Source organism: Pinus tabuliformis, chromosome 4_2, assembly GCF_031772625.1.
Source record: "Pinus tabuliformis cultivar Carrire ecotype Pingquan chromosome 4_2, CPIR1, whole genome shotgun sequence".
Classification (NCBI taxonomy): domain Eukaryota; kingdom Viridiplantae; phylum Streptophyta; class Pinopsida; order Pinales; family Pinaceae; genus Pinus; species Pinus tabuliformis.
The window spans coordinates 108904558-110057990 of record NC_142304.1 but is presented as its reverse complement, the minus strand read 5'-3'; the positions used below and the strand labels follow the sequence as shown (position 1 = coordinate 110057990).

The following is a 1153433-nucleotide window of genomic DNA, read 5'->3' as shown; positions in this document are numbered from 1 at the left end:
CTCAAGCTCTATAAGGGAGTCCTAATTTCAACAGCATCTACCCTTAGGAATGTTCAGCTTTCAACCTCTCCTCCCTCTGGCCCAATGCCTATATTTATAATGCTTTGGAGGAAGTTAATCAGGTCCACCATCAATGGGATAATCTCCTCTTTCAAAGGGATAGCTCCCCTCTTCATGGGATAAGTTCCTCTTTCATTGGGATGCATGAACCATCTGGAGGCGCTCAATCCACGTCAAACCATCTTCTAGAATGCTCTAGAATCGACCACAAGTAAGTTTTTTGAAGTAAAACTTGCGCCTTTTGACCTTTACAGGAGTACGCACCCACCCCTTTACAGACAGAGCGTACAAGTACACAAGTATTATGTACTTGAGGTGCGTACACGCAGGTAAGAGTAAGAGAAACTGCGTAACCAAAGTTGTATTGATTTTTAAAGACTTTCTCTCTTTTTTGGAGTTTGACATGAGGAGCAGAGGTATAAGACTTGCCAAGGAGGACAGTATGGTTATTGATGGAGCCATACTGACTGCAAATAGTCATGGTGAAAATTTTAATGTAACAGCGGTGTTGAAACTCTATGATGATACTCGTTGATTCTCCGTTGAAATACGCTCCAACCGTTGCTTCACTACAAGAAGTTAATTCCTTAATAAAGAATTTTCACTCAAAAAATATTCAAATTTATTCAGTGTTGTTGTGGTAAAATAAAAACTTTTATGCCATGATTTCCCTAGCATTCCATCTAGTGTTGGCGGTAATCACCTTCTTTGTAGAGACTAAGACTAGATTCTAAGGATCCTTTGGGAATTATCTATGTCTCTTATGCACAATCCTCTTCTTAAGTTGATCAAATGAGACATCCATGAATCCATCTACTAGTGGAGGTGTGATCCCTATTTCACCAAATGGAAGATGATGACTTGTGAGAGGATGTTCTTCTAGAGTATCCATTTCATCGTCCATTGGATGGATGGTATCATTTTCCTCTTCTGGATCTTGAGTCAATTGTTCTTCTTCTAACATATGTGTTTCTTCTTCCTCCCGACACTGCCTTTCCTATTCTTCTTCAATCCTTCTCCTCTATTCTTCTTCTACTTGTTACTTCGCTAGCACTCATCCTACTTCCTCTTCCTCTTCTTCTTCCTCTTCTCTCCTCTCCTATTTTTCTTGAATATATACTATGCTCAATGGATCAAATTTCTACTTTCTACTGATCTCAATTTCCGAATCATATTTGATCCTCTTATTATGAGCTACTTTCCTTTCTTAATTTGTTCTTCCTCATGTACTTTCATATCTTGAGTTGGTGGATCCTGCGGTGAACTAGTCCCCATTGCTGATGTGTCTTTATAAATACATTATGCTAGTTTTTCACCTTTTCATGTTCTACTTTGGACATTGAAGAATACCCTATACTGTGATCGATCCTTTCATAATGTTTCCTACACACTCTCATAGGGTCATATCCATGAAATTATTTATTGTTGAAGTGAAAGTGGTCCAACTCTTGTATTTTTGTTGTTGTCACCTTGTGGCTCTTTAAATAATATAATCCAATCCTCAATGAGAAGGTGGGCCAAGGGGCTATATTCCTCCTACGAAGAATTCCTGATAACCCCTTGTCCAACTGATTTTCTACCTCTTTCATGACCACTTTATGGTCACATATCATGACATGAGATGAGGGGATATATGACAACCAAAAAATTCGGTGTATGTACCCTAGAGAGGTGAAAACCAATCCGTGATATCATGTAGTGAATTCTTTACTTGATCATGCATATAAGGAGTATCGATCTCTAATATCATATGAAAGATAAATGCAAAGAAATGCTCAACCAGTTTGTCATATGTGCATATGAAGCTTGATTCTGATAGCAATTTGCAGTGGAATTAAACTGGGAACTTGTTCTTGGGATTCCAATTCTAGTACAATCTCAGGAAAACATATAATGCACATATTGCATCTATAATAAATGAATACCTGTAGAATCCAGGTGTTTGGTTCGCCCTCAAAGATGCTTTTTCCCACTTGACATGACACTACAACTAAAATGGTAATACATCTACCCAATTGAAAGCTTTACCATGGGTGACCACCACATTGAGCATATATATTTAATTCTCCTCAAACACCTCAACGTTTTTTCACCCTTGCAACTGACAACACATGGCTATCAGATAGTGATATAGATATCTAAGGATCTTAGTTGGATAGACTACAGATGGGCAATGGGAAAACTTGGAAGGCTCTTAACACCATGATTTGATAATTTTTCTTGTGTTGAGGTGTTCCCATATCATGTAGAAATCATAATTTTCATATTATTTGGGTGTAAGAATATTATAATACATTTGTATGTATTCTCCATAATAAGTGGTGAGATGATTGCCACCTCACTACGAAGCACAAGATGGAGTAATTCATATGTGTAATGATCCACTCAATTACTTTAGCAGAGGGGATGATCAGGAATCTGCATGCAGTCCTATGCATCCCAGACCTATTGATATTGATGTACATTGGTAAGTCTTCCAAGTCTTCAAGACACTGTTTCTGCAAGAATTTGTCATATATGCTACTTCATATGACCTCAGTAGAATTATCAATGTAGCACTAGTGTCTACATAAATGGGAATGGTTGGATTGGTAGCTTCAACAGGTTCCTCAGTGCTTGCTTTTGAGACTTCTTTGGAGGTCACTTTATGGGGATGCATCGCTCTAACAAGTGATGAAAGGGCGACAATACTTGTAGCATGAGCACCTATTTGTGGAAGCACATTCATAATTACAATATTAACTTAATGCAACTAACTATCCAGTAGTACCTCATAAATCATGTATAAAGAGCCATAAAATGTAACTGAACATGTAAATGTATTAACAGAAACACAAAATCACTTTCATGAAAAATAAAATTATCATGCAAATAAGGAGGGTGCACTTCCAAATCATGAAGGCATGTTAAGGGTCATTTAGGCATTCACAGTGTGCTCATGTTCTCAAGCAAGAGGAAGGGAACCTCAAGAATAAACTAGCACACTCTGAGGGATCGAAAGGGAGAGTGGTTGGCCTTTAGGCCTTCACAGTGTGCTCATGGGGATAGAGAGGCTGCACTAGTGCACTCCAAAGCGACAAAGGAACATATGACCAAGCCTTTAGTCTGTTAAGGTGCACTCATGTACTCAAAGGGAAGGAGGGAACACTGGCACATGGTAAAGGGATGAAGATAAATCATTCATGTCTTTGAAGTTCACTCATGTGCTCAATGGAGGCACAATTCTTCATCACAAAGGAGTGCACTAAAGAGGGAAACTTGGTCATTTTGGGTGCAGTTTTCAAGGTTGATCGGGCTTCAAGGTCTAGAAGTGCACTCTGCCTAAGTAAAGCTCTAGAAAATTTCAACAACAAGGATTTGTGATAATAATGGGAAGAAGAATGACCTACAAGTTTATATGGACCCTATCACAATCATGGTAATGTGAAAGGTGGAGGAATGTGTAGAATTTCTACATGCAACAACAAATTAACACTTTCAGAATCAAAATTGAATAGAAGCACCAATAAATAAACTGAAAAACAAAGAAACTCTAGCAAGAAAACCAAGGTTGACAGTGAAATCATGAAAGGAAATGAAAATATTCGACATGAAAAACTTGTGATATAGGTTGATGAATAATTTATTGATCAACAACTTTGTGCCCAACCCAGATGAGAATGATTATGCGAATGAATGATTATTTGGGTCAATTTAAAAGATTTTGCATTCAAAAATGATTCATGCATGATGACCACTTATCGTCAAATGAGAGGGTTAGTTAAGGGAAGTTAAGTGGTCTCCTCTTTTGTAGGAGTGTTCCCACATGCAACAAAGAGGCACATGCACGCATCGAGGAAGAGCACATATCTTCATCACAAAGGAATGCACTCAAGGAGGATGCACTTCCTCAGCATGAAGGAGTGCACTAGACGAGGGCACACTTCTTCAACCCTATGGAGTGTGCTGAATCAAGTGCATGTCTTCATCAACCTAGAGTTTGCTTTTACCTTAAAGAGAGTTTTTCTTACTTTTGTTTTCTATTTGGTGCTTTTGTGTGATTTTATGACTGTGTATGACATAAAGGAAATTTTCTAAGATAGGATAAGTCATGATTTCACCTAACCATGGAATAGATAACCTAAGTTATTATAAGGGTTAAGAAACATTGACTTAGGAGGATGCGACACTAGGTGAAAACATACAAATAAAAAATAAAACGATGTGTTGACATTAAGGGGCTTCAAATGATAGCTTATGTAGGCTCCAAAATTGACTTAGGAAATTTTTTTGGAGGGTTGTTGTTGTAGTGAAAACACTTGGCGACATACTGGGAGAATCCCAGCTTCTCTAAAATGGTTTCATTTAAACACAAAGTCTCAATTCTCTAGGAAGTATTGATTCAATCAGTGAGTTACCTTAGATCCCCACTCTTACCCAGTTAAGGATACAATTTTCTCCATTTCACCACTCGATGTAACACAAACATAAAGCAAGCCATATCATTATCCTATCAATGTAAGTAAGGGTAATATAATACGATGAGTTAAGACAATCAAAGTATGTGTTTTACATCTCTAGCATTAGTCTGCTACCATTAGGCCTGGATAGTACCCCAATAGAGTTGCCTTAGGAGAAAAACGTTGATTCACTGCTAGTGAGCCTAGTCAGTACCCTGACGAAGTCACTTGCTTCACCTCCCTACACAAGAAGCCTTTCTCTTCTTTCACCCTTTTATATTTTCTTTCTTTTTCAATAGGATTGTGCATAGGAACTTATTACTTTCTTCAACAGGTAGAAGAGGGATTTGACTTATTGAGAGCATAAGAGGTTGTTCCTTTAGAAACATGTTTTAGACCCATGATGTTTTGATCACTAAAAAAATCCCCTTATATTACTCTACTAAGATAGATAATCAAGAACACACCATTCATAACACATTCAAGTATAGGAAAGAGAATCTTAAATAGATACATGAATTATGATTTGCGTAAAACTTTCCAGCTGAAGGATCATATTTTCCATTGGAAATGGTTGACTTGGAATATTTAAACCATAACAAAGTAGAGGGTAATAAATAATCCAAGGGTTGTATGTTACCACAACTTTCCTTTCACAAAATTTTAGCCACATCATGCTGAAGCTCAAAGCTAGCTTTATTCAAGAACCAACAAAACAAAGGAAAGATGAAACACCAAACATGAATTCAATGCATCTAATTGAATGAAACCTATCCAATCCTAAACTAAACAATACATGGTCAGGTCATGTGAAATGGAGATTCCAATTCAACAATATAAGATGCTCTTGACCTTTGGGTGGAAGGATGTGATTGTGTGAAACCAAAATAAAGTGTAGTGTAGTGAAAAGGATAAACAATGAAATCATGCACACTCACACATAGAAATAGGAAGTGCACTTAAAATGGTGTATCACACTCAACTACTTTATCAAATAGAATAATCCACAACAAAAATAACTACCAGACTTATGGTCATACAAGACTTGATGAAGCACATACAAGTACAGGGTACGCGACATGGCTCCAGAATGATAAGATTCTTCCAAGGAATAGACAATTAGATAATGGAATCAACCTTTGGGGAAACTATGATAGGAAAAATTGATCAAAGGAAAATCCAAATCATAATCAACATTAGCAGGTTGACCATAATCTGTGTTGTTATGCGAGTAAAATTGTTTGATGGATGATAAAGAATATCCATTAAAACCCTTCTCTATTTCCACGTCCAATATTAAATATTTTCTTGAGGCAAGATGTAGTGGTGGAATTTCAATAGTCAAACTAAACTTTATTCCTTGAGGGTTCAAAAATTTTATGTGAATAAAATGAGCATCCCTCAAGATAGAGCTAACATCCCATGTGATGGCATGAGTTATAAAATTGTACAAATTTGTAATGCCCTCCTCCCACATCTACCCAAGTAACCAGCCAACCAAGGTAAACATGTGAAGAGAGGCTATTTCTATTGGATTCAACCTCATATGTGACCTTAAGGAAATGGAATCAACATAAAAACAACATACAAAAATTCCACATCGGCTGCAGGACCCCTGAGAACCATGCCAATACTTCAAGAAGCTTGTCCCTAGCTCCCACAGAAGTTTTGGATCAATTTACCTCTGGACACTCTCATGCTATGGGCATACCAATGTCCAGGGACCTTTGGACACTCTCATAGGCCTACAAACCAACATCTAAGGAACGTTGTGTCTAGTTCTGTGCCAGCATCCCCAGGATTTGAGCCATATTTTTAGGCCCAAATCCCAGGTCACTAACCAGAATGGAATGTCATCTTCAAAGAAGTAAAATAACAGGGGAAAAATGATGCAACAACAATTAGTTGAACAATTCCTTAACCATACCCCTACTAGCAATGAAAAAATTTCATCAAACATATCATAAACATGTAATCTACAGGTGTAAAAAACATATTTAAGCATAGGGATCTTGTACGTATCCGAGGATTGGAAAGAACAATTTTTCCCTCATGTAATTTGCCACATCATCATCTATTGAGTCATCGATACGTTGTTCATTCATTTAGAAGTAAAATCATGATGAGAGCCATACATAGTTTCTATCATAAAACATATAAATAACCAACATCGTAACAAAAAAAATACCATAAATACATTAGCCATATAATTCACATATGAACCAATACATTTTCACACCAAAACCAAAGGGATTAATTTCTCATGAAACCAGCCGGGGATGGGACTACTACGTTCCAAGTGACCATAGATCGGCTAAACCAAATCTCTCTTCAGGAAATCACCTCTGTGTCATATTCCAAGCATGAATGTCAGGCTCATAACCAACCGAAAAAAACCAAACTAGCATGGATGCTACTAGAGTTCTCCAGCTACACCAGGAGAAATTTGAGTGCCTCCTAGTCTCTGGATTTACCAAAATCCATAGTTTTACCCAGGGATCACCAGACCCTTCTCCGAGACCCACTCTCCAAGATTTACCGTACATCCCATCTCGGGACTTGTTGAAGCCCCGAAAATCGGGTCTACAACAAGGGGGATACCCACTCGGTCTAGACCTTGGTTAGCAGCTCCTTTTCCGTTTGGTATAGTGGGTCCGACTGGGGATATGGGACCAATTTCCCAATATATGTGTGTGTGTGTTGAGAATTGATATTTCTTTCCTAATGATTCCTATGTAAAATGCTTGATATTCTAAATCTAATCTAACAACATGCAATTGTACTCTAATAAATAGAAATATCTAATTCTAAACTAACCCGGGATGTAATCTTTCCGTTATGCGATCTAAAATGATTTCAAATAACAATTGGTGATAAATATCATTCAACTGCTATGAGAAAATAATTCAATAAAGATAAACCATTTCATATAAAAAGTTAGACGAAAAAGTTGTGAAAAACATATCGCATAATAAGCTACTCATATATTAAGCATAAACAAATAGCTATCACCGTACAAAAGTGCCAAATGATAACTCAAGCATTTAAGCATTCATATATAAATAACTGAACATGAATATCACCATAACACATAAGAAGAAACAGTTAAGAGATAAAAGTACCATTTATAACTACTTCTACTCATGAGCTCCAGTAATAATGATCTATCTCTTCTTAATCCAACATCCACTAAGAGTACAAAAGTGCAACATCAGTAGTAGATATTAAACGCAGATATCAATAAATCCTATTCCATTCATTCATCAAAAACTCGTCGGAGGGTGCAAAAGTGCATGTTCTGAGGACAAGTTTTTGATAGATTTCAGGACCCTTCTTTAAATGCATGAGAAGGGTTTAAATACTACTAACTAATTCTAAAATTAATTTATTACAAAAATGTAGGATGCGGTTTAAATGACCATCCTCATTTCAGGAAAAAATAAAGAAAAATTAAAAATAAAACTGAATCTAAAACTAAAACTAATAACTAACTATCCATGTATCTGTTCTTTGAAGTCGCAAGCGTTCATCATTTGCTTGAGGAGATTTGGCTGGCTAACTTTCAACTTTAGCTGTCCTGCGAAAACGGAATCGGTAAGAGCTGGCGCCATCTTCTCGGCAAAATTGATGATACATTTAAGAGTCATGCACTGGCTGTGTGGTTTTACCAAGTACACCCAGTAAGAATCCCAATTCAACTTGGTTAACCTTTGGATTGACTCTACCCTTTCTTGAGCCTTCTGTCTCCAACGTGTTTGTAGATGTTGTACATTTGGTAGCTATCCTGGAGTGGTCTCTGAGATCAGATTTGCCCTGTGTAAATTTTCATTGATGCAGTCAATGACATTATTTGCTGTTGTGGTTGCTTCTTATGCCGCTTGTTCTGCTTTCCAATTTCATTTTATTTCTTTGTCTTCTAACCACAACCTTATGCTGTGGGTTGTAAAATACATCAAGAGGGGAAATTTCCTCTATTTTTAGCATAAGTTCAGAGGATGGGTTAATGGGAATATGTTCCATTTCTGGGGCATTGCTGATTGTTCCTGTGACTATATCATTCACTGTCTGTACATTACTCTCAAGTGTTTTTGTGCTTTATCCCTCAATATTGATTAAGTCATTGAATGTCTCCCATTCTTTATATGACTCAGTTCTGACTGATGGTGGTTATACAATGAGAGGGGGAGGATATACCTATGGAGAGGTCAAAACTTGTTGTCCTGGGAGCTTCTTAGACTGGGCAGTATCCCTTACTGACCCTTCGCTTTTATTATGGTAGCTCTCAGACCTCTTGGAGTGTTCTAACATTTCTATCCCGAACTTAGATTTAGACCTATTTGTTCCTAAACTTCCACTGAGACTGCTACTGGGAGTTGGTTCCTTCACGAGTTCCAAGCGTAATTTATCCAAAGGGATATTAGCTAACCTCCTCTCTCTGTATATTTTGAATTCTTGAAATTCTGCTAGAGGGAATCGTATTTGGGCTGAATGCAGAACTTCTTTAAGTGTACTTTTCTATTGGAACATATCATCAAAAAGATCATCTTCTTAGAAAACACCTTTATTTTGACTACAGTAGTGAAATTCTTAACAATATCAGAAGGGTCGAACGGTCTTCCTGGAAATTTGAACAATCGTAGACATAACATGTTGTTTACTTCTTTGAATGCATGGCCTACATCAAATAATGAAAAGGCCCCATAGGCCACAGGAAATTGTGGCCAAATGGCCTTCTTCTTTTCATTCAACTCTTTACTCATACCTCCTTCTCTGCAGGTCTGATAAGCAATCTCTCGTGCCAGTAGTTTATTAGGAACATCTAAAGGTAAGACATGAGGGGAAGCGAGACTTCCGAATACCCCGACATATGTGAAAAGTTCTTCTCCGAATCATCTCGCGACAGGGAGCATATCGACCTCCGCTTCGGGAGAAAATCTTGGATGGTGTTTATCATACAACATTTTGTACAGAGGCAACATGATTCGATAACAAATCTTGTAGAAATACGAAGTGAACTTGGAGTCCCAAAATTCTTTGTGATAAATATGAATGGGTCAGGGATCTTGACTATTCCATTTCCAACCCATTAGAGGAAACTTGGAAATATAACAGATTGCATGCATCACATATGTAGATAAGTAGAAAGGGGGATAAATTCTCTGAGAAATAGTCCTTTTAGACCGGTAACTCAAAATAGTTGTGGCTAAATTGTTAGAAAATATCTTAGCCCAATCCACAATAGTAGCATTAATGGCGGCATCCAATAATGGTTTCCATTCAGATGAAAATTTGTTAATGTCCGGCTTTCCAAAAATTCTATAGAGCATAGCAACAGAAAAGAAATATGGGGAGGTGAGAGAACCAGTACTATACATACCGTGCTTATCCTTTTTTAGTGGCTCATCCTTTCTTGACCAGTCCTTGGTGCATTCTGCTAAATCTTCATTTTCTTTAACGAACTTCTCCATGAACTGTTTGCTATAAGTCGCCTGTGGCTCTGGTAGATGATACATGAGCGTCAAATCTTGTGGAGTGAATGAGCCAATGAGTTCTTGACCCTGAGTCTTCAAATGTTTGTTTGTGATATCAGCACTATCTAGTATCCATTTAACTATGTCTATGTACAGGAAAATTTTGGGCCTCGCCACTATCCTGTGCAAGAATGAACATGCTAGATCTGTAATAGATGCCTCAGAAGACCCGTGTGAGCTTGTAGTAGCCGTAACCTCCATTACCTTGGGATCTTCTTCCTCAAGTAAACTATACATGCCTCACCAAGTAGTAATACCGGCATCTTTGTTACAGGTGGTGTCTGTGTATAAGGGAGTCATCTCTTTATCCTCAGAACTGGGAGCTTTACCCTTATTTCCCATATTATCTTGAACTCTGCTATGTATACTTCTCTGCTCTTCGCTCCTACAGTTTACAAATGAGGTGAGAACAATGATAAGAAAAAGGTGACGGGAAAGCTTTAAATGCAGAAAACACATAAAATATACCACCTTACGTGAAATGGCTCCTTGATAAGATCAAAAACCATATTTTATTAATGATTGCCAACTAACTCATTAATTAACATTAATGCGCATAGTTGGGCCTTAGTTTTATGAAAAAAACTTTCTCGAACAATGGGCCCTGCAGATCTGCGATAAGGTGATTTTGCGATTTGTTTCACAATATCGCAGATCACAGTATTGCAGATCACAATATCGCAGATCGCAATATCGAAATTCCGTCGCGTGTGGTAATCATCTGTCAATGTGTTTTCTGCCAAATACGATTCGCGAGATGCACCATCTCATATCGGTGATTTAAGGCATTTCAACGTAAGTGATGTTTGAGGCATGCGATGCGATGAGGGTCTTTTGATGCGTGATTTCACATCACAATTTCACACTTTTAGAATTCTGCTTGTAGGAAGCATACATTACCCTTTTTGCCATGCGACGCATTTTAAGGAGTGATTTTATTCTAACTTATCATAAAACTTAAGTCTTTTAGATTTCTTGAGGGTATTCTCCTAATTTTATGATAGTAAGTTTTATTGAAAAAGGGAATACAAGCATTAATCGATTTTTAAATTTTTGAATACGGGTCTCCACTTATTTAGTATTAGTGATAAAACTAAATACGAAGGGGGGTTGTTGCTGGCCACAACAATTGGCAATTCACTTGGAAGAACCAGTTATCTCTGCTTTTCTTTTGAATTTCCTAAACTTCCAAAACAGAAATTTTTTTAGAAAATAAAACTTTATTATAGAAATATAAAATACATTATGCTTTTCAGCCGTCAATGATAGTTTGTTTCTTCTATGTCAACTTTGTTTATTTACTTCCTAGAGCTAGTCATTGTATCTATATCAGTCACTACTTAGTTTATAGAGAAAAAAAAACAAAGGATTCTCTGTAAATCAGTTTTAAATATGCTCATTTGTCGTAGGTAGAGCCTCTGCTGCCAGTAGGCATTTATAGCCTCGACAGGGTTACCTATTACCCAACAATGATCTTGTATCCCACTTGGATAATTATACAATTTTCAAAGAGAAATTCATATCTACACTTATTGTTTTCTTTTTCTTTTAATCATTAAAGAACAATGCCTTGGTTTGATAGCCTAATTATGACAGTGCCACTCACTTGATTTATAGCTTTGCTGAACAAGCTGGCTTGTGATGAGACCCCTTGTCTTTTGATTGCAACAATCTTGAGTCATTGCCCTGTTGTGGTATGCAGTTTTGGCAAAGTCAACAAGCTATAATATCTATGATCATGATAAGTCGGCTCGTGATGAGACCTCTTATTCTTTAAGTTTAAAGTGTATCACTGGATTATTCCTTGAAGCTTGTGATTCCTTAGGTGGGGAGGAAGTCATTGTTTCCTTAAGAATAGCTCTGGATGACAATGGTAGAGTTTTTGGAAAGAGCTTTTCTACAGAGAATCTTTGTTTTGTTATTGATACCTTTCATTTGACTGATATAAAACAAATTCCCACTAAAGGTCGCTTTTTATCAAAATTTACAAGGTTGAAACTAGTATCATATTCAGGCTTATAGCTCTTTGACTGTATCTTTCAATAATAATGACCAATTTTCTAAATTATTTCTATTTATACAAGCAAAAAAACAAAATCTAAAAGAAATACTTGTCCTTTTCGTGAATTCCAAATGTAACCATTTACAACTGGTTTTATTATGAAAATAAAGGAAAAACTAATCTACAAAAATAGAAGAATGATCTCCTAGGGAGAGTATTTTTTGAGGATCTGCCCGTTAACAGGTAAATGTTCTCTTTTTCCTGTTAAATCTTGTAACATAAAGGTAGATGGGCCTATGATTTCTGCAATTTGGAAAGGACCAAGCCACATTCATTGAAACTTTGTATGTTTTCCCTTTTCCTCATGAGCCTTGTCCCATTTTAAAACTAGATCCCCTATCTGAAAGTCTTTTCTAGACATCATGTTTGAGTCAAAAGAAGCTTTTACTAATGCTTGGTGATGAGCATGAGTTATTTTAGCATGTTCTCTTTGCTCTTCTAGCTTAAGGATTTGTAGCTGCCTTAGTTGTAAGGAAGAAGTTGGTGTTTCATCAATATATTGAACTGAGGCCAAAGAGAGAATTTCTAGATGAGTTGGAAGAACCACTTCTTTCCCATAAACTAAATTAAAGGGAGAAGTGTCAATAGAGGCCTTTTGCGTTATTTGGTCTACCCATAAAGCATATATTAGAGACATGTGACAATTCTTATGATTCTGGTCAATGGTTCACTTAATGATTCTAATTAAGTTTTTATTCATAGATTCAGCTAACCCATTCCCCTGTGGGTAATAATTGGCAGAGTATTTAAGCTTAAAACCTCTTTTGAGTGAAAATTCAGTCATAGCATCGCCAGAAAAATACGATGCATTATCAAACATTAAAGCAGAGGGTAAACCAAACTTGGTGATTATGAACTGATCTATGAAATCAATGATGTGTTCGGCATTAGCTATCTTGAGAGGAACTACTTCTACTCATTTAGTAAAATAATCTGTAGGTGTAAGGATATACCTAATTGTCTAGAAGAGTGAGGAACGATCTCACCTATTATATCAAATCCCCATTGATCAAAAGGTTGTTCAATGTTGACTAGCTGCAAAGGTAATGATGGCTTCTTTTGTCTCCCAGCAGCAGTTTGACAAACTTGAAATTTCCTTGCGTAGTTATGCATGTCTTTGAACAGTGTGGGCCAGTAATAGCCTGCATGAAGGATTTTATTTGCAATAGCATCTCCAGCATAATGTCCACTTGCTGGTCCATCGTGGAGTTCCTACAACACCTTTTCAGCTTCAGATTTCTTAAGACATCTAAGGAGAACAGAATCATAATTCATTCTAAAAATTACATCATTCATGAGCTAATATTGCTTAGCCTTCAACCTTAGAGCTCTTTTCTTTGTATAATTGAGGTTTGAAGGGGCATATCCGTTCTTTAGATAAAATATGATATTAGCATATAATGAATCAACATCGTTTAGGCTTACCTCGTACATTTGTATCTCTGTAGATGGTATTTTAGAAATAAGCGATGCTCCAGCCAGCATTTTGCAAAAGCCTTGACCTTTAACAATATTTGCTGGTTTAATTTCAATGTCATATTCTTGTAATGCGGTAACCCAATTGTCTCTTTTCTCACCCACATCTTTCTGTACTAAAAGATTTCTTACCGATGAAAATGGTACTGTGATCTTTGTATGGGTTTTAAGCAGAAAGGGTCTAAAATATTTTATTTCTTTGAAAACAACATATGCTTGTTTCTCTACGTCTCAATAATTTAACTCAACCCCTTGTAAATTTGAACTGAAAAAATCAATTGGGGCTTCTGCCTTGTCTTTATTTGCTTGAGTGAGTATCGCAGCATATGATCTATTAGAGGCAAATGCATATAAAATGAAAGGATCGGAAAAATTTGGAGTTGCTAAAGATGGAGTGTTAACAATCGCTTGTTTGATCAAACTGAATGCTTCATATTTGTCTTGGCCCCATTTGAAGATTGAGTTCTTTTTAATCATTGCTTGTAAAGGAGCTATAATTCTTGAAAAATCTGGAAAAAATCTCTTTACAAAGTTAATCTAGCCAAGGAAATATTGCATAGCTTTCTTATTGTGAGGCAAAGGTATTTCAGAAATCTCCTTGATTCTGTTAGGATCAATATGGATTCCAGATTTTGACACTATGAATCCAAGAATTTTTCCTTCGCTTAATGCAAAAAAAGACCTTTTGGGTTAAGTGAAATTCCATACCTTTGACACCGTTGGAAGATCTGTTTTAAATCTCTGAGATGATTGCCTCGCTTCTTGGAATATACAGTTATATCGTCCATATAGATTACTACTGATTTGTTTACTAATCCCTTAAATGCGATGTCCATGGCCCTTTGGAATGTGGCACTAGAATTGATCAGACCAAAAGGCATCTTTTGATAGGCATAAGTACCCCATTTGGTTCTGAATGTGGTCTTTAATTGATCATCGGGATGGACCAAAACTTGGTTATAGCCAGAGAAACCATCCAAGAAGGACATTAATTTTGATCCTGCAACTGCCTGCAATATTTGCTCCGTAGGAGGCAAAGGAAAATTATCCTTTTGGCAAGCTTTGTTAAGATTTCAAAAGTCAATGCAAATTCTAATGTCTCCGTTCTTTTTTCTAATGGGAACCATATTGGAAACCCCTTGAGAATGTCGTACGGGAAAAATGATTTTAGCTTTCAATAACTTATTGAGCTTAGATTTGATCTAGTTTTCTAGATTAGGATGGATCTTTCTTAGCTTCTATTGGAAAGGTTTTCCAAGGTTTATCATTGGGATAGTATGTTGGATGATAGAAGTGTCGTAAGTCTTAAGTTCATCGTAGTTCCAAGAAAAGATACTTTTGTATTGTTTCAAGAGACGAACATACGCTAATTTTTCTTCAAGAGCTAGGCCAAGGCCTAGGTTGATATTCTATGGCTTGGTATCAGTTCCTAGATTTACTAATTCATAGTTCAGAGTTGAACTTTGAAGTTTTGAATTGGTAGATATTTTGAATCGATCTTTCAAATCATAGAGATCTTCTAATTTGACTATTGATTTTGGCATAGCATTATTAGTGCTATCTTGTTGCAATTGTCTGTCATGTTGGTCCTCATCAATTATCTGATTGGTGTAAGATCCCTCAGAGGTGAGGAAGCTTACAATATCAGGATCATCATTGAAAATTCTCCAATTTGTAATGTTATCAAGAATCGAGGGTCTAAAGATTAATTCAATTGAAAATCTATCGGGGCTAAAGTCTTTTGAGGGAATAAGCTTGGAAGCTACATTTGCCAAGAGATCGGCACTAGCATTTTGGAGTCTAGGAATTGACGAAATATTAAATGCTATAAAATGTTCAGTCAGATCTTGTACTAAAGATTGGTAATGCTTTAAATGACCTGATAGACAATGTATAGTATTCCACACCTCTCTGATAACAATTTCATAATCTCTGAAGACTTGTAGATATTTGATGTCTAATTCGATTGCTTTGTATAATCCTTGGACTAAAGCCTCATATTCTATAGTATTATTAGTGCAATCGAACTCGAGTCTACAAGTTAGCATAGTTTTGTTTCCCTCTGGAATAACTAATACACATCCTGCTCCTACTCCTTCATTAGACTTAGAACCATCAAAAAATAACTTCCAAAATAAAGATTTATTTACAAGATTATCTATAAAATTAATACATTTAAAACTATCTGTTTGAGAAAAAAATTCTACTTGAGATAAAATAGAATGTTTTAAGTAAGGTGAAGTGTGAGCAGTAAACTTTCCTAGGAAAGAATCAACAGAATAGTTGCCAATTATATTATTGTTGTATGCTATCGATTCATTTTCTTCTTCCAATTCTGTTACTATGTATTTCTGATGTCTTTCTCACTCAACCTTTATCTGATTTGGTTTAAGGGAGCCACATGTGCGACCAATCAGTTGCAAAGTATACATGAAGTTTTTATGACCAATCCCTGCTAAGAATTAAGCCATAGAATTCTAGAATGTCTACAAATAAAATATCGATAACTTGACATACCTTTGGATTAGATGACAACCTTACGGTAACCTGATTTAATTCGTCGATCACTTCAACTTGTGACTGATCCAGCTTCACTATGCGCACAACAGATTTTTGAGGTTGAACGTTCAACTTTTCACATATCGATTTAGGTAAGATATTGGATGAAGCTCCTGAATCCACTAAACAATTATGCAAATTTTTATTGAAAATTTCATAAGTAAGAAGAAATGGTGGAGTATGAGATCTTGACCTTCCTCCAATTAGAGCGATGTTGTTTGGATCAACTTTGTTAATCATATTATTTGGAGGTCTTCCCATCTCATGGGAAGCTTGCGAGATTATAGCGGCGGGCAGAGGTGCAACTGGTACTACATGTAATTCTTTCAAAAGGAGCTTTTGTTGATGTTTTAACTTGCTCAATTCATAAAAAGTGATGTTAGCCCTAGTCTTCTTCATGTCTTATATGATATTATACTCCATTTCATCTGAAACAATCAATGTTTTAGATGGAGTTGGTGAATCTGTTTGGACTGGGCTTGTTTGAGTCGCTTTGGATGTCGTTTTCTTGGCTACGACTTTATCCTTAGGCGTTGAGCTTGCACTCTTTAGCTTAGGAGTAGGTTGAGGGGGGTCGAGTTGATTTCTACTTCGAGTACTAACTGGCGATGCCTCTTGATCGTCTTCATTAGGGAGGATGAAATCCCACATACCTTGTACCTCTACAACTTCTTCTTCATCGGTGGGTTCTTCAGTAGCAATTTCCTCTTCCTCTTCCTCTGATTCAACATTTGTAATAGCGTTAGGAGGCTTTGAATCAGTCGAAGGATTTCTTCTATAAGGCTTGTAAAGCTTTTTAGAAGAAGTCTCTGCTACTTGTTTATTTATGTCAACCATTTTGTTAGACATGGTTTTCAAAACTTTCTGCAATCCCTCTAAATCAAATGGGTCTTTGGGCTATTTTTTCTTTGGATCTTCTTTGAAAGAAACCTTTTTAGATTTACGTTCTTCAATGGTGTTTTTTATTTTCTAGAGCTATGATGTGTTTCTCTACTGCTATTTATTCCTTCACATTGTCAGTTAAAGTTGTTTTGTTAGCTCTATCAATGAAGATTGCTATGTTTGATGGTAAAGTAGAGATGTACCATTCACTTCGCACTTCTTCACTAGGTTTAGAAGTAGTAGGAATTTTGTTCAACAGTTTATTAAAACGCGAATTAAAATATTTGATAAGTTCCTTTGACTCAGCCCTAAAGTTAGATAGGTCATTGATTAATGTCGTAGTGGACCTGTCATCACCAAACTTAGTCAAGAATTGTTCTTGGAAGATATCCCAACTAGTAATAGACCCGGATGGTAATGAGAAATACCATGATCCGGCTGCTCCTTGCAAAGTGTAAGGAAAAAGCCGAACGACAGCGTCTTCATTAGTAACTCCATTGATATTTATGGATAACATAAAGTTATTTATGTGTTCTTCTGCTAGCATGCCTGCTTTAGGATTAAACTTAGGCAGCCATTTTTCAGGATGGGCCGGTAATTGACTCAAGGGCGCAGGCATTAAGACTGCCCCTGGGTTATTCCATGGCATTTGGGCCATCGTTGAACTGCTAACAGAGGAAAGTGCAGAAGATGATCCTTACGGTTGGGAAGATGAGGATATTATAGTTCCAGATGTTTAAGAAGGAGATGTTGAAGTTCCAGTAGTCTGGTGGACGATGATTTGAAGTGGAGGAGTGGATGGTTGACTTTGCGGTGGAGAGGTTGAGATGGATGATGATGACAAAAGAGTTTCACTATCAGACCGTTTATGTGATTTCCTTGCTCTCTTCCTTGTAGGTAGAGGTAACTCGGTTGGCTCAATACCAAACTTTTCGCTCTTTAATCTGGTGAGAGGATGAGTAGGTTATATTGTGAAGTTACATTGCCTTGAGATTTATCATATCTTTGAGGAGATATTGAAAATCGCTGAAGTTTATGAATCAAAGATTCAACTTTAGGAGGTTCAATAGTGGATTTGTCTGAAATGTCAGGATTTGTGGTAGTGGTTGTTGTTCTTTCGACTTCTTGCTCAATATTTAAAGATTCTAAATGTGATGGAGAAGTCAGGGGAGTTGGTGAGGGTGATTTACTCTTAGAATGGTATTTAGATTTAGAATTACTTTCCATTCAGAGGTTCAAGCCCTCCTTCTAGCGCTAAATATGTTGAAGCCCAAAAAATCGGGTCTACAACAAGGGGGATACCCACCCGGTCTGGACCTTGGTTAGCAGCACCTTTTCCGTTTGGTATAGTGGGTCCGACTGGGGATATGGGACCAGTTTTCCAATCTATGTGTGTGTGTGTTGAGAATTGATATTTATTTCCTAATGATTCCTAAGTAAAATGCTTTATTTTCTAAATCTAATCTAACATGCATTTGTATTCTAATAAACAGAAATATCTAATTCTAAACTAACCCAGGATGTAATCTTTCCGTTATGCGATCTAAAATGATTTCAAATAACAGTTGGTAATAAAGATCATTCAACTGCTATGAGAAAAGAATTCAATAAAGATAAACCATTTCATATAAAAACTTAGAGGAAACAGTTGTGAAAAACATATCGCATAATAAGCTAATCATATATTAAGCATAAATAAATAGCTATCACCGTACAAAAGTGCCAAATGATAACTCAAACATTTAAGCATTCATATATAAATAACTAAACATGAATATCACCATAACACATAAGCAAAAACAGTTAAGAGATAAAAGTACCATTTATAACTAGTTCTACTCATGAGCTCCAGTAATAATGATCTATCTCTTCTTAATCCAACATCCACTAAGAGTACAAACGTGCAACATCAGTAGTAGATATTAAACGTAGATATTAATAAATCGTGTTCCATTCATTCATCAAAACCTCCTCGGAGGGTGCAAAAGTGCATGTTCTGTGGACAAGTTTTTGATAAATTTCTGGACCCTTCTCTAAATGCATGAGAAGGGTTTAAATACTACTAACTAATTCGAAAAATAATTTATTACAAAAATGTAGGATGCGGTTTAAATGACCGTCCTCATTTCAGGCAAAAATAAAGCAAAATTAAAACTAAAACTGAATCTAAAACTAAAACTAATAACTAACTATCTATGTATCCGTTCTTTGAAGTCGCAAGCATTCAACATTTGCTTGAGGAGAGTTGGCTGGCTGACTTCCGACTTTAGCTCTCCTGCGAAAACGGAATCGGTAAGAGCTGGCACCATCTTCTCAATATAATTGATGATACATTTGAGAGTCATGCACTGGTTGTGTGTTTTTACCAAGTACGCCCAGTAAGAATCCCAATTCAACTTGGTTAACCTTTGGATTGACTCTACCCTTTCTTGAGCCTTTTGTCTCCAGCTTGTTTGTAGATGTTGTACATTTGGTAGATATCCTGGAGTGGTCTCTGAGATTAGATTTGCCCTGTGTAAATTTTCATTGATGCAGTCAATGACATTATTTGCTACTGTGGCTGTTTCTTCTGCCGCTTGTTCTGCTTTCCAATTTCCTTTTCTTTCTTTGTCTTCTCACCACAGCCTTATGCTACGGGCTGTAAAATACATCAAGAGGGGGAATTTCCTCTATTTTGAGCATAAGTTTAGAGGATGGGATAATGGGAATATGTTCCATTTCTGGTACATTGCTGATTGTTCCTGTGACTATATCATTCACCATTTGTATGTTACTCTCAAGTGTTTTTTTGATCTGTCCCTCAATATTGATTAAGTCATTGAATGTCTCCCATTCTTTATCCAACTTAGTTCTAACTAATGGTGGCTGGATGATTAGAGGGTGAGGATATACCTGTGGAGAGGTCAAAACCTGTTGTTTGGGACGAATGCAGAACTTCTTTAAGTGTACTTTTTTGTTGGAACATATTATCAAAAAGATCATATTCTTAGAAAACACCTTTATTTTGACTACATTAGTGAAATTCTTAACAATATCAGAAGGGACAAACAGTCTTCTTGGAAATCTGAACAATCGTAGATGTAACACGTTGTTTACTTCTTTGAATGCATGGCCTACATCAAATAGTGAAAAGGCCCCACAGGCCACAGGAAATTGTGGCCAAATGGCCTTCTTCTTGTCCTTCAAATCTTTACTCATACCTCCTTCTCTGCAGGTCTAATAAGCAATCTCTCATGCCAATAGTTTATCAGGAACATATAAAGGTAAGACATGAGGGGAAGCGAGACATTAGAATACCCTGACATATGTGAAAAGTTCTTCTCCAAACCATCTCGTGAAAGGGAGCATATCGACCTCCGCTTCGGGAGAAAATCTTGGAGGGTCTTTATCATACAACATTTTGTATAGAGGCAGCATGATTCCATGACAAATCTTGTAGAAATACGGAGTGAACTTGGAATCCCACAATTCTTTGTGATAAATATGAATGGGTAAGGGATCTTGAGTAGTCCATTTCCAACCCATTAGAGGAAACTTGGAAATATAACAGATTGCATCCATCACATATGCAGATAAGTAGAAAGGGGGATAAATTCTCTGAGAAATAGTCCTTTTAGACTGGTAACTCAAAATGGTTGTGGCTAAATTGTCAGACAAGATCTTAGCCCAATCCACAATAGTAGCATTAATGGCGGCATCCAATAATGGTAGCCATTCAGATGAAAATTTGTTAATGTCTGGCTTTCCAAAAAGTCTACAGAGCATAGCAGCAGAAAAGCAATATGGGGAGGTGAGAGAACCAGTACTATACATACCGTGCTTATCATTTTTTAGTGGTTCATCCCTTCTTGACCAGCCCTTGGTTCATTATGTTAAATCTTCATTTTCTTTAACGAACTTCTCCATAAACTATTTGTTATAATTTGCCTGTGGCTCTGGTAGATGATACATGAGCCTCAAATCTTGTGGAGTGAATGATCCAATGAGTCCTTGACCCTGAGTCTTGAATTTTCTGTTTGTGATATTAGCACTATCTAGTATCCATTTAACCATGTCCGTGTAAGCCGCTATCCTATGCAAGAATGAACATGCTAGATCTGTAATAGATGCCTCAGAAGACCCGTGTGAGCCTGCAGTAGCCATAACCTCCATTACCTTGGGATCTTCTTCCTCAAGTAAACTATACATGCCTTCCCAAGTAGTAATATCGACATCTTTGTTACAGGTGGTGTTTGTGTATAAGGGAGTCATCTCTTTATCTTCAGAACTGGGAGCTTTACCCTTCTTTCCCATAATATCTTGAACTCTGCTATGTATACTTCTCTACTCTTTACTCCTGCAGTTCACAAATGAGGTGAGAACAATGATAAGAAAAAGGTGACGGGAAAGCTTTAAATGTGGAAAACACATAAAATATACCACCTTACGTGGAATGGCTCCTTGATAAGCTCAAAAACCATATTTATTAATGATTGCCGACTAACTCATTAATTAACATTAATGCACATAACTAGGCCTCGGTTTTATGAAAAAAAAATTCTTGAACAATGGGCCTTGTAGATCTGCGATAAGGCGATTTTGTGATTTGCTTCGCAATATCGCAGATCGCAGTATCGCAGATCACAATATCAAAATTCCATTGCATGTGGTAATCACCCGTCAATGTGTTTTCTACGAAATGCAATTCGCGAGATGCACCATCTCATAGCGTAAGTGATGTTTGAGGCATGTGATACGATGAGGGTCTTTTGATGCATGATTTTGCATCGCAATTTCACACTTTTATAATTCCGCTTATAGGAAGGCATCCATTACCCTTTTTGCGATGCGACGCGTTTTAAGGAGTGATTTTATTCTAACTTATCATAAAACTTAAGTCTTTTTCGATTTTTTGAGGGTATTCTCCTAAGTTTATGATAGTAAGTTTCATTGAAAAAGGGAATACAAGCATTAATCGATTTTTTAAATTTTTGAATAAGGGTCTCCACTTATTTAGTATTAGTGATAAAACTAAATAAGAAGGGGGTTGTTGCTGGCCACAACAGGACTACTAGGCCCAACATAGAGAAATCCACTTATTGGATTTACCGTATATCCCATCATTCACCGGCAAGGATTCCTAGGCTCACCAAGGCATGCAATCCTAGATTTACCACAACCTACCATCTAGCTAATGGGTTATTAGGCCAATGGCTTTACCTTGATCCACATTCTGGTTCAGGGACCACTTGGATATGTGTTTTTCATTTCGGAGATCCACCCCACTCAGCTTCGAATCTATCCGACAATCCTCTCAACCAAAGACTGAGAACACATTTCATCAAGGCTATTAGGAAATGGAAAGGCTAGGCTGAAGAACATTATCACACCTGGAAAAACCCATGCCATAACAACAAATAACCACATGCAATACCATGCATTCCATATCTAGCAAGGAAATCACACATGCAAATTAATACTTGCAAAGAATCCTGATGTCGTTGCTTGATCCTTATTTTCCTCGCTTGTCCTTCGCTTCCTCTTGCCTTCTTTTCCTTTCTTGATTTAATGCCCAAGTGTTCCAAGAAAACTCTGTGTCCAAGAGTGAGTGAGAGAGAGGGAGAGAATAATAGGAGAGCTCCAAAACTAAACTGACAAAAGGTTACCCATTGATCCTCATAAGCCTTTTTATTAATGAGGCCTCTATTTTCTTCATTTTCCATTATTTTCCTTCAATTCCCCCCTCACATGCAACCTGTGACCTTTAACCTCCAGATTCTCATAATTTCCATTATTTTCATAAATAAATGTTCCAAAAATGTCATTTTTCCTTTCCAAATCCTTAGCCATTTCCTTTGCCAATTTCCTTAGCAATAATAAACCAAATGAAAAACCCCTAAGATGCCTTGCCCAACATTCAACTTAGAATAAGTGACCCATCAACCGTGGTTATTATTTTTAACTTTTATTACATGGAATTTTCAATAGGGTTGTTACAAAACCCTTCCCCTTGGGGGATACCATCCTCGGTGTTGAATCACACATATACCTTAGCGAAACCATTGGAAAGAAGACATATTGCTCTTGGAGCTCTATAACATAGCTCAACGGAGTATCTACAATGATCACCCTACTGAATTCCAACCCACATGACAACATAACAACATGATATCATAATAACATGAAAACATAATAACATGACAACATAATAGCATGACAACATGAAAACATGACACCTCTACCACTTATTTAAGCTTTATAACATAGCGAATCACTGTATTTATACATCCATATACATATGTACACATACCACAACATCATCAAAACATGTACCAGAATATATACCAAAGACATGTACCAAAAAACCATACCCAAAACACCAAAACACTGTTCATATACTAAAGACATGTACCAAAACACCATACCAAAACTGCTTTGTCTCAATCAAAAAACAATGAAGGATACATAGCCTCCATTTGATCCACCATCAACCATGTGGTTTCATCGGGCCCAAAGTGCTTCCACTGCACTTTAATTGCTCGATTGCTTGGTTCTGGAGCATGAACACCTTTTTCTACAATATACACTGAGTCTTTGACTGGAATTATCCATTTGGTTCCACTTGCAATACAGAAAAACCAATCACATGATCAACAGCTTTAACATACTTCTTAAGTAATGACACCTGGAAAACATCATGGAATTTCACTTTCGGAGGCAGTGCAAGTCGATAGGCTACTAGCCCAAACCTATCAACAACACTGAAGGGTCCACAAAACTATGGTGCTAGCTTGGCACATGATCCAATTCATAAGGAGATCTTCCTCAGTTTTATGCGAAAGTACATCGGTTCCCCAACCTGGAACTCCTTGAACAACCTATTATGATCTGCATAGCTCTTCTTCATATCTTGTGCTACCTTTAAATTCATCTTTATAAACTACATCTCATGTTCCATGTCTGCCAACATATCCAATCAATACCCTGTTAAGTGGATCGCTCCAACTGATGGGAGTATTGCAACTTCTCCCATATAATGCCTCAAAATGACTCATCCTCAATGAATTCTGATAACCATTATTGTATGCAAACTCAAACAAGGGAAGATACTCCTCCCACTTCCGTTGTTGATGCATCACATACATCCTCAACATGTCCTCCAATATTCTGTTGACCCTCTTTGTCTATCCATTAGTATGCGGATGATAAGTTGTACTGAAACCTAAATCTCTGCCCAAACCTGCAATAACTCCTTCCAAAACTTGGAAATGGACTTCACATCCCAATCCAACACAATATTCTTTGGAACACCATGCAATATGACCACATCTTTAATGAATACCTTTTCTACATCATTAGCTTCGAATGGAGACTTCACTGGGATGAATTGTTCAACCTTTGTCAACCTTTCCATGACAACCAGGATGGATTCTCGCTGTCTCACTATCCTTAACAACCCTATGATGAAGTCCATGTAAATGACCTCCCATTTCCATTCTGGAATCACAATCAGTTGTAGTAGTCCACTGGGATGTTTACACTCTACCTTCACATGTTGACAATCAAAACACATAACCACAAAATCTACTACATCCCTCTTCAGGTTCAACCAATAATAAAATATCTTCATTTCTATCAGTGTCTTTTGATAACCTGGGTGACCCGAATATGGTTTCACATGAAACTCCCTCAAGATCACCTTGTTGAGCTCACAGTTGTTTGGCACATATATCCTATCTCTGAATCTAACCAGTCCATCTTCTCTAAGGAATTAGTCCATGTCCCATGCACCTACACCTGTACCTATACCAATTCCTGTACCTGTATCTGTACCTATACTATCACCTGTACCTGTACCAATACCCTACTGCAACCTGTGCATATATATATATATATATATATATATATATATATATATATATATATATCATCCCATTGACCTACCTGCAATATCTTATCCTATAATTCTATCCCATAGGAGTTCATAAATGCTAAGCTATTTACCTATATCCACTTGCTAAGAGAATCTGCCACCATGTTCTCTTTTCCTTTGATGTACCTGATCTCAAAATCATACTCATTGATCATGGCCAACCATCTAACCTACCTGGCATTCAAATTTGATTGTTTAAACAAATACCTCAACCCAATATGATCACTCATCAGTACAAACCTCCTTCTTAGAAGATAGTTCCTCCACATATTCAAGGCGTGTGTGATTGCTGCTAACTCCAAATCATGTGTTGGGTAGTTCTACTTGTGCTCATTCAATTTTTGTGACTCGTATCACACCACCAACCCATCCTACATAAGGAACCTACCAAGTCCTCTCTTGCAAGCATATGTGCATACTAAAAACTCCTTATCTAGATCTGGAATCTTCAACATTGGATCATGTGTCAATAAATATTTAAGCTGCTCAAAACTTGCTTCACACTCCTCTTTCCATTCAAACTTCTTACCTTTCCTTTGAAATGATGTAATATGATAAGAAATCTATGAGAAGTTCCCGATGAACATCTTGTAATAGCCTGCAAATCCCACTAAATATCTCACCCCATCCACATTCTTGGGAGATACCCACTTCATGATGGCCCTTATATTTTCTGGATCTATTGCAATGCCTCCTTGGAGACAACATGTCCCAAGTAATGTACCTTAGTCTGAAAGAAACTACACTTGCTGAGATTAGCATACAATTGATGCTCTCTCAATAACCTCAGCACGCTGCTAAATGCTCAGCATGCTCTTCCTCATTTTTAGAATACACTGATATATCATCAATGAACACAATAACAAAATTATCCAAATACGGATGGAACACACTATTCATCAAGCACATAAATGTAGTTGGAGCATTAGCCAAACCAAATGGAACTACAACAAACTCATAATTCCCATACCTGGTCCAGAAAGTTGTCTTGTAAATATCCTCCTCTTTGATGTGTACCTGGTGATATATGGATCTCACATCAATCTTCGAGAACACTATTGTTCCCTTCAAATGATCAAATAAGTTATCAATCCTCAGCAACAAATACCTGTTCTTGATGGTCACTTTGTTCAACTACCTATAATTAATGCACAATCCGAGACAACATCTTTATTCTTCAAAACAATACTGGTGCGACCCAAGGTGATACACTTGGCCTAATGTATCCCTTGTCTAACATTTCCTTTAACTACAACTTCAACTCAACCAACATTGGCATGCTCATCCTTTAAGGTGTCTTTGATGCTAGAGCTACCCTTGGCACTAACTTAATAGAAAAGTCTACCTCCCTGTGAGGTGGAGACTTTGAGATGTTTTCAATAAATAAATCCTTGAACTGTTGTAGAACTAGGTACATGCTCAACACATTTGCATCCTCAACTTCCTTACCTTTGTAACTAGAAATGTGCATTGCAAATAACATACACCCTTTCCTGCGACTATGCTTTGCCTACATAGCTGTCACTATCCTAACTAATGTGGCTTTCTTCTTACCTTGTAAGACTCTTGGTTCCCCATTGTCATCAACAAATTCAATGGCTTTTGTCACAACAGTATATTATGGTCCTATGAAAATACAACCAATCTATGCCCAACAACATACTGTCTGATCCCAATGGTAATACATTCAGATGTGCTATGGTAGGCATACCATTCAAATAAAACACACAAGATTTGACCCAATGAAGAACTCACTTCTTTGTACCTATAGCCAACTGCACTAACCAGGATTCTGCATGCAATTCCTTACTCAAACCACACTTATCCATCAAGTCAGGACTAACATAACTATAATTCGATCCAAGGTAAATCCAAATAGAAATAACTTGATCACAAAGCTTTCCGTCAATATCAATGATAGATACTTGGTGCTCTACCTATCTGTTGTCCATGGCTACAAAAATACAAGGAATAATCTACCCCACATTCCCAACAGCATGCACCTCCTGTGCACCATATATCTTAGGCCTATCACCTTGGTTCTAGGGATAATGTCTCGTAAGTTGTTCCTCAACACATGTCCAATACTCCAACCGTCCAGTACCATTACCTCTATGTTGTTGTTGTGATCCATGTCCCTGTCTAGATGCATTAAACTTCTTTTGAGGTGCCAGATATTATTTCTCCTTCGCATTTTGAGGCCTTTCTCTCTTAGGCTTCCATTTTCCTTTAACTTTGTCTTTTCCTTTCCATCCTTTTTGAGATTCATTCTTACGATTTTAATGTTCATATAAATTCTTCAATTTCCCAATAACTTCCACAAGTGACGAGGCTCATCATACTCAATCTGATCTCTAAATGCTAATGGAAAACCACTGACAAATTGCTGAACTTTATCCTTCTCATCTATAAGATATGATACATACCTCAATAGCTCTAGGAACTTGGTTGTGTACTATTCATTTTTCATTGACCCCATCTTTATCTCATATAATTCTTTGGCCTTACTGTCATAGTACCTTTCTAACAAGTATTTCTTCCTGAAAAGCCTCTTGAACTCATCACAACTCAAGTCAGTCATCTTGGTTTCTCTGACTCGTTTCACTTTTTCCCATAAAATGTCTTCTTTACCTTTCAAGTTGAAGATAAAAATTAAGGCCTTCATGTTATCTATGTACTCATGAAACTCAAATAATTTGTTTGTCCCAAGTATCCAAGCCTCTACATATTCCAACTTCTTCACATCTCCATCAAAAGTAGGTGGCTTTTCTTTCTTAAACTCATCTAGAAAGTATCCCCTATCACTCCTCTTGTAAGGATGATAATGATGACGACCATGATGCCTGTCAAAACTAGAACTAGAATAGTATCTGTGTCCATCACCTCTCCTATCTGGAGTATCCATTAACATACCATCTCTAATAGTGTCATCTCTATCTGAAATGTGACCACCATGATACCTATTGCCATATGCCCCATTAGTTCTGTCCTCCTGTCCATGGCTGATCCAAAGTGGCCCTTTTCACTGCAATTATGAAAAAAGATGAAGAAGTATATCATTTACCTCTACTTGTTCATCTTGTGCTTGTATGATCCTATCATTATCTGCTTTACAACTCCTTATTTATTCCTTAAAGCTTCTCAATGTGTTTGCCAAATCAGAAGAGTTCCCACCACACTTCTCATTCAATTCATAAGGAGAATCTCACTGCAAAAAAAAAGGTCATTGGTGAGGGTCATTCCTATGATGGACCTTTAAGGTCTATCACCAATGTCGCATATGGTGACGGTTCTTTAAAAAGCATTGTTGTAAGTGCATATAGTAATGGTCCTTTAAGGGTTGTCACCAAAGCCATTTTCAATGACACTTTTGGTGAGGGTTATTAAAGTATCATCACTAATTCTCTCTTTGGTGACACTTCTAGTGACGATATTTTATTGATCCTCACCAATGCTATTTTTTCTTACTTTTGGTGACGATAAAAAAATGTTTGTAATCATTGATAATTCTAATGAGTTTTTGATGACATTATGTGCATGTTACTATATTTTTTGTCAAAAGATAATGATTTAAGACCATTGTTGTGGAGTTTTTTTCATTATGTGTCCAAGGCCATAGTGGTTAGAGTCATTCAACTTGTTAAGAAGTAATTAGTATGTATTATTTCTCTCAAGGAATGAGAAAATATTTTTCCTATGCACCAACACATGATTCATCTCTATTAGGTTTATTATCTAACAAATTCCGTGTAGATAAAGTTCCATTAGTGTGTGTAGGAACTATATTATTTAATACATAATCAAGCTCTGTCAATTCTATTAATGAGAGAGACCTAGCACTCCTCAACACTCTTGGCTCACTTTAACATGCTTTGACACACACTAACACCCAAGCACATGTTGACAGGCCCTAGCATAGCATAGCACTCTCCTAGCATGTGTTGGCATGCATTAACATAAATTATCGCTTGGCATGTATTGAAACCTATTATTAGTGTTCCTAACACGCCCCTTTTGAAAAAGATAAAGTCTTGACTTATTAACCCTCTTATGTGTGCATTTCCTTTCATTTTAGCTTGGTTCTTCCTTTTGTTTCCTTGACACTCTTTGACACATATTGGCATACCTTGACACCCTACACATCAGACTAGAATGCCTTAGCATATAACATGTCTTAGCATTCCTTGGCACTATTTGGCACATGTTAACACACACTGGAACTCCCTAGCACACTCTGGCACTTATTTACATGCCCTAATATTCCCTAGCATGCCTTACCAATGCTTAGCATACTTTGTCACTCCCTCCTTGACATGTAAGCTAGAACTCGTTGACGCTGCCTAACACACCCTCATATTCATTCACTTCCATGTATTTTTACCTAGTTCTCCATTGTGTTTCTATAGTACTCCTTAACACTTCTCAGCATGCATTAGCACTCTTTGCCACACCTTAGCACTCTTTGACATGCCCTTCCACTTCATAACATGTGTGTCACTCCCTAACACACATTGACACTTGGCATGTGTTAGCGCTTGGCAAGTCTTAGAATGTATAACATTCATTGAGATGCCTTGATATGCTTTGGCATGGTTTAATATTAAAGTTATTTGAGATCAATTATTGGAATGTAGATGAGAAGTAACAAAGGAAGATTTTGCACTTAGAATACACTAACACTTGGCAATTGGAACCTGTTGGCACTTAGTGTTGGTGTGCCTAGCATGCCCCTCTTGGAAAATGTAAATTGAAGACTTATTATCCCTATTATGTGTTCATTTCCTTGTAGTTTAACTTGTTTCTCCTTTTTGTTTCCTTGACAGTCCCTGACATGTATTTTCACACCTTTTCAAATCTTGGCATTCCTTAGAACTTGGCACATCTCAGCATATTTGACATGCCTTCGCACTATCTGGAACATGTTAGCATTCCCTAGCACACCTTGGCACTCATGGCCTCACAACTAGCCTTATATTTTTTCACAACTTGGGAACCCAATCAAGTCCTTAACTACTTCAATTCATCTAATATTGGCCTACTTCAGCTGCAACAACTTGACCAATTTCACATACTACAAGTAGATTATGCCTCGTTCACCTAAGAAATACTTATAACTCATCTCAGGCCACTCATGTCCAAGATCAATTGTTCCACTTAAGAAATCACCAAGAAAAGGATCACATCTAGCCATGGCCATAAAACAACTAATCAAAATAGCTTACATAGGTAATATTTCACATATATGTCCATTTCATATAAACAATAAAGAATTAATTGAGAGTTTGCAAGAGACACAAGATGCATAAGACACGCAAGATATAAGAACAAGCCAAGTGCCCCAAAACATATACACAACAATGTACAATATGAAATTGTCTAAAAAAATCTAAAACATGAGCATTCAGCCAAAGTGTGCCACATGTCATATAAAAATAATAGCTAAAGGTAAAATAGTGTTGTGCCCAACACATAGTATCCCTTTTTCTAAAATTTCTTTGTCAGACCCCTTATCACAATCACAATCTTACCTCCTACAAATCCTATTATGAACTTATCTTAGCACACTTCATCCTTGGCACACTTGAATTCATTGAAAATCCCTGACGCACAATCTTATTTGTTCATTTCCATGCATTTTGACCTAGTTCTCCCGTGTGATGCCTCAACACTCCCTAACACTCCTAAGCATGCATTAGCATTGTTTGGCATGTGTTAGCACACCTTTTCATTCATTGGCATGCCCTAACCCTCCCTAGATATCATTCCCTCACAATTACCCTTACTTAATTTTCAACTTGGGAACCCAACCAAGTCCTCACTTGACTACAAGAGCTTGAACAAGTTATGGTTACTACAACTAGACTATGTTGTTGAATTTTGTAGCTTGGGAGGTACTCCACAATCCTAGTGATATCAGTTTGTGTGAGTTTGGTCACAGAAGGATTTGTGGGCAAAGAACCCAAGTGAATGGGTTTTGGACCTAAGATGGGGTTTAAAAAGCTAAAAGAAAATTAAAAAGGAAAATTAATATTTCTTAAAGTCTAAGTGGATAAAACCTGTAAGTTATAGAGCGTTCCTAAGAGGTCTAGCTAGGAAAATATATTTAAGGAGGCCTTAGTATGAACGCAAGAACATCAAGTGAGAAGGAGCTCATTTGATCAAGGAGGCCAGGAGAGATGTAGTCCTAAAGTAGGATGAGTTATAGGATTGAGTAAGGGTTGCTAAAGGGAGGCCATGATCATCCACCAAGAGCAAGATCATCATGTGAGGGTTCACAAGAATGTCACATCCCTCAATGGGTTCAATCTAGGAAGTATGATGGAATATTGTTAGTTTTATTTTGGAATATTGAGCTCAAGAGAGGCTTCTCATGAGAATTTGGGCATGTGATTTCAGTGGTGTTTTTTGTAGGAATTTACAGGGTAAGTTCCTCAGAAAGAACACCAAAAGGACACCGCTCACAACCAGATCACAGATCAATACACCAGTATTTTTGACGTGGTTAAAACCCTCAAAGAGGGAAACAGTCCACGGCCTGCGCCAACGTGGCTACTACAGGCAATTTATTAATCAAAGAATGAAAATTTACATAAGCTTCTCTCATGCACGGATTACCCGAACAATGACCCTCCATGCGCTTTAAATAGAACTCATGGACCAATCGGGTGTCAAGCCACGGATCAAGTGTCGGTAATACCGAGGAGAGAATGAACCATCGGATCACTACATATCGTGACCGTTGGATTTAAAGTTACAAAATGTACAACGGTAAAGAAACACACTTTACCTAACTCTATACCTAACTCTACACTAGACCAAGTTGAACTTAACTATATCCTATGTGTCGGAATATCCTAACATCCCCCCTTAAGAACAACTTGGGATAGGATTGAAGGATTTACAAATATGACACAATAGGAGAAGGAAGGAGGCACTAGAGCCTATCCCCCCTTAGTGACAACTTCCTGAACTCCAAGCATATATCGAAGTTTAGTGAACTTCGCCTCTGTGAGAGCCTTTGTGAAGATGTCTGCAACCTGATCATCTGTTGGACAATATTGCACTTCAAGAACATGGTCATGAATGAGCTTTCTGATGAAGTGCATGTGTAGTTCAATGTGTTTGATGCGCTGATGCTGGACTGGATCTTTGCATAGCTGAATGGCACTTTGATTATCACACCAAAGTGTGGTTGGATGCTGCTACTCAAAGCCAAACTCTGATAGGATCTGACGAAGCCACAAGGCTTCCTTACTAGCTTCCACGGCACCACGATACTCTGCTTCTGCTGACGAAAGAGAAATGGCAGCCTGTTTCTCACAAGCCCATGTAATAGGTCCTTAACCAAGAGTGAAGACATAACCGGCAGTAGACTTCCGATCATCAGGGTCACCAGCCCAATCAGAATCAGTGAAACCAACTAATAGAGGAGCTGCTTTGGCACTGTAATGAATCCCAAACTGTACTGTACCTCGAACATAACGAAGTATTCTTTTAGCTGCTTTCCAATGACTTTCACGGGGGTTTTGCATAAAACGAGCAACAAGGCCAACAGCAAAGGAAAGGTCAGGACGAGTATGGGTTAAATACAAGAGTTTTCCTACAAGTTGACGGTATAAGGTAGCATCAACATCAGGAGAAGTACAAGAGACTGAAAGTTTGACTCCAGACTGAAAGGGAGAAGGGGCTGGCTTACAGTCTTCCATGTGAAAATGACGAAGAATATCACAAGCATACTTGGACTGGGAAAGGAAAATACCCTCCTTGGATTGCAAGACTTGAAGACCGAGAAAATAGTGTAAGTGTCCTAAGTCTGTCATTTCAAATTTCTTTTTAAGGCTGGACTTCACATGGTTTATAAGGTTGGGATCACTACCAGTAAGAATAAGATCATCAACATAAAGAACAAGGATGATAAGAGAGTTGCCCACTTTCTTGGTGTAGACAGTATTGTCAGAATAACACCTAGAAAAGCCAGATTCTAAAAGAAAGCTATCCATTTTGGCATACCAAGCCCGAGGAGCTTGCTTGAGACCATAAAGGGATTTCTTAAGTCGACAAACAAGGCTGGAGTCTGTTTGTATGAAGCCAATGGGTTGTTCCATATAGATTTCTTCCTGCAAGTCCCCATGCAAGAAGGCAGATTTAACATCCATCTGATGGACTTCCCATTTTAAAGAGGAAGCAAGGGAAAGAACAAGGCGGATAGAGTTCATTTTGGCAACAGGGGAGAAGGTTTCAGTGTAGTCAATGCCTTCAACCTGTGAAAAGCCCTTAGCAACGAGACGAGCTTTATGTTTATCAACTTTCCCATCTGGTCCATACTTGGTTCTGTAAACCCATTTATATCTAACAAGTTTGCGTCCCTTTGGTAGAGGAACAAGATCCCATGTATCATTTGCCAACAATGAATGATATTCTTCATTCATAGCTGCTTCCCAATGTGGATGGCCTGAAGCTTCTGCAAAAGTGTCAGGATCATGATTTACTGGAGCTTGAGCCAGTAAAGAAGAGGCTCTTTCAAACTGAGAACGTGTACGTCGCTGATCTGTAGGATCACCGGCAAGATCACCTGCTGCATCCCGAGTAGCACGGACCCATCTTGGAAGTTGAGGATCCTGAGAAGGTGGGGGAGGATTATCATCCTCACTTTCATCATCTAAAGAAGAAATGTTTTCAAAAATAGAAGAGATAGAAAGAGGTGGCACATCCACCGGACTAGGCTCGCAGGCCGATTTATTTTCATCAAATTTTACATCTCTTCTAATGATAACATTTTTGGACTTAAATGGAATAAGTCTATAACCTTTTACATCTTCAAAATATCCAACAAAAGTACATTTCTCACTCTTAGGTTCTAAATCTCTATGCTTTTCATCTGGAATATGGGCCCATGCTTCACTTCCAAAAACACGAAAGTGACTTACATCTGGTTTAATGGAACTCCAAGCTTCTTCTGGAGTGATATTCTCTAGAACCTTAGTAGGAGTGCGATTGATTATATAATTTGCACAATTAATTGCTTCGGCCCAAAAACTAAGACTGAGTCCTTTAGATTGCAGCATACAATTAGCCATTTCCTTTAAGGTGCGATTTTTCCTTTCAGCTACACCATTTTGTTGTGGAGTGTATGGAACAGTATGTTGCATTTGAATTCCATTTTCGGTGCAAAAGTTGATGAATGTGTTTTTAACATATTCTCCACCATTATCAGTTCTTAGCTTAAGAATTTGATGTCCAGATTGTTTTTCAACAAAGGCTTTGAAGGCCAAAAATGTGTTAAATACTTCGCTCTTGAGTTTTAAGAAGTATACCCAAGTGCGTCTGGAGAAATCATCAATGAAAGTTAAGAAATACTTGCAGCCAGAGAATGAAGCAACAGGAAGTGGACCACATAAATCACTGTGCACAAGTTGTAAAGGGGCTGAGGCGTGCCAAGAGGCACGTTTTTCAAAACTGTCCCGATGATGTTTTCCGAGTACACATCCGGAACAAACACCATCTCTGCAAGATACCATAGGAAGACCTGTCACCATATTTTCTTTACATAGATGCTGAAGGGAGCGATATTTTAAGTGACCAAATCGCTCATGCCAAAGTTTGCTCACTTCATCATTATGAGCAACAAATACTGAGGGAAGATTTGATGACCCAAAGTTGTGAAACTTATACAACATTGTGGAATCATCAGCAAGACCAGTAGCTAGAATCTGTTTAGGATCTTTTAGATCCTTGATTACAACATCATGAGGTGAAAATTCAACAATTTTACCTTCACCTGAATGAGTTATCTGATATACAGATAGAAGGTTGCAGGATAAGGTTGGAACACATAATACATCATTAAACTGACCATTGTCTAGATGAACAGTTCCAGTCCCTACAACATTAAGAGATCTATCATCACCAACATATATATTTTTGGTGTTACAATCATTTAAAGAAGAAAACATGGCTTGGTTTTTTTCCATGTGATAAGAGGCTCCAGAATCAATGAGCCACTCATGAGAATGAGAAGAAGAAGAAGATACATTTAATGCATAACCAGACTAAGATGATTGACAACGACATGCAGAAAGTGCCATTCCGGAAGTTGAAGTTGAAGTAGGCTCCACATGGATGTTATGTTTCTTCATTGCGGCTTCCAAGGCTTCCATATTCTTAAAGCATTTAGATTCTAAGTGGCCATCTCGATTACAAAAGTTACAATGTCTATCAGTCTTCTTCCATTTGTTTTTATTGGTCTTATCATTTTGCTGAAATGATCTTTCATTTTGAGGCTGAGTTGGTTTAGGACCATTCTTTTGAGGATATGACTTCTTAGGATTCTTTGAATTTGGTTGCTGCTGGGCGGCTAACGCTTTCGTGGAAGAGTTTCCAAGATTAAGAAGACCAAGGTGTAAGAGTTTTTCTTATTCTCTTATTAAGGAATCACAAAAGGAGTCAAAGGAAGGGGCCTTGTAGTCTTTTCCTTGACAAATGAAAGCTTCCCTTGTAGAATGGAAAGTGGAAACAAATACAGAGTAGGCTGGTCCCAACTTAGTAAGGATGGAATAAATAAGGTTACCATCTTCTTTCTTAACCTTAACACCTTCCAAGAGATATCTAAGGGTCTTGAATTTGGACAAGAAATCTTCAATGCAAGAAAAATTATTAGGATCCAAAGTAAGCAACTCATTTTCAAGTTGATGGGCTCTAATTTCATTTTTAATCCCAAAAACTTTAGCGATTTTTTCCAATGCTTCATGAGGAGTCTCAAGTTCTGCAATATGGAATCTAAGATCAGGAGAAATAGACATCCCTATCAAACCAGGTGCTTGATCTTGTCTATTTTCCCATTTTGCAGCCTTGTCTTCATCTTTTGGTTTCTTCTCTTGGTCTGTGGCTATTCTGTAGAGACCTTTACTTCTAAGTAAATCTTCCATGTAGGCTATCCATTGGAAGTAGTTAGTGCTGTCAAGAATGACTTGGCATGGACTTTCCATTTTTTTTTAAAATCTAAAGCTGAAGATGCTGAAAGTAAGTGTTCCAATGGATAGATCTCGAAAAATTAGGCTGTTTTAAAAAAAACGGCTCTGAAAAAGGCTTCCGGATGAAGAAGTTATGGCTTTTTGAAAAAAAATTGTTGAAGTTGCCGGCAAAGTGCGCGAATGTGCGGGAATGAAAAAAATCCGCCCCCACAAAATGGAGACTTGAACCCAAGACCTCTACTCTCTTAAAATAGCTTTGAACCAATTGATCTATACAAAAAATTTGAGAGAGAGAGAGAGAGAGAGAGAGAGGGGGGGGGGGGGCTCGGTTTGCGTGCTTGCCTTGAGAAAGCTCTTTTTCCCTACAAAACACAAAACCCAACACGAATATGCAAAGAAAAATGAACCTTGCGGCTCGAAGTTAGCTTTAGCCAAAAAACTAGATATTTTAAAAAAAAATCTCAAAGTTAGCTTTAGCCGAAAAACTAAATATTTTTCTCAATGTTTCTGATTTTCCGAGATCACACTAAGGTGCAGGGAAAAGAGCATACGCATGAGAAAAATCCTTCCTTTCTGTTTCTGATTTGCCCAGATCGCACAGAGTCGCAGGGCAAAGAGCATACGCAGAAATGAAAGGTATAGATCCGGTTAAAAAAAAGGGTAAATAAACCAAAACCGAAATAAGCAGAGAGAAAATAACAGTAAACTGCAAAAACACTGTATACCTCCCGATCTGAAAAATGACGCAGCTAGCGCTACCGGAAACCTTTTCGCGTGAAACGAAAGGGGTTCCTCACTGGAACAGATGCTCCGAACGCAACAGAGCAGTCCTCTCGGCCCGAAAGCAGTCAGAAACAGCAGATCTAGGAAACGACAGCCGCATGCAGTTCTACCGGCTTCAGATTTGGATCACCAACGGACGCGGCCCTCAAATAGCTCTGATACCATGTAGGAATTTACAGGGTAAGTTCCTCAGAAAGAACACCAAAAGGACACCGCTCACAACCAGATTACAGATCAATACACCAGTATTTTTGACGTGGTTAAAACCCTCAAAGAGGGAAACAGTCCACGGCCTGCGCCAACGTGGCTACTACAGGCAATTTATTAATCAAAGAATGAAAATTTACATAAGCTTCTCTCATGCACGGATTACCCGAACAATGACCCTCCATGCGCTTTAAATAGAACTCATGGACCAATCGGGTGTCAAGCCACAGATCAAGTGTCGGTAATACCGAGGAGAGAATGAACGGTCGGATCACTACATATCGTGACCGTCGGATTGTAAGTTACAAAATGTACAACGGTAAAGAAACACACTTTACCTAACTCTATACCTAACTCTACACTAGACCAAGTTGAACTTAACTATATCCTATGTGTCAGAATATCCTAACATCCCCCCTTAAGAACAACTTGGGATAGGATTGAAGGATTTACAAATATGACACAATAGAAGGAAGGAGGCACTAGAGCCTATTTTTTTGTGTGAAGGACATATCAAATTATGAAATAGCAGAGATGGTTGAGAGCCTATCTAGTGGTGGTTATTAGGCATCAAGTTTTGTGATAAAGACCAATACAAATGGAGGAGGGCTTGCAATGGAACTTAGGGCCAAAAGAGAAGTATCCACAAGTGTAATATTGAGTGAGGTAACCATAGTTTGAGGGTTGTACAGATCAGAATTTCAGGTCAATATTCAATCAAAGAAATGCCCAAAATCTATGGATCCATATGAGCTAGGCCGAGTCTCTTGTGGAGGTAAGAGTTGTTTTTTTTTCTATGGGTAGATAGGGTTTGTTCTAAAGCAATTAGAATAGAATTATAATTCCCTAGTTAGGGTGGTTTCCTAGCATGTTTAGTACATAAAGTATGCCCTTAAGACTGTGACAATTACACGTAGAAGAAGAAGGATCATGACCCGTAGAGTGAGGTTTATATTTATAATATGGACCATAGAGCTAGGAGATGGTTTGCAAAAGTATGTGTGGAGATAACATATCTAAAGGAGGGTGGAAACTAAGTATAATATTGAGCAAAAGAAACGTGCCATATGAGGATGGATTGACATGAAGAGGAGTTGATTTTTGTGGAATATCCATAGAGTTTTGGACAGAGATATGAAGCAACCTATAAAAAAATTTAGTCAACGGACTATTAGTGGATGATTTGTGACCCTAGTTCAGTCATCTAAAGATCGTTAGAAGGATGATAAGAGGAGTAGTTCAGATTTAACAATGTAACTTTGAAACAAGAACTATAAACTCAAAACGAGAACTCTGGTTAAAAAACCCCGAAAAAGCATGAAAAACAGTGCTAAAAACGAAAAGTGTGTATACTGGAACACCTGAAAATGAAAAGTGTTGATATTGGAAAGATGGATTTTTTTTTTAGGGTCAGTTTTCAAAATTTTAAAAAAATATTAGTAAAACTGAATTTTTATGTGCAAAAATTGTGAAAAAAACACCCTCAAAGCGAAAAGTGTTGATATTGGAATAACAATTTTTTTTTCTAGGGTAAATTTTCAACATTTTGATATAATGGTGTAAAATATTTTATCGCGAATCCGAAAAACATTAAAATTTCAAAAAAATAATGAAAACATAAAATTAAAAATAAAAACAATGAAAAAAAACACAAAAAATAGCAAAATGTAAATAAAAATATATATATTAAAAAAACACATTTAAAATTAATAAAAGCTAGATATATTTTTATATTTTTTAAAATAACATTTAAATATTTCAAAAATATATAGTTTACAAATATATATAACATTAAAAAAAACATTTAAATTATAAATATTTTATTTTAAAAATACAATTAACGTATTTAACAAAATTTATTTTTTTATTTAAAAAAAACAATATTATTGGCCACTGCCCCCACGGGCAGCCAAGAAGCGGTTATCCAATTTGTCAGAATCAGATAGTCATCGAGCGGTCGCCTATCCAATTCTCATAATCGAATACCCACCGCTCGGCCACTCGTGGGGGTGGACGGGCGGTGGCTATCCAATTTAGAGAATCGGATAGCCACTACTCGGCTGCCCGTGGGGGTGGTCGCGTGGTGGCTATTCGATTTCGAGAACTGAATAGCCATTACGCGATCGGCTGTGGGGGTGGTCGCGCGGTGGCTATCCGATTCTTGGAATCGTATAGCTACTGCCCGACTCCCCGTGGGGGTGGTCGAGCGATGGCTATCCGATTCCGAGAATCGGATAGCCACCCCCACCGGCAGTTGGACGGTGGTTATTCGATTCCAAGAATCGGATAGCCTCCCCCTAACCACTCGTGGCGCTGAGAATCGGATAGCCATCGCCTGACTGCCCATGGGGGCGTGGCCCTAGGCGACGGACCTGCATGCATATATGTTTTTTAAAGTTTTAATCACAAATATATGTTTTTTTAAATTTTTGATGGTTTCTTTTTCTAAATCCTATATATATATATATATATATATATATATATATATATGTAAACCTAAAAATTTTTTAGTTTATATTATGTTTTTAATTTTTGTTTTATAGGTTTTTTTTTATGTTTTTAATTTTGATTTTAATAGTTTTTTATATTTTTATTGGTTTTTTTTTAATCTAGTTTGTTTTATTATTTCTTTTTTGTAGTTTTTCTTAATTCTTTTAATTTATTTTTTCTAGTTTTAGTTACTTAATCTTATAGTTTTTGTTTTTATTTTTATATATATTTTTATATTTTCTTTTGTTATGTCAAAAAAAAATTGACATAAAAAATTTTAAAGTGTAAAAAATGTAACATTTAAAAAAAATATCCACATTTAATACATTAAAAAATGTAAAGTGTAAAAAACTTTTATATTTAGAAAATAATTATTTACATTTCATACATCAAAAAAATTAATGTCAAAAAAAGGTCTTTTAAAAAAATGGCTTGACACAGAATCACCACTTTTTAAATCAGCATGCAAATCGCTAACATTCTAAAACATAATGTACATAAAAAAAATTAAAATGCCAAAAACTATGCTCTAAAAAAAATATGTGTGTTCTGCATCGCCTCTTTTCAAAATCGAGTCACGTTTTTGCTATCTCTATGAAACGGGTAACACCATCAGTTCTTGTTTCAAAGTTTACATTGTCATTTGTTCATAGATTGGACAACAAAGAAATTGGTACACAAGAATAATGATTTTGAGAGGACTCAAATCAATATTAGGTGGTAGATTTGAAGATCCCTTCATGAGGGCAATGTTGTAGGCCCTATACCAGTAAAATAATTGACTATGGTTACACAAATTGATGGTAGTCTAAGTATAGTTGGAGGGTTTTTAGGTGACTGTCAAAGAATATCCCTAAGGTCTGTACTTGTGAAGGACAACAAGACTAATAGAAGGGCAGGTGTATTGGGCATAACGACATGCAAACTTTGAAGGAATAAAGTAGCAGTCAAGTGGGCTAACCAACTAGCCCTAGTTCACTATATTGTGGAGGAATGAGTTAGTGAGAAGAAGGGTAGCTGCCATAGCCCTAGAATTTTCATCTTGGAACACCAATAAGGAAAAATTGGATAGACCAAAGAGTTTTTCACAAACGGAGTTGTGAACAATTGATCGAAGATCCTAAGTGTTCCAGACATTGAAGGAAAAAGGAGGTAGCTAGAGGGAAAGAATTGTTGAGATGAGTTCAGTAACCTAAAGGATTTGACTACATTGATAAAGGTAGATGGAGGAGTTGGAGTTGGAGTAGATGTGTTGTGGGACTTGAGCGTGTTTTCATCAAATATTTAATACCAAACCCAAATTATCATGTGTCATGGAAATTCAACATATGCCTTGTTCACCTAAGAACTACATGTAACTCATCTTAGGGTACTCATGTCCAATCTCAACTCATCCCAAGTAACAAGCTACCAAGACAAGGCTCATCAAATCCAACCATGGTCGTAAAACAACTAAGTAATTTTTTTTATATCTTGACATACCATAAAACCTGGCATGTCTTAAACTGCCTTGTCACTATGTGGCATGTGTTATCATCCCCTACATTCCTTGGAATGCTTTGACACTCCCTAACACGCCCTAGCACTTCCTAACACACCTTGGTAGTTTAGCATACCTTGGCACTGCCTAGCATATAACCTTGTCACTTCCTCCTTAACACACCTAGAACTCATTGGAACTCCCCTACACACACTCTTATTCATTCATTTCCATGTATTTTGACCTAGTGTTTCCTTATGTTTCTCTGACACTCCCTAACACTTCCTAGCACACATTGGCACACCCAGGCACCTAGCACATCTTGGTATGTCACCCTAGCACTCTAACACTCCTTGGCACTACCTAGCATACCTTATCACTCCCTCCTTAGCACACCTAGAGCTCGCTAACACTCATGATCACAAACTCTTATTCACTCATTTCCATGCATTTTGACCTAATTCTCCTTTGTGTTTCTCTATCACTCCTTGGCACGTGTTAGTACACCCTAGCACCTAAGACATATTGGCATGTCGTCCTGGCCTCTAGCATTCCTTAACACTACCTAGCATAAAATGTTACTCCTTCCTTAACACACCTGGAACTTACTGACACTTCTAATCACAAACTCTTATTTGTTATTTCCATGCATTTTGACGTAGTGCTCCCTTGTGTTCCCTAACACTCCTAGCTAACACTTCCTTGCACACGTTGGCACATATTGGCCACATGCCACCCTAGCACTCTAACATTCCTTAACACTGCCAAGCGTGTCTTGTCACTCCTCCTTAGAACACATGGAACTCACTGACACACCCTGTCACACACTCTTATTCATTAATTTCCATGCATTATGACATAGTGCCCCCTTGTGTTTCCCTATCACTGCCTAACACTTCTTGGCACACATTGGCACACCCTGGCACTTGACACATCTTAGCATGCTTTCCTAACACTCTATCATGCCTTGGAACTTCCTAGCATACCTTGTCACTCCCTCCTTAGCACACTTAGAACTTGCTAACACTCCATACCACACACTCTTATTCATTCATTTACATGCAATTGAAACTAATCCTCTCTTGTGCTTCCCTAGAATTCCCTAGCATGCATGGCGCCACACCCTAGCACCTATCACATCTTGGTATGCCTTAGAACTTGGAATGACTTGACATGCCTAACATGCCTTGTAATTGTCTAGCATGTGTTATCACTTCTTGGCATTCCCTCTACACCTTGGCACTCCTTAGTTTTCATGTCCTCATAGATAACCTTACCTTGTTTGCGACTTGGTAACCCAACCAATTCATTGAAAAAACAGTGTTTGCCTAGCCTAAAGCCTCCCTTTGTATGAAACTACATTTTCCATCCCCTTATTGCAATCATAGGCTTGCCTCCTGCAAGTCCTATTATGAAATTCTCCTAACACACTTCATCTTTGGGACACCTAGAAGTCAGTGACACTCCCTAGCAGACACTCTTATTCATTTGTTTCCATGAGCTTTGACCTAGTTCTCCCTCGTGATGCCTTGACACTGCAAAACACTCCTCAGAATGCATTAACATTGTATGGCATGTGTTAACACACCTATTCATTCCTTGGAATGCCCTGGCACTCCTTAGCTATCATTCCCTCATAACTACCCTTATTTGCTTTAGACTTGGCAACCCAACCAAGTCTTGCCTCGACTACAACAAATTGACCAAGTTACAATTACTAAAACTATAATATGCCTTGCTCACATAAGAATGGCCTATAATGCATCTTAGGCTACTCATGTCCAATTTTAACTCATCCCACTTAACAAGTTTCCAAGTCAAGTCTCATGTCCAACCGTGGCCATAAAACAACTAAGAAACATAGTTTACGTATTAACATGCCATATCACCTAGAATGTCTAATTATCCCTTGGCACTATGTAGCATGGGTTTGCATCCCTTGCATTCCTTGACATGCTTTGGCACTCCTTAGCACACCCCGTCACTCCCTGACTGCCTTGGTACTTCCTAACATATAACTTTGAGACTCCCTCCTTAGCACACTTGGAAATCACTAACACTCCCTATCATACACTCTTATCCATTCATTTCCATGAATTTTGAACTAGTTCTCCATTGTGTTTTTGTGGCACTCCCGAACACTCCCTAGAATTCATTGGCACACCTTGGTACTTGGCACATCTTGACATGTCTCCCTGGAACTGTTGCATTCCTTGGAACTACCTAGCATAACTTGTCACTCCCTCCTTAGCACACCTAGAACTCACTAACAAACACTCTTATTCATTCATTTCCATGCATTTAAAACTAGTTCTCCCTTGTGTTTCCCTGTCATACATTGATACACCCTAGCACCTGGTAAATATTGGCATGTTTACCTGGCGTCTAGCATGCCTTAGCACTACCTAGCATAAATTTCCACTCCCTCTTTAGCACACCTAGAACTCACTGACACTTCCTAACACAAGCTCTTAATCGTTCATTTTCATGCATTATTTTCACCTAGTACTCCTTGTGTTTCCCTAGAGATCCCTAACATTTCCTAGCATGTGTTGACACACCCTGGAACCTGGCACATATTGGTCGCATGTTTCTCTGGCACGTTAGCAGGACATAGCTCTGCCTAGCATACCATGTCACTCCCTCCTTATCACACCTATAACTCATTGGCACTCCTTGTCATTGGCATGCCTTGGAACTATCTAGAACATGTTAGCACACCCTAACACTTCTTGACATGCCCTAGCATTCACTAGCATGCGTTATCACTCCCTCCATGGCACGCTTGGCACTCACTGACACTCCTCAACACACCCTCTTATCCATTCATTTCCATTGATTTTGACTCGATGATTTATGTTTGATGGGGTTCATGTCTAGAAAGAGTTCCTTTAAGAGAATAAAAAAATGATCACACCATTACTGACATAAGTAATTGTGAGATTCTACTTGAATGACATTAGGAAAATACATAATATATTTTAAGAATGAAAATTTTAGGGTTTGTTTTATGGTGTGAAAATGGTAAGAAGTGAGTGGTCAATATTGTGATTTTATGTCTCATTAAAATTCTTATCCTTATGAGAGACTTATCTTTAGAAAATGACACCCCCATCATTCTTACCCTCTAACTCCTAATCTTCTCAAAATAAAGGCCAAATTGCACAATTAGGGAAGACATGTTGGTCTATGGTGTGCTGAGTGACTGGGTGAGAGTGTTAATGTACTATTAGAGGTACTGAACCATTTACTTTATGTCCTCTATGGATGACATGTTGTAGGTGTGTGTCATCTAACGGCAAGGCCACCAGAAAGATTATTTAAGATATAACCCAACATAATTAATGCCCTAAGAGAAATATGTGGAGAGGGATCAAAATAAATTATATTGGTGAGTCCGCTAAAAAATATTTACTAGAGAGTGACACCATGGTGATCAATGCCACACATGGAGTCTTTTGAGCTAGGCATTTCTTTTTCTAAAAAATCTTTGGAGTGTCAATGAATTGGTGGGATTCTCACATTCATGACATTGTAAATGATGTAGGAACTTTGTTGCTTTTGTTATAGAGGCTAAGGTTTGCAAGGAGAATATAGGGTTTGTAGGGTATTAGGGGAAAAGAAGAATCAATTTCTAGCTCTTTGATATACCATGGGTTTTCGATAATAATATTTGGTCAAATCTTCCATGGCACTAACTAAGGATGACAAATAGTTCCCTTATTTGTACTACTCAATTCCTTGGTATGCAATACTTATCTCCTCAAATGTTTTTCTTGATGTATTATAGAAAGATGGTTGATAGGATTATGTTATGCTAGTTTCAAGTGTTCTTCAAGGTCTTCCACTATCCTTAAGGACATGCAGAAGACAACTCTATCTACACATGTTGTTTGATGGGTTATTTCTTGAAGGAACACTAATAAAGGTTAAAAGGGTGTCCAACCAAGTGATCCCAACAAGATGGATGATATGATTATGTTATATTGGTTTCAAGTGTTCCTAAGGAGCTTCCAATTTCCCTGAGGATATGTGGAAGAAAACTTCATATACAAGTCTTTTTTTTCTCTGAAATAAGAGTGCATGCTAGCATAACAAAGTGCTACGATACCACTTGTGGTGTTCCTTGTTTGTTGAAGTATAATAGTTATGTTAAAATAGACATAAATATAATTGCAAGAAGTAAGTAAACAAAACCAAAATTGCGAGCTAAAAATAGTAAGCAAACCTTTATTAATATTCAAAATTGAGTGCAATGTTCAATTTCCTCCTAGAAGGGGAAAAACCCAACATACGTAGAGCTCCAAATACAATAATATTCATATGATAATTGCTTACATATATTCTACTAATACATATACTTTATAATTGACCAAAACCCTGAAAACTTAGTGGAATTCTCTTAGTGAGGCCTCAACCAATAACTAGTGGACCTTCTTCAATGAGACCACTTACAATTATAGATTTGACACTCTACTATATCGTGCAAATTATTCAATAAATATTACCCTAATACTTTAAGTGATTGTCTATTATCCTAATTAGGGGAGTTAGTGTGGGACCCTAAACACATTCTTATGAACAAGTCAAAATTTCCCAATTCATAAACAATATATATTATTTATCTATTCAAAAACTATTGTGCATATGCTTCATGTTATTTAGTACTTTGGTTCATAATCAAAATACCAAGAAAAAAATAGATAGCCAAACATAAGAATATCCACACACCACATTACACAATATAATAAGGTTTTCACTGGAGAGCACTCATAGGTAGGAAAATCTAGGTCTTATTATGAGTTTGTCAATCCAATGATTGACAATCAATCAGAACGATTTCATTGATCTTTACATTTTTGTGGATATTATATTGGAATAATTTGTTACACTAGTTCTTACAATTTTTGAATTATTTTATTATGTAGTTTATTATATTAGATCTTAGATTAAATATTACTAATGTATCACTCCAAATTATGGATATATTTAAAATCAAAATGGAAGAAACAAGGAAACAAACAAACCATATGTTGGGTTGTGTTATATTCTTTCCACGACTAGCCTACATAGATGACCGGGGGGGTTAGTAGGGGTGGGGTGGGGGTGGGCGGGGGGGGATCACGGGGGGCGGGTAGGCCCCCTTTATGGGGTCTGGGGCAGTGCCATAGGAAATTTTTTTTTGGACCCTATATAAGGTTGGGTGGACCTACCTATGGTTTTGTGCATGGTTTTTGCACATGATTTTGGACGTGATGGTTTTCGGTCTATGGTTTTGGACGCAATGGTTTTCGGTCCACGGTATTGGATGCTTCGGCATGTATAAATATGTATTATAACATTGAAAGGAACATAATGAAAAATCAATCTGGTAGTCTCGGTTTTGGGATCCAAGAGAAAATCTCTATGTATATGTGTTATGCTCTCACATTGTTTATTTTCTATGTTTTAGAATTCTTATGCAGGTAATTATGTACGGGGTTAAAACCTACATTTGGTATTAGAGTTGTTTTGGCTTCAAGGGGATGCCTTTGTTGCTGAGGAGTTTCGCTCAGGCCTGTGGTAGACCTTGTTTAGTGGGAGATCTGTGGGATCGACTTTGGTGGTGAAAGAAGATGGCGAGTAGTGGAAAGATTGAGATCGATAAATTTAATGGTCATAGTTTTGAGTTGTGGAAACTCAAGATGGAGGATCTATTGGTGGATAAAGATTAGTGGATTGTGGTAGATCCTGGTACTAAACCAACGAGAGTGTCCGATGAAGAATGGAAGAAATTGGATCAGAAGGCAAAGAGCACAATACAATTGTGTGTCTCAGATTCAGTATTGTTGAATGTCTCAGGGGAAGCTACGGCTAAGTCTTTGTGGGACAAGTTAGGGACTTTGTACCAATCTAAGTCTCTGGTGAATAAACTATTCCTACGGAAAAGGTTATATATCATGAGGATGAAATATGGAGACTCGATGATAGAGCATCTGAACGCATTTAATATTGTGGTAAGTCAGTTATTATCTATTGATATTAAAATTTCAGATGAAGATAAGTGCATCAGTTTGTTGTTTTCTCTACTAGATTCGTGGGATAGTCTAGTTATTGAAATAGGTAGCAATGCAACTGCCTTGCAATTTGATGAAATATTCTCATCCTTACTGATGGAGGAGATGAGACAGAAAAATATGGAGAGCCAGAATGGTGATGCCTTGTCTGTACGAGGACGGTCCCAGAACAGAAACAAAAATAAGTCATCGAGTGGGATATCTAAATCTAGAGGGAGATCTAAATTTCCAGGAAAACCTGTAAAGGTAGTTTGTTGGAAATGCAGAAAGGAAGGGAACTACAAAAGGGACTGTAAATCTAAAGCTCCTGACAAAGGAAAGGGATCTGATGATGCTCTTTCTACAGAGGCAAAAACCACCTCAGATGAAGGTGGGGATGTGTACTTGGCTTCTTCAAGTACACATGTAGATCATGAGGCATGGTTGATTGACTCAAGTGCATCCTTTCACTTCACTCCCCATAGAGAGTGGTTCTGCAAGTATGAGAAATACGATGGTGGTGATGCCTTCTTAAAGGATGATAGGAAGGCTAGAATCATTGGTCGCGGAAAAGTATAGTTGAAGTTGCAAGGTGGAAGGGTTAGAACACTTCCAGGTGTTCTGCATATTCCTGCATTGGCCAAAAATCTGATTTCTGTAAGCAAGTTGGATGATGTAGGAGTAAAAACAATGTTCGAGAAGGATACCTGCAAGATGGTTCGGGGAGCACTGGTATTGATTCATGGAGTTCAGATTGGAACTCTGTACAAGCTGCAAGGTAGCACTGTTGTTGATGGGTGCAAAAGTTCTGTGGTTCCTGAAAGTGGAGTAGAAAATCTAGTGGGCTCTGGAGAGAAGACCATGATGTGGCATCAAAGGCTTGGACATATTGGAGAGAAGGGCCTTTGAATACTTCATGGTAAAGGTATGGTAGAAGGTATGAGTAATAGCTCTCTGGATTTTGATTTCTGTGAAAATTGTGTATATGGGAAGCAGAATAGGGTGAGTTTTTCCTCTGGTGGTAAGAGGGCGAAACAGATATTAGAGCTTGTGTACAGTGATGTGTTTGGACCTATGAAGGTTATGTCATTGGGTAAGTCTATGTAATATGTATCATTCATAGATAAGTTCTCAAGGAATACATGTATATATTTCCTTAAGAAGAAATCTGAAGTCTTTGACAGGTTTAAAGAATTTAAGGCTTTGGTGGAAAACTAGACAGGGAAGAAGATAAAGGTGTTGAGGTCAAATAACGGTGAAGAGTTTTGCAGCAAGGAATTTGAAGAACTCTATAAGAATTGTGGTATAGCATGACATAATACTACTCCATACACACTTGAGAAAAATGGAGTTGCAGAAAGAATGAACAAGACTTTAATGGAAAGGGCAAGAAGCATGCTTAGTGGTGCCAGGTTAGGATAGGAATTCTGGGCAGAGGTGGTGGAGACAACATGTTACCTAGTCAACAGATCACCTTCATCATCGTTGGAGGATAAGACTCCACAAGAGGTATGGACTGGTAAGAGATCATCTCTTTCACATTTAAGGGTATTTGGATGTGATGCATATGTACATGTTCCGAAGGATAAAAGAACCAAGTTGGATAGTAAATTTGAAAAGTGCATCTTTATTAGGTATAAGGATGGTTTAAAGGGTTATAAGCTTTGGAACCTAGTAACAAGGAAGGTTGCGTATAGCCGAGATGTTGTGTTCAGAGAGGTGAAAGATTTTATTAAACATGAAGTCCAACCAAAGGAACCTGAGAAGATAGAGTTTGAACTTAATGAGGAAGAATCATACTCTACAGTAGAGGAGGAATTAGAAGATGAAGAGCCACAAACTCTTGGTGTGAGAAGATCATTTCGAGAAAGAAGGCAACCAAAAAGGTATAGTCCATTTAATTTCTATTAAAATTTTGCTTTATCTGTTACTGATGATGATCCCAGAACTGTGAAGGAAGTAGTAGATTTAGAGGATGGCAAACTCTAGAAAGAGGCCATGGTTGATGAAATGACATCTTTGCACAAAAATGAACCTTGGGACCTGGTGGAGTTTCTGGCTAGAAGGAAACCCATTGGCAGAAAATGGGTGTTCAAGAAGAAGACAAATGCAGAAGGAAAGGTAGATAAATACAAAGCTCGGTTGGTAGGAAAGGTTATTCCCAGGTGCCGGGAATTGATTTTGGTGATTTTTTTTCTCCTGTTGCCAAGGTAGCTTCTATTAGATTAATTTTATCTGTTGTTGCTACTTTTTATTTTGAGGTAGAACAGATGGATGTGAAGACAACATTTCTTCACGAGGATATGGAAGAAGAGATCTACGTGAAGCAACCTGAAGGCTTTGCGGTGAAGGGTAAGAAAGAACTGGTATGCAAGTTAAAGAAGTCTCTGTATGGGTTAAAAAAATCACCAAGGATGTGGTATCAGAAATTTGATACATTTATACTGGGACTTCACTTCACCAGAAGCAAAGCAGATCACTTTGTGTATTTTAAATTAATTGGTGACCGTGTTATTTATCTGGTCTTATATGTGGATGATATGCTGTTGGTTGGAAATGAAAAAGAAATTATCTAGGATTTGAATACCCAATTGTCCTCCAAATTCGACATGAAAGATCTTGGTGCTGCAAACTATATTTTGGGCATGGAAATTAAAAGAGTTCAGGCAAAGAGGGAGCTCTGGTTAAACCAAATGAAGTATGTCGAGACAATATTGTAGAGGTTTAATATGTAGGATAGTAAACCAGTGAAGGTTCCTATTCCTATAGGTGTAAAGTTATTTGTTGAACAGTGTCCTAAGACACAAGAAGAGGAAGAGGACATGTCCCTTGTTCCATATGCAAGTGCAGTTGGTAGCCTGATGTATGCGATGGTATGTACTAGACCAAACATTGCACATGCAGTGGGAGTATTAACCAGGTTTATGTCAAAACCAGGGAAGGAGCACTGGACAACAGTGAAGCAGGTTTTCAAGTATTTGCGTGGCACTAGTGATTATCGCTTATGCTACCAAGGAAGACAAGAATTGGATAGAGTGTTGGATATTCGTGGCTTTGTTGATGCAGACTGGGCTAGAGATCAGGATCAGAGAAGATCTACAAGTGGGCATGTGTTTAACCTATTTGGAGGTGTAGCTAGTCGGATGAGTAAGAAATAATCTATAGTGGCATTATCAACTACAGAGGCAGAATACATGGCAACCACTCATGCAAGCAAGGAAGCAGTTTGTTTGCATAGATTGTGTTCAAGTATGGGGTTAGTATAGGGAGCTATAAGGATAGACTGTGACAACAGAAGTGTAATTTTTTTGGCAAAGAACCCTTATTATCATTCAAAGAAAAAGCACATTTATGTTCAATATCTTTTTGTGAGGGATGATAAAAGACAAAAAGGTGTTGCTAGTAAAGGTGGACACTTTGAAGAATACTGCAGATGCATTGGCAAAATCTGTGAGCTCTGAGAAGTTCTCTTGGTGTAGAGAAACAATGGGCATTGTAGGGCTAGATAAATGACTAAGCTCTCATGTGGCCCCCTATGGAAAGAAAACAATAAGTGGGAGAATGTTGGGTTGTGTTATATTATTTCCATGACTAGCCTACGTAGTTAACTGGGGGTTAGAGGGGGGGAAAACCCCCCCTTCATTACACTGATTGTGCAGTGGGGGGTCACAAGGGGTTTAAGGGGAGCAGGTAGCCCCCATCTACAGGGTACGGGGCAACGCTCCGAGAAAACATTTTTTGGACCCTATATTAGGTTGGGTGGACCTACCTATGGTTTTGTGCATGGTTTTCGCACATGGTTTTGGACGCGATGCTTTTCGGTCCATGGTTTTGGACATGATAGTTTTTGGTCCATGGTATTGGATGCTTTGGCATGAATAAATATGTATTGTAACATTGAAAGGAACATAATGAAAAATAAATCTGGTAGTCCTGGTTTTGGGATCTAGGGGAAAATCTACATGTATGTCTTTATGTGTTATGCTCTCGCATTGTTTATTTTCTATGTTTTAGAATTCGTATGCAGATAATTTTTGTATAGGGTTAAAACCTGCACCATCCACACAAATGAATAGAATATATGACTTGGGAAACCTAAAGAGAGAGAAAGCCTAGCTAGAAGGTGAGGCATATGCTCTAGTATCTCTTTTTCAATTATGAAATATAAGTACAAAGAAAGGGGCACTCACTATGGAGTGGGCATGGACATTGTGGCATGAAAGGTTATTGCAAAAATATTCTACCTCCTTTTTTATGTTCCATATCCCATTCTTTGATGCCATTCTCAACTATGGAAATATAATAATTCCAAAGGAATGAAGCCCCTTCCTTTCCTAGTAACCTAGTATAACACAACCTGTAGTCATTCAACATCAAGGTTAGGGTTTTCACATGCTTCAACCCTCAATTACTATTTCTATTTTGGAACACCCCACATGTGTGATTAATGGGGGTTGACATGGCATCCACTTAGTTCCATGGTGGTCAATAAGGTAGGTCAACTTGCGAGAGTCATAACTTTCACATACGAACTTCGTTTGAGATGATTTTCACACAGTTGGAAAGCTTCCAATGTCTAGAGTAACATCAAAGTGATGGAACTATGCAAGCAAAATGGGCTCCCAATTGAATACCCAAGACCCAAAATCACTAATATGGAACTTGAATCTAAAGTGGGCCCTACAAGCTAATTCCTCCAATTTTTCCACCTAGAAAGTACTAAGCTATATAACAAAATATATGATGATCCATTTTGGATTATGAGTTCCATGGTACATAAGAATAGTTTGCAATAATGCTCATATTTTCCAGATAAATCACACACAGAACAAAGGGTCGACGTGTTTCGAACCTAGATCGAGGTTCATCATCAAGACTAGGATGAGGATCAAAATCAATAGACCAAAATATATAAAAAGCTCAGAGATGAAATGGTAAATTCCCAACGGTTAAATATTTCCTTTCCTTTTATTTTTATTTTATTTTTATTTTTATGAATGTTAAAGGACCAAAGTCAAATTAGTTGATTTTGGATTTTAATTTAATTTAATTATATATAATATAGATATATATATATATATATATATATATATATATATATATATATATATATATATATATATATATATATATATATATATATATATATATATATATATATATATATATTATTTGAATTTTTTTAAGATTCTAATATTTTGTTATTAAGAAATTTTATATTATAATTTATTTATTATGTTTTTAGGAAAAAAAAAACTTCAAGACAGAAGAAGGAAACTAATGAGGGAAAGAACAAAAAGAAGGGATCCATGCACTACTTAACTTCCATCCATCATCTCTATTAAGAGTTTTACTTCTCTTTTCAATTTCAATGGCTTCTCTTAAGCTTCGGTGATGGAATTGATCAACCCTTCCAAGGACCTTAAAATCCTCTAAGAAAATATGGTGTTTCGTTAATTCAACATGTTCGGATAGAGCAGCCGAGCGGGTACTACAGAGCCTAAGGTCTGCTGCATGCTCCTGAATCCTTTGTGAAATGGAATAACCAGTCTCACCAATGTAGGGGGTTCCACAAGAACACGAAATTAAATAAACACCTTTCATGCATTTGGGATCAGTAAGGTCTTTGACAGATCTTAAAGAGATACGAATGGTTTTAAAAGGTCTAAAGGTGGCATCAATCTTTTGCTTCTTAATGATTCTAGAAATCTTGTTAATTATCCCTTGGATAAAGGGAAGCTGGACATTAGAGGCCACCCCAACCTCTTTTTTAGTTTTAGGTCCCTGACTAGCTTTTAAAAAGGCTTTGAAACCTTGCAACTTACTATAACCATTCTTCTTGAAGACATTAAAGAGATGGTTTTTCTCATCCATCAGATGGTCTTCATCTAAAACTCGAATAGCCCTAGTAGCTAGAGTATTGAGAACACCTAGTTTCTGGGCTGGAAAGTGATGAGATTTAGCATGGAGATACTGCTCACTATGGGTTTTCTTACAAAACACCTGGTGGGAGAACGAACCATCATCTTTCCTTGAGATGAGAACATCAAGAAAGGGTAAGCTTCCATTAACCTCACATTCCATGGTGAATTTAATGGAATCAGATTGATTATTAAGATGCTCAAAGAAAGAAGTTAACTTTTCCCTACCATGGGGCCATAGGTTGAAGGTATCATCAACGAATCTCTTCCACAATTTTGGTTTAAACCAAGCAGAAGCTAAAGCCTTGGATTCAAAGTCTTCCATAAAAAGGTTGGCAACCATAGGAGAGAGGGGAGAACCCATCACTACCCTGCACGTTTGCTCATAGAACTCACCTTCGAAACTGAAGAAGGTTGAGCTCACGCAAATCTCTACAATCTTAGCAGAATCCGGATCCATTATGCAATTGATAACTTCAATAGCCTCTTTAATTGAAATGTTAGTGTAAAGAGATCAATATCAAAACTAACCATAAAATCATCAGGATCAAACTCAATATCCTTCAACTCATTAACAAAGGAGAAAGAATCTTTAACAAAGGAACTAGACTTACCTACTAAGGGTTTAAGCTTTCAAGCTAAATACTTAGCTAGGAGATATGGTCTAAGCGAGGTCCCTTCCTTATGAATCTTAGGAAGCCCATAGATCCTAGGCATGAGAGGGTTACTTTCTATAAGCTTGTGACTAATTAAGCTTACAAATTTATTAGACTTAATAGCCTCTGCAACAGCCTTTGAAACTTTTTTAATGGGGTTCTTATTAAGCTTTCTATAGCTCTCACTGTTGCAAAGGTGATATAAAATTTTCTTCTTGTAATCATATTTTTCCAAGATCACCACCCCTCCTTTATCAGCTTTAAGGACAACAACCTCGGGGTTATTGTCTTTGAACTACGCCTTGCTAATATTCCTTTTAGGCGGCCTAGCATTCTGTAGAATCACAGAACAATATTGCCTAATGACATTCTTAATGTGATCAGGAAATTCCTTAATGCCAGATTCAATGGAGCAAATGATCTCCTCTAACGGAATCTTTTGAGGCACTAGAGCAAAATTAAACCCCTTTTCAAGAATACTATAAACTGGGGGATCAAAAGAGAACTAAGAAAGATTAAAAACCCTATTATTAATATATAAAGCTTGATTATTATTATTATTGTTATCATCAAAGTCTTGAAATCTTTAAACAATAACCCTGAGGTTGTTGTCCTTAAAGCTGATAAAGGAGGAGGGGTGGTGATCTTGGACAAAGATGATTACAAGAATAAAATGTTAGATCACCTTTGCAATAGTGGGAGCTATAGAAAGCTTAATAAGAACCCCATTAAAAAGGTTTCAAAGGCTGTTGCAGAGGCTATTAAGTCTAATAAATCTGTAAGCTCAATTAGTCACAAGCTTATAGAAAGTAACCCTCTCATACCTAGGATCTATGGGCTTCCTAAGATTCATAAGGAAGGGGCCCCCCTTAGACCTATTATCAATACCATAGGTGGGCCTACGTATCTCCTAGCTAAGTATTTAGCTCGGAAGCTTAAACCCTTAGTAGGTAAGTCTAGTTCCTTTGTTAAAGATTTTTTCTCCTTTGTTAATGAGTTGAAGGATATTGAGTTTGATCCTGATGATTTTATGGTTAGTTTTGATATTGTTTCTCTTTACACTAACATTCTAATTAAAGAGGCTATTGAAGTTATCAATCACATAACGGATCCGGATTCTGCTAAGCTTGTAGAGATTTTCCTGACCTCAACCTTCTTTAGTTTCGAAGGTGAATTCTATGAGAAAACGTGCGGGGTAGCGATGGGTTCTCCCCTCTTTCCTGTGGTTTCGAACCTTTTTATGAAAGAATTTGAAGCCAAGGCTTTAGCTTCTGCTTGGTTTAAACCAAAATTGTGGAAGAGATTCGTTGATGATACCTTCAACCTATGGCCCCATGGTAGGGAAAAGTTAACTTCTTTCTTTGAGCATCTTAATAATCAGTCTGATTCCATTAAATTCACCATGGAATGTGAGGTTAATGGAAGCTTACCCTTTCTTGATGTTCTCATCTCAAGGAAAGATGATGGTTCATTCTCCCACCAAGTTTTTTGTAAGAAAACCCATAGTGAGCAGTATCTCCATGTTAAATCTCATCACCTTCCAACCCAGAAACTAGGTGTTCTCAATACTCTAACTACTAGGGCTATTCAAGTTTCAGATGAAGACCATCTGATGGATGAGAAAAACCATCTCTTTAATGTCTTCAAGAAGAATGGTTATAGTAAGTTGCAAGGTTTCAGAGCCTTTTTAAAAGCTAGTCGGGGACCTAAAACTAAAAAAGAGGTTGGGGTGGCCTCTAATGTCCAACTTCCCTTTATCCAAGGGACAACTAACAAGATTGCTAGAATCCTTAAGAAGCAAAAGATTGGCTCCACCTTTAGACCTTTTAAAACCATTCGTAGCTCTTTAAGATCTGTCAAAGACCCTATTGATCCCAAATGCATGAAAGGTGTTTATTTAATTCCATGTTCTTGTGGAACCCCCTACATTGGTGAGATTGGTCGTTCCATTTCACAAAGGATTCAAGAGCATGCAGCGGACCTTAGGCACTGTAGGACCCGCTCCTCTACTCTAGCCGAACATGCTGAATTAACAAAACACCATATTTTCTTAGAGGATTCTAAGGTCCTCGCAAGGGTTGATCAATTCCATCACCGAAGATTAAGAGAAGCCATTGAAATTGAAAAGAGGAGTAAAACTCTTAATAGAGATGATGGATGGAAGTTAAGTAGTGCATGGGTCCCTTCTCTTTGTTCTTTCCCTCATTAGTTTCTAATATTTTTTTATATATATCCTAAAAACATAATAAGTAAATTATAATATAAAATTTATTAATAACAAAATATTAGAATCTTAAAAAATTCAAATTCAAATTATATATATATATATATATATTAAATTAAAATAAAATTCAAAATTAACTAATTTGACTTTGGTCCTTTAACGTTCATAAAAATAAAAATAAAATAAAAAGAAATATTTAACCGTTGGCAATTTATCATTGCATCTTTGATATTTTTATATATTTTGGTCTATTGATCTCGCTCCTCATCCTAGTCCTGATGATGAACCTAGATCTAGGTTCAAAACGCGTCGACCCTTTGTTCTCTATGTGGTTTCTCCAGAAAATATGAACATTATATCATGAATCCTAGAAGCATAAAATCTGAGAATAGTTTGCCATGTTTGACACTATCGAAAATGGAGTTAGAAGGATTTTAGGTAACGATCCTCTTATTCTCCTTCCTTATAAACTTCATTAATAATATATATATATATATATATATATATATATATATATATATATATATATATATATATATATATATATATATATATATATATATATATATATATATATATATATATATATATATATATATATATATATATATATATATATATATATATATATATATATAGATATATATATATATCAACCAATTTCTTATCGTTTAACAACTCTACCTTATATATTATTTGTCCAATAATAAGTGTTATAAATGTTAATAATTTTTTTCCTCATATAATTGGGGTTCCCAATAATTACTTGAATTATTCATAAAATAACTTACTTCACTAGTTGTTAGATGTATGTTTTACACTAACATGCCAACTCAATTCCATGCCTTACCCCTTCAATTAGAATCCAATAGTAACTAAAGGATCATGTCTTAGGAGTCTTGAATGCCTAAAAATTGCTTGACACAATACTCAAGAATTTTTTTTTATTCACCGAAGAAGGAGGGTAGTTGTGTTTGTGTCTCCTTCTTTAACAAATATGTCCACTGACCATGTGACATTACCAATTATCACCACATTAAGAATAGTTTGACTAGGTGGTGAAAGGACCAGGGGGCTCCTTATTCATGTTGTAAGGGGAAACACCTTATAATTATAGTATTTCCCATAAATACCCCACTTTATCTACATCCTTTGCACTTGCATTATAATCTGCAAGAGGGGTTCATACAAATCAATGTGCTATCATACCACAAGAAAGTTTATGAAGGTTGTTTATCATAAAATAAGTTTTCATTGCATTTCTTTCACAAAAAGAAAAACACTTCAACATGAACAACAATCCATGAAGAATGAAACTTTGAGGCCTAAGGAAGATGTTTTCCTAAGAATATGCCTTTCCCTCTAATATCGACGAGGGTCACTGGCAACACAAAGACTTTGCTCAAGCCCATGTAGATTTTGCCAAGGGACAAAACTAGAACACATGTTTTAGGGTTTAACTCATCTACAATGGAAAAACCATGAGTTATAAAATCTCAATTATATTAATATTCTATTTACAAGTATATCCCCCATCATTAATGATCATATAAAAATGACTCTCTATGGCCTTACCATCGACTTTCATAGGGCTCACCAAAAGGGAGACCTAGGTTTTTTCTTTGGATATAATATTCCATTTCAAATAATCCTCAAGGATGAGGTTAAAATTAATCCACATGCAATATATATTAGGTTCATGTTTCATGAACATTATTAAAAAACCCCATTTTCAATCTCACCACCAATATTTAGGTGATTGAATTATTAACATAAAAATGAGATCAGTTGAATCAATTAATAACATGTTCTAGGATAATATTATTAGGGTTAGCTAACATGTATGTAATATTAAACCACTTCCATGTAAGGCAAACACTTAGATGCTAATTTAGGTATACAATAACATTTTTTGAAATGAACAATAAACAATGATTGGTTTGTATAATATTTTAGTGGAAGTCAGTTGATATTGGTTTATCGAAGATTAGGTGAAAGGCATGGTGTTAATCGATTTCTTGAAAAATCTAGTGAAAGTCATAGCATTGGATATAGTTTTGCTATGATAAAGTTCCAATATTATTTTCACCAAAATTTCAATGGGGTTTTGAGAGTCTTTTACTTAAATAAAAAAAATAACCTTAAACCATACTAAGTAAATGAAAAGTATTTAATACATAATTCGAAGAGGTTAAGGTTTTCAATTTGTATGGGATAATATTTATTTCACACTATGATTTTTATAAATTGGATAAAAATCTAACGAGATGCATATTCTTTGATAATTTTTAATAAAACATAATTAAATTTAGTTGTACATTTTCGGATGAATTTTGTTTGTGTGTGTTTTTTAATATAGGATTCATTATTTGGGAAACATCATTTTAGCTAACCCAACCTAAAAGGCCAGGTAAATAATACCTTAGGGTCACATGAAAAACCCAAGTGATCGAGGACAAAGACAATTTGCTCAAACAAAAGCTTAATTATCATACTCAATTCCGTCATTCTAGGGTTCATCTTGTCTGTGTGTGTGTTTTAGTAGGGGATTCATAATTTGGTTAACATAGTTTCATATAACCTAACCTAAAAGGTTGAGTAAATAATACCTTAGGGTCACATGAAAAGCCCAAGTGATCGAGGGAAAAGACAATTTCCTAAGACAAAATTTTAAACCCTCATACTCAATTCCATCATTCTAATTTTCATCTCTGAGAAAAATCTTGTCCCCAGAAAAATGTGGACAAAGGTTCATACTAGAGTTTGGCATCATCAATCAAAGAATTAGCATCTTCATCTTCGATGGATCTCTTGATTCTCATCCTAAAGTTTCCTTATAGTGCTCTCAAAGTACCCTGCATACCCTTGAAGGTGCCCTCCTTTTCCCTCCACTCATCCATGACTGTCTTCCCTCGTCTTGGCCACCTATTTCTTTGTGGTCTCCAGCTTCATCTACGATATCATCGTCGAGCCACCGAGAATTGGGAGTGCACACGATCTTGTCACATGGAACGTAAAAAAGGTGGTCTTTCTCTCCACAAGAATTAATAGAAAATATATTATCGAAGGGCTCTTGTAGGAGTTTATTTTCTTTCTTGGTGGGGTGGGGATAATGTTTCTAGACATGGCCCTGGACAAACATAGAGCGAGGAATGTCAAGGTCTCTTTTGCAGCGGTGGGGGGTTCTTCTTTGACGATCATTTAGATTATGAGTATGTTATTCCCACCGTCAATTATCAAAGTATAAGCTCATTTGGTGTTGTAGAAAGAACCTAAATTTTAAAACATCCAATACAAATTTTTAAAAATTTCCCAAGTATTCCGGTGCATTATTTTTTAAAACCCATGATGCATGGTGTTATCAAAAGTAAAAATTCAATCTCTTGTTGCATAAAGAACCTAAATTTTAAAATTCCAACACTTTGATTTCCAAAAAAATTCTGAATATTTCAATGCATATGTTTTTAAAGCCAATATGCATGCGTTTTTTTATTCCTAGTCTTTTCTGAAAGAAATCCTATAAACTAAGTTCTATTAAATCATCCAGTTACCCTGATACTTGTTTCGTGAGACTTGAATTATGTTAGTGAAAATTAGAGAAATGTAAACCAAAAACACACCTTTGTAGCAGGGATCTCAACAATGTTTTTCACCCCTGGTTTGATAAATATCTCTGAAACTCCCCCATCTGCTGCAGAGAATTCTGTTTCATTTTCTTTTCTCAAACCTCCATATTGTACTGACACATACTATAGTGAAATTTACTTATATGAAAGAATAACTTATAATTTGTGATCGAGTGTGCGTGGCCAAGCCCTTGTACAAAACTCATGATATCAAGGTAAAATAATTTTTCCTACCCGTTGAACAACTGGAACTGAAAGAAAAGAACCAATGTATTACTTGAAAAATGTCTCTATCACTCTGGCAAGACGATCAACAACAAACTTTCTCTTAGTTCATTGTGTTACAAATGGAGACATCGTTGTGCTCATTACCGCATACCAGCAAGGTACATTAATAATTATCTATCCATAAAAAGACAACTGAGTTAAACAAATTACAAGAAAAAAACAATCATGAGTTATACTTAGAAATTGATTTCTTGAACCATATGGTAAATGAAAATTATTCAGCATAACAAAAAATTGTGAACACAAAAAGACATACAATACACATAAGATATGTTCACCATTAAGAAAATCCCTGACATGAATAGGGAGCATAAAGAGGTTGAAGATACATATTTTGAACAAAAACTTCTTCAAGGTTAACTATAAATTTGTTTGACTAGAAAACAGTACATGGTAAATGATAGAGTCCCCATTGTGATATGTATGTCATGCAAACTATACATCTAATAATTCAATCGGGGTTATGAATAACATATCAGTTTTGTTATTTCGATTTTTTTTTTCAACAAGAAGAAACCGACTATCTTTTATTGATATGAAAAAGGTAGTTACGTTTCCATAGATATGTGTCTCCTAACACTGATTTTACGTCATAATGAGATATTGTGAAGTATTGTTCTTTTGGATCCACATGTCATATTCATTGTAGATATATTTTGCCCAAAAAAAAAAACACTCCAAACAACTTCTAAAACTTTCTTCCCTAATTTGATTGCCAACATGAAAACAGAGTGTCAACAAACATTCACTGTGAATGAGCTACTTTGACCAAAAATAAAAAATAAATGTTACTGGGAAACTTTACTTGTTCATCCAAAAGAACCATGATGATAGTAAGGAAAATTCATCAAATCTTGTAGCTCCCAGGGCTATAAAAAGAGCCATTGACGAATGCAGTGAAACATATTTCTCCTGATTTGGATTTTTTGAGTAATTAGCTATCTTCAAAGTTGTTATCACTTACTTGACCTGAATTTCCTTTGTGAGATTGAAACATAACATAGAAATAACTGACACATATTCGATACTTAACATCTAGTGCTTTACAATGGCAGAACATCTAACATGCTGTAACTTTTTTGATAAATTCAACAACATAGAAAACATAACATGAGTTGGGAAATAAACTCTACACCAACTATGGTGCATCCCCCCTTCTTAAATGTAGGTCTGTGTTTCCCTAAATCATATGGAAGAATTAGGATGAAAGCCATCATGAACATATGTCATCACGAGCTTCTCATATCCATTTTTAGGATCAACAATCTTTAGCATAGAAACAAGAAACACATTAAGTACCATTACAGAAACTCTCCAACGATTCCATCTTTGGAAATTACAGAATTTGGATGTTTTGTACCTTTTCTTCAATTGCAATGATCTCATATTTGAACTTCCTTGCAGTTATTGATGTTGTTATGCATCTATGATATTCAACCTGAAAAACAATTCTAGTAGTTAATATTCAACTCCCATTCCTTACATTCACTAATTACATTAAGGAATTTGAGGTCTAAAATGGACCTCCTAAGAAAAATATGCAACCAAAATAAACTTTATAAGAACCAATAGGATTCAAGATGATGATTTCAACCATGGGGGATGATTCACCATTTTTGGAGTAAAAAAAAGTAAAAAGATTAAAAAATGATAAAATAATAAAACTGTATTTTCAACTCATATTTTCAACTTACCTCTCTAAGGTTTTACTCAAATTTTGAGCGGGGGTACTCATTGGATGCAAAAATTAATTCCTCATCCAAGGAGTACCCATGTTACATACTTTCGATGGACCCTACTACACAAAAAATGAGAAATACATGAAAAAATGTGATTGCAATCACGTTTTTCATGTAAAAATGAGAAATACATGAAAAAATGTGATCGCAATCACGTTTTTTAATGTATTTCTCATTTTTCATGTAGTAGGGTCCATCAAACTTATGTAACATGGGTACTCCTTGGATTCATAATCACCATTTTCATCCAACAAGTGTTTCCGCTCGAAATTTTAGTAAGCCCATAGGGAGATAAGTTGAAAATATGAGTTGAAAAAATAGTCTTTTCTTTTTTCTCTCTAAAATTTGATGATGTAATCTAATATTATTTTATTATTTCCAATATTATTTTATAATTTCCTTAAGAGGCCCATTTAGACCTCAAAATTCCCCTAATAATTCATATGAACTACACCAGCATTGACTTCACTCAAATCAAAAGATTAAAATAGCATCCATTTACCACTGCTTGATCCTGGTCTTGACGTGAAACTCCATAGTGCTTAGCTATATTTTCTGAAATGATACTTGTGGGAAAAAGAAAACCTTATGCTTTTTCTAAAAAATTCAACCTATTGCAAGGGGAAGCAAAAGGCATCCTTTCCTTTCACACAAACCTTTAATCAAGTACTTATATATCTATACCTAAATTCCTCAACAGATTCAACCATCGCAACAACTAGCAGATTCAAATGTCATTCTCCTATTTTTCCTCAACATACATAACCAGGATCTTATTAGCGAATCTGTTGTGCATAATTCCATAATAAATAATTAGAATTGCTTTTACAAATGGGAATTTCAATTTTTGGTAACCCATCGTTTCTCTTTCATTCATAGCAGTCCTACATGACTTCTCTTCACCATCTATTGTCATTATTACATTGGACATAATAAAAAATATTATAAATACTATTCATTTCCTGTGTGCAGTTCCACAATGTGTGTGTAATATGGCTTTTCTGAATTTGGAATAGTTTTTATTTATGGCGGGTATCCTGGTGTGACTGCATTTGGTATGATCTCGTCATTTCAAAAACAATCAAATCCAAATTTTCATCCATTTAACATAGGATATGTAAGTGATTTTTGAAGTGGGATACATTTATGCATGGTTTTTTGTTGCAAAAGAGTTCCTTGAATAGCCAGCTTTTATGGAAGGAAACTCGTGAAACTATTGAAAAGAACTTCTAGAGTGTGAAATAGAACCATGTTTGTTGATAAACTAAGAAATATATTTGTTACCAATTTCCAAGAGAAACAAACATATAGCTCTTAGAATAGTAATCACACACATTATTTTTTTATAAAATTTCTTTGGGATTATTCAATCTAGTCTTTGAAGATGCATCTTATCTTTACCCGTTTTCATTGCAAGGTACAAAATAATTAGACTTTTGGAATTGTTTCCATTGTAGATTGTATTCAATGTTATAGTCAAGGTCGATTTTAGATTCAACATTAACACTCAAATCTCCACTCTTCTATTTATTTTCAATTCAATGTTTTGTTAGTGTCGGTCTTGAAAGCCCTCCATCAGTGATCAAAGCTCTTTGCATTTGCATTAGTAGGTGTCTCATCAGTGTCAAAATTTGCATCCCGTTAGGCATGCCATAATCCTGATGGAGGAGCTGGTCTATTCATACCCCTCTTGGCTTTGCTGGATCAGGTCATATCAGTCATTGAGTTTGTCAAGCTGCTCTTGTTTGGTCTTAATGTCAAAATTCTAGGTCTAGGGTTTTGGTCAGTTGTCTTAGCAAGGTCATGTCTCTGAAAGTCCTTGAGTGACCAGCAAGCCAGAGGGAGGATGGTAAACATGTTCCTTTGAAATTTTCATCATGTACAGTTCATTTTTAACCTTGGATTTAAAAACCCTGTTTTTAAAGCCAAGGTCATGATAATTTTTGTAAAAAGAATAAATTTCCAAAATGTCTTCAAAAAGGCAGCAACAACCCTGGTCCCCTTGCCACAGTCCTTCAAATGATCTACCTGCAAAAAGAATCAGGTCAAAGCACTCAAAAAGTCAACTTCAGGATAAAGGAAACCAAGAAAATCAGTGTTTTAAAAAAGTGTCAAAATAGACTTTATAAAGTGGGTTTATGGATGAAATTTTTTCAAATGAGATTATAAAAGGTAATGTTCCCTCCTTTCACTCTCATTGTGCATTTCAAGCTTGCAAGAGAGATTGTGAGAGAGTGATAGGCGAAGGAGGTGAAATTGCAACGGTTTTGGGCAGTTTGCAGGTGCGCGACCCGTCCAGGCTTGTGCGCGACCTGTTGGGTGGTGCGCGACCCGTCCAGTGCACTCCGACAGTGTAAAATTATAACGGGCGCGACCCGTTGGGCTGTGCGCGACCCGTTGGGGAGCGTGCGTGACCCGTTCAACTGTCTGCCACCAAAACTTCAATCAAATTCCTTCATTCCACTTCAAATTTGCTCAATCGGTCGAGGTAGGCTCTTAATGCATGGTTGTTGATATTGGTGGTGAAAATAAGGATGTATGCTATGATTTCATCTTCTAAATTTGCAAATGAATGGATTAATATGGCTGCTTGCTAATGTTTGTAAAATGCTAGGGTTTTATGACTGTTTCAAGTGTTTTTGTCCCATTTGGTCCCTTCCCTCTTTTCCTCTTTCATTCATAGTCGTGCTTGCATCTCTGTCCCATATTATTTGTACATAAAATGTTGACTTTTTCCCCCATCCCTAAGCTATAAAACCTACCCCTCTCACAAGCACACAAAACCCTAATTCCCTCTACCATACACATGCAAAAAATAAAATAAAAAGAAAAGATACATTTGTAAATAAAGAAAGAGTCATGTGAAAATAAATGCTGCTGTATATCTAGAGGCATGTACATAACCCCTATATACCCTTGACATCCCCTTGTACATGAAAACCTTCCCTCTATGTGAAAACAATGTGCATGTACTCCTTAAGAACAAAAAGAGCAAAAATTTGCCTTATGACACACATGAACTCCTATAAGAAAATTTGGTGTATGGTGTCCCTATGTCCCTATTGATACATGTATGCCCTTTCCATGTTCATTATCATACATGTTTTTGTCCCATATGAGATGTTCTTTGCAAATGATTTCCCAATGTTAAAATGTGTTCCTATATGCATGACAATTTGTAAAGTTTCCCTTGAAAATTCCCTGTTATTTTCATATATTCTCATTCCTCGTTAATAAGTTCCCTCCCCTAACATTCCCCTCATGTTTTTTCCCCTTGAAACAGCATAGAGTTCAGTACTTTTGCAGGCAGAGGCAGCAGTTCAATTTGTCCTTTAGTTTGCCCACCTTGCTCCAAAACCATGTCAGATATCGAGACTTATGAGCAAGGTGATGACCATTCATCATCTACAGAGATTGAGGAACAGAGGAGGCCTCGTAGAGGAGGTAAGGGAGGCCATCATAAGAGGGAGGAGCCTACTTCTTTGGCAGAGTTACAGGCTTTTCCTTTGGCACTGAATTGTTTCCAGTATATGTCATGCTATCAGTTGTGTGAGAGGCTCTCTCAGATTCAGCATCATAGAGAGTTGGCCCGCTTGTTTGTCTTACACCTCCATGATGGACATGTCACTCTTGCAGGGGTGAATTTCATATTGACACCCGAGGTGATCTCAGAGGCTACAGGGATACCAAATGTGGGTGAGGTGTGGCCTAAGCACAGATTACTTGATTTTTTTCACTTTGAGCCTTATGTCCAGCCATCATTTGTGAGACTGTTGACGGGTGTTTTCCCATTCAGATTTCTTCGGAGTGAGTATGCCCCCCTCATGAGACTTATCATGCATTATTTTACATGTGAGGGCAGATTTTCACAGGTGTATTCATATCACATTCGCCTGTTGATGCATTTCACCCGGGTGAGGATGATGAATCTCCCGGTCTTCCTGTTTCAGAACATTCAGAGGATGGTGCCCATGTTGCAAAGGAAGACCCTGGCCCAGCAGTACAGGAGCCTTTGTCACTATGGTTTGATCCAGCTTATAGTCTCTCATCAGTTGACTCAGCAGGGTATCTCATGGGAGGAGTTCATCTCCCGTGAGTTTTTCACAGTGCCACCTCAGCCACATCAGGAGGCTATTCATGAGGAGGGAGGACCATCTCAGCAGCCTGATGCTCCCATCACCCGACATGTCAGCTCCACTCCTATGGTCACCTATCAGAAAGGCCCAAGGGCCTTATTTGCAGCAGCTAGGCGAGTATTATCTCCACAGCGGGTGGAAGGGGTCTCGCCTTCATCTTCAGAGCAGCGAGTGTTATCTCCACAGCAGGTGGAAGGGGCCTCGTTTTCTTCTCCAGCACAGGTATTGCAGAGGGGCAAAGAGCCCATGGTTCATGAGGATCCGGTGATTGATCTTGAGGTCAGTTCTCCTAGCCAAGAGGCAAAGGAGATCATTCAGCAGCTCAGGGCCGAGAATGATGTTTTGCAGCGGAGACTTGAGGGTGCCCAATGGACCATCACATATCTAGAGCAGCGGAACACACAGCTGGAGGAGGAGAAGGCACTTGATGAGATTTGGAGGATTCGTAGTGACCGAGTCCTAAACCGTAGGAGGCTCGGTGACCCATTGCCTGTTGACCGGGAGTCATTGCTTATTCAGGAGAATGCCCACTTGGAGAGGCTGTTGGCTAAGGCCAACTAATAGAAAAAGCTGCTAAGGAACATGAAAAACCACTATTGGGCTAGGATGCATGTTTGTAAAGCAAAGATGAAAATGTTCCAAAGAAGGTTGACCGAGGCTCTTAAGAGGAAGAAGAAGACCAACCCCCTCCGCATCTTGGCCGAGGCTTCTCTCACTCATCATGACACCCACTAGCCTCTTCACAGCACCAAGCACAAAAAATTTTGGAAGTTTTGGCTCATTTTTGACATTTTTGGGCAATTTACAGGTTTTGGCTTCTCAACGGGTCTCACCCCCGGTGAGACCCTTTGTCATCGTAGCTCTGTTTTGCGAAAACTCAGCATTTCTGTATTTGTCATGCAAAGTTACACATTTCTATGGATGGATTTGAGTTTTCATGAAGTTTTGGGCCTCCAAAAGGTCAAATTACAGCCAAATTTTGACTTTCTGCCCCTTTTTTGAGCTGCAGAAGTAGTCTTGGGAGAATTGACTTTTGACTGGGCAAATGACCTCCAAATCCAAAAATTCTAGTTGGGTTGGAAATTAGACTCAGTGACCTTTCCAACAAGCTATCCTGCACCTCATTCTGACACCAGGAAGGCCTCCAAACAGGGCTCCAAAGTGCACGACCCGTTGAGGAGGATGTGCGCGACCCGTTGAGAAATTTGTGCCAGATTTGACCAGTTCAGCCCAGAATTTGCAGTTTAGCTCCAGTTTTACTTTCTGAGGTCGATGGTGGTCCTTTTGACTATACTTGTGGCACTTTTTGGATACTTTTACCCTTGTTTTACTCTTCTAGAAGTTTCTCTCATGTAAAAGGGTAAAATTGACTGTATGAACTGGTTTCCAAGTTTTTAGAGGCAAGTTGTTTTGACTGCCTATTTTGTAGTGCTTAGTTTAGAAGTTGTTCAAACAGCTCCTAGGATAGTGAGCTCGACCCATGGAGGTAGGGAAAGAGGTTAGATCATCTATATTATGTACTTTCATGCTCATTTTCATGGTTGGACTCTTGAGGGAGAAACTATCACTGTATTATTCACTTGTATCTCTGCAATTTTTGGCTAAGGAAGACCAGGGTTTTTCAGTCATCTTTGGGATTCTTGTGGACTCATTTTGTTGATGGTGTGTCTCTTCATGTTATTGTAAGCTTTTTTATGTGATTCATTTCCTTTCTATACTGCTGCATATTAAACAAATGAAGTGATAAAGTTAGAATTCGTGCTTGCCATGCTCTGCTTTCAAATTTGTTTAATTTCTATGTTTTCTACTGTCTAAAGAGAATTCAAATCCATTGTTTTCTCTCTTTAGCCTTCTTATCTCTCTTCCCGATCATCCACTTCAGCTAAAGACATCTACACAAGCTCCTACCTTGCCCCAAAGACCCCCCCTGCAGAAACTGTGTCAAATCCCCGCACCCTAAATTGCAGCTCCTCAATTTGCCACCAAAAACCCCAAAAACCCCTAAATCAACCTTTTAATCAGTTTACTAGCCTAATATCAGTGTTACCTTTGATTGGTCATCTCATCTCATTGAATATTTGCCGAGATTGACCGGAGAGAGCCTTCTCCTGCCCCGTAGGGCTAGCTACGAGGCTGAATGGTTTGATGTAGCTTTGAGATTTGCCTTTCTCAGCCTGAGGTGAAATCTCAAGTGCTAACATGTTTAACAATGAAGTTGTAGAAGGATGTCCTTGAATAATTCAAGGAAGAATAATCATCATCCCCTAGAAAATGTGACGTCACTTGTTGTTGGTTTTAATAAATTTATTATACATACATTTATGAAGTAAGAACCTAGGCATGAAGTGATCCCTGAAGTATTTGTTCCAATATTTGGTATTTCTCTTATTTGGCTCTGCAACGTTTCCTAGGACATGGTCCATGACATCATTTTCTATGAGGATAAGATCTATCATGTTCTTCCATGCTTAGAAGTTGGATGTCCCATCAAGCTTACTACTTTCTTTGTAGAATGAAGACATACTATTATATGCTTGAGGCATAGAGAGAAATACAAAACTTACTTAAATTTGGTGATGCATTTAATGTTCACTTCAATTGTAGGCTTGGGTTATATGGTCCCAAGACTAAGATTCCAAGATGTTTCTCCTTTTGTCTTCTAGTTAGGGTACATTGTAGTTACCACTACAATCCTTCTAACTCAACCTTATTCTTTTCCAAATAATTATGGATGCCTTTTGATAAACAAATCTTTATTTCAATGCTTTAACAATAGTTTGGCACTTGTCTTAAGGCTATTGATCTGTGAAAATACTCTGCAACTTTGGCCCTATGGTTAGGGCTTACAGCAGTCATTGCAAAAACCTTAAGACTAGGCTTAAAATGCCACTCAAACCTGCAGTCACCTTTTAATTTCCATGTGACTTCTTCATTGGCTTAAATGATTGCTTCTAAGCCACTCTAAGCCTTCCAAACTTAAGGCTACATAACTCAACTTTCATGACAAGTGAGACAACTTCTAGGACCTAGGTTAGGAATCTTCTCAATGATAACCAAGAATTTCAAATTCAATCGAATCATAATTATTTTCATTTTCTCTATGACACAATTTATGCAACAGGTTTATTTGGGTGACCATAATATTTTTAACTTGATTGCAATGGATGGCTTGGTAATTTTGTTGGGTCTAGAGCCTAATTATCTTCTTTATTCAAAGGTATCACTACATTGGACCTGTTGTAGCCAGCAACAACCCCCCCTTATTCAATTAAGTATCAGCCATGATGCTGGATGAATGGGGACCCTTAGTTAATTTTTAGGAAAAGCAAGAGTTTCTTTTTGAAGTCACAATCATACGCTTGGAAAGAGCCTCTTAGATATTTTAAAACCTAAGTCTATGATAAAAGAGAAAACCTTAAGGTCGCATTGCAAAAGATATGAAACACCTTCATTTCCCTTTTTTATGCGCAAGATCCTCGTATTAATAATGACATCGCATCGCAAATTAGTAACGATCATAAAGAAAACTTAAAAATCCGTCGATCTGCGATAACGCCGATCGCTAGATCGCATATCGCAGAAATGAGTCAGGCTAGATTTTGTGAATATCAAATTCCTGCGATCTGCGATATTGTGATTAGCGATCGCGCGACATGCGAGGTTACGTCAGCAAATCAAAAATCACTTCTGTACGAATCCTCGGGCGCGTCATTCAAAGAAAAAGCCACTTACTATAATCTGACCCGAAATCATGCGCTTTTAATGATAGTAAATGAATTAGTTGTCAGTTATTAAATGGATTAAAGACACATGCCTTGGTAAAGATTTGCTTCACGTAAGGTGGCATATTTGATTTATCTCTTGCATTTAAAACTCTCCCATCACCTTTCTGGATCAGTCATTTCCATTTCACTCGTAACCTGCAGGAACAAAACGCGAAGACGACTCAGACAGAAACGCAAAGCGAAATGGGAAAGAAGAACAAAGCTCAAAGCTCTGAAGCAAGAGAGAAGACCAAGGAGATGGCACCCTTGTACATAGACACAGCCTGCAACAAAGACGCAGGGATATCAACACGGGACGGTATGTACAGGCTGCTAAAGGAAGAAAAGCCTAGAATAATGAAGGTGACTGTTGTCGCGAGCGCTCCACGCTCTTCTGAGTTGACCTTGGAGGACCTAGCATGTTCATTCCTCCACAGAATAGCTGCAAGACCCAAAATTATACCATACACAGATATGATCAAATGGATATTGGATGATGCAGAATTGAAGGGCAGACGATTCAAAGTTCATGGACATGGGCTTGTAGGATCGTTTGTTGCGCAAGATTTGAAACTTATGTATCATCTTCCTGAACCGCAAGCAACCTATAATGCAGAATTCATTAGGAAGTTCACGGCGGAGAATCCAGATCTATCGGACACCACTAAAGAATGGTCTAGAAGAGATGAGCCGCTAAAAAAGGATAAAAACAGTATGTACAGCACTGGTTCCCTCACCTCTCCATATTGTTTTGTTGCGGCTATGCTCTGTAGGTTATTTGGGATGCCAGATATCAACAAGTTTTCATCTGAATGGCTGCCATTAATTGATGCTGCCACTAACGCCGAAATCCTAGATTGGGCCAAAATCCTTTCTGATACTCTATACACGGTCGTTGTCCCGGTCTAAGAGATCCTTTTCTCAAAGGGTCTATCCTCCTTTTTATCTGTCTTCCTATATTATGGATTCTGTTTGTCTTGTATCTAATTTTCCTGTTATGGGTTGGAAATGGACTACCCAAGACCCATTGCCCATCCATGTTTATCACAAGATCTTATGGGATTCCCAGTTTGCCCCTCATTTTTACCAGATTTGCCATGGGGTTATTTTGCGCCTATATAGAATGATATATGATAAAGACCCCCCAAGGTGCTCCCCTGAGGCCCAAATTGACATCATCCCCGTCGCAAAATGGTTTGGGGAAGAATGGTTTACTTACATTAGAGTTTTTGGAAGCACTGTACCTCCACATGTCCTACCCCTATATATCCCTGATAAACTTTTGGCCCGGGAAATCGCTTATCAAACCTGTTCTGAAGGTGGCTTAACCAAGGACCTAAAGGACAAGAAGAAGGCCATTTGGCCTCAATTTCCCGTCACTTGTGGGGCCTTCTCTTTGTTCGATGTAGGACACGCTTTTGGCGAGGTGGAGAATGTGACGTGTCTTCAATTATTTAAGTTCCCAGCGAGGCCATTCGACCCAAATAGTGTGGCCCAAGAATTCACAACGAACGTCAAGATAAGAGTGTTCTCTGGAAAGAAATATTTGTTTGATGATCTGTTTCAGAGTAAGAGCTCGCTCAAAGAAATTTTGCAGGAAGCTCAGTCGAGGTTGTCTTCAGGTGACCTCCAGAAATTCACGCTATACAGAGAAAGAAGGCTAGCTAGTATTCCACTAGAGAGGTTGCGAATACCTACTAGAGAACCGACTCCGAGCATCAGCCTCAGTGAAAACACCAGCACTTCCAGGTCTAAGTCCAACGCCGCACAAGAAGTATCTGAGCATCCTGAAGAGTGTGGTCACGAACAAAGAAAAAACGAAGAAACGACCAAAGACACAGCTCAGTCGAGTGCAATGTCTCAGCAGCAAGTTATCGCCTCACCACCAAGAGATGTCCCCCCTCCCGTCATCGAAGCACCCCTTGTCACAACAGAGCTAGATAAAGAGTGGGAAACCTTCAATGAATTAATTAATCTTGAAGGGCAAGTCCCTAAGAAACCTGTGAGCAATACACAGGTGGTGCAAGAAGTCGTTTCGACCATGGTCAGTAACGCCACAGAAGTTGAACACCTTCCTATCGCTCCAGCCTCAGAACTTCTACTTAACGTAGAAGAAATTCCCCCACTGGATGTATTCTATAGTCCCCAGCACAAAGCAGTCGTAAGGAGACAGAGAAAGAAGAGAAATCTTGAGAATACACTGTCTCAAAGTGATGAACATCTGGACGTCTTATGGAAAGACCCAAATAATAATCCGACCGAAAATCTCACGAAGCTATCTCAGATTGCAGGAGCATATGCTTTTGCAACTATTGACAAGGCCTCTGAAGTTTAGCAACTCTTAAAGGAACAAGAAAATCATATACAACTGCTACAACAACAGTTGCAACAAGCCAACGCGAACACTGAAGCTTCCAGACAGCTAGAAAAGCTACAGGAAGACTTTCAACAGATGCAGATAGGCTATCAGAAAAGTCTTGAAGAAAAAGAAAAACAATTGCAGACGGTGCAAGAAATGCATAAAGATGAGCCTAAACTGGCAGAGTTTATTTCAGAGTCCATCGGCTTGAACGAGCAACTACTGCAACAACAGGAAGAGTTGGGACGTAAAATATCACAGTGGAGGCACTTTTGTTAGCTGAGCGACAAAATCACCAGTCAGGTGGTGGAATTGCGGAGCGACTATGATCAGAACGACAATAAGGTGACAGAATATCTAAATTGGCAAGATGATGAGGAAGGGAAAAGAGTAGGGGCACCCAGGATTAATGAAAATCATAAGGAGCTGCTCTTTAATAAATGGGACGAACAAATCACGCAGGCGGAGCAAGCAGCAGAGACAGCGACGACACAAGCGAGCATTCTTATCGACTGTGTAAATGAAAATTTACACAGGGCTAATTTAATTACAGAGACTACCCCGGGGTACCTACCAAGCAAGTTGCAACTGGAAACAGAATGGAGGCAGAAAGCACAGGCAAAAGGGAAAGCAATCTAAGCATTGGCTAGGCTGAATTGGGAAGGTTACTGGACGTACTTGGTCAAACCACACAGCCAATGGATGACAGTGAAGTGCATTACGAACGCAGCCGAGAAGGTAGCGCCAGCTCTCATAGATGTTGTTTTCGCAGCCCAGCTCAGCGCATAAATCAGCCAGCCGACTCTTCTCAAGCCTATGCTCGACACTTGCAACTTCAAAGACCAAGTTCACAAATGATTTCATTTAGAATGTTGTTTTTCTCTTTTAACTAGATTAGAAAAAGGACGGTCATTTGAAAACTGTATCCTAAGATTTTGTAATGATACTATTATTAGAGTTAGGAAGTAGTATTTTAACCCTTCTCATTACATTGGAGAAGGGTCCAGAAATTTGTCAAAAACTTATCCTCGGAACATGCACTTCTGCACCCTCAGAGGAGGTTTTGATGAATGGAAGGATCGAGATTTACTTATGTTTGCATTTTAATGTCTGCTACTAATATTGCACTTTTGTACTCTTATTAGATGTTAGAAGTAAGTAGAGATAAATCGTTATTACTTGAATTTTGTGAGTGGAAATCAGTCATAAATGGTACTTTTATCTCTTGACGAATTTCTGCTTATATTCTTAAAGTGATATGCAGTTTTAGTTGTTTATATGTTAATGTATGGATGTTTGGGTTACCATTTGGCACTTCTGTACGGTGGAATCATTTGTTTGTGCTTGATGTATAAATGACTTATTATGTGATATGCTGTTCACAACTGTTTTGCCTAACTTCTTATGCAGAATGGGTTATCTTAAATGGTTCATATTCTTACGATAGCTGAATGATATTTATTACCAGTTATTGTTCGAAATCTTTTAGATCGCATAATATAAGAGATATATCCCGGGTTAGCTTAGATTATATGTGTTATTTTCATTAGATTACATTAGTATAGAATCTGTTTACTAGCTAGATTTGAGTTAGCTCTAAAATACTTTCAGAATCAACATAATCAAAATCTATGCACACACACATAACCTTTAGATTGGGAAGCTGGTCCCATTACCCCCAGTCGGACCCGCTACACCAAACGGGCAAGGAGCCGCCAACCAGGTTCGGACCGAGTGGGTATCCCCCTTGTTGTTGACCCGATTTCGGGGCCCTCAATAGGACCCTAGTTCATAGTCAATTTGGGCCATTCATTAGGTTGGAATCTGATGGTAGAATTCATGTTTAATTTATGTTTTTTTTCCCTAGAAGGAAACCCCTCACTATATATGAGGGAATTGTATTGCGACTATGTAGATTTGTATTCTGAATAAGAAGAAGAGAGGATATTGTGTGAGAGTGAAGAAGGAATTACAATGGATCTGTTGTAGGTTGTATCTCTTCATTTTGTTGGATAATATAAAAGGAAGGACTGGATGTTTCTTCGTGGATGTAGCCCAAATTGTGTGAATGACGTATATTTATGTCTCTCTTGTTTTTTTCAATATATTTCTGCAATATTTTATGTGTTCCATTGCTCTGAAATATATAATTTTCTAACCACTGGTATCAGAGTTGAAGGCCTATTTGGCTGATAAAATCACAGGAGAGAAGGGTTCCTAGCTCGAGTGGGAGCAATGGCAGAAGATGGTAGGTTTAGGGTCGAAACATTTAACAGCCAAAAATACCAGTTGTGGAAGATGCAAATGGAAGATTACTTGTATCAGAAAGATATGTACATACCATTGAGTGAAAATACAAATAATTCAATGAGTATGACAGACGCAGAATGGGATATTCTTGATATAAATGCACTTGGAAAAATACGATTGTGCCTAGCGGCGTCAGTAACCTTTAATATTTTAAAGGAAACGACAACAGAGGGGTTAATGTCAGCATTGGCCAAACTATATGAAAAACTATCAGCCTCAAATATGATATTTATTATGAATCGTTCATTTAATATGAAGATGTCAGAAGGTGGATATTTTGCTGATCATTTAAATGAATTTAATACAGTTACCAGGCAGTTAAGTTCTGTAGCAGTAACTTTTGATGATGAAGTTAGGGCTCTGTTATTTCTATGCTCATTTCCAGAAAGTTGGAATGATTTAGTTATGGCCATTAGTAACTCTGTCTCTGGATCTAGTACTTTAAATTTTGATGATGTTTTCGGTTCAATCCTTAGCAAGGAAATGTGATGGAATAGCTCCGGTGAGACATCAGGTAATGCTTTGACTGCAGAGACTGGGGGAAGAAAAATGGAAAGAGGAAAGAGCCCAAGATATCACAGCAAGTCAAGGAAAGAAAAATCCAAGTCTAGATCAAGGATAGTGTGCTGGAAATGTGGGAAGAAAGGACATATAAAGAAAGATTGTGAGTCTCGAAAGGGAAAATAAGGAGACACACAACAAGAAAACAATCATGAAGTGAATGTGACAGGTGATGTGTTGCAAGATGCTTTGATTCTTTCATTAGAAAATATTATTGATGCTTGGGTGGTAGATTCAGGGACCTCTTTCCATGCCACACCTGATAGGAAACATTTTCATGATTATGTTCAAGGATATTTTTGACAGGTTCGATTGGGTGATGTTAAGCCTTGTAAAATCATTGGAATGGGTACAATTTTCATAAAAAAACAGAATGGAAATCATTGGTTTTTGAATGAGGTAAGTCATGTTACAGATCTGAAGAAAAATCTAATTTCAACAGGGCAGCTGGGAGGTGAAGGTTGTGTAAATATTTTTACAAATAAAACCTGGAAGGTCACTAAAGGAGCCCTAGTAATAGCAAAAGGAGAAAAGGTTGGTACATTGTATTTATGCAATGATATTTCTAATTCGGTTTGTTATTTAACATCTACATGCAAGAATATGGCATTGTGGCATCATAGGCTCGGGCACATGAGTGAGAAGGGGATGCATATTCTTCACTCAAGAAATTTTCTACCAGGTTTGAAGCATGTTGATTTGGAATACTATGAGAATTGTGTTTATGGAAAACAGAAGAGAGTCAGATTCCTCAGAGTTGGGAAAGAAAAGAAGAGCGAAAAATTAGAGCTTGTGCATACAGATATATGGGGACTTGCTTAGGTATCATTTCTCGATGACTCTCGTTATTATGTTACTTTTATTGATGATGCAAACATAAAAGTTTGGATTTATTGGATTCGAAATAAATCTAATCTATTTGATACTTCCAAGAAATGGAAAGATTTGGTTGAAAATGAGACAGGAAAAAGGTTGAAGTGTCTCAGATCAGGCAATGGAGGTGAATATTGCAGTAAAGAGTTTGATAGGTAATGTTCAAAGGATGGAATTTACAGAGAGAATAAAGTTCCAGGAATGCCACAAGAAAATTGTGTTTCAGAAAGGATGAACATGACAATCAGGGAGCATGCAAGCTGCAAGATATTGCATGTAGGAATACCTTTACAATTTTTGGTAGATGTTGTAGATATTCATGTTTATCTAATAAACAAAGGGCCTTTAAGTTTCTTGGATGGTGGTATTCCAGAGGAAGCATGGACAGGTAAAAAGGTAAACTACTCATTTTTAAAGACTTTTGGTTGTGAAGCCTTTGTCCACATTAATAAAGAAAATAGAACAAAACGTGAGGAAAAATCAAAGAAACGTACCTTTATTGGATATGGTGTTAATGATTTTGGTTATCGCTTTTATGATTATGAAAACACAAAATCATTAGAAACAGAGATTTCATATTCAATGAAAAGGTTTTGTATAAGGATCAGATGCAGGAAACGAAATAGGAAAAATAAAATAGAGAATACACAATGCTTGATGAGATCACAAAAAATTGGAGGTGCCTGAAAATCATAATGATCAACAGCTAGAACAACAACAGAAACCACAACAAAAACAAGATCCTCAAACACCTGAAAGTGGTGTTTGAATATCTACTAGGATAAGTAGACCCCCTGAATGATACTCTCCTTCATTATATTATGTATTGTTGACTGATTCTCGCGAACCAAAATGTTATGAAGAATAGGTGCAGGTAGAAACCGGGATGAAGTGGGAGAAAGTCATGAAAGAAGAGATGGACTCCTTAGTAGATAACTAGAGTTGGGACTTATTCAGGTTTCCTATAGGTAAAGAAACATTGCAGAATAAATGGGCTTACAGGTTGAAGGAAGAATATGGAGGTAGGAAAAGGTATAAAGCTAGACTTGTGGTGAAGGGGTTTGCATAGAAAAAGGGTATAGACTTTGATGAGATATTTTCTCCTTTTGTTAAAATGACTTCAATCATAACTATTTTAAGTCTAATAGAAACTGAAGATTTTCATCTTCAGCAGTTAGATGTAAATACAACATTTCTCCATGGGGATTTGGAGGAAGAGATATATATGCAAGAACCACAAGGGTATGAGGTAAAAGGGAAGGAGAAACTAGTGTGCAGGTTGAAGAAGATCTTGTATGGCTTAAAATAGGCTCCAAGGAAGTGGTATCTAAAATTTGACATGTTTATGTCTGAACAAGGTTATACTAGATGTCACTCTGATCATTGTGTTTATCTCAAAAGGAAAAATGATGGCAGCTATACTATATTGTTATTGTATGTAGATTACATGCTTGTTACAGGTTCTAGCATGCAGGAAATAAATGTGCTCAAAATAAAATTGGCAGACTCATTTGCAATGAAGGATTTGGGTGCTTCAAAACAAATACTTGGTATGAGAATAACTAGAGACAGGAGGAATCGAAAATTAACATTGTCTCAGAGTGAGTACATACAAAAGGTGTTGAAAATATTTAATATATAGAATGCAAAACCAGTTAGTATACCTCTGGCTATCCATTTCAAACTAAGTAAGGAGGTGTGTCCCAAGACTTAGGAAGAAATGTATTATATGTCTAAAATTCCATATGCATAAAAATTGGAAGCTTAATGTATGCAATGGTCTACAAAAGGCCTGATATTGCACATGCAATGGGAGTTGTAAGAAAGTACATGAACAATCTAGGAAAAGAACATTGGATGGCAGTGACATGGATTCTCAGGTATTAGAGAGGTACCAGAAATCAAGAATTATTCTTTGGTGGTTCAAACAATGGTCTACAGGGATATGTTGATGCAAATATGGCAGGTGATAGAGATAACAGGAGGAGAACTATAGGGTATGTATTTACTGTAGGTGGAACAACTGTTAGTTGTGTTTCAAAACTATTGATGGTTGTTGCACTCTCAACGACAAAAGCAGAGTATGTTGTTGCTACAGAGGCTAGTAAAGAAATGATTTGGTTACAAAGGTTTCTGGATGAATTGGGTAAGAAGTAGGAGTTAGGTAGGTTATACAATGACAACCAAAGTGCCATACATCTTGCAAAGAAATCTGCATTTCATTCCAACACTAAACATATATAGGTCAAGTACCACTTCGTACGGTCAATATTGGAAGATGGACAATTGAAGCTGGAAAAGATACACACTAGCCATAATCCTACAGATATGCTAACAAAAGTCGTAACCAGGGAGAAATTGAGATTCTGCTTGATTTCAATTGGTCTTCAATTATGATGGTGAAGATGAGAAAAAACCAAGTCCAAATTGGAGTCGTTGTCCAGCAAATGAATTAGCGGTGAAGTTTCTATACTCTGTCTCCAAGTTGGAGATTGTTGGGTGTGGAGCCTGATAATATTCTTTATTCAAATGTATCTCCTCATTGGACCCTCATTCATATTCAATTTGGGTCATTCATTAGGGAAAATATGATGGTAGAAGTTATGTTTAATTTATGCTTTTTTTCCCTAGAAGGAAACCCCTTGCTATATATGAGGGAATTGTATTGTGACTATGTATATGTGTATCCTGAACAAGAAAAAGAGAGGAGATTGTGTGAGAGCGAAGAGGGAATTACAAAAAATATGTTGTAGGTTGTATCTCTTAATTTTGTTGGATAATATAAAAGGAAGGAATCGTTGTTTCTCTACAGATGTAGCCTAAATTGGGTGAACCATGTATATATGTGTCTCTCTATTTTTATGTGTTTTTTTCTATGTTTATATTTCTAAAATATATTGTGTTCCATTGCTCTATAATCTATAATTTTCTAACAAAGTTTTAGCTAATAGAAACACCCCATTTCCGTGCTTTCACCGGATGGCTGACTTATCGTGTTGATATGGCTAAATGGCGCACTGATAACCTCCTACCATGGAAGTCTCAGGGCACTCTCGAACACATTCTTGCAATTACTGCAATAGCCTGTGCTGAGGCTTTTTTTGGTGCTTCAACTTCTTCATCCTGCTCATATTCAACCCATTTGTTCCTTGACATTTAAAAAACTCATCCTCACTCATTAATCCTAGACCATTCATGGACAGGTTTGGAAACAACTTGAACAACTTCTTCTTCATTTTTTGAAGGATGGGCCCACCAACCAACAATGTCTGTAACTTATAATGTGGCATTGCTTGCAGGTTTGTCTGGTTGCTAGATGACAAAGGAGATGAAACCCCATTTTGTGTAATGTAAAGCTTCAAAATCTCAGCAAAAAGATTTTGTGGGTAGCCAAAATCCATGATCTCTAGGGTTGCTACCAACATTATCACCAACTTTGTAGAGTCAAATTTTTATTTAATTGCTTGGCCATCTACTTATCTCCTTTCATCATAAAACCTATCCATAAAAAGCATAGTAAGAACTGTTGTGTGACATTCCTTCACAACATCACTAGCTTGCCCTGCCTTCTCTTCATTCAACCAACCAAGAATCTCAAATTCAATTGAATCATAATTATTTTCATTTTCTCTATGACACAGGTTATGAAAGAGGGTTATTTGGGTGACCATAATATATTTAACATGATTGCAATGACTGACTTGGTAAGTTTCAAGTAATAGAAACACCCCACTTCTATGCTTTCACTAGATGGCTGGCTTATCATGCTGGTATGGCTCAATGACCCAATGATAACCTCCCACCATGGAAGTATCAGGGCACTCTCGAACACATTCTTGAAATTACTACAATAGCTCGTGTTGAAGCTTTTTTGGGTGCTCCAAATTATTCATCCTGCTCATCTTAACCCATTTGTTCCCTGACAATTAAAAAATGCATCCTCACTCATTAATCCTGGACCATTCATGAATAAGTTTCGAAACAACTTGAACAATTTCTTCTTCATTTTTTGTAGGATAGGCCCACCAACCAAAAGTGCTTGTATCTTGTAATGTGGCATTGGCTGCGGGTTTGTCTGGTTTCTTGAGAAAGGATACCGAACCCCATTTTGTGTAATTCAAAGCTTCAAAATCTCAGTAGAAATATTTTGTGGGTAGCCAAAATCCATGATCTCTAAGGTTTATGGCAGTATTATCACCACCTTTGTAGAGTCAAAGTTTTATTTAATTGTCTCGCCATCTACTTATCTCCTTTCATCATCAAACCTGGCCATAAAAACCACATGAAGAACTATGGTTCGATATTCATTCACAACATCAATAGCCTACCCTACCTTCTCTTAATTCAACCAACCAAGAGTCTCAAATTCAATCGAACCATAATTATTTGTATTTTATCTAAGACACAGGTTATGAAACAAGATTATTTGGGTGACCATAATATTTTTATCTTGATTGCAATGTTTGGATTGGTATGTTTCAGCTGATAGAAACACCCCACTATTGTTCTTTCATTGGGTGGTTGAACTATCATGCTGAGATGGATAAATGACCCACTAGTAACCTCCCACCATGGAAGTCTTGGGGAACTCTCGAATAAATTCTTGCAATTACTGTAATAGCTTGTGTTGAAGCGTTTTTCGGTGGTTTGACTTCTTCATCCTTCTCATATTCAACCCATTTGTTCCTTAACATTTAAAAAACTCATCCTCATGTGTTAATCCTGGATCATTCATGGACATGTTGGAAAGAACTTGAACAACTTCTTCATTTTTCGTAGGATGGGCCTACCAACCAAAAATGCTTGTAACTTGTAATGTGGTATTGGCTACGAGTTTCTCTAGTTTCTTGGATGAGAAAGGAGACCAAATCCCATTTTGTGTAATTCAAAGCTTCAAAATTGCAACATAAATATTTTGTGGGTAGCTAAAATCCATGATCTCTAAGTTTTATGCCAGCATTATCACCACCTTTGTAGAGTCAAAGTTTTATTTAATTTCCTAGCCATCTACTTATCTCCTTTCATCATCAAACTTGGCCCTAAAAATTACAAGAAGAACTATGGTGTGACCTTCCTTCACAACATCAACAACATGTCCTGCCTTCTCTTCATTCGATATCATAACAATGATAGTTGCACTAAGATCCTATATGAAATTGTTGCTTTATCTCTACAGGTTCAATAATTTAACTCTTCAAAGATTTTGGAATTGTTCAACCTTTCGACTTCCTGCTTCCTTGAGGTATTTCACATCTTTGTTCATAATTTTGACACATATGCAATCCTAAACCCTCCTGAGACATATTTTGGTTATGAAAAAACAAATCCTTTATCAATTATTTAGGAAACCATTTCTCCAAGATGAGTAATCCTAACTTCATATGCTTTAAATTCACACCACTTCCCATATATCTTTCAGTAGGGAGAACCTTAATTCCAAACCATCCATATGATGGAGCAACCATAGTGCTTTAAAATCTGAGAGAATTTTCCAAACTCTCAATTGATCACCATAGAGGCATATTATTGTAATTTATTCTGGTGAATCACATATCAACTGCAAACCCTTATTTGACCTGTTGTTTTGTCAATTGGAAATTGGTGATACACTTCTAGGTGGCCATGTAAAGACATTCAATTTTGAGATAAGGATAAAAACTTGATGTCATGTTTGGGAATTCATGAAAACCCTAACTTATCATGAGGCCTACCTCTTCTCCATTTTTTCCAAGGATAAAGATTTCAAATATATATAATCTAATGAATTTGAGAGAAACGTGATTGAAATTTAGAACTGTTGGGCATGGGATCCCCCCAAGGCAAGTTTTGGGGCTTAAAGCCCAAGTTTTGACTAAGTCTATTGTAAAGACTCCGCGAATTGTGGGTGCGGAGCGCGAAGCTGTAATAGAGTCATAGGGTTGTCAACCCTTACTTTTGTAAATGTAGTGTCGATTTGAGAGATCTACCCATGGTATGAGGACCATGGGATTGTATAAATAGAGTGAGGCTCTAAGTGTAAAGAAGATAAGAATATAAGGATAGAAAGAGATCGATGAAGTAGTAAGTTGAAGTGTAGAGTTGTGTCTTTGGGTCATAGAGTAGGAGAAGGCTCTACAGTTGAGTGCGTAGAGGCCTAGTATTCCGCAGCTAAGTGCACGGACCCCTGCAGCTGAGTGCGCAAGGCAGGTCAAGTCTGTAACCATTGGAAGCATTAATAAAGAAAAGTTTTACCATATTTCTATGTATATTTTTCTGTTTTATGCATTATTGGTATGAATTGCAAGTTTACTATATTTACGCGTGAACTTATATAAATGAGCTAAGTTAGTGAATATATTATAATTTATCTGTTTATGCGAAGATAACTAATTTTTATAAGAAGATAAGTATGATCCATGGTGTGACTAAGGGAAATAGTGCAGATCGCTGCTCCAACAGTGCAAAAGCCCCACACCCCCTGGTTAGGACTGCACAAAGGTGAATATATCAGGGTGCGAAGGCCTCCTAGTCCAGGAAAGTGCGCGAAGTAACATGCGTGAAGGTATTCACAGTTGGACCAAATCAACCCTCAAACATGTCAAGGGTGCAGAAACCTGGTTCCAGCATCCCCCCATACTACTTTGAGTGAGACCTCAGTCCATGCTTTGTGGACTGTTGCTGAAAGGGCCGATAGCACAGGGATTTGTTTGGCTAATTAACTCTGATCCTAGGGCAAGCCCAAACAAGCCAACAAATGGTTTCGTTGCCAGTATCAAAATATTCATAGAGATGTCTGATGTCGTATCATTAGAATCCAACTAAGAAATAAATTGAAGGCTGGTTGGACAAGAGAATTCATGAGTTCACGGCACAGGAGAACAAGAATCCGCGGCTATCAAAATAAGACTGCTACCTATACATAGAGATCCATGAAATTTTCTTCGCATCTTTCCCTACTGAGTTGTACGAGTGGATCACGAAGCTAATAGATAGCCAAGGAAGGTGCAAGCTCAACAGTCCTATTATGTGGACCCCAGAGTTAGTGCGTAGATTGGAAGCATCAGATGATAAGATCACACTCACTGTTAATCATTGGCTTGATCAAATTATTGGAGGATTCATTACTGAGTTTGTGGTAGATACTTCAGTCAACTATAGCGAGGCAGAGTAATGCTTCCTCAAAGGACATTGAGGTGAGTAAATTAAGTCTCTGAAAACTTGGATTAAAATTCTACTATGTGAAAAGTGGATTATGCAAATACATTGATGTTTGGGGCTATGCGAAGTGGGAGAATTTACAAAAACGAAGTTATTGCATAACTAGAAACTAGCCCCTTGATTTCACCTCTGTGAGGGGACGTGGAAGAGCTTGCGAAGGTCTCACCAAGAAGTGCGATCAATTTGATAAGGCAGAGGATTCTGTGCATACCAACCCTAGCGACACCACCACTAGCTTCACTACTTTCGCCTCCATCCTCACCTGTACCACCTCCACCGCGAGTCAATATGGCAAGCGTGATAAAGTTGACGGTGTTCAAGGGAGTAGGAAATGAAGATCCAGATCATTTTTGGTTCATGATAAAAGCTGTATGGGAAGCACAAGGAGTTATGGACGACAATATAAAGAAGGCGATGTTGTTCAGTGCTCTATAGGATCATATGTTGACCTGATATATTAAACATTCTAATGACAATCTGAATGCAGGGATCGCGGATATCCAAACTGCGCTGAACAAAGAATTTAGCTGGCCAAAGTTAGAGGCGTAGTCGATCATTGGATTCAAGGAGATCATGATGCTACCAGGTGAGACCCCCTGGGAATTAGATCAAAGATTGAAGTGCATGATTCATGAAGCTAACATGACTTTGACGGATGGACAACACCGCGAATGGTTTGTAGCATCACTAACGCTGCATTTTACTAACGTGTTGTCACAACAAAGGTTAACAACTCAGGCAAAGTCCTTGGAGATCATGGCTGCATGAGACCTCGATACAGGATCCTAACCTACGAGTTTAGCAGATCCACACATAGTTTAAAAAATTGTGCCTCGAGATGCAGAGCCTGAAACAAGACAGGACAGCTTGCCTAGAAGTGCGCAATGAGGTATGGTGTGTTAAATGTAAAGGTTAGGGTCATGACAAGGACCACTGCCCAGTTTTTGTGAATTACCTTGCAGGAGGAGGACCGATTCTGTTAAGACCGGAAGCCCAAGTAGGACCTAGCACGGCGCCTTTGTTGTGGTGCATGATTTGCCAAATAGGAGGAAAGCATGCTACAAACAACTGCATTTGTTGCAAAAGCACACGTAGAATTCACAACAATTGTTCTCTAATTTCTGTATATTAGTGGGACATGATGAGAGCACCTGTAGAAGCTATGAGATGATGATGGATAGGACTCCCACCTACATAGTTCAGGCTTAAACGCGGCCCCTTGACTAGAATGCAAGAGTGGTGCGAATCAGTTTTCAGGGGTGCGGACGAGGACGAGGTGGAGGGGGACCTGGAAGAGGTCGCGGACAGCTGATATGTTACAATTGTGGGGGGCCAAGATATTATGCTCGTGATTGTACGAATCCAATGTGCCCATCATGATTATATTGTACATTGATCATGAGACAGAGGATTGTCCCAAATTGATAGCGAGGCTGCGCGACAAGGGAGCGCTCCAACCTCCCCTGACTCAGAACCTACAAATGATGAGGTTTGAGCCACACGAGGAAGACCCTAATGTAAAAATTGTGCTCCGAAGTGGGATGACGATGGGGGATGATAAAGGCAAGCAGCTCGAAGATAGTACTTGGGTTCATAAGGCTCCGACGAAAGAACCAGAGTTTGATTTGGAGCGTGCTAAGGAAACCTTCATGGAAGCTAGGAAGAGCTTCGTTGATGCCTCCATTTCTGGAAGCAAAGACATACCGGAACCAGAAATTGACCCATCAATGCTCTTGATATTCCTAGAAATGTGTATGAAGTTACTGCGCGATAGCGAGGTTGTAAAGGGATTGTAGGAACTCATAAATAGATGTGTTGGGACTACACCAGGAGAATCGCGCGTAGTCCACAAGATTGGAAAGCATGCGACAAGGATGGGAAGAGAAATGAGATTGACCATGCAAATTGGAGAATATGAGATGGATCAAGTGATTTTGGATTTAGGATCAGACGTGAATGTTCTGCCAAAGCAGACATGGGAGTGCATGGAAGACCTGTGTTGCAATGGTCTCCTATCCAACTGTGAATGGAGAACTAACAAAATATCAGAACTATGGGAAGATTGCAGGGAATCACCATGGATATTGAAGGAGCAAGCGTGCTGGTAGATTTTGAAGTGATAGAGATTGCTGATGACAATAATCCCTACCCTACACTATTAGGAATATATTGGGCCATTGACATGAACGGGGTGATAAATATGAAGAAGTGCAAGATGATTTTTGAGAAAAATTCTATGTGCATAGTCGTACCTTTGGACCCTACAAAAGGATCATGCTACACAGAGTGTAACAGCCCCAAAATAAAAACATGTAATTTATTACATTAATCATGCAATTTATAATCAACACACAATTTATCAACTAATTAACATCAAATTTAAAAAATATGAGTAGAGACAACTTACTTATGGCGATGATGTTTCTCACTTGTGATTTCGGGGTTGAACACTAGTTGAATTCTGCTAATTGCAACAAAGTCTTGGGGACGACTCTCCACCCAACTGTAGGATCAATTGCACAAAATATTGCTACACTTGCCACCCCTGAGCCCTCAATCAACGTACTACTACCAGGGAATCCTTTGTCTCACAACACTATTCTCCCAAGAGAATGGATGATGGAATGATGGAATGATGGAATGCCTCTCATCTTCCTCACCATTTCTTAAATAGAGAACGTTAGGAAAATATTATATATGACAAAGAAATGCAAGACATATAATATGCGGAAAAACACAAACACATAAAACCAGAGAGACACAGATATATGTGGTTCACCCAGTTTGGGCTACGTCCACCCCGAACGTCCAGTCCTTCCTTTCTATTATCTAGCAAAATGAAGAGACACAACCTACAACAGATTCACTGTAATATCGTCTGTTTTATCTCACAGTCTCACCTCTCTGTTTCTCGCTATGAGAATACACATCTATTACATAGCCTCAATACAATACCCTCATACAAAGAGAGGGGTTGCCTTCTAGGGAAAAAATCCCTAAACTAAACATAAGTTCTACCGTTAGATCATCCGCCTAATGTACGACCCATATTGACTAGAAATTACTATACTTTTATAAGGAAACTTTACATATGTTTTTAGCTTCAGGGGCGCTGCCCCTGAAATCCCTGCGGGGGGACCACTGGCCCCTAGACCCCCCAACCAGGGGGGATTGGCCCTCCTGAATCCCCGCAAGGGGGACAAGTCCCCCTGCACCCCCCTGCATGGAGGGGTGTACAATCTTCCTGGGGTATACATCCAGTTGAAACAAAGACTTGTAAATAATCATGCTCCACGTCTAACAGAGCAAACATTGGAAGGGGAACAACATGCACACACTCCATGTGTCAACATGCAACTTTACTGCTTTCTTGTTTTATGTTTTGTTTTTACTTTTTGATAGCTTTAATGATTTTTACTGCTTTCTTGTTTTATTTCTTTTGTTTTTACATTTTGATAGATTTAATGTTTTATACTATTTTTCTGTTTATTTTTATTTATATTTATTTATAGCTTTAGTATTGTTATTTATTAGTTTATTATTATTTATTATTTATTTACTATTACTATTTTTTATTTATTATTTATTATTTATTTTACTGTATTTTAATATTATATTATATTATTTATTATTTATTATTTTTATTATTTATTATTTATTATTAAGGGACATTACATACTCCCCCACTTTAAGGGACTTTGTCCTCAAGTTAAGTTGAATTATTTAACACTTTATTTTGTTATTTATTATTTCATGTTCGCCAACACCCTCTCCTGAACTAGCATAACCAGCATGCATCGAAAGTTTCACAACACCCGGGAAATCCCAAGGAATCTCTATCCTTTTTCCCACTTTCAGAACAAGGCATAAGCCTCCTCGGTCTGTATCCTAGTCCAAGGTTGGCCCCAAGGCTCGCACCTGACTCAGACCTCATCTGCCCCAAGGCAGGCATTCGATACAGTGCTCAATGTCTCCGGGCATCTCGTAAGGTTGGCCCACTCCCTCCACAACTCACTAAGGTGCACAACCCCAGGCATCGAATTCCTTACACCCCTACCAGACTTCGGCATCCCAATACAATACTAGGCACCTAGCCTTCAATATTAGGCACTTGGCCTCCTCAAGATGGTCCCATATCCCTCAAGAGTTATCCATCAAGAGCTATACAGGACAAAGGAACCACTGGCATATGTAGTGTTGATTGAGTTTGTCCCCAACCCATATGGTGTTACTTATTCTCCCTCGTGTGTATGGGCTCGCACGAGATCATCAAATAAACCAGCCCTCTCGCCCCATTTGTGGAGTCCTGTCAATCATCACACCTCAACATGCAACCAATGCATTAGCTATACCATCATAGTATCATAGAAAATAATCTAGATGCCAAGTCTTGTATGTCATCATGAGAACATTCATCATTGTTAATCGCAACATTATGAATAATAACGAACTGCATGCTCATGCATGTCATAAATTTGTACGCAAATATGACATGCTTCACCTCATGAAATACCATCATAAGTTATAACATCAACATATTTGCATCAAAGACATATCATGACTTCACATAATAAATGAACCACATGTCAGTAAACCTCATATTATAGCATCATAATTCCTATGCCACGTTATGCATATCATATCCATCATGAGTATTCAACATTATTATCATAAAAAATAATTAAATAAGCACCACATATACATCATTAACCTCTCATCAAAACTATATACATTTACCACATACCATCATATCATGAAACATCATTAATATGAGAATCATCTCAATACTTATCAAATATAGAACAATAATACACTATAAATATTCTTATCATGAATTAATTTCATTTACTTATAGAAATAATGAATGCTAACTATGAATTAAGATTATTCAACATTGGGAAATTAATAAGTTGCAAATTGAGAATTTGGTACTTGATTTAACCATGAACAGAGTTTTAGAGGCAAAAGAGAAAGTTTGTGGACATCATTTTCACTTGCATATACAAAGAATTTAATGTTTGAGTTTATCATATTTTAAAGAAGATTTATCTTTGCAAGAGGCGAACTTCTTAAACAAAAATTTAGGAGAAGCTAAACCCTTTTTATAATTTATTTGGCCTTAATGTTGATTTCTGAAAATAATAATAAATGCCACTGGCTACAATAGATTAAATGTGTCAAGGTTTTGGAAGGTTGAAACTAGGCCTGAAATGGTATTTTATGTATGTTTTTATGTTATGAAACACAACAAAAGTCTTAATAAGGTCTTGGATGACAAATAAGTAATCCAAGGTCATGTCTAAAACTCTTTCAAGTTCCTTTTAGGCCAAAAAGGCTAGACAATGTATACAATGGTTTCATCTTTGAAATGTCAAAGAGAGATAGTGAATCTATGGGGAAAAAAACACTCAGGCCTTCATTGCTAAAGAGAAATATATTTTACCAAAATACCAATATTGGGAACATACTTGTTAGTATGACTGATAGATTGCATTTGCCCAAAAGCCATTTTTTCATGAATAGTCATGCAAAAATGCATTTTTTCATGAATGGTTATCTCAAGCTATAGTGTTTTAGTATAAATTTATATCCTTTTACAAAAACATACTCTAGTATCCTAAATTTAAAAAATATCAAAATGAAAAGCAATCTTATAATTGTTTACATGACTAACTTTAAAATATAAAGTATGGTAACTACAGGAGTAGGTGCACTAGCTCCAAAATTATTCACTGAAAAATAAAACAAAACAAAATGTTCCATGGTGCACTTATGTAGCTGAAAATCCCATCATAAACTGAGAAATATTATACATATACTATTTCCTACAAATTTAGTTGTACTAAAAATGAACACACTCATTTCCTGGAAAAGGAAATTCCAAATCTTACTCATCATTAACAATTCCAGATTTAACTTGTTTGGACACATCAACATTCAAACAACTTTCATTTCCCATAAGCATTGAGAGGACAAAACTTGTCAAGGTTGCCCAATTATTTTTTTGGCAAACTTCCATTTTCAGAGGTATTTAAGTTAGAGCAACTGCCTAAATCTTTTGATTCCCTGATAGCAAGAGAGATTTAAAAGTTGGAAAATGTTTGGATACAAGAACTTGTCAAGGTTACCTGAAGTTTAACCTATTGGAATAAAAGCATTTGGTAAAACTCTCTAAAGGTTTTGGTTAAGTCTAAATGTTTGGAAGAGTGAGATCTATTTGGATGCTCTCAACAAGATGAAATCTCTGGTGCATTCCATTGTTTGAAATAAAAAGAATATTGAATGTGTTCCACTGTGAAAGGTTGAAGAATATATGGATGGAGTTTATGGGGAATATTCAGAATGAATGATTTGACATTGTAGGAAGTGGCAAAAGTATTCAAAATCTCACAGAAATGCAAAGTGATAAAGAACCCAAGGAATAGCCTTTTCACTTAAGAGATTCATAGGTAAAAGTTGCCATGTAGTTTTGTGATTCATTTAACATGGTTTCATCCACCCAAAGAAACTTGTAAGCTTGCATGTTGATAATGACCTGCACATTTTGACCTCTTACAAGCCTGCAAAGCACACAGATCAACACAAGGATACTTGAATAATCTTATAACTGTAATACATTGTGAATTAATTGATTTCAAGACTACATATTTGACTATCTTCTCATATTTATCAAAAGAGGCATCTACAAAGATGAAAAGAAATTATTGATGATCAAAAACATTGTTCTCCATCCAAAATGCATATATGGATAAGAAGACTGAAATTTCACATTAAACAAATGAATTAGACATAGGATACTACAACTAAACTACTTATTAAAACAATGTGCAAAATCTCATAACATTTTAAGAATAAATTATTCACAAAATTATTCATTCATTGAGTTGAGAAACTCATTCTACAGCCCAGTATGATGCATAGTAAATTTGTACGTGAAGAAATTGGATCCCACTAGGCTCATATTAGATTTCTATTTAAGATGAATCTATGCTAGTGAGTTATCCAAATTTAGTTGTGTCAAAAAGATGTTGCCTTTGTTAACACTAATAAGTATGCTTTTAGAGGTGGCCCAGAGTCTATATGAATGTAAAGTTCATGGTAGACAATAACATAAGGCATTTACAAAACAATTTGTTGTTCAACATTTTGCTAACATAAAAAATCTAATCACATAGAAAACAGGATGAATTGCATCCATGAATTGAAAATAATGAAGAAATTATATTAAATTGTGTCCGTTTTTAAATCTGTTTTTTTCAAAAAAGTTAACTGGCAGTTTTATGACTTTGACATTACAAAAATTGCTTTTAGACTTTTCTTATGCCAAGGAAACTACATGAGTGCCACAAGGTGGAGCCTGAATGTTTTGTGCCACAAAGTGGAGACTTAATGTTCTCTGGCTAAAGAAAATAACATTAAACCAAAAAAATGAGTGAAAAGGAAAATTCATGTTAAAAAGTCCCGACAAAACCTCAGAACTTCCGTTAATCTCTTTGATTGAGACACTCACGGTGTGTCTCCGCCTTTCCCACCGTGGTAAATATCCAGCAGAAATGAGGATTCAGGATGATTATTCACATATTTCTCCAAGAAATCTTTTTCTGTCAAATGAAAAATAGTTGGTAAATAAATCTCTTTTTTGAACTCTTGCATTTGCATAGACTTCAATGCCTCCATTACTTTATACCGAGGAATTATCCTCCTCTCCAAGTTGTACGCAAATAGATTTGGATACTTCACCAAATCATCCAATGCAAGTCCCACAGAATTAACCATAAAATCTACATTATGTTTCATTTTCTCCACTGAAAGCCTTAGAAACCACAGTACCTGACTAGTTAATACAAAAATTTATTTTTCCGAGAAACCTAAACATCTCAAACACTGGAATTTTCATTCTATTTTTTCTTTCCTGAGTCCCAAAACAATACACAGGGTAGCACCAAACGACTTTGATCCCTTCTTAAACCCTAGATTCTCGACCTGTTTAAATGAGTCCATAAGTTTTTCCTCTGAAATTTTTAGCAAACGGGATTGGCTCACCACAAAATATGATAATGTTTTACCATCAAATCCTGATCTTAGAAGAAGTGAAGCTTTCGATTTAAGATTATCCTCTCTCATATTAAATATACTTGCATCTCTAATAATTAGTTTGGAGATATCTTCTTCTTTCATGAAAGTCCTAAGGAAGTTGAGCTTAGGCTTTAAATTTCTTTCGGAGCTAAGAAAAAGAAACTTAGGGTTACGAAGGACCACCTTTCGAACCTGGGCAGGGGTGGTCAAACCACAACCATTTAACAACTCCATAATTTCTTCCAAATTTCGAGTCAATTTTACACAAAGTAGTTTATCGTTGTGTCTAAAAGATTTCATGATTTCTTCCTCAGTTAGACCACATTTGCTGATGAGAAAATCACGTACAACGCCGCGCTCTAGTGGAGTCGTGGACGGTATTGCGATTTGGTTACAGAAATTGGCGAATTTTATGGGGGACTTTGTATAAAATGGAAGAGAAGGAAGCAGAGAAATCGCGATCGAGGGGTAGTGGCCTAATAAAGGGAAATGGCTGGTGATCAATCGTTTCCATATTTTCAACTGAGTAGACATCATCCTCTGTAAAATGAATACAGTGAAATATACTTAATTTACCTAGAGGGGACGAGTGGAATTGATGACTTCACACCCGTAAGCTCAAACCTGATCACTGGTTGGCAGGGGACAATATTGGGTGAGAGAATGACTGAGTAGGGTTTAATGAGGTAGTAGGGAGTTGAGCACCGATGCAATGTCATAGGGTTAGGGTTTTGGGGGTTAGAAGTTGGAAGTTTTGAAATCAATTGTTAGTGTTTGGTACTTTGGCCCTGGCATGGATTTGTTGCTCAAATTCCCCTCGACTGACGATTTTCCCATCAAATACCACTAAAATTATAGTCAAGTTGTCGAGTTTTTATCGATTTTTCATTGAACTGTTGAAACCGCCAAAGCCAAAGAGGGACAATGAGAAAATTTGTAGCCGCAACTTGTAGAGCCACATTATGTGAGTGATAAGTCAAACTAGAGTCAAAAGCTTCAATTCATAGACACACTCAAAATTTTTCTTTGTCACAACTCAACAATAAAACAATCGAATTTTTTTATTTTTTTTAAGTGGATAGAATCATTAGGTTGTGACTGTAATTTTCTTTTCGTTAAATCATTTAGATCAAAGTTTTCTACATTAAAATGTCTATAGGCCCTAAGAGTTGAACCTAGCTTTGATACCATATGTAACAGCCCCGAAATAAAAACATATAATTAATTAGATTGATCATGTGATTTATAATCAACACACAATTTATCAACTAATTAACATAAAATTTAAAAAATATGAGTAGAGACAACTTACCTGTGGCGATGATGTTTCTCACTTGTGATTTCGGGGTTGAACACTAGTTGAATTCTGCTAACTGCAACAAAGTCTTGGGGATGACTCTCCACCCAACCATAGGCTCAATTGCACAAAATCTTGCTACACTGGCCACACCTAATCCCTCAATCAACGTACTATTGCCAAGGAATCCTTTGTCTCACAACACTATTCTCCCAAGAGAATGGATGATGGAATCATGGAATGATGGAATGCCTCTCATCTTCCTCACCCTCTATTAAATAGAGCAACCATTGGAAGGGGAACCACATGCACACACTCCATGTGTCAACATGCAACTTTACTACTTTCTTGTTTTATTATTTTGTTTTTACTTTTTGATAGCTTTATTTATTTTTACTGCTTTCTTGTTTTATTTCTTTTGTTTTTACTTTTTGATAGCTTTACTGATTTTTTCTATTTTTTTGTTTATTTATATTTATATTTATTTAGAGCTATAGTATTTTTATTTATTATTTATTTAATATTACTATTTTTTATATATTGTTTATTATTTATTTTCTTGTATTTTAATATTATATTATATTATTTATTATTTATTATTAAGGGACATTACAGAGAGCTAGTGCACGACTATGAAAGTGACGACAACTTAGACTACATCTACAAGATAACCACATGAGAGCAATATTGGGTAAATTCCACTGCGGATGGATGAATCTCATGGGAGTGTGAAAGCTCCTGCACATTGGATTCGGATGAAGAGATAGAGTGATGGTAGAACTGGTTACACGAGGTAACCACATTGAATTGCAACATGATGACAAGATTGTTGCACTGCGTATCAACGGAAGTATGGGATCTACCTACTTATGATGGGATAAGTGAGGTGGATGATTTCATGAATAGATTTGAAAGAGAAGTGTCAGAACAGCAATTTTTTTAGGCTTTGAAATGGGTGCTACGCGTTATGCCCACGAGGTGGTGGGGTACGCACCAAGGAAGCTTTGAAGATTGGTGTGAATGCAGGATAATGATGCGCATGTGTTTTGGGAAGCCTCGGATGCATCTAACAAACAAGTATGATGGATGGAATGATCTACACGCACATCTGTCTAGATGGGTACAGGCATATACTAAACAACTTGCGGGGATGCACATGGACTTCATGTTCGGGAACATGGTCAATAAGCAGGTGTTGGCAAGGTAATTCTGTGAACAGTCCCTCCAGTTGGGATGACAAAGTCTAGAAATAATGCGTGTGCAGAAGGTTACCCATGCAGAAGCCTTTAACGAATTGTCTGAAGCACTGAACAGGATATATAATACGCAAAGGAGTATTTGGGACCAGTGCATACCAGCAGTTCTATTGGCTTATAGGACAACGTGCAAAAAAACTAACGAGGAAGTCGCCTTCTAGGTTGTCCTATGAAGCAAATGTTGTAGTTCTAATAGCGTGCAGTAAGCCTAATCCGCGCATAGTAGCACTAGTAGATATGATGGTTCGCGAAGCCTTAGAAGAAGGGATTGCACAATAAGCCTAGTCCGCGCAGAGCAGCACCAGTAGATATGATAGTTCGTGGAGCCTTAGAAGAAGGGATCATGCAGCTGAACAAAGCAAAACGCTTGGGACATGAGGAAGAAATCCAAAAGGGTGATCTTAGGCTCTAAGAACTTATGAAAGAAAGGGTGCAATTAAGGGATAAAAGCACTATGGTGGAAGCGGATGTCAAGAAGCTTCAGGAAGAAATAAAGAAGGATTTTCTCGATAAGAAAACTAGGGTGATAAAATAGGGTGCACATGATTATGTTGACGAATTTGGGGACTACATCCGAGAGTTGATCAGCTTTATGCCTTGGATTGGACTGCATATTACTAAAGGGATCAACCATGGTAGCACAATGTCGATGGTAAAGTACGCAACGCAAACAGTAAAAATAAAAGGTGTATTTTCTCCAGGAAAAGTGACAAATGACTGGTTGGAACCCTATACAGGTGGCGCAGCCACCTGACTAGCCATGGGAAGTACCATCTTAGTGCTCCCGATAGTTGAAAGGAGGCACATGACTATAAACTACTATGCCTGAGAGCTGTGTGATGTCATGGGTGCGTGTAGAAGCAAAGTGTCACAAGGTCCATGACCGCGCAAGGAGGGTTGCGCTGCTGTGCTCATTGGCTGGAAAGTGACCATTGTAGTCACTATATACAATGTGATGCTTGACTTGAGACCAAATGGAGCAGGCGGCAGGCATTTAAGACGAGCTTTATGGGAAATATTTGGGAAAATTTGCCACCAAGGGAGCATTAATGGACTGGATTTGGGGGGAACAGTCAAATTCAAATTCAAAAGGCGCTATAAAATACAAAGGTCTACCCAACAAAAAATGCTTGGTCATTTGCGAATTGAGCTATTGAGTGCCCCAAGTATTCTGAACTGAGATCCATTTGTCCTGTGCAGAGCGTTGTTTGAGCCCCTAAGTGATAAGTTGAGAGATTTCGAGATGAAAAAGATGGTAGTGCCTGAAGAAGCCAGGTAAATCACATATATGACTGTCGAAGAAGCCAATAGAAGATGCCCCTGAGAGCACTAGGATTGTAACGGAAATCCCTAAATCACCATGCACACTGAGACCAAAGAAAGATAAACAGCCAATGATTCTGGTGCATGTGTCCCCCCAAAACCCACTGCGAACTAGATTAACAATGGAGGAAAAAGGGAAATTAGTTAACCTAAAGACTGATGAGGAGGAAGAAGACCTTGAGGACCTCCTAATTGAAGAAGATGAGGAAACGAAAATTAGTTAACCTGGAGACTGATGAGGAGGAAGAAAACCTTGAGGACCTCCTAAATGAAGAAGATGAGGATGAGGGTATGGAGGAAGAAACCGAGGGTGCGGTCCTTGTAACTAAGCTGCCCGCGTATGTTCCTATATGAAAGGGAAAGGTGAAGGTGCCCAAGGACCTCAATGAGAGTAAGAGATCTCTGCAGACCTCGCTCCTCCTGGACAATATCATCTTTGAAGGAACGCACTTGGGAAGGGTGCCGAACTTAAAGTTCAAATACTAGGATCTCGCTGACCACAAGAAATTCCCGCACTTGGCAACCACGAACCTCATGAAGCTAGAGAAACACACTGCAGCAGGAGTTATAGAGTTGGATCTGTGTAAGTGGTTACGTGGAGTCGAAAAGGTGGGGTTGTTGAACCTACTCTAGGTGCCGCATTACCATCACGCCCTAGTGACTATCTTTGTCATCAAGTAGCTACTTTGTCTAGTGCATGGTGGGTGTTTGTGGCTAGAGGAGCCCATCCCTATCACAGACCACTTAATCTGCCGAGTTACTCGACTCCCGTGAAAAGGCGAATACCCAGTAGACATTTTGGAGGGGAAGAGTAGTGATTTGGTCATTACGAAGGCCATGAAAAAGAAATAAAATCTGGAAAAGAAGAAGAGGGGCAGGTAAGGTCATGCGGAAGTGTCACGCGGATAAGGCACCCGCACTAGTGGTGGAACTTTCCGAACAATGCGCAGAAGGGGTCCAGTTTAACTGGTCCAAATTCTTGTGCAAGGAGTTCCTGGAAAAATTGCCGCGAGGTATAGGAACAAGGAAAATCTTTCCACTATGCATGGCTTCTGCTGTCCATGGTGCTGGTGGCTGGGGAATTGGCAGAGGACAGCCAGTTCCCCACAATTGCAAGGGATCTCCCGGAGGCTGTGAAGTACGCCTTGTTGTGTGCCACTAAGGATGCGAACCGGATCCACAAGAGCAAAATATTTTGGGTGTTCATGGAGATCAACATCAAAATGGGGATTAACCGCAAGCCATGGTTATCACCCACTGTCTACAACAGATGCAAATTTTTGCAGAATTTAAAGTGGACTTTCATCACATCTACCTCAGGGCACGTAAGGACCTTGCAAAGAAGTGAAACGAATTGCCTTATATCGCCACAAATTATGTGATCTTCAACGTGCTTGAGACGTGGCTATAGGAGTGGCGTGCTCCAGGCATCTCTGCACTGGACAAATCTGCTACATAGAAGAAGAAGGAGGAGGAAAAACTACACGTGGCATAGGTGGCGAAAAAGAGAAGGAAAGAGACAGCAGCAGCAAAAGCGCAAGAAGCACAGGATGCTGCATAAACAACAATAGAATAGAAAAAGGCCAGAGTAGTAGCAGCAGAGAAGGCAGTAGAGAAGGTGTGCAAGAGCCAGAAGTCGCCTCACCAGAGCTAGAGAAAGAGATGGAAATAGAGGAAGAAGAGGGCGATGCAGACCCACAAAAAATGTCAACACAATTGAAGCGCCAATGCCCGAGCAAGTGGATGGGGCCACGCAAGAAGGTAAAAGCGTCCAAGTTGTCTATCGACTCGATCACCCTTACTAAGGGGGATTTGCATGATATAGGAGAGATGGTGCGCGATGTTACCACAGAGGCCCTCTAGAACTTTGCGGAGGAGAAGCAAGTTGAGTTGGGGGCCCTCTGGGCATAGATTCAAGAGTTGCAATTACGTGCTCCTTAGGCTGGTACCCTCTCGACCAACCTTGTAGTAGGAACAGCCACAGCCAAAGGAAATGTTGCGCGCTCCTACAACCAACAAAATAGTGTTGCCAGAAGGGGCACTGGTTACTGCAAATGAGGCCGACAAGCCTACGATTAGTACACTAAAGGGGATAGGGATCAACATGGCTGTGCTCCCATGGGAGACACTCTATGTTCTATAGGACGAGCTTACTGCAGAACTGCGGGCTAGGTAGTGTCACGCGTTGCAGGTGCTAAGCGAGCAGAAGATCAACATGGAGAAGTTGAACTTGCAGCATGATGAGGTCGTGTCTCAGAATAGGGAGATGATGCAAGTACTGGAGGAAGCTTGCTAGATGGTCCCTCAGTTGGCCATCCGAGCAGAAGCACCGGTAGAGGAGCACATCCAAAGATTAGTAGCAGGGGTGCGCAAGGTGCGAGAAGGATGACTAAGGTCCAACTGGAGCTGAACCTTCATATCGCAGAGCTACGGTTGAAGGCACAACCTTCAAATCCTCCAAAGGTAAGGGAACAACGCGCCAACACCATTACATCAAGGCTAGAGGAGATCAGCAGTGCAGTAAGAGACTGCACCAGAATGTTAGAAGAATCATTCGAGGTCCTCACAAATCTATAAGAGGACCCGAACATACAACGCTTGGAAACAGAGGCACATGAGATACAACAATAGTACAACAAAGTCAAAGGGACCGCATAGACGGTGGCCCTCACTCAGTGGCTCGCGCAAATGCAACAGGCCAAAGCGCTGAAAGAGCAAGTAGACGAAGCACGACACAAAGAAGTAGTTTTGAAGGCACGTGTCAGCCTTGGATTGATGAGGGCTTTGTAATCACAACAACAATCGAAGGCAAGCTCATACAAATGCAAGGGATGCATGAATAGATGCAGGGGAGTAGTTCTGACACAGCAGTCTCGGAACAATGAGTCCAGGAGATTCAACAGGTAGCCACTGAGTGCATTGTCGACCTTGCAGTCATCCGAGCAAAGTTGGGAGGTCTCTGTGCAAATATCTCCGCACCAATAGAGTGACTCAAGGGTGAGTCATGATGTTTATGTTGGGGGCTTGTCGGGCATGGGATCCACCCAAGGCAAGTTTTAGGGCTTAAAGCCTAAGTTTTGACTAAGTCTATTGTAAAGAATCCACAAATTGTGGGTGTGGAGTGTGGATCGTGAAGTTGTAATAGAGTCATAGTGTTGCCCGCCCTTACTTTTGTAAATGTAGTGTCAGTTTGAGAGATCTACCCATGGTCTCCAGACCATGGGATTGTATAAATAGAACGAGGCTCTAAGTGTAAAGAAGATAATAATATAAGGATAGAAAGAGATCGATGAAGCAGTAAGTTGAAGTGTAGAGTTGTGTATTTGGGTCATAGAGTAGGAGAAGGCTCTACAGCTGAGTGCGTAGAGGCCCAGTAGTCCGCAGCTGAGTGCACAGACCCCTTTAGTTGAGTGCGTAGGGCAAGTCGAGTCTGTAACCACTGGAAGCATTAATAAAGAGAAGTTTTACTATATTTATGTGTATAGGTTTCTGTTTTATGCATTATTGGGTATGAATTGCAAGATTATTGTTTATTTACTGCGCGAACTTATATAAATGAGTTGAGTAAGTGAATATATTACAAGGTATCTGTTTATGCGAAGATAACTAACTGTTATAAGAAGATAAGTAAGATCCATGGTGTGACTCTGGGAAATAGTGCAAGTCGTTTCTCCAGAAGCGCGAAAGCCCCACAACCCCTGCTTAGGGCTGCGTGCAGGTGAATATATCAGGGCGTGAAGGCCTTGCAGTCCAGTGAAGTGCGCGAAGTAACCTATGCGAAGGTATTCACAGTTGGACCAAATCAACCCCTCAGACATTTCAAGGGTGCAGAAACTTGATTCTAGCATCCCCCCATACTACTTCGGGTGTGTTAGTGCCTAAATCTACCTCAGGCTGAAGGAAGGTAGGTCTAGGGTAACATCAAACCACGCTTAACCTGGTAGCTAGCCCTACTAGGTCAGGAGAGGGCTCTCTCCATGTCAATCTCAGGAAAATGTGGTCAATAAAGCTTGAGATGACTGATATAAAGACTAATTTTAGGCTAGGTATATGCTCAGAGGAGTTTGATTGAATTTAATGTTGGTTTTCTGGACCAGATGTGAAAGGCAGATTTGGGTTCGGGGAATGGACTCAGTCTTGCAGAGGTTTCTATGGGGTGAGGTAGGAAAATTCTTTAGTACTTTGAATTAGGTGAAATGGAGAGTCTTAAGACTAGTGAGGAGTTGGAGAGGGCATGAAAGTATCAGGAATCCTCTTCAAATAGTTGAAAACATGTATAGCTAAACAAACCCTAGGTAGAGCACTGCAACATCAATTATTTCTACCTTTATCCTTGATTCATTTAGTTAAGCTAGAAAGAGAGAGATGATGGCATACATAAACACATGTAAACTTGAATCATAGAAGAAAAAACAATACTAAATCACCTTGCCACAAGAATCCCACAAAATGCTACAAACCCTGGTCTATTTCCTTGCCAAACTGTAGAGATGAATGTACAATAATGCTCAAAGAATTCACAAGAGTCCAACCTTTACAAATGACTGAAAAAGTACTATATATAGGCAAAAAACAACCCATGCTAGCCTTTAGGGGTAGAATTCATGAGTTTAGGAGTTGTTTCAACAAGATTTAAACTAAGAACTGAAAAATAGGCAATGGAACAGCTTGCCTCTAAAACTAGGAAACTGATTCATTCAGTTCAAAACCACTTATACATGATGTATCTACCTCCTTGAGTGAATTTTCATCATTTTTACATCAATTTACATCATAAGTTTGACCATGAGAGAGAAAAAGTCCGACTGAAAAAAAAAAAAAAAAAAAAAACAAAACAAAAAAAACAAAACAAACAAAACAAAACAAAACAAAACAAAGTTTTTTGGCAAAAATGGCACTTTTTCATCCTGTGCGTAGCGCTTTTTCCCGGCTGATTTTGGAGGCCTTCCCGTTCACCAAATTTTCTCTAGGTGGGCTTTTTGGAAAGGTCTATCTGTCTACATTTTAGAACAAGTAGAATTGTTGAATTTGGTGTCCATTTTCCCCTCCAAAAATCAGTTCTCAAAACACTGCTTCCTATGTGTCCAAAAAGGGGCAAAGAGGGCATTTTTGAGGCATTTTTTTACCCTTTTAGAGGCCCAAAACTTGTCAAAACTTTCTAGTAATTTCTGGGTATGCATGATTTTTCACAAGGAATCCAAAAATATATAGTTTTCCTCCATAGGAGGTCCCCATCAAAAGCGAGCGCTGGGTGGCGCTACGCACTAGGCAGAAAAACCTGGTTTTTCTTCAAAATTTAAAATTTTCCAAAAGGTGTGCCAAATTTCTTGAAATTTGGGATGAGTGACCTGCATCAAGTACTATGTTTGGCCAAGGAAGCTTTAGCCAAGATCTTGAGCTTATCTTTCTCTTTCTTGCTCCTCAAATTTTTCCTCAACTTAGCTTTTAAGCTAATTATCCTTGCTTTGCCAATCTTGTTTCTTGCCAAATAATGAAAAGCCATGTGCCTCAACATATTTTTCTCCTTGTTGGCTTTCTCAAGCAGCTTCTCCAAGTGCATATTTTCCCTCTCTAGCCAAGATTCCTGGTCAGCATCAACCTCTTGCTCAAGCAGTGTCAACTTGACTTTCCTCCTCTTTGTTGCTTGCTTGTTTTCCCTTATGTTTTGCAGCTCCATGATTGTCTGCTTGTCCTCCAACTGATTGTTCCATTGCTTGAGATAATTTATGATCCACTTAACTCTTTCAAGTTTAAGAGATAAATCATGAATGTCAGCTTCTTGTTCTTTGATGATTTCCTTGAGTTTTGAGCTTTGGGAGCCCAAATCAGTATCCTCATCCTGAATCCAAATGAAATATTTCTCCTGACCTTCAGAAGGCCCTTCATCATGCAATGGTTGTTTCCCTTTGTCTTATACCTACTTTTTTGAAGAAGAAGGCAAAGCCCCTTTCACCCTGGGTAAAGATAGCATTTGCCTATGGCCTGATGAAGGAAACGAGACCCCTTCCACCCCATGTGGAGAGAGTACTCATTTGGCAGCTGCAAATAATCTCCTTGTGCCTTTTTGATAAGTGATAAATACTGGCACACTAGTGGTTTGAGTCTCATGAACTTCTTGCTATTTTGAAGGCCCTCCTGCCTCTTGAAATATTGATGGGGTCACTTGAGGGCTTTTGAAAACCTCATGTGAAATGAAATCATTCCATGAAATATTTAGCAAACTCAGCTGATGCAAAACAACAATCTTGATCAATACAAAGTGATAAATGTTGTTGTACTATTGATGAGGAGGTTTTCTTTGCACCAATGTGATCATTTTCTCAATGTTTTTGCATATGAAATAGGGGAGGTTCATCATCCTCACTCTAGTGAAATGCATCAATAATCTGACATGATAAGTGTACAAGCGAGAAAATCTCCCTTCATAGCTGATGTATTTGATAATGAGCTTCATGAGTGGAGCATATGTGTCCTATAGGTATCTGAAAGGAAAGACCCTACTGATTTTCTTTTGATAACTAGCCTTGATATAAGGCTCATAATTCTCTTTGTCCACAAGTTGTCATTTGTTCCACTGTTCACCCACATTAGGAATACATGTTGCTTCAGCTATAGTTTCAGGTGTCAAAGTGAAGGTAACACCTGCTAAATTGACCTGGCCATTGTGAAGATGAAGGAAAAATAGTCTAGCAAGCTCATGGTGGTATTTCACCCTTTCCACCATCTCAAAAAATTGGTAGCAAGACTTATGTTTGAAACATGCTACTGCAAGAGGACAAGCCAATAGCTCTGTGAGTGTAGTGGGCTCCTCCCAGATGTGTTTTCCTCCCTTATGTGGTTTTCTTGGTGCATGAATTTCTTGGGAGGAATCACTCATAGTTTCCTCATCCCTTTCATAAGTTGAATCTGTTTCCATATTTGCCACTATATGGTGTGAAATGATGAGTATGAAGAGATTTTAAGTCAAGAATAGGTGTTTGTTGTTTGATGAATGGGATTGACGATGAGGACTAATGAATGAAGGATTTGATGTTGGCTGTATGGTTTTTAGGGAGTGATAAGGTTTGGGGATTCAAATTAGGGTTTGGGAATAGTGGGAATTATGTATTAGGGTTTTAGGGTTTTCGGGATAGGGGGGTAGGATGAGTGGAAATGAGAGAGGGAAAGGGAAATGAAATTTGGGAAATGTAGTAGAGGGGAATGTGAAAATGATATAGGGGAGAAAAATAGCAACAATGACAACTTTCAAAAGCCTAGACAGTTTTTTGCAATATGACTGTGCAGCAAACTAGGGTTTGGTTTTTCACTTTTTAAAATACCATCAAAGCTGATCAAATCTCTTGTAATGGAACAATGGGAGTTTCCACTTACTTTAGGAATGATGATTGTAAGTTTTTTAAGCTTTGGCAAGTTGATTGGATGAAATTTAGGCTTTGGAGGGCAGGTGTGTCGCGCCAACACCCAGGTGCGCCGCTCCCATTCAATTTTCATTGCAATTTCTGCACTTTGTGCACCACGCCGATCAAGTGCACCATGCCACTACCCAAGTGCACCGTGCCCAGAGAAATTCCAAAACTTTGCTGCAAATTGCCTCTCTTCGCCTCAAATCATGATTTTGCTTTGTTCTCTCTCGCTCTTTAGAACACAAATGATGTCTTCAATACAATGAGCAACTTTATATACAAGTGACTTTAATTTTTCATTTAAAAACCCCACTTTTTAATGTTCACTTTTCACTTTGAAGTTTGTTCTTTAAAACTCTGATTTGCAGTTTGACTCTCTTTTTGACCTTTGATGGACTAATGCTTTGAATTTCTTGTCTCTTTTGCAGGAGTTGGAGTGCAGGAGTTTGGAAAGGTGACCAAGGGCTGTATTTTCAGACTTATTACATATAGGAAAATTAAAATTACATGAAATTTTATACATAAAACCTAAAAACTTTGTTTTTCCTCAAAACAGGGTTTTGAGGAAAATCAATCATTGAGCATGTCATTATTGAAATTTTTGATGCTGAGACCTTATTAGACCTCCTCATGTGCCTGCTAACCATTATTGAGCTTTTACAGGACTATGATGACAAACCCTAAACCTAATGAGACCTAAAACTCTAAAAATGGTTTTTGCAAGTGTAAAGACAGAAAATGACTCTAAATGACCTAAATTTGTGAAAATAGGCCAGCAGGTAAAGACCATGAGGGAAATTTGATAATAAGCCACTACCATCAGATGATCCATGACCAAATGGAATGTAGATGATCAGATGAGACACCTAAAGTGCAATGCAACAAGAGAATTTTGATCACTGATGGAGGGATGAAGATACCGACACTAACAGGGTGAGACCTCAGTTCGCGCTCCGCAGATTGTTGCCGAAAGGTCCAATAGTACAGGGATTTGTTTGGATAATTAACTCCGAACTTGGGTCAAGCCCCAACTAGACAACAAGAACTTGATCTCTATTTTTCTTCTTTAGTTAAATATTTCACTGTTTCACAACACCAAAATTTATAGCATTTGTATCTTCAAGATAGTATTTCTCTTATGAGTTTCGTAAATTATAGTTGCATATTTTTATAAATTTATTTCTTTTCTCTTAGTTAAACAGTTAAGCATATGCCAATCCTTATCCTTTGCTATTCTTTACATAATTTTCATGAGCCATGGAAATTTTGATGCTTTTGTAGATAAGCATGTTAGTGGGTCTCTTGCATTAGCAATGGATCCATGATCATCCAATTGGAATGAAGCAATTGGTGGTACTAGCTACGGATCACCAGATCTGGTTGTTTGTGAGATTGCATGATATCCCAATATTGTTTTCTCACTCATAGAGCATATATACTAAAGCTTAGATACAAATACCTTTCCTTATGGGGCCTTCTTCTGATAACTAATCCTATTCATATAATGTGTTATTCTTGCTCCATTAAATATATACCATCTCCTCATGATTCACATTCTAATGGACCTTATGATGGAGAGGAAATGGGATTTTTGTTTAAGACACTTCTCTTAGTTTGGTGTTTCTATCATCACGTAGGTTGTTGAAGGCATGAAGCATGTTTGCTATTAGTTGAGTCAAGCTAATAATGATCATGAAAGAAAATCCATGGATAATCTTGTAGATGATGCAGACCATCTTGTGTCATTCTTGACAATGAAGGTTTGTGGATTTATAAAATTGTGTGTGGTAGATTAAGTATTTTCACTGCTCATAATTTCTGGATGTTGTTGGTCACATCAAAATAAACATACTAACATACTGTGGTAATTGATTCATTATTGTACTATATATTCAGGTAGATAAAACATTCAACTTGGTCCTGTCTAGTGCACCTTCAAGGTCATTTAAATATGTTCTAAACACATTGATGCAGGTAAATTTATTTTCCATTAGATTCTTTCCACCAATAATTTGTTTTGTTTATTTTTTTGGTTGGCTTGGCTATTTGCTCTATTTTTCAACACCCTACTTTACATATGCATACATTCTGGATAAATAAGGTTTCCCACAGGGTGAAGAATGTTGGAAATAATACTAAGAGGGGGGGTGAATCAGTATTATCAAATCAGATAAAACTTTTCAATTTCATACTCAGATTCATACACGCAGCTTCAGTTAAGGATATCAGCGTATATACGCGACTTCGTTAAGGGCAACTAGCGTACATGCAGTAATCTTATGATTCAGTTAGCTTATCTTCAGTAAATGCATTAGAACATTATTAACCATATTAACAGTAAACAGGTGCAGTATAACAGAACAGATCATCACACATAAGGCACACACATGAACACCATGATATAAGGTGGAAACCCAATGTGGGTGAAAACCACCTGCTGCAATTTGTTTCTATCTTCCTTTAATAAGAAACTTCTTTTACAATGTACTGGTGCAGTCCTTTACCAGCACGCAGGCTACAACCTGCAGAGGGCTACAACCCTCTTAGCTCTTGTACTATCCGATCCATTTACTAGTACGTAGGTGCCTACCTACAGAATGCTCCAACCTTTACTCGTTCTCCAGCTGCTCCTGGAAGGGAGATACAACCCCCTGGCTCTTGTACTAGCTGATATGTTTACCAGTACGTAGGTGCCAGCCTACTGAATCTACGATCTTCCCGGGACCACGTTTCATACATTTTCATACTGGATCCATAAAACAACCTGCATCATCAATCTCTGAATCACCCAATACTGAATCACTGAAACCTTGTCAACAACATAGACAACATAACAATAACCAGATCCAACTTCATCTTCAAATATCATACATCACATTGTAAACACTACTTGGACAAACCCAACTTGTGTGTATACGCTCTTTTGCCAAAGACAACCTGCGTACAGATCTGCAAATCCTAACTTATAATTCCGCAGCTATATCAGACATCAAAACATACCCAGATCATAACAATAAACATGCATCAATAGATCTAGTCTATCCACAGTCAAACCATATGAAGATAATCATTCCAAGCCTTGAGATCCCGTTCCATAGTTCATCATCCTCCACATGAGTGAAACCATCATTCAGATCACCAACCCATAACTAGCATTTGGATCTCACACTTCATCAGATATTCATTACTCACTCACACCCTTTGGCCTGATGATCTTCTCCTTATATAGGTTTAGGCCTTTCATAATACCACGGTCCAAAACCATAGTAAAACAATACCATCAACTCAATACTAGGGATCAACACGTTTGTCGAGATACTTTGGTCCAAAAACATAGGCTCAAGTACCGAGGACTAACTACCACGGACCAAAAGTAAGATTTCCGACACGTACGCTCTTTTCCATTCATGAACCTGCGTGTATACTCCACTTGGTATATAGCGAACCTGCGTATACGCGACTTGGTATATAGCGAACCTGCATGTATACGCGACTTGGGCTTAATGAACCTGCGTATATGAATTTTCTCTTCTTCTTATAGCCTGATCATCAATTCCTTGCTGCTATCCTTCTGCACTATGATTTGTCATCAGTGTGATTTTCCATCAAGGACAACACTTGTCTCATAATGCCAACAATCTCCCCCTTTGGACTTGATGGCAAACCTAACTTGTCACACTTAGAACTTGATCTTCTTGTTCCTTTGAGTTGTCCTGCATCCCATGCATTTAGTCACATCTGTAGATTGATCTAGTTATATGTAATTGAGATGTTCTTCTATGAGAGGGTTGCCATCAAGTACAACACTTGTCTCATAATGCCAACAATCTCCCGCTTTGGACTTGATGGCAACAGCACCAAATCACTCTCCCCCTTTGACATCAAGGGCAAAGGGTGGACCAAGATAATCTCTTTCCTTGATAAACATTCTGTTGTCCATACTCCCCCTGAGTACCTGCTGAAATCTCCAAATGTGCTCCCCCTTTGTATATGCCAAAGTGTACCAATCTGTCCATGCCAAGTCTCTGTACTGCTGAAGTGTGTTGTTCATGCTCTTCCTGACTGAAGGCAAGATCTGCAAAAAGATGTTCTACAAGAAAGAACACAACTCTATACATCATAAGTGACCTTCCTAACACCAAAGACTCATACATACATCCTTCACCCAACCAAGTGGGGATCAACCTCCCAACTAAGTGGGGATACATCAGAAGTTTACATATGACAACCAATTACATTACATCTTCATCCCAGACATAGTGGGGAAACCAATATAGGCCGTTACATGACCTTGACACCATGAAAGAGATACCACATAAAAGAGATATATGACATAGAGATTAAATATCAAGACTATGCAAATCATCAATAACTACTATCAGCAGCATCTGTCAATCACTGTATATATCAGCAATCATGTTCTCCTTTTGTTCTCCATCTACCTCTGTTCCACCTGAAACCAGCAACAGCTGTGAACTAGAACCAAAAGCCAACAATGCATTATTAGATGTTAATCTGCTCCCCCTGAACCTGTGCTATATGGTCTCTGTTAGACCCATATCAGAATCTTCTCATTCTGAGTTTGACCCACTGATTTCCTTCAAATTATCATATACGCGACTGTATCTACATAAACAATCATATATACGCGGATAGTCCTTATACAACTCGCGTACACAAATTTCCATATCGCAACCTGTAAATGTCCAGTAGAGAATAAGTCATCAACCTATAACAAGGTATGTCTGCATCAATTCATCCCTTTGACTAGAATTCAGAGTCATTATATCATGTGTGAAACCACCATAGCCATTTCATCAAGCTCTACATGATCCAAGTATCATTACTTGGGAACATCTGCGTCAACCAACATGTGTAAGTATCAACCTATCATCATATAGATATGAACTCATCATCATGTCTCCAACAAAGTGACTTTGAGGAGTCATCCATGTATCAGCACTATGTATCTTGAGCTCAAACTCTTTTGACAAAACTTCTTGATATCATCAACAACAACAATCCTTATCCCCATGAGTGCCTGCATCATAACTGTATGATCTTTATGCATATGACGACAGCAGCATATGAGTGACTCATCATCAGGTGAGGAAGATGTGTATTCAAGCTTTGTACTTCTCCTTATCCTTATGAAGATCACCATGTAAGCACCATATATGCATCATCAATGAGTCAACCATAAATCTGATCTGAACATCAACTATGAAACCCCAAGAATCATATGAGATTTTATCATGGACTACTCACAACCACATCATAGCAAGATATGTCATTTAGCCATATAAGTAACATCACCAAGGACTATTAATCCATAATTCCAACAATGCAATATTAAAGGCATATTCTCCCCCTCAACCTGTGCCATCTGTTTGCTGTTAGATCTGAACATGCATACATCAGTAGTAAGCATCAAGACATCATCATCATCAAGTTAGGATTAAAAAACTTCTAGCATCTTACAAGTATCAAGTCATTTCTAGACATTCTCCGCAGATTGTAACTGTTAACCAATAGAGCAGATACTGGATTGAATCATATCAGACCCCTTTTCTGAGCTTGTCCCCACTGCTTTTCCACAGACTGACATATACGCGACTTTGCAGTGTATAACTCGCGTATATACGCAACTTCAATTTATGAAACTTGCGTATGAGTTTCAGGACACTGAAGTTTTACACCTTCAGCTCCCTCTGAGTTTATTATGTCTGTGTTGTGCTGAACCTGAGTATTTTGTGTTGTGCCACATCTTTCTGGCTGAACTTCCTTCTTCTTCCATATCTTCAAGTGTGATGATGTTTTCTCCTTTTGGTGTGATGTCCGTCCTTTGTTCCTGCATTCCTTTGCTATATGTCCAAGTTTGTTACATGCATAACATCTTACATGTTTCATATTCCTCCTGTAGCAATCAGCAGCTTTGTGACCAAACTTATTGCAAGCAAAGCAATATCCATTAAAGTACCTTGAATGTGATGATCTTTCTGCATGATGGTCTTGAACTCTTCTTCTTCCACATCTGCCTGCAACATGTCCAAGATTATGACATACATAACATTCAACATTATTCATAGGAGAAGTAAAAGATTTTATTTGAAGAATCTCTTTCCTTGGTTGATGATGAGATGGATCTTTCATTTCTTCATTGATCACTTTAGATTTCTCTTTAGAGTTCCTTGCCTCACCTTGTGAACTAGATTCACCTTCAATAGATTCATGGAAACCAAGACCAGTCTTTATAGCAGGAGATCTTTGACTACTAAGAATATCATCCAAGACTTTAGAGCTATCTTGAAATCGTAAAAGCTTATCCTTTTCTTCTATTTTACCTTTCAAGATATTTACCTCATCCTGAAGTTGTTCTTCCTTTTCAAGAGATTGCTTTTTCAAATCTTCTTTAGCTTTTCTTCCTTCTTCCATTTGTTCCCTTAGTTTGAGAATCTCCTTTTCTTGTTCTTCATTCAGATCCTACTGCATTTGACGAACTTGGAAGGCACATTCCAGCTGTGATTTTAAGCTGATGACTTCTTTGTCTTGTTTTTCAATTGCTTGATGTAGATCTTCATTCTGCTTCCTTGATTCTTCAAGATCTCCCTTTAGTGAGAGGATTGTAGCTTCAAGATTTTCATAGTAGCTGGATCTATCTTTGAGTTTCTTGATGGTTGTGCTTCTTTCGTTGACTTCTTTTCTTAATGATGTCACTTCATGCTGCAATTTTTGACATTGGGCTTCCTTGTCCTTGAGTAGTTTTCTTACCTTGTTTCCTTCTTCAAGTTGGGCCTTTATTTTGGTAGCTTCTTCTTTGAAGTCACATTCCCTTTTGTTCAATAGATCTTGTTGATCTCTAATTTTGTCTGTCATCCTTTTAAATTCTGCCTCTATTTGATATCTTTCTTGTTCACCCATAAGAGCAAGTTCAGTAGTTTCACTATCACTTCCATCTCTTTCACAAGGAAATATAGCTGGAACATCAGAGGATAACACATTCATACCTGATAATGATTCTGAATCTGAAGAGCTTCTTATACCTAATCCCCAATCGATTCTCCCACTGTCATAGTCCTTCTGAGATGTTTTCTTCTTCTTATGAGCTTTCTTCTTAAGAGTCTTTCCCATTGTTCCACGGATCTCCTTCAAGCGATCAAGCTTCTATCAAAGGACTTGCTATGATACCAATTGTTGGAAATAATACTGAGAGGGGGGTGAATCAGTATTATCAGATCAGATAAAACTTTTCAATTTCATACTCAGATTCATACACGCAGCTTTAGTTAAGGATATCAACGTATATACGCGACTTCGTTAAGGGCAACTAGCGTACATGCAGTAATCTTATGATTCAGTTAGCTTATCTTCAGTAAATGCATCAGAACATTATTAACCATATTAACAGTAAACAGGTGCAGTATAACAGAACAGATCATCACACATAAGGCACACACATGAACACCATGATATAAGGTGGAAACCCAATGTGGGTGAAAACCACCTGTTGCAATTTATTTCTATCTTCCTTTAATAAGAAACTTCTTTTACAATGTACTGGTGCAGTCCTTTACCAGCACGTAGGCTACAACCTACAGAGGGCTACAACCCTCTTAGCTCTTGTACTAGCCAATCCATTTACTAGTATGTAGGTGCCTGCCTACAGAATGCTCCAACCTTTACTCGTTCTCCAACTGCTCCTGGAAGGGAGATACAACCCCCTGGCTCTTGTACTGGCTGATATGTTTACCAGTACGTAGGTGCCAGCCTACTGAACTCTACGATCTTCCCGGGACCACGTTTCATACATTTTCATACTGGATCCATAAAACAACCTGCATCATCAATCTCTGAATCACCCAATACTGAATCACTGAAACCCTGTCAACAACATAGACAACATAACAATAACCAGATCCAACTTCATCTTCAAATATCATACATAACATTGTATACGCTACTTGGACAAACCCAACCTGCGTGTATACGCTCTTTTGCCAAAGACAACCTGCGTACAGATCTGCAAATCCTAACTTATAATTCCGCAGCTATATCAGACATCAAAACATACCCAGATCATAACAATAAACATGCGTCAATAGATCTAGTCTATCCACAGTCAAACCATATGAAGATAATCATTCCAAGCCTTGAGATCCCGTTCCATAGTTCATCATCCTCCACATGAGTGAAACCATGGTTCAAATCACCAACCCATAACCAGCATTTGGATCTCACACTTCATCAGATATTCATTACTCACTCACACCCTTTGGCCTAATGATCTTCTCCTTATATAGGTTTAGGCCTTTCATAATACCACGGTCCAAAACCATAGTAAAACAATACCATCAACTCAATACTAGGGATCAACACGTCTGTCGAGATACTTTGGTCCAAAAACATAGGCTCAAGTACCGAGGACTAACTACCACGGACCAAAAGTAAGCTTTCTGACACGTACGCTCTTTTCCATTCATGAACCTGCGTGTATACTCCACTTGGTATATAGCGAACCTGCGTATACGCGACTTGGTATATAGCGAACCTGTGTGTATACGCGACTTGGGCTTAATGAACCTGCGTATATGAATTTTCTCTTCTTCTTATAGCCTGATCATCAATTCCTTGCTGCTATCCTTCTGCACTATGATTTGTCATCAGTGTGATTTGCCATCAAGGACAACACTTGTCTCATAATCCCAACAATCTCCCCCTTTGGACTTGATGGCAAAGCTAACTTGTCACACTTAGAACTTGATCTTCTTGTTCCTTTGAGCTGTCCTGCATCCCATGCATTTAGTCACATCTGTAGATTGATCTAGTTATATGTAATTAAGATGTTCTTCTATGAGAGGGTTGCCATCAAGTACAACACTTGTCTCATAATGCCAACAAAGAAGACACTTTGAATAATCTTATCATTGAGCTTCTTTTATGGCTCCTGTATAGCCTAGCCAATACATTTAATTGTCATTAAACACATATAAAACATGTCAGATTTCCCACACAATTAAAAGAGTCAAAAGATTCAGAAACATAAACTAAACTAATGTGGAATCATGCCTGCATTGGGATACAAGTTGTCATGCTTAGTGGCCCCTAACCTAGTAAGCTATGTTATGCCGTCATTTAATCTTGTAATAACTGCTGGAGTTTGGTGACACAGGAAGTAAAAGATAAATGTTTAGAGGCCTAGATCGATTTTACCCCTACATGCATCATTCTACCATGTATTGACCTTAGATCGTTATATAATTTTAATAATGTTTGAAAATTTGTATTGGATTCTCATTGGATTTGTGATTGGAAAGAGGGTCCTTTTACTACAACATTAGCTTACTCAGGTTATGTGTCTGGTTACTATTAGGAAGATTATATAAATGTGAATGAAAGGAAGGTTATGTGTCTGGTTATTATTAGGAATATTGCATAAATGTGAATGGAAGGAAGGGCCTGATCTTTTTCCCAATATCTTCCTTGAGGAAAAACGTGATTCACACTTAAAGATAGCAATTTATTTCTTATGACTAAGACATGACAATCAATCTAGTCTGCCTTGTCAGGCTACACTTAAGAAAGTTTTGAAGCATGTATTGGCATTGATCATTCTATTGATTATTTCATACAGAAATTCATCATTTCATATTGGGAAGTAATAGACAAGATTACCTCACCACCAAAGGTAAACTACAATTACAACATTTCTACTTCAGTCAATGCAGGAATTGACATGGTAGATAATTCTATTTTATATTATCTTCTTTAATAGGTCTTTAAATTCTCCCTTTTTTACTCTATTTTTCCATATTTGTTTTTTTCAACCAATTAGGTTCTAATCTTCTATGTTATTTAGTATTTATTGATAAATATGTTGTTTTAACATTACAGGTGATGGTCCCTTTTAATTTCCAAATTTATGTTGATGAGCTCACATGTCTGGTGAACTCAAGTGTGATCTCTACAAGTTGAATATACGATGTAGTTAGGAGGATTCAAAAGTCAAATTCGTTACTAGTTTGTTTGAGCACCCCAAAACAGACCGCTCCTTGTTGGGCATGGTTGGAAATCTTGTAAGCATAACATTTTTCTTCTTTCCATCTTTTCTATTTTTCCACTCTCTAACATTATAATCACATGACTTCCTTCCTGTAAAAAGTACAAGAAGTTTTGATTCTTTCATGATCCATTTGATTCATAAATTTCATTGTCTTTCTTTATGATTTAAGCACATAGAGAGCTGGCTAGAGAAGTTGTACACAAGTCTCTCATTCTCTGGAAGAATGGGAAAATTCCTGGAAAATCATTACCACCTCTTGACAAGAATGCTCCAATGATACTTGTAGTAGGCAGTCATATAGACCTTTTGGGGTACTGGTTTGGAGGGTGGACCTATGATCTTGGAAGGTGGCAGTGGTGCAACAACTGCAGGTAAACTCGATGAATTTAAAAGGGTTAGCTCCCACAAATAGTTACTCTAGCGACACAAACCCCTCTAAACTAGGGTCTGAAATGCATCTCTTTTAGCTCCAATATTTTAGTTATCAACGATCCGTTTGCACAAAATGTGAAGGTCAAATATATATAGTGGAACTTCATAATTTCAATCACAAACATGTGAAGTTGAAATATATACAGTGGAACTTCATAATTTCAGGCACCAACATGTGAAGTTTAAATATATATAGTGTAACTTCATAATTTCAGGTGCACATCAAATATCCATTTAAATGTTTCTACATTGGGATGTGATCTATACTCAATGCACCAAATGTGTTAATTAGATATATATATATATGTTGATAGATTGCCTCCAACCCCATATGGAATAGATAGATGTGTTTGTGCTGATCTATAAATTCAAAGCACCCAATACTTACAACAGTGGCATATCCTATGTCGAGTTTGGTTTGATCTCCAATATTTTACCTATTAGGCTTCAACTAGCCATTTATGTGAACTTTGAAGTTGTGATATGTACACCCTGAAAGTTCACAATTTTAGATGTACACATCAGATGCCTATTTAGATGGACATATACTAGGATGGGCTTGGGATCTAGCAATGCATCCATTGTGTCACACCCACTCCCATAGGGAAGGCATAGATAGGTCTATGTTGTAATCTAGATTCAATGCAGTAGAATAACTGTATTTTTGGATTTTATTTCATATTAACAATCTCCCTCTCCTCTTTCCAATGTGTGTAGATAGGTCTGTGGTGTGATTTATATTCAATGCACCTAATACTTCTAACACCATTGGTATATCCCTATGTTCGTATTTTGTTTCATATTAATATTAAATGCTTTCCTCTTCCAACGTATATGGGCGGTTCATCTCCCTCCCTATTGAGACTAGATATGTATTTTCTAGATTTATATTCAATGCGCCCAATGCATTATCTATAATATATATAGGTTGAAGTAGAAATCCCACCCTTAGGAACTAGATGGGTCTCTGTTGGATCTATAACCATTGCCTTCAATACATCATGTAGATATGTATGTTGAACCATATACTTATGAGGTGTATACCAGTGGTTTTATGTGGGGTTGAGTCCCATCAATTCTCGGGTTCAAATTTCATGGGCAGGGGTTGAGGATGGTAACCAATTGTGGGGAATAAAAACTTTCCCAAGGGGTGTCTAAGCTTGACTAAGTCTCACAAAATATTGTGACAATATCCTATAGTTATACAAACCATTCTTCCATCCAATATTAGGGATACCCTTGGCCTAGTCTCAAGTTAGACTGAAAAAAAAAATGTTAAACAACATAAGACTCTGTTGGATCTATATTCAATACATCCAATGCATTATGTAAATATATATAAATAATCACTACCATCCCAATGATTTCTAGATGGATTTTGGCACCCAATATATTTTCTGGATATTTTTGTTTGATGAATCACACGTACCCACTAGTATTACATGGGTTTGTGCATGGTAGCAATATCTAATCCACTAATGTATCATTTAGGTTCAATATATATTTACACTAAGAATGGATGGAATCCAATGGATCATATGTTGAAGGATCACCCCTACACCCACGAGGACTTGATGGGTTTGTGCTCGTATCTATATTCAATGGACCATACACATCACTTTGGATATAATTGTCGATGGATAACCCCATCCCACCCAATTGGCTTACATGACTCTTGTGATTCTATATCCAATGAACCCAAATTATTTTCTACATTCAATATATTTTTAGATTTATCCTAAGTGTGAATGGAGTACCCTAGCACCCCTATTGTAGAATGTACATTTCTGCTTCTCTCCGTGCAACTATTGTCTTTCAAAATTTCACCTAAATAAAAATGATCTAAATTCACAAATTCTATGTAATCAATAACGAGAAGCACTCCCAATTAGTTTTCTAGACCCCATTGCTAGTCACATTCATTTAGCTCATTATTAATAATTGCATCATATATATTCACTGTTTTTTTCCTTTTGGGCATGAAAATCAGTCTTTTAGATGCAGATTTTTGTGCTATCACAATAGACTTACATGGTTCACAGGGTGAAAAATCAATCTTTTGTGTAACTTCATATTTTAGGTCTGATAATTATAAGTCATTTATATGCATATTGAGTATTCAACTAGACATATTGAGTATCTTATACATAACTATTTTTCCCTCCACCCACTTTTTATAACTTCCATAACCATTAGGTAGGGACCTGCAACTTTGATGCTATTTTTCTTCTTTAGTAAAAGTTTTTCCAAGACTTTACAATGTTTTATAATTTATTGAAAGTTGTAGAATTTACAATTTTTAAAGTTTCAAGGTCTAATTTTTTAAAGGGTGCTAGCTCAATGGAAGAGAATCTGCTTTACAAGCAGGAGGTTGGTGGTTCGATTCCATTGTGCCTTGATATTCATATGGAATGATGATGACTATTTTTTGGTGACAAAGTCTCTTTTGACTATCACCGATGAGCTTATGGTGACATTTTTTGACCCTCACCAAAGTATGAAATGGTGACGGTCAATGAATGTTTCCATTTCCATATATATATGTGTGTGTGTGTGTGTGTGTGTGTGTGTGTGTGTGTCAATAGTGACGACCATGAAAGGTCGATCATAATAAATCATTGTTGTCCATATGCAATGGTGACGATCACTATCCGTCATTATAATCATTATTTGTGATGGACCTTGAATGTCACCACAACACTTATAGTTTTGGCAATGCCACCTTTAGTGAGGTTTATTTTTTGGTGATGGAGGCTAAGGTCCATCACCATTTCTCATATGAAAATCATGATGGTCACTATACATCATTATAAATTATTACTGGTGATGAAACTTGAATGTCGCCATAACACTTATACTTTTGGTGATACCACCTTTGGTGACATTCAACTTTTTATGATGAAGGCTCTTTTGACCATCACCAATTAGATTATGGTGACATTCTTCGACCGTCACCAATGTCATTTTTTTCTTGAAGTGTCTTTGTAGTCTACCATCTTTCTATCCATTTTATCTCTTTCCTACAAGGCATAATATGTCAAACAAACCAAATCATAATAAACTAATGTACCTTAGTATAATTTGGGAGGTTACCTCATCTACAAGATCATCGAAATCAACGTGATACATGTATAACATAATCATAACAACATACAAACATATACAAATAAGTGCATAAACACATAAATATCATTCTAGTTAGAGTCCAATCATCAATGCATGACCATATCGACTACACATACCATGACCTTATGCATGATAGCAACCACCATTACACCATTGTACACATGACCACATACAAACATGAACATGCATAAGCAATGCATAATTAACCACACATACGTATGAGCACATGTAATCAAGCATAAGCAAATAATACTTGTAACCAAACCTATAGGAATGGTACATGTAATCAAACACACAAAAATGCAACCTAAGGTACAAGAATGTAACCAAGCGACGTATAACAACATGTAAGTGACATATACCAACATATAACTAGTCATACACTCATGACGATGCACTCCACAATAACAACATCAAGTTACTCATAACGACATCACTACAATAATGATCAACATTATGCAATGCAACAAGCACATGGAATGCAAGTGTAAGATACACATGAAATTGACATGCATGCATGACCAACACATAGCCCATCCATTCCAAGGGGCGAACCATGCCATGATACCGCTCTATAACACCCTCCTCCCACATCTACCCAAGCAAACAACCAACCGGGGTAAACATGTGACGAGAGGATATTGTGATTGGATTCAACCTCCTATGTGATGTTAAGGAAATGGAATCGATGGAACCACATCTTACATAACTTTCACATCAGCTACAGGGCCCCTAAGAACCATGCCAACACTTCAGGCAACTTGCCCCTAGGTCCCACTAAATTTTTTGATCACTTTACCTCTGGACACTCTCATGCTATGGGCATGCCAGTGTCCAACAACCTATAGGCACTCTCACAGGCCTGCACGCTAGTGTCCAAGGACTATTTTGTCCAGTTTTGTCCTATAATCCCCATGAGCCACTTTTTCAGCTCGAGAGCCTAGGTCACTACCCAGAATGGAATTTAATCTTCAAAGAAGAAAAATATTAGGGAAACAATGATGCAAAATAAATTAGTCGAACAAGTCCTTAACCAGACCCCTACTAGCCATGGCAAGCATTTCATCAAACATATCCCAAACATGTAATCTATAGGTGTAAACAACAAATTTAAGCATAGGGATCTCGTACTTATCTGATAATCGCTAAGAAACCATTGTTCCTCATGTCATTTGCTACATTGTCATCTATTAGGTCATAGATACATTGTCCATTCATTTAAAACTAAAAAAATAATGAGAGCCATACATAGTTGTTGTCATAAAACATATACATAACCAACATAGTAACAACAAAAATACCATAAATACATTAGCCATAGAATCCACATATGAACTAGTACATTTTCACATGAAAACCAAAGGGATGAATTTCTCATTAATGAATGTAGTAACCAATCGAGGATAGGACTACCACATTCCACCTGACCATAGATTGGCTGAGACAAATATCTCTTCAGCCAATCACCCCACCATATTCCAAGCATGAATGTGGGACTCATAACCAATCGAAAAGAACCAAACAAGCATGGATTCTACCAGAGTTCTCTACCTACAACATGAGGAATTTTGATGCCTCCAGTCTCTTACGATTACCGTAATCCGTAGTCTGATCTAAGGATCACTAGGCCCTACACCAAGACCCACTCTCCAGGCTTTACCATCCATCCCATCCTAGGACTACTATGCCCAACGAAGAGTAATACAAATATTGAATTTACCATATATCCATCCATTCACTGAAAATGATTCCTAGGCCCACCAAGGCATGCAATCCTGCCATTACCATGATCCACAGTTTGATTCAAGGGCCACTAGGCCATGTGTTTTTCATTTGGAGATACACCATACTCATCTTCTAATCCATCTGAAAATCTAACTCAATCGAAGTATGAGAACCCATCTCATCAAGGCTATCAGAAAATGGGAAGGCTAGGCTGAAGAACAATGCCACACTTGGAAAAACCCATGCCATAACAACAAATATTCACATGCAATACCATGCATGCCAAATATAGCAAGGAAATCACACATGCATATAAATACTTGCAAGGAACCCTGTTGTAGTCGCATGGTCCTGTTTTTCCTCGCTATATCTTCATTTCCTCTTGCCTTCTTTTCCTTTCTTGATTTAATTCCCAAGTGATCGAAGAAAAATCTAAGTTTCCAAGAGTGTGAGAGAGATAGAGAATAATGAGAGAGCTCCAAAAATGAACTAACAAAAGGTTAGCAACTGATCCTTAGAAGCCTTTTTATTAGTGAGGCTTATATTTTCTTCATTTTTCATTATTTTCCTTCACTTTCCTCACATGTAACATGTGACCTTTCACCTCACTTTTCTCCTAATTCCATTTTTTTCATAATTAAATGTGCCAAAAATGTAATTTTTCCTTTCCAAATCCTTAGCCATTTCCTTTGCCAATTTCCTTACCCATAATAAACCAATTGAACACCCCCTAAGATGTATAGCCCAACATTTACCTTGGAATAAGTGTCCCATCAATCGTGGTTATTATTTATAAATTTTGTTACATGGAATTTTCACCAGGTCTATTACAAAAAGAATCATGAACTGACCAAAATCACAAATACCATAAATTTGACATGAACCTGACTTAACCATCAGCATGGGTTGAAGTGTCCTACACACCACACTTGAATTTGAACTTTGTGGAAACATGATTAGCCACTTATCAAAACAAGAGTCGTTGTTCTGGTTATGAGATTCAAAAGTCTGAGGTCGATCAGATATATTTTCAAGATTACCACAAAAATCCTAAATGATAATTCTTGCAAATCTAAATATTCTTGTAAAAACAAATATTCATCCTTGTTACTTGAATGATCACTCTTGTATACTTCAAATAAAAGGAAATGATGAGGGTCATGGTTGTCTAAGGGTTGAACTTGATTAATGGGTGAAAGATCAAATGGGGGGATATCAAGATTTTAAAATGATTGATTGATATAATTAGACAAATCACCATTAGGGACAAGATGTGAAAGAAAAATCAATTCTTCATCAGCAAATTGATCTTATGGTTTAATTATTGGTTTAGGTCCAACATACGGAACATCAAAACGAGGAGGACATGGGACAAAAATAATATCGGGTTCTTTCTCACGATGCTGAAATCCTTCTTTATAAGGAGCACGAAGAGTTTGATTCAAAATATTTCCTTGACATCTTGACTAAGAATTTAACTTCTCATCCAAGAACTTCCAGTCCACATCCTCATCTGGGAAATTGTAAAAATGATGAAGGAATCGATCAGTAAAATTTTTAAGAGATTCATTCAATTCCATTCTAAGTTGATAAATTTCATTAAGGAAATCTTGTTATTCATTTTTTTCAAAAGAAAGATGAATCTTGTTAACCAAATTTCTGAAAGATGTGATAGCAGCAGTGGGTAAATAATAGCACCATTGCTTCACATGACCATCCAATGTAAGGGTAAACAACCACGCAAGAATTTATTTAAAATAAACACGACTTGAAAAATAGAATTGAAAAAAATCAACTACGTAATCAAGTCCAGTTACTAAATTCAAAATGTGACAAGTTATGAAAAAAATTCCATGGGGATCGAAAGATATAAATATTAGGATAAACACCTTGGGATTATGATATGGGATGAAGCCATTAAAGGTAAGAGACTCAAACAAACTTCATAGGCTCAACTTGTCTTTTGGACCTCCTTCTAGTGCCAAAAAATGTTGAGGGTGTTGGATGCTACCAACATTGTAAGGGGATCTTCCCAATGTGAAGTCCTAATTAGAAGTCACATTGTTTGGTGTAGGAGTCCCATCTGGTCATAAAGTCCAGCCACCATTCGAAAGGTTTCATAGATATGCCTTGATTATGATCATGCACAAGAGAGCACAACACCTCTTTAGAGAAACAAGTATGTGAGCTTTGTGATACACTTGATGTAAGTTGCACACTGGAACATCCATGACTGGTAAAGTATCCTAAAGGGGGACCCAAGAAGGATGAGAAAGACTTGTTGAATACCTGTGATTAGTCCGCATAATAAACAAGAATCATTAAATCATAACAAATTTGATTCAATAAAAACTAAATCTAAAAAACAAAATAGTTGATTCACTTATTATGTAATTAAAGTGACATATATCATAAACATAACAAGAATATTCCTACTATATCTATGCTACATGTATGAAGAAGTGCCAACTCATAAATCTTATGATAAAGAGTGAAAGATCCCAAGTACATTGTTACATGAACAAAACACTATATCCAGTAGTGGAACATGAAGTCAAAACTTGCTTCTCCAAAGAATGATCTATCTCCTATGCACTACAAGAGAAGACAAGGTAAGACTCCAAGAATCCAAGACTTTTCTTTGAGATGAGGAGATATTTATAACAAATGGAAATGGCCATTGAGGTTCCTCGTGTCTCTTTGACTTCTATGACTATTCATGTTCTATTCATAACTCATTACATTCCATATGTGACAATTCATATTCCACATGTGTCCCTTGGACTTCATTACATATCATTTATTACATAAGACAAATTACAAATGAGACGGTGGCCTAATAAGACAAAATAGATAATGGGACAAATTCTCATCAAGTGGATAAATCATTTTCTTCCTCATTGAGTTCACTTGTAATGTAAGTGTGCCATGCCATGAACTTCATTGAGATGGATTTGATTTGAACTCGAAAGTCCCCTATATACTGCATCTTCACCTCCAATGCTTTTGCCAGTATGGTCTTTGATATTGAATATACATTATTCCACAACCATGAAAGCTTCATATAAGCTTTGACTGGTGTGTTGGCCTACTGTATGATATCTCAGCCTCTAATCACTTCATGTTTTCCTATTTCATGCATCCCATGCTTCTTTGTTAGAGACTCAAAGCCATTGTGTAGTCGATTATAGGCAACAATAGTACTAATCAAATGTGCTCCAAGATGCGAGTAGTTCTGTAGTTGGAGTCTCAAGTGAACTATGTCCATCTTTGTGATAATCCTATATTTCTTATATGAATGTTGCGGAGCATCCATATACTTGGAAACCCACTCTTTTGTTTTGGTTGAAAGAGTTTTTTGCTACTTTTAGGATTTTTACCACTTCCTATGCTTTCTTCTGGACACCAATTAGGGGAACCGCCACCTATTTTATAAGTATCATCTCATCATATAGCCGCACCATGGAGTCATCCATTGGCCCCAATTCTTCCTACATGGATGAATACCATATTGCAGTGTTGAAACTCTGTGATGATAACTGTTGATTCTCTGTTGCAAGATGCTTTTCCTATATCTTCACTGCAGTAAGTTCTTTCCTCAATCTAGCATTCTAAATCAGAAATTATTCAGTTATGATTTCCCTAGGATCCCTTCTGGTGTTGGTAGTAATCACCTTCTATGTAGAAACTAAGACTATATTATAAGGATCCTTTGGGAAATGTCTATGCCTATGTTGCATGATCCTCTTCTTAAGTTGATCAAATGAGACAATGCATACATCCATGACTCTATCTGCTGGTGGAGGTGTGATCCCCACCTCCCCAAATGGAAGATGATGACCTATGAGAGGATTTTCTTCTGGAGTATCTTGTTCATCCTCCATTGGCTAGATGGTATCCTCTTTCTCCAACTATTCCTCTTCTAGCTCTTGAGTCGACTATTCTTATTCCAGCCTTTTTGTTGCTTCTTCCTCCTAAGACTGCCTTTTTTTTTCTTCTTCTATCCTTCTCCTCTCTTATTCTTCTGCTTGTTACTTTTCTATCAACTCATCCTACTTCCTATTCTCTTCTTCTTGTGCTTCTATCCTCTCCTGTTCTCCTTGAATAACTCCTATGTTCAAAGGATCAAATTTCCACATACTACTTATCTTTCCTGTTGAATCATATATAACCCTATTCTTAGGAGCTAATTTCCTTGCTTAAGGGGTTATATTTTCTTCCTCTTGTACTTGCATATCTTGAGCTAGTGGATATTGAGGTGAATTGGTATCCGCTACAATTTATGTCTTTCTAACTTCATTATACTATTTTTTCACGTTTTCATCTTTTGCTATGGACATCAATGAATACCCCATACATTGACTGATCCTTTCACAATGTTTCCTGCACACTCTCTTGGGATCATACCCATGAAATTATTTGGTGGCGAAGTGCAAGAAATCCAGCTCTTGTTTTCTATTGTTGTTGCCTTGTGGCTCTTTAGATCATATAATCTGATCCTCAATGGGAAGGTGGGCCAAGGGGATTTCTTCCTCCTATGAACAATTCTTGATAAACCCTTGTCAACCTGGTTTTCTACCTCTTTCAGGACCACCTTATTAGTCACATATCACAACATGAGATGAAAGGATATTTGACAATGAAAATATCTGATGTATGTACCCTTGAGAGCTGCAAACCAGTCCATGATATCTCATAGTGACTCCTTCACCTCATTAGTCATGCAAGGAGGATCAATCTCGAATATCACATGAAAGATAACTACAAAGAAGTGCTCGAAAAATTTGTCATATGCACCTCTAAAACTTGATTCTGATAACACTCTATAGTGGAAGTAAACTAGGATCTTTGTCTTAGGAGTCCAATTCTAGTACAATGCTAGGAAAGTATATAATGCACAAATTCCATCCAAAAGAAATGTATACATGTAGAATTCATGTCCCTAGTTCATCCTCAAATATTTTTCCCACCCGACATGACATTGAAACTCAAATGGGAATATATCTTCCCAATTGAGAGCTTTACCTCAGGTGACCACCACATGTAGCATATATATCCAATTCTCCTCAAAAACCTCAACATTATTGTGCTCATGCAACTAAAAACACATGACTATCAAATACTGATATACGTCTCTAAGAATATTAGTCGAATAGAATCCAAATGGGTGATGGAAAAACTTGGCAGGCTCTCGACACCAAGATTCGATAATGTCGTTTGTGTCGAGGTTGGCCCATCTCATGTAGAAATTATCATTTGAATATTATTTTGGTGTAAGCATCTTATAATACATCTGCATCTCTTCTCCATAATAAGTGGTGAGATGATTTCCACTCTCATTGCGAAGAAAAATATGGGAGTCATCCATATGTGTAATGATCCACTCAATTACTTCCACATAGGGGATGATCGAGAATCTGCATGTGATCCTATGCATCTTAGACCTCTTGATATTGATGTACACTAGTATGTCCTCCAATTCCTTATGAAACTATTTCTGCATGAATGTGTCATATATGTTGCTCCATGTTACCTAAATAGACTTATTAATGAAGCACTGGGTGTCTGCAATAATGGGAATGGTTTGTTTGATAACTTCAACAGGTTCCATAGTGCTTGCTTTTGAGACTTCTTTGGAAGTCACTTTACAGGGAGGCATGGCTCCAACACATGATGAAAGGGTGACAATACTTGTATCATGAACACCTGTTTCTGGAAGCACACTCATAACGACAAGATTAACTTAATGCAACTAACTATGTAACAATAGCTCATAAATCATGTATAAATAGCCACCAAAGGTAATTTAACATGTAAATCTATCAACAATAGCAAAAAATCACTCACATGCAAAAGAAAATGAGCATGAAAATAAGTAGGGAACACTTTAAATGCATGAAGGCAGGTCAAGGGGCATTCAAGCCTTTGAAATGCACTCACGCACTCAAGCAAGAGAAAGGGAACCTCAAGGGTGAAATGTTGCACTCCGAAGGGTCAAAGGGGTGAGTGTTTTGGACTTCAAGGCTTCAAAATGTGCTCATGTGCTCAAGGAGACAGAGATGGAACACTTGCACACTCTGAAGGGATGAAGGAACATAATCAAGCCTTTAGTCCTTCAAGGTGCAATCATGCACTCAAAGGGAAAGAGGGCGCACTAGCGCATGCGAAAGGAATGTAGATAAATCATTCATCTCTTCAAAGTTTTCTCATGTGATCAAGGAAGGGAAAAATTCTTCGTGACCAAGTTGTAGGTTTTAACCTCGTACAAAAATTACCTACATACGAATTCTAAAGATAGAAAATAAACAATGGCAAGAAAATAAAACATAAAACAGATATACGCAGATATTTTTCCATAGATCCCAAAATCGGGACTACCAGATTGATTTTTCATTATTATGTTCCTTTAAATCTCATAATACATATATATATACATGTCAGAGCATCCATAAAACCCAATCTAGGGTTAATGGATTGGGGTTTATGGATGCTCTGAAAAATACAAATCAAATGATGCGTCGACAATAAGGGGCTTGAAATGATGGTTTATGTAGGCTCCAAAATTAACTTAGGAATAAAATTTGGATGGTCATTATCACAGCGAAAATAGGTATTTAATGGGTTTATCGTTAGTGGTTTATGGGCTTGAGGTTTTGGTAACCAATGGTTTTCCCATGGTATTTCATGTAATGTAGCCTATTTAAGGGCATGACAACTGCATTGTAATATTCCTTTTGGCCAAAGTATAATAAATGTATTATTGGGACCCAATTTTCCCACAAGGGTTTCTAGGCTAATTTATGGTGTCCATGTGTTGTTACCATTATTATTTATATTGTTTTTATTAACTCTCTTTTATAATAATCGCATAGAAGTTGAGGGAAGAGAACTTTATATTGTAGAATTTGTGTGGATGTACATGGCCCGAGGAAATATGGGTGTAAGAGATCCATGCTACATTGAGGATAATCAAGCTACATTAAGGAGGTCACATAGTTGCATGGATAAAGATCCCCAAGGTAGGCATCAAATATATTGTAAGGTGTATTGTCAAAAGTGGAAGAAACTTACATCCATTAGCATGGAAGACATCACTGAGGCTAACTAGGATCTTCTAATAGAGTGCAGAGTATGATCAATTTGTCAATGGGTGCCTAGAATACCAAGCCAAGGATAGTACAGGATGAGTGGCACAATGAGGCATGAAGAGAACACGTGTGTTGTGTATATTATACCTATTGAAGCACATGATTTGAATTGATCTTTAGAGTGAGTTTCTCATCTAAATTTATCTAACTAGATGTACATGGAAAACAAAGTAAATGGTTTATTAATGGAGGTTAAGGAGCATAAACAAATTATGGGTTAGCATGGGTTGGAGATATATTGAGGGAAAGGTAACATAGCTACATGGATGAGAGGATGTAGATGTAATTGATGATGTCAAGGCATCATGAAGGAGCCAAAATGGCATGAAGAGCTACAATAGGGCATGAACACCTTAGAGTGTTTGTGTTGTGGCTAATATAAACACCCTCTAAAAAATTTCCTACACTTAAATTTTGGAGCCTCCTTGTGATCTTATGATATGTCATTCCAGGTAGATCATAATTGATTCATGGTTGGTTGATGTATTTCTAAGTGTTAAATTCTTCTTACAAGATTCAAACTATTAAAACCACTTTCTTACATATGCTTAGCTTTTGATGCATTCATAAGCACACCTCATTCTAGAAAGCTTAGCAATCCATGTTTATCCTTCGAAGGCAGACATTGTGCAGTATTGGAAGAAAATGCCTGCAAAGTCCTTGGTAACAGCGATTGCATAGTCTTTAGTGGTAGACATTGCATAACTCTCAGCAATTTCAAAGTTCTTGATGATAGTGTTGTTGTTTTTGATAGGTATAGTGACTGCACAATCCATATGTGGACAATCAATGCACAAACTTAGTTGACAATCTCCCTCACTCTTGGTTGCAAATGCACCATCATATGGGTTATTTTATCAACTGTCAATTTTATATGTTTTTTCTTTCATAAGTTTCGCTTTCACTTTCACAACTGTCGGTTTTGCTTGATTTCACTTTTAGAAGTGTCACATATTATTTCTTTCATTTTTGCATGTGTTCCTTTGACTTTCTTCAGATTTTGCAAGTGTCATTGTCACTTGTTCTTATTGTCATAAGTGTCGCTTTTGATTGTTTTCACTCCTATATTTGTCAAACTTTGGTGCATCACTAGAGGAAGCTCTAACATGCTCTTATACATTAGTTGATCTTGTTTATCATAATAATATGTGCTAGATACTCTCCCACAAGTTAACACACTTTCTGGTTGTAGTCAACACTTTTGTCGTAACTTGTATTCCAAGTGTCACAAATATATGTTTCAACTATTCCACTTAGAAATAAGTGTTGCTTTGATATTGTTTCAAGGTATGCATATGGATCTTGAGTACTTTTCATTATATAGGCTTATGTGTGATGGTATACATGTGTGATTCTATTTTGGAACTTGCTTTTATCATGTTTTCTCTCTTGTTCCATTTTCCCAACAACTTAGCCATTTTTTGGATTTCCCTTGTCTTCACACTTTGCATACCTAAAATCCCAGCTACTAGATGAGTGCATTGCACATTCTTAGCCATAAAGGATGCATCTATTACCTCTTACAACATTGCATTGTGCCATCCTAAGGGAAACTTCTTGCACAAACATTGTGAAATCTTGAAGTACAATCCCTCAATCTCTTCTTGCTTGCCCTTGAAAATTGTGCCCAATAATGAGCCCTCCTTGCCTCTATTGTGCATGCCATGTTGCTAGTGGATAATGAAGCCTCCTCCTACTCACTGTTGTAGATAAATGCATAATGAAAATTCTCTCTCTCCTTCATGGTGAAGTGATCATTCACAAGGTATAGTGATTCAACCTTTTACTGCTTACACCAATCAACTAAAATTAAGTGGGAAGTAGGTAAACTCTAGGTCATTGCAACCCTCAACTATGAAATCCTTGGAGTATTCTCCTCAATCATTATGCATTACATCATTACAGTGGCTAGTCCTATCTATCCTACTGACTGAAACCCCTCACTTGACAATACCTTGTCCTATATTGCCTCCTATTGCATATTTGGAAGTTCCAGCGGATAGTGGGGTCATACCTTAGTCCTTTTGAATCTCAATTGCATAATACCTACATCCTCTTCTAAATCCATGTAGAAGCTCAAAGGTCACATAGGAATTTTAAAATTCATAATAGGATCTCACGAGTCATGAGGGAGGTCAAGAGTCACATGGGAGGTGGACAGTCACCTATATTGTTATATATGCACCCTCATAGCTCAATAGAGAGCGAATTGGGGAATTTTCACCTTGGATTATCTAGTTTGGAATAGGAGAGAATATCTTTCTTTGGAGGAGAAAGTGGTGACTTAATGTTCCACTATTGGGGCTAGTGTGGCAGCATTGTAATTGTATATCTTAGGACTTTCACTTAATACATGAAACTCTTAGAACTGGCACACTTTCATGCATATATCATGAAATATTGTTATACTATTATTTCATTATTTACAATGTATGTTTATGTTAACACATACTAATGAAAATGAAATATTTTGTTGGCTTTGGTTTGCATCATATTGAATGTGCATTGTTACTTATTTTTATGATCATTGTTATCTTGTGAAATACTTTGCAGGATAACTGATGATTCTTGTCATGCTCTTGTGTTTCTCTTTTAATATACTACTATTACTTTTCTTTTAGAGGCCCACTCTCTCTTTCCCTACTGTGAAAGTACCTTATATACATTGAAATTACATTTCTCTCAATGTCAAATTACTTGCTTGTTTCAAAAATTGTTTGTATAATCTCTTATATCAATAATTGTAGCCAAGGAAAATTCCTAGGAATAATGGAAACTAGCCTTATTTCCCAATTGGGGATCCTACTCCAAACAATGTGAGGTCTAGTTGGGACTTCATACTAGGGTGTTGTGTTGTAAAACAACCCCCCATTTCATAAAATTTTTATTTTCAAAACTATAATATGAAATGGGTCCCTTTTAGATTACATTGGTATCAACTTATCATTATTCAAAAGGTCCGGAAATAAATAAAACATTATAAACCTTTTTGATAAATCACATAATCAGTCTTATAATAAAAAATGAATAATCCTTTATTATTACGATAAAGCGATCGCAAGATCGCATATCGCAATAACAAAGGATGCATGACAAAAGACCCATTGGTTTTCTCCGATGCGACAATGCACAAATGACTATCGGATATCAGGAAGGCAAGCGATCATAACAAAAGGCCCCTCTCTTTGCTCCGATGTGATATCGCTATCAGCGATCGGGGAATGTAGCATGCATGCATCTAAAAGCCCTCGTTTAAAAACTCTCGATGCGAATTGGAAATATCGCTATCAGCGATCGGGGATTCCGAAAGGACACCAATATAATAACTTAAGCATTCCCCTGATCGCCGATTGCGATAAAGCTAGGCGCAGATTTCAAAAAGGATTGATAAGGCCGGGATTTATTATGGTTAATTAGTATTAAAGGCCTTTCTCTTCCCGATAGTGATTCACTTATGCTCAACTACCAAAACATCAAAGCCACGCTTAAATGAATTATTCAGACAATAAATGATATGATGAGCATTTAAAGGATTGATAGGTTTAAACAGCCATTTAATGGAACATTAAGGCCAAAATCTCTTCAGAGATTGTATTCGCGGCCACCTTAAGTTAATCCTCCATTATTCATTGATTAATATATATCGTTCATATTTGGTTTGCGCCACCAATTCTCCGCATTACGTTCATTTTCTCTCCTGTGCAGAGCTCCTCTGAAGCAGCAAATTCAAGCCAAATGGGGAAGAAATCTAAGAAAACTGGAACAGCTTCAACTTCCGCAGTAACAGGACAACACATTGCCGATCTAGGACCAAGCAAAAAGGGACTGATCTCGGACACCACATGTCTAGGACTCGGTAAAACTACTTGGCTGAGCATCTATAATCTGATTGAGGCCGAAGAGCCTCAGGTAGCAACAGTGCAAGCCATAGCAGACCCGACCCGGAAGTCTGATGCTACTCTAAAGGATTTAGCCGACTCTTACCTTCATCGGATAGCAACCCGAGAGCAAATTCTCCCATATACAGATGTGGTAAGATGGGCAATTGAAGAAATCCCAATTACAAACAGAACATTTTGCACCATCGACGGGAGAGTGTTCAGCTCATTTCAACCCGATGATTTGAGGCAAATGTACCATTTGCTTGCACCGGATAAGAAGTACAACAAAGCATTTCTGGAGAAGTTCATAAATGAAAATGACATTGAATCAGAACCTATACGGGATTGGAGGCAAAACCCAGTGAAACACAAGGATGAGTCTTCGGGTAAGTACTCTGTCGATTCCTTGTGTTCTCCTTATTGTTATGCCGGAGTAATGATGTGTAGGATTTGGGGGTTACATGATTCCTCAAACTTCACTATAGAGATGGTACCTTTAATGGAAGAAGCATGCAATAGTGAAATAATGGATTGGGGGAATATACTGTCTGATAAGTTAGCAACAGTTGTTCTTGAATTCAGAAACAAATCCCGCGTTACTGAAAGGTTCATTCCCCCATTTTACTATAGTGCCTACATCTTGGATACCCTCTGTTTTAATTCCGAATTTCCTGTGTTGGGGTGGAGATGGACTCCACAAGACCCCATGCCCATTCATATATACCACCAGAAGTTGTGGAAAGCCCACTATAAACACCACCTATATCAAGTTTGCAATGGATTTATGTTACCTATTCACTATGCCATTTTTGACAAACCTGCTCCTAAGATTTCCTCACAAGCAAAGATTGACTTGACAGCCATAGGTAGATGGTTCGGAGAAGAAAAATTCACATATGTAATAGTTTTCGGTAGTCATGCCAAGCCTCATGTCCTCCCCTTGTATACACCCGACAAACTGTTGGCTCGAGAGGTAGCATATCAGCTTACATCCGAAGGAGTTACACAGACTCTAAGGAATAAAAAGAAGTAGGTTTGGCCTCCTTTTCCTCTAAGGTGTGGCGTTTACGCTCTGCATGACTATAAACATGCAGAGAAAGAAGTAGAAAAGATTAATACACTGAATCTCGCCACTCTTCCTAATAGGCGATTTGACCCAAACAAAGTCGCCTATAATGCACTTGAATAGGAAAAACTCACTAAATTTGAACATAAAGATGATGAGTTTGATGACCTGTTATCCTCAGCCGAGTCGTTATTTCAGGTTCAGGCACTAGCCAGAATGAGATATCACGACGACGGGTTAGTCGAATTTAACAGACTTAGAGAGCAGAGGTTGCAAACTTTGCCTCTAGATCTATTAGCAATGGCCCTGATGACACAGTCAAGCGAGCCTAAACAACAACTTACCAATGAACCTCCTGCTACATCAGAAATTGTTGGAGAAATCCAAACAAAAGAGCAGGAGGAACTCCAGAGGAAAGAACGGGAGGAAGTGCAGAGGAAAGAGCAGGAGGAAGTGCAGAGGAAAGAGCAGGAGGAAGTACAGAGGAAAGAGTAGGAGCAGAGCAGCACAGATGTGAATGTCGATGCCCAGATTGACCCGAAGTTGCTCCAGGAATGGCAGCAATTCAATTCAATCATAAGCAATCTTGAAAGCTCAAAGGAAGCTGATACATCCAAAGCGGCTGATACACAAGATACAGCATCAAAAGAGGTTCCAAGTGGAACCAGCGGCCTACCCCCTTCTACAGAAATAGAGATAATTCCCAAAGATCCTTCGGATCAGATCATTTTTCAAGTGGAGTATATACCTCCATTGGATGTCTTTTACAGCCCAAAGCACAGGGCTGTAGTAAAGCGACAACGGAAAAGGAGAAGGATTGATCAACCTTCCTTATTCCCTGAACAAACAGTGACAGCCAATGTAGTTTGGAAAAAGGAGTTTGATCCTTCTGATGACCTAACAAAATTGTCCCAATATGTTGGAGCCTATTCGGCAGCCACCATGGACAAGGCTTCAGAAGTGAGTAATCTGTTAAGAGAAAAGGACTAAGCAATCGCTTCGCTACAAGCACAGTTATCAGAGGCACAGCAGAACGTAGAACAACTCGAACAGCAGTTGTCTACGCAGCAAAAAATAAATAATCAATTGAATAAACAGTTGCAGGAAGAGAAACAAAGGATTGATTCAAGTGCAATTCAAAAGTAGAAAGAGTTGTCGGAAGCATTGGCAAAATTGAAAGCAGTGAATGAACAGATGGTGAAGTCGAAAGATGATAAAATTGCTCAATTATCAGGCCAAATAGAAAAGTCCAAGAATCTTCCGCAGCTTGCCGAATTCAGAGCAGAAGCACTATAGATTAACAAGGCATTGGTAACACAAATAAGACTATTATGTCATAAAATTGCTCAAGCAGAACCCCTATGTGACATAACAGCATCAATAATCGATAAATCAGTTGATGCTAGAACAAACTTGGAGCAAGCCGATGAGACCTTGACAAATTTTCTTGATTGGCAGGACACTGATGAGGGACAGGCAGCTAATTTTCCAAAAATCTTAGAATCCCATAAAGAGATCCTATTTATGGAATGGCAGTCCCAGTTAATGAAGGCAGAGAGAGCAGTTTCTAGATGCAAATTAACCACAAGTAATTTGGTTGAATTAATTAATGATACTCTCTATTTATCTAATATGATCTCTCAATGTACACCAGGTAAATTACTATCAGCTAAAACATTGGAGCAGTCATGTTATCAAGAGCTGGAAAAGAATGGGAGATTGATCGCAGGTATTAACAGTTTAACTTGGGACACCTATTGGTTGTTCCTAGTAAAACCATACAGCCAGAGAGTCGCCCTCAAGTGCCTAACAGATGCAATCGGGTGTATCATTCCTGATATACAAGATGCCACCTATGCTGCTCAACTCAATTCTCGTCTCATCCGCCCTCCAGAAGTGGAACCAATGCTAGAAATATGCCAACTCAGGTCGAAAGGCAAACAGCTAGAGTGATGAATCATGTTGCCGACTGCCAGATTGCTATGAGGAAGATACTCCAAATCAAGTTGTACCAATTAAGTAGCATTTTAATTTTATAGTTAGTTAGTTTTAATCAAGTATTTATAGACCCTTTCAATGCATTGGAAAGGGTCGTAAGTTTTTGTACATGACTTAAACCTGAAGTTGCACTACTGTACTTCAGGCATATGTTTTTATAAAGACTGGACCAATTATTCCAATTTTGATAATGGAGCTTTTATGTGGATGTGCACTACTGCCTTTATTTAAAATTATTTCTGAGTCGGAAGAAGGAATTCAAATAGCGATTGATGTTGGGAATGATTTGCAACTCATATGGTACTACTATCTATGTCTGAGTTCATTCTTTTTATGTGAATTTTTGTTTGATCGCTCTTGCTATTATCGGATATATGCGTGTGTTTTTAACAACATTCTTTATACTTTCCACTACCTGATGTTTACAGCATACTTTTCTTTTATCATACATGTATCGGTAATATAAAAGGATAAGTGTAACAATGTTTTGTTAATCTCTTTGTTAAACTATTTGAACAAAGCAATCATTAAGTGAATGAATGTCTATGTTTATTGTGTAGAGTCATCTATATGCCTATTGATGAACAGAGATCATCAAGCATTGCACTTAAAAGAATAGAAGCATCCCGGGATAGAATAGTCATTTGTATTTTTGTTGTTAGATTAAGTCATCCAATCATTATCATTTATTAGAAAATCAATCACTCATCCATCCCATTTTTATTCATTATTGGGAAACTGGTCCCATTATATTCAGTCAGAGCCACCATCCCAAACGGAAAAGGAGTTGTATTAAGGTCCGAACCGGGTGGTTATCCCCCAATATTGATACAACAATTTTCGAGGCATCAACATTTTTGGCGCTAGAAGGAGGGCCTAACTATGAATGGTGATCAAATCCAAATATACAAACCATTCTAAGAGTAAATCTCCCTCCACATCACCTCGTACTTCCCAATTGCATGCTGGTTCTCTAGTATCCAAGCGAGAAGAAGAGGAATCAACTACCACTGCTCAAACCCACAACACTCTAGAACGATTAAGTCCTGAGTCCCCTGAAGTTCAGTTACTCATCCATAAACTTCAAGGCTTCTTGATATCACCACAAAAATCTGAAGTATCTCAAAGCAGTGAGACTTCGCAATTCAATCTACCTCATCCTCTCACTAGACTTCAGAGCGGAAAGCTCAGTATTGAACCTACTGAGCTGCCCTTACCTAAAAGGAAAAGGACAAAGAAGAACACTGAAGGATCTGACAGTGAAGGATTTTCATCCACATCCTCCATCTCATCTTCCCCAGTGCGAAGTCAACCATCCACTCCCTCATTACACATTGTTGTTCATCAGGGATTAGGAACTTCAACATCCCAACCGGCTCAATCCTCAATATCAATTCCTTCCCAAACATCTGGAATTTCATCAGCCATCTCATCCACTACTGGTGTTTCAATGGCAAATCCATGGAATAGACCTGGTGTGGTCAATATGGCTGCACCATTACATGCATTACCTGATGCTCCTGAAAAATGGCTACCCAAGTTTAACCCAGATGATGGAATACAAGCTGAGGAACATATTAATAACTTCATGTTATCAGTTAATTTGAAAGGAGTAACAAAGGAAGATGTTGTCGTTAGGCTTTTCCCTTATACTTTGCAAGGATCAGCGGGATCCTGGTATTTTTCCTTGCCTTCTGGATCCATTACCAGTTGGACCACTTGCCAAGAACAGTTTCTCACTAAGTATGGTGCTGATAGATCTTTAGCCACATTAATCAATAATCTCTCCAATCTTAGGATAGAGCATAGGGAACCGATTAAAGAATTCAATGCGCAATTCAATAAACTTTTGAATAAAATCCCAACAGCCTCCAAACCAAGTGAGAAAATCAAAAGTGAATGGTACATAACTGCCCTACCTGCCAATATAGTTGTCTTCGTAGACAGGGCCGGAAAACCAAATTTAGCTGAAAACATGAAAGAAGCACTTGCTGTGGAGAAACATATTAATGCTCTAGAAAAGAAGTTTCTCTTGAAGATAGAAAATCCAAAAAAGTTTCTTTTAAAGATGATTCAAAGAAGAGAACCCCTAAAGATCCATATGATATGGAGGGTCTGCAAAAAGTCCTCAAGACCCTGTCAAACGAAATGGTTGAAATCAAAAAACAAGTAGCAGAAACCTCAACAAAAAGGCCCTTTAGAAATTTCAAGAAAATCGAATCAAAACCACTAAATGATATATCTAATGCAAATTCAGATCCTGAAGAAGAAGAAGAAGAGGAAACAATTTCACCAACTGATGAGGAAGAGGAAGTTGTTGAATTCCATGGAATGTGGGACTTCATATTGCCTAACTCCGATACAGAAAATGAACAAGAAGTTTTTCCTGTCACCACTAGGAGTAAAGGTGCCCCTGAACCCGTCCAAGCAGGTTCAAAGAAAAGAAGTGCAGGTGCTAGTACTACAAAGGAAAAGGTATCCACAAAGAAGCCAGCTGCAACAGTTCATCAAAACCAACCTTCATCCTCAAATATACCTTCAACAACTAAAATGTTGGTAGTATCCGATTCAATGGATTACAATATTGTTGATGTTATGAAGAAGACTAAGGCAAAAATTACCATGTTTGAACTTAGCAAACTAAAACATCAGCAGAAATTGTTTCTCAAGGAATTGAATGTTGTTCCTTCTTCACCTCTTCCCAGTGCTAAAGCTGCAAATGATTCAGGTCAACCACCTTCTAGCAGGATTGAAGCAACTGATACAATTCTGATTGGAGATAAATCAAATTCCCATACTCCTCCTTTCCTCTTAACCTATGAGATTTATAATCGAAATCTACACAATTGTTTTATTGACTTAGGGGCATCCCCAAATATAATGTCAGCTTCGGTTTGTTCCAAACTAAACATTGAGCCCCAAAAGTCCGCAATTCACATTCTGTAGTTAGATAGAACCAAGGTCCAGGTTTTAGGAGAAATTAACTCTGTAACTATCAGGTTATCGGCTGATCCACGAGTAGTTCAAAGAATTGATATCGTAATCACCGATATACCTGAATTTTATGGTTTAATCTTGAGTAGGGATTGGTTTGAGAATCTCCATGGGTATATTTCTATCGATTGGTCCCATATGTGGCTACTCTACAAGGGAAAGCCAAATCAAATAAAAATCAATCGGGAGAAACACATGACCCATACTATTACGGAATTTGAACAAGAAAATCAACCAATAGCATTTAATAACAATATCTTGGGGAATTATTCATCTAAATCATTCTTTGGAAACTTCACAACCCAACCATCTCCTTTCTCACTAAACAATTTTACATCTCAGATCGAAAATTATTCACAAACAGATAGGTCAAGATGTTTTAACAATACTGAGGAAACTGTAAATAAAATTGTTGATAATTCTTTATTTTGGTCACTATATTTTGATGGGTCTAAGTCTAGTGAAGGCTCGGGAGTAGGATGTATTTTGGTTAGCCCTCAGGGAGAAAAACGATTCTATCCTGTAGGTTGGAGTTTGAATGCATGAATAATACAGTTGAATACGAAGCCTTAGTCCAAGGACTATACAAAGCGATTGGCCTCAAGGTTCAATATTTGAAAGTGTTTGGTGATTTAGAAATTATTATTAAACAGGTGAGAAATACGATTCATTGTCTTTCTAGCCACCTCAAACATTATTAGTCGCTGGTACAAGAACTCACCTCTCAATTTTTAGCATTCAATATTTCTTCCATCCCTAGGTCTCAAAATTCAGCAGCTGACTTGCTAGCTAATGTTGCTTCCAAACTCCTACCTTCCGAAGATTATAGCCCAGATAGATTTTCATTAGAGTTACTTTTTATACCATTAATTCCTGACAATGTCACTAATTGGAGAGTTTTCAATCACGATGAAGACATCTTACAATTTTTGACTTCCGAAAAGTCCTATGATGATCAGATCATTGAGGAAAGCGAGCATGATCTTCAGATGAAAGAAAAGCACGAGGAAAACTCAATACCAAAGCTTGTGGTTAAGCTTGAGGATCTTTACGATATTAAAGATAGGTTTAAACCAGTGACCAATACAAAGCTCCAAAGTTCCACCTTAAGATTTGAATTGATAAATCTTGGCACTGAGCAGAATCCTCAAAACATTAATTTGGGATTAGGACTTTCTGTGGAAGAAAAGATAGCATTCATTAGATTATTAAGAAAAAATAAACATGCCTTCGCTTGGAAATATGACGATTTAAAAACATATGATGCATCTATCATCCAGCATACCATCCCAGTGCTTTCTGAACAAAAACCAGTTCAACAAAAGTTGAGGAAAATACATCCGAACTTAGAGAGTCAAATAAAATCAAAACTCAATAAACTCTTGAAAGCTAAGATTATTTTTCCCGTTCGGCACTCAAATTGGGTCTCCAATATGGTGCCTGTTAGGAATAAAAATGGCGACATCAGGATTTGTATAGATTTCAGAAATCTGAATAAGGCAAGCCAAAAAGATAATTTCCCATTACCTACTATGGAGCAGATACTCCATTCAGTTTCAGGTTCTGAGTTAATGTCCTTTTTAGATGGTTTTTCAGGATATAACCAAGTTTTGGTCCATCCTGATGACAGACTCAAAACTACCTTCAGAACGAAATGGGGAACTTATGCTTATCAGAAAATGCCTTTGGGACTTATTAATGCAGGAGCCACATTCCAAAGAGCGATGGATATAGCTTTCAAAGGATTGATCAACAAAACAGTAGTTGTCTACTTAGATGATATTACTGTATTTTCTAAGAAGAGATCCAATCATTTGCATGATTTAAATCAAATCTTTGAACACTGCAGAAGGTATGGTATTTCACTCAATCCCAAAGTATCCTTCTTCACGCTTAATCAAGGAAAGCTCTTGGGCTTTATTGTTTCCAAAGATGGAATTTATATTGATCCGGATAGGATTAAAGAAATCTCTGAAATTCCTTTTCCTCATAATAAAAAATCCATGCAGTTATTTTTAGGCCAAATAAATTTTGTCAAGAGATTTGTTCCTGACTTTTCTCACATCATTTTACCATTACAAACTATGATTAAGAAAAATTCAGTGTTTAGATGGGGATCTGCAGAAAAGGAAGCATTTGATTCAATCAAACAATCAATAATCAATGCCCCCGCTTTGAACACTCCTAATTTTTCTAATCATTTCACATTGTACTCTATCACATCTGATTCATCTTATGCAGCAGTACTCACTCAGATTAATGATCACAACTTGGAAGCATCGATTTCATCTTATAGTTCAAACCTGTAGGGTGCTGAACTAAATTATCCCGAAGTTGAAAAACAAGCCTTTGCTATGTATAAAGCTGTCAAACATTACAGACCCTTCCTTTTAAAAGCCCATACAAAAGTTATAGTTCCTTTTCCTGAAGTAAGGCAATTACTAATCCAAATGGAATTAGGTGAAAAAAGGGAAAACTGGGTTACATCACTTCAAGAATATGACTTGGAAACCAAGCCAGCAAAGATTGTTAGAGGCCAAGTTTTTTGCAGGTTATTAGCAGGAGCATCTAACATTCAGCAACCAGGTGATACAGAACATATTGAAGAAATCAACCAAATAAGTATTACTGATTCTGAATCACAATATGCAGACTTGATCTTTTATTTGAAAAATGGATATGCAACTCCTAACCTGTCTTATAAAAACAAACGGGCCATTAGATTAAAGGCAAAAAAACTTCACAATCATTGATGATGTACTTTTTAGGAAAAATTATGATTCAATTTTATTAAGATGCCTAGAAAAACCTGAAGCACAAAAGGTTTTGCAGGAACTACATGATGGACCAGTAGGAGGACATTTTGGAGCTGACACAACAGCCCACAAAATCATTCATGTTGGATACTATTGGCCCACCTTGTTTAGAGATGCTCATGAATATGTAAGGAAATGCCAAAGTTGTCAAGCTTCTAGTGGAAGACAAAGAAAGCCAGCTATCCCTTTGCAACCAGTCAACATTGAACAACCATTTGAGCAATGGGGATTGGACATCATTGTAGAAATCACTCCACATTCGTCCAAACAACATAAGTATATCCTTACTGCCACTGATTATTTTACTAAGTGGGTTGAAGCGATTCCTTTAAAGATAGCAAATTCTGAGGCAATTATGGAATTCATAGATCAATTCATCATTACCAGGTTTGGTGTCCCAAATTCTCTTGTTTTCGATAATGCATCTTATTTTTCTGGAAATGCCATGTTCGAGTTCGCAATTAAAAGAGGGTTTAAATTGAAATATTCTGCAAATTACTATCCCCAGGGTAATGGTTTCGCAGAATCTACCAATAAAAATCTAGTTAAAATTATTAAGTGAACTATCGAACAGAATCATAAAAACTGGCACAAATCGTTAATATTCGCACTATGGGCTGATAGGATAACACAGAAGGCTTCCATAGGTTCTTCTCCATTCAATCTTGTAAATGGGAAAGAAGCAGTGCTATCAACGAATCTTGTCCTTCTTTCTCTAGCCCTAGTTCAGTTTATTGAAGAAAGCCCCTCTTCTTCTATTCAACTTAGACATGATCAAATCTTAAAATTAGAGGAAGAAAGAGAAAAGGCCAAAATTACTCATGCAAAACATCAGCAAATTATCAAGTCATCTTTTGATTCAGCTTCATCCAGTTCAAAACAGTTGCAAGTTGATGATCTAGTTCTGAAATGGGACAAAGCCCATGAGGATAAAGGAAAACACACAAAGTTCCAGAAAATGTGGCTTGGACCATTTCAGATCTGCGAGAAGATAGGCCATTCGAAATTCATATTACAAAATTTATCAGGTAAGAGAGATTCTCTTCCTGTTAATGGCCTCATCTTAAAGAAATTCTTCAAGTGAGGAGGTAACCCCTTCTCCCTTTTTAGTTCAGTAGAATTTGTAGTTTGTAGGACCATTACGAAATAAAGTTGTAAGGTATCTTCCATTGACCTTTGCTGTATTGAAAAGTTGCTCAAAGAAGTAGTTTTGATATTTACTTTTAAATAATAGAAGCCTTAAGCAAAAGGGAAAATTTCTAGGAAATTAGGTATATTCACATTCTGAAACCCCATTTCAATTTTTGTGAAATCTTCTCAAGATTTAGAAGTATTGTAAATCATTTTATGGTTTTCAAATTGGTCACAAAAAGGTTATCAATATCAAAATAGAAACTAATTCAACTTCAGCATCTTCAACTCTTACCTGTCATCCATTCACTCTTAAGGAGAAAATTATCCATCCCATTCATCAAAGTTTATGATTACTCAGAGTGCAATTCTAAAATATTTAATATAAAAGATAAGGGGTCTTACTACAAGCCTGCTTACCATGATCATTGGGAAATAATTAAACCGACATTACCAACACTACATACCAAAACAGGGTAATGGCTTAGAATCATAAGACAAGGGGTCTCATCACGAGCCAGCTTGTTCGGTTAGATTACTACCAATGAATGGCATTGTCAAACAGCTGGCCACCAAACCAGGACAATGGCTTTTTATCTTACAAAATAATTGAAAAGCAAAAAGAGATACAAAATATGAAAGCATGTTTTGAATTCATTCTTTTAATCATACTCTGAAATGGATGGGATAATGGGCAGTAAAATGGTTAAAAGGTATCCCTGTCGAAACTATGAACGTTTGCTGGCAGCAGAGGCTCTACCTATGACAAAGGAGTCAATTAAAAAGGCTGAGTTGGAAAGGTTTTCTGTTTTATCATTATCAACCAATAGAGGCCAATTTAAAACTTAGAATGTATCTAATTTTAACAAGAGAAGAAATTAGCAAAAATAGCTTTTATTTTATTCGGAATGTATATATACCTAGTTATATTAGAATTTTCCTCTTTGATAAGATTCCTATTTAAAGAAAGTCTAAGTATTTCAATATTTCTCAGAGATAACTTTTTCTCCCAACGAATCGCCAATTGTTGTGATGTACAACAACCCCCCATTTCATAAAATTTTTGTTTTCAAAACTATAATATGAAATGGGTCCCTTTTAGATTAAATTGGTATCAACTTATCATTATTCAAAAGGTCTGAAAAGAAATAAAACATTATAAACCTTTTTGATAAATCACATAATCGGTCTTATAATAAAAAATGAATAATCCTTTATTATTGCGATAAAGTGATCGCAAGATCGCATATCGCAATAACAAAGGATGCATGACAAAAGACCCATTGGTTTTCCCTGATGCGACAATGCACAAATGACTATCGGATATCGGAAAGGCAAGTGATCATAACAAAAGGCCCCTCTCTTTGCTCCGATGCGATATCGCTATCGACGATCGAGGAATGTAGCATGCATGCATCTAAAAGCCCTCGTTTAAAAACTCCAGATTCGAATTGGCAATATCGCTATCGGCGATCGGGGATTCCGAAAGGACACCAATATAATAACTTAAGCATTCCCCCGACCGCCAATTGCGATAAAGCTAGGCGCAGATTTCAAAAAGGATTGATAAGGCCGGGATTTATTATGGTTAATTAGTATTAAAGGCCTTTCTCTTCCCGATAGTGATTCACTTACGCTCAACCGCCAAAACATCAAAGCCACGCTTAAATGAATTATTTGGCCAATAAACGATATGATGAGCATTTAAAGGATTGATAGGTTTAAACGGCCATTTAATGGAACAGTAAGGCCAAAATCTCTTCAGAGATTGTATCCGCGGCCACCTTAAGTTAATCCTCCATTATTCATTGATTAATATATCTCATTCATATTTGGTTTGCGCCACCAATTCTCCGCATTACGTTCATTTTCTCTCCTGTGCAGAGCTCCTCCGAAGCAGCAAATTCAAGCCAAATGGGGAAGAAATCTAAGAAAACTGGAACAGCTTCAGCTTCCGCAGTAACAGGAAAACACATTACCGATCCGGGACCAAGCAAAAAGGGACTGATCTTGAACACCACATGTCTAGGACTTGGTAAAACTACTTGGTTGAGCATCTATAATCTGATTGAGGCCGAAGAGCCTCAGGTAACAACAGTGCAAGCCACAGCAGACCCGACCCAGAAGTCTGATGCTACTCTAAAGTATTTAGCTGACTCTTACCTTCATCGGATAGCAGCCCGAGAGCAAATTCTCCCATATATAGATGTGGTAAGATGGGCAATTGAAGAAATCCCAATTACAAACAGAACATTTTGCACCATCGACGGGAGAGTGTTCGGCTCGTTTCAACCCGATGATTTGAGGCAAATGTACCATTTGCCTGCACCAGAGAAGAAGTACAACAAAGCATTTCTGGAGAAGTTCATAAATGAAAATGACATTGAATCAGAACCTATATGGGATTGGAGGCAAAACCCGGCGAAACACAAGCATGAGTCTTCGGGTAAGTACTCTATCGATTCCTTGTGTTCTCCTTATTGTTATGCCGGAGTAATGATGTGTAGGATTTTTGGGTTACATGATTCCTGAAACTTCACTATAGAGATGGTACCTTTAATGGAAGCAGCATGCAATAGTGAAATAATGGATTGGGGGAATATATTGTCTGATAAGTTAGCAACAACTGTTCTTGAATTCAGAAACAAATCCCACGTTACTGAAAGGTTCATTCCCCCATTTTACTATAGTGCCTACATCTTGGATACCCTTTGTTTTAATTCCAAATTTCCTGTGCTGGGGTGGAGATGGACTCCACAAGACCCCATGCCCATTCATATATACCACCAGAAGTTGTGGAAATCCCACTATAAACACCACCTATATCAAGTTTGCAATGGATTTATGTTACCTATTCACTATGCCATTTTTGACAAACTTGCTCCTATGATTTCCTCACAAGCAGAGATTGACTTGACAGCCATAGGGAGATGGTTCGGAGAAGAAAAATTCACATATGTAAGAGTTTTCGGCAGTCATGCCAAGCCTCATGTCCTCCCCTTGTATACACCCGACAAACTGTTGGCTCGAGAGGTAGCATATCAGCTTACATCCGAAGGAGTTACACAGACTCTAAGGAATAAAAAGAACCAGGTTTGGCCTCTTTTTCCTCTAATCTGTGGCGTTTACGCTCTACATGACTATAAACATGCAGAGAAAGAAGCAGAAAATATTAATACACTGAATCTCGCCACTCTTCCTAATAGGTGATTTGACCCAAACAAAGTCGCCTATAATGCACTTGAATAGGCAAAACTCACTAAATTTGAACATAAAGATGATGAGTTTGATGACCTGTTCTCCTCAGCCGAGTCATTATTTCAGGTTCAAGCACTAGCCAGAATGAGATATCACGACGACGGGTTAGTCGAATTTAACAGACTTAGAGAGCAGAGGTTGCAAACTCTGCCTCTAGATTTGTTAGCAACGGCCCCGATGACACAGTCAAGCGAGCCTGAACAACGACTTACCAATGAACCTCCTGCTACATCAGAAATTGCTGGAGAAATCCAAACAAAAGAGCGGGAGGAACTCCAGAGGAAAGAACAGGAGGAAGTGTAGAGGAAAGAGCAGGAGGAAGTGCAGAGGAAAGAGCAGGAGGAAGTACAGAGGAAAGAGCAGGAGCAAAGCAGCACGGACGTGAATGTCGATGCCCAGATTGACCCGAAGTTGCTCCAGGAATGGCAGCAATTCGATTCAATCATAAGCAATCTTGAAAGCTCAAAGGAAGCCGATACATCCAAAGCGGTTGATACACAGGATACAGCATCAAAAGAGGTTCCAAGTGGAACCAGTGGCCTACCCCATTCTACAGAAATAGAGATAATTCCCAAAGATCCTTCGGATCAGATCATTTTGCAAGTGGAGGATATACCTCCATTGGATGTCTTTTACAGCCCAAAGCACAGGGTTGTAGTAAAGCGACAGCGGAAAAGGAGAAGGATTGATCAACCTTCCCTATTCCCTGAACAAACAGTGACAGCCAATGTGGTTTGGAAAGAGGAGTTTGATCCTTCTGATGACCTAACAAAATTGTCCCAATATGTTGGAGCCTATTCGGCGGCCACCATGGACAAGGCTTCAGAAGTGAGTAATCTGTTAAGAGAAAAGGACCAAGCAATCGCTTCGCTACAAGCACAGTTATCGGAGGCACAGCAGAAAGCAGAACAACTCGAACAACAGTTGTCTACGCAACAACAAATAAATAATCAATTGAATAAACAATTGCAGGAAGAGAAACAAAGGATTGATTCAAGTGCAATTCAAAAGCAGAAAGAGTTGTCAGAAGCATTGGCAAAATTGAAAGCAGTGAATGAACAGATGGTGAAGTCGAAAGATGAGAAAATTGCTCAATTATCAAGCCAAATAGAAAAGTCCAAGAATCTTCCGCAACCTATTGAATTCAGAGCAGAAGCACTACATATTAACAAGGCATTGGTAACACAAATAAGACTATTATGTTAGAAAATTGCTCAAGCAGAACCCCTATGTGACATAACAGCATCAATAATCGATAAATCAGTTGATGCTAGAACAGACTTGGAGGAGGCCGATGAGACCTTGACAAATTTTTTTGATTGGCAGGACACTGATGAGGGACAGGCAGCTAATTTTCCAAAAATCTTAGAATCCCATAAAGAGATCCTATTTATGGAATGGCAGTCCCAGTTAATGAAGGCAAAGAGAGAAATTTCTAGATGCAAATTAACCACAAGTAAATTGGTTGAATTAATTAATGATACTCTCTATTTATCTAATATGGTCTCTCAATGTACACCAGATAAATTACTATCGGCTAAAACATTGGAGCAGTCATGTTATCAAGAGCTGGAAAAGAATGGGAGATTGATCGCAGGTATTAACAGTTTAACTTGGGACACCTATTGGTTGTTCCTAGTAAAATCATACAGCCATAGAGCCACCCTCAAGTGCCTAACAGATGCAATCGGGTGTATCATTCCCGATATACAAGATGCCACCTATGCTACTCAACTCAATTCTCGTCTCAGTCGCCCTCTAGAAGTGGAACCAATGCTAGCAATATGCCAACTCAGGTCGAAAGGCAAACAGCCAGAGTGATGAATCATGCTGCCGACTGCCAGATTGCTATGAGGAAGATACTCCAAATCAAGTTGTACCAATTAAGTAGCATTTTAATTTTATAGTTAGTTAGTTTTAATCAAGTATTTATAGACCCTTTCAATGCATTGGAAAGGGTCGTAAGTTTTTGTACATGACTTAAACCTGAAGTTGCACTACTGTACTTCAGGCATATTTTTTTATAAAGACTGGGCCAATTATTCCAATTTTGATAACGAAGCTTTTATGTGGATGTGCACTACTGCCTTTATTTAAAAGTATTTCTGAGTCGGAAGAAGGAATTCAAATAGCGATTGATGTTGGGAATGATTTGCAGCTCATATGGTACTACTATCTATGTCTGAGTTCATTCTTTTTATGTGAATTGTTGTTTGATCGCTCTTGCTATTATCGGATATATGCATGTGTTTTTAACAACATTCTTTATACTTTCCACTACTGGATGTTTACAGCATGCTTTTCTTTTATCATACATGTATCGGTAATATAAAAGGATAAGTGTAACAATGTTTTGTTAATCACTTTGTTCAACTATTTGAACAAAGCAATCATTAAGTGAATTAATATATATGTTTATTGTGTAGAGTCATCTATATGGCTATTGATGAACAAAGATCATCAAGCGTTGCACTTAAAAGAATAGAAGCCTCCCGGGATAGAATATTCATTTGTATTTTCGTTGTTAGATTAAGTCATCCACTCATTATCATTTATTAGAAAACCAATCACTCATCCATCCCATTTTTACTCATTATTGGGAAACTGGTCCCATTATATCCAGTCAGAGCCACCATCCCAAATGGAAAAGGAGTTGTACTAAGGTCCGGAACGGATGGTTATCCCCCAATGTTGATACAACGATTTTCGGGGCATCAACATAGGGAAACCCCTTTTTGTTGGTAATGTTAGAGTCAGTCTAGTAGCCCTCCATTAGCGATCAAAGCTCTTTGCATTTGCATAAAGTAGGTGTCTCATCAGTGTCATCTTATTGCATTCCATTAGGCATGCCATAACCCTGATGGAGGAGCTGGTGTCTTTATTCCCCTCTTGGCACTGCTGGATCAAGTTGTTTCAGTCAATAAACTCTTTCAAGGTTACTTGTCTTGTCTTGAGGTCAAAGTCCTAGGTCTAGGGTTTAGGTCCAATTTGTCTTTGAGGTCATGTCTTTAAAAGTCAATAAATGCCCAGCAGGCTAGAGGGATGACTATCAAAGTTTTTCTTCAAAAGATTTCATCTTGTACAACTAATTTTTACCTTGGATTTAAAAACCCTGTTTTTAAAGACAAGGTAATTTTTTCATTTTTGTAAAAGTTGTAAAAATTCAAAATTCTTCGAAAGTCAGCATGCAGCCCTGGTCCCCTTTGCCAAGATTCCTCAGAAGCTATCCCTGCAAAAATTTTCAAGGAAAAGCATCAGTTCAAACCAATTTCAGGACAAAAGGAAACCATAAAGTCAGCAGCATTTAAATTTTGAAAAAGTGTCAAGTTAAAAACATTAGAAGGAGGGTTTGAGCGGAAATTAATTTGAATCAAGCCTATAAAGCCCCTCTCTCCCTCCATTTGATCATCATTTTCCTCAAAGCAATAGTGAAAAGCGATTTGGAGAGAAATTGGGTGAAATTGTAGACAGAGCCCGCCCGCGACCTATCAAGACCTGCGCGCGACGTGTTGGGCAGACGCGACGTGTCAGGGGGGTCATAGAAGTTGGGAAAAAACACTGGCGCAACGTGTTGGGTGTGCGCGACCCGTCCATACCAGCCCGCGATGTGTTGGGAATTCATCCACAAAAAATCGCTTGTAAACTGCCAAACGACCCCAAAATTCTTCAAGAGTGCAGCATTTCAAACAGGGAAAAACAGCAAGGTCATTTGAGCAGAAGCAGCAGTACATTTCAGCCACTTTGCTCTTGAAACCATGTCAGAAACCGAAACCGACTATGAGCAAAGTGATGACCGCGAGTCAACACTAGAAGTTGAGGTACAAAGGAGGCCTCACAGGGGTGGTAAGAGTGGTCACCATGTGAGAGAGGAGCCCACCTCTTTGACCTATTTGCAGGCTTGTCCACTTGCAGTCACATGTTTCCGCCACCTCTCATGTTATGAATTTTGCAAGAGGATTTCTCAAATTCAACACCATAGGGAATTGGTCCGCTTGTTTGTTTTGCATCTGCATGATGGGCATGTAAATCTTGCAGGGGTGGATTTTATATTGTCATCTGAAATTATTGCTCAAGCAACAGGGATACCCAATGTGGGAGAAGAGTGGAACAAGCACAAACTATTGGACAGATTTCAGTATGAGCCCTACATTAAACCTGCCTACATGAGGTACATGACTGGTGTATTTCCTTTCAGATTTTTGAGGGATGAGTATGCTCCCTTGATGAGGCTCATCATGCGCTATTTCACCTGTGAGGGCAGATTTTCATGTTTGTATTCGTACCATATTCGCTTGTTGATGCATTTCACACGGGTACGGATGATGAACATACCATTTTTCATGTGCCAGAATATTGAGAAGATGGTGCCCTTGGTGCAGAGAAAGAGTCCAGCACAGCAACACAGGAGCATCTATCATTATGGTTTGATCCAGCTTGTGGTCATACATCAGTTGGCTCAGCAGGGTATCCCATGGGAGGATTTTATCTCTCGAGATTTTTTCACAGCACCAGCATCATCACCCCCTCAGTTTGTTCATGAGGAGGGAGGGCCTTCACAGCAGCATGATATTCCTGAGACCAGACATGTCAGCTCCCCTCCATTGGTCACATATCAGAGAGGCCACAGGGCCTTATTTGCATCAGCTAGGCGAGTATTATCTCCACACCAGGTGGAAGGGGTCTCGCCTTCTTCATCAGCACCACGAGTGTTATCTCCACACCAGGTGGAAGGGGCCTCGTCTCCGACAGCAGCACAGGTACTAGAGAGAGGCAAGCAGCCCAAGATTGATGAGGGTCCATCAGGTGATCCAGGCATAGATGTTGTTGACCTTGATATCAGTTCTCCTAGCCTAGAGTCAAAGGAGATCATTCAGCACCTAAGGGCTGAAAATGACTCATTGCAGCAAAGATTGGAAATGGAAAATTGGAATATTACCTACTTAGAGCAGCGCAACAAGAAACTTGAAGAGGAGCACACTCTTGATGAGTTGCGGAGGATCCATGAAGACCGCAACTTGGCTCGTAAGAGACCTGGTGATTTGGTACCCGTTGAGCGAGAGGCTATGCTTCTCCAGGTCAATGCTCATTTGGAGAGGTTGCTGGCCAAGGCAAACAAAGATAAGGACCTGCTCCGGAACATGAAGAACCACTATTGGGCCCGAATGCATGTATGCAAAGCAAGAATGAAGGTGCTCCAAAGACGGTTGGCTAAAGCACTAAAACGAAGGAAAAGGCTCGATCCCCTCCACATCTTGGCTGAGGCTTCCTTGAAGGAGCATGATGCTAAATGACTTAACTCCAGCACAAATTTCAAAAAAAATTGAGCATTTTTGGGTCACTTGTGAATTTTTGGGCAAAAAATAGGTTTTCTCCACCAACACGTCGCGCGCCGCGCGCGACCTTTTCGATGGGCAACTCCATTTCGGGAAAACTTAGCATTTTTGGATTTTTCATGCAAAGATACACCTGCTCAGCAATTACCAAGAGATTTCATCATATTTTGAGCCTCCAGAAGGCCAAAAAACAAGCAAAAAATGACTTTCTGCCACCTTTTTGACACACAGGAAGCAGTCTTGGGAGATTGCAATTTTGGAGGGGCAAATGGCCACCAAATTCAGAAATTTCACTTGGGTTGGAAAGTATACATCCATACCTTTCCAACAAGCCCACTTTTGCCTCATTTGGACACCTGGAAGTGCCTCAAAAGCAGCTCCAAAGGCGCGCGACGTGTTGGGCAGTTTTCACAGAAATTCATCTACAGCTCAGCAAAACGCAGTTTTGACTGGATTTGACTTTTTGGAGTAGATTTTGATCCTCTTGTTGTAAATGATGTAATTTTATGATATTTTGACACTTATTTATCTCTTCTAGAAGATTCATTCATGAAATAGGCAAAAATTTAATGAATGAATTGGTTTCCTAGCTTATAGAGGCAAGTTGTTTTGACTGCCTACATTTTAGTGCTCAGTTTAGAATTGGTTGAAACAGCTCCTAGGATAGTGAGCTCGACCCCTAGAGGCAAGGAAAGATGTTAGATTGCCTATATTATGTACTTTCTTGGTCATTTTCATGGTTGGACTCTTGAGGGAGAAAGCTTCTATTGTATTAATCATTATATCTCTGCAATTTTGGCAAAGGAAGAAAGACCAGGGTTTTGCAGTCCTTTTTGGGATTCCTGTGGTTACATGTATTGATGGTGTGTTTCTCTTTGTACTTTTAAGTTTGTTATGTGATTCATCTTCTTACTTTTCCTTCTGCAAATTAGGCAAATGAAGTGTTAAAGTAGAATTCATGATCGCCATGCTCTGCTTTTAAGTTTGCTTAATATTTATGTTTTCATCTGTCTAAAGAGAACTCTTGAAGGTTTCTTGCTCTCTTTAGCTCCTCACCGGTCATTTCTATCCATTCACTTAATTCAAAGGCATCAGTACAGTCTCCTACCTTGCCCCAAAGAACCCCCTACAAAAACTGTGTCCAATCCCCGCACCCAAAATTGCATTTCCCCGATTTTCCACCAAAATCTTAAAACTTCCCAATTCAAACCTTTTTATCAGTTTACTAGCCTAAAATCAGTGTTTCCTTATTGGTTATCTCGCCCATTGAAGATCTTTACTGAGATAGACCGGAGAGAGCCCTCTCCTGCCCCGTAGGGCTAGCTACAAGGCTAAGTGGTTTGATGTTGACTTGAAGTTTACCTTTCTCAGCCTGAGGTGAAATTTCAAGCGCTAACATATTAGCGACCATACTGGGGAGAACAAATTGTTTGTTGATTGATGTGTTTGTTTCATAAGTCTTAGACGGAGCCTAAAGTTAATGCCACGTAGCCTTCGAAATGCTTTTGCTTTGCATTAGCGGAAGTAGATAAACGATGCTTCAGCCAATCTCCGTGAGCTTGTGAATACAGCCACCTCGATTGTATTTCACCCCAGTATATTTGTAAACTCTAAACTTTTGGATGATTGGTTAAGAGTTTTCATAGGCTGATTGGCTATTTGTTCCTTCATATCCAAACTGGCTTCAGATTCTGGTCATATATTCAAATCTCATTCATGTCCAGCTGTTTTTGAGTATCTTGAAGACATTGATCTTGACGAGAGTTTTGAGTTGTCCTTGTTCAAAACTAAATCTGAAAGTGCACTTGATTCTCTAGTTCCCAACCCTGATTTTGCAGCTGCCCTTGAAATTGAGAGACACAATAAATTGGTTGAAAATTTCATCCTAAGATCTCTTCAGTCAGATATTCACGCTACAAATCTTGCTGAGTTCGTTGAAACTATATCTGTTCATATCGGATCCACTATCACGGTGCATGAGCAGTCCAATCCTCCTTTTATTTTTGTTTCTCCTATAATCACTTATCCGGAATCTACAGTTTGTTCGCCCTCTACATCCCATACCACTTCTCCTCCTCATACTCCTCATACTACAGCTACACTTACTCCACCTGCTACTCCTAGACCCAATCTACCTAAAGCAATGGCTGCCCGATTTGCTCCTCTTGCTCTTCCCCAAAATCTGCATGATATGCCAGCTGATTATCAAAGTAAAATTCCCATGTTTGATGGCACTCCACAGAGTATTTCTGCTCAGCAACAGATATACAAAATCACGACTTTCTTTGATCTATATGAGATAGATGAAGAGGATGTAACTATGCATTTATTTGTACAAACATTTGATGGCGAAGTAAGAAAGTGGTTCAGAGGTTTGACAGCCGAGAGCATTGCTACCTTAGAGGCACTTCAGAGGCAGTTTCTAGATCGATGGGAAATCAAAAAGGATCCGCTGAATACAACAACCTTAAGCGTAATCATGGTGAGTCCGTTCAAGACTACATAATCATATTTAATACAGTGTACAACGCTATTCCTGATGATTTGAGACCGTCAAGAAAATCAGCGCTCCTCAAATTCCCGGATGGCTTTGATCCGGAGATGGCTTATTCATTGCGAAATAGAGATCCGCCTACCTTGGAGGATATGCAGAAAATTGCTGTTAGTGTTGAAGCGAATTTTAATGATAAAAGAGCAAGGATGAAGGCGGAAAAGCGAGTCGCAATCAAAGAAGAAGCTTCTACATCAGATCAGCTCCTTCGTAAAGTTGAAAAGATCGAAAGGGCACTTGAACATACTCATCTTAGCAAGCTGTAACCCCAGATCCATAATCCTAATTTCCGAGGTCCGCAGCAGCCGCAATATAGAATCAAACAGCGTGAAACAAGAGCACAAGAGGCAGCAGTTCAGCAGCAAATTAAACCTCCTTTTCAGCAGAATTTTTTTAGCCAAGAATCTGAGGATGAAGGTGATACAGTGGGAGAGGAAAATCACTTTTTCACTCCTGATGATTTGCCTACCTATATTACAGAAGAAGAAGAATTTGTGAGAAATTCAGTCATACATCAGGATGAGCATTATATCTTATCAAATGAGGCAGTACTTGAGGAAGAATTGGAGGAATACCAAAGAGGATATCTCAATGCTTTGTCCGCTCAGCAGAGGCAATTAAGAAACCGAGTTGTTCCCATAAATCCCAGTCAGAAAAGGAAAGATGCTTCAGCAAAACATGATTTAGCTTCCCCACCGACAAAAGGAAAAGACATAATTAATCCTTCAGCAAGTCAATCATCATCAGCAAGCAAGATAGATCAGCCATCAAGCACACCGAGAGATAAAGTTGAAAAAAGAGAAGTTCCGGCTAAAGAAGGTGAGAAGGTTTCAGCTTTCAGTTTGGAGAATGAAATTTCGAAGTTGAAAGTGTCCATTCCTTTGACGGAAATCATGAAGAACAGCACTTACCAAGGCCAAATCTCCAAGATGTTGAATTTTGATCCAATGCTAGACACGGTGAATGTAGAAGATGATCAACCGGAATTGATTTTTGGGCCTGCTTTAAATGGTGAGTCTCCCGAAAGTGATGTTCCTCCATTCTATATCAGTTTACGATTGCATGAGTATGTTTTACATAATGCCATGTTTGACTCGGGAGCTTCGCATAATTTGATGCCGAAAGCAATTATGGAAAAGTTGGATCTAGACATCACAAGGAAATATCATGATTTGTATTCATTTGATTCCAGTCAGGTAAAATGTATTGGTTTGATCAAGGACTTGGTGGTGAGCCTAGATCAAATCCCAGCAAAGAATGTTTTGATGGATGTGGTGGTGGCGGATATTCCTCCGCGGTTCGGCATGTTGCTTTCGAGATCTTGGGGAGCAAAGCTCAAAGGTACACTTCAGCTTGATTTTTCTTATGCTACAATCCCGGTCTTTGGTCAGATGAGGAAGTTATATAGGAAGCAAAAGATGAAATACATGATCACTAGTAAGGAAAAGCTAGTGAATCATCCTGTAAATTATGTACATACAGATTTGGAATCATTTGTTTTGTTTGCTGATAATTTTAATGAGATAGATAATCAGTTGGTTCAAGCAGAAGATATACCAGACATTACAGAAAATTTTAGAGAAATTTTGAGAAAAGAAAGTGAAGAAAGGTCCGATGTCATGAAGCCAACAGCTGAAATGAACGGGCAGCAAACAGAAAATGCAGAGACATCATAATTTCAGCATTTAGAAGATGATGAGGATGGTCTTTGGACCATGGATTTTGATGGCGCTGTGGGCAGCGATGGTGCTGGTATAGGTGTGTGGATTCGAAGTCCATTTTCTGTCTGAAACAAAGTCCCAAGCAAGGTACGAGTATGCTCTTACAAATTGGCATTTGATTGTTCAAACAATGAGGCGGAATATGAGGCTCTCATTGTTGGCCTGAAAATCCTTCGGAAATTGAAGGCAAAGAAGATAGCAGTATATGGCGACTCCGAGCTGGTTATAAAGCAAGTGAAAGGTGAGTTTCAGGCCAAGCATCCTCGTATGCGAGCATATCGAAATGTTGTCCTAGATATCTTAAAGTTGTTTTCTGAACATACTTTGACATGTGTGCCCCGTATCCAAAATGGTGTTGCGGATGCATTGGCTAAGGCAGCAAGTAATCTAAAAATCCCCATGAATTCCAGCAATAAGTTTGATATTTATATGAAGCACCGTCCTACAGTCCCAGACAATCAAAGATGTTGGCAAGTTTTCCAAGACGACGAAGAAATCAAGGATTTTCTGCAGGTTGAAGGTGAGTTCAAAGACATTTCCATAGACACAGAACCTGAGGAAGTAAATCAAATGGATGTATTGCAGCTTAAGGAAAATTTCATTCCTAAAGGATTAATCCCTTTGGAAGAGTTGTTCGATCAAGATGATGTGGCTTGCAAACCAACCTTGAGGCCAACGGAAGAAGGTGTCGAAGAAGTGAATCTCGGAACAGCTGAAAATCCAAAGATGGTGAAATTATCGAAAGCATTGTCGCCAAAGGTAAAGAAAGAATATATCAGATTGTTGTCTTCGTTTTCTAATGTTTTTGCATGGGATTATTCAGATTTGAAGACTTATGACACAAGTATTATTCAGCATACCATTCCCATAAAGCCAAATCAAAAGCCTTTCCGACAAAAGTTGAGAAGAATTAATCCTAAGTTGCTGCCATTGATCGAGAAGGAAGTTAACAGGTTGTACAAGTCTGGAATTATAGTGCTAATCAGATTTTCCGATTGGATTTCCAACTTGGTGCCCATGAGAAAGAAGACCGGTGAGATCCGCTTGTGTATAGACTTTAGAAATCTGAATAAGGTGTCGCTAAAGGACAATTATCCGCTGCCCAAGATGGACCATATATTGCAGGGGGTAGTTGGGGCATCAAGGATGTCGCTACTTGATGGTTATTCCGGGTACAATCAGATTTTGGTGCATGAGGATGACCGCGACAAGACTGCATTCACTACTCCATGGGGAACATTTCATTATGTCAAGATGCCATTTGGATTGAAAAATGCAGGTACCACCTTTCAGCGGGCGATGGACATGGCCTTTGCTAATGAGAAGGATGTCTTTTTGGTCATTTATCTTGATGATTTAACTGTGTTTTCTAAATCTGATGAAGAACATTTGTATCATTTAACAATGGTGTTTCAAAAGTGCAGAAAATATGGTATCTCATTGAATCCAAAGAAGAGTCTTTTCACCATGAGTGAAGGCAAGTTGTTGGGCCACATCATTTCCAAAGATGGCATTCATATAGATCCTGCATGTGTGGAAGCCATTCAGCAGTTAGAGCAGCCCCGAAACAAGAAAGAGATTCAGTCCTTCAATGGCAAGTTGAATTTTCTGCGCCGCTTTATTCCGAATCTTGCCGAGCACCTTAGAGAAATCACTAACATGCTTAAAAAGGACAGCCAGCTCAAATGGACCGAAGAGGTGGTAAAGTCTTTCAATTTGGTAAAGTTAATTTTATCTTCAGCCCCAACTCTAATCAGCCCGGATTATACACAAGATTTTATTTTATTTTCATTTGCTTCTGAGCATACATTGGCAACTATGTTGATGCAAAAGAGAGATGGAGTTGAGAAGCCCATTGCTTTTTTCAGTCGTATTATAAGGGACGGAGCGCTGAAGTATAATATCATTGAAAAACAAGCATTGGCGCTGGTAAAAGCCTTGAAATATTTCCGTGTGTACATACTGAATTCTCACATTTTGGCATATGTTCCTCATGCGGCTGTTAAAGATGTTTTGGTACAAGCGGAACCGGAAGGAAAGCGGGGTAAGTGGATTGCTGCACTATTGGAGTATGATGTGGAAATTAAGCCTACCAAGCTGATCAAGGGCCAAGGTCTCGCTAAATTGATGGCTAAAACAAATCTCCATGTCCTAGACATTAATTTGATTGTTGCCTTTTCCGATGAAGATGAAGAAAATTCAGCGCTACAGGTATCTGATATCTTTATTTCCTCTCCTTGGTATGCTGATATTGTATATGTGCTTAAAAATTTGTCTTCACCTCCCGGGATGCCTCGAAACAAAGCTAGGACATTGAAGTTAAAGGCTGCCAAATTTTGCATCATCAAATCTGCACTATATTGGAAAGACCCCGGTGGCATATTGCTGAATTGTTTGGTCGAGGAGGAAGCTAAGAGAGTTGTAGAGGATTTTCACAAAGGTGACTGTGGGGGTCACTTGTTTTGGAATACCAAGGAAAACAAGATCCTAAGGGCAGGTTTTTATTGGCCTTCGTTGTTTTCAGATGTATATAAAGCAGTCAAGAGTTGTCATGAATGTCAATTTTTTCAAGGAAAGCAGAAATTACAGCCCTTGCCTCTCAAGCCCATTGAAGTCAGCGCACCGTTTCAGCAGTGGGGCTTAGATTTCATCGGCGAAATTCATCCAGCATCTTCCGGGTAGCATCGATGGATATTGACAGCCACCGATTACTTCACGAAATGGATTGAAGCCATTCCCACCCGGCAGGCCACGGACTTGGTAATCATTTCTTTCCTTGAAAATAATATATTGTCACGTTTCGGCTGTCCACATAAGTTGATTACAGATAATGCAGCAGCGTTTAAATCAAAGAAGATGGTTGACTTTTGCTACAAATATAACATCAGCTTGGGGCATTCAACCGCTTATCATCCGTAAGGAAATGGGCTGGTTGAATCTTCGAATAAATCTTTGGTAAACATCATAAAGAAACTGCTGGAAAACAATAAGAAGAGCTGGCACAAACAGTTAGTAAATGCATTATGGGCTGATCGTGTAAGTCAGAAAAAGTCAATTGGTATGTCACCTTTTGAACTAGTTTACGGGACAGATGCGTGTTTCCTACTTCACTTAGTATTTCGGTAGCAAAGTTGCTTCAAGAAACTAGTGGCGAGGAGGATCCAATGCAAAGGCGAATTAGTCAAATGATTCATTTACAGCAAACACGGGAGGAGGTTCTTCAAAATACTCTTAAGTTGCAAGAGCGCATAAAGAAAATCTATGACAGAAAAGCAAAGCCGGATGACTTCCAGATAGATGATGTTGTTTTGAGGTGGGATGCCCGAAATGAAGACAAAGGGAAACATGGAAAGTTTGATAACTTATGGAAAGGTCCTTACAAAATTGCAGCATACCGTGGTCCAAATGCCTTTCTTCTCAAGGAAATGAATGGTGATGATTGTCTCGGAGGGTCGGTCAATGGCCGGTTGATTAAAAGGTACCATGTCTGAGCATTTTCTGCTCTGGCCATTATCATTGTAATTACCATTTTACTTTTATTTCACTGCAAGTGTGCACTGATCTTTCATCTTTAGTCTGGGGCCCGTGGTGAAGGCTATAATTCTGAAGATGGAGATTAGTTGGTGTGAGTTTTTTAAGTTGTTTTTATCAGTCCATTTTCTGTCCAAAAGTTGAGTTAGTTTGGGTCAAAGTTAGTCTAATTTTTAATCAGTTGTTAAAGTCAATAAAGCTGTCCCAGTTTGGGTCACATATGTAAATAATGACTCCATTGCCCAATGATTGAAAAGCAGTGGTCTGCTCTCCCAGAGGTCTAAGGTTCTTGGTACCTCCAAGGAGCTACCATCCCCATTGGAGCCAATGTTAGAGTCGGTCTAGTAGCCCACCATCAGCAATCAAAGATTTTTGCATTTGCATAAAGTAGGTGTCTCATCAGTGTCATCTTATTGCATTCCATTAGGCATGCCATAACCCTGATGGAGGAGCTGGTGTCTTTATTCCCCTCTTGGCACTGCTGGATCAAGTTGTTTCAGTCAATAAACTCTTTCAAGGTTACTTGTCTTGTCTTGAGGTCAAAGTCCTAGGTCTAGGGTTTAGGTCCAATTTGTCTTTGAGGTCATGTCTTTAAAAGTCAATAAATGCCCAGCAGGCCAGAGGGATGACTATCAAAGTTTTTCTTCAAAAGATTTCATCTTGTACAGCTAATTTTTACCTTGGATTTAAAAACCCTGTTTTTAAAGACAAGGTAATTTTTTTCATTTTTGTAAAAGTTGTAAAAATTCAAAATTCTTCAAAAGTCAGCATGCAGCCCTGGTCCCCTTTGCCAAGATTCCTCAGAAGCTATCCCTGCAAAAATTTTCAAGGAAAAGCATCAGTTCAAACCAATTTCAGGACAAAAGGAAACCATAAAGTCAGCAGCATTTAAATTTTGAAAAAGTGTCAAGTTAAAAACATTAGAAAGAGGGTTTGAGGGGAAATTAATCTGAATCAAGCCTATAAAGCCCCTCTCTCCCTCCATTTGATCATCATTTGCCTCAAAGCAATAGTGAAAAGTGATTTGGAGAGAAATTGGGTGAAATTGTAGACAGAGCCCACGCGCGACCTGTCAAGACCTGCGCGCGACGTGTTGGGCAGGCGCGATGTGTCAGGGGGGTCATAGCAGTTGGGAAAAAACACTGGCGCGACGTGTTGGGTGCGCGCGACCCGTCCAGACCAGCGCACGACGTGTTGGGAATTCATCCACAAAAAATCGCCTGTAAACTGCCAAACGACCCCAAAATTCTTCAAGAGTGCAGCATTTCAAACAGGGAAAAACAGCAGGTCATTTGAGCAGAAGCAGCAGTACATTTCAGCCACTTTTCTCTTGAAACCATGTCAGAAACTGAAACTGACTATGAGCAAAGTGATGACCGTGATTCAACACCAAAAGTTGAGGTACAAAGGAGGCCTCACAGGGTTGGTAAGAGTGGTCACCATGTGAGAGAGGAGCCCACCTCTTTGACCTATTTGCAGGCTTGTCCACTTGCAGTCACATGTTTCCGCCACCTCTCATGTTATGAATTTTGCGAGAGGATTTCTCAAATTCAGCACCATAGGGAATTGGTCCGCTTGTTTGTTTTGCATCTGCATGATGGGCATGTAAATCTTGCAGGGGTGGATTTTATATTGTCATCTGAAATTATTGCTCAAGCAACAGGGATACCCAATGTGGGAGAAGAGTGGAACAAGCGGAAACTATTGGACAGATTTCAGTATGAGCCCTACATTAAACCTGCCTACATGAGGTACATGACTGATGTATTTCCTTTCATATTTTTGAGGGATGAGTATGCTCCCTTGATGAGGCTCATCATGCGCTATTTTACCTGTGAGGGCAAATTTTCATGTTTGTATTCGTACCATATTCGCTTGTTGATGCATTTCACACGGGTACGGATGATGAACATACCATTTTTCATGTGTCGGAATATTGAGAAGATGGTGCCCTTGGTGCAGAGAAAGAGTCCATCACAGCAACACAGGAGCATCTATCATTATGGTTTGATCCAACTTGTGGTCATACATCAGTTGGCTCAGCAGGGTATCCCATGGGAGGATTTTATCTCTCGAGATTTTTTCACAGCACCAGGATCATCACCCCCTCAAGTTGTTCATGAGGAGGGAGGGCCTTCACAGCAGCATGATATTCCTGAGACCAGACATGTCAGCTCCCCTCCATTGGTCACATATCAGAGAGGCCACAGGACCTTATTTGCATCAGCTAGGCGAGTATTATCTCCACACCAGGTGGAAGGGGTCTCGCCTTCTTCATCAGCACCATGAGTGTTATCTCCACACCACGTGGAAGGGGCCTCGTCTCCGACAGCAGCACAGGTACTAGAGAGAGCAAGCAGCCCAAGATTGATGAGGGGCCATCAGGTGATCCAGGCGTAGATGTTGTTGACCTTGATATCAGTTCTCCTAGCCTAGAGTCAAAGGATATCATTCAGCACCTAAGGGCTGAAAATGACTCATTGCAGCAAAGATTGGAAATGGAAAATTGGACAATCACCTACTTAGAGCAGCACAACAAGCAACTTGAAGAGGAGCACACTCTTGATGAGTTGCGGAGGATCCATGAAGACCGCAACTTGGCTCGTAAGAGACCCGGTGATTTGGTACCCGTTGAGCGAGAGGCTATGCTTCTCCAGGTCAATGCTCATTTGGAGAGGTTGTTGGCCAATGCCAACAAAGATAAGGACCTGCTATGGAACATGAAGAACCACTATTGGGCCCGAATGCACATATGCAAAGCAAGAATGAAGGTGCTCCAAAGACAGTTGGCTAAAGCACTAAAACGAAGGAAAAGGCCCGATCCCCTCCACATCTTGGCTGAGGCTTCCTTGAAGGAGCATGATGCTAAGTGACTTAACTCCAGCACAAATTTCAAAAAAATTTGAGCATTTTTGGGTCACTTGTGAATTTTTGGGCAAAAAACAGGTTTTCTCCACCAACACGTCGCGCACCGCGCGCGACCTTTTCGATGGGCAACTCCATTTCGGGAAAACTCAGCATTTTTGGATTTTTCATGCAAAGATACACCTGCTCAGCAATTACCAAGAGATTTCATCAAATTTTGAGCCTCCAGAAGGTCAAAAAACAAGCAAAAATGACTTTTTGCCACCTTTTTGACACACAGGAAGCAGTCTTGGGAGATTGCACTTTTGGAGGGGCAAATGGCCACCAAATTCAGAAATTTCACTTGGTTTGGAAAGTAGACATCCAGACCTTTCCAACAAGCCCACTTTTTCCTCATTTGGACACCGGGAAGTGCCTCAAAAGCAGCTCCAAAGGCGCGTGACGTGTTCAGAATCAGGGCGCGATGTGTTGGGCAGTTTTCACAGAAATTCATCTACAGCTCAGCAAAACGCAGTTTTGACTGGATTTGACTTTTTGGAGTAGATTTTGATCCTCCTTGTTGTAAATGATGTAATTTTATGATATTTTGACACTTATTTATCTCTTCTAGAAGATTCATTCATGAAATAGGCAAAAATTTAATGAATGAATTGGTTTCCTAGCTTATAGAGGCAAGTTGTTTTGACTGCCTACATTTTAGTGCTCAGTTTAGAATTGGTTGAAACAGCTCCTAGGATAGTGAGCTCGACCCCTAGAGGCAAGGAAAGATGTTAGATTGCCTATATTATGTACTTTCTTGGTCATTTTCATGGTTGGACTCTTGAGGGAGAAAGCTTCTATTGTATTAATCATTGTATCTCTGCAATTTTGGCAAAGGAAGAAAGACCAGGGTTTTGCAGTCCTTTTTGGGATTCCTGTGGTTACATGTATTGATGGTGTGTTTCTCTTTGTACTTGTAAGTTTGTTATGTGATTCATCTTCTTACTTTTCCTTCTGCAAATTAGGCAAATGAAGTGTTAAAGTAGAATTCATGATCGTCATGCTCTGCTTTTAAGTTTGCTTAATATTTATGTTTTCATCTATCTAAAGAGAACTCTTGAAGGTTTCTTGCTCTCTTTAGCTCCTCACCGGTCATTTCTATCCATTCACTTAATTCAAAGGCATCAGTACAGTCTCCTACCTTGCCCCAAAGAACCCCCTGCAAAAGTTGTGTCCAATCCCCGCACCCAAAATTGCCTTTCCCCGATTTTCCACCAAAATCTTAAAACTTCCCAATTCAAACCTTTTTATCAGTTTACTAGCCTAAAATCAGTGTTTCCTTATTGGTTATCTCGCCCGTTGAAGATCTTTACCGAGATAGACCGGAGAGAGCCCTCTCCTGCCCCATAGGGCTAGCTACGAGGCTAAGTGGTTTGATGTTGCCTTGAAGTTTACCTTTCTCAGCCTGAGGTGAAATTTCAAGTGCTAACAGGTAAGACCCGTTATTTAGGTATACATGTTCTAGTGCAGTGGTGCATAGAGTTATGTACGATCAAGTTGTGGAATGGACCACTTGAGTGGGTAAAAAGGTGGAAGGAATACTCGTAAGCTATCTTGAGGGGGGAGTGTTAGATATTAGGATTTGATATGGTTAATGAACCATGTATGAGAAAAAGTGGGCCTAGCAAACTGGTGGATACAACAGTTGGTTACCCATGTATTCCAATGGATGGTGATTATTTTATAAGGACTTAAAAAAAAAGATTAGGATCAATTTAATCTACCCAAGTCAATTTTAGGGGGTGGGGGGGATTGTTAGGGTAGTTAGGTTAAACTTGACTCAGTCATAGAGTCAATTCGGTATGGACCTTAATGGGTTTACCGTTCATGATTTATGGGATCAAGATTTTAGTAACCCATGGTTTTTCCCATGGAATTTTCAAGTAATGTAGCCTATTTAAGGGCATGATGATTCCATTGTAAGATGCCCTTGGGCCAAAAAATGATAGATCTATTATTAGGATGGTTTTCCCATAATGGTTTCTATGATAATTTATGGTGTCTATGTGTTTTTACCTTTACGTGTTTCTATTATGTTTTTATTTATCTTTCTTTTTATAATGTACAATACTATTAAAAACATTGTTTAATATATATAGGTAGTTGTAGCATGGAAAAACAACAAACAATGTGGATAGTAATCATTCCATGAAGGTAAAAATCCTATAAAATATCCAAAAGTGAGGGAAAATAACTACTGATACACGAAAGGGTTTATCAAGTACGAGGCACAAGAAAGAGATATCAACAAATTCTTCTAGTATAAATATGTATAGTTCTGAAGGGATATCTAGAAATGAAACTAGATTGGAATATTACAAAAGGAAGAATAAGAGGTGTTTACTAAGTTCCAAACCAAAGGAGTTGAGGAAGGTGAAGCCACCCACTTTGATGGAGAAATCATGAAGGGTGAAGAAGCTAAGGGATGGTTATTGGGCCTAAAAAATTATTTTCATGTGCATGATTATTTTGAAAATACAACAGCCATAACACAATTATTTAAATTAATATGAAGGGATTCCATTTGGGGGGAAGACCTTAAAATTTTCAAAGGAATTAATGAAAGAAAGTTGAGTTGGAGACACTTTGAGAAATACTAAGTATTTATCAGAAAAATATTATGAGAGGAAAATCAAAGAATTCCATGAAATCAAGTTGGAACAACCCACCATAGAAGAGTATGAAAATAAATTTACAGAATTGCTAAGGTATGCACCCTACATTAAGGATGAGAAAGTAAAAATACAATGCTTTCTCTGTAGATTTCCACAAGCAAATCAATAAAAAATTGAGTTTGGCAAGCCAAAAATGTCAAAGTATACCATTTGGAAGGTTAATTGTTGTTATGGGTATTCAAGGCATAAAATGGAGTCCCATAAGATCTAGAAAAAAAGGAAAAACCTGAGCTTAAAAGGAAGGGATTCAAGGTGTCCAAATATAGGCACTTAGGAAGAAGTGCTAAGTCTATTGCACTAACAAAGGTGTGCATCAACAAAACTGTCCCACCGAAAGTGAGAATAAACTAGCATAATCAACATAAGATTAGGTAGAGGATTATAAGAAAGGGCTAGTGAAGTATTGGGGTTGTGGACAAGAGAACCTATTGAGAGATTATCCACAGATATAGCATGACCATAACATGGAAAATTTTTGGAGTGAGATTTCGCAAATTGCCTATTTTTTGGACACTTTATGAAAAACATATTCACCTATTTTTTACATATTTATGATTAAATTGTTGATATTCACCAAAAAAATATCATTTTAATATTAAATTACATGTTTTTATATAATATTCGCCTACATTTTATATGTATGTTTTTTCAAACTAGAAGAGCTGCCTATAGTACTATACATAAGCATAATATTTGAATCCTTAAAAAGCATCCTAGACCATAGAAACGTTTAAAATGTTTAAGAGGCAACTACTATCAATGATGTGGCTAGAAGTTTATATTAGATCCACACAACAATCGAGACTTTCAAGGAATACAACTAAGCCTCCAAAGCGGAAATAAAAGGTAAAATTTCCAATAGACCCGTTTCAATTTTAATTGAGCCCATCTCTAACCTTAGCTATATTGCACCAAGAATTGTTGAAGCATGTGTCTCATAGAGAAAAATCACATAATATTGTGGCTAGTTCAATTGTCTATGGTCACTAAAAGGAAGGTAACCAAAGTTGTTAGAATATGCCAATTCAAGAAGAGTGGTTTATGTATTCAAACTACTTTAAACATGCTACCTTTGGGGTCGTATGATATGATGATTGACATGGAGTTGTTCGTAGTGCATAGAGCTAACTTGGACTACTAAAATAAAACATTAGAATGCATATATGATGAAGGAAAACAAAGGACCATTCAAGGAGTGTAAAATCCTATGTTTGCATGACAAATTTCATCCCTATAATTAAAGATATGTTGCAGAAAAGGGTGTTCATTATATGTTATACATGTGATATACTTGGTTGAATCTAATAAACTGAAAATTTAGGACCATCTAATACTATAAGAGTACAAAATGTGTTTCCAAAGGAAATATCATGATTTCCTTCGAAGAAGGATATCAATTTAGAAAAAAAAAAAAATCACATTCAAGAAGTTGTGCTAATGTCTAGAGAACCTTATATAATAAGCATGCCTAAGTTAGTGGAGTTGAAGATATAGTTAAAGAAAATGTTGGATAAGGGGTACATCAGTCCTAATATCTCCACATTGGGAGAGTCAAAGCTAATTTTTAAAAATAATAATTGTACTCTTATATTTTATATTGATTCTAGAAAACTAATCAAGAAGACCATTAAAAATATGTACCTATTGCCCATGATTTCTTATCTTTTTTTATCAGTCGAGAGGATCTACAATATTTCAAAATAGAGTTAAGTTTTGGGTATCACCAAGTTATGATCAAGGATTAAGACATCCATAAGACTGCTTTTAAGAAAAAATATTGGAATTATGAATTTGTAGTGGTACCATTTATGCTTACTAATTGGCCGGTTATATTTATGTACGTAGTGAATAATATTATTAGTAAGTATTTGGGAAAGTTTGTGTTGGTATTTATTGATGGAATCCTAGTGTATTCAAAGACCAAAGAGGAGCATGAAGAACGCCACAAGATGAAATTACAAATGCGTTGCTGGCCAAGACTGACCTCGTCAACATTTGGGAAACCAGTCTGTCAAAACCCCAATTATATTCTTTTCCATTTTGGCTGGTGGTTTCGATTGGTTTTAAATGGGCCCCATTAATCTTATAGAAATTTCTCCAATGAATGAATACTTTAGGATGTGGAATATTAATGAGAATATAGGAGGTGTAGAGATGTTTCTAACTAATTACAATAAAGAAAATTATATTCTAATCCACTCTAGAAAACCATGGAATTAATATGTATGTGAAAGTGTAAGATAACTTCAACAACCAGGAATCTAGATCTCAGGTTATCTTGTTGATTAAGATAAAACTGCAAACAAAATATTTAATTTAATTAATTAGTTAATTGAATTAAAATCCAAATTGTGATCACATATAAAATTATAAATTGTTGTGCTTATAAATGAAAGAAACAATAAGGCAGTAATGAATTATCAAATCATTCACTCATAAACATAAAAAACACTTGAATGATTCCAATTATAAATTTAAGAAAAATAAAATTGATAATAGTACAAATCTTCTCTATCTCAATGAAACATGGAATCAAAATGGTTCTATGCTTATATTGAAAAATAATAGAGTACAAAAGTGTAACTGGGCCTTTTCTTTTCAAAATTTAGAACCCTTTTCCCTGGGCTCAAGGGATGTTAAATTGTTTATAAACATGACAAGAAAGTAGTTTCATCTCTGAAATTGTCTCAACAAAATAGCAACAAACTTAAGAAAAATATAAATTTGTTACAACTTTTAAAACAAAAAAAAATTCTTAACTTAGAGGAGCAGATGTTGATGAAGAGCATGTGGGTGCTTGCCATCAATCATAGACTACTAGAATCTGAACCAACGTAGGGGGTGAGTCAGACCTAATGCTCTCTTGACAGCTATACACTTGAGTTTCGAGGATTGGAAGTAGCTAGGTAATTTTCTCATTAATGATCTTAGTTTCTTGAAGGTTAAAGTGAGGTTTAATGAGAAATTCCCATATTATCTCGATATTCACCTTTGACAGTTGCTCAATCATAAAATGAGACTCTGTTCTTTGACCTTGTAATTTTGATTTCAACGTCTTTTCTTCTGGGAAAGCCTCCTCTATATCACTTGGTAGAATTTTTCCTCTTTAATAATTTAAGTTATGAACTAGACCACAAAATTATAAAGTCTATTTTCATCTCTTACCAATTCTTTGATTAAGTGTATATGGGTATTCCAAGTGTGTAGAAATTTGGATTTTTTCATTTCACTAAATCCAGGCAGGTTTGGAAAGTACCTTTTTGGATCCTTCTACCATTGCAATAGCTCATTAATCTTACTTGGATTCATCATACTGAGTCTCTATATCAACTAAATAATCAAGGAAAGAGTTAACCAATTTCTCTTGAGCCTGCACTGTGCAAACCCTATCACAAAATAATTGTTGCTCATGTTGTAGTTGTTGATTTATGTCATGGGCTTCATGCTTAAAGTTGGAAAGGTATGTAATATTTTCCTTAGTTAGCTTTACCTTCTCTTGCAATTTATTCATCTGGATGTCTTTCTACTTGATCTCATATTCATATTGGATTTTAAACAAAGAAACATAAGCTTCAACTTATGAAGAATCATTTTCTAGTTGATGAATTCTTTTTTCTTTTTGCTTAACAAATTGCTTAATTTTAGTAGTTGTGTCAATGTTTTCATTTACATAAGCCCCTGCATATTGATCCATTCTCCAAATACTTCACCTGGATCTTTTGATGATCCTTCCAAAATCACCTCCAAAGGTGTTTCTAATATGTCGATGAATTTCTTTAAAGCCCGAGTTTCAGTAGCCTTTCTCTTATTTTACTCCTCAATATATCCTATTGTTTTGTGCTATAAAACACCTCAACAGGTGGCATCTCTAGTATCTCGAAATGAGGCTCAAGATTTGGATCTGGAACTTGTTCAAAAACTAGGAATACACTGATAGGTGTTTTGAATAACACTTCAAGATTTGAGAGACTTGCTTTTGGAGTATATAATGGAGGTGTTGTCAATTGTTGCTTGTTAGTATTTTTTCTAGGCTTATTGGTTTCGACTGGTGCTTTGTCTATCTTCTTAAAAGGTTGTGAGGTTATCTCTTGAAACACTTGCCACTATTTAATTATTTCACTGCCTAGTACCGTTTTTGAGATAATTTATTTGGGAGGATTAGCAGGGGTCACTTTAATTGATACAAAACTAATTTCTATGGCACACGAGCTATTTTTTTTGAAGATGAAGTTCTCTAAGTTGGAGTCTTTTGTGTCAACCCTTATTGAGATGAAGAGCTAGGAGCTTTGGCCACAACAAATACTCCTTTTTCTTGTTGTAATTTTAGTGTCAATGAAGATTTCCTAGTGTCTCTGTATACTATAAAATATTGATAATATTTAGGATATAACTCTTCAACGCTCATACATATATCTTGATATGAACCAACTTCTTTAAATATACCATCATATGTAGAAGTTTCATGAATATACTTTCTAATAACAACACTGTAGTTATATTATCAATAATCCTAAAGGGATCTTGCAATTCCAAAGGAATAATAGCCAACTTCAAAACATTAAAATGAGTTAACCCTTTTTTTACATGTATGAAATATTTAAGAGAATAAATACCAATTGGAACCTAAAATGTAGGCCACAATTTCTTTGATGACCTTTTTAATTCTATAGTAATTCTTGTACCCATTGTTTGATACACAATTTCTATGCAAAGGAGTTTATCTAGTATATAGATGGGAAGAATGTGGGGAGGAACATAGCAACAAATTACTATGACATATGTGAAATTATCATCAGTGTACCAATCTCCAACTATTTCTAAAGAATCCCTAGCAGGTTGGGACATCCTTGGGGATTTTGTATTGAATAATGTCCAATGAAGTAGAATCGTAACACACTGCAAAAATTGGTAAAAATGATCATAATAGTTTTCTTCCCATAGTTTATTGTGGTATACATGGATGGAAAAGGATTTACAAGGTGTCGAACTCTAAGTCATTGTTGGAAAGGAGACTGAAAGACAAATGACAGCCATAATATATGCATACATATAAAAAGGAAGATCATGGTTTTGGATAAGAGTAATTTCTTTTCAGAAATTGATAAAAGGTTGGGAAATTCCACTTCATAGGATATTAGCCCAATTGAAACTAAGACCCTCTACAACTATTTGAATAAGAGAGACCTAGTATAGGGCAAAGTGCAAAACATCTCTCATACCATTTATTCTACAAATCATGGGAGAAACGTAATTAAAAGGGGGAGATAAATAAGTAATGACGTATTTGTAATAGGTTTCCTTTTTTTGCTTGTTTGGGTCTCTCCTCCAATATTTTATTAAACTAGGGATATCTCTATCAACTAATGTGCATTCCTCATGAGTAAACTTTTTGAGAAAATCAGGGTCATATTTAAGTTCAGCTTCAAATAGTTTATACATACCCTAAATATCTTGAGGATGTAAGGAACCAACCACTGTGCCACACGAAGTGACAATTCACCTCCTGGTGGTATCGATATGGTTCAATTTTGACCATGTCATATCCATGTATGGTAAGATTCTTGGTTTGACGCCTACTTTGTGTAACCCTAACCTCACAAAAATTGCTAATGTGAGTCCTTGGATTTATAAGCCTCCTTATTCCTCTATCGCCACTTTTGTTGTTGTTTTGTCTTTACTGGCGTCTTCTAATTCATATTTAAGAGTCATGTACATATTTTCCCAAGTAGATATGCCTACGTTGTCTAAGTTATTACTATGTTGGAGAAAAGGAACTATCATCAATTTCCTCTAAAAGTGGTCCAAAAGGTTTTTGTATAGGTTGTTTTTTCTTGGATTTCCCCATGTTTTTAGGTTTCGAAGCACTTTCAAGGTTTTCCCATTATACACAAAGACGAATGTTTTAGATTTCACAACACAAGAATAGATATTAGAGAATTCAGTTCACAATAATGATGAATAATCGTCAATAGAGAAATTATCACATGCATAGTACATAGTGAATTAAAACAAAAAAGCCCTGAAATTAAACCAAAGGGCACACTTATCAAATTGCCAGATGGAATAAGGTTTGGTGAGATAGATAGATGTCATGTGTGGATTGGAGTGTTGGCTGACCTATAAGTTGATGTGGATTTTCACGTCATCCCACGAATAAAATCCCAAGAGAAATGATTGGAGTGCTTTGACATTATGTGTATATCAAAAATGTATGGGCACATTGTGGATGTATGGGAGAAGTTGCATGAAGCCAGGAACAACACATCGATAGAATGAATCACTTCGACATTAAAATATCGGGGAAAAACCAGAGGTATACTCACCTAAAATTCTAATATTAAAACTCCCAGGAGATGTGGAGGGCACGAATAACTCAGTGTGATGTGGACTAAAGGGAAAAATATGAGGTGTCCAAGGAATTACAATCTCATAATAAATCAAAAGGGGTACCATGCCAAAATATTTAATGAGAAACCTTTGAGATGATGTGTAAAGTAAAGGACACATGGGGCAGTGTGATAAATTCTATGTGGAACCTACATAACATGTGGTTGTAGGCTTTACCCTGTATATAAATTACTTGAACTTCTCAGAGCTCACAGATTTTGTCAATGCATCTGTAGTATTCTTTAAAATGTCCACCTTTACCAGCAACACCTTTTTGTCTTCTATCATATCCCTCACAAAGTGATATTAAACATCAATGTGCTTTGTCTTTGAATGGTAAGCAGGGTTCTTTGCTAAGAAAATTGCACTTTGGTTGTCATAGTCTATCCTTATATCTCCCTGTACTAACCCCATACTTGAACACAATCCCTACAACCAAACTGCTTCCTTGCTTACATGAGTGGCTGCCATGTATTCTGCCTTTGTAGTTGATAGTGCCACTACAGATTGTTTCTTACTCATCCAACTGACTGCACCTCCAAATAGGTTAAACACATACCCACTTGTAGATCTTCTCTAATCCAAATCTCTCCCCCAGTCCACATCAACAAAGCCATGGACATCCAAAAAATTATCCAATCCTCGTCTTCCTTGGTAGCACAAACCATAATCGCTAGTGCCACGCAAATACCTAAAAACCCACTTCACTATTATCCGATGCTCCTTCCATGGTTTTGACATAAACCTGCTCAATACTCCCACTACATGTGCAATGTCTAGTCTAGTATAGACCATCACATACATCAAGCTATCGACTGCACTTTCATATGGAACATGAGACATATCCTCTTCCTCTTCTTGTGCCTTGGGACACTGTTCAACAGATAATTTTACACCTACAGGAATAGGAACCTTCACCAGTTTACTATCTTACATATTAAACCTCTATAATATTGTCTCGACATACTTCCTCTGGTTTAACTAGAGCTTCCTCTTTTCCTAATCTCTTTTAATTTCCATGCCCAAAATATAGTTTGCAACACCAATATCTTTCATGTCGAATTTGGAGGACAATTGGGTCTTCAAATCCTGGATAATTTCTTTGTCGTTTCCAACCAGCAACATATCATCCACATACAAGACTAGATAAATAACACGGTCTACAATTAATTTAAAATTCACATAGCGATCTACTTTGCTTCTTGTGAACCCATGTCCCCGTGTAAATGTATCGAATTTCTAATACCACATCCTTGGTGATTTTTTTAACCCATACGAAGACTTCTTTAACTTGCATACCAGTTCTTTCTTATCCTTCACCGTAAATCCTTTAGGTTGCTTCATGTGGATCTCCTCTTCTAGATCCCCGTGAAGAAATGTTGTCTTCACATCCATATGTTCTACCTCAAAATCAAAAGTAGAAACAACATATAAAAGTAATCTAATAGAAGCTACCTTGGAAACAAGAGAAAAAATATCACCAAAATCAATTCCTAACACCTGGGAATAACCTTTTGCTACCAACCGAGCTTTGTATATCTCCACCTTTCCTTCTGGATTTGTCTTCTTCTTGAACACCCATTTGCTACCAATGGGTTTCCTTCCAGCTGGAAACTCTACCAGATCTGAAGCCTCATTTTTGTGCAAAGATGTCATTCCATCAACCATGGCCTCTTTCCAGGGTTTGCCATCCTTTGAATCTACTGATTCCTTCACAGTTCTGGGATCATCATCAGCAATAGATAAAATAAAATTTGAACAGAAAGTAGATGGACTATACCTTTCTGGCTTCCTTCTTTCTCGATCTGATCTTCTCACACCCAGAGTTTGTGGCTCTTCATCTTTTGATTCCTCCTCTGTTGTAGAGTCTGATTCTTCCTCCTTCAACTCAAACTCTATCTTCTCAGGTTCCTTTGGTTGGACTTCATGTTTAGTAACATCTTTCACCTCTCTGAACACCATATCTTGGTTGTACACAACCTTCCTTGTTACTTGGTTCCAAAGCTTGTAACCCTTTAAACCATCCTTATACCCAATAAAGATGCACTTTTCAGATTTACTATCCAACTTAGTTCTTTTCTCCTTTGGAACATGTACATATGCATCACATCCAAATATCCTCAGATGTGAAAGAGAGGGTTTCTTACCAGTCCATACCTCTTGTGGAGTCTTATCCCCAAAGCTGATGAAGGTGAAATGTTGACTAGGTAACATGTTGTCTCCACCGCCTCTGCCCAAAATTCTTGTCCTAACCCGACACCACTAAGCATGCTTCTTGCACATTCCATCAACGACTTATTCATTCTTTCTGCAACTCCATTTTGCTCAGGGATGTATGGATTAGTCTTCTACCGTGCTATACCACACTTCTTACAGAATTCTTCAAATTCCTTGTTGCAAAACTCTGCATTATTATCTCACCTCAACACCTTTATCTTTTTCTCTGTCTAGTTTTCCACCAGAGCCTCAAATCCTTTAAACCTGTCAAATACTTTAGATTTCTTCTTAAGCAAATATATCCATATATTCCTTGAGAAGTCATCTATAAATGATACATAGTACATAGGCTTACCTAGTAATGGAACCTTCATAGGTCCAAACACATCATTGTGCACAAGTTCTAATATCTGTTTCGCCCTCTTACCACCAAAGAGGAAACTCACTTGATCCTGCTTCCATATACACAATTTTCACAGAAATTAAAATCCAGAGAGCTATTACTCTTACCTTCTACCATATCTTTACCATGAAGTATTCGAAGGCCCTTCTCTCCAATATGTCCAAGCCTTTGATGCCACAACATGGCCTTCTCTCCAGAGACCACTAGATTTTCTGCTCCACTTTCAGGAACCACGGAACTGTTGCACCCATCAACAATAGTGCTACCTTGCAGCTTGTATAGAGTTCCATTCCAAACTCCACGCATCAATACCAGTGCTCCCCGAACCATCTTGCAGGTATCTTTCTCGAACACTATTTTTACACCTGCATCATCCATCTTGCTTACAGAAATCAGATTTTTGGCTAATGCAGGAATATGCAGAACACCCAGAAGTGTTCTAATCCTTCCACCTTGAAACTTCAACTTTAATTTTCCACGACCAACGATTCTATCCTTCCTGTCATCTCCCAAGAAGACATCACCACCATCATATTTCTCATACTCGCAGAACCACTCTCTATGGGGAATGAAGTGAAAGGATGCACTTGAGTCAATCAACCATGCCTCATGATCTACATGTGTACTTGAAGAAGCTAAGTACACATCCCCACCTTCTGATCTAGGTCCGTGTGTGACGAAGGACCCTTCTAAGACCTTTTACTTTCATGATGTGTTAAATTGCATTTTTTAAGAGAACATAAATGAATACATGTGCATTTTGTAAAGAAGAGGAACATGTCAATCATTAGCAACATAAAAACATAAGCCATTGATAATGGAGTTCATCCAGGAGGGACTATGTCTCCCGACTCTAGTGTCAAGATGGTGTAGGCCGCTGCATTAAGTGTTGAAAATAGTGATGATGTACATAAGATGTGATATCATTATCATACAAAGAAAATTCCCTAATGCAGGAGTGGCTCCAAGAGATGCTCCCTACAGGAACTCTTAGTCAAAAAGGATGACTATCAATAGACACAAGTTCATGCATGATGAGCATCCCGCCAACAAGGCATAAAAGGGATGTCAATGCAAACATGCATGGTGACACATGAGTATCCCATCAACATACAACAAAGAAATCTCAGAACATAACATGAAAAATCATGACAACAAGTACATCACGTCGACAAATCTGTGTCACATCAAGCAGGAATCATGAAAACAAGTAAGAAACAGGATCCCACATCAAACATCAAGCAAGGACATGTGCAGAACAATGTATAGCAAAAGAAGTCCATGAACACTGCATATACCTTACAACCAAGGGCCATCTGAAGATGCAAATGTCAAATTGCTAAAGTTGTTTGGACCATCGATCTCACAGCATCAATCGCATGCAAGGATAATTTTAGGGGCGAATGTTCGCCCTTTGGCGAAATTAAGGGGTTTTAAATTTTTAGTGGGCGAATATTTTGTATCATAGTACATTTTTACAAATCACCTCAAATAGCCCACCTTATTTTAAGGGAGAGGGTAAAAAAGGTAAATTTAGCCCTTGAAATTAGGACTTACAACCTTCCATTCGCCCATTTTCAAGAATAGGTTTTATTTAAGTGAATCCTTTCGCCCATTTTCAAGAATAGGTTTTATTTAAGTGAATCCTATGGGCCAAATACCATATTTATAAAAGAGGTATGGTAAATTAATAAAAATATAAATATATGAGAGGTATGGTAAATAAATAAAACATTTTTTATATTTACTCCATAAGTCACCTTATATACATGTAACGGTGTAAACAAATAAAAATATAAGTAAAGTGGAGGTATTGTAAATAAATAAAACGTCTTTTTATACTTACTCAAAGGGTATGGTAAATAAATAAAAATATAAATAAACTCGACGTATCGTAAATAAATAAAACCTCTTTTTATATTTAGTCCATAACCCTCGTTCTATTTATGAAGGCTCAAGAAAGAGGTTTTATTTAAGTGAATCCTATTGGCCAAATACCATATTTGTAAAAGAGGTATGGTAAATTAGTAAAAATATAAATAAACGAGAGGTATGGTAAACAAATAAAACATTTTTTTATATTTACTCCATAAGTCACCTTATATTTACGAACACTCAAAAAATGGGTTATATTTAGGTGAAACCTATGGCCAAAATACTATGGGACAAATACCATGGACTAGATTGTTATTAATACCATGCAAAAAACCATTATTAACCCTAATATTAGAATTAATAAAAATAAAAATGGCACATGGTATTCACCCATGGTATTCACCAAAATGGCACATGGTATTCACCCATGGTATTCACCTGGAATGTAGCCTATGGGGGAATTAAACCAGCATGTAACCTATGATAAGATTCACTAGGACTTTACAAAGTTATATTATTTAGTGAAATACACGCCAAGGTATTACAAGATTTTATAATTGAGTAAAATATTCGCCATGCCTCGTGAGAGATTCGCCAAAAAATTATATATACATATGATATTATTGATAAAATTGCCTTCCATTTTTCCTATATACGATGGAGATTCACCCATTTATTATATTTATAAATTTAGGGGGGGTTCTTAAAATTTTCCCTGATCGCATGAATATGACTGCTCGCACATGAATGTTGACACTTGCACTCCACTTAGAAAACTGGTTGGAAAATAAAATGATCAAATGAAAAATATGAATGCACCATTAGATTTGTGGCGTTGAATAGTACAAAATTGACTGTCAAATTTCTGAATTCTGAGAAATTGATAATATGGGGCTCAAGGAATCTTTTAGATTCCCCCTAGATTCCTCAAAGATTTTGCTCCATAGGTGGATTGAAAATATACAAGTCCAAAGGAAAATCTAACCTTGCCATTGCGATCCCTACGGAAAACCATGAAAAACAACTATAAACTTGACTACATTCCGACATGGAGAAAAATTACCTCCTCGGGAAAATTTCAAGGATCATGGTTCCGCTCGTTTCTACAGTGGTCATGGTTCCACCTGCATACTGAAAAATGGCCAAAAAATTCAGAACTCTGATGGAGAAATGGAAAATTCCATTGCATTCATGGCGTCAAGAAGTGCTTAAACCATATAAAATTTGTCAAAATCTGACATAGTGAAAATTTGGCCCTCCTGCAAAATGATGCCTTGAACTACGTGCACAACCTCCTCCTACCTTGAAATCTGTGCCCACTCTAGGTTCCTCCATCTGCCTCCTCCACTATGAAAAAATGAAATATCATTTTTCAGGTGGAGTTTCCAACAAATCCAATTGGGCGGATTGGTAAAAGGACCACATTATAAGGAGTAGGTCGGGTGGTCAAACCCCGACCCCTCCATTTTAATACACAAACTATTTTATAAAAACCAAAATCAATTTGAAATGGGGGGTCGGGTCTTCATTAGGCGGTTGGCCCTCATAACTCCCCGTAGCTCCTTGTATTTTTGTTTGGCATATCATAATTTGGGTTGATCTTTTGGTGTTTCGGTACATGTCACATCTCATGGGATTGGTGTGATACATGGTTGGCCATATTACATGGGGCCACCCAATGGGGGCCGGCTCATGTGGGCTGGGTGGGTTCGATCCCTACTGGCCTCACATAAATATGATGTGTTGTTTGGGGTGTGGGTTGGAGGGCTCGGCGGGGTGATGGCCGTCGAGCCACTTTTAATTATATTTTGTTAAGTGTCGTGGGGTTTGAGGGAGGGTGACGGGGGTTGTGGCCTGTCGGCCAATCAAAATTTTTGATTTTTGATTTATATATATGTGAAGTCCGATGGGGGGGGCGAGGTTGGTGACCTGCCACCCCAATATATATATATATATATATATATAAAGCTTGGGGGAGATTTCCAAATCCTTAGAAAATGAGGGATATCGAGAAAATTAACGAGGCTGCAATTTCGACTAATTTCGGGAGCTAGGTTTCATGCCTCGAGGTCAATCAAATTGTAGGACACTTAAACTTGGCCCATAGCCCAATTTTGACCAAAACTTTGATTGGCTCATTGTTTAGTCAATTTAGTGTTGTCTAAATTGCTAGTATTAATTGTCAACCCGGGGCTCGTAAGCTGATGAAGTGAAGGTGTACTATATGTACTTAAGTAACCTCTTAGAGTTTTTTTTTTATCGTTGGGGGTGTTGTTGCGGTTAATTATATTCCTAAGATGGAATGATGATTTATAAACAAGTGAGTGATGGTGTGTGTATAGTGTGAATCCTAAATGAGTGAGAGTGTGTGATTAGTGATTTCTAACTATTTGCTTGAAAGGAAATGCTTGAAAGAAATAAATGACTTGAAAGATCTTGAAATAACTTTGAAAGCAAATAACCACTTCCAATGGCACTAGACACCATTCATGCAGCTGCAAATAAAAGAAAAGAAAGTCACTTTTAAAACCAAAGATAAAGATTATCTCTCTCTAACTCGCTGCTTCAAACACATGTACTGTGTAAAGCATGGAAAGAAAGTAGCTTAAGTTGAATTAGAAAAGTGATTAAAAATGGGAAAAATCTGCTTTAAAGACTAGTGATAACGTTTTTCTCTTTCTAACTCTCTACTTCAGCCATATGTACTATGCAAAGTATGATTAGAAAGTAGTGAAAGAATAGTCTAGAAAGCTCTTAAAACCAAAAATCTACTTTAAAGACTAGTGATAACGTTTTGCTCTTTCTAACTCTCTACTTCAGCCATATGTACTATGCAAAGTATGATTAGAAAGTAGTGAAAGAATAGTCTAAAAAGCACTCAAAGCCAGCTGCAAGTTAGTGATATTCTGATCTTAAAAGATAACAATTTATGATAGAAGATCATTCATGTGTTAGCAGCTCCTTGAGAAATAAGATTAAAAATCAGCTATAAAAACAAAGGCAGCAGCTTGAATTTGTCAACTTCAAATACCATTAGTTTGTAAAGCAAACATACACACATAAAAATAAATCCCGGGCTAAAAGAAACCTGCAAAGAAGTAATACTGATCAGCGTGAAAGAAAAGAAATCAAATGAATGAAACTATACATGCTTAAAGGAATGTTGAATGAGAAAATAAATAAATACTGAACATAAAATACTTTACAGAGGCTAAGATGAATAGGGGCCCTCTATTCATTCAGCCACAAGAAAACTCAGAGATCTGGAAGCTTCAAAACAGTACTATGTCTATTCCTCCATTTGCAAAAGTGTACAAAACAGAGTGCTAGAATAGCACTAAAAAAAACAGAGTTCACAACGCTCTTAAAATTAACACAAGTTCAGAAATTACAACTGATAAAAAGTCTATTGAGCGTACACAGACGCAGCTATTTATAGACATTTCTAGGATAGCCTAACACGTACAGCTACTAACTGAAAAACAACTAACTGTAATGCGTAATTATGGTTCCTGGACACAAAATACGGCTGCGTGGATGAGCTGGTGCTTCTGTCGTCATGGGCAGTGAATCCCATGTTGGATCATGTCCCCTACCATCTGCAAAACGTGGACAAGTCACCGTTTAAGCTGACGTGACCTAGCAGCTCACAATCACCGTTAAACAGCCTTTAGTTGACCGTATCTTGACCAGCTTTGACCAAGGGTAAAGACGACGTGGATGGCTGGAAAAATGGGACAGGAACCTCGAGCACGTTGATACCTAAGTGCCCATGTGGCTCATCTGGCAAACTGACACGTGGAACATTGCGTTTAACAAAAAGGCTGCAGGATCATCAGATAGCTGCAGGATCATCAGATAGCTGCGGGATTCCTGCAAGTAAGTCAAAATCTAAACAAATAGTCATCCATTAGCAAAACTTGCTTGATCATGCTTAATGACACCTAATGTAATGATCTGGGTGGTTTTATAGTGAAAATGAGGCAAAAGTGAAGAAAAGATGAGGAAAAACTGAGGAAAATGGTAGACAAGTAGGTGTAGAGTAGAGGCTCTACATACCCCCACTCCGAGGGTATTGCATGTGCTCATGCAATGAAAACACAACTCAATCCACCTGCTGGGATGCCTCTGCTAAGACATCCAATCTCCTCTTCTTCCTTTGTGTGGAAACATTAACTTTTGGTCTCTTGAACATGCATCTGAATTTCAAATTGATTAAGGCTCTGTTTAGCCTTCTACATTTCTTCTTGAGTCTGCTGTTTTTCTTCTGCCACATGCCCATGTGAAGCAAGGTGTTATCTTGGATTGCTTTGGCAATATCAGCTTGTTGCTTCATTTCTTCATTTCTCTGCTTAATGTGGCGGTTTAGCACCTCAAGTTCATAGATCTCTTGTTTGAGTAAGTCTATTTGCTGCTCATGAGGTATGACATTACTTGGGCCAGCAGTGTTCTGCTCCAATGTTTCAAAATAGTTGTACACCTCTTGTTGAACTGGGTCAACAATTGGTGACTTCCTTGGACTGTATTCATGCTCAATTTCAGTTTCAAACTCCGGCTGAAATGGACTGTCCTCCCTTGGAGGAGTAGCTGCCTCACGTTGTGGACTATCCTCAAGGTCTGTTTTTATAGCACCCTTCTCAGGTGTGCTTAGATCAATGAAAAGTGTCCTTGTGGCTTTCCCTTTATTCTGCAATCTGCTACTCCTTCTTACAGTGGCAACACTCTGTGTTTCTTTTTGTGCCTTTTTCCTTGGTTTTTGTACTTTTACTTTCTTGGAGAGGGAAATTTTCTCATGGAGTTTAGCTAACCTTTGTGCTAAGGGCTGGCTATCTCTTTCTTCATCACTAGAATGCTCTGGAGTCTGATAAGTTTCTTGAATTATGGATTTTCCCTTGCCTTGCTTTTGTTTCTTTTTATCTTCTCTTCTCTTTTTGGCAGCTTCTTTGGCAAGTTCAGCGAGGGTTTCTGAGATAATCTCTTGAGCACTGTCCTCAGTAGGTTCAAGCTCAATCTCAGGTTCAGGATGATGTACTTCTATTTCCTCTACAGTTTGTCCTTGAACAGTTCCCTCTAAGATATCAGTCTCAGAGGTACTTTCTTTTCTTTTCCTTCTGCTTTTCCTAGGTATGGAAGTTTCTCCAGGTTCTTCAAAATGATTCCTTACAAGAAATTTCGCCCATGTGTCTTGTTTTGCTTTTAATTGTTCCTCCACTAACAACTTAACAAGACTATGATGACAGAGGTATGCTTCAATGTTTCGTGGATTCCGTTGGGCCATGGAACACATTTTCCTAAGGCTTTGGAATAGAAAGTAGGGAAGATTTATATCATGTTCTCCTTGAAATTGCAGCATAATTTTACCATGATAAACGTATAATACCCCAAATCTCCCTTCACACGTGAAAAATTTTTGCACTAACAACAGTAGAATTTTCCATTCTTCCTTAACATGAGAGATAGGAATTCCTTTTGTGAAAACACTTGTATCCATACCTGGGTTTTTAAAAATCCGCTTCCATTGTTGATCCTGGACTGCCCGGTTTTTGAACCAACGTTCCCCGGTTTGTGGAAGAGATGTAGCCTTTGCTATGCTTCCCTCACTGACTGCAAATGTTAAATCACCCACCTCTACTTGACTGTTTTTATCTTTGAATGACCTTGCAAAGGCTTTTGTTACTTCTTTGTGGTAGCCTTTAAACTTCTTGATGCACTGTAGCCAATTGGCTTTTTGCAATGCCTCCTCAACTTGTGGGTATGCCTCCAAGAATTTCGAACCTTCTGGTTCAGCCCTTAAAAGTTTTCCCATTGACTCCTCAGCTCTGTTTAAAACACGACTTTGATGGTGGCTTTACACAGTAAATCCTCGGTTCTTGTTCAGACTTTGTGGAACAGAGGATATATGGGTTTAGCAACAGCCTTAGACACAGAGAATTCACGGCTTGAACAGAGTTAAATGGTGGATAAACAGCGTTAACACAGTGAAACGGTGGCTAGCGGTCGTAATACAACCGTAACATACGTTTACTGGCTATACGTGTTCACTGTTTCTCAGAATGAGCAGAGAGGAAAAACAGAGTATGGTTTATGGAGGCAATCGTAGTGAGTGAAACGGAATGAGGGAGATGAGAGAATGGAACAGCGTGAAATGGAGTGTTATGAGCGTAGAGGGTTTCGAAATAATGAGTGAAACGGCTAGATTCTCAGACTTTGGTTGTAAGTTAACACATGGCTGTGGGATGAGGACTGAGAGAGTCGTAATACGGTAGGTTACGTCATTAGGGTACAAAAACCTTAATGACAAAAACAGCCATATGTGATTTCAAAAATCGTGGGTATCATGAACTGATAGACGTGGAGGATTCGTGGATATGTGGTCGCGTGGTAGAGAAAATGGGTAATCATTACAATTAGTGGCCAAAAAGACATAACCCAGAAAATTCTGCGTAATGAAATAACTATAGGTTTAAGATTTTAAAACATACCTCAGATCCGCTTTTGATTTGCCTTCTAATAATTTGCCACTAACCCTTTGTCAACTTTATTCATGACTCTTTCCTCCTTGTTATTGGTGATTTCTGAACTGTGAAAAATTTCTCAAACAGACTGTATTTCTTTGTGCAGGTGCAGAGGGGCTGCAGAAAGGCTAAACGGCTGCAGAATTGCCAAATAGCTGCGGGAACTGCAATAGTGTCCTCCAGCTGCATAGAATAACCTTAGTTGTCTGAAAAAAAACTTTTATTAATGAAATTAGATGGAATGAATGAATGGATGAATGGGTGGAAAACAGTGAGGTGAAGTGAGGATGGTGAGATGGAATGAGATGGTGAGATGGAATGGCGAAGTGAGATGAAAGAGAGAGAGAGAGAGAGAGCGATTTTTTTTTTTTTTTGGAAAACATGAGGTGTCAGGTGACCCTGATTTTCACCTCATGTTTTCTGCATGAGACTGCCAATCAGAGATTGGTTTTCAGGCTCATACATTTATTTTTTTTTTTCTTTTTTCTTTTTTTTTTTTTTTTTTTTTTTTTTTAATTTATTGAACTGAAATTGAAAGAAACAGAGATTAGGCTAATGGAGGAGAAGAATTCTTCTCCACCAGCCTCATTTCAGAATCGCCTTGGAACAACTTAACAAACTCCTCTTTTGAAAGTGGTTTGTGGTAAACTTTCAACCGGTGGCCATTCACAATAAAGGGAGTTTGAAGTTCGTCAATAGTCTTCACTCTAACTGCTCCATTATTGAAGATTTCATCAATCTCATATGGCCCAAGCCAATGAGTTTGAAATTTTCCTTTGAAGTCCTTAAATTTTGAATCAAACAAGAGTGCCCAATCACCCTTTTGAAACTTCTTTTCTTTGATATGTCGATCATGTCATTTGATTCTTTGGTGCTGAACTAGATTGGTCCTTAGAATTGCATCTTGTCTCATTTCATCTAGTTCATTTAACTGGTCCATTCTGTGCTTCTGGGCTTCTGATAAGCTCATCCCCAATTGGACTGTTGTCTTGAAGGTCTTGATTTGGAACTCAATGGGGAACAGGACTTCCTTCCCATAAACAAGTTCATAGGGAGAATGTCCTGTGGTGTTCCTCCACGTAGTTCTATAGGCCCATAAGGCTTCAGGAAGCCTTTCTGCCCAATCTCTTCTATGAAGATGAATAGTCTTTGTGATGATGCTTTCAAGAACTTTATTTGTAGATTCTACTTGACCATTCGCTTGCGGATGGTATGGAGTAGATGTTCTATGCTTGATCTTATACTCCTCCATCAGCTTCTCCATCATCCTTGATGTAAATTGGCTCCCCTCATCTGTTACAATTTCTCTTGGGACACCAAAACGAGTGAAAATATCCTTAAAAAGAAATTGAACAACTGAATTTTCAGTAGCAGAAGTCAATGCTATAGCTTCTACCCACTTAGTAACATAATCAGTACAAACCAATATATATCTGTTTTGCTTGGATGGTGGATTAATTGGTCCAACAAAATCTAGAGCCCATTTCTCGAAGGGTTCGATGCATACCTGTGGCTGTAGTGGCATTTCATTTGAAAGAGTTGGTCTCCCAACTCTCTGACAACTGTCACACCTTTTAACATATTGCTTCGCATCCTTAAAGAGAGAAGGCCAATAATATCCTAATGAAAGGATTTTATAAGCAGTCCTCTTATCAGCAAAGTGTCCGCCACAAGGTTCGTCATGACATGCCTTAGGATGTCAGGCATTTCATCCTCCCGTACACATCTTCTGATCATCAAATCTGGCCCTGTTCTGAACAATTCATTAGAAATCCAAGAATAATGTGAACTATCCTGAATGATTTTCCTTTTCTCATTAGGAAATAAATGTAAAGGTAACTTTCCAGTAACTAAATAATTAGCAATATCAGCATACCAAGGGTTTTGGTAGTTACTGCAAACAAATACTCATCTGGAAATTTATCCTCTACAGGAGAGTCCTCATTAGTGTTTTGGATTCTAGACAAGAAATCAGCTACTGTGTTCTGTTTACCTGGTCGATCTAACACAGTTATGTTGAATTCTTGTAAAAGCAAAAGCCATCTTGTAACTCTACCATTAGTGTCTGGTTTGTTCATGAGATATCTAATGGCAGAGTGATCAGTGTGGACAAAGGTTTCATAGCCGGTTATATAGTGTCTAAACTTGTTTATAGCATGAACAACGGCTAGAAATTCCTTTTCAGTAACAGTGTAATTTAACTCAGTAGGAGTCAAATTCTTACTTGTGTAATAAATGGCATAAGGGATCAAATCCTTTTGTCCCAAAACAGCTCCTAAAGCTGTATCTGAAGCATCAGTAGAAATGTGGAAAGGGAGTTTCCAATTTGGACCCCTTAGAATGGGTGCTTCAGATATTCTAGTCTTTAAAGCTTCAAAGGCAGATTGACATTCAGGATCCCACTTAAATTCACAATCTTTAGTAAGTAGTTTGAAAAGAGGGGATGCTATCTTAGTGAAGTTTTCAATAAATCTTCTGTAATAACCAGTAAACCCAAGAAAACTTCTAACATCTCTTTGGCAATTTGGAACAGGTAACTTAGAGATGACTTCTACTTTAGATCTATCAACTTTGATTCCATCTCCTGAAATATGATGTCCTAAAACAATCCCTTCAGTAAACATCATAAAACACTTTTCATGACTTAAAGAAAGATTTGTTTCCTTACATCTTACCAGTACTTTTTCCAAATTTGCCAAAGCTTCTTCAAATGTATTACCATAAACTGTGAAATCGTCCATGTATACCTCTACACAATCATGAATCAGATCTGAGAAGATTCCTAGTACATCCCTTTGAAATGTAGCGGGTGCATTGCACAATCCAAAAGGGAGTACTCGGTAGGCAAAAGTTCCCCAAGGACAAGTAAAGGTGGTTTTGTCTTGATCTTCAAGTGCTACCTGAATCTGATTGTAACCACTAAAACCATCCAAGAATGAGAAATACTTTTTACCTGCTAAAGTGTCTAGTACCTGATCAATAAAAGGTAGAGGAAAATGATCCTTTAAGGTTGCCTTGTTCAATTCTCGATAGTCAATGCAAACTCTCCATTTACCATTCTTTTTGGGCACTATAACCAAGGGAGAAACCCATTGGCTATCTGAAATGGGGTAAATGAAGTTTACCTTGAGCAATTTCTGAAGTTCTTCTTTCACAATTTCCCTAAGATTTGGATTCATCCGTCTTTGTGGCTGCCTAATAGGTCTGCTATTTTCTTCAATATAAATGTGATGAATACAAGTCTTAGGGTTGATTCCTTTCATGTCAGTATATTCCCATGCAAAGGCAGTGGAATGTTTTTGCAACAGTTTAGTTAATTCTTCTTGTTGTAGTCTTTCCAAGTTCTTGTTAATGTTTAATGTTTTTCCTGGAAAGATTTCAACTGTAGAACTACCAAACTCTTCCATTGAGAAGAGAGACATCTGTCTAGAGGAGAGATATTCAATGTCTGCATCTAACTGAAACTGTGAAGAGTCATATTCTAAAGGTATCTCAAAATTTTCTAATGTATTTAGAATTTGACTGTCCTCACTAATCTCAGAGATGGTTAGAACAGGTTGAAGAGTATCCTCATCATCAATCCACTCATCTTCTCCTATTTCTGTTATTGCCTTTGCGGGAGGATACAAGTTGAATTTCTTGGTAGAATTACCATCTGATATATACATGTCTCCAGACCTACAACTTATGAAAGCATCAGCTGTGGCCAGCCAAGGTCTTCCTAAAATAAGAGGATGTCCTCCTAGATTGTTCTTGGGAGTTAAAATCATAAAATCAACTGGATATTCCCAAGAGTCTATTGAGACTGGAATATCTTCCAATACACCATCAGGTTTAATGATTGATCTATCTGCAAGTTGCAACAAAGTAGGTGTAAAGAGAAGGTTAGGAAGTTTTAACTGATCCATGGTCTGTCTACTCATAATGTTGATAGCGGCTCCTAAGTCAATCAAGGTATTTGGGATTTCAACCCCATTAATATGAGTTTTAACAATAGGGCTACCGGGATCCACATATTTTTGCATGGTAATTTTACCCATCATAATGTCTGCAATTTTTCCAACTAGATGTATCCTTTTGGTATCTCTGGTTCTTTTTATTGTTTTTTTCATACTCAACTCCTTTATCGTCTTTGCTAGAATGGGAATCTCCTTAATGGCTGTTAACAAGGGAATCTTGATACAGACATTTTTCAATTCATCTAGAAAGCTATAGTCAGGCAACCAAATCTGCTTCTCCACTCCTTTGTCAATTTGCAATCTTTCAGGAAAAGGAGGAGTAGCTGAAGATGTGGGTTGCTCTACTAAGGGAGTTGATTCTTTTTCTTTTTCTTGAATGCTTGGGTTTTGAAGGGATGCTTCAGAACCCTTATTGACTTTGAGAGATTCTTCCTCGAAAATGCTTGGTTGTTGAGCACTTGTAGAAGGTTGGTCTAGGATTCTACCTGATCTGAGTTGTACCTCATTGAGAGGAACAACCATATAGGTAGGGAATGGTTGACCTTCCATGAGTGGTTGACCTTCCATCACATAAGCACTTTGAGGATTCCTATTATTGGGGTTTGGTTGAGGTTGAGAAGGAAGTTGATTTGGCCTCTGTTGAGATTGTAGCAAGAGTTGAGAATTTTGATTTTGTGGAGGAGGTTGTTGTTGTTGAAGGAATGGTAATGACAATTGTTGACCTTGATTTGGAAGTTGGGGAGCTTGCTGATTTTGAAAGGATTGAGGATATTGATAGAATTGGGCAAATCTCCCATAAGGATTTTGCATTTGCATGCTTTGCAACCATGCTTGGAAAGGATTTTGTGGTTGTGACCAAGGTTGTTGCCAAGGATTCCAATTTGGTGGGGGTTGGAAATTCATAGAGTTGTTAAACCCTTGATTTTGCTACCCCTGCCAAGGTCTTCTTGCAACAAAACAAAGAGATTCAAGCGTACTTGGATCTTCTTGAAAGACTGCTTTGAGGCCAGGGATTGAAGGACATTCCTTGGTCTCATGGATTTCTGAGCAAATTACACAGGTTTCCACAACTTGTGCTTCCAAGGGACATTCCCTTAAAACATGCTTCTTTCTACACTTCGGGCAAAAGATAGTCATAGCCTCGGCTTCTGCTTTTTGTTTATTTTGAATCTTAAGGGTATCAATTTGTTCACTAAGACTCCCTAAGATGTCAGTTTTAAATTTATCTAGCATATTACCGATTTCAGCCCTACTCACTGATCCTGTTGCAGATTTATTTGCCCTAAGGAGAGAAGGATCTCTAGGCCCTTTTTGAGTTTTTGATTTGCCCCTTGAGAGATGGATACAAAGTTCTGCTATATCATTGAGAGAAAGTTGAGAAATATCCCCCTTCCCCATCATGTTTAAGATATCTATCCATTCATCCCTAATGGCTTTTAATAAGAGGGCTTTTAAGGTCTCTTCATCCAAGGTACTCATTTTTTCTCTTTTTAAATTATATTGAAATCTCTCAAGTAAATCTTCTAAGCTCTCATCTTCTTTTTGCATCATTTTAAAAACCTCGTCCTTGTGATTAGTAGGCATACAATAGTCCAAATACCTATCCAAAAAGGTTTGTTTCATTTCATCCCAGGTCCTAATGGATTGAGTAAGTAACCCCATGAACCATTTCAAAGCTTGATCTTTTAATGTTGATGGGAACAGTTTGAGTTTCTGAGTATCATCCAGATAGTCATAGGTTCTACACACAACTTCAAATTCAAACAAGAATGTTTCAAGGTCCTCGGTTCTTAACCCATGAAAATTTGGGAGGACGGATGGTGATATGTTTTTCATGGTGGCTCGGGAATCCTCATTAACAATGGGAAACCCAAATGAGTTATCCCCATCTCTATTTCCTCCAATGGGACCTCTACCTCCTCCATTGTTATTGTTATTTCCTCCTCCTCCTCTACCTCTACCTCTACCACCTCCTTCTTCCTCTGCAATGATGATTCTCCTAGGGATTTCAAAATCTTCTGGTTCTTCTACAAAGGGTGAATGAGAAGAGATTTCTCCTTCCTCTTCAGGTGAGTCTATTTCCTCAATTACAATTGGTTTTCTTGTAGGAGAAAGAGAAGAGTCTCTTCCTAGTTCAAACTCAATAGAAGGTGTAGGAGAGTCAACTCTTGGCTCTTGAATTTCAGGAATTCTGGGACTAGGAGTTTCGGTTGGAGATAAGGGAGGTGTCTCTTGTCTATCTCTTGAAGCAGATGGACTTGTAAAAATTGAACTTCGAGCTCTAGCTAAAAACCTTCCCCTAGAATCTCTAGCTCTATGCATGTCATTTTTTATTTTATCTTCAAGTCAAGTTAAATAGTTCTTTTTCTGATCTTCCAGTTCACTCTAGGTGCAAGAAGAGAGCATACTCAAGAAACTATTACATCAATAACTTTCTCCTTTCTGATCCTCCAGATCACTTCAAAGTGCAAGAGGAGAGCATACTTAGATAGGCTATTAACTTCTTTTCTTGAAATTTTATGTTTTTTTTTTTTCTTCTAAGAATATGGCTACTTAATTTCACTTCCCCGGCAACGGCGCCAAAATGTTTAGTCAATTTAGTGTTGTCTAAATTGCTAGTATTAATTGTCAACCCGGGGCTCGTAAGCTGATGAAGTGAAGGTGTACTATATGTACTTAAGTAACCTCTTAGAGTTTTTTTTTTATCGTTGGGGGTGTTGTTGCGGTTAATTATATTCCTAAGATGGAATGATGATTTATAAACAAGTGAGTGATGGTGTGTGTGTAGTGTGAATCCTAAATGAGTGAGAGTGTGTGATTAGTGATTTCTAACTATTTGCTTGAAAGGAAATGCTTGAAAGAAATAAATGACTTGAAAGATCTTGAAATAACTTTGAAAGCAAATAACCACTTCCAATGGCACTAGACACCGTTCATGCAGCTGCAAATAAAAGAAAAGAAAGTCACTTTTAAAACCAAAGATAAAGATTATCTCTCTCTAACTCGCTGCTTCAAACACATGTACTGTGTAAAGCACGGAAAGAAAGTAGCTTAAGTTGAATTAGAAAAGTGATTAAAAATGGGAAAAATCTGCTTTAAAGACTAGTGATAACGTTTTGCTCTTTCTAACTCTCTACTTCAGCCATATGTACTATGCAAAGTATGATTAGAAAGTAGTGAAAGAATAGTCTAGAAAGCTCTTAAAACCAAAAATCTACTTTAAAGACTAGTGATAACGTTTTGCTCTTTCTAACTCTCTACTTCAGCCATATGTACTATGCAAAGTATGATTAGAAAGTAGTGAAAGAATAGTCTAAAAAGCACTCAAAGCCAGCTGCAAGTTAGTGATATTCTGATCTTAAAAGATAACAATTTATGATAGAAGATCATTCATGTGTTAGCAGCTCCTTGAGAAATAAGATTAAAAATCAGCTATAAAAACAAAGGCAGCAGCTTGAATTTGTCAACTTCAAATACCATTAGTTTGTAAAGCAAACATACACACATAAAAATAAATCCCGGGCTAAAAGAAACCTGCAAAGAAGTAATACTGATCAGCGTGAAAGAAAAGAAATCAAATGAATGAAACTATACATGCTTAAAGGAATGCTGAATGAGAAAATAAATAAATACTGAACATAAAATACTTTACAGAGGCTAAGATGAACAGGGGCCCTCTATTCATTCAGCCACAAGAAAACTCAGAGATCTGGAAGCTTCAAAACAGTACTATGTCTATTCCTCCATTTGCAAAAGTGTACAAAACAGAGTGCTAGAATAGCACTAAAAAAAACAGAGTTCACAACGCTCTTAAAATTAACACAAGTTCAAAAATTACAACTGATAAAAAGTCTATTGAGCGTACGCAGACGCAGCTATTTATAGACATTTCTAGGATAGCCTAACACGTACAGCTACTAACTGAAAAACAACTAACTGTAATGCGTAATTATGGTTCCTGGACACATCATACAGCTGCGTGGATGAGCTGGTGCTTCTGTCGTCATGGGCAGTGAATCCCATGTTGGATCATGTCCCCTACCATCTGCAAAACGTGGACAAGTCACCGTTTAAGCTGACGTGACCTAGCAGCTCACAATCACCGTTAAACAGCCTTTAGTTGACCGTATCTTGACCAGGTTTGACCAAGGGTAAAGACGACGTGGATGGCTGGAAAAATGGGACAGGAACCTCGAGCACGTTGATACCTAAGTGCCCATGTGGCTCATCTGGAAAACTGACACGTGGAACATTGCGTTTAACAAAAAGGCTGCAGGATCATCAGATAGCTGCAGGATCATCAGATAGCTGCGGGATTCCTGCAAGTAAGTCAAAATCTAAACAAATAGTCATCCATTAGCAAAACTTGCTTGATCATGCTTAATGACACCTAATGTAATGATCTGGGTGGTTTTATAGTGAAAATGAGGCAAAAGTGAAGAAAAGATGAGGAAAAACTGAGGAAAATGGTAGACAAGTAGGTGTAGAGTAGAGGCTCTACACTCATTCTCCCCCATATGAGCTTGGATTGACGAACTATTGGCACCTCTGTGATCAGGACGACAAGATCTATGCTCTGGTCCTAGTTTGAAATCATTTTGATTTTCGAGCTTCCATAAACCCTCTTTGTCCTATATGTGTCTTTGGAGCCACTTGGATCAATCCTCCCCATTGAGGAGCTTTTGGGCCTCCAAAAACATGAAAAATAATCTACAACTACTTTGTACCTTGTCTGCATCACAAGCATCCTGAAAGATCTCGCTTACATCTCCTTCACCTTTGTTCTTCGGAGCCTTAAGCGATGAGCTGACACCTGCTACTTTTGCAACTTGTAGTACATTTTTTCGCAAATTACATGCTTGACTTTCATGACCAACTAATTACCCAAGCATCCCACACTTGCCACAAGTTTATAACACATACTCGGTGGTCAAGTTTACATCAAGATGGACACAATACCCCAACTATGAAAACAAGGCCAACATATCATTGTTGCTTCAACAAGTGATGAAAAACACTTCATCACCGCAACACATGATTTACAAATAATGCCAAACAATATTATGCTTTTACAGGTGATGGAAACACAACATCACTTTTAGAGTGTAAAATGCAACACATAATAAGACCAGACATCATTGTTGCTGAACAAGTGATGGAAGACAAATCATCACTTTTACATTTTAAAATGCAACAAATGATTTACAAAAGCATGACCATCACAAGAAAAAATATCTAGAAACCATTTTTCACATATCAATGTGAATGGGTCACCTCCTTGTGGCGGGTTTTCTTGTCTAACAACCGTTTCATCTAGTTCCTACACCGACACTTTGCCTTTAAGGCACTGCTTTGGATGGTGCCTCCAACAAGTGGCTCTTTGATGGCCACTTCTGTCGTAATGACTACAATAGGTCTTCTTCCTCTAGATCTGTTTAAGAATTTTCTTTACATGCTATTGAGAGGGTCTTTCATGCCTCATCCTTTTGTGTGCTTTCATTCTTTTCCAACACTTAGAAAATGTATGGTTGTGTAATCCACAAAAGGTACATTCTTTTCGATGCCATGTTTTACGTTCATCATTAACAAGATGATTATAATCGAAATTAACATTCGAATGTTGAGAGTGGTTATACCTTCCCTTGTTGCCTCTGATGTCATTATGGTGATGAGAGATTGCCTTAGCTCTTTCCTTGCCATGGAAACCTCCATGGGATGATGGGTATGTGTTCCCATCATTCTCTTTCCTCGACAATTTTGACATTGTCTTGGAAGAATCTAACACCTTCGAGCATTCTCCTTTGGTGTATCTCGAGCCTACAAATTGAGGTCTCTGCATAACCTCCATTGTTTGAGTTATACCTTAGTTATTAACACCAAGTTCTTCTTCTTTCTCATGCTTCACCCTGGTAAGGAGCCTCATATTTGTCCCTATAATTGGGATCTCCAAATCTCCAATAGAAATCATACTATGTGAAGACAAAACTGAAAGGAAATCAACATCTTTTACCTCCTTTGTCGATTTGGAAAGAACAGATGAGAGCTTCTCATCATCTGTTGTTGGTGGTTCGCTAGCTGTCTCAGCACATTCCCCAACTTCCTTTCTGACATACCCAAGTCCTATTCAATAGGTTAATTCTTCTACTTTGATGGGGTTGACAGTGCCTTGGTCATTAATGCCCAATATTTTTCCTTCATACTCCATTTTCTTCAACAGTTTGGAGCCAATTCCTGTGGTATGATTTTCAAAAACAGTGAAATCATCATCAAGAAACATACATGAATTCAGAGAACTACCTTTTACCTCACATGGGTCACGTTGCAGCTTTTCCAAGGCCTCGTCCTTTGCTTGCAGCTATCGTAGAAAAATCGGTTTCTCTTCTTTCTCTTCATGTAGATGCATCTTCAATTCAGCGTTGTCTGTTTAAAGATTCTGGTTGTTATGCTTCAGTTCTTCCCAGGCCTCTTCTGTGGCTTGCAACTGAAGCTACAATCGCTCCTTTTCCTCTATCTCTTTTTGTATAGTTTCATACATGATTTCCACCCTTTTGGAAATTTTGAGCATGGTTTCATGCATTGCTTTCTCATCCTCTGTCACTGCACGTTCCATTGTTCATGCTTGCAATTCACATCCACGTAAAGACCGCCCTGATACCACTTGATCTAGGTCTGGGTGTGACGAAAGACCCTTCCAAGACCTTTTACTTTCATGATGTGTTAAATTTAATTTTTTAAGAGAACATAAATGAATACATGTGCATGTTGTAAAGAAGAGGAACATGTTTATCATCAACAACATAAAAACATAAGCCGTTGATAACGGAGTTCGTCCAGGAGGGACTATGTCTCTGGGCCTCGATGTCAAGATGGTGTAGGCAGATGCATTCAGTGTTTTCAATAGTGATGATGTACATAAGAGGTGATGTCATTATCATACAAGGAAAATTCCCTCACGCAGGAGTGGCTCTAAGAGATGTTCCCTATAGGAACTCTCAGTCAAAAAGGACTCCTCTCAGTATGACACAAACTCATGCATGACGAGCATCTCGCCAACAAGGCATAAAATGGATCTCAATGCAAACATGCATGGTGACACATGAGTATCCCATCAACATACAACAAGGGATCTCAAAACATGACATGTCAAATCATGACAACAAGTACATCACATAGACAATTCTACGTCACAACAAGCAGGAATCATGAAAACAAGTAAGAAATAGGATCCCACATCAAACATCAAGAAAGGACCTATGCAGTACAATGTATAGCAAAATAAGTAATGAAAACTGCATGTACCTTACAACGAAGGGCCATCTAAATAAGTGGATGTCAAACTGTTGAAGTTGTTCAGACCATCGATCTCACAACATCAATCACATGAATGACTGCTCGCACATGAATGTTGACACCTGCACTCCACTTAGAAAAGTGGTTGGAAAATAAAATGAGTGAATGAAAAATGTGAATGCACCATCAGATTTGAGGTGTCAAATAGTGCAAAATCGACTATCAAATTTATGAATTCTGAGAAATCGAGAATCTGGGGCTCAAGGAATCTTTTAGATTCCCCCTAGATTCCTCAAAGATTTTGCTCCATAGGTGGACTGGAAATCTGCAACTCCAAAGGCGAATTTGACCTCGCCATTGCGATCCCTATGGAAAACCATGAAAAATGACTATAAACTTGACTATATTCTGACATGGAGAAAAATTACCTCCTCGAGAAAATTTCAAGGATCATGGTTCCGCTCCCTGTTTCTACAACAGTCATGGTTCCACCTCCATACTGAAAAATGGCCGAAAAATGCAGAACTTTGATGGAGAAATGGATAGTGCCATTGCGTTCGTGGCGTCGAGAAGTGCTGAAACCATATAAAATTTGTCAAAATCTGACAAAGTGAAAATTTGGCCCTCCTGCAAAATGTTGCCTCGAACTACATGCACAACCTCCTCCTGTCTCGAAATTCGTGCCCGCTCCTGGTTCCTCCATCGGCCTCCTCCACTGTGCAAAAATGAAATCTTATACATTTTTCAGGCAGAGTTTCCAACAAATCTGTTTGGGCGGATTGGTAAAGGGACCACATTATAAGGAGGAGGTCAAGTGGTCAAACCACGACCCCTCCATTTTAATACACAAATTGTTTTACAAAAATTGAAATCAATTTGTAATGGGGGGTCGTGTCCACATTGGGCGGCCCACCCCCATAACTCCCTGCAGCTCCTTGTATTTTTGTTTGGCGTATCATAATTTGGGTTGATTGTTTGGTGTTTTGGTACATGTCACATCTCATGGGTTTGGTGTGATACATGGCTCGCTGTATTACATGGGGCCGCACAGTGGGTGCCAGCCCACGTGGGTCAAGCGGGTTCGATCCTCGTCGGCCTTACATAAATACAATATGTTGTTTGGAGTGTGGTTTGGAGGGCTCAGCGGGGTGATGGCCATCGAAACACTTTTAATTAGATTTTGTTAAGTGTTGTGGGGTTTGAGGGAGGCCGACGGGGGTCATGGCCCATCGGCCAATCAAACTTTTTGATTTTTTATTTATATATATGTGAAGTTTGATGGGGGGGTGGTGGGGTTGGTGGCTTGCCACCCCAATAAAATATTTTATTTTTATTTTTATTAAGATTGGGGAGATTTCCAAATCTTTAGAAAATAAGGTATATCGGGCAAATTAACGAGGCCACAATTTATATCGATTTCAGGAGCTAGGTTTCATGCCTTAAGGTCAATCAAATTGTAGGAAACTTAAACCTAGCCCACAACCCAACTTTAACCAAAACTTTGGTTGGCTCGTTCTCCCCCATACTAGCTTGGATTGATGAACCATTCACATCTCTGCGATCAGGACAACGAGATCTACGCTCTGGTCCTGGTTAGAAATCATTCTGGTCACTTTGATTTTTGAGCTTCCATAAACCCTCTTTGTCCTATGTGTGTCTCTGGAGCCACCTGGATCACCTTCATCTGAGGTGGTTTTCGCCTCTACAGAAGAAGCATCATCAGATCCCTTTCCTTTGTTAGGAGCTTTAGATTTATAGTCCCTTTTGTAGTGCCCTTCCTTTCTAAATTTCTAGCACACCACCTTTACAGGTTTTCCTAGAGATTTAGATCTCCCACTTGAAGACTTATTTTTGTTTCTGTTCTAGGACCATCCTCGTACAAACAAGGCATCACCATTCTGGCTCTCCATATTTTCCGTCTCATCTCCTCCGTCAGCAAGGATGTGTTACGAAACCAACTCACAAAAAGATAGAAAAGATAGATCACCTCCTTAGAAATAAGCCTCTTCTTGGGGGTAACCTCCTTTACATTACACAAATGAACAATTCTTGGATGATACAAATGACAAGACCTCCTTTCTATATATAGGACTCTAAGGGGTCATAAAATAATTAGAGCCGACCTAACAATAATAATGTAAGGGCACAATAATAACAATATGGAGACTACATGGGCACAATAATATAATAAGGGGGGTTGTACTAATAACAATAATGGGTTACACTAGTAGTATAGGGACCTAACATGCCCCTCTCCTTCAAAAAGTGTTGTCCTCAACGCTTTACTAGCTCTTGATGCTTCTGTATAAAATTCTTGTCCTCCCATGTGGAATCTTCAACATGTAAGTTCTTCCACTTGATGAGATACTCTGAAATTGATCGATTTCATAGCTTCCGGTTTCTTATTTCTGTGACTGCTACAGGTTCTAATATGAGTTTTTCTTCCTCATCAAGTTCTGACAATATTGCTTGAACAGGGATCTTTTGCAACTTTTTAATGAGTGGCCACACTTCTTCATCCTTCTTCCATTCATCCCTTGCTTCGTTTATCCAATCTGGTTGGATAATAGAAATAGCACAAAACAATGCTTCCACATCCTCATCCTTTCTTGAGATTGCATCTGCAACATCATTTTGCTTCCCTTTTTGGTAGATGATTTCAAAGTCATAACCCAACATATTTGTGATCCACTTTTTTGTCCTTCTAAAGATAATCTTTGTTTTAAAAAGTATTTAAGACTGTCATGATCCATTTTTACCTTGAAGTGTCTTTCCATTAGGTAAGGTCACCATTTCTTAAGTGCATGTAGTATTGCCAACATTTCCTTCTCATAAATAGCTTGCTTGAGATGTAGCCGTAAAAAAACCCAATCACCTACATCAATACTTCTTTCACTGCGATGGTGATCTGCCTATCGTTTCATTCGATTGTGCACCAAAGTGGCATTATCCTTTAAAAGTTGGAGAACTTCTTGTTCATGCTCGATGTGATCTTTAACTGCTTGAATCTTTTTCTTCTTGATATGTCCTTCTACCTTGAGAGTTTGAGGAGTGGTAATTTCTTCCAATGCATTACAAGATATGGTCAGATTCATTTCTTGATGCTCGATGTGATATTTCACTTCTTGAAAATTTTTCTTCTTGATATGTCCTTCTATCTTGATAGTTTGAGGAGTGGTAATTCCAGCCAATGCATTACAAGATACAATCAGATTCATTTCTTCTTTCTTCATGTGATCTTTCACTTCTTGAACCTTTTTCTTCTTGATATTTCCTTCTATATTTGAGAGTTTGAGGAGTGGTAATTTCTTCCAATGCATTACAAGATATGGTCGGATTCATTTCTTGATGTTCAATGTGATCATTCACTTCTTAAACATTTTTCTTCTTGATACATCCTTCTATATTGATAGTTTGAGGAGTGGTAATTTTGGGCATTGCATTACAAGATATGGTCGGATTCATTTCTTCTTTCTTGATGTGGTCTTTCACTTCTTGAACCTTTTTCTTCTTGATATGTCCTTCTATCTTAAGAGTTTGAGGAGTAGTAATTCTTTCCAATGCTTTACAAGATATGGTCGAATTCATTTCTTCTTTCTTTGGGGTTGGTTCTTGGTGTATATACTCTTCTTTTGACATTTCTTGATCATTTTCTTCCTCCTCTCCACAATCAATGTAAAATAGTTTCTTCTCAACACACTTATGACCTTTAATGTATTTGTTATCAAAATTGTAACAAAGCCCTTTTTCTCTTTTTTCTTCCAATTGTTGTGGTGTAACCCTTGTAGGTTGTGGAAGGCTAGGAGAAACAACACTTCCATATTTATAGTTGTGAGGGGTAGACTTCCTTGTTGCCATAATTTTTTTTTCCACTTTGTAACAAAATCCTTTTTCTCTTTTTTCTTCCAATTGTTGTGGTGTTGCTCTAAAGAAGGTGTTGCTCTTTGTATCTTCATAATGTGTTATCATTTCCTCCATGAAAATTGACCACGGAACAAGTTGTTTACGAGAACAAAGCCCTTTATACCATAAAAATTAATCTGGCTCTAAATATAAAGATGCAATACATACATTTTGTAATAGTGGTACACCATGTAGATCAAAATATTACTCCATCTATAGTGTCACGCGGAAAGAGTCGTTAGTGTGGACACAACCGACCTTCCTAGAAAGCCTAAGACTTTCTAATGACAAACAAGACAAATAAGAGCAATCCTTCCCTAAATATGCTTTTACAATATGAGAAATCAAGTGTTTAGATCCTACCTATAATCCAACGTTGTTGTAGTAGTCCAGCTTCGTTGATCCGGATGAGCTCCTCCTTCCCTTCGAAACCTGCATTCACCAACAATCAAACGATTAAATAGCACCTGAATATCACATAAAATAAAACATATTTAACAGATTGACCAAGGAGTATATGAAACAACTCGTTAATAACAAATTGTTGAGAAGAATGGACTAATTTGTATTAAAAGGTAACAAAAGGAACCATTACAACCTGAGCCTTGGTGTTGTGCAAGCTCCTCCCAGGGTCCACAAGAGTTCTCCCTTACTCTGATCAGCTCACCCACCTCCCAATGGAAACAAGTAAAGATGGTAATCTCTCCTCACAAGCTTCTACAAGGAAGTTCTAATTCCAGCAGTATCTACCCTTAGGAATGTTCAGCTTTCAACCTCCCCTCCCTTTGGCCCAATGCCTGTATTTATAGTGCTCTAGAGGAAGTTATTCAGGTCCACCATCAATGGGATAAGCCCCTCTTTGGATGGGATAGCTCCCCTATTGATGGGATAAGTTCCTCTTTGGTAGGGATACATGAACCATCTGGAGGCGCTTCATACACGTCAAACATGCTTCTAGAAGACTCTAGAAATGACCACAAGTAACTTTTTTGGAGTGAAACTTGCGCCTTTTGACCTTTACAGGAGTACGCACCCATCCCTTTACATACAGAGCATACAAGTACGCAGGTTTTGTGAACTTGGGTTGCGTACCCGCAGGTAAGGCTAAGAAAAACTGCGTACCAGAGATAATTGACTTTAAATGACTTTTCTCTCTTTCTTGAAGTTTGACATGGAGAGCAGAGGCATGAGACTTGCCAAGGAGGATAGTATGACAGTGGATGGAGCCATAATAACTGCAAATAGTCATGGTGACATTTTTTAGTGTAACAGATTGCCCCCTAAAGTGCGAAGCCTGTAGTAGATTAGGGTTTTTATGATCTAGGAAGGGTGAAGTACTTTATCATTTCAAGGAGTATCTTGCGGAGGACCCGGTCAGAACCTGGAAATATTCAACACAAAATACATATATAAGATGATATCATCACTGAGGTAGGCATTCCCATAATCAGATTGAAAACTTTAACTAATGATCTAACTACTGCTCTGATACAAGAATTATTTTGCACTACATCACAATCATAGACTTTTGTAGACACAGTATGGACGCAGCCATATGTTTATGATTAGTCTACTGTATAATGAATACAAAACTCCTCGCAACCTGGATGGTGGAAACTAGATCCAGGGTCTTCATTTCTACTTCCCGAATTGGTACGATTCTATCCATGCGAATAAATGAGTTGATGTCGAGCATGGTAGAAACCACTTGATTACCAGTCAATGATGTAAACTGTTAACAAGTGTGAGAGAGACCACCAGTGATGTCAATGGTTCTCAAAGTACCCAGTACAATCCATGAAATGTGAATGAATGAGTTGATGTCGAACACGTCACGGAATCCTTCGATCGAAAGTCAATGATGTAAACTGTCGTCAAAGGCGAGAAACCTGCCATTGATGCATGCAGACTTCAAGGTACTGTCGATTTCTAAGTCATCTTTCTAGATAATGTGTTGATGTCGATAGAAAGCGACTCGTTGCAGGCAAGCCCACAACACGAAATCATTGTTCAAGTTGAAGAAATGTTGCTGTAAGGACTGACTCAGGGATGGTCAAATGGATGACAAGTATTTTGCATATGAATGGTTTATTTGGAGAGACCTCTTGAACACATAACGACACAACAGATGGCTTGGTGACGATTGACCCAAAGTTAATACCCGAAAACGGTTGAAGACTTTCAAAGTGGTTTGATCAACTTTTTAAGGCAAAGGATTTCCCAACCCAGGTGAATGAAAAGTGTCGTGTTCAAGAGCGGTGATAAGGTTCTTCTGTAACAAAGGATAACAAATCGGTTCATTCTTCTCTCTTTTCCCCCACCATTTCTGGCAAGTACCTCTTTATTTTTTTTACAAGCTTGAGGAGGGTAACATATGCTTGATTATAAGCTCATCCTTCAGATGAGTCCAACTTAGTTTAGATTCAGACCCTAAGAAGGATTGGTCCGTTCTTGTTTGTAATTGAACAGGTCCTGTACTGTGAAATTTTAACGAGTCCAGTATAGGAGAAACTCAGTGTTTTTCATTTTTAGAGAGTCTGAAAAAACTAAAGAAGACTCCAAGGTGAACTTTTTCGTAAATTTGTGTCTCCCAAGCCCGAAAAAGTATAAAATAATACCTGAGAGAACCGCTTGATCTTGCGACCAAGGAGTACTTTCATGATTAGTGTCTCTGACCTGAAAAGTAAAAAGCGATCAAGGACACGTCATTTTATTTCCATATCGAATTTGAAACGACAAAAACCCGGCAATCTTTTCCTGTTTTTTCGGTCAGAAAAGAGCTATAAGGGGACCGTCTTTTAGTTCCATTTTAATGAGTGTAAAAGAAACGCTCGGCAATCTTTTCATGTTTTAGGAGTCAGAAAAGAGCTTAAAAGATGACTCTGATGTTTTGGTTCGTGAAAAATGATGATTTTACTCTAAAGTCCTTTTGTCCTACACAAAAATGACACATTACTCATACCTGTTTAATATGGGTAAAAATACATTGAAAAATTTCCTTTCATGGTGAAAAATAAACAAACTTAGCATTCATTCATCCAAAAAACCTATAAAAAGACTTTTTACCATTTTTAATTTTTACCATTTTACTATTGAGGTTGAGAAAAGGGCTTTTGACAAGAAAACTTCCCGTGGACTTTGCGAAGAATCCGACCGTCAGAATCGAGCGCCGTCTCTTTCAAGTATTTCACAACATCCTCCTCTTCAATTTCAACCGTTTAGAATTTCATTTCAAGTTTTAGTTTGATTTTTTGGAAGGTTTAGGGTTTTAAAATGCGTTTCTCGGGGGACGCAGGTGCCCCATGGGCGACCTGCGTACCCCGACTTTTTCGTATATGGGAAAAAGGTCGGGGTACGCAGCCCGCCTTCAGACCAACTGCGTACCGCCGCTCTGTCTTCTGAACGCGGGGTGCGTACCCCGTGAAACGCGGTTTTTGAAACCCCAAACTCCAATTTTAACCAATCAAAATTTGTTTAATAAATTCTAATCATTGTTTCTTGGTGTGTAGGTCACTCACCATGCTATATTGGTGTGAAAGAGAGCACGAAGACATTGATTTGGCCGCAATAGGTCATCAACCTTCTATTGATGCGTTAAAGGCATGTGGTCTCTATAAGTACTGGGCCATACCTGGCATGAGGGCCCAGGTGCCATTCTTAGAGTGGCTGGTTGAAAGGTGGAACATTCAGGATCAATGTTTTTACATCGGAGAACACCAGCTCGAGATAGAGTCCTCCGACATATACTTTCTCACTGGCTTGCCTAACAGGGGCGAGCAACTCTCTCTATTCGGGACTAGGCCGGGTGGCCAATCCCTTGCTAGTCTCCGGTTAGAGTGGTGCAACAATCAAAACCAGGAGAAGGGGATAGAAATCAAATATATATCCCAACCTGAACTTATGGTAATTGCCTTTACAGTTACCAGACTTTGCGGCGCTGCCGCTTTGCACATGGCCACTGGATCCCAAATGCGGATGGCTATAGATTGCTTCCAAGGCACCATTTTCAACTGGTGCGATGCTGTGTTGGCCAATATGAAGGGCCAACTAACCAGGGCAAAGAGAGGAAAACTGAAGACCTTTGGATACGGGCCTTTAGTTGTGAGCTTTGCCCTAGAGAGAGTTCCAATGCTGATCCCCCAACATCTTACAGTTCCAGTTGTGGCTCCTCGGGAGCCTAAGTTGACAAGATGGTTCGCGATAATGGCCCGGCATCCTGACGAGGGAGCAGCAGTTGTTCGATTTCCTGATGGTTACTTTCACTGGCTGGAGGGCCAGGTCTTTGCGATTCAGGACTTTCCGTATGCCGGAATGGATTTTCGCAATGATCCGGACATGGTTCTTCCACAGGGAGAACAATGGGACGACAGAGGTACTTCATTCTTCACAAGTTTTTAAATTATGTATTTTTTTGTTTTTTATGTATCGTCTCAAAACTGACAGCACAAATTTTCAAAATGCAGATGTAGGTCCATGGTGTCCGGCCAACCTCCGGGCTTTTGAGAGGAGAGTACCAGCTGTACCAGCACCAGCCCCACAGGATGCGGCCGCAGAGACCTTAGCCGAGCTGGAACAGGATCTAGAGCGTCTGACGATGGATATACCAGAGACCACTATAGATGACATTCCTATCCGACTTCAGCGCTACGTGGTCGCAGTCCCAGGACCTTTCAGGAGGTTCCTGTGTAGGGTAGCGCGGGCAGTGGTCTCGTATAGAGAGCACCACCAGTGATTGGCTAGTCACTTTTGTAGACACATAAGACATTTTTGATTTTTTGTACTTATCATTTTTGCCGATCATAAGGTGTTTTTCAACCTATGATCGAAGATGATGTATATTTTTGACACACTCCTATCTATATATATCATTATTATCGGCTTATTTTGTTAAACATGTGTGATGAAATGTTTATGAATTTACATTTATGATTGTTACAAATGTCTATTTAACATTCAAGACGCCATTGCATCTGCTAATGTATTTAAAGACCTTGGAATATGCTGATATTCAATGTAATCAAATTCACATTCCAAGAGACGCACCCTCAAAAACAATCTTAATAACACCGGATTTCTAATGGCATAGACTCTATTAAGCTGTAATACAACGAGTTCAGAATCTAACCTCACTATCAAACTCCGAATCCCAAATGAAATAGATTCAGATAATAATTCAATCACTACACTGTATTCTGCAATGTTGTTTGTTGTTTGACCGAGGCTCACCCCATGCATAGAAACTAACTCGTCAGAAGGCGAATAGATAACCCAAGCTGCGGAAGAGATATTCCGTGTACTACGACAAGCACCATCAGCAAATCCAATGTATGTTTGGAGAGGCGTCGACATCTGCAATATCAAGAGTAAAACCAAGATAAGCCAGAATAACGACAAAAACACACTCTCTAAACTAAGCACATAGCCTAAACTAAGCAAACATACCAGCTAGAAAGAAAACTAACCTAACTAGAACTAACTAAATCTCCATACCCACCATTTAAGCATAATACCTCTTAAGGTAAAGTCCATTTCTGGGCTTACCCAAAGAGTCCCCATCAAAATCTACCAGCTCCTAGGCCCCTTTTGCCAGCTTTCGCTTGACAATGTAGGGCCCATGCCACATGGGAACGAATTTTCCAGCACCTAATTTATCGTTAGCTTGATCATATAATAGCACTAGGTCTCCTTCCGAAAAATTACAAGGGGTTACATTACGGTCATACTGAGCTTTCATCCTTTTTGCGTGAGTCTCGATTGCCAAAGCAGCATCACGTCGAGTCTCATCTAATTTAGCTAAGTATAACAGATGCTTCTCCTCTTCGGAAGTAGCTGGGAGTAATTCGATAGCCATTTGAAGTGATGGGATTTCGCATTCAATGGGTAACACTGCTTCCAAACCATAAACTATTTGGAAAGGAGTGAACCTTGTTGATGTTTTTACTGAGGTTCGATACGCCCAAAGCGCTGAGAATAACATGTTGTGCCAATTCGACCGATGAATACCAATGATTCGTCGGATCATGATAACTAGAACTTTGTTGATGGATTCAACCAAACCGTTTGCTTGAGGATAATAAGGAGTAGAACTATCATGGTGTAAACCAAGCTGGCTTGTAAGTTCTGTCATCATGATGTTTCGAAAATGGCGCCCATGGTCAGTGATTATCGCTTGTGGGACACCAAACCTAGCAATAATATGATTGAATACGAAAATCGTTGTTGTTTTGCCGCTTGCCTCGAATGTAGGCATCGCCTCGGCCCATTTAGTAAAATAATCAACCGCAAGGATGATATACGCATGCCCCCGGCCGAGTGAGGGTTACAAGTAATAAAATCGATACCCCATTTAGCAAAAGGACCAACGACAATTATAGGGTGGAGAGGAGCAGGTGGTGCGTGCATCTTGCGATCAAACACTTGACAGTTGTGGCATTTTCGGACCGTAATGATACAATCTTTAAACATGGACGGCCAGAAATAGCCAGCACGCAACACCTTCTGAGCTGTGGCATACCCAGACATATGACCGCCACATGCTCCAGAATGACAGTCATTCAAAACCCTTTCTGCCTCTTCATGAGTTAAGCAATGACGAAAAACCAAATCCGCCCCACGACGATAAAGAGTATCTCCAATAATTCTGTATTGTTGGGACTGGAATCGAATTTTCCGGCGTTCTGACTTTGAAGCTTCGGGCCGAAAGGATTGGGTTTGGAGATAGACGATTATATCCCCATACCAAGGATCTAAAGTGCTGATAAGAAACAGAGATTCGTCTGCAATGGGTTCCTCTGCCACAGTTTCTGTGTCAGCACACGGGAAGTCACACATCAATTCCGCAAAAACTAAGGATTTCTTAGACTTGGACTTCTCAAACTCCAAATCGAACTCCTGCAGGATAACAATCCATTTGGAGTACTTGCCCCCTAGCAATTGTTTTGTCAAAATGTAGATCATAGGGTTGCAATCCAAAATCAGTGTAGTTTTATGGAGAAGAATGTAATGACGGAAACGTTGGACAGCCTGAACAGCTGCCAGGGCCAATTTCTCCACATGCGAATATTTTAGCTCAGTGGGATTTAACATCCTACTAAGATAATATATCACATGTTCCGTTCCGAATTCATCTTCCTGAACTAAGACCATTCCAATGGTGGAGTGGGAGGCGGCAAGATACAAAAAGTAATCCTGGTTGTAGTTGGGAGGATGCAGCAACAGTGCATGGGTGAACGCGTGCTTAAGTGCATCAAAAGATTTCTGTGCTATCTCATCCCAAGAAAATTGAGCGTTTTGCTTCAACAACCGGGTAAAACCCTTTGTAACCTCGGCGTAGTTAGGAATGAATCGACGTAAAAAATTTGCTTTCCCTTGCAAACTTTGGAGTTGGCGCAAACTCGAAGGAGGAGGCAATTTGATGATAGCTTCGACCTTCGAGGGATCGACGCGGATACCGGCTTTTGAAACAAAAAATCCTAGCAATCGTCCCACTTCTATGCAGAAGACACATTTGTGTGGGTTCAACCAAATTCGATAATGCCGACACCTCATAAAAATAGCGCGTAAGTGGACAAGGTGATCAGCTCGATGTAAAGAATGAGCAGGCAAATCATTGAGATACGGTTGCACAATGTGCTTGATGTCGTCAAACGCGTAAGACATTGCCCGTTGGAAAGTGGCTCCGGCATTCTTAAGTCCAAAAGGTAATTTGCAGTAAGCAAATGTCCCCCAAGGACAAATGAAATCCGTTTTTGGTTGATCGGCAGGTAGAATATTGATTTGGTTGTAACCGGAAAAACCGTCCATAAAGGAAAATATTTCACTGCCAGCACAATCATCAATTATTTGATCGATATAGGGTGTAGGATAGTTGTCTTTTGGACAAGCTCGATTTATATCCCTATAGTCGATACATATTCTTATTGTTCCTTGTTTCTTGTTAACCGGAACAATATTCGATACCCAATCCGTTAACGGGATCGGATAAATGAAACCTGCTTTCAACAGCTTCTCGACTTCTGCTTTAATCGCAGCTGCTTTCCTAGGGTGTATCTGACGCAGATGTTGCCGAACGGGTTTAGCGTCCGGGTAGGTCTTGATTTCATGAACAACAATGGAGGGATCAATTCCTGGCATTTCCTCATAGGACCAGGCAAACACGTTGCGGAATTATTGAAATAGGACCTTGTATGTTTGAATTTCGTTATCTGTACACGAGGCACCTATATGAATGTTTTCAATAACTCGGTTTTGACTGAAATGTCGATGGCAATAGTTTGGGAAATGTTTCCCAAATTCAACTCTGAATCAGGATGTTTCATGGGATTCTGAGCGTTCTTGACATATTCAACTGTAAAAATTGATGAAAAATCATTTTCAAAGTCATCAGCCACAGGTAAAAACGAAGATCTATGATGAAGATCTTCCCATGGTAGATCGTCTACACTTAGGATTTCGCGAAGTTGTTCGTCAGATGACACAACTTCGAGAAACGTTATCCATTCTGAGGTTGATGTGAAAAGTGATTCCTCACGGACCACATTCATTTGGTCGAATTGGGTTGAACTGGAGTCGGAAAAAGACTGCACGGCCTCATAAGCAATTTCATATGGACTCAAAGGCATTGCATTACCGAAGGAGTCTATTTCAGATTCAGATGGGACAATCCAAGGATCATCGTAAATAATAGTGTCTGAAGTAATCATATGAATGGATGCGAATGAAGGGTCTGCATTGATCGAAGGAAAGGGAAAAGTTCCCAGTAAACCGGAATCTTTAACCAATCCTACACCAACATCCTTGTAAGGGATAGTCGTTTTACCGACATGTTGGATACTCTCTGAAGAGGCTGGGTCGGATGAAAAATAAGCCAGCTGGTCTATCGTCACGATCTTACCATTATGTGGAAACTTTATAACTCTGAAGACCGATGACACGACCGCTGTCATAGCGTAAGACCAACTGCGACCCAAAAGAAGGTTGTAGTCTAGAGGGGCATCAACCACCTCCACATCCAGACTAACAGTTTTTCCTTCAACCCCTATAGGCAAATCTTGTAGAATGCCAAACGGATGGAACCCACAGCCATCAAAGGCCTTAAGAATCGTCGGGGATTGGTTCAGTGAAGGAGAACCAAGCGATCTCCAACACTGAATCGACATAATACATGTAGAAGCTCCTTCATCAATTACAGTCCAATGAATAGGTCTGTTTTTTACTATCACTGGAATCTGGAAAGCCATTTGATGAGGGAGACGCGGTGTACTATTTTCTAGATCAAAGATTATCAGGTTTGGGTCCTGAATATCAACAGCTCCTATAGCCGACAAGAGTAATTTTCGTTGTGTTGGGCATGATTGCAGCACTTCCAAAGCCGACATTGCTGAGGGTGAAACAGCTAAATCCTCAACAATGTTATAATTTTGAGCTGCTCTCGCATGTGGATTGAAAGCAGACTTTCGAAGTATACCCTTGGCGAGCGGTTTAATTACCAAGTCCGGGTTAGGTTTCTCGATCTGTAGTGGATCGGAACCGGGAGCTGAGGTTGATGGATTAGAATGAGAAGATTCTGCTTTTTTACCATCAACAGGATTCTTACTACCATAATCTTGCAATCGAGTCGCAATCCGTACATGAGACATCATCAATATGGGTTCTTCACTGGCACTCGAGGAAGAACCTATCATTTTACTCTCCTGCTTCGGAAATGGATCTTTCAAAACAGCAGGAGTTGGGGAACCTTTAACAATTTTTACAACCTCTGCCCGATGAGGGCAATCTCTGGTGAAATGATCTTCTTCACATATTAAACAAGGATAGCGAGGTTTGCGCTTTTCGTCGTTAGATTCTGACTTCTCTTTTTTCTCCTTTGGAGCCTTGTCTGCTTTATCCTTCTTCTTGCCTTTCTTCTTACCATCGTTTTTTGATTGAGCCGTAGATGACGCTACAGCGTGAATATCGGCAGTAATTTCAGGGGAAGACTCTCCTGTCGGGGAGTCTGGTAAGGTTATTATTGGAGAAGAATTCTTTGAGGATTTCTTCTTACTTTTAGTATTTACCGTACCAATCATGCCATCAGCAGCATGAGACCCCGAAGGAGCAGCAGCAATTTGATTCGACTTAGGAAGATCTGGGATCTTCTCGTGCAACGTACCCGACTGAGTGTAAACTAAGTCAAGATATTGGGCTTGAGCAATGACTTGCTCCTCAGTAACTACTCCGGCCTTAGCTACATCTTCAGTAATCTTCGGTAATAATGATTTTACAAACCATTCAGCTAAGATTTGGTCCGGGATAAAAACTTTCACTAAACGTCTTCGACGTCTCCATTCATGAATATGATCGGAAATATAAGTGGAGGTCGACTATTTTAATGAAGTTAATAGCTCCGTGTCGTTATCGTATCTGACCGGCAACTGAAAATGAGTTAGGAACGAGGTAGCTAACTGGCTAAAATTGTAAAAAGAGGCCCGTGGTAACTCAATGTACCACTTGGCCGCGAGACCAATGAGCGTACGCTGGAAAAGACGTAAGCGGATCGAATCATCCGAGATAGAATTGGAAGCACACCAGAGGTGGTAAGTCATCACGTGATTGGACGGATCCTCTCCAGACTTACCTTCGAACTTGGGTATATCACTGGGCAACTTATTTGGCATTGGCGTCCAGAACAGAAGATATTGAATTGGATCGTTCGTTAGGCGCGTCAAGTCTGGTAAATCCAAAGTTGCGATAAACGGTGACTGCCGATTAGGATCTCTAAAACTCTGGTTCACAAGACCAGTCCCAGGAGGAGGATATCCAGGATAACTAGGAACCGGAATCGCATTAGGGATATTATATCCTCCTGGAAAACCAGGATTAACCGGACCGTACTGGGGTTGTTGAGGTTGTTGATAAGTGTACCTAGGATACGGTTGATACTGGTAAACCGGTTTTTGGACAGCAGGACGAATTGGTACTGTCCCTGGTACTGTTGGTAAGTAAATTGAGGTTGAGTTGTTACAACAGTACTTAATCCAGGCTGCCCTACAGGCATCTGGACCATAGTTTGAATCGTAGATCCGGACAACGGTAAAGATGTCTGAGGAGTGGTTGCAGAGACGGTAGAAACCGGAGCTGTCGATACTCCAGAAGTAAGTGCGGTAGATGTCGCAGTAGTTGCAGCAGCCGTTTGAGATGGAGTACTAGGTGCAATTGGCGGCTGAGTAACTACCGAAGTTACAGAAGTTTGAACGTTTGACTGGATAGGTTGCGGTTGCTGGGGTGAACCAGAAACTACGGGTTGTCCAGTTTGAGGTAACAACTGTATACTTGGCTGCAACACCTGTTGACCCTGTGATGGATTCCACACTATCATCCCGGGGTATTGACCCGTAACAGGTTGAGGATACTGAGATCCATAACCGGATTGAGGATAGGATTGATAACTGAAAGGCATAGTTCCCATACCTTGAACATACGACTAACCTTGAGGTGGTTGATAACCTTGACTGGAGTATTGACCTTGAGGTTGATAACCTTGGGGTAAATACTAATACTGGGGTTGACCTTGACCTTGAGGTTGATACCCTTGAGGTAAATATTGATACTGAGGTTGACCCTGGGGTACATATTGAGGCTGGGGTTGACCTTGAGGCATGTATTGTACCATAGGTACATAGTGACCTTGAGGCTGCCCCCCAGACACAATTTGTGTACCTTGAGGTTGCCCCCCAGGCGTTAATTGAGGCTGCCCCCGAGGTGGTAATTGACCACCTTGAGTTTGAGAAACGGGAACTGAACCTGACATCATGTAAATGTCCCCTACACCCAACGGTTTATTACCATTGTTTCCAGCTAATGACCCATGATCAATGGGTTGAGGAGATGCCCCCGCAAAGGTACCAGAAAGTGACTGATACCCGGTGGGAACAGAAGGACCGTCGTGTAAAAAAGATTCAGGAGATTGAGTGAACACGGACGACTGACCAGACATATTTACAGGAGTATAAATACCTCCAGGTGGAAAAGGAGTACGAGGTGGAGAAAAACCTACCCCTGAGTTGTCTAAATAATTGGTTAGCGAAAGGTACCAAGTAGTACTTCTAGGAGGACTGTAAAAGATAGATTCACGCTCCCTTAGATCAATAGTAGGTTGATCTTCAAGGGTAGACACGCCTAATTCTTCCTCTGGAGCAAGTTCTTCAATAGCTATCAAACCAATAGGAAGATTTTCGGTGATGACTCTTTCTACCCTAGGTGAATCTGGTACACTAGAAGTTGGAGTAACAGGTTCAGATATTTCAGGTTCTTCGCCTATATCCCTAGTAGATGAAAAACTACCAGCAAGCTCAGAAACTTCAACTGCTTCAGGATTATAACCTGTTTCTAGACTTTGGTAATCTTGATGGACTACCAACGAAGACTCTCCTTCTTCTGCTGAACCTACTCTACTGCCGCTAGGAGGAGTTACAAGGACCTTCAAACCTTCGTAATGACTTGGGACCTCTTGAGGAGATTCACCCTGAAGTATACGGGATTTTCTCAACAATTCGGCCACAGAAACAACCTCAGGAGACTTGCCCCGAAGTCTATGGGACTGTCTCGGTAATTCCGCCACAGTTAAAAACTTTTAACTACTGCACACGCAAACAAAGTAAAATCTCAAAGCAAACCACCTAAAGTCTCTAAAGAACCAAACAAATTTGAAACATACGCCTAAAGAATCTAGGGCGTCAAACCAAGCACAAACAGTAGCCTTCCAGACCGAAAACGCTAGTTGGAGATGAAACCCAACATCGCCGGATTCAATACAGAATTGGCGGGTGGAACAGTTACCCCGGCAACCTGCTTAATGAATAGACCGGCACAAGTTCCTCCACTTTAACCGTCTCGAGTGAAGTGAACCCCCCGGAAAATCCAAGTGATTCTAGCCGACGTCTGCTCCAGGTACAGTGGGATCTTCCCTCCACCGTCACCTCGGTAGAATCCTAAAGATAATGGTCACTAAGGTTACCAACCGCAACAAATGCACCTGTGGGAACAGTCTACACTCCGACAGCACGCAAGGGCAGAGTATCAAGCTCAATCCCCTTGCCGGTTCCTTGACAATAATCCAAGGTTTACCGACAAGTGACCCCTGGCTCCTCGACAATGGTTAATTCGATGTTTACCATTTGTAATACGTGCGTGTCTGGCGTCATTCCCAACGAGGGAGGATTGATCCCCTCACTGGTTCGGACACGAGCTCGTGCTTCTCCTTTAAGAGGAGCTTTCCCAGAGTACAAATGATACAATTGGATTTATTCTATCACAAGATAAGCTACTTGTTTGGTTTTGTTGTCTTGGAGAGTTAATTACTCTCCTACTCCAAGACACTAGCCTGATCTAAATTGGTGTTTCAGAGCCCTAGTAAATAAAAGTTACTATGTTGATTTTACTTTAAGCGTTAATTTTATGGTTTTTCTTAAAGACAAAAAGGTAATGGAGATGAAACTGGTGGTGTGTAGACTCGACTCGCAACCACTACAAAGATGCACCTAAGATGATTTACACTACTTTTCCTTTTCAATGAATCTCCTAACTAAGAGAGTTGGAAAATGCAAATTTTATAGAAAACAACTTTCTTAGTAAAGACAATCAAAGAAACAATTCTCTTTATCTTTTCAAAACACACAACTCTTGACCACTAATTACTCTACGAAATTTCCTTTTTCTCCCAAAAGTCTACAAGTGCTACCAAAGCAAACTTTTTCCAAAAGAATTTTTGTGTTTTTTCTATGTTAATAAAGCATGTAAAACTATTTTATCAAATCAAATTTAACAAATCTAAGACAATCAAATCAAATTCACTCAAAAGCAAATTAAAAGGAAATTTACCTAAAAGCAAAAAATAATGAGGACAAAATCCTACAAGGATGATTCCCGGATTTTTTACTTAGTCAAAATGCAACTAAGGATCAGTTCATGCAGAATCATAAACTAACCAAAAAACAAAATCGAAATCTTTTTGTTCTTTTTTCTCAAGAATGGAATTCAAGGCTTTAACAAACAAACTTTTCGAGATTCGCAAAGAGAAGACACAAAGGTAGGTCTCTCACTAGGGTGACTTCTATGACAGGTCCGACTCCTAAGAGGACTGATCAAAACCAGGGAGATCCAAAGTTTGACAACCCCTAACGCCAAATTCACTACAGGACCAGTTAAAAATCAAACCCTAAGTCAAAATCCCTATGAATTCCACCAAAACCCTCGACACTAACGGGACAAGTTCAGGTGAAGATCTTTGACAGTAAACTGATGGATCTGGGCAGAAAAAACAAAGTAAAAGCAAAATCTAAAGAGAAAAAAGCAAAAATTGAAATTTTCTCAAAATTGACAGGGGTACGCAGGTCATCTGTTCACACAGGCGCGGGTACGCACTGTGCGCAAAGACGCAGTGCGTACAAGTACGCACTGTGTTAAACCCAGAGATTGCGTACTGCTGGCAAGGCTAAGAAAAATAAAAAACTAAATTGACTCTAAGCTAACGCACCCAAATACACAGCTAGACAACCAAAAATCAGAAAACAAGCAATTTTTCTCAAACCAAAATATCAAATCAAAAAGAACTCAAACACATTCATGGAGTCCCCAGTGGAGTCGCCATTTTGTCACGCGGAAAGAGTCGTTAGTGCGGACACAACCGACCTTCCTAGAAAGCCTAAGACTTTCTAATGACAAACAAGACAAATAAGAGCAATCCTTCCCTAAATATGCTTTTACAATATGAGAAATCAAGTGTTTAGATCCTACCTGTAATCCAACGATGTTGTAGTAGTCCAGCTTCGTTGATCCGGATGAGCTCCTCCTTCCCTTTGAAACCTGCATTCACCAACAATCAAACGATTAAATAGCACCTGAATATCACATAAAATAAAACATATTTAACATATAGACCAAGGAGTATATGAAACAACTCGTTAATAACAAATTGTTGAGAAGAATGGACTAATTTGTATTAAAAGGTAACAAAAGGAACCATTACAACCTGAGCCTTGGTGTTGTGCAAGCTCCTTCCAGGGTCCACCAGAGTTCTCCCTTACTCTGATCAGCTCACCCACCTCCCAATGGAAACAAGTAAAGATGGTAATCTCTCCTCACAAGCTTCTACAAGGAAGTCCTAATTCCAGCAGCATCTACCCTTAGGAATGTTCAGTTTTCAACCTTCCCTCCCTTTGGCCCAATGCCGGTATTTATAGTGCTCTAGAGGAAGTTATTCAGGTCCACCATCAATGGGATAAGCCCCTCTTTGGATGGGATAGCTCCCCTATTGATGGGATAAGTTCCTCTTTGGTAGGGATACATGAACCATCTGGAGGCGCTTCATACACGTCAAACATGCTTCTAGAAGACTCTAGAAATGACCACAAGTAACTTTTTTGGAGTGAAACTTGCGCCTTTTGACCTTTACAGGAGTACGCGCCCATCCCTTTACATACAGAGCGTACAAGTACGCAGGTTTTGTGAACTTGGGTTGCGTACCCGCAGGTAAGGCTAAGAGAAACTGCATACCAGAGATAATTGACTTTAAATGACTTTTCTCTCTTTCTTGAAGTTTGACATGGAGAGCAGAGGCATGAGACTTGCCAAGGAGGATAGTATGACAGTGGATGGAGCCATACTAACTGCAAATAGTCATGGTGACATTTTTTAGTGTAACATATAGTATCCAATTTACCAGATCCTTGCCATCGAACTTCCTCATACCACCTTTTCTTGATTTTTGGAGCTCGAACTTGAAACGACTGTAGCTCTATAATTTCAGATCTCCAAGTTCTGAAATTTCTTCCTACAGTAGCTCCCTATGTTCTCTTTCTAATCCCGCAAGTCTGATCAAGATTGGATTCTTTAAGGAAGTTTTATGTCAAATCTCCCACGATGGCCTGATTACAGATTGGTTCAGTAGAGAGAACTTGTACGAAGTTCCATGTCTCACTATTTCAACCTTAGTACTTGATACTGATATACAAAAAACTATAGGAAGTCCTCTATCTGGAATTTCTTATGAAATTTCAATGTGATGCTTAGAGAGAAAGTTATGACAATTTCCCAAGGTGAATGTTTGGAATTTAATTTGGTAGTCTGCAAAAACTCTAACTTCCTCAGATTATATCTCCAAAAGTATAGTGAGTCAGGATCTGAAATTTGGAATCGAGGTTCAAACTGATCGCTTTTGAAATGGGTTTTTCTTTTAGATTCTGGAACTCTGTAGTGAAAGAGTAATAGCGGAAATTCCACAATGACCTATTTTAGATGAAATTCTAGAGCTTTCCAAAACCCTAACTTCCTCAAAGCATATCTATAAAAATAGCATGAGACAAGATCTGAAATTTGAATTCGAGGTTCATAGATATTTCATCACAATTGGTTTTTTTTTTTTTAGCTTCTGAAACATCACAGAAAAAAATTTATAGTGAAACTTCCACGATGACCTATTTGGAGCAGCGAAACCCTAGAATCCAAAGCTCAGATACCAAATGTTATGAAAGCAACTCACAAAAAGATAGAAAAGATAGATCAAGGCCTTAGAAATAAGCCTCTTCAAGGGGGCAACCTCCTCTACATTACACAAATGAAAAATTCTTGGATGATACAAATGAGAAGACCTCCTTTCTATATATAGGAGTCTAAGGGGTCATAAAATAATCAAAGTTGACCTAAAAATAATAATGTAAGGGCACAATAATGACAATAGTGGGCTTCTATGGGGCACAATAATAACAATAAGGGGACTACATGGGCACAACAAATATAATAAGGGGGGTTGTACTAATAACAATAAGGGGTTACACTAGTAGTATAGGGACCTAACAAGGATGAGACTATTTCATCATATTGCAAGGCAGTTGCACTGCTACCTATTGCAATAAACAGACTATCCCACGAATATGGTAGATAACACAAAAAATTGACGCACTTATCTTCATCTTAAATTTTAATATCAATAGATAATAACTGACTTACCATAGTATTAAATGCATTCAGATGCTTTGTCACTGAGTCTCCATTTTTCATCCTCAGGTTATACAACATTTTCCATAGGAACAATTTCACCAGAGACTTAGATTGGTACAAAGTCCATAACTTGTCCCACAAATCCTTAGCTGTAGCTTCCCCTAATACATTTAGCAATACTGAATCCGAGACACACAATCGTATTGTGCTCTTTGTCTTCCAATTCAACTTCTTCCATTATTCATCGTACATTCCCATTGGTTTAGTATCCGGATCTACCATGATTCACTGATCTTTATCCACCAATAGATCCTCCATCTTGAGTTTCCACAACTCAAAACTTTGACCATTAAATTTCCCGGTCTCTATCTTTCCACTGCTCACCATCTTCTTTCACCACCAGAAGCGATCCCACAGATCTCCCATTGAACAGGGTCTATCACAGGCCCGATTGAAACCCCTCAGCAACAAAGGCGTCCCATTGAAGCCAAAACAGCTTTGATACCAAATGTAGGTTTTAACCCTATATAGAATTTACATGCATACGAATTCTAAAACACAAAAAATAAGCAATGCGAGAGCATAACACATAAAACACATATACACCGAGATTTTCCCCTGGATCCCAAAATAGGGACTACCATCTTGATTTTTGATTATGTTCCTTTCAATGTTACAATACATATTTATACATTCTGAAGCATCCAATACCATGGACCGAAAACCATTGCGTCCAAAACCATGGACCAAAAACCATCGCTTCCAAAACCATGTGTGAAAACCATGCACAAAACCATAGGTAGGTCCGCCCAACCTAATATAAGGCCCAAAATAATTTTCCTTGGGCCGCTGCCCCAAACCTCATAGAGGGGGACTACCCACCCCCCTAAAACCCCATAGACAGGGGGTGATGCTGCCCCCTGTTACCCCCCCGCTGCGCAATATGCGCAACGAAGGGGGGGTCCGCCCCCCCTCTAACCCTCCGGTTAACTACGTGGGCTAGTTATGGAAGAATATAACACAACCCAACAATGGAACATAAGTTTTTTTCTTTTGTATTGAGTAAATTTATCTCAATGATTTCAAATAGTTGATCAACAAGGAATCCTTGGGGAGAAACCTTTGATATGGGAATTATTGATAGAAAAGGTTGAAAAAGAATTCTTTGTTTTAATAGTCAAGAAAAGGTTCTCTCAGGAGTTAAGTCATAGTGTTTTCGAGTGGAATCTTCCGGGATCACGTAGGTAGCGAGGCCTAGTAAATGAGCGTAGATGAAAATGAAATTTTGTTTGTTATATAAACGAACTTTAAATTATATACATCATTTATATTTAAAAGGATCAACTGTGGTGATTCTTGGCTGTTAGGCCTTATGGATTTTATTAAGTTTTATTTTATCTATAACAAGGCATAAAAGGCCTAAAGTAACTTCTATTTTTTTTGGTTTTTTAAAGATTTTATAAAGGTTTAAATACATAAAGGCTTTAAAATGGTCACTTTAAAAGAAACAAATTTTTCAAAGGGTCCCCATTTATAATAAATGGGGGTTTTTGTTTTTCCCCAAGAATTGGCGACATGTTGGGAGAACCAATTATCATTGTGCTAAAAATTATAGGAAATATATATTGCAGTAGAAGAAAATAAAATTTATGAAAACTAAAGTATGAAAAATAACTTTTATGCCAAACTAGAAAATTATAGAAGAAATTATGATACTCATACTCATTCGCTTGGTCTTTTTAGAGGGAAAAGCGATTTAATTGATGTTCTTTGTATAAGATAGGAAAAATAAACTTCTAATTTGGATACTAAACACAAAATACTTACCATGATTATATGAAATTAATTTAGCTTAACTTTATTTAACCCAGTATTCATTCACTTCCAACATGCCTGTTTAGAACCTCTACAACTTTATATCATGTATGCATTGACACACTACTAGGGAGTTTGTTCAGTACCTCAATGGGTTTGCATACACTTCCCAAAAATTATAAATCACTTTTTGATACTATAATCTTGGAAATTTATTATTTTAGCAATGTCAAATAGGAAGCTAGGTGATATGAAAGTTCTTTTATTATATTGCATATCATGGGGTAGACTAATATTTTCACCTTGAAATTTTCTATTCCTTCATTGTATTTTTATATATAGGAAGGGTTAAACATTGAAGAAGCTTCATTGCAAAATACTTTCTAAGGAAACCTTCTTTAATAGATGAATTGATTATAGAAGGTAAGGTTATATTGACATATAATACTAGTCTTCCATACTTCTTGTAATTGATTAATGATAATCCTCTGATAGATATAACAAAAGAAAAAAGAAGAAGAAGAAGAAGAAGAAGATATTACATGTTGCCTATGCCATTGAAAAACAAACTTATCATAGGATCTAAGAAGGAATTAACAATGATATTTGCATATTTTAAAAGGGGATTGAATTTCTCAAGAGATTTTTTTTTTCTCAAGATTTTGCCATTCATAGGTAGAGTTTCCTCTACTCCTTCAAGAGTTTGTGGCATAACAGTGGATGGGCCAATCTTTTGGGAGATCTGAAAGAGAGCCAAAGTTTGAAATTTAGTATGTTTACCTTTGTCTTCATGGGATTTGTCTCATTTCAAAACCAAATCACTAACATTAAAGTGTTTATCACCTACTAAACTACTATCAAACTATTGTTTAATTATTTTTTGATGATTAGCATAAGTTTGTTTGGATTTAACTCCGGTTTCTTATAGCTTAAAAATTTGGGCTAAGCGATGTTGCAAGCTAGTATAGGGTTGCTTTTGGATGGATTTTACTAGGGCTAGAGAAGGTTAAACAAAATTTGGGGGTCAAATGAATTTATTTCCATATACAAGAAAGTATGGGGAGGTACTAATTTCTACTTTATAGTTTATTCTATTAGCCCATAGAGAATAAATCAAATCTTTATGCCAATTTCTTAGACTATTGTGAATGGTTTTCTTAATTATTCTTAAAAGTTTTTTATTTTTGGACTCCACTAATTCATTAGCCTGGGGATAATAACTAGAGGAATATTTTAATTTAATATCATTTTGAAGAGAAAATTCATTTGTGAAAAGAAATAAAAATAAGTTGCATTATCAAAAACTAACATGCTCGGAAGACCAAACCTAGTAATGAAAAATTGGTCTATGAAAGATATTACCTGATCAATAGTATTAGTTTTCAATGGAATGACCTCCACCAAGTTTGTAAAATTATCTGTTGTGGTGAGAATAAATTTATGTTTCTTGGAGCAGTTAGGAACAATCTCACCAATAATATTAAGACCCCATTGCTCAAAAGGTTTCTCTATGATCATAGATTGTAAAGATAGTGCTACTTTCTTTTGTTTTCCTATAGAAGTCTGGTAAACTTTGCATTTTGATATGTAGCATGTGCATTTATAAAAAGTGTTGGCTATTAGTAACCCGCATGCGTCACCACCAAAATGACCACTTTTTGGTACATCATGTAAATCATTCAAAACTTTATCAGCCTCATGTTTTTCTAAACACCTAAGCAACATGGAACCATATTTATTTCTAAATAAAACATTATATATAAGTTGGTACTAATTAGATTTCAACCTCAAAGAACACCTTTTATTTGGTTCCAAATGTAATGGTGTTGTGCCATGAGTGAGAAAATAGATCAAGTTTGCAAATTGTGAATTTTAAGAATGAGAGATGACACATACTTGTTGAGGATCTTGTGACTACTGATTTTCTGAACTATTTTCTAATAGTGGGCCAATACTTTGAGTAACTAACTTACATAGTCCTTGACCTCAAACAATTTTTGCAATATTTAATTTCATGTGATACTCTTTTAGTGCAATCACCTAGTGAGCTCTTTCCTTTCCAAGGTCTTTCTGAATTAGAAAATTTCTTACAATAGAGTAAGCATGTTTCTCAACATTTGTTTCAATTTAGCTCCTTGAAATCCAGAATTGTTAAAGGTTACTGGTACTTCCATCGCATGATCATCTTGTTGAGTAACAAAAGATGCACATGATTAATCAGAGGCAAATGTATGTAAAATAAATTCCTTATTATGCTTAAGGGAAAACAATGAGGGAGCTTGAGTGATTTCTTGTTTAATAGAGTTAAAAGCTTATCTTTCCAATGCATTCCATTTAAAAGTTTCATTTTTCTTGATTATATTTTTTAAAGGCAAAATTATTTGTGCAAAATTAGGAACAAAACACCTTATAACATTAATCCGACCAAAGAATTATTACATATCTTTTTGTTATGAGGAAGTGAAATTTCTAAGATAGATTTAACTTTATTAGGACCAACAACAATTCCTTATTTAGAAACATTGAATCCTAATATTTTACCTTAAATAGTGCAAAGAATGATTTTTTAGGATTCATAGATATCCCATATTTTCGACATCTTTCAAAATATGCTTAAGATGATGACTATTATCAGTGCATTTTTTAGAAAATATGGTGTTATCATCAAGATAAACAACAGTAGATTTATTGATCAAACCTCTAAAAGAAATGTCCATTGCCCTCTGAAATGTTGCACAAACATTTATTAGACCAAATGGCATTTTTGATAATCATAAATGCCCCATTTGGTTTTGAAATTTGTTTTAATACAATCATTGGGATGCACTAATATGTGATTGTAACCATATAATCCATCAAGAAATGGCAATAACTCAGATCCATCAATAGATTGAAGAACCTGTTCCATGTGTGGTAGTGGCAAATTATATTTTTCTGAAGCTTTATTTATATTTCTTAAATCAACACAAATTCTTATGTCTTCGTTTTTCTTCCTAATTAGAACAAGATTGGACACCAATTTATAATGTATTACTAGGAAAATAATCTTAGCCTCTAGAAACTTGTTTAATTTAGTTTTGATCTAAGGTTATAGATTTGGATCTATATTCCTCAATTTTCGTTGAATAATATTTTCATTAGGGAGCATGGGAACTGTGTGTTGGATAATTGATGTGTCATATGTAATAGATCTGACCTGCAAATATATAACAATGCAAAATATGCCCAAGAAATAACATGATAGATGATATAAATTTAGATCTTTATTAATAGCAAAACCCTTGAGGTAGGGTAGCACCATATGATTATTCTTTAAGGAAGGATATCACTACACAATCTAACAATTTTCAATATAAAAAATACTCGACATCCCTCAATGGAGAGTCTCTACCTCTATATAGGCTTCATATATAGAATACCATGGGTAATTACCATGGGTATATCAAGACCATACATCCATTACAATGGGCTTATCACATTATTCCCTAACTACTTTTGGTCCCTTACATAATATGGGTTAACCACTTTAATTATTAAATATGTCATGTCACATTATTACATTATTCCCTTGGGTACCTCCCTTGTACCCCATATTATCCTGTTATGAAACCAGCTCAAGAAAAGATAGAAAAGATAGATCAACGCCTTAGAATTTAGCCTCTTCGAGGGGGAAACCTCATTTACAATACATAAATGAACAATTCTTGGATGATTCAAATGAAAAAACCTCCTTTCTATATATAGGAGTCTAAGGAGTCACAATATAATCCAGGCAACCTAACAATAATAATATAAAGCCACAAAAATAACAATAGAAGGATTCTATGGGGCACAGTAATAACAATATGGGGGGCAATAGGGGCACAACAATATTAATAAGGGGTATAACTACAATAGTAATGGGGTAATCACTAGTATTATAGGGACCCAACATGCCCCTCTCCTTCAAAAAAATGTTGTTCTCAATGCTTGGACGACTTTCAAAAGCAATGGGTCTTTCATCTTGCATTAGAACAGCACCAATTCCATTTCCTGAAGCATCACATTCCACAATAAAGGTTTTTGTGAAGTCCGGTGTAGCTAAGACCAGTGCTTGGCACATTGCCTCTTTAAGATGTTCAAAGGCCTTTGTTGCTTCCGGAGTCCATGAAAATGCATCTTTCTTCAATAATGTTGTTAGAGGTGCTGCTATTCTCCCATAATTCTTAACAACCTTGCGATAATACCATGTCAAACCGAGAACTCCTCGCAGATGCTTTATAGACGTGGGGATTTTCCATTCCTTAATGGCTTTAATTTTGCTAGGGTCTACCTTAACTCCTTCATGAGATACAATATGACCCAGATATTCCACCTCCTAGACTCCAAAGAAACATTTGGATCTTTTTGCATACAATTGTTTCTCCTCCAATAGTTGTAGCACCCTGTCAACATGTTCAACATGATCCTTCCAAGACTTGCTGCAGATTAGTATATCATCAAAAAATACTAACACAAATTTTCTAAGGAATGGTTTGAAAATTGAATTCATCAAACCTTGAAATGTTGAAGGTGCATTGGTAAGGCCAAAAGGCATGACCAAAAATTCATAATGACCCTCATGAGTTCTAAATGTTGTTTTCAGAATGTCTTCAGTCTTCATTTTGATTTGATGATATCCTGAATGAAGATCCAACTTGGTGAAGTAAATTGATCCATGCAATTCATCAATTAATTCATCAATGACAGGAATGGGGAACTTATCTTTAATAATAAGCTTGTTGAGCTCCCTATAATCCGAACACATGCACCATGATCCATCCTTCTTGTGCACCAATACTACTAGAGCAGAGAAAGAACTTTGACTCGATTGAATTATACCAGCCTCTAGCATTTCTGCAACCATACGTTCAATTTCACTCTTTTGGACATAGGGATATCTGTACAGCCTGATGTTTGGAGGAACACTTCCTGGAATCAAATGAATAGCATGATCATGATCACGCATAGGTGGGAGATCTTTAGGAGTCTCAAATACCTTGGAATGATTGTCCGGGACTTTTTGGAGATCTGGAGAAATAGATGATTCCGATGTGGAAACATCTAGCGAACATAATTGTGCAATTACACCTCTTTACTCCTTTTTTAGAAGCTTTTTCATACCATTAGAGCTGATTATCTTTCCTGGTTTCCCTGCAATACCCCTTAATTCAACTTCCTTTCCTTCTGTAGAAAATTTGATGAAAAGTTCTTGAAAATTAAAAGCTATTGTACCAAAGGATTGTAGCCATTGGACTCCTAGTACAACATCAGCACCTCCCATTGGAATGGAAAGCATTGGGCTAGTCAATACATATTCTCCCATGGATAGCTTGATATTATGGCACTCTCCAGAGCAATTTATTGTTCCTCCATTTGCAATCATCACTTGACACTCTGGTGCTGGATATAGGAAGCAATTCAATTCTTTTGCTACCTTACAATGAATAAAATTGTGGGTGCTTCCTGAATCAATCAAAATTATTACCTTTTTCTTCTTGATTTGTCCTTCTATCTTGATAGTTTGAGGAGTGGTAATTCCTACCAATGCATTACAAGATATGGTCGGATTTATTTATTCTTCATCTAGGCTTTGTTCCTGGAGTATACCTTCTTCTTTTGACCTTTCTTGCTCCTTTTCTTCTTCCTCTTCACAATCTATGTAGAATAATTTCTTCTCAGCACACTTATGACCTTTAGTGTATTTTCTATCAAAATTGTAACAAAGCCCTAAATCTCTTGCTAACCTTATAGGTTGTGGAAGACTAGGGGAAACAACACTTCCGTCTTTATAGTTGTGAGTGGTATGCTTCCTGGTTGCCATAATTTTGCTTTCCATTTTTCTTGCTAACCTGAATGCCTTCTCTAATGAATTAGGTTCCCAAAGGAGAACATCATGTTGGATATTATCCTCTAAATACCCTATGAACACATCAATCCTATGCTCCTCTGGAATATATTTTACCCTTATGTTCAATTTTTGGAACTCCTCAATGTGCTCCATTACTGAACCCTTTTGTTTGAGACTTATCAATTGGCTAAAAAAGTGTTGCTTTTTGTATCCTCATAATGTGCTATCAATTCTTCCGTAAAAATTGCCCAAGTGATAAATTGTTTACGAGAGTAAAGCCATTGATACCATACGAACTGATTTGGTTCCAAATATAAAGTTGCCATATATACCTTTTGTGCTTTTTTCACATTATTGAGATCTAAGAATTGCTCCATCTGTAATATCCATGTGGCGAGATCCTTGCCATCAAACTTCCTCATATCGATTTTTGGAATATGGTGAGTCTTTGATCCAACATTAGAGTCTATGGAATCATGATTAACATTTATTTTGTTCTCATCATGAGTTTCCTTTAGTACCCTTTCACCCTTAGTGACCATTTCTTGTAGCAACTTATTCATATTTATCTTCAATTCTTCCATCTTATCATCCATGCCATCAATTTTAGCTTCTACGCCTTTCTTTAAAAAATCCATCTTAGCTTCTACACCTTTCTTTAAACCATCCATCTTAGCTTCTACATATTTCGTTAAACCATCCATATTAGATTCTGTTGCTTTTGTGCAAGTGACACGTGTTGCACTTGTTCTTGTAATTTTGATATATCATATATCATTTCTTCTTCTTCTTCATGAGTCATGCTAGAGCTTTCAGGTTCCTTACTAGGTGTTTGCAATTTCTTTCCTCGAGGCATCAGTTACCGATAATAATGCTCTATTCTTCCCTTTGAATTCCTTCAAAATAAATTTTCAAACCAATCTTAAGCAAAAATTTAAGAAAATCTACACACCTTTTTTCACTTTGTAGGAGCTCGATATTGCCTCTGATGTATCTCTATACTTTCCAATCATCTAGTTCTGAATGTGTGACCTGCAGTAGCCCTTTGTGTCCTCTTTCCAATGCCACAAGTCTGACCTGTTAGTGTCAGTCTTCCCAGCCTTCCTCCAGTGATCAAATATTCTCTTACAAAGTGGTCTCAAAGTTTCCAAGTCAAATTTTGTCATTTCAAAGAGTTTTCAAGCAAAATTTGGTCACTAGGCATTAGGTCCAGGGTTTGCCTTAACTCCTTCTAAAGTTGTCAAAATGTTGGTCCATGTCACCATTCAGCTGAGTCTATCATCATTCATAGGGTTTTCATTGTCATGTCAGTGTCTAATGAGTCATTTTACATCTTGTTCATGCTTCAGTTGTGCCTTGGCAAGGTCATTTCCCTCTCCTAGGGTTTTGAAAGCCAATTTCTCTTGGACGGTCAAATCATCGGAAAAACTTGTTTCCTGATGTTCATACACCTTCCCCTATCCTTAAAGTACCTTATCAAACACTTCCCATCCCTTAGATCCGCCAAATTCCTCATTTTTGCACAAACCCTAGTTTCTGGCTACAACCTGGCAATTTTCTAGGTTTGGCCTGTGTTTTGCACTTTTGGACCCCTTCCCCTCACTCAATCTCTGAGATTCCACTTTCCCCTGCTTCCTAACATCCCTCCCTACTTCCAAAAATTTCCCCAAGAATTTAGAAGCCCCCTATCCCCTTCATTTTTCTCCATTTCGACAAAATTCCTTGTTTCACACATCGGGACAAGTCGCACTCAAATGATGTTCCAGAGCAATAAAAGATGAATTTTGGAAACTTGAGAGAGGTTTTTGTCCATAACATGCCAAATAAGAAAAACCTCCTTCACTTTTTGCACAGGTGTCATGGTTTTAGAGAAATGTCAAAATTACAATCACCGGATCCAAGGCGGTTGGCCAAGGCACAAAAAAGGAGAAAGAGGCCCGATCCCCTCCATATCTTGGCTGAGGCCTCACTGAAGGATCAAGGAACTCAATAGCCTAGCCACAGCTCAAATCCCAAAAAAATTTGAGAATTTTGGGTAATTTTGGCATTTTTTGGAAATTTACAGGTTTTGGCTCCTCAACGGGTCTCACCCCCGGTGAGACCCTTTGTCATGGCAACTCCTTTTCACAAAAACTCAGCATTTCCTGATTTTTTATGCAAAGTTACATATGCCCATGGATGGACTTGAGTTTTTATGGAGTTTTGGCCCTTCAGAAGGTCAAAATACATGAAACATTTGACTTTCTGCCACTTTTTTGAACTGCAGAAAGCTGTCTTGGGAGAATTGATTTTTGACAAAGCAAATGAACTCCAAATTGAAAAAATCTAGTTGGGTTGGAAAGTAGACTCAACGACCTTTCCAACGAGCTATCCTGCACCTGATTCTGACACCAGGAAGTGCCTCAAACAGAGCTCCAAATGGGCGCAACCCGTTGAGCAGGGGGCGCGACCCGTTGAGCAGACTTTGCCAGATTTCACTGTACAGCTCGAAAAAGCACAGTTTGACTTGGTTTGACTTTTTGGGGTTGAAGATGATTATCTTTGATGTAATTTTTGTAACTCTAAGACACTTTTACTCTTGTTTAACACTTCTAGAAGATTCATTCATGTCAAGGGTAAATATTTAATGAATGGATTGGTTTCCTAGCTTATAGAGGCAAGTTGTTTTGACTGCCTAGATTTTAGTGCTCAGTTTAGAATTAGTTGAAACAGCTCCTAGAAGGATGAGCTCGACCCCTAGAGGAAAGGGAAGAGGTTGGCTTGCCTATATTGTGTATTTTCTTAATCATTTTTAGGGGTTGGAAGGTTGGACTCTTGAGGGAGAAGCTATCATTGTATTATCACTTGTATCTCTGCAATTTTTGGCTAAGGAAGTCCAGTGTTTTGCAGTCATCTTTGGGATTCTTGTGGACTCATGTGTTGATGGTGTGTTTCTTCATTTTCTTGTAAGCTTTGTTATGTGATTCATTTCCTTTCTTTACTGTTGCACATTATACAAATGAAGTGTTAAAGTATGAATTCATGCTAGCCATGCTCTGCTTTTAAATTTGTTTAATTTCAATGTTTTCTTCTGTCTAAAGAGAATTCAAAGTGATTGTTTTCTCTCTTTAACTCCTCATCTTTCATTCCTGACCATTCATTTCAGTTAAAGACATCAATACAGGCTCCTACCTCGCCCCAAAGACCCCCCTGCAGAAACTGTGTCAAATCCCCGCACCCTAAATTGCAGCTCCTCAATTTGCCACCAAAAACCCCCAAAACAACCTTATAATCAGTTTACTAGCCTAATATCAGTGTTACCTTGTTGGTCATCTCATCTCATTGAAGATTTACCGAGATTGACCGGAGAGAGCCTTCTCCTGCCCCGTAGGGCTAGCTACGAGGCTGAATGGTTTGATGTAGCTTTGAGATTTACCTTTCTCAGCCTGAGGTGAAATTTCAAGCACTAACATGACCCAAATTGGATTCTCCAAGGAAGAGTTATGTGAAATCTCCCACAGTGACTTGATTATAGACTAGTTCAGTAGAGCGAACTTGTACGACGTGCCACAAGTCACTATTTCGACCTTTGGATCTAAAAAATGCATACAAGAAACTACAGACCGTCTTATTTCTATACCTTCTTACGAAATTTCAATCTGATCCCCAGAGAGAAAGTTATGACAATTTTCCCAGGTCACCTGTTTGGAATGTAATTCAGGAGTCTGCAAAAAGACCAACTTCCTCGGATCATATCTCCGCAAATATAGCACGAAAAGCTCTGAAATTTGGATCCAAGGTTCAATACGATTTCTTCTCAAATGGGTTTCTTTTTCAACTTTTGAAACGTCGCAGAAAAAAATTTATAGCGAAAATTCCACGATGACCAGTTTGGAGCAGCGAAACCCTAGAATCCAAAGCTTTGATACCAAATGTTATGAAACCAGCTCAAGAAAAGATAGAAAAGATAGATCAATGCCTTAGGATCCAGCCTCTTCGAGGGGGCAACCTCCTTTACATTACATAAATGAACAATTCTTGGATGATTCAAATGACAAAACCTCCTTTCTATATATAGGAGTCTAAAGAGTCACAATATAATCCAGCCGACCTAACAATAATAATATAAAGCCACAAAAATAACAATAGAGGGATTCTATAGGGCACAGTAATAACAATATGGGGGCAATAGGGGCACAATGATATTAATAAGGGCTATAACTACAATAGTAATGGGGTAATCACTAGTATTATAGGGACTTAACATATCCCCTCTAGGTATACTACATTCCACCCCCATTAAACATGTTTCATCCCAGAAACATGAGAAGAACACAGATTAAGATCTACTCAAAAGAGTAGTCCACTGGTACCATGCACGTGCATCTAACCATCCAAGAGAAAGGTGAACACTCGATCTAGCTAGTGCCTCACTCACTTGAGATGGAATTTGTTTCTGGTGGTTCCTATACGTCTATGTGTTATGGGTCACTCGTCATACCTATCTGTGTGTTGTCTAGGGTTTGTTGACCTTGTTGCTAATTCATTGACCCCTTGTTGGTTGTTGTCTGACTAGGTGGTGCAGGTGGTGATATGTTGAAGTTTTAACTAATGGTGTATATTTATTCGATTCACCACCTGATGGAGCCTGAGTGGTATCTGGTACCTATTGTGGAGCCTGCAATTGTTGCTTGTCTTCCATTATTACTTCCACCATGGACTCCTCATATGATGTGTTAGTTCGTATTGTGTTTTCTTCTAGGGCCTCCTTGGACACTTCCTATTTACTAATGGAAATATCCTACAATGTAATTTTATTCTTTTTATACCAGAGGTTTAGGAATTTCTTTTGCACATTAATATTGATAGTACCAACGGATTCCATCCAAGGGTACCCCAAACACATTATCCATATCTAAATTATAAAAATTGGAATGCAACACATACTTATCCATAAAAATCTTCAACTATTTATAAATTTGAACATCCTCATTATCAACCTATGTGTTTTCAGTGTGTTTCGCTAGAACGTGCAATTTTTTTTCCAAATTAACATTGATAAATTATGTTGGAAACTAGGATTGATAGACACAATGATCTTATCTTTCTGAATATATCCATGAACCTGTAATAAGGAGATATCAACAGAAAATAACCCCTTATGTTTCTCATTATCTTATTTTCTAGCATGAGACCATTTGTCCAAAATGACTTTTTCAAATTCTTCATCTTGAAGTCTTACCAACTTCTTTCGATCAAGTGTGTCCCACCATATGGCTGCCTCATCTTTAAAATTAAGCCATGCTAGATTTTTCTAAACCCTTGACCATGCTGACTTGTGAATTTTTAGGAATTCTTCAATAGTAGGGCCATTACCTTTTCCAATAAAAAACATCTTGCTAGAACTGTAAGATAGAGTGAAGGTTTTTTTTTAAATCACTTACTTTGGAGAAAATTTAAAATGGGAATAACTTGGTCAATATAACTCAAAATACTTATTATAACATGTTTTCAGAAATGGAATGACCATTTTTCATCTTCCTACATGTTTGAAATCTTGATCTGGGTACTCTGAAAGCTCAAATTCTCACTGCAATTGTCTCACTATCACACAAATTTCTGTAAAAAGAGATGATTTTAAATCAGCGATATCTCCCTCATCTAGACTTCGACTCAACCAATTTGTTTTTTGAAATTGGGTGATTTTTCAAGAGGAACTCATAATTGCTATACAAACACTACAAAACATTACAGGAGATCTGACATCCATGAATTGTCATGAGAACAATTTCTGGAACATAACTGATTTTGAATTAAGGTTATCTCCCCTCTTTGTTTGAAAATGAAAATAAACAATTCTCCCCCTCTTTGTTTGAGAAAGTGCTCTCATACCACTTGTAATATATCTAACCTGAAAATATATTAAAAATTCAAAGTTTCCCAAGAAATATCAAGATCCATCCGAGAATATAAAATGAAAATGCTTCTTTGTTAATATCAAAAACACTTGATAAAGATTAATATTGAGGGATCGGAACAATGAAACGCAAGGCGATCAACTAGGGTTACAGATAAGTTTTAGGGGTTGATCTTCATGGAGAGAGGCAGAGGAGGGAGCCCCACTCCCTCCTACAAGGAGGACGTAGCAAGCAGAGGCAAGAAACCTCTAGAGAATGCCAGTGGCACTGCTGCGGAAGGGAAAAGGAATTTGGAAGAAGATATAAAAGGAACCAAAAATAAGGAAAATATCAGCACTAAAGACAAGGAGGAAGAAAACGAAAAATAGGGATCTCAAGATAAAAAACAAAAGGGACCCTGCAAACACAAAGCTGAGATCACACCCTAAGTAGTATTAAATGATCCAGCTCTGCAGGTGCACAGAGATCACATGCAGACTTATGCTATCATCTATAAATTCAAGGGAGTATGACCCACTAAAAAAGCTTTACAGACATGGATCAAGTACCACTAGAAACCTAAAGGGAGCATTGACCTACATCTTGGGTCAAAGGGTTTCTTCACGGTGGTGTTTACAAAAATTGAAGGCAAAGACAGAGTGTTTGAAGGAGGGCCTTACTTTTATGCAGCAACAAACCTCTATATGCAGCCTTGGATGATGAATTTTGTCCCAGAACAGGAGACTTTCACTTCGGTACGGGTATGCATAAGGCTCTACTCTCTACCTCTTGATTACTGGCATACTGAATCACTAGTTTCCATAGACAATAAATTAGGGCGTTTTCTCAAAGCTTCTGAAGCTACCAGAAGGGTAAAATATATGTCCTTTGCTAGGATTTGTGTGGAAATGGATCTATTAGGAGCTCTTTTGGATGAGGTGATCCTGGAAGTTTTTCATGAAGAATGGGTACAAACAATAGATTATGAGCATATTCTGTTCAGATTCCGTAGATGTCATGAACATGGGCACCTATTTAGAGACATCCCTCTTAGTAAAGTAGTAAATAAAAGAAAATCTAGCACAATGAAGGATACAGACAGCTTTCAAAAAGTGGTTAATAGAGGAAAAGGCGGCAAGAGAGGGACAATATTACATCAAAATGAAGGGAAACAGGTCAATAAAAAAAAAAAATCACGTACTTGAAGAAGAAGATGAGACCACTAAAGAAGATCAAGTAATGGGAGGAGTTCATGAGGAAAAGGAGGTAGAAGAAAATGGTGAACAAATGGAGGATATTGATTTCCAGGAAGTGACCATGATAAGTGATACAGAACTGGAGATGGATCAAGAAATGACCTAGAATGAAATGGAACAGGAGGATCACGAGCTACAGGAGATTCTTGATAAAGAACACCTGGATCTAGAAGGGTTCTTGATTCAAGGAACCACAGGAGGGGTAGACTCGTTGCCTCAAGAAGAGCTCAATAGAATACAACAACTATTCTTATGGAAAACTCAAGCCAAAGGTGTGGAGAAGGGGGAAATCATTGACAAGCAAGACAATAGAGATGTGAAAACAATGAAAACAACTCATAGATTAACTACCGAAAACCCAGGAAAGAAAATAGGTAGAAAAAAAGAAAAATAAACTCTTGATGGAGTGTGGAAAACTAATGATAGACTTAGGTAAGATGAAAGACCTAGCCAACTACTCCTTTACAAATATTTAATTATGAAGTTCACATCTTGGAATATTAGGGGTCTAGGAAGTAAAAGAAAGAAAAGAATTCTTAGTAATAGAATGAGGCAAACAATGTCGGATATTATCTTCATCCAAGAAACGAAGTGTTCCATTCAAAAATTAAGACAAATTCATAGCAAATGGCTCAGTAGATTTGAGTTTTTAGAAGTCAAAGCAGAGCACATAGTGGGGGGAATCCTCACCCTTTGGAATCCCCTGAAAATTTCCATAATACATGCGGAGGCATCAAGGAATTACTTATCAGTAGTTATTCAACCTATAGGAGAGAGGGATACCTATCTAGTCATGAATGTGTATTACCCTCAAAGAATGGAGGATAAACTCGGGTTCCTATATTCTCTTTTGGACCTCAGGATAGACACACAGGAATTCCCTGGATCATGGGAGGGGACTTCAACATGATCAAATTGCTTTCAGAAGAAAAATGGGGAACCAGAACTCTTAGTAAAGACTCTTTAGAGTTTCAAACCTTTATAGATAATATGAAACTGGTGGATACAGATATGAATAAGGGCCTCCTCACCTGGAACAATAAAAGAGGAGGAGAGGCTCACATACCCTCCAAGTTAGACAGATTTATTATCTCAGAGGATCTTATGTTAATAGATCAGGAAATATTAGCGAGAGTTCTTCCATTTGGAGGCTCAAATCACTAGCTGGTTCAATTGGAGATCAAGGGCATTGGTATTCCCAGGAACAGACCTTTCAAATTTGAAAACATTTCGTTGTCCCACCCAGAAATCATAAACAATATTGAAAAATTGTGGTCAAAATATTTACAGATCCAAGGGACAAGCATGTTCCTACTTCATAAAAGACTAAAGCACATCAAGCTCCGACTCAAAGATTGGAACAAGAAGGATTTTGGCAATATTTTTGAGGAAAAAAGTCCGTTGAAAACAAAATGCAGGATCTCAACCAAGCTCTAATCATGGATGGCTTTGATAAAGTCAAAAGTGATCAATTTGATAAGCATCATCAAGAATTGGAAAATCTATGTAAACAAGAGGAAATTTTTTGGAGACAAAAGTCTAGAGTTCAATGGCTAAAAGAAGGAGAGCATAATACAAAAAAATTTCACAGATCCACCATTGCCAATAGAGATCACAAAAGAATCTCTTTGAAAAAGAATGAGGAGGGAGAGCTTCAGAATTCCCACGAAGCCATAGAAGTGGTGTTAGTTCAGCACTTCCAAGGTATAACTCAGGAGAACAATTCAGACAGAGAGCATTTCATCAGGGAGGTAACTAGTCATATACCGAAGTTGGTTTCCAGAGAGGATAATTTCAATCTTAACAGGCAAGTAATGGAAGAGGAGATCAATGAAGTCCTCAAAGATATGCAGAATGGCAAAGCACCAGGCCCGGATGGTTTCAATGTTGATTTTTTAAAAGCTTGCTGGAATATTGTTAAACAAGATATTTTGCAGGTTATGGAGGATTCCAAGTTGAACATAACCATCCTGAGAGCACTCAATACCTCCTTCATCACCCTGATACCTAAACAAGATAACGCTCAAACACTGGAGAAGTATAGACCCATAGCTTTATGCAATGTGGTTTACATGTTAATATCCAAGCTAGTGGCCAATAGACTCAAACCTCTACTCCCTGTCCTGGTTTCAGGGGAACAAAAAGGTTATGTGGAAGGTGGACAAATTCTTGATAACATCATTCAAGCTTAAGAGGTGGTTCACTCTTTATCAAGCAAGAAGCAGGTGGGCATGATTATGCAATTGGATATAGCCAAATCTTATGATAAGGTGAACAGGCTCTATATCAAAAGAATTCTTATTGCTTTTGGATTTGATCATAACTAGGTCAGATGGGTAATGGCATTGGCGACTTCTCCCCGCTTTTCAATTTTAGTAAATGGATCTCCCTCTAAGATTTTTAATCATTCAAGAGGCCTCAGACAGGGAGACCCGCTCTCTCCCTTTCTTTTCATCCTCATGATGGAAGGACTGGGACAATCTATCCAGCATGCCAAAGTTACAGGAAAGATCAAGGGCCTGCAACTAACTGATAATGGTCAAGCCCTGACTCACCAACAATTTGTAGATAACACCGTGTTACAAGGAATTCCTATAGTCAAAGAAGCTTCAGCCTACAAAAAAATCCTGAATCTCTTTGCCTTGGCTTTAGGTATGGAAGTAAACCTCTCCAAATCAATTTTTTTTTCTTCAATACCAACATTGCTATTCAGAAAAATATCTCCAAAATTCTAGGCTTTCAAAGGAATTTTCTTCCCTCAAAATATTTGGGGGTCCCTCTTACTACTAAACCAATGCTCAAAAGAATTTGGGAACCATTGATCAATAAGTTGCAAGATAAGGTCAGTAAATGGACCAGTAGATCTTTAAATATTGATGGCAAGTTGGTGCTTACAAAAGCAGTTCTGCAAGTAATCCCTATATTTATGCTATCAACCCTCCCATCTCCAAAAGGAGTCTTATAGAAATTCAGAAATATTCAAAGAAACTTTCTTTGGGGTAAGGAGGAGACAAGGAATAAATGGGCCTTAGTGTCTTGGGATAAAATTTGTAAACACAAGAACCACGGAGGGCTAGGCTTGGATGATTAGGAAATTCTCGGCAACGTTTTAGGGGCCAAACTTTGGTGGCGTTGGGTTCAGAATCCTAAGGCCCAATGGGCAAATATATGGAAAGAAAAATATGCTAGCTCTTGGCAAACTAGTGATCTCATAAGAATGTCAGGAAACATAAAGGGTTCACACATCTGGAACAAAGCTTGGGAGAATAGAAGTCTAGTTCAAGAAAATAGTTTCTGGGAAATCAGAGAAGGAGATCTAGCTCTTTTCTGGGAAGACAAGTGGAAACAAGAACCAATTCTGTTAAAAGAGGGCTTCTTTGACCTTAAGCAGGAGACAGATACCCAAGAATTAATTAAGGTAAAGGACTTCTGGGATCATACTCATCATACAGAAAAATGGAGAATTTGGAGAAACATTGATTGCAGAAATAACAATCCCCTGAAAACAAAAGCAGGGGAACTCATGAAAATGGTGGAACAAAGGAAGATCTTAGTATCAGGGGGATAAGACCAACTAATATGGGGCAATAATAAAGAGGGCACCTTCAATCTTAAGGAAGCTAAAGGCATTCTCCAAGTGCGGGACCCCCACGTTCCGGACAAAAATTGGCAGAATCTATGGAGGCACCAAGGGTGGATGAAAATAAAACTCTTCATGTGGTTGGTGCATCACAAGAAAATCTTAACTTGGGATAATATCAGGAAGAGGGGTGTTCTAGGGCCTTCAAGATTCTAGCTCTATGAAGCTTAAGAGGAAACAATGGAGCATATACTTAATAGCTACATTTTCACCTCTTGGTTATGGGACATATTTGCCACTATCTTTCAACAAATCGACAAAGACAGAGGGAGTATCATTAATACCCTCAATAATTGGAGAAGAAAATTTTCGAATAAGGATTTTCTCAACTCAGCTTGGGCTCTAACACTAGGCTTCATCATATGGAACATTTGGAAAGAGAGTAACAAAAGGATATTTAAGGATGAAAGGAATCCTCCACAACAACTGTTGGAGCTGATCCTAAAACAGCTGAAGGAGACAATGGGTTCCTCTGTTCGTAACTACCCTAAAAATCCTCCCTCGGAAACAAATTTAAAAATTCTCAGGCAGCTAGGTATGTAGGGACTCACTCTTCAAGGCTTATACAGGAAGGTTATCTCAAAGGGCTCGGAGAAGGATTTCTGGCATTCTCCCCCTGGAAGGATATTTAAAATACAACATTGATGGGACTTCAAAAGGAAAACCGAGAACTGGTGGGTATGGAGGAGTCTTAAGGGATGAAGAGGGATGCATTTTTTGCATCTTCCACTATCACTTAGGAATAGCCACCAATAATATGGCTAAACTAATGGCTTTGGAGCATTGCTTATAATTGCTGGATCAAAACAACTGCTTGAATGTAATAATAGAAGCGGACTCTGAGTTAATCATCAACTCAGTGAAAAGAATTATTAGTGGAACAGCATCGGAGAAAGTCTCCAAACACTAGAAACTAATACGAGTTTTCCAAAGAATTTAGGGTCATCTCCAAGGTCTATGCACTGTCAGTTTCAACCATGTTCGTAGAAAGGCCAATAAACTGGCGGATCTTCTTGCTAACCAAGCTGTCATCTGCATTAAAGACAGGGTTTCGATTGAGTGGCAGGAGCTGTGCCAGAGAAAATTGAGAACTCTTTGTTTCGAGAAAGTGGAAGAATACAGGGTCATGTTTAGAAACAAAGCCACGGAGGTGAGCTCGAAATGATTATCCTCTGTATGTGTCTAAATTTTCCTACAATCTGGTTTTGCGTGGGGGGAAAACCATTGTTGGCCGCTGAAAACCCAGGGGTTAGTGAAACGGATATCACTGTTTATCGGATTGTCAATCAATGGGGATACTCTCTTATTTTCTAGGTTCTAGGTCTAGGCAAAGGAAAAACGAATGCGAAACATGACTCCAAACTTTTAGGCAGTCAGATTACACAGAATTTCGAGTTCTGTGAAGTAATACCACTTCCTTGGCGGTTTTCAGCTGATCGTACCGCTCTTGAGCGGAAAATGGTTTTTGCGAATTTGGAGTGATTCCATTCAACTTCCAACATGTGGCAGGGAGGTGGATTCGTATACCACCCTCCATTGCACACTATCATCTGGTCATCTTGTTCGATGCGAAATCCATCTCATTTGTTGAATTTCGTAGCGCGGATCAATGGTCAAGACCGTTCATGCTGTTTTGTGGGGCGGGAACATTATACACCGTGCACCTTTACTGGATGATCTACTCCTCAGTCGTCAAATTGGGAGCAGAGATGGATGGCTCAGATTCTAGGGGCTTTTCATGGGGCTGGGGTGCAAAAGATTCCGAGGGTTTTTTTCTTTTTCTTCCAAACTTAGGATATAAACATGGTTCGTATTCCTTGGGTTAGGAGGTTTTCTTTTTAAAGCCAGAAATTTTGACTTAGGTGGCTAGTTTTTTTATTTGTCCTGTTTCCTCGGCATCGAGTGGATGTTTGTATATATTGTAAACTAATTTTGGCTTAATGAAATAGAAGGATCAATACTTTCTTAAGCAAAAAAACAAAAAACAAAAAAAAAATATCAAAAACCCTTGAGGTGGGGTAACACCATACTATTACTCCTTAAGGAAGTAGATCACTCCACAAGCTAATGCCTATCAATACAAAACAATACTCGAAATCCCTCAATGGAGAGTCTCTAACCTCTATATAGGCTTCATACATATAATACCATGGGTAATTACCATGGGTCTCTCAATACCATACATCCATTACAATGGGCTTATCATATTATTCCCTAACTACTTGTGGTCCCTTACATAATGTGGGTTAACCAATTTGTTTATTAAATATGGCCCATCACATTATTAAATTATTCCCTTGGGTACCTCCCTTTGTACCCCATATTATCCCCCTAGGTATACTACATCTTTGGTCCATGCAAAAACATCCTTATATGTTCTAAGAAGATGAATGAATGCTAACCTTTCATTTGGTGAGAATCCTAGTCTTAGGTTGACATTATGAGGATTTTTCTATTGTTTTAACTTACTAACTTAATATAATGAGATGTTGGCCTTAGTCTTATTCTTATCTTCAATAATTTTATACTTTATATTGTCATAAATAACAAGAGTTTTAGAAGTAGACTTATTTGGAGTAGGATTTTTATCTATAGGACCAGGAGGACTGGATGGAGGAGGAGTAGAACTATATTTGAAGGATATGAAGAGGTACTTGGAGCAGTGACTTTATTAGTAGGATTGTTATTTAAAAATTCTTCAATTCTTGTTTTCATGGACAAAACCTCTTCCTCTTCATTTGGTAGATGACCAACAAAGTCCCAGGTGGCATTAGCATCAATTATTTATTCTTCTTCTTCCTCATATTCAATTTGATCTTGATCTTCTTCTTCATATTCTTCTTCTTCAATAGTTGAAATCTAACTGGAAGGATGAGTTTTTTGAGCTCTTCTTAATGGTCTTCCTGAAGATGACTCTTCTACAACTTGCTTCTTTAAATCAATTGCCTCATTTGATATGGTTTTTATAACCTTTTGGAGACCTTCCATATCAAACATGTCCTTAGTTCTCTTTTTCTTCTTCTCTTATTTAAATGTTTCATTTTTAGTCAGTTGAGAAGATGGTTTTTTATCTTCAATGAAAGATTTCTTAGCCAAGGCTAGCATTTGTTTCTCAACATCCATTTCTTCTTTCATATTATCGTCCAGAGTAATATTAGTTGCTCAGTTGACAAACATAACCATGGAAATAGGTATAGCTCCAACATACCATTTATAATAACCCCATGCATGTGGTTACCTTGCATTGCATATAGTGTAAACAATGTACATCCATGTATATTCGTATACTCATGTATGTAATGTAATTAATGCCATTGTCATTTGCATTATGAAGTTATGGTGAATATTTTATTAATATCCTTGTATACAGTATCCTTCTTATTAATAACTAAGGTATCATGGATCAAGGCTTTAACCAATGACTAAACACCCATTAGAGAGGCCTCAACTATCAACATGATGTTTCCTTAATGAGGATACCTATAAATCACAAAAGACCATGAATATTTAATTCTTGGAAAGTGGGATTTAAACATAGTCAACATAAGCCTTGGTAACCTAGCTAACAAAATGATAATGAAAAATTAATGCAGGAGTTATGGAAAGAAGGGACATGATAGAAGGAAAAAAGGGGAAGTGAAATTCAAGGGAGGATATGGATAGCGGAGATGAAGACACAGGGGATAAGAGCTCATGAATAATAAAGTAGAGAGGTAGGAAATGATTATTGTAGGGTTGGAGATATTTGCAGAATTTCAATACATGGAGGAGGAGATATTTTCTTGTCTCACCTCACCAGTTATAGAACAAGCCCAGGAAGAGGGAAAAAGGGAAGTGAGGATGAAATGAGAGGCTAACTAGCAGAAAATCTAGGGGAAAAGGAAAAACCAACTAGCCATTTCATGATGAAGCAAACTGTAGAAAAATGAGGGAAGGGGAATGAGGAAGAGGCAAGCAAGGATGAGAAGAGGCAAACAACAACATAGTGTGAGAATACAATGAGGAGAGAAGGAAGGAATAAAATAAAATAGTATCAAGCTAGAAAGGGTGAGGAGATCAATGGAAGAAAATCTAGGAGAAGTTAGTTGATTAGACAACACCTATAGAACCCCAGTGAGGAAAATTACAATGAGGAAGGAGCAACAAGGGTTTGGAGTAGCTTGGTCGGTGACTCAAGGGTAGGAGGGGGGCCTGCAACACAATAGGTTAGTCATATTGAACCTATAATGCCTTGTGTATTAGCTTCTTACTATTTTTATTCCTGTTAGTTTCCTTATGATCGAATTTAAGAGCTATTGCATTGTTATGGTGCATCATTCAAAAGGTATCATAGTGATATTAAGCTGACTAGGTTAATTTTGTCACAATACCAGCAAAGAACTGTCATAGACTTAGAGTTTAGAGATATATGTGAGGTTAAACGGTTTAGGGGAGACAAATTTAATTATTTCTAGCATGACTAGAAACAAGTGTGAACCATCCTTAACATCTAATGTCAAAACAATAGGATAAAACTCACGCTTAGGGCATTCATTGTAGTTAAGAGATTCAAACTCGTGATTTGTATTACATCTTTAGCACTATGCGAGGTATTCATGACCATAATGGTCAAGACACATAAATGTAGCATCCTTTATCACCATAGTATTGAGTAGTTAAAATTATGATTTTGTTTATTGTTTTTCTGAAATGGTTGACCATAATGACCAAAACAAGCAAATGTAGAACCCTTCATCACTGTAATATTGAGTAGTTAAAATTTTGGTTGTGTTTATCATTTTTTCTCAAATGATTGATCATAATGGTTAAATGAGCGTGTGTATAACCATTCATCACTGGTTTTTTTAGCTGAAACCTTTATTATACCTTGTACATTCAATAATCTCATTCTCAACTTTTCTTTCTCTTTTTGATAAGTTTGGTGGTTGAAATCTCACCACTTAAGTATTAGACAATAATTATCAAAACTTATATCTTAACGAATATCTCTTATCTATGTGTACACTATGGATATCTTGGTAGAAAAGCTCTCTTCGACATGTAATCTTGACTGAGAGGGTGACCATTACCTACATGAATATATTGCTAAAGAATGGGGACCATTTAACTATATACTTCTGCAAGCACTTTCCCATTGTAGTACTAAGTGTTTAATTTTAGGAATAAAATATAAATAATTTACTTGAACTTTGTGCTAACCTTGTGTAGGTAGCCAAATGGACTTAGAAGGGTGGAGACTTAGGGAAAAAGTTAATGGAACAAGTTTGTGGTGGAAAACCCTAAGAAAATTTAGGGTGGAGACTATATCTCTGGAATACATGATGTCTAAAGGGTGGAGATATTCATCTATGGAGCCCCTTTCTGATCAAAGGGTGGAGACATTGATCTCTGGAGTCCCTTTCTGATCAATGGGTGGGGATACACATCTCTGAAATCCATAACTAGTGGGTGGATATATACATCCCCGAAATACCTTACCAACTAGTGGGTGGAGATACATATCTCTAGAGTCCCACATAAACTGGAGGGTGGAGGAAAAGAAAAATAAATAATAAAAGCTTACCTCTAGAATCCTTGTATTGTCAACAAGGTGGAGGTGAGGCAACCTATGGAATCCTTGTCCTAAATATTGGGATCAGTTTCAAGCTACATGGTGACAGATACAAAATAATTAGTTGTCAATGGTTGTGAGGTAATTAGGAAACCTATCCTTGTGCCCTTTTTGAGGTATTTTAACAATTGCGATGCGCAAGAGATAGGAATCAAAATGGAAAGTGTTATCAAAATGGCATGACAAATCTTGTGCTATGTGTGGCCCCTACATCTTCACTACAACCATGAACAATGCATAATGTTGTACAATAGTTACAAACTCATCAAAACTAGGTTATGGGATTGTCCTCTTATCCACCTTTTGAGTTATTTAATGGTTATGGCCATTATGGTATGCCATGATAATCATTTGTGCAAGTAGGATGCATCAAAATCATAGGGACACCATTTCTATTCCTATATATACATGGATGTGCACTATGCATATGTGGCCATCATATTAAATATCCTTAAATATTCATGTATGGATACCAGGTGAGGTAGGGGTTGCAGTGTGCCCTGTTAGAACTCCTTTATCATTGCATAGATGAAGTTTTATCATTGTTTGAAGTACGCAATAGCATAATAACTTGAATTCCTATAGCATCACCTATGTTATTTTTCCATCACTGTTGGCAGGGGGTTGTGGCTTGCAATATGCTGCATTTCAAAGTTGTTGATTCTTTTTCTTTGCAACAACTATACTCATTTTAATGTTGAAAATGTCTCAAAACAAATTGATTCAAAGGATAGACTAATGATAATGTAAATTATGCTAATGACATGTTGAATTTGTCCTCTGTGTGTATGGTTTCCCTCCTTTCATGCATGATGCTACAAAGAAGAGTTTAAATAGGTCTAATTAAAGGTTGAATTGGGACTCATTAATCCATTGGTATTGCATCGATTTTACTCGTTGCTATTGTAAAATACATCCATAAGAGAAGTGATGAAATAAATGAAGGAATGTTGTTTTTTTAAGGTAGGACATCACACTGGTTACCAATCTGTCTTGTAGATTGAATGTTGGTACCATCGTAGAATTGATGACATTTATCATAACTTTAAAGGTGTTTCTTAATGCATGGTGAAAGCACCCAATAATACTACACCATTGGCATGATACTTAAGGATATGATACATTGTGACCATTTGATGAAGACCTTCAATCATACTTGCTAGTGATTGAGTATAATACAATACTTTCTGTGCTTCTATTCCATTCATTTACACAATCATATAAGCCTTGAATGCATGGTCACTTGCTGTCAGAACTTAGGGTATCACTGACATGGTTTAGATCAATACTATTTTACTATAGAATATCATAGTTTCACATTAATAACATTATTAACATGTTTCTAAGTACAATTTTCTTGCATTTGGCGATAGGGTCTATATTCATTTGAATATAGAATGTTGAAAATATTTGGAATTTCTCATTTCTTCTGATATGACTTTCCCCTTGAAGTATCCTTATACATAAATCTAGTTTTATTCATACAAATTTTATTCTATGTGGAATATTTGATGGTTATCTTTTCTCTAATATAGCAACATTCATTTAGATGTGGTTCATAGAGGTTGAAAGTATACTATGACAAATTAGGTGCATAAATGTGTTTCTAATACATGAACTCCAACATTGTTTGCCTTGCACCACAAATATTTTAAAGGCTTGGCCTGAGTTGATGATATGATTTGTTGTTAGGAATATTGCGTGACATGATTATTTTGATATTGGTCACTAATTACTCTTTGATTGATGATGCTTTTGTGGCTTTAGTACTAGAATGTTCAAGTTTTTCAAATGACATCGATTCTTTAAAATTAAAAATATGTTTTCATAAATAAATTAGATCCTCCATTGAATTGTATCATTTTATGATGTTTGACATATAATGTCCATAATGATGGATAAGGATATATGCTTATATATCTATGAATGACATGTTGAGTGCATGTGTTGATAAATATATAATATATATATATATATATATATATATATATATATATATATATATATATATATATATAAGAGGGTATGTTACAAGTGGTATTGGAGCCCAAGTTTCAACATTGGGCTGTAGGGTAAAAATATTAAACAAGTATATTAATGAATTTTAAAAAATCATGCATGTACTAGTTGCATCAACAACTTTGAGACATTGATATGAAACATTTCTAACTGATAGTTGCGTGCCTCAATGTCAATATCTATTTGGCATAAAAATGACAAGGAATGGACGACAAGGTGGTTCATTACAACTCTAAAAAATCTTAGAATGAGATAGGAGAAATATTCATCGGATGGGAAAAGTTAGCAGAGGATCATGGAGAAGGATATTCTCCCGATTGGGTAGACACCTTGAGGAGTCTCAAGGCTGAGCTAAGAAGTTACAAATTTGACAATGAGAAACTAGTCAAGGCCCAAAATAGACAAGTAGAGGTCAATTCTGCAATTTTATAGAGCCTTTCATAATTACATCAACAAGGACAATATGGACGAAGAACTATTCCATGAAATAAATAGAGGTATTGGGAAGTGGAAGAAGAAACAAATGGAGCATGTGGAAGTTGATCGGAAAAGAAACATAGGTTGGGAAGTGATGATAGGATAAAAGGAGGTACTCTCATAAGTACCCTTGAGTGGGGAACCAATACACATAAGCAATACTCTCAATCCCCTCCCATGAAGCAATATCATTACCAAAATAGAAAGGGGCCAGATTACATGCCTAAAGAGTTAAAGAAGGAAAAAACTCCTATATTTGATGGAGAGATGAGGAAGTATGAAGATGAAAAATCTTGGTTGATGGAAGTGAGGAAGTTCTTTAGGATTCACAATTGTTCTAAGAACATGAAGGTAAGAGTAGTCACGTTCAACTTGAGGGGAAAAGTTGATATATTGTGGGAAATGTGAAAAATATGAAAAACATAGAGGAAGAAGACCTAAATTGGGGAGAATTTGAAGAGATTTTAAGGAAGAAATATATGCCCGAAAGATATTTCGATAGTAATGAAAAAAAAATTATGAGCTCAGAATGGGACAAATGTCTGATGACAAATACATCACAAAATTTCTAGAGTTGTTACAATATCTTCTCTACCTGAAGGAGGAGAAGGAAAAGGTATAAAGGTTCATCAGTGGGCTACCCCAGTGTTTTAAGGATCACATTGAATTTGATGAACCTTATACATTAGAGGATTCCATTAGAAAATTGAATCATTTCTATGAGCAATCATGACACATGCCAGAAGCTAATGGTGGATGGAGGTTAAAAGGAAATAGGAAGGAAAAACAAAGATGGCATAAGAAAGGAATGAAAATTTAAACCATAGATAAAGAGGAAGGCACAACATCAACGAACACAATCTGACCTCAACCAAAGTTCAAACCAACTAAAAAAGGGCATGTGCATCAACCCATAGGGGGATATAAAAAACCAGATGATAAACAACCATTGCAATGTTGGATGTGTGTAGGAAGTCATCGTAATATAGATTTCCCACAATGAAAGGATTCTAGGCCAAAAATATATAACATACAAGAAGTTCACACCATGGGAGGAGTAGCCTAGAGTTTACCCATGGTATATGCCATAGTGGATAATAGACAGGTTGACCATGAAGCCTCCATTATGGAAATGGAAGGTAAAATTTGTAATCAAAGTGTCTCTATTCTAATTTAACCTGGCTCAAATCATAGATATATTAGTCCTGAATTGGTGGACCATTGCCAACTAACCAAAGAAACCCATATGGAATCATGGTTCATTTAGATAGCCACAATGACAAAAAGAAGAGTAAGACATTGGGTAAAATCATGTGCATTTGAAATCAATGGCATGACAACTAAAGCAAACCTTAATATACTTCCCCTATGTGCATATAATATGCTACTGGGTATGGATTGGTTGTATTCCCATCAAACAAAAATAAATTGTTACGAGGAGTATATTCGCTACCTAGATGAGACGAGGGAAAGGAGAATGCTGCAAGGCAAAAAGAAACCTACCTCACTAAGAATAATCATAGCTAAGTAAGCTAAGCGTAGCCATAGAAAAGGGTGTACCATATTTGTTGTACACATTTCTAATAACTTAGAAGATGTTTGTAATGCGGGAAAGGAAGATAATAAATTCTTGGATAAATATCTTGTGCTACAACAATACTATGATGTGTTTCCTCTAGACATCCCTAGATTTCCCCTCATAGGGAGGTGGAATTTCTATTGAGCTAATTCCAAGGACAGCATCGACATCCAAAGCACCCTACAAGATGAGTACTCCTGAACTGGTAGAGTTCAAATTGTACTTAAAGAAGATGCTTGATAAAGGCTACATAAGACCAAGCATGTTCCCATGGGGAGCACCGATATTGTTTGTAAAGAAAAAGGATGACACACTCAATTTATGCATTGATTATAGGCAATTAAATAAGGTGACCATAAAAAATAGATACCCCTTACAGTGGATTGACGATTTCTTCGATTAACTGAGAGGAGCAACATTCTTCCAATATTGATCTAAGATTGGGATATCATCAAGTGTGCATCAAGGAGGAAGACATTCATAAGACAACCTTCCAAACACGATAAAGGCACTATGAGTTTATGGTGGTGCACTTCAAGCTTACAAATTCCCCTACCACTTGTATGTGCCTAATGAACAACATATTGCATCCTTATCTGGATAAATTTGTGATTGTCTTTGTTGACAACATAGTGGTGTATTCAAAAACCAAGGAAGAGCATGAAGAACATTTAGCAGCATTACTATAGTTACTAAGGGAACATAAAATCTATCCAAATTTTAGCAAGTGTGAGTTCTTCCAATCCCAAATCCATTACTTGGGGCACATGCTCTCTAAGGAAGGAATAATAGTGGATCCAAAAAAGATAAAATCTAGAATGGAGTGGCTAGTACCCAAGAATGTAACGAAAGTAAGATCAATCATGGGATTGGCTGGTTACTATAAGTTATTTATTAAAACAAATTCCAAAATAAGTCATCCAATCATTTCCTTAGAGAAAAATGGAAAAAGGTTTGAGGCAACAACTGAATGTGAAAAAAATTTTGACCAGTTGAAACAATTGCTCACTAATGCTCCAATATTAAGGATTGTCGATCCAAATAAGGACATCATAATTTGCATCGATGCCTGTAAGGAAGAGCTTAAAAGAGTCTTAAAGCAGGAAAGATAAGTGGTGTCCTATGAGTCACAAAAGTTGAATGAGCATGAGCTCAATTATGTGACCCATGACCTGGATCTCACTGCCATTATTCATGCATTAAAAATGTGGAGGAAATACCTACTCAACATGATATTTACTTTAATGACAGATCATGGAGGGCTTAAATATTTGTTTGACTAGATGAAACTAAATGCAAGGAAAACTAGGTGACTATCAACACTTAGTGAATTTGACTTTGAAATCAATATATATAGAAGGCAAGCAAAATAGGGTTGCTAATACACCTAGCAAAAAAGTGTAAATAAACCACCTAGTTGTTGTTAGCTCTTATGGAATCAAGCTTGGAAAATGAATTCTGGATGCTAGAATCCATGATGAGTAATATCAACATATATGTGAAGAATTACAATGAGCAGATCAGGGAAGGAAGGGTGAGGAATATCACCTTACAAAAGAGGGCTTGATAAAATTCGCAAATAGAATCTATGTGCCAGACAATAGTGAATTGAAGAGGCTCATCCTAAGGGAGTTCCATGCCAAACCATACTCAGGCCATCCTGGATACTAGAAGACTCTCACAACCATCAAAAAGTTTGATTATTGGCCTAATCTAATGAAAGAGGTAGCATATGTTGTTGCTAGATGTATGGAATGTCATCAAGTGAAGGATGAATGCAAACACCCAACAAGATTATTACAGCCTATTCCCATTCCATAAATTAAATTAGAAGTAATATCGATAGATTTTATCACAGGATTTCCAAGAACATCTAGGAAACACAATGTAATTATGGTGGTAATTGAAAAAATGTGAAAGGTGGTGCACTTTGTAGTATTCAAATACACCAATACAACCAATTAAATTACTCAAATCTTCATTCAATAAACCATGAGATTTTCGAGGTCCCCAAGGAAATAATTTCTAATAGAGATGCCAAGTTTACCTGAAGGTTCTGAAAGGAACTATTTGCAGGCCTCGGGACAGAATTGGCCTTCAACACAACCTATCACCCCCAAACAAATGGAGAAATGGATAGAACCTATAGGATCCTAGAAGATATGTTGAGGATGTAGGTGATGCACAAGCTGAAGAAATGGGAAGAGTGCCTCCCATTGATAGAATTTTATTATAACAATAGGTACCATGAATCCTTGAAGATGAGCCCTTTCAAGGAATTATATGGGAGGTGTTGTAACACTCCCTATTAGTTGGAGTGATCTAGTAAATAGGGTCCTAATTGAACCTAAAATCTTTCTAGAAATGGAACAAGAAATGCAGACCATTAAGAAAAATTTGAAGGTGGCGCATTATAATTGGAAAATTTATGCGGATCAACTTAGAGAGCATAAGGAGTTCCAAGTTGGAGCGTAGGTGTATCTACACATTAAACCCAAGAAAATATCCCTAAAAATTGGGTCATGTGCTAAGTTGGCACCATGATTTTGTGAACATTTTAAACTACTGGAAATAATTGGACCAATGGCTTACAAGTTGAGCTTACCCCCTTTAGTAAAAATACGTGATGTTTTCCATGTTTCCTTGCTCAAGAAATATGTGCGAGATCCTAATCATGCCATTGATTGGATCCAGAGGGAGGATTACAACTAAAACCATTATGCATTATAGAGAAGATGAATATCACGCTTTGGAACTGAGAAATAGAGTAGGCTAAGGTACAGTGGAAACACTTTGGACCCAAAAAATATACATGGGAAATGGAGGATCAAATGTAGGAAACATATCCAGCTTTTTTTGTCTGATAAAGTAATTATGAAAACCAATGTAAATAATGTATAAAGTTATAAGCTCTATGATGTTGGATGTGTATATGTTCCTTTTATATATATATTAGAGAGGCCTCAACTATCAACATGATGTTTCCTTAAGGATGGAACTTATAGATCACATGAACTCATGAAGGTCTAATTCTAGGAAAGTGGACTTTAAACAGAGTCAACATAAGCCTTGGTAACCTAACTAAGAAAAGGATAATGAAAAATCAATGCAGGTGTTCTAGAAAGCAAGGACACGATAGAAGGAAAAAGGGGAATGAAATTTTAGGGGAGGAGATGACCAACAAACACGAAGAATAACGGGGTAAGGGATCGTGAATAAGCAAGAAGAGAGGTAGGAAATGACTATCACAGGGTTGGAGATATTTGGGTAATTTCAACGCATGGAGGAAGATATCTTTTCCTCTCTCACCTCCTTCATTATAGAGAAATCCTAGGAAGAGGGAAAATGGTAGGCAAGGAGGAAATGACAAGCCAACTTTCAGCAAATCGAGGGGCAAAGGAAAAACTATTTGGTCAGGTCACAAGGGTGTGAACTGTAGAAAAAGGAGGGAAGGGGAACTAGGAAGAGGAAAGAAAGGCTGATAAGAGTTGACTATCATCATATTGTGAGAACAAAGCGAGGAGAGAAGTAAGGAAGAAAAAAAAAATAGTATCGAGATGGAAAGAGTGAGGAGAAATATGGAAGGAAATATAGGAGAAGTCAATTGATTAAGAAACACCTATAGAACCCCAGTGAGGAAAATTGCAATGAGGAAGGAGTGACATGAGCTTGGAGTATCTTGGTCAATGACTCAAGGGAAGCAGGGGGGACTGCAACACAAGAGGTTAGTCATATTGAACCTACAATACCTTGTGTATTAGCTTCTTATTGCTATTGTGCTTGTTAGTATCCTTATGAGTGAATTTAAGAGCTATTGCATTGTTATGGAACACCATATAAAAGGAATCATAGTGATATTAAGCCAACTAGGTTAATTATGTCATGGAACCACCACAGAACTGTCATAGACTTAGAGTTGAGACAAAAATGTGAGGTTAAACGACTTAGGGTAGTTATATTTAATTATTTGTAGCATGACTAGAAACAAATGTGAACCATCCTTAACAAAGAATGTCAAAACAATAAGAGAAAAATCAAGCTCAAGGAATTTGTTGTAGGTAAGAGATTCAAACTCTTGAATTGTGTTACACCTTTAGCACTGTGCGAGGAAGCCATGACCATAATGGTCAAGACATGCAAATGTAGAATTATTCATCACTGTAACATTGAGTGGTTAAAATTATGATTTTGTTTATTGTTTTTCTCAAACCACTGACCATAATGAATGAAACAAGCAAATGTAGAACCCTTCATCACTGTAATATTGAGTAGTTAAAATTATGGTTCTATTTATCATTTGTTTTCTCAAATGGTTAATCATAATGGAAGTGAACATCTATATAACCCTTCATCACTAGTTATTTTTACTGAAAACTTTATTGGACCTTATGTTGTACATTCGATATTCTCATTCTAGACTTTATTTTCTCTATTTGATAAGTCTAGTGGTTGAACCCTCACCACTTAAGTATTAGACAATAATGATCATGACCTATATCTTAACTAATATCCATTATCTGTGTGTAGATTATGGATATCTTGGTGGACAAGCTCTCTTTGACATGTGATATTGATTGAGAGGGTGACCATTACTTGCATGCATATATTGCCAGAGAATGGGGACCTTGTAACTATATACTTCTAGAAGCATATTCCCATTGTAGTAATGAGGGTTTGATTTTAGGAATAAAATATAAACAATTTACTTGAACGATGGGCTAAGCTTGTGTGGGTAGTCACATGTACTTAAAATGGTGGAGACTTTGGGTAGAAGTTGATAGAACAAGTTTTGGGTGGAGATTGGTCTCTGGAAACCCTGGGTAAAGGTAGAGTGGAGGCTATATCTCTGGAATACTCGATGTCTAAAGGGTGGAGATATTTATCTTTGGAGCCCCTTTCTGATCAAAGAGTGGAGACATTGATCTCTGGAGTCCCTTGCTGATTGATGGGTGGGGATATATATATTTAGAATCCATAACTAGTGGGTGGAGATATACATCCTTAGAATCCCTAATTAGTGGGTGCAGATAGACATCCTTAGAATCCCTTACCGACTAGTGGGTGGAGATACATATTTTTGGAGCCCCACATTCAATTGAGGGTGGACAAAAAGAATAAAATATAATAAAAACATACCTATGGAATCCATGTATTTTATGTAGGGTGGAGGTGGGGAAACCCCTAGAATCCCTAGCCTCAATAATAGGATTGGTTTCAAGCTAGGGGGTGACAATTGCAAAATAAGAAATTTTCAATGGTTTGGAGGTAATAAGGAAACCTATCCCTATGCCCATTTTGAGATATTTTAACAACCACGATGTGCAAGAGTTAGGATCCAAAATGGAAAATGTTGTCAGAATGGCATGACATATCTTGTGATATATGTGGTCCCTACATATTGACTATAGCCATGAACAGTGAAAAATGTTATACAATTGCTATGAACTCCTCAAAACCATTTTGCAAGCTTGTCCCCCTTTCCACCTATTGAGTTGCTTCATGGTTATGGACACTATGGTATACCATGATAACGATTTGTGAAAGTAGGATGCATCAAAATCATAGGGACACCATGTTTATTCCTATATATACATGGATGTGCACTTATGCATATGTGTCCATCATATTAAATATCCTTAAATACTTATGTATGGGTACTAGGTGAGGTAGGGCCTGTAGTGTGCCATGTTACAACTCCTTTATCATTGTCTGAATGCAGTTTTATCATTATCTGAAGTGCTCAGTAGCATAATAACTTGAATGCCTGTAGCATCGCTTATTTCATTTTTCCAGCATTTTTGGAAGGGGTTTGTGGCTTGTAATATGGTGCATTTCAAAGTTTCTGATTCTTTTTCTTTGCAATAATTGTTCTCATTTATGATGTTTAAAATGTCTCAAAAGAAACCGATGCAAAAGATAGAATAATGATAATATAACTTATTTCAATGACATGTTGAATTTATTCTCTCTATGCATGGTTTCCCTCCTTTCATGCATGATGCTAATATTAAGAGTTTAAATAGGTCTTCTTAAAGTTTAAATTGGGACTCATTACTCCATCGGTATTGCTTTTATTTTACTCGTTGCTATTCTAAAATACATCCCTAGGAGAAATGATGAAATAAATGAAGGAATGTTGTGGTTTCGAGGTAGGAACTAACACTGGTTACCAATATGCCTTGTATATTGAATGTTGGTCCCATCATAGAATTAATGACATCTATCATAACTTTAAAGGTGTTTTTAATGCATGGTCAAAACACTTAAAAATACTTCACCATTGGACACATCAACAATTTGCAATACTATGTTGCAAGGCATTCCAACAGTCAAGGAAGCCAAAGCATTCAAGCAAATTCTGTATGATTTTGCAATGGCAACTGGTACTGAGGTAAGCCTCACAAAATAAAAGATCTTCTTTTTCAATACTGATATTTCTATTCAAAGAAATCTCTCCAGAATTCTAGGCTTTCAAAGAGATTCACTACCCTCAAAGTATCTGGGAGTTCCCCTCACTGACAAACTGTTGAACAAGGACATTTGGGAGTCTGTAACAAATAAATTGAAAGACAAGGTCAGAAAGTGGACAAGTAGAGCCTTGAACCTAGTATGGAGGCTGGTCCTCACTAAGGTGATACTTCAAACTATCCCAATCTACATGCTATCAGCCCTTCCGGCACCAAAAGGAGTCCTTCAGAAAATCAGAAATATTCAAAGAGACTTTCTCTGGGGAAAAGGGGAAGAGAAAAAGAAATGGGCTCTGGTAGCTTGGGACAAGATCTGCAAACCCAAATCCCATGGTGGTTTTGGTCTACATGACCTAGATATCCTAAACAAAGTTTTGGGAGAAAAGCTATGTTGGATATGGCTAAAGGAAACATGAAAACCCTAGGCGAAACTCTGGAAACAAAAATATGCAATGAACTGGCAAGAAATAGACCTCATAAGAATGACAGGACACATAAAAGGTTCCCATATTTGGAACAAGGCCTGGGAGAATAGAGCTTTAGTACAAAAACATAGTTTCTGGGAGATCAGAAATGGAAATATTGCCTGGTTCTGGGAGGACAACTGGCAGTAGGAAGGTAACCTTAGCAGAGAGGAATTAACAAGCATCCAAACTGATACCATTAACAAAGGATTAAAGAAAGTAAGTGACTATTAGGATCAGTCAAGGGACAATGGAAAATGGAGACTTTGGAAGCTACCAAACTACAGTGAGTTGACCCCGTTGAAAACTCAAGCTAAAGCTCTGGAAGCTATTCTGGAAAAGAGACAAATTTTGACCTCAACTTCAGATGACCTATTAAGATGGGGCGGAAATAATAAGGGTGTTTTCAACCTCAAAGAAGTCAAAAGAATAGCCACGGGTCTTAACTTTCCAAATGCTAACAAGACATGGAAAGACCTATGGAATAACCCACATTGGATGAGATCAAATTGTTCGGGTGGTTGGTTCAACAAGACAAGATTCTAACTTGGGAGAATCTCAGAAAGAGAGGTTTTGCTGACTCCTCAAGATATCACCTATGCGGACAACAGGAAGAAACCACAAATCATCTTCTCAACCTTTGCTCCTACACCTCAACCCTATGGAACTAGGTAGCAGATGTCTTCAAGCAAACAAACATGAATGAAAATAATATCACTGTTACGTTGAAAAATTGGAGAAGAGATTTCTCAGACAATGAGACAATAAACACAGCCTGGGCTCTGATTCCAAGATTCTTGATCTGGAATGTATGGAAAGAGCGCAACAACATGATCTTCAAAGACAAAAATGGCCCAGTTAGAAGCATCATAGCACTAATCCTAAAACATCTCAACGAGACAGTCAACACCCTCGGGGGTTGTTCTACAGGAAATCACACGGGCCATAGAGAGGCTCGCATTCTGGAAAGGTTGGAACTTTAGATACATATCCCTCAAATTCTAAATCATACCACAAAGCATACTTTAGAGGGAAAGGCTTTCTGGCAACCCCCTTCATAGGGTTTTTTAAAATTCAACATAGATGGAGCCTCAAAAGGTAACCCTGGAGACGCTGGTTATGGAGGAGTCATAAGAGATGAGGAGGGCAACATAAAAGTCATCTTTCACAGTCATCTGGGAAAAGCCACCAACAATATGGCTGAACTCATGGCTATGGAGCAATGCTTGTATATTCTAATAGAACATAATACACATAATGTTATTATCGAGGCTGACTCGAAATTAGTCATCAATTCAGTCAAGCGAATAGGCACAGGAACAACACCAGATAAAATCTCAAGCCACTGGAGGCTTCTTCAGGTCTATCATAGAATTCAATCACACCTAAGAATTCTAAGAACTCTCAGTTTCATGCATGTTCACAGGGAAGCCAATAGAGTAGCAGACTGGCTAGCCAATGAAGGGGTAAGATGCACACGAGATAACATGTGCTGCAGGTGGGAGGAGGTACCAGACAGCCAAATGCATGAAGGTTGTTCATCTCGGGCCCTCACAGACATGGAGCAATACCAGAACAGATAGGGCAACTAACTATCACCTTTCATCAATGAAGAATAGGAGTCTGTTAGAAAGATACACAGAGTTTAGGAACTTGTGGGTCTCAAAGGAGATCACCATAGTTTGCCTTTGCATAGGTGCTAATGGAAGCTGGGCCAAAGAATGGGTAACCAGGAACATGGTAACAATCAGTCCCAACAGATGGCTCAGAAGTATAGAGGGCAACAGACACAAAGTCTCTATGGCTTGGCGCCATAGTGGGTCAGAGCAGTTTCCAGGTCCTTAGGCACCCTCAAAACCTGAAATGGTCTTCAAGAAAAGAAAAAAATGCCACTCACTGTCCACCTCGTGGCTCTGTGAGGAGAGGAACACCACCCTTATCGGGCGGGTATCCTGTGGGATCATGGAGAGGCAGACCAAAGGCTACATGCCAATGAGCAAGTTGGTGGGTCTGGGAGATAGTCAGCAGGAGTCAAAACAACTTCCAGTATACCACCCTTTTCAAGTGCCCTCAAAACCAAAAATGGTTTCTATGAATTGCATGTGATCCCACTCAACTGTCAACATGTGGCTTGGGGTGGAGAGTGAATACCACCCTCATCGGGCAAGTATACCTCAGGCTTTTACTCCATGCGATATGGTCATTGGCTGTTTGACCATGAGGGAGCAGATCGATGGCTATAGGCTGTCGAGCAAGTTAGTGGGTCCCATTTCATGAAATCTCAGCGGACCCAAAATATCTTGGATACAATTTCTATTCCCATCTTTAAGTCCGCCAAATGTTTTATCAGGGCATCAAATTTTGTACGGGTACTAAGTGCTGATTTAAATCTTCCCTTTGTTGGAGGAATTGCTTCTTCTTAACGCTTGTTGTAACTTATGTAACATATTTTCAGTCTCAAGTTAATAGAAGGTCCGACTCTTGCTTTAGCAAAAAAAAAAAATACTTCACCATTAGCATGATACTTAAGGATATTCTACACTGTGACCATGTGATGAAGAACTTGAATAATACCTGCTAGTGGCCGAGTATAATACAATACTTTTTGAGCTTCAATTCCATTCCTTTAGACAATCATATAAGCCTTGAATTAATGGTCACTTGTTTCCAAAACTTAGGTTACCACTGACATGGTTTATATCAATACTCTTTTGCTATAAAATAACATATTTTCACAGTAATAACATTTTTAGCATGTTTCTGAGTACCGTTTTCTTGCATTTGGACATAGGGTCTATATTCTTTTGAATATAGAATGGTGAAAACCTTTGGAATTGTAAGTCATTGCTTATGATATGGATTTCCCCTTGAAGTATCATTATACATAAATCCAATGTTTTTCATACAAATTTTATTCTATGTAGCATATTTTATGGTCATATCTTCTCTAATATAGCGACATTCATTTAGATGTGGTTCATAGAGGTCGAAAGTATATTGTGATAAAGGTGCATAAATGTGTTGCTAATACGTGAACTCCAACATTGTTTGCTTTCCACCACAAATATTTTAAAGGCCTGGAAGAGTTGATGGTATGATTTTTTGTTAGGAATATTGTATGACATGATTTTTTTTTATATTGGTTACTGATTACTCTTTGATCTATGATGCTTCTGTGGCTTTAGTACTAGAATGTTCAAGTTTTTCAAGTGGCATCGCTTCTTTAAAATTACAAATATGTGTTCCTAAATATATTGGATCCTCCATTGAATTGTATCATCTTATGATGGTTGGCATATAATATCTATAATGATGGATAAGGATATATGATTCTATATCTATGAATGACATGTTAAGTGCATGAGTTGATTCGATTTTTTTTTAAATAATATATATATATATATATGTATAATTATAATGATGTAACAGGTTATGTTACATCATTCAACTTGAACATCCAGACCTTCCTTTGAGGTATTTGGTATCTTATTCAACACTTTATTAAACCTTATATTAAAATATTTAACTCTTTAATCGAGGCCCATCTTTATATTGGACAATTCACTTATTAGTGAAGCTGGTGACTTACTGTTGACGGTATTGGACCCGCCAACATTAGGGGATCTCCTCGGTATGAAGTCCCAACTAGAACTCACACCATTTGGTGTAGGAGTCCCATCTGGTATGATGGCCCAGTTGCCATTATATTAAAGATTTTCCTCAACTCTTACTTGTCAGCACAAGAGATTGGTTTGCTTTGTCTTCCGAGAAGTGAGGTTCGTGTGCCTAGTGATTTCTAGTGTTACTTGTGTCAATGATTCTTTCACTGTAGAGGGAGAGGGTGGGGGTGAGTCCCAAGTTGGATCGGATGAAGTCACAACTCGGCTAGGAACACACAACACAACAAGACATGCACAACTTCCAGAGGAGAAGTCCACATGGATGTGGCTTTCACAATACACAAGGTAAGATAGCATGTACAGCATTGAGCGGATGAGTCCGCACAAGTGCAACGGTTGTTACAACAAGTTTTATGTGAAAGGTTTGTCTGATGTCCAGGGGGTAGCCACCATGGGCGAGATAATGTTAACAACATATACAACACATTTTCATTAACAATTTATGTATTACAACAAGTGAAATAGTTCAAGTGTTCAACATAGGTTAAAGAAACATGCATTACAAGTGTTCAGGATTAGCCTTACAACAAGTAGAATAAATGTGTGAAAACGTGTTGGCCTATTAGGAGACTTCTAAATTAAGTGAAAATTCCAAGACACGTTGTTACACTATGCATCACTAACCTCGTGTGCGGGACATTGGAGCCACTACTTACTCCTCAAATAAAATATTACAAACTGTCTTAGCTATCTGGGAGGAGCTGAGGTGAAAATTCCTTTGCATGTGAAAATGAGGGGGTATTTATATCCAAGGGCAAAACTGACGCTTGTGGCCGATCGACTACCCTCATGAATATTTGACTTCCATGACTTTTCGACTTTACATGACTCTTTGTACAACAAGTGGGTCTCTTGGACTTCCAAGTTACATTACGTTGTTTGAAAACATGGCCCATGGTAGAGATGTGGGAGACATGACTCATGACATGACTCGATGTGATAGTGTTGGTACATTCGTGTTGTTGCTAGAGTGCATGTCGAGCTGTAGTGTTGTTGGGTGATGGATGTCTTCATGGTGTGTCACAGTTTCACATGGCAAGGTGCGTGAAGTCTTCGATAGTCATTGGTTCACTTGATGTTTCTTTGGCACATTACTCCTTGCTTGTATGTTGGAAGGCTTGATAGATCTGTCTGCTTGTGAAAGGTGCATGTTCGTCCATTCGTCATCCGTGAGCACATCTTGCATGTTTTCCCATCCGTCCGTCCATGAACACATATTTGCATGATCATCTGTTTGTGAGCACATCTCTTCACATGCATCATTAGTTCATCCATTGGTGGACCTGTCCTTTTGCATGTGCTCCCTTTGTTCATCTCATTCGTCATCGCACCATGTTTGTTAGTATACCTGTATCTACATTCACTCATGACATCAAATCTGAAAGCCTCCTAGTATACCATGGCACATGATCATTTCGAATGCAGGTGACTGGGAGAAGTAACAAGATTGCAAGGCAGGATGATGGCTCCGGGTACTGCTGATGAAAATTATGCAAAGTCACTGGGTGATGAAGATGGGTAATCTAAGTCGACAGTGGATGTCCGCAAGGTCTAGATCGGCTTGAAGGAAAACTTGCACAAATTTTGGGAGGGACAGTCTGAGATGTAGGAAGGCAAGGCAGAAAAAATCTATGCATTTTCTAGAACGAGTGGGTAGCTGGCACTTGTCAACAAAATTTGCACAATTTTCTGGAGGAATAGGCCAGGCTGCATAGAGGATCAACAGGCAGAAATTGTGAAGTTTTTTGGAGGAACTAGCTGGGAGCTTGGCAGAAGAAACTACACAATTCCCAAGGGGAATTCACAGTCAACTAGTCAGGTCATTGGAAGTAGAAGCTGTGTAATTCCCAAGGGAAGCTGGCAGTCAGCTGGTCAGGTGCTTGGAAGTAGAAATTGCGGAATCCCTCGAGGGAACTAGTAGTTTGCTGCTGGGAGGGGTTAGCGAGAGAAACTGCGCTGAAGCTGGGAGGTCGACCTACTGATCATCTCTGCGCAATTTCTGACCTGAGCGAATTGCTGGGCAGCAGAGGGCCTACTCATGAAAACTGCATAATTTTCTAAATGAGCAGCCAGTCGACTATCAGGGGGACTGGCAAGAAAAACTGCATAATTTTCTTAAGAAGTCAGGGACGGGAACTGGGTGTCTATCCAGCCTATTTGCGCAAATTTCCTAGCTAGCAGAGTGAGCGAGGTCTGCATATTTTGCGCAAATTTTTGGGGGGAATGAGTCCCGGGGTGGTTACCAGGTCAAATCCGCCGATCGACCATCTTGAAGGCTGATTAATATGCTTGTGGGTAATGCAGCTTGAAATGACTTGCTTAATGCTTCTGTGTTTTTTTGGGTAACAATCGATTGAGTCGATGGTGGAGTGATGGTCTGGATATCGGAGGGGAGTCCAGTCGTCGAAACTTCAAAAAAATGACTATGTGTGTGAATGAGTGAAATATGCACATGTGATCTTGCAAAAACACACCAACATGACTTGACAATGAGACAACCTAAACCATCTAGACACACATGCTCAACATGATCGACCGACGATGCGAGCAACAAGTGCGAAACTTGTGATTGATCATTGATCGACCAAGACAACGCTTGTGCGACAGTAAGTGTGACTTCATGTGTGAGTTTCATGGATGCTTTCATAGCGAACAAAAACATGTACACACGAAACAAAGACCTTGAGCATGACCAGAACATGGTTGCAAGCATGACTTCGATACCAACATGCAAAAACTTGGATGAAATGAAAAAGCAAGGCAAATACAAAGACTCACATGGGCTCATGGAGTGACCCTAAGTGTGTGCAGACATCAATTTAAACTCTCAAGGGAGGCTCTAAAATTTGGTGCATGCCAAAATTTTGGAGGGTGGTTTTAGTTGCTACAACACTTGGTGAAACGCAGGTAGAAATCTCGCTTCTCTATTTTGGTTTATTGATAGAACAGGGCCTTGGTCTCTCGAGGAGTATTGAATCATTGTGTGGGTTACTTCGGCTTCCCCACTTACCCCATGGACATACATGGTTTGCCTTTTTCCAACTCATCCAAACACGATCAAAAGTTCAGCTTGATCATAGTGTTTCGAATCTAGGAAGGGTAGTTTAGCTCGCGAGTTGAAAATTTTCATAGTATAATTTTTCATTGTTGGTGTTGCTCCGCTATGAGCAGGCCTAGACAGTACCCCGGCAGAGTCATGCAGGAACACACACATTTCTCCACTGCCAGCGAGCCTAGTCAGTACCCCGGTGGAGTTTCATGCTTCACCTCTCTCTATAGGGAGTGTTTCCCTTATTTTTCCTTTGTATTTTTCAATAGAACTGTGCATAGGCAATTATTTATTTTTGGGGTGGAAGGGGGACCTTGAATTATTAAGAGTAAAAAAGGTCGTTCCTTTAGAGAAGCATGTAAGACATCTAACATAGGTTTTATCATTTATATTTCCCCCCCTCAATTTCTACTAGTTGGATGATCTTAAACACACAGAGAAGAAGGTTGAATATAGGCATGGGGCTTCCAAAAACGGACATAGGTTCATGGTTGGACCAAAAATTCCTTTCAGATGGTTCGTATTTTCCGTCAAGACTTCGTCGGCTGAAGGTTACAACCAAGCACAGAGAAGACGGACACAAGACTGGCAAAGTATTGCAGTGTCACAAGTCTCTTCAACTTTCAGCCACATACTCTATTTGAAAGCCAAAACATAGAAGTTGGCAGCACTTATTTCTGGAAAAAAAATAGTAAGGTATTAGGAAAACCAAACAAATGAAAACAAAAGTAGGAAGCAAAGCAAACAAAGTGAAAACAACAACAAGAAAGCAAAGCAACCAAGTCAACAAGCAAAAAAAAATGCAAACCAGAAAGCAAAGACAAGTGAAAAAGCAAATTCTACTCCTACTCCTACGTTAAATGGTCGGGGTTACGTGAAATGAAATTTCCAATGAAATCACGTAGGTGTACCCAACCTGCAGCCACCAAGATACTAGTGAGTAAAATAGATAAAAAATAGTGTGCAACAAAAAATGAAAAAACTTGGAAAACTTGCACACAAGAGAGAAGGTCTCGCCTGTGGACAGAAGAATGTGTCACAACCACCCAACACAGACGCTTACCTCTTTCGTGACTACCATTTTTCAAAAAACCTCGGAGGCCTATTGTGAGTACGTGTTATTCTGCACCAAGTTTCTCAGCGAGTGCGAGGAAGGACTAAAGCTTGTTACCTGCAACATGACTCGCCAAGTAAGATTGTTCCATCCATTCAGCGATTAGAGAGAGGGGATCACGGTGGGAATCTGATACGGATAGATAGATCTAGCCATCCTCATCAGTCATGTCAAGACTATAAGGGTCTACCATATCTAGTGTAGGCCGAAGTGCCTCACTTGCTTTATAGAAGTCTAAGAAGAAAGGTGTTACAAGGTGAAGATCATAATGCGCGAAGTGACTATCATTGGATGTATTGTTGGAATAATGATAAATTGCATGAACTCCACCCATGATAGAAGAGAAATCATACTAGTTGATCGAGATGCCTGATTTGTAGTTTGACATGAACAAGGAAACCTTTTCAACAATCATGCAAATGCTCTGAATGAGGCAACCAAGTTCATTGTACGCTAGGCATGATAGAACACCCATCTGCAACTAGTGAAGAAGTGTGCAGGCATCATGGTCATCACAAAAACGTAGACAGAATGCTAGCACTATGAAGGTGTGAAACCAGTTGGGGTGTCATGAAATGAGAGTAACTTGTTCTTGTGATAGGTTGTGTGCTCATCATCACACAGGGAGATTGCTGGTGTGATGAGTGGGAAAATTTGGCATGAAATTTTTTGCAAAAAGACCAAGGAACTGATTATAAGAGAGAACATTTGATAAGTGTGATTCTGAATAGAGATGGTCTTTGAGATTATCAGCTTCACTATCCCATGATTGGATGAGGGACGGACACTCCCAACCCAAATTGGATGTAATAGTGGTGCATGAAGACGGACATGTTGTAATGGACTCATGGATTTGATCATTAGCGAAAATATGAAATTTTGAAATATCATACCCCGAATAGTAAATATTCTTTACACAGGGATCCACATCGAGTGAAACCATGTAGATAGATGGATTGTGCATGAGAAATGATATATGATTTGGTTTAATGGGCTTACCAGGGTCGGGAGGTCCTGACATAACCATCAATGGACGTTAAAGGGCCTTGACTCCCTAGCATGTCCCAGAACTTTCCAAAATTGAAAAATTACATTTGGGGATGTGAACCAGATCATGCATGGCTTGAGGATGGATGTTTTTACTTATTTCAAAACTTCTCTTAGGATGACATCCATCTCTATCACAGGCTTCATCAAATTTTTTTGAAGCTAACTTGACGAGATTTCTTCATGCAACACACAAGATGATGATGAGTGGGAAGAGTCTGATATATTGAGACTATTTTCATCATGGAAAACCTCATTTTCTTTTATTGACTGAGGATATAACTCAAAAGATGAAGAATAAAGAGAACGCGAAGTGTCACCGATGCATGTTGATGCACTATGAATGATAGAACACAACACATAGGCAACTGCGGTGCAAAGGAAGCTTCAATATAGATGTCTACTTTCACTTATGTGCATTCCAGATCTGATTTAGAATGTACATGAGATGAAAATAGATCATATGATGTGCTTGGGTTTTCAACAAGACATATGGAAGCGTGGGAGTGATGACAACCCAAGATTGGAGGATGATTGAAAAAATTGATTGTGCATGATTTTTCACCAAGATTTGCGGATCGAGGATCGATCAAGAATGGAAGCTCAATGTTTTGAGAGGAATTGATTATGTCTTCACCATCCTGCTCCTCCACTTGTATGATGAGACTAATTTGCATATGACTGCAACCTAAGCCAACAACTCAAGAATTAAGAGAGTGCACATAGCTAGCCTGTGAAATAGATCGCTCAAGCGAGTCATGGTGTGAGGAGTCATGGCATGTAGATGATGGAGGATGGTAGAGATGCATAATAAACTCAAGACTTAGGTTAGGAACAATGGTTTCCTCTTGCGGAATGGATAGATGAGTTTTAACCATAGGCTTTCCTAACCATTTTGGAATTTCCTCCCTTGGGGCCAGGGACAGCTAAGCAGATGGATTGGGAACATCCTAGTAGATTTCTCAACTTTGCAACCGCTACGAGGGAGGACCCTCTTCGAGACATGAGGTGGCTCATGATCCACAAGAGTTGAGGAAGAAGGGAAATCATGACGATCATCGTTTTGGGAGACATGAACCAAGCATTTCAGCTCATGGCTCATGAAGTCAAGGTCCACAAACTGCTCAGGAATTTCGTGGCATAGGTGAAGGAAGCAGGTAGCAAAGTCCTCAACTGATTCACCAGGATTCATTCTTAAATAAGAGATTCTTTCATAGACATCTTGGTGGTCACACTCATCGAAGGATTGATGGAGCTCCTTGAGGAAAGTTATAAGGGAATGGATGGAAGCAAGTGGCAAGGTATGACACCATCGATTAGCACGAACTTCAAGGGGGAGGAAGAAGAGTACGCAAACAAGCTCATCACTATCGATTTCATGAGGTTCGTAGAAATGAAGAAAATTAGAAATTTGCTCGGTTACAAATGTTCTATCCTCACCATCAAAATTTAACAAGGACAAGTGATCGAGAAGCTCATTGGGGATTAATAACTAATTAAGGGAGAAATGGGAGAAAGACCTAAAGAGCATGAATTATGTATTATTCATTGGTTAAGAGATTCAACCTAGATGTATAGCCTCATCTTATCATTTGGCCCTCCTTCTAGCCCCAAAATGTTGATGGTGCTAGTCCTACCAATATCAAGGGATCCCCCCGGTATGAAGTCCCAACTTGACCTCACATCATTTGGTGTAGGAGTCCCATTCGATACGATGGACCAGTTGCCATTATCTTAAAGATTTGCCTCAACTCTTACTTGTCAGCACATGAGAGTGGTCTGCTTTGTCTTTTGAGAAGTGAGGTTCCCATGCCTAGTGATTACTAGTGTTAATTGAGTTAATGTTTCTTTCATTGTAGAGGCAGAGGGTGGGAGTGAGTCCCAAGCTAGTTGGGATGAAGTCCCAACTCAGCTAGGAACACACAACACAACAAGACATGCACAACTTCCATAGGAGTAGTCCACACGGATGTAGCAGTCACAACACACAAGGTAAGATAACACGTACAACACTCAGCAGATGAGTCGACACAAGTGCAACAGTTATTACAACAAGTTTTATATGAAAGGATTGTCTGATCTCCGGGGGATAGCCACCATGGGAAAGAAAACGTTAACAGAAAATACAACACATTTTCATTAACATATTATGTATTACAACAAGTGAAATAGTTCAATTATTCAACACAGGTTAAAGCAACATGCAGTACAAGTTTTCAAGATTAGTATTACAACAGTTAGAATGCATGTGTGAATACATGTTGGCCTGTTAGCAGACTTTTGAATTAAGCAAAAATTCCAAGACACATCGTTAAACCATACATCACTAACCCTGTGCATGGGGCATTTGAGCCACTACTTACTCCTCAAAGAAAATATTACAGACTCTCTTGGCTATGTGGGAGGAGTTGTGGTGAAAAGTCATTTGCATGTACAAATGGGGGGGTATTTATAGCCAAGGGAGAAGCTGACCCTTGTGGTCGTTTGACTACCCTCGTGACTATTTGACTTCTATGAATTTTTTACTTTAAATGACTCTTTGTACAACAAGTGGGTCTCTTGGACTTCCATGTTACATTACGTTGTTTACAACATGGCCCATAATAGAGATGTGGGTGACATGACTCGACATGACAATGCTGGTACATTAGTGATGTTGTTGGAGTGCATGTCGAGGTGCAGTGTTGCTGGGTGATGGATGTCTTCATGGTGTGTCATAGTTTCACCTCTGCATGGCAAGGTGCACAGAGTATTCAATAGTCATTGGTTCGCTTGATGTTGCTTTGGCACATTGCTCCTTGCTTGTATGTTGGAAGGGTTGACAGGTTCATCTGCTCGCAAAAGGTGCATGTTCGTTCGTCCATTGATCCGTGAGCACATCTTGCATGTTTTCCATTCGTCCATCCGCAAACACATATTTGCATGATCATCTATTTGCGAGCACATCTCTTTGTATGCATCGTTCGTTCATCTGTTGGTGGACTTGTCCTTCTACATGTGCTCCCTTCGTTCATCCCATTCATCGTCACGCCATTTTTGTTAGTATACCTGTACCTATAGTCACTCATGATGAGATGATATCAAATACGAAAACCTCCTAGTATACCATGACACATGATCATTTTGAATGCAGGTTTCTGGGAGAAGCAACAAGGTTGCGAGGCAAGATGATGGCTCTGGGTACTTCTGATGAAAACTACTCAAAGTCATTGGGTGATGAAGATGGGTAATCTGAGTCAACATTGAATGTCCACAAGGTCTGGATTGACTAGAAGGAAAAATTGTAGAAATTTTGGGAGGGACAGTCTGAGCTACAGGAAAGCAAGGTAGAAGGAATTTGTGCATTTTCCAGAATGAGCAGGCATCTGGGGATTGACAACAAAAATTGTGAAATTTTCTAGAGGAACAGGCTGAGCTACATGGAGGATCAGCATGCAGAAATTGCACATTTTTTTAGAGGAATTGGCTGGGATCCTTGCAGTAGAAACTACACAATTCCAAAGGGGAACTGGTACCCAGCTGGTCAGGTCATTGGCAACATAAACTGTGTGATTCCCAAGTGGATATGGCAATTAGCTGGTCGGGTGCTTGGAAGCATAAACTACACAATTCCTAGAGGGAACTAGTAGTATGCTGCTAGGAGCGGTTGGCGAGAGAAACTGCACTAAAGCTGGGAGGCCGGACTGCTGATCATCTCTGTACAATTTTTGACCTGATAGGACTATTGGGTAGCAGAGGGCCTGCTCATGAAAATTGCATAATTTTATAGATGAGTAGCGAGTCGACTGTCGGGAGGACTGGCTGGAAAAACTGCGCAATCTTCTAAGGGAGACAGGGACGGGAACTAGGTGTCTATTCGGCCTGTCTATGCAATTTTCCCAACCAGTGAAGTGAGCGAGGTCTACATATTCTGCACAAGTTTTGAGGGGAATGAGTCCCAGGGTGGTTTTCGGGTCAAATCCTTCGATCGACCATCTTGAAGGCTGCTTGATATGCTTGTGGGAAGCGCAACTTGAAATGACTTACTTGATTCTTCTACACTGTTCTGGGTGACAGTTGATTGAGTTGAAGGCAGGGTGATGGTCCAGTTGTCAGAGGGGAGTCCGGTCATCGAAACTTCAGCAAAATGACTAAGTGTGTGAATGAGTGAAATATGCACATGTGATCTTGCAAACACACACCAACATGACTTGATGACGAGATGACCCAAACCATCTAGACACACATGCTCAACATCATTGACCTGTGGTGTGAGCGATAAGTGCGACACTTGTGATTGACCATTGATCGACCGTGACAATGCTTGTGCGACAGTGAGTGTGACTCTGTCTATGAGTGCCACAGATGTTTTCATAGCGAACACAACATGTACACACAAAGCGAAGACCTTGAGCATGACGATAACATGGTCGCAAGCATGACTTCGATACCAACATGCAAAAACGTTGATGAATTAAAAAATAAAGGCAGATGCAAAGATTCACATGGGATCACAGAGTGACCCCAAGTGTGTGCAGTCATCAAGTGAAACTCTCAAGGGAGGCTCCGAAATTGGGTGCAGGCCAAAATTTTGGAGGGTGGTTTTAGCTGCTACAACACTTGGCAACACATTGGTAGAAATCTCGCTTCTCTATTTTAGTTCATTGATAGAACAAGGCCTTGGTCTCTTAGGGAGTATTGAATCGATGTGCATGTTACTTCGGTTTCCCCACTTACCCCATGGACATACATGGTTCACCTTTTTCAACTCAGCTAAACACAACCAAAAGTTCAGTTTGATCATATTGTTTCGAATCTGGGAAGGGTAGTTTAGCTCGCAAGTTGAAAATTTTCAGAGTATAAGTTTTCATCTATGTTGTTGCTCCACTGTGAGTAGGCCTGGATAGCACCCCAGTAGAGTCACTCAACAACACACACATTTCTCCACTGCCAAGGAGCCTGGTCAGTACCCTGATGGAGTTGCATGTTTCACCTCTTTATGCAGGAAGTCTTTCTCTTCTTTTGCCTTTATATTTTTCAATAGCACTATGCATAGGCACTTATTTATTTTTGGGGTGGATGAAGGATCCCAACTTATTGAGAGTAAAAGAGGTTGTTCCTTTAGAGAAGCATGTAAGACCTCTGACATAGGATTTTTCATTTAGATTTCCCCTCCTTCGTTTCTACTAGTTGGATGAGCTTGAACACATAAGAAAGAAGGTTGAATATAGGATGGGGCTTCCTAATGTGGACATAGGTTCATGGTTGGACCAAAAATTCCTTTCAGACAGTTCGTATTTTCCATTAGGACTTCATTGGTTGAAGGTTACAACCAAGCATAGAGAAGATGGACACAAGACTGGCCAAGTGCTAGGTGTCACATGTCTCTTCAAATTTCAGCCACATACTCTATTCAAAAGCTAGAACGTAGTAGTTGGCAGCACTAATTTCCAGAAACACAAATAGTAAGGTATTAAGAAAACCAATCAAATGAAAACAAAAGTAGTAAGAAAAGTAAAAAAAGTGAAAACAACAATAAGTAAGCAAAGCAACCAAGTCAACAAGAAAACAGACATGCAAACCAGAAAGCAAGGACAAGTGAAAAAGCAAACACTACTCCTACTCCTACATTAAACAATCAGGGTTACGTGAAATGAAATTTCCAATGAAACCACTGTCGGTGTACCCGAACTGCAGCCACCAAGGTATGAGCGATCAAAATAGATAAAAAATAGTGTGCAACAAAAAATGAAAAAACATGGAAAACTTGCACACAAGAGAGAAGGTCTCGCCTGTGGGTGGAAGAATGTGTCACAACCACCCAACACGCACGCTTACCTCTTCCGTGACTATCATTTTTCAACAAACCTTGCAGGCCTCTTGCAAGTGTGTATTGTTCTACACCAAGTTTCTTAGCGAGTGCGAGGAAGGACCGAAGCTTGTTACCTACAACATGACTCGCCAAGTAAGATTGTTCCATCCATTCAGCGATTGGATCATAAAATTCGTGATGGATGTTTTGAAGGATTCATGATCTTTGAGAATATGGATTCATGATTCAAGAGAGGGGATCACGGTGGGAATATGTTACAGATAGATAGATTTGGTCATCCTCATCAGTTATGTCAAGACAGTAAGGGCTTGCCATATCCATTAGTGTAGGCCGAAGTGCCTCACTTGCTTGACAGAAGTCTAAGAAGAAATATTTTACAGGGTGAAGATCATAATGTGTGAAGTGACTGTCATTGGATGTATTGTTGGGACAATGATAAACTGCATGACATCCACCCAAGATAGAAGAGAAATCATACCAGTCGATTGAGATGCTTGATTCCCTGTTTGACATGAACAAAGAAAACTTTTGAACGATCATGCGAATGCTCTAAATGAGGAAACCAAGTTCGTTGTGTGCTAGGCATGATAGAACACCCACCTACAACTGGTGAAAAAGTGTGCAGGCATCATGGTCATCACAGAAACATAGACAGGATGATAGAACTGTGAATGTATGAAACCAATTGAGGTGTGGTGAAATGAGAGTAACTTGATTCGTGTGATAGGTTGTGCGCTCGTCATCACACAAGGAGATTGCTGGTGTGATGAGTGGGTAGATTTGACATGCAAAATTTGCAAAAATACCAAGGAGATGATTACGCGAGAGAACATCTGATAAGTGTGATTCTGGATAAAGATAGTCTTTGAGATGATCAACTTCACTATCCCATGATTAGATGAGGGACATACACTCCCAACGCGTATTGGATGTAAGAGAGGTGCATGAATACAAACATGTTGTAACGAACTCGTGGATTTGATCATTAGCGAAAATATGAAATTTTGAAATATCATACCCAAAATAGTAAATATTATTTACACAAGGATTCACGTCGAGTGCAACCATGCAGATAGATGGATTGTTTGTGAGAAACGAGATCTGATTTGGTTTGACAGGCTTACCAAGGTTGTGAGGTCCTAACATAACCATCAATGGACATTGAAGTGCCTTGACTCCCTGGCATTTCCCAGAACTTTCCAGAATTGAAAAATTACATTTGGGGATGTGAACCAGATCATGCATGGCTTGAGGATGACTATTGTTACTGATTTAAAAACTTCTCTTAGGATGACAACCATCTATGTCACAGGCTTCATCAAAATTTTCAGCAAGCTGACTTGACGAGATTTCTTCATGCAACACACAAGATGATGATCAGTGGGAAAGTCTGGTAAGTTGAGACTACTTTTATCATGGAAAACCTCATTGCCTTTTATCGACTAAGGAGATAAATCAGAAGATGAAGAAGCAAGATAATGCAGAGTGTCTCTGACGCATGTTGATGTGCTACGAATGATAGGACACACAATGAAGTGCAGTGAAGAGGAAGCTTCAATATGTATGTCTGCTTTGATCGATGTGCATTCCATATCTGATTTAGAGTGTACATGAGATGAAATAGATCATATGATGTGCTTGGGCATTCAACATGACATATGGAAGCGTGGGAGTGATGACAACCCAAGATTTGAGGCTAATTGAAAGAATTGATTGTGCATGATGTTTCACCAAGATTCATAGATCGAGGATCGATCAAGAATGGAAGCCCAATGTTTTGAGAGGAATTTATTGTATCTTCACCATCATGCTCCTTTGCTTGTATGATGAGATTGCCTTGCACATGACTGCAACTTGAGCCAGCAGCTCAAGAATTAAGAGAGTGTGTGCAGCAAACTTGTGAATTAGATTGCTCAAGAAAGTCATGGTGCAAGGAGTCAGGTCTTGAAGATGATGGAGGATGGAGAGATTAGTTTTCACCCTAGGCTTCCCTAACCATTCTGCAATTTCCTCCTTTGGGGTCGGAGACAACTGAGCAGATGTATTGGGAACATGTTGCACAAATTTCTCAGCTTTGCAACCACTACGAGGGGGGATCCTCTTCAAGAAATGAGGTGGCTCATGATCTGAAAGAGTTGAGGAAGAAGGGAAATCAGGATTTCATCGTTTCGGGAGACATGAACCAAGCGTTTCAACTCTTGGCTCATGAAGTCAAGGTCCATAAAATTCTTAGTAATTTCGTGACATAGGTGAAGGAAGTGGGTAGTAGAGTCCTCAACTAATTCACCAGGCTTCATTCTTAAACGAGAGATTATTTCATATACATCTTGGTGGTCACACTCATCGAAGGCTTGATGGAGCTCCTTGAGGAAAGTGATAAGGGAATGGATAGAAGCAATTGGCAGGGTATGACACGATCGATTAGCACAAAATTCAAGGGTGAGGAAGAAGAGTATAGAAACAAGCTCATCACTATCAATTTCATGAGATTCATAGAAATGAAGAAAATTAGAAATGTGCTCAGTTACAAACGTTCTGTCCTCACGACCAAAATTTAACAAGGACAACTGATCGAGAAGCTCATCGGGGATTAATTATCGATTAAGAGAGAAATGAGAGAAACACCCCAAGAGCATGAATTGTGTATTATTCATTAGGTAAGATATTCAACCCAGATGTGCGAGCTCATCTTGTCATCTAGCCCTCATTCTAGTGCCAAAATGTTGACGTTGTTAGACCCACCAATATCAGGGGATCTCCCCGATATGAAGTCCCAACTAGACCTCTCACCGTTTGGTGTAGGAGTCCCATCTAGTATGATGGCCTGGTTACCATTATCTTAAATATTTGCCTCAACTCTTACTTGTCATCACAGGAGAGTGGTTTGCTTTGTCTTCTGAGAAGTGAGGTTTGTGTTCCTAGTGATTGCTAGTGTTACTTGTGCCAATGTTTCTTTCACTATAGAGGGAGAGGGTGGGAGTGAGTCCCAAGTTGGTTGGGATGAAGTCCAAACTCAGTTAGGAACACAACACAACATGACGTGCATAGCTTCTGGAGGAGCATTCCACATGGATGCGGTAGTCACAACACACAAGGTAAGATAACACGTACAAAACTCAGCAGATGAGTCAGCACGCGTGCAACGATTGTTACAACAAGTTTTATGTGAAAGATTTGTTTAATGTCTAGGGAGTAGTCACCATGGGCAAGACAACGTTAACAGAAAATATAACACATTTTCGTTAACATATTATGTATTACAACAAGTGAAATAGTTCAAGTGTTCAACACAAGTTAAAGCAACATGCATTACAAGTGTTCAAGATTAGTATTACAATAGTTAGAATGCATGCGTGAAAACGTGATGGCCTATTAGCAAACTTCTGAATTAAGTGAAAGTTCCAAGACACATCGTTACAACATACATCACTAGCCCCGTGCGCGGGGCGTTGGAGCCACTACTTACTCCTCAAAGAAAATATTACAGACTCTCTTGGCTATGTGGGAAGAGTTGAGGTGAAAAATCCTTTGCATGTACAAATGAGGGGGTATTTATAGCCAAGGGCGAAACTGACCCTTGTGGCCATTTGACTACCCTCATGACTGTTTGACTTCCATGACTTTTCGACTTTACATGACTCTTTGTACAACAAGTGGGTCTCTTGGACTTCCACGTTACATTACGTTGTTTGACAACATGGTCCATAGTAGAGAAATGGGTGACATGACTCGACATGATAGTATTGGTAGATTCGTGTTGTTGCTAGAGTGCTTGTCGAGCTGCAGTGCTTCTGGGTGATGGATGTCTTCATGGTGTGTCACCGTTTCACCTCCGCATGGCAAGGTGCGTGGAGTTTTCAATGGTCATTGGTTCACTTGATGTTGCTTTTGCGCATTGCTCCTTGCTTGTATGTTGGAAGGCTTAACATGTTTGTCTCCTCGTGAAAGGTTCATGTTCGTCCGTTGTCCATCTGTGAGCACATCTTGCATGTTTGCCCATCCATCCATCCACAAACACATCTTTGCATGATCATCTGTTCATGAGCACATCTCTTCACATGCATCGTTCGTTCGTTCATTCGTTGGTGGACCTGTCCTTCTGTATGTGCTCCCTTAGTTCATCCCATTCATCATCACACTATGTTTGTTAGTATAATTTTAACTATATTCACTCATGCCGAGATGACCTCAAATCTAAAAACCTCCTAGTCTACCATGACACATGATTATTTCGTATGCAAGTGATTGGAAGAAGAAGCAAGGTTGCAAGGCGGGATGATGGTTCTGGGTACTACTGATGAAAATTAAGCAAAAGTAATTGGGTGATGAAGATGGGAAATTTGAGTTGACAGTGACTATTAGTGAGGTCTAGCTTGGCTGGAAGGAAAAACTGTGCAAAATTTGGGAGGGAAAGTCTAGGCTGCAGGAAGGCAAGTCAGACAAAATCTACACATTTTCTAGAATGAGCGTGCAGCCGGGGCTTGACAGCAAAATTTGCGCAGTTTATTGGAGGAACTAGCTGGGAGCTTGGAAGTAGAAATTGTGCAATTCTGAAGTTGAACTGCTAGTCATCTCGTTGGGTCACTAGCAGCAGAAACTGCACAATTCCCAAGGGGAATTAGCAGTCAACTGGTTGGGTGCTTGGCAATAGCAACTGCTCAATTCCTAGAGGGAATTGGCAGTCTGCTACTAGGATCTATTGGTGAGAGAAACTGCTCTGAGGTTGGGAGACTAGCCTACAGATCATCTCTGTGCAATTTTTGAGCTAAGCGGAATGCTGGGCAGCAAAGGGCATTCTCATGAAAACTACGCAATTTTCTGGATGAGCAGCCAGTCAACTGTCGGTAGGACTAGCTGGAAAAACTGCACAATTTTTGAGGGAGACAGGGATGGGCACTAGGTGTCTTTCTAGCCTATCTACGCAATTTTCCCAGCCAGTGGAGTGAGCAAGGTTCTGTAGCTTCTACACAAATTTTGAGAGGAATGATTCTCGGGTTGGTTGCCGGGTCAAATCCTCCAATTGACTAGCTTGAAGATTGATTGATATGCTTATGTCCAGCGCAACTTGAAATGACTTGCTTGATGCTTATACATTTTTTTGGGTGATGGTCCTGTTGTTAGAGGGGAGTCTGGTCATTGAAACTTCAGCAAAATGACTAAGTGTGTGAATGAGTGAAATATGCTCATGTGATCTTGCAAACACACACCAACATGACTTGGACAACCCAAACCATCCAAACACACATGCTTAACATGACTGACCGATGGTATGAGCGACAAGCACGACACTTGCGATTGATCGTTGATCGACCAGGAAAACACTTGTGCAATATTGAGTGTGACTCTATGTGTGAGTGCAATGGATGCTTTCATAGAGAACACAACATGTACACATGAAGTGAAGAGCTTAATCATGACCAGAACATGGTCACAAGCATGAATTTGATACCAACATGAAAAAACTTGGATGAAATGAACAAGCAAGGTGGATGTAAAGACTCACACGGGCTCACGGAGTGAACCTGAGTGTTTGCAGTTATCAAGTGAAACTCTCAAGGGAGGCTCCGAAATTGGGTGGAGGCCAAAATTTTGGAGGGTGGTTGTAGCCGCTACAACACTTACCATCACCAATTGTTTTCAAAAATAAGTTCTCAAAGTATCCCAGTTGGTTATAGAATTAGCAGGTAAAGTACCAGAAAGAAACCATGCCTTCAAAAGTATGGGGAAAATGTCTACAAAGTACATCTTCTTCTTGAACATCCTTTCATTTGATAGCTAGTATGAAATTATTGATATGTTCCTCGAGAGGTATATTATTGTCAAGATTAAATTTTCGCAGCCATAATTTTTTATGTTTAGGGAAATGATGTAGTTTTCCAGGAACATTAACAACACCAAGTGTTTCCAAACATAATTGTGCCATTCTAGTAATTTCAAGGATTATATCAGTTACAGTACCAATATAAGTGGTTTCAGTGGATGATGAGCGACCTGCTATGAAAATAACAATAAAAGATATTACAGGTTGAGTTGAAGAACAATTTGTGATGATTCTGAAGTTGAAGGGGTGATGGTCAGTGCAGGAGGAGGGAAACTAGGAAGTAGTTTTAGTAGATTTTGAATCATAACTTGACACAAATTTTTAATGATAGTGTGTGCCTAGTGGAAACTCAAATGGTTTTACTCCTAACTTTTCCCTTTAAGCTATGGTTAAGATACTAAAACTCTTCAGTGAATATGTGATACTTTCTTATAAAGCTTTAGATGCTTGAGGTTGATCTCTTGATATTGAGAACCCTTCAATATTTTATATAATACTTTGAATTTCAGTTGATACAATAGGATTTTGAGGTAGAGTTGTTTTAACTAATGGATCACTAGTAGATCTACATACAATACTAGGAAGTGGAATTATGACTTCAGATGGTTGTATTTGAAGGTTCAACAACTTCAAATCGTGGAGAAGGAGATATTGAAGCATATCCGAAAGTTGTGGGAGAAATCAAGAGAAAGATGAACTCTTTAAATAGATAATACTCTTTTAATGTGATCTTCATTTCATTCACAGTTAGATGGCCCTCCTTCTAGCACCAAAAATGTTGATGGCCAATACTGACCTCATCAACATTTGGGAAACCACCCAATTGGAGCCCTAATTAGACTCTTTTCTATTTGGGCAAGTATTTCTTACGAGTTTTAAATGGGCCCAATTACCCTTATATAAATGGCTCTAATGAATGAAGGATTTAGGATGTGGAAGATTAATGAGAATATACAAGATGGAAATGCGTTTCTAACTAATTACAATAAATAAAAAGATATTATAATCTATTCTCTCTCTCTCTCTCTCTCTCTCTATATTATATATATATATATATATATATATATATATATATATATATATATATATATATATATATATATATATATATATAACCCTAGAATTCACACGTATGTGAAAGTGTAAGATACTTCAACAACCAGAAATTTAGATGTCAGGTTATCTAGTTAATTAGAGCAGACTATAAATGAAATATTTAACTCAATTAAACAGTTAGTGAATTAAAATTCAAACAATGATCACATGTAAACTTATAAATTGTTATTCCTATAAATTAAATAAACAATAAGATGGTAATGAATTATCAAATCATTCACTCATAAACATAAACAACACTTGAATGATTTCAATTATAAATTTAAGAAAAAGGAATTTGATAATAGTATATATGCTCTATCTCGTTGAAACATGGAATCAAAATGGTTCTTTTCTTATATTGAAAAAGAACATAATATAGAAGTGTAATTAGGCCTTTTCTTTTCAAATTTTAGAACCCTTTTCCCTGGGCCTGAGGGTTTAAATAATTTACAATCATGACATGGGAGTAGTTTCATCTCTGAATTTCTATCAACAAAATATAAAAAACCTTAAGAAAAATAGAAATTTGTTACAAATTTTTAAACTGAAATGAAATTCTTAACTCGGAGGAGAAGTTATTGATGAAGATCCAGTGGGTGTTGGCCATCACTCATAGACTTCTAGAAGATGAGCCAACTTGGGGGGGTTGAGCGAGGCCTAATGCTCACTTGAAAACTATACACTTGAGTTTCTAGGACTGAAAGTAGTTGGGTAAGATTATAATTAATGATCTTAGTTACTTGAAGGTAACCATGAAGTTTAATGAGAAATTCCCAAATCAGCTTAAAATTCACCTTTGACAACTTCTCAATCATACCACGAGATTTTACTATGTCACCTTGTAATTTCAATTTCAACATTTTTGCTTCTGAGAGAGCCTCCTCTATATCACTTTGTAGAATTGTTTCCTCCTTACGAGACTGAGTTATGGAATGGAACAAAAAATTAGATAGTATCTATGCATATCTTACCAATTCTTTTATTAAGTGTGTATGGGTCTTCCAAGCATGTAGAACTTTGGATTTTTTCATTTCAATAATTCTACGAAAGTCTTGAAAGTACATATTTGGAGCCTTCTTCCATTTCAATAACTCATTAATATTATACTTGGCTTCATCATACTAAGTCTCTATATAAATTAAATCACCAAGGAGAGAGTTAACTAATTTCTCCTGAGCCTGCAATGTGCCCAAACTATCACAAAATTGCTTATGCTCATGTTGTAGTTGTTGATTTATGTCTTGGTATTCATGCTTATATTTGGAAAGGCTTATAATACTTGCATCAATAAACTTTAAGTTCTCCTGCAATTAATTCATTTGGATATCTTTCTACTTGATCTAAAATTCATATTTTCTTTTAACCAAAGAAATCTGAGTTTGAATTTGAGCTTCAAATTGTGAAGAATCCTTTTCTAGCTAATCAATTCGTTCTTCTTTTTCCTTACTGATTTGCTTGCTTTTAGCAGTTGTGTAAATGTTTTCATTTGCATAAGACCCTACATACTGAGCTAATTCTTCGAATACTTCATCTATATTATTTGATGATCCTTCCCAAATTACCTCTAAAGGTGTTGTTGATAGGTTAGTGAATGTTGTTAAAGCCCGAGTTTCAATAGTATTTCTCCTTTTTTTAGTCCTACTCAATATAACTTGTTGTTTCGAGCTATAAAATACCTCAACATGTGGCATATCTAGTATTTCAAAATGGGGCTAATGATTTGGATGAAGAACTTGTTCAGAAACAAGAAAAACATTGATAGGTGTTTTGACTAGCACTTCAAGATTTGAGAGAATTGTTTCTAGAGTATTTAATAGAGGTGTTGTCAACTGCTACTTATCAATGTTTTTGCTAGGCATATTGGTTTCAATTCGTTCTTTTCATGTCTTATTAAGAGGTTGTGAGGTTCTCTCTTGAAACATTTTCAATTATTTAATCATTTCATTGTCTAATACCCTTTTTAAGATTATTTCTTTGGAAGGATTGCAGGGTTCACTTCAATTGCTGACAAAACTAGTTTCTTTTGCACAAAAGTTGTTTGTTTTGAAGATGAAGTTACTGAGTTGGAGTCTTTTGAGTATACCTTTGTTGAGATAAAGAGCTAAGAGATTTGGCCACAACCATTTTTCCTTTTTTCTTGTTGTAACCTTAGTGGAAATGGAGCTGTCCTAGTGTATCTGTATTCTATAAAAGCTTGATAATATTTAGGAGATAACTCTTCAAATCTCCCACATACTTCTTGATATGAACCAAGTTATTTAAATATATCATCATATGCATAAGTTTCAAGAATATACTTCCTAATAACAACACTATTATTTATATTCTCAATAATCTTAAAGGGATCATGCAATTTCACAGGAATAGTAGCCAACTTTAAAGAATTAAAATGAATTAACTCTGTTTATGCATGTTTGAAATTTTAAAGAGAATAAATACCAATTGGAACTGAAAATTTAGGCCACAACTTCTTATATGACCTTTTTAATTCTAGAGTAATTCCTGTACTGCCACTATTTGATTTGCCACTTCTCTGCAAAGGAGCTTATCTAGTATATAGAGGGGAAGAATGTGAGGAGGACCATAAAAACCAATTACTCTCACATATGTTAAATTCTCCTTGGTGCACTGATCGTCAATTCTTTATAAACTATCCCTAGCAAGTTGGGACATCCTTGGGGGTTTTGTATTGAATAAGGCCTGATGAAATGGAATCAAACACAATGCCATATTTGGTAAAATTGGGCATAATAGTTTTCTTCCCACAATTTATTATGGTATAAATGGATGGGAATGGATTCAACAGGTATCCAAATCTAGCTCATTGGTAGAAAAGAGACCAAAAAACAAATGGAATCCATCATATATGTCGACATATAAAAAGGAGGATTATAGTTTTGGGTAAGAATCCTATCTTTTTTAAAGTTGATAACATGTTGTGTAATTCCACTAGAGAGGATAGGGGAAAGTCTAAAACATCTTTCATACCATGAATTCTACAAAGCATGGGAGCAATGTAATTAAAAGTGGGAGACAAAGAGTAGTGATTTATTTGTGAGAGATTTCCTCTTTGTGATTATCTGGGTCTGTCCTCTAGTATTTAATTAAACTATGCATAACTCTGTCAAGTAATGTGCATTCCTCATGAGTAAATTTTTGAGAAAATCAGGGTCATAATTGAGTTCAACTTTAGGCTGTTTATACATACCTAAATATCTTGAGGGTAGAAGGAACTTACAACTGTGCCACACAAAGTGACAATTTTCCACCTGGTGGTATCGATATGGTCCAATGCCCACCATAACATATCCATATATGTTAATATTCTTAGTCTAGCACATGCTCTGTGTAACCCTCACCTCGTGGTGGTTGTGAATGTGAGTTCTTAGATTTTTAAGCCTCCTTGGTCCTCTATCACCACTATTGCGATTGTTTCATCTTCACTTGCATCTGCTAATTAACCTTCTAAGGTCCTATACATATTGTCTCAAGTAGATATATCTGCGTTCTCTAAAGTTATTGTTGTGTTAGAGAAAAAGAATGCATTTGGTTTTTTATTAACAATTTCCTATAAAATTGGTCTAGAATGTTTTGGTCCCCATGACTACAAGTTTCGAAGAAATTGCAAGGTTTTCTCACTATAAACAAAGATGCAGGTATGCAAATTCACAACACAAGAATATATATTAGAGCATTCAGTTTGCAATAATGATGAATAATCGTCCATGGAAAAAATACCACATGTAGAGTACATAGTGAATTAAAATTAAAATACATGAAATTAATTTCCATATGGAATAACGTCTCATGAGATAGACAAATGTCATGCACAAATTGAAGTGTTGGGTGACCTGTGCAGTGAGGTGACTTATGACATCATCCTGGGAATAAAATCCTGAGATAAATGAATGGAGTGATTTAGAAAAATGGTGATGGTTTCTTTTGAGATGACGTGGAGATTACAGAAATATGGGCACGTCATGGACGTACGAGAGAAGTTGCATGATGCTAGGAATGACACGTCGATTGACTGAGTCACCCCGAAATTATAATCTGAGGAAAAATTAGAGGCAGAATCACTTAAAAAAAATCTGAGATTAAAACTTTTGGTAGATGTGGAGGGCATGAATAACAAAGTGTGATATGGACCAATGGGTGAAAGATGAGGTGTCTCAAGAATTAAATCTCATAATAAAATAAAACAAAATGGGTACCTCGCCAGAATCTTGAGGGGAAACCTCTGAGAGGACGTGTAAAATTAAGGACATGTAGGGAAATGTGATAACACTTATCTGTGACAAACATAACACATGTCACATAAGTTAAGTTATCCCAACGATTTCAACCAGGAGAAACCTTTGTGTCAATAGTTGAGAAAAAGGTCATCTCGGGCATTTTCAAGAAGATCCTTGGTATGTTGGGATCTCGTTTGACAATGTGCACTGATGTAATATTTGACTATCTCTCCACCACTCCTTGAACTAGATAAAGAGATTGTGGCACCTCATCTTGAAAGATTAGTAAAGAAATATATATCTTCTACCTGTATTTCCAACATATTTGCACCTAGTCTGAATGCATGTTCTTGAACATCCCATGCACATACAAGATACCTCAATAATTCCATATGTTGCCTCATACCAGGAAGCCAAAATAATTTTAAGAGTACACAATCTCTTAAAGCATGGACTGTGGAAGGATCATTAACTGCAGTTAAATCTTATTCCTCGTGATCTCTTTCCCTCCATATCAAGGCCATTTTGTTCCAATAGAGACCTAAAACATCACAAGAAGGATCATTAGGATAATTTTCATGCAAAAAAATAAAGAAATTTTGAGGAAAATAAGCAAAACAAAGTTGGGAATTCGCCCAACACACCCTCCTAAAGGAACAAAATGCATTGCAACGCTCTCCCTAGTGCATTTTTCTCCTATTCAACACACCTTCCGGCCTTTGGGGGGTGCGTTGAACCTAAGGCGAGGAATTAGAATCATATTGCCCTAAAAAACCTAAAAAATGTGCATGAAATCATAAAATGGAGCCATTAAAGGAAAGAGAAAGGTTATAGCTCCTACCTTGAAGTGACGACGCTTGAAATGATCCATTGGATTGGTCACAATCAACTGCAAAAGATTGGGGACAAAAAAACTTAGAACTCACTCTCTAAGAGGTAACATGTGAAATGGTAAAAATTAGTTACTTTTGCCTATTTTATGATCATTTTCATTATTATTTTATTCTCTTGGCCAAGATATGGCTCAATTTTATCATGAAACGAGTATTTTTAATATTTTGGTGGTGTTTTGATCAAGATGATAGTTTTTTTAATGGATTTTATGATGTCTAAATTGAAACAGGTAATTTTGACTAGGGAGCATACTTTTATCGCTTTTTCGGGCTCTGTAAACTTATGAAAAAGGAATCCCTTGGATTCCTCTTTCAACTCTTTTTAGACTCACAAAATATGAAAAGATTTTCGAGCAATTGTCTTTTCGAACTCGTTAAATTAAAGGAAAAGATGTCTACTCAGTATAAGTTTAACCCTTTTCCTGAATGAGATAAACTATGTACGAAAAAAGAATACCCTAGTCAAGCATGGCCAAGAGGTTCTCTTACTATCATTTTCTTCCTTTTCAGACTCAAGGGACTATTTACGGAAAAGAACCTTCGGAATTTTCTTTTTTCTCCTCTTTTTCAAACTCTTTCAACATGAAATAGGAGTCAAGTTAAACCTTCGCTGGACTCGTAAAAACATCCAACATCGATGGAATCGTCAAACATGATCGGACATAACCACTCTTTCTCAAGGTTCATTAAAGATACTCAGAGGGATTAATCTGAAGGATGAACTTATATATCAATCATATGTTATCCTCCTCAAGCTTGTTAAGAAAATAAAGAGGTAATGACCATAAATGGTTGGGGAAATTGGGAAAATGGGATACTCCACCTATCAATGGAAGTGATTCGCTCTTGAACAAGACACTCTTCCACTTCATCTTCGTGGTTTTTGGTGGTGAGCCCCAGTATTTCACTAGGAGCATTGCAACTCCCAAGGGCTCCTTAAATTAGAGGTGACAGTGTTGTATGCACGATAGGTTAGGTTCTACTCATGTTTCCCTTAGTCATGACATCAAATAAAGGTGTTTAGAGACCATTCCTCCAACTTAACTATAGTGAAAATGCCTGATGAAACTGATTTTAACTATGAAAGTGAAAATTCCATCCATTCAACTTGTAGATCCTAATTAACATTACATGAGAGGAAAAGGGCTAGTCTACTTGCAGAAGTGAAGCTACTCTATTTTTCACATTTAATAAAATTAGTAAGCTACTTGCATGTATCATTGATCTACTTTAAATTTGCTTAGAAATAAAAAAAATTCTAACTTGTAACATGCTTGTGAATAAAAACACTAATTTTAATTTGGTTTGCAGTGAGGAAAAGAGAAGGTTGGAGTCATCTAAGAGCTTCTATTAATAATCAAATCACATGTTGGGGGTCATTATTCATCTTAAACAATCTAAGGTTGAAGTGGGGAGGAAAATGGAGCTACAGGCCTGCTACAAGTGCTACTACAAGAAGCCCTGAATTTCTACAGGAGGCCTTGTATTGCTACAGGAGGGGTTCTGAGAGCCTTTTAAGGGTGGAGATGGTGTCTTGAGGGTAGGAGAAGATGGATGAAGGTAGGAGGGAGTGAATTAAGGTTGGGGAAGCCTCCTATCCAAGCCAAGACCTCTTGGAGGTCTGTATTGCACCAAGGTGGATGCCCACGGTGTCCTTAATTGCCTAAACATAATGACTATGGAAACAGAGTTTGAGAGCAATGTGAAGGGTAAAGGGAGAAGACGGAGAAGTCCAAGTGGATACGAAAATATGTGCCCACACTTGAAAATCAGAAAAACCTTGTAACTCGCCAAATGCATGCATCAAATGATCAATAAGAAAGTGAGATAAATTGTCATGGAAAAGATGAGTTGCATTTGTCTAACATCTATTCTATTTCACAACACTACTTTTATCACTAAACTAACTCCTAATTTGCAAAAAGTAATCATGCAAAAGGATAACTAACATCTATCTATTTCCAAGAAATCATAAACAATTTTTTTTGGACTGAGATTGTAAATCCTTCCAATCATTCTTCCCATAAGAGAGGTGATAGGGAAGCCTGCAATCACAAGTTTTATAGTTTAACATCTACTGCAACAAAATAAAGAAATGAAATGCTTAGAAACAAGAACAAGACAAAAATATAGAAGAGGGACTAAATCCTCTGGGTTGGGCCCAAACCCAAGGATGAGAAATTTGACATCAAGGATGTAGTTTGTTTGCCTTAAAGAACGATCATGTTTATTAATTCTAGATTGGCCAGAAATGTGACCCTTCATGTGGCGAAAAAGTCACTGATGTAGTATGCTCTAGAATTTCTGGAGCTAACAATATTCAACTAGAGTGAGGGAGTACTGATAAACATGAAAGAGCATCTAAATAAGGAAAAAGATATGCAGTTAAAGAACTTTGGCTATGGTTCTATCTTATTTTATTTTGCTTTAGAGCAGATTCCATTATTCGGGCCACAACATATCTCACTTCAGCCTACAGATTTGAGAGTCCCATATATGAGGAGATGGGTGAATCTCATGTCTAGACATGGAGGTCCATTGTCGATGAGTTTCACACATGTTTTCTTCAGATGGTTGCGCATGCAACTCATTATGATAGAAGACCATCGATACGCAGGGATGGATTTTTGTAGAGACCCAAAGCTCGTGCTTCTTGATGGTGAGCGATGGGGTGCCATAGGTAAAACATTTTGATTATTTTTTAATTTTTAAGTTTTACAATTTTTTTGTGATTTTTGATGTATTTGAGACTAAATTATTGATTTGCACACATGCAGCTATTGGACCCATTCAACCTTTGGGCTCTTCTTATCTTCATCATGCAGGAGATCAACAATAGACACCAACATCAATACAATTTCTTGTAGTGGGACGAGAGGTACTACAGGATCTCAATGTGGCCAAGACTCTTTGTTTTAGGAATAATTAGTGTTTCTAAGAAACGCTAACCATCTATGTTTGTTAGTTAACCTAGAAACAACAGTTAAAATGATTCACTACTTTTCCTATGAATGACAGATAAGAGAAATATTATAAGGAGCCAACCTGCAACTTTCGCTTGATCCCTCTCTCCCTTGACTGATCTCGCTGCTCTTTTCCGTACTTAACTCACTTGGAAAGTACTTGTGCAATTACAGAAACAAAGACCTTTAAAAGCATAATGATCCATAATTCATAAATAACATAGAATCGAAAGTATGATAAAAATATGAATGCATTGACAGTTTACACAAACATAGGGGAAAAAACTTGAAAAGCTTTATTGATAGAAAGAAGGATTACAACCCATGAGTTCGATCCAGCATCATCCTTCCAGCTTCAAACCTTCTTCACCTCATGAACAACAAGAAATTCCAACATTACCACAATACTTAGCCTCAATACTAAAACCATCAGCACCTCCTTACAACTCAGAACTATTCAGCCCCTAGATCTCTTGGATGAGTGATCTATTTATAGATGAGTGAAGGAGGTTGGGTCATCAATGATGATGATGAATGCCTTTCTATTTTTAGGAATTGGTTCCATGAAAGAGGGAGATAGGAGGTTGATGTTTCCTAATTCCTTTTGTCATCCTTGGGCGAACTCAGAGGGGCAGGTGGCACTTGAGAAGCTTCTAGAGGTTTCCCATGGATAGGGAATCTTCAAACCCTCCCAGAACTTTGCCCAAGTTCGCTCATCATAGGCTAAAGAGGGACTAAGTGTGATGCATAGCACTTAGTCAGTGTGGCACCTGCAATGCATTGCAGCCTGATAAAGGGCTTCCTGCAATGATCTCTTTAGAGACACTTTTTGGATGCTTTCTGTAATGGAACTTCTTTGGGAGTAAGGCATCTTGATGACTAAGTTCTTTAGGGTATGTAACAACTATATTAGGGGTTGATGAACCCTAATAACATCGACATGTAAGTTGGGGTCGATGTGCCCAAACAAATCTGTAACAGTTCCCCCCTAAAGTATGAGGTCATAAACATATATGTCAAGTGAAATGCTTTATCATGAGGATCGAAAGTTTCAAAACGGAAGGCGACCTGCATCAATTACAATACAATACATCATGAAATCTAATTTTTCTCATGAACTAGCTGAGGGAGGCATTCCCATGCTCAGCTTATAAACTTTCTTTACATGTACATAGATCAAATAGTCGTCTACAGATATAGACTTATGATTCTACAGATATAGATTTGTGATCCATGATTAGGATGATCATCTAGGTAAAGCCTTTGTACATTTGATTTGGTACTCCTGAATATATCGCAGCCCGAATGGATGAAACTAGATCCAAGATCTTCAATCTCGTTCAATCATCACTCAATGTACAAGTCTAACCATGTGAATAGATGTTCTGAGGTCGAACATGGAGAGACATTGCCTGATTACTAGCCAATGATGTAAGTTGTTAACAGATGCGAGAGGGATCATCGATGATAATGATGATCCTCAAGGTACTACAATACATTTCGCATGGTGTGAATAAATGATTTGATGTCGAACATCATGCAAAATCTTTCGGTCGAAGGCCATTGATGTCAACCTGTCGCCGGAAGCAAGAAACTTTCCATTGATGTTGTTGGCATTATGATACATGTGTTGTACTTAATGGCAACCCACTTATAGCAGAACAACTCACTTGTACATGGTAACTAGATGAATCTATAGAAGAGATATCAGAAGTGATAGAATGCATTGCTAGATGTGATGAAATGCAGGGTAGCTTCAAGGAATCAGTTGAGAAGGCAACACTCTCATATGAAAGATCACAATATAGCAAGAAAATAACAAGAATGAAGAAAGAAAGGTATACGCAGGTTCACTATATACCGTCACGTATACACGCAGGTTCACTTTATATAAAGACGCATATAACATACACATGCACTTTCACTGAAGGAAAGGTGCATACATGTCGGAAACTAAGTTTTGGTCCGTGGAATTTGGACCATGGTATTTCGGTATTGGTCCATGGTATTTGGTCTGAGGTATTGACCCCAGGTATTGGGTCCAAGGTATTGGTCCTACGTGGTTTTGGACCATGGTATTGAGAAAGGACTAAGACTATAAAAGGAGGAGAAGATCATTAGGCCAAGAGGCAAGTCTCGAATATCTAATGAAGTGTGAGATCCAGTATGCAGGTTATGGGTTTGTGATGCATTGCTTGATCTGAGGCAAGGAGTAATCTCAGCGGTAGATGGAGGACAAGATATAATGATGGATCAGGATCTTATGGCTTGTAATGAATCATCTCTATATGGTTTGATCATGCTTTTTATAGATCTATATACTAATGCTTGAGATGTTTTGTAAATATTATGATCTGGGGATAACTGAAGTCTGGAATAGCTGCAAAATTATGAATGAATATTTACAGATGTATACGCAGGTTGACTTTGATAAAAGCGCGTATACACACAGGTTAGACACATCTAAGTAGTGTATACCATATGAACTATGATGTTTGAAGTTACAGGTGGTTCTGGTTATTGATGCAAAGTTTTGAGTTCTGGTGACTGTTTACTGGTGACAGTATTATGCATATTCAGATTGGTTGATTGTGATTAGCTTCAGTGTTGATGGATGAGATCTAATAATGGATCAGGATCTTAATTATTTATCTTTATGTGATCTAATGGACTAGATCTGGTTGCTAACACATGTATTATCCTTTTGTACGTAATGATCTGGGTATGTCTGAAGTCAGGAAGTGCAGCAAAGTTATAAGTAAGTATTTGATGACATATACGTTGGTTCGCTTTGGTGAAGTTGTGTATACACGCTGGTTAGGATCTTCCAAGTAGTGTATGCACTCTGATGCATGGTTTTTGATGATACAGTTGGCTCTAAATATTGTTGCAGAGTTCTGGGTTCTGCTCTGTGTTCTGGTGACTGTGTTTTGATGACAGGGTTTCAGTGATTAAGTTGTTGGGTGATTTAGAGAGTAATGATTGAGTATTCAATGAATGGGTAATGCAATAGTTGTATTACAGTGGTGATTGATTTTGAGCTTCAATGTTGTTGATGGGTCCAGTATGAAAATTGGATGAAACGTGGCCTTCAGATTATGATGTTGTGTTCCAAGAGTATCCAGTCTGAAAATTTATGAAACGTGGTACCTGGAGGAAGAAAGAAGGTCATAGCCTTATATAGGACGACACCTACATACTAGTAAATATATTGGTTAGTACAAGACCTAGGGGGTTGTAGCTCCCTTCCAGTAGAAGCTGGAGAATGAAAGAAGGTTGTAGCCTTCTACAGATAGAAGCCTGCGTACTAGTATGAGTCTGCACTAGTACATTGTTGTAAAAAGATTTTCTTATTATTAAAAGAAGATAGAAATGAAAACAGCAGGTGGTTTTTACCCACATTGGGTTTCCACCTTACATCTTGGTGTTCATGTGTGATGCTTACGTGTGATGTTTCTTTCTGTTATTAACTGCACATGGTTATTGTTTAATGTTTACTAAAGTATTGATACTGTGATTAAAGATCAACATATGATGAATTAACAGAATCATTAGTTTGCTGGATATACGCTTGTTTCCTTAAACACAGTTGCATACACACGCGGGTTTGCCTTCATTGAAGTAGCATATATGAAATTTAGTAAGAAAATATAATATTATTGACTTGACTAACACTGATTCACCCCCCCCCCCCCAGTATTATTTCCAACAATTGGTATCAGAGCAGGTCCTTTGGTAGAAGCTTGATCACTTGAAGGAGATCCGTAGAACAATGGGAAAGAAGCTAAAGAAGAAAGCGCCTCAGAATAAGAAGACATCTCAGAGGAACTATGACAGTGGGAGAATTGATTGGGGAATATGTGAAAGCAACACTTCAAATTCAGAATCACCTCAGAATTAAGATGAACAAGCAAAAGAACTATCAAGTATGAATTTGTTATCCTCTAGTGATACATTTCTCCATCCATTTGAAGATGATGAAAGTGATAGCGAAACAACTGAATTTTCTCTTATGGGTGAGGAAGAAAGATATCAAATAGAGGCAGAATTTAAAAGGCTTACAGAAAAAATCAGAGATCAACAAGATCTATTGGACAAAAGAGAATGTGCCTCCAAAGAAGAAGCTACCAAACTAAAAGCTTAACTGGAGGAAGGAAACAAGGTAAGGAAGCAATTCAAGGAAAAGGAAGATCAATGTCAAAAGCTACAGGATGAAGTGGCATCATTAAGAAATGAAGTAAATGAAAGGATCACAACAATCAAGAAACTCAGAGATAGGTCCAGTTACTATGAAAGTATTGAAGCTAAGATCCCCTCGCTAAAAGAAGATCTTGAATAATCAAATAAGCAGACTAAAGAACTACTCCAGGCTCTTGAAAAAGAAGAAAACGAAGTTATTGAATTAAGACATCAATTGGAAGAAGGAAGAAAAGTTGAAGGGATCATGAAGAAGCAGTATCTTGAAAAGGAAGAGCAACATCAAGTTGAGGTAAATATTCTAAAAGATAAATTAGAAGAAAAGGATAAGCTCTTAGGATTTCAAGATAGTACTAAGATCTCAGATGATATTCTTAGTAGTCAAAGGTCTCCTGCCATCAAAACTAGTCTTGGCTTTCATGAATTTTTTGAAGGTGAATCTAGTTCACAAAGTAAGACAAGGAACTCTAATGCGAAATCTAAAATTCTCAACAAGGAGATGAGAGGTCAATCCCATCAACAACCAAGGAAAGAAATTCTTCAAAGAAAATCTTTTACTCCTAACTATGGAAGTGATAGTAGGTTATTTCCTCAAATGAATAATGTTGAATGTTATGTATGTCATAATTTTGGACATGTTGCAGCCAGATGCAAAAGTAGAATGGTTCAAGACCGTCACACAGAAAGATCATCACGTTCCAGGTACTTTAAGGGATATTGTTTTTCTTGTAATATATTTGGTCACAAAGCCATTGACTGCTATAGAAGGAATATGAGACATATGAGATGTTATGCATGTAACAAGCTTGGACATATAGCTAAGGAATTCAGGAACAAAGTACGGGCACCATACCGAAAGGAGAAAACATCATCACGCTCGAAGATATGGAAGAAGAAGGAAGTACATTCAGAAAGATGTGGCACAACACAATGTACAGACATTACAGCCTCAGAGGGAGCTGAAAGTATGAAACTTTAGTGTTCTAAATCTCACACGCAAGTTCCATGAAGAGAAGTCACATATATACACGAGTTAGAAACTACACAATCGTGTATATGTTAGTTTGAGGAAAAGCAGTGGGACAAACTCAGGAAAAGGATCTGATATAGTTCAGTCAATTATTTCTCTATTTGATGATGGTTACAATCTGCTGATAATGTGTGGAAATATATTGATACTCAGAATATGTTGTTTTTGATCCTCACAAGTTAACTTGATGTATATATGATTGTTGATGATGCCTTGATACTTCTTGCTGATATGTGCATGATCAGATCTGACAATGAACAGATGGAACAGGTTCAGGGGGAGAACATGCTATGCTTCTAATAAAGCATTGTTGGCATTATGTTTAGAAGTCTTTGGTACCTAATCAATGATGATGATGTTTATATGGCTAAATGATACATCTCGCTATGTTACGGTTATGAGTTTCCCATGATAAATTCTCATATGATACTTGGGGGTCACATAGTTGGTTTTCAGATCAAATTCATGGATTGTTGTGGATGATTCTTTGATGATGCATATAGTCATATATATTGCTTACATGATGATCTTCATAAGGACAAGGAGAAGTACAAAGCTTGAGTTCACAACTTCATTATTTAATGATGAGCCACTCATTTCTTTCATGCTGCTGTCATCATGCCTTCTGAAGATCATATAGTACAGTTATGATGCAGGATTCCTATGGTTCTTGGTTCTCACACGGTTGAGGATTGTTGTTGTTGATGATATCAAGAAATCTTGACAAATGACCATAAGATCATGGCTTGCTAGATACATATTGATATCTCTTTTATGGATATACAATATGATGGATACATGGATGATTACTTAAGTTGCATATTGTTGGTTGGCCAAGAGAATGATGTTATTGCAGGTTGCATGGAGACATAGCGATTTGAAGACATGGATATTTGAATACATGGCTTACTTAATCACTTTGAGTTCTTACCTTATGATGATAGGTTGATACTCACATATGTTGGTTATCATGGTTGATGCTTATCAGATGTTGGATGTTCCCTAGTGATGATACATGGTTGATATATTGAAGGTTCTTGTGGAAAGATCATATTGTTATTGATGACAATGTTATGATGATGACTATGGTGTTTTTCACATACAGATGATATGATGTGAATGATTGGAGATATGAAATATGATGAGGTTATGATAAGTCTCTTTCTACTAAGGAAATGAAGCAAGTTGATCTTGATGAAATCAAGAGGATGAGTTGATATCTATATGCAAACATACTTTCAATGTCACAGGTTGAAGAGATTTACACTGTCATATCTTGGGGATTAATGATGGACATATACAGGTTGCTAGTATGGATGTTGTTGACAGATGTTGCTGATGATAGTTGTTGATAACTATCATAATCTTGTTTTAGATATTTGATCTCTATGTCATATATATCATTCGATGTAAAGGTCATATCAAGACTCATGATGTAATAGTTTGTCTTTGTCTATTGTAGTCTTTTGATGAATCCCTCTTGGTCATATGATGTAATTTGTACCCCCACTATGCATGGGAAGGATGATGTAATATTTCAGTCATGTATAAACAATTGGTATCTGGTATATCCCCACTTGGTTGGGTGGATGAGTCAAGTTTATCCCCACTTGGTTGGGAGAATGAATGTATGTATGAGTCATTGATGATAGGAAGGTCAAACTCACATAGTTGAGTTATAGAGTCATGTTATTTTCTTGAAAATATTTGTAGACTTTGCATGTTCTCAGGGGGGAGCATGGATGATACAGTGCATCTCAGCATGAACAAAGGGGGATTTCAATCAAAGAATTCAGCAAGTGCCTAGGGGTATCATGATTAATATTCCACTTTTCAGATATGAAAGTCTTCTGCTCTTAGGGGGAGAAGATATTGGTCCGCCCTTTGCCCTTGATGTCAAAGGGGAGAGTGACTTGGTGTTGTTGTTGCCATCAAGTCCAAAGGGGGATATTGTTGGCATTATGATGCATGTGTTGTACTTGATGGCAACCCACTTGTAGCAGAACAACTCACTTGTACATGGTAAGTAGATGAATCTACAAAAGAGATATCAGATGTGACAGAATGCATTTATATATGTGATGAAATGTAGGGCAGCTTCAAGGAATCAGTTCAGAAGGCAACTCTCTCAGATGAAAGATCACAGTATAGCAAGAAAACAACAAGAATGAAGAAAGAAAGGTATACGCAGGTTCACTATATACCAAGTCATGTATACACGCAGGTTCACTTTATACAAAGACGCGTATAACGTACACACGCACTTTCACAAAAGGAAAGGCACGTACATGTCGGAAACTAAGTTTTGGTCTGTGGAATTTGGACCATGGTATTTTGGTATTGGTCCATGGTATTTGGTCTGATGTATTGACCCCAAGTATTGGGTCTAAGGTATTGGTCCCACATGGTTTTGGACCATAGTATTGAGAAAGGCCTAAGACTATAAAAGGAGGAGAAGATCATTAGGCCAAGAGGCAAGTCTCGAATATCTGATGAAGTGTGAGATCCAGTATGCAGGTTATGGGTTTATGATGCTTTGCTTGATCTGAACCAAGGAGGAATCTCAGCGGTAGATGGAGGACAATATTTAATTATGGATCAGGATATTATGGCTTGGAATGAATCATCTCTATATGGTTTGATCATGTTTTTTCTAGATTTGCATATTGATGATTGAGATGTTCTGTAAATATTATGATCTAGGGATAACTAAAGTCTGGAATAGCTGCAAAATTATGAATGAATATTTACAGATGTATACGCAGGTTGACTATGATAAAAGCACGTATACACGCAAGTTAGACACATCTAAGTAGCGTATACCATATGAAATATGATGTTTGAAGTTACAGGTGGTTCTGGTTGTTGATGCAAAGTTCTGAGTTCTGGTGACAGTATTCTGCATATTCAGATTGGTTGATTGTGATTAGCTTCAGTGTTGATGGATGAGATCTAATAATGTATTAGGATCATAATGATTTATCTTAATATGATCTGATGGACTAGATCTGGTTGCTAACACACGTATTATCCTTTTGTATGTAATGATCTGGGTATGTCTGAAGTCGGGAAGTGCAACAAAGTTATAAGTAAGTATTTGATGACATATACGCTAGTTCGCTTTGGTGAAGTTACGTATACACGTTGGTTAGGCTCTTCCAAGTAGCGTATGCAATCTAATGCATGGTTTTTGATGATATAGTTGGCTCTGAATATTGTTGCAGAGTTCTGGGTTCTGCTCTATGTTCTGGTGACTGTGTTTGTATGACAGGGTTTCAATGATTAAGTTGTTGGGTGATTCAGAGAGTAATGATTGAGTATTCAATGAATGGGTAATGCAATAGTTGTATTACAGTGGTGATTGATTTTGAGCTTCAATGTTGTTGATGGGTCTAGTATGAAAATTGGATGAAACGTGGCCTTCAGATTATGATGTTTTGTTCCAAGGGTATCCAGTCTGAAAATTTATGAAACGTGGTACCTGGAGGAAGAAAGAAGGACATAGCCTTCTGTAGGTCGGCACCTATGTACTAGTAAATATATCGGTTAGTACAAGAGATAAGGGGTTGTAGCTCCCTTCCAGTAGAAGCTGGAGAATGAAAGAAGGTTGTAGCCTTCTACAGGTAGAAGCCTGTGTACTGGTATGAGTCTGCACCAGTACATTGTTGTAAACAGATTTTCTTATTATTAAAAGAAGACAGAGATGACAGTAGCAGGTGGTTTTTACCCACATTGGGTTTCCACCTTACATCTTGGTGTTCATGTGTGATGGTTCTTTCTGTTATTAACTGCACATGGTTATTGTTTAATGTTTAATAAAGTACTGATAATCTGATTAAAGATCAACATATGATGAATTAACAAAATCATTAGTTCGTTGGATATACGCTTTTTTCCTTAAACACAGTTGCGTACACACGCAGGTTGCCTTCATTGAAGCAGTGTATATGAAATTGAGTAAGAAAAGAAAAGATTATTGACTTGACTAATACTGATTCACCCCCCCCCCCCCCCTCAGTATTATTTCCAACAGATGTATGCAAGCTTCAAATCACTGAAAGGGTGTTTCTAAGTCAACTTCTTGGATGATGAGTTGATGTTGACAAGAAGAGACTTGTCGTAGGAGGGCCTTGATGTATCCCACATCTATGACACAAAACAAAGTAAATGATTTTTGGAGATGAGAATCGACTGACGACAAAAAGTTTAGGAATGATGGTCATGAAAATGAAGGTTTACATTATTGCAACGGATGAAGTTTTAATTGAATGACTTCACTTGAACATATCGGCGACACTGAGATGAATTGGTAGCGTTGACCCAAAATGAAAGTGATGGATGGTATGATAGACCAACGGTATGATAACCATCAAACCGAATGACCCAACCCAACTTAGTCACAGAGATGAAGTGAAAGTGTCATGTTCAAGAGCGACTCACTACTATAAGTTTTTCAAGACTTTTCTCATTTTCCCCAGTCATTGTTGACCAGTACCTCTTTATTTTTATCAAGCTTGAGGAGGATAACATATGCTTGTTCTATAATTCACCCTTCGGGCAAACCCATTGTTATTTGATGTTTTAACGAGTCTAGCGAAGGTGAAACTCGGTCTTGTCTAGATGGACAAATTTGTCACTATTATGATATTTTAACGAGTTTAACAACAAAGATAACTCGGTCTTTTTCATGTTTAGAGAGTTTGAAAAGGGACGAAAAGAAAACTCTATAAGTTATTTTTCGTAAAATAATCCCTCAAGTCCAAAAAAGCATAAAATAATACAAGAGAGATGTCGTTTCCAATACTTTAACGAGCTGGAATGGACAAGCACTCAACAATATTTTCTTATTTAGAGAGTCTGAAAAGAGTTTAAAGAGGACTCTATGGTTTCTTTTCATTTTATATCAAAGCTCGAAAAGAAAACAAAAAGTTTGCTTTGTGGTCAAATATGCTTAATTCGTCATTTAGAATATCGGATTCTGCTTTTAGTCGTTCATCCTGCTCAAAACTCCACCAAAGATGATTAAAAATACATGTTCATGGATAAAAATGAATAAAAACCAACATTTACTTGATTTACATGTAAAAGTAAATATAAAAAACAAGTTTTGGTAATTCATTTTAACTATTTCATTTTTACCATTAGATTTGGAGCTCTGGAGCAGTTTTTTACACCAAAATTCACCAGCTAATTGCGAAGGATTCTGTGGATCATTTCTCGCGTCGTCAGAACTAGGTAGGATCTATCCCAGTGCTCTTTCATTCTATTCCATTCTTTTTTAGTTTTGAGAAAAAATTCTTAGTTTTTCAGGCCCCCAGGGTTTCATCTTGCGTTTTATGGATCATCACACCCATTTCCTATCGAAAAGTGTGATGCATTTCATGCACCTAAAAGGCAACATGTAATGCATAGACTATCTCTAAAGGGAAAGTACGATGGGCGCAAAAACTAAAATTAAACAGTTGCTTTTTCCAAAAATTTTAACTGATTTTTACACAAGTTGGATCCTAATTTATCTAATGATTGTGTTTTAGATATTCATCGGATCAAAATGGTCGTTACATGGCAAGAACGAGAACATGAGGAACTAGACATGATTGCTTTAAATGATCAGGGCATAATTGATCCCTTAAGGAACTTTGGGTTGCTAGAGTTCTTTCGCTTATCTAGCATGTGGCAACAAATTGAATTGCTATGGTATCATGTTCTTGCTTGGGACCCTATTGACCAGGTTTTTCACATTAGGGGTAAGTTGATCCCCTTTACCATCGAGGATTTTTACTTTCTGACGGGTTTATCGAGGCGGGGTGCCCCCATTTCACTATCAGGATTCACAAGAGGAGGTGAATCAGTGAGAGATTATATTCAGCAGTTTTGTCAGGAAGGATCTCAACCTAGCAGATATGGAAAGATGCATATATGAGATGTTAGTGATCAACCTTTGAGAACAATCCTTTTTACCCTTGCTAGACTGGCTGGCAGTGCGGCTTTACATTTAGCAAACAGATCTTATATGTAGTGTGCCTTAGAATGCCTGGAACCAAAGGTATTCAACTGATGCAAGGCAATTCTTCCATCTATGAGAGAATAGCTGACCAAGGTGAAGGCTGGAAAGACAAAAAAAATTGGTTATGGGTCTATCTTGATTTCCTTCGCCTTGGAAAGAATCCCGCTTATGCAGCCACAACACATTTCTCTGGGAGTGCCTGGACCTAGAGACCCACGGATGCAGAGGTGGGTAGTTCTTATGGTTAGGCATGCTGGCCAGTCACTGATCTCATTTTCCTCTGCTTTCTTCAAGTGGTTTGACCGTCAAGAGATGGCCTTCGCCGAATATCCATATGATGGGATGGACTTCTGTGGTGATCCAGATCTGGTATTGCCAGTTGGGGCGCAGTGGGACACTATTGGTAAATTGATTCGACCACACTTTTCTTTTTAAGTTTTCATTTTTTTTTGTGTTTTTTTATTGTTACCAAGACTAAATAAACTCGTATATGTATGCAGACGTTGGATCCGTTCGACCGGTGTTACACCCACGGGAGGTAGGTGTGCCAATGGAGAGAGATGTTGGGAGGTTAGTTCTCAGAGATTTGGACATAAAATAGACTTTGGCTCAGTTGCAGGATCACGTGGAGGGTTTAACCCTTCGTATTTCGGATGTCCGAATTGAGGAGTTATCCATGAGATTGCAACGCCATACCATTGGCGTGCCGAGTCATTGGATGAGACTCCTGCATATGATAGCACAGATCGTGACCTGTTATCATCAGTAGCACTAGTCTAGGATATTTTCTGCATTCATTTTTTTAGTTTTTGGGTCAGATGACCGATTTTGTCTTGGAAACAAACTATTTGTAAAAACTTATATACAGCTATCTATTTGACTTTCAGAGTTTTATTGTGTTTAAGTGATGAAATCCTGTTCAAATGATGATGTGATTTGAAAAACGTTTTCTTTACATATTTTGCAAATGTCTATTTAACACATAGTTTGCTAGAGAGTCAGTTAATCTGTTTAAATTTCTAGAAATATGTTGATATTGAATGAATTCAGAATGTCTTTCCAAAATTCGAACTCTAAGGAACATGCGATGAATAGTTGGGTTTCAAATGGAATAGACGCTAATAAGTTGTAGTATGACAAGTTGTGAATCTAGCCTAACAATGATTCAGCGTATGCCATGTGAAATGGCGTCAGAGAGGAGTTCAATCAATTTGCCATACTTAGCAATATTGTTTTTCAATCAACCAATACATATCCCTCTGAAACTCACTAACTTTCCGCTTGGAGCAAAAATGGCCCATGTTGCAGAAGATAAGTTTTGCGTACTACGACTAGCTCTATCAGCATACCCAACAAATGGTTCCGAAAAGTTCGACATCCACAACAAATGTGAAGTGGATTACCTAACCAAATCAAAACTCTAAAAGAAAACTAACACACAAAAATGCAATCAAATTATATGTACAGTGAGTTTTTAGTACACTTAATTAAGCATAGTAACGTTTAAGATACAACCCGTTTCAGGGCTGTGACAATGGAATCCCAAGATAATCGACTAACTCGTAGGCTCCTTTTGTCAACACAGGTTTAACAATATAAGGGCCCATCCATAATGGTTCAAACTTCCCTACTCCTAGTTTGTCAGAATCCTGATCGTAAAGCAAGACCAGGTCACCTTCTGAGAAGACACGAGGCTTAACATTCTTGTCATATTGTGCCTTGATGCATTTCTTATGTGCTTCGTTAGCCAATGCGGCATCACGACGGGTTTCATCCAGATGGATTAATTCCAAGAAACGTGCTTCTTCTTCAGAAGTATCGGGTAGCAAGTCAATTGCGACCTTGAGGGACGAGATTTCACATTGGATCGGTAAGACTGCTTCCAAACCATAGACCAACTAAAAATGTGTAAATCCGGTCACATTTTTCACCGAGGTCCGATATGCCCACAGAGTTGAGTACAGGATTAAATTCCAATTCCATTTATGGACTCCAATCATTCTTTGCAACATGCGCTTAAGAACTTCGGTGATTGCCTCAACTTGTCCGTTAGCCTGCGGATAGTATGGAGTGGAACTATCGTGAGACAGTCCTAATTTGGTAGTTAATTCAATCATCATGTGATTGTGAAAATGTGACCCATGATCTATAACTATAGCTTGTGGCACACCAAACCTAGAAACCACATGGTTAAAAAAAAAAAGAGCAATCGTTTCGCCACTGTTGTTCAATGTAGGCATCACCTCGACCCATTTGGTCAAATAGTCAACAGCAACTATAATATACCCATGCCCCCTAGCGGAGGTGGGGTTACATGTCATAAAATCAATGCCCCATTTTGCAAATGGGCCAACAACAACGACTGGATGCAGTGGTACAGGTGGTAATCTAGTTTTACGATCAAAAATCTAACAAGCGTGGCATCTTCTGACAGCAAGAATGCAATCTTTGAATATAGATGGCCAGAAGTAACCAGCTCGTAGAATTTTTTGTGCAGTTCCGTAAACAAATAAATGCCCCCCACAAGCCCCTGAATGACATTCATTCAAATCTTTCTCGGCCTCCTTATGAGTAAGGCACCTACGTAAGATCGTATCAACACCACAATGATAAAGTGTATCACCAATGATAAGATAATCTTTGGCTTAGTATTGAGTACGTCATTGTTCAGAGCGAGAGGTATTAGGCCGAAAAGCTTGGGTCTGGAGATAGACCAATATATCTCCATAGCATGGATCACTTGACGAAATCAGAAACAGAGACTCATCCAAGATTGATGCTCCTGATGTTAAATCAATGGAGGACGAGGGAAGATCACAAAGTAGCTCAGCAAAGACGAGAAATTTATTTGATTTGGATTTGATGAACTCCATATCAAACTCCTGCAAGATAACTATCCATTTAGAATATTCCCCCCCAGCAATTGATGTGACAAGATGTATTTCACAGGGTTGCAATATGATACAATGGTAGTTTTGCAAAGGAGGATGTAATGATGAAATCTCTGCACAGCTTGAACGACTGCCAAGGCTAAATTTTCAACATATGAATATTTACTTTCTGTATCATTAAGATTGCGACTCAAATAATATATAGGATGTTCGATTCCACTTTCCTCTTGCACTAAAACCATACCAATGGTTGTATCTACAGCGGCGAGATACAGGTAAAAGTCTTTTTGATAGTTTGGGGCATACATTAATGATGCTTTAATCAGGGAATCTTTGAGAGCATCAAAAGAAGCTTGCACAACTTGGTCCCAATGGAAGGGTACCCCTTTCTTCAATAGACGTGTATAACCTTTAGCTAATTCAGCATAGTTTGGAATGAACCTCCTCAGAAAGTTTGCCTTCCCTTGAAGTCTTTGTATCTGTAACAAATTTGAAGGTGGAGGCATGTCAAGAATTGCCTAAACCTTTATGGGATCGAGTCGAATTCCGTCTTTCGAAACTACTAATCTGATAAATTGACCAGAGCCAACACAAAACACACATTTGTGCGGTTTGAGACTTATTTTGTAGTGTCAACAACATAAAAATATTGCTCTCAAATGTTACGGATGATCAGTCCGTTTTTGCGAATGAGTAGGAAAATCATCAAGATAAAGTTGAACAATGTGTTTGATGTCATGGAAAGCATAATTCATCACCCTCTGAAATGTAGCCCCTACATTTTTCAAACCAAAGGGTAGCTTTCGATATGCGAATGTGCCCCACAAACATGTAAAGGCAGTTTTTGATTGGTCCTATGGGCGGATATTGATTTGATTATAACCAGAAAATCCATCCATGAATGAAAAAATTTCGCATCTGGCACATTCGTCAATAATCTGGTTGATAAAAGGTGTACGATAGTTGTCCTTTGGACATGCTTGGTTTACATCCATATAATCGATGCACACTCGAATTGTCCCTTGTTTTTTCATCACTAGAACAATATTAGATACCCAATCAGTAAGAGATACACGGAAAATGAAGCCAGCACGCAAAAGTTTTTCAACCTATGCTTTAATGGCAGTGCTTTTCTTAGGATGAACAGGTCGACGTTGTTGTCGTACTGGTTTAAAATCAGGGTACGTTTTAATCTCATGTTCAACAATGCTTGAGTCAATGCCTGGCATTTCCTCATAATACCATGCAAAGACATATCGAAATTCGCGGAAAAGAGCATAGTAATTATCTAGTTCCAATGGAGAACAAGATTTGTCGACATGAATATTTTCTACAATGTTAGGCTTGGTCGAAATTTTTATAGAAATTGTTTCTTCTATTTTAGACAGATTATGCTCGGACTCTACATTATTTATAAAATTCGACAAGAAATCAACGCTTGATGGATGATTGAGTTCATTTGAATAATCTTCATTGTCATCTCGAAGGTGGGAACGATGATGATAATCTTCCCACGACGTCTCTCCTATCATCATTGATTGGACGATTCCTTCATCCGTAGAATGTATATGCGAAAAAGGATCCGAAGAGGTGCCATATTCTAAATACATATCTACCCATGCAATTGTTGAGTGTGGATTAGGGTTTGTCGCACAAGCCCAATAGATTGATTGCTATAACAATTCAATGGGGCTTGGTGGCATTGCCTCGCCATAATCATCACTTTCAAATTAGTTTGAATTCTTCTTAAACTCAAATGATGTAGAAGAAATCATGTTGCAAGTATCCACTCTTGCCACTTCCGTGAAACCAGATGCTGATGGGAGGGTAAAAGTACCCATCAAGGAAGGATCTTTTAGGAGACCTACTCCAACATTTTGAAGCGATTGTGAGTTTCCGTGTATCAATGGAATGCTTCCCGTGGCCTATGAACTATTGGCAAAGAAGGCTAGTTGATCAATGACTGTGATTCCACCCTTGAAGGGAAATGCAATCGTTCGAAAGTATGTGGAAACAATGGCAGCCATAGCATATACCCAAGGCCTTCCTAGTAAAATGTTGTAATCAAGGAGTCCGTCAACGACCTCGACCTCAACATTTATTGTTTTTCCCCCCAGTTCAACTTGCAGGTTACTCAAAATCCCATACGGAGTGTATGTTCTTCCATCGAAAGCTTTTAATGTAGTTGGTGATCATGACAAGGGTGGTGAACCAAGATTTTTCCAACAGCTCATAGACATAATGCAAATAGATGCCCCCTCATCAATAATAGTTCAGTGAACATTTTTATTAAGAGCTTTTACTTGTATTAGGAAAACTAATTGCGCTAGTAACTGTGGTGTATATCCCGTATGGTTAAAAACCACAAGATTAGAATCCGTAGGATCTATTCCACCTATTGCTAACAATAAAGCTTGTTTCTGGGAGGGACAGTTTTGCAACACCTCAAGTGTCGACATAGCAGAAGGTGATTGAGCCAGATCTTCCACTATATTATAGTTTTGAGCTGCTCGAGCACGAGGATTGAATGTTGATTTGTGTACAACTCCCTTTGGTGGCTTTATTGTTAATTCAGGTATAACTAGTGGAACAACTTCTGGTGAAGTCGAGGTCGAAGTACTAGGTTGATCAGTAGCCTGGTTATTCGACGACAATGGATTTCCATAATCTTTATTCCTTGTTGACACCAAAACATCATTTTGCGTATTTGTGATAGACAACATGAGTACTTGGGATGTGGAAGCATTATCAGTTGCAACCAAATGTGTTTCTGGGGTTGGAAATAGATCTGTCAACACTGTTGAGGTATTCGAAGTCTTTAGAAGTTTAGAGACCTCAGATCAATGTGGACAATCTCTTGTATAATGCTCGTCATTACATATCAGACATGGATAACGAGGTTTCCTAGCCGCAGTAGGGGATTCAGATGATTTCTCAGGAGTGGAATTTTCCTGTTTCTTTTTGTTATTCTTTCCCTTTTTCTTACCTCCTGGTTGCTTTGGATTTTTGCCTTTGTCAGATGACACGGCATTAATCTTTGAGGCAAGAGTGTTTTCTGATGGATTTTCATTTTGATTGGAAATAGCAAGAGTTTGACCAGATGGTCCTCTTGTCATTTGTGTGCTTGAGGAACCGATCATGCCGTCGTCAGCATGAGAGTCCCTACTCAATTTTGGAGGTGGTGGAACAGTGAAGGCTAGTCTAGGTGCATCGGGAATTTTATCATAGAGCGTGCCTGATTGTGTGTAAATCAAATCCAAATATTGGGCACGAGCGATAACTTGCTCTTTTGTGACAACTCCTCCTTTTTCCACATCCTCTGTGATTGATGGCAGCAAGGACTTTATGAACCACTCAACTAAAATTTGATCGGGAACATACGTCTTAACCATTCAACTACGACATCACCACTCATGAATATGATATGATATATGGGTGGAGGTAGTGTGTCTAAAGTTGGTCAAGAGTTCTGTTCCAATCTCGTACCTGATAGGTAACTGGAAGTGGGTCAAAAAGGTAGTGGCTAGAATGGTGAAGTTATCGAAAGAAGCTCTTGGTAATTCAATATACCATTTAGCAGTTGGACTAGTAACCGTTCTTTGGAAAAGACGAAGTTTGATCGAATCATCATTCAAAGTATTGGATGAACACCATAAATGAAAGGTCATAACATGATTCGATGGTTCTTCTCTTAGATTTCCATTAAACTTTAGAATATCATATGGTAACTTATGGGGAATCACCGGCCACCAAGGTGCATATGCAATTGGATCATTAGTGAACCGGTTTAAATCTGGTAATTCTAAAGTTGCTACGAATTGAAACCGTCAATTCCAGTTAGGTGGAGCATACCCAGGATAGGATGGAACTACCTGTGCAATAGGTCTTTGCATACCAGCATAGGGCATCTGCATCTGGCAACCTTGGTAAGGTTGTTGGACAAAACCAGTATAAAATGGTTGTTGATAACCAGATTGGAATTGTGGTTGTCCATAACTTGCAAAGCCTTGTTGCCTAGGTCCTTGGTAGGCTTGATATTGACCAAAACTAGTTTGAGCTTGTGAACCAAGTATAAACTGGGGTTGGGACTATTGGAATTGAGGTTGTTGAAATTGCGACAACCACGGTTTTTGAACCTATTGTTGTTGCCCAGTAATTAAAGATTGACCAAGTTGTGGATCAACTATACCAGTGTACGCCTGGGTCATTCCAGATAAAGTTATACTAACCTGAGGTTGTTGTTGAGCTCCAGAAACAAGTGGCTATTGTATAAAAACTTGAAAATCTTGAACCTCTTGCCTTGAAACTTGTGGTTGCAAGGAAGAAGGATCAGTTTGTACCAGTTGAGATACAACAAATTGAGCTTGTGACTGTGGCATAGTAGTAACAACAGGTGTAGTAGGAATATTTGACACAGTTTGCATTGGTTGTGTTGGATACACAAGCCTTGGTTGATCTGGCAGTACTGGTTGCCATTGACAAACTCTAACTCTAGTTTGACTTGAATACTATGGGAAATTACAATATGTGTAGGTTTTAACCCCGTACAGAAATTACCTGCATACAAATTCTAAAACACAGAAAATAAACAATGCGAGAGAATAACACATATACACAGAGATTTTCCTCTGGATCCCGAAACTGGGACTACCAGCTTGATTTTCCATTGTGTTCCTTTCAATGTTACAATACATATTTATACAGGCTTAAGCATCCAATACCATGGACCGAAAGCTATCGCATCCAAAAAAATGGATCGAAAGCTATCGCATCCAAAAACATGGACCGAAAGCTATCGCATCCAAAAACATGGACCAAAAACCATCGGGTCCAAGAAACATGTGCAAAAATCATGCATAAAACCATAGGTGGGTTCGCCTAACCTAACATAGGGTCCAAAACCAAAATTTTCCAAGGCACTGCCCCGGACCCCATAAAGAGGGGTTACGCTTACACCTCAAACCCCATGTCACCCTCCCCCTCTAACCCCCGATTAGCTACGTGGGCTAGTCGTGGAAAGAATATAACACAACCCAACATTCTCCAACTTGTTGTTTTCTTTCCACAGGGGGCCACAAGAGAGCTTAGTCATTTTTCAGCCCTGAAACGCCCATTGTCTCTCTACACCAAGAGAACTTCTCAGAGCTCACATATTTTTTCAATGCATCTGCAGTATTCTTCAAATTGTCCACCTTTACTAGCAACACCTTTTTGTCTTCTATCATATCCCTCACAAAATGATACTGAACATTAATGTGCTTTGTCTTTGAATGATATGCAGGGTTCTTTGCCAAGAAAATTGCACTTTGGCTGTCACAGTCTATCCTTATAGCTTCCTGTACTAACCCCATACGTGAACACAATCTCTGTCGGAGTTTGTGGCTCTTAATCTTCTGATTCCTCCTCTGCTGTAGAGTTTGATTCTTCCTCCTTTAGCTCAAACTCTATCTTCTCAGGTTCCTTTGGTTGCACTTCATGTTTAATAACATCTTTCACCTCTCTGAACACCACATCTCGGTCGTACACAACCTTCCTTGTTATTGGGTTCCAAAGCTTATAACCCTTTAAACCATCCTTATACCTAATAAAGATGCACTTTTCATATTTACTATCCAACTTGGTTCTTTTCTCCTTTGGAACATGTACATATGCATCACATCCAAATACCCTAAGATGTGAAAGAGAGGGTTTCTTACCAATCCATACCTCTTGTGGATTATTATCCTCTAACGCTGATGAAAGTGATCTATTAACCAGGTAACATGTTGTCTCCACCACCTCTGCCCAGAATTCCTGTCCTAACCCGGCACCACTGAGCATGCTTCTTGCCCTTTCCATCAACGTCTTGTTCATTCTTTATGCAACTCCATTTTGCTGAGGTGTATATGGAGTAGTCTTCTGTCGTGCTATACCACACTTCTTGCAGAATTCTTCAAATTCCTTACTGCAAAACTCTCCACCATTATCTATCCTCAGCACCTTTATCTTCTTCTCTGTCTGGTTTTCCACCAAAGCCTTAAATTATTTAAACTTGTCAAAGACTTCAGATTTATTCTTAAGGAAATATATCCATGTATTCCTTGAAAAGTCATCTATAAATGACACACAGTACACAGACTTACCCAGTGATGAAACCTTCACAAGTCCAAACACATCACTGTGCACAAGATCTAATATCTGTTTCGCCCTCTTACCACCAGAGGGGAAATTCACCCAATTCTGCTTCCCATACACACAATTTTCACAGAAATCAAAATCCAGAGAGATATTACTCATACCTTATACCATACCTTTACCATGAAGTATTTGAAGGCCCTTCTCTCCAATATGTCCAAGCCTTTGATGCCACAACATGGTCTTCTCTCCAAAGACCACTAGATTTTTTGCTCCACTTTCAGGAACCACAGAATTATTGCACCCATCAATAACAATGTTACCTTGCAACTTGTACAGAGTTCTAATCCAAACTCCCCGCATCAATACCAGTGCTCCCTAAACCATCTTGCAGGTATCCTTCTCAAACACAGTTTTTACATCTACATCATCCAACTTGCTTACAGAAATCAGATTTCTGGCCAATGCAAGAATATGCAGAACACACGAAAGTGTTCTAACCTTTCCACCTTACAGCTTCAACTTTACTTTTCCATGACCAATGATTCTAGCCTTCCTGTCATCCTCCAAGAAGACATCACCACCATCATATTTCTCATACTCGCATAACCACTCTCTATGGGGAGTGAAGTGAAAGGATGCACCTGAGTCAATCAACCATGCCTCATGATCTACATGTGTACTTTAAGAAGCCAAGTACACATCTCCACCTTCATCTGAGGTGGTTTTCGCCTCTGCAGAAGGAGCATCATCAGATCCCTTTCCTTTATCAGGAGCTTTAGATTTACAGTCCCTTTTGTAGTGCCCTTCCTCTCTGCATTTCCAGCACACCACCTTTACAGGTTTTCCTGGAGATTTAGATCTCCCTCTAGATTTAGATCTCCCACTCGATGACTTATTTTTGTTTATGTTCTGGGACCGTCCTCATACAAACAAGGCATCACCATTCTGGCTCTCCATATTTTTCTGTCTCATCTCCTCCGTCAGCAAGGTTGAGACTATTTCATCAAACTGCAAGGCAGTTGCATTGCTACCTATTGCAATAACCAGACTATCCCACGAATCTAGTAGAGAACACAACAAACTGATGCACTTATCTTCATTTGAAATTTTAATATCAACAGATGCTAATTGACTTACCACAGTATTCAATGCATTAAGATGCTCTGTCACCGAGTCTCCATCTTTCATCCTCAGTTTATACAACTTTTTCCGCAGGAACAATTTATTCACCGGAGACTTAGATTGGTACAAAGTCCCTAACTTGTCCCACAAAGCCTTCGCCGTAGCTTCCCCTGATACATTCAGCAATACTGAATCTGAGACACACAATCGTATTGTGCTCTTTGCCTTTTGATCCAACTTCTTCCATTCTTCATCGGACACTCCTGTTGGTTTAGTACCTGGATCTACCGTGATCCACTAATCTTTATGTGATACAGGAAAGTGTTCCCTCTGCGGACAGAGGCAACCCCTCTAGCCCTGGAGTGGGTCTAGTCACAGCAAGGATAGACCAACAATAGATTTCCTTAAACAGTCATAGTTGGATGCCTACCTCAACCAATGGTCGATGAAGTTCCGTTGCATTGCTCCAGCTTCCGCTTCCTTCTCCTTAATGAGTGGTCAACCTGAAACAATGCAAAGGAAATATAACAAAGCACGTAACCGAAAACAACAATGATCTATTTACTCACAAAGTCAAGAAGTCATGAGCTATCAAGTAAATTACATACAAGACATAGGAAAACATCATTGATTGTATTAATAATGAAATGAGAGCAAGCTTACAACCAAAGTCTTGACGTCGCAAGCCTTCTCAGAGGGTCCAACTAGTGTATTTCTCAAGCATTCACTCTTTGAAGATGGATCTCCCAACATACAAAGTTTCTCCCACACTCATAAGTTTTAGCACAAAGTTAAGGGCACTTCACAACCCTCCACAAGCTATCAACAATCCCACACTTATCACGCCCACACCAGCGATCTATCAAACTCAAAAGCACTAACAGCACTGCTCAATCCAAGAATTTACCAACTAGCTGATCATAGCAATGGTGAGTGTTTAAATAGGAGAAGGAGTCTCCATGAAAGGTGGAAGAGAGAGCTTATCCCCAAGGAAGGTAGCACAAATGACAGAACTGCCATACCAGAGGAGGAAGGGCGACACAAACTATGCCAACAACCAGGTCTGGAGACATCCAGAAGGCCGACTGTTGGAACAAATTCGTCCAATCTAGATCATTGCGAGTTTATAACTAAGCTTCAGCACTGACATCCCTAGTAGGCAATGTAGCCAGTTAGAACATTGCTAAAGATAGCAAGTAGCCTCGTGTCGGAGCATGAAATCAGATTGTCACGGGAAATAGATGTACTTCTGCACTGGAAGCGCAACTAGACTACTTACAACCGCTGTTCATCGCGTATATCAAGTCCATTATCGCGATGAGGCAGAAAACATCACCTCAACACTTTCTGCGCTTTAAACCCCCACAGTTGATCTGCCTCGCCTGATCTGGCAACTATTGCGTCACTCGATTGCCAACTAGCTTGGTCGATCTCCACCATTGATCAGCCTCGCCTGATCCAACGGTTATTGTGCAATTTCGTGTGGATTGTTGCACTACCGTTATCCGCTCGAGAGCACGCGAGAAAAGTGGTTTTCTCGTGCTATGTGTCACATAGTAAGGCTAATCGCGTGAAATTTCAGAATTCCGCTTATGGCCTTGAGGGCACGCGAGAAACTACTTACCGCCTTAGAAACCCGCTCCATCATTTCCGCACATTTCTTTTTCCCGCGATACGATCTCCGTCGTCCATCCTCTGTTAATGTTGTCCATCCATATCTTGACTTAATTCATGTGATAAGATATCATTCGTTCATTGCTTCGTTACCCTGTCCGTCCATCTCTTGACTTAACCGCCGCAATAAGACTTCAGTCGTTCATCTTGTGCATTCACCCTGTTCATCTATCTAGTCACTTAAGCCTTCGCGATAAGATCTCCGATGTTCATCTGCTTCGTTACCTTGTTCATCCATTTATTCGCTTAAGCCCCCGCGATAAGATCTCTATCGTCCATCTTTTGCTCGTTGATCGATCCAACGGTCCCTATGTGTTACTGCGTCCTTAAGTCCTCCTTTCATTGATTTCAACCTCCGATTGCTCTTCCGCTTGAAAACCGATTTGGCTTAAGTTTCTTTGCTTACACCTTAGTATAGTTTGATGCTCTTTACCTCTGCAACTTACGTAGCAGCATTAGGTTAGTGTTGATTTAGCAATTCTGTTAGCATAGATGTTTAGATGGTTAGTTAGGTTATGGTGTAGTTTATCATTACATGTTGTTTTCTTCATTACTACAGTAGAGTAGCTCTCTCTTAGGATAGGTTTGCTCTTCTTCCATTAAAGAATTACGCTTCTTCTGACCTTGTAGAAGTCTGGCTTGGAACCTGTTGTGGTAAAACACAACTCCCCCATTTTTTATTTGTTTACTTCAAATAATGGGGACCCTTTCTATAAAGTTTTTGGCTAAACGCCTTTTAGGATTTTTATTAAGTTAATTATCCTACGATTTTGTTAATTTTTCATTTTCTTCAGATTTTCGTTTTGATTGTTGTGTTGAAATCAATTTTTGGCAAGCTTCCCATCGATATTTATTTCGCCTCCTTTGGTCCACTGGTTTGTAAATGGCACTCCTTTGAAGTCTAATCATTTATGTCGCCTGGGTTAAAAATGCGTAAAATGTACAATATTCCATTTTTGTAATTAAATTAGTTCAATAATGCATTTATTTTAAATATTAACCCCTAGTTAGTTATTACTAACATTTTTTCATTTTTATTTATACATAACCCAGCCAAATTATGAAGCATCGAGATTTCAGTAATTTATTCCAATTTTCTATTTTCAAATAAATTACTAATCTTGAAAACCCAAAATATCAAAGTGGCTGTAGTTTATTTTTTATTTTTGTCAAAGTAGTTGTAATTTAGATAAGTAAATTATGCTTTAGATAATTTCATAACTAAACCTCAATAAAATTAAACCAAAAAATAAAATAATATATAAAAATGTAAAATATAGCTACTAACAGCCAAAGATTATCAATACCAAATATTTCACATTCGGAACTTAATATGTTGTTTAAGATGACATACCTTGACTAACAGCGGAAGATGTAATGGCTGCCATCTTCTGTCTTCTGTCTTCTGTCTTCTTCTCAGAATTCGGTTTCTCTCCTCTTGCCCTCACTTCCTTTATGTGTTTCTTGATGAAGAAGAATACAACTCTTGTGTGGGAGAGAGAGGACCCAATCCTTTATATATTATTTAACTCTAATTTGGTACGTCCATCATATACCAATTCAACGCTTAAGATCTAATGCTTTAGATTAGAAACTGCTTTAAGATAAGATCTAAATGCTTTAAGATTAGATCGGGTCACATTAAGATTAGAAATTGCTTTAACGTTAAAAGCATTTGCTGTTTCCAATAGCAGATTTCTAACATTCTCCCACTTGACCCGACTATTCATAATATTAAGTGTTGAACATCATACTATGATAAATTGCTGAGAGTTATGGCGGTTGTGCACTATTAATTCAATGCATTCCCTTCCATATACTACAATACCAGCAATCCATCAATTCATACTCATAATTTATATAAAACAACATAATGGTCCACATAATGTCTTATATCATAATGATTAAACATAATATCTTTATAAGACTCTTTCTTGTTTAAAATTACATAAAATACGTACTACTACATTAAAACAAGAGACACATAATTGTATATCAGAAACACATAAAAGAGCTCAAAATGTCACACATCAATTATTATTAATACAACCAAGACCCATTCTTTGAACATGTTCCTTAAATTGTTTTGGTTGTAACCCTTTCGTCAAAGGGTCTGCAATCATAAGTTCTGTCCTGATGTGCATGATTGACACTCTTTGTTTCTGAACCTCATCTTTCACAACAAGATACTTCAGTTCTATGTGTTTGGCACCTTTAGAGTACTTGTCGTTCTTTGAGAAAAATACTGCTGCAGAGTTATCACAATAAATTTTCAGCGGCTTGCTAATGGTGTCGACAACCGCAAGTCCTGAAATAAAGTTCCGCAACCATAATGCATGAATTGTGGCTTCAAAACATGCCACAAATTCTGCCTCCATAGTGGATGAAGCAACGATAGTCTGTTTTGCAGTTTTCCATGATATGGCGCCTTGAGCAAACATAAACAGGTAACCAAAAGTCGATTTTCTAGTATCGATGCATCCAGCAAAATCTGAATCGCTATATCCAATCACCTCTGATTCATTGGATCTTCTATACATGAGCATGTAATCTTTCGTGCCTTGTAAGTACCTCAAAACTTTCTTTGCAGCTTGCCAATGTTCCCTTCCTGGATTACTTTGATACCTCCCTAACATACCGACCGCAAAGCTGATATCCGGTCTAGTACAGGTTTGAGCATACATTAGGCTACCAACAACAGATGCATATGGAATTGATTCCATTTCCTTTCGTTCAACATCATTCTTAGGACATTGCATGAGATTGAATTTATCACCTTTCTGTACAGGAACTGTTCCAGGTGAACACTTACTCATTCCAAATCTCTCTAGAATCCTTTCGACATATCCTTTCTGAGACAATCCCAATATTCCTTGTGATCGATCACAGAATATTTCTATTCCAATCACATAGGATGCCTCTCCCATATCTTTCATTTCAAAGTTCGTTGAGAGAAATTCCTTAGTCTCATGCAATATACTTAAATTATTTGCAGCAAGCAAGATGTCATCAACATAAAGGACCAGAAAAATAAACTTGCTCCCACTGATCTTTTGGTATATACAGTGATCAACCGTATTTTCCTTAAAACCAAAAGATGTAATAATGGTATTGAACTTAATATACCATTGTCGGGATGCTTGTTTAAGCCCATATATTGACTTCTTAAGTTTACACACCAATTGTTCTTTACCTTCTACAGAAAAACCCTCAGGTTGATCCATATAAACATCCTCATCAAGATCTCCATTCAGAAAGGCTGTTTTCACATCCATTTGATGTAACTCCAAATCATAATGAGCTACTAATGCCATTATTATTCTTAGTGAGTCCTTTTTCGAAACAAGAGAAAATGTCTCCTTGTAATCAACACCATCTTTCTGAGTGTAACCCTTAGCAACAAGTCTAGCTTTATACCGTTCGATATTACCACTAGAGTCGTGTTTGGTTTTAAAAACCCATTTGCATCCGACTCTTTTACAGCCATGTGGTAACTCAACGAGATCCCAAACTTCATTATGTTGCATGGATTTCATTTCTTCTTTCATGGCATTAATCCATTCCTTTGACTCTTTACTTTCTACAGCATGTGAAAACGAAACTGGATCCTTATTGATTCCAATATCATAATCTGATTCTTGCATATAAACCACATAATCATCAGAAATAGCTGACCTACGATTTCTTTGAGGTCTTCTTAGTGCTACTTGTTGTGGTTCATGCATATCAGTATTATGTAAGTCATTTCCTTCAGGAAGTACTTCTTCATTTATATGTTGTTCATTATCATCATGCTGTTCTACAACAGCTGGAACAACATTTGGAGTAATAGTAGATGGAGGAACTATTCTAGGCAATGTAACATTTACCCTTGTTTCCTTTATTTCTACTATTTCTCTTCTAGTACTCCCACTGACTTCACCATTCTCAATGAATCTTGCATTACCAGATTCTATAATTCTTGGACTATGATTAGGACAGTAAAACACATACCCTTTAGATTTCTCAGGGTAACCTAAAAAATACCCACTGATCGTTCGAGAATCTAATTTCTTTTCATGTGGATTATAAATTCTCGCTTCCGCTGGACAACCCCAAACATGCAGGTGTCTTAAGCTAGGTTTCCTGTTAGTCCATAACTCAAAAGGAGTCTTTTGAACAGCTTTACTAGGAACCCTATTCAATAAATAGTTAGCGGTTTTGAGAGCATATGACCACAAATTCTTAGGTAGTGTAGAATCTGACATCATACTCCTAATCATATCCATTAACGTCCTATTGCACCTTTCTGCTACACCATTTTGCTGTGGTGTACCTGGCATTGTGTATTGCGCACATATGCCATGACTTTCGAGGAATTTTGCAAATGGACCTGGACACTGGCCTGACTCATTATATTTACCATAATATTCACCACCTCTATCAGACCTTATGATTTTCACCTTTTTATCTAATTGCCTCTCAACTTCCTTTACAAACGTCTCAAGGACATTCACAGATTGAGATTTTTCATGAAGCAAATAGACATAACCATAACGGGAAAAATCGTCAATGAAAGTGATGAAATACTTTTCTCCATTAAAGGCTGGAGTGTCCATAGGTCCGCAAATATCAGTGTGTATTATTTCAAGAAGCTGGCTGCTTCTAGTGGCTCCTTTCTTATTATGTTTGGTTTGTTTACCTTTAATACAATCCACACATAATTCTAGATCACTAAAGTCCAAATTTGACAAAATTTCATTACTTACTAATCTCATCATTCTTTCTTTGGATATATGACCTAGTCGTTTATGCCACAAGAAAGCAGAATTTTCATTCAACCTGCTACGTTTATATCCAACATTATTTACTACATTCAACAAGGAATTCGCATAAGTGTCATTCAGTTTCAATTTATATAAACCATCAATTAGAATACCAGAACCAACATTATCAGTATTCTTATATAAATCAAAACAGCCAGATCCAATCATACATCTAAAACCAGAAATATCCAATTTACTTGCGGAAATAAGGTTTCTAGATAATGAAGGTACATAAAGGGTACTGTATAAGTCTAATACATATTCAATTTCTAGAATTAGACGATAAGTCCCAATGCCTTCAATTGAAGATTTCATTCCGTTTCCCATAAAGAGAAAACGATCTTCATTTGGATTTATGGTTCGGATCGTAAGAAATCCCTGCATATTGTTGGAAACATGAGTTGTAGCACCAGTATCAAGCCACCATGTATTAATAGGAACTTCAACTAAATTTGATTCAAAACATACGAAAGATAGATAACCTGCAAATCAAAAATGAAATAACTATAAGCTCATAACTAACGCGATTCAGATGTAGACATAATAGTATAATATAGCACTCCTTTGGGTAGATACTATCTTATACTTAACATAATTAAATACCAAAACATAAGTAGGTAATAAATATATTCAATTAAATAGAACTGACATCTTTGGATGATCAATATTTATTTAATCAAAATATCTATCAAACCTCATCATGTCAACTAGTTATAGAGCAAGACTTTCCTTTAGGTAAGTTCTCAGGTTCTATCATTAGTGACGCCAGTTTTTAATTGGTATTATTATAACTGGCAATTTCTATCAATAATCATTATGTCACTTATGCACTAAATGATTATTCTGATTTTGACCACTTTGGTGATTAACAAAATCATAAATCTCATGTGCATAAATAATTTATAAGACATACCTTATGCAAAACAACATTCTGATTTTGACCACTTTGGTGATTAACAAAATCATAAATCTCATGTGCATAAATAATTTATAACACATACCTTATGCAAAACAATCAGTCATAGAGCAATTACTTTTATGCCCAAATTTCAAACGTCAATCGAAACTGTAACTTTCCTACATGAGTTCTACTCAACTTTTGCAAGCGAGAAAATTTTAGTAATGAACAGGCCACGCCTCCCAGTCATACGACGTACACAGTTGCCCTGTGATCCCCTTTATCAAAATGTTTCTGACCAATCCCATATCTCAGGTCTAATCCCATATTGGAAAGCTTCTAAAAAGCGTGCAAGCGAGTGTCAATTTTGAAGCTTTACCGTATAGGCATCGTATACGATTCGGACGTTTCGTATTTGGGATTTTCGCCCTTTGTCCACGCAAAGATTCAGCGTTTCAATTTCAATTGGGCGTTACATTTTAAAATTGGAATCGACACGGTTTGTTTCAAAGCCATCACATTAATATTAATCATAAACCAAGAATAGCATCCATGACATGCGTGAAGAGTAGCATGTAAAGAAACCCAAAATTATTTTATTTAGGAGGGAAGATCCTAGGAGCTTATGACATAACTTTCGAAACAAGCATATACTGATCAGTCATTGTGGCTTTCGAGCATTCACCAAACAATAATGAAGGAAATGGAGTATGGGGTTTTATGTGCATGCAGCTTTAATGGAACCGGACAGGCTATACAGCGAAGTGAACCACAGAAACGGCTAGCCATCGGGATTCATAATTTTGTGGGATTTGGAGTCATATTTTAATACGCGCCCCTATTGTTCTTATAATAATTATAGCGATGACCTTGATTTGTATAAGTGCCAGTCGTAAGTCTCTTGGTCAAAAGAAAAATTCAACACGTTACAGCCACTAAATAGCGGCCTAATATCTTCGAGAAGTGAAATGGGTTCATTCGAAAACCTAGAGGTAAGCTCTTAACCCCTTTTGTGAAGCATGCACAGGACTTGGTTAACAACAAAAGGATGCAAACAGGGGTCAATAGGCGCATAGTCAAAGGACTCATGAATGCGTGATCATTTCATGAAACCCCCACAGTTTCCCGAAGGCTCAATCACATGAGTAAAGCACAGAACAGATCAATTGCAATCATAGGAAATATTCAGTTATTGATTGTGGCTCTGATACCAAATGTAAAATATAGCTACTAACAGCCAAAGATTATCAATACCAAATATTTCACATTCGGAACTTAATATGTTGTTTAAGATGACATACCTTGACTAACAGTGGAAGATGTAATGGCTGCCATCTTCTGTCTTCTGTCTTCTTCTCAGAATTCGGTTTCTCTCCTCTTGCCCTCACTTCCTTTATGTGTTTCTTGATGAAGAAGAATACAACTCTTGTGTGGGAGAGAGAGGACCCAATCCTTTATATATTATTTAACTCTAATCTGGTACGTCCATCATATACCAATTCAACGCTTAAGATCTAATGCTTTAGATTAGAAACTGCTTTAAGATAAGATCTAAATGCTTTAAGATTAGATCGGGTCACATTAAGATTAGAAACTGCTTTAACGTTAAAAGCATTTGTTGTTTCCAATAGCATATTTCTAACAAAAAAATCATTACGCGATTGGAAGATCGCATTGGAAACACCTCATGATCTCCGATCTCCCGATTTAATCAAAGGGGCATAAGACATCAAGGCATAATTCTCATAACAAACTTTGTGATTTGTTAATGTAATTAATATTAAAATAAAATTCATTATTGGGAGATCGCATCAGAGTTTTTAAAATGTAACAATTTTAGAATACCTTGACAACTCCCAATCATTAAAATAAGTCAAAGGCATGTCGCATTAACCAACTCTAGTTATAAGCTTTGACTTTTGTTTTTTAGATTCAAACTCATTCCTACGAATAAGTGAAGTATGGAGTGGTAGGTAGTTGTAATTTAATATTAGTTTAAATATTTAATATTTGAATATTAAATTAATTAATATATAAAATTAAATTAATTAAATTAAATCAAAATTAATTATTAATTAGTTTATAAATGGTTAATTATATATTTTAATTAATCACATTAATATTAATTAATAAATAGTTTATTAAATAATTATTTTAGTTTATGATTAACAGTTAAATCAGAATTAATTATTAGATAATTAGAGTCTAATTTACTATTAGATTTTTTAATTAAAATTCTGATTTTTAATGCAACAATAGAATTTCTAGAAATGTGTCAGATTTGACTCATCAACTTTGGAGGTTTATAGATTGAGTTTTACTTGGCCAAATAAGACACATGACGGCTCATTAGAAAAATAAAATCAAGAAAAACATTTCTTAGGTGGTTTCCCTAACCAATTTAGTCATTTATTAGGTCTAAAAACAGACAGAAGATCAAGCTCCGAATTTTTAAACAAAATCAATTTTCTGACTTTTATTTTCTTCATTTTCATTTGTCCAATTCATTTACAAAATCATATCATTTTCATTTGTCCAATTCATTTGTCAATTCTTCCATTTTTGGTAATTCGGTAATTGCCAAAGGTTGTTGCAACAACAAAATCAATTTTCTGACTTTTATTTTCTTCATTTTCATTTGTCCAATTCATTTACAACCTACAGAGACTTATTTTCCAAGGTAAACAGCTCGATGATCCTCTTCCTCTCTCTTTTTGCAGCATAACAAACAACAGCTCTTTAGTGTTTTCCTTTCGCTTGAGAGGTGGAGCTGCTGGTCAATCCTCTTCTGCTCCTCCATACTCCTACAACGCTGCAGTCCGCTCTGAGATACCCGCATCCCCTGAACCCCCCAAACCCAAGCCTTTTTTGGTTGAAAAATTGGAGGAGGTTCCCTCTGTTGAGATCTCCTACTTTGACCTTGTAGATGACACCCAAAAATTCGTTGAAAGGGCCATCATCTGCAAATTCAATGGGCTCTGGCCACGCTCAAAGGATCTTTATGACCGGATCAATGACAACTGGACTCACCGCTGCAAGGTTTATTTCTGTGCAAAGGGATATTTCATAGTGTTGTTCGATAATTCCGAGCACTACGAAAAGGCCTTAGAAGAAAGCCCTTGGTTCATGGGTTCAGCAGGCCTCTTCTTAACTCCATGGTTCCCAGACTTAGACCCAGCTTCTGCAGACATCACTAAAGCCCCTGTCTGGATCAGACTTCCAAATCTCCCAATGCACCTGTGGCGCACAAAAGTATACAGGCAAATTAGCAACACCTTAGGTTGCTTTTTAATGGGAAATTACGAGAGGGAACAACAAGGTCTCTATACATATGCCAGAATATGTGTGGAGCTTGATCTAAGCAAGGGACTGCCAGAGCAAATCAATCTCAATATCAATGACACTGTTTGGACCCAGTTTCTAGATTACGAAAACACTGCCTTCCGATGCCGCCATTGTCACCTAACAGGGCACCTGCAGAACTCCTGCCCATCGCTGACAGCAAGAACGAAAAAGGGCATCTTCGCAAAAACCAAACCCAAGCGTTGGGCTCCCTGTCCTCCGCCGCCAGCAGGGAGCTCTAGCTCCCCAAGTTCGGAGGATGAGGAAAGCGATTTAGAACCGTACCAGGCGCCTCAGCCGATGGATCCGCCCACAGATACTAAGGGGCTCTCCCATGTCTCAGCAATCTCCCAGAAACACGCCCATGAGACTTCCTCTTCTGAATCAGAAAAGGAGTTCCCGAAGATAGAGAATTCCAGTCTTCAAGTTGTTTTAGCTCATTCTCCCCATGATGGCTGGACAAAAGTCAACAAAAAGAAAGGGAAAAAACACTGTGTTGTAGTTTCTTCCCCTGTGGGGTAAAAGTCAGTTAGTCAGTCTATGCTCTCAAGTTATCTGATGTAGCTCTGAGATTGAATCTTTCCTCCGGGACCGAGGTTGATGGATGCATCATTTCCGGTCAGCCGGTCTCTTGCTTCTCTTGATTGTACTATATTTTACTTAATAGAATTAGTCCTTATCGAGAAAAAAAATATCTTTGGTCAATTAAAATCATCATATACATCAATAGAAAGGTCAAATTTCCTTTTCAATTAATTAATTTTATTTGATTGGATTTGTTTTAAATGCCAGAAATGACATCTTGATTTTATTTTTGCATTTTAATTTATTTTGATTTCCTTTTTGCAGTAAAACAACATAAAAGATATGGAGAAAAAGATCTCAATCAATGAGAATGCTCCAGTAATTAAAGATTGGAATTTTGAGCAAATAAAATTGGATTGGGCAGATTTTTCTTCAACAAACTTTCCTCTCAAAAATACCTTTGGAAATATTATAAATGACAAATTGCAGAATGTAATTAGGGGCTGCTCTCCTTTGCAATTTTGGACTTCTAAAAGCACTTTTGCAATAGGAATTTAGAGTTGTAGGAGAGAGGAGAGAAAATCTCAGATCTGAGGATTATTGAAGATTTTTCCTTTGTATCTTGAATTATGTATGATGGGCAGAGTTTGCACTATTGAAACTCTAGTTTTGAAAGTAGAAGTTCAAGCAATGTAAAGGACTGTTGGAGACCAGATTCAGAGAAATGGATGCAATAAATTGGTATTTATAATACTACTTTTTCAAATACTAATTTCATTTTTATGATAACAAGCATGTGCCATTTTATTCATGTTTGTGCACTTGTGTTGATATGGGTAATTTATCTCAATATTGTTATTATGTATCTTTGCTCTTATGGGTTAAATTCTAATTTCTGAATAACTATTTACTTAGAAATATGTCTTATAAAACTGATTTATTAAATAGGGATGTGTTGCCAACTATTTTCGCATATTATTGTTTAATTATTGGATTTGCTGATTTGACAATCAATATCAAGTTTGTGAACTACTCCCTGAATGTTGTTGGTTTATTATTTCAGTTAAGAGGTCTCAATCGGATGTGTTTCGATATCCACAAATATCAGTTAATTGAACTACTACGTTAGCTTGATATTAACTAAAAATCAGACATATTTAAATCCTCGTCATTTAATTATCTTGTTCTTAGTTGGGTTAAATCTATATCTACCTAATTGAGATAGGGTTAAGATTAGTTTCTTTTGCTTGCATTATAGAATAAGTTTGGATTTAGATTAAGTTCTACATTCTTTTAAGTCCTCTACTAAAAGAAGCAAAATTTTAGTTGTGGCTTGGTTGTACCCAAATCAGCTTAAGGGTCATTCTCTTGCTCGATCAACAAGAAGAAATGATCTGATATTCCTATCTATTGGTAGTTAAAGATACGTCGTAAACGAATAGAGATAGGGACAAGGTAACTGGACCTAGTCAAACCAGTTGGAGCCACTACTCCAAACGGAAAAGAGCTGCTTTAAGGTCCAGACCGGGTGGTTATCCCCCAATGTTGAGGCAGACATTTTTGGCCCTCAACATTTTTGGCGCTAGATGGAGGGCCTGAAACTTGTTGTCTATTGGAGTATTTTCAATTTTAAATTTTTATTTAATCATGATGGCTCCTCTTAAACTTCCAATTTGGAGTTGTATCCATGAACGTGCATCTTCCAATACTCCACCTGCAAATGGTTAGACTCTTGTCTCATGTAAAGTTTAATGGTAAGAGAAATTCTTCTGCTTTTAATCATGTCTTTCAATTTATTTAAAAAATTTCAAAATTTGATTTTCAAGGAATTGATGAAGGCATTTTATTCAGAATTTTTACTCTCACATTTGCGGCAAAAGCTAGAAACTAGTGTAGAACTCTTCCAGTTGCCTCAATTCACAGTTGGGATCAATTTGTTACAATTTTCATTTGTAAATTTGATGGCTATGATTATGAACAGGTATATGATGAATTAGAATATCTACGAAGATTTGAAAATGAGTATGTTAGAGATTTTAATATTTGATTTCATTTGAATTGTTTAAAATTTAAAGTCGAAGATAAACCTACGGAAGAAGAATCACTAGATTGGTTTGAACATATTTGCTCTCTTCCTCCCATTCCCAATTCATATGAAATTAGTTCAAGCTTTGTTCTATCCCCTTCCAACATAAATGAGAATTTCAATATCAATGTTCGAATAAATTATGATGAAGTGGTCTCACAAAGCTTAGAAAACATTTCTAACCAAATGCAAAAAGACAACAACAACAATTTTAGAGAAAGAGCTGCCTTGAAATTTGAAAGTTACTCTGCAGTGAATTCAAAAAACCAGAATCATCAAGTACAAGTAGCTATTAAAGTAAATAATAACACGCAAACTGTCGTACAAATTTTCTGAATTTTTTCATGATGAGCAAATGCCAAATTCAGATAACCAAAGCACATTTCTTCAAGAAAGCACGAGTAGACAAAGGAATGATCTACAATCTGAAATTTACAATGAGCATAATGTACAAGAGTTCTCAAATAGAAACATTTTAAATACATTGTTTCAGATTCACATTTTTCCTTTTATCCTGATATTTTTACTGATGGTAATTTTCCTCATCTTGTTAGTAATAATATTTCAAAAAATAAAGAGGTTGATCTAAATGAATTACCAATAAGTTTTTATCAAAATAAAGAAACAATTATTGATCATTCTTTTGCCATTAATGAACATGAAATTTTTATTCCTTTTTGTTTTGATATATTGGATGAGATCGAAGGGAATTGTAGAGAATATTGTGAAGTCGTTTATGATAATTACTCTGACATTGAGGATGTTGATCTCTATTCTTCTCAAGAGAATCCTCATGAGAAAATTCAAATAACATCTGAAAATGAGGAACGTTTCAAATTAGAAATTATTCCAACCAATCCTCATTCTAGAGCATCAAATTATCTTCATGATTTCACCATTCGAGAAAACATTTCAATTTATGATTCATATCATGATCAAGCTCCCATTCCTACTCATAATCATAATTCTCTTTCTAATTCACAAGTTGGAATTGACAATTATTCAAATTCCATTATTCTAGCCAATCCTTGTGAAAAAGAAATTATTTCAAAACAATCCCAATTGTGTTGTAACATTAGTTGTACCAATAGTGATTTCATTTTATTTTTTATTTTACACTTATTTTGTTTAAATTTAGATTTATTTTCTGATTTTATTTTTCAAAATTTTGACACTTTACGCTGGCATATTGAGCACTTTAATAGTGAACACTCAATTGATGCATTGCCCGATTGGGAAATCGAAGTTTCATATTATAACCATGAACATCAAAAGCTATTAATATTTCAATTTCAATCGATGTTCATCTCTTATCAATTGCGTCTTTCTTCTCAAAGGCAATGTCAACAAGAGAGTGCATTTTCACAACCTGACCAGCGATCTAATCTAATTAATAATTTTCCATTTTATTTGACAGACTTTCATCCATTTTTTAGCCTATTCGAAAACTATTTGGAAAGTTTTCCTTCAAGGAAGATTGTTAATAGTTTAACATTTGTAAATAACACTGACAATTTTTTTCAAACCTTTGAATCTAAAAGTGTAACTCCACAGTCTAGCATGCTATCTTCTCTTTTCAAACCTTTCCAATCATTAATAGAAATCCATCCAAATTTATATGATCCAATTGGTATACAATTGGAAAGGAAAATTCAAGAGAATGAAATTTTATTTAAATTGCTAACAATAACTGTAAATTCTACTTACAGATTTATTTTTCTTAATTTAATTAGATTTGTATTTTTATTACTAACGTTTGAACTGTATATATATGAAGGAATTAAAATGAGAGAATGATTACACTGGAAATATGACTATACCTAGTCATTTTCATGTATATGATTAGAATAGCAGTAGAATTAATTTAGTTAGTTTGTGTTATGTGGTTAATTTATTCTTAATAGTTCTGCAAATTAAAAAATAAAGTAGAGCAATCAACCATTCTCATACACATTCAGTGAAACATTTTCTCCTTATCGGAAACTTTTTTATTCTTGTTTCCCTTTTTTAAATCAAAATCTGTTGCAACAATACCTCTACTCATGACTATATCTTTACCTATTTTGAATAATGTCTTGACTAAATTCAATTGAGTTTGCACTTGGCACCGATTACCTCAAAGCCACTTTTCTTGAGACATTGATATAAACATTCTTGTTAGAGTTTATCTTTCAAAACTTGGATTTTCCTTTCCACTTTTAATTTCTTCATTTTTATTTTTGTTTGTTGATTTTTTTTCTCACTTTAGTTTAAGAATTCTTTTCCTTTTGTTTTCATTTTTAATTTTGGTGACTTTGTCATGATTTATATGGAAAGCCTTTTTGTTACCTAACAATGGTCAACATACATAGGGAAAAATTGTTAATAGTCTACTATTAGCTTTTTCTTAAAATCTTTTAATAAAATTTGTTTTTCTTATTATAAAGGTAGACATACTTAAGGAAGAGATTACAAAACAAGAGAAGTTGACAAAGTATCATAAAATCTGAGAAATTTCTTTTTTCATCAAAATTGTAATTATTTTGAGATTTCAATATTTTATTAAAATCTTTCAAAATTCTATTATCAATCAAGAAAAATTATTTTTAACTAAGTAAAGACACTTTACACCAAAGCACATTTAACTCTGAAATTGTCATTCTTAATTCTTATGGAGTTAATGATTCTCCCTGTCCCAAAAAGTCTTATTTTTCTAGAGTGTAATCCAAAAATATATTTATACTTAAAAATTAAGAGGTCTCATCATGACCTGCTTACCATGATCATAGGGGAAAAATAGGCTGACATTACCAACACTGCTAAACAAAGCAAGGTAATGGCTTATGATTGCAAACAATTATAAGACAAGGGATCTCATCACGAGCCAACTTGTTCAGTCCAATTATAACCAGTGAATGACATTGTCAACTATCTGGCTACCAAACCAAGACAATGGATTTTAAGAACTAAACTAAATAAAATCAATAAATAAATACAAAGAAAATAAGCATATATAAATGGATTTATCTCTAGGTCAATAATTCTTAAATAAATGGGATTTTGAATCATTCATGATTAAAATGTAACCCTGTCAATACTATAGAGGTTTGCTGGCAGCGGTGGCTTTACGTGTGACAAATGAGTATATTCTAAAAGCTAAGCTGTAAAGTGACCCCTGCTTTATCTCTACAATTAATTGAAGACTGATATAGAGTTTTGAAATATTTTAATTTATGATGAATTTTAAGAAAAATTACAGTAAGATGATTCTTGCTTTTATTCAGACTAATGAACCTAGTCAAACATTCCAAAAATAATTTTCTCTTCTTTAATTATTTTTACTTTAATTTTAGGAAAATCTCATTCATATCAAACAGAGATAACTGGTTCTTGTCCCGTGTGTCATCATTGTTGTGGTAAAACACAACCCCCCATTTTTCACTTGTTTACTTCAAATAATGGGGACCCTTTCTATAAAGTTTTTGGATAAACGCATTTTAGGATTTTTATTAAGTTAATTATCCTACGATTTTGTTAATTTTTAATTTTCTTCAAGTTTTCGTTTTGATTGCTTTGTTGAAATCATTTTTTGGCAAGCTTCCCATCGATACTTATTTCGCCTCATTTGGTCAACTGGTTTGTAAATGGCACTCCTTTGAAGTCTAATTATTTATGTTGCCTAGGTTAAAAATGTGTAAAATGTATAGTATTCCATTTTTGTAATTAAATTAGTTCAATAATGCATTTATTTTAAATATTAACCCCTAGTTAGTTCTTAGTAATATTTTTTCATTTTTTACTTATACATAACCCAGTGAAATCATGAAGCATCGAAATTTCAGTGATTTATTCCAATTTTCTATTTTCAAATAAATTACTAATCTTGAAAACCCAAAATATCAAAGTCACTGTAGTTTATTTTTTTATTTTTGTCAAAATAATTGTAGTTTAGATAAATAAATTATGCTTTAGATAATTTCATAACTTAACTAAACCTCAATAAATTTAAATCAAAAAATAAAATAATATACAGAAAAATTATTATACCATCGGAAAATCGTATCGGAAATTTCAATTGCAACAAATTAAAAAAAAAAACCTCGACACCTCCCAATCTCCAATCTCCCGATTTAATCAGAGGGGCATAAGACATTAAAGCATAAGTCTCATAACAAACTTTGTGATTTGTTAATGTAATTAATATTAGAATAAAATTCATTATCGAAAGATCGCATTGGAGCTTTTAAAATGTAACAATTTTAGAAGACCTTGACAACTCACGATCCCGATCATAAAAAGAAAAAAGTCAAAAGCATGTCGCATTAACCAACTCTAGTTATAAGCTTTGTTTTTTGTTTTTGAGATTCAAACTCGTTCATACGAATGAGTGAAGTATGGAGTGGTAGGGTAGTTGTAATTTAATATTAGTTTAAATATTTAATATTTAAATATTAAATATTAAATTAATTAATATAAAAAATATAATTAATTTAATTTAATTAAAATTAATTATTAATTAGATTAATATTAATTAGTTTATAAATAGTTAGTTATATATTTTAGTTAATTAAATTAATAAATAATTTATTAAATAATTAGTTTAGTTTATGATTAATGATTAAATTAGAATTAGTTATTAGATAATTAGAGTTTAATTTAGGATTAGATTTTTTAATTAAAATTCTGATTTTTAGTCCAATAACAGAGTTTTTAGAATTGTGCCAGATTTAACTTATTAACTTTGGAGGCTCATAGAGAGTTTTACTAGGTCAAATGAAGCATAGGATGGCTCATTGGAAAGATAAAATCAAGGAGAACATTTCTGAGGAGGTTTCACTAATAGATTTAGTCATTTATTGGGTCTAAAAACAGGCAGAGGATCAAGCTCTGAATTTTTAAACAAAATCAATTTTCTGTGTTTTATTTTCTTCATTTTTATTTGCCCAAGCCTCTTCTAATTGCATATTCATTCATCAATAATATCTTTGGTCACCCCGGATGCAAGGAATGTTATATTCAATGCATCCCGGCTCATCCCTCTCATGGTTAGTATTCAATCCTCCTGCTCTGAGTTTTGGCTTATGAAGGTTTGGGGTGGGGAGAAGATCTCCGTTTACAGAGGCGTGCTCTGCAGAACTCAAGTTCGTTTCAGGGGGGATGGAATTCTGAATAATACTAATCACCCCATGTTAATCCCAGAGGATGATAAGGCCAGCAATGACGATCTGTGTTTGGGTAGCGCATGTCCAGCAGAAGAGACGACTCCTGGTGGGGATACAGAAGCTTAAGGCCACCTGGGTCTGCTTTGTCTCTTTTTTGTTTTTTGGCTGTCAAGCAGATGAACGCATCCAGGTTTCTTTGATTACAGTCATGATGCATCTCCATCATCTTGACGCTTTTGGTCATTTCCAGGGCAGTGGCAATGTTTCTACAGTCAGACTCATTATGGATTTCAGCTCTCTTGTACTCATGCACAGTCTTCTGATCTACTGGTCCTTCTCTGAAATGTATTTCTGTCATGTAGTTTTTTGTAGCATACATGCCCAGAATCCTTCCATTCTGGGGCAAACGTGCTGTGTAAAGAGCCCTCATGAATTCTTTTCTGAGGCCTCAATTACTTGTAAAAATATTTTTACTTTAAGTTAATAGATCTTAGTCTTTGCAGAGAAAAAAAATATCTTTGGTCAATTAAAATCATCATATGCATTAATAGAAAGCTCAGATTTCCTTTTCAATTAATTAATTGTATTTGATTAGATTTGTTTTAAATGTCAGAAATGACATCTTAATTTTATTTTTGCATCTTAATTTATTTTGAATTCTTTTTGTAGGAAAATAGTAGAAAAGATATGGAGAAAAAGATCTCAATAAATGAGAATGCTCCAGTAATTAAATATTGAAATTTTGAGCAAATAAAATTGGATTGGGCAGATTTTTCTTCAACAAACTTTCCTCTCAAAAATAGGAATTTAGAGTTGTAGGAGAGAGGAGAGAAAATCTCAAATCCGAGGATTATTGAGGATTTTTCCTTTGTATCTTGAATTATGTATGATGGGCAGAGTTTTCACTATTGAAACTCTAGTTTTGAAAGCAGAAGTTCAAACAATGTAAAGCACTGATGGAGACCAGGGTCAGAGAAATGGATGCAATAAATTGGTACTTCTAATACTACTGTTTCAAATACTAGCTTCATTTTTATGATAACAAGAATGTGTCATTTTATTCATGTTTGTGCACTTGTGTTGATATGGGTAATTTGTCTCGATATTGTTATTATGTATCTCTGCTCTTATGGGTTAAATTCTGATTTCTGAGTAACTATTTACTCAGAAATCTGTCTTATAGAACTGATTTATTAAATAGTGATGTGTTGCGAACTATTTATGCATATTATTATTTAATTATTGGATTTGCTTATTTGACAATCAATATCAAGTTTGTGAACTACTCCCTGAATGTTGTTGGTTTATTATTTCAGTTAAGAGGTCTCAATAGGATGTGTTTCGGTGTCCACAAATGTCAGTTAATTGAACTACTTTGTTAGCTTGATATTAACTAAAAGCCAGACATATTTAAATCTTCATCATTTAATTATATTGCTCTTAGTTGGGTTAAATCTATATCTACCTAATTGAGATAGGATTATGATTAGTTTTTTTTGCATTCATTATAAAATAAGTTTGCATTTAGATTAAATTGTACATTCTTTTAAGTCCTCTTCTAAAAGAGGCAAAATTTTAGTTGTGGCTTGGCTGAACCCAAATCAACTTAAGGGTCATTCTCTTGCTCAATTAGCAAGAAGAAATGATCTAATATCCCTATATATTGGTAGTCAAAGATACATCGTAAACCAAAAGAGATAGGGAAAAGGTAATTGGACCTAGTCAAACCAATCGGAGCCACTACTCCAAACGGAAAAGGAGCTGCTTTAAGGTCTGGACCGGGTGGTTATCTTCCAATGTTGAGGCAGACATTTTTGGCCCTCAACAGAACCCTTGGGGTCACTTTCCATGATCAGGAGCTCAGGACCAAGTGTCATAAAATGGTCAAAAATGAAATTGCTCAGAAATGGTTTGAACCTAAACGACTGGATATAGCTCCTCTTCCTGATTTCGGCGCCGCAAACGGTTCGAAAAACGGTCTCCGTATGCAAAAGTTATGCCAAAAATAAAATCGCCAATGACTCTTAATTTTTGAATTTTTTCAAAAAAAATTAAAAAAGAATATTCCATAGAATATTCCTTGGAATGTTCCAGGGAATATTCCTTTTGGGCAGCGAATGGCAAGATGCCACGTGGCAGGCCCGGAGGCGACCACATGGCCTGGATGATGTCAGCATATGTATGGGCGTTGTTTTAAAATTTTGTGGCAACTGTGAGGTTCGATCCCACAACCTTCGGGTCACTAACTGACCGCCTTACCATTAAGCCACATGGAACTTCTTGTTGTTATGGCGGAACAAATTCAATATAAGGTTTGAGCTGGAACTAGGCGGGGGCCAGCCCCTAAGGGCCAACCCCCTTATCATGTGTCCTCACGCCCGGGACCGTGGGTTCCTCTCTTAACCGCCAGCACGAACTCCAACGCAAACCACCAGCTGAGTTTTCCGGTCACATGCGTGTTGAATGCGGAGTTAACTAACAGTCAAATTGGCGGAATTTTGGCAGAGCACCAAATTTGGGCGCTCCCGCCATAATTGGCGGACCTATCTGGACTCTAACTAAAGTTAGCTGGAGTCTTTTTAGGACCAATTGGCAGTTGGGAGTAAATGGCCATAACTTTGGCTAGGAAAGTCCATTTTGGACGAATTTTTTTTTATTTTGGGTCTCTTCGACCTTCTAAAGCCATTGGCACAAGTTTCACAGCCATCTAAGGTAATTTGCAGGTGTTTTTTCTTCGTGGAAGTTCCAGGAGCCACTAGGGCCAAATCAGTTTGGGAGTTGCATTGGGAATTGTGTAGCCAGTGAATGTGGAACGAAGGTCATTCCCGAAGTTTTTCAGCATTCTGAATCCAATTCTACAGCTTGTTTTGCCTGTTGAGGCATTCTTCTCACTGTTTAGCTTCAGGGAAGCTTTCAGGGCCACTAGGGCCATTTCAGTGCTTGAGCTGTTTGGGGGCTATGTTCATCCATTTTTGGTGATTCAAAAGCCTATGTCTGCTATTTTCGACCTTTTGAGTCTAATGGTAGAGGTTTCAGAACCAATTGAGGTCATATTCGCCTTGAAATTCTCCATGCAAGTTTAAAGGGCCACCAGGGCCAATTGGGGAAAGTACTGTAGAAGGTACAATTTCACTGTTTAGTGTTTGGGAAAGAGCATGTTTAGATAATTCCTATCTTATGATTCTGTATTTACAGTCAGATCTGTCTTTCGAGACACTCATATTCTTGTATTAGCCTTTATAGCATTTTTAATACAAGAGGACAAGTTTGGTTTGAGAGGCTTGGTCCAGCAGATGTAGCCCAGAAGGGGTGAACTGCTTTATCATTTTGATGTCTTTATTTGCTGAAGATGATATGCTAAACAAAATTGATATAAAGTGTTAAACAACAAATATACATAACTTGCATACACACATAATCACCTATTCAGCTGCAGAAAGTTATTTGTCTTATTCCACAAGACATCAAACTTCAAGTATGTGTATGTCAAAGACTTCTAAGTGTTTACTTCGTTATTTCTTTAGGCAGAGCCTGTAGAGGGCCAGGTAGCCTCTGGAACTCATCCTCTCTTTAGAGGTGACATGTCTGGTGAATGCCCCTACAGTCTATCTCTGTATAAGAAATAATAAGTTTTCACATTTTCAGAGGTCACTTGGGAGTGTATAGCTCACATTTGAAATTATGGGAAATGTATACCTTGCACCCTTAAACAAGTACATTCCATTTTCAGATCAGATGGTATCAGAGCACTAGGTTTGCTTGACTAACATCACTAGCTTGATTGTGTAGCTTGAAAGGTGTCTTAAGTAGTGTTGAAGATTGACTGCTTTATGATTCTGCAAACTACTTGTTGTTGGAGTTTGTTGAAGCTCTTTTGTTCATTTTTATAATGACAATGTCCATAAGTGAGTTCTCCAAATCGTCCTCCTTCACAAGATTCTTTGATGAAGGCTTGAAGCAAGAATTTTTCATCATGATGAATATGGTGAGAGAAATGTATGAGGATGAAAGGCAGAGCTCTATACTTCAAGAGCAGTTGAATTCCATAAGGGAAGAGAACCAGTTGCTTTCTGACCAATTGCAGGAAATGGAAAGCCAACTTCATATTACAAACATGAATCTAGAAAGGATGCATGAGTTGGAGACACAACTCATTGTTGCCAAAGAAGCCTTAGCCAAGTATCAGCTTGAAGAAGAGGTAAACAATTCTAGTTTGTCTTCAAAATCTTATAATAATGTTTATGTTGGTTCTTTTGGGAAACATACCAGAGGCATAGGGTCCAAGTTGATGTCCAAAATGGGATATGAAGGAAAAGGATTGGGTAAACATGCACAAGGTATAGTTGAGCCAATAATAGTTGATGTAAGGCCTAAGAATTTGGGTCTTGGTTATGGACAATCTTATGGAGGAAGTTTCAAAGCAGCCATGAAGGCAATTGAAACAGTTCCTAGAAGGAGTTTCATTTCAAGATCCCTACCTCAAGTTGGTAAAGATTGTATTCTTGGGGAATGAAATAGTTTGAAACATACCTTGCAAGAAGAAGGTATGCATAAGCATGCACTTGAACAAGAGAATTGTGAAAGCTCTAAAACCATTGAAGGGATTGATGGTGTTCCAAAAGGAGCTTCTTCTTCATTTGATTCACCTCCTCGTGAAGGTAATGAAGGTGAAAGAGAAAGGTATAAATATGATTTCCATCACACTTCCTTTGATCATGTAAAGCATGGAAAATTTCCACATAAGCATTGGAAAAGAATTGCATGTTCTTTTTGTGGTTTGGTTAACCATAGTGTTTCTAGATGTTGGAAAATAATGGCAACATACAGGAAAATTTTGAAGGAAAGGAGGCAAGAAGCCAAAGTTCCATTGAACAACGCAAATCATGTTGTCAAGAAGATGAACATGTGTTGCACTTATTGCCATAAGCAAGGACATACTGTTGAAAGGTGTTGGGCTCTGAATCCAACAATGCTTCCATGAAAGTTGAAGAAATTGGAGAAAGAGTATGGCAAGAATGGGAAGGAAGTTTCTATCATTGATATGTGTCAGGATGATATACATGTTGATATTGATGTGCAGTTAAGAAAGCGCCTTTGAAATGGATTGGTAAGAAATGGTTAAAATTCTTATCCAATTAAAGTTGCATGTCTTTTGATTGAATGCATTTCTTTGTTAAGGAAATGCAAGTGGCAGGATGGTAAAAGATGAGTATGATACTCACTAGTTTTGCAACAATGCTTTTCATTTCAGCTCTTGTCACCCATATGTGTTTTTATTGGGTTGATGTACCTGTTGGTCTTTACAAAAGAAGAGTTGAACTTACACCTGTACATAGATGTTGTAGGTGTGTTTATCGAACTGTATATAGTTCATTGTTTAGATACATACATGTGTTTGTAAATGTATCTTGTTGACAGTCGACTAGTGTCGCTTGTGAGCACACTTTTACATTGTCGATTGTGCCACTTATGTTGTCGACTTGTGTCGATTGTGGTGCACATGTTTTGTCAACTTGTGTCGGTTGTGTACACACTTGTTATTTTGATGGTTGAGTCCATTGTTCAGCATATTTCAAGACAAATTGTTGTCGATGATTGTCTTGTTGCACAAGGTACCTTTGGTGTCATTCGGTGTAGGGAAGGAAATTGGTGCAAAGCAGTGCACAATCGCATGAGCTGGAAAAGCATGCATGCAAAGAGGGCTCAAATTTCAGCATGGGTCTCTACTTCTTTTGAGAAGTTTTTGCAGCAAGTATCCCAAGAGTTTGGGATGAGCATTTGCAGTACATTCAACATGCTATAGCTGACAAAAGCCTTCTCATTTGGGAGGCAGCTCTTCTTGTGGAGTGGAGGTACCATGGATTGGCATCATGACAGTTGGCAAGACCACATGTTTAGAGGAATATTTCAGCTCATATATCAGCAAGTTTCATTGCTGGTTCCTGCAATATCAGATTTGTCTGGCGAAAGAACAAGCTTGGTCGGGATTCGATGAGTACTTGGCTTATGCAGCGAAAAGTTGTCATGACGACAGTTGGAAAGACATGACATTTTGGCATCAATATGCTCTTTTGGCTGCACGGAAGAGGATATTTCTGTTCCTCAAGTGTTGTACAGTTCAGTTCAGAGATTCAGTAAGCTTTTGGGGACCAAAATCCTTCTCATTTGGGAGGTGCGATCGGGAGCTCAGGACCAAGTGTCGTAAAATGGTCAAAAATCAAAGTTCTCAGAAATGGTTTGAAACTGAACAACCGGATAGAGCTCATCTTCCTGATTCCGACGCCGCAAACGGTTCGAAAAACGGTCTCCGTATGCAGAAGTTATGCCAAAAACAAAATCGCCAATGACTCTTAATTTTTGAATTTTTTCAAAAAAATTAAAAAAAGAATATTCCATAGAATATTCCTTGGAATGCTCCAGGGAATATTCCTTTTGGGCAGCAAATGGAAATATTCCACGTGGCAGGCCCAGAGGCGACCACGTGGCCTGGATGACGTCAGCATATGTATGGGTGTTGTTTTAAAATTTTGTGGCAACAGTGAGGTTCGATCCCGCAACCTCCGAGTCACTAACCGACTGCCTTACCGTTAAGCCACATGGAACTTCTTGTTGTTATGGCGGAACAAATTCAATATAAGGTTTGAGCTGGAACTGGGTGGGGCCCGAAGGGGCCAGCCCCTAAGGGCCAACCCCCTTATCATATGTCCTCACGCCCGGGACCGTGGGTTCCTCCCTTAACCGCCGGCACGAACTCCAACACAAACCACCAACCGAGTTTTCCGGTCACATGCGCGCTGGATGCGGAGTTAACTAACAGTCAAGTTGGCGGAATTTTGGCGGAGCGCCAAATTTGGGTGGTCCCGCCATAATTGGCGGACCTATCTGGACTCTAACTAAAGTTAGCTAGAGTCTTTTTAGGACCAATTGGCAATTGGGAGTAAATGGCCATAACTTTGGCTAGGAAAGTCCGTTTTGGATGATTTTTTTTTATTTTGGGTCTCTTCGATCTGATGAAGCCATTGGCATAGGCTTCACAGCCATCTGAGGTCATTTGCAGGTGTTTTTGCTTCATGGAAGTTGCAAGAGCCACTAGGGCCAAATCAGTTTGGGAGTTGCATTGGGAATTGTGCAGCCAGTGAATGTGGAACCAAGGTCATTCCCGTAGGTTTTCAGCATTCTGAATCCAATTCTACAACTCGTTTTTCCTGTTGAGGCATTCTTCTCACTGTTTAGCTTCAGGGAAGCTTTCAGGGCTGCCAGGGCCATTTCAGTGCTTGAGCTGTTTGGGGGCTATGTTCATCCATTTTTGGTGATTCAAAAGCCTATGTCTGCTATTTTCTACCTTTTGAGTCTAATGGCAGAGATTTAAGAACCAATTGAGGTCATCTTCGCCTCCAAATTCTCCATGCAAGTTTAAAGGGTCACTAGGGCCAATTGGGGAAAGTACTGTAGAAGGTACAATTTCACTGTTTAGTGTTTGGGAAAGAGCATGTTTAGATAATTCCTATCTTCTGATTCTGTATTTACAGTCAGATCTGTCTTTCAAGACACTCATATTCTTGTATTAGCCTTTGTAGCATTTTTAATACAAGAGGACAAGCCTAGTTTGAGAGGCTTGGTCCAACAGATGTAGCCCAGAAGGGGTGAACTGCTTTATCATTTTGATGTCTTTATTTGCTAAAGATGATATGCTAAACAAAACTGATATAAAGTGTTAAACAAAAAATATACATAACTTGCATACACACATAATCACCTATTCAGCTGCAGAAAGTTATTTGTCTTATTCCGCAAGACATCAAACTTCAAGTATGTGTATGTAAAAGACTTCTAAGTGTTTACTTCGTTATTTCTTTAGGCAGAGCCTGTAGAGGGCCAGGTAGCCTCTGGAACTCATCCTCTCTTTAGAGGTGACATGTCTGGTGAATGCCCCTACAGTCTATCTCTGTATAAGAAATAATAAGTTTTCACATTTTCAGAGGTCACTTGGGAGTGTATAGCTCACATTTGAAATTATGGGAAATGGATACCTTGCACCCTTAAACAAGTACATTCCATTTTCAGATTATTCCAGATAAATAGTGACAACAGACATGACCTTCACTTCTACTTGTGCATATAGCACTGTCACATCCAAGTTTGTACGAACCCCGGGCTGATAAGTAAAGCTGGTAGCCCTGGGATTTGCAACATTCTTGTTGCAATACCTAGGCTCATCAATCAACTAGATTAGTACATGAATATATCTTATTAATATAGGCAACCAAAGTAAATTTGTCGGGAAGTGGGCAGGAGGAAGCAAAAAGGTTCCCATGAGAGAGGAATCCTTAAGCAGTCCAACCCCAACATGCTGATATAGGTGAGGGGTTCCCCCACAAGAGGGACACTTCCAGTAACTGAAGAATCAGTGGAAAAGAAAGTGAGTTGATCGATGGCTACGATACCACATTTATGAGGAAAAGTGATCATTCTAAAATATGTCGAAAAAACCACAACCATGGCATTGACCAACGTATAACCCAATAGACCAATAAATTAAACTTCTATTGATATGGTTTTGTTGCTTAATTCTACCTATAGAGTATTCAAAATTCCACACTGTTTATAGCCTCTTCCATCAAAATACTTCAAAGTGGTCGGCGACTAACTTAATTGGGGAGAACCAATAACCTTCCAGCAAGACATGGACATAATACACATTAAGACTCCTTCATCCACAATGGAATAATGGATATTCTGACCACGAACAACTGCCTGGATCATGAAAGCTACTTGTTTCAGAAGTCAAGGTGTATAGTTCTCATGGTTAAAAAATACTAGGTTGGAATCTGAGGGATTAATACATCCAATTTGTGAAAGAAAAGCCTTCTTTTGGGCAGGGAAATTTTTCAACACCTCAAGGGTCGACATAGATGATGGAGCTTGAGCCAAATACTCAACTATGTTATAATTTTGAGCAACTCTTGCGTGAGGGTTGAATGTCGATTTATGGATAACACATTTGGGAGGCTTAATCATCAATTCAGTAGGTATGACATTTGGAGTAGTATTTGATGGAGATGCAGTGGAACTAGTACGTTGATCAGTAGCCTGACTATTCGAGGGAATCACATTACCATAGCCTTTACTTCCGGTGGCCACCATAACATCATTTTTGGGCTTACCAAAGGAAAACATCAAAACTGAGTTAGAGGAAGTTGGATCTTGGCAACCATATTGGTCTCCTAATTCATAAACAAGTCATCAACACAATGGGTGTAACAAATGATTTAAGGAATTGATTCAATTCCACCGGTATGGACAATCATGAGTGAAATGCTCCTCATTACATATCAAACATGGGTGACGAGGTTTCCACTTTTCTTCAGAAGACTGATTGTTTTGTTTATACTACAGAGGGTTGTCTTTCTTCTTCTTACCTTTTCCTTTCTTCTTACTTCCTGGTTGTGGAGATTTGCCTTTGGATGATTGAACGACATTGATCTTGGAAGTAGAAGCCATAAGAGTGGAAGCATGGATTTGAGTAGTCAAAACAAGAGTTGAACCAAATGGTTTACTCGTCAAATGTTGGCTGGTAGAACCAATCATGCCACTGGAATCATTTGAATCTTTACCAGGAATCTAAGAAACAATATCAGAAGGCTGCAGAGGATTCGGTATCTTATCATAAAGTGTATCAGATTAGGTATAGATGACATCCAAACATTGGGCATGAGCAATTACCTGCTCTTCGATTACGACTCTGCCTTTGCCGACGTCTTTTGTGATAGATGGAAACAAAGTCTTAATGAACCATTCAACTAACAATTGGTCAGGAACAAAAGTTTTAACCAAACGAAGACACCATTGCCACTCATGAATGTGATAAGAGATTCGAGTGGAATTAAACTGTTTGAAATTGGTTAAAAGTTCAGTTCTAGTTTCATATCGAATGGATGCTAAAATGTGTTAGGAATGTGGTAGCCAAGGCACTGAAGTTATCAAACGAAGCTCGAGTTAATTTAATATACCATTTTGTTGCTGTACCAGTGAGTGTACATTGGAAAAGACACAAATGAACATAATTATCATTGAGGGAGTTCGAAGAACACCACAAATGATAAGTGATCACATGCGTGGATGAGTCTTCTCTAGATTTTCCATTTAATTTAGGAATATCATTGGCAACTTCGTAGGAATAACTTTCCATTAAGGAGAATGGGAGATAAAATCATTGGTGAGCCTGGCCAAATCTTATAATTCAAGAGTTGCTACAAATGACAACTTCCTATTGAGGTCCGGTGGAAGATACCCTAGATAAGATGGGATAGTTTATGAGAGATTTTTCGGCGAAAATCACATGGAATACCATTTGTCGACGCGTTTCAAACCAACTAGTGTGGTTCAAAACGCGTCGACAAATGGTATTCCATGTGATTTTCGCCGAAAAATCTCTCATAAACTTGATATGGATCACAGAAGCCTGAACTCTATAAGATGGGATAGCCTGAGCAACAGGTATATGTGTCCTGAGATAGGGAGGATTTTGATAACCAATATACACATAACCCTACTATCCAACTCCAGGATAACCTTGTAAAGGTTGAAACAGTTGAGTTTGGACTTGCCGATCGTAAGGCATTTGAGGGATACCTTGATACGGTTGATATTGTTTCCCTATGGAATTTTGCATCATCCCAACATAAGTTGGGTTAGGTTTTGGTTGTGCATGTTCCATACCATACACATTTTGACCCATTTGAGTTTGAAGAATGGCTTGTCCAAACTATTGTGATTGTAAGTTATCTTGAAAAGGTTGGGTATACATGGCTTGGGATGTGAAAAATACCGATGAAATTGGTTGAGTTGAAGGTACAACCTGTAAAGGTTGGCTCACATTCATTTGAGCTTAAACAAGTTGAATATGACTCTGAGGTGTAGGTGGAACATGTTGAGAAACTAAAGATGAAGCCACAACTGATCCAGGTTGTATAGGCATAGTAGGTTGCCAAACATTCGAAACCATTCCTAAATGCATAGGACTCATTTGAGGTTGATCACTAACTTGAAGAGATGGAGATTTCCCTACAATAGGAGGTGAATTAGGTTGTTGTATGTGTCCATACCCACTAACATAAGAACCAATTTGTTTTTGAACTATAGGTGTAGATGGAGAAAGAGGAGCAGGTTGTGTAGCGCTCATTAAAGAAGTGTCAGACAAAATTTGAGATGTAGATGGCATGGGAGAGGTCCATGGACTGGATGTTGCACCAGAGAAGGTAACAGATAAAGATTGGTAACCAGGCGGGATGGACGAGCCACCATGCAAATGTGTCTTTGGTGACATTACAAACATGGATGAGGTTTCAACTTGGGATGTCTTAGTCATGGTAGTAGATACAATTTGAGAAACGATAGCAGATTCAGTCATGGTTAACTATCCCAAAGAAGATTTCCAAGGTAAACTAAAAGGGTGATTTGAAAGGAAAAGAACCAAACAAAGGGGGTTTAGATGGAGTATGAGGAGAAGGAAAAAAATGGGCCTGATAAAAATGATCCCCTACTCGAATAAGAGAGGAGGGTTGAGGCTCTTCCTGTGGAATCTCTTTGATAATCTCAAGACTAGGTGGAAGTGGTTCATCGTCGGGTCCAAGATATATAATTTTGGGTTGTGTTTGAGAAATAGGAAGAGAAGAGGAAGGTCCTAAAGTAATAGTTGTACATAATGGAGGTACATTAGGTTGAGTTGTCTCTGATTCAGTATAGTCAGGTTTGATAACCTCAGGTAATGAGTTTGCTAATGCTTCGGTTTCGACTATGTCTCATTCACCAGCCAATGGAGAGGCAATCTCAGATTCCATATTGACAAGAAAAGATGGCTCTAGTGGATCTATCTCAAATGGAGGACCATAAGTAATAGCTCCTGAAGTTTTAGATTCGGTAGTCACTATTTTCTTATGCTTCTGATGATAGCCAGGAGTTGCCTCAGGTGGAAGAGGAGGCTTATTTTGCATTCTACATGAACAATAGGGAATAGGGATTGTTCTTCCACGCTGCATTAATAAATTTTAACAATTAACACCAAACATAAATCAAAGAGGGTAAACTAGGCATAAAGGTTTACCAAGCAACTGTGAACTGCAATATACAACCTTGGAGAACCAAGATTTGCGTACAAGCAGATAATCTCCCCAAACGTTGTGTTCAGTGTATCACAGTGTATAAGGCAACCGACTTGGTTACATATGGTGAGCATATCAACCTATGGTGGACTTCCAAAATATACTTGACGGTGCATGGAAGTGCAGTTCGTGTTAGTATTGTCTAATGTGTAACCATGCGATGAGAGAATTCCCATATACTTTTCATGCATAGAGCATCTTCCAATATACCCAGAGGTAGGTTGAGAACGGTCTGATACACTTACATACTTGGAATGCGATATCACCCCCAGAATGCAACACTGGAAAAAAAAATGACAGCTCTTATGTTTATAGACATCGGAACACGTCTTTAGCCTAGACCTCTAGGTGTTTGCGATAATGTTACAAATGTTCCTTAGGTTGATTCAATAAATTTTAATCTTGAATTAAGTTTTAGTTTTATAGGCTCACCACGAATTTCACCTGAATATCCTAAAATACAAGCTAGCATGATGAAATGAAACTTTTCTTTTCAATGAAAATCTATATATGGGGTGGAAGAGAACAAATAATATGCAACCTAAAAGATGTAACAAACATGATTGTTAAGCAATTCCCCTAATGCAATTGTTCCTAATTACAATTTCACTCACAAAATCCTAGATGCAATGCATGATGAATAAGATTTTTCTTTTCAAATCCACTTAATTTTAGATGAAAACTAAGATATTCGCCTAATCACTGATAAAAGAAACTATTCAGAATGATGACTAAAATACCAATTCCTTCAAGCAACCTAATGACCAAGCAATCAGTTTGCTAATGACCTAATGACAAGAACAAAGCAAAGTCTAAACAAATTCTTGTCAAAGGAACTCAAAACCAAAAGAAAACAAGATGAAGGCTTCTCAGAGACCAAAACATACTAAGGGACACAATGAGGACCATCTGGAACCAAGTTAATCAAAGATAAAAGCATAAAAAGGCATTTTTTTTTGCATGAAATAGGGGTCAGTGCAAGTGCATAGAGGCTACCAGTGCTCTGAAATGCAGGTGCAAATAAGGCTAGGGTGCATTGCAACACTTTTTCAATAGACTAGGGAGAGTGTTGATAAAGGAAAAGCCAGTTTTTGACAAAAAAAATCAAATGCAGCTCAAGAAAGGTCTTCCTAGGGTCAATTCAACTGAGCGAGGCACTGGAGGTCTATTCAAGAGGTGTAACAAGGGATAAAGTCAAGGAAACCACTAAGGTAATGAATTGCTCCCCAATACGATCGACAATTTGTTATACGGAATTTACTACTGTGGACATAAGTATCTTCCCTAGGCCTAGTGTCCCGATCTAGAACAATAGAAAGTAAATAATATAAAGTTTCCCTTAGAGAAATTGAATAATGGAAATATGCTTACTTGTGATATGTCATAAGCTCTTCTCTCCTCCTGGCTTTTAAGATCTAATAGCAGCTCTGATCACTATGATTAGAACTTGCAAAAGCAATCAACATAAGCCAAATATCTGCGACATCTAAGTAGCATTATCCAATCACTCTATTCAGTGGATCAACATAACATTGAAGTATATGGATGTAAACATAACATACAACATATAGGAAAACAATATACTCTTTGTATTAATATGAAAGACAGAGAGTTTACAACCAAAAATGGAAGTCGATCTTGTAGAGATACCCCCAATTTGAATTTTCCTTCCTTGTCACAAAGCACACCTCAAGGTCACCCTAATGCATGGAAATGATAACTCTCTTAGGTTCAAAGTAGCAACATGAGGGTATGATTAGTCTCCAAAAGCTAACCCTGATGTTGTAGATGGTTGTAGATTTATAGGAGAGTGTGGTAGTTTAGTAATTCTTATCCATTTACCAATCTAGGCTTAAGATCCACTTAGGAAGGGAGGATGAGCTTAAGGGATAAGAGGTGAAATATCCAAGGTAGTATCAGATAGGATTCAATGTTCTTATCCAAGGTAAATGGTTGTAACAACTCCTGGAAGCTTCGAGATTCTTTTTGTTTTTTCGAAATTTCTAGAATTAGCGCACTCCCAATAAGGGACAACCTGTTGCTGATCAACATTGATGCAAAACTGGGCAACTTGCTGCTAAACGCAGGTAACTAAAGGGCCAAGGTGCGCTGGGCCTTAAAATAACTGAAATGAAGCAGTCAACCCGAAAACTCAAATATTTGGAAGAGTCATGCTTAGGGATTTGTGTAGGGATGATGAAAAAGTGTTCATGATGTTGATTGATCCAATTTGTAGGCCTATTGACCAGATGCGACAAAATGGCCTATAACAAGTTACATCTAGATATGATCTCCTACTTGGTCATTTTTCTTCTTCCTTTGCCATAGGAGGTTGATTGGGTTGATTAGGAAAGTATTCACCAATATTTTGTAGTCAACTCATACCCTAACCTTGGGACATGCATAAAAAACAACAAAGAACATACTGCTTTAATACCTTTGGTTTGGATAATATTGAGAATGAAATGGAAATAACATTAACAAGTAAAATAACAAAGACCTGTTGCAAAGAGCACAATAATATGTTGAAACCTAAACTCTATTAATGAATGAAATAGTGAAAATACTACAATATGCAAAGTAATAGAAACTAGGTAGAATGATGGTAGCTTATTAACATTAGCACCTACAAGAACATCTTTCTAGGCGAGTTCCTTCATTTTCATCTATTTATCTTCTTCAACAATTAGGTTGATTATCTCATCAAACGAGACCAATAAATTAACCCTAGTTAATTTGTTTTCTTTTGTTATTTTTGATGTTTAATCGTAAATGAATCAACCTAATCAATCCACAACCCTAGATAACATAATCAACCATAACATCTTATTTAAACTAGTGTTCTTTCCTTGTTTTATTTTCATCTCTTTCTCCCTCTCCTAGGGTTTCTAATTTTTACCCTAAAATTAAGTAGTGATTCCACTCTTTCCTTTCTCCCTGTGCTAGCGTAGTGTCTCACTCTACCCATCATGTTACCCATGAGGACACTAGGTTGATATCCAACTATGTCCATTAAAAGAACTTATCTTCTAAAAGTTGCAATGTATCTTATATAGTTTGACATAATCTCTAGTGCATGCATTGTCTCTTACTCTGTTGTTTTCTTTCATACTTGAGTTGGTAGAATTGTTTACTTAATAGTTGCTTAAGAGTGCCCTACTTTATAGCTAGTGTTTTAAGATGTTTATATGCTATCGAACAATAAGTTTCCAACTAAAGTATAACATGTCCAATTATCTTGAGCCCAACAACATAATTGTTTTTTATTTGACATTTAGGGCATAGCGAACAAATAAACGTCCAACAATTTCAGCCATTTATTGAACTTTCCAACATCCACTGTACCTTCATACTATGGAATATCTAGTTTGGTTCCCACCTTGAAAGGCCTAAAAGGGGTGGTTCATGGTTCATCTCAAACTAATGGGAATTTGAATATTTGACTTCTTTGTCTACAATCTCCTTACTTGATTATATCTTCATCATGTCAACCAATAATTGATTTACAAAGCTATGCATATTTTCAATCTGTCTCCATTAAAGAGAAACAAGCTTGAAACTATTGTTTATTAGTTTCACACTCCTTTTAACCTTTTGTTGGTTCCATCTTTGGGCAACTTGGTCTCGTATAAGTTTCCAAATTCCTTTGTTGTTCAAGATCTCAAAGATCTAATGTCAATTGATTTATTTAATTTCTTTATTGGGAATGTTAGAATGACACTTATAAAATGGCTGTATTAAAACAATGGGTTGCATACTATAATTTAAAAGAATGGGTGCAATGTAATAATTTAAATCATGCTTTTAATTAGTGTAAAACCTCCTACAATAAAACTCCAAGTTATGTAAAAAACAAGCTATTACATAAAATTCTCGAGTTTATGAAAGGGGTTGCTACCCTTTGTTTTACTTTAGGTGTAGATAGTAATGGGCAACTGAGAGAGAGGATTGTTATGCACCTTGACAAAACTTGGTTCTCCACCTACAACTTAATGCAATGTATGTGTTTTCGAGAAGTTTAGTATTCCCTCCTTGCTCACCTCTCCACTTATGTGAAGTTGCTAAGCAAACTCTTTTATCAATCTTATTGTAACTCATGATAACATGGGAGATGAGACCCTAGCTTGTATATGTTTATAAAGGTTGAATCCTGCATATCCATGATCCCTTCCCACACCATTCAATGATGAATTTATTCATCATGTCATGGGAAAAGAGGTCTACATAGATAGGTTTTTAAGTACCATAAGTTCCACAATGTTATTTCCTTTGGCCTCAAGAATGCCCTTGTCATATTTTTCAAGATGATATTTGCGACATTCTACAACTATCTCCATAAATTTTGATAATTCTATTTCGATTATTGGATAACCAACAAATTATATAAAGATTTGAAGCACTATTTTGTTCAAACTCTCACTTTTTAATGTTGTTCCTTTAGCTCAACAACTGTCTATTATTATGGTGTTGTGATGCCTCTTTGGATTCCTCAAGCTTTGACCCTCCTTTGCTACAATGGCTATAAGAGAGGGTGTATAAGGTTTTTGTTATTGTTAAGAAACATGACTTTGAGAAGGTATAATGCTATACTCATATTAATTCCTAAAACCTTGCCATGTGGCGGGCTTCTTGGTAGCTTCTATCAAATTAGTTGAGAAATAAGTTGCTCGCCTTGAACTCCTTCAGATTCAAAGAAAAAGGGTTTCAAAAACTCCTAATGTTCAAACTAATAGTATAGTGAGTTTCAAAAACTCCTACCGTTTGAACTATTAAATACTTCCACGTCAATGCAACCAACATCACAATAGGCCCGACAACTACATAGCCGAACAACTATTCCATTAGAGTTTACTCACATTTTCTGACTTCAAAGTTTAATATCACGAAAACATTCTCTGAACCCAAACTCTTATCACTTATTTATATTTGATTCCAAACTTTTCAATTAAAAAATTTACTTATATTGAATTTCCGAACTCTTCAACTTAAAGGTTGGCTTATATTTGATTTTGAAACTTTTCAATTAAAATTTTTAAAAACTTCATACTTACACAAATTAAAAAAAAAATCCTTTTAAAAGAAATTATATTATTAAATTAATTTAATAAGTTCTTATTCCTACTTATTTAAGAAAAATGTTCTAGCCCATGGAGTCTTTTCAAGTTTTTGTAGAAAATGCAAGTTTCTCGCTTAATAATAATTCAATTGGAGGATATTTATCAAAATTTGGGTAAGGAAATTTACCCGAGTTTGGCTAAGGAAATTTACCAGAGTTTGGCATATGGTTCCACCTTTATATAACACTAGTGTAATATGTAACTTTGCTCCTTAATACCTACCGATAATTTTAATTTTAAATTATATATATATATAACATATTTAATATCATTTTTAATTAATAAAATATTTTTTGGAAAAAATCATATGGAGAATATTTTTCATTAACAAGTTATGGATGACAAAAGCTTGAATTCGAATAGGAAAATATTAAAAACTAATATATAAATTTAACATAATAAGAATTTAATAAATTTCATAGAATCTATTTAAATTTTTTTCAACTAATTAAAAACCAAAGTTTTTGACCAAAAATAAAAAATAATATGCCTTACTTTATGTAAATATAGAAGTGTTATAAAATAAAATATTTTGATTTTGAAATGAGTTATGGTTTTTTTGTTCAAGTGGTAGTTTTTTTTGTAGTAGATGCCTATATTAGACCAATTTTTTTTCATGTATTGGTTTTTTAGGTTAAAGAAAATTATCAACTTTTTCTTTTTTTTTTTTTTTTTTTTAAAAAGGCCATGGAAACCCATGATATTGTAAGAAAACCTATTTATAAGTTAATAATATCTAAATATTTTAATTTTAAAATGAATTATATTATTTTAGACATATGGTATTGATAAGTTATTGCTAACAAAATCTAAATTATTATAATATTTTGCTAATAATTTTTTTAATATATTTTTTATATGAGATAATTTAATTTATAAGTACATGAAAATAGCCATTAACTAATTACACACAAAAACAAGATAAATTTTAAAAAAAAAATATTTTTTTTTCCGAAATATTTATTTTTCTCACAACTTTAATAAGTTTTATGAAAGTGAATAGTTATTATTTAATTATTTGTATTACAAACATTTTATTATTTTGAATATCCTTCATTCCTTAATAGCGTAAAATCTATCATATATAGTTAAGTTTGCACAAAACACAAGTGAGCTCTACCTCTTAAAAATATAATATAAAAATAAAAATATATCTCTCACATATCATTAATAAATCTTTTTAAATTACATATGTGGTTTTAAATACTCAATTTAAATTATATATGTAATTTTAAATAATATATTTTTTATTAGATTATTTTAATCATTAACCATTTTTATAAAAAAGAATATAAAATGATTATACTCATTAGCAATAATTTGATCACCTTCCCAAAATAAATTGTACGATAAATGCCTATCCTACACTTTGATGTGATCTATATGTTTCTGGTTTATTAATAATAGAGATAAATAACACATTAATAAAAGCAAAGGGTAATAAGCTGTTTAAATTTAATAGCCAATCAAATTAAACATAAATAAATTAAATTATTTTTAAAAAATCATATATATATATATATATATATATATATATATTTTTTTTTTTTTTTCAGAAGGTGGAGGTCAAACCAACAATGAGGACACCCATCTTTGGCTGAAATGTTGATTGACGCATCACTGTTATCAAGGAAAACCACGCCATCTGGAATAACCGACTGGTGGTCCATAAGGGAGTAGGCTTTTACTCGTGCCAGATGTCTCTGGGTCTTGGACCGTTAACCTATTTCCTTAAATCCGAAGAAAACAAGCACTTAGCGAGCAGCAGTTTTAGGGCAGCCATTAATATTATATTATACAAATTTTTTATTTTTTTATTAAACCCAAATTAATAATATGAGTTTGACCAAGCCATTGAAATATACATACTTTGTCAAAACTTTGCCTCGAATATAATAAATAGTTATTATTTAATTATCATTATTATAGGTATAATATAGTGTACTGCATCGCCGTTTTCAGGTTCTGATTTGTAGTAATGTACTCCTTATAGGCCGGCCCAATTTATGAGAGTTTACTTTCATTCCATTGCTACGCAGGGTGGCACCGAGAGATCCAGCTTCACAGGTACTTGGTTTTTCCATTTTTAAAGCTCTTCATCTTCTTATTCTGAGCGAAATTCGGCAACATGATCTTCCATTTTCAAACCCATAATCTTCCGTTAGGCGTAAGCCTGGGACAAATATTTTAGAAAGAATTTACGTTATTAGCAAGCCAAAGACTGATTTTTAGTAGTGGAATTAGTAATATATACTTATAGTCTGAAAGATGGCCCATTGTCTATATTTGGACACTGCAGTGACAACAAAATATGGACACCTGGTTCACAAGCTAACTCCAGTCAGATTTCAAGACAAAGCCTATTGCCTATGTTTCTTATTTTTAGTTTGCCAAGTGGATGGTATTGCACGGTGGTTCATGATAGAGAGAACCGAGATTAGTGGCTAAGATCGAGATGAATTTAGGCGCAAACGAACCCTACTCTTCCTTTGTGGACTTGGCAGCTGCTGCTTCAAAGTTTTCGCTGTTCAATTGCAGTTAGCGCAATTTCGCTGTCAATATATAGTTTATTAAATTGATAAACACATTACACAGTTTGCCTGTGGTGTACTTCCAGTGGTTGAGAGGAAAAGTTGTTACAAATCCCATTTTTGTGACAAGTTTTTCTTAATGAATAAGTGTTGATAGATTATATATAATTTATTCATGAGTGACTTATACTTATGTGAGCAAAATATGTTGGCATATCAACTCTCCAAGCGATGGGTTATCAGCTCTGCCTGGGCAGTTCCACAATGATTGCAGGGATCTGGGCTCCATCATTGAATCTGATTCCTTCTTTTTGTCTGAGGATGCCCAGTCTTTTCTTAGGGCTGCAGGATCGATACAGGTTTGTTTTGTCTTTTCTCTGTATGCTCTGCAGGGGAATTTTTTGCCCTCAATTCTGTTTGAAGCAGGGGTGTACTTTGTTACCCAGTTTTGCTGAAAGTCAATCTCGTTATCTGATGAGATCATTCTGCTGACCCTGTTGTCGGCCTTCCTTTTGGCTCTCGTGGGTTGCTATAGAATCATGATATATGTAATAGCTTTTTTTGTTAACCCTAGTAGATCGTCACTTTTCATTAATAAAAAGCAAATTAGCACCACATAGAATTGGCTAGGTGGCCTCAACTTGCCCAGTGGGAAACCAAGTCTGTTGGCCACCTATACGCATCATATGCCATCCAATAGCAAAAAATCTCAAGTCTCTCTATCCAAGCAATATAAGTTTCAGTTTCATGTCCACATCCATACTCTAAAGTCCTACATTCATATGTAATTGCATAAACAAATTTAAAAGCTAGCCGCATATATAAACAAAACTATTAGTAAGTAAGCATTCTATTCATGTTGTTCAGCTGACGCTGATTCAACCGGAGCTGGGTCTTTGGCATTCGATCTTGGCAGCTCTGTCTGAGCCAGTATGCAGGGCAGATGCTTCTCAATTCGGCCGAGGCGGATGTCTTGTTTATGCAGTTGGAACTACACCTTCTGAAATTCCTGTTTGTAATTTGGCAGTCCCTGAACCGTAATTGCCATGCCCATCGAGATTTGTTCCATTGCCTTTCCCAACAGGCTTTTCATCAACCAGTACAAGTAGAGGGTCTGTTTGTACTGGGTAATTCTCCCTCGCGTGTTCTCGGGGTCCGGTACGAGGACTCTCCAATCCTCTAGCTCCATTTCTGTCTCACTCTCCTGCCTTTTCAAGTCTGCTTCCCATTCTTCTAACAGTCGCCTAACCTCCTCATTGGTTCCCTCTCGGTAGGCAGTTGTCGCTTCATTGATTAGGCTCTTGACAGACTTTCTACCTCGTCGACTGCCCGAAGAGCTGGGTTCAGTGTCAGGTTTGGCCTCTTGTGGCCTCTTACTGCGACCTCGAGTCTTTGCTGGTCATGCCATGATCTCACCGACCCAGCCTCTTGTATTGCGTGGCGGTTTAGTTGATTTTCGAGCTTTTGCCTGGCCAGGCCTGAAGGTTCCGTATTTCGGGGTAGGCTTACCACTCGACGAACTTGTTTTGCAGACAAGACATCCAATTGAGCAGTTAATTGTCACTGTGTTATTGCATAATTCAAGATTTCGATTGGTATAACTGTGCCGCTCCATCCCCCCAACTTCAACTATCCCCTTGGCGCTTGCAGTTGCTGTTGAAATTTCTAGGTTTATCCGTTAGAAATTTTATTTGTATTCTTCTGGTTTATTTCTCCTACTTGTTAATTACAAACAAGTTATTTAAACATATAAACATCGAATAAACACAATACAGTCTCAACCGTCTACAGATCAACAACTGAAAGAAATAGCAAACACACAAGTGACACTGTTATTTTTGGACAAACGTCCCCAGAAAAACTCAATGCGGGAAAGCCGGTGCAGCTATTCTGAGGGTTTATTATTACGCAGTATTTCCTTGGGTACAACTGGGTGCCAAACTGGCTCACTCGATAGAGAAAAACAACTGGCAGTAATACCTCTCTATTCGAAAACAAGTATTCAGAAAACCTGTCCCACGAAACCCTCTCCAGCAACTCTGAAGCACTGCGTTAGCCTCCTGCTGCTCTGCGTCAACCTCAGAACCCTCTGCGTCAGCCCTCTGAGGCACTGCGCAGCCTTTGGGACCCTCTGCGTCACTCCTGCTGCCTTCTGTGTGGATGACGCAGGCCCTCTGGCCTATGCGCTATCTCTGCTGGGCTCTGCGTGGCCTGCTCTGGCTGTTGTGTCTCGCTCTTTGCCTTTGCATTGGTCTCTCGGCACTATCTTTGCTTCTTTGTCCAATACTCACTGCCCCTCGCTGCTAATCACTGATATGACTTTGCTTAACAACCTCGCTCTAACAAATCGAATGATTGATCACTCTGGTGTGTCTTCCAACTGACCCTCAAGCCTCCTCTTATACTTTTCCTATTGGTCCTTCAACGACCAAGATTAAATATCTAATCAATGGCTATGATTAGATTTGTCTTGATCCATGACTTTTGGAACCTTTTAACGCAGTTTTATATTAATACCCATTAATATTTTATTTTTCCTAAGTTTAGACTTATGAACTCCATTAAAAATATTATTTATTTTAATATCTCCCAAACCGGGTACAATTTGTCCAAACCATTTCTAGGTTTTGGAGATCTCATGTGCTTTAGCCTCTCCACCAATTCCCATGGCTAGAGCACATCCGATGCTACCCCAAATCAACACTCCTTAGCGAGGACTGTGCTCTAGTGATACTCCTCACTGAGCATCACTCTGATTATCTGGCACCGGTACCTCTGCTGATGCTAGGCCTCCCTGCCCAACATCCTCTGCATTACTGCAACCTGTACTGCTGCCCATGGCCTTGCCACTGCCACTGTTGCATCCGTACGACAACTCCATCAGCGTCTGTGCTGCTGTTGGTCCATCCTCCCAACATTGCATCTCCCTCTCATCATGCTGCATCGTGCTACTACATACTTCTACTGCACTGCAACTCAGTTACTGAGAAGTAAGTAACTGATCCTCCCAACTTCTGACATCCCTCTCAGGCTAGAAACTCTCCTAATGCTGAAGCTCCCTCTGTCGCTATTAAATGCTCCCTCTACTGACCTCTGCGTTGCTGCAACAACTCCTTGCATCTCACACCGTTGCAAACTTGTCTGTGCCATCTTGCACCGTTGCAACACTCTCCGTGCCTCTCGCGCTGCTGCAGCCTGTTAGCCTCGCATTGCCCGGGGACTCTTGCACTGTAGCACTCTCTGCCGCTTCATCCGCATCTGTTTCTACCGACATCTGCAAGTCCTGCTACTCTCTCTTCGGGGCTCCAGTAGCAAGGTATAATCCAAGAGGTTGGGTACCTCAAGGATCTTGCCCCTCATTGCCTGTAGTCTTCCTGACTACAACTCGATGTCTCCCCACCTCTTCTCTAGAGGTACATGAGCACTCATGGCACAATCGTCATCCTCCTCGACCTCCTTCTCTACCTTCATTGGCGCTGCCTTAGAGTCAGACGCCTCTCCCTTACTCTTCTTCTTCGGACACTGGTTCGCATAATGACCCAGTTCCCCACAGTTGAAGCATTTGACCTTGGAGAGGTCCTTTTTCTTCCTCTTCTCCTGCTTCCTCGCAAATGCCAGAGCTGCATCCTCTTCCTCTTCTTTCTTGATCTAGACTCCTTTGCTGCTACTTCCTGTCTTGCTCAATCGCCTGATCTCCTCGTGGCGAAGAGCCACCCACAATTCTTCCCGATCTGGAAGATCCGCCTTGCCCAGTATGCTCTGGACAAATGTCTCCCACTCCTCAGAGACTGCGTTAAGTGCGGTTCTCACCAACATCTCCTCATCTAGCGTGGCCCCTATGGAAGTCAGTTGGTCCTGGATCTCCTTCAACCGACCGAGGAAGTGATCTATCTGCTCCCCCTTCTGCATCTGGTATGACCGCAGTTGATTCTCAAGTAACATCTTCCTCTGCACAGAAGTATGCTAGTACAACTTCTTCAAGGCGTCCCACATTTCCTTTGTCGTCTCCTTCTCGGCAATATGTTGGACCACATGATCCTTGACCCCATCAAGGATGATGCATTTCGCCTTGGCCATTGCCTCCTCGTACTTCTCATTATTAGCTGGGTCAATTGGGATCGCCATTGTTCTCAAGGCGAAGGCCTTGATGCGATGTCTATCTAGAATGGACAGGATCCTGGCCTTCCAGACCACAAAGTTGGATGCCTCATCCAGCCTGTCCTGATCCCTCAGCCCATTCATGGCCATCTCTCTGCTCTTCTGTCGACTCCTCCATGTCTCTCTACTTCCTGCTTGGAAGTTCTTTGTCGGACTCCCTCTGAGTCCCGATTTCCCTTCTGGAAATCCTCCTGCCAATCGTCAAGTTGCACCTCTCCGATCTTCTGTGCACCTGCAACACTGATCTAGATTCCTTGGCTAGAAATCCGCTTCTGTAGCAACTTCCTCTACCTTGGTTTTGCCCTGTTAGGTACTGTTTTTCCCACAGTACCCCACCAACTTCGCTCCCACAAACTGCCCACAGCTTCCTATGCCCCAACAATTGAAGGACTGAGCCTCTAGGCTCTGCGCAATCCCGGCACTGGGAAAACAACTCCCTCATCCAAATGCGTCAACCCTCTTGGTCTTTGCGTGAGCCTTTTTCTGCCCTCCTCAGCCTCTGCGCTGACCTCTCTCTGGCCCGGATTGATGACGCAGTCCCTCTTTGTCAACCCTTCTTATGTCGCTTTCTGCAAGGATCAACTTCTGTCACTCGAGACAGTTGATTCTGTTGCAAATGCTCTGCTTAGCTGATGCCTTCAGCTCTCCAGTGATCTGCGACCACCCTCTGATACCATGTTGAAATTTCTAGGTCTATCTATTAGAAATTTTATCTGTATTCTTCTGGTTTATTTCTCCTACTTGTTAATTACAACAAGTTATTTAAACATAGAAACATCGAAATAAACACAATACAGTCTCGACCATCTACAGATCAACAACTAAAAGAAATAGCAAACACACAAGTGACACCGTTATTTTTGGACAAATGTCCCTGGAAAAACCCAATGCAGGAAAATCGATGCAGCTATTCTGATGGTTTATTATTATGTAGTATTTCCTTGAGTAGAACTGGGTGCCAAACTGGCTCACCTGACAGAGAAAAACGACCGACAGTAATACCTCTCTATTCGGAAACAAGTATTCAGAAAACCTGTCCCACGAAACCCTCTCCAGCAACTCTGAAGCACTGCATCATCCTCTTGCTACTCTGCGTCAGCCTCAGAACCCTATGCATCAACCCTCTGAGGCACTGCGCAGTCTCTGGGACCCTCTGCGTCACTCCTACTGCCTTTTGCGTGGATGACGCAGGCCCTCTGGCCTCTGCTTTGTCTCTGTTGGGCTCTGCGTGGCATGTTCTCTGCATGGCCTGCTTTGGTTGCTGCGTCTCACTCTCTGCTTCTGCGCTGGTCTCTTGGCACTATCTCTGCTTCTTTGTGCAATACTCACTGCCCCTTGCTGCTGATCACTGATTCGACTTTGCTTAGCAACCCCGCTCTAGCAAATCGAGTAACTACTCACTCTGGTGTGTCTTCCAATTGACCCTCAAGCCTCCTCTTATACTTTTCCTGTTGGTCCTTCAACGACCGAGATCAAATCTCTAATCAACAACTAAGATTAGATTTGGCTTGATCCATGACTTTTGGAACTTTCTAACCTAGTTTTATATCAATACCCATTAATATTTTATTTTTCCTAAGTTTAGACTTAGGAACTCCATTAAAAATATTAATTATTTTAATATCTCCCAAACTGGGTACAATCTGTCCAAATCATTTCTAGGTCTTGGATATCTTATGTGCTTTAGCCTCTCAACCAATTTTCATGGCTAGAGCACATCTGATGCCAGCCCAAATCAACAGTTGCATTCCCCCCTTGGCTCCAAGCAGGATACGCAGAAAGGCCCAGCCCTTGCCCGGCACATGAAGTTCTACACTCCAATTGAAGCCCCCCCTTACCTTCGCTCTTGGATGCATTATCCCCTAGGTCCCAGGTATAGTGGCCTGACCATAGTTTTAAAAACCGGCCACAAAAACCGGTAACCGGTCTAACCGGCCGGTTAGAGGCCTGGCCGGTCCGAACCGGCCTAAAAAACCGGGTTAGATACCTCATGTGCCCAAAAAACGGCCCTAACCGGTAAAAACCGGCCGGTTTAGGGCGGAACCGGCCGGTTTGTAGCAAACCGGCCGGTTCCGTCCTAAACCGGCCGGTTTATGGACAGCCCACCGAATTATGACAAAAAGTGCAGCGGTTTTGTGGTTTAGGGGTTTTGGGGGTGAGGGAAAGGTATTTTCCCTCCAAAAACACCCTCACACTTGCTATAAGAGACCCCTCTCACTCTCATTTGTCTCACACAACTGATTTGGAGTGTTTGTGAGTTTGTTTGTGAGCTTGGAGAGTGTGGAGTTTTTGCTGAAGTAGTCATCTTGGAGTTGGAGTTGGAGCTATTTTGGAGATAGTGTGTAGCTGTCAGTGGAGTTGCCATCTTCAAGAGGAGGCTAAGGGAGCTAGTTTGCATTTCCAGGTAAGGATTTGCACTTGATAATTCCTCATTTGAGTATGCTGTCCATGAATTTTTTTTTGTGTTATAAACTTCTCACTTCTATGATCTACCATCTAGGGAGTCATCATGCCTCCAAAAGCCGAAGATACTGCATGGGCTCATTGTGATATGATTGATGGCAAAATGATCTGCAAATATTGCCAAAAATCCATTCAAGGAGGGGTATTAACAGGTTCAAGCAACACTTGGCTGGGATAGGAGGCCATGTAAAGCCATGTGGAGCACCAAATGAAATAATAGGGCATATTAGGGCAGAATACCTTCAGAAGTTTGAGACTCAAGTCACTGAACCAATAGAGAAGTTTGTGGCTACACAGTTTGGGAGTCGAGACTCAACCAACTGAGTTTGATCATGATGACTGAGACTCATGAGAAGTTTCAACTTCAAGTGATAATGTTGATCACTATTATAGTATTACTATTATCATATATGTAGAGTCTAGACTGAAGTCTTGTAGTAGGCCACTGGCCCCATAGTTTGTAGGCTTTATTTTTGCACTCTAGTGGCCATTTAGAGCCTCATTGCTTATGTATTTTGTCGATGATATGTATTGCACTCGGTGCCATTTTGATATATTCACCTTTAAGGCTTTACATGGTATATCAATGAGCAATCTTTGCATATTTTGTCTCTATTGGCTTGGAATCATGGTTTTAAATCTTAAAAATAGTTTTTTTCATTAAAAAATAATTATTTAATGTATTTTTCTAAAACCGGTTCGTTTAGACCAAACCAGTCCCGGTTAGACCGGTTCCGGTCGGTAAACCGGTTCATTAGGTGGACCGGTCCGGTCACCGGTTCCGGTTTTAAAAACACTGGGCCTGACTGCCATCCGGCCACCAGCCATACCAGTTTGGGTTGCATTTTGCTGCCAGCATGGCAAGCATCGTGGGTGCCCAACCCAGGCGGTCAACCATCTCCAAGTCTCGTAACATAGCAGTCGTCCCCCCTCCTTCCTATTCTGACATAGCCAGTCTCTATTCCCTGCCAGGTCCCTGTCCGGCGGAAAGAGTCGATTGTGCGGACACAACCAACCTCCCTAGGAGCCTAAGACTCTCTAGTGACAAACAAGACAAACAAGAGCAATCCTTCTCTAAATATGCATTTACTATATAAGAAATCAAGTGTTTAGATCCTACCTGTAGTCCAGCGCTGTTGTAGCAGTCCAGCTCCGCTGATCCGGATGAGCTCCTCCTTCACTTCGAAACCTGCATCCACTAACAATCAAACGATTAAATAGCACTTGATAATCTCATAGAATAAAACATATTTAACACATAGACCAAGGAGTACATGAAACAACTCATAAATAACAAGTTATTGAGAAGAATGGACTCATTTGCATTAATAGGTAACAAAAGGAACAAATACAACCTGAGCCTTGGTGTTGTGCAAGTCCCTCCCAGGGTCCATCAAGAGTTCTCCTTTACTTTGACAAAGCTCACCCACTTCCAAATAGAACAAGCAAAGATGGTAATCTCTCCTCACAAGCTTCTAAATGGGAGTCCTAATTCCTGCAGCATCTACCCTTAGAAATGTATAGCTTCCAACTTCTCCTCCTTTTGGCCCAATGCCTGTATTTATAGTGCTCAAAAGGAAGTTAATCAGGTCCACCATCAATGGGATAATCCCCTCTTTGGATGGGATAGCTCCCTTATTGATGGGATAAGTTCCTCTTTGGTAGGGGTGCATGAACTATCTGGAGGCGCTCAATACACGTCGAACAACCTTCTAGAATGCTCTAGAAATGACCACAAGTAACTTTTTAAAGATGAAACTTGCGCATTTTAACCTTTACAGGGAGACACACCTGTCCCTTTACATACAGAGCGTCCAAAGACGCAATTTTTGTGAACATTGGGAGCGTACCCGCAGGTAAGGTTGAGAGAACCTGCGTACCCAGAGATAAATACATTTATAAAGACTTTCTCTCTTTTTGGAGTTTGACATGGAGAGCAGAGGCATAAGACTTGCCTAAGAGGATAGCATGACTGTTGATAGAGCCATACTAACTGTAAATAGCCATGGTGACATTTTTTAGTGTAACAGATTGCCCCCTAAAGTGCGAAGCCTGTAATAGATTAGGGTTTTGTATTATCTAGGAAGGGTGAAGCGCTTTATCATTTCAAGGATTATCTCGTGGAGAGCCTGGTCAGAACCTGCAATTTTCAACACAAAATACATGTATAAGATTATATCATCACTGAGGTAGGCATTCCCATACTCAGATCAAAACTTTAACTAACAGACTAACTATTCTGATACAGGAATGATCTTGCAGTACATCATAATCATAGACTTTTGTAGACACAGTATGGGCGCAGCCATCTGTTTATGATTAGTCTACTTAGATAATGAATACAAAACTCCTCGCAGCCTGGATGGTGGAAACTAGATCCAGGGTCTTCATTTCTACTTCCCGAATTGGTACAATTCTAGCCATGCGAATAAATGAGTTGATGTCGAACATGGTAGAAACCACTTGATTACCAGTCGATGATGAAAACTGTTAACAAGCGTGAGAGAGACCACCAGTAATGTCAATGGTTCTCAAAGTACCCAGTACAATCCATGAGATGTGAATAAATGAGTTGATGTCGAACATTTCACGGAATCCTTCGATCGAAAGTCGATGATGTAAACTGACGTCAAAGGCGAGAAACCTGCCATTGATGCATGCAGACTTCAAGGTACTGACGATTTCTAAGTCATCTCTCTAGATAATGTGCTGATGTCGATAGAAAGCGACCCGTTGCAGGCAAGCCTACAACACGAAATCATTGTTCAAGTTGAAGAAATGTTGCTGTAAGGACTGACTCAGGGATGGTCAAATGGATGATAAGTATTTTGCAGATGAAAGTTTTGCTTGCAGACCTCTTGAACACATAACGACACGACAGATGGCTTGGTGATAAACGACTCAAAGTTAATCCCCGGAACCCGGCTGAAGACTTTCAAAGTGGTTTGATCAACTGTGAGGTAAAGGATTTCCCAACCCAGGTAAATGAAAAGTGTCGTGTTCAAGAGAGGTAATAAAGTTTCTTCCGAGAGAAAAGATAACAAACAGGTTCATTCTTCTCTCTTTTCCCCCACCATTTCTGGCAAGTACCTCTTTATTTTTAACAAGCTTGAGGAGGATAACATATGCTTGATTATAAGCTCATCTTTCGGATGAGTCCAACCTAGTTTTGATTCGAACCCTAGGAAGGAGTGGTTCGTTCCTGTTTGTAATTGAACAGGTCCTTTACTGTGAAATGTTTAACGAGTCCAGTATAGGAGAAACTCGGCGTTTTTCAATTTTAGAGAGTCTGAAAAACTTAAGAAGACTCTAAGTTGAATTTTTTCGTAGATTTGTGTCCCTCAAGCCCGAAAAAGTATAAAATAATACCTGGGGGAACCGCTTGATCTTGCGACCAAGGAGTACTTTCATAATTAGTGTCACTGACTTGAAAAGTAAAAAGCGATCAAAGACACGTCGTTTTATTTCTGTATCGAGTTTGAAACGACAAAAACCCGGCAATCTTTTCCTGATTTTACGGTCAGAAAAGAGCTATAAGGGGACCGTCTTTTAATTCCGTTTTAACGAGTGTAAAAGAAACGCTCGGCAATCTTTTCATATTTTAGGAGTCAGAAAAGGGCTTAAAAGATGACTCTGATATTTTGGTTCGTGAAAAAATGACAATTTTCCCTCTAAATCCCTTTGTCCTGCACAAAAACGACCCATTACTCATACCTGTTTAAGATAGGCAAAAATACATCGAAAAATATCCTTCCTTGGTGAAAAATGAACAAACCTAGCATTCATTCATCCAAAAAACCTATAAAAAGACTTTTTACCATGTCATTTTTACCATTTTACTGTTGAGGTTGAAAAAAGGGCTTTTGGCAAGAAACTTCCCGTGGTCGCTGCGGAAAATCCGACCATCAGAATCGAACGCTGTCTCTTCCAGGTATTTCACAACATCCTCCCCTTCAATTTCATCCGATTAAAATTGTGTTTTAGGTTTTAGTTTTGATTTTTGGGGGGTTTTGGGTTTCAAAAAACGCTCCGCGGGGTACGCAGGTGCCCTTAGGGTGACCTGCGTCCCCCGACCGTTTTCCTGTACGCAGCCCACCTTCAGGCCAGCTGCGTCCCGACGCTTTGTGTTCTAAACGCGGGGTGCGTCCCCCGCGAAATGCGGAATTTGAAACCCCAAACTCCACAAACAACCATTTAAAATTTCCCAAATCAATTCTAATCTCTGTTTCTTGGTGTGTAGGGCACTCACCATGTTGGATTGGAGAGAAAGAGAGCACGAGGACGTTGATTTAGCTGCAATTGAACATCAACTTTCCATTGATGCCCTAAAAGCATGCGGGCTATATAAATACTGGGCCATACCTGGCATGAGGGCTCAGGTGAGATTCTTGGAGTGGCTGGTTGAGAGATGGAACATTCATGAGCAATGCTTTTACATCGGAGGGCACCAACTCGAGATAGAGCCCTCTGACATATACTTTCTCACTGGCTTGCCAAATAGAGGCGAGCAACTCAATCTAGCCGGGACTAGGCCGGGTGGCCAATCCCTTGCTAGTCTCTGGGCAGATTGGTGCACACCCAATGCACACCATGCGAAAGGCGTAGAAATCAAACACATCTCTCTGCGTGAACTCAAGGTTATAGCTTTCACGGTTACCAGAATTTGCGGTGCAGCCGCTTTACATATTGCCACCGGGTCCCAAATGCGGATGGCGATTGACTGTTACCAAGGCACCATTTTGAACTGGTGTGATGCTGTGTCGGGTAATATGAAGAGCCAGCTGACTAGGGCAAAGAACGGACAACTGAAGACCTTTGGATATGGGCCTCTAGTTGTGAGCTTTGCCTTAGAGAGAGTTCCGATGCTGATCCCTCAGCAACTCACTGTTGATATCTTGGGTCCTCGGGAGCCAAAGCTGATACGATGGGTTACGGTGATGGCCCGGCATCCTGACGAGGGCACGGCGATTGTTCGATTCTCTGATAGTTATTTTCACTGGTTAGAGGACCAGGTTTTTTCGATCCAGGACTTTCCGTATGCCGGAGTAGATTTTCGAGGTGATCCGGACATGGTTCTTCCACAGGGAGAACAATGGGATGACAGAGGTACTTTATTTTTCACAAGTTTTCAAATTATGTATATTTTTTTGTTTTTTATATATATCGTCTCAAAACTGACAGTAAAATTTTCAAAATGCAGATGTTGGTCCACAGCGCCCAGCCAACCTCCGGCCTTTTGAGAGGAGACATCCAGTTGCACTGGTACCGGCCCCACAGGACGCGGCTGCAGAGTCACTAGCTGAGTTGGAGCAGGATCTAGAGCGTCTGACGGTGGATATACCTGAGACTACCATAGATGATATTCCTATCAGACTTCAGCGCTATGTAGTCGCAGTCCCTGGGCCGTTTAGGAGATTTTTGTGTAAGGTAGCCCGTGCAGTGGTGTCGTATAGGGAGCACCACCAGTGATTGGCTAGTCACTTTGTAGACACATGTGACATTTTTGACTTTTTGTACTTATCATTTTGCCGATCATAAGGTGTTTTTCAACCTATGATCGAAGACGATGTATATTTTTTGACACACTCCTATCTATATATATATCACTATTACCGGCTTATCTTGTTTAACATATGTGATGAAATGTTTTTAAATTTACTTGCATGATTATCGTAAATGTCTGTCTAACATTCGAGAAGCAATTGCATCTGCTAATGTATTTAAAGACCTTGGAATATGCTGATATTCAATGTAATCAAATTCACGTTCCAAGAGACGCACTCTCAAAAATAACCTTAATAACACAGGATTTCTAATGGCATATACTCTATTAAGCTGTAATACGACAAGTTCAGAATCTAACCTCACTATCAAACGTCGAATTCCAAATGAAATAGATTCAGACAATAATTCAACCACTGCACTGTATTCTGCAATGTTGTTCGTTGTTTGACCGAGGCTTACCCCATGCATTGAAACTAACTCGTCAGAGGGCGAATAAATAACCCAAGCTGCGGAAGAGATATTCCGTGTACTACGACAAGCACCATCAGCAAATCCAATGTATGTTTGGAGAGGCGTCGACATCTGCAATATCAAGAGTAAAACCAAGATAAGCCAGAATAACGACGAAAAACACACTCTCTAAGCTAAGCACACTAACTGAGCTAACAAACACACTAGCTAGAAAGAAAACCTAACCTAACTAAAAATTCTCCATACCCACTATTTAAGCATAATACCTCTTTAGGTAAAGTCCATTTCTGGGTTTACCCAAAGAGTCCCCATCAAAATCTACCAGCTCATAAGCCCCTTTTGCTAGCTTTCGCTTTACAATGTAGGGTCCATGCCACATAGGAACGAATTTTCCAGCACCTAGCTTATCGTTAGCTTGATCATATAATAGCACTAGGTCTCCCTCCGAAAAACTTCGAGGGGTCACATTTCTATCATACTGAGCTTTCATTCGTTTCGCGTGAGTCTCGATTGCCAATGTAGCGTCACGTCGAGTCTCATCTAATTTAGCTAAGTATAATAAACGTTTCTCCTCTTCGGAAGTAGCTGGAAGTAATTCGACAGCCATTTGAAGTGATGGGATTTCGCATTCAATGGGTAACACAGCTTCCAAGCCATAAACTAGCTGGAAAGGAGTGAACCCTGTTGAAGTTTTCACTGAGGTTCGGTATGCCCATAGCGCTGAAAATAACATGTTGTGCCAATTCGACCGATGAATACCAATGGTTCGTCGGATCATGATAACCAGAACTTTGTTGATAGACTCAACCAAACCGTTGGCTTGCGGATAATAAGGAGTAGAGCTATCGTGGCGCAAACCAAGCTGGCTTGTAAGCTCAGTCATCATGATGTTTCGAAAATGGCTCCCATGGTCAGTAATGATTGCTTGTGGGACACCAAACCTAGTTATAATATGATTGAATACGAAAACTGCAGCTGTTTTGCCGCTTGCGTCGAATGTAGGCATCGCCTCGGCCCATTTAGTAAAATAATCAACCGCGAGGATGATATACGCATGCCCCCCAGCCGAGTGAGGGTTACAAGTAATAAAATCGATACCCCATTTGGCGAATGGACCAACGGCAACTATAGGGTGGAGAGGAGCAGGTGGTGCGCGCATCTTGCGATCAAACACTTGACAGTTGTGGCACTTCCGGACTGCAATGATGCAATCTTTAAACATAGACGGCCAGAAATAGCCAGCGCGCAACACCTTCTGAGCTGTGGCATACCCAGACATATGACCGCCACATGCTCCAGAGTGACAATCATTCAAAACCTTCTCAGCCTCTTCGTGAGTTAGACAACGTCGAAAAACTAAGTCTGCCCCCGGCGATAAAGTGTATCTCCAATAATTTTGTATTGCTGGGATTGAAACCGAATTTTTCGACGTTCCGCCTTTGAAGCTTTAGGCCGAAAGGTTTGGGTTCGGAGATAGATGATTATATCCCCGTACCACGGATCTAAAGTACTGATAAGAAACAAAGATTCGTCCGCAATGGACTCCTCTGCCACAGTCTCTGTGTCAGCACGCGGGAAATCACACATTAATTCCGCAAAAACTAAAGATTTCTTAGACTTGGACTTCTCGAACTCCAAGTCGAACTCTTGCAGGATAACGATCCATTTAGAGTACTTGCCCCCTAGCAGTTGTTTTGTCAAAATATAAATCATAGGGTTGCAATCCGAAATAACTGTAGTTTTACGGAGAAGAATGTAGTGACGAAAACGCTGGACAGCTTGAACGACTGCCAGGGCCAATTTCTCCACATGCGAATATTTTAGCTCAGTGGGATTTAAGGTCCTACTAAGATAATATATCACATGTTCCGCTCCGAATTCATCTTCTTGAACTAACACCATTCCAATGGTGGAATGCGAAGCTGCGAGGTATAAGAAGTAGTCTTGGTTGTAGTTGGGAGGATGCAACAACGGTGCATGGGTCAACGCGTGTTTAAGTGCATCAAAAGATTGTTGGGCAATCTCGTCCCAAAAGAATTGAGCGTTCTGTTTCAACAACCGTGTAAAACCTTTAGTGACCTCGGCGTAGTTTGGAATGAATCGGCGTAAAAAGTTCGCTTTCCCTTGCAAACTTTGGAGTTGGCGCAAACTCGAAGGAGGCAATTTGATGATAGCTTCGACCTTCGAGGGATCGACGCGAATGCCGGCTTTTGAAACAACAAATCCCAGCAATCGACCCGTCTCTATACAGAAAACACACTTGTGGGGATTCAACCGAATTCGATAATGCCTACACCTCATAAAGATTGCTCGTAAGTGGACAAGGTGATCAGCTCGATGTAAAGAATGAGCAGGCAAATCATCGAGGTACGGTTGCACAATGTGCTTGATGTCATGAAATGCATAAGACATCGCCCGTTGAAAAGTGGCCCCGGCATTCTTAAGCCCAAAAGGTAATTTGCAATAAGCAAATGTCCCCCATGGACAAATGAATGCCGTTTTTGGTTGGTCAGCAGGTAGAATATTGATTTGATTATAGCCTGAAAAACCATCCATAAAGGAAAACATTTCACTTCCGGCACAATCATCAATAATTTGATCGATATAAGGCGTAGGATAGTTGTCTTTTGGACAAGCTCGATTTATATCCCTATAGTCGATACAGATTCTTATTGTTCCTTGTTTCTTGTTGACCGGAACAATATTCGATACCCAATCCGTTAACGGGATCGGATAAATGAAACCTGCTTTCAACAGCTTTTCGACTTCTGCTTTAATGGCAGCCGCTTTCCGAGGGTGAATCTGACGCAACCGTTGCCGGACGGGTTTAGCATCCGGGTAGGTCTTTATTTCATGAACAACAATGGCAGGGTCGATTCCCGGCATTTCCTCGTAAGACCAGGCAAACACGTCGCGGAATTCTTGGAATAGGGCCTTGTAAGTTTGGATTTCATCTTCTGTACATGCGGCACCTATATGAATGTTCTCCTCAATTCCGGGCTTCACTGAAATATCAATGGGAATAGTACGAGAAATATTCCCTAAATTCAACTCTGAATCAGAATGTTTCGTTGGATCCTGAGCGTCTTTGACATATTCAGCGGTAAAGATAGATGAAAAATCATTTTCAAAAACATCATCCTTAGGTAAAAACGAAGATCTGTGATGGAGATCTTTCCATGGTAGATCGTCTACACTGAGGATTTCGCGAAGTTGTTCGTCAGATGACACGACTTCGGGAAACGCTATCCGTTCTAAGGTTGAGGTGAAAAGTGATTTTTCACTGACCACATTCATTTGGTCGATTGCGGTTGAACGCAAGTCGGTAAAAGACATGACAGCTTCATAAGCAATTTCATATGGACTCAAAGGCATAGCATCACCGAATGAGTCTATCTCAGATTCAGATGGGACAATCCAAGGATCATCATAAATAATGTTTTCTGATGTAATCATATGAATTGATGCAAATGAAGGATCTACGTTGATTGGAGGGAGAGGAAAAGTTCCCAGTAAACCGGAATCTTTAACTAAACCTACGCCAACGTCCCTATAAGGGATTGTCGTCTTACCGACATGCTGGATACTCTCTGAAGAGGCTGGGTCGGATGAAAAGTATGTCAGCTGATCAATAGTCACGATCTTGCCGTTATATGGAAACTTAATTACTCTGAAGACCGATGACACGACCGCTGTCATAGCATATGACCAACTTCGACCCAAAAGAAGGTTGTAGTCTAGAGGGGCATCAACCACCTCCACATCCAGACTAACGGTTTTGCCTTCTACCCCTATAGGTAATTCCTGTAGAATACCAAACGGACGGAACCCACGACCATCAAAGGCCTTAAGGATGGTCGGGGATTGGTTCAACGAAGGAGAACCAAGCGATCTCCAACATTGAATCGACATAATACACGTAGAAGCTCCCTCATCAATCACAGTCCGATGAATAGGCCTGTTTTTGACTATCACTGGAATTTGGAAAACCATTTGATGGGGTAGACGCGGTGTACTATTTTCTAGATCGAAGATTATTAGATTCGGGTCCTGAACATCAACAACTCCGATAGCCGACAAAAGTAATTTTCGCTGTGCTGGGCATGATTGCAGCACTTCTAACGCCGACATTGCTGAGGGTGAAACAGCTAAGTCCTCAACAATGTTGTAATTCTGGGCCGCTCTTGCATGTGGATTGAAAGCAGACCTTCGAAGTACACCCTTGGCGGGCGGTTTAATTACTAAGTCCGGGTTAGGTTTTTCGATCTGTAGTGGATCGGAACCAGGAGCTGAGGAGGTTGATGGGTTAGAGTGAGAAGATTCTGCTTCCTTACCATCAACATGATTCTTACTACCATAATCTTGCGATCGAGTCGCAATCCTCACATGAGACATCATCAAAATGGGTTCTTCACTGACATTCGAGGAAGAACCTATCATCTTATTCTCCTGCTCTGGAAATGGATTTTTTAACACAGCAGGAGTGGGAGAACCTTTGACTATTTTCACAACCTCGGCCCGATGAGGGCAGTCTCTCTTAAAATGATCCTCTTCACAAATAAGACAAGGATATCGAGGTTTGCGCTTTTCGTCATTGGTTTCCGACTTTTCCGTTTTCTCCTTCGGAGCCTTGTCTGCTTTAGCCTTCTTCTTTCCTTTCTTCTTTCCCCCGTTTTTTGATTTGGCCGTAGATGACTCTACAGCGTGAATATCGGCGGTAAGTTCAGGAGAAGACTCTCCTGTCGGGGAATCAGGCAAAGTGATAATAGGAGTTGTTGAAGCCTTGGAAGACTTCTTCTTGCTCTTTGTATTCACGATACCAATCATACCATCAGCGGCATGAGATCTCGAAGGAGCAGCAGCGATTTGATTTGACTTTGGAAGATCCAGAATCTTCTCGTGTAACGTACCCGACTGAGTGTAAACTAAGTCAAGGTATTGCGCCTGAGCAATGACTTGCTCCTCAGTAACTACTCTGGCCTTAGCTACATCTTCAGTAATCTTCGGTAATAATGATTTAACAAACCATTCAGCTAAGATTTGGTCCGGGATAAAAACTTTCACTAGCCTTCTTCGACGTCTCCACTCATGAATGTGATCAGAAATATACGTGGACGTCGATTGTTTTAGTGAAGTTAATAACTCCGTGCCGTTATCGTATCTGACCGGCAACTGAAAGTGAGTTAGGAACGAAGTAGCTAACTGGCTGAAATTGTAAAAAGAGGCTCGTGGTAACTCAATGTACCACTTGGCCGTGAGACCAATGAGTGTACGCTGGAAAAGACGTAAGCGGATCGAATCATCCGAGATAGAATTTGAAGCACACCAGAGGTGGTAAGTCATCACATGATTGGATGGATCCTCTCCAGACTTACCTTCGAACTTGGGTATATCACTGGGCAACTTATTTGGCATTGGCGGCCAGAATGGAAGATATTGAATTGGATCGTTCGTTAGGCGCGTCAAGTCTGGTAAATCCAAAGTTGCGATAAACGGTAACTGCCGGTTAGGATTTCTAAAACTCTGGGTCACAAGACCAGTCCCAGGAGGAGGATATCCAGGATAACTAGGAACAGGAGCCGCATTTGGGATATTATATCCTCCTGGAAAACCAGGATTAACCGGACCGTACTGGGGTTGTTGATAAGTGTACCCAGGATACGGTTGATACTGGTAAACCGGTTGTTGGACAGCTTGCCCAGGTTGGTACTGTCCCTGGTACGGTTGGTAAACAAATTGAGGTTGAGTAGTGACAACCGTACTTATACTGGGCTGACCTGTAGGCATCTGGACCGTGGTTTGGATCGTAGATCCAGACAACGGTAAAGATGTCTGAGGAGTGGTTACAGAGACAGTAGAAACCGGAGCCGTCGATACTCCAGAAGTAAGTATGGTAGATGTGGCGGTAGTTGCAGCAGCCGTTTGAGATGGAGTACTAGGTGCAATTGGCGGCTGAGTAACTACCGAAGTTACAAAAGTTTGAACATTTGACTGGACAGGCTGCGGTTGCTGGGGTGGACCAGAAACTACGGGTTGTCCAGTTGGAGGTGCCAACTGTAAACTTGGCTGCAACACCTGTTGACCTTGTGATGGATCCCACACTAACATTCCGGGGTATTGACCCGTAACAGGTTGAGGATACTGAGATCCATAACCGGATTGAGGATAGGATTGATAATTGTAAGGTGCAGTTCCCATACTTGGAACATATGACTGACCTTGAGGTGGTTGATAACTTTGACCCGAGTATTGACCTTGAGGTTGATAACCTTGAGGCAAATACGGATACTGGGGTTGACCTTGACCTTGAGGTTGATAGCCTTGAGGTTGATACCCTTGGGGTTGATACCCTTGAGGTTGCCATCCTTGAGGTTGATATTGATACTGAGGTTGACCCTGGGGTACATATTGAGGCTGGGGTTGACCTTGAGGCATGTATTGCACCATGGAGTCGCCAATTTGTCAGGCGGAAAGAGTCGATTGTGCGGACACAACCAACCTCCCTAGGATCCTAAGACTCTCTAGTGACAAATAAGACAAACAAGAGCAATCCTTCTCTAAATATGCATTTACTATATAAGAAATCAAGTGTTTAGATCCTACCTGTAGTCCAGCGCTGTTGTAGCAGTCCAGCTCCGCTGATTCGGATGAGCTCCTCCTTCACTTCGAAACCTGCATCCACTAACAATCAAACGATTAAATAGCACTTGATAATCTCATAGAATAAAACATATTTAACACATAGACCAAGGAGTACATGAAACAACTCATAAATAACAAGTTATTGAGAAGAATGGACTCATTTGCATTAATAGGTAACAAAAGGAACAAATACAACCTGAGCCTTGGTGTTGTGCAAGTCCCTCCCAGGGTCCATCAAGAGTTCTCCTTTACTTTGACAAAGCTCACCCACTTCCAAATAGAACAAGCAAAGATGGTAATCTCTCCTCACAAGCTTCTAAATGGGAGTCCTAATTCCTGCAACATCTACCCTTAGAAATGTATAGCTTCTAACCTCTCCTCCTTCTGGCCCAATGCCTGTATTTTAGTGCTCAAAAGGAAGTTAATCAGGTCCACCATCAATGGGATAATCCCCTCTTTGGATGGGATAGCTCCCTTATTGATGGGATAAGTTCCTCTTTGGTAGGGGTGCATGAACCATCTGGAGGCGCTCAATACACGTCGAACAACCTTCTAGAATGCTCTAGAAATGACCACAAGTAACTTTTTAAAGATGAAACTTGCGCATTTTAACCTTTACAGGGGGACACACCTGTCCCTTTACATACAGAGCGTCCAAAGACACAGTTTTTGTGAACATTGGGTGCGTACCCGCAGGTAAGGTTGAGAGAACCTGCGTACCCAGAGATAAATACATTTATAAAGACTTTCTCTCTTTTTGGAGTTTGACATGGAGAGCAGAGGCATAAGACTTGCCTAAGAGGATAGCATGACTGTTGATAGAGCCATACTAACTGTAAATAGCCATGGTGACATTTTTTAGTGTAACAATCCCATGCCCACGGCTTCTCTCATCCGTCTTCCCAATCCCCTGGTCCCTGCATTCCCAGCCCTGGCTGTCCATAGCTAAAAGACAAAAGCTTCCTACCATTATGCAGGTGTACAGGCAGACATTATCCCAATACCCAACCCCTGAGCTTCTTCAGCGAAGCGACTGCATGCTCCTACGCTATGCTCCCTGCCCATTAACAGAATAATTCCCATACAGGATAGGAGAATCTCGAAACAGAGCGAGATTGTTAAGGTTCCCATCGAATTCCAAATGCAATTGCAGGCTATCGCCACCAACCCATGCCCCCATCCCCAATTATCCCAACTCCCCATCCCCTTATTTCCCTGCATCTCCCGCAGACGAAACCAGAAACAGGGTAGCATAATGGGGGGAAAGAGGATGCAAAATACATACCTGGGTTCCTTCGCTTGCAGTCGGTGGGTTCTCTGTCGCTCGTGGAGCCACTGCACCAGCCCGTCACTCCAGTCCCCTTGCCTTACTTGGTCTTTCTGGTTATTGCTACGCTCCCCTCTGGGGTAACTGCAAACAGAATTTCTTGCCCTCCTCTCACTGTCACCTTTCCTTATTACTTTATCCATCTTCATGCAAAAGGCCACCGCACCCATCGCCTCGAGCGTGTGGGGGGCGGTGGTTCTGTACCTCATGGTACAACACATTAACATTGTCTTAATGAGGTGATCCGTTGTCTCGCACCTCGATCGGGGGGATATATGTAATAGCTTTTGATTTAATAAAAGTTTGTTGTTTTTCCTCGAGTAAAACAAAATTAAGGCACATAGTCCATGTGACCAGTATCTCTCTAGGCACAGGTATGGGTATGAGAGTATATCTCCTAAATTTGGTAAGTGCAGATATGGGTATGGTGACTTCTTTTACGATGCTTCCTTTTATCATGATGTGGCAAGCATAGCCTTCCGCAAGCTGGGATTTTTATAGTGAAACGTAGTTGGATTATGATTAAGTGTGACACCTAAAACTAAACAAATTTATTCCAGCTCAAAAGATGCTTCCTGTAATACATGCATGGCCATGCTTTTCCATGGCTAAGGATGCTATTTATTGTTTTCTTTGACCAGTAAGAAACAATGTTTTAAAACTCGGACTCGGCATCAATTTGAACTCGGACTCGGCATCAAAATCGTTTGAGGGTCAATTTGAACTCGGACTCGAATCGAATTGGGCCGATCTGATTTCCCCTATGGATTGATTGTCTAAAGAAGGACAGAATAGCCTATCCAACTCTGTGGGTTATGTTTTTTGATAAAGGGAAACCAATTATCCAATGTTTTGGAGCAATATTGAGTAAATTTTGGGTAGTGGGGTAAAAAACCCAAATTGGGTGTTGCATATGACTTCTCATATTTAATTAAGGAGGAGAAAAAGGCATGAGAGAATCTATAAATAAAAGAGAGTTAGAATCATTTTGGCATCATTGAATTGAATTGAATTATCTCTATTTTGTTTGAGCATGAGGTTGTGAAGGTTTTAAAAGCCCTTTTTAATAATTTCCTAATTCCCTGTCTAGTTTCGGTGAAGGTGACCCACCTTAGCGAGACAATCTTTTTTCTATGTCTAGTTTTCCTAATTCCTTGTCTAGTTTCGGTGAAAGTAATCCCACCTTAGCAAGACACCCTTTTTTCTTTGTCTAGTTTCGATGGAGGTGACCCCACCTTAGCGAGACACCCTTTTTTTCTCGTGTTGGACCCCTTCTTAATAATTCCCTAATTCAATGTCTAATTTCGGTGAAAGTGACCCCACCTTAGCGAGACACCCTTTTTTCTCTGTCTAGTTTCAGTGGAGGTGACCCCACCTTAGTGAGACACCCTTTTTTCTCTATCTGCTACAGCTTAGTATTCTTGGATATCTCTGGTCGGATTTGGCACATAAGGACTTGGTTCTTTGCATGGTTATTTCTTTGGTCAAACAAGTACAACAAAGGTCACTTCTAAGGTTCTTTTGGTCCTAGAGATTCAACTAAAGAGACAAAGGTCTGTGGAAGAATTTCCTGAGGCACCATGGTGATTCTGGGATAGCAAGATAAAATTTGTGGTAGCATAGACCCTTCTAGGGACTGTTTGGTGAGAGCATGGACAGAAGCTGCTAACTCAAGTAGCGACACCCATTTTTCAGACTTGTTTCGTGGTGACATTGTGGCCATGTTTGGTGGTGAAGGTTAGTTTGGACAGAGGCAACTATTGTAGTGAAGTTGAGGCAGTATTCCATGCAGCAGATTAGAGTAGTTATTTTTCTGCTGAACAAGGGCATACCCTGCGATGCCTAGATTTTTGGAAAATGACGCTTCTGCATCCCTGCTTCCAAAAAACGTCCCCATTTCATCCCTGCTTCGTGCAACATTGGTCTGAACTATACTGTGGAATCTACCGTTCATTGGTGATCAGCCCTAGCTTATTGAAACTTTGTTGAAGAATTATATTATTGATGAAGATCTTTATATTTGTGCATTACATAGATGGATGCCCACTGTTATATGTATGAATGAATGTTTATTGAAAGTCCTAGACAAAAGTAGAACCCTAAGGGTAAAATTTCCTTAGGGTACTATATTAGTTTACTAGAAATTATAGAAAAATATTTATATTTTAATAACGAAATATATTTTAAAGACTCCAAACCATTAGAGACAAAATATGCAAAGTCGATTCATGTATATACTATGTAAGGGTTAATATCTCAAAATGACATCGAGCACAATGCGTATCAATGGAAAAATGCATAATCAATGAGGCTTTGTCGCTCTAAATGGCCTCAAGAGTTCGAAAAACATGCGACAAGCTACTGGAGTCTGGCCTACTACATAGTACATAGCATTGATCAACATGATCAAATATCAAACTTATCACTACTAATACGAATGGGATCCTTTGCAGTAGCTACAAAATCATTTTCTGACTCAAAGTCTTTAGACTCCTCAGACTCCTTAGGGACATCTGCAACTAGAATGGCTGTAGTAGTACTAGTAGAGGCATGAGTAGACTGAGTTGAATAGCTAGTGCTTGCATGTGCCATCCCTAGTGCTACATTGGTTCCTACTAGTGTATTTGGATTGAAACCAATCCTCCCCAACTCCAAGTCTTCAATATCAAAATCAGGATCAAATTCAATGTGAGAGGTGTGGGGTCTCCTTATAGCTGTGGTATAGGGTTGAGGATGCATTGAATTAGGTTAGCAAATTTGAAAAGAAAAACCAAAGTTTTTTTCTCTACAGGCCACGATGGTGAGATCCAGCTAATGACTCGGCTGAATAATGACAGTCTTAGTTGAGTTGTACTGGTTTGGGACTGAACCGACCAAGTCAAGGGTCGAATCGGTTGGTTTGGGACCAAATTGGTCATCTAAGCTGAGTCAGCCATTGAGTTGTTACAACGGAAGTTTAACTTAGTTGAGTTGACTGATTACGAGTCAACTCTGACAACACTGGTAAGAAGACAGTACCATGTTGAGCTTCTTGTGATTATTACAATGAAATATAGTTGTATTGCAATGAAGTGGGGCACCATAAAAGAACTAATTGCAGCTACGAAGATGTTTCTAGTAATTCCATTAATACATGCACAAGCATGATCTAAGAATATTATTTCTTATCATCTCTTACCTGTAAGAAGACACTATCTTGTTGAGTTTCTTGCATGACTTTTTTGAAAAGAACCATTCTACTAAGAAGTCTCATCTCTCACACAATTTTTCAACATAACATTCAACTTTATTATGCAGAGGGATTTGCATCAACCGACTTTTGCAAAGTGCCCAAACAAATGACTAGGTGGGTAGGAGATTGCCTAGTCACATTCAAATAGAACTTGGGATGTGGGCAGGAATCAACACCACCTCTGGCTTTTTTCGAACACGCCCGAGCTTAAAATCCTTCCTCTTGCTTGAGTGTTTTACCTGCCAACCTTCCTCATCCCCCAACCTAATGGACTAACCTATGTTGGGGACAAATGGGAGTGTGGATGGAGTGTCCCCTGTTTTTGGATAAGAGCTTTATCTGCTGGTTTCTAAGTAGTAAGGTTGATATCCTGGCCTTCTGTAAGACTTCAATCTAGTATAGAATTTGGGGCTAAATCATTCGACTAGTGTTGCCATAGCATGGTGCAAAGGCTTTGTTTCTCAAAAAATCCTGGGTGCAGCTGTCTATTGACTGAGATGGGTGTAGGGTGAGGCTTTCTTTTGGGGTAGTCTCTTATCTGATGATCAGGTGCCTGACAAGCAAAGCATGTAAGATTAGATTCAAATATCTCATTTTTTGGAGGTGCAAACTGTCAACTTGAATAATTTCATTGCTGGGGTAACTCTTGTTCAAGTGCACTTCAACACAAACCCTAGGGCTAGACCAAAAGGAGTAACTATTGTCATCACTAATCAACAATTTGCCATATCTCTGAGTAAGCACATTCACAAGGGCTTCAATCCAGACAGGAAACTGCACTTGGTGAACGTCCTACAGATTGAAATTGTGGTCTAGGATTGTATGTGGGCCAATGGCCCAACAATGGTCCACATTCCAAACTATGGGACATATCTGGGTGCCGCTTCAGAATCAAATAGCATGTGGACATATGATGATCCAAGTCCCCAATATGAGTTCAACTAAATTCCTTTTACCTCCCAATTTATTGTATGGCAGTGAACAAACACAACTTCATTAGACATTTTTGGAGGAAATATAAGATAATCCCTCTTTACTCCAAATTTTTCTGCATACTCCATGCTGTCATCAAAGAAAAAATTGAAACCTTTATCCTCTTCCACTTCATCAACCTGCTTGGAGTCCATGCTGTTCAAGTCCAAGCTGATATCCTCCTCAGGCGAATAACCTCTTAAATAGGATCACTCTTGGCCTCTGATTCTTAGGAGAATTGTAGTGACTGCATGTTGGGATACACTGAACCAAAAGCTTGATGGTGGCTTTAGATTTTGCACATGTGATTTTAGGTGAGTTGGATACATCTGTTTTCTTTTCATCATTATTATTGTTGCCTAACTTCGCGTGGAGTATATCATTGAGTCAGCTGTTATCAGATCTAGCTGAAGGTTGTTGCCCAATTGATCTTGCATACTTCCCACTAAATTGAGAATTTTATTGGCTGTAGCCTTCTTCTCAGCAGACAATTGTGTACTCTGCTCGTAGAAGCAGATTCCCATCAGATGAGACATATTTTAAGGGCTGTAATGGATTGGAAATCCTGGCACAGACATACCACTGTGCAGGTTCCCAAAGACAGTCTTTGCTGAGAGCTGCAACATCTCTGAAGAAATCTGTATTAGAACAGGATCCATGTTTGCTGAGTACAGCATCGATACAACCACATGCAGACCAGAATCCTGCTCTTCACTCTGCCTATACTCAAAACAGCTAGGTCAATAGTAGGCGTAATGGTTGCTTGCTGAACGACATCTTTCTATGTGGACAGTGGAAGCATTTTCATTTGAAGTCATATTCTCATCATCAACTAATGAGTTCATGGAAACGAAAGAATCCAAGGTCTCCGGACTCACATGATTTTTCTCTTTTTGTATACATTTCCAAGTTCCCTTGCTGCTTCCTGGGCAGAAATTAACTGGTTGATGTTAAAAATCATGAGGTAGAGGATCTACAGTGAATTCTTTTAAAACCTAATCCAATAAACAAGCTGAAATAGAAATGCCACAAAAAGACTTCAAGAGAGTGCAAACTGCAACACAAATAGAGTGAATTAAATGAGGTGCCCTTAGGCAGAGAATGATTAAACACACTTAAATGTGATGATTGTACAAACAAGGGATGTTGTGTATTTATACTACAACTAGGGTTAAGGTGCTAGCCCCAAGGACCAGCCTAGGCCGACCTTACCTAAATTACAATGAAGTATAATAAAGTGCAATAATGGTGTAACTACCAACTACTATGTACAAGTTGGCTCATTGAGTCTCAACTACCCATGAAGTGAGCTGCAACATGACCACAAATGAAGCCAAAGTATCTCAACACCCCACCTTAAGGTGAATAAGAGCCACATAGATGGCATTACATCTATAGATTATCATAGAATATCGCCATATCACTCTCCCCCTGCCACCCATAATGTTGAACTGGGGTCATTAAAAGCCATACTAAAGAAAAAAGTGTACATGTTTGTGTTGGAAATAATACTGAGAGGGGGGGGGGGGTGAATCAGTATTATCAGATCAATAAAACTTTTCAAATTTCATGCTCAGAAACATATACGCTACTTCAGTTAAGTGAACCAGCGTGTACACGCTACTGTGTCTAAAGCAACTAGTGTATATCCAGAAATCTTATGATTCAGTTAGCTTATCTTCAGTAAATGCATCAGAACATTATTAACCACATTGACAGTAAACAGATGCAGTATAACAGAACAGATCATCACATAAAAGCCACACACATGAACACCATGATATAAGGTGGAAACCCAATGTGGGTGAAAACCACCTGCTGCAAGTCGTCTCTTTCTTTCTTTAATAAGAATCTTCAGTTTACAATCTTTTGTACTGGTGCAGCGTTATATCAGTACGCAGGCTACAACCTGCAGAGGGCTACAACCCTCTCTCGTTTTCCAACTACTTTTGGAAGGGAGCTACAACCCCCTCAGCTCTTGTACAAGCCGATCCATTTACTAGTACGTAGGTGCTGACCCTACAGAAGGCTACAAGCTTCTTTCCTACAGGGACCACGTTTCATCAATTTTCAGACTGGATCCATGAGTATAAAACAAACACTGTTGCAATACAATCATCAACTTATACTTGCATCACAATTCTCTAGATCACCCAATACTGAATCACTGAAACCCTGTCATCAAGAACACATAACACAAACCAGAGCCCAGAACTCTGCAACAACCACCAGAATCAACAGCAACCTGAAATATCAAATCTTATTATGCATACGCTACTTCGATATACCAAAACCGCGTATATAAGCACTTTCTCCAAAGGCAACCCGCGTGCAGATCTAGAAATAATTACTTATACCTTCGCTGTCAGATCCGACCCTTGCCAAGCGTCCCGAACAGATAACCAGCAATACCAGATCTTCTCACTTCATCAGACACATTTGCTTTTCAACCCTTTGCCTAATGATCTTCTCCTTATATAGCCTTAGGCACTTCACAATACCACGGACCAAAACCATAGTAACACAATACCATCAACTTCAAAACTAGGGATCGACACGCCCGTCGAGACACCATGGTCCAAAACCATAGGCACAACTTCCAAGGACTAACCGCCACGGACCAAAGTTACTTTTCACATGTACGCGCTTTTCCTGAAGCCAACCTGCGTGTACACGCTGGTTTTCCTTAATGAACCTGCGTATATCTCTTTCTTGTCCTGCTGTACTGAGATCTGTCCTCTGATCAAGTTGCCATCACTTGTACCTGTCTCTGAGTGAGTTGCCATCAAGGACAACACTTGTATCATAATGCCAACAATCTCCCCCTTTGGACTTGATGGCAACCACCACACCAAGTCACTCTCCCCCTTTGACATCAAGGGCAAAGGGTGGACCAAGATATTCTCTTCTTTGGTATACCTTTTGCTGTCCATACTCCCCCTGAGTACCTGCTGAAATCTCCAAATGTGCTCCCCCTTTGTGTATGCCAAAGTGTACCAATCTATCCATGCTCCCCCTGAGCAGATGCAGGTTCTAAGACCAGCAATAACTGACATTTATCATATATGATCTGTACCATACGCATAAGCCTGCAATACCATTCCTTTGATCAAACAACAAGATGTATCATTTAGTTTCATCAGCAACTTCCAACCATAATGCCAACAATGAATAATTTGAAGTATATGCTCCCCCTGAGCATGAGCCAACCATGACTGAACCATTTCCTGAATCTGTTCTGCTGCCCTTTATGCTCCCCCTGAGCCTGAGCCAACCATGATTGAACCATTTCCTGGGTCTGTTCTGCTGCCCTTTCTACATATACGCGACTTTGCAGCCTGTAACTCGCGTATATACGCGCCTTGTCTTCATTATATCAGCGTATGCAAGATGGAATATTGAAATTCATCACTTTCAGATTCCCCTGTGTCTGTTGTGTTAGCTGTCTGAATTATGCCACACCTTTCTGTCTCTGTCTTCTTCAATTCCTGGAACTGTGATGATGTATGGTCCTCTTGTTTTGAATTTTGAAATCTGCTCCTGTATTCCCTTGCTTTATGCCCATAGTTGTTGCATGTATAACATCTTACATATTTCATGTTCCTTCTATCGCAATCAATTGCTTTGTGTCCATATGCATTGCAGGCAAAGCAATATCCTCTGAAATACCTGGGATGCGATGATCTTTTGTAATGGTCTTGAACCATTCTACTTCTACATTTGGCTGCAACATGTCCAAGATTATGACATACATAACATTCAACATTATTCAGTGGAGGAAATAATCGTCTATCACGTTCATAGTTAGGAGTAAAGGATCTTCCTTGAGGAATTTCTTTCCTTGGTTGTTCCTTGTTGAGCATTTCAGATTTCTCATTAGAGTTTCTTGCCTCACCTTGTGAACTAGATTCACCTTCAACATATTCATGAAAACCAAGACCAGTTTTGATAGCAGAAGACCTTTGACTATTAAGAATATCGTCCAAGACTTTAGTACTATCTTGAAATCGTAAAAGCTTATCCTTTTCTTCTAATTTACCTTTCAAGATATTTACCTCAACTTGATGTTGTTCTTCCTTTTTTAGATATTGATTCCTTAGGTCTTCTTCAGCTTTTCTTCCTTCTTCCACTTGTTGCTTTAGTTTGATCACTTTATGTTCTTGATCTTCAAGAGCTTCTCTGTTCTGTTCTCTTGATTTTTTAAGATCTTCTTTTAGAGAGAGGATCTTTGATTCAAGTCTCTGAATAGTTATGCTCTGATCCTTTACTATATCCTGCAATTGCTCCCTTACCCTGGTTTCTGTCTCCAATCGTTCGTTTAATTTGGTAACTTCTTCAGTTTCTGCATTCTTCTGTTCATGTGCCATGAGACTTTTAATATCTTCACTATTATTGGATGAAGCATTCTTCTTTTCATGTGCCACGAGACTTCTAATATCTTCACTATCATTGGATGAACTTTTAATATGGGTATAATAGCTTCTACCATCTTCTTTAGATATCTTTCCTTTGTTATGAGGGCATCTAGCAGCATAGTGACCAACTCTACCACATAGAAAACATTTGAAAGGTAGCTTACCTTTGAACCGTCCAGTTCCCGTTCAAGATTCTTAACAAAATTTACCTCATCTTCTTCCTCTGACGCTTCGAATGCGGCTTCTGATGGTACCTCTTGTCGCATTTCAAAAGCAGTTAAGATCCCGTGAAGCTGTGACATGGTGATTTTCTGCACATTCTCCTTTTCTTCTATGGCAGATACTTTAGAATCAAATTTAGCAGACAGAGATCTCAAAACCTTTTCAACTAAGACAACTTCCTCAAATTCTTCACCCAGATCCCTCATACAATTTACAATCTCATCCATACGCAGGAAATAATTAGCTATGCTTTCATTACTATGCATCTTAAGAGTTTCATACCGGATTCTGAGAGTTTGAAGCTTTGCTCTTTTTACCTGATCATCTCCTTCGTAGCTTGTAACGATTTTGTCCCATATTTCCTTGGCTGATTTGAAATGCATGATCTTCATAAATTCTGATTGTGTCAAGCTACTCAATAGGACAGTAACAGCTTTGGCATTGAGCTCATATTGCTTTTTCTTTGCTGGATCTGTAGGAGTTGCTGATGGGAATTTGTATCCTCCTACGATTCCCCAAACTTCTGCGCCAAGAGATTGTAGATATGCAGTGGTTCTTATCTTCCAGTGGGTAAAATTGTTCCCGTCAAAGACTGGTGGCCTGATGTGTGCCTCTCTTTCTGGATTAGCCATTCTGATGGATCTTTTCCTTCAAGCGATCAAGCTTCCTCTGAAGGACCTGCTCTGATACCAATTGTTGGAAATAATACTGAGAGGGGGGGGTGAATCAGTATTATCAGATCAATAAACTTTTCAAATTTCATGCTCAGAAACATATACGCTACTTCAGTTAAGTGAACCAGCGTGTACACGCTACTGTGTCTAAAGCAACTAGCGTATATCCAGAAATCTTATGATTCAGTTAGCTTATCTTCAGTAAATGCATCAGAACATTATTAACCACATTGACAGTAAACAGATGCAGTATAACAGAACAGATCATCACATAAAAGCCACACACATGAACACCATGATATAAGGTGGAAACCCAATGTGGGTGAAAACCACCTGCTGCAAGTCGTCTCTTTCTTTCTTTAATAAGAATCTTCAGTTTACAATCTTTTGTACTGGTGCAACCTTATACCAGTACGCAGGCTACAACCTGCAGAGGGCTACAACCCTCTCTCGTTTTCCAACTACTTTTGGAAGGGAGCTACAACCCCCTCAGCTCTTGTACTAGCCGATCCATTTACTAGTACGTAGGTGCTGACCCTACAGAAGGCTACAAGCTTCTTTCCTACATGGACCACGTTTCATCAATTTTCAGACTGGATCCATGAGTATAAAACAAACACTGCTGCAATACAATCATCAACTTATACTTGCATCACAATTCTCTAGATCACCCAATACTGAATCACTGAAACCCTGTCATCAAGAACACAGAACACAAACCAGAGCCCAGAACTCTGCAACAACCACCAGAATCAACAGCAACCTGAAATATCAAATCTTATTATGCATACGCTACTTCGATATACCAAAACCGCGTGTATACGCACTTTCTCCAAAGGCAACCCGCGTGCAGATCTAGAAATAATTACTTATACCTTCGCTGTCAGATCCGACCCTTGCCAAGCGTCCCGAACAGATAACCAGCAATACCAGATCTTCTCACTTCATCAGACACACTTGCTTTTCAACCCTTTGCCTAATGATCTTCTCCTTATATAGCCTTAGGCACTTCACAATACCACGGACCAAAACCATAGTAACACAATACCATCAACTTCAAAACTAGGGATCGACACGCCCGTCGAGACACCATGGTCCAAAACCATAGGCACAACTTCCAAGGACTAACCGCCACGGACCAAAGGTACTTTTCACATGTACGCGCTTTTCCTGAAGCCAACCTGCGTGTACACGCTGGTTTTCCTTAATGAACCTGCGTATATCTCTTTCTTGTCCTTGCTGTACTGAGATCTGTCCTCTGATCAAGTTGCCATCACTTGTACCTGTCTCTGAGTGAGTTGCCATCAAGGACAACACTTGTATCATAATGCCAACAGTTTGATACTGGGACTGATTCTGCTAAAAAGGGTCTTTGTGGCACAAACTCATATTTGTCAAATAGAGGAGGGCTAGCTAGAATAAAGGTCATTGATGGGGTGACTCTGACTACTGAGAAGGTCTAGTAAGAAACTCAACTGCATTAATACGAGTGGAAATAACCCACTAGGACAAAGATGGCAACAATGGATTAGGATCGTCGTCATTGTCATAATTATCATCCAATACTAGCAACTCATAGGGCACAATTTGTCATCATTGAATTGGATATCACTATACTACATATCTAGAGAGGGCCCTGTTACCCACCATTTTGTGGGTGATATCCCGAGGAGAAATTTTTTCTCCAAGATGGTCCTCAGCGAACAACCAACAACGCTTTGTAGCCACCAACTAGCTCGTTGTGCCATTTCTCCGCCACCTGAGCTAGCCATGTGGCCCCTCACCCATCTATCATGATCGTATGTTTGAAGATGGGCCTCCTGAATCTAAAGGTATGCCCTATCATTTGGTAATTGAGTGTTATAGTTTTCCTATCATGGATATTTCTGGGCATGGATTAATGGGGGGATTTAGCGGAAAGAGTGGGCTAGGTCTGTGCTCTTGTCCTCTAGACCTCTTTTGGATGTTAACCTTGGACCCTAGTCATATGGGACCTTTTTCACTGACCTTTGGGCTTTAGGGATGGTACTACATGAGAAACCCTGATTTTGGTTGCGTGGTCCTGCTCCCTCATCCACATACATTGTTGATTTTTGGTAGCATCAGATGTGCTCTAGCCTCGAAATTTGGAGGAGAGGCTAAGGCACATTAGATCTCCAAGATCCGGAAATCATTTTGAGAAATTCCACCCGGATGAGGAGTTATTAAAATAATTAATATTTTTAATGAGTTCCTAAGTGTAAACTTAGGAAAATAAAAATATTAATGGGTATTAATAAAGATAAGGGTGAGAAGCTTCTAAGAGACGAAGATCAACTTTGTTTTAATCTTTAGCTGTTGATTAGGGACTTAATCTCGGCTGTTGATTCGTCAATAAGAAAAATATAAGAGAAGACTTAAGGATCATTTGGAGACACACTGAAAAATACTCAGTATCTCAAGGAAAATCGATTCTCAAGTAGAGGAGATCGATTTCAAAAGGAGAGTTGCAGGGTGGAGGACGAGGAGGGCATCAACAACAAGGAGTGACAGAGGAGGAGGTGACGCAGGGACAGTGGGAGACAGTGCAAAGAGAGACGTAGAGCCTACGCAGGTTGACAGAGAGGGACGCAGAGCCACTCAAAGCCACGCTGGGCCACGCAAAGTGACGCAGGGGTGACACAAAAGTGGGAGCAGGATCTCCAAAGTGTCAGAAGGTCTCAAAAGGAAAGTCTTAGGTGTTTTCTTTCAGTTTCTCTATAAAATTATTCCTTTAAAAGCAATTGTTGTTGAATATTAATAAAACCCTCATTTGCTGCACCAGTTTTCGGGTTTTTCCCGGGACAATTGTCCAAAAATAACTGTGTTGATGTGATTGGTCTTGTGTATGTATTTTTTCTCTGGGTAATTGTGTGATAACTGCAGTAGAATTTATTTTAATATTTACTGAAGGGATTTCGTAAATAACTTATTGTGAACAATAAGTAGGTGAAATAAATTAGTTGATGCAATAGTAGAATTTCAGTTTAGAAATTTTCACATATATCACCTCCCTTTCGCTCGTTATAACCCCATTCATCATTTCTCCCACCTGGGTCCACATTCCTCGACTAGGTCCACATAGGGTTAGCCTCTCCCTCTCCTTGCCCACACCTTGGGTCGGGGCTAGAATGATGCCCCAGAGGTTGATGCAGCTGAAAAGAAAAGTAAAAGCATATTTGGCCACATTCAACAGGAAGATGTACCACAAAATGCAAAAGATGGCTGGGACAAACATATTTAGCATGTGGGCAAAGGCTAATACTTGAGCTCTACCCCATCATCATGGCCATCACCCTGGTTCCTATAGGCCCTAGATGAACCTCCTTTGTCATTCAGGAACCCATGATTGTCCCAACCCGTGGTAGGCAATGAACCGCCCTACCTTAAAGGCGGTATCCACCACTATATCTTACACATCATGCTCTTATCCATTAAGCCGGGAGCAGTTACTTAAAGAAAAATCATAAAAGGAAAAAAACATAAAGAAGGGTGGAAAAATCAAGGTCGGGGCACCTCGTGCACCAGGTTTGCTCCCTCTTATGCATTACATACCCAAGTGTGGGCTTCCCTTTTATTAGCTACCCTTGTACCCCAACATGTGGCCCAGGGCTGCCCCTTTCATTCCCTACTCCATTCATCTCTTTATCACATGCTACCACCCTTTAAAGGATGTACCTTGGACATACTATCCCCTTTAAAAGTAGAAAACCACTTAATAAGATACTTGGTTAACACCATTTGGAGCTTAGAGACATTAGAACATGCCAAATCCCACTGTGGAAGGGCATGCCATTATGAAGTGAACACCTGTTGTCCATGGTTTGTAAGCTCTTTTACTCGATTTTCTTTGATGACTTGTTGTACTGGAAGGCTAAGGGACACATTGTATCTTATGTAAGATTGCAAATGGTCTCCTTATACGGGGTCCTAACCCTTCAGAGGGCTACATTGGCACATGTATGGTGTGTGTTGAGAGCCATGGGCCTCCACAATAGTAGAAAACACTCCATGGATCCCCAGAGATGTTCAGAGTTTGCTCGAGATTCATTTATTGGACAAGGAAGATGCATCTGGTTCACCATGCTCAGTCGACCCCACTGTTGTACCATGCACTTGGCATATGACCCGGGACTTGTATGCTAATGTGGTATCACTTACACCATCATCTGAGCCCTTATACATGATGTACAAGCATCTTCGACCTACTTGGAATGTTCCACCAAGGTTCCGGGACGAGGGGGTGAGGGAGCGAGGGGGCGCGGGAGCGGCCTATGTAAAAGCTCCCCACCATTTTTTAGGAAACGTGGGGGAGCGTCAGGGTCTTAAAAACTTATAAATATAAAATATAATTTATTAATTGAGTCCACTATGACAATCCGGTTTGAATTGAAAGAGTCAAAACATAATGATAAAAAAGGAAATGAAAAAAAGTACTTTGCTGCTAAAGTTAAAACTGTTTCTATAATCTATTCACTCAACTAATAGTCTAGACTCTAATACCTTCTGCGTTTAGGAAAGAAAAGGATATAATTTAAAATTTTAAACCTATGCTCAATTGTTCTGTAGTCTGCACATAAATGATAAATCTCTTAGCTTTGTCAACGTGCCCTGAATTAGTTACAAACTTTGCTTCAGATCTCTGAAGATGCCACTATTTTGCTCTAAAAGGGAGACCGAGAATCATGACAAGGTCTATTGATAGCAAGTGAATTCAGATGTATAGAAGACCTCGGCCATTACAAACTTCCTCTTGCACAGTTTTGTATTGAAGATCAAATCCTAAAGATGTAAGTGATATGCCCAAAATAATAAAATATCCAGACCTTCAACCTCCTTTAAGGCTTTAAAATTAAAACTAGTAACATAATGACTGGCTGGTAAGTTACGTCCCATTGAAATCTTGGTTTATAGAGCTGTGTTTTTAATACGAATGCATTTCATTTATGAAATTGAATAGCTTCCGACAAAAGGCTGTCATATCAAAAGTTTTAACTTAAATATATGCCCTTGGTACTAGTTTAGATAGGTTCTAAATAACAATATCGCGTAAGGATCTACAGGAGTCTGGAGATTATACAAACAAGCCAGCAAGTATACACAGGTCCCCATCTTTTGTATTGTTAAAACTTTAAGTTACTATAGCAAAGTTCTAGAGCGAGAGAATTTATTTTTCATGGATTCCACAATAGTACTTGCAAAGGGTCATTACAATATATACACATTGAGAAGCTGCATTCAACTCACACTCTTCAGCACAGTCAAGTTTGGTTGACACTGCTCTGAGACAGACGCTGTGATGATTGCCCAAACTTCATTCACATGCCCAATGATTCGGAAAGGGCTGTTGTACTGTGCAATGATAAAACCTGCAGAATATATTTAAAATTGAGACAAGGCTGTCATATGAAAACTAGTGTGGCCGTAGACAAGGCCGTCATATGAAAACCTGCAAAATATATTTAAAATTTTAAATTTATAAGTGAAACATGGAAACCTGGTTTCTTTCGAGAAAGTTGCATTCATACTGAAATTAAAATATTTTGACACAAGGTTAGTTGGCGTGACTTCTATGTTTCGGATCTCATCGCAAGAGTAAAATCAAAATGTCAAAGCAGACGTGCACCACGGAACCATGGTGACTCCACGGAAGAACTGATGGCTGGAAGAAAATATCAAAACGTGGAACCTCCATCTGTAGTTTAGTTATGATAGCATTGTCGCTTAAAAAAAAACAGCCGTCAAGACACACCAAACAATGCGCACTATTGATCTGTTGGAGACATATAAGTTATATCACATTTGAACCCCATAACATGGGCAAATTTGGAAGGGAAGTGTTTGCCATGCATTCAGAAGAATTTGGGCTTGGAAACACCAAAACAATGAACACGTCTTCAATGAACAGCAGTTCATATACACAAACATATCCAAACGCATTCTTTAGATGCACTCTAAACGCAGTTATGCAGTGGCAAATGCTCATGAAATGAACTGTTACTAACCTGTTAGGCTGTAGCAGTCCGCTCCTCGCACGCAGCGCTGCTCGCACGATGCTTGAAGGGAGGTGCTGCTCGCACGATGCTCGATGGGAGCTGCTGCTTGTAGGACGCTCGATGAGAGGGAGGGAGGAGTTCTGGAATGATGAATCTGAACAGTGAAATCGAACGTTGTGAGTGGAGCGCTCAGCAAACTTGCAAAGGCTGTGAGTGTGTTGTTCATGGTTCAGGCTGCCGTTTTTATAACATGAAACAACGATTTTCCAAAACCCTAAGCGTTAATTAACTGTTAATTAAAGATTAGGTTCAGCTTTTAGTTAATTAAAATGGTTTTTAATGCATTAAAGGTGTGCCACATCCCCCCTCGTCCCCCCTCACCCCCCCATGTCCCCTTAGGTTCAGCGTTTAGTTAATTAAAATGGTTTTTAATGCATTAAAGGTGTGCCACATCCCCCCTCGCCCCCCCACGTCCCCTCTCGTCCCCCCACGTCCCCCTTTTCGGAAACGCCCCCTCAGGAAAGGGAAACGTCCCCCTGGCACGTCCCCCTGAGTTTCCTCATTTTTGGGAGCGTGGGGAAACCTCCCCTACTCGTCCCCAAGTACCCGGAGCGCGGGGGAGCGAGGAAACTAGACCCCTAGGGGGTGGGCGAGTCCCCGTGGAACACTGCGTTGGAGGCCCATGAGGTTACTTGTGTGCCCTACCCATTGGGAGCACCACAGGTGTATTATTTGGAGAAAAAGGGCCAACCTTTTGTCCATTGCTTTTGGGAGTTCTATTCATCATTATGGCGCTTATGGACTTCATTAGTATTTTCAGAATGCCCAACGACATGTATTATTGATCATTCGACCTCTTGAGAGGCTTATTCTTTTGTTTATGAGCTAGTTTGGTGGGCTTGTCATCAAAAGTTAGTTGTTTTGCACATTATTTTATTTTAGGGTCTAATCTAGGCCCAAGTAGCTAAATCAAACTCATTAGAAGTGTATAAATAGAAGTGATGAGGATTCATTTTAGCATCATCACTTGGATTTGGAACTAGTATCTCTTTAGAAATTTTCGCTATCCTTCTTGGAGGACGAATGTTTGGAGCATGGAATGAATTTTGATGTTTGGATAATTTTCATATGTCTTGGAGCTTCTTGATGTTAAGTTTTTTGAATGGTTGGATATATTCTTATACATGTAAGTACATTTTAACAGTGATGCCAAAATCGCGATTTTATCGGATTATCGCGATTTTTATAAAACAACGATATTATCGCCTGATTTTTATGCGTTTTTTTTGGCCGATCTTTTCGGAAAAAATCTCGATAATTTAAAAAAATTGCGATAAAAACAAAATTATTGCTATTCGATGGCGTTTTTATCGTCGGGCCGGTGGACAATGGGTTTATAACACCAAAAAATGGAATTTTTTTGATTCATTTCTATAGACAACGGCAACGGTGGATTGGGAGTGACCTAGGAGAAAAACCTTGGTCGATTGGGCGCTGATTGGAGGAGAAAACAACTCAAAAACCCTGGTGGATTGAGTGCCGAGGAGGAGAGGATCAATTTTCTGCGGCAAACCGGTATGGGCACCAAATTTATGTGTTTTGTTTTGGTTTTTTTTTGTTTTTGGTTGGGTTTGGATAACCCATTGGTTTATCAAATATTTTTGAGTTGATTTGATGGTGTTTTTGTTTGTTAAATTGTCAAAAATTCAATGTGTTTTGTCATGTTACTCATGTATGTAAATTTTTTGAATTTTTGTAACTTGCAATCCTTATTTTGCCATAGGTTTACCATTCAACTTCAAAGTTCAAAGTTCAAACTTCATCTTACAAATTTAAAACTCAAGAGTCAAGAGTTCAACCAAGTTACAAACATGCCAAGGAAATTGGACCCTCTGTGGGAATTTGGTGAACTTGATGGAGGGTTTGATAGAATAAACCTGAGTTGCAAGTTGTGTGGGCATCATATGTCAGGGGGGTTTATAGATTGAAGTATCACCTTGCATAAATCCCTGAATTTGATGTAGGGCCTTGCACAAATACAAATCCGGAATTATCCGAAGAGCCATGAGATCATTGGAAAATTTAGAGCACGATAGAGAGGCCAAAGCAGAAATGAAGAAGCAACTAGCAAAAAGGGTGTTAGTCTCAGACTCTCAGGTGAACAAGGAAGTGGCACTAGTTCTACTTCAACATCAATATCTACAACCAACCCGGTAGCTGCCTCATCATTTTTTGTTCATAGAACCACGCCTGGTTCACAACCATCTATCACTTCAATGCTTAAAAAAACTGAGAAAGAACAAGCTGACAAGTTGTTGGCCAAATTTCTCCTTTGGAGTGATATTCCTTTCAGCGTTGCAAGGAATAATCCATTTTTCCAGTCTGCTGTTGATGCTATTGCAACTGTTGGCCCAGGGTACAAAATCCCTTCTTATGATGACTTTAGAGGTTGGATTCTTCAAAATGAAAAGGTTGACTGCACCAAAAGATTGGAGGAGTTTAAGGCATCATGGGCACAAACAGGATGCACTGTGATGTCAGATGGTTGGACCGACCAAAAGGGGAGAACCCTTATAAACTTCTTGGTTAGTTGTCCCAAGGGGACAATGTTTATGAAATCTATTGATGCATCTTCACATATCAAAGATGCAAAAACTTTATGTGATTTGTTAGATGTGTTTATTTTGGAGGTGGGTGCAGAACATGTTGTCCAAGTGATAATGAACAATGCTGCAAATTATGTTTTTGCTGGCAGGATGCTTATGGAGAGGCATCCTATTTTATTTTGGACACCTTGTGCTGTACATTGTATTGATTTGATGTTGGAGGACATAGGAAAAATTTCCTTTGTCAAAGATATTGTTAACTCATAAAAAAACATTACAAAATTTATATATAATCTTACATATGTGCTTAGCTTGATGAGAAAATTCACCAACAACAAAGAGTTGGTGTGCCCCGCCATTACACGGTTTGCCACCAGTTTCATATCTCTTCAATCCCTCTTGAATTCTATGTGGGATGTGAAGAGAATGTTTTTTTTAGAGGAGTGCGTGCTTTGACAATAAGCCACAAACAAGAGAGAGAGACCATATGCAGATTAGTTTCATACCAGGAAGACTTATGGGCCGGAGTGCAGGAGGTGTGCACCATTACTGAACCTTTGATAAAGGTTCTTCGATTAGTTGATGGTGAGAAGCCCGCAATGGGCTATTTATATGAGGCCATAGACAGGGCCAAAGAATCCATTCGGGCCTACTATGATGATAAGGGAGATGAGGGGTTTTAGAAACAACTCCTCCTATGGGAAGTGATTGATGAACGATGAAATAACACACTCCATCGTCCCATTCATGCTGCAGGGATCTACCTCAACCCCACATTTTCTTACCCATGTGGGTTCGTATTTGATGCTGAGATCATGGATGGATTCTTAACCTGTGTTCAGAGGATGGTGCGATCTCCAGCAGAATGTACAAAAATCTCCAAAGAAATTGAGACATACAGGATGGTAGGTGGCACATTTGGCTTTGACATCGCTGTGACTGATAGGATGACTAAAATGCCAGTAATTTTTCTTAGTTTGTTTTAAATTTCATTGTGTCTTCAAGTTCATAACTTCATACTTTGCTTCAACTTTCAAATTTTGTTTTTTTCTTATGTTTATTTAAAATTTTATTTGTAGTTTTGCTGTAGATGCATGGTGGAGAATATATGGTGCGAGGGTACCCCTTCTGCAAAAGCTTGCCATTCGAATCCTCAGCCAAACATGTAGCTCCTCAGGATGCGAGCGCAACTGGAGTTTATTTGAAAAAATACACAACAAGAAGCGCAATAGGTTAAACTTAAAACATAAAATATTGCAAATTTCCAAATAATTTTTTGAATTCATTAAACAATATTTTTTTATAATTATTATTTCATGATCTTTGTACAGGTTGGAGTCCCAATGACTTAATGACATGGTTTACGTCTACTACAATCTTCGATTGTGGGTGAGGCAACTTGAGAGGATACCTGATATGGAGGCCATCTCATTGGATGAGGTTGACACCACTGCTGCATGGAGGGTTGAGGCTGAGAGGCCTCTCATGGAGTCTGCCGATGATTGGTTAGTGTAGGAGGTAGTGGAAGGTGTAGAGGGGGAGGAGGAGGAGGAGGAGGAGCAACAGGAGGAGGAGGTGACACCACCTACCCGAGCTACCCTTGCCACCAGTAGAGGATGTGGTCTACCTCCTATAGCTCCTAGTTCTTCAGCTTCTAGAGCACAGTAGAGTCCACTGCCAACTCCACTGACATCTACATCTAGAGGGAAAGAGAAAGCTATTGCATTTTTTCGCAAGAGGGGTAGAGGAAATCAGTAGTATTAGACTTTAGTTATTTGGTTCATTTCATTGTATATGACATTATGACTCATGATATGAGATACATTATTATATTTTTTGTTGATATTTTGAGGCTGAGTTGGGACTCGAGTCAGGACTTACTATTCAGGACATGGTTCACTGTTATGTGTGATGTAGCACTAGAAATGATATTACACATCTTATATATTAGTTCTTTTATTATATTTATGTGTCAATGTATTTATTTTATGTTGTAGATCTTTTAGATATTAAGAAAATTGAAAAAAAATGAAATTTTTGTATTTTACGATTTTTTCCCTTGCTGATAATATCCCGATAATGATAACTGCAACATTGCATTTTAATGCTATTCTTTCTTTCTAATTTTGTCACATACATTGTCGTTGAGATTTCGCTAGACTAAAGCTTATTTGCTGCATCTCTTATGCGAAGTTGTGGAAATTTTGTTTTTGGATAGTGAACACTTCATGTATTGACCATGTATAATGAATGAATGTTCCTAGGGATGTTTCATTGCTGAAATTCACCTTGACAAGCCATTTAGCTTGCAAAATGAAGTCTAAAGTCTTTGAAGTTGCTTTTGCTGCTGCCCTAGTGCCAAGTGAAGTTGTCTTTGCGGCCTCCTTGACCTAGAAAATTCAAAGGTCCATAGTCATAATTCTACCTAACTCCAATCTCCCTAAAAGTATTAGGCACTGGTCCACCCAAAGGTGATGACCTTAAACCTATTTTCCTTCTCCCCTTTCCTCTTCTTTAGGTCAAGTCATATAGGTCACCTAGGGCATCAATTATCTCACTATCTAGCCATCCAAATACTTCAAGTTTTGGTCCACGACTGTGCTGGTGTGTCCTCAAGAAGCTCTCCAAATTTCATGAGATTTCGACGGTGGGATCTTGAGATATCGCAAGCCCTAGCTCGAAGACCAATTCTTGCCCTTAGTTTCCCTTAGGCTAGAAATCTCACTGGGATCCTTGCATTGCCTTTCATTGAAAATTTATTCCTTGATCCCTTTCCCCTCCCTAATTAGGTCAAGCATATCATTGGTTGCTAAATCCTATCCCCTTGACCGAACCTCGGGTCCACTGGGTCTTGTGTGGTCCCATGCATTATCAAGGTTAATTCTTCAAAGATCACTTGGAACCCAAGTTTCCACAAGAATTCTAGGGCTTAGAGATCTCCTTTATAAGACACATACACGAGAACTAACCCGAGAAATTTTCCCCAAGCCCTTCCTAGAGAGCCTTCCATCTTGTCTTCCAAGACAAGCAATTCACATATTTGAGCCTCTCTTGTGAATAGGCTTCCAGGATCAACCCTCGCCCTATCATTGGGTCCATCCATTCCGTGATCCTTATCATAACGGGTCTCCTACCATTAGTGAAAGTCTGTAAAGAGTAGGGAGCCTTAGCTGAGGTGACAGTGGTTTATCGCTCCATTGTTGCCCTTAGCCTAGTAGTAACCCTTCAAGGATCCCCTTTCAGGACCCCTACTAGTTTGAGCGGTAACATTTTGGCCCCGTTGTCGGGGCCACGAAACGTGTGTTTTGTTCCCCATACGACATATTGACATAACATTGTTGGCGACTCGATTGGAAGAACGAAGCCCTAGTTCTTCATTGAACTTTAAGGTCGATGCTTGTAGGGTGAAGCAAGCATTTTTCTATGTATCTTTGAATTCAGCATGTCGTCTCCTACATATTTTTCATGTATATCTCAAATAGGTTGTCTTTCTTTGATAAATTTCACGCTTTGGACATTTCTAGCATCCCTGGGCACCCTAATCATGTCAGGAGAAGGATGGTATGTGGGGTGCTCGTGTTTGATGGTGATCCACTCTCCTCAATTGACCACGTAGAAAGATTTAATGCACATGCTTCAAGAGAGGAGGTTGATCACCAAGATGTCCTTATGTTGTTGTTCATGGGATCTTTCGGTGGTCATAACTCATGGCTGCATGATCATGAACCTAAGAGCATCTCATCTATTGAGGAGTTCGTTTATGGCTTTCTTAGACATTTTCAAGTATGGCCCACATTAAGTATCCACGCGAAAGCCAAGACATGGAGAGTCTAAGTAATGAGCAAGAAGACGAGTCCTCCTTGGGTCCACATGATGAAAAGGATGATTTTGAGAACACGTGTTGGGAAGGATGAAGTTGAGACTAACCTTACCTTTCTCGAGGATATTGCTCCTGATGACTCTCCTTTTGAGAAACTTGAGGAAGGTTATCCCATTTGCCCCTTAGAAGATGATATCGAAGATTACTTTCATATTGAAAAGGATAAATGGGAAATTGTTGGTCGTTAATTTGATTGTCCTCCCATTTACGACATGGACAAGGAGGATGAGGCTAAAATTGGTCCTTCCTTTCTCTCGGGTATTATTTATGATGACATATCCATTGATGCCCTTGGGAAGGAGAAATTTTATTTTCCCTTGCATAAGGAGGGGCAGTTGGAAGTGATCAATTTTCCTGTTAAGGAAGGCCCAACCTATGATACTAAGGAAATCGATAAGGCTCCTCCTTAGGATTCTATATTCAAATCACCTGAGCCTTTAGATTATGATTTTGGGGAAGAGAAACCTATTGGATATAACACTCCACCCTCCCCTTTGCCGCCTTCTCTTGTTCATCATTTTGAGAATGATTCCCGCGCTTGTTCTCATATGATCTCAAGTGACCTTGATCCCTTTCCCCTTTCTGAGTATAGTGTCAAGAAAGAACCCCTCATTGAGTATTCTTTATGTGAAAATTTATGAATCTACACATCAGAAATCCTATTGCAATCATTGGATTATCATCTCCTACTTGTTTTTACATTCAACAAGTTATTTAATTATTTAAATAGCGATGAAAACACTATTGCAGACTACACATACATACAGATCATGAACTGAAATAGAACGAGACAAATACACAAGGGACACCGTTATTTTTGGACAATCGTCCCTGGAAAATCCCAATGCAGGAAAATTGGTGCAGCATATAGAGGGTTTGTATTATTAAGCAGATTTCTGAATACTACTAGGGTGCCAAATCTGGCTCCCCCAACAGAGAATAAACCCGGTCAGCACCTGGATGAACAAACCCCACAGGTGACTGTGTTGTTCCCAATGCTGGGCAGCGATGGTTGCTCCAAGCTCTGCGCTGCAACTGCATCAACTACTCTAGGAGTTGCTCACTGCAACACTGCATCACTGGGACCCCTTAGCCTCCACTGTGTCACTGCATCACTGCATCACTGTGTCATTGCGACAGTGTCAAAGCTCTCCCTCCGAGCTGTCTCTCCTGGTGTCGCTCTGTCTCTCTGCTATGTATTCTCGGCCTTGGACTGAAGTCCTTCTACTGAACTGCCCCTTTCACTGCAACTCAGATCACCTATTCGATTTTCTCAGCAAACCACGCCCTAGAAAAATCGAACTGACTGATCTCTCAAGTGTATCTCTAACTAACCCTCAAGCCTCTTCTTATACTTTTCCTGTTGATGAATCAACGACCAAGATTAAGTCCCTAATCAACGACTAAGATTAAAACAAACTTGATTCTCGTCACTTAGAAGTTTCTCACCCATATTCTTATTAATACCCATTAATATTTTATTTTCCTAAGTTGAGACTTAGGAGCCCATTAAAAATATTAATTATTTTAACAACTCCTCAATCAGGTGGAATTCTCCAAACGATTTCTGGGTTTTGGAGATCTCATGTATTCTAGCCCCTCCACAAAATTTCGGAGCTAGAGCACATCCGATGCTACCCAAAATCAACACTCCCTCTTAGCGAGGAATGTGCTCTAGTAACACTTCTCAACAGAAGTACTACATTGATCCATTGCATCGGTCCTCTGTGCTGCTGATGCTTGGCCTGATGCCCTTCATCCACTGCACTGCTGCTTCTTGTACTGCTGCCCATGACTCTGCCACTGTCACTGCTGCATCTGTATTGCAGTTCCCTCTCAAAATGCTGCCTCATGCTGGCCATAGCACTGCCACTGCTAACTGCTGCACCGCAACTCAGTCGTTGAGAAGTAAGCAACTAAAACTTCACCCAGAAACTGACATGCTGGTCAGTCTGGATGCCTCGTGATGCTGAAGCTACCTTTGCTGCTAATCTGTGTTGACCCTCTGTTGCTACTGCGCTGCTGCAAATTGCTCTGTGCCTCTTGCACTGCTACAACATCCACCGTGCTGCCTTAGATTTTGGCACTCTAGCTCTGCCATTGTCGCTCCACCACACCTCGCTCCAACTGACACCCGTCATTTTTATACTGTCAAGGGCTCCCATAGCCATATGTGATCCAAGAGTTTGGGCACCTCAAGGATCCTACCCATGTTCATGTTGTCCTCCCAGCTACAACTCCATGTGGCCCCACCTCTTCTCCAAAGGCGCATGAGCACTCATGGCACAATCGTCATCCTCGCCTTCCCTATCAGCTTTCGCTGGAGCAGCCTTCGATTCAGAAGCTTCCTCCTTGCCCTTCTTCTGGAGGTACTGAGTGGCATAATGTCCAATTTCCTCACACTTGAAGCATTTGACCTTAGAAATATCCTTCTTCTTCCGCTTCTGCTGTCCTTGCTGTCCCGATGATGCGAGAGCTGCATCCTCCTCCTCCTCCTTATTGACTTAGGCTCCTTTGCCACTACCCCCCGCCTTGGACAACCTCCTGATTTCTTCTTGTCGAAGAGCTGCCCACATCTCCTCCTAACTGGGGAGAGTCGCTCTGCCCAAGATACTTTGGACAAATGTCTCTCAGTCCTTGATGATTGCATTCAGGGCAGTCCTGACCATGAACTCAGGATCTGGTGTAGACCCCACGGAAGTCAAATGGTCTCTAAGCCCTTGCAACCTGAGGAGGAAGGGATTGATCTCTTCTCCCTTCTGCATCTGGTACTATCTCAGCTGATTTTCCAATAGCATCTTCCGTTGGACGAAAGTGACCTGGTACAAGGTGGTCAATGCCTCCCACATCTCCCTTGCTGTTTCCTTCTTAGCAATGTGTGGTACGACATGATCTTTGACCCCATCTAGGATCATTCGCTTGGCCTTTGCCTGGGTCTCCTCGTACTTATTTAATGGATCAACGTCGACCAGAACATCAACTACTTTCAAGGCATAGTCCTTGATGCGATGTTTGTCTAAGATTGCTAGGATCCTGGCCTTCCAGATGACAAAATTGGATGCTCCATCCAATTTGTCCTGATCCCTTAATCCATTGACTGCCATCTCTGCTAAAAAATAGGACTGGTTCTCTTCTCCCTCTCCTGCTGCTAATCCAACAAGACTTGGAACTGGATTTATTTGGCGCAAGAAACCCTCTAAGGAACAAGCTCCTCTAGACTCCCTTTGAATCCTGATTTCTTTCACAGAAATCCTCTAACCAAATGTCGAATCACTCCTCTCCAATCCTCCTTTGCTGCTGTAACCCGGATCTAGATTTCTTTGGCTAGAAATGTGTTAAGGCAGTGACTCCCTCTACCTTGGCTTTGTCTCCACAGACACTGTTCTGCACCAACAGCAACAACGTCCCACCAACTCCTTAGATCGAATCTGCTCTGCTCCCTCAACGCCGACCATTGAAGAATCTGAGCTCCTCTGGCTTTGCACAATCACTGCATGAGCTAGATCAGCTCCTCCTAGCCACTGCGTCACTCCTTCCTGGTTCGTAAAGTTAACGTGGCTCTGCGTGAGCCTGATCTGCCTCTCTTTGCTTCTGCGTTGGGCTAGACAGTTGACGCAATTACTACGTGGGCTCCTCCCAGCTACTGTGTCACCCTCACCTGGCTTAGAATGCTGACGCAAGGATTGCGTGAGCCTCTGCGTCACCTCTTCTACATTGTGTCACTCTCCCTCTGCGTCTCAGGCTTTGGAACAACGCTGTCACACGGGACCGCTGCCTCTTTGCAGCAAATTATCTGGATCCCCGGCTAGTGTCTTCAGTCTCCTATGATTTGCAATGCTCTGATACCATGTGAAAATTTATGAATCTACACATCAGAAATCCTACTGCAATCAATGGTTTATCATCTCCTACTTTTTTTTACATTCAACAAGTTATTTAATTGTTTAAATAGCGATGAAAACACTATTGTAGACTACACATACATACAGATCATGTACTAAAATAGAACGAGACAAATACACAAGGGACACCATTATTTTTGGACAATTGTCCCCGAAAAAACCCAATGCAGGAAAATCGGTGCAGCATATAGAGGGTTTGTATTATTAAGCATATTTCTGAATACAACTAGGGTGCCAAATCTGGCTCACCCAACAGAGAATAAACCCTGCCAACACTTGGATGAACAAACCCCACAGGTGACTGTGCTGTTCCCAGTGCTAGGTAGCGATGCCTGCACCAAGCTCTGCGCTGCAACTATGTCACCTCCTCTATGAGCTGTTCACTGCATCATTGCGACACTACGTCACTAAGACCCCTTGGCCTCCACTGCGTCACTACATCACTGCGTCTCTGCATCATTGTGACATTGCGTCACTACGACACTGCGTCAGAGCTCTCCCTCTACGCTGTCTCTCCTGGTGCTGCTCTACCTCTTTGCTATGTATTCTCGGCCTTGGACTGAAGTCCCTCTGCCGAACTGCCCCTCTCACAGCGACTCAGATCACCTATTCCATTTTCTCGACAAACCACACCCCAAAAAAATCGAACTGACTGATCTCTCAAGTGTATCTCTAATTGATGCTCAAGCCTCTTCTTATACTTTTCCTGTTGATGAATCAACGATCGAGATTAAGTCCCTAATCAACAACTAAGATTAAAACAGACTTGATCCTTGTCACTTAGAAGTTTTTCACCCATTCTCTTATTAATACCCATTAATATATTTATTTTCCTAAGTTTAAACTTAGGAACCCATAAAAAATATTAATTATTTTAATAACTCCTCATCCGGGTGGAATTTCTCCAAACGATTTATTTCGGAGCTAGAGCACATCCAATGCTACCTAAAATCAACACTTTATCTCCTTGGGCTCCCCCTCAGGATCATGATCAATCTATAACCTCCCCTTTCTAGTGTGATCATCATGGGAAACCTACTTGTGTTTCTCCATCTCATCAGTCTCCCGTTTCTACTAATCATAACCCTGTAGAGGCCATAAATTATGAGATAAATGATAAGGACCACCATATGCCCGAGGTTGCCACCCATCAAAATTTTATGGGCCTAATCATTGACATCTCTATATTTTGGTTAGAAGAGAGGATCTCATGGACTAGATTACATCCTTTTCTTACCTCTTCTCATATGATCATCCATGTGTGGGCATTCTATTTTGCTACCTCCCATCGAACTTATCATCCATATGATTTTGTCCACATTCGCTTTGGCATTTGCTGCATGGGTAATCATATAGGCTGGCATATTTACATTGATTTGATGATATGTTGGTTGCACTGACTTTATGATTACACTTAGTATTAGTTTTGTACCATATGCATGTTAGGGTAGGATGCATTGCATACCGATTTTTTTTTTGATTTATGGTAGCATCAGATGTGATCTAAGCCCCAAAATTGGCAGGGAGGCTAGGACACATGTATTCCAGAATACCCAGAAATCATTTTGGGAAATTCTAAATGGAGATAGTTTTATTAAAATAATTAACTATTTTTATTGGACGTCTAGAAGAAGATGAGGATCAAGTCAAAATTATCTGAACCATTGACTAGAATCTAATTTGGGCCATTGATTGATCAACAAGAGGATTATAAGAGGCTTGATGGGCATTTGGAAAATACATTGAGTGAGAGATTAGAGATCAATTTTCTCAAGGGAGCAACGCAACAGTTGTTGGAGAGGTCATCGAGGGGATTTCTTGCAATGAGGGGCAAAGATAATTTTTTGATTGGACAGTTTCCTGGTCTGGGGATACATAACAGAGGAGATAGAGAGAGATCTAGAAGAGGCAACGCAGAGCCACGTTGGACAACGTAGAGCCAGGCTGAGGCAACGCAAAGGCAATGTGGGGCTTGCTATTCAGTGGCTGGATCAATATCGGATCTCTAGTGATAGTGTGAGGTATTCCTCATGTGAGGTATTCCTCATTAATTTCTTTGCCAGTCAGATTCTTTGTATTGGATAGCCAATAAGGCTTCCAAAGATTGTATTAAAAAACTATTGCATAATAATACAAACCCTCAGCCGCTGCACCGATTTTCCCGCATTGGGTTTTTCTGGGGACATTTGTCCAAAAATAATGGTGTCACTTGTGTGTGCTATTTCTTTCTTGCTCAGTACTTACATCCGCATATAATTTAATTAGTGAAGACTGCAGTTGTATTTACTTCGAAATTTATAGTGTAACACAATAATTAACTTGCATGAATTAACAAACAGGAGAAGTAATATCAGTTTGCTGCAGTAGGGAATTTGGGTTTCCAAATTTTCACATGGTATCAGAGTGCAGGTGAAGCAAGAGAGCAAACTGGAAGAGCCCAACGTTGAAGAGGAGGAGGCAGATCGAAGTGCTGCGTAGGCAACAGATTGAATCCTCAGATGGATTGTGCAGTCCAAGCCAGGAGGGCAAGATTCCGAGGAAAATCTCTCTGAGTGAGTTGACAGAGGTAAGATTTCCAGTTTGTGATTTTTCAGTGGCAAAGGGAGCAGTGCTGCAGCAGATTCAACGCTGAGCAGTCTTCAGGTGAGACGCAGTTTCCTGCAGCAGTTGCTGGGGCAGAAAAACATTAGAAGAAGGAAGAAGAAACCTTTTGAGGGAATTTCTTCCTCAATGAATTCCGAGCCAAGGAATTCTATTTCTCTATTGCTGAGTAGTAGTAGCGAGGAGCAGATCTACTAACTCCAGCAGGGAGTGCGTAGGCCAGCGTAGTAGCTACGCAGAGGAGAGAGGGTTCAATTCAACTTTTTGTTGGCAGAGATGGCAACTAATAGGCTGAGAGATTAAGATCAATTGGATGAAGCATCCGACTATGTGATATGAAAGGCTAGGATCTGCTGCCTTCTAGATGAGCATGATCTCAAAGCCTATGTTGATAGTGTGGTAGCTGAATCTGCCAATGCAGATTCGCTCAAGAAGTACAAGTCTGAGATGGCGAAGGCCAAGCGGTTGATCCTCGCTGGAGTGAGGGATCATGTTGTATGTCACATTGCTGGCAAAGAGACAACCAAAGAGATGTGGGATGCCTTGGCTATGTTGTATCAAGGATCTTTGAGCAGCGGAAGATGTACTTGGACGAGAAAATGAGATCCACAAGGATGGAGAAGGTGGAATGCATTGATCCGTTCCTATTAAAGCTTCAGGAAGTTTGAGATCAGTTGGCAACTGTAGGATAATCACCTCAGTCTACAAAGATGGTGACGTTGGCCCTGAATTCAATCTCAGAAGAATGGCAAGTATTTTTCCAGAGTATCTTGGGCAAAGAGAAATTGTCGGATGGAGAAGGGATGTGGGCTGCTCTTCAACAGGAAGAGATGAGGCGAGACTTAGTCAAGTGCAAACTTGATGGCAGCAGCAGTAATGGGGCGAAGCCCAAGGAGGAGGAGGGGAATGCAGCCCTTGCATCAAAGGGGTAGCAGGAGTAGCGGAAGTGGAAGAAGGACGTCTCAAAGATCAAATGTTTTCGGTGTGGTGAATTTGGTCACTATGCTACATAGTGTCCTCTCGAGAAGAAGGACAAGGACGAGAAACATGATCTGCAGGCTGCAACCACAAAGATCGAAGAGGAGGAGTTTGCCATGATTGCCCAGATACCTCCAGGGGAGAGGTGGGGTGATCTAGTATTGTAGTTCGAAAGAACCACCGATGGGCAAGATCCTTAAGGAGTCCACCTCTTGGATCAAGACCTTGCTATGGGAGCCCATAGTCAGCAGTAGCAGGATGGACCAGTGTCAGGTGGTGTATTCAGGTGCTAGAGTGACAGATGCAGTGGATAGCAGTAGTCAGATACTAAGCAACGCAGACCTAGTGTTGGCATTAGTGCAGTTGGCACAGAGCAGAGTCAGCAACAACGTAGAGACTTTAGTGACAACGCAAAGGCTAGCAATAGTCAGAACTCGGACAACGGATGCGTCATATAGAACACAGTTGGTTCAGTATTTTAGATGTTTTTTCTGTTGTAGTTGTTACAGAAGTCAACAACAACAGTTGGAGCAGAGTTGTAGTGCAGATGCAATTGGCAGCAACATGCAAAGTCAACAACAACACAAATGCAACATTTGCGCAATAGTTGGTGGGCAGTGATGTTAGACATCAACAACACAGAGGGAGATGTTACAAAGTCGGGGTAATGCTTCAACAGGTTGCATTACTAGAGCACATTCCTTGAAGGGACTGCTGTTAAGGTTCAATAAGATGAACAAATTTCTTGTAAATTGTATGAAATTAAATGCAATTGCATACTTGATTCTCTTGTTCGGTGTCGATCTACGTTGTTCCGAGGTTTCTGTTTACGTTATCAAGCCAATCAATTCCTCCATGCCTATCTGGGATTAACCTCTGCTGTTACCAAATCTAGAGGTCTTAGAGATGGAAGTCCACTGGCCCCCATGCCCAAAACTCCAAGAACAACTCAAATTTCCCAATTTTTAGTTCAAAATCGAGCCTCAGGCTCATCCCTCAAACTAGATTCAATTTCTAGCATGATTCTCCATATTTCCTCCTTGCACTATATTCCAAAGGTCAAGGCAATCCTTTGTTTCCCCAAAACTAACTCCCCCCTCCTTTCGTGCTCCCCTTCTGTCTCCATATATCATTCCTCAGCGGTCATCTCTCTCTACTAGCGAACCCATCGCTCCCTTACATGGTGACACCTTCCCTCCTTTGTAACGTGTGGCTATATTTGTTCAAAGTTGCTGGTATATTGAGATTTGTATTAGGTTTACCTTTAGGATTTTTATTAGTTTTATACAGTGTTGCAGGGGAGGACCCCCCCCGATCCCCATTCCCAATCCGTGCTTCGGGTGGGAAGGACTCGGGAGCGCGTTCCCTAAAAAAATTTCGCTCCCTGCCTTTTCGGGAGCGTTTTGCCTTTTTTGCAATTTTTTTGAAAGAAACAAATAATTTTTTGGTGGGGCAGTTTAATGATCAAGTCTATGTCCCTAGTATTGATATGCTATTCATGGTAATGTTAAATTCTTAAAGTAAAAGTGACATTCTCCTTAATCTTCATTTTCATCCTTCTACTTAAATTTTTAACATTACCATGAAATGACTCAGGATGTTTGAGAGTGGTTCTAGCCTCATTGGATTTCATATGGAGAAAGTAGAATTTTAGATTTCATTCAAAATCCAGCAGAGTTATCAGTTTTTTAGGATTTCAGAATTGGGGGATTGCAATGTTTCCATTGAATTTTGTCATGTATTAGGGTATGGAACTCATATATAATCAAGAGCACCAATCCCTCTATGTACCTTGATGTTAGTGACATTGGTTGTCGAACTCCTCTATCATGACCCTCCTAAAAATGTACGCATCACTCAAACAAAATCTTGACTTGACATGCTATGCTTTTTCTATCTTATGTTAATGCTTAGAGGGTGATATTAATGACAAAGATCCCTATACAGATACAAAGGTAATGACAAAGATACCTCTGGATATTAATGCTTAAAGGGTGATATTAATGACAAAGATCCTGATTTTCCAACAAGACTAAAAATTAGACATTTCTCGTGGTGGCAAGAGGCCCAAGCATAAGAAATAGATAATAGATTTACTTCTCTTTTCTAGTTTCTAGTAGTTTTTATAACTATTGACTCTTTCATATTTATTATGATATTTTTTTAAACAATATATGACAATTTAAGTTTGAAATTGGCAATTATAACTCATTAGTAATGAATTATGAATATGATGTTTCATGAAAGTTGAAAGTTGTTTCATTTCATTTCTTTTTATAACATTTCATTTCATGTTAGATATTATTTGTTGTAATGGTTACACTTAGCTTACAAGTACAACTTTGGTGATCAATGATGATAAATGTTATATATTGAATTTTGAAAGCTTGAAACTTTAAGATTGATGAATCATGAGACTCAATATGTTGTATGTTACTATGTTACTAACTTGTGGACGTGGTTGATGAAGATTATAACTTCTAGATGATTGTTGTTATATGGTTCAATCTATGTTTTTTTATATCTAATTCATTATTCTACATGTTTTTGTTGACATATATGTATCAAAATATAAAAAATATATATATTATATAAAAAACGCTCTGGGATTCGCTCCCAAACTGGGAGCTTCTGAAAATGTCGCTCTCGCTCCTTGCTTTCGCTCCCGCTCCCAAGTAACACTAGTTTTATATAAATGCTCTTGGTTTATAATATGTACTTTATTTTGATTTATTTTATCATTTTCATAACTTATTAATATTCTGGGATATATAAATATATAATCATATTTATAATTAACTTAAAATTTACATTTATTTCTTTATAACCATATTTACTTTATACTTTTAAATTTATATCATTGAAATTATTTAGGGTATTTGCTCATTAATTATGATGCATTAAGCAATATGTGTGGTGATGGGTGAGGGTGTAACTTCTATTTGAAGGAGTGTTGTGATATTCAACATTTATTGTTAATTTAGAATATATATACTAGTGCAATGCATGTGATACATGCATATGTAGCTATCATGTGCGTGCATCGTCTGTATGCTTATATTCTTGTGCTTTCTATATTAAAGATGGGTTATTACATTCCTCGCTAAGAGGGAGTGTTGATTTCTGGTAGCATCAGATGTGCTATAATCCTCAAAATTTGCAGGGAGACTAGGACACATGTATTTCAGAATATCCAGAAATCGTTTTGGGAAATTCCACTGGGAGACAATTTTAAATTAAATAATTAAATAAATAATTAAAGGTATTAATTAAATTGGGGGTGAAACTTCTACAAGAAGACGAGGATCAAGTCAAAATGGTTTGAGCCATTGATTAGAATATAATCTGGGCAGTTGATTGATCAAGGAGAGGATTATAAGAAGATGCTTTATGGGCATTTGGAAAATACATCGAGTGAGAGATCAGAGATCGATTTTCTCAAGGGAGCAGCGCAGCAGTTGCCAGAGAGGTCATCGAGGAGATTTCGTGTATTGAGGGGCATCAATAGTTTTTCGGTTGGAGAGTTCCTGATCCGGGGATACATAGCAGAGGAGATAGAGAGAGATCCAAAAGAGGTAGCGCAGAGCAACGCTGAGGCAGCGTAGAGCCTGGGAGGAGATTCAAAATTTGCTGGAGAGTCGAGTTCTAGAGTTAGAAGCCGAGGTGTGAGACTAGAAGGGTAGAGAGTCGAAATTCTAGAGGCAAATCGACCAACAAGAAGGGTGACGCAGAACCTAGTAGCTATGACGCTGGACTGCGTTGGCTGATGCAGAGGCAGCACAAAGGCAGTGTGGGGCTTGCCATTCAGTGGCTGGATCAGTATCGGATTTGCAGTGATATTGTGGGGTATTTCTCACTAATTTATCTGCCAGTCAGATTCTTTGTATTAGATAGCCAATAAGGCTTCCAAAGATTGTATTTAGAAACTATTGCATAATAATACAAACCCTTAGCTGCTGCACCGATTTTCTGGCATTGGGTTTTTCGGGGACATTTATCCAAAAACAATGGTGTCACTTGTGTGTGCTATTTCTTTCTTGCTCAGTATTTGTTTCCGCATATAATTTAATTAGTTAAGGCTGCAGTTGTATTTACTTAGATATTTACAGTGTAACACAGTAAATAACTTGCACAAATTAACAAGGAGAAATAATATCAGTTTGCTACAGTAGGGAATTTGGGTCTCCAAAATTTCACAATTTTCGCATTAGAACTAATGTCATATGACATTTTTCATGATAGATTAGCTGCATTTAGATTTAAAACTACATTTGAAAGTTTATTTTTATAAGTCGATTTTATGGGTCTAATCCAAGCATGTGCAATAATGAGACGCTGCAAAAGCATGCTGCCCCGTGTGTTTCATCTATCGTATGTGCAGGTGCTGACCACTACGTGTCAACGACCCATAGCAGTACACCCCCTTTTTCGCAAAAGGGATAGCACCTGATCGATGTGTCCGCATCGTCCAGCTATCATCATCAGCTTGGTTGTCATGTTATGATTTAAATCCATTCTGCATGTATGTGATGTAAATAGTCTCAACAAATATGTGTCATGTATGTAATTGCCTAGGTAAATCTATTTTTCTGGTAACGATCTACATTCTGAGAGGTTTTTTGTCTCACCGATCTGTTCTCGGATGGTCGGCAAAGTTTTCCTTCAGCCTTACCCCAAAGCCGGAATGAATTTTGTCACCAGGGTCTTAGGCGAGACCCAATGTTATAGTTCGAGTTGTGTAAAAGTGATTTGAGAAAAATCCTAACTATTGGTTAGGTTATTTTATTACAAATTGCTTAGTCTGCTGGATTATATTTGTGTCACAAAAATGGGTAGTCTGTGAGAGTCTATTTCAGATGGGTTTCCCCCCTTGTGATGTAAAATAGATGAAAATAATGATGTAAAATGTCTTGAGGATTGGAAAATAATTTATCCCCTCATAGGTTAATTAATTAAATTTTGTAGCCAAAATTAATTAAAATTCTAAGCCAGAAATTTAATTAATTATAGATCCTAGGTAAATTTAAATTTTCCAAAGGCAAAATTCGTGGATCCTTAAAATTCAAATTTTAAAAGGCCCAGGGACTAAGGTAAATTGATTATTTTGCTAAATTTTAGGCCTTTGGTCCTTCGGGTTAAGTCAAAGTCAAAATTTTGAGGAAATTAATTCAAAAATTTAATTTTTGAATTAATTAAAATGCATTTAATAGAAAAATTCGAAATTTCCTCAATAATTAAAAATTCGACAGATGAAATTAAAATAAATTTTGATCCTCATCAATGGTCGAGATTGCTTTGACAAGGATCACTAGAAGTAGTCGTTGGAAGATTTATCTTTAAATAGGAGGTCAATTGTCAGTTGAGATCATCCGATCTTTGAGTCATGTGCTAAGTGAAAGCTCTTTTGTAATCTTTTTAATGAGCAATAAAGAAAGACTTTGGGGTTAATTTCTGTTGGTGTTATTCTGCGTGGAAATGCTGTAAGATGTGTTATTTTCATGCATAGATTTCCTTTTAGCCATTGATGATAGCTTTTTGAAGAGTGATTTGAGCACAAGTATCTTGCTCAATCGCTGGGGTTGGAATGGTAATTTAAGTTTTGAATATAATAACAAGTATCTCTATTAGATCTTAATTTTATTATTGTTTTCTCGCTCTATGTTGATGGTTGAACTGAGTTGTGTAAGAATTTCTTTATTTTTTAGATCATCGGGCGTTCGGGGAAGTTTTCAGTTGGACCAACCAACTCCCAACTAGTATTTGCTGAAGAGGCTAGCTTGATTTGATCCCGGGCTTATCCTAAGAAATTTTATTGGTGATGCATGAAGGGTTTTGGGCGAAGCATCTCCTTTTAAATTTAAAATTTCAAAAATTTTCTGTGCTAAATTGATAAATCTGGCTTCTAAGAGCCTTATATTATCAGATCTGGGAGCTGAGTTGGACTCGCACTCGCCAGATCTGGTAGATCTGCTATTCCTTGTGCATAGATCTGTAATTTTTTTGGTTCTTTCTGACTTGGGTTTCATTCATTTTGTATATCTAGGTTCTGGGTGTTTGTGTTTTCAGGAACAGGTTGCAGATCTGAAGGTGAGATTTGATTTTGAAGCCAGATCTAGGCCCTGGAGGGTAAGATTTGGCCTCAAAACCAACTTTTGCAGGGGCATTATTTGCAGTCCAAGGGTTTCTTAATTTTTTTTATAAAATCTGGAAGGGGCTTCAATTATAAATCTGAAATCAAAACATATCAAGTTAATCTGGAAATTTCTGGGTTTTATTGGGCTGTCTTCCTGAGGTTTTTTGAAATCGTTTTTGCTGCCTGGGATTTTCAATAGAAGATTTTCGGATTTGTTTGATTGCTGGGGTTTATTCCTCTCTTGCTGTGTGGTTTTCTCTTTAAGAGATTTTCGTTTTTTTTTCTTTACTGCCTTTTCTCCAGCGTGCTGCCATCCTCACGCAGTCCTCATCCTCCTGCACGTTTCCAGGTCCCTCCGTCGACCTCCTCATCCTATCTCGTCTACCAACCCACGCTTTTTTCTTCTCGCTCTCCTGTCCGTCGTCTCCATCGCTCCTCGTCCAGCTCCTTTTTGCGTATCTCCCTTCCTCTCCACGCAGCTTGCTAACCCCTCCTCGTTTCTATATCTGTGTTGCTCCTCAAATCGCTCCTCTAGAGCTGCGTCTTCCTTCATGCATCCCTCCTGTTGTCTGCTACTCTACTTCTCCAAGCAGCCTCCATTTATCTTGCGTCTCATTCCAGCACCCCTCGTCCATCCCTTCGTGTTGCCCATCTCGTCCATTCCGTCGTCTAATCTACGCATCGAACCCTGCCCTCAACTTTTCCTGTGTCCTCCAAATCGCATCCTCGCTGATCCATTTCTCTGCACTATCCATTTCTCTTGCTGTTCGCTGCCTTTCTTGCTGCTTGCATTCCCATTTTTCCTTACCAGCTACCCTAACCCGTGTCGTATCTTCTCGAATCCTGCACGTTTTTCTTCCATTCTTCCGCAACTCTCCCTCTGGCATCACATTCTATACACCATCGCTGCCTGATCTCCAACTCCCGCGTCCTATACCTCTCAAATCGCAGTCCTTCTATTTTATCATTGTTTGTCCGCAGCCATCGCCTGCTAGTCCACTGCTCTGATCCCATGTCCATTTCGAAAGGCTCCCATCACTCTTTCCCTCTCGTTGTCGAAGCCTACCCAAACTTGCAAAAACAAACTTCGACTTCATTTGTGTTTTATATTTTTCCTTTTGTATATTCGTTGGGTTAGTCTAGGGTTTAGTTAGCATTTTGATTTTTCATTTCATTTTGTTAAGTTAGGGCTTTATTTTCATGTTGGGTTTATGATCTTTGTTGTCTTTTTTTTTTTTAAATTGATTTAAAAAATCTAAAACATATAAAAGGGGTTTCGATTTTGGTTTCTCTTTTCCACTTTGATTTTATTTTACATTATATCAATTTAATTTTGATTTTTTGTTGTTGTTGTGTTATTCAAATCTAAAAAAAAGGAAAAAAAATCTAATTAAAAAACCCTTGAAAAAAAAATATAGTGGCCTAAAAAGTTTATGTGGCTAGGAAATAAATCAAAATTAATTTTCACGCTCAAAGATTTTAAATTTTTTTATGTGGCCTCTGGCCCATTTTTTTTTTCTCTGCAAATACTAACTTCTATTAACTGTAAGGCAAAATATTTTTACATAGTATCGAGGCTTGGAAGCACTCGACAGAACAAAACTGCCCCTTTACAGACATAAGCTGGGGAAACCAGTTACAAAGATCAAGAAACCAGATAACAGACATAAAGAGAGACATGTGTTGCCGAGAAGGAGAACTGAGCCAGCACAGAAACACAAAAACATTGCAACCCAGCACATAAAGTGTCACCAAATTCCCATCTGGGAGCCAAAAAACAGTAGGACATTAGCACTGAACCTTGACCGCGAGCCTGAAACAGTAGCCGAAACAAAAAGAGACAGTCCCAAGTGGCGCTACTTCTCCTTTGCCGGGCCATAGTTCTTCTTCTCAGCCAGACCTATATCATCAGTCTTCAGACCTTCATTGCCGCTCAAGTCGCTGCCAGGGATTGCCATGGCATGGCCTGCCTCGCCATGAGTCCCGTCCTCAGCCGCAGGTCCTGTATCTTCAAGGGGAGGAAGATTTTTGAGAAATTCCTCCTGTTCAGACTTCTCATTTTTCCAATTCTCCATGCTGTCTTTGTCCGAGGAATGCTCACTGCTTGGGGAAGGATCAGGGGCGATGCAGGCCAAAGGGGAGACTTGGTTTTCCTCTTCCGAAAGAATAATGGTGATGTGAGCAGTGACCAGGGGCCTATGCAAATTACTTTGAAATTTAAAGTGCGTGGTTTGGAAAGCACTGTTCGGGATAGGCTTACGACCAGAACTTATAGAAGGCCCAGCTTCATGGACGGGGGAGGGATTGAAGGGTTCCGGCGCAGTTTCCATGGCATGACCGACTGGAGGATGCAAGCGACTGTCACGACGCCCCCCTGAACGTTGCCTCTTGCCCGAGCGAACCATGATGACAGACAGGAGGTAGGGCGCAAATGGATTATGGACGGGAGAACCAACAGGACAGAGTCGATTGAGGCGAGAGGGATGCCCAACAGAGCTTGCAACCGACAATACAAAATAACAGAACTTACAGACGACCACAGAACTTGCAGACAACAACACAATGCATGAATCCAGAACAGGGGAGAAATTACCCTTGATAGAGTTGGCTTGGAGCTCGCGGCAGTGAACCAGAATTAGTCCATCACCAACAGCCTCCGCAAACCAGGTTCCGTTACCGCGCAACTGAGCACAAGGCATGGTGAAAGAACTGTGGAGCGGCATGATTATAACAATAGGAATGTTGCGTCGATCAACGCAGAACATAAATGCGAATCCGCCAACCGATCCAACATTAATAACCTTCCCTTGCTCGCATGAGTTTACGTCCTGGGAGGCCATGCTGCTCTGCAGCTGGCAGTACCGGACATTAACTCCTTGCATGGGAAACAGTAAGGTCGTTGGTGCCACCCGGATCCGGGAGCCTCTGGCCCATTAAAAATAAATAAATTATTAATTTTTATTTTTTATTTTTATTTTTTTCGATTTATTTTGGTCACATTTAGTCTTGCTTAACAAATCGAAAAGTTTTCCTAAAGACTAATCAAATTTATCAAGGATAAATTCAAGGAGAGTTTTGTGGTATCATCATTTCATTTTTTCTATAGTTAAATGTGCTTAGATTTTTTATATCCTAAGTTTAACTATAGGAAAATGGTTAATTTCCTAGATTTGGGTCACTAAGCATAACCATTTAAATTCTAGGATCAGAATTGGTTAGCATTTAAATTTTGTGGTTGTTCAACGTATTTGGATCTCTTGAAATTTAATTGCTAGAACATTGTGCATCTATTGAGATCTATCGTCATTGCTTGGATTATTTAATGCTCATTACATGCTAGACATTTTGCAAATGTTTTCGAGTGATTGTTAAGAATCTTGTTGTGGAATTACAATAGATTGTGTATCTTTGTTTCCTAAGCTAAGCATACTTTGAGCATTTGTTGGCATTGATATCGAATTGCAAAGTAGTTTTTGTTCTCTTTGAGCTAAATTGTATCAAGAAGATTTGAAATAAGCTGGTGTTTTAATTGTAATATCTTCAAGAGTTTATCATTTAAGTCTTCATCTAATAAAGCGAACATCTCATTTGGGTAATTGAAGGCTTTAACAATGCAAGTGTTTCACCATCCTCGAGTCTAACTTCATCTCATCTTCCGTTGCATTTGCATATAAGTTAACTTTGCATAGATAAAATTTACTTCTAGGCATAAGCTTTGTCGATTGACAGATAGATCTCCATCCGTCTTTCCTTGAGAAGCCTGTTTTAATAGTACTTAAAACGGTGACCTTGTAGTCGTTAGAGCCACAACTCTTTGCAGCGCCAGGGGCATTGGGTATGTTAGAAGTTCAGGAGAGGTATCGTTAATCACACCTTAGTGTGCTTCTCCTGACCTTCTCTCTGCCAATTACTAAGAAATCAGGCTCAACACAAAAAGGATTGAAGGATTCACAATGTAAGTAGGCATTTAACTAAAATCAACCAAGATTCCTGCTTCTCACATTAAGTTTTGGGGTATGCATTTCATATAAGATAGCTATTCATCTAAGCAACAGTCGCTATTTGATTACTTGGTCTTCATTTCCCTAGCAAGATCGTTGACTCCATAAGGCACTGGTATTAATCGTTTAAAATCCAATCAAATCATAAGTCTTGCTAAATCTTAATCAAGTACTTGATCGCCTCGCTGTGTCTCCCGAACTAACTGGTTCCCAACTAGTTCTTCCTTATTCCATTTTTCCACAGGGTCTACCCCCTAAGCCTGCTGTAGGAAGACAGCTTAAAAGGAGAGATTGGGGATCAAGGTGACAGCCACCGATCTGAGCGTTGTCGCGGTGCCTAGACATTCTGTGCGACAACATTTTTTTGGTGCCATTGCCGGGGATATAGTTTTTTTCTGTCCTTGGTTTCTTCGACATTCATCTCATTTCCCTTTTCTCATCCTTTCGTCTCTTGCCAAGGATAAAGTTTTTTCTGTCTTTGGTTTCTTTGACATTCATCTCATTTCCTTTTTCTCATCCTTTCGTCTCTTGCTGGGATAAGTTCCTTGTCCTTGGTTCTTTGCTTTCGGGTTAGAATGAGTTAGACTTTTTGTCTGGGTGGCGACTCCACTTCCTCTATCTTCTCCAAGAGTGTATACTAGAAGACATCCAAGCAGTTTGGTTAATGCTGCTCCTGATCCTGAAAGGTCTCTCAGAGTACGATTACACAAACTTTCTTCTCGTACCCTTTTTGTTAATCTCGGACAAGAAGCCCTCTCTGATATCCAGTTGCTTTTTACTAATCCGGTCGAGCACGACATCATGGACATATTCGCTCCTTGTAACTTTGCTAACAGTCAAGGTTATCTCAATGATATTCCAAATTATGGGATGGATAAATTGCCTATCTTTCAGGGCAATAATGCAGTTAGTGCTAACTCTCATCTAAAATCTTTTAGTTCATGGTTGGGTAAGTATGCAAGGGCTACTGATTTTAATCATGAAGATGTAAAAATGACCCTTTTTGTCTTATTTTGGAGGGGGATGCTTTAGATTGGTTTACGGAAAAGCCTCAAAATTCATTTGATTCTTTGCAATCGATTGTTAATGCCTTTTAAGGAAAAGTATGGAGATAAGAGAGAAGGAAGGCATCTCATAAAAGCTACCAATATCATTAAAAAGAGGGAAAATGAGACCGCAAAAGAATTTAACAAGAGGTTCAATGATATTATTAAAGAATTACCTCAAGATTATAAACCTACCGATAAATATCTTCGAGACTTTTATATTGATGCCTTTAGCCCTGAGCCCTCTTATGCGTTGAAACGTGCTAAACTTCCTGATTATAGGGATTTGTCAAGCTTTAGCAGTAGAGCTTGAAAAAGATAAGGCAACATATGGGAAGTCTGAAATCCAAGGTTTTTATAGGGCTTCAACGAAATTGAAAGAACCTAAAGGAAAAGAGGTTCAAGAATCTGATAACGACCTTGTTCAGAAATAACTGCAAAAAATTGAAAGCATGGAGATTAGCCAAGCAAAATTAACCTCTAACCATGCTAAGGAAATAACTACTTTGCAGAATAGGTTGGTCCAAATGGAAAGAGCTCAAATGCAAAATTTCTAGCCTAGAAATAATAATAATAATCGAAATGACAATTGGCAGAAGAAAGGTCAATCTAGTGAGCAGAGACCACCTAATCCGCTTGAACATACTAATTTGGTCGATGATGCCCCCGCCTTATTTTCGGGCTTGAGATGCTCTTCATGAGGAGGCTACTTGCCCCATAGTTAGAAGGATTTTGGATAATGGAATGTTTGGGGTAGGTAATCAAATAAATGTAGTGGGTAAAGAGTTTTCTTTGTCTATGAAAGACTGGATGGAAGTTAAGGAAAATAGTCGAGATGTTATGCCTCCCACATCAGCTTTTAGTATAAATAATTTTGAGAATGAAGTTGATATGATGGTTAAATCAATGTTGATAATATCGGCAATATATCGCCGAATATCGGAAATATCGCGATATTTTTGGCGAGCCGATATATCACCGAGAAAATATCGCGATATTTTCAGCTCTCGAAAATATAGCGAGATTTCCGAAATATCGGCGATATTTTCGAAAATATTGCGCGACGATATAAAATATCGCCGGGCGTGTTTTTCCGCGGCTACAAAAAACAAAAATTGGTTTTTTTTCTTCATTTCTATTTTTGAGTGTTGGAGAAGAAAGGGAAAGAGTCATGTGGTGCTTGTCAAGGAGGGTTTGAAGATCAAATGATGATTATCACCACCAATGAAGATTTTTTTGTGGATCAAAGATTGAAGAATAGTGAGACAAACTTCATTTCTTCCATTAGCAGGTATGTTCTTAAAAACCCCTATGTTAATGATTTTTCATAGATTTAGGGTTATGCTTGCTTGCCTCTTTGCCTACCAACATTTTGTTTCTTTGTTTTTTTCCATTTGCTATGATTTTCATGCCCATGAACCAATGTAAGGGTTTTCTCCATATTTGGACAGCAAGCTTCATTTTTTTTTTTCAACTTTCTTATGCACCCTCTTATTGCCATTTTTCATTCACATTGCAAAATGCAAATACTGTAGTAATTTTTTTTGAATGAGGTTGTTATTACTTATTATTTTTTCATTTTGTGTTGGGGGGTTTAATGCCAATTTTTTGTTTTTTTTGTGCCCTAGGTTTGAATTAGTTCACTACAAATGTCAAATATGCCAAAAGCCTTGGACCCATTATGGGAGTATGGGGAGGCTGTTGGTGGGGCAAATCAGGCATATATATCATGCAACTTGTGTGGGACCAAGATGTCAGGAGGGATTACACAATTGAAATACCATCTAGCTAAACTCTCTGCATATGATGCAGATGTGATGCCTTGTATGGTTTCTAGTGCAGAGGTTATACAAAAAGCTCGTGAAGCAATTGCTGAACAAGACAGAAAGAAAGATGCTAGGGAGAGGCCAATGGTCTCAGATAGATAGCTGCTAGTTTTATTTGTTTTGCAACTTTTGCTACATATAAGTTTATAACTCATGATGATGAAATATTTTTAAAGTTTTATATATGTGATGTTTTGTTTGAGTCCTTGATTGGACAATTATCACTATCAGGGATCAACAGGATGTGTGATGTTATTTTGTTTGAGTCCTTGATTGGACAATTATCAATTTATCACTATTAGGGATCAGCAGGATATGTGATGTTATTTTGTTTGAGTCCTTGATTGGACAATTATCAGGGATTAGCAGGATTTGGTATCGCCTTTGAAGTTTGATGTATCATTTCTATTTGACATCATATATATCAATGCCTTCTTCATATTTATGTGCCAATGTGTTTAGTTCATGTTGTTATTGCTTTATATGTTTAGAAATCTGAAAAAAATGAATATATTATGCATTTTTTATGCTTGTCGATATTTGCCGATAAGATATTTTCTGGACCCTCGCCGATATTTTCCCGATATCGATATTATCAACACTGGGTTAAATTATATGGTGAGAAGCCTTCTCCAGAGCGAATCATGGAAATTGTTAAAGATAAGGGTTTAACTTATCAAAGAAGGGATAAAGATCAAAGCGGGAATCAAATTCCCCCTCGAATTTTTAACCCAGGTTCAAACTCTGGATTAGATGTCGATTTGAGAAGTTGGTTTAATAATGCAAAAATCTGGGTTCCTGTCGCCGAGATTACGAAGATTCTTTCCTAAAGGGATAAGTTACTAAAAGCTATTGAAGCTCCTCAAGTGAATGTTTCTCAACAGAAGGCACCTAATGTTGATTACCAGGATGCTCCTATATATTTGCAAAGTTTAGATTTAGTAACAAGGATCATCAACCATTCTTTATTAATTTGATGGTTAATGGATATAAATTGAATAATTGCATGTTGGATTCTGGTGCATCAGCTTGTGTCATGACCAAGAGGGTCATGGAATAACTTAATTTAAGAGTTTCTAAGCCTTACTACAATATATGTGCCATGGATTCTAAGAAGATTGAAATTCATGGTTTGATCAAGGATTTACAAGTTCGTTTATCAGTTTACCCTGACATTATGATTGTTATGGACATTGTTGTTGTTGATGTGCCTAATGCTTGGGGTATGCTTTTATCTAGAAAATAGGCCTCTGATCTAGGAGGGAGTATTCAAATGAATTGGTCATATGCTATGATTCCTTCTCCTAGAGGTGATGGTTTTGTGAGACTTAATAGAGAGCCTGAGAGAAGATTCCATGTTGAAGATCCTAAGAGACCTCATAATGAGATAATTAAAGAACAATCTGACATTGGGAATTATGCTATCCTGTCTAATTCCATAGTTCTTCCTGATGATAAGGTTGATAAAAAGATTGGGGATCTCAAGGATAAAGTTTGGTACATGTATTTTGATGGTGCATCATCTAGGCATGGTAAAGGTGCAGGAATAGTATTAAAATCTCCCCTTGGTCATATTTTCAAGTTTGCCTATTGGTTGGAATTTGAAGCAACCAACAACGTTGCTGAATATGAAGCTTTGTTGTTGGGTCTTGAGTTGGCAAAGGCTTTAAGAGTTAAGTTGCTTAGCATCAAGGGGGATTCTGACTTAATTATCATGCAAATTAAAAATAAATTTACATGTAAAAATCAAAGGTTAAGGAATTATCAAAACGCTGTATGGGATACCATGGAATACTTTGATGCCCTTGACTTTGAGGCTATCCCAAGAGAGCAGAATAGTTCGGCAGATGAGCTTGCTGTAGTTGCTTCTACTTCGCTGTTATTCGATGGGCTGATTAAGGATAAGATAAAAATAGAAGTTCTATTTGTGCATTCTGTTCCAGATAACTCAGAGCATCGACAAGTCTTTGATGACGAGAAACAAGTGATTCATTTTCCTGATAATTTGGATGAGTTTGAAAATTTTTGGATAGATTCTAAGGAGGTTGGATCTGATGATCATGAAGATATCATAAATACTACTCCCAGGAATGTGGTTTCTTTAGAACAACACTTTGATCGACATGATGCCACAAGGATGAAAGAGGAAAATAAAATGGATCTAGGCGAATACATCGAGGTAAACATTGGTACTTCTAGGGATCCAACAATTATCAAAATTGGCAAGGGTACTAATGTTGAAGAAAGAAAAAAGTTAACCAATTTACTTCGTGAATATCAGGATGTTCTAGCATTTTCTTATGATGAATTGAAAGGTTATAGGGAAGATGTCATGGAGCATACTATCCCTTTGAAAGATGAAAATGCTAAACCCTTTCGTCAAAAGCTTAGGCAAATAAATCTTAAGTTAGCCCCTTTGGTTCAAAAGTAGCTTTCAAAGATGCTTGCAGCATGAATTATTGCTCAAACGAGACATTCAACATGGTGTTCCAACCTGGTGATTTTTAGCTAAAAGATTGGTACAATAAGACTTTGTGTCGATTTTCGAAACCTTAATCTAGCATGTAAGAAAGATAATTACCCTTTGCCAAACATGGAGACTATGTTGCAAAGAGTAACTAGTTTTGGAATGATGTCATTGCTAGATGGTTTTTCTGGACATAATCAGGTATGGGTTAAGGAGAATCGTCACAAAACTACATTCACCACGCCCAGGGTACTTTCGGATATATTAGAATGCCGTTTGGATTAACCAATGCCGGGGCTATGTTTCAAAGGGCTATGGATTATGCCTTCAAAGGTTTAATTGGGAAGTTTATCGAAATTTATCAGGATGATCTTACTGTTTTTCTAAGGATGATATTAGTCATATAAGTCATCTTAGGCAAGTTTTTGATAAATGTAGAGAGTACGGGATTTCTTTAAATCCGGCTAAGTTTGTTTTTGGAGTAACTGAAGGGAAATTACTTGGTCACATCATTTCTAAAGATGGAATCAAGATTGATCCTGAAAGAGTTGAAGCAATCCAAAAGATTCCTCTTCCCCATAATCTTAAATCCCTTCAGTCTTTTCTTGGAAAAACAAATTTTCTTAGAAGATTTATTCCAAATTACGCGGAAGTAGCTAAGCCTATTCAAAGTCTTCTGAAAAAAGATGTAAAATTTGTTTGAAAAGAAGATGGCAAAAGGGCTTTTCAGGAAATCAAAGGTGCTATTGCAAAAGCCCCTGTTTTAGTTAGTCCCGATTACTCTAAGGATTTCATGCTTTTCTCTTTCACTTCCGAAAATACCATTGCTGGTGTCTTATTGCAGAAAAATAAGGATGGTCACGAGCAGCCTATTGCTTTCATGAATAGAGCGCTTCAAAATTCTGAATTAAAATACAATACCATTGAAAAGTAAGCCTATGCCTTAGTCAAATCTCTTAAGCATTTCAAGACTTATGTGGGTTATTCCAAAATCATTTCTTTTGTCCCACATTCTGCGGTTAAAGATATATTAACTCAAACTGATTGCTTAGGGACTTGTGCTAGGTGGGTTACTAAAATACAAGAATATGATTTAGAGATTAGACCCACCAAGTTAGTTAAAGGCCAAGGCTTGGCTCAAATGATGACCGAAGGTAATGAAAAAGATCTTGGTTTGATTTGTCTTAACGATTCATCTTCACCTGAGCTGCAAAGATTAGGAGAGCATGAGTGGTACAAGGACATTATTTATTACTTGTTAAATCTTACATGTCCTAACCATTTAGTCGCTCATAAGAGAAGGGCTCTTAGATTAAAATCCACTAAGTATTGCCTCATGAAGGATGGTCTTGGATGGAGGAATTCTGAGGGCATAGTACTTAGGTGTGTTGACGAAATTGAGTCCAAGAAGTTAGTTTCTGAGTTTCATTCGGGGTTTTGTGGTGGTCATTATGCTGCTAGAATCACTGCCTACAAAATTTTGAGAGCTGGTTATTATTGGCCTTTGATTTTTTCTGATGTGCATAAGTTTGGTAGAAGTTGTCAAGCCTGCCAACTATTCACTGGGAAATAGAAGCTTGTTGCCCTGCCCTAAAACCTGTGGTTGTGGAGGCACCTTTTCAGCATTGGGGTCTGGACTTCATTGAGAAGTTTCATGAAAATTCTAACAATGGTTACTCATGGATTTTCACTGCTACCGATTATTTCACTAAATGGGTTGAAACCATCCCTGCTAAAAATGCCACTGAAAAGGTCATTATGGATTTCATTGAAAATAATATCATTACTAGATTTGGTGTCCCTGCCAAGATCACTACTGATAATGCCAAGGCTTTTAGTTCTTCATAATTTTCATTTTTTTGTTTCAATTATGGCATTGTTTTATCTCATTCATCAAATTACTATCCTTAGGGTAATGGACTTGCTGAATCAAGTAATAAAAATCTCATAACCATTATCATGAAGATATTAGGGGATAATAAAAGATCTTGGGATAACAAAATCAAGTATGCTTTATGGGCAGATAGGATTACTAAAAAGAAAGCTACCGGTAAAAGTCCCTTTGAATTAGTTTATGGCTTGGACGTAACTTTACCTGTGCACCTGAAATTGCCAGCCTATCAACTCCTTCAACATTTTTCCACTAATAAAGATGTTGTTCAAAATAGAATTGATCAGATTGTGGAGTTGGATGAAACTCGTAGGACATCTTTTGATAATATATGTAAAAGTCAATGTAACATTAAGAAAAGCTTTGATAAATCATCTCGATCTAGGTATTTGCAGGTTGGAGATATGGTACTACTTTGGGATCGCAAAAATGAAAAACCGGGATAACATAAGAAATTTGACAGTTTGTGGCTGGGACCATACATTATCCGAGACATTGTTGGGCCAAATTCATTCTACTTGAGCAGATTGGATGGCGAACCACTTGACTTAACTGCGAATGGCCAAATGCTCAAGCTATTCTTCAAAGATGACATCTGATGCCATGGGGCATCCTCTGTATTGTATTTCTAACTCTACACCTTGTCATTTCAACATTTCATTTCTGTTTTAGGATTAGATTTACTTTTCATGTTACTAGATAGTTAATAAATGAAGAGTTTATATCTTTCCTGTGTTTAATGTTATATGATGATTTTGAATGCATGCTACTTATGTTATATTGTGTGTTGTGTGGATGTAGATTCTGGATTCTCACATTCCTACAGTGCAACAACTTGTTCCCAAGTAGAATCAGATGTTGACCACTACGTGTCAATGACCCATAGCAGTACACCCCGTTTTTTCGCAAAAGGGATAGCACCTGATCGATGTGTCCGCGTCGTCCAGCTATCATCATCAGCTTGGTTGTCATGTTATAATGTAAACCCATTCTGCATGTATGTGATGTAAATAGTCTCAACAGATATGTGTCATGTATGTAATTACCTAGATAAACCTATTTTCCTGGTAACAATATACATTCCGGGAGGTTTTTTGTCTCACGATCCATTCTCGGATGGTCGACAGAATTTTCCTTCAGCCTTACCCCAAAGCCGGAATGAATTTTCTCACTAGGTTCTTAGGCGAGTCCTAGTGTTATAATTCGAGTTTGTGTAAAAGTGATTTGAGAATAATCCTAACTATTTGGTTAGGTTATTTTATTACAAATTGCTAAGTCTGCTAGATTATATTTGTGTTGCAAAAATGGGTAGTTTGTGAGGGTCTATTTCAGATGGATTTTCCCCCTTATGATGTAAAATATATGAAAATAATGATGTAAAATGTCTTGAGGGTTGGAAAAATAATTTATCCCCTCATAGGTTAATTAATTAAATTTTTTGGCCAAAATTAATTAAAATCCTAAGCCAAAAATTTAATTAATTATAGATCCTAGGTAAATTTAAATTTTCCAAAGGCAAAATTTGTGGGTCCTTAAAATTCAAATTTTAAAAGGCCCAGGGACTAAGGTAAATTGATTATTTTGCTAAATTTTAGGCCTTTGGTCCTTGGGGTTAAGTCAAAGTCAAAATTTTGAGGAAATTAATTCAAAAATTTAATTTTTGAATTAATTAAAATGCATTTAATTGAAAAATTCGAAATTTCCTCAGTAATTAAAATTTCGACGGATGAGATTCAACGCAATTCAACGCAAGGTTTGTGGCTAGAGGGTTCTCCCAGGTAGAGGGAGTTGATTATGAGGAGACCTTCGCTCTCGTGGCTCGATATACTTCGATCCGCTCCCTTATATCGATAGCAGCAGAGATGGGTTGGAAGATCCACCAGATGGATGTGAAGACTGCATTTCTCAATGGCTTCATACAGGATGAGGTGTACATTGAGCAGCCACAGGGCTTTGAGGTGCATGGGAAGGAGTCCCATGTGTGCAGACTGAAGAAGGCCCTTTATGGCCTGAAGCAAGCTCCAAGAGCTTGGTACTCCAGTATAGATACATATTTGCAGGGGATGGTTTTCACAAAGAGTGAGGCAGATCCGAACCTTTAATTTATTGTGATTGGTCAGGAGCCTCTCATTCTGGTGCTGTATGTGGATGACTTGGTCATTACAGGTGCAAAGAGATTCATAGAGCACTGCAAGAGAGATCTTGCGACGGAGTTTGAGATGAAGGACATCGGCTTGATGCATTACTTTTTGGGCTTGGAGGTGTGGCAGGAGGAGGGGCATTTCTTCCTGGGGCAGGGGAAGTATATTGTGGACATCCTTAGCAGATTCCACATGGAGGATTGTAGACCCATGTCGACATCGATGATCACCAACTGGAAGAAGCTTCATGCTTCGAATTCCGAGTTGGTGGATCCCACATTGTACAGGCAGCTGATTGGTTCCTTGATGTATTTGGTCAACACTAGACCAGATATCTGTTTTGCAGTCAACACGATGAGTCAGTTTATGTGTGAGCCTAGGAATGTTCACTGGGTGGCTGCAAAACACATTTTGCGGTACTTGCAGGGGACAGTGGATTATGGTCTAGACTACAGGCAGGGAGATGGAGTGAGATTGGCAGGATACATTGATTCTGATTGGGCAGGTTGTGCTTCTGATAGGAAGAGCACTTCAGGGTGCTGTTTTGGGTTGGGTTCAGCAATAATGTCATGGTTCAGCCGGAAGCAGCAGTCAGTAGCACTGAGTTCAGCGGAAGCAGAGTATATGGCAACCAGTCTAGCTAGTTGTGAGGCTATTTGGCTTCGCAAGATGTTGTTTGGCTTATTTGGTCAGCCGTTGAGACCTTCAGTGATTTACTGTGATAATCAGAGTTGCATTAAACTCACAGAGAATCTAGTATTTCATGACAGGTCAAAGCATATCGGGATCAGATATCATTTCATCAGAGACTATGTTCAGAAGGGAGCTATGAAGCTTGAGTATATTTCCACTGATGAGCAGGTTGCAAATATTCTTACCAAAGCTTTACTACGGGGCAAGCATGTCTACTTCAGAGACAAGATGGGTGTGGTGAGGAACACCTTCCTCGGTAAGAGGGAGTGTTGAAATTTGATACCAGAGGACAGGTGGTTCCCTTAGGCTTTGATCTTTGGCCTAGGGAAAAGTGTCCAAAAGAATTTAATTTTTCTCTTAAGTGACTTTAAGTGATAAAGTTACTAAGTCTAATTTTAAAGTGACTTTTATAAAGTCAATGAAAAATTAGAAAGGAAAAGTGACTTTGGAAATAAATGACTAAGTGGGTCTTTATTAAAGTGGGGTGAATTAAAAAATAAAAAGTGAGATTTAAATGAGCATTTAATCTCAGCCTTAGATCTCAATCTATTTCAGCCATTGGATTTAGGGATCACCCAAAAGTCACTTGGATCACCAAAAAGTCACTTGGGGTTAGATTAAAGGAGGAAAATGAGGAAAAGGTCATTCAATTATTTCATGAGCAGATTGAGAGAAGGAGAGCAAGAGAGCAAGGGAGATTTCTGGACAGTGAGCTGCAGAGTTTCAGTAGCGGAGTTTCAGCAGAGCGGAGTTTCAGCAGAGCAGAGTTTCAGCAGCGGAGTTTCAGCAGGGCGGAGTTTCAGCAAGTCTGTACAGCGGAGTTTCAGCAGGGCGGAGTTTCAGCAAGGATGAGTTTCAGCAAGGCTGAGATAAGTTGTAAAAGTTTGCTTGCTGATTTTTGCTAAATATTTCTCTTACTGTAAAAAGGCATTTTCCAGAAATAAAGAAGAGCTCTCAAACTGGTTTTCCTAAGAGTTGTAGGGGGTTTTTCCAAGGTCACATTGACCAAAAATCTCAGTGTTTAAATGGCTGTTTATTACTGCTGATTTTTATTTCTGCAATTTCCAGCATTCTGTAAAATTTCCAGAATTTGTGTTTTCAGCAAATTTATTTTTTCCAGCTTGTTAAATGTATGGTTATGGGAAAGGGCATTTAACTATATGGGAGAAATAAGGAGAAACTGAAAACCGGGGTGGGAAATGAGAAATTTCTACATTCTTTACAAGATATTGTTAATGCTTTTAAAGATAGATATGGTTATCAAGATAGCTCGCCTTGTGCCCCTAAAATTGTGCAACAGAATGAAAGTAATCTTATGAAAGGTCCAGTTGTTGATGAAAGATTTCAAGACAATTCTTCATATCAGAATGTGCCATCCATCTGTACCATTGCAGATCAAATCCATGATAGTGGAAAAGCAGGGACAAATTGTAAAATCAGTGTTGACAATGAAAGGGAAAATCAGAAGCAAATTATAGAACTAATGCGGCTGGTAAAAAATATGGAGATCAATCAAACTAATTACGCCAATGATATGAGAACTTTATGCACCCACCTGGAAAAACTTGATAAGGAGATGGAAATCATGAAAATAAAACACTCTGATCACGTAACCGACATGCAAAGTCAGCGTTAAGGAAATTGAGACCATGAAAGCTAATCATGATAGGGAAATTAATTTTATGCAAAGCAAGTTATCAGGCTTAGAGGAAAATATGACAATCATGGAACTCAATCATTCAAATCAAGTGACTGCCATGGAAGCAAGTTTTCAGGAAGAAATAAGTGCTATTCAGAACCAATTGTCAACTATGGATGAAGAAATGTCCATCATGAGATTCGATTATAATAATCAATTAGCTACCATGCAAGCAAATCATAAGAAAGAGAAACTTTATGCAACATTGCTTGATGACCATAAAGGCAAAGGACGATAAAGTAATAAAAGATATGGAAGCTAATCAGATATGTCTTCAGAATAAGTTATTGACCATGGAAGAAGACCATGCCAGGGAAATTAGTGCTATGAAGGTTGAACACTCTAGTCAGATGGACACTCTAGTCAGATGGATGCCATTACAATACAGGTTCAGAAATTTCAACAGCGATTGGAGGATGAAAGAAACCAGAGAACGCTAATAGATCAAAAGCCTCCTTATCTGCTGCAACAAGCTCCATCTTATTATGAGGTCCTTTGTTCCACTGAAAAGTGGCTAATTGAAGGTGACCTGGATAAAAGGGAAATTAATAATCAAGTTGATGCTCACACGGTTAATCCACGAGTCATAAAAGATCAAGTTATAACTCATGACACCTATGAGACTGATCCATCATCCTTGACAGGGCAGATGCAGAATGAAGAAAGACATGTCACGCATATCTTACATACTTCATCTGAGAGCTTTAAAGTAGAAAGCTCCACATCATCAGTGATACAGCCTGCCACAAAGAAAAAACGCAAAATAAAGAGAACGAGAAGAAGATTTGATGCATCAGATGGCCGTGAGCAACTTGATTTTCAGATAGGAAAAAGTCCTATCGTATGCAGAATTGGACATGGCACATCTGAGAAGCAACCAACAGATTTGCCTGAAAGAAGGCAAATGCTCAGTATACACTATATTGAACACATCTGATGCCATGGGGCATCCTTTGTATTTCTAACCCTACTCCTTGTTTTTTCAACATTTTAATTTCTGTTTTAGGATTCGATTTACTTTTCATGTTACTAGATAGTAAATAAATGAAGAGCTTATATCTTTCCTGTGCTTAATGTTATATGATGATTTTTGGTTGGATGCTACTTCTGTTTTGTTGTGTGTTGCGTAGATGCAGATTCTGGATTCTCACATTCCTACAATGTAGCTATGTGTTCCCAAGTAGAGCCAGATGTTGACTACTACGTGTCAACTACCCATAGGAGTACACCCTCGTTTTCGCAAAAGGGATAGCGCCTGATCGACTTGTCTGTGCCATTCGACTATCATCATCAGCCCGATCATGTTATGTTGTAAACCCAGTCTGCATGTGTAAATTGTAAATAATCTTAGCAGATTTGAGTCATGTATGTAAATTGCCTAGGAAAACCTAATTTTCTAGTTATAATCTACGTTCCGGAAGGTTTTTTGTCTCACCGATCCATGATCGGCAGAGTTTTCCTTCAGCCTAACCCCAAAGCCGGAATGGATTTTGTCATTAGAATCTTAGGGGAATCCTAGTCTGCTAGGTTGTGTTTATGTAAAAGTAATTTGGAGATAATTTTAACTATATGGTTAGGTTATTACAAATTGCTTGATCTGCTGATTATGTTTGTGTCGCAGAGCTGGGTGGCCTATGAGGGTCTATGTCAAATGGGTTTTCCCCCTTGAGATGTAAAATTTTAGAAGTCATGATGTAAAGTGTCTTGAGGGTTAGAAAATGTTTTATCCCCTCATAAGTCCTAGGTCCTAGGTGTTTTTTCCCAAAGGCTAAGTTCAAGGGTCCAGTAAAAATAATAAAAAATAAAAATAAAAATAAAATAAATTAAATTAAAAAATAAATTGAAAAATAAATAATAAATTGAAAAAAAAAAATAATAAAATAATAATAAGTCAAAGTTTTGAGAAAATTAATGCAAGATTTTAATTTTTTTATATATTAAAATGCATTTAAAATTTCGACGGATGAGATTAAAAGAGATTTGATCCTCATCGACGGTCGATATCATTTTGACATGGATCACTTGAACTAGCCGTTGGGGAAATTTTCTTTTAAATAAGGCGTCAGGGGTCATTTGAGATCATTTGATCTGAGAGTCGTGTGCTAAAGAAAGCTCTCTTGTAGTAATTTTTCATGTGCAATAAAGAAAGACTTTGGGGTTGAAATCTTGCTGGTGTTACTCTTTTGGAAACGTTGTAAGATGTTTTATTTTTCTGCATAAATTTATTTTCAGCCATTGATGATAGCTTGATGAAGAGTGATTTTAAACACAGGTATCTTGTTTAGTCGCTAGGGTTTGAATGGTAGTTAAATTTCTGAATATGATGGCAGGTATCTCCATTAAATCTGAATTCTAGTATCATTTTCTCCCTCTTTGTTAATGGTTGAATTAAGCTATGCAAGAAATCCTTTTTTTGAGATTACCGGGTGTTCAGGGAAGTTCTCCGCTGAACCAGCCAACTCCCGGATTGCATTTTCTGAAGGGCCCAACAAGTTTTGATCTCGGGCTTATCATTTGAAATTTTCTGATGAATGCATGAAGGGTTTTCTGAAGCACGTCATCTTATATTCAAAATCTTAAAAAATATATATATTTTGTGGCATACTGACAAATCTGGCTATTTAGAGCCTTTAAACTATGAATAGTGTAATTATTTAGCAGGTTTTAGGGTTTTTAGTTTTGTTTCTTGTGCATGTTGTTTCTGGGTATTCTGTTTTGCCATTGCAGGTTACAGGTCTGAGAAGAAATTTTTGTTTGAAGCCAGATCTAGGCCCTGGAGGGTAAGATCTGGCCTCAGGATCAGTTCTTGCAGGGTTTTTTCTGGAGAAATTCGAGGCTCTCCAAGCTATCTGTCTGCTGGGGTTTCATTTTCGCAGGAAAATTTTCGATTTTTTTTTTTTTAGGCAGGCTCCTGGATTGTTGCCAAGCCTCCGCGCTGCCATCTTTCAGCTCTCTCCTCCGTTTTCATCACCATTTCTCCCCCATGCTGTTGCCCATCATCCCAACAACATCTACCTCTTTTCAGGGCTTCATACACAGCGGCCATAATTTGCTGCAAACCTGTATCTTCTGCTGCCCATTTCACGCATATCTGCAGTTAGCCATCTCTGCAGCTATCAACATCTCCAATGCTGCCATCTCCATGCAGTCTTCAACGCTGCATAAAAACCGTCGATCCTTCTAATCTCCAAATCAACGTCCCAACTCCGTCCATTTCCTCTCTGCTCCCTCATCCCTGTCCGCAGCCCTATCTCCATGCTGCCAGCTCTCCTTCTATCGTTGCCAAAACTCCATCCGCTGCAACATTCTCATCACACTATTCCATCGAGCTTCTCCTTTTTGCCAAACCTGCAAACAAATCGTTGTTTTCTTCTCCACGCAGCTAAACCTTCCATTCAGGCTGCCAATTGCCTCACGCAGTCCTTATGCCATCGAGCCTCCGTCCTGCTTTTCCCTTCTCCTTCTGCGGACTTGCACATGCCCATGCACAACGCAAAAATAGTGAAACGATACGCCATGGGTAAGATTTGGGGTCACACATTATAAAATTCGATTTTTTTTATGACGGGTTAGGGTTTTCATGGTGATACGTATGGTAAGTTTAAGATTTTGGCAAGTTTAGATTATAGGTTCAATTTTATTTACAATTCGATTTTTATTTTCGATTTTGATTTAGTTTTTTTAGTTTTGTTTATTTAGAATTTAGATTGTTTCATTTTATGTATATAGATTAGGTGTTGATTTTTTTTTTAGGCTTTTAGTTTTAATTTAGTTTTGTTTTGATTCTGATTTCATAAATCAAAAGTTATAAAATAATAAAAATATAAATCATCCTAAAAAGAATAAAAAATTAATCCTTAGGCTTTTATTAGGAATTTTCTTTTTTATTGTATAGTTTAGATTTTTTTTTTGTTTTTTGTTTTTTGTTTTTTATTATCATTTAGATTTAGATTTTTGACAAAAATCTCATAAAATATATATATACACACACACACACACAGACATATATATATATTTAAATTTTAAAAATTAAAAAATTCTCAAAAAAAAGACTAATTAAAAAGTTGGAAATTCCTTTTAAAGTCTTTTTTCTGTTGTGGTATAGTTAAATGTGCTTAAATGTTTATATCTGGAGATTAACTATTTGAAACTGGTTAGCATTTAAATTTCGTGGTTGCTTAAAGTATTTGATTTTTTGAAATCTAATTGCTAGAACTTTGTGCATTTGTTGAATATTTTGAATCTGGTGAAATCAATCATTGCTTGGATTATATTATGCTCATTATATGTTGGATATTTTGTAAATATTTTCAAGCAATCATTAAATTACTTCATAAGCAGCAACAACTAATTAATTACCTGGTTTTCATTAACTCCATAAGGCACTGGTCTTAAGCATTTAAAGATCTAATCAAATTCTAAAATCGATCAAGCGCTTGTTTCCCCCTGTTGTGTCTCCCAAGCCAGCTGGTTCTCAGTTGGTCTTCCTTTTTCCCATAGGGTCTACCTCCCTTAGCCTGCTTCAGGGAGACGGCTTAAACGGAGAGATCAGGGATCAGGGTGACAGCCCCCGGTCTGAGCGTTGTCCCACTGCCTGTAAAGACCGAAAACAATTTCCTGATTTATATCATGAACCTGTAAACAAATTTCCTGAGATCTCACAAAATAAATTAACAACACTGCTGAGGTACCTGCCTATGCCGCTGCGGTTGAATACGTTGTGCCTCTGCGGTTGAAGATGCCTCCGGCTGCGCTGCTATAGTTTCCAAAAGACCGAATCCACCCAACCAAACTGAGCAGAACCTGGCTGCTCAATCCAGCAAGCTTCTTAACAGAAGCCGACTGTTCCCCCGTGCCCAGAACCTTAGAACACTCAAGCTCTTCCTGTGGATGATTTCCTTCTCCTTCAGAATTCTTCCCTCTGGTTCCCCCCCCCTCCCTTTTCAAAATCACTGCCCGTGGTTTTATTCGGTTGTTTGGTGGTGGCCGCTCTTCCATCTGCAGCCCATTGCTCGGTTTGCTAGTGACACACTCCCTATCACATATCAACCCCCTTATCTCTTTTAAAGTTCATGAATGTATAAGTTTTATGTTTTGAAATCATATTATATTTTTTAATTAAATATTCTTTAATATACACATTATATTGTATATATCACATTATATCATGATTTATATATCACATTAAACATTATAACCTCATGATTTAATATATCACATTAAACGTTATAAACATTATGATTTAATATAACATTATAATTTTATACTTAGAGCCCCTTTTAATTAATTACTTATATATATTTTAAAAATTTATTTTATTAATTTATTAATATAATTTTTATCAATAATCTGGAATATATAATTTATATAGTCCTATTTTAAGATCTACCCATACGTTAAGCAATATTGATGAATGAGTAGAATCTCTATTCAAAGAAGTGTCATGTTATTTAACACTTATAATCAATTTAGTATAAAATACTAGTGCGGTGTATGCGGCACATGCATATGTAGCTATCATATGCATGTACCGTATACCTGCTATTATTCTTTCGTTTTTTATATTTATAGATGGGTCGTTACACTGCCTAGACAATTTGTGCGACAACAAGGCCATTGGCCTACTACAAGTCTACAGTGTACACATGATCAATCATCAATTTCATCACCACTACTAGCCATAGGATCATCATCAGGAGCTACATAGACATCATCTAGTTCAGAGTCTGAGGATGCCTCAGCCTGATCTGCAACCTCAGTAGCAATGCTACCAATAACAATAGAAGTGGACCTAATGGAAGCACAAGTTTGTCAACCTGCACGACTAGTGCCTTCCGTTGGTTCGTTGCCTTTCCTTGATGCCACTACTGATCCTGGTTCTGATGCCGCCACATAATCTGCTTCATCCCCCGCTGAAGCCATGTCGATATCAAAATCAGTCTCAAACACAGGATCTTCAATCTCCTCCACCCATTCTGATATTGGATCAATATTATCCAACACAATGGGATCTAGATCAGGTGTTTTTTCATCATTTGGTTCCTCCTCAGTGGAAGGTTGTATTGCACGAAAACAAGATCATTTAACCGTTTTTGTCCCAAACGTTTTATCTTCTTCATGTGTATGCGCTCAAAAACAGACCAATTGCGCTCACAACTTGAAGCACTGCAAATTTCACCGAGGACCCTAATTGCAAACCTTTGCAATTGAGGACACTGGCCACCAAATGACTCCCACCAATGTGTTGCAAAGAAAAAGACATTAATTAGTAACTTAGTTTATAATTTGAACTGTAAACTAAGTAAACAATTTTAACTTGAAAAGAAAAACAAATTGGAAATTGGAATTGCTTACCTGGTTGATCCACATCTCTTGCCATCTTTGCCAAGTTTTTGCCAAAGGTACGACCAACCAGAGTGAAAACAGTAAGTTGTCTATGTATTTCCAACTGGTCTACATGGGTAGGGGCCATGCGCTCCAAGCAATCAATCAATCCAGCTCTAACCTCCCCATCATGCAGATCTCCTAGCCGATTTTTATAATGATACTTTGGGTTCAAAAAATACCCAGCTGCATGTATAGGACGATGGAGTTGATTGTTCCATCTGTTATCAATGATCTCTCATATACGGCTATATTTAGCTAACCTGTCCTTGTAAGCTACCCGTATCTGCTCGTTTTCCTGATCCATAGCCTCATAAATGTAGCCCATGGCCAATTTTTCCCCATCCACCATCCTTAGCACCTTAACAAGGGGCTCGGTAATTTTCACAAGCTCTACAGACCTTTTCCAAAAATAATTGTCTAACACTTTTTTTTTGGTGTCTTTTCCATCTTGTCTACGAGCCCATTGAGATTCATACCATTCTTCAGAGGAAAACATTTTCTGCAAGTTTTTATGTTAATCATTGAGACATTGCAATATGAGGAAGTGAGTTACAAATCTCGTAATTGCAGGCCTAACAAGCTCTTTGCCCCCAATGTTTTTCCTCATTAGGCTCAATACCCATGAGTGGTTGTAAATGTATTTTGTAATGCATTTGGCTTGCTATACAATGTTTTTTACCCACTCCACTTTGCTTATGTCATCAAGCATGAGGTCTATGCAATGTGCAACACATGGAGTCCAAAATATGGTCTTATATTTGGACTCGAGCATCTTTCCAGCAAGAACATAGTTTGAGGCATTATCGGTGATGACCTGCACAACATGCTGCCCCCAACTTCCTGAATAATGTCATCCAAAGGCTCAAATAGAAGGGCTGCATCCTTCACCTTATCAGATGCATCAACTGATCTCAAAAACATGGTTCCTTGAGGGAAAGAAACAAGGAAATTAATGATAGTGCGGTTCTTTCCATCGGTCCATCCATCTGACATGATGGAACAACCTATTTTGAGCCATGAATCTTTAAACTCAACCAAATACTCATCAATGGAAGATATCTCTTTTTGCAAAAGAGCTCCCCTCAAGTCATGCATACTAGGGCCTTTGAAGCCTTTTCCTGCAACTATAACAGAGTCCCACATAGATTGGTAATAAGGTGAGCGACCAACATTAAATGGGATATCTGAATCATACCACCATCTAGCAATGTATCGATGAGAAGTTTCTTTGCATTGTTTTTTCCAATGTTGATCCAAAGTGGGTTGACGACTTGGCTGGGAGGAAGTGGGATTAGAAGAGGCATTGTTGGCAGAAGATGAGAAATTTTTTTGGATGTTTGTTCTCTTTGTTCCTTTTGATGGTTGGCCACAAGAAGGATGAAGATAGTGAAAGGGGTCATTGGTGGAAGAGATAGAAGTTGAGTCTTGAATCTCATAATCATCATACACACTCTCTTTCATGGCTTCTAATAATTCCCTCTTCCTTGCAATGTCATCTTGGATGGCCTTCTCCCTAGCCTTATCCTCATAAAACTTTTCAAGCTTTGAAATGTATTTTGCCCTAATAGGACCTAACACTGCATTTGGTACATCACATGGCTTTACTTGGCCTCTTACCCCAGCCAAGTGTTGTTTCAATTTAAGAATACCCCCATCTCCAATAGATTTATGGCATAATTTGCATATCATTTTTCCATTAATTACATCAAATGAGCCCATGCATTGTCCTTTCCTTTTGGAGCCATGTTTACTTGAAATAATTACAATTTGCAAAGAAATATGCCATTTAAAAAAAAATTGCAGCTAAGCAACATGGAAAACCAAAGCTGAATTTAGGAAAACAAATGCATGTGCAAGCTACAAAATTTGATAGCATAGAACTAGAGATTTGATAGCATAGATGATAGAAGTGAGAAGTTTATAAATTTATAATATAAAAAAATTTAATTCATGGACAACAGTCAAATGAGGAATTTTCAAGTGAAAATCCTTACCTGGAAATGAAAACTAGCTTCCTTAGCCTCCTCTTGAAGATGCCAACTCCACTGACAGCTACAAACTATCTCCAAAATAGCTCCAAATCCAACTCCAAGATGACTATAGCAAAAACTCAACACTCTCCAAGCTCCCAAACAAACTCACAAACACTCATAAACACTCCAAATCAGATGTGTGAGACAAATGAGAGGGAGAGGGGCCTCTTAAAGGCTTGGAGAGGGTGTTTTTGGAGGGAAAGCACCCTTAGTTTCCCTCCAAAACCCCTAAACTTCATTGAGAAAGCCGCTGTGTGGGGCCTCAGTGGGCATGGCAGGTAACCGGCCGGTTTGCTACAAACCGGCCGATTCCGTCCTAAACCAGTCGGTTAGGACCAGTTAGGGCCCATTTCTCACCATCCTGCCTCCTTAACTGGGTTTTTGCTCCGGTTCCAATCGGTTGCCCTGTTGACTGGCTGGTTAGACCGATAACCGGTTAGCTAGGCCGGTTTTTAAAACTATGTTTAACACTCAATTATCTTTCTTGGCTACACTTGAGTTGCCGGATGTATCGCGTCTTACAAATGATCTGATTCTTCATTCGGCGTACTGGCCTCCGATGCCATCCAAGATACCAAGTGATTGCCCAAAGTTCGATGGAAAAGCTAAAGAAGATGCTCAAGCCCATGTGATGACATATCACCTTTGGTGTTCGTCGAACTCATACGTGGACGATTCCATTCATCTTCGTCTTTTCCAATGAATCCTCACAGGTGCCGCAGCAAAATGGTACATCGAGCTACCTCGAAGTACTTTTCATGACTTCAATTCGTTAGCCATGGCATTTCTCGCATTTTCAACGGCCGGTTCATTATGAAACAGGCACCTATCTGCTCACATCGCTTAAGCAAGACACTGCGACGCACATCTATGATCATATCCATGAATGGAGACGTGGACGTCGACAAATCAAGTTCAAAATAGCTGATCAGTTCCTCATTGAATGGTTTACCAAATCGTTCGTAGCCTTAATTGCTCGCAATATAGCCATGGGTGGATGCGTCACTGAAGAGCAAGCCATCGCTCGTGCCCAGTACTTGGACCTGGTCTACTCTCAGTCTGGCACCTTATACGAATTATTACCCAATGCTCCGCGGCCATCATCTGATCCCGCGACATCGAAGTCACCTGCTGTCCCTCCTGTTGATGGAGTTATTGGTTCAGTATCCTAGACCCCTGCAAAACTTCTTCCAAACAGAAGTCGGTCTCGAATATTGCTCCCAACAGTTCATCTCAAAACCCTCCAGGCCCTGGTAAAACCTCAGAGGTCCACGCTGTCCAATCTACCGCAGTGGACAAATCCTTGAAAGGAAAAAAGAAAGGCAAAGGCAAAGCTAAAGCCGATGCCCCGAAACAGGGTCCTCCCAAATTGTCTGCTGGCGAATCTTCGCAACGGAAACCTAAGTATCCTGCCTCATTTGCGAGGAGGATCACTATACTAAGGATTGTCCACGACGATCCGAAGTTAGTCGTTTGCTCAAAGGGACCCTTGCTGTCCTCAAAGAGCCTTTTTCGTCTCAGCAGACTCAGATGGTAGACCAACCCTGATTTGCTTCCTTTGGATCTCAAGTGTTCATGATGAGCACGCCCATTAATGTGGCTACCCGATCGAAGGATTATCAAACTCCAGCTCCCACAACAGGGAAAGAAAAAGAAGCTCCACCTTCTTCTTCTACCCGAGTTCTGGCCCTCTACAAATCGAGCGCCCTAACCTTGATTTTGCTACGCGGCCACCCTCTCGAGGTGTGCTACGGAAATCCTCGTATAATCCCAACGCCTGAGCCGCTCAACATTACAATATTGTTGAAGATTTGGCTCAGGCACTGTCAGCTATGTCGGTTCTCGAGGTACTCCAGAGCTGCCCATCACAGTGGAAATCTTTGCTGTCAGCTATCGGGGGCATTGATCCCATCGATTCTAATTTGATCTGTTTCGATCTAGAGAACCATGTTCCGAGACTCCCTCATCATATTGCCTTTCTTATTTAGGTAATCATTAATGAAAAGACCATCCACGCACTGTCATCGATGAAGGTGCTTCTACCTGCATCATGTCAACTGCGTGCCGGGAGGCTATTGGTTCCCCTGCACTGAACCAGTCTCTGAACACTTTGGAACCTTTCGATGGGCGCAATTCGCGACCCTTCAGTGTCTTACCCAACCTTGCTATCACCCTGGAAGGCGAGACAATGCAAGTCGAAGTAGAGATTGTTGACGCCAATCTCAATTATAATCTTTTACTCGGCCGAAGTTGGACTCATGCCATCCATGCTGTGGCCTCCTCTTTGTTTCGTGTGATCTGTTTTCCCCATTAAGATTATCACTGTTGATCAACTGTCTTTCTTTGCCTCTTCCTCGTCTGATGGCAACGTTTCGTATGTCAAGCACTCTGGTGCTCCCTTTGAGAGTGTGGGGGCAGGTCTCTTCAAAGATTCTGCCTTAATGGGGATTTTTCCACTCCCACCTCCTCATGTTGCCTCTGTCAACATGATCTCGGTCAAATCTGATCCTTGGGTCATACTTGTGCTAGATCTAGTTGATGCTTGGGGCGACGTCATGCCGCTTAGTCCCGCCGAAGTCAATTACGTGGAAATTGTTTCAGCTGCAAAATCTGCATCCTTTGATTCTCATATCTCAAAGACCTCTCTCGATATGTATTCTCAATCCCCCTGGCTTGGCGCTTTGGAATCATCTGATCCCTTAGCCGAAACCTTCCTCACCGATGAAGGTATCATGGAAATCATGTCTCTCGAGGAACCGCCATGGATTGATACCCATCATCGCTCCTCGTTCCTACCTCGCCCGACGGTCATGTCTACCTCTTTCGAAGAGTCCTCTTCTCTATTTCCACCACCGACTATTACTCATGAAGTATGGTCAGAAGGAAATTTGGGTAATATTACCCAAACGACGCTGATTGACATTTCTATCAAACCCGGTGTTGTTGAACACGTTCATATCGGTGTATCTTGTTCTCTAGATGAGATTAAGACATATACTTGTCCTTTTCAAGAATTCCCTGATGTGTTTGCGTGGTCTTACGAAGAAATTCCTGGCATTGATCCTAACATTGTGGTGCATGAAATACCAACCTATCCAAATGCGAAACCTGTTTGCCAACTGCTTCGTCCGGTGCACCCTAGGAAGGCCACTACCATTAAGGGTGAAGTCGAAAAGCTTCTCAAAGCTGGGTTTTTTTATCCCATTCCCCTTACAGATTGGGTGTTCAATATCGACCCGGTGAATAAAAAACAAGGCACGATCCGTGTTTGCGTGGATTATTGAGATCTTAATCGTGCCTGTCCTAAAGACAACTATCATACTCCCTTCATTGATCAAATCATTGATGAATGTGTCGGGAGCGAGATCTTTTCCTTTATGGATGGTTTTTCTGGTTACAACCAAATCAATATCGCACCAGCCGACCAAGAGAAGACAGCCTTTATCTACCCATGGGGTACGTTCGCATACAAGAAGCTCCCTTTTGGCCTCAAAAATGCCGGGGCCACATTTCAACGGGCAATGTCCTATGCGTTTCATGATATTCGCAACATTGTCCAACCTTACTTGGATGACCTTCCTGCCCATTCTCGTAAGCGACGAGATAACCCAAACTACCCTTAGCAGAATTTTCTACGCTGAAGACACTATAACATCCGGTTAAATCCACACAAATGTGTTTTCTGCGTGGATTTAGGACAACTCCTCGGCTTCATCGTTACCAAGGACGGGATTCGCCTGAATTCGCTTAAAGTCAAGGCCATTGTAAACTTACCCCCTCCATCTTCACTGCACCAACTCTAGAGCCTCCAGGGAAAGGCCAATTTTCTTCGTCGTTTTATACCTAACTATGCTGGGCTAGCGTCAGGATTTACCCGGTTGCTCAAACAAGGAACACCCTTTGCATGGGATGAGATAGCCCAAAAATATTTTGATGATCTTAAGGTTGTCCTCATAAATGCTCGTTTGTTGCATCCACCGGACTATTATCGAGACTACTTCCTTTACCTAGCCGTAGCCCCTAGCACCATAGCTATGGTATTGGTTAGGACGACAACGAAGGCGCTGAGCACGTGATCTACTACTTGAGTCAAAATCTCCTCGACACTGAAACGCGTTATGCACATGTCGAGAAGTTGGCTTTGGCCGCCGTCCAGGCTGTTCAACGTTTTCAGCATTATATTCTCTTACGAACAACTACAGTGATTTCTGAATGCAACCCTATGACCTACATCCTGACTCGTCAGTTGTTGGGGGGCAAGTATTCTAAATGGATCGTTATCTTGCAAGAATTCGATTTGGTCTTCACTACGGCCAAATCTAAGAAGTCACTTGTTTTCGCTGAATTGATCTGTTCCCTTCCCTCCAAAGCTCTCCCTGCTAGTGCAGATGAACAACTCCCAGATGAGACCCTTTTCCTAATTAGCACCCTTGATCCATGGTACGGTAATATCATCGTGTATCTCCAAACCTCCATGTTTTGGTCCGCGGTCAACCAAAGATGATCGTCGAAGGATTCGGCATCATTGTCAACCCTATTGTATTATTGGTGATACTTTATACCGTGTCGGTGTCGATTCTATTCTTCGCCGATGCCTCACGATTGAGGAAGCTGAAAGAGTTCTCAATGATTGCCACTCTGGGGCATGTGGTGGTCACATGTCTAGTTATGTTACAGCTCAGAAAATCCTTCGCAATGGTTATTTCTGGCCGTCCATCTTCAAAGACTGCATTCTTGTTGTCCGCAAGTGTCACGAATGCCAAATCTACCAACGCAAGATGCGCGCCCCACCCGCTCACCTACACCCTGTCATTACCGTTGGTCCCTTTGCCAAATGGGGCATCGATTATATGACATGTAACCCTCGTTCAACCGGGGGGCATGGCTACATTATCGTTGCTGTGGATTACTTCACCAAATGGGTGAAGTGATGCCTACATATTTGGCAGATGGTAAGACGACAACTCAATTCCTTTTTAACCATGTTATTTCCAGGTTCGGCGTACCCCAAGCCATTGTCACAGATCATGGTTCCCATTTCAGAGATTACATGATGGCAGAATTGACATCTGCATTGGGCTTGTGCCATGACGCTCAACCCCATATTACCCTCAGGCCAACGACCAAGTTGAAGCTGTGAACAAAGTTTTGGTCACCATGCTTCAGCGTACTATTGGGATGCACAAATCAAATTGGCATCTCATGCTTTTTTCAGCTCTGTGGGCCTACCGAACTTCAACCAAAGACGCCACTGGTTTCACACCGTTCCAGCTAGTCTATGGTCTGGAAGCAACATTACCAATCGAATGTGAGATTCCTTCACTTAAGTTAGCTGTTGAACTCCTCCCTGAAACATCACCTCAAGAGGAACGCCTCTTATATTTAGAACCACTGGACGAGACTTGCTGTCTCGTTGCCATGGTCATCGAAGCACGAAAGAAACTGGTCAAAACCCATTTCGACCAGTCGGTCTCCCCTCGCGCTTTTTTCGAGGGTGACCTGGTCCTGCTATACGACCAAGCTAACGATAAGCTGGGGGCAGGCAAGTTCGAATCTATGTGGCACGGGCCCTATATTATAAAACTTGTTTTGCAGAAAGGAGCCTATGAACTTATTGATTATGAAGGAAATCCTCTCAATAAGCCTCGCAACGGGCTTTATCTCAAAAAGTACTATGCTTAGGTCATCTTGCATGGTTACTTATGTACAATAGTGTGTGATTCATTTCTATACAGCATGGTTTTGTGTGAAAGTTTTCAAACAACCCTCCTGTTTACTATGCTTTTCTTGCTTTATAGATGTTTGCAACTCCTCACGTTGGTTTCGCCGATGGTGCTTGCCGAAGTACTCGGAACCTATCATCCGTGGCATGGGCTATCTACAACCCTAACGGTGAGTTGATTGACCTTCAAGGTATCTACCTGGGTCATACAACCAACAACATTGTTGAATACAGTGCAGTCATCGAACTGTTATTAGAAACCATCGCTCTGGGCATCAGAGAATTGGTTGTCAACCTCGATTCATATCTTGTCGTCCTTCAACTCAACAGGCAATATTTCGTCAGGAACCCTCAAATATTACAAATGTATCTCGTATTCGTCTGTTGGAAAGACATTTTGATTATATTACATATCATCATATTCCTAGACGCATGAATACATTAATAGATGCATTAGCTAATTACGTGTTGGATAGACATTTACGAAACATGTAAAAGATAAGACAAACGATTTGTACCATAATAAACAGGAAAATACAACATATATACATGTGGGAATGCTTGATACATCAAAACCCCAAAAAATAATATGTGTGTCTATAATAACATCAATGGCTCGCAGGCCTCGTACATCCGTGGCACACAGGCCTCAAAAAATATGTAAGTACTGGACCTAGGAACTACTCAGCATGGTGGTCATGATAGCACAAGACAGCTCGTACGACACGACTCAGCAATTGGCGGATCCGATTTGAGACTCCCACTGTGTGCCTCTGGTACTGCCAAGGCATGTCTCCTATCCGAGCATACTCAGAGATACCATGAGTCAACCCCTCGAGGTTCCTCGCAATCTCCTCCTCGTTATCGCTCCCTTCCTGATAAGGGGCGATAACATCAATAGGACGGGATAGCGCCTGGCTATCGGGGACATCTCGACTGGCTGCTCTGGTCCAACATCTACATACACGAGAAATGTTATAAGCATACAATTTAAAAACATCAAAATCAAAAATTTGATTTGATTTTTTACCTTCGTCATCAAAGTCCTCCCCATTTGGCAAGGGCATATCTGGGTCTCCACGGAAATCAGTGCCGTTGTACGGCCAGTCCTCCACGACGATTTTCTGTCATCGTAGCCATGAAAAGAATGCTGGTTGGTAGGATATCTGTTGAACCCAGTGATCCTGGGCATCAAGCGACTCCAGCGGGCCATCCATGGATCGCGTGGCGCAGGAGGATCAACCTCAGTCAACTGATACTGGAACAATGGCACTCGTTCCAAGAAAAAGGTCACAAGTACTGATCCGAAGCCAAATTGCTTTAGATTTCCTGCCTTGGCCTTGGACAACGAGCGCTTGATGTTCATCTTCATGGCCTTTGCCTAGTGGAAGATCGTAGGAGCTGTGCAGTCGATAGCGTAAAGGAACTTCGACTTGTTAGTCTCATGTTCCGCCTGGGACCCTAACACTCTGTTGATGGTCAACAGAAGCACCCTCAGTGTCAAATCCCGCACACTAGAAATCTCGATCTTCACTCTTTTGGATTTCAGGGCCTCATGACAATGCACGGGAAGCAGGGAAGATATGCTTGCCTTGATCGGACGTGATTCGTACAAGTTCAGTAGCTCACCTCTGTGAGACAACCCAGTGATGAAGTAGATATTTGAAGTTGTCAACTCTAGTTCCTGGTTCCCAATGACAAAAATCTCACGATTGATGTCCCAAAGGCTTATCAAGTATCGAAGAAATTTGGGTTGGGCTCGCATCCTTGGTGTAAGGAAAAATTTGAGGAGCCCGCAAGCCCTCAAAGCCTCCAGGCAACTTGGATCATTCATTGCCTGGGTGTCCACATCTTCGTGTTCTCTTTCCTTCCAATCCACCATTTTCGACAATTTCTCTCTTGCAAAAGTCATTTATTTAAGTTAGTGATCAATTTTGGCACATAAAATCCAAATTTCAATGGTCAGTTCTTGAGGAAAATTGATTTTGCCCCTTTCACGGCATCGGCGTGCCTGTTTTAGAAACAGTTGCACCAGTCGGCGCGGCCAGGTGTGCAAATCACGGGTGAATTTTTTTCTCAAAAACCTCCCTAAAAATCCAAAAAATGGCTAAAAACAGAAATGAATGGCATGAAAATGGAGCTTAGGGCTTCGGTTGTTACCTAGAACTGACGGCTCGTCGATTGACCTCCCGGATCTCCCGCAATCTGCTCCGGAAAAACTAGGGCAAAAGTGGGTAAAAAGTCTTCATTGCAAAGGTAAAATGGTAAATGGTAAAAATATATTTACTTTTCCCCTTTTTATTCATTTTTTCATGAAAATATCAGGTTTTGTAAATATTTTTGACCTATTTTACCTCAAGGACTTGATAATACACTTTGCCTTACTTGTGCAACAACAGGTGATGGATGTTCGACGATGACGATGAGTCGCATTTCAGCTCTTTTCTCGACTCGTTAAACTCATATGAAAATATTGCCGAGTATTTTTCCCTTTTTCGACTCGTTGAAGAGAATAAAAACGGGGGGTCCGCTTTCAGCTCTTTTTCGACCCTTTAAAAATGAAAAGATGGCCGAGCCCTTGTCGTTTCGAACTCGTTAATTGATGCGAAACGTCGTGCGCCCAGTATAAGTTTACCCCTTTTTAGTGCTGGGAGGCATTATTTATGAAAAAGGTACTCCTTGACTGAAATGGTCAAGCAGTGCTCTAAAGTATTGTTTTTTACCTTTTTGGGCTCGAGAGATACAAATGTATGAAAATGGACCATGTGGAGTTTTTTTTACGTGTCTTTTTCAAACTCTCTAAACATGAAAAAGATACCGAGTTACACCTTTGTCGGACTCGTTAAACTATTAAACGACATTGGATTCATCATTATGATGAACATGAGCTTCTCCTTCCTAGGGCTCATTAAACTTACTAGGTTGGATTTGTCCGAAGGATGAACTTACAGTGCAAGCATATGTTATCCCCTTCAAGCTTGCGATTAAAAAATAATTGGGGTACTCACCAGAAACGGTGGGGCAAAATTTGGAAATCTATTGAGTCATGTTGGCAACTCACTCTTGAACATGACACTCTTTGCTTCGTGTCGGGTTGGGGTATCCTACTTTATATCATTGACCTTCCTGGGTTTGGGCCGTTCATTTTTGCCTTCCATTTGATATCTACCACATCATAATGACCACCGATCCTATGGATCCAAAAGTTGCCAAACTTCTAGTTGTGTCGCCGATATGTTCAAGAGTTATCCTTCTGCAGTTACACTTACCTCTGTTTCTTCGTATCATCCAAAATCATTTTGCATCCTCTTGTCTCGCGTCAATGATGTGGGATTCATTATGGCCCTCCTTTGACACGGTTGCTTTCCGTCGACTTCAACTCATTATCCCAGAAGTTGGCCGAGAGACCCCCATCCAGTACCTTAGAGCTTGCATGCCTTAATGGCAAGTTCTTCACACTCGATGACAAGTTCACATCATTGGCTTTTGATCAAGTGATTTCACGGGTGTTCGACTTCAGTTCCTATATTCACATTCTGTGAATTGTGCTGATAGTACCTTGAGGGCCATTGTCATTATTGGTGGTTTCTCTCGTGTTTGTTAACAATTCACATCATTGACTAATAATCAAGCGACTTTCTAGCATGTTCGATGTCAACACATCTATTCGCATGTTAGAATCTGTACTTTGATCGTGTTGGAGCGCAAGACCCTGGACTCAAATTACAAAATATTCCAGGTTGCAAAGTGATGTGACATGGTTATGATGATATGCATGTCTCTTTCAGATGGCTGGCTGCGACCAAACCATGAGTTATCATATGTGATCCTTCTCATTATTGGATGGCTGCGACCATACCTTGGTTTCATTATGATCCTCTTTGACGGATGGCTGCGCCCATACCTAGATCCATTTACATGATCATTCTCTGGATGGCTGCATCCATGCCACGATTCATGTATCATTTGACAAAGATCTCAGTTTATGTATATGTATCTATACTTGCTTGCAGGTTTTCTGACGGCAGACCGGTTCCCCGCACTGATTTATAAAGCATTTCATCCCTCACTCCGGCTCGGCCTTCACACTTTAGGGGGCATCTGTTACACATCATTTTGTCACTATTCCTGTACTCTCCGTTCCTTGATCCTGGAGGACCTCTACAGTGAACCTCGCATGCTTTGCCTTCATGGAGAATCTCCCATTATGCCCCTCTTCATGAGCAGGTCATTTCCCTTTTGCACCATTTCCCCTGAAAATTCTGTTTTGCGCAATTTACAAGACCGTCGCTAATGACCTTTGTCTCCCCCGCGTCGATGTGCAGAGATTAGCACTATTCCCCGCACCGATCGGTGCGACTGAGCTGTGTTCCATTCGCACCGATCTTGCTATGGAAAGTTTTTTAAATTAGAGTTGAAGCTTCCATCTCTAGAAGCTCCGTAACGGAAGTCTGGTAAATGGTTTGGCCGGATGGGGTCAAGGATGACAGTTTGGGCTCCTTTCCCCTATAATGATGGAACTACCTCAAGGGATAAGTCCTTCTCCCATGAGAAGAGGATCCATCTCCCATCCATCTTTCCTATATAAACCTCCCTTCTTCCCAAGCACAAACTAGTGTGAAAATCAGAGTTAGAGTTTTGGCTGAGTGTGAATATACTATTTTAGACAAGCAAGCTATTACTAGTTGTAGCCATCTAGTTGTGTGAGGGAGAAGTGTGTTTGGTTTGGACTAAAGCCTAAAGGGAAGATTCTTTAAACTATTTCTGTTTGAAGCCATCATGAAGTGCTAGCAGAAGTGTGTGGGAACCTGGTTTTGTCAGAGGAAGACTGCGACATCAAGACAAATGGTTGTAATCTCTCTTTGAATAGTAATATATGCAACTATTGATTGATTTCCTACATGTTCTGTAATATTACATATTCGTGTCTTAATGCTTCTTGACTTGTTAAGTAGGTTGAATTGCGATTCGTCTATTATTATGTTTGTGTGTTGTTGTTGTTTACTTGTTTCAGGAGCTTAAAGAAGGAAACGAGAAATTGGTGAAGCGAGCAAGCGATGATATCATCAAGCAGGATAAGCAACGAAGAGGTAGACCCTCTTGATTGATTCTAACCTAAGGAAATCTTCCATAAAATGTATTTGTTGTGGCTAGACCCATTATCGAGCTAGAGGAATTCGTTCGTGTTCGCAATTATAATTTTACTTCACCACAGGCCATCACCCTGGTGCCTATGGGCTCTAGATGATCCTCCTTTATCATTCAGGAACCCATGATTGCCCCAACCCCTAGTAGGCAATGAACCATCCTACCTTAAAGGGGGTATCTACTGCTACATCTTACACATCATGCTCTTATCACTTGAGCCCCGAGTAGTTAATTAATGAAAAATCATAAAAGGCAAAAGGCATATAAAGAAGGGTGGAAAAATCAAGTCGGGGCACCTCATGCACCACATTTGCTCCCTCCTATACATTATATACCCAAGTGTGGACTTTCCTTTTATTAGCTACCCTTGTATCCCAACATGTGGCTTAGGGCCGCCCCTTTCATTCTGTATTGCATTCATCTCTTTATCACATGCCACCACCCTTTAAAGGATATACCTTAAACATACTATCCTCTTTAAAAGTAGAAAACCACTTAATAGGATATTTGGTTAACCCATTTGGAGCTTAGAGACATTAGCACATGCCAAAGCCCACTGTGGAAGGGCATGCCATTATGAAGTGACCACCTATTGTCCATGGTTTGTAAGCTCTTTTACTCAATTTCCTTTGATGACTTTTTGTACTAAAGTCTAAAAGGCTAGGGAACAAATTGGATCTTATGCAAGATTGTAGATTGTCTCCTTTTTGGGTTTGGTCTTCCTATACAGGGTCCTAACCCTTCAGAGGGATACATTGGCACATGTATGGTGTGTGTTGAGAGCCATGGACCTCCACAATAGTAGAAAACACTTCATGGATCCCCAGAGATGTTCAGAGTTTGCTCGAGATTCACCTATTGGACGAGGAGGATACACCTAGTTCACTATGCTCAACTGACCCCACAATTGTACCATGCACTTGGCAGATGACCCAGGACTTGTATGCTGATGTGGCATCACTTACACCATCATCTGAGCCCTTACAGATTGTGTACAGGCATCTTCGACCTACTTAGAGGCCCATGAGGTTACTTGTGTGCCCTCACACCCATTGGGAGCACCACATGTTTATTATTTGGAGAAAAAGGGGGCAACTCCCTTGTTCACTGCTTTTGGGAGTCCTTTTCATCATTATGGCGCTTATGGACTTCATCAGGCTTCTTAGAATGCCCAATGAGTTGTGTTCTAGTCGCGCCGATCTTGTTATGGAAAGTTTTTTAAATTAGAGTTGAAGCTTCCATCTCTAGAAGCTCCGTAACAGAAATCTGGTAAATGGTTTGGCCGGATGGGGTCAAGGATGACAGTTTGGGCTCCTTTCCCCTATAATAATGGAACTACCTCAAGGGATAAGTCCTTCTCCCATGAGAAGAGGATCCATCTCCCATCCATCTTTCCTATATAAACCTCCCTTCTTCCCAAGCACAAACTAGTGTGAAAATCAGAGTTAGAGTTTTGGTTGAGTGTGAATATACTATTTTAGACAAGCAAGCTATTACTAGTTGTAGCCATCTAGTTGTGTGAGGGAGAAGTGTGTTTGGTTTGGAGTGAAGCCTAAAGGGAAGAGTCTTTAAACTATTGTTGTTTGAAGCCATCATGAAGTGCTAGCAGAAGTGTGTGGGAACCTGGTCTTGTCAGAGGAAGACTGCGACGTCAAGACGAATGGTTGTAATCTCTCTTTGAATATTAATATATGCAACTATCGATTGATTTCCTACATGTTTTGTAATATTACATATTCGTGTCTTAATGCTTCTTGACTTGTTAAGTAGGTTGAATTGCAATTTGTCTATTATTATATTTGTGTGCTGTTGTTGTTTACTTGTTTTAGGAAGTTGAAGAAGGAAGTGAGAAATTGCTGAAGCGAGCAAGCGAGGATATCATCAAGCAGGATAAGCGACCAAGAGGTAGGCCCTCTTGATTTATTCTAACCTAAGGAAATCTTCCATAAAATGTATTTGTTGTGGCTAAACCCATTATCAGGCTAGAAGAATTCCTCCGTGTCCGCACTTATAATTTTACTTTACCACAGGCCATCACCCTAGTTCCTATAGGCTATAGATGAGCCTCCTTTATCATTCAGGAACCCATGATTGTCCCAACCCCTAGTAGGCAATGAACCACCCTACCTTAAAGGGGGTATCCACTGCTATATCTTACACATCATGCTCTTATCATATGAGCCCCGAGTAGTTAATTAAGGAAAAATCATAAAAGGGAAAAGGCATATAAAGAAGGGTGGAAAAATTCAAGGTCGGGACACCTCATGCACCACATTTTCTCCCTCCTATACATTATATACCCAAGTGTGGACTTCCCTTTTATTAGCTACCGTTGTACCCCAGCATGTGGCCTAGGGTTGCCCCTTTCATTCCGTATTAAATTCATCTCTTTATCACATGCCACCATCCTTTAAAGGATGTACTTTAGACATACTATCCCCTTTAAAAGTAGAAAACCACCTAATAGGATACTTGGTTAACCCCATTTGGAGCTTTAGAGACATTAGCACATGCCAAAGCCCACTATGGAAAGGCATGCCATTATGAAGTGACCACATATTGTCCATGGTTTGTAAGCTCTTTTACTCAATTTCCTTTGATGACTTTTTGTACTAAAGTCTAAAAGGCTAGGGGACACATTGGATCTTATGCAGGATTGTAGATTGTCTCCTTTTTGGGTTTGGTCCTAACCCTTCAGAGGGCTACATTGGCACATGTATGGTGTGTGTTGAGAGCCATGGACCTCCACAATAGGAGAAAGCACTCCATGGATCCCCAGAGATGTTCAGAGTTTGCTCGAGACTCACCTATTGGACAAGGAAGATGAACCTAGTTCACTATGTCCAACCGACCCCACAGTTGTACCATGCACTTGGCAGATGACCCAGGATTTGTATGCTGATGTGGCATCACCTACACTATCATCTGAGCCCTTAGAGATGGTGTACAGGGATCTTCGACCTACTTAGAGGCCCATGAGGTTACTTGTGTGCCCTCACACCCATTGGGTGCACCACATGTTTATTATTTGGAGAAAAAGGGGCCAACTCCCTTGTCCACGGCGTTTGGGAGTCCTTTTCATCATTATGGCACTTATGGACTTCATCAGGCTTCTTAGAATGCCCAACGACATGTATTATTGATCTTTGCTTTGTTTTCTATTTCATGAGATCAAATATTTAATTAGTGTAGGCTGCGAAAGTAATTTGCTTTAGTATTCAGAAGAATAACTTGACGAATGTAATTTAAAAATCAAGTAGGTGAAGTAGATTCAGATTTGCTGCAGTAGGGGTTCCTTCAGTGTAGGAATTTTCACATGGTATCAGAGCGTTGATTTTGAAACAGGAAGAGCAGATCCAATACTGAGTAGCGAGGCCAAAAAAATGCTGCACTTGGCAGTAATTTGAATCCTGTTGAAGGGATTGCGGAGTCGTTGATGGGAAGCAAAGATTCCGAGGAAATCTCTCTCTGAGAGAGTCAATAGAGAGGTACGATTTCCAGTTCGTGAGTTTGCAGAGGCAGAAGGAGTGACAAAGAGGCTCAGTACAGTGCTTTGCAATTTTTGTCGGGGCAGAATTCCACTGGAAACAAACGAAAACACATAGAAGGGGAATTTTCTTCTCAGAGAACTTTCTGCCAGAAAGTTCTAATTTCTCACTTGCTGAGCAACTGAGCAGTGCTAATCAGTGATTAGAGGAGTCAGTTAGGTGAGATGGCATCGCATGGGCTTAGAGATTAGGGCAGGTTGGACAGAGCCTCCAACTATGTCATATGGAAGACCAAAATCTTCGCTGTTTTGGAGGAATATCATCTTGAGGCCTACGTTAAAAGTGTTCTAGCTGTTCCTGCTGACAAGGATCAAAAGAAGTACAAGGCCGAGCAGGGGAAGGCAAAGAGGCTCATTCTCGATGGAGTTCGAAATCATTTGGTCTCAGACTTGTAGGCAGGATACAACTTGGAAGATGTGGGAAGCCTTGTCGTCTCTATATGAAGGCTCTTCCGAACAATGAAATATGTATTTAGAGCAGAACTTGCATCAGACCTTGATGCAGAAAGGAGAAGGGGTTAACTTCTATCTTCAATGTCTTCAGGACACTAGAGACCAACTTGCTGCAGTGGGGTCCACTCCTTAGCCAACCGCAATGGTGAGGATAGCCCTGAATGGAGTCTCGGATGAATGGCAAGTTTTTGTCCAAAGCATATTGTGCTAGGAAAAATTACCTTCATGGGAGGAGATGTGGGCGGCTCTTCAACAGGAGGAATTAAGGAGGGACCTAGTGAAGGTCAACCTCAATGGCAACAATGGGAGTGGCACAAAGATGAAGTAGAAGGAGGAAAACACAGCTCTAGCATCGGAGGCACAACAGAAGCTGAAGCGGAAGAAGGACATTTCGAAGGTGAAATGTTATAGGTTTGGCGAGATGGGTCACTTTGCATCCCAGTGTCCTTTGAAGCAAAAGGATAAGGATGATAAACATGATCCTAAGGTTGCTTCAACAAATATTGACGAGGATGAGTTTGCCATGAGTGCCCACACATCTCCAGGACGGAGATGGGGTGATATTGAGCTGTAGTCGGGAGGACTGCATGTGGGTAGGATCCTTGAGGAGTCCACCTCTTGGATCAATTCCTTGCTCGGGAGCCCAAGATTCAGCAGTAGTGAGATGGACTTAGTGTCAGATAATGCAGTGGATTGTTTGGAGGACAAATGCAGTAGCTTGGGACTAGAGACTGATCAATGCAGAGCAAGGTTGGCAGCAGTGTAGATGGCACAGTGCAGAAGTCAACAACAACGTAGAAGATTCAGAGGGTCAGCAACAATCAAATTCTAACATTCATTGTATTATGTTGAACACAGTTAAGTTCAACTAATTTTGGATGCTTTTTTCAGTTGCTTCTCTCAGCAATTGAGTTGCAGTACGGATGCAGTGTTAGCAGTGGCAGTGCTAGCAACATAGCAGATGCAGCGTTTGAGAGGGAGATGTAGTACATATACAACAGTGACAGTGGCAATGTCATGGGTAGCAGTATAGTAGCAGTAGTAGCACAGTGTTGGTGGCAGCAACAATACAAAATGAGGTGCTTCAGAAACAGAGCACCATGCAGCTGGACATTGTTGCTAGAGCACTTTCCTTGCTAAGAGGGAGTGTTAGTTTTTTGTAGCATTGGAAGTACTCTAGCCTTGAAAATTGGAGGAGAGGCTAAGGCAGATGAGTTCTAAAGAACCCATAAACCGTTTGGTGAAATTCCACTCGGATTGTATTTTATTAAAATAATTAATATTTTTAATGGAGTTCCTAAGTCTAAACTTAGGAAAATTAAAATATTAATGGGTATTAATCAAAATATGAGTGAGAATGATCTAGAAGGCAGATCAAGTCATGTTTTAATCTTAGCTGTTGATTAGAGACTTAATCTTGGCCGTTGAAGACTCAACAAGAAAAGTATAAAATGGAGGCTTGGGGTTCATTTGTGAACACACAGAGAACGAATTGATCTGTAGTTCGATTTCTGGGGCTAGGAAGCTGAGAAATTCGAACTAGGTGATCATTCAGCAGCAGAGGGATAGAGAGAATCCGGGAGGACTTTCGGAGAATACTGACAGAGTCGGAGAGAGCTTGCAGAAAGGCAACGCTGTAGCTAGGAGAGCTGACGCTGGGCAAGTTTGGGCCCACGCAACCTTGATGCAGAGCTAGAAAGGCCAGCAGAGGGGAGAAAGCTGCATGTCACGCAGAAGCCGAAACTGCCAGGAACTGTTGGAATAGCAAGGAGAGCTGAAGTAGAGTGTAGAAGAGGTGACACAAGGCTGACGCAGGGCCAGCATAGAAGTAGCCGTGGTTAGCCAATCTTGTTGCCGGATCAACCGAATTCTGCCGGGTGAAGTGAGGTAAAACTCACTCAGATTTTCGCCAGTATTTTTCTTTGTAAAGGATTGCTAGATGAGCATCCTAGATTTGTATTAAGATATTTCCCTGTATAATAATAAACCCTCAGAACTGTTACACCGGTTTTCCCGCATTGGTTTTTTCCGGGGACTATTGTGTCCAAAAATAAGTGTGTCCTATGTATCTTGTTCTTTGCTCAATTTTCTGTTTTACGAGATCAAATATTTAATTATTGTAGGTTGTAGAAGTAATTTGCTTTAGTATTCAGAAGAATAACTTGATGAATGTAATTTAAAAATCAAGTAGGTGAAGTAGATTGAGATTTGCTGAGTAGGGGTTCCTTTAGTGTAGGAATTTTCACAAAGAAACTGCGTTGCTGCTAACTTTACTACTGAGCCTCCTTCTCTGCTGTCAACACTGCACTGCGCTCCTCAACACTTGACTGCAACTAGTTTGCAACTGTCACTCTAGAATCTGATTGCATCGTTGACACTGATCCATCTTGCTATCGAATACTGTGGGACCCTGTATCAAGGTAATGATCCATGAGGAGGACACCTCAATGGACCCTGCCCATCCGCTGTGCTGCAGTGGGACTATAGCTCCATATTGCCCCACCTCACTCCTGGAGGTGTAGCTGCAAACATGGCGAGGTCTTCCTCCACCCTGGAAGGCAACTTGTCTATCTCTGCGGACGCTGCCGCCTGGTCTTGCATCTCCTACTTGTCCTTCTTGAGATGACACTCGGTACTGTAGTGGCCAAACTCACCACGTTTGAGGCACTTGACCTTATATATGTCCTTCCTCTTCTTCTCCCCCTGTCCCTGGTTGGGACCCTTTGATGCTAGGGCCACATTCTCTTCTTCCTTCTCACCATTCACGTGCTTGCTGCTTCTCCCACTGATGGTGCTCTTTAATTGAGCTCTTCTGAACTCCTCCTGCTGTAGGTCTGACCACATCCTGTCCCATCTAGGCAATGTGCCTTTGCCCAAGATACTTTGGACAAACACTTGCCACTCCTCTAAGGCACTATTCAGTGCCAAACGTACAAGCTCTGTTAGTTGAGGTGCCTCTCCATTGGTTGCAAGTTGATCTCCGATCTCCTGAATCCTGGTGAGGAAGGAGTCTATGCATTCACCCTTCATCATCTTGATGCTTTTCGGCTTCTCTTGCAAGAACATATTCTGCTACTTGGAAGTGTTCTGATATAGATGGACAAGAGCATACCACATCTCCTTGGCAGTATTATTGCCAGATACATGTGAGACTATATGGTTCTGCTCTCATATGCAATGGGGTGGCAATTTTGCATTAAGAATGCTCCAATTCCTTCTCCTTAGACATCACACTCCAGAACAAATGGTTGCGTAAAATCCGACAATGATAATATAGGGCATGAACTCATCACCTCTTTGAACCGCTCAAAGGCTCCTTGTGCTGCGTCTGTCCAAACAAATGCTTCTGTTATGGTGAAATTTGTGAGTGGTGCTACCAACATAGAGAATCCCTTAACAAATCGCCTATAGTATGTGCAAATGCCCAAGAATCCCTTCAACATTGTCACGTTCTTGGGAGTGGGCCACTCTATGATGGCCCGAATCGTCTCCTGATGTACCTGCACTTGTTCTCCTCCAATCACATGCCTAAATAGAGCATTTTTGTCAATCTAAACTCACACTTGGATAACTTTTCATAAAACTGTTGTTCCTCCAAAAGCCTCAACACCTCCTCCAAGTGTTGCAAATGCTCCTCCCAGGTCTTGCTATATATCAAAATATCATCAAAGAAGACCAAAACAAACTTGTGCAATTGCTTATTAAAAACATGATTCATATAAGACTGAAAGGTAGCTGGTGTATTGGTCAGCCCAAAGGGCTTAACCCAAACCTCATAATGTTCGTAGTGGCATCTGAAAGCAATCTTTGGAATGTCCTGCTCTCTAACCCAGATCTGATGGTGCCCAAAGAAAAAATCTATCTTTCAAAAATACTTAGCCCCCTTTAGCTCATCCATTAACTCATCGATCCTTAGCATTGGGTACCTATTCTTGATGGTTTTCTTGTTTAGGGCCTTGTAATAAATGCACGTTTGTAAGGTTTCATCCTTCTTCTTCACCAAAATCACTGAAGAGGCAAATGAGCTCGAACTAGGCCAAATATGTCCTAGTGCAAGCAACTCCTAGATAGCTCTCTCAACCTCGTCTCTGTAAGCCTTGAGATGCTTGTACGAAGCGGTGTTGACTACCTGGAGCCCCTCCTCCAACTCAATAATGTGCTCAAACCCTATGTTAGGTGGTCTACTTGGGGGAATATCTCCAAAAACCTTCTGATGCCTTTGTAAGATAGCCATAATGCCTGTTGGATACTGTTGCGGTTGATCTGCTGTCCTTTAATCTGGTATTTGACACTATGCTGCCCATACAAAGTCGCCATGCCGTAGATCCGCCTCCATCCTGTTAGACGATACCACTTGTGGTGGGTATGTGTCTCAACACCAATGTCTTGCCATTTGATCTTGTGAACTCCATCTCAATTGCTTTGTAATTTGTGGTGTAACACCTTATAGAATAGAGCCATTGAACTTCCAACACTACATTAGTGTTGGAGACATTCACTACAAATAATTCATCCGTGATGGTGTAATTCCTCATCGTCAAGCTCATCTTGGGGATCATTCTGGTGCACTGCATAAATTTGTTTCCCAGAATGGCCATGGAAAACCCCTCAAATTCCTCAGTGGCTAACCCTCTCCTTGCCACGTAGTCAACATCTATAAAATTGTGGGTTGCCCCAACATCAACTAACACTGTTACCCTCTGACCCTGTATGGTGCCTCTAATCCTAAGTGTGTGGAATCGAGGAATCCTTGTGAATGAAGCGATAATGTTGTCCCTAGCTGCATCTTTGCGCTGCTCGCCCTCCATCTCTCGGAACTCATCCTCCTATGAATGCTCATGCTCGCCCTCCATCTCTCGAAACTCATCCTCCTATGAATGCTCCTGCTTGCCCTCCTTGTCCTCGCTTTCCGAGAACACCTCGATGTAATGAGCCTTCTCCTTTCCTGCACAATGATGTCCTGGTGTCCACGAGTCCTAACAAGTGAAGCACAAATTTCTCCTCCTAAGTTCTCTCTGGTTTCTTCATCCAATTGGCCTCGCCCTGTCCACTCCCTTTGAGGAGTTTTGATATCTTTACCTTTCAGTGGAAATGTTGGCTTAATAGGGATCCTAGTCTTGGGGATTGTATCTTGCAAGTCCCGTGTCCTACTGGTTACATCTTGCAAAGAAGTGGGCCTGTAAGACCTCACTAACCCCCATAGAGGCTTAGCCAATCCCTCGTAAACAACATGATTTGTTTGACATCTAATAGATCTGGTACCATCAAGAACAACCTCAAGAAGTTTGGTATACAATTCTTTGGATTGCCTATTTATCTAAGTCGTGTGAATTCTTGGAAATATATCTCGGGATCCTTTCAATCAAATCATTCTATCACCTTCTGTAAGAAGTCCTCATAAGAGGTCATGTTCGCATGCCCGAAGGTAGATAAACCATGGTACCTCTAGTCATTTTGTTCTCCTTCCAGGTGTAGAGTGGCTAATTTAATAGCATCTGCCTCTGTCATTTGGTTTAACTGGAAAGAGGTGTGCATCTAGTAGAGCCATCAAAATTTGTGAGAGTCATCTTTCCAATAGTGCACTACAACCCTGTGCTTTGTGTGGGTGCTCTGCTAGAACCCTTGTTTTTGTTGCCACTCTTCAGATGACATAAATCTTTGAAAGTTATTGCAGCCTGGAAATCACCCCCCATTGACTGATACTCTCAAAATTAGTCTTCCAATGCAATATCATCTTGATCTACCAGTCCCACTATACTAGAAAGCATATATTTTGGCATAGTAGATCGAGGTAACCCATTGTAAATATGGGGATGGCTCTAGGGGTTCATTATGGCAATATTCTGGGATGATCCTACCCCTTCATCAACATTTGATTCTCCATTGCTACCTCAGTTGTGATTTTGCTGCCTCATTTGTTCTACTATCTCCCTTTGACCTATTGCCAAATCATTTAGAGCCTTAAGGAGGCTTTGGAATTCTGCCTCCCCTCTATCTTGTTCCCCCTTGTGTTTGGTATTAATATCTTCTTCTTTAGGCCGAGGACATTTCGGTTTCGGTTCAATCTGCAATTCTCTTTCCTTATTCCTGTTGACCACTGGAGTGGCACCTGATGATTATATGAAGAATCCATGCCCAAGGATGTACCAATGGACACTTGTACCATCAGATATCATCAATCAACAGAGTTTTTTAACTCTACTTCTATCTTCTCATCATCTTTCTTGTACCCAAATTCCACACCCTGCGGGGAATTGTAATAAGTGATACTAGTAAAGATTAGTTTTTGAGTCTGTAACAGGCATAGGATGTTGGGACTCAATCAACAAATGAGTACACCTTGGAGTGTTTTTTTTTTTTTTTTTTTTTTTTTTTTTTTTTTTTTTTTGGTTAATTACTGTTCTTTTTTCAAAGGCAAATAATTTTCTAGGTTTTTTCATTCACGTTTTACCCCAAAGCTAGGGTGATGGTTTGAAAGTTGAGCCCCTGACACATCTTAGTGTCTAGAGTCGATGCATATTTATTATTACCGTACAAGATGACACAAAAAAAATTCTTGGAATTTAGTTAGGTCTAGGTAGTTATTTTTTAATTTTTTAGATTTTCTGCACTGCGGAAATTGCTAATAAAATTATCTTGTAATGTAATAAGTGATGTCTAAGGAAGTTGTATGGGGTATGAGTAATGAAATTTGCATCTCTCACCCTCAAATTTCTACTATGACACACTTTGATGGGTTAAAAATGTGTTTTGAATCCTCAAAACCCACTTTTCCTAAGTTTACTGGGAAATCTTGCGATTAATTAAACCAGAAACTAAATAAATGGAGAAAAATAAATATTCACACGCTAAATGTTGTGGAGGTGGAAAATTACGGGGGAGTTAAAGTGAAGTCCCAAGGTGATGTGGACTCCTAAAATCAAGGAAAGGACGTGCTCAAATAAAATCGAATTTATGACATTAAAGGAGAAAGTTGCTTACTTGGAAATTCAAATTTGTGAAGTTAATGCACATTTGGGAGGGTTTGGGAGAATATTTGGTGGAGATTTTTGTGGGAAATTGTCCCCACATGGGTTACAACCCACCCATATACACTTGTCATTCTATCATAAAGTTCGAATTTGGCACATAAGGGAAGAAAAAAATGATGTCCACTTGCAAGAATTCGATTTTTACACTTAGCATTGGAGCTCCATTCAACAAATTCGAATTTCTCTTTGGGATTGTCACCTCATGCCACTTGTTTAATCACTTCTACATTGAAATCGACTCCAATGCCATTTGTCATTGTCATTCTTCATGGGGTTTGCTCCCAACTCTCTATATAATAGAGCCATGGGCTCTCATATTGATCATGTAATAAGCTATTGGGCTTGAGGAAACTCTGCCATTTTGTACTTGCATACTTTCTTAATACAATCAAGACTTTGGGGATATCTGGCTGGTGTTATCTTGGCGTTATGAGGTGATTTCCTTTCATACTACTGCTATTGTGTTTAATTTCCTATGCATGTTGAATTAATATTAGTTTATGCTTTCCATTTTGCTTGGATTGATGTGTGTAAACTATCTTGCACATATCATTGATTTAGAGTAGTATTCTAGGGATAAACTTGCCAATTCATTTTAGGAGGAATGCTTGGTTTATCTTATTCATTATATTGCTCTAATCTTGTGCCAACTAATACATGTTCAAGTGTGTGGGAAAGATCTTTTGTATTGTGTGTAGGAATCCATCTGGAAGTGGGAGAAATCTAAATTAGATCCACTCACTCCTAGAATCACAGCGATTCAAGACTCAACCATTTTTCCGCTTCAAATTTTCAATCCAACGAAGAAAAAAAGAGAGTTTTCTTAATCTATAGCTACTTGAGAATCCATTTAAAATTCAAAATACTTTGATTCTATTTCTTTCAAAGTTATATCTCCTATTCAAGAGTCATTTCTAAAGCTAGACAAGTGTGGGGGTTCACTCCCATTACTGGAGCTAGTACTTTGTAAATTAAATTCTAAATTTAGTTTTGGTTTCTTTTTCCTAATTTTACACTGACAATTGGTATTTTTTTGTGTGTTTTGCAGCCCATAGGCTTGAGCATTGGGCAGCAAGGAGCTTGAGGAGAAGCTTTGGAAAACTACTGACTCGTGTGTATACATGACCCCCTCACGCTATCCAAACACTGATTTCTAGGGAGGCCATAAGCACTTGGGAGAGAGTTGCAAACTCATCGAGGTCATGGGCCTTTTGAGCCTTCTGAATCTCTTTTGGAGAGTTTTTTCCATCTTCAAGTTCTTTGTTGTTATATTTTTTGGGGAGAGAGTCTAGCTTTGTTAGAGTCTCATCTTTGTAAAGATCTCTCTCGTATTGTGCGCTGCCCTCTTAGAGTCATTTTTACCCGGTTTAAACGCAAATAAAAGATAAAAAAATTGTTGGAGGGAGCTTGGGATTTTTCCCATGGCATCCCCCTTCCTCATTTAGAGGAGGGATTCTTGTGGGTGGCCTAATCTTGATTTTAGTTTTTTCTTAGCTTTCTTGCTTTAAAATTTCATATTGTGCATGCTTAAAATCAATACATTTCACTCCACATGCAATTTTTTACTAATCTGGTATTTAAATTCCCACATGCATATGCTCTCAAGTTTTGCAAACTATTTCTCTTTGAAGCATTTGCATTTGCATTAGTTTAATTTGGGGAATTAACACAATTTGCACTTCATCTCGGCATTTTAGTATAGGAAGGCCCCAAGCCTCATCAAAACTTACCTCCAACTTAAGTTGGTTGAATAGACTTTTAGGGACCCTTTGCCACTATTGACTCTTTATTGTGAGATCCAAATATTTGGGCGAGGATGAGGTCTGAGGACTAAAGTTCAATTGTAACTTTGCCTTAGCACTAATCAAATAAAATGAACCAAAAACAACATTCCATCACATTTGCTTTGGTTTAAAGTCTCACATGCAAATCTTAATTCAAGAGGCACTTTGGATGCAAGCATTGTAACCTCTTATTTTTGCAACAAGTTTAATTTTCTTGTACTTGGAAATTGACTCATCTTTTGGTTTAATTGCATATTGTCATGAATGGTTGATTTCACTTTCAAGTACTATTATTTTGGGTTGCAAACTAATTGCATGTTGTCATCTTGGTCTAACATTTGAGTTCTTTTTGTACCTTTTAAGCAAGATAGTTTCCATGCTTTGATTTGTAGACTTACTCATCTTGAAAGCTTTTCACTTCATTTTAAGCAAAATACAATTCCATTTCTTAAAGAGAAAATACTTGGAAGACGCTGGTTGTTTATGTATTTCATGCTTATCTTATGATGGTTATTGCTCATATTAGTTTTTGCTTATAAATATTAAAGAGATAATATATTTAACTCTAACAATTCTCCTAGAAATTCACATTTCTTTTTAGATTAACTTTTCATTAGGGACCACCCCCCTTAGCTAACCTAGGAGATAGCTTAAACAGAGAGGAGATTTAGTGTGACAACCCCTTCTCTGAGTTCCCTGCTACCAACCACACCTTGTGGGGTTGAAGGCTTTTCTCACTGACTTGTAGGTAGGTATAGGCGGTAGGGTCAACAGTTCCTATAACCTTGCCTTCTATATGTCATGTTTTGTTTGTCGTCAGGGGTCATATGCACTGAGATCCACAATTGGCCAAGATCATGCTCTGATACCACTGTAATGTACCTTTGCTAAATATGCTCAGAATTTTATAAATTTTTCATTGACAAATTTCATCAACCACTTCATGAACAATCATTTCTTTAGACACTTTAAGAGAAAACAATAAACACTGGAAGAATATAAATTTTAGGGGCACAATTTAGAAGTCTTTATTGATTTGATGGAGAGTAAATGAACAATAAATCATAGTGAACCTAATGTCTCTTTGGCATTCCTTTTTTGGATATTCAGATCATCAAGACAACCCTTTGCAACAATAGTCTGGACAATGACTTGGACCAAATAATAACATCAGACCCGTCCTCCTTGGCAATAACTCGCTCCTCCACAATATGAGAATACTCTGCCCTTGAAAACAATGAAATCGACCCTCCTATAGCAATACTCTAGATTGGTTGAGAGATTTGGTCCCAACACTTATGAATTCGCCCCCCTCAACGGAATACAAGCTACAATGAATTTTGACTTCCCTGTAGAAGGTATTCGGCCTCACTAGATAACAGAGATCAGTCACACAATTGATCACGAGCCCAAGGAAGAATTCGTCCTATAGATAACAACTCAAATGTATGAGGAAATTTTGAACAATTTCGGCCTCCTTGAGAAGATGGGTTTGGTCCTCCAAGATGCAAACAATCGGGCTTCCAAGAAATGGATAATTCGACCTCTAGGCCTGAAGCAACTTGACCTCCTTGGCCTCCAACAATTAAGAATTCGACCTCTTGCAAAATACAGAAAACGCAACCACTAGATGAAGTAATTTGACCCTCCCAACAAGATAGACTTCAACTTCTTCTAAGAGAAAGGTAAATCGACCTCTAGGATAGGATGAAAGCAGCCTCCAAGGATACAAATTTTACCTTCACTACAGGTAATGCTTAGCCTCTAGAAGTAGCTTGAATTCAACCTCCAAATAGACAAATTCAATCTGCAAAGATGAACAGATCTCGACCTCCAAGGTTAAGGGAAACTTGTCCTGCTCAAAGAGACAAATCTTGACCTCCAAGAATAGGGGAAACTCGGCCTCCCAAACAATATTCTCGAAGCCTCCTGAAGCAATGATTGGCCCTTTGAAAGATGGTTTCTCCTAAAGTAATTTGACCTTTAAGACAAGAAGAATTTGGTCCTCCAGGAATGAATTCAGCCCTCCCTCCTGCAAAGTTAATTGGACCTCTATGTGAATTCGACCCTCCAAATGTTAGCTCCAAAATTCACCTACAGTGAAGATCAATTAGAAATTTGAATGATTTCTCGCAATACCACCTAGGCTGGCAATAGTGTCCACGGAAATTGAATCAGCACCAGCTAGGGTGGCAATTGGTGTCCACTGAAAGTGGTATGAGTGTCTCGCCTGAAACCCTCGAACTTGACCTCCTTGAGCCAAAATCCAATCACAAGAAAATGTCACCAAAACTGAATGATTTCAGGTTGGCCTTCTGTCCCTTTGTAAAAGACTTTCTGGAGTTTCTCCAATCTTCTAGAACTCTCCCTTTTTAATATTTTATTGATGAAGCCACTTATTTCCTTCAAGTGACCTTTTGGTCCTTTTTATTAATAATAATTTTTCCCCTTTTATTTATAATTATAAAATTAAGGTGAGTTGGGCAAAACTCCCTTAGTCTCCTTGACAATTTCCTTCTCTCACTAGCCTAAAGGAGATAGTTAGGAAAACAGGAATGGTGACTCCATGCTCAAGTGATCGGGGACATTACAATTTAGGAGGCCAAATTTAGTGTTTGCTGCATTCATCTTTGGTGGCCACAACATCAGCTTATGATCCAGTCAAGCATGCCATATGGCGGAGGTTATTTACAAATCTGTTGTCGGTTCAGAAATTTAAGCATTGGCATGTAATCTCATATTCCATTTTAATAAAAATAAGGCTGGGATTTTGATAAGTCTTATGCTCTGTGTTCTCTTTCTGCATGCAAAGTGCCATGGTTATAGTTGCTTATTTTCTCTGCATACGTAGAGAAACTGTTGTCCTAATTGTTTTACGAAATCCTTTAATCAAAATTTATAGAAGGGTCGATAAAAATAGGTATATTCTTAAAAGGGATATTATAGTGTCCCAAAATGTAATATCCGCCAATTTTGTGAGCATGAGAATTTTGCCCAATTTTGTTATTATTAATTAAAAGGGGTATTTTGGAGAAAGGTGGCAAGTATTATTTTCTTGCAGATTGGCGGCAAATTATTATTTTATTAAAATGGTGGAAAAAGTAAATAAGTGGAAAATGGCCCCCACCAATAAAATAATATTAAAAGGAGTCTAGAAGGATGGAGAGAAAATATAAATAGAGGAGGGACTCATTTTGTGGATCATCTTTTGACTATTACACTTAACGCTTTATCTTTTCTTGAAGTTATTTAGCGCAAGGGTAGAGTGTTTAGCACAAGAATTCCAGGCGGGATTCCGCCCCATCTTCAGAGGACTCCAAGTGCCTCCCTAGTTGGGAATTTGGGGAGTCCATTGGTGGGCTTTCACGGAGATTCATTGACAACAATATTCCCATCTCTATGTATTTCCTGGGCGTAGAGGCAATTCGAGTTATTCATTGTGGTCCACCATACAACGAGTTGGAGTTTGGGTTGTTTGCAGGAGGATTTTCCTAGTTGGAGCTAAGAATTGTGTGGTGATTGTGCAGGGATAGAGAGCAACAAATATGTGGGATGAAATTCACTTCATTTGGAAGTGCGTAGAGGTTTATGGCTTAGCCTGCGCAAGGGAAGAAGGGAGAATTTTGTGGAGAGATAAGGTTCGCAGATTGGAGGTAAAGCTCAAGGGAGAATTTAGCTAGTGGTAGATTTGGGCATAATTCCGTAATTGTGGGCCATTTTCTAGCTGGATTGGGCTATTTGCAGTAGTTGGGGGCATAGTCTTAAAACCAGGTTGGTCTGAATTGGATTCAGCCTGATAGACTAAGCCAGACCTTTGCGCAGGCCGGCTCGGTCAAAAAACTGGTCCTTTGGCCGAACCACTTGAGCCGAACATCGTCTCGGCCGATTCGGTAACGGACCGGATGGCTTGGCCAAGCCTGTCTTAAACCGATCGGGCTAGTTCGCAGGAAAAAAAACGACAACTCGGATTTCAAACTGAGAGTTTTTTTGGTGTTTTTTTCTTAATGTCTCTACCCCTCTCCCAAACCTATAAAAGTGATCCAACCCCCCTCACATTTCCTCAGAACTATCTCATTGCATTTATGTGAGCATTTATGAAGAGTTTGAGTTGGGTTTTGGAGTAGTAGTGACGAGGTTATTGGGAAATCATCAGAGCAACATTTCAGAGCAACATTGAGGAGGCTAGAGGTATCTTTTTTTTCACTTCTCAAATCTGCCCTTGGATTTTATTTTTATTTTTGCAAATATGAAAATTGAAAAGAGTAACTTTTCTAGAAGAAATGAACATTGAAGAGTTGTTTTTTTTTTTCCCTTTCATTTTCAGACTTTTGTCCTTTTATTTCCAATTCCAAATATCAGAAAATGGCTCCTCGAATGAAAGATGTTGCTTGGGCATATGCTGAGATGATTGATAATGAAAAGTATTGCAAATTTTGTGATAAAAGAATTAAGAGAGGTGGAGGGGGCATTCATAGGTTGAAACAACACTTGGCTAGTATTAGAGGCCAAATTGTCCCATTTGTAGCACCAAGATAATAGATTGGGGAAATTAGGAACGAGTTGCTAGAAAAAATTGAGAAGTTAGAGGAAGAAAAAGCTAGTCGAAAAAAAGAGAGGCTGAAATAGGGAAGAAGAGGAGTATAAAACACATGATGTCTGCCAACCCCAATCTTGATTATGAGGGCTCTTCATCTCCCTTGTGTTGATGCATCCAACCCCTTTCGCTGTGTTCCTCCCTCTTTGGAGTCTATTCAAGAAATGGGTAAGGGTAAAATTAAAAAGAAGGGTGATATCAAAAGTTATTTCACTGTCACACCCTCCTCTCCCTTTGATAGTGCACATGGTCCTCAAGCAAATAGAGGTCAAATCCAACCTACTTTAGATGACCATTGGAAGAAAGAATTGATGTAATGACCCATCATTAATATAGAGAGCACGAGAATATTAGCATGCATACGATGCATGCATATGATAGCTACATATGCATGTATCGCATGCACTGCACTAGTAGCTATATTCTAAGTTACCTAAAATATTAAATATCCTGACACTCCTTCGTATAAAAAAAAAAAACGCATTCACCCATTAGCACATATTACTTAATTAATGAGTGCTTACCAATGTTATTAAGTTTGAAAGTGTAAAGTAAAAGGGTTATAAAGAAAATAAATGAAAAGAATTATGTAAATTCTTAAAAATCCGGTTATATAATTATCTATCTTGAGCAATTTTAAATAAAGTATGTGAATGGATTATTAAAGAGATAAATTAAATCAAATAAAGCCCTATGTATGAACTTAGGACTTTTAATTTAAACATATAAAAATCTTAATCAAAGTAAAGTGACTCATATCAAAATATCCTTAAGGAGAGATACGACTCTGCACGTTGAGGAGGTGTCGTTGAGAAGGGAAGCGGTGGACTCATAGATGGAGAGAGAACCACCGCTAATAATCGGTACATAAGAAGAGGCCGAAGGGGAAGAAGGGAGGTCCGGGGTTCTTGGCCTGAGAGGCTATTTGTTGTGAGTAGGAAAACTGATTCGGGTGCTGTTGAGAGGAGGAAGGAGAAATTTATACATACTGGTTATGAATCAGAACTATTGAGCCTTGCTTGTTTTGGAAGTTTCTGGGCACGGGGGAACGGTATGCATCGGTTGAGAAGCATACTGGATCGAGTATCTAGGTATATTCGGTTTGGCTGGGTGGTTTTGGTTATTCGGTAATGAGAGCGCGGGAGCAGTTCTGGAGCACCCTCACCGCAACGGCAGTAGCAGGCCAGGTAAGTACTTCGTCAAATCAATAATACCATTTCAATCAGTTCAGCAATCTTTACAGTTTCACAGTTCAGCAATCTTTACAGTTTCACAGTTCAGCAATCTTTACAGTTTCACCGCTCAGTAATGGCTCTTTATTTAGCAAGGTCATTACATATGGTATCAGAGCTGGTTCAACTTTCGGACCTGTTAAGCTTGTTAAAAGGTTAAATTTACCAAAATAAGGTGGTGCAAAATTCATCTCCTTGACAATACTGCAGTAGTTATGTTTCAGACAATTTAATATGATGCAAATTAGTGCCAGGACAGTCCCAAAGCTTATATCTCCTAAAATAAGGCACTGACTGCTTATGCAATTGAAGTTTTCAGAATTTTGGAATTTTTTTTATGACAGTTCTGGTATTGGAAGGAGATAAATAGAAGAACTCGATTGGTTTGAAATTTTCTTCTGTTAGCCGGAGGCCTTGTTTTATTTCAGCAGGTGAGACATTCTGTGTGCCAAGAATCAAGAGTTCCAACAATTTTGAGAAGTTTGTTGCTTTTAGCTGAGGCAGTAGTTCTCAGGATCACGTTAGCATTGACATCTGTTTGTGTTTCTAACTGAACAGATATATGTAAAGTACAGTGAGAAAATAAACATACTACTACCATAAAAATCCAATAGTTTCTATTATCAGACAGCATCTAACAGAAAGAAGCCCTCTTTGAATATTAAGAAGAGAGGAGCATCGAAGAGAGGAATAAATACACAACAGAGTATATGGGCAGTCCAGTTCAATTTTTAAAACCTTAATAAAAATATAAGGTTGATATAACTTCTCTGGATTTAGAATATAACAGTTTGGGGATAATTTATAATCCGAACTTAGACAATTTATCAGTGAAACACCTAAAAGCCAAGCTATTTAAGCATCTTAACGCTATGAGCAAATAGGTCATATGCTACTGAAGGCTGTATAATATATGATAGTTTTGGCTACATGGAAATCGTTTGTCAATGACAAATATGCAGGATGAGGTCTTGTTCTCAAACAAAGATGCTCATTGTATACCGTTCCGAAGACTCCGAAAAGTGAAAGCAGTTAATGAAATTTCTATGGCCAAGCATTGGAAGAAACAACCATGCTCTGTTGGAGGTGAACATGTACCAGTCATGGAATTAAGAGGGCTTCAAGGACTGATGGAAGCAAATGAACTACCCTCCCCTGTGCAGTCTGAGGAGGGATTGCACTCAGTTGACAGAGGTGAATGCACTCCTGTCACAAAGCTCAAAAGACTCAAGAGAGTTGGGGAATCCAGTGGACCAGAACATTCAAAAACTGGTGAAATGTTCACGTCTTTACAAGAGCAGAACACTTCAGTTCCAGATATAAACCCTACCATCGTCAGTCAGAATGGGCAATGCAGAGATTCTATACACGATGGATCTTCTGACACTGCAAACAAAAGCGGAACTGCTGGAAATGTCAAGCTTGCTGACATACTGTCCGAACCTCGTCTGAATAGGTTAAATTGCAGACCGCAGAGAAATCTTTCAAGGAAGACGATAAATTTATCGAAGTCAAGTGACAATGATGACGAAGAGGACGAGGATGAGAGTAATAGTGAGGGAGAAAATTTAGGTGGATTTATCGTGGATGACGATTCAGAGGAAGAGACGAATGCGGGAAGTTCAAGTGAATCGAAGGGCAATAACTCTAATGCATCAGAACCGGAAAATCGAGGTTGGGGTTCTCATTCGGAGAGCGATCCAGACTTAGAGGATTTAGATGAAATATTAAATAGGATGAGGCGACAGAGCAAAAATATTTTGAATTGGGAATACGAAGCCAGATAATAATTTATAACCGTCGCTGCCAGTGATAGGGGGCGTCGAAGGCCCTCCCAGGTGATGAGGCTGGCGTGCCAGGCGCATGTCAATGGATTTCGACTGTCCGATGCCAGCTAAACGATGGCGTGTTAAAATAAAGCGTGAGTCTGATAGTTAATTGACGCGTGAAGAATTACGTGCCCCATGGGCTGTTATGAGTCATTATTCGCCGACATAAAAGTTTTTTTTAAAAGCATGGGAGATTTTCTATCGGTGGCCGCCGTTTAGCTTAAATAAACGGAGATTTTCTTAGTTTTGAAGAGAATCCGTTAGATATTCGCGAATTTGAAGGTTCTACGGCGGAGTGCCTGGGGAGGAAAATGGGGATGCCGACCAGCGCTGCCGTATCGCCCTTCGTGCCATTCTCTGCTGGGTCTGCGTCCGTGATGCCCACATTGCCAAGGTACGTGCATACATTTCTTTCTATTCACTTTGATATGGCGTCTTGGGATTCTGCCATACAGCAAGCCTTATCGGACCAAGAAACTTATCGGAAGTTTTAGGATCTCATATAATTCGGTATCTGTATTTAAGATAACGGCATCGCAAAATGCAATGCATTCATAATCGAATAATGGTTTTGATACTTTTGGTATCATCCCATTTTCAATTCGTAAATCATAAACCATTGTATCGAAGTTTTCACATTCATTCAGCATGTAAATAGGCCTGTCACCTAGAATCAGCTTCTAAGCTTTGACAGAGAACCGAGAGTAAATTCATTAGATTATGAGGGCTAGGAACACATGCTCAGTGCATGGTTCAAGCATTTTTTTTGACTCTCTTAGACAAAATCCATAAAAAAAAAATAAAAATTTTTAGCCATAGCAAAATATGATGTCAGAGTTAGATGGCTGTGGCTGAATTGTGCGAACCAAGTTTGGTGAACGTTTGGAGAATTGATCATTCTCAGCGTTTGATGAATTGAACACAAACTTGAAGAAGTTATGACAGGTAGGAAAGTTAAAATCAGCAAAAGGTGCACACAAAGTACACATGTTTACGAAACTCTGGGAAGGCAAAACAAAAAGGAGAAGTGATTTAACCCAAAGTTAGTGATTTAGTTTGTGCAGCATGTTAATTTACATGATAGAGCTAGAAAGAATTGCACATTGTTCTCTTTTTCGTTATTTGGGTCGCATTTCACACAGAAGAGACAATATCTATTTCCTTGTTCAACATGAACCTTGTGGAACAATCTCTTGTATTTCTCAATTGTTATGGTTTACTTTTGGTGGTTTATTGAGAGATGTTTTGTTGGTCTTTGGACCTTAATTTAACAAACTTGTTTTTCTTCATCATCATTAAGAATAGAATGCCAGTCATTGTCATAGTTGCACTTTTAACTTTAAATCTTTCAAATTTGTTCATGAATTTTACAAAGTCGAATTTGTGTTCCCTTAGTTCCTTATTGGGTTTTCATCACTATCTTTTCAACTTTGCAAATAAGTGAATTTGCTTTAGATTTGAGGAGAGGCACTTTTTATAAAAAAAAAAAAAATTCCATTTGCTTGTCACAGTGTTGTAGTGGAGTCTCACTTCAACCAGATATTGAAAAGTTTGTTTTAGCTTTTGAGGGTTGATAAATTTCTTGATATTTGAAGTCGTATTTATCCTGGCATATGGCTTGAAACACTAAATTTACAAAATCATTAACAAAGTTTTCCATCGTCAAAGATTATTATTCTGCATTGCATAATGAATAGTCTACAGTTGTATAATGATAATTTCTGCTAAAGCAACATTACTATTTGTAGTTTAATAATCACTGACACCACACCTTTGGTGTACTATACTTGTTATATTTCTCACTACTTAGCCTTACTGACTATTTCCAACTGTTATCGACAACAATCACTGATTGATGCAATTAATTTTATCGGTCTTGATTGAATCTGGTTAAATTTGACCATGTTTTGCCACATTTGTCCCCGGTGAAAAATTTGACAAAGGAGAACTGTGGTTAAAAGGCTATAATTAACCATAGCTAAAACTTTTAGCCGTAAATTTCTTGCATGCTCATTTTATTTTCTATATGATTTAACCAAAATATTAAGATTATTTGCTACCATAACCAAACCTGTTATAGAATTATCTTGTATTACATTGCACAATTCGTTGATAAGAAATGCTCATCTAGCCTTTGATGGGCTTCTAGGCTCAACTTTTTGTGCCTTTCGTGTTTGTCTAGGAAGATTTCTCATCTTACTGTCACTATTATTATTTTTGCATTCCTATAGTCAAACTGTTACAGGTAAGTTACCAGGGTACATCATACAGTTATGGAGCCTGATATAGTTTCATATTCAGATACAACAACTTTCAAAAAAAAAAAAAAAAAAAAAAAATTTTTACAATACATTTGAATGTGAGATATATAATGTTAAAACACATAACAGAGATATATGGAAAACAAATACCATGAAGCAAATTCAAGATTTGTAGATACTGCTACAAGGCTAGAACTTTAGCATAAGGAAATGCTATTAAAGATCTTTTCTACCGTTCGGAGATTTAATGTGCTTACTCGTAGTTGTGTTTGAAAAGATAATGTCCTCTTCCTATAAATTCTAGACTTGCTTCACATCAGTTTGAAAGTGTCATCGGTATATTTAAGGCAGCAAATATTCTGACTATTTGACTTCCATGAAACATTTATTTCAGGGATACTTATCCCCTAAATGGTTTAGACTTTAGAGTACCATAGCAAGCTCTTTTATTTTTAATTTTTTTTGTCAAAAAGCAAATTCCTCTGAAAGCATTTTAGTTTGAAGCTTACGGACATCTTTATATAAATTATATAAGATCTGGATTGCATTGGATATCTATTTGAGTGAGATGGTATGCTCCTCATGGTTTTGAACCATTATCTATTGTTGTTTATAGTCTAATCTAGCCTCTCTCTGGTCTTCTAACCTTAATGTTTGGGTCTATCGGCTACCTTAGTGTGTATCTCTAAATTGATAAGGTGGCTATTACTCTGTCCCTTCCGGTTCCTAGGGATAATTGTAGTTTTGGTTTCTACCAGAATTCTGCAGTTACCTCTGTGAACTGCTTATACCTGGAACCCTTTTTCTTTTACATATATGGTTATGCCACTTAGCTTTTATCTAAAAATCTGTTGAAAATTAGATTCATCTTCTATCAAGCGGAAATGTCCTTGAAAATTAGACATGTTCTTTACCTATCTTATTTTGGATCATGTTGAAAACATTTAAGGTGAATATAACTTCATTAGGGGAATATTTTAATTTGATTTAAGTTTGTCAACATTTTCATTTCCCTGATATTTTTACGAGTTTCCTAAGTCCTTACAGTCCCTGGGTGATGTAAGCACCTACATGATATTTGCAACATTGTATGATATACTTGAAATTATTCAAAAGACATAGATTTAAAGCAGATGCTACTTAAAGTTGTGAATTCCTTGATGATATGATATGGACTCCTTGATGCTGTGAATTCCTTGAGGATATGGACTTCCTGATGATGATAATATCGACGGGATTAACTCCTTGAAGAGTTGAACAAAAGGAGTTGACATATTCTCTAGAGATAAGTACCTTCTTGAATATTTTGACGTTATTCTCGTGTATTGGTATACTTTGCTTGGATGGATTCGTTTTTATTATTATTTATGCTCCAATAACAAACAAGTGGTAATGATGTTTATATTCTTACAAACTTCTAGATATTCATTTTGTTTAGTCATCCTCCTTTATAATTACTAAGGGACTCACTCCTCAACCTGTCTTCTTCTACCTTGCATAGAAACCACAAGTTGTTGAATGGTTAGAATCTGCTCTTGCCTTTTATAATCAAGGGTGCTCTGTAATGATATATTCTTCACTGTTGGACTGATGCAATTTAGGAACATCTTAACCATTGTTTGAAGGCTAGTTCTGTTGTTACATGCCTACCTCATGCATGAGCAGAACCATCGCATAAACCTTAAACCTCACACATTCTACTGCTGGTGCAATTGATTACAGTTAATACAGTCTTTTTGTATTGGCTTCTATAGTTAATGTTCGGGACATTTCAATCTCTAAGATATTCTGCTGAGATGTGATGAAAATTCTACTCTACTACAAACTCGTAGATATTCCTCCTTAATAATCAAGTCTGTATAAAGTTCTTCTATGAGACCTTTCTTCAAGTTCGTATGAAAACTTCTGTAGGTGTTTTCTTAATAGTTTTACTTCAGAAAATATATATATACTGTGGTCAAATAACATTCAATGAGGCCTCTAAAGAGTCACATATAATATCTTCCTTACTCAAAATTACCCCAGCTGTTATACATAATTTAGCCATGTTATTATCTATACCACAGTAAAAGATGTAGGATTCCCTCCTGTATATTCTCTTAGTTTCTAATAAATTTCTGATTTCTGTGTGAAGGTTACAGTGATCCCTTTTTGCACATCAGTTGTTATCTGTTAGCTATAGGTAAGCAGTTTTCCACTATACTTTCAGTTAAAATGATAACAAAACCAACCAATTGAGCTCAAGCGGTTATATATACCATTCACAATTATTCAACAAGGGATACACTGTTATTAAACACCATGTGATGAGGAACTAACTCAGAATTGCAAACAGCCATTAACTCATTCATGTAGAGGCATAAAAGTAACTAGTATAATGCATAGAACTTAAGTTCGGACCCTGGAATGTGCGCTGGCAAAAGATCTGGAAACAGTAGTTCACTTGGCATGAATATCAACTCCTTGGTAGTGAATCAGTCAATAGGAACGGTTACTACGCAACATTCAGACCTAATTTAGCAATAAGATAAGTGATGGATACAACCTGAGCAAAGGTTCCGTGAGCATAAATTCAACCCATAGGGCCAAGGTATTGAAAGAGTACTACTATTTAAACATAGAGCAATGTTCGGTGTATTATTGTTAAAGGAAATGTTCAGTTCAAAATATGTTCCCCAAACGTGTTGCATACCATACTTGAGCTAGGTATTTCAATCAAATTATATATAAAAGAACACAACAAGTAACAGTATTGTTAAAAAGAAGGAATTGAGATTTGTCTTCGCTAATGACTATCCATATGATGCATTTTGTTACCAAGTAAGACAATAACCCAGTTAGTTGTTACTGGAGCAAACACATTCAGATCAATGAAAGTTTGGAACATAACGATATGTGTTCGTAAGATCAAAAATCAAGTGTCAGTTAGCAATTTAAAGTCATGAGTTTTATGCACAAACAATACACGAAAGAATGATTATATTATGAATATGAAAGCTAATGACATGAATAGATTATGGCAAGGTATGTTATACTTTAGATAACATATATGAAATATACATAAGTTATGTGTTTTTGAAAATATTAATGCACATGTTATAAATGCATGGATAAGTGTTTATGATTGCAGATAAAATCTCATTACGGAAATGACCACGTGATGACAGAAACTTCAGAACAATTAAGGCTCAAAGAGATTCCATGATAGGGTATTAACCCGGATTCTACTATGAGGGGTGGAGGTGTTGCCCACTGTTTATCCTTTGAACCCTGGAGTCATGGGAGGACTGTGCGAGTCACGCTCCCCTAGACGTGTGATGATGACTGCCAGATGCCTACTCGGGATCAGGTCGGTATAGCCAACGCTGTCACCCTTGGAGTTTATGAATGGTAAGGTCAGTATAACTGACACCATGGCATACTCTAGTAGAGGACGGATAGGATGGGAGCGGAAGAGATTAGGAAGGATAGGATGATGTAGTGATAGCCTGGGGGGGGGGCCTGTTGAAGTAAAACTTGATCATTAAAGTTATAGACCTAAAAATATTCAAAACACCAATTTTATAGCGGCCTCACATTAAGTAAGAGTTTAACCTCAATACACAATCCGAACCAGAATGTACTAATCACTATTATAAGTATTGAACTCTAACTTCGGGACGAAGTTTTCTGAAGGAGGGGTGTATGTAATGACCCATCATTAATATAGAGAGCACGAGAATATTAGCATGCATACGATGCATGCATATGATAGCTACATATGCATGTATCGCATGCACTGCACTAGTAGCTATATTCTAAGTTACCTAAAATATTAAATATCCTGACACTCCTTCGTATAAAAAAAAAAACGCATTCACCCATTAGCACATATTACTTAATTAATGAGTGCTTACCAATGTTTTTAAGTTTAAAAGTGTAAAGTAAAAGGGTTATAAAGAAAATAAATGAAAAGAATTATGTAAATTCTTAAAAATCCAGTTATATAATTATCTATTTTGAGCAATTTTAAATAAAGTATGTGAATGGATTATTAAAGAGATAAATTAAATCAAATAAAGCCCTATGTATGAACTTAGGACTTTTAATTTAAACATATAAAAATCTTAATCAAAGTAAAGTGACTCATATCAAAATATCCTTAAGGAGAGATACGACTCTGCACGTTGAGGAGGTGTCGTTGAGAAGGGAAGCGGTGGACTCATAGATGGAGAGAGAACCACCGCTAATAATCGGTACATAAGAAGAGGCCGAGGGGGAAGAAGGGAGGTCCGGGGTTCTTGGCCTGAGAGGCTATTTGTTGTGAGTAGGAAAACTGATTCGGGTGCTGTTGAGAGGAGGAAGGAGAAATTTATACATACTGGTTATGAATCGGAACTATTGAGCCTTGCTTGTTTTGGAAGTTTCTGGGCACGGGGGAACGGTATGCATCGGTTGAGAAGCATACTGGATCGAGTATCTAGGTATATTCGGTTTGGCTGGGTGGTTTTGGTTATTCGGTAATGAGAGCGCGGGAGCAGTTCTGGAGCACCCTCACCGCAACGGCAGTAGCAGGCCAGGTAAGTACTTCATCAAATCAATAATACCATTTCAATCAGTTCAGCAATCTTTACAGTTTCATAGTTCAGCAATCTTTACAGTTTCACAGTTCAGCAATCTTTACAGTTTCACAGTTCAGCAATCTTTGCAGTTTCACAGTTCAACAATCTTTACAGTTTCACCGCTCAGTAATGGCTCTTTATTTAGCAAGGTCATTACAATTGAGAGAAACTTCCTATGATTACATTGCTAGATGGTGGTATGATGTTAATATCCCCTTCAATGCTGCCTGTTCACTATATTATGAACCTATGTTTGATGCCATATTTGCTGCGTTTAAGGGCTTCAAAGGCCCTACTATGCATGAATTAAGGGGATCAATTTTGCAAAAAAGAGGTTATGTCCATTGACGAATATTTCAAAGATTTCAAAAGCTCATGGGTGAAAACAAGATGTACCATCATGTCAGATGGATGCACTGATCAAAAGAACCATACCATTATAAATTTTCTTATCTTTTACCTAAAGCGAACCATGTTTTTAAAATCAGTTGATGCATCTGATAAGGTGAAAGATGCACACTTGTTTCAACTTTTGAATGAGGTTGTTGAAGAGGTGGGGGTGGCTAGTGTTATTCAGATCATCACTGATAATGCCTCTAACTATGTTCTTGTTGGTAAAATGTTGAGGAAATACACAAAACCATCTTTTGGACCCCATTTGTTGCACATTACACAATCCACATGCTTGAGGATGTTGGTAAAATAGATTGGATCAAGAAACTATAGAGCATACAAAAAGCATAACAAAGTATATCTACAATCATTCATGGATTTTGAGCTTGATGAGGAAAAACATTGGGAGCAAGGATCTTTTTAGGCCTGCCATCACTAGATTTGCAACTCGTTTTTTGACATTGCAATCTATGCTTTCCCAACATAGAAACTTGCAGAGGATGTTTTCTAGTGATGAATGGAATGGGTATCAATGAGTTCACAAACAGGATTGAAAAGATGTAAGAAAGAAAGTTAATGAAGACCTATTTTGGAAAAAGGCAACAGAGATTGTGAAAGTTGTTGAGCCACTAGTTAAGGTGTTGCAGTTGGTGGATGGGGAAAGATTGGCTATGGGTTTCATTTATGAGGCTATGGATTAGGCAAAGGAGCAAATAAAGGCAACATACAAGGATAGAGTGGCTAAGTATGGGGCCTGGGCCCATTTGGGAAATCATTGGTCAAATTTGGAACAATCAATTCCATCACCCTATACATGCGGTTGGGTTTTTTTTGGGGAGGTGAGAGATGGATTGATTGAGTGCCTTGAGCACATGGTCCCTGATGAAAGTGAGCAGCTGTAGATACATCGACATATCACTTGTTTCAGTAGAGCCATAGGTACCTTTGACAAGAACCTAACAAATATTGCAAGGGAAGCAGATGAGCCAGGTAAACAATTTCAATTTTCAAATTCTTATTTCGTTAAATTGTTTATAATTTGAAAGCTGGATATAATTTTTTGAACTAACTCATTACACTACTATGTTTTTTGCAGCACAATGGTGGGAGGAATTTGGTAGCTAGTGTCCTCAATTGCAGAAGTTTGGAATTCGTATTTTGAGTCAAACTTGCAGTGCTTCTGGGTGTGAGTGCAATTGGTCTGTCTTTGAGAGGATTCATGCAAAGAAGAGAAACCGTTTAGAACACAAACGGTTAAATGATCTAGTCTATGTCCAATACAACCTCCAACTAAGATGCAACTAATTGCTGAACAAAGGACCTAGTACAGATCCCATTGTGTTAGAAGACAGTGATCCATCCTCAGATTGGGTAGTGGAGACTTAATCGACAGAGTTTGACCCTGATGAGGATGTTGGTCTTGATTTTGATTTAGGGATGGATGCATTACACACTGCTTAGTTAAATGCAGACCCACTAATACTAGCCCCAACTCCTCCACCTGCAGGCACTTTCTCTATTCAACCACGACGCAGGCGCATAGCTCGTCTATCTCAGCTTGCAACCACTGCTAGTGCTACTACTTCTACAGTTGCCATTCGAGATCTTGATGAAGAGGAGGAGCCATGTGTTTCCCTGTTTGACTCCGATTCAGAGTCTAAGCCAAATGATCTTGCCTTGTATAGCAGTATTGATTAGTGATGTTTTATTGTAGAGGCCATTTAGAGCCTCCTTGGTTATGTGTTTTTGTTATGATCTCTATATATTACATGTATTGGACCAGTGTTGCGGGGGGGCGTGCCCCCTTGATCCTGCTCCCAATTCGCGCTCCGGGCGGGAGCGCGCTCCCTAAAATTTTTTTCGCTCCTTGTCTTTTTGGGAGTGTTTTGCCTTTTTTGTAGTAATGTTTGAAATGCAATTTTTTTTAAAGAAACAAATACTTTTTGAGTGGGGTAGCTTAATGATCAAGTCTATGTCCCTGGTATTGATATGCTATTCATGGTAATGTTAAATTCTTAAAGTAAAAGTGACATTCTCCTTAATCTTCATTTTCATCCTTTTACTTAAATTTTTAACATTACGATGAAATTACTCAGGATGTTTGAGAGTGGTTTCGGCATCATTGGATTTCATATGGAGAAAGTAGAATTTTAGATTTCATTCAAAATCTAGCAGACTTATCAAGGATTGGGGGATTGCAATGTTTCCATTGTATTTTGTCATGTGTTAGGGTATGAAACTCATATTTAATCAAGAGCACCAATCCCTCTATGTACCTTGATGTTAGTGACATTGGTTGTCGAACTCCTCTATCATGACCCTCCTAAAAATGTATGCATCACTCAAACAAAATCTTGACCTGACATGCTATACTTTTTCTATCTTATGTTAATGCTTAGAGGGTGATATTAATGACAAAGATCCCTATATAGATACAGAGGTAATGATAAAGATACCTATGGATATTAAGGCTTAGAGGGTGATATTAATGACAAAGATCCTAATTTTCCAACGAGACTAAAAAATTAGACATTTCTCGTGGTGGAAAGAGGCCCAAGCATAAGAAATAGATAATAGATTTACTTCTCTTTTCTAGTTTCTAGTAGTTTTTACAACTATTGACTCTTTCATATTTATTATGATATTTTTTTAAACAATATATGACAATTTAAGTTTGAAGTTGGCAATTATAACTCATTAGTAATGAATTATGAATATGATGCTTCATGAAAGTTGAAAGTTGTTTCATTTCATTTCATGTTAGATATTATTTGTTGTAATGGTTACGCTTAGCTTACAAGTACAATTTTGGTGATCAATGATGATAAATGTTATATATTGAATTTTGAAAGCTTGAAACTTTAAGATTGATGAATCATGAGACTCAATATGTTGTATGTTACTATGTTACTAACTTGTGGACATGGTTGATGAAGATTATAACTTCTAGATGATTGTTGTTATATGGATCAATCTATGTTTTTTTATGTTTTTTATATCTAATTCATTATTCTACATGTTTTTGTTGACATATATGTATCAAAATATAAAAATATAAAAAATATATATATTATATAAAAAAACGCTCCGGGATTCGCTCCCAAATCGGGAGCTTCTGAAAATGTCGCTCCCGCTCCCGTTTTCGCTCCCGCTCCCCGCTTTCGCTCCCGCTCCCAAGTAACACTGTATTAGACAGTGCACTGGGTGCCATTTTGATATACTAGATATATTCATGAACATACTTTGACCAGATGTTGTCTTCTCTCTATATTCTAATGCTTTGAGTTGGGAAACATGAATGAAAATCTTTAAAAATATGTTTTTTCATAAAAAAATAAATATTTAATGTATTTTTACAACGACTGAGTCACTGAAATCAACTAATACCTACTTGGAGTTCGAGTTTTAAAACTATGGTTGGGGTTTACCGGTGGCTGGTGGATTCAACCCAAACCCTTTCTGGATTTGGTGAGAGGAGTCCGAGGCTAATTTCGTTGAATTTTCTGGTCAATATTGTTGGCAGAAATCAGTGTTCTAGTTAGCAGCCCGCAACAAAAATTATTGGAGAAAGGTGCAGTTCACTCTAGGACCATTTCCACCACTTGGGTCCGTAAGATTTTCTGGGTTATTCTGGGTCCCTTGTGAGGAGGCTCCAGTTAATTTCTTGGAATTTTCTGAGCAGTTTAGAGGCCCGAAACACCAATTCCATTCGAGCCAGCAGTAGCAGAATTTACTGGGCCAACCCAGAGACTTGGGGAGAGCAGTTTCCAACATTCGGGCAACTCCATTTTTCACTTGGGACTTGACTAGCTTGCTGTAGCAAGGCCATATTCCTCTTCTTCATTTATATGTACCTTGTTTTCTCAGTTAATAAAATGGCTCAGCTCTTGATACAAATTCTGGTGCAATTTGTCATTACGCCGGTGTGTTAGTTTTATGGTTACATGTTCATGCTGTATTTATTGTTATCACTTAATATTTCCCGTTGGGGATATTACACAAATTCCATTGAAATTCACTAAAAAAGGACATTATAATGTATTATATTTTATTCTCAATGGATTACTTTATATTCCAAGTATTCTGGCTTATTTGACTGTGAGGCAGGTTTGGCTATGACAACTCTAAGAATTGGGAAAGTTACGACGATCTTACAAGACAGAAATCTTTATCAAGCCTTTTAATCAATCTGCTTTGAGGACAAAGCATTTTTTGAAAGGGAAGGCAATGTAATGGAGATAACTATGTATAAATTAATATAAATAATAATGATAAATAATAATTAACAAGTATAATTAATTATGAAAGGGCATGCCCCAAAAGACACTACTCCTTATGAAATAGCACTCCTGCTTAGCTATATATACTGGGCTCTCATTATATTCAATCATATCACTTTTGTACTCAAACATTTATATATAAATATTAGTTATTTTATGATGGATGTTTTCACATTCCAGATATTCTGAATATGTGTGTGATAATTAACTTTGCTCATGTCACAATTCCTCATAAGATAACTATCTCCTTAGGAATTTTGCTTCCTTTGGCACATATCTTGAGGACAAGCATCCACCTATAGTAAGCTCTTCAATTGTCAGTCAAACAAAATAGTGTAAGATACAACAAGGGGCTAGGGTTTCAACATGCGTTGCACATCACATGAAGCCTATGTCTAGCATGGTGTGTAAACTATTTTTGAAGCAACCAGAAAGCTAACACCTCTAAGGTGTTGGATCTGAGAATCATTTGCTCTGATACCATTTGATGTGCTCCAAGTTAATAAGAAAAATATCATGAAATATTCAGAAAATAACTTCAATATTTAGGAATAACCCAAAATATTACCAATTATGCACAAGATGCAAACATAAGGGGAAGCAAACAAGTACTTGTAACTCTTCATAGAAGAATCTGTAATCTCTACACATGCTTTTGGCAATATTCTAACTTCATCCAGCTCTCAAATTTAGTGATGAAGATGGCTTCTTTTTCTTAATAATTAACTAGGGATCTGTGTGAAAGGCTCTAAGAGAAGCTAGACTAGGATTGGTCTAAATTTTGTCTGTAGTATTGTTTATTTACATAATGTTATGTAAAGCTGTTGGGGATACCACTGAGCCTTATAGCTCTCGACCAGGAATGCTCTTTTCAAGCAATGCCCTTTGGCAGCAGTTTAGGCATTTTGCAATGGCTTTATATATACGAATATTTTCCCATCATATTTTTTTTGTCTTTTTAATAACTTTGAGAACCAAGTTAAGAGTTCCTATAGAGATTTTGTTTATACAGACTTGATATAACTTTTGAGTTTGCCTACATTGACAGAGTTTGTGATTTCAAGTCTAATATGCATTCTAATATCATAGCAATAGAAACTATGGCTCTTATGACCTATGGAGCTCACGCTTTTGCTGATCAAATCAAGATCAATCAGTCGTTAATAGTTCAGAAGCTGGCCTGTAAGCAGAATGTGATGCATTTGATGGTTATATAAGCAAACTACAAAACATTGTTCTGTCTAAATCATTTCTTTTTGTGAGAATGAACACTGTTGTTTTCATATATGAAATTGGATGGCTGTCTAATCTATTAAATAGAATGCAACAACTTATATACGATTTTTTCTTGAATAAAAATTTGCTTATTCTGGAAGATATTCAGATACATTTTCTAAGTACTAAATTGGCAGTACCCTTGCTAGTGAAAAGATATCAATGCCTTTAATGGTATTGGTTTATTTGCAACTTTATGATCAAGCTTCTTGATTATTTTTCCTTGTTTCATTTATATCTCACCTTAAATAGCATTTAAATTTAAAGAGATATTTGAAGTTCAGTTTCAGATTATTGAAGAAATTTCTTTGTTTGCAGGTTCTTTTTTGTCTGACAAACAACGTTGCAGAAGATATAACACATGGTTTATTTCACATGGAACCATCTATCTCACAACCCTTGGACTCTAAATTTTATTTCCATCAAGAGCAGTGGATACAGTATGTATCAACATCCTTAACAGTATAATTATGTAAAACTTTGGACATGGTCAATTTTGTGTATCAGTATAACTATGGACGTGCTTTAATTGGACTTGGATATAGTATACAAATGACATCTTTAATATATTGGATAATAAAGTGGTTTTTAGTTAAAAACCTTTTTTTTTAAATGAAGGAAAAACTCACACCTAGTGGGATTCAAACCAGACACCTGTTATCCACTGCCAGTGGGTGACACCCATAGGAGAAATTTTCTCCTAGATTTGTCTTCAGCCGGCAGCCAGCAGTCCCTTGCAGTCCCCAGATAGCTTGATGTGTCACCATCTCCACCACCTGAGCCAACCATTATGCACCCTCGCTCATCTGTCGTGATCTCATGTTTGAAGGTGGGCCTTCCAACCCCGGAGGTATGGCTTTTATTATGTAGTTGGGTATCTTTGCTTACTTATCATGAACAATTTTGAGCATGGATTAGTGGGGGGATTCAGCGGAAAGATTGGACTTGGTTTGTATTCTTGTCTGTTAGTTTTTGTAGCATCAGAGGTGTTCTAGTCTCAAAACTTTGTGGAGGGCTAGAATACAAGAGTTCTCCATAGCCCAAAAATCGTTTCTGGAAATTCCACCTAAAACTGTCTCAATTAGTTTATTAGCCCATTTTTAAATATTTCCTAAGTCCAAACTTAGGGAAAGGGGTTAATTAATCAAAATTAATTGAGATAAGGTGTGAATTATCTAGAAACTCACATAGATGGACAGAGAATTAATCTGCGCCCTTGATTAAATTTTAATCTTGGCTGTTGGAGGTCCAACAAAGGATTATAAGAAGTCGATGGGTAGATGGAGAACACACTTGAGGAGTTTGATTTCCTTGGCAGTTCGATTTCCAGAGAGCAGTAGCAATTGCCGGAAAGCTAGAGAAGGAAGCAGAGACAGTGAGGGGCAGATATAATGAGGCCAGGAAGTTTTCCAGATCCGGTGTAGTGCATTGTCTAGAAAGACTGAGATTTCTCCTGGAGGCTACGCAGACCCTCAAAGGGCAGTTCGATTTTTGCTGAGGGGAAGACGTCTTCAGTTCCAAAGGTCGGGCAGAGGTTCTAGAGTACCAGAGAAGCATTTTCCCAATCAACAGTAGGCGGGACGACTTGATTAGCAGATGATTCGGGCAGCGCATGTGGCAGGTAGCTTCAGGTTGGCGTAGATCCTGCGTAGGTCTAGTTGGACGGTGTTGACCACTACGTGTCAACTACCCATAGCAGTACACACCCCCATTTTCGCAAAAGGGATAGCGCTTGATCGATAAGTCCATGCCATTCGACTGTCATCATTAGCCCGATCATGTTATGTTGTAAACCCATGCTGCATGTGTAAATTGTAAATAATGTTAGCAGATCTATGTCATATATGTATTTTCCTAGGTAAACCTAATCTTCTAGTGATGATCTACGTTCCGGAAGGTTTTTTGTCTCACCGATCCATGATCAACAGAGTTTTCCTTCAGCCTAATCCCAAAGTCGGAATGGATTTTGTCATTAGAATCTTAGGGGAATCCTAGTGTGCTAGGTCGTGTCTATGTAAAAGTAATTTGGAAATAATCCTAACTATTTGGTTAGGTTATTACAAATTGCTTGATCTGCTATATTATATTTGTGTCGCAGAGCTGGGTGGTCTATGAGGGTCTATGTCAAATGGGTTTTCCCCTCTTGAGATGTAAAAATGTAAAAAAAAAAAATCATGATGTAAAGTGTCTTGAGGGTTAAAAAATGTTTTATCCCCTCATAAGTCTTAGGTCCTAGGTGATTTTTCCAAAGGCTAAGTTCGAGGGTCCAATAAAAACAATAAAAAATATAAATGATAAAAAAATAATAAAAAATAATAAATAAAAATAATAAAAAATAAAAAATAAAATAAAAAATAAGTAAAAAATTTTAAAAAATAAAATAATAATAAATCAAAGTTTTGAGGAAATAAATGCAAAATTTTGATTTTTAATATATTAAAATGCATTTAAAATTTCGACGGATGAGATTAAAAGAGATTTTGATCCTCATCGACGGTCGAGATCACTTTGACATGGATCACTCAAACTAGCCGTTGGGAAATTTTTCTTTAAATAGGGTGTCAGGGGTCATTTGAGATCATTCGATCTTAGAGTCGTGTGCTAAAGAAAGCTCCCTTGTAGTCATTTTTTATGTGCAATAAAGAATGACTTTAGGGTTGAAATCTTGTTGGTGTTACTCTTTCGGAAATGCTGTAAGATGTTTTATTTCTATGCATGATCTTATTTTCAGCCATTGATGATTGCTTTATGAAGAGTGATTTTAAACACAGTGATCTTGTTTAGTCGCTAGGGTTTGAATGGTAGTTAAATTTCTGAATATGATGGCAGGTATCTCCATTAGATCTGGATTTTAGTATCGTTTTCTCCCTCTTTGTTAATGGTTGAAGTAAGCTGTGCAGGAAAATCTAGATTTCGAAGTTTACCGGGCGTTCGGGGAAATTCTCGGCTGAACCAGCCAACTCCCGGATTGCATTTTTTGAAGAGCCCAACTGGTTTTAATCCTGGGCTTATCATTAGAATTTCTGTTGTGGAGGCATGAAGGGTTTTCTGAAGCACCTCATCTTAAATTCAAAAATTTAAAAAATATTTTCGTGGCATACTGACAAATCTGGCTATTTAGAGCCCTTTAAACTGTGAATATTGTATTTATTTAGATAGTTTTAGGGTTTTTAGTTTTGCTTCTTACACATTTTATTTCTGGGTGTTCGGTTTTTGTTATCGCAGGTTTGCTGGTCAGAATAAAACATTTTGTACGAAGCCAGATCTAGGCCTTGGAGGGTAAGATCTGGCCTCAGGATCAACTCTTGCAGGGGTTTTCTGGAAAAGGTTTCTGAAGAAATTCGAGGTTTTCCAAGCCATTTGATTGTTGGGGTTCATAAAAATTGTTTTTTTTTGGAATATTAACCAACATTTTGCAATCCAGGGGTTTTAAAGTCATTCATTTTCAGATCTGAAATTTTTTTATGAGGGTTTCATGAAATCTGAAGCGGAGTTGATTCAATTTTTTTTTAAGTTTTCTGGAAAATATTTTTAGGTTTTGGTAAATTTTTGATTGGATGCCCAGTGGGGTTTTATTGCCGCAGAAAATCTTTGAAATTTTTAAAGGCCCACAGGCTTTGTTGCTGTTATACGAGCTCCACCCTGCTGCCAACGCTTTTCCAAATCCGCATCTTGCCCCCACTACCCTTTCACTTCACCAGTCCTTTCCCAAAGTGCTATCCATGCAGCAAGCTTCAATTTCGATCTGCGTTTATCCTTCTCCATCTGCTGCACCCATCGTCTTGCCCACTTAATTCCCTCAGCTCTCCACATTGCCATACGAAGCTCCCTCAATTCATCGCACCCTTCACTCTTTTCTCCACGTAACCTACGTGGTCAACCTACAACGTCTGCATCCCATACGTTGCCCATCTTCAAACGCTCTATCTGCGTCCTGCTCCAGTGTTTTTCAAATCGCTGCCACTTCCAGCTGCAAGCCAAACCACCTACGCATCTCTCTAGGCACCTGCAAAACTCACGCAGCTTGGCTTGTCCCTTCTCCATCCTGTCGACCTCTGCTCCTCACGCCTTTCTCCCCTGCTTTCTCCCGTTGCCACAAACATGCGATAGCAATACATTTCGATTTGTTTTTGGGTGCGAAGGTTATTTTTTTTTAATTTTTATTTCTTATGCGTAGTTTTAGGTTTATGTTTTTACGTTTCTTTTAGTTTAGAATTTTATTTTATTTACATTCCTTAGATAGGATTTATTTAGTTTCATATTGTTTGATTTTTATTGAATTTCATAAAAGTTAAATAAAAAAATAAAAGATAGAAAAAATAAAAAATAAAAAAGTTTTTTAGGGTTTTGTTTTATTTTCTGAGTTAGCGTTAGATTTAGATTAGATTTAAGTTTTATTTTTAGTTTAGTGCATAGTTTAGTTTAGGACTTTGATTTTTTTTTATTAGATTTTCATTTTGTTTTATACTCAGATTTTTGTTTTATTAGATTTTGGTCCTAGTTTAGTTTAGGATTTAGAATTAGATTTTAATAATTTGGAGTTTTATTTAATTTAGAATATAAATTTATAAATTCAATATAATTAAAAAATCCCCAAAAAAAAAGCATAGAAAGTTTAATCCTTAGTGTTTTTTGTCTTGTTTTATTTTAGAATCTAGTTTATATTTTAATGAAAAAAATAATAAAAATATTTAAAAATTAAAAATTTTTCAGCAAAGACTAGTTAAAAAGTGGAAATTCTTTTTAAATATTTTATTTTATTTTTTTTAATTTTATTTTCCTTGTGGTATAGTTAAATGTGCTTAAATGTTTATATCTGGAGATTAACTATTTGAAAGTGGTAACTGGTTAGCATTTAAATTGTATGGTTATTAAAAGCATTCAATCTTTTGAAATTTATATTATGCATCCTGCATCTGGTGAAATTAATCATTGCTTGTATTATATAATGCATGTTACATGTTCAATATTTTGTAAATATTTTCAAGCAATCATTGAATTACTTCATAAGCCACAACAGTTAATTAATTACTTGGTTTTCATTAACTCCATAAGGCACTAGTCTTAAGCATTTAAAGATTTAATCAAATTCTAAAATCGACCAAGTGCTGGTTTTCCCTTGTTGTGTCTCCCAAACTAGCGGATTCCTAGTTGGTATTCATTTATCCCATAGGGTCTACCCCCCTTAGCTTGCTTCTGGGAGACAACTTAAACGGAGAGATCGGGGATTAGGGTGACGGCCCCCGGTCTGAGCATTGTCGCACTGCCTGAACAATCTGTGTGACAACAGACGGCTTGCTTTTCAGTAGTAGTCAAGTGCTAGGATTGTTCGGAGTGAGGGTAATTTCTCTCCAGATATTTTTGCTAGTATTTTCTCTGTAGGATTGCCATTTTTTGGCGTCCAGAGTGTACTCATAATTTCGCTGCTGCATAATAATAAAAACCCTCAACTATTGCACTGGGTTTCCCAAGTTGGGCTTTTCCGGGGACATTGTCCAAAAATAACTGGGTTAATTTTTTTATGTGTGTGCCAGTGTTTTCTCAATTTCCAACGCTATTATTTTTCGCAGTATTTTTGTGAAAATTGCAGTGTTTATTTCGTTGTTGTCGTAGCAATAAACTGCTAATTTAATTAATAGTTAGAAGAAATAATATCAGTTGCTGCAATAAGATTTTAAACTTGAAATTTTCACATGGTATCAGGGCATGATTGATCAACTGGGAAGCTCAGAAGTGGAGAAGGGAATTTTGCTGCTCAGAGGGAGCAACAAGCCAAAATTCTCAAAGGTTGCGTAGTACCCAGATAGGTAGTTCAAATTGCAGGGCAAGGGTTCAATTTTCAATTGCAGGTTGGTAGAAAAATCGATTTACCCAGAATAGTGATTCCAGCAGTCAGAGGGAGCACTAAAAGCTCAGTTTTTCACTAAGCAGATTCCTTGGTTGGACGCAGAGGGTTTTGCAGCAGTTTGCAGTAGCCGAACTAGCATTGGGTGGAAGAGAAAAGCACACACAACAGAGGGAAAATTTCTCTCGATGGACTTTGAGTTTTAGAAGTTCGATTTTCCCAGTTGCAAGTGGAAGTAGCAACTAGCAAAACTGCGCGTTACAGAAGGGAGTGTGAGTAGTAGAGCAACAACCATGCAGAGGAAAAGAGGAAGTTTTCAACAGTTTCAAAGATGGGCACAACTGGGCTTAGAGATCAGGGTAGGTTGGAGGGTGCCTCCAACTATGTCATCTGGAAGGCTAGGATGTCCTTCCTTCTAGATGAACATGGCTTAAAAGCCTATGTGGACAATGTTGTAGTAGTACCCCAAGATGCGAATCAGTTGAAGGAGTACAGAAGAGAAATGGCGAAGGTGAAGCAGATGATCTTGGATGGAGTTTGAGATAATATTGTCTCACATGTAGCTGGCAAAGGGACTGCCAAGGAAATGTGGGATGCTCTCTCCACACTATATCAGAGTTCTTCCAAGCAGCAGAAGATGTTTCTCTAGGAGAAGTTGAGAATCATAAGAATGCAGAAGGGCAAGAGCATAGATGGCTTCCTCACTAGGATTCAGGAGGTTCGTGATCAACTAACAGCTGTTGGGGAGATGCCTCAATCCATAGAGCTTGTACGACTGGCGCTAAACAATGTCTCGGAGGATTGGCAGGTGTTTATCCAAATTATCCTGGGTAGAGATGCATTGCCAAGAAGGGATAGGATGTGGGCCGATCTACAGCAGGAGTTGAGTCGTGCTTTGTTGAAGAGTACCATCAGCGAAAGCAGCAACAAGGGCGTGAAGAGTGAGGAGGAAGAAGAAATTGTGGCCTGTTACTGCTCAAACCAGCAGGGGACCTAAAGGGGATCCCTAAAGGGGCAAAGGTAGACCAAGGGCAACAAATGGAGTCTTAGCCCACTATCACCTCAACTAAGGCTCCTTACTATTTACAGACTTTCATCAATGGGAGGAGACCTGATATATATGGAGTCACAAATGAAGGATAAATCAACAAGTGGATAGAGTGACCCAAATAATCCCTTTCCTGAAGAGGTTGAAGAATAGAGCTTGCTTGCTTTCTAAACAAGGTATAATGTCTTCTAGGAGAAGGATAAGAGGATTTGAGGGTTAGGTTTAGGGAATATGACTTGTGAAAGAGTTTCCCAATCCCTAAAATCCTTATTGAAATTGGTATCCTAAATGGTTCTTGAAGAATTGCCTTTTCAAAGGAATGGGACCGCACGGGACCAAGTGGATCCAGCCCAGGTTAGGAGGTAAAAGTTTAGCAACCAAGGATATTCTTAACCTAGAGAAGGAGGGGGAAAGGATCAAAGAAAGGATTTTCACTTAAAGGTGTTGATTTGATCCTATGAGGCACTAGCCTTGGGGATACCAGGGCAAAGTTTGATCTCGGAGTTAGGGCTTGGATTTTCTCACAACTCCACTGTCGGAATGGCTTCAAAATTGGGGGAGACCTCGAGGAAACACCAGTGCAGAGGATGCTAGGAGATCGAACTTTTTGGAAGGCTATTTTGTCGGGAAAATGATGCCCTAGGTGACCCAACTTGGCTAGACCTAGGAAAAAGGCGAAAAAGAATTGATTTTGGGTGACCACCTCTTGGTAGATTAGTGCCTTAGTATTGGGATAATGGAGTCTATGATAAATATGAGTGAGGACTTCATTTCTTAGTCAAGGAGGCCTTAAGACTACCTTGCTATCCTTCTAGGGAAAAGGGAAGTAACCTTACAACTTTTATACTTCGACTTGCAAAAAGAGATGGCTTATCAAGATGAATTCATTGTTGGAATTATCCCTAGGAAATTTCATTCAAATTACATGGCCCATACATTGAGAGATGCTATATAGAGACAAAATTTCACAATTTAAACAATAAATGCATGCAACAATTAGCCCTAAAAATAGAGAAAATCCCAATCCAATCTAAAGTGATCGTAACCAAATGAACTCATCTCACTTGTATTTATACACTAATGAGGAGTTCAAATTAGTCTCGGTTTGCATAAGCCCTAAAAATAAAATAATGTGCTAATCATCTAACTTTTGGTGACAAGCCCACCAAACTAGCTTACAAAGGAAAGAATAAGCCTCTTAAGAGGTCAAATGATGAATAATACATGTCGTAGGCCCTCCAAGAGGCCTGATGAGGTCTATAGGTGCCATAATGAAGAATAGGACCCTCAAAACTGATGGACAAGGGGTTGACCCCTTGTTCTCCAAACAATAAACCTGTGGTGCTCCCAATGGGTGTGGGGGCACAATAGTAGCCTTATGGGTCTCCAAATGAGTCGAAGATGCCTGTAGATCATCTGCAAGGGCTCTGATGATGGTGTAGGTGATACCATGTCATCCTACAAGTCCTGGGTCAGCTGCCAAGTGTATGGTACATTTGTGGGGCCGGCTGGGCAAAGGTAAACCAGGTGCATCTTCCTCATCCAATAGGTGAATCTTGAGCGATCTTTGAACATCCTCAGGGATCCATGGAGTCAGCAGCAGGCAGGACTGCTTGATTAGTAGACAATTCAGGCAACACATGTGGTAGGCATCTTAAGGTTGACGTAGAGCCTGCACAGGCCCAGTTGGACGACTTGCTTTTTAGTAGCAGTCAAGTGTCGGGATTGCTCGGAGTGAGGGTAATTTCCCTCAAGATATTTTTGCCAGTATTTTCCCTGCAAGATTGCCTGCTTTCGACATCTAGACTGTACTCAGAATTTCACTGCTGCATAATAATAAAAACCCTCAATTATTGCAACGATTTTCCCAAGTTGGGATTTTTCGGGGACATTTGTCCAAAAATAAATGTGTTAATTTCTTATGTGTGTGTGCTAGTATTTTCTCAGTTTCCAGTGCTATTATTTTCCGCATTTTTTTTTGTGTGTTTATTTCTTGTTTCTGAAGATTGCAATGTGTTTATTTCGTTGTTGCCATAACAATAAACTGCTAATTTAATCAACAGTTAGAAGAAATAATTCTAATGGCTGCAATAGGATTTAAGACATGAAATTTTCACATTGTCCCCTTGTCCAATTTGGTAGTTAACCTTGTATCCTAGTCCCATGGGATCCCCTCTATTGGCTAATAGCTTTAGGAGTGGCATTACATGAGAAACCCTGATTTTGGTTGCATGGTCCCGCTTCCCGATATCACATACATCACTCCTCTCCTCTCATTATGATCCCCTTTCACATATTTCCCATCCAGGTCCACATTTGTCCATTGGGTCCACAAGGAGTTAGCCTCCCCCTTCCCTTGTCCACACTTTGGGTCGGGCAGGTTGATGCAGCTAAAAAGTAAGTAAAAGCCTAATTTGGGTACTCTCAATAGGAAAGATACCATAAAATGCAAAACATGTTTGGGACATACAAATTTAGCACGTGGGCAAAAGCCAACATGAGCTCTACCTCTATCATGATGGCCATCACCCTAGTTCATAAGGCCCCTCATATTGGCCTCCTGCATCATTAAGGAACCCATGATTGTCCCAACCCTTGGTTGGCGATGAACTTCCCTACCTTAAGGAGGTATTCACTGCTATATCATTCACATCATGCTCTCATCCCCTAGAGCCCCGAGTAGGCTGACACGGAGGTAATGCAGAGCCTTGAGGAGGTCCGTAAGTTTGCTGGATAGATTGATTTCAAAAGTTGGAAGCCGGGTTGTGAGACCGGGAGGTGGAAATCAAAGTTCCTGGGAGGCAAATCGAGCAGCAGAGGGAGTGACGTTGTGATGTTGGGCTGACACAGTGACTGCGTTGAGGCAGCAAGGGGCAAGCCATTCTGTGGCTGGATCAGTTAGATCGCCCGTGATAGTGTGAGGTACTTCTCACTATTCTTCTATCAGTGATATTCTCTGTATTGGATAGCCAACAAGGCATCTAGATATTGTATTAAGAACCATTGCATAATAATAAAACCCTATGCTGCCGCACCGGTTTTCCCGCATTGAGTTTTTCCAGGGACTTTTGTCCAAAAATAATTGTGTAGATGTGTGTGATGTTTATTTCTCTCCTGTGTTGTATTTACTTTCCGCAGTTTTATTTTGGTGTAGGTTGCAGTGTATGTATTCCAGTATTTGTCATAAAAAACTGCAAGTAACTTGTTCAATTAATTTAACAAGTAGGTGAAATATAATCAGTTTGCTGCAATAGGAATCGGGTAATTGATTTTTCACATGGTATTAGAGCAGAGACTGTGAGCAAAAGAGCTCAGAAGAAGAAAGGAAGAGGAGTTCGAAATTACTGCAGAGGCACCAACTCGAAACTGTAGAGGCAGCGCAGTCCTTGTGCCAGAAGGTCGAAGTTTTGAGGAGAAATCGATTTCTTTGAGTGAGTCGACAGAGAAATTCAATCTCCAGAGGCAGAAGGGAGGAGCATACTTTTTCCTTTTAGAGTAGATCTTTAGCTGGGACGCAGATATTTTGCAGCAGTTGCTGGCAGAATAACGTCAATGGGAGAGAGAGAGACACTTGAGGGAATTTCTTCCTTAGAGAATTCCTAGCCAGGGAATTTGAATTCTCATTCGTTGAGCAACAACAAGGGGTAGCAGATCTATTGACACCGGAAGGGAGTGCATAGGCTAGCCCACCAACAGCGCATAGGAGAGAGGTCATTCGAATTTTTCAATTGGCAGAGATGGAAACTAGTGGATTGCGAGATCAGGATCAGTTGGATGGTGCATCCAACTATGTGATCTGGAAGGCAAGGATGTCATGCCTTTTGGATGAACATTTTCTCAATATCTACATCGACAGTGTGGTAGCTGAGCCCGCGGATCTAGATCCGCTCAAAAGGTACAAGGGAGAGATGGCGAAGGCCAAGCAGATGATCCTCGATGGAGTGAAGGATCATGTAGTATGTCACATCTCAGGCAAAGGGACTGCCAAGGAGATGTGGGATGCCTTGTCCACGCTATATCAAGGATCTTTTGAGCAGCGGAGGATGTACTTGGTGCAGAAGATGAGATCCATGCAGATGCAAAAGGGGGAATGCATCGATCTGTTCTTTGCAAAGCTTCAGGAGAACTGTGACGAGTTGGCAGTTGTGGGGTCGACACCTCAACCTACCGAGATGGTGAGGCTAGCTCTAAATTCAGTTTTAGAAGAGTGGTAAGTATTTGTCCAGAGCATCTTGGGCAGCGAGAAATTTGCCAGGCTGGGAAGGAATGTGGCTTGTTCTTCAACAAGAAGAGATGAGGAGGGACTTGGTCAAGTGTAAACTTGATGGCAACAACAGCAGTAAGTCGAAACCTAAGGAGGAGGATGAGAATGCAACCCTCGCATCTAAGGGGCAGCAGGAGCAGTGGAAGAAAAAGAAAGATATTTCGAAGATCAAGTGCTTCTGGTGTGACGAGCTTGGTCATTATGCTACACAATGTCCTCTCAAGAAGAAGGACAAAGACGAGAAGCATGTTTCGAAGGTTGCATCCGCACAAATTGAGGAGGAGTTTTCCATGATCGCCCAGAGGTGGGGTGATATAGAACTGTAGTTCGAAAGAACTGCAGATGGGTAGGACTGTCATGTCCCTTATCAAACACATTTGTAACAGGGTGTTGCTACACAATGTTGCACAATTTTGGCTAAGGAAGAGAACCCATCATTTTCGATTTAGGGACTTATGAGGCAATTCGACTTAATTTGGTTGTTAGTGGAATGTGGGGGCCACCCACATGGGAATTCGAATTGGCCCATTCGAATAGCTTGGAGGGAAAGTCGAATAGGTGGATGGGGGGGCCCACAAGAGGCAAGGGAGGCCCAAGGAGTTATAAGGAGGGAGAAGCTCTCATTTTGGGATTCGTTCATACATATTGCAAACAAAATCACTTGACTGTTCACTCTGCTGTTTAGCTGAGTCAACTCGCTGTTTAGCCACGAACCTCTCAAGCGAGAGACTCAACCTCTACTTCGGGGGACCATCCGTGCCCGCCCTAGAGAGACAGTTCTACAAGGTTTTCAGGAGTTCCGGGGTAGTGACATAGCACCACCAACCAACGTGGAACAAGGAGTGCGTATTTCTGGGCAGCCATGAAACACGCAGAGGGAGATTGAGGCAAGCAAAGATCTGATTGCTTGTCGGGGAGTAGGGGAGCTGAGCTAGCAACATTAGACCATCATTCTTGCTGGGTTTTATAGCCAGCTGAGCCATCATTCCAACAATTCGAACTGCTGGGCTGGGGGACAGCGCAGAGGCCACACAACAGATTTTCATGGTACTTGGGAGTAGCTGAGTTGGGCCAAGAGATCATATGGGGAGTTAGGGATTGGATAGCATGGGTGAACTCAGCATTTTGGAGAAGTTTTCAGGTGGATTTACAGGCAGTTTCCAGCAAGTCGAAATTGGCAGCTAGAGTTGAGGTGAGGCTCCAAGGGGGTCAAAAATCAGAAGTCTAAACTAGCCAAAATCCTTTTTGGGTTTTTGACAAGGATCCCAAATATAAAGTTTCATAATTTTCTGAGCACCGGAGGTGGGGTTTTAAGTTGTATCTTTGCAGCAAATAGTGTAGAATAGTTGGGGATTGAATAGTGCCTTTGGGGGTCGATTTTGGGAAGTCCAAATCGGGCCAAACTATTTATGGGTTTTGTCCAAGGAGTCCGGGGTTAAAATCATATAAATTTCTAGGTAGTTTTAGTGCACCTTCCAGCCATTCGAACTTTAGTAGAGCAACAATGTCTGGACAACGCAGTGCAGATTGGTGCAACAACTAGGCAGCCTTCGGCTCAACCATTTCCTAACTGGGTTTGGTCCTGCTTATCCTTTTAGACAAGCCCAGGTGCACCATTCCATCATCTATTGTATTTGGCTTGAAAAAATATAATAAAATAGCTCAGAAGTTCTCCATTTGTAGCTTTTATATGGGTGTTTGCTGAATATTTCGTTTTTGTAATTTGTTTCATATATTATTTGCTTGTTATCACTTGTATTCCTATTAAGGATCATTACAATGGTCTCAAAGCATGATCTTGGCCCAGCTGTGGGAAATTATCCAGAAGATCATGGAAGCTTTGGGTATGAGTGCATAGTGATGGTGAAACGAAGACAAACCCATGGCTCAAGGGAAATCCAGTATGCAGAAATTTTGGGGTAGAATTCATTGGGATGATGAGAGGTTGGCCCAGCTGAGGAGGGTGACAGACCAAACCCATCCTCATCCTTACAACCGAGACGTTATAGGTGAGCATGCCGTGGGGATGCATCCATCTACATCATGTGGGGAAAGCCGACCAGATAAGGGCACTAGATCTCCTAAAAAGGAGCAAGGAAGACAAAGACGGTTAGAGGGTGAGAACAAGGGGCACTTTTGCTGGTGGAGACCTAGCTTTATATATGAGGAGGAGGTTGAGCATGATGCTGGGAGCCCATAGGATGGTGAGGAGCACACTGATATACCCGGTGTGGCGTGAGAGTCACCTTTATTAGAGACCACTTTGATAACCCTAGTTGACACCTTGGTGGGGAAGATAGTGCCTACACACATACAACCATCTTTTGAGGGGGTGTCACTTATCGACGAGATACCAAAAGTTGATGAGGTACCCGTTGCTATGACCCATTTTCTAGACAATGGTCACCCACCACAGGTTGATGAGGTTCTTGAAGGCATACTTGTCATTGAGGAGGTACCAGAAGAGACGGAGGGGTCCAGAGCGGTGATCGAGTTTACAGGGGATAACCGCCCTCCACAGTTTCATCAGTACCGGGCTAGCCTTCTAGCGTTGAGAAAGAAGGCCACGACAGTACGAGAGGCCATTTTGCAGCAAAACGAGGAGTTGGAGGGCATGAGAGCAGTTTGTGCAGAGTCCATGGCCAAATTGACTCACGTTGGGGACTGGTTGGATTCCCTATTGGTGCAACTAGAGTGCACATTGGAGCGTGAGAGCAGCTCTCTTTGGGCATACATAGATAGGGCTGGCAACATTGTTAGGTTACCTTGGCCCATTGGACAGAGAGAGACAGAGTTACCTAGTCGTATTTCATGTATTGACCAGGATAGCGAGATGAGACGACTTGAGTTGCACAGGGTGCGACACCCGCATGCTAGGGTTGTTCTATGTGCGGGAGTTCGTGCATTCGATCCCTCTCTTGGGGTTAGATGGCGAGAGATTCTTAGTTGGTACCCAGTGGAGTGGGCTACGAAGATGGTAATGGACCTGGGTGTAGCTCAGCAGGAGTTTCCAGGCACTGGGTTGTCGGAAGCCCAGATTGGCATTGGGATCCGGGAGGGACTACCTGTCATTTCCCAGGTATGCCAACTGACTACAATTGGGTTGGTGCAGTTGACATAGCAGTTGAGCATGAACATTCTCTAGGGGAGTCTCGGTCAGCACTAGTGGCCGACCAATTTATGGACAGTCTCTTTTGGTTTTCTTGGTATGGCATTTGTACATGGGATCACAGGGTGATCAACATACTCTGGCAGGAGTTTATCGGAGGAGGTGGCATTGGCAAGCCACCAGACGGTGCCTTGAATGGAGCTAGGGACTCTTCAATTTTGTGTGGTGTTAGCTCTGCTGTAACTGTGGTTTTTGAAGGCCAAATCTAAGCTTGGCCGTATTGTTTATGCCCAAAAAGAAGCTGATGGCAGTCATCTTCCTTCTTCTCTTTTACTCCACTTACTCTCTTTCATCCCCGTTGCCTCCGTTTTTCCTCTAAAACCCAACATAAATCCCTGTTTCCTTAGGTCCCGAGCACAGAGCCTAAACCCTCATAAAGCCGTGTCCACATGAACTCGCGCTTCCATAACCCCATCATCACCTTTAAATCACAGCCGTTCACTCTTCCCTTTGATCCGATGGCTCCCGTCACATCAAATAAAGTAACCCGCACGATCAAAACCCTACCGTCCGATCATCTCCACCACGATCGGAAGGTGTTCGCTCTCCTTGAGTCCATAAAGTGCTGGGACGATAACGCGCGATGGAGAGTGGTTTCCTCTCTCCTCCGCCGCCACGCGTCACACTCTGAATGGGATCGCGTGGCGTTGTCCTTTTACCGCCCAACGTCCTACGGCGGTGCGATCAATACCGCTTACCGCCCAGTCCTCCGTCCTCGCTTGATAACCACCGTGCGCTTCCACCGCCCAATGACCGTTGGATCTGTCCACTTGAGATCCAATGGCCCACATTCACTTCATCCCGCTTTTCCTAATAGCCCCCACCAAGTCATCTCCGCCGTCTATCCACCCGATCCGACGGCCAATCTTACTCCTTCATCCGACTCGTCCACCCGCTATGCAGTCTGCGTCCCTTGACTGTTCCTTGCACTCGAAGGACAAAGTTGACCAGTGTTCCAGTACTGTTTGCAGTTGCTTCTCAACCACCATATTTAAGAAACAGTATGGCCAAGGAAGAAAAGGACAGAGCATGATCAAATGGCTGCATTTAACAGTTATGGGGCCTCATTGATACAAACACTCCAGCTGCCCGAGAGGACAACAGAGCACAGGAAAAGATCAGATTCATCCACGAAAGCAAGCAAACGCACTCCGAAGCTCCATCAGGCAACTAAATGCGGTTGGTGGTCAATTATGACCCCTCCATACCTAGAATGGCCAAGTGCCTTTGTATTGAAACTCTATATATACCCAGAAACAAGAGGTAATCAGGGTTGATGGTTGATGTTTTGATGTAAGGTTCAACTTCTGGAGACTGTAACTATTTTGACACTTGCAATGTCTCGTCTATCACATAGTCTCGTGCAACCAGATTTTTTTTTACTGGTTGCCGCCGGCTATCACATAGTCTTGTGCATCTGGTGGTGTGGTCAATATTCTCCATAATCACCCAATTCTTAAACTGTAGTTGGTGGTCTAAAGCCTTGTAGTCTAGGGGGTGTTCACGCATGTCTGGAGTGAAACGAAATAGAAGTGGTTATCTGGCTTGGACAAGCATCATTCCTTCCATTCATCCATTTGCAACAAGAAGTTGAATTTATATGTTACCAGGCATCTCCGAGCTACAACCTAAGAGAGTTTCTTGGAATTATAACATAATTGGCTCTGTTGCCGGGGAGAGGAGATTGAAACCCAGCTTCCCTAGGAGAACAACATAGTTCCAACTTTGATGATAGACAAAATCTGGACACATTTCTGGTTGTAATCATCTATCCGGCGACTCTACTGGAGGACCAACCTAGTGGTGACTCCACATTACAGTTCTGGCTCAGTTTTTAAGACATACTCGGAGAAATCCTCAGAAATCACCAGTTGACCCAGTACCTGACCCTGAGAAGATTGTCAAGCAGAGGAAAACATCACAGAAAGGAGCACCAGGATCAGGTAAGCCTAAAAAATCTTATGTATCTCTGCAAGAGAAGATTGTAGCCAAGAATGTACAGTTCGAAGATATAGAGCCTAGCATTGTCAGTGAAGAAATACCCTCAGAGATTCATAAAGCTCCTTGTTCATTCAGTTCCCCTTTGGATCTCAGTCCAAAGAAAGCCTCCCATATAGTCCATCATATTCCTTTGTCTCTGACATCTATTTCACTGCTCCATACCGTTCAAACTACTAATGTCCATCCACCTACCCCAGTCATGGCAGGCCAACAAGCACCCACGAAGATGGAAAGGATCATAACTGCTAGGTATGGACCCCTGGTCTTGCCTGTTCCTTTAAATGCCATGCCTGCAGGAGAGTATCATAAATACATACCTAAGTTCACTGGTACAGAGGGGGTAACAGCTGAAGAACAGCTTGAGCCTTTTTATAGTTATGCTGATAACCTAGATATCAGTGAAGATGATGTGTGGATGAGAGTTTTTGTCCAAAGCCTTGATGGAGAGGCTAGAAAGTGGTTCAGAGAGTTGATCCCTAGGTCAATAGCAGACATTGAAGCATTAGATGATGTATTTTTGAAGCATTGGGGAGATAAAAAAGACCTGCTATATTACCATACTAAGTTTGGAAACCTCAGGAGGGAGAATGGGGAATCATTGCCTGATTTGAATAAAAGATTCAATCGTATGTATAGTAAAATACCAACTGAGGTAAAGCCTACTCCCACCTCTGCCAAACTCACCTATGCCAATGCTTTTGACTCTGATTTTTGCCTGCTATTGAGAGAAAGGTGTGCCACTCTAGCTTAAATGCAAGATGTAGCTTTAGAGGTGGAATCTAATATCATGGCTGCGGAAAAACTCAAGGGTCATGCTGATAGCAGGAGGCAGAGAGGTGAGGCTTCTTCTTCCTCTGCTTCATCTTCGGAACCCAAATTAGACAAAATGACTAAAATGATAGAGTCATTGGCTGCTGAGATATCTAAGCTGAAGGTTGAGCAAAGCTCTGGAAAGGCAAGGCTTCCAAACACATTTGCTCCAAGAAATCCAAATCCATTTAGAAGAGCAAATGAGCAATTACAGATCATTCAGAGGGGTAAAGATGCCAATGAAGAACAAAGAGTTAAGGCTCCTTTCCAGAACGTAGTCATGGAGGAGGAGCAGTTGGAAGAAGAGGATGAAATTCATTGCATGGAAGACAGAGGCAGTGCCGCCTTTTTGACATTGGCTGCCTACGAAAAATCATTACTGCAGGACCAGACCAGTCAAGAGTGGGACAGAGAAGCTGTTCTGCAGACTGATGAACAACAAAGATATAATATGAGGTCAAGAACGAACAATGTCAAGGAGAGTCCTACTCAAAGAGCTGTTACCCCCATAGAGCAGTAGGCCAGTAAGCAGCTGAACCAGTCATCCCTAAAGCACCAGCTCAGGAGGTAAGAGGTCTTGACAAGTCCCCTTCCCCTTTCAGCTTTGAATCAGAAGTCCAAAAATTAAAAATATCTGTGCCTCTGATAGAACTTGCAAAGAGTGAAGTTTTTAGAAGGCCTATCCTTGATGCCCTTGAGCTGAAAGCCTCACAAGCATCCCATGACTATGTAAATTTGCAAGATGATAAGCCTGCAGTTGTGCTTAGCCCCATGACTGAAGCTTCTGATAATTGCTCCCCATCATTCTATGTCTCCTTGACCATTCATGACAAAACCCTCCATAACTGCTTGCTAGACACAGGGGCTAGCCACAATTTGATGCCCAAGGCTGTCATGGAAGAGTTAGGCCTTGATATCGCCCGACCATATCATGATTTATTCTCATTCGATTCAAGAAAGGTAAAGTGTCTAGGATTAATCAAAGACTTGGCCATTACCCTAACTCAGCTGCCCATGAAGAGCATGATGATGGACATCGTGGTAGCAGATGTCCCTCCTAAGTTTGGCATGCTGCTGTCCAGAGGATGGATTAAGAGGCTGGGTGGAACATTGCAGAATGATTTATCTTATTCCACAGTCCCAGTTTTGGAGGGGAGAGTAGGAGATTGTATAGAGAAGCACAGCTGGCCTACATCATCAGTGATGAGAGGAATCCTGCTAATCATCCCATCTATGCTGTGGATACTGATTTTGGGGCATGTATTCTCCAAATTGAAGAATCTCAAAAGGCCTCAATGCAGATCAAGAAACCAATAAATCAGGCTGTGGAAGGAGAAGGAACATAGGTTTGGGAAATGTTCTTTGATGGAGCATGTTCAAGGGAAACTGCAAGAGCAGCGGTGGTGCTGACATCTCCAAAACAAGAAATCGCACATCTGTCTTTTAAGCTGAATTTCCAAGTTACCAACAATATAGCAGAGTATGAGGCTTTGATATTGGGCCTTAACGCAGCTAAAGACAGAGGAATCAGAAACATAGAGGTGTTTGGGGATGCTGATCTCATCATTCAACAAGTAAACAAAACGTTTCAAGCAAAGCACCCAAGGCTGAAAGCATATAGAAATGAGGTATGGAGACTCAAAGACTTTTTTGATAATTTTTGTATCTCATACATCCCTAGAGTCAAGAATTAGCTTGCTGATTCCCTTGCTGTGTCTGCTAGCATGTTTATTCCCCCCATGCCTTCTAGACTAGTTTATGAAGTTCAGATGAAATATAGACCATCCTTGCTTGATAATGTCCAGCATTGGAAAGTTTTTGCGGATGATGATGAGGTGAATAGGTTTCTGCAAGTCATTGATGAATTCTCTGAAATGCAAATTGATCAAGAGAACGGAGCCCTAGAGGAAAACCCCCAGCCCCGGCTTAAAAACAAAATTGGCAAAAATAGCATTGTGCAACTGCCCAACAATCACATACCTAAAGGCCTAGTCCCTTTAGAAAAGCTGTTTGACTAGAATGATGTGCCTTATAAGGCCGCCCAAAAAGAAGACCAATCTGCGGTCTATAAGCACAACATAGGGAGCCCTGAACATCCAAGATATATAAATCTGTCCACCCATTTGTCTGCTGCCCAAAGTTCTGAGTACTGCAATTTAATGAAGCAATTTGCTGATGTTTTTGCTTGGGAATATAGCGACCTGAAAACTTATGATAAGAAGATCATCCAACATAAAATTCCTTTAGAAAAAGACACCATTCCTTTCAAGCAGAAGCTGAGACCCATAAACCCTTTGCTCCTTCCTCTGATTGAAAAAGAAATCAAGAAGTTACTAGCTACCAAAATCATAGTCCCTCTGAGATATTCAAAGTGGGTAGCCAACTTAGTGGTAGTGAGGAAAAAGAGTGGAGAAATCAGGCTTTGCGTTGATTTCAGAAACTTAAACAAATGCTCTAAGAAAGACAATTATCCTCTACCCAAGATGGAGCATTTGCTGCAGAAGGTCTCAGGAGCCAAAGTGATGTCTTTCTTGGATGGATTTTCAGGATATAACCAGGTTGCTGTACATCTAGATGACCAAGAAAAGACTGCATTCACCACTTCTTGGGGCACTTTTATGTATTCCAAGATGCCTTTTGGGCTAATGAATGCTGGAGCCACCTTTCAGAGAGCTATGGATATAGCATTCGTGGGGGAGAAGGATAAGTTTGTCCTTGTCTACCTAGATGATATAACGGTGTACTCCAGAAGCCATCAAGATCATTTGCAGCACCTGAAGGAAGTATCCCTGAAGTGCAGAAGGTTTGGGATATCAGTCAATCCTAAAAAATCACAGTTTGCTCTACAAGGTCTTGGAGTGTTGCCTCCATGGACGGAGATATCAGGCATACCTTTGGGTGTAGTTCACCCAGTATCGATGGGGACACAGATGAGCGATACTTGATGGTATCCGTGGGGACTCACACTCCTGACCCTCTTCTATGTCACTTATAGGGACAGGCGATCTGGTTGTTGTCCTTTGACACTCTGGGCATGAGCAGTAGGGGACGGGGAGCTCACCCAAGATATCTGGATGACACTTGGTGTGATAGAAGGGAGACTTCTTAGCGGGGGCATCGAGTTGGTGTGCGAGTTGACAACCACAGGTGGAGGGATGAGGTGATCACCGACAAGGGTGGCATATCATTCATCACTGATTCTATGCCTGGGGAGTTGGTCACAGGGGAGACATGTTTCACTCTTTCCACAGGGCATGTCTGGACAATGCATGAGCAGATGATATCATGTACGACTAAGATAGTTGTCCAGTGTGTATCTGGGTTCCTGACATTGTGTCGACACATTCTCTAGGGGGCGGGTAGCCGAACTAGTGGCGATGGTTGGCAGGAGCAAGATGGATCCACATACACTGAGTTGATTGTGCGTATCAGATACCCATCTATTGGTTGCATTCAGGGGGTAGCTATTTGGCATACGTGCTTTCCAGTATTCATCAGTACTACACAGTGGCAGACATTGAACAATTTAGCATACCTCAGATTAGTTCATGATGTATGGAGCCTATATATGGGTGGCATGCAAGGCCTAAAGATGAGGGCCAAAGGTATGCCATCGGTTGTCAGGGATATGCTACAGCAGGTCTGCTTATGGGATGCAGGGATTCAGTTGATCGATAGATCACTCATGATGAGCGGACTCGCGACAGAGAGTGATATTGTTCGCTCTTGGGATGACACATGGGGGTTCACAGAGGGTTTCATCATATGGGGAGGCAAATACTCTCTATTGCTGCACAGGTTCAGAGTTAGATTTGGATGGGTAGGCCTTGGTGCCATGGATATGCCCAGGAAGGATGTGTCTTGCCTCTTTCAGTATTTCACCATCGATTTCCAGGAGAGGAGGATACTGTCTGCGCACGATGGGGAGTATGATATAGTCAGAGTAGCGCATCGTCAGCATGGTGCCACCACTCTGGGACTAGCAGGGAACTGGGGCATCACAACTCTTCACAACTCAATAAACTTTAGGGATGCGTCGGCAACTGTAGGGGGAGATCATACAAATCTTCCATTTTGCTTTAGTAAGTCACTGACGGAGTAAGGTTCTTCTGGTACTTGCATCGGGCAGGATAGTGAGCGGAGCGAGGGGAGCTTCATGTTGGACAGGATGGCCTGAGATCCTGGTATTGAAGGATTCTTTCATATCAGGACAATGCTGAGGTCAGGGACGATTCAGTGGCACATCTGGGACCCTGGCACATGTTGTAGTGGCAGTGGGGAGCAACAGTTAGAGAGGATGCTCGTTTAGGGATTGCTTGAGGGCAAATGATCCAAGTGGATATTGGTGGCCACCCGCCAACTCCACTTGGACCCCCACCATTGTTTTTTTCTTTTTTCCAGTTTCCTTAATTGTAGCACAATTTACTATTTTTGGCAGTTTTTCGGGTCTTAAACTTCCGGAGCCGTTTTGAGGCCCTAAACGACATTTTTTGGGAAAACTGGGAACAACATAGGTCCATGGACCGATGTTCTTCCGAAAGTTGTAGTCCTCAGATAGATTTTTCTAACGAGGTATTGTGCGCGTCAAATGAAGATCGTATGCCAAAGTTACGACCTCGGGAAGTTGATGTACCAATTTACCCAAAACGGAACCCGTAGTTTGGCGCTTCATCTCCTAGGGTTAGGGTTTTGGATGTTTAGGGTTTTACATTGTTTCTCAACAATAAATAGGCCTTCAAGCTTCATTGTAAGACAATTCAGAGGCATGTAGGCGCCACATCTCTCCTTAGAGATAAGCTACCATCGCCCGAGCTAGTTTATTTCCATTTCTGTTTGTAAGCATATTTCAGTATTTTACATTAATGAAATGAAGTATTATTGCTGTTGTATCTCTGTATTTATGGTTATCTCTGTAATTTGTTGCATTCCTGTTTAAATCCGGATCAACAAACGATTTTTGGAGCGTTGGAAGAACTTTCCGGATGAGGATGCCACCTGGGAGGGTGAGCACATATTGGAACACCCATCTTTGAGGTTGCTTGAGGGCAAGCAACATTTGGGAGGGGAGGACTGTCATGTCCCTTCTCAAACACATTTGTAATAGGGTGCTGCTACACAATTCTACACAATTTTGGTTAAGGAAGAGAACCCATCATTTTCGATTTAGGGATTTAGGAGGCAATTCGACTTAATTTGGTTGCTAGTGGGATGTGGGGGCCACCCACATGGGAATTTGAATTGGCCCATTCGAATAGCTTGGAGGGAAAGTCGAATGGGTGAATGGAGGGACCAACAGGAGGCAAGGGAGACCTAAGGAGTTATAAGGAGGGGGCAACTCTCATTTTGGGATTCATTCATGCATCTTGCAAACAAAATCACTTGATTATTCACTCTGCTGTTTAGCTGAGTCAACCGATTGTTTAGCCACGAATCTCTCAAGCGGGAGATTCAACCTCTACTTCGGGGGACCATTCGTGCCGGCCCTAGAGAGGCAGTTCTACAAGGTTTTCAAGAGTTCCGGGGCAGTGACATAGCACCACCAACCAATGCAGAGCAAGGAGTGCGTATTTCTGGGCAGCCAGGAAACACGCAGAAGGAGATTGAGGCAAGAAGAGATTTGATTGCTTGTCCGGGAGTTGGGGAGCTGAGGTAGCAACATTAAACCAACATTCTTGCTGGGTTTTATAGCCAGTTGAGCCATCATTCCAACAATTCGAATTGCTGGGCTGGGGGACAACGCAGAGGCCACACAACAGATTTTCATGGTACTTGGGAGTCGCTGAGTTGGGCCAAGAGATCATATGGGGAGTTAGGGATTGGATAGCACGAGTGAACTCATCATTTTGGAGAAGTTTTCAGGTGGATTTACAGGCAGTTTCCAGCAAGTCGAAATTGGCAGCTAGAGCTGAGGTGAGGCGCCAAGGGGTTTGAAAATTAGAAGTCTACACTAGCCAAAATCCTTGGTTTTTCTGGGTTTTTGACAAGTATCTCAAATATAAAGTTTCATAATTTTTTGAGCACCGGAGGTGGGGTTTTAAGTTGTATCTTTGCAGCAGACAATGTAGAATTGTTGGGGATTGAATAGTGCCTTTGGGGGTCGATTTTGGGAAGTCCAAATCGGGCCAAACTATTTATGGGTTTTGGCCAAGGAGTCCGGGGTTAAAAAAGCATATAAAATTCTGGGCAGTTCCAGTGCACCTTCTAGCGATTTGAATTTTAGTAGAGCAACAATTTCTGGGCAACGCAGTGGAGATTGGTGCGGCAGTACAGGGAGAAACAGTGCGAATGATGTTAGGCAGCAGACCAAGCATTAGTGTGATGTTTAGTGGTGGAGCATTACTAGAGCACATTCCTCGCTAGGAGGGAGTGTTGATTTGTGGTAACATTAGATGTGCTCTAGCCATGAAAATTGGTGGAGAGGCTAATGCACATAAGATCTCCAAGACCCAGAAATGGTTTGGGGAAATTCCACCCGATCAGAGAGATCTTAAAATAATTAATATTTTTAATGAGGTTCCTAAGTCTAAACTTAGGAAAATTAAAATATTAATGGGTATTAATATAAACCTGGGTGCAACAGCTAGGCACCCTTCAGCTCAACCATTTTCCTACCTGGGTTTGGTCCTGCTTGTCCTTTTATACAAGCCCAGGTACACCATTCCATCATCTATTGTATTTGACTTGCAGAAATATAATAAAATGGCTCAAAAGTTCTCCATTTGCAGCTTTTATATGGGTGTTCACTGAATATTTCATTTTTGTAATTTGCTGCATGTATTATTTGCTTGTTAAAGATCACTACAAGGATCCTTGAGGAGCCCACCTCTTAGATCAATACCTTGCTACAAGAGCTCAAATCAGAGGTAGCAGGATGGACTGGGTCAGTTGATGCAAAGGAGTGTCAGAGTGACAGTTGCAGTGGCTAGGAGCGCCAGAGACTGCATAGCGCAGAGCTAGAGTTGGCAGCAGTGCAGTTGGCACAGAGCAGAGTTAGCAGCAACGCAGAGGCTTCAGAGGGTCAACGCAGAGACTAGCAGTAGTCAGAACTCCGACAACAAATGCATCATGCTGAACACCAGTGTAGTAATTTTGGATGCTTTTCTGTTGTTGATGTGGTAGAAGCAGCAGTTGGAGAAGGTTGCAGTGCAGATGCAGTGTTGGCAGTGGCAGTGCTAGCAGCAACACATATGCAAAATTTGAGAGGGAGTTGCAGTACAGATGCAGTGTTGACAGTGGCAGTGTCAACAACAGTACATATGCAACATTTGCGCAGTAGTTGATGAGACATCAACATCGCAGAGGGAGATGTTTAAGAATCAGAGTGATACTTCAGTAGGTTGCATTACTAGAGCATATTCCTCGCTAAGAGGGAGTGTTTGATTTCTGGTAGCAATGGATGTGCTCTAAGCCTCTAAATTTGCAGGGAGGCTTGGACACATGTATTCCACAATACTGAGTAATCGTTTTAGGAAATTCCACCCGGAGACAGTTTTATTAAAATAATTAATTATTTTTAATGGGTGCCTGAGTCTAAACCTAGGAAATTAAAATAATTAAAGGGTATTAATCTAGCTGCGGGTGAACATTCTAGAAGAAGATGAGGATCAAGATAAAATGATCTGAGCCATTGATTAGGATCTAATCTGGCCGTTGGTTCTCAATAGAAGGATTATAAGAGGAGGCTTGAGGGGCATTTGGAAGACACATCCAGTGGAGATCAGAAGATCGAATTTCTAAAACACAGAAGTTACTGGGAAGAGAATTCGGCGTGATCTTTTGTAGTGAGGGGAAGGGATAGTTCCGGTTGGAGATTTCTCCTGATCCGGGAATACTCAACATAGAAGGCAGAGAGAGATCCGAGAGAGGCAGTGTAGAGCGCATGCAGAGCTAGCATAGGCTGACGCAAAGGTAGCGCAAAGCCTTGAGGAGGTTTGTAATTTTGTTGGAAAGATCGATTTCAGAAGCTGGGAGCCGGAGACATGGAGGTGGAAATCGAAGTTCTTGGGAGGAAAATTGATCAGCAGAGGGAGTGACGTTGTGCCTAGACGCTATGACGCTGGGCTGACGTAGTGACTGCACAGAGGTAGCAAGGGGCAAGCCCTTATGTGGTTGGATCAGTCAGATCTCCTGTGATAGTGTGAGGTACTTCTCACTATTCTTTTGTCAATGCTATTCTTTGTACTGGATAGCCAGCAAGACATCCAAAGATTGTATTCAGAACTACTGCATAATAATAAAACCCTCAGCTGTTGCACCAGTTTTCCTGCATTGGGTTTTTCCGGGGACTTTTGTCCAAAAATAACTGTGTAGATGTGTGTGATGTTTATTTCTCATGTGATGTATTTTGTTTCCGCTGTTTTATTTTGGTGTAGGCTATAGTGTATGTATTTCAACATTTGCCATAGAAAATTGCAAGTAACTTGTTCAATTAATTTAATAAGTAGGTGAAATATAATCAGTGTGCTTCAGTAGAAATCAAGTAACCGATTTTTCATATATATCAGATGACACCTGCCATATGACAGATGTACCATGAACCTGTCACTCCCTTAGAGGTTGAAACCACTTAATAGGTTTCTTGATTAACCTCCTTCTTGAACTTGGAGACACCTGTACACTCTAAAGCTCATTATGGAAGGGCATGCCACTATGAAGTGCCCACTTGGTTCCATGACTTGTATGCTCATTTGTTCAATTACACTAATGATTTGTTGTACTGGAAGGCGAGGGGACACATTGGATCTTATGCAAGATTGCAGCTGGGTCTTCATCTTGGGCTTTGGTCTCCCTATACGTGGTCCAAGCCCTCCAAGGGGTCATATTGGCATTTATAGCGTGTGCGTTGAGAGCCATGGGCCTCCACTATAGCATAGAGCAAATAGCCATGCCATGGGATTCTTTAGCACCATTCATTGCTTGCTCGTGTCCCACTTATTTGATGATGATGGTGCACCTAGACCACCTTGCCCAACCGACTACACTCTTGCACCACACACTTAGCAGTTGATCCAGTGCCCATATGGGGTTGTGTCTCACCATTAGAGACAAAGGAAGGGTTTGCATCCTTGTTCCAGCCCTTGTAGATGGGATACATGCTTGTTCGATTTAGTTGGAGACCTAGGAGGATGATTTTGTGCCCGCACAACCACTTAGGGGCACCACAGTTCATTTGCTTGGTGATCAAGGGGCCATCCCCTTCATCCCTATTTTTGGAGCCCTTCTATTCATTTTGGCACAAGTTGGACTTCATTTTTCCTTCCAACGACCCTCTTAGCTACTTATCTATCATTTTAGCTATCTTGAGAGGCTAATTATTCTTATTGTGGAGCTATTTGGTGGGCTTGTCACCAAAAGTATTGTTATATTGCACATTATTTTATTATTAGGGGCATTATTAGGCCAAGTTTAGCCAATTGAATCCCTTAGAGGATCATATAAATGTAAAAAATGATCATTTGATCTCTCATCATCACTTAGATTTGGGATACATCTTTCTAAATATTTCAAACCTGCAATTTGTGGAATGATTTGGATGATTAAATGGCTTTTGATGTGTGGAATATTTTCGCTATCTCTATTGGAGCTTCTATTTTGCAAATGTGATGGATGGATATACTCTCGTCATGTAAGTGCTCTTTTCATGCAAATTTCTTAATAATTTATGTCTAATGTATAGAACGCGATGCTTTGATTTTGCCAGTGCCTTAAACATTAATGAAAATTTATGAAACACTTGTAATCTTGGCTTGTTCCATATGTTATTCATCTTTTCAAGAAGAATGAATTTTTCCCAGGGGTAGGTTATGCACCTTTTAACTTGAAACTGCATCAAATCTTGCATATCGAAGTATAAAAGTCTAAACTTGTCGTGTAGCTACATCCAATAAGTTGTGAAGTTACTTCTTTAGGCCTGCTTGAAGAACGAAATTCCCAAATCTTGATCATTTTGACTCCAATCTTCCTGATAGCCAGACTTTGGTCCTAGATCCTGTTGAAATTTCTAAGTATTACCCGTTTGAATTTTTATCTGTATTCTTCTAGTTTATTTCTCCTACTTGTTAATTTCGAACAAGTTATTTAAAACATATAAATAATGAAATAAACACAATACAATCTCAACCATCTACAGATCAACAACTGAAAGAAAACAAACACACAAGTGACACCGTTATTTTTGGACAACTCGTCCTCGGAAAAACCTGACGTGGGAAAATGGTGCGACAATTCTGAGGGTTTATTATTATGCAATGTATCCTTGAGTACAACTGGGTGCCAAACTGGCTCACCTGACAGAGAAATACAACCGACAATAATTCCTCTCTATTCAGAAGTAAGTATTCAGAAAACCTGCCCCACAAAACCCTCTCCAACAACACTGAAGCACTGCGTCAGCCTCAGAACCCTCTGCGTCAGCCCTTTGAGGCACTGTGCAGCCTCTGCATCACTTCTGCTGCCCTTTACGTGGATGATGCAGGCCCTGTGGCCTCTGCGCTATCTCTGCGTGGCCTAGTAGCACAATGGCCTCCACAAAATCCTGAATGAAACTTAGATAGACGCTTTTTGGCTTCAACTTCATCAACACACCTAAGTATTACCCCCTTCGGATTTCTCCAACCCAGTCCATCCTTCATAGTGCAATACTTAGTTGTTCTAAGCCTTAATGCTCTTCTCTTATTGCCAACTAAATGGTTAAGACATCACAAATTTTGCAAATAATAAATAATATCTTTATACCATTCAAGTTGACCCAATCTTTGAAGTTCTGATGAAGTTAATTCCAAATCATTTTGACAAATCATTCCTATCGCTTTCTCATTTCCTTCAGTCAAGATTTTGGCCAATCCCTGGCCCTTCACAAGCTTGGTAGGTCTAATATCCAAATCATACTCTTGAATCTTTGAGACCCACCTAGCTCGAGTTCCTAAGCAATTAGCTTGGACTAAAATATCCTTTACAACAGAGTGGGGAACAAATGCAATTATCCTAGAATACCCCACATAAACTCTGAACTATTTAAGAGACTTGACTAAAGCATAAGCTTGCTTCTCCATGGTTCTATACTTCAACTCAGACCCTTGAAGGGACCTACTCATAAAAGCAATAGGTTGCTCACGCCCTTCATTATTCTTTTGAAGCAACACCCCAACAATAGTATATTCAAATGCAAAAGAGAAAATCAAAAACTCCTTTGCATAATCAGGGCTTACTAGAATAGGTGCTTTGACAATAGAATCCTTTATTTCCTGGAAACGTTTTCTACCCTCATTTCCCCAAACAAACTTAACATCTTTCTTTAAGAGGGTTTGGATGGGTTTGACAATCTCAACATAATTTGGAATGAGCCTTCTAAGAAAATTAATCTTTCCTAAGAAGGATTGAAGGGTTCTAATATTATGAGGCAAAATAATTTTTTGAATAGCCTCAACTCTTTCAGGGTCAATCTTGATCCCATCCTTTGAAATGATGTGACCAAGCAACTTCCCTTCAGTCGCTCCAAAAATAGATTTAGCAAGATTTAAGGATATTCCATACTCTCTACACCTATCGAAAATTTGCCTTAGGTGGCTTATATGGGAAATTCCATTTTTGGAAAAAATAGTTAAATGATCTTGATAGATCTCAATAAATTTCCCATTTAGACCCTTAAAGGCATGGTCCCTAGCCCTTTGAAAAGTTGCTCCAATATTCGTTAATCCAAAAGGCATTCTCAAGTATTCAAAAGTACCCCATGGTGTGGTGAATGTTGTCTTATGTCTATCCTCCTTCTTCACCAAGACTTGGTTGTATCCTGAAAAGCCCTCTAACAAAGACATCATTCCAGATCATGTTGCCCTTTGCAATAATGTTTCCATATTAGGTAAAGGGTAATTATCTTTTTTACAAGCTAAATTAAGATTTAGAAAATCTACACATAGTGTAATTGATCCATTCTTCTTCCTTACAATAACCAAGTTTGAACACCATGTGGAATGCCTAGTGTGAGCAATAATGCCGGCTTGAAGTATCTTTTGCAATTCTTTTTGCACCAAGGGAGCTAACTTAGGATTGATTTGTCTAAGTTTTTGCCTAAAGGGTTTGGCATTTACATCTTTAAGAGGGATAGCATGTTCCATAACATCTTCCCTATAATCTTTCAACTCTTCATATGAAAAAGCCAAAACATCTCTATATCCATGAAGTAAATTTATCAAATTCTTCCTTTCTTGCTCATTGGTACCCTTGCCTATTTTAATAATCTTTGGATCATGAGGGGTACCAATATTCACTTCAATGAATTCCCCTGGGTCAATTTTCTTATCATCTTTTCTCTTTGATGCATCATGTCTGTCAAACACTTGCTCCAAGGCTACACGTTCCCTAGGAGTGGGATTTGTCACCACATTACACTCCTCATAATCACATCCTTCCTCTTTGTAGCCAACCTTAAATTCAGAAAATTCCTCCATGTTATTTAAAAAATGAACCACTTGGCTTTCATCATTAAAGATTTGCCAATGCTCTAGATTATCAGGAACTGATGGCCTAAAGATAATCTCCATCTTAATTTTATCATCCATCAAGTTCTCTCCAAGCTGTAATGTAGATGCAACAATAGCCCGTTCATCATCTTGTTTATTTCCTTCCCTAGGAATTGCTTGAAGGTCTAATGCATCAAAATATTCCATATTATCCCAAACAACATTTCGATACTTCTTTAATCTATCATTCTTGCATGCAAATTGATTCTTAGTTTGAAGAATGACTAGATCAGAATCCCCCTTGATACTAAGCAACTTTATCCTCAAGTCTTTTTCCAACTCAAGACCCAACAATAGAGCCTCATACTCTGCTACATTGTTGGTTGCATCGAATTCCAATCTATAGGCAAACTCGAATATGTGACCAAGAGGGAGTTAAGGACAATTCCAACACCCTTACCATACCTAGAATGGGCACCATCAAAATTCATGTGCCAAACTCCATCTTTCTTACAATCCACCTCCTTCTCCAAAGGAGGAAAAGAATTAGCTAGGATAGCATAGCTTCCTAAGTTATCAAATTAATACACAATTTCATTACGAGGCTCCTTGAGATTTTTTATATGACACTTTCTCTCCAATTCCCTATCCAATCTAACCATGATGCCCTCAGTATTAGGGATGGTAGCATAACTTAAATCCATTTGCAAACTACCCCCAATATTAGCGCCCTAATTTCTAGACAATAACATACCCCAAGCATTAGGCACATCAATCACCACAATATCCATGGTGATCATAATGTCAGGATGTACAACTAAGTGGACTTGAAGATCTTTTATCAAACCACACACTGCAATGATCTTTGAATCCATTGCACAAATGTTGTGGTAGGGTCTAGAAATCCTCAAATTTAATTGCTTCATGACTTTCTTAGTCATGACACAAGATGATGCCCCAGAGTCAAACATACAATTGTGTAAAAGCATTCCATTGACCAACATAGTGATGAAAAAAGGTTGGTGGTCTTTGTTATCTCTACACATATCACTGCTTTGCAGAGTGATAGGGGCATCCTCATATCTATCCTTAGAAAAATTAGACATTTCTTTTCCATTGGGAGCATCAATGGCTTTCAACAATTTATATCTTTGGGAGGGAATCTTCATGATTTCAGTGACAAGAACTAAAATCTTAGCATTATTAATCCATCCTCTCAAGTCAATATTCAACTTCGATGTGGGTGGAGTGAAATTTTTACTATGATTTCTTTCTTTATTCTTTCCCCTTTCCTTATCCTTGGCTATCTCTAAAACTTGAGTTGATGAAGGCTTCTCTCCATATAACTCAGTGATCCTATCCAAATCTTCAAAATTATTTATACTATAGGAGGATGGAGACTTTTTATTTACCTTCTGACTACTCTCCATAACTCCCATCCAATTTTCCAAGGACAAATGATGCTCTTTTCCAACTAGATTGATTTGCTCACTTGTTCCCACCATATCTCCTTCTAGGATCCTTCTTGCATAAGGACAAGTGAGTTCATCATGTATGTCATCACAAGGTCTACAATAAGGCATGGAATCATCAACTAAGTTTGTAGACTCAATTGGATTAGGTGGCCTATGGTCATTGCAAGGTCCTTTCTTTTGCCATCTATCATTTCCTCTATTTGGGAATCTTCCACCTTGATTTCTTTCCATGACCACTAATCGATTTTGGATAGTATTCATTTGAGTGGTGTGATTTGCCTCTATACTCTTGATGAGTTGGGTTAACTCTTTAATACAATCATGTGTAGTCTCTTCTTTGGCCTTGCCTTTGGAATCATTTGGTTTCAATGGCCCTCTAGTGAAACCAGGAAGTTCAGACTTTCCTGATTGCTTTCTATCCTTTTCCATTTTTAAGGCTTCAGTTTGAGCTACACCTAAATTCACAGGCTCCTTCTTTCTCAACTCATAAGTAGTGTCAACACCAAAAACATCCAGATATGAGCATAAAAGAAATTCATCGCAAGGTTTAACAGTAGCAGGCATGCTTTTTACTAATCCATTGAATCTCTCGTTAAACCCTTCCATGGTTTCGTTCTCATTTTTCTCATATTGCTAATGGCATTGATCAAATGCCTATTTTCCTTATTCTCTCCAAACTTGTCTATAAATGCAGTTAGAATGGCCTGTAAAGAGTTATATGAGTTAGCAGGTTGCTCAGTGAGCCAATCAAGAGCATCCTCTTTTAAATATAAAACGAAAAGTCTCATCTTCACATCCTCATAATTAGCAGTGTTACACCATTTAAAGATACAAACATTAATGGTTTTCACATGTGATGTAGCACTAATGGCATTGTTACCTTGAAAGGAAGACAACTTTTCAATAGCCTTGTCAGGGATATTGTGAGGATAGCCATTTATGCTAGTGAAGTCATAAGGAGCAAAAAGATCATTCATGATGTTAGGCTCTACTTGTTATTGAAAAAGAAAATGAATATCAGAAATAGCCTCTTGCCCAAGAGTAACAAGATCTCTACTATGAGAAAGTCTATTCAACCTCTCTCTCAAAACCCTTTCAAGATCAGGAGAGGGGCTAACTAGACCACTTAAATTTCTCCTAGTAGAGACTCTTGCAAAACTTGGATTGAGTGGAGTTGCCACTTGAGCAAGAATCTAAATCTAAAGTTCAAAAATGCTAAAACCAAAAGGTTAGTTGATTTCCCAGGTACAAGAAAGCTTGTCCCCGACAATGGTGCCAAAAGATGTTGACCCTGCCGCCTACACCTACCTACAAGTCAGTGAGAAAAGCCTTCAACCCCACAAGGTGTGATTGGTGTTGATTTGTAGTAGCATCAAATGTGCTCTAGCCATGAAAATTGGTGGAGAGGCTAAGGCACATAAGATCTCCATGTCCCAGAAATGGTTTGGGGAAATTCTACTCGGTTGGAGAGATATTAAAATAATTAATATTTTTAATGGGGTTCCTAAGTCTAAACTTAGGAAAATTAAAATGTTAATGGGTATTAATATAAAACTAGGTGAAAATGTTCTAAATGACATGGTCAAGCCAAATCTAATCTTAGCCATTTATTAAAGACTTAATCTCGACCGTTGAAGACTCAATAGGAAAAGTATAAGAAGAGGCTTGAGGGTCAGTGGGAGACACACCAAGATTGATCAGTCAGTTCGATTTTCTAGAGCGGGGCTTGCTGAGAAAATTCGAACAAGTGATCTGTTGCAGCAAGGGGCAGTGAGTACATAGTAGAGGGGTAGGGATAGTGCCAGAGGGTCAGCACAAAGACCGAAGAGGCTGACGCAGAGGCAACTAGAGCTACGAAGAGGCAGCTGAGGACTGCGAGAGGTTGAGAGGTTTGCGTGGGTGACGCAAAGGGCCAGAGAGTTGACGTAGAGGGTCAGAAGGGTGACGTAGAGGCTTTAGGAGCTGAGCTGAAGCTAGTAGAGCTGACGCAGAGCCAAGAGGAAGCGTCAGAAGGATTTTCGTGGGGCAGACTAGCTGAATATTTGTCTTCGAGAAGAGTTATTACTGCCGTGTAACAATCTCTGCTGGGTGAGCCATTTCTGGCATCCTAGCTGTACTCAAAAGTTGCTTAATAATAAAACCCTCAGAACTGCTGCACCGTTTTTCCTGCATTAGGTTTTTCCGGGGACGATTGTCCAAAAATAACGGTGTCCCTTGTGTGTTTGTCTCAGTATTTCAGTTGTTGATCTGTATATGAGTTAAGGCTGCATTTGTGTTTATTTCAGTATTTATGTTTATAAATAACTTGTTAATGGTATAAACAAGTAGGAGAAATAAACCAAATAAAGCAGTAGGGATTTCTAACGTGTTAGACTTAGAAATTTCAAAATGGTATGAGAGTGTCGCAACTCACAAGAGGACTGAAGGCATCAATGAAATTGGAAATTTGCAGCAGTAGCAGCTGTCCCGAGAGACAGAGTTGCTCCTAAGCATAAGGCAACGGAGAAGGAGTGATGCAGAGGGCCTGCATCATCATTTCGAGCCAGAGAGGGCCAGCGTAGAGGCAGAGAGAGGCAAGAGGCTCATGAAGAGCCACGTCATTCTACTCAGCTAGGTAGGCTTGACGTAGTTGGGCAGAAGAGAGATTCAACCTTTGCTGGGATTGCGCAGAGCTGGAAGGCTCAGTTTCTTTAGTTGATGTGGCCTAGGGAGCTGTGGGTAGATTATGGATTGGGAAGCTGGTGGGGTGTTGTTTCTGTTGAAGCAGAACAATAACTAATGAGACAGAACCATGGTAGAGGGAGTCACTATCTTGACGGATTTCTAGCCAAGAAATCCAGATCCGAGTTGTAGTTGCATAGAGGATTGGAGAAAAGTGGTTCGACATTTGGCGGGAAGATTTCCAGTAGGGAAATTAGGACTTAGAGGGAGATTTCTAGGAGGGAAATCGAAACTCAGAGGGAGTCTAGAAGAGGAGCGGAGATGGTAGTTAATGGACTGAGGGATCAGGACAGGTTGGATGAGGCTTCCAACTTTGTCATCTGGAAGGCAAGGATCTTGGTAGTTATGGATAGACATCGCACACATCAAGGGCTTTGCCTTAAGAACCGTGGCTATACCAGTCGACCTAGCTTATAATGAGAAATATGAGGATGTAATGGCAACGAAAAAGTGCATAATCCTTGACGGGGTCAAGGATCATGTCGTACCACATATTGCTGAAAAGAAAACGACAAAGGAGATGTGGGATACTTTGACAACATTGTATCAGGGGACTTTCATGCAGCAAAAGATGCTATTGGAGAATCAGCTGCGAACGTATCAGATGCAGAAGGGGGAGCAAATAGATCTATTCATTCTCAGATTGTAGGAGGTTTGTGACCAACTTACTTCCATAGGGGCCACGCTGATCAAGAGTTCATGGTGAGGACCGCCTTGAATGCAGTCTCCGAGGAGTGGGAGACATTTGTCCAAGGCATTTTGGGCAGAGCTACTCTTCCAGGATGGGAAGAAATGTGGGCAACTCTTCACTAAGAAGAGATCAGACGATTGACCGAGGCGGGGAGTAGTGGGAAGGGAAGTCGAATAAAGAAAGAGGAGGACGAGAATGCGGCTCTAGCATCTGCGAGACAACAGGGGAAGAGGAAGAAGAAGGATATCTCTAAGGTGCAGTTCTTCCATTGTGGGAACAAGGTCATTGTGCATCCCAGTGTCCTAGGAAGACGAACAAGGGAGAGGCTTCCGACTCCAAGGCAGCTCCAGCTAAGGCAGAGAAAGAAGTCGAGATTGATGACCACTGTGCCATGAGTGCTCATGCGCCTCTATAGAAGAGGTGGGGAGACATCGAGTTGTAGTCAGGAGGACTACATACCAGGGGTAGGATCTTTGAGGTGCCCAAACTCTTGGATCATATTTGGCTACGGTAGCCCTTAACGAAAGTAGCAGGATGATAGAGGTCGGTTGGAGCAAGATGCGATGGAGCGACAAGGTAGTGCTAGAGTGTAGAGGTCTATAGTAGCGTAGTGGGGGTTGCAGCAGTGCAAGAGGCACAGAGGTGTTTGCAGCAGCGCAGAGGCAGCAGAGGGAGCACAAGATAGCAGCAGAGGTAGCTTCAGCATCATGAGGCTTTCGGATTGACAAGGATGTCAGAAATTTGGGTAGATTAGTTACTTCTCGGTAACTGAGTTGCAGTGTAGCAGTTAGCAGTGGCAGTGCTAGGGGCAACATATTGAGAGGGAGCTGCAGTACAAATGTAGTAGTGGTAGTGGCAGTGTCATGGGCAGCAGTACAAGGAGCAGTGGTGCAGATGATGTTAGGCAGCAGGCCAAGCATCAGTATGATGTTTAGTGGTGGAGCATTGCTAGAGCACATTCCTCGCTAAGAGGGAGTGTTGATTTGTGGTAACATCGGATGTGCTCTAGCCATGAAAATTGGTGGAGAGACTAATGCACATAAGATCTCCAAGACCCAGAAATGGTTTGGGGAAATTCCACCCGGTTGGAGAGATATTAAAATAATTAATATTTTTAATGTGGTTCCTAAGTCTAAACTTTAGGAAAATTAAAATATTAATGGGTATTAATATAAACCTGGGTGAGAATGTTTTAAAGGACAGGGATTAAGCCAAATCTAATCTTAGCCATTGATTAAAGACTTAATCTCGGCTATTGAAGACTCAATAGGAAAAGTATAAGAGGAGGCTTGAAGGTCAGTTGGAGACACACCAAGATTGATCAGTCAGTTCAATTTTCTAGAGTGGAGCTTGCTGAGAAAATTCGAACAAGTGATCTGTTGCAGCGAGGGGCAGTGAGTACATAGCAAAGGCAAGGATAGTGCGAGAGGGTCAGCACAAACACCGAAGAGGCTGACGCAGAGGTAGCTAGAGCTACACAGAGGCAGCTGGGGACTGGGCAAAGGCTGAGTGGCCTGCGTGGGTGACACAGAGGGCCAGAGAGCTGACGCAGAGGGTCAGAAGGCTGATGCAAAGGCTTCAGGAGCTGAGCTGAAGCTAGCAGAGTTGATGCAGAGCCAAGAGGAAGCGCCAAAAGGATTTTCGTGGGGCAGACTAGCTGAATATCTGTCTCTGCGAAGAGGTATTATTGCCGTGTAACAATCTTTGTTGGGTGAGCCATTTTTGGCACCCTAGTTGTACTCAAAAGCTACTTAATAATAAAACCCTCAGAACTGTTGCACTGATTTTCCCGCATTGGGTTTTTCCGAGGACGATTGTCCAAAAATTACGGTGTCCTTGTGTGTTTGTCTCAGTATTTCAGTCGCTGATCTATATATGAGTTAAGGTTGCATTTGTGTTTATTTCAGTATTTTTGTTTATAAATAACTTGTTAATGGAATAAACAAGTAGGAGAAATAAACCAGATAATGCAGTATGGATTTCTAACATGTCAGACTTAGAAATTTCAACAGTTGGTGGCAGGGAACTCAGAGAAGGGGCTGTCAAACTAGTCCCGGCTCCCTCCGTTTGGGCTATCTTCTAGGTTAGCTAAGCGGGGTGGTTCCTAATGAAAAATTAAGTTAAAAAAGGATGTGAATTTCTAGGAGAATTGTTAGAGTTAAATAGATTATATCTTTAAGATTTATAAGCAAAAACTGCTATGAGCAATAACCATCATAAGATAAGCATGAAATACATAAACAACCAGTGCCTTCCAAGTATTTGCTTTTTAAAAAATGAAATTGTAGTTTGCTTAAAATGAAGTGAAATGATTTCAAATGGAAAACCAAAATAACCCTGAAAAGTGAAACAATAAATTGTTAGCACAAGATATTATAAATGCTTTCAAGATGAATAATTTTACAAATCAAAGCATGGGGCCTTCCTATACTAAAATGCCTAGATGAACTGCAAATTGTGTTAATTCCCCAAATTAAACTAATGCTTCATGCAAATGCTTCAAAGAGAAATAGTTCTCAAAAATTGAGAGGCTAGAATGTAAATAAGCTCATATGTGTTTGCACCATTGAATGAAAAATAAGAAAGTAGAATGGAATAAATTTCTTTAAGCTACAATTGTTTCAAATAAATGATAGTGCTCCAATAGTTTTCATGACATATAACATAAATTGACGTGGTGAAACATATACTTGAAGAAATTATGAAACAATTAAGACTTGCCAAAGTATGAAGTGTTTACACATAAGATGAGATTTTCTCAAGTTTACAATTTGTAAGCGTAAGCATGTGGGAATTTAAATACAAGATTAGTAAAAATTTGCATGTGGAGTGAAATGTGTTGATTTTGAGCATGCACAATATGAAATAAAAAAAAAAAAAAAACTAGAAAGCTAAGAAAAACTAGAAGCAAGATTAGAAGACTCACAAGAATCCCTCCTCTAAATGAGGAAGAAGGATGCCATGGGAAAATCCCAAGCTCTCTTCAACAATTTTTTTATTATCTTTTATTAGTGCTTAAAGCGGGTAAAAATACCTTTAAGAGGGCAGCGCACAATATGAGAGAGATCTTTACAAAGATGAGACTCTAACAAAGCTAGACTCTCTCCCCAAAAATATGACAACAACAAACTTGAAGATGGAAAAAACTCTCCAAAAGAGATTCACAAGGCTCAAAAGGCCCATGACTTAGATGAGTTTGCAACTCTCTCCCAAGTGCTTATGGCCTCCCTAGAAATTAGTCTTTGGATAGCGTGAGGGGGTCCTGCGTACACATGGATGAGTAGTTTTCCAAAGCTTCTCTTCAACCTTCTCGATGCTCAATGCTCAAGCCTATGGGCTGCAAAACAAAAAAAAATACCAATTGTGAGTGTGAAATTAGGAAAAAGTGTTAATTTTAGGTATGTTTTATGCTGAGAGCAAATTTACTTCAATTTTCCATATTAGCTCAATATCAATTCCAGATTAGCAATCACATTAAGCATGATAGTAAAATGTAGATAGAACATAAACATAAATTGCAGAAAACAAGCCAAGACAAGAGGACAAAAGATGTGGCGCCAACTTAGGACAAACCCAATGTGGGGAAACCCTTGATCAATTCTTTTTATATGTTCTTCAATAGTTCAGCAGAGAGAGAGATAGTACATATACATCAGAAATCAACATCTTGACTTATGAAAATAAGAGCAAAGATCTTCTCTAAGAAGATGTCACATGAGGTAGCTGATTTGGACACAGGTGATTCCATCACCTTGCTGTACCTATCACTGTGCTACACCATGCTGCATCATCATACCGTGTCCATCATCATTGTGTTGTACCATGCTGCACCATCACTGAGCTATATCTCATCATGTTGTACCCAACATGCTGCTCTTCATCATCATGTTGCACTATTCATCATGCTGCACTATGCATCATACTGCACTATGCATCACTATGCTGCACCACTGTCACTGTGCACTATGCTGCACCATTCATACTGTTGTACCCATCATTGTGCACTATGCTGCACCATTCCATCACTGTTCACTATGCTGCACCATTCCATCACTGTTCACTATGCTGCACCATCATACTGTTGTACCTAAACATGTTGCTCCATGCACCTTACTGCACCATGCTGCTGCAATATACCATGCTGCTGCATCCATCACATCATGCTACACCCCTTTGGGGTATTCAACATTCCATGTTAACCCAACACGTGGCTCCCACGAGCTGCTCCGAATCTGATCCAAATCTGGTCAATATCTTTAACCCAACGCACCTCTAACATTGCTCCAAATCTGCTTGTCACTTTGTTGTTCCTGACTGTTCTGGTTATGGCACTTGGGCATACTACTGCAGCCCTAAACGCCTCTCAACAGTCCTCGAACAACCCTCCAAAAATTGTGGACTAGGCAAGGAGAGATGCTCCTCCACGCTAAAGGTAAGGGCTCAAGACAACCCTCAAATCTGCCCACGCTAGCTTTGCTGTAGTGGTATGGCACGTGGCCTACCACACAACACTACTACTCACGACGCCCTCCAACAATGGTACAACCCATCCGTTAGTCTTTAAACAAGCTAGAGTTAAGCTCCTAAGGCCTCGGCCTAACACAACAAGCATCATGGCTTCCTACAACAGACTTTGGACCTTGTTCAACCCTTGAAACAGTCCTCCAACCCACGCTGCCCTAGCCTCCCTTGTTGTGGCCTCAAAACAAAGATCTCCCTTCCTCCACGAGCTGTCCTCAAGGTATGCGTTGCACCAAAATGGATTTACTGTGTTCTAGTCCCTTGCTGAACTGTGTCCAAGTTCCTTGTAGAATTTAGGGCATGGCAAACTTCTTCTTAGGACAACGTATCCTCTTGAGGACTTTCCCTTCCACTAAGACCTAATACAGTGGAGAGAAGATATCACAAGAGGTGAGTCCCAAATGACTTTCAAGGCACCTCTATTTATACTAAAACGTGGAGGCCAAGTGGGGGTTATTTGGTTGCTGGTCGACCTTGACAAATCGTCACATAACACAAATAAATTCATATCTCTATGAATACTTGTAGGAATCGGACGATCTTTAGATCAATCCTACACCTCTCGATGAGAGGAATCCAAGAAAAATATCAGCTGCCATAAATAAGATGACCCACATGGAGTGTGACCCTAGTTGCCAATTTTAACACTCCCTCTCAACTAGGGAGAACTCCATTTGCTAATCCATCTGCTAGACTGTATTATCTTTGCCATCAGTGCCCTGCCCTGCTCTACTCTGCTCTGCTGAACTATGAAGAAGAAGAAATGATCGAGAATGTATCATACCATCCTCTACTGACCCGAAGTTAGTCCCATATAAAAGAGAGTGTCTCATACCACTCTTACTGATTTGAAATTAGTTCCAACTAAAGAGAGTGTATCATACCACTCTTACTGATCCGAAATCAGTTCCAAAAGAGAGTGAGTTATATCAATCTTAGTGACCCGAAGTCAGTCCCAAAAGGGAATAAGTTATATCACTCTTACTGACCCAAAGTCAGTTCCAATTGATGCTAGATCAATATCATCCAAACATAAGGAGTATGGTAGTAACACGATGCGTCCATCGGTACTACTATGGTCCCTATCCTCATTTTCCTGCTCATTGGCCAGATGAGAGGTACTTCCCATGAGTCCCAGACTGCATGGGTAGGATGTCTCGGCAGGAGATGGATGAATCACTCATCCTGCCTACATGTTGCCAGGGGTATCCCAGGGGAAGGCTGAACCATTCACCCTGTACACAACAAATCACTAGGGGAAGGCTAAACCACTCACCTTATGACTGTGTCTCGACAGGAGAAGGATGAACCACTCATCGTGCCTACATAACAGACCACTAGGGGAAGGCTGAACCACTTACCCTATGGTTGCTCATCGCTCCAAGATGTACCCCCAAGCCCTCGAAGCTCCTAGAGCTCAATGTCCATATCATACAGGACCCTTAGGAGAGAGTCTCTCCACGACTCCTAATCGTTCTCGAAAAGTCACAAATTTGACCTTCCCATGGGCTTCGACAAAATGTCGGTGACCTGCACATCAGTCCCAATGCGATGGAGCCTTCTTGCTCATCGATGTACCATATCCCAGATGAAGTGGTACCTGATGTCTATATGCTTAGAGCGATCATAGAATACATGATTCCTCAACAATCGAATCCCCCTCTGGTTGTCACAGAAGATCACGGTGGTATCCAGCATGTGTCCAAACAATTCACTGAAGAGCTTCCACAACTAGGCAACTTCACACGAGGTCATACTCGTAGCTGTGTATTCAGTCTTAGCGGTGCTCAAAGCAACCGACTTCTACTTCCTGCTCATCTAGGATATCGAAGAGAACCCAAAGAGAACCCACACCCAGAAGTGCTCTTGCGATCCTCCACACTACCTGCCTAATCAACATTAGAATAATCAAGCAACTTCACATTTCCGACAGTGTATCTCGATCCATGAGAGATTGTGCCCTGAAGATATCTCAAATGATTCTTGCCACCAATCCAGTGAGGCTCAACCTGCTAACTGCAAAACATATATCTGGACGGGAGTTCACCAAGAACATCAATGCTATTATGGGTTTATGAAACTCAGAGGCATTTCCCAAATCAGGTCCAACATCACTACCGCAAAACTTCTTAAAGTTAGGCTTCATCGAGGTAGTCACGGGCTTGCACTTCACCATTCCAAATCCAGAATCCAACTCCCTCTTACTTTTGCAAATGAGAGGGTTTGCACCTATTAGAAAGAGGTTGTCCTCATAAGGTGCCAGTATGAGAGGTCTATCATCCAGAACCTTCAAGCAATGGTTTGGATCGGCTTCATTCCTAGTGAATCTCAGCTTCATCAGATAGCTGTTTATCCTTTCATACCAAGCCCAGGGTGTTAGCTCTAAATCATAGAGAGCTTTCTCCAACCTGCATACATGAGATTCCTGATAATGAATCTCGAACCCCTTGGGTTGTTCCAAACCTATGGACTTGCTACATGAGGGGAATGGTCCCCTTGTAAGATTTTCTTTCGGTACATCTTGGACATGTACCTTCATGCTCTTCTTGAATTCAGGCATCTCTATCACCATCTGACTCACATTGGGTAGGGCCCCATAATAAGAGGACCTTCGGTGCTATAGAAGAGATGTGTCAACTAACATGGTCCATAATGGACTTCCTGCAACTTGATACAAATTGCCAACCCTGAACTCAAAATCATCTTTGAAAATTCTATTTTCAAACACGTACCTTTCCATCAATGAATGCCACCTTGAAACCTTTGACTTCCATTGCTAAAATGGACACCAGGTTCTCCTTGAGATTAGGTACATAAAGGACTTCTTATAAATTACCCTTATTCTATTGAAGGGTAGCATTCCCTACACCTTTTCCGGGATAGGTGGCATTGACTCCAAGTATAATCTCCACGATTGTTTCCTTCTCTATCAAATTAGAGAGAGCTTCTTTCTATCCGATGAAGTGCCTTGAAGCACTACTATCAATAAGCCAGATTCCCAAAGAGTCTGGAGGAGAAGTACTGGAGAGTGCCAATATAAGATAATACTCCTTTAGCTTATCAGAAACAACATTTGATTCTTCATACCTGGAGTTCCTTGCTTTCTTTGAAGAGTCGACCATTTCCTTGATGACCTGCATTACCTCTTGTTGACCTCTACTGGTCAACTACCCATGCAGTGCACCCCGTTTTTCTCGACAGAAAGAAGCAGCACCTGATCAGCATGTCCGTGCCATCCTGCCATCATCAGCAGCTTGATCTTTTTGATTGTAAACCCAGTCTGCATGTATTAATTGTAAATAATCTTAGCAGACATGAGTTATGTATGTATTTTGCCTAGGTGGACCTAACTTTCTGATGATAATCTACGTCCCGAAAGGTTTTTCGTCTCACCGATCCACGGATCGGCAGAGTTTTCCTTCAAACCTGACCCCAAAGCCGGGATTGATTTTGTCATTAGAACTTTAGGAGAATCCTAGTGTGTTGATCTGCTAGATTATCGTGGTGTCGCAGAGCTGGGTGATTTATGAGGGTCTGTATTAAGTGGGCTTGTCCCCTTGAGATGTAAATTGTAAAAGTCATGATGTAATGTGTCTCGAGGGTCGAGAAATGTTTTAAATCCCCTCATGAGTCCTAAGTCCTAGGTCCTAGGTGATGTTTCCGAAAGCTTAGTTCAGTGATCCATGTTAAATGAATTAAAAAATTAAAAAATGAATAAAAATAACAAAATAATAAAAAATAATAAAAAATTAAAAAAAAAAATGAAGCAAAAACCCTAACTAATAAAATAATAATATTTTAAGTTAATAAATCGACGGATGAGATCAAGAGATGTCTTGATCCTCATCAACGGTCGAGATCATTTCTACATGGATCACTCGAACTAGCCGTTGGAGGCATTTCCTTTAAGTAGGGTGCTAGGGGTCATTTCAGATGATCTGACCTGTGAGTCTGTACTGAAAAAGCTCTCTTGTAATCTGATTTTCTGATTAATAAAGAAGACTTTGGGGTTCAAAACTGGCTGGTGTTACTCTCTGGAATTGCTGTGAGATTTTTAGTTTTCTGCATATTTCAGTTTTCAGCAGTTAATAATAGCTTGTTTTCAGAGTATTGTGAGTACAGGTATCTTGCTCACGTACTAGGGTTTGAATGCTGTAGGGTTTCTGGAATAATGGCAGGTATCTCCATTATTTCTTGAAATCTAGCAGCATTTCTTGCCCTCTTTACTGATGTTTGCTTGAGGTGTGCAGGAAATCTTCAGGTGAAGGGTATTTGTGGGCGTTTGGGGAAGTTCTGGGCTGAACCAGCCGACTCCCACAGGCTTTTCTTTGCAAAGCCTAGCTGATTTTGGCCCTGGGTTAATCATTAAGAGTTTATTTTCTGTTTTACATGAGAGAATTTTCTTTCTGTTCACAGTGAAGTTCAAAAAATTTCTGATATATTGAAAACATTACTGCAATTTATTGTCAAATCTAGCATTTCAGGGGCCAAAAATCTGTAAATTAATTAGCTGATCTAGGGTTTTCAATGTTCTCCTTTTTTACAATTTTTTCATTAGGGTTTTTTTTTGTTTTCTTGTGTTTACAGGTATAGGGTTTTGAATTTTTTTTAGGGTTTCTGGAACAGAAGAAATTGAGATTTTGAGATCAGGCTATTGAGTTTCAGACGTCAACGTAGCTTCCCTGGATCCATGCGTCCAGCCTTTATCCATTATGTAATAAAAGATATATGCATTTATCTCCAACAAAACCCTGCCTTCACGCAGTGGATACCAGGTTTCACTGTCGTTGCTTTCATCAGTGGTGATTCGTTTGCTGGAGATTTCACGCGTCAAAACGGCGGCGAATGTGTATGCAAGCATAACCTATGCAGTATTCAGAACCTGTGCAAGACATGAACGGACAAACCAAGCACGTGACCAGCAATTTCATCGATTATTAGATCTCAAATCAACGGAACAGGGATCTCCAAAATGGTCGCAGCCAGTTTTGATGTATAGCTTCAGCGTTGCAGTGAAAAAGCCATGTTCCCTTGCCGCTGTTGAAAACCCTGCAATCAGCAAAAGAAGTGCATTGCATCGCTGGATCAGGTCCGTATATCACATTTTCGATTTCGATTTATGCTGGTTAAATCTTCCAGCGGCTTGGTGAGCTCATCTACGTAGCAGGTAAGTCGAAATTGTTATGATCATTCTGCGGGTTAGCGTAGTTTTGTCTCTGACTTTTGTTTTAGATTCGTTTTAGGGTTTGATTTAGGCTAGCGTAGATTTTATTTTTAATTAGATTTCAATTCGTTTTATTTTAGCAACGTATTTAGATTTTAGTCTTTTTTTTTAAATAGTTTCATACTAATTCATAAAAAATCAAAATAAAAAATGCATTTGTTGTTTAGGCTTTAGTTAGATTTTAGCTTAATTTTAATAAATCGTTTTCTTTTGTTTAGATTTTAATTTTATTAAAAAAAAATAAAAAATCTAAAAAGATTTAGTTTCATTTTTTTTATTTTTAAAATAGTTTTAGATTAACCTTTTTAGGTTTCATTTTTTTAGATTTTTTTACAAAAAAAATAAAAAAATAAAAAAAATAAAAATAACATTTTTTAAGATTGGCCTTTAGCTGGAAAATTTGGCCTTAAATCTTTTTGTTTGAAAATATTGTGGAATGTCTTTTTGTCAAAATTCAGTCATTTGAAGAAATTTTTATGCTGAGAATTTAAGTTTTTTTTGATGTGGAATGAAAGCTTTACATGAATGAATATCTTGATGTGGTATCTGGTTAATAATTGATGGTTTATAACTGAGTTATCTTTCTCCTAATTACCCGATATCGTTATTGATTTCCTTGATCTTTGAGGTTTTACTGAATATTTAAGCGTTGTTCAGGCTATTTGATGGTAAGTGATTGTTGTTCATGGTTTTACATTCTATATCGTCTAACAAGTAATCGCTTTAAAGGCACTGGTCCGCTGAATCAAATCATCTTAGTGTTTGCCATATCGTGTCTCCCACCCAACTAGTCGATAGTTGGTCTCCTTCACCTTGTAGGGTCTACCCCCCTTAGCCGCAGGAGACAGGCTTAAACGGAGAGACCGGGGATCAGAGTGACAGCCCCCGGTCTGAGCGTTGTCGTGTCAATCCGCGCGTCAACACCTCTCATTCCTCCGATCATTGAAGATGTCCCTGGAATGATTGTTATCATCATCAAATGATGTGTCCCTACCATTCGAATACTCCTTCGCATAATGGCCGAACTTATTGCAAGGCAGACATCTTCCTTTCCTTCCACCCTTAGATTCGGACTTCCCATTGAAGTGATCTTTAGGTAGGCCATCATATGCTTCTGTTGTGCCACTCGGATAATATTCTCTGCTTCGATTTCACCCTTGGTGAATTTGAAGAGGGATGAGGAACTTATTGAGCCTTTTTGTCCTTTCCAACTGTCTTCGATGATTGCTCTTTCACTCTTGCTTGGGCTTTGTCTTCACCTAAGCTCTGATACCATGTTAATTTTAGGTATGTTCTATGCTAAGAGCAAATTTACTTCAATTTTCCATATTAGCTCAATATCAATTCCAGATTAGCAATCACATTAAGTATGATAGTAAAATGCAGATAAAACATAAACATAAATGGCAGAAAACAAGCCAAGACAAGAGGACACAAGATGTGGCGCTAGCTAGGGACAAACCCCAATGTGGGGAAATCCTTGATCAATTCTTCTTATATGTTCTTCAATAGTTCAACAGAGAGAGAGATAATACATATACATCAGAAGTCAACATCTTGACTTATGAAAATAAGAGCAGAGATCTTCTCTAAGAAGATGTCACATGAGGTAGCTGATCTGGACATAGGTGATTCCATGCTGTACATATCGCTGTGCTGCACCATGCTGCACCGTCATACCATGTCCATCATCACTGTGCTGCACCATCACTGAATTGCACCTCATCATGTTGTACCCAACATGCTGCTCTTCATCATCATGCTGCACTATTCATCATGCTGCACTATGCATCATACTGCACTATGCATCAATGTGCTACACCACTGTCATTGTGCACTATGCTGCACCATTCATACTGCTGTACCCATCATTGCGCACTATGCTGCACCATCATATTGTTGTACCTAAACATGTTGCTCCATCCACCTTACTGCACCATGCTGCTGTAATATACCATGTTGTTGCATCCATCACATCATGCTGCACCCCTTTGGGGTATTCAATACTCCATGTCAACCCAACACGTGGCTCCCACAAGCTGCTCCAAATCTGATCCAAATCTGGTCAATATCCTTGACCCAACACACCTCTAACACTGCTCCAAATTTGCTTGTCACTTTGTTGTTCCTGATTGTTCTGGTTAGGGCACTTGGGCATACTGCTGCAGCCCTAAACTCCTCTCAACAGTCCTCGAACAACCCTCCAAAAACTGCGGACTAGGCAAGGAGAGATGCTCCTCCTCCACGCTGAAGGTAAGGGCTCAAGACAGCCCTCAAATCTGCCCATGCTAGCTTTGCTGTAGTGGTATGGCATGTGGCCTACCACACAACACTACTGCTGCTCACGACACCCTCCAACAATGGTACAACCCATCTGTTAGCCTTTAAACAAGCTAGCGTTCAGCTCCTAAGGCCTCGGCCTAGCACAACAAGCATCACGGCTTCCTACAACAGACTTCGGACCTTGTTCAACCCTTGAAACAGTCCTCCAACCCACGCTGCCCTAGCCTCCCTTGCTGTGGCCTCAAAATAGAGATCTCCCTTCCTCCACGAGCTGTCCTCATGGTATGCGTTGGACCAAAATGGATTTACCGCGTTCTAGTTCCTTGCTGAACTGCGTCCAAGTCCCTTGTAGAATTTCGGTTTAGGGCATGGCAGACTTCTTCTTAGGACAATGTATCATCTTGAGGACTTTTCCTTCCACTAAAACCCAAAACAGTGGAGAGGAGATATCACAAGAGGTGAGTCCCAAATGACTTTCAAGGCACCTCTATTTATACTAAAACGTGGAGGACAAGTGGGGGTTATTTGGTCGTTGATCGATCTTGATGAATTGTCACACAACACAAATAAATTCGTATCTCCATGAATACTTGTAGGAATCGGATGATCTTTAGATCAATCCTACACCTCTCGATGAGGGAATCCAAGAAAAATATCAGCTGCCATAAATAAGATGACCCACATGGAGTTTGATCTTAGTTGCCAATTTTAACAAAAAGAAACCAAAACTAAACTTAGAATTTAATTTACAAAGTACTAGCTCAAATAATGGGAGTGAATTCCCATACTTGCCTAGCTTTAAAAATGACTCTTGAATAGGAGATATAACTTTGAAAGAACTAGAATCAAAGAAGTATTTTGAATTTTAAATGGATGATTAAGTAGCTATAGACTAAGAAAACTCCCTTTTGTTCTTTGTTGGATGGAAAACTTGGAGTGAGAAAATGGCCGAGTCTTGGATCGCTGTGACTCTAGGAGTGAGTTGATCTAATTGAGACTTCTCCCACTTACAGATGGATTCGTGTACACAATACAAAAGATCTTTCCTACACACTTGAACACATATTAGTTTGCACAAATTAGAGCAATATAATGAATAAGAAAAACCAAGCATTCCTTCTAAAATGAATTGACAAGCTTATCCTTAGAATACTACTCTAATCAATGATATATGCAAGATAGCTTGCACACATCAATCTAAGCAAGATGACAAGCATAAACTAATATTAATTCAACATGTGAAAGAAATTAAACACAATAGCAGTAGTATGAAAGAACATCACCTCATAACGCCAAGAAAGCACCAGCCAGATAGCTCCAAAGTCTTGATTGTATTAAGAAAGTATGCAAGTACAAAATGGCAGAGTTTCTTCCAGCCCAATAGCTCGTTACATGATACAATATGAGAGCATATAACCTCATTATATAGAGGGTTGGGAGCAAATCCCAAGGAGGAATGCATGGGAGAACTGAACTTGAAGCAAATCCCAAGGAAAGATAGAGACATCAGAGCAAAATCGAATTCCATATGTGCACATAAAGGGAAATCGAATTCCATATATGGTTGTAATATCCCAGTTCAGAGATTTTCCCCAAATACCCCAGTAAACTCCAACCAAATACGCACAAATAATATAATAACCGGGAAACTCAAATGATAAAATAATAGTGGTGTAACATATAATAATATAAGCATGAAATATAAACAGATACTCGAGAAATGCAGAGAGAAATGCTTAGCCATTTTATTATACTGAGTAATGGAATGAGTACAGGAGGTGATCAGAAGGATGGCACCTCGACTTGCACCAGGCAAGTGAAGAAATACACTCAGAATAACAAAGAAATGGCCTTTGTGTGGATGCTGTTGGAAAACTACCGTGTTGCCGCTACTGCTGGAAATCAAATGTAGATTTGGGGTTGTTACCCTCCTCAGATAATGCTGACACTCTAGAATCCGCCCCTACTCAGAAAACCCAGAAAAACCTAGAAAGCTTTTATGAAACGGCCGACCCTCGAAAATCGCCCCCTTGGGGAATCACGCAATCCCTCAAGGCCCTGCACTACCACTGAGTAGAATCCTCCAAAATACTCCCTAAAACTCTGCCAAACCACTCCAATATGCAAGCGCTGATCCCTTGCTCAATATCCCAGCTCAACTCCTCCACAAATCCTCAATCCGGAACTGCTCCCAGAAGAACTGCGTCCCTCTCTCTCAAGACTGCGCAGTCTTCCAATGCTCAGCTCCACCTCAATGCCAAAGATCAAAACTACTGCAAAAGGACTGCTGAAAATACCTTTCCCGAGTAGGCACTCGAAGTCCCCCAGGGCTAAGGATGAGATCTCCGAACGGAGACACTCAGTGCACTAAACAGTGCTGCAGACAGGCTAAATAGCCAGCGTGCTCCAAGTCGAAGTGACTAGCTCAAATGCTCATAATCGAATGACAAAATGAGGGGGCTCCTCTCTCCTTTATAGCATTGGCCTCTCCCAATCCCAAGGCTCACCTCCTCCAACATAATCCCCTCTTGCCACGTGTTCCCTTTCCATCTGCGCAGTCCCTCCAAGTGTTTGCGTGGGCCCCATCTCTGCGTGGTCCTTTGGCCCCCTTGGCTCCCCTTTAAGTCACAACGTTGTGCTACTAGGAAGTGACTTTTATTCTAAAAATGAGTCATGTCCCCTTTTTCTCACCTTTTTATTTATAAATAACTATAGAAGGCAAAATTGAGCAAAATCGAATATTCTAATTAGCCATGGCTAATTAGGAATATTACAGTCTCCCCCGGCAAAATGTTGCTTGTCCTCAAGCAACTGAAGTGATGGATGTTGCAAAATTTTCTCACTCTCCCAAGTGGCATCCTCATCCGGTAAATTCTTCCACCTCACCAAGAATTCCTGGACCGTCTTGCTCCGTCGCTGCCTCTCCCTGGTATCAATAATAGCCTCTGGCTGCAACACCAAATGCCCCTCATCATCCATGGGTGGTAGCTCATCTGTCATTGTCACACGCTGTCCCAATGCCTTCTTTAGGCATGATACATGGAAAACGTTATGAATCTTGCTGCCTTGGGGCAACTCCAACTCATATGCTACCTGTCCAATCCTGCTTATCACCCTGTATGGCCCATAAAAGTAGGGCTTGAGCTTCTCAGCCCCCTTCTGCTTCAGTGACGACTGTCGGTATGGCTGTAATCGTAGGTAGACCAAGTCCCCTACCTCAAATTGTCTCTCCACCCGACCCCTGTCAGCATACAACTTCTGCTGGTTTTGCTCTGTAGCCATGTTATCCTTGAAAGCTCGGAGAATATCCTGACTCTCTTGGATCCAAATCTTGGCTCTCAGAGCCTTGTTAGCACCAAACATCACATCAGCCAAAGATAAAGGATGATATCCACACAAAGCATAGAATGGTGACATACCGATGGACATGTGATGTGTAATGTTGTAGCAATACTCCCCCAGATGCAGCCACTACAGCCATGCTCGCTGCTGTCCACTGACATAGTTACGCAAGTAGCCCTCCAACCACTTGTTAACTATCTTTGTCTGCCCGTCCGTCTGTGGGTGATAACTGGTACTCGGTGTCAACTCCGTCCCCACCAACCGGAAAAACTCCTGCCAAAATCTGCGCATGAAATGGCTGCCCCTGTCACTGGTGATGGTCTTAGGAAGACCATGTAACCTGAAAATCTCTTTGAAGAACAACTCGGCCACCTGCGCTGCTATGTAGTGTGCGGATATGGCGAAAAAGTGTGAGTACTTTGTCAGCCGATCAACGACGACAAAGATGCAATCCTTGCCCTGTACCATGGGCAACCCTGTGATGAAATCCATCGAAATACACTCCCATTTCCCCTCCGGAATGGGAAGAGGCTGCAATATTCCTGCTGGATGGTTCATCTCCCCTTTGTTCCTCTGGTAAACATCGCACTCCCGGACATGCTAGAGTACGTCTTCCTTGAGGCCCTTCCATGAGAAGCTCTCTCTAATGGCCCTGTAGGTTTTGGTAAACCTTTGATGACCTACCAATGGTGAATCATGTGATGTCTGAAGTATCTTCTTCTTGCTTTAAGACCCCTCAGTAAAGAAGATCTGGTCACTGTAGTAGATGATCTCATCGACCACACTGTACCTGTCATCTGCCACCTGCCCATCCAGAACCTCACATGCAAATCTGTCCTTGGAGTACTCTACTAAGAGTCGAGCCCTCCAGTCTGCATCCAAGCTCATAAGAGACAACGTGGCTGGCCTACGTGAAAGGGCATCTGCTACCACGTTGTTCTTACCCTTGACATACTCGATGTCAAAGTCATATGCTTGGATCTTGCTGATCCACTTCTGCTGCCTCTCCTGTAGCTGCTTCTGCTCCAAAAAGAACTTGAGGTTGTTGTGATCAGTCCTCACCCTGAACCTGTTACCCACCAAATACTGCCGGTACTTAGCCAATGCATGCATGATGGCCAGCATCTCCTTGTCGTATATAGAATACAACCTCTCGTGCGGAAGGAGCTTCCGGCTCTCAAAGGCTATAGGGTGACCTCCCTGCATCAACACTGCGCCGATCCCCTCTCCCGACGCATCACACTCCAAAACAAATGGCTACGTAAAATCTGGCAACACAAGCACTGGGCAGCTGCTCATAACCTTCTTGAGCCTGTCGAAGGCTCGCTGCCAAGGTTGCACGAAACGGGGAAATGGGTACGAGTTTCCGAAACGGGAACCGATAGAAAACGCGATCTCCCCAAATTTTGGAAACGAGGAAAAGCGAATATACATATATATATATATATATCTATATCTATATCTATATATATATATATATATATATATATATATATATGATATATAAGAAATATGTGCAATCATAAAGCATATATGATACATTCTAATTTATTACATTATGATAAAATTGTCAATTGTCAATGCATAAACTACAAGTCTCTAAATTTACATCACATTTACTCATGAATGATCACATAATGAAAATAGAAATATTCAAAATCAGCCACGAGAAATTTCTAATTTCTTGTCTCGTGCTTGATTAGGAGTCTCCTCCTACATAGTTGAATGACCTTAGTGCTTTTGATTAAATACAATTTTCATACCCTAGTACCCTACATGCTCTTGATGATTGGGAGTCTCCCCTGCATAGAGGGCTTGGTTCTCTTGATTAAATACAAGTTCTATACCCTAGTACATGATAAAATCCAATGGAAACATTGCAATCCCCCCAATCCTGAAATCTCGAAAAACAGATAAGTCTGCTGGATTATGAGTGAGATCTAAAATTCTACTTTCTCCATATGAAATCCAATGAGGGCGAAACCACTCTCAAACATCCTGAGTCATTTCATGGTAATGTTAAAAATTTAGTAAAAGGATGAAAATGAAAAATAAAGGAGAATATCACTTTTACTTTAAGAATTTAACATTACCATGAACTGTGTATGCCTCAAACTTCCTGATGAACTGCATATCAACACTAGGGCAAAAGTTCAATTTTATAGCTTTAGACAGGCATCTAGAAGCAACTAGAAGTCACTAGGATAACCTAAAAATAAATTAAAAAACAAATTAAAAAAAAATAAATAAAAAAACACAAGTAAAAAGCTGAAACGTGAGTCGTATGGCCTTGAAATGCGTTTCAGGCTGTACTGGCCACGTTTCAATTTCGTGAAACGTGGCAGTACGTCCTGAAACGCGTTTCAGGGCCATACCACACGCGTTTCAGCGTTTCGTACTTGTTTCCATATGGAAACGCCCCCTTGCCCTACGTTTTCTGCAACTTAGCTCGCTGCGCTGTATCCGACCAACTGATTGCCCCCTTCCTCGTCAAATTTGTCAGGGGTGCAACAAGCTATGAGAAACCCTTGACGAACTTCCGGTAGTAAGTACAAATGCCAATGAATCCTCGAAGTTCCGTCACGTTTCTCGGCTCCGGCCAATCTCTGATGGCCCTGATCTTCTCCTCGTGGACCCTCACTTCGTCCACTCCTATGATGTGTCCCAAGTATAACATCTCCATCAACCCGAACTCACATTTGGAGAGCTTGGCATAGAACTGTTGCTCCTCCAAGATGCGTAATACTGTCTCAATGTGCTGGAGATGCTCCTCCCAAGTCTTGTTGTAAATGAGGATATCATCAAAAAACACCAACACAAACTTCGTTAAGTGACTGTGGAAGATGTGATTCATGCAAGACTGAAATGTAGCTGGGGCGTTGGTTAGCCCGAAGGGAATCACCAAAAACTCAAAGTGCCCATAGTGACACCTGAAGGTGGTCTTGGGAATGTCCTGCTCCCTCACGCGAATCTGATGATACCCAGATCTCAAATCAATCTTTGAGAAGAACCGTGCTCCTCTCAACTCGCCCATCAACTCATTGGTCCCGGGTATGGGGTATCTGTTCTTCAGGATCTTCTTGTTCAAAGCCCTGTAGTCAATGCACATCCTCAATGTGCCGTCCTTCTTCTTCACCAACACCACGGAAGAAGCAAAAGGACTCGTGCTCGACTGAATGTGCCCAAGAGCCAGCAAATCCTGAATGGCCCGCTCAATCTCATCCCGATAGGCCTTGGGATGCCTATAGGGGGTAGTAATCACTACCTGTATGCCTTGCTCAAGCTCAATGGTGTGCTCAAACCCCCGGTCTGGTGGTTGTCCCGGTGGAATCTCCCCAAACACTGTGGCATACTGGTCAAGGATTGGCCTGTATCTCTGGGTGCACCGTCTGCACTGTAGTCCCTGCCTCTGATGCACGCAACTCCACTACCCACTCTACGTCTCTCTTTCGGAAGACTGCCTCCATCCGATGAGCTAAAACAGTCTGAGGCGGGTATGTGTGTTGTCCCCATATCTTCTCATGCCTCCCTGTCTTTTCATCATCCCACTCCATCTCTAGGGCCTTCCAATCTGTAGTGACCTTCCCTAGAGTGATGAGCCACTGAACACCCAGTACTATGTTGGTGTCTGGAATATTGACCACGAAGAAGTGGTCAACCAGTGTGTAGGTGCCCATCGTCACTGATAACTTTGGAACATAACGAGCACACACCATGGTCTGATCTCCTGGGACCAAAACTGAAAATCCATCGAAGCTCTCTGTTGGTATACCTCTCCGCTCAACCATCTGTGCATCGATGAAGTTGTGGGTGGCCCCACTATCAACCAAAACTGATACTTGCTGGCCACGTACTGTCCCCCGTACGCGCAGCGTCAAATACTTGGGAACTCCTCGCAATGTTGCAAGGGCTCCTCCAGTAGGTGCAAAAGCTGCACCACCTGCTGCTGGTGGTGGAGGCGGCAAGGGACCCTGCATGGCATGACTATCTCCTACCTCCACATCATCCTCCTCATCCTCTTCCCCGCTAATCTCGTAGAATACCTCAATAAAATGTGCTTTGCGAGCAACACATCTATGTCCTGGTGCCCACGGCTCCTGACAGGTGAAGCACGACCGCTTCTTCTTCAACTCCCTCCTGGCATCATCATCAAGCTGTACTCGTCCTGGATTCCCCTTCGGAAGCGGAATCCTCACATCCTTCCCCTTAGGCTAAAAAGCCTGTCGCTGGGGGTAAGGTATCCGGGTCCTGGGTAAGACATCCTGTAAGTCCCAGGTCCTGCTAATAGCATCCTGAAGGGTGGTTGGTCTAGCAGATCTGACTAGACCCCAAAGTGGCTCTGCTAACCCCTCAACATATATGTAGATCCTACGTGCCGTGGATAGATCTGGCACCATCACTGAAGCCCTCAAAAAGTTTGCAATGTAGGTCTCTGGGCTCCCTGTCTGTTTGAGCCTCGCCAGCTCAACAAAGTGCTGTTCCGGATCCCTCCGGTCAAACCTTTCCATCAATTTCCTGGTGAACTCTGCGTACGTCGTCACTGTGGAATGCCCGAGTGTAACCATCCCATGGAACCACCAATCCTGGGCCTCACCATCCAAATGTAATGTCGCCACCTTGATGGCCTCTTTCTCCGACATCTAGTTAAGCTGGAAATAGATGTCTAGCTTCTCCACCCAAGACCTTGCCGAACTGTTTGATGAGCCATCAAACGTAGGCAAGTCAAATCTACTAGCAGTGCGGTGGGTGTCTCCATCATGATAATGCCGATATCCTCTGTGATGGTCGCGAGGTCAACTATCCTGCTGGAGCTGAACAAAGTCTTTGAATGAGAGAGCATCCCTGAAATCCTGCCCATAGGCCTGGTACTCCGCAAAATAATTGCCCATATGACCGGGCTCTGCCTCCTGCTGTGCTCCGGCCCTCGTATTTTCTCCTAGGAAAGTGGGCATGGTAGAGCATATAGGGGCATGTGAGGCCACTTGCTGAGTAGTATCATGTTGAGTGGCACCCTGCTCTGGCAAATGGTGAGATGCACCCGATCCCTCTCCAACCTGGAAAACTCGTGGGCTCTCACACTGTCTAGCCTCCACTGCCGTGAATCTCTGCCCCATCACCTTGATCTACCTCGACAGATCTTGCACTGATTTGAGGAGCATGTCCGCAAATTTCTTCCAATCATCATTTGCCATCGGATCCTTCTGCTCTGCGTCCACCATAGGCTCCTCCTGTCATGCGTCCACCACAGGCTCCTCCTGTTCTGTGTCCACTAATGGAACACAGTCTCCCTCTCCGTAGGTGTTCTCCAACCTATGACCAGCGTCTCTGTATCTCCTACCTCTGTAACAGATATAGGGCTTTTCTCCCAGTGTCATAGATTGCTAGCTCCACAGGCTGAGCCAGGTCTATGCTCTAATACGACTGTAATATCCCGGTTCAGAGATTTTCCCCAAATACCCAAGTAAACTCCAACCAAATACGCACAAATAATATAATAACTGGGAAACTCAAATGATAAAATAACAATGGTGTAACATATAATAATATAAGCATGAAATATAAGCAAATACTCGAGAAATGCAGAGAGAAATACTAAGCCATTTTATTATACTGAGTAATGGAATGAGTACAGGAGGTGATCAGAAGGATGGCACCTCGACCTGCACCAGGGAAGTGAAGAAATACACTCAGAATGACAAAGGAATGGCCTCTGCATGGACGCTGCTGGAAAACTGTCGTACTGCTGCTACTGCTGGAAATCAAATGTGGATTTGGGGCTGTTGCCCTCCTCAGATAATGCTAAAACTCTGGAATCTGCCCCTACTCAGAAAACTCAGAAAAGCCCAGAAAGTTTTTCTGAAATGGCAGACCCCCGAAAATCGTCCCCTTGGGGAATCACGCAATCCCTCAAGGCCCTGCGCTGCCACTGAGTAGAATCCCCCAAAATACTACCTGAAACTCTGCCAAACCACTCCAATATGCAAGAGCTGATTCCTTGCTCAATACCCCAACTCAACTCCTCCACAAATCCTCAATCCAGAACTACTCCCAGAAGAACTGCGTCCCTCTCTCTCAAGACTGCGCAGTCTTCCAGTGCTCAGCTCCACCTCAATGCCAAAGATGAAAACTACTGCAAAAAGACTGCTGAAAATACCTTGCCCGAGTAGGCACTCGAAGTCCCCCGGGGCTAAGGGTGAGATCTCCGAACGGAGACACTCAGTGCACTAAACAGTGCTGTAGACAAGCTAAACAGCTAGCGTGCTCCAAGTCGAAGTGACTAGCTCATTTGCTCATAATCGAATAACAAAAGGAGGGGGCTCCTATCTCCTTTATAGCATTGGCCTCTCCCAATCCCAAGGCTCACCTCCTCCAACATAATCCCCTCTTGCCACGTGTTCCCTTTCCATCTGCGCAGTCCCTCCAAGTGTCTGCGTGGGCCCCATCTCTGCGTGGTCCTTTGGCCCCCTTGGCTCCCCTTTAAGTCACAATGTTGTGCTACTAGGAAGTAACTTTTATTCTAAAAGGGAGTTATGTCCCCTTTTCCTCACCTTTTTATTTACAAATAACTATAGAAGGCAAAATTGAGCAAACTCGAATATTCTAATTAGCCATGGCTAATTAGGAATATTACAATGGCATAGTAAACTCATCCATGAGTGAATCCAAGTACTGTGATAACTCCAGTCAACAAATGAAAACTCGAACTAAGTGATGCCACATATGTAGATGATCCTCAGATAGTTATATGTAGGTCCCCCGGAACTGCGTGATTCCTCCATGTGCAACTCGTAGTCTGGCCAAGTGAAACTTGTAATCCTCAAGAGTGGAGTGCTAAGAGTAGAAGAACCTGCGATAACTGTGAGATGAGGCCCCACCTAATCTTCAGTACAAATATAACATAGAATATTCCTTCAGTGCATGAGCTCCTCTAGTAAATTCGATTTTCCACATGTGCAACTCCTGCTTATCTCTACGAAATTCGATTTTATGAAATAATGGTGTATTTATGATGCAGTGTGCTTAGTCATCTTCCACATGTCCGTTGACTCAACTCTTTGACTTAGGATAATTTCCAAGTGATTTCCACGTCATTTTGTCACATGGAATAATTTATTTCTCTCTATTTTATTTAATTCTAGCCTAATTAAATGCCACAATTTCCACTAAACTTAGGAAATGTGGGTTTTGAAGGTCCAAAACACATTATTAACCCCTCAAAGTGTGTCATAGTAGAAAGTTGAGGGCGAGAGGTGTAATTTTGATTACTCATACCTTATACAACTTCTCTAGACTACACTTATTACAATTTAAATACAATTTTATTTGCAATTTTTGACCTGCGGGAAATCTAAAAAATTAAAAAATGACTACTTAGACCTAACCAAATTCCACGAATTTTTTTGTGTGATCTAGTATGGTAATATACATCGACTCTAGACATTAAGATGTGTTAGGGGCTCAACCTTGAAACCGTCACCCCGACTTTGGGGTAAAAAGTGAGTGAAAAATCCTAGAAAATTATCTACCTCTGAAAAAGAAGGGATAATTAACCATATAAAAAAAACACTCCAAGGTTTACTCTTTTGTTGATCGAGTCCCAACATCTTAGGCCTGTTATAGACTCAAACCTATCATTACTAGGGTACAAGAAAGATGATGAGAAGATAGAAGTAGTGTTAAAAAACTTTGTTGATTAATGATATCTGATGGTACAAGTGTCCTTTGGATCATCCTTCGACATGGAGTCATCAATTTAATCATCACTTGCCACTCTAGTGGTCAACAGGTCGTATAGTATATATATATATATATAATTCCCTTTTTAATTAGATATAATAATCTATATTATTATTCCTTTATTGTATATTGTATTTTCCTTATTATTTTGTATGATACTTCTCCTTTATCCTTTATTTTGTATATATATATATATATATATTTGTGTTAGGTATTTACTTGGTACTTTCCATAATTAATCCATTTACTCGTTACTTGAACATTTTCATAACTAGTTAGGGTATACTAGTGCAGCGCATGCGATGCATGCGTATGTAGCTACCATATGCATGTCTCGTATGCATGCTAATATTCCAATGCTCCCTGTAATTCAAGGTGAGTCATTACACAAAGGGAGGCCCAATTGTTGCAGAAGGGAAAAGAGATAACTTCTTCATTATATTTTTGGCCAGATTATTTGCCGGAGGATTGCCAATAAGACATCCGTATTATTGTACTAAGATTTTTAATGCTTCATAATAATAATATAAACCCTCATTTGTTGCATTGGTTTTCCCTTTGGGGTTTTTCCTGGGACATTAGTCCAAAATAATTGTGTTAATTGTGTGCATAAATTTCTTAGTTCCAGTCTAATTTTCTACAACTATTAATTTTTGTGAAGAATTGCAGTGAGATTTATTTGATATTATTCAGAAAATTAATAAATTGATAATCAATTAGGAGAATAAATTCCAGTCGCTGTAGTTCAAGGAATTTTCACATGGTATCAAAGCATTGAAGATCAGATCAGAGGCTCAAAAGTGAGAGGAGAAAAATTGTGCAACTTCAGAGGAAGATCTAGGCACAATTTCTCCAGACCTGCGTAAGTTAGTCAGGGGTGCGAATTGCACAGGCAGTGGGGTTCGATTTCCAGTTCCTAGAGGAGGAAATTTTGAATAGCCTCAAAAGCAAAATTTGTAGGCGGTAGATTTGTCGGGTTCCGTTGAGCAGACCAGGTGATTTACTGAGCAGATCTAGGTGCAGAAGTTTTGTAGCAAGGGTTTTAGCTCCAGATCTGTGCAAGGATAGGAGAAAAGCACACTGAAGAGAGGAGATTTCCAGATTTTCTCAAATTTTTGAGTTGCAATAGACAGGTGTAGGCTTGCCAGTCTAGCTAGTGTGAGTTACTGAAGAAGGATTTTTTGAGGCAAGTAAAGTAGATCTACGCATTCCAGAAAGGGGTGCGAGTAGCAGAAGAGAATCTGAGAAAGAAAGAAGAAGGGATTTTTATGTTTAACTCCAACTTATTTGAGTTTCACAAGGATGACCACAACAAGACTCGGGGAACAAGACAGGCTAGATGTAGCCTCGAATTTTGGCGTATGTAAGGCTAGAATGTCATTCCTGTTAGGTGAGTATGGTCTAAAGGAGTATGTGGAGAACACTATTGCTACACCTATGGATGCTTAGTAACATGCATCGTACAAGAAAAAAATGGCGAAGGCTAAGAGGATGATCCTTGATGGTGTTCATGATCATATCGTTCTACATATTGCTACACTAAACACAACAAAGGAAATGTTGGATGTCGTAGTAAAGTTGTATGAGAATCCATCAGAGAATTAGAAGATGATTCTCAAGGAGAAGCTGAGGACCACTAGAATGGAGAAAGGAGAAGGCGTTACATCCTACCTCACTAGGATTCAGAATGTGAGAGATAAAATTGCAGTCATTGGAGAAAAACCATCAAATAACGAGCTAGTCAGAACAACTCTCAATGGCTTCAATAAGGAGTGGCATACCTTTGTCTAAGTTATTTCTGGGCGAGATACGCTACTTGGATGGGATCGCCTATGGAGTGAATTCACTCAGGAGGAGATGGGACTCAGCCTTGCGAACTACCAACAACAAGAACAAGGGACAAAAACAAGAGGAGGAGGATGGATAAAACGTAGCCCTTGCATCCAAGGGAAAGGCGAAGAAGAGTCTCAGTTAGGGACATGGCTCAATGGGAGGTGAGAGAAAGAAGAAAGATATGTCGAAGATCAAGTGCTTCTGCATTGGTGAGTATGACCATTATGTCACCCAGTGTGCTTAGAGAAAGGACAAGAAGCAGGAGCTTACAACGGCTTGGACAAAGATTGATGAACTAATCGCCAGATTGGAGGACTTTATGTTGATAACAATAGTACGTCCAAGTAGAGGAGAAGCTTGATACCTATGCATATTAAGCTGGACAGGGTCCAACTCATTTGCAACAAGGAGATCAATCGAATCAATTCCAGATTGTTGCAGAAGGACCATCACCTTTGCTACAGGTGCCCACAATACCACAATGGCATGATTTAGTGTTAGCAGAGCTAGTTGCAATCAGTGTATGTGAGACAGTGCAGAGCTAGCTACAATGACACAGCGTCAACAAGATGCAGTCAGATGACAATTGCAAAACTAGTTTCAGTTAGTACACTTGAGATAGTTGCATAACTAATTGTAGTGACATGGGCAGTGTGAATTGCCAGTTGCAAGATGGAAGTGCAGTTCTAGCTTGAAGATTCCCAGTTCAGAGCTATGCAGTCCAATTTCTAGTGCAGGATGACAATGCGAGTTTCCAGGAGGGAGAAACCCTATAGAGGCTAGCACTTTAGGATCTGGGGAGATCAAACTCATTATTGTCGGAGTTCCAACAATAGTGTATACATAGCAACATAGTAGTAACAACAGTAGTATGAGTAGATCAGAGTTTGCACAATATCATGATGCACAATATTCTCTTCACAGTGATTTCCAGTGATAGGGAGATTGGTCAGCTTGGAGAAGTGGAGAAGGTCAGTCGGACATCAGCAACATAGGACTATCCAGGTGCAGGAGAGTAGTATTGGTGGAGAGAACACCTTCTTCGCTAAGAGGGAGTGTTAGCTTTTGTAGCATCGGACAAGTGTTCTAGTCTTGATTTGTGTCTAAGATGCTTGTTGTCACCTAAGATGTACACCTAAATGTGGGAAAAGTTATACCCAACAAAGTATAGTCTTTAAGGCGCAACACTCAAAGAAGGGGTTGTCACCTATTCCCAACTCTCTTCGTTTAAGCTCTCTCCTAGGAATTTCCAGAAACAATTTCTGGGTTTTGGAGAATACATGTATTCTAGCCTCTCCACAAAATTTCGTGGTTAGAACACATTCGATGCTACAAAAACTAACAATCCCTCTTAGCGAGGAATGTGTTATAGTGCTGCAACCCACTGAAGCAACACTTGCCTCTGCACCACCTCCTGTTATGCTGTTGATGTCTAGCTCTATTGCCCATCAACTACTGCGTAACTCTGATAAACGTTGCATCCGTGCTGCTGTTGACCCTGCAGAACTGTTGTCAACTATTGCATCTACACTGCAACTCCCTCTCCAACTGTTGCTGTTGCAACTGCAACAACTGCAATGGAAAATCATCCAAAATACTGAACCATTTGTGGTCAATTACGATGCATCTGTCACCCGAGTGTTGACTGCTACTAGCCTCTGCGCTGCTACTGACTCTAATTTGTGCCAACTACGCTGCTGCCAACTCTGAACCGCGCTGCCCAGTATCTGACCACTACTAACCACTGCATCTGTCACTCTGGCACTTGATTGCACTAAATGCCACTGATCCATCCTACTACTGCAAATGTGGGCCCCCGTAGCAAGGTATTGATTCAAGAGCTGGACCTCCTCAAGAATCCTGCCAATCCTGTAGCTCTCTGGGGCTACATAACCAAATCACCCCACCTCACTCCTGGAGGTATCTCGGTGATCATGGCAAACTCTTCCTCCAATTTGGAGGACAGCCTGTCAATCTTTGCAGATGTAGCGTGCTGATCTTGCTTCTCCTCCTTGTACTTCTTTCTGAGAGGACATTGAGTGTTGTAGTGGCCAAGCTCACCATATCTGAAGAAATTGACCTTGGAAACATCCTTCTTCCTCCTACGTTGCTCTTGCTGCTCCTTTGGTGTGAGGGCTACATTTTCCTCTTCCTTTACTTGCTTTGTCTCATTGCTGTTGCTACTGCCAGTGTTGGTGGTCTTCACCAAATCTCACGTCATCTCCTACTGCTGTAGATCAGCCCACATACGATCCCAGTCTGGCAACCTTTCTCTGCCCATAATACTCTGGGGTAAGACTTGCCACTTTTCGGAAACGCTGTTTAGAGAAAACCACACCAACTCTGTAGGCTGAGGCGCTGACCCTACTGCAGACAGTTGGTCTCGGATATCTTGAAGCCTAGTAAGGAAGGGGTCTATGCGCTCCCCTTTCTACATCCTCGTGCATCTCAACTTCTCCTCAAGATACATCTTCCTCTGCTTGGAAGATCCCTCGTATAGCGTAGCAAGTGCCTCCCACATCTATTGGGCAGTATCTTTGCTAGCTATGTGAGACACCACGTGATCTCGAACTTCATCGAGAATAAACCTCTTTTCTTTTGCCATCTCCTTCTTGTAGGTCTTTCGTTGATCGACATTTGCAGGTACAACCACCACACCATTGATATAAGCTTTGAGATCATACTCATCTAGAAGACAAGAAATTCTTGCCTTCTAGATCACATAGTTGGAGGCTCCCTCCAATCGATCCTGATCTCTCAGCCCTGCTGCTGCCATCTCTGTAAAAATGTCGAATTCCTCCTCTTCTCCTCTGCATAACTGCTGCCCAACTATTCACACTCCCTTCTAGAGTGAGAAACTCTGCAAATTGTTGATTTGGGGTAGCATCAGATGCGCTCTAGCCATGAAAATTGGTGGAGAGGCTAAAGCACATGAGATCTCCAAGACCCAGAAATGGTTTGGGGAAATTCCACCCGATTAGAGAGATATTAAAATAATTAATATTTTTAATGGAGTTCCTAAGTCTAAACTTAGGAAAATTAAAATATTAATGGGTATTAATATAAAACTAGGGAAGAATGTTCTAAATGACATGTATCAAGCCAAATCTAATCTTTTAGTCATTGAGTAGAGATTTAAACTCGGCCGTTGAAGACTCAACAGAAAAAGTATAAGAGGAGGCTTGAGGGTCAGTTGGAGATACACCAAGATTGATTAGTTGGAGCATGGTTTGTTGAGAGAAATCGAACAAGTGATCCGAGTTGCAGCGAGGGGCAGTGAGTGCATAGCAGAGAGGCAAAGATAGTGCTGAAGGACCAGTGCAGAGGCAGAGGAGGCTACGCAGAGGGCCAGAGTGACTGCGCAGAGGTTAGCTGGGCCTACGTGGGTGGAGGGGCATAGAGCCAATGCAAAGGAGTGGTATGGCTTGGAAAACCTTGGACCTCTTCAGAAACTTTAAAATTTTTTAACTCCTTTTGCTTCTGATGAAAACCCTGCAATAAATTTCCAGATTATATTTATGCTTGAAATTTAGCAGTAAAACCCTCAAAGACTTCTGAATAAAATTTATATGTTCTGCTTCAGAAACCCATGTAAGATCGCCTCCAGATAAACAAAAATCTAAAACCTTGGACTGCAGAAATAATACTCCTGCAAGAAAATTTGGGTCTGAGATAAATACCCCTACAAGCGCTGATTTCTGAGGCCAGATCTTACCCTCCAGGGCCTAGATCTGACCTTTAAAAAAAAACGAATTTTTTTTTCTCAGATCTGCAACTTGCAATGATAAAAACAAACACCCAGAAACAAAACATGCAAGAAACAAAACTAAAAATCCTAAAAAAACCAGCTAAATAATTACAATATTCACATTTTAAAGGCTCTAAATAGCCAGATTTATCAGTATGCCACAGAAATATTTTCAGAATTTTAAATTTACTATGAGATGCTTAAAAAAACCCCTCATGCATTCACAAGAAAAATTCAAATGATAACCCCAGGATCAAAACTCGCTGGGCTCTTCAGAAAGTGCTTCTCAGAGTTCGCTGGTTCAGCTGAAAACTTCCTCAAATGCCCGTTGATCTTCGAAATCTAGATTTTCCTGCACAGCTTACTTCAACGATTAACAAAGAGGGAAAAAACGATACTAAAATCCAAATCTAATGGAGATACCTACCATCATATTTAGAAATTTAACTACCATTCAAACCTTAGTGACTAAACAAGATACCTGTGTTTAAAATCACTCTTGATAAAGCTATTATCAATGGCTGAAATCAAAATCATACACAGAAATGAAACATCTTACTGCATTTCCAGAAGAGTAACACCAGCAAGATTTCAACCCCAAAGTCTTTTTTTTTTGCATATGAAAAATAACTACAAGAGAGCTTTCTTTAGCACAAGATTCACAGATCAAATGATCTCAAATGACCCCTAACACCCTATTTAAAGGAAAATTTCCCAACGACTAGTTCGAGTGATCCATGTCAAAGTGATCTCGACCATCGATAACGATCAAAATCTCTTTTAATCTCATCCGTTGAAATTTTAAATGCATTTTAATATATTAAAAATTAAAATTTTGCATTTATTTTCTCAAAACTTTGACTTTTTTTTTTTAATTTTTAATTTTTTATTATATATCTATATATATATATATATATATATTTATTTTTATTTTTATTTTTATTATTTTTAAAATTTTAAAATTTTAATTATTTATTTATTTATTTTTAATTTTTTTATGTTTGGACCCTTGAACTTAGCCTTTGGGAATTTTACCTAGGACCTAGGACCTATGATGTGATTAATTATTTTCTAACCCTCAAGACATTTTACATCATGACTTTTATAATTTTACATCTCAAGGGGAAAACCCATTTGAAAATTGACATAGACCCTCATAGACTACCCAGTCTTGCGACACAAATATAATCTAGCAGATCAAGCAATTTGTGATAACCTAACCAAATAATTAGGATTATTTCCAAATTACTTTTACATAGCCTCAACTTAGCACACTAGGACTCCCCTAAGATTCTAATGACAAAATCCATTCCGGCTTTGGGGTTAGGCTGAAGGAAAACTCTGCCGATCATGGATCGGTGAGACAAAAAACCTTCCGGAACGTAGATTATCACTAGAAAATTAGGTTTGCCTAGGCAATTTACATACATGACTAAGATCTGCTAAGATTATTTACAATTTACATATGCAGACCGGATTTACAATATAAAACAATCAGGCTGATGATGGGAGTCGAATGGCACGAACATGATGATCAAGCGCTACCCTTTTGGGAAAAAAAAGGAGTGTACTGCTATGGGTAGTTGACACATAGTGGTCAACAGAACGCAATCAGTTTGTATGGTATCGATGGATTTGCTCTCGTAAACAAATTGTGATGTGGTCAATTTTTACGAGGAAATGATAGCACATTATGAGGATACAAAGAGCAACACTTTTAGCCAATTGATATATCTCAAACAAAAGGGTTCAATGGTGGATCACATTGAGGACTTCCAAAAATTAAATATAAGGGTAAAAGATATTATAGAGGAGCATAGGATTAATGTGTTCATAGGGTCTTTAAAGGATAACATCCAACATGAGGTTCGTCTTTGGGAATCTGATTCATTGGAGAAGGCATTCAGGGTGGCAAGAAAAATTGAAAACAAAATTATGGCAACAAGGAAACCTACCACTCACAACTATAAATAGGGAAGTGTTGTTGCCCCTAGCCTTTCACAACCTACAAGGTTGACACCACAATAGTTGGAAGAAAAAAGAGCAAAAGGGCCTTGTTACAGTTGTGATAGAAAATACACTAAAGGTCATAAGTGTGCTGAGAAGAAATTATTTTATATAGATTGTGAAGAGTAGGAAGAAAAGGAACAAGAAACGTCAAAAGAAGAGGTTATACACTAGGAACAAACCCTAGAGAAAGAAGAAATGAATCCGACCATATCTTGTAATGCATTGGCAGAAATTACCACTCCTCAAACTCTCAAGATATAATGACATATCAAGTAGAAAAAGGTAATAGTGTTGATTGATTCAGGTAGTACCTAGGATTTTCTTCATTGTAAGATAGCCAAGGAATTGAATTGCTTCCTATATCCAGCACCAGAGTGTCAAGTGATGGTTGTTGGGTTTTCCCCCCAAGTGGGTTTTGTGTTCTCTTAGGGTAAAACTTGTGTTCTCTTTGTGCATTGTAGTCTCTACTGTCCTTATGGTCTATGGTTGAATTTCTGCAGTGTAATTGCTTAATGATAAACTGGAATTGTTAAAAGATGATTTATATCATTTGAAGTAATTATCAGTGTTTTAGAAATATTGTGCTAGTATCTAATGCACTTGAAAATTCAACAGGAAGGACTTGTATTCTCTTGATGCTTTTAGCTACTTGACCTATCAGAAAATTGAATTTAGTTCTATATCAAAAGATAGAAATAGAACATTCTACTTCATGAAACATCTACAGATCATAGATTCCAATAAAGGTTAGTGAGCATTAGACAAAAAATGAAGGTGCCTAGGCAAGGCTCTTTTGATTATGATAGGTTTGAGAAATACGGTAAGGATTTTGGTTAGTCAAGAAGCTGAAACGTATACTTGATTGATGAAAAAAATTTAGAAAAATTGTTTCCTTTGCTTATGAATGATATTTTTCTAACTTCATAACTGTGTTTCTCACCTAATAACTTTTCAGGGAACAAGAATTCTTAAAGAAAAAATTAGTGCTAAAAGATGACTTTTCATGGAAAATACATCCTGTGGTTGCTAGCAATGGCAAAAGTGGAGGGGAAAATATACTACGTTACATTGGAGGAGTTGACCTGAGTTTCTCAAAGGATGATTCATCTATTGCATGTGGCGCGCTTGTGGTGGTGGAACTGGACACCTTGTGTGTTGTTTATGAAGATTTTGACATTGTCCATTTAACAATGCCATATGTTCCTGGATTCCTTGCTTTTAGAGAGGTTCTTGATCCTTTTCCCATGGAAGGAACTACAAGCATATAGGTTATTCTATTTTTGAAAATTAGTAATAGCAATGTGGTTTCTAATTTTTGTCTTCTGTTCTTATTGATTTGTTTGTTTTTTTTGTGTCAGAAGGGTGGAAGTTGAGAAATACTCTAATTTCAGCCTAAATTTCTCCTGTATTTCTTGAAATGAATCTGCATAATAAATTCCTTGTAACTTTGCCATCTTTTTTGAGATCTATGCACAGATATAATATTTTTTGTTTATAGTTTCAAAATTTGCTTTTTTTAGATATGTTGGGGTGAATCCCAGAAGCCTCATGTTATGAATGAATGAATCATGGAAAATGTTTGACTTAATTATCACAGAAGGCATGTTGCTGATTTGACACCAAAATATTTAATCTGTTTATATGATTTAAAATTGCGAAGGTGGTGCGCATAGTATGGAGAAATTGACATTTTTGGATTTATTCTCCACTATTCTCAATGAATAATGAACTTTTTTTCATTGAATTGGATTGCTAAATATAGAATGTAACATTGTTAACATAAAACTTAATGGAGTAGTAAGCTGCTTAATTGGAATTTTAAGAATAGCAATTCTGCAAGACATTTTGAAGTAAGATTTATATGAATTCTATCTTTGGTAACATGCACACATACTTTATACCAAATGTTCCTAGAAACTAACGGAAATAGATAACTACTCTGGTCTCATTTTCGGTTTTAGAATCAAATCCTTGACTGTTACATGAAATTCTGCATAAAGAATGAAATTAAAAACTCATAGGAATCTTGCTCTGATTATTGGGCAATGCTTATTTTGAAAAACAACACGTTTTATCATCTGATTGTATTATCTATTCCTTGGAGTTGACTTATATCTCATATATCTTGGGTTTAGAGATGTACGAGGAGCACTAGTCTGTAATGTTCCAAACTTATATAAACAGTTATATGCAAAGCAAAATTGATTTTTAACACAAAAAAATTAAACAAGTAGCAAATACTCAATATACTCCAGAAATGAGAAACAACTAAGCCATTTTATTAATGAAATGGAGCAAGTACGATAGTATGGAAAATCCACCCGGGCTTGCCTCAAGGGCAAGCTTGACAGAACCTAGGTGATAAACAATAATCTCAAAGCTGGAAAATGACTGCTCCTCTAATGTTTTGCGTTGTGTCCTAGAAATTGCACTGCTAGCTGGAAAGGAACTGCAAGAAACCCCGTCTCCGTTGCTTAAAAAATGCTGAAACTTTAGCCCCAAGCTCCTTGGCCAAAACCCACAAAAACCCAGAAAGGGTTTGGCCTGAATCCAACCTCCAAAATTATGCCTCCAATATGCCCTACGCCCTTCAAACTGCTCAAGAAATATGCCCTGCAAGGTACAACAATGAAACCTCCTCCAATTCTCTGAAAATGAAGCGATCTCCTCTCCAAATGTATCCCTTAACCTCCTCGGTAAAGTTCAGCCTCAAACACTGATACTCTACCCACCACATGAGCACCAAGTGCTGCCTTTGTGTTGTCCCAGGCAGTGCAAGAGTCACCCTGCAAAGTAGCACAAACCTCCAGCTCCCAAACTCTCCAAACTGACAATAATCCTCCTATGCCTCATCTCCGGAAAATCTCTCACCCAAGCTCCACTGCAAGACACCACAAGCAAACTCGGCCTCCTCTTCAGTGCGTCTTCTAGTAATACGCACCACCTGGAGATGAATGCAACTGCTGGAAATCACAATGAGATCCTCCTCCTGAAGAAATGAAGAAAAACCTTCCTAGGTTGGAACTCTAAGTCCCTTGAAGAAAGGGTGAGCTCTTCGCTTGAAGAACTCGTGCTGAACAACAAGTGACTCGGCTAAGCAGCTCGAGCAACCAAAGAGAAATCGATATGCCAAAAGATGAATGAGATGAGGAGAGTTGCCTTCCTTATATAGATTTCATGGAGCACTTTTCCCTCCAATTCTTCCTCCATCGTGGGCCCTCACTTAACCACCTCCATGCAAATTGAACTAGGGAGTGCGTATTTCCCTAGTGTGGGTGGCCCCCATGTGTAACTTAACCACAACAAAAATAACTTTTCCTAAGTCTAATCTCCTAATAAAATCGAATGGGACCCACTAGCTCCAAAATTGGCCCCATAATATAAAATTAATCTTGCTCCAAAATAATTTAAGAAGGGACATGACAGTCCTCTCCTCCCAAATGGTGTTTGTCCCCAAACAACTTCAATGTTGGATGCTCAAGTATTTTCTCCCCTTTCCAAGTGGCATTCTCATCCGGTAAACTCTTTCAACACACCAAATACTCTCTGATGACCCTGCTTCTGAGCTTCCTCTCCCTGGTCTCTAAGATGGCCCCTGGTTCTAAATTCAAATGCCCCTCATCATCAAGTGGAGGCAACTCCACACTTTTGTAACCTGCTGCCCCAACACCCTCTTGAGGCATGGCACATGAAAGATGTTATGGATCCTGCTCCCTGGTGGTAGCTCCAACTCGTAAGCCACCTCTCCAACCCTCATGATCACTTTGTAAGGCCCAAAGAATCTTGGTTGCAGCTTTTCGGCCCCCTTTTGCTTCAACATGGATTGATGGTAAGGTTGCAATTGAAGGTAGACCAAGTCCCCCTCCTTGAAATGCCTCTCTACTGGATGCCGTTCAACATACATCTTCTGCTGGTTCTGGATTGTCTGTAAGTTATCCTTAAGAGCCTTGAGGATATCTTGGCTCTCTAAGATCCAATCCTTGGCCTTTGGGGCTCTACTTTCTCGAAATACAATGTCAACGAAAGACATGTTGATTTGGGGTAGCATTAGATGTGCTCTAGCCACGAAAATTGGTGGAGAGGCTAAAGCACATGAGATATCTAATACTCAAAAATGGTTTGGGCAGATCCTAAACAGTTTGGGAGATATTAAAATAATTAGTATTTTTAATGGAGTCCCTAAGTCTAAACTTAGGGAAAATAAAATATTAATGTGAATTAATATAAACTGTGTTAGAAGGCTCCGAAAGTCATGGATCAAGCTAGAGTTAATCTTAGCCGTTGATTAGGGACTTAATCTCGGCCGTTGAATTGTCAATGAGAAGAGTATAAGAGGAGGCTTGAGGGTCACTTGGAGAACACACCGAGTTGATCAAGAATTCGATTTTCGGGGGTAGGGTTTGTTGAGGAAGTCGAAAGAGTGATCAGAGTTGCAGCTGAGGGGCAGTGAATACAGAAGCAAAGAGGCATAGATAGTACCTGGAGGATCAGCGCAGGAACCGAGAGAGAGGGGCTCACGCAGAGCCAGCCAGAGGTTCACGCAAAGCCAGCCAGGGCTCACGTAGAGCCAGCCAGGAGCTGCACAGTGCCTTAGAGAGCAAGCGTGGGTGACGCAGAGGCTCTAAAGGCTGATGCAGTGCCTCCAGAGGTTGGTGCAGGGCAAGCTAAGGTGACGCTGGGCCAGAAAGGGCTGACGCAATCCCTAGAGGTTGACGTTGGGGTTTTTGTGGGGTAGATTGGAGGTGGGAGCTATCAGAGTATTTATCCAGGGTTTCAACCGGAACATCTGTTTCTTACTGAGAGGTACTACTGCCAAGATTATTCTCTGTTGGGTGAGTCGGTTTTGGCACCCGGATTGTATTATGAAACTGCTTAGTAATTAAAACCCTCAGATAGTTGCACCGGTTTTCCCGCATTGGGTTTTTCTGGGGACATTGGTCCAAAAACAATGGTGTCACTTGTGTGTTTGTCTTCATTCCTTCAGTTGATGATCTGTAATGTGTTGAGCATGTACTTGTATTTATTTTTAGTATTTACATGGTAAATAACTTGTTAATTAATCAGAACAAGTAGGCAGAAATAAATCAGAAAATTACATGAAGGGTTTCTAACAGTTAGACTTAGAAATTCCAACATGGTATCAGAGCGTGGTTGCAGATCACAGAAGAACTCAGGACATCAGCCGAGCAGAGCAGCAACAACCGAAAACAACTGTCTCAAGTGACAGACGCTGTTCCTAGCAAAGAAGTAGCAAGGAAGGGGTGATGCAGTGCTTGCATCATCAAGTTTGAGCCAGGAAAAGGACCAACGCAGTGGCAGAGGGGAGCAAACTCGACCTACATAGTGCCCGATCATCTTTCCCAGTCAGGAAGGATTGATGCCCGTGGCTAGGAGGTGCAGATTTTGCTGGTGTCAGGATTGCGGAGAGCCTAGAAGCTCTAACCTTCAGTTTGATGGGGCTTAGGAGGCTGTGGCCTAGAAGCTCTAACCTTCAGTTTGCTGGGGCTTAAGAAGATGTGGGTAAGTTGCAGAGTGAAGCTGGTGGGTTACTGTAGTCAGAACAGTACCTAATAGGGCAAGACCCAGGAGGAGGGAGTTGCTACCGAGGATTTCTAGCCAAGAAATCCAGATCAGTGGTGCAACTGTACTAAGGATCAGAGTGGGGGCATCTTGACATTGGCAGAGGGGTTTCCAGGAGGGAAATTGAAGCTCGGAGGGAGTCACACCAAGAACTTCCAAAAGGGAAGTAGAGGAGCAGCGAGATGGCAGTGAACGGGGTAAGAGACCAGGACAGACTGGACAGAGCCTCAAACTTCGTAGTCTGGAAGGCCAAAATCTTGTCCGTTCTAGACAGGAATCGTGTCAAGCGCTTCGCCTAACGGGGTAAGAGACCGGGACAGACTGGACAGAGCCTCAAACTTCGTAGTTTGGAAGGCCAAAATCTTGACTGTTCTAGACAGGAATCGTGTCAAGCACTTCACCTTGAAGATGATAGCGATCCCAGTTGACCCCGCTGAGAACGACAAGTACGAGGAGGCAATGGCAAGGGCCAAGAGCATCATCCTTGACGGGGTCAAGGACCATGTAGTACCACATATTGCCGAAAAGGACATGGCAAATGAGATGTGGGAGGCCCTAAAGAAATTGTACCAACATACTTCTGTGCAGAGAAGGATGCTACTAGAAAATCAGCTGCAGTCATACTAGATGCACAAGGGAGAACAAATCGACATCTTCCTCGGTCCATTGAAGGAGATTCAGGATCAACTGACTTCAATAGGTGCCACACCGGATCAAGAATTGATGGTGAGAACAACCCTGAACGCGGTCTCTGAAGACTAGGAGGTGTTTGTCTAGAGCATACTGGGTAGAGCGACCCTTCCAGATTGGGAGGAAATGTCGGTGCCTCTTCGCCAAGCAGAGATCAGAAGGCTAAGCAAGGTGGGAAGCAGCGGCAAGGGGATCAGAATCAAGGAGGAAGATGAGGATGTTTCCCTAGCATCTGAGGGAAAGCAGGAGAAACGGAAGAAGAAGGACCTCTCCAAGGTCAAATGCTTATACTGTGGGAAACTGGATCACTATGCGAGCCAGTGTCTGAGGAAGAAGAGCAAAGGAGAGGCTTCCGAGACCAACGCTACGCTAGCAATGGCAGAGAAGAAAGTGGAGATAGATAATGACTGTGCCATGAGTGCTCACACGCTGCTTAAGCGAAAGTGGAGACAGATGATGATTATGCCATGAGTGCTCACATGCCATTTGAGCGAAAGTGGGGAGACATCGAGCTGTAGTTAGACGGATTACAAGCGATGAGGGGCAGGATCCTTGAGGTACCTGTTGGCAACTGGATTGGCACTTGATGATTACATGAAGACTCCATGCCCAAGGATGATCCAGAGGACACTTGTACCATCAGATATCGTTAGTCAACAAAGTTTTTTAACTCTACTTCTATCTTCTCATCATCTTTCTTGTACCCAGATTACACATCCTACGAGGAATTGTAATAAGTGATACTAGTAATGATGAGTTTTGAGTCTGTAACAGGCCTGGGATGTTGGGACTCGATCAACAAATGATTACACCTTGGAGTAATTTTTTTATCTGGTTAATTATCCCTTCTTTTTTAGAGGTGGATAATTTTCTAGGTTTTTTCACTCACGTTTTACCCTAAAGCCGGGTTGACGGTTTGAAGGTTGAGCCCCTAACACATCTTAGTGTTTAGAGTCGATATATATTACCATACTAGATCACACAAAAAATTTCATGGAATTTGGTTAGGTCTAGGTAGTCATTTTTTAATTTTTTAGATTTCTCGCAGGTCAAAAATTGCAAATAAAATTGTATTTAAATTGTAATAAGTGTAGTCTAGAGAAGTTGTATGGGGTATGAGTAATCAAAATTACACCACTCACCCTAAAATTTCTACTATGACACACTTTGAGGGGTTAATAATGTGTTTTGGACCCTCAAAACCCACTTTGCCTAAGTTTAGTGGGAAATCTGGCAATTGATTAAGCCATAAATTAAATAAATGGAGAAAAATAAATATCTACACATGCTAAATGTTGTAGAAATGAGGTGGAAAATTATGGGGGAGTTAAAGTGAAGTCCTAAGGTGACGTGGACTCCTAAAATCAAGGAAATGACATGTGCTCAAATAGAATCGAATTTCTGGCATTGAATGAAAAAACTGCTTGGAAATTCAAATTTGTGAAGTTAATGCACATTTGGGAGGATTTGAGAGAATATTTGGTAGAGATTTTTGTGAAAAATTGTCCCCACATGGGTTACCACCCATATGCACTTGTCATTCCACTATAAAATTCGAATTTGGCACACAAGGGAAGAAGAAAATGATGTCCACTTGCTAAAATTCGATTTTTACACTTGGCATTGGGATTGACTCCAATGCCATTTGTCATTGCCATTCCTCATTGGGATTTGCTGCCAACTCTCTATATAATAGAGCCATGGGCTCTCACATTGTATCAAGATTGTTACTAGTTATTGTGCTTGCAGAAGCGCGCTGCCTTGTACACTTTAAAAATATTAATAAAGACTTTGGGGTTTCATTCATGAGGTGTTCCTCCTTTTCGAGTGTGATGAATTGTTGAGCATTGGTATAATTCCTTTTACTCATGCTTTGATCTAATTTGCTTCCATATGCCCTTGTAGATTTTTTAATGTAGAGCTATCTTGCATTGACATTTGATTTAGAACTATGCTCTAGGTATAGAATGCTCTATTTGGTTTTAAATAAATCTCTAGAGTTTCTTATCATTGTTTATTGCTAAATCTATATGGAACTAATTCTTGATTGAAGTTTTGTAGAGGGAACATCTTGTTGGGATTACAAAATCAAGCGTGAGGGGGAGTCTTTAGAGAGACCAACCCACTTTTGATACATTCTTAAAGAAGCTCTCATTTGTTCTTTGAACCTTCATAGTCTTATTTTACAAAGTGGTTTTGTAGGGATTTCGGCACATAGTTTGTACACAAGCCAAGAACTCTAAATTTAAATCTCTTTTAAAAAACATTGTACTTCATTTCTTTCATTAGCTATCTAAGAGCTTGAAGATGGCTAAGCAAAGACGAGAGTTTACTCTCACTCTTTAGCTTAACCTTTTGTAAATTATAATTGTACATATACATTTTATCTTGCTGATTTTTCCATTAATACTTAACTTATTTTGTAGTCATTGTTTGGATTGTTTGCTAACTCTTGTGTGGCAGATTTTGAAGAGCAACTTCCTGCAACATCTAACAAGTGTTTGCAGGACCTTCGGCAAGTGTCGAGGATTCGATTTCCAAGGATGTCGTGAGCCCTTTTGAGGGTTATTTTGGCCAAGTCGAGTTTACTAGAGGGCTGCCCATTTTCCTCTTTAAACTATGGGCATTTGGAAGAAACTCACATCTTGTTTTCCTTGCATAAGTTTTGTGGGATCTTGTCACTACTTTCTCAAGAAAGGAGGTCTAGTGTCCAAGTTTCAAGCTATTATTGTGAGGACTTTCCTTGAAGTTTAGTTGAGGACTTTGAAAGACCCTCTTCTCTTTGTAATATTAATAAAAGATTCAATTTTCTTGCGGGAGCTTGGGATTTTTCCCATGGTATCCTATCTCCCCATTTAGAGGGAGGCTTCTCCTGCGTGGATTGACATTTGCATGGTTTAAGTTTTTATACTTCATTCACCTACATGCATGCTTTAATTGGGAATTAACATAACCTCACTATCACATTTCATTAAGTTAAAGTTTGTTATAATTTCATTTGAGCTTTGCATTTTCTATCTCATTGTTGCTTGAAGCTACAAGCTTACACTTTACTTTGGGCAATTCATCCTTTACATGCAAGCATTTTATATTCTTAACAAACTTTGATTCGTTTCCATTTACCTTTGCAAATTGTTTCATGAGCACTTGAATACATGCTTCAATTGATGAAACACATGCAACACTTGTAAGCTAATTTTATTCCTCCAATTGAAGTTATAATTGCAACTTATGTTGACCACTATTTCATTTTCAAGCATTGCAAATCAATCTCTTTGAAGCATTTGCATGTATCATTATTTTAATTTGGGGAATTAACACAATTTGCATTTCATCTAGGGATTTGAGCGTAGGAAGGCTCCAAGCCTCATTAAAATTTTACCTCCAACATAAGTTGGTTGAAGTAGACAACTTAAGGATCCTCTACTCCTCTATTGATTCCTCACTGTGAGATCCATATCATTGGGCGAGGGTGAGATCTGAGGATTGAAGAGTTAAATTGTAATCTTCTTGTAGAGCTAATTAATAAAATTAACCAAGGGCACTTTCCATTACATCTACTTTACTTGTCTCTTGATGGTTTGAGTTTTCATATGCAAAGTCTATTCCAAAAGCAAGTATTGTAATCATTTCAAACAAGTGTTTTTTTTCATGTTTACAGTCTAATTGCATAGTGATGTCTTGGTCTGACACTTCCTTTCTTTTACATTTCCAAGTTAATTACTAATTTTTTGGTTTTGGCAAGATATGTTTCACATGTTTTGATTTATAAAGTTGATTATTTCAAAAGCATTTTGTATCTTACATACCTTGTGCTAACAATTCTTATTTACATTTTAGGGTTACTTTGTTTTCTCTTTTGAGAGCATTGCATTTTAATTTGAGTAAATATATCTTTAAATTGTTGAGCAAATTCTTTATAAGGCACTGGTTTTATGGTTTTTTTAATCATATTAATGATTGGCATTGTTATTTCAAGTTGCTCACTTCATATTTGCTTATAAATCCTTAAAAGTAATCCATTTTCACTATAGCACTCTCCTAGAAAATCACATCTTTTAACTTGACTTTTCATTAGGGACCACCCCCCTTAGCTAACCTAGGAGAGCTCAAACGGAGAGAGTCGGGATTAGTGTGTGTTAATTTTAGGTATGTTCTATGCTTAGAGCAATTTATTTCAATTTTCATAGTTAGCTCCATATCTTTTCCAGATTAGCAATCACATCAGCATTAAAGTAAACTGCAAATAGAACATAAACATAAATCGCAGAAGACAAGCCAAGACAAGAGGACACAAGATGTGGCGCTAGCCAGGGACAATCCCCAATGTGGGGAAACCCTTGATAAATTCTTCTTCTATGTTCTTCAATAGTTCAACAGAGAAAGAGAGAGAGATAGTACATTTATAACAGAAGTCAACACATTGACTTTCTATATCTACATGAGATCAGTTGAAGACATGCTGGTTCAACTAATTCTCCAAGGTGACTCCTTCACCTATCATAGTGCTGCATCTTGTCCACTTGCTGCACCTCTACATACTGCACCATGCTGCACTAATCATGACTACTTCATGTTGCTGCTTCTATCACTGAGCTGCTCCAATCATTGAGCTATTCTTTATCTCTGATTTGCACCCAGTGTTGTACTTATTGCTGATCTGCCCTCATGCCTGCCATGCTGCATTTCATCATCAGTTGCACTACATCATGCAACAATAAGTATATCAGCCTTAGCTGCTTGCTATGGCTTGCAGCCTAGCAAAGCAACTAGGCTATAGTTCCAGATTCCTTCCAGCAGACCCATCTTAAACAATCCTTCTATTGTCATGCTGTCACCTACAACAATCTGAATTTATATGTTGTCCTCTCTGACCTCTTTATACTGTGAATAAGTGCCATCTTTTGCTGCGGATAAGGAGACTCTTTATTTGCTGCGTATAGGGTTTCTTTGCTGCGTGTAATGGCCTCCTTGAACAACGAATCAGGGCTGCATAATGATGACACCTTCATACTACGTATTGGTATTCCTCTTGGCAGCTACAGGTCTCCTTTTTAACTACGGCTAGATCTCCTTGACTATGGCTAGACATTATTATGACAGCAACTAGATCCTTAGATGACTGCGGCTAGATGGTGGTTAGATCCTATCCTTGTGGTTGCGTATATATCCTCATGTATTGCGGCTTAGGGCAATCTTAAATGCTGCGGCTAGGAGACTGTGCTAATCATTTCCACAGGTCATCACCATGACAACGTTAGGCTGCAACCATGATTCCTTTTGGGACAGAGCTTAGGTTTCTCTGTGGTTAGGGCGTGACAATATTCGAACCCTTGTTTCATGACAGCGTCTTAGTTTAGGGCTCTTCTATACAGTGATTAGAACCTTTTTATGACAGCGTATAGGTCTTCATAAAGTCTTCACCTTCATTGCATTTAGGGCTTCACGTGACTGTAGTTTAGGGCTGCGTATGAGGCCTTCACCTTCACTGCGTTTAGGGCTTCACGTTATCTTATGAAAGCGTATATCCTATGGCACTCTTTTAGATATCATCTTCATCAAACCCAAAACAGGATGAAGAGAGATCACAAGAGTGAGCATGTGTCAAATGACTTCAAGTCATCTTCTATCTATGCTAAAACGTAGAGGTTGAATAGACATGACTTTTGGGCTTCTTGAGCCTACATAAGTTGCTGGTTGACTTGACAATTTGTCCATAGTCAAAATAAATTCATATCTTCATAAATACTTATCGGAATCGGATGATATTTAGATCAATCCTACACCTCTCGATGAGAGGGATTCAAGAAAAATATCAGCTGCCATAAATAAGATGACCCACATGGAGTTTGGCCCTAGTTGCCAATTTTAACAGTGTGACAGCCCCTTCTCTGAGTTCATGCCACCAACCACACCTTGTGGGGTTGAAGGATTTTCTCACTGACCTGTAGGTAGGTGTAAGCGGCAGGGTCAACATCTTTGGTGCCGTTGTTGGGGACAAGCTTTCTTGTACATGGGAAATCAACTAACCTTTTGGTTTTAACATTTTTGAACTTTAGATTTAGATTCTTGCTCAAGTGGCGACTCCACTCAATCCAAATTTTGCAAGAGTCTCTACTAGGAGAAATTCAAGTGGTCTAGTTAGCCCCTCTCCTGATCCTGAAATGGTTTTTAGAGAGAGGTCGAATAGACTTTCTCATAGTAGAGCTCTTGCTAGTCTTTGGCAAGAGGCTATTTATGATATTCATTTGTTTTTTCAAGAACAAGTAGAGCCTAGCATCATGAATGATCTTTTTTCTCCTTGTGACTTCACTAACATAAATGGCTATCCTCACAATATCCATGACAAGGCTATTGAAAAGTTGTCTTCCTTTAAAGGTAACAGTGCCATTAGTGCTACATCAGATGTGAAAAACTTTAATGTTTATACCTTTAAATGATGTAACACTGCTAATTATGAGGATGTGAAGATGAGGCTTTTTGTTTTATCTTTGGAAGAGGATGCTCTTGATTGGGTCACTAAGCAACCTGCTAACTCATATACTCTTTACAAGCCATTATGACTGCATTTTTAGATAAGTTTGGAGAGAAGAAGGAAAATAGGCATTTGATCAATGCCATTAGCAACATGAAAAAAAATGAGAATGAGACCATGGAGGAGTTTAACAAGAGATTCAATGAATTAGTAAAAAGCATGCCAGATATTCTTAAACCTCCTGATGAATTTCTTTTATGCTCATATCTAGATGCTTTTGGGGTTGACACTGCCTATGAGTTGAGGAGGAAGGAGCCTACGAATCTAAGTGTAGCTCAATCTGAAGCCTTGAAGATAGAAAGGGCTAGAAAGCAATCAAGAAAATCTGAAATTCCTGGTTTCAATAGAGGGCCATCAAAATCAAATGATTCCAAAGGCAAGGTCAAGGAAGAGACTACATATGATCGTATTAAAGAATTAACTTAACTCATCAAGAGCATGGAAGCAAATCACATTAAAGGAATGCAAGCCATGCAAAATAGGTTGGTGGCCATGGAGAGATCCCAAGTGCAAAGATTCCAACCTAGGCCAAATGATAGATGGCAAAAGAATAAAGGCCCTCAATAGGAGCATAGGCCTCCAAATCCATTGGAATCCTCCAACATGGTAGATCGGATTCCCCCTTTTTGTAGGCCATGTAATTAGTTCCATGAAGAAGCCACATGCCCATATGTGAAGAGAGTCATGGAATGTGGCATGTTAGGAGATGAACATGTAGGGACAACTGGTCAAATCAATATGTTCTCCATGGAGGATCAGATATACACCATTGGGAGAAATCAAGAGATTGACCATATGCCTAACAATCTTGGGGTTTACAATATGGTTGCAAATTTTGACGAGGTCACTAAGATTTTTGGGGAAAAACCTACATCTGGACATATTCTTGCTATGGAAAAACACAAAGGGATGACTTATCAGAGAAGGGATATCCAAGACCAGAATAATCACAGAAAATTTTCTCCTCCTACTTCAGAATTGAATTTTGACTTAGACAATTGGTTGAATAATGCAAAGGTTTCTATTCTAGTGACAAAACTTTTAAAGATACCATCTCAAAGGGCCAAGTTACTAAGTGCCATTGAAGTTACTCAAAGGGAAGAAAAGCCTAGTGACTGTTAAAATTGGAAACTAGGGCAAAACTCCATGTGGGTCATCTTAGTCATGGCTGATAGTATTTTTATTAGATTCCTCTCATCGAGAGGTGTAGGATTGATCTAAAGATCATCCGATTCCGATAAATATTTATGGAGATATGAATTTATTTTGATTATGGAATAATTATCAAGCCGACCTACAACTCGTGTAGGCTCAGAAGCCCAACAGTCGCATCTATTCAATCATCAACTATTGTGTATAAATACAGGAGGTATTTTCCTCATTTGGACTTACTCATCTCATCACATCTCTCTCTCTCTCCTACGCAGAAAAGAGGCTCTTCTCTACTGCGCAGAAAAGAGACTCTCTCTCACGCATGTGGAAGGAAGGACACAGTTTTAGGGCTGCAACTGCAGAACAAAAGTTTGATCAGCATTAACCATTAGTCTGCCTCTCTCAACTGCGTTGTAGGTGAATCTGAATCTCCTCTGAAGGCCGCATTTTTTGGTGGTGGAATCAAGCCGATCCGACAGTTGGTTTGCAAGATATTGTCTGCCCTAGTTTGGCTAATCTAGGGTTTGCTGTTGATGTAAATCAGATTTATGTACTATTTCTCTCTGCTAAATTATTGAAGATAAAGGAAGATTTGATCAAAGGGTTTCCCCACATTGGGGTTTGTCCCTGGCTAGCTGCCACATCTTGTGTCTCTTGTCTTGGCTTGTTTTTTGTCGATCGTTTAATGTTCTATCTGCATTACTTTAGGTACATGTGATTGCTAATCTGTGGATAATAAAAAGAAAGATAAGTAAACTTTTATAAGCATAGAACATACCATAACTTAACATGGTATTAGAGTTGAGGTGAAGACAAAGCCTGAGCAAGAGCAATCACCGAAGAGAAGATTGGCAAGGCTATCCTAAAAGAACTATGGGGTCCTCATCACTTTTTCCTGTCGAGGACAAGCTCCGTGAGAAAGCTGACTATCACAGATGGAAGATGTCTATCGACCTAACCTTAGAAGATCAAGGAGTGTTGGACCATGTGAGAGGCAATATTGTCGAGCCTCCATCAAATGCACTCGCTGCTGCCAGGAACAAATGGAAAACCGGCGAAGTCAAAACAAAGAAGATCATTCGGGACTCTATCAACAAGCGCTTGGTGGCTTACATCTCCGACTTGAACACCTCCAAGGAAATCTACAATAGACTGGTGAGTTTATTTAAAGTTAATGATGCAAATCAAGTTTTGCTTCTTAGAAATAAGTTGAAGGAAATTAAGAAGGGTAAAGATGAGAGTATGCAAGCATACTTCTTAAGGATCACCGAAATCAGGAACGATCTCCTATCTATTGGGGAGATTATTACTGATAGGGAAATGGCACTCACGACTCTTGGAGGATTACCATCCGAATGGTACGTGTTCAAGACTACTCTTCTGAACAATAATGTAATTCCTGGTTTCAAGGAATTAATGGCTAGATGCATTCAAGAAGAAACAAGGGTAGAAGAGCAAGAAATGCCCATGCCTAAAGGTCCTCATGTTGCCTTTTCCTCTCATGCTAAGAAAATAAATAATTCCGGGACTAAATCAAAAGGAAAGGTTGGACCTAAGGGTGGAAGAAAAGGACGATGTTACATTTGCGATAAAGCAGGTCACTATGCAAGGGAGTGCCCTGATAGAAAGGACTCACACTGGGACGATGATCAAAATCCCTCTCATGGCAATCAAAGGAATGGCAAATTCAATAGCAAAGGTAAAAGGAGTGCTAGAAATCAAGGAAGAGGACAACCATTCAAGAAGGCTAGAAATTCCAGGTATGAATCCAACATTGTTGAAAATAAGCAAGATGAATATTATCTACTAGTTGCTCTATCTACCTCTGCTCCTTCGGACTCAATGGGAATTTGGCTCATTGATAGTGGTGCCTCAAGGTACTTCTCTGGTTACAAAGAAGTTCTCCATAATCTTATAGAGAGAAACTAACCTGGAAATTGTCCTTGAAGATAATATGAAATATCTCGTGAAAGGTGTAGGTAATGTCTCTCTTAAATTGAATCAAGGTAATACGATCCACTTACAAGATGTATTATATGTACCTAACCTCAAAAATAACCTGGTGTCCATCTCAACAATGGAAGATAAAGGCTACAAGGTGACCTTCAACAATGGGAAGGTACGTGTATGGAAAAATAATGTTAAAGATGCCTTTACTCTTGGGTTTCGTGTTGATTCATTATATCAGGTCGGTGGAAGTCCGCTAGGTGTCATGTCTTATGACACATCTCTTCAGTTTGAACTTTGGCATCGGAGGTTTGCCCACCTTTATTATAAAGCTCTACCTGATGTAAGACAAATGATGACAGGGATGCCCGAATTCCGAGTAGAGAAAGGTGTATGTCTGGGATGTGCCGAAGGAAAGCTCAAAAGGGGACCATTCCCCTCAAGCCAAAGCAAGACCTCCGATATATTACAGTTGGTTCACTCAGGCATATCTGAGGCTGGCATTAAGAGGGAGACTACTACACCATATACTCTTAAGCAGAATGGTGTGGTGGAAAGGAAGAACCGTACGATTGTGGAAGCTGTCCGTGCCATGCTCCATGATCAAAGACTTCCAAAGTTTCTATGGGCAAATGATGTAACAATGCCTGATGTGGAGGAACCCATGGATCCTATTTATCTACTTGAGACTTCCTCTTCTAGGAAGAGGCCCTCTTGGCTTAGGGGGCTACTCGATGATGCTGAAAGACATGCTGCACCCCAGGAACCTTCCGTGAAAGTAAGAAACCTAACAGGTATCAGGGATACCTGACCATCATGAGCACGATCATATAAAATGAGCCTTCATCATTCTCTGATACCGTCAAGCATCAAGTATGGAAGGATGCTATGACTGAAGAATATGAGTCTATTATGAAGAATGATGTCTGGGAAGTAGTTCCCAGATCCCCGGACAAGAAAAATGTCACTTCTAAATGGCTTTACAAGATAAAGCATGCAACAGATGGAAGTACGGAAAAATATAAGGCTTGTTTTGTCGCTCGTGGTTTCTCCCAGAAGGAAGGTATAGACTATGACAAGATATTTTCACCTGTTGCCAGATATACCACCATCCGCTCAATCATAGTCCTTGTGGCTTCACAAAGATGGAACCTACATCAGATGGATGTCAAGACCGCGTTCTTGCATGGTTCGATCAAAGAAGAGGTCTATGTGGAGCAACCCATAGGATTTGAGATTTATGATCTTAAATCTCATGTATGCAGGTTGAAGAAATCTCTCTATGGGCTGAAGCAAGCACCTCGAGCATGGTATGAGAGGATCGATAGCTACTTGATGAAGCTGGAATTCACTAGGAGTGAAGTCGATCCTAACCTTTACTTTAAGATTGAAGATGACAAACCTCTCATACTGGTGCTGTATGTGGATGACCTCTTCCTAACAGGTGCAAACCCTCTTATTCACAAATGTAAGAGGGAGTTGGCTTCTGAATTTGAAATGAAGGATCTAGGACTGATGCACTATTTCCTAGGACTTGAAGTCTGGCAGAAGCCAAGGGTAATTTTCCTATATCAAGGAAAATATGTGGTGAAGGTATTGGAAAGATTTGGTATGGTATACTGCAAGCTTGTAACTACCCCGATGGAGCTTGACTTCAAGAAGTTAAGTGGTAGTGCTGCTGGACCTGTTTTACGAAATGCTACCGAGTATCAGCAACTCATCGGAGCATTAATGTTCTTAGTGAACTCCTGTCCAGATATATGCTTCGCAGTCAACACATTGAGTCAACATATGGTTGAACCTGTTATGAAACCAGCTTAAGAAAAAGATAGAAAAGATAGATCAATGCCTTAGAATTCAGCCTCTTCGAGGTGGCAACCTCCTTTACATTACATAAATGAACAATTCTTGGATGATACAAATGACAAAACCTCTTTTCTATATATAGGAGTCTAAGGAGTAACAATATAACCCAGCCGACCTAACAATAATAATATAAAGCCACAAAAATAACAATAGAGGGACTCTATGGGGCACTGTAATAACAATATAGGGATAATAGGGGCACAACAATATTAATAAGGGGTACAATTACGATAGTAATGGGGTAATCACTAGTATTATAGGGACCCAACATGCCTCTCTCCTTCAAAAAAGTGTTGTCCTCAACGCTTGAGTAGTTCTGGATACTTCTATATAAAATTCTCATCCTCCCATGTGGAATCTTCAGCAGATAAGTTCTTCCACTTGATAAGATACTCCGAAATTGATCGATTTCGTCGCTGTCGAGTTCTTGTTTCTGTGACTGCTTCCGGTTCCAATATAATTTTTCTTTCCTCGTCAAGTTCTAGCAATATTGTTTGAACTGGGAGTTTGTCGCCTATAACCTTCTTTAAACATGAAACATGGAAAACTGGGTGCAATCGAGAAGCTGCAGGAAGCTCCAATTTGTATGCCATAGTACCAATCTTTTGCAACACCTTGTATGGACCATAATACTTTGGTGATAATTTATTATCCTTCTTAGCTTGCTTGAGGGACATTTGCTTATATGGTTTTAGCTGTAGGAATACCCAATCACCTACATCAAAACTTCTTTCGCTGCGATGTTGATCTGCCTGTTGTTTCATTCTATTCTGTGCCAACACGAGGTTATCCTTTAAGAGTTGGAGGACTTGTTGTTGATGTTGTTGAGGTTATCCTTAGAATTTTCTCTTAAATATGATGTGATGGATGGTGGCTGATACCCATAAAGTGCCATAAATGGGGTCATTTTTGTTGCTGTATGGAAGGAAGTGTTATACCACCATTCAGCCAGAGGCAACCATTTGACCCATTGTGTCTGTTTATCAGATACAAAGCAACGAAGATATCCTTCCAAACATTTGTTTACTATCTCAGTTTGCCCATCAGATTGAGGATGATAAGATGAGCTATGAACTAACTGAGTACCAAGACAAGAAAATAATTATTTCTAGTGAAAATGGGATCTCTGTCACTTACAATAATCTTTGGGTTTCCATGTAGCTTTTGAATTGTTTCCATAAATGCAGTAGAAACTGCACTGGCTTTAAATGGATGTGATAATGCACAAAAGTGTGCATACTTGGTAACTCTATCAACTACCACCATGATGACACTCTTTCCCTTAGACTTGGGTAAACCTGTGATAAAATCCATTGAAACCTCCTCCCAACGTTGGCTTGGAATGGATAAAGGTTGTAATAGACCCGGTGTCTTAATTGTTTTAACTTTATTTTGCTGGCAAACCAAACACTCCGCCACAAACTTTTGAATATCTGATTTAAGGCCATCCCAAAAAAATTCCTTCTTAACCCTGTGGTAAGTTTTTAAAAATCCTGAGTGCCCTCCTAAGGGAGAAGTGTGCAATTCCATAAGAATCTTTTGTTTTAGCTAGGAATTCTTACAGAGGTATAAGCGATCTTTGTACCATAACGAATCATTTTGCCAGCTAAATGTATCAGACATACTGGAATCTTGTTGTAACTTCTGAATAAGTGCCCACACTTCTTCGTCATTCTTCCATTCCTCCCTTGCTTCGTTTATCCAATCTGGTTGGATAATAGAAATGGCGCACAACAATGCTTCCACATCCTCATCCTTTCTTGAGAGTGCATTTGCCACCACATTTTGCTTCCCTTTTTTGTAGATGATTTCAAAGTCATAACCCAACATCTTTGTGACCCACTTTTGTTGCTCTTCAGAGGATAATCTTTGTTCTAAAAAGTATTTAAGGCTATCATGATCCGTTTTTACCTTGAAGTGTCTTCCAATTAGGTAGGGTCACCATTTTTTAAGTGCATGGAGTATTGCCATCATTTCCTTCTCATAAATAGCTTTGTGTAAAAACTTTCCCTTGATTGGACGACTTTCAAAAGCAATGGGTCTTTCATCTTGCATTAGAACATCAATTTCATTTCCTGAAGCATCACATTCCATAATAAAGGTTTTTGTGAAGTCCGGTGTAGCTAAGACTGGTGCTTGACACATTGTCTCTTTAAGATGTTCGAAGGCCTTTGTTGCTTCCGGAGTCCATGAAAATGCATCGTTCTTCAATAATGTTGTTAGAGGTGCTGCTATTCTCCCATAATTCTTAACAAGCTTGCGATAATACCTTGTCAACCCGAGAAATCCTCGCAGATGCTTTATGGATGTGGGGATTTTCCATTCCTTAATGGCTTTAATGTTGCTAGGGTCTACCTTAACCCCTTCATGAGATAAAATATGACCCAGATATTCCACCTCTTGGACTCCAAAGAAACATTTGGATCTTTTTGCATATAATTGTTTTTCCTCCAATAGTTGTAGCACCCTGTCAACATGTTCAACATGATCCTTCTAAGATTTGCTGTAGATTAGTATATCATCAAAAAATACTAACACAAATTTTCTAAGGAATGGTTTGAAAATTGAATTCATCAAACCTTGAAATGCTGAAGGTGCATTGGTAAGGCCAAAAGGCATGACCAAAAATGTTCTAAATGCTGTTTTCGGAATGTCTTCAATCTTCATTCTGATTTGATGATATCCTGAACAAAGATCCAACTTGGTGAAGTAAATTGATCCATGCAATTCATCCAGTAATTCATCAATGACAGGAATGGGAAACTTATCTTTAATAGTGAGCTTGTTGAGCTCCCTATAATCCGGACACATGTGCCATGATCCATCCTTCTTGTGCACCAATACTACTGGAGCAGAGAAAGAACTTTGACTCGGTTGAATTATACCAGTGTCTAGCATTTCTGCAACCATATGTTCAATTTCACTCTTTTGGGCATAGGGATATCTGTACGGCCTGATGTTTGGAGGAACACTTCTTGGAATTAGATGAATAGCATGATCGTGATCACGCATAGGTGGGAGACCTTTGGGAGTCTCAAATACCTTGGAATGATGGTCCAGGACTTTTTTGAGATCTGGAGAAATAGATGATTCCGATGTGGAAACATCTAGTGAACATAGTTGTGCAATTACACCTCTTTGTTCCTTTTTTAGAAGCTTTGTCATATCATTAGAGCTGATTATCTTTCCTGGTTTCCCTGCAATACCCCTTAATTCAACTTCCTTTCCTTCCGTAGAAAATTTGTTGAAAAGTTCTTGAAAATTAAAATCTGTTGTACCCAAGGATTGTAGCCATTGGACTCCTAGAACAACATCAACACCTCCCATTGGAATGGAAAGCATTGGGCTAGTCAATACATATTCTCCCATGGATAGCTTGATATTATGGCACTTTTCAGAGCAATTTATTGTTCCTCCATTTGCAACCATCACTTGACACTCTGGTGCTAGATATAAGAAGCAGTTCAATTCTTTTGCTACCTTACAATGAACAAAGTTGTGGGTACTTCCTGAATCAATCAACACTATTACCCTTTTCTTCTTGATTTGTCCTTCTATCTTGATGGTTTGAGGAGTGGTAATTCCCGCAAATGCATTACAAGATATGGTCGGATTCATTTCTTCTTTATCTAGGCTTTGTTCTTGGAGTATATCCTCTTCTTTTGACCCTTTTTGCTCCTTTTCTTCTTCCTCTTCACAATCTATGTAGAATAATTTCTTCTTAGCACACTTATGACCTTTAGTGTATTTGCTATCACAACTGTAACAAAGCCCTTTTGCTCTTTTTTCTTCCAATTGTTGTGGTGTCAACCTTATAGGTTGTGGAAGTCTAGGGGCAACAACACTTCCGTCTTTATAGTTGTGAGTGGTATGCTTCTTGGTTGCCATAATTTTGCTTTCCATTTTTCCTGCTAACCTGAATGCCTTCTCTAATGAATCAGGTTTCCAAAGGCGAACATCATGTTGGATATTATCCTTTAAAGACCCGATGAACACATCAATCTTATGTTCCTCTGGAATATTTTTTACCCTTATGTTCAATTTTTGGAACTCCTAAATGTGCTCCATTATTGAACCCTTTTGTTTGAGACTTATCGTTTGGCTAAAGAAAGTGTTGCTTTTTGTATCCTCATAATGTGCTATCAATTCTTCCGTAAAAATTGCCTAAGTGATACATTGTTTACGAGAGCAAAGCCATTGATACCATACAAATTGATTTGGTTCCAAATATAAAGTTGCAATACGTACCTTTTGTGTGTTTTGCACATTATTGAGATCGAAAAATTGCTCCATCTGTAATATCCATGTTGCGGGATCCTTGCCATCAAACTTCCTCATATCGATTTTTGGAATATGGTGGGTCTTCGATTCAACATTAGAGTCTATGAAATCATGATTAACATTTCTTTTGTTCTCATCATGAGTTTCCTTTACTACCCTTTCACCATTAGTAAACATTTCTTGTAGAAACTTTGTTAAATCTGTCTTCAAATCTTCCATGCCTGTCTTCAAATCTTCCATGTTTGTCCTCAAATCTATCTTCAAATCATCCATCTTAGCTTACACGTCAATCATCTTAGCTTCTACGCCTTTCTTTAAACAGTCCATCTTAGCTTCTACACCTTTCTTTAAACCATCCATCTTAGCTTCTACATCTTTCTTTAAACTATCCATCTTAGATTCTGTTCCTTTTTGTGCAAGGGACAATTGTTGCACTTGGTCTTGTAATTTTGATATATCATGTTGCATTTCTTCCTCTTCTTCATGAGTCATGCTAGAGCTTTCAGGTTCCTTACTAGGTGTTTGCATTTTCTTTCCTCGGGGAATCAGTTACCGATAATAATGCTCTACTATGTCCTTTGAATTCCTTCAAAATAAATTTTCAAACCAAGCTTAAGCAAAAATTTAAGAAAATCTACACACCTTTTTTCACTTTGTAGGAGCTCTATATTGCCTCTGATGTATCTCTGTCTAAGTTGTAGGAAACGTGGGCAGGGGGTCCGTTTCCCCAGGGGAAACGAAACGAAACTCGTTTCCCCGTACCGTACGGCCTGGAAACGCGTTTCCGGCCGTACGGCCACGTTTCCCGAAACGGAAACGTGGCCGTACGGCCGGAAACGCGTTTCCAGGCCGTACGTGCCACGTTTCCCCAAAAAAAACACTTGTTTTTTAATATATATATATATATATATATATATTTTTTTAAATTTGTTTTTAAAATTTTTTTAGGGTTTCCAGGTAGTTCTAGAAACCTATTCTAAAGTTAAAAAAGAGCAGCTTGGCTCATTCTCTCATCACATCATTCATGCTTTATGATTGCACATATATATTTTAATAATTTTTAAATATTTTTAATATATATATATATATATATATATATATTATTATATATATTCGCGTTTCCCCGTTTCCAAAATTTGGGGAGCTCGCGTTTCGTTTCGCTTCCCGTTTCGGAAACTCGTTTCCGTTTCCCCGTTTCGTGCAACTTAGATCTCTATACTTTCCAATCATCTAGTTCTGGATTTTTGACCTGCAGTATCCTTCTGTGTCCTCTTTCCAATGCCACAAGTCTGACCCAAATTGGATTCTCCAAGGAAGAGTTATGCGAAATGTCCCACAGTGACTTGATTATAGACTAGTTCAGGAGAGCGAACTTGTACGACGTGCCACGAGTCACTGTTTCGACCTTTGGATCTGAAAAATGCATACAAAAAACTACAGCCCATCCTCCTTCTGTACCTTCTTACGAAATTTCAATCTGATCCCCAGAGAGAAAGTTATGATGATTACCCCATGTCACCTGTTTGGAATGTAATTCAGGAGTCTGCAAAAAGACCAACTTCCTCAGATCATATCTCCGCAAATAAAGTGCGAAAAGCTCTGAAATTTGGGCCCGAGGTTCAGCGCGATTTCTTCTTAAATGGGTTTTTTTTGCAACTTCTGAAACGTCGCAGGAAAAAAGTTATAGCGAAAATTCCACGATGACCTGTTTGGAGCAGTGAAACCCTAGAATCCAAAGCTCTAATACTAAATGTTATGAAACCAGCTCAAGGAAAAGATAGAAAAGATAGATCAACACCTTAGAATTCAGCCTCTTCGAGGGGGCAACCTCCTTTACATTACATAAATGAACAATTCTTGGATGATACAAATGACAAAACCTCTTTTCTATATAGAGTCTAAGGAGTCACAATATAACCCAGCGGACCTAACGATAATAATATAAAGCCACAAAAATAACAATAGAGGGATTCTATGGGGCACATTAATAACAATATGGGGATAATAGGGGCACAACAATATTAATAATGGGTACAATTACAATAGTAATGGTAATCACTAGTATTATAGGGACCCAACAGAACCTCACCATTTACATTGGATTGGTGCCAAGAATCTGTTAAGATATCTTCGTGGCACAATTACATATGGGTTAAGATACACTGCCGGAGATGTGAGACTACTTGGATATATTGACGCTGATTGGGTAGGCAGTGTGGTGGACCGTAAGAGCACTTCCGAGTGCTATTTCACCTTGGGATTTGCTTCGATATCCTGGATGAGCAGGAAGCAAAAGTCGATGGCTTTGAGCGCCGCCGAAGCAGAATATATTGCTGCTAGCATGGCCTCTTGTGAGGCAGTCTGGTTGCGAAAGCTCTTCAGGATTTTCATTGGATACCACCGTGATCCTCTGTGACAACCAGAGTGAGATTTGTTTGTCAGAGAATCTTGTATTTCATGGTTGCTCCAAGCATATCGATATCAGGTACCACTATATTCGAGATATGGTGTAGCAAAGAGCAATAAGGCTCCAACATATTGGTACAGATGAATAGGTTGCCGACATTTTGACAAAGCCCCTAGGGAAAGTCAAATTCTTAACTTTCCGAGAACAACTTGGTGTTGTTCAAAGACCCTTCGATGAGGGTTCTGTATGATGTATTGAGCTCTGGGAGCTCCGGGGGGGTGCGGGGTACTTCTTGGAGTGACATATGATCACTGGGTGATTCACCATCCCCTGGTGGTATACATGTACACCCCGTGGCGACTATGTAGCAGGATAATTGGTTCTCCTATGAGGTTTGGATGATGTGTTCTCCATGACGATTGTGTAGCAAGATGATTAGTTCTCCTGTGAGGCCTGGATGATGTGTTCTCCATGGCGATTGTGGACAGGATGATTCGCTCTCTTGTGGGACAAGATGATTCGCTCTCTTGTGGGACAGGATGATTCGCTCTCCTGTGGACAGGATTGATTAGTTCTCCTATTGAGGTATCCTACCCATGCAGTCTGGGACTCATGGGAAGTACCTCTCATCTGATCAATGAGCAGGGAAATGAGGATAGGGACCATAGTAGTGCCGATGGATGCATCGCTGTATCTATCGTACTCCCTATGCTAGGATGACCTTCATTGATCTAGGATCAATGATATTGGTCTAGGACCAGTGGTAGGAGTTTTACCCACTATGACGTTGACTTCGAGTCAATTGAGACTGGTCTGGGACTAGTGGTACATACTTTGAGACTGACTTTGGGTCAGTAAAGGATTGCTTTGGGACCAGTGGTAGGAGTGGTACATACTATGATGCTGACTTCGGGTCGGTTGAGACTGGTCAGGGACCAGTGGTACACACTCTGAGACTGACTTTGAGTCAGTGGAGGATGATACTGGTCTGGGACCAGTGGTAGGAGTTGTACTCACTATGACGCTGACCTCGGGTCAGTTGAGACTGGTCTGGGACCAGTGGTACATACTCTGAGATTGACTTTGAGTTAGTATGAAACGTCCTCGATCATTTCTTCCTCTTCATAATTCAGACAAAGCAGAGCAGAGCAGAACAGAGCAGAGCAGAGTAGATCAAAACAGGGCAGAACAGAATAGAGCAGTACAGGCAGAACAAGCAAAGCAGAGCGGGGGTCAAGTTGTATAGGGCAGTGCATTTGATGGATGAATAATAGCGATCGATTGACAGACTGCAGATGGAGTTCTCCCTAGTTGAGAGGGAGTGTTAAAATTGGCAACTAGGGCCAAACTCCATGTGGGTTATCTTATTCATGGCTGATAATATTTTTATTAGATTTCTCTCATCGAGAGGTGTAGGATTGATCTAAAAATCATTCGATTCCGATAAGTATTTATGGAGATATGAATTTATTTTGATTATGGAATAATTATCAAGCCGACCTACAACTCATGTAGGCTCAGAAGCCCAACAGTCGCATCTATTCAATCATCAACAGTTGTGTATAAATACAAGAGGTATTTTCCTCATTTGGACTCACTCATCTCATCACATCTCTCTCTCTCTCCTACGCAGAAAAGAGGCTCTTCTCTACTGCACAGAAAAGAGACTCTCTCTCACACATGTGGAAGGAAGAACACAGTTTTAGGGCTGCAACTGCAGAACAAAAGTTTGACCATCATTGACCATCAGTCTGCCTCTCTCAACTGCGCTGTAGGTGAATCTAAATCTCCTTTGAAGGCCGCATTTTTTGGTGGTGGAATCAAGCCGATCCGATGGTTGGTTTGCAAGATATTGTCTGCCCTAGTTTGGCTGATCTAGGGTTTGCTGCTGCTGATGTAAATCAGATTTATGTACTATTCTCTCTGCTAAATTATTGAAGATAAAGGAAGATTTGATCAAAGGGTTTCCCCACATTGGGGTTTGTCCCTGGCTAGCTGCCACATCTTGTGTCTTTTGTCTTGGCTTGTTTTCTGTCGATCGTTTAATGTTTTATCTGCACTTTACTTTATGTACATGTGATTGCTAATCTGTAGATCATAATAAGAAAGATCAGTAAATTGTTATAAGCATAGAACATACCATAACTTAACAATGACGAACCAGAAGATGAGGAAATTGTATTGAAAAGTATGAACTGTTATGTGGGGAATGAAGATCATCTACCATTTTATGTTTCTCTGATAGTGAATGATCATCTTTTACACAACTGCATGCTTGATTCAAGGGCATCATTAAATGTCATGACCAAGAAAGTCATGGAGCAACTGAATTTAAGGGTTTCTAGGCCCTATGACAACATATGTTCAATGGATTCTAAAAGAATTGAAGTGTGTGGGATAATTAAAGAATTACAAGTTTTCCTAGCTGCATACACAGATAGAATAATGACTATGGATATTGTTGTGATAGATGTTCCAAATTCATGGGGAGTGCTCCTATCAAGAAAATGGGCATCAGATCTAGGTGGAAGCCTTCAAATGGACTTATCATATGCCACCATCCCCATGCCTAATAATACCTTTGTCAGACTTGATCGAGAGTTAGAGAAAATATATCATGTTGAAGATCCAAGGAAACCCAACAATGAGATTATCTATAGATCATGCTAGACAGTGAGTGATTCAATGTTGACAAATTTCCTTCTCCCCTTAACAGAATAGATTCAAAACGAAGAGATTAGGCATAGCTCAAAAAGCTTGGGTACTTCAAATCTTCCTTTAGAGCATTTTCAAGACAAAGTAGTAGGATTGGCAATAAATGCATCATCATCACCATTGCAACTAACCAAGAAGAAAAGAAAAAAGCGAAAAAAGAAAAAAGATATAAAAAATGAACCACAGCTTTGAGCAAGATCAAGCCTCATCGCATCAATAGTCAGAAAAGGAAAAGGAAGAGATTTGGTATATCTGATGGCCAGAAACATGTTAATATTGGGGCAAGTCATAGTGCCAAGATAGTCAGAATTGGGCAAGGCACATCAAATAAAAAACCTATGGACTTGCTTGTGAGTAGGCAGGTTCTCAAGATGGATTTCACTGAAGACATCTGATTGAATGGGGCATCTTTTTGTATCATATTTCTAACCTTATCTTGTGTCATTTTTGTTTAAGTAGTTTTATTTCATGAATAAATTGTCATTTATGCTCTTAGAATAAATTTCCATTTCTTCGTTTCTGTACTTTATTTCATTTGATGATATTTTGAATGGATACTGCTGATATATGTCTTTTGTCGGTTGATGCAGATTCCAGGTTCTTGCACACTATCACTTTGTATCTAGCATGCATCCCCATATGGAGCCAAATGTTGATCATTGGAGTGGCACTTGATGATTACATGAAGACTCCATTCCTAAAGATGATCTAGAGGACACTTGTACCATTAGATATCATCAGTCAACAAAGTTTTCTAACTCTACTTCTATTTTCTCATCATCTTTCTTGTACCTAGATTCCACACCTTACGGGGAATTGTAATAAGTGATACTAGTAATGATGAGTTTTGAATCTGTAACAGATCTAGGATGTTGGACTCGATCAGCAAACGAGTGCACCTTGGAGGGTTTTTTTTATCTGATTAATTATCCTTTCTTTTGCAGAGACGGATAATTTTCTAGGTTTTTTCACTCACATTTTACCCCAAAGTCGGGGTGATGGTTTGAAGGTTGATCGCCTAACACATCTTAGTGTCTAGAGTTGATGTATATTACCATACTATATCACACAAAAAATTTCATGGAATTTGGTTCGGTCTAGGTAGTCGTTTTTTAATTTTTTAGATTTCTCGCAGGTTAAAAATTGCAAATAAAATTGTATTTAAATTGTAATAAGTGTAGTCTAGAAAAGTTGTATGGGGTATGAGTAATCAAAATTACACTTCTCACCCTCAACTTTCTACTATGACACACTTTGAGGGGTTAATAATATGTTTTGGACTCTCAAAACCCACTTTTCCTAAGTTTAGTGAGAAATTTGGCAATTAATTAAGCTAGAAATTAAATACATGGAGAAAAATAAATATCCACACATGCTAAATGTTGTGGAAATGAGGTGGAAAATTATGGGGGAGTTAAAGTGAAGTCCCAAGGTGATGTAGACTCCTAAAATTAAGTAAATGACATGTGCTCAAATAAAATCGAATTTCTGGCATTAAATGAAAAAGCTGCTTGGAAATTCGAATCTGTAAAGTTAATGCACATTTGGGAGGATTTGGGAGAATATTTGGTGGAGATTTTTGTGAGAAATTGTCCCCACATGGGTTACCACCCATATACACTTGTCATTTCATCATAAAATTGGAATTTGGCACATAAGGGAAGAAGAAAATGATGTCCACTTGCTAGAATTCGATTTTTACACTTGCCGTTGGAGCTCCATTCAACAAATTCGAATTTATCATTGGGATTGCCACCTCATGCCACTTGTTTAATCACTTCCACATTGGGATTGGCTTCAATGCCATTTGTCACTGTCATTCTTCATTAGGATTTGCTCCCAACTCTCTATATAATAGAGCCATGGGCTCGCACATTGTATCAAGATTGTTACTAACTATTGTGCTTGCGGAAGCGCTGCTGCCTTGTACATTTTCAGAAATATCAATAAAGACTTTGGGATTTCATCCATGAGGTGTTCCTCCTTTTCGAGTGTGATGAATTGTTGAACATTGGTATAATTCTTTTTACTCATGCTTTGATCTAATTTGCTTCCATATGCTCTTGTAGATTTGTTAATGTAGAGCTATCTTGCATTGATATTTGATTTAGAAGTATGCTCCAGGTATAGAATGCTCTAGTTGGTTTTAAATAAATCTTTAGAGTTTTTTATCATTGTTTATTGCTAAATCTATACGGAATTAATTCTTGATTGAAGTTTTGTAGAGGGAACATCTTGTTGGGATTACAAAATCAAGAGTGAGGGGAAGTCTTTAGAGAGACCAACCCACTTTTGATACATTCTTAAAAGAGCTCTCATTTGTTCTTTGAACCTTCATAGTCTTATTTTACAAAGTGTTTTGTAGGGATTTCGGCACATAGTTTGTACACAAGCCAAGAACTCTAAATTTAAATCTCTTTTAATTGTACTTCATTTCTTTCATTTGCTATCTAAGAGCTTGAAGATGACTAAGCAAAAACGAGAGTTTACTCTCACTCTTTAGCTTAGCCTTTTGTAAATTATAATTGTACATATACATTTTATCTTGCTGATTTTTCCATTAATACTTAACTTATTTTGCAGTCATTGTTTGGATTGTTTGCTAACTCTTGTGTGGCAGATTTTGAAGAGCAACTTCCTGCAACATCTAACAAGTGTTTGCAGAACCTTTGGCAAGTGTCGGGGGTTCGATTTCCAAGGATGTCGTGAGTCCTTTTGAGGGTTATTTTGGCCAAGTCGAGTTTACTAGACGGTTGCCAATTTTCCTCTTTAAGCTGTGGGCATTTGGAGGAAACTCACACCTTGTTTCCCTTGCATAAGTTTAGTGAGATCTTGTCACTACTTTCTCAAGAAAGGAGGTCTAGTGTCCAAGTTTCAAGCTATTATTGTGAGGACTTTCCTTGAAGTTTAGTTGAGGACTTTAAAGGACCCTCTTCTCTTTGTAATATTAATAAAAGATTTAATTTTCTTGCGGGAGCTTGGGATTTCTCCCATGGTATCCTATCTCCCCATTTAGAGGGAGGCTTCTCCTAGGTGGATTGACATTTGCATGGTTTAAGTTTTCATACTTCATTCACTTACATGCATGCTTTAATTCGGAATTAACATAACCTCACTATCACATTTCATTAAGTTAAAGTTTGTTACAATTTCATTTGAGCTTTGCATTCTCTATCTCATTGTTGCTTGAAGCTACAAGCTTACACTTTACTTTGGGCAATTCATCCTTTACATGCAAGCATTTTATATTCTTAACAAACTTTGATTCGTTTCCATTTACCTTTGTAAATTGTTTCATGAGCACTTGAATACATGCTTCAATTTTATGTTACATTGTTATCTCGAATATTGGAGCAATTTATTGTCATTGTGTATTTGAAACAAATTTTACTTTCAAGCAAATTACTTGTATCATTTTAATTCATTGATGAAACACATGCAACACTTGTAAGCTAATTCTATTCCTCCAATTGAAGTTATAATTGCAACTTATGTTGACCACTATTTCATTTTCAAGCATTGCAAATCAATCTCTTTGAAACACTTGCATGTATCATTATTTTAATTTGGGGAATTAACACAATTTGCATTTCATCGAGGCATTTGAGTGTAGGAAGGCTCCAAGCCTCATTAAAATTGTACCTCCAACATAAGTTGGTTGAAGTAGACATCTTAGGGATCCTCTACTCCTCTATTGACTCCTCACTGTGAGATCCATATCATTCGGCGAGGGTGAGGTCTGAGGATTGAAGAGTTAAATTGTAATCTTGTTGTAGTGCTAATTAATAAAATTAACCAAGAGCGCTTTCATTACATTTACTTTACTTGTTGCTTGATGGTTTGAGTTTTCATATGCAAATTCTATTCCAAAAGCAAGTATTGTAATCATTTCAAACAAGTGTTTTCTTTTCATGTTTAAAGTTTAATTACATATTGATGTCTTGGTTTGGCACTTCCTTTCTTTTACATTTCCAAGTTAATTACTAATTTTTTAGTTTTGGCAAGATATGTTTCACATGTTTTGATTTATAAAGTTGATTATCTCAAAAGAATTTTGTATCTTACATATCTTGTGCTAACAATTCTTATTTACATTTGAGGGTTACTTTGTTTTCTCTTTTGAGAGTATTGCATTTTACTTTGAGCAAATATATCTTTAAATTGTTGAGCAAATTCTTTATAAGGCATTGGTTTTATGGTTTTTTTAATCATATTAATGATTGGCATTGTTATTTCAAATTGCTCACTTTATATTTGCTCATAAATACTTAAAAGTAATCCATTTTCACTATAACACTCTCATAGAAACTCACATCTTTTAACTTAACTTTTCATTAGGGACCACCCCCCTTAGCTAGCGTAGGAGATAGCTCAAACAGAGAGAGTCGGGATTAGTGTGACAACCCCTTTTTGTTCCCTGCCACCACCCACACCTTGTGGGGTTGAAGGCTTTTCTCATTGACTTGTAGGTAGGTGTAGGCGGCAGGGTCAACGGTACCCAACCTCTTGGATTATACCTTGCTACAAGAGCCCCAAAGAGGAGTAGCAATATTGGCAGATGTCAATAGAGACGAATGCGGATGGAGTGACAAAGGGAGCAACAATGCAGGATTCCCAAGACAACGTGAGGCAACAATGTGAGATGAATGGAGTTGTTGCAGCAACGCAGAGGCTAGAGAGGTAGCACTTGTAAGTGACAGAGGGAGCTTTAGCTCCGAGAGTGTTTCTAACTTGACAAAGATGTTAGAGTTGGGAGATCAGTTACTTACTTCTCAGTAACTGAGTGTAGTGTAGCAGTTAGCAGTGGCAGTACTATGGTCAACACGATGCAACATGATGAGAGGGGTTGCAGTGCAGATGCTCAGTGGCAGTGGTAGGGTCATGAGCAACAACACGAATGCAGAGGGAGCTACCGTACAGATGCAGTAGTGGCAGTGGCAGGGCCATGGGTAGCAGTACATGATGCAAAAATGCAGAGGATGTTGGGCAGCAGGCCTAGCATCAACATAGGGACCGATGCGAGATGATCAGGGTGATACTAATGAGAAGTATTACTAGAGCAGAGTCCTCGCTATGAGGGAGTGTTGATTTGGGGTAGCATCAATGTGCTCTAGCCATGAAATTTGGTGGAGAGGCTAAAGCAAATGAGATCTCCAATACCCAAAAATGGTTTGGGCAGATTCTAAACAGTTTGGGAGATATTAAAATAATTAATCTTTTTAATGGAGTCCCTACGTCTAAACTTAGGGAAAATAAAATAATAATGTGAATTAATATAAAACTGTGTTAGAAAGGTCCAAAAGTCATGGATCAAGCCAGAGTTATTCTTAGCCGTTGATTAGGGACTTAATCTCGGCTGTTGAATTGTTAACGAGAAAAGTGTAAGAGGAGGTTTGAGGGTCACTTGGAGAACACACTGAGTTGATTAAGAATTCGATTTTCTGGGGCAAGGTTTGCTGAGGAAGTCGAGAGAGTGATCAGAGTTACAGCTGAGGGGCAGTGAATATAGAAGCAGAGAGGTAGAGATAGTACCCAAAGGATCAGGGCAGAAGCCAAGAGAGAGGGACGCAGAGCTAGCCAGAGGTTCACGCAGAGCCAGCCGGGGCTCACGCAGAGCCAGCCAGGAGCTGCACAGTGCCTCAGAGATCTAGTGTGGGTGACGCAGAGGCTCTAAGGGTTGACACAGTGCCTCTAGAGGCTGACGCAGGGCGCGCTAGGGTGACGTTGGGCAGACTTTGGACCAGAAAGGGCTGATGCAGTGCCTAGAGACTGACGCTGGGGTTTTCGTGGGGTAGATTGGAGTTGGGAGCTGTTAGAGTGTTTATCCGGGGTTTCAGCCGGAACATCTATTTCTCACTGAGAGGTACTATTGCCGAGATTATTCTCTGTTGGGTGAGCCAGTTTTGGCATCCAGATTGTATTATGAAACTGCTTAATAATTAAAACCCTTAGATAGCTGCACCAGTTTTCCCGCATTGTGTTTTTCAGGGACATTGGTCCACAAATAACGGTGTCACTTGTGTGTTTGTCTTGATTCCTTCAGTTGATGATTTGTAATGTGTTGAGCATGTACTTGTATTTATTTTCAGTATTTACATGGTAAATAACTTGTTAATTAATCAACACAAGTAGGCATAAATAAATCAGAAAAGTACATGAAGGGTTTCTAACAGTTGACTTAGAAATTCCAACAAGACAAAACATTATAACCATATAAAGCATGGAAAAGAGTTATACCAATGGACATGTGATTTGTGATGTTGTAACAATACTCTCCCACATGCAACCATCAAATCCAAGCCCTCTGCTGCCTTATCACATAGTTCCTGAGATAACCCTCTAACCATTGGTTCACCCTCTCTGTCTGGCCATCAGTCTATGGATGATAGCTGGTGCTCGGGTTGAACTCAATGTCGACTAGCCTGAAGAGCTCCTGCCAAATTCCTCCCATGAATCGGCTATCCCGGTCACTGATTATTGTTGATTTGGGGTAGCATCGGATGTGCTCTAGCCATGAAAAGTGGTGGGAAAGCTAAAGCACGTGAGATATCCAAGACCCACAAATGGTTTGGGCAAATTCTAACTAGTTTGAGAGATACTAAAATAATTAATATTTTTAATGGAGTTCTTAAGTCTAAACTTAGGAAAAATAAAATATTAATGGGTATTAATATAAAACTGGGTTAAAAGGTTCCAAAAATCATGGATCAAGCCAAATCTAATCTTAGCCGTTGATAAGAGATCTAATTTCGGTCGTTGAAGGACCAACAGGAAAAGTATAAGGAGAGGCTTGAGGGTCAATTGGAGAACATACTGAGGGAGACCAGCCAGTTCAATTTCTGGAGCAGGTTTAGCTGAGAAATTCAAACTAGTGGTCTGTACAGTAGCAAGAGGCAGCGGGTATGGAACAAAGAGTCGTGAACAACACCAGAAGACTAGCGTAGAGGTTGGAGACACAGACGCAGAGCCTCTTAGGCGGACGCAAAGGCAGCAGACTGCGCAGTCACTAGAGAGTCTGCGTGGGTGACGCAGAGAGTCCCAGTGCTGATGTAGAGAGGCAGGAGCTGACACAGAGGGTCTGGGAGCTACGCAGAGGCCAACAAGCCTGACACTGAGACTGGGAGAAGTGCTGGAGAACTTTTCTCTGTTAGGTAAGCCAGTTTGGCACCCAGTTGTACTGAAGAATTGCTAAATAATAAAATCCTCCTCTGTTGCACCAGTTTTCCCACATTGGGTTTTTCCAGGGACAGTTGTCCAAAATATTTGTGTTAATGTGTTGATTCTTATGCATGTGTTTGTTTCTGTATTATGGTGTGATATTTGTAGCATAATTTATTTTAATGTTTAATGAAGGGTTTTCGTAAATAACTTATTGAGAAATAAGTAGGCAAAATAAGTCAGTTGTTGCAGTGATAGAATTTTCACATGGTACCAGAGGAAGTAATTAGAGACAGGAAGGGAAAATCAATTATGGGTCGAGATAATGATGCAGAGGCATTTACGTCAGGAGACTCACAGATTTTCAGAAAATTGCACAAGAGACAGTAATTTCGATTTCTCTATGTTGGCTTCCAGGTTAGAAGAAAAAGTGGCTTGTGTAACTAGCTCTGCATCATCAGAGGTATGGTATATAGACTGTGGAGCCTCGTGGCATATGACGAGAATACGGGAATGTTTCTCAGATTATCAGGAGGGGAGGATGAATTTTCAGATCACCATGGGAAACAAGGCAAAGTGTACTCCAGTAGGGAGGGGTACCATAGTTTTTCAAGCAGAAACGGGAAAGCAGTTCCGTGCTACCAATGTGCTGCATGTACCAGGATTGGGGATGAATTTACTTCTCGTGTCGCAACTTCAAGGCAAAGGCTATGATGTTTTCTTCATCAAGAATAGCATTTACGTCAAACACTCGAGCAGGAAAAGAAAGTGAAGATCGAGATCAAAAGTAACAGGTTGTACAGACTAAAACTAGAATCACCAATGACACTAATAGGCAGTCATGGAGACAAGGATTTGAACGAACTATGGCACAAAAGAATGGGACATTTGCACCTTGGGGTTGTGAGAATTATTAGGAACACTGTAATAGGAGTTCCAGATCTTAGTATGGAACGAGATGATGTATGTAGAGGATGTGCGCTGGGAAAGTATGCTAAAGCAACATTTCCTAGAAGTAAAAACAGGGCCAAAAGTGTACTAGGATTGATACACTCAGATATCTGCGACCTATGTCCACTCAGCTCTTAGTGGTGTCGAGTACTTCCTTACCTTCATTGATGACCACTCAAGGAAAACTTGGATTTATTTTCTGAAAACCAAAAATGAGGATTTCTGTCTATTCAAAGAGTTCAAGGCTCTAGTGGAGAATCTAATTGGGAAGAAAATAAAAGTTTTGCGTTCAAATAATGGTGGAGAGTATGTCGATAAGGACTTCATTGATTTTTGCGCTGAGGAGGGCATTAGAAGAGAGTGGACGACTCCTTACAATCTGATGCAGAATGGAGTAGCAAAAAGGAAGAACAGGACTATCGTAGAAGCAGTGAGGGCCATGATGTATGATTAGGATATGCCAAAATTCTTGTGTGCAGAAGCATGCAACACGACAGTCTATATTCAGAATAGAACTCCTCATCAGGGATTGGGCAAGATTACTCAAGAGAAAGTCTTCACAGGGAAGACGCCGAAGTTAGTCATTTCAGGATATTTGGGAGCTTAGCATATTGCCGCATACCCGGGGAAAAGAGGAAGAAGTTAGATCAAGCTGCAGAGAAAGGATATCTAGTGGGATATAGCGAGAATGCTAAAACATATAGAATCTATCTTCTAGGGAGCAGGAATCTAGTAGTTTGACGGGATGTGAAGTTCATGGAGGACAGCGCTTTCAGAAAATCTCGAGAAATGCCTTCCGAGGAGCAGTCAAAAGAGGAGCCATTGGTCAAACCTCTTCAACCGACGAAAGTAAAGAATTCTTCCTCGGATTAGGGAGAATCACAGGAGGAGGAGCTAACAGAAGCACTTGCTGGCAGAGGAAGAACGAACAAGGAACTTCATCAGATTGTGCGAGATGCAGAGGATTTCATTGGTGCACCTAGGAACAATAAGAGGGAGCGAAAACAACTAGATAAATATCAAGCATTAGTAGCTCAGGATGGGGAGCCTGCCAGTTTTCAGGAGGTTGCTCAACATCAGGTTTGGTTGGATGTGATGGTAGAGGAGTACAACTCCATAATGGTGAACGATGTGTGGGAGGTAGTGCCAAGGCCTCAAGACAGATCGGTGGTAGGTTTGAGATGGATCTACAAGATTGAATACGCCGCACCCGGCAGTGTGGAAAAATACAAAGCCAGGTTTGTGGCTAAGGGGTATGCTCAGAAGGAAGGAATTGACTACAAAGAGACCTTCGCCCCAGTAGCTAGGTATACATCTATTAGAACCGGTGATATCTCTTGCAGCATAGATGGGATGGGAGATTCATCAGATGAATGTCAAAACGACATTTCTGAATGGGGTGATAGAAGAAGAGTTATACATTGAACAACCAGAAGACTTTGAGACACATGAGAAGAAGTCTCATATATGTAGATTGAAGAAAGCCTTGTATGGGATGAAACAAACACATAGAGCATGGTATGGCCGAACTGATGGCTACTTGTAGAAGATGGGATTTGTCAAGAGTGACGCAGATCCAAATCTCTACTATCTGGTTGTAGAGAATGAGCCTCTAATCCTAGTATTATATGTGGATGATCTCTTCTTGACAGAATCATCCAGGCTCATGGGGACTACAAGAAGAATCTAGTCACAGAATTTGACATGAAGGATTTGGAACAAATGCATTATTTCCTGGGGCTGGAATGGCTGCAAAAGGGAGAGATCTTCCTTGGACAAGGGAGATATGCTACAGAAATTCTGAAGAGATTCAGGATGGAGGATTGTAGACCCATGGCTACTTCGATGATCACAAACTGGAAGAAAATTGATGCATCAGAAGCCAAGCATATTGATCCCACCTTATACAGGCAACTCATATGGTCCCTAATGTATCTGGTCAATCCCAGGCTAGACATTTGTTACGCTGTCAACACCCTCAGTTAGTTCATGGTGGAGCCAAAGAGGGCGCACTCGGCAGCAGCCAAACATGTTCTCAGATATATACAGGGAACAATCAATTATGGACTCTTGTACAACAGGAGTAAGGATATCAGATTGAGTGGATTCACTGATGCAGATTGGGCTGGAAGTTTAGTAGATCAGAAAAGTACCTCTGGGCACTGTTTCAACATTGGATCAGGAATGACCTCCTGGTGCAGTAGAAAACAAAAGTCCGTAGCTCTGAGCTCAGCTGAGGCAAAATATATGGCTGCAAGCATAGCTTTGTGCGAGGCCATATGGCTTAAAAAACTGCTTATGGACCTATTCAGAAGAAAGATGGAGGCGACTAGGATCATGTGTGATAATCAGAGTTGCTCAAGCTCTCTGAGAATCCAGTGTTTCATGATCAGTCAAAGCATATTGATATCCGGTGTCACTTTGTTAGAGACTATGTACAACGAGGAGTTATACAGTTGAGCTACACTCCTACAGGAGAATAGGTGGCAAACATCCTCACCAAGGCCCTTGGAAGAACAAAGTTTGATTATTTCAGGGAAAAGATGGGGATGATAAAGAATCCATTTCAGTAGCAGAAATGGGGGTGATGTTGCAGTGCAGTAGCACGATGCAGCATGATGAGAAATGATTGCAGTGAAGATGCAGTGTTGGGAATAAGGACCAACAACAACACGGATGCAAAGGGAGTTGTAGTGCAGATGCAGTGCTGGGAGAAAGGACCAGCAACAACACGAATGCAGAGGGAGCTGCCGTATGGATGCAGCAGTGGCAGAGGCAGAGCCATGGGCAGCAGTACAGGATGTAGCAGTGTAGAGGATGTTGGGCGGGGAGGCCTAACATCAGCACAGGTACTGGTGCTGTATAGTCAGAATGATGCGCAGTATGGAGTATTACTAGAGCACAGTCCTCGCTAAGAGGATGTGTTGATTGGGGGTAGCATCGGATGTGCTCTAGCCATGAAAATTGGTGGAGAGACTAAAGCACATGAGATCTCCAAGACCCACAAAGATTCTAACCAGTTTGGGAGATATTAAAATAATTAATATTTTTAATGGAGTTCCTAAGTCTAAACTTAGGAAAAATAAAATATTAATGGGTATTAATATAAAACTGGGTTAGAAGGTTCCAAAAGTCATGGATCAAGCCAAATCTAATCTTAGCTGTTGATCAGAGATTTAATCTCGGCCGTTGAAGGACCAACAGGAAAAGTATAAGAAGAGGCTTGAGGGTCAGTTGGAGAACATACTGAGGGAGACCAGTCAGTTCAATTTCTGGAGCGGGGTTAGCTAAGAAATTTGAACTAGTGGTCTGGAGACCAGCAATAGGCAGCGGGTAAGGAATAAAGAGTCGGGAACAACACCAGAAGACCAGCGCCGAGGTTGGAGAGGTAGATGTAGAACCTCTCAGGCAGATGCAAAGGTAGCAGACTGCGCAGTCACTAGAGGGCTTGCGTGGGTGATGCAGAGAGGTCCAGTGTTGACGCAGAGGGTCTAGGAGCTGTGTAGAGGCCAACAAGCCTGACGTTGAGACTAGGAGACGTGCTAGAGAATTTTTCTCTGTTGGGTAAGCCAGTTTGGCACCCAGTTGTACTGAAAAATTGTTGAATAATAAAATCCTTCTCTGCTGCACCGATTTTCACTCATTGGGTTTTTCTGGGGACAATTGTCCAAAATATTTGTGTTAATGTGTTGATTCTTATGCATTTGTTTGTTTCTGAATTATGGTGTGATATCTGCAGCATAATTTATTTTAATGTTTACTTAAGGGTTTTCGTAAATAACTTATTGAGAAATAAGTAGGTAAAATAAACCAGTTGTTGCAGTGATAGAATTTTCACAATTATAGTCTTAGGGAGTCTATGCAGACAAAAGACCTCCCTGAAGAATAAGTTTGCCACCTGTGAGGCTGAATATCATGTTGGTATGGCAAAGAAGTGTGCAAATTTGATTAGCCGGTCGACCACCATAAAAATACAATCCTTCTCTTGCATCGAGGGATGTCTAGTGATGAAATCCATAGAGATGCTCTCCCATTTCCCCTCAGGGATGGGAAGAAGCTGCAACAATCCTACTAGATGGGTCAACTCTCCTTTGTTCCTCTGGGAAGCTTCGCAGTCCTGCATATGGCTTAACATGTCTCCGTTTAGGCCCTTCCAAGTGAAGCACTCTCTCATTGCCATGTAAGTTTTCCTAAACCCCTGGTGCCCAGACAAAGGAGAATCATGAGCTGCTCGAAGGACGCACTCTCTCAATTGGGATCCTGAAAACAAAGCTATGCACCCCTTATAATAAATAACCTCATCCATCACCCTGTAGTGCTCATCTGCATGACTTCCCTCCAAGATCTCGCACGCTCGATGATCCTTGGAGTACTCTACCAATAACTGAGCCTTCCAATCATGACAAATGCTCATGAATGAAAGTCCAACTGGTTTTCCAGACAGTGCAACTGCCGCTACGTTGTGCTTCCCCCACACATACCAATGTTTTAAACAACGGCCGAGCTGACTCCGACTTGGCCGAGCCAGCCCGAGCCGATGTTTGGCTGAGTCGGCTTAGTGGCCGAAACAGAACGACTGGTCGGGTTGTCACTGAGTCGGCCAAGCCAGTCATCGACTCGGCAGGCTCGGTAACAACTCGGCTGGCTCGGTAACAACTCGGCCGGCTCGGTAACAACCCGACCGACTTGACTCTTTCTCGACTTGTTTGAAAAAGATCCTGAAGCACATTTGTCAAAAGTTCTTCCGCCTCCTACATATCAACAATTGGGTGTTGTTTATTGCATATTTATAGCCCTAAAGTAATATATCATTGCGAGAAAGTTTTGAAAATTACAAGGCCGAATGGTTATCCTAGTGGCATGAATTAGAAAACTGAAAAGATGCATTGAGCCATACAATGTTTTTGAAAAGGAAAATGTTCTAGCAATGGACTAATAGATACATATTTACCTCTGATTGTTCTGGCGCTTGACCAGAATTAAATCAAGGGTTTTGAGACTTTGTTATGTTGATTTTGGGTAGCATTGGATGTGCTCTAGCCATGAAATTTGGTGGAGAGGCTAAGGCACATGAGATTTCCAAGACCCATAAATAATTTAGAGAAATTCCACTCAGATGAAGAGATATTAAAATAATTAATATTTTTAATGGGTTCCTAAGTCTAAACATAGAAAAATTAAAATATTAATGTGTATTAATATAAAATGGGTGAGAAAGTTCTAAGAGACGAGGATCAAACTAGATTTAATCTTAGTCGTTAATTAGGGACTTAATCTCGACTGCTGAACCGTCAACAAAAAAAGTATAAGAGGAGGCTTGAGGGTCAGTTGGAGACACACCAAGAGAGACCAAGAATTCGATTTTCTGGAGCTGGGTTTGCTGAGGAAGTCGAGTTAGAGATCAGTTGCAGTGAGGGCAGTTCCACAAGGGATTTCGATCCAAGGTTGAAGAATATATATCAGAGAGGCAACAAAGTGCCGGGAGAGGCAGCGCAAAGCCTAGGAAGGCTGATGCAGAGGCTAAGGAGGCCAGCGCAGAGGACGCAAAAGCCGTAGAAGTAGACGCAGAGGACACAGAGGATGACGCAGACAATGCAAAGGGATGTAGAGGCTGATGCTGGGTTGAAGAGGCTGCGTTGAGGAGGTTCTATGGGGCAGACTAAGAGCAAATCAGCCGAGAGAGGGTGACACAGTTCCATAGGAGTGCTTGGAGCAGCTTTCGCTGTCTAGCACAAGGAACAGTCGGAGTCACTATGGGGTTGATCATCTGGTTGCTGATTTGCCAGAATATCTGTCTCTGGAGAGAGGTACACTGCCAAGGATTTTCTCTGAAGGGTCAGCCATTTCTGGCACTCTAGTTGTATTAAATTTTTTTCTTAATAATAAAACCCTCATATATGCTGCATCGGTTTTCCCGAATTGGGTTTTTCTGGGGACGATTGTCCAAAAATAATGGTGTCCCTTGTGTTGTCTCAGTTTATTTCAGTTGTTGATTTGTATATTTATGAAGGCTACAATTTTGTTTACTTCGATTTTTATGTTATTAAATAACTGGTTAATGTAAAGAACAAGTAGGAGATAGTAAAGCAAATATTGCAGTAGGGGTTTTTGATGTGTTAGATTTAGAAATTTTCGCATGGTATCAGATTGCAGATCAAACATGACTGAAGACATCAGCCGAAGAAATCTGCGAATTTGCAGCAGAGAAGCAGCTGTCCCGAGAGACAACGTTGTTCCAGAGCTGAAGAGGCAAGACGAGCTGTGACGCAGTGCAAATAGGGTGATGCAAAGGCTCACAGAAAGCCCGCGTCAGCATTCTGAGCCAGGAGAAGGGCTAGAGCAAAGGCATAGAGGGGCAGAACAGGCTCACGCAGAGCCACGTCATCCTTCTCAGCCAGGAAGGATTGACGCAGTTGGCCAGAAGGAGTGGATTCAGCCTACACCGTGATTGTGCAGAGCCTGAAGGGCTCAGGTTCTTTAGTTGTTGGGGCTAAGGGAACTGTGTAGATTGTGATTTGAGGAGTTGGTGGGACGCGTTTCTGTCAGTACAAAATACTGTCTAAGGAGATGAAACCAAGGTAGAGGGAAGCACTACCTCGACAGATTTCTAGCCAAGAAATCCAGATCCGAGTTGCAGCAGCAAAGGGGGCTTGAAGAGGAGTGATTCGACAGTTGGTAAGAGTATTTCCAGGGGGGAATCAGGACTTAGAGAAAGTCTCTCAGAGAAGAGCAGAGATGGCAGTGAACAAATTGAGGGATTAGGACAGATTGGAGGGGCATCCAATTTTGTCATCTGGAAGGCCAGGATCCTGGCAATTCTGGATAAACATCACATCAAGGACTATGCCTTGAGAACCGTAGCTGTCCCAGTTGACCCTGATGCTAATGAGAAGTATGAGGAGGCCCAGACGAAGGTGAAATGCATGATCCTAGATGGGGTCAAGGATCATGTCATACCATATATTGCTGAGAAGAACACAACAAGAGAGATGTGGTAGACCTTGACCACCTTATACTAGGGCTCTTCCATGCAGCGGAAGATGTTATTGGAAAATCAGCTGAGGTTAGATCAGATGCAGAGAGGAGAGGAGATAGATAACTTCCTTCTCAAGTTACAAGGAATTCGAGACCAACTTACTTCCGTGGTGTCTACATCAGATCCAAAGTTTATGGTTAGGATTGCTCTGAATGCAGTCTCTGAGGACTGGGAGACGTTTTTCCAAAGCATTTTGGGCAGAGCGACTCTCCCAGTTTGGAGGAGATGTGGGCAGCTCTTCGGCAAGAAGACATCAGGAGGTTGACTAAGGCGGGGAGTAGCGGTAAGGGAGTTCGAATCAACAAAGAGGAGGAGGAGGATGCTGCTCTAGCATCTGCGGGACAACAGGGGGTTCAGAAGGGGAAGAAGAAGGAAATCTCCAAGGTTAGGTGCTTCAACTGTGGGGAGCTGGGACATTATGCATCTCAGTGCCCCATGAAAAAAGGCAAGGGAGAAGCTTTTGACTCAAAGGCAACTCCAGTAAAGGCGGAGAAGAATGTCGAGACTGATGACGATTGTGCCATGAGTGCTCATGCGTCTCTAGAGAAGAGGTGGGGAGACATAGAGTTGTAGTTTAGAGGACTACATGCAGGGGCAGGATCTTTGAGGTACCCAAACTCTTGGATCACATCAGGCTATGGGAGCCCTTAACGATAGTAGCATGATGATAGGTGTCGGGTGGAGCAAGGTGTGATGGAGTGGCAAGGTAGTGCTAGAGTGCATAAGTCAATAGCAACGCAGTGGAGTTTGCAGCAGTGCGAGAGGCACAAAGGTGTTTGTAACAACTCATTGGCAACAGAGGGAGCGCTGGATAGCAGTAAAGGTAGCTTCAGCATCACGAGGCTTCCAGACTATCCCGGATGTCAGTGTTTAGGTGAAGTCAGTTACTTAATTCTCGGTAACTGAGTTGTACTGCAGCAGTTAATAGTGGCAATGCTATGGGCAAAATGATGCAGCATGTTGAGAGGGAGTTGTAGTACAGATATAGCAGTGGTAGTGGCAACGTCATGGACAGTAGTACAGGAAGCAACAGTGCAGTGGATGTGAGGCAACAGGCCAAGCATCAGCACAGGTATTGATGCTGAGGATCAATGTGATGCTTCTATGGTGAAGCATTGCTAGAGCACACTCGTCACTAAGAGGGAGTGTTGATTTTGGGTAGCATCGGATGTGCTCTAGCCATGAAATTTGGTGGAGAGACTAAGGCACATGAGATCTCCGAGATCCATAAATCATTTGGAGAAATTCCACCCAGATGAAGAGATATTAAAATAATTAATATTTTTAATGGTTTCCTATGTCTAAACTTAAGAAAATTAAAATATTAATGTGTATTAATATAAAATGGGTGAGAAAGTTCTAAGAGACGAGGATCAAGCCAGATCTAATCTTAGCCATTGATTAGGGAGTTAATCTCGGCCGTTGAATTGTCAACATGAAAAGTATAAGAGGAGGCTTGAGGGTCAGTTGGGGACACAGCAAGAGAGATCAAGAATTCGATTTTTTGGGGCTAGGTTTGCTGAGGAAATCGAGTTAGAGATCAGTTGCAGTAAGGGGCAGTTTAGCAAGGGATTTCGATCCAAGGTTGAAGAATACATATTAGAGAGGCAACAAAATGCTGAAAGAGGCAACACAGAGCATAGGAAGGCTGATGTAGAGGCTAAGGAGGTCAGTGCAGAGGACGCAAAAGCCATAGAGGCAGACGCAGACAACGCAGAGGGATGTAGAGGTTCATGTTGGGATGAAGAGGCTACGCTAAGGAGGTTTTGTGGGGAAGACTGAGAGCAAATCAGCCGAGAGAGGGTGACGCAGTTCCAAGAGGAGTGCTTGGAGCAACTTTCGGTCCAGCACAAGGAATAGTCAGAGTCACTGTGGGGTTGATCATTCGGTCGCTGATTTGCCAGAATATCTGTCTCTGGAGAGAGGTACTATTGCCAAGGATTTTCTTTGAAGGATGAGCCATTTTTGACACCTTAGTTGTATTTAGAAATTTTCTTAATAATAAAACCCTCATATATGTTGCACTGGTTTTCCCGAATTGGGTTTTTCCGGGGACGATTGTCCAAAAATAACAATGTCTCTTGTGTTGGCTCAAGTTATTTCAGTTGTTGATCTGTATATTTGTGAAGGTTGCAATTGTGTTTACTTCGATGTTTATATTATTAAATAACTTGTTAATGTAAAGAACAAGTAGGATATTGTTAGGTCCCTATATTACTAGTGTAAACCCTTATTGTTATTACTACAGCCCCCTTATTATATTTTTGTGCCCATGTAGTCCCCATATTCTTATTATTGTGCCCCATAGAAGCCCACTATTGTTATTGTTGTGCCCTTACATTATTAATGTTATGTCAGCTCCGACTCTATAGTGTGCTCAAATTCCTGTCCGGTGGTTGCCCCGACGGTATATCTCCAAAAACTACCATATATCTATCTACTACTGCTTGTATGTCTAGATGTAGTGGTGTAGTTTTTCCCCTAGCCTCTAAAATCCTCAGCTCTACTGCCCATGCTATGTCTCGATGCCTCAAATCGGCCTCCATTCAGTGGGTTGAAACTGTCTGAGGGGTGTATGAATGCATGCCCCTAAGAACCACTGGCTTGCCATCTCGTCCAACAAACTCCATCACCAACTGTTTCCAATCGGTGGTAACTCGACTGAAGGAATACAACCATTGGACACCCAACACCACATTGGTGTCTGGTACATCCACCACGAAAAAGTGGTCTATCATCGAATAGTTGCCCATAGTCACTGTCAGAGTGGGAACATATGTGTTGATTTGGGGTAGCATCGGATGTGCTCTAGCCACAAAATTTAGTGGAGAGGTTAGGGCACATGAGATCTCCAATACCCAGAAAGGGTTTGGGCAAATTCTAAATAGATCAGGAGATATTAAAATAATTAATATTTTTAATGGAGTCCCTAAGTCTAAACTTAAGGAAAATAAAATATTAATGTGTATTAATATGAATCTGTGTTAGAATGGTCCAAAAGACATGGATCAAGCCAGATCTAATCTTAGCCATTGATTAGGGACTTAATTTCAGCCGTTGATATCTCAACAGGAAAAGTATAAGAGGAGGCTTGAGAGTCACTTAGAGATCACACCAGATGATCAATCATTCTATTCTCTAGAGCGGGGTTTGCTAAGAGATATAGAACCAATGATTGGGAGAGCAGCTGAGGGGCATTGAGTACAGAGAAATAGAGAAGGTAGAGATTGTGCCGGGAGAGCAGCGCAACAACTAAGGAGGGTGACGCAGAGCCAGCAAGGGCTCACGCAGGGCCATGCAGAGGCAGCCAAGTGTTGCGCATAGCACAAGAGGGGCCAGCGCAGCTGACGCAGAGGCTCCTAGAGCTGACGCATGGCCTCTTGGGGCTGATGCAGGCCTAGAAAGGTTGACGTAGGGCCAACGTGAGACAGAGAGGGGCTGATGTAGTCTAGTTTGGGCAGACGCTGAGGTTGCACTATGCAGAGCAGTTTTGTGCTGAGGAGTTGCCGAAAGGGTTTTCTGGAGTTTCAGCTAGGAGATTTCTCTCAAACTGTGAGGTATAGCTGTTAAGGAAATTCTCTGTTGGGTAGACCAGTTTCGACACCCAAATTGTACTTTGATATTGTTTAGTAAGAAAACCCTGTGATAGCTGCCCCAGTTTTCCCACATTGGGTTTTTCCAAGGACATTGGTCCAAAAATAATGGTGTCATGTGGTGTGTTTGTTCTTGTTTCTTTTAGTTGCTTATCTGTAATATGTTGAGTATGCACTGGTGTTTATTTTCAGTATTTACTTTGTAAATAACTTGTTAAAGAAAAATAACAAGTAGGTAGGAATAAATCAAAAAAAGTGCATGAAGGGTTTCTAAACTAAGTAAAGCTAGAAACTTTAACAATATCGAGTGCACTGCATAGTACTGTCTCCTGGTATTAGGACTGAAAACGGATCAAACTCTGTAGTGGTGATGCCCGTCCTCTGGACCATTTGAGCATCAATAAAATTGTGGGTGACTCTATTGTCTACCAAGACTGAGACACGCTGCCCCTGCACCGTACCTCTGATCCTCATAGTAAAAAATGTGGGAATCCCCGCACAACGAAGTTAGGACTCCCCCTGCTAGTGAAACCCTTGATCTGAAGGTTGAATCTCTAAGTAGGTATTATTATATTTGCAGGGACAAATTTTGGAAGGAGGCTAAATTGCTAATCATTAGAAAGGGCCAAAGCTGAGCTAGTGAAGGCCGAATTATCAGTTCTAGAAAGGGACCAAAATTCTTGTCTTTTGCGGGCTGAATTTGTATCTCCAAGAGGCTGAGATGACAATTCCAGGATGGGGCCGAATTTGTATTATTATCATCTTCTAAAGGGTCAAAATCATCTTTCCTTGGAGGTCAAATTTATTGCTGAAGAGGAGTTTATTGCTAGGGCCAAGTTTCTCATTTGTTATCAATTCCAGAAGGGTCGAGTTTTATCATTAGTTCTTGAGGGCTGAATTTGCTTGCCGGAAACGAATTTAGTTTCTGGGGCCGAATCCATCTACTGTAGCCGAATTTTGTTGTGAAAGGCCAAGTTCATATTTCAAGGGGGTGAAATCAAGTGGTCTAATTGTATCCTCAAAGGGCTGAAATGTTTATCTTCAGGAGGAGGCCGAGATTATCATTTCAAGAGTGCAGAATCATCATTTTTTCTATGGGCTGAGTTTGCTTGCTGGTTGGGGCTGAGTTCTCCAAAGGGGCGGGTTCATTGCGAGGTAATTTCCAGACTTACATTGCCAGGTTCATTCAGAATTTTGTGTAATTTCAAGAAGGGTTCAGATTCTAAAAGCCTCCCTTAGTTAATGCAATAACATTCAGATTTGCCCCAAAGTGTTGTCTTTGCATGACTGTAGCATTCAGTGATTTTTCTATCAGCTATTAATGTGTTTGTTGAAAAACTTGTAGTTCCTCTAGTACATCTCTGTTATCATTAGTAAAATATTATAGATTCATTGGTACATGATAAGTCATTAATGAAAAGTTGTGAAATGGTTAAATTTCTCTCACACTGATTCAACCCCCTCCCGCTCCCCCCGCTCAGTGTGATCTTTGGTCCAACAACAAGAACATAGAGCATTATGGTTTGTTCTCAGATCACGCCAATGTTTACCATGGTCATGACTAATATATGAAGCAATGTCACCATATTTGTGCAAGTGTACAAGATATGACAGTATCTAATACATCAAGCATCATCATAATATCTCAATAGACATCTGAAGCACTGAGGTGCTCTCATCATGTGTACAAAGCCATTGTGTACCATCTGTCTGTTGCTACTTACTGAGCTATGCCTAAGACCTTTACTGACAAATTGGTATGCATCGAGGAATCAATTGAGCAAGTCCACTGTGTGAAGGAGATGATTATGTAGCAAAAGCTGCGAAAGATGTCGTCAAAACATGTGTTTTGACCAATTTGAAGTTCTCACATCAGGTGTGAACTAGAACATCATGCCACTGGAAGAGTGGTGCTTGTATTGAAAGTCCTATCATGTGAGGAAAATCACAAGATTACCTCTCATACAATATGAGGGGTAGCAAAAGGCATTTTCTATTATTGAAGGTTTAGTGTGGTGACCAATCCATTCCTTTTGGTTTGACGTGTCTGAACTTTCACTTGCATATGAAGAGCCTCCTTTTGTAGAGCCTTGGATGCCCTTATGTCAATTGGTAATGAATCCTAAGAGCTATTTGAAATTGTTTTTCGGAAAAGGAAGAAGAAAATAAATGAGTGAAGAATGGAGGGTATAATATGAAAAGAGAGGGAAAGGGCTGGGATCTCCAGAGCAAGTGTGATTACTTTTGGAGTTGAATTTTGTTCATTTAATGCTAAATAACATGGAATTTAATGCCATAGTTCAGAGAAAGAGACTAGTGAATCAATTGACAACAAAGTCTCACTTTTTTTCCTATTGATGGATGGAGCCAGAGTCATTTCTGATATTACTAATAATAGAGGCTCTTAAATCTAGGGTCTTGATGTTCATTGCATTGTTAGCTGGTTTGCTTGTGTGCATGTTACATAGACAAACGAGCATAAGCCTTGAAGATGTAACTTCAACCCAGCAACTTGATTGATATTATAAAGTCTAGCTTTTGGTTTTGGTATTTGATTTTACACTGAGAGTGGATGCCATAAGAGCCATTTTGAAGACATATATCTCTGCATAAGACAGAGAATAGAGATCATATTTCAACTTTTGTAGAGGATTTGTATTGGTGAAGTGAGTGGGCTATAAGTCCCTAATTTGTGGATCAGGAAGCAGTGGATGATGGAAAATATGAGCTCCTGTATATACTGATTTTGAAGACATAGTCAGTAATCTTGAAGACAAAGGTATGCATATGAGATGTTGAGATATTTTGTAGTGTAATAGAGCTCTAGTTTAAAGGGGATCGTGGACGAGTAAACACCAATCTCCAACATTTGATATTGCCATGTAAATATTTATATTTACTATAAAACATTTACATTATTACTAAAGCTAGTGCTGTGAATCTGTGACCATAATGTGAGTCCACTACAGTGAGTTTGTATCACAGAATAAGGGTTTGTTTTGTGTTTGAGAGAGTGGGTTGGTAGTCTATCTTAGGCTAGTCTATTGTAATTTATCTCTATCGTAGTATAAAACAATATGTGCTGGGCACTCCACCCCTCCGTATTCTTTATTGTTGTGCTGATATATTCTATATTTCATGCAATATACACTTTTTCATTTAAGAAAAGGTTGATTAGTTGATGATGTATAAAACAAAATCGCAACTGATATATACTCTCAATTTGTTTTGTGATGTCAGTGTCCAGTGCTTTTAGGACTTTTAGAAAAAATGAAGCGTGGTTTTCACCCCTTCTACCCTCAGGTAAATTCCTACTCTTCTCTTCATTTGTCAATTTTGGAGATAGATATTTCTCTTATTATCTTTAATTGTAAGAAAGACACTTGGCATTTTGATTGCACAATCACCGACCACTTCTCCTTTGTTGATGGATATTTTTGTTTATACAAAGATATTGTTACTTGTATTATTGATCACCTACAACATAAACAAGCTACTAAAAGTTCATAGTTTGGTCTTGATAATGTTATATGCTTGTGAACATGACCATGCTTTTGGCATTTAATGTCTCAAATTCAGATAATGCTTGAAAAACTCAAAACTTTAGAAGGTTGGCACTGGGCAGGTTAGAGCGTATCAGGTGTAGGCTTTCTAACAAGGCAGAAGCCAAAAATGCAAAAGGAACATGAAAGTAATCCTAGTGATCATGCATATTGAGCTTATTTTCCCTTTTCTAATGCTCATAAGAGCTTACATCTACCCTAGTCTAATATAGATGAACACAAGAGTTTGGTGAAATCATGGAGCCAATACAGCCATTTGATGGACTCATAAATACCACCAAATATTCCCTTGTGTTCAGTTTAACCAAAACATGGAGACAAAAAATCAAACCATCTCCCATAAAATTGGACGGGAATGGAAATGAACTCATAAGAATTGATGAAGACACCAAAATCAAGACAAGATTGGGATGAGCCTTGTTACCCCTCCTTCCAACTGGGGTACCTATAGAAATCTTTTCATCAAAGCCAACACTTTTCAAACAGCTCTTGCACAGCCATGTGGCAGCCTTAAAAATGAAGACTTCAGGGTTCTTTTTATGATGAAACATAACCAGAAATCTGACACGCTAAGGAGATAGTTGAGCTTTCTCAAGCAGTGATTGTTTTTGGAGGCTATATAGATGGTGAAGCATCTCCTCCACTAATAGTGATTGGTGCTGGAAAAGGAAATCATGCTGGTGGCTAAGTTGTCAGATGGCACCAATTTCCATTCTTTGATCATTAAGATTTTACTTGAGATTTAGTTCAAGTCTTGGCACTACCCCTAGAAGAATTTCTGTCCAGTTGGTGTGGACAAGATTTGTGGACATCAGAAGAAGATGCCACCCATGTCTATGATCATTTCAATGCTGCTGGTGCACTTATGACATCATTAAGAAGTTCTGAGTCTTGTGCTGTCTTGGCCTCAGAAGATTTAGATGGCTCATTGGATGAGGCAAATGATGCTTGTGCAGTGAAAAGTAATTGCAGGCCTCCTGCCACTCATGCTCAAAGTACAACATCATTAGTGAACATACTTGCAAATCTGCACTGTAACGTGCCAAGCATTTGTAAAGACGTGAAAAATGAATTCCTTGATAGGTTTCTTGATTGGTTGTCTACATCGTGGTTTAATCGATCAAGTGATTATATTTGTGGCTATGAATCACAAACAACCCTTCAGATATGCAAAAATCTCTGCATGTTACTGGATCATGTAATGTTACGGAATCCCAAGTTACAAGCTATGTCACAAGGTTCGTCGAACTTTAACCTTCAGGTTCGAATTTTGGCGAACCTTAAAAAAAATTTGAGGTTCGGCGAACCTCATCGAACCTCATAGTCATTTACCAGTCCATAGATCAAAACTCATAACTTCCTATCGCAACACAAGCTTGTAATTTATCCTTGCAGTTTCCATGTTTGTGATAGAATTTTTGATGTTTACTGATGTTGATTTCTTACTATTTTATAGTATAATTCATTTTAAATTAATATATATATAGACGAACCTAATGACGAACCTCATCAAAACATTCGAACTCAAACCGAACCTAATCATTGTCGAACCCAAACTCGAACCCGAACCATGTGACATTGGTTACAAGAGGAAGATATTAATTCAGAAGGTTACTTGAGGGTAAAGCAAACTGTAGCGCGGAAATTGAAGCTAATGAGAATGGTGGGCATTGTGGTGATGATCAATTGGCTTCTTCGTCATGCCGTGGTAGTTTTGAAGTATGTGGTATGATTTGTGCAAGTACAGCTACAATGGCACTAGATGCAATCTATGAGATCTGCAATCAAAACCTCAATGAAATTTTTCCTAGTTTCTCAAGTAACATTAATACAATTGAACAGAAGGGATGCTTAGCAAGCATTGCAAGATATTGCATACATGTTCTTAATATGAAGTTGCAGAAGGCTTGCCTTCTTTGGGAAGATGTGTAGAACTTCAGGGAATACCTTGTTGCAAGTTATATTCCTGTAAACTTATTGAGAGCAGCATTCACAGAAGCTGCAGTGCTATATGGATTGAGAAGGGGTTCTCCACTATTTTAAAATGGCATATCTCTTGTATCACTTGTAACCAGCTTTATTTTTGTCTTTGGTATTGGAAGAACTGCAACTCACCCAGGAACAATGAGGACGCTGTTGAGCATCTGGGGATGCCATGTTCAGTGGAGACAGGTCTTCGATTGGGTTATCAGTAGATCCGAGGCAGAGAGAGGGACATCCATAGGATCACTCTTCAGTATCCCTGCACACTCTTAGCCACAACCTTGGGGACCTACCCACCCATCACTCTCCAGTGTTGCTTACAATTGCAGAGCGTTTGGTTGCTGCCCCTTGATGCTCCCAGTACAGGCAGCAGGACATTGGAGGCTCACCCTAGGCAGTTGGATGAGACAATGTGTCATGGGCAAGAGGGAGCATCTCTAATTGAGACAATAAGTGGGTGCACGAGATGATGGATACAGGCTTAGGGATGGCGTGGTTTACTGCCAAGGTAGCATATGTTCCACCCCTGGGCTCACACTTGGGGAGCTGAGTGCGAGGGAGTTGCATGATGCACTTTTGGCAAGACAGTGTGAGGCATTATATGAGCATCAGATGTAGTGGAAGGTAGACCTCGTCTACAGGCAGATGTTTAAACTCCAGGCGGTATCGGGGTGCTCTTTTGGGAGATAGGAAAACAAAGTTCATGGTGTGGTATGGTAGATGTAGGGCAGTTTTGCATGCACTAGATTTATTCATGATATGTGGAGTCTATATAAAGATTGCATGTAGGTTGCAGGGACGTGGGATAGGTGGATTCCAGACTCCAGTAGTCGACAACTCTATGTTGCAACAAATTTGGTTATGGGATCAAGGGATTCAGTTGGCAGAGAGGTCACTCCATTTCGTGATGAGCGGGATTGGTGCAGAGGGTGATCTAGCTCACTTTGGGGTTGACACATGGTGGATCGCTGGGGCCTCCATTGTATGGTGAGGAAAATTTTCCCTGTTGTTGCTCAGGATAGAGATTAGTAGTGGATGTGCAGATATTGACATCATGTAGATGCCTGGGCAGGAAGAGCTTGGCTTTCACTGAAATTTCGCCATAGAGTTTTAGGAGAGGATACAACATACGCACGATGGACAGTCCCTCATAGTTAACGTGGCACAACGATAGCATGGGATTTGGGTATCAGAGGATTTATCAGTCTAGCTATCCTTAGGGATGCACTGGTTTCCACAGGGGAAGATCATTTAGATTTTCCATTGGGGTTTAGTGATTTATTGTTGGCATGGGGAACTTCACTAGGATGGAAGGATGAGCAACAATAGGAGATCAGGGGAAGCTCATGCGGGTGAGTATTCATCTCCACAGGGGATGGGTTGTATCTTCATAGGCTTACCATTAGAGTGCATGAGATGGACTACTCGGTAGGGCAGCTTCATGAGGAGTTGGTCAAAGTTTTACATTATCAAGATGATTTACTTATTGGTGGTAGGTAGAGGGCTTCTAATGCCTATACCTGATAGGATAGTGAGTGGAGCAAGGGGTACTTCATGTTGATTAGGATGGCTTGGGATCTTGGTACTAAGGGACTCTTTTATGAAACGACAGTGTAGAGATCAAGGACGATCTAGTGGCACATTTGGGACCCTGGTATAGTTTGCAGTGATAGTGGGGATCAATAGTTAGAGAGGGCGCTTGTTCAAGCATTGCTTGAGGACAAGCAATTTTTGGTGGGGAGGACTGTAATATACCCAATTTTAAATTTTCATTTGAGCGAACTAACGAAGTTTATTGGGGAGGTGCTAAGCATATCACTATTTTGTAATTTGGGCAGTGGAGGCATTTTTGGCATATGGGATTTAGGAGAAATGGAAAATTACAACTCTAGTGGAATGTGGGGGCCACAGGAGAAGGAAATTCGACCCAATGGAGCAATTCGCACTTCTTGGAGGAGAGAGAAAGAGAAAGGGTGCAAATTATTGAAGAGTGGGGGCCACCAAGGAGGAGAGGGCCAACAATTATAAATGGAACATGGGGCTCTCATTTGGAGTCTGGACACCTTTGGTCGTTTTACATTTCAACACTAGCTCTCTTGAGCTGCTTAACCAAGACAACCCGTGCTATTTACCACAACGAATTTTCAAGCAGGAATTCCACCCTCCTTTTGGAGAACTATGAGTGTCTCCCTAGTGGAGCAATTTGGGGGGCTTAATTCAAAGTTTCCATTAGACATCATTGCAGGAGTTTACTTAGCAGTGCACATTTCTTAGGCACAAAGGTATTTTTGTGGAGCACATTGTGGGAGAATGCATGCATTAGAGGCTTCGAGATTTTGTAGGGAATTTTCTTATTGTTAGACCAAAGTTTGGACAACAATTCATTGGGCTAGATTGGAGGCTATTCCCTAGGTCAAATTTTCAATCTTTTGCTAGGGGTGCAAAAGTTATTGACCAAGTGCTGCAGAGGGGTTTAGAGAAGTGGATCCAAGATAGATAAGGGTTGGAGATAGGAGGTAATTCTCAGTGGATAATTTAGCCAAAGCTGAGAGAAATTTCTTGTGGTGGATTTGGGCATAATTCAGTAGTATCAATACCGTGGGGCGTTTTTTTGCCAGATTGGGCAATTTTGACTTGCTGGGGGTCATTGAGGGTCTATGGATTCAGCCCAAACCCTTTTTGGGTTTTTGTGGGTTTTCTGAGAGGAGCCTGGGGTTAATTTTACAATTTTTTTTTGAGTAGTTTAGAGGAAAAAACTCCAGTTCTATTCAAGTAGTGGCAACAATAATCTTCTGGGCAATGCATAGATTTTGTGGGAGTCATTTCTAGCACCGGGGTTTGCGAGATTCTTCTGGGTTATTCTGGGTTTCTTGTGAGGAGGCTTCACTTAATTATCCATAATTTTCTGATTACTTTTGAGGGGTGAAACTCAGGGTCATTTCCCAACAACTACAACAGTTTTCCCAATAGTTGGGCGCAGTTTCCATAGGGGCACTTCCCAACACATAGAGCATTGTATTGACACTTGGGTTTTTGCCATAGCTTGCAGTAGCAAGCCCAGGTTCCATTTCTATCATTGATGTATTTATATTTTATAAATTAATGTAGCGACTCAACTATTTGGTCCCATTTCCTGTGTCTACTGCTTATAACTTGTGTGCACAGAGTTTATTTGCTATATCTTAGTACATGTATTTGATATTCATTGATATTTCCTAGTAAGGAATATTACAAATTTCCACCTCCATATCCTCCTGATGCATCTCCTGAATCTGCTACATCTGTTGTTGATTTTCTTGTGCAATTAAGGTTAGCACAATATTTATGAAATTCTGATATCTATCTAGCCATTTTTGCTCCCTCTTATTGTTCCTTCAAGCACCGATGAAGTCCTTTGCATCTCGTAGAATCTGACGAAGTTCTCTGCTCATTCTTCCTCTGCTAGCAGGTGCTTCTGTTAGCTCCTCCTCATCTTGTGATTCTTCCTGGCCCGAGGAAGAATTATTTTCTTCTGTTGGTTGAAGAGGTTTGACCAACAGTTCCTCTTTTCACTGCTCCTCGGAAGGCATTTCTTGAGATTTTTTGATAGCCCTGTTTCCATGAACTTCACATCTCGTCGAACTACTACCTTCTTGCTCCCTGGAAGATAGATTTTGTATGCCTTACCATTCTCGTTATATCCCACTAGATATCATTTCTCTGTAGTTTGATCCAGCTTCTTCCTCTTTTCCTCGCGTATGCGACAATAAGCTAAGCTCCGAAATATCCTGAAATGACTAACTTCAGGCATCTTCCTTGTGAAGACTTTCTCTGGAGTAATCTTGCCCAATGCCCGATGAGTTCTATTCTGAACATAGACTGTTGTGTTGCATGCTTCTGCCCACAGGAATTTTGGCATGGCCCTAGCTGCTTCTACAATAGTCTTGTTCTTTCTTTTTGCTACCCCATTCTGCTTCAGATTGTAAGCAACTCTCCACTCTCTTCTGATGCCCTCCTTAGTGCAAAAATTAGTGAAGTCTTTATCGACATACTCTTCACCATTATCTGAGCGTAAAACTTTTATTTTCTTCCCAGACAGATTCTCCACCAGAGCCTTGAACACTTTGAATTGACAGAAAACCTCGTCCTTGGTTTTTAGAAAATAAATCCAAGTTTTCCTTGAGTGGTCATGAATGAAGGTAAGAAAGTACTTGGCACCACTAAGATCTTTAGTGGACATGGGTCCGCAGATATCTGAGTGTATCAATCCTAGTACAGTCTTGGCCCTATTTTTACTTCTAGGAAATGTTGCCTTGGCATACTTTCGTAGAGCACATCCTCTGCATACAGCATCTCATTCCGTACTAAGATCTAGAACTCCTGTTACAGTGCTCCTAAGAATCCTCAGAGCCCCATGGTTTGTTCAAACCCTTGTCTCGATGACTGTCTATTAGTGCCATTGATGATTCTAGTTGTAGTCTGTACCAATGTTGTTAAAAGCGCGATCGGGATTAAATCGGCGCCGGGAAAAAAGCGGGAAAAATCGGCAAAAGCGGGAAAAAAGCGTTTGGCACAAAAATATTCATTTTTTTTCATTTTTTTTCATTTTTTTTAATATCTAAACCATCTACAACATAAAATAAATACATTGACACATAAATATGATAAAAAAACTAATATATAAGATGTTTAATATCATTTCTAGCGCTAAAATCACACATAACATTGAATCATGTCCTGAATAGTAAGTCCTGAGTCCCAACTCAGCCTCAAAATATCAACAAAAAATATGATAATGTATCTCATCATGTCATAATGTCATATACAATAAAATGAAAGTCTAAGACTCTAATCCTATTGATTTCCTCTGCCCCTCTTGCGAGAAAATGTCACTGCTTTCCCTTTCCCCGTAGATGAAGATGCTGGTGCCTGTGCTGGTGGAAATGGCAGTGGAGTCTGACGTGCTCTAGAAGCTGAAGAAGTAGAAGTAGCAGCTACTGTAGGTAGACGGAGACCACGTCCTCTACTGGTGGTAGTGGTAGCCCGGGTAGGCGGTGTCACCTCCTCCTCCTGCTCCTCCAACTCCTCCTCCTGCTGCTCCTGCTCCTCCTCCTCCTCCCCCTCATCCTGCACTAACCAATCATCAGTGGGATCCATGAGAGGCCTCTCGGTCTCAACCCTCCATTCAGCAGTGGTGTCAATCCCATCCAATGAGATGGCATCCATATCAGGTGTCTTCTCTAGTTGCCTCACCCACAATCGAAGATTGTAGTAGACATAGACCATGTCATTAAGTCTATGGGACTCCAACCTGTACAAAGTTCATGAAATAATAATTAATAATTAATATTATAAAAAAATATTGTTTAATGAATTCAAAAATTTATTTGGAAATTTGCAATATTTTAAATGTTTAAGTGTTAAGTTGTTAACCTATTGCGCTTCTTGTTGTGTATTTTTTCAAATACACTCCAATTGCGCTCACATCCTGAGGAGCTGCATGTTTGGTTGAGGATGCGTATGGCAAGCTTTTGCAAAAGAGGTACTCTGCCACCATACATCTTCCACCATGCGTCTACAACAAAATTACAAATAAAATTTTAAATAAACATAAGAAAAAAATGGAATTTGAAGAGACAATGAAATTTGAAACAAAGTTACAAAGTACAAACTAAAAAATACCTGGCATTTTAATCGTCCTATCAGTGACAGCCATCTCAAAGCCAAATGTGCCACCTGACATCTTATATGTCTCAATTTGTTTAGAGATCTCTATACGTTGTTCTGGAGATCTCACCATCTTCTGGACACAGGTTAATAATCCATCCACGATCTCAGCATCAAAATCAAACCCACATGCATAAGAAAATGCAGGGTTCAGGAAAAGCCCAACAGCATGAATGGGACGATGGAGTGTGTTGTTCCATCGCTCATCAATCACTTCCCATAGAAGGAGTTGTCTCTGAAACCCATCATCTCCCTTATCATCATAGTAGGACCGAATGGCTTCTTTGGCCCTGTCCATGGCTTCATACAAATAGCCCATTGCGGGCTTCTCACCATCAACCAACCGAAGAACCTTTACCAAAGGTTCAGTAACAACGCACACCTCCTGCACTCCCGCCCAGAAGTCTTCCTGGTATGAAACTAGTCTGCACACGGCTTCTCCTTCTGGTTTGCGGCTCATTGACGAAGCACGCCACTCCTCTGAAAGAAACATTCTCTTCAAATCCCACATAGAATTCAAGAGGGATTGAAGAGATATGAAACTCGTCGCAAACCGTGTAATGGCGGGGCGCACCAACTCTTTGTTGTTGGTGCATTTTCTCATCAAGCTAAGCACAGATGTGTGATTGTAAATAAATTTTGTGATGCTTTTTGATGAGTCAACAATATCTTTGACAAAGGGAATTTTCCCTATGTCCTCTAACATCAAATCAATACAATGGGCAGCACAAGGTGTCCAAAATAAAGTAGGATGCCTGTCCATAAGCATTCTACCAGCAGCAACATAATTTGCAGCATTGTCCGTTATGACTTGGACAACATTTTCTGCACCCACCTCCAAAATAAACACATCCAGCAAATCACATAAAGTTCTTGCATCTTTGATTTGATGAGTTGCATCAATAGATTTGATAAACATAGTCCCATTGGGACAACTAACCAAGAAGTTTATAAGGGTTCTCCCCTTTTGGTCAGTCCAACCATCTGACATAACAGTGCATCCTGTTTGTGCCCATGATGCCCTAAAATCCTCCAATCTTTGGGTGTAGTCACGCTTTTCCTCTTGAAGAATCCGGCCTCTGAAATCATGAAGAGAAGGGATTTTGTACCCCGGGCCAACACTGGCAATAACATCAACAGTAGGTTGGAAAAATGGATTATTCCTTACAATGCTGAAAGGAATATCACTCCAGAGGAGAAATTTTGCCATCAACCTATCAGCTTGTTCTTTTTCAGTTCTTTTTAGCATTGAACCGATAGTTGGTTGTGAACCAGGTGTGGTTCGAGGAACAAAAAATGATGATGCAGCTACCGGATTGACTGACGCTGTAGTAGAACCAGTGCCACTTGGCCCACTTCCTTCAGCTGACCTTTTTAGTTGCCTTTTGAGTTCTTCTTTGGCCTCTCTAGTGTGCTCTAATTCTCCCAATGCTCTCATGGCTCTTTGGATAATTTCAGGATTTGTATTTATACAGGGCCCCACATCACGTCCAGGGATTTGTGCAAGGTGGAACTTCAACCTGTACACCCCCCCGCTTATCTCCTTTCCACACAACTTGCAATTCAAGTTTTGTCTATCATTCGGAGCTTTAGGTTCACCATATTCCCAGAAAGGATCCAATTTCCTTGGCATGTTTGTTTTTGAATTTTGAATTTGCAAACCTATGGAAAAATAAGGATTAGGAAATAGGAATTTAGGATTACATAATACAAATTACAATTTAGCATTTACAAAATTACAAGTTAATTATTTCCAAAATCCCAATTTCCAAACCCAAGTTACCCAACCAAATGCCAATGGCAAATGCCAAAAAACAATGAAAATTCAAAAAGCATAAACAATGTTTAAAAAAATGAAAAAATAAAAATAAAAAATTGGTTCTCATAGTCATAACAAATTACCCATCCAAAATCAATGAAAAATTACAAAAAATTCTTTAAAAACAATGAAAAACAAAGTTTTTAAAGAAGCAAAACAAAAAAAAATTAATCTACATACCGTTTTTATGGACAAATTGGTGATCTTGTCTTGGATTTCTCCTAAAAACACTTGGATTCGCTCCCAAAGTCGACCCAAACCCTTCAGCTCTTCTCCTCCTCCTCCGCGCGGCGACAGTCAAATGACATAAAAAAAATTCATTTTTCCCTATTAAAAGCCCGCTGCCCGCGCCCTCGGCGATTTTTTCGGAAAAAATCGCTATTAAAAAAATCTGGCTATTTTTTGGGATAAAAATCGCGTTTTATGCGGAAAGGTGAAAAAATCGCGATTTTAACAACACTAGTCTGTACAACCTGTTACTTTTGATCCTGATCTGCACTTTCTTTTTCCAGCGCGAGTGTTTGACGTATACTTTCTCCTTGATGAAGAAAACATCATAGCCTTTTCCTTGAAGTTGCGACACGGAAAGTAACTTCATCCCCAATCCTGGTACATGTAACACATTGGTAGAATGGAACCGCTCTCTCGTTTCTGTTTGAAAAACTATGATACCCCTCCCTACTAGAGTACATTTTTCCTTGTTCCCCATGGTGATCTGAAAGTTCATCCTCTCCTCCGATAATCTGAGAATCATTCTCGGATTCCCGTCTTATGTTAAGAGGCCCCACTGTCTATATAGCATACCTCTGATGATGCAAAGCTAGTCACACAAGCCACTTCTTCTTCTAGCCTGGAAGCCAACATGGAGAAATCGAAATCACTTTCTCTTGTGCAATTTTCTGAAAATCTGTGCAAGTCTCCAGACGTAGATGCCTCTGCATCATGGTATCGACTCATAATTGATTTTCCCTTCCTGTCTCTGATTACTTGCTCTGATACCATGTGAAAATTCTATCACTACAACAATTGATTTATTTTACCTACTTATTTCCCGATAAGTTATTTATGAAAAATCCTTCAGTAAACATTAAAATAAATTCTGCTGCAAATATCACATCATAATACAGAAACAAACACATGCACAAGATTTAACACATCGACACAAATATTTTGGACAATCAGCCCCCGGAAAAACCCAAGGTGGGAAAGCTGGTGCATCAAGGGAGGATTTTATTATTTAGCAATTCTTCAGTACAACTGGGTGCCAAACTGGCTTACCCGACAGAGAGAAAAATTCTTCAGCACATCCCGCAGTCTCAGCGTCAGCCTGGCTGACCTCTGTGTAGCTCCTAGACCCTTTGCGTCAGCCCCTGCCTCTCTGCGTTAGCACTGGGCCTCTGTGTGTCACCCACGCAGGCCCTCCAGTGACTGCGCAGTCTGCAGCCTCTGCGTCTGCCTCTCCAACCTCTGCATTGTTCCCCTGGTGTTGTTCCCGTGTCTCTGATCCATGCTGCCTCTTGCTGCTCTCCAGATCACTAGTTAGAATTTCTCAACTAACCCCACTCCAGAAATAGAATTGACTGGGCTCCCTCAGTGTGTTCTCCAACTGACCCTCAAGCCTCTTCTTATACTTTTCCTGTTGGTCCTTCAACGCCGAGATTAAATCTCTAATCAACAACTAAGATTAGATTTGGCTTGATCCATGACTTTTGGAACCTTCTAACCCAGTTTTATATTAATAGCCATTAATATTTTATTCTTCCTAAGTTTAGACTTAAGAACTCCATTAAAAATATTAATTATTTTAATATCTCCCAAACTGTTAGAATCTGCCCAAACCATTTCTGGGTCTTGAAGATCTCATGTGCTTTAGCCTCTCCACCAATTTTCATGGTTAGAGCATATTCGATGCTACCCCAAATCAACAAATACTTCATCTTTTGTCTTCAAGAGATATATCCAAGTCTTATGAGAGAAGTCATCAATAAATGTTACATAGTACAATGAACCACCAAGCGATTTTACGGGCATTGGACCACATACATTGGGATGAACCATGTCCAAAAATTTCTTAGATCTGTTGTCACTATTTGGAAACGATTTCTTGATTTTCTTCCAAAGAGCACAACCTTTGCATACACCATCATTCTTTACCTATAGTTCAGGCACTGTTGACACTATTTCTCTTGATTCAGGGAATGCTCTGAAATGAAGATGTCCATACCTTTGATGCCATAGCTCACTTGGATCTACTTCGTCATGTACTAATGCTTGATTTGGTTGACTCACAAGTCTATACAGTCTACCATCACAAATTTCAATAACCTAGCATCATCTAAACTAGAGCCCTTTGACTAAAGAAGTGCTTTGCCATCCACAAAAGCAACCCTATCTCCTTTATCTTCTAAACAAGAAATGGAGACAAGATTCTTTTTGAAACCTGGTGTTGGTTTCTGGTAGCATCAGATGTTGTAGGGAGGCTTAGGCACACGTATTCCAAAGAATCCAGAAAGCGTTTTGGGAAATTCCACCCAGAAAAAAGTTTTATTAAAATAATTAATTATTTTTAAAGGGACCCTAAGTCTAAACTTAGGAAAATAAAATAATTAAAGGGTATTAATATAAACTGTGGGTGTAACCTCTAGAAGAAGACGAGGATTAAGAAAAAATGATCGTAGCCATTGATTAGCTTCTAATCTAGGCCGTTGAATGTCAACGACGAGACTATTTAAGGAGGCTTGAGGGTCACATGGAAAAACACAGAGAGGGAGTTCAGAGAATCGATTTTTTGAAGCAGAACAGCTACCGGGAGATTTTTGATAGTGAGATTTTGTAGTGAGGGGCAAGGATAGTTGGGTTGGAGTATCTTCTCCAGGACCCAGGATCAGTAACAGAGAGGCAGAGAGACACCAGGAGGAGGCAATGCAGACCTAGAAGGGGTTGACGCTTGGCCAGAAGGGCTCACGCAAAGTTGACGCAAAGCCAGAAGGGCTCATGTAGAAGCAACGCAGTATTCCAGTGCAGGAATCCAAAATCTGTTGGGGAGCTGAGATTTCTAAGCCAGGAGGGTTGGAAACTACTTCAGAGGGCATATGTTTCCCAGTTGGGCCGACGCAGAGCCCGTTGAGGCTGACGCGGGGCCGACACAGGGCCAACACAGAGATAGGCGGGGACAATTGGTTCAACTTCTGCAACAACCGAAATTGCTTGGTAGAGTGAGGTAATCTCACTAAGTTTTCCTGCTAGTTTATTTTCTTTGTAACTGGATTGCCGAAAGGGCATCTCGAGTTGTATTCAAAAACTACTACATAATAATAAAAACCATCAGAGTTGCTGCACTGGTTTTCCTGCGTTGGGTTTTTTCGGGACATTTGTCCAAAAAACACTGTCACTTGTGCATCGTTCTCTATTTGTTCTGTTCTTGTTTTGGGCAAATTAATTAATTAAGTGAAGGCTGCAGTGTGTTAGCTTCGATATTTGCTGTAGGAAACATTAAATAATTTGTTTCAGTATTTAACAGATAGGAGAAGTTTAATCAGTTGTTGCAGTGGCCCGTGGGTGATTCCAATGGGATTCTCGAATTTTCACATGGTATCAGAGCATTGCAGATGAAGAAAGAAAGAATAGTACCAGAGACCCAACGATGAGCAGAAGAGGGAGTGCGAAAAAGCTACAGGAGGTAGCAATTCGAAACCCCAAAGGGTTTGCGTGGTCTAGCCGGAAGGTTGAAATTTCGAGGCAGTCTTTCTCCGAGTGAGTCGATGGAGAGAGGGGCTTCTAGATCGAGTTTTTGTCAAGGCAGAGGGAGCAGCACAGAAGTCTCAGCGAGAGGAGAGCTGGTGGGGCGTAGTGTTTTCTACAGGCCGTTTTGCTGGGCAGAAAGACGTCAGAGGAGAAGTCAGGAGCACGGTTGAGGGAATTTCTCCTCAAAAGATGTCTAAGCAAGGCGTCTGAATTCTCACTTGCTGAGCAGTAGTAGAGAGAGGTAGATCTACAAGCTCCAATAGGGAGATCGTAGGTCAGTCTAGTGCTGCGCAAAGGAGAGAGGAGGTCATTTGACAATTCTCGTGACAAAAATGGCAAAAGTGGCTTGAGGGATTAGGACAGGTTGGATGGAGCATCCAACTACTTCATTTGGAAGGCAAGAATGTCATTCCTTCTAGATGAGCAGGCCCTCAAGACATACGTTGACAACGTGGTGGCTGTCCCTGCAGATGCAGATCCGTTGAAGAAATACAAGGATGAAATGGCGAAGGCAAAACATATGATCCTCGACGGAGTGAAGGATCATGTGGTCTGTCACATCGCTAGCAGAGGGACTGCCGAGGAGATGTGGGATGCGTTGTCTATTCTGTATTAGGGATCTTTTGAGCAACGGAAGATGTACCTTGAGCAAAAACTGAGATTTTCTTAGATGTAGAATGGGGAGCGTGTGGATCCATTCCTCACGAAGCTTCAAGAGACCCGTGATGGGTTATCTGTTGTGGGGTCTACACCTCAAGACTCAGAGTTGGTTAGACTGGCCCACAATTTTGTCTCAGATGAGTGGCATGTCTTTGTCTAGAGTATCCTGGGCAGGGCAACTTTGCTGAATTGGCATAAGATGTGGGCAGCTCTCAAACAAGAGGAGCTAAGGAGAGACTTGGTCAAGTGTAAGCTTGACAGAAGCAACAACAATGGGTCGAAGCCCAAGGAGGAGGAGGATAATGCAACCCTTGCATTGAAGGGGTAGCAGGAGCAACGAAGATGTAAGAAGGACGTCTCGAAGATAAAGTGCTTCAAGTGTGGTGAGATGTGTCACTACACAACTCAGTGTCCTCTCAGAAAGAAGGACAGTGATGAGAAGCACGATCCAAAGGCTATGCCCGCAAAGATCGAGGAAGAGGAGTTCGCGATGACAGCCGAGATACCTCTAGGAGGGAGGTGGGCTGATTTGGAGTTGTAGTTCGAAAGAGCTACAGATGGGAAAGATCCTTGAGGAGCCCACCTCTTGGATCAATTTCTTGCTATGGGAGCCCAGATCAGAAGTAGCAGAATGGACTAGTCTCGGATAGTGCTAAGGAGTGTTAGAGAGACAATTGCATTAGCTAGGAGCGCTAGAGATTGAGCAGCGCATAACAGAGTTGGAAGCAGTGCATATGGCACAGAGCAGAGGTCAGTAGCAATGTAGTAGATTCAAAGGGTCAGCACAAAGACTAGCAATAGTTAGGCTCCAACATTCACATGGTATCATACTGAACACAGCTAGCTCAGTAATTTGGGAAGTTTCTCCATTGCTGATGGAATAGCAGCATCAGTTTGCAGTGCAATGGTAGTGTCGGCAGCAACACGGATGCAAAATTTCAGAGGGAGTTGCAGTTTAGATGCAGTGTTGACAGTGGTAGGGTCAGCCACAGTACAAATGCAACATATGTGCAGTGGTTGGTGGACAACATCTCAGACATCAGCAACACAAAGGGCGATGTTATGAAGTAAGTGTGATGCTTTAGATTGAAAGCATTGCTAGAGCACATTCCTCGCTAAGAGGGAGTGTTGATTTCTGGTAGCATCGGATGTGCTCTAAGTCTCAAATTTTGTAGGGAGCCTTAGGAACATGTATTCCAAAGAAAGCAGAAAGCGTTTTGGGAAATTCCACCCAGAAACAGTTTTATTAAAATATTTAATTATTTTTAAAGGGACCATAAGTCTAAACTTAGGAAAATAAAATACATAAAGGGTATTAAATTTTAATATAAACTATGGATGTAACTTCTAGAAGAAGACGAGGATCAAGAAAAAATGATCTTAGCCATTATTTAGCTTCTAATATGGGCCGTTGAATGTCAAAGAGGAGATTATTTAAGGAGGCTTGAGGGTCACTTGCAAACACACACAGAGGGAGTTCAGAAAATCGATTTTTTGAACCAGAGCAGTTGCCGAGAGATTTTCAATAGTGAGATTTTGTATGAGGGGCATGGATAGTTGGGTTGGAGTATCTTCTCCAGGACCCAAGATCAACAGCAGAGAGGCAAAGATACACCAGGAGGAGGCAGCGCAGACCCAGGAGGGGTTGACGCTGGGCCAGAAGGTCCCATGCAGAGCCAGAAGGCTCACACAAAAGCAATGCGGTCTTCTAGTGCTTCGAAATCTGTCGGGGAGCTGAGATTTCTGAGCTGGGAGGGTTCCCAGTTGCGCTGACACAGGGCTAGTGCAGAAATAGTCGGGGATAGTTGGTTCAGCGGCCGGAACAGTAAAAATTGCTGGGTAGAGTGAGGTAATCTCACTAAGTTTTTTTGCCAGTTTATTTTCTCTGTAACTAGATTGCTGGAAGGGCATCCAGAGTTGTATTTAGAAACTACTGCATAATAATAAAAACCCTCAGAGTTAATGCACAGTTTTCCTGCATTGGGTTTTTCCAGGGACATTTGTCCAAAAAATACTGTGTCACTTGTGCATCTTTCTCTACTTGTTCTGTTCTTGTTTTGGGAAAATTAATTAATTAAGTGAAGGTTGCAGTGTGTTAGCTTCGATATTTGCTGTAGGAAACAGTAAATAATTTGTTTCAGTATTTAACAGATAGGAGAAGTTTAATCAGTTGTTACAGTAGGTGATTCGGGTGGGATTCTCGAATTTTCGCACCTGGTACATAAAAGGCATTGTTGATATGAACATTGTTACCAAATTTCAGCTCTATGGATGCCTTCCCAATTCCTTTGACTGCATAGCGATTGTTGTCACCCAATTTGAGCCTTTGAGACAACTTCTTTTCTGTCACACTTGAAAGATTCCTACGATCTCAGATCTATGAAAATTTAGAGTCTGAAATCCTATTGCAACAACTAGAAATTATTCTTCTAACTGTAAATTAAATTAACAATTTGTTTTCTACGACAAATATCAAATAAATCACACTTCAACCTTCACAAATAAAACTGCAGAAAATAATAGCGCTGGAAATTGAGAAATATTCTAGCACACACATAAAAATTGACACACTTATTTTTGGACTAAAATCCTCATAAAAACCGAACTTGGGAAAACTAATGCAGCGACTGGGGGTTTTTAATTATTATGCAGCACTGAAATAATTTGAGAATAACTAGATGCCCAAACTGGGAATCCACTATAGGAAAGCTAGCCACAAAAATTAGTGAGACATTTTGTCTCACCTAACACTGATCCATCTTCGAAATTGGCTTTGAATGGGCTCCATGAAACCCTTGCACCAACCTCTACGTCAAATTTGCACATGCACTTGGACACTCTGCCTAGAAATGCAACTGATCAAGCCGTCTTCCCAATCCAGCTTCTGAGAATGACTCGTTGGTCCCTTCTGGAAATTCTCCCAACCTCCAGCAACTGAATTGACCCTCTGTCTAGCCAAATCGAACTTTGTCTTTGAAGCTTCTGCACCAGCACTGCACAACCTCACTGAGGAACTCGACCTTCTTGTAGCTGATTCTCTGGATCTTGAAGAATTCCTTTGGACTTCACTGTTCCTACCCCTCTGTCTTTGCTTGCTTCTCTGGCTTTTTGGCGACTGCGTCTGCGCTCTGGAAATCAAACTGCCTAAGGAAATCGATCTCAAGTGCATGTGTTCTCCATCTACCCATCGTTTTCTTCTTATAATCTTTTGTTGGGACTCCAACGGCCAAGATTAAAACTCAATCAAGGGATAAGATCATATTTTAGTCGATCTGTGTGAGTTTCTAGATGATTCACACCTTATCTCAATTAATTTTGATTAATTAACCCCTTTTCCTAAGTTTAGACTTAAGGAAATATTTAAAAATAGGCCAATAATCTAATTGAGACACTTTTAGGTGGAATTTCCAGAAACAATTTCTGAGTTATGGAGAACTCCTATGTTTTAGCCTCCCCACAAAGTTTCAAGACTAGAGCACCTCTGATGCTACAAAACTAACACAGTCATGTGTGTTGATGCTCCATTATCTACCAACCACATGTCATCATCAACTGCAAAGGAACATGTCAAAGCAGAAAAGTAGAAGAAATGTTTGTCACCCTTGGATCTCTTTGGTTTTTCATTTTCTTCAACTTCTATCGCAGAATCATGTTGCTTCCCTTTTCTGTTCTTGTTCATCAAATTAGGACAATCTCTCTTCAAATGCCCATATTCTTGAAAACCATAACATTGTATCTTAGATAAGTCTTTCTTCTTCTTAGAGGAAAAAGACCCTTTTCCTGACTTCTTATGTTGAGGTCCAAACTTCTTCTTTCCCTCGTTCTTCAAGTGAGCTACAAGGGCTTGGACTTCTTCATCTTGACGGGCTCTAGACATTAATCTTTCATCTTCTTGAGCACATAATGTCCATAATTCCTAAAATGAAGGAGTTTCTTTCCAACTACTTATGCTTGTTGCAAATGCATCCTATGATCATTGAGTGCAGTAATCACAAGTTCTTGATCAAAGATGGTTTCTCCAATAGCTGAAATTTGATCTTTGATTGTGAAATCCTTATGAAGTATGAAGCCACAGTGTCGTCATTAGTCATCCTTGTATTTTAGATCTCATTCTTCGAACGCATGGACTGACCAATATTCTTGATAGTGTAGAGATTTATTAGGGCATCATACATCTTCTTGGAGATATCATATTTTGCAATGTAGGGAATGAGATGATCTTTAATGGAGTCCACTATTAGACTCTGTTATGAATATAATTCATATAAAAATAATAAATATACATATAATATAATAGTAATAAATAATAATTATTTAACTAATGGTTAGTTAGTAATGAAGAGTCATGTCTTAGAGACATGACCATTAATGAAAGGGCACCTGCCTAGGGTATATAAGCAGACCCTCATTCTCATTTGTAATCATCTGATATCTGATATCTTATATCAATTCAATATACAGTTACATGTCTTACAATGGACATCTACGTCTTTGAAGTATTTTAAAGATTTCTGCTGCGTATACGACTTTTGATCGTTACATTAACATCAGAGCTGTTTGATCCTCTGGACGCTCAACCACTGAAGAGAACCAGTCTGATCCAACTTTTGGCTATTAATCCTTTGTCAACCTTGTTGTCGTCACAATTGAAGCGTTTTGCTACACAAAGTTGGAGTTTCTTTGTTTCGCCAGTTTCGTCATTCAGGGCTTTGGCCATTGAACAAAAAAAAGAAAAAAGAGAAAAAGAAGATAGTCAAAGAAGAAAACAAAAGAGAAAAAAAATTGCATATAAAGATTAAAAATAAGATTAAAAGAAAAAAAATCATATAAAAAATATACTATTAAAAAAAAATAGTCCGATGTAAATTTTGAAGGAGAATGTTTATATATATAAAAAGGTTCTACATTATTGATGAAAAGTGCATGATTAAGTTAAAAGGGTATCTTTCCAAATATCTTTAAAACTATACGTAAGAGAAGGAAGAGTAGATAAGTTTATCTTGGTTCTTCATTAAGTGGTTTACAAGCTCGTGGTTTTAGCAACACATGGTATTTTCAAGGTAAAATAAGTACAAAAGGAATACAAAATCTCTTTGTGTGAATGATAAGTTTTACTTTTTAGGTGGAGAAAATTAACCGAGTCAAAGACACATAAGTGGACATATATTTTATATTATACTCCAAAGAGATGAATAACCACGTTTCACTAGGGTTGTAACTTTTAAAAAAGTAAAATAATAAAATTATTGTTGGTATCATCCCAAGACCCCTTTTTCCTCCTAAAACATATCATTTACCCATTCATTTTCATCATATATCCCTTAGAATCCTTGGAAATTGGTTAGTTAATAGTCTTATAGTTATTAAAATGCATTGAAATTGATTTAGGAATTTTATGTTGAAGAATTAGAAGTTTTTGGTGAAATGGTTACAGGAGTTCCAACATCCTGTAATTAGCTCATTGTTTGACATGTGGCACAACAGCTGGGCTAGAACAAAAGGCATGGATGAAAAGTAGAATGTCCAAGCATGGACAAACACCTATCCTACAGTCGAATCGACCCTCCTACATGCGCGGTCAACTCTGGTCAAAGCATGGCACACTGGCGACAAAGGCAGAAACAACAGCTCATTCTAATTTGATTTAGTTTTTGTTCTTTTTGAAATCAGTTAGGATAGAAACATTTTGAAAAGCTCGATGTAGTAAAAGCGGCAACAGCCAAATTTCGAATGTACATTCATTATCGAAATGACATGGTTGTGCTAGACATATGTAAATACAGTTCGAGTAATGGATGTAATGGTTAATCGTTGTATCATTCTGAAACAGAGTTTTTGAACTTAATACTAAGAACCCAGTTGCAGTTACGACTCGTGTCTAGTGCATTGACTTGATATTCGGTCGAATATAGTCCAGTGTACCTCTGGAACGCGGACGGGCCCTGTGTTCAACCGGTATACTGTTCTTTTCATTTTATTTGCACTTAGGTTATCATATGGTTTGCACAGTAGTTACGATTGGTTGGATTTCGATTTCAATAGGTATTATATGGTTTGCACAGCAGTTACAATTAATTGGGTTTCGATTTCCATAGCTCTTGATTTCCATCGAATGTATATGGTTTGCGTTTATGGTAATGCCTGAACAGTCATCACTGAGATCTTGAAGTGCGTCCTGTAAGGGATTCGATCCCTGTGTTGTCTTTTAAAAGCACTGTCATGAACTTTGTTTTCATTTCAAAATCCATTTATGATCTCTGTATATTTTGATATTGTATAAATATTAGTGAATGCTGGGTGTTAACTGAACAAGGGTTTTATGTGTAATGTCTTTGTAAGGAGATTGAGATCATTGTTGCAGTGATACACAGTGTTTAGTTTCAGTGTGTAATTTGGTAAATGCATTTAATGATAGTATTGTAATCAGGTATATTAGCAGAGTGACCTGAGTGTTTGGATGATAGGTGACATACCCCAGTCTTCCGTAAAGAAACCCTGTGACCTACATCATAACCACTTAGCCAACAATCCTTTATGTCTATATACTTTAGACGCATGCCTCTAAGCTTACGCATCCTGGTCGATAATAAATATAGTCTAGTCTAGTACCCTAGCTAGAACACTACATTTTGGCGCCGTTGCCGGGGAGGCGTACTTAAAGGATTCAGACAAAAAGAAAAAATTTTAACACACAAAAATAAACAAAAACACAATTAGAAATCATGTTCATTTATGCCTAGATTTAGAGACAGTCAAGGGAGATTTGTAAAAACCCCCCACCATCTAAAAACTAACCCATCATCATCAGGAGCAGACTCTCTAGGGAATACAACACCAGCTGAGGAAGTTATCCAAACATTGGAAGAAAAATTTTATTCAGGACAGAAACTTACTCTTATTGAGAGGGAAACTTTATTCACACATAAATCGCAGAAGAAGCACTTTCCTAGACCTTCTACACAAGGAGAAAGTAGTACAGTTACCGAACAATCTTCCTTCCTCCTTTTTCCACCAAGTGACACTGACACAGAGAGACCAATTAGAATGGCTGAGGAAGGATCTGGATCAGTACCACGCCAAGGAGATGAAGAGGAGTCAACTTTTAAGTTCCCTATACATGAACCACAGGAGGATGAGGAGATCAAAATGAAAAACATACCCCCATCCGTGCTACCAAATTTCTATGGTATGGCTTCGAAGGATCCGGACTCATTCTTGTTCGAGTTTGACATTGTATGTCGAACTTATGGCTATACAGATGATGCCCATAGGCTTAGATTGTTCCCAGCCACATTAAAGGCATCAACCTTAAAATGGTTCATGGGGCTTGGTGAGCATGCTATAGTTGATTGGGATGGTATGAGGAGAATATTTCTTAGGAAATATCAGCCTTATTGCAGATCCAAAGACTCTAAAGATGATATCTTTAGAATGAGTCAGCAAGAGGATGAAACCTTATAGGAATATTTAGAAAGGTTTGTCTACAACTTACAAAAATCTAAACACTGAACTATGCCTCCTGATCTGGTCCGCACAATATTCTTGAAAGGTATCCAAGAGGAATACATGGATGATCTCAACTTGATGGGCAAAGGTGACATTTCTGCCTTACCCTTTGAAGAAATCGCTGAGTTGTGCGAAAAGTATTCAAGGAGTAAAGCTAAAATGGGAAAGAGAAGCCTGTCATCAAGGGTCACAAAATCTGCCTCTGCAAGTGTTACAAGGGCCGAAATAGGGAATCTTTTAGAAGAGTTTAAAACAGATCTGTTAAGTACTCTAGGGAACCAAATTAAAAGCCAAGAAGAAACAAGAAGATGAAGATCATATCATGGCTATCTTCTGCCCTAAATGCCGAAAGGAACATGCATTAAAAGATTGCCCTCTAGAGAACATCCAAGTTTGTGCTTTCTGTACTGAACATCATGATATGTTTAACTGTCCTAAAGTTAAAGTTTTGCAGAACTGTAATATGGCAGCCAATACAGAGATGGAAAACGTGTATTACATGGGCACAAAGCGACCATGGCAGCCAAGGCCAGCAACCCAAGGTATGTTTCCAAATCAAAATCTGCAGTTTCCTATGAATGATCAAATGTATGCACAAAACTCATGGAATGTACCCATGCCATGGCAGCACCAAAACCAACCACAACACCAATGGAGACCGTCTCAACAGTACTCCCAATCTTATCATACATATCCTCAATCATACCCACCTTACTCACAACCATATCAACAATACCAACAGCCGTATCCATCACATTCTCAACCATATCAGCAGTATCCTCAGCAAGTTGTCTATCAGCCCCAACCTCCTCAACAAGCTCTGCCTGCTCCTCCACCAATAAATGCACCACAACTCCAATTTCCAGCTAACTCACAACCTCCCAGACCCACTCAAATTCCTGCTCAAACTGTCCCAAATCCAAATAATAGAGCAGAGAGGCCAGCCTACAATGTAGAAGAAGGAACCTCATATTCCACACTGCCTTTGCAAAACATTAATTTGAGGTCTGGTAGGGTGCTCCACAAAGATTCTCCAATAACAGATAAGCAAGAAGAAAACTCAAAAAAGGAAAATGAAATGACAAATCAAACAAAACCAAACAATGATACCAAAGATAAACAGATGCAACCACTGCATCCACCTTTTCCAGACCGATTGGTCCAAATAAAACCACCACTGTCTATACCACAATTTGATGTCTTAGATGAACTTAGAAATGTCTGCATAAAAATCCCACTGCTGCAAGCTATAAACGACATTCCTATCTATACCAAAGCCATCAAAGACATGTGCCTCAAGAAGCCTGCTAGGAAAAGGATTGATCCTCAAACCATTCATGTTTTAGGAAATTTAGCAGGCCTTATGACCAATACCATCTCCATGGAGAAGTATGTTGATCCTGGCGTCCCCAAAGTGACCACCATCATTAACAACATACGGATTCCAAACACTTTGATAGATCTTGGAGCCGAAATCAATGTCATGACTCTCGAAACCATGAGAACACTCCAGCTCATAAATTTGCAACATACTACGATTGTTCTAGAACTAGCTGATAGGTCCAAAGTCATTCCTGAAGGGATTTTGGAAGACATCATTGTCTCACTGGACTCTTGGGAGTATCCAGTGGATTTCCTAGTCCTTCAACCCAAATCTAATTTAGGAGGACACCCTATCATCCTAGGTAGACCATGGTTAGCGACTGCTGATGCATTCATAGGATGTCGATCAGGTAACATGATCATTTCAAGAGAGATCGAGAGAAAACAACTCACCCTTTATCCATCGGCACAATCACCAGCAGTACAACATAATTTGTGGCTTGATGATAAATTTAATGATAAAGAAGAAGTACAATCTGTTTTTAGCATTGACCAAATCTATGATTTCCAGGAAGACAATAATGATTTGGTAGAATTATTCCTTTCTCAACTTGATATGTCTGAAAATTTGAGAAATGAACAATATCATGCTGCAGATGTGCTTCTGGCCCAAAGCTTTCAGGAAACATGCACCATCCAATCTTTGCAAACTACATTTCACGACATTTTTCCAGTTCAATCCATCACCAATACACAGAGTCAGATCATAGAGATTAGTCCAGGGAAAACTCTGAACATAGGCAACCACCTAGACTCATCTCAACAAGAGAAATTGATTAAACTCTTGAGAAAATACCAAAAAGCCTTTGCTTGGGACTACACCGATATGCATGGGATTCACCCCGACACATGCACTCACCATATCTATACAGATAGCACCATTAAACCAGTGAGGCAACCACAGAGAAGAATGAACCCCATGCTCCAAGATATTGTCAGAGAGGAATTGCAAAAACTTTTGAGAGTTAATTTTATATATCCTATTTCTGACAGTCAGTGGGTATCCCCATTGGTTATAGTGCCCAAGAAAAATGGTAAGTGGCGCATTTGTGTTGATTACAGACAACTGAACAAAGCAACGCTCAAAGATTACTTCCCACTGCCATTTATTGACCAAGTGTTAGACACCCTAGCTGGCAAATCATCATTTTCTTTTCTTGATGGTTTCAGTGGCTACAACCAGATCAGGATCGCCTCTGAAGACCAGGACAAAACCACATTCACCTGTCCTTGGGGCACCTATGCCTACAATGTTTTGCCATTTGGACTTTGTAACACTCCAGCTACATTTTAGAGAGCTGTGTTAGCTATTTTCGCTGATTTAATTCATGATTGTGTTGAAGTCTACATGGATGATTTTTCAGTATATGGCAATTCATTTGAACATGCATTAGAAAATCTTGAGAGAGTTTTGAAAAGATGTATTGAAGCTAACCTGTCCCTCAGCAATGAAAAGTGCTTTATGATGTTAAACGAAGGGATAGTGTTAGGCCACTATATTTCTTTTCAAGGCATCCAGGTTGACCCAGCCAAGATCCAGATCATTGCTGATTTGCCAGTTCCACAGAATCAAAGAGAGGTAAGAAGTTTCCTTGGGTATGCAAGCTATTACCGCAGATTTATTGAAAATTTTAGTAAGATAGCTTTACCCTTGTTTAAACTTCTAACCAAAGATGTACTTTTCAACTGGAATGAGAACTGCCAACAAGCATTCAAACAGCTCAAAAAGAAGTTATCAACCGCACCAGTCTTGAGAGGGCCTAATTGGAGCCTACCATTTCATATCTTTACAGATGCATCCGACACTGCAGTAGGTGCATCCTTAGGCCAAAAAGAGGAATCTTGTACTTATGCCATTTATTTCATTAGTAAAAATCTAACACCTGCAGAGTTAAACTACACAGTTACAGAAAAGGAAACACTTGCCATCATTTATGCTATGAATAAATTCCGACATTACATAACTGGTTATGAGGTCTTTGTACATACTGATCATTCAGCCATTAGACATTTAATGAATAAACCAATAACTAGTGGCAGAGTTACCAGATGGCTACTGTTGTTACAGGAATTTAACATCACAGTGTTAGATAGACCAGGCAAAGAGAACCAGGTGGCAGATTTTCTCTCTAGACTGCAAAATCCAGGTGAGGTTCTTCCAGTTGAAGATTATTTTCCAGATGAGAACTTATTTGCAATTTCCATAGTAACTCCTTCGTATGCTGATTTGGCCAATTATTTGTCTACAGGAAGGACACCTCCACACTTTACTGCAAAGGAAAGGAAGAGACTAGTCAAACAAAGTGCTAGATATTCATGGCTTAATGGCGATTTATTTTACACCGGTTATGATATGATTATTAGGAGATGTGTAAGAAATGATGAGGTAATTGATATTTTAAAATCTTGCCATGATGAACCGTGTGGTGGGCATTTTGCAGCGAAGCGGGCAGCATTCAAAGTTCTTACTCTTGGATACTACTGGCCATCCATTTTCAAGGATGCCAAGAAGTATGTAAAGAGTTGTGACAACTGCCAACGAATGGGCAGACCAACAGCTACCGATGAGATGCCCCTTCAGCCCCAAGTTCACTTAGAGCCATTTGATAAGTGGGCTCTAGACTTTATAGGACCCATTAACCCAACTTCCAATGGTAAGAAGTACATCTTAGTATGTACTGATTACGTCACAAAATGGGCTGAAGCAAAAGCACTGGTTAGAGCAACCGAACACACAGTAGTCAATTTCCTTTTTGAGGAGATTTTTGTGAGGTATGGAGTACCAAGGGAAATTGTGACTGATCAAGGTACTCAATTCACCTCAAAGTTAGTGAAGGACATCACAGACAAATACCAAATCAAGCATAGGAAAAGTACCCCTTACCATCCACAGGCCAATGGGCAGGTGGAATCCACAAACAAAACCTTGGAAGGCATCATTACTAAAACTGTTGCAATGAACAGGAAAAATTGGGAAGAGAAGCTCAAAGATGCACTCTGGGCTTACAGGATTACCTGGAAAGATACTACAGGATTTACACCATATCAGTTGGTGTACGGCAAAGAGGTAATGCTTCCTATTGAGTTCCAAATACATACTTTTAAACTGGCTGCAGATTTACAAATTGATTTGGACCAAGCACAAAAAGAAAGAATTCAGCAGTTGAACCAGCTGGATGAGATGAGGCAGCAAGCAGAGGAAACCACAATCCTCATGCAAAAACAAAGGAAGCAGTGGCATGATGCACATATTAAGAAGAAGCAGTTCAAGGAAGGTGACTGGGCTTTACTTTTTGACTCAAAATTCAGAGATCATAAAGCCAAGTTCACCACCCATTAGATGGACCCCTATGAAATTGTTCAGGCTTATGACAATGGTTCAGTCAAGCTCAAAACTATTGATCGAGAAGGTCACTCCTTCACAGTCAATGGTCATCGCCTGAAACTATACACCAAGCCCATCAGCAAGCAAGATTTTCTCCATACACTATCTCAGCAAAGGGAGGTTGAGGTATTGCAGCCCTCAGCTGCAGTATCACTGCCTTAGTTTCATTTCCTTTCAATTTCAGAGTCAAAAAAAGAAATAAAAAAATTAATATAAAACAAAAACTAAAAAAATATATATATATAAAAAAAAATAATAAAATAAAAAATAATGGGTTAGATGTGAAAACCAGTCTCTGGCACACTCTAACCCCGAATTCCTACTTGAAAACCAATTCGTTGGCGGGTATGAATTCTCTTTCTTTTGTTCACTGTTTGATTTATCAGCTGAATCATGACTTGAGGACAAGTCAAAATTTTAGTCGGGGAGAGAGGCATCAACACTTTGTTCTTTTATCTCTCCACTGTAAATTCTTAAAGATTTCTTATCCTATATCTTCACTGTAAATTTCCAAAGCAGCTTGTTCCAGCATTCCAAACTTCAATAAATAAGCTGTTTTGTCATTGTTTTATCTTAGAGGGACCTGGTTATAAACATTATGCAGGGGGACCTGTTCTGTCCAGACAACTATGCTACCAACACCAGCAGTAATGGGACCTGTTTAAGACATTCAGAAGGGACCTGTTAAAGAAATTGACACCAAGGGCTACTTCAACAAAGTTTCATCAAGTTTCTACAAGGATTTGGGCACCAAGACTCCATCAAATGCCCAAGCTCAGTGAACCTGTATCAATATAAGGAGCTGCATGAACATTTTCAAATTTTTCTCAAGGGACCTGTTACATCTTCAAATTTTTCTCAAAGGATCTGTGCATTCAATCTTTCTTAGAGGACCTGTTACAACAAGCAAAAGAACAGTCAAAAAGGGACTAGCTACTCAGCATGTCAATACAACAACGACCAACAAAAGAGTAATATGTTTCTTGTTCTTAAACATTTAATTTCTTAGATTGATTTTTAACGTAACTTTGATGACTGTGAACTGTTATGATCGATTTCAAGGACACCTACATTTCCTATCATCCCTTATTCCACCGATTCTTATCATTTCTTCAACCTATTCATACTTCTAAACCCATTTCCAACACATTAACCTTGTCATACTAAATACATCCTACAGCCATACCAACATCCTCCATCCGACCGAATGCCAACTGGAATAGGACACGTGGCGGATTGTGTTTTTAAATACAAGGGAAAGAGACAAATGTAAAGCGGCCTATTCATTTTATTCCACACAGCCAAATCATGACTCCACCACCCGACGTACCCAATGATTCAAGGGACTCCCCGAAATCATACCCAACATTATATATACATGCTCCAGTGCTCTTGTGGTGACATCTATGTAAGCGTACAACACTCCTATGTTCTAAAATGAATGAATACGCTGTGAAGTGAGTACAACCGGTTATCCCACCATCATTTTCGCATTTGATTTTCCGTGACTTTCAAAGTAGAATCAGAAGCAGTGAGCGCCGAAAGAGGAAAGTATAACCACTCTGTTTCGAATCGACCGGCCGAGCATCATATTGAAGATTAAGGGAAGCGATACACCAGGTAACAAATTTGAAATTTCTTTGTTAAAATTGTAAGAACATAAACAGAGAACGGTTAGAGCACGACCCTCTGCCACTATGACTAATAGGGTCGAGCCGAGTGTGTTCGACAGTTCACAATATCATGAGGATTGCATTGAAATTCTCAGAGAAATACAATGGTTACCATTTATAGAGAAATTTCATGGAAGCAATGAGGAGGTTACCAAGCAATTTTCTTTCACCTTCAATAGAGAAAAAGCCCTGATAGGTAACTTCTCATTCAGGGTTTCAGAGGATACTATAGCTCAGGCAATAGGGATTAGTCCAGAAGGGGAGAAGTATTTTAAAACAAAACAATTTAAAGAGAAATCGTGGACGCAGTTTATGTCTAGATCCAGAGTCTCATCAGTGAACTGGAAGAAGGGTGTTCCAAGAAGTTGGTTGATGCATCCCTGGGATGAGATGGTCTACATCCTTCAAAAATTCGTAACCTGTGAAGGCTGTTACAGTATTGTCTATCTATACCACATTAAACTACTGCTCCACTTGAAGAAACAATGTGTTATCAGTGTACCATATTTTCTATTACAAAGCTTAACCAAGATGTCCAAGACTATCCAGAAGCAGAAGGGGAATGAAGACAAGAGCCTGTATCACTTTGGCTTAATTAAAATTCTTATTGAGCATGAATTGCAGAGAAGAGGGAAACCATGGAAAGAATTCCTAGCTGTTAATCAAATTAGAGATGAAGAAGATAAAGAAGAAGTGCAAGAGGACTCAGGGTTCATGAAGGATATTGATGAAGAAATCCCAGTGTCCAAAGCCAGCAAGGCACCTCTACCTGTGGGCAGCATAAAGACTAGGAACATGAGAAAGGAAGATGCTAAGAGGGCCGAAAAAGATAAAATTTTCACCACTTACTCACGAAGAACAAGGAGGACACCAAAAGCCCAGTTACAAGAAGACCAGCTTGAATCCAATGCACCTGCACAAATGGATGTTGAGAGTGGTGACCACTCACTACCAGGACCAGAAGTTGATATAGAGGTAGAAAGCAATAACAAGTAGGAAAAATGTTCACCACCTCCCATTAAGAGACAGAAGAAATTGGAAAAACAAATTGAAGAATTAAAGGAAGAGCTCATGGAGGCTAATATGCTAGAAAAAGTTATCAAGAGAGAAAATGAAATGCTCTGGGTGCAGAGTAAAGAAACTCAGAAGAAGAATGAAAAGTTAAGGGAAAGAATCAGTGAACTGGAGGCTGAGCAAACTGAGATTTCTAACTGGGCCACTAAGTGGTACAATCAGAAGAAGACCCTCAAAGAAAAATACAAAAGGTTAAAGCAGGAGCTCAAGGGTCAGAAAGATAACCAGGTGAAAAAGAATGTGGACACATTGCTCAAGGCAGCAGAGATCCAGGCAGGGACAGAGTTCAAGGGAAGCACTTCGGGGATAGCATGAGGACATGCTAATTCCTTAAGTCGGGGAGAGATGTTGGTATCATCCCAAGACCCCTTTTTCCTCCTAAAACATATCATTTACCCATTCCTTTTCATCATATATCCCTTAGAATCCTTGGAAATTGGTTAGTTAATAGTCTTATAGTTATTAAAATGCATTGAAATTGATTTAGGAATTTTATGTTGAAGAATTAGAAGTTTTTGGTGAAATGGATACAGGAAGTTCCAACATCCTGTAATTAGCTCATTGTTTGACATGTGGCACAACAGCTGGGCTAGAACGAAAGGCATGGATGAAAAGTAGAATGTCCAAGCATGGACAAACACCTATCCTACAGCCGAATCGACCCTCCTACATGCGCGATCAACTTAGGTCAAAGCATGGCACACTGGCGACAAAGGCAGAAACAACAACTCATTCTAATTTGATTTAGTTTTTGTTCTTTTTGAAATCAGTTAGGATAGAAACATTTTGAAAAGCTCGATGTAGTAAAAGCGGCAACAGCCAAATTCCGAATGTACATTCATTATCGAAATGACATGGTTGTGCTAGACATATGTAAATACAGTCCGAGTAATGGATGTAATGGTTAATCGTTGTATCATTCTGAAACAGAGTTTTTGAACTTAATACTAAGAACCCAGTTGCAGTTACGACTCGTGTCTAGTGCATTGATTTGATATTCGGTCGAATATAGTCCAGTGTACCTCTGGAACGCGGACGGGCCCTGCATTCAACCGGTATACTGTTCTTTTCATTTTATTTGCACTTAGGTTATCGTATGGTTTGCACAGTAGTTACGATTGATTGGATTTCGATTTCAATAGGTATTATATGGTTTGCACAGCAGTTACAATTAATTGGGTTTCGATTTCCATAGCTCTTGATTTCCATCGAATGTATATGGTTTGCGTTTGTGGTAATGCCTGAACAGTCATCACTGAGATCTTGAAGTGCAACCTGTAAGGGATTCGATCCCTGTGTTGTCTTTTAAAAGCACTGTCATGAACTTTGTTTTCATTTCAAAATCCATTTATGATCTCTGTATATTTTGATATTGTATAAATATTAGTGAATGCTGGGTGTTTACTGAACAAGGGTTTTATGTGTAATGTCTTTGTAAGGAGATTGAGATCATTGTTGCAGTGATACACAGTGTTTAGTTTCAGTGTGTAATTTGGTAAATGCATTTAATGATAGTATTGTAATCAGGTATATTAGCAGAGTGACCTGAGTGTTTGGATGATAGGTGACATACCCCAGTCTTCCGTAAAGAAGCCCTGTTACCTACATCATAACCACTTAGCCAACAATCCTTTATGTCTATATACTTTAGACACATGCCTCTAAGCTTACGCATCCTGGTCGATAATATATATAGTCTAGTCTAGTACCCTAGCTAGAACACTACAATTATAAATAAAAGATATATAAAGAGAAGTATTATATTATAAAAGAGTATTTAAAGAAAAGTTCAAGACATGAAATTATTGAAATATATATAAATACAAAGCAGGAATTATTATAGAAGGTTACTTAAAGGATCCATATATTAAAATTTATAAAGGGTTAAATCTAGAACTATAAAGAAACATAACGATAACAATTTATAACAAAGGAATAGTACTTTTTAAAAGCATTATAATAAATATAAGGTGTAGTTTATTTAAATAGTGGAGCTATATTAACCTTTTTTAAAGTGGGAAAAAAATATATAATTGAGGAAAACAAAAGTTGAAGGACTTTATAAAGGTGTTTAAGTTTATCAAATAAAAGGGCACTTATTTTAAAGAAGTTTATTTTTGAATAAAAAAGCAAATGGAGTCTATCGTCACTTGCCGCCTACACCTACGTACACGTTAGTGAAAAAAGACCTCAACACCACAAGGTGTGGTTAGTGGCAGGGAACTCAGAGAAGGGTCTATCACATTGTTCCCAACTCTCTCTGTCTAAGCTATCTCCTAGGTTAGCTAAGGGGGGTGGTCCCTCATGAAAATTTAAGTTAAAAGATGTGAGTTTCTAGGAGAGAGTTAATTTGAATTACATGTCAAAAATAACTTGTTTCCAAGAATTAAGTCAAGATATGAGTAAATGTGCAAATTTCAATGATATATTCAAAGTATAGACTAGTGCCTTCAAGTAAATAACAATAGCTTGCTCAAAAAATGAAATCAAGATACAATGATAGACAATTCAAATGTTAGACCAGAATAAGCATATGAACACCAATTGCAACTATAAAGGAAATAATACTTTGGAAGAGAATGCCCCAGATAACAAGATACATCAATTACTCATGAGCATAATGATCATCAAAGTAGCAAATACATGAAGTAACTTGAAATAGTGTTGCACCAATGAGAATATTGCAAGTACAAGAAAAACTAGTAGTTGCAAAATAGAGGAATTCACAATACTTGCATAATAAAATAAATGCTTCTTGAAATAAAAATGATATTTGCAGATAAGACTCAAATAAATCCAAGATAGCATAAATACGAGAATTGCATTTGCAAGTAAAGTTAAGTTGTGATGTAGATGTGCTCTTGGTTTATTTTATTAGTTAAACTCTAAAAATAAAGATTTCAATTAAACTCCAATCCTATGTTGCGGGGGAGCGCCCCCCTCGATCCCGCTCCCAATCCGCTCTCCAGGCGGGAGCGACTCGGGAGCGGGTGGGGAGCGCGCTCCCTAAAAAAATTTCGTTCCAGCCTTTTCGGGAGTGTTTTGCCTTTTTTGCAATTTTTTTTTTAGTAATGTTTGAAATGCAATTTTTTTTGAAAGAAACAAATAATTTTTGAGTGGGCCAGCTTAATGATCAAGTCTAGGCCCTAGTTTCGATATGCTATTCATGGTAATGTTAAATTCTATCATTTTACTTAAATTTTTAACATTACCATGAAATGACTCAGGATGTTTGAGAGTGGTTTCGGCCTCATTGGATTTCATATGGAGAAAGTAGAATTTTAGATTTCATTCAAAATCCAGCAGACTTATCAGTTTTTCAGGATTTCAGGATTGGGGGATAGCAATGTTTCCATTGAATTTTGTCATATATTAGGGTATGGAACTCGTATTTAATCAAGAACACCAATCCCTCTATGTACCTTGATGTTAGTGACATTGTTTGTTGAACTCCTCTATCATGACCCTCCTAAAAATGTACGCATCACTCAAACAAAATCTTGACGTGACATGCTATGCTTGTTCTATCTTATGTTAATTCTTAGAGGGTGATCCTCCAGATACAGAGGTAATGACAAAGATACCTCTGGATATTAATGCTTAGAGGGTGATATTAATGACAAAGATCCTGATTTTCCAACAAGACTAAAAAATTAGACATTTCTCGTGGTGGCAAGAGGCCCAAGCATAAGAAATAGATAATAGATTTACTTCTCGTTTCTAGTTTCTAGTAGCTTTTATAACTATTGACTCTTTCATATTTATTATGATAGTTTTTTAAACAATATATGACAATTTAAGTTTGAAGTTGGCAATTATAACTCATTAGTAATGAATTATGAATATGATGCTTCATGAAAGTTGAAAGTTGTTTCATTTCATTTCATTTTATAACATTTCATTTCATGTTAGATATTATTTGTTGTACTAGTTACACTTAGCTTACAAGTACAACTTTGGTGATCAATGATGATAAATGTTATATATTGAATTTTGAAAGCTTGAAACTTTAAGATTGATGAATCATGAGACTCAATATGTTGTATGTTACTATGTTACTAACTTGTGGACGTGGTTGGTGAAGATTATAACTTCTAGATGATTGTTGTTGTATGGTTCAATCTATGTTTTTTTATGTTTTTTATATCTAATTCATTATTCTACATGTTTTTGTTGACATATATGTATCAAAATATAAAAAATTATATATATTATATAAAAAACGCTTCGGGATTCGCTCCCAAACTGGGAGCTTCTGAAAATGTTGCTCCCGCTCCCGTTTTCGCTCCCGCTCCCCGCTTTCGCTCTTGCTCCCAAGTAACATTGCTCCAATCCTTAGACCTCACCCTCACCCGAAAATTCGGATCTCACAATGAGGAGTCAATAGAGGTGGAGGGTCCCTAAATGTCTATACAACCAACTTAAATTGGAGGTTAATTTTGAATGAGGCTTTGGAAGCTTGTAAAATGCAATTGATTTAATATACCTATTATGTCATGCAAGTATATTTGAAAAAGTTAAGTAAATGATAGAAATTGCTTTAAACACAAGATTGCATACACATGTAGGATTTGTGAAAAATATTTGTTTTTTCTTATGATAGTTTTGTGATTACCCAAAAGCAAATAAAACTTGAGAGAGCCTTGCATGTAAGTAAATAACAATGCTTGTGTATAAGTGAACTCAAGATTGATTAACTTTGTAAAAGAAATGGACTTGAAGTTGCAATATGAAATTAAAATGATGTATAAAAAATCAAGTTAATGAACATGTGAAGAGTAGGTTGTTCAAAGTAAAGTGCTTGTAGCTCAAATCAACATATAAGAATGCAAAACCTTACGTTGAATTTTAGCAAACTTATTTGAACAAAATAAAAATGCGATGAGTGAGGTCGTGTAAATCTTAAGCATGCAATTAAAATGGAAAACGTGAAGATGCAAAAGTTAATTCACCCACATGTTTCTCTCCCTAAATGAAGGGCAAGGATGCCATGGGCAAAACCCATGATCCCACAAGAAAAATAGATCTTTTATTAGGTTTTTACAATGAATAGATGACCCCTTAATGGGCTACCCAAAAGATGGAAGAGACAATTACAAAATAGGAGTCTATAGGAACCAAGATGTCCTTCCAAGAAGTGGCAACCACAATGGTCAAGAAACAACTGTTGAAATCTGAAAATTACAAGTGTACAAAGGCCCACGACCAAGCTAATTTGTTGCTATAAAGATTTCCCACGGCCTCCCTAAAGTTGATCCTCGAGTGCTCTTGTGGTCTTACAACAAATAGTTAGAGTTTCAAACTTTAGCTTCCTCAATCTTGTCAACACAAAAGGTGAGCATAATCCATAAATAGACCTGAATTTTCTGCAAAACCCACACTCAAACTTAGTGTAAAACAAAGAGGAAAGTTAACAAATATAATCTACAAATATTCTACAAAATTTAGACTAAGGAATTGGAGCAAAACTCCAATTCTTGTTTAATTTTCAACACATTCTTCAATAGCGAAATTAAATCGTTATTACCATAATAAATCAAGACAAATTTTAATTAAAATTGGATTTTGAAACAAAAGCTAAAAGCCAAGGATCCCTGCAATACAAAACAGTAAGATGAGGCCATGAGAGATGACAAATGCGAGTTCTTTAATGAACTTTCTCAAGAGTGGGATGATTCCTCTTAGAATTTACCCTCACGCTGGAGGCTTGATCCAAGAGATGTCCCTACACAACTTTGAATAAACATTAGATCCACATGGGTTAATGATTTAATTATATAATTAATTATATTAAATTAAATTATTGATTAAATTATATAATTTTATAAGATTGAATCAATTAAGAATTCATGATGAAAATAATTATCCTGAACTAGTAATGAATAATTAAATAATTAATTAAAATGTTTTTATAAAACTTTTAAATACAAATTTAAGGAAATTAATTAATAAATAAGAAATCATGTGTCGGCCCTTTCAAAATTAGGGTTCTTGGTTTATTTATATCCAGGTCGCAAGGCTCCCTTCTCTCAATAATCTTTCATTCATTTTCTATCTGATTTGTCCTGATGATGGACCCCCTTTGGGGTTTGAAACGTCGGCAGAATGAACTAGAAACTCTGGGTAATCCGGATCATGCTACAAAAAACTTCCACAGTAGCTTGAAATCTAACAGAAATACAGTGATAAAGAAATCTTAGAGATTTATTGGAAAATCAACTAAAACTTTATCTAGAGCAAACTCTCAAAACCAAATGCCAATGTGAAATAGCTGCACATGAACAAATCTTTAAAAGCATAATAATGGAAACTAATAAACACAATAGCATAAGTAGAAAATGAAACACAATGATCAAGATATTACCTTGCTCAAGAAGAACAACACCCCATATGTGAAACGCTAGTCTTTTATTGCAATAGAACATAAGTGTACATAAGAGCAGTGATTCCCCAAGCATAATAACTCGTTTTCAATTGATATAAATGAGAGTTCAAGGCTCTATTATATAGAACTATGGGAGCCAATCCCAATGTAGAAGTGATTAAACAAGTGCCATAAAGTGACAATTCCAAAGAGAAGTTTGAATTTGTTGAATGGAGCTCCAATGCTAAGTATAAAAATCGGATTTTGGCAAATGGACATCATTTGCTTCTTCCCTTATGTGCCAAATTCGAATTTTATGATGAAATGACAAGTGTAGATGGGTGGTAACCCATGTGGGGACAATTTCCCACAAAAAACTCCACCAAATATTCTCCCAAATTATCCTAAATGTGCTTTAACTTCACGAATTCGAATTTCCAAGTAAGCAACTTTCTCATTTAATGCCATAAATTCGATTTTATTTGAGCACGTTTTTTCCTTGATTTTAGGAGTCCACATCACCTTAGGACTTCACTTTAAATCCTCCATAATTTTCCACCTCATTTCCACAACATTTAGCATGTTTGAATATTTATTTTTCTCCATTTATTTAATTTCTGGCTTAATTAATTGCCATATTTCCCACTAAACTTAGGACCTGACCAGGAGATGAGGCGACATGAGCTGCATAGGGTGGAGGGCTTGTTCTGTGTACAAGTGTTTGTCCATTCAATCCCTCCCTTGGGGTTGGATGCAAGAGATATTGAGTTGGCATCCAGTGGAGCCAGCTAGGTGCTTGGATATATTCACGGCCAAGAGCATAGTCCAGCAGGGGTCATGGGTTACTAGAGGAGTCCGAAGGCCAAACTATTGCTAGGATCTAGGTGGGATTCCCCACCACAACATGGGCTTGGTTAGTGGTGGTATTAGCGGTGAGATGGATTTGGTGACCAAGCGCCCACACACTTTCAAATCTTCATCAGCACTAGTGACGCGCTGGATTAACAGGGGAGTAGGCAGACTCTGCGGCTTGTCTGGGCTTACATGGGACTATAGGGTGATCAATATTTTCTAGCAAGAGTTTGTTGGAGGACGTGGCATCAACAAGCCACTAGAGAGTGCCTTGTTTGGGGCCAAGGACTCTCTGCAGTTAATTGGGACATAACGGTCACTGAGGAGCAGCACAATGGTGGCATCGCCACTGGTAAATAGAGATATTCACCTCTCAGGTCTCAAGGGGAATTTGGAAAGGAGATCCATGCATAAGAGGGTATGGTGATGATATAGTGCAGGTGGTGATACCGACAAGGTGCGGATTGACGTTATTTCCTCAGCCTTAGATGAGGGCATCCAATGGTGTGTAGGAGTATGCAACAATGAGCAGTGGCCTGCAGAGGAGCACAAAGGTGTGTGGTAGAGTGCCTTATGTGCAGGCTTGCACTATGGAGTAGGAGGAGCGATTCACGCCACCTCGATTTTCCGCATGGAGTGACGGCTACGTCGTCACATGAGGGATGCCAATTGATTCAGGATGATATGGCAACTGGTAGTCGTGTCCTGCTGTGCATAGAGGGGTGCAACTGCGTGCAATCATGTGCCAAGGGGCACGAGACACAGAGGTGCATGTTTGTAGGCAGAGGAGCACATGGATACTGGGTTGTATGCAGTGGTGTGTGACGCTAGCCCATGGGATTTTGGAGCGTTTCCTATAGGGAGACCACCTGATTAGGATGATAGGCATGCCATTGGGTGTAGCTCACCCAAGATCGATGGGGATGCAAATGAGCATCATTTGATGATATCCATAAGGACTCGCATGCTTGGCTCCCCTCCACATTACTTATAGGCATAGAGGAGTTGGGTGTTGGCCCTTTATGCCTTCGTCGTGAGCAATAGGACGCGGGAGGCTCACTTGAGACAATTGAATGGGACACAAAGTATCTAGAGAGACTTCTCAGGGATGGAATTTGGTTAGGGCACAAGCTGACAGGTACAATCTAGGGGAGTGGGTGGTTTACTGCAGAGGTAGAATATGTTCCAACCCTGAGTTCACACTTAGGGATGTGACGTGAGTGAGCCACAGGGTGCACTTCTGGTAGGACAACCCGAGGTGTTATGTGAGCATGAGGTACAGTGGATGGTAGTCCTCGTTGGCAAGAAGATGCCTAGGCTCCATGCAGTATTCGAGTACATCATCAAGAGTTGGGATAACATATTTCGCTGTGTGGTTCGACAAGAGCAGAGTAGTTTTTCATATGTGGGACAAATTCTTGATGCTCAGTGCCTATTTATTGGATACATACAGGGGTCGGAGACAAGGCACAGAGTGGTTCCAGTAGCTAGCAGCATGTCACAGCAACAGGCAGTGAGGATTGGGAGTTGTGGACCTCCAATATGTCTATGGGATCCAAGGATCCAGTTGATTAGTGGGGCAGTCCATTTCTTAGGAGTACGGTCAGGATAATAGGTGATCCGATTCATTCTTAGGTTGATACATGTGGGATTATCGAGGTCTTCATCATATGGCGAGGCGGGTTGTTGCTTAGGATTGGGGCCAACCATGGAGTGATAGGCTTTGGCATTGCTGAGTCGCTTCGGCATAGCCTTGATCATCACATGTATTATGGCCAAGAGTTACAAAAGTAACTAAGTGGAAAATGGCCCCCACCAATAAAATAATATTAAAAGGAGCTTCGAAGGATGGAGAGAAAATATAAGAGGGACTCATTTTGTGGGTGATCTTTTGACTATTACACTTTACATTTCATCTTCTCTTGGAGCTGTTTAGCACAAGTGCCATAGTGTTGTTTAGCACCAGGAATTCCAAGCTGAATTTCACCCTCATTTCAGAGACTTTGAGTGTCTCCCTAGTAAGGTAATTTGGGAGTCCAATTCAGGGCTTCCCTTGAGGTTATTGCAGGAGATTTACCTAGCTTTGCGTGCTACTTGGGTGCAAAACACAAGTTGCATTACCCATTTGGAACAACTACCGTTGGTTGGATATTCTGAGCTGTTGGAGAGAGTTTTCCCTTGGTTGTAGCTAGAGTTTGTTAATATTTTGCAAGGCAAAGATTGAGGGAATTTCCATGGCCGAATCTCTCTCATTTAGGCAGTGCGTAGAGCTCACTGGCTGAAGCTTGTGTAGGAGCAACTAATCCGGGAGAGATTGGGGTTGAAGAGAAAGCCTATTTAAAAAGAAAATGTGTGGAAATTGGATGGCTATTTAGCAACTTTTTGAAGCAGATTTGGGTAGAGCATCTTTAATAGTGCGTTGTGTCTATTTGGTAGAGCCATTCACACTTTCTGGGGTCATCCAAATCAATTGGAATTGGGCCAAACCCTTTTTGGGTTTTGTTGGGATTGATGTGTATAGGTCAGGGTTATTTTGTCATAATTTTATGAGCAATTTATAGGGAAAAATTTCCATTAGGGCGTATAGCTAGACAAAGAGTCATTTGCACCATTTTGGAGGGCTTCTTCATCATCTAGATTCAACCCAAACCATTTTTGGATTTTTTCTGGGTTTGGGAGAGGAGTTCAGGGCTGAAATTTCAGAGCATTTCGAGGAGCATTCAACCCTGGGATCAACATTCCATCCAGTAGCAGATTATTTCTGAGTAGTGCGTAAATCACTCCGGGGACACTACCACATTTGGGATTGGGCTATCTTTTCTAGGTTTTGCTTAGCTTGCATAGCAAGCCCAAGTTCTATCATTTCAACTCATTTTATGTACTTTTTCCCAATTTATTAATAAAATGGATCAGATTATTTGGTTGACATTTCTTGCATGTTAAATTATGACTGTGTTTCCTTATTGCTTTCTGTTCTAAGTTCATTTTTTTAGATTCTACTGTTAATTTTTCATTAGGAATATTACACATAATAACCAAACTCATGACAACCATAACACTTGACCTTTGATAGGTCCTTTTTCTTGTCCCCTTTTGAATTTGGTCCCTTACTGAAACCCTTCGCTTTCCTTTTTCTTGCTAGGGCAATGTTTTCCTGCCTCCCTCTCAACCTTCAATGTCTTACCACTACTGTTGCTCCCACTAACGAAGGTGAGTGTAAGCTCTTCCTGAGTGAAGTTGATCCAAAAGCATTCCCAATCTGGAAGTTTGTTTCGCCCATTGATCACTTGGGAAAAAACACTCGACTCAAAAAATCCATTGAGTGTTATTTGCACCACCTCCTCATCATTGGGCTTATCACCCACTGCAACTAGCTCATCTCTGGCAAGTCGAACTTTGGTGAGGTAGGAAGTCACGTCTTCTCCCTTATTTTGCTTGATGGTCCTCAACCTCTCTCTGAGAATCAACTTCCTATTTTCTATAGGATCTTGGTACAATTTTATCATGGCATCCCACATTTCCTTTGTTGCAATATGTGGAACAATATGATCTTTGACTCCATCAAGAATCATTCTCTTCGCTTTGGCATTTTCTTTCTTGTAGGCGATCCGTGATTATTGATTTTTCGGTACGACAACAACGTTCTCTGCAAAATCCTTTAGACCATACTCGTCCAATAAGAATGACATCCTGGCCTTCCAAATTCTAAAGTTGGAGGCTCCATCCAACCTATCCTGATCTCTCAATCCTATTGCGACCATCTCTAGAAAATCTGGAAATTCAACGAACTCAAATAAGCTGGAGAGATAATTGAAAAATTTGAATTGGGTTAAAACCCTCGACTTTCTCTTTCAGTGCTCTTCACAAATCTTCCTTCTTCCCTCAGATCCACCTTGATACAATGTCAAATTTTAAATTCTGCTACAATTACTGGTTATTATTCTCCTATTTGTTTAGTGTGAAATTTTCCTTGAAATGCAACGACTTGAAATTTTTCTTCTAATTGATTAATTATTAAGCAGTTTATTTGCTTGCTATGACAAACAACAAATAACTCACACTACAATTTCTTCACAATAGAACATTGCGGAAAATAAACTGGAAACTGAGAAATAATATGCACATACACAATAGAATTTGACAGTTATTTTTGGATAAATGTCCCTGGGAAAACCTAATTTGGGAAACGAGTGTAGCAGATGAGAGTTTTATTATTATATAACAAAATTATTTGTTTACAAATCTGGATGCCCAATTGGTAATCCTCCAGCGAAATACTGTTATTTTGGCAACTCAGGGACAAATTCCCTCCATTGTACAATCTTCCTCATCAAGGAATACCCCTCCTAGCCCTTGGAAGAATTTACTTGATTGAGAAAAAATATATTTTTAAATTCTGCTACAATTACTGGTTATTATTCTCCTATCTATTTAGTGTGCAATTTTCCTTGAAATGCAACGACTGGAAATTATTCTTCTAACTGATTAATTATTAAGCAGTTTATTTGCTACAACAAACAACAAATAACTCACACTACAATTTCTTCACAATAAAAACATTAAGGGAAATAAACTGGAAACTGAGAAATAATATGCACACACATAATAGAATTTGATAGCAATTTTTTGACAAATGTCCCTGGAAAAACCCAACAATGAGGGTTTTATTATTATGCAACAAAATTATTTGTGTACAAATCTGGATGCCCAATTGATAATCCTCCAACAAAATACTGTTAATTTGGCAACTCAGGGACAAATTCCCTCCTTTGTACAATCTTCCTCATCAAGGAAGACCCCTCCTAGCCCTTGGAAGAATTTAACTTAATTGAGAAAAAATATATTTTTAATATGGAAACCCACATGTGCACAAAAAGGAAGGTCCACCCAAAAGAGAAATGGACACCCTTGGATGGCTATAAATACGAGTCAAGTGATCATCAATCATTCTTATTTCTTTGGTTTGGCTTGCATAGGTCTGAAATTGGTTCGCAGGGAATTCGTTCACATTGGTTCAAAATTGTAGGATCTGAGCTCATGCGCATGGATTAGGGTTGTGGTTCGCAATTGCAAGATATTTTTGGCTGCATCCGCACGCACACCAGCCTCTGCGTGTCGCTGGAAACTAGGGTTTCATTTGACAGTTGACCACAGGCTTCTGAATCATGATTTTGATTAGTATTATTGTTGGGTTCATCTTTGGGATATTGTTTGGTTGGTTTTACTGGATAGTCTTGTGAATGAAGAAATGGATCATTGTACTCTCTTTGCTGAAACATTCAATGACAATCTAATAAGAAGAAGAATTTGAAAGGGTTTTCCCCTTGTGGGGTTTTTGCCTAGTCTTTGACCATTACTGGTGTCTCTATGTGTGAATGCTTTTCTTCTATTGTTCCTTTATGTTTCACTGCATTGATGATGATATTGTTCTTTCTGTATAATTGCATATGTTGTTAATGATGTTATAATGTTGTGGGGTGAATTAAATATGTAAATGATGAAATGCAATTATCTAAAGCAAAGAACAATATAGCCCTAAAAAAAATTAACAAATACGTTGCCAAAATATTTGGAGGAATTTCCTAAAATAATTCGTCCTCCTTCCGGCTTGCTCACACTGCTTGTCTCACTGCTCGCACTACTGGCCTGGGCAAGTCGTACAACCTATGGAACTCCTCCAATTGGGCCGTCTCGCTTCCCTTTGTCACTGAAAATAAGTCGTTCTGCCTTCCAAGTGATCTCCCGACCTTCAATAGGCAAAACGACCCTCTTTTGACTCTTTTGTTGGGGTTTCTGGCTTACTCCCTCTTCTTGGACTACTTTCCTACAAAATAATTCAGTCTCCCAGCTACAATTTCTCTGTTGCTGAGAATCTCTGTCGGAAATGTCTTTGCTGCTCCCTCAATCCTCCTTTTCTGGTTCAAACCTTCTTTTTGCACTAAATCCTACATTGGATAGCTCGATCTGCCCAAGGAACTCACTCTCCAAGCTTTCACTAGCTCTCAAAAAATGTGATTCAACCTCGTGTGTCTTGCTCCAACCGCATTGACCTCTTCTTATAATCTCCAGTTGGGTCATCAACGACTACAATTAAGTCCTTATCAATGGTTGAGATCATTTTTGAGTTGATCCATGTGAGTTTCTAGAGAAATCTCACCTTTCTCAATTAATTGTTATTAATTAATCACTTTTCCTATGTTAGACTTAGGAAATATATAATTATTGACTAATTAACTTAATTGAGCTGCTTCTAGGTGGATTTTCCAGAAACAATTTCTGGGTTGGAGTCCTAGTGTTTCTTAGCCTCTCTAATCAAAGTCGAGACTAGAACACCATCCAATGCTACAAAAACTAACATTTAGATTGTTTTTCAACTGTAAAATACTTGCAAAAAATACTAAATAAAACACAACTGCAACTTCATAGAAAACTAAATAACTACAGGAATTGAGAAAATTATGTACACCAAATTATGGACACCAATATTGTCGGACAAATGTCCTAGAGAAACCCCGAAGGGAAAACCAGTCTTGCAAATGAGGGTTTTGTTATTATTAATCTTCAACAATTTGAGAGTACATCAACTGCTTGTTTGACATTGGCAAAGCTTCGGTAAATTTCTCCACTACAATTGGCAAATCAATTTGGAAACACAATGTGTCCTCTGCAAAAACAAACTCAGCCTCCTGCAACAAAGTCGCACCCTTTGCTTGCAACTCACATTGGCAACTGAAAATGCTTCTGGAAATTCATTTCAACAAATATACTGCCTCCCCCTTTGCTTGCAACTCGCATTGGCAACTGAAAATGCTTTTGGAAATTCATTTCAACAAATATACTGCCTCCCCCTTTGCTTGTAACTTGCATTGGCAACTGAAAATGCTTCTGGAAATTCATTTCGACAAATATACTGCCTCCCCCTGTCCACTGAAGCTATTTGCACCTCCTTCAACAATTATTCTAAGAACTGGAAATGGAATTACTGCTCCAACAATTCGCACTGGGTAAATTGGTTATTCACACTGCTTGTTTGACCCTCTTTCTATAGATAAATTCGACCTTTCTAACTCTGAGAATGCTGGAAATCTCTGTAGAAATTTCTTCCATAAACCTTCTCCCAAATTCTCTTATTGAAACCCCACTACTAGTATCCTTGCGTTGCCTTTACTCCCTTGCTCTCACTGCAATTCTGTGTCTTCTCGATGCTCTCCAAATGCCCATCGATTTCCTCTTATAATCTCTCATTGATGAATCAACGACCATATTCTAATCACGATCGATGGCTAAGATCATCTTGACCCCATCAAGTGACTTTTCCGGAAGTCTCTAGATGAAAATCGATTTACCCAATGTTTTAAGACTCCGACTCCAACTCTGACTCGGCCGAGGATCGACTCCGACTCCGACTCCGAAACGGTAATGACTCGGCCGACTCGATTTTAATGACTCGGTCGTTGTAAAAAATACATTAAATATTTATTTTTTTTATAAAAAAACATAATTTTAAAGATTTTCATTCATGTTTCCAAACACACAGCATTATAATATAGATGGAAGACAACATATGATCAAAGTAGGCTCATGAACCAATCCATTATATCAAAATGGTACCCAATGGCAATACATAGTCAACTGTCATACATGATCGAAGACTCAAAACAAAAAACACATAACCAAGAAGGCTAGAAATGGCCTCTACAACAAAAGCAAACTGTGATGGTGACCAGACTCCAGTACTAGTACTACAGTACTACTGGGCCACTGGCTAGTAGCTACTGTCAGAGGAGCCAAGATCACGTCGATCAATCTCTGGATCATCATCATCAGAGTCAGACAGGGGGCCCCATGGCTCCTCCTCATCATCATCATCCCCAACTGCAACTGTAGAAGTGGTACCACTAGCAGGCTGTGCAACTGCAACAGATGCAAGCTGAGATAGAGTAGATATGCGGCTGCGCTTCTATCATGGCTGAGCAGAGGAAGCACCTACAACTGGAGTCCCTGCTGGCTGTGAGACTGAGGCTGGTGGATTGGGATCTGCATTCAACTGAATAGGCTGAAGTTGAACAGCATGTTCAAGTTCAAATGATGTCTCCAGATCTAAATCTAAATCAAGATCCTCATCAAGATCAAACTTTGTTGTACAACTCTCCACTACCCAATCTGATGTTGGATCAATGTCTTCCAACACAATGGGATCTGAATCAGGTCATTTGTTCAGCAAATGGTTTCGTCTGAGCCGGAGGTTGTATTGGACAAAAACTAGATCATTTAACCGTTTTTGATCCAAACGGTTTCTCTTCTTTGTGTGAATCCTCTCAAAGACAGCCCAATTGCGCTCACACCCAGATGCACTGCAAGTTTGACTCAAAATACGAATTGCAAACCTTTGCAATTCAGGACAATGGCCACCAAAGGCCTCCCACCATTGTGCTGCAAAAAACATAGGAGTGTAATGAGTTAGCTCAACAAAATTACAAATTATATCTAACTTTCAAATTATAAACGATTTAACAAACTTTAAAAAAAAAGTAAAACTATTAAGAATTTGAAAATTGAAATTTTTGTTTACCTGGCTCATTTGCTTCTCTTGCAATCTTTGCTAGGTTCTTCCCAAAGGTACCTGCTGCATTGCTGAAGATATTGGCCTGTCGGTGTATCTCCAGCTGATCAGACTCCAATGGGATCATGCGTTCAATGCAATCAACCAGTCCATCTCTGACCTCCCCCCTCAAAGCTCCTGACTCCTTAGCTTTATAATGATATCGTGGGTTCAAAAAATACCCAGCTGCATGTATAGGGCAATGGAGTTGATTGTTCCATCTTTCATCAATGGTTGCCCAAATGGGCCCATACTTTGCCACTCTATCCTTGTATACCGTCTTTATTTGCTCCTTTGCTTGATCCATAGCCTCATAAATGAAGCCCATAGCCAACCTTTCCCCATCCACCAACCGCAACACCTTAACTAGTGGCTCAGCAAGCTTCACAATCTCTGCTGCCTTTCTCCAAAAAGTTTCATGGACTTTCCTTTTCAATTCTTTGCCTTCTGGTTTGTTAGACCAATTGCTTTGATTCCATTCATCACTGGAAAACATCTTTTGCAAGTTTCTATGTTGGGAAAGCATAGATTGCAATGTCAAAAAATGTGTAGCAAATCTAGTGATGGCAGGTCTAATAATATCCTTGCCCCCAGTGTGTTTCCTCATGAGGCTCAAAACCAATGTATGATTGTAGATAAATTTTGTTATGCTTTTAGCATGATCTATAGTGTTTTTGACCCAATCTAATTTTCCAATATCCTCAAGCATGAAGTCTATGCAATGTGCAGCGCATGGAGTCCAAAATATGGTCTTGTGTTTTTCCTCTAATAGTTTACCAGCAAGAACATAGTTAGAGGCATTATCTGTGATGATTTGAACAACATTAGCCACCCCCACCTCCTCAACAACCTGATCCAATAGCTGAAATAACAAGTGGCCATCTTTTATCTTATTAGTTGCATCAACTGATTTTAAAAACATGGTTCCCTGTGGGCAGAAGACAAGAAAGTTTATGATGGTACGGTTTCTTTGATCAGTCCATCCATCTGACATGATGGTACACCCTGTTCTTGCCCATGAGTCCCTGAACTCTTGCAAATACTCATTAAAGGATTGAATTTCTTTCTGCAAACGAAACCCCCTTAGCTCATGCATAGTAGGGCCTTTGAAGCCTTTTCCAGCAGCATGTATGGCATCAAACATAGGCTCATAATATGGTGAATGAGCAGCATTAAAGGGGATATCAGCATCATACCGCCATCTAGCTATGTAATCACAAGTAGTCTCCCTCAATTCTTTCTTCCAATGGTCATCTAAAGTGGGTTGCATTTGAGTTTTACTAACTTCGGGACCATGTGCATCTGATGGAGAGGAGGGAGTGAAATAACTTTTGATAGTCACATCACCCTTTTTCAAATTCATTCTACCCTTTCCCTTATCTTGAACAGAACCAAAAGAGGGAGGAACATATCGGAAAGGGTTGGATGCCTCAGTTTGAGGGATAGAGGAAGAACCCTCAAAATCATAGTGGGGGTTGGTAGCCATCATTTTTTGTATCTCCCTCTTCCTCCCAATTTCAGCCTGTATGTCTTTTTGCCTAGCCTTATCTTCTTTAAATTTCTCAAAGCTAGCCAACAAATTCTTTCTAATCTCCCCAATTTCTGGTGAGGTACATGGGGTAATTTGGCCTCTAATCCCTGCCAAGTGTTGTTTCAGCCTATTAATGCCCCCAGGACCTTCCTTAATTTTCCTATGGCAAAATTTGCATTGCATTTGACTATCAACCATTTCAACATATGCCCAAGCAGGATCTCTTGCTCTAGGTGCCATTTTTTGACTAGGAAATGAAAACAAACAATCTGAAAATGACAAAAAAAAACATTGATTCAATGTTCATTTATTTGACAAAAAACACTCTCTAAGCTTTCTAGATATGCACCTAAAATTTACTAAGCAAAAACAGATTTATAGAGGTGGAAAAAAATACCTCCAGGCACAAACTGCCTCCTCAAGCTTGATCCAAGAATCAGCTCCTCAATGCTGCTCCAAATGGCTGCCCAAGAAGCTCTTCACTCCAGCTACAATGCTCCTCCAAGACTCCTCACTGCTGCTCCAAAACAAGCTCAAGAACTGCTCACTAACTCTCAAAGAAGACTCTCACTCAAATGCATAAGACTGCTGTGATTGAATGAGAGCACTTGGGCAGTGTTGATAATATCGCCGAAATATCGGCGATATTCGCAAATATCGCGATATTTTCGGCGAGCCGAAATATCGCCCCGAAAAATTCGCGATATTTGCCTGTTTTGAATATCGCGCGATATTTGCGAGATTTCGGCGATATTTTTATAAATAGCGCGCGACGATGGTAAATATCGCCGGCGGGCTTTATAAATTGGGGTTTTGGTTTTTGACATTTGTTTCACGTCAATGCGATTTCGTTTTCGTGAGAGCTGGCTGCTGGAGACGCTGCGAAGGAGGCCCGAGGGTTTGCTGCGAAGGAGGGTTCCGGTTTACAGGTATGCCGGCAGCCGATTCATTCCAATGAGCATGATCAGAGAACTTGACATGCTGAAAGACTGTTTTAGTTTGACGGTGACCTGTGCATGTATTATAGAAAGGGGTCGATTTTAAGTTAGTTTTACTTTTTCGTTCTCATGTATTACAGCAAGAGGGATTTATCTGAATCCTCAAGAAAATCGATGATACATATTACATATACATACCATGGAACCAAAAGAACTTCGAGGTATATGTACATAGAATCCAGCTACCAGTCAATGTATCTATACCATCTTAGTGACCTCATTCGCTGAATTTCTTAGATAAAATACGTTCTCAAACAAATTCGTTTGGACCGATGAAATCGAATAAAAATCCTAAACTTAACTGCCGAATAAATTCATATTAAATTCACTGAGATTGCGATTAAGTTCAGATTAATTCGAAATTTGAATTGTGTATCTTGGAGCTTAATGCCGAAATTTATCAGGTCGTTTTATATTGCCGAATTTTCCCCCATGATATAAAATAGATGCATATGTAGAGGCTATTCAATCTAACCAACCAAAACCACCAAACTGCTAGTCCAGCGGCCAGCCAAACCACAACCTACAAATGGACCATCTACCCATAAATCAGTCTCATTCCAACTCAAAACAAATCCTGTACCCCCTACATCCTATCTCCCAGTAACAAGTCCACCTCCTCTGCACCACATAACCCCTTCTAGATTATTACCGAAATCCTACAACCCTGAATTCTCCTAATAAATAAAAAATTACATGTTATATTTACCAGGCCCATTAGGCTAATTGGTCTGAGAGGACTTTAGAATTTCATTCATTACTGTTATGCAAACAATATCAATCTCATATAAACAGCACCCAGAAGAACCATCCCCCTCCCCTCCCTTGTGCTTAAGAATTGCCTTATCTTAAAGGCAGGGATAGCTTCCAGGTGTTTGACTTTTGTCAATCCCCTTGCTTGTGACCTCAAACTAGTACTAAATTACTAATATCACCTCCAAATTCCAATCACCTTCCTTATAAGTTATAACCTCAATCTAAGTGCTAATATATGATGCTTCTAGGTGTTTATCTCCTTTGTCAATCAAAAGTTAAAAGTTTTAACTTAAAACTAGTACTAATATGATATATCAAATTCAAATTTCAGATGTCTATGTCCTTTGTCAATAGCCTGCTGCCTTACTATCATATCATGTTTCCAGGTGTTATCTCCTTAGTTAATCCCTTTGCTTTTGAGGGTCAACAAGTAACCATGACATTACTCTGCTGCAGGGTGCATGATGTTTATCCTTGCTTGTGATTGTTATTGCTCTTACACTTTTAATTTTTAAAAGCTAGGCTATTAAAAATTTAATTTTCTTTCAAGACCTTTGGATTTTTCTTGTAGAACTTTGTTAAAGTTTAGTCCATTTGTCTTTGAAGAATGAGGAAAATTTGTAAATTCGTATTACTTATTAAGTTATTAAGTTACTAATTCCAATTTTTTTTTGGTGCTGTAGGTTTCCTTTTGAGTTAGCCCACTACAAAATACAAATATGCCAAAAAACTTGGACTCATTTTGGGAGTATGGGATCCCTGATGGTGGGACAAATCGTGCATATCTTTCATGCAAATTGTGTGGGGACAAGATGACAGGTGGGGTTACACGACTGAAATACCATCTTTCTAGACTCACTGGACATGATGTTGGCATTTGTCAAGTTTCTAGTCCGGAGCTTATACGAAAAGCTCTTGAGGCAATTGAAGAAAAGGACAGAAAGAAGGAAGAGGCGGAAAGAAACAAAGCTGAACGTGCAGGTAGATCTTTTGGGATATCTTCTCCTGATTTTGATGTTCAGGGTAGTGGCCACTGTGGCCCTATTGGCCCTAGTGGGAGGGGCTCCACAACTGGCACACCATCACATGCTAGCGCTACTGCTAGTGTGAATGCGAGGTCATCATTTTTTGTTCCACGAACAGGAGCTGGAGCACAACCTGGCATAAAATCGCTTTATAAAAAAAAGGAGAAGGAAGAAGCAGATAGAGTCATGGGGAGGTGTATTTTTTGGAGCGACTTACCTCTCAGCATCACAAAAACCAATCCATTTTGGCAACCAATGTGTGATGCTATTGCTGTTGTGGGCCCAGGGTACAAAAGTGCCACATATGAGGAGTTGCGGGGGCCAATTCTTCAAGCAGAAAAACAGGACATCAACTCTAGATTGGCGGAGTTGAAACAGACATGGGAAGTCACTGGATGCACAGTGATGTCTGATGGTTGGACAGATAGGAAGGGTAGGACCCTTCTAAATTTCTTGGTACATTGTCCTAAAGGTACCATGTTTATTAAATCGTTGGATGCATCAGAACATATCAAAGATGCAGCAACAATATGTGAGTTGTTAGATGGGTTCATTCAGGAGATTGGTGTGCAGAATGTGGTGCAAGTCGTAACAGACAATGCAGCTAATTATGTGTCTGCCGGCAGAATGCTTATGGAGAGGCATCCCACATTGTTCTGGACTCCATGTGCAGCGCATTGTCTTGATTTGTTGCTTGAGGATATGGGGAAACTCTCCTTCATCAAGGAGGCAGTTGATATGGCTAGGAGCATCCCCAAGTTTATTTATAACCATGCTTTTGTTCTTAGCCTTATGAGGAGGTTCACTAGAAACAAGGAGTTGCGGCGTCCTGCCATCACACGTTTTGCCACAACCTTTATTACTCTTCAGTCTTTGCTTCGATGTCAATTCGAGTTGAAGCAAATGTTTGTGTCTGATGATTGGCGTGCTTGTAGATACAACAGGAAACCTGATGGGAGAGCCATTGAAAAAATGGTGTACTCTGAGACATTTTGGCGTGGAGTACAAGAAGCATGTGCAGTTAGCGAACCTATAGTAAAGGTTCTTAGATTGGTGGATGGAGAGAAGCCTGCAATGACTTATTTGTATGAGGGCATGGATAGGGCCAAGGAGGCCATTCGTTCCTATTATGCAGACAAGGGTTCTGCTGGCCTTAATAGGCAGATGATGTTATGGGATGTGATCGATAGTCGGTGGACAGGGATGCTTCATCGACCCATTCATGCAGCAACACTCTTCCTCAACCCTGCATTTGCATACAAATGCAAATTTCGTTTTGATGGCGAGGTGATGGAAGGGCTCCATTCCTGTATTCAGAGGATGGTACCTGATTCTGAGCTTCGTAGCAAAATCAACCGCGAGATACATAGTTATCAGGATTGTGTTGGCCTATTTGGCTTTGATGATGCCATTAAGGAAAGGGCCCTCTTCATGCCATGTAAGTGACAAGTCATCATTCATTAGAAATTAGAAATTTGAATTTAATTATGTTTTAACTTTTAAGTTTTTGAATTTTTTATTTCATTATTTTGTTGTAGATCTTTGGTGGTGAAGCTATGGTGCAAGGGTACCAAATTTGCAAAATTTGGCTATACGAATCTTGAGTCAAACATGTAGCTCTTCAGGGTGTGAGCGCAATTGGAGTGTATTTGAGAAAATACACGCCAAAAAGCGCAACAGGTATAACTTTGAACTCAAGCCTTCAGTTGAGCAATTACACTTATTGTAATTTTTAATTTTAATTTATGACCTTCAAGTGTCAAGAGTCAAGAGTCAAGACTCATTACTTTTTTTGACACTCTTACAGGTTGGAGTTCGCACACCTCAACGATTTGGTGTATGTGCATTACAACATCCGACTTCGAGTGAGGCAAATAGAATCACCAGTGGATCCAGATGCCATTTCCTTAGACAATATTGATGTATTGTCTCCGTGGAGGGTGGAGTCTCAGGAGCCCATATTGGAGGAGTCACCTTCATGGTTAGAGCCAGTGGCAGATGATCCATTAGAGCAGGGGCAGCAAGAGGAGGACTCGGAGTCAGAGGAGCAGCAACACTTAGAGGAGGAGCAGGAGGAGGAGGACATTGCGGGAGCATCAGCATCAACACCATCTGCTATAGATATAGGAGAGCATAGCTCCATGCCTATCACTCATTATTTGACATTAGGTGCAGAGGCAGTGTCAGGGCCTTCTACTACTAGGGGCAGGCCTGGCAAACAGCCCATCATGTTTTCCCGTAAAAGGGGGAGAGGGCAGTGGATAGATAGCTGCTAGTTTTATTTGTTATGCTACATGTAACTCATGATGATGAGATACTTTTATTATTATATGTGATGTTATTTTGTATTGGTTCTCCACATTTGAGTCCTTGAATGGACAACTATCAGGGATTAGAACGATTTGGTATCGCCTTTGATATATCATTTCTATTTGACATCATATATATCAGTGTTTTCTTCATATTTATGTGCCAATGTGTTTATTTCATGTTGTTATTGCTTTATATGTTTAAAAATCTGAAAAAAATGAATATATTATGCATTTTTTATGCTTGCTTTTGTTGTTTAAATTCTGAACATGAAGATGTTGCTTTAAAAATTAAAATAGTTTCTTGAGTGTTTGCTGGGCATTGTATAGTTATACTCATTTAATGCCAATTTTTGTTTTTTTTTGTGCCCTAGGTTTGAATTAGTTCACTACAAATGTCAAATATGCCAAAAGCCTTGGACCCATTTTGGGAGTATGGGGAGGCTGTTGGTGGGGCAAATCAGGCATATATATCATGCAACTTGTGTGGGACCAAGATGTCAGGAGGGATTACACGATTGAAATACCATCTGGCTAAACTCTCTGCATATGATGCAGATGTGATGCCTTGTATGGTTTCTAGTGCAGAGGTTATACACAAAGCTCGTGAAGCAATTGCTGAACAAGACAGAAAGAAAGCTGCTAGGGAGAGGCCAATGGTCTCAGATAGATAGCTGCTAGTTTTATTTGTTTTGCAACTTTTGCTACATATAAGTTTATAACTCATGCTGATGAAATACTTTTAAAGTTTTATATATGTGATGTTGTTTTGTTTGAGTCCTTGATTGGACAATTATCACTATCAGGGATCAGCAGGATATGTGATGTTATTTTGTTTGAGTCCTTGATTGGACAATTATCAGGGATCAGCAGGATTTGGTATCGCCTTTGAAGTTTGATGTATCATTTCTATTTGACATCATATATATCAATGCCTTCTTCATATTTATGTGCCAATGTGTTTAGTTCATGTTGTTATTGCTTTATATGTTTAGAAATCTGAAAAAAATGAATATATTATGCATTTTTTATGCTTGCCGATATTTGCCGATATTTTCGCCGATATTTCCGATAAGATATTTTCCGGACCCTCGCCGATATTTTCCCGATACCGATATTATCAACACTGCACTTGGGTGTGTTAAATAGGGTTTGGGAGGGGGAAATGGACCCCAAAAATCATTTAGCATATTCATATAGCTGTTTGGGGTCCAAACCAATCATAAAACATTTAAAAAATACATTAAAAAAGGTACATTTGTTTGCTGTTTACGCGCCTGGGCCGTTCCTTTGTGACTCGGCCGAGCCATATCGGAAACGGCCGGTTGGCCGAGTCACCCATGACTCGGCCAACTGGACCGTTTCCTAGGCCGGGTCACAATCCTTGCATGTGAATCGGATCAAGCCGGCCGTTTTGGTTTCGAAACGGCCGTTTCTTAAAACAGGGGATTTACCCCAATTAATATTGATTAATTAAGCTTATTTCCCTAAGTTAGACTTAACAAAAATTTCACTGACTGCTTAATTAAATCTAATCAAGGCCATTTCTCGTGAAGCCTTTTCAAGGTATTGGAGAAAATGTGTTCCTTAGCCTCATAGACACAATTTGGGACTAGAACACCTATCCGATCTACACAAACCAGTGTTGCGAACATCTCGATAACATCCCGATTTTATCTCGAAATCATGATTTTTTGGCCTAGCTGATGTTTTCTGATTTTTAAAAATATTTTTATGGTATCTTAATTTTGCTCATGTTTGCCTATTTTTTATTGATATTTTCCCAATTTTTACGATTTTTTGGTTTTTCGGACCTTTGCTGATTTTATCCCGATGCTGATGTTCGCAACATTGACACAAACTAACACCCTGTATCTTGGTTATGGGAACAATCCTTATACATCGCTCTAAAGGAAGACTAAATACCCTTGCCTTTGCTTCAGAATCATTCTCTTTTACTGGTACTTCTGAAAATTTTATAATAGTGTTTTCATCACTGTTACGCCCTATGTAGCCACAAAACTCCAATCCGTCACATTGTATATCATTCTCTGCAGATTCTTCTTCCATATCTGAATCATTTTTTTTCCTTTGGGCTCACTTCATTTTCCGCTTTCTGGTCTTGAGATGCTGCTTTTTCATCTTCAGATTTGCAACTTCGTTTTTCCTTTGCCACCATTGCCAATGCCCATGCTTCAAATCAATCTAGCATTCCTGTTAGATTCTTCAACCTCTTTGTTATGATCTTCATATTTTTTATTAAAATCTTCAATTATTGAAATGCTTCTACGAACAATTCCTCCTGTTGGTTTTGAAACATTTTCTCATAATCCGTTCAGGGCGGTAGGAAAACTAGCTCTGATACCACTGCAATATCCCTTTTTAATTTATAATTAAAATTTAATAGGGCATTTGCTTCACAAAAATTATGTCAAACATTTCTATTTGAAAAACACCATAAAATGTGCACAAATTTACATGATAAATATTGCCAGCAAATAAAATTTGCGATAAAGACCCACCCAGAAATTAAATGAACTGCTGCAACTCCAGCAATATTTCATTATGGAAGTTTCAGGAGGAAATTTACATAATTATTTAAAGCAAAACTTGGAGAATTGACTCTTGAACTTCTTGCACTTGATTTCTTTATAAGTCGCCCCCGTGAATCACCACAAATTTGTTGTTGGCAAATATGCAATTCAGCCTCCACTCGGCTGTAAATGACTTTGCTGCTGCTCAAATATTTCGGCCCCTTTTGCAAAAGTAAATGATCAGCTAGGGTGTCTTTGCAACCCCTGAAACCAACCGCCAGCATCTAGGGTGTATATCTCAACTTTGAAACTGGGAATTCTACAAGGGTTTCCCCTCACACAGTAAGCTATGAGAGCTCCAATAACAATTTATCAAATATCCAATCATAACCCTGAATGAACTCTCTTTTTTCTTTTTATAGTTTTCTCCATCCAAATAACATGGGTCACTTATTTTTTTTTAATAATAAAGTGACTTTATAAGTTTTATTTCTTAATTAAATCAAAAGCCACCTATTAATGTGCCACCCCCCACTCCCCTTTCTTTTATTTTAATTACTCACTATCACCTTAGGATGACATTAAATAATTACATTGTTTTTCTCCTTTCTTCTGTTCTTGAAAAAAGACATTACAGTGGGGTGCAAAGTTGCCGTAAAAGAAGTGCCACTTGTCGGTGCATTGAATTGAGCGGTGTGTCATCTAGAGACTACTTAAGATGCTGCTTACATTGTGCAGGGTCTCTCCTTTGAAGTATTTATTGCTGAGTTAAGGTGTCATTCTAGAGGAATTTTGGCATCAGGAGCCAGCATCCTTACTCTGAAGTGCAGCAGTTATGCCATGACTTCTGCATTTCATGGGTATTTATTGACCACTTTCTATCTCCAAAAAACTAGTGACCTTCATACAAACTTCAGCATCCTTTATAAAATGTTTAGAGTTACAAAATTCTAGGATTCAGGCAATATAGACTTTCATGAAGTGCATTGGCCTGACCATACAGTGCAATCACTTGTATCAGATTTGACATTTTAGGCATTCTTTTACGTCTTTCATTTGATTTTCTTTCATAGAGAAGAATTTAGGAATGCTTTCTTCAACTAGGGCTGACATTGGGGGCTGCAGGTATCTTAACTTTCTGGTTTAGCATCATGATTCATGTCTGTTGTCTATTAAATTAAAGGTGGAACTATGATGATAAATATTGCCTATTTATTATTAATTGTGGCCCTAGGTGTTATTCATGCATGTATGCTGAATACATTATTGCAAGTCACAGTGAAAATACTTTTAAATGATGCACTGAGTTGAACCGTATGTTTGGGACATGATGGCTGATAGTGAGCCATGTACTTTGATAAACAGTAATAGGTTATCAATATAGAAAATCCTAGGAACATGTCTCGGCATGCTATATTATGTTTATGTAATTAATTTTATTGTTGTTTCTGTGTTCATCAAGCAATTAGATTTTTGTGGCAATAGCCTTTACTTTGGGTGATGAGTTTTGTTCAAACACTTAGATTTGTTCTTGATATTAACAGTTACTTATGGTTGATGGGAATGGAATACTGCATCCCAGAGGTAAGATTTCTGCTTGAAGTAGATGCCTTATCGTGTTGTAGCTTTAGAAGAATTGCATGGGTAATCATTGTTAAGCATTCTTCACAAATTTAGCAAATCCCTACATATGCCATAGTTGGCATTTTCTGTTGGCTAGAAAATTATATCTGAGAAGTTTACTTATTTGATAGATTAAAGGGCAACTTTTATCTTCTTCAAATTATTTCTATGCTGCTTTATGTTAATGCTTTTTTTTCGGAAAAATGTCTTATATTTACAGAAAAAGAGTTACAAATTTTAAAGCAAAAGATGAAGAGAATATACTTTGGACATTATAACCACTTCTGTAGTGCTTATAGAACAAATAAAATCAGAATAATCTAGGGGGATTGAGCATCTGTGATCAATAGTGCACCCTTAGGTAGGAGCTGATGGTGTACCTCATCAAGCTACATAGTACAAAAAGCAGGCATTGAGCTAACTCACACTCAAAAACAGATTTAGACTTGATTTTCAAAGAAATTGTAAGGTTGAAATCCTCAAGCCATGCCAAATCCTCATGAAGGCGGAATGAACCAGGGACTAACAATTACCAAACAAGGCAGCATGCCAATAAACCCTGCCCTAAAACAGATTTGAATACGGATCTTGCAATTTTGCAAATACTTTCAGCAACTTTGAGCAAACTGACACTCCCAGAAGATGTGCCCTACTATCTCCGAATGGTGACAAATAGGGAAAAGGCAATCTGAAGGCCCACTCTTGGCCAAACAAGCACTTGGATGGGATTCTGTGATACAACACTAACCAAGCAAAAGCTTGTAGCTTATAAGAAATCCAAATGGAACACACACTATGAAGTTAGCAAACTCATCTGTTCACTAAGTCAGAAGACACCCATCTTGCCTTAAGGACCTGTCATCATTTAAATCTGCAACATAGGATAGCAAGAATTCCATGACCTCAAGCATGGAAAATCAATAACTGATAAGCTAAGTCACCTGACACGGGGATTCAGGACACGTAGGATTCGAGATTCGTGGTGTCGGATTCGGACACGCTGACCCCCGGGAACAAGACATGTTATATATTATTTTATTATATATATATATATATGTATATATATATATATTAAAAATTAGATATTATCATATTTCTTACACAAATTTTAATTAATGATACAAATTTATTGATTTCAAACATAGATCTTCATCTATAGCTATTAGCATGCATAGTACATACAAAATTCAAATACATGTCAATCTATTATCTATTTCTTATGCTTGGCCCTCTTGCCACCACAAGAAATGTCTAACTTTTTAGTCTTGTTGGAAAGTCAAGATCTTTGTCATTAATATCACCCTCTAAGCATTAATATTCAGAGGTATCTTTGTCGTTACCTCTATATCTGTATACGGATCTTTGTCATTAATATCACCCTTTAAGCATTAACATAAGATATAACAAGCATAACATGTCAAGTCAAGATTTTGTTTGAGTGATGCGTACATTTTTAGGAGGGTCATGATACAGGAGTTCGACAACCAATGCCACTAACATCAAGGTACATAGAGGGATTGGTGCTCTTGATTAAATACGAGTTCCATACCCTAATACATGACAAAATTCAATGGAAACATTGCAATCCCCCAATCCTAAAATCCTGAAAAACTGATAAGTCTGCTGGATTTTGAATGAAATCTAAAATTCTACTTTCTCCATATGAAATCCAATGAGGCCGGAACCACTCTCAAACATCTTGAGTCATTTCATGGTAATGTTAAAAATTTAAGAATTTAACATTACCATGAACAGGACACGTTTCCCAAAATCGCGACACGCTTTTGAAAATCGTGACACGACCTCGGATTCGACGTGTCGGAAAAGGACACGACGTGTCATATGATTTGGACACAAATTCGGACCAAATCGTGTCGGTGGTCCGGATTCGCTGGATTCGGGATTCGTAGGGGGTTTAGGACGAATCCGGTGACTTAGCTGATAAGCAATCAGCCCAAAGGTCCCTAGCTAATTGCTTTTCCATTTGAATTGGTGCTTTTCCAATCTCAAGGCGGTGTCCATATTGTTTATGCATTGAAAATCACTTAAAATTTGCATGTTAATATATGAAGTCAACACTTAGAAATGGTCCTATTACTACACAATCTAGTAGGGCCCTAGGAGGGGAAAAACTAAGGAACAACTAATAGACTAAGTGACAACAATGGGACAATGACCTACTGTCACCTCAGTCAAGGTCCCCTGCTCGTTACAGGCTTTCACTGATGGGAGGAGTCCCAGTAGGAAGGGAATCACTTAGAATGAATAAATCAATGATTTAGGTGTGGTATTGTAATGGACAAGGTTCGTTATAGTAGGTTAGACACTCCAAAAGACTTTTAATATGTAGATCTCCATTGAGGATACAAGAATATATATTAAAATGTATGAATGAGAATATGTTACAAATGAGAGTGAGGGCCAGCTTATATACCCTAGGCAGGGACCTCTTCATGGAAGGTCATGTCCCATTTAGACATGCTTCTTTAATACTAATAACTAATAAACTAATCATTATTACAATTATCATCATTATTTATATTTATATTATTTATATATATATATATATATGTATATATATATATATTTTATTCATAACATTGCCTTCCTCAAAAAGCTTTGTCCTCAAAGCTTGCTGATGAAAAGGTTTGATCTATTCTTCTTTGAATGTCTCCTCGTCTTGGAACTGTTGAAATTTCTAAGTCCGACATGTTAGAAATCCCTACTGCATTATCTGATCTAATTTCTCCTACTTGTTTATTCCATTAACACATTATTTATAAATATAAATAATGAAATAAGCACAAATGCAGCCTTAACTCATATACAAATTGGCAACTGAAATAAATAACTGAGACAATCACACAAGGGACACTGTCATTTTTGGACAATCATCCCCAGAAAAACCCAATGCGGGAAAACCAGTGCAATAGATATGATGGTTTTATTATTATGCAGTTTTTGAATACATCTAGGGTGCCAGAAATGGCTCACCCAACAGAGAATGCCCTCGGTAGTAGTACCTCTCCTTGGAGACTGATATTCCGGCTGATAAATTACCGGATGAACGATCCCGCAGCAACAATGGCAACTCCTTTGCTGGACAGCGAAAGATGCTCCAAGCTTCTCTACTGCTCCGCGTCACTCTGCATGGACTGCGTCACCCTTCCCGGCTCACCAACACCCAGTCTGCCCCACGAAAATTCTCCTCACGCTGCCTCTTGGCCTCGCTTCAGCTGCCTCTGCACAGCTACTGAAGCCTCTGCGTTAGCCCTCAGACCCTCTACGTCACCCACGCTGGCCTCTTCAGCCTCTGCGTAGCACCCAGCTGTCTTTGCATAGCTCCCTCCTGCCTCTACGTTAGCCTTCCCAGGCTCTATGATGTCTCTCTGGCACTATCTCTTCCTCTCTGCTATGTATTCTTAGCTTTGTGCCAAACTGCCCCTCGCTGCAAAAGATCATTGGTTCGATTCTCTCAGCAAACCCCACTCCAGAAAATCGATCTGACTGATCAATTTGGTGTGTCTCGAACTGACCCTCAAGCCTCCTCTTATACTTTTCCTGTCGAGTCTTCAACGATCGATATTAAGTCCCTAATCAACGACTAAGATTAGATTTGGCTTGACCCATGTCATTTAGAACATTCTCACCCAGTTTTATATTAATACCCATTAATATTTTAATTTTCCTAAGTTTAGACTTATGAACCACATTAAAAATATTAATTATTTTAAAACGATTTCTGGGTTTTGGAGACCTCATTTGCTTTAGCCTCTCCACCAATTTTCATGGCTAGAGCACATCCGATGCTACCACAAATCAACACTCCCTCTTAGCGAGGAATGTGCTTTAGTAATGCTCCATCACTAAAACATCACATTGATTCTCTGCACCGGTACTTGTGTTGACGCTTGGCCTGCTGCCTCACATCATCTGCACTGCTGCTTCCTGTACTGCTGCCCATGACACTGCCACTGCCACTACTACATCTATACTGCAACTTTCTCTCAATATGCTGCCCATGCTACCCCTAGCACTGCCACTGCTAACTGCTGCACTGCAATTCAGTTACCGAGAAGTAGGTAACTGACTTCTCCCAAACACTGACATCCTAGTCAGTCTAGAAACCTCATGAAACTGAAGTTCCCTCTGCTGCTATCCTGTGCTCCCTCTGCTGCCACTGTGCTGCTGCACACACCTCTGTGCCTCTCGCATTACTGCAACCTCCACTACGCTGCCTCAGATTTCTTCACCCAAGCATTGCCTTGCTACTCCACTGCACTTTGCTCCAACTGACCTCTGTGATCCTGCTATTATCGTTAAGGGCTCCCGTAGCCGGATATAATCCAAGAGTTTGCGTACCTCAAGGATCCTGCCCCTACAGTGTAGGCCTCCTGACTACAACTCGATGTCTCCCCACCTCTTCTCTAGAGGTGCATGAGCACTCATGGCACGGTTGTCATCAGTCTTGACCTCTTTCTGCCTTAGCTGGAGTTGCCTTGGAGTTGGAAGCCTCTCCCTTGTTTTTCTTCCTTGGACATTAGGATGCATAATGTCCCAATTCCCCACAATGGAAGCACTTCACCTTGGAGATGTCCTTCTTCTTCCTCTTCACTTGATGTTCCATAGATGCTAGAGCCGCATCCTCCTCCTCTTCTTTCTTGATTCGACTTCCCTTGCCACTACTCCCTGCCTTGGTCAACCTCCTGATCTCTTCTTGGCGAAGCGCTGCCCACATCTCCTCCCATCCTGGAAGAGTAGCCTTGCCCAAAATACTTTGGACAAATGTCTCTCACTCCTCGGAGACTGCCTTTAGGACGGTTCTCACCATAAACTCTGGATCCGGTGTAGACCCTACAAAAGTAAGTTGGTCACGAATCTCCTGCAATCTGAGGAGGAACGGATCTATCTGCTCTCCCTTCTACATCTGATACGACCAGAAATGATTCTCCAATAGCATCTTCTATTGCACGGAAGAGCCTTGATATAAAGTCTTCAAAGTATCCCACATCTCCTTTGCCGTGTTCTTTTCAGCAATATGTGGTACGACATGATATTTGACCCCATCAAGAATGCAAGGGTTTTCTCCATATTTGGAGAGCAAACTCCATTTTTTTTTTAAACTTTCAAATGCACCCTCTTATTGTCATTTATAGTTTTTCATTGAATTCACATTGCAAATAATGTAGCAAGAAAAATATTTTGTAAAATGAGGTGGTTATTACTTATTAATTTCAATTTTTTTTTTGGTGCCTTAGGTTTGAGTTAGCTCACTACAAAATTCAAATATGCCAAAAGCCTTGGACCCATTTTGGGAGTATGGGGAGCCTGATGTGGGACAAATCGGGCATATCTTACATGCAAATTGTATGGGACAAGGATGGCAGGAGGGGTTACACGATTGAAATACCATCTGGCTAGATTCACTGGACATGATGTTGAAATTTGTATAGTTTCTAGTCCGGAGCTTATACAAACAATTGATGAAAAAGACAGAAAGAAGGAAGAGACAGAAAGAAACAAGGCTGAATGTGCAGGTAGATCTTTCGGGATATCTTCTTGATTTTGACGTTGAGGGTAGTGGGAGGGGCTCCACAGCATCACCTGCTACTGCCAGTGCGAGGTCATCATTTTTTGTTCCATGAACAGGACATGGATCACAGCCTGGCATAAAACCACTTGTTAAAAAAGGGAGAAACAAGAAGCAGATAGAGTCATGGGGAGGTGTCTTTTCTGGAGTGACTTACCTCTCAGCATCACCAAAACCAATCCATTTTGGCAGCCAATGTGGGCCCGGGGTACAAAAGTGCTACATATGAGGAGTTACGGGGGCCAATTCTTCAAGAAGAAAAGCAGGACATCAACTCTAGATTGGCGGAGTTGAAAAAAACATGGGAAGTTACTGGATGCACAGTGATGTCTGATGGTTGGACAGATAGGAAGGGTAGGACCCTTCTAAATTTCTTGGTACATTGTCCTAAAGGTACCATGTTTATTAAATTAGTGGATGCATCATAACATATCAAAGATGCAACAATGATATGTGAGTTGTTACATGGGTTCATTCGGGAGATTGGTGTGGAGAATGTGGTGCAAGTCATAACAGACAATGCAGCTAATTATGTGTCTGCCAGAAATATGCTTATGGAGAGGCATCGCACATTGTTCTGGACTCTGTGTGTAGCACATTGTCTCGATTTGTTGCTTGAGGATATGGGGAAACTCTCCTTCATCAAGGAGGCGATTGATATGGCTAGGAGCGTCCCCAAGTTTATTTTTAACCATGCTTTTGTTCTTAGCTTCGTGAGGAAGTTCACTAGAAACAAGGAGTTGTGGCATCCTGGGATCACACGTTTTGCCACAAACTTTATTATTCTTCAGTCTTTGCTTCGATGTCAGTTTGAGTTGAAGCAAATGTTTGTAATTGATGACTGGCGTAATTATAGATACAGTAGGAGATAGGACAGGAAAACCATTGCAAAAATGGTTTACTCTGAGACGTTTTGGCATGGAGTAGAAGAAGCATGCTCAGTTAGTGAACCTATAGTAAAGGTTCTCAGATTGGTAGATGGGGAGAAGCCTGCAATGGCTTATTTGTATGAGGCCATGGATAGGGCCAAGGAGGCTATTCGTTCTTATTATGCAGACAAGGGTTTTGCTGGCCTTGATAGGCATATGATGTTATGGGGTGTGATTGATAGTCGGTGGACAAGGATGCTTCATCGACCCATTCATGCAGTGACACTCTTCCTCAACCCCGCGTTTTCATACAAATGCGGCTTTGATTTTGATGGCAAGTTGATGGAAGAGCTCCATTCCTGTATTCATAGGATGGTACCTGATCCTGAGCTTCGTAGCAAAATCAATCGCGAGATACAGTTTTATCAGGATTGTGTTGACCTATTTGGCTTTGATGATGTTATTAGAGAAAGGTTCGTCTTCATGCCACGTAAGCAACAAGTCATCACTCATTATAAATTAGAATTTTCAATTTAGAATTTCGTTACTTATAATTCCATTTTTTAAAAATTCAATTATGTAACTTTTATTTGAAAGTTTAATTATGTTTTAAGTTTTTGAATTTTTTATTTCTTTATTTTGTTGTAGATATTTCGCAGCGAAGCTATGGTGCAAGGGCACCAAATTTGCAAAAATTGGCCATAAGAATCTTGAGTCAAACATGTACCTCTTCAGGTTGTGAGCGCAATTGGAGTGTGTTTGAGAAAATACATGCAAAAAAGCACAACCGGTATAACTTTGAGCTCCAGCCTTTAGTTGAGCAATTACACTTACTGTGATTTTTAATTTTTAATTTATGACCTTCAAGTGTTAAGAGTCAAGAGTCAAGACTCATTAGTTTTTTTGACACTCTTACAGGTTGGAGTTTGCACGCCTCAATGGTTTAGTGTATGTGCATTACAACATCCGACTTCGAGTGAGGCAAATAGAAGCACCAATGGATCCAGATGCCATTTCCTTAGACAATATTGATGTATTGTCTCGGTGGAGGGTGGAGTCTGAGGAGCCCATCTTGGAGGACTCACCTTCATGGTTAGAGCCAGATGATCCATTAGAACAGGGGCAGCAAGAGGAGGACTCAGAGGAGGAGCAACACTCGGAGGAGGAGGAGGAGGACACTGTGGGAGCATCAACATCAACACCATCTGCTATAGATATAGGAGGAGGAGGAGGAGGAGGACACTGTGGGAACATCAACATCAACACCATCTGCTATAGATATAGGAGAGCATAGCTCCATACCTAGCACTCATTATTTGACATTAGGTGCAAAGGCAGGGCTAGGGCCTTCTACTACTAGGAGTAGGCCTGGAAACAACCCATCATGTTTTCCCATAACAGGGGAAGAGGGTAGTGATTTCAGATAGATAGCTGCTAGTTTTATTTGTTTTGCTACATATAACTCATGATGATGAGATACTTTTATATATGTGATGTTATTTTGTATTGTTTCTCCACATTTGAGTCCTTGAATGGACAATTATCAGGGATCAGTAGGATTTGGTATCACCTTTGATGTATCATTTCTATTTGACATCATATATATCAGTGTTTTCTTCATATTTATGTGCCAATGTGTTTATTTCATGTTTTTATTGCTTTATATGTTTAAAAATCTGAAAAAAAATGAATATATTATGCTTGCCGATATTTTGCCGATATTTTCGCTGATATTGCCGATAAGATGTTTTTTGGACTCTCACCGATATTTTGCCGATACCGATATTTTCAACATTGATTAAAATGCTAATATAAAGTTCTTTGGTGTTTCTGATGTTAAATGCTAAATCTTAAATTTTCATGATTCTTCTATGGTCAAGGTGCGATAAATGTTTTAAATCATATTGATTGTCGGAGAAAGTTAATTAAATCTAGATCTGGGTTGATAATGAAAATCATTTTAAATCTAGAATCTCTTGCATGTTAAAGTTTTGGGCATTTACATTAATTGTTCATGATTGTCGCTTTGGCACATCTATAAGTTTTCTCAGGATGACTTGTTAATACTTAGTCTATGGTTAATTCAATATAAAAGACACTGGTCTATAATCATTTCTATCTTGTGGTCGTGTCTTGGTTATATTAGCGTTTAATCTATTCATCTGAGTTAATCGAGATTCGTTTACTTTTGTCAAGTTGTCCATCATTAAAATCTCCTAGAGGTGTTTTTCACAGGCTATCGTCATCCATTTACCTAGGTACTACCCCCCTTGACTTGTCTAGGAGAGAGTCTAAATGGAGTGAGTAAGGATTTAAGAGTGACCACCCTTACTCTGAGCGTTGTCGCGGTGCCTAGACACTTTGTGCGACAACACCACTTTTTGGCTATAGAAGTCATGAGTTTTACACATTGTTTTAAGATCTGGTCAACTCGAAACCGACTTGGCCAAGTTGTTCCGAGCTGGAAAAAAAATTTCAACCCGGCAAAAAATTTGGTTCGGTCGCCGAGTTATGACTGACCCGGCCAAGTCATAGCATGACTCGCCGAGTCATAGCATGACTTGGCCGAGTCAGTCATAACTCAGGGGACTCGGCCGGATCCATAACTACTCGGCCGAGTAGCTGACAGTGGCCAGTGAACCATAAAAACACACTTTTTTTTATTTTTTTTTATTTTTCTAAGTGTGGGGGGCTCCAAAGGGGTTTATGAATTAGTTTGCTGGTCTTTGGGGTCCATTCCCCTCTCCCAAACCCTAGTATTTGATCATATTGCCCTACTAAGGCTATGCTATTCATGGTAATGTCCTTCATTTTCATCATTTTACTTAAATTTTTAACATTACCATGAAATGACTCAGGATGTTTGAGATTGGTTCTAGCCTCATTCAATTTCATATGGAGAAAGTAGAATTTTAGATTTCATTCAAAATCCAGCAGACTTATCGGTTTTTCAGGATTTCAGGATTGCAATGTTTCCATTGAATTTTGTCATGTATTAGGGTATAGAACTCTTATTTAATCAAGAGCACCAATCCCTCTATGTACCTTGATGTTAGTGACATTGGTTGTCGAACTCCTCCGGGATTCGCTCCCAAACTGGGAGCTTCCGAAAATGTCACTCCTGCTCCCAAGTAACACTGAGCCAGATGATGTTGGCAACTCTAGCAGTAGCCAGTAGTATTGGTCACAGACTTTTGTTGTAGAATGCATTTCTAGCCTCCTTGGTTATGTGTTTTTGTTTTGATCTCTATATCATCATCGTGTATGTATTGGACAGTGCATTGGCTGCCATTTTAATATAATAGATATATTCATGAGCCTACTTTGATCATATGTTGTCTTCTATCTATATTCTAATGTTGTGTGTTTGGAAACATGAATGAAAATCTTTAAAATTATGTGTTTTTATAAAAAATAAATATTTAATGTATTATTTACAACGACTGAGTCATGGAAATCGAGCCGGCCGAGTCGATACCAAGTCGGAGTCGGAGTCAAAGTCGACCCTCGGCCGAGTCGGAGTTTTAAAACATTGGTTTTACATCAAAAAATCCTTAAACTTTGGTCTGTTACTTGAGGCCTAAAGACACCCTTTAAAGTTTGTAAAAATTGAAACTTTGTCAAAATAGTGAATCTCATGTGGAAACTGCACTTTCGAAACAGTTGCTCTCCCATGCATGGTCCAAATGTTGCATATCACATGCATACATGGGGCATCTGATAAAATTAGAGCTGAAGTCTAAATTGAATCTCATATATAAGCATTGAACATGGTGTCCACCATGTCAAACTGGATATCTCTGAAATTAAACTCAGTCTGATCTCAAACTCCAGAACCAAAAAATGTACTCATGAATGTGCCGTAGCTTAACACTGTATATGCATAGGGAAAATTCCATTTTAGCACTAACCATTATTTGTTTATTTAGATTCAACCAAACTTGTTTATTTTCTGCAAGATTTATTTCGCTGTTTTATAGTTTATATGCAAGATCTCTACTGTTTCTGCTACATAAACAGCTAAAAACAGACAAGGAACGTAAGAGGTCAATAAACATAGCTGATTTTTGTTCTGTTCATCGGATGCTAGAACTGTTAGTATAAGAAAGCTAAAATTCCACTATTTGAGATCTGAAATATATCAAATGAGTCAAATCAGACCTGAAACACTGGTGAAATTAGAAAGGTCAAGAGACCTTATACCTGTAATGGAGCCCTTGTTTTATTTCAAAGAGGGTTGAACAAAGCTTAGGTTTGCCCTACATTTTTTCCTTGTAACAGATTTCAATGGCACGTGTTGTACTATTTTGTGACTGTTCGTTTTTAGTGGTAGAGAGAAACCCTCCAACACTCACGTAGTGTCAAATTAACAAAATGTTATCAATGTTATCTGTCTTTGTGTGTGAAGAACCATTTTTATCAGGTAAGTATGTTAAGTTCTCTGTATTGTTGCATTGCGTGTCATGCATGCATATACCGGGGCATTTATTTCTCCCCTAAAACATTTCAGATTATATCCACAGATAGATGAATAATGTGCAATGCCGATAATAAGGTTTTCCATTGTTTTGAAATTCCCAACAAACATTCACCCATCTTGCCAAGACCTGTTTTCTTTATTGTGTTTACTTGGTCATTCTAGGATTTTTATTTAGGATTCTAAGAAACCAAAGCAAACAGAGAATGATATTTTCTTGAATTACTTTGTGGCAGCACAAATTGTAAACCTTTTTGTTTATGATTATTCTAATCCAAATTCATACATTGTTTTTTTCATATATATATGTATGCAGGTTTTGGTTTGGCTAGTCATCTTGGTGTGTTGAGTGACCTTCCTTCTGTTGGTATCGGAAAAAATGTAATTTTTCGTTACTCTCAGGTCCTTAATACATTGTCATATATCAAAGACATGACCATTTGTTTAATGTTGTCTTTGTGCATACTTAGATTTGGTGGCACCTACAATAGGTATGCACAGTAATTTCATTCTTTCCACATGCAAAGCATTCAAGGGGTATCATATCATGATTGGCAATTTCAGGACCCAGTCATAAACTCTGATAATGAAGGGACCATGTGAAAAAATTGTTTTTTGGACTCTAATGACAACTTGAAAGCCTATGGAACTTACACTTCTACACAGTTGAGTTGCAATTAGCAGTTTAAATTCTCTTAGACATTTTGTTAGAATATTCAACAATACTGAGAGGGGGGGTGATGAATCAATATTGGGGTCTGTTGACCACTACATGTGAACTACCTATAGCAGTACACCCCCTTTTTGCAAAAGGGATAGCGCTTGATTGAGATGTCCGTGCCATTCAACTATCATCATCAGCCCGATCATGTTATGTTGTAAACCCAGTCTGCATGTGTAAATTGTAACTAATCTTAGCAGATCTTTGTCATGTATGTATTTGCCTAGGTAAACCTAATCTTCTAGTGATGATCTGCGTTCCGGAAGGTTTTTGACTCACCGATCCATGATTGGCAAAGTTTTCCTTTAGCCTAAACCCAAAACCGAAATGGATTTTGTCATTAGAACCTTAGGTGAATCCTAGTGCGCTCCGAGTCTATGTAAAAGTAATTTGGAAATAATCCTAATTATTTGGCTAGGTTATTACAAATTACTTGATCTGCTAGATTATATTTGTGTCGCAGAACTGGGTAGTCTATGAGGGTCTATGTCAAATGGGTTTTCCCCCTTGAGATGTAAAACTGTAAAAGTCATGATGTAAGGTGTCTTGAGGGTAAGAAAATGTTTTATGCCCTCATAAGTCCTAGGTCCTAGGTGATTTTGTCAGGCCATGCAGTAACTCTCCAAAGACAGAAAAACTGATTGGTGTATTATTCCATAGGTAACCCATTGTTATATACAATAGGGAGTGATTGTTCAGTTCATCTCCCGATGACTGTTCACCTTCCCAATTTATTTATTTACATAAAATTCTCAATCATGAAGATTAGGTGTCAACATTCCCCCCCTTAATCTGAAGGGATGTTGGTGAGTCCAAGCATCATTCTGAATCATTCAAGCTTTTCCTTTCCAAGTGCTTTGGTGAAGATGTCTGCAATTTGCTCATTTGTGGAACAATGATGGAGATGGATTGTTTTGGCCTCAACATGATGTCGAATCAGATGATATTTAGTATTGATATGCTTTGTTCGATCATGGAACTTTGGGTTCTTGGCCAGTTTTATTGCAGAGGTGTTATCAATCATGAGTGGAGTTGATTGTACTTGTTTTACCTGCAAATCTTCAAGAATTTTCTTGAGCCACACAATTTCTTTCGTTGCTTCAGCTGCTGCCACGTATTCTGCTTCTGTTGTGGAATCTGCTGGAACTGATTGTTTGCGTGATCTCCAGGAGACAGCTCCTGATCCAAGACTCATAGCATATCCTGAGGTAGATACCCCAGTTTCTTTGTCTCCATCGAAGTCTGAATCAGAGTATCCAATCAAGCTGAAGTCGTCCACCTGTGTATACTTGATTCCAAGGTCTTGAGTTCCCTTCAAGTACCTTAGAACTCTTTTTGCAGCAGACCAATGTCCCTCACAAGGGTTTTGCATGAACCTGGAGAGGATTCCAACAGTAAATGAAATGTCTGGTCTGGTAGTAGTGAGGTAGATGAGACTTCCTACAAGCTGTCTATACTTTGTTGCATCCTCAAATTCCTTTCCTTCAATAGATGTGAGCTTTAAGTTTTGTTCCATTGGAGTAGAAAGAGGATTGCACTCTGTCATGCCAAATCTGTTTAACAAATCTCCAATGTATTTCTTTTGAGAAAGAAATATGGATTTTGGATGTTGAGTTACTTCAATGCCAAGATAGTAATGAACATAGCCCAAATCAGTCATTTCAAAACTTTTCCCCAATTCCTTCTTTATGGATGCAAGGTAGCTTTCATTGTTCCCTGTCATTAAAAGATCATCTACATATACCACAAGATACATAACTGTTTTGCCAACTTTCTTGACAAATAAAGTTGCATCATCAAGATCAAAATGATTGAAGTTGAATTTCAGAAGATGCTCAGTTAGTTTTTCACATCAGGCTCGCGGTGCTTGTTTGAGGCCATACAAGGATTTCACAAGTTTGCATACTTTATGTTCATGTCCTTTCGCAGCAAATCCTTCAGGCAGGGACATAAAAACATTCTCTTTTAGATCTCCATTCAAGAAGGCAGTTTTTACATCCATTTGATGGACTTTCCAACCGTTCTAGCTGCTAGTGCAAAGAGTGTCCGGATGGTGGCCCATTTTGCTGTGGGGGCAAAAGTTTCCTCATAATCGACCCCTTCCTTCTGTGCAAAACCTTTTGCCACAAGCCTAGCTTTGTGCTTGTCAAGTGAGCCATCAACTTTGTACTTGTTCTTGTATACCCACTTGCAGCCAATTGGTTTGGTTCCAAATGGAGGATCAACTAGCTTCCAAGTGCCATTCTTTATGAGAGCATCATACTCCTTTTGCATCGCTTCTTTCCATTCATCATGAGAAGCAGCTTCTTTCCATTCATCATGAGAAACAGCTTCTTTAAAGGAAGTTGGTTCAAAATCTGTAGACAAGTTCAATTCACAATCATAAGTAACATCCATATCAATAGGTGAATTAGAGTCGTCTACATCACCTCCATTTTGTCGGTTTGAATTTCTGGTTCCTGTTTTTCCAATTTCATCAGGATGAACACTTTCAAGTGTCTTTGTCAGCCACTTTGGGGGACCTTTCTGAGATGGTCCAGGTTGCTCTGTTGATTGAGTTGGGACTGAATCAAGATTGAGTCTCCCAATTCTATCAATTAGATCACTTAAAGCATCATCCGTTGTTGGAGTTTCATGCAGGGGAGATTGTTCTTCAGAAGAAGATTCCACATGTTGATCTAGTATAGGAATCCCCCCTTCAAGATGTGGAATCTGATTATCAAATTCTTGAAATGATTTCGTTTTTGCGAATCTATCCAAGCGATCAAGTTGCCGCTCAACAACATTGTCAGATTTGGATGATTCAAGAAAAATGACATCTCTAGATACAACAAACTTTTTATTTACTTCATCATAGAGGTGGTATGCTTTAGAGGTGTTTGAATACCCCAGGAAGATACACTTACGACTTCTAGCACCAAGTTTGTTTCTATGTACCTTTGGTATCAAAGCATAACAGGTGGAACCAAAGATCTTGAGATGTTTTACAAAAGGAACATGTCCATACCACAATTCATAAGGAGTCTTGTTTCTTATATCATTTGATGGACATCTATTCTTTATATATGCAGCACATAGAACAACATCAGCCCAAAACATTATCTTTACATTTTTGAAGAAAAGCATGGATCGTACCATATTCAAGATTGTTCTATTCATTCTTTCTGCTACACCATTCTGTTGGGGATTATAAGGCACAGTTGTTTGATGTTTGATCCCATGTTGGCGAAGATAGTTTTCAAATTCATTTGATGTATATTCTTTTCCATTATCAGTGCGAATAGACCCAATATGAGTTTGTGCATCATTTTCAATCCATTTATGAAAATTCTTGAATGTTTGAAAAGCATCAGATTTGGTTTTCAATAAATAAACCCAACACATTCTGGTGTAATCATCAATAAAAGGCATGATATATTTATTTCCATTTGCAGAAGAAACAGGCATTGGATCACATAAATCTGAATGAATAAGTTCAAGCTTCCTATGTGCTCTTGAATGTGAATCATGAAAAGACTGTTTGCTATGCTTTCCTAGAATGCAAGCATCGCATTGCTTATGTTTCCTAGGAATTGTAGGCAAACCAACAATACCATTTTTCTTCAATAAGCGGAGACTGTCATAGTTTAAATGTCCAAATCTAGCATGCCATAATAAACTTGATGGAAGTGTACCTTCTTCATGATGAAAAATATGAGAAATGTTGTGCATGAGCAGAGGTTCCTTGCAGTTTGAGAAGTCTTTCTTCTTCTATTCCCCTCATGACAAGTGAGTGGTCAGATGCTTTTCTTACCTCAAGCTTGCCATCAAACATATGAATGGAGTGACCTTGCTGGCGGATGTGAACCAAGGACAACAAGTTTCTCTTGAGCTGTGGGAGATATAGAACATGATCCAGAAGAAAGTCTGGAAGACCAGGCAGTTTAAGCCTGATTGTGCCAAGCTCTGATGACTTGATTTTTGACTGATCTGCAAAGTATACTGCTCCATCAACATTGTCAGTGAAATCTTCAAAAAAATCTTTCCTATGAGTCATATGACAGGTTTCTCCTGAATCAAGCAACCAATCGTTTTTCGAAGAAGCAAGTGAAGCATTAAACAAATCTTCATTTACTCTAATGTTACATTGTGCCTCAATAAGCGGATTCAGGTGCTTTACCTTTGTCTGTATCATCAGTTTTACCTTTCTGCTAATTTCTTTTCTGCTCAATTTTGTCCCATGGTAGCTTGCATGTAGAAGCATCATGTGATCCATTTCGTTTGCAGCGAATGCAATGCAGATCTGCCTTTTCTCCTTGAGAATGTCTGTCCCCCCTGCCTCTGAAATATCTTCCTCTTCCTCTTTGTCCACCTCTTCCTCTTGTAGAGTCTTGAGCAAGATGCTTTTCTTTATGAGCAAGGCACACAGTCTCTTTAGAAGATTCAGGGACTGTCTTCTTTCCAAAGGCTTTCTCTCTTTCAGCAAACTTTTTCACAAGAGAGTCAAAGGTTATATCTTTAAGATTTCCATTTGCTTGTAAAGACTCAAGATAATTGGAGTAAGTAGGATAGAGTGCCTTGAGAAAAGCAATAAGAGGGATATCCAACTCAACCTTAGTGGATTTGATATCATGCATTATGGATTTTACTTCAGATGCAAGAGCAAGAGGATCATTATTTTTCAGTTCAAGAGTGAAGAGTTTAATCATGAGTTGAACAACTTCAAGTGCAGAATGTGAGTCATAGAGTTCTTTCAGCTTTTGTAAAGCTTCAAAGGCAGTTGAATATGATGAAATATGGCGACTTACTTCTTCATTTACAGATGCTGCGATTAATGCATATGCTTTGCTGTTCTTGTTTTCCCAAATGACGAGCTCTTTGTCTGATGTAGGCTGCATTGGGTCATTGTCTCCTTCTCCGACACACACTCCCTTCCACAACTCATTGAAGATGAGGGTGTGTTTTATCATCCAGGACCATTCAGGATAGTTCTCCTTGCCAATGAGAACTATTCCTACCATAGAGATGATTGAATGCATTCTGTAAAAAAAATACTTCTGCTGATAAAAAAACTTTTTGCTGATATACAGTGAAGTTGTATTCAAAAATTTCTGTGGGAAACAATTTTGGTTGTTTAGAAATAATCAGTCATTCACCGCAAGCTCTACAAAGTTGGAGCAACAACGGTATCAACTACGAGCTCTACAAAGTTGGAGTTGGATAATAAAAAGAACAAAACAACCAATAACTGCTTCGCATTCTTTCTGGATAGAATATTTGGTAATGGCAGGTAAGTATTTTCAAGAAAGAACAAGCTTTCTCCATTTTTCCTTGCATGCACGTGTCATTACAACACTTGAATACAGTTACAAAAACTAAGAATTGCCTTGGCCGATATTATCATTAACAAATCTGAATATATTGTGTAATAAATAGAACCGTGCGGAAAAACCAAAAAGCAACACCTCGGCACAATAAGAGTACAAGATCTGCAAGACATATGGAGGTTTTAAAAATAGGAAAAAAGCAGCTAGCAGTCCACTGTACAAAGGTGGAAGGCACTGCAGAAGCACGAGAAACAACTGAACGCCCACTATTCTACCTCAAAATCCTCGTCTAGATCTGTCCTCAGCAATGTTCACTCTCAAGGGCTTCCCACAGACGGCGCCAGATGGTCTACAAAGCGAAGATCTGCTCTTTCGAGCTTGCAATTTCTGCGAAATTTGGCCCGGGGACTTTCCTCGGTCTATATCACAATGAATGACCGAAGCACCTCGCCACCCTGCCTCCCCAGTTCAGTTCCATCGAGGGCAGCAATGGCATCATTAACTTCACTTTCTGATGAGTATGTAACAAATCCAAAGCCTCGTGACCGCCCAAGTTTTCTATCATATACAACTCTTGCTTCCAAAACCTTTCCATGTTCGCTGAATAATTGCAACAAGCTATTATCATCAGCCTGCCATGGCGCAGGACAGCAGCAAACTGGAGAATAAGAACCTGAGCAGAAGTGTTTGGCTAGCTGAGAGACCAAACCCACGAATGCGTGCCGAACGGAGTCTTGTAAACAAAAGTCTATTCGGATGAGAAAACTACAGATGCGTTAATACAAATGCGTTAAGATGACAGATGCGTTAATACAGATGCGTTAAGATGACATATGCGTTAAGATTAGGTGTCAACAGATTTTTCCAAAGGCTAAGTTCGAAAGTCCAATAAAAATAATAAAATTAAAAAATGAAAAAATAACTAAAAAATAAAAAATAAATAAAATAAAATTTAAAAATAAATTAAAAAATAAGTAAAAATCTGAAAAATAAAATAAAATAATAAAATAATAATAAGTCAAAGTTTTGAGGAAATAAATGCAAGATTTTGATTTTTTAATATATTAAAATGCATTTAAAATTTCGACGGATGAGATTAAAAGAGATTTTAATCCTCATCGACGGTCGAGATCATTTTGACATGGATTACTCGAACTAGCCATTTGGAAATTTTCCTTTAAATAGGGTGTCAGAGGTCATTTGAGATCATTCGATTTGTGATTATTGTGCTAAAGAAAGCTCTCTTGTAGTCATTTTTCATGTGCAGTAAAGAAAGACTTTGGGGTTGAAATCTTGCTGGTGTTACTCTTCTGGAAATGTTGTAAGATGTTTTATTTCTGTGCATGATTTTAATTTCAGCCATTGATGATAGCTTTATGAAGAGTGATTTTAAACACAGGTATTTTGTTTAGTCGCTAGGGTTTGAATGGTAGCTAAATTTCTGAATATGATGGCGAGTATCTCCATTACATTTGTATTTTAGTATCGTTTTCTCCTTTTTTGTTAATGGTTGAAGTAAGCTATGCAGAAAAATCTAGATTTCAAAGATCAACGGGCGTTTGGAGAAGTTCTCGGCTGAACCAGCCAACTCTTGAGAAAAAACTTTCGAAAGAGTCCATCCAGTTTTGATCCCGAGCTTATCATTTGAATTTTTATTATGAATGCATGAAGGGTTTTCTGAAGCATCTCACATTAAATTTAAAATTCTGAAAATATTTCTATGGCATACCGACAAATCTGGCTATTCAGAGCCTTTAAACTGTGAATACTGTAATTATTTAGCTAGTTTTAGGGTTTTTAGTTTTGTTTCTTGCACATTTTATTTCTGGGTGTTGGTTTTTGTTATTGCAGGTTGCAGGTCGGAAAAAAACATTTTGTCTGAAGCCAGATCTAGGCCCTGGAGGGTAAGATCTGGCCTCAGGATCAGCTCTGGCAGGAATATTTATTTCAAATTTGGAAATTTCTTGTGGGGATTTCATCAAGGAAATCTGAAGCAAAAAGATTCAATTTTTTTTTAAGTTTTCTGAAGAATCGTGAGGGTTTTTCCAGGCTATTTGTTTGCTGCCTGGGAATTCATTTTGACATAAATTTTTCGAATTTTTTTTTATGCTGTTGTATCGTGGGGTTTCATTTCCACAGAAAAATTTTCAACATTTTAAAGGTCCATAGGATTTTCTGCTGCTACCCCCTCGAAAATCCTCACAGTCTTCCAGCTGCAAGCCAAACCAATGTCCCTCAAACCCTCACGCAGCTTTCTCCTCCCCTCATCCACGCAACTGCCATAACTTGCCTCGGCTACACTGCAGCTCCACGCATTGCTGTATCTGTGTATCCTTCAACGCAACTCAGCTCCCTCCTCTTCCGTCCTTTGCTCCATTCCATCGAGCTGCCCTTCCACGCACACCGACAAAACACATCAAATCTAGGCAGCTTCAGTTCTCTCCTCCACGTATTTGCGTTGCCAGAACCCACTATCCCACATCCCTCAATGCTGCCCACAAAAATCCCTACGCAGCTCTACACTGGCTATCATTTCTACCCACGCTAGCAAAGATATTCACGCCATCCACGCTGTCCCGTCCACCTGCAATTCCTCGCGCTGGTTTCAAAACCTGCGTCCCTCTCCTCGCTTCTCCATTTCCATTGCTGACTTACACTGCGATAACCCACGCAGCTATCATAGGAAACTGCAAGCATTCGAACCCTCTTTGCCTGCGTCCATCCAGCTCCTCATTCACGCTGCTCTTGCTCACTGTTGTCCCCTGCACACACACAATAAAACATTACGATTTTGTTTTATGCTCAGCATATTCATGATTTAGGGTTAGATTTTTTTTGTTTTACGCATTTAAATTTTAGTTTAGACTTTTACTTTTTTCCTTGGATTAGTGTATGTTTTTATGAAGTGTGTTTTAATATATAAAAAAACAATGTTCCACCAAGGTTCCGGGACGAGGGGGTGAGGGAGTGAGGGGGCGCGGGAGCGGCCTATGCAAAAGCTCCCTACCATTTTTTAGGAAACGTGGGGGAGCGTCAGGGTCTTAAAAATTTATAAATATAAAAGATAATTTATTAATTGAGTCCACTATGACAATTTGGTTTGAATTGAAAAGCTGCAAAGCATGATCATTGATATGAATATCATTTGACATTATCCAAATTTATAATATCATATAAAATAATAAATTTAAAATTCTAATCCAGCTTGGTCAAATTCTAATTTAGATTTTGGTCAGACAGAGGGAGAGCTTTAGCTTGATAAGGTAGCCACTGAATTCTGTGAAAAGGTAAATGAACAGATCAGGAACACTGCATTGGCAGTAGAAGGGGCAACTACAATGGGTTGTCCAGCTATATTGGATCCAACAGCTAGAAATTTTGTTATATTATATATAATATAGACAGTACACCATATGCTGAAAGAAGAGTTTTAGTTCCAGGAGAGATGAGAAGATCACATGAAAGAGTTTCTGACAGTTTACTATCAAATGACATTCACTGCAGGATGACCATCTGCGAACCAACTTGGGTGACCAACGTTGGCATGGATAATTTGTCTATCTTATTAGAGCAATGCCATGTAGATCAAACTTCAAACTAGCAGTGTATTTCAGGGGTGAAAGTAATTTTCAGACTTGAGAATTCAAGCTGAGTCACTGTGCTTTGTGTAAATTTTGTAACTGTATAAATTCATATATAATGACAGTTCCTGAGATTTCTTGTTGCCCATAGTATTTTGTCATGCTTGCAGTAAACGCATGTTAGTCTATAGTCCACCCAATTATTTCCCACAAGACATAGGTGCTGCTTCCATAGTTTGTATGTCAAATGTTATGCAAATTAAAAACACAAACTGAATGTCTCATATTCTTTGCCTGTCACTCCAGTTATCTCCCCACTGTAATCCAGCCATCACTTGAGAAAAAAAGAAGTTTTAAAAAGGAAAATTCATGTACGTGCTATATGGTCTAGCAAATTTCCATGATACTGACCCTCTAAAATGATGTTTGTTGAAACCAAAAGATAGCACAAGACATTATCCCCATACAGAACATGAGTAGCTTTGTGCCACTTTAGGTCTATTAAATCATAAACTATAAGCAAGGCCATTTTTTTGGGAGCGTGGGGAAACGTCCCCTCAGGGAAGGGAAACGTTTCCCTGGCACGTCCCCCCGAGTTTCCTCCATTTTGGGAGCGTGGGGAAACGTCCCCTACTCGTCCCCAAGTCCCCAAAGCGCGGGGGAGCGAGGAAACTAGACCCCTAGGTGGGGGGGGCGAGTCCCCGTGGAACACTGAAAAAATATAAAAAAAATTGATTTTCATTTATATAGTTTTAGATTTAGACTTTTTTACTTTTGATTTGTTTTAGCTTAGAATTAGCTTAGTTTAGTTTAAAGGATTCTAAAGCTTTAGAACAAAAAAAAATCTAAAAAATATAAAACATAAAAAATATTCATAAAATCAAAAATAAAATAAATAAAAAAGGGCATAAAAAGTTTATTTTTTAGGTTTTAGATTTGAGTTTTTAGAATTTAGATTTTATAAATTTTCCCTTTTTTATATATATATGATAATTTGTTAGCTTTAGATTTAGATTTAGATTTCTTTTAGTTATACTTTTGCTTATTTTCTATTTCATTTAGATTTAGATTTTTGTCTTTTTTTAACTGTAATAAAAATAAAAATAAAAATCATTAAAAAATTTAAAAAATCCTTCTTTTTTTTTAATTTTCAAAATTAAAAATCTAAAAGTTAGACTTTTATTTGTTTTATTTAGATTTAGTTTTATTTTTTATAAAAATAAAAAAATAAAAAATATTTAAAAATAAAAAACTTTTGAAAAAAGACTAACTAAAAAATGAAAACTCATTTTGGTGTCTTTTGTGGTATTTATGTTCCACTTCTCTATAGCTAAATGCGCTTAAATGTTTATTTAAAGATTAGCTATTGAAAAGTGGTGAATCATTTTGTGAGTTGGTTAGCATTTAAAATTTCATTGTTTCTTGAAATATTTGATCTTTTGAAATTTATTTGCTAGAACATTGCGCATCTATTGAATATTTTGCATCTGGTGAAATTAATCATTGCCTGGATTATATAATGCTTGTTACATGTTTGATATTTTGTAAATATTTTCAAGCAATGATTAAATTATTTCATAAGTACCAGCAACTAATTAATTACTTGGTTTTCGTTAACTCCATAAGGCACTGGTCTTAAGCATTTAAAGATCTAATCAAATTCTAAAATTGATCAAGTGCTTGTTTCCCCTGCTGTGTCTCCCAACCCAACTAGTTCCCAGTTGGTCTTCCTTTTTCCATAGGGTCTACCTCCCTTAGCCCGCTTTAGGGAGACGACTTAAATGGAGAGATCGAGGATCAGGGTGGCAGCCCCCGGTTTGAGCGTTGTCGCGCTGCCTAGACAATCTATGCGACAACATTTTTTGGCGCCATTGTCGGGGACAGAGTTTTTTTTGTCCTTGGTTTATTTGGCATTCATCTTTCATCTTTCTCATCTCTCATTTGAGCCGACAAGGTCAACATTTTTTGGCATCATCTCATCTTTTTCGCCATTCATTAGCCTGTCAAACGGCCAACATTCTTTGGCATCATTTGATCTTTTCATCATCTTATCTTTCGTCATATCGTTTAATCGTACCTTCAACACCTACTCTTCAGTTCGTTTCTTGTTTGGGTGGCGACTCCATTTCCTTTTCATTTATTTTTTCCGAGACAAGAAGCCCTCTTTATATCCGGTTGTTTGTTATCTTTTGGATCTTAGAGTTAGATTTGTGTTCAAGTGGCGACTCCACTTCTTTCATCTCTTGATTTTCTTGAGCAGAGGTCTCTCTCTATCATCCATTTGGTCCTTCATTATTCATCATGGATTATTCGTTTACCCCGTGTCATTTTACTGATGTTCTCCATGATATTCCAGAAGCTGCCATTCATAAATTATCTTTATTCTCGAGTGGTGATTCAGTCGCTGTTAGAAAGCATTTATGCAAGTTTACTTGTATAATGATCATATATTGTAGATCTCCTCAGTATGATCATGAAGATGTCAAAATGCGTCTATTTGTCCTTTCTTTAGAGGGTGATGCTTTGAATTGGTTTAATAATTGTCCTGAAGATTCTTTCACTTCTTTACAAGACATTGTCAATGCTTTTAAAGATAGATATGGTTATCAAGATAGCTCGCCTTGTGCCCCTAAAATTGTGCAACAGAATGAAAGTAATCTTATGAAGGGTCTAGCTGTCGATGAAAGATTTCAAGACAATTCTTCATATCAGAATGTGCCATCCACCTGTACCATTGCAGATCAAATCCATGATAGTGGAAAAGCAGGGACAAATTGTAAAATCAGTGTCGACAATGAAAAGGAAAATCAGAAGCAAATTATAGAAGAACTAATGTGGCTGGTAAAAAATATGGAGATCAATCAAGAAAAAATTGTAACTGATTACGCCAACAATATGAGAACTTTATACACCCACCTGGAAAAGCGAGATAAGGAAATGGAAACCATGAAAGCTAATTATGATAGGGAAATTAATTCTATGCAAAACAAGTTATTAACTATGGATGAAGAAATGACTATCATGACATTCGATCATAATAATCAGTTGGCTACCATGCAAGCAAATCATAAGAAAGAGAACGAGAAGAAGATTTGATGCATTAGATAGCTGCGAGCAACTTGATTTTCGGATAGGAAAAAGTCCTACCGTATGCAGAATTGGACATGGCACATCCGATAAGCAGCCGACAGATTTGCCTGAAAGTAGCCAAATGCTCAGTATACACTATATTGAATGCATTTGATGCCACGGGGCATCCTCTGTATTTCTAACCCTACTCCTTGTTTTTTCATCATTTTCATTTCTGTTTTAGGATTAGATTTACTTTTCATGTTACTAGATAGTTAATAAATGAAGAGCTTATATCTTTCCTATGCTTAATGCTATATGATGATTTTTGGATGGACGCTACTTATGTTTTGTGGTGTGTTGCGTGGATGCAGATTCTGGATTCTCACATTCCTACAATGCAGCAACGTGTCCCCAAGTAGAGCCAGATGTTGACCACTACGTGTCAACTACCCATAGCAGTACACCCCCTTTTTCGCAAAAGGGATAGCGCTTGATTGATATGTCCATGCCATTCGACTATCATCATCAACCCAATCATGTTATGTTGTAAACCCAGTCTACATATGCAAATTGTAAATAATCTTAGCAAATCTGTGTCATGTATGTATTTGCCTAGGTAAACCTAATCTTCTAGTGATGATCTACGTTCCGGAGGGTTTTTTGTCTCACCGATCCGTGAACGGCAAAGTTTTCCTTCAACCTAACCCCAAAGCCGAAATGGATTTTGTCATTAGAATCTTAGGTGAATCTTAGTGTGCTCCGAGTCTATGTAAAAGTAATTTGGAAATAATCCTAATTATTTGGTTAGGTTATTACAAATTACTTGATCTGCTAGATTATATTTGTGTCGCAGAATTGGGTAGTCTATGAGGGTCTATGTTAAATGGGTTTTCCTCCTTGAGATGTAAAATTATAAAAGTCATGATGTAAGGTGTCTTGAGGGTAAGAAAATGTTTTATCCGCTCATAAGTCCTAGGTCCTAGGTGATTTTTCCAAAGGCTAAGTTCAAGGGTCCAATAAAAATGATAAAAAATAATAAAATTAAAAAATAACTAAAAAATAAAATAAAATAAAATTGAAAAATAAATTAAAAAATAAATAAAAATTTGAAAAATAAAATAAAATAATAATAAGTCAAAGTTTTGAGGAAATAAATTCAAGATTTTGATTTTCTAATATATTAAAATGCATTTAAAATTTTGATGGATGAGATTAAAAGAGATTTTGATCCTCATCGACGGTCGAAATCATTTTGACATGGATCACTCAAACTAACCATTGGAAATTTTCCTTTAAATAGGGTGTCAGGGGTCATTTGAGATCATTCGATCTGTGAGTCTTATGCTAAAGAAAACTCTCTTGTAGTCATTTTTCATGTGCAATAAAAAAAGACTTTGGGGTTGAAATCTTGCTGGTGTTACTCTTCTGGAAATGTTGTAAGATGTTTTATATTTGTGCATGATTTTAATTTCAGCCATTGATGATATCTTTATGACAAGTGATTTTAGACACATGTATCTTGTTTAGTCGCTAGGGTTTGGATGGTAGTTAAATTTTTGAATATGATGGCAAGTATCTCCATTACATTTAGATTTTAGTATCGTTTTCTCCTTCTTCGTTAATGGTTGAAGTAAGCTGTGCAGGAAAATCTAGATTTCGAAGATCAACGGGCCTTTGGGGAAGTTCTCAGCTGAACCAACCAACTTCTGAGAAAGCATTTTCTAAAGAGCCTAGCGAGTTTTGATCCCGGGCTTATCATTTGAATTTTTCTTATGAATGCATGAAGGGTTTTTGAAGTATCTCACATTAAATTTAAAATTTTGAAAATATTTTTGTGGCATACCGACAAATCTGGCTATTTAAAGCCTTTAAACTATGAATATTCTAATTATTTAGCTAGTTTTAGGGTTTTTAGTTTTGTTTCTTGCACATTTTATTTCTGGGTGTTCGGTTTTTGTTATTGCAGGTTGCAGGTCGAAAGAAAACATTTTGTCCGAAGCCAGATCTAGGCCCTGGAGGGTAAGATCTGGCCTCAGGATCAGCTCTGGTAGGAATATTTATTTCATATCTGGAAATTTCTTGTGGGGTTTTCATCAAGGAAATCTGAAGCGAAAAGATTCAATTTTTTTAAAGTTTTCTAAAGAATCGTGGGGGTTTTTCTAGGCTATCTGTTTCCTGCCTGGGACTTCATTTTGACAGAAATTTTTCGAAATTTTTTTATGTTGTTGCATCGTGGGGTTTCATTTCCACAGAAAATTTTTCGACATTTTAAAGGCCCACAAGATTTTCTGCTACTACCCCCTCGAAAATCCTCACAGTCTTCTAGCTGCAAGCCAAACCAATGTCCCTCAAACCCTCACGCAGCGTTCTCCTCCCCTCATCCACGCAGCTGCCATAACTTGCCTCAGCTACACTGCAGCTCCACGCATTGCTGTACTTGTGTATCCTTCAACGCAGCTCAGCTCCCTCCTCTGCCGTCCTTTGTTCCATTCCATCGAACTGCCCTTCGATGCACACCTGCAAAACACATCAAATCTAGGCAGCTTCAGTTCTCTCCTCCACATATTTGCGTTGCTAGAACCTGCTATCCCACATCCCTCAACACTACCCACACATCTCCCTATGTAGCTCTATGCTGGCCATCATTTCTACCCACGCTGGCAAAGGTATTCACGCCATCCACGTTGTCCCATCCACCTGCAATGCCTCACGCTGGTTTCAAAACCTGCGTCCCTCTCCTTGCTTCTCCATTTCCATTGCTGTCTTACGCTGCCATAACCCACGCAACTATCATAGGAAATTGCAAGCATTCGAACCCTCTCTGCCTGCGTCCGTCTAGCTCCTCATTCACGTTGCTCTTGCTCACTGCCGTCACCTGCACACACACATAATTACGATTTTGTTTTATGCTCAACGTATTCATGATTTAGGGTTAGATTTTTTTGTTTTATGCATTTAAATTTTAGTTTAGACTTTTACTTTGTTCCTTAGATTAGCGTATGTTTTTATGAAGTATGTTTTAATATATAAAAAATATAAAAACATTCGATTTCCATTTATATAGTTTTAGATTTAGACTTTTTTTACTTTTGATTTGTTTTAGCTTAGAATTAGCTTATTATTTTAAAGGATTCTAAAGTTTTAGAATAAAAAAAAATCTAAAAAATATAAAACATAAAAAATATTCATAAAATCAAAAATAAAATAAATAAAATAATCTAAAAGGACTTTTAGATTTAGATTTAGATTTCTTTTAGTTATACTTTTGCTTATTTTCTATTTCATTTAGATTTAGAATTTTGTCTTTTTTAACTTTAATAAAAATAAAAATAAAAATCCAAAAAAAATCCAAAAAAATCCAAAAATAAAAATTTTAAATTTTCAAAATTAAAAATCTGAAAGTTAGACTTTTATTTGTTTTATGTAGATTTAGATTTATTTTTTTACAAAAAATAAAAAAATAAAAAATATTTAAAAATAAAAAACTTTGAAAAAAGACTAACTAAAAATTGAAAATTCATTTTGGTGTCTTTTGTGGTATCTATGTTCCACTTCTCTATAGTTAAATGCGCTTAAATGTTTATTTAAAGATTAGCTATTGAAAAGTGGTGAATCATTTTTTGAGCTGGTTAGCATTTAAAATTTCATGGTTTCTTGAAATATTTGATCTTTTGAAATTTATTTGCTAGAACATTGCACATCTATTGAATATTTTGCATTTGGTGAAATTAATCATTGCTTGGATTATATAATGCTCGTTACATGTTTGATATTTTGTAAATATTTTCAAGCAATCATTAAATTACTTCATAAGCAACAACAACTAATTAATTACTTGGTTTTCATTAACTCCATAAGGCACTGGTCTTAAGCATTTAAAGATCTAATCAAATTCTAAAATCGATCAAGTGCTTGTTTCCCCTTGCTGTGTCTCCCAACCCAACTGGTTCCCAGTTGGTCTTCCTTTTTCCATAGGGTCTACCCCCCTTAGCCTGCTTTAGGGAGACGGCTTAAACGGAGAGATCGGGGATCAGGGTGACAGCCCTCGGTCTGAGCGTTGTCGTGCTACCTAGACAATCTGTGTGACAACAGGGTCATTTTAACAATTTTAATCATAACATGTAAACATTAAATACTTAATCAACACAATTCAACAATGCATAATGTTGTCGCTCAAATTGTACATGAGAATGCGACAATGCTTAGGGCAGGGCTGTCACCTTGATCCTGGCCCTCTCTGTTTAAGTTGTCTTCCCATAGCAGGTTAAGGGGGGTAGTCCCTATGGATGAAATGGTGAATTCAAGAGACACCACTGAATGACCTAGCAACTTGGTCAAAGATAATTGGCAAGTTTAATTATTTAGCACAACCTGATTAGATTTATTGAGATTATCAATTAGAGACCAGTGTCTTAGTAGTCAATTTACTTGTACAATATAGATTAAATTCCAAGTTACCAGATGAACAATTACTGCTAGGATGAAGAACTATCCTATATGAAATGCAAGAATTAACTACTGCAGCTCTTAGTAAATTTTAGTTAAAATGTCTATTCTAGGTGAGTCATTTCTCTCAGTTGTTTGGAAGTTAGTTTTGAATGTAGGTTGTAGAGAGTAGTGCAGAGGAGGGAAGTTAAGGCCTCACTAACGATACCTCCTATGGAGTTTTAACCACTCGAGTGCCTCTGTTCCTACAAGGGATTGTCCACAAGAGAACTGGAAGGTCACTGTGTTAACCATAAATGAGGGTCTGAACTTCACAAGCAAGGCTAGAAAGATGGTCCTATCTTCTTTCAACCAACCATATGCTTGGAGGTAAATTTTAAGATGCACTCCTAATCCTAGGATGATATGCAATATACGAGTGATAACTTTAAGTGAGATTGTTAGATGACTTTTAAGTACTTAAAGTTAAATTACTTAAGATTCAAAGATGTTCAACACAAGAGCATAAAAAAAGTACTTCGAGAGAAATTATAGGAACAATTTCAACTAAAGCAATGTGCCAATAAACCACTTGATTTTCTAATTAAAGTGCTTCAAAACCAACTTATCCAATGAATCAATGAGACAAGCAACTTCCAATAGATTATCCAATCACAAGATTTATTCAATGACTTAACAATCCCAATGAGACAAGTGCTCTAAAACAATGATAATGAAAAGCAAGGAGCACCAATTTATCAATGGACTTGATATGCAAATTAGAAACCAAATGAGACAATGAGGAATGCTCAAAAGATATATAAAGTGATCTTATCAATTAGCAATCTCAATGTTCTTTAAATGATAACAATAAGGAGCAAGAACAATATTATATCACTTTAGCAATTAGACACAATGTTATTCAATAAGCAAGATGCTCTAAAAGTAACAAGAGAAAGGACATGATACACTTGCAATACCAATAGAACGTTAGAGCATTAGCAATCATTTAAGCTTCTTACAACAAGATGCTCAATTAGATGACAATGAGATTACTTTCCTTAGGGCACAAGTTCTTTAATATTTCTTTAGATGTTTATATGCAATGCAAATGGAGACAAAAGCAAAATTATGCCAATGATGCAATGAAAAATGCAAATAGTGACCAACAAGACAATAATTATATTTCCACAATTATTAGTCTAACCACTTAGAGGAAAACCACTTAAATCACTTTGCCAATGAGAGAAATGATCCTTAAAAGCCTCAAAATGAGTTCCTTGTGAATTTAGGTGTTCCTTTTATCATTGGTATGATTTATTTCAGAACTGTAAATGCATATATTAGACCCTAAAATGTTGATTTGGGGTAGCATCGGATGTGCTCTAGTCATGAAAATTGGTGGAGAGGCTAAAGCACATGAGATCTCCAAGACCCATAAATGGTTTGGGCAGATTCTACCCGGTTTGGGAGATATTAAAATAATTAATAATTTTAACGGAGTTCCTAAGTCTAAACTTAGTAGAAATAAAATATTAATGAGTATTAATATAAAACTGGGTTAGAAGGTTCTAAAAGACATGGATCAAGCCAAATCTAATCTTAGCTATTGATTAGAGATTTAATCTCGGTCGTTGAAGGACCAACAAGAAAAGTATAAGAGGAGGCTTGAGGGTCAGTTGGAAAACGCACTAGAGTGATCAGTCATTCGATTTGCTAGAGTGGGGTTGCTAAGAAAATTCGAATCAGTGATCAACAATGAGGTGCAGTGAGTACTAGACAGAGATAGTGCCGAGAGACCAATGCAGAGGCATAGAGTGAGAAGCAACAACCATAGCAGGCCACGCAGAGCCCAGTAGAGACAACGCAGAGGCCCGAGGGCTTGCGTCATCCACGTAGAAGGCAGCAAGAGTGATGCAGAGGGTCCCAGAGGCTGCATAATGGCTCAAAGGGCTAACGTAGAGGGTTCTGAGGCTGACACAAAGCAGCAAGAGGCTGACGCAGTGCTTCAGAGTTGCTGGAAAGGGTTTCGTGGGACAAGTTTTCTGAATACTTGTTTCCGAATAAAGAGGTATTACTTCCGGTTGTTATTCTCTATCGGGTGAGCTTGTTTGGGACCCAGTTGTACTCAAGGAAATACTGCATAATAATAAACCCTCAGAATAGCTGCATCGGTTTTCCGGCATTGGGTTTTTCTGGGGATGTTTGTCCAAAAATAACAATGTCACTTGTGTGTTTGTTTTCTTTCAGCTGTTGATCTGTGGATGTTGAGACTGTATTGTGTTTATTTCGTTATTTATATGTTTTAAATAACTTGTTCAAATTACAAGTAGAAGAAATCAACCAGAAGAATACAGATTAAATTTCTAACGGGTAATACTTAGAAATTTCAACATAAAAATCAAATGATAGTCCTCTAAATTCACTTAGAACATAGAAAATGCAATACCCCAAATCTTTCCTATCACTTGAAATTAAATGTATGATGGTTATTGACTTATGGCAATGGCTTTTCAAGCTTATTTAAAGTGTGTATTCAGATATTTTACCAGTGTTATGAGATGATTTCAGATCTGATCATAAAAACAGTGAGGAGGATAATGGAGTTAGAGAGAAAACCCTTGGCCCTGAGGCCTTGCTAGATGGCTAGTTAACTTCCCAAGGTGGACTAGAGCTCTTTCAAACACTTGCAACACAAATATTATCCTTGAAAAATGATGGAACAACTCTCTTGTGGCTGAAGCTAGGGATTTTAGGGTTGAATGATTGTCTAATCAGACCTCAAGCCCTTGAAAGTTCCTTCAATGAGTGATGAAGCCTACAAAACTAATTGTTAGCTCAAAAATTCAATGGATTAGTGGCAAAATAATCTAAAAATCAACTTGAAACCATTACCAAGTTACCAACTTACCATGAGCTTGCAACCACTGATATTAGTACCAAAATCAAATGCCAAACTCAGGAATATGCCCAAAAATGACTGCAATGAGGGGGATAAAGGACTAATAAGGCCAATGACTAGGGTGAGGAGGCCTAACAGGCATGCAACCTAGGCCAAAAGGCCCTCTAAGGCATTCGACTACCACCAAAAGGCCTCTAAGGCATGCGACAAGGAGGGAGAGCCCTTTTTAGCATTGTGGCTAAGGGTTTCAAGTCCTTAAAGGGTTATTGCTAGTCAAAAGAAGGCCTAAAAGGCCTACGACTTGCCCAAAGAAGGCCCCAAGGCTTGCGGCTAAGCCCTAACGGGTTGCTGCTAATGTTATAAGCCCTCAACAAAGGCTCTAGATAGCAAAGGGAAGCCCTTAGGGGTTGCAACCAAGAGAAAAAGGGCCTAAGAGGCCCACCGCTAGCCTCCAAGAGGCTAAGGAACTCCATGACACCCCTGCAAAATAAAAATGACCCTGTTGACCTCTACTGGTCAACTACCCATGCAGTACACCCCCTTTTTCTTTGCAAGAAAGGGGCAGCACTTGATCAGCATGTCCGTGCCATCAAGCAGTCATCAGCAGCTTGATCAATCTAATTGTAAACCCAGTCTGCATGTATTAATTGTAAATAATCTTAGCAGATATGAGTCGTGTATGTGAATTTCCTAGGTGGACCTAACTTTCTAGTGGTAATCTACGTCCCGGAAGGTTTTTCGTCTCACCGATCCATGGATCGGTAGAGTTTTCCTTCAAACCTGACCCCAAAGCCGGGATGGATTTTGTCATTGGAATTTTAGGAGAATCCTAGTGTGTTGATCTGCTAGATTATAGTTGTGTCGCAGAACTGGGTATTTTGTGAGGGTCTGTATTAAGTGGGTTTGTCCCCTTAAGATGTAAATTTGTAAAAGTCATCATGAAATGTGTCTTGAGGGTCGAATAATGTTGTAAATCCCTTCATGAGTCCTAAGTCCTAGGTCCTAGGTGATGTTTTCGAAGGCTTAGTTCGATGATCCATTTTAAAATGAATTAAGAAATTAAAAAAATGAATAAAAATAATAAAATAAATAAAAATTAAAAAATGAAATAAATAAAAAATAATAAAAAATTAAAAAATAAAACAAAAAACCCTAACTAATAAAATAATAATATTTTAAGTGAATGCATGCAAAATATTATTTAATAAATCGACGGATGAGATCAAGAGATGTCTTGATCCTCATCAACGGTCGAGATCATTTCTACATGGATCACTCGAACTAGCCGTTGGGATCATTTCCTTTAAATAGGGTGCTAGGGGTCAATTCAGATCATTGGAAGATCTGTGAGTCTAAGACTGAAGAAGCTCTCTTGTAAATCTTTTTCTGGTTAATAAAAGAAGACTTTGGGGTCCATATCTTGCTGGTGTTACTCTCTTGAAATGCTGTGAGATTGTTTAATTGTATGCATATGTTATTTTCAGCCGTTATTAATAGCTTTTTGTAGAGTATTGTGAGCACAGGTATCTTGTTCACTTGCTAGGGTTTGGGCGCTGTTAGGGTTTCTGAAGTAATGGCAGGTATCTCCATTACTTCCTGAGATCTAGCAGCATTTTTGCCCTCTTTACTGATGGTTGTTTTGAGCTGTGCAGAAAACATTTTCTGAAGGAAATTTGTGGGCGTTCGGGGAAGTTCTCGGCTGAACCAGCCAACTCCCACAAGCATTTTTTGCTGAGCCGAGTTGGATTTGATCCTGGGTCTATCATTCAGTTTATTTTTCTAATTTGCATGAGAGGTTTTCTGAAGTTCTTCACAGTGAAAACCTGAAATCTTTATTTCTTTAAAATATTTCTGTGCTTATCGTTAAATCTGGCTGTTAAAAGGCCAAATCTGTAAATTAATCAAGCTGGAGCTAGGGTTTTGATTTTGTTTACTGCAATTTTTTTTTCTTGTGATTTTAGGATAGTTTTGAGGGGTTTTACTTTAAAATTTTGTGTATATCTGCCGAGCTTTTGTTTTCTATTTTGCAGGTTACAGGCCTGAGATAAAATCTGGAGGAAAAATTAAGTTCTGCAGTGTTATCATTTCGCCGTCCAGGGTTTTGCAGATCTGAAAAATTTTCATTTCCATCTGCTACAAAATCTGCCATTCTCTACAGTCGTCTCAACTCCAAACTGCAGAGAATAAAGCGTTTTTGGGGAACATACGCTGTCCAAGTGATATATGTTGTGCATGTTCACCCAGCTGTCATCAAAAAACCTGAAAATACCCACGCTCTTATCATCGTTGTCTGATTGTTGAAGGCTGCACGTTTCAAACAGTGGCATAAGCTGAAAACGTTCCTTGCCAGGGTTAATGTATGTTTGACGGGCCACCAACGAATGACCCATTACTCCACTGATTTTCTGCATATTACACGCTTCATATGGTCCTAATTTGAAACCGCAAATCATACATTGAGGTTTCCCCAAAGCTGCATTTCAAACTGTGGCTCTGTCAGCATTTTATCATCACGGCTGCTGCTTATCGCTCTTCAAATCGCCAGAAATCCGCCGTCAAAACCTGCAGAAAGTGCTCATACCAGTTATACAAAAACAATTTCGATTTAGTGGTGGCTGCCGTGAGTAAAATTTCGTGGCCCTACAAAAAAAATTCGAAGTTTTTACCTGCCGTCGAAGTTCTTTGTGCCGAAACGTACTCAATTTCTTCCACGCTGACGGTAATGTGGTTGTTTTGAATAGGTTTCATCGATTTTTTCTGTTGTTGGTTTTAACGTAAACAAATATAACATTGATTTTTATTATATATGGTTAGATTTTAGATTAACGTTTAGTGTAGGGTTTTGCAATGAAGGTTTAGATATATTTCGATTTAGTTTTGTATATATATATGTAAGCTTTAGACTTAGGACTTTGTTTTAGTTAGATTTTAATTTCATTTAAATTTAGTTTTGTTTATAATTTCGTTTTGATTTTATTCCTTTTAAAATATATATGAAAAATGCAAAATAAATGCGTTAGGGTTTCGTTAGATTTTTAGTTAAACTTTTTTTTATATATTTATTATTTTAGTTTAGGACTTTAGATTAGATTTAAATTTTATGAAAAATAAAAAAAAAATAATAATAAAAAAGATTTATTTATAGTTTTTTTTTATTTAGTTTTATTTTTAAAATAGTTTAGTTTTAGATTATTTTTTTTAGATTTCATTTTTAACTTTTGTTTTATAAAAAATAAAAAAATTAAAAAAATTAAAAAAATAAAAAAAAATAAAAAATAAAAAATTGAAAAAAAAATAAAAAAATAAAAAATTTAGTGGAAATTTTTTTTCGTCAGATCCAGTCAATTTCGGGATTTATCATCTTTCATGCTGAGATCTAAAATTTTCAAGTCGAGATGCGAATATGATATCTGGTTAATAATTCATGATTCTCGTGGTGGTTTAAGGCTTTCATCTTTTCAAAATTTTCAGTTGCTGGATATCATTTTGGTCATTTTAAGAGCATTGTGATTTAGCTGATGACAAATGATTGCTGTTCACGGTTTATGTTTCTATATCATCTAACAAGTAATCGTTTTAATAACAATCTCTTAAGGCACTGGTCGGCTAAATTAATCAAGTCATTTTAGTGCTTATTTTAATCGTGTCTCGTGTCTCCCAACCAACTGGTCGACAGTTGGTCTCATCATCTCACAGGGACTACCCCCCTTAGGGGCGGGAGACAGGCTTAAACGGAGGGATCGAGGATCAAGGTGACAGCCTCGGGTCTGAGGGTTGTCGTGTCAATCCGCGCGACAACATTTTTTGGCGCCGTTGTTGGGGATAGAGTTTTACTGTCCTTGGTGTTTCAACATCTTTTCATCATTCATCGTTCATCTGTCTATCATTCGTTTGAGCCGACAACGCCAACATTTTTTGGCGCCGTTGCCGGGGATAGAGTTTTTCTGTTCCTGGAGGTTTCATCGACATTCACCTTCTCATCTTTCTCATCTCTCATTTTGAGCTGGCAAATTCAACCTTTTGGGTTATCATTTGGATCTTTTATTGCTTTATTTTTCGCCATATCAGTAGCATATCTTCGGTTTGTTTCTTGTTTGGGTGGCGACTCCACTTTCTCATTTTTCCCAGACAAGAAGCTTTCCTCATATCTGCTTGTGGTTACTTTTTGGATCCTAGAATCAGATTCATTGTTCAAGTGGCGACTCCACTTCTTTTATCTCTTAATTTTCTTGAGCAGAAATCTCTTTCTATCATCCATTTGATCCCTTATTGTTCATCATGGATTATTCATGTAAACCGTGTCATTTTACTGATAATCTCCATGATCTTCCGAAAGAGGCCATTTCTAAATTATTTAAGTTCTCGGGTGGTGATTCGGTCGCTGTTGGAAAGCATTTAAACATGTTTACTTGTGTAATGATCTTATATTGTAGATTTCCTCAATATAATCATGAAGATTTCAAGATGCGTCTATTTGTCCATTCTTTAGAGGGTGATGCCTTGAATTGGTTTAATAATTTTCCTAATGATTTTTTCACTTCTTTACAAGACATTCTCAATGCTTTTAAAGATAGATATGATAGTCCAAACAGCTTGCCTTCTACCTCTAAAATTGTGCAAAAGAAAGAAAGTAATCTTATAAAAAATCCAGCTGTTGAAGAAAGTTTTCAGGATCAGAATGTGTCATCCACCGGAAATATCGCAGACAAAGTTCATGATAGTGAAAAATCAGGGACAAATAATAGTGAAAGGGAAGAACAAAAACAAATTATACAAGATCTAATGATGCTGGTAAGAAATATGGAAAGCAATCAAACTAGTCTTATCAATGATGTTAAAACTTTATGCACCCACCTGGAAAAACGTAATAGGGAGTTGGAGGTCACACAAAATCAGCATGCTAAGGAAATTGAGGCCATGAAAACTAAATATGAAACAGAAATTAGAAGCATGCAAAGCAAGATGTCAGTCTTAGAGGAAAATATGGTGACCATGAAAGCTGATCATGATAGGGAAATTGACTCTATGACGTTCAATCATAACAATCAGTTGGTTGACATGCAAGCGAATCATAAAGAAGAAATAAATTTCATGCAACATTGCTTGATGGACATAAAGGAAAAGAATGATAAAGTAATAAAACACATGCAAGAACACCATGCCATACAAATCAGTGCTATAAGGGATGAATGCTCTAGTCAGATGGATGCCATTAGAATACAAGTTCAAAAGATTCAACAATGGTCAGATGATAAGAGAAACCAGGAGCCTTCTCATTTGCCGCAACAAGTTCCATCTTATTATGAGGTCATTAGGTGGTTAATTGAAGATGATCCAGATAAGCTTAAAAACGATAAAAATCAGATGCAAGACACAAAAAGACTTAGCATGCATATCTTACACACTTCATCTGATAGTTTTGAAACAAAAAGTACCAGATCATCAGTAATTCAACCTGCCAGAAAGAAAAAGCGCAAGAGAAAGAAAATAAGAAGAAGATTTGACGCATCAGACGGCCGTGAGCAGCTTGATTTTCGGATAGGAAAGAGTCCTACCAGATGCAAAATTGGACATGGCACATCCGACAAGCAGCCGACAGATTTGCCTGAAAGCAGGCAAATGCTCAGTATGCACTATATTGAACACATCTGATGCCGTAGGGCATCCTTTGTATCGTATTTCTAACCCTACTCCTTGTTTTTTTCCGCATTTTTATTTCTGCTTTAGATAGTTAATAAATGAAGAGCTTTTTTTTCTTTCCTGTGCTTAATGTATATGCTGATTTTTGGATGGACGCTACTTATTTTTGTGTTGTATGGATGCAGATTCTGGATTCTCACATTCCTGCAAGTAGCAACGTGTCCCCAAGTAGAGCCAGATGTTGACCTCTACCGGTCAACTACCCATGCAGTACACCCCCTTTTTCTTTGCAAGAAAGGGGCAACACTTGATCAGCATGTCCGTGCCATCCAGCAGTCATCAGCAGCTTGATCAATCTAATTGTAAACCCAGTCTGCATGTATTAATTGTAAATAATCTTAGCAGATATGAGTCGTGTATGTGAATTGCCTAGGTGGACCTAACTTTCTAGTGGTAATCTACGTCCCAGAAGGTTTTTCGTCTCACCGATCCATGGATCGGCAGAGTTTTCCTTCAAACCTGACCCCAAAGCCGGGATGGATTTTGTCATTGGAATTTTAGGAGAATCCTAGTGTGTTGATTTGCTAGATTATAGTTGTGTCGCAGAACTGGGTATTTTGTGAGGGTCTGTATTAAGTGGGTTTGTCCCCTTAAGATGTAAATTTGTAAAAGTCATCATGAAATGTGTCTTGAGGGTCGAATAATGTTGTAAATCCCTTCATGAGTCCTAAGTCCTAGGTCCTAGATGATGTTTTCGAAGGTTTAGTTCGATGATCCATTTTAAAATGGATTAAGAAATTAAAAAAAATGAATAAAAATAATAAAATAAATAAAAATAAAAAAATGAAATAAATAAAAAATAATAAAAAATTAAAAAATAAAACAAAAATCCCTAACTAATAAAATAATAATATTTTAAGTGAATGCATGCAAAATATTATTTAATAAATCGACGGATGAGATCAAGAGATGTCTTGATCCTCATCAACGGTCGAGATCATTTCTACATGGATCACTCGAACTAGCCGTTGGGATCATTTCCTTTAAATAGGGTGCTAGGGGTCAGTTCAGATCATTGGAAGATCTGTGAGTCTAAGACTGAAGAAGCTCTCTTGTAAATCTTTTTCTGGTTAATAAAAGAAGACTTTGGGGTCCATATCTTGCTGGTGTTACTCTCTTGAAATGCTGTGAGATTGTTTAATTTTCTGCATATATTATTTTCAGCCGTTAATAATAGCTTTTTGTAGAGTATTGTGAGCACAGGTATCTTGTTCACTTGCTAGGGTTTGGGTGCTGTTAGGGTTTCTGAAGTAATGGCAGGTATCTCCATTACTTCCTGAGATCTAGCAGCATTTTTGCCCTCTTTACTGATGGTTGTTTTGAGCTGTGCAGAAAACATTTTCTGAAGGAAATTTGTGGGCGTTCGGGGAAGTTCTTGGCTGAACCAGCCAACTCCCACAAGCATTTTTTGCTGAGCCGAGTTGGATTTGATCCTGGGTCTATCATTCGGTTTATTTTTCTAATTTGCATGAGAGGTTTTCTGAAGTTCTTCACAGTGAAAACCTGAAATCTTTATTTCTTTAAAATATTTCTGTGCTTATCGTTAAATCTGACTGTTAAAAGGCCAAATCTGTAAATTAATCAAGCTGGAGCTAGGGTTTTGATTTTGTTTACTGCAATTTTTTTTTCTTGTGATTTTAGGATAGTTTTGAGGGGTTTTACTTTAAAATTTTGTGTATATCTGCCGGGCTTTTGTTTTCTATTTTGCAGGTTACAGGCCTGAGATAAAATCTGGAGGAAAAATTAAGTTCTGCAGTGTTATCATTTCGCCGTCCAGGGTTTTGCAGGTCTGAAAAAATTTTCATTTCCATCTGCTACAAAATCTGCCATTCTCTACAGTCGTCTCAACTCCAAACTGCAGAGAATAAAGCGTTTTGGGGGAACATACGCTGTCCAAGTGATATATGTTGTGCATGTTCACCCAACTGTCATCAAAAAACCTGAAAATACCCACGCTCTTATCATCGTTGTCTGATTGTTGAAGGCTGCACGTTTCAAACAGTGGCATAAGCTGAAAACGTTCCTTGCCAGGGTTAATGTATGTTTGACGGGCCACCAACGAATGACCCATTCCTCCACCGATTTTCTGCATATTACACGCTTCATATGGTCCTAATTTGAAACCGCAAATCATACATTGAGGTTTCCCCAAAGCTGCATTTCAAACCGTGGCTCTGTCAGCATTTTATCATCACAGCTGCTGCTCATCGCTCTTCAAATCGCCAGAAATCCGCCGTCAAAACCTGCAGAAAGTGCTCATACCAGTTATACAAAAACAATTTCGATATAGTGGTGGCTGCCGTGAGGAAAATTTCGTGGCCCTGCAAAAAAAATTCGAAGTTTTTACCTGCCGTCGAAGTTCTTTGTGGCGAAACGTACTCAATTCCTTCCACGCTAACGGTAATGTGGTTGTTTTGAATAGGTTTCATCGATTTTTTCTGCTGTTGGTTTTAACGTAAACAAATATAACATTGATTTTTATTATATATGGTTAGATTTTAGATTAACGTTTAGTGTAGGGTTTTGAAATGAAGGTTTAGATATATTTCGATTTAGTTTTGTATATATATGTAAGCTTTAGACTTAGGACTTTGTTTTAGTTAGATTTTAATTTCATTTAAATTTAGTTTTGTTTATAATTTCGTTTTGATTTTATTCCTTTTAAAATATATATGAAAAATGCAAAAGAAATGCGTTAGGGTTTCGTTAGATTTTTAGTTAAACTTTTGTTTATATATTTATTATTTTAGTTTAGGACTTTATTTTGATTAGATTTAAATTTTATGAAAAATAAAAAAAAATAATAATAAAAAAGATTTATTTATAATTTTTTTAGATTTAGTTTTATTTTTAAAATAGTTTAGTTTTAGATTATTTTTTTTTAGATTTCATTTTTAACTTTTGTTTTATAAAAAATAAAAAAAATTAAAAAAAATAATAACAAAAATTAAAAAAAATTAAAAAATAAAAAAAAATAAAAAATTGAAAAAAAAATAAAAAAATAAAAAATTTTGTGGAAATTTTTTTTCGTCAGATCCAGTCAATTTCGGGATTTATCATCTTTCATGCTGAGATCTAAAATTTTCAAGTCGAGATGCGAATATGATATCTGGTTAATAATTCATGATTCTCGTGGTGGTTTAAGGCTTTCATCTTTTCAAAATTTTCAGTTGTTGGATATCGTTTTGGTCATTTTAAGAGCATTGTGATTTAGCTGATGACAAATGATTGTTGTTCACGGTTTATGTATCTATATCATCTAACAAGTAATCGTTTTAATAACAATCTCTTAAGGCACTGGTCTGCTAAATTAATCAAGTCATTTTAGTGCTTATTTTAATCGTGTCTCGTGTCTCCCAACCAACTAGTCGACAGTTGGTCTCATCATCTCACAGGGACTACCCCCCTTAGCGGCGGGAGACAGGCTTAAACGGAGGGATCGGGGATCAAGGTGACAGCCCCCAGTCTGAGGGTTGTCGTGTCAATCCGCGCGACAACAGACCCCAAACAAATGATGAAATTCACCTCCAAGGGCTGCGGCCTTCCCTTCTTAGATCGATGTTGAGAAAATTTGACGTGGGAGGGCTAGATCTTACCCTCTAGGGCCTAGATAACCCCCCTTCCATTGAATGAATGCAGTGTTGAAAATATCGGTATCAGCAAAATATCGGCGAGGGTCCAGAAAATATCTTATCGGCAATATCGGCGAAAATATCGGCAAGCATAAAAACTAATTTTTTCAAAATTTTAAATATAGCCGATATTTTGCCGATATTTTCAAAATATCGCGATATTTTGCCGATATTTTCCGATATTTGCCGATATTTTGAAAATATCGCGATATTTTCTCGGCGATATATCGTTTTGCCGAAAATATCGCGATATTTTCGAATATCGCCGATATATTGCCGATATTATCAACAGTGAATGAATGGCTCAAAAATTTATTTTTGCTTCAAACCCTTGTGCTGTCACCTGCACAAATGAAATAGAGAAGACCCAAGAACCCAATATATACAAAAAATGAAATAAATTCCCAAAACCCCAACAATTATCTACAAAATTCTAAAAACTAACAAGGGTTAGTGGAAATTTAATTTACAATATTTTACAAACTAAAATTTGCTCTTTTTAGCATATTAAACTTTATGGCACATTTAAAATAATTTTGGAATAGCGAGAGAATAATTTTATTGATCTTTGCAAAGCCCTCTTGCATAAGATTTTCATTAGATAAAGTCTTGGAGCCAAACAAGGGTGTGATCCCCTCACAGTCTGTGAACTTGGAGGCCAAGGGCTAGAAAAACATGTAGCTCATTTCACTTCAAATGATAAATTATTAGATCAAGAGAGGTTGGATTCACTAAAATCCCCTATAGATCTAGAGATACCTGCTAGATCTTGCTAGGTTCAATGTGTTTCCTCTCGCCCAACACCTAAGGAAAGATACTTGTACCAGTAGATGTTCCTACTACCGAAAATTGAAATAATAATCAACGCTATATGTTTCAAAGAATATCAAATAAATAACCAACCAACACCATAGATCAACAAAAGAGAGAGACCTTGAATTGAACCCCAAAGACTTTTTATTAAGTGCAAAGAAATTCCAGTAGAGCCCTGCTCAGTGCATCAGATAATTTTTTACATCATCCAAAGATGAAATGAGGAGCTTGATAGCTTCCTTATATAGAAAATGAGAGAAGAAAACCCCTCCAAGTGGAAATAAGGGCTAGTTGGCTTGATCCTCGTCAAGGTAATCTCATCTGGCGATCTTCTTTTGGAAATAATTTGATCTCCACCGTTGATTTTTTATTTTTGAAGAAAAATTCAATTTTTTCTTAAAATCCTTTTTTTATTAATCCAATAAATAATGTTTTGGACTAATATGTTCAAAAACATCACTTTGACTTAACCACCAAGATCCAAGGGGTCAAATTTTCTTAAAAAATCCATTTTTCCCTTGGTGGAGGACAACCAAAATTTAGTTCTTTTTTGACCCACGATTTTTTTATTATTTTCCACTTATAGAGAAATTAATTTCTCTCAAATTATTTTTTGACTCACAAATAATTAATTTTCTGGCTAATTATTTCCTTTTATTTTTGCTAGAAAAATTAATTAGAAGACTCAAGAGGGGATTCATTATTTTTCAACCCTCCGAGTGTGTCTATAATAAAATAATTTAGCCATGGTGTCTAAATATGAGTAACCATGCATTAAATTATTCCTAAACACACTTTACATCAAATATTACATCATCAACCCTTAGAAGGGGAAATACACATTTAGACATAGACCCTCAAGACAATACCCAATTATGCGACACAATATAATTTGGTATGAAAAATACATAGATTCGATAAACACTAGGAATCACCTAAGACCTTGTCAACAAATTCCACCCTAGCTTTGGGGTATATCTAGGAGAAAACTTTGCCGATTATGCATGTTTATAAAAACACATAATTCAGGGGGGGCGGGGGTTAAAAAACTCCCTAGGATGAAATCCTTTGACAAAAATTATAGGCTTACCTAGGTGTTGTTACATGGTTTAATAGTAATACTAGAATCATTTACAATAAACTTGTAAAATTTTGGTTTACAAAGACAAAATTGATGTTGAATGATGAAAATGATCTTCGAAAAATTTTGTTCACTGCCTTGTACCCTATTGCTGGGATTGTTGACAAAGTGTGGTCAACACATAACATCAAAGACAATGCACAAGATATTTTTAGGTGGAAACCCTCATGAGAGAAAAACCACCGAATGCATTTAATGTAAGTCTTAAAGATTACATCAACAAGAAGCTCCAACATCTGAGGTTTACTAGCTTCGATGGAAGGAGGCTCCAAGCCCCTAATTTTATCAACTCCAACTGAAAGGGTGTTCCAACACCTTGATTTACTAGCTCCAACTGGAAGGATGCTCCAAGGATTTACTAGATCCAATTGGAAGGAGGCTCCAACCCCTTGGTTTATTCGCTTCAATTGAAATATGCTCCAACACCCTTATTTACCAGCTCCATTGGAAGGAGGATCCAACCCCTTGGTTTTATTAGCTCCAATTGAAAGGATGCTCCAACACCCTGCGAGCTCCAACTTTCCCTAACACCACCCTACCATCCTAAAGTTTTTCTCAGGTTCCAACTTGAAGGAGACTTCACTCTTTGCCTTGCACCACCCTACCACCCTTAAGATATAGGAGAAAAGAGTAAGATAAGATTACACTAGTCACATTGATCAGTTGCTGAACTCATTTCTCCAAACCTTGTTGTCAATAAACTTGATGCCATTGCTTTTTCTTATGTTCAATTGTTACAGTAATGCTTGTCAGTGCCTTTACCATCATTGCTATCCATACTGCAAAATTATGTTATTGCTAGCTCTTGCCCACATGCAGAGTCCAATGTGCCACAAGTCTGTTTTGTGCCCAACCTTGGGCTACGTCAAAATCATTCAAGCCCTCTTTGTTGTCGCAAATGCTAGCTGCTCATATCAGCAATATGCAATTGAAATAACACCACAATTAATCGTAGAACATTACTATCACAACTATCAAGCACTATCATTGCTATCATTGTAACCACTGCATATGTTTCTGTGAAAATTTCATCTATCACAGCAACTGGAATTTATTTCCTAATTGTTTATTTATAGAAAAAAAGAGGAGAGAGAAAAGAATTGAAATTTCCTTTCAAAAAGATTTGATATAAATACTCTGCTTCTTCCCTCATACCGCTCTCTATCTCCCATGAAGGAGCCGAATGACATGAAATTCTCATGTTCGGTTCTGAAATAGAGGCATTGAATAATCAATGTCGACTATAACCCCTAGCCTTCCTATCTAACGATGCGGGTTCGATTCCCGCTATTCGCTAACAGATATCTACCTATTCTATATCTATATATAGATAGATAGAATAGGTAGATATAAAGTGATTAAGTATATAACATAATTTCACGATTCACTCGAAATCCATTTTCTGTTGCAATGTGAAGTAGATTCCATTCTTTTCCTATCCTATAACCTCATTGTGAATGAAATGGTTGTTAAGATATCGTATGTTCTATGCTTATAAAAGTTTACTTCTTTTTCTTATTATATTCCACAGATTAGCAATCACATATACATAAAGTAAAGTGCAAATAGAACATTAAACGATCGATAGAAAACAAGCCAAGAGAAGAGACACAAGATGTGGCGGCTAGCTAGGGACAAACCCCACAATGTGTGGGGAAACCCTTTGATCAAATCTTCTTTTATCTTCAATAATTCAGTAGAGAGAAATAGTACAATAAATCTGATTCATATCAGCAGTAGCAAACCCTAGATCAGCAGCATCATCTTTAGCGGGTTCATTATCAAACTAGGGCAGACGATATCTCCCAAATCGACCGTCGGATTGACTTCATTCCACCTCCAAAAGTTTCCTCTTTCAGAGGGGGTTCAGATGAACCTACAACACAGTTCAGATGAGGAGATATTCTAGGCCACGCAGGTCAATCTTTACTTCTGCAGTTGCGGCTTCAGTTTCAGTAGTTTCCGGCTTCAAACTAGGGCAGTCGATATCTTGCAAACTGTTCGTCAGATTGACTTCATTCCACCACCAAAAGTTGCGGCTTTCAGAGGAGGTTCAGATGAACCTACAGCGCAGTTCCAAAGAGGAGATATTCTAGGCCACGCAAGTCAATCATTACTTCTACAGTTGCAGCTTCAAATTCAACAGCGTCCGTCTTCACATGTGTGAGAGAGAGACCCATTTCTGCGCAGTAGAGAAGAGACTCATTCTTGTGCAGTAGAGAGAGGGAGATGTGATAAGAAGAGTGAGTGCAAATGAGGAAAATTCCTCTTATATTTATACACAACGTTGGTGTTTGAATAGATGCGACTGTTGGGCTTTTGAGCCTACATGACTTGTAGGTCGGCTTGATAATAATTCCATAATCAAAATAAATTCATATCTCCATGAATACTTATCGGAATCGGATGATCTTTATATCAATCCTACACCTCTCGATGAGAGGAATCTAATAAAAATATTATCAGCCATGAATAAGATGACCCACATGAAGTTTTGCCCTGGTTGCCATTTTAACACTCCCTCTCAACCATGGAGAACTTCATCTGCAACCTGTCTATCGGTCGTTACTATTCATCCATCAAATGCACTGCCCTGTACAACCTGACCCTTGCCCTTCTCTGCTCTATTCTACCTGTTCTACTTTCTCTTGTTCTGCCCTGTACTGATCGACACTGTTTTGCTCTATTTTGCTCTGCTCTTGCATTGTTTTGTTTTGCTCTGCTTTTGTCTGAATTATGAAGAAGAAGAAATGATCGAGGATGTATCATACTGACTCAAAGTCAGTCTCAGAGTATATACCACTGGTCCCAGACCAGTCTCAACCAACCCGAAGTCAGCTTCATAGTGAGTACAACTCCACTGGTCCTAAACCAGTATCATCCTCCACTGACTCAAAGTCAGTCTCAGAGTTCGTACCACTGGTCCCAGACCAGTCTCAGCCAACCCGAAGTCAGTTTCATAGTAAGTATCACTCCTACCACTTGTCCCATACCAATATCGCAGTCTCAGAGAGTGTACCACTGGTCCCAGACCAGTCTCAACTGACCCAAAGTTAGCATCATAGTATGTACCACTCTCACTGGTCCCAGACCAGTACTGCACTGACACAAACTCAGTCTCGGAGTATGTACCACTGGTCCCAGACCAGTCTCAACTGACCCGAAGTCAACGTCATTATATGGTACAACTCCTACCACTGGTCCCAGACCAGTATCACAGTCTCAGAGTGTGTACCACTAGTCCCAGACCAATCTCAATCGAGTACCACTCTCACTGGTCCCAAACCAGTACTGCACTGACACGAAGTCAGTCTCGGAGTATGTACCACTGGTCCCAAACCAGTCTCAACCGACCCAAAGTCAGCGTCATAGTATGGTACAACTCCTACCACTGGTCCCAGACCAGTATCATTGATCCCAGATCAATGGAGGTCATCCTAGCGTAGGGAGTACGGTAGATACAACGATGCGTCCATCGGTACTACTATGGTCCCTAACTTCATTTCCCTGCTCATTGATCAGATGAGAGGTACTTCCCATGAGTCCCAGACTGCATGGGTAGGATGCCTCGACAGGAGAACTAATCAATCCTATCCTCACAGGAGAACACATCAATCCTGCTACAATCTCCATGGAGAACACATCAATCCATGCCACCTTGGAGAACACATCAATCCAGGCCTCACAGGAAAACACATCAATCCTGCTACAATCGCCATGGAGAACACATCAATCCAGGCCTCACAAGAGAACTAATCATCCTACTACACAGGAGAGCGAATCATCCTGTTTCACAAGAGAGTGAATCATCTTGTCCCACAAGAGAGCAAATCATCTTGTTCCAGTGTGCACCACCAGGGGAGGGTGAGTCACCCTGTGGTCATATGTTGCTCCAGTAATAACCGCAAGCCCTCAGAGCTCCCAGAGCTCAATGTATGCAACATGCAGGACCCTTGTACAAGGGTTTCTTGCCGACTCCAAGTCGTTTGGGAAAATCACAGATTAGATCTTTCCTCGGGGCTTTGACAAGGTGTATCAACCTGTACATCATCTTAATGCGATGGAGCCTCCTTTCTCATCAACTTACCATATCCTAGATGATGTCTATCTGCTGGAGCAATCGACGAATACGGATTCCTCAATAATCGAATCCCACCTCTGGTTGTTTATAGAGAATCACAGTGATATCCAATGTAAATCCAAACAGCTCACTGAAGAGCTTTCGCAACCAGACTGCCTCACACGAGGTCATGCTAGCAACAATATATCCTGCTTCGGCGGTGCTCAAAGCCACCAACTTCTGCTTCCTGCTCATCTAGGATATCGAAGCGGATCCCAAGGTGAAACAACACTTGGAAGTGCTCTTATGGTCCACCACACTGCCTGCCCAATCAACATCAGTATATCCAAGTAGTCTCACATCTCTAACAGTGTATCTTAATCCATGAGAGATTGTTTCCTGAAGACATCTCAAAAGATTCCTGGCATCAGTGCAGTGAGGCTCAACCAAATCTGAGCTCACGGTGCTAACTGCAAAACATATGTTCGGACGGAGGTTCACCAAGAACATCAATGCGAATGAGTTTTTGAAACTCTGAGGCATTTCCCAAGTCTGGTCCGACATCACTACCATATAACTTCTAAAAGTTAAGATCTCGAGGTAGTCACAGGCTTGCAGTCCATCATACCAAATCTTTCCAATATCTTTACCACATATTTTCCTTGAGATAGGAAAATTTCCCTTGGCTTCTGCCATACTTCAAGTCCTTGGTCCTTCATTTCAAATTCAGAAGCCAGCTCCCTCTTACATTTGTGAATGAGAGGGTCTGCACCTGTTAGAAAGAGGTCATCCACATACAACACCAGAATGAGAGGCTTGTCATCTTCAACCTTGTTGACCACTATCGGTCAACTACCCATGTAGTACACCCCCCTTTTCTTTGCAAAAAGGGGTAGCACTTGATCGACATGTCCGTGCCATTCTGCAGTCATCGACAGCTTGATCAATCTATGTTGTAAACCCAGTCTGCATGTATAAATTGTAAATAATCTTAGCAGATATGAGTCGTGTATGTAAATTGCCTAGGTGGACCTAACTTTCTAATGGTAATCTACGTCCCGGAAGGTTTTTCTTCTTACCGATCCATGATCGGCAGAGTTTTCCTTCAGCCTGACCCCAAAGCCGGGATGGATTTTGTCATTAAAATTTTAGGAGAATCCTAGTGTGTTAATCTGCTAGATTATAGTTGTGTCGCAGAACTGGGTGGTTTATGAGGGTTTATGATAAAGGGGTTTTCCCCCTTAAGATGTAAATTGTAAAAGTCATGATTTAAAGTGTCTTGAGGGTTGGAAAATGTTTTAAATCCCCTCATGAGTCCTAAGTCCTAGGTCCTAGGAGATTTTTCCAAAGGCTAAGTTCGAGGATCCATTTTAAAATAAATTAAAAATTAAAAAATAATAATAATAAATAATAAATAAAATATAAAATATAAATTAAAAAATAATAAAAATTATAAAATAAAGCAAAAACCCTAAAATAATAAAATAATAATATTTTGAGTGAATGCATGTAAAATATCATTTTTTAATAAATCGACGGATGAGATTAAGAGATGTCTTGATTCTCATCAACGGTCGAGATCATTTCGACATGGATCACTCGAACTAGCCGTTGGGATCATTTCCTTTAAATAGGGTGCTAGGGGTCATTTCAGATCATTGGATCTATGAGTCTTGTGCTGAAGAAGCTCTCTTGTAGTTCATTTTTTTTTGTGCAATAAAGAAGACTTTGGGGTTAAAAATCTTGCTGGTGTTACTCTTTTGAAAATGCTGTAAGATTGTTCTATTTGTTCTGCATAATTTTATTTTCAGCCATTAATGATAGCTTAATGAAGATTGATCTAGGCACAGGTATCTTGTCTGATCTTTGAGGTTTGAATGATAGTTCAGATTCTGAAATATAATGGCAGGTATCTCCATTTGATCGGGGTTTCACTATTGTTTTCTCCTTCTATGTTGATGGTTGATTTTAAGTTGTGCAGGAAAGCCTTTTTTCAGATTACCGGGCGTTAGGGGAAGTTCTCGGCTGAACCAGCCAGCTCCCGGGTTGTGTTTTCTGAATGAGCCGAGCCAGTTCTTGATCCCGGGCTTATCATTCGAAATATATTTTTTATGAATGCATGCAGGGTTTTCTGAAGCATTTTACATTAAAATCAATTTTTGATAATACTTCTGCTCTTATTGCTAAATCCGGCTATTAAGGGGCCAAAATTTGTAAATTAATCAGGTTGTTTTGGGGTTTCAATTTTTGTTTATACATAATATAGGGGTTTGCCCTTTTGCTTCAGCAGGTTACAGATTGCATGGCTTTCTTTGAGACTTTCAAGGGTTTAATCAATTTTCTGACTATTCCTCAGTGTTTAAATCTGTTACAGGGACAAATTTATTTTTGTTTGCAGATCTGTGTGGCCACGATACTCAGTGCTGTCTCCAAACGCGCTTGTCTCAGCCAGAACTGTAAAAACCTTGATCATTCCCTTATCCCTCACGTGGAGCTTGCATTTGCATCTAAGATTCTTCATTACCCATAGATATTATTTTTGCTCGCGTCCCATCCAGTGTTAGAAACCTGCGTAAATCCTATTACACGTTCCCTTCACTCTCCACGAATATCAATTTTTTTTTTTTTTGAATCTCAGCAAGTTGAAAACGCGTTCTAATCCGCCTCTGGAAGAGCTTACGGCATCGAAATTTTAGGCTTGGATCGCCTGATCGTCGCCTCTTGCATTGTTGTTTAGCGGCAGCCTGTTGCGGATTCCGGTTTGCTTCTGGGGCAGTTTCACATTTCTTGACCGGTAGCTTAATATGACTATCACGCTCCAATACTCCTGTTTCTGATTTAGCGTAAGGGCATTTGTGAGGCCTTTCTCTGCCTGCGCACAAAGAGTCTCAACGTGACTGCAATATTTCGACTTGTCGTGAATGCGTGAATGACAACGTGTTTCCTTCAATCGTCGTTGTTTGGTGTCGGAAGCTGCGTACCTGCAGACTTGTCTCAAGTTTCATTGGTTAAACCATCGTTTTTGTGACTGCAGTAAGCATTTTGCGTAGAAAATCATTGAAGTTTCTGCTCCAGGTAAGAAACCCAGTCTCAAATCGATTCATTCCAGCCAGAAATCCTCAATGACTGCAATCAGTCTGTCGTCTTCACCATCAGGCCAGGTAATTTCTTGAATCGACTGCGTATTATTAGGTAAGCTTCAATCGATTTCAGTTTTTTTCTACCCTTCGCCGTCGACTGTGCATCTGTGCATCAATCGTGTTCATGCCTCCCGCGGTTCTAAAAGGTTTGATGTAGTCATTTCTTATGCAAACGTTGAAATCCAATATACGTTTATCATAAGCGTGAGTCGATTCGGTGTAGATTTTCGTTAGGATGTATTTTAAATGTATTAGGTTCGATTTCTTTTAAATTAGTCTTTGTTATTTAATTTTTTTTTTTAGGGTTGTAAAGGTTTTGATATGTATTAAAATTTTTATGTTCTTTAAGTTAGGGTTTGAGATTTTTTTTTTTAGATTTTCATTTTAGTTTAGACTATAGTTTAGTTCCTAATTAGATTTTAATATAAGGTTTTGTTTTGAAAATATGAAAAAAAAAAAAAAAAAAAAAAAAAAAAAATCATTTATAAAATTTCTTTAGGCTTTAGACTTAGTTTTAATTTTTTATATAGTTAAATTTTAGATTAAATTAATTTTAGATTTTTCAATTTTTAGGCTTTGTTTAAAGTTTAAAAATTAAAATCTCATAAAAAAGAGAGAGGAAATGAATTTTTCAATTTCAGTTTTAGCCTGGGAAATTTTTAGGTTTCACCTTTTGTGCTGAGGCTAAAATTTTGACGTGGGATTTAATGTTTATCATGCGTAAAATTTCATTTGAAGATTAACTGCATAATTTTGATCTCTGGCTAGCATTTTGGTGGTTGTTCAAAGCATTCCCATTTATTCTTTTAAATTGCTAAGCTATTGAGCCTTTATGGTTATCTTGTATCTGGCAAAAGTTAAGCTTTGATGATAAATGCTTGCTCTGTTTATATTGTTGTGGCATCTGATAAGTAAACGATTAAACATTTATTCCACAAGGCACTGGTCTTTTAACTTCTAAATCCATTTAGTGCTTATCATCTCGTGTCTCCCACCCAACTGGTTCACAGTTGGTTTTCATCATTTTTCTGTAGGGTCTACCCCCCTTAACCGCGGGAGACAGGCTTAAACGGAGAGATCGGGGATCAGAGTGACAGCCCCTGGTCTGAGCGTTGTCGTGACAATCTGTGCGACAACATTTTTTGGCGCCGTTGCCGGGGACATTTTATTCTCGGCATTTCAACGACAATCATCCTTCTCATTTCTTATCTTTTCATCTGGCCCGACAACGCCAACATTTTTTGGCGCCGTTGCCGGGGAAAGAGTTTTTTCTGTCCTTGGTTTATTCGACATTCATCTTCTCATTTTTCATCATCTTTCATCTTTCTCATCTCTCATTTGAGCTGACAGATTCAACATTTTTTGGCATCACTTGGATCTTATCTTTCGTCATATCAGCAACTTCTCTTCAGTTCTTGTTTGGGTGGCGACTCCATTTCTTTTATTTTTCCCAGGCAAGAAGCCTCTCTCATATCTGTTTGTTGGTTGCTTTTTGGATCTTAGAATCAGATTCATTGTTCAAGTGGCGACTCCACTTCTTTCATCTCTTCTCTTGAGCAGAGATCTCGTTCTATCATCCATTTGATCCCTTATTATTCATCATGGATTATTGATTTAAACCATGTCATTTTACTGACCGTCTCCATGATTTTCTGGAGGAGGCCATTTCCAAATTACCTGTGTTCTCGGGTGGTGATTCAATCGCTGTTAGAAGGCATCTAGGCTTGTTTACTCGTATAATGATCATATATTGTAGACCCCCTCAGTTTAATCGTGAAGATATCAAAATGCGTCTTTTTGTCTTTTCTTTAGAGGGTGATGCTTTGAATTGGTTTAACAATTTTCCTAAGGATTCTTTCAGTTCTTTACAAGAAATTGTCAATGCTTTTAAATATAGATATGGTAATCCAAACAGCTTGCCTTCTGCCCCTAAAATTGTGCAACAAAATGAAAGTAATTTGATAAAAGGTCTAGCTGTCGGTGAAAGATTCCAAGACGATTCTTCATATCAGAATGTGTCGTCCACCTGTACTATTTCAGATCAAGTCCATGATAGTGGAAAAGCAAGGACAAATGACAACGAAAGGGAAGATCAAAAGCAAATTATACAAGAACTAATGCTACTAATAAAAAATATGGAGATTAATCAAACTAATTACGTCAATGATGTGAGAACTTTATGCACCCACCTGGAAAAACGTAATAGGGAGATGGAGATTATGCAAAATTAGCATGCTAAAGAAATTGAGGCCATGAAGACTAATCATGACACAGAAATTAGATTTATGCAAAGCAAGTTATCAGGCTTAGAGGAAAATATGGCGACCATGAAAGCTGATCATGATAAGGAAATTAATTCTATGCAAAACAAGTTATTAACTATGGATGAAGAAATGACTATCATGACGTTCGATCATAATAATCAGTTGGCCACCATGCAAGCAAATCATAAAGAAGAAATAAACTCCATGCAGCATTGCTTGATGAACATAAAGGAAAAGAACGATAAAGTAATAAAAGATATGGAAGAACACCATGCCAGGCAAATCAGTGCTATAAAGGTTGAACACTCTAGTCAGATGGATGCCATTAAAATACAGGTTCAAAAGTTTCAACAATGGTCAGAGGATAAGAGAAACCAGGGGACATCAACAGATCAGGAGCCTTCTCATTTGTCGCAACAAGTTCCATCTTATTATGAGGAGGTCATTGGTTCGATTGAAAGATGGTTAATTGAAGGTGATCCAGATAGACTTAAAAATGATAAAGATCAGATGCAGGATAAAGAAAGACATGTCACGCGTATCTTACATACTTCATCTGATAGCTTTGAAACTGAAAGTTACATGTCATCAGTGATACAACCTGCCACAAAGAAAAAGCGCAAGAGAAAGAAAATGAGAAGAAGATTTGATGCGTCAGACAGTCACGAGCAACTTGATTTTCGGATAGGAAAAAGTCCTACCATATGCAGAATTGGACATGGCACATCAGACAAGCAGCCGACAGATTTGCCTGAAAGCAGGCAAATGATCAGTATACACTATATTGAACACATCTGATGCCATGGGGCATCCTTTGTATTGTATCTCTGACCCTACTCCTTGTTTTTCCCGCATTTTTATTTCTGTTAGATTTACTTTTCTAGATAGTTAATAAATGAAGAGCTTTTATCTTTCCTGTGCTTAATGTATATGATGATTTTTGGATGGACGCTACTTAATTTTGCGTTGTATGGATGCAGATTCTGGATTCTCACATTCCTACAGAGCAACAACGTGTCCCCAAGTAGAGCCAGATGTTGACCACTACCGGTCAACTACCCATGCAGTACAACCCCCTTTTCTTTGCAAAAAGGGGTAGCACTTGATCGACATGTCCGTGCCATTCTACAGTCATCGACAGCTTGATCAATCTATGTTGTAAACCCAGTCTACATGTATAAATTGTAAATAATCTTAGCAGATATGAGTTGTGTATGTAAATTGCCTAGGTGGACCTAACTTTCTAATGGTAATCTACGTCCCGGAAGGTTTTTCATCTCACCGATCCATGATCGGCAGAGTTTTCCTTCAGCCTGACCCCAAAGACGGGATGGATTTTGTCATTAATATTTTAAGAGAATCCTAGTGTGTTAATCTGCTAGGTTATAGTTGTGTCGCAGAACTGGGTGGTTTATGAGGGTCTATGATAAAGGGGTTTTCCCCCTTAAGATGTAAACTGTAAAAGTCATGATGTAAAGTGTCTTGAGGGTTGGAAAATGTTTTAAATCCCCTCATGAGTCCTAAGTCCTAGGTCCTAGGAGATTTTTCCAAAGGCTAAGTTCGAGGATCCATTTTAAAATAAATTAAAAATTAAAAAAATTAAAAAAAAAATAATAATAAATAAAAAATAAAATATAAAATTAAAAAAATATAAAAATTATAAAATAAAGCAAAAACCCTAAAATAATAAAATAATAATATTTTGAGTGAATGCATGTAAAATATCATTTTTTAATAAATCAACGGATGAGATTAAGAGATGTCTTGATTCTCATCAACGGTCGAGATCATTTCGCCATGGATCACTCGAACTAGCCGTTGGGATCATTTCCTTTAAATAGGGTGCTAGGGGTCATTTCAGATCATTGGATCTGTGAGCCTTGTGCTGAAGAAGCTCTCTTGTAGTTCATTTTTTTTTGTGCAATAAAGAAGACTTTGGGGTTAAAAATCTTGCTGGTGTTACTCTTCTGAAAATGCTGTAAGATTGTTCTATTTGTTCTGCATAATTTTATTTTCAGCCATTAATGATAGCTTAATGAAGATTGATCTAGCCATAGGTATCTTGTCTGATGTTTGAGGTTTGAATGATAGTTCAGATTCTGAAATATAATGGCAGGTATCTCCATTTGATCGGGGTTTCACTATTGTTTTCTCCTTCTATGTTGATGGTTGATTTTAAGCTGTGCAGGCAAGCCTTTTTTCAGATTACCGGACGTTAGGGGAAGTTCTCGGCTGAACCAGCCAGCTCCCGGGTTGTGTTTTCTGAATGAGCCCAGCCAGTTCTTGATCCCGGGCTTATCATTCGAAATATATTTTTTATGAATGCATGCAGGGTTTTCTGAAGCGTTTTACATTAAAATCAAATTTTGATAATACTTCTGCTCTTATTGCTAAATCCGGCTATTAAGGGGCCAAAATCTGTAAATTAATCAGGCTATTTTGGGGTTTCAATTTTTGTTTATACATAATATAGGGGTTTGCCCTTTTGCTTCAGCAGGTTACAGATTGCATGGTTTTCTTTGAGACTTTCAAGGGTTTAATCAATTTTCTGACTATTCCTCAGTGTTTAAATCTGTTACAGGGACAAATTTATTTTTGTTTGCAGATCTGTGTGGCCACGATACTCAGTGTTGTCTCCAAACGCGCTTGTCTAAGCCAGAACTGTAAAAACCTTGATCATTCCCTTATCCCTCACGTGGAGCTTGCATTTGCATCTAAGATTCTTCATTACCCATAGATATTATTTCTGCTCGCGTCCCATCTAGTGTTAGAAACCTGCGTAAATCCTATTACACGTTCCCTTCGCTCTCCACGAATATCAATTTTTTTTTTGAATCTCAGCAAGTTGAAAACGCGTTCTGATCCGCCTCTGGAAGAGCTTACGGCATCGAAATTTTAGGCTTGGATCGCCTGATCGTCGCCTCTTACATTGTTGTTTAGCGGCAGCCTGTTGCGGATTCCGGTTTGCTTCTGGGGCAGTTTCACATTTCTTGACCGGTAGCTTAATATGACTATCACGCGCCAATACTCCTGTTTCTGATTTAGCGTAAGGGCATTTGTGAGGCCTTTCTCTGCCTGCGCACAGAGAGTCTCAATGTGACTGCAATATTTCGACTTGTCGTGAATGCGTGAATGACAACGTGTTTCCTTCAATCGCCGCTGTTTGGTGTCGGAAGCTGCGTACCTGCAGACTTGTCTCAAGTTTCATTGGTTAAACCATCGTTTTTGTGACTGTAGTAAGCATTTTGCGTAGAAAATCATTGAAGTTTCCGCTCCAGGTAAGAAACCCAGTCTCAAATCGATTCATTCCAGCCAGAAATCCTCAATGACTGCAATCCGTCTGTCGTCTTCACCATCGGGCCAGGTAATTTCTTGAATCGACTGCATATTATCAGGTAAGCTTCAATCGATTTCAGGTTTTTTCTACCCTCCGCCGTCGACTATGCATCTGTGCATCAATCGTGTTCATGCCTCCAATCGGTTGGTATGGGACCAATGGTAGGAGTTGTACCCACTATGACACTGACTTCGGGTCGGTTGAGACCCCTGTTTTAAGAAACGGCCGTTTCGAAACCGAAACGACCGGCTTGATCCGTTTCAGAAGCTTGGAGAGTGACCCGGCCTAGGAAACGGTCTGGTTGGCCGAGTCACCCATGAATCGGCCGATTCATTCAATGACTCGGCCAACCCGGCCATTTCCGATATGACTCGGCTGAGTCACAAAGGAACGGCTCAGGCACGTAAACAACAAACAAATAAACATTTTTTAATGTATTTTTTAACTGTTTTATGTTTGGTTTGGACCCCAAACAGCTATTTGAATATGCTAAATGATTTTTGGGTCCATTTCCCCCTCCCAAACCCTATTTAACACACCCAAGTGCTCTCATTCACTCACAACAGTCTTATGCATTTGAGTGAGAGTCTTCTTTGAGAGTTAGTGAGCAGTTCTTGAGCTTGTTTTGGAGCAGCAGTGAGGAGTCTTGGAGGAGCATTGTAGCTGGAGTGAGGAGCTTCTTGGGCAGCCATTTGGAGCAGCATTGAGGAGCTGATTTTTGGAGCAAGCTTGAGGAGGCAGTTTGTGCCTAGAGGTATTTTTTTCCACCTCTATAAATCTGGTTTTGCTTAGTAAATTTTAGGTGCATATCTAGAACGCTTAGAGAGTGTTTTTTGTCAAATAAATGAACATTGAATCAATGTTTTCTTTTTTGTCATTTTCAGATTGTTTGCTTTCATTTCCTAGTCAAAAAATGGCACCTAGAGCAAGAGATCCTGCTTGGGCATATGTTGAAATGGTTGATAGTCAAATGCAATGCAAATTTTGCCATAGGAAAATTAAGGAAGGTCCTGGGGGCATTAATAGGCTGAAACAACACTTGGCAGGGATTAGAGGCCAAATTACCCCATGTACCTCACCAGAAATTGGGGAGATTAGAAAGAATTTGTTGGCCAGCTTTGAGAAATTTAAAGAAGATAAGGCTAGGCAAAAAGACATACAAGCTGAAATTGGGAGGAAGAGGGAGATACAAAAAATGATGGCTACCAACCCCCACTATGATTTTGAGGGTTCTTCCTCTATCCCTCAAACTGAGGCATCCAACCCTTTTCGATATGTTCCTCCCTCTTTTGCTTCTGTTCAATATAAGGGAAAGGGTAGAATGAATTTGAAAAAGGGTGATGTGACTATCAAAAGTTATTTCACTCCCTCCTCTCCATCAGATGCACATGGTCCTGAAGTTAGTAAAACTCAAATGCAGCGCACTTTAGATGACCATTGAAAGAAAGAATTGAGGGGAGACTGCTTGTGATTACATAGCTAGATGGTGGTATGATACTGATATCCCCTTTAATGCTGCTCGTTCACCATATTATGATCCTATGTTTGATGCCATACATGCTGCTAGAAAAGTCTTCAAAGGCCCTACTATGCATGAGCTAAGGGGGTTTCGTTTGCAGAAAGAAATTCAATCCATTAATGAGTATTTGCAAGAGTTCAGGGACTCATGGGCAAGAACAGGGTGTACCATCATGTCAGATGGATGGACTGATCAAAGAAACCGTACCATCATAAACTTTCTTGTCTTCTGCCCATAGGGAACCATGTTTTTAAAATCAGTTGATGCATCTAATAAGATAAAAGATGGCCACTTGTTGTTTCAGCTATTGGATCAGGTTGTTGAGGAGGTGGGGGTGGCTAATGTTGTTCAAATCATCACAGATAATGCCTCTAACTATGTTCTTGCTGGTAAACTGTTAGAGGAAAAACACAAGACCATATTTTGGACCCCATGCACTGCACATTGCATAGACCTCATGCTTGAGGATATTGGAAATTTAGATTGGGTCAAAAACACTATAGATCATGCCAAAAGCATAACAAAATTTATCTACAATCATATATTGGTTTTGAGCCTCATGAGGAAACACACTGGGGGCAAGGATATTATTAGCCCTGCCATCACTAGATTTGCTACACATTTTTTGACATTGCAATCTATGCTTTCCCAACATAGAAACTTGCAAAAGATGTTTTCCAGTGATGAATGGAATCAAAACAATTGGTCTAACAAACCAGAAGGAAAAGAATTGAAAAGGAAAGTCCATGAAGAAACTTTTTGGAGAAAGGCAGCAGAGATTGTGAAGCTTGCTGAGCCATTAGTTAAGGTGTTGCGGTTGGTGGATGGGGAAAGGTTGGCTATGGGCTTCATTTATGAGGCTATGGATCAAGCAAAGGAGCAAATAAAGACGGTATACAAGGATAGAGTGGCAAAGTATGGGCCCATTTGGGCAATCATTGATGAAAGATGGAACAATCAACTCCATCGCCCTATACATGCAACTGGGTATTTTTTGAACCCACGGTATCATTATAAAGCTAAGGAGTCAGGAGCTTTGAGGGGGGAGGTCAGAGATGGACTGGTTGATTGCATTGAACGCATGATCCCATTGGAGTCTGATCAGCTGGAGATACACCGACAGGCCAATGTCTTCAGCAATGCAGCAGGTACCTTTGGGAAGAACCTAGCAAAGATTGCAAGAGAAGCAGATGAGCCAGGGAAACAAAAATTTCAATTTTCAAATTCTTAATAGTTTTACTTTTTTTTTAAAGTTTGTTGAGCTAACTCATTACACTCCTATGTTTTTTGCAGCACAATGGTGGGAGGCCTTTGGTGGCCATTGTCCTGAATTGCAAAGGTTTGCAATTCGTATTTTGAGTCAAACTTGCAGTGCATCTGGGTGTGAGTGCAATTGGGCTGTCTTTGAGAGGATTCACACAAAGAAGAGAAACCGTTTGGATCAAAAACGGTTAAATGATCTAGTTTTTGTCCAATACAACCTCCGACTCAGACGAAACCATTTGCTGAACAAAAGACCGTATTCAGATCCCATTGTGTTGGAAGACATTGATCCAACATCAGATTGGGTAGTGGAGAGTTGTCCAGCAGAGTTTGATCCTGATGAGGATCTTGATTTAGATTTAGATCTGGAGACATCAGTTGAACTTGAACGTGCTTTTCAACTTCAGCCTATTCAGTTGAATGCAGATCCCAATCCACCAGCCTCAGTCTCACAGCCAGCAGGGACTCTAGTTGTAGGTGCTTCCTCTGCTCAGCCACGACAGAAGCACAACCGCATATCTACTCTATCTCAGCTTGCATCTGCTGCAGTTGCACAACCTGCTAGTGGTACCACTTCTACAGTTGCAGTTGGGGATGATGATGATGATGAGGAGGAGCCATGGGGCCCCCTGTCTGACTCTGATGATGATGATCCAGAGATTGATCGACGTGATCTTGGCTCCTTTGACAGTAGCTACTATCCAGTGGCCCAGTAGTACTGTAGTACTAGTACTGGAGTCTGGTCACCGTCACAGTTTACTTTTGTTGTAGAGGCCATTTCTAGACTCCTTGGTTATGTGTTTTTTGTTTTGAGTCTTCGATCATGTATACAGTATGACAGTTGACTATGTATTGCCATTGGGTACCATTTTGATATAATGGATTGGTTCATGAGTCTACTTTGATCATATGTTGTCTTCCATCTATATTATAATGCTGTGTGTTTGGAAACATGAATGAAAATCTTTAAAATTATGTTTAAAATCTTTAAAATTATGTTTTTTTATAAAAAAATAAATATTTAATGTATTTTTTACAACGACCGAGTCATTGAAATCGAGCCGGCCGAGTCATTACCGTTTTGGAGTCGGAGTCGGAGTCGATCCTCGGCCGAGTCGGAGTCGGAGTCAGAGTCTTAAAACATTGGTTGACACTGGTCTGGGACCAGTGGTACATACTCTAAGACTGACCTCTGGTCAGTGCAGTACTATGACCCGTGAGAGTGGTACATACTATGATGCTGACTTCGGGTCGGTTGAGATTGGTCTGGTACCAGTGGTACACTCTCTGAGACTATGATACTAGTCTGGGACCAGCGGTAGGAATTGTACCCACTATGACACTAACTTCGGGTCGGTTGAGACTGGTCTGGGACCAGTGCTACACTCTCTGAGACTGCGTTACTGGTCTGGGACCAGTGCTACACTCTCTGAGACTGCGTTACTGGTCTGGGACCAGTGGTAGGAGTGGTACCTACTATGACATTGACTTCAGGTCAGTTGAGATTGGTCTGGGACCAGTGGTACGCACTCTGAGACTGACTTTGAGTCAATGGAGGATGATACTGGTCTGGGACCAATGGTAGGAGTTATACTCACTATGACGCTGACTTCGGGTTGGTTGAGACTAGTCTGGGACCAGTGGTACATACTCTGAGACTGACTTTGAGTCAGTATGATACATCCTCGATCATTTCTTCTTCTTCATAATTCGGACAAAAGCAGAGCAGAACAGAACAAAGCAGAGCAGAGCAGGGCAAGGGTCAGGATGTACAAGGCAGTGCATTTGATGGATGAATAGTAGCGACCGACAGACAGATTGCAGATGAAGTTCTCCCTAGTTGAGAGGGAGTGTTAAAATTGGCAACTAGGGCCAAACTTCATGTGGGTCATCTTATTCATGGCTGATAATATTTTTATTAGATTCCTCTCGTCGAGAGGTGTAGGATTGATCTAAAGATCATCCGATTCCGATAAGTATTTATGAAATTATGAATTTATTTATGTTATGGACAATTGTTAAGTCGGTCAACAACTTATGTATGCTCAGAAGCCCAACAGTCATGTCTATTAAACCTCTACGTTTTAGTATAAATAGAAGAGGACTTCAAGTCATTTCTACACACACTTGGATCTCTTCCTCTCTCTACTTGTCTTTGGGTTTTAGTAGGAGGAGAGATCCTAAGGTGAAGCCCATGATGCCAGTGATGCCGATGATGTCGGTGAAGTTGATGATGTCGGCTGATGTCGATGATACTTGTTAGCGCTTGAAATTTCACCTCAGGCTGAGAAAGGCAAACCTCAAGGCTACATCAAACCATTTAGCCTCGTAGCTAGCCCTACGGGGCAGGAGAAGGCTCTCTCCAGTCAATCTCGGTAGATCTTCAATGGGATGAGATGACCAACATGGTAACACTGATATTAGGCTAGTAAACTGATTTGAAGGTTGATTGGGGGTTTTTGGGATTTTTGGTGGCAAATTGAGGAGCTGCAATTTAGGGTGCGAGGATTGGACACAGTTTCTGCAGGGGGGTCTTTGGGGCGAGGTAGGAGCCTGTATTGATGTCTTTAGTTGAAGTGGATGTTTAGGAAAGAAAGATAAGAAGGCTAAAGAGAGCAAACAATGAATTTGAATTCTCTTTAGACAGTAGAAAACATAGAAATTAAACAAATTTAAAAGCAGAGCATGGCAAGCATGAATTCTTACTTTAACACTTCATTTGTTTAATATGCAGCAGTATAGAAAGGAAATGAATCACATAACAAAGCTTACAATAACATAGAGAAACGCACCATCAACACATGAGTCCACAAGAATCCCAAAGAGGACTGCAAAACCCTGGTCTTCCTTAGCCAAAAATTGCAGAGATATAAGTGAAATAATACAGTGATAGCTTCTCCCTCAAGAGTCCAACCATGAAAATGAGCAAAGAAAGTACATAATATAGATGATCTAACCTCTTTCCCTGCCTCCATGGGTCGAGCTCACTATCCTAGGAGCTGTTTGAACCACTTCTAAACTAAGCACTACAAAATAGGCAGTCAAAACAACTTGCATCTATAAACTTGGAAACCAGTTCATACATTCAATTTTTACCCTTTACATGCAAAAATCTTCTAGAAGAGTTAAACAAGAGTAAAAATATCCAAAAAGTGTCACAATTACATCCAAGAGGACCACCATCCACCTCAAAAAGTCAAACTGGAGCCAAACTGCGTTTTCTGGGGTGAACTGGTCAAATCTGGCAAAGTTTCCTCAACGGGTCGCACACTTTGGAGCTCTGTTTGGAGGCATTCCCGGTGTCAGAATTAGGTGCAGAATAGCTCGTTGGAAAGGTCTCTGAGTCTACTTTCCAACCCAACTGGAATTTTTGGATTTGGAGGTCATTTGCCCAGTCAAAAGTCAATTCTCCCAAGACTGCTTCTGCAACTCAAAAAAGGGGCAGAAAGTCAAATTTTGCATGTATTTTGACCTTTTGGAAGCCCAAAACTCCATAAAAACTCAAGTCCATCCATAGGCATATGTAACTTTGCATGACAAATCTAGAAATGTTGAGTTTTTGCAAAACGGAGCTACGATGACAAAGGGTCTCACCGGGGGTGAGACCCGTTGAGAAGCCAAAACCTGTAAATTTCCCAAAAATACCAAAATTACCCAAAATTAAGAATTTTGGGATTTGTGTTGTAGCTGATGCTAGTGAGTGCCATGATCTTTGAAGGATGCCTCAGCCAAGATACGGAGTGGATTGGTCTTCTTCCTCCGCCTAAGAGCCTCGGACAACCTCCTTTGGAACATTTTCATCTTGGCTTTGCATACATGCATTCTTGCCCAATAGTGATTCTTCATGTTTCTCAACAGCTTTTTCTCTTGGTTGGCCTTAGCCAACAGCCTCTCCAAGTGGGCATTCTCCTGAATGAGCAGTGACTCTCGGTCAGCAGGCAATGGATCACCGGGCCTCCTACGGTTCAAGACTCGGTCGCTACGAATCCTCCATAGCTCATCAAGTGCCTTCTCCTCCTCTAGCTGTGTGTTCCGCTGCTCCAGGTAAGTGATAGTCCATTGGGCACCCTCAAGTCTTTTCTGCAAAGCATCATTTTCAGCCCTGAGATGCTGAATGATCTCCTTTGCCTCTCGGCTAGGAGAACTAGCCTCAAGATCAATCACCTCGGTGTCCGGAACTCCTGATGGACCCTCATGAATCATGGGCTGCTTGCCCCTCTCTGGTACCTGTGCTGGTGAAGAAAGCGAGGCCCCTTCCACCTGATGTGGAGATAACACTCGCTGTGCTGACGATGAAGGCGAGACCCCTTCCACCTACTGTGGAGATAGTACTCGCCTGGCTGTTGCAAATAAGGCCCTTGGGCCTCTCTGATAAGTGACCAATGGAGGAGAGCTGACATGTCTGGTCTCAAGAATATCATGCTACTGTGATGGCCTTCCCTCCTCATGAAAAACCTCAGGGGGTGAAAGGGATAACCTTGAGAGCAGCAAAACAAAACCCTATCTCTACTTGCATTTTGACATTTTTAAAGCAAATATACATGAACTTCTCATTTCAACTTGATAGCATTAAAACACATTTCCCATGCTCATTTTTCTCTATCAAGCAAAATACTTTGATGATCAGAGGCCTACCTGCAACTTTGAAGAGATTTGGGGTCATTTGGCAGCTTACTGGCAAATTTCTGTGGAGAAATCCCCAACGGGTTGCGCACGTTGCTTTTCAGAACTGTGGAAGAGCTCTCAACGGGTCGCGCTTTTGCAGGAGGCTTTTGGAGGCCTTCCCAGTGTCGGAATTGAGCGCAGGATAGCTCGTTGGAAAGGTCTTTGAGTCTACTTTCAAACCCAACTGGAATTTTTCAATTTGGAGTTGATTTGGCTTGTCAAAAATAAAATCTCCCAAGACTGGTCAAAAAGTGCCAAATGAGGCTGCCTCAAGGAAGAGTGTTGTTGCAATCAACTTTTGAATGCCTTCCTCAACCCCAAATTGAGCTCATGATAGCTCATTGGAAAGCTCTTTGTGTCTAGTTATCATTTTACCCATCAAGCAAATCATTTGGCCAACCAAGCTAGGAGAAAACTTGATTTTCCCAAGGTCACTTCAGAGGTGTCTTTGATTCTCCTGAGGCAACGGTATTCTTGACATTTCTCTCAAACCATGACACCTGTGCAAAAAGTGAAGGAGGTTTTTCTTCCTTGGCATGTTGTGGACAAAAACCTCTCTCAGTTTCCCAAAATTCATCTTTGATTGCTCTAAAACATCATTTGAGTGAAACTTGTCCCGATGTGTGAAACAAGGAATTTTGTCGAAATGAAGCGAAATGAAGGGGATAGGGGGCTTCTAAATTCTTGGGGAAATTTTTGGGAGTGGGGAGGGATGTTAGGAAGCAGGGGAAAGTGGAATCTGTTGACACCTAATCCGAAACGGATGAGGTGAAGCTGGACAGTCATCTAGAAGATGAACTGATCCGTTTTGTATATGTATAAATAATAATAGTCTAATGAATAAAATTACCCAGTTGTTTCTTGCGCTCATTAATTTCTGAGTTAACCTGACCTGACATGGTATCAGAGCACAGGTCCCAGAAATAACTCCTGCCTCTGCCAGGTTTCTACTGCCTCATGAAACCTACCTCTGTCCTGAGACTGCGTGCTTCTGGCGGTGATCTGAGCGCCTCTGGCCTGACATGACTGTCCAGCTCTATGCGTTGATGCGTGGAATGCGCTGTTGAATACTGCGTTTTTTAATGGTAACTGCAATGGTGACTGTGGTATCGCTCAGTTTTTTTACCTCAGTCTTTATTCGCTCAGTCTTTTATTCGCTTCGTTTTTATTGCGTTTTTTACTGCAACAACTCTTCTTCCTTCCATCGTATTTTCGCTGGAAACGCTGCGTTGTATTGTATTGAGGCCTGCGTTTTTTATTGAAACATTGGAGTATATGACATGGAGGTTCCACCGAGAAGCTGCATTGAAGCCTGCGTTATATTGTTTTTGTATTGAAGAATGGCTGACATTTTTGTATGCTACTTAATACTGTAAATGCTGTATCGATTTCCCAAGACGCAGCCCGTATTTCCAAATATCTTCATTTGCCCACGAGGGACTGTCAGTGTTGTACCCCTTTTCGAAAAACTTGACGAATTGTTTTGAAAAAGAGTGTTAGATATCGAAACTGAGTTTTTATTGTAAGAATGGAGGTATCAGAATGACTGCGTTGTATTAATGTATTGAAGACTGCCACTGCGTTGATGTATTATAGACTGCGTTGTATTGATGTATTGAAGACTGCGTTGATGCATTTCTTTTTGAAAAATGACTGAAGCCTGTACATGAAGATTGCGTTGTATTGATGACATGAAGACTGCGTTTTTTTGTAAAGGTGACTGCATTTTTGTAATGGTAGTTGCGTCCTTATTTTAATGAAGACTGCGTTATATTCAAGCCAAGCCCTGATGACCATCGTTATATATGCATTAACGCTGTGGGTATATTCGCATTGACCAGGGTTGAGTATTATATGGTAATCAGTTTTGTGCTGGCAGTTTGAGTATTGTATGCAGTTTTCAAAAGCAGTAAGAGTGTTTATATATCAGAGTGTTTATATCAGTCAGAGTATCAAAGCATGTGTAGTATTGCATTGATATATATTGAAGAGATATCTTGAGCGCCATCTTTTTTCAAAACATAATATTGTAGCAGTGATATATGTTGAAGAGATACCTTGAGCGCCCTTTTTTTTTCTCAAAACATAATATTGTGGAAGTGATATATTACTGGTATAAGAAATGCTGATGATATGCTGATGAAATAAAATGCATAAGGCTGTGGCATAAGGATTCTTTTCTCAGCAGAAATTTTTTCTATCAACAGAAGTTTTTTGGCAGAGATAATTTTTTTTTACAGAATGCATTCAATCATTTCAATGGTCGGAATAGTTCTCACTGGCAAGGAGAACTATTCTGAATGGTCTCGGATGGTAAAACACACCCTCATCTACAATGAGCTGTGGAAAGGTGTGTGTGTCAAAGAAGAAGACAAAGACCCTGTGCAGCCCACATCAGACAAAGAACTCGCCATTTGGGAAAACAAGAACAGCAAAGTCTTTGCATTGATCGCAACATCTGTAAATGAGGAAGTAAGTCGTCATATTTCATCCTATTCCACTGCCTTTGAAGCTTTACAAAAGCTGAAAGAACTCTATGATACACATTCTGCCCTTGAAGTTGTTCAGCTCATGATTAAACTCTTCACTCTTGAACTGAAAAATAATGATCCTCTTACTATTGCATCTGAAATAAAGTCTATAGTGCATGATATTAAATCCACTAAGGTTGAGCTGGATATCTCTCTTATTGCCTTTCTCAAAGCACTCTATCCTACCTACTCTAACTATCTTGAGTCTTTATAAGCAAATGGAAATCTTAAAGATATAACCTTTGACACTCTTGTGAAAAAGTTTGCTGAAAGAGAGAAAGCCTTTGGAAAGAAAACAATCCCTGAATCTTCTGAAGAGACTGTTTGCCTTGCTCATAAAGAAAAGCATCCTGCTCAAGATTCTACAAGAGGAAGAGGTGGACGAAGAGGAAGATACTTCAGAGGCAGGGGGGGCAGACATCCTCAAGCAGAAAAGGCAGATCTGCATTGCATTCGCTGCAAACGAAATGGATCACATGATGCTTCTACATGCAAGCTACCATGGGACAAGGTTGAGCAGAGAAGAAATCAGCAGAAAGGTAAAATTGATGACACAGACAAAGGTAAAGCACCTGAATCCGCTCACTATATTGAGGCACAATGTAACATTGGAGTAAATGAAGATTTATTTAATGCTTCACTTGCTTTTTCGAAAAATGACTGGTTGCTTGATTCAGGAGCAACCTGTCATATGACTCATAGGAGAGATTTCTTTGAGGATTTCACTGACAATGTTGATGGAGCAGTATACTTTGCAGATCAGTCAAAAATCAAGCCATCAGGGCTTGGCACAATCAGGCTTAAACTGCCTGGTCTTCCAGACTTTCTTCTGGATCATGTTCTATATCTCCCACAGCTGAAGAGAAACTTGTTGTCCCTCGTCCACATCCGCCAGCAAGGTCACTCCATTCATATGTTTGATGGCAAGCTTGAGGTAAGAAAGGCATCTGACCACTCACTTGTCATGAGGGGTATAGAAGAAGAAAGACTCCTTAAACTGCAAGGAACCTCTGCTCATGCACAACATTTCTCATATATTTCTCATCATGAAGAAGGTGCACTTTCATCAAGTTTATTATGGCATGCTAGATTTGGACATTTAAACTATGATAGTCTCCGCTTGTTGAAGAAAAATGGTGTTGCTGGTTTGCCTACAATTCCTAGAAAACATAAACAATGTGATGCTTGCATTCTAGGAAAGCACAGCAAACAGTCTTTTCATGATTCACATTCAAGAGCACATAGGAAGCTTGAACTTATTCATTCAGATTTATGTGGTCCAATGCCTGTTTCTTCTGCAAATGGAAATAAATATATCATGACATTTATTGATGATTACACCAGAATGTGTTGGGTTTAGTTATTGAAGAACAAATCTGATGCTTTTCAAACATTCAAGAATTTTCATAAGTGGATTGAAAATGATGCACAATCTCATATTGGGTCTATTCGCACTGATAATGGAAAAGAATATACATCAAATGAATTTAAACACTATCTTCGCCAACATGGGATTAAACATCAAACAACTGTGCCTTATAATCCTCAACAGAATGGTGTAGCTGAAAGAATGAACAGAACAATTTTGAATATGGTACGATCCATGTTTTTCTTCAAAAATGTAAAGACAATGTTTTGGGCTGATGCTGTTCTATGTGTTGAATATATAAAGAATAGATGTCCATCTAGTGCTATAAGAAACAAGACTCCTTATGAATTGTGGTATGGACATGTTCCTTCGGTAAAACATCTCAGGATATTTGGTTCCACCTGTTATGCTTTAATACCAAAGGTACATAGAAACAAACTTGGTGCTAGAAGTCGTAAGTGTATCTTCCTGGGGTATTCAAACACATCTAAAGCATACCGCCTTTATGATGAAGTAAATAAAAAGTTTGTTTTATCTAGAGATGTCATTTTTCTTGAATCATCCAAATCTGACAGTGTTGTTGAGCGGCAACTTGATCGCTTGGATAGATTCACAAAACCGAAATCATTCCAAGAGTTTGATAATCAGATTCCACATCTTGAAGGGGGATTCCTATACTAGATCAACATGTGGAATCTCCTTCTGAAGAACAATCTCCCCTGCATGATACTTCAACAACGGATGATGCTTTAAGTGATGTAATTGATAGAATTGGGAGACTTAATCTTGATTCAGTCCCAACTCAATCAACAGAACAGCCTGGACCATCTCAGAAAGGTCCCCCAAAGTGGCTGACAAAGACACTTGAAAGTGTTCATCCTGATGAAATTGGAAAAACAGGAACCAGAAATTCAAACCGACAAGATGGAGGTGATGTAGATAACTCTAATTCACCTGTTGATATGGATGTTACTTATGATTGTGAATTGAACTTGTCTACAGATTTTGAACCAACTTCCTTCAAAGAAGCTGCTTCTCATGATGAATGGAAAGAAGCGATGCAGGAGTATGATGCCCTCATAAAGAATGGCACTTGGAAGCTGGTTGATCCTCCATTTGGAACCAAACCAATTGGCTGCAAGTGGGTCTACAAGAACAAGTACAAAGCTGATGGCTCACTTGACAAGCACAAAGCTAGGCTTGTGGCAAAAGGTTTTGCACAGAAGGAAGGGGTCGATTATGAGGAAACTTTTGCTCCCACAGCAAAATGGGCCACCATCCGGACACTCTTTGCACTAGCTGCTCAGAACGGTTGGAAAGTCCATCAAATGGATGTAAAAACTGCATTCTTGAATGGAGATCTAAAAAGAATGTTTTTATGTCCCAGCCTGAAGGATTTGCTGTGAAAGGACATGAACACAAAGTATGCAAACTTGTGAAGTCCTTGTATGGCCTCAAACAAGCACCAAGAGCCTGGTATGAAAAACTAACTGAGCATCTTCTGAAACTCAACTTCAAACATTTTGATCTTGATGATGCAACTTTATTTGTCAAGAAAGTTGGCAAAACAGTTGTATATCTTGTGGTATATGTAGATGATCTTTTAATGACAGGGAACAATGAAAGCTATATTGCATCCATAAAGAAAGAATTAGGAAATTTTTTGAAATGACTGATTTGGGCTATGTTCATTACTATCTTGGCATTGAAGTAACCCAACATCCAAAGTCCATATTTCTTTCTCAAAAGAAATACATTGGAGATTTGTTAAACAGATTTGGCATGACAGAGTGCAATCCCCTTTCTACTCCAATGGAACAAAACTTGAAGCTCACATCTATTGAAGGAAAGGAATTTGAGGATGCAACAAAGTATAGACAGATTGTAGGAAGTCTCATCTACCTCACTACTACCAGACCAGACATTTCATTTGCTGTTGGAATCCTCTCCAGGTTTATGCAAAAGCCTTGTGAGGGACATTGGTCTGCTGCAAAAAGAGTTCTAAGGTACTTGAAGGGAACTCAAGACCTTGGAATCAAGTATACACAGGTGGACGACTTCAACTTGATTGGATACTCTGATTCAAACTTCGATGGAGACAAAGAAACTGGGGTATCTACTTCAGGATATGCTATGAGTCTTGGATCGGGAGCTGTCCCTGGAGATCACGCAAACAATCAGTACCAACAGATTCCACAACAGAAGCAGAATACGTGGCAGCAGCTGAAGCAACGAAAGAAATTGTGTGGCTCAGGAAAATTCTTGAAGATTTGCAAGTAAAACAAATACAATCTACTCCACTCATGATTGATAACACCTCTGCAATAAAGTTGGCCAAGAACCCAAAGTTCCATGATCGTACTAAGCACATCAATACTAAATATCATCTGATCCGACATCATGTTGAGGCCAAAACAATTCATCTCCGTCATTGTTCCACAAACGAGCAAATTGCAGACATCTTCACCAAAGCGCTTGGAAGAGAAAAGCTTGAAAGATTCAGAACGATGCTTGGACTCACCAACATCCCTTCAGATTAAGGGGGGGAATGTTGACACCTAATCCGAAACGGATGAGGTGAAGCTGGACAGTCATCTAGAAGATGAACTGATCCGTTTTGTATATGTATAAATAATAATAGTCTAATGAATAAAATTACCCAGTTGTTTCTTGCGCTCATTAATTTCTGAGCTAACCTGACCTGACAGAATCTCAGAGATTGAGTGAGGAGAAGGGGTCCAAGAAAGCGAAACACAGGCCAAACCTAGAAAATTGCCAAGTTGTAGCTAGAAACTAGGGTTTGTGAAAAAATGAGGAATTTGGGGGATCTGGGTGTTGGGAAGTGTTTGATAAGGTACTTTAAGGACAGGGGAAGGTGTATGAACATCTGGATACAAGTTTTGCCGATGATTTGACCGTCCAAGAGAAATTGGCTTCAAAACCCTAGGAGAGGGAAATGACATTGCCTAGGCACAATTGAAGCATGAATAAGTTGTAAAAAGACTCATTAGACACTGAGATGATAATGACAACCCTCTGAATGATGATAGGCTCCGTTGAATGATGACATGGACTGACATTTGGGCAAACCCTAGACCTAATGCCTAGTGACCAAATTTTGCTTGAAAACTCTTTGAAATGACAAAATTTGACCTTTGACACTTCAAAATCACTTTGTAAGAGCACATTTGATCACTGGAGGAAGGCTGGAAAGACTGACACTAACATTGGCTCTAATGGGGATGGTAGCTCCTTGGAGGTGCCAAGAACCTTAGACCTCTGGGAGAGCAGACCAGTGCTTTCAGCCATTGGGCAATGGAGTCAAAAACTCAAGCTGAAATGCATGACTGAAAACCGACTCAAACTAACTTAACAACAAGACTGAAAATGGACTAACAAAGGACTCATGACTCATTTATTGAATGAAAACTTGACTGAAAACTGACTGAAACTTAACTAGAACTTGACTCAAACCGACTCGATGGCAAACTGAAGTAACTTGAAAAACTCACTCAACAGACCAAACACAAATGACTCATGACTGACTTAACTAAAACAAGAACTTACAAAGCTTTTTGAAAGGCAGCAGTCCATCAAGATTGGAAATCATGATGACAACCACCTGTGTTTCTTACAAGACAATATACATCAAACTATATCAAAATGCCAATGCAACCAATCAAGCAGATGCCTTCTTGACTGATTCTCCCAATCAGATCTCATGATCAACAATAGATACTGGTAACTGGGCATCCAAAAATATAGCTGACCATGATCTCCTTCATCACTGAACACTGCAATAAACACTATCACTGCTGACTGTAACAAATCTGCCATTGGATCCTGGAAAACATGAAGACTTGACATTACCACCTCTTGCTGAAAGAACAAGGTTTCCTTTGTTTCAAATTCTGATCTGCCTTCATCATGTGCTTCAGAAAGAGTATGTTCCTGGTCCTCAAAAAATTCTGAACAAGTAGATGAGCAGATCTCCTCTTGAAATAACATTTCAAAACATGAGACATATGAGGAAGAATCTGAAATGGAATCCTGAATGCTATGATCTTCGGTAGTTTGACAATATGGTAGGTCATCTTCAAATGATATGACAACCAGATTATCATCTTTGTGAAGGAAAACATTATCTATTTGCTGATCTACAAGACAATCATCTTCTTCAACAGAGGAAGAAGTTTCCCCAACACTTTCCTGACTATGTATGCATTGCAAATCTGCTGTAGCTTGGGATGTAACAAGACCTTTCAAAAGCTGATCTATCTCCTCTTCAGACAAAGGAGACAATGCCTTTTGGTTTCTTTTGCTTAAACAATAATTATCTTCATATGACAAGGCATTCAAACTATCATTTATTACTGAGTTATTGAAAGGAGATTCATCACTTACTTGCACAAAGATCTCACCTTGCTGTTCATGAACATCTGAATCCAAAACTCTGTCTATGATCTCAACAGTAGAGCTCTCTTTGATGGGTTGCATGCTGCTGTCTTCTTCTGTGGGTAAATCTGAAACAACATTTTCTCTTTCCTCATTTTCAACCATATGGAAATCTTCAGCTTGCTGATCTTGACAAGTATCCTCTAAGATTTCTGTGTGCTGCTGAAATGGATTTTCATACAGAGCCTCCATGATCTCTTCATCCATGAAATTATCATCTTCATAAAACTTTTCAAGGCTTTCAATAAAACTATATACATGCTGGCAACAGTCTTGAACTAGATTTAATGATGGATAAGAGTTTTTATATCTTTCAATGAACATCGCATGAAAATTCTTTAAACAGTAAATACAAGCAGGCGGCAAACTTTCATACCATGATTGAGCTTTACCTTCCAGAGTGGCCAAGAATATCTTCATCAAGCAATCTTCAGGAAAATCAACCTTCAACTTGCGAATATGCATGTGAAATCTAACCAGATGTAAAGCAGCATCCTTCTTACCATCATCATTAAATATAGGCAAATTATTTGACCAATCTACCTTGGGAATTTTATTTGGAAAACCGGGGATGTGATCTCGGCTCAAGGGAGCATATCTTCTTGCGATCCGATCCATTTTGAAAATCTCACAGCTACTGATCTCTCTGCAGTGAAGTCACCATGAAGCATTGATCTCTGGAGTTTTCAGTGAAGGAGTCGCCAGTGAATGATTTCAACCTTTCAAGTGTCTGATCGTTGTCCACTATCAACAATCAGATCTGAACTTGATACATGTACTGGGGTGAAATGCAAATGAAGTGCTATATTCACAAGCTCACGGAGATTGACTGAAGCAGCGTTTATCTACTTGCGCTGATGCAAAGCAAGAGCGTTTTCGAAGGCTACCTGGCGTAACTTCAGGCTCCGTCTAAGACTTATGAAACAAACACATCAACCCACAAACAAATTTGTTGTTCCCAGTATGGTCGCTAGTATATTAGCGCTTGAAATTTCACCTCAGGCTGAGAAAGGCAAACCTCAAGGCTACATCAAACCATTTAGCCTCGTAGCTAGCCCTACGGGGCAGGAGAAGGCTCTCTCCGGTCAATCTCGGTAGATCTTCAATGGGATGAGATGACCAACACGGTAACACTGATATTAGGCTAGTAAACTGATTTGAAGATTGATTTGGGGGTTTTTGGGGTTTTTGGTGGCAAATTGAGGAGCTGCAATTTAGGGTGCGGGGATTGGACACAGTTTCTGCAGGGGGGTCTTTGGGGCAAGGTAGGAGCCTGTATTGATGTCTTTAGCTGAAGTGGATGTTTAGGAAAGAAAGATAAGAAGGCTAAAAAGAGCAAACAATGAATTTGAATTCTCTTTAGACAGTAGAAAACATAGAAATTAAACAAATTTAAAAGCAGAGCATGGCAAGCATGAATTTTTACTTTAACACTTCATTTGTTTAATATGCAGCAGTATAGAAAGGAAATGAATCACATAACAAAGCTTACAATAACATGGAGAAACGCACCATCAACACATGAGTCCACAAGAATCCCAAAGAGGACTGCAAAACCCTGGTCTTCCTTAGCCAAAAATTGCAGAGATATAAGTGAAATAATACAGTGATAGCTTCTCCCTCAAGAGTCCAACCATGAAAATGAGCAAGAAAGTACATAATATAGATGATCTAACCTCTTTCCCTGCCTCCATCGGTCGAGCTCACTATCCTAGGAGCTGTTTGAACCACTTCTAAACTAAGCACTACAAAATAGGCAGTCAAAACAACTTGCCTCTATAAACTTGGAAACCAGTTCATACATTCAATTTTTACCCTTTACATGCAAAAATCTTCTAGAAGAGTTAAACAAGAGTAAAAATATCCAAAAAGTGTCACAATTACATCCAAGAGGACCACCATCCACCTCAAAAAGTCAAACTGGAGCCAAACTGCGTTTTCTGGGCTGAACTGGTCAAATCTGGCAAAGTTTCCTCAACGGGTCGCGCACTTTGGAGCTCTGTTTGGAGGCCTTCCCGGTGTCAGAATTAGGTGCAGGATAGCTCGTTGGAAAGGTCTCTGAGTCTACTTTCCAACCCAACTGGAATTTTTGGATTTGGAGGTCATTTGCCCAGTCAAAAGTCAATTCTCCCAAGACTGCTTCTGCAACTCAAAAAAGGGGCAGAAAGTCAAATTTTGCATGTATTTTGACCTTTTGGAGGCCCAAAACTCCATAAAAACTCAAGTCCATCCATAGGCATATGTAACTTTGCATGACAAATCTAGAAATGTTGAGTTTTTGCAAAACGGAGCTACGATGACAAAGGGTCTCACCCCGTGGTGAGACCCGTTGAGAAGCCAAAACCTGTAAATTTCCCAAAAATACCAAAATTACCCAAAATTAAGAATTTTGGGATTTGTGCTGTAGCTGATGCTAGTGAGTGCCATGATCTTTGAGGGATGACTCAGCCAAGATACGGAGTGGATTGGTCTTCTTCCTCCGCCTAAGAGCCTCGGACAACCTCCTTTGGAACATTTTCATCTTGGCTTTGCATACATGCATTCTTGACCAATAGTGATTCTTCATGTTTCTCAACAGCTTTTTCTCTTGGTTGGCCTTAGCCAACAGCCTCTCCAAGTGGGCATTCTCCTGAATGAGCAGTGACTCTCGGTCAGCAGGCAATGGATCACCGGGCCTCCTATGGTTCAAGACTCGGTCGCTACGAATCCTCCATAGCTCATCAAGTGCCTTCTCCTCCTCTAGCTGTGTGTTCCGCTGCTCCAGGTAAGTGATAGTCCATTGGGCACCCTCAAGTCTCTTCTGCAAAGCATCATTTTCAACCCTGAGATGCTGAATGATCTCCTTTGCCTCTCGGCTAGGAGAACTGGCCTCAAGATCAATCACCTCGGTGTCCGGAACTCCTGATGGACCCTCATGAATCATGGGCTGCTTGCCCCTCTCTGGTACCTGTGATGGTGAAGAAAGCGAGGCCCCTTCCACCTGATGTGGAGATAACACTCGCTGTGCTGACGATGAAGGCGGGACCCCTTCCACCTGCTGTGGAGATAGTACTCGTCTGGCTGCTGCAAATAAGACCCTTGGGCCTCTCTGATAAGTGACCAATGGAGGAGAGCTGACATGTCTGGTCTCAAGAATATCATGCTACTGTGATGGCCTTCCCTCCTCATGAAAAACCTCAGGGGGTGAAAGGGATAACCTTGAGAGCAGCAAAACAAAACCCTATCTCTACTTGCATTTTGACATTTTTAAAGCAAATATACATGAATTTCTCATTTCAACTTGATGGCATTAAAACACATTTCCCATGCTCATTTTTCTCTATCAAGCAAAATACTTTGATGATCAGAGGCCTACCTGCAACCTTGAAGAGATTTGGGGTCATTTGGCAGCTTACTGGCAAATTTCTGTGGAGAAATCCCCAACGGGTCGCGCCCCTCCCAACGGGTCGCGCACGTTGCTTTTCTGAACTGTGGAAGAGCTCTCAACGGGTCGCGCACCACTCAACGGGTCGCGCTTTTGCAGGAGGCTTTTGGAGGCCTTCCCAGTGTCGGAATTGAGCGCAGGATAGCTCGTTGGAAAGGTCTTTGAGTCTACTTTCCAACTCAACTGGAATTTTTCAATTTGGAGTTGATTTGACCTGTCAAAAATCAAATCTCCCAAGACTAGTCAAAAAGTGCCAAATGAGGCTGCCTCAAGGAAGAGTGCTGTTGCAGTCAACTTTTGAATGCCTTCCTCAACCCCAAATTGAGCTCATGATATCTCATTGGAAAGTTCTTTGTGTCTAGTTATCATTTTACCCATCAAGCAAATCATTTGGCCAACCAAGCTAGGAGAAAACTTGATTTTCCCAAGGTCACTTCAGAGGTGTCTTTGATTCTCCTGAGGCAATGGTATTCTTGACATTTCTCTCAAACCATGAGACCTGTGCAAAACGTGAAGGGGGTTTTTCTTCCTTGCCATGTTGTGGACAAAAACCTCTCTCAGTTTCCCAAAATTCATCTTTGATTGCTCTGAAACATCATTTGAGTGAAACTTGTCCCGATGTGTGAAACAATGAATTTTGTCGAAATGAAGCGAAATGAAGGGGATAGGGGGCTTCTAAATTCTTGGGGAAATTTTTGGGAGTGGGCAGGGATGTTAGGAAGCAGGGGAAAGTGGAATCTCAGAGATTGAGTGAGGGGAAGGGGTCCAAAAGAGCGAAACACAGGCCAAACCTAGAAAATTGCCAAGTTGTAGCTAGAAACTAGGGTTTGTGAAAAAATGAGGAATTTGGGGGATCTGGGTGTTGGGAAGTGTTTGATAAGGTTGTTTAAGGACAGGGGAAGGTGTATGAACATCTGGATACAAGTTTTGTCGATGATTTGACCGTCCAAGAGAAATTGGCTTCAAAACCCTAGGAGAGGGAAATGACATTGCCTAGGCACAACTGAAGCACGAATAAGTTGTAAAAAGACTCATTAGACACTGAGATGATAATGACAACCCTCTGAATGATGATAGACTCCGCTGAATGATGACATGGACTGACATTTGGGCAAACCCTAGACCTAATGCCTAGTGACCAAATTTTGCTTGAAAACTCTTTGAAATGACAAAATTTGACCTTTGACACTTCAAAATCACTTTGTAAGAGCACATTTGATCACTGGAGGAAGGCTGGAAAGACTGACACTAACAATACTGATGCCGATAATGATGATGCCAGTGAAGCCGATGATGCTGGTGAAGTCGATGATGCTGGCTGATGCGGATGATACTGATGCCGCTAATGCCAATGATGATGATGCCGGTGAAGTCGATGATGCCAGTGATGCCGGTGATGCCGATGATGCTGGTGATGCCGATGATGCCAGTGAAGCCGATGATGTCGGTGATGCCGATGATGCCGGTGAAGTCGATGATGTTGGTGATGCCGATGATGCCGATGAAGCTGATGATGTCGGTGATGCCGATGATGCCGGTGAAGCCAATGATGCCGGTGAAGCCGATGATGCCGGTGATGCCGAAGCCGATGATGTCAGTGAAGCTGATGATCCCGGTGAAGTCGATGATGCCGGTGATGTCGATTATGCTGATGCCACTGATCTAGGGTTTGCCGTTGCTGATGTAAATCAGATTTATGTACTATTTCTCTTTGTTGAATTATTGAAGATAAAAGAAGATTTGATCAAAGGGTTTCCCCATATTGGGGTTTGTCCCTGGCTAGCTGCCACATCTTGTGTCTCTTGTCTTGGCTTGTTTTCTGTTGATCGTTTAATGTTCTATCTACACTTTACTTATGTACATGCGATTGCTAATTTTTGGATAATAATAAGAAAGATAAGCAAACTGCTCTAAGCATAGAACATACCATAATTTAACACCTTAAGTCATCATTGGAGTTAATTTGGCTTGTTTCCATCTTGGTTGACCTTGTTAACTCAAAATCTAGCGTTTCCCTTGGTGTAAATTGCCTAATTAGGGCTAATGTCATCAACCCTAGGCAATTTTGGCCTCTTAATCCTAGTTCAACATAAAGGCTTCAACTTATGGCTAATTGATTGTCATTCCATTTGTTGATCATATCTTTCAAAGAAAACCTTTTCCTTGTGGTTGTATGCCTAGATGTGTTATTGTTGAACCATATCTTGAAACCCTAGGCTTCAAGTGCTATTTCTTAGGCTTCTTCATAGGTACTGTTGACCCTGTCGCCTACACCTACCTACAAGTCAGTGAGAAAAGCCTTCAACCCCACAAGGTGTGGTTGGTGGCAGGGAACTCAGAGAAGGGGTTGTTACACTAATCCTATCTCTCTCTATTTGAGCTATCTCCTAGGTTAGCTAAGGGGGGTGGTCCCTAATGAAAAGTTAAGTTAAAATATGTGAGTTTCTAGGAGAAAATAAAGTAACACTCAAATGTAAATAAGAATTGTTAGCAGAAGATATGTACAATACAAAATGCTTTTGAGATAGTCAATTTTATAAATCAAAACATGTGAAACATATTTTGCCAAAACCCAAAAATTAGTAATTAACTTGGAAATGTAAAAGAAAGGAAGTGCTAAACCAAAACATCAATATGCAGTTAGACTTGAAACATGAAAAGAAAACACTTGTTTGAAATGATTACAATACTTGCTTTTGGAATAGACTTTGCATATGAAAACTCAAACCATCAAGAGACAAGTAAAGTTCTATTAATTAGCTCTATGACAAGATTACAATTTAACTCTTCAATTCTCAGACCTCACCCTCGCCCAATGATATGGATTTCACAGTGAGGAGTCAATAGAGGAGTAGAGGATCCCTAAGATGTCTACTTCAACCAACTTATATTGGAGATAAAATTTTAATGAGGCTTGCGGCCTTCCTACACTAAAATGCCTAGATGAAATGCAAATTGTGTTAATTCCCCAAATTAAAATAATGATACATGCAAATGCTTCAAAAAGATTGATTTGCAATGCTTGAAATGAAATAGCGTTCAACATAAGTTGCAATTATAACTTCAATTGGAGGAATAAAATTAGCTTACAAGTGTTGCATGTGTTTCATCAATGAATTAAAATGATACAAATAATTTGCTTGAAAGTAAAATTTGTTTCAAATAGACAATGACAATAAATTGCTCCAATATTTAAGATAACAATGTAGCATAAAATTGAAGCATGTATTCAAGTGCTCATGAAAGAATTTACGAAGGTAAATGGAAACGAATCAAATTTTGTTAAGAATATAAAATGCTTGCATGTAAAGGATGAATTTCCCAAAGTAAAGTGTAAGCTTGTAGCTTCAAGCAACAATGAGATAGAGAATGCAAAGCTCAAATGAAATTGTAACAAACTTTAACTTAATGAAATGTGATAGTGAGGTTGTGTTAGTTCTCAATTAAAGCATGCATGTAAGTGAATGAAGTATGAAAGCTTAAACCATGCAAATGTCAATCCACCCAAGAGATGCCTTCCTCTAAATGGGGACATAGGATACCATGGGAGAAATCCCAAGCTCCCACAAGAAAATTAGATCTTTTATTAATATTACAAAGAGAAGAGGGTCCTTCAAAGTCCTCAACTAAACTTCAAGGAGAGTTCTCACAATAATTGCTTGAAACTTGGACACTAGACCTCCTTTCTTGAAAAAGTAGTGACAAGATCTCGCAAAACTTATGCAAGGGAAACAAGGTGTGAGTTTCCTCCAAATGCCCACGGCTTAAAGAGGAAAATGGGCAGCCCTCTAGTGAACTCGACTTGGCCAAAATAACCCTCAAAAGGGATCACGACATCCTTGGAAATCGAACCCCCAACACTTGCCAAAGGTCGGACAAACACTTGTTAGATGTTGCAGGAAGTTGCTCTTCAAAATTTGCCACACAAGAGTTAGCAAACAATCCAAACAATGATTGCAAAATAAGTTAAGTATTAATGGAGATATCAACAAGATAAAATGTATATGTACAATTATAATTTACAAAAGGCTAAGCTAAAGAGTGAGAGTAAACTCTCGTCTTTTCTTAGCCATCTTCAAGTTCTTAGATAGCAAATGAAAGAAATGAAGTACAATGTTTTTTAAAAGAGATTTAAATTTAGAAGTTCTCGGCTTATGTACAAACTATGTGCCGAAATCCTTGCAAAACCACTTTGTAGGATAAGACTATGAAGGTTCAAAGAACAAATGAGAGCTCCTTTAAGAATGTATTAAGAGTGGGTTGGTCTCTCCAAAGACTTCCCCTCACACTTGATTCTGTAATCCCAACAAGATGTTCCCTCTACAAAACTTCAATCAAGAATTAGTTCCATATAGATTTAGCAATAAACAATGATAAGAAACTCTAGAGATTTATTTAAAACCAACTGGAGCATTCTATACCTAGAGAATACTTCTAAATCAAATGTCAATGCAAGATAACTCTACATTAACAAATCTACAAGAGCATATGGCAGCAAATTAGATCAAAGCATAAGTAAAAGGAATTATACTAATGCTCAACAATTCATCACACTCGAAAAAGAGGAACACCTCATAAATGAAACCCCAAAACCTTTATTGATATTTCTGAAAGTGCACAAGGCAACAACGCTTCTGCAAGCACAATAACTAGTAGCAATATGATACAATGTGAGAGCCCATGGCTCTATTATATAGAGAGTTGGGAGCAAATCCCAATGAATAATGACAATGAAAAATGGCATTGGAGCCAATCCCAATGTAGAAGTGATTAAACAAGTGGCATAAAGTGACAATCCCAAAGAGAAATTCGAATTTTTTGAATGGAACTCCAATGCCAAGTGCAAAAATCGAATTCTGAAAAGTGGACATCATTTTCTTCTTCTCGTATGTGCAAAATTTGAATTTTGTCGTGGAATGACAAGTGTATACGGGTGGTAACCCATGTGGAGACAATTTTCCACAAAAATCTCTACCAAATATTCTCCCAAATTCTCTCAAATGTGCATTAACTTCACAAATTCGAATTTCCAAGCAGCTTTTTCATTTAATGCCAGAAATTCGATTTTATTTGAGCACGTCCTTTCTTTGATTTTAGGAGTTCACATCACCTTGGGACTTCACTTTAACTACCCCATAATCTTCCATCTCATTTCTACAACATTTAACATGTGTGAATATTTATTTTTCTCCATTCATTTAATTTCTGGCTTAATTAATTGCTAGATTTCCCACTAAACTTAGGAAAAGTGAGCTTTGAGGGTCTAGAACACATTATTAACCCCTTAAAGTGTGTCGTAGTAGAAAGTTGAAGGTGAGAGGTGTAATTTTGATTACTCATACCCCATACAACTTCTCTAGAATATGCTTATTACAATTTAAATACAATTTTATTTGCAATTTTTGACCTGCGCGACATCTAAAAAATTAAAAAATGACTACCTAGACCTAACTAAGTTTCACGAAATTCTTTGTGTGATCTAGTATGGTAATATAGATCAACTCTAGACACTAAGATGTGTCAGGGGCTCAACCTTCAAACCGTCACCCCGACTTTGGAGTAAAACGTGAGTGAAAAAAACTAGAAAATGATCCGCCTCTGAAAAAGAAGGGATAATTAACCAAATAAAAAAAACACTCCAAAGTGTACTTATTTGTTGATCGAGTCCCAACATCCTAAGCCTGTTACTAACTCAAAACTCATCATTATTAGTATCACTTATTACAATTCCCCGTAGGGTGTGGAATTTGGGTACAAGAAAGATGATGAAAAGATAGAAGTAGAGTTGAAAAACTCTGTTGACTGACGATATTTGATGGTACAAGTGTCCTCTAGATCATCCTTGGGCATGGAGTTTTCATATAATCATTAGGTGCCACTCTAGTGGTCAATAGGTACGTTGTTCCTTTACACTAACTATTGCACCTTGTACCAAGTGAGAATTACCTTCATTAAATCTCCTTTACATCACCCTGATCCTATTGACTTAGAATACCCTTAGGTGATATATATTGGGAAGCCTCCTGTGTGGTGATAGTCCACTAAACAACAAGAGGTGGAGTGCTAAGGTGACAATTGCACCCACCTCATTGTTGCATTAGGGTCTAGCCCTTGCCTTGTGAGCCCTCTCACAAGGCCTACTAGATTTTGAGGCAACAAGGGTTATTCTCCTCACCCTCACACATATTAAGCATTCAAAGCGAGGAATTTGATACCTTTCTAGTTCTCCATGGATTCCACAAATGGAGGATGGTATCAATAGTCATTAGTAAGCCCATGGGATTTGATGAGAATGGATCCCACTAGTTCCTTGGGTATTATGCCCTATGGGAAAAGTTCAAACCAATTGAGCTATCCCTACTAGCTAAAGATATGTATGTGTGTTATATGTAATATACCTAGGTATATCTTTAAAGCATATGAGTCTTATCAAAGTAATGGAGTTTGTAATGATGATTTATAGTCTCATAATTTGAAAGTTTTCTTCCCATTAGTCTTTATAACCTTTTCAAGGCAATTTAATTTTACATAAAATGTATTCAACAAAGATGCTTCACATAATAGGGTAACATATACTAGTTTCAAAAGCTTCAATTTGGTTTTCCTAAATAAAATAAAACTTTTCCTTTTCTTTTTGATCTTATTGATTCTTGATGAAATGCTTCTGTAGCTGTGTATAAATTTGAATATACACTGACAATAATAGTAAAGAGGTTTCTTCCAAAACATGCAAATTTATATGTTGTTTTCCTTTTGATAAATTATATATTTTGTAGCATTTGAAAGGCATTTGGTGGTTTTTAGCTTTATATCTTCTTAACACTACCTTGGATAGTTATATTGTATTGTTCGGAGAGGGTTTTGATTTTTTATTTCGTATGCCTATATACGGATGTAGGCAACTTGTTTTCTTGGAGGACAATGTTAGATGCTAGGTTTTGATATTGGACATTTATGATATTATTACTTCTACAGAATGATGGTTGTTCTACTTGAAACAGAAAGTTACTAATTTTTCTTTGGAAAAAATATCTTGATTCTTTACCACGATATCACATGTCCCATGATAACTAAATTGTCATTGATTTATGTATTATCTGTGTAATTAACTTCAAGTTCTGAGTCTTGGTTGTAACAAATTTGTAGTTGCATCATGTGGATGGGTTGACACATGAGCAAGTGAAGCGACATTTACCCAAAAATTCAAATAAAGATGGAGATGCAACACCTCTAATTGGAAATTCTGGTCAGACATGGGGAGTTGTAAGTGCATTTACAACTATTATATTCATGGTTTTGATAATCCTGTCTCCTTTTGATAAGGATAATCTTTAGAAGCAATATTTTACTCTATTATTTATAAAGTCAAAACTAAGTTTTTATGGTCAATAAACTCTAATGCCATTTCATCAATTGCCTCACTCTGCCTAATATCCTTTTACTTTTGGTTGATCTCATCTCATGATAAAAAGGTGTTGTGTTTCTTTAAAAAGAAAAAAATTCTTTGCTTTAGACAGAAAGATAATTGTAAAGACATTGATTAGATGACACATCTTTTTTGGAAAAAATATTATATTGACATAAATATATTTACATCAAATATACAAAAGAAAATAGGATATATATGATGGTATTTACACTCTCTTGCTTAAATCTACAGGGAGATAACAAAATCTGAATAGACACTAGGCTTTGACAATTTGGTGTCCTTGATAAGCAAAAATCCTTTTGCTAAAAGTTGTATATGTAACTCCTCTCTCCACATATGACAAAAGGAAAACAATGAGGATATGCCACCTTCTTCGCAAAAACACATTTGAGTATATACCTCATTCTCAAAAACATATTTTCATATGTATCTCATTCTCAAAAACATATTTGCACTGAAGATAGAACAAAAACTCTTAGGCAATGTCAAATGCCACTAGGAGGAGCAAAATATAGAGTTGAACTCACCAAGCCATGCTACATGCCCATTCAATCTTTCCTGAAGAATAGTGGCATGCTCTTACTTTACATACTCCCAACTAGTCTAGGCAAATGAACAATCCCATGTCAAATGCATCATTGTTTTCGAAAGCTGCAAGTAAGGTAGAGACCATTTGAGAGGTTTCTTTTAGACAATGGAGCCTTGGAAGGAAGGCCTTGATAAAACACCAGCCATGCAAACAACCATAGTTTATAAGGATCTTGCACTATCCACACGGAATGTAAATTTTGAAACCATTGAGCCTTAGCATCGGAAAACACCCTTTGTGCACTAAGTATAGTGATAGGCTCATGGCTATAATGCAAAATGGACTACAACTTACATTATTCATACTAAAACAATCAGCACAAAACTTTGTTCTCGATCACACTAAATGTGTATTGAAATATTATATTCATCTTGAATAGATCCTCCTACAAGATGAGGCCAACTATATCCATGATGGTGGGTTGTACTTTGTAGACAGTCTTAGGCTAAGGGACTGTGCCAAAGCATCTAAAATAATGTTTTTAGTTTTGAATGGAGAACCAATGCTTAAACTTTTAAACAGATGCAAATCCTAAGTATTTCTTAGAGAATAGAAGGGTTGATTCTTCATTCTTAACATAATTAAGCTTTAAAAATGATATGGAAAGCAAAGTTTAAAAAGATATATAATTCCTTAAATATTCAGATTGAACATCTAATTTCTTATATATAGCACATGTGTATAGAAGTTTTCTATAGCCAAACAGTACATGTACAAGAGATGACAGAAGGCAACAATTTAAAAATTTAGAGGAATTAACTAAGATAGAGAATTTCAGTTAATTAATCTCTTTAAATAATGATAACTTTGCAGGAGCTTTCAGAGAGATTGATATTCAATCTACTCTTATCCAGACTTCTATGTTACCTTGAACATGTGCATAGAAAAATAAAAATGAATACATAATTGAATACCAGAAAAACTCAAAGAAATACACAAGCTGCTCAGAATGAATCCAAATTCCTTCTATTAACTTCATAGATAACTTAGAAAGTTACGAGCATGTCCACTGGTTCATCACAAGGGTTCAACCCTTTCTTCTTTGAATTACAAAATATTTATAGATTTAGACTTTCTAACATATCTAAACTGGAATCAAAATTTATTACAAAATATCATATCATCCAAAATATTTGGGACGTTACAAAAATAGAACTGAAAAATAGAAGATGTGAACTAATTTGACCACTCTGCACATATTTCGAGGGTTGTTATTGATCATTGTAGCTAGAAATCTGCTTTTTTGTTCACTGCCCCTGAAATGCTATTGTCTTCCCCTGAAATTTAGCATTCTATTCCTATTCGATGAGCTCACACAGTTTATCCCATCTCTTTTCATCAAGGATAGAAAATTTTAATAATTTTCTATATGACTCGTCAACTTTGGTATATTTTTCAAAAGTGGGCCTAGTTAGAAAAAAATGCTTAATTTCATGTTGATTTAACAAATCATACCCTAAACCTTCAATGAAGGCTTTTTCAGTATTAATTCCTCTGATTTTGGCAAATTTGGTCTTGTCCACTACTATTTCATGTAACCAGTGTTGATAATCTTCAAGTGGAATAAATTTGCCACTTCTATCTCGCAAACCTAGAAGTCCTTTCTGGTGTAAAACATTGAATTTCCTGTGAAATTTCTTAATATAAACCTCCAAATTCTAGCATTTGTTCTCACACTGAAACATCAAATTTCTCTTAGTTTAAAACTTTCCTCACCTCCAAGACAACTTCAGTTTTGTTTTCAATGCCAAATTCTTCAAGTTCATCTTTTGTCTTGGAGTTTAGGATTTTGATTATCCTTGTGGTGTCATGTCCCTTCGTAAATTAATTTGGAACAAGATTAATTATTACATTATGGGGCCAATTTTGGAGATAGTGGGTCCCATTTGATTTTATTAGGAGATTAGACTTAGGAAATATTATTTTTGTTGTGGTTAAGTTACACATGGGGGCCACCCACACTAGGGAAATAGGCATTCCCTAGTTCGATTTGCATGGAGATGATTAAGTGAGGGCCCACGATGGAGGTAGAATTGGAGGGAAAAGTGCTCCACGAAATCTATATAAGGAAGGCAACTCTCTTCATTTCATTCATCTCTTTGGCATATCGATTTCTATTTGGTTGCTCGAGATGCATAGCCGAGTCACTTTCCGTTTAGTACAAGTTCTTTAAGCGAAGAGATCACCCTTTCTTCGAGAGACTTCAAGTGCCACCCTTGGAAGGTTTTTATTCATTCTTCAGGAAGAGGATCTCATTGTGATTTCCAGCAGTTGTATTCATCTCTAGGTGGTGGATTACTGGAGGACACAGTGAAGAGGAGGCCGAGTTTTCTTGTGGTGTCTTGCAGTGGAATTTGGGTGAGAAATTTTACGGAGAGGAGGCATAGGAGGATTGTTTTCATTTTGGAGTGTTTGGGAGCTGGAGGAGTGTGCTACTTCGTAGGGTGACTTTCGCACTTCCTGGGCCAGTAGAGAGGCAACACTTGGTGCTCATGTGGAGGGTAGAGTATTAGTCTTTGAGTCTGAACTTATTGGGGAGGTTAAGGGAAACATTTGGAGAGGAGATTGCTTCATTAAAGCATTGTAGAAGGTTTTCATTGATGTTCCTTGCAGGGCGTATCTCTTGAGCAGTTTGGAGGGCGTAGGGCATATTGGAGGCCAAATTTTGGAGGTTGGATTCAAGCCAAACCTTTTTGGTTTTTGTGGGTTTCAGCCAAGGAGCTTGGGGCTAAAGTTTCAGCATTTTCTAAGCACCGGAGACGAGGTTTCTTGCAATTCCCTTCCAGCCAGCATTGTAGTTTCCGGGAGACAGCGCGGAGCATTAGAGCAGTCATTTTCCAACTTTGAGATTATTGTTTATCACTTGGGTTCTCTCAAGCTTGCCCTTGAGGCAAGCCCAAGTGCATTTCTCCATACTATTGTACTTGATCCATTTCATTAATAAAATGGCTTAGCTAGTTCTCATTTCTGGAGTGTATTGAGTATTTACTGATTGTTTAATCTTTTTGTGTTAAAAATCGATTTTTCTTTGCATATCACTTTTTATATAAGTTTGGAACATTACAGTGGTATCATAGCTTAGATTATGGCTCAGCCATGGGAAAACTTTTCTATGAGTGAGGAAGACCGACAAAATATTACTTACAGGTGGCAGAGGTACTGGAGCAGGGAAAGGGAGTTGGAGATTACTCCAAACATGGAAGATCGTGGGAAGACTGTGGTAGCAGAAGATATCGGTGAGCCCAAGAGTAGGGAAGAGATGGCCTTCGATAGCCTCTTGAAGGGTTTGAATGATTTTTCAAAAGGGCAGAAGGAGATGCTGGACGCGATCTAGGTGAAGAACCGTGAGCGGAGCACCCATCGGGAGTTTGTAGTTGGAGAGACTTCAGGGGCCTCTCAACAATTTGATCACCTTTCACATACTGCGCATCGGCCATCCTCGAGTGAGCCAACTCGAGCTACGTTACCCTATTTTATACCTTTGGCACAAGGTGAAACTAGTGGAGGAGAGGATCCATCGTTCACGGGGGAGCATTTCCGGGAGTGGTAATCCATGGGGGCAGACTTCAGAGAGGCTCTAACTTTTAGAGGCTTTTGCAAGCTCAAACAAAACGAAAAGGGGAAAGGCCATGGCACGCAGAACTATGAGCTGCATCGTTTGATTGGGAAAATGTATTTTCCTACCTATGATGGCACTACCAAGTGCACAACACATGCATGGGTAGAGAAGTTGGACACATACTTCCAGTTGAACCAGATGGAAAAGGTAGAGGCCATCAATATGGCCACATTGCACCTGGAGGGGGAGGCACAAGATTGGTGGTTTCATGGTTTGTCCACTCTGGGGCATGCTAGCGTGACCTCCTATGAGGACTTCATGCGGAGAGTAGTGGAGCGCTTTGATCGGAGGGATCTAGAGGCTCACTTCAGGGAGTTGACCCAACTCAGACAGACAGGGCATCCAGAGCATTATATCTCAGAGTTTTTGAGGGTCTCAGTCATGGTAACTGATTTGTCAGATGTGAGGAGACTATAGACATTTGCGGAGGGGCTGCCAAAGCCATTGTGGGGACTGGTGAAGTCATGCAAACCATCTACTCTTCTAGAGGCGGTATCTTGCACTCGAGATTTGCAGGGGGCTATTCCCAAGACCTGAGCTCCATTTCCTTCACGCACTCCCTGCCCTCAGAAGGGAAGTGACACTAGAGCGACCACAACACAGAGAGTAGCCCAAGGGCAGGGTTAGTTGGATGACGAGACCGGGAAAGACCTCAAGAGGAGGAAGTTGTGTTTTACGTGCCGAGAGCCTTGGGCACTAAGCGATCGGTGCACAACGAGCAAGGCCCATTACATCGAGGTCTTCTCAAACAATGATTAGGAGGATGATGGGGAGTTGGAGTTTGGTGGAGGAGACAGCCAAGATCTAGCAGGGAGGGAACCACCACCACCACCACAGGGAGGAGCATCTTTCACACCAGTCGGGAGAGTCCTAGCTTCTTTGTGCAAGATTACCAAATTTTTGACCATGAGGATCAGAGGTACAGTGCAGGGGCAACGTGTCTCAGTTTTAGTAGACAGTGGGGCCAGTGACAATTTTATTGATGCTCAGATGGTCTAGAGGAGGGGCATCACCACTGCAAAGTTTGAGGGCTTTTCGGTCCTAATACCAGCAGACAGGACTATGCAGTGAACTCGATATGTTCCCACTTTGACAGTGACTATGGGTAACTATTTGATGACAAACCACTTGTACCAGACACCAATATGGTGTTGGGTGTCCAATGGTTGTATTCCCTTGGGCGGGTTACCACTGATTGGAAGCAGCTTGTGATGTAGTTTGCTGGACTAGGTAGCAAGCCGGTGGTTCTTTGGGGCATGCATTTGTACCCCCCCAGGCAGTTTTGGCCCACAGGATGGAGGTCGATTTGAGGCATGGAGACATAACATGGGCAGTAGAGTTGAGGATTTCAAACACTTGGGGAAAGACCATGCCACCACATCTAGACATACAGGTAGTAATGGATAGATATCTGGTAGTCTTTGGTGATATACCGTCAGGACAACCACTAATATGGGGTTCGAGCACACTATAGAGCTGGAGCATGGTGTGCAGGCATCCATTACTACACCCTATAGCCATCCCAAGGCCTATAAGGACGAGATCGAGAGGGCCATCAGGGAGTTATTGGTGTTGGGTCACATCAGACGGAGTTCCAGTTCGTTTGCTTGTTCAATTGTATTGGTGAAGAAGAAGGACGAGACTCTCCGCATGTGTATTGACTACAGGGCCCTCAAGAAGAAGACGCTGAAGAACAGGTATCCCATTCCACGCATTGATGAGTTTATGGACGAGCTTAGAGGAGCCAAGTACTTCTCTAAGATAGATTTGCAGTTAAGGTATCATCAAATTCGAGTGAGGGAGCAGGACATCCCAAAGACAACTTTCAGATGTCATTATGGGCATTTCGAGTTCCTGGTCATGCCTTTTGGGTTGACCAATGCACCGGCTACTTTTTAGTCATGCATGAACCATGTGTTTAGAGGCCAATTGAGGAGGTTTGTACTAGTATTCTTTGATGACATCTTGATCTACAACAGGACATGGGAGGAGCACCTGCAGCACTTAGAGACAGTCTTGCGTATATTGGAGGAGCAACAGTTCTACGCCAAGATGTCCAAGTGCGAGTTTGGGCTAACAAAGATGCTTTAATTGGGACACATCATAGGTGCAAATGGGGTCAAGGTGCACAAGGAGAAGATTCGAGCCATTCGGGATTGGCCAGACACTCTAGATGTGATAGTGTTGAGAGGATTTTTTGGCATTTGTACCTATTATTGGAAGTTTGTGAAGGGCTTCTCATAGTTGGAAACACCCCTTACTAATCTGACTAAGAAGGGGGCTTTTGCATGGATAGAGGGAGCTCAGGCAACATTTGATTGCCTCAAGGAGGTGATGAGTTGTTGCCTGGTATTGGCACTTCTGGATTTTACTCAGCCTTTCACATTGGAGTGTGATGCATTAGGTGTGGGGATCGGGGCAGTCTTGTCCCAAGGACGACACCCCATTGCTTTTAGGAGCCGGAAACTTCTACCTCATGAGATGTCGTATTTCATTTACGGCAAGGAGATGTTGGCCATAATGCATGCGTTGGCCAAGTTTAGACAGTCCTTGGTGGGGAACCGATTTCGGGTGAAGACAAATCACAACAGCCTTCGCCATTTTATGGGGCAACAAGGCCTCAATGATAGACAATAGAGGTGGGTCAACAAGGTGTAGGCCTACGATTTTGATATTGAGTATGTGCAGGGGCAGCACAATGTGGTGGCAGATGCACTATGCAGGAGACTAGCAGAGCTTTCACTCATGAGCATTTGTCATGATTGGAAGGCCCAGTTATTGGTAGAGTACTCTAAGAATTGTTGGGCGTGCAAGATCTTGGAGGGAAGCTATGCAGATGAGATCTACAGGGTGATGGATGAGGTTATTTATTATAAGGGGCGCATATTTTTGGTTTAAGGATCCTAGTTAAGAGAGCACGTCCTTCAAGCAGCTCATGATTCTCCTTTGTTTGGGCACCAGGGGTTTAGGAAGACTTATATGGCAATGAGAGAGCGCTTCACATGGAAGAGCCTCAAAGGAGACGTGTTGAGGCATGTGTAGGAGTGTGAAGCTTGCCAGAGGAACAAAGGAGAGTTGACCCATCCAACAGGATTGTTGCAACCTCTTCCCATCCTTGAGGGGAAATGGGAGAGTATCTCTATAGATTTCATCACCAAACTTTCCTTGGTGCAAGGGAAGGATTGTATTTTTGTGGTGGTCAACTGGCTTACAAAGTTTTCACACTTCTTTGCTATACCGACACGATATTCAGCCTCACAGGTGGCAGAGTTCTGCAGGGAGGTCTTTCCTCTGCATGAACTCCCTAAGACTATAGTCAATGATTGAGACAGTTGATTCATGGGAGGGTTTTGGCAGGAGTTCTTTAGGCTAGTCACACCGAGCTCACCCCAAGGACCAGCTATCATCCACAAAGTGATGTCCAGACAGAGAGGGTGAACCAGTGGTTAGAGGGCTATCTCAGGAACTATGTGATAGAGCAACAGAGGGCTTGGATTCGATGGTTGCATCTGGGAGAATATTGATACAACACCACCTATCACATGTCCATTGGTATGACTCCTTTCCATGCTTTATATGGTTATGATTCTTTGTCTTTTGCTGAAATTGTTTTTGGAGACAGCAGGGCCCCAAAGGCCAAGGATTGGATCCTAGAGAGCCAAGATATCCTCGAGGCTCTTAAGGATAACTTACAGAGAACCGAGAACCAACAAAAGATGTATGTTGATCGACATTGAGTAGAGAGGCATTTCGAGGAGGGGGACTTGGTCTACCTTCAATTGCAACCTCACCGGCAGCCCATGCTGAAGTGGAAGGGGACCGAGAAGCTGCAACCGAGATTCTTTGGGCCTTACAGGGTGATCAGGAGGGTTGGAGAGGTGGCTTATGAGTTAGAGCTACCACCAAGACTGAGATGATTGACAGCGACATGCAGAAAGTGCCATTCCTGAAGATGAAGTTGAAGTTGAAGTTGAAGAATGCTCCACATGGATGTTATGTTTCTTCATTGCGGCTTCCAAGGCTTCCATCTTCTTAAAGCATTTAGATTCTAAGTGGCCATCTCGATTACAAAAGTTACAATGTTTATTAGTCTTCTTCCATTTGTTTTTATTGGTCCTATCATTTTGAGGCTGAGTTTGCTTAGGACCCTTGTTTGGTTTAGGACCATTCTTTTTAGGATATGACTTCTTAGGATTCTTTGAATTTGGTTGCTGCTGGGCGGCTAACGCTTTCTTGGAAGAGTTTCCAAGATTAAGAAGACCAAGGTGTAAGAGTTTTTCTTGTTCTCTTATTAAAGAATCACAAAAAGAGTCAAAGGAAGGGGCCTTGTAGTCTTTTCCCTCACAAATGAAAGCTTCCCTTGTAGAATGGAAGGTGGATACAAATACAGAGTAGGCTGGTCCCAACTTAGTAAGGATGGAATAAATAAGGTTACTATCTTCTTTCTTAACCTTAACACTTTCCAAGAGATATCTAAGGGTCTTGAATTTGGACAAGAAATCTTCAATGCAAGAAAAATTATTAGGATCCAATGTAAGCAACTCATTTTCAAGTTGATGGGCTCTAATTTCATTTTTAATCCCAAAAACTTTAGTGATTTGTTCCAATGCTTCATGAGGAGTCTCAAGTTCTGCAATATGGAATCTAAGATCAGGAGAAATAGACATCCCTATCAAACCACGTGCTTGATCCTGTCTATTTTCCCATTTTGCAGCCTTGTCTTCATCTTTTGGTTTCTTCTCTTGGTCTGTGGCTATTCTGTAGAGACCTTTACTTCTAAGTAAATCTTCCATGTAGGATATCCATTGGAAGTAGTTAGTGCTGTCAAGAATGACTTGGCATGGACTTTCCATTTTTTTTTTTAAAAACTGAAGCTGAAGATGCTGAAAGTAAGTGTTCCAATGGATAGATCTCGAAAAATTAGGCGCTTTTAAAAAAACGGCTCTGAAAAAGGCTTTCGGATGAAGAAGTTATGGCTTTTTGAAAAAAAATTGTTGAAGTTGCCGGCAAAGTGCGCGAATGTGCGGAAATGAAAAAATCCGCCCCCACAAAATGGAGACTTGAACCCAAGACCTCTACTCTCTTAAAATAGCTTTGAACCAATTGATCTATACAAAAAATTTGAGAGAGAGAGAGAGGGGGGGGCCTTGGTTTGCGTGCTTGCCTTCAGAAAGCTCTTTTTCCCTACAAAATACAAAACCCAACACAGACATGCAAAGAAAACGAACCTTATGGCTCGAAGTTAGCTTTAGCCAAAAAACTAGATATTTTAAAAAATGAACCTTGCGGCTCAAAGTTAGCTTTAGCCGAAAAACTAAATATTTTTCTCAATGTTTCTGATTTTCCGAGATCACACTAAGGTGCAGGGAAAAGAGCATACGCATGAGAAAAATCCTTCCTTTCTGTTTCTGATTTGCCCAGATCGCATAGAGTCGCAGGGAAAAGAGCATACGCAGAAATGAAAGGTATAGATCCGGTTAAAAAAAAACTAAATAAACCGAAACCGAAATAAGCAGAGAGAAAATAACAGTAAACTGCAAATAAACACTGTATACCTCCATATCTTAAAAAAGACGCAGCTAGGGCTACCGGAAAACTTTTCGCGTGAAACGAAAGGGGTTCCTCACTAGAACAGATGCTCCGAACACAACAGAGCAGTCCTCTCGGCCCGAAAGCAGTCAGAAACAACAGATCTAGGAAACAGCAGTCGGATGCAGTTCTACCGGCTTCAGATTTGGATCACCAACGGACGCGGCCCTCAAATAGCTCTGATACCATGTAGGAATTTATAGGGTAAGTTCCTCAGAAAAAACACCAAAAGGACACCGCTCACAACCAGATCACAGATCAATACACCAGTATTTTTGACGTGGTTAAAACCCTCAAAGAGGGAAACAGTCCACGGCCTGCGCCAATGTGGCTACTACAGGCAATTTATTAATCAAAGAATGAAAATTTACATAAGCTTCTCTCATGCACGGATTACCCGAACAATGACCCTCCATGCGCTTTAAATAGAACTCATGGACCAATCGGGTGTCAAGCCACGGATCAAGTGTCGGTAATACCGAGGAGAGAGTGAACCGACGGATCACTATATATCGTGACCGTCGGATTGTAAGTTACAAAATGTACAACGGTAAAGAAACACACTTTACCTAACTCTACACTAGACCAAGTTGAACTTAACTATATCCTATGTGTCGGAATATCCTAACAGATTTGGGGTAGCATCAGATGTGCTCTAGCCACGAACTTTGGTGGAGAAGTTGGGGCACATGAGATCTCCAATACCCAGAAAGGGTTTGGGCAGATTCTAAACAAATCAGGAGATATTAAAATAGTTAATATTTTTAATGGAGTCCCTAAGTCTAAACTTAGGGAAAATAAAATATTAATGTGTATTAATATGAATCTGTGTTAGAATGGTCCAAAAGACATGGATCAAGCCAGATCTAATCTTAGCCATTGATTAGGGACTTAATCTCAACCATTGAGATGTCAACAGGAAAAGTATAAGAGGAGGCTTGAGGGTCACTTGGAGAGTACACCAGATGATCAGTCATTGTATTCTCTAGAGCGGGGTTTGCTAAGAGAGATAGAATCGGGGATTGGGAGAGCAGCTGAGGAGCATTGAGTACAGAGAAACAAAGAAGGCAGAGATTGTGCCGAGAGAGCAGCGCAGCAGCCAAGAAGGGTGAAGCAGAGCTAGCAAGGGCTCACACAGGGCCACGTAGAGGTAGCTAAGTGCTATGTAAAGCACCAGAGGGGCCAACGCAGCTGACGCAGAGGCTCCCAGAGCTGACATAGGACCTCCTGGGGCTGACGTAGCCCAAGAAAGGATGACGCAGGGCCAATGTGAGATAGGGAGGGGTTGGCGCAGTCCAGATTGGGCAGACACTGGGGTTGCAGGAGTAGTTTTGTGTTGAAGAGTTGCCGAAAGGAATTTCTAGGGTTTCAGCTAGGAGATTTCTCTCAAACTGTGAGGTATAGTTGCTAAGGAAATTCTCTATTGGGTAGGCCAGTTTCGGCACACAGATTGTACTATGATATTGCTTAATAAGAAAACCCTCAAATAGTTGCACCGATTTTCCCGCATTGGGTTTTTCTGGGGACATTGGTCCAAAAATAATGGTGTCATGTGGTGTGTTTGTTCTTGTTTCTTTTAGTTGCTAATCTGTAATATGTTGAGCTTGCACTGATGTTTATTTTCAGTATTTACTTTGTAAATAACTTGTTAAAGAAAAATAACAAGTAGGTAGGAATAAATAAATAAAAATGAATGAAGGATTTCTAAACTAGTAAACTTAGAAACTTCAACACCTAACCCTCAAAATCCTCTCTTCCTTCCCTAGGATACATAGTACCTTGCTTAGAAAGCAACCAAGCTCCATCCTTCAAAATCTTCTGGGAAGGGGTTTATTAGGTCACTCATATCCATTGAGTTATCCTTCATTGGTGACTCTGTAGACACCTGGTCTCTTCCCATCGGTGAAAGTCTGTAAATAGAAAGGAGCCTTCGTTGAGGTGACAGTGGGCTAAGTCTCCATTTTTTCCCCTTGGCCTAGCATTTTCCCTTTAGGTACTCTACTATTTTGAGCGATAACAACACCGACAAGGAGGATGAGGTTGAGAGTGGTCCTTGCTTTATCTCGGGCATTTTTTATGACGACATATCCATCGATACCCTTAGGAAGGAGAATTATCATTTTCCCTTGCATGAAAGGGAGAAATTGGGGATGATTGATTCTCCTTTTTGGGAAGCCCCTATCTTTAATACCAACAATGACAGGATTGATGAGGCCCTTGCTCATACCTACCTTCCTTATGATTTCGGGAGTATATTCAAATCACTTGAGCCTCTAGAGTTGGATTTTCAGGAAAAGGATCCCATTGAGACTCACCTTCCCCTTTGCCCTTTACTATTGTTCATCATCTCGAGTATTCATCAAGTGATTCCCTCACCCCTTGTCATATGATTTCAAGTGATCGTGAGCCCTTTCTCGCTTCTAAGTATAGTGTAGAGGAAGAGCCCCTTATTGATTATACTTTACCTTCTTAGACACACCCTCAGGGTTTTGATCACTCCATGACCTCCCCTCTCCAATGTGACCATCACCTTGAGCAACCTATTTGTTGCATTTCTTCTTTCCCTCACCCTTCATTCCCCTTTCATCACAACCTTGTGGCATCTACAAAGCATAATATTATAAATAATGATTGTGATAAGGATTTCTTGAGAGTGATCATTCATTCCGCCATTGTGTACTTGGAAGGAAAGCCCGACACTTCTAGGTCGACTTATTTTCTTTCTCCTAGGACTTCCTTTTACCTCGAATGGAGATTATGCTTTCCCGCCTCCAACCCGCTTCACTCTCCATGTGACTATGTCCACATTTGATTTGGGATTTGTTACATGAGTAATCATACTAGAAGGCATATGTATATTCATGTCATGAGAACACGAGGTGAAGGAACTCATGATGGCCAGGGTTTTCATCCTCAGTGCCGCCGTCACAGGGCATACCACTGAAGGGGCGGAAATCGCAGGGGGTCCCTGCACGAATCCGCGCATCAAAATAACCGAATCGATTTCATTGTCATGGAGTTGGTTCCCCTCTGCGCCTGATCGGTCCTCGGTGGCAGATCAATACTCTTCCAGGTCACGGACGAGGCCCCATCATCTGCTGCAGGGGTTTGCATTCAGTAAGCCGTTTTCTTTCCATGCAACAGGGCATGGTATGGTCGACGCAGCTCACCATCGCCCAGAACTGCAATCAGAAACACAGTACCAAATCGATTTTGAGCTTTTAATTCAGCATAAAGGCTCGAAAGATGCGAACTGGCCGGAAGCAACCGCGGGTGAAGGAGACAAACAAAATGGGGCGCCTCTACATCCCATCGGAACAATGAGGGGAGGCACAGTCCTGAGGTCTGAGATCTTCCCTACGCAGGTAGGGTTTGGGGCTGTTCAAGCACACCCTAGATCTACAACGACTACACCTGAAAAAGCGCTGGCAGGAGGCATAAACCCCAGCGCTGCCATGAATCCGCCAGATCCAGAAATCAAACCAGTAAATCCGGACCTGGATAAGATAGACTCGTCAGATCTGAAGCAAATTTTTATCAGATCGATAGAAGGCAGACACTTTAGTGTGCAGATCAGGAATGGGATGAGTGTACTGGAGTTAAAAAAAGAGATCCAGATCAAACTGGGAACTCCAGTAGCATACCAAAATCTGTTATTTTCAGGACTCTGCTTGCAGGACCAACACACACTCCAGCACTACAGGGTTGCAAAGGATTCAACCATCATTCTCAATCTGAGACTGCGAGGTGGATCCAAGGGAGCCTGCTCAAAAACTACAGGTACCTTTCGCGATGCAGTCAAAGGGAAAGAACCTCTAAAGGGGAAAGAATCTACAGCTGTCACTCCCCCAGGGCAGTATATTGTAGATCAAATGCCGGAGAGCCCCTCTATCTCCATGGACATACCAGAGGTAAATAACATATTCTTAGATCTACAAAAAAATGCAGTTATTTGTAGATTCAACGGTTTCTGGCCTAAAACTGATGCATTATACCAATGGATCCACACGGTTTGGACAAAAAACTGCCAAATCTATCTATACCCTAAGGGGTTCTTCATAGTATGTTTCCACACAGAAGAAGAAAAGGAAAAAATTCTCAACCAAGGGCCATGGTTCTGGGGCAGTGCTGGACTTTTTGTTACTCCATGGTTTCCGGATTTTGATGCCAACACCATGGTGGTATCAAGGATGCCAGTATGGGTTAGGATGCATAACCTTCCGTTACATTTCTGGCACTCAAAGGCTTTAACAGCTATTGGAAACACCCTCGGGAAAATGTTAAAGATAGACGCAGAGAGACATATAAAAGGAATTTTTACTTTTGCCAGAATATGTGTCGAGGTAGATCTCAGCCGAGGACTACCTGAAAGCATAACTCTGAACTTCAATAATTCACAATGGAAACAATCTTTGGACTATGAGAATACAGCTTTCAGATGCAGGGGATGTCAACAAACGGGTCATTTGTACAAAGCATGTCAAAGCCTCAACAAGAGCAAGCCACAACAAAGGAAACCCAAAGGATGGCAGAATACAGATGATGTTGTAAAGAAGAGAGATACTGAAAAGAAAGAACATAATACAGCTCAGGACAAAGAACAGGACAATAAGGAAAAAGAGATTAATGAAGAAAAGGAAGAAGATCTCCAGCTGGAAATAAGTGGAAATAAACGAAGTCACAGCCCTAAAGGATCAGATTCAGATAAGGAACAACAAATGAACACAGAGGAAAACCTGCTCGCTATTATTGCCTCCATGCACAACACTGATGGATGGCGAAAAGTGGAGAAAAAGAAGGGTCGGAAGACTTAGGTCAGCTGGTTTTTATGGTTTGCTCTTCGGATATCTGGAGAGTTTTTTTTCTTTTTTAAGCTTGTAGGCAGGATTGTACCCTGCGGACTGTATGATCCATTTTCATGCAGTCAATTGAATGCTTTACGCATATACTTGTAACTTTTTATTTTAAATAATAAAAAGTTCGTTTTTTTTCTTTGGAAAAATATTGATGTCATGATATGTTGGTTGCATTTGCTTTATGTTTACACTTAGTATTAGCATTACTATATGCATGTTAGGATAGGATGCATTGCATGCTGATTTTCTCATTAGAACTATCATCATATGATATTTCTCATGATAGATTAAGTTGCATTTAGATTAAATTTGCATATCTTTTCTTTCTTGTTGATTTTTACAGCCTAATACTAAGCATGGATGATCATAAGACACCACAAAAACATGTTGCCCAGTGTGCTTAGTCTTTGTATGTGCAGGTAACAAGTCTACCGTAACCAAGAGATTATTAGTGTTCTCATGACCTGCTGTTCGAGTAGCTTCACGCACTTTTTGTAATATTCCTAGTAAGCCATGGCTAATTGGAATATTGGATTTTGCTCAATTTTGTCTTCTATAGTTATTTATAAATAAAAAGGTGAGGAAAGGGGGACATAACTCACTTTTTGAATAAATTCACTCCCTAGTAGCACAACGTTGTAACTTAAAAGGGGAGCCAAGGGGGCCAAAGGACCACGTAGAGAAGTGGGCCCACATAGACACTTGGAGGGACTGCGCAGATGGAGAAGGAGCATGTGGCAAGAGAGAGGCTACATTGGAGGAGGGCCTTAGGATTTTGAGAGAGGCCAACGCTATAAAGGAGAGAGAAGCCTCCTCATCTGGGCATTGGATTATGTTTCATTTGAGCTAGTCACTTTGACTTAGAGCACACTGGTTGTTTAGCCTGTCTGTAGCACTGTTTAGTGCAACGAGTGTCTCCGTTCGGAGATCTCACCCTTAGCCCTAGGGGACTTCGAGTGCCTGCTCGGGCAAGGTAGTTTCATCAGTATTTTGCAGGAGGAGAGATCTATGGAGTCGAGGAGGAACTGAGCATTTTGATGACTGCGCAGTCTTGAGAGGGGAGGACGCAGTGTCTTTTGGTAGGAGCTTCAGATTGGGTTTATGTGGAGGATTTGAGCTTGGAGATTGAGCAAGGGATCAGCCCTTGCATATTGGAGGATTTTGGTAGAGTCTCGGGTAGAGTTTTGGAGGATTCTCTTCAGGGGCAGCGCAAAGCCTTGAGGGACAGCATAGATCCTCAAGGGGGTGATTATCGGGGGTCAGCTATTTTAGAAAAGCTTTCTGGGCTTTTTTGGGTTTATTGAGCAGAGGTTGATTCCAGAGTTTCAACATTTTTTGAGGGGGTGAACAATCCCAAATCCTCACTTGATTCTAGCAATAGCAGCAGCACAGCAGTTCTCCGGCAGCTTGGACACAGTTCAGAGAGAGGCCATTTCCTTACCATTTTGAGTGTATTTCTTCACTTGCCTTGTGCAAGTCGAGGTGCTATCTTCCTGATCACCTCTTGTACTCTTTCCATTACTCAGTATAATAAAATGGCTTAGCATTTCTCTCTACATTTCTCAAGTATTTGCTTATATTCCATGTATAAATTATTGTATGTTGCACTACTGTTATTTTTCTTTATCTCTTTGAGCTCCCCGGCTACTATACCACTTGTGTGTTTTTCTCCTATACTCTTAGAGTCTGGAAAGGGCTAGGTAGCCTCTAGATCTCGTCTTCTTTTCAGAGGCGACATATCTGGTAAACGGCCTCCCAATCCATCTCTGGTTGGAGTTTGCTTGTGTTTGAGGGATACCCCTGATAAGGGATATTATAGTGGTATTAGAGCATAGATCTGGCTCAGCCTATGGAGCTAGCAGTCTATGACACTCAGGGAGAAGCCCTACATCTGTTACAGAGGTAGGAAATACAGAAATATTGAGCGTAGGTTGGAGAACACCTACGGAGAGGGAGATTGTGTTCGGGTGGTGGACACAGAACAGGAGGAGCCTGTGGTGAACATAGAATAGGAGGAGCCTTTGGTGGACGCAGAGCAGGAGGATCCGATGGCAGATGAGGATGGGAAGAGATTTGCGGACATGCTCCTCAAATCAGTGCAGGATCTGTCGAGGTAGATCGAGGTGATCGGGCAGAGATTCACGACGGTGGAGGCTAGACAGTGTGAGAACCCACGAGTTTTCCAGGTTGGTGAGGGATCAGGTACATCCCACCATTTTCCAGAGCAAGGTGCCACTCAATGTGATACTACTCAGCAGATGGCCTCACATGCCCCCACACACTCTACCATGCCCACTTTCCTAGGAGCAGACACGGGTGCCAGAGCCCAGCAGGAGGCAGAGCCCGGTCATATGGGCGATTATATTTGTAGAGTACCAGGCCTATGGGGAGGAGTTCAGGGATGCTCTCTCATTCAGAGACTTTGTTCAGCTCCAGCGGTATAACAGACCCCGCGACCATCACATAGGATACCGGCATTATCATGATGGAGACACCCACCGCACAACTAGTAGATTCCACTTGCTTACGTTTGATGGCTCATCAAACTGTTCGGCAAAGTCTTGGGTGGAGAAGCTAGACATCTATTTCCAGCTTAACCAGATGTCGGAGACAGAGGCCATCAAGGTGGCGACATTACATTTGGATGGTGAGACCCAGGATTGGTGGTTCTAAGGGATGGTTACACTCGGACACTCCACAGTGACGACATATGCCGAGTTCACCAAGAGATTGATAGAGAGGTTTGACCGGAGGGATCCAAAACAACACTTTGTTGAGCTGACGAGGCTCAAATAGACCAGGAACCCAGAGACCTACATTGCAGACTTCTTGAGGGTTTCAGTGATGGTGCCAGATCTATCCGTGGCACGAAGGATCTACATGTTTGTTGAGGGGTCAGCAGAGCCACTTCGGGGTCTAGTTAGATCCACTAAACCAGCCACACTCCAGGATGCTATTAGCAGGACTCGGGACTTACAAGATGCCTTACAGCATGAGAAGATAGGGAGGCATGAGAAGATACGGAGACAACACACATATCCGCCTCAGACTGTTTCGGCTCATCGGATGGAGGCAGTGTTTCGGAAGGGAGACGTATAGTGGGCAGTGGAGCTGCGTGCATCAGAGGTAGGGACTACAGGGTGGACAATGCACCTAGAGATACAGTCCATCCTTGACCAATATGCCACAGTGTTTGGAGAGATTCCGCCGAGACGGCCACCGGACCGAGGGTTTGAGCACACCATTGAGCTTGAGCAGGGCATATAGGCAGTGGTTACTACCCCCTATAGGCATTCCAAGGCCTATTGGGATGAGATTGAGTGGGCCATTCAGGAGTTGCTGGCTATTGGGCACATTCGGCCGAGCACGAGTCCTTTTGCTTCTTCTGTGGTGTTGGTGAAGAAGAAGGATGGCACATTAAGGATGTGCATTGACTATAGGGCCCTGAACAAGAAGACCCTGAAGAACAGGTTCCCCATACCCAGGATTGATGAGTTGATGGATGGGTTGAGAGGAGCACAGTTCTTCTCAAAGATTGATTTGAGATCTGGGTACCATAAGATTCGCGTGAGGGAGAAGGACATTCCCAAGACCACCTTCAGGTGCACCTTCAGGTGTCACTATGGGCACTTTGAGTTTTTGGTGATGCCCTTTGGGCTAACCAACGCCCCAGCTACATTCCAGTCCTGCATGAATCACATCTTCCGCAGTCACTTAAGGAAGTTTGTGTTGGTGTTCTTTGATGATATTCTCATTTACAGCAGGACTTGGGAGGAGCATCTCCAACACATTGAGACAGTGTTGCGCATCTTGGAGGAGCAGCAGTTCTATGCCAAGCTCTCCAAGTGTGAGTTTGGGTTGATGGAGTTGTTGTACTTTGGAAACATCATAGGGGTGGACGGAGTGAGAGTCCATGAGGAGAAGATCAAGGCCATCAAAGATTGGTCGGAGCCGAGGAACGTGACAGAACTTCGAGGATTCATTGGCATTTGTACTTACTACCGAAAGTTCGTCAAGAGTTTCTCACAGCTTGCTGCACCCCTGACAGATCTGACAAGGAAGGGGGCATTCAGTTGGTCGGATACAGCGCAGCGAACCTTGGACAGGCTCAAGGAGGTTATGAGCAGCTGCCCAGTGCTTGCATTGCCAGATTTTTCGCAGCCATTTGTTTTGGAGTGTGATGCATCGGGAGAGGGGATCGGCGCAGTGTTGATGCAGGGAGGTCACCCTATAGCCTTTGAGAGCTGGAAGTTGCTTTCGCATGAGAGGTTGTTTTCTATATACGACAAGGAGATGCTGGCCATTATGCATGCATTAGCCAAATTCCGGCAGTATTTAGTGGATAACAGGTTCAAGGTGAGGACTGATCACAACAGCCTCAGGTTCTTTTTGGAGTAGAAACAACTACAGGAGAGGTAGCAGAAGTGGATCAGTAAGATCCAAGCGTATGACTTTGACATTGAGTATGTCAAGGGTAAGAACAACGTGGTAGCAGATGCCCTTTCACGTAGACCAGCCACATTGTCTCTTATGAGCTTGGAGATAGACTGGAGGGCTCGACTCTTAGTAGAGTACTCCAAGGACAGATTTGCATGTGAGGTTTTGGATGGGCAGGTGGCGGATGACAGGTACAAGGTAGTCGATGAGATCATCTACTATAGGGACCGAATCTTCTTGACTGAGGGATCTCAGCTCAAGAAGAAGATACTTCAGGCATCACATGATTCACCATTGGCCGGCCAGCAGGGGTTTACCAAAACCTACAGGGCCATTAGAGAGAGGTTCTCATGGAAGGGCCTCAAGGAGGGCGTACTCCAGCATATCTAAGAGTGCGATATTTTCCAGAGGAACAAGGGGGAGCTGAGCCATCCCGCAGGATTATTGCAGCCTCTTCCCATTCTGGAGGGGAAATAGGAGCGTATTTCGATGGACTTCATCACAGGGTTGCCCATGGTGCAGGGAAAGGATTGTATCTTTGTCGTCGTTGATCGATTGACAAAGTATGCACACTTTTTCGCCATATCCACACACTACACAGCAGTGCAGGTGGCCGAGCTGTTCTTCAGAGAGGTCTTCAGGCTACATGGTCTTCCTAAGACCATCATCAATGACAGGGACAACCGTTTCATGGGCGGGTTTTGGCGAGAGCTTTTCCGGCTGGTGGGGACAGAGTTGACACCGAGTACCAATTATCACCCACAGACGGACGGGCCAACAAAGATAGTTAACAAGTGGCTGGAGGGCTACTTGCGTAACTATGTTAGTGGGCAACAGTGAGCATGGCTGAAGTGGCTACATCTGGGGGAGTACTGCTACGACGCTACACATCACATGTCCATTGGTATGTCACCATTCTACACTTTGTATGGATATCATCCTTTATCTTTTGCTGACGTGATGTTTGGTGCTAGCAAGGCTCCGAGAGCCAAGATTTGGATCTAAGAGAGTCAAGATATCCTCCGAGCTCTCAAGGACAATATGGCTACAACACAGAACCAGCAGAAGCTGTATGCTGACAAGGGTTGGGTGGAGAGACAGTTTGAGGTAGGGGACTTGGTCTACCTACGATTACAGCCATATCGACAGTCGTCACTGAAGTAGAAGGGAGCTGAGAAGCTCAAGCCCCACTTTTATGGGCCATACAAGGTGATACGCATGATTTGATAGGTTGCGTATGAATTGGAGCTGCCCCAAGGCAGCAAGATTCATAACGTTTTTCATGTATCATGCCTGAACAAGGCATTGGGGCAGCAAGTGACAGTGACATATGAGATACCACCCACGGATGATGAGGGGCATTTGGTGTTGCAGCCAGAGGCTATTATTGATACCAGGGAGAGGCCGCTGCGGAGCAGGACGGTCTGGGAATTCTTGGTGAGGTGGAAGAATTTACCGTATGAGGATGCCACTTGGGAGAGTGAGAAAATTTTGCAGCATCCATCACTTCAGTTGCTTAAGGACAAACAACATTTTGCCGGGGGAGACTGTAATGTTCCTAATTAGCCATGGCTAATTGGAATATTTGATTTTGCTCAATTTTGCCTTCTGTTGTCGCACAGATTATCACGACAACGCTCAGACCGGGGGTTGTCACCCTGATCCCCGATCTCTCCGTTTAAGCCTGTCTCCCGTGGCTAAGGGGGGTAGACCCTATGGGATGATGAAGACCAACTGTGGACCAGTTGAGTTGGGAGACACGAGAGAAAACAAGCACTTATTTGATTTTATTAAGTTAATAGACCAGTGCCTTATAGAGTTAATGGCTGAATGATTATCTATCAAATGATGCGGAAAGATGAACTCATTAACAATAATTTACCATCAGATAACTCAAGTAATGCAAGATATTCGATAAACACACAATGCTTTAATAGTGATCCAACGATTAAAACTCAATAACGATATTCCAGGGATTAAAATTTCGAAAGATAAATGCTTTAAACAACCACGTAATTTCAAATGCTAACCAGATATCACATTAATGATCATTTAAGCATGTTTAAAAAAAATGATAAATGTTAATTCCCACATCAAAATTTTAGCCTCAGCAGAAGAGATAAAACATAACAAACTCCTGGGTCAAGACTTAAACTGGCAAAAGAACTTTCCCGAAATATTTTTATATTTTTCCAATAAAACAAAATTTTAAATCTAAAATTGAAACTATAGAACACAAATAAAAATAAAAAAACCTAAAAATTATTTTTTATGCCTTTCTTAAAGTTTTATAATTTTTATGAGTTTTTTATTGTTATATTTTTAAAACAGAACTTAAAGTTAAAATCTAAACTAAAATTAAAGTAAAAAAATCTAAAGTCTATCTAAACACTAAATTCTAAACTACATAAAATCAGAAGTAAAAAAAAACTAAGGACTAAAACTTTTATTGCTTTTGATTTTTTTAATTTTTTATACTTTTTATACTATTATGATTTTAAAATTCAAAATTTTAAAATTTAAACAAAACTTACATCTAAAAGTAAAATCCTAAAAAAAAGGACTTTTTATTATTTTATTTTTTTTAGGTAAATTTTCTTAATAGAATAAAATTTAACTAGACTATAACACAAAAATTAAAAATAAAATGTAACTTTAAATATGCTGAAAGCCCTAAAAAAAAATCTTATTCTAAATGAAAATTAAACATATACAAAACTAATTAAAATTTTAAACTACGAAACAGAAATCTAAACGAAAATTTTAAAGTGCTGAAACGAAACTAAAAATTAACCAGCGCCCACAAAAAACCTCTAATAGTTACCCACGTTGTATTGTTTGATCAATTTGTGCGTTGTGCGTGAGCAGGTGCAAGAGGCAGTAGCAGCGTGGAGTCGTTGACAAGAATGGGAATGCCGATTATAGCTCAAGGATTGACGTTGAGGATGGGCAGTCCGATAGCAATCGAAAAATTGCAGAATTTAGCCCAGTAAATAACAATTCTGACAAGGGGCATCAGGAAATTTCAGAGACACGTGAACATTTGGAAAATGATTTTTCAGAACAGGAAATTGAGGCTGAAGCTCCCACTAGTCCCAGCAGTAGTGGATACACAGGTGGCTGAGGCAGCTATGGAAGATGGTTGTGCAGGCTATATCTGCGTGGAGAGGGATTGAACAGGTCGCAGAACAAGGACGGGGAGGAGGCTACAGTGGATGAGGACGCAGTGGAATGCTGACTGCGTTTTTGAGTGTGTTTTGCAGGTATCAGATGCAAGCAGCGTAGGCAATGACAACATGAAGAAATGATTTTGCGTGAAGGCAGCTTGGGGAAAGTTAGATGGGCGAAGGGAGAAGAATGGAACATGCTGGCAAAGGAGGATGTGAGGGGTTGATGAGGGCTGCACAGCGATAGCTAAAAAAGCGATTTTGCTGTCCTTGGAAAAAATATTCCAAACCCCAGAAGCTGATATCAATGAAACCGATGTAAAATTTCTTCCAGATCTGAAAACAATTGAAATTGAAACCTTTGGATAGCGAGACAGTGTAGATAAACCTCGGAAATCTTCAGAAATCCTGCAACCTGGAATGGAAAATCACCCAAAAATAATATGTGCATAAAATAAAATTAAAACCCTAGATCAGCTAAACAACATTTACAACTTTTGACTCTTAAACAGCCAGATTTATCAATAATCATCAGTAATTTTATCAAAATTTTAGATTTAATACAGAATACTTTAGAAAAACTCGCATGCATTCATAAAATAAATTTAAATGATAAAACCCAAGATCGAAACTGGCTGGGCTCTGCAAGAGAATGCTTGCGGGAGTTGGCTGATTCAGCCGAGAACTTCCCCAAACGCCCACTGATCTTCTTCAATAAGGGTTTCCTGTACAGCTCACTTCAACCATCAATAAAGAAAGAAAAACAGTACTAGATCTCAGATTTAATGGAGATACCTGCCATTATTCCGAAAATTCTAATACCATTCAAATCCTAGCAAGTGAACAAGATACCTGTGTTCAACAATACTCTACAATAAGCTGTTACTAATGGTTGAAAATTAAAATATGCAGAAAATAAAATAGCTCACAGCACTTCAAGAGAGTAACACCAGCAAAATTTCAACCCCAAATTCTTTCTTTATTAGCACCAGAAAAAGTTTACAAGAGAGCTTTCTTCAACACAAGACTCACAGATCGAAAATGATCTCAAATGAACCCTAGCACCCTATTTAAAGGAAAAATTCCCAACAGCTAGTTCGAGTGATCCACGTCAAAATGATCTCGACCGTCGATGAGGATCAAGATATCTCTTAATCTCATCCGTCGAATTTTAATGTATTAAAATTTTGAAATTCTGCATTTATTTACTCAAAATATTATTATTTTATTATTTCTAAGTTTTTTGTTATTTTATTAATCTTTTTTTATCTTTTATTTTTTATTTTTTATTTTTATTTTATTTTATTTTATTTATATCTTTAATTTTTTATTGTTTTTTTATTTTTTTTATTTTTAATTTATTTTTTAATGGATCCTCAAACTTAGCCTTTGGAAAAATCACCTAGGACCTAGGACTTAGGACTTATGAGGGGATTAAAACATTTTCTAACCCTCAAGACACTTTACATCATGACTTTTACAACTTTCCATCTCAAGGGGGAAAACCCATTTGACATAGACCCTCATAAACCACCCAGTTTTGCGACACAACTATAATCTAGCAGATTAACACACTAGGATTCCTCTAAGATTCTAATGACAAAATTCATTCCGACTTTGGGGCTAGGCTGAAGGAAAACTCTGCCGATCATGGATCGATGAGACGAAAAACCTTCCGGAACGTAGATTATCACTAGAAAATTAGGTCCACCTAGGCAATTTACATACATAACTCATATCTGCTAAGATTATTTACAATTCACACATGCAGACTGGGTTTACAACATAGTATGATCAAGTCGACGATGACTGTCAAATGGCACAGACATGTCGATCAAGCGCTATCCCTTTTTGCGAAGAAAAGGGGGTGTACTACTATGGGTAGTTGACACATAGTGGTCAACATCTGGCTCTACTTGGGGACACGTTGCTGCACTGTAGGAATGTGAGAATCCAGAATCTGCATCCACGCAACACACAACAAAACATAAGTAGCGTCCATTCAAACATCATCATACAACATTTAAGCACAAGAAAGATATAAGCTCTTCATTTATTAACTATCTAGTAACATGAAAAGTAAATCTAATCCTAAAACAGAAATAAAATGCTGAAATAACAAGGAGTAGGGTTAGAAATACAATACAAAGGATGCCCTATGGCATCAGATATCATCTTTGAAGAACAGCTTGAGCATTTGGCCATTTGCATGTAGATCAAGTGGTTCGCCATCCAATCTGCTCAAGTGGAATGAGTTTGGTCCAACTACGTCTCGAATGGTGTACGGTCCCAGCCACAAACTGTCAAACTTCTTATGTTTTCCTGGTTTTTCATTCTTGTGGTCCCAAAGCAGTACCATATCTCCCACCTGCAAAGACCTAGATCGAGAGAATCTATCAAAGCTTTTCTTAATGTTAGATTGATTTTTACATATAGCATCAAACGTTGTTCTACGAGCTTCATCTAACTCCACAATCTGATCTATTCTATTCTGAACAACATCTTTATTAGTAGAAAAATTTTGAAGGAGCTGATAAGCTGGCAATTTCAGGTGCACAGGTAAGGTTACATCCAAGCCATAAACTAATTCAAAGGGAGATTTACCAGTAGCTTTCTTCTTAGTGATTCTATCTGCCCATAAAGCATACTTGATTTTGCTATCCCATGATCTCTTATTATCTCCTACTATCTTGTTGATAATGGTTATGAGATTCTTGTTACTTGATTCAGCCAAACCATTACCTTGAGGATAGTAATTTGACGAATGAGATAAAAAAATGCCATACTTGAAACAAAAAGATGAAAACTCTGAGGAACTAAAAGCTTTGGCATTGTCAGTAGTGATCTTAGCAGGGACACCAAATCTAGTAATGATATTATTTTCAATAAAATCCATAATAACCTTTTCAGTGGCATTCTTAGCAGGAATGGCTTCAACCCATTTAGTGAAATAATCCGTAGCAGTCAAAATCCATGAGTAGCCATTGCTAGAATTTTCATGGAACTTCCCTATGAAGTCCAGACCCCAATGCTGAAAAGGTGCCTCTACAATGACAGGTTGTAGGGGCAGGGCAGCAAGCTTCTATTTCCCAGTGAATAGTTGACAGGCTTGACAATTTCTAACAAACTTATGCACATCAGAAAAAATTGAAGGCCAATAATAACCAGCTCTCAGGATTTTGTGGGCGGTAGTTCTAGCAGCATAATGACCACCACAAAATCCTGAATGAAACTCAGAGATTAATTTCTTGGACTCAACGTCATCAACACACCTAAGCACTATGCCCTCAGGATTTCTCCACCCAAGGCCATCCTTCATGAGGCAATACTTAGTGGTTTTTAGTCTAAGAGCCCTTCTCTTATGAGCAACTAAATGGTTAGGACATGCAAGATTCATCAAGTAATAAACTATGTCCTTGTACCACTCATGCTCTCCTAATCTTTGCAACTCAGGCAAAGAGATTGCTATGACAAAATAAACCAAGAGACTTTTCGATACTGTCTGTCAACATTTGAGCCAAACCTTGGCCTTTGACTAGCTTAGTGGGTCTGATCTCTAAATCATATTCTTGTATTTTAGTAACCCACCTAGCACGAGTCCCTAAGCAATCGGTTTGAGTTAATATATCTTTAACGGCAGAATGTGGCACGAAAGCAATGATTTTAGAATAACCCACATAAGTTTTGAAGTGCTTAAGAGACTTGACCAAGGCATAAGCCTGCTTTTCCATGGTATTGTACTTCAATTCGGAATTTTGAAGTGCCCTACTCATGAAAGCAATAGGCTGCTCATGACCATCTTTATTCTTTTGTAGCAGGACACTAGCAATGGTATCTTCGGAAGCGAAAGAAAAAATCATGAAATCCTTGGAATAATCGGGACTAACTAAGACAGGAGCTCTTGCAATAGCACATTTGATTTCTTGGAAAGCCTTTTTGTTGTCTTCTTGCCAAACAAATTTTGCATCTTTCTTTAGAAGACTTTGAATAGGCTTAGCTATTTCTGCGTAATTTGGAATAAACCTTCTAATAAAATTTATCTTTCCAAGGAAAGACTGAAGGGATTTAAGATTATGAGGGAGAGGAATCTTTTGGATTGCTTCAATTCTTTCAGGATCAATCTTGATTCCTTCCTTAGAAATGATATGGCCAAGTAATTTCCCCTCTGTTACTCCAAAAACAGACTTAGCTGGATTCAAAGAAATCCCGTATTCTCTACATCTATCGAAAACCTGCCTAAGATGATTTACATGACTGATACCATCTTTAGAGAAAACAGTAAGATCATCTTGGTAAATTTCAATAAATTTCCCGATCAACCCTTTGAAGGCATAATCCATAGCCCTTTGGAATGTAGCCCCAGCGTTTGTTAACCCAAACGGCATTCTTATGTATTCAAAGGTACCCCATGGTGTGGTGAATGTGGTTTTATGACGATCTTCCTTTTTGACCCATACCTGATTGTACCCAGAAAAACCATCTAGCAACGACATCATTCCAGAACCGGTTACTCTTTGCAACAAAGTCTCCATGTTTGGCAAAGGGTAATTATCTTTCTTGCATGCTAGATTAAGGTTTCGAAAATCGACACAAAGCCTTATCGTACCATTCTTTTTCCTAACAATCACCAGATTTGAACACCATGTCGAATGCCTTGTTTGAGCAATAATTTCCGCTGCAAGCATTTTCGCAAGTTCTTTCTAAACTAAAGGGGCTAGTTTAGGATTAATTTGCCTAAGTTTCTGGTGAAAGGGTTTAGCATTTTCATCTTTTAAGGGGATAGTATGTTCCATGACATCTTCCCTATATCCCTTTAATTCATCATAAGGAAAAGCTAAAACATCTCGATATTCGCGAAGTAAATCAGTTAACTTTTTTCTTTCCTCCACACTAGTACCTCTACCAATTTTAACAATCTTTGGGTTTTCAGAAGTACCAATGTTTATCTCGAGATATTCGCCTGGGTCCAGCTTATTTTCTTCTCTCAACTTCGTGGCATCATGCCGATCAAAATGTTGCTCTAAGGCAACCACATTCCTAGGAGTAGGATTTATGATATGCTCATAATTTAAAGATCCATCCTCCTGAGAATCTATCTGGAAATCTTCAAACTCATCTAGACTATTAAGAAAATGAATGACCTGTTTTTCATCATTGAAGACCTGCCAATGCTCTGAGTTATCTGGAACAGATAGTCTAAATATTACTTCCATTTTGATCTTATCATTAATTAGCTCATCAGATAACTGGAAAGTAGTAGCAGCTACGGCAAGTTCATCTGCCAAACTATTTTGCTCTCTTGGGATAGCTTTGAGGTCAAGAGCATCAAAGTGCTCCATAGTATCCCACACAGCATTTCGATAATTCCTTAGTCTTTGATTTTTGCATGTGAATTTATTTTTAAGCTGCATGATAACTAAATCAGAATCCCCCTTAATGCTAAGCAACTTGATCTTCAAAGATTTTGCCAATTCAAGCCCCAACAATATAGCCTCATATTCAGCGACATTGTTGGTTGCTTCGAATTCTAATCGATAGGCAAAATTGAAAATGTGATCAAGGAGAGATTTAAGCACTATTCCAGCACCTTTACCATGCCTAGACGATGCACCATTGAAGTACATATACCAAACTTTATCCTTGAGATCCTTAATCTTATCATCGGGAGGAATTATGAAATTAGACATGATGGCATAGTTCCCAATGTCAGGTTGCTCTTTGATTATCTCGTTGTGAGGTCTCTTAGGATCTTCAACATGAAACTTTCTTTCGGGCTCTCTATTTAGTCTTACAAAACCATCACCCCTAGGGGAAGGAGAGGCCAATGCTATAAAGGAGAGAGGAGCCTCCTCATTTGGGCATTGGATTATGTTGCATTTGAGCTAGTCACTTCGACTTGGAGCACGCTGGCTGTTTAGCCTGTCTGCAACATTGTTTGGTGCAACGAGTGTCTCCGTTCGAAGATCTCACCCTTAGCCTTGAGGGACTTTGAGTGCCTGCTCGGGCAAGGTAGTTTCATTAGTATTTTGTAGGAGGAGCGATTTCTGGAGTTGAGGAGGAACTGAGCTTTTTGACGACTGTGCAGACTTTGAGAGGGGAGGATGCAGTCTCTTTTGGTAGGAGCTCCGGATTGGGTTTATCTGGAGGATTTGAGTTTGGAGATTGAGCAAGGGATCAGCCCTTGCATATTAGAGGATTTTGGCAGAGTCTTGGGTAGAATTTTGGAGGATTCTCCTCAGGGGCAGCACAAAGCCTTGAGGGGTAGCGTAGATCCTCAAGGGGGTGATTTTCGGGGGTCAGCTATTTTAGAAAAGCTTTCTGAGCTTTTTCGGGTTTATTGAGCAGAGGTTGATTCCAGAGTTTCAACATTTTCTGAGGGGGGGAACAACCCCAAATCCTCACTTGATTCCAGCAGTAGCAACAACACGGCAGTTCTCCGGCAGCTTGGACGCAGTTCAGAGAGAGGCCATTTCCTTACCATTTTGAGTGTATTTCTTCACTTGCCTTGTGCAAGTCGAGGTGCTATCTTCCTGATCACCTCTTGTACTCTTTCCATTACTCAGTATAATAAAATGGCTTAGCATTTCTCTCTGCATTTCTCTAGTATCTACTTATATTCCATGTATACATTATTGTATGTTGCAGTACTGCTATTTTTCTTTATCTCTTTGAGCTCCCCAGCTACTATACCACTTGTGTGTTTTTCTCCTATACTCTTAAGACAGAGTCTGGAAAGGGCCAGGTAGCCTCCAGATCTCGTCCTCTTTTTAGAGGTGACATATCTGGTAAACACCCTTCCAGTCCATCTCTGGTTGGAGTTTGCTTGTGTTTGAGGGATACCCCTGATAAGGGATATTACACTTTTCCAAGAGCTCATGTCTCAGTTGGAGCCAGATGTTACCCACCCCCTGTAGGTATTGTGTATGGGAGAATTTTTTTCTCCTAGATGGTCCTCAGCCAACAGCCCTTTGTAGCCACAAGATAGCTCGATGTTCCATTTTTTTCGCCACCTAAGCCGCTCATGTGGTCCCTCAACGACTTGTCATGAATGTATGTTTAAAGGTGGACCTTCTGAGCCCAAAGGTATGGTTTTTCATTGGTATAGTTGAGTAATTTTCGTTACTTGTCATGGGCACTTTTGGACATAGATTGGTGGCAGGATTCGGTAGAAAGAGTGGGTTAGGCTTACATTCTTATCTCCATTGCCCGATTTCGTGGTTACCCTTGTATCCTAGTCCCGTGGGGTCTCCTTTACTGATCATTTGGCTTTTAGGTTGGCACTACATGGGAAATCCCGATTTTGGTTGCGTGCTGCTGCTTCTGGATACCACCTACGTCACTCCCCTTCCACTCATTTTACCTCCATTCATCTATTTTCCCATCTGTGTCCACATGTGTCCATTGGATCAACATAGGGTTAGTCTCCCCCTCACCTTTTCCACACCTTGGGTCGAGCTTGGAATGATGCACCGGAGATTGATGTAGCTAAAAACAAAGGTAAAAGCATAATTTGGCCACCCTCAACAGGAAATGTACCACAAAATGCAAAATATGGTCGACACATAAATTTAGCACATGGGCAAAAGACAAACATGAGCTCTAACCCTTACCCATTGCCATAACCTTGGTTCCTATGGGCCCTAGATGAGCCCCCTCTATCATTAAGGGACCCATGATTGTCCCAGCCATTAGTGGGCAATGAACCACCCCACCTTAAGGGGGTATTCACTGCTACATCTCACACATCATGCTCTCTATCACCTGGAGCCCCAAGCAGTTATGAAGAAAAATCAATAAAAGGAAAAAGGCATATGAAGAAGGGTGGAAAACAAAGGCCGGGGTAATTCATGTACCGCGATATGCTCCCTCGTACACTTATATACCTAGGTATGGGCTTCCCCTATTATAGCTACCCTTGCACCTTAACATGTCTCTTGGATGTTTCCCCTGATCCCCACTCCATTCCATTATTATATCATTTTCCACCTGCCACTTGAAGGATGCACCATGGACATGTCACCCCCTTTAGAGGTTGAAACCACCTAATAGGGTCCTTGGCTAATTCCATATTGATCTTGGAGACACTTATACATACCAAAGCCCACTATGGAAGGGCATGCCACCTTGAAGTGCCCCACTGGTTCCATGACTTGTAAGCTCTTTTACATGATTATTCTAATGATCTTTTGTATTGGAGGGCAAGGGGACGCCTTGGATCTTATGCAGGCTTTCAGGTGGATTTCCATTTGGGGATTGGTTTCTTTATACGGGTCCTAACCCTCTAGAGGGCCACATTGAGCCATGGGCCTCCACCATAGTGGAGATTACTTCATGCATCCCCAACAACGTTCGTTTGTTTTTCCTATTCCACCTTTTGGACGAGGATGATGCACCTAGTTCACCATGCCCAATCAGCTCCACAGATACACCATAAACTTGGCAGATGTTCCAGGGTCCAGAGGATTGTTCCCTGCTGCAGAGGTAGGGCTTATGTCATCATTCCATCTCTTATAGATGGTCTACAGGCACTTTTGATCCATTGGTCTACAAGCACTCTTGTGAGATTTTCGCTATTCTCTTTGGAGGATGAAATTGGATGGATGGATGAATTTTGATGTTTGGATATCTTCATTTTTGTCTTGGAGCTTTTATATTGGCATATGATGATGATTGGATATACTTGTTCTCACATGTAAGTGCTCTTTTAATGCTATTTTGTCATTCTTTTCTATGTCACATAAATGGCGCTGGGACTTTCGCTATACTAGGCTGACATTTTGTTGCTTTTCTTTGGTGAAAGGGTATAAATTTGTCTTTTATTAGTGTTGCATCATGTTATGGGCCATGTTTGAATAAGTGAATGTTCCTAGAGATATTTCATTGAAATTTATCTTGATAAGTCATCACATATTGCACATTGAAGTATACAGACCTTGAAGCAATTTTCCTCATGCCCTAATTGACACGCGAAATTGTTCAAGAGGCCTCCTTTGATTGAATGAAACCATCCTAAGCATTGGAATCATCTTGACTCCATTTCTCCCAAAGGATTAGGCAATGGTCCTCAGTGGATGATCACCTAAAACCTATGTTGCATGAAAGTTCTAGGAACCCAGTGTTTCGGGCCGTACCCGTACTTGAAGCTCGAAACTTGGCCGAAACTCGACGATCATGTAATCATCTATGAGAGTTAATATAGGCTTGTTTTTCCTTCTAAATTGTCATCTATGGGTCTTATTCCCTTTTTTCTTGCAAGCTAATGTGTTAAATACTTATTTATATATATATATATATATATATATATATATATATTTTATATACATAAATGACGTTTTGACTAACGTTTTAGTCGATGTTTCCATTTTTGAGAGGTGACGTTTCTAAACATACCAGTTTCAGAAACTTCGAAACATTTTGGCTTTTCGTGCAACTTAGCCTAAAACATATTTTTCTCACCTACCTTTCTTTCTCTCTAGGTCTAGTCTACATAGGTCACCTAAGGCATGGATTATTTCACAATCATCAATTATCTCACAATCTAGCCATCCAAACACTTAGATTTTTCGTCCACAACTGCGTTGGAGTTTTCTCTAGAGGCCCTCCAAAGTTGAAGCAAATCCAACGGTGGGATCTCGAGATATTGCAAGCCCTAGCTCGAGGACCGCGTTTTACACTAGGTTTCCCTTGGTTAGTGACCTCATCTGGATCATTGCATTCCATTCCAAGAAGATTTTTCCATTGATCCTCTTCTCTTCCACAATTAGGTCAAGCCCCTCCTTGAGTGACCAATTCCTCTTATTTTACCTAATTTTGGGTCCACTTGGTCCCATGTGGTCCCACAACTTTTTGAAGGCAATTTCACAAAGACCACTTGGAATCCAAGTTTCCACAAGGATTTTGGGGTCTAGGAATCTTTTTGACAAGTCATTTACTCAAACCCCAGCCCTTGGAATTCCCCTGTGCCCTTCTTAGAGGGCCTTTCATCTTGTTTTCCAAGCAAGCAAGCCATATATTTGAGCCTCTCTTGTGAATAGGCTTCTAGGATTACCTTTCATCTTATCATTGATCCATTCATCGTTGTGATCCTTATTATATCGAGTCTCCTACCATCGGTGAAAGTCTGTAAAGAGCAGGGAGCCTTAGCTAAGGTGACAATGGGCTATCTCTCCATTGTCGCCCTTGACCTAGTAGTTGCCTTATAGGATCCCCTCCTAGGACCCCTACTAGTTTGAGCGGTAACAAGGTCATTACACCTCAATGGATAATCAGTGACTTTGTATCTACATATAGTGATAGATATTCAGTGATAAATACAATTATATTATCTTTAACAGTAATAGTGACAAATGTTTAGGTCAGCAAATGAAGTAAGTTTATCTTTGATAAGAAAGTGTATAGAAAGTTTGTTCACCTACAGTTGTCAATATATGACAGTAACTCTCACCATAGTCTCATTGTGTATCAGTGAGTATCTTCAAGGTATAAATGCACTGATCGAATCATTGAATTTTGTTGTCATTTGGTTCTATACATATTTGATAGTAACTTGACATATCTGTTCCAGTGAGAAGCCAACACAGAGTACCATACCACTCTTGTTGAACACTTGTCTAGTAAGGATCTATGTATCTTCTACTAGTAGTTTTGGCTTCAATAAGATCTTGTCTCTTCACAACAACTGCATGATTATTTTGGTAATTCACTGAAAAGAATTCAGGGTATCAAAGTTGATAAAGAAGTTTGAAAAGTGTTTTTGTATGATTTCCAGAACAATGATCTTGAGTTTGCCGGTGCGGTATTATATTATCTTGCAGTGAATTGGTACACGGTAGTGATGTACTGTGACTCATAGCTCTATAACAGTGATCCTTGATATGACTTAACTTGACAACATTTATTGTTATTAATGACAGTGACATTTCCTAAACAGCTATACATACAACAATTTTTGACAAGTGGTTTGAAGACCTAGTAGTGTTCCTAGTACATTTTTTCTTGACATATGACTACGAATGTGACTATCTTGATTGATCTAGGACATTGAGAAAAGACATTTTCTCTATAGAAACCATGTCTATGATGCAGCAGTCTTGAGGACTTTAATATAGACTTGACAATGACATATAAACTAGACATTGACACCTAGATTTGATTGATAGTGACTTGACATATAGACTTAACCTATCAATCTGACCTATTCTCTTCACATAGACATGACATATTGACTTGACATACAAGCATACAGACTTGACAATGATTTGACACATAGATTTGACATTGATACATGGACAATAATCTTATGATAGTAGGAGTACATGTACATTGTTTCATCCTTAGTGCAACGGCTAAAAAAGAATGTTGGCATGACAATTTCTATGTGACAATGACATGCTTTATATTACATAACAACAGTAGGTGACGACACATCAGTGACATTACATGGAACCAACACATTGATTATCTGAGCAACTATAAGACTTATGCTAGTAGCCCTCCTTGGGCAAAGTTTGGGACAGTTGCGAGAGGGTCATAGGGATGACCTAGGACATCTAGGATTGTGCCATCATTGGACATTAGTGCCTGGTACTTGCAACAACATAAGTAGCTTGGCACAGTGATTTGGATGATTTCTCTATGAACCGTTGAACGCATATTCATTCATGAGCAATGTAGTGCAATGGCAGCAACAGTGACATTGTGTTGTGTAGGTGTTGGTAAATGTAACACCATTGACAGTCAGGGTTTGATGTACAATTGTGTAGTGGCTTGATTTGGTATTGCGATTGAGTAGATGATAGTTTGGTGAATAGCAATTGTAGTGGTCAGTTTGAGCAGTGTTGTGCAGTGAGGCTGCCAGGACTTGACAGGATATACATATAAAGCAGTGTAGCATTATCTTCTTTACAATTTTCTTATATTGATTAAGAGCACAGGGGGATCCAGTGTGAAAATTGTGAAACCTGGTCCACCAGCTCATTAGGGTGGTAGGGTGGTGTAAGGCGGGTGATTGGAGTCACCTTCAGGTTGTGGTTTGAAAACACTTCAGGCGAACAGATTGGTGCTAGGGCAAGTCGTAGCCTGTAGCGGGGCATTGGAGCGTTCTTTCAATTGGAGCTGATAAAGAACAGGGCATTGTAGCATCCATCGGATAGCAGGTTGTAAATAGAGTATTGGAGCACTCGTTAGGTTGGGGCCTAACATCCAGGGCGTTGGGCCGTCCTTCTGATTGCAGCTGGTAAACAGGGCGTAGGATCATCCCACAGGTTAGAGCCTCCTTCAATTGGAGCTAAAAACTTGATGTAATTATTCTTTTTAAGGAAGAAGACAAATATTAAGAAGTGTTCGGTGGTTTTTCACCCAAAGGGGGTTTTCCACCTAAAAAATCTCTGTGTACTATCTCTATTTTGTGCATTGTTGTATGGTGTTTTTTACTATTTTTTATCTCTGCTACTAAATAATAATAATATTGTTGAAGATTAACTAATGCTTTGAAAAAGATTAATAAAGTGTTAATTGCTAAGAAATACTAATTCATCCCCCCTCTTAGTACTTCTAATAGAATTGGCTTCATAAGGTCACTTATGGTCTAAGAACCCAAGCTGGGGGTTTTGTACCCAAAGGAGTGAGGCCAAAACCATGAAGAAAATTGATGACTTGGCACATAAAGATGGAAGTGGACCCTTAGAGGAGCAAAGGGCAACTGCAAGCACCATGAGATCCCTTTCCAAAGTGGAGATATAAATTTTTATATGTTTTATGTGGGTTTTGCTAAGATACTTCATGTAGGCTCAACATAAAGTAAGCCCCCAATGGCTAGTTGTGAAACCCTTAGCAAAATATATAAATAGAGATTGTTTGGAGGATTATTTCAATCATCCAAGGGTGAAACATCACAAAGAATACTTTTGAGGTAGCCGCAGGGATATGAGTCCTAGCGAAGGTGTAAAAGGAGGTTTGTTTGGGTTTGTTTTCCTTGATTGATTAGGCCAAGTTGGAGCAGGAGCTGCCAACGAAGAGAGAGGATAGTTTTGTGCTTGATTGTGTAGTATACCTAGGGGGGATATTATGGGGTACAAAGGGAGGTACCCAAGGGAATAATGTAATAATGTGATGGGCCATAGTTAATAAATAAACTGGTTAACCCACATCATGTAAGGGACCACAAGTAGTTAGCAATAATGTGATAAGCCCATTGTATTAGATATATGGTATTGGGAGACCCATGGTATTGTATGTATGAAGACTATATAGAAAGACTCCCCATTGAGAGATGTCAAGGATTATTGTATTGGCAAGATATGGCTTGTGGAGTGTTCTCCTTCCGTAAAGAGTGATTGTATGATGTTACCCTACCTCAATGGTTTGATATTAATAAAGATTTGAAGTTTATCTATTTCTCTCTTGTTATTTTTGGGCATATTTCTATTCTCATATATTTTCAGGTCAGATTTATTACAAAGGGTGTTGGAGCACCTTCTTGGGCAAATCGGGGAGATATTTTTATTCTTTTTTTGGAGGAATTTTTTGGGGCGACAAGTTTACAGATCAGATCTGAAACTTTTGGTGCTAAATTTGCAAAAACAAATAGCATATCTGGATTCTTTGGAAAAAAATACCAGATTTAAAAAAAAAATAGTTGAATCGGGGTTCAGATGAAAGAGATATCACTGATTTAAAATCCATTGTGTTGCAGAATTTTTTTGACAACGATTTGTGGATGTTAACTCTCTTGTCAATTTTTGCAGTTTTTGTGCAGAATTACATAAAACAAATGCAGATCTGAGCTTCTCTTGAAAAATTACACAATTTCAAAAAAAATTGGTCGAATCAGAGTCCGAATGAGGAAGATATCGCTGATTTAAAATTAGCTCTTTTTTCATAATTTTTGTGACGGAAGGATAGTTGTAGCGCGAATCTGAGTTCCAGAGTGCCCAAATCACGAATTCAATCATCAGAGAAGATGCAGAATGGTTCTTCCATTTCCGAAAACAGAGTATAATAAGGATTCTGAACCATATTGACCGAGTTGTGGCCCTTTTAAATTTGCCACATAAAGTGGATATTTTTTTTCAAAACCCTCATTCTACTTCATGGCTTCTAATGAGATGATTTTTACAAGACGTGATGATGGTTCCATTATTGAAGAATTTATAAAATATCACAAGTCTCGATCCAAACAATTTTGGACAAGTTGCCTACTATTTAATATAAAAGATGAGGTTGCTAAATGGTGGTACTCACTTGACGATTTTGTGTGGCGACTTCCTCATGAAAAAGTAGAAGAAATCCTTTTAAAAAAATGGTTTCATGCTATAAAACATGTGAATGAGACTCGTAAGAGGCTATTTTTTGATGGTATTTCCTTATTACAGGTGCATGGATGTATTCAGAAGGAGAATATCATTATGACTATTAATCCTAGTTGCGAGTATAATTTTATTAATGTTCATTTGGCTAAAACATTGCAAGTCCTAGCCAAACAAATGGAACATACACAGGTTAATAATGAGGAGGTGCAAGTTTATAAAGATTTGAAGATTTCTATGGACAAGTATGTATTGCATTTTGATTTTTATCTTTCAGATATGGCTAATGTGGATATTGTTTTGGGATACCCTTAGATGAAATCTATTGGTACTATCAATATTAATGTGCAAAAGAAATTCCTAAAGCTCTAATATAAAAAGAAGAAAATTACATTACAGGATATTTCCATCAATAAATAGGTAGAGTCCATGGAGGCTGGAGCAGAAAATGCTGCTGACACATCAGATGAGGAATCCGTGGTTGAAGTAATACTAGAAGATAAGCAATAACCGTAGGCGCCACAACATGTATCAGATACCAATCAAACTCCATTAGGTGGTGAATTAAAGAAAGATACATCTTTGGTTAAAACTTCAGCATATCACCACCCAGCAAGAAAACAACCAACAAGATGGCAATAAATTAGCAACAAGGACAACAACCCTTGCATGACAGATAAAGAGGTGCGACAATCCACACACAGCACATCAACCGAGAGGAACCGCCAAGATCGACTCCCATCTCAAGCGAGCGAGGCACCGGCTAGATCGAGTAATCACCTATCTTTGGAATGGCTAGTGCACATGCATGGTACAAGTGGACTACTCTTTTGAGTAGATGTTATTATTTGTGTTCTTCTTATGTTTCGGGGACGAAACATGTTTAAGGGGGGTGGAATGTAGTATACCTAGGGGAGATATTATGGGGTATAGAGGGAGGTACCCAAGGGAATAATGTAATAATGTGATGGGCCATAGTTAATAAATAAAATGGTTAACCCAAATCATGTAAGGGACCACAAGTAGTTAGAAATAATGTGATAAGACCATTATATTAGATATATGGTATTGAGAGACCCATGGTAATGACCCATGGTATTTCATGTATGAAGCCTATATAGAGGCTAGAGACTTCCCATTGAGAGATATCAAGGATTATTGTATTGCCAAGCATATGGCTTGTGGAGTGTTCTCCTTCCTTAAGGAGTGACTATATAGTGTTACTCTACCTCAAGGGTTTGATATTAATAAAGATTTGAAGTTTATCTATTTATTTCTTGTTATTTTTGGGCACATTTCTATTCTCATATATTTGCAGGTCAGATCTATTACAGATTGAGGGTTGGTTTTGTGGTATATTATCTTGAAAACAGGGAGAGTCCTCTTTGCTAGGATCTGAGATGTTGTAGCATCTTTCTTGAGGGTCAAGAAGGTATAACAGTGGGTTGATAGGTGTCTTTATGACCAACGCAGGGACTGCTCTGTTGAAGGAATGAGAGTCGCAAAATTTGCTAGCATAGACGACCAAGGAGAAGGGTCGTAACAGTGGTTACAATTAGCCCTAACCAGAGGGCCGAGATTGCAAAGGAAGGATAGAACTCCAGGACAAGAAGGACAATAGATGTAAAGGTATGGTTGTTCTCCATACATCATGAACTAATCTGAGGCATGCTAAACTGCCTGTGCCTGCCACGGTGTAGTACTGATGACCAGTGGAAACCATGTGTGCCAAATAGATACCCCCTAAATGCAACCAATAGATGGGTATTTGATACGTGGAATCGACTCAGTGTATGTGGATCCATCGTGCTCCTGCCAACTATCACCACTAGTTCAGCTCCCCGCCCTCTAGAGAGTGTGTCGATACAATGTCGAGAATCTAGATACCTACTAGACAACTGTCTCAGCCGTACACAGTCTCCTCTGCTCGTGCATGGCCCAGACATGCCTTGTCGAAACAGTGACACATGCCTGCCCTATGACCAGCTCCCCATGCATAGGATTAGTGATGAACGATATGTCATTCCTGACGGTGATCACCTAATCCCTTGACCTGTAGCTGTCAGCTCGTGCATCGACCCGATGTCCCCGTTGAGAAGCCTCTCCTTTATCGCACCAAGTGTCATCCAAATATCTTGGGTGCGCTGCCCATCCCTTGCTGCTCGTGCCCAGAGTGTCAAAGGACAACAACTAGATCGCCCATTCCTGTGAGTGATGTAGAAGAAGGTCAGGCGTGTGAGCCCCGCGGATACCATCAAGCATCGCTCATCTGCGTTCCCATCGATCTTGGGTGAACTACACCCAAAGTTATGCCCGGTGTCTCCGTCCATGGGTGTCCCTGGAGGCAACACTCCAAGACCTCGTTGTGCAGCACCATACGCCCCTACATACAACCGATCATCCTAGTACTCCTAGACATGCCACTGTACACCGTGGCCTACTGTTAAAATTGGAAACCAGGGCAAAACGTCATGTGGGTCATCTTATTCATGGTTAATAATATTTTTATTAGATTCCTCTCGTTGAGAGGTGTAGGATTGATATAAAGATCATCCGATTCCGATAAGTATTCATGGAGATATGAATTTATTTTGATTATGGAATTATTATCAAGCCGACCTACAACTCATGTAGGCTCAGAAGCCCAACAGTCGCATCTATTCACCCACCAACGTTGTGTATAAATATAAGAGGACTTTTCCTCATTTAGACTCACTTATCTCATCACATCTCTCTCTCTCTACTGCGCAGATATGAGTCTCTTCTCTACTGCGTTGAAATGGGTCTCTCTCTCTCACACATGTGAAGCCGGAAGCTGTTGAATTTGAAGCTGCAACTGCAGAAGTAAATATTGACTTGTGTGGCCTAGAAGATCTCCTCTTTGGAACTACGCTGTAGGTTCATCTGAACCTCCTTTGAAAGCCGCAACTTTTGGTGGTGGAATGAAGTCAATCCGACGAACGGTTTGCAAGATATCGACTGCCCTAGTTTGAAGCCGGAAACTGCTGAAACTAAAGCTGCAACTGCAGAAGTAAAGATTGACTTGCGCGGCCTAGAAGATCTCCTCATCTGAACTGCGTTGTAGGTTCATCTGAACCTCCTTTGAAAGCCGCAACTTTTGGTGTTGGAATGAAGTCAATCCGACGAACGGTTTGCAAGATATCGACTGCCCTAGTTTGAAGCCGGAAACTGCTGAAACTGAAGCTGCAACTGCAGAAGTAAAGATTGACTTGCGTGGCCTAGAAGATCTCCTCATCTGAACCTCCTCTGGAAGCCGAAACTTTTGGTGGTGGAATGAAGTCAATCCGACTGTCGGTTTGTGAGATATGGTTGTCCTAGTTTGATAATGAAGCCGCTAATGCTGATGCTACTGATCTAGGGTTTGCTACTGCTGATATGAATCAGATTTATTGTACTATTTCTCTCTGCTGAATTATTGAAGATAAAAGAAGATTTGATCAAAGGGTTTCCCCACACATTGTGGGGTTTGTCCCTGGCTAGCCGACACATCTTGTGTCTCTTGTCTTGGCTTGTTTTTTTGTCGATCGTTTAATGTTCTATCTGCACTTTACTTTATGTACATGTGATTGCTAATTGGTGGAATATAATAAGAAAAAGAAGTAAATTGTTATAAGCATAGAACATACCATAACTTAACACCTACCCCTGTGCACTGTTGGATACCCTCTGCTACAACTATGCCATCCTATACCGTCCTTCTTCCTGCCTGTGCCACTGAACCTGTCACTGCCCGCATGTACTCAATGTGATGTGAGGCGTTCCCACTCCACAACGCAATCCAACATACTATAGCACACCACCATGCATCTCCATGCCCTCCTATAGATTGCTACTCAACGCTAGATTCTCCCACACATCCCTAGATGTGATGGCCTAGAGCTATGTCTCTACGTGTCAGGTCACACCTGATCATTATCATCACCTCCACTATTGCATCACTATCATCGCTGATGGATCTTCTCTCCAAATCCCCGCTAAGGGATTCGAGAAGGGACTCTCCCTATGTGTCAGCAGTGATGCCACCACTGCTCCACTCCTCTGCGTCCTCTGTGCCCCATACAAAAGTGAAGAGTCCCCAGCTCCATAGAAGGCACTATCTGGTGGCCTGCCAATGCCACCTCCTCGGACAAACTCCTGCCAGAGTATGTTGATCACCTAGTGATCCCGTGTACAAATGTCATACCAGGAAAACCAAAAGAGTTTGTCCATAAACTAGTCAGCCACTGGTGCTGATCGAGACTCCCCTAGTGAATGTGCACACTCAACTACTAGGTCAATTGAACCATCTCGGTTGTAGTCAACCAACATACCTGGGAAATGATAGGTAGTACCACCCGGAACCCAATGCCAGTATGCGTTGTTGTTATCCCTAGTGCCTGGAAGCTACTACTGAGCTACACTGAGGTCCACCACCATTTCCATAGCCCACTCCATAGGGTACCAAATCAGAGTCTCTCGCCATCCAACCCCAAGAGAGGGATCGAATGCACGAACTCCTGCACATAGGACAACCCCAGCATCTGGGTGCTACACCTTGTGCTACTTAGGTCGTCTCATCTCGCTATCCTGGTCAGTACATGAAATCTGACAAGGTAGCTTTGTCTCTCTCTGTCCAATGGGCCAAGGTAACCTAACAGTGTTGCCAACCCCATCTATGTATGCCCAAAGAGGGCTGCTCTCACACCTCAACGTGCACTCTAGCGACACCAGTAGAGAATCCAACTGCTCCACAACATGAGTCAATTTGGCCATGGACTTGGCACAAACCGCTCTCATGCCCTCCAGTTCCTCATTCTGCTGCAAAATAGCCTCATGCACTAACACGACCTTCCTTTGTAATGCTAGAAGTTCGGCCTGAAACTGGTGGAAGTGTCGTGGACATCTATCAGCTGTAAACTCAGTCATAGCTCAAGATACCTCAACCACTGTTGGCATCTCATCCATGGTAGCACCCCCTCAACGGATGGCTCTGTGTGTGCAAACTACCAAGGTGTCAACTAGGGCTTGTTGACCACTGGAGTGGCACCTGATGATTATATGAAGACTCCATGCCCAAGGATGATCCAAAGGACACTTGTACCATCAGATATCATCAGTCAACAAAGTTTTTTAATTCTACTTTTATCTTCTCATCATATTTCTTGTACCCAGATTCCACACCCTATGAGGAATTGTAATAAGTGATACTAGTAATGATGAGTTTTTGAGTCTGTAATAGGCCTAGGATATTGGGACTCAATCAGCAAACAAGTTCACCTTCGAGTGTTTTTTTTATTTGGTTAATTATCCTTTCTTTTTTAGAGACAGATAATTTTCTGGGTTTTTTCACTCACTTTTTACCCCAAAGCCAAGGTGACAGTTTGAAGGTTGAACCTCTAACACATCTTAGTGTCTAGAGTCTATGTATATTACCATACTAAATCACACCAAAAAATTCATGGAATTTGGTTAGGGCTAAGTAGTCATTTTTTAATTTTTTTAATTTCCCGTGAGTCAAAAATTGCAAATAAAATTGTATTTAAATTGTAATAAGTGTAGTCTAGAGAAGTTGTATGGGGTATGAGTAATCAAAATTACACTTTTCACCTTCAACTTTCTACTAAGACACATTTTGAGGGGTTAATAATATGCTTTGGGCTCTCAAAACCCACTTTTCCTAAGTTAGTGGGAAATCTGACAATTAATTAAGCCCTAAAATAAATAAATGGAGAAAAATAACTATCCACACATGCTAAATGTTGTGGAAATGAGGTGGAAAATTATGGGGGAGTTAAAGTGAAGTCCCAAGGTGATGTGGACTCCTAAAATCAAGAAAACGATATGTGGTCAAATAAAATCGAATTTCTAGCATTAAATGAGAAAGTTGCTTACTTGGAAATTTGAATATTTGGTGGAGATATTTGTGGGAAATTGTCCCCACATGGACTACCACCCATATACACTTGTCATTCCATCATAAAATTCGAATTTGACACATAAGGGAAGAAAAAAATGATGTCCACTTGCCAGAATTCGATTTTTACACTTGGCATTGGAGCTCCATTCAACAAATTCGAATTTTTCTTTGGGAGTGTCACCTCATACCACTTTTTTAATCACTTCTTCATTGGGATTGGCTCCAATGTCATTTGTCATTGTCATTCTTCATTGGGATTTGCTCCAAAATCTCTATATAATAGAGCCATGGGCTCTCATATTTATCATGTAATAAGCTATTGGGCTTGAGGAAACTCTACCGGATTGTATTCACTACTTCCAATATAATACAACAGTCTTTGGGGTAAAGCATGATGGTGTTCTTCTCCTTGCATGTGTGGTAAATTCTTGACTTGTTGTTATGCTTCTATTTATTTCCTCATGTCATTATTTCTTTCATGCTTGTTTCAAGTTATGGTAGTGTGCAGCTATCTGATATTAGCATAAGAATTAGTTATTTGCTTTAGGAAATAAAATCTTCTAGTGGATAATAGATGTATCTCTAGGAATTCTTTCCACTGCACTTAGTTAATTTCATGTCGATTTAATGATTTGTCGTGAAGTTTTGTAGATGAATCATTATTTGGTCAAGATTTTCAAGCGCGAGGGGAAATTCTCGGAGGAATCAACCCATTCTTGAAAAATATTCAAGGAGAACTCGCATGTTTTGAATTCCAAAGTCTCATCTATATCTTATTTGTGTCTTGTAGGGATTCTTTCAAGTTTCTTAAAACTTTTATTTCTTGCATCAAAATATCAAACTTGGAAAAACTTATTTTTTACGTATTGTACTTCATTTATCAATATCTGGCTATTTCAAAGAGTTAAGTCATGGCTAGTCAAAGAGGAGAGCTTGCTCATACTCTTTGGCCTAGCCTCTTGTAGATTATGTTTGTAACATACTCTGTTGTCATTTTGGTCTAACATTTGAGTTGTTTTTGTATCCTTTTGAGAAAGATAGTTTCCATACTTTGATTTGTAGACTTATTCTTCTTGAAAGCATTTATAATATAATTTAGTGTTTCACTTTTCAGGTGTATTTGCGCTTTCCATTTGAAAACATTTCACTTCATTTTAAGTAAAATACAATTTCTTTCTTAAAGAGAAAATACTTGGAAGGCACTGGTTGTTTATGTATTTGATGCTTATCTTATTATGGTTATTGTTCATATCAATTTTTTTGCTTATGAATCTTAAAGAGATAATCTATTTAACTCTAACAATTCTCCTAGAAATTCACATCCTTTTTAAATTACTTTTTATTAGGGACCACCCCTTAGCTAACCTAGGAGATAGCTCAAACGGAGAGAGTCGGAATTAGTGTGACAGCCCTTCTCTGAGTTCCCTGCCACCGACCACACCTTGTGGGTTGAAGGCTTTTCTCACTGACTTGTATGTAGGTGTAGGCGGCAGGGTCAATAGGGCTATCAAAGAGGTCTCTAATATAGGTGACTCTGCGCCACACTGGGTATATCAATGTGCTCATTACCATCCTATGGGCTCTCAACTGTTGATTTGGGGTAGCATCGGATGTGCTCTAGCCACGAAATTTGGTGGAGAGGCCGGGCACATGAGATCTTCAATACCCAGAAAGGGTTTGGGCAGATTCTAAACAGTTCAGGAGATATTAAAATATTTAATATTTTTAATGGAGTCCCTAAGTCTAAACTTAGGAAAAATAAAATATTAATGTGTATTAATATGAAACTGTGTTAGAATGGTCTAAAAGACATGGATCAAGCCAGATCTAATCTTAGCTGTTGATTAGGGACTTAATCTCTGCTGTTGATGTGTCAATGAGAAAAGTATAAGAGGAGGCTAGAGGGTCACTTGGAGAACACACCAGAGTGATCAGTCATTCTATTCTCTAGAGCGGGGTTTGCTAAGAGAGATAGAATCAGTGATCAGAGTTGCAGTTGAGGGAATTGAGTATAGAGAGACAGAGAGGCAGAGAAGTGTCGGGAGAGCGGCGCAGTAGCCGGGGAGAGTGACGCAGTAGCAGCCAGAGCTCACGCAGGGCCACACAGACGCAACCGGGAGTTGCGTAGAGCCTCAGAGAGGCCAACGTTGTTGACACAGAGGGCCAAAAGGCTGATGCAGGGCCTCCTAAGGCTGTGCAACCCATTCAAGGTGACGCAGGGCCAGCGCTGGGCAGAGAGGGGCTGATGCAGTCCAAAAAAGCAGACGTTGGGGTTTCTGGGGCAGATTGGAGCTGTCGGAAGGTGTTTCCGGGGTTTCAGTTGAGATATTTGTCTCAAACTGAGAGGTATTACTGCCAAGGAAATTCTCTATTTGGTAAACCGGATTTGGCACCCAAATTGTACTCTGATATCGCTTAATAAGAAAACCCTCAGATAGTTGCACTGATTTTCCCACATTGGGTTTTTCCGGGGACATTGGTCCAAAAATAATGGTGACATTTCGTGTGATTGTTTTTGTTTCCTTCAGTTGTTGATCTGTAATAGGTTGAGCATGCACTAGTGTTTATTTTCAGTATTTACATTATAAATAACTTATTAAGTAACGAAACATGTAGGTAGGAATAAATCAGATAAAGTACATGGAGGGTTTCTAACTAATAGACTTATAAACTTCAACATGGTATTAGACCGTGATTGCAGATTACAGGAGGACTGAGGACACCAGCCGAGTGGAGAAATAGCAACAGAAAACAACTGTCCCAAGGTGACAAAAGTTGTTTCTAGCAGAGCAGCAACAAGGGAAGGGTGACGTAGTGGCTGCGTCATCAAGGGTGAGCCAGGAAGAGGTAGCGCAGAGGCTAAGGAAGGCAAAGGGAGCCTCACGAAGAAGCTAGGAGGGTTGACGCAGTTGGATGAGGAGGCCAGGTTGCTGATGTCGGGATTGTGCAGAGCATAGGAGCTCTCACCTTCAGGTTGTTGGGGTTTAGAAGGCTGTGGGAATATTGCAGAGTGGAGTTGGTGAGGTACTGTAGTCAGAACAATACCTGACAAGGCAAGGCCAAGATGAGGGAGTTGCTACCGAGGGTTTCTAGCTGAGAAACCCGGATTAGTGTTAAGTTATGGTATGTTCTATGCTTATAACAGTTTACTTCTTTTTCTTATTATATTCCACTGATTAGCAATCACATGTACATAAAGTAAAGTGTAGATAGAACATTAAACGATCGACAGAAAACAAGCCAAGACAAAAGACACAAGATGTGGCGGCTAGCCAGGGACAAACCCCACAATGTGTGAGGAAACCCTTTGATCAAATCTTCTTTTATCTTCAATAATTCAGCAGAGACAAATAGTACAATAAATCTGATTCATATCAGCAGTAGCAAACCCTAGATTAGTAGCATCAGCATTAGCGACTTCATTATCAAACTAAGGCAGACCATATCTCACAAACCGACAGTCGGATTGACTTCATTCCACCACCAAAAGTTTCGACTTCCAGAGGAGGTTCAGATGAACCTACAGCGCAGTTCAGATGAGGAGATCTTCTAGGCCACGCAAGTCAATCTTTACTTCTGCAGTTGCAGCTTCAGTTTCAGCAGTTTCCGGCTTCAAACTAGGGCAGTCGATATCTTGCAAACCGTTTGTCGGATTGACTTCATTCCACCACCAAAAGTTGCGGCTTTCAAAGGAGGTTCAGATGAACCTACAACGCAGTTCCAAAGAGGAGATCTTCTAGGCCATGCAAGTCAATCTTTACTTCTGCAGTTGCAGCTTCAGTTTCAGCAGTTTCCGACTTCAAACTAGGGCAGTCGATAGCTTGCAAACCGTTCGTCGGATTGACTTCATTCCACCACCAAAAGTTGCGGCTTTCAAAGGAGGTTCAGATGAACCTACAGCGCAGTTCCAAAGAGGAGATCTTCTAGGCCACACAAGTCAATCTTTACTTCTGCAGTTGCAGCTTCAGTTTCAGCAGTTTCCGGCTTCAAACTAGGGCAGTCGATATCTTGCAAACCGTTCGTCGGATTGACTTCATTCCACCACCAAAAGTTGCGGCTTTCAAAGGAGGTTCAGATGAACCTACAACGCAGTTCCAAAGAGGAGATCTTCTAGGCCACGCATGTCAATCTTTACTTCTGCAGTTGTAGCTTCAGTTTCAGCAGTTTTCGGCTTCAAACTAGGGCAGTCGATATCTTGCAAACCGTTCGTCAGATTGACTTCATTCCACCACCAAAAGTTGCGGCTTTCAAAGGAGGTTCAGATGAACCTACAGCGCAGTTCCAAAGAGGAGATCTTCTAGGCCACGCAAGTCAATCTTTACTTCTGCAATTGCAGCTTCAAATTCAACAGCTTCCGGCTTCACATGTGTGAGAGAGAGAGACCCATTTCAGCGCAGTAGAGAAGAGATTCATATTTGCGCAGTAGAGAGAGAGAGATGTGATGAGATGAGTGAGTCTAAATGAGGAAAAGTCCTCTTATATTTATACACAACGTTGGTGGGTGAATAGATGTGACTGTTGGGCTTCTGAGCCTACATGAGTTGTAGGTCGGCTTGATAATAATTCCATAATCAAAATAAATTCATATCTCCATGAATACTTATCGGAATTGGATGATCTTTATATCAATCCTACACCTCTCGATGAGAGGAATCTAATAAAAATATTATTAGCCATGAATAAGATGACCCACATGAAGTTTTGCCCTGGTTGCCAATTTTAACACTCCCTCTCAACCATGGAGAACTTCATCTGCAATCTGTCTATCGGTCGTTACTATTCATCCATCAAATGCACTGCCTTGTACAGCCTGACCCTTGCCCTACTCTGCTCTATTTTGCCTGTTCTGCTTTGTCTTGTTCTGCCCTGCACTGATCTGTATTGTTTTGTTCTGTTCTGCTCTGCTCTTGCATTGTTTTGTTCTACTCTGCTTTTGTCCGAATTATGAAAAAGAAGAAATGATCGAGGATGTATCATACTGACTCAAAGTCAGTCTCAGAGTATGTACCACTGGTCCCAAACCAGTCTCAACCAACCCAAAGTCAGCGTCATAGTGAGTACAACTCCAATGGTCCCAGACCAATATCATCCTCCACTGACTCAAAGTCAGTCTCAGAGTATGTACCACTGATCCCAGACCAGTCTCAACCGACCCGAAGTCAGCGTCATAGTATGGTATAACTCCTACCACTGGTCCCAGACCAGTATCATTGATCCCAGATCAATGGAGGTCATCCTAGCGTAGGGAGTACGGTAGTTACAACGATGCGTCCATCGGTACTACTATGGTCCCTAACTTCATTTCCCTGCTCATTGATCAGATGAGAGGTACTTCCCATGAGTCCCAGACTGCATGGGTAGGATGCCTCGACAGGAGAACTAATCAATCCTGTCCTCACAGGAGAACACATCAATCCTGCTACAATTTCCATGGAGAACACATCAATCCAGGCCTCACAGGAGAACACATCAATCCTGCTACAATTTGCCATGGAGAACACATCAATCCAGGCCTCACAGGAGAACACATCAATCCTACTACACAGGAGAGCGAATCATCCTGTTCCACAATAGAGCGAATCATCTTGTCTCACAAGAGAGCGAATCATCTTGTTCCAGTGTGCACCACCAGGGGAGGGTGAATCACCCTGTGGTCATATGTTGCTCCAGTAGGAACCGCAAGCCCTCAGAGCTCAATGTATGCAACATGCAGGACCCTTATACAAAGGTTTCTTGCCGACTCCAAGTCGTTTGGGAAAATCACAGATTAGATCTTTCCTCAGGTCTTTGACAAGTTATATCAACATGTACATCATCTTAATGTGATGGAGCTTCCTTGTTCATCGACTTACCATATCCCAGATGATGTCTATCTGCTGGAGCAATTGACGAATACAGGATTCCTCAATAATCGAATCCCGCCTCTGGTTGTTACAGAGAATCACAGTGGTATCCAATGTAAATCCAAACAGCTCACTGAAGAGCTTTTGCAACCAGACTGCCTCACATGAGGTTATGCTAGCAACAATATATCCTGCTTCGGCGGTGCTCAAAGCCACCGACTTCTGCTTCCTGCTCATCCAGGATATCGAAGCAGATCCCAAGGTGAAACAGTACACAAAAGTGCTCTTACGGTCCATCACACTACCTGCCCAATCAACATCAGTATATCCAAGTAGTCTCACATCTCCGGCAGTGTATCTTAATCCATGAGAGATTGTGTCCTGAAGACATCTCAGAAGATTCCTGGCATCAATCCAGTGAGGCTCAACCAAATATGAGCTCATAATGCTAACTGCAAAACATATGTTCGAACAGAGGTTCACCAAGAACATCAATGTGAATGAGTTTTTGAAACTCAGAGGCATTTCCCAAGTCTGGTCCAACATCACTACCATATAACTTCTAAAAGTTAAGATCCTCGAGGTAGTCACAGGCTTGCAGTCCATCATACCGAATCTTTCCAATATATTTACCACATATTTTCCTTGAGATAGGAAAATTTCCCTTCTTTCCAGATGCTCCCAATTTATTTCTTTTCTCTTTCGGCACATGAAAGTATACAAGGCTTCCAAAAATTTTAAAATGAGAAACATCAGGTTTCTTACCGGTGAATTTTTCTTCAGGAGTCTTGGAACCCAATGCTTGATGAGGGCATCGATTTTGTACATATACAACAGTGTTTGCAGCTTCAACCCATAGAAACTTAGGAAGACTTTGATCATGTAGCATGGCCCGGACAGCTTCCATAATTGTGCGGTTCTTCCTTTCTGCCACACCATTTTGTTTAGGAGTATATGGTGTAGTAGTCTCCCTCTTAATGCCAACCTCAAGTATGCCTGAGTAAACCAATTGTAATATATCGGAGGTCTTGCTTTGGCTTGAGGGGAATGGTCCCCTTTTGAGCTTTCCTTTGGCACATCCCGGACATACACCTTCTTTCTCTACTTGGAATTCAGGCATCCCTGTTACCATCTGTCTTACATCGGGTAGAGCTTTGTAATGAAGGTGGGAAAACCTTTGATGCCAAAGTTTGGACTAAAGAGTTGTGTCACAAGACATGACACCCAGCGGACTTCCATCGACCTGATATAATGAATCAACACTAAACAAAAGAGTAAAGGCATCTTTAACATTATTTTTCCATATACATACCTTGCCATCGCTGAAGGTTACCTTATAGCCTTTGTCTTCCATTGCCGAGATGGATACCAGGTTCTTTTTGAGATCAGGTACATATAATACATCTTGTAAGTGAATCGTATTACCTTGATTCAATTTAAGAGAAACATTGCCTACACCTTTCACTGGGTATTTCATGTCATCTCCAAGGACAATTTCCAGGTTAGTTTCTTTCTCTACCAGATTATTTTGTAACCAATGAAGTGTCTTGAGGCACCACTATCAATGAACCAAATTCCCATTGAGTCCGAAGGAGCAGAGGTAGATAGAGCAGCTGGTAGATAATATTCAGCCTGCTTATTGTCAACAGTGTTAGATTCATACCTGGAATTTCGAGCCTTCTTGAATGGTTGCCCTCTTCCTTGATTTCCCGCATTCCTTTTTCCTTTGCTGTTGAATTTGTCATTCCTTTGATTGCCATCAGAGGGATTTCGAGTTGCATCACTGCATACTGTACCATGCTTCTCTAATCATGATTATCATCATGCTACCCATGTCCATGATTTTATCCATCATAATGTTGCTCAAACTAGTGTGCATCATCATCATGCTATCCTATATGTCCATGATCTCATGTTGCCCTTTATGTCCATGATCTCTTTCATCATGATGCTCGTGATCTCATACATAGTGACTTGCTTTATCGCAAATGTAACATCGTCATTTTCTTCTAGCCTTAGGTCCAGTCTTTCCTTTTGATTTAGTCCCGGAATTATTTCTTTTCTTTGCATGAGAAGAAAAGGCAACAGGAGGACCTTTAGGCATGGGCATTTCTTGCATTTCTTCCCTTGTTTCTTCTTGAATGCATCTAGCCATTAATTCCTCGAAACCAGGAATTACATTATTGTTCAGAAGAGTAGTCCTGAACACATACCATTCAGATGGTAATCCTCCGAGAGTTGTGAGTGCCATTTCTCTGTCAGTAATGGTTTCCCCAAAAGATAGGAGATCGTTTTTGATCTCGGTGATTCTTAAGAGGTATGCTTGCATACTTTCATCTTTACCCTTCTTGATTTCCCTCAACTTATTTCTAAGAAACAAAACTTGATTTGCATCATTAACTTTAAATAAACTCACCAGTCTGTCGTAGATTTCCTTGGAGGTGTCTAGATCAGAGATGTAGGCCACCAAGCGCTTGTCGATAGAGTCCCGGATGATCTTCTTTGTTTTGACTTCTCCATTTTTCCATTTGTTCTAGGCAGCAACAGATGCATTTGATGAAGGCTCAACAATATTGCCTCTTACATGGTCCAGCACTCCTTGATCTTCAAGGGTTAGATTGATAGGCATCTTCCATCCGTGATAGTCAGCTTTCTCACGGAGCTTGTCTTCGGCAGGAAAGAGTGTTGAGGACCCCATAGTTCTTTTAGGATAGCCTTGCCAATCTTCTCTTCAATGATTGCTCTTGCTCTTGCTCGGGCTTTGTCTTCACCTCAACTCTGATACCATGTTAAGTTATGCTATGTTCTATGCTTATAACAGTTTACTTCTTTTTCTTATTATATTCCACTGATTAGCAATCACATGTACATAAAGTAAAGTGCAGATAGAACATTAAACGATCGACAGAAAACAATCCAAGACAAGAGACACAAGATGTGGCAGCTAGCCAGGGACAAACCCCACAATGTGTGAGGAAACCCTTTGATCAAATCTTCTTTTATCTTCAATAATTCAGCAGAGAGAAATAGTACAATAAATCTGATTCATATCAGCAGTAGCAAACCATAGATCAGTAGCATCAGCATTAGCGGCTTCATTATCAAACTAGGGCAGACCATATCTCACAAACCGACAGTCGGATTGACTTCATTCCACCACCAAAAGTTTCGGCTTGCAGAGGAGGTTCAGATGAACCTACAACGCAGTTCAGATGAGGAGATCTTCTAGGCCACGCAAGTCAATCTTTACTTCTGCAGTTGCAGCTTCAGTTTCAGCAGTTTCCGGCTTCAAACTAGGGCAGTCGATATCTTGCAAACCGTTCGTCGGATTGACTTGATTCCACCACCAAAAGTTGCGGCTTTCAAAGGAGATTCAGATGAACCTACAACGCAGTTCCAAAGAGGAGATCTTCTAGGCCACACAAGTCAATCTTTACTTCTGCAGTTGCAGCTTCAGTTTCAGCGGTTTCCGGCTTCAAACTAGGGCAGTCGATATCTTGCAAACCGTTCGTCGGATTGACTTCATTCCACCACCAAACATTGCGGCTTTCAAAGGAGGTTCAGATGAACCTACAGCGCGGTTCCAAAGAGGAGATCTTCTAGGCCACGCAAGTCAATCTTTACTTCTGCAGTTGTAGCTTCAGTTTCAGCAGTTTCCGACTTCAAAATAGGGCAGTTGATATCTTGCAAACCGTTCGTCGGATTGACTTCATTCCACCACCAAAAGTTGCGGCTTTCAAAGGAGGTTCAGATGAACCTACAGCGCAGTTCCAAAGAGGAGATCTTCTAGGCCACGCAAGTCAATCTTTACTTCTGCAGTTGCAGCTTCAGTGTCGGCAATTTCCGACTTCAAACTAGGGCAGTCGATATCTTGCAAACCGTTCGTCAGATTGACTTCATTCCACCACCAAAAGTTGCGGCTTTCAAAGGAGGTTCAGATGAACCTACAACGCAGTTCCAAAGAGGAGATCTTCTAGGCCACGCAAGTCAATCTTTACTTCTGCAGTTGCAGCTTCAAATTCAACAGCTTCCGGCTTCACATGTGTGAGAGAGAGAGACCCATTTCAGCGCAGTAGAGAAGAGACTCATATCTGCGCAGTAGAGAGAGAGAGATGTGATGAGATGAGTGAGTCTAAATGAGAAAAAGTCCTCTTATATTTATACACAACGTTGGTGGGTGAATAGATGTGACTGTTGGGCTTCTGAGCCTACATGAGTTGTAGGTCGGCTTGATAATAATTCCATAATCAAAATAAATTCATATCTCCATGAATACTTATCGGAATTGGATGATGTTTATATCAATCCTACACCTCTCGACGAGAGGAATCTAATAAAAATATTATTAGCCATGAATAAGATGACCCACATGAAGTTTTGCCCTGGTTGCCAATTTTAACAATTAGTGGTGCGGTTGCATAAATGATCAGAGTAGGGGGCATCTCGACATCGACAAGAGGATTTCCAGGAGGGAAATCAAGACTCAAAGGTAGTCAGATCGAGAACTTCCATGAGGGAAGTAGAAGAGCATCATGGCACTACACAAAGTAAGAGACTAGGATAGACTGGACGGAGCGTCGAACTTCACAGTTTGGAAGGCCGGAATCTTATTCGTACTTGACAGAAATCATGTCAAGAACTTCGTCGTAAAGGTTATAGCTATCTTAGTCGACCCCAATGATAACGACAACTACGAGGTGGCAATGGCGAGGGCCAAGAGATTCATCCTTGACGAGGTCAAGGACCATGTAGTACCACACATTGCTAAGAAGGATACGACATATGAGATGTGGGAGGCCCTCAAGAAATTGTACCAGCATACTTCTGTGCAGAGAAGAATGTTACTAGAGAATCAGTTGAGGTCGTATCAGATGAAGAAGGGAGAACCGATTGACACCCTCCTCGGAAGACTGAACGAGATCCGAGATCAGTTGATTACTATAGAAGCCACGTCGAATTAGGAATTGATGGTGAGGACATCGCTGAATGCAGTCTCAGAAGACTGGGAGGTATTTTTCCAGCGTATAGTGGGGAGAGGGACACTTCCACCTTGGGATGAGATGTGGGTTGCTCTTCACCAAGAAGAGATCAGATGGCAGTCGAAGACAGGTAGCAACAAGGGAATCAAAGTCAAGCAGGAGGAGGAAGATGTTGCCCTAGCATCTGAGGGAAAGCAGGAAAAGCAGAAGAAGAAGGATCTCTCCAAGATCAAGTGCTTCCACTATGGAGAGCTAGGTCATTATGAAACCCAGTGTCCAAGAAAGAAGAGTAAGGGAGAGTCTTTCGAGACTAAGGCAGCGCTAGTAAGGGCAGAGAAGTGTTGACAGACGATGATTGTGCCTTGAGTGCACACACACCACTTGAGCAAAAGTGGGGAGACATCGAGTTGTAGTCAGGCGGACTACAGGCGATGAGGGGCAGGATCCTCGAGGTACCCAGCCTCTTGGATTAGACCTTGCTATTGGAGCCCCGAAGAGGAGTAGCAGGACTAGCTGAGTCAGGTAGAGATGGATGTGGATGGAGCAGCAGAGAGAGCTACAGTGCAGGAGTCCCAAGACAACGCGAGGCTAAGAAGTCGCAATAGTGCGAGAGGCACAGGAGTGTTGCACTAGTGCAGAATGGCACAGAGAGGTGTGCAACGGTGCGAGATGCAGGGAGTTGTTGCAGTAGCGCAGAGGTCAAAGAGGGAGCACTTGTCAGTGGTAGAGGGAGCTTCAGCATCAGGAGGGTCTCTAGCCCAATAGAGAGGTCAGAGTTGGGAGATCAGTTACTTACTTCTCAGTAACTGAGTTGCATTGCAGCAATGGGCAGCATGATGCAACATGATGAGAGGAAGTGTAGTGTGGATGCAGTGTTGGGTGAAAGGACCAGCAACAACACAGATGCAGAGGGAGCTGTCGTACAGATGCAGCAGTGGCAGCAGCAAAACTACGGGCAGCAGTACAGGTTACAGCAGTGCAGAGGATGGTGGGTAGCAGTCCTAGCATCAACATAGGGATCGATACCGGATGATTAGGGTGATGCTCAGTGAGGAGTATTACTAGAGCACACTCCTCGTTAAGAGGGAGTGTTGATTTGGGGTAGCATCGGATGTGCTCTAGCCACAAAATTTGGTGGAGAGGCCGGGGCACATGAGATCTCCAATACCTAGAAAGGGTTTGGGTAGATTCTAAACAGTTCCGGAGATATTAAAATAATTAATATTTTTAATGGAGTCCCTAAGTCTAAACTTAGGGAAAATAAAATTAATGTGTATTAATACGAAATTGTTTTAAAATGGTCCAAAAGACATGGATCAAGCCAGATCTAATATTAGCCATTGATTAGGGAGTCAGGGACTTAATCTCGGCCGTTGATATGTCAACGAGAAAAGTATAAGAGGAGGCTTGAGGGTCACCTGGAGAACACACCAGAGTGATCAGTCATTCTATTCTCTAGAGTGGGGTTTGCTAAGAGAGATTTCAGCGATCGGAGTTGCAGTTGAGGGGCATTGAGTACAGAGAGACAGAGTGCCGGGAGAGTAGCGCAATAGCCGGGAAGAGTGACGCAGTAGCAGCCAGAGCTCACGCAAGGCCACACAGAGGCAGCCAGGAGCTGCACAGAGCCTCAGAGAGGCGAACATTGCTGACGCAAAGGGCCAGAAGGCTGACGCAGGGCCTCCTAAGGCTGATGCAGAGCCATTCAGGGTGACGCAGTGCCAACGCTGGGCAAAGAGGGGTTGACGCAGCCGAGAAAGGCAAACACTGGGGTTTCTAGGGCAGATTGGAGCTGAGGAGCTGCCAGAAGGTGTTTCCGGGGTTTCAGCCGGGATATTTGTCTCACAATGAGAGGTATTACTGCTAAGGAAATTCTTTGTTGGGTAAGCCAGATTTAGCACCCAAATTATATTTTGATATTACTTAATAAGAAAACCCTCAAATTGCTGTATTAGTTTTCCCACATTGGGTTTTTCCGGGGACATTGGTCCAAAAATAACAGTGTCATTTGGTGTGATTGTTTATGTTTCCTTCAGTTGTTGCTCTGTAATATTCTGAGCATGCACTAGTGTTTATTTTCAGTATTTACATTGTAAATAACTTGTTCAGTAACAGAAAAAGTAGGTAGGAATAAATCAGATAAAGTGCATGGAGGTTTTCTAACTAGTAGACTTAGAAACTTCAACATCAACATCATGCTCAACTAGCTCCTCAGGCCCCTATATCTAAAGCCAGGTCTCCACCAGCAAAAGCACCCCCTAGTCTCACCCTCTAACCGTCTCTTTCCTGCCTGCTCCTTTTCAGGAGATCTGGTGCCCTAATCTTGTCGACTTTCCCCGCATGATGTAGATGGATGCGCCCCCAAGGCGTGCTCACCTCTAACATCTCCGTTGTAAGGGCGAGGATGGGTTTGCTCTGTCACCCTCCTCAACTGGGCCAACCTCATTGTCCCAATGAATTCTACCCCAGAATTTCTACATACTTGATTTCCCTTGAGCCATGGGTTTGTCTCTGGTTTCACCAGACATTGTGCACTCATACCCAAAACTTCCATGATCTTCTGGCTAATTTGCCATAGCTAGGCCAAGATCATGCTCTGATACCACTGTAATGTTCCAAACTAGGAAAAATAGTGCTATGCAAGCAAACAATTAAAACAACACCAAAAAATTGAAACAATCAGTGGACACCCATAAAAAAGTCCAGTAATAACCAACGACTGAGCCATTTTATTATAATCTGGGAGGAAAGTACAATAATGTGGGAGTGGTGCACCTGGGCTTGCCTCAATGGCAAGCTACAAGCACCAAGTGATGAATACCAGAAAGCCCCACAACTACCATAACCGACTCCTCTAGAACATTGTGTTGCTGCTCCAAACTGCACTGTTGCCTAACTTTTCCCCCTGTTTTGCCCACTCTAGAGTGCCCAAAAATTCTGTAAAAGTAGGGGCGTACTCCCTGCCAAAAACCCAGAAAAACCCAGAAAAGGTTTCCCTTGGTTCCAACCTTCAAAAATTGACCCTTAACATCTTGGCCCTCCACATACGAATTTTGCTGTTGTGACTGGTCTTGTCAATCTCTGCACTCCCAACTCCAACAACCCTCCTCAAATGGCCTTCCAAATGATCTCCCAGTTCCCCAGCTCCAAAATCCTCGGGATAATGTTGCACCAACGAATTTCACTCTTATGACTGCACAACCCTTGTGCTACTGTTACTCTCCCTGTTCTACACTATTGTTACTCTCCTTGCTATTATTCGGCCTCCGTCTGCTCCTTTCATTGTGGCTGTAATTCAGTTTTGCGTTGCTCTTACTCTCCCTGCTCTGCGTTGCTGCTGGAACTCAACCCCCTTGATGTTACTCAGCCTCCTGCTGCTGTACTCGACCCTCCTGGTTATACTTTCTTGTTGCTGTAACTCAACCCTTCTGATGCTATTTTCCTTGCGGCTGTAATTTGACTTCCTAGTTGTTACTTCCCCTTGTTGTTGTAACTTGACTTTCTGTTGTTGCAACTCGACTCACTACAGCTAGTACGATTTGGAAAGAAGTAGAACTCCCTCCTAGGGTTGGCACTCGAAGTCCCCCGAAGCAAGGGTTGAGATCTCCTCTCAAAGACACTCGTGTGCTAAACAACATAGTAACCTGGCTAAATAGCTCGAGCAACTATGATCGGGTTCAGTATGTCAAAATGTTAAGATGTCGAAATGAGGGGACCTGCCTTCCTTATATAGATTTCGTGGAGCACTTTTCCCTCCATTTTCCCTTCATCGTGAGTCCCTCACTCAACCATCGATTTCCCCTCTATGCAAATTGAACTAGGGAATGTGTATTCTCCTAGTGTGGGTGGCCCCCACATATAACTTAACCGCATCGAAATAACTTCTACTAAGTCTAGCCTCCTAATAAAATCGAACGGGCCCCATCACCTCCAAAATTGACCCCAAAATGTAGAATTTAATCTTGTTCCAAAATAATTTAGAAAGGGACATTACACGAAAACTAGCAATCCTGCAAAGAAAATACTAGCAAAAATATCTTGAGGGAAATTACCCTTACTCCAAGCAATCCCGACACTTGAGTGCTACTGAAAATCAAGTCGTTCAACTGGGCCTGTGTAGGGTCTAAGTCAACCTAAAGCTGCCTACCATTAAAGCTGCCTGCCACACGTGTTGCCTGAATCGTCTACTAATCAAGTTGTCCTACCTAGTGCTGATAGGGAAAATTCTTCTCCAGCACTCTGGAACCTCTACCCGACGTCTGAACTGAAGACGTCTTCTCCTCAACAAAAATCGAACTACTCTTTGATGGTTTGTGTTGCCTTTATGCAGCCTCCTGGAGAAATCTCGACCTTTCTCTGCAATGCACTATACTGAATCTGGAAAACTTCCTATGGTCTCACTGTCTCTACCCCTCACTATCTCTGCTTACTTCTTTGGCTTTCTGACAACTGCTGCTGCTCTCTAGAAATTAAACTACCAAGGAAATCGAACTCCACATGTCTCAAGTGTGTTCTTCATCTACCCATTGACTTCTTCTTAAAATCCTTTCTCGGAGCACCAACGACCAAGATTAAAACTTAATCAAAGGCCCAGATTATTTCCTTGTCAATCCTTGTGAGTTTCTAGCTAACTCACACCTTATCTCAATTAATACTAATTAATTAACCAGTTTTCCTAAGTTTAGACTTAGGAAACATTAAAAAATAGGTTACTAATCTAATTGAGACACTTCTAGGTGGAATTTCCATAAACGATTTCTGGGTTAAGGAGAACTCCTATATTTTAGCCTCTCCACAAAGTTTCCAGACTAGAACACCTTCGATGCTACAAAGACTAACACTCCCTCTTAGCGAGGAAGGTGTTCTAATGTCATAGTGTTGCAACACCCTATCTCTATATCACCCTCTATCACCCAGTTGATGTCTCATCATTATGATTTCCCACCTTTGCCGACCAACTACTGCACAACTTTGATGTTACATTTGTGTTGTTGTTGACGCTGCTGCCAACTTTGTGTCTGCACTGCAACTCCCTCTCATCTGTTGTTGCTCCAACTACAACTATTGCAACTGAAAAGCATCTGAAATACTAAATCGTCTATGTTTGCTACATCTATCTCCTGAGTCTTGACTGCTACTAGCATCTGCACTGTCTACTGAAGAATCTGCATTGCTGCCAACTCTGCACTAAACCATTTGCTCTGTTGTCAACATCGCACTGCACTCCTCAACACCTGACTACTACTAGTCTGCAACTGTCACTCTAGATCTGACTGCATCTATGACCCTGATCCATCCTGCTACTAAATATTATGGGCCCCTGTTGCAAGGTGATGATCCATGAGTCGGACACCTCAATGGACCCTGCCCAAGTCTGCGCGTCTGAACTCTAATCTACTCATACTGCTGCTATCTCTGCACTGTTGCTGCAACCCCTGCAATAATGAGTCTCATCTCCCTAGATCCTGAAGCACTAGCTTCCATAGTGTTGCACCCACTGAAGCTAGACTCCCTCTGAGTTTCGATCTCCCTATGGGAAATCTCTCTGCTCCCTCCTGGCAACTCGCATTGTCCTCCTGTACTAGAAATTGGACTACGTAGCTTTGCGCTGGGAATCTTCTGGTTGGAACTACACCTACATGTTGCAATTGGGCAATTCACACTACTTGTGTCACTACATCTAGCTCTACAACTATCTCCCGGGTACTGTTTGCAACTAGATTTGCAGTTATCATCTAACTGACTGACTTCATTTGTTGACACTAAACCTGCTACTATGACACTGTGGGCCACCCAAAGCAAAGGTGATGATCCTAATACAACATCTGGAACTAATTGAACTGATCTCCTTGCTTCTTCTCCACTGGATCCTGCCCACTCCGCACACTGGAGTTTCGTACTCCTCCTCGATCTGGTGCCCCACTATCTCCTTCTGAGCCTAGTCCCTGGCTGAGAACATTCTTTCCTTTGCAACTTGCACTAGACAAATCATACTCCCTTCGACAACTAGAAGTTGGTCTGTTGCCTAGGTCTCCATTCTGGCTAATCTCCTCCCTTTCTTGCTTGGTTGGCTACCCAACCACTCGCACATAGATAGAAAGGTAGGGCAGTTGAATCCCGGGTCGATCGAACAGGGGCTTGAAATGAAAGTATTTCACTACCACCTGCAGATAGGAAGGAAAGAGTTGTTGCAGATGATCCGGAGTCCAGAAGCAGAGAGTGATATCTCGGGTAAGGAAAGTAAGCTTGTGGGAATATGTCCGGGACCCTCCTGGAATTCATAGTTCTGGCTGCTGCTACTACCACCTACAGCTAGAAATTTGGATTTTTGCAACTAATAACCCTCTGAGATAAATTCCCTCTTTGTGTGCACTTCTCTTCCACTAGACACAGATTCTGATCTAGCAAACTGCTGCAAAACACTCTATGCCCCAGACAAGAAATCTGCTTAGTGAATATTTGAGCAGTTGCTCCCTCTGCCTATTGGAATCACTGAATTTGGAAGCCGAAAATTTTTCTGCCAACCTGTACCAAAAAATTGATCTTCCCAACAATTTGATCTTCCCGGCTTAGGCTCTACAAAACCTCCAAAAATTCATCCTACTACTCCCTATGAACAATGAATTTTTTCTTTTGCTTCTGAGTTTCCTTATCTGATCAATCACCCTCTGATACCATGTGAAATTTTGAAATCTAAAATCCTATTGCAGAAACTAGAAATCATTTCTCTAATTGTTAATTTAATTTAAAAATTTATCTGCTACTACAAATACCAAGTAATTCACAGTGCAACCTTCACAAATAAATTGCGGATGAAAATAGCTCTGGAAGCTGAGGAAATACTAGCACACACACATAAAATTGACATCGTGATTTTTGGACAGATGTCCTTGGAAAAACCCAACTTAGGAAAACCGATGCAACAGTTGAGGGTTTTTATAACTATGTAGCAGTGGGAAATTCTGAGTACAATTTGGATGCCAAAAAATGGCAATCTTGCAAAGAAAACACTAGCAAAAATATCTTGAGGGAAATTACCTTCACTCAGAGTAATCCTGACACTTGACTGCTACTGAAAAGCAAGTCGTACAACTGCGTCTGCGCAGGCTTTGCATCAACCTGAAACTGCCTACCACACGTGCTACCTGAATCATTTGCTAATCAAGCCTTCCTGCCTGTTGTTACAAGGAAAATTCTTCTCTGGCACTTTGGAGCCTTTGCCCGACCTTTGGAATTGAAGACATCTTCCCCTCAGCAAAAATCGAACTTTGAGGGTCTGCGCGACCTCCTGGAGAAATCTCAGCCTTTCTCTACAATGCACTGCACTGGATCTGGAAATCTTTCTCCAACAAACTGTCCCCACCTCTCATTGTCTTTGCTTCCTTCTCTTGTTTTCGACAACTGTTGTTTCTCTCTCAAAATTGAACTCCACAAGTGTCTCAAGTGTGTTCTCCATCTACCCATCAACTTCTTCTTATAATCCTCTATTGGAGCACCAACAACCAAGATTAAAACTTAATCAAGGGACCAGGCTATTTTGTTGTCGATCCGTGTGAGTTTCTAGATGATTCACACCTTATCTTAATTAATACTGATTAATTAACCAATTTTCCTAAGTTTAGACTTGGGAAACATTAAAAAAATAGGTTAATAATCTAATTGAAACACTTCTATGTGGAATTTCCAGAAACGATTTCTGAGTTATGAGAACTCCTATATACTAGCTTCTCCACAAAGTTTTGAGACTAGAACACTTTCGATACTACAAAAACTAACAGTTAGGCTCAATGATTGATCTTTGACTTTGAAGGATGAAAGAAGGAGGTCAAGGAGAGCAGATTATATCAACCCATGTTAATTGTTGAAGGACTTTTGACAATGACAGGTGGCAGCCCTCCGTGCTTTAAGTATGTCTTCATCGGGAAGCATAGGAAGGCACTAGTGGGAAGAAGTCTCTAAGAGTTGTGTCCTTGAAGGACTAAGGAGCAGTTGGTGGCCAAGAAGTCCTAGAGGAGCTGAGGAGCAGCAATGGGTAGTTGAGAGTTGTTCACAAACGAAATTGTGAACAACTCGATAGGAGTCTCTATGTGTTGATGCATTGAAGGACTAACAATCATCTAGAGAGCAGTTAGAGCCGTGTTCAGTGACCTAATGGAGTTAGTTCATTGATAGAGGCAAGTTGGAATTGTTGCAGATTAGAGCCGAAGTTCTAGGCAGATGTGTTCAGGATACGTGTACTGAAAGGAGTGTGTGTGGCCACCATCAACAAGTAGGTAGATAGTATCTTGTTCCTGGTAGATTGGTGGTCACAATTGATGACACCAAAGCCTAGTTTGTATTTTTGTATCGGTGGATGTATGAGGGCCATTGCCCCTAGTACAAGAGCCCTAGATAGTTGTATTATAGTTTGTTAATATAACAAAGTTGGGCAGTCGAAAATTGTAAAAGGTTGTCCATATTTGTGCACTTTTTGATTTAATGTTTTTTATATTCCGTTTTGCAAACCATTTTGTTGTGATATTTGGATTGGTAGTGTCAGTGTTTCTATGACCCTAACCTAGATCCCAGTGCCATGGAAAAACAAACAACTTTATAAAAAAAATCAAATTCAAACTGAACCTAATCATTGTTGAACCCAAACTCAAACCCAAACCATGTGATTTAGATTCTAAGTGGGTTGGAGATGTAGGGGATAGAAAAAGTACTTCAAGGTTCTTCAATTTGGATTTAAGTATGATATTGTAGTTTAGTAAGAATTAGGAAATGATGGCATTTATTTTGGAGCAAGTAGAATACATGATAGCCAAAGCTGCTAGTTGTGAAGCTATCTAGCTTTTCAAATTGATTGCAGAGTTGGCCAATGTGATGTTCAAGCCTTGTTCATTTTAGATAACAATGGTATGTTCTATGCTTGCAACAATTACTTCAATGTCCTTTTATCATCCCAATGATAATTTCCAATAGCAATCATATTAACCATTAATTACATTGACAGTAACTGTAGATAAAACATAAACAATAAATGAAGAAGACAATCCAAGACAAGAGAACACCAGTATTTGGCGAATGCCAGGGAAAAACTCCAAGATGGGGAAACCCCTTTGATCAATTCTTCTTATTATTATACCAAATGTTCAGTAGAAAGAGAGTACAAAACAACCTTGTCAAATCTGCAATTCTACCTTAAGTCAACAACTGTCAAATCAGCCCTAACCTGTCAAACTCTGATCAAACTTTTTCAAACGAGCTCAGTCAAAGGAGAGAGGAAAGCAACCTCTATTGCTGGTCAAAGTCAGCCCAAAATAGTCAACGGATCAACAATCAAATTTGGTCAACTTGTAGTCAACTCTGTGGTTAAACAGGCCTGCGGTCAATGCAGGTCAAACATCCCATAAAATCTTGGTTTTTGTGCCAAATAGTACGACCTGCCCAAACAAAAAAATGCCCAAAAGATCGAACTAAAATTCTGCACAGAAAGTCAAAGTCAATGTTGGTTAACGTTGGTCAAACTGCAAAAAAAATTCAAATTTTCAGCCTTATAATTTTCGTCTTCCTTTCTGCCACAATTGTGAGAAAATTAATTGCCCAATGAGGTGTACGAACCAATCGGATGAGGAGAGAGAAGAATGTGTGAGTTGATGAGGTGCCAAATGAGGTTTGAGGTCTTCCTTTTTTATACAAGTCGTTGAGGGTCAAAAGACATGTCGCTTAGGCTTCATGAGCCTACATGATGGTGTAGCCGACCTTGACAATTTGCACGTGTGGGGTTCACTTCAAAAACACATTTCTCCTTGTTTGATTTGGGTGATATTTAGGTCAATTTTGGTCCTCTCGAAAGGAGGAATTCATTGCAAAAATTATCTCCATCAAATGAGCTGTCCAAAGTGGAATTTGGCCCCAATTGCCAATTTTAAAAAGCCTATTGTGGTATTGTTGTCGCGCGGATTGACACGACAACGCTCAGACCGGGGGCTGTCACTCTGATCCCCGATCCCTCCGTTTAAGCATGTCTCCCGCGGCTAAGGGGGGTAGTCCCTGTGAGATGATGAGACCAACTGTCGACCAGTTGGTTGGGAGACACGAGATACGATGTAAAAAAGCACTCGACGGATTTGATTAATTAAGCAGACCAGTGCCTTAAGAGATTATAGTTAAGATGATTACTTGTTAGATGATATAGAAATGTAAATCGTGAACAGCAATCATCTATCATCAGCTAAATCACAATGCTCTTAGAATGACCAAAACGATATCCAGCAATTGAGATTTTTTCCGAAAAATGAATGCTTTAAACCACCATGAACCATAAACCATTAGCCAGATATCATATTCGCATCTCGAATTGAAAATTTTAGATCTCAGCATGAAAGATACGACAATTCCCGAAAATGACTGGATCTGACAAAGAGAATTTTCCACAAAATTTTTATATATATATTTTTTTTAATTTTTAAATCTTTTTTTTCAAATTTTTTATTTTTCAATATTATAAAAAAAAGGAAATTAAAAAAATCTAAAAATTTAAAATTCAAAATCTATTTAAAACTGAAATCTAAAACACTAAACCTAAGCCTAAAACCAAAATAAAACAAAAAAATTTAAATCTAATCAAATCTAAAACATAAAAATAAAACAAAACTATACAAATTTTAAACCAACCTAAAAATCAAATCAAAATCTAAATGACAAAACTAAGCTTAACCCTTATTTTTTTTTTTATATTATAAAAATCCTAAAAGGAAAAAATCTAAAAAATCTAACTAAAATCTAAATGTAACAAAAATTCATTTCTAAACTAAACTATGCAAAAGTTATAAATGGAATTATTTACAAACTAAATCTAAAAATATAAATCAAAATCAAAACGCATTTCTTTTTTTTTGTTTTCAACTTTTAACATAAAAATATAAAACCTAAAAAATTAAATCCTAAAATGAAAATACGACATTTTTTTTTTTTTTTTTATATGAGATTTAAAATCTAAAAAATAAACTAAATCTAAATCCTAAATTAGACTACGCTAACTCTACGTACATACATATATTTAAAAAAAATAAAAAATCAAAGATTAAAATACGCCTTGAAACTAGAACAATATGAATCTAAACCCTAAAGCTACGGCTATGCAAAACAATCAAATGCGTATATCCTCATATTCACACCGAGAGATGAATCGAAATTGCGCAGAAGGTAAAAACCGTAACCCTGAAATGACTGAGTGATGGGTTCAGAGCGTAAACCTGCGTATGCTGAAACGATGTTACTTGCTGCGATGGGAAATGACCGAGTGTATGCCGTCCGAGGGTTTCACAGTTCAGAAAAAATGCCGTCCAACGAAGTGCTCTGAGAATCCCTCACGCTGAGAACATTTCTGTAATGACTGATTTCGATATGGAACAGGTTTCTGGTCTGGAGCTCCCGCTGCTAACGTGTAACCTCGAACAATTCTCGATTTTCTTCAACGTCATACATATGTACAATGCGTTTACCTGTGGATAGCCAGCGTTGAAATCTGAACAGTCGACGGCGTGGATGGAACCTTCTACAATGCTTTCAACGCAGGGATGTAGTTTCATTCCAGAGTATGCAGGTTTGACGGCGGATGAATGCTAAAATGGGCATTTACATTGATCCAACAAATGGATGAGCAACTCTGTCCGCATACACCCTCGACAGGAAGGTTTTTTGGATCAGCTTTCTGCGGCTTAAATCCACAGGAAATGCAATGATGGATACACCGCATACAGACTTGTGGATATCGATTTATCTCTGTTCTCAACAGGTTCTCATGCCTGGCCGCATAACCCAAAACCTTCACACGAAATGCTCTGAGCCGATTTACTTGAACGATGATGGCAGAAATTGATAAAATGCGTTGATGTTTCTCTTTGCTGATTGGCCAGATAATGATAGATCAACACAATATGCAATGCCCTTTGATAACCAGACAGCGGTGAGGAGAACGTGTATCAGATAATATCTCTGAAAACCTTGTACAAGAAAACACAAAAGAGCATAAACACCCAAATGAAAAATCTGTGTAGAGCAGAGATTTAAAACCCTAGATCAAAAATTTAAAACCCTGAAACAACTGATTAATGTACAGATTTGGCCCCTTAACAGCCAGATTCAGCGATAAGCACGGAAATATTTTGAAGAAACAGAAATTTTAGGTTTTCACTGTGAAGAACTTCAGAAAACTCTCATGCAAATTAGAAAAATAAACCGAATGATAGACCCAGGATCAAATCCCACTGGGCTCAGCAAAAAATGCTTGCGGGAGCTGGCTAGTTCAGCCGAGAACTTCCCCTAACGCCCACAATCTTCCTTCAGAAAATGTTTTCTGCACAGCTCAAGACAACCGTCAATTAAGAGGGCAAAAATGTTGCTAGATCTCAAACAGTAATGGAGATACCTGCCATTACTTCAGAAACCCTAACAGCACCCAAACCCCAGCAAGTGAACAAGATACCTGTGCTCACAATACTCTACAAAAAGCTATTATTAATGGCTGAAAATAACATATGTAGAAAATGAAATGATCTCACAGCATTCCAAGAGAGTAACACCAGCAAGATATGGACCCCAAAGTCTTCTTTTATTAACCAGAAACAGATTTACAAGAGAGCTTCTTCAGTCTTAGACTCACAGATCCTATTCCTCGAAAATGAGTCATAGCACCCTATTTCAAGGAAATGATCCAACGACTAGTTCGATTGATCCATGTAGAAATGATCTCGACCGTTGATGAGGATCAAGACATCTCTTGATCCCATCCGTCGATTTATTCACTTAAATTTTTTAATTTTTTTATTATTTTATTATTTTATTTTATTTTTTTTAATTTTTAAATTAAAAAAAAAAAAATTATTATTTTTTATTTATTTCATTTTTTTTTTTTTTTTTAATTTTTTATTATTTTATTATTTTATTTCATTTTTTAAATGGATCATCGAACTAAACCTTTGGAAACATCACCTAGGACCTAGGACTTAGGACTCACGAGGGGATTTAAAACATTTTTCGACCCTCAAGACACATTACATCATGACTTTTACAACTTACATCTCAAGGGGACAAGCCCACTTAACACAGACCCTCATAAATTACCCAGTTCTGTGACACAACTATAATCTAGCAGATTAACACACTAGGATTCTCCTAAAGTTCTAATGACAAAATCCATCCCGGCTTTGGGGTCAGGTTTGAAGGAAAACTCTGCTGATCCATGGATCGGTGAGACGAAAAACCTCCCGGGACGTAGATTACCACTAGAAAGTTAGGTCCACCTAGGCAATACACATACACGACTCATGTCTGCTAAGATTATTTACAATTCATACATGCAGACTGGGTTTACAATTAGAATGATCAAGCTGCTGATGACTGTAGGCTGGCACGGACACATCGATCAGGTGCTGCTCCTTTCTGTCAAGAAAAAGGGGGTGCACTGCATGGGTAGTTGACCAGTAGAGGTCAACATCTGGCTCTACTTGGGGACACTTTGCTGCTTGCAGGAATGTGAGAATCCAGAATCTGCACCCATACAACACACAGATAAAAATAAGTAGTGTCCATTCCAAAATCATCATATACATTAAGCACAGGAAAGATAAAAGCTCTTCATTTATTGACTAACTAACAACATGAAAAGTAAATCTAATCCTAAAAACAGAAATGAAATGCTGAAAAGACAAGGAGTAGGGTTAGAAATACGATACAAAGGATGCCCTACGGCATCAGATGTGTTCAATATAGTGCATACTGAGCATTTGCCTGCTTTCAGGCAAATCTGTCGGCTGCTTGTCGGATGTGCCATGTCCAATTTTGCATATGGTAGGACTCTTTCCTATCCGAAAATCAAGCTGCTCACGGTCGTCTGACGTATCAAATCTTCTTCTTATTTTCTTTCTCTTGCGCTTTTTCTTTCTGGTTGGTTGAATTACTGATGACCTGGTACTTTCTGTTTCAAAGCTATCAGATGAAGTATGTAAGATATGCGTGCTATGTCTTTCTTCATCTTGCATCTGATCTTTATCATTCTTAAGTCTGTCTGGATCACCTTCAATCAACCATCTTTCAATCGAATCAATAACCTCCCAATAATAAGATGAATCTTGTTGCAGCAAATGAGAAGACTCCTGATCTGTTGATGTTTGCTGGTTTCTCTTATCCTCTGCCAGTTGCTGAAACCTTTGAACTTGTGTTTTAATGGCATCCATCTGACTAGAGTGTTCAACCTTTGTAGCACTGATTTGTCTAGCATGGTGTTCTTGCATGTCTTTTATTACTTTAACATTCTTTTCCTTTATGTCCATCAAGCAATGCTGCATAAAATTTATTTCTTCTTTATGATTCGCTTGCATGTCAGCCACTTGATTATTATGATTGAACGTCATGATAGTCATTTCCTCATCCATAGTTAATAACTTGTTTTGCATAGAGTCAATTTCCTTATCATGATCAGCTTTCATGGTCACCATATTTTCCTTTAAGACTGACAACCTGCTTTGCATGATTCTAATTTCTGTTTCATAATTAGTTTTTATGGCCTCAATTTCTTTAGCATGGTGACTTTGCGTGACCTCAATCTCCCTGTTACGTTTTTCCAGATGGGTGCATAAAGTTTTCACATCATTGACATAATTAGTTTGATTGATTTCCATATTTCTCACCAGCATCATTAGGTCTCGTATAATTTGCTTTTGCTCTTCTTTTTCATTGTCATTTGTCCCTGATTTTTCACTATCATGAACTTGATCTGCAATATTTCCGGTGGATGACACATTCTGACATGATGAATCGTCTTGGGATCTTTCAGCTAGACCTCTTATCAAATTACTTTCATTCTGTTGCACAATTTTAGAGGCAGAAGGCAAGTTGTTTGGACTATCATATCTATCTTTAAAAGCATTGAGAATGTCTTGTAAAGAAGTGAAAAAATCATGAGGAAAATTATTAAACCAATTCAAGGCATCACCCTCTAAAGAATGGACAAATAGACGCATCTTGAAATCTTCATGATTATATTGAGGAAATCTACAATATAAGGTCATTACACAAGTAAACATGTTTAAATGCTGACCAACAGTGACCGAATCACCACCCGAGAACTTAAATAATTTACCAACGGCCTCTTTCGGAAGATCATGGAGATTATCAGTAAAATGACATGGTTTAAATGAATAATCCATGATGAACAATGAGAGATCAAATGGATGATAGAAAGAGATTTCTGCTCAAGAAAATCAAGAGATGAAAGAAGTGGAGTCGCCACTTGAACAATGAATCTGATTCTAAGATCCAAAAAGGAATCACAAGTAGATATGAGGAAGGCTTCTTGTCTGGGAAAAATGAGAAAATGGAGTCGCCACCCAAACAAGAAACAACCCCAAGAGATGCTGCTGATATGGGATGAAAAGATGCCAAAAATATTGAATCTTCCAGCTCAACTGAGAGATGAGAGATGAGAAGATGAATGTCGATGAAACTCCAGGAACAATTTCCCCGGCAACGGCGCCAAAAAATGTTGGCGTTGCCAGGCCAGATGAAGAGATAAGAAATGAGAAAAATGATTTGTCGTTTGAAACACCGAGAAAAAGTATCCTCGGCAACGGCGCCAAAAAATGTTGGCGTTGCCGGCTCAAATGAATGATAGACAGATGAATGATGAAAGATGAAAAGATGTTGAAACACCAAGGATAGAAAAACTCTATCCCCGGCAACGGCGCCAAAAAATGTTGTCGCGCGGATTGACACGACAACGCTCAGACCGGGGGCTGTCACTCTGATCCCCGATCCCTCCGTTTAAGCCTGTCTCCCGCGGCTAAGGGGGGTAGTCCCTGTGAGATGATGAGACCAACTGTCGACCAGTTGGTTGGGAGACACGAGATACGATGTAAGAAAGCACTCGACGGATTTGATTAATTAAGCAGACCAGTGCCTTAAGAGATTATAGTTAAGATGATTACTTGTTAGATGATATAGAAATGTAAATCGTGAACAGCAATCATCTATCATCAGCTAAATCACAATGCTGTTAGAATGACCAAAACGATATCCAGCAATTGAGAATTTTTCCGAAAAATGAATGCTTTAAACCACCACAAACCATAAACCATTAGCCAGATATCATATTCGCATCTCGAATTGAAAATTTTAGATCTCAGCATGAAAGATACGACAATTCCCGAAAATGACTGGATCTGACGAAGAGAATTTTCCACAAAATTTTTATATATATATTTTTTTTAAATTTTAAATCTTTTTTTCAAATTTTTTATTTTTCAATATTATAAAAAAAAGGAAATTAAAAAAATCTAAAAATTTAAAATTCAAAATCTATTTAAAACTAAAATCTAAAACACTAAACCTAAGCCTAAAACCAAAATAAAACAAAAAAATTTAAATCTAATCAAATCTAAAACATAAAAATAAAACAAAACTATACAAATTTTAAACTAACCTAAAAATCAAATCAAAATCTAAATGACAAAACTAAGCTTAACCCTTATTTTTTTTTTATATTATAAAAATCCTAAAAAGAAAAAATCTAAAAAATCTAACTAAAATCTAAATGTAACAAAAATTCATTTCTAAACTAAACTATGCAAAAGTTATAAATGGAATTATTTACAAACTAAATCTAAAAATATAAATCAAAATCAAAACGCATTTCTCTTTTTTTGTTTTCAACTTTTAACATAAAAATATAAAACCTAAAAAATTAAATCCTAAAATGAAAATACGACATTTTTTCTTTTTTTTTTTTATATGAGATTTAAAATCTAAAAAATAAACTAAATCTAAATCCTAAATTAGACTACGCTAACTCTACGTACATACATATATTTAAAAAAAATAAAAAATCAAAGATTAAAATACGCCTTGAAACTAGAACAATATGAATCTAAACCCTAAAGCTACGGCTATGCAAAACAATCAAATGCGTATATCCTCATATTCACACCGAGAGATGAATCGAAATTGCGCAGAAGGTAAAAACCGTAACCCTGAAATGACTGAGTGATGGGTTCAGAGCGTAAACCTGCGTATGCTGAAATGATGTTACCTGCTGCGATGGGAAATGACCGAGTGTATGCCGTCCGAGGGTTTCACAGTTCAGAAAAAATGCCGTCCAACGAAGTGCTCTGAGAATCCCTCACGCTGAGAACATTTCTGTAGTGACTGATTTCGATATGGAACAGGTTTCTGGTCTGGAGCTCCCGCTGCTAACGTGTAACCTCGAACAATTCTCGATTTTCTTCAACGTCATACATCTGTACAATGCGTTTACCTATGGATAGCCAGCGTTGAAATCTGAACAGTCGACGGCGTGGATGGAACCTTCTACAATGCTTTCAACGCAGGGATGTAGTTTCATTCCAGAGTATGCAGGTTTGACGGCGGATGAATGCTAAAATGGGCATTTACATTGATCCAACAAATGGATGAGCAACTTTGTCTGCATACACCCTCGACAGGAAGGTTTTTTGGATCAGCTTTCTGCGGCTTAAATCCACAGGAAATGCAATGATGGATACACCGCATACAGACTTGTGGATATCGATTTATCTCTGTTCTCAACAGGTTCTCATGCCTGGCCGCATAACCCAAAACCTTCACACGAAATGCTCTGAGCCGATTTACTTGAACGATGATGGCAGCAATTGATAAAATGCGTTGATGTTTCTCTTTGCTGATTGGCCAGATAATGATAGATCAGCACAATATGCAATGCCCTTTGATAACCAGACAGCGGTGAGGAGAACGTGTATCAGATAATATCTCTGAAAACCTTGTACAAGAAAACACAAAAGAGCATAAACACCCAAATGAAAAATCTGTGTAGAGCAGAGATTTAAAACCCTAGATCAAAAATTTAAAACCCTGAAACAACTGATTAATGTACAGATTTGGCCCCTTAATAGCCAGATTCAGCGATAAGCACGGAAATATTTTGAAGAAACAGAAATTTTAGGTTTTCGCTGTGAAGAACTTCAGAAAACTCTCATGCAAATTAGAAAAATAAACCGAATGATAGACCCAGGATCAAATCCCACTAGGCTCAGCAAAAAATGCTTGCGGGAGTTGGCTGGTTCAGCCGAGAACTTCCCCTAACGCCCACAATCTTCCTTCCGAAAATGTTTTCTGCACAGCTCAAGACAACCGTCAATTAAGAGGGCAAAAATGCTGCTAGATCTCAAACAGTAATGGAGATACCTGCCATTACTTCAGAAACCCTAACAGCACCCAAACCCCAGCAAGTGAACAAGATACCTGTGCTCACAATACTCTACAAAAAGCTATTATTAATGGCTGAAAATAACATATGTAGAAAATGAAATGATCTCACAGCATTCCAAGAGAGTAACACCAGCAAGATATGGACCCCAAAGTCTTCCTTTATTAACCAGAAACAGATTTACAAGAGAGCTTCTTCAGTCTTAGACTCACAGATTCCTATTCCTCGAAAATGACTCATAGCACCCTATTTCAAGGAAATGATCCAACGGCTAGTTCGATTGATCCATGTAGAAATGATCTCGACCGTTGATGAGGATCAAGACATCTCTTGATTCCATCCGTCGATTTATTCACTTAAATTTTTTAATTTTTTTATTATTTTATTATTTTATTTTATTTTTTTAAATTTTTAAATTTAAAAAAAAAATTATTATTTTTTATTTATTTCATTTTTTTTTTTAATTTTTTATTATTTTATTATTTTATTTCATTTTTTAAATGCATCATCGAACTAAACCTTTGGAAACATCACCTAGGACCTAGGACTTAGGACTCACGAGGGGATTTAAAACATTTTTCGACCCTCAAGACACATTACATCATGACTTTTACAACTTACATCTCAAGGGGACAAGCCCACTTAACACAGACCCTCATAAATTACCCAGTTCTGCGACACAACTATAATCTAGCAGATTAACACACTAGGATTCTCCTAAAGTTCTAATGACAAAATCCATCCCGGCTTTGGGGTCAGGTTTGAAAGAAAACTCTGCCGATCCATGGATCGGTGAGACGAAAAACCTCTCGGGACGTAGATTACCACTAGAAAGTTAGGTCCACCTAGGCAATACACATACACGACTCATGTCTGCTAAGATTATTTACAATTCATACATGCAGACTGGGTTTACAATTAGAATGATCAAGCTGCTGATGACTCTAGGCTGGCACGGACACATCGATCAGGTGCTGCTCCTTTCTGTCAAGAAAAAGGGGGTGCACTGCATGGGTAGTTGACCAGTAGAGGTCAACATTTGGCTCTACTTGGGGACACTTTGCTGCTTGCAGGAATGTGAGAATCCAGAATTTGCACCCATACAACACAGATAAAAATAAGTAGCGTCCATTCCAAAATCATCATATACATTAAGCATAGGAAAGATAAAAGCTCTTCATTTATTGACTAACTAACAACATGAAAAGTAAATCTAATCCTAAAAACAGAAATGAAATGCTGAAAAGACAAGGAGTAAGGTTAGAAATACGATACAAAGGATGCCCTACGGCATCAGATGTGTTCAATATAGTGCATACTGAGCATTTGCCTACTTTCAGGCAAATCTGTCAGCTGCTTGTCGGATGTGCCATGTCCAATTTTGCATATGGTAGGACTCTTTCCTATCCGAAAATCAAGCTGCTCACGGCCGTCTGACGTATCAAATCTTCTTCTTATTTTCTTTCTCTTGCGCTTTTTCTTTCTGGCTGGTTGAATTACTGATGACCTAGTACTTTCTGTTTCAAAGCTATCAGATGAAGTATGTAAGATATGCGTGCTATGTCTTTCTTCATCTTGCATCTGATCTTTATCATTCTTAAGTCTGTCTGGATCACCTTCAATCAACCATCTTTCAATCGAATCAATAACCTCCCAATAATAAGATGAATCTTGTTGCAGCAAATGAGAAGACTCCTGATCTGTTGATGTTTGCTGGTTTCTCTTATCCTCTGCCAGTTGCTGAAACCTTTGAACTTGTGTTTTAATGGCATCCATCTGACTAGAGTGTTCAACCTTTGTAGCACTGATTTGTCTGGCATGGTGTTCTTGCATGTCTTTTATTACTTTAACATTCTTTTCCTTTATGTCCATCAAGCAATGCTGCATAAAATTTATTTCTTCTTTATGATTCGCTTGCATGTCAGCCACTTGATTATTATGATTGAACGTCATGATAGTCATTTCCTCATCCATAGTTAATAACTTGTTTTGCATAGAGTCAATTTCCTTATCATGATCAGCTTTCATGGTCACCATATTTTCCTTTAAGACTGACAACCTGCTTTGCATGATTCTAATTTCTGTTTCATAATTAGTTTTTATGGCCTCAATTTCTTTAGCATGGTGACTTTGCGTGACCTCATGGTTTCTTTAGCATAGTGTTGTAATTTCTCTGCTGAAAGACACAATAAAACAAGGCCACCACTGAAGCTGGATCGGAGACGTAGCCCTGGAGAATAGGGTGAACTCCTTATAAAAATTGCTTGTGTCTTTGTGTTGCTTACTGTATTTCTCTGTTGTCTTTCCATTTTATTGTCTGTGTATTGGAAATCTAATCGATCCATTGTTTCAGTAACACAGAACACACACCAGCACATGAGTCTGTAATAACTTGGTTTAATAAATCTTTAACTGATGTCACTCATAGGGTGAATATCAGATCAAGTGGTATCAGAGCATAAGGTTGTAAGGTTGGACAAGCTTGTGTTGGTATAGCTGTGAATGCTCACAAGATCAAAGCTCAAATTAGGAGAAGGAGAGTTGGTGCAAACTAATCCTGAAATTGGAAGAGTCTATCCCTGAAAGACCATGTCAAAAGAAGGTTCTATGGGGCCAAACCCTCAATTCATAGAGAGTTTCCTAGTTATAAAGTCTATGGTTGAAGAAATGTACCGAGACTTTAGAAAGCAAAAGGTGGAAGATGCATCAGGCTTGAAGCAAGAGAAAGAAGAAGATGAGTCTCACTTCCATGACAACTCCAAAGGAAAGGGGAAAGAGGAACACTTTCTCACACCTCCTAATAGCCCTGTACATACTAAGAAAGCATCTTTGATTAAGTTAGATGTTAAATTTGATTTGTCCATATATGATGGAGAGCTAAATGCTGAAAAATTGGACAATTGGATTAGACAAATCGATGTGTATTTCAGGGTACAGAACATAAACTCAGACAAGAGTAAGATTCAGCTGGCAAGCCTACACCTAGGAGGCACTGCGTTGGTTTGGTGAGAAGGTAGAACCCAAGCTGACATGAAAAGACATGGCAAGACCATCTCTGTCTAGAGTGAATTTTTTGCTGCAATCAAAAAGCAGTTGTATCCATTGGCCTATATGCAGCAGGCCATGATGAGTTGGCAAACTCTTTGGCAGTTAAAAGGGAAAAGTGTACAAGGGTATACTCAAGAGTTCAGAAAGAGAGTATTGATGTTGGGTATTTCATTAGACTCATCAGAGACTCTTTTGAAGTACATTGGTGGTCTACACAGCTAGATGAGGCATACCATCCTCATGTTTAATCCCACTAGTATAGATGAGGTATTTGTACAAGCTACTCATCTAGAGGCTAGAGGAAAGAATGGCAATCCAGAAGTTGGGGGACCATCCCAACCCACTGTAAGCAAGAGCAAGGAGAAAAGAAAACAGAAGTGGAAAGCAAGGAAGGCTAACACTGCATAGAAAGCCAAAGCTTCATGCACTCACTGTAAAAAGGAGGGGCATGATGATGAGCATTGTTGGATTCTGCATCCAGAGCTGAGACCTAAGAAGTCCGAGGGCAAGAAGAAGAAGACAGCTGCAGCTATTCAGAGAGATTTGGGGTCAGACTCGGGAGATGAAACAACCATAACAGCCACAGGTATAAAAGGTAAGAATTCTGAAGCATCTACTAGTAATTCTGCTCAATCTGTTATTGATGAAGAAAATGAGAGAAAAAGACACGAGCTTTTCCATATTCGAGTTATTTCCAAAAATCAAAAGATTGATACTTTGTTTGATAGTGGCTCACAAGTAAATTTGATTTCTGAAGCAATTGTAAAGAAATTGGGATTAGCAACTACACCTCACAAGAAACCATACCCATTAGGATGGTTGAATGATAAAGCACAACTACAAGTGACTAGACAGTGCAAACTCAAGTTTTCTTTTGGGTCAGCATTTGTAGATGAGGTTGAGTTAGACATAATTCCTTTGGATATATGTGGAATTGTTTTAGGAAGTCCCTACTTGTATGATAGAAAGGCTATTTTCTATAGAGCTGAGAACAAGTATCTACTGGTTAAAGATGGAATCGAATACTTTGTAAGGGCTCATAAGCTCAAGAATAATTATACACTCGTAAACTCAGGACAGATGAAAAGAATGATTAATTCATGCAAACAATTCTACTGATGGTTGTAAAGGAAAAGAAACCTGATAAAACCAATGTATTTGAGGGCTGTAATGTTGAACAGCAAGTTGATATAGAAAAGTTGTTTCAGAGTATGATGTCTTGTTTCAAGAACCTAAAGGTCTGCCACCCAAAAAGGGAATAGTACATGATATTATTTTGCAGCAAGATGTTCCATTGCCTAACATTGGGATGTACAGGTTGTCTGCTTTAGAGAATGTTGAAATCAAGAAGCAGGTGCAGGAGTTGCTCGAGAAGGGCTTCATCAGGCCTAGCACATCACCGTGTGGGTCACCAATCGTTTTGGTGAGAAAGAAAGATGGCTCTTGGTGGATGTGCATTCATTACCAAGCACTGAATAAGATAACAATCAAGAATCGTTATCCCCTTCCTCGCATAGATGATCTTTTAGATCAGTTAAAAGAAGTTGTTTATTTCACCAACCTGGATTTGCACGATGGATACCATCAAGCCAGAGTTGCAGAGCAAAATGCATGGAAGACTGCTTTCAAAACAAAGCAAGGATTGTATGGATGGCTGGTTATGCCTTTTGGCTTAACTAATGCTCCTGCTACTTTCATGAGATTAATGAATGATGTACTCAGACCTTTTCTTGATGATTTTGTTATTGTGTAGCTGGATGACATTCTGATTTTTAGTAAAACGTGGGAAGAACATTTAAAGCATATTAAGTAGACATTAGATTTTTTGAAAAGAGAAAAGCTTTATGTTAAACTCTCAAAATGTGAATTTGGCAAAACATCTCTAAACTACTTGGGTCATATAGTAGGGGGAGGTGAATTGAAAATAGACCCCTCTAAAGTGGCAATCATTGTGAACTGGCCTAAACCCATGTTTTTTGTAGAAGTGAGAAGCTTCCTAGGAGCAGCACAATATTGGAGGAAGTTCATCTCTAACTTCTCCTCGATTGCAGCTCCCTTACATGCTTTAACGGGATTGAATAAGGTGTTTCAGTGGGGAGGCAAACATTAGAAAGCCTTTGACACCTTGAAAGAGAAAATTAGTACAGCACCTATACTATCACTGCCAGATTTACAATGTCCATTTGAGATCCAAACTGATGCCAGTGACTATGCCATGGGAGCAGTGTTGACACAACACGACAAACCCATATGTTACCATTATGAGACTTTTAATCCTGCAGTAGTTAACTATTCTACATATGATAAAGAATTGTATGCATTAGTTCAGAATGTGAAAAAGTGGAAACATTATTTAATGGGCAAAGAGACAGTAATACATATTGATCATTAGCCACTTCAATAACTACACTCCCAAACTAAGTTGCAACAATCAAGACATTACAGATGGATGGGTTTTCTACAACAGTTTCACTTAGTCATCAGATATAAAAAGGGCATACATAACAAGGTTGCAAACATGTTATCTAGACCCATTATATATGCATCTACCATACTTAAGCATAATTTTGTACTACATGAAAGCTACATAGAGCAATATGCTCAGGATATGGATTTTAAAGATGTATATGCAACTTTGAGTCAAGGCAAAAGAGTAGAAGAATTGGACTATCATATAAAGGACCGGTTCTTATACCATTGTGGGAAACTCTGCATTCCACAAACTGAGAGGATAAAGACAATTAGGGAAGCACATACTTCTCTGATATCATGTCACTTTGGAGTAAGCAAAACAGTTGCACAGCTGCAAAGATTCTGCTATTGGCTGAAAATGAATGAGACAGTTTCTAGATATGTAAGAGGGTGTGCCATGTGTGCTAAGAGCAAGCCCAGCAATAGAAAACTAGGCTTGTACACTCCATTGCCAGTTCCTTCTCACCCTTGGGAAAGTGTTCCCTATGGATTTTGTTGGAGGACTGCCTAAATTTAGGAAAGGTCATGATTATCTATATGTTGTTGTGGATAGGTTCAGCAAAATGTGTATTTTGATACCTTGTAGTAAATAGGTCATAGCTGAACAGACTGCAAAAATTGTTCTTTGAACATGTATGGGTTCATTTTGGATTACCCACTTCCATTGTATCTGATCGAGACACCCGATTTGTGGAGAAGTTTTGGTCTAGTCTGTGGGAACTGATGGACACCAAGTTAAAGAAAAGCACAACTTTTCATCCACAAACAGATGGCCAGACAGAAGTAGTAAACAGGACTGTGATCTGGCTACTGAGAGGTTATTGCAGTAAACATCCTAAGCTTTGGGATGAACACTTGTGTTATGTGCAGCATACTTACAATAGAGCCAAACACTCTTCTACACAGAGATCTCCTTTTGATACTTGCTTTGGTTTCACACCAAGGTCTCCTTTGGATTTTGTCTTTGGTAAAGATACCATGGTTGATGGACACAATGATGTGGACAAGGCAACTAGGTTCATTGAACAGATCCAGGAGATCCACCAGGCAGTACAGGAACAGCTGGAAAAGAGCTAGGCCAAGTACAAGGCTAGGCATGATAAGCATCGGATGGAGCATAGTTTTCAAGTTGGAGACCAAGTCTGGCTGTATATCAGCAAGGACAGGATGCAAGGTGAAGGTAAAAAGCTAAAGCCTATCAAGTATGGACCTTTTAGAATACTTGAGAAAATTGGTGAAAATGCTTTTCGCCTTGATCTACCAGCTTACATGCACATCTACTCAGTTGTAAATGCAGATTGTTTGAGATTGTTTGAACCTTCAATGATTGAGGACCCTAAAGAGCAAAGTCAATTGCCTTCTATTGATGACCTGCTACCTGAATACCTCAATGAGTTGCAGGAAGACACAGTGTTGGACAGGAAGGTGAGGACAACGCGCAGGGGAGAAGTTGAGTACCTCAGGATTGGGCTCAAATGTTCAAAGCCGAGCATTGCAAAACGGATTGAGATTAGACAAGTGAAGCAACAGTTCCTCACTTAGTTGATGCTTGAAAACCAACTTTTGGTGGTCCAAAATCTTTTTCAGTAGGGAGGCCGTGATTCGAATTGGATCCATAGAAAGGCTGTCAAGAACCATGACTGAATCAGGTCGAACAAATCTCTAAGGAAATCCAAAACAGTATCAAAAACACCTTGAACTAGTGGCCATGGCAGCTGACATGGAATGACGAGGACCTCGATCAAAGCGTGCTAACCAAGGCCCATGGAGACCGCAAAGGAGGCCAAAGTAGCCCCTGGGAGCCCCGGAATGGGAAAAGGACAAGGTTTTTGATGCACTAGGCGAACAGGGCCCTGAAGGGGGAGCTCGAGCACTCGGTCACATCGGGAGCTAGGAAACCGCGGGCAAAAAAAGCAAAAAGCACTAACGTACGAAGGCAGGTCCTACGCACTGGAAAACCAGCGGTATTGATCGGGACGCCCTTGAACGGTAAGAGGTTTTGGACAGGAGCAGAGCAATTCCAAACACCGATCGATGCGTGGCAGGCGGAGGTGAGAGAAAACTGTCGTTGATCGCGCGCTATCGACCGAACAAGTCAACCGCACGAAACGTGCGTATGGCATTGGATCTGGAAGGCCCAGATTGGATGGCTGAGATTGAACCCAATGGAAAGAAGCAGAATCGACAGGGAATTAAGCCGCGTTCTAAAGAGATTTGGAATCCATTTGACCGCCACAGTGGAGGAAGAACGCATCCACGGCATAACTGAAGAAACGAACTGACGAAGCATGCTGGCACCATTTAGAGGAGGACAATTGGCCACTCCCTGAGTGTTCATGATGACGCCAAATGCAGGCAACTCCAAGCGCAGCTGCAGAAGGTGAATCGGCACAGGCGAAGAGGAACCGAACAGGCATACGGATCGAATGGCTAAAGCCATGAACAGAGACAGTCGAATCAGTTAGAGTCAGAATTGGAGTCCAAGCGACCAAGAGAGATAGTGAGCAGTGAACCCTGAGAGGAGGACTGAACACAGAGAACAGAAAAGTCGAGCAGAAGAGACAGAGGGCCGAGCTCACCACAGGTAGCGTCAAGCACCAGAGAGCTTGAAGATTCAAGCCTTCCCATAGAGGAATCTGTCGGACTGAGCATCATATTTGGCTCTTTCCACTGTAGACCAAGAGGTCACAGAGCTGGTAGGAAGAAGAAGAGTCTGTGTACTCTAAATGGCTTGGGGAATCCAAGAACCACCCTGCCAAGCAAAATCTGCTTCAGGAGAACTCACATTGAGTCCCTGTATTGTAATTTCTCTGCTGAAACACACGATAAAACAAGGCCACCACTGAAGCTGGACCGGAGATGTAGCCCTGGAGAATAGGGTGAACTCCTTATTAAAATTGCTTGTGTCTTTGTGTTGCTTACTGTATTTCTTTGCTGTCTTTCCATTTTATTTTTTGTGTATTGGCAATCTGATCGATCCATTGTTTCAGTAACACAGAACACACACCAGCAGCACATGAGTCTGTAATACCTTAGTTTAATAAATCTTTAACTGATGTCACTCATAGGGTGAATATCAGATCAGAAAGGGAAGTTTGAGATTCTTAGAGAGAGATTGGGTTTGGTGGAGAACACTCTCCTTGCAAAGAGGGAGTGTTAGATTTTATAATTGTTACTCAGCTAGTCATTCTTCTAGTGATGGCACAATAGAAAAGGCAATAGAGATGATGCCTTCAGTGTTTCTTTGTAGTTGCGATGAAATCATTGATTGAGTTTTTTGTTGGCGGTAATATAGACTCTAATTTAGCTATAGTTTGGTTGTTGTTCTAGATTCAATTAGTTCCAAATTAAATGTTGTTTGAGATTTTGTGATTTCAATATTAGATAAGAGTTTTCATTTGTTAGTATTAGCATGCATGATATATTGTTAGTTAGAGAGCACATATCCTAAGACAATTGTGGTGCTTATGGATGGAGAGTTCCCAGTCTTAGGTAGACAACACTGATCTGTAGGTAGGAATGGATGCTCCATATCCTCTTTCAGTTATGCACTTCACTTGACACACTTATACATGCAAGGGGGGCGTGTTAGTTATGAAAAATGTGATTAGGGTTAGGATTTGACTCAGTCAAAGTGGCACTACTTGCATGTGGTATATTGTAACAATCAAGAGATTATATCAAACTATTTGAGAATCATCTTTCTCACGACCACTCCATGCACATTGACATCCAATACGATTACCTTAGAGATAGAGTTAAGAAGGGGGGAAATAGTTCTAGAGTATGTTCCTTTGAATTTTGCAAGTTATAGACATATTGATAAATCCCTTGGCAAAAGGGAGTTTGAGATTCTTAGAAAGAGATTGGGTTTGGTGGAGAACACTCTCCTTGCAAAGAGGGAGTGTTATATTTTATAATTGTTACTCAGCGTGTTGGACACCTAATCCTCTATGGGTTAGTGTGGAATGTGAACAGCCACCGGAGTCCAAGACACCACTTGGAATATGAATCCAAGGGTCACATCAATGTACTATAAATGTATATCATGTCAGTAATATTTGCAATCTAATGTTTATCTTTCACATTTGCTGTTTACATTCCATGTTTGTCTAACAGGGTATCAGAGCCGGTATGTTCCTAACCTGCTCAATCTTGTCTGAGCCAGTGGTTTTATGGCATCTTTGTGCTTGTCAGTTCTACCCTATTGTCTCTATCTTTAATTCCAGAACTTGAGAATCCTCATTGTGCACCTGTCTTGTCCATAGGGATCCTAAAGCTCCAATAAGATTTGTTGTCTGACAAAAGTCATTATACTCTGTACTCTGTGTTTGGACAAAGCTTTATTTTCTCTCTGAGTTTGGTGAGAGCATTATTCCTTCTCTGCGTTATTTTCTCTCTACATTTAGACAAAGCATTATTTTCTCTCAGCATTATTCGTTCTCTGTGTTTGGACAGAGCGTTATTTGCATTGAATAATTTGAAAGTGTGCGTTGAAGGAGCTCGAATTCTAGTTGCTTCTATCACAAATATTGCTGAATTGAATGGTATGTTTGAACTGAGTATATGCTGCATACGTTGGTCAAACATTCATGTGATGTGTAAATGGTATAGCGTGGATTTGAAGACCGTGTTTAATGTATTTTCTTTCTCTCCTCTCAGCATTGATTCATAACACATGCATTGAATTATATGAATACTTGTTTAAGGACTGAACGCAGCCTAACTGTATTTGGTTGTCAGTTCGTCCCTAACACAGTGAACGCTACCCTACATGGTTTAAGCCGACCCATGAACAACTGTTGAAGCAGCATTGTTGAAGTGATTGGAAATGGAATGTTCCAACAGTGGTTTGTGACGCTGAATCTCTGCATTCAAAACCTGGTGCGTTCCATGAATTTCACAAACTCCACTGCTTTGGAGTAATTACAATGATGATAAGCCAGAAATGTAAGATCTGTTGCTTCTTTCATGTAATCTTCATGGAACTTTAGGTACTCTTTCATCATACTGTTTAATTCAGACCAAAGAGGCGATGACAAGAACTGGGGAAAAATATGATGGGACATTGATCCTTGCATTATGTTCTTGATTTCCAAACTTTTGTACCATTCAAATGCCGAGGCAATGGCAACCCAATATGTGTACATGTGGACGAGCAGAAGTCTGTATTGCCAATTATACTTTCTAATTGACAAGCCAAACTCTAGAATCAAAATTGCCTCAAATAATTAACCATGATGTTGAGTGCACCAAAACAACTCCATTAAAATATTTGAAGCCATTGGCAAGAGCTCTTCTCCATGCATAATCTCTTGATAATCAAGGTCTTTTGAAAGTTTTAGGTTCTCCAAGTATAATTTTGCCAGGAAAACAACATGAGCTACATGGTCATCATTCGATGCAAAATGCATCATATCGAAGTGCTCCTCAACTTGTAAAACCGCAATTGTTGTCCCCAATCCCTTGACCGCATCTCCTGGTGATATTTGAAAACAAATTTCACAGAACAAGGCATTCTTCTTTCTCCAAATAGTAGAGGAAACACCCTCCTCTCAGGAAGGTCGCTCTCTGGAAAATAAGAGGCATATATTTTGCATTGCTCATGCTGGTGGTTGTTTTTCGAGGAAAAGGAGAGCGCTCCTATTAAAAGCATTGGATTCAGGCACTGCCCACGGCTTCCTATCTCTTGACAGAGGAAGAGGCAATCCAGTACTTTTGGTTTGGTCTGTTCTTGCTGACCAACATATTAATTGAGGTTTCTATAATTTATATATTAGCAGGGATTGTTGTTGCATATTCTGCTCCACAAAGCTGGAAATGAACTCACCCGGCTTAAATATATCGAGTGATGGACAGCTGCAACAGAACACCGAATATTTTCCAGCCACGATGAAAATGAATGTCTCCGAGGTTTGAAAACTGCGACCACTAGCCTTTGGATTGTCTCTCTACCTTTGGATTGCCAGTTTGGGCCTTCAATATTTGTGATACTAACAGATTGTCTCTCTGCCTTCGTATTGTCAATTTGGACTATACATTTAAATGCATTATATTCCTCTCAGCTTTGCGTTGAGTTGAAACTCTTTTCGGGTGTCATTTTCTCTTGTTGACACCAAGGTTTTTTACTCTCACTTGCATCTGTGTCATTACTGTAATCCATATCAGATCATCGATTTTGTTGAGAATGGCCAAAGTTTATGAAGTATTAGATTTTTTGAAAACTATAATACACTCTACAACTAATGACATGGTGAAAATCAACAAATCATCTCTTGCTGACATTAGAATCTGTCTACAAAATGCACAAGAGAAGATTGATTTTTTTCAACTAGAATCTTAGTTCCAGCGAGATAAGCTTCAACATATTTTCCATTTCGAATTGTTTTCTGTTCAGAACAATCCACTGTTCAATATTGAGACAAACTCCCATCAGCAGCAAGAATATGAAGTTGAGGTTGATTCAATGCTCAATTCAAGAGAAGATTTGCATGCAAGTGCAGAAATTCAACTTGCACTTCCCAAGTTGATCATCAGACCTTGGGAAGAGCTCGTCCATAACATGAACAGAACAGGTCTTGGATATGATAAGGAGGTTTCCTTTCACATTCAAGATTACTCAAAGCCCATCCATTTTCAGAGTGTTCGATTTCTTCATGACAATTCACCTTCAACTGTTTTAGATTTTGGTCCTCTTCTACAACAACCACAACAAATTGTTAAATGGCAACAATGTGATAGAGTTGTCCATGTGAAATATCATTGTTTTGATGTTCATCCATGCAAGCATTGTGGTCAGCGTACTCATTCTTCACAAAAATGCTTGAAAAACAAGCCTCTTGCAAGAACAAAGGTTCATCTTGGATGGATCGCTTCTTGGCAATGGGCTTCAACAACCAAGAAGATATTCCAGTCATATGTCAGAATTTCTTCTAGAATATTGAAAGGTCTTGCAGTTGAGTTATCTCCATCTTGTCACCTTGTATCTGACAAAGGGGAAGTGATGGTCATCTACAAGATCCAAAGCCACATAAAGCGAGCCTGAGCCACAACCTGCCATACTGGATTCAGAGTTGTAGCCAAAGACAGAGATGCCACTGAGCATGTCTTCAGTTGGTGGCCAATCTTAAACTATCTATGCGGGGTTAAGACTTCCCTTCAAAGAATTGGGGACACTTCCTCTAGCGGAAGACTTCAGCTTCTTGCCAGTTTTGGAAGAGTTCCACGAATTGCATTAAGCATTCCAGAGTTGACGGTCATCCTTGAACCACTACAGGTTGTAGACCTCCCTTTTCAAGTTGAAGGTCTCCCTCTCCAAAGCATTAGGGACGCTTCCTCTTGCAGAATATTTCAGCTTCTTGCCAGACTTGGAAGAGTTCCGGGAACTACACTAAGCGTTCCAGTGTTGGTGGTCATCCTTAAACCCACCCCTTATACCAACATTTGGAGAGCACATTCCGCCTAGTGTTGCCATGCATTTTTGCACATTTTGTATTACAACTCTCTTCTTGGACTCATATGTACACCTTCAGATTAAGGGGGGAATGTTGGACACCTATTCCTTTATGGGTTGATGTGGAATGTGAACGGCCACCGAAGTCCAAGAGACCACTTGGAATATGAATCCAAAGGTCACATCAATGAACTATAAATGTATATCATGTCAATAATATATGCAATTTAATGCTTATCTTTCACATTCGTTGTTTACATTCCATGTATGTTTAACACAGCTATTTGTTATTCTAGTGACGACACAATAGAAAAGACAATAGAGATCATGCCTTTAGTGTTTCTTTGTAGTTGCGATGAAATCATTGAATGAGGTTTTTGTTGACAGTAATATAGACTATAATTTAGTAAAGGGTGCATGTATACCTTCAAGGTATGCATGCACCATCTTAATTGAGTTCTAGTTTGGGTGTTGTTCTAGATTCAATTAGTTCCAAATTAAATGTTGTTTGAGATTTAGCAATTTCAATATTAGATAAGAGTTTTCATTTGTTAGTATTAGCATGCATGATCTATTGTTAGATAGAGAGCACATATCCTAAGACAATTGTTGTGCTTATGGATTGAGAGTTCCCGATCTTAGGTAGTCGACATTGATATGTAGGTAGGAATGCCTGTTCCATATCCTCTTTCAGTTGAGGTGCACTTCACGTGACATGCTTATACATGCAAGGGGGCACGTTAGTTATGACAGAGGTGATTAGGGTTAGGATTTGACTCAGTCAAAGTGGGGCTACTTGCACTTTTACTTAGTCTATAAAGGAGGAGGGGTGCAACACTGTTGTTTAGAATTTTTTGTCCTTCGAGCTATGTGTGATGCATTTCCTTTTTGCAGTAATAGATTATAGAGGTAGATTTGAGTGGTTCTATCTAGTGTGTTTTGTTCTTACTTTCAATTGTACATGTTAGCAAATTAAAGATTTATGATCTCGTGTTTTTATTGATTTTTATAATTTTAATATACCCAGGGATTAGGCTTAGTTTTAAATTGTATATTCTGCATACCATAGTCTAAATACTTTAAGAGAAAGAGACCCAAGGAAAACATATACCTTGTTTTACATTTATATCATAATTTTGTGTCTTTCTAGCTTTCAGCGTGTGTGAATGGGGAATATAACATAAATATGATCTCTCGTGAATTTCAAAGTTGCAATCATAATGTTAGAAATGTTTCTTATTATGGCCCTAATTGCAACAAACCCATGCATGTGGTAACTTCCCATTAAGTGTTGGTTATGGATGGAAATAACCAGTGTGGAAAAAGTCTGCAAAAAATCCCGATTTAATCCTAAAAACGCGATTTTTTGAACTAAATGATTTAATCCCCCGACTTTTTGGCTTTTTTTTCACAAAGGAAAAAATCACAATTTTTTCCTTATACTCCCGATTTAATCGGGAGTCGACCCAAAAAGTCTGCCTCCCTTCCCAGGCCGCGGATAAAGAGGCCATAAAGGTGAAAAAACTGCAAATTGAAGCTTCCATCCATGCATTTTCAAGTTATTGCATTGTATTGTTTGTCATACTTCTTGTGAGCATCGCAGTCTCATTTGTAATCTGTTAGTTTTGAGGTTAATATATGTTTTTGTTTTCCAAGGAAAAACAAAACTTTATACTTCATATTTCTAATTAGAAAGCAAAGTATACATTGGCTAAGCCTCCAGGCTTTCAGTGATCCAAACTCTAACAGCGATTGCCCCTTCAAAAGATTACAAAAGTACCAAAAGGACAAGCATACAACAGCCTTCCGTAGAAAGAACCCCACACCATCAAAAACATTGTTATAGTTGTTGAATGCTTCCAGAAGAAACAACAAAGAGGAGGTCAGGAAGATCAAATAGCAACAACCTGTCCAAAAAAAAACAAAACCAGTGCCTCAAAAAAGAACCCATTTTTGAGACAGGAACAAAGTACCTATGAAATCTTGTGATTCCTACAATGAGAGCACGTTTTGAAAGGGAATCTTCTTTAGTGGTGAATTCCCTGTAAATGTGGGGAAAGGTTATGTATCAGAAGTGGATTTTACCTCCAAGAGTTTCTGAATAATAGATGCCAAGGCTAGGTTAGTAATCTGACATCTACTGTTTTCTCAGAAAATAAGCAGCTTGGAGTAACCAAGCGTTAATTTTCACATCTACTGTGATACTCACTGTTAATTTTCATTGGACCTACCACCTGACACCTTATTACCCAAGCATATTACAATCTATTGAATAAATGCATGACTTATTTCTTAATACAACTAGCGGAAACAAAAATTAAAAGGGGAAGAGGATCTCAGTGACTGGTTACTTGATGACTTTTAGATGACTCATGATATACATTATTATATTTTTTGTTGATATTTTGACTCTTGAGAGTTGAGACTCAGACAAGACTCAAAATTCAGGAGTTGATTCACTATTTTGATATGTGATGTAGCACTAGACTTCATATACATATTATATATTAGCTTTCTTTACGTGTTTATGTGGAAATGCATTTATTTGATGTTGTGGATACTCTAGATGTTAAAAATATATATATATAAAAATGAATAATTTTGTGTTTTTCTAATTTTGCTAACTTTTTGCTGACTTTTTCAAAAAACTCCTGACTTTGATGAGCCGAATTAATTCCGACTTCGACTTTTTCCACATTGGAAATAACCACACCATTAACTCCAAGTTAGTTAATGATCTTTGATGAAAAATGATCTGAATTGAATCATTATATTGTTTGTCATCCATCTCGATGCATTTGGAGTGGAAAAGGTGGAGGAATCACCTCACAGGACCATTTTTACCGACGGGACCCAGTTTGGCGAAACAGGGTCTAAAACCTCTTGGGAGCGTTTTGAGGCATCAAACAACGTTTTTTTGGGGTAAAACTTTCTTGTCTCAGCGTTGCACTTTTTTATGTTATTCTACACATAGAGACCTTCCCAACAGCACAAAAAGTGCATTAATCAAAGTTCGTATGCAAAAGTTATGCCACTCAAAAGTTGACCTTCCTGTTTTCACACCTATAGTCTGGAAGGATGTCGCGCCAGCCCCCATTATTTATGGAAAATGGGCTAGCCACGTGTTTATGATGTAAAAGCCTCTAGAAGAGTCTATATTGTAACTCTAGTTAAGAGTTGATGTAGTCAAAATTAACTACTAGTAGGCTATCGGGTTGTGTTATAACCAGACCACTAGCAGAAAGAGGTATTCCATTCTTTCAAGAGAATTTTGTTCCATAGTTGAACAAAGATAGCCAAGAGAGATAAGAGGTAAAACACATAGAGAGGATCTATGCACTGTAGCAGCCCACGGGCCACAGGCATTACTTCTTTGTACCTTCAATGATATTTCCATACAGAGAAAGAGAGCGATGCGACCTCACCTTTCAACTAGGTTTTCCCCCGAAAGGGTTTTCCAGAGAGCATGTCTTGTGTCTTTTGTGTGTGTGCTTATTTTGTCGTTCTCTACTTTTCTACATAATTTCCATTTGCATGCATGCACTAATTACAGCTAAATTCACAGATCTCAAAGTTATTAAACTATAATAGTGTAGAATTTTCAGAGTTTAATATAATATTTTAGATTTGTGTGACGAACTGTCCAGTGGAATATCCACTGCAGTTTACAGATCATTTGGTATCAGAGTAGGTGTTTAGTGATTTAATTGAGCTTAAATTACTGCAAAAGTTATCGACCAGGGCTTATAAACTGATGAAGTGTATGTGCACCAGTTGTGCAAGAATTCTTTATTAGGTGAGTAAATTTTCAAATTAAATTAGGATGTTTTCATGCACATGTTTTATCTAAGAAATTGTCACTATTGCAAGAAAGGAAAATAACACACTAACAGAAAACTAAATTGAAACGTAAAAGTAAATAGCAGAACCAAATCCAAATTCTCTTTACGCTTGCAAAAAAGAAAACTAATCTAACATTGTAGAAATAAATATCACACCAGCAACATTAGATCTACTTCTCACTGACATAAATGAAACTAATATTAAGTACAAAAATAAATTTCACATTGGGAAATACGAATCACACTAATAAAGGCTTCGAAGAATTAACTCCTAATTGCAATTTGAAATAAATTGATTCTACTCTTCAAAATTTACATGTGCATAATAGGTCCCCTTTTTGATTTATTTTCTTCATCCTTCACACAACGAAATGATTAGAACTATGACAAAAATCTTCAACAAACTCTGTTACAAATTCTATCCTTCTTGTCACAAGCATTCACTAAAAATCAAAACTAAAAGATTAGTTGAGATAATCGAATACTACAAAACTAAAATATTAACTAAAAGAAATAAAATGAGAACTTACAGCTCCCAGGGACCCTCCTGTGAGTTGTAGGTACGCAACAATCAACAGAGATTAAACACGCATTTGAGCACAACGCACCGAGGAATAACAAGCTCATGTAAATAATTTACAAAGAGTATTTCAAAATAATAACCAGTCTGTGTCTTCATCGTCATGTCGAGTGGCAGGTTTTATAACCTCCTTCATTAAAATGTTTGGAGATTTTTAAGCCTATCCTACTCTACAAAAACTCTAAAAATAACATAAGATAACATGAAATAACTACTCTTCATTATTTTCTATTGAAGAAGCAAATCATGAGGCAAAATATCAGCTTCATTCTTATCATCGATCTCCTCGCTCACCTGATTCGTCTTTGGCTCTTTTTCCGCTGGATTGACTTCCACGTTGACCTACTTATATGACATCTTTATCATTTTGTTGGATCATGGAGATAGGTGGATATATTAAACCGGTTTTCAACTACCTGTCCATACATTTCGTTCCTCGACTGGTATTTCGGAACCTACAGATTCTTCAAGTAAGCTACAAAATCGATCATTAGCTGCAGAATTGATGCAATTCGGTAGCTTATGAAAATATCAAATCAAATAACAAGGAAAAAATGAAACAATGAATAAAAGATGATTAAGTACCTGCTTTTTCCAATAACCTTGTAAGCTGACACCTTATTGAGATTATTAAGGTCAAAAAGGAAGAGAATGGAGTGAATGGAGTTTAGTGAACGTGTCAAAAAGGAAAAATTTTGGTCTTCAACATTCCCCCACATAGAAGATATTGCATGTCCTCGTGCAGAAAATTTCAAAATTTTGTGACCCATTCTATCATTGAGCTACCTCCAAGGCTTGAGCAAGAACATCTAAATTAGTATTCTCAGTTTTTTTGGTTCTGGTTTTGGCTTCCATCCTTGGTTTCTTCATTAAAATGTTGCATTGCAAACCCCTGATTTTACTTTTGAGAAGTTAAGTTTTAGCCTTTAACTTCTTGTTTTTCTTGTACCAATGGAAAAGATGTAAGAGAATATTATGATTTTGAGTCCTTTGAATTTCATTTCATACCTTCATTGCTTCATGTTCCTGCTTTAGAAACTTGTTTAACACTTCTAGTTCATAAATTTCCTGTTTAAGAACATTTTCAATTCTGGATTCTTCTGGAGGGCTGAAATGAACTTCTTCACTCATAATTTCTTCTTGATTTGAGGATAAATCAACAGTTTTTCCTTGTGCTTTTTGTTCAAGAGATTCTATATAGTCATAGATTTCTTGTTGAACGGGGTCGATGTTTGTGGTCTTTCTTATTGGACATTCAATTGGTTATATTTTCTCTGCTTCTCCTTCTTCTAAATCAATAAAACCTGGAGACTGTTTAATGGCTGATTTCATAAGTCGTGCACTTCTTCTTGATGGTTTCTTAGCAGTGAGAGCACACTTTCTTTTGTTAATTTTGTCTTGCTATGTTCCTTCCTTTGATGGACCTTCATGTGTACTGACAAATTTCTTCTTTCTAAGACTCTCTAAAACATTTGCAAGAGGGGTTTCATCATTAAAATCTTTTTGTGTGTGCTCATCTTGTGGAATTTCTTGTGCAGGTATTTCGTTTTGAAGCTTAGGGTTTGAGGGAAGTTTCTGGCAACTTCTTCTTATCTTAGAACTGGACTCATCTTGCTCAGCTTCCTTAAAATGATTTCGAACCAGAAAATCCTCCCAATTATCCCCTTTACTCCTCAAATGGGTTTCAATTAAAAATTTTACTAACCCGTGATGATACAAAGCACTATCAATAGACTATATTTTTCTTTGGATATTAGCGGCCATTTTTCTTAAACTACAAAGCAGGAAATATGGAAAATTGATTTCGTTGCCATCAATAAAATGCATCATCAACCGAGCATGATAAAAGAACATATTCCCAAACCTACCCTCACAAGTTATGAACTTCTGAATGATTAACAATAAATTTCTCCATTTAGTTTTTAAAGTTGTTATTGGAATTCCCTTCTTAAAAATGGAGATGTCCATACCTAGGTTTTTCAGGAAGATTTCCCAATCTTTCTCTTTGATCTTCCAGTTTTTAAACCAACTTTCCCTGTTTCTTGGCAATCCTGTAGCTTTTTCCATGAACGACTTTGTCAAGACCAACTTGATATCTCCAATTTCCGCTTCTATCCCATCATAGGCCTGAGCAAACGACTTTGTAACCTCCTTATCGTGCCCATCAAACTTTTCAAAGAACTGTAACCATCGTGCTTGCTGCAATTGTTGCTTCACCTGTGGATAGGCTTCAAGAAACTTGGTTCCATTCAGCTCAGAACGCAAAATAACTCCCATGGTGAGGAAGCTTTAGTCCCTAATTGCCCTTTTTGACAAGATTATGGAGTGTAGCAAGGATGGGAATGAAATTTAGGTAGCAGTTGAGGTGTTTTCGGCAAAGAAGAATGAAACAGAGTCAAAGGAAGTGGGATATAATGTGAAGGAAATGGGATAGTGTACAGGAGAAATGGGATGATATACGGATAAAGGTGAATGAATTTAAACAATAGCAAGGTTTTAATGTCATTCACATTTTGTGATGATTACAAAAAATTCATGCATTGAATGGCGAAAACCAATATTATGTCATGACAAAGGTAATCATTACATAATATGGTGGAGGCAACGGTTATAATCATCTATTTATATCATAACTCAATGTTTTTCCTTTATTATTTAATTAATATTTACATACCTTTCATTTTGCCTTACTAATTTGCTCTTTTTGTAGGTTGCTCAAGTTGCTTTAGTTGTGATCTCCATTCAGATTGCTTTGTCCATGACCTTCAATTTCTTTGGTTGTAATCTATCAGGTCAGTTGCGGAATTTCATGAGAGCTGCAGTTTTTACAATTTTGTAGTTGCCTTATTTTTGTAAAGATGAATAAAAGAAATGGGACAAGAATAGGAAAATTAAAAGAAAATCTAGGCTGCCAAGAATTCTTGGTTTTCAACTTAGATTTTCTTTATAAACATGCCAACAATGTTGGTTTTCATGTTTATACAATTATTTTTTATTTATTTATATACATTTTTATTTTTTTCTTTTTGAAAGAGAAAGTAGAAGGCTAAGTCGGAAAGGAAGAAGAATCTTCCTTAAGAAACTTCAAATCAAGATTATCTTTGTTGATTTCTTATGAACTCTTCCTTTGTTAATTGTTTATGATATATTCGTAATCTATTACCATTTACAAGGAAAGTTACCTTTTCTTCATCAATGGTTTTAATTCTCGTTGCTCCATTATCAAAGATTGTTTCAATTTCATAAGGACTAAGCCAATGAGTTTGAAATTTTCCTTGAAAATCTTTAAATTTAGAATAAAAAAGCAATGCCCAATCATCTGGCTGGAACTTCCTATCTTTGATAAATTTATCATGCCATCTGGATCTTTGCTATTGAAATATGTTGGTTCTGTGAATAACATCTTTTCGTATATCATCAAGTTCATTCAATTGCTCCATTCTTTGTTTTTGGGCTTCTAATAGATAAAGACTCAATTTGACTGTTGTTTTGAAGGTCTTTATTTGGAACTCAATATGAAACAAGACTTTCTTTCCATAAACAAGTTCATAAGGAGTATGCCCATTGTGTTTCCCCATGTGATACGATATGCCCATAAAGCTTCTAGAAGATTTTCTGTCGAATCCCTTCTATGCAGATGTACAATCTTGGTAAGAATTGATTCAAGTACTTTATTAGTAGCTTCAACTTGTTCATTAGCTTGTGGATGATACGAAATGGACTTCGATGTTTGATCTTGTATTCTTCCATTATCTTTTACACCAACTTGGATGTAAATTGAGTATTTTGATCTTTCACAATTTCCCCTGGGACACCAAAACAAGTGAAAATATTCTCAAAAAGAAATGAAACTACAACATTTTCAGTAGAAAAAGGAAGTGCTTTAGCTTCTACCCATTTTGTGACATAATTTGTACAAATAAGAATGTACATTTTCTGCCTTGATGGTGGATTGATTAGACCAACAAAATCTAGAGCCCACTTTTCAAAGGGTTCAATAAGTACCCGAGGTTGTAGAGGCATCTCATCTGAAGGAACAAGCTTTCCCATTCTCTGGCAACTATGACATCTCTTAACATATTCTTTGGCATTTTTAAAATGAGAAGGTCAATAATATCCTAAGAGAAGGATTATATAAGAAATCATTTTATCAGCTAAGTGTCATCCACATGGTTCCTCGTGACAAGCCTTTAATATTTTGGTACTTCATCTTCTCTAACACATCTTCGAATGATTAAATCAGGCCCTGTTTTGTACAATTCTCCATTTATCCATGAATAAGATGCATTGGTTTGAATAACTTTCCTTTTCTCCCAAGGAGATAATTGTGATGGTAACTTTCCTGTGGCCAAATAGTTAGCAATATTTGCAAACCAAGGAGATTTAATAGATACTGCAAAAAGATATTTATCAGGAAAATTATTTTTTACAGGAACATCTTTATTATCATTTTGGATTTTAGATAGAAAATCAACAACTGTGTACTCTTTTTCAGGCATATCCAAAATAGTAATATTGAATTCTTGTAATAACAATAACCATCTTGTAACTCTGTCATTAGTAATTGATTTATTCATTAAGTATCTAATTGCAGAGTGATCTATATGAACAAAAGTTTCATAACCAGTGATATAGTGTCGAAATTTATTAATGGCATGTACAATAGCTAAAAATTCCTTTTCTGTTACAGTATAATTTAACTCTGCATGAGTCAAATTTTTACTTGTGTAATAAATGGCATAAGGATTCAAATCTTTTTGTCCCAATACAACTCCTAAAGTTGTATCTGAAGCATCGATTGAAATGTGAAAAAGAAGACTCCAATTTGATCCTCTTAGGATGGGTGCTTCAGAAATATTTTCTTTCAATGTTTCAAAATCTTTTTGGCAATTAGAATTCCAAATGAATTCACGGTCTTTTATAAGTAATTTGAAAAGTGGAGAGGCTATCTTTGTGAAGTTTTTTATGAATCTTCTATAATAACCATTAAAACCAAGAAAACTTCTAACATCTCTTTGACAAACAGGAACTGATAATTTGGAAATAAATTTTACTTTAGATGCATCTACTTTAATTCCATCTCCTGAAATCTGGTGGCCTAAAACAGTTTCCTTAGTGAACATCATAAAACATTTTTCATGGCTTAATGAGATATTTGTTTCTTTACATCTAATGAGAAATTTTTCTAAAGTTTCACGAGCTTTCTCAAAAGAATTACCTTAGATTGTAAAATCATCCATGTAAACTTCCACACAATCATGAATTAAATTAGAAAAAATGCCTAGAACTGCCCTTTGGAATGTTGCAAGTGCATTACATAATCCAAAAGGAAGTACCCAGTAAGCATAGGTTCCCCATGGACAGGGAAAAGTTGTTTTGTTTGATCTTCCAAAGTTACTTGGATTTGGTTATATCCACTAAAACCATCCAAGAATGAAAAATACTTTTTCCCTGCCAGTGTATCAAAGACTTGATCTATAAAGGGAAGTGGCAAATGATCTTTAAAGGTAGCTTTATTCAATTCCCTATAATTGATGCATACTCTCCATTTTCCATTTTTCTTTAGAACAATCACTAATGGTGAGACCCACTGACTATATGATATTGGGTAAATGAAATTCACATTCAATAGATTTTGTAACTCCTCTTTAACAATTTCTCTTAAATTTGGATTCATCCTCCTTTAGGGTTGTCGAACTAGTTTAGCATTTTCTTCAATATAGATATGATGCATACAAGTATTTTGATCAATTCCTTTCATATTAGTGTATTCCCATGCATAAGTAGAGGAATGTTCTGTAACATCTTTATCAATTCTTTCTTTTGGCATTCTTCCAAATTATCATTAATGTTCAAAGTTTTCTCTAGAAAGATTTCTATTAAATAATTGCCAAATTTTTCCATACTCTGTAAAGCCATTTGATGTGATGACAGATATTCAACATTGTATTGTTCTTGAAAATTTTGGTCTTGTTCACAGTATGAAGAAGAATCATTATTATTCATTAAATTTAAAATTTGATCTTCTTCATCTATTTGCGAAGTAGCAAATGTTGGTTGTATATCAAAATCTTCAGTATCATCATCTATCCAAACTTCACTTTCTACTTCTATTGTTGTTTTTGCAGGAGGATATAATGTGAATTTCTTAGTAGAGCTTCCATCAGAGATAAACATATCACCAGATCTACAGCTTATAAAAGCATCAGTGGTAGCTAACCATGGTCTGCCTAGAATCAATGGATGTCCTCCTAAATTATTTTTGGGAGTTAAAATCATAAAATCAACAAGATATTCCCAAGAATCTAAGGAGACAGATACATCTTCTAATACACCATCTGGTTTGATAACAAATCTATCTTCTAACTGTAGTAATGTTGGTGTGTATTGAAGATTAGAAAGTTTTAATTGATCCATAGTTTGTTTACTCATGATATTGATAGTTGCTCCTAAATCAATTAATGTGTTTGGAATCTCGACACCATTAATGTGTGTTTTTACAATGGGACTACCTGGATCTAGATATTTTTGAACTGTTGGTTTTCCCATCATAATATCTGCAATTTTTCCAACTAACTGAATTTTTTTAACTTCTTTTCTTCTTCTTCCTGGTTTTTTAATGCTTAACTCCCTGATTGTCTTTGCAAATATTGGTATTTCCCTTATAGCTTGTAACAAAGGAATTTTGATGCAAACATTCTTCAATTCATCTAACATATCATATTCAGGCAACACAATTTGTTTTTCTATTCCTTTGTTAATTTTTATGCTTTTAGGAAAGGGTGGATTTTGAACAGAGACAACAGGTTGTTCTGCAATGGGAGTTGAATTTATTGAGGTATCATGCATAGGGGTGCTCTTTTTCTGAAGAATTTCTTCTTGATTAAGAGATGTTTCTTTTTCAAGTGATTCATCCTCTCCAGATTCTTGAATAACAACAAATGGTAACTTATTTTCCAAAACTCTACCAAATCTAAGTTGGACATTGTTTAGATCTAATGGAGTTATCATGCAAGCTTGGAAATTCTGACCTTCTATATTGTAAACAGGTTGTGAATTTTTATTATTCGGATTTGGAAGTGGCTGAGCAGGTAGTTTATTGGTTTTTTGGGGGTATGAGGTGGATGGTAATTGAAGTGGTTGATTAGAACGCTGAGTTTGATTTTCAAATTGTGGAAACGTGTTTCATTGAGGAGGATAGTCTGGAGGTTGATATGGAATAAATGGCTATTGAAATTGATTATATTGAGGATTCCTAGGAGGATGCTACCAACCTTGTGTCCATAATGGAGTTTGAGGTGGCCAACTTTGCCAAGGCATTGGAATATTCCAATTGTTTTGAGGTTGTGCAAATGATTGGTATTGAGGATTAAGATCTTGTACCATATTTGGTTGTTGTGGTGGCCATGGTATTTTACCAATAAAACAAAGTGACTCAACTTGGTTTGCTTCAACTTCATTTTGTAATACTGCTTTAAGTCTAGGAATTGAAGGGAATTCCTTTGTGATATGACTTCTTCAGGAATCACGGATAACACATATTTCTACACTATCAAGAGTACATTCTCTTAAAGCATGTTTCTTTTTGCATTTAGGACAAAAAAATGATAATGCAACATTTTCATCTTTCTGCTTGTTTTGAACCTTAAGAGTATCTGTTAGTTCATTAATACTCCCTAAGATATATGTTTTGAAGTTTTCAAGCAAATTGCCTATTTCTTCTCTACTAAATGTCCCAGTTGCAAACTTATTAATCCTAGACAGAACAAGGTCTCTTGTATTTTTCCCAGTTCTAGTCTTTCCTCTTGAAATGTGTACACACAATTCACAAATTTCTCTAAATGATAACTGAGAAACATCACCTTTGCCCATTAAATTGAGAAAATCTACCCACTCATCTCTACTGGCTTTTAGCAAAAGAGCTTTCATAGTTTCTTCATCTAGATTATGCATTTTGACCCTTGTTGTCGCACAGTCAGAACAAGGGTTTCAAGTTTTGGGGCTCCTAAGCCCAAATCTGCCTTCTCCTAGCCCAACACTAGTTCTATTGGGCCTAGTGCTAGCTCTCATTGGCCCTAGATTCCCTTGCTCCATTTCTAATTTGAATATTTGATTTTCTGAAGCTAATAATTGGTGGGTTTTTGCAGAAAATTTGGTAAAAATTTGTGTTTCAAATATTGAAATTTTTTTGGCAACTTGGGCAAATGGTCTTCAAAGCCTATGGCCTAAGGGTTTGATTTCTAAACCATTTTTCCTCACTGTTTGCTACAGTAGTCATATACCTTTCTAATAGTGGTGAAAAACATATCTAAGTGGTTTGAAATTAACTAAAAAATTGCTAAATACATTAATAAGTCATTTATGTTTGACGTGTATCAAGAATTTGGCCTAGATCTACATTTTGGGTCACTGTTATCTCTGAATAATTCTATTTCTGAAGTCTGAAATATAACAGTGGAAAAATTTCATGTGGGTTAGCCTAAAATCAGTGCCTAAGTTGTCTAATATATTAAGGAATTAATTTCTTGAGTTGGGCTTTTATCATTAGGCTTCTTTCATGTTTTAATTGTCGGCTGTAATAAGTATATCAGATCTGATATAATTCCAGAAATCACATCATAACAGGCTTACAATTTTTGATAATTCATGTGGGCAAGTTTGGAAAATTTCTGTAAATTTTTGGCATAAAGATATCATTAATAGCTTACTGTGTTCATTGTCATATTGTTGCTGTCATAAAGTTTTTCTTATGCTATCCTAAAAATTAATTTATGAAAATTAAGTATTGTGTCATGGAATTGTGATAAAATGCATATCCTTTGTTTCATAAACTGAGTACTTTTTGAGCATCTGTTGATATTAATTGCAAATAAGTTTGTGTTCTGATTGTAATATCTTCAGGGGTTTAATTTTGAGTCTTCATTTAATAAAGTGAACATTTCATTTGGGTATTGGAAGTTTCTGCAACATAAGCATCTTTTCATCCTTGAATCTAACTTCATCTCATCTTCTCATCATCTGATGCATTTGCATATAAGTTAGTTTTGTATAAATAAAATTTACTTCCAAGCATAAGCTTGGTCGATAGAGAGATAGGTATCCATCCATGTTGGCTTGAGAAGCTTACTTTTAATAGTACTTAAAACGGTGACTTTGCAGTCGTCAGAGCCACAACTCTCTGCAGCACTGGAGGCACCAGGTATGTTAGATTTTCAAGAGAGGTATTGTTAATCACACCTTAGTGTGCTTCATCTTATCTTCTTTCTACCAATTACTACGAAATCAGGCTCAACACAAAAATGATTGAAGGATTCACATTTAAATAGGAATTTAACTAAAATTAACCAAGATTCTTGCATCTCACATTAGTTTTAGGATCTACATTTCATATAAAATAGTCATTCATCTAAGCAGTAGTTGCTAATCGATTACTTGGTCTTAATTTCCCTATCAAGATCGTTGACTCCATAAGGCACTGTATCAATCGTTCAAAATCTAATCAAATCCTATAAGTCTTGCTAAATCTTAATCAAGTACTTGATCGCTTCACTATGTCTCCCAAATTGGTTGGTTCCCAACTAGTTTTTCTTCATTCCATTTTTCCATAGGGTCTACCCCCCTTAGCCTGATATAGGGAGACAGCTTAAACGGAGAGATTGGGGAGCAGGGTGATAGCCCCCGATTTGAGCTGTTGTTGCAGTGCCTAGACATTCTATGCGACAACAACCCTTTTAACATTATAAAAAAATCTTTCAATGAAATCTTTAAGATTTTCATCCTTTTTTCGCATCATTTGAAAGACTTCATCTTTAAGGTTATGAGACATACAATAGTCTTTGTATTTATCTAAGAACACATTTTTCATTTCTTCCCATGTCCTTATGATATGTGTTCCTAATCCCATAAGCCTTTAAGTGCTTCGTCTTTAAGAGTAGCTGGAAACAATTTCAATTTTTGAGAATCAAGTAAGTAGTCATAAGATCTACACTAGACTTCAAACTCAAAAAGAAATGTTTCAGGATCCTCATGTCTTACTCCATGGAAATTAGGGAGGATGGAGGGTGAGATATTCTTCATGTAACCGTGGTATCTTCATCTAAGATGGGAAACCCAAAAGGTTCTGGTTCTCCTCTCCCACCTTCTCCTCCACCTCCTCCTCAATTTCCCCCTCTACCTCTTCCACCTCCAATCCTAAATTCACCATTCACATTATTTACTTCTCCTTCTCCTTCCCCTGCCATTGTAGATTCCTCATAACTAATATAGGGTTCTTCAATTGGGTTTTCTAGCTCCTCGTCTGGTTCTTATATCAATAGAATAAAATAGGTTTCTTCTTCTTCTTCACTAGGGACTCCCAATTCTTTTCCTAAAATTGGTTCTCCCGTTGAAGATAAACAAATTACTCCTTATGTTGGGGATGTGGGTTCATTTACTACAGCTTCAGTAGAAGAAGTTAGTGAATCTTTCAGTTGGATTTCAGATCTTTGTATCTCAGGAATCCTAAGTCTACCTGCGAATAATGGAATATGAGTTTTGGTTGATGGTGTGGCACTACAAGGTCGTGGTGGGGTGTGTGGTGATGTTGGAATGGAATTCCTACCTCTATTTATAAACCTATCCCTAGAATCTCTTTCCCTATGCATAAATATGTTTTTATCATTTTTTTTAATGAAAAGACTCCTAAAAATAAATCCTATATACACTTCCCCGGAAACAACGCCAAAATGTTTGGTAATTTAATTGAGCTTAAATTACTGCATAAATTATCGACCAGGGCTTGTAAACTGATGAAGTGTATGTGCACCAGTTGTGCTAGAATTCTTTATTAGGTGAGTAAATTTTCAAATTAAATTAGGATGTTTTCATGCACATGTTTTATCTAAGAAATTGTCACTCTTGCAAGAAAGGAAAATAACACACTGACATAAATAAAGATAAATTGAAATGCAAAAGTAAATAGCAAAATCAAATCCAAATTCTCTTTACGCTTGCAGAAAAGAAAACTAATCTAACATTGCAGAAATAAATATCACACCAACAAAATTAGATCTACTTCTCACTGACAGAAATGAAATTAATCTTAAGTACAGAAATAAAATATCACACTAGCAAATTTGAATCACACTAATAACACCTTGGAAGAATTATACTTTAATTGCAATTTGAAATTAAATGATTTTACTCTTCAAAATTTACATGTGCATAATAGATCCCTTTTTTGATTTATTTTCTTCATCCTTCACACAACGAAATGATTAGAGCTATGAAAGAAATCTTTAACAAACTTTGTTACAAATTCTATCCTTGCTGTCACAAGCATCACTGAAAATCAAAACTGAAGGATTAGCTAAGATAATCTAATACTACAGAACTTAAATACAAAACTGAAATATTAACTAAAAAAATAAAATGAGACCTTACAGCTCCTAGGGGGGCCTCCTGTGAATTGCAGGTACGCCGCGACCAACAAAGATTAAATACGCATTTAAACACAACGCACCAAGGAATAACAAGCTCACTTTAATAATTTGCAAAGAGTATTTCAAAATAATAACCATTCTGTGTCTTCATCATCATGCCGAGAGGCAGGTTTTATAACCTCCTTCATTAAACTGTTTGGAGATTTCTAAGCCTATCCTACTCGACAAAAACTCTAAAAATAACATAAGATAACATGAAATAGTGATTCTTCATGATTTTCTATCAGAGAAGCAAATCATGAGGCAAAATATCAGCTTCATCCTTATCATCGATCTCCTCACTCGCCTGATTCGTCTTTGGCTCCTTTTCCATTGGGTTGACTTCCACGTTGACCTGCTCATACGACATCCTTATCATCTTGCTGGATCATGGAGATAGGTGGATATCGTTATGCCGGTTGTCAGCTACCTGTCCATACATTTCATTCCTCAACTGGTATTTTGGAACCTACAAATTCTTCAAGTAAGCTGCAGAATCGATCATTAGCTACAAAATTGATGCAATTTGGTAGGTTATGAAAATATCAAATCAAATAACAAGGAAACAATGAAACTATCAATAAAAGATGATTAAGTACCTGCTTTTGCCAATAACCTTGTAAGTTGACACCTTATTGAGATTATTATGGTCAAAAAGGAAGAGAATGGAGTGAATGGAGTTTAGGGAAGGTGTCAAAAAGGAATAATTTTGGTCTTCAACAACAGGTTTCTTTGGGTATTCTTGGATCTTTGCAGCGGATCTAGGTCGATAGGCTAAAAAATTGTAAAACCATAATCATGGCTGACGAATTTGTAAATGAACCTCGTGATCCTGCAAAGGTGAGGTTTTCGCGGCTTGAACAACAAGTCACGGATATAAACCGCAATGTAAACCTCCTCATGGCGTCCCTAAGAAATAAGCTATGGATATTTGGAGAAGATGGGGGTTCAAATGCAAAGGACAAATCAGGAGTGGGATCGGGAGATCGGGAAGACACGAAGATTTCGCTGAAGAATGAAGCCGGAAAATATCAACCTTGTTCGAGTGCCATGAATCAATCCCTGTTCAAAATGGAAGCAAAAGTTGATATCAAGTTGTACCACAGCGTGATTGACGCTTTGAAGTTGAACCATTGTTTGTAGCAACTGGAAGTTTATTTCAACGTCCATCGGATCGAGAAAGGGCAAAAGATCTCATTCGCGCAGTTGAAATTAGAGGGTTGTGCACTGACTTCATAGGAGAGCCACTCGAAAACCCTGAGGTTGGAGGGAGAACCTCCAGTGACTAATTGGGAGGATTTCAAAACACTCATTAAGTCAATTTTATCCCATTGGATACGTGGAGGACCAGTGGATCCAATGGCATTACTTCAGGCAAAAGTCGAGCCAAAGCGTGCAGGAGTACACCACAAAATTAAGAAAGATGGCTATAATGTTGGGTATCTCTCCAAATAACGCAGATGTACTCTTAAAGTATTTGGGGGGTTTGCACCACCATCTACATGAGAAAGTGATGTTGTTCAAGCCCAAATTGGTGGATGAGGCTTGTGTATAGGCGCAATACCTGGAGAACATAGGCGTGATAAGAGCACAATCAAGTGGATCGAAGCAGAAGGAGCAACAGGAAGATTCTATGGAGCGGAATAAGAAGTAAAAAGGGGGAAAAGATAAAAAGATGGCAGCCACAACACACTAGTGCAAAGATCCTATCAACCATTGCAACCACTGCAACATTGATGGCCATACAGAGGAGAAGTGTTGGAAGTTGCATACAGAGCTAAACTCGAAGAACAAGAAGAAATATAATAAGAAGAAGAATCTGATGGCCACTTATTCGAGCAACCAAGTTGAAAGCAGCTCAGACGTGGATGAGAAGATCATTTGTACATCAGTGCAGAAGGAGGTGAATCTGAGTATCCTTCAGCAATAGGAAGAGAAAGAAATGGCCAAACTCTTCCATATAAAGATACAGGTCAAGAAGACAAAGATTGATGCTTTGTTTGACTCAAGATCATTGGTGAATCTCATTGCAGCAGAGTTGGTCAAGAAGTTGCGGCTGGAAGTTCGTGATCATCCAAACCCATATCCAATGGGATGGCTAAATAAGGATGCAGAGTTGAAGGTAACAAAACCATGCAAAATTAGATTTGCTATAAGTGTTGATTTTTTGATGAGTAGATCTGGATGTGTTTCCTCTTGATGTATGTGGAGCCGTGTTTGGGATTTCATACATGTACATGCGTGATGCAATATTCATGAGGAGAGCTAACCAGTATCGACTCATCAAGGATGGAAAATCATTCATCATCAACGCGCACAAAGGCAAGTTGAAAATTTCACTGGTTAGTGCTAACCTAGCCAAGAAATTGATCAGTTCCAGCAAGAAGTAGGTTTTATTGATTTTAAGAGAAAGTCAATCTGAAGAGGAGTCAATAAGAGGTAAGGCATCATTGGAGGGGTGTACTAGGAAACAGAAACAACATTTGGAGGAGTTGTTACAGGCATACAAGGATGTGTTCCGGGAACCTAAAGGGTTACCACCTAAGAGAGAAGTGGAGCATGAGATCCAACTATTGCCAGACTCCCCATTATCAAATATTGGGATGTATAGGGACTTTGTTATAGAAGCAATTTAGGTGAAGAAATAGTTGTAGCAGCTGCTGGAGCAAGGTGTCATTCGACCGAGTACATCACCATGTGGGTCACCCATCATCATTGTGCCAAAGAAGAAGGATGGGACTTCGTGGATGGGTATAGATTACAAGGCGTTGAATAAAATCACGCTCAAGAACATATACCCCCTGCCTAGGATAGACAATCTACTAGATCAATCGCAGCAAGAAAAGTATTTCACCAAGCTGGACTTGAAGTTTGGATATCACCAGGTTCGATTCAAAGAAGAAGATACATGGAAGACCGCAAAGGGCTTTCAAAGAGCTAAAGAAGAAGATCAGCCAAGCACCAGTTATGGCATTACCAAACTTGCAGCAACCCTTTGAAGTGGAAACAAAAGTGAGTGGGTATGTTATGGGAGTTGTCTTAATGCAGGGAGGAAGGCATGTATGCTACCATTCTAAAGTATTTCATGGGGTAGTTCTCAACTACCCTACCTACGAAAAGGAGCTCTATGCCATGGTGCAAGCTATGAAGAAGTGGAAGCACTATCCAATGGGATCAAGCAAATTCATCTACAAGTACAAGAAAAACTGCGAAAGTCACAAGAGAAGTATAAGGGTAGACATGATCAACACAGAATAGAGAAATCATTCAAGGTGGGAGACAGAGAGAGGCTGCAGGGGCCTGGTAAGAAATTTAAGGCTCTAAATATGGTCCCTTTGAGATACTGGAAAAGGTGGGTGATAATGCCTATCGACTCAGTTAACCACCATATATGTGCATTTACTCAGTTGTGAATGTAGATAATTTCAAACTCTATAGCCTTCCATGCTAGATCAGGAAGAGGAACAGGTCCTACCTTCTATGGAGGATTTGGCACCAGACACTCAGGCAGAGTGGACAGAAGATACAATTTTGCAGGAGAGATCCAAAACTACAAGACAGGGGCAACATGACCTTTGGCAGATTGGGTTGAAGAGACAACTTCCAGGCAAAGCTAAATGGTACATTAGAGAGAAGGTGGAGGAAAATTTTCCTCACCTCAGTAAGTAAAACCTTTTGGGAACCAAAGCCTCCCAAAATGGGGAGGTATGATCCAAATCGGTAATTATATTTTTTGTCATCCATCTCGATGCATTTGGAGTGGAAAAGGTGGAGGAATTAGCTCACGAGACCGTTTTTACTGACGAGACCCAATTTGGCAAAACAAGGTCTGAAACCTTCCGGGAGCGTTTTGAGGCATCAAACGACGTTTCTTGGCGATAAAACTTTGCCTGTTTAGCGCAACACCCTTTCATGCTATTCTACACACAGATACCTTTCCAACGGCGCAAGACGCGTGTCAATTAGAGTTTGTATGCAAAAGTCATGCCACTCAAAAGTTGACCTTCCTATTTTCACACCTATAGTTTTGGAGGATGCCGCGTCAGCCCCCATTATTTATGGAAAAGGGGCTAGCCACGTGTTTATGACGTAAAAGACTCTAGAAGAGTCTATATTGTAACTCTAGTTAAGAGTCAATGTAGTCAAAATTAACCACTAGTAGGCTATCAGGCTGTGTTATAATTGGGCCCCAAGAGGAAGAGGCATTGCATTCTTTCGAGATCATTATGTTCCATTGCTGAGCAAAGATAGGTAGAGCACACAGAGAGGATATTTGCACTGTAGCATCCCACGGGCCACAGACATTACTTCTTTGTACCTGCAGCCATTTTTCCAGACAGAGAAAGAGAGCAACATGACCTCACCCTCCAACTAGGTTTTCTCCCGAAAGGGTTTCCCAAAGAGTATATCTTGTGTCTTGTGTGTGTGTGCTTATTTTGTCGTTCTCTACTTATTTGCATAATTTCCATTCGCATGCATGAACTAATTACAGTTAAACCACAAATCTTAAAGTTTAATAAACTGTAATAGTGTAGAATTATTAGAGCTTTAATATAATATTATTAGATCTGTTTTGATGAATTGTCCAGTGGAATATCCACAACAGTTTACAGATTAGAAAGGTCATTATAAAGACCGGTGGATTAGAAGGGTCCCTGATCTATCAAGAAAAAAATTGTTTGTGATTCCATCCTTGGAGCATTAATTCTTGGATAGATCAAAATATCCTCTCTATTGGTTTGGAAAGGATTTCCTACATCAATTCTAATTACCATAGCCAGAGGTAAGTCCCATTTTATTCCACATTAGATTTTAAGCTTACACTTGGTATTAGAGCCAACCCTATGGAGTCTAGTACGCGCTAGCAAAGAGGGCTTTATATATGTGGTGGGAGCGATTTAATCGCTTAAGTTTAATGTTTCTCAAGAACCATGTTGAAAAAGGTATTGAAGGTTCTATTCCAGAATTCTCTAAGGTAAAGGAATTCATTAATGATATTGAATAATAGTGTGTGGTTTCCGAAAATGTGCTAGCCAACACCCTAATGAACAAACTATCATCAATGAAACTCAGGTAATAAGGGAGTATGTGAACACATTATGGAAATGAGAGATATAGCCATGCATCTAAAAGCTTTAGAGGTCACATTCGTCTTTCCTTGTCTATTTCATACTTGACTCTCTGCCTACAAAATATGGGCTATTTAAGATTTCATATAACACACATAAGGAGAAATGATCAATTAATGAACTATTGACCATGTGTGTTCAAGAGGAAGGGAGATTGAAGCAAGAGAAACTAGAAAGTGCTCATCTAGTGATTCATGGAAAGGGATGTTCAAGAAAAGGAAAGGGTGCTCACTATAAGAAAAACATAAGGTGGCAATTGGTAAAGTTGACAATAAGGATACCATCAAAAAAAATTTGCAAGAAGAAAGGAAATGTCAAGAAATAGTGCTCCAATATAAAGCTTGGCTCAAAAAGAAAGGTAATCGCGCTTCTTTAGTGCGTTATAAATCTAATATGGTTGATAATTTTCACTATGCTTGGTGGATTGACTCTAGTTCTACAAACCATTTTGCCAATACAATGCAGGTTTAATCAACCAAAGGAAACAGATAGAAAGTGAATGCTTCATCCATTCAAGAAACAAGATGAGTGCATGTGTGGAATCAATTGCGACCTTCAGAGTTTTCCTGAAATTTGGCTTTGTTCTAAGCCTTGAAAGGATATTTTATATTCCTTCCTTCTCTAAGAATCTTATTTCAATCTCCATACTTGTTCCCCATGGTCTTAGTTTCAATTTTATTGATTCTAATTTAGTCTTATCAAAGACTCACTTCTTGTTGGTGATGGAACTCTTGTTGATGGTTTTTTATAGACTCCATTTAAAAATTGCTTTTGATCCTAATTTTTTAACCTTGTGTGGGAATGTTGGCATTAAGCGTGGTATATGAATGAAAAATCCTTCATGCTTTAGCACAAGACATTGGGACACATCTCCATAGAGAAAATCATAAGATTAATAAATGATGGAGTTCTTGAGACTTTATTTCTCTGATTTTGATGTTTGTGTGGACTGCATAAACGGAAACAAGACCAACAAAACCAAGAAAGGTACCAGGAGGATTTCGAAAATATTAGAAATCATACATATCAATATATGTGGACCATTTCCGACTTCATGTCTAAATGGTCAGAAATACTTCATCTCATTTATAGATGATCACATGTGATTTATGTATCTCTATCTACTATTTGAGAAAAGTAAGGCACTAGATGCTTTCAAAACTTATAAGGAAAAGGTAGAGAAACAAACTAGAAAAGTAATTAAAATCGTGAGATCAGACAAAGGTGGAGAGTATTATGGAAGGTATATGGGTACAAGAAAAAAACTAGGTCCATTTGCGAACTTTCTTAAGGAACAAGCAATTGTTTCTAAACACATAATGTCCAACTCACCCCATCAAAATGGTGCAGCTGAAAGGAGAAATTGTACGCTAATGGACATGATGAGGAGTATGATTAGTAACTCCACTCTCTCATTATCTCTATGGAGTGAGGCTTTAAAACCCGTTGTATATATCCTAAATAGGGTTCCCACTAAGGTAGTTCCTAAAACTCCTTTCGAGTTATGGAATGGTTGGAAACCAAGTTTAGGACATGTACACATATGGAGTTCTCTTGTTGATGTCACAATATATAATCCATTAGAGAAAAAGTTGGACTTAAAGACAACCAATGGTTATTTCATTGGTTATGCAAAAAGGTCCTAGGGGTTCAAGTTGTATTTCCCTTTCCATGCACCTAATATTGTTGAAACAAGAAATGGAAGGTTTCCTGAAGATTATGGCATTAGTGGGAGTGAGCAACCTCGAAATTTAAATTTTGTGGAAATGTACGCTGCAATTATCATACCTGCAAATATGGATTTGTTAACTGTACTTCAAGGCAATCCACAAGATGTCATTATTGAAGAATAACAAACTAACGAAATGCCATTCCATGAGGATTAAGTTGTCAATGAACCTATTTTTTCAAATACCGCAAAATATGGATGAAGAGATGGGATTAAGAAGGTCCTCAAGAATAAGGAAACCTACAATTTCTTTTGATTATGTTGTGTACCTGCAAGAGCCTAAACAAGACATTGGAATTGAGGAAGATCCAATCTCATTTTTGCAAGCCATGAGCAAAGGAAACTCCAAGCTCTTGCATGATGCTATGGTAGAAGAGTTGGATTTAATGGCTAAAAACTGTGTCTAGGATTTAGTTGAATTTCCTAAGGAAGCCAAAGCCATTAGCTATAAATGGGTCTACAAAACAAAAAGGGGCTCATTATGAAATATAGAATGGTATAAAGCCAAACTTGTGGCCAAAGGAATTACTCAGAAAGAAGGTATTGATTACCATGAGACCTTTGCTATAGTTTCTACAAAGGACTCACTTCAGATAATCATGGAATTAGTGGCTCATTTTGATCTATAGTTGCATCAAAGTTCGTTTTTAATTAATTTGGTAGCATCAGACGTGTTTTAGTCTCGAGTTGTGTCTAAGAGGCTACAGAAAATGAGATATCCGAAACCCATAAAAGGTTTTGCAAGATAAGCTTGTGAAACACCTTGATTAAATTAATTAGCCCTCATTTAAAAATTTCCTAAGTCTAACTTAGGAAAAGTGGTTAATGAAAGCGAATTAAATAAGGAAATCGACTTATGCTCTAGAGACTTCCAGAAAAAGACATGGATCAAGTCTAAGATGATCTTATCCATTGATCACGATTAGATCTTAGTCATTGAAACTCCAACGAGAGATTATACGAGCAAGTCGATGTGATGGAGAAAGACACAAGAGGGAGAGCAAGTTACCTTGGTAGATCAAGCTACCCAGTTACAGTGATTCAGAAAGGGAGAAAGTTTGATCCAAAGAGAGAGAGCATTGGAAAGAGCGAGAAACAAATAATCCAAGAGCAAGTTTCCAGAGAATTTCCAAATGGTTTTCCAATGTTGAAGAGGCAACAAAAAGGAGGCTGAAATTATTCTACAGAGAGGTTGTGCAACTAGTACGAACACCAAAAACCCTAGTGCGAGTTTCAGGAGAGAGGTCGTTTGAGTTGTCGAAGGACAGAAAGGTCGTCTAGGAGTCAGATCGAATTTTTCTAAAGGTAAAGGGAGGCAGGATGGCTCATTTGGAGCCAGCTAGTAGGTAGTGCAAATTGTTCCAAGCTAGCAGTTCACATTTTTGGTGAGAAGTGTGAGCAGGTCAGTGGGAGGCCCAGTTGATTTGTAGAGGGAGAAAAATACCTCCCAAATATTTGTCGGAGGATTGCCAATTTGGAATCCAGATTATTGTAACCCTAGAATTTGTTGCATAATAATAAAATAAACACTCATCTGTTACACTGGTTTTCCCTTCAGGGTTTTTCCAGGGACGTTAGTCCGAAAATATTGGTGTTGATTTTATTGTGTGTGCATCTATTTCTCAGTTCCTTATTTTATTTTCCGCAACGTATTTTTATGGTGAAGATTGCAATTGTGAACTATTTGTTAATTGTCATAAACAATTAAACTGCTAACAATTAGGAGAATAATATCCAGTGATCGCAATCAAGAAATTTTCACATGGTATCAAAGCATTGAAGATCGGATCGGAGTCTCAGAGGCGAAAAGATCAATAAATTGTGTAGTTTCATAGGGAGATCTGAAGCATAAGATTCAGATTTGCACAATCCAATTAGGCAATGTGAATTGTTAGGCAGGAAAATCGATTTACAGAGGCGCAGAGGCAAGAAAAGTTTGATTATGCCGAAGCAGAATTTCAACGGGCAGTAGATTTTCCATGAAGCAGTTATGGTGAGCGGATAAGTTGATTCTTTGAGAAGATCGGGGCAGAAAAGTTTTGCAGTGAAGGTTACAACTGTAGATCTGTGCAGGGTAGGAAGAGAAAAGCACACTAAGTGGAATTTCTAGTATTTCTCAGAGGGTTTCCAGTTTCCAATTTCCAGGAGGAGATCTGAGATTTCCAATTGTAGCAGGTCGTGCGAGTTTGCCAGATTAGCTAATTTGAGTTAAAGAGGTTGCAAATTATGTGTCAGTTCCTAGAGAAGGACATTCGAAAGGCTGAGCTAGTAGTCTCAGTAAACAACTAAAGGCAATATATATTAGTCGGAAAAGGATATCCAGAGGCAGATCTGTGCATTCCTCAGGGAGTACAAGTAGTAGAAGGAAGGTCAAGCAGGAAGGAGAAGGAGATTTCTAGATCCAGTCTCCAGTTTATTTGAGTTTCACAGAGATGGCCGCAACAGGTCTCAGATCAGGATAGACTTGATGGAGCTTCTAACTTTGGTGTTTGGAAGGCCAAGATGTTATTCCTGTTGGATGAGCATGGTCTGAAGGAGTTCATGACAGCAGTTGTAGCTGAACTGATAGATCCTATCCAGTATCTTGACTACAAGAAGGATATGGCCAAAGCTAAGAGGATGGTCCTAGACAAGGTTCAGGATCATATCGTCCCACATATTACAGAGAAGAATACGACAAAGGACATGTGGGAGGTTGTTGTGAAGTTATACCAAGATCCATCAAAGAATCATAAAATGATTCTTAAGGAGAAGCTGAGGACCACAAAGATGCAAAAGGGTGAAGGCGTTACTTCCTATCTCACCAGACTTCAGAACATCCGTGATGAGCTAGTAGCTGTAGGAGAGAAGCTTGATGATAAAGAACTTGTCTGAGTTGCTATAAATGAATTTTCCAAAGAGTGGACAATTTTCTTTCAAGGAATTACTGAAGGAGATAAACTGCCAGATTAGGAACGCATGTGGAGTGACTTCACTTAGGAGGAGCTAAGGCTCATTCTTTCAAGGGTACTACCAACAATAGTAGCAGAGGACCAAAGGTAGAGAAGGAAGAGGAGAATGTTTCCCTTTCTAGTAAAGGCAAAGTGAAGAAAGGTCCCAGCCAAGGACAAAACTTAAAAGGAGGTGAAACGAAGGACCTATCAAAGGTCCAATGCTTTGGATGTGGTGAGTTTGGTCAGTGCATCACCCAATGTCCCAAGAGAAAGAAGGACAAGAAGGGGCAACAACAGACAACAACTTCGGCAAAGATAGATGAGTTAACCTCTAGGTTGGAGGAGTTTGCATTGATAGTTGCTATACCTCTAGATGGAGGACGAGCGTGAGGCTTCTGAGTTACAGGATCTGGCAGGGTTTGAGTAGGCACAACATCAGACAGGTGTTTCCTCATGGATCATTACCCTAGCTATGGGGGCCCACAGTGTTTAGTAGCAAGAGGGCTGAGATGTTAGCAACATGCAGTCAAATCTTAAGAGACAGTGCAGAACTAGTTGCAGTCAAATATCAGAGGAGTGCAAAGATAGTGGGCGTAGTCATATACTCAGTAGACAGAGCATAGCTAGTTGTAGTCAGAGACTCAAGGGACGATTGTAGAAGCTAGTTACAAGGACAATAGATCAATTCTGAGTTGCGGTAGCTGCAACAACATTAGATCAGATGCAGTGCTAGCATTGTTGGTAACAATGTAGAAAGGCACAGTGCAGTGTTAGCAACAACACAAATGCAAAGTGGTTCAGCTACAGGGTTAGCAGGTGAATCAGAGTGTGTGTAGCATGTGGATAGTGACAGTATGTTGTAGATGTCAGATACTAGCTGCATGGTCTGGCTACAAAGGAGAGATGTTGGGGAGAGAACACCTTCCTCGCTAAGAGGGAGTGTTAGTTTTTTATTAATTTGGTAGCATCAAACATGTGTTCTAGTCTCAATTTGTGTCTAAGAGGCTAAGGAACATGAGATCTCCAAAACCAAGAAAAAATTTCGCGAGATAAGCTTGTGAAACGTCTTAATTAAATTAATTAGTCATCATTTAATTATTTCCTAAGTATAACTTAGGAAAAGTGGTTAATTAAAGTGAATTAATTAAGGAAATCGAATTGTGCTCTAAAGACTTCCAAAAAAGACATGGATCAAGTCTAAGATGATCTTAGCCATTGATCACAATTAGATCTTAGTCATTGAAGCTCCAACAAGAGATTATAAGCGCAAGGCGATGGGATGGAGAAAGACACAAGAGGGAGAGTGAGTTACCTTGGTAGATCGAGCTACCCAGTTGCAGTGATTCAGCAAGGGAGAAAGTTCGAGCTAAAGAGAGAGCATTGAAGAGAGGGAGCAACAGATAATTCAGGAGGAGGTTTCTAGAGAATTTCCCAATGGTTTTCCAATTCTAGAGAGGCAGGAAAAGGGAGGCCAAAATTATTCAATAGAGAGGTTGTGCAGCTAGTGCAAGCAGCCAAAAACCCTAGTGCGAGCGTTGGGAGAGAGGTTGTTTTAGTTGTCGAAGGCTGAAAAGATCATTCCGGAGGAAGAGAAATTTTTTTGAGAGTTAGAGGGAGACACGACGACTCATTTGGAGCCAACTAGCAAGAAATGTGAATTGTTCCAATCTAGCAATGCACATTTTTGGTTAGGAGTACAAGCAGGTCAAGTGGGAGGCCCAGTTGATTTGTAGAGGGAGAAAAATATCTCCCAGATATTTTTCCAATATATTTGTTGGATGATTGCTAGTTTGGCATCCAGATTATTGTACTCCCAAAATTTGTTGCATAAGAATAAAATCAACCCTCATCTGCTACACCAAGTTTCCTTTGGGTTCTTCTGGGGACGTTAGTCCAAAAATATTGGTGTCAATTTTATTTTATCTGCATCTATTTCTCAGCTTCGGATTTTATTTTCTGCAATGTATTTTTATGCTAAAGGTCACAATTGTGAATTGTTCATTAATTGTCTTAAACAATTAAACTACTAACAATTAGGAGAATACTATCCAATAATTGGAATCAAGGAATTTTTACATCAAATGGATGTGAAAACAAATTTCCTTAATGGGGTTCTACAGGAAGAGGTCTACATGAGTTAGCCTGGAGGTTTTACTTCTAATAAAGAAAAACATTTGGTTTGCAGACTCGGAATATCCATATATGGGCTAAAGCAAGCTTCACGCCAATGGTATTTTCAGTTTCACATTGTCATTTATTCATTCTATTTTTCGAAGAACGCCGTGGATCACTGTATATACGTTAAGGTCAATGGAATAAAATTCATATTCTTAGTCCTATATGTGTATGATATTATGCCTGCTAGTAACGATTTGGGCTTGTTAAATGAAGTTAAACGGTTTTTGCAACACAACTTTGATATGAAGGATATCAGTGAAGCCTCTTTTGTCACTGGCATAGAGATTCATAGAGACAAATCCTAAGGAATATTAGGATTGTCTCAGAAAGTCTACATTAATAAGGTTCTAGAAAGATTTTGTATGAAGCACGTTCACCTAGTGTGGAACCCATTGTTAAAAGTGATAAGTTATGTCTTGAACATTGTTTGAAAAATGATTTGGAATGGGAAAAGATGAAGACTATTCCTAATGCATATGCAGTCGGAAGTTTGATGTATGCTCAGGTCTATACAAGACTAGACATTGGATTTGTAGTTAGAATGCCAAGTAGATATCAAAGTAATACAAGCATCGATCACTGGAGGGTTGCAAAGAACGTTATGGGGTATCTGCAAGGTACAAAAGATCACATGCTTACATACAGATGATCAGACCATTTGGAAGTGATCAGATATTTAGACTCAGACTATGCATGATGTCTCGACTATAGAAAGTCTACATTGGGATATGTCTTCCTATTTGCAGTGTTGTTTTTCCATGGCACTAGAGAATCTAGGTTAGGGTCTTAGAATCTCTGACATAACCAACTCAAATGCCACAACAAACTACTTTGCACAATGGAAAAAATATAGCAGTAAATCAATACGTGCACAAATAGACAACTTTTTTTTTAACAAATTTTCAACAATCCAACTTCATTATATTATCAATTTATAATACAACAATGTAGGGCTCCTGTATTAAGAATAATGACCCTCATACAATCACTGATACAAGAAATACAACTAGGGTTTGGTGTCAACAGCTATGACAACCAATCTATCCTGAACAAGACAACAATTGACCTACTTGTTGATGTAGCGCTCCACACCCCTTTCAGTCCACGTGTCCTAAACACATTTATCGGTCCTCTGGCTCCTGTTCTGCAACAACACCAATCTGCCTCTATCAGTGATCCTGCTCCTTTAGGTCATTGAAAACGACTCATCAATTGCCCTCTCATTGATCATTATTCCATCAATTAATCAACACATAGGGTCTTCTTATGAGTTGTTTACAACTCCATTTGTGAACAACTCCTAGACTGACCATTGCTGCTCCTCAACACTTAGGTACTTCTTCCCTCTATTGCCTTACTCTTTTACTCTAACAAAGAAAAACTTAGGGCATGGAGGGTTTCCCTCTATCACTGCAAGATTTTCTCTTCAGTAAACTTTGGCTCTGCCACTCATAGAAGACCTAATGGCCTTCTCAGGTATGCACTTAGGGCACCCTTGGACACCTTCTTTCTACCCTCCAATTAGCCACAAGATGCCAAATCCAAACTGCCCAACATTGGACCTTCTATCTGATAGCAAACATCAACATGAGAACTCATTCAACATACATTAATTAGTTGCCTTTTGCTGCCTCTTACAGTCTCAACCTATGCAAACATCTGAAGTCTTCCGTGGCACTGGTTAGGGCTCATGTCTTCCCTAATTATGCCCTCAAAAATTTGTAAATTCCCCTGAACAGATCCTCCCTTTCTACATTGTCTCTAGGCCTTATTACGCATTGTTGTTCTAGCTTGATCAGACCTTAGACCAGCCCTAAACTAGGGCTCAATCCCTCCTGTACCAACACAGAAAACTTCAGCCTAGTTTCAGATAGATTTGCACCACAAAGTCTACACAAAACATGCCCAGAATGCACCTCTTCTTCGCTGCTAGCTTCTACCAAACTTGACCTAACAGTCACGAAAATAAACATACCAAACAAGGACTTCTCCTTCACTTCACTAGGCCTCTTGTATATGCGGCTCAATCATAGAGATGTTTCTCCTTTGACGTTTTTTCTTAGGATGCGTGAAATGAGGTCTCTCCCTTACCTTTTTATGTCCCTCTAGGATGTGCAACAACTAGCCCTTGGGGGCTTATTTCATGTTGAGCCTACATGAAACCTTCTTTGGAAACCCACACAAAACTCATAAATAATCATATGTCAACTTTGACAAGGGATTTCTTGGTTCTTTAAGTAGCCCCTTGTGCCTTTAAGTGTGCTCTTTCATCTCCAAGTGGCAAGCCATCAAATTTCATGTTGGTTTCATGCCAACTCCGTTGGGTACAAAACCCCAACCTTGGGTTCTTAGCCCACAAAGCCTTTTTGTGGTGCCAATTTCTCCACAACCTTGTACCCTATGGTTTGGAATACCTCCCAAGCTACCAATCACAACACTCCCTCTTAGTGAGGGAGGTGCCTCCAACACCAGGAAGTAACTCGTCACCAACGACACTAGTCCATTTGTCATCCACCACTACAACATACTGTTAATTTTAGGTATGTTCTATGCTAGAGCAATTTATTTCAATTTCTTTTCCACATTAGCAATCACATCAGCATAAAGTAAACTGTAGATAGAACATAAATATAAATCACAGAAGACAAGCCAAGACAAGAGGACACAAGATGTGGCGCTAGCCAAGGACGAACCCCACAATTTGGGGAAACCCTTGATCAATTCTTCTTTTATGTTCTTCAAAGTTCAGCAGAGAAAGTGAGAGAGATAGTACATTTACAATAGAAGTCAATCACTTTGACTTTGGATATCGGCATGAGATCAGTTGAAGACATATTGCTTCAACTGATTCTCTAAGGTGACTCGTTCACCTATCATAGCGCTACATCTCGTCTATTTGCTGCACATTACCGTGTGACACCTTGATGTACTGTCACATGTGTTGAACCTTGATGACTGAGTTGCTCTCATCTTCATGCTGCTCATCATGTTGCATCTTCCATGGTTTTATTCATCATCAAGCTGCCCATGCTCATGATCTCATTCATCATTATGCTGCCCATGCTCATGATCTCATTCATCATTATGCTGCCCATGCTCATATCATCATGCATCATTATGTTGCCCATGCTCATACCATCATGCTGCTTATTATGTTTCCCATGATCTCATACATCATGTTGCCCATACTCATATCATCATGCATCATTATGCTGCGCATTCTCATATCATCATTCTGCTTATTACGCTACCCATGATCTCATACATCATGTTTCCTTCCTTCGAAGATAGATGCTCCGGTTGTTTCGGCAGTTCCCGATAGTTCCGTCTTTTCCGGTAGTTCCAGCTTTTCCGGCAGTTCCAACAGTTCCGGCATTTCCGGCATTTACGACTTTCTGACTTTACCGGTATTTTCGGCTTTTCGGCACTTCTAGCTTTTCTGGCAGTTCCAGCTTTTCTGGCTTTTCTCGCTATTTCGGTTTTTCCGACAGTTCCAGCTTTTCTGGCTTTACCGACAGTTCCGGCTTTTCTGGCTTTACTGACAGTTCCGGCTTTTCCTTAGGATCTCTCCTCCTACTAAAACCCAAAGACAAGTAGAGAGAGGAAGAGATCCAAGTGTGTGGAAATGACTTGAAGTCCTCTTCTATTTATACTAAAATATAGAGGTTGAAAAGACATGACTGTTGGGCTTCTGAGCCTACATAAGTTGTTGGCCGACTTAACAATTTGTCCATAACATAAATAAATTCATAACTTCATAAATACTTATCGGAATCGGATGATCTTTAAATCAATCCTACACCTCTCAATGAGAGGGATCCAATAAAAATATCAGTTGTCATAAATAATATGACCCACATGGAGTTTGGCCCTAGTTGCCAATTTTAACACTCCCTCTCAACTAGGTAGAACTCCATCCACTGATCTATATTTCCAACTGTACTATCTCTGCCATCAGTTCCCTGCACTGCTCTGCTCAATTCTACTCAACTCTGCTCAGCTTTGGTGGCTCTGCTCTGCTCTACTTAGCTCTGCTGGCTCTGCTCTGCTTTGCTCAGCTCTGCTGGCTCTGCTCAACTATTCTCAGCTCTACTGGCTTTGCTCTGCTCAACTTAGCTTTGTTGAACCATGAAGAAGAAGAATTGATTGAGAATGTGTCATACCATTCTCCACTGACCCGGAGTCAATCTCAAAGTGTGTACCACTGGTCCCAAACCAGTCCTCAATCGACCCGAATTCAGTGTCATAGTAGGTACAACTCCTACCACTGGTCCCACATCAATACTCTACTGATTCGAAGTCAGTCTTAGAGTATGTACCACTAGTCCCAGACCAGTCCTCAACCGACCTGAAGTCAGTGTCATAGTGGGTACAACTCCTACCACTGGTCCCAGACTAGTATCATTGATCCCAGATCACTGAAGGTCATCCTAGCATAGGGAGTACGGTAGATACAACGATGCGTCCATCGGTACTACTATGGTCCCTATCCTCATTTCCTTATTCGTTGATCAGATGAGAGGTACTTCCCATGAGTCCTAGACTGCATGGGTAGGATGCCTCGATAGGAGAACTTAATCAATCCTGTCCTCACAGGAGAACTAATCATCTTGCTACACAATCGCCATAGAGAACACATCATCTAGGCCTCACAGGAGAACTAATCATCTTGCTACACAATCGTCATGGAGAACACATCATCCAGACCTCACATGAGAACTAATCATCCTGCTACACAATCGTCATGGAGAACACATCATCCAGACCTCACAGGAGAATTAATCATCCTGCTACACAATCGTCATGGAGAACACATCATCCAGACCTCATAGGAGAATTAATCATCCTGCTACACAATTGTCATGGAGAACACATCATCCAGACCTCATAGGAGAATTAATCATCCTGCTACATAGGAGAGCGAATCATCCTGTCCCACAAGAGAGCGAATCATCTTGTCCCACAAGAGAGCGAATCATCTTGTTCACAGGAGAGCGAATCATCCTGTCCCACAAGAGAGCGAATCATCTTGTCCCACAAGAGAGCGAATCATCCTGTCCACAGGAGAGCGAATCATCCTGTCCCAGTGCGCACCACCAGGGGAGGGTGAGTCACCCTGTGGTCGTATGTTGCTCCAGTAAGAACCACAAGCCCCCAGAGCTCCCAGAGCTCAATGTATGCAACATGCAGGACCCTTTTACAAGGGTCTCTTGACGACTCCAAGTCATTTGGGAAAATCAAAAATTTGATCTTTCCCCGGGGCTCTAACAAAGTGTAGCGACCTGTACATCATCTCAGTGCGATGGAGCCTCCTTGCTCATCGACTTATCATATCCCAGATAAGGCAGTATCTAATGTCTATCTGCTGTAGAAATCATTGAATACGGGATCCCTCAATAATCGAATCCCACCTCTGGTTGTCACAGAGAATCACAGTGGTATTCATCATGTGTACTCACTGAAGAATTTCCACAACCAGGCAACTTCATACGAGATCATACTCATAGTTATGTATCCGGTCATCCGGTCTCAGTGGTACTTATAACAACTGATTTCTGCTTCCTTCTCATCCCTGATATCGAAGCAGAATCCAAAGAGAACCAGCACTGAGAAGTGCTCTAGTGATCCTCCACACTGCCTGCCCAGTCAACATTCGAATAATCATGCAGTTTTCATATTTCTGGCAGTGTATCTCAATCCATGAGAGATTGTGCCGCGAAGATATCTCAGAGGATTCTTGGCACCAATCCAGTGAGGTTCAACCAAATATGAGTTCACCATGCTAACTACAAAACAAATGTCCGGACGGAAGTTCACCAAGAACATCAACGTGATTGAGTTTATGAAACTCAGAGGCATTTCCCAAATCTGGTCCAACATCACTACCATATAACTTCTGAAAGTTAATATCCTCGAGGTAGTCATAGGCTTTCAGTTTATCATTCCACATTCGGAATCCAACTCCCTCTTACTTCTGCAAATGAGAGGGTCTACACCTGTTAGAAATAGGTCATCCTTATGAGGTGCCAGTATGAGAGGTCTAGCATCCACAACCTTCGGGTAATGGTTTGGATCGGTTTCACTCCTAGTGAATCTTAGCTTCATCAAACAGCTATCAATCCTCTCATACTACGCCCGAGGTGTTTTGCTTCAATCCATAGAGGGTTTTCTTCCACCTGTATACATGAGATTCCCGTTCATGAATCTCAAACTCCACGGGTTGTTCCAAACCTGTGGACCTGCTACATGAGGGGAATGGTCCCCTTGTAAGATTTTCCTTCAGTACATCTCAGACATGTACCTTCATGTCCTTTTTGAATTCAGACATCCAGTCACCATCTGACTCACAGACCTCCGGTGTTGAGTTAATGGACATGGTCCCCACTGGACTTGATACAACCCTGAACTCTAAAGAATCTTTGTTTAAATCTATTTTCAAACACGTACCTTTCCATCGATGAGTGCCACCCTAAAACCTTAAACTTCCATTTTCGAGATGGACACCAGGTTCTTGCAATTAGGTACAAAAAGAGATTTTGGGGTTCCTTGCTTTCTTTGAAGAGTCGACCATTTCCTTGATGACCTGCATTACTTATCATTCCTATGATCATTGAAGATGTCCCTGGAATGATTGTTATCTTCATCAAGAGATGTGTCTCTGCTATTCAGACACACCTTTGCATGATGGCCGAACTTATTGCAACCAAAGCATCTGCCTTTCCTTCCACCCTTAGATCTGAACTTCCCAATGAAGTGATCTTCCACTGTGCCATTTTGATAATATTCTCTGCTTCCACTTCACCCTTAGCGAACTTAGAAACGAGATGTGGAACTCATTGATCCTTTTGTCTTGTCCCTATTGTCTTTGGTGATTGCTTTTTCACTCTTGCTTGGGCATTGTCTTCACCTCAGCTCTGATACCATGTTAATTTTAGGTATGTTTTATGTTTGAGCAATTTATTTCAATTTCTTTTCCACATTAGCAATCACATCAGCATAAAGTAAACTGTAGATAGAACATAAATATAAATCGCAGAAGACAAGCCAAGACAAGAGGACACAAGATGTGGCGCTAGCCAGGGACAAACCCCACAATGTGGGGAAACCCTCGATCAATTATTCTTTTATGTTCTTCAAAGTTCAGCAGAGAAAGTGAGAGAGAGTACATTTACAATAGAAGTCAATCACTTTGACTTTTGATATCGGCATGAGATTAGTGGAAGACATATTGCTTCAACTAATTCTCTAAGGTGACTCGTTCACCTATCATAGTGTTGCATCTCATCTATTCGCTGCACATTACCATGTGACACCTTGCTGTACTGTCACATGTGTTGAACCTTGATGACTGAGCTGCTCTCATCTTCATGTTGCTCATCATGCTACATCTTCCATGGTCTTATTTATCATCAAGCTGCCCATGCTCATGATCTCATTCATCATTATGGTACCCATGCTCATATCATCATGCATCATTATGCTGCCTGTTGACCACTACAGGTCAAATACCCCTGCAGTGCACCCCCTCTTTTCTTGGCAGAAAGGGGTAGCGCCTAAACGACGTGTCCGTGCCAACCTGCAGTCATCAGCAGCTTGATCATTTTAATTTTAAAACCAGTCTGCATGTATGAATTGTAAATAATCTTAGCAGATATGAGTCGTGTATGTAAATTGCCTAGGTGGACCTAACTTTCTACTGGTAATCTACGTCCCGAAAGGTTTTTCGTCTCATCGATCCATGATCGGCAGAGTTTTCCTTCAGCCTGACCCCAAAGTCGGGATGCATTTTGTCATTAGAATTTTAGGAGAATCCTAGTGTGTTAATCTGCTAGATTATAGTTGTGTCGCAGAACTGGGTGGTTTATGAGGGTCTATGTTAAGTGGGTTTGTCCCCTTAAGATGTAAATTGTAAATGTCATGATGTAATGTGTCTTGAGGGTTAGAAAATATTTTAATCCCCTCATAAGTCCTAAGTCCTAGGTCCTAGGTGGTGTTTCCAAAGGCTTAGTTCGATGATCCATTTAAAAAATGAATTAAAAAATTATAAAATTATAAAAATAAAAAATTATAAAATAAAGCAAAAACCCTAAAATAATAAAATAATAATATTTTGAGTGAATGCATGCAAAATGTTATTTTTTTAATAATTCGATGGATGAGATTGAGAGATGTCTTGATCTTCATCGACGGTCGAGATCATTTCGACATGGATAACTCGAACTAGCCATTGGGATCATTTCCTTTAAGTAGGGTGCTAGGGGTCATTTCAGATCAAGGGGATCTGTGAGTCTTGCTCTCTTGTAAACTGTTTTTGGTTAATAAAAGAAGACTTTCGGGTCCAAATCTAGCTGGTGTTACTCTCTGGAAATGCTGTGAGATTGTTTAATTTTCTGCATATTTTATTTTTCAGCCATTAATAATAGCTTATTGTAGAGTATTGTGAGCACAGGTATCTTGTTCACTTGCTAGGGTTTGAGTGGTGTTACGGTTTCTGAAGTAATGGCAGGTATCTCCATTACTTTTTGAGATCTAGCAGCATTTTTGCCCTCTTTACTGATGGTTGTTTTGAGCTGTGCAGAAAACTCTTACTGAAGAAAATTGGTGGGCGTTTGGGGAAGTTCTAGGCTGAACCAGCCAACTCCCGCAAGCATTTTTTGCTGAGCCCAGTTGGATTTGATCGTGGGTCTATCATTCAGTTTATTTTTCTAATTTGCATGCGAGATTTTCTGAAGTTCTTCACAGTGAAATCTGAAGTTGTTTTCGATAATATTTCTGTGCTTATTGCTGAATCTGGCTGTTAAAGGGGCCAAAATCTGTAAATTAATCAGTTGTTTTGGGGTTTCAATTTTTGCTTATATCAGGTTTAATCATAGTTTTTAAAACCGGAACCGGTGACCGGACCGGTCCACCTAATGAACCGGTTTACTGACCGGAACCGGTCTAACCGGGACTGGTTTGGTCTAAACGAACCTGTTTTAGAAAAATACATTAAATAATTATTTTTTAATGAAAAAAACTATTTTTAAGATTTAAAACCATGATTCCAAGCCAATAGAGACAAAATATGCAAAGATTGCTCATTGATATACCATGTAAAGCTTTAAAGGTGAATATATCAAAATGGCACCGAGTGCAATACATATCATCGACAAAATACATAAGCAATGAGGCTCTAAATGGCCACTAGAGTGCAAAAATAAAGCCTACAAACTATGGGGCCAGTGGCCTACTACAAGACTTCAGTCTAGACTCTACATATATGATAATAGTAATACTATAATAGTGATCAACATTATCACTTGAAGTTGAAACTTCTCATGAGTCTCAGTCATCATGATCAAACTCAGTTGGTTGAGTCTCGACTCCCAAACTTTGTAGCCACAAACCTCTATTGGTTCAGTGACTTGAGTCTCAAACTTCTGAAGGTATTCTGCCCTAATATGCCCTATTATTTCATTTGGTGCTCCACATGGCTTTACATGGCCTCCTATCCCAGCCAAGTGTTGCTTGAACCTGTTAATACCCCCTCCTTGAATGGATTTTTGGCAATATTTGCAGATCATTTTGCCATCAATCATATCACAATGAGCCCATGCAGTATCTTCGGCTTTTGGAGGCATGATGACTCCCTGGATGGTAGATCATAGAAGTGAGAAGTTTATAACACAAAAAAAAAAATTCATGGACAGCAGACTCAAATGAGGAATTATCAAGTGCAAATCCTTACCTGGAAATGCAAACTAGCTCCCTTAGCCTCCTCTTGAAGATGGCAACTCCACTGACAGCTACACACTATCTCCAAAATAGCTCCAACTCCAACTCCAAGATGACTACTTCAGCAAAAACTCCACACTCTCCAAGCTCACAAACAAACTCACAAACACTCCAAATCAGTTGTGTGAGACAAATGAGAGTGAGAGGGGTCTCTTATAGCTTGGAGAGGGTGTTTTTGGAGGGAAAATACCTTTACCTCCCCCCCAAAACCCCTAAACCACAAACCAGCCACGCCTTTTTCCAACATTCGATGGGCATGCCATAAACCGGCCGGTTTAGGACGAAACCGGCCGGTTTGATACAAACCGGCCGGTTCCGTCCTAAACCGGCCGATTTTTACCAGTTAGGTCAAAAAATCGGGCAAGTGATGGGTTAAACCGGGTTTTTAGGCCGGTTCCGACCAACCAGCTAGCTAACCGGCCGGTTTGACCGGTTACCGGTTTTTCAAAACGGTTTTTAAAACTATGGGTTTAATTAGGGTTTTCAGTTTTGGTTTTAGGCATATATCATTCCTTGGGTAATCTTGTCCTTTTCAGGTTGCAGTATTGTTAAAAATTTCTAAGGCCCTCACCCACACCTTATTTCGCTAGCGGATACAGTCCTTCCACACTTAGCTCAAGGTTCAGATGCCCTAGGGCATTACATATTGTGCTGATCTATTATTATCTGGTGAGCGACTAATGAAACAAGAACTCCTTTCTGGGGGTATACGCTGTTCAAGCCTGCACTACATAGCATCCAGCTGCCAGATCTTGTACAAAGACAGTGAGAACACTCATATACGGGTCAAAATCATTTACAAACTAATGAGAAAAGAAAAATATCGATGCGTTTTATAAATTGCTGCAAATCTCAGCATCAGATGTCTGAAATCGAGGCTGCCAAAACGCTGACATGAACCTGCGAAGCCTGCGGATCAGCAAACCGGCAAACCCGTGGACCCGCATGCCTCTCAAACCACCATTGTCACCTGTGCCTGTGCTCACGTTGAAATTTTTTTAACTTTCTTCACGCGTTCAGCCTCTGCGTGTTATCAAGGTTACGATTTTTTTTGTCTCAGTCAGCAGATGTTCCCTTCAGAAATGCTGAGGTGAGATTCAGGCCGATTCATTTTCGTCAAGCCGCCGACAGGTAAGTATAAAATCGATTCACGTTTTTCCTTTCGTCCTCCGCCGTCGAACCATGTTCTTGAGTTTTCCTTCTACGTATACGCAAGCATGGGTATCAATCGTTGTGGTTCCGGTTTTCTCATTTTTTTTATTTAGGCATTCATCGTAGATCTAATTTCGATTTTCCATTTTCCTTCATAAAAGTTTCAAAAAAGAAATTTAACGTATTTTAAATTTTTTGTATTAAATTTCATTATGTTTAAAGTTTGAAAAATCTTTTAGGTTTAGTTTTTTTTTTTTTTTTTTTTGGTTCTAAATTTTATATACATCTGCGTAGTTGTTTTTAGTTTTAATTTTAGCATAGTGTCAGCTCTAGCTTTAAGATAAACGTTGTATTAGATTTCCATTTTTTATATTGACTTTAGATTTAGGTTTTAACCTTTAGCATTTAGTTTTTAAATAATATATATATATATATATATATATATATATAAAGGAAAAAGTTTTTGTTTTGATTTTTAAATTTAGAAATAATTTTTTATATATAAATTTATTTTTTTAGGGTTTTGATATAGTTTAAAAAAATATATATAATAATAATTTCTTGGGAAATATTTTTGCCAGTTTCAACCTTGGCTCGGGAATTATCTATGTTTCATCTTTTATGCTGAAGTTGAAAATTTTAACGTGGAAATTAGTGTTTAATTTGATTCAATTTTTCACCTGATGATTAATTGCATGAATGTGGCCTCTTGTTGTTATTTTACATGGTTGTTCAAAGCACTTTATCTTTCGAAGTCTTAATTTGTTGGAGTATCACTAAGTCGTTAAGCATTTTTCTCATTTGATAAAAGTTAATGATAAATGATTGCTCCTAATGAGATCATATTTCTGCAGCATCTGGTAATTAATCGTTTAAACATTAACTCCACAAGGCACTGGTCTTTTAACTTCTAAATCCTATTTAGTGCTTACAATATTGTGTCTCCCAACCAGCTGGTCGACAGTTGGTCTTCGTTATATCATAGGGTCTACCCCCCTAGCCGCGGGAGACAGACTTAAACGGAGAGACCGGAGATCAGAGTGACAGCCCCCGGTTTGAGCGTTGTCGTGTCAATCTGCGCGACAACATTTTTTTGGCGCCGTTGCCAGGGACAGAGTTTTTCTGTTCCTGGAGTTTCATCGACATTCATTTTCTCATCTTTCTCATCTCTCATTTTGAGCTGGCAGATTCAACCTTTGGGGTTATCGTTTGGATCTTTTATTGCCTTATTTTTCGCCATATTAGTAGCATCTCTTCGGTTTGTTTCTTGTTTGGGTGGCGACTCCATTTTCTCATTTTTCCCAGACAAGAAGCTTTCCTCATATCTGCTTGTGGTTACTTTTTGGATCCTAGAATCAGATTCATTGTTCAAGTGGCGACTCCACTGCTTTCATCTATTGATTTTCTTGAGCAGAGGTCTCGTTCTATCATCCATCTGATCCCTTATTATTCATCATGGATTATTCATTTAAACCATGTCGTTTTACTTACCGTCGCCATGATTTTTTGGAGGAGGCCATTTCTAAATTACCTATTTTCTCGGGTGGTGATTCAATCGCTGTTAGAAGCATCTAGGCTTGTTTACTCGCATAATGATCATATATTGTAGACCCCCTCAGTTTAATCATGAAGATATCAAGATGCGTCTTTTTGTCTTTTCTTTAGAGGGTGATGCTTTGAATTGGTTTAACAATTTTCCTAAGGATTCTTTCACTTCTTTACAAGACATTGTCAATGCTTTTAAAGATAGATATGGTTATCCAAACAGCTTGCCTTCTGCCTCTAGAATTGTGCAAAAGAAAGAAAGTAATCCTATTAAAGGTCCAGTTGTTAAAGAAATATTTCAAGATCAGAATGTGTCATCCACCAGTACTATTGCAGATCAAGTCCATGATAGTGGAAAATCAGGGACAAATGACAATGAAAAGGAAGAGCAAAAGCAAATTATACAAGAACTAATGATGCTGGTAAAAAATATGGAGGCTAATCAAACTAATTATGTCAATGATGTGAGAACTTTGTGCACCCACCTGGAAAAACGTAATAGGGAGATGGAGATCACGCAAAAGCAGCATGCTAAAGAAATTGAGGCCATGAAGACTAATCATGAAACAGAAATTAGATTCATGCAAAGCAAGATGTCAGGCTTAGAGGAAAATATGGCGACCATGAAAGCTGATCATGATAGGGAAATTGATTCTATGCAAAACAAGTTATTAATTATGGATGAAGAAATGACTATCATGACGTTTGATCATAATAATCAGTTGGCCACCATGCAAGCAAATCACAAAGAAGAAATAAACTCCCTGCAGCATTGCTTGATGAACATAAAGGAAAAGAATGATAAAGTAATAAAAGATATGGAAGAAAACCATGCCAGGCAAATCAGTGATATAAAGGTTGAACACTCTAATCAGATGGATACCATTAAAATGCAGGTCCAAAACTTTCAACAATCGTCAAAGGATGAGAGAAACCAGGGGACATCAACAGATCAGGAGCCTTCTCATTTGTCGCAACAAGTTCCATCTTATTATGAGGAGGTCATTGGTTCGATTGAAAAATGGTTAATTGAAGGTGATCTAGATAGACTTAAAAATGATAAAGATCAGATGTAGGATAAAGAAAGACATGTCACGCATATCTCACATACTTCATCTGATAGCTTTGAAACAGAAAGTTACATGTCATCAGTGATACAGCCTACCACAAAGAAAAAGCGCAAGAGAAAGAAAATGAGAAGAAGATTTGATGCATCAGACGACTGCGAGCAGCTTGATTTTCGGATAGGAAAAAGTCCTACCATATGCAGAATTGGACATGGCACATCCGACAAGCAGCCGACAGATTTGCCTGAAAGCAGGAAAATGCTCATTATACACTATATTGAACACATCTAATGCCATGGGGCATCCTTGTATTGTATTTCTAACCCTACTCCTTGTTTTTCCGCATTTTCATTTCTGTTTTAGGATTAGATTTACTTTTCATGTTACTAGATAGTTAATAAATGAAGAGCTTTTATCTTTCCTATGCTTAATGTCTATGATGATTTCTGGATGGACGCTACTTATATTTTGTTGTGTGTTTGCATGGGTGCAGATTCTGGATTCTCACATTCCTACAATGCAGTAACGTGTCCCCAAGTAGAGCCAGATGTTGACCAGTACCGGTCAACTACCCCTGCAGTGCACCCCCTCTTTTCTTGGTAGAAAGGGGTAGCACCTGAACGACGTGTTCGTGCCAACCTGCAGTCATCAGCAGCTTGATCATTTTAATTGTGAAACCAGTCTGCATGTATGAATTGTAAATAATCTTAGCAGATATGAGTTGTGTATGTAAATTGCCTAGGTGGACCTAACTTTCTAGTGGTAATCTACGTCCCGGAAGGTTTTTCGTCTCACCGATCCATGATTGGCAGAGTTTTCCTTCAGCCTGACCCCAAAGCCAGGATGCATTTTGTCATTAGAATTTTAGGAGAATCCTAGTGTGTTAATCTACTAGATTATAGTTGTGTCGCAAAACTGGGTGGTTTATGAGGGTCTATGTTAAGTGGGTTTGTCCCCTTAAGATGTAAATTGTAAATGTCATGATGTAATGTGTCTTGAGGGTTAGAAAATATTTTAATCCCCTCATAAGTCCTAAGTCCTAGGTCCTAGGTGGTGTTTCCAAAGGTTTAGTTCGATGATCCATTTAAAAAATGAATTAAAAAAATTATAAAATTATAAAAATAAAATAAAAAATTATAAAATAAAGCAAAAACCCTAAAATAATAAAATAATAATATTTTGAGTGAATGCATGCAAAATATTATTTTTTTAATAATTCGACGGATGAGATTAAGAGATGTCTTGATCTTCATCGACGGTCAAGATCATTTTGACATGGATCACTCGAACTAGCCGTTGGGATTATTTCCTTTAAGTAGGGTGCTAGGGGTCATTTCAGATCAAGGGGATTTGTGAGTCTTGTACTGAAGAAGCTCTCTTGTAAATTGTTTCTGGTTAATAAAAGAAGACTTTGGGGTCCAAATCTAGCTGGTGTTACTCTCTGGAAATGTTGTGAGATTGTTTAATTTTCTGCATATTTTATTTTTCATCCATTAATAATAGCTTATTGTAGAGTATTGTGAGCACAAGTATCTTGTTCACTTGCTAGGGTTTGAGTGGTGTTACGGTTTCTGAAGTAATGGCATGTATCTCCATTACTTTTTGAGATCTAGCAGCATTTTTTCCCTCTTTACTGATGGTTGTTTTGAGTTGTGCAGAAAACCCTTACTGAAGAAAATTGGTGGGCGTTTGGGGAAGTTCTCGGCTGAACCAGCCAACTCCCGCAAGCATTTTTTGCTGAGCCCAGTTGGATTTGATCCTGGGTCTATCATTCAGTTTATTTTTCTAATTTGCATGAGAGATTTTCTGAAGTTCTTCACAGTGAAATCTGAAGTTGTTTTCGATAATATTTCTGTGCTTATTGCTGAATCTGGCTGTTAAGGGGCCAAAATCTGTAAATTAATCAGCTGTTTTGGGGTTTCAAGTTTTGCTTATATCAGGTTTAATTAGGGTTTTCAGTTTTGGTTTTAGGCATATATCATTCCTTGGGTGATCTTGTCCTTTTCAGGTTGCAGGATTGTTAAAAATGTCTAAGGCCCTCACCCACACCTTATTTCGCCAGCAGATACAGTCCTTCCACATTCAGCTCAAGGTTCAGATACCCTAGGGCAATACATATTGTGCTGATCTATTATTATCTGGTGAGCGACTAATGAAACAAGAACTCCTTTCTGGGGGTATACGCTGTTCAAGCCTGCACTACATAGCATCCAGCTGCCAGATCTTGTACAAAGACAGTGAGAACACTCATATACGGGTCAAAATCATTTACAAACTAATGAGAAAAGAAAAATATCGATGCATTTTATAAATCGCTACAAATCTCAACATCAGATGTCTGAAATCGAGGCTGCCAAAACGCTGACATGAACCTGCGAAGCCTGCGGATCAGCAAACTGGAAAACCCGTTGACCCGCATGCCTCTCAAACCACCACTGTCACCTATGCCTCTGCTCATGTCGAAAAAATTTTAACTTTCTTCGCGCATTCAGCCTTTGCGTGTTATCAGGGTTACGATTTTTTTTGTCTCAGTCAGCAGATGTTCCCTTCAGAAATGCTGAGGTGAGCTTCAGGCCGATTCATTTTCCTCAAGCCGCCGACAAGTAAGTATAAAATCGATTCACGTTTTTCCTTTCGCCCTCCGCCGTCGAACCGTGTTCTTGAGTTTTCCTTCTACGTATATGCAGGCATGGGTATCAATCGTTGTGGTTCCAGTTTTCTCATTTTTTTTATTTAGGCATTCATCGTAGATCTAATTTCGATTTTCCGTTTTCCTTCATAAAAGTTTCAAAAAAGAAATTTAACGTATTTTAAATTTTTTGTATTAAATTTCATTATGTTTAAAGTTTGAAAAATCTTTTAGGTTTAGTTTTTTTTTTTTTTTTTTTTTTTTTGGTTCTAAATTTTATATACATCTGTGTAGTTGTTTTTAGTTTTAATTTTAGCATAGTGTCAGCTCTAGCTTTAGGATATACGTTGTATTAGATTTCCATTTTTTATATTGACTTTAGATTTAGGTTTTAACCTTTAGCATTTAGTTTTTAAATAAAATATATATATATATATAAAGGAAAAAGTTTTTGTTTTGATTTTTAAATTTAGAAATAATATTTTTTATATATAAATTTATTTTTTTAGGGTTTTGATATAGTTTAAAAAAATAATAATAATTTCTTGGGAAATATTTTTGCCAGTTTCAGTCTTGGCTCGGGAATTACCTATGTTTCATCTTTTATGTTGAGGTTGAAAATTTTAACGTGGGAATTAGTGTCTAATTTGATTCAATTTTTCACCTGATGATTAATTGCATGAATGTGGCCTCTTGTTGTTATTTTACATGGTTGTTCAAAGCACTTTATCTTTCGAAATCTTAATTTGCTGGAGTATCACTAAGTCGTTAAGCATTTTTCTCATTTGATAAAAGTTAATGATAAATGATTGCTCCTAATGAGATCATATTTCTGCAGCATCTGGTAATTAATCGTTTAAACATTAACTCCACAAGGCACTGGTCTTTTAACTTCTAAATCCTTTTTAGTGCTTATCATATCGTGTCTCCCAACCAACTGGTCGACAGTTGGTTTTCAATCATATATAAATTTATTTTTTTAGGGTTTTGATATAGTTTAAAAAAAATAAAAAAATTCTTGGGAAATATTTTTGCCAGTTTCAGTCTTGGCTTGGGAATTACCTATGTTTCATCTTTTATGCTGAAGTTGAAAATTTTAACGTGGGAATTAGTGTTTAATTTGATTCAGTTTTTCACCTAATGATTAATTGCATGAATGTGGCCTCTTGTTGTTATTTTACATGGTTGTTCAAAGCACTTTATCTTTTGAAATCTTAATTTGCTGGAGTATCACTAAGTCGTTAAGCATTTTTCTCATTTGATAAAAGTTAATGATAAATGATTGCTCCTAATGAGATCATATTTCTGCAGCATCTGGTAATTAATCGTTTAAACATTAACTCCACAAGGCACTGGTCTTTTAACTTCTAAATCCTTTTTAGTGCTTATCATATCGTGTCTCCCAACCAGCTGGTCGACAGTTGGTCTTCGTTATATCATAGGGTCTACCCCCCCTAGCCGCGGGAGACAGGCTTAAACGGAGAGACCGAGGATCAGAGTGACAGCCCCCAGTCTGAGCGTTGTCGTGTCAATCTGCGCGACAACACTGCCCATGCTCATGATCTCATTCATCCTTATGCTACCCATGCTCATATCATCATGCATCATTATGCTGCCCATGCTCATATCATCATGCTGCTTATTACGCTGCCCATGATCTCATACATCATGTTGTCCATACTCATATCATCATGCATCATTATGTTTCCCATGCTCATATCATCATGCTGCTTATTATGCTGCCCACGATCTCATACATCATGCTGCCTTCCTTCAGAGACAGATGCTCCAGTTGTTTCAGCAGTTCCCGGTAGTTCCGGCTTTTCCGGCAGTTCCACCTTTTCCGGCAATTCCGACAATTCCGACATTTCCGGCTTTTCTGGCTTTTTCGGTGTTTCCAACTTTTTCGGCAGTTCCAGCTTTTCCGGTTTTTCTGACAGTTCCGACTTTTCTAGCTTTTCTAGCTTTTCTGGCAGTTCCGACTTTTATAGTTTTTTCGGATTTTCTGGCAGTTCTGACTTTTCCGGCTTTTCCTTAGGATCTCTCCTCCTACTAAAACCCAAAGACAAGTAGAGAGAGGAAGAGATCCAAGTGTGTAGAAATGACTTGAAGTCCTCTTCTATTTATACTAAAACGTAGAGGTTGAAAAGACATAACTTTTGGGCTTCTGAGCCTACATAAGTTGTTGGCCGACTTAACAATTTGTCCATAACATAAAGAAATTCATAACTTCATAAATACTTATCGGAATTAGATGATCTTTAAATCAATCCTACACCTCTCAATGAGATGGATCCAATAAAAATACAGCTGCCATAAATAATATGACCCACATGGAGTTTGGCCCTAGTTGCTAATTTTAACATCTGTAGAATGAACCATGCTATCTTTGTAGTGTCTCTGCCTCATCTCATCTGAACCTAAAGATCTCAAACTTCCATACAGTTGCTCCCTCTGAAGCTAGACTCCCTCTGAGTCTACACAGTCTCCACTGGCTCATCTTGCTACTGATCTCGTGTCCTACAAGGTCAGTCTGAGTTGCAGTCGAACGCGGGCCATCAACACTGCAACCCAGTCCTGCGAACACTAATCCTCTTGGGTCAAACACAACATGTGCGCATGCCTCCATTATTAAATGTGCAACATCACTACCCAAATAAGAAAGTAGCTTGCCAACATCCTATCCATCACATGAAGCAATCCCGTCCATGTCAATCTTGTCTATGCCGAAGCAATCCTCGAGCTATCCCAACGATCAATGGCAAGTCAAAGGGAGTCCATGATCGACAAACTGTTGTTCACTAGGTTCACCACTGGTCCACCAAAACTCCCAGCCTATTTCACTGCCAAGCCAGTCAAGACCACGTCTCCATGTCTTCAACTAAACCCTCTGCTCCATGATCTAGAGAATCTCAGCTCCCTCTAAGTTGCTTCATTGTGCACACTCTAATTCACTGGCCTTTCAAAGTAGCTCTAATATCATGTGTTTTTCCATGACAATGGAGATTCTAGGTTAGGGTCTTTGTTAGGCCCCTATACTACTAGTGTAACCCGTTATTGTTATTAGTACAACCCCCTTATTATATTGTTGTACCCATGTAGTCTCCATATTGTTACTATTGTGCCCCATAAAAGCCCACTATTGTTATTATTGTGTCCTTACATTATTATTGTTATGTCGACTCTGATCATATTATGACCCCTTAGACTCCTATATATAGAAAGGAGGTCTTGTCATTTGTATCATCCAAGAATTGTTCATTTATGTAATGTAAAGGAGGTTGCCCCCTCGAAGAGGCTGAATTCTAAGGCGTTGATCTATCTTTTCTATCTTTTGTGAGATGGTTTCATAACATTTGGTATTAGAGGTTTGGATTCTACGGTTTCGCTGCTCCAAACAGGTCGTCGTGGCATTTTTGCTAACTTTTTTTCTGCGACGTTTCAGACGCTAAAAAAAATCTATCTGGGTTGAAATCGTTCTGAACCTCGGGTCCGAATTTCAGAGCTTTTCGCGCTATATTTGCGGAGATATGATCTGAGGAAGTTGACCTTTTTGCAGACTCCCGAATTACATTCCAAACAGGTGACCTGGGGAAAATAGTCGTAACTTTTGTTTTGAGCATTAGATTGAAATTTCGTAAGAAGTTATAGAAAGAGGATGAATAGTAGTTTCCTGTGTATATTTTTCAGATCTGAAAGTCAAAACAGTGACACATGGCACTTCATACAAGTTCGATCTTCTGAAAAGGTATATAATCAGGTCATCTTAGGAGATTGTGCATAACTCTTTCTTGGAGAATCTAAATTCGATCAGACTGGTGGCATTGGAAAGAGGACGCAGCGGGCTACTATAGGTCGCAATTTTACAACTTAAAGATCCGAAAGTACAGAGTTACAGTGGTTTCAAGATCAAGCTCCAAAAAGCAAGAAAAAGCGAGATGAGGAAGTTTAATGGCAAAGATCCGGTAAATTGGATACTACAAATGGAGAAATATTTTGATCTACATGGTGCACCACTATTACAAAAGGTATGTATTGCATCTTCATATTTAGAACAAGACTAACTTTTATGGTATAAAGTGCTTTGTTCTCATAAACAACTTGTTATGTGGTCAATTTTCATGGAGGAAATTATAGCACATTATGAGAATTCAAAGAGTAACACCTTCTTTAGAGCAACACCACAACAATTGGAAGAAAAAAGAGAAAAAAGACTTTGTTACAAAGTGGAAAGCAAAATTATGGCAACAAGGAATTCTACCCCTCACAACTATAAAGATGGAAGTGTTGTTTCTCCTAGCCTTCCACAACCTACAAGGATTACACCACAACAATTGGAAGAAAAAAGAGAAAAAGGCTTTATTACAATTGTGATAGCAAATGCAGTAAAGGTCATAAGTGTGCTGAGAAGAAATTATTTGACATAAAGTATGAAGAGGAGGAAGAAAAGGATCAAGAAAGATCAAAAGATGTGGATATATGCCAGGACCCAACCCCAGAGAAAGAAGAAATGAATTCGACCATATCTTGTAAAGCATTGGCAAGAATTACCACTCCTAAAACTCTCCAGATAGAAGGACATATCAAGAAGAAAAAGGTTCAAGAATTGAAAGATCATATCAATAAAGAAGAAATGAATCCAACCATATCTTGTGATACATTGGCCGGAATTACCACTCCTCAAACTATCCAGATAAAAGGACATATCAAGAAAAAAAATGTTCAAGAAGTGAAAGATCACATCAAGCATCAAGAAATGAATCCCACCATATCTTGTAAAGCATTGAAAGAAATTACCACTCCTCAAACTCTCAAGATAGAAGGATATATCAAGAAGAAAAAGGTTCAAGCAGTGAAAGATCACATCGAGCATCAACAACAAGTTCTCCAACTTTTAAAGGATAACGCCACTTTGGTGCAAAATTGAATGAAACAACAGGTAGATCAACATTGTAGTGAAAAATGTTTTGATGTAGGTGATTGGGTATTTTTACTGCTACAACTCAAACAAGTTATTTATGAGAAGGAAATGCTGGCAATACTACATGCACTTAAAAAATGGCGACCTTACCGAATGGGAAGACACTTCAAGGTAAAAATGGATCATGATAGTCTTAAATACTTTTTAGAACAACTATTATCTTTAGAAGAACAGAAAAAATGGGTCACAAATATGTTGGGTTATGACTTTGACATCATCTATAGAAAAGGGAAGCAAAATTTTGTTGCAGATACACTCTCAAGAAAGGATGAGGATGTGGAAGCACTGTTTTGTGCTATTTCTATTATCCAAACAAATTGGATAAATGAAGCAAGAGATGAATGGAAGAAGGACGAAGAAGTATGGCCACTCATTCAAAAGTTGCAAAAGATCCCAATTCAAACAATATTGCCAGAACTTGAAGAGGAAGGAAAAATCATATTGGAACCTGGAGCAATCACAAAAACAAGAACCCGACAGCTACAAAATCGATCAATTTCAGAGTATCTCATCAAGTGGAAGAGATTACCCGCTGAAGATTCCACATGGGAGGACAAGAATTTTATATAGAAGCATCAAGAACTACTCAAGCGTTGAGGACCACTTTTTGAAGGAGAGGGGCATGTTAGGCCCCTATACTACTAGTGTAACCCCTTATTGTTATTAGTACAACCCCCTTATTATATTGTTGTACCCATGTAGTCCCTATATTGTTACTATTGTGCCCCATAGAAGCCCATTATTGTTATTATTGTGCCTTTACATTATTATTGTTATGTCGGCTCTGATTATATTATGACCTCTTAGACTCCTATATATAGAAAGGATGTCTTGTCATTTGTATCATCCAAGAATTGTTCATTTATGTAATGTAAAGGAGGTTGCCCCCTCGAAGACGTTGAATTCTAAGGCGTTGATCTATATTTTCTATCTTTTGTGAGCTGGTTTCATAACAAGCTTAGAATCTCTGACACAACCAACTCAAATGCCATAACAAACTACTTTCCACATTGGAATAAATACAACAATAAATTAACACGTGCACAAATAGAAAATCTTTTTTTGTTTACAATTTTTCAACGACCCAACTTCATTGTATTATCAATCTATAATACAATAGTCTAGGGATCTTGTACCAAGAATCATGGCCCTCATACAATCACTGATACAAGAAATACAACTAGGGTTTGGTGTCAACAACTATGACCACCAATCCACCCTAAATAAGACAACACTTACCTACTCGTTGATGTAGTGCTCCACAACCCTTTCAGTATATGTGTCCTGAACATATGTGCTAATCCTTTGGCTCTTGAATTGCAGCAATACCAATCTTCCTCTATCAATGATCCTGCTCCTTTATGTCACTGAACACAGCTAACCAACTACCATTTAGCTGATCATTAGTCCATCAATGAATCAATGCATAGGATCTTCATGTGAGTTGTTCACAACTTTGTTTGTGAACAAGTCCTAGACTGCCCACTGCTGCTCCTCAACACTTAGGGACTTCTTCCCTCTATTTCCTTCATGTGCTGCTCCAATGAAGACAAACATAGGGCATGGAGGGCTTCCCTATATCACTGCAAGATTTCCTTCTCTTCAATAAAATTGGGCTCAATGATTGGTCTACTTGGTTGCCTTCCTTTTATCCTTCAAAGAGCCAACACTTGACCTTCAAACCTCTACCACTCCTAACAAACCTAATGTCCTTCTCAGGTCTGCACTTAAGGCACCCTTTGACACCCACTTGTTGCCCTCCAATCAACCACAAGATGCCCAATCCAAACTTTCCAACATTGGACCTTCTATCCACTAACAAACATCAACATGAGATCTCATTCACCATACCGTAATTATTTGCCTTATGTTGCCTCTTAAAGTCTAGGCTTGTGCAATCATCTAAAGTCTTTCATGGCACTAGTTAGGGCTCATGTCTACCCTACTTCTACCCTCAAAAGTTAGCAAATTCTCCTCAACAAATCTTCCCTTTCTACGTTGTCTCTAGGCCTTATTACGCATTGTTGTTCTAGCTTGATCAGACCTCAGTCTAACCCTAAACTAGGGCTCGATCCCTCCTATAAAAACACAAAAAACTTCGGCCTAGTTTTAGAGAGATTTGCACCACAAAGTTTGCACAAAACATGCCTAGAATGCACCTCTTCTTTGCTACCAACTCCTACCAAACTCGGCCTAAAAGTACAAAGATAAACATACCAAACAAGGACTTCTCCTTCACTTCACTATGCCTCTTATATCCATGGCTCAATCACAAAGATGTTTCTACTTTGATGTTTGCTCTTAGGATGTGTGAAATGAGGTCTCTCCTCTCACCTTTTTATATGTATCTTTAGGATGTTCAACGACTAGCCCTTGGGGGCTTATTTCATGTTGAGCCTACTTGAAACCTTCTTTGCAAACCCGCTCAAAACACATAAAAATTTATATCTCAACTTTGACAAGGGCTCTTTTGGTTCTTTAAGCAGCCCCTTGCTCCTTTAAGGTTGCTCTTTCATCTACAAGTGCCAAGTCATCAAAATTCATCTTGGTTTCATGCCCACTCCGGGTACAAAACCCCAACCTTTGGTTCTTAGCCCATAAAGCCCTTTTTGTGGTGCCAATTCCTCCACAACAATGTACCCTAGGGTTTGCAGTACCTCCCAAGCTACCAATATCAACATGCAGCAGGTGCCATGTCATGGGGAAGCAAGAAAATGAATTCGATCGCTTTTTCCACTATGGAGGTAGAGTATATAGCATCTTATGAGGCTAATTCGCAGGATTTGTGGTTATGGGATTTCATCACAAGGCTTAGAATTGTAGACTCCCTCTCTTGGTCATTAAGGATTTACTATGATAATTTTGTTGCAATTTACTTATTTAACAATAATAAGAATAGTAGCTCAAACAAACACATTGACATTAAGTGCCATGTTTTTAAAGAATGTGTTTGGAATTATCAAGTGCCTATTGATAAAATCAACAGTAAGTTAATGATGGGGGATCCCATGACAAAAGGGTTACCACCTAAGTCACTGGACACGTCCTTAGGGGTCCTGTGTCTGATATTTTGCATGTTGGACAGGACACGACCCATAAAACGTGTCTGACACATTTTTCAATGTGTCCTAAAATCAGGACACATGTTTGGGCCGTGTCAGACATGTGCCCTAACGTTCCCTAATTTTAGGACATGTCTCCCATTAAAATCCTAGAGTAAAAAGCATTTAGTCTTGATTTTTTTTGTCAATTTCATGTATGTTCATGAGGCATTAGCCAACATTGATCTTAATGACTCAGTGCTAGATCCAATCACTTTTGATGATGGATCTCTTGAGGGGTCATCCTCCAGATTCCTCACCAACAAATGCAGCAGGAGGTCTTCGATTGGGCATAGAGTTGGAGGATGGATCAGAGTCAGATGGCAGTGATAATGATGGTGATTATGACATGGAGGAGGACCTGGACTATTGATAGAGTCGTGACTAGTGAGCCATGACCAGTACCACTGACGAGCTATGATATTCCTACCTATTTTGTATCTACTTATTTTGTATTTTCTAGTGGCATTCCTTTTGTATCTATGTAATACATTTTGATTTTGATGACTTAATGAAAAATTTGCAATTTATTGTTTTAATATCTAAGTTCTACTTCTAAATTTCTAGTTTTATTTTATCAATCATGATATTTCTAAATTGTCAGTTCCTTATGTGCTTGAACAATTGTTAATAATATGAACAATGAACATTGAACTATGAACATCATTGATGTAATAAATAAATAAACTAATTAGTTCAATACTAAATTAGAAAATTACTTAAAAGTTAATAGATTTCATCACAATTCATAACTGTAGATGTTCTAATTTCTAAAAAATATGGATAAGGCACTATATTTCAGTATTTTGTGAATTATTATTATTATTATTATCTAATTTTAAGGTCACGGCCAAGCTAGACACCAAATTGGTGTATGAGACCCCCTTATTTGTAGGAAAAGGGACCCACCTTCGTGCAGCAATTTGACTATTAAGTCTATGAAGGCATACGTACTCTACCCCCTTTGGTTTTGAACATGTGACCTCTTAGGAGACAACACATGCTCTTAACCATTAGGCCCATTCACGTTGTACTATATACATAGATAACGTGTCCCCCATGCCCTATTTCCTAGGTCATTGTGTCTTGTGTCGAATACTCATTTTTACGTGTCCTCGTGTCATGTGACTTAGGTTAAGTTGTATGGACAACATGTGGAGCGTATAGGGCTCATTAACTTATTTCATGTTTGATTTGTTATGTACATTTGAGACACCATTCAATTTGATAATTGCAATTATGTTTTTGATGATTCCTAATATTTTTTCTACTCAAATTTGTATACATAAAGGAGTAACGAATGACAAATTGTCCATTGGGGCAATAAAGTTGGACTTTGAATGGCATTTTGTTGCACATTCATAAATAATTATGCAACATAAAGTGTTTATTTAGAGAGAATCAATGGTATTGTAATACATGGAAGGTAGTATTCCTCTAATAGATTATTCCATGATTCATTGATTGAAACTCTTTCATGAGAAACTAGAAAAGGAAGATAATCATTAAAAATATATATTATGTTTGTGTCAATTTGGACCAAGTGATAGAAATGTTTTTTATTGTGACTCAAAATACCTCAAACCCAACCCATATATGTGGTTATGTAACTTCCCATGAAGTGAAGTGTTGGTTATGTTACTTCCCTTTCAAGTGTGTTCTCCAAAGTGCTAATACGCTCTAATCATTATATAATGTTAAGGCACATCATTGAAAAAGTTTGGGAGAAAAAGGAAGAAGTCTTTTGTTGCTTTGTTGATTTTATAAAAGCATTTGACTTGGTTCCTAGGGATAAGCTTTGTCATAGAATGGAGGAACTTGGGGTTCCTAAACATTTGAGAGCAGTTGTGCATAGGCTGTATGAAGAGGTGAAAGTCAAAATTAGAACTTTAACAGGCATTTTTAAAAGTTTCAGAAGCGATATTAGGGTCAAGCAAGGTTGCCCACTGTCTCCTACCCTTTTTGGTTTATATATCGACAAGCTTGAGGAGTGGTTAAATTCCCAAGGGGGTGATTGTATCTATTTGGGAAAGTTTGTTATAAGTCTTCTTTTGTATGTAGATAACCTTATTCTGATTGCTAAATCGGCTTTTGGTTTGCAAGATCACTTACTATCCCTTGAGCATTTTTGTAAAAGTGTGGGGATGCAAGTCAATATCTGCAAAACAAAAGTAGTAGTTTTCTCTAAGAAAAGAAAACATAACTGGCATAAGTTCTATTTTGAAGGCAACATTCTGGAAGAAGTTGCAGATTACAAATATCTGGGAATTGACTTCAACAACAATCTAAGCTGGAATGGTTGTAGAAAGAAAAGAACTTTGGGGGGTTGGAAAGCATTTTATGCTTTTCAAAATAGGTGTAGAGAGGCAGAGTTATGGGACTGGAAAATCACTCAAACTCTTTCTGGGCTTCTAGTGATTCTGGTGATTCTCTATGGTTGTGAACTATGGGCCAGCAATACTTCCGACATGCAGTGGAGACAAATTGAGAAAATTCAGAAGCGTTTGATTACAAACAAATTCAAGATTAAAAGTGTGGTTCCTTATGCTATCTTGTTAAGTGAAACATAGACTGCTCCTATTGAAGCAATTGCTATGGTGCGAGTCATAAGGTATTTAAAAAAAATTGAGCAAATGGAAGAGGGTAGATGGCCTAAGGTTGTCTTTAATGACAGATTGTGCAAGAGAAAAAATACTTGGATGCAGCAAAATATCAAATGGTTTAGTAAATGGGGTATTTGCTTGAATGTGTGTCCCATAAACAACAAAGAAATAAAAGCTTTTGTTATGGAAAAGTTCCACAAGCGTACTTGGGAGAAAGAGCTAGGAAGAAAGAAAAAGTACTATATTGAAGTGTTTAATCCCACTCATAGTCATCAACGAAAAGCATACATAGAGGCCAATATCTCTTGGAGAACCAAAATTCTTATTGCTCAGTTAAGGACTAATTCTCATCAACTTCGTTGTGAAACAGGGCACTGGAAAAGGCCAGAAGAAGTGTGGGAGGAAAGAATATGCATTTTTTGTTCTTCCGGAAAAGTGGAAACAAAAAAACATTTCATTTTAGAATGTAAAGCCTTCAAAGACAATGGGAAAATTATGTAGATATGTTGGCAATCAGCTCTTGGGATAATCTATTTAGCGAGGGGTTTGTCGAGAAGCTAGGAGCATTTATTTTGAAGCTTCATAGGAAAAGGGCCAAATACATCAAGCAAATGAAGAAGCAATCTGTCCCATAAGCTATCTTTAGCCTTGTGGACGTTAAAATAATTTCTTTCTTCCTTTCTTTCTTAACGCAACCAGTGTGGCAGTATGCTCACTCAATCTTGGCTTGCAAGCAATCAATTATTGTTCAAGCAGGCTCCTTAAGCTGATGGTAGAGGATATCATCATAGTGAGGTGGCTCCTTTCTTTAGATTTGTCTAGGTTTCCATCAAACATAACTACTTACCTCTCTGAGTTGAGTTGCTAGCTATGCCTCCCTCTAGTTGCCATGCCAATCATCTTCATCATAGCCATGCATACTTTGGTTGGTCCATCTTTGGGTGCTTTCTAGTTTTTTCAGTGGTGGTGACTCTTTGTGTCACTCCATCTCCTGTTTTGTCCTCATTATCCTCGACCATCCACTTGGTTGGTTTAGGGTGCCATTGGGCCTATTAGGCTCACCTTAATGGTTCGTTTTTCTCCAAGTATCCCCTGTCTTCTTTCATTATGCCGAACTCCATAGCCCATCTCATAGAATTCGACCTAATTACATTAATCGAAGTCACGGAGGCTTTCCAACGCTTCTGAATGGCAATCTTTATGGGGAATAGTGGAAATTACAATTGATGATTTACCCAGGTTCTCACTCAATTGCTCCTTCAATTATGGCGCAACAATAGGCACAAGCATGCATTTCAGGGCTCTTCATCTCCAGCGGAGGTTCAAAGTCTCAATTGATAGTGTCCTTATACATCGTGGCATTGAAATCAAACTTCTGATTGATCGCAGCTACAAACTTTGTGCCTAGAGGGTGATTGGCTTCAACGTTTGTGGGCCAGGGATGAATTGCTACAACACTGAGTATTCTAGCGCCTTGGCTCTAGAAAACCCACTCCCAAATGAGGGTTATGTTCCACCAGCCTGCTTGGTGGTGCATTTCTCAATTAAGTACAGTTCAATGACAGTCTCCTCTCTCGTCATGGTCTATGACTTCTCTCTACTTTAGTTTGTGGGCTATGACTTCTCTCTACTTTAGTTTGACCAAGTCAACTATGTTTATAGCCAATCGAGTTAGTGTGTATATTTTGGAAATCTCATCTCGATGTTTGATAACTGGTCAAGCGAGGATGTAGTAACCTCAAGATTATAAACTAATACTACTGGGTTGGTTTCTCGTCAGCAAGGCCAGTAGCACTAGCAACTGTCTTTTGTAATGCTTCTTTTGATTAATGAAATGTCGAACTTCAAAAAAAAAACCATTTAGCTACATTTAGCTATAGTCCAGGCATAAAAGCTTTGCAAGGGATAAACATGTTCTAACAACTACTTATATATTATAGCCAAAGAAATTTTTAAGAAATAATAATACTATTTAGAAATGTATAATTCATTTTTTTTTTGGTTTTGTCTTTACCGGATGCTATGTAAATTTTCCCTATTAATATAAGATGTCTTTTCAAAAAATATATTAAAAATTAAATATAAATACAAAAAACAAGTTGACCCGAAGAGAAAGAAGAGGGCAGTAAACTCCAATTCTGTCAAGTTGACCTGAAGAGAAAGAAAATGGTGGTAAACTTCCAATTACGTGAGCAAGACACTGTCCCCTGCACTGGAAGCGCTCACCTCCACAAGCATCGCCCCCTGGTGGCAGATGCCATGTGTACTGTGTTTATGCTGAGTCATTATAGAAGAACACCGGAATACACCTGGCTATGAACTCCATATGCAGAGGAAGGATTGTCAGGCTTCCATGCATCTTTCACTATGTTCACTTCCGTAAACGCATCCTTTTCTTTAACTGCGAGCTCCGCCACCGAAGGAGGAAACCAGGCGTTGTAAAGATGCATCTTGGATTGCAAACAAATGTTCGGCCTTTTCAGAGCGCTTCAATCCAAGCTTTGCGACGAAGATTTGAAACAAATTTAACGATGAAATTTTGCTTCAAGGCCAAACAACTGTCATTTATAGTGGTTTTCCTTCCGATGGATGTCTCCAGCAGCGGGGCACTTGTATGCCTACATCAGTGACTCTGCAACATTACAAGGATATCTGACACTCGAGCCATGTTTTTTTTTGCATCACCATAGAGTTCAAGATTTTTATCTGTTCTGACAATATCCACAACAATCCTGTGAAGTGTCCAGAGCCAATCTGCTTCTCTCTCTTCATTAACATTGACCCTGAGTGATACCACTGGATTGATTAAAGGTGAGTCACCTAGTCCACGCTCACCGCACCACGCTTCCATTGCGCATGGAGACGCCGAGCATCCAATTGCAAACAATCAGTTGTATCTTTGGGAAAGGCATAACTACCATGCGCAGAATCTCGCCCTAAGGCAAGAATTTGTGACAGACAGAGTCATGATTGGCCCCAAATCTGAAGTCTTTGGATACGGCTGTCAGTCTACATAAATCACCACACATCTCAGAAACGAGTGTTCCCTGTAGCCTTCTCAAATGCAGATCTATTGGGTGAGCTCCAATATTACATCCTCTGGGAAGAGCCACATGGGTTTCACCATATCGAGCCAGCAAAGGACCGAACAAAAAAACGAGCAAAGGACTGATCACCATATCGACACCAAGCACTCGAACGCAGCCTGCCAGATCCTCACGCCGGAACAATTAGTCGACTCGCAGATCACACTCCTGATGTAATCCCTCTCCATGTCATTGTAATCCCTCTCGCATACCACGCTGTCTGATGTAATCCCTCTCACAGACCATGCATCGGCCACAACCGTCACTCTTCCTCAGCTCCAACCACAGGGGTCCTCGCACCAAAACAGAGCGTTCGAAACCAAGAAGCCCATCAGTTCATTCATTCATTAGAGAAGCAGCCATCTCGATCGAGCCTTTCCTTCACCTTCAAATGCGTAAAATTGGCAGTAATCTTCTTCGAGCCAATCAAGGTTAACAACCTTGTGTCCATTTACCAGCTCCATCAGCACCACAACAAAGCTTGTTGTTTCTTCGACAACACTAAACTTGTCGAGGGATCGATTTCTCCCTCTAACAGTGTGTTTTCCACAGTCCAGATGATTTGGGAATGGATATCGCATGCTCTCAACAGGTTTTCGTATTCTCTCAACAACACCTCTATGCTCATCAGGTACACTGGCACGCTCCATGCATGCAGGGATGGGCCACAAGGTTAAACTCTCAATCTTTATATCAAAATGTTCTCTCTTTGTAGCTCTTCCAACATAATCAATTGAGAGCATTATCTAAACAATGATTAAACACACAACGGTTGTTTTCAGAAAAGATCGAACAGGCCTTCAAACAATGTTCACAGGGCGTGCAACACAGTACATGTTCGGTTGTCCTTTCCCTGCCAGCGCTAAGCTCAAGCGATCAACAAATCTCGCAGCGATGGAAACTCTTCCACCTCAACCAACAACCGTAAATACTCCTCAATCAGTGTTACCAATCCTCATATGCGCATATATTTAATCTACTCCACTTTCCCCAAATGAGGTCACGATATCATACACTAATATTCCCCGCCACATTGAGGCTTCGTAGACCCCCAAAGTGCTTGCCCTTTCGCTGTCTGATGCAAAAGCATCAAGTTGCGCAACGGGCATAAAAGGCCACAGTCCACAACAACAACTCCATTAATATGTAGGTGACAATGGTCAAATCCGCACCCTGCTACTGTCATATGCATTTATCTTTGAGAAACCACCAACAGAGGTCGAGAGAGACAGGTTAGACTAGATGAAATTGCCAAAAAATCACAAATTTGGCACTGGGGGTAGTACATGAACAACACATAACTCCTACGCGCAAGAAGGGAGTCGGATTCCATCTATGGCCAGATTGATGCGCACCTCTAGAAATTAAACTAGCCAATCCAAGATTTGACAGGTAGCACAATAGTCAACAAACTCATCTCCTCATTCAACTTCATAGTTTTGATTTGGGGTAGCATTGGATGTGCTCTAGCCATGAAATTTGGTGGAGAGGTTGGGGCACATGAGATCTCCAATACCCAGAAAGGGTTTGGGCAGATTTTAAATAGATCGGGAGATAATAAAATAATTAATATTTTTAATGGAGTCCCTAAGTCTAAACTTAGGGAAATAAAATATTGTGTATTAATATGAATCTGTGTTAGAATGGTCTAAAAGACATGGATCAAGCCAGATCTAATCTTAGCCATTGATTAGGGACTTAATCTCGGCCGTTGAGATGTCAACAGGAAAAGTATAAGAGGAGGCTTGAGGGTCACTTAGAGAATACACCGGATGATCAGCCATTCTATTCTCTAGAGCGGGGTTTGCTAAGAGAGATAAAATCAGTGATCGGGAGAGCAACTAAGAGGCATTAAGTACAGAGAAATAGAGAAGGCAGAGATTGTGTCGGGAGAGCAGCGCAGCAACCAAGGAGGGTGACACAGAGCTAGCAAGGGCTCACGTAGGGCCAAGCAGAGGCAGCCAAGTGTTGCGCAGAGCATTAGAGGGGCCAGCGCAGCTTACTCAAATGCTCCCAGAGCTGATGCAAGGCTTCCTAGGGCTGACGCGGGCCTAGAAAGGCTAACGCAGGGCCAGCGTGAGACAGAGAGGGGTTGACACAGTGCAGATTGGGCATACGCTGGGGTTGCAGGAGCAGTTTTGTGCTGAAGAGCTGCCAAAAAGGTTTTCCGGGGTTTCAACCAGAGATTTCGTTCAAACTGTGAGGTATAGTTGCTGATGAAATTCTCTGTTGGGTAGGCCAATTTCGACACCCAAAATTGTACCCTGATATTGCTTAATAAGAAAATTTTCAGATAACTACACCGGTTTTCCCACATTGGGTTTTTCCGGGGACATTGGTCCAAAAATAATGGTGTCATGTGGTGTGTTTGTTCTTGTTTCTTTTACTTGTTGATCTGTAATATGTTGAGCATGCACTGGTGTTTATTTTCAGTATTTACTTTGTAAATAACTTGTTAAAAAAAAATAACAAGTAGGTAGGAATAAATCAAAAAAAGTGCATGAAGGCTCTCTAAGCTAAGTAAACTTAAAAACTTCAACATGGTATCAGAATGTGATTGCAGATGACAGGAGGACTAAGAGACATTAGCCGAGTGAAGCAATAGCAGCAAAAAACAAGTGTCCCGAGCTGACAAAAGTTGTTTCTAGCAACGCAGAGACCAAGAAGTGTGACACAGAGCTAACTAGAGCCACGCAGAAGAAGCCGGGAGCTGCGCAGAGCCTCATAGAGGCCAGCGTTGCTGACGCAGTGCATCCCAGGGATGACGCAAACCCATCTCGGTTGACGCAGAGCCAGCGTGGGGTAGAGAGGGGCTGATGCAGTTCACAAAGAAGCAGTTGTTGGAGTTTAGAAGGCTGCAGAAATATTGTAAAGTGGAGTTGGTGAGGTACTGTAGTCAGAACAGTACCTGACAAAGAAGGGCCAAAGGAGTTGTTACCAAGGGTTTCTAGCCGAGGAACTTGGATCAGCAGTGTAGTTGCACAAGATGATCAGAGTAGGGGACATCTCGACAAGTGGCAAAGGATTTCCAGGAGGGAAATGAGGACTCAAAGGGAGTCCATAAGAGAACTTCAAAACGGGAAGTAGAGACTTAGAGGAGTCGAACAGAGAACTTCCAGGAGGGAAGTAGAGGAGTGTCATGGCACTTCACGGGGTAAGAGACCAAGATGAACTGGACGGAGTATCGAACTTTGCAGTCTGGAAGGCCAGAATCTTATTAGTGCTTGACAGGAAACGTGTCAAGAACTTTGCCTTGAAGATGATAGCTATCCCAGTCGACCCAAATGATAATAACAAGTACGAAGAGGCGATGGCAAGGGACAAGTGCATTATCCTTGACGGGGTCAAGGATCATGTTGTAACACATAGCCGAGAAGGAAATGACAGTTGAGATGTGGGAGGCTCTCAAGAACCTATACCAGCATACTTCTATGTAGAGAAGAATGCTGCTTGAGAACCAAATGAGGTCATATCAGATGAAGAAGGGTCAAACAATTGACTCCTTCCTCAGAGGACTAAATGAGATTCGAGATCATTTGACTGCTATAGAAGCGACACTGGATCAAGAGCTTATGGTGAGGACAACCCTGAATATTGTCCCAGAAGAGTGGGAAGTGTTTGTCCAGAGCATCCTGGGCAGAGGGACTCTCCTACCTTGGGATGAGATGTGGGCAACTCTTCGCCTGGAAGAGATCAGACGACAATCAAAGACAGGTAGCAGCAGCAAAGGGATCAAGGTTCAGCAGGAGGAGGAGGATGTGGCCCTAGCATCCGAGGGAAAGCAAGAGAAGCGGAAGAAGAAAGATCTCTCCAAGATCAAGTGCTTTCACTGTGGGGAGCTGGGTCATTATGCGACCCAGTGCCCAAGGAAGAAGAGTAAGGGAGAGTCTTTTCAAACTAAGGCAGTGCCAGCACGGGCAGAGAAGGAAGTTTTGATAGACGATGAATGTGCCATGAGTGCACATGCACCACTTGAGCGGAAGTGGGGAGACATCGAGCTGTAGTCAAGTGGACTACAGGCGATGAGGGGCAGAATCCTCGAGATACCCAACCTCTTGGATTAGACCTTGCTACAGGAGCCCCGACGAGGAGTAGTAGAACTGGCTGAGTGGGTAGAGACAGATGCGGATGGAGCGGCAGAGAGAGCTACAGTGCAAGAGTCTCGAGACAGCACAGAGCTAGCAGGCTACAGCAGTGCGAGAGGAACAGGAGTGTTGCACCAGTGCAAGAAGGCACAGAGAGGTGTGCAATGGTGCGAGATGCAGGGAGTTGTTGCAGCAGCGCAGATGTTAGAGAGGGAGCACTTGTCAGTGGCAGAGGGAGCTTCAGCATCAGTGGGTGTCTCTAGCCCAACAGAGAGGTCAATTGGGAGATCAATTACTTACTTCTCAGTAACTGAGTTGTAGTGCAGCATTAGGCAGCATGATGAGAGGAGGTGCAGTGTGGATGCATTGTTGGGAGAAAGGACCAGCAGCAGCACAGATGCGGAGGGAGCTGTCGTACAGATGCAACAGTGGTAGTGGCATAACCATGGGCAGCAGTACGAGATGCAACAATGCAGAGGATGTTGGGCAGGAAGGCCTAGCATCAGCACAAGTACTGATGCCGGATGATCAGAGTAATACTCAGTGAGGAGTATTGCTAGAGTACAGTCCTCGCTAATAGGAAGTGTTGATTTGGGGTAGCATCGGATGTGCTCTAGCCACGAAATTTGGTGGAGAGGTTGGGGCACATGAGATCTCCAATACCCAGAAAGGGTTTGGGAAGATTCTAAACAAATCATGAGATATTAAAATAATTAATATTTTTAATGGAGTCCCTAAGTCTAAACTTAGGGAAAATAAAATATTAATGTTTATTAATATGAATCTGCGTTAGAATGGTCCAAAAGACATGGATCAAGCCAGATCTAATCTTAGCCATTAATTAGGGACTTAATCTCATCCGTTGAGATGACAACAGGAAAATTATAAGAGGAGGCTTGAGGGTCACTTTGGAGAATACACCAGATAATCAGTCATTCTATTCTCTAAAGCGGGGTTTGCTAAGAGAAATAGAATCAGTGATCGGGAGAGCAGCTAAGAGGCATTGAGTACAGAGAAATAGAGAAGGCAGAGATTGTGCCGGGAGAGTAGCGCAGCAGCCAAGGAGGGTGACGCAGACCCAGCAAGGGCTCACGTAGGGCCACGTAGAGGCAGCCAAGTGTTGCGCAGAGCACCAAAGGGGCCAACGCAGCTGACACAGAGGCTCCCAGAGCTGACACAAGGTTTCTTGGGGCTGACTCAGGGCTAGAAAGGCTAAAGCAGGGCCAACGTGAGACAGAGAGGGGCTGACGCAGTCCAGATTAGGCAGACGCTGGGGTTGCAGAAGCAGTTTTGTGTTGAAGCGCTGCTGGAAGGGTTTTCTGAGGTTTCAGCCAGGATAGTTCTCTCAAACTGTGAGGTATAGCTGCTAAGGAAATTCTCTATTGGGTAGGCCAGTTTCGACACCCAGATTGTACTCTGATATTGCTTAACAAGAAAACCCTCAGATAGCTGCACCGGTTTTTCCGCATTGGATTTTTCCAGGGACATTGGTCCAAAAATAATGGTGTCATGTGGTGTGTTTGTTCTTGTTTCTTTTAGTTGTTGATCTATAATATATTGAGCATGCACTCGTATGTATTTTCAGTATTTACTTTGTAAATAACTTGTTAAAGAAAAATAACAAGTAGGAATAAATCAGAAAAAGTGCATGAAGGGTTTCTAAGCTAAGTAAACTTAGAAATTTCAACACATAAATGGACAAACAAAACAAAACAACAGTACAGTCTCAACTAAAACACATTCTCTATTTTATTTTCGGTCCTCCCATAACAGGAGGTCAGGCCCCCATACGGGCTCTGATACCATGTTAATCAAATACTATTAATCAAATATGTTATTACCATTAATCAAATATGATATTACGTATATATATACCAGAGTATTGTCTCGAGATAGGAAACTATCTTGGACACACAATCTGTTGGTTGAGAGAATATCTCAACCACACACAAATCTAGGAAACAAAATAGGAACAAACTTCTCTGGATAGAAATAATCACAACTAAGACAAGTAGGAATTACGTATTCCAACATTAAAATGGAGTTGCATAAAGATTTCTATATTTAATTATATAGAATAGAACTTAGACAGAATATTCGTTGATGCATTGTGGTATCTTGTCAATGGCTTTCTTCAAAATGGTGTTTCCATTACGAACACTGATAAATGTTAAAACAACGAGAAATCTGGTAATTATGTGGAATGATTGTCAAATTAGTTTATTTCATAGATATTCATGCTCATTTCGCATGGTTGCATATGATTTCTTGATAGTGCTGTCTTTTGAAGTTTTGGGAGATGATATATTATTTCTTGGGTAACAAGCTAATCATTTATATTTAGTGTATCTTAGTATTTCTTTAGTAATTTTTGGCATCCCAATCATATCATGAGGCATGCAGCATATTCTTAAATAAACATTTAAAAGTACCTTGTTGTTTATATAGCCCTATTTTTTCTGAACAAACTCAAATTCAGTGGAACCTAATGTCTTGGAAAGAATTGGTATTAAACTATCACGTCTTTAAAATTTCCAAATTCAGTGAAACCTGATGCGTTGAAAAGAGTTGATATTAAATTGTCACGTCTATAAAATTTTGTACGGAAGTAAGACCACAACATTCTTTCCTATAGAAAAAATAATTGGTAAAATTATCCAATTAGTAGGGAAGGGGGAGAAACCTTTCCCATTATGACAATATATTGAATTCTCGATGTTACTTGACTAATTACAACTTCATACCAATTCTTGTTTCAATGTTCTTTGAGCTTATATGACGACTGAAAACCAATATCTTTTCCACATCCTCATATCTTCTCGTTAACATCATTTTGCAGGCATTCAGATACAATGAACAATCTTCAAAACCGATATTTATTTCGGTTGGCCATCGTATATCCCTTGAAACGTCCATTGCTATTGTCAAAATGTGTTGCAAATATCGTGTTCCGGAGCCTATTAGACAGGTCTTTGTTTGTTTCGTTGTGTCAATGTAAAGAATATAGCGGTGTTGTAATATGTTAATGGGAACGGTTTATCATATTTAACATCATTTTATTCGCTGTGTTTGTGATCTAATCATAAATGGGTGCCCTTCTAATTATGTGTTCTTGACTTCAACATGCAGGCAGATATACGATCCAAGGAGTACCTTCAAAAAAAGCATGGAGATTTAAGAATTCCTTAACATTATATCCCCAAATCTTTGTCTCTATGTCGATGTGATTATGAATGCCTCATTATATAATTATGGTTTAGTTGATTATAAAGATCTACCGGTTCATGTGACTGTTATTATTGCACTTAATGAAGAGTTACAGTTGTTTCATTGTGGTTACAAATTTTATTTTGATATGTTGGTGAAGTATCTATGAAAACAAAGTAAACATAAAAAAAAAATCATTTTAAATATTTTCAAGTATTATTTTCAATGCAATCTAAACGGAGTTGTCTATAATGCGACTTTTTGAAGATTCCGGTGACGGAATCCGGCGAATAAATTGAGGTCAAATCTTGATTTCTTGCAGTTAAAATGGTTTTTTAACTGCATATTTGGATTCAGCACCCTGAAAAACCCCTGAGACGCTTTCATTGTGCAAAAACTAGCTATCAAACTTGCGATTCCAATAATTCTGGCCGGATTTCGACCGGAAAAATCCGCCGGAAAGGCTTTCAAAAAGTCGCGTTATAGACAACTCCAATCTAAACTACAAGACCTAAAATATAATATTCTAGTTTAATCATTTTCTATGTTTTCATCCTTGTAAGTTGAAATGAAATCACTTAACCATGAGGTGTATATTGGTTGGTTTATGTGGGGTTTAGTCTCTATGAGGTCTAAGATTCAAATCTTGTGAGGAGGAGTTGAGGTAGGAGCCAACTGTGGGGGATAAATATTGCCCCTCGACCAATCCCTCACAAGGGTTGAGGGTGGGAGCCAACTGTGGGGGATGAACATTGTCCCAATGACACCCAAATTCGACCAAGCCTCACACAATCCTGGAATCCTGGTGACAACATCTCACTATTGGGCACATCAAGTTGAAATGAAATCACTTAACCATGAGAATCTTGTGAGGAGGGGTTGAGGGTAGGCGCCAACTATGGGGGATAAACATTGTCCGAAGGACACCCAAACTCGACCAATCTCTCACAAGGGTTGAGGGTGGGAGTCAACTGTGGAGGATAAACATTGTCCCAAGGACACCCAAACTCGACCAAGCCTCACACAATCCTGGAATTCCGGTGACAACATCTCACTATTGGGAACATCATTCCTCCATGGAACATTCAGGCTAGCCCCAACCTAGGCTCGGCCTAGCTAGAAACAAAAAAAGAAATGAAATCACTCAAGAAATACATATAACATAATGTAAGAAATGAATGTTAACTTGTTATTTGTGGCAATGTGATTCATCAAGGTGCATATACACTTTATAGCCTAAAGAGCCTCCAATGCTAATCATATTTTTTAGCAATCAAGTAAAATCCCTTAAAGTATGTGGTTTCTCATGGAGATAGCTTGAGGTAAGAAGATCTCAAAGGACTTAACAAGTCATAGATCCGGGGCATGTTCCAATCTTCTCAATAATAATAGAAATCTATAAGATTTAATGCATTGAAGATAATCACTGGGAACTTAGTCTCTATTCTTACTAATATAAGTAGGATGGTTTCAATCCATTCTAGTCTTGGGTTTGGTTGTGGGCACTCCAATTTAAACCCTATTTTCATGACCAAGGGCAACAAAAGAGATTTACACTAAAAGAAAATGGTCATGGGAGAGGAAGGTGTTATATGGCATCATCTTGATGACTTCGTTGACCACTGAAATTGATCATGCACAAAATTGGCATAGAAGTATCCAAGCTTGATGTAGATTTGATTGTTTCAATTTTGGTCAATTTATAAGATGAGGTTTTGTTGATGAGCTAGTGCTTGCATAAGATATGCAAGGAGTAAAAGTAAGCAATTAATGATTATCTACAAGGAGAAACTATTTACAAGTGAGAAGTGCTTCTTTTATTTATACAAGAGATAAAACACCCTTTTCATCTAATAAAATCCCTACGAACATAAAATAATGACTTTATCTCTTACAAACCCTACATAATACAAGAGTGGATAGGTCATTCAGACCCCAATAATGCCTCAATAATGTAGTAAATATGCTCTTAAACTAGGTTATCCATCATAAAGGCTCAAGTTCACATGTGTGGTCTCCTAAGGGTGACAACTTACTTCAAAGTGGTGTGTAGGGGCTCAAAAGGTGAAATGTTCCCTCAAAGGTACAACGTTTCATCCTTGAATGTCATACCATATCCTCAAAAGGTGTAACATCTCATCAAAAGTGCCAAAATCATTATAACATAAGCAATGTACAATCATAAAAGTGCCACATCATCTCCAGTAGAAGCTAGGACATCTCAACATGGGTGCTAAATCATCATAAGGGTCAACATCCTTGATCAAGTGTGGAATTAAGACTCACCAACATCCTCCAAAGTACATTGTCCATGGAGGAGATCCAAGTTTTCATCGTTTCAGGTCATCTACACAAGTCAATGCCACATAGAAAGTGAGACATGTTAAGACTCACCAACGTCCTCCAAAGTATATTGTCCATGGAGGAGATCCAAGTTTTCATCGATTCATGTCATCTACACAAGTCAATGCAACATAGAAAGTGAGACATGTTAAATGTAAGATCCATTAGATAGATGCATTATGTATCATCTTGAAACTTCACACTAACTCATAAATTTATGTAATTTGCCAATTTCAAGTATGGGATTATTAACCCTTATTATGTGTGACAATACTTAGGAAGAGGAATATTTCCCAAGAAACATATAGAAGAGTAATTGAAATGACATATACTATAGTTTGGGGTTTTACTTCATGGGTAATGCCATAATCAAGGTGTGATATTCATTCTCATGAACATCTTTGTTGAGGGAGCACATGTGCATTCGATTATGCTTTCCTCGGCTTTGTGCCTTATTACCCCTTGCCTTTTCCTCAATTTCTTGTATTTCCTTTTCTTTTGCTTTGTTTCACAAAGCCACCTTTTCTTGTATATGTATTGTATTGCATGGAGGTTTGGTATAATTTAACGTAGTCTCTTTTAGTTATGTGTTTCATTACATAGGACTTGGGGCATAGTCTCTTTTAGTTATGTGTTTCATTACATAGGACTTGGGGAAATGGCCTCGTAGCAAGGGGATAAAGCTCAAGATTTACTTTGTCTTTTGACTAATCATTTATATCCCTTTATTTTATTTTTCATTTTGAACTTTATATCTTGCTCTTCCTTTTTTTAGTAAAGTTGCATCATCCTTGGGCATTCAAGCCCCTTCTTTTCATGAGATTATGAAGCCTAAATCTATGTGGGTGATACATGAAAATCAACCAAAACTGTGGGCAATGAAGGAGGAAGATGTTGAAGAGTGTAACTAGGTTTGATCTTCATAATGACATGTAATTGTGACTTTTGTAAATGATGTAATGAAGAAAAATAAAATTATTATTGTAACCCTTGCTTCATGGATTTCATGAGCAAGAGATTTTATTTATTAGATGACTCCCATTGAGAACCTTAGGATTTGTCAAAGGGTCAATGTCATGTGTAAAAAGATGTCAAATGTAACCTAGCAAATAGCCCTCCAACAACAAGCATACAATCATCTTCCTATGCTGGCCTACAAGATGAAAATGGCTCATGTTGACTCACTCAAGAAGACACACCTATTCGAAGTATCATGTCGACTCACTCAAGAAGACACACCTATTCGAAGTATCATGTCAACTCATTAATATGTACCAACAACTGTAAATAGTCGTGGAAGGATCCTCGCGTTACACAGTTCAGGTTTCGCATACCTCTGAGATTTCAGGTGAGAAGATAGTGAACAGATTGGATCTCTATTCGGATGACTTAGCACAAAAGTAAGTGCGGTACAAAAGCTTGATAAAGGTACAAGATTGAATTGGGTTCCATCTCTCGGTCTAGGGAATTTAGATCCCTCTGTAATTCGGGTCATAATGACAAATTAAAGAATAATAGTAATTTGGACATCATCACAGTCAAAGAGTTTGGATGGACTTCGGGAGGGACACGAAGAAATAATGAGGATCTCTCAAGGGACAGTGAAGTGTATACATACAAATCATAGTGCAGACAAAATCTCGGTATAATCTCTTGGTGTAATCTATGTTTCACAGTATTCGATGCCACCATAGAAAGTAGGTCACAAGTATGTAACAAGATCACAGTACTACTACAAGAGATAAGATCTCGGTGCTATTAATAATGACTATGGATATGACTTCAGATTTTCAATGCTACTGGAGAAGGAAAAGCTTGTCCTCCTTGATAAATTCAGTGATCTTGGTCTATATGGTGCAAGATCTGAAGTAACCGAGAAAGAGTAAACGAGAAGGTGGAAGAGGACTGGTATCTTGGTCTTGGAGTGGCTAATAAGTCAATGGTCTTGGTCTTGGTAATAGTCAATTGGAATCTCTATAAGAATAATTTGTGTGGCTTTTCCTCTCAAAGAGTGAGAGGTTTTGGCCTTGGCTCATAGCCTACATGTTGTGTCTCTTGTCTATTTATGTTTATGCATTGGTTACTGTTTGATGAAGAACAACACTAATAATATAACATGAAGAAGATCCTCACCTAAACAGGTAAAAAACATTCACAAACAGTCACTAATAGAAGAAAAATCACCTAATCATAATGCCCTAGATTTCTCAATATGGAATCAGAGCCAGGGTGCTAAAGTCAAAGGAAGGGCATCTAATCAAAGAGACACTCAAGGATCGAGTTTCAAGAAAGGCATCAAAGCAAGTCAAAGGTTATCAAAGCAAAAAGATAAAGATCTACATTGAAGAATCAAACCCTAGATCGAAGAAGTAGTCTACAACAAAAAAAGTTTTGGATCCTCTGGTCATCATCAAAAGACCACAAAAATCCTCATCAAGTTATCTACAAAGAAGGTAGCTCGAAGTACTTTAAAATTGAAGATTACATCATCTTGGAGAGAATCGAAATCCTAGAAGCATTTATGATCTACGCTACAAGAGAAGTTGAAGTATCTTGAAGGCGAGAAGGCATTATCATCATCTTCAAAGCTGTAAGGCAAGCCCCGTATCATTGCAGCAAGGATCCCCTCCTTATCCTTGTAGAAGATCATACGAAGCAACAAAACATCCTCATCTATCACCATCAACAAAGAGAGCTAGATCTAAAGGCGTTGTCATCATAAAAGGAGCAATCTCCTCTCACTAAAGAAGTGTTTTTCATTTGGAAGAAGATCATCCAAAAGGAGCACTAATACATCTTCTTCAACCATCATCAAAGTGATCAAGTTGAAGATTTCACCTTCACTTGTCAAGTGAGTATCTTTCATTCTTTAATCAATTTGGTAAAATGACTTTGTGTTTGCAAGGAGATCTATAAGTTGGTTGGGTCATCAAAATTCCTTGCATGGAAAAGGAGGATAAACATAGCTCTCGAAGAAAGTGAAGTCATTAAACATATCAATGGAAAGGTCTCCTAGTGAATACATGGAAAGGGATCAAAGGGCTCTAGGAATTCTTATGTAATCAGTCAAAGATCGATCATCCCTATATAGTAGTATTGGAGACATCAAAGAGATGGATATGATAAGCTCGTAAGACTATTCTTTGAAGATGCGATAAAGAAGGTCACATAACTTAGATTTGATCTACACAAAATTGAAGGTATCAAAGGATGACAGGATATCTTCATAAGATCTCAAGTGCGAGATCTGGGAGAGATGATAAGAAGATAATCATCATTGTTCTAAATGCATTAACTAATGAAAAAGGTAACAAATATCCATGGGGATAAGAAAGTTACCGCATTCGACAATTTGTGGTTTCTATGCAAGATAGAAGAAGACAAGTTGAGGGAAAAAGTGTTGAAGGTTAAAGGACTCAAACATTTGCTGGAAGGAAATGGAAGTTTGGAAAATTTAGTCCTCAAAAAAGAAAGAAGAGCATAGCTGAGATTCAATGCTATGAATGTAAAAATTATGGACATTACGGGAAAGATTGTCTCAAAGGGACAATATCAAAAGAGGAAGAGAAGAAGCCCATATCACCAAAGAAGTGGAGGAATCTAAAGAGAATAAGTCCAAGAAAAGAGGAAGTAAGAGATCTCTACTATGCTGAGATAGTCTCCCTCACAGAAGGCTTTGACATAGCTTCTAAATCTTATGTTATAGGATATGGCTATAATAAATAATAAGATGCATTATGGCATCACGGAAGCATTAGAAACAAGAGCTCGTGACCTTAGTCACTGGGTTCGGCGAATTTGAATGAATAAATTCAAAATTCGCCAAACTTCAAACGAATTCGAATTTATTCGTTCAAGTTTGCTGAACAAAATGGCGAACTCGAACAAAAAGGCGAACTCGAATTTAAAGGCAAACAAAATTGATAAAATTCGTTTTGATTCGATTAAATTCGTTTTGGTTCGATTTTTTTTCTATTTTAAAAAAGTTTCGAAATGAATTGCGGGCACGTTTTGGTTTTGGTTTCATTGTTTGCAGTTCATGTCTCCACCCATGTCTCCAGTGGGAGGAACTCTAAGATCCATTCTTTGTCATTGACGAGTGTTGGAACTGTCAAGATTAATGTCTTACCATGGATGGGCTTTCTATTTTTCATTTATGGATGTTGCTTTACTTAGAGCCTAGAGGGAGGTTGAAACTTTGTGAAAGTTTGAAAATAACTGGCTAGTTTATGTAAACACCAGTCTTTTATTATAATTATTGTCAATGCTATTTTCTGGGGTAATTAAACGCTCTAGTGTATTCAAAGCTCCTTCACTTTAATCCACGCTCTAAATTTATAGCTCTTGAACAATACGTCCATGACTCTAAGCTTTTTAGATGGCATTTTCAAACTTTAGCAAGATGGTAGCAAATGAGTTCTCAGCAATTCTGAAACGACGATCACTGATATTTAGACGAAGCCATGTGCAATACTTCTTTAAAAAACTGTTCAGAAAGATATGAATATTTCCAGCAGAACTAAAGGATTATACATCTGTTAGACACTTCCAAAATCAAGGCCATACATTAAGCTAAAAAGGACTATTGGAAAAACCCTAACCATTGTTAAACATGGTTAGTTAATAATTCTCTGAAATATAAAAAACAGTTGTCTAAAATATTAAAAACCAAATCCAATTATCCATGTAGAAATGAATGCATGTTTTGTAGTCTTTTGTATTGCAAAGAGAAATTCTGCATAATCTAAATTTAGAAATTTTTATCAGAATCCATGACAATGACAAAAGATCAAAGAATAGTTGGAAAAACCAAATCCATGTAGAAATGAATGCATGTTTTGCAATCTTTTGTATTGCAAAAAGCAATTCTACATAATCTAAATTTAGAAAATTTTATCAGAATCCATGACAATGACAAAAGATCAAAGAAAAGCTGGAATGAATGAATGAAGGGATTTTAATGAGATAATCAGTGTTCAATGATGAGACCTAGGCTAATCAAAGTTCAGTGATTCGATAAACCTGTAGGTTGTGATGATGCTTTCTTTTTGTTTCGGTAACCTGTGTTGATATTGATCTGTCTTGACTCCTCTCCTCAAACCCTGCAGGCTGCAATCATTGATTGGTATAAATTATAATTGTGAAATCTGAGTAGTGGTGACTGTGAGATAGCTCGATTTTTTTTTTTAAGTTGTGGCATTGAATATTGAAGAAGCATTTGTTGAAACTTGAAGCAACCTCCAGGCTCCAACAAACTTGGAAGTTCTGAGTCATGACAAAGCCTAAGAGCAGTGAGCCTTCAAGCAGCCTCAACCCTCCAGGCTCCAGCAAGTCGCACTGTCCAGACTCCAGCTTCCAAGTTCTAGCCTCCAGGTAAGTCAAAAACTAAAATACACTTTTTTTTTATCAGTTCAATAAAATTTACTAGATTTTATCAGTTAAAACTTAAATACAATTTATCAATATTTAAAGAGGCTCAGGTTGAATTTTGAACTAATATATATTGTTTTTTATATAAAATATAGTTTCAAATTTTCATAATTTCATTCTACAAAAAAAAAAAAAAAACTAATTAAAATGTAAATTCAAAAAAATTGCAGACATTTCAGACTTCAAGCCTTCACCTCAGTCTTCAACAATTAGAGGTTCAGAACCTTCAAATTTCAATGGCACTCCCAAAATCAACTGTTGTAGCTTTGAATTTCGTCAAAAAAGATGGTTATAATCTTTCATGTCAGTTGTGTGGACATGATTTCACTAGCACTTTAACTAGAGCAATGGATCACCTTCTCGGTATTAGCAATGGAAATGGAGGTGGTGTTGAAGCCTGCACTAAGATCTTTGATGAACAAAAACCACAGTGCAGAAAGACCATTTCAATTCAAAGATGCAAAAGGAGAAAAGGGTAAATCAGAGGCAGCGAATTGAGAGGGAGATTGCTATGTCTTCCTCCAACACCATTAATTCAATCTCAAACATTTGTGGATCAAGTTCTAATCAAGCAAAAACAGGTGGAACCAAAACATTAAATCAATTCTAGAAACTTGTTGAGAAATAAGAAGTTGATGATGTTGTTGCAAAATTCTTTTATGCATGTGCAGTTACCTTTAATGTGGCGAGGAGTCCATATTTTAAAAATGTAATTAAAAAGGCCATTGATTTTGGGAAGGGCTATGTTCCTCCCAAATCTGAAGCTTTAAGAACAACTTTGCTAAAAAAAACAAAAGACAGAGTGACAGGAAATTTACCTCAGATTAAAGTGTCTTGGAAGCTTACAGGATGCACGACTTTGAGTGATGGTTGGTCATATTTGTGTCATCGCCCATTGATCAATGTGCTTGTTTATAGTCCTCAAGGGGTACTTTTCTTGAAAGCAGTAAATGCAATGGATCGAGTGAAGACATAAGAATTTATTTTTGGAATTTTGGATGAAGTGATTCAAGAGGTAGGGGAGGAAAATGTTGTCCATGTTATTACAGATAATGCATCAAATTGTGTTGGTGCAGGGAAGCTGATTATGGAAAAGTATAATCAGATTTATTGGACCTCTTGTGCAGCTCACTGCTTGGATTTAATGTTGCATGACTTAGCCAAATTTCCTTGGGTCAATGAGACAATCCGAAGAGCCAAAACAATTGCAAACTTCATCATCAACCATCGTCTCACTTTGAGCATATACAGGAAGAATGCATCAAAAGAGTTGTTGAGGCCTTGTGATACAAGGTTTGCCACTTTTTATATTACTTTGAAAAGAGTTGTTAAGGAAAAAGTGAGCCTAAGCGTTGTTTTTTGCAACACTGAGTGGGAGAGATCTACCCTTTCAAAAGAAACTAAGGGAAAAAAATGTTGAACAAATAATGCTCAATAATGGCTTTTGGGAAAATGCAAACAAGGTTTTAAAAATATGTGGCCCAATTATTAATATGCTCCACATGGTTGATGGTGACAAACCTTGTATGGGTTTTGTTTATGAAAGCATTGATCGTTGCAAAGTGACCATTACCACTACTTTTAATAATGTGGAAGCTGATTACTAGGAGATATGGGATTTAATTGATCAAAGATAGAAGATGATGCATAGTTCATTACATGCAGCAGCATGCTATTTGGACCCTAGATTGTTTGGGTTACCAAGACATAGGGATGAAGAAATCATGAATGGACTTATCCAAGCTATTGAGAAGCTAAATCCAGATCCAGAAATTGCAGGTTTGATTAGAAGTTAGTTGAGGGCATACAATTTAGAAGAAGGGTTATTTGGAACACAATCAGCAATGTATGATAGGAGCAGAAGTGATCCAGCAGTATGGTGGAAATTTTATGGTTCAGGGGCGCCAGAATTGCAAAATTTTTGCAATTCGTATCTTATGCTAGGGATCAAGTGCATCAACATGTGAAAGGAATTGGAGTTTCTTTGACCACATTCATTCCAAGAAAAGAAATAGATTGTTAACTGGAAGATTAGAGGACCTTGTTTATGTTCGTAGTAACTTGCAGTTGGCATTGAAGAATGTGACTAAAGAGTCATCCAATTCCTCTACTTCGTGGATCGATCTTGTTCCAAATGCATCAATGGATGAAGCTGATTTGTACATTGATAGTGAAATTGATAGGGAATTGACTGATGAATCTAATGCTGAAGCATCTAGCAGATTCACAGCTCCTACTGCTCTTGATGATATAGAACTTTTTGATATAATAAGTGGGCCCTAGGAACATCAAAAATAAAACTTGTGTTCATGTTTTAGATTTCTAGTTTACTTTTTGCATGAACAATTTTCTAAAACTACCAAGCTATTTTAAACTTTCGAGTTTATATATTTTGAATACTTTTTTATCAGATTTTTCAATATATGAAATCTGATATGGCCTATGGTTTTGTTGAATTTCATTTGGGTGCCAAATTGCCAATGTCTATGATGAATTTCTCACCTTGTTTACTATGTATGGAAGTTGGAACTTGGTTTTTTATTGGAATTTGGCACTCGCTTTCATGGTTTATAAAATTATGTCGAAATGATTTAAATGTTTGAGCAATAATCTTATGTCTTTTCAATGTGCATTATGGACTTTGAATTTGACTTTAAATTGATTTTTTTATATATATACATTTTTTTTTTAATTTCTATATGTCGAATTTTATGTCAAACTTTATCGGCAAAATTTTAGTTGCCGAACTTTATTCAAATTTCAAGGTCGCCGAACTCGAACTCGAACATGAACCTGGTGACTTAGGTTGTGACATCACCATAGGGAATCATGAAGGACAGATGGAACAAAATCCATGGAAGTCAAATATGAAGGATATAGCTCTTGAGAACCTCATTGCAAACTTAAGAAAATGAAGAAGTCATCTAAGACAAGGCTCATCATACATCAAGTCAAAAAGAAACATCTTTCGGATAGGGATATGCAAGATCCTTAAGATGATCTGATGGAATCATCATTGGAGGGTTCACCAATCTAGATAGGAAGCAAGTATTTCATCAGGGACTCCAACATGTGGAGTTCATGGGATGATGGTATGATGACATAAGAGATGCACCAGATAAAAGGGTTGAAGATCTTTTCAATCAAGGAAGTTGTTGAAAGAAGCCTAGATGACCTAAAGGTAAATGAGGTATGTATGCTTGTATTTAATATTATAATGTCATGTCGTATGCTTGCAAGTAACATGGATCACTATTATATCTTCAGAAGCATTATAGGGAAAATGATCTCCTCCTCTGAAAGGATGCAAGAAGGCATAGTTCACACTAGTTGAAATCAACATAATATGTCCTCATATGAAGTATGAGGTCGTTGACTATAACTAAGGAACTCTGATTGGCAGCTCTGGGAATGGAATGTTTGAATAAAGGAAGGAAGGGATCGTGAGATATGTAACCATGATAAAGGCAATCAACATCCAAAAAGAACAAGAAGATTTGACTAGGAAATCTCCCAGAAAGATATGAAGACTCTGGTGGAAGTCTGAAAAAGATGGAGACCGATGACAATGGATATCTTTGGGATATGTGTCAACATGAATGCAAGATGTTGATACGTACAGGAAGATGTCATGATGAAAGACCATCACAAAGGTAATTTTGATTTAAGTGTTCATTTCTTATTTTTGAACAATATCTAGATGGGATTATGTAGCACTGCCAAAGGGAAGAACTATGGATGACTTCCAAGAGGACCGTATAGAAAGATGTAAGATCCTTCCATAAAATATGGCATGAAGAAAGCAGCATGACATGAAGCAATGCCAGATGAAGATTGATGGAGCACTTGCTGATGAAAGGAATGATGACATGACTGACTCGTGGATGAAAGTGATGGATGGTCTGTGCCCTATGTAGAAGCCACAAGGATGAAGACTCCTAGACAAAGAAATTCATGACATTGAAGGAAGGAGTGCTTCTAGCAGTTGATCGAGGAGTTGTTGTAGGTACCTAATTAAGAGGGAACTTGAAAGCAAGTTTCTTACTCAGAAGAACCTTGGAAATTTCTAATCCAAGAGGGAGGTTAGGTACATTCCTTCCATAGGAATGAGTACATTCTGTTATTGGAATCGATATGTCCTCCCTAATTGAGAGGGAGAGATAGACACATCATTCTGGTTTTCACCTGGGAAGACGAAATGGAGGATTGGATAATCATTTAGCATCTGATACTCTTTCATTAGGGGAATTTTGAGGTCTAAAATGGGCCTCCTAAGAAAAATGTACAACTAGAATCAATTTTTTAAGAACCAATAGGATTCAAGATGATGATGTCAACTATGGGAGATGATTCACGATTTTTGGAGTACAAAAGTAACAAGTATAAAAAATAGTAAAATAATAAATAAAAAAATCAACTCGTATTTTCAACTTATCTCCTTGACGTTTTACTCAAATTTTGAACGAGAGTACTCGTTGGATGTAAAATTTAATTCCTCATCCAATGATTACACATGTTGCATACTTTCGATGGACCCTACTACACGAAAAATGAGAAATACATGAAAAACCGTAATAGGAGTAGCCATGTTGCATACTTTCGATGGACCTTGCTACATGAAAAATGAGAAATACATGAAAAACGTGATTGCAATCACGTTTTTCCATGTATATCTCATTTTTTCGTGTAGCAGGGTCCATCGAAAGTATGCAACATGAGTACTCATTGGATGATGATTCAAATTATGCATCCAACGAGCGTAGGCACTTGAAATTTGAGTAAACCCATAAGGAGATAAGTTGAAAATACGAGTTTAAAAAATAGTTTTTTTTTTTTTCAATATATGGGCATCCTAAGAAAAATGTACAACCAAAATAAAAATTTTAAGAACCAATAGGATTCAAGATGATGATGTCAACCATGGGGAATGATTCACGATTTTCGGAATAAAAAGGTAAAAAGTTTAAAAAATAATAAAACTATTTTTTCAACTCGTATTTTCAATTTATCTCCTTAAGGTTATACTCAAATTTTGAATGCAAGTACTCATTGGATGCAAAATTGAATACCTCATCCAAGGAGTACTCATGTTGTATACTTTCGATGGACCCTACTACACGAAAAATGAGAAATACATCAAAAAACGTGATAGGAGTATCCATGTTGCATACTTTCAATGGACCCTGCTACATGAAAAATGAGAAGTACATGAAAACGTGATTGAAATCACGTTTTTCCATGTTCGTGTAACAGGGTCCATTGAAAGTATGCAACGTGAGTATTCATTGGATGATGATTCAAATTATGCATCCAATGAGCGTAGGCACTTGAAATTTGAGTAAACCCATAAGGAGATAAGTTGAAAATACGAGTTGAAAAAATAGTTTTTTCTTCCTCTAAAATTTGATGATGTAATCTAATTTTGTTTTATTATTTCCACCATTATTTTATAATTTCCTTAGGATGCCCATTTTAGACCTCAAAACTCCCCTAATGGAGGATGAGCTATGGCATTCGAGATAAGAGTAGTCATGGACCGATATTCTTTAAGGACTCGCTATGCAAGATAAGGATAGTCCAAAGAAGGTCATACTCTGTGAACACTTGGGTGGAGTATGTACCTTGAGAGACAATGATTTTGGTGTCTATGAATCATTGGTCTCTCCAGCATTGTGCTCTAATCATGTGGATAGAGATGTTAGTTAAGGCCTTGTTATGTGACAATGCTAGTTGATATGATGCTAGACAGATGGGTTACCAATCTAATTCTTTTGATGAGAAATTCTTCAGATTGTGAATGAACAAGTACCATTATGAATACCTCCCTAGTTAAGAGGGAGTGTTGAAGAGTGTAACTAGGTTTGGTCTTCATAATGACATGTAATTGTGACTCTTGTAAATGATGTAATGAAGAAAAATAAAATTATTATTGTAAGTCTTGCTTCATGGGTTTCATGAGCAAGAGATTTTATTTATTGGATATCTCCCATTAAGAGCCTTAGGATTTATCAAAGATTCAATATCGTGTAAAAAGATGTCAAATGTAACCTAGCAAATAGCCCTCCAACTACAAGCATACAATCATCTTCCTATGTCGGCCTACAAGATGAAAATTGCTCATGTCGGCTCACTCAATAAGACATGCCTATTCGAAGTATCATGTTGGCTCATTAATATGCACCAACAACTATAAATAGGTGCGGAAGGATCCTTGCATTACACAGTTCAGACTTCGAATACCTTTGAGCTTTCAGGTGAGAATATAGTGAATAGTTCGGATTTCTATTCGGATGACTTAGCACAAAAGTAAGTTCGGTGCAGAAGTTTGATAAAGGCACAAGATTGAATTGGGTTCCATCTCTCAGTCTAGGGAATCCATATCCCTCTGTAATTCGGGTCACAGTGACAGCTTAAAGAATAAGAGTAATTTGGACATCATCACAGTCAAAGAGTTTGGATGGACTTTGGAAGGGACATGAAGAAACAATGAGGATATCTCAAGGGATAGTGAAGTGTATACATACAAATCATAGTGCAGACAAAATCTCCGTATAATCTCTTGGTGTAATCTTTGTTTCACAGTACTTGATTCCACCACAGAAAGTAGGTCATAAGTATATGACAAGATCACAATACTACTGCAAGAGATGAGATCTCAGTGCTATCAGTAATGGTTATGGATATGACTTCATATTTTCAATGCTACTGGAGAAGGAAAGGATTGTCCTCCTTGATAAACTCAGTGATCTCATTCTATATGGAAAGAGTAAATGAGAAGGTGGAAGAGGACTTGTATCTTGGTCTTGGAGTGGATAGTAGGTCAAGGGTCTTGGTCTTGATATTCGTCAATTAGAATCTCTATAAGAAGAATTTGTGCAGGTTTTCCTGTCAAAGAGTGATAGGTTTTGGCCCTGGTTCATAGCCTACATGATGTGTCTCTTGTCTATTTATGTTTATGCATTGGTTACTGTTTGATGAAGAAGAACACTAATAATCTAACATGAAGAAGATCTTAATCTAGACAAGTAAATAACATTCACAAACAATCACTGATGGAAGAGAAATCATCTAATGCTAATGCCCTAGATTTCTCAATAGGAGAGATAGAACATGTTTGTATGTATTGAAATATGGACACATTACCCCTATCAAAGCCCCTAGAAGTACAACTTTACTCAAGAATGGAAATAATTGACTAGGAAATGATGATGACCACCAAGTTGAAACAAGGAAAAATGCATAACTTTAAAGTAGTGTGATTTGTTATCTAACTCAACCCATGGTCATTACTTTCACACCCAAATACACTTAGTATTAACACTTAATATGAAGCAATGAATAAATAATATTACACGACTTGTACTCGTATAAGACCCATCTGGTTATTGACTCGTCGACCCATATAAGACTTGGGAATGACCTGTATAAGACTCATATAAGACTCGGCAAAATACAAAAAAAAAAACATAAAATATGGTAAATTTTAAGCACAAAAAGGGAAAAAAAACGAATTTTGATGGTCTCCACGGTCTTATGCGGGTCATATGCAGTTCTTCATGGGTTCAATGTAGGTAGCCGATTTTTATGCGGGTTTTGGTGGGAACAGGTATAAACTTTGGGTTTTATGCGAGTGACCCATCTCACTATAAAACCCATCAAGACCTGCAGGTACTCACGTGTCTTATAAGTGTCGTGCTACACTGATGTAATTGATGTGTATCTAGCACCATAGTCATCAAATGAGTGAGCTAAGCGTGATGTAGGAGGCATTTGTGGCTAAGTTTCCTATGGAAAATCTTGAATGTCATCATCGAAACCACTATATGTGATCTAGATCATCAAAGAAAAAATGACCTCTACGGACCCCTCGACGTGAGTGGCTAACATCTAGCTCCAAGTTGGGGACATGTAGTCACTGTCAAGCGCATGAGAACTTCAGAATCTTTATAACTCCAAGACCTACACTCTGCATCATTCTAAAATATTGTGCTACATTATAACATAAAAACATCAGTAAAAATGGGCAAGGGAAATGATCTTACCGATATATGAAAGTATAAGGTAAATGTGATAAAAAAAAATAACATATATCATTCATTTTTACTTTTATTTTCCTTTTCAACAATACGAATGCAAAATGCAATTAATTATAAATGCATAAAATATACAATAACTAAAATCAACCAATCAAAATGCATAAAGGAAGCACATAAAATGATCAATAATTATCTTACTCAGATGTTTTTCACTAGAAAGTGTAAGGGAAAATCATACAAACAATGAAGCCACCTAGAATCTTATCAAGGTAAAAAATTCTACCCTTTTGCTTGGCTATGAACCAAAACATTGATATATAAAATAGAAAGTGATGATGAGTTGGTACAAATAATGTATGACGACCAAACATGGAATCTAATTCATGAGATGGACGAGAGTAACAAAATAATGCCAATATAGGCATGTGCATCTACAAGCTTTCTTTATTCATCTTTCAATGGGGTTGTAATATAACAATGATGGTTCATTATTTCTCCAAGTAAGGTCTTCATGCAACCCTTTTATCTCAAAAGACTCCTTCACACGCTTCAAAAAGTAGACTTCTTTGTTAAGAATTAGAGCAAGCACAATCAAGAGAAAATATGGTGGAAAGGGCTTAAACGATTCTGAATTGATTGTATTGATTTCATGAAATGAATTTATAGTGCATCAAGTTGACCATTCTTGATCTAGATTCCATTGACAACTCATGAGGGATCATGAAAAAACTTCATCAAAGATAAGGTTTACAACACATGGCAATTGTGGTCTTGGATTTTGTGAGTTTCTAGGGACTCACAGTCTTGTTGAAATATGTAAGTAGGTTCAGTCTTCATAAAGTTTATGTAATCATGATTTTATTTAAAGCGAAAAAGAAAATTTATTATTGTTATTTTGTAGCATGGGTTTCATGCTTAAGGTTAATTTATTTATAGGTTAAGCACCCATTATGTGGGCTTTGTCATAAATTCTAAGACTCAAAGAGTCATTGTCATATGTAAAATACCCTATGGGGCATCTTGCATCAAGCCAAGAGAATTTATTCCAAGTCAAAAGGTGTCATAAAGTCCCTTTAAGACCAAGTCATCCTACAAGAGAAGGAGTCAACCTAGTAATGACAAGTCGATCTCATGATAACAGTTCGAGCTCCAAGGAAGGCTATATATACAAGGCATTTGACCACACTTGTGCATAATCCATCAAGCTTTTTGAAGCACACGAAGGACAAGAATAACCAGTAAAGAAGAGGAGAATAAAAGGAAGACAAACCGAATTTGAAGAATGTTGTTTTTGGGCTACAATCTTCCACACATGCGAAAGAGTTACGACATCATCTTATTGCAGCAAAACCGAATTCCATATCTTCCAAGAGAAGCCTAAGTTTGGGTTCATAAAGATCAACTTTGAAGGTCGAGTTGCTAAGGAGAAAGGAGATCCCCAAGCGAAGGAGAAACAAGACATATTCTACCATATTCCAACCACACGTGCGAGGAAGGGTTTTTGGAGTTAGGCTGAAAATTGCAGTGATAAGTTGCAAGTCTGAAATTGAGGTCGAAGGAGAAGTTACAACAATTTCGAAACAAGTTTGACTTGTGTTAACTTTGCGAGAAACAAGTTCATCAAGGAGAAGTTTGACTTAGTCTTGGAGGGGTCTTTGTCAAGGGCCTTAGATCTTGGAATTCATCATTTGAAGATTTTATAAGAAGAGAATAATTATTTTGGGTTTTCGTTTGAAAAGGAGAGGTTTTGGCACTAGCTAGCAGCCTATATTTTATGTCCTCTTGTCTCATTGATCTTCATTGTTTGGTAGTTGTTTGATGATAATAACACAATAATAATGAAGTGACAAAAGAATCTAATTACAAGTACATCAAGTTAAATAAACGAACATAACAAGCAAGTTATCAAAGTAAGAGAAATCACCCTAATCTAGATGTCCTTGATTTCTCAACATGGTATCAGAGCTAAGGTGACAGGAAGAAGACACAGCCTGAAAATCACTCCATTAAATAAGGATACATAAGGGACAAACATAAGAAGAGCATCAAGGAAATCAAGTCATCAAGGAGAGCTAAAGAGCATCAAGGAAGACTAGTCTACACATCATCTTGAAGGAAGGAACTCTTGGAAGAAGAAAAGGATCTCAAGGACCCTACCTCTACTCAAAGACTCTACACACTTGAAATATTCTTAGAAGCCTTCACGTTCTATCCTAAGGAAGCAAGAAGAACACTCCTTCATCAAAAGAATCAAGGAAATCCCCCTCTCTTGGAAGAAAAGATCACAATTCAAATATCCTTGAAGAATATCATCTATCCCCATCTTGAAGAAGAAGCATTGTCTTTTGAAGAAAGAAGATCATCAAGAAAGTAATCTTCATTAAGGAGGCATCTTAAATTATCAACAACAAAGCAGTGGAATTCAACATCATCAAGAAGGCATCTAGTTGAAGATATCATCATCAAAGGAGCATATTCACTTGACGAGTAAGTATTCTATATTTTATGTCTCAATCTACAATGACTTATTTTTGCAAGGAGAACAACAAACTTGTTGGGACATTGAATTGCCTTGCATGGAAGAAGAGAATAGATTTGATCCTCATAGAAAATGAAGTTAGTGAATAGGTCACTAGCTCAATCACCAAACCTCCATAGGAGCAATCTCAAGCACTATCGAAGTATATGAAAGGAGAAGTAAGAACCCAAAGAATCTTTATTGAATCAATCAAGGATTCTCTCATCCCCTATGTAGAAAAGTTGAAGATGTCGAAAGAGATCTATGAAAAGTTGGTAGAATTGTTCTATCTAATCACTGTAGGAGAAATAATATCATTAAGAACTGAACTATACAAGATGAAATTATCAAGGAATTAGGTGTGGCCTCATACCTTATGAGGGTATCCCAAATAAGAGATCAACTACAAGAGCTAGGAGAAGTAATGTTTGATCGAGAAATGACCACCATTGTACTCAATGCATTGCCAGATGAATGGGGAAAATTTGTATCAAGTATCTATGGAAAGAAGAAAACTACCCATACAACGATCTATGGTCATTATGCAAAATTGAAGAAACTAGATTAAAAGCAAAGAATGATGTTGGATTAAGTGAATAAAATCAAGCATATACAACTATGGAAAACAAGAAAGGAAAGTCTCGGAAAAGATTTCAAAAGAAAATTGACATGTGTAAGATTCAATGTTGTGAATGTAATGATTATAGTTATTTCAAAATGATTTTTCCTAAACTCAAGAAGATAAAGGAAAGTAATGAAGCCCATATCACCGAAGAAGTCGAAGAACCAAAAAAGAAGAAGACGAAGAAACAGGAAGTGAAAGACCTTTACTATGACTGAGATAACATCATCTATTAGTTCTTTTTAGTTTTTAGAAGACAGAAGTCATGATGGAAAGCATCATAGGTATGACAGGATGCATTGTAGCAGTAATTGAGATGACATGAAAGGAGATCAGAAATAGAAATTTATATGGTCATCATGGTAGAAAGGAAGTAGCTCATGGTATCTTCATTGGAAGCATAGAAGGATAACTGAAGTAAAAAAATTAAACGATTAAAACGAGTCATCTAGAAAGATAGGAAGATAAAATATTGTCACACCTCATCTTCATTAGAAGGAACCATTTGCAGAATAAGGATCATGAAGATCCTCCATAGAATCTTTGTTGAAAAGATTCACCTCTTCTTAGAAGCGTCACATAGGTAGTCTACATTCGACCTTGTGTGGATCCACAATTTAGAAGGATGATGGTATGATGACAAAGATGTGCAACATGTCAAGTTGGTTGAAGTGTTTTCATCTTCAAACAAGGAAAGGAAGCTGCTAGAAGAAAGTCTAGATGACCACATGAACGAAGAGGTATGTATATATTTGGTAATAGATAGATAAATTCATGTCATCGCATAGTTGTGGATAGAATGGTTAGAATGTTCTATCTCATAAGCATGATGAAAGAAAAAGTAACTCTTCCTTCTATATGATACATGAAGGCATTAATACAATGTTCCTTGAACTCTTCTACATGATGACATGATATGACCTCATGAAGAATATGATGTGGTTGACAGTTATGGTTCCTATGATGAAGGAACTATGTATAGAAGATCCTAAGGAAGCAATATGTGAATAAATTTGAAAGAAGAGTTCGTGGAAGGTGTATCTATAGTCATGTAAGATTAGAAAAGTGATCAACATTTGATTTCAAGAAGGATTAGCCACGACATCTCCATGGAGAAGGTATCAAGACCCTGATATGTATGTTGGAGAAGGAGAATCTTGGTAATGTATGTCTTGGAGATGGATTCATATAATATGCAAAAGGATGTTGATCTTGCAAGAAGCAGATGTGGCCATCATAAGGAGGTAATGTTGATTTGATGTTCATTTTTTATTTTTGAAAGAAAGCATCTGGTTGGGTTGTAATAGGGCTATTGAAAGAGGGTTGCAGAAATTCATCTACAACTAGTACACATAAGATTGGATGGTAGATACTGAAATAAACATGACTTAGAAAAGGTAGCAATATGAAGGATAACAAGATGATGACTAAGAAAGTCACTTCTCGATGAAGAGAAGGATGACATGATTATTGTTTGAACACTATGTTTCATTGAAGGGAAGTGATGGAGAAGATGGTCTATGCCATACGAAGAAGTTTTGGAAGAAGATGGCTCCATGATGAACAAGTTGAAGTTCATCCATGAGATGATAATGCAGAAAGGAGGAGTCATACAAGTAGAAGATGGTACCATGATCTCCACCAAAGAGCAAATAGTTGTTGCTGTAAACAAGTCCCTAGTTAAGAGGGAACTTGGGTATATTCCTTTTATAGGAATGAGTAGATCATCTCTAGTTCATAGGGAGAGATAGACGCATCATTCTTGTCTTCATGCTATGAACAAAGAATTCAGGATTGGTTAAGCATCTGAATTTGAATACTCTTTGAGGATGCAGTAGGGCATCCAATAGGAAAGAGTAGTCGAAGCTTAAATTCCATGAGGATGTGTAAATCCAAGTTGGGAATGATCCTAGAAGGACATACCTTGTGAACATTCAAATGGGGTATGTGCCTTGAGAGACAATGATGAAGGCGTCTATAAATCATTTGTCTCCTCGACATTGTGCTCTAATCTAGTGAAGAGATAGAGTTGTTAGTCAAGGCCTTGCTATATGACAGTTTTGGTTGATATGATGAGATGTACTCATATAAACTGAGAAGATAACTTATGGGATGGCTCATCAATCTGACTCTTCTTATAAGAATTCTTCAGTATGAGAATGTCCATGTACCTTGTATGGATTATGAATACCTCCCTGGTTAAGAGGGAGTGTTGAAATATGTAACTAGGTCTAGTCTTCATAATGTCTTATGTAATCATGATTTTATGTATTTGATGTAAAGAGAAAAATAAAATTTTTATTTTTATTTTGTAGCATGGGTTTCATGCTCAAGGTTAATCTATTTATAGGTCAAGCACCCATTGTGTGCTTCTACGGATTTGTCCTAAAGTCTAGGAGTCAAAGAGTCATTGTCCTAAAGTCTAGGAGTCAAATAAGACTATTTTTGGGCTACAATATTTCACATGTGTGATAGAGTTAGGGCATCATCTTATTGCAACAAGACCGAATTATAGATCTACCAAGAGAAGCCTAAGTTTCGGTTTATAAAGATCAAATTTGAAGGTCGAGTTGCTAAGGAAAAAGGAGATCCCCAAGCAAAAGAGAAATAAGAAATATTCTACCATATTCCAACCACATGAGGGAGCTAGGGTTTTTGCAGTTAGGCCGAAAATTGCAGCCATAAGTTGCAGGTCCGAAATTAAGGTCAAAGGAGAAGTTGCAATAGTTGTGAAACAAGTTCAGCTTGGGTTGACTTTGTGAGAAACAATTTCATCAAGGAGAAGTTTGACTTAGTCTTGGAGGGGTCTTTGTCAAGGCTCTTAGGTCTTGGAATTCTCCATTTGAAGATTCTATAAGAAGAGAAGAATTCTTGTGTGTTTTCCTCTGAAGAGGAGAGCTTTTGGCCCTAGTTAGAAACCTATATTTTGTTCCCTCTTGTCTCATTGATCTTCATAGTTTGGTAGTTATTTGATTATAAGAACACACTAATAATCAATTGAAAGAAGAAGCGAATAACAAGTACATCAAGTTAGGTAAAAGAACATTACAAGAAGTTATCAAAGTAAGAGAAATCATGCTAATCTAGTTGCCCTTGATTTCTCAACAAGTCTAACATTTGTGGCACTCATATACATTATCATTCCCCAAGTCTTGAGATGGAATCATATTAAATCAAACAAATACCTTATGTTTGTTCAATAGATATGGGGATGAAGAACAAGGTATAAATTCAACTCTTGAAAAAAAACAATTTTCTGAATTTAGGACTCACCCACACTCATGAGGATGTTTATGGGGGGGGGGGGGGGGGGTATGAGTTGCACTTATTTATGTGACTAGAAGTCCTTAGAATAATCCATAGGTTGAAAACACTTTTTCTCCATAAATATTTTAGCACCAAAAAGCATAATTCCCTATTCTAATTCCATTAACTATGAAAATAGCCATTGCGTTGTGTGAATTATAGCCTCATAAGTGTAGTTTTCTATTGCTAATTTGATACATGAATGTTCCCCAAAATTTGAGTATAGAGGTCATTGAATTTTTTTTCAAATTTTTACATTCGTGCAATAAATCATCAAAAGAATGGGTATATGTCCTTGATGGGGGTGACACCACCAAGTCCCACCCTAAAATCAAGCATAATTAACATATCAATGAGGAGAATGGTGAAAATCTTGGTGCCACTAATAATCTCTGCAACACTCGCCCCTTGTGAGCCAGAAATCTCCACGTGGCTCCTGTTGAAACCCACGCCTCTAAGTTCCCTTGCCCATTCCTTTCACTATAAATGTGACCCCGAGGTAGGTTATATGGGGTAGTGCGATGGTGTAAGGTTTTATAGTCTCTTTCATGAAGTTATGGCAACCTTCATACATGATCCATTCAAGGGATCAACTGAGATCTATGACATCACATTCCTCACACCTATTCATGAGATCATGATGCCTGAGTGGGTGGATGGTATCGACAATCGTGATGGGCTTGCCAAATGTCTATTCGATGACCCAACATTCACTCCAAGATTGCCTCTCTTGTTGGTCATTGCAAGCTCGATGGAGCTTTATAGTTGCATGGGGTTCTATCCTTGGTGGAAAATTAGTTACGTTGGGGTGGTGGAGCACTTCTTGCAAGCTCAGGTGAGCTCTAGTATAATTGGTATACTTATCCACTCTTAATTACTTGTCGCATTTCTAATGCTTACTCTATCATTATGGTAGATGATGTTTCAGTTCAATTAACAGATGTCTAGAATGTACATGCCAATTTTGTCACACTGAATTTAGGTCAATGTTCTTCGTTTTGTTCCTCCATAACACCAGCCCAAGGTCGTCCTTTGAATTGGTGGAAATATTGTCACCTTCATCGCTACAAATCTTTAAACCCACTAATGTATCCTTCTCCTGTACAATCTTGGTATGTGGGGTTTGGTATCCGAGCTCCTCTTCCATCTGGTTCTAAAAGAGTGACTTGGTAGAGGTCTATTGTTGTGCCTCCTTCCCTAGTCGTTTATCCTATTGTTAACTATCCAATTCAAGTTCAAGTCATCTACCCCATCGCAAATAATCCCATTTTAGCTCTAGTTTCAACCCATGGTGTTCGGTTTAGGGCTCCGCCTCTAGTGGGTACCTAGTCGTTCCCTCCAAAGGTATTGCAATTCACACTACCTATTTCCTCTATGGCCCATATTACCTTATATGTTCGGGGTGATACCTCATTTTCTTGTGTTGGGGTCCTATCACCTTCTCTCATGACTCTTAGTTGTTAATACTTGGCTTTTGCTTTTGGTTCCCTAGTTATTTTGCCTTAGGGAGGCACCCTTAGTTTGATGGCTCCTCGACTACGTCAACTTAGTCGAAGGGGTAGGTGATCAACCTCTTCTTCATCAACACGTGGGATTTTTGGATGGGACTCAGTGGTGAATTTATTTGACTCAGTCCCTCCAGAATTTAGAAGAGAGATTCTACTATTAGAATAGAAAAAGTTTGGAGGGAAATTCCATTTCTTAGATTCTGAAGTCTCTAGACATAGATGTAATTGGGTTCCAGATCCACAGTGGTTCAGGAAACGTCATCTCCATTTCCTACACTCCATCAGTCTGCACCAACAACTTGACATCCTTCTACACATAGTAATAAGGGACAAACAGGTCAATAATTATCGTTTGTTTGTTGGAAATGAAGACGTTAAAATACACCTAAGGAATGTTTGTTTTAGCCTGGATGATATTAACACCAGGTTGGTTAGAGTGGAGAAATATGTGGGTTCTACCTCTGATACTGATTCGATCATGTGGAGGACCATGAGGCTCTGATGGTTATAAATGGCGTTCCTTTTGCAGTGCACCCCCAATTGATCCATTGCCTCAACTACAGCCAATGCATTGCTGTTAAATTATGGTATGTTCTATGCTTAGAGTAGTTTACTTGTTTTTCTTCTTATTAATCTCATATATATTAAGTAAAGTGCAGATAGAACATTAAATGATTAACAAAAAACAAGCCAAGACAAAAGACACAAGATGTGGCGCTAGCCAGGGACAAACCCTAATGCGGGGAAACCCTTTGATCAAATCTTCTTTTATCTTCAACAGTTCAACAGAGAGAAATAGTACAAAATCTAAATTCTGTAATTTTATATCAGCAGTAGCAAACCCTAGATCAGCAAAGTCAAACTTGGTCAAACTAGCTGAAATTGACCTCTAAAAAGCTTGGTCAATTTCCGGTCAACTTGTCCTTGAACATCTTGAAGAAACAACCCTTGAACAGCCCCAAAAGTACAATCAATTTGCAGATTTCTGAAGTCAACTATAGCCCTAAACTATGGCAGTCAACACCGGTCAAACCAGAGGTCAGATAACCTCAGTTTTTGTGCCAAAAATTGCGGCCTGCCTAGGAGAGGCAACCACACCCAATCTGCACTTCTGAAAGGTCAACGCTAGTCAAAGAGATGACTTGTTGCACAAGCGTCCTTCTTTTTGCGTCATCCTTACCCTAGGACATCTTCCTTTCAGCCACACGTGTGAGAGAGAGAGGCTCCTTTTATGCGTAGGGGAGAGAGAGAGAAGATGAGTGAATTGAATTGTCCAAATGAGGAGAATGCTCCTTGTATTTATATGCAAATGTTAAGGATGAATAGACATCACTGTTGGGCTTCTGAGCCTACATAAGTTTGCTGGCCAACCTTGACAATTGTCCATAATCAAAATAAATTCGTATCTCCATAAATACTTATCGGAATCGAATGATCTTTAGATCAATCATACACCTCTCGATGAGAGGAATCTAGGAAAAATATCAGAAGCCATAAATAAGGCGATCCACATGGAGTTTGGCCCTAGTTGTCAATTTTAACACTCCCTCTGAACTAGGGAGAAATTCATCTGCAATCCATTAGATCGTCGTTGTTATCCATCCATCAAATGCATTGTCCTGTACAACTTAACCCCACTCTGCTCTGCTCTGCTTTGATCTGCTTTTCTCTGCTCTAACTATGAAGAAGAAGAAATGGTCGAGGATGTATCATACCATCCTCCACTGACCCGAAGTCAGTCTCAAAGTGTGAACCACTCTCACTGATCCCAGATCAATGGAGGTCATCCTAACATAGGGAGTATGGTAGATACATCGATGCGTCCATCGATGGTACTACTATGGTCCCTATCCTCATTTCCCTGCTCATTGATCAAATGAGAGGTACTTCCCATGAGTCCCAGACTGCAGGGGTAGGATGCCTCGACAGGAGAACTAATCATCCTATCCACAGGAGAACTAATCATCCTGGCCTACAGGGGAACTAATCATCCTGTTCCATAGTCGCCGTGGAGAACGAATCATCCTTGCCCATAGGAGAACTAATCATCTTGTTCCACAGTCCCCGCGGGGTGTCACAGGGGAGGGTTGAACCTTTACCCTGTACATAGTGCACCACTAGGGGATGGTGAGTTGCCCTGTGGTCAGATGTCACTCCAAGAAGTACCCCACGCCCCCTGGAGCTCCCAGAGCTCAATACATCATACTCGACCCTCATAAGAGGGTCTATGAACAACACCAAGTCGTTCTTGGAAAGTCAGGAATTTGAACTTTCCTAGGGGCTTTGTCAAAATGTCGGCGACCTGTTCATCTGTACCGATATGTTGGAGTCTTATTGCTCCTCGTTGCATCATATCTCGAATATAGTGGTACCTGATATCGATATGCTTAGAGCGATCATGAAATACGAGATTCTCTGATAAATAGATCTCGCTCTGGTTGTTACACAGAATCACGGTGGTATCCAATGTAAATCCAAACAGCTCACTGAAGAGCTTTCGCAACCAGACTGCCTCACACGAGGCCATGCTAGCAGCAATGTACTCTGCCTCAGCGGTGCTCAAAGCCACCGAATTTTGCTTCCTGCTCATCGAGGATATCGAGGCAGATCCTAAAGAGAAACAACACGCGGAAGTGCTCTTTTGGTCCACCACACTGCCTGCCCAATCAGCATCAGTATACCCAAGTAGTCTCACATCTCCGACAGTGTATCTCAACCCATCAGTGATTTGTAGAAATTTCACCTATAGAACAAACCGATATATGCAATGTCCTAAAGCATAATACTTGTTCTACTTCTACAAAACATTAAGCGGAAGCATAATCAAATTCATGAGCAACATCAAGTAGAAACATGCATAACTGATCAAGAGAAATCAATCACACATAACACAGAATATATCACTGGGGAAAGCATCAGCATAAAACCCCAACGTTGTATTATCAATCAAGTGGAAATCCTCTTCACAATACAAAAATAATAAGCTCAATAGCTATCCTTCTCTCTCTGTACTCTGATGATCTTCAATCAGAAGATCAAAATCATGGACTACCTAGGCCTTTATATAAACGCTGCACCTTAGGTCCAAGCTCCTATTTCCTTCCCCATCCAAAGAATACTTACTAGAAATATCCTAGCATCTAATAGTACATTGTCCCACATCTGATCTCAACTGGGTCTCTGATAGAACTGACATGCATCAATTATCCATGAGTGAATACATAGTTATCTGAAAATAATTGTTGTCACATGCATGCAAGCATCAACAAACTATATCTCATTAATTTAACAACTTGTTAAATTAATCTAACTGAACTTGACTAAGTTAAACTAAGTCAACTGATTGTCTCAATATAGAACTCATCCTTAATTCCTCAATCAGTGGAGTAAATCAAGGACACATTCCCCAATTAGTGGAGAAATAATTGCATGTTCTCACAAAGACTTCAAGTTTGCTTTTCATTAACTAATTAATTCAAACTGAATTAATTAATTAATATTCCAAACTGCTGGTAAGACCAAATTCAAATTTACTTCCTATAGATAGACTAAGGACTGCTATAAATAGGAAGGGACCCAGAAATTCTATTTTTAGAAGATGTTATTTTTAGCAGTTTCACCTCTCACCCAAGGTGGCCAAAATGCTCATTGGCCAAACTGTTATTTTTAGAAGTGCTATTTTTAGCAGTCCTATTTTTAGCACCTTCTAAATTTATCATTTCTTGTTGCACACTTTTCAACACTCCCTCTCAACAAGAAAGGCTTTCTCTCGAACCTGGTCCTGTAACTCTGGAATGTTCTACATGCAACACATCTACCCGGTCCACTTGCTCCAACAACACTTGGAACAAAAACACTCCCAACTGACCACTCTGTTGGGCTAGGAACATACTCTGATGCTGAAGCTCTACCTGTTGCTAACAAGTGCTCCCTCTCTGACATCTACGCTACTGCAACATCTCCATGAATCTCGCACCATTGCACACCTCTCTGTGCCACCTAGCACTGTGCAAAACACTTTTGCCTCTCACATAGTTGCAGCTTGCTAGCTATGCGCTATCCTGGGATTCCTTGCACTGTCGCTCTCTCTGCCGCTCCATCTGCATCTGTCTCTACCCAATTGGTCAGTTCCTGCTACTCCACATCGGAGCTCCTGTAGCAAGGTCACAACCAAGAGGTTGGGTACCTCAAGGATCCTGCCCTCCTCCTTGGGATGATCACTCTATATCGCCCCACCTCCTACCTGGAGGTATGGCTGCATGTGATCCCTCAGCCCACCTGGATCGAAGTTTCCCCCTACTGGAGGTCTCTGCATGAGTAGATTTCTCTACTCGATCTCCACTCAGCTTCCCCTGTTGTGGCTGCTCCATAACCTCCTGAAGCTGTTGCACCAATTGTAGCTCCTCCACAATTGTCTGAGACTTCTTCTGGCTCTGCATGTTGAGAGGTAATATACCCTCCCTCTCAACCACCAATTCTCTAACCTTTGCCCTGCTCCTCAAGGCTTTGCATGCATCTTGTACCTCAAGTGCATACAGGTTCTTGGCTAGCACACCAATCTATTTCCACTTTCCCGCTATCATGAAATTTTCTAGAAAATGAGCTGATTTTAAATCAGTGATATCTCCCTCATCCAAACTCCGATTCAGCTGGTTTTTTTTTATTTATTTTAGTTATTTTTCCGCAAAGAATCCAAATCTGCTATTTATTTTTGAAAATTTTGTATAGAAATTTTTAGATCTGCTCTGCAAACTCTCGGCCCAAAACTCAAAACTTTTAAATCTCCTCTCACTATATTGTTCTTGCTTGATCACCTGTGCTCCGATACCATGTAAAAATTTCACTTGTAGAACAAACCGATGTATGCAATGTCCTAAAGAATAATACTTGTTGCACTTCTACAAAACATTAAGCAGAAGCATAATCGAATTCATGAGCAACATCAAGTAGAAACATGCATAACTAATCAAGAGAAATCAATCACACATAACACAGAATATATCACTGGGGAAAGCACCAGCATAAAACCCCAACACTGTATTATCAATCAAGTGGAAATCCTCTTCACAATACAAAAAGAATCATCTCAATAGCTATCTTGCTCTCTCTGTACTCTGATGATCTTCAATCAGAAGATGAAAATCATGGACTACCTAGGCATCTATATAAAGGTTGCACCTTAGGTCCAAGCTCCTATTTCCTTCCCCATGCAAGGATTACTTACTAGAAATATCCTAGCATCTGATAGTACACTATCCCACATCTGATCTCAACTGGGTCTCTAACAGAGCTGACATGCATCAATTATCCATGAGTGAATACATAGTTATCTGAAAATAATAGTTGTCACATGCATGCAAACATCAACAAACTATATCTCATTAATTTAACAACTTGTTAAATTAATCTAACTGAACTTGACTAAGTTAAACTAAGTCAACTGATCCTCTCAATATAGAACTCATCCTTAATTCCTCAATTAGTGGAGTAAATCAAGGACACATTCCCCAATTAGTGGAGAAATAATTGCATGTTCTCACAAAGACTTCAAGTTTGCTTTTCCTTAACTAATTAATTCAAACTGAATTAATTAATTAATATTCCAAACTGCTGGTAATTCGAATTTACTTCCTATAGATAGACCAAGGACTGCTATAAATAGGAAGGGACCCAAAAATTCTATTTTTAGAAGATGTTATTTTTAGTAGTTTCACCTCTCACCGAAGGTGGCCAAAATGCTCATTGGCCAAACTGTTATTTTTAGAAGTGCTATTTTTAGAAGTTCTATTTTTAGCACTTTCTAAACTTAGCATTTCTTGTTGCACACTTTTCAACATGATTGTGCCACGAAGATATCTCAACAGATTCTTGGCACCAATCCAATGTGATTGGTGAGGCTCAACCATATGTTGACTTAACGTGTTGACTGCAAAGCATATATCCGGACGGGAGTTCACCAAGAACATTAATGCTTGACGAGTTGACGATACTCGGTCGAATTTCATAAAATAGGTCCGACAGCATTACTGCTTAACTTCTTGAATTCAAGCTCCATCGAGGTAGTTACGGGCTTGCATTCCACCATGCCGAATCTCTCTAATATCTTCACCACATATTTTCCTTGAGATAGGAAAATCTCCCTAGTTTTTGCCAGACTTCCAGTCCTAGGAAATAGTGCACAAGTCTTAGGTCTTTCATCTCGAACTTAGAAGCCAACTCCCTCTTACATTCGTGAATGAGAGGGTCTGCACCTGTTAGAAATAGGTCATCAACATATAGCACCAGTATGAGAGGTTTGTCATCAATAACCTTAAAGTAAAGGTTAGGGTCAGCTTCACTCCTAGTGAATCCCAGCTTCATCTAGTAACTATCGATCCCCTCATACCATGCTGAGAGTGCTTGCTTTAGCCCATATAGGGCCTTCTTCAACCTGCACACATGAGATTCTCGATCATAAATCTCAGATCCCTCGGGTTTCTCCACATAGACCTCCTCTTTGATCGAACCATGTAAGAACACAGCCTTGACATCCATCTGATGTAGGTTCCATCCTTGGGAAGCAACAAGGGCTATGATTGAGCATATGGTGGTATATTGGGCAATAGGTGCAAATATCTCATCATAGTTTATACCTTCCTTCTGGGAGAAGCCACAAGTGACAAAACGAGCCTTATACTTTTCCGCACTTCCATCAACTGCATGCTTTATCTTGTAAATCCATTTTGAAGTGACAACTGCTTTGTCACGGGGTCTGGGGACCACATACCAAACATCATTTTTCATGATGGATTCATATTCCTTGGTCATAGCATCCTTCCATACTTGATGCTTGACGACATCTTTGAATGACAAAGGCTCATTTTGGATGATCGTGCTCATGATGGTCAGGGATCCCTGATATCTGTTTGGCTTCTTACTTTCACGGAAGGTTCCTCGGGGTGCAATGTGTCCTTCAGCATCATCAAGTGTCCCCCTAAGCTATGAAGGCCTCTTCCTAGAAGAGGAAGGCTCTTGCAGAGGAGGATCAATAGGGTCCATAGGTTCTTCCACATCAAACATGGTCTCATCTTCTTTTTCCTTCGGTTCCCCGGTTTCAGCTTCTTTAGATCCCCTTAAGGTAGGAAGATTGTCTACCTTGCTAAGAGCCATATCTTCGTCAAAGGTGACATCATGACTAATCTCGACTTCCCTTTGAATAGCTACATAGATTCTATAGCCCTTAGTATTTTCGCTATAGCCACGAAGGTTCCTTTCTTCCCAAATGCACCCAATTTATTCCTTTTTTCTTTAGGCACATGAAAATATACAGGGCTTCCAAAAATTCTAAAATGAGATACGTTTGGTTTCTTACCGGTGAACATTTCTTCGGGAGTCTTGGAACCAAATGCTTGATGAGGGCATCGATTTTTTACATATACGATGGTATTTGCAGCTTCGACCCATAGAAACTTCGGAAGTCTTTGATCATGGAGCATAGCATGGACAACTTCCACAATTGTACGATTCTTCCTTTCCACCACACCATTTTGCTCAGGGGTATATGGTGTAGTAGTCTCCCACTTAATGCCAGCCTCTTTGCAAAAGTCATGAAACTCATTGGATTCATATTCAATCCCATTATCAATCCTTAAGATCTTGATCTTATTTTCGGTTTAATTCTCGATCAAGGCTTTGAAGTGCCGAAACAAGGAGAACACTTCATCCTTCTTTTTCAAGAAGTATATCCAAGTCTTGCGAGAATAATAATCTGTAAAAGTGAGGTAATATAAATATCCTCCCAAAGAGTTCACAGGCATCATACCAGATATGTCTGAGTGAACCAACTGCAATATATTGGAGGTCTTGCTTTGACTTGAGGGGAATGGTCCCCTTTTGAGCTTTCCTTCGGCACATCCTGGACATACACCTTCTTGCTCTAATCTGAACTCGAGCATCCAGGTCACCATTTTTCTTACATCGGGTAGAGCTTTATAATGAAGGTGATTAAACTTCTGATTCCATAGTTTGGATTAAAGATATGTGTCACAAGACGTGACACCCAGCGGACTTCCTCCAACCTGATATAATGAATCAACTCGAAACCCAAGAATAAAAGCATCTTTAAAGTTCTTTTTCCATATATGTACTTTGCCATCACTGAAGGCCACCTTGTAGCCTTTGTCTTCCATTACCGAAGTGGACACCAGGTTATTTTTTAGATCAGGTACATATAATACATCTTGTAAGTGGATGGTATTACCCTGATTCAATTGAAGAGTGACATTTCCTATGCCTTTCACATGATATTGAATTATCTCCAAGAACAATTTCCAGGTTGGTTTCCTTCTCTATCAGATTATAAAGAGCTTCTTTGTAACCAGTGAAGTTCCTTGGGCACCACTATCAATAAGCCAATTTCCCAGCGAGTCCGGGGGAGTAGTAGTAGATAGAGCTGCTGGTAGATAATATTCATCTTGATTATTGTTAACAATGTTAGATTCATACCTAGAATTTCTTGCCTTCTTGAATGGTTGTCCTCTTCCTTGATTTCGGGCACTTATTTTACCTCTGCCATTTGACCTGCCATTCCTTTGATTTCCTGGAGAGGGATTTTGATCATCGTCCTAGTGTGAGTTCCTTTTATTAGGGCACTCCCTTGCATAGTGACCGGTTTTATTGCAATTGTAACATCGTCCTTTTCTTTCACCCTTTAGTCCAGCCTTTCCTTTGAATTTAGCCCTGGAATTGTTTCTTATTTTAGTATGAGAAGAAAAGGCATAGGGATGACCTTTAAGTATGGGCATTTCTTGCTCTTCCATCCTCGTTTCTTCTTGAATTCATCTGGCCATTAATTCCTCAAATCTAGGAATTACGTTATTGTTGAGAAGAGTAGTCTTGAATATATACCATTCAGATGGCAGTCCTCCAAGAGTTGTGAGTGTCATTTCCCTATCAGGAATTACTTCCCCAATAGATAGGAGATCGTTCTTGATCTCAGTGATCCTTAAGAAATATGCTTGCCTACTCTCATATTTGCCCTTCTTAATTTCCTTCAGCTTATTTCTAAGAAACAAGACTTGATTTGCATCATTAACTTTAAATAAACTCACTAGTCTATCGTAGATTTCCTTGGATGTGTTTAGCTTGGAAACATAGGCACCAAGTGCTCTTCGATAGAGACCCGGATGATCTTCCTTGCTTTGACTTCTCCCTTGGTCCATTTGTTCCTAGCAGCAGTGGGTGCATTTGATGGAGGCTCAACAATCCTGCCTCTCACATGGTCCAACACTTCCTACTCTTCTAATGTTAGATTGAGAAACATCTTCCATCTGTGATAGTTAGAATTCTCATGGAGTTTGTCTTCAGCAGGGAAGTATGTTGAGGACCCCATGATTTCTTTAAGATAGCCTTGCCAACCTTCTCTTCAGTGATTGGTCTTGCTTGGGCTTTGTCTTCACCTCAGTTCTAATACCATGTTAAATTATGGTATGTTCTATGCTTAGAGCAGTTTACTTATTTTTCTTCTTATTAGTCACATATACATTAAGTAAAGTGCAGATAGAACATCAAGTGATCAACTGAAAACAAGCCAAGACAAGAGACACAAGATGTGGCACTAGCAAAGGACAAACCCCAATGCAGGTAAACCCTTTGAACAAATCTTCTTTTATCTTCAACAATTCAGCAGAGAGAAATAGTACAAAATCTGAATTCTATAATTTTATATCAGAAACAACAAACCCTAGATTAGCAAAGTCAAACTTGGTCAAACTAGCTGAAATTGACCTCTAAAAATCTTGGTCAATTTCTAGTCAGCTTGTCCTTGAACAGCCTAAAGAAACAACCCTTGAACAGCCCCAAAAGTACAGTCAATTTTCAGATTTCTAAAGTCAACTACAGCCCTAAACTAGGGCAGTCAACACTAGTCAAACCAGAGGTCGGGTCACCTCGGTTTTCATGCCAAAAATTGTGGCCTGCCTAGGAGAGGCAACCACACCCAATCCACACTTCTAGAAGGTCAACGCTTGGTCAACACTGGTCAAAGAGATGACCTGTTGCCTTAGCATCCTTCTTTCTGTGTCTTCTTTGCCCTAGGACGTCTTCGTTTTAGCCACACATGTGAGAGAGAGAGAGAGGCTCCTTTTATGCGTAGGAGAGAGAGAGAGAGAAGATGAGTGAATTGAATTGTCCAAATGAGGAGAATTCTCCTTGTATTTATATGCAAACGTTGATGATGAATAGACGTCACTATTAGTCTTCTGAGCCTACATAAGTTTGCTGGCCGACCTTGACAATTTGTCCATAATCAAAATAAATTTGTATCTCCATAAATACTTATCGGAATCGGATGATCTTTAGATCAATCCTACAACTCTCGATGAGAGGAATCTAAGAAAAATATCAGAAACCATAAATAAGGTGATCCACATGGAGTTTGGCCCTAGTTACCAATTTTAACAATTCCTCACATATCATCATTTCTAATTAGTCTCCTGGTTTCGGGTTCATCCAACAAAGGATGAAATGGTATTGTTTTTAGTAGGATACCTCCTCTTGCCCTCTTAGATTTAGTTCTATTCAATCATGTTGGCTCCTTGGATTTCGTTATGGTTGCAATTCACGCATGGGTCTTTCTTTTATGTTTTCTCTCGTTGTTTAAAGATTACAATTTCATTTTCTCCTTTTTTGAAGTTAAGTCATCTGGAATGTAATGCTCAACGTCATATGTGGTGAACTCAGTTTTCTGAAATATAGCACAATTATGACTCAACAAATGCAAACACAAGACTTCTGGATAGATTTTGTTTCCATGTATGGAATGATTTGGTTTTTGTAAGCCAGGACCTAGTCCTACTCGATATCAATGTAATATTTTCTTCTATAATAGAAATAATTTGTAGAATTTACAAAAAAATAAGAATAATAGGTATCCGAACCGATAAAATATCATTCGAACTTTCCATGAGAAGGTTGCAATATATCAGTGATAGATAGTTGAAAAAAATATGTGAAAATTCCCTCTTCATGTTTCCAAAAATATACAACATCAGTGCATATGTATTGTTGAAGTTATGATGTTTTTTTTTTAAGGGTAGTTTTTGGAAAGGAAAAAATTCTACAATCTTGACATTAGAATCATCATTAGTATCATAGATAATATTTCTTTCAAAATGAAAATAATTCATATCGTAATTATGCCTCCCAATATGTAGAAGATCATCAACCTCATGGTCATAATGTTCTTCATTAACTAGAAAATTGATCAAATCCAAGGGATTTTATACAAACAATGTTATCAATCTAACGAGGGGTAGCAGGAGGGGGAGGGATTATCCTTAATCCCGATGGAAAAAAAGTACTTATGTACTCTTGGGGCCTAGGTAACAAGACCAACAATAAAGCTGAAATGTATGACCCCTTGCTCGAGCTAAAATTAGCAGAAGAAATGGAAATTACTAAGATTGTGATATGGGAGACTTTCCTCACCATCCAATATCTATATAGAGGTTCTTTTATTAAGGAAAATAAAATTAAACTTCTTCTTCACATAATTTTGGGTGCCCTCAATCATTTTCATATTAAGGCCTTTTATCATATCCTCATATTTCAAAATAGAGAAGCGGATAAACAAGCAAATCTTATGTGCCTCTTAAAATTGGGACAGTCCGACATCAATGACTTGCCTAGACAGAAAAACATCCCCTGATCAAATTCTCTTCATTATCTAGTATAAATTTTTCTAAAGTTCTTCGCAAGCCCTTATGGAAAATCATACTAAAAACATTGAATCCACCCCCAAAATCACCTCCCTCCCTTACATTGGGAACAACAATAAAGTCCATGACTCATATTTTTGGCATTTCATATGGGGTGAGGTGGCAAAAAATGAGCATGTAAGCCATGCAAAGGTTTGCCTCCTAATTGTTGTCTAGGCAAATCCTTTCTGTAGCCAGAGACGATCCCTCTAGCCCAATGAGTGGGACTAGTAACCTACGTGACAATCTACAAGGGCACTTTCCTAAATTACAATCAAAATGAGAGAAGAGGAAGATGACCTACCTCGTTCTGATGCTATATTGTATTCCTTTGAGGAAGACCTCAAATCACTTGTGTCTCAAGATCATCTCTATTTCTCACAGCGTTTGGATACCTACACAAGAGATCAAAGACACAACAAAGCATACAAGTACACAAGCGTAATAGAAAGTAATCCACTTAATAGATCAATGAACATTAAGATAAATGATGCATTAACACAAACATTTATGGAAAGTGAACCAAAAGTTGTATATTAATGAAATAAAGGAGGAAGCATACAACCAAGCCTTGATGTCAATAAGCTCTCCTTGAGTGAATGTCCAAGTCCAAGCTCAAGCTCTCCAAGCACTCCTTTTCCAAGCCAAATGAGTAGCATGTAGGCACTATCGCAGCATAAGGGTGCAAATAACCAAAGACCAACCATTTGGGAATGGGAGAGGATGAATATATAGGAAGGGAAAGGGAGTTAGGATCTCTCCAAAGATAAGAAGGTCCTCATCTCAAGGAGGTAGCTCATAGGGATAAAATCAAAGGGAAATATTAGGAGAATTCAACCACATACACATCGAACAATCTCTAACTCGTCGTTTTGGAAGCCTCTAGATCACGAAGCTTCTTGTCCTCCTTGGGAAAACTTGCCTTTTAGGGATCAGTGTGAGTATCCAAGTAAAAGGCACACTGGAAGCGCGAGGTGTTAAATTGGCAACTAGGGCCAAACTCCATGTGGGTCAGCTTATTTATGGCAGTTGATATTTTTATTGGATCCCTCTCGTCGAGAGGTGTAGGATTGATCCAAAGATCATCCGATTCCGATAAGTATTTATGGAGATATGAATTTATTTTGTTTATGTAATTATAGTCAAGCCGACCAGCTCTTATGTAGGCTCTAGAAGCCCAATCATCATGTCTATTCAATCATTCGCCTTTAATATAAATAAGAGAGGATTTGGAGTCATTAACACACACATTCTTCATGTGATCTCCTCTCCACGTCTGGGTTTTTGGTGAAGGAGATACACTAATGAAGAATGCCTTAGCTGCAGTCACAGTCAACGTAATACCCTAATTCATGAAGATATATATATATATATATATGTATGAAAGGGCACAGCATGGAAACCTATACGCACACCATTCAAGGGATATATATGCGGCTATATGTATAACGCAGATACGATGCTTACGAAAATATATACACGCAGAGGTTATATATCACGCAGAGGTTATATACACGCAGAGGTTATATATCACGCAGAGGTTATATACACGCAGAGGTTATATATCACGCAGAGGTTATATACACGCAGAGGTTATATATCACGCAGAGGTTATATACACGTAGAGGTTATATATCACGCAGAGGCTATATATCACACAGAGGTTATATACACACAAAGGTTATATATCACGCAGAGGTTATATACACGCAGAGGTTATATACACGCAGAGGTTATATACACGCAGAGAGGTTATATACACGCAAAGGTTATATACACGCAGAGGTTATATATCACGCAGTCTCGGCATCTGATCTCGCATGACAAGGATACAATCTCGGCATAGATCTAATCCTCATGATGGCAATCTCGACAATACAGATAGATGCATCGCATGACAAAGAGCAGTCTCGGCATCTGATCTCGCATGACAAGGATACAATCTCGGCATAGATCTAATCCTCATGATGGCAATCTCGACAATACAGATAGATGCATCGCATGACAAAGAGCAGTCTCGGCATCTGATCTCGCATGATAAGGATCAGTCTCGGCATATAGATCTCGGTGGTTTTCCTGTGGCAGTTTAGATGCGATGAACAACAGTAACTCAGATTACCTAAAGCAGATCTACTCTTTTGCACATTGTCTCGGCTTAATGAGGATTAATGAGGATTACGTTGGGTGTCATCTCATCACATATGTATATGTTATTGTCTTGGCATAACCACAATGATGAAGCAGGTTTCAGTATTGATCAAGAGCTTCTCGGCATACCTGTAAAAGGAGACATACAGTGTCAATAATCATCACAGTATTCAGATCTAGTATTCTTGATATGAATAAGTATCTCAAAGGCAGTCAAGATGATAAGGATCATAAGTAGTATGATCATTACAGTCTCAGCATGATGAAAGAAGCAATAATCATCAAGTCAAGGAGAGTCAGCTTTGGCTTGGAGCAGTGTATAGGATCATGATCTCACAATGATCTCATCCTACAATAATGTACAGTCGTGATCTTCATAGGTGCAGAGATCATCTCAGTAATAATCTCAAGGAGAAGTCATGGTGCAGCAATGATGCTCTCAAGAACCTTGCGTAATGAAGTTCTTGATGCAGTAGTGATGATCTCTGAGGTGCTGCAAGGATGATGATCCCAACAGCATGATGATGAATGAGACAACATGATGATAAATGATGATGGGCATGTTAGTAAGGAACAACATAGTGTTTGATGGGAGCAGCTCAGTGACCAAGTGTAGCACAATGACGGGTGCAACATGAGTACGAGCTGCAACACTATGTAAGGTGAAGCAGTCACTTTGAAGAATCAGTAGAAGCAATATGTCTTCAACTGATCTCTTGCAGATATCAAAAGTCAAAGTGTTGACTTCTGTTGTAATTGTACTCTCTCTCTCTCTCTCTTTCTCTGCTGAACTTTGAAGATAAAAGAAGATTTGATCAAAGGGTTTCCCCACGCATTGTGGGGTTTGTCCCTGGCTCGCGCCATATCTTGTGTCCTCTTGCCTTGGCTTGTCTTCTGCGTTTTATATTTATGTTCTATCTGCAGTTTATCGTAATGCTGATGTGATTGCTAACTGTGAAAATTTAAATAAATTGCTCTGGCATAGAACATACCTAATCTTTACATGGTATCAGAGCTGAGGTGAAGACAATGCCCAATCAAGAGTGAAAGAGAAATCACCGAAGATAGTTGGGACAAGACAGAAGGATCAATGGGTTCCTCATAATTCACCTAGAGTGAAGTTGAAGCAGAGAATGTTATTAGAATGGCGCAGCAAAACTTCTGATGGCATCACTTCATTGGGAAGTTCAGATCTAAGGGTAGGAAGGAAAGGTAGATGTCTTGGTTATGAGTTCGGCCCTTATGCGAAGGAGTGCCCGTATGACAGAGATGCGGGTCATCAAAGACAATGGTCGACTCTTCCACGAAAGCAAGGAACCCCAAAATCTCTTTTATGTACCTGATTGAACCTGATGCCCATCTCGGAAATGGAAGTCAAAGGTTACAAGGTGGCACTTATCGATGGAAAGGTACGTGTTTGAAAATAGATCTTTTAAAGATGTTTTTTTTAGTTCAGGGTTGTATCAAGTTGCAGGAAGTCCACTGGGGACCATGTCCATTGACTCAGCACCGAAGGTCTGTGAGTCAGATGGTGACTAGGATGCCTGAATTCAAAAGAAGCATGAAGGTACATGTCTGAAATGTACCGAAGGAAAATATTATAAGGGGACCATTCCCCTCATACAGCTGGTTCACAGGTTTGGAACAACCCGAGGAGTTTGAGAATCATGATCAAGGAATCTCATGTATACAGGCGGAAGAAATCCCTCTATGGCTTGAAGAAAAACACCTCGGGCATAGTATGAGAGGATTGATAGCTGTCCAATGCAACTGAGATTCACTAGGAGTGAAATCGATCCAAACCACTACTCGAAGTTTGTGGATGATAAACCTCTCGTACCGACACCTATGTCTGACAGGTGCAGACCCTCTCATTTATAGGAGACAGAGGGAGTCGAATTTTGAATGCGAGAAGATAAGCTACAAGCTTGTGACTACCTCGAGGATCCTAACTTTCAGAAGTTATATGGTATTGATGTCGAACCAGATTTGGGAAATGCCTCTGAGTTTCATAAACTCATTTGCATTGATGTTCTTGGAGAACCTCCGTCCGGACATCTGTGTTGCAGTTAGCATGGTAAGCTCACATTCGGTTGAGCCTCACTAGATTGGTGCCAAGAATCTTCTAAGATATCTTTAGGGCACAATCTCTCATGAATTGAAATACAATGTCGAAAATATGAAACCACATGATTATTCAAATGATGAGTGGGCAGGCAGTATGAAGGATCACTAGAGCACTTCTCAGTGCTGTCTGCCTCGATATCCTGAAAGAGCAGAGGAAGCAGAAGTCGGTGACTCTGAGCACCACCAAGGCAGAATACATTGCTGATAGTATGGCCTTCTGTGAGGCAGTCTGGTTGTTGAAGCTCTTCAATGAGCTGTTTGTACACATGATGAATACCACTGTGAATATCTGTGACAACCAGAGATGGGATTCGATTATTGAGGAATCCCGTATTTGACAATTGCTCCAGCAGATAGACATAAATTACTGCCTTATCTGGGATATGGTAAGTCGATGATCAAGGAGGCTCCATCACACTGAGATGATGTATAGGACAGAGCCCCGAGGAAAGATCAAATTTGTGATTTTCCCCAACGACTTGGAGTCGGTAAGAAACCCTTGTACAAGGGTCCTGCATGTTGCATACATTGAGCTCTGGGAGCTCTGAGGGCTTGCGGTTATTACTGGAGCAACATACGACCACAGGGTGACTCACCCTCCCCTGGTGGTGCGCATTGAAACAAGATGATTCGCTCTCTTGTGAGACAAGATGATTCTCTCTCTTGTGGGACAAGATGATTCGCTCTCTTGAGGGACAAGATGATTCGCTCTCTTGTGGGACAAGATGATTCGCTCTCTTGTGTAGCAGGATGCTTAGTTCTCCTGTGAGGCCTGGATTGATGTGTTCTCCATGGCGATTGTAGTAGGATTGATGTGTTCTCCTGTGAGGCCTGGATTGATGTGTTCTCCATTATGGTGCAACTTGTCACCAGCACTAGTTGGCAGTGTCAGGTCGTGTTGGTCCCTAAATTAGGGTTTTAGAGCTTACTTCTTTAGGGAAGACTCAAGGAATGTTTCCATTAGTGTTTCAAGGAGGATCTGAACTACATATCAGGATGGGTACACTACATGATTGCCAAGGTTCGGGAACTTCAGGGTATGACATAGGGAAGTGGGGAGGTGTGACAAAATACTATGTAACAGATGCCCTCTAAAGCATGAGGGAAGTACAGGGAGTGATGGCTGAGATTCTGTATGAGATTTTGCAAGGACGAGAACAAACATTGTCAGGAGACCTGCAAAGCAAGGATGCATATACATATACATATATGATTTCAAAACATGAATCCACGGTGTGGACGCAACCATCCTGATAGAAAGGACTATGTGAAAGGATTCACGGCATGGGTGCAACCATCCGAATGAAAAGGATCATCTGTAAGTCTAAGATCCAAGGTATGGACGCAGCCACCCAATATAGAAGGATCATCATCATCATAAATATAAATCTCCACGGTATGTTCACAACCATCCGTATAGAAGAAACATGTGTACAATCATGAACAATACATAACTCCACACAACCTGAGTCATAACATATAAAACTTAGGGTCTTTTACTCCATCCCAACCTGATTAAAGTACAAATTCTAACATGCGAATGAATGTTTCGAAGTCAAACACGCTAGAAAACCACCTGATTATCGACCAATGTTGTGGATCGTTAACAGGTACGAGAGAAAACACTAATAATGAAAATTGTCCTCAAGGTACAACAGTACAATCCATGAATATGAAAATTAATTTGATGTCGAACACTCATGGAATCATTTGATCGAAGGTCAATAATGAAAACCTATCATCATATGCAAAGAACTTGCCATTAAGGAATGCAAGCTCTAAAGTACTGAAAGGGAGTTTCTAAGTCATCTTCATGGATAATGAGCTGAAGTCAACAGGAAGTGACCCATCGAAGGAGGGCCATGATGATTCCCCCATCAACGACACGAAACTAGGAATAAAGTGAAGTGAATGAGCATGGTCAAGACTGTAGCAAACGGTCAGAGAATGTATAGGTAACAAACTGCAGATAGGACTTCTCTTGAGCATATCGGCGACATGACTCCGGAGTGTGGCAGCATATGACTCAACATAGGACCGTGGGTCATGATAATGAAATAGAATAGTCAGATGAGAGGAAAATGGATCACCCAAACCTGGAAAGACAAGTGACAGAGCAAGAGTATCCCAAACCTGAGATGTAGACGAGTGTCATGTTCAAGGGCAACATGTTGCGAATACAAGAAATGTTTCACTTTCATTTTTCCCCACTATTTCTAGCGAGTACCCCAATTATTTTTATCACAAGCTTGAAGGGGATAACATATGCTTGTCATATAAGTTCATTCTTTGAATGAATCCATCCTAGTAAGTTTTACGATTCCTAGGAAAGAGAAACTCAGTCTCGTCATGGTAACAAGTCTTTCACCATTAATTTTTTACGAGTTCGACGGAAGAATAACTCAGTGTCTTTTTCCTATTTAGAGAGTTTGAAAAAGGGACGAAAAAGAAAAATCCATCACGTCCCTTTTTGTAATTTGTCTCTCGAATCTGAAAAGGTAGAAAACAATATTCGAGAGAACCTCTTGACCATGTCGACCAAGGTGTACCTTTTTTGTAATAGTCAATCCCAACCCGAAAAAGGTATAAATGTATACTGAGACGATGTCAATTCATAATTTAACGAGTTTGAAAGGACAAGTACTCGACAATCTTTTCATATTTAGAGAGCCATAAAATAACTTAAAGATGACTCCAGGGGGATTCCTTTTTTGTTTTTTTTAACGAGTCTGAAAAAGAGATAAAACAAAAACTCATTGAATCAGTAAAAAATGATCACTGTAACCACCAAAAAGAACCTGTAACTGCACAAAGACAACCATACATCATTGATATTGAGGAAAATAATAAAGTATTGGTAAAAATGTATTTTAAAACTTACAAATAGACTAAAAGTAAAAACATTTTTACCAATTAACTTGGAGTAAATTGGAGATCACATTTTACACTATTTTCCTTGATTTTTTAGGCAAGCAGCATGGGAGATCCAGGGCACCATTTCACGAACTGTCAGCTGCAGGTAAGAGCTCTTCCTTTTTCCCTTCTTTTCATTCTACTTTCATGTCATTTTTTGGGATTTTTTTTTTCGGTCAGAAGGGAGGATTTCAAATTTAAATATCGGGGGTGATCAACGCGAGTCTGCTCATTGGATCTGTGCTGATCACCCCTGATCCCAAAAGGATCACACGCTGCCAGTGCAGAATTAATTAAAATAGTCACGCTGAACGTAGGGCGGAAAAATGAAGAGAAATCTTCTCTTTTGAGTGAAAATTTTGAGTTTTTGATCCATGAAAAGGCATTTAATAAATGTAAATGGTTGTTTTGCAGGAGATTTTGACAACATGGTCATCAAATGGAAGGAAAGAGGTCATGAGGAAGAAGATCACCAGGCTGCCCAAAATTTTGAATGTGTTAACACTTTGAGGAACTGTGGGTTATTGAAATTCTTCCGACCCCGAGACTAAGAGCTCAAAATGAGCTGCTACACTATCTGATCAGTTTATGGGATGTTGCTCGACAGATCTTCATCATTGGATATCAAGAATTAGAGCTGGAAGTAGTTGATATCTACTTCAATATTGGATTGTCTAGGAGAGGGGAAAGAGTCCAACTCTTTGGATCCCATGGTGGAGGTGAGAGCACCAATGCCTCAATCTGAAGGCATTTCCCGAGTGCAGAGACAATAGTGAGCAGGAAGATGAAGAAACTAACCATCGATAATCTTCCCTTGAGGACGATTCTACAACTTTGCACGAGGTCTCAATCACAATTATAGTATGCAGTGGATTGCCTTACCCCAACAGTGTTCAACTGGTGCGAAGGAATACTGGCCAACATGAAGAGGTAACTGACCAAAGGCAAGCTGGGAAAATTGAAGTAACTTGGCTTTGGTTTGATTTTGGTTACTTTCTTTTTGGAGTGCGTGCCCCTATTTCAGTATCAGTGGACAAAGGTACCGGATCCTACTCCACAAGATCTGAGGCTACTTAAATGGAGTGAGATCATGCCTCATGGAGGAGGAAGCAGCGGATGCATTTCCCTCTGTAGTTATTTGGTTGGCTGCACCAACAACTAATCGTTGTGGATGACTATGCCTATGCAAGGACAAACTTCAGATGGGATCCAAATCTACCTCTACCACCAGGTGAATAGTGGACTGATGGAGGTAAAACTTGTTTTTGGATTTTTTTCAAGTTTTATGAGGTTTTTTTGTTAAAGTGTATTTGAGAGTTTAATTGTGATGAATGTGCAGATGTAGGGTCAGAAATGGCTCCTACCATGTCTCCAATAGCACGACGGGTAGCATGTTAAATAGAAGATGCTCCATACGAGGAAGGAGCAAATTCTGTGGTAGAGATGGAACGAAACCTGGAGGTGATCAATCGAGGGATTCCAGAATATGCGACTATAGATGACGTGCCACTACGATACTAGAGGCATATAGTAGGAGTGTCTTTCCCAGAACACTTAATTTTTTTATTTTGATGAACAAAATTTGAAAAACGCGATATATATATATATATATATATATGCATGCATGTTTTTATCTTCTACTTATGTGTCCATGTATCATGATGATGTGATCAGTTTTATAAGTTACGCAAACGTCTATCAAGAAAATAACTTGCTAATGCATCTATTAGTGTATTCAAATTTCGTGGAATGTGTTAATATGTGATATAATCAAAATTTCTTTCCAGTAGTTGAACACGTACATATATACGCAAAGTTTGTGGATTTCTTACCGAGTAATGATTATTTAATTGTAACACAACGAGTTGTGAGTCTAACTTAACAACTAAATTTCTAATACCAAGAGCAATTGCTTATGATAACAGTTCAATAACTGCACTGTACTTGGCAATATTATTAGTTGTTCATCCCAAGAGAATACCTTGTAAATCAATCAACTCGCCATCAGGGGCAAAGTGTTCCCAAGTTGCAGAAGATACGTTCTGTGTGCTACAACAAGCACCATCAACAAAACCAACATAATGGTTTAACAACATGTGCAAACCGAGTGGAACACAAGGTAAGCAGAAGGAACATGTCTACAAAGCAAACAATCACACCAAAAAATCAAAATTGCACACCAATGAATTCACACACTAATGTACAAAAATAATTACATTAAATTCACGCATAATAATTTTTTAGATAAAGGCCGTTGCGGGGCTGTGATAATGCATTACCTTCATAGTCAACTAGCTCATATACACCTTTTTGCAAGACATGCTTAATGATATATGGCCCATGCCATATAGGTTATAACTTCCCAGCTCCCAACTTATCATTGGCTTGTTCATACAGCAAGACCAAGTCACCTTCACCGAAAATGCGTGGAGAAACAGTTTGATCAAAATGAGCTTTAACTCATTTATTTTGTGCCTCAATCACCATTGTAGTAATAGGATGGGTCTCATCAAGTCTCTCGAGATAAATTAATAATTCCTCTTAAAGTGAGGTATCGGGGAGTAGCTCGATATCTAATTTTAATGAAGGAATTTCACACTTGACCGGGAGTGTCACCTCTAAACCATAAACCAGCTAGAATTGAGTGAAACCAGTGGTTGTCTTAGCCGATGTCCGGTTAGCCCAAAGAGCCGAGAATAACATGAAATTCCAATCCTTTTTATGTTTCCCAATGCTTCGTTGAAGCATTGTAATCAAAACTTTGCTAATTGCTTCAACTTGGCCATTGGCTTTAGGATAGTAAGGAGTTGAGATATCATGGCGAAGACCCAACTGAGCAGTTAGTCTGCCATCATGTACTGACGAAAATGTCATCCATGATTAGTGACAATGGCTTGAGGGACGCCAAAATGGGCTATGACATGGTTAAAGAGGAACTGAGCAGTAGTGATACCGTTAACATTATAAGTAGGCATCGCCTTAGCCCATTTAGTGAAGTAGTCGACGACGATGATGATATAGCCATGCCCCCTAGCCGAGCGAGGGTTAAATTTCATGAAATTTATGCCCCATTTAGTAAAGGGGCCAATGGTAACGACTGGGTGTAAGGGTGATGGAGGGGCACTCTGTTTTCGGTTATAAATCTTCCATTCATGGCACTTTTGAATGGCCATAATACAATCTTTGAAGATAGAAGGCCAGAAATAACTGGCGTGAAGGATCTTTTGAGCAGTGGCATAGCCTGACATGTGACCACCACATGCCCTAGAGTGGCAATCATTCAAGACTCATTCAACCTCTTCAAGTGTTAGACATCTGCGAAGAACATAATCAACACTCACTCGATACAACGTATCACCAATAATCCGATAAGGTTGAGGCTTATGTCAGACGTGGCATCGGTCAGATCGAGACAAATCAGATTGGAAAGTTTGGGTCTGAAGATAAACCATGATATCTTCATACCATGGGTCGAGAGTGTTGATGAGGAACAAAGTTTCATCAAGAATCAACTCAGTAAAATTAGTGGAGGTGTTTGTGGAAGGAAGGGTTTAGATCAATTCGGCAAAAACGAGTGATTTCTTTGATTTGGCGGAAATGAACTCCAAATCAAACTCTTGCAGGATAACAATCCATTTATATTATTTTCCCCAAAGCAACTGACGAGTCATAATATAAGTCATGGGGTTACAATCATAAATCATTGTGGTCTTTCGTAGAAGATTGTAATGGCGAAATTGTTGAACATCATGGACTGCTACCAAGGCATGTTTCTCAACATGAGCATATCAAGTTTCAGTGTCAATGTGATTGCAACTCAAATAATAAACCACATGTTCATTTCCATCGTCATCATCCTGTACCAACACCATAACAATGGTAATGTCAGTCGCAGCTAAGTACATGAAATAATCGTGATGATAGTCAGGGGGATGTAATAAAGGAGCATCAATGAGCATTTGCTTTAGAGCATTGAAAAAGTTTTAGTAATTTCATCCCAAACGAAGAAAATTAGCCTTTCCTTGCAAAATATGCAATTGATGCAGTGATGAAGGAGGGGGTAGATTTACAATAGACTCAATTTTCAAAGGATCGATTTGGATACCTTCTTTGGACACAACAAAACCTAAGAGTCGACTAGATTCTACACAGAAGACACATTTATGCAGATTGAGATAGATATTATAGTGTCGACAATGCAGAAATATTGCTCGAAGGTGGTCCGGGTGGTCACGATGCTTAGCAAAATGAGTTGGTAAGTGGTCTAGATAAGGTTGAACAACGTGTTTAATATCATGAAAGGAATATGAAATTTCTCTCTAAAAGTTAGCACCAATGTTTTTAAGACCAAAAGGGAGCTTTTTATGAGCAAAAGTTGTCTTGTGTTGATCAGCGGGTAATATGTTAATCTAGTTGTAACCAGAAAATCCATCCATAAAAGAGAAGGTCTCACTCCCAGCGCACTCATCAATGATTTGATCAATAAAGGTAGTAGGATAGTTATCTTTAAGACATGTAGTTGATGTCTTGTAATCAAAACAAACTCAGATCATTCCCTGCTTTTTAGTAATAGGTACGATATTAAAGACCCAATATGTTAATGGGATAGGGTAAATAAAACCAACCTTTAGAAGTTTTTCAACTTCTCCCTTAATAGCAGCAGCCTTCTTGGGATGCATGGGACGGAGCCGTTATTGAACAGGCTTCGCATTAGGATACGTGGGTATTTCATGCACCACAATAGTTGGATCAATACCAGGCATTTCCTCATATGACCAAGTGAAGACCTCATGAAATTCTTTGAAAAGGTAGTGTAAACCCTGATCTCATCAGGAGAAAAGGAAACCCCAATGTGAATGTTCTCAACAATTCCAAGTTTAATATAAATGTTGATTGGCATGGTTGTAGTAATATTTCCCGTATTACCTTCAGACAAAACTTCATGCACCAGAATAGGTATTTTGAAGTGGGTGCGTTAGGTTATGAGAAACAAAAGCCTCAAGACATGAAGGGGGGAAGAAATGAGGAAGGATGATGGATATCATTCCAAGGATTTTTTGCCAAGAGACATAACCTCAACAATACTCTCATCGGTGGGGAATATCTCGTTCAAAGGATCTGGAGAATCCCAAGAACCAAGCCAAGGATATTGCGAATAGGTATCCAGGTACATACTGAGAACAACATGACTTTCTGAAGTTGTCGCTGAAGCCGAGAAAATTTCATGATAATCTTGTTCTAATGGACTTAGCGGCATAATGTCACCAAAGGAATCAACCTAATTCGGAGAAGGAATGATCCACGGGTCAGTAGAGATAGAGATCATGTTGATCAAGGTGACATGCGGAGGTGGGAGAGAAAAAGTTCCCATTAAAGCAGAATCTTCAAAAATACCTTTCCCCACACTCCCATATGGAATATCGGTACTTCCCACATATGGGACGCTGCCATTTGAGGCATCAGAAAAGAAAAAGGACAATTGATCGACGATGACAATTTTTCCTTCATGAGGAAAACAGAGCACCCAGAACAAAGAGGAAACCACACAAAATATGGCATGGGTGCAACTTCGCCCAAGTAGAAGGTTTTAATTCAGATTCACATCTACAACTTCCACTTCTGGCTCGACAATATTCCCTTCCAAAGTGACAGGTAAACTTGTGAGAATACCATAAGGACGGAAGCCTTTACCATCAAAGGCATCCAAAGCATTCGGGGACTGGTTAAGAGGTGGAGAGCCAATATATTTCCAACACGAAATAGACATGATGCAGGTGGAAGCACCTTCATCAATGATCGTCTAATGGATTGTCTTTCCCTTTATAATGACTTGAATAAGTAATGCAATTTGATGAGGAAGATGAGGAACATGGTTTTCAAGATCGAAGGTAATCAAGTTTGAATCAGCAAGATCGATGCCTCCTATAGTAGACAATAATGATTTCCACTGCGTTGGACATGTTTGTAGAACTTCCAAAGCAAACATCGCTGAAGGCGCTTGAGCTAAATCTTCGATAATATTGTATTGTTGAGTAGATCTAGCGTTCGGATGATAAGATGACTTTCGAAGCACACCTTTGGGAGGTGATCAGATAACAGATTCATTATTAGGTCTCTTAATATGGAGAGGACTAGAACTGGGTGAGGTGGAAGTAGAAGGTACATCAGTTGTTTCTTTTTCCACCGTCTACCTTTTAGGGGTTTGACAATCTTTCAATCGAGTGGCTACAGAGATAGGTAATGCACCCATCATCATGTAAACCTGATAGCTAGATGAGGCAAAGGATTGCGTTTGGTCTACCAACTGAGTTTTCTAAGATGGGAATGGCTCTTTCAAAATAGTCTGGGTCCCTTTCAATAAATGACTAACTTCGGCATGTTGGGGACAATCCTTGGTATAATGATATTCCTCACAAATGAGGCAAGGATATTTCGGTTTTCGTATGGAGGCATCATCAACATATGACTTAGGCAGATCTTGTTTCGGGGTATTATATTTTTCTTTACTTTTACCCTTCTTCTTACCTTTCAAGGCTTTATCTGTCGTGGTAGACTGAACGACATTGACCTCGGAGGTTTTACCAGGATTCGATGGTTTTTTCGAAGGATTCTTAGAACTAGTATTCGAAACGGATTTTGGGTTCAAAGAAGCCTTGGTGGAAGTTTGGGATACTGATCCAATTATACCATCAATAGGTGGTACATCGGGAGACTTCGAAGATGTTGGATCTGAAGATGGCCTTGGAGCATCAGGCAACATTTCATATAGAGTGTCGGATTAGGAATAGACCAAATCCAAATACTGGGCATGGGAAATAGCATGTTCCTTGGTAACACAACTACCCATTTCTATATCTTTAGCGATTTTGTTTACGAATGACTTGGTCAATCATTCAGTTAACAATTCATCAGGGATTTCAAATCTGATGAGGCGACGCCGACGTATCCATTCATGGATGTGATCGGAGATATGGTTCACATATCCTACTTTAGAGGTGTGAGAAAATGAGTACCAGTTTCATAACGAACCGACAACTGGAAGTGGGTGAGGAAGGCCATAGCCAAAGAGTTGAAGTCTTCTAGGTACCTCAAGGAAACTCGATGTACAACTTTGCAATCCGTTGAAAGAGGCAAAGACAAACAAAATCATCAACGTAGGAATTGGAAGAACACCATAAGTGATATGTCATCACATGGACCTAAGGGTCCTCTTCATCTTTTCCTTCAAATTTGGGGCAATCTCTTGGAGTTTTAGTGGGAACTAGAGGCCAATAAGGCGAATGAATAATTGGGTCATTAGTAAGCCTTGAGACATCGGGAAGTTCCAACATCTCTAAAAATGGAAATTGTGGATTAAAAGGCACATAAGGCCTTTGATAAGGCCTAGTCTATGGGTTCCAACCTTGTTGGTGAGGATTCTGCCCCCAAAGGGGGGGATTTTGACCATAAACGGCTTGATTTTGCTCCCACTGAGAGGTACCTTGACCATAAGGCAGATTATGCCTAGGGTAGGGTTGATATTGACCTGTCATAGGCCGTTGGTAACCATAAGGAGGATAAACATTATGTGTGACATATGGATTGTGAGGTTGTTGCACCTGCTGACCCTGGTAATAAAGTTGTTGGCCCTGCAACAGGCCTTGTGCTTGCAAGGTTTTACCTTGTTGATATATAGTTGAGCTTGATGCTGCAAGGGTTGACCTTACTACTACAATGGTTGACCTTACTACTACAATGCTTGACCTTGTGGATTCAAGGTGTTGTTGGGTTGTTGAACAAACTGTGTTTGTTGTTGCAAAAGTTGTTGAAACTATTGCAAATGTTTCCCCTGTTGCTACAAAGGTTGCCCTTGTTGTAGTAAAGGTTTTTGAACAATTCCTTGAGGGATTCCCTGTTGGTACTGGTAAGTTCCAAATGGGATTTGACCATATGCATTGGGAATAGAATTTTGACTAGGTTGCACATTAGGACCAGCATGTGGAATGTAAGGCAGATTTTGCAGTGCTTGTGAACGATATGGAACATAGGACTATTGGAGAGGTATCTAGCCCATATAAAGCTGTTGATATTGGATATTACCTTCTCCGGATGGATTGACGGGATTAGGAATACCACTAGGATTAGGTTGACTCACTCCAACCATGTGAGGTTGTGATCCACTCACATGGGTTCCACTAGACATGAGGAAAATTAGGATTTTCTCCCGCAGGCTGTGAATGAGGCGATGGTACATTCTATCCACTTGATGGAGGGACTGAGGAATTTACAGATGCATAAACCGAAACTATCGGTTGCGTCGGAATGGAAGGTTGAAACAACGGTAAGGGTGGTGATGGAATCATCGATTGAATCGGAGCTAAAGTGATGGAAGTTTGCACAAGTATCTGAGAGGTCACCTTAGTAATAAACAGACCAGAAGTATGCATAGAATTTGATGACAAAATTGGATTTTGGTACAAAGAAGAAGCACTGGGAGTTCCTGAAACTAATTGAGCCAAGGTTGTATAACCATGTGGAAGCATAGGCCCAATGTTTTCAAGAGGCAGTTGGGATGAAACTATCCCTTCATCACGAAAGCCTTCCAGAGGAAATTCATATTAAGACTCATTATCAACATTATGAGTGTGTGTGGCAGAGACTTCTAGAGGACCTTGAGGAGAGGTTGGAATCTCACCTTTTGAAGCTAGAGGTGGAAACAACTGGCGAGGAGGAATCCGAGACAGATGAGGAGATAACTCCAAAGGAACACCTGGTTGATCGTATGGACTATAAGGGTGTTGAGGAGATATCACAATTGGATCAAATAGCGGATTCAGAGGGTATAAAACAAACCTCTGTGGACTCTCAAGGGTTTTTGGATCAGACTCCTGAGATGACGATGAATCTCGAGGTGGAGGATGAGAAGCAAGGGGTTGGATGCTTGGGACAATTCCAAGTTCAAAGCCTTGAGCTTCAAGTGACTGCGGAAGTTTAGGGTGAACTCCTTGTGAAGACCCTTTAGTATCAGATAACGAAGGGGAACTGTGCGGTGAACTCAATGGTTCAGCCACGGTGACTTTCTCTCAAGAGGAGAAGGAGAAGAGATGATTCGTTGAGTGTTCATTAAAATTAAAATTTACAAGGAATTTACTCAATATGGGGCTAGGAAGCAAATGCATGGGTTCGACATGTTATTGTTGGCAATTAATTTTATGACACGAAACAAGAAATAAATCAAAACAGATAATGTTAGGCAAGAGGGTTTGCCAAGCATTCGTGAACCATTATGTACACCTTAGCCAAAACCAAGGACTTGACGTACGATAATTGATCTCCTTGAATAATGTGTTCAGTGTATCACATTTACAAGGCAGCTGACTCAGTTACCTGTGGCTAAAAGATAGCAACCTAGTGGGGTCTCACAATATATATATGACAATACGAGAAGCACAAGTCTGTGTTAGCGTTGTCTAATGCATAATCGTTTGATGAGAGCGTCCCTATATAATTGTCATACTGAAGTGCCTCCTATATACCCGAAAGTACTGGAGAACATTCTATATACTTCTGTACTAGGATGAGATTTACCCCCGGGATACAATGCAGGTAGTTAACAATAGCTGCTATGTTTAAAGACGTCAGAACACATCTCTAGCCTAGACATCTAGATATTTGTGTTAGGTTACAAATGCTCCTTAGGTTAATTGAGGTAAATTTTAAGTTTATCTTCAATTAAGTTTCAGTTTAATGGCTCAATGATGTGACTTGTACCTATGATACAACTAAATCATAAAAATGAAATATTTTCATTCGATGAAGGCTAAACTAATGAAGGAAGAGAGAAAACCAAATAATGCATCAATAAAGCAAAATGCATCAAAACACAACTCTTTATATTCCAATGCAAAATGAAAAAATGAGATCTAATATTTTACTTTCACAAACAAATGCAATTCCAAGATGAAATCCTAAGAGAAACAAAAATCACTTTTCTTTCACTAAGATGCACTAATTTTTATCTTTTTCTTTTCACTTTGATTCAACAATGCAAACTAATGCAATGAGCAAAGAACTAAAATGAAAATTTCATTCACTTCTGGTTTCGAATGCAAATCATTTCAAAAATACTTAAATGAAGAAATCTTTCACTTTTCTTTTCGAAACAAAGAAATCAAACAAGCATTCATTTTCAGTCCTTCCAAAGCATGCAACTGTAATCTATGCTTGACAATGGAGAAAAAGTAATCTTCAAAGCATCAAAATGACTCAATACTAATGAAAATAACTTCACAATCACGAACTGAAAGCAACTTGAGAACAATGTCCTGACTGCAGTAAGACTCCTGAATGGAAGCAATCAATCTCAAAGAGGCAAACCAAGCAATGAGCAGAGGGTGACCTAGAAACCCTAGAAAGCACTCAAACTTCAAAAACACTTCAGCAAAGAGAAGAGAAAAATTGCAATCACACAAGGATGTCAATCAAGGCAAATATAATGTAGTCACATTGGAAAATCACTAACAAAGGTCAAAAAGCACTAAAAACAAGAAGAAACCCTAATTTTCTTCTATCCTCTGGGATCAACACACCTGTTAAAGGAAAAAAGGTGATGAAAAGTAGACCAGCGTGACTATAACTTTAAAATCAGCGCTTTTGTCAAAGTAAAAAGCGTGCTAGGCGAGAAAACTAAGGAAAAAAAAAACTCTAAGATCAGAGTAGGGTAAACATTCTTAGGAAATAACCAGTGACTGCAAATATATACAGTGATAGACACAAGCAAAGAAATTGAATGTTGTCAAACTCATCAGAGAATTTGATTGAAGGAATGGATGGAAAGGGTTATATATTCCCCAGCGAAGTCGCCATTTTGTTGTCTAGGCAAATCCTCTTTGTAGACATAGACAATCCCTCTAGCCCAATGAGTGGGACTAGCAACATAAGTGACAATCTTTAAGGACACTTTTCTAAATTACAATAAAAGTGAGAGAACAAGAATATGACTTACCGTGTTCTAATGTTATAACGTATTCCTTTGTTTAAGACCTCAAATCACTTGTGTCTCAAGCTTGGCTCTACTGCTCACAACGTTTGGATATCTTCACAAAATATCAAAGACACAACAAAGAATACAAGCACAACAAGCGTAATCGAAAGTAATCCACTTAACAGATCAAGGAGCACTAAGATAAATGATGCATTAACACAAACATTTATGGAAAGTGAACCAGAAGTTGTATATATTAATGAAATAAAGGAGGAAACATACAACTAAGCCTTGATGTCAATAAGCTCTCCTTGAGTGAATGTACAAGTACAAGCTCAATCTCTCTAAGCACTCCTTCTCCAAGCCAAATGAGTAGCATGTAGGTACTATCTCAGCATAAGGGTGCAAATAACCAAATACAAACCACTTGGTAATTAAAGAGGATGAATATATAGGCAGGGAAAGGGACTTAGGATCTCTCCAAATATAGGAGAAGGCCCTCATCTCAAGGAGATAGCTCATAGGGATAAGATAAAAGGGAGATATTGAGATAATTCGACCACATCCACATCGAGCAACCTCCAAATCGTCGTTACAGAAGCCTATAGATCACGAAGCTTCTTGTCCTCTTTGGGAAAATTTTCCTTGTAGGTATCAACGTGAGTATCCAAGTAAAAGGCGTGCTGGCAGCGTGAGGCCAATATGGTGCAACTTGTCACCAACACTAGTTTCCAGTGTCAGGGTCGCACCGGTCCTGAAATTAGGGTTTTAGAGCTTACTTCTTCAGGGAAGGTTTGAGGCATGTTTCCATCAATGTTTCAAGGAGGATCTAAACTGCATATTAGGATGGGTACACTGCATGGTTGGCATGTTTCGGGAACTTCAGGGTATGACATAGGGAAGTGCAGGAGGTGTGACAAAATACTATGTAACACCAATGTATTCACATCCACCAAGGGATGTGGTCAGATCACACTGCATTCAACATCTTGAAATTGCACCTAAAACTTTGATGGCTTCAAGGAGGTGGCTTGTTATGGAATTTCATGGTGAAGATATTTATGTTATGTGTGGGTTCTTCAGCATTGGGCTTAAATTCACAGATTGTGTTGGATTATCTCATATTCAACTTTCATGGTGGTTGAGTTTGAAATGGTGCCAATTGAACAATTCTCTAAGCCATGAGACTATTCTCGCAATTGATGGTGTCAATTGTCGTGAAGGGGGAGTAATTTAGGTTGACTGTCTATTTAATTGCATTGTTGATGGAAAGTGGAACTCACATTGTATTGTGGAGGGGTGATTCGAGTAGTTCACCCAAATTCAGGTGATGTGGGTACCTCTGCTAGCTTGTGAAGTTTGAATCCTCCTCAATCATCTCCGTGATAGTGCAATTACTTTCTTTGGCTCATTTTGGATCTCCCTACTGGTTTGGGAAGATAAAATTCACATCAAACCTATTCGTGGTAGAATAATTTCCTCCTTTGGTGTGTTGTGGCCCTCTTGGCCGATTTGGGAAGCCATAATTCTCCTTAGTCCCGGTAGAGGTAATGCAATTGAATTCAAGATATGCTTCCATGAAGTCTCCGCAGGCAACTAGCTCACCTCATGCTCTCAAGTCTTTCGGTCTTTTTGGAGGTAATTTCCTTTGCCACTTGTAGTTTTATTCAATCATGCCCTCAACCTTTTTGGAAGAATTTCCCATTACCATTTGGGTATTCTCTTCTCTGTTTATCATATAACTAATGGTTTGTGCCCTCTAGATTGCCTCCCACTCCACTGTATTTTTATAAGCTACTTCCATTTGACTCCCTTGACGTTCCCTCGAATGCTTGTTTTTTAGCCTTTCCTTGTTGCATTTGCATTGGCCCTTGGATTGATTTGCTCCTTGTCCTCATTGGAAATTAGCTCCCTCTCCTTAGTAAATGCTCAATGTCGTTCAGGAAAGGACCTCCAATAGTAGCAAGTGGCAGTAGGTCTGGAAATAAGCACACCTACCAATTTGAAGATCTACACCTTGAGAATATGGGCTTGAACTAGAAAATTCATCAAGAAATGAATACAATCATCTTTCTAGTGGATGAACTCCAGTCACTTAGAGCTAAAGTTAATCGCTAGGATGAAAAAATTGATGCCTTGCGTAGGAAAATAAATGACCTACAAATGCAGATGGAGATTAGTAAAAACCAAGTCTCTGCAAGAAATGCACTCATTCGATCTCCTGAAAATTTGCAGATTGATCTTAGCAGGCCCATGACAATAGATCTCCCTCCCTTTTGATTATGAATTCCTAATGTAAATTTTTCCTTTTGTTAGGCTAGTTTTGCAAAATGTATGTATGTCGATTGCTTGTTGTATTAGGCTTATAATTTGGAATTTTGGAACCACTCACCAACCCTCCTATGAAGGATCCGAAGCATGAAAAAGCAATTTAATAATTTCCTGTGTATCTTGTTGTGCCTGAGTGCAGACTTAATAGAAATACTACTCAATTGTGTTAAAAAAAATGTTACCAGTTTAACGAGAACCAAGTTCTCATTTCTTGGAGGTTGCATCAAATCTTGATTTTCATGTTGATTTTGTAAAGTGGTGATACGAAATCACCCTTTTTTCATTTTTGGGTTAAATTATAACTTTTTTTACCATGAAATTAAAAACTACATATCATAATTATGAAAGACATGAAAAACCACACTCAAACACAAAAGTGGTTCCCTTTTATTTCGAGGTTGAAATTTAATCATTTTTCAATCATGGTATTAAAGACCAAATATCATAGCTACAAAAAAACATGAAAAAACACATTGAAATGCAAAAATGGCAGTGTGGCTTCACCCTTGTTTTAGGGTTAAAATTGAAACATTTTTAACCATAGCATTAAAGACCAAATATCATAACTATGAAAAACTGTAAAACTCAATACTTAAATTTTGTCAACCATTTTTTTTTTAGTTTTATGATGCTTGTTTTTTAATGTTTTTCAAAGTTATTTAACTGTTATTTTATTTTTGTAATTAAAATTACCAATTAATTGTCATTACATCATTGACTATTGGCACCATAAAAGACAAATAAAATAAAATAAAATCGAAAGTGAATCTAAAAGTGACATTTGTTTAATTATTAATTATTTATTTTTTAATAATTTACATTAAAAAATGAGGAACAAGTGATACCCAGTGATTTTGATGGCTTAGATGCGCCTAGGTCATGGTTTCTTAAGCCAAAGGTCAAGCCTATAATTATCAACTCCGACAACTTGATAAACAAAAAATATATTAAGAAAGAGTAATTAAAAAAAGAAATATGAAAAGAAAAAACACACTAAAATACAAAATAATTATAAATAATTATAATAATAATAAATTTCATCTTTAAAAATTCAAAGAATATCAAAATAACATCATTCAAAATTAAAAAATAAAAAATTAATGATATTAATAAAAAATAAACTCCAAGGATATTCTAGTTGGTCGAATTCATGTTGCTAATTACCTCACCTGTCGGGACGTCACAGAATCAAAACTCTTTGACGCCCTTGGGGTTAAACTCCAAGGATAGCCTAGTTGGTCGAATTCATGTTGCTAAGTCACTCACCTATCGGGAGGTCACAGAATCAAAACTCTTTGACGCCCTTAGGGTTAGGTCTCGCTAGTTTGGCCGGTGGGTAGATGCCTTCAAGTTTATCTACCTGGATTTTCAGGTGGATATAGATATTAATAAGAAACTAAATTAAATTAATTTTTAAAATTTATTAATATGTTTTCAAAAAACTTTTGAAATAAAAATTGAAATTATAAAATAAAAATAAAATTATAAAATTCATAAAGTAAAAATTAAATATAATTTTAATTTTAGAAAAGTAGAAAAAATAAATAAATAAATAAAATCTACTTGAATTATTTTTTTTTATTATTAAAAAACAACATTTAAATAAAATAAAAAAACCAAAAAAATAGGGTTGAGGGGTGACGCCCTACATCGCTCTCCCCATGCATACTGCACTACAGTCTGTGTGTTGTGTGTGGAGGAGGGTGATGTCAGGCATTGCTCCTCCACCCATGAGGTCGTCTAGGTAACAAGTCGCTCAGCCCATGTAGGCTAAGAAACCAGTTGTCAGGTCGGCCCAATGGGCGAAGCCACAAGGCTAAACAACCGACAACCCTATGCGTGGAAGGGAAATTCCCAACATCACCCTCTCCAAAAACAATGTACACAATTTTAATTTTTTGGGCTTTTTGTTTTGTTTTGTTTGTATGTTTTTCCAATTTTTTTAATTAATATTTTTTAAACTACATTTGTTTAATTTTAAATTTTTTGTATATATATATATATCTATATATATATATATATATATATATATATATATATATTCTTGTCTATGATGTATAGATATTAACCTACACTTTTCTTAAGTATGATGTATAGAGATTAACCTACAATTTAGAGCCACCTTAAAAGAAATAAAACAACAAGTTTAAACCCAAATATGCTCTTGAACCCTAATGGTTTCCCTAGTCATCTAGGAAGGAGATATTTATAAGGGTTTTATTTAATTTAGAGGTGATCAACACACTTTTATACTAGTGGCTTAACCTACAAGGGTAAATGGAGCCTTAATGGCACAAAATACCAAGGAGGGACAATGATGGAGTAAGGGGGATGCTTCAAGGCATCCAGTTCTAAAACCTTAGTTATTATTCTTGTGAGGGGGGAAATTATTCATAAGGTGTGTGTTGACACCTAATCATTAGGATTGGGTGAATAAGTGTAACTGATGTAAATAAATAATAAGAAATATGAATAGTCACCGGGAGATGAAGTGAACAGTCTTTCCCTCATGTATATAATAAAGATCAACCTGAATGAATATATGTGAATTGATTTCGACGAGTTACTGCCTGGTCTGACATGATATCAGAGCCAACGCCATTTTTAGATTCTATCTACCATTGTAACTCCCTTCTACCATTTTTCAGAAATCAGGATCTGCCCTCTGCATGATAATTAGCGTCTACCATTTGCGTGATAATTTGGGTAACACTTGAGCGAGGAGGCCATAAACGTTGTTCCATAAACTCCATTGAATTCTCCATATGCTGCTGCTTTCTCCATGCTGGTAATAACTGAGTTTCTAATTTATCTACTCATGTGCTCCAACATAAAAACTCTTCTCCAAACTTCACAACGCCATATAGAAATAACATCATCTCGCTAGTATCTCGCTGGCTCATCATACTTAATTCCATGAATCCAAAGGTGATATAACTGCTCCCTCTACTATTTACCTCTTCACTATTTTTCTGGTAGTGTATCTCTTTACGGTGCACTTGTTTAGTATTGGGATTAATTTCTCTACTCTTTGCCTACCTAAAGTGGTTTACACTGCCTTGAACATAGCAATTTAGTGGTTTACATTCTCTAAACTTTCGAAGTTAGCATACATTGAAGCCAACGCAGTACCCACAAAAATATCTGAATCAAATCCCCTTGCAATGATATCTTCGTGAATCTTTCTGCCTACTTGGAGATCTGATAGGTTGTCGTATGCTTTGATTAGAGATAGAAACACCAACTTGTCGGGATTTATGCCTGAGTGTTGCATTTGATAATACATTGTCAATGCTTCCATATAAAAGCCTTTTTTGACATAACCTCTGATGGTTTCCATATCACAGCATTGATTTGCTTGTGTTTGAGTGTCTCTTTCTATATTGCATCAAAGATCAAGTTTGAGGATTCTCGGCAAAAGCCTCAGACGTACCATCTGTTTGGAAAATAGCGTCTTATATCTACATGATTTTAGCTTTGAGAAACATGTTTGTTCAATATGCAACAATGTATGTATGCCTCGTAATTCTACTAAGGCATACTAAGTTACAATTTCTCATTGGAGCAGTGTTATGTGAAAATAGCGCATAGATTGAGACAACATTGTATGGTGAGAGGATTTTAAAGCATAGGATTTGAGCTTTCATACAAGTTACTCACGTGATGATATTGCCTATTATATTTCTGTCCAAGTTTTTGGCAAATTACGATTTGCATCATAATTCCGATTCACTTTTGAGCAGTTGATATTGTTTATCTTTTATTGCAACCATATTGCAATGCAAAAAAAAAATGGCCATATTCTATATGGATAGAATATAGTTTTTCTCTTTGTATATTAAATCAATTTCTTACCTAATCAAGAAGGAAGAATAAGGCTATATTATTTTGAAGCACATTTTGCTAGCAGAAGTATTTTTTTAAGAGTACACAGATTTTACAGTACACATATTTTTTTGCCATCAGAAGTGTTTTTTTTTTTACAGTATGCATTCAATCATATCTATTGTGGGAATATTTCTCACTGGCAAGGAGAACTATCCTGAGTGGTCCTGGATGATAAAAAACACCCTCATTTTCAATGAGTTGTGGAAAGGAGTGTGTATTGGAGACGGAGACAAAGAACCAGAACAACCTACCTCAGACAAAAAGTTCGCCATTTGGGAAAATAAGAACAGCAAAGCCTATGCATTAATTGCAACATTTGTAAGTGAAGAGGTGAGTTTCCATATTTCTCCATTTTCAACTGCTTTCGAAGCCTTACAAAAGATGAAAGAATTCTATGACTCACATTCTGCACTTGAAGTTGTTCAACTCATGATTAAACTCTTCACTCTTGAATTGCAAAATAATGATCCTCTTTCTCTTGCATCCGAAGTAAAATCTATAATGCATGATATCAAAGCCACTAAGGTTGAATTGGATATTCCTCTTATCGCTTTTCTCAAGGCACTTTATCCAACTTACTCCAATTATCTTGAGTCATTGCAAGCAAATGGAAATCTCAAATATATTACCTTTTACTCTCTTGTGAAAAAATTTGCTAAAAGAGAAAAAGCTTTTCGAAAGAAGAAAACCCCTGAATCTTCTGAAGAGGTTGTATGCCTTGCTCATAAAGAAAAGAATCTTATTCAAGAGTCATCCAGAGGAAGAGGTGGTCGAATAGGAAGAGGAAGATATTTCAGAGGCAGGGGGGGCAGACACTCTCAAGGAGAAAAGTCAGATTTTCACTGCATACACGGCAAAAGAAGTGGATCACATGATACCTCCACATGCAAGTTACCATGGGACAAAATTGAGCAGCAAAGAAACCAACGGAAAGGTAAAACTAATGACAAAAAAAAAGGTAAAGCACCTGAATCCGCTCATTATGTTGTGGCACAATGTAATATTGGAGTAAATGAAGACTTATTTAATGCTTCACTTGCTCCTTGGAAAAATGATTGGTTGCTTGATTCAGGAGAAACTTGCCACATGACTCATAGAAAATATTTTTTTGAAGAATTTACTGACAATATTGATGGAGCAGTATACTTTGCAGACCAATCAAAAATCAAGCCATCAGGGCTTGGCACAATCAAGCTCAAATTGCCTAGACTTCCTTCTACATCATGTTCTATATCTCCCACAGTTGAAGAGAAACTTGTTGTCCTTGGTCCACATCCGCCAACAAGGTCACTCTATTCATATGTTTGATGGAAAGCTTGAGGTGAGAAAAGCATTGGTCACTTGTCATGAGGGGAATAGAAGAAGAAATGCTTCTCAAACTACAAGGTACCTCTGCTTGTGCACAAAATTTCTCATACAATTCTCATTATGAAGAAGGTACACTTCCATCAAGTTTATTATGGCATGCTAGATTTGGACATTTGAACTATGACAGCCTCCGCTTGTTGAAGAAAAATGGTGTTGCTGGTTTGCCTACAATTCCTAGGAAACTTAAGCAATGTGATGCTTGCATTCTAGGAAAGCATAGCAAACAGTCTTTTCATGATTCACATTCAAGAGCACATAGAAAACTTGAACTCATTCATTCAGATTTATGTGGTCCAATGCCTGTTCTTTCTGAAAATGGAAATAAATATATGATGACATTTATTGATGACTACACCATAATGTGTTGGGTTTATTTATTAAAGAACAAATCTTATGCTTTTCAAACATTCAAGAAATTTCATACATGGATTGAAAATGATGCACAATCTCATATTGGCTTTATTCACATTGATAATGGAAAAGAATACACTTCAAATGAATTTGAAAACTATCTTCGCCAACATGGGATAAACATCAAACAGTTGTGCCTTATAATCCCCAACAGAACAGTGTAGTTGAAAGAATGAATAGGATAATCTTAAATATGGTGCACTCCATGATGTTTTTAAAAAATGTAAAGTTGATTTTTTGGGCTGATGCAGTTCTATGTGTTGTATATATAAAGAATAGATATCCATCTAATGCTATTAGAAATAAGACTCCATATGAAATGTGGTATGGGCACGTTCCTTCGGTAAAGCATCTCAGGGTCTTTGGTTCCACCTGTTATGCCTTGATACCAAAGGTACATAGAAACAAACTTGGTGCAATAAGTCATAAGTGTATCTTCCTGGGGTATTCAAACACCTCCAAAGCATACATCTCTATGATGAAGTCAATAAAAAGTTTGTTGTATCTAGAGATGTAATCTTTCTTGAATCATCCAAAAATGACAATGTTGTTGAGCGACAACTTGATCACTTGGATAGATTCGTAAATGCAAAATCATTTCAAGAATTTGATAATCAGATTCCACATTTTGAAGGGGGATTCCTATACTAGATCAACATGTGGAATCTTCTTCTGAAGAACTCTCTCCCCCGCATGAAACTCCAAAAGTGATGTGATTGATAGAAATGGGAGACTCAATCTTGATTCAGTTCCAACTCAATCGACGGAGCAGCCTGGACCATCTGAGAAAGGCCCTCCAAAGTAGCTGATAGAGACACTTGAAAGTGTTCATCCTGATGAAGTTGGAAAGACAGGAACTAGAAATTCAAACCGGAAAAATGGAGGTGATGCAGATGACTTTGATTCACCTGTTGATATGGATTTTCTTATGATTGTGAATTGAATTTGTCTACAGATTTCGAACCAACTTCCTTCAAATAAGTTGCTTCTCATGATGAATTGAAAGAAGTGATGCAAAAGGAGTATGATGGCCTGATAAAGAATGGCACTTGGAAGCTGGTTGATCCTCCATTAGGAACCAAACCAATTGGCTGCAAGTGGGTCTACAAGAACAAGTATAAAGCTGATGGCTCAGTTGACAAGCACAAAGCCAGGCTTTTGGCAAAAGGTTTTGCACAAAAGGAAGGAGTCGATTATGAGGAGACTTTTGCCCCCACAACAAAATGGGCTACCATCCAGACACTCTTTGCCCTAGCAGCTCAGAACGGTTGGAAAGTCCATCAAATGGATGTAAAAACTACTTTCTTGGATGGAGATCTAAAAGAGAATGTTTTTATGTCCCATCCTCAAGGATTTGTTGTGAAAGGACATGAACATAAAGTATGCAAACTTGTGAAATCCTTGTATGGCCTCAAACAAGCACCGCGAGCCTGGTATGAAAAACTAACTGAGCATATTCTGAAACTCAATTTCAAACATTATGATCTTGATGATGCAACTTTATTTGTCAAGAAAGTTGGAAAAATAATTGTATATCTTGTGGTATATGTAGATGATATTTTTGATGACAGGGAACAATGAAAGCTACATTGCATCCATAAATAAGGAATTGAGAAAAGGTTTTTAAATGACTGGTTTGGGCTATGTTCATTACTATCTTCGTATTGAAGTAACTCAACATCCAAAGTCCATATTCCTTTCTCAAAAGAAGTGCATTGGAGATCTGTTGAATAGGTTTGGCATGACATAATGCAATCCTCTTACTACTCCAATGGAACAAAACATAAAGCTCACATCCATTCAAGGAAAATAATTTGAGGATGCAACAAAGTATAGACAGCTTGTAGGAAGTCTCAACTACCCAACTACTACCAGACCAGACATTTAGTTTGTTGTTGGAATCCTCTCCAGGTTTATGCAAAAGCCTTGTGAGGGACATTGGTCTGATGCAAAAAGAGTTCTAAGGTACTTGAAGGGAACTCAAGACTTTGGAATCAAGTATACACAGGTGGAAGACTTCAACTTGATTGGATACTCTGATTCAAACTTCGATGGAGACAAAGAAACTAGGGTATCTACTTTAGGTTATGCTATGAGTCTTGGATCAAGAGCTGTCTCCTGGAGATCACGTAAACAATCAGTTCCAGCAGATTCCACAACAGAAGCAGAATATGGGGCAGCAGCTGAGGCAATAAAAGAACTTGTGTGGCTCAAGAAAATTCTTGAAGATTTGCAGGTAAAACAAGAACAATCGACTCCACTCATGATTGACAATACCTCGACAATAAAGTTGGCCAAGAACCCAAAGTTCCATGATCAAACGAAGCACATCAATACTAAATATCATCTGATTCGACATCATGTTGAGGCCAAAACAATCCATCTCCGCCATTGTTCCACTAATGAGAAAATTGTAGACATCTTCACCAAAGTTCTTGGAAGAGAAAAGCTTGAACGATTCAGAATGATGCTTGGACTCACCAACATCCCTTCAGATTAAGGGGGGGAATGTTGACACCTAATCATTAGGATTGGGTGAATAAGTGTAACTGATGTAAATAAATAATAAGAAATATGAATAGTCACTAGGAGATGAAATGAATAGTATCTCCCTCATGTATATAATAAATATCAACCTGAATGAATATATCTGAACTGATTTTGAGGATTTACTGCCTGGTTTGAAAGTATGCTAATAAATACTTTTCTTATGAGCTTTGAAGAAGAAAATTTTGCATGCAATTATGAAGCAAAGTTTCAATAATAATAAGCATTTAGTCATGGAATAAGAGGAACCCTAATTTAAACATGAAAGCATACAAAATATCAATGATATGCAATAAAATTACAATAATCTTCCACAAAAGAACTTCATTCAGATTCATAATAATGTCCACAAGCAAAAGTCTCATCCAATAACAAGTGGTATCCAATAATATCACATAATTCCCAAATAGCGAAAAGAAGCTAGCCTGCACTCTCATTTGGAGAGACCAAATTACATATGTGACGATGATCAAAAGAGAAGTGAGGTGGGAGACTTTATTTGTATGAGCCTTCTCTTGTTCACTTTACAAACAAAATATTTAAGAAGCCTTATTGACAAGTTCAATTTAAATTCTCTAAAAGAGGTTACGAGCTTGCCTCATAGCTCAACAAAAAAAAATTATACCATAAAATTCCACATGTGGGAATAAATTCTACAAAAGTATGGCATCACCCTCCAAATGAGCTTGAAAAGCCACCATTGTGTTAGATAAGGGATAATGAATGCTCCAAAGTCCAAGAAGTGTCTCAAGGATCATGTGCAAGCTATCAAAAGTCACTCCATGCCAATCCCTCATGTCCAAGGTGCTCTATGTTACCTTCAAAGGATGAAAAGGACTAATGTGGCACTAATTAGCTCAATCATTGGGGCTAAAAGGTGATGTATAAGTCCCCCTTGTCATCTTAAGGATGAACATCATCATCTAGGCTTTAGAACAAGTGATTCCCATCAAACAATGTCAAGTATATCCTGGGGGCATCCTAGGTCCATTGGGAACATCATCAATATCTCCAAGACTAAGAATTATGGGCTTAGCATTTCAACATTTGGGGGTCCCTCATGATGTCAAGCATCATTTGAAGTCATCAAGTGCTACAACACTATGCTCTGGGTAGGCAACATTGCACCATCAAAGTTAATCTCTCTTGTATTGGATAGTATGACCTCTACTGCTTGTTGAGGAGGTGAGGCAATCACCTCAAGAAGCCTTTGTTGTTGTGATATGAACCACCTGAAAAAACCTCCTCAAGATGAAGTGTAAATCAATAATCATTAGGTAACTAAAACCATATATGCATCATAGTGGACCATAATTGTTGTTAGGGGCACAACTAATATTCCACATAATATCACCTTCAAATATCTAACTAGACTAGGTCCTATTCAAGTGTTTTCTCTTTTATGTTAAGGATGGCTAGGTGGATAATCCAATTAGGTGTTTCCGACCCCCAAGGGGAAGTGGTAGGTCCTAGGTTTACTATCAATCATAAGTGTACATGACATTAAAGAAATTTTGAGGTAAAAAATGGACCTCAAAACTAAAATGTACACAAAAATCAACTTTATAAGAACCAATAAGATTCATCATGATGACGTCAACCATGGGGGATGATTCACCATTTTTGGAGTGAAAAGATAAAAAAAAAAAAAAAAAAAAAAAAAATTACTTTTTCAACTTATCTCCCTACGATTTTACTCAAATTTCAAGCAGGAGTGGTCATTGGATGCAAACTTTAATTTTTCATCCAAGGAGTACCCATGTTGCATATTTTCGATGGACTCTACTACATTAAAAATGATAAATACATGAAAAACATGATTGCAATCATGTTTTTTTTATATATATTTCACATTTCTCATATAGGAGGTTCCATCGAAAATATGCAACATGGGTAATCCTTGGATGAAAAATTAAATTATGCATCTAGCTAGTGCTTCCGCTCAAAATTTGAGTAAAATCATAGGGAGATAAGTTGAAAATATGAGTTGAACAAATAGTTTTTTTCTTTTTTCCATCCAAAACTTGATTAGGTAATCTAATCTTATTTTATTATTTCCATTATTATTTTATAATATTCCTTAGGAGACCCATTTTAGACCTCAAAATTTCTCTAATGAATACGGTGGTAATGGAGTGCACATAAATTCAAGGCAAGCTTCCATAGCCAAGTGATTGGCTAATGGTGGTCCAACATCCTGAGTGTATAGATGTAAGGAGGGGGAAATCATGGAGGAATGAGTTACCACTTTCCTCGACCTATTTTTTCCACCCCTCTGGTGTCCCTTTTGCTTCTTTATGATAATTCTTTGATATCGGTGCATAATTAAAGATTCCAGGATTTTATTTGAGATATTTAGCATTTATTACCCTTTAATGATGAGGTGGTTTATTTCTCATCAAGTTTGGGACAAAAAAATGGTTCTATTTTATGGATGGGACATTAAGTGATCTATCAACCAAGTGATGACAAATGATGGGGGTAGAGCTCATGCTAGGATTTTTCCCACACTAACTTTTGTCCCAACCATCTTTTGCATTTTATATTTTTCTTTGAGTGTGGATTTTTTTTTTTTTTCTTAGCTATATCAACTTCGAGGGAAAGTTTTTCTTACTCAGACCCAAGGATGACGATGAGAGGGTGCCAATCCCCGTGACCAATGACCACTAGCCGAAAGAATGGATATGGAATAGAGGAATGATGGAAAGTAGTAAGTATGGAATATCATGGGCATGCCACTTTAATCATAATCTCCCCAATAGTGTCCTTCCTATAATCCTAAGGCTTAAGACGAGGCCCCACTAAACTAGGATCAAGACTAACCTCGCAAGTGATGTGAGCGAACAAGAATATAGTCAAGAATGATCAATCATCTAAATCACCCCTTGTTCCATATTACTATGCACAAAAACATTACCTAAAAGAACATGATTACAAAATGGTTAAAGTACCTTCCAATGGTGTTGAAATTTCTAAGTATTACCTGTTATAAATTTTATATGTATTTTCTGGTTTATTCCTCCTTCTTGTTTAATTACTAACAAGTTATTTAACCATATAAACATTGAAATAAACACATTATAGTCTCAACCATCTATAGATCAACAACTGAAAGAAATAGACAAACACACAAGGGACACTATTATTTTTGGACAATCGTCCCCGGAAAAACCCAACTTGGGAAAACTGGTGCAACAGTTCTGAGGTTTTTTATTATTAAGCATATTTTCTTGAGTACATAGGGTGCCAAACTAGCTCACCCAACAGAGATAAAAAAATCTGGCAGTAATACCTCTCTTCGGAAGCATATATTTCTAAAACTCTGCCCCACAAAACCCTCTCCAACACAATCTGAAGCACGTGTCAGCCCTCCTGGCCTCTGCATCATCCTGAAACCTTCTGCATCATCCCACTGAGGCTCTGACCAGCCTCTCTGGCCCTTTGTGTCACTTCTGCAGCTTTTTCATGGATGACGCAGGCCCTTCTAGCCTCTGCCCTGTCATTGCTGGCCTCTGCGTGGCTCCCTCTGGCTCTGCGTCTGCCTCTCTGCCTCTACGCTAGTTTTCCAACACTATATCCTCCTCTCTGCCTCATACTCACTGCCCCTCACTGCAACTTTGATCACTGATTCGATTTCTCTTAGCAAACCCCGCTCTAGAAAATCAAACTAACTGATCACTCTGGTGTATCTCCAACTGACCCTCAAGCCTCCTCTTATGCTTTTTTCTGTTGAGTCTTCAACGGCCAAGATCTCATCTCTAATAAATGGATAAGATTATATTTGGCTTGATCCATGTCATTTAGAACCTTCTAACCCAGTTTTATATTAATACCCATTAATATTTTTATTTTCCTAGGTTTAGATTTTGGAACCCATTGAAAATATTAATTATTTTAATATCTCCTTCACCAGGTAGAATTTCCTAAAACCATTTCTGGGTCTTGGAGATCTCATATGCTTTAGTCTCTCCACCAATTTTCATGGCTAGAGCACATTCGAGGCTACTCCAAATCAATACTCCCTCTTAGCGAGGAATGTGCTCTAGTAATACTCCACCACTGAGCATCACCCTAATCACCAGACACCGATACTTGTGCTGATGTTTGGCCTTCCTACCCAACATCCTCTACACTACTGCATCCTATACTTATGTCCATGGCTCTACCACTTCCACTGCTACATCTGTACAACAACTCGCTCTGCATCCGTGTTGTTGTTGGTCCTTCCTCCCAACACTGCATATGCACTGTAGCCCTCTCTCATCATGTTGCACCGTGTTGCCCATAAAACTACCTCTACTACTGCTACACTACAACTTAGTTACTGAGACAAGGGTAACTGATCTACCCAACTACTGACATCCTTGTCAGGCTAGAAACCCTCTTGATGTTGAAGCTCCCTCTGTTGCTATCATGTGCTCCCTTTGTTGCCTCTATGTTGCTGCAACAAATTTGTGCCTCTCACACTGTTGCAAACACCTTTGTGCATTTCTGCACTACTGAAACTTCCTATTCGCCTCTCACACTGTTGCAACCCTCTTTGTGCTACTAGGGAATACTGCACTCTAGCACTCTTTGTTGCTCCATCTGCATCCACTTCTATCGACATTTGTCATCCTGCTACTATCACTTCGGGGCTCTCATAGCTGGATATGATCCAAGAGTTTGGGTACCTTAAAGATCCTGCCCCACATCTCCTGTAGTCCTCCTGAATATAGCTTGATGTCTCCCCACCTATTCTCTAGAGGTACATGAGCACTCATGGCACAATCGTCATCATCCTCTACCTCCTTTTCCGCCTTCGCTAGCGCTTCCTTGGAGTCAGATGCCTCTCCCTTATTCTTCTTCCTTAGACACTAGTTTTCATAATGGCCCACTTCCCAGAAGTTGAAGCACTTTATCTTGGAGAGGTCCTTTTTCTTCCTCTTCCATTCTTTCCCCACAGATGCTAGAGCTACATCCTCTTCCTCCTCTTTCTTGACCCGAGATCCTTTGCTGCTACTTCCCATCTTGATTAGTCGTCTAGTCTCTTCTTGGCGAAGAGCTGCCCACAGTTCTTCCCAATCTGGAATATGTTCTTTGCCCAAAATTCTTTGTACAAATATCTCCCACTCCTTGGAGACTGCGTTCAGGGTGGTCCTCACCATTAAATCCTGATCTAGTGTGGCCCCTATGGAAGTCAGTTGGTCCCGAATCTCCTTCAATCTATTGAGGAAGTGATCTATCTTCTCCCCCTTTTGCATCTGATACAACCGTAACTGATTCTCTAGTAGCATCTTCCTCTCCACAGAAGTGCCCTGATACAATGTTGTCAAAGTGTCCCACATTTCCTTTGCCATATTTTTCTCGGCAATATGTTGGACCACATGATCTTCGACCGCATAAAGGACTATGCATTTCGCCTTGGCCATCACATCCTCATACTTTTCATTGTCATCTGAGTCGACTAGGATAGCCATGTTCTCAAGGTGAAGGCCTTGATGCGATGTCTATCTAGAACAAACAAGATCCTGGCCTTCTAGATGACAAAGTTGGACGCCCCATCCAGCCTGTCCTGATCACTCAGTCCATTCATGGCCATCTCTCTACTCTTCTTTTCAACTCCTCTGAGTCTCTACTTCCCTCCTGGAATTTCTCTGTTGTATTCCCTCTGAGTCTCGATTTCCCTCCTACAAATCCTCCTGCCAACCGTCGAATCGCACCTCTCTGATCTCCTATTCACCTGCAACACTGATCTAGATTTCGTGGCTAGAAATTCGCCTAGGTAGTGACTCCTTCTACCTTGGTTTTTCCCTTTAGGTATTGTTTTGTCTCGAAAGCAACAACACCCCACCAACTTCACTCCCCGCAATCTTCCCACAACTTCCTATGCCCCGGAAACTGAAGCATTGAGCCTCTAGGCTCTGTGCAATCCCAGGAAGACTAATTTACTCCCTTGGCCAACTGTGTCAACCGTCCTGGTCCGTGTGTAGCTCTTCGTGAGCTTCGTCTACCTTCTTCTACCTTTGCAATGGCCTCTCTCTGGCTCGAAATGATGACATAGGCCCTCTACATTAGCCCTTCTCTGCTAGTTTCTACCTAGGAACAACTTCTGTCACTCGTGACAGTTATTTCTGCTGCAAATTCTCTGATTCAGCTGGTGCCTTCAGGTCTCCTATGATTTGCAACCCTCTAATACCATGTTGAAATTTCTAAGTATTACCTATTAGAAATTTTATCTGTATTCTCTGGTTTATTTTTCCTTCTTGTTTAATTACTAACAAGTGATTTAACAATGTAAACACTGAAATAAACACAATACAGTCTCAACCATCTACAGATCAATAACTGAAAGAAATAGACAAACACATAAGGTCCCCGAAAAAACCCAACTTGGGAAAACCGGTGCAAAATTTCTAAGGGTTTTTATTATTAAACATCTTTTCTTGAGTACACTGGGTGCCAAACTGGCTCACCCAATAGAGATCATTTTTTTTTGCTATAATACCTCTCTTTGGAAGTAGATATTCTGAAATTCTTCCCCACGAAACCCTCTTCAGCACAATCTGAAGCACTATGTCAGCCTGAAACCTTCTGCGTCAGCCCTCTGAGGCTCTGTGTAGCCTCTCTGGCACTCTGCGTCACTTTTGTAGCTTTTGCGTGGATGACGCATGCCCTTTTAGCCTCTACGCAGACACTGATGGCCTCTTCGTGGCTCCCTCTAGCTATGCGTCTGCCTCTCTGCCTCTGCGCTGGTCTTCTGGCACTATCTTTGCTCCCCTACCTTGTACTCACTGCCCCTCGCTACAAATTTGATCACTGGTTCGATTTCTCTTAGCAAACCTTGCTCTAGAAAATCGAATTGATTGATCACTCTAGTGTATTTCCAACTGACCCTCAAGCCTCCTCTTATACTTTTTCTGTTGAGTCTTGAACGACTGAGATTACATCTCTAATCAACAGCTAAGATTATATTTGGCTTGATCCATGTCATTTAGAACCTTCTAACCCAGTTTTATATTAATACCCATTAATATTTTTATTTTCCTAAGTTTAGACATAGGAACCCATTAAAAATATTAATTATTTTAGTATCTCCTTCACCGGGTAGAATCTCCCCAAACCATTTATGGTCTTAGAGATCTCATGTGCTTTAGCCTCTCCACCAATTTTCATGGACATAGCACGCCCGATGCTACCCCAAATAAACAAATGGATGACCCACCTTTCTTCAAGAAAGAATGTCGAATGGGAGAAGAAAATCTTACCATAGCAATATGTGGAGGGCCCTTGGCATTATGTCATGTGATGATCAATAGGGTTGTTTGATTACTAGTTTTCGAAGGAGGAGAAAAAATTCTTCTATGGGTTACCCACTTTTTGGTGGGTAATAGTTATAAAAAACTAAGGACTCCCTTGAGAAGATGTAAGTAAATTTAGGGTGATATATATAGTTGTTGACTACAGCCCCTAGAAAATGCACTTAATACCTTACAAGATTTAAGACAATTCAAGGAAAAAAATCCCACTAAAAATATCCTAAGGGTTTAAAGGAAGGGATTTTTCCAAGAAAATTATCAATAGAATCATCCACAATCGGTATAGAAGTACAATTACAATTACAAGTAATAATCATTCATAAACAAAATTCTAACAATATTTAGAAATACCAGTTACTCAAAAAAAATTTCTTCCATAAACCCTAGGACTAAAAATCCTTAGAAGTTGTGAAAGTCATCCACAAGACAACTCCATTAGGGGAGTTTTGAGGTCTAAATAGGCCTCCTAAGAAAAATGTACAACAAAATAAACTTTATAAGAACCAATAGGATTCAAGATCATGATGTCAACCATGGGGGATGATTCACCATTTTTGAAGTAAAAAAAGTAAAAAGATTAAAAAATAATAAAATAATAAAACTACTTTTTCAAGTCATATTTTCAACTTATTTCCCTAAGGATTTACTCAAATTTCGAGCAGAGGTACTCTTTGGATGCAAATTTTTATTCCTCATCCAAGGAGTACCCATGTTGCATATTTTCAATGGAACGTACTACATGAAAAATGAGAAATACATGAAAAACATGATTGCAATCACGTTTTTCATGTATTTCTCATTTTTCGTGTAGTAGGGTCCATCGAAAGTATGCAACATGGGCACTACTTGGATGAGGAATCAAATTTTACATCCAAAGAGTGTTGCCACTCGAAATTTGAGTAAACCCGTAGGGAGATAAGTTGAAAATACGAATTGAAAAATTAGTTTTTTCTTTTTTCCCTCTAAAATTTGATGATTTAATCTAATCTTATTTTATTATTTCCACTATTATTTTACAATTTCCTTAGGAGGCCCATTTTAGACCTCAAAGGTCCCTTAATGCCCTAAATAGTCACTCTAGTTATCCTTCCATAGCTAAGAAGGAATAAGTAAAATTAGACAAATAATAATAATTCTCCCTAAGTAACAATGATTTATAAGGAGAAGTGTTTCTCTCATTTATCTAAGAGATCAAGCACCCTTCTCATCCAATAAAAGCCCTAAGAATGTAAAATCCATACCTTTATCCCTTACAAATATTAGATACAAGGAAAAAAAAACATAAAATATGCATGATGCCAATAAAAACCCCACAATGCCTCAAAAATGAAGTAAAGATGCTTTAAAACCAAGTCATCCATCATAAATTGAAGCTCAAGTTCACATGTGTGGCACGTGGTTTGCTAGTGTGGATGCCTTGCTCCAAATTAGTGTATAAGGGTTCAAAAAGTGAAATGTTACCTCATAGAGGTGCAACATTTCATCCTCAAGTGCCGTATCATATCCCCAAAAGGTGTGACTTCTCATCAAAATTTCCCAAATCATCATAGAAGGTGTAACATCCCATCATAAGCGTACCACATATCTGCAATGGATGCTATGGCATCTTAACATGGGTGCCAAATTATCATAAGACTTAATATCCTCCATAAAGTGTGGAGTAATCTCAATATGCGTGGAATAAGAATAAAAAAACATCCCCCAAAGTACATCATCGAATGAGGGGATCCAAGTGCCCATTAATATGGGACATGCACATAAGTCAATGCAAGATAGATATTGAGGCATGTAAAATGTAAAAGCCATTAGGAAGATCATATTAGGTATCATATTCGAACATTATACTAGTTCAAAATTTTATCTAATTTTCCAAGTTTAGGTATGGAAAGATCAACATTAACGCTTATTAGGTGTGCCAATATCCAAGAAACGAAAATTTCCCAAGAAACCCATCAAAGAGTAAGTGAGGTGACATACGTTATGGTTACTTCATGGATATTGTCATATTCGTGTAAGGTTATGTATTTTATCCATCCTTATGAGCACCTTTGCTAAGGAAGTGCTTATGAATTGAGTTACTTTTTCCTACCCCTTTGTTGGCTTTTCCTCATTTTCTTCCATTTCCTTTCCTTTTATTTTGTTTCATAAAGCCCCCTTTTTGTATATGAATTTTACTACATGGAGGTTTAGAATAATTTGACTTAGTCCATTTTAGTTATGCATTTCATTGCATAGGACTTGGGCCAATGGTCTCATAGCAAGGGTATAGAGCTCAAGTTTTACTTTGGATTTTCAACTTAACATTGATATCCCCTTATTTTCTTTTGCATTTTAATCTTATATTTTTCTCTTTTTATTCTTTTATAAAGTTGCATCAACCTTGAGCATTCAAGCCCTTGTTTCTCATGCAATTATGAAGAGTGAACCTATGTGCGTGACACATTGAAACTAACTCGAAAGGTGCAGCAACAAAGATGGGAGGGATGTTTCATTCTATGTATAGATTGGTATATGGACACATTTCCCCTATTAAATCTCCCATTAAAACCCCTATTAGTACTATTCTACCTAATAATAACAAACCTCACTAGAAGATGATGATGCCACCAAGGTGAAACAAGGAAAAAGGCATAAATTTAAAGCGCCATGATTCATTATCTAACTAAACCCATGATCACTAATTCCATGCACAAATACATTTAGTATTAAGGATTAATATGAAGCAATGAAGAAACATACCTCATGTGTATCTGGCATCTATTGGTAGTTATTTGTAGAAAATTATGAATGTCATCATCAAAGACAAAATATCCTTTAGATACCCCTATAAGTGAGGGGGAAATGGGTTCAACTTTTTCAATAATGACCACTCATAATATGTTCAACAATGAAGGAACTTTAAGCAAAGGGGGGTTATTCTATATTTCCTCCAAATGTTGGAAGAAGGTTATTTTATTCAAGGTTCCATTATGAACATATAAGTGAAAGTATAACAAAACTCTTATAGGGGACATGGATCAAGATATGTTTTCTTCATAGTTTTGAAGCAACAACCAAATATGTCCTACAATTTGAATCGAGGACTATAGTTGGATTTTTGGCCTATGTTCAATTGTGCCTTGAGATGTAATTTAAATACAATAACCCCTCTTGATTGAGTTTCATATTCTACCAGTTGAAATAAAGCCCTTTATGGATCTGTTTTCTCATATGTGTGGTAAAGTGATTATTGTTGAAGGATATTATAACTCCTTTTGGTTAATACCTAGAGTTCATTTTAAGTATAATAGTAGATTGATCAAGATATTACTCCAACACTTTTAATTTGTTCATAGTTGATGGCCTTCACTTGTAAAAGGTGCAGTATTGAAACTTATTGAATCCTTACTTCATGCCAAGTTGTACACCATCAAATAAGAAATTTCCCCAACAAAATCTTGGCCCAATGCTTCCTCAATGTAGTATACTTTCACCTAATACTACAAATGATATAATCCCAACTTCTACTATGATTTTATGTCCTTGATAGGACAACGTTTCCAACTCCAATTGAAACATCTTGCTAAAGTACCTATTCGAGAAGTGTTGTTCTAACCTCCACCATGCCCTCATTAGGTTTTTGATAAATACAATTAAGGGGAGAATGAGGAATGTTGGTTGTAATATAAGGAATGAAAGAAAGAACCTTAATCTCTTCCTTATGTTCACGAAGAAAGCTAGTAAGGGTGTTAATGTTTTCCCACATCCCATGGCATGCAAGCATGCGACTAGAAATCTCCCATCCACCTAACCATTACTTTAGGATATTTCTTTTATTGATAATCACTTTTTAAATTGTTTGATACAAATATTTCTTAATTAAGTTCTTATGTAGTGGAATGTATAAGGAATAACAATCCCCATATGCTAGGTGCTTATAAGAGACATTTGCATAGAAATTTTGACCTAGAATTCCCTTCCTTAGGGCAGTGAAACCATTTGGGTTTGAGCATAGGACTAGGATGGATTGTGTTGTCCAGGACCCTTTTGGGCGCAAAATGCCAACGGTGCATATAGGTCATTGGGCCACCCATTCAAAATTTCACCTCCAATTATCCAACATGCTTACCCATGGTTTCATCACAAATTGGATTATAAAGGTAGTGCACAATTTTCCTAATGCATACTAAGGATAAATCATTTAAAATGTATTTTAAAGGATGTAATTGGATTCATAGAAAATATAATTATTATTTCATATAGAATTCAAAATTATTTGTGGTCATATTTGAAAGATTGAAATAATTTTACCAACTTAACAAAAACTTTACCAATTTCATGTTTTTGGAGGTCGCATCAAATCATGATTTTCATGTTGATTTTTGAAAAGTGGTGACGAATTAGAGTTAAATTTCTTTCTTTTTTTTAACAATGACATTAAAAATCAAATATCATGATATGGAAGACATGAAAAATCACGTTGAAATGCAAAAGCAATGATGCGCCATCACTTCTTTTTTTCATAGGTTAAAATTCAAAAATTTTTCAATTATGGCATTAAAAACCAAATATCATGACAATGAAAGACATGAAAAACACGTTGAAATGGAAAAGTGTTGATGTTTTTTAGGATTAAAATTCAAACATTTTTCAACCATGGTGTTAAATACCAAATATCATGACTATGAAAAACCATAAAACTTAGCACTTAAATTTTGTCTACCTTTCTATATTTATTTCTTTTTTTTAAATGCATGTTTTTAAAGTATTTTCTAAAATTGTCCAACATTTTTTATTTTATAACTGGTGTCATGTTCCTTTTTCTGGTTTCCCTTATGGCGTGGTTAGGATGGACTTCATGGTCAGAGGAAGCTAGGTCAGAGGAGCATCTTTACTTCATTAGTGGGCACAGTTGCTTTTGGAGGGGTTTCATGGGGGTTTGAGGAATTTATATGGGCTCTGATGGCATTCGTTTGGCATATTCCATCATTCATGCAACTCGTCTTTTATTTTTTTGCATTCTGACAACTTTCAGAAAACAGGGTTATTATTGAGTGTAGGTTTTAACCTTGTACAGAAATGACCTGCATAAAAATTCTAAAGCACATAAAATAAACAATGTGAGAGCATAACACATAAAACAAATATACATAGATATTTTCCCCTGGATCCTAAAACCGAGACTACCAGCTTGATTTTTCATTATGTTCCTTTCAATGTTACAATACATACTTATACATGTTGAAGCATCCAAAACCATGGACCGAAAACCATCGCATCCAAAACCATGTGTAAAAACCATGCACAAAACCATAGTTAGGTCCGCCCAACCTAATATAGGGTCCAAAAAAAATTTCCCTGGGGCGCTGCCCTAGACCCTGTAGAGGGGGGCTACCCAGCCCCTCAAACCCCCTGGACAGGGGGGGCTGCCGAACCCCCGCTACGCAATCAGTGCAACAAAGGGGGGCCTCCGCCCCCCGTCTAACCCCCGGTTAACTAAGTCAGTTAGTCATGGAAAGAATATAACGCAACCCAACATTCTCCCATTGGTTGTTTTCATTCCACAGGGGGCCATAGGAGAGCTTAGTCATTTATCTAGCCCTACAATGCCCATTATTTCTCTACACCAAGAGAACTTCGCAGAGCTCATAGATTTTGTCAATGCATTTGCAGTATTGTTCAAAGTGTCCACCTCTACCAGCAACACCTTTTCGTCTTCTGTCATATCCCTTACAAAGTGATACTGAACATCAATGTGCTTTGTATTTGAATGGTAAGCAGTGTTATTTGCCAAGAAAATTTCACTTTGGATTTCATAGTCTATCCTTATAGCTCCCTGTACTAACCCCATACTTGAACACAATCTCTGCAACCAAACTGCTTCCTTGCTTGCATGAGTGGCTGCCATGTATTATGCCTTTGTAGTTGATAATGCCACTATAGATTGTTTCGTACTCATCCAACTAACTGCACCTCCAAATAGATTAAACACATACCCACTTGTAGATCTTCTATGATCTAGATCTCCAGCCCAGTCCGCATCAACAAAGCCACGAACATCCAAAACTCTGTCCAATCTTAGTCTTCCTTGGTAGCACAAACCATAATCACTAATGCCACACAAATACCTGAAAACCCGTTTCACTGTTGTCCAATGCTCCTTCCCTGGTTTTGACATAAACCTGCTCAATACTCCCATTGCATTTGTAATGTCTGGTCTAGTACAGACCATCGCATACATCAGGCTATCGACTACACTTGCATATGGAACATGGGACATATCATCTTCCTCTTCTTGTGTCTTGGGACACTGTTCAACAGATACCTTTACACCTACAGGAATATGAACCTTCACCAGTTAACTATCCTGCATATTAAACCTCTACAGTATTGTCTCGACATACTTCCTCTGGTTTAACCGTATCTTCCTTTTTGCCCAATCTCTTTTAATTTCCATGCCCAAAATATAGTTTGTAGCTCCAAGATCTTTCATGTCAAATTTGGAGGACAATTGGGTCTTCAAATCCTGGATATTTTATTTTCCATTTCCAACCAGCAACATATCATCCACATACAAGACCAGATAAATAAAACGGTCACCAATTAATTTAAAATACACACAGTGATCTGCCTTGCTTTTGGTGAAGCCAAGTCCCCGTATAAATGTATCAAATTTATGATACCACATCCTTGGTGACTATTTTAACCCATACAGAGACTTCTTTAACTTGCATACCAATTCTTTATTACCCTTCACCATAAAGCCTTCAGGCTGCTTCATGTAGGTCTCATCTTCTCGATCCCCGTGAAGAAATGTTGTCTTCACATCCATATGTTCTACCTCAAAATCAAAAGTAGCAACAACAGATAAAAGTAATCTAATAGAAGCTACCTTGGCAACAAGAGAAAAAATATCACCAAAATCAATTCCCGACACCTGGGAATAACCTTTTGCTACCATCTGAGCTTTGTATTTCTCCACCTTTCCTTCTACATTTGTCTTCTTCTTGAACACCATTTGCTGCCAATAGGTTTCCTTCCAGCTGGAAACTCCACCAGATCCCAAGCCTCATTTTTGTGCAAAGATGCCATTTCATCAACCATGGCCTCTTTCTAGAGTTTTCCATCCTCTAAATCTACTGCTTCCTTCACAGTTATGGGATCATTATCAGTAATAGATAAAGAAAAAATTGAACAAAAAGTAGATGGACTATACCTTTCTGGCTGCCTTCTTTCTCGAACTGTTCTTCTCACAATCGAAGTTTGTGGCTCTTCATCTTTTGATTCCTCTTCTGCTATAGAGTCCGATTCTTCCTCCTTTAGCTCAAACTCTATCTTCTCAGGTTCCTTTGATGGGACTTGATGTTTGATAACATCTTTCACCTCTTTGAACACCACATCTCGGTTGTACACAACCTTCCTTGTTACTAGGTTCCAAAGCTTATAACCCTTTAAACCATCCTTATACCCAATAAAGATGCACTTTTCAGATTTACTATCCAACTTGGTTCTTTTCTCCTTTGGAACATGTACATATGCATCACATCCAAATACCCTCAGATGTGAAAGAAAATGTTTCTTACCAGTCCATACCTCTTGTGGAGTCTTATCCTCTAACGCTGATGAAGGTGATCTGTTAACCAAGTAACATGTTGTCTCCACCACCTCTACCCATAATTCTTGTCCTAACCCGACACCACTGAGCATGCTTCTTGCCCTTTCCATCAATGTCTTGTTCATTATTTCTGCAACTCCATTTTTCTTAGGTGTATATGGAGAAGTCTTCTGCCATGCTATACCACACTTCTTACAGAATTCTTCAAATTCCTTGCTGCAAAACTCTCCACCGTTATCTAACCTCAACACTTTTATCTTCTTCTCTGTCTAGTTTTCCACTAAACCCTTAAATTCTTTAAACCTGTCAAAGACTTCAGATTTCTTCTTAAGGAAATATATCCATGTATTCCTTGAGAAGTCATTTATTAATGATACATAGTACACAGACTTACCCAATGATGGAACCTTCACAGGTCCAAACACATCACTGTGCACAAGCTCTAATATCTGTTTCACCCTCTTACCACCAAAGGGGAAACTCACCCAATTTTGCTTCCCATATATACAATTTTCACAGAAATCAAAATCCAGAGAGCTATTACTCATACCTTCTACCATACCTTTACCATGAAGTATTCGAAGGCCCTTCTCTCCAATATGTCCAAGCCTTTGATGCCACAACATGATCTTTTCTCCATAGACCACTAGATTTTCTGCTCCACTTTTAGGAACCACAGAACTGTTGCACCCATCAACAACAATGCTACCTTGTAGCTTGTATAAAGTTCCAATTCGAACTCCCCGCATCAATACTAGTGCTTCAAGAACCATATTGCAGGTATCCTTCTTGAACACTGTTTTTACACCTACATCATCCAGCTTGCTTACAAAAATCAGATTTTTGGCCAATGCAGGATATGCAGAATACCTGGAAGTGTTCTAACCCTTCCACCTTGCAACTTCAACTTTACGTTTATGCGATCAATGATTCTAGCCTTCCTATCATCCCCTAAGAAGACATCACCACCATCGTATTTCTCATACTCGCAGAACCACTCTCTATGGGGAGTGAAGTGAAAGGATACACCTGAGTCAATGAACCATGTCTCATGATCTACATGTGTACTTGAAGAAGCCAAGTACACATCCCCACCTTCATCTGAGGTAGTTTTCATCTCTGTAGAAGGAGCATCATCAGATCCCTTTCCTTTGTCAGGAGCTTTAGATTTACATTCCCTTTTGTAATGCCCTTCCTTTCCACATTTCCAACAAACCACCTTTACAAGTTTTCCTGGAGATTTAGATCTCCCTCTAGATTTAGATCTCCCACTCGATGACTTATTTTTGTTTCTGTTCTGGGACTGTCCTCTTATAAACAAGACATCACCATTATGGCTCTCCATATTTTTCTGTCTCATCTCCTTTGTCAGCAAGGATGAGACTATTTCATCAAACTGTAAGGCAGTTGCATTGCTACCTATTGCAATAACCAGACTATCCCATGAATCTGGTAGAGAACCAACAAATTGATGCACTTATCTTCATCTGAAATTTTAATATCAACAGATAATAACTGACTTACCACAATATTAAATGCGTTCAGATGCTCTGTCACTGAGTCTCCATCTTTCATTGTCAGGTTATACATCTTTTTTCGTAGGAACAGTTTATTCACCAGAGACTTATATTGGTACAAAGTCCCTAACTTGTCCCACAAAGCCTTCGTCGTAGCTTCCCCTGATACATTCAGCAATACTGAATATGAGACACACAATTGTATTATGCTCTTTGCCTTCCAGTCCAACTTCTTCCATTCTTCATTGGACACTCCCATTGGTTTAGTACATGGATCTACCATGATCCACTGATCTTTATCCACCAACAGATCCTCCATCTTGAGCTTCCATAACTCAAAACTCTGACCATTAAATTTCTCGATCTCTATCTTTCCATTGTTCACCATCTTCTTTCACCACCAGAATCGATTCCGCAGATCTCCCATTGAACAGGGTCTACCACAGGTCCGAACGAAACCCCTCAGCAACAAAGGAGTCCCCTTGAAGCCAAAACAACTATGATACCAAATGTAGGTTTTAACCCCATACATAAATTATTTGCATAGAAATTCTAAAACATAGAAAATAAACAATGCGAGAGCATAACACATAAAACACATATACACAGAGATTTTCCACTGGATCCCAAAACCAGGACTATTAGCTTAATTTTCCATTATGTTCCTTTCAATGTTACAATACATATTTATACATGCCGAAGCATCTAATACCATGGACCTAAAACCATCGCGTCTAAAACCATGTGCCAAAACTATGCACAAAACCATAGGTAGGTCCGCCCAACTTAATATAGGGTCCAAAAAAGTTTTCCCCGGGGCGCTGCCTCAGACCCTGTAGAGGGGGGCTACTCACCCCTCTCAAAACCCCTATAGATAGGGGGGGCTGCTGCACCCCCGCTGCGCAATCGGCGCAACGAAGGGGGGGCTCCGCCCTCGCTTTAACTCCCCTGGTTGACTACGTCAGCTAGTCATGGAAAGAATATAACACAACTCAACATTGAGCCTAACTCAATTAATTATGCTTAAGGTGGCATTCTAGGAGGAATACTTGACGGAACACCTTAGTGTAATAGCTCGTTGGAACCAAAATGAGAAGATATATGGCATGAGATTGTGGGAAGTGACTTTTAGTGGCCTGAGGAGGGATGGTGGCCAATTTCCTATTTTTCCAAATTAAAAGGTTATGCCAAATGATTAAAATAATAATAAAATAAGGCTTCTAGAGGGCTCCATCTGATCTATAAAAGAGGAGGAGGAGACCATTTAAGGATATCTTGGTTTGAGCATTTGTCTTTAGTGTGGAGTGGAGAATCCAGTTCTCTACCTTAGTAGCCCTAGGATGAAAACCCATAGGTAATTAAATGAGAATGGGCAAGTACACATCTCTCTTCTTGGTGAATTCATCTACTCTTCTTGGTGAATTCATCTAGAATTCACAAGATGAATTCACAGGCAGTTGCATCTGAGTTCAACTTCTGAGAGTCAGTTCAACATTGGAACAGATTTTTGAAGCCAACTTTTCTATCTTAGCTATATCAGTTGTTTCAACATGTAAACCCCAGTTATCTAATATAATAAAAGCTTAGAATATTTATGTTCATCATGTTCTTGAATTGAAGTGTTTTATTTTACATGGCAGTTAAAAATGAATGGAAATTTTTATGTGGAGAATTTTGTTGAGAAAAATTCCGAGAAATTCCCAATTTTTTTTAGTTTGAGATATTACAGTGCTATGAGAACTAGTTCTCCTACCAACGAGAGGGTTTATTGCAGAGAACGTTTTGGAGAAGCCAAATTTTTTTATGGCTAGGGTTTATTAAGCTCAAAATTAATTGCAAATTGCAAATTTGCTGAACGTGTAGAAAGAGTCCTACAAAATTACTAATAAATTCTACATATACGTTGCAAATATTTCAAGTGAGCCAAGCACATCGAAATTCAAATCTTTCAAAGGAAGCAGTGAGCTTATTTTTCCTTGGAAGCCATGACCATATTCAGAGAAAAAGTCGGGAACTAATTTGGAGGGTCGAATTGTTCATTGCGACAAAATGGCTAGACAAATTTTCTCTTATTCAACTATTTGTATTGCCTGAAATTATTGGGCTGAATCATTCAATTGGGAAAAATATTATTTCATTTCTTAAGGGCCCATCATTATTTTTATTATTATTGGAGTAGTTAAAATTATTCTTTTGAAGGAGCTGCGCACTAAAAGAGCCACCAATTTGTGAGACAAATGCCAAAGGTCGAACCTTAGCAGAGACAAATTTATATGGTGCTATCCGGCCAACATGTTTGGGCAAAATTACGCTGTGGCTTGATTCATTTTGGAGATGAATTGGTATCAGGATATATTTTGTGTGGGAACTATTTTGGAAAGTAGTCAAATTAGAATCCGAGAGGTTGCGCTTTGAGGCCAAGAAGTAGTGGATGATGCAACGACATAAACATCTTTGAGCAGCGATTAATCATTGAATTCTCCAAGAGTGGATTTTGGGGCACAACAGGGGCGAATGTACGCATGTGAAGAAAATTTGAGTGATGACGAAGACGTATTAGAAGTTACGGGGGGTCAACAACTTAGTCAAGCGAACCATACGATCAATGCATGCAAGATGCCAGTTGCTACTGGGGGTTGACGTGAAGAGTTGTATGGATCAGGAACAGGGATGAAGGCATTAGTTTCATGGAGAGTTCAAGGTACGAATCTTCCTATCTTCCTAGGGATGCTAAGCTACATTGTGTGAGTGGAGATCGATTTGAAGAAACCACGATTGACTTGGAGTTCAAGATTCAACCAAATGTGAGCGCAGTAATGCTAGGCATATGAAAAGATTGAACAAAGAATTGAGCGCAGAGTATGGTACGTTGATCACTGTATGTGGAGTCAGGGGCAATCCAAGCCATGGTGACTGATCGAAGACCCAACAACCTTGTACCTGGTATGTTCGTCGTATGATTAAATCAAAGTAGTGGTCAAGTTATTATGCGAACGTTGCTAACAATTGGTAAATATTATTTGATTATTTCCCCAACATGTATGCAATGCAACAATGTTGTATGTTATTCCCATAAACCATATGGTTGTACATTCACTCAAATATATATATCTCAAAATCTGGGTCATGTGTTTCGTTAAGAGGAGTTTATAACCATAGTTGCATATTGAGAGGTAAAAGTCCAAGGATATAATTTTGGCTTATATGAGCAAAGTGAATGGTTGTTTCTTATGAAGAATCCTCTAGTGCTTTCATGTAGGTGCTATGGGTCATAATACTAAGCTAACATGTTGATGAAGTGTATCTTCTATTACTTGTAGCCTAAGTCACATGATATGAGGAAACGAGACACAGAGGACTATATATATATATATATATATTAAAAAAAATACTGAAAGATAGTGCTTGATCCATATAGATATGAATCATGATGATATCTATTTAGTATTTACTATTTAGTATACACTATTTACTATTTAATAATTTTCTACATCAATGATGTTCACAGTTCAATGTTCATTGTTCATGTTCAAACTTCACATAAGGTAGTTTATGAACTATAAATTTATATGTGTTCAAACCTCATTGTTGACCAGAGCGTTAATTGAGCTTTCCCTCCCTTTAGACCTCGAAGGTGTAGTGAGCAATGAGCACATGACGGGGAGCTGGGATGTTTATTTCAACACACGATCTATACGTGGTACTTGTGTATAAAAAAGTTAAGTTCTGTAGGCTATAACACAACTTACAAGAAATTTAAGTGCTCCAAACTCTCAGGAAAGCATTCGAACACTCGTCTCCTACATCTCTAGGTCCAGGTCGATATGAAGTTGTGAGAATTGCGCTCGAATCTCATGGAATTCCTCACGTTGCACGACAAATTAGATTCCAGCGATGAGCAAACTCAACTTTGGTGGCGAACAATGACAAAAAAACAAAAAAAAAACCATGTTGCAGGTTTTAAATGTCAGTTTTCATGTGACACATGTCCTAAGAACCAAAAATGTTAGAGCACATTTTCGCCACGTCAAAAACACATGTCTTGATTGGAGGACATGAAGAAAAACATTTTCGACATGTTTTAGGGGCGGCTTTCATGTCCGACATGTGAAATACGGGACACGAGACCCTAAGGGACGTGTCCTGTGACTTAGCTTGTAGCAAATATTTGTATGAAGGGATGCTTGCTACAAAAATTTATATACATGCCTTATGATGATATAAAACCAATGTGAAAATAGAGTGTCAGTTTTGCAACTCTTGCTATGTGTTGCGAAAATGTTATTGATTGCTACTCGGGTTTGATGGGTTATTGAGCATATGTTGTTTAGAATTTAGATTTGGTAGTGAGGTATGGTTGAGCAGAATTGCTAGGATTATTAGTTTGTTAATTTGAGAAAGGTTGATGTAGCAGCCTTATGTTGTTACGTGCATTGTATGGACATTTGTCTAGATATGTTAAGTTGTAGAGTTAGGATCTTGAGTTGTCAAACTTATCTATCATTATATGGCCTTCTAAATATTGTTGTTGTTAGGAGAGTCTGTTAGTCAAGGTCATGGATAAAACAATTTGATGTACTTGTTATTATTTAGCAAAGTGTGGATCAAACCTTCCTAAACTCCCTTCATAAAGTAACAATAACAATCAAGAGATCCATTTCCAAGGGAATATTTTCTATGATACAACAAGAGCAGCCACAAAGAGAACATGAGATGTGATACAAAATCTTTACACTTGGGACAAATTTGAGATTTATGGGGTTTATAGTAAAATCCCTCCTCAAATTGAAAGAACTTGCTTCACTCCTCTCCAAAGTGGATCAGTCAGAAAAGAAGAGCTTAATTTGGGCTCTAAAACCAACCATGCTTTCCTTAGTACAATACAAGTATTTGGAGCACCCTTGTGTAGGGGTCAAACTTCCAGTTGTCTCTTATCTTAGTAGTATCATGATGCTGACTACACCTATGCCTCCTTACAATGATGACATAATGAGAAGAATCTTTAGATTGATAGTGGAGACCTTTCATGATTATGATAACAGTGAGGGACCTACCTTTGGGAAGACGCTAGAGATTCTAGAAGTCACGACCTTGGTTAGATATGACCTCATGTTTGAGTTGGAGTGTGACAACATGATGTTTCAAATGTTCCATTGCTTATCCAACATTAGAAAACATCATTCTGACATGGTCATAACTCACGTGCAGTCCATTTTTTCCTCATGTGTGGGAGGCCATGATGCAATTTGTAGGAAGTTGTAGTATAAATTGTTGTCCATATGGAGGGAGGAACAATTGGATTTGATATGTTGCTTATGAACTAACCAAAATGTTGGTTGAGTAGAACATTAGGTTGTTTAGGAGATGGTTGACCCAAGAGGAGCTGCAGTGGATTTGTGGTGGCCAACCATGCAACAAGAATGAGATGAGGAGAAAGGGTATTTGCTTCAGTTGCAAGGAACCTTGGGGATTTAACCACTCGTGCATGAGTGACACCAAGGAGATGACAAGCGTGGTTCAGGGGGAGATTCCTTCTGACTTTCCGAATGAGGATTTTACTTTTATGGTTGTGTCCATGAGTTCATATGAGGATACCTTGGAGGAGCATGAGTGGTCATGTGGGCATGTTGGCAACAACCAAGATATGCATTCATGTGAGATGGAGGAGTACGATGAGCAACAAATTTTCCAGGGAGAAGACTTGACAAATGAGTGACTAATGGTTTAAAATGAGCAACATATGGTGGAGGATGAGTCACCTAAGGAGGATGATATGCATAATATGTGTGATGAGTCTTATATGGAGATCTTGTTGGAGGTTTATGTTGATCCCCTGATAGAGGAGCATGAGTAACCATATTTTGGACCTGCCATTGATGAGGAGCATATAGGTGCAGTGGCAGCCAACAAAGCTATAGTGTTTTCAGGCAGTAGCCCTCTCCACAAGTACATAGACAAGACGTGTAGCACAATTTTTCCTCTTGTACCCAGTGTAGGGAGAGAGGAAGGCTTTTCTCGATGGATATTTTTGGTTGACTGGACAAAACAACATGAGTTGAGCATGGACCAACATCAACATAATAGACTTGTTCCTTACACTGGTTTCCATGGCTTAGATTGGTGGGAGATCATGATTTGGTACCTTATTGATGGAGTGATATTTTTAGTCTAGGACATATAACAACATGAGCCCTTATATGTGAGGGATATTGCATGTTTTAGTTGGCAGTGGGATGTAGGTTGGCAACTCTTCAACATTTCAACCGAGCATCAACATAGTAGGATTTGCATTGGTTTGTGTGAGCGGTTGGATTGGAGAGAAGTGATGAGTTGGCATTTGATTGATGGAGCAACATCTACAACCAGATACTGAGGACAATTGGAGTCGTGGGATAGGGGTGTTGATGGTTGGCCATTGTGGCATTGGGGCCCAGGAGGATCTATTGATGGAAGGACAAGTCAAAGTTATTCTAGGATCCGAGCAATAAGGGATCCATTTATGGTTGGGTGGCACAGAAGCATGGTATCACCCAATGGTTTGTATGGGATCCAAGTATTGGTTCTCAATTTCACTGGACCACCAAATTGGTCAATATATATGTATTTCCTAAGGGTAAGAAATCTTGGGTGGAGGGTTGTCACATAGCACAACATGAACTAATTTTAAAACATTAGATATATCCATAAATGTAGTTGTCATCGCACTGCCTGACCAGATTAATTTACATAGGAAAGGAGGGGAAATGTTCTATAGTGACTCTAGAGAAATCTCTTTGATAGTAAGTAAATCAAAAAATCTTTTGAAGAAAGTTTCAAATAAGCTCAAGTAAGAAAAGGAAAATTCTAGAGCATTGTATATACAAAATGAGGACTACAAGAAGCTAATTGTTAAATTGGGAATATATCCAAAAAACAAGAAAGCTATGAAAACTCTGTTGCAAAAGACAAAATTTGAGATGCGGCCATTAAGGAAGAAGTTGAAAATGCCTAGGACTGAGCATGCTCAAATAGTTGAACTAGCTCCGGTTGAGAAAGAGAAGGAAGTGCTAATGAGAGATTTAGTGTACAAAGCAATGACATTTTCATTTTGCAAGAGCAAGTGCATGGCTTACAACAGTCAATCAAAAACCATGTTTGTACTATTATGGTCCCAAGTGAGTCAAATGACCCCTTAGAGAAGCTTACAAAAGTTATGGAAAAACTCAAAATTTTAGAGGTTGAACTAAAGAAAATTCAAGACAACCTAACTCAGGGAAAAGAACAAATTAATATCAAGGAGAGGCATCTCAATACAAAAAAATAAAGCAATGATCAATTGACCACCAAGAACAAGGCAATGCATGATGAGATCAAGGAATTAAAAACCAATTTGAAGGGCAATATCTCTCAAATTGAAGCTAGACAAATTGTTTGGGATGATATAATCCAAGAGGTTCGTTCTATATGGGATTATACTCATATAATTTCTCAACAGAAAATTATAATGAATGGGTCTAGATTAAGCATTGATGTATTCAAGAAAACTGTACAGAAAGAAGTGGTGAATGCTAAAAAGGTGATCACATATTTAAATGGAAAATCTTCAACTCAACTAAGGGAATTAGATATCGTAGATAGAGATAGAGTAATTATGGAAATCAATAAAATAAATGAGAAAAAACTACTCCGTGTTCATACTGAGAACATATTAAAGGAGGTTCAAAAGTCAATATCTTTGTTTGATTCCAAATTTGAGTAGAGGACTAGAGTTGGTCTACCTAGTTGTTGTGAACAACAATGAAGTCTACTTTCTTGGGAACTATATGAAAAGGAACTGGTGGCTATTGAAATTAGAGTAAATACAACACATCAAAAGAATGTAATTCTAAAGGGAAGAACAATAGTGAATTATTTGGAGAGGGACTTCCAACTTTGTTAGCTTATGAAGACACTATTTGTTGAAAAATATAACCATACAAAGCTCAAATTTGAAATCTGCATTCTAGAAAATGATCTAGTGTAAGCTCCCAAATGAAGCACTTTGAAAGAAGTGTGAAAGGTTGATTACTCCTATTGAATTCAAAGTTTAAATGGCAGACCAAGCACTAATCCTCAATATCAATGTTCCACTAGTCATCATACTTCTCAAAAATGAAAAAAAAAATCATTTTGTAATGTTCTAAAAGACTTTTCGATCATGGATAGTTAAGTAGTTAAAAATGTTTTGACAATTACCTTTGTCACTGATTTTGAGTAATATTTAAAAGACATCAGAACCACTAGAAAAGGGTTAAGGGTTTTGGCATTTTGAGTAGTTGTGTAATCATTTTGGATTGCTTAGATATAATAATAAAAGTGACCAACGATTCCAGTATGTATTGGTACATTGTAGTAAGTGTTGTTTCTCTTATGTTTTTTCCATATTCATTTCCCTTCTCTGAAGCACGTGTATGATCATAGCAAATTTATTTGAGAAAGTTACATATTTATTTAATGTATATTTAATAGTTACAATGAATATTTGTAAGTTCTATTTAAAGACATCTTAATAGGCTCTCCATTGCTTATGCACTTCCATTCTTAATCTAAATCATTCATACTTTCATATTAGAGTTTTATATTTGGATTCTATAAAAGGGCCCAAGTTATAAATCCTAGCCTCTTATCATTTATCCTTCTAGCAAAATAGTTAAAGTCTCGCTAGTAATAAGGCCAATCTAGGCATAAAGATTTATCTAAAAGATTAATTTCTATTACACAAGGGAATATATCACCTCTCGACACATTTTAATAAATTTTCAACAATATTTAAAAGTGTTGAAACAGTTCTATGGATTTCTTAGGCATTGGTTCCCTTTCAACCAAGAACAATCTCTAGGGTGACAACACAAGGTATGGTAGGCAATGTTACCAATCAAAAGTGGGTGACCCCATAGGAGATATTTTCTCCCAGATTTGTCTTAAGCCAGTAACTAGCATCACCTGACAACCATAAGTGTAGCCGATGTATTGTGCCATTGTATCTCTGCTCCCAGAGCCAGTCGTATGTCCCCTCACCAATTTTTTAAGAGCATGTGTTTGAAGATGGGAAATCCAATCCTAAAGGTATGTTTTTTAGTGTGCAATCAGATGCTTATGCCTGCTTCTCCTTGGGAACTTAAGGCACATATTATTGGGTGACTTGGAAGAAGGAAGGGTTTTGATTGTAGTCTTGTCCGCTCACCTTAAATAGGGGGTTAATCCTCAATCCAAATCTCATGGGATCTCCCCTAATGGCTTATAGATTCAGGAAGGATACTACTTGTAAAAACGTGATTTTAGTAGTGCGGTCTCGTGACTCCTCCCTTTGGTGAAAGTCCATAAAAAAAAGGGACCTTTACTAAAGCAACAATGGTCATTACCTCACCCCGACAGGGCTGCATTCTGGTGGTTGGAAATGGCTGCGGAAGGTAGTGAGGAGTACATATGATTTACGTACCACCACCCCCCACACGCTCAAAGCGATGGGTGCAGTGGCCCTTGGCAGGAGTGCATGCAAGGGTAGTGGGAAAGGTGGCAGAGATGATAGCGAAGGGGTAGGATTTATAGAAGAAAAGGGAAGACAAGTGGGTAAGGTTGTTGAGTTTGCTTGTGTTGGGTGTGGAGCCCGATTATCTTTTGTATTCAAAGGTTTCAGTCGGATGTATACCCTAGGAAGACTGTACACCCCTCCACGCGGGGGGGACTTGTCCCCCCTATGAGGGTCTAGGGGGGTAAATCCCCCCCGAAGCTAAAAATAGATGTAAAATTGCCTTGTAAAAGTCTAGTAATTTCTAGTCAATCTAGGCCGTTCATTAGGCGAACGATCTGATGGTAGGAGTTATGTTTAATTTAGGGTTTTTTTGCCCTAGAAGGCAACCCCTCACTATATATGAGGGAATTGTATTGCATCTATGAAGATCGATATTCTGAGTGAGGAAGAGAGAGGAGATTGAGAGCGAAGAGGGTCTTACAGCGGATCTGCTATAGGTTGTATCTCTTTAGTTTGCTGGATAATATAATAAAAGAAGGACTGGCTGTTTCTCCGTGGATGTAGCCCAAACTGGGTGAACCACGTATATCTGTGTCTCTCTTGTTTTATGCGTTTTCTGTGTTTATATTTCTGCAATATTTTATGTGTTCCATTGCTTCATAATATATAATTTTCTAACAACTGGTATCAGAGCCGAAGGTCTATTTGGCTGATAAACTCACATGAGAGAAGGGTTCCTGGTTCGAGTGGGAGCAATGGTGGAAGATGGTAGGTTTAGGGTCGAAAAATTCAATGGCCAAAACTACCAGCTGTGGAAGATGCAGATGGAAGATTATCTGTATCAGAGAGATTTGTACCTACCATTGAGTGGAAAGACAAAGAAGCCGACGAGTATGATAGACACAGAATGGGATATTCTGGACAGAAAGGCACTTGGAACAATACGGCTGTGCCTAGCGGCGTCGGTAGCGTTTAATATTTCAAAGGAAACGACAACACAGGGTTTAATGTCGGCATTGGCCAAACTATATGAAAAACCCTCGGCCTCAAATAAGGTATTTCTTATGAAGCATTTATTTAATATGAAGATGTCAAAAGGTGGATCTGTTGCAGATCATTTAAATGATTTTAATACTGTTACAAGTCAGTTAAGTTCTGTAGGGGTAAATTTTGATGATGAAGTTAGGGCTCTGTTATTTCTGTGCTCATTGCCAGAAAGTTGGAATGGTTTAGTTATGGCCGTTAGTAACTCTGTCTCTGGATCTAGTACTTTAAAGTTTGATGATGTTGTCGGTGCAATCCTTAGCGAGGAAATGCAACGGAAAAGCTCCGGTGAGACATCAGGTAATGCTTTGACTGTAGAGACTAGGGGAAGAAAAATGGAAAGAGGAAAGAGCCCAGGATATTGCAGTAAGTCAAGAAAAGACAGATCCAAGTCCAGATCGGGGATAGTGTGCTGGAAATGTGGGAAGAAAGGACACCTGATGAAAGACTGCAAGTCTCGGAAGGGAAAAGAAGGAGATGCGCAGCAAGAATCTAATCATGAAGCGAATTTAACAGGTGATGTGTTGCAAGATGCTTTGATTCTTTCATTAGAAAATATTATTGATGCTTGGATGATAGATTCAGGGGCCTCATTCCATGCCACACCTGATAAGAAACATTTTCATGATTATGTTCAAGGAGATTTTGGACAAGTTCGATTGGGTGATGATAAACCCTGTAAAATCGTTGGAATGGGTACAGTTTTCATAAAACAGCAAAATGGAAATCAGTGGCTGTTGAAGAAGGTAAGGCATGTTCTAGATCTGAAGGAAAATCTGATTTCAACAGGGCAGTTGGGAGGTGAAGGTTGCGTAACTACTTTCACAGATAAAACTTGGAAGGTCACTAAAGGATCCCTGGTAATAGCAAAAGGAGAAAAGGTTGGTACATTGTATTTATGCAATGGTATTTCTAATTCTGTTAATGCTTTAACCTCTACAGGAGAAGATACGACATTGTGGCATCATAGGCTCGACCACATGAGTGAAAAGGGGATGCAAATTCTTCACTCAAGAAATTTGTTGCCAGGTTTGAATCATGTTGATTTAAAATTCTGTGAGAATTGTGTTTATGGAAAACAGAAGAGAGTCAAATTCCTTAGAGTTGGGAAAGAAAAGAAGAGTGAAAAATTAGACCTTGTGCATACAGATGTATGGGGACTTGCTCAGGTATCATCTCTTGGTGGCTCTCATTATTATGTTACTTTTATTGATGATGCAACCAGAAAAACCTGGATTTATTGTATTCGAAATAAATCTGATGTATTTGATACTTTCAAGAAATGGAAAGCTTTGGTTGAAAATAAGACAGGGAAAAGGTTGAAGTGTCTCAGATCAGATAATGGAGGTGAATATTGCAGCAAAGAGTTTGATAGGTACTGTTCAGAGAATGGAATTCGCAGAGAGAAGACAGTTTCAGGAACACCACAAGAAAATGGTGTGTCAGAAAGGATGAATAGGACAATCATGGAGCGTGCAAGGTGCATGAGATTGCATGCAGGATTGCCTTTACAATTTTGGGCAGATGTTGTAGATACTGCTGTTTATTTAATAAACAGAGGGCCTTCAAGTTCCTTGGATGGTGTTATTCCAAAGGAGGCATGGACAGGTAAAAAGGTAAACTACTCCTTTTTGAAGACTTTTGGTTGTGAATCCTTTGTCCACATTAACAAAGAAAATAGAACAAATCTTGAGGCAAAATCAAAGAAATGTACCTTTATTGGATATGGTGTTAATGATTTTGGTTATCGCTTATATGATTATGAAAATTGCAAAATAATTAGGAGCAGAGATGTAATATTCAATGAAAAGGTCTTGTATAAGAATCAGTTGCAGGAAAAGAAACAAGAAAAAGAAAACAGAGAATACACTGTGCTTGATGATATCACAGGAAAAGTGATGGTGCTTGAAAATCATAATGATCAACAGCCAGAACAACAACCACAACAACAACAAGCACTTCAAACACCTGAAAGTGGTGTTAGAAGATCTACCAGGATAAGTAGACCCCCTGAACGATACTCTCCTTCATTATATTATGTATTGTTGACTAATTCTGGTGAACCAGAATGTTATGAAGAAGCAGTGTAGGTAGAAACCAGGAAGAAGTGGGAGCAAGCCATGAAAGAAGAGATGGACTCCTTAGCACATAACCAGACTTGGGACTTAGTCAGGTTGCCTGCAGGTAAAACAACATTGCAGAATAAATGGGTTTACAGGCTGAAGGAAGAAGATGGAGGAAAACAGAGGTACAAAGCTAGACTTGTAGTGAAGGGGTTTGCACAGAAGAAAGGTATTGATTTTGATGAAATATTTTCTCCTGTTGTTAAAATGACTTCAATCAGAACTATTTTAAGTCTAGTAGCAGTTGAAGATTTGCATCTTGAGCAGTTAGATGTAAAGATAGCCTTTCTCCATGGGGATTTGGAGGAAGAGATATATATGCAGCAGCCACAAGGATATGAGGTAAAAGGGAAGGAGAAACTAGTGTGTAGGTTGAAGAAGAGCTTGTATGGCTTAAAACAAGCTCCAAGGCAGTGGTATCTAAAATTTGACAGGTTTATGTCTGAACAAGGTTATACTAGATGTCACTCTGATCATTGTGTTTATCTCAAAAGGCAAAATGATGGCAGCTATATTATATTATTATTGTATGTAGATGACATGCTTGTTGTAGGTTCTAACATGCAGGAAATAAATGTGCTCAAAAGAAAATTGGCAAACTCATTTGCAATGAAGGATTTGGGTGCTGCAAAACAAATCCTTGGTATGAGAATAACTAGAGACAGGAAGAATCTCAAATTAATATTGTCTCAAAGTGAGTACATAGAAAAGGTGTTGGAAAGGTTTAATATGCAGAATGCAAAACCAGTTAGTATACCCTTGGCTAGCCATTTCAAATTAAGTAAGGAGGCGTGTCCCAAGACTAAGGAAGAAATGGCTCATATGTCTAAAGTTCCATATGCACCAGCAGTTGGAAGCTGAATGTATGCAATGGTCTGCACAAGGCCTGATATTGCACATGCAGTGGGAGTTGTAAGTAGGTACATGAACAATCCAGGAAAAGAACATTGGATGGCGGTGAAGTGGATTCTCAGGTATTTGAGAGGTACCACAAATCAAGCATTATGCTTTGGTGGTTCAAACATTGCTTTATAGGGATATGTTGATGCAGATATGGCAGGTGATAGAGATAATAGGAGGAGCACAACATGGTATGTGTTTACTGTAGGTGAAACAACTATCAATTTGATTTCAAAAATCCAAAGTGTTGTTGCACTTTCAACAACAGAAGCAGAGTATGTTGCTGCTACAGAGGCTAGTAAAGAAATGATTTGGTTACAAAGGTTTCTGGATGAATTGGGTAAGAAGCAGGAGTTGGGCAGGTTATACAGTGATAGCCAGAATGCCATACATCTTGCAAAGAACTCTGCATTTCATTCCAAGACTAAACATATACAGCTCAAGTACCATTTCATATGGTCTGCATTGGAAGAGGGATAGTTGAAGCTGGAAAAGATACACACTAGCCAGAATCCTGCAGATATGCTAACAAAAGTTGTAACTAGGGAGAAACTGAGAATCTGCTCAGTTTTGGTCTTCAAGTATGATGAAGAAGATGAGAAACAACTAGGTCCAAAGAGGAGTCATTGTCCAGCAAATGAAGCAGCGGTGGAGTTGCTATAATTAGTCTCCAAGTGGGAGATTGTTGGGTGTGGAACCTGATTATCTTCTGTATTCAAAGGTTTCAGTCGGATGTATACCCCAGGAAGACTGTACACCCCTACGCGCGAGGGGTGTGGGGGGGTAAATCCCCCCGGCTGGGGGGTCTGGGGGTTAGCAGTCCCTCGGCGGGGTTTTGGGGGCAGCGCCCCCGAAGCTAAAAATAGATGTAAAATTGCCTTGTAAAAGTCTAGTAATTTCTAGTCAATCTGGGCCGTTCATTAGGCGGATGATCTGACGGTAGAAGTTATGTTTAATTTAGGGTTTTTTTCCCTAAAAGGCAACCCCTCACTATATATGAGGGAATTGTATTGCATCTATGAAGATTAGTATTCTGAGTGAGGAAGAGAGAGGAGATTGAGAGCGAAGAGGGTGTTACAACGGATCTGCTATAGGTTGTACCTCTTTAGTTTGTTGGATAATATAATAAAACAAGGACTGGCTGTTTCTCCGTGGATGTAGCCCAAACTGGGTGAACCATTTATATCTGTGTCTCTCTTATTTTATGCCTTTTCTGTGTTTATATTTCTGCAATATTTTATGTGTTCCATTGCTCCGTAATATATAATTTTCTAATAGCTTGTGGACGAAGGAGCCGGAGCAAGGGAAAGGGAGGGCATTGACATCAAGCTTGGAGACGGTCTACAATCGGTAACAAGTATGTTTCTTGGCTCTTCGCATCCTTTGAAGTGACGACCTGGTTGGGTTTCTGCAGGGGGGAGAGGGGAATAAAAGGGAATGGTAATTGGGGGAAATGGAGGAGGCGAGTGGCTGCAATGGTTTGGCTATGCATCTATGTATTGTGCTCGCCAAGAATCGACTCTGCCTTTGGCTGTATTGACCTTGTGTTGTTTGGCAATGGGAACCTGGCTACAACACGCTGAGGGCTGTGGGGTTGGTCGATGGGATCTGGTAGGCAGAGGCTATGAGTTTGATGTTGAGGGAAGTGAGGGTCAATTAATATGTTGTATAGGAGCTTGGCCTTGCTGTTGAAACCACTGCAATTGCTGGGGTACATTGATAAATTCCCGCGTTAAGAGAACTGCTAGGGTTGTTGAGGGGGACGGCGGGTACGAAAATGATAGTGGTATTTCTCTAGTTTACTGGGCAGAGGGGAAATGGGTTGCAATTCACGGATGACAACTTGTCAGTATGAGGCTAGGCTCACTTTTGTGGCCTTGGCCAAGGATTGCTAACCTTACGGCATATGAGAGGCACTGGGGTGAAGGTGTGAGATGATAGAATGGATTTGGAGGCCAACCCTTTCTAAGGACTAGATCTCTGCCCATTATGGCTCTGGTACTGATAGTAAAAGGAAAAGGGAGAAGCATGGGGAGGCTAACGGCATTGATAATTCAATTCATGGAAGCAACCAATGCCATAGTATGTCAAAGTTATTTTGGTTAACAAATTCTTGTTGTGAATAGGTTTCGGGCATCGTTGACATGGCCTGGCCTGCTAGAGGTCGCCGATGTGGAAGACGAGGCCGACAACCCAGAAAGGATAAGGACCCGAGCACGTCGGAGCCCTGCAGAGGGAGGAAATTGGTAGAGCATCTTATCAGTGAAGTTGTGGAGGCATGTCGTGAGGGCACGGATGAAGGCATCTAGAATCTGTTAGAGGAATGGGAAGAGGAAATTAAGCAGGGCAGTGAGACAGAGGAGGATATGGAAAATTGGAGGACACTCATCCCGGATCCTGGGAACACCAGAGGCAGGATAATGCAATTTAAGCAGACATTGTACCTCTATTGGATAATGAAAATCCTATTGGGTAAGGCCATGGAACAAATCTTGGTGGGTATAGTGGTTTCTCTCCAAGGTATGCCGAGCTACAAACAAAATTTGTAGAAAATTCATTTCCAACTTCATAAGTAGGATATTAGGATGGAAAAAATCGAAAGACAGATTCCATGCATCCCGGAACTATTGGAGATTCCTGTAGAAACTGTTAAGGATCCCACACTAGTGGAATTGGCCTCGGAGGAGTAGAAGGGCTAGTCAGTTTCTCATGTTTACTTTTGTTATATATGTGGTTAACATTTACTTTTCATCATGAAAGTATATGTATAGATAGAAATATAGAGTCTGGTCATGAAACATAGACATATATAGCTTGGTTAGAGAGATTGAAACTTTATTGTTTTTGGATGGCTTACAATGAGGATAGGTGGCCAATAGACTTGGTTTCCCATTGGGCAAGTTGAGGCCACCTAGCCAATCTATGTGGTGTAAATTTTCCTATTATGAATAGAAAATGAAAGGTCTTGCCAAGCTTAGCAACAAAAATAAAAATGCGTCATTATCTCATTGTTGTCACTTCGTCTAGTAGTTATCCCTTAGGTTTTCCCTTCCTTAGGGCCCTGCTAGATTGTATGGTAACATGCAACATTCCATCTATATTGTGGGGAAAATTCCACCGCTTTATTACCCTAGGAGGATGCCATTTATCCCATCATGTTCCAACCATCTTCCAACCAATTTTACAATTAGAATTTACAACATTTTGCATTGGCTATATATGGCAAACAAGGGTATGTTGACTCTACTCTGTGGTGCAAGAATGCAAATTGACATATAAATAGAACAATATCCAACTAACTTATTGAAAGTCAACTATTGATACCTTGTTCTCCATCCAGATAACAAAGTTAGTCCACTTTTTGTTTTGTAACATGCCATTTCCAAAGTTTGTTGGATGACGACCATATTTTTCATCCTACCAAAACATGGCACATGGACTAGTTAAACTAATTAATATGCAATCATTTACTTTTTTCTTGGAAATAAAAAAATATCATTTGACATATTAAGTATACTTACAAAGGTGTAAATCAAGGCCTGTAGACCTTTCTAGCCATTGTGATGTGTGGTACTTCGTTTTGCAAGCCTAGCCTTGAAGGTATTGTCTTAAAACATATACTAATTGAATTTAGCTATGCACAAATCAAATGTAAAAATCATTTAATAAATTTGATATAATATTATGAGAAAATTCAAATACCTAGTTACTCTCCTCACTAGACTGCCTTCGTTCATCCAACTTCTCACACGTTTTTACAAGTAATTTCCATAATTTTACACTTACATCAACTGACCTTCTTTAGAGCCTTTGCTCGGGCATGAGTTTTTTGATCTTATTTGTTTGATTTCACGTAAATATCTTGCAGTGCTGCGAGATTAGTAGTTTAACCTTTTTTACATACCAACCTATGCCAAATTCATTCTCCATGTCATGAATTACTACTTTCTATAGGTGCACCGGTATCTTTGAGAATGGAAAATTGAGATGGTATTTGAACCGTTGAAGGCACGATTCCTTCAATCTATTCACAAAAAAATTCCTAACATCTTATCTATGGATTTCTCTTGGAACCACGTTGTATTCTATCCTTGTATCATAGATATCAATCCGAGATTCATAATGTGGCGTGGTGGAAGAAGAATTGTTTCCTAGGAGTGGATTGGGAATTGGAAGTATATGTTTCCTATTCCAAATTATTAGTGGTTATGCTTAATTATTTCCTCCTTGATCTTCTGCTTGATCCAAGAGTGGTTGGGGAATCAATTGATTCCCTTTGACTCGGTTGATGTGCTTGCAATGTTTCAGTGGTTTTATTTGATCGTTTTTTTGCATATCTAGCAAGCATTTTCAAGTCCACACTATCAAGTTTGTTAACTCCCTCCACCCCAAATATCGAATCCAAGGCCTCTTTCTCTTGGTTAGTATCATGTCCCTAGATATATAAGATAACTTTTTATTTTCAATTTTGGAACTAGAAAAAAAATCAAAGAAAGAATTTAAACAATTACATATCTATAATTTCCTCCCGATCAGGATGAGAGAGGCTGTCAGAGGCGACAGGCTTCGATTTGATATGGTTAGTACAAGGAAAATAACTATTGTCGTCCCCCACTTTCTCAAGGCAGGGGGTGCGGTGTCCTTAGCCATGAATGCATGGTCAGTGGGCTTGCAAGGTGGCAGAGGGAGGAATAAGGCAGGGTGGCGGAGATGGGAATGGCATTCGACGTGCCGAGCAGGAGAAAATTGTTGTGGAGAAGGAAGGCATCTCAGAGCTCAAGAGGGGTGAAGGCACCTTGGCTGCGGCCTAGCAATGGTCCTCTAGTATGTAATTTGGTCTCGTTCCTGCTTCACTTCTATGATCTGGTTGGGTTCCTGCATCAATTACATGAGCTGGTGGGGGTTTCGCTAGGGGGAAGGGAGGGGCAAGAGGCCATCCCAATGGGGCTTAGCATTGTATGGGAGAAATAGGGGGAGGACAGGGAGGGCCATGGCCTTGCTCTGGGTTTTGTTTTTATCATAGTTAAGTTAGAGTCTCAACAGTGGCATTGATAAAGCTGGGTTGAGCAAAGACATAGGCCCCTAATTAGATGCTCAGACCAGGGGTATAGGGGATAACGGACGTGCCATGTCTGGCGAGTTGAGTGGTGAAGGGAAAGCTAGGAAAGAGTCATGGGCAGGGGGTTGGGATATTAGCTGTGTCAGTAATTCACTGAGAAAAACCTGTCATCTACATTTGCATGGTAGCAAGGGTGCAGGTAGGGACCCTGGACGGTATATGGGACAGAGGGGCAAGCATAACCAGGGCGAGTAGCTGCTGGCTAAGGGAGTTGCATGTGGGTATGATAGCAATCATAGAGCTAGGCATCAGATGGTCCTGAAGGCTTGGCTCCAGCTGTAGGGGGATGACACGAAATTGCACCATGGCAAGGGGGAGGGGCACTATGAGGAGCCTGGGGAACCATGCTTGAAACCAAATTCCCCTGGCCACTTGTGGGCACTGGGACACCTTAACTCATAGAAGGTAAAGCATGGCAGAGATGCATGGTATGAACAGTTGTGATGGGATGATGCGAATGGGTTGATGGAACTAACGTTGTTTGATTGTCCACAAGGCATCACTAAACAGGGTATGGCTCCAACAAAGAAAGGGTGTGGTCGTGGTAGTAGGCGCCCGGTCCACCGGGCATCTAAGAGACCAAGCAGGACGGAGGGGCCTTAAAAGGTTGAGCACCTCATAGCAGAGGCAACAACGACATACTGAGATGAAACGGATGAAGGCATCCAGAAGTTGATTAATAATTGGGAAGCAAAGATAAAATAGGAAAGTGAACCAGATGAGGAGATAGAAGACTAAAGGACGATGGTTCTTGATCCAAGGAATACACAAGGTAGAATTACGTAGTTCAAACTGTTAAAATTGGTAACTAGGGCCAAACTCCACGCGGGTCATCTTATTAGTGGAAGTTGATATTTTTCTTGGATCCCTCTCATCGAGAGGTGTAGGATTGATCTAAATATCATTCGATTCTGATAAGTATTCATGGAGATATGAATTTATTTGTGTTATGGGACAATTCGTCAAGGTCGACCAACAACCAAATAAACCCCACTTGTGCTCAACGTTTTAGTATAAATAGAGGTGGCCTTCAAGTCATTTCAACACACTTGGGATCTCTTCCTCTTTACTTGTCTTTGGGTTTTAGTAGGAGGAGAGATCCTAAGCGATAATGCTGCCCTAATCGAGAGGGCAGAAGCCGGAATTGCTGGAACAGTTGAGAAAGAGGGCAGCAGCCAAAATTGTCGGAACAACCGGGAAAGCTGATGCAGAGGGCAGAAGTCGGAACTGTCGGAACTGCCGAGAACTACCGGGAACTATCGGGAACTGTCGGAACTACCGAAACTGCCGGAACTGTCGGAACTGACGGGAACTATTAGGAACTGCCTAGAACTGCCAGGAACAGCCGGAACAGCTGGAACTGCCGGAACTACCGGAACTATCGGAACTGTCGGGAACTGCCGGGAACTACGGGGAACAGCTGGGATAGTTGGAACTGTCAGAATTGTCGGAACTATCGAAACTGCCGGGAAGAGCTGTAATTGCCGGGAACTTCCGGGAACAGTCGGAACTGCCGGAACTGTCGAAACAGTCGGAACTGCCAGAACTGTTGGAACTGCCAGGAACAGCTGGAACTGCCAGAACTACCGGGAACTGTTGGAGCATCTGTCTCTGAAGGAGAGCAGCATGCAAGAGACAACTAACTAACATTGGGATAGTTGTATGGTACTTAGCAGCAAATACACCAAGCATGCAATGTTACAGCTAGCATGCAACAACAAACATACTAAGGACAACTAGCATGCTAAGGACAAAAAGCAAGCAAGGGACAACAAGCATGCTAGGGACAACAAGCAAGCAAGGGACAACAAGCAAGCAAGGTGCAGCCTAAGCATAGGTTAGTACGTCAACATGGTGTATCAATGGCACATAATGTAGTACAGTGATGGGTGCAATCATGATTAATGAAGCGTGATGAGATGCAACATAGTGATGATGGGTGCAGCATGGTGCAGCGTAGTGAGGTGCAACAGGATGACGAAATGGAGCACAACAAAAGGTGAATGAGTCACCTTGGAGAATCAGTTGAAGCATCATGTCTTCAATTGATCTCATGTATCATCTTCTTAGAGATGATCTATGCTCTTAACTAGATAAGTCAAAGTGTTGACTTCTGTTGTAAATGTACTATCTCTCTCTCTCTCTGCTCAACTATTGAAGAACATATAAGAAGAATTGATCAAGGGTTCCCCACATTAGGGTTTGTCCCTGGCTAGCACCACATCTTTTGTCCTCTTGTCTTGGTTTGTCTTCTGCGATTTATGTTTATGTTCTCTGTAGTTTACTTTAATTCTGATGTGGTTGCTAATCTGGAAAAGATATTGAGCTAACTATGAAAATTGAAATAAATTGCTCTAAGCATGAAACATACCTAATATTAACATGGTATTAGAGCTAAGGTGAAGGCAATGCCCAAGCAAGAGTGAAAGAGAAATCACTGAAGATAGTTAGGAAAGGAGAGAAAAAAGGGATCAATGGATTCCTCATCCCTCTTCAAATTCACCAAGGGTTTCATAATGGTGCAGCAGAAGTTTTTGATGGCCTACCTAACGATCACTTCAATGGGAAGTCCGGATCTAAGGGTGGAAGGAAAGGCAGATGCCTTGGTTGTAAATAAGTTCAGCCATTATGCGAAGGAGTGTCTGAGGTAGGGACACATCACTTGATGATGATAACAATCATTCTAGGGACATCTTCAATGATTAGAGGAATGATAGGTAATGCAGGTCATCAAGGAAACAACTGACTCTTCAGAGAAATCAAGGAACCCTAGGTATGAAGAATCAAATGTTGTTTCTGATAAGATAAAGAAGAGTTATCTTGTATTGGCCCTCTCCTTTAGATTCTTTAGGAATTTGACTTATTGATCGTAGTGCTTCAAGGCACCTCATTGGATAGAAGGGCACTCTCTCGAATTTGGTAGAGACAGAAACAACCGTGGGATTATACTTGGAGTCGATGCCACCTATCCTGGAAAGGGTGCAGGGAATGTTACCCCTCAATTGAATGAGGGTAACTCTATTCATTTACAAGAATCTCTTTTATGTACCTAATCGCAAGAACCTGGTGTCCATCTCAGAAATGGAAGTAAAAGGTTTCAAGGTGGCATTTATCAATGGAAAGGTACGTGTTAAAAAATAGAATTTTCAAAGATTTTTTTCTCATGGGTTTAGGGTTGGCAATTTGTATCAAGTTGCAGGATGGTCCATTGGGGATCATGTCAATTGACATATCGCATCTATAACTTTGGAGGTCTACCTATGGGGCCCTACCCGATGTGAGTCAGATGGTGATAGGGATGCCTCAATTCAAGAAGAGCATGAAGGTACATGTTTGAGATGTACCGAAGGAAAATATTATAAGGGGACCATTCCCCTCATACAACAAGTCCACTGGTTTGGAACAACCTGAGGAGTTTGAGATTCATGATCGGGAATCTCATGTATACAGGTGGAAGAAAACCCTCTATGGCTTGAAGAAAAACACCCCGGGCGTAGTATGAGAGGATTGATCACTGTATGATGAAGCTGAGATTCACTAGGAGTGAAACCAATCCAAACCATTACTCGAAGGTTGTGGATGATAGACCTCTCATACCGGCACTTTGTGAGGACGACCTATTTCTGACAGGTGCAGACCCTCTCATTTGCAGAAGTAAGAGGGATTTGGATTCCGGATGTGGAATGATAAACTATAAGCTTATGACTACCTCGAGGATCTTAACTTTAAGAAGTTATATGGTAGTGATGTCGGACCAGATTTGGGAAATGCCTCTAAGTTTCATAAACTCATTCGCGTTGATGTTCTTGGTGAACTTCCGTCCAGACATATGTTTTGCAGTTAGCATGGTGAGCTCATATTTGGTTGAGCCTCACTGGATTGGTGCCAAGAATCTTCTGAGATATCTTTGGGGCACAATCTCTCATGGATTGAGATACATTACCGGAAATATGAAACTGCATGATTATTCAAATGCTGACTGGGCAGGTAGTGTGTAGGATCACTAGAGCACTTTTGAGTGTTGATTCTCTTTGGATTATACTTCGATATCATGGATGAGTAGGAAGCAGAGGTTGGTTGCTATAAGCACTGTTGAGAACAAATACATAGCTACAAGTATGATCTCGTGTGAAGCTGCATGGTTGTAGAAGCTCTTAGTGAGCTATTTGTACACATGATGAATACCACTATGATTCTATGTGACAACGACGGGGGGGATTCGATAATTGAGGAATCCCATATTCAATGATTGCTCCAGCAGATAGACATCAGATACTGCCTTATCTGGGATATGGTAAGTCGATGAGCGAGGAGGCTGCATCGCATTGAGACTGATGTACAAGTCGCAGACATTTTGTCAAAGCCCCGAAGAAAGGTCAAATATGTCACTTTCCCGAATGATTTGGAGTCATTGAGAGATCTTCTTACAAGGGTCTTGCATGTTGCATGCATTAAGCTCTGGGAGCTCTGGGGGGCTTGGGGTACTTACTGGAGCAACATACGACCACAGGGCGACTCACCCTCCCTCGGTGGTGCGCTATGTACAGGATGATAGGTTCAACCTTCCCCTGTGATACCCCGTGGCGATTGTGGAACAGGATGATTAGTTCTCTTGTGGGCCAGGATGATTAGTTCTCCCGTGGCAACTGTGGAACAGGATGATTAGTTCTCCTGTGGGCCGGGATGATTAGTTCTCTCGTGGCAACTGTGGAACATGATGATTAGTTCTCCTGTGGGTCGGGATGATTAGTTCTCCCATGGCAACTGTGGAACATGATGATTAGTTCTCCTGTGGGCCAGGGTGATTAGTTCTCCCATGGAAACTGTCGAACAAGATGATTAGTTCTCTTGTGGGCTGAGATGATTAGTTCTCCCGTGGAAACTGTGAAATAGGATGATTAGTTCAATTGTGGGCCGAGATGATTAGTTCTCTCGTGGCGACTGTGGGGCAGGATGATTAATTCTCTCGTGGTGACTGTGGGGCAGGATGATTAGTTCTCCCGTGGCGATTGTGGGTCAGGATGATTCGTTCTCCTGTGGACAGGATGATTAGTTATCCTATCGAGGCATCCTACCCATGCAGTCTGGGACTCATTGGAAGTACTTCTCATCTGATCAATGAGCAAGGAAATGGGATTAGGGACTGTTGTGTTGCACAGAATGTCCAGGCACTGCGACAATGCTAAGATTGGGAGCTATCACCCTGATCCCCAATCTCTTCGTTTAAGCTGTCTCCCTACAACAGGCTAAGGGGGGTAGACCCTATGGAAAATTGGGATAAAGAAGAACTAGTTGGGAATCAACCGGTTAGGGAGACACAGCGAGGCAATCAAATACTTGATTAAGATTCAACAAAGACTTGAGATTTGATTTAGATTTTAAATGATTAATACCAGTGCCTTGTGGAGTTAATGGTCTTGCTAGGTAAAATGAAAACCAGGTAATTGATTAGCTACTATTGCTTAGGAAAATGAAAACTATTTGTAATTACACAATAAAAATATTTAACAATAGTTGAAAATATTTGCAAAATGTCTAGCATGTAATGAGCATTAAATAACCCAAGCAATAACTATAGATAGATGCAATATATTCAACAAATGCACAATGTTCTAGCAATTAAATTTCTAGAGATCCAAATACTTCAAAATAGCCACGAAATTTAAATGCTAACTAGTTTAGATCCTAAAATATAATGATTATGCTTAGTGACCCAAATCTAGGAAATTCACCACTTTCCAATAGTTAATCTTTAGATATAAAAATTTAAGCACATTTAACTATAGTGAAAATGAAAGGTTGATACCACAAAAGTTTTCTTTCAAATCTTAGCCTTAGCACAAAAAGACACCAAGAAGAAATTTTAAATTTGACAACTTAAATATTCCCTAGGTGAATTTTTCAATACGCTAAGCAAGACTAAATGCGGTAAATGATAAATAAAAGATTCTAAATTTTAAAAGTGACCAAAAAATATCGAACTTGCTTAATAATTTAAAAAAAAAAATTAATGGGCCAAAGGCCACATTATAAAAAAAAAAAAAAAAAAAAAAACCCTTGAAGTATGAAAATTAATTTTGATTTATACCCTAGCCGCATAAACTTTTTAGGCTTTTTTGATATTTGTTATAGACATATTTGGGCACTGCAACCCCAATTAGATATGTCCATAAACCAAGGGCTTCTAAGCCCCTAAAAGTGTTGTTTCATACCCTAAAGGAACAAGGTCAGTTGATTACATCATCTCCCATAAGTTCTCCATGAAAAACTACTTAGAATTGGTCAAAACTGGACCATACAGACCGCTCCATGCATAGGGTGCGATGCATCTCACCTATTACACACGGGGGGTGCGATGCATACTGGAAAGCCCTTCTGTAGGGTGCGATGAGCGAGAGCAGACAAATGGCAGAAGCAGTGTGCTAGGTGGAAACCCAGAGAATCTTTTAGAAATTACTCATATGACACTTGCCTCTCTGAATTTGCCCAGGGATGAGTAAGAGATCTAAAATCTCCAAGTGGAACCAAGAACTATCTGTGAAATGACACTAATCAAAATCCCAGAAGCTGACTCACTCTCCTGTAAACATCTATATATGGATCCCTCATCGAAGAGATCCAGAGGCTGGAATTTTGTAATTTGCAAGGAAGTGATGTTGGTTTCTCTTTGAAGACATTGTTGGGTGATCTTGCTTTGTATGAGGTGAAGAGGGCTTTCATGCTAGGAGGATGATGCTAGATCAGACAGCCTGGTTGTAATCCTCTCTTCTACTACTTCTATCAATAAAGCTATTTGAGTTTTCCTCCATATGCTTGTATATCTCTGAATCTTGTTTATGTATGCATTTATATGGTTAATGTACATCTTATCCTACATTATTTATGGTTATAGATCTCTATGCTTTGATGGTATTTCGCTGCCTTGACTCTACAAGTGTTCTTTGAAGCGGGACAAGCGAGAAAGGAGTGGTAAAAGCTTCATCAAGGGAGAGAGGAAACGAGCAAGGAGACTAGCGAAAGGCTGATTTTGGTGCTCTCTTCTTCTCTCTCATCTATCTCTCATAAAGGAAAATACAAGTAACTTTAATCTGTTTGTTTCTAAGAGAGCTACCCGTCTTAGTGGGACTAGCAGCTCTGAATGGACACTAGTTTTCCTGATAACAAAATGGCGACTCCACTGGGGAATGAATAGTTTGTTTGTTTTGTTACTGTTGTTTGCTTTATAAACCACAGACGGAGCCTGAAGTTAAGCCAGCTAGCCTTCAAACTGCTTTTGCTATGTAACTGCAAAGTAGATCAACACTGCTTCAGTCAATCTCCGGGTTGGTTTATGAACTGAACATCTAACTTGCAAACATCCTAAGTGCCCTGGTGGTAGCTCAAATAAACTCATTAGATCAGCCCCTATACTTTGTGTTTACTGACAATCATTAGCTCAGCCTAAATCCCTGAACTTAGCTGCAAACTGTGAGTGAAAACCAAGCACAGTCTCGTCCCTGGACCATCACACTGTCTCTTCTTGGCAACCTGGATGCATCGCACCTCCCATGTGTTGCAGGTGAGATGCATCCCTGTTTCCCTGTGTTACAAGTGCGATGATTGAATGAGACTGTTTCTACCTCCAGATTTTGGTTTTTTCTTCATTGTCTTCAGCTTTATTCAGTAGTTTTGCTGTCTGTGATCAGTATATCTCTGTTGAAACCATCTTCCTTTGCATTATGCAGCCTCCATCAGAAGGAATTGTAAATGTTTTTTATGTATTTTTCATCATTTACAGTTCTCCTTTGCAAATAGTAGCTTAATCAAACTGTCGTCTTTTGATTTGAAAGTGTCGCAAGTGTCATTTTCAGTCAAGAAAAAGAGTGTCACAAAGAATACCTCTTTTAGATAGTCGATTACACTTTTGCCATTGTATTTGATTTGAATCATTAGTATTTCAAGTGTCGAAAACAATTTTAAATTCAAAATCGCAAAGTGTCGTCTGGACCTTACTTTCGTTTTTTGAAAAGAAAATTGTTAATATTGTCGCTTTGGAAAAAGATAATTCAGATCTCTACTTTGTTTTCTTTTTGTCATTCTCACATTAAGGAAACTGAAAAACAATACATGCATGTGCATTTGCATTAAGACTGCATGCTGAAGTTGATTTAGGAAAAGTGCATCTAGTGTGTGCTCTCTGCTCTATGTTGAAAGAATTTCATTTCTCTTTCCTTATTAGCTAAGATTTTCATTGCAAAAATAAAATAAACGATTGTTTATCATCTTAGATTGCATATTTAGGAATTGTATATCTACATCACGCGGTGAACCTTAAAGGCAAACTTCTTAAGAAAGATCAACTGTAAAATAAACTTCAATTAACATAAAAACGCTTTGGAACCTAACGCACAACATTTAGAAGTCTAGGCTAGAGATGTATTCCGGTGTCGTAAAGCCTGGTAACTATCGCTTTCATCGCAGGTTGGGTGATTCCTCCTCTTTGAGACGACAAGTGCAAGTACAGAGTTGTGTTCCCACGTACCGTCGAGTATATATTGGGAGACCACAATAAACTACATCCTTTATCCTTAGGAAGCCGTGTCTGTCGCCTTATCGATCGCAATGCACTAAACACAACATTCGGGAAGATTGACTGCCGTACCGTAAAAAGTATTCTACAGTTTTGCGATTTGTTTGGTAATCCCTCTGTCTATATTTCTAGAGTAGTCACTTTCATTCCTTTTCAGACTCCTTAAAAGAAAAGGTCCATCTGAGCACTTGTCACTTCAGGCTCATTAAAAATCGAAGGCGACTAGAGTCATCTTTAGCTTTTTCTCGACACTTAAAAATTGAAAAAGCAAGTTGTGTCAAAGTGTCATAAAATTCATTTAATTCGGAATAACATTTTCCCCTTTTTATTTTGAGTTGAAAAAGTAATCCGCAATCGTGGAATAAAGTCAATCAAAACCGCGTCGTTCGCAAAGACTAACGAGTCAACCGTCTTTGACTTCGGAAACGAAACCATTCCGGGCCAAGCGATCTCGTTTAACTAGGTCAAAGTCCCCTGGTTTGTTTGAAACTTGTGTTTCAACATCCTTAGAGACTCCAATTACTCCAACTATTTCTGGTATCCCTGCCTCTAGAGAAGTTCCACAATTACAAGAGGACACTAGAACTGATCCTAGTGTAACAGTAAACACATCTATTCCTGAACCAGCTCCATCTAGGACTGATTCGGAAGGTGTCGCCCCTCCAACATCTGTCGCTACAGAGTGTATACCTTCTTCGGCACCATAAATATTTTACGGACCTGACGGTCTGCCTCTTCCACCTGGACTGATTGCGATAGAAGAGATGTGGAGGATCTTCCATCCAGTACCCCATTACATTTTGGAACTGGATCACCTATATCCTTCTAATTCAGAAGATAGACAACCTTCATCGCAAGTTCCTGTAGAATCGCTAGGAAGTCTTTTGGATAGACTCGATATGTCTGAACAACCATCGACATCTAGGACTGTGTCATCCGATACAACAATAGCAGAACTTCCTGCCACTACTCCGACAATGTTCGCTGGTGTACCATCTATCCTAACTAGCACTCAACTGCTAGATGGAGTCCACCCAGGGATTGTTTCAACGGTATGGTTTGTTCCCATTTGTTCGTCTGGATCTGGAATTTCTTATGTTGAGTCTCAGCAAATTGATCCTCCTCAATAGTATCAATTTGGGCAGCCCAGTCTACAAGGAACAATTTTTCCTTTGAACAATGGATTGCTGCCATATGGGGGGCAGTATGCCTTTTCATTTTTCCCTCCAGGAGAACAACCATATGAGAGCTCACAACAAAATTCGGGTCAAGCGGGAATTGCATCGAGTGGTTGGGTGCCAATACAGCCTCAACAACCAAGAGTTGTATATTCAATACAACCAAATCTACCTATGTCGAATATTCCCACTACACCAGCTATTGTAACCGTGTCGGAAGTACAAGCGCTGCCTGTTGTATGTCAACCTCAAGTCTCTTAGGTCGTAATACAACAACCTCTTGTCTCAACGACTCAACCACAATCGCCAATTAGTGGCTCCTTAACTGAAGCGACTCAAGCTCAAACGGGTACTATCACCCCTCATCTTGGTCAAACATCCAGTATTGGACAACAGCAAATGGCTTCATAACCATGGCTGGTGCAATATCAACAACCGCAATTCCAGCAAGCTTACCGAGGACTTGAGCAACAAAACTTTGCAGGAAATGTGCAGCCGTATATTCAAAACGGTCACCATCAATCGTATCATAATGGTTATGCCCATGAACCTTATCAAAGTTATCAGCATCAAATACATTATGCTGGTATGCAAAGACCGACTGTTCAAACGATCCCACCTTATCCTTGGTATGCTTCGCCAAACCTGAACCAACAATTGCCTTTCGTCGTAACATTGGAATTAACAGATCTGAATCAGCTAACAAATGATCCAATTGATTACGCCCCTTGGTGGCCGACGATTCCTCATAAACTTCCGTAAGATATTCCTAAATTCAATGGAAATCCAGGTGAATATCCGTCGAATCATGTGATGAACTTTCATCTATGGTGTTCGTCCAACACTCTCAATGATGATTCGATTAGATTTCGCCTCTTTCAGTGAACGTTAACTGGTCCTGCAGCAAAATGGTACATCGAATTTCCTAGAGCTTCATTCGATAACTTCAGCGCCCTTGCCACAACCTTTTTAACCCATTTTCAGTTACCTATAAGGTACGAAACAGGAACGGAGCTTCTTACCAATTTTAAGCAGACGACAACCACTCCCATATCTGATCATATTCATCAGTGGCGACGTCATCGTCGAATGGTAAAAACATATGTTCCTGATCAGCTGCTAGCTGAATGGTTTATTAAGTCATTATTACCTTCTATTACAGAGGATGTGGCTAAAGGGGGGGTTGTCACTGAAGAGCAAGTCATTGCTTGTGCGCAATGTCTAGACTTGATTTATACCCAGTCTGACACGCTCTACGACAAAATCCCTGATGCTCCTAGACTAGAGTTTTCTGTTCCTCCTCCTCCTAAATCAAACAAAGACTCTCATGCCGACGATGGCGTGATAGGTACAACCAACACGAAAACCGCAAAGGCTACATCTAAAAAAGCCCACACGGTTTCTGGTCAAAATGCAAATGAAGAACATCTTGCCTCGGAGGTTAATGCCGTGTCGACAGACAAAGGCAAAGAACCGAAGCAACTAGGGGGCAAGAAGAAAGGGAAAAGAAAAAAGAAGAAACAGGATGATTCGTCTCCTGAAAAATCTTCTGCAAACCCTTCTGGGCAAAGGAAACCTCCTAGGCCATGTCACATATGTGATGAGGACCATTGGACGAAAGATTGTTTGTATAAAGCTGAGATTAAGAAGTTCTTTAAGAGTTCAAAAACCTCAGCGGTATTGACTGATCCGTTTCCAAACCCAGAAACCAATCTGGTTGCTAGCGACAATGCTTCCCCTTCCCAAGTGCTTATGTTGTCCATTTCGAAGCAACAAAATGATGCTTTGATATCGACAAGGAATAAAGATTACGGGAATCCACAGCTGTCGAACAACAAGGCTGCAGATCAACCTAGTAGTTCGACAACAACTTCAACCGAAGTTGTGCCACCCATCATTCCTGAGCTAACAATAAAGCCGCCAAAGGGAGTAGTACACAAATTGACATTTAATCCTCGTGCCAGAGCAGCACATAATTATAATATAGTAGAGGATCTGGCCCAATCGCCATCCGCTATGTCGACACTTGAAGTACTGCAAAATTGCCCCTCCCAAAAGAAAGCTCTATTATCAACAATAGGTGGGATTGACCCAGTGGATTCCAATTTGGTGACCTTTAACCATAAAGGATTTAAACCTCAGTTACTAGCTCAACTCACTTTCCTCATCCAAGTGAAAGCCCTCAACTAAACTATTCATTGAACAATTATTGATGAGGGGGCATCTACCTGCATTATATCAATGAGTTGCTGGAAAACTTTAGGATCACCACCCTTGTCAAGATCATCAACGACATTAAAAGCATTCGATGGACGAACATACACCCTGTACGGGATTTTAAATAACTCATAAGTTGAACTGGGGGGCAAGAAGTAGAAATTGACATCGAAGTTATCGATGGAAACCTCGATTACAATATCTTACTAGGAAGGCCCTAGATTTATGCCATGGCTGCTGTTGTATCAATCTACTTTAGAAAGATTGCATTTCCTTTCCAAGGAGGAATTACAATCGTTGATCAACAAACCTTTCTCCCCAACAGTTCACAAGTTACAGGAAGCATTCCAGTGATCCATGGAAACTCTCATTCGCTTCAAAATGTCGGAGTAGGCCTACTGAAAGACCCTACCTTGATGGGTACTTTTTCCCTACCACCTCCTAGTGATCTGGCGGAAGTGGCAACAGTAGGAACCTGCAATATGATATCTTCCATTCAGAAGATTTCCGAACATTTTATTAGCATGGATCATCAACAGGTTTTGCCTCCAAACCCAATAGAGATTTTGTAGCAATCAATTTTCTCAGCCTGGACGGCAAACGCAAATCAACGCTCATCGAGTGTCTGGGTAGATAGGTCAAAGGAATATGGCACCTCTTCAGATCCTTGGTCACATGTACATTCTACAGATGAAGGAATTATTCAGTCAATGATGATATGAGAGGCACCATAGGAAGATTACCACCATCGTTCCCATCTTCCAGATTACAACGAAGATTATTCCAACGACCTTGGTCATCCTTCAGTTTTTGATTTTCTATCAAATACTATAAATACGGTGGATTCTGAGCGAAATCTGTCCAATATTGAAGAAACTATCGCCATAAATATCTCAATCAAACCTAATGCTGTAGAGAATATTCATGTCGGCAAATCTTGTTCTTCTTAAGAACTAGAAATATATTGCGCTCTCTTTCGTGAATTCAGAGATGTCTTTGCATTGTCATACGATGAAATGCCAGGCATTGACTCGAGTATAGTTGAACATGAAATCAAGATGTATCTAGATGTTAAACCGGTACGACAACGGCTTCGGCAGGTGCACCCGAAGAAAGCCGCTACCATCAAGGCAGAAATTGAAAAACTTTTACATGCTGGTTTCATTTACTCGGTTCCTCTAACTGATTGGGTATCAAATATTGTTCCTGTGATGAAAAAGCAAGGAACGATTAGAGTGTGTGTTGATTACAGGAATGTAAATCAAGCTTGTCCAAATGACAACTACCCTACAGCCTTCATCGACCAGATAATTGATGAATGCGTTGGATGCGAAATATTTTCATTTATGGATGGATTTTCGGGGTATAATCAAATAAATATCCACCCACAGGACCAGTCGAAGACTGCATTTATATGTCCATGGAGCACATTCGCATACCGCAAATTACTTTTCAGTTTAAAGAACGCAAGGGCAACCTTTCAGAGGGCTATGAATTATGACTTCCATGACATCAAGAACATCGTTCAACCATATATCGACGATCTTCCGGCTCATTCGCGAAAGCGGACTGATCATCCGCGACATTTGAGAGATATATTTCTATGTTGTCGACACTGCAAGATACGACTCAATCCACACAAGTGTGTGTTTTGTGTCGGTTCTGGTCGTTTACATGGCTTCGTGGTTTCTAAGGATAGAATTCGGCTTGACCCATGTAAGGTTCAGGCAATCATCGACATGCCTCCGCCTTCAAATTTGCTTCAGATTCAGAAACTCCAAGGGAAAGCAAACTTTCTGAGGAGGTTCATTCCAAATTATGCCGAACTTGCTAAAGATTATACGCATATTCTGAAAAAAGAAGTACCCTTCAACTGGGATCAGGTTGCGCAAGCTTCTTTTGATGCTCTAAAGGAATCCCTAATAAAAGCATCATTAATGTATGCTCTTGATTATCAAAAAGACTTTAACCTGTATCTAGCTGCAACAGATACAACCATCACAATAGTTTTAGTTCAAGAAGAAAATGGAATCGAACATCTTATCTATTATTTAAGCCGAAACTTAAATGATACAGAAAGAAAATACTCCTATGTTGAAAAGCTGGCTCTCGTAGCTGTTCAAGCAGTACATAGATTTCGACACTATATCCTCTTTCATAAAACTACCATTTCATCAGATTGCAACCCAATGAATTACATTCTGTCGCGTCAGTTACTTGGGGGAAAATATTCAAAACGGATAGCTATTTTGCAAGAGTTTGATATGGAATTCGTAAAGTCCAAATCAAAGAAATCTCTAGTTTTCGCGAAGTTATTATGCGATCTCCTATCGTCGTCCAACGATTCAACATCCAAATCAATAATCGTGGATGAATCTTTGTTTCTGATATCGTCAAGCAATTCGTGGTACAGAGATATAATCATCTATCTCCAAACCCAAACATACAGGCCTAATAACTCTCGCTCTGAACAACAACATACTCGATACTAAGCAAAAGACTACATGATCGTTGGTGATACGCTTTACCGTCATGGTATCGATACAGTTCTGCGAAGGTGCCTCACCCATGAGGAGGCCGAAAAAGTCCTAAATGATTGTCATTCAGGCGCGTGTGGGGGGCATCAATCTGGTTATGCTATGACACAAAAGATTTTACAAGCAGGTTACTTTTGGCCAACAATGTTCAAAGATTGCATAACCGCAATCAGAAGTTGCCATGCTTGTCAAATCTTCGACCGCAAAACCAGAATACCACCCGCACCTTTGCAACCAGTAGTTGTTGTTGGGCCATTCACCAAATGGGGCATAGATTTCATGACATGTAACCCCACCTCGGCCGGGGGGCATGGGTATATCATAGTCGCAGTTGACTATTTTACGAAATGGGCCGAGGCGATGCCTACATTAAACAACAGTGGCGAAACGACTACTCTTTTCTTTTTCAATCATGTAGTCTCTAGGTTTGGTGTTCCACAGGCTATAGTCACAGATCATGGATCACATTTTCGCAATCACATGATGGTCAAATTGGCTGCCAAACTAGGATTGTCCCACGACAGTTCTACTCCGTATTATCCGCAAGCTAACGGACAAGTTGAGGCCATCAACAAAGTCCTAAAGCGCATGCTGCAAAGGATGATTGGAGTCCACAAACGGAGTTGGCACCTAATCCTGTACTCAACCTTGTGGGCATACAGAACCTCGGTAAGAAATGCGACCGGGTTTACACCCTTCCAGCTGGTGTATGGCCTAGAAGTTGTCTTACCAATTCAATGTGAGATTTCATCTCTCAAGCTCGCAATCGATCTTCTCCGTGGAACTTCAGAGGAAGAGGCTCGTTTCTTGGAACTAATCCAATTGGATGAAACCCATCATGACGCCGCCTTGGCTAACAAAGCCCATAAGAAACGCGTTAAGGCATAGTTTGACAAAAATGTCAAACCCCGTGTCTTCTCAGAAGGTGACCTAGTCTTGCTTTACAATCAGGAATCCGATAAATTGGGAGCAGGTAAGTTCCAATCTTTGTGGATGGGTCCCTACATTGTTAAGCGAGTGTTAGCAAAAGGAGCCTACGAGCTAGTAGATTACGATGGAATTCCACTTGCGCAACCCCAAAACGGGTTGTACCCTAAGTGTTACTATGCTTGACTAAGTGTAGTAACCTCTTTATATGCTTTTGTTTTTGTTTTCTTCAAGAGTGATCATTTTGGTTAGGTAATCCATTCTTGCATTTGTTGCAGATGTCGAACCTATTGGAATCATTCGTTGGATATGCCGAAGGAGCTAGTCATAGTACACAGAACCTATCTTCTACGGCCCGGGCCATTTTTGATCCAAGCGGCGAGTTAGTGAGTTTCAAAGGAGTATGTATTGGTCGATCAGTGAACAACATCGTTGAGTATAGCGCGTTGATAGAACTTTTCTCTGATGCCATCACACGTGGCATACACTAACTTTTTGTCAGGCTAGACTCACAACTTGTCATCCTACAACTTACTAGCATATATTCTGTTCGGAATCCAGCTATCTATCGTATGTTCCTAAGGGTCAGGATTTTGGAAAGACAGTATGATTCTATTCGATATCAACATATTTCTAGAAACTTAAACACATTAATTGATTCATTAGAAAATTATGTGTTAGATAGACATTTGCAACATTTATAAAAGAAAGCAGTTCAATCAACATTTGCATCAGGATCATACAACTTAACCAAAATAAAGCTTCGAAAATCAAAAATATATATAACTATTTATAAGAGATGTTCTGTGTCCAAGACAAAATCGGTCACATGACCCAAAAACTCAAAAATGCAGAGAAGCACCCTAGACCAATGGTGTTGGTGATAAAATGTCACCGCCTGTGCGATCATACGTAAAATCCTAGTCCATCGACTCGGCACGCCAATAGCATGGCGCTGTAATCTTAGAGGTAACTCATCGGTCCTCACATCCTGGAAACCAAGGGTGAGACCCTCGATATGATCCTGCAATACTGCAAGGGTCTCGGCTACGTTCAGATCGCGAAGGACAGCCCTCCCTACAACCTCTCTTGCTGGAACGACAGCTGCTACCCTCGGGTGCACTGGTCCAATATCTGCATGAATATATGAGTTTGATTAGTCTTGATAACATGTAAAAGACATAAGAACATCATAAAAACAATAAACAGAGATATGGTCAAATCTTTTACCTATAACACCCCATTGCTCGCCAGTCGGCAGCACCAAATCTGGGTCACCTCGGAAATCCATCCCAGCATAGGGATACTCAGCAAAGACCATCTCCTGATGGTCGAACCACTCAAAGAAGGCTTCAGAGAATGAAATCAGTGACTGACCAACGTGTCTGGCCATAAGATCGACCCATCTCTGCATCCGTGGTTCTGTCACTACTGGCGGTCCAAGTGAAATGTACTGTGGCTGCATCAGTGGGATCTTCTCCAAGGTGAAGGCGATGAGAATAGAACCATAACCAAAGTTTTTAGATCTTCTGTTCTTCACTTTGGTGAGCTGTTCTTTTATAACCAGAAGTACTGCTTCACACCAGTTGAATAGGTTTGGTTCAAGGCATTCCAGAGCATACTGCATATAGGACCTGTTAGCCAAATGAAGAGCCGCACTACCAGCCAATCTACAAAGGTGAATAAGACAGTCCTCAAGGACTGGTCAGTAACATCTTGAATACTGATCTTGCCGTCCCTGCTCTACTGAGATCCATCTCTACAGAATCGGCGAATATAATCCCTCACAGATTCACCTCCACGGGCGGATCCTGATAGTGAGAGAGGGGCACCACGCCTCGATAAACTGGTCAAGAAGTAGATGTCCTCAACTGTCAAAGGGATGGATTTACCTCGAATCTGGAATACTTGGTTGGTAGGATCCCATGCATCGAGAAAATAGTGCAACAAATTGATTTGTTGCCTCATGCTGGATATGTGGAAGAATTTGAGCAAACCACAGTTCCACAAAGAAGTCACCGTACCCGGATCATGTAAAGAAACCATGTCCTCTTCTTCATGCTTGCGTTCACGCCATGTAACAACCATCTTGATCCAATGAATCTCTAAAAAACAAGCAAGAGAAGAATTAGGGTCCTGATTTAGGCAAAAATAGGCAAAATTTCCATGAAAAACAATGCATAAACTTTCTCTTTTGTGCCCATCGCACCCCAGCTGTGTACTGGGTGAGATGCATCCTGACCGGCCAATGACCAGCTCAGTATGCATCAAACCTTTTGATGTACATTGGGTGCGATGGGGAGAGAATGAATTGTTCAAACCCCAGAGGCCCAGAAGAATAGGAAAGCATGTTCAAAATCAGAAAAGGAAAGAATGAAATTGAAGAGCTCAAGGTTAGCTCCTACTTGGTCCAGACGACGCCGAAAATAGTCCACAAAATCTCCTGGAATCAGCTGGTGAGAGTCAAAGGGGAAAACACCTCCAGAGCTCCAAAAATCCCAAATTTGAATGAAATGGTAAAAATGAGAGGTAAAAACTATTTTTATGTTACTATTCACGTAGTTCGAGTAAAATATGATTGTTTAAATCATATTTTCAAAGCATTTATTCACATTTCTAATCAATTTGATGGAGTAATTGAACAGGCAGCACGACCGTCAAAAGAACATAGTGTTAATGGTGAAATCAATGTCTCTGACTATTATCACGAGCAGTTTTACGCAAAGTTCAAGCTCGTTATAAAATAAACCTCGCCATGAGTAGTTTTACGCGAAGTTCAAGCTCGTTAAAAAATAAACCTAGCAATGAGCAAGTGTTTCCATAGAGTTCAAGCTCATTAAAAAAATGAACCCCACCTCCAGTAAATAACCATTTTGATCGCATGACTATCAGCTTTTGAACCTTGGTCATGTTCTTACCATCACCTCCACTCTTTTAGCCGATCATACGCCTCCACTTGATTGTTTACCCTTTTGAGGAACAACTGCGACAAGTGATTCTATTAGCCACCTTCTTTACACTACTATGATTGAAAAGTTCCAAACCTTACCTGGAACCAGTTGCTATCCAAAAAAATCACTCGTTCCTCAAAAAACGAGTCTCCTTTAAGCTCTTTTCATCTGACTCGTAAAATATGAAAATTGCCGAGCAATTGGCCTCTCCATCTCGTTAAAGCGACCGGAAGTGCCATCCCTCCTCTAGATTTTAATATTTTTGGACCTGAGGGATTATTACACAAAAATATCGAGCGCTTGTCTTGTTTGGCTCGTTAAAACTATCGAAAAGTCATCCCTTTCATATTATTTTACACTTTTTCGAACTTAAGGGATTACATTATGAAAAAGGACCACTGGAGTTGCCTTTACGCCCCTTTTTAGACTCTTTAAAATTGAAAAAGACCGAGTTATCTTTGTCGTTAAACTCGTTAAAATAATAGCGACAAACTTGTCCATGCAGACAAGAACGAGTTTCACTGTCGCTAGGCTCGTTAAAACATAGCGACCAGTTTGCCCAAAGGGCAAATTAGAGAACAAGCATATGTTATCCTCCTCAAGCTTGACAAAAATAAATAGGTACTGGTCAGCAATGACTGGGGAAAAGGGAAGAAAACTTGAATAGCTTCATTGGTAGCAGGTCGCTCTTGAACATGACACTTTCACTTCGTCACCATGATTGAGTCGGGTTGGGTCATTTCGTTCACCGGTCATATCACCATTGGTCCACCGTACCATCCACCTTGGGGTTAACACTACCAATCCATTTTAGTGTCATCGATATGTTCAAGAGAAGTCGTTCAGAGAATTCACCAACCTAGCTAACGTCTCACCCGCTGCAATACCTTCACTCTCCATTTTTCGTGACCGCCACCCTGAACCTTATATCATCAGATCGTTTTCACCTCCACAAAATCATTTTCTCCATTACGTGTCGTAGATGTGGAATTCATTAAGGCCCTCCTACGACGGGTCACTTCTTGTCGACATCAACTCATTATCCAAGAAGTTGACTTAAGAACAACCCTTTCAGTACTTTGAAGCTTGCATGCCTCAATGGCAAGTTTCTCACTTCCGGCGACAGGTTTATATCAATGGCCTTCAACCAAAATATTTTACGTGGTGTTCGACATCAACTCATGTATTCACACCACATGAATTGTACTGCAGTACCTTGAGGGTCATCATCATTATCGGTGATTCCTCTCGCGCCTGTTAACAGCTTACATCATTGGCTGGTAATCCGGCGATGTCTTTCCATGTTCGACATCAAAACATCTTTTCACATGGATCGACTTGTACTTAGGGCGAAGATTGAACGAGTTTGAAGACCCCGGATCTAGTTTCATCCATTTGGGTTGCGATACATTCAGGAAAATAAAGACATCGAATGTACATCACAGCTGCACAAATAATCATCCAAACTAAAGGATGATGGCTCTACCAGAATCATCAATCTGCCACACAAACAATTGTCTGTCTTATGTACATGAATATGAATTTATAAAGTTGAGCATGGGAATGCCTGCCTCAGCTAGATCATGAAAATATTATGAAGATAATGTATTGTGTTATATCTTATTACAGGTCACCTTTCAGTTCGAAAAACCTCGGATCCTCATTATAAAGCATTTCACCTGACATCAAAAGGATTTACGACCTCATGCTTTAGGGGGCAACTGTTATAGACATATTTGGGCAATGCAACCCCAATCATATATGTCCATAAACCAAGGGCTTCTAAGCCCCTAAAAGTGTTATTTCATACCTTAAAGGAATAAGGTCAGCTGATTACATCATCTCCCAAAAGTTTTCCATGAAAAAATACTTAGAACTGGTCAAAACTGGACCATACAGACCGCTCCATGCATAGGGTACGATGCATCTCACCTATTACACACGGGGGGTGCAATGCATACTGGAAAGCCCTTCTGTAGGGTGCGATGAGCGAGAGCAGACAAATGGCAGAAGAAGTGTGCTAGGTGGAAACCCAAAGAATCTTATAGAAACTGCTCATATGACACTTGCCTCTCTGAATTCGCCCAGGGATGAGTTAGAGATCTGAAATCTCCAAGTGGAACCAAGAACTATCAGTGAAATGACACTAATCAAATTCCCAGAAGCTGACTCACTCTCCTGTAAACATCTATATATGGATCCCTCATCCAAGAGATCGAGAGGCTGGAATTTTGTAATTTGCAAGGAAGTGTTGTTGGTTTCTCTTTGAAGACATTGTTGGGTGATCTTGCTTTGTATGAGGTGAAGAGGGCTTTCATGCTAGGAGGATGATGCTGGATCAGACAGCCTGGTTGTAATCCTCTCTTCTACTACTTCTATCAATAAAGCTATTTGAGTTTTCCTCCATATGCTTGTATATCTCTGAATCTTGTTTATGTATGCATTTATATGGTTAATGTATATCTGATCCTTGTAGATCTCTATGCTTTGATGGTATTTCGCTGCCTTGACTCTACAAGTGTTCTTTGAAGCGGGACAAGCGAGAAAGGAGTGGCGAAAGCTTCATCAAAGGAGAGAGGAAACAAGCAAGGAGACTAGCGAAAGACTGAGGTTGGTGCTCTCTGCTTCTCTCTCATCTATCTCTCATAAAGGAAAATACAAGTAACTTTAATCTGTTTGTTTCTAAGATAGCTACCCGTCTTAGTGGGGCTAGCAACTCTGAATGGACACTAGTTTTCCCGTTAACAATATTTATAATTTTTTAGATATATATATATTTAAGAATTTTAAAGGTTTTTATGATTTTTTATTTTTTATTTTATTTTTAATGTTTTAAATTTTTATTGATTTTCAAAATAAAACCCCAACCTAACAAAACTAAAATCATAAACCCAAACTACGTATCTGACCAGAGCCCCAAACAAATCGAAAAAAAAAAAAAAAACATTAGAAAAAAAAAAATCATTTGTTGAGGTCGATAAAAAAAAATCATTTGGTGAGGTCGATAGCAAGGAGCTATGAGTTTGTTTGTAGGTTTGCGAGCAGATGGAAGTGCTGAAGGAAGACACGCAAAGATGGATCGAAGCAGCAGTAGGAGATCGAGGGTAAAAGGGCAACTGCATGAGGAAATGGAGCATCTTTCTACGTGGAATGGGTAGTTGTGTGAGGAAATGGCACAGTGTGCTGCGTGGGGATGGACTGGCAGCGAGGTAGAGATGCAGGTTTGCGAGGAGCGAGAAAGGAATGAAGGGATTTGCGCGCGGGATGGACAGGGTTGCGAGTTTATGCAAGCGGTGATGGTGAAGTGAAAGGCAGTGGGAGAGTAGGTAGCGATGATGGCTAAGGATGCACAAGGGAGTCGTAGGAGCAGAGTGGAACTCGAAATTTTTGCAGGTCGATGGATGGCTGCTATTGGAGAAGAAGCAACAATGCGGGAGAATAACAACAGTTGACAGAGAGAGAATGCGACTGCAGTGAGAAAACTCCACTAGATGAGGGTGGTGGAAGCACACAGATGAAGAAATAGTTGCCGCAATGGGTTTGGCCGTTGACTGGCATGTTGAATAAACTTGCTAGTGATTGAATGACAATATTTTTTTTTTTTTGAAAATCTCTTAAAGAAGAGGAAAAACCCGGCAAGAATAATACCAAGGCACTAAAACAAATCCGAAAATCTTCTGTTGAAAACCCCAGGCAGCAGAAATGATTTCAAAATGATTTCGAAAGCTTCAAGAAGATAGCCCAATAAAACCCAGAAATTTCTAGATTAAGATGCTATGTTCTGCTTCAGATTTACTAATTGAAACACCTGTGAAACTATTTCTAGATTTAAGATATTTTAAAACCCTTGGACCACAAAAATGATGCCCATGCCAAAGCTGGTTTCGAGGCTAGATCTTACCCTCCAGGGCCTAGATCTGGCTTCAAAATCAAACTTCACCTTCAAATCTGCAACTTATTCCTGAAAACACAAACACCCAAAACCCAAACATAAATGAAACCCCAGAAAACCTAGTCAGAAAAATAAAAAAAATTTATAGATCTATGCACTGGGACAGCAGATCTATCAGATTTGGCGAGTGTGAGTCCAACTCCACTCCCAGATCTAATAATCTAAGGCTCTTAAAAGCCAAATTTATCAATTTAGCATAATTTTTTTTAAATTTCAATTTAAATGGAGGTGCTTCGCTCAAAACCCTTCATGCATCAACAAGAAAATTTCTTATGATAAGTTCGGGATCCAATCAAGCTGGGCTCTTCAAAAAATACGAATCAGGAGTTGGCTGGTCCAATTGAAAACTTCCCCGAATGCCCGATGATCTCAAAATCAAGAATTTCCTGCACAACTCAATTCAACCATTAACAGAGAGCGAGAAATGATAATAAAATTTAGATTTAATAGAGATACCTGCTATTATATTCAAAACTTAAATTACCATTTAAGCCCCAGTGATTGAGCAAGATACTTGTGCTCAAATCACTCTTTAGAAAGCTATTATCAATGGTTGAAAGGAAATCTATGCATGAAAATAACACATCTTATAGCATTTCCACGAAGAGTAACACGAACAAAAATTAACCCCAAAGTCTTTCTTTATTGCTCATAAAAAAGATTACAAGAGAGGTTTCACTTAGCACACGATTAAAATATCGAATCATCTTAACTGACAACTAACCTCCTATTTAAAGATAAATCTCCCAACGGCTAGTTCGAGTGATCCTTGTCAAAGTGATCTCAACCGCTGATGAGGATCAAAATTTCTTTTAATATCTCATCCGTCGAAATTTTAAATATTGAGGAAATTTCGAATTTTTCAATTAAATGCATTTTAATATATTCAAAATTGAAATTTTGCATTAATTTCCTCAAAATTTTGACTTTGACTTAACCCCAGGGACCAAAGACCTAAAATTTAGCAAAATAATCAATTTACTTTAGTCCCTGGGGCTCTTAAAATTTGAATTTTAAGGACCCACGAATTTTGTCTTTGGAAAATTTAAATTTATTTAGGACCTATAATTAAGTAAATTTCTGGCTTAGGATTTTAATTAATATTGTCCAGAAAATTTAATTAATTAACCTATGAGGGGATAAATTATTTTTCCAACCCTCAAGACACTTCACATCATTATTTTCATATCTTTTACATCACAAGGGGGAAAACCCATCTGAAACAAACCCTCACAGACCACCCATTTCTGCAACACAAATATAATCCAGTAGACTAAGCAATTTGTAACAAAATAACCTAACCAAATAGTTAGGACTATTCCCAAATTACTTTTACACAAACTTGATCTATAACACTAGGACTTGCCAAAGATTCTGGTGAAAAAATTCATTCCAGCTTTGGGGTAAGGCTGAAGGAAAACTCTGCCGACAATCCGAGAATGGATCGGTGAGACAAAAAATCTCTCGGAATGTAGACCGTTACTAGAAACATAGGTTTACCTAGGCAATTACATACATGACACAGAGCTGATGAGATTATTTACATCATATATATGCAGAATTGGTTTACATTATAACATGAAAACCAAGCTGATGATGATAGCTGGACGACACAGACATATCGATCAGGTGCTATGCCTTTTGCAAAAAAGGGGGTGTACTGCTATGGGCCGTTGACACGTAGTGGTCAACAGGGACCATAGTAGTATTATCGATGGACGCATCGATGTATCTACCGTACTCCGTACGCTAGGATGACCTCCATTGATCGAGGATAAATGAAACTGATTTGGGATTAGTATGAGTGGTTTGAGACACTCTCTTGTGATATTGATCTGGGATCAATAAAACTGACTTCGGGTCAGTAAGAGTGATGTGACACACTCTCTTCAGATGAAACTGACTTGGGGTCAGTAGAGAATGGTATGAGACATTCTCGATCAATTATTCTTCTTCATGGTTCAGCAGAGTGGAGCAGAGCAGAGAAAAGCAGAGCAAAACAGAGCTCAACAGAGCAGAGCAGTGCAGGGCACTGATGGTAGAGATAGTACAGTCAGACATATGGATCAACGGATGGAGTTCTCCCTAGTTGAGAGGGACTGTTAAAATTGGCAACTAGGGCCAAACTCCATGTGGGTCATCTTATTAATGGAAGCCGATATTTTTCTTGGATCCCTCTTATCGAGAGGTGTAGGATTGATCTAAAGATCATCCGATTCCGATAAGTACTCATGGAAATATGAATTTATTTATGTTATAGGACAATTCGTCAAGGTCGGCCAACAACCAATAAACCCCACTTGTGCTCAACGTTTTAGTATAAATAGAGGTGGCCTTCAAGTCATTTCAACACACTTGGGATCTCTTCCTCTCTACTTGTCTTTGGGTTTTAGTACGAGGAGAGATCCTAAGCGATAATGCTGCCCTAATCTAAAGGGCAAAAGTCAAAATTGCTGGGAACTGCCGGAACAACCAGGGAAGCTAATTCAGAGGGCAGAAGTCAGAACTGCTGGAACAGCTAGGAAAGTTGACGTAGAGGGCAGAAGCTGGAACTGCCGGAACTGTCGGGAATTGTTGGGAACTGTCGGGAACAGTTGGAACTGTGGAATTGCCGGAACTGCCGGAACTGTCGGGAACAACTAGAACTATAGGAACTGATGGAATTGTCGGAACTCCCAGGAACTTCTGGTAACTTCCGGGAACAGCTGGAATTGTTGGAACTATCGGGAACTGCTAGAACTGCCAGGAATAGCCGGAACTGTCAGAACTGCCGAGAACTGCCGGAACTGCCGGAACTGTTGGGAACTATCGGAGCATCTGTCTTTGAAGGAGAGCAGCATGCAAGGGACAACTAACTAACATTGGGACAAATGTATGGTACTTAGTAGCAAATACACCAAGCATGCAATGCTATAATTAGCATGCAAGGGATAGCTAGCATGCAACAACAAGCATGCTAGGGAAAACAAGCAAGCAAGGGACAAAAAGCAAGCAAGGTGCAACCTAAGCATAAGTTAGTACGGAAACATGGTGTAGCAATGGCACATAATGCAGTACAGTGTTGGGTATAGTCATGATTAATGAAGCATGATGAGATGCAACATAGTGATGATGGGTGCAGCATGGTGTAGAGCGGTGAGGTGCAGTAGGATGATAAAATGCAACACAACGATAGGTGAAGGAGTCACCTTGGAGAATCAGTTGAAGCATCATGTCTTCAACTGATCTCATGTATCATTTTCTTAGAGATGATCTATGCTCTTATCTAGATAAGTCAAAGTGTTGACTTCTGTTGTAAACATATTATATCTCTCTTTCTCTGCTCAACTATTGAAGAACATATAAGAAGAATTGATCAAGGGTTTCCCCAATTAGGGTTTGTCCCTGGCTAGCGCCACATCTTGTGTCCTCTTGTCTTGGCTTGTCTTCTGCAATTTATGTTTATGTTTTATCTGTAGTTTACTTTAATGCTGATGTGATTGCTAATCTGGAAAAGATATTGAGCTAACTGTGAAAATTGAAATAAATTGCTCTAAGCATAGAACATTCCTAATATTAACACAAACAGACCCTGTACTTGTACTTCTTGATGAAAAGACTGCTTGGAAAAGCGATGGAACAAATCTCTGCGGGGATGGCAGTCACAACGCAAGGCCTGCCCATTTATAAAAAATACATGGAGAAAATCCTATTTCAGCTGCACAAACAGGACATTAGGATGGATTGTATTGACCGTCACATTCCTTGCATCTTGGAGCTGTATGGAATTCTAGGGGAAACCGCTGAAGATCCTGCTCCTGTAGCCTTTGTCTCTGATGAGAAGAATTCCCAGAAAGATTAGATTCATCATACTTAGTTTTTGTTTACACGGGTAGCTTTTAAATTTCCTGTTGCATATGTCAGTTGTTATAGTTATATAGTATGTGGACACGAGACTGAGACTTACCTAGATTTGCTAGAAAGACTAAAGCAATTTTCTTTTTAGATGACGTATAATGCTGATCGGTGGCCAACAGACTTGGTTTCCCCTCGGGGCAAGTTGAAGCCACCCGGTAAATCTGTGTGGTGTAAATTTGCCTAATATATAATAGAAAATGGATGGACCTACCAAGCTTTACAAAAAAAAATTACATATCTATAATTTCACAATGAGTTACCTCATTTTGTCCCTTTAGAGAAATTTTGAGCTCTAAAATGGGCTTCCTAAGGAATATTGTAAAATATTAGTGGAAATAGTAAAATAAGATTAGATTACATCATCAAATTTTAGAGAGAAAAAAGAAAAAACTAATTTTTCCCTCGTACTTTCAACTTATCTCCATACGGTTTTACTCAAATTCTGAGCGGGAACACTCATTGGATGTGGAATTAAATTTCTCATCCAAGGAGTACCCATGTTTCATACTTTCGATGGACCCTACTACACAAAAAATGAAAATTACATGAAAACAATGTGTTTGCAATCACGTTTTTCATGTATTTCACATTTTTCATTGTAGGAGGGTCCATCAAAAGTATGCAACATGGGTACCAATCACGGTTTTTCATGTATTTATCAATTTTAGTGTAGAAGGTTCTATCAAAAATATGTATCATGGATACTCGTTGTATGAGGAATTAAATTCAACATCCAATGAGTGCTCCCACTCGAAATTTGAGTAAAATCGTAGGGAGATAAGTTGAAAAAATGAGTTGAACAAGTAGTTTTTTTTAATGTTTTTACTTTTTTACTCCAAAAATCGTGAATCATCCCCCATGGTTGAAATCATCATCTTGAATCCGATTGGTTCTTATAATGTTTATTTCAGTTGTACATTTATGTTTTGAGGCCCCTTTAGACCTCAAAATTTCTCTAATCACTATGTGCTTCATTCCCTCTGCTCAACCTTTTGAGGTCGGGATAGAAAATCCTGTATGTGGAGGTGAGCTAAGGAAATTAACATGCAAGTAAGGAGATCACATTGCTCGAAGAGTAGCAATTTGAGTCATGGTAAGCAATGTGACCATCACATACACACAATCTGCCTAAATCTTCAACAAACCTTTATGATAATCAAACCATTCTACACCAATGCATGAATAAATATCTCACAATTTAACCCTAAATCCACCCTATGTTCACGGAAGGTGAAATCTCATAAGAAAGTTCCCATCACTTGCAAGCCCTAACTAAATAATATAATAGAGTTGTTGAGAGAAAGCAATCACATGACTAAATATATAATGAAAAGGACATGTCAAAAAGGTTTGAAGTGAGAAAAGGTAGCGGGAAGATGGGATTGACTGCTTGTTACTCTTCCATCCATAGATCTACTTTAATCCCCTCATCCTGTTCAAAAATGCATTACTCTATAACTCCAATTTATGGACCAAAAAGGGAGAAAAATAAAAAACTCATGTAAGCTTTGTATGAATCCTTAAGATCCTTTAAAACCCATTGAAGATCGTCAAAATCCGTCAATTTTTTTTGCAGTATTCGAATTGCCACAATGAATCTAAGAAAAATAAGGAAATATTCACTACAACAAAACCAACAATTTGCGGCAGATTTAGTGCCAGATTTTAATGCATTTTTTTTTACAATTGTGATGATCAACCTGGTGCTAATCTGGCTCTATTGTACAATTTTTAAGTCATCCTTTTTTGTGCCTAATTTTGCATCCTTTTTCATGCTAGATTTTGCATCTTTTGTTACACCAAATTATGCGTCATTTTTTGCGTCAAATTTTGAACCAAGATTTGCATCTTATTTGATGATAGGTTTGGTTCTAGTTTTGTGTCCTTTTTTGCAACTATTTTTAATCGTCTTTTGCTTCCTATTTTGTGTCATTATTTTCTTCCATTTTTGCAGCATCATTTGCATCAAGTTTACACCGTATTTTGCATCCATTTTAATGCCTTTTTCTGCATCCATTTTGTGCTAGTTTTTGCAACTAGTCTTACACTAGGTTTTGCATCTAGTCTCACATTAGTTTTTGTTTCTAATTTTGTACCTATTTCTGCACTAGATTTGGTGCCTATCTTTGCACAATGTGTTGAATTTTATTTAACACCAAATTTGCATCCATTTTTGTGCCCATCTTTGCATCTTTTTTTGAACATTTTTTACGTCCACTTTTATGTTTGATTTGTCTCCCTTTTCGCATCCCATTTTGCACCATATTTTGCATCATTTGTTGCATCCACTTTTGCATCGTTTTTAACACCATTTCTTTCATCCAATTTTACATCCTTTTGAGAATCCAATTTTTGCACCATTTTTTTGTGTCTACTTATGTTTCTAATGTTGCACCATTATTTATGTCCACTTTTGCATCCAATTTTGCATATTTTTTGGTGTCTAATTTTTCATCATTTTCACCATCCAAATTTTCATCCTTTTTCTACCTCATTTTGTGTCCATATTTGCATTTCATGTTGAGTCCAAGTTTAAGCCTAAATTTGCATCTAATTATGCATCATTTTTGGCATACAATATGGTATCCTTGGTTTCACCTTTCTTAAGCCCCATTTTGCATCTTGTTTGATGTCTTTTATTACATCGTTATTTTTTTCCTCTTTTGCGCCCAAGTTTTCATCCCAAATTTACACCATTCTTTGCATCATCATTTAACATCTTAATTTGTATCATTTTCTGCTTCTTTTTAGCACCAAACTTTGCATCCCCTTTTGCATCCTATTTTACATATATTTTTCCGTCTCTTTTTGCATCTAGTTTGGTGTCCATTTATGTGTCCTTGTTTCTACCCAATTTGGTATCCTTTTGTATGCCATGTTTTGTTCCCTTCTTTGTGTCAACTATTGCACATTTTTTCACTTCTAGTTTAAAACACTTTGTATGTCATTGTTTGCATCGTGTTTTAATTCCTAGTTTAACAACCAATTTTACTCTCAATTTTGCATCCATGGTTACATCCACATTTGAATTCTTATGTAGAGTATATTTTTCTTTACATATATGTCCCCCTTTATAGATTCATTTTACTAATTTCAATTTCATAGTGAAATATATCATAGTTTCTAAATATCATTAAAGAAGATCTCACAATTCAAATTGATAATTGTTTGTAAAGATATTCAAGGGAAATTGACAACATCCATCCAAAAAATAAACAATGTCATCACATACAATGATTCATTTACAATTTTCAACACATATATATAATACTAATAATATCATTATCATTTTTAATCAAAACAACTAAAATTCAAATATGATTAACATATCAAAATATTTTATTAATATCATTATTCTACGATAAATTAACAACATACATCCAAAGATGGTAATATCATCATACATAATAATTCTCTATCAAAATAATGATGACAAATTCCTATATATGGATCAAATAAAAGTACAATAATGATAATATCATCATCATCTTTAATCAAATCAAAGTCATCATATGATTACCAAATCAAAATGTTTGATTGATATAGGTTAAATTCACAACATCCATTTAAACATAACAATCTCATTCTAAACAATAATTCTTCATCAAAAATATTGCATGTGCATGCCTAGCTACCACCACCAAGATCATCCTCATGATCATCATCCTAAACATCCTCATTAGTCTCATCCACATCATCATCACCAACACGATTGCTATCATCACCATCTCCTCCTTCACCACCATCATCCTCATCCTCATCATCATCATCTCCTAATATATGTTGAGCATAGTCTAGATCATCATCATGATCATCATCTTGGCAATTGTTGGGTGCAGGAATTGCACTTAAGCAAACTCCTCAACACTTTATTGTCAACCTGGGGGTTTCGTAAACTTAGAGATGAAGCACAGGCAATGCCAGAAGTGGTATGAATTTTTATTATTCCTAGTCCTACTTCTTAAATGAAATGTTGCAGAATCAGACAGAAAACAATATAAAAGGCAATCGACACCAAAACAATTCTAGTGTTGGAATGTAAAAGAATAATTTGCGAGGAAATCAAGTAAAGGAACTTTCACACAACTGGAAGCAATCTTAAATGCTGAAATGAAATACTATGTTTATCTTTAGTATAGATGGCTAACAGCTTAACAAGTGGGCCCTTGCAAAGATCTGTTTCCCAATTGATCTTCCTTCTACACCAAGCAACCTGTTCTTGTACTATTGCAATCTACTTGCACTAGTGTAGGTACAATACTTATGTGAAAAAGTATATTTTACCTTCTTTACTGAAGACTTATGTCTTTGTGGAGGTGCTCTAAGCCTCAAGGCTTAGAGCACTCTATTCTTGTGACAAGAGACCAGCTCTTGCACTGAGACAGAGCTTCCTTCACCAAAGTTTCCAATTTACTTTCGAAAGAATTAAAAGACGTGTTGAAAAGAATTTCAATTGCAAGCTAGATTCTGAGATAAATTACACGTGAAAAAGAATTCTTTAATTAACTGAAATTTGCAATGAAATTAAACTTCATAAAGCAAAAACAATTCGGAATAACCAAAGCAGTGGTCAAAGTAACTTGCATGCATCAAACTAACTTTCGACAATTCACTTATAACGTTTCTGTTCCTTTTTCGTAAGTCATAAAATGCAAGTGTAAAGTATGGTGTTTGTAATAACGTCCTTCCTTAATTCACGTAAACATTATTAGATCCTTCAAAAGTATAACTCTTAACATTAAGAATGATTACTTAAATTAACAATACTTTTTCTTGCAGGAATAAATGAAATTATAAGCAGGAAAATGAATGTAACACTTGTTGTGAAGAAAATTAATAAACCAGAGTGCAGGAAACTAGATGCACTGGTACAGGAAGAATCTTCTTGCACGACTCGAGCAGAAGCAAACTAAGACAAACATTGTAGAAAAAGAATTGCAGGAAAGAAATTGCAAGAAAGAAATAAAGTTAATTAAACTTCCAAACTACGGTATTTCATGCTTGACTATGAAATAAATTTAACTCGGAACTTCTGAAATAAACATAAGAACAATCCCAGCCACGCAACTGCAAATGAACAAATGTTCGCACAAACATTTTAAATGGCGAAAGCACAAGGGTAAACGAGCTGGGTTGGTTGGGCCCTAGCCAACCAGCTCGTTTCCCATTTAGGAAATGAAACGGTTCAACACTTATTCACGCATGAAATAAAAATTAGACACAGCATGAAGAAAACATGGCGCGTTCCTTGTATTAAACTTGATCAACAAATATACATGATAATGTGAGTCTAGCCCAGAACCGAGGGCAATACAAAATTACAAAGTAAATGAAATTACAAACTTAGAGATCGCTAGCTTGGCTCTACATATGGTCTACATTTTATACAGTCTCTCGGCCTTAGGCATGTTCTGCTAATTACAGTCATTTCCTATTCAAGCCTTTCGGCCGAACGAGCTAACAAACAACATTGTAAAACTGGCTAATGGTTATAATTAAGCATGAACTTTGCTGGCCATAGACCATATTCTTGGCAAGTATCCCTGACTATACACCACCAATATACAACCTCAGATAGTTCACAACTGAACTAGGAGTCGTGGATCAAAAACGTCCGCGTGGAAGGATTCAAACTGAGATCACAGAGCAACATCGTTGGCGGTGCAGGAATCTGCCTGCACTAATCACACTAGATAATGATTAACACTTATTTCTTCAATTACTTTTAGGAAAGTTAAACATAAGCTACAAGAGATGCTAAAAGGTATGAAATCTATGTAAAGTAATCAATAAAGCACTTAATAAATCTTAATTATGAAATAAGAAGTATATGTAGGAATAGATGATTATCTTGGACTAGTGCAAGAATGAGAGGGTTAAATAGAGATAAAACAGAGGTTAAGGCTTATGTGAATAGGCTAAAAATAGAGAAATTTGGGACACTAACATCCTCCCATCCCTAAGCAATTGTGTTTCCTCACACAACATTTTACCTTCTGCAAAAAATCTTCAAAAATGGGTGGCCAGCTCTCAATCCTATACTTCAATACTTATCCCTACTTTCACTACCTTTGGCTTTTTACCTCAGGCTCCTTTCAGCTGATTAGTCACCTTCTTGAGGCGTTTGTAGCACTTGGAAGCCCGATACTTCCATACTTTCACTTGTTGTTTCTGCTTCTTGACCTCTGCGAGCAGCTCTACCTCACCTTGCTTTTGCCAATTTTGCTCCTTCATGACCTGGTTCAAAGCCTCTAGGTCATGAACTTGTTGCTCCAATTCCACTATTCGGTTGTTGAGGTAGAGGGCTCCGTGCTCAGATCCTTTGGTGTAAATACCTTCTCTGCAACGGACTCAAAGCAAGTCTCGTCATTGTCAAGATTAAGGTCGTCCAACGTTTGCATTATGACATCACCAAGAGTTTCTGTGCCCAAGGTTTCCTTATCACTGAGGGTTTTGGTGCCCTCCATAGCCTTCATGCCAAGGGTTTCAGTACCTTGCGCACTTAACTCCACAGGGTTTTTAATGCCCTATTCTTCCAATTCTTTAGGGGATTCAGTACCCTATTCATTTAAACCAACAGGGGCTTCAGTACCCTGTTCATCAAAAACATTGAGGGTTTCGATGTCCTGTTCATTGAAATTGTCAAGGGTCTCCATGTGTTGTGCCTCATCATCCTCGTGACCCTCTGCCTGAACTTCACCTACACTCGGTGTCATCTTCTTCTTTCTTAATCTGTGAACAAAGGTAGACAACAATATGTCATCTTCCTTTTCCACGTTTTCTTTGTTTACCATGGTGTGGGCCGTTGCATCTGCAAGTACTGAAAGATAATGGTCTTTAGGCGAAACCTAGTGATTCATCAATCCAAATCATAGAGATTGATTAACACTGATGCGTCCCTGGATAGACAATATTCTTCTTTGTCGGGGTTTTGATTTTTCTTTTCATTTCCGAGGGCGAAGTGTCTTTGACAGACTTCTTTTCTGCTTGCACTGGTGTGCTTTTACCCTTTTGCTTGGCAGGGATGGTGTCTCTGCCTTCCTTTTCTTGCTTGCACTCATCCCAGCAGACTTCCCTGCACTCCTCACCTGAAAATCCTTCAGGAATGCCTTCCAGGTCACTCCCTTTTCTTCCAACACTTTCTTGACGAGGATTGTGATAAGCCCATGATGATATAGCTTATATGCGACTCGGCTTGCGTCCCCACTCTACACACCTTTCACCATTTTCTCGAGACTTCGGAGCAGGTAGTAAGGAAAATTAATAAGTTTCCTCGACTCAAAGTGAAGCAACAGCTGAATGTGATATACAAACGTTAAAGAATAATGTCCCTCGCAAGTCAGGAACTTCTATAAAATGAAGAGGAGTTCTCGCCATTTTCCAATCATGGAACTGTGCGGAAGCCCCTTCTTCCAATCAACTTTGAGCTTTCTGTCAATCACAAACCGACACCATCGTTTCTTTTCAAGCCGCATCTTTTTGAACCACTGCTTCCCTATAGTTTGCAAGCCTGTATCTCGTGCAATGGACTCCTCCGTGACTTCGAATTCTAATGAGCCGACCCTAGCTCGGCCTCCTTCAAACGTCTTCACAGACTCCAGCACCACGGCCATGTCGAAGCCATCGAACTTTTGCAAAAATGGAAGGAATCTGGATTCTTGCAATAGTGTAAGACTGTTCTGGTATTCCGCAGTCTGCTCTATTTCCTTCAAGTACGATGAATAATTCCTTACGGGTACCATGTTCGAATTTGTCACAATTCCCTATCACAACCTCAAAAATATTTTAGTGAGCAATACCAATGATTGCTGAGAATTTTATGCTAGAGGTTCATCCATCCTCCGTCTTTTCAGTCCCATCCAGCTGATCATGTTTAATGATAAAATAACGGCTCCTCAGATTAAATGTAGATACATATCATCCTGCTATGGGTGAGAAATAATGATTGGATGTGGCAGAGGCTTATGCAGTGACGGTGTAACGGTCATTTATGGGTTTTCGGACAATCTACCTCATAATTCAATTAAGACGTATTTCAGTACTCATTAAATAATTAGATTTTAGAACCCAATATATCTTACACTTTATTTTCCTAAGTCAGTAAATGTGATAATGCTATGATCTATTAGTTCACTCATGTGCTTCCACAAGCATTCTTCATTCCACTGTGTGAAATTTGTTTTTCACTTGCTTCCATAGTCGGTCACACTCTTGCATTGATCCTGCTTGCACTGCATCGTGCTTGCACTGACTACTTGCACCAGGTATTTTACCAAAATAAAAATTCGGATAGAACACAATTTTGTAGCTGGACTTTTAAAAAAAATTGCCTCAATATGCAAGAAAATTTTTATTCGACATCCTTTGGTGTTTCATGAGCATGCCATCTGGATTGACTGCATCAAATTCTACAACCAATTTATGAGGGAATAAAGAAGTGGGAAAGGAGTAATTTTTAGTATGGGAAGGAACATTACAACAGGGATTCCAAAAATAATATCACCAATGGGGATAAACGAGAATGGGATGTGGAAAAAATTCAAGGGAGAAAAGAGGGACTTTACAAAATCAGATCGAGAATTTTTTTTCTTTAGTTTTTTAGAAGAAAAAGGAGGGTGATTCATTATGGGATTCAGAAAAGAAAAATAGTGGGAATTACGAAACGAGAAAATAGAAGAAAGGCATAATTTTATCTTCAAGGTCTGCCTACACTGGTGCCGGAAAAAGTAATTGCAGCGGGAATTAAGCGTTTACTTGGATAAAAATTTCCATGCTAGTTACCCCAAACTTGGGTAAGGGTTGGGTTCCTTGAACCTGCTTCTTCTTGGTGGCAGCCAACATATCTAAAAAATCAAGTAACATTCCCTTTTTATTGAAATTTTGATCTTCCTGCCAACATGCTAGTTTTCAGGTTGATCCTTCTGCAATCATGTCAGTCAACTGATTTTCATAATTACAGGAAAAAAAAATTATACTTTTTATTTTTGTCATTTTTTTTTCTTTTATTATTTTTTTCAATGAGGAAAATAAAGAATCAAATCTTCAACAGGTTGGTGTTACCACCTACCAACTCCTTTTCAGATTGTTGTTGGACTTGCTACATAAAATCTCCTTTAGTAAGGGGCTGAAAATATACCTTCAATCTATGCCCATTTACTAGGAACATAGAATTTCATCCATCAATAGTTTTAATCTCTACCGCTCCATTTTCAAACACTTTGACCACCTCATAGGGTCTCATCTAGCGTGTATGGAATTTCCCTTTAAAATATTTGAATCTAGAATCGTAAAGGAGTACCCAATCACCTGGCTGTAATTGCTTTTTCTGAATAGACTTGTCATGCCACTTCTTGCGTTGTTGTTGAACCAAGATGTTTTGTTGAACAACATCCCTTCGGAATTCATCTAACTCATTCAACTGTAGAAGACACTGTTGTTGTGCTTCAGAGAGATCTAGCCCCAATTGGACTGCAGTCCTGAAAGTCTTGATCTGGAATTCTATTGGCAAGAGGACTTGTTTCCCGTACACCAGCTCATATGGTGTGTGTCCTGTGTTGTTCCTCCAAGTGGTTCAGTATGCCCACAATGCTTCTGGTAATTTGTCAACCCAATCCTTTATGTGAATATTTACTGTCTTTGTGAGGATGGACTCAATCACCTTGTTTGTGGACTCCACCTGACCATTTGCTTGCGGGTGATACGGTGTAGATTTCCTGTGTCGTATTTTGTACTGCTCCATCACACCCTATACCAGATTAGAAATAAACTGCAGTCCATTGTCAGAAATAATTTCTCTAGGCACACCAAATCTAGTAAAGATTTCAGTAAAAAGAAAATCAACAACAACTCTTTCAGTAGCAAAAGAAACAACTTTAGCTTCTACCCATTTTGTAACAAAATCTGTACAAACCAAAATATGCTTTTTATTTAATGATGTTGGATTTATTGGTCCTACAAAATCAATGGCCCATTTTTCAAAAGGCTCAATCATAACCTGAGGACATAAAGGAATTTCATTGGTTTGATTAGGTTGGCCAATTCGTTGATAGCTGTCACATCGCTTGACGTACTGTTTGGCATCCTTAAACAAGGAGGGCCAAAAATAGCCAGCTCGTAACACTTTGTATGCAGTCCGCTTATCAACGAAGTGACCCCCGCAAGGTTCATCATGGGCAGATTTTAAAATATCAAACACTTCTTCCTCTCTTACACATCTACAGATAATGAGGTCTGCTCTAGTGTAAAAGAGGTCTTCTTGAATCCAGGAAAATGCAACACTTTTCTGTATGATATTCCGCTTTGCACGAGCGGATAAGTGAGGTGGTAATTTTCCTGTGAGTAAATAGTTAGCTATGTCAGCAAACCATGGGGATTTTGTTGAAACAGCAAAAAGATGTTCGTCAGTAAAATCATCATCAACAGGAATTGCTTCACCAAGATTATTTAATCTTGAAAGATAATCTGCTACTACATTAGATTTTCCTGGTCTATCATTAATGGTAATATTAAATTCCTGTAACAATAATAACCAACTAGTCACTCTACCACTAGTTAATGGTTTATTCATCAAATATCTTATTGCGGAATGGTCAATATGCACAAAGACTTCATATCCTGTAATATAATGTCTAAATTTATTAATGGAAAAAATTACAACTAAAAATTCTTTCTCAGTAACCGTATAATTGAGTTCAATGGGTGACAAGTTTTTACTAATGAAATAAATATTATAAGATTGCTTGTCTTCTTCTTGTCCTAAAGTTGTGCCAATAGCAGTATCTGAGGCATCAAAGGAAATATGAAATGGCAGGGACCAGTTTGGTCCTCTCAAAACTGGTGCCTGGACTAGTTTTTCCTTCAATGTCTCAAAGGACTGTTGGCAAGTTGTGGACCAAGAAAACTCACTATCTTTAGCCAAAAGTCAGAAAAGGGGGGTAGCTATCCTTGAGAAATTCTCAATGAATCTCCTATAGTAGCCCGCATGTCCTAGAAAACCTCTCACTTCCCTTTGAGTTTTGGGTATAGGAAGACTCAAAATAATTTCTATTTTTGCAGGGTCAACTTGGATACCTTTGTCAAAAATAAGATGGCCAAGAACCACCCCTGCCTTGCACATTAATCTGCATTTTTTTTCACTCAAGGCGAGATGAGCTTCTTGGCAGCGAAGAAGTACTTTTTCTAGATTTTTGAGGGCTTCCTGAAATGAATCACCAAACACAGAAAAGTCATCCATATAGATTTCCACACACTCAAGGTCAGCAAAAATAGCCAAGACTTCCCTTTGAAAGGTAGTCGGGGCATTACATAGCCCAAAGGGAAGCACTCAGTAAGAAAATGTACCCCATGGACATGTAAAAGTGGTTTTATCTTGATCCTCGGGTGCAATCTGTATCTAGTTATATCCGCTAAAGCGATCTAGAAAAAAAAGTAGATCTTACCAGCAAGGATATCGAGTACCTGATCGATGAAAGGAAGGGGGAAGTAATCTTTGAGAGTGGCTTTGTTCAATTCTCTATAGTTAATACAAATGCGCCATCTCCCATCTTTTTTCAGGACTAATACCAATGGAGAGACCCACTGGCTGTTAGAAATCGGATAGATAAAATCAACATCTAAGAGTTTTTGCAATTCTTCCTTTACAACATCTCTTAGAGATGTGTTCATTTTCCTTTGGGGTTGTCGGACAGGTTAGGCTCCATCCTGAATATAGATATGGTGAGTACAAGTTTCAGGAGGGATTCCTTTCATATCTTCATAGCCCCATGAAAAGGCATCAATATGGTTTCACAACAAATTCACAAGCTGCTCTTGCTGGGAAGAATCCAAGTCTGAACTGATATGCAAGGATTTACCTGGACTAATCTCAACAAGAGTGGTATCAGGCTCAAGAGTACATAGAGGTGTCGCTAGAGATGGTGGCAAGGGAGGTAGAGAGTCATGACTTTCCTGAAAATCTAGACTAAAAATCTGACTCAATGACTCAAAATTGGGCATGGTGTCTAGATTGTTCAAGAAGTCTTGAATCTCATCCTCCTGTGAGAACTCAACATTCTAATGTATCAAGGAAATAGGATGAGTCTCCTCATCACTACTGTAGTCTAACCATAAAGTGTCTCGGAGCTCCTAAATGGATCTAGCGAGTGGATATAACGTGACCTTCTTCCTGGAATCTCCATGGGAAATATACATGTCACCAGAACGACATCCAATATAAGCATTGGTCGTAGCAAGCCCATGGTCGTCCCAAGATCAAGGGATGTCCTCCCACAAGATTCTTTGGCTGAAGCACAATGAAGTCTATGGAGTATTCCCAAGAGTCTAGAGAAACGACCACATCGTCCAACACCCCTTTAGGCTTGATTTTAGATCTGTATGCTAGTTCAAGTATAGTAGGAGTAGTATGAATATGGACCAATCCAAGTTGATCCATGGTTTGCTTGGTCATAACATTAATGGCTACCCCCAGGTCTATAAGTACATTGGAGACAAGGACATCACCTATCGGAATAGAGGAAACAGGGTTTCCGGGTCGGTATATTTCTCCATGTGCATACACCCCGTCATTAACTCTGCTACTCTACCAACAAATTGAATAGTTTGAGGTTCTAATCATCTCCTTCTTGGATTCTTGAGACAGAGTTCCATAATGATTTTTGTGCAAATGGGGATATCTTTAATAGCTTGGAGCAAAGGTACCTTTATGAAAAGGTTCCTAAGCTCATAAGCCAGGCTTGACTTAGGAATGGGGTCTTTCTTCTCCACAACTAACCTCTCTAGATAGGGAGGTCGGTTGGAAGAAGATGGAAAAGGATCAGAAGCTACGGGGATAGGCTGGATGGTGTCATGTTTTTCAGAATGGTCAGATTTTCCTCCTCACCTTTCTCATTAATAATCACCATAGGTTGCTTTTGATTTTCTGAGGTTACTATCTTACCCCATCTCAATTAGAGGTCGTTGACTCCAAATGGCATGGACTGATATCTGGATGAAGAAAGCGGGTTCATAGAATGGATCATTTGTACTGCTTTGTTATTGGGGTTGGGTAAAGGTTGGGCAGGCAGTTGAGAAGGCCAAAATGGTGGAGGTAAGGGAAATGGTGGCATTGGCTGACTCATCTGAGGTAATGATGGTTGTGGCATTAGATAAGGTGCATATGTAGGAGGGTATGACTGCATAGGTGCAGGATAGGAATGGTGTGAATGGTTTGGCCCTCTCCATCCTTGTTGCCAATATTGGGAGGGTTGTCCATAATGATATTGGTTCCCATGCTGCCAATGTTGAGAGTGACTAGTGTTAGAATAGGAATATGAATGTGCATTATAACCAAAAAAATGCGGTGGAGGTTCAGGAGCCATACCTGCACTTACTTGAGGCCAGTTTCTTCGTGCTCCCATAGCATGCAGTGATTCGGCTTCAGGTTGTCCTCCTTCAAGTACAGCTTTCAGCCCAGGTATGGAGGGACATTTTTCCGTGGCATGGTTCTCTGTACAAATTGCACATTTATTAGTTTCTTTAATATCGAGAGGACATTCTCTTAAAAGATGCTTTCTTCTACATTTTGGACAAAAGATAGACAATGACTCTTGTTCCTCTACAAGTTTTTGCTAAAACTTCAAAGAGTCTATTTGTTTATTAACGGTATTCATTATTTCAATTTTCATATTGTTCATTTTGTTTTCTAATACAATAATCATAGCATCAGTAGATTCGATTTTCTTATTTATATTCTGAATTCCTTTACCGGATCTATATTGGTTCCTCGAGAATTTCCTGCACAAGTCACAGATTTGATCAAAAGATTTTTGAGCAATATCCCCTTGTCCTAACAGATTTAGATTATTCCTAGCATCATCAGTAAGCCCACGTAAGAACAAGGTTCTAATGGTACTTATATCAAATTTGTGATTTGACCTTTGGGGGATGTACATCAATCTCTCCAAGTAGTCCTCTAGAGTCTCATCATCATTTTGCACAATAGTACAGATTTCATCTTGAATATCTCTAGTTTTACAATATTCTTGATATTTTGACAAGAACACTCTCTTCATTTGTTCCCAAGAAGATATAGTTTTTCCTCCTAGTCCCATGAACTAGCGGAGTGTTGCGTCCTTCAGAGTTGCAGAAAACAACTTTAACTTCTGGGCATCAGATGAATAATCATAACTTCTACACAAAATATCAAACTCAAATAGGAAAGAGTCTGGGTCTTCATGTACATTACCATAGAAATGAGGAAGAGCTGATGGTGAAATATTTTTCATTTGTACTTGTGTATTAGGATCCACAATTGGGAATCCAAAAGTGGATTGTTCCTCATTTACTTGATTTTCACCAGTTCCTTCTGCATGGTCTTCCTGATCTGTCATTGTTGTTCTTCCATACAAACTGCTAGTTGCATTGTAGTTCTTCAACGCGAACCTAGCAAGGGTATGATGAGATAAGACTAGGGGTAGCCTTATACATGTTGTGGGAAAAATATAGCTAGCTGCATTGATTAATTGATGAATGATTGTCTTATGGATCCAAAACTTTAGGGAAAAATTGCTTTTCTTACTAGCGTGTCATGAAAGTTGAGCCACCAGTTGAATGCCAATAGAATCTCCTAGCAGGGGTATAGTGAGATATAAGACTAGGGATAGCCTATTGCATGTTGTGGGAAAACTATAGCTAGTTGCATTGATGTTCCTAATATAGTGTGCTTTAATGTGTCACTTTCATTTGGATTATATTGCTTGCTTAGAAGGTCAAGAAAGTTTTGGCTCGAAAGAAACAATTTATAAGCAGAAATTGAACATCTTAGTATATTATAATATAAAAAACTAGTAAAATTTGGTGGAACAACAAATAGACAAATTACTTAATAAAAAAACTTGAACCAAAACCTTATCTTGATAAAGATGCTGGTTTGTTTGAAGTTTGAACCAGACATGTTTGTGGCATTGTCAAATACATTGAGTTTGTAGAAGCATAACCTACAAAAAAGCCTTTAGGATCTCCTCCTCCCAGTTGTTCTCTTAAATTGGTTTATAAATTTGAATTCAGAACATCCTGCACAGTGTTGTGGGGGAGCGGCCCCCCCGATCCCGCTCCTAATCTATGCTCCTGGTGGGAGCGACTAGGGAGCGGGTCGGGAGCGTGCTCTTGTTAAAAAAATTTGCGCTCCCTGCCATTTTACGGAGCGAAGAAGGGAGCGTCGCTCCCGTTGCTCTAAGAGTGATTTTTATAACCCGGGAGCGGTCAGGGAGCGATCACTCCTGGCCGCTCTCGGGTTATAAAAAATGCTCCTGTAGCGACAAAAGTGACCGACGGGAGTGATTGGCGCGGGAAAAAAATTACGGTGGAAAAAAAATTGGTTTTTTTGATATAAATTGATGGAGGGAGGGAGGGAGGGTTTCATTATCATTGTGAGAGTGAGAGTGAGAGCTCAATTGAGATTGAGAAAGGGTGAGAGTGAGGACTCAAGAGCAAGGAGAGAGTGAGAGAGAGCAAGGAGCAAGGAGAGAGTGAGGAGAGAGCAAGGAGCAAGAGAGTGAGAGAGCAAGAGAAAGCAAGGAGCAAGGTGAGATTGAAGAGCTTGCAAGGGGAGATTGGACGCCAAAGAGGTAGGCTCTACAATATTGAATAGAGTGTCTAGCAATTTTTTTTTTAATGTTTATTAAATTATTCCTAAATAAATAAATAATTTTTTCTCTATTTCCCATTCCCATTCCCATTCCATTTTTTTAAATTTTGCAGATTCAAAACTTCAAATTTCAAACATCATGGTTATATTTCTTGGCATTTTCTTCTTCTTGGTTCCTTTTTTGGTTATTATGGTGTTGGAGAGTAGAAAAAGGAGGGTTGAAATTGAAAATGAAGAAGGGGATGAAGAAGGGGGACATAGTGGATTTGATGAAAACCCCGGTGAGGAGGAGCTGGAGGAGAGTGAACATGAGTTAGCTCAAAAAACTAAACAAGACCAAACCCCATTGTGGAAATATGTTAACAGGCCTGAAGCAGGGAAAGGGGGTGGAACCACTAAATTTTATTGCCCCCATTGCAACAATAATTACACAGGTTCATACACCTGTGCTAGAAAACACCTCTGTGGGAAAGTGCCATGGGATGGAGATAAACAAATAGGAATCAAAACTTGTACAGGTGTGTCAGCAGCGGATAGAGCCAAATACATAAGGGAGGAGGAGGAAGCCCAATATAAATCTAAAAAATCAAAGGGTTTCTTTGAACCAAGCTCACAATCACATGCACAAAGAGCTCTTTCAGGACCCTCCCAAGGCAGTGGATATGGAGGCACAGGGTCACCGGGTTTAAGGCGTAGAACCATATCATATTTCCTTGATGAAGGGTGTAGAAATGATGTGGATTCAAACGTTTACAGGTTTCTCTATGCATGTGGGATACCATTCAATGTTCTTCGCTCACCTTATTGGCACGAAATGGTTCCTGCCATAAATGATACCCCTAAAGGATACAAGAGCCCTGGGTATGACAAGGAAAAAACAGTTGGAATTGATCATGAAAAAGAAAAAATATCACATCTTTGAATAGAATGTCAAGTTCTTGGATTGACCATGGGGTGTCCATTGTATCTGATGGATAGACAAATGTAAAAGGCAATCCATTGATAAATGTTCTTGCTGTGTCTGTTAGTGGTGCCATCTTTCTTTCAGCATATGATCACTCAGACAAGTTCAAGACCACCATCAACATTGCAGAACCATTACTTGAAACAATTGACCGTATTGGGCCATACATTGTCATCCAAGTCATCACTGATAATGCTCCTAATTGTAAGGCAGTGGGAGCAATTATTGAGGATAAATACCCCAAAATATTTTGGTTTGGGTGTTTGGTTCACACAATGAACCTTTTGATGCATGATATTGTTAATAACAAAATCGAACATTACAAATGGATTGGAGATTTGCACAAGAAAGGCAAACAAATGATAAAATTTACTACAAATCATAGCAATACCCATGGCCTTTTCTGCAGTCACTCAATATTGGAGTTGTTGAAGATTGCGAGGACTAGATTTGATAGCTATTACCTCACCTTCAGGCGCCTTTTGAAGGTAAGAGATTCATTGGCTAGCATGGTATCAAGTCCACACTGGCAGGTATTAAAGGAAAGGGCTACAAATGCAGCTGACAGGCAAGGTTTTGAACAGGTGGAGGAGGCCACTCTTAATGATATGTTTTGGGCACGTGTGAGGCAAGTATTGGATTTCACCAAGCCCATTTATCACATGATTTGGTTTGCAGATACAGATAAACCAGTGATTGGCGAGGTATATGAGCAGATGGATACCATGTTGGGGAAAATAAAAGATATTGTTCATAACAATGATCCCAACTTGTACAAACTGATTCATGATTTTTTTTTTTGTGTACGGTGGGATAAACTTAATGTTCCGCTACATTGCTTGGCGTATATCCTTACGCCAAAATACTACTCTACGTTTTGGTTGGGCCAACCTGCACCAAGGGGTGGGGTTAGGGCCAAACCCCATATAGATGAAGAGGTATCTAAAGGATATTTGGAAGCATTAGAAAAGTTGATACCTGATAGGGAGGAATGTGCTAGTGTGCACCTTGAATTAAGCAGATACTTCAATGGCACTAGTTTGTTTGGTACCTTTCATGCAATGGAAGATAGAGACAAAATTGATGCTCTCACATGGTGGGAATCGTATGGTGGCCATGGACTTTTGCCAAAATTGGAAAAAAAATTTCTCTCACAGGTTGTAAATACTTCTTTTGCAGAGAGGTGTTGGAGCACCTACAGCTTCATACATAATGTGAAAAGAAACAGACTCAATGAAAACTGGGTAGAAGGCTTGGTTTATGTGCAATACAACTTGAGGTTGTTGATTCATTACTGTGATCGGGCTTATGAGGATCCAACATATAAAATTTGGGACAACCACCCAGAGGATGATAATTTGGAGGATGACACTATACCTCTTGAAGAACTCGAAGTGAAACTTATAAGAGAGGAAGATGAAGCAAAACCATGCCACCTCCGCCATCCAGTAGTAGGGCTCGAGTTCCGAGTCTTGTTCCTTTGCTGTCCCGCCTCCATCTACACCCTCACATGGAGGGCATGTGCCTTCTAGTTCTAGTCGTCGGTCTATGCAGGAGATTCCTAGAAAACCACCATGACCTGCTCATACATTAGACACTTCTCGTGGCAAGGGCCACATGTAGTAGTAGATAATAGATTTACAGTTTACTTGTCTTTTCTATTTTCTATTAGTTTTCATAACTGTTGAGTCTTGACTCTTTCATATCATAATGATATTTTTTGTAAACAATATATGACTGTGACAATTTAAGTTTGAAGTTTGAAGTTGGCAATTATAACTCATTGGTAATGATTATGAATTATGAATATGATGCTTCATGAAAGTTGTTTCATTTCATTTCATAATTCATTTTATAACATTTTATTTCATGTTAGATATTATTTCTTGTAATGGTTAAACTTAGCTTACAAGTACAACTTTGGTGATCAATGATGATAAATGTTATATATTGAATTTTCAATTTTGAAAGCTTGAAGTTGAAACTTTAAGATTTTTGAATCATGAATCAAGATTCACGACTACGAGACTCAATATGTTGTATGTTACTAACTTGTGGACATGGTTGATGAAGAATCTAGATTATAACTTCTAGATGATTTATGTTATATGGTTGATGGTTCAGTGATCAATCTATGTTTTTTTTAATGTTTTTTATATCTAATTCATTATTCTACATGTTTTTGTTGACATATATGTATCAAAATATAAAAAATATAACATATATATATATATATATATATATATATATATATATATATATAGATATAATATAAAAATCACTTCGGGATTCGCTCCCAAACCGGGAGCTTTTGAAAATGTCGCTCCCACTCCCGTTTTCGCTCCCGCTCCCAAGTAACACTGATCCTGCAAAAGAAACAACTGCTTACTACGAAAGGGCTACAAACAAATCAAGCATATGATATCAAGAATCTAAGCATGAATTATTTTCAATTGAGATAAAATGATGCACAATACTAAAAAATTGAACTTCTTACAAGGATCCACGGTGTTCATAGATTAGATATTTCTTTCAAGTCCATATAGAGTGAATAAATTTAGTACCTCTCTCGCATTCATAGTACTATTTTGTGAGCCTATCCTCACCACCTTTGACTGCACAATTTTTGTCTGCTTAAGAGGTTTTTTCCCTTGAGAATCCATGTTCACTATTCCTCTCAAAGATGAGTCTTGTTTAACACTTTCTGCATGCCACTGGTTAATTGAATCCATTCCTACTGCCTGCTGGAGCATCTGCCTAGGGGGAATTCTTAGCATATCATTTCCAAAACTTTCATTTGAAACAGTACTCATTTTACTTAACTGGTTATATCCCTAGTGATTCATATTACTTAAATATTGAAAATCATCTTCCCTTTGAGGAATTTTCCCAGTGTAATAAGTTTAATATTTTGCACGCTGATTAGGATCGCCCTTGCATGCCATCTGACCAGCACTTGTGGAATCATTTTGACTGTATTGTGATCTATTTATATCATTTGTATATCTCTGAGAACTGTCACAACCATTAAAAAATGGATTTAAGGCTAGTGAACTATTTCCGTGCTGATAGACCAAAGTGTTTCCAACACATCCACTTTTGGCATAAGAGTCCAAAATAACATTGTTAGAATTCAACTGGTAGTTGTTTTATGTTGCTTGCTCATACCTTTCTGCATTGCTCTCTTGATTATCTACATTAGGATTCCTAGGAAATCTACCCATGTGAAAACCTTCATGTTGTATTATCTGCCCATTGTGGCTTGAATTAATGTTTGGATCTTGATGCTAGAATGACACAGTTGTGCCTTTTCCTACCTCATTTCTTGTGTGATATGTTTGATCCTCACCTTTTTGCACATGAATACCCAATTTCTCTAGTTCTAAATGTGTGATATTGTCATTTTCATTCTTGTCATGCCCTTTGTTGGAATTTACTAAAATATTATTATGTTCAGATCCTTGTGCTTCACTTTTGCTCCAACAACTCAGCTCCTTGGATGTAAGATGAAAGATTCTGTCAGATTCAAACTTAGAGTTACCTTGGTCCCCTAATGAGTTATATTGTTGCCTCCCATCAAAATTCATATAGTGGGAAGATACCCTGCCATCAGAAGGAACTTGTTCAATATCCTGACTTTTCCAAGAATTTTGTTGTTGGTCATCAAAATTAGTGTGAGAGTGAATATTGCGACTATTGTCAGAAGGTTGATAAAGAGATTGTTCTTGCAATCCACCAGCTTCAACGGGTGTTTCTTGAAGAAATTGGGAGGAGGACCCTGGTTGTAACTTGATTATTATGTTGGATGTTCAAAGGAAAACAAAAGTCATGGGAGGCTGAGGTTTCTGGTGAGATTTAATTTCTCATGTAGACCTCTCCCAAAATGTGATTCTCCCCATACTTTACTTTCAATTCATACATTAGACAAATGACTTCTGTAATTAGTAGCAAGTAGTTTATAATCAAGGAACATATTATTATTAGAAAATTACAAAATCTCAAATGCATAGATTAACAAGTCAGAGAAGCAAGTCCAGCAGTTAGAACACTAAGATCATTTCAGATGTCTTACTTGTTGCTCTAACTGCTAGGCTTGCTGCTGTCAAAATATGACATTTTCAGTTATATGTGTGATGTCTTGCACCCTAATTTAGCTCCCAACTACATACCACAAAAGTAGGCTAGCACATCTATGTAAACAACCCTTGCGTAGCCTTGTCCATGTCACACATGAAGATACTACCCTTCATAACATAGGTTGTGCCATACTCAAAAGAGTTAAGGTACATTTATCACCCTAGAAATTTTCAAATGTCTATTTTCTAGACACTAAGCAAAATCAAGTAGTTAGGAATATATTTGAAAATAATGTTTACGAAATTGCATATAAATGCAGTTCTTTTTTCTGGTACCTTCCATGGCTATGAAAATGTGTTTATTCTACATTTCAAAGCACACCACCCAAGGAGTCAATGCCAGAGCCATCCCAAAAATCAAGTGAAGGAGAAGTGGAATTTGTCACCAGGAAGAGCCTCTAAATTAGAAGTGTCTTCTAAATGCTTCAAGTCAGATATAGCCCTAATTGTATACATTGTTGAGTTATGGATATCAATTTTTTGCTATATGATTGACATGCTTCAAGCTCCAGCCAAGGGTAAGGGACTGAAAATAAGAGAAAACCAGATAAGATATTTCATAATTTTGAAGCTGAGAAGAAACATAAGAGAGAAGAAAAGATGAAAATATAAAGGCGTGTGGAATCCCAACACAGGGAGATTCGACAAGATTAGTTAGCAATTTCAAAATTTTGATGATCTTCTGAATTCCCATGGGGCTAAATTATGATGACATTGACATATTGAAAAATATTAAGCCAGACAAGCATAGTATTACTAGCTATAGTATAAAGAAAACTGTAGACACAAAATGACAAGCAAAATACAAGATAAATCTAACAAATCTGGATTGAGGCCCTTAAAACTAGTAAAAGTTGGTGGAACAACAAATAGACAAATTACTTAATAAAAAAAACATGAACCAAAACCTTACCTTGATAAAGATGTTGGTTTGTTTGAACCAGACATGTTTGTGGCACTGTCAAATACAAATGATTTTACTGAAGCATAACCAATAGAAAATCCTTTAGGATCTCCTCCTCCCTGTTCTGAGGGCTTTTTGACATAGGGGTCTTCTGGGAAGTGTGTCCATTCAATTTAGGAGTGGATGTTGTATGATAATGCTTGAAGTCTTTCCTGAGAGAATTCCACTGTGGATTAATCAAACTGACCAATTGTCCAGGTTACTTGGCATATGGGCAAACTAGACTTTCAGTTGTAACATTATAGCAGGTTCTCTGAAGAAACAAAATCCTTATTGATAAGTAATAATAAGTATTTTTGTTTTAATTTAGTCAAGAAATATCAGGTGAGGTTATAAACTTGTAAGTGAAATCCAACAGAAATATTAAAAATGTTAATTGGGACTAGACATGCACATCTGTACCTCCAATATTTCTTGTTTATTGCAACAATGAACTTCTGCACATATCATAAGTTCATGCAGAATATCTACAAGCCACTTCCAAGTTGAGTCTCTTGAGGAAACAAATCACATTGAGATTGTAATTTCAACATGAGGAGCATGAGTTCAAAAATATATTATTCTCATTTAAGATTTGGCCTCTGCTTCGTTCCTCTCTCCCTTGCTGCACTTTACAAGAAATAGAAGATGATGAGGTATTATGGTCCAATTTCAATTTAAGTAGCATGTTAGTTTGAAATTTCTTATGAGGATAGGCATTGTAGATCTACTGTACTATTATTTTGTTTTGCAATATATTGTCCTGTCATCTCTGAAGGCCAGTTTCACTAATTCTATACCATCACATATGTGGAGGATAAAACGTTTCAGGAGGTCAAACAAGCATCTACATGACATGAATAAATATATAAAATATTTTATTTATTGTAAGTGAAGAGCTTCATAAATTAGATGGCCTCCTTACATGCATGAGTATCTTCCATGTACTTTTCCTTTGCAATGGACAAAGTGACCTCAGTTCATCATGACTCACTTGTTCATCCAATTCATTTCTTTACGGAAAAACTAAAACCCATAACCACTTGCAGATCCCCTTAAATTTACATTCCCAACCCAGTCAGAATCGAGATAACCTTATATATCCACTAAGAGTGGGTCCTTAGAAACATGACTATAATAGCAAATGTAATATTCATAGTTACGTCGTGAATACCTGAAGCCCCTTGTCATTCCAATCTAATGGTCATGTTCCATATTAGTCATTAAACGACACAAGACTTACATTGCTTGGGCAATGTATGGTCTAGTAAAAACCATAACATACATCAAATTCCCAATTGCACTAACATAAGGAATGGAAGCCATATCCTCGCATCTTTGTAGGTGTAGCAGAACATTTCTCAACTTAAAGTTTAGTGCTCGCAAAAATTGGAATAATTAATCGTTTGCAATATGTCATCCAAAAATGTTATTTAACATACAATTTACATATTTTTCCTCAACCAAATCCATTTACGATTACCAAAGAATACCATATCATTTACATATACAATTGTTGTAAGGAAATGATCACCAGCTTATTTGGAATATAAACAATAATTTGATTTAGATCTTAGAAATCCTACTCAACACAAAAAAATCAAACTTCTAGTACCCCTTTGAGTAGTATTTCCTTAGACAACACTTGTATATGGACCCTACTTCCATGTACTCTTGGGAATATTGGTAGTCCCATAGGTTACCTACAACTAACCATTTGGTCATCTGACTACAATACTGGCACCGAGAACAACACTTGGGAAGATATTCACGTGTATTGTGGTAATCAGGTAATACAGTTAAGGATACAATGGATCCTTCTTAGTTGGAGCTCTTAGATATTGGGCCAAGTACTATTATACAAGCTTGTTGGTATATCAGAGATTTGTAACAAAAAATAAACCTTTCTATCATAAATTCTGAGCCTAAAAATTTGCTAATTTAATCTATGCTACTTAACCAACATTTTCACTTTATTACTTGATATATTAATCTTTCATTCTCTGTAAATACATTTCTTAAAACATGTGGTTGATATGTTCCAGACACTCCACCAATTTGCACCATTAATCATTCAAATAATTTTCAATCAACAATAGACCAAATTCTTTTAGAGTAAGTTAAAAGTTTATTCCTAGCCATATTCTCATCCATATTAAACAATAGGCTTAGAATTAAGTATAACATAACCTATAGATATATGCAGAATATGGTAGTATAGAGGTTGCATGAGACTTATTCTACAAAGTCCCTAAAATAAATGTGTGAATGCTATAGTCATTCAATATGCCCAGTATGGTTATGCCAATGAGGAAATCTTCCTTGTAATCGAATAAAATTAGAAGATTTGGAACTAGATACAATAACCACAGTAAATGTGCTCATGTATGTTTGCATTCAACAACTCTAAAAAAAGGTATGTCAATCCATGAGTACCTGGGCCAGACTCACATGATGTTCTTTGTATTATGTGATCTACATTGAATGATTAGAGCTTTTGTTAGGTGTTCATAGTAGCCATTATTGATTTGCTTCATAAATCTGGAAAAAAGAAGAAGAAGGAATTTGTCCTATTCTGTAAACATCGATAGTTACTTGGATTATTTCTTGAGTTCTAGAAGTTATGAAAATGAAACCAACAAACTCTGTGAGATGGATGCCTCTAGACCTAGTACTTCTATCTATAGTGGTCTTAGTAACATATCTAACCTTGCATGAGGCATGTCATAGAAGTTTGTAGAATATTTGCCTAATTCTGCAATTTCTCGCTATGATTTGGATGATAGTAATAAAAGCATGTCTTTGCTAGGTAAAGATACTTATGGTTTCTTGGATACCACCATTGAATTCCAAAATATCATGCCAACCAAGAGTGATGGTTTTGTATTTCTACTGGAAATTTAGAGTTTAAGGGGTTCTTTGAGGACTGGCACAATTAGGCACTCAATCAGAACTTAGCTTGATATTATAGTGGAAGATATTGCAACTCAAAAACCAGTAATAGAGAATGTAATCACCATCGAGGTAGGAAGGAATAACTCAGCACAAAAATGCCAGATTCTATTATTCTTGGTCTCTGAAGTTCATGAGAAAAATTGGGGATGGATGGAAAGCTAATCATTGTAGGTTGTATCTGATCTGACAAAATTCCCTATTCTTAGCAAAAAAATGAGGCATGCATTGAATTTGTCAGTAAAAACAGTGGCAAAGATTGTGAGAGTTAGTTCTTTTATTAGGATTATTCCTATTCATATTTTTTCTCTTTCCATCAAATAACTCCAGGTAAACGCTCCACTTCATAAAAATTCTATGGCTTCCTTGTCACAAGAAGAGTCCAAAAGTAGTTATTGTAACTCTAAAGTCATACAGCTGCCAATTAACTCCTATGGAAATCAGATTGGATAGTATTGTTTTATTCATTTGAATTCAAGATAAAATTCATCCAAATTGCAAAAACATATAAGAGATATCAATTTTTTATAAACACGACATCTTCAACTCCCTCTGCTGTCTGCTGTGAAATTTTTCATTTAGCTAGCCAACCTGTTATTTTTCTAAAGAGGTTTCTGATAACCTCTAAAGGCAGACTTGTCTTCTCTGCAAAGGCATCATCTTTGCAAAAGAAAACACCTCATCTTTGCAAAAGCTATCAATTCATTTCGATGAAGAATGTGGTGAATTATTTGTTCCTAAAATATGTTAGTCATGTTGTGAATGAGTAGTCCAATTTTAATCTATATGATCCTTGCTTCATTTGTTTGACGAGATGGTTGATGGTCCTTACTGTTACAGTGTAGATTTCCTATCTTTCAACAAATTTTGAGAGTGTGCTCTAGAAATTTTAATAAGGGGATTTTTGGCTATATTCTTCATGATTACTCTTCTGCATATTTCAATATGATTGATAATTTAGAAGAAAAATGTCAAGGCTTGTTGTTTAGATGGTATCAACTAAAGAAAGTTAACTTGGATTAGACTCTAGCTTTAATTTGTCATTCCTTGTCATAACAGAAAGGACTGCTCTCAGATATTCTCCACTTTATCAATTATAGATCTACATTTCGCCCATGTGGCTTATAAATTTGGAAGGGATGAGGATTTCCATTATGTCAAATTAAACTAACTCAATAGGAAATTTTCTAAACTAATCCTTAAATGTCAACAAGAAATCCCTGGAAGAATCATCTTTAACCAGACATTCCTTCCTCTTCTTCTTGCTATGAGCCCTCTTTATTTCAACGCTATGAGCCCTCTTTATTTCAACACAAATGTAGGTTGTGGCTATAGCCTGATGATTAGTAATAGGAAGGGTACTTTCATTCTTTTCAATAGTATCATGGACTATATTCATAGCCTTGTCCCTCAAATTAGCATTAAATTTTTTTTGCAACACCATATAATACTTACTCAGCTTTAAATTCACTAGCAAAAGAGGGCAATTGTTCATACATTGCCATTGCTTCTCTGAAAATGACACTAGATTCAGAAGGTAGCTCCATATCATGTGAAATTTATTTGAGTTGATAAGAGTCACCTTTCCTAAATCTCGCAACATTTGCAGTGTTATCTTTGTTCTCCTTTCTAATGACCTCAATTTGTGTCAATTCTTCATCCAAAGATGGAAAATACAACTCTTGAACACTTACATCTGAGCTCAAGTGTTTTTTCATGTGGTTCATCAAGAGCTGTGTTTAACTTAGCATCCAAAGAATAACTCCATGCCTTTTATTTCCCCAGTTGTTGATAAGTTTTGAAATTTGATTCACAAATTCCCACATCACTGATAATGCCATTGGATTATTTATGATTCACATCAAATAAAGAGAGATTTTCTGAATATGATTAAGAGTTATAAATATCTTTGGTTTGAATTTCATATTGATGGACAACCTAACTCTTGTCTACAGGAACATTGTTTCCAATATATAAGTTTTTCACAGAAAATTTATCCCCACTAGGGATTTTAGTTGTGCTTTGTATCTTGAAATTTTTGACAGTTACATTTGATTCTTCATCTTCTTGACTGGGTATTGAGCCACTTGATTCTAATTTATTAAAATTTCAGTGACCTGACCAATGTCCACATACCTTACATTGTCCACGAGCTTATTAATCGCTTCACATCTATCTTCTACAAACTCATACACATGTCCTAAGGGTCCATTGATCCTTTCTGTTAGCAATGTTGAGGTCCCCACATTTAATGATCTCACATCATTCGTTGAGCTCCCTGATTGATGTAAAGTTGATGATATTTCATCAACAGATAAGGAATTTCCAATGTGACTTGAGAAAGAGGCAACAAAAACAAAATCAAGTTCTTGAGTACACGTTGTAAAGGAAATGGAGGAGGTACATGTTGGGCTAGAGGTAGTGGATGCAACACTGGAAGCTACAACAGTTCCTATTAAAGTTTGAGCTAGCGAAGATTGTTGTGAGGAATTTTTGCATCGAATGTACACTCATGGTTTCTGGAGATGTCAGGAGTTGTTCAAAGAGTTCTCCCAGCGATGAAAAAAAAGAGGATTTACTCTTTGTGGGCTAGTTCAGATTTTAAGAATATAATTTTTGAAGAAGATTTATTAAGAATATAATATTTTAAGCATATAAGCTTTCATATTAATGAGACATACCTGAAATTTAGCTTTTAATTTTCATTTTTTATTTTAATTTTCCCGTGTAACTTTGGATTCGATATCGAAAATTTCACCAACTCCTTAAGACAATTGGGATGAGATGGTTATAAATAGCTATTGACTCCAAAATTGATAAATGATACTTGCCATATTTGGTTGGACTGGGTACAGGTTTAGGTTCAGACTTGGTTCAAGTCTGGATCCCAAACCCTTTTAGCCAGTTGAATCTTTGAAAATTTCTTAAAAAAATATGAGGGAAAAAACCTAAATAACTTGATTTAAAGGTGAAGCAAGACTAATTTAGATGTCCTAAATGTTTTAGTGATCTGAAATGACCATAAACTAAAAACTGATGTAGAATTGATTAACCATTAATGATTTGAATGTTAGCTGAAAGCACACAAATCGAGGAAAAATGCTTGATAAGAACACTTTACGAAAACTGATTAACCATAAAATCGATGCATAACAGAAGTGCAAACATTAAAAACACAACGATTCCAGACACCAAATTGATGACAGAGTTCGTCCCTGATGGACTACGTCTCCGGGTCCGCTTTCAAGATGGGTGACCATTTTTATTAGGAATGAGAAGAAGGTGTTGATTACATAGAGAAAATACCAGACTTAATGTGCATGCAAGCACTTCTGATCACTGTCATTAGATAGCCCTCTGAACCAGCTTTCCAACGCTGCTTATGGTTCCCAATTTCAACCTCGAATGCTTATAACACTGAAAACAAAAACCACTTATGTCCTCCAGAATCTGAATTCAAAAGTCAAAAACCACTCTCTCCTGATCAATCAAGGCAAATATACCTTAAAAAGTCCTACAGGTACATGATAACCTCCTTGGGCTGGTTTAGGGATGAATAAGATGAAAATAAGGTTTGTTGAGCTAAGGTATTGTCATGGTAAGACACCTGAGGTGTTGGTTACATGGTAGTTTTATTAAAAATAACATATAAATTAATTAAAAACCCATAATAGACTTTGGTTTAGTGCTGACCACTAACCATTCGCTGATCGGGCAGAGTTTCTCCTACTAGCGCATGTGAACAGAGGTTCTTTACCTCGGTGGTTCCAGTTTGTTTCATCGAACGATTTTCTGACTCCGACAGTTGTGGCTTAACCTGTGAACCATTCACATGTTCATGGTTGTGGTTTCTCTGCGCGGTTACCTCCAAATGCTAACCTCCTCTGCCCGCTCACATGACACAGTCCCGACATGGTTTATCTCACAGTTAAGGTCGCGCTCTACTTCGACGGTCTTATAATGACACCGCTCACATGTCAACCACCCGCGCGGTATTGGGATGGAGGTCTTCTTCCGCTATGGTTTATCCTCTTATCACATGATCCCGCTGCGGTTGGAGACTTCACGCAATCTAACTTTGGCAGTTAAGACTGTTTATTTGATTTTGTAATGTTTTTTTGTATTGTTTTACAATATGATTAGGCCAAGAGATATTAGGTTAGGGTTTAGGTCATAGAACGTAGGTTTTAGCTTAGGTTTTAGGATTAATACATGGTTTTCAATGTATTTTCAATTAATGTTGAAGATTCATTCTTAGGTGATAGGTTAATGCATTAGGCTTAGGAATTATGGTTTAGTTTTAGGATTAGGGTTTGTCACAATGTGACAAAACCAAAAGCATATCGTCAACACAAGAGCATTTATGACGACACCCTAAATCCTAAGAAGACAAACCATATCAAACCTTTGCAACAGACGAAACCCATGTCGAACCCAAACCTACAAAGTCGTACGACAAAACACATGTCGTTGACCAATCCTGGTGGAACTGTCGATGAACATAAGTCGATAGCCAAGTACGAACCCTCTCAACTGAACACCATGAAACCATACCATTACCTATACAACCTGATCCATACCCAACATTGTCAAACTATCGAAGTTGAACTGAAGTGACAACGACACTGAACACTTGTGCAACTAAATCAACGGAATCCTCCTGGATCATTCCTCTCCACTTAAAAGCTTTTGGACCACAAAAGTTTGACTAAACAATTAGTCGATGAGGGTAGAACTCCCTCTGTTTCCACCTTGACCTGACGATGTACCAATACATTTGATCAATCACCTGTAAGTGATGACCCTGATGATGTTGACCATGGCACTTTTCGATTCAGTGACCTTTTTCATCCATCTGCAGTATACACCACTTGCGACGATGGGAAAACAACCTGTTATCAACATGGCAATTGAATTCTTTCCTCGAAGAATCATGAGTTAGTGATTCACAATATTTGAAAACAGTCTCTAATGAATGTTGTTTAATACCATCAGCATGTATAAACAGTCTATTTTGCAGAATGACAGAGACAATCAAAGATACATTTGACATCAAACCAGCTACTCGATATATCATGCATTCTTGATTCCTATTTACTAAGTGATGTTGCTGCATTGAACCTATCCAAGTGTAAGGTGAAATTTGCTGCAACTTAGTTTGATTCTGAAAGTATTGAATTAGTTGTTGATTTGTTTGAATTACTTTTCCTTCATTTATTACATGATGTTTCCATTGATTAACACTTTCTCCTGATGCATATGTTCCCATTAGACACTTTAACACTGCTTTAGAAAAGGTTTTGATATGGAAACAAATAGGTTTCGTCTCCACTTGAAAAGAGGTTTCCAAACTGTTCAAGACATGACATAGCGACACAATATAAGAGAACTTGAACACCAACTTTCCCCAATACTGACCTATATCTCTGCAACTGTTAAGTTCCAAACTTAAATTGATTTGATTCATTCTGACATTAGGAAGAGGAGATTTAGGCACAAATTGTAATTCATGTTGTATTCCCTGCTTATGATTAAGATGTTTGGTTTTACATAGAACTGAACAAGTTTCTATCTCTTTAATCAAACCATCTTTAAGTTGAGTTGCATAACTTAAACAAGAATCATGTTTATTGTTATGTTGATCCTTTACACACATGATTACAAACCTCTTGTTTGAACTTATTAATCGCTTCATCTGATTAACATTAACTGAATTCAAGTGATTTTTGTTTTGATGTGCCCTGATAATAAATTCAACCCCATCTTTCTTAAGGTGATATTTATGTTCTCTCCTGTAAAATACTGCATCACGATCATAAAGATAAGGACTTCCTAAAACAACTCCACATATGTCTATTGGAACCACATCTGATTCCACTTCATCAATGTAATTAGCTGTTATGGAAAATCTTAATCGACATTATTTGGTGAATTTTATCTGAGTTGATTTATTTAGCCATCCTAATGGGTAAGGTCTTGGATGATTCCATGTTTCCAAACCCAAAATTTTAACTAAATATTCAGAGATTAAATTCGACTGTGATCCACTGTCAAACATTGTATCTATCTTTATATGCTTAGAAGTTATCCTTATGTTAAACAATTCAACTCTTTTATCCTCATGTGGAGGATTTATGTTTCAAGAAGATGCAATAGTTTTCGAACTTGAACCAGTGTCAGAAGTTCTACCTGTCGTAACCATGGTGATTATCCTCCTTTCATCACCTGAACCTGAACCTAGATCTTGCTGGACTACCGCAATGGCCTTCTTTTCATCCTTCTCCTTAAGGAACTTTTTGGGCTTAAGTTCTGGATGAAGTTTCCAGCACTTCGATTCATCATGACTGATTCTCTGGCAATGAGAACAAGTAGGTCTTTCCTTCTGAACGATCACTGATTTCTTTCTCTTCGAATTGTTCTTTCCCTTATTGTCACTGGAATCTTTGGTTTCCAATTCTTTGGATGACTGCGATGAAAAATTGAATGGTCTTCCACTTGATTCAATATGTATGGCTTGAACACACACCTCATCAAAATCATCAGGATTAAACATCAATAAAGTATGCTGCAAATATGAATGTAAACTGCCGATGTATTTTAACAAAGTTTCACGTGTACCCAATGAAATACCAAGCGCCAATGATTTCTTTTTGAACTCCTAAGTAAACTCTTAAACACTCTGCCCTTTACCTTGCCTCAGATGTTGTCAATCAATAACAACTTGTTGCATGTATCCTAAAAGATAGAACTGTTTCCTAAGAGCTTTTAAAAACTTAGACCATGATGAGATGACTTTTCATTTACACTTTACATCTAGCTGAGTTTTACTGCCCCACCAGATTAAAGTTGTTCCCCCCATTCTAAGTGTAGCTAACTGAATTTTAGTTTTATCGCTAGAAATGTTCTGAATGTGACAATACACTTCTAACTACTTTATCTAGTTATCTAACTTTTCAGGATTCATTTCACCATCATAAATAGGTAACTCAAATTTAACATCAAGTTTCAAAAGAGATGTTTTCTTAGGTTTCTTTTCCATTTCAGATTCTGCATTGGAAGAAGAAGAAGAAGAAGAAGAAGAAGAAGAAGAAGATGATAGAGATGATGGAGGTGAAGGTGGTTTATCAGTCTTCCCTTTACCTTTGTCCTTCTTCGATGGCTTTGAAGAAGAAGCTGCATCTCTTGCCTTCTTGTCTTCGTACAATTCTCCCAACATATGCTTCTCCCAACATATGCTGCATGGTTAAGAATTCCTGCAGAACCTGTTATTCACTTATCTTAGTTTTAGTGTTTTCACCTGCATTAGGTCCTGACATGGTTGATTTCTAAATGACTCGTCACTTTCCAATCTTTGGATCGATCTGCTCAAGGATTCCTTCTCCTCGTTGTGATTTTGACCTAGTAAACATTCAATGGAAAATTCTACAAGTGCAACCTGCTTCGATACCAAATTATATGATCTGAAATGACCATAAACTAAAAACTGATGTAGAATTGATTAACCATTAATGATTTGAATGTTATTTGAAAGCATGTAAATCGAGAAAAAGTGCTTGATAAGAACACTTTACTACAACTGATTAATCATAAAATTGATGTATAACAGAAGTGAAAATCGTAAAAACACAACGATACCAGACAACAAATTGATGACGGAGTTCGTCCTTAATGGACTATGTCTCCGGGTCTGCTTTCAAGATGGGCGAACCATTTTTATTAGGAATGAGAAGAAGGTGTTGATTACAAAGACAAAAGACCAGACTAAATGTGCATGCAGGCACTTCTTATCACTGTCATCCAACATCCCTCTAAACCAGCTTTACAATGCTGCTTACGGTTCCCAATTCCTGTAACACTGAAAACAAAAACCGCCTATGTCCTCCAAAATCTGCATACAAAAGTAAAAAACTACTCTCTCTTGATCAATGAAGGAAAATCCGCCTTAAAAAGGCCTACAGGTACATGATAACCTCCTTGGGATGGTTTAGGGATGCATAAGCTGAAAATAGGGTTTTTTGAGCTAAAGTCTTGTCATGGTAAGACACCTTAGGTGTTGGTTACATGGTGGTTTTATTAAAAATAGCATAAAACGTAATTAAAAACCCATAATAGACTTTGGTTTAGCATTGACCACTAATCGTTAGCTGATCGGGCGGAGTTTCTCCTGCTAGTGCATGTGAACAGAGGTTCTTTACCCTAGCGGTTCCGATTTGTTTCATCGAACGGTTTGCTGACTCCAACGGTTGTGGCTTAACCTGCGAAGCATTCACATGTTCACGGTTGTGATTTCTCTGCGCAGTTACATCCAAACGCTAACCTCCTCTACTCGCTCACAGGACATAGTCCCGGCATGGTTTATCTAGCGGTTAAGGTCGTGGTCTACTCCGATGGTCTTATAATGTCTCTGCTCACATGTCAACCACCCGCGCAGTCTTGAGATGGCGGTCTTCTTCCGCTACGGTTTATCCTCTGCTCACATGATCCCGCTGCGGTTGGAGACTCCGCGCGGTCTAAATCCGATGGTTAAGACTGTTTATTTGATTTTGTAATGTTTTTTTGTATTGTTTTACAATGTGATTAGGCCGAGAGCTATTAGGTTAGGTTTTTAGGTCATAGAACTTAGGTTTTAGCTTAGGTTTTAGGACTAATACATGGTTTTCAATGTATTTTCAATGAATATTGAAGGTTTGGTCTTAGGTTATAGGTTAATGCATTAGGCTTAGGAATTATGGTTTAGTTTTAGGATTAAGGTTTGTCACAATGTGACAAAACAAAAAGCATATCATTGACGCAAGAGAATTTACGACGACACCCTAAATCCTAAGAAGATGAACCATATCGAATGTTTGCAACAGACGACGTCCATGTCGAATCCAAACCTGCAAAGTCGTACAACAAAACACATGTTGTCGACCAATCCTGGCGAAACTTCTGATGAACATAAGTCGACAACCAGGTACAAACTCTCTCAACTGAACACCATGAAACCATAACATTACCTGTATAGCCTGATCCATACCCAACACTGTCGAACCTGAACTGAAGTGACGACGACACTGAACACTTGTGCAACTGAATCAACGGAATCCTCCTGGATCATCTAGCATACTTTAACCACAATTTATGCTCTAGCCTCTAAACTTGAAAAATGTTAATGTTATTGGTATTTAGGTATATCTCCTCTTTGAATTGGTAATTTTTGTGTAGTTTTCTGTGATTATTTAAGTTTCTGAGTATGTTTATAATGTTAAGCATAATTTTATAACTTTTATCTTTCCAAACCTTGCCCTTGATCTTCATATATTTATTTCAAATATTGGTATATTTGGATTCATTTTAGAGTTCTAGTACTACCCATTGTGTGCCTATGGGGTTAACCATCAATACCTAAGTTTCCAACCACCTAAGGATCAATAGAGTTGAACCTATGATCTCCCCAACTTGGGGAAAAATCTCCTTTTTGGATTGTGACCACTTGAGCTAACCTTAGGGGCCCAAAAAATACTTATTTACTTACATTCCCTTTGCTTTTGCAACTTCTTGATGCCTATTTTTCATTTTAGAGTTCTAGTACTGCCTGGTGGATGCCTAGTATATCTACACTGGCTATGAGACCCGTGGCATTGGAATGCTCTTTTTATTTAATATAGAGAGCGGATTGATCAACTTCCATACATCAGTGAGCAAGAACTTGAATCATTTGAGGTCATTACATTTCATTTTTGACGTTTGCTCCAACTTAGAAAGCCCAAGAGACCTCTTTGGAATGCTGACATTAGTATTATCTTTTCTAAATCTAATTGGTTTATATGGTGCTCACTTTTTTGCCTTTGCAGTTTGGAGATTATGTTTCAATTCATGTTTCTTCTTTATAGAATAACTTATATAAGCTTTTGTATTAGAAAATGCAAAAAATGAGATTGTGATTTGGGGAGTAAACTATCAATACCTAAGTTCCCAACCACCTAAATTCGGATGGGATCAATAGAGTTGAACCTGTGATCTCCCCAACTTGGGGAGAGATCTCATGTTTGGATTGTGACCACTTGATCTAACGTTACAAGCTCAGAAAATCCTTATTTACTTACATGCCCTTTGCTTTTGCAACTTCTTGATGCCTATTTGTCATTTAGAGTTCTAGTACTGCTTGTTGGATGCCTACTATATCTACAGTGGCTATAATACTCATGGCATTAGAATTCTCTTTTTTTCTTAATATAGAGAGCAGGTTGATCAACTTCCATACTTCAGTGAACAAGAAATTGAATCATATGAGGTCTTTACATTTCATTTTTGACATCTGTTCCAACTTACAAAGCCCAAGATACCTCTTTGGAACGCTGACATTAATATTATCTTTTCTGAACCTAGTTGGTTTATATGGTGCTCTCATTTTTACCTTTGCAGTTTGGAGACTATGTTCTGATTCATGTTTCTTCTTTATAGAACAACTTATATAAGCTTTTGTATTAGAAAATTCAAAACATTGAGATTGTGATTTGGGGAGTGGAGATTAACATTTCAATCAATTTTTCCAGCAAACCCATATGTACTTACATGCCTTTTTTTTTTAAGCTTCTTGATGAATTATAGGGGGATCAATGGTCAGTAGGAACTAATAGTAGATCTAATAATAATTCTCTTTCAACTTAATGAAAAAATCTCAAATCCACATGGTGCAACCCAAGAAGGAACTACTAGAATAGTCACAACTGTCACCAAAGCAACCTATCCTCTCATTTTTGGTTGAATCTTCCCCAACTCAAGGGGGTTATTCATAGGAATGAGGATTAGTAAAGTTATATCAATGAAATGCAAAGGTGATGTGAAGAGATAGCTCTAGAATTATGTTGGGAGGCTTTACGTGTGATACCTCACTATCTCTCAAGGCACATACCCCATCCGAATGTCCACAAGGTATGTCCTTTTAGGACTATTCTTATCTTGGATTCTTGGCCCTGAATCCTCAAAGAATATTGGTCCTCTTCACCCACTCTTATCTTGGATACATGTCACATCCTCAAAGAGTGTTGGTCCCTTTCCTTTCTTGGATGTTCTATCCTCAAGGAAACCATAGATTCTTATCCAATCCTCTACTATTCTCTCTAATGCCTTCACTTATACTTATGGCTATTAGTATTGGTCTTTCTTGACACATGAAGCAGAGAATGTACATGTGATGTCCAAAATCACTTCCTCTCAACCGGAGAGAATATCCCTATTTTCTTTTTAACTTGAGAATAGATTCTTGCTCCTATACAAGGAGACTTACTTCACTAGCTCTCAAATATAGAGGAGATTCCTGACTTCCTTTCTACTTGGGAAGTCATATTCACAAGCCTTCTAGCTTGTCCTCATAAGAGTATCAGTTGTCAATTCTTCATAGTTGCTTGGCTCCCTCTTTTCTCCACATCTCATTGTTTCGAGCCTACTTTCTTCAGAGGTATCATGGAGCCATCTTCTTAAATATTGTGACAGGTTCCAGGTCATTAATTTCGCATATCACTTTCAACTTGTCAATTTCACTGAAGGCATTATATTTGAGCCTTTCCAAGTTTCTGGCTGATCATAGCTTCCCTAAGAAAGTGATATCCTTTGACCTTCGGGTTATCTTCTTGCACTGCTACCTTTCAATCCCAAGATGAGTGCATCTTGATTTCATAGTTTCCAGGTACGAGATATTGAGCTTCCCTCAATGTTCTTCATACATATAGTTGAACATGTCTCAACTGTCATCCTGCAACATTCTACCAGGTAGCAAGACAATATGTCAACTAGATAACCAACAATAAATATTAACATCAGACTTACCTCATTGTGACAACTTTCTCATCATCAACATCTTCAAGGTTCATCTCCACATGATTCTTCCTTCATACATCAACGAGCCCAAATATCAAACTGATTACCAAGTTACCATTTTCTTTCAGAGATTGTACTTGATATTGATTATTAGTAAATATATTCTAGTGAGAAATTCTTAGCATTCTATTCATTTTGGAGTAAGTCAAATTCATCTCTTTAGACATCATATAATCAAATGAAAGATTCACTATGCTTGTGACCAACCTTTCTTTCAGGATTATATGAATCCTACCCAAAGGTTTCTTTTAAACATGCATTCCTAACCTTTCACACAATCATATAGCTATATGTATTTCATAATGAGCCTTCAACTTGACCAACTGCATTCCTTCATCATTTTCACATACTAGTCTTGTCATAATGCTTCTTTCAAGAGCCTTCCAAGATGACGACTCTTACAAGATCATGATGATCCATCTTAGAAAAATGACTTCCTTTAACATAATGTTAGACAATGTATGGATGAACACTTATGCAAAAGGGTCCCAAATCTTTTCACTAAAGGACTAGATGATTCCAAGCAATTCAAACAAGTAGACTTTAAATATGCTACTATCACATGCTTCTACCTATGATGTCATACTAGATCAAGATGCATGCTTACTCCTTTAGAAATTAGTTTCTTCATGGTCCTTTTAGTTCCCTCCATTTATCATGAAAGGATTGCTTTTGCTAGTCCATTGTTCTCATTTTTCTTTCTTCATTATGTACCTGCAATATTTACCAACAAGTATGACCAAGAAAAATACAAGTACAAGAGCATGATAACGACCTAGGGTTTCATGATTTTCATAGAGGTTATTCTCCTAGGATTCATAGACACAAGCCCTAACTTCCTTTAATATTTCTCATAGAAACATCAACCCTAGGGTTTAGAGGACATATCCTAGATTTCAGTTCCACCCTTGCTCAAGATTACCAAATATCCTAGATTATCTACAAACCCTAAAAGTCAAGAGTTAGAGTTTCTATGAGGGAACAATTAGATTAGGGTTAGGGTTTCCACTAGGGTTTTACTAATCCAAGCACCATCTAGGGTTTTCAATCCCTAGATACAAAAACCTTCAACAAGATGAAGTATGCAAACCCTAGAATCAAAATATGCATCAAAACCCTAATACATTTTGTAGATCCTTTACAAATACTATACTTAGAAATCATACTTACCTTAAGGACTACATACCTTTGTCTTTCATTATCACTGGAGGCTACTTCAAAGACTTCTTCTTGATCTCATAGTCCTGGGCATTGTTATTGCCTTCAAGATTTTACTGTGGGCTTTCTTCAAATGATCCCAAGACACTTAAAAAATGCCTTTGTTTAGGATGCCAAGCTAATGATACTTAATACTTCATGTTAGGGTACATTGTAATTACCATTATAGTCCTTCTTATTTGATTTGGTTGTCTTAGAAATAGACTTGGTGTTTGCCTAGTGCATATTTCTTGCAACTTTAGCCCTCTTAGTTAGGGCCTACAATAGTCACTGCAAAACCTTGACATTACATTCATAATGCCTTTCCAATATTCGATCTAATATCCTTTACATGGTGTCTTCCTTCACTAGATAGAAATATTTCTATGAGCTTGAGTTTAGACCTTATAGACTTTGGCTTAGGTCTGAATCCATTACACAGATATGCGGCCTGCAATAGAGGCTTGTTCTTACCTCTCAAATATCGATTTCTCTACAAGCTTATGCAACTTGCCACCCTTTAAGACACCTCCATCACTTCCAACAACCATTATAGGAGCTCGAACTTCTCACTATTGTTGTAAGAAAATCAACTTTGTTTCTATGTCCCTGTATCAGCCCTTGATTTTCCCTAATAGAGCATCCTTTCTTTGTTTATTATAACTTGATATACTTCGGCACATGAGTTTGCAAAATGTAAGCCTTGTGTCTTCCATAATAGCTTTAGAACTCAATTTCGATATGATATTTGCCTAACAATGACTTGGGAATAGTTCTTTCTAGCTCATATTTTCTTCAAGGAGATTATAATCAACCCCTTCTTTTAGGCTTTTGGAGCATTACAAAAATTCTTATACTCTTTCTCTAAGCTCCGATACCATGTTGGAAAAATTTGATTAGGGAAACATTTAATTTACTTTTCCAAACCATGACAATTATTGGTGATTTACATTCTTCTTCTTGATTATTATGCTTATTTTCCTATCATCAAATAAATGCCAAAAAATAAAGATCATAACAATAAACAATGACCCTAAGATATAGGCTCCAAGCTAGGGAAAAACCCCTCCAAGGGAAACCCAAAAATAACTTCCGTTCTTATAGAATCAACTTCAAAGGAGACTTCCAAGACCAAACCCTAGACCCAAGCTACCACCAAGAACCACGTTAGCCACCCAATTCTTTCCTTTCCACAACAAGATAAGGTCTTCCAAGAGTAGTGAAATTATGTTCCTTCGAAGCAAGGATCTTCTAGTCATTGGATTCTCCAAGCGAAATGTGCAACTTATCCTGCAATTTTCAAACCTAAATGTATCCAAAATCCCTAGGTTTCTCGCATGTGTGGGTGGAAACATGAAAATTTGGACCTTCAACTTCTTCAAGAGTTTCTTCTTTCTTTTCACTAGTGTTGTTGGGAAAAGTATCCAATACGGAATGACCCTATCCCACTCTAAGGGTGATAGTACCTCAGCAACAACTGAATGCAAAGCTATTCAAGATTACTTCTTTATGGTATGAGAGAGGGAAGAAAAGGATGATCTACTAACCGTTATCTTGCGCTTAATAGTCGATCCAGTCTTCACTCCTTGCTGCTTGCTCCTAGCTCCTTGCTCTTTCACTGGCCCAACTACACAAAGATCCTGTAAAAGCACAAGAAAAGGAAACTACAAGAAGCATACATCCATAATCGATTCAGGGATTAGCATAAATCAAATATACAAGCATCTATTCACCATAAAGACACATGCATATAGAAGAACCTCAAATACTTTATTGATAGAAGAAGCAAAGTTCTGAGAGAGTTACAACCATAATAGGCCCAATCCAGCAACACCTCCCAGCAGAAAGAAATCTCCTCTTCACCTCCTTCAAGCAATCACCCAATAGTTCTATACACAAACCAACAACACTTCCTTGCTTGCACAAAATTCCAGCCTCCCTAGACCTCATGAGAGAGCTCTATATATAGGGTTTTGGAGAAAGGATGAGTCATCTTGAGACTGGCATGAAGCTGACTAGTGTCCTCTCCCACTTTAGTTAATCTTCAGTTCTTGAGTCCACTTGGAGATTCTTGCTTCCACTTGGAGATCAAGACCCTCTTACTCATCACAAGGCGAATTCCTTGACCCAAGTGTCAGTTTGGAAGCTTCCTGGGCAGTTGACACCTTGCAGAACGACTGTGCCACTTGGCCAATCTCGCCCAGCGCAGGTAGCCTTCATTAGTTTTGACATTCAGCGCAGATGCTCAGTGGAGCAGCTGACATGATCCAGAAACTGCTTGTTTTTGAGTGTTTTCAGGTGGAGAACTGATTTTCAGTGCTGTGGTTTGCTGACCTTGTTCCTCTAGGGGTAAGAATAGGGGTAAGAACAACATGTTTAGGGACTTTGGATCCCTCAGATTATTGACATTTCATGCTCCATGTTGTTAAGCACAAAAATGTCTATAACAGTTGCCCCCTAAAGTATGAGGTCGTTTATCGGGTGAAATGCTTTATCAGGAGGATCTGAAGTTCATTCAATTGCTGAGAGGTGCCCTGTAATAAAATACAATACAATACATTATTTTTCATTCTGCTTTCATGATCTAGCTGAGGCGGGCATTCCCATGCTCAGCTTTATAAATTCATTTTGGTACATATAACAGACGACCGTCTGATGATAGACTGATAATTCTCTGCTGAAATTATCATCCTTTGAGTAGGATGATCATCTGCTGTAATGATGTACATATCAAATGTCTTTATATTTCCTGAATATATATCGCAACCCGGATGGATGAAACTAGATCCGGGGTCTTCAATCTCGTTCGATCTTCACTCTAAGTACAAGTCGATCCATGTGAGAATTGCGCTGAAGTCGAACATGGAAGGACATCGCTTGATTACCGGTCAATAATGTAAACCGTTAACAAGCGCGAGAGGAATCACCAATAATGACAATGACCCTCAAGGTACTGCAGTACAATTCACGTGGTGTGAATAAAGGACTTGGCGTCGAACACCATGCAAAATCTTCTGGTCGAAGGTCATTGATGTATACCTGTCGCCGGAAGTGAGAAACTTGCCATTGAGGCATGCAAGCTTCAAAGTACTGGGGGGTTTGTTCCTAGATCAACTTCTTGGATAGTGAGCTGAAGTCGACAAGAAGCGAGCCGTCAAAGGAGGGCCTTAATGAATCCCACATCAATGACACGGAACAGAGCTAATGATTTTAGTGGCGTTGAAAACAATCTGTGAAATATGACTCAGGGTGGCGATCATGGGTGGATGAAAGATGATGTATGGCAGTGGATGGGACACGGTTGACTCTTTCTGAACACATCTCTTGAACATATAACGACACTGATGTGATGGATCGGTAGCATTACCCCAAATGTGGATGGTTTGGCAAGGACCATGGTAATGAGACCGGTGAATGAAACAACCCAACCCGATGTGATACGGAGGACAAAGTGTCATGTTCAAGAGCGACTTGCTACCATTTAAAGCTTTGAGGTTCTCCCAATTTTTCCCCAGTCATTTCTAACCAGTACCTCTTTATTTTTGTCAAGCTTGAGGAGGATAACATATGCTTGTTCTATAACCTGCCCTTCGGGCAAGCCCATCGCTATGTTTTAACGAGCCTAGCGATAGGGAAACTCGTTCTCGTCTAAAGACAAGTTTGTCGCTATTTAATCATTTTAACGAGTCTAGCGACAAAGACAACTCGGTCCTTTTCATTTTTAGAGAGTCTGAAAAGGTACATAAAGTTAACTCCAAAATTCTTTTTTCGTCATCTAATTCCTTAAGTCCGAAAAAGCATAAAACAATACAGAAGGGATGAGTGTTCGATAATTTTAACGAGCCGAATAAAACAAGCGCTCGACCTTTTTGTGTAATAATCCCTCAGGTCCAAAAAGATTAAAATCTAGAGGAGGGATAGCTCTTCCGGTCACTTTAACGAGCTGGAAGGCCAAAACTCGGCAAACTTTTCATATTTTACGAGTCAGGAGAAAAGAGCTCAAAGAAGACTCGTCTTTTGAGGAACGAGTGATAAACAGGGATAGCAGCAGATTCCAGGTACAGGTTGGAATTTTCCAATCACGGCAGTGTCACAAGGATGGCTAAGTGAAATCACTCTTCGCTGCTGTTCCTCAAAATGGGTAAACAATCATATGGAGGTGAACGATAGGCCAAATGGAATGGAGGTGGCAGGTGCAAAACACGACCAAGGCTTTTATGGCTAATAAATTTACGATCACAATGGTTATTTACCGGTACTGGGTTCATTTTTTAAAGAGCTTGAATGCGCCAAAACACTGCTCAAAAGCTTATGTTTATTTTTTAACGAGCATGAACTATGACGCTAAAACTGCTCGGATCTCGCTTTTCTATTTTTTAACGAGCATAAATTCCGCGGTAAAACTGCTCGATTATATGGTCACATTTTGATTTTTTACCATTACTAGCTTTTCTCTTTTCAAATATAGTACTGCTTTTTCAATTGCTGCAACAAACTTTGTTAGAAATGAATAATATTTGCATGAAAATGAGACTATAACCCTAATATTTCACTTTAAACTGTGTAAAAAGCTATTAAAAGGTGTTTTTACCTCTCATTTACCATTTCATTTGCATTTGGTTTGTTGGAGCTCTGGAGGTGCCTCTTCCCCCTTGATTTTCACCAGCTGATTCCGGGAGATTTTGCGGACGATTTTCGGCGCCGTCTGGACCAGGTAGGAGCTAAACCCTAGCTCTTTCTTTTCATGGTTTTCTTTTCCTGTTTTTTCCCTGTTTTCCGGTCTTTCTGAGCCCCTGGGGTTTTGCCAGGGCGCCCTAGGATCAGCGCAGGTTTCCCTTTCGAAACCCGCGCTAAAGGTCAAGCTGCCTTAAGGCAGCTTGACCCTCAGCGCAAGTGGGAGACTTCCTGCCTGCGCTGGGCTCAAAAAGACTGAGTTTTAAGGTTATTTTTGATGATTTTTTCGCCAGTTTTTCATCAAATCAGGAATTCACTCTTTCTCTTGTTTGCTTTGCAGGGAACTTTGAACAAAATGTCCCTTACATGGCGAGAACGAGAACATGAGGAGGAGGACATGATTGCCCTCCATGACCCGGTCACGGTGAACGCGCTGTGGAACTGTGGCCTGCTGAAGTTCTTCCGTATCTCTAGCATGAGAGCACAGATTTCTTTACTGCAGTATATGCTTGATGCTTGGGATCCTATTAACCAAGTGTTCCAGATTAGGGGGAAGACCATCCCTTTGACCATAGAGGACATGTACTTCTTGACTGGACTGTCAAGACGAGGTGCCCCCATTTCCTTATCAGGTACGGCCCGGGGGACTGATTCCACCAGAGATTATGTCCGCCAGTATTGTAGGGAAGGTTCTCAGCCGAGCAGAGATGACAAGATTATTATCCGTGAGATTACTGATCGGGCTCTCAGGTCCATTCTGTTCACTATTGGTAGGATGGTCGGCAGCGCAGCTTTACATGTTGCCAACAGGTCCTATATGCAGCACGCCCTGGAGTGTCTCCAACCGAAAGTATTCAACTGGTGTGATGCAGTACTTGTTCAGATGAAAAGTCAATTGACCAAGGTAAAGGACGGGAAGCTGAAGAACTTTGGATTTGGTTCTATTCTGACTGCCTTTGCCTTGGAGAAAATCCCACTGATGCAGCCTCAGTACATCATACTTGACTTACCTTCTCCGACCGAGCCACGCATGCAAAGGTGGGTTGACCACATGTCTAGGCACGCAGGTCAACCTCAGATTACTTTTACTGAGGCCTTCTTTAGGTGGTTCGAGCGCCAGGAGATGGCGTTTTCTGAGTATCCATATGTAGGTATGGATTTCCGAGGTGATCCGGATTTGGTATTACCGGATGGCGCGCAGTGGGGTGCCATTGGTAAACTCTTTTGACCATATTACTGTTTATTGTTCATAATGTTGTTGTGCTTTATTCTATCAAGACTTTTAATTGTACTCTTGGGTGCATGTAGATATTGGTCCTGTTCGTCCAGCAGTTCGTCCGAGATCGCCAGCTGCTGCCCCGGCAGGGGAGCCTGCTAGGAGAGTTGTTATTCGCGATCTCGACGACACTGAGACCCTTACAACTGTGCAGGAGCAGGTTGAGAGCCTTACTCGTGGCCTTCCGGATGTACAGATTGACGAGTTACCTTTACAGATGCAGCGGCATACTATTGGTGTGCCTAGACGATGGACTCGTCTCTTGCGCATGATTGCACAGGCCGTGACGTACTATCATGAGCACCACTAGGCTAGGGTGCCCCCTAGCATCTTTTTTGAGTTTTTAGGTCATATGACCAATTTTGTCTTGGTTACAGAACATTATGTATGAACTTATATAAACAGCTTATATATTTTGATTTTCGGGTTTTATTCTGGTTGATTTACGTGATCCATATGTACAATTTTTGATGATGTGTCCTTTTTATAAACGTTGCAAATGTCTATCTAACACATAGTTTGCTAATGAGTCAGTTAATGTGTTTAAGTTTCTTGAAATATGTTGATATTGAATTGAATCAAATCGTATTTCCAAGATCTTAACCCTTAGGAACATGCGATAAATAGCTGGATTGCAAACAAAATATATACCATTGAGTTGTAGTATTACGAGCTGTGAGTCTAGCCTGACAATTAGTCGGCGTATGCCACGTGTGATGGCATCAGAGAGTAGTTCTATCAACGCGCTATACTCAGCGATGTTATTCGTTGATTGCCCAATACATACACCTCTGAAACTTACTAACTCGTCGCTTGGATAAAAATGGCCCAGGTCGCGGAGGACAGGTTCCGCGAACTACGACTCGCTCCGTCGGCATACCCAACACATGTCTCCATAAGGTTTGACATCTGCAACGAACGAAAAAGGCGGATCACTCGACCAGAACAAACACTTTAGCGAAAAAAAAATACAACAAAAGCATACAGGTTACTATTTAAGCATAGTAACGCTTGAGGTACAACCCGTTGCGGGGTTGCGCCAGTGGAATTCCATCGTAATCCATTAACTCGTAGGCTTATTTTGCTAACACCCTTTTAACAATATAGGGGCCCATCCATAAGGACTTGAACTTTCCTGCTCCCAATTTATCGGATTCTTGGTCATAAAGCAAGACCAAATCACCTTTTGAGAAGACACGGGGTTTGACATTTTTGTCGAACTGAGCCTTGACTCGTTTCTTATGGGCCTCGTTAGCCAAAGCGGCATCACGACGGGTTTCATCCAACTGGATTAATTCCAAGAAACGAGCCTCTTCTTCTAAGGTTCCGGGGAGGAGATCGATTGCGAGTTTAAGCGACGAAATTTCGCACTGGATTGGCAAGACTGCTTCCAGGCCATACACCAGTTGAAAAGGTGTGAACCCGGTTGCGTTCTTTACCGAGGTCCGGTAAGCCCACAAAGCTGAGTACAGGATTAGGTGCCACCTTCTTTTATGAACCCCAATCATCCTTTGCAACATACGTTTCAGGACCTTGTTGATTGCCTCAACTTGTCCGTTGGCTTGCGGATAATATGGGGTAGAGCTGTCGTGAGATAGCCCTAGCTTGGCAGCTAATTCGACCATCATGTGATTGCGAAAATGCGATCCATGATCTGTAACTATAGCCTGTGGTACGCCGAACCTGGCGACTACATGATTGAAAAAGAAAAGGGCAGCTGTTTCACCAGTGTTATCCAATGTAGGCATCGCCTCGGCCCATTTGGTAAAATAGTCAACAGCGACTATAATATACCCATGCCCCCCGGTCGAGGTGGGGTTACATTGCATGAAATCGATGCCCCACTTGGCGAAGGGCCCAACAGCAACTATCGGCTGTAAAGGTGTGGGTGGTCGTCTGGTTTTGCTATCAAAGATTTGACAAGCATGGCAACTTCTGACTGCGGTTATGCAATCTTTGAACATGGTTGGCCAGAAGTATCCTGCTCGTAAGATTCTTTGTGCTGTTGCATATCCAGACTGATGCCCCCCACACGCGCCTGAATGACAATCATTCAGGGCTTTTTCGGCCTCCTCATGGGTAAGGCACCTCCTTAGAACTGTATCGACACCACGACGGTAAAGTGTATCACCGACGATCATGTAGTCTTTTGCTTGGTATCGTATACGTTTTTGTTCGGAGCGAGAGGTGTTAGGCCTGAACTTTTGGGTTTGGAGATAAACTATGATATCTCCATACCACTCATCGCTTACAGATATCAGAAACAAACTTTCGTCCACGATTGACTCTTCCGATGTTTCATCGTTGGACAACGATGGGAGATCGCATAACAATTCCGCGAAAACTAGAGCTTTCTTTGATTTGGATTTTACAAATTCCAGATCAAACTCTTGAAGGATTTCTATCCATTTTGAATATTTTCCCCCCAGCAACTGTCGCGACAGTATATAAGTCATGGGGTTGCAATCTGACAGGATGGTAGTTTTCCGAAAGAGGACATAATGTCGAAACCTTTGAATCGCTTGAACAGCTGCAAGCGCTAGTTTTTCAACATAAGAATATTTACTTTCTGTATCGTTTATGTTTTTACTTAAATAATAGATAGGATGTTCAATTCCATCGACTTCTTGTACTAAAACCATCGCAATGGTTGTATCCGCTGCAGCTAGATACAGGTTAAAATCTCTTTGATAGTCCGGGGTGTACATTAATGATGCTTTTACTAGACAATCTTTCAGAGCATCAAAAGAAGCTTGCGCCACTTGGTCCCAGACAAAAGGTACATCCTTTTTCAATAGACGAGTATAACCTTTAGCAAGTTCTGCGTAATTTGGAATGAACCTCCTTAGAAAGTTTGCTTTCCCTTGGAGTTTCTGAATCTGAAACAAATTTGAAGGTGGAGGCAAATTAATGATTGCCTGAACCTTACAGGGGTCGAGACGAATCCCATCTTTAGAGACTACAAAGCCAAGTAAACGACCAGAACCGACGCAAAACACACATTTGTGCGGATTGAGTCTTATCTTGTAGTGTCGGCAACGTAGAAATATCGCTCTTAAATGCTGCGGATGATCAGTCCGCTTTCGCGAATGAGCCGGAAGATCGTCGAGATAAGGTTGAACAATGTTCTTGATGTCATGAAAGGCATAATTCATCGCCCTCTGAAACGTCGCCCTGCGTTCTTTAAACCAAAGGGTAATTTTCGATAAGCGAATGTGCCCCATGGACAAATAAATGCAGTCTTTGACTGGTCCTGTGGGCGGATATTTATTTGATTATACCCGGAAAATCCATCCATAAATGAAAAGATTTCACATCCGGCGCATTCATCAATTATCTGGTCGATGAAGGGTGTAGGGTAGTTGTCCTTTGGACAAGCTTGGTTTACATCCCTGTAATCAACACACACTCTAATCATCCCTTGTTTTTTCATAACAGGGACAATATTCGATACCCAATCGGTTAGAGGAACCGGGTAGATGAATCCAGCATGGAGGAGTTTTTCAACTTCCGCCTTAATGGCAGCGGCTGGCTTCGGGTGCACTTGCCGAAGCCGTTGTCTTACTGGTTTGACATCAGGATACATTTTAATTTCATGTTCAACAATACTCGAGTCAATGCCTGGCATTTCATCATATGACCAAGCAAAGACATCTCTAAATTCACGAAAAAGAGCGTTATATATTTCCAGTTCTGAAGGGGAACAACCTTTGCCAACATAAATATTCTCTACAACATCTGTTTTAGTCGAGATATTTATGGCTATAGTCTCTTCAATATTGGATAGGTTTCGCTCGGAATCCACCGTATTTACAGTATTTGTTAGGAATTCAAATACTGAAGGGTGATAAAGGTCACTTTGAGTATCTTCCTCATATTCCGGAAGAAGGGAACGATGGTGGTGATCATTCCATGGCGCCCCCTCAATCATCATTGATTGTAAGATTCTTTCGTCAGTCCCATGTACTTTCGACCAAGGATCTAATGGGGTTCCATATTCTCTAGACCTGTCTACCCAAACGCTTGACGAGCGTTGATTTGGGCTCGCCTCCCATGCTTGAAACATTGATTGCTACAATATTTCTAAAGGGCTTGGGGGCAAAACCATTGAACGATCCATGTTGACCTTCGAGGAAGATATCATGTTGCAGGTTGCTACAAACGGTACATTTCCTATAAAAGGAGGTGGTAGCGCGAAAGTTCCCATCAATGTGGGGTCTTTCAGTAATCCTACTCCGATATCTTGAATTGAATGGTTGCTCTCATGGATCATGGGAATGCTTCCTGTAACTTGTGAACCGTTAGGGAGGAAGTTCTGTTGGTCGACGACCGTAATCCCTCCTTCAAACAGGAATGTGATCTTCCTAAAATAAGTCGACACGACAGCTGCCATGGCATAAATCCATGGTCTACCCAGTAGGATGTTATAGTCAAGATTTCCATCAATGACTTCTACATCAATTTCTACTGTCTTTCCTCCTAGTTCAACTTTCAAGTTATTAAGGATACCGTAAGGGGTATACGTCCTTCCGTCGAAAGCTTTTAATGTCGTCGAAGATCGCGACAAGGTTGGAGATCCTAAAGTTTTCCAGCAACTCATTGACATAATACACGTCGAGGCTCCCTCATCAATTATTGTTCTGTGAACAGTTTTGTTGAGTGCTTTCACTTGAATAAGGAAAGCTAGCTGAGCTGGTAACTGAGGATCATATCCCTTGTGATCAAAGGATACAAGATTGGAATCCTTAGGATCAATCCCACCAATTGCCGATAACAATGCCTGCCTTTGGGTCGGACAATTTTGTAGCACTTCAAGAGTCGACATAGCGGATGGCGATTGGGCCAAATCTTCCACTATGTTATAATGCTACGCCGCTCTGGCGCGAGGATTAAATGTCGACTTGTGTACTACACCCTTCGGCGGTTTTATTGTTAATTCAGGTATGGTGGGCGTTACAACTTCTGTCGAAGTTGTTGTCGAACTACTTGGTTGATCTTTACCTTTTTCGTTCGACACCTGAGGATTCCCATAATCTTTGTTCCTTGTCGAAATCAAAGCATCATTCTGCTGTTTCGAAACCGACAACATAAGGACTTGCGACGGGGAAGCATTTCCACTATCAACCAGATTTTGACCTGGGTTAGGAAATGGATCAGTTAACACAGCTGATGTTTGGGAACTTTTAAAGAACCTCTTTAACTCAGCTTTGAATGGGCAATTCTGTGTGTTATGATCCTTATCATCACATATTAGACATGGATAATTTTGTTTCCTTTTGCCAGGAGGGTTTGAAGAAGTTTTTCCAGGGGATGACTCACCTTGTTTCTTCTTCTTCCCTTTGTTTTGTTTCTTCTTGCTTCCTGGTTGATTGGTTTCTTTGCCCTTATCTTCCGATACGGCATTTACTTCCGAAGCAAGAATTTCTTCTTTTGCATTTTGATCCGAATTCTTACGGGCTTTCTTTGACGAAGCCTTTATCGATTTCGCGTTTGCTGTGCCAATCACGCCATCACCGGCATGAGAGTCACTATTTGATTTAGGAGGGGGAGGAATTGAAAACTCTGGTCTAGGGGCGTCAGGTATTTTGTCATAGAGTGTGCCGGACTGAGTATAAACTAAGTCCAAATATTGTGCACGAGCAATCACTTGCTCCTCTGTTACGACTCCCCCCTTGGCCACATCTTCCGTAATAGCCGGAAGTAACGATTTTATAAACCATTCAGCTAATAGCTGATCGGGAACATATGTTTTCACCATCCTACGACGATGACGCCACTCATGTATATGATCAGATATATGGGTAGCAGTTGTCTGTTTGAAGTTGGTTAATATTTCTGTTCCCGTTTCATACCTTATCGGTAATTGAAAGTGGGTTAAGAAAGTCGTGGCTAGGGAACTAAAGTTGTCGAAAGAGGCTCTTGGCAATTCAATATACCATTTAGCTGCTGGACCTGTTAATGTCCTCTGAAAAAGGCGAAGTCTTATCGAATCGTCGTTAAGGGTGTTCGACGAACACCACAGATGAAAAGTCATCACGTGATTCGACGGGTCTTCACCTGGATTTCCGTTGAATTTAGGAATGTCAGATGGAAGTTTATAAGGAATTGCTGGCCACCAAGGGGCATAAGCAATCGGATCGTTGGTTAAACGGTGTAAATCAGGTAACTCTAAAGTTGCCACGAATGGTAACTATTGATTCAGGTTAGGCGAAGCGTAACCAGGGTACGATGGAATCGCTTGAGCAGTGGGCCTTTGCATACCAGCATAATGTAATTGATGTTGGTATGATTGATACGGTTGGTGGACTTGACCACTGTAAAGTGGTTGGTTTTGACCGTTTTGGATATACGGCTGTCCACTGTTCGCAAAGATCTGCTGCTCAGAACCTTGGTACACTTGATGGAACTGCGGTTGTTGGTATTGTACAAGCCATGGTTGTGACGCCATGTTTTGTTGCGCCATGCTAACCATTGGACCAAGGTGTGGGGTAATTGTACCCGTTTGTACTTGTGTCGCCCCACCAGTTGGCGATTGTGGTTGTGACTCATGGTCAAGCGACTGTTGCATTACAACCTGAGGTTGACATGTAACAGGTATCGCTTGAACTTGCGACACGGTTACAATAGCCGGGGTGGTTGGGATGTTCGTCACAGGTACACACTGCTGCATAGAATATACAATCCTTGGTTGTTGAGGTAGCATAGGTACCCAACTACTTGATGAAATTCCAGTATAACCCGAATACTGTTGAGAACTGCCATATGGATATCCTCCCGGAGGAGGTAATGAAAGGGCATACTGCCCCCCATATGGTAGCAATTCGGAACTCAGAGGGATTGTTAGTCCTTGAGGACTAGATGGCCCAAATTGACCTCCATGAGGATCAATCTGTCGAACTTCAACATAAGAATTACCGGATATTACTCCGGATGAACAAACTGGAACAGACCATACTGTCGACATAGTCCCTTGGTGGACTCCTTCTAGCTGTTGAGAGCTAGTTGGGACAACTGGTATGCCGGCAAACATCGTTGGAGTGACGGCAGTGGCTTCTGCTGTCGCTGTGTCATTTGACACAGTCCTAGATGATGACGGTTGTTCAGACATTTTAAGTCTATCCAATAGATTGCCTAGCGATTCTACAGGGACTTCCACTTGTGATGGATTAACCTCTGATGAAGGAAAGAGAGTGACCCCTACTCCAAAATGAGTTGGAGTACTGGCTTGCGGATCCTCTGCAATTTCCTCTATCGCAATCAAACCAGGTGGAAGAGGAAGACCGTCAGGTCCGTAAAATATTTCTGGTGCCGAAGAAGTGGTTGTTTCGACAGCGACAGTTGTTTGGGGAACAAAACTTTCTGGACCGGTTACAGATGGAATTGGTTCAGTTACACAAGTATTTGCCCCCAGACCAGGATCAATATTACTGTCCTTCTGTGGCTGTTGAACTTCTTCTATAGAGGCAGGGTTTCCAGAAATGTTAGGAGTAACCGGAACCTCAGACGTAGCCGGAACACTTGTTCTAACTTTCAAAGGAGATTTTGAACCGGTTAAACGAGTTCGCTTTGCCCGTACTGTTTTCGATTCCGGGGACAAAGACGGTTGACTCGCAAGCCTCCGCGAACGACGGATTTTCAGTTGACTTTCTTCCACGATTGCGGATTACTCGATCAACTAAAATATTAAAAGGGGAAATTTGTGTTTCCGAATTGAATGAATTTTATTAGACACTTTTAGACACAACTTGCTTTTTCACTTTTTAAGAGTCGAGAAAAAGCTAAAGATGACTCTAGTCTCCTTCGATGTATTAACGAGCCCGAAGTGACAAATGCTCGGTTGGACTTTTTCAGTTATAGAGTTTGAAAAAGGCCAAAAGAAACTGCTCTGGAGATCTAGGCAGAGGGTGTGCCAAACCTTTCGCAAAACCACAGAATACGTTTTACGGTACGAGTGGTCGATCTTCGTGAATGCTGTGTTCACTGCATTGCGATCAGTAGGGCGGCCGACACAGTTTCCTATTGGATAAAGGCTTTATTCCTATAGGGGTCTCCCAATATATACGCGACGGTACGTGGGAGCACAAGTCCGTATTAGTGCCACCGACTCTCAGGAGGAATCACCCACCTTCGTCGAGATCGACAGTCACTATGTTTAACGACGCCGGAATACGTCTCTAGCTTAGACCTCTAGATATTTGCGTTATGTTTCAAAGCGTTGTTAGGTTCATTCAATATATTTTAAGTTGATCTTTTTAAAGTTTGCCTTTGAAGGTTCACCACAAGATGTATTGATACAAATTGCTAAATGCAGTCTAAGATGAGAAGCAAGCTTTTTCAATCTTTTCGACTTATGAAAATCTTAACTACTGAGGGAAAAGAGAGACAAAATCTTTTCACACAGATCAAAGAGCACTTGCTAATGCACTTTCTCCCTAAATCAACATACAAACTTATATTCAAAATGCAAAGATGCAGGTATTTCTTTTCTCTTTCTTAATGTTGGTGAAATGCAAAAAGAAAGCTGTTGTATAATTTTGAATTCAATTTCAAGTGAAAGCAAACAAGCTTGTCCAAAATCAAAAGACACCTTAAGATTTACTTGTTTCGACACTAGAAATATATAAACTCAAACCATATGACGAAAGTAAAAGCTCAATCAGCTATGAACAGCAAACAAACTAACTCTTAAGATCAAAACGACACTTTAACACAGGTCTAGATCTAAGAGGCCACAGCAAGACTAGTTCACTTTCGTTATGGGAAACTGTAAATGTACAAGAAATACACAAAGAACAAACACAGTTTCTTTATACAACCGAGGCGGAATAGTGACAAGGAGAGTTGGTTTCAGATAGGCCTACTGACTGGTAACAAACAGCAAAAACAAGAGTGAAAACAAGGCAAGACACAGCAGGAAACCCCAGCAGCACAAGGCAGGACTGGTCCAGCGCAGGTGGAACACTACCTGTTCGACCTTCAGCGCAGGTAGCCCCTTCGGGAACTGCGCTGAAATGCAAACAACCTTTGTACAGCCTGCACTGAAGAACGAAACTTTCGTTTCTGGTGGTTTCCGGGTCACAGATTGCTCAAAAATTCATAGTTTTTGCTCAAATCAGAAGCTATCAGTCAAGGACACACTAAGGAATGACAAGGAGGATGAAAAGCTATCACTAAGAGCTTATTAGAGTCCTTGTGGATCAGCTCTTCAAATTATAAACTTGCCCAGAAACTGAGCTAGAGTAGCTGCCCTCTACTTTGTATTCGAAAGATTCGAACACAGTTCGATTCGGTACTCCCTTTGTTTATAAAATGAATAGCAAAAACACAAGTAACCAACAAGATACGATCCCCAGCGGAGTCGCCAATTTGTTGTTGGGAAAAGTATCCAATACGGAATGACCCTATCCCACTCTAAGGGTGATAGTACCTCAGCAACAACTGAATGCAAAGCTATTCAAGATTACTTCTTTATGGTATGAGAGAGGGAAGAAAAGGATGATCTACTAACCGTTATCTTGCGCTTAATAGTCGATCCAGTCTTCACTCCTTGCTGCTTGCTCCTAGCTCCTTGCTCTTTCACTGGCCCAGCTACACAAAGATCCTGTAAAAGCACAAGAAAAGGAAACTACAAGAAGCATACATCCATAATCGATTCAGGGATTAGCATAAATCAAATATACAAGCATCTATTCACCATAAAGACACATGCATATAGAAGAACCTCAAATACTTTATTGATAGAAGAAGCAAAGTTCTGAGAGAGTTATAACCATAATAGGCCCAATCCAGCAACACCTCCCAGCAGAAAGAAATCTCCTCTTCACCTCCTTCAAGCAATCACCCAATAGTTCTATACACAAACCAACAACACTTCCTTGCTTGCACAAAATTCCAGCCTCCCTAGACCTCATGAGAGAGCTCTATATATAGGGTTTTGGAGAAAGGATGAGTCATCTTGAGACTGGCATGAAGCTGACTAGTGTCCTCTCCCACTTTAGTTAATCTTCAGTTCTTGAGTCCACTTGGAGATTCTTGCTTCCACTTGGAGATCAAGACCCTCTTACTCATCACAAGGCGAATTCCTTGACCCAAGTGTCAGTTTGGAAGCTTCCTGGGCAGTTGACACCTTGCAGAATGACTGTGCCACTTGGTCAATCTCGCCCAGCGCAGGTAGCCTTCATTAGTTTTGACATTCAGCATAGGTACAGAGTGGGGCAGTTGACATTCAGCGCAGATGTTCAGTGGAGCAGCTGACATGATCCAGAAACTGCTTGTTTTTGAGTGTTTTCAGGTGGAGCACTGATTTTCAGTGCTGTGGTTTGCTGACCTTGTTCCTCTAGGGGTAAGAACAACATGTTTAGGGACTTTGGATCCCTCAGATTATTGACATTTCATGCTCCATGCTGTTAGGCACAAAAATGTCTATAACAACTAGCCTTCCCTACTTTCCTAGGACCCTCACATTCCTCTTCAACTTCAGGTCGAATTCATGATGAGTGTTCATCGAATGTGTGTCTCAATAAGTCAAGTTCCTTCCCTTTTATAGCCTTTCTTAGGGCTCAAACATCCATCACAAGGCCGACTTTATGTAGGCTGGCCAACTTGGTTCTTGGGAGCCTTCTAGATATTTTTCAGATACAAAAATAATGATACAAATGCCCAAAAGGGTATTTTATAATAACAATGACTCTTTGACTCGTGATAAACCTAGGAGACCTAATTAAAAATAATTTGAGCATGAAACCCATTCTTCAAAAAAATAAAAATTATTCTTTACATTGTTTTCTTTCTCCAAATAATAATTACATCATTACATGAGTCAAATGACAATTATGCAGACCGAAACTAGTTACATTCTTCAACAAGAGGACGAGCAGAACTATGCCCTGGAAGGCAAGAGTAGCAAGGCTAAGGAGAGACTGAGTGTAATGAGAAGGGAAAGAAAAAGGATCTAAGTAAGATCAAATGCTCCCATTTCCATGAGTTTGAACATTATGCTATTAAGTGTCCTAATAAGAAGGAGTCCAGTAAGAATCATGTCGTTGCATCAGTGAAGGGCTTGTCAGCATGCTTTTTGCACATATACATATATCTCAATATGTAAATTAGTTAATAGCATACTAACAACTAGGTGAAGTTATTCCCCTTAACCTTCAATCCAACTTAATGGATAATGAAGTAGATTTAACTCAACCATTGTCTGACAAGAAAAAATCCACTGAGAGGCATGTCATAGGAAACACTAACCCTAAGGTGGTATTAATAAACCCTAACTTTTGCTGGCACTTTGTAATATGTAATCTCTCACAACTCTAGAAATAGTCTAGAATACCAAGGTGTTACACATGGGACATGATAGAAAACGCAGTAGTGCACACAAGGTTCATTTCTTGCAAACAATGTTTTTCTTATATGCAATCAAACTAATCCACTCGAGAGACCAAAATCATAACTAAATTCTAACCCTTATTTGTATTTATCTATACATGCCAACCAAAAATTTGCAATCTACTAGAACACAGTTAATCTTCAATGAAAATTTGGTGAATGCCAGAGGAGGTCATACATGCAGCAGTCCAATTTAAGTCCAATTTAAGTCCCCAACTTGTACATCCAAGACAAATTAACAATCTTGAAAATTATTTCTAGACACATTGATCTATAGAAAGGTCCATTTTCTAGGGCACAAGAGCCTGTAGATATACTTTATCTTCAACATTACATTTGGATCTATGAGTTGAGGGTTAATAGACTTCTACTTAAATTGGTCAATGCATTGTTAGATAGATTGGTCAATTGATTGACAAAAGGAGCAATTATTGCCGGTGAGCTTCTCATGGAAGCCAAGTAGGAAGAAGTGTTCTTTGTTGATGTTATACAAAACAATATAATCAAGTTATCAACAAATATGGCATATGTAATTCATTATACATCAAATTCATCGATTACTCAAACTCCAAAAGAAACAACAAACACTCTCGTATACACTTAATGTCCTAGAGAAAGATTCAAGTGTTAGTGCAACTCTAAGCATTCCAAACTGTTTGGAAAAAAATTAATGTTGTAAGACTTCTAAATGATAGTCACATGCCATTTGTAACATAACCAGAAATTTGTATCACATCCTCAAAAAAAAAAATTAAGCCTGTAGCATTCTAAGAGCCTAGGCTTGTGGAAACCGAGCTTAGCAAGCTAATGCAATGCCGCAAAGGTGCCTTCTTGTCTCATACTGAATATCGACTGACCATGTTGACAGGGGAAGGTTGTGTTGCGCACTATGTTGCTATTCCAAAACTTTATTCCTATGCAGAGGACTTCATTCTTGAAGAATAAATCCAAACAAATTGAATGGAAAGTATTCACATTTAGGCCTTAATGCAAGTACTATCAGTGGCATTACTTCATACAAATAGTGAAGCAACAAGTCATACAGCCTACGAATTGGGAGACTGTCTAGAACTATGGTTTGTAAGAAAATCAGTAGATATTCCTACAGTCTGCAATAGGAACTACTTTGTTAACATGCCATATTCATGCTTTAATATCAACCAGGTCTTATAAGGATTCAATTAGTTTTATGAGCACAACAGAATTAATGTGATCTTGCGTAACAATAATTAAACATCAATATTATGCATATCCACGGATACGTGGATCATAGATTTATTACTGAACATAATCAATCATTGCCTTATTATGTAATAGGTACAAAGAATCATGTATATATTATACCTCATTGCATATTTACATCAAAACATCTTATACTAACACATTATGGGGTAATTAAGCATCATGATCTGTCTGTACACTCTTCTGGTCATCATTGGGTCTCATTCTTATGAATTTTATATACAGCATCAACGTAACCAGACTTGAACTTCACAAAATTTATTCATTACTGTAATGACTGTTGAATAATTGATCTATTCCAAAATTTTATAAAATGTATGTCATATCCTCAAAGGTCTTGTTTGAGATCATAATGTTAGAATAGTTTTTTTTCCTTTTAACTGAAACGAAGTCCGTATTTTATGTTTTACAAACATATTTCAAGTTTATCCATTCCGATGCAATTACAAGGCATCTCGAGATTAGGAAAGAAAGGAAAATTAGCTGCAATTGAACCAGGTTTCAACCAGCCAGTCCAAGCCATCCAGGACAATGTCAACAACTACTTCTCAAAATTAACTCCTCAGTTCAAAAACGGCTAAGAAAAATGTCGAGGACATTGCAAACTTAGGCTTGTCATTAAAAGACTGTAGAATAGACTGAAAAGTTAATTTTTAAACATACCAAGGAAATGGTATCCCATCATGAGGTTCTTAGCATGAAATAAACGTGAAATAAAAGGAATTAACACGTCCACGAGTCTTTGTCACCTTCCAAGTACCTGATAAAAAATTGTTAGTCTAAGTAACTAGTGTAGTAGAATGATACAACATTTGACCCTTCATCGACTAAGTATATTATAGGATTACTAGTGCATGCTACAAAAGCGCTTATAATGGATTCCAGCTTATATAATTGGCTCAACAAAGTTTCATAACAACAATACATGCCATTGTATCATTGCATCTTGCCTAATAATGGAAAAGGGTTGCACATTTTAGTTCATGTCACATCAGGGCTTATATTGAAATATTTCAAAGGTAATGACAACACTTTAGTGACGACATTCGTGATGTCATACCCATCTAAGAGTAAACCCTTATCCGGCCTAAGGTTAAGATGCACTGGCACATTTATCTATGTGCCTAAATCATGGCTATGAAATACAACATATTAGGTTTCACTCTATGCATTTGTAGTAGTATTTGGTAATAAAACAACTCAAATTATCTTTTTAGAATGTTAAAGTGGAACAACATGGGCTAGAAAATCATAGCAATACATTATAACAATGAAATTTGTAACCACAAGAATTTCACGCAATTCTTAGTAGCAATTCCAGTTACACAATATTGGTGGATAAATTTATAGTAGGAATGTCATGCTACCATGAGTTCTTTCTTTTTATGAAATCGCAGTAGCTAATTCAATATAATTCTCTTTTCTTTTTACTGTGTACATACATTTCCAGTCACTAAATAAAATACATATTATTAAATTACATGTAAGGGAGCTCCATTTCAATGAAGCTATTTCCAAGTAAATGCCCCAACATGTCCATACCATGATTGTTTCTTATCCATCATGCAAATGTACAACTAGTTACTAGTGCATAAATGTATAGTTTTATAATCCTTTAGACCATACATGACTTACATGCAATACTGCCATAATTAACTATGTTTTTAGGTTTCTGACTCTTAGTAATCCAAATCGACGTTGACATAAGGCCCCTAGTTCTCCTCCTAGCCATTGAAAATTTGTGAGCAGAGTAGTTGTCACCCCTAGCTTAGGACTTGACCAGACAATTATATAGGCCATTTCCACCCCCACCTTGCCTATATATGTTTGCTTATACGGAGATTCTAAAGGAAATATTGCTTCACCCATCAACCATTGAAGGGATTCTAGAGATAAAAAAAATCTCCACTGTCTTTTGATTCAATGGTTCCAGATATTTTCTCCACCTTTCAGGGTTTCCAGAAATTTCTCCACCCAACAAAATTTCAGCTTTAGTACCTCCACCCTATGTTGGGAATCCAGAGGACACCATAACTGATTATTCAGCAAGAGAAAACATGGTAGGCCTCCACTCAAGGCCTTCAGCCGTTAGATGCTAAGGGTTTCTATAGTATGATCCTCCACCCTCAGTTTAGTTAAGAACCCTAGAGAGCCAACCGACAACTATGTCTAATGGGAGACAAAAGGTTCCAAGATCTTTTCCAATGTTAAGGGATATGATAATTGTCTCAGATAATCAAAAATTTCTTCTGCTAGAAGTGGCTAGCTAACATAATGTTTGCAATTACTCCTCACTAGGAAAAATTAATGCTAACCTAGCAATAGAAAACTAGGGATTATAATAATCCATTCATTAAAAATACTGAAGAATCACTCTAGGCACAGAAAGTTTAGGGAATTCCATCAGTTATTCACATAATGTGTATAAGAAGCATGGACAATGTCAAAGCTAGTGAGGGTAAGTTCGGATGGGTTAACTCACCTTTGTGTTGTGTCTTTCTAAGACACAAAAATTTACCCCATTGCCTCCCTGACCCATGCACTTTCCTTCTATTGTGCCACCGATACCTTCAATCTATGGATGATCTAGTATTGAGGGCTCTTTTTCGTTGGCACTTCATATTTTTCTGGTTATCCTCCCAAGTCTCCTCCTTCCACATTTTTTCTATTTGAAATCAGGGTTTTCCCGGAGTGAATGATCTATGGTCGACATATTGAAGTTGGCAGTGATGGCCATAGGTTCCAGTGTAGTAAGGGCTAACCCAAAAAAATAACGTATTCATTAGCCATGTATTTTATTTCTTTAAATTACAATAATCACTCATATATATATGTACGTATGTATGTATGTATATTCATCATCATCTTTAAATTACAATAAACACTCACTATATATATATATATATATATATATATATATATTCATCATCTACAGTTAACAACTACGCATTAAGAAAGTTCATGCACTTGTATATGGATAAACATGCATATTATTTTTCACGCACTTCATGAAATAATTAACATATTATTCATCAACTCTAGGTTGTGAGAGGACGAATTCTAGTGTGAATTACCAAGTGTATGTTGTTTTTTTTTCAATCGTAGTTTTTACTTCCACGATTAATTTGGTCTAACTTCTCTAGGTAGTCATCAATGACCAATTCAATGCTATGCAACAGTTTTACTTTTCAACAAATATGAATTACCTATGTTGCATTGGGATCTAGTGACCTTGTTGAAAAACCCTAGTAAATGTCTTTTAAACCATCTACTAGCACTAGATGAACTTGAGATTTCCCAAAAACTCAAAGGAAAAAATGAGGGTTTCTTTGCCCAGCCAGTCATAACCTAATCCACTTTGGTGATGAAGGGAAATGAACTATAAGATATCAAACACCTTCCCTCATGCACAGTGTGCATAGAGGCTCTACCCATGTAAAGGTTTGAACATGTGTTGTTTACATGGTAGTGCTCATAGTTGTACCATTTATACTTTACTCCTGTCTCTTTGGGAGGACTATATCACTTAGGCATAATTTTAGGATTTATTGATTTAGGCAATAATTATTTTAGTAATTATTGACTTAGGTGGGAAATGCCTTAATGTTTTTTTTCCAATAAGAAAAAAACATCATTTGTGTATTAATATTAATGAAAAGGTGTAATTTATATTATCTAACATATATTAAATATTTTTCACATGTATGGCATGCTATTATAATATGTGCAACATCTAATGTTCGGTAAATATTGAAATTTCCATAGGATTCAAAACAATTTCATGAGAGACTAGTACCATTATGTCCCTAATGTACGTTCAAACTAGATAAACAACTTGATATCCACATTAAAAACTAGTATCCAAAGTTCAATAGATATGAACTTAATAATCAGAATTGTAGATATGCATGAAAATTTAAGGCTTCAACTCAGGTTCAATCCTTATCATAAGATTGTCACAACAATGGTGAAGAATTCCATAACTGAAAATGCAAATAACTAACATGAAAATTAGAATGATTAAAACAATGGAATAAGAAATAAGGCTATAATAATTCCATAGATGACTCTAATAAAAAATGTTATCACTGTTGTGTATTGTAGGTGCTAAGAGAGGCCATGGAAACAAATGAATTTATTTCCAATGAAGACAGAAAACATGATTTAGGGCATCAGGTACTTAAATATTACATTAATTTATGAAATATTAATAAAATGAAATTTAGTTTCCCATCCTTATTTTCCTAAACCTAGTAATTTATATAGTTTATTATTCAATCTTGAAAAAAAATAATGCATGTCATTGATTATTTTAAGCGGAAAATGTTTTTGCAACAAATATAAAGTTGAACCCTTTTACTATAAAACAACCAAAACATGCACACAAGGGTGGACCCCATACTATTAAAGCACATCACATGAGAAACTGGGTGGAAGAATATATGACAATTGAGTCTGCAAATACAATAGAAATTGGTGGCAATGAACAAGAGGTTAGTCATGATGCTAATACATGAAATGAATGCTTTGATACAATTGTTATACTTTGTGGGTGTTATAAATAAGCTCAGCCAAAAATTAATTTACAATATAAGTATATTATATAGTCTAATCTCTAACCTTGGAAAAAATAATGCATGTATCAATTATTTTAGGTTGAAAATGCAATCAAAACAAATGAGGAGTTTGATCATTTTTATAGTCCAATACAAATACCTGCATATAGACGTGGCCTACATTGTACAATTAAATCGCACAAAATGAAATGGGTGGAAGAGGATATGACAATGGAGTTTGTAGATACAATAGAAAATCAACACAATGAACAAGATGTTGGTCATGATGATACTACATGCATGGATGAATACTTTGAGACAATTGTTGTTTTTGGGTATTCCTAATGAAAAAAATTTAAGAATATGAAACTGATGTGGCTTGGTTTTAAAATTATGTGTTCAAAAATAATATTTTTAATTTATTATATATAAGTATATTTAATATTGTTTTGTTGAGTAATTTATTGTGTATGTCTTTGAAATGGATCCATGTTTTATACAATGATTGATATCTAATGTTAAATAATGGTTGCATTTAAGTATAGGTAAATGATGTTGATGATACACCTACTAATGATCAAGATCCAACTAGACCATTAAGAATTTAACGTGATGATCCAATTCATCCTTTAAACCATACTAGGAGAAGAAGAGAAGCATTGAAGAGAGCACTACCACATGAAAAATTTGAGGAATTGATTAAATTAGCATACACTGATGACATGCCATCCAATGTTCATAGTAGAGATGTTGATGGAAATGTAAAGCACGAAGAAGGATTGAACAAAATGCTCACAGGTTTCTTTGGGGATGGAAACAATGATGAGGGTGATGATCCTATGCATAATAATGATGATGTTGATATAGAGGGAAATTACTACCAACATAATTAGGACGATATCAACATCAAAGAATCAATTAGGCAAGAAGCAAAGCCAATGGTGTTCAAATTGGGTGCAAGTAGAACATCCAAGATTTCATGCATATTAATACTATTGGAAATCAAGTCATTATTTGGTTAGTTAGACAAGAGCTTCACCACCTTATTGAAGTAATTTGAATTACTTTTCTAGTTTTGCACTGTCAATTTGTGTCCTCAATTAGAATATAAATAATAGCTTTATTTGTTTTTCTTTTTTCCTTTTTTAAGGTGGATTTTACATTATGGTATATAAACAACTTTATAAATGAAATTCTACAGTTCCAAATAAGGTTTTACAACACATGCCAATTATTCCTAGACTACAACAGAGGTTTCGTTGTAAATATCTTACACATTTGATGGATTGGCATGCAATGAATAGGAGTAAAAATGGATTCATGTGAATTCCTAGGGAATCCAAAGAAATGAAACATGCAGAGGAAAAATGGCCAAGAAAATTCAAAGATGAACCCCACAGTATTAGGTTAGAACTTGCAATGGATGGAGTGTACCCTTTCTCTTTCCTCAACTCAGATTATAGAGCTTGGCCAGTTGGACTGACAATATACAATATTTGCCATGGATGAGTGTTATAAAGGAACACCTTATGCTAACTCTTATCGTTCCAGGAAAACATCAAGTGAAAAAAATAGATGTTTACATTGCACCTTTTATTGATGAGAGGCAACTGTTATGGAAATGCATAAGAATGTATGACATATCACATCCTCCATAAAATATGTCCTTCATGTTTTATGGCATACTATGTTGGAAAATTCATGATTTCCCAAGACTTGGTGTTTTTTCTGGTAAGAGATCAAATAATTTTCATATTCGTAGTACATCATAATTTATTTTCAATTTAATTTGTATAGAAGTATTACATTATTATTGTTTTCTTATGTAAGCTAGTTATTGAATTATAGGGCTACAAACAAAATGGATGTTTTCATGTCCAAGATGTGCAAAACAATTCGAGGGGTAATATTCTAAATATCAACACAAAGTTATTTATGCAAACAACATTTTTTCTACCACATGACCACAAGTTCAAAAATTGCCTTAAGAATCAACTTTATAGAAAATTTGAAAATAAATCTCCTCCAAAGGTTATGGGTCCAGCTGCTTGGCTTAAAATGCATGGAGATGTTAAATCAAAAGCTTGGAACCATTTTTTTCGTCATGATCATTCAATTAAGGAACAAAAATAAGTTATGGTTGAAATTCCAAAAGGAATGAAAAGGAAATCCATATTTTATGATCTCCCTTACTGGAAGGATCTATTAATATCTCATTTATTAGATCCTATGCATATTTTCAAAAATGTCCCTGATTCTATTTTTTGACATATATCTAGCAAATATAAATACAACTTATCATAAAGGAGGGATATTACTATTTCACGTACCAAATTTGATAGAATACATTTGTGGCCAAGTAAGGAAAATGAATCATATGCAGAAGCTCCATGGATACTAAAAAACAAAGAGTTAGATCAATACGAACACCCACTGGATATGGATCATCACTGAATAAATCTTTTACATTAGAGGGACATATCACATGATTCAATACACATGATTATCACAATTTTATGAAGGTATTAACATCAATTGATTGTTATTCTTATAATTTACTTACTAAAAAATATTATGATATTTTATAATAAATCAATGCTAATGAACTATAATAATTTGGTTTGATAGCATATCATTCCACTACAAATAAGAGGGGATTCATGCCTTAAAACTGACTTGAGGAATGCCATATGTCGATTGTCAGCCTTTACGAGGTATGTGGTCGGTTGATATTTACAAGGTTTGACGTGGTATGAAATGTTCCTCTATATGATACAATGATATATTATATCTCATTCTAAATGTCACTAAAAATCCATACTAACTTAATGACAATATCTAATTAGGTGGGTGACCTCTAAGGAGATCCATGAGTCTAAAGTGCCAAAATGGAAGAAAGAAATCATAGAAATTGTATGTGTATTTGAAAAGGATCTTCCCACAAGTTTCATGAACCTATAGGTCCATTTACTTGTACATCTAGTTGATGACATTGAAATGGCAAGTATCGTTTCAACGAGATGGATGTTTTTCTTTGAGAGATACACGAAAACCCTAAAAATATATAAGGCACGTCTAGAGGGTTGCATGGTTGAAGCGTATGTACTAAATGAAGCATTTTTCTTCCTATGTGAATTCCTTGGTAAATATTTTGAAGATGGTGCACAATTTTGAAGAACATGCATATGATATTATAGATGGAGAAAGGCCTCAAAATAACGGTGTTCAAGAAGTAATTGGTATGTAAAATATTCATTATTGTATTTATTTTAGAATCATTTACTATATAATTTTTTGCTTCCCAAATTGAAAAAATAATATTTAAATTTTGAATTATACATGTTGATTTTAATAGTTGTTGATGAAAATGTTGTGTTCAACAAGTTTGTCCTCTACCAAATGGAATTCATGAATGAATGGATTGATATGTATGATATAAAAAGGAAAGAAGTGCTAGAAGCAAGGAAACAATTTAAGATATCAAACCCAAGGAATACCCCACTTCCCACTAATATTTTCGGTCAATGGGGAAAAGATTGCACAATAGAATGGGTTTCTAAACAAATTCAAAACCAAATAGATGAGGAAGGAATAGATGCAAACGTAACAGAAGATGAGATCAACATGTGCAGAGGATGTGAAAAAAGGTAAAGTTTTAATTATTACAAAATATTTCTTTAATACATTTATCACACTATCAACTATTTAACTATGCACAATCATATTTCTTTTCACTCAAGTAAATGGCTTGTCACAGGTGAGGAATTATCTTGCAATGTGGGCATACGGTCATCATTATCGTGTAGAAAGAGTAGATGCAAAAAGATGATTCTTCGATTGTGGGGTCATGGTTGATTTCAAGCAATCAATTCGAGCAAGTTCAAATAAAAATGTCAGAGAATCTTCAATACGTTGGAAAAATACAAGAAATTATTGAGTTAGATTACCGCTCTTTCAAATGTTGTATTTTTAAATGTAAATGGTATGAAGCATTTCACAGGACATGAAGACATGTTATCCATAGTGGATTGTTTTCTATAGATTCATCAAAATACCTACCACAGGATAAGGAGCCTTATGTTCTACCAATTCATTGTGAGTAGGTATTTTTTCATTAAAACAATATAAGAAATATAAGAAATAATGGTCATATGTAATTTTTTAATTCATTTTTTATTGTGGATATATACATGCTCATTAATAATAAAATTTGATACCACTAGAGATCTAATATATTTATCTTCTTCACATGTAGGTTTTTTCTGTGAAGATATTTTGGATCCAAAATGGATATTTGTCATTCATTATGATCCAAGATTAAGGCATATATTCGAAGATGCCTCAATCGATACAGAGAAAAGTAATGATGACCAACCAAATATAGTTCAAGAATCGGTGAACATAGAACAAATTGACATCAATGATGATGTTCAAGATGAATATGTTCAGCGAGAAGACTATGAACTAGATGATGATGACAACATTCCTTTAGCAGTATGAAGAAGTGAGGCTAGAGGTGTATCTTCACAAAATGATAAACTAGATGAAGCAATTCACCATGACAACCAACAATTTCCAAAGGAAAATATATTATAGAGGAAGACATTATTGATGATATACAAATGAAGGTCAAATTTATGGCTATGGTAACATTGATATTTTCTATCTAGAAACAAATTTTATTGATACAAAATATGATGAAGGTGAAGATAAGGATGATCACAATATGACTTTAGCATAATGGTTTAGGAAGGGTAATATTAATTGCCTGCAAGAACATATGAACATTGACAAGGAAGAATTGGAAGACATAGATGCAGATGATAACATAAATGAAGACTTCTAGATAGTTTACAGGATATGTAATTCATCTTTAAATAAGGACAATTCTTGTGTCCCATTTTGAAATGATTCATTGTTATTTAGTTGCGATAGTCATTTAATTACCATGTTTAGAACTCATAATCTAAATTGTAATTTTGAATATTCTTATAGATATACTCATTACTTGATGCAATTATTGTCATTAAAATGTATGTTAGTTAATATGGTTTGTTAGTTGGAAATAACAAGCTCAATGGGTTAGATAAGAGTTACTATGGTTAGTTTCATCTATTAGTTGAAAATCGTTAGAAGTGATATGTAAGCTATGGTCGAGATAAAATTAAAATAATTTATGTGTATAAATTGTCACATATTGTGCATATACACAAATATAACTTGTTAAGTTGAATTAATGAATTAATTAACACAAATATATTAAAATACACTAAAATAAAAATTTGAATTATTGAGGATCTTTGGATGGGTAATGAAGGTGAATTCAAATTGTCTAATGAGTTTATTCATTTTTGTAATCAATAATAACTTTCCCACATGCAAGTGATATTTTCCCCATATAAGGAATTCCTGATGGAATAGGGTCCCTATCATTGTATCGTCGTTGTTGTTACCATCATTCAATCATCATCCTCATTGTGATTGTCAGCGTCATCATATTCACCATCACCACCATATCATAGGTTGTTTTTTGATGAGGATTATCATCATATCCTCCTTGGTTTCTATATATATATATATATATATATATATGATGATGATGATGATGAGGAGGAAAAAATCATTGGTCAAAAAATGTTACCCTTTCATAGATTATCTTTAACAGTCAATTTGTTTGCACACTTCCAAAACATATGGCTTCTATTCCAAGGTAGACTTTGAAAACATTGATGAAGGCAACTCTGTCTTGGATGTATCATCCAAGCATTTTGTATATTTACAAGTTCACCTCTCATTTTCCTTGTTTTTTAAAATGTTCAAGACTTTCACACATGATATATTGAATAGTTAATGGACAATACAAATAGTTTCCATGTTTGATATTATCCTACTTAAATACTCTTTGTAACTGATCACAAATATTAATTTTGTCTTGAGAATTAGATTTGTGGCACAAAGAACATGGTTGAGAATCATTTAATGGCTATGAAATTCACAACTACTGACAATTGTTTTTTCTTTCTCCTTAAGTTTTGCAACCCAGTTTGACTTAAATGTGCTTAATAGTGAAAAAACCATTTGTCAATACTTTAGGCCTCATAAAATTCCTATAAACAACTATCTCTACTTGGTAATCTAAAAAATATCAACAAATTCACAATCTCATATATTGGTCAGAAGAGGTCATCATCTAAGTGAATCAAATACCAAGAATAATCTATGTCTACTAAAACCTATAATAATATTGTTTCCCTAATAGCAACTAAAAACTTCTATAGCCAATTGTTGAACTTTTGCAACCAATTATAAATCTTCAACAAGAAGTTGTTTTATAATGAGGATTATTGCCATATCTTCCTTGTTTTGATGAGGAAAAAGAAATAAAATTTCATTGGTTATCAAAGGTAAACCAAATTAATTATTTGTATACTTCCAAAACCTAGGGTTTCTTATCCAAAGTAGATCATAAGCACATTGATGAAACCAACTTTGTTTTGATGTAGCATCCAAACATTATGTACAATTACACACTCACCTATAATCCATTGTTTTTTAAAAAGTTGAATATTTTCACACATGATATCCAAAACAGTTGGACAATACAAATAGTTGTCATCGCCATTGTTCCATTTACATGCTTTTTACAACTTATTTGAAATCTCAATTTTGTCCCAACAATTAGACTTGTAGCACAAAGAACATGGTTAATACACATGATTCGACCAAAAAACCACTTAATACCAAAATTCAACAAAAAAATTATCACTGCATAAAAATAGAATTAAAAAAAAAAAAAAAAATCCCAAATTAAAAAATAAAAATAAAAAACAAAATAAAATTATCAATTTTTTTTACCAAAATTTAACGATTTTTTAGTGCTAATACTAACATCACTATTACAACAAGATATTTTTATAGTGCTAATATTTCCATTACAACAAGGTATTCCAAGAGGGATAGAACTCAAAAAGTTTAATAATAACATGTATGTAGAATATGATCTTGAAACTCGTGAATTCATGAAAATCAATGGGACCTTAGTCAAAATAATTATATATTATTTAATTTTTTACATAGTTTGTCAAAATAATTGCATAAATAAAAAATTTTAAACCAAAATTTAACAGTATTTTTTATGGTCCTAACATTAGAACCACCATTACAACAAGATATATTTCTAGTGTTGACACCACCATTATAGTAAGATATCTCAAGAGAGATGGAAAATTGAAAAAGTATGATAGTAATACGTATCCAAAAGATGGTATTGAAACTAGTAAGTTTATGAATCCATAAAACTGTAAGGTCATTGGCATTATCATAATCATTGTCATCATATTCATTATCATCATCATCACCACCATCGTTGTCATCGTTATTGCCATCATTAAATTATCATCATAATCACTATTCATGCCATCATCATCATCTCCATAATTATCATCAATATCATCATGATTATGGACATTGTTGTCAATTGTTCATAATTATAGGTGTCGTAAGAAATATCATCAACCCAAAAAATGTGATGAGTGTTAGAAAATGGTTCTTTAGGACACATATGATATATGTAAGAGAAATAACAACTCTATTTTTTAGATATGATCGATGATAATCATCACCACCACCATTATCATCATCATTATCATTTTTATCATCCCCATCATCATCATTAATGTAATTTCTATCATCCTTGATGTCATCGTCATCATGGACATCATCATCATTCATGCCATTATTGTTGTTGATGATGACCTAGATGACAATGATGATAATGATGATGATTACTTAAATGAAGACACTAAAGATAATGCTTATGATTATGACAATGACAACATTTAAAAATTGGGAAGATTGACCAAGGTCATTAGCATCATTATCATCATAAACATTGCCATCATCATCATTGTCATTGTAACCACCATAGTCTTTATCATCATTGTCATTATCATCATAATCACAATTTATGTCATCGCCATCATCTTCATTTTCATAACTGTCATGATTATTGACATTGTCATCAATTTTTCATAATTGTTAATGCCATAAGAAATATCATCAATGCATAAAATATGATGAGTGTTGGAAAAGGGATGAAAAAGTGAACAAAAAAATGGGGGCAATAATAGAAGTAAAATTGGATGGAACATAAGTATATGCAAAACAATATGAAAATCTTGACACAAAAGTGGATGCAAAATAAGATGCAATGGTCAATGCAAACTTGGATGCAAACACCAATGGAAAAGTGGAAGAAACCGTGGGTGCAATAGTAGACGTAAAACTTAGCACAAATTGTGGTGAAATAAATGTGGATGCAACAACAGATGCATAAAAGGACACAAACTTGGATGCAAAAAAGAGACAAACTTGGATGCAAAAAATTATGTAAACATGGACACAAACATGGGTGCAACAGTGGACACAAAATTAGATGTAAAATGAGATGCAAACACTAATGTAAAAGTGGATGCAATAAGGCATACAAAAACATACACAATATTCAATGCAAACTTGAACATGAAAGAGGGTGAAAATGTGGGTGCAAAAGTGGAAGCAAGTGTGGGTTGCAATGGTAGGCACAAGATATGGCACAAATCGTGGCACAACAAAAGTGGATGTAACAACAAAGAAAAAAATATGCAAAGAATATGCAAAAAGGGATGTAAAAGTGGATGCAAACATGGGTGCAACAGGCAAAACAAAATTGGATGCAATATTTGATACAAATATTTGATGCAAAATAGGATGTGAACATGGATGCAAAATTGGAAGCAAACGTGGGTACAACAATAAGTGAAAACATGGTGCAAATTGTGGCACAACAAAAGTGCATGTAATGATAGATGCAAAAAAAGATTCAAACTATGATGCAAATGAAGATGTAAAAATGGATGCAAAGAGTGGACTTTAAAATGGGTGCAACAGTGGATGAAAAATTGTATGCAAAAGTAGATGCAAAACGAGACAAAAAACCTGATGCAAATCCTGATACAAAAGTGGATACAAAAATAGATGTAAAAGTTGCTGAAAACCTAGATGCAAATGAAGATGCAAAATTAGAAGAAAAAGTGGGTGCAAAGGGAGGTGCCAAACTAGGCGCAAATTATGGCACAACAAAATTAGATGCAATAGTGGGCACAATAATAAATGCAAAAGAAGATGTAAATATGAATGCAAAACAATATGGAAAAGTGGATGCAACAAAAGTAGATGCAAAATTGTATGCAAAACTAGTCACAAACCTCAATGTAAAACTTGGCGCAAAGGGGATGAAAAAATGGATGCAAAAAATTATTTTAAAAAGGATGCAAAAGTTGATGCAAGTGTAGGTGCAAAAAGCGGATGAAATAGAGGAAGCAAAAGTATGTGAAACAAAATTAGGTGCCAAACTTGATGCAAACCCTGGAACAAAACCTGGTGCAAAGGATGACACAAAACTTGGCATAAAACCTGGTGAAAAACCCGGTGAAAAACCTGTTGCAATACCTGGTGCTAAACTTCGTGTAAGACTTGGTGCAAAACTCAATGAAAATTTTGTGTCAGGTTTTGCACCATATTTGATAAATGGACATAAATAGCACCAAGAATGGGCTTTAGATGCAAAAGAGGAAGCAAAAACAGACATTAATCACAATATTTTGTTGTAGTGATTGGAAGTATCCCTCCGCAACATAATGGGTGGACTTCAAAGGTCCCAGATCGAGACCCGGATAGGGGAAGAGGAGCCTATTCTTTTCTTTCCGGGTTTTCACCTATCAACAATGAGAAAAAATCTCATATGAGAAAGAAAGAGTCTGAGTGTTTTTTTGTAGTTCAATAGTTGGTGGGTATTTAATTTTGAAGTTTTGGTCCTTGGGGATTTCAAATTTTGACTTTCCCATCACTGAAAATATCAATTCTTCCATCCCCAACTTTAGCGCAAACTCAAATCAAATAACGTGATCATGTTAGGGAATAAAAGTCTGCACAAATGGCGCCTAGTCAAGTGCCATCAAGTTATTTTTTCCATAAAAAATTAGACATAGAAATGTTACAAGAATATAACAATATTCTCAAATAAAATCAAAGATTAATATAATACATATAGTAGAATAACTATAATTTCAATAATCCACTACATTCACTATATAGTAATTTAATTAGCTCTACAAATTATTGCCATTGTTATGTATTACATAACCCAAAGAAGGTCATGGACATAGGACGTGGATGGTGTAGAACTACTAAATTGTCAAGAGGAAAGTGTGTCAAAGAAGATATGATAATGGAATCTGTAGATACAATACAAGTAAGAGGACAAAACAACCTCAACCAAAGGAGTGAGGTCTTTAAGAATTCACAAATACCAGAACATAGAGGAGAGAAAGTCAATTTTTTTCCATGAGACTTTTCAAGGTAAACGTATTGGTTGAAAATGAATAGGAAACAATGTAAAATTTGGAACGGGAACTGATATGATTACCTGTTTGTTTGAGGTAGCAAAAAAAACAACTAATTTTGAAAAGTGTTGATTCAAAATACATATTTTCTTTTTGAGCTCATTTTTGACACTTTAAATTTTCTTATGTATCAAGTATGAACATTTATTTCTAAATGTCATTGATTTTCATGCTAATTTTGAAAAGTGTTGATGTGGCATCAACCCCTTTCTTTAGAGGACTTATTTTTTACACTTTAAATTTTCTAATGTATTAAGTGTGGATAATTGTTTTTAAATGTTGGTGATTTTCATTGAGATTTAGAAAAACATCAATAATTTTTTTTAAGGCATATTGTTGACACTTCAATTTTTTTCTATGGAATATGAAGTATACATATATTTTTATTTTAAATGTTGATTATTTAACCATTTTTCAAGTTTTCATATTTCTCTTCATGTTTTTCATATTTAGATATTTGGTTTTTAGGGTTTTTCCAATTTATTTATTTATTTTCGCTTTTTATATTGAAAACTTTTTTTTTTTAAAGTTTAAACAAAAATAATAAAAATAATATTTTGAGATTATGAAATTTTTTATTTTATATATATATATATATATATATATATATATATATATATATATATATATCGTTAACTAATATTTCAATACACAAAATAATTGTCACTAAAAAATAATAATTTAAAGAACTCAAAATACACATTTTGCATATAAATATAATTTAAAAAAAATATGTATTTTAGAACGTTTTTGCTAAAAAAGCCACGTTAAATAAATAAATAAATCAAAATTATGGAAAATTTGAATAAAAAATACGAAAAATAACAAATTTTATGAATTTTATATAAAAAATTATGACATTTGAAAAAAAAAAAATGATTCAGAGATATTTTAAGTAAAAAAAAAAAAAAAAAAACATAGAATTTAAAAAAACAATAAAAATCTTATACATAATTTTTTTTTTTAATAAAAAATACAAATAAGTTACAAAAAATAGTTGAAAATAAACAAATAACATTAAAAAAAATAAAATTTAAAAATAAGAAACAAGACAAAAAAAATTATATACAAATAAAACATTTGAAAAATTAAAAAATAGAACAATTTAAAAAAAATATAAATCATGTATAATAAAAGAAATAGTGAATAAAAACCATATATAACAATAAAAAAATTAAATTAATTATAATTTTTTTTAAAATATAAACATCATAAAAAAAATAAAAAAATAAGAAAAAAGTAGGCTCCCCTTGGGCTTCTTGGTGGGCTCAACCCGATTCCAAGAATCGGGTGAGGGGCTCATCTGATTCTCACAATCGGATTAAGCTTTCCTAGAATCGGGCGAGCCCACCCAAGGCCTGAGAGCCCTGGGCAGGCAGAGATGTTGTGTTGCAACTCCGCCCGCCAGGGCGGGCTCAATCTGATTTTGAGAATTGGATTGAGCCTGCCCAAGGGCTTGAAGAGCATTTTTTTTTTCAATAATTATTGTTTCTTTTATAATTTTTTTTTGTTTTTATTTTCATTTTTTAATGTTTTTTTGGTTTTTATTTTTATTTTTTAATTTTTTTTTGTTATTTCAATTTTTTTTTGTATGTTAAAATTTAAAATAAAAAATTGTAATGTTTTTTTTTCAAGTTGTTTATTGTTTATTGTTTTATTAGTTTGATTTTTTTAATTAAGTCTTTTTTTTTTAATTAATGATTTTTATTTTGTTCGTTTTTTCTTTAATTGTCCAAAGATACATTTTTTATTTTTTATTTTGTTTCTTTCATTATGATTTTTTCTTCCATCATGTTTTCTTAAAATATGTTTTTGTTATTATTTATTTCTTTTTTTTATATTTTATATTTTTTTTTATCTTTTATAGGTTGATTTTGTTTTATTTTATACATTTTTATGATTGATTTTTATTTATTATTTTTTTTTTGTCTTTAGGTTTGTTTTGTTTTTTTTGTTGCTTTTGAGTTTTTTTTTTTTTTCCATTTTTTAATTTTATGTTTTTTTTAATATATATATTTTTATTTAATTTTTTTAACTTTGGTTTTTTCTTTTTTTTTTTCATTGTTTTTATTTGTAAATTTATGTTTTCAATATTCTTTTGAAATTTTAATGTTTTTCGGAGTCATGATAAAATATTTTACGCCATTATATTAAAATGTTGAAAATTTATCCATATATATATATATATATATATATATATATATATATATATATTATAACAGACTTTATTTCAACATCAACACTTTTCATTTTCAGGGTGTGTTTTGGACAAAAAAAATTGGTTTTCACTGCCATTTTTAAAACACGTTGAAAATTTACCCTAAAAAAAAATAAAAAAAATGTCATTCTAGCATTAACACTTTTCATTTTCGAGTTGATTTTCATGTTTTCTAGGGTTTTTTTGCTAGAGTTCTCGTTTTGAGTTTATAGTTCCCATTTCAAAGTTTACATTGTTAGGAATGGTGATTAAATGCGATTCTATGATAAAGGGAAATGTTTGAAAATTTAGGGTGGTGATGTGGGATAGAGATGTTGGATCTTTTTCTTGTCGAAATTTTGGCTTGATATATATACCTAGGATCATAAAATTATTTTTGTTTTTCAACTCCAAATTAACATGACATCAATATGTCAAATATATATGAATAAAGTGAAGTTTTATGTTGGATAACATTTTCATTGAAATGATATAATACGTGTAGTAAACATTATTGGCTATGTCGTGTATTACAGGAGCCAGATGAGGCCATGGCAAGAGATCTTGTCATATCAAACGAGGACACAATGGATGAAGTGGGACATAAAGTACTAAAATTTTGACTTAACTTAAGAAAAAAAATGATATAATGGCATTTTGTGATGTATCCATTTTTTTCACGATATTATTAAAATTTATAGTATATTATCCAATCTTGAAAAAAGTATTGAGGCACATAAACCTTGCCTTTTACCCTATGAAATCCATGCAATTTAGAGTAATCTTGAACAAAAGAAATATATATGAAAAAATAAAAAATATTTAAATGTATTAATGTTACCTATTGGTGAAGTAATCATTTTAAGAAGTAACCCTCACACGCGCACTCTGCTAGGTTTCCACTGACTGCGATCTCTTCTTCGGCCTCAGCCCCTTGGCATGGCCCCTTCGGAGGCTCCACCGGAGGAGGCCGCTCTTTAGCAGGGCTTTTTGCTTTGGTCAGATCATTACTGCCTCAAAGACCTCGCCCTATAGTCTCTAAATTCGTGAAAAAACTTGATGGTTTGCAGGAAGTAAACTTACCTCCAACCTTGCCTCGCATGGCTGCCCTTGCATTAGCAGAACGAGGACTCATTGGGCAATTTACTGGACTTTGGCCATCACCAAAAACAGTGCAAAGATGGGTGGAAAGGAACTGGTCTGATAAAACACAAGGGAAAATCTCCATTAGATTTTGTGGGAAAGGGTATTTCACCTTTCATTTTGAAACAAAAGAAGATAAAGACTTGATCTTCCGAAATGGGCCCTATTTCATGGATTCAAGAGGATTATATCTCAACAAGTGGACTCCGGACTTTGATCCAGAGTTGGACATACCCAGTGCTGTTCCTGTTTGGGTCAGGCTACCTCACCTTCCCCTTCACTGCTGGGGAGATGAATCAGTTCGTGCTATTGGAAATGTTGTAGGAAAATACATTGATCAAAGTGAACCTAAGGACAATATGCAGGCTTGTGCTCGCATCTGTGTAGAAGTCGATCTGGGCAAAGGACTGCCATAAGCCATCAAACTCAAGGTAGACGATTGGACTCACATTCAACAACTAGATTACGAGCAGATTCCATTCAAGTGCAAGGTATGTCACGAATACGACCATTTTTCTAATCGTTGTACTAAACTAATTGATGTAGAAAACACTCTGCAAGAAGAGCAATGGGAAACAGTGAAAAAAAAAAGCTGCCCCTAACTCCAAACCAAATCCTAAAGCTGGTCCTTCTTCTCGTCCTCCTCCTAATCCTCCATCCTCCTCATCCCTCCCTTATCTTAACCTTGATCACCAGCCTGATCCTCAACCCTCTTCTCCTTCCTCCAACCCCTTCCACATCCTCTCCCCTCCTGAAGATACACCTACTCCCGCGATCCTATCCGATCCTTCAGAATCCCCTCTCCCTCTGATCATTTCTTCCTCCTTCCCACCTGACCCACCCCCACCCAGAATCACCAGAAGCAACTCTAAGGAGCATGGTGCTACTCTTGACAATCAAAAGAAGCCTAGAAGGAAGTCAGCAAAACAACACAGAGATGAAAATGCCCAGAAGGATATAGCAATGGGCATCCAGAACCCCATAGAGTCCTACATCTTAGGACAAATAGACAAGGATTTAGTAAACAAGGACCAGGGAGGAAGAGAAACTCCCCGCAACCCTCATTTGAAATGATGAAAGTCCTCTCATGGAATAGCAGGGGACTAGGGCACCCCTCCAAAGCAAATGCCTTAAAAGACCTAATAAATCAAGAGAAACCTGAAATTGTATTAGTTCAAGAAACTAAGCAGGGACAACTAGAAATGAACAAAATTATTGCACAACATAAGCAATATAAAGGATGTGTTTGTGATTCTAGAGGAGCCTCTGGGGGAATTGTTATGCTCTGGCATCAAACTAATTGGAGCAACACAACAGAAACAGTAAATCAGCACTGGATAAAGACTGTCTTGAAGAACAACTCAAGCAACCAACAGATAGTTATTTACAATGTCTATGTACCAAATCATTATAGAGATAAGGAGCAATGCTGGGACTCTCTCAGCACAAATATAGCGGAAGAAGATAATAGAAACATCATTTTGGGGGGAGATTTAAACCTCATTTTGCATTCTAATGAGAAACGAGGAGGCAACTTCTCCCCAGATCCTTCTAGAAATCAACTGGAGAATATAATGCAGTATGGTGATCTTGTAGATGTAATTCCAAAGAACCGCAAATTCACCTGGAATAATCGTAGGTTGGGGAAAAACAATATCATGGAAAGACTAGATCGAATTCTGGTGAATGTAACCCTTCTTTCCACCTTCTCTGTTGTTCATGCCTCCATTCTCCCTTTCGTAGCCTCAGACCATTACCCTACCACATTGACCCTTGAATCCCACTGCCCTTTGGGACCTCTCCCCTTCAAATACAGTCCTCTGTGGAATGATAATGCAACAGCCAAAGATCTTATTCAGCAAACCTGGCGATAGCACATTGAAGGTTCTCCAAGTTTCATTTGGGAAAGCAAACTCAAAAATGTAAAACACGCTCTTAAGGATTGGGAAAAAACCCACTACAAAGAGCCAAAAATGAAGAAAAGAGAGGCAAAAGCTAAGTTAGAAGAACTCCATAACACAATGGAAAAGCGAGAATACCAACAGGTAGATAAAAATCAGGAAGACAACCTCTACAGCCAGCTTTATAGCATCATAAGAGAAGAGGAACAGAAATGGTGGATTAAATCGAGACAACTATGGTTGAAGGGCGAGCACAGAAACAAACTTTTTTCTACAAGCAGGCCACAGTTCAAAAAATCAGAAATAACATTACATATATTATAGATAATGAAGGCAAACAGCAAATCAGCCAAGCTGCTATCAAACAAGCCACTTTAGATCACTATAAAGAACTCCTAACTGAAAAAGGAGAAGAAGAAGATTATACAGACCTTTTACAACATTTGCCAAAAAATATCACTGCTGAAATAAACGAAAGTCTGAACAAAGAGATAGAGGAAGAAGAAATCAAAGGAGCCATCTGGGCCCTCCAGCCAGACAAAGCTCCAGGACCAGACGACTTCCCAATTTGCTTCTATAGAGCGCATTGGGAAACTGTTAAAAAAGACCTCATCAAATTGGTGAAATGGATTCAATACAAAAAAAATGGGAGGTTACACAAACTCAACCCACCTAGCCCTCATACCCAAGGAGAATCAACCCACCAACTTCTCTCATTTCTGTCCCATATCTCTTTGCAACTCCTCATATAAAATCTTTACTAAAATCCTAGCAGCCCGCCTTAAGCCTTTGCTGCCAATGATTATATCTGAAAACCAAGGTGGTTTCATGGCAAATAGGAAAATATCAGACTCCATTCTCCTTGTTCAAGAAGCAATCCACTCTAGCCATACTAGGAACGAAAAGGGATTCATCCTGAAGCTAGATTTGGTGAATGCCTTTGATAGGGCCAAACACTCTTTTCTGATTGTTTTTCTTCAAAAAATGGGTTCTGCTACTCCATTTCTTGATTTCATTAGAGTTTGTATTATTGGACCTTGGATATCCCCTCTTGTTAATGGCAGGCCCAGACCATCTTTTCAATCTTCAAGAGGACTGAGGCAAGGTTGTCCTCTTTCCCCCTACCTGTTTATCCTGATGGCTGAATCCTTTAGTAGTGCCCTTGACCACAAGAGGTAGGCTGGTCTCATTACTAGCATAAAATATGAAGATGGAGTCAAAAACATCAACCACTCCCAATTTGCTGATGACACCTTGTTAATAGGAGGAGCGTCTACAATTATTGCTCGAAGATTCAAAGCTCTTCTGGACAAATACATGAGATATTCTGGAGGCATGATAAATCATCTAAAAAGCTGCATATATGGTTGGCATGCCTCAACCCAAACACTTCATAACATAGCCAACATCTTTGGGGTTCCTTGCAAGCTAAATTGGGATCATTTCAACTATCTGGGAATGCCAGTGAGTATAGGACCCACAAGAGCTAAAATCTTAGATACAAAACTTGATAAATTAAAAAGAAAATTTCAGCAATGGGGATCCACTTGGCTTAATCTGGCAGGTTGATTGGTTCTCCTCAAGTCTGGTCTCTCTTCTCTCCCACTTTATCAATTCACTCTTATATAGGCTCCAGCCACTTTTCATAACAAAATGGAAAGTATCCTCAGGCATTTCCTCTGGCAAGGAGGGAAAAATGAAAAGAAGAAATTTAACTTGGTTAGCTGGAAGCAAGTTATCCAACGTCAGGAATGCAGAGGACTTGGAATCAGATCTCCTAAACTTACAAACTTAGCCTTTGGAGGCAAGATAGTATGGAGATTAATTGATGAACAACAAGCTTGGTGGAAAAGAGTTCTTGAAGCCAAATATCTCAGCAGCCCAAGGCAACAGCTATTAGAAAGTGAAATACCCACCAGAAGCAGCACAAAAGTATGGAAACTTTGCAAAAAAGTTATCCCCTTCATGGCACAAAATATCTCTAAGGTTCCCAAAGGTGGCAGCAAAATCAACATTGGAGCAGACAAGATTATGGGGAACCAGCCTATTAGCAGTCAACTAGGTATGGATCAAATTCTCCTTTTCCTACACAACAAAGGAATACATTATTTGGATCAAATTTCACAATGGGACATAAATACGTAGACCTGGAAGGGATGGAGCTTCCCTCCCATTCCTAGAAATCTCAAAAAGAGCATTGACAGTCTTCAGGTTCATCTCCACAACATTGCACCAATCATCAAAAATGGCATTGATGGCTTTCGATGGGACCCCACAGGTTCTAGTTACACAATTCAAGCTGGCCATCATTATTTGTGCAGTAGGGACTATCCTGCTCCTCCTTGGATGTACTGGAAAACCGTTTGGAAGTCTGAGGCCATTCCCAAAGTAAAATTTTTCATATGGACCCTCCTAAAAGGGAAAATCCTTACCTCAGATAATTTGCAAAAGAGGGGTATAGTTGGGCCCTCTCGATGCCCAAACTGCCAAGGGGTAGAAGAAACTATCCAACACCTATTCATTTCATGCCCCTTTGCAATCTCTTGTTGGAATGGTATATCCCCTTTTGGCCCTCTCACTTGGAACCCACAATGCTCCATTGGTGTGATCTTAAGCAAATGGAAGAAGAGCTACCCCTGGCAGCATAAGAAAAACAACATAGCTAAAAGGGTGTGGGATGCTCTCCCCTATGCCATTGTATGGAAAATTTGGCTCTCAAGGAATCGTAAGACTCTCAGAGACTAGGAGACCATCACTAGGCAACTATGCAACAAAGCCAAAAGTCTAGCACTAGAAACCATCGCTGCTAAGAACACAAAGACAATTGATACTGCCAGCCTTTGTGAAGAAGAAAGAGATTTTATCAACAACTTGATAGACAACAACAAGGGCATACAAGTAGCAAACATTTACAACTACCATTCCAGCATTCCTAGTCACAATTGGAAAATCAGAGTAAAACATGATGAATTCTCAGAATGGCTTTGGAATAGAAATTCCCATTCCCTCTTCTTTGATGGAGCTTCCAAATCTAATCAGGGAGCTGCAGGGGTAGGGGGAGTCATTTTCAATCCCAATGGTGATACCATAGCAACCTTTGAGTGGGGATTGGGAACTCTATCTAATAATAGAGCAGAAGCACTTGCTCTCTATCAAGGTCTTATCCAACTCCAAAAACTTGGTATCAGTAAAGTGATGGTTTTTGGAGATTCTGCTGCCATTATCAGCCTTATGATCAGCAAGCGTAAAGCTTCCAATATTTTCATCCAACAAACAATAAGCAGATGCCAAGCCTTAATCTGCCAAAATTGGGACCTTCAATTCTTCCATGTCCTACGCAACTTCAATAAAGAAGTTGATAAATGTGCCAACCAAGCGTGCAACAGATCCAAAGGGAATATCCTTGCAACAATGTGGAACACCATCACCATATTCCTTGATTACTTCCATGACTTGTGACAGTCCTTCCAAATCTGATCCCAGCAACAACCTCAAGGAGTATCTTGACAGGATCCATTGCAATCCCACCTCTGCCAATTCTCTGCCATCGAATTTTTTTCCCCTTAATCCTGTTGCCTCCTCTGCCCTCTCGATTTCTGGTCGCCCTCGTGACCTCCATGATTTTTCCCTCCTTCTCGTGATCTTGTCCTACCCCTCTTGTGGCTTGCTCTACATAAAATTGCTTCCCCTCCCACTTCACAGTATTCTGATGTTGAGGCCCCGACTCCCTGCGTTGTTCAGCAGAGAGTTCTTTGTCGCCTTAGTGATCTTTCTCTTCTCCAACTATGATTTTTCATCTCCAAAAGGTTACCTCTGCCTCCCTATTTCACTGATCATCGTATGTCCCAATCTCTTCTTCGTTCTAATTATGGATATTGTCCCCTCTCATTGTAGCTTGTCCCTGTTTTCTATTATGCTCTTCATCAATCAGTTCTTCATCAATCCGCTCCCCCTTTCACATTTCAGAAATCAACAGTTGATGTCCCATACTCCTGCGCTTCTTTTTTGTCCTCCGATCAGTAGAAATTTCTTTGTTGCCTCCGTTATCTCCCTTTTCTCCAGTCGTTCCTCATCTCCTTCTATTCCTTCCTCCTGCAGCGACAGTCCTCCTAGCTCTCCTCTCTCTCCCCCGATAGTTTACCTCTCCCTCTCCCTTGTTTCACTGATTTTCTATAGTCTCGGATCCATCTCTGTTTTAACTGCAGAAGCAGTCTCTTCTCATCGTAGCAGGCCCCTTCTCTCCACTCAGCAACAGGACAGTTCTAAGGACTCAAAGATGGCTCAGAGTGAAGATTGTTTACATTGTGCAGACCTCCAGGCAGAGTTGGAACAGATCAGAGCGCACCAAAGAATCCTGGATGCGAAAATTGACTCAAATGCTCGGATGACCAACGAAAAATATGAAGCTAATCTTAATATTTTCCTCCATAGGGTCTCCTCACTCCAGGAGCAGTTCAACGATCTAGCCAATCGGTGTGGCCACACTCAAGAGTCAATCGAAATACTTAAATACATGCTGGAGAAACGTAATGCACCCAGCACTAGCTCATCCAGCTTCAAGAACGCCGAAGTGGATAGCAAGCTGGATGAGTCAACGGCTCGCCAGATTAGCCATATCAATATAGACTAGGATGTACTGCAAATTCTGTCTTCTTTTATCTCAGTTTGTCAAAATCTTCACTTGCATTTGTTTCCTACAAGTCAGAAATGACAATAGCTTAGGAGAATTTTGTATCTCAATCTACCTCCAAGCTCAGTCTATGAGCCTCAATCATGTAATTCCAGAGCTTAGCCTCCCAAATATTTTTGTAATATAACCAGCAACCGACTATGTTAAAAAAAAAATGTTACCTATTGGTAAAAAAATACTCTCCAAGTTGAACCATTCAATTTGGCCTTGAAATAAAGGTTGAACATGCATTTTTGTGAAGCAGACAAAAATTTCCTTGCTTCACTACAATGCACACCCAGGCTTCATTATTTGGCCAATTTGATTGATTCAAATTGTATACTATTTAATTACTAATTTTACATAGTAATTTTGTTTCAGTAAGTTTATGATCTTCACAAAATGTTGACACTTTTGGGGAGACACCATGACCTACGATTACTCCATCACTTTCATTTACATTAATTTCAACCTTTAGATCACTCAATTAGAAAAAATTAATTGTATTAATGTTACTTATGAGCAAATAAATAATCTCCAAGTTGAATGATTTAATTTGGTCTTGAAATGAAGTTTGAGCATGCATTTTTGTGAAGTGGGCCAAAATTTCATTGCTTCACTAAAATGCACGACCAAACTTCATTTATTGCCCAATCTGATTAATTCAAATTGTTTATTGTTTATTTTATTATCTTACACACTTTTACATTGTTATTGCTAGGAAAAATACTAAGGGGGAGGTAGCAGGGGAGTGGGGTGAATCAATATTTTAATTCTCTTAAAATTTCAATTTCACATTCAGAATTTTGTACGCTACTGTCATTTATGAAACGTGCGTGTGTACGTGACTTTAGTGAAGTAAAACCGTGTATATATATTTTATTTATTTTTTCATACCTTCTATCAGATGTTTAACATTACCATTGCATTATTATTTCTTCGGTCATTTAGCTAGCAGTAAAGAGAAGATAGATCATAATACATAAGAAAGACATAAAAACATATGAACACCAGTATTTTAGGTGGAAACCCAATGTGGGAGAAAACCACTATTGTCGTCATCTCTATATTGTTCTTTTACTATAAAGAAAAACTTCATTGCATTTTACTAGCACAGACTCTTAACAATACACATGCATCCACCTACAGGAGGCTACAATCTCCACTTGTTCTCTAGCACCCATTGGAAGGGAGTTGCAACCCACTGATCTCTTTTACCATGTCCTACTAGAAGGGAGCACCTACCGCCTGAAAAAGTTTACGAGCTACCACTAGACTAAAGCTGACTCCCTTACTGAAGGCTCAAACCCTCAACACCTCTTGTGGACCATGTTTCACAATGTTTCACACTGAATCCACATGTTTTAAATACACATTAAAACATGTAGGCCACCTTTCATCAAATTTTCACACTAAACCCACACCAACAATAATCCCAAACCAATATGCCAAACTGAATTATTGAGTCTCAAAATATGAATCATTGAAGTACCATAAACCAACTAAATACTGAAGCATTCCAATCACTTAACTTAATCTCAACCAATGCACTAGATCAAATCAATGCAATACCAGGTAATATTGTCACACCTCAAACATTTCACCATTCGTTGATTAATCACAACATAGGATAATAGACATACATGAAAGAAACAATGTGCAGTAACTAAAAACCATGATCAATATTAACTTCAGAATATATATGCAACTTTTCTAAAGAAAACTTGTGTATATACGTTCTTCCTCTGCATACAACCTGTGTATAGATCTTGGATTATTGAACAATGAATCATTTAACTAACTGAATCACTATAACTTTGAACCAACCACTGAATCAAGTATGAACCATTCATAGATCATTGAACCATACCCAGTCACACTTCTACAACATCAAAACTAACCAATTTTCTAGTCCACAATCAAATCAAGCCAAATAACACTGCCAAACACAGAATATCCTTATCAATACATCATTGATAGAAAACAACAAATATGATAGACATCATCAAATGTCATCATTAAGCAAAAATTCAAACCTTGAATAGATTTAACTCAAAATATATACACGTTAATTACTAAGTATACCTGCATATATATGTTCTTATCATGTGCAACACCCACGTATAGATATCAATGTACTGAAAAAATTTTTCTAAGAATATATACACGACTAAACATAAAAAAATATGCATATGTACACGACTATCCAAAAACAAACTTGTGTATGGGTTTGAGATCAACCTTCGATGCAAACCACAACATCTATTAAACCTAGATCTTGACACACATACTATTACAGTCATACATCACTACATTTAGATCATACCATCATCATAGCTACAAATCTATCATTATTATCTACAAGCATAAATAGATCAAGAATTAGTCTTCACTATATTTTCAGCTCTATTAGATATGATCAATTTCCTTACTCCCTAGTGCACACCTATTCCATATCATATCACACATAAATAATCCATGCACTTGTACACACAATTCCTTGATCTCCATCTCCTTATATAGATTTTTCCTTCGCCAATACCTTAGGAAAATCCTTTAGTAAAGTCATTAGTATTCGTTGATGGGATCCAATATGTTGGTTCCTTGATTTGCATCATTTTTGACCATTTTTCCCTTCCCAAATCATAACCATTTACCCCTATTTTACTTATCTTATGTGCCCTCATCTTGCACTAGTGCGAGAACGATGACACATTTTTCATTAACTTCATATTTTACATATTTTATTTAACTTAGCATTTATTAACTATTTACTACGTGATTTCCTGCTTAGAATTAATTTTGTAACTTATTGTTACCTCCTATGTTATTTAATAGTTAAATGCTCACCTTGACCGCTGATTGTAAGCACAGATCAGATCTTGCACCAGTGCCAGCGCTACGAATCTTGGCAACAAATCTGGATCTCTTAGATTGTCGCCCAATTTTGCACTGCCTTAGCCACGAACAACAGAACATATATGAAGGCAACCGAGTCCTAGTTATAATAGCAAGTCAATCTGGAGTAGTTGAGATCAGACTTAGGTGGAACGAACAACCGGAGATGGCCACGACCTGTTATGTTAAAATGTTTAATTGTGGAGGCCGAGAGCTTATTTTGCAATCGATTATGTAATCTAGTGTAATGAAAGCTTATTTTGTAATCAGTTATGTATTTTGTTGTAACGGAAGCTTATTCTGCAATCAGTTATATAACGAGTTAAACGATCCTTTTGGCCTTCAGCCAAGGATCTATATAAGAAGAAATGTAAATAGGACGAGATGCTAAATGTTTGATAGAATTGTATAGAACAGAGAGTAGAACCAGGAAGGCGGTAACAGGCCTGTCTTTTGTTATTGCCCAAATCTGGGCTGGATATGTAATCACACATGTACTTGCTTTGATGATTTAATAAGAAGAGCTCCGCCTTACGCTTCATGAATTTTATTCTTTATGTTTAACAGTTGATGAATCGATTCAGTACTGAGTAGCATTTCCATTTGAAAGGGAAATGTGCTGGTTGGCTAGGGCCCAGCCAACCCAGCATGTTTTCCCTCTTTTCTGATCTTGTAATTTATGTTTTTTAACTGCCAAGCGTGATTTACTTTACAACATTTAAATTCTTATATGAGTGAAAGTAGATATGCAGCTTGAAGTAGTTAAATTTCATTTTCTGCATCTGATTTTGAGTTGGTTTTCACCACCTGGTTCGAGTAGGAGAAATTACCTACACCAGTGCTGTTGGTGTGCTTGTTGAGCTAATTTATTCACATAAATTAACACAAGTATTCTTTATCAATTCAGTTTTGTAAAACTTAGAGATGAGTCCACAATATATGGATATCAGGTATAGTCAAGATTAAAAGATGAGTTTTCAAAAACTAAAGAAGTGAATATTACAAATGTAAGCCTACATTAACAATTTCTAACTCACTTTTGCAATGAAAGAAAGATGAAGTGGCTCTTAACTTAAGAGGTACAATTGTGTTATTCTCTCTCAATTATTACTTGATGAATAGAAATCAGAAATCATAAATTAACAATAGCTTAAGATGCATAAATCAACAATGAATGAGACTCTTAACTTAAGAGGTGTTTGGGCATTTTCCATCACAATTCATTCATCATTATGCTATCATTTGAAAATTGAAAATACATAATAAAAACTACTTGCATGTAACAAAGGAGAAGCCTAGTTTTGATCTATCAATTTAATAGAAGGAGAATTCAACTTGAACACTTTTTTATTCCATCTTACTAAAGTGATAAACAACTAAGATCCAATAATATAAATCATCACATATCAATTCATAACAAAATCTGGAAAAAAGCACATAAACAAGTTCTAAGATAACTAGTTTATGGAAAATTAAGCTAGTCTAACAATGAAGTGTACTTAGCTTGGAGTGGGGGCCCTCCACCCTTGCTTTGCACACTTGAGGTTTATATCAAAAGCTGAAACTTCAGTCACTCATCCACATCAATGAACAACAAAATGAAAGTAGAACATGTTCTTCAAATTAATCTCCAAAATCCAAATGTTTCAGCATAAAATTATATAAAAGTTACATATCATAAGCCTTCAAAGTCTTGGATTAAATAGAAGTTTATGAAAAAAACTAATTTAAAGTCTCTCTAACAATCATATCTACTCATATCCACCTATCTAAGTCAAACTCATTCAATCCATCCCAAGAAATATGGTCAATCCCATAAAATCACAAAACTGCCCTATTTCCTAGGGATTTTCTGGGTGACTAGTCATGTTTGACCAGCCTTGACCGGGCTTAATAAAGCTTGTTCTGACCGAACCAAGTGGAATTAGTTCAGTCCTAGTTCCCAAGCTTTCCATCCATGCATCTAACTCGATCCCAAGTGTCTTGCAAACATGTCATCCACATAGCTATTACATGAATTTCTGAATTTGTCAAAATTTGCACTTGAAATCAATTTTTTATAAAAACTTTAGAATTTGCAAAATTAAAATTAAATACCTGAATATACATGAAATACATCAAAATGGGATAGATATAGTGGAAAATAGATGGAAAATATATGGATTAAGTAAGTTTCCTCAAGCAAAAATAGACCAAAATTGAGGGCCAACATCTCCCCCTTGTTGATCATCAAGCATGTCCTCATGCTTGCTTCTTCCTTTTTGATCTCCTGACCCTTGATGTGGATGTAGTTCCAGAACCTGATGCTTCTTGTTGTGCTGCTTTTATTAAATAGTCCATACCTGTATCATGTTCTTCTCTATATAAATTGGCCTTAACTTTATGTTTCTCATATTTAGCTTTCCACACGTTCTTCTCCTTGAGCCATTTGAATGCCTGCTTGCAGATTAGATCATTCTTCCTTTTTAGCTTTCCTATTTCTTCAGTTAACTTTTCATTTTCTTTAACCAACTTAGCATTATTCTTTTTACTTGCTTTGTTTTCTTCTTTCATATTCTTTTCCAAAATTTTGTTTATTTCAAGCTGGTCTATTAACTCTCTAATCTTGCTCAAGTGTAATTCCTTTTCAAGCTCTTGTGTGTTTTTCACAAATGATGTTGTTGCTATATAATCAAAGTAGGAATCTTTCTCTAATGCGTCTTTCTCAATATTATCCTCTGTCTGTTTCTCTATTGAACATGTGTTTACAATCTGTACTTCTTTATCCTTGCTATTTATCTTAGCTGGACTCTTCTTCCTAAACCTCCTAGGAATGGACATGATGGATATTTCATTTTCATGCATGACTGTATTGGTTTGCTTTTTGGCTCTAGTTCTGGGATAGAAAGGTGAGCTCATCATCCCCCTGGCTTCCTACTCTACCTTGTTTTGTTCCTCAATGACCTGTTCATTATATTGGTTTTGGCTTAAGAACTCCCTCCAAATCATCCCCTGTGATCTTACTTGATATTCTACCAAAATTTTTATCAACCCCTGGTGATAAATTTGTGCTTCTTTTGGCTTATGTTCATGTTTGACTGACTCTATCATCTTTAGGAGGCTTCTAAAGAGGAAATATGGTAGGCTAATCTTAACCTCTCCCTTAATGTGCTGTAGGAGTCTGATATGATACATATGTGCAACACTGTATCCCCTATCACATGTGAGAAATTTTTGTATAATTAAAACCAGCTCTCCCCATGGTTCATTGAACCACTCCCTGGGTATACTTTTGGCCCTGTCAAAGGTTCCCTTTCTATTTTTCTCAAGGAAGAAAGTCCACGCTTTTTCCTTGAAATGAAAACCCTTATGGTAATTCTCTCATATCATCAGGAGGTCCAGTGCTTGTGAAATGAATACCTGAGTCATGGGAATTATTATGTTTCCTACTCTTGTTTGTCCATGAGTGTAATTGTTTATAAATTCCCTTGTTACTTCTTCACTGAGTCCACTAAATCTTTGCAAGAAGCCTACGAGCCCTGCCTGATATAGCTTCTCTATTGTTTCTTTCCTCAAGTTTTCTATTTGGAATCTTGGATTTATCCTTGTTGTCATAGTCTCTGTAAACCATTGAATATAAGCTTTTGCTGTCATTAACTTCATCCTCTATAATGACAAATAACAAGTACTGATTCATAAAATAAGTCTTTTCTAGTTTAGTTCATAGAAGCTTACCTACCCTCTTCAACAATTAAATCAATTTATTTTGGCCTATGTCTCTTTCTTTGCAACAACATTGTCTCTATTTCAATACCCTATTTTGTTCAAGAAATCAAACATTCTCCCTTATACATCTCTATAAAAAAAATTGCACTCTGTTTTGAAATAGAAATGTATAAAGAACACAAAAATCATGTTATAATTTTTGTTTTTCTTAATATAATCTCAGAATAATGTTTTTCACTAAGTTTGAATTGAGGCTCTATGTGTAAATCATCATGCAATACTTTTCTGCTCAATAACCAGGATACAATACTGTTTAATAACAAATCTCCAACACTTCATTGTTTATAAAACCGAGATACTTCATTGCTCAATGGCCAATATACAACACCGCATTGGATATATAAGCAACATATAAAATCTCTCTGCTCACTATTCAAATGACTCATATAAACCATTGCACTGTTGATACGATCAACATATGATAGTCAATGTGCTCTAATATGAACCAAAATATTCAAACTTAAACCCAATACTCTGTTTTTATTAACCCATTCCTTCATGCATCGAACTAAAACTTGGTTATTTATCACACTGTTTGATCACAAAAACATATGTACAGTTGTAGTTGTAAAATGAGTTGGCTATTCATTTTACAAAGACTACACGTTTTAGTCCTACACAAAATCCCTATCTCATGCAATCAACATTTATGAACAGACTCTATTTTGAATTCTCATGGAAGATTTATCATGCACAACTGAATTCATTTTGTTTTGCTACCTCCTACAGTTAACAAAACGTTTATCTCCATCTATGTCACAGTTTTATTAACCCATTGTTTGTGCATTTAAACTTCATTTATAAACCTCTGCTTAACTGTAGTCTTGGAAATTTTTCTGAGTATACCTGGTTGCTTGTGGAATGGTTGTGAATGCTTGACTCGTGGACCTCTTAGCTACGCTCCATAATATCCTTAACTCATTCAATTTGCGTTTTTAACGCCTCAGTTTAATGACTGGTGGCATAAATAGAGAAAAATTCATTAAATGACAGGCAGTCTTAGCAAAAGATTCAACGATTGGGATCCCGACATTTCCTCTGCAATCCTCATCCAAATAGAAATAAATTAGATCTTGGCTTACCTTAAGTTTTCCATGAGATTTTTGGCAACTAACTTGCACTTCCTCTGTCGATTTACCCTACTTATCTCTCACGGCCTCAGTGTTCTATTTCTACCCTTACCTCCGTTGTCAAAATGTTTTAACGTTCTCACACTCTTGCTACTATTCTCCTAAGCCTTCAATGGCTATGATGGTGGACAAATGCAGAATGGTAATGGTGGAATGGTTCTAAGAATGGTCTGATGAGCGCTCAGAGGTTTATTGTTTGAAAGAGTTTTTTTTCTTGACCATTTCCAGTTGTTTACTATGCTTTGACTGATAAGTCGTAAATGTTTTCTATTGGATGATGCCATCGTGGCTGTCCCTTTGACCAGTCGCCACTTATGGAGCCGTTTGCAATGATATTCTTCGGGCTATATGTTTCATCATTCAAATTCTACTTACCTTAGTTTTATTGCAGTTGGTTTTAAATTTGGTCGTGGCTATCCTTCTGCATGCCAACGCACCAGTCGTGGCTGTCCTCTCACATGCCAACGCACCATTCCTCTGTCTGTTGAACGTATTATTCACTACCAAATTCGTCTGCATGAATTCATTAAGGTTTGCGTTGGTTTTTCAATACATTACCACCGGCCATACGACTTGGTATATTTGCAGCCACACCAATAATAACCTTGCACCATCATACTTACATCGTCGATTTCATGACTCATGACTTGTTTTGCACCTTCGCCACTACCTACAGCTGCTTGTATTCATCATTCATCACTTTTCATTATATTTCCACCGTATGAACCATACACCCATAAATCATTTCGATTTGATTTGTTTAATGGCTTTTTCATAATGCGCATGTTTGCTATTTATTGAAATGATAATAACCTTACCCCGTCATATTACCATATGCTTGCTATCATTTCGTATTTTCCATTATAACTTACACCATGCATATAGTACTAATAGCATTTATTTATGCGCTATGATAAGGTTATTACTTAGATCATTTCGATTTTGTATTTCCTTACAACATATTTCATGATGTGCATATCTTTATGTTATACAATATATCTTATAATTTTAAAATGACCACCTAGGTCATGTTTAAAATTATCTCCATGGTACTAATGTTTGATTTGTTTGTGCAGGTTCCATCTCATTGCATTCTTTTTAATCCCTTTTTCTTTGAGGAAAAATACTTAGGGTTATAGACTTAGGGTTAAGGTTATGAAATGAAATGAATATAGGATGTACATAGGTAGATGTAGAATGATTCTAAGGTTATGGAATGTTAGGGTTATAGGATGTACATAAATAAATGTATGATGATACTTAGGATAATGGGTGGAAGTAATGAAATGAATGGAAAATATGCACTCAGGTACTAATATTAATTTTAACAAAGACTCAAAATTTCTAAAAAAAATAAAATTGAATTTACAAGAGAAAAATTGTGTTATCACTATACTTGTACTTCCCTGACAATATTGGATGATCTCTGCTATTCTTTGACAATATTGGATGAGATATTCTGATCAAATGTCTTAGATAGATTGAAACATAGAGTTTATTTATGCTTCCTATTCTAACATTCTTCATTGATTCTGGTTCTTGGATTTCCGGTTGTCGTTCAGGTCCCTCTGCAATTGTTTCATAATAACTCAAGTCCCAACTATCATGCACACTTTTATGCAATATGTACATGTTTTTGCTAATATTTCAGGTCCCTCTGCAATTAATTCTTAATAACTCAGGTCCCTACTGTCATGCAATGTATACATGCTTTTTTAACATTTCAGGGTCATGCAATATATACATGTTGTTTTTTAACATTTCAGGTCCCTAACTGTCATCAATTTCAAAAATATTTCAGGTCCCAACTAACATTGGTTTCAAAAATATTTCAGGTACCAACTGTGAACAATACAAGTTCCATCGTCAATTCAACTACACAACTAAGTTTCTTGTGCGACCTTCCCCCTTGCTTATCTAATGACTTGTCCTCAAGTCATGCTTCTATGGAGGAATTTTTGCAAAACAAAGTTGTTATAAAAGTATAACAAGAATTTGTGAATTCATACAGTCCAAAATGAGTTGGTTTTCCTCTATGAATTCTTGTTTGCTTGGTGCCAGTTTGCTGGTTTTCACTGGCAAACGTTTTATTTTTTGTCATTGTTGTTGTTGTTGTTTGTTTGTTTTTTTGTTTGTTTTAGTTTTTGTTTTGTTTTGTTTTTTTTTATTCTTTTGGAGTACTAGAAGATACATGGCTTTGTTGTGCCATTACTTCTAGTTCTGTTTCTTGTATCAATTGTTTCATGAATTCTTCTTTGTTGATAGGTCTGTTGTAAACTTTGAGACTATGTCCATTTACCAAAAATGAGGTGGATTCCTAGTCAATTGTTTTGATTTGAACAAATCCATTATCAAAGATTTCATCTATCTCATATGGCCCTAACCATTGTGTTGTGAACTTGGCCTTGAAATCTTTGAATTTGGAGTCGAACAGTAATGCCCAGTCTCCTTTGTTGAATGTTTTTTTCTTGATGAATCTGTCGTGCCATTTCATTTGTTGCTGTTGTACCAATGTTGTGTGTTATATTGCCTGCTGTTGATATTCATCTAGTTGGTTTAATTCCATTATCTGTTGCTATTGTGCTTAAGACAATTCTAGTCCTAGTTCTACTGCCAATTTATATGTGTGTATTTGAAACTCTATGGGCAGTAAGACTTCTTTTCCATATACTAACTGGTATGGACTAAACCCAGTTGTATTTTTCCATGTTATTCTGTATGCCCATAGCGCATCTCTTAACTTTTCTAACCATTCCTTCCTGTTTAGCTATACTATTTTGGTCATTATATCTTCTAGGACTTTATTTATTACTTCCACTTGTCCGTTTGCTAAAGGATGATACAGAGTGGATTTTCGATGCTTTATCTTATACTTTTTTCGTAGGATACCGAACAAGTTTTGAAGTAAACTGTGCTCCCTGATTAGTTACAATCTGTCTAGGCATGCCATATCTCACAAATATTTCCTCAACGAGGAAGGTGACCACTGTGTTTTTTGTTGCCTTTGTGACTGCTTTTCCTTCCACCCATTTAGTTACATAATCTGTACATACCAAGATGTACTTCTTTCCATTTGATGGCAGATTTATTGATCCCACAAAATCTAGAGTCCATTGCTCAAATGGTTCTATAAAAACTTGTGGTTTAAGTGGTATCTCATCTGATACTATTGGTCTCCATACTCTTTGGCAACTGTCACACCTCTTGACATAAGCCTTGGAGTCTTTGAAGATTGTTGGCCAGTACTAGCCCAATTGCAGCACTTTGTAGGCTGTTCGTTTGTCCACACGGTTCATCATGACACACTTTCAAGATTTCTAATATCTCATCTTCTCCCACACGTTTTCTTATTATTAAATCTGAACCAGTATAAAACTGATCACCATTTACCCAACTATATCTAGAGCTTTCTTTAATGATTTTTTGTTTTTGTTTCTTTGAAAACTAAGTTGGAAATTTTCTAGAAGATAAATAGTTTGCTATGTCTGCAAACCATGGTGTATTTACTATTATTGCAAACAAATGTTTATCTAGAAAGCTATCTACAACTGGATTTGGATCATTGGTTGTATGTAATATCGAAAGAAAATCAACCACTTGATTGTCTTTCCCTGGTCAATCTTGAATTGTAATGTTAAGTTCTTGCATTAACAATAACCATCTCGTTATTCTCCCATTTGTGATTGATTTGTTCATTAAGTATTTTATTGTTGAATGGTCTATATGAATTAACACTTGGTATCCTATTATGTAATGCCTGAATTTGTTTACTGCATGTACTACAACTAACATTTCTTTTTCCGTGACTGTGTAGTTCAATTCTGCAGGTGTTAAGTTTTTGCTTATATAGTATATTGCATAATTGAACAATTTTTCCTTCTGTCCAAGCAATGCACCTATGGAAGTATTAGATGCATCAGTTGAAATATGAAATGGCAGAGACCAGTTTGGTCCTCGAAGAATGGGTGCAATTGATACTTTTTCTTTCAATATCTGAAATGCATTTTGACAATGATTTGTCCATTGGAATTCAACATCCTTTTCTAACAACTTGAATAGAGGTTGGGCTATTTTACTAAAGTTTTCTATGAATCGTCTATAGTAGCCTGCATAACCCAAGAAACTCCTTACCTCCTTTTGAGTTGTAGGTGGAATTAAATTCACAATGGCTTGTATTTTAGCTTGATCCACTTAATTCCTGAGGAGGAAATATGGTGTCCAAAAACTATGCCTTTGGTTAACATCATGTAGCATTTTTCATTACTCAAGGACAAATTTGTTTCGATGCAATGTTTTAAAACTTTCTTAAGGTTGTTTAAGTAATCATAATATGTGTTTCCATATATCGTGAAGTCATCCATATAGACTTTTACACATTCATGGATTAGATCAACAAATATTGCAAGGACTTCCCTTTGGAAAGTTGCAGGTGCATTACATAATCCGAATGGCAAGACATTATATGCATAGGTTCCCCATGGGCAGGTGAATGCTATTTTTTCTCGATATTATGTTTCTATTCTAATATGATTATACTCACTAAACCCATCTACGAAGGAAAAAAATTTCTTTCCAACCAATGAGTCTAGAACCTGGTCAATGAATGGTAGCGGAAAATGATATTTTAATGTTGCTTTGTTTAATTCTCAGTAATCTACACATATCCTCCATTTCCCATTTTTCATTGGTACAATTACCAATGGAGAAACCCATTGACTGTCTGAAATAGGATAGATGAACCCAACTTTAAGCAATTTCTGCAATTCTTCCTTCACTATTTCTTTCATCATGGGATTCATTCGTCTTTGAGGTTGTCTTACTGGTTTAATCTGGTCATCTGTATAGATGTGGTGAATACATGTGTTGGGATGAATTCCTTGCATATCTGTATAATCCCAGGCAAAAGCTTTTGAATATTTTTGTAATAATGCTATTACCTCTTGTTCTTGTGACGATTACAAATGGTTACCAATGTTCAAATGTTTTCCAGGATATATCTCAATTATTTTTGTTGTTGAATTGGTAATTGTGTTTACAAGAAAAATGTTTGTGAAGGAGATCCGCAAGGATTGGATTGTACAAGTTTCCTGATAACATTAATTCAAAAGATTACTTGCAACTTCATATTGAATCTCTCTAAGCTGCTTTGAAATATTTGGTTCTGAGATGAAAAGATCCATTAAATCCTTATTCTCTTCTTCTTATCTAAGGTCAAATACTTGATTGATACTTAGAACTGATTGGTTTGGTTTAGATTATTTCTGCACGATTGGTTTGCTTTAGAAATAATCTAAACCAATTGTGTAGAAATAATCTAATCGAACCATGACATGCTAGAGATAGTCTAAACCTATTGGAACAAGGTGGCATCTCTCAGCAAAATTTTGATCAAATTTGTGAATTATACAGGAAATTTTCAAGAAATAAATATAGATCTGGTAGAGGAACTCGAAATAGAAATAGAAAAACTGAATCTACCGATGCTATGATTATTGGACTAGAAAATAAAATGGAAAACATGAAAATTGATATAATGAATTCTATTTCTAAATAGTTGGACTCTTTAAAATTTCAGCAAAAACTTATAAAAGAATAAGAGTCACTATGAATTTTCTATCCTAAATGTAGAGATAAGCATCCGCCTAAAGAGTGTCCTCTTAATTTAAAAGAAACTAATAAGTGTGTTATTTGTGTAGAAGATCATATCACTGAAAAATGTCCCTCCATACCGGGACTTAAAGTTGTATTCACAGGAGGACATCCTAAAGCTGAATACTTGAATGCTATGGGAGCAAGAAGAAATTGGCCTCAGGTAGGTGCAGGTATGGCTCCTGAATTTTCTCCACACTATTTTGATTATAATTCACATGCATATTCTTATCCTAACACTAATCAGTAGTGGCAGTATGGAAATCAATATCAGCATGGACAACCTTCTCAACCATGGCAGCTAGGTTGGAGAGGGTCAACTCATTCCCCATATTCCTACCAGCCACCTATGCAGTCATATCCTCATACACAAAATTTAATGCCGCAACTTTTGAGTCATTCTAATCCACCATTGCCTTTACCTCCACCGTTTCAACCTCCTCAATTGCTTGCTCAACCTATGCCTAATCCTAACAATAACAAAGCAGTGCAAATGATTTATGTAACAAACCCACCTTTATCATTTGAGTACCAGTCTATTCCAGTTGGGGTTCATGATATCCAGTTAAGATCGAGAAGGACTGTAATAGTAGAAAATCAGAACCGACCCACAATGATTTTTGAAGAGAAAGGAGAAGGGGAAACTCCTAACCATTCTCCGAAAGCAGTCACCAAACACCCCTCACCTTCTGGATCCTTGCCACCTTCTTCCAACCAGCCTCCCTTCCCAGAGAGTCTACTTATGGAAAGAAGTGAGCCTATTTTTGAGACTAGCTTGGCATCAGAGCTCCAAAATCTTTTCATTAAGATACCTTTGCTTCAAGCCATCAAAGAGATCCCTATTTGCACTAAGATTATTAAGTAACTTTATCTCAAGAAACCCGGGAGGAAGAAATTGGAACCCCAAACCATTCAATTTGTTGGTAGGGAAGCAGAGTTAATGATAGGATGTGTATCTAGGAAAAATATATTGATCCTGGAAACCCTCTTGTCTCAGGTCAAATTGGTAATTTTCTTGTCTCTAATGTTCTTATAGAACAGGGGGCAGCCATTAATGTCATGACTAAGCAAACCATGGATCAACTTCAGTTAACCCACCTTCGCCCTACTCCCATTATGCTTGAATTAGCAGATAGATCTAAAATTAGGCCAGAAGGAGTATTGGATGATGTGATCATTTCATTAGATTCTTGGGAATATCCTGCTGATTTCATTGTGCTTCAGCCAAAGAACCCAGTAGGAGGACACCCTTTGATCTTGGGTTGACCATGGCTTGCTACCGCCGATGCATATATTGGATGTCATTCTGGTGATATGTATATTTCACATGGAGACTCTGGGAAGAAAGTTACCCTATATCCCCCTGCCAAATCCATTCAGGACCTTCGAGATACTTTGTGGTTGGATCAAAGTAGTGATGATGAGACTCAACCCATCTCCCTTATCCATCATTATATTAGGTGCTCACAAGAAGATGAGATTCAAGACTTCCTGAATAATCTAGACACTATGCCTGATTTTGAGCCCTTGAGCCAAATTTTAAGCCTATATTTTCAAGAAGATCATGATCCTCATTCTTCTGCACCACTACATTTTACCACTCCCTTGAATACTCTCGAGCTTGATACTACTCTTATTGAGATTAGCCTTGGTAAATCCTTGTATATTAGTTCAGATTTGGACTCATCTCAGCAAGAACAGCTTGTGAATTTGTTGCGAAACCATCTTAGTGCCTTTGCATGGGGTTATGAAGATATCAAGGGTATCCATCCTGAAACTCACACACATCATATCTATATTCAGGAAGGAGCCCAACCTGTCTAACAACCCCAAAGCCAAATGAATCCAACTCTAAGAAATATTGTGAAAGAAGAAGTACAGAAACTCTTGGATGCCAGTTTTATCTATCCTATTTCTGATAGTCAGTGGGTCTCTCCATTAGTGCTAGTGCCTAAGAAGGATGGAAGATGGCGTATTTGTATTGATTATCAAGAATTAAATAAAGCCACTCTCAAAGATTATTTCCCTCTCCCATTCATTGACCAGGTGCTTGATACCCTTGCAAGAAAGAAATACTTTTCTTTTTTGGATGGCTTCAATGGTTATAACCAGATACAGATTGCACCCGAAGATCAGGATAAAACTACTTTTACATGTACATGGGGTAAATTTTCTCATAGAGTGCTTCCCTTTGGTTTATGTAATGCCTTAGCTACCTTTCAAAGGGAAGTCTTGGCTATTTTTGCTGATCTAGAATTTGTGGAAATTTATATGGATGACTTTTCTGTGTTTGGTGATTCTTTTCAGGAAGCTCTTGAAAATTTGGAAAAAGTACTTCTTCGGTGTGAGGAAGCCCATCTCGCTTTGAGTGACAAGAAATGCAGATTGATGTGCAAAGCAAGGGTGGTACTTGGCCATTTGATTTCCAGTAAAGGTATCCAGGTTGATCCAGCAAAGATTGAAATCATTCTGCATCTTCCTGCACCCAAAACTCAAAGGGAAGTAAGAGGTTTTTTAGGACATGCTGGTTATTGTAGAAGATTCATTGAAATTTTTTCTAAGATAGCTGCTCCTCTTTTTAGTCTTTTAGCTAAGGATAGTGAATTTTCTTGGATGACAGCTTGCCAACAATCTTTTGAAACATTGAAGGAAAAGTTAGTACAGGCACCAGTTCTGAGAGGTCCTAACTGGTCTCTGCCTTTTCATATTTCCTCTGATGCTTCAGATTTGGCTATTGGTGCAGCTCTAGGACAAGAGGAAAATAAGCAATCCTATGCTATTTATTATATTAGTAAAAATTTGTCTTATGCTGAATTAAACTATACAGTTACTGAGAAAGAGTTTTTAGTTGTGATTTTTGCAATTAATAAGTTCAGACACTATATTATAGGATATGAAGTATTTGTACATACTGATCATTCCACAATTAAATATTTGATGAACAAACCTTTAACTAGTGGTAGAGTGACTAGGTGGTTACTATTGTTGCAAGAGTTTAATATTACTATTGTTGATAGACCAGGAAAATATAATGTTGTAGAATATTTTCTTTCTAGATTAGATAATCATGGTGAAACAACTCCTGTAAATAATTATTTTCCAGATGAACATCTCTTTGCTATGTCAACAGATTCTCCATGGTTTGCTGACATTTCTAATTACTTGGTTACTGGGAAAACACCACCCCACTTGTCCACCCGTGAAAAGTGGAATATTATTCAGAAAAGTACTACATATTCCTGGATTCAAGGAGATCTCTTTTACACTGGCCCAGATCTGATTATCCGTAGATGTGTAAGAGAGGAGGAAGTGTTTGACATTTTGAAATCTACTCATGATGAACCTTGTGGAGGCCACTTCGCTGATAAGTGGACTTCATATAAAGTATTGCGCGCTGGTTACTTTTGGCTTTCCTTGTTTAATGATTCCAAATAGTATGTCAAGCACTGTGATAGCTATCAGCGAATGGGCCAGCCTAATCAGACCAATGAAATGCCTTTATTCCCTCAAGTTATGATTGAGCCATTTAAAAAATGGGCTATTGATTTTATAGGCCAATAAATCCAACATCATTAAGTAAAAAAACATATTTTGGTTTGTAGAGATTTCGTTACAAAATGGGTAGAAGCTAAATTTGTTTCTTTTGCAACAGAAAAGTTGTTGTTGATTTTCTTTTTGCTGAAATCTTTACTAGATTTGGTGTGCCTATAGAAATTGTTTCTGACAATGGTCCACAGGTTATTTCTAATCTAGTACAGGGTGTAATGGAGCAATACAATATTCGACACAAGAAGTCCATGCCATATCACCCGCAAGCAAATGGCCAGGTGGAATCTACAAACAAAGCGATTAAGTCCATTCTTACAAAGACAGTTCAATATGCATTGGAAAGATTGGGTTCAAAGATTACCAGAAGCTTTGTGGGCATACAGAACCACTTGGATAAATAGCACAGGACATACACCATATTAGCTGGTATATGGCAAACAAGTTATGTTACCAATTGAATACCAAATCAAAAGTTTTAGGACTGTAATCTCGTTAGGACTAGATCTCTTTGAGGCACATCAACAACGTCTTCTCCAATTAAATGAGATAGATGAATTTCGAAGGGATGTTGTTCAACAAAACACACTAATTCAGCAACAACGTAAGAGATGGCATGACAAGTTTATTCAGAAAAAGCAATTCCAACCAGGTGATTGGGTGCTCCTTTATAATTCTAGATTTAAAATTTTTAAAGGGAAATTCCATACATGGTGGATGGGACCTTATGAAGTGATCTGAGTATTCGAGAATGGAGTAGTTGAAGTTAAAACTATTGATGGAAAAGATTCAATATTCTTGGTAAATGGACACAGGTTAAAGAAGTACTTTCAACCACTTACTAAGAAGGATTTTTCACAACAAGTCCAACAACAATTTGGGACAATAGTGGAAAATGGTAATACCAACTTTTTGGAGACATGAATTTTTCTTCTTCTCAAAAATAAAAAAAATAATAAGAAAGAAATAAAAAATATATATATAAAGAAAAAATCTTTTCCTGTAATTATGAAAATCAGTTTGCTGACATGATTGCAGAAGGATCAACCTGAAAACCAGCTTGCTGGCAGGAAGATCAAAAATTCCTAATAAAAAGAAAATGTTACTTGATCTTTAGATATGCTAAGCTACCACCAAGTAGAAGCAGGTTCATCAAGTTGGGGTAATTAGCATGGATATTTTTATTTAAGTAACGCTTAATTTTCGTTGCAGTTATTTTTCTTGCACCAGTGTAGGAAGATTTTCCAAAAAAAAAAAATTCTACCTTTCTTCATATTCCACTTTCGTAATACTCCCTCAGTTTTCTTCTTTGATCCCAGAATATTGACCTTCCCACATTCTTCTAAATTTACCCTGTCCATTTAGAAGAAATCCCACTTTAACCCTAAATTGTGTTTCCTATCCCACTTCTATTTATTCCCTCTTTTGGTACTTTCCTAGAATCCCTATAACAAAATTCCTTCCCATTCTAAAAGTTCCCCTTTCCCACTCCTTTATTCCCTCATGAGTTTATTGCAGGATCTTGCATACAAAGAGCAAAAGGATTTGCTCTGAAACATCAGAAAGGGTGAAGCAAAATTCAGAACAAAATTGAGGAAATCATGTGAAATCTAGCCTACATTTTAATTCTCTGTCTTAATATTATGCTTGCACTAGTGCAAGCATGTTGTCCTATGTGATAAGATGAGCAGAAAAGTACCAGCAGAACGATATGATTTAAGCGGTACAAAGATCAGTATGAGCATGCACTTCGTTGGTAGCATAGTACAAGTTATCATATGACATAAGAAAGTGGTCATTATGGAAAGTTATATGACGTCTTTTCATGTCATCGATGAGTATTTATGCTATTATACTACCTAGGAGGAAATTAGTTAAAAGTACAAAGTTTTTAAGTAGAAATCATGATCTTTTTTAATGAATGCTAAGTCCTTTTTTGTAATTATGAAGAAATGTAAGAATTGTGTTAATCATTGCTTGCATATAATCTACCCCACTCTGCCATGATTTGAAACGTCTTTCACTCATAATTCCCCCACTCCTCCATTTATCCTAAACGTCCCTTCACTGTGATTATTATTGCACTTAACCGTTAAATTGCTGCCGTGCATACCAATTAGGCCTGACCAGAAATGATGAGTATCTACGGCAAATAAATTGGAAATATAGTGGATGAATGGTTATATTTTTATTTATGAAGGCCAATTCCCCGGTATTGCATGCAAAGTCTCAGAGCTCAACTATTCACAGCCGCTAGCAGCAATGCCGCATGTTTGAAATGAATCCCTGTCTCTTAGAAAAACTGGGCAAACTATTGAATATCGCAACAGTCTTGCACTGTTGCGAGAGTCGGGATTTCTATAGTTCCTACAGAAGTTCGACGGGTATGACAGAGAGGTCGCCCTACAATTTTCAAGAAGTTTTAAGAACGACCAAGTGAGAATTGGGCCGCTAAAATTTAAAGTCACGAAGAAATTTGTAGCAGCAGCAACAGGTTTGGAGAATACAGGAGAAAAGTGGTTCAAGAACCAGAAGCTGGAAAGCAAACGCTGGCAGCATTTTGTCAAGGATAAAAAGATAGAGGTGAACTGGAAATGCGGAGTCCGTGCAAAGCCCTACTGGGTCAATGGCAGGACCTCCTGTTTATTTTGCAGAAATTCGTGACCTGCGAAGGGAGATACACCCGCACCCTGGTGTATCACTTCAGAATGCTGCAACACTTTGAAGCAGGCTGGCACATTCGTTGGAGGATGAACTTCCCTCACTTCTTGCTCAAAAGCCTAGAGAAAATGGCTAGAAGTGTATAGGATGGAAGGGAAGACCAGGTTGATACATGGTTATACCATCATGGCTTGATCAAGATCTTGGTCCTAAAACAACTGGAGAGTGAAGGTATGTCATGGGAAGAGCTATTGAAACAGCTGCACGAAGGGTCAGCCGAGGAAAAGAAGACAGAGGCCCCTGCTGGTATAAGCAAGGGCCCGAACAGAAGCGAAAAGGGAAGTCCTTCTCGCACTAGTGCGAAAAGGAAGCGGTCAAAGAAATCGATAAAAGAGAAGACCTCGTCTTCCACTAAGGAAACAGCTGGCGCACCCGCTGAAGAAACTCCCTCTCCACAGGCATAGGCCTCTGAACGCGACAACTTGTCGATCCTTGCAGACACGACGAATATTGCATAAATTGCGGACAATACTCCGCTGGTAGATTTTATCAAAAGGTCCCATAAGAAGAGTAAAATCTCTAGTGTAGGTAAAGAACTACAACCCCCATAGGGTATGGAATCCCATCCTGCATCAGTACAGGAGGAAGCACCAGCTTGAGAAGAAGAACAGAAGACAGAAGGAGGAGTTGAAGAAAAAGAATATGCAGTAGAAGAAGAGATAGGAGAGGAGGAACCAGACAACGAAGAGCCTAAAAAGAAGAGACAGAACCCACAGAGGAAGAAGAACTGGTGGAAGAAGAAGAATCAGAGGAAGAAGAAGAACTGCAGGAAGAAGAACCGGAAGAAGAAGAACTGGAGGAAGAAGAAGAGGTGGAATAACCTGAAAAAGAAAAGGAAAAACCAGAAGAAGAGCAGAAGGAAGGAGACCTGGAAAAAGAGGGACCACAGGAAGAAGAATTCCCTGATATGACCATGGTAGATATGAAAGTCCCTAAAAAGGTGACAGCCCTGCTGAGACAGAGGGAGGAAAATAATTGGTGATTCCTGTTGCTCGAATAGTTTAGTTAGAGCTCCAAGTGCAAAAATTGGAGCAACTTATGACCAAAGAACAAGAGGAGAAAGAACAAAGTAGGGAAGAATTAATGGCAGAGCTCAAACAAAAGAAAAGCGAGGTCAGAGTTTGGAAATACTAGGTTGGATGCTATTTCAAGTGGTTGAAAAAGGTAGCAAAGAAGTTAAGGCACATCAAGAAGAAGAAGGTCAAAATAGTGCAGCCTAAGGACAACGTGCCAGAATAGGATTGAGTTGGAGTGCTCAGAATTTTGAAGTTTTTTGTAGAGGTAAAGAGTTGTGTGAGGACACACAATAGTTTAGGGATGGGAGGATGTTAGTTCCCTAATTTGCATCCTTTTTTACCATTTTTCCCTTCCCAAATCATAACCATTTACCCCTGTTTTACTTATCTTATGCACCCTCATCTTGCACTAATGCGAGAACGATGACACATTTTTCATTAACTTCATATTTTACATTTTTAATTTAACTTAGCATTTATTAACTATTTACTACGTGATTTCTTGCTTAGAATTACTTTTGTAACTTATCATTACCTCCTATGTTATTTAATAGTTAAATTCTCACCTTGACCGTTGATTTTAAGCACAGATCAGATCTCGGGCTAGTGCCAGTGCCGCAAATCTCGGCAGAAAATCTAGATCTCTTAGGTTGCTGCCCAATTTTTCACTGCCTTAGCCACGAACAACAAAACATATCTGAAAGCAGCCGAGTCCCAGTTATAACAGCAAGTAAATCTGGAGTAGCTGAGATCAAACTTAGGTGGAACGAACAACTCGAGATAGGCACAGCTTGTTCTATTAAAATGTCTAGTTGTGGAGGCTGAGAGCTTATTTTGCAATCGGTTATGTAATTTGGTGTAACGAAAGCTTATTTTGTAATCAGTTATGTATTTTGTTGTAATGGAAGCTTATTCTGCAATCGGCTATGTAACGAGTTAAACGATCCTTTTGGCCTTCGGCCAAGGATCTATATAAGAAGAAATGTAAATAGGACGAGATGCTAAATGGTTGATAGAATTGTATAGAATAGAGAGTAGAACTAGGAAGGCAGTAATAGGCCTGTCTTTTGTTATCGCCCAAATATGGGTTGGATATGTAATCACGCATGTACTTGCTTTGATGATTTAATAGGAAGAGCTCCGCCTTACGCTTCATGAATTTTATTCTTTATATTTAACACTTGATGAATCGATTCAGTACTGAGTAGCGTTTCCATTTGAAAGGGAAAAGCGCCGGTTGGCTAGGGCCCAGCCAACCTAGCACGTTTTCCCTCTTTTTTGATCTTGTAATTTATGTTTTCAAACTACCAAGAGTGATTTACTTTACAACATTTAAATTCTTGTCTGAGTGAAAGTAGATCTGCAGCTTGAAGTAGTTAAATTTCCTTTTCTACATCTGATTTTGAGTTCGTTTTTCTCACCTGGTTCGAGCAGGAGAAATTACCTGCACCAGTGCACATTGGTGTGCTATTCACTTTCTGCACGATTGATTTGGTTCTCCCCGCCTGGTTCGAGCAGGAGAAATCACCTGAACCAGTGCATGTTGGTGTGCTATTCACTTTTTGCATGTTTGGGTTGGTTTCCGCCTGGTCCGAGCAGGAGAACTATTCCTGCACTAGTGCTAGATAATGTGATGCAGTAAGCCTCTTTAGTTTACTTCTAACAACTTTCTTGCTTTCGTTAACATTTCACAACAAGATAAATTGAAAACGATTGTTTCTTCACTCTGCAGATATTCATCTTTTTGATATGCAATCTGGTTTCATAACACTTGTAGTAACTAAGCATTGATTTCAAGAATGAAAAAGTTAAAGTGTAAGAAGCTTTGATCATGTACAAGAACCAGTTTCTTGGTACTAGATCTGACTGCTTTGGACTTGAGAAAGTTCAAAGCCCTTGCATTAAGAAAAGCACTTTTAGTACAAGACATTACTTCACACCTTCCGCATAAATTGTTATTCCTGCACTAGTGTAAGCAAACTGCACTAGTGAAAGATCGATTCCTATGAGAAGGACATCTTTACATAAATAGGTTTGAAGGGGCCCATCTGTTGAAGACTGCTAAGGTGTCCTTGCTAAATAAAACCATTCTAAGTAGTTAATCGATATTCAGCTAGAGTAATTGCCTCCTTTTTCTGAATCTCTTTTGCAAGCACCTTTCTTCTTGTTTCATACCATCTCTGGCATTGCCTGCGCTTCGTCTCTAAGTTTACGAATCCCCGAGTTGACAATTTAAGTGTTGAGGAGTTTTACTTAAGTGTAATTCCTGCACCCAAAACAATAGACGTTTCTGCCACAATTACTATGGGAAATTACCACGATAATGGCCTCTTGTATATAGTTTTCAATGGTTTAGATCATGTACAAGACTTTCGTTCACAAAACCTGCTTATGTATGTGACCTTTATTCATAGGAACAATGTATGCTTTTCAAACTTCAATTTTTTCATCCATCTATAACTAAACTACCATTGCTTTGTCCATATCCTCTGTAACATTTGTACCCATATTCCTGATATTTGCATTAGTTCCACAATCATCATATTATCACCATGTTGACATCAAGGACATATTTGTCATGCAGGTTTCCATGAAGACAAACATATTAGTCATAATGCCAACAATTTTATCTTTGCTAACCAGTAGAGTAGTAACAATGTTAATTTTCTTTGGGCTAGAAGTCTTTGTTCTAGATAATTCCATTTTAAAACATTTTCAACATTTCACATTGCATTCAACCCATATCATTATAATCAATTATATAGATAGAACATTAGCAATAAAAATGCAACATAAAAGTCATAAGTTTTGCATGATATCTCTCTCACTGGTCTATCATGATATCTTTATCATAGATATGTCATTATATCTTTGTCATAGGGTTTAACATATTTCCTTCATACCTTTATCATAATATTTTCTCATATCATAGGTAAGAAGGCCCAAAGAGTCCATTGTCATACCACAAGTCTAAGGCCCATTAGGGCATTGTTAAACCACAATACTAAGGCCCATTAATGCATTTTTACAACACAAGACCGGGGCCCATTAGGGAGGTGTTACACCATAAGAATGAGGCCCATTAGGGAAATGTTACACCACAAAGCTGAGGCCCATTAGGGTGGTGTTACACAAAAATAATAAGGTACAATTTCGTAGACCCATAGGATAGAATGATCATTATATCAATCTCAATTAATTACAAGTCCTCGTGTGCATTTATTTGAGGCACACAAACCCTGCCTTTTACTCTATAAAATCCATGAAATTTGGAGTATTCTTGAATAAAAAAAATATATATGTGAAAAATTAAAAATATTTGATTGTATTAATTTTACCTATGAGTAAAATAATACTTTATAAGTTGAAGCATTCAACATGGCCTTTAAATGAGGGATGGGCATGCATTTTTGTGAAGTGAGTCAAAATTTCCTTGCTTCACTAAAATGCACGTCCAAGCTTTATGTATTGGCCAATTTGATTGATTCAAATTGTAGATTGTTTTTTTTTATTGTTTTGCATACTTTTTCATTGTTATATATTTACTTTGCAATTAAATATGTATACTTCATATTTCATACAACATTCTAAGTTTTGCTTCAACTTGCGTTATGTGAAAGTTGTGTATAAGTGGGAAACATAATTATGTAGTATATTTTTCATACATGATGAAAAGGTTATATCTTAAGGCTAGGTATTGTCCAATCATGTCCCATTTCAAATTTCATTACCAAAAGTGTAATTGGTTTGGTCGGATAGTGCATATTTGTTTTGAATTGAACATTGGAAAATATGATGAATTTCTACATTGGCAAACTTGCATCAAGGAGTTAAAGTTAATTTTTTTTCCATGAGACCTTTTAGGTCAAACTTGTTTGTTGAAAATGCACAGGAATGGTAATTAACTGCAATTCTATTATCAAAGAAAATGTTTCGAAAATAGGATGGGAATGTGGGATAGGGATGTTGGGTACTTTTCTTGTTAAAATTTTGGCTGAATATAGATAACTAGGGTCATAAATTATTTTTTTAAACTCCAAATTAACATGATATCAATATGTCAAATATATGACTAAAGTGAAACTTTTTGTTGGATAGCATATTCATTGAAAAGATAGAATTGGTGTACTAAATAGTATTGACTATGTTGTGTATTGCAAGGGCTAGACAAAGACATAACAATAGATCGTGTCATATCAAATAAGGACACAATGGATGACGTGGGACATTAGGTACTCAAATTTTGACTTAAATTAGGAAAAAATTATATAATGGAATTTTTTTCATATGCCTAGCTTTTCTCGCAATATTATTAAAATTTATAGCATATTTTCCAATCTTAACAGAAATTAATGCATATCGTTGATTATTTTAGATGGAGATTGGAGCAAATTTAGAGCCTAATCCTTCAACTAGAAAAAGAAAAAGATATGTACGTATGCATGGAGCTAAAACTATTACATCACATAGAGTATAGTGGGTGGAAGAGGATATGACAACGGATCTTGAAGACACAACAAATGATTGCACTAAACAAGAGGTTAGTCAGGACTATAGCACATGGGATGAATACTCTGAGAAAATTGTCGTTTACGGATATTTTGTATGTCATGGAAAGAAACAATTCAAACAAATGACTATACAAAGACATTACATATATGATGAGCTTCCAGTGGGTAGTATGCCTCCTATAATCTATTTAAATCCAATAGGAATTGTGGTAAGGAAAATTCCAATTTGATATAAATAATATGTATTCTTCCTTTAAACATAATTTTAGATCATTTAGACAATTAATTTTGTTTTTTAATGATTACAAATTGTAGGATAAATTTCCTGGTTTAAAGTTTCATGGAGCATTGACTTCTAGCCTAGAGGGCGATGATAATTTATATGATGATATATCTAATGAAAATATGTGCACATATACCAGCTCGGAAGATGAGGAATTGATGAAAATAGCTAATAGAACAAGAACCCGTTTAAAGATGCATAATTTACTTAAAGATAAGGGGAAATTGGAATACATGCCTTATGACAATGAATGTGATGGAGATGATGAATTTCCTTGGATTTGAGATCAATTTACAAAGATACATTTGATCATTGACTATACTACGCTTGGCCCAGTGATCAACAACTACCTAGAGTGTATGCAGTTTTTCAATTTTGGGATACAACTACATGATACAACCTCCAATATTAAAGAGAAAATCTAGGCCTCCTTATTGTCCAAAATTTCCATGTGGTATATAAGCGTAGAAACAATTTACATAAAAAAACTATGAGATTAATGCCATATTATGGTCCGTCATATTACAATGGTGAATGGAGAAGGTTATTAGATTATAAGCATAACATGTCATCATATGGTCTAAATTAGAATATGTATACACATCATCTCCTATTGGAAAGTGGAAAAGAAATGAATAGAGTTCATCTTATGTATATAAATGGATGTGCATACACACACAAAAATATTGTAAGATTTATAAATAATAGTAAGGGAAGGGACCCTACTATAAGACCAGATTGTCAATTTGTTGAGGTTATAAATGATAAAAATGGAGATATGGAAAGAGAGGTTGATATATTGATAATGGTTGAGTCTATTATGAACCTTACCATTGGGGATGAGTTATTGATTAATTACCCCTTCCTAAAATGCACTCACGCGTGAATGAAAAGGGAAAAAAAGGTCTCCATAAGGATGTTCTTAAGGGAAGAAAACTAAAGAATAATTAATGAGTGTGGACTTACATTTTATAAACTAGATTGTCAAAATTGTGTTTTATTTTAAGTTATTGTATAAAAAACGTTGTGTATAAAATAATTTTCCATTATTCAATTGATATGTATATATATATATATATATATATTTGTTAATACATATTTCATTATATTTCTTTGAAATTGATATACTCATGATTTATCCAATTGTTTTCTAACATTAACTAATGCTTGTGTTTGTTGATAGCTATACGATATTGATGATACACTTACTAATACCCAAGGTCAAATTGGGTTATTAATATTTGGACAGGATGGTCCAAGGCATCCTTTAAACCATACCAAGGCGAAACGAGCAAGATTGAAGAGAAGACTACCAACTAAGAAATTTGAAGAGCTGATGAGATTAGCATGCATTGATGACATGTCACCTAACCTTGATGGTGATGATGATGATGACAGTGAAAATGCAGTCCGTGAATAAGGATTGGATGAAATGATTACAATTTTCTTTGGGGATGGAAAAATGATGACGATAATAATCATATGGTTGACAATAACGATGATAATATGGGTAATTACCACTAACGTAATCTTGATGATAAAAACCAGAAAGACTCAATCAAGAAAGTAGCTAAGAGACTGATGTTTAGATCAGGTGCAAGTAGAACCTAAAAACTTGAATGCACATTAATATTATTAGAAATTATGTCACTATTTGGTTGGTCAAACAAAGGATTCACTACCCTATTAAAGTGAGTTGAAATCTATTTCTTACTTTGCATTGTCAATTGGTGTACGCAATTCATAAACATTCATCAACTTCGTTTATATTTATTTAACGGTATTTTAAAACCATATATTGTATATAAATAGTCCTAGTATAGATTGACATATCAAACATGTTCATCATAAGTCAAACATTCAATTGATTTAATCTCGGGCAATATTATAGGACACTAAAAACTAAAATATTCCTTGAAGAGAATGTGTTTCCATCAAATTGTAGAGAAGAGCATCAATTGTTCATTGAGTTGGGGATTGAATATAAGAAAATTAATTCATGTAAAAATGATTCCATTTTATACGGAGATGAATTTCAAGAAAAGGTAGAATGCTCTATATGCAAAGAGAAGAGAGAGCATACAGATGTACAAGGTCCTATAGTTCTAAATAAGGTTTTGCATCACATGCCAATTATACCTAGACTTCAACAAATGTTTCATTGCAAGTCACTTGCATAATTGATGGAATGGCATGCAAAGAACAAGAGTAAAGCTAGATTCATGTGAATTTCGGCTAACTCTAAAGTGATGAAACACATAGAGTAAAAATGGCCAAGAAAATTAAAAGATGAACCTTGTAGTATTATGTTTGTTCTTCCGATTCATGGAGTGTGCTCATTCTCTTTCTTGAGCTCAAATTATAGTGTTTGGATAGTTAGATTGATAGTATACAATATTCCCCCATGGATGAGTGTTAAAGAGGATCACCTTATGTGTAACATCCCTAGGTTAAAATTTCATGTAATAAAGTTAATAAAGGAAAAATAAGGCTAAGGTCATGGGACACGTATTTCAAGATGAATGGTAGAAAAAACATCCTAGTGGGTGTTCATTTGGTTTATTATGGCTAAGGAAATTGGCAAAGGAAATGGAAAAGGATTTGAAAATGAAAAGTGTCATTAATTGACATTTTCTTTATAAATTTAAAGGAAATGGGAGAAAAGGAAGGTGAAAGGTCACATGTTGCATGTGAGGAAATTGAAGGAAAATAGACGAAAATGAAGAAAATAGAGGCCTCCATGATAAAAAGGCTTATGAGGATCATTTCACAACCTTTTATCAATTTATTTTTGGAACTCTCTCTTGATTCTCTCTATTCTATCATAATGTTGCACACTTATATCATTCTTGGTGCACTCTAGCTTTGGAGAAAGGAAGAAAAAGGAAGGAAAACAAAGAAAAGGGAAGTAAGGAGAAAGCAAGGAAGAGTTGTATCAAGCAGCTACAATGAGATTACTTTGTTGGTATTGAGGTACACGTATGATTTCCTTGTTAGTTATGGCATGCATGGTACATGCATGTGTGTATTTGGTTCTCTTACTATCATTGGCATGGGTTTTTCCAGGTGTGATAGTGGTTTTAGCCTTGCCTATCCATTTTCGGATAGCGATGGTGTCATGGGGTTCTTTCATTTGGTTGAGCTTTGGATTTTCGAATGGTTTTGGAACCATGTGAGGTGGTCTCAGGAAAATTCATAAGGGCCTACAAATCCCTTGATTGGTAATGGCAGTGTTAGCACCTAAATCTGCCTTAGGCTAAAGAAGGCAAAAATTAGGGTAACCACAAACCACACTCAGTTTGGTAGCTAGCCCTACCAGAGTAGGAGAGGGCTCTCTCCGAGTCACGCTTAGCGAATGGATAGGAAAAATAGTCTGAGATGACTTACAATGCGATATTTACCTTAGGCTAGTAAGTAAAAAGGGATTTTGGAAAAGATTTTATGAAGTGACCAAGCTTCTGGGATGTATATGGGACTGGCGCTCAGCAAAGAACAGAGAATTGAAAATGAAGGCACAGATTATTCTGTGAGGAAAGGTAGGCGGCAAGCGCAACAATTTTAGCTTAAGGTAACACGAAATGGAAAGATTGCTGAAGAGAGTGAAAAGGGCATGGTTGCATGAATCCTTTTCAACCGAAGAATAACACTGCACATGAAATTTTCCCACAGGAAGAGAAATATAAATTGAATTCTACCTAATCTCACTGAGAAACTTTCACTGAAATGAAGCATGAAATGAAATATGAAACATAACAAGATACATATGGAACATAAGAACACATTTGCTACACTCACGACCATAAGAATCTCATGAAACAGAGCCGCTGCCTTTCATTAATCCTCTGTCAAAAATACACAGTGTAGAAACAGAGTTTCTTTCCCATAGTCTTCCAGAAGTTACAAGCCAGCCAACCCTTTACAAATAACTTGCTTACAATATATAGAAAGTGTAGAGAAGAGATGGAACACACAGGGGTTGGGAAGTTACTCAAATCATTTCGAAAAGGAGATGGAGAGCCAACCATCAGCTACAGGTGCAACGCTCTCAAGCATGACATTTGGCTGTGGTGACCCTTTGCATTCTTTTGCCACTTGGATAGATGCCCAACTGGAGAGAAAATTATTTAAAAGGCACCCTTGGTGCCAAAAAACTGAAGAGTAGATGACCGGGTCCACTTGGAGAAGTGGCGACCCGAAATTTCGTGAAACGGGAGCAATTTGGCTGTTTTTTCCCCTGTGCATCGCGCCACTTTGGAGCCTATTTTGGGGCACCTTCAGGGGTCCAAAATGTGCACAAGTAGGCTTGTTGGAAAGCCTGTCTTGTCTACTTTCCAACCCAACAAGGATTTCTGAATTTGAAGCCCATTTTCTCCTCCAAAACTTCATTCTCCCAACACTGCTTTCTGTGTCTCCAAAAAGTGGCAGAGAGGCCGTTTTTCGGTGTTTTCTGACCTTTAGGAGATCCAAAACTTGTCAAAATTTCTAGCCTGGACACTAGTAGACGTATTTTTCAATGCTAAATCCAAATATGCAAGCTGTTCCTCGATCTGAGTTCTAGATTTTTAGCATCGTGCTAGTGGCGCGGCGCACAGGGAGAAATTTCCTATTTTGTGCCCAAAAAATTTTCCTATGACCAAAATTTGCCCAAATTCCTTGAAATTTGGGCTGGAGGTTCCCTATGAAGTGCTTTGCTGGGCCAAGGAAGCCTCAACCAAGATTCGAAGCCTATCTTGCCCCTTTGCCTCCCTTGCCTCTTTTGTTGCTTTGCTCAATTTTGCCTTTAGGCTCCTGATTCTTGCTTTGGAACTCATGTTGCGTGCCTAGTAGTGATGAGTCATGCACCTCAGCATGTCTTTCTCCCTGTTTTCTTTGTCCAACCATTGCTCCAAGTGAACGTTCACTTTCTCTAGCACATACTCACGGTCTTCGTCTCTTTGTTCCATAGGTCTGCCTTGCACTGCTAGGATGTGTCGTCGGTTTTCCTTGATCATTTGCAACTCTATCTCGGCTAGCCAATCCTCAAGTTGCTTGTTCCTTTGCTCTAGATACTACACGTTCCACTTGGCCCTATCCAAGTCTAGGGATAGTTTCTCAATCACGGATTGCTGCTCCTGAATGATCTCTCCCAGCTCAGCATTTGTAGGTTCTGCATCCGTCTCATAATCCTAGAGGAGAACAAACTCAGTCTCTTGCTCACCTGATGGCACACCTGAAGGCCCCTCCTCGTGCTTGGGCTTCTTTCCCTTGTCCTGTACCTGTGTCGTCAATGTAGGAAGCGAGGCCCCTTCCACCTCGGGTGGAGATAACGCTCGCTTTGCTGCTGCAAACAAAGGTCTGGTGCCTTTCGGATAGCCTCTCTGATATGTGATGTATATTGGCATGGTGGCAGTCTCATGGCTATCAAACTGATGTGGAAGGCTTCCCATCTCATGCTCAAAGTGATGTGAAGGACCTCCCACCTCATGCTATGCCTCTAATATCACCGGTGGAATGCTGAAGAAATCACGGGAGATGAAGTCCTCCCAAGAAATACCCTGCAATCCCAACTGATAGTCCACCAAAATACAGATGAGAGAAAAATGATAGACACTGTTTAGCTGCTGTCGTGGGGTCTTGCACTGCATGAATTTCTTCATCTTCTCAATGTTGTTGCAGATGAAAAATGGGAGGTTCATCATCTTCACCTTGGTGAAGTGCATGAGTAGGCGAATGTGGTAGGCATAAAGGCGAGAAAACCTCCCCTCGCAACTGAAATATTTCATGATCAATCTCATGTGTGGGGCATACTCATCCCTCAAAAATCTGAATGGAAAAACCTTGGTGAGTTGGCTCAAGCAGCTGTTCTTGATGTAAGGCTCATAGTGATGCCTCTCCACCTTCTTTTTCTTATGCCACTGCTCCCCAACATTAGGTATCCCCATTGCCACTGATATAGCCTCCGGTGTCAAGGTGAAAGTTACCCCAGCCAGGACAGATTGGCCTCCTTGTAGATGAAGTGCAAAAAGGCGGGCCAACTCATGATGTACTCTGACATTTGCCACCCTTTGGAAAAATTCATAACATGCCAAGTGCTGGAAACAAGACATGGCAAGTGGGCATGCCAGTAGCTCTGTGAGGGTGTTGGGCTCGTCTCTGAGATGTCTGCCACTCCGGTGATGTCTCCTATGGGCCCTCTCTCCTGAATATGTGTCACTGTGTGTATCCCCCTCATAATCTGATGAATTTTCTGATGCCATCACTGCTGTTTGTATCCTGAGTTTAGTGTTGCCTTTTTAATCCAATGACACTGATGAATGCTCTGAAAATATGTTACCAAGGGGACAATAAAACAGAGGAGTGTTAGGAGGGGAATGATGAAAGGGGAATAGGGGTTTAAAGGGGAAATTTATCATGGATTTGGGAGTGTTTGGGGTATGGTTTTGATGGGGTAGGGTTAAGGAACTTTTGAGCTATATGAGTAAAGGGGACAAAGGGATATGATTGCAATGTAGCTAGGGTAACTATTAGGGAAAAATGCTCCAGGGGAATTTAGCAGATAGAGGTAGGGTAGGAGCATATTTAACAATCAAGTTACTGTAGCAAAACCCTAGCTTTTTTACCCTTTTGTGTCATTTTTGTGTTTGCTTAAAAAAATTTGTTTTTGGTCTCATGGTCACCAACATCATATTTTTCTTTAAGCTTAGTATCAGTGGTGAAAAGATTTATGGGCACTTTTGCAATTTTAAGAGCCAATTCCAAAATTTTTGGGCGATTCGGTGCATTCTTAGGCTCACAGGCCTGTATGTTGTGCGCTTTGCCCAGTGCGCCGCGCACCAGGTATGTGCCGTGCCAGTGTAATGTTAACACTATGGTCGGGCTCCTAGTGCAGCGCACATGGTCAAACGACAGAATTTTTGTTTGAAAAACAGGGGAGGGAGTTTTAGGGGGTTTTAGGTTGGTTTCTTTAGGGAATATGATGGAATGGAGGTGGAAATGATGAGGAATGAAGGGAAAAGGGGAGGGGAGCAAAACCTTGGTGCTCATCATCAGTTTTTGCGACCCCATTTTTCATTTTCCTTGGTGATTTTTCCATGGATTTCCATTGTGCTTTTTGATACCATTAGACATCTTACAAACCTCATATTAATGACAAAAGTGATGGAGAAGAGGTGTCGATCATGGCCTACCTCTTGATTCGCTAACTTCGCCGAGATTTGAGATGAATTTCAATGTCTTTGGGCACCTGGCTATGTGCGTCGCGTGCCAAGCCCAGTGCGCTGCACACCCTAAGTGCGTCGCGCCATTGTGGATTTTGCACTGTGGGCTGGCTGCCGATGCGTCGCGCCCTCTGTGTGCATCGCGCGCCCTGGTGTGTACGCCGCGCCACCTAGAAGTCTTCTCTCCTTGCTCGAATTCCTCCTCCTTAGCTCTCCTTTCTTCAACACTACCTCTCTCAAGATTTTTCATAACAAAATGACTTAGTCTTTGGCCAAAACAAATATATATAGGATTTGAGAGAGTTGGGTTTAATTTTTTCCTGTTTGAAGACCCACTTTCTAGTGTTTGAGTTTGTCACTTTTCATTGACTTTTGAAACACTCTGTTTTTCCTTTTTCTTTGAAATTTTGGCTCTCATGATAAACTTTTCGACGTTTCTTTATGGGGACTGTGTGACTGAGCCTCTGGCTTTGAAATCCATGGCTGCATCTGAAAATGTCAACTGTCAATTTTTGGAAAATTTTGTCATAGTTGACCTTGTTTGAATTTTCTTCAAAACAGAGTTTTGAAGAAGAGTTGATGTCTATTGCGGTGATGATGAAGCTTTCTGCACTGTAGGTATATAAGATCTCCTTCTGGCCTGCATGGCTTGTTCTAGACATGTCTTTTCAAGGACCAAACTGATGAATTTCTAAACCCTAATCATAAAAAATGACTCTGTCCTACAATATGACCAGTCCTTGACTATCATGAATTTCATTGATTACAGACCAATTCACGAAGCAACAGAGGCTAGACATGAGGGGAAATGAGTAGCATGACTTTCTCCGTCAGATCATGGCATGTCCCTAGAGAAATGCAACTTCGTGGATGGAGCGGGACACCTAAGATTGAAATGCACAAAGAGCTTTGATCTCTGACGGAGGGCTGACCAGACTGACTCTAACATTGACTCCAATGGGGGATGGTAGCTCCTTGGAGGTGCCAAGAATAGCAGATCTCTGGAGGAGCTAGACAGTGCCTCTTTGTCCAATGGGCTATGGAGTCATCATTTGATAAACAACACAAGACTCTGACTTATTTACAAAACTGAAGTAACCAAGAAATTGACTCAAACTTGACAATTGGAATAACTCAAAACAGACTATACATACTGAAACCAAACTGAAATAAAAATGGTATTTACAATGACAGTGGAAGCAGCGTTAATGGATAAACAATGATATCGCTTGAGCAGCCGACCATTGATCGGCCCTCCAGGACAGTCTTCCCCATTCATTTCTTTAAGAAGAAAGGAATTTTCACCCCTGTATGCTGTGATCTTGAAAGGACCTTTCCACAGATTTTCAAACTTTCCATGCTTGCCTTTCTCTTCATTCCTTGCATCCCACTTCAGCACCACATCATCCAACTGAAGTTTGTCCGCTTTTGCTTTTCTGTCATAGATTTTCTTTATCTTCTCCTACAACTTGGATGTGTTTTTGAAAACTTCTTCTCTCGTTTGCTCTAAGTGGATCATTTGATTCAGCCTTCTCTACATGGGATCTTCCTCACTGCTGGCCTCCTGAAGAAGTTTGACCACCAGGACAACAAGGGAAGCGAGAAATATTGTGTCCACTCCATAAACCAGCTCAAACGGTGACATACCAATAGACCTTTTCTGACTGATTCGATCTGCCCAAAGTGCATGAACCAGCCTCTTGTTCCAGCTCTTCTTATTAATTTCCAGCAGCTTCTTGATGATGTTGACCAAAGATTTATTCGAAGATCCCGCCAATCCATTGCCTTGCTGATGATAGGCAGTTGAATGACCCAAAATTATGTGATATTTGTGACAAAATTCTACCATCCTTTTCGATTTAAAAGTTGCTGCTGCATTATCAATGATTATTTTGTTTGGACAACGAAAGCGAGACAAGATGTTATTTTCGAGAAATGAGATGATTACCGTGTCCATTGCTTTTCTGGTAGGTGCTGCCTCAATCCACTTTGTCAAGTAGTCTGTCGCTGTAAGGATCCACCTATTCTGTCCGGAAGATGCGGGATGAATTTCCCCAATGAAATCCAACCCCCACTGCTGGAATGGAGTGCTCACTTCGATAGGTTTGAGTGGCAAAGGCTGTAGTTTCTGTTTTCCTTCGAAAATTTGACACTTATGACAACGCTTTACCATCTTATGCACATCAGCAAACAAAGTAGGCCAGTAGTACCCCGCTCTCAATATTTTGTTCGCTGTTGACTTCCAAAAAAGATGTCCACCACACTCTCCTCCGTGGAAGTCTTCCATGACTTTCTTTGCCTCCTCTTCCACCAGACAATTTAGTAAAATGCCACCGAGATCTTTCCAATACAGTACAGAATTCAAGATACAAAATTTGGTAGCCTTCAATTTAAGTGTTCTCGCTTTGTTTCTAACCATGCCGGGTGGTGGTGATAAATTTTTCAGCACATAGATTATATTAGAATACCATGGGGACAAAGCAAACATTTTGGATACCTGAACTAAAGTTCCTTCATCATTCTCATCAGACATGGCAGCGATCAGATTTATGTCCAATGCATGCAAATTTTACTCAGCCATTAGCTTCGCCAATCCTCGTCCTTTGACCAACTTTGTAGGCTTTATCTCCACATTTTATTCTAGCAAGGCTGTGATCCATTTCCCCCTTCTCCCTTCCGGATCGGTCTGCACTAAAACATCTTTCACAGTAGTATTAGGAACATAGGCCAGAATGTGAGAATGTAAGATATACACCCGGAAATCTTTCAGTGCCTTTACCAATGCCAAGGCTTGCTTCTCAATGATGTTGTATTTCAAAGTTGCATCCCTTATAGCCCTGCTGAAGAATGCAATAGGTATTTCATGATCATCCCTCTTCTGCAATAGTACCGCTGCCATAGTGTGCTCAGAAGCAAATGAAAATAATATGAAATCTTGAGTGTAATCCGGGCTGACTAGAACTGGAGCTGAAGAGAGGGCCAGTTTGACCAAGTTGAAAGATTTTACAGCCTCATCCATCCATTTCACCTGGCTATCCTTCTTAAGCATGTTGGTCATTTCTTTCAAGTGTTCTGCAAGATTAGGCACAAAGCGATGCAGAAAATTCATCTTACCATTGAATGATTGTATCTCCTTTTTGTTCCTAGGCAGATCGATTTGCTAAATTGCTTGGACACGTGTTGGGTCTATGCGGATGCCATCTTTTGAAATGATATGGCCAAGTAGTTTTCCTTCCTCCATGGCGAACAAGCTCTTCTTAGGATTCAATGATAAGCCATACTTCCTGCATTTTTGAAAGACAATTTTTAGGTGATGCATATGCTCTTCATCAGATTTTGAAAACACCGTCAAGTTATCCAAGTACACCACCAAAAACACATCCTTCTCATTTGCAAACGCCAAGTCCATTGCACGCTGAAATGCGGCACCTACATTCTTCAAACCGAATGGCATTTTGGCATAGTGAAATGTTCCCCATGGAGTTGTGAATGCTGTCTCATCCCTATCATCTTCATGGACTGAAATTTGGTTATATCCGGAATAACCATCAAGCAGAGACATACGAGATGCCCCCACTACTCACTGAAGTATATGGTCCATCTTGGGCAGTGGATAGTTGTCCTTCAATGAGACCTTGTTTAGATTTATGAAATCAATGCATAGGAAGATCTCACCGGTCTTCTTTCATACAAGAACTAAGTTAGATATCCAATCGGAAAATCTGATAGGTACAATGATACCTAACTTGTACAACCTATTTACCTCTTTTTCGATGGATGGCAGCAACTTTGGATTGATCCTTCTTAGCTTTTGTCTAAATGGTTTCTGATTGGGCTTGATAGGTATGGTGTGCTGAATGATGTTCATATCATAGGTCTTTAAATCTGAATAATCCCAAGCAAATACATCTGCAAATGAAGCCATCAAACTGATATATTTGTCCTTGATCTTTGGCGGTAGTGTCTTGGACAATTTTACCAATTTTGGATTTGCTCTTGTATCGATGTTGACTTCTTCTACACCTTTCTCCGTGGGCTGCAAAGTTGGCTTGCGGGCTACATCATCCTGATCGAAAAGTTCTTCTAGGGGTATCAAGCCTTTAGGAATGACGTTGTTCTTTAGTTGCAATACGTCCATTTGATTGATTTGAACTTCTTCTGTACCATTCCCTTTGTTCTCATCATTTTCCACATCGATTAAGGTTTCTTTGAACTTGCCTTTGTTGAGCAGAAAATCCTTAATCTCCTCATCATCTTGGAACACTTGCCAATGTTGTTGATTGTCTGGAATGGTTGGACGGTGCTTGACATGGATTTCAAATTTGTTGCTGGAGTTCACGGGGATCTTCAAGCTGCTAACTGCCTTGGCAAGAGCATCAACAATACTATTTTGTATTCGTGGCACACATGTCAAGGTGTATTCGTAAAATAGCTTCAAAATGTCCAAAACTGCATTACGATAAGCCTGCATCCTAGGATGTTTTGCTTGGAACTCACCTCTGACCTGTTTTATCACCAACTTGGAGTCGCCATATACTGAAATCCTCTTTGCATTCAACTTCCTAAGAATCTTCAGGCTAGCAATCAGAGCTTCATATTCGGCTTCATTGTTGGAACATTCGAAGGCTAGCTTGTAGGAGCAAACTCTCACACTGCTAGGTACTTTGTTTGGGGTAGAGAAAGGACTGCGTACCCAAATACCAATACTAGCTCCATCATTCCCTACTGCTCCATCAAAATCCATGGTCCATAAGCCTTCTTCTTCCTCTTGCAAGTGCTGAAAATATTTTTGCTGTCCATTGTTTGTTTGCTGTCCATCGTTTGTTTGCTGTCCATTATTTATTTGTTGTCCATCATTTTCAATTGATTGCCCAATCTTTTGTTGCTTTTCTTGTCTTTCTTTCTTTAAAATATCTCTAAATTTTTTTGTTATCTCTGGAATGTCATCTGCTTCTACCATCTGACTATCTATTTCATTTAAACTATCTGAAAATAAAACAAAAGACTCTAAATCTGTATGTACATAGTTTATAGGACGATTTATCAGTTTCTCCTTGCTTGTGATCATATACTTCATCTTTTGTTCCCGATATAATTTCCTCATATGTCCAAATACCGGGATTGTCGCATAGGAGAAATCCAGCTGTAGTGTCCCCTTCAATTTTGCTTCCCAAGACTTGGAAAGAAGCATACCAAACCTTGGAGGAATGTATGCTACCACTACGTCCATCATAACATTTTTCATAGGAAGCTGGTCTAGACTCGCCACTAAGTCTTTGATGAGCCCTATGCATCTTACTCTGCTGGAGTCGAATGAATAGAGATCATGATATTGGCGGGTGATGTCCAGACCAAGCTTGTCCATGATAGCCTTGGGCATGAGATTATGAGAGGCTCCAGAATCGAACATGGCATTGTGTAGCACAAAGTCATGCAATCGCAAACTGATATAGAAGGGTGGTACCTCGCTCTCAGGAGACTCACCATTTGTCGCTGGCCCAAAAATAATTTCAGGCTGATCATCTTCCACGTTTACCATGTCGGACATTGGGTCCAAATTCAACATTTTAGAAATCTGTCCTCTATAGCTGTTGTTCTTCAAGATTTCAGTCAAAGGGATGGATACCTTTAGCTTAGGAATCTCATTCTCTAGGCTGAAAGTGGGAGTTCTTTATACCTCTTTCACTGGGATCTCTTTCCTTTCCTTGTCTTTTGAGGTGGCTGGTTGCTGTGATTGTTCTGCTGATTTTGATTTGCTGCTCTCCGGAACAACTGCTTCCTTTCCCTTTCTTTGTGTAGCTGATGGATCTTTCTTTGTTGTTTCATCCTTCTTCTTTTTCTGAATTTGTTTAGTCGTTACATCTTTGTTTCGAAGGGAATATCGATGTTGTTGTGTGGAAAAAGCATTCATATACCCCCTTTGATATTCTTCTGACTCTTCTTCCAACACGGTTTCGTTAGCTAGGATAAAATTGGTGTCTTGGTGTGTAGCTAAATTCACTGCACATTATTCTTCTTCGGTGATGTAAGTAGGCAGCTCATCTGGAGTAAAAAGATGTTTTTCCTCTCTTATTACATTCCCTTCCTCATTGATTCCGGTCCATGTACAAAATTCTACTACAAAGGTGTTTGTATCGGCTGTTGTGCTGTCTGCTCTTGAGTCCACTGATCTCTTTGTCTAATCCTATATTGTGGCTGCTGTTGGCCACGAAAGTTAGGATTCCTAACTTGTGGTTCTGGCTTGTCAAGTTTTACCCTTTCAAGCATCTGTTCTACCCTCTTGAGCAGCTGATCCATTGAAGAAGATTCTTCTTTCACCGTGGTTTTCTTCTCTAATTTCGCTCTTGCTCTTTTGGACAACAGGTTAGCCTCAACGCTGACTGCAATTTTCTGCATATCTTCCATTGTAGCCGGTTCTCTCTATCTCATAATTGGTACGCCATGTCAGCATCAAAACCATTTGGAAACTTCATCATTGCTAGTCCCACAGGTGGCTTTAGATGGTCTGGGATATCATTGTAGACTGCATTAAATATAACACAATAATCTTGGACTGACTCATCGACATTCCGCTTGATTTGTTCATAATCGGCCAGAATTTGAAGGGGATTCTTTTTGACTTCCTACCTATTCAAAAATTGTCTTTGCAGTTCCGACAAGGTGGTGATGCTTGCAGCTGTCAAACCTCTGAACCATTTCCTCACATCACCTACAAATGTTTGTACAAAGAGCCTCATTTCCACGTTCTCTGCATCGATCTCATGAAGTTCATAGAAATCTGCCATTTTATCCACATGTTGTTGAGCTGTAATACTGTTAGGAGTGCCATCAAAAAACATGATTTTACTTTGATAGTCATTTGGCATGTCATCTAGGACTTGGGGTAGAACAAGAATAGAAAAATGGGCAACCGTCATTCTCGGTGGATTTGGCCTTGGAGGTGTTGGAGGAGTATGCACAGTTTGCAAGGGGCTTGTGTTGTGGGGAAAAGTATCCGACTCAGATGACCCTATCCCTACTCTAAGGGTGACAGTCCTTAGCAACAACTGAAAGTAAAGCTTTGATTATTTTCCTTTATGAAAGTACAGAGAAGGAAGAAAAGATTGACCAACCGGTGTCTTTCGCTTTTGTCGATCCTGTCCTCTCTCTTTGTCTCTTGTTCCCAGCTCCTTGCTCCCTTTGCCGGCCCAGCTACACATAGATCCTGCACAAACAAGAGAGGGAAACTACAAGAAACATGTACTCATAACTGATGCATGGATTAGAGTGAACCAGATATACAAGTAAATACAATACATCAATGCAATACAAGTATATAGGAGAACATTCAAAGCTTTATTGATAGAAGTAAAAGGGTTCTGAGAAGGTTACAATCATCAATGGCTCCAATCCAGCAGCACCTCCCCAGCAGCAAGAAATCTCCTCTTCACCTCTATAAAAGCAATCACCCAATAACTCTAATTGTAAACCAACAGCACTTCCTTGCTTTGCACAAAATTCCAGCCTCCTTAGACCTCATAGAAGAGCTCTATATATAGGATAGAAGAAGAGAGGATGAGTCAGCTTGAGACTGACATAAAGCTGCCTTGTGTCCTCTCCCTCTTCAGTTAATCTTTAGTTCTTGAGTCCACTTGGAGATCCTTGCTTACACATGGAGATCAAGTACCTCTTACTCATCACAGGGCGAATCTCTTGAACCAAGTGTCAGTTTGGAAGCTTCCTGGGCAATTGACACCTTGCAGAATGACTGTGCCACTTGGCCAATCTCGCCCAGCGCAGGTAGCCTTCATTAGATTTGACTTTCAGCGCAGGTACAAGGAGGAGCAGTTGCATTACAGCGCAGATGCTCAGTGGAGCAGCTGACATGATCCAAAAATAGCCTGTTTTTGAGTGTTTTCAGGTGGAGAACTGATGGGAAGTGCTGTGGTTTGCTGACCTTGTTCTTCTAGGGGTAAGAACAACATGTTTAGGGACTGAGGATCCCTGTAATTATTGACATTTCATGCTCCATGCTGCGAGGCACAAAAATGTCTATAACAGTTGCCCCCTAAAGTATGAGGCCGTTTATCGGGTGAAATGCTTTATCTAGAGGGTCCGAAGTTCATTCCAGTGCTGAGGAGGCGCCCTGTAATACAATACAATACAATACATTATTTTTCATTCTGATTTCATGATCTAGCTGAGGCGGGCATTCCCATGCTCAGCTTTATAAATACATTTTGGTACATATAACAGACGATCGTCTGATGGTAGACTGACAATTTTCTGCTGAAATTATCATCCTTTGAATAGGATGATCATCTGCTGCAATGATGTACATGACAAATGCTTTTATATTTCCTGAATATATATCGCAGCCCGGATGGATGAAACTAGATCCGGGGTCTTCAAACTCGTTCGATCTTCACTCTAAGTACAAGTCGATCCATGCGAGAATTGTGCTGAAGTCGAACATGGAAAGACATCGCTTGATTACCGGCCAATAATGAAAACCGTTAACAAGCGCGAGAGGAATCACCGATAATGATAATGACCCTCAAGGTACTGCAGTACAATTCACGTGGTGTGAATAAAGGAGTTGGCGTCGAACGCCATGCAAAATCTTCTGGTCGAAGGTCATTGATGTATACCTGTCGCCGGAAGTGAGAAACTTGCCATTGAGGCATGCAAGCTTCAAAGTACTGATGGGGGGTGTTCCTAGATCAACTTCTTGGATAATGAGCTGAAGTCGACAAGAAGCGATCCGTCAAAGGAGGGCCTTAATGAATCCCACATCAATGACACGGAATGGGGCTAATGATTTTAGTGGAGGTGAAAACAAACTTTGACATATGATTCAGGGTGGCGATCATGAGTGGATGAAGGATAATGTATGGCAGTGGATGGGACACGGTTGACACTTTCAGAATGACCTCTCTTGAACATATAACGACACTGATACGATGGATCGGTAGCATTACCCCAAATGTGGATGGTTTGGCGAAGACCATGGTGATGAGACCGGTGAATGAAACAACCCAACCCGATGTGGAACGGAGGAAAAGTGTCATGTTCAAGAGCGACTTGCTACCATTAAGCTTTGATGTTCTCCCAGTTTTTCCCCAGTCATTTCTGACTAGTACCTCTTTATTTTTGTCAAGCTTGAGGAGGATAACATATGCTTGTTCTATAACCTGCCCTTCGGGCAAGCCCATCGCTATGATTTAACGAGCTTAGCGATAGGGAAACTCGTTCTCGTCTAAAGACAAGTTTGTCGCTATTTAATCATTTTAACGAGTCTAACGACAAGGAAAACTCGGTCCTTTTCATTTTTAGAGAGTCTGAAAAGGTACATAAAGTTAACTCCATAATTCCTTTTTCGTCATCTAATCCCTTAAGTCCGAAAAAGTATAAAACAATACAGAAGGGATGAGTTTTCGATTGCTTTAACGAGCCGAACAAGACAAGCGCTCGATCTTTTTGTGTAATAATCCCTCAGGTCCAAAAAGATTAAAATCTAGAGGAGGGATAGCGTTCCGGTCGTTTAACGAGCTGGAAGGCCAAAACTCGGCAAACTTTTCATATTTTACGAGTCAGTGAAAAGAGCTCAAAGAAGACTCGTCTTTTGAGGAACGAGTGATAAACAGGGATAGCAGCAGATTCCAGGTACAGGTTGGAATTTTCCAATCACGGCAGTGTCACAAGGATGGCTAGGTGAAATCACTCTTCGCAGCTGTTTCTCAAAAGAGGTAAACACACAAATGGAGGTGAATGATCGGCCAAATGAACAGTGGAGGTGACGGTGCACAAACACGACCAAGGCTTTTATGGCTGATGAATTTACGATCTCAAAAGGTTATTTACCGGTTCATTTTTTCTGAATGAGCTTGAACTCTGAAGGGAAGCCTGCTCATAAACTTATGTTTATTTTTTAACGAGCATGAACTATGCGTTAAAACTGCTCGGATCTTGCGTTTATTTTTTAACGAGCATGAACTATGTGCTAAAACTGCTCGATATACCAGTCATAATAAGAACGCCTCCTGTGAGATAGCTATTTTTTAAGGAGCTTTATCTCACGAAGCTATGCTCCAATTTTGGCAAGTTTTTACCTTTGCCCCACAGGCTTTCTTCATGCAAGGTCGGAAACGGCTAATCCTACGAGTTTAAAGGGTTAGACCTACAGGTTTAAAGGGAGGACCTAAAAATTTAAAAAAATAAATAGTCGTCCCTCGCTCACATTCCAAAAGTTTGCATGCCCCCAGGTATAGGACAGAATTTCGGGGCTGCCCCTTTTCAACGAGGTTTGCCTCTTTCTTATTATCCGAAGAGGGTTCTATTCGCTGCCGCAAATCAATCTCTTTCTTCGGCGATGTCTATCATTGGGTTTACTCAAAGATGGTTACCCCTTGTCACAACAATATAGTCTCCTTCTTTGGAGGCTGCCCCTACTTATCCTTCAAAACATTTGTTTTAATGGGTGAGGCTTGCTTTTCCCCAAAGATGGTTACTACTTGTTACAATAAAGGGAATTCCTACTTGGGCAGTGCCCACCTATTTAGACAAAGGTGAATGACTCTTTTGCCAAACACATAACTTTAACAAAAGAATACTATTCCAGAACAACCCCTCTTCCATCCACGGATGGGGTACGGACTAGTCATATTCTTCTGCGGAAATTCTACCTTATACCCGGGGTCTCTTCTGCCTGAAGCAGACCAGGGTGCATGCCCCCTGGGTCCTAGTCTTTCTTTCCGAATCACTCGCACTCATCGGGAAGGAGGACTGGGGGTGGAGGCGAATCTTGAGTGAACAGACCATTTAGGAATGGTATTTGACTATTTGCGATGCGAGATCCCGGAAACGAAAGTTGGTCTACGAGCTTGACCACCCTTCCTTCCTGTGGAAAACACATTACTCTAAAGAGTGAGGAGACTATCGCTCCCATGCAATAAATATAGTCACGTCCAAGGAGTTGGTTATAATCCAAGGGTCCCTGGACGACCAACACGTTCATATTGACGGTCTTCCCTTTCAATGTAATAGGCACATCGGGGAGGATTCCTAATGGTCGATTGGTTCCTTTATCAAAACCTGAGAGATTTCTTAACTCAGGTAAAAGCGCCGGGGAACCCAGTGCTTTCCAAGCAACAGAGGAAAGGATACTCACAGACGCCCCTTCATCAATGATAGTACCAGCCATAATCATTCTATAGATCTGGACAATGATTCTGAATGGTATACTGGCTGGTAACCGGGGTCTGCCTAGTTGATTCCAGTCAAAGGATACAACCAGGTTGCTTGGTGGTGGGACCGAATATATGGCCGGATATGACCCTGATGATGTTCCTTCCTGCGATAAAGGAATGGGCGCATTGCCCTGACGCTCATCAGAGTCGGTGCTAATGAAAAGAACCTGGATGGTGTCATCCTTATTCTCTTCAGTGAGGGTGTCGCATGAAGATGACTCTTCGGCGACGGTGTCATTTGAAGATGGGTCTTCAATGACAGAGTCATTGGACGATGAAACCTCTGAAGGAAGAACCGGGTCAACTGCCGTTTCGACCTTTAGACTCTCGTCTGGTCTGGATTCAGTAGGTTCATTCTCAATGACCGACACTTCAGCTGACCACTTGGGCGGGTCAACTGGATTTTCAACTATCAAGGGATTAGGCGCGAGTTTTTGGTATCCAGGAGGAAGTCGTAACGGTGAAACCGGACGATCTTCCAAAACTCTCTTGGCCTCATCTAAGAAAGGACATTTGTGGATGGCATGCTTGCCTTCACACAATACACAGGGTGATCTTGATCTCCCTCTTCGTCCTTCACTCTCGCTAGTTGACGGACTGCAATCAACATGACTACCAGAGGTTGATGCTACCGGATTGTGCAACCTCGGGGACCAGTCCCTTAGTATCCGGGGAATACAAGGACAATCACGATGGAAGTGGGTCCCTTTGCAAATGACACATGGCGATTTAGGCCCGGTCGGTGCAGTGTGTGGGTTTTTGTCAGCTGTCTTTTGCTTGCCCCCAGCCGCCTTCGCCATAGGCTCCTTCTGCTTCTTTTCTTTCTTCTTCTTTTCCTTCTTTTCCTTGGGAGGCTGACTTTTGCCAGCTCTACCTTGCGAAGATGAAGGATCAGAGGAAGTATTGTAAGAAGTGGAAGACTGGTGGGTAGTTCTAGACTGTTCTGACTGTTGATTCGACTGCTCAGGATTAGTGGCGATCTGGACTACATTAGTTGAAAAGAGCCATACAGGTAGGCCAATTGTCAATCCTGGAAGTGACAATGTCGCCATATGAGGCGCACCAACATCTCCCCAAGAGGAGAAGGGATTTGGACTTCCGCCAAGGTTGCCTCCTTGGTTGGTGGGCTCCATACTTTTCAACTGAAAGATCAACGTGGGAATAACAGGTGATTATGTTCCGCTTAAAATAAATTTTATTAACGACGCTTTTAGACACAAACTTGCTTTTTCATGTTTTAAGAGTCGAGAAAAAGCTAAAGATGACTCTAGTCACCTTCGATGTATTAACGAGCCCGAAGTGACAAATGCTCGGTTGGACCTTTTCAGTTATAGAGTTTGAAAAAGGCCAAAAGAAACTGCTCTGGAGATCTAGGCAGAGGGTGTGCCAAACCTTTCGCGAAACCACAGAATACGTTTTACGGTACGGGTGGTCGATCTTCGTGAATGCTGTGTTCACTGCATCGTGATCAGTAGGGCGGTCGACACGGCTTCCTAAGGATAAAGGATAAATTCCTATAGGGGTCTCCCAATATACGCGACGGTACGCGGGAGCACAAGTCCGTATTAGTGCCACCGACTCTCAGGAGGAATCACCCACCTTCGTAGAGATCGACAGTCACTATGTTTAACGACGCCGGAACACGTCTCTACCTAGACCTCTAGATGTTTGCGTTATGTTACAAAGCGTTGTTATGTAAATTGGGTTTATTTTAATGTTGATCTTGCTTAGCAGTTTGCCTTTAAGGATCACCACGAGATGTATATATACAACTTCCTAAATGCAATCTAAGATGAGAAGCAAAACTTTTCAATCTTTCAACTTTGAAAACCTTAATCTACTGAGGGAAAAGAAAGACACAACTTTTCGCACGGATCATAGAACACACACTAAAATGCAAATTTTCCTAAATCGTCAAGCACACAGTCAAATGCAAAATGCACAATGCAGATATTTCTTTTCGTTATCCTTAATGTTGATGTAAGACAAAAAGGAAACTGTTGTATAACTTTGAATCTAATTTCGAGCGAAAGTAAACAAGCTTGTCCAAAATCAAAAGACACCTTAAGATCGACTTGTTTAGACACTGGAAATGTATAGATTCAAACCATAAAATGAAAAACAAACAAACTCAAACAGCCATGATCAGTAATAAAACTAGCTCTTAAGATCACAAAGACACTTTTACAGTTCAGGATCTAAGAGGCCACAACTATACTGGTTCGCTTTTCACAATGGGAAACTGTAACTGAAGCAAGAAATACTGAAAGAACAATCACAGTTTCATCACACAACTGAGGCGGAATAATGTCAAGGAAAGTTGGTTTACAGCAAGTACAATGACAAGCAATCAGCAGCAAAATAACAGTGAAAACAGGACTCAGACACAGTGGGAAACCTCAGGAAGACATAGCCTAACTGGATCAGCGCAGGCTCTGGTCTGTCAAATTGACTCTCAGTGCAGTTCCCGAAGGGAGTACCTGCGCTGGAATGCAGACTGCCTGTGGACAGCCTGCACTAAGACACGAGAGTTGCGTTTACAAGGATTTCCGGGTCATAAAAAGCTCAAAAATGCACTGTTTTTGCTGAAATAAAAAGCTATAGGTCAAGTACAAGCTAAGGGATGATCAAGAGGATGAAAAGCTATCACAAAGAGTACAAGAGTCTTTTGTAGATCAGCTCTTCAAATCATGAATCTGCTAAAAAATGAGCAAGAGTAGCAGCCCCTCTACTTCGCTTTTGATATAGTCAAAAGCTTTTCGATTTGGTACTCTTTGGTTCAAGAAATGAATAGCAAAGATACTACAAACACAAATCAAACGGATACGCTCCCCAGCGGAGTCGCCAGTTTGTTGTGGGGAAAAGTATCCGACTCGGATGACCCTATCCCTACTCTAAGGGTGACAGTCCTTAGCAACAACTGAAAGTAAAGCTTTGATTATTTTCCTTTATGAAAGTACAGAGAAGGAAGAAAAGATTGACCAACCGGTGTCTTTCGCTTTTGTCGATCCTGTCCTCTCTCTTTGTCTCTTGTTCCCAGCTCCTTGCTCCCTTTGCCGGCCCAGCTACACACAGATCCTGCACAAACAAGAGAGGGAAACTACAAGAAACATGTACTCATAACTGATGCATGGATTAGAGTGAACCAGATATACAAGTAAATACAATACATCAATGCAATACAAGTATATAGGAGAACATTCAAAGCTTTATTGATAGAAGTAAAAGGGTTCTGAGAAGGTTACAACCATCAATGGATCCAATCCAGCAGCACCTCCCCAGCAGCAAGAAATCTCCTCTTCACCTCTATAAAAGCAATCACCCAATAACTCTAATTGTAAACCAACAACACTTCCTTGCTTTGCACAAAATTCCAGCCTCCTTAGACCTCATAGAAGAGCTCTATATATAGGATAGAAGAAGAGAGGATGAGTCAGCTTGAGACTGACATAAAGCTGCCTTGTGTCCTCTCCCTCTTCAGTTAATCTTCAGTTCTTGAGTCCACTTGGAGATCCTTGCTTACACATGGAGATCAAGTACCTCTTACTCATCACAGGGCGAATCTCTTGAACCAAGTGTCAGTTTGGAAGCTTCCTGGGCAATTGACACCTTGCAGAATGACTGTGCCACTTGGCCAATCTCGCCCAGCGCAGGTAGCCTTCATTAGATTTGACTTTCAGCACAGGTACAAGGAGGAGCAGTTGCATTACAGCGCAGATGCTCAGTGGAGCAGCTGACATGATCCAAAAATAGCCTGTTTTTGAGTGTTTTCAGGTGGAGAACTAATGGGAAGTGCTGTGGTTTGCTGACCTTGTTCTTCTAGGGGTAAGAACAACATGTTTAGGGACTGAGGATCCCTGTAATTATTGACATTTCATGCTCCATGCTGCGAGGCACAAAAATGTCTATAACAGCTTGCACTTGGAGTTTGGGGTTGTGTGGCAATGCAGTTATCGATTAATCTATTAGCTCTTTCCGTCTCAAGGTCTACAAGAAATTGCGGATCGGGGATGGTGTAATCAACATTCTTTTTGGATTTAGATTCAAACAGTGATATATCAAATCGTTCGTCAAACTCAAGCTCTTCGAGATACTCAAAAATATCGGGACATGAAGGGGATTTGAACACGAGAGTTATGGTGCTTTCTTGACGAAGGAGTCTTGGGATCAAATTTGGATTTTTGTAAATGTGAGGAGGGTTCGGGTCCGGATTCGCTCTGGTGTATCGTCTTGAAGCCAGCGTGCTATTGAGAGGAATTATGGGACACAACCAACTTACTCAGCCTTTCCAATCCTAAGCTCATCATCCGGAAGCCTAGAATTCTTATGAAACAAGGGGATTTGATTTTCAATTCTTCCCCAGTATGGTCACCACTATGTTAGCACCTAAATCTACCTTAGGCTGAAGAAGGCAAAAATTAGGGTAACCACAAACCACGCTCAGTCTGGTAGCTAGCCCTATCAGAGCAGGAGAGGGCTCTCTCCGAGTCACGCTCAGCGAATGGATAGGAAAAATGGTATGAGATGACTTACAATGCGATATTTACGTTAGACTAGTAAGTGAAAAGGGATTTTGGAAAAGATTTTATGAATTGACCGAGCTTCTGGGATGTATATGGGATTGGCGCTCAACAAAGAACAGAGAATTGAAAATGAACGCACAGATTATTCCGTGAGGCAAGGTAGGCGGTGAGTGCAGAAATTTCGGCTTAAGGTAATGTGGAATGGAAATATTTCTGAGGAGAGTGAAAAGGGCATGGTCGCATGAATCCTTTTCAATAGAAGAATAACATTGCACATGAAATGTTCCCACAGGCAAAGCAATATAAATTGAATTCTACCTAATCTCACTTAGAAAATTTCACTGAAATGAAGCATGAAATGAAATATGAAACATAACAAGATACATATGGAACATAAGAACACATTTTCTAGACCCACGACCACAAGAATCTCATGAAACAAAGCCGTTGCCTTTCATTAATCCTATCTCAAAAATACACAGTGTAGAAACAAAGTTTCTTTCCCAAAGTCTTCCAGAAGTTACAAGCCAGCCAACCCTTTGCAAATAACTTGCTTACAATATATAGAAAGTGTAGAGAAGAGATGGAACACCCAGGGGTTTGGAAGTTACTCAAATCATTTCGAAAAGGAGATGGAGAGCCAACCATCAGCTATAGGTGCAGCGCTCTCAAGCATGACATTTGGCTGTGGTGACCCTTTGCATTCTTTTGCCACTTGGATAGATGCCCACCTGGAGAGAAAATTATTTAAAAGGCGCCCTTGGTACCAAAAAACTGAAGAGTAGATGACGGGGCCCACTTGGAGAAGTCGCGACCCGAAATTTCGCGAAACAGGAGCAATTTGGCCGTTTTTTCCCCTCTGCGCCGCGCCAGTTTGGAGCCTAGTTTGGGGCATTTTCAGGTGTCCAAAATGTGCTCAAGTGGGCTTGTTGGAAAGCCTGTCATGTCTACTTTCAAACCCAACTGGAATTTCTGAATTTGAAGCTCAATCTCCCCTCCAAAACTTCATTCTCCCAAGACTGCTTTCTGTGTGTCCAAAAAGTGGCAGAGAGGCCATTTTTGGGTGTTTTTTGACCTTTAGGAGACCCAAAACTTGTCAAAATTTCTACCCCGGAAACTAGTAGACATATTTTTCGATGATGAATCCAAATATTCAAGCCATTTCTTGATCTGAGTTCTAGATTTTTAGCGTCGCGTCAGTGGCGCGACGCACAGGGAGAAATTTGCTTATTTGTGCCCAAAAAATTTGCCTATGAACATATTTGCTCAAATTACTTGAAATTTGGGCTGGAGGTTCCCTATGAAGTGCTTTGCTGGGCCAAGGAAGCCTCAGCAAATATTCAAAGCCGATCTTTCTCCTTTGCCTCCCTTGCCTCTTTTGTCGCTTTGCTCAATTTTGCATTTAGGCTCCTGATTATTGCTTTGGAACTCATGTTGCGTGCCTGGTAGTGATGAGTCATGCACCTCAACATGTATTTCTCCCTGTTTTCTTTGTCCAACCGCTGCTCCAAGTGAACGTTCACTTTCTCTAGCAAATACCGACGGTATTCGTCTCTTTGTTCCATAGGTCTGCCTTACGCTGCTAGGATGTGTCGCCGGTTTTCCTTGATCATTTGCAACTCTATCTCAGCTAGCTGATCCTCAAGTTGCTTGTTCCTCTGCTCTAAATACTGCACGTTCCACTTGGCCCTATCCAAGTCTAGGGATAGTTTCTCAATCACGGATTGCTGGTCCTGAATGATCTCTCCCAGCTCAGCGTTTGTAGGTTTTGCATCCGTCTCATAATCCTGGAGGAGAACAAACTCATTCTCTTGCTCACCTGATGGCACACCTGAAGGCCCTTCCTCGTGCTTGGGCTTCTTTCCCTTGTCCTGTACCTGTGTCGTCAATGTAGGAAGCGAGGCCCCTTCCACCTCGGGTGGAGATAACGCTCGCTTTGCTGCTGTAAACAAAGGTCTGGTGCCTTTCGGATAGCCTCTCTGATATGTGATGTATATTGGCATGGTGGCAGTCTCATGGCTATCAAACGGATGTGGAGGGCTTCCCATCTCAGTCTCAAACTGATGTGAAGGACCTCTCACCTCATGCTCTGCCTCTGATATCACTAGTGGAGCGCTGAAGAAATCACGGGAGATGAAGTCCTCCCAAGAAATACCCTGTAATCCCAACTGATAGTCCACCAAAATCCGGATGAGAGAAAAATGATAGACATTGTTTAGCTGCTGTTGTGGGGTCTTGTGCTGCATGAATTTCTTCCTCTTCTCAATGTTGTTGTAGATTAAAAATGGGAGGCTCATCATCTTCACCTTGGTGAAGTGCATGAGCAGGCGGATGTGGTAGGCATAAAGGCGAGAAAACCTCCCCTCGCAACTGAAATATTTCATGATCAATCTCATGAGTGGGGCATATTCATCCCTCAAAAATTTGAATGGAAAAACCCTAGTGAGTTGGCTCAAGCATCTGTTCTTGATGTAAGGCTCATAGTGATGCCTCTCCACCTTCTTTTTCTTATGCCACTGCTCCCCAACATTAGGTATCCCCATTGCCACTGATATAGCCTCTAGTGTCAAGGTGAAAGTGACCCCAGCCAGGACAGATTGGCCTCCCTGTAGATGAAGTGCAAAAAGGCGGGCCAACTCATGATGTACTCTGACATTTTCCACCCTTTGGAAAAATTCATAACATGCCAAGTGCTGGAAACAAGACATGGCAAGTGGGCATGCCTGTAGCTCTGTGAGGGTGTTGGGCTCGTCTCTGAGATGTATGCCACTCCGGTGATGTCTTCTATGGGCCCTCTCTCCTGAAGATGTGTCACTATGTGTATCCCCCTCATAATCTGATGAATTTTCTGATGCCATCACTGCTGTTTGTATCCTGAGTTTAGTGCTGTCTTTTTAATCCAATGACACTGATGAATGCTTTGAAAATCTGTTACCAAGGGGACAATAAAATAGGGGAGTGTTAGGACGGGAATGATGAAAAGGGGAATAAGGGTTTAAAGGGGAAATTTATCAAGGATTTGGGAGTGTTTGGGGTATGGTTTTGATGGGGTATGGTTAAGGAACTTTTTAGCTATATGAGTAAAGGGGACAAAGGGATATGATTGCAATGTAGCTAGGGTAACTATTAGGGAAAAATGCTCCAGGGGAATTTAGCAGATAGAGGTAGGGTAGGAGCATATTTAAAAATCAAGTTATTGTAGCAAAACCCTAGATTTTTTACCCTTTTTGTGGCATTTTTGTGTTTTCTTAAAAGAATTTGTTTTTGGTCTCATGGTCACCAAAATCATATTTTTCTTTAAGCTTGGTATCAGTGGTGAAAAGATTTATGGGCACTTTTGCAATTTTAAGAGCCCATTCCAAAATTTTTGGGCGATTCAGTGCATTCTTAGGCTCACAGGCCTGTGCGCTGCACGCTTTGCCCAATGTGCAGCGCGCCGGGTATGCGCCGTGCCAGTGTAATGTTAACACTGTGGTCAGGCTCCCAGTGCGCCGCGCGCGGTCAAACGACACAATTTTTGTTTGAAAAATAGGGGAGGGAGTTTTAGGTTGGCTGCTTTAGGGAATATGATGGAATGGAGGTGGAAATGATGAGGAATGAAGGGACAAGGGGAGGGGAGCAAAACCTTGGTGCTCATCGTCACTTTTTGCCACCCCATTTTTCATTTTCCTTGGTGATTTTTCCATGGATGTCCATTGTGCTTTTGGATACCATTAGACATCTTACAAACCTCATATTAATGACAAAAGTGATGGAGAAGAGGTGTCAATCATGGCCTACCTCTTGATTCGCTGACTTCGCCGAGATTTGAGATGAATTGCAATGTTTTTGGGCACCTGGCTGTGTGCGTCGCGTGCCAAGCCCAGTGCGCCGTGCGCCCTGAGTGCATCGCGCCCTTGTGGATTTTCAACTGTGGGCTGGCTGCCGATGCGTCATGCCCTCCTTGTGCGTCGCGCACCCTGGTGTGTGCGCCGCGCCACCTAAAAGTCTGCTCTCCTTGCTTGAATTCCTCCTCCTTAGCTCTCCTTTCTTTAACAATTCCTCTCTCAAGCTTTTTCATAACACAATGACTTAGTCTTGGGCCAAAACAAATATATATAGGCTTTGAGAGAGTTGGGTTTAATTTTTTCCTCTTTGAAGACCCACTTTCTAGTGTTTGATTTTTGCACTTTTCATTTACTTTTGAAACACTCTGTTTTTCCTTTTTCTTTGAAATTTTGGCTCTCATGATAAAAATTTTGGCGTTTCTTTGCGGGGACTGTGTGACTGAGCCGCTGGCTTTGAAATCCATGACTGCATCTGAAAATGTCAACTGTCGATTTTTGGAAAATTTTGTCATAGTTGACCTTGTTTGAATTTTCTTCAAAACAGAGTTTTGAAGAAGAGTCGATGTCTATTGCGGTGATGATGAAGCTTTCTACACTGTAGGTATATAAGATCTCCTTCTGGCTTCACTGAAGGAGCGTATACATTCTGACACATAACTTTTGGGGTTACAGTTGGTTCTAGTTGTTGATGCAGTGTTCATATCTGTGTACTAGTTACAGTGATTTGTTCATTCTAGTTGATTAGTTGAACTCGACTAAGTTTGAATGAATGGCTGATTTAGTTGTGTTAGAGGTTCATTGATTGTTTGATTCAGTATTTCAGAGGTTTCAATGATTGTTTGATTCAATATGTCAGAGGTTTCAGTGATTGTTTGATTCAGTATGTCAGAGGTTTCAGTGATTGATTGATTCAATTATTGTTGATTCAGAGATTTATGATTGGGTTTCAGTTATATCAAATATTGATGATTGGGTTTCAGTGATTGTTTGATGCAGATGTATTTGATGGTTGTATCGTAGTGGTGAATGATTTTGAGCTTCAATGTTACTGATGGGTTAATTGTGAAAATTTGATGAAACTTGGCCTACATATTGTGGATTTGTGTACCAGGAGTATCCATTATGAAAATTTATGAAATGTGGTCCCTGGAGAATACTCAGGGTTGGAGCCTTCAGTGAGGAAGTCGAAGCTTCATTCCAATAGTGGCTAGTGATTTGATCAGGTAGTTGTAGCTCCCTTCCAGTAGAAGTTGGACACTGAGTGAAGTTGTAGCCTTGTGTAGGTCGGCTCCTACGTACTAGTAAACATATCGGCTAGTACAAGATCTAGGGGGGTTGTAGCTCCCTTCCAGTAGAAGATGGAGAATGGGAGAAGGTTGTAGCCTTCTACAGGTAGGTGCCTACGTACTAGTATGTGTCTGCACTAGTACAATATTGTAAACAAATTATTCTTTATATTAAAATAATATAGAGACAAAAATAGTAGGTGGTTTTTCTCTCGTATTGGGTTTCCACCTTAAATCTTGGTTTTCATGTGTGTTGCTTATGTGTGATGGTTTATTTTTTTATTACTGCACATGGTTACTATTTAATTTTTAATAAAGTACTGATGTACTATGATGAATTAACTGAATCAAAAGTTCATTGGATATATGTTGGTTGCCTTAAGAATAGTTGCGTGCACACGTGAGTTCCCTTCACTGAAGTAGTGTATATAAATCTGATTATGAAATTGAAAAAGTTATTGATTTGTAAATACTGATTCACCCCCCCCCCCCACAGTATTATTCCCAACAATTGGTATCAGAGGGGGTCCTTTGGTAGAAGCTTGATCACTTGAAGGAGATCCGTAGTATGAACAGGAAAGAAGGAAAAGAAGAAAGCACCTCAAAAGAAGAAGACATCTCAAAGGAACTGTGACAGTAGGAGAGATGATTGGCCATTATGTGGAAGCAACTCTTCAGATTCAGAATCACCTCAGAATGAAGATGAACGAGCAAAATAATTATCAGGTATGAATTTGTTGTCCTCTTGTGATACATTTATCTATTCATTTGAAGATAATGAATGTGACATCAAAACAACTGAATTTTCTCTTATGGGTGAAAGAGAAAGAAATCAAATAGAGGTAGAATTTAAAAATCCCACAAACACAATTAGAGATAAAAAATATCTAATTTATAAAAGGGAATGTTCCTACAAATAAGAAGTTACCAGATTAAAAGCTCAGTGTTAGGAAGGAAACAAAGTAAGGAAGCAGTACAAGGAAAAGGAAGATCAATGTCAAAGGCTGCAGGATGAAGTAACATCATTTAGAAATGAATTAAATGAGAAGGATACAACAATAAAATTATATAAAGCTCCAGTTACTATAAAAGTCTTGAAGTTGAGATGGTCTCTCTAAAAGAAGATCTTGAAAATTCAAACAAGCAAAATGAAGAACTACCGTAAGAAAATGAAGAACAAGAAAATGAGATTCTCAAATTAAGGCAACAAGTGGAAGAAGGTAGAAAGGATGAAGAAATCATGAAGAATAAATATATGGAAAAGGAAGAGCAATATCAGGTTGAAGTAAATATATTAAAAGGTAAATTAAAAGAAAAGGATAAACTTTTATGATTTCAAGATAATACTAAGATTTTGGATGATACTCTTAGTAGTCAAAGGTCTCCTGCCATCAAATCTAGTTTTGGTTTTCATGAAACTGTTAAAGGTGAATCTAGCTCACAAACAGAAGCAATGAAGTCTAATGCAAAATTTGAAATGCTCAACAAGGAGATAAGAGGTCAAACCCATCAAAAACCAATGAAAGAAAGTCTTCAAAGAAAATCATTCACTCCTAATCATGGAAGTGTTAATCTATTCTTTCCTCTAATGAATAATGTTGAATGTTCTATATGTCATAATTATGGATATGTTGCAACAAGATGTAGAAGCAGAATGGTTCAAGCTAATAACTCTTACATAGAAAGATCATCCGTTTCCAGGTACTTTAAGGGATATTAGTTTTCTTGCAATATGTTTGGTCACAAATCTAGTGATTGCTTTAGAAGGAATATGAAACATATAAGATGTTATGCTTGTAACAAATTTGGGCATATAGCAAAATAATGCAGGAGAAAATTTCAGCCAACATACCAAAAGGAGAAAACATCATAACACTCCAAGGTAAGGAAGAAGAAGGAATTGCAGTCTGAAAAATGTGGCATAACTCAGTATACAGACATAATAGACTCAGAGGAACTGAAAGTATGAAATTTCAATGTTTTAATCCTCATACGCAGTTATCATGAATACAGTCGAGTATATACATGAGTTAGAAGCTGCACAATCGCGTATATGTTGGCTTGATGTAGAAGAAGTAAGACAAACTCAAGAAAAAGGGGTCTGATATGGTTCAATCAATTATCAATTATCCTTTTTTTTCTAATTGATGATGATTACAGTCTGTTGTGTTAGCGCTCGAATCTAGCCTCAGGCTGAAAAAGGCAAAATCCAAGGCAGCATCAAACCACTTAGCCTCGTAGCTAGCCCTACGAGGACAAGAGAGGGCTCTCTCCGGGTCTATCTCGGCAAAAATCTTCAAAGGGCAGAGATAACCAATAAAGAAAACTGATTTTAGGCTAGTAAACTGATAGAGAAGGTTTGATTTCAGATTTTTAGGGTTTTGGTGGAAAACAGGGGGAAAGCAATTTTGGGTGCGGGGATGGGACACAACTTTTGCAGAGGTCTTTTTGGGGCAAGGTAGGAGACTGTCTTGATGCCTTTGAAAGAGTTGGGTGGATAGGAATGACTGGTGAGGAGCTAAGGAGAGCAAGAAATCACCATGAGTTCTCCTTAAATAGATGAAAACATTGATATTAAGCAAACTTAAAGGCAGAGCATAGCAATCATGAATTCTACCTTATCACTTCATTTGCCTAATTTGCAGAAGGAAAAGTGAGAAAATGATACACATAATAAAACTTACAAGTACATAAGAGAAGCACACCATCAAAACAAGTAACCATAGGAATCCCAAAGAGGGCTGCAAAACCCTGGTCTTTCCTTTACCAAAATTGCAGAGATACAAAAGTGTAATACAATAGAAGCTTATCCCTCAAGAGTCCAACCATGAAAATGACTAAGAAAGTACATAATATAGGAAAGCTAACACACTTCCTTGCCTCTAGGGGTCGAGCTCATCATCCTAGGAGCTGTTTCAACCAATTCTAAACTGAGCACTACAATCTAGGCAGTCAAAACAACTTGCCTCTATAAGCTAGGAAACTAATTCATTCATTAATTTTTTGCCATTTTATGAATGAATCTTCTAGAATAGGTTAAAAAGTGTAATGCCAAAATAAAATTACATCAATTACATCAAGGAGGATGAAAAATCACTCCAAAAAGTCAAAACTAGTCAAATCTGCGTTTTGCTGAGTTGTAGGTGAAAATCTGGCAAATTTCCCTGATGCGTAGCGCCCCAATTCTCTACGCGTAGCGCGCCTTTGAGCAAACTTTTGAGGCACTTCGCGGCATCCAAATGAGGCAAAAGTAGGCTTGTTGGAAAGGTATGGATGTCTACTTTCCAACCCAAGTAGAATTTCTCAATTTGGTGTCCATTTTCCCCTCCCAAATTGCAATCTCCCAAGACTACTTCCTGTGTGTCCAAAAAGTGGCAGAAAGTCATTTTTTGCATGTTTTTTGACCTTCTGAGGGCTCAAAACCTGATGAAATGTCTTGGAAATTGCTGAGAAAGTGTAATTTTTCATTAAAAATCCAAAAATTCTGAGTTTTTGAGAAATGGACTTGCCCATCTTCAGGGTAGCGCGCGGCGCGATACGCGTTGAGGGCGAAAACCTGTTTTTTGACCAAAAAAAATCAAAAAGGACCACAATTGCTCCAAATTCTCTGAAATTTGAGCTGAAGGTGTGTCATTTAGTGCCATGCTCCTTCAAGGAAGCCTGAGCCAAAATATGAAGGGGATCGGGTCTTTTTCCTCCGTTTTAGTGCCTTGGCCAACTGTCCTTTGAGTACCTCCATTCTTGCTTTACACACATGCATTCGAGCCCAATAGTGATTCTTCATGTGTCGAAGCATGTCCTTTTCCTTGTTTGCCTTGGCCAACAACTTCTCCAAATGAGTATTGACCCGGATGAGCATAGCCTCTCGCTCAATGGGTGTCAAATCACCGGGTCTCTTGCGAGCCAAGTTGCGGTCTTCATGGATCCTCCGCAACTCATCAAGAGTGTGCTCATCCTCTAGTTGCTTGTTGCGCTGCTCTAATTAGGTGATTGTCCAATTTTCCGTTTCCAACTTCTGCTGCAACAAGCGATTTTCAGCCTTTTGTTGCTGAATGATCTCCTTTAGCTCCGAGCTAAGAGAACTGATGTCAAGGTCAATAATGTCAATGTCTGGATCACCTGACAGTCCCTCCTCAATCATGGGCTGCTTGCCTCTCTCCGGTACCTGTGCTGCTGTTGAAATCAAGGCCCCTTCCACATGAGGTGGAGATAACACTCGTTGTGCTGATGAAGAAGGCGAGACCCCTTTCACCTGGTGTGAAGATAATACTCGCCGTGCAGATGCAAATAAGGCCCTGTGGCCTCTATGATATGTAACAAATGGAGGGGAGCTGACATGCTCAGGCTCTGGAATGTCAAATTGATGTGAAGGCCCTCCCTCATCACGGACAACCTCAGGAGGTGGTTGTGGCACTGTGAACAAGTCACGAGAAATGAAATCCTCCCATGGAATACCCTGTTGTGCCAACTGATGCATGACCACAATCTTGATCAGTGCATAATGATAGATTCTCTTGTGTTGCTGTGCTGGACTCTTTCTTTGCACCAAGGGCATCATCCTCTCTATATTTCGGCACATGAATAATGGAATGTTCATCATTCGTAACCGTGTGAAATGCATCAACAAACGGATATGGTACGAATATAAACGTGAAAATCTGCCCTCGCAAGTGAAATAGCGAATGATGATCCTCATCAAAGGTGCATACTCGTCTCTTAAGGATCTGAAGGGAAAAACAATAGTTAGGTGCCTCACATATACAGGTTTGATATATGGCTCATAATGAAATCTGTCCAACTGCTGGCGCTTGTTCCACTCTTCTCCAATATTGGGTATCCTTGTTGCTTGAGCAACAATCTCGGGTGACAATGTGAAGTTCACTCCTGCAAGATTCACATGCCCATTGTGCAAATGTAGGACAAACAAGCGGACCAATTCCCTATGGTGTTGAATTTGGGAGATTCTCTCGCAATATTCATAACATGATTGGTATCGGAAACATGTCACTGCAAGTGGAAAAGCTTGTAGATAAGCCAAAGAGGTGGGCTCCTCCCTGACATGCTGACCACCTTTACCACCCCTCTGATGCCTCCTTGGCACCTCTACCTCTGGTGTTGATTCACGGTCATCACTTTGCTCATAATCTGTTTCGGTTTCTGACATGGTTTTGGAGGCAAGTGACTGAAAAATAATGCTGACTGTGCACCCAATGAACTGCTGTTTTGACTTGTTTAAATGCTGTTACCAAGGGGACAAACACACATGGGAAATGTTAGGTAAAAGGGAACATTGAGGGGATTAGGGAAAACAAATGTGAAAGGAAATTTTAGGAAAGGAACATGGAACATATACAATCATAATTTGTGGGATTTTAATGGGAAGTAGGGTTTAGGAAATTTACATAGGGTTTTAGGAATTAGTAGGGTTTAGGGATTTTAATGATTTTTAATAGGGAAATTATATGATTGCATGGAAAAATGTCAAGGAAAATGGTGATGAAAATATGGGGAAAGAGGAATGGAAAATGGGTAACCTTGGGCAGCAAATTTCAATGAAACCCTAGCACATTTACATTTTTAAATTTTGACACAGCAAGGTAGGGTTTTTACTCCATATTAGCATGGCATTTTTTGCATGTTCATTGCTCATTCATCTTAGCCAAACCAAAATCACCATGGATTAGAGGCCTACCTGAAAAGATTTTGAGAGAGAAGTAGTTTTGGTGGCTTGCTGGCGATTTCCTGAGCAAGAAACCCTACGCGTAGCATGCCCAGCCTGATGCGTAGCGCACCTCCAACGTGTAGCGCCTGAGTTAATTTGCATTGGAAAATTCGCGCTGATGCATAGCGCGCCCCCAACGCGTAGCGCGCCGCTGTAATTGCCCAATTCGCCCAATGAACTTTGAAATCGACTTGACAAGTATTCTCTTGAAGTGTTGAGAGGAAAATGAGTTACCAATGAGGAGGGAGGGGCTTTTATAGGCTCACTTTTGAATTTAATTTGCCCAAAACCCACTTTATAATGTTTTTTGAAATGACACTTTTTTTGAATTAATTGCTGCTGACTTCTGGTTTCCTTTTTTCAAAATAAATTGGTTGAAATGATGATTTCTCTTGAAAACTTTTGCAGGGATAGCTTCTGAGATGTCTTGGCAAAGGAGACCAAGGCTGCATGCCAACTTTCGGAGAATTTGAATTTTTTACAAATTTTTACAAAAATGAGATAATGACCATTGTCTTCAAAAACAGGGTTTTTGAAAACAAGGTAAAAATTAGCTGTACAATGATAAGAGTTATTAAAATGATGCTTTATGACGGACATCCCTCTGGCCTGCTGGTCCTTTATGACATCTCAAGACAAATCTTGACTCAACCCTAGACCTAAGACCTTGACATTTAAAACAGGGAAATGACCTTGTGAAGATTTTATTTACTCAAGAAAACATGATCCAGCAGTGCCAAACAAGAGGGGAATAAAAGACATAATCTTCTCCACCAGGGTTGTGGCATGCCTAACGGGATGCAACATGATCACACTGATGAGACACCTAATTGTGAAATGCAAAGAGTTTTGATCTCTGGTGGAGGGCTACTAGACCGACTCTAACATGTTGATGATATGTAGAAGTGATTTTGACCCTCATAAGTTGTTGATGACTTGATGTATAACTAGTTAATGATGATGCCTTGATGATCCTTACTAATATATGCAATGATCAGATCTGATAGTGAACAGTTGGCACAGGTTCACGGGGAGAATATGCTATGCATCTAATAATGCATTGTTGTAATTATGTTTAGAAGTCTTTGGTACTTATTTTGTTGAAGTGTTTAAATGATACGTCATACTATGCTGCAGTCATGAGTTTCCTATGAGGAAATCTTAGATGATACTTATATTTCTCGAGCTACATAGTTGTTATTCAGATCAGATTTATGGATGATTGTGGATGACCCTTTTGATGATGCATACAGTACAAAAAGTATGTTACTTACATGGTGATCTTCATAAGGACAAGGAGAAGAACAAAGCTTGAGTACACAACTTCGTTATTTGATAAATGTCATTTCTTTTATGCTGTTGTCATCATGCCTTCAAATGCATAAACTTCATATGGTGCAGTTATGGATGAGGATTCCTATAGTTCTTGGCTCTCACATGGTTGAGGATTGTTGCAATTGATGGTATCAACAAAAATCTTGAAAAATGACTATGATCTCACGATTTTCTAGATACATATTGCTATCTATTTGATGGATACGCATTATGCTGGATACATGGATGATTACTTAAGTTGCATATTGCTAAATATTGTTGGTTGGCCAAGAGAATGGTGTTATTGCAGGTCTCATGAAGACATAGTTATTTGAAGACATGGATATTCAGAGACATGGCTTACTTAGTCACATAATGATGATGACTTCTTAATTTATGATGATAGGTCTGATACTCACATATGTTGATTATCATTGTTTATTCTTATTAGATGTGGGATGTTCCCTAGTGATGATACAAGGTTGATATATTGAGGGTTCTTGTGGAAATATCATGTAGTTCTTGATGATGATGTTATGATCATAGATGATGACTATGGTGTTTTCACATACATATGATATGATGTGAATGATTTTGTGTTAGTGCTTGGAGATATGACATATGCTTAGTTGATTCATGGAAGGTTATGATAAGGCTCTTTCTTCTAAGGAAACAAAACAAGTTGATCTTGATGAGATCAAGAGGATGATTTGATATCTATATGCGGCATACTTTGTCACAGGTTGATGATATTTACATTGTCATATCTTTGGAACTAATGATGGACATATACAGGTTGTTGGTCTGGATTTTGCTGACATATGCGTATGGTGCAGATCATATATGGTGTATGATAGTTGTTGATGACTATCATGGTCTTGTTTAGATATTTGGTCTTTGTTATAAATGTCATGTATATCATTTTATGTAAAGGTCATATAAAGGCCCATGATGTAATAATATGTCTATGTCTGTCATAGTCTTTTAATGAGTCCTTTTTGGTCATATGATGTAATTTGTACCCCCACTATGCATGGGAAGGATGATGTAATAATTGATATATTTCAACAATGTATAAGCAATTTGTATATCCCCACTTGGTTGGGTAGATGAGTCAAATTTGGTATATACCCACTTCATTGGGAGATTGATGTATGTTTAATTCATTGGTGATAGGAAGGTCATACTCACATAGTTGAGTTATAGAGTCATGTTATTCTTTTGGGAAATATTTTTGCAGAATCTGCATGTGCTCAGGGGGAGCATGGATGGTTTAGTGCATATCAGAATGTACAAAGGGGGAGTTTAATAAGAGAATTCATCATGTGCCTAGGGAGAACATAATCAATGTTCATATTCTGCTGTTTAGATATGGAAGTATTCATTTTGGTTAGCCCTTTCACCTTGATCTCAAAAGGAGAGAATATTTTGGTCTGTCCTTTTCCCTTGATGTCAAAGGGCGAGAGTATCTTGGTGTTTCTTGATACATCTAACAGGTTCTACAGCTTGAAGTAATAAACACCAATATGGTTGCCATCAAGTCCAAAGGGGGAGATTGTTGGCATTATGATGCATGTGTTGTACTTGATGGCAACCCACTTAGCAGAACAACTCACTTGTATATGGTAACTAGATGAATATATGTAACTAGATGAATCTACATAAGAGATATCAGATGCGACAGAATGCATGGCGGTTGTGTTTACAAATGTGACAAAATGCAAGGAAGTTCAAAGGAATCAGTTTAGAAGTAATGTACAATGGAAAATCACATTATAACAGGTCTATTAAGAGGGAAAAAAGTAATGGTACAAAAGAATAGGATGAAGGAACAAAGGACCATAGATCAGAATCAAGAAGTTGAAGAAAAAGGACAGTTTTAGGTATGTTAAGTTGTATATGTGGGTTCACTGTACAAAAAGAGCATATACACATGGGTTAGCTGTAAAAAAAGAGAGTATATGTATGCACACACTTTCACAAGAGGAAAAGTTTGTATATGTTGGAAAATCAAGGAAATTCAAGTTTAAAGAATACCAAGGGTCAATACCATGGTATTATCCCACAATATTGAGAAGAGTAGTGGTTATTTGATCCCGTTTAACAATACCACAGGTTCTAAGTATTGTTTTGGTCTGAGGTATTGAGAAAGGCTAAAACTATATAAGGAGGAGAATATCAAATGGCTAAGTGTACATGTAATGAATATCTTATGGAGTGTTGGATCAAAAGAAGTTATGCATGTTATGGCTTTCTGATGCTTTGCTTGATCTGAACTAAGTATGCACCTAGGTGTTTGATGATGGATGAGATCTAATAATGGATCAGGATCATAGTGACTTATCATTATGTGATATGATGATGGATAGGCTAGATCTGAATGCTAATGAATGTTTTATCCTTTATCTGTCATGATCTGTGTATGTCTGAAGTCTGGAATGGATGCGAAGTTATGTAATTAATTGTAGATATATATGTTTGTTCGCCTTGGTGAAGATGCGTATACATGCCGGTTCGGCATTTCCAAGTAGCGTATGCAAAAGAAAAGTCTGTTGTTCAAAGATGACTGATCTATCTAATCAGTTCTGTTGTTTTACTGTTGTTTTTCAATGATGTCTTCATTAGATCTGAAAGTAAAATTGATTGTATAAGGAGATTAAGTTTGGTTGATTGATTGATTGAGTAAGAAGGGTGATCCTTGCTGCTATCCGTCTAGAACTCTATAAATTGACAGTAGATCTTCAGAATGTCACTGATTGGTATAGTTTGTGGTTCAGAGGTTTTATGATTCAGTATCTTTAGAGGTGTACGCATGTTGGGCTAAAGGAAGCAATGTATACATGCAGGTTAGCTTCATTGAAGGAGCATATACATTCTCACACATGACTTTTGAGGTTACAATTGGTTCTAGTTGTTGATGCAGTGTTCAAATCTATGTACTGGTTACAATGATCTGTCTATTCCAATTGATTGGTTGAATTTGACTAAGTTTGAATGAATGGTTAACTCAGTTGTGTTAGAGGTTCATTGATTTTTTGATTCCGTATGTTAAAGGTTTCAGTGATTGTTTGATTTACTATGTCAGAGGTTTCAATGATTGAATTATTTAGTTGTGGTTGATTCAGAGATTGATGATTGGGTTTCAGTGATTTTTTTATGCAGATGTATTTGATGGTTGTATTACAGTGGTGATTGATTTTGAGCTTCAGTGTTACTAATGGGTCCAGTGTGAAAATTTTATGAAACGTGGCCTACATATTGTGTTGTTGTGTACCAAGAGTATCCAGTATGAAAATTTATGAAATGTGTTCCTTGGAGAATACTGAGGGTTGGAGCCTTTAGTGAGGAAGTCAAAGCTTCCTGCCAGTAGTAGCTGGTGATTTGATCAGGGGGCTGGAGCTCCCTTCTAGTAGTATCTGGAGAATGAATGAAGGTTGTAGCCTTTTGTAGGTCAGCGCCTTCGTACTAGTAAACCTATCGACTAGTACAAGAGCTAGGGGCTTGTATCTCCCTTCTAGTAGAAGCTGGAGAAGGAGAGAAGGTTGTAGCCTTCTGCAGGTAGGTGCCCGCATACTGGTATGAGTCTGCACCAATACAAGATTGTAAACAGATTATTCTTTATATTAAAAGAAGACAGAGACAACAACAATAGGTGGTTTTTCTCCCACATTGGGTTTCCACCTTAAATCTTAGTGTTCATGTGTGTTTCTTATGTGTGATGGTTTATTATATTATTACTACACATGGTTACTATTTAATGTTTAAGAAAATATGGATGCACTATGATGAATTGACTGAATCAAAAGTTCACTGGATATACACTGGCTGCCTTAAGAATAGTTGTGAGCACAAGTGAGTTCCCTTCACTGAAGTAGCGTATATAAATATGATTATGAAATTGAAAAATTTATTGATTTGTAAGTATTGATTCACCCCCCACCCTCAGTATCAGGTTTTAAGCATGGTTTTAAGATAGACTCTAGTTATGGATCTTAACATGATTTGAATAGTAAATGAATGGTTAATGAATGCATGACCTAATATATGTTATTGAAACTATTATGAGAGGCCATCATACCTTCTTCATCATTTTCATATAAGTATGAAAGCCCTATGTTTAAATATGCATTTATGACATGTAGATTACATGTCCACTATGTGTTTGACGGAATTCTTGTCTTGGTTAGGCCTGGTTAGGTAAATCCCTTAATCAAGTTTTGTGTTAAAGGCTTTGTTCTTATGTCATTTATTGTTTTGGAAAGTTTCAGCAAGTTCGAGGTAGTGGTTGGGAGTCAGGTCCTGAGAAAGTGGTTAAGATTCGAGGGTCAGATGCACAAAACTAGGAATTATAGGCTACAACCATTGGAAAGCAGGGTCATGAGAGTGAATTGAGGGTCTCAACCATTGTCTTGCCTTGTTGTGCATGTGAATGAGAGTCTAGGTCAGTGAAAAATCAATTTAACTCATGGTTTGGGCACTTGGGGTGGTTGTCTAGCTCCTAGGGGTCTTTTAGCTCCTTAGGGAGGTTAGTAAAGTTTTAGGTTGTCTATTCCACTTCCTTAAATGTACCTAGGAGGTCGATTCACCCCATAGTAAATCTTCATCACATATTCACCCTCGTGGACCGATGAAATTGGGGAAGTGTGGGAGGAGGGTGTTACAGGGTGGTATTAGAGCGAGTTTCCATTATCTTTGGTTGATATCTGATACCACAAGGTGGTATGAAACCATGGTTCAATACTTGGACTAGATGCATGGAATGTGTTTTCATGCATGCATGTAAGTTGTAAATGTGATCATTATGCATGTCAATGTCTATATGTTTGTTATGAATTCATTGTTATTGTTATGATCATTGTGCATGATGTCATGTTATGTAGTTGGTATCATCATGCATGAGGTCGCTATATTATTACGATTGTGATATATATGTATCATCCTACTCTGGTTGATATTGTAGATGAGATAGAATCACTTGAACTTCACTGAGGTATGTTGATTATGTTTATATTTTTTTTTAGATGACATGATATATGGGCAGGAAGAAGAAGATAAAAATGACTAGAAAAATGGTGGATTACAGTTCATGAGACTCTCTCTATAGATAATATGAGAACCATGGTGATGGTTACTCTCCTGACATAGCAAACACTTTGAGAAGTTTGAAGGCAGAGAAAAAAAGTTTCAAAGAAGATAATGATAGAATAATTCAGTCACAAGAGAGACTTTCTAGGGCATAAGAGAAACAAGTAGAGTTCAATGCAGTTATCCTTCAAAGTTTGTCAGACTTGAAAAAACATGGAAAACCATGGATCCATTATGGGATGGAGGATAGGACTAATGGGGAATATGGTAGTAGGTCTCATGGTAGGCATAGGTCAAATAGAGATGACACAGTAAAATATTGTCAATTATTGGACACACTTGATAGAAAAAGCGGTGGACATGGGATTTACTCTAGTTCTAGTTTAGACAGGCATCATGGTCATCATTTCTGTCATCCTTATAGGAGGAGTGATAGGGGATATTTTTCATATGAGTTCAAGAAAGCCAAGACACCTATATTTGATAGATATTTTAAGAAGCCAAAATATGCAGAATCATGGTTGCTTGGGATGGAGAAGTTATTTGAGTTGTATGATTACATCGAGAACATCAAGGCTAGGAAATTTATTTTCAGCCTCAAAGGGAAAGAAGGCATCTGGTAGGAAGATGTGAAGCATGTTGGAGATATGAGGACAAAGGAGTTGATTTGGCATGAGTTCAAAAGGCTTTTTCGAAGGAAGTACTTGTCAGAGAAGTACTATGATAGTAAAGTTTAGTTCTATGAGATGAATATGGGATCGATGAAAGATGAGGAGTATACAACTAAGTTCCTAGATTTGTTGAGGTATGTGTCATATATTAACGATGAGAAAGCTAAAGTTTAGATATTTTTTAGTGTATTATCATTATAATTTAACGATCATATTGAGTATGATGAGCCTAGGTCACTGGAAGAAGTCATTAGGAAGTTGAAACACTCTTATAATCAATCAAAGCATAAGACAAAGTCTCAGCAGGGTTGGAAATGGAAAGACAAGACTAAAGGTAAATGGCCATCGAAGAAAACAAGACCTCAGGATGTAGGTGAGAAAGAGAATGTTGTTCCTTACAAGAAGTTTAATGTAGTTGAGAAGGGACATGGGTCGCATACTGGAGAGAAACATAATAGAGGTGATGGTAGGATATAGTTGCAGTGTTGGATATGTGGCAAGGAGAATCTAAAGGAGGATTATCCATCATATCCGGGTGGTACGCCTCATATCTACAGGCTTAGGAAGCGCAGATAGTTGGGGATGTTGGGTAGAGTATTCCTCAGATCTATGCAACATTGGATAATAGGTAGGCAGACCACCAAGCATCTATTATCGAGATGGATGGTAAGTTTTGTGATCAAATTCTTTCTATTTTCATTGAACTTAGATCTAATTATAGTTATGTTAATCCTGACCTGGTGGATAAGTATGGTTTGAATAAAGAAGTGAATGTAGAATCTTGGTTAGTGCAGTTGGCTATAGGCACTAAGAAGATAGTTCATCATTCGGTAAGAGCTTGTGCATTTGAGTTGAATCGTATGCTTACATCAATGCATTTGAATGTACTTCCATTGGGATCATATAGTATGCCTCTGGGTATGGATTGTTTGTATCCTCACAGGACTAAGGTGGATCTTTTTGAGAAGGTTATTGATTGGTTGGATGACAATGGAGAATATAGAATATTGCTGAGTAAGAAGAAGGAAACACCAGTTAGAATGGTTACAACTATGCAAGAAAAGCATAGTCATAGGAAATGGTTTGTATTTTTTGCATTGCATATTTCTAGTGATAAAGGTAAGGATGTTGGGGATGTAGAAGTACTGAAGAGGTATCCGGTTTTATAGTAGTTCTAGTATGTATTACCAATAGAGATTTCAGAGTTGTTGCCACATAGGGAAGTGGAGTTTTCTATTTAGTTTATACCAAGGGAAACACTGACACCAAAGACACCGTATAGGATGAACTCTCCAGAGTTGGTGGAATTGAAGTTGTAGTAGAAGGAAATTCTTGACAAGGGATACATTAGGCTAAGTGTATCGCCTTGGGGTGCACCACTATTGTTTGTAAAGAACAAGGATGGTACTCTTAGGTTGTGCATCGATTATAGGTAGTTGAATAAGGTGATGATTAAGAATAGGCATCTGTTGTCCATGAAAGATGATTTGTTTGATCAGTTGAAGGGAGAATCATTGTTCTTGAAGCTTGATTTGAGATCAGGATACCATCAATTACACATCAAAGAAGAGGACATTTACAAGAATTATTTCTGGACCAAGTATGGGCATTATGAGTTTGTTGTAGTTCCTTTTGGTTTGACTAATGATCTAATGATTTTTATGTACTTGATGAATAATGTATTGCATCCTTATCTAGAAAAGATTGTTATTGTATTCATTGATGATATATTGATATATTATAAGAATGAGGAAGAGCATGTCGAACACTTAGCAAAAGTATTGAGGTTGCTAAGAGAGCATCTGTTGTATGCAAAGTTTAGTAAATGTTGTTTCTTTCAAAAAGAGGTACATTACTTAGGACATGATGTCTCCAAGGAAGGCATAGAAATGGACCCAGAAAAGATAAGAGTTATCATGGAATGGTCATATCCTAGGAATTTGGATGAGGTCAGATCATTCATGGGGATAGAAAGTTACAACAAGAGGTTCATCAAGAACTTATCAAAGATTTCCTATCCTATTACATCACTGTAGAGAAAGGGAAATAAATTCGAATAGACAGAGGAATGTGTAGAGAGTTTTGAGTAGTTGAAGGAGTTGCTTACAAATGCTCTAGTTCTAAAGATTGAAGATTTATATAAAGAGTTTATGGTGTGTATAGATGCTTATAAGATATGACTTGGTGGAGTCCTGATGCAAGAGGGACAGGTGGTATGTTATGAATTAAGGGAACTAAATGAGCATGAGTAGAACTATGTTTTAAGTTATGGTATGTTCTATGCTTATAACAGTTTACTTTTTTTTCTTATTATATTCCACCGATTAGCAATCACATGTACATAAAGTAAAGTGCAGATAGAACATTAAACGATCGACAGAAAACAAGCCAAGACAAGAGACACAAGATGTGGTGGCTAGCCAGGGACAAACCCCACAATGTGTGGGGAAACCCTTTGATCAAATCTTCTTTTATATTCAATAATTCAACAGAGAGAAATAGTACAATAAATCTGATTCATATCAGCAGTAGCAAACCCTAGATCAGTAGCATCAGCATTAGCGGCTTCATTATCAAACTAGGGCAGACCATATCTCAAAACCGACAGTCGGATCGACTTCATTCCACCACCAAAAGTTTCGGCTTCTAGAGGAGGTTCAGATGAACCTACAGTGTAGTTCAGATGAGGTGATCTTCTAGGCCACGCAAGTCAATCTTTACTTCTGCAGTTGCGGCTTCAGTTTCAGCAGTTTCCGGCTTCAAACTAGGGCAGTCGATATCTTGCAAACCGTTCGTCGGATTGACTTCATTCCACCACCAAACGTTGCAGCTTTCAAAGGAGGTTAAGATGAACCTACAACGCAGTTCCAAAGAGGAGATCTTCTAGGCCACGCAAGTCAATCTTTACTTCTGCAGTTGCAGCTTTAGATTCAACAGCTTCCGGCTTCACATGTGAGAGAGAGAGAGAGACCCATTTCAGCGCAGTAGAGAAGAGACTCATATCTGCGCAGTAGAGAGAGAGAGAGAGAGATGTGATGAGATGAGTGAGTCTAAATGAGGAAAAGTCCTCTTATATTTATACACAACGTTGGTTGGTGAATAGATGCGACTGTTGGGCTTCTGAGCCTACATGAGTTGTAGGTCGGCTTGATAATAATTCCATAATCAAAATAAATTCATACCTCTGTGAATACTTATCGGAAATGGATGATCTTCATATCAATCCTACACCTCTCGACGAGAGGAATCTAATAAAAATATTATTAGCCATGAATAAGATGACCCACATGAAGTTTTGCCCTGGTTTCCAATTTTAACACTCCCTCTCAACCATGGAGAACTTCATCTGGCATCTGTCTATCGGTCATTACTATTCATCCATCAAATGCACTGCCTTGTACAGCCTGACCCTTGCCCTGCTCTGCTCTATTTTTCATGTTCTACTTTTTCTTGTTCTACCCTGCACTGATCTGTACTGTTTTGTTCTGTTCTGCTCTGCTCTTGCATTGTTTTGTTCTACTCTGCTTTTGTCCGAATTATGAAGAAGAAGAAATGATCGAGGATGTATCATACTGACTCAAAGTCAGTCTCAGAGTATGTACCACTGGTCCCAGACCAGTCTCAACCAACCCAAAGTCAGCGTCATATTGAGTACAACTCCAATGGTCCCAGACCAATATCATCCTCCACTGACTCAAAGTCAGTCTCAGAGTATGTACCACTGATTCCAGACCAGTCTCAATCGACCCGAAGTCAGCGTCATAGTATGGTACAACTCCTACCACTGGTCCCAGACCAGTATCATTGATCCCAGATCAATGGAGGTCATCCTAGCGTAGGGAGTACGGTAGTTACAACGATGCATCCATTGGTACTACTATGGTCCCTAACTTCATTTCCCTGCTCATTAATCAGATGAGAGGTACTTCCCATGAGTCCCAGACTGCATAGGTAGGATGCCTCGACAGGAGAACTAATCAATCCTGTCCTCACAGGAGAACACATCAATCCTGCTACAATTTCCATGGAGAACACATCAATCCAGGCCTCACAGGAGAACACATCAATCCTGCTACAATCGCCATGGAGAACACATCAATCCAGGCCTCACAAGAGAACACATCAATCCTACTACAATCTCCATGGAGAACACATCAATCCAGGCCTCACAAGAGAACACATCAATCCAGGCTACAATCTCCATGGAGAACACATCAATCCAGGCCTCACAGGAGAACTAATAATCCTGCCACACAGGAGAGCGAATCATCCTGTTCCACAAGAGAGCGAATCATCTTGTCCCACAAGAGAACAAATCATCTTGTTCCAGTGTGCACCACCAGGGGAGGGTGAGTCATCCTGTGCTCGTATGTTGCTCCAGTAATAAACGCAAGCCCTCAGAGCTCCCAGAGCTCAATGTATGCAACATGCAGGACCCTTTTACAAGGGTTTCTTAACGACTCCAAGTCGTTTGGGAAAATCACAGATTAGATCTTTCCTCGGGGCTTTTACAAGGTGTATCAACCTGTACATCATCTTAATGCGATGGAGCCTCCTTGCTCATCAACTTACCATATCCAAGATGATGTCTATCTGCTGGAGCAATCGACGAATACGGGATTCCTCAATAATCGAATCCCACCTCTAGTTGTTATAGAGAATCACAGTGGTATCCAATGTAAATCCAAACAGCTCACTGAAGAGATTTCGCAACCAGACTACCTCACACGAGGTTATGCTAGCAACAATATATCCTGCTTCGACGGTGCTCAAAGCCACCGACTTCTGCTGCCTGCTCATCCAGGATATTGAAGCAGATCCCAAGGTGAAACAACACCCAGAAGTGCTCTTATGGTCCACCACACTGCCTGCCCAATCAACATCAGTATATCCAAGTAGTCTCACATCTCCGGCAGTGTATCTTAATCCATGAGAGATTGTGTCCTGAAGACATCTCAGAAGATTCCTGGCATCAATCCAGTAAGGCTCAACCAAATATGAGCTCACAATGCTAACTGCAAAAAATATGTTCGGACGCAGTTTCACCAAGAACATCAGTGCGAATGAGTTTATGAAACTCAGAGGCATTTCCCAAATCTGGTCCGACATCACTACCATATAACTTCTAAAAGTTAAGATCGACGAGGTAGTCACAGGCTTGCAGTCCATCATACCAAATATTTCCAATATCTTTACCACATATTTCCCTTGAGATAGGAAAATTTCCCTTGGCTTCTGCCATACTTCAAGTCCTAGGAAGTAGTGCATTAGTCCTAGGTCTTTCATTTCAAATTCAGAGGCCAGCTCCCTCTTACATTTGTGAATGAGAGGGTATGCACCTGTTAGAAAGAGGTCATCCACATACAATACCAGTATGAGAGGCTTGTCATCTTCAACCTTAAAGTAAAGGTTAGGATTTGCTTCACTCCTAGTGAATCCCAGCTTCATCAAGTAGCTATCGATCCTCTCATACCATGCTCGGGGTGCTTGCTTCAGCCCATAGAGAGCTTTCTTCAACCTGCATACATGAGATTTTCGATCATAAATCTCAAATCCTTCGGGTTGCTCCACGTAGACCTCTTCTTTGATCGAGCCATGTAAGAACGCAGTCTTGACATCCATCTAATGTAGGTTCCATCCTTGTGAAGCGGCAAGGGCTATGATCGAGCGGATGGTCGTATATCTGGCAACAAGTGCAAATATCTCATCATAGTCTATACCTTCCTTTTGGGAGAAACCTCGAGCAACAAAACGAGCCTTATACTTTTCCGTGCTTCCATCTGCTGCATGCTTTATCTTGTAAAGCCATTTGGAAGTAACAATAGTCTTGTCCTGGGGTCTGGGAACTACTTCCCAAACATCATTCTTTATGATAGACTCATATTCTTCGGTTATAGAATCCTTCCATACTTGATGCTTGATGCCATCTGAGAATGACGACGACTCATTTTGTATGATCATGCTCATGATGGTAAGGTATCCTTGATACCTATTAATTTTCTTACTTTGACAGAAGGTTCCTCAGGGTGCATCATGTCCTTTAGCATCATCAAGTATCCCCCTAAGCCATGAAGGCCTCTTCCTAGAAGAGGAAGGCTCATGTGGATGAGAATCTATCGGATCCATGGGTTCTTCTACATTAGGCATTGATTCATCATCCTTTTCTTTCGGTTCCCTGGTGTTGGCTTCTTGAGAGCTCCTCAAAGTCGAAAGATTGTTCACCTTGCGGTGAACTTTTCTTTAGGAGTCTTGGAACCCAATGCTTGATGAGGGCATCAATTTTGTACATATACGACGGTGATTGTAGTTTCAGCCCATAGAAACATTAGAAGTCTTTGATCATGTAACATGGCCCAGACAACTTCCATCATCGTGCAGTTCTTCCTTCCCACCACACCATTATGCTCAGGAGTATGTGGTGTAGTAGTCTCCCTCTTAATGCCAACCTCAGGTATGCCTGAGTGAACCAATTGTAATATATCAGAGGTCTTGCTTTGGATTGAGGGGAATGGTCCCCTTTTGAGCTTTCCTTCAGCACATCCTGGACATACACCTTCATTCTCTATTCAGAATTCGGGCATCCCTATCACCATTTGTCTTACACCGAGTATAGCTTTATAATGAAGGGGGGAAAACCTCTAATGCCAAATTTTGGACTGAAGAGATGTGTAATAAGACATGACACCTAGCAGACTTCCATCGACCTGATATAATGAATCACTAAACCCAAGAGTAAAGGCATCTTTAACATTATTTTTCCATATACATACCTTGCCATCACTGAAGGTTACCTTGTAGGCCTTGTCTTCCGTTCCCGAGATGGACACTAGGTTCTTTTTGAGGTCAGGTGTATTTAATACATCCTGGAATTTCTGGCCTTCTTGAATGCTTGTCCTCTTCCTTGATTCCCAGCTCTCCTCTTACCTTTGCTGTTGAATTTGTCATTTCTTTGATTGCCATCAGAGGGATTTTGATCATCGTCCTAGAGTGAGTCCTTTCTATCAGGGCACTCCCTTGCATAGTGACTTGCTTTATCGCAAATGTAACATCGTCATTTTCTTCTAGCCTTAGGTCCAGCCTTTACTTTTGATTTAGTCCCGGAATTATTTCTTTTCTTTGCATGAAAAGAAAAGGCAGCAGGAGGACCTTTAGGCATGGGCATTTCTTACACTTCTTCCCTTGTTTCTTCTTGAATGCATCTAGCCATTAATTCCTCGAAACCAGGAATTACATTATAGTTCAAAAGAGTAGTCCTGAACACATACCATTCAGATGGTAATCCTTCAAGAGTTGTGAGTGCCATTTCTCTGTCAGTAATAGTTTCCCCAATAGATGGGATATCTTTCTTGATCTCGGTGATTCTTAAGAAGTATGCTTGAATACTTTCATCTTTACCCTTCTTGATTTCCCTCAGCTTATTTCTAAGAAACAAAACTCGATTTGCATCATTAACTTTAAATAAACTCACCAGTCTGTCGTAGATTTCCTTGGAGGTTTCTAGATCAGAGATGTAGGCCACCAAGCGCTTGTCGATACAGTCCTGTATGATCTTCTTTGTTTTGACTTCTCCATTTTTCCATTTGTTCCAGGCAGCAGCAGATGCATTTGATGAAGGCTCAACAATATTACCTCTTACATGGTCCAGCACTCCTTGATCTTCAAGGGTTAGATCGATAGACATCTTTCATCCGTGATAGTTAGCTTTCTCACGGAGCTTGTCTTCGGTAGGAAAGAGTGATGAGGACCCCATAGTTCTTTTAGGATAGCCTTGCCAATCTTCTCTTCAATGATTGCTATTGCTCTTGCTCGGGCTTTGTCTTCACCTCAGATCTGATACCATGTTAAGTTATGGTATGTTCTATGCTTATAATAGTTTACTTCTTTTTCTTATTATATTCCACCGATTAGCAATCACATGTACATAAAGTAAAGTGCAGATAGAACATTAAACGATCGACAGAAAACAAGCCAAGACAAGAGACACAAGATGTGGCAGATAGCCAGGGACAAACCCCACAATGTGTGGGGAAACCCTTTGGTCAAATCTTCTTTTATTTTCAATAATTCAGCAGAGAGAAATAGTACAATAAATCTGATTCATATCAATAGTAGCAAACCATAGATCAGTAGCATCAGCATTAGCGGCTTCATTATCAAACTAGGGTAGACCATATCTCACAAACCGACAATCGGATTGACTTCATTCCACCACCAAAAGTTTCGACTTCCAGAGGAGGTTCAAATGAACCTACAACGCAGTTCAGATGAGGGGATCTTCTAGGCCACGCAAGTCAATCTTTATTTCTGCAGTTGTGGCTTCAGTTTCAGCAGTTTCCGGCTTCAAACTAGGGTAGTCGATATCTTGCAAACCGTTCGTCGGATTGACTTCATTCCACCACCAAAAGTTGCGGCTTTCAAAGGAGGTTCAGATGAACCTACAACGCAGTTCCAAAGAGGAGATCTTCTAGGCCACGCAAGTCAATCTTTACTTCTGCAATTGCAGCTTCAGGTTCAACAACGTTCGGCTTCACATGTGTGAGAGAGAGAGACCCATTTCAGCGCAGTAGAGAAGAGACTCATATCTGCGCAGTAGAGAGAGAGAGAGATGTGATGAGATGAGTGAGTCTAAATGAGGAAAAGTCCTCTTATATTTATACACAACGTTGGTTGGTGAATAGATGCGACTGTTGGGCTTCTGAGCCTACATGAGTTGTAGGTCGGCTTGATAATAATTCCATAATCAAAATAAATTCATATCTCCATGAATACTTATCGGAATTGGATGATCTTTATATCAATCCTACACCTCTCGATGAGAGGAATCTAATAAACATATTATTAGCCATGAATAATATTACCCACATGAAGTTTTTCCCTAGTTGCCAATTTTAACACTATGTGACACATGATCTTGAGTTAGCAGCGATTGTTCACAGTTTGACGATGTGGAGGCACTATCTTCTTGACATGAGGTTTGTGTTTATGAGTGATCACAATGAGTTGAGATATTTCTGACCAACCTAATCTAAATTCCTAGAAAGCTAGATGGTTGGCCACGATTAGTGATTTTTACTTCGAGATCAAGTACATTAAGGGAAAAGAGAACATGGTTATAGATTCTCTTAGCAGAAGGATACAGGTAAATCATATAACAACTATGAGTTCATATGGGACATATTTTCAAGATCGAATCTTGTAGGCAGGACAACAACATGAAAGTATAGGGATATTAGGCACAGATTATAGTAGCAGGGTACAGGTGAGAAAGATGTGAATTATCATCTCACAACAGATGTCTTGGTTAGATTTATGGATAGTGTCTATGTGCCAGACAATAGTGAGCTCAAGAAGCTTATCTTACAGGAATTTCATGTTAAGACATAATCAGGTCATCTGGGATATCAGAAGACTCTAAGAGTTGTGAAGAAGTTCTACTATTGACCGAATCTGAAGAAGGAGGTAGCTGAGTTTGTGGATAGGTGCCTAGATTATCAACATGTAAAAATAAAGTGTAAGAACCCAGGTGTTTTACTACAGCCGATTCTAATTCCAGAGTGGAAAAGGGAGGTCATTTCCATGGACTTCATTACAGTTTTGTTGAGGAAAGCTAGACAACATGATTCTATCATGGTTGTGGTTGGAAGGTTGACTAAGGTAGTACACTTAACTCTAGTAAAGTTGATGAATTTAGCTAGTGAAATAACATAAGTATTTATCAAAGATATAGTGAGGTTGAATGGTGTTCTGAAGAATATTTTGTCAGACAGAGATGCCAATTTCATTTCTAGGTTTTGGAAGGATTTATTTTCAGTTTGGGGTACAAAATTGGCCTTCAGTACAACTTATAATCCACAAACAAATGGAAAAATAGAGAGGGTCAACAAGATTCTAGACAACATGTTGATGATGTATGTTATGCATCAGTAGAGGAGGTGGGAGGAGTATCTTCCACTGGTTGAGTTTTCTTACAACAATGGGTATCAAGAGTCACTGAGGATGAGTCTATTTGAGGCACTTCATGGGAGAAGTTGTAAAACTCCCATTAGATGTAGTGATATAGTGAATAGGGTGTTGATAGGACCAAACATGTTGACAAGGATTGAATAGGAAATGAAGGTTATAAAGAAGAATCTAAAGGATACACGAGATAGACATAAGAGTTATGTAGATTAGCACAGGGAATTTAAGTATTTTTTAGGTTGAGGAGAAAGTGTACTTGTGCATCAAGCCCAAGAAGAGCTCCTTGAAGATTGGTTCATGTGCAAAGTTGGCACCTCGATATTTTGGGCCTTTCAAGATCCTTGAGAGGATTTGACTAGTGGCTTACAGACTTGTAATACCTTTGATAATGAAAGTCCATGATGTTTTCCATGTTTCATTACTTAAAAGATATGTGAAATATGTTGGTCATGTGATTTATTGGTATGTATTGCAGGTGGATTCAGAAGGAGAATTCTAGCTGAAACATTTTGTAGTGAAAATAACTCATGCTCCGGAACTTAGCAATCGAGCAAGCTAAAATGAAGTGGAAGCACTTTGGGCCTAATGAAGCTACATCGCAGATGACTGACTAGATGCAGGCTATGCATCCTTCATTTTTTGTCAGTTTTGGCAAAGGAGTTTTGGTATATGCATATATTTGTGTATGGTCATCATTGTAAATAGCACAATGAGTTCTGTTATAAATATCTAATAAGAGGTATGGTAGTCATGTTATCATATTTTTCATGTTGGTTTGCTTTTCAATATATTTTTCATTGTAAATATTGCATTGAGCTAAGTTATAAATCCCCATTGGAAATATGTTTTGGTTTTCAATGGCCTTGTTGGTTGTATGTGTCATAAAACACCGAGGACAATGTTCCCCTAAGGGAGAGAGGTCTGTAACAACCCCAGGTTAAAAATTAATGTAATAATATTAATAAAAGAAAAATAAGACCAAGGTCATGGGACACGTATTATAAGATGAATGGTGGGAAAAGCATCCTAGTGGGTGTTAACTTGGTTTATTATGGCTAAGGAAATTGGAAAAGGCAATGGTGTTACAGGGAAAAGTTTCTACACATATCCCACTAAGGTGTGATAGCTACCTTAGAAACAAACAAAGTAAAGCTACTTTCATTTTTCCTTTATGAAGTATAGATGAGAGAAGAACAAAGAATACCAACCTCTGTCTTGCGCTAATCTCCTAGTTCAATTCCTCTCTCTCTCGATAGTCTTTCGCTACTTGTTCCCTTGCATGCCCAGCTTCACAGAGTACCTGTAAGATCACAGTAGCATAGCACTATACAAGAACATGGATCTATAATCATAAACAATCTAGGATCAGATGTAAATTGACCACACAAATGCAGCAAACATAAATGACACAAGAGTGTGGAGGAAAACTTGAATAGATTTTATTGATAAACAAGAAAGAGCCGAGGGAGTTACAACCAGTTGTTCTGACCCAGTGGTGGGCTCCAGTATTGTAGCAATAATGCTACAACTCCTGGAGCTTCCTGTCTCTTAATTTTATCAACCCGGTAGTTCGTACAAACTTGGAAGCGACGGTGCTGTATGCACAAGTACTAGCTCTTGTCGCAACTGTCACTTGGTCAGCTGGCACAAGTCCGCTAGGGCTCAAGCCAACTTCTATAGGCTCACAGAAGAAGCTTTATGAATGATGGACGAAAGCTAACTCAAAGGAGACTAGTCTAATTGCAGAAGGAAACTGTAAACCAATAAAGCATGGAAACCCTAGTAAACCCTAATTTAACTTGCTAGACCCTAACTATGCAAAACTGTGAATGAAACAACTACCAATAATGGCATTACTTGAAGTGAACTGAAATACATGCATCTAAGCTACTTGCATCTGAAAAGACATGTTTTTGTATTTTTTCATTAAGTGGTTGGATTTATTGTGATGATGCTTTTGATTAGGGTTTGGTTGTGCAGGAGCGATTGGAATGGAAGGAAAGCATGGGAAAGGTCAGGATGGCTAAGGGAGGTCCCAGAGGGTCTCCAACATCAGTCCACAGAAGCCTACCACGTTCGGATGCTCAGCAACCGAGTTTGCAGGTTTCTACAGGAAGTCTGTGCAATTCTATAGGATGTTTGGCTGTGGAGGTTTTGGGAGATGGAGGAGTGTTGGAGTGGTGTGGAAGGATAGGTGAGATAGAGATGGAGCTGGTGATGGCTCTGGAGCAGAGAAATCAGATGGAGGAAGAGTGTATGCAGTGGTTTGATGGTTGGAAGGATGGGATCAACGAAATTTGAAGTGAATAGGGCTAAGTGAATAATGGATGAGTTGGAGAGTAAATGAGTTGGACAGAGGCTGAGTAGGTGGATTGAGGAGAGATCAAGAAGAAGAAGAAGGTGGAATGATAAGGAGCAGCGTAAATGAAACAAATGACTTATGCACCAAAAACGAGAAATTCATTAACCTATGATAACTGTGCCATGAAACCTATGAGCAGCAATGGAAAACCAAGAAATGAAACTCGTGCATGGAAGTGAAATGTATAAGTATGGTTCAATGTAAAAAATGCATGGATGGATCTTCAACGAAAATGTCTATGTTGCAGCTTGCATGGGAGTGAGAAGAACTGCGTTTCTTTTTGGTGGTTGGTTATGGACTGCACCCCAATCCCTAAGAGAGATGGCAGTGAGCCTTAACAACCTTTTTGCTGGAGCTCCAATAGATTATATCTATCCTCTTCTAACCTAAGCAACTGGAAACAAATTCACCATAAACTAATCCTACCTAATCTCGTGAAAAAGACTAAATTAACAAACTGTAAATTCGAATTGCATGGTAAAGTAAAAAACTCAAAGTGTTGGAACGAAATGCAACAACATTACAACACCGAGGAGATCTATTGCTCTCAGGTTGGGCCCTAACCTGAGAGTTATAGCTCCCTTAGAAACTCAGAATGAGATCAAAATCTGACTGCCTTTATTCATAAACGAAAGTCTGATGACATGCCAAAATTGGCTTACAAAAGGAACAAAAACCGAGCTGTAGCTCGTACTTCCAAATTACAAGCGTAATGCCAAGGTTCAAAAAGATTCTATCCAAGGCTACGGCCTCAGTATTTATGCAAAATGATCATCCAACAGGTGTCCTTGATTTTAGGAGCTCGGCTGTCCAACTGAAGTTTAAACTGCTGATCCTGTAGGGCAGTCATAACTGCTGTTCCTGTAGAACAGTTATAACTGCTGTTCCTGTCGAACAGCTGGTTGCTTCTAAGCTCGGTGGGGAGATGGATTGGAGCTTGGAGCTATGGTGGGAATCATGAGGAAGGTCCCCAAGACCGTGGACATCCTTTCCTAAAAACCAGCAGTGCCACCTCATTGTCTCCTTGTCTCCTTTCTCGTGGTTTTTCTCCCTTTTAATGCCAAAAACCTGAAAGCATCATGCATTAGTCACGTAGATAGAATGTCTACCCTTCTTCCTACAAACAACACGAATAAACCAAGAAATGAATGCATAAGCAATAAAAAATGAATGGTTTGAGCAGAGCAAGTAGGCCAAATGAGCCCAAATTGTACCAAAAATTGGGGCTCATCATCACCCCCCAGCTAAACTATTTTCTCATCCTTGAGCAACTTTGCCCTGGCTCCTCGTCTTTGGCCGAGAACTAGAGCCCGGAGCATGATTTTCCTTCCCTGTTTTTGGTGGTCCTTCCTTTTCTGCCGAGGGTGGCGCTTCTTCCTTTCCCGTTTTTGGTGGCCCTGCCTTTGCTGCCTCTGGTGATGGCACAGGTGATGCTTCTTCCCCCTTTCCTATTTCCTTGAGCCGGGCTTCGGAAGGCGACTGGCCTATTTTTCGCGTCCAGGAAGTTATTTTTGGGCTCCCCTTTTCGGGGGTGGCTGATGTTTTAGAGGGGGTTCTTGCACTGGGTGAAGTAGGGACATCCCATGAAATGGTTTGGCTACTGGGTGGAGGCTGTGGCTTGCCCGTGGTCATCCTCTTGCTTCTCCTGGCTTCAGATGGTAGAGGGGTCTCCCTCTCCCTTTTCTCCTTCGGTTTTGGAGGTGTATTGAGGGCAGCCAGCGCCGCTGCTGCCTCCTTTTCGAGAATGCCAGCCTTCTCTTTCTTGCGTTTTGCTCTCTCAGAGCTCCTTGTAGAGGGCCCCTCCTTTTCAGATTTCGGGCTTCCTGTGGAAGACCCTGCTTTGCCCACTTTCGGGCCTCCTATAGAAGATTCTTTCTTTCCCGCTTTTGGGCTTCCTGTAGAAGGCCCTCTCTCTGTCTTCAGACTTTCTGTAGGAGGCTGTTTCTCAATGACTTTCGGGCTTCTTGTAGAAGCCCCTTTTTCCAATTTCGGGCTTCCTGTAGAAGCCCTTGTCTCTGTCTTCGGGCTTCCTGTAGAAGCCTGTTTTTTCAATTTCGAGCTTCCTGTAGAAGCCTTTGTCTCCGTTTTGGGGCTTCCTGTAGAAGCCTGTTCTCCAACGGTTTTCGGGCTTCCTGTAGAAGCCTTGGTCTTTGCTTTTGGGCTTCCTGTAGAAGCCTGCTTCTCAATGATCTTCGGGCTTCCTGTAGAAGCCTTTGTTTTTGTTTTTGGGCTTCCTGTAGAAGCCTGAGTTTGTGTTTTCGGGCTTCCTGTAGAAGCCTGTTTTTGCTTTCCTGTAGACACAGGTGTCTCCACTCCCACTTGCTTTCCTGCCTGAGTTTTGCTTTTTTGCTTTGGGTGTAGGTGCTGTTGAGGTACTTGGGCTGACGTGGACCACCTCTGCTTTATCCATTCTACTCTTCATCCTCTTTTCCCTTGCTGACAGGATAGCTGTGCCACCCTTTTCTTTGTCCTCCTTTTCCTCATGCTTCTTCCTCTGTTCTCCCTTCTGTACTGTTGTCGGGGTCTCTTGGCCTTCTTCTCTCTGTTCCTCGGACACTGCTTCGTGTTCCTCACTGCTGGAGGAACCCGTTTCTTCGATCAACATTTTAATGTCCCCATCTTTTGTTAAATTCCAGAAGGATTCCCATGAGAGGGGGACCTTATATGAATGCAATGCATCCTCCACAAGAAGCTTGATCAGCCCATGGTGGGCTATCTGATCTGGTATTTGTTAGAAAATTATATATTACGGAGCAATGGAACACATAAAATATTGCAGAAATATAAACACAGAAAACGCACAAAACAAGAGAGACACAGATATACGTGGTTCACCCAGTTTGGGCCACGTCCACCCCGAACAACCAGTCCTTCCTTTCTATTATCCAGCAAAATGAAGAGATACAACCTACATCAAAACCGCTGTAATATCCTCTATTTTCTCTCACAGTCTCACCTCTATGTTTCTCGCTCACCGAATACACATCTATGTCACAGCCTCAAATACAATGCCCTCATATAAAGAGAGGGGTTGCCTTCTAGGGCAAAAAAACCTAAACTAAACATAAGTTCTACCGTCAGATCATCCGCCTAATGAACGGCCCAGATTGACTAGAAATTACTATACTTTTACAAGGCAATTTACAGCTGTTTTTAGCTTCGGGGGCGCTGCCCCCGAAACCCCCCGCCAGGGGGCGGCAGCGATCATTTTACGGGCGGCGTTGCCGCCCCATTTTGAACTGGGGTCCATTATGCCGGTACTATAGAAGATAATCAGGCTCCACACCCAACAGTATTCCCTCTTTCAGCTTTGTAGCACACTCCATTAGAGACTACAGGAGGTAATAAGGGATGCTCAGTTTTTGCTCTACAGGAAGGTCAATTCGGTGCCTCAACTCAGTGAGCAGCTGAAAGTGATATGCATACACGATGCTGAAACAACCTTCACAAGTAATATATTTCATGATTTGAAAACTGACTTCGTTCCAAGGTGGTGACAGGCTCGTTCTTCGCACCCCGTTTTTGTCCTCCGAGAATTCTTCCTCAGGTGGAAAGAATTCTTTCTTTGCCTGCTGAATCAACTTTCTCTCCTCTTTATCCCACGGCAGACCCATGGGAAGTTCTGTGATCCGACTGATATGTTCTGGGGTGAGCTTGAGGCTTAGGCCTCTGAAGTTCACTGTGGCCAGTGTCTGAGATTTAGGCTTTAGAGCCTGCAAGAATTCTTCGGCCACTTCATCATCGTAGCCCTGCAGCTTATCACAAAAAGGCATCCATTGTGCTCTGGTGAAGAGCTCTACCACTGCCGGGTTTTCCCTTAGTTTAGTTGAATCAGTGGGCTCCCGTCTTATAAACCCACCCGGCATGATGAACACGGTCGTTTTAATTAAAGGTGGCAAATGCAAAAGAGATTTGGTCTATTAAGACAGAGCATGCACATACAAAATTCAACACAGTCTACTTATACCGACATCCTGTAGAACGGTAGCATAGGCACAGCAAACAACAATTCCACCAATATCTTTATGACCCGACTGTGGACGATGGTCTTGCCACTTCTACTAACCAGTTACATGAAGAGTTCAGGGTTACCTCTTTAATTGGCCACCTTTTTCGTGAGGCACCCGCTTTCCTGTAGATGACTGTGTTCCTGTAGACTGCGTTCCTGTAGACTGCGCTCCTGTAGAACTGCGTTCCTGTAGAACTGCGTTCCTGTAGAAGCAGTGCGCAATTCTCGGGGAGGACTGTAGTTGGCCCGCGCTCGAGGTGTGCTTTACCGGCGTTCTAGTAGCCAACAACTCGGCGTATCAAAGTGCAGAGGAGATCATAATAGCCACCCGAGTTTGAAGTGTTGGATTATAAATGTATGCGCATGATCTAGCCAATTAGATTTTGAATCGGCGCAATCCGTGGCGCGGGGGATGAGCTGTCCCCGCCGGACCGTTGGGCTACGTCATCCATCATTCGCTTGCGTATTCACTTGCTGCCGCATTCATTCCCACAGATTTGCCGCCGCCTTTTCCTGTTAAACTCATGCTTCTGACGGGAGTGTTCTCACGTGCGTGCAGTTCATTCTCTCTGTCGTGGCCGCCACCCACACATCCAATTACACTTTAACTAGCCGACATGGCCAGTCGACTGGCCATACGGCCGCTCAACCATTCAATTTTACGCCATGCAAACAATTTCAAAGTAAGATTCATGCGATTTGATGGAAAGAAGGGTTGAGACACTTACCTGCATGGCTGCACACAATTTTTCCAGTTCTTGGACGATGGTGGGTGGATCTACCTGCTGCATGCGACTTACACAGACCCGGAGGCTCGTGGTTACAGGCTGCCAACGATGGAGTGGATGTTTTTCTTGCATGCGCCCGCGTTTCATTTCAGATGGCGGTGCTGTGAATGGTATCCACTCGAGCAGGTTGAACTGTTACGGGATTCCCACGAGGTGTCTCGTAACAGTCCTTTCTCCTTGGGTGCATGCTGCACGACGGAGGTTCTGGCGTTTCAATCACATTCCCGGAGCTCTTTGATGCCTGCGGTATGAGATCCAGCATTTGTTTAGCTTTGAAAATGGCTTTTCCCGCGAGAACTCATCAATCTTCTTTGTTGGTGCAGGGAACTTGGCCGCATGTTAACAAGGATGGTGGAGCAAGGTGACAGCAATGTGCAAGGGTGCCAACAGAGGCTTGCATGCATCCAAACCAATCCATAGTCGCGAAGTCTCTTTTTCAGATGAATTATGGCCATCCAAAACTCCTACAGGAAGTTTCTTATAGAACACAGAGCTTCCTGTAGAAAGTTCGACCTTCCTGTAGAAAGTCTATACTTTCCTGTAGAAAATCCGCGCCTTCCTGTAGAAAGACTGCATCTTCCTGTAGAAAGACAACATCTTCCTGTAGAAGATTCAAACCATGATAAAATTGCACATACCTTGAAAAAAAACATGGGTACTCTTGGAGGAGGTGCTGGTGAGGTTCCTTGACAGTATGATAAGGACCCTTGGTTGTGAGTTGAAGGGCTTCCTCTTCTCCATAGAGCATCTGCAACCTACATGCAATTTTACCATATTTTGCTTATTGTGTTTTTTTTTTTTTGAAAGATAACAGGGGCGCCTCAAAGAGGTTTTCACCCGTGCCATCTGCCCTGAGCGCCTCAGAGAGGTTTTCACTCAAGGATCTTTTCACCTTTTCTCCTTTTTTTTTTTTTTTTTTTGAAAGACAATAGGGGCGCCTCAATGAGGTTTTCACCCCTACTACCTGCCTTGGGCGCCTCAGAGAGGTTTTCACCCAAGGATATTTTTTTTTTTTTCTTTTTTTCTCTTTTTTTTTTTTTTCAGATATTTTTTCTTTAGGGTATGCCAGAGGCAGAGGAAGAACCCTTCTCTAGGACTAATACATATTTCTCCATAGTTTTGATGAACTCTTGTCTTGAGAGAGGTCTCCTGTAGATCTTCAAACGATGCCCATTGACAAGCATGGGAATGGCTTCCTCATCAATGGTTCGAATGAGGACAGATCCATTGTCATGGCATTTCTCCATTGCATATGGTCCTAGCCATCTAGTTCTCAGCTTCCCCTTGAAATCTTTGTATCTTGAGTCATACAACAAATCCCAATCTCCCGACTGAAATTGCTTGTCATGGAGATGTTGGTCATGCCACACCTTCCTCTGAAGTTGAACCACTTCTGAGTGAAGGAGGGCCTGCATTCGGTGCTCATCCAGGCCATTCAGCTGCAGCAGCCTTTCTTGTTGTGCATGGCTGAGATCTAGATCCAGCTGAGCTGCCATCCTCAAAGTGTTGTATTCAAACTCAATGGACAACAAAGCTCTCTTCCCATAGACCAGCTCATACGGTGTGAAGCCGATGGTGGTCTTCCAAGTGGTGTTGTAAGCCCATGTGGCTTCAACCAGGCGATCTGCCCAGTCCTTTCTGCTGCTGCTCACCACTTTAGTCAAGATCCCTTCTAATGCTCTATTGGTGACTTCCACCTGCCCATTTGCTTGAGGGTGATAAGGGGTGGAAGTCCTATGCTTGATCTTGTGATGAGTTAGGAGATCTTCAACCAGGTTGGAGGTGAACTGGCTCCCTTGATCGGTGACCAGCTCTCTTGGATAGCCAAACTTATAGAAGATGTTCTCTCTTAGGAACTCGGCCACCTTTTCTTCTGTTGCTGCTTTGATTGCTTTGGTTTCTGCCCACTTTGTCAAATAGTCAGTACACACAATGATGTAAGTCCTTTGCCTCGAAGAGGGGTTGATTTGGCCCACAAAGTCCATGCCCTACTTCTCAAATGGCTCAAGAGTCACTTGAGGTTGGAGAGGCATCTCATCCCTTTGGGTCGGTTTCCCCATTCTTTGGCATTGGTCACACTGACTGACATATCTTCTGACATCTTGATGAAGTGTGGGCCAATAGTAGCCTGCCTGCAGGATCTTGAAGGCAGTTCTCTTTGCTGCAAAATGCCCTCCACAAGGCCCATCATGACAAGTGAGGAGGATATCAAAGACTTCCTCCTCCCTTACACAACGCCTTAGGATCTGATCGGGGCCAAGCTTGAACAGATTGCCCCCGATCCAAGTGAATGAGGCACTTTTTCTGATGATTCTGCTCTTCTCTCTGGAAGATAGGTGTGGAGGGAATTGTGCTGAAACAAGATAGTTTGCTATATCAGAAAACCATGGAGAGAGTACTGAAATAGCAAACAGATGTTCATCAGGCATCTGGTCGTCCACTGTTCCATCCTCATCTGCAGACAAATCCAATCTAGATAAAAAGTCAGCAACTACATTTTCTTTACCTGGTTTGTCAACAATGGTCAAATCAAACTACTGCAATAAAAGTAACCATCTAATAATACGAGCATTCACATCTTGTTTATTCATTAAATATCTAATAGCAGCATGGTCAGTATGTACAAAGGTCTGGTAACCAGTAATATAATTTCGGAACTTGTTCAATGCATGGACCACAACCAAGAATTCTTTCTCGGTTACAATGTAATTCAGCTCAGCTTTGGACAAGTTTTTGCTAACAAAGTAAATGGCATATGGAAGTTTCTGCTCAACTTGTCCTAAAGCTGCACCTATGGCTTTGTTCGAGGCATCAATGTGGATGTGGAAAGGTAGGGCCCAGTTTGGACCTCTTAGGATTGGGGCTGACACCAACTTTTCCTTTAATTCATTTAAAGCCCTCTGACAATTGTCAGTCCAATTAAACTCCACATCTTTTGCCAACAGGTCAAACAATGGCGAGGCTAGCTTGCTGAAATCTTTAATGAATCTCCGGTAGTATCCTGCTAATCCAAAGAAACTCCGGACATCCCTGACCTTTTGAGGAGGTGGAACCCTCTTGATGAGAGCAATTTTGTTAGGATCC

General features: G+C 38.9%; 1 protein-coding gene and 1 long non-coding RNA gene across 15 annotated transcripts; one reads left to right on the top strand and one right to left on the bottom strand.

Annotated features, from left to right (window-relative positions):
• Positions 1–333599: 333599 nt before the first annotated feature.
• LOC149168511 (endonuclease V family protein) lies at positions 333600–860311 on the top strand. Of its 14 annotated transcripts, none has more exons than XM_089428267.1 (10): positions 333603–333733; positions 437526–437676; positions 459045–459166; positions 524862–525132; positions 573058–573120; positions 628829–628868; positions 640160–640224; positions 710310–710426; positions 859821–859949; positions 860111–860311. In XM_089428267.1, the coding sequence occupies exons 3-10, from the start codon at positions 459102–459104 to the stop codon at positions 860168–860170; spliced, it is 810 nt and encodes a 269-aa protein (XP_089284393.1). In that variant the 5' UTR covers positions 333603–333733; positions 437526–437676; positions 459045–459101; the 3' UTR covers positions 860171–860311. The 14 variants fall into 14 exon arrangements, with proteins under 14 accessions (XP_089284396.1, XP_089284391.1, XP_089284395.1 ...); XM_089428266.1 differs by lacking the exon at positions 437526–437676 and adding an exon at positions 333966–334556 and having other exon boundaries at positions 333606–333733; XM_089428270.1 differs by lacking the exon at positions 437526–437676 and having other exon boundaries at positions 333600–333733; positions 859821–859865.
• On the bottom strand, positions 645900–646196 carry LOC149168512 (uncharacterized). The gene is made up of 2 exons (XR_016259329.1): positions 646146–646196; positions 645900–646032 (listed from the first exon to the last, which is right to left on the bottom strand). It is a non-coding gene; the product is annotated as an uncharacterized LOC149168512 (long non-coding RNA).
• Positions 860312–1153433: the final 293122 nt, after the last annotated feature.

Bases quoted from the DNA above. Each gene is read 5' to 3' on its own strand.
- LOC149168511 (XM_089428265.1), top strand. From the start codon at position 459,102: ATGGAACCATCTATCTCACAACCCTTGGACTCTAAATTTTATTTCCAT. The intron at 628,869-640,159 runs GTAAGATTTCTG...ATATGTATGCAG, and splicing joins TGGAATACTGCATCCCAGAG to GTTTTGGTTTGGCTAGTCAT. The intron at 710,427-859,820 runs GTAAGTGCATTT...ATCATTTTGCAG, and splicing joins CTGGTCAGACATGGGGAGTT to GCATTCAGATACAATGAACA.